This window comes from Cladophialophora bantiana (genome assembly GCF_000835475.1).
Source record: "Cladophialophora bantiana CBS 173.52 unplaced genomic scaffold supercont1.12, whole genome shotgun sequence".
Taxonomy (NCBI): domain Eukaryota; kingdom Fungi; phylum Ascomycota; class Eurotiomycetes; order Chaetothyriales; family Herpotrichiellaceae; genus Cladophialophora; species Cladophialophora bantiana.
This window is the reverse complement of record NW_015971586.1, coordinates 377,747-1,235,014: the sequence shown is the minus strand read 5'-3', so window position 1 is coordinate 1,235,014 and position 857,268 is coordinate 377,747. Positions and strand designations below refer to the sequence as shown.

General features: G+C 52.3%; 327 protein-coding genes and 2 non-coding genes across 329 annotated transcripts; 161 read left to right on the top strand and 168 right to left on the bottom strand.

Moving 5' to 3' along the window:
- Positions 1-2,577: 2,577 nt before the first annotated feature.
- Positions 2,578-3,324, bottom strand: Z519_08360 (uncharacterized protein; the record flags this gene model as incomplete). The annotated part of the gene is made up of 1 exon (XM_016766088.1): positions 2,578-3,324. One exon carries the CDS (start codon positions 3,322-3,324, stop codon positions 2,578-2,580), a length of 747 nt encoding a protein of 248 aa, XP_016618133.1.
- A 1,472-nt stretch (positions 3,325-4,796) lies between these two features.
- On the bottom strand, positions 4,797-5,282 carry Z519_08359 (uncharacterized protein; the record flags this gene model as incomplete). Its single annotated transcript, XM_016766087.1, has 1 exon — positions 4,797-5,282. The coding sequence occupies one exon, from the start codon at positions 5,280-5,282 to the stop codon at positions 4,797-4,799; it is 486 nt and encodes a 161-aa protein (XP_016618132.1).
- Positions 5,283-6,600: 1,318 nt separating this feature from the next.
- On the bottom strand, positions 6,601-7,066 carry Z519_08358 (uncharacterized protein; the record flags this gene model as incomplete). Its single annotated transcript, XM_016766086.1, has 3 exons — positions 6,601-6,868; positions 6,933-6,965; positions 7,017-7,066. 3 exons carry the CDS (start codon positions 7,064-7,066, stop codon positions 6,601-6,603), a joined length of 351 nt encoding a protein of 116 aa, XP_016618131.1.
- Positions 7,067-7,871: 805 nt separating this feature from the next.
- On the bottom strand, positions 7,872-8,096 carry Z519_08357 (uncharacterized protein; the record flags this gene model as incomplete). The annotated part of the gene is made up of 1 exon (XM_016766085.1): positions 7,872-8,096. One exon carries the CDS (start codon positions 8,094-8,096, stop codon positions 7,872-7,874), a length of 225 nt encoding a protein of 74 aa, XP_016618130.1.
- Positions 8,097-10,382: 2,286 nt separating this feature from the next.
- Positions 10,383-11,770, bottom strand: Z519_08356 (uncharacterized protein; the record flags this gene model as incomplete). Its single annotated transcript, XM_016766084.1, has 5 exons — positions 10,383-10,512; positions 10,590-10,992; positions 11,042-11,233; positions 11,288-11,549; positions 11,603-11,770. The coding sequence occupies 5 exons, from the start codon at positions 11,768-11,770 to the stop codon at positions 10,383-10,385; spliced, it is 1,155 nt and encodes a 384-aa protein (XP_016618129.1).
- An 878-nt stretch (positions 11,771-12,648) lies between these two features.
- On the top strand, positions 12,649-12,925 carry Z519_08355 (uncharacterized protein; the record flags this gene model as incomplete). Its single annotated transcript, XM_016766083.1, has 2 exons — positions 12,649-12,666; positions 12,716-12,925. The coding sequence occupies 2 exons, from the start codon at positions 12,649-12,651 to the stop codon at positions 12,923-12,925; spliced, it is 228 nt and encodes a 75-aa protein (XP_016618128.1).
- Positions 12,926-14,341: 1,416 nt separating this feature from the next.
- On the top strand, positions 14,342-15,007 carry Z519_08354 (uncharacterized protein; the record flags this gene model as incomplete). The annotated part of the gene is made up of 2 exons (XM_016766082.1): positions 14,342-14,514; positions 14,683-15,007. The coding sequence occupies 2 exons, from the start codon at positions 14,342-14,344 to the stop codon at positions 15,005-15,007; spliced, it is 498 nt and encodes a 165-aa protein (XP_016618127.1).
- Positions 15,008-15,292: 285 nt separating this feature from the next.
- Z519_08353 (uncharacterized protein) lies at positions 15,293-15,785 on the top strand (the record flags this gene model as incomplete). The annotated part of the gene is made up of 3 exons (XM_016766081.1): positions 15,293-15,419; positions 15,469-15,558; positions 15,613-15,785. The coding sequence occupies 3 exons, from the start codon at positions 15,293-15,295 to the stop codon at positions 15,783-15,785; spliced, it is 390 nt and encodes a 129-aa protein (XP_016618126.1).
- A 367-nt stretch (positions 15,786-16,152) lies between these two features.
- Positions 16,153-19,359, bottom strand: Z519_08352 (uncharacterized protein; the record flags this gene model as incomplete). The annotated part of the gene is made up of 2 exons (XM_016766080.1): positions 16,153-16,709; positions 16,779-19,359. The coding sequence occupies 2 exons, from the start codon at positions 19,357-19,359 to the stop codon at positions 16,153-16,155; spliced, it is 3,138 nt and encodes a 1,045-aa protein (XP_016618125.1).
- An 831-nt stretch (positions 19,360-20,190) lies between these two features.
- On the top strand, positions 20,191-21,518 carry Z519_08351 (agmatinase; the record flags this gene model as incomplete). The annotated part of the gene is made up of 4 exons (XM_016766079.1): positions 20,191-20,516; positions 20,569-20,752; positions 20,815-21,429; positions 21,480-21,518. The coding sequence occupies 4 exons, from the start codon at positions 20,191-20,193 to the stop codon at positions 21,516-21,518; spliced, it is 1,164 nt and encodes a 387-aa protein (XP_016618124.1).
- A 500-nt stretch (positions 21,519-22,018) lies between these two features.
- On the bottom strand, positions 22,019-23,575 carry Z519_08350 (uncharacterized protein; the record flags this gene model as incomplete). Its single annotated transcript, XM_016766078.1, has 3 exons — positions 22,019-22,564; positions 22,620-22,680; positions 22,737-23,575. 3 exons carry the CDS (start codon positions 23,573-23,575, stop codon positions 22,019-22,021), a joined length of 1,446 nt encoding a protein of 481 aa, XP_016618123.1.
- Positions 23,576-24,831: 1,256 nt separating this feature from the next.
- Z519_08349 (uncharacterized protein) lies at positions 24,832-28,144 on the top strand (the record flags this gene model as incomplete). The annotated part of the gene is made up of 2 exons (XM_016766077.1): positions 24,832-25,882; positions 26,772-28,144. The coding sequence occupies 2 exons, from the start codon at positions 24,832-24,834 to the stop codon at positions 28,142-28,144; spliced, it is 2,424 nt and encodes an 807-aa protein (XP_016618122.1).
- A 1,080-nt stretch (positions 28,145-29,224) lies between these two features.
- Positions 29,225-31,366, bottom strand: Z519_08348 (uncharacterized protein; the record flags this gene model as incomplete). The annotated part of the gene is made up of 7 exons (XM_016766076.1): positions 29,225-29,288; positions 29,366-29,438; positions 29,538-29,625; positions 29,692-29,737; positions 29,820-30,431; positions 30,512-30,934; positions 30,999-31,366. The coding sequence occupies 7 exons, from the start codon at positions 31,364-31,366 to the stop codon at positions 29,225-29,227; spliced, it is 1,674 nt and encodes a 557-aa protein (XP_016618121.1).
- Positions 31,367-32,816: 1,450 nt separating this feature from the next.
- On the bottom strand, positions 32,817-34,028 carry Z519_08347 (uncharacterized protein; the record flags this gene model as incomplete). The annotated part of the gene is made up of 1 exon (XM_016766075.1): positions 32,817-34,028. One exon carries the CDS (start codon positions 34,026-34,028, stop codon positions 32,817-32,819), a length of 1,212 nt encoding a protein of 403 aa, XP_016618120.1.
- Positions 34,029-34,774: 746 nt separating this feature from the next.
- On the bottom strand, positions 34,775-37,541 carry Z519_08346 (uncharacterized protein; the record flags this gene model as incomplete). Its single annotated transcript, XM_016766074.1, has 7 exons — positions 34,775-35,987; positions 36,041-36,162; positions 36,218-36,270; positions 36,327-36,553; positions 36,613-36,963; positions 37,026-37,066; positions 37,119-37,541. 7 exons carry the CDS (start codon positions 37,539-37,541, stop codon positions 34,775-34,777), a joined length of 2,430 nt encoding a protein of 809 aa, XP_016618119.1.
- Positions 37,542-39,410: 1,869 nt separating this feature from the next.
- Positions 39,411-40,523, bottom strand: Z519_08345 (uncharacterized protein; the record flags this gene model as incomplete). Its single annotated transcript, XM_016766073.1, has 1 exon — positions 39,411-40,523. The coding sequence occupies one exon, from the start codon at positions 40,521-40,523 to the stop codon at positions 39,411-39,413; it is 1,113 nt and encodes a 370-aa protein (XP_016618118.1).
- Positions 40,524-42,810: 2,287 nt separating this feature from the next.
- Z519_08344 (uncharacterized protein) lies at positions 42,811-44,959 on the bottom strand (the record flags this gene model as incomplete). Its single annotated transcript, XM_016766072.1, has 3 exons — positions 42,811-43,972; positions 44,034-44,886; positions 44,941-44,959. 3 exons carry the CDS (start codon positions 44,957-44,959, stop codon positions 42,811-42,813), a joined length of 2,034 nt encoding a protein of 677 aa, XP_016618117.1.
- An 8,188-nt stretch (positions 44,960-53,147) lies between these two features.
- On the top strand, positions 53,148-53,750 carry Z519_08343 (uncharacterized protein; the record flags this gene model as incomplete). The annotated part of the gene is made up of 2 exons (XM_016766071.1): positions 53,148-53,257; positions 53,324-53,750. The coding sequence occupies 2 exons, from the start codon at positions 53,148-53,150 to the stop codon at positions 53,748-53,750; spliced, it is 537 nt and encodes a 178-aa protein (XP_016618116.1).
- Positions 53,751-53,986: 236 nt separating this feature from the next.
- Z519_08342 (uncharacterized protein) lies at positions 53,987-55,573 on the bottom strand (the record flags this gene model as incomplete). Its single annotated transcript, XM_016766070.1, has 2 exons — positions 53,987-54,683; positions 55,200-55,573. 2 exons carry the CDS (start codon positions 55,571-55,573, stop codon positions 53,987-53,989), a joined length of 1,071 nt encoding a protein of 356 aa, XP_016618115.1.
- Positions 55,574-56,256: 683 nt separating this feature from the next.
- On the bottom strand, positions 56,257-57,887 carry Z519_08341 (uncharacterized protein; the record flags this gene model as incomplete). The annotated part of the gene is made up of 4 exons (XM_016766069.1): positions 56,257-57,345; positions 57,401-57,637; positions 57,694-57,750; positions 57,801-57,887. 4 exons carry the CDS (start codon positions 57,885-57,887, stop codon positions 56,257-56,259), a joined length of 1,470 nt encoding a protein of 489 aa, XP_016618114.1.
- A 407-nt stretch (positions 57,888-58,294) lies between these two features.
- Positions 58,295-60,016, bottom strand: Z519_08340 (sulfate adenylyltransferase; the record flags this gene model as incomplete). Its single annotated transcript, XM_016766068.1, has 1 exon — positions 58,295-60,016. The coding sequence occupies one exon, from the start codon at positions 60,014-60,016 to the stop codon at positions 58,295-58,297; it is 1,722 nt and encodes a 573-aa protein (XP_016618113.1).
- A 1,219-nt stretch (positions 60,017-61,235) lies between these two features.
- On the bottom strand, positions 61,236-62,159 carry Z519_08339 (phosphoadenosine phosphosulfate reductase; the record flags this gene model as incomplete). The annotated part of the gene is made up of 1 exon (XM_016766067.1): positions 61,236-62,159. The coding sequence occupies one exon, from the start codon at positions 62,157-62,159 to the stop codon at positions 61,236-61,238; it is 924 nt and encodes a 307-aa protein (XP_016618112.1).
- A 1,333-nt stretch (positions 62,160-63,492) lies between these two features.
- Z519_08338 (phosphoserine phosphatase SerB) lies at positions 63,493-64,944 on the top strand (the record flags this gene model as incomplete). The annotated part of the gene is made up of 1 exon (XM_016766066.1): positions 63,493-64,944. One exon carries the CDS (start codon positions 63,493-63,495, stop codon positions 64,942-64,944), a length of 1,452 nt encoding a protein of 483 aa, XP_016618111.1.
- A 906-nt stretch (positions 64,945-65,850) lies between these two features.
- Z519_08337 (uncharacterized protein) lies at positions 65,851-68,277 on the bottom strand (the record flags this gene model as incomplete). Its single annotated transcript, XM_016766065.1, has 1 exon — positions 65,851-68,277. The coding sequence occupies one exon, from the start codon at positions 68,275-68,277 to the stop codon at positions 65,851-65,853; it is 2,427 nt and encodes an 808-aa protein (XP_016618110.1).
- Positions 68,278-71,594: 3,317 nt separating this feature from the next.
- On the top strand, positions 71,595-73,682 carry Z519_08336 (uncharacterized protein; the record flags this gene model as incomplete). Its single annotated transcript, XM_016766064.1, has 1 exon — positions 71,595-73,682. The coding sequence occupies one exon, from the start codon at positions 71,595-71,597 to the stop codon at positions 73,680-73,682; it is 2,088 nt and encodes a 695-aa protein (XP_016618109.1).
- A 278-nt stretch (positions 73,683-73,960) lies between these two features.
- On the bottom strand, positions 73,961-74,962 carry Z519_08335 (uncharacterized protein; the record flags this gene model as incomplete). Its single annotated transcript, XM_016766063.1, has 1 exon — positions 73,961-74,962. The coding sequence occupies one exon, from the start codon at positions 74,960-74,962 to the stop codon at positions 73,961-73,963; it is 1,002 nt and encodes a 333-aa protein (XP_016618108.1).
- A 538-nt stretch (positions 74,963-75,500) lies between these two features.
- Z519_08334 (uncharacterized protein) lies at positions 75,501-76,118 on the top strand (the record flags this gene model as incomplete). Its single annotated transcript, XM_016766062.1, has 4 exons — positions 75,501-75,725; positions 75,892-75,954; positions 76,006-76,055; positions 76,109-76,118. 4 exons carry the CDS (start codon positions 75,501-75,503, stop codon positions 76,116-76,118), a joined length of 348 nt encoding a protein of 115 aa, XP_016618107.1.
- Positions 76,119-76,485: 367 nt separating this feature from the next.
- Positions 76,486-78,794, top strand: Z519_08333 (uncharacterized protein; the record flags this gene model as incomplete). Its single annotated transcript, XM_016766061.1, has 4 exons — positions 76,486-76,564; positions 76,628-76,698; positions 77,160-77,414; positions 77,475-78,794. The coding sequence occupies 4 exons, from the start codon at positions 76,486-76,488 to the stop codon at positions 78,792-78,794; spliced, it is 1,725 nt and encodes a 574-aa protein (XP_016618106.1).
- Positions 78,795-79,278: 484 nt separating this feature from the next.
- On the bottom strand, positions 79,279-79,927 carry Z519_08332 (uncharacterized protein; the record flags this gene model as incomplete). The annotated part of the gene is made up of 3 exons (XM_016766060.1): positions 79,279-79,413; positions 79,468-79,772; positions 79,912-79,927. 3 exons carry the CDS (start codon positions 79,925-79,927, stop codon positions 79,279-79,281), a joined length of 456 nt encoding a protein of 151 aa, XP_016618105.1.
- A 920-nt stretch (positions 79,928-80,847) lies between these two features.
- Positions 80,848-81,588, top strand: Z519_08331 (uncharacterized protein; the record flags this gene model as incomplete). Its single annotated transcript, XM_016766059.1, has 1 exon — positions 80,848-81,588. One exon carries the CDS (start codon positions 80,848-80,850, stop codon positions 81,586-81,588), a length of 741 nt encoding a protein of 246 aa, XP_016618104.1.
- Positions 81,589-81,893: 305 nt separating this feature from the next.
- Positions 81,894-82,498, bottom strand: Z519_08330 (uncharacterized protein; the record flags this gene model as incomplete). The annotated part of the gene is made up of 2 exons (XM_016766058.1): positions 81,894-82,324; positions 82,408-82,498. 2 exons carry the CDS (start codon positions 82,496-82,498, stop codon positions 81,894-81,896), a joined length of 522 nt encoding a protein of 173 aa, XP_016618103.1.
- Positions 82,499-83,222: 724 nt separating this feature from the next.
- On the top strand, positions 83,223-84,201 carry Z519_08329 (uncharacterized protein; the record flags this gene model as incomplete). Its single annotated transcript, XM_016766057.1, has 3 exons — positions 83,223-83,463; positions 83,508-84,073; positions 84,130-84,201. The coding sequence occupies 3 exons, from the start codon at positions 83,223-83,225 to the stop codon at positions 84,199-84,201; spliced, it is 879 nt and encodes a 292-aa protein (XP_016618102.1).
- Positions 84,202-85,099: 898 nt separating this feature from the next.
- Positions 85,100-86,476, top strand: Z519_08328 (uncharacterized protein; the record flags this gene model as incomplete). The annotated part of the gene is made up of 1 exon (XM_016766056.1): positions 85,100-86,476. The coding sequence occupies one exon, from the start codon at positions 85,100-85,102 to the stop codon at positions 86,474-86,476; it is 1,377 nt and encodes a 458-aa protein (XP_016618101.1).
- Positions 86,477-86,871: 395 nt separating this feature from the next.
- Positions 86,872-87,689, bottom strand: Z519_08327 (Grx4 family monothiol glutaredoxin; the record flags this gene model as incomplete). Its single annotated transcript, XM_016766055.1, has 3 exons — positions 86,872-87,122; positions 87,314-87,599; positions 87,663-87,689. The coding sequence occupies 3 exons, from the start codon at positions 87,687-87,689 to the stop codon at positions 86,872-86,874; spliced, it is 564 nt and encodes a 187-aa protein (XP_016618100.1).
- A 339-nt stretch (positions 87,690-88,028) lies between these two features.
- Z519_08326 (uncharacterized protein) lies at positions 88,029-88,751 on the top strand (the record flags this gene model as incomplete). The annotated part of the gene is made up of 1 exon (XM_016766054.1): positions 88,029-88,751. The coding sequence occupies one exon, from the start codon at positions 88,029-88,031 to the stop codon at positions 88,749-88,751; it is 723 nt and encodes a 240-aa protein (XP_016618099.1).
- A 15-nt stretch (positions 88,752-88,766) lies between these two features.
- Positions 88,767-89,869, bottom strand: Z519_08325 (4-hydroxybenzoate polyprenyl transferase; the record flags this gene model as incomplete). Its single annotated transcript, XM_016766053.1, has 2 exons — positions 88,767-89,766; positions 89,826-89,869. The coding sequence occupies 2 exons, from the start codon at positions 89,867-89,869 to the stop codon at positions 88,767-88,769; spliced, it is 1,044 nt and encodes a 347-aa protein (XP_016618098.1).
- A 570-nt stretch (positions 89,870-90,439) lies between these two features.
- Z519_08324 (uncharacterized protein) lies at positions 90,440-94,359 on the top strand (the record flags this gene model as incomplete). The annotated part of the gene is made up of 2 exons (XM_016766052.1): positions 90,440-90,707; positions 90,764-94,359. 2 exons carry the CDS (start codon positions 90,440-90,442, stop codon positions 94,357-94,359), a joined length of 3,864 nt encoding a protein of 1,287 aa, XP_016618097.1.
- Positions 94,360-94,910: 551 nt separating this feature from the next.
- Positions 94,911-95,915, top strand: Z519_08323 (uncharacterized protein; the record flags this gene model as incomplete). Its single annotated transcript, XM_016766051.1, has 2 exons — positions 94,911-95,595; positions 95,710-95,915. 2 exons carry the CDS (start codon positions 94,911-94,913, stop codon positions 95,913-95,915), a joined length of 891 nt encoding a protein of 296 aa, XP_016618096.1.
- A 174-nt stretch (positions 95,916-96,089) lies between these two features.
- Z519_08322 (uncharacterized protein) lies at positions 96,090-96,818 on the bottom strand (the record flags this gene model as incomplete). The annotated part of the gene is made up of 1 exon (XM_016766050.1): positions 96,090-96,818. One exon carries the CDS (start codon positions 96,816-96,818, stop codon positions 96,090-96,092), a length of 729 nt encoding a protein of 242 aa, XP_016618095.1.
- Positions 96,819-97,448: 630 nt separating this feature from the next.
- Z519_08321 (uncharacterized protein) lies at positions 97,449-97,897 on the bottom strand (the record flags this gene model as incomplete). The annotated part of the gene is made up of 2 exons (XM_016766049.1): positions 97,449-97,651; positions 97,711-97,897. 2 exons carry the CDS (start codon positions 97,895-97,897, stop codon positions 97,449-97,451), a joined length of 390 nt encoding a protein of 129 aa, XP_016618094.1.
- Positions 97,898-99,270: 1,373 nt separating this feature from the next.
- Z519_08320 (uncharacterized protein) lies at positions 99,271-100,543 on the top strand (the record flags this gene model as incomplete). The annotated part of the gene is made up of 2 exons (XM_016766048.1): positions 99,271-100,389; positions 100,442-100,543. 2 exons carry the CDS (start codon positions 99,271-99,273, stop codon positions 100,541-100,543), a joined length of 1,221 nt encoding a protein of 406 aa, XP_016618093.1.
- Positions 100,544-101,947: 1,404 nt separating this feature from the next.
- Z519_08319 (uncharacterized protein) lies at positions 101,948-103,729 on the top strand (the record flags this gene model as incomplete). Its single annotated transcript, XM_016766047.1, has 2 exons — positions 101,948-102,480; positions 102,529-103,729. 2 exons carry the CDS (start codon positions 101,948-101,950, stop codon positions 103,727-103,729), a joined length of 1,734 nt encoding a protein of 577 aa, XP_016618092.1.
- A 773-nt stretch (positions 103,730-104,502) lies between these two features.
- Z519_08318 (uncharacterized protein) lies at positions 104,503-105,927 on the top strand (the record flags this gene model as incomplete). The annotated part of the gene is made up of 1 exon (XM_016766046.1): positions 104,503-105,927. One exon carries the CDS (start codon positions 104,503-104,505, stop codon positions 105,925-105,927), a length of 1,425 nt encoding a protein of 474 aa, XP_016618091.1.
- A 174-nt stretch (positions 105,928-106,101) lies between these two features.
- On the bottom strand, positions 106,102-107,053 carry Z519_08317 (uncharacterized protein; the record flags this gene model as incomplete). The annotated part of the gene is made up of 2 exons (XM_016766045.1): positions 106,102-106,802; positions 106,861-107,053. 2 exons carry the CDS (start codon positions 107,051-107,053, stop codon positions 106,102-106,104), a joined length of 894 nt encoding a protein of 297 aa, XP_016618090.1.
- A 725-nt stretch (positions 107,054-107,778) lies between these two features.
- Positions 107,779-108,897, bottom strand: Z519_08316 (uncharacterized protein; the record flags this gene model as incomplete). The annotated part of the gene is made up of 2 exons (XM_016766044.1): positions 107,779-108,813; positions 108,865-108,897. 2 exons carry the CDS (start codon positions 108,895-108,897, stop codon positions 107,779-107,781), a joined length of 1,068 nt encoding a protein of 355 aa, XP_016618089.1.
- Positions 108,898-109,546: 649 nt separating this feature from the next.
- On the top strand, positions 109,547-110,681 carry Z519_08315 (eukaryotic translation initiation factor 3 subunit H; the record flags this gene model as incomplete). The annotated part of the gene is made up of 2 exons (XM_016766043.1): positions 109,547-110,019; positions 110,081-110,681. 2 exons carry the CDS (start codon positions 109,547-109,549, stop codon positions 110,679-110,681), a joined length of 1,074 nt encoding a protein of 357 aa, XP_016618088.1.
- Positions 110,682-112,714: 2,033 nt separating this feature from the next.
- Positions 112,715-113,199, bottom strand: Z519_08314 (uncharacterized protein; the record flags this gene model as incomplete). Its single annotated transcript, XM_016766042.1, has 2 exons — positions 112,715-112,873; positions 112,993-113,199. 2 exons carry the CDS (start codon positions 113,197-113,199, stop codon positions 112,715-112,717), a joined length of 366 nt encoding a protein of 121 aa, XP_016618087.1.
- A 2,042-nt stretch (positions 113,200-115,241) lies between these two features.
- Z519_08313 (uncharacterized protein) lies at positions 115,242-115,712 on the top strand (the record flags this gene model as incomplete). The annotated part of the gene is made up of 2 exons (XM_016766041.1): positions 115,242-115,634; positions 115,686-115,712. The coding sequence occupies 2 exons, from the start codon at positions 115,242-115,244 to the stop codon at positions 115,710-115,712; spliced, it is 420 nt and encodes a 139-aa protein (XP_016618086.1).
- A 3,539-nt stretch (positions 115,713-119,251) lies between these two features.
- On the bottom strand, positions 119,252-120,278 carry Z519_08312 (uncharacterized protein; the record flags this gene model as incomplete). Its single annotated transcript, XM_016766040.1, has 2 exons — positions 119,252-119,504; positions 119,599-120,278. The coding sequence occupies 2 exons, from the start codon at positions 120,276-120,278 to the stop codon at positions 119,252-119,254; spliced, it is 933 nt and encodes a 310-aa protein (XP_016618085.1).
- Positions 120,279-121,758: 1,480 nt separating this feature from the next.
- Positions 121,759-123,174, bottom strand: Z519_08311 (uncharacterized protein; the record flags this gene model as incomplete). Its single annotated transcript, XM_016766039.1, has 3 exons — positions 121,759-122,062; positions 122,121-122,997; positions 123,120-123,174. 3 exons carry the CDS (start codon positions 123,172-123,174, stop codon positions 121,759-121,761), a joined length of 1,236 nt encoding a protein of 411 aa, XP_016618084.1.
- Positions 123,175-126,067: 2,893 nt separating this feature from the next.
- Positions 126,068-127,270, top strand: Z519_08310 (uncharacterized protein; the record flags this gene model as incomplete). The annotated part of the gene is made up of 1 exon (XM_016766038.1): positions 126,068-127,270. The coding sequence occupies one exon, from the start codon at positions 126,068-126,070 to the stop codon at positions 127,268-127,270; it is 1,203 nt and encodes a 400-aa protein (XP_016618083.1).
- Positions 127,271-127,406: 136 nt separating this feature from the next.
- On the bottom strand, positions 127,407-127,982 carry Z519_08309 (uncharacterized protein; the record flags this gene model as incomplete). Its single annotated transcript, XM_016766037.1, has 4 exons — positions 127,407-127,508; positions 127,574-127,627; positions 127,686-127,801; positions 127,874-127,982. The coding sequence occupies 4 exons, from the start codon at positions 127,980-127,982 to the stop codon at positions 127,407-127,409; spliced, it is 381 nt and encodes a 126-aa protein (XP_016618082.1).
- Positions 127,983-129,050: 1,068 nt separating this feature from the next.
- Positions 129,051-129,667, top strand: Z519_08308 (uncharacterized protein; the record flags this gene model as incomplete). Its single annotated transcript, XM_016766036.1, has 2 exons — positions 129,051-129,132; positions 129,249-129,667. The coding sequence occupies 2 exons, from the start codon at positions 129,051-129,053 to the stop codon at positions 129,665-129,667; spliced, it is 501 nt and encodes a 166-aa protein (XP_016618081.1).
- Positions 129,668-130,393: 726 nt separating this feature from the next.
- On the bottom strand, positions 130,394-131,056 carry Z519_08307 (uncharacterized protein; the record flags this gene model as incomplete). The annotated part of the gene is made up of 1 exon (XM_016766035.1): positions 130,394-131,056. One exon carries the CDS (start codon positions 131,054-131,056, stop codon positions 130,394-130,396), a length of 663 nt encoding a protein of 220 aa, XP_016618080.1.
- Positions 131,057-138,255: 7,199 nt separating this feature from the next.
- On the top strand, positions 138,256-139,443 carry Z519_08306 (uncharacterized protein; the record flags this gene model as incomplete). The annotated part of the gene is made up of 1 exon (XM_016766034.1): positions 138,256-139,443. One exon carries the CDS (start codon positions 138,256-138,258, stop codon positions 139,441-139,443), a length of 1,188 nt encoding a protein of 395 aa, XP_016618079.1.
- A 1,364-nt stretch (positions 139,444-140,807) lies between these two features.
- Z519_08305 (ribonucleoside-diphosphate reductase large chain) lies at positions 140,808-143,825 on the bottom strand (the record flags this gene model as incomplete). The annotated part of the gene is made up of 3 exons (XM_016766033.1): positions 140,808-140,851; positions 140,951-143,489; positions 143,544-143,825. 3 exons carry the CDS (start codon positions 143,823-143,825, stop codon positions 140,808-140,810), a joined length of 2,865 nt encoding a protein of 954 aa, XP_016618078.1.
- A 916-nt stretch (positions 143,826-144,741) lies between these two features.
- Positions 144,742-147,873, bottom strand: Z519_08304 (uncharacterized protein; the record flags this gene model as incomplete). The annotated part of the gene is made up of 1 exon (XM_016766032.1): positions 144,742-147,873. One exon carries the CDS (start codon positions 147,871-147,873, stop codon positions 144,742-144,744), a length of 3,132 nt encoding a protein of 1,043 aa, XP_016618077.1.
- A 752-nt stretch (positions 147,874-148,625) lies between these two features.
- On the bottom strand, positions 148,626-149,975 carry Z519_08303 (chorismate synthase; the record flags this gene model as incomplete). The annotated part of the gene is made up of 2 exons (XM_016766031.1): positions 148,626-149,503; positions 149,579-149,975. 2 exons carry the CDS (start codon positions 149,973-149,975, stop codon positions 148,626-148,628), a joined length of 1,275 nt encoding a protein of 424 aa, XP_016618076.1.
- A 738-nt stretch (positions 149,976-150,713) lies between these two features.
- Positions 150,714-152,066, bottom strand: Z519_08302 (methionine aminopeptidase 2-1; the record flags this gene model as incomplete). The annotated part of the gene is made up of 1 exon (XM_016766030.1): positions 150,714-152,066. One exon carries the CDS (start codon positions 152,064-152,066, stop codon positions 150,714-150,716), a length of 1,353 nt encoding a protein of 450 aa, XP_016618075.1.
- Positions 152,067-152,372: 306 nt separating this feature from the next.
- Z519_08301 (uncharacterized protein) lies at positions 152,373-153,248 on the top strand (the record flags this gene model as incomplete). The annotated part of the gene is made up of 1 exon (XM_016766029.1): positions 152,373-153,248. The coding sequence occupies one exon, from the start codon at positions 152,373-152,375 to the stop codon at positions 153,246-153,248; it is 876 nt and encodes a 291-aa protein (XP_016618074.1).
- Positions 153,249-154,171: 923 nt separating this feature from the next.
- Positions 154,172-155,451, bottom strand: Z519_08300 (uncharacterized protein; the record flags this gene model as incomplete). Its single annotated transcript, XM_016766028.1, has 6 exons — positions 154,172-154,321; positions 154,451-154,953; positions 155,042-155,072; positions 155,133-155,181; positions 155,269-155,342; positions 155,401-155,451. 6 exons carry the CDS (start codon positions 155,449-155,451, stop codon positions 154,172-154,174), a joined length of 858 nt encoding a protein of 285 aa, XP_016618073.1.
- A 656-nt stretch (positions 155,452-156,107) lies between these two features.
- On the bottom strand, positions 156,108-158,029 carry Z519_08299 (asparagine synthase (glutamine-hydrolyzing); the record flags this gene model as incomplete). The annotated part of the gene is made up of 2 exons (XM_016766027.1): positions 156,108-157,854; positions 158,004-158,029. The coding sequence occupies 2 exons, from the start codon at positions 158,027-158,029 to the stop codon at positions 156,108-156,110; spliced, it is 1,773 nt and encodes a 590-aa protein (XP_016618072.1).
- Positions 158,030-159,458: 1,429 nt separating this feature from the next.
- Z519_08298 (SUMO-conjugating enzyme ubc9) lies at positions 159,459-160,039 on the bottom strand (the record flags this gene model as incomplete). Its single annotated transcript, XM_016766026.1, has 3 exons — positions 159,459-159,712; positions 159,766-159,950; positions 160,005-160,039. 3 exons carry the CDS (start codon positions 160,037-160,039, stop codon positions 159,459-159,461), a joined length of 474 nt encoding a protein of 157 aa, XP_016618071.1.
- A 426-nt stretch (positions 160,040-160,465) lies between these two features.
- Z519_08297 (uncharacterized protein) lies at positions 160,466-162,124 on the bottom strand (the record flags this gene model as incomplete). The annotated part of the gene is made up of 2 exons (XM_016766025.1): positions 160,466-161,771; positions 161,799-162,124. The coding sequence occupies 2 exons, from the start codon at positions 162,122-162,124 to the stop codon at positions 160,466-160,468; spliced, it is 1,632 nt and encodes a 543-aa protein (XP_016618070.1).
- A 305-nt stretch (positions 162,125-162,429) lies between these two features.
- Positions 162,430-163,504, top strand: Z519_08296 (uncharacterized protein; the record flags this gene model as incomplete). Its single annotated transcript, XM_016766024.1, has 2 exons — positions 162,430-162,675; positions 162,734-163,504. 2 exons carry the CDS (start codon positions 162,430-162,432, stop codon positions 163,502-163,504), a joined length of 1,017 nt encoding a protein of 338 aa, XP_016618069.1.
- A 1,048-nt stretch (positions 163,505-164,552) lies between these two features.
- Positions 164,553-166,520, bottom strand: Z519_08295 (uncharacterized protein; the record flags this gene model as incomplete). Its single annotated transcript, XM_016766023.1, has 1 exon — positions 164,553-166,520. The coding sequence occupies one exon, from the start codon at positions 166,518-166,520 to the stop codon at positions 164,553-164,555; it is 1,968 nt and encodes a 655-aa protein (XP_016618068.1).
- Positions 166,521-166,888: 368 nt separating this feature from the next.
- On the top strand, positions 166,889-169,579 carry Z519_08294 (uncharacterized protein; the record flags this gene model as incomplete). Its single annotated transcript, XM_016766022.1, has 1 exon — positions 166,889-169,579. The coding sequence occupies one exon, from the start codon at positions 166,889-166,891 to the stop codon at positions 169,577-169,579; it is 2,691 nt and encodes an 896-aa protein (XP_016618067.1).
- Positions 169,580-170,278: 699 nt separating this feature from the next.
- Z519_08293 (uncharacterized protein) lies at positions 170,279-172,401 on the bottom strand (the record flags this gene model as incomplete). Its single annotated transcript, XM_016766021.1, has 4 exons — positions 170,279-171,758; positions 171,807-172,020; positions 172,069-172,231; positions 172,285-172,401. The coding sequence occupies 4 exons, from the start codon at positions 172,399-172,401 to the stop codon at positions 170,279-170,281; spliced, it is 1,974 nt and encodes a 657-aa protein (XP_016618066.1).
- A 2,415-nt stretch (positions 172,402-174,816) lies between these two features.
- Z519_08292 (uncharacterized protein) lies at positions 174,817-175,697 on the top strand (the record flags this gene model as incomplete). Its single annotated transcript, XM_016766020.1, has 2 exons — positions 174,817-175,136; positions 175,193-175,697. The coding sequence occupies 2 exons, from the start codon at positions 174,817-174,819 to the stop codon at positions 175,695-175,697; spliced, it is 825 nt and encodes a 274-aa protein (XP_016618065.1).
- Positions 175,698-176,932: 1,235 nt separating this feature from the next.
- On the top strand, positions 176,933-178,517 carry Z519_08291 (uncharacterized protein; the record flags this gene model as incomplete). Its single annotated transcript, XM_016766019.1, has 3 exons — positions 176,933-177,106; positions 177,160-177,832; positions 177,895-178,517. 3 exons carry the CDS (start codon positions 176,933-176,935, stop codon positions 178,515-178,517), a joined length of 1,470 nt encoding a protein of 489 aa, XP_016618064.1.
- A 530-nt stretch (positions 178,518-179,047) lies between these two features.
- Z519_08290 (uncharacterized protein) lies at positions 179,048-179,975 on the bottom strand (the record flags this gene model as incomplete). Its single annotated transcript, XM_016766018.1, has 3 exons — positions 179,048-179,523; positions 179,592-179,838; positions 179,955-179,975. 3 exons carry the CDS (start codon positions 179,973-179,975, stop codon positions 179,048-179,050), a joined length of 744 nt encoding a protein of 247 aa, XP_016618063.1.
- Positions 179,976-180,927: 952 nt separating this feature from the next.
- Z519_08289 (uncharacterized protein) lies at positions 180,928-182,647 on the top strand (the record flags this gene model as incomplete). The annotated part of the gene is made up of 3 exons (XM_016766017.1): positions 180,928-181,776; positions 181,824-181,983; positions 182,028-182,647. 3 exons carry the CDS (start codon positions 180,928-180,930, stop codon positions 182,645-182,647), a joined length of 1,629 nt encoding a protein of 542 aa, XP_016618062.1.
- Positions 182,648-184,551: 1,904 nt separating this feature from the next.
- On the top strand, positions 184,552-185,907 carry Z519_08288 (uncharacterized protein; the record flags this gene model as incomplete). The annotated part of the gene is made up of 1 exon (XM_016766016.1): positions 184,552-185,907. The coding sequence occupies one exon, from the start codon at positions 184,552-184,554 to the stop codon at positions 185,905-185,907; it is 1,356 nt and encodes a 451-aa protein (XP_016618061.1).
- Positions 185,908-186,819: 912 nt separating this feature from the next.
- On the top strand, positions 186,820-187,561 carry Z519_08287 (uncharacterized protein; the record flags this gene model as incomplete). The annotated part of the gene is made up of 3 exons (XM_016766015.1): positions 186,820-186,873; positions 186,925-186,938; positions 187,000-187,561. The coding sequence occupies 3 exons, from the start codon at positions 186,820-186,822 to the stop codon at positions 187,559-187,561; spliced, it is 630 nt and encodes a 209-aa protein (XP_016618060.1).
- A 244-nt stretch (positions 187,562-187,805) lies between these two features.
- Positions 187,806-188,903, bottom strand: Z519_08286 (uncharacterized protein; the record flags this gene model as incomplete). Its single annotated transcript, XM_016766014.1, has 1 exon — positions 187,806-188,903. The coding sequence occupies one exon, from the start codon at positions 188,901-188,903 to the stop codon at positions 187,806-187,808; it is 1,098 nt and encodes a 365-aa protein (XP_016618059.1).
- Positions 188,904-190,324: 1,421 nt separating this feature from the next.
- Positions 190,325-192,509, top strand: Z519_08285 (uncharacterized protein; the record flags this gene model as incomplete). Its single annotated transcript, XM_016766013.1, has 3 exons — positions 190,325-190,584; positions 190,645-190,705; positions 190,785-192,509. The coding sequence occupies 3 exons, from the start codon at positions 190,325-190,327 to the stop codon at positions 192,507-192,509; spliced, it is 2,046 nt and encodes a 681-aa protein (XP_016618058.1).
- A 716-nt stretch (positions 192,510-193,225) lies between these two features.
- Positions 193,226-193,523, top strand: Z519_08284 (uncharacterized protein; the record flags this gene model as incomplete). The annotated part of the gene is made up of 2 exons (XM_016766012.1): positions 193,226-193,321; positions 193,407-193,523. 2 exons carry the CDS (start codon positions 193,226-193,228, stop codon positions 193,521-193,523), a joined length of 213 nt encoding a protein of 70 aa, XP_016618057.1.
- A 444-nt stretch (positions 193,524-193,967) lies between these two features.
- Z519_08283 (uncharacterized protein) lies at positions 193,968-195,984 on the top strand (the record flags this gene model as incomplete). Its single annotated transcript, XM_016766011.1, has 8 exons — positions 193,968-194,139; positions 194,264-194,316; positions 194,390-194,469; positions 194,553-194,755; positions 194,834-195,132; positions 195,191-195,493; positions 195,549-195,722; positions 195,778-195,984. 8 exons carry the CDS (start codon positions 193,968-193,970, stop codon positions 195,982-195,984), a joined length of 1,491 nt encoding a protein of 496 aa, XP_016618056.1.
- Positions 195,985-196,156: 172 nt separating this feature from the next.
- On the bottom strand, positions 196,157-198,544 carry Z519_08282 (uncharacterized protein; the record flags this gene model as incomplete). Its single annotated transcript, XM_016766010.1, has 2 exons — positions 196,157-198,091; positions 198,155-198,544. 2 exons carry the CDS (start codon positions 198,542-198,544, stop codon positions 196,157-196,159), a joined length of 2,325 nt encoding a protein of 774 aa, XP_016618055.1.
- Positions 198,545-199,398: 854 nt separating this feature from the next.
- Z519_08281 (60S acidic ribosomal protein P1) lies at positions 199,399-199,906 on the top strand (the record flags this gene model as incomplete). Its single annotated transcript, XM_016766009.1, has 3 exons — positions 199,399-199,467; positions 199,556-199,781; positions 199,860-199,906. 3 exons carry the CDS (start codon positions 199,399-199,401, stop codon positions 199,904-199,906), a joined length of 342 nt encoding a protein of 113 aa, XP_016618054.1.
- A 780-nt stretch (positions 199,907-200,686) lies between these two features.
- On the top strand, positions 200,687-201,928 carry Z519_08280 (uncharacterized protein; the record flags this gene model as incomplete). The annotated part of the gene is made up of 1 exon (XM_016766008.1): positions 200,687-201,928. The coding sequence occupies one exon, from the start codon at positions 200,687-200,689 to the stop codon at positions 201,926-201,928; it is 1,242 nt and encodes a 413-aa protein (XP_016618053.1).
- Positions 201,929-202,862: 934 nt separating this feature from the next.
- Positions 202,863-204,374, bottom strand: Z519_08279 (uncharacterized protein; the record flags this gene model as incomplete). The annotated part of the gene is made up of 1 exon (XM_016766007.1): positions 202,863-204,374. One exon carries the CDS (start codon positions 204,372-204,374, stop codon positions 202,863-202,865), a length of 1,512 nt encoding a protein of 503 aa, XP_016618052.1.
- Positions 204,375-206,861: 2,487 nt separating this feature from the next.
- Positions 206,862-207,997, top strand: Z519_08278 (uncharacterized protein; the record flags this gene model as incomplete). Its single annotated transcript, XM_016766006.1, has 2 exons — positions 206,862-207,664; positions 207,793-207,997. The coding sequence occupies 2 exons, from the start codon at positions 206,862-206,864 to the stop codon at positions 207,995-207,997; spliced, it is 1,008 nt and encodes a 335-aa protein (XP_016618051.1).
- Positions 207,998-209,393: 1,396 nt separating this feature from the next.
- Z519_08277 (uncharacterized protein) lies at positions 209,394-211,419 on the bottom strand (the record flags this gene model as incomplete). The annotated part of the gene is made up of 2 exons (XM_016766005.1): positions 209,394-211,088; positions 211,168-211,419. 2 exons carry the CDS (start codon positions 211,417-211,419, stop codon positions 209,394-209,396), a joined length of 1,947 nt encoding a protein of 648 aa, XP_016618050.1.
- Positions 211,420-212,352: 933 nt separating this feature from the next.
- Positions 212,353-214,495, bottom strand: Z519_08276 (uncharacterized protein; the record flags this gene model as incomplete). Its single annotated transcript, XM_016766004.1, has 2 exons — positions 212,353-213,353; positions 213,409-214,495. 2 exons carry the CDS (start codon positions 214,493-214,495, stop codon positions 212,353-212,355), a joined length of 2,088 nt encoding a protein of 695 aa, XP_016618049.1.
- Positions 214,496-216,813: 2,318 nt separating this feature from the next.
- Positions 216,814-218,490, bottom strand: Z519_08275 (uncharacterized protein; the record flags this gene model as incomplete). The annotated part of the gene is made up of 5 exons (XM_016766003.1): positions 216,814-217,496; positions 217,556-217,961; positions 218,014-218,162; positions 218,227-218,296; positions 218,362-218,490. The coding sequence occupies 5 exons, from the start codon at positions 218,488-218,490 to the stop codon at positions 216,814-216,816; spliced, it is 1,437 nt and encodes a 478-aa protein (XP_016618048.1).
- A 1,741-nt stretch (positions 218,491-220,231) lies between these two features.
- Positions 220,232-222,462, bottom strand: Z519_08274 (uncharacterized protein; the record flags this gene model as incomplete). Its single annotated transcript, XM_016766002.1, has 2 exons — positions 220,232-222,318; positions 222,369-222,462. 2 exons carry the CDS (start codon positions 222,460-222,462, stop codon positions 220,232-220,234), a joined length of 2,181 nt encoding a protein of 726 aa, XP_016618047.1.
- An 896-nt stretch (positions 222,463-223,358) lies between these two features.
- Z519_08273 (uncharacterized protein) lies at positions 223,359-224,504 on the top strand (the record flags this gene model as incomplete). Its single annotated transcript, XM_016766001.1, has 8 exons — positions 223,359-223,423; positions 223,469-223,610; positions 223,677-223,826; positions 223,876-223,983; positions 224,033-224,173; positions 224,235-224,297; positions 224,348-224,426; positions 224,482-224,504. The coding sequence occupies 8 exons, from the start codon at positions 223,359-223,361 to the stop codon at positions 224,502-224,504; spliced, it is 771 nt and encodes a 256-aa protein (XP_016618046.1).
- Positions 224,505-224,537: 33 nt separating this feature from the next.
- Positions 224,538-225,809, bottom strand: Z519_08272 (uncharacterized protein; the record flags this gene model as incomplete). The annotated part of the gene is made up of 1 exon (XM_016766000.1): positions 224,538-225,809. One exon carries the CDS (start codon positions 225,807-225,809, stop codon positions 224,538-224,540), a length of 1,272 nt encoding a protein of 423 aa, XP_016618045.1.
- A 673-nt stretch (positions 225,810-226,482) lies between these two features.
- Z519_08271 (uncharacterized protein) lies at positions 226,483-228,054 on the bottom strand (the record flags this gene model as incomplete). The annotated part of the gene is made up of 4 exons (XM_016765999.1): positions 226,483-227,172; positions 227,230-227,367; positions 227,428-227,926; positions 228,029-228,054. 4 exons carry the CDS (start codon positions 228,052-228,054, stop codon positions 226,483-226,485), a joined length of 1,353 nt encoding a protein of 450 aa, XP_016618044.1.
- Positions 228,055-228,766: 712 nt separating this feature from the next.
- Z519_08270 (uncharacterized protein) lies at positions 228,767-230,548 on the bottom strand (the record flags this gene model as incomplete). The annotated part of the gene is made up of 1 exon (XM_016765998.1): positions 228,767-230,548. One exon carries the CDS (start codon positions 230,546-230,548, stop codon positions 228,767-228,769), a length of 1,782 nt encoding a protein of 593 aa, XP_016618043.1.
- Positions 230,549-231,764: 1,216 nt separating this feature from the next.
- Z519_08269 (uncharacterized protein) lies at positions 231,765-233,030 on the top strand (the record flags this gene model as incomplete). The annotated part of the gene is made up of 2 exons (XM_016765997.1): positions 231,765-231,894; positions 231,976-233,030. The coding sequence occupies 2 exons, from the start codon at positions 231,765-231,767 to the stop codon at positions 233,028-233,030; spliced, it is 1,185 nt and encodes a 394-aa protein (XP_016618042.1).
- Positions 233,031-233,766: 736 nt separating this feature from the next.
- Positions 233,767-234,777, bottom strand: Z519_08268 (uncharacterized protein; the record flags this gene model as incomplete). Its single annotated transcript, XM_016765996.1, has 1 exon — positions 233,767-234,777. The coding sequence occupies one exon, from the start codon at positions 234,775-234,777 to the stop codon at positions 233,767-233,769; it is 1,011 nt and encodes a 336-aa protein (XP_016618041.1).
- A 921-nt stretch (positions 234,778-235,698) lies between these two features.
- Positions 235,699-236,508, bottom strand: Z519_08267 (uncharacterized protein; the record flags this gene model as incomplete). Its single annotated transcript, XM_016765995.1, has 1 exon — positions 235,699-236,508. The coding sequence occupies one exon, from the start codon at positions 236,506-236,508 to the stop codon at positions 235,699-235,701; it is 810 nt and encodes a 269-aa protein (XP_016618040.1).
- Positions 236,509-238,260: 1,752 nt separating this feature from the next.
- Positions 238,261-239,499, bottom strand: Z519_08266 (uncharacterized protein; the record flags this gene model as incomplete). Its single annotated transcript, XM_016765994.1, has 2 exons — positions 238,261-238,484; positions 238,596-239,499. The coding sequence occupies 2 exons, from the start codon at positions 239,497-239,499 to the stop codon at positions 238,261-238,263; spliced, it is 1,128 nt and encodes a 375-aa protein (XP_016618039.1).
- Positions 239,500-241,446: 1,947 nt separating this feature from the next.
- Z519_08265 (uncharacterized protein) lies at positions 241,447-243,384 on the bottom strand (the record flags this gene model as incomplete). Its single annotated transcript, XM_016765993.1, has 2 exons — positions 241,447-243,127; positions 243,203-243,384. 2 exons carry the CDS (start codon positions 243,382-243,384, stop codon positions 241,447-241,449), a joined length of 1,863 nt encoding a protein of 620 aa, XP_016618038.1.
- Positions 243,385-244,348: 964 nt separating this feature from the next.
- Z519_08264 (uncharacterized protein) lies at positions 244,349-246,436 on the top strand (the record flags this gene model as incomplete). Its single annotated transcript, XM_016765992.1, has 1 exon — positions 244,349-246,436. One exon carries the CDS (start codon positions 244,349-244,351, stop codon positions 246,434-246,436), a length of 2,088 nt encoding a protein of 695 aa, XP_016618037.1.
- A 1,119-nt stretch (positions 246,437-247,555) lies between these two features.
- On the bottom strand, positions 247,556-249,151 carry Z519_08263 (uncharacterized protein; the record flags this gene model as incomplete). Its single annotated transcript, XM_016765991.1, has 1 exon — positions 247,556-249,151. One exon carries the CDS (start codon positions 249,149-249,151, stop codon positions 247,556-247,558), a length of 1,596 nt encoding a protein of 531 aa, XP_016618036.1.
- An 825-nt stretch (positions 249,152-249,976) lies between these two features.
- On the bottom strand, positions 249,977-251,950 carry Z519_08262 (uncharacterized protein; the record flags this gene model as incomplete). The annotated part of the gene is made up of 1 exon (XM_016765990.1): positions 249,977-251,950. The coding sequence occupies one exon, from the start codon at positions 251,948-251,950 to the stop codon at positions 249,977-249,979; it is 1,974 nt and encodes a 657-aa protein (XP_016618035.1).
- Positions 251,951-258,725: 6,775 nt separating this feature from the next.
- On the top strand, positions 258,726-262,538 carry Z519_08261 (uncharacterized protein; the record flags this gene model as incomplete). The annotated part of the gene is made up of 1 exon (XM_016765989.1): positions 258,726-262,538. The coding sequence occupies one exon, from the start codon at positions 258,726-258,728 to the stop codon at positions 262,536-262,538; it is 3,813 nt and encodes a 1,270-aa protein (XP_016618034.1).
- Positions 262,539-263,785: 1,247 nt separating this feature from the next.
- On the top strand, positions 263,786-264,988 carry Z519_08260 (uncharacterized protein; the record flags this gene model as incomplete). The annotated part of the gene is made up of 2 exons (XM_016765988.1): positions 263,786-264,286; positions 264,347-264,988. The coding sequence occupies 2 exons, from the start codon at positions 263,786-263,788 to the stop codon at positions 264,986-264,988; spliced, it is 1,143 nt and encodes a 380-aa protein (XP_016618033.1).
- A 519-nt stretch (positions 264,989-265,507) lies between these two features.
- Z519_08259 (uncharacterized protein) lies at positions 265,508-266,419 on the bottom strand (the record flags this gene model as incomplete). Its single annotated transcript, XM_016765987.1, has 1 exon — positions 265,508-266,419. The coding sequence occupies one exon, from the start codon at positions 266,417-266,419 to the stop codon at positions 265,508-265,510; it is 912 nt and encodes a 303-aa protein (XP_016618032.1).
- Positions 266,420-266,842: 423 nt separating this feature from the next.
- Z519_08258 (uncharacterized protein) lies at positions 266,843-269,310 on the top strand (the record flags this gene model as incomplete). Its single annotated transcript, XM_016765986.1, has 2 exons — positions 266,843-266,971; positions 267,022-269,310. The coding sequence occupies 2 exons, from the start codon at positions 266,843-266,845 to the stop codon at positions 269,308-269,310; spliced, it is 2,418 nt and encodes an 805-aa protein (XP_016618031.1).
- A 393-nt stretch (positions 269,311-269,703) lies between these two features.
- On the bottom strand, positions 269,704-270,655 carry Z519_08257 (uncharacterized protein; the record flags this gene model as incomplete). Its single annotated transcript, XM_016765985.1, has 3 exons — positions 269,704-269,853; positions 269,947-270,353; positions 270,520-270,655. 3 exons carry the CDS (start codon positions 270,653-270,655, stop codon positions 269,704-269,706), a joined length of 693 nt encoding a protein of 230 aa, XP_016618030.1.
- Positions 270,656-271,164: 509 nt separating this feature from the next.
- Z519_08256 (uncharacterized protein) lies at positions 271,165-273,693 on the top strand (the record flags this gene model as incomplete). Its single annotated transcript, XM_016765984.1, has 1 exon — positions 271,165-273,693. One exon carries the CDS (start codon positions 271,165-271,167, stop codon positions 273,691-273,693), a length of 2,529 nt encoding a protein of 842 aa, XP_016618029.1.
- A 356-nt stretch (positions 273,694-274,049) lies between these two features.
- On the bottom strand, positions 274,050-276,485 carry Z519_08255 (uncharacterized protein; the record flags this gene model as incomplete). Its single annotated transcript, XM_016765983.1, has 1 exon — positions 274,050-276,485. The coding sequence occupies one exon, from the start codon at positions 276,483-276,485 to the stop codon at positions 274,050-274,052; it is 2,436 nt and encodes an 811-aa protein (XP_016618028.1).
- Positions 276,486-278,127: 1,642 nt separating this feature from the next.
- On the top strand, positions 278,128-279,225 carry Z519_08254 (uncharacterized protein; the record flags this gene model as incomplete). The annotated part of the gene is made up of 2 exons (XM_016765982.1): positions 278,128-278,508; positions 278,566-279,225. The coding sequence occupies 2 exons, from the start codon at positions 278,128-278,130 to the stop codon at positions 279,223-279,225; spliced, it is 1,041 nt and encodes a 346-aa protein (XP_016618027.1).
- An 806-nt stretch (positions 279,226-280,031) lies between these two features.
- Positions 280,032-280,471, bottom strand: Z519_08253 (vacuolar transporter chaperone 1; the record flags this gene model as incomplete). Its single annotated transcript, XM_016765981.1, has 2 exons — positions 280,032-280,369; positions 280,438-280,471. 2 exons carry the CDS (start codon positions 280,469-280,471, stop codon positions 280,032-280,034), a joined length of 372 nt encoding a protein of 123 aa, XP_016618026.1.
- Positions 280,472-281,543: 1,072 nt separating this feature from the next.
- Z519_08252 (uncharacterized protein) lies at positions 281,544-282,757 on the top strand (the record flags this gene model as incomplete). The annotated part of the gene is made up of 2 exons (XM_016765980.1): positions 281,544-282,299; positions 282,386-282,757. The coding sequence occupies 2 exons, from the start codon at positions 281,544-281,546 to the stop codon at positions 282,755-282,757; spliced, it is 1,128 nt and encodes a 375-aa protein (XP_016618025.1).
- Positions 282,758-288,723: 5,966 nt separating this feature from the next.
- Z519_08251 (uncharacterized protein) lies at positions 288,724-289,817 on the top strand (the record flags this gene model as incomplete). The annotated part of the gene is made up of 3 exons (XM_016765979.1): positions 288,724-288,827; positions 288,890-288,921; positions 288,997-289,817. 3 exons carry the CDS (start codon positions 288,724-288,726, stop codon positions 289,815-289,817), a joined length of 957 nt encoding a protein of 318 aa, XP_016618024.1.
- A 3,025-nt stretch (positions 289,818-292,842) lies between these two features.
- On the top strand, positions 292,843-293,941 carry Z519_08250 (uncharacterized protein; the record flags this gene model as incomplete). The annotated part of the gene is made up of 3 exons (XM_016765978.1): positions 292,843-292,917; positions 292,970-293,231; positions 293,538-293,941. The coding sequence occupies 3 exons, from the start codon at positions 292,843-292,845 to the stop codon at positions 293,939-293,941; spliced, it is 741 nt and encodes a 246-aa protein (XP_016618023.1).
- Positions 293,942-294,369: 428 nt separating this feature from the next.
- Z519_08249 (uncharacterized protein) lies at positions 294,370-296,714 on the bottom strand (the record flags this gene model as incomplete). The annotated part of the gene is made up of 5 exons (XM_016765977.1): positions 294,370-294,886; positions 295,051-295,593; positions 295,697-295,842; positions 295,947-296,516; positions 296,586-296,714. 5 exons carry the CDS (start codon positions 296,712-296,714, stop codon positions 294,370-294,372), a joined length of 1,905 nt encoding a protein of 634 aa, XP_016618022.1.
- A 486-nt stretch (positions 296,715-297,200) lies between these two features.
- Positions 297,201-298,005, top strand: Z519_08248 (uncharacterized protein; the record flags this gene model as incomplete). The annotated part of the gene is made up of 2 exons (XM_016765976.1): positions 297,201-297,768; positions 297,845-298,005. 2 exons carry the CDS (start codon positions 297,201-297,203, stop codon positions 298,003-298,005), a joined length of 729 nt encoding a protein of 242 aa, XP_016618021.1.
- An 852-nt stretch (positions 298,006-298,857) lies between these two features.
- On the bottom strand, positions 298,858-299,097 carry Z519_08247 (uncharacterized protein; the record flags this gene model as incomplete). Its single annotated transcript, XM_016765975.1, has 1 exon — positions 298,858-299,097. The coding sequence occupies one exon, from the start codon at positions 299,095-299,097 to the stop codon at positions 298,858-298,860; it is 240 nt and encodes a 79-aa protein (XP_016618020.1).
- Positions 299,098-300,731: 1,634 nt separating this feature from the next.
- Z519_08246 (uncharacterized protein) lies at positions 300,732-302,460 on the top strand (the record flags this gene model as incomplete). Its single annotated transcript, XM_016765974.1, has 2 exons — positions 300,732-300,957; positions 301,019-302,460. 2 exons carry the CDS (start codon positions 300,732-300,734, stop codon positions 302,458-302,460), a joined length of 1,668 nt encoding a protein of 555 aa, XP_016618019.1.
- Positions 302,461-302,912: 452 nt separating this feature from the next.
- On the top strand, positions 302,913-303,698 carry Z519_08245 (uncharacterized protein; the record flags this gene model as incomplete). The annotated part of the gene is made up of 3 exons (XM_016765973.1): positions 302,913-303,013; positions 303,167-303,448; positions 303,587-303,698. The coding sequence occupies 3 exons, from the start codon at positions 302,913-302,915 to the stop codon at positions 303,696-303,698; spliced, it is 495 nt and encodes a 164-aa protein (XP_016618018.1).
- Positions 303,699-304,669: 971 nt separating this feature from the next.
- Positions 304,670-305,809, top strand: Z519_08244 (uncharacterized protein; the record flags this gene model as incomplete). The annotated part of the gene is made up of 1 exon (XM_016765972.1): positions 304,670-305,809. One exon carries the CDS (start codon positions 304,670-304,672, stop codon positions 305,807-305,809), a length of 1,140 nt encoding a protein of 379 aa, XP_016618017.1.
- A 338-nt stretch (positions 305,810-306,147) lies between these two features.
- Positions 306,148-308,332, bottom strand: Z519_08243 (uncharacterized protein; the record flags this gene model as incomplete). Its single annotated transcript, XM_016765971.1, has 5 exons — positions 306,148-306,606; positions 306,687-307,797; positions 307,851-308,161; positions 308,218-308,245; positions 308,295-308,332. The coding sequence occupies 5 exons, from the start codon at positions 308,330-308,332 to the stop codon at positions 306,148-306,150; spliced, it is 1,947 nt and encodes a 648-aa protein (XP_016618016.1).
- Positions 308,333-309,354: 1,022 nt separating this feature from the next.
- Z519_08242 (formate dehydrogenase) lies at positions 309,355-310,847 on the top strand (the record flags this gene model as incomplete). The annotated part of the gene is made up of 4 exons (XM_016765970.1): positions 309,355-309,522; positions 309,619-309,794; positions 309,869-310,413; positions 310,501-310,847. The coding sequence occupies 4 exons, from the start codon at positions 309,355-309,357 to the stop codon at positions 310,845-310,847; spliced, it is 1,236 nt and encodes a 411-aa protein (XP_016618015.1).
- A 320-nt stretch (positions 310,848-311,167) lies between these two features.
- On the top strand, positions 311,168-311,526 carry Z519_08241 (uncharacterized protein; the record flags this gene model as incomplete). Its single annotated transcript, XM_016765969.1, has 2 exons — positions 311,168-311,216; positions 311,276-311,526. 2 exons carry the CDS (start codon positions 311,168-311,170, stop codon positions 311,524-311,526), a joined length of 300 nt encoding a protein of 99 aa, XP_016618014.1.
- Positions 311,527-314,650: 3,124 nt separating this feature from the next.
- Z519_08240 (uncharacterized protein) lies at positions 314,651-315,955 on the bottom strand (the record flags this gene model as incomplete). The annotated part of the gene is made up of 1 exon (XM_016765968.1): positions 314,651-315,955. The coding sequence occupies one exon, from the start codon at positions 315,953-315,955 to the stop codon at positions 314,651-314,653; it is 1,305 nt and encodes a 434-aa protein (XP_016618013.1).
- Positions 315,956-316,784: 829 nt separating this feature from the next.
- Z519_08239 (uncharacterized protein) lies at positions 316,785-318,915 on the top strand (the record flags this gene model as incomplete). Its single annotated transcript, XM_016765967.1, has 5 exons — positions 316,785-317,000; positions 317,077-317,414; positions 317,467-317,926; positions 317,991-318,735; positions 318,788-318,915. The coding sequence occupies 5 exons, from the start codon at positions 316,785-316,787 to the stop codon at positions 318,913-318,915; spliced, it is 1,887 nt and encodes a 628-aa protein (XP_016618012.1).
- A 462-nt stretch (positions 318,916-319,377) lies between these two features.
- Positions 319,378-321,108, bottom strand: Z519_08238 (uncharacterized protein; the record flags this gene model as incomplete). Its single annotated transcript, XM_016765966.1, has 1 exon — positions 319,378-321,108. The coding sequence occupies one exon, from the start codon at positions 321,106-321,108 to the stop codon at positions 319,378-319,380; it is 1,731 nt and encodes a 576-aa protein (XP_016618011.1).
- A 2,537-nt stretch (positions 321,109-323,645) lies between these two features.
- On the bottom strand, positions 323,646-324,014 carry Z519_08237 (uncharacterized protein; the record flags this gene model as incomplete). The annotated part of the gene is made up of 1 exon (XM_016765965.1): positions 323,646-324,014. One exon carries the CDS (start codon positions 324,012-324,014, stop codon positions 323,646-323,648), a length of 369 nt encoding a protein of 122 aa, XP_016618010.1.
- Positions 324,015-324,044: 30 nt separating this feature from the next.
- Z519_08236 (uncharacterized protein) lies at positions 324,045-324,863 on the bottom strand (the record flags this gene model as incomplete). Its single annotated transcript, XM_016765964.1, has 1 exon — positions 324,045-324,863. One exon carries the CDS (start codon positions 324,861-324,863, stop codon positions 324,045-324,047), a length of 819 nt encoding a protein of 272 aa, XP_016618009.1.
- Positions 324,864-325,586: 723 nt separating this feature from the next.
- Positions 325,587-327,217, top strand: Z519_08235 (uncharacterized protein; the record flags this gene model as incomplete). The annotated part of the gene is made up of 4 exons (XM_016765963.1): positions 325,587-325,707; positions 325,770-325,913; positions 325,970-326,619; positions 326,642-327,217. The coding sequence occupies 4 exons, from the start codon at positions 325,587-325,589 to the stop codon at positions 327,215-327,217; spliced, it is 1,491 nt and encodes a 496-aa protein (XP_016618008.1).
- Positions 327,218-327,956: 739 nt separating this feature from the next.
- Z519_08234 (uncharacterized protein) lies at positions 327,957-328,625 on the top strand (the record flags this gene model as incomplete). Its single annotated transcript, XM_016765962.1, has 1 exon — positions 327,957-328,625. The coding sequence occupies one exon, from the start codon at positions 327,957-327,959 to the stop codon at positions 328,623-328,625; it is 669 nt and encodes a 222-aa protein (XP_016618007.1).
- A 14-nt stretch (positions 328,626-328,639) lies between these two features.
- On the top strand, positions 328,640-329,494 carry Z519_08233 (uncharacterized protein; the record flags this gene model as incomplete). Its single annotated transcript, XM_016765961.1, has 1 exon — positions 328,640-329,494. One exon carries the CDS (start codon positions 328,640-328,642, stop codon positions 329,492-329,494), a length of 855 nt encoding a protein of 284 aa, XP_016618006.1.
- Positions 329,495-330,057: 563 nt separating this feature from the next.
- Z519_08232 (uncharacterized protein) lies at positions 330,058-331,907 on the top strand (the record flags this gene model as incomplete). The annotated part of the gene is made up of 3 exons (XM_016765960.1): positions 330,058-330,909; positions 330,967-331,390; positions 331,486-331,907. 3 exons carry the CDS (start codon positions 330,058-330,060, stop codon positions 331,905-331,907), a joined length of 1,698 nt encoding a protein of 565 aa, XP_016618005.1.
- A 700-nt stretch (positions 331,908-332,607) lies between these two features.
- On the bottom strand, positions 332,608-334,968 carry Z519_08231 (uncharacterized protein; the record flags this gene model as incomplete). Its single annotated transcript, XM_016765959.1, has 1 exon — positions 332,608-334,968. One exon carries the CDS (start codon positions 334,966-334,968, stop codon positions 332,608-332,610), a length of 2,361 nt encoding a protein of 786 aa, XP_016618004.1.
- Positions 334,969-335,147: 179 nt separating this feature from the next.
- Positions 335,148-336,347, top strand: Z519_08230 (uncharacterized protein; the record flags this gene model as incomplete). The annotated part of the gene is made up of 1 exon (XM_016765958.1): positions 335,148-336,347. One exon carries the CDS (start codon positions 335,148-335,150, stop codon positions 336,345-336,347), a length of 1,200 nt encoding a protein of 399 aa, XP_016618003.1.
- A 980-nt stretch (positions 336,348-337,327) lies between these two features.
- Positions 337,328-337,684, top strand: Z519_08229 (uncharacterized protein; the record flags this gene model as incomplete). Its single annotated transcript, XM_016765957.1, has 1 exon — positions 337,328-337,684. One exon carries the CDS (start codon positions 337,328-337,330, stop codon positions 337,682-337,684), a length of 357 nt encoding a protein of 118 aa, XP_016618002.1.
- An 888-nt stretch (positions 337,685-338,572) lies between these two features.
- Z519_08228 (uncharacterized protein) lies at positions 338,573-339,867 on the top strand (the record flags this gene model as incomplete). The annotated part of the gene is made up of 4 exons (XM_016765956.1): positions 338,573-338,604; positions 338,682-339,129; positions 339,168-339,398; positions 339,421-339,867. 4 exons carry the CDS (start codon positions 338,573-338,575, stop codon positions 339,865-339,867), a joined length of 1,158 nt encoding a protein of 385 aa, XP_016618001.1.
- Positions 339,868-340,189: 322 nt separating this feature from the next.
- On the top strand, positions 340,190-341,143 carry Z519_08227 (uncharacterized protein; the record flags this gene model as incomplete). The annotated part of the gene is made up of 3 exons (XM_016765955.1): positions 340,190-340,229; positions 340,285-340,324; positions 340,531-341,143. 3 exons carry the CDS (start codon positions 340,190-340,192, stop codon positions 341,141-341,143), a joined length of 693 nt encoding a protein of 230 aa, XP_016618000.1.
- A 919-nt stretch (positions 341,144-342,062) lies between these two features.
- Positions 342,063-343,118, top strand: Z519_08226 (uncharacterized protein; the record flags this gene model as incomplete). The annotated part of the gene is made up of 1 exon (XM_016765954.1): positions 342,063-343,118. One exon carries the CDS (start codon positions 342,063-342,065, stop codon positions 343,116-343,118), a length of 1,056 nt encoding a protein of 351 aa, XP_016617999.1.
- A 936-nt stretch (positions 343,119-344,054) lies between these two features.
- Z519_08225 (uncharacterized protein) lies at positions 344,055-348,119 on the bottom strand (the record flags this gene model as incomplete). The annotated part of the gene is made up of 1 exon (XM_016765953.1): positions 344,055-348,119. The coding sequence occupies one exon, from the start codon at positions 348,117-348,119 to the stop codon at positions 344,055-344,057; it is 4,065 nt and encodes a 1,354-aa protein (XP_016617998.1).
- Positions 348,120-350,379: 2,260 nt separating this feature from the next.
- Positions 350,380-352,182, top strand: Z519_08224 (uncharacterized protein; the record flags this gene model as incomplete). The annotated part of the gene is made up of 2 exons (XM_016765952.1): positions 350,380-351,276; positions 351,331-352,182. The coding sequence occupies 2 exons, from the start codon at positions 350,380-350,382 to the stop codon at positions 352,180-352,182; spliced, it is 1,749 nt and encodes a 582-aa protein (XP_016617997.1).
- A 961-nt stretch (positions 352,183-353,143) lies between these two features.
- Positions 353,144-354,256, top strand: Z519_08223 (uncharacterized protein; the record flags this gene model as incomplete). Its single annotated transcript, XM_016765951.1, has 1 exon — positions 353,144-354,256. One exon carries the CDS (start codon positions 353,144-353,146, stop codon positions 354,254-354,256), a length of 1,113 nt encoding a protein of 370 aa, XP_016617996.1.
- A 231-nt stretch (positions 354,257-354,487) lies between these two features.
- Z519_08222 (uncharacterized protein) lies at positions 354,488-356,116 on the bottom strand (the record flags this gene model as incomplete). The annotated part of the gene is made up of 1 exon (XM_016765950.1): positions 354,488-356,116. One exon carries the CDS (start codon positions 356,114-356,116, stop codon positions 354,488-354,490), a length of 1,629 nt encoding a protein of 542 aa, XP_016617995.1.
- Positions 356,117-357,560: 1,444 nt separating this feature from the next.
- Z519_08221 (uncharacterized protein) lies at positions 357,561-358,922 on the top strand (the record flags this gene model as incomplete). The annotated part of the gene is made up of 1 exon (XM_016765949.1): positions 357,561-358,922. The coding sequence occupies one exon, from the start codon at positions 357,561-357,563 to the stop codon at positions 358,920-358,922; it is 1,362 nt and encodes a 453-aa protein (XP_016617994.1).
- Positions 358,923-359,464: 542 nt separating this feature from the next.
- On the bottom strand, positions 359,465-362,539 carry Z519_08220 (uncharacterized protein; the record flags this gene model as incomplete). Its single annotated transcript, XM_016765948.1, has 1 exon — positions 359,465-362,539. One exon carries the CDS (start codon positions 362,537-362,539, stop codon positions 359,465-359,467), a length of 3,075 nt encoding a protein of 1,024 aa, XP_016617993.1.
- Positions 362,540-363,021: 482 nt separating this feature from the next.
- Z519_08219 (uncharacterized protein) lies at positions 363,022-364,183 on the bottom strand (the record flags this gene model as incomplete). Its single annotated transcript, XM_016765947.1, has 2 exons — positions 363,022-363,506; positions 363,556-364,183. The coding sequence occupies 2 exons, from the start codon at positions 364,181-364,183 to the stop codon at positions 363,022-363,024; spliced, it is 1,113 nt and encodes a 370-aa protein (XP_016617992.1).
- Positions 364,184-365,002: 819 nt separating this feature from the next.
- Positions 365,003-365,803, top strand: Z519_08218 (uncharacterized protein; the record flags this gene model as incomplete). The annotated part of the gene is made up of 1 exon (XM_016765946.1): positions 365,003-365,803. One exon carries the CDS (start codon positions 365,003-365,005, stop codon positions 365,801-365,803), a length of 801 nt encoding a protein of 266 aa, XP_016617991.1.
- A 476-nt stretch (positions 365,804-366,279) lies between these two features.
- Positions 366,280-367,109, bottom strand: Z519_08217 (uncharacterized protein; the record flags this gene model as incomplete). Its single annotated transcript, XM_016765945.1, has 4 exons — positions 366,280-366,395; positions 366,450-366,672; positions 366,747-366,908; positions 366,999-367,109. The coding sequence occupies 4 exons, from the start codon at positions 367,107-367,109 to the stop codon at positions 366,280-366,282; spliced, it is 612 nt and encodes a 203-aa protein (XP_016617990.1).
- Positions 367,110-370,238: 3,129 nt separating this feature from the next.
- Positions 370,239-371,095, bottom strand: Z519_08216 (uncharacterized protein; the record flags this gene model as incomplete). Its single annotated transcript, XM_016765944.1, has 3 exons — positions 370,239-370,467; positions 370,625-370,889; positions 371,002-371,095. 3 exons carry the CDS (start codon positions 371,093-371,095, stop codon positions 370,239-370,241), a joined length of 588 nt encoding a protein of 195 aa, XP_016617989.1.
- Positions 371,096-371,467: 372 nt separating this feature from the next.
- On the bottom strand, positions 371,468-372,677 carry Z519_08215 (uncharacterized protein; the record flags this gene model as incomplete). Its single annotated transcript, XM_016765943.1, has 2 exons — positions 371,468-372,585; positions 372,635-372,677. The coding sequence occupies 2 exons, from the start codon at positions 372,675-372,677 to the stop codon at positions 371,468-371,470; spliced, it is 1,161 nt and encodes a 386-aa protein (XP_016617988.1).
- Positions 372,678-376,240: 3,563 nt separating this feature from the next.
- Positions 376,241-378,103, top strand: Z519_08214 (uncharacterized protein; the record flags this gene model as incomplete). The annotated part of the gene is made up of 1 exon (XM_016765942.1): positions 376,241-378,103. One exon carries the CDS (start codon positions 376,241-376,243, stop codon positions 378,101-378,103), a length of 1,863 nt encoding a protein of 620 aa, XP_016617987.1.
- A 627-nt stretch (positions 378,104-378,730) lies between these two features.
- Z519_08213 (uncharacterized protein) lies at positions 378,731-380,776 on the top strand (the record flags this gene model as incomplete). The annotated part of the gene is made up of 1 exon (XM_016765941.1): positions 378,731-380,776. The coding sequence occupies one exon, from the start codon at positions 378,731-378,733 to the stop codon at positions 380,774-380,776; it is 2,046 nt and encodes a 681-aa protein (XP_016617986.1).
- Positions 380,777-381,110: 334 nt separating this feature from the next.
- Positions 381,111-382,574, top strand: Z519_08212 (uncharacterized protein; the record flags this gene model as incomplete). The annotated part of the gene is made up of 1 exon (XM_016765940.1): positions 381,111-382,574. The coding sequence occupies one exon, from the start codon at positions 381,111-381,113 to the stop codon at positions 382,572-382,574; it is 1,464 nt and encodes a 487-aa protein (XP_016617985.1).
- A 247-nt stretch (positions 382,575-382,821) lies between these two features.
- Positions 382,822-384,300, bottom strand: Z519_08211 (uncharacterized protein; the record flags this gene model as incomplete). Its single annotated transcript, XM_016765939.1, has 1 exon — positions 382,822-384,300. One exon carries the CDS (start codon positions 384,298-384,300, stop codon positions 382,822-382,824), a length of 1,479 nt encoding a protein of 492 aa, XP_016617984.1.
- Positions 384,301-384,883: 583 nt separating this feature from the next.
- On the bottom strand, positions 384,884-385,934 carry Z519_08210 (uncharacterized protein; the record flags this gene model as incomplete). The annotated part of the gene is made up of 2 exons (XM_016765938.1): positions 384,884-384,945; positions 385,013-385,934. 2 exons carry the CDS (start codon positions 385,932-385,934, stop codon positions 384,884-384,886), a joined length of 984 nt encoding a protein of 327 aa, XP_016617983.1.
- Positions 385,935-386,585: 651 nt separating this feature from the next.
- Positions 386,586-387,789, bottom strand: Z519_08209 (uncharacterized protein; the record flags this gene model as incomplete). Its single annotated transcript, XM_016765937.1, has 2 exons — positions 386,586-387,319; positions 387,369-387,789. The coding sequence occupies 2 exons, from the start codon at positions 387,787-387,789 to the stop codon at positions 386,586-386,588; spliced, it is 1,155 nt and encodes a 384-aa protein (XP_016617982.1).
- A 1,459-nt stretch (positions 387,790-389,248) lies between these two features.
- Positions 389,249-392,286, top strand: Z519_08208 (uncharacterized protein; the record flags this gene model as incomplete). The annotated part of the gene is made up of 2 exons (XM_016765936.1): positions 389,249-390,590; positions 390,641-392,286. 2 exons carry the CDS (start codon positions 389,249-389,251, stop codon positions 392,284-392,286), a joined length of 2,988 nt encoding a protein of 995 aa, XP_016617981.1.
- A 656-nt stretch (positions 392,287-392,942) lies between these two features.
- Z519_08207 (uncharacterized protein) lies at positions 392,943-393,631 on the top strand (the record flags this gene model as incomplete). Its single annotated transcript, XM_016765935.1, has 4 exons — positions 392,943-393,081; positions 393,131-393,182; positions 393,235-393,418; positions 393,491-393,631. The coding sequence occupies 4 exons, from the start codon at positions 392,943-392,945 to the stop codon at positions 393,629-393,631; spliced, it is 516 nt and encodes a 171-aa protein (XP_016617980.1).
- Positions 393,632-394,283: 652 nt separating this feature from the next.
- Positions 394,284-395,584, top strand: Z519_08206 (uncharacterized protein; the record flags this gene model as incomplete). Its single annotated transcript, XM_016765934.1, has 2 exons — positions 394,284-394,688; positions 394,895-395,584. 2 exons carry the CDS (start codon positions 394,284-394,286, stop codon positions 395,582-395,584), a joined length of 1,095 nt encoding a protein of 364 aa, XP_016617979.1.
- Positions 395,585-395,744: 160 nt separating this feature from the next.
- On the bottom strand, positions 395,745-397,641 carry Z519_08205 (uncharacterized protein; the record flags this gene model as incomplete). Its single annotated transcript, XM_016765933.1, has 3 exons — positions 395,745-396,580; positions 396,635-397,274; positions 397,345-397,641. The coding sequence occupies 3 exons, from the start codon at positions 397,639-397,641 to the stop codon at positions 395,745-395,747; spliced, it is 1,773 nt and encodes a 590-aa protein (XP_016617978.1).
- Positions 397,642-398,384: 743 nt separating this feature from the next.
- On the top strand, positions 398,385-400,421 carry Z519_08204 (uncharacterized protein; the record flags this gene model as incomplete). The annotated part of the gene is made up of 4 exons (XM_016765932.1): positions 398,385-398,601; positions 398,666-399,045; positions 399,106-399,400; positions 399,460-400,421. 4 exons carry the CDS (start codon positions 398,385-398,387, stop codon positions 400,419-400,421), a joined length of 1,854 nt encoding a protein of 617 aa, XP_016617977.1.
- Positions 400,422-401,162: 741 nt separating this feature from the next.
- Z519_08203 (uncharacterized protein) lies at positions 401,163-402,522 on the bottom strand (the record flags this gene model as incomplete). Its single annotated transcript, XM_016765931.1, has 3 exons — positions 401,163-401,668; positions 401,743-402,195; positions 402,399-402,522. 3 exons carry the CDS (start codon positions 402,520-402,522, stop codon positions 401,163-401,165), a joined length of 1,083 nt encoding a protein of 360 aa, XP_016617976.1.
- Positions 402,523-403,556: 1,034 nt separating this feature from the next.
- On the bottom strand, positions 403,557-405,722 carry Z519_08202 (uncharacterized protein; the record flags this gene model as incomplete). The annotated part of the gene is made up of 1 exon (XM_016765930.1): positions 403,557-405,722. One exon carries the CDS (start codon positions 405,720-405,722, stop codon positions 403,557-403,559), a length of 2,166 nt encoding a protein of 721 aa, XP_016617975.1.
- A 1,363-nt stretch (positions 405,723-407,085) lies between these two features.
- On the bottom strand, positions 407,086-408,249 carry Z519_08201 (uncharacterized protein; the record flags this gene model as incomplete). Its single annotated transcript, XM_016765929.1, has 1 exon — positions 407,086-408,249. The coding sequence occupies one exon, from the start codon at positions 408,247-408,249 to the stop codon at positions 407,086-407,088; it is 1,164 nt and encodes a 387-aa protein (XP_016617974.1).
- Positions 408,250-408,902: 653 nt separating this feature from the next.
- On the bottom strand, positions 408,903-410,250 carry Z519_08200 (uncharacterized protein; the record flags this gene model as incomplete). The annotated part of the gene is made up of 3 exons (XM_016765928.1): positions 408,903-409,339; positions 409,391-409,679; positions 409,729-410,250. 3 exons carry the CDS (start codon positions 410,248-410,250, stop codon positions 408,903-408,905), a joined length of 1,248 nt encoding a protein of 415 aa, XP_016617973.1.
- A 4,927-nt stretch (positions 410,251-415,177) lies between these two features.
- Z519_08199 (uncharacterized protein) lies at positions 415,178-417,219 on the top strand (the record flags this gene model as incomplete). The annotated part of the gene is made up of 5 exons (XM_016765927.1): positions 415,178-415,283; positions 415,345-415,425; positions 415,482-415,627; positions 415,683-416,302; positions 416,367-417,219. 5 exons carry the CDS (start codon positions 415,178-415,180, stop codon positions 417,217-417,219), a joined length of 1,806 nt encoding a protein of 601 aa, XP_016617972.1.
- Positions 417,220-418,490: 1,271 nt separating this feature from the next.
- On the top strand, positions 418,491-419,098 carry Z519_08198 (uncharacterized protein; the record flags this gene model as incomplete). The annotated part of the gene is made up of 2 exons (XM_016765926.1): positions 418,491-418,736; positions 418,799-419,098. 2 exons carry the CDS (start codon positions 418,491-418,493, stop codon positions 419,096-419,098), a joined length of 546 nt encoding a protein of 181 aa, XP_016617971.1.
- A 732-nt stretch (positions 419,099-419,830) lies between these two features.
- Z519_08197 (uncharacterized protein) lies at positions 419,831-421,978 on the top strand (the record flags this gene model as incomplete). Its single annotated transcript, XM_016765925.1, has 1 exon — positions 419,831-421,978. One exon carries the CDS (start codon positions 419,831-419,833, stop codon positions 421,976-421,978), a length of 2,148 nt encoding a protein of 715 aa, XP_016617970.1.
- A 1,909-nt stretch (positions 421,979-423,887) lies between these two features.
- Z519_08196 (uncharacterized protein) lies at positions 423,888-424,832 on the bottom strand (the record flags this gene model as incomplete). Its single annotated transcript, XM_016765924.1, has 2 exons — positions 423,888-424,509; positions 424,570-424,832. The coding sequence occupies 2 exons, from the start codon at positions 424,830-424,832 to the stop codon at positions 423,888-423,890; spliced, it is 885 nt and encodes a 294-aa protein (XP_016617969.1).
- Positions 424,833-425,907: 1,075 nt separating this feature from the next.
- Positions 425,908-426,465, top strand: Z519_08195 (uncharacterized protein; the record flags this gene model as incomplete). Its single annotated transcript, XM_016765923.1, has 1 exon — positions 425,908-426,465. The coding sequence occupies one exon, from the start codon at positions 425,908-425,910 to the stop codon at positions 426,463-426,465; it is 558 nt and encodes a 185-aa protein (XP_016617968.1).
- A 27-nt stretch (positions 426,466-426,492) lies between these two features.
- On the top strand, positions 426,493-426,847 carry Z519_08194 (uncharacterized protein; the record flags this gene model as incomplete). Its single annotated transcript, XM_016765922.1, has 2 exons — positions 426,493-426,675; positions 426,728-426,847. The coding sequence occupies 2 exons, from the start codon at positions 426,493-426,495 to the stop codon at positions 426,845-426,847; spliced, it is 303 nt and encodes a 100-aa protein (XP_016617967.1).
- A 244-nt stretch (positions 426,848-427,091) lies between these two features.
- Z519_08193 (uncharacterized protein) lies at positions 427,092-427,538 on the top strand (the record flags this gene model as incomplete). The annotated part of the gene is made up of 1 exon (XM_016765921.1): positions 427,092-427,538. The coding sequence occupies one exon, from the start codon at positions 427,092-427,094 to the stop codon at positions 427,536-427,538; it is 447 nt and encodes a 148-aa protein (XP_016617966.1).
- A 1,467-nt stretch (positions 427,539-429,005) lies between these two features.
- On the bottom strand, positions 429,006-429,683 carry Z519_08192 (adenylylsulfate kinase; the record flags this gene model as incomplete). The annotated part of the gene is made up of 1 exon (XM_016765920.1): positions 429,006-429,683. The coding sequence occupies one exon, from the start codon at positions 429,681-429,683 to the stop codon at positions 429,006-429,008; it is 678 nt and encodes a 225-aa protein (XP_016617965.1).
- Positions 429,684-432,507: 2,824 nt separating this feature from the next.
- Z519_08191 (uncharacterized protein) lies at positions 432,508-433,827 on the top strand (the record flags this gene model as incomplete). The annotated part of the gene is made up of 3 exons (XM_016765919.1): positions 432,508-432,550; positions 432,617-432,730; positions 432,794-433,827. 3 exons carry the CDS (start codon positions 432,508-432,510, stop codon positions 433,825-433,827), a joined length of 1,191 nt encoding a protein of 396 aa, XP_016617964.1.
- Positions 433,828-434,636: 809 nt separating this feature from the next.
- Z519_08190 (uncharacterized protein) lies at positions 434,637-435,812 on the top strand (the record flags this gene model as incomplete). The annotated part of the gene is made up of 1 exon (XM_016765918.1): positions 434,637-435,812. One exon carries the CDS (start codon positions 434,637-434,639, stop codon positions 435,810-435,812), a length of 1,176 nt encoding a protein of 391 aa, XP_016617963.1.
- Positions 435,813-435,977: 165 nt separating this feature from the next.
- Positions 435,978-437,134, bottom strand: Z519_08189 (uncharacterized protein; the record flags this gene model as incomplete). The annotated part of the gene is made up of 3 exons (XM_016765917.1): positions 435,978-436,120; positions 436,248-436,857; positions 436,922-437,134. 3 exons carry the CDS (start codon positions 437,132-437,134, stop codon positions 435,978-435,980), a joined length of 966 nt encoding a protein of 321 aa, XP_016617962.1.
- Positions 437,135-437,843: 709 nt separating this feature from the next.
- Positions 437,844-439,245, top strand: Z519_08188 (uncharacterized protein; the record flags this gene model as incomplete). The annotated part of the gene is made up of 3 exons (XM_016765916.1): positions 437,844-438,603; positions 438,650-438,979; positions 439,031-439,245. The coding sequence occupies 3 exons, from the start codon at positions 437,844-437,846 to the stop codon at positions 439,243-439,245; spliced, it is 1,305 nt and encodes a 434-aa protein (XP_016617961.1).
- A 1,328-nt stretch (positions 439,246-440,573) lies between these two features.
- Z519_08187 (uncharacterized protein) lies at positions 440,574-441,372 on the top strand (the record flags this gene model as incomplete). Its single annotated transcript, XM_016765915.1, has 3 exons — positions 440,574-440,587; positions 440,646-440,786; positions 440,982-441,372. The coding sequence occupies 3 exons, from the start codon at positions 440,574-440,576 to the stop codon at positions 441,370-441,372; spliced, it is 546 nt and encodes a 181-aa protein (XP_016617960.1).
- Positions 441,373-443,061: 1,689 nt separating this feature from the next.
- On the bottom strand, positions 443,062-446,727 carry Z519_08186 (uncharacterized protein; the record flags this gene model as incomplete). The annotated part of the gene is made up of 3 exons (XM_016765914.1): positions 443,062-443,605; positions 443,655-444,515; positions 444,575-446,727. The coding sequence occupies 3 exons, from the start codon at positions 446,725-446,727 to the stop codon at positions 443,062-443,064; spliced, it is 3,558 nt and encodes a 1,185-aa protein (XP_016617959.1).
- Positions 446,728-448,434: 1,707 nt separating this feature from the next.
- Z519_08185 (uncharacterized protein) lies at positions 448,435-450,684 on the top strand (the record flags this gene model as incomplete). Its single annotated transcript, XM_016765913.1, has 1 exon — positions 448,435-450,684. One exon carries the CDS (start codon positions 448,435-448,437, stop codon positions 450,682-450,684), a length of 2,250 nt encoding a protein of 749 aa, XP_016617958.1.
- Positions 450,685-451,278: 594 nt separating this feature from the next.
- Z519_08184 (uncharacterized protein) lies at positions 451,279-452,379 on the bottom strand (the record flags this gene model as incomplete). Its single annotated transcript, XM_016765912.1, has 1 exon — positions 451,279-452,379. The coding sequence occupies one exon, from the start codon at positions 452,377-452,379 to the stop codon at positions 451,279-451,281; it is 1,101 nt and encodes a 366-aa protein (XP_016617957.1).
- A 978-nt stretch (positions 452,380-453,357) lies between these two features.
- On the bottom strand, positions 453,358-454,938 carry Z519_08183 (uncharacterized protein; the record flags this gene model as incomplete). Its single annotated transcript, XM_016765911.1, has 1 exon — positions 453,358-454,938. One exon carries the CDS (start codon positions 454,936-454,938, stop codon positions 453,358-453,360), a length of 1,581 nt encoding a protein of 526 aa, XP_016617956.1.
- A 789-nt stretch (positions 454,939-455,727) lies between these two features.
- Z519_08182 (uncharacterized protein) lies at positions 455,728-457,371 on the bottom strand (the record flags this gene model as incomplete). Its single annotated transcript, XM_016765910.1, has 1 exon — positions 455,728-457,371. One exon carries the CDS (start codon positions 457,369-457,371, stop codon positions 455,728-455,730), a length of 1,644 nt encoding a protein of 547 aa, XP_016617955.1.
- Positions 457,372-461,122: 3,751 nt separating this feature from the next.
- Positions 461,123-461,633, bottom strand: Z519_08181 (uncharacterized protein; the record flags this gene model as incomplete). The annotated part of the gene is made up of 2 exons (XM_016765909.1): positions 461,123-461,385; positions 461,438-461,633. The coding sequence occupies 2 exons, from the start codon at positions 461,631-461,633 to the stop codon at positions 461,123-461,125; spliced, it is 459 nt and encodes a 152-aa protein (XP_016617954.1).
- A 1,595-nt stretch (positions 461,634-463,228) lies between these two features.
- On the top strand, positions 463,229-463,870 carry Z519_08180 (uncharacterized protein; the record flags this gene model as incomplete). Its single annotated transcript, XM_016765908.1, has 1 exon — positions 463,229-463,870. One exon carries the CDS (start codon positions 463,229-463,231, stop codon positions 463,868-463,870), a length of 642 nt encoding a protein of 213 aa, XP_016617953.1.
- Positions 463,871-464,443: 573 nt separating this feature from the next.
- On the top strand, positions 464,444-465,125 carry Z519_08179 (uncharacterized protein; the record flags this gene model as incomplete). Its single annotated transcript, XM_016765907.1, has 2 exons — positions 464,444-464,534; positions 464,590-465,125. 2 exons carry the CDS (start codon positions 464,444-464,446, stop codon positions 465,123-465,125), a joined length of 627 nt encoding a protein of 208 aa, XP_016617952.1.
- Positions 465,126-465,695: 570 nt separating this feature from the next.
- Z519_08178 (uncharacterized protein) lies at positions 465,696-466,489 on the bottom strand (the record flags this gene model as incomplete). Its single annotated transcript, XM_016765906.1, has 3 exons — positions 465,696-465,882; positions 465,945-466,267; positions 466,325-466,489. The coding sequence occupies 3 exons, from the start codon at positions 466,487-466,489 to the stop codon at positions 465,696-465,698; spliced, it is 675 nt and encodes a 224-aa protein (XP_016617951.1).
- A 987-nt stretch (positions 466,490-467,476) lies between these two features.
- Positions 467,477-468,654, top strand: Z519_08177 (uncharacterized protein; the record flags this gene model as incomplete). Its single annotated transcript, XM_016765905.1, has 3 exons — positions 467,477-467,635; positions 467,730-467,803; positions 467,862-468,654. 3 exons carry the CDS (start codon positions 467,477-467,479, stop codon positions 468,652-468,654), a joined length of 1,026 nt encoding a protein of 341 aa, XP_016617950.1.
- A 590-nt stretch (positions 468,655-469,244) lies between these two features.
- Positions 469,245-470,507, top strand: Z519_08176 (uncharacterized protein; the record flags this gene model as incomplete). The annotated part of the gene is made up of 2 exons (XM_016765904.1): positions 469,245-469,348; positions 469,409-470,507. The coding sequence occupies 2 exons, from the start codon at positions 469,245-469,247 to the stop codon at positions 470,505-470,507; spliced, it is 1,203 nt and encodes a 400-aa protein (XP_016617949.1).
- A 2,269-nt stretch (positions 470,508-472,776) lies between these two features.
- On the bottom strand, positions 472,777-473,796 carry Z519_08175 (uncharacterized protein; the record flags this gene model as incomplete). Its single annotated transcript, XM_016765903.1, has 1 exon — positions 472,777-473,796. The coding sequence occupies one exon, from the start codon at positions 473,794-473,796 to the stop codon at positions 472,777-472,779; it is 1,020 nt and encodes a 339-aa protein (XP_016617948.1).
- Positions 473,797-476,187: 2,391 nt separating this feature from the next.
- Positions 476,188-478,156, top strand: Z519_08174 (uncharacterized protein; the record flags this gene model as incomplete). The annotated part of the gene is made up of 5 exons (XM_016765902.1): positions 476,188-476,491; positions 476,543-476,704; positions 476,753-477,583; positions 477,643-477,749; positions 477,809-478,156. 5 exons carry the CDS (start codon positions 476,188-476,190, stop codon positions 478,154-478,156), a joined length of 1,752 nt encoding a protein of 583 aa, XP_016617947.1.
- Positions 478,157-480,451: 2,295 nt separating this feature from the next.
- Z519_08173 (uncharacterized protein) lies at positions 480,452-481,664 on the bottom strand (the record flags this gene model as incomplete). The annotated part of the gene is made up of 3 exons (XM_016765901.1): positions 480,452-481,066; positions 481,127-481,439; positions 481,549-481,664. 3 exons carry the CDS (start codon positions 481,662-481,664, stop codon positions 480,452-480,454), a joined length of 1,044 nt encoding a protein of 347 aa, XP_016617946.1.
- Positions 481,665-482,254: 590 nt separating this feature from the next.
- On the bottom strand, positions 482,255-484,955 carry Z519_08172 (uncharacterized protein; the record flags this gene model as incomplete). Its single annotated transcript, XM_016765900.1, has 5 exons — positions 482,255-482,938; positions 482,998-483,243; positions 483,292-483,783; positions 483,834-484,353; positions 484,408-484,955. 5 exons carry the CDS (start codon positions 484,953-484,955, stop codon positions 482,255-482,257), a joined length of 2,490 nt encoding a protein of 829 aa, XP_016617945.1.
- Positions 484,956-486,035: 1,080 nt separating this feature from the next.
- Z519_08171 (uncharacterized protein) lies at positions 486,036-487,243 on the bottom strand (the record flags this gene model as incomplete). The annotated part of the gene is made up of 5 exons (XM_016765899.1): positions 486,036-486,239; positions 486,335-486,650; positions 486,707-486,955; positions 487,012-487,140; positions 487,212-487,243. 5 exons carry the CDS (start codon positions 487,241-487,243, stop codon positions 486,036-486,038), a joined length of 930 nt encoding a protein of 309 aa, XP_016617944.1.
- Positions 487,244-488,301: 1,058 nt separating this feature from the next.
- Positions 488,302-489,059, top strand: Z519_08170 (uncharacterized protein; the record flags this gene model as incomplete). Its single annotated transcript, XM_016765898.1, has 2 exons — positions 488,302-488,473; positions 488,554-489,059. The coding sequence occupies 2 exons, from the start codon at positions 488,302-488,304 to the stop codon at positions 489,057-489,059; spliced, it is 678 nt and encodes a 225-aa protein (XP_016617943.1).
- Positions 489,060-490,751: 1,692 nt separating this feature from the next.
- On the top strand, positions 490,752-497,955 carry Z519_08169 (uncharacterized protein; the record flags this gene model as incomplete). The annotated part of the gene is made up of 4 exons (XM_016765897.1): positions 490,752-490,967; positions 491,133-491,852; positions 491,899-496,381; positions 496,439-497,955. 4 exons carry the CDS (start codon positions 490,752-490,754, stop codon positions 497,953-497,955), a joined length of 6,936 nt encoding a protein of 2,311 aa, XP_016617942.1.
- A 2,227-nt stretch (positions 497,956-500,182) lies between these two features.
- Positions 500,183-501,292, top strand: Z519_08168 (uncharacterized protein; the record flags this gene model as incomplete). The annotated part of the gene is made up of 4 exons (XM_016765896.1): positions 500,183-500,302; positions 500,471-500,801; positions 500,865-500,990; positions 501,141-501,292. 4 exons carry the CDS (start codon positions 500,183-500,185, stop codon positions 501,290-501,292), a joined length of 729 nt encoding a protein of 242 aa, XP_016617941.1.
- Positions 501,293-502,404: 1,112 nt separating this feature from the next.
- Z519_08167 (uncharacterized protein) lies at positions 502,405-503,823 on the bottom strand (the record flags this gene model as incomplete). The annotated part of the gene is made up of 4 exons (XM_016765895.1): positions 502,405-502,599; positions 502,684-503,277; positions 503,347-503,441; positions 503,529-503,823. The coding sequence occupies 4 exons, from the start codon at positions 503,821-503,823 to the stop codon at positions 502,405-502,407; spliced, it is 1,179 nt and encodes a 392-aa protein (XP_016617940.1).
- Positions 503,824-504,326: 503 nt separating this feature from the next.
- Positions 504,327-506,594, bottom strand: Z519_08166 (catalase-peroxidase; the record flags this gene model as incomplete). Its single annotated transcript, XM_016765894.1, has 1 exon — positions 504,327-506,594. The coding sequence occupies one exon, from the start codon at positions 506,592-506,594 to the stop codon at positions 504,327-504,329; it is 2,268 nt and encodes a 755-aa protein (XP_016617939.1).
- A 1,520-nt stretch (positions 506,595-508,114) lies between these two features.
- Z519_08165 (uncharacterized protein) lies at positions 508,115-509,179 on the bottom strand (the record flags this gene model as incomplete). The annotated part of the gene is made up of 2 exons (XM_016765893.1): positions 508,115-508,851; positions 508,909-509,179. The coding sequence occupies 2 exons, from the start codon at positions 509,177-509,179 to the stop codon at positions 508,115-508,117; spliced, it is 1,008 nt and encodes a 335-aa protein (XP_016617938.1).
- A 917-nt stretch (positions 509,180-510,096) lies between these two features.
- Positions 510,097-514,499, bottom strand: Z519_08164 (calcium-translocating P-type ATPase, PMCA-type; the record flags this gene model as incomplete). Its single annotated transcript, XM_016765892.1, has 3 exons — positions 510,097-510,994; positions 511,052-511,434; positions 511,488-514,499. 3 exons carry the CDS (start codon positions 514,497-514,499, stop codon positions 510,097-510,099), a joined length of 4,293 nt encoding a protein of 1,430 aa, XP_016617937.1.
- Positions 514,500-516,720: 2,221 nt separating this feature from the next.
- On the bottom strand, positions 516,721-517,464 carry Z519_08163 (uncharacterized protein; the record flags this gene model as incomplete). Its single annotated transcript, XM_016765891.1, has 1 exon — positions 516,721-517,464. One exon carries the CDS (start codon positions 517,462-517,464, stop codon positions 516,721-516,723), a length of 744 nt encoding a protein of 247 aa, XP_016617936.1.
- Positions 517,465-518,759: 1,295 nt separating this feature from the next.
- Z519_08162 (uncharacterized protein) lies at positions 518,760-519,509 on the bottom strand (the record flags this gene model as incomplete). The annotated part of the gene is made up of 3 exons (XM_016765890.1): positions 518,760-518,956; positions 519,042-519,075; positions 519,132-519,509. The coding sequence occupies 3 exons, from the start codon at positions 519,507-519,509 to the stop codon at positions 518,760-518,762; spliced, it is 609 nt and encodes a 202-aa protein (XP_016617935.1).
- Positions 519,510-520,158: 649 nt separating this feature from the next.
- Positions 520,159-523,302, bottom strand: Z519_08161 (uncharacterized protein; the record flags this gene model as incomplete). The annotated part of the gene is made up of 3 exons (XM_016765889.1): positions 520,159-520,663; positions 520,718-523,206; positions 523,258-523,302. 3 exons carry the CDS (start codon positions 523,300-523,302, stop codon positions 520,159-520,161), a joined length of 3,039 nt encoding a protein of 1,012 aa, XP_016617934.1.
- Positions 523,303-524,884: 1,582 nt separating this feature from the next.
- Z519_08160 (uncharacterized protein) lies at positions 524,885-525,451 on the bottom strand (the record flags this gene model as incomplete). Its single annotated transcript, XM_016765888.1, has 1 exon — positions 524,885-525,451. One exon carries the CDS (start codon positions 525,449-525,451, stop codon positions 524,885-524,887), a length of 567 nt encoding a protein of 188 aa, XP_016617933.1.
- A 962-nt stretch (positions 525,452-526,413) lies between these two features.
- Positions 526,414-528,480, top strand: Z519_08159 (uncharacterized protein; the record flags this gene model as incomplete). Its single annotated transcript, XM_016765887.1, has 1 exon — positions 526,414-528,480. The coding sequence occupies one exon, from the start codon at positions 526,414-526,416 to the stop codon at positions 528,478-528,480; it is 2,067 nt and encodes a 688-aa protein (XP_016617932.1).
- Positions 528,481-529,650: 1,170 nt separating this feature from the next.
- Z519_08158 (uncharacterized protein) lies at positions 529,651-530,946 on the top strand (the record flags this gene model as incomplete). The annotated part of the gene is made up of 1 exon (XM_016765886.1): positions 529,651-530,946. One exon carries the CDS (start codon positions 529,651-529,653, stop codon positions 530,944-530,946), a length of 1,296 nt encoding a protein of 431 aa, XP_016617931.1.
- Positions 530,947-531,455: 509 nt separating this feature from the next.
- Z519_08157 (1-pyrroline-5-carboxylate dehydrogenase) lies at positions 531,456-533,164 on the top strand (the record flags this gene model as incomplete). Its single annotated transcript, XM_016765885.1, has 2 exons — positions 531,456-532,947; positions 533,004-533,164. The coding sequence occupies 2 exons, from the start codon at positions 531,456-531,458 to the stop codon at positions 533,162-533,164; spliced, it is 1,653 nt and encodes a 550-aa protein (XP_016617930.1).
- Positions 533,165-533,679: 515 nt separating this feature from the next.
- Positions 533,680-535,446, top strand: Z519_08156 (tubulin beta chain; the record flags this gene model as incomplete). Its single annotated transcript, XM_016765884.1, has 8 exons — positions 533,680-533,691; positions 533,794-533,817; positions 533,877-533,902; positions 533,951-533,992; positions 534,046-534,100; positions 534,153-534,285; positions 534,345-534,667; positions 534,715-535,446. The coding sequence occupies 8 exons, from the start codon at positions 533,680-533,682 to the stop codon at positions 535,444-535,446; spliced, it is 1,347 nt and encodes a 448-aa protein (XP_016617929.1).
- Positions 535,447-538,309: 2,863 nt separating this feature from the next.
- Positions 538,310-538,606, bottom strand: Z519_08155 (uncharacterized protein; the record flags this gene model as incomplete). Its single annotated transcript, XM_016765883.1, has 1 exon — positions 538,310-538,606. The coding sequence occupies one exon, from the start codon at positions 538,604-538,606 to the stop codon at positions 538,310-538,312; it is 297 nt and encodes a 98-aa protein (XP_016617928.1).
- Positions 538,607-539,778: 1,172 nt separating this feature from the next.
- Z519_08154 (uncharacterized protein) lies at positions 539,779-540,149 on the bottom strand (the record flags this gene model as incomplete). The annotated part of the gene is made up of 2 exons (XM_016765882.1): positions 539,779-539,841; positions 539,901-540,149. The coding sequence occupies 2 exons, from the start codon at positions 540,147-540,149 to the stop codon at positions 539,779-539,781; spliced, it is 312 nt and encodes a 103-aa protein (XP_016617927.1).
- Positions 540,150-541,172: 1,023 nt separating this feature from the next.
- Z519_08153 (uncharacterized protein) lies at positions 541,173-542,492 on the bottom strand (the record flags this gene model as incomplete). The annotated part of the gene is made up of 2 exons (XM_016765881.1): positions 541,173-542,163; positions 542,251-542,492. 2 exons carry the CDS (start codon positions 542,490-542,492, stop codon positions 541,173-541,175), a joined length of 1,233 nt encoding a protein of 410 aa, XP_016617926.1.
- Positions 542,493-545,627: 3,135 nt separating this feature from the next.
- Positions 545,628-549,110, bottom strand: Z519_08152 (uncharacterized protein; the record flags this gene model as incomplete). Its single annotated transcript, XM_016765880.1, has 4 exons — positions 545,628-548,284; positions 548,339-548,597; positions 548,654-548,858; positions 549,025-549,110. The coding sequence occupies 4 exons, from the start codon at positions 549,108-549,110 to the stop codon at positions 545,628-545,630; spliced, it is 3,207 nt and encodes a 1,068-aa protein (XP_016617925.1).
- A 1,675-nt stretch (positions 549,111-550,785) lies between these two features.
- Z519_08151 (uncharacterized protein) lies at positions 550,786-554,040 on the bottom strand (the record flags this gene model as incomplete). The annotated part of the gene is made up of 2 exons (XM_016765879.1): positions 550,786-552,785; positions 552,837-554,040. The coding sequence occupies 2 exons, from the start codon at positions 554,038-554,040 to the stop codon at positions 550,786-550,788; spliced, it is 3,204 nt and encodes a 1,067-aa protein (XP_016617924.1).
- Positions 554,041-555,120: 1,080 nt separating this feature from the next.
- On the top strand, positions 555,121-557,350 carry Z519_08150 (uncharacterized protein; the record flags this gene model as incomplete). Its single annotated transcript, XM_016765878.1, has 2 exons — positions 555,121-555,326; positions 555,382-557,350. The coding sequence occupies 2 exons, from the start codon at positions 555,121-555,123 to the stop codon at positions 557,348-557,350; spliced, it is 2,175 nt and encodes a 724-aa protein (XP_016617923.1).
- A 1,179-nt stretch (positions 557,351-558,529) lies between these two features.
- Z519_08149 (uncharacterized protein) lies at positions 558,530-559,078 on the bottom strand (the record flags this gene model as incomplete). Its single annotated transcript, XM_016765877.1, has 1 exon — positions 558,530-559,078. The coding sequence occupies one exon, from the start codon at positions 559,076-559,078 to the stop codon at positions 558,530-558,532; it is 549 nt and encodes a 182-aa protein (XP_016617922.1).
- Positions 559,079-559,413: 335 nt separating this feature from the next.
- Positions 559,414-560,658, top strand: Z519_08148 (uncharacterized protein; the record flags this gene model as incomplete). Its single annotated transcript, XM_016765876.1, has 1 exon — positions 559,414-560,658. One exon carries the CDS (start codon positions 559,414-559,416, stop codon positions 560,656-560,658), a length of 1,245 nt encoding a protein of 414 aa, XP_016617921.1.
- Positions 560,659-561,096: 438 nt separating this feature from the next.
- Positions 561,097-562,926, bottom strand: Z519_08147 (uncharacterized protein; the record flags this gene model as incomplete). The annotated part of the gene is made up of 1 exon (XM_016765875.1): positions 561,097-562,926. One exon carries the CDS (start codon positions 562,924-562,926, stop codon positions 561,097-561,099), a length of 1,830 nt encoding a protein of 609 aa, XP_016617920.1.
- Positions 562,927-565,430: 2,504 nt separating this feature from the next.
- Positions 565,431-569,261, top strand: Z519_08146 (uncharacterized protein; the record flags this gene model as incomplete). Its single annotated transcript, XM_016765874.1, has 2 exons — positions 565,431-565,715; positions 565,782-569,261. The coding sequence occupies 2 exons, from the start codon at positions 565,431-565,433 to the stop codon at positions 569,259-569,261; spliced, it is 3,765 nt and encodes a 1,254-aa protein (XP_016617919.1).
- A 536-nt stretch (positions 569,262-569,797) lies between these two features.
- Positions 569,798-570,659, top strand: Z519_08145 (uncharacterized protein; the record flags this gene model as incomplete). The annotated part of the gene is made up of 5 exons (XM_016765873.1): positions 569,798-569,882; positions 569,941-569,980; positions 570,033-570,049; positions 570,097-570,523; positions 570,572-570,659. 5 exons carry the CDS (start codon positions 569,798-569,800, stop codon positions 570,657-570,659), a joined length of 657 nt encoding a protein of 218 aa, XP_016617918.1.
- Positions 570,660-571,249: 590 nt separating this feature from the next.
- Positions 571,250-572,988, top strand: Z519_08144 (uncharacterized protein; the record flags this gene model as incomplete). The annotated part of the gene is made up of 4 exons (XM_016765872.1): positions 571,250-571,322; positions 571,394-571,512; positions 571,575-571,728; positions 571,784-572,988. The coding sequence occupies 4 exons, from the start codon at positions 571,250-571,252 to the stop codon at positions 572,986-572,988; spliced, it is 1,551 nt and encodes a 516-aa protein (XP_016617917.1).
- A 536-nt stretch (positions 572,989-573,524) lies between these two features.
- Positions 573,525-574,595, bottom strand: Z519_08143 (uncharacterized protein; the record flags this gene model as incomplete). Its single annotated transcript, XM_016765871.1, has 2 exons — positions 573,525-574,325; positions 574,428-574,595. The coding sequence occupies 2 exons, from the start codon at positions 574,593-574,595 to the stop codon at positions 573,525-573,527; spliced, it is 969 nt and encodes a 322-aa protein (XP_016617916.1).
- Positions 574,596-576,997: 2,402 nt separating this feature from the next.
- Positions 576,998-578,802, bottom strand: Z519_08142 (uncharacterized protein; the record flags this gene model as incomplete). The annotated part of the gene is made up of 2 exons (XM_016765870.1): positions 576,998-578,493; positions 578,568-578,802. The coding sequence occupies 2 exons, from the start codon at positions 578,800-578,802 to the stop codon at positions 576,998-577,000; spliced, it is 1,731 nt and encodes a 576-aa protein (XP_016617915.1).
- An 889-nt stretch (positions 578,803-579,691) lies between these two features.
- Z519_08141 (uncharacterized protein) lies at positions 579,692-581,220 on the top strand (the record flags this gene model as incomplete). Its single annotated transcript, XM_016765869.1, has 2 exons — positions 579,692-579,876; positions 579,927-581,220. 2 exons carry the CDS (start codon positions 579,692-579,694, stop codon positions 581,218-581,220), a joined length of 1,479 nt encoding a protein of 492 aa, XP_016617914.1.
- A 200-nt stretch (positions 581,221-581,420) lies between these two features.
- Z519_08140 (uncharacterized protein) lies at positions 581,421-583,190 on the bottom strand (the record flags this gene model as incomplete). The annotated part of the gene is made up of 6 exons (XM_016765868.1): positions 581,421-581,790; positions 581,895-582,273; positions 582,332-582,466; positions 582,556-582,657; positions 582,743-582,805; positions 582,899-583,190. The coding sequence occupies 6 exons, from the start codon at positions 583,188-583,190 to the stop codon at positions 581,421-581,423; spliced, it is 1,341 nt and encodes a 446-aa protein (XP_016617913.1).
- Positions 583,191-585,052: 1,862 nt separating this feature from the next.
- On the top strand, positions 585,053-585,373 carry Z519_08139 (uncharacterized protein; the record flags this gene model as incomplete). Its single annotated transcript, XM_016765867.1, has 1 exon — positions 585,053-585,373. One exon carries the CDS (start codon positions 585,053-585,055, stop codon positions 585,371-585,373), a length of 321 nt encoding a protein of 106 aa, XP_016617912.1.
- Positions 585,374-587,159: 1,786 nt separating this feature from the next.
- Z519_08138 (uncharacterized protein) lies at positions 587,160-589,439 on the top strand (the record flags this gene model as incomplete). Its single annotated transcript, XM_016765866.1, has 3 exons — positions 587,160-587,403; positions 587,461-588,596; positions 588,699-589,439. The coding sequence occupies 3 exons, from the start codon at positions 587,160-587,162 to the stop codon at positions 589,437-589,439; spliced, it is 2,121 nt and encodes a 706-aa protein (XP_016617911.1).
- A 279-nt stretch (positions 589,440-589,718) lies between these two features.
- Positions 589,719-590,008, bottom strand: Z519_08137 (uncharacterized protein; the record flags this gene model as incomplete). The annotated part of the gene is made up of 2 exons (XM_016765865.1): positions 589,719-589,811; positions 589,883-590,008. 2 exons carry the CDS (start codon positions 590,006-590,008, stop codon positions 589,719-589,721), a joined length of 219 nt encoding a protein of 72 aa, XP_016617910.1.
- A 1,833-nt stretch (positions 590,009-591,841) lies between these two features.
- Positions 591,842-593,314, top strand: Z519_08136 (uncharacterized protein; the record flags this gene model as incomplete). The annotated part of the gene is made up of 2 exons (XM_016765864.1): positions 591,842-592,816; positions 592,922-593,314. The coding sequence occupies 2 exons, from the start codon at positions 591,842-591,844 to the stop codon at positions 593,312-593,314; spliced, it is 1,368 nt and encodes a 455-aa protein (XP_016617909.1).
- Positions 593,315-594,063: 749 nt separating this feature from the next.
- On the bottom strand, positions 594,064-595,918 carry Z519_08135 (uncharacterized protein; the record flags this gene model as incomplete). The annotated part of the gene is made up of 7 exons (XM_016765863.1): positions 594,064-594,151; positions 594,272-594,892; positions 594,947-595,218; positions 595,267-595,532; positions 595,599-595,662; positions 595,711-595,797; positions 595,847-595,918. 7 exons carry the CDS (start codon positions 595,916-595,918, stop codon positions 594,064-594,066), a joined length of 1,470 nt encoding a protein of 489 aa, XP_016617908.1.
- A 3,965-nt stretch (positions 595,919-599,883) lies between these two features.
- Z519_08134 (uncharacterized protein) lies at positions 599,884-601,496 on the bottom strand (the record flags this gene model as incomplete). Its single annotated transcript, XM_016765862.1, has 2 exons — positions 599,884-601,393; positions 601,453-601,496. 2 exons carry the CDS (start codon positions 601,494-601,496, stop codon positions 599,884-599,886), a joined length of 1,554 nt encoding a protein of 517 aa, XP_016617907.1.
- A 485-nt stretch (positions 601,497-601,981) lies between these two features.
- Positions 601,982-603,169, top strand: Z519_08133 (uncharacterized protein; the record flags this gene model as incomplete). Its single annotated transcript, XM_016765861.1, has 1 exon — positions 601,982-603,169. One exon carries the CDS (start codon positions 601,982-601,984, stop codon positions 603,167-603,169), a length of 1,188 nt encoding a protein of 395 aa, XP_016617906.1.
- A 902-nt stretch (positions 603,170-604,071) lies between these two features.
- Z519_08132 (uncharacterized protein) lies at positions 604,072-605,217 on the bottom strand (the record flags this gene model as incomplete). Its single annotated transcript, XM_016765860.1, has 3 exons — positions 604,072-604,553; positions 604,742-604,994; positions 605,158-605,217. The coding sequence occupies 3 exons, from the start codon at positions 605,215-605,217 to the stop codon at positions 604,072-604,074; spliced, it is 795 nt and encodes a 264-aa protein (XP_016617905.1).
- A 1,617-nt stretch (positions 605,218-606,834) lies between these two features.
- On the top strand, positions 606,835-607,651 carry Z519_08131 (uncharacterized protein; the record flags this gene model as incomplete). Its single annotated transcript, XM_016765859.1, has 2 exons — positions 606,835-607,259; positions 607,342-607,651. 2 exons carry the CDS (start codon positions 606,835-606,837, stop codon positions 607,649-607,651), a joined length of 735 nt encoding a protein of 244 aa, XP_016617904.1.
- A 507-nt stretch (positions 607,652-608,158) lies between these two features.
- Positions 608,159-609,619, bottom strand: Z519_08130 (uncharacterized protein; the record flags this gene model as incomplete). The annotated part of the gene is made up of 1 exon (XM_016765858.1): positions 608,159-609,619. The coding sequence occupies one exon, from the start codon at positions 609,617-609,619 to the stop codon at positions 608,159-608,161; it is 1,461 nt and encodes a 486-aa protein (XP_016617903.1).
- Positions 609,620-610,313: 694 nt separating this feature from the next.
- On the top strand, positions 610,314-611,412 carry Z519_08129 (uncharacterized protein; the record flags this gene model as incomplete). Its single annotated transcript, XM_016765857.1, has 2 exons — positions 610,314-610,437; positions 610,493-611,412. The coding sequence occupies 2 exons, from the start codon at positions 610,314-610,316 to the stop codon at positions 611,410-611,412; spliced, it is 1,044 nt and encodes a 347-aa protein (XP_016617902.1).
- A 207-nt stretch (positions 611,413-611,619) lies between these two features.
- On the bottom strand, positions 611,620-612,527 carry Z519_08128 (uncharacterized protein; the record flags this gene model as incomplete). The annotated part of the gene is made up of 2 exons (XM_016765856.1): positions 611,620-612,362; positions 612,461-612,527. 2 exons carry the CDS (start codon positions 612,525-612,527, stop codon positions 611,620-611,622), a joined length of 810 nt encoding a protein of 269 aa, XP_016617901.1.
- A 1,707-nt stretch (positions 612,528-614,234) lies between these two features.
- Z519_08127 (uncharacterized protein) lies at positions 614,235-615,640 on the top strand (the record flags this gene model as incomplete). The annotated part of the gene is made up of 2 exons (XM_016765855.1): positions 614,235-615,189; positions 615,255-615,640. The coding sequence occupies 2 exons, from the start codon at positions 614,235-614,237 to the stop codon at positions 615,638-615,640; spliced, it is 1,341 nt and encodes a 446-aa protein (XP_016617900.1).
- Positions 615,641-616,437: 797 nt separating this feature from the next.
- Positions 616,438-617,303, top strand: Z519_08126 (uncharacterized protein; the record flags this gene model as incomplete). The annotated part of the gene is made up of 2 exons (XM_016765854.1): positions 616,438-616,945; positions 617,026-617,303. The coding sequence occupies 2 exons, from the start codon at positions 616,438-616,440 to the stop codon at positions 617,301-617,303; spliced, it is 786 nt and encodes a 261-aa protein (XP_016617899.1).
- A 1,764-nt stretch (positions 617,304-619,067) lies between these two features.
- Z519_08125 (uncharacterized protein) lies at positions 619,068-619,721 on the top strand (the record flags this gene model as incomplete). The annotated part of the gene is made up of 1 exon (XM_016765853.1): positions 619,068-619,721. One exon carries the CDS (start codon positions 619,068-619,070, stop codon positions 619,719-619,721), a length of 654 nt encoding a protein of 217 aa, XP_016617898.1.
- Positions 619,722-620,219: 498 nt separating this feature from the next.
- Z519_08124 (uncharacterized protein) lies at positions 620,220-620,628 on the bottom strand (the record flags this gene model as incomplete). The annotated part of the gene is made up of 2 exons (XM_016765852.1): positions 620,220-620,339; positions 620,431-620,628. 2 exons carry the CDS (start codon positions 620,626-620,628, stop codon positions 620,220-620,222), a joined length of 318 nt encoding a protein of 105 aa, XP_016617897.1.
- Positions 620,629-621,824: 1,196 nt separating this feature from the next.
- On the top strand, positions 621,825-623,234 carry Z519_08123 (uncharacterized protein; the record flags this gene model as incomplete). Its single annotated transcript, XM_016765851.1, has 1 exon — positions 621,825-623,234. One exon carries the CDS (start codon positions 621,825-621,827, stop codon positions 623,232-623,234), a length of 1,410 nt encoding a protein of 469 aa, XP_016617896.1.
- A 1,279-nt stretch (positions 623,235-624,513) lies between these two features.
- On the bottom strand, positions 624,514-625,448 carry Z519_08122 (uncharacterized protein; the record flags this gene model as incomplete). The annotated part of the gene is made up of 2 exons (XM_016765850.1): positions 624,514-624,786; positions 624,981-625,448. 2 exons carry the CDS (start codon positions 625,446-625,448, stop codon positions 624,514-624,516), a joined length of 741 nt encoding a protein of 246 aa, XP_016617895.1.
- Positions 625,449-627,135: 1,687 nt separating this feature from the next.
- Z519_08121 (uncharacterized protein) lies at positions 627,136-627,804 on the bottom strand (the record flags this gene model as incomplete). The annotated part of the gene is made up of 2 exons (XM_016765849.1): positions 627,136-627,653; positions 627,711-627,804. The coding sequence occupies 2 exons, from the start codon at positions 627,802-627,804 to the stop codon at positions 627,136-627,138; spliced, it is 612 nt and encodes a 203-aa protein (XP_016617894.1).
- Positions 627,805-630,423: 2,619 nt separating this feature from the next.
- On the bottom strand, positions 630,424-630,987 carry Z519_08120 (uncharacterized protein; the record flags this gene model as incomplete). The annotated part of the gene is made up of 1 exon (XM_016765848.1): positions 630,424-630,987. The coding sequence occupies one exon, from the start codon at positions 630,985-630,987 to the stop codon at positions 630,424-630,426; it is 564 nt and encodes a 187-aa protein (XP_016617893.1).
- Positions 630,988-633,198: 2,211 nt separating this feature from the next.
- On the bottom strand, positions 633,199-633,738 carry Z519_08119 (uncharacterized protein; the record flags this gene model as incomplete). The annotated part of the gene is made up of 1 exon (XM_016765847.1): positions 633,199-633,738. One exon carries the CDS (start codon positions 633,736-633,738, stop codon positions 633,199-633,201), a length of 540 nt encoding a protein of 179 aa, XP_016617892.1.
- Positions 633,739-636,481: 2,743 nt separating this feature from the next.
- Z519_08118 (uncharacterized protein) lies at positions 636,482-638,299 on the bottom strand (the record flags this gene model as incomplete). The annotated part of the gene is made up of 2 exons (XM_016765846.1): positions 636,482-636,731; positions 636,810-638,299. 2 exons carry the CDS (start codon positions 638,297-638,299, stop codon positions 636,482-636,484), a joined length of 1,740 nt encoding a protein of 579 aa, XP_016617891.1.
- Positions 638,300-639,199: 900 nt separating this feature from the next.
- On the top strand, positions 639,200-641,110 carry Z519_08117 (uncharacterized protein; the record flags this gene model as incomplete). The annotated part of the gene is made up of 1 exon (XM_016765845.1): positions 639,200-641,110. One exon carries the CDS (start codon positions 639,200-639,202, stop codon positions 641,108-641,110), a length of 1,911 nt encoding a protein of 636 aa, XP_016617890.1.
- Positions 641,111-642,083: 973 nt separating this feature from the next.
- Positions 642,084-644,055, top strand: Z519_08116 (uncharacterized protein; the record flags this gene model as incomplete). The annotated part of the gene is made up of 3 exons (XM_016765844.1): positions 642,084-642,348; positions 642,417-643,088; positions 643,139-644,055. The coding sequence occupies 3 exons, from the start codon at positions 642,084-642,086 to the stop codon at positions 644,053-644,055; spliced, it is 1,854 nt and encodes a 617-aa protein (XP_016617889.1).
- A 1,817-nt stretch (positions 644,056-645,872) lies between these two features.
- Positions 645,873-646,336, bottom strand: Z519_08115 (uncharacterized protein; the record flags this gene model as incomplete). Its single annotated transcript, XM_016765843.1, has 2 exons — positions 645,873-645,987; positions 646,053-646,336. 2 exons carry the CDS (start codon positions 646,334-646,336, stop codon positions 645,873-645,875), a joined length of 399 nt encoding a protein of 132 aa, XP_016617888.1.
- A 1,062-nt stretch (positions 646,337-647,398) lies between these two features.
- Positions 647,399-648,298, bottom strand: Z519_08114 (uncharacterized protein; the record flags this gene model as incomplete). Its single annotated transcript, XM_016765842.1, has 3 exons — positions 647,399-647,885; positions 647,942-648,041; positions 648,106-648,298. 3 exons carry the CDS (start codon positions 648,296-648,298, stop codon positions 647,399-647,401), a joined length of 780 nt encoding a protein of 259 aa, XP_016617887.1.
- Positions 648,299-649,169: 871 nt separating this feature from the next.
- On the top strand, positions 649,170-651,107 carry Z519_08113 (uncharacterized protein; the record flags this gene model as incomplete). Its single annotated transcript, XM_016765841.1, has 5 exons — positions 649,170-649,302; positions 649,356-649,497; positions 649,545-649,579; positions 649,631-649,790; positions 649,892-651,107. The coding sequence occupies 5 exons, from the start codon at positions 649,170-649,172 to the stop codon at positions 651,105-651,107; spliced, it is 1,686 nt and encodes a 561-aa protein (XP_016617886.1).
- A 581-nt stretch (positions 651,108-651,688) lies between these two features.
- Z519_08112 (uncharacterized protein) lies at positions 651,689-653,720 on the bottom strand (the record flags this gene model as incomplete). Its single annotated transcript, XM_016765840.1, has 6 exons — positions 651,689-651,952; positions 652,021-652,459; positions 652,538-652,740; positions 652,793-652,890; positions 652,958-653,065; positions 653,126-653,720. The coding sequence occupies 6 exons, from the start codon at positions 653,718-653,720 to the stop codon at positions 651,689-651,691; spliced, it is 1,707 nt and encodes a 568-aa protein (XP_016617885.1).
- Positions 653,721-654,578: 858 nt separating this feature from the next.
- Positions 654,579-655,684, top strand: Z519_08111 (uncharacterized protein; the record flags this gene model as incomplete). Its single annotated transcript, XM_016765839.1, has 2 exons — positions 654,579-654,630; positions 654,687-655,684. 2 exons carry the CDS (start codon positions 654,579-654,581, stop codon positions 655,682-655,684), a joined length of 1,050 nt encoding a protein of 349 aa, XP_016617884.1.
- Positions 655,685-656,292: 608 nt separating this feature from the next.
- Z519_08110 (uncharacterized protein) lies at positions 656,293-657,679 on the bottom strand (the record flags this gene model as incomplete). The annotated part of the gene is made up of 4 exons (XM_016765838.1): positions 656,293-656,643; positions 656,726-657,189; positions 657,251-657,499; positions 657,559-657,679. The coding sequence occupies 4 exons, from the start codon at positions 657,677-657,679 to the stop codon at positions 656,293-656,295; spliced, it is 1,185 nt and encodes a 394-aa protein (XP_016617883.1).
- A 602-nt stretch (positions 657,680-658,281) lies between these two features.
- Z519_08109 (uncharacterized protein) lies at positions 658,282-660,463 on the top strand (the record flags this gene model as incomplete). Its single annotated transcript, XM_016765837.1, has 2 exons — positions 658,282-659,732; positions 659,788-660,463. The coding sequence occupies 2 exons, from the start codon at positions 658,282-658,284 to the stop codon at positions 660,461-660,463; spliced, it is 2,127 nt and encodes a 708-aa protein (XP_016617882.1).
- Positions 660,464-660,731: 268 nt separating this feature from the next.
- On the bottom strand, positions 660,732-662,104 carry Z519_08108 (uncharacterized protein; the record flags this gene model as incomplete). The annotated part of the gene is made up of 3 exons (XM_016765836.1): positions 660,732-660,809; positions 660,865-660,964; positions 661,029-662,104. The coding sequence occupies 3 exons, from the start codon at positions 662,102-662,104 to the stop codon at positions 660,732-660,734; spliced, it is 1,254 nt and encodes a 417-aa protein (XP_016617881.1).
- Positions 662,105-662,517: 413 nt separating this feature from the next.
- Positions 662,518-663,393, top strand: Z519_08107 (uncharacterized protein; the record flags this gene model as incomplete). Its single annotated transcript, XM_016765835.1, has 1 exon — positions 662,518-663,393. One exon carries the CDS (start codon positions 662,518-662,520, stop codon positions 663,391-663,393), a length of 876 nt encoding a protein of 291 aa, XP_016617880.1.
- A 701-nt stretch (positions 663,394-664,094) lies between these two features.
- Positions 664,095-666,567, top strand: Z519_08106 (uncharacterized protein; the record flags this gene model as incomplete). Its single annotated transcript, XM_016765834.1, has 4 exons — positions 664,095-664,229; positions 664,286-664,405; positions 664,459-665,445; positions 665,527-666,567. 4 exons carry the CDS (start codon positions 664,095-664,097, stop codon positions 666,565-666,567), a joined length of 2,283 nt encoding a protein of 760 aa, XP_016617879.1.
- A 1,407-nt stretch (positions 666,568-667,974) lies between these two features.
- On the bottom strand, positions 667,975-670,998 carry Z519_08105 (uncharacterized protein; the record flags this gene model as incomplete). Its single annotated transcript, XM_016765833.1, has 1 exon — positions 667,975-670,998. The coding sequence occupies one exon, from the start codon at positions 670,996-670,998 to the stop codon at positions 667,975-667,977; it is 3,024 nt and encodes a 1,007-aa protein (XP_016617878.1).
- Positions 670,999-673,858: 2,860 nt separating this feature from the next.
- On the bottom strand, positions 673,859-674,595 carry Z519_08104 (NADH-ubiquinone oxidoreductase 19.3 kDa subunit, mitochondrial; the record flags this gene model as incomplete). The annotated part of the gene is made up of 2 exons (XM_016765832.1): positions 673,859-673,899; positions 673,962-674,595. 2 exons carry the CDS (start codon positions 674,593-674,595, stop codon positions 673,859-673,861), a joined length of 675 nt encoding a protein of 224 aa, XP_016617877.1.
- A 436-nt stretch (positions 674,596-675,031) lies between these two features.
- Positions 675,032-675,616, top strand: Z519_08103 (uncharacterized protein; the record flags this gene model as incomplete). Its single annotated transcript, XM_016765831.1, has 1 exon — positions 675,032-675,616. The coding sequence occupies one exon, from the start codon at positions 675,032-675,034 to the stop codon at positions 675,614-675,616; it is 585 nt and encodes a 194-aa protein (XP_016617876.1).
- A 141-nt stretch (positions 675,617-675,757) lies between these two features.
- On the bottom strand, positions 675,758-676,941 carry Z519_08102 (uncharacterized protein; the record flags this gene model as incomplete). Its single annotated transcript, XM_016765830.1, has 3 exons — positions 675,758-676,168; positions 676,241-676,380; positions 676,500-676,941. 3 exons carry the CDS (start codon positions 676,939-676,941, stop codon positions 675,758-675,760), a joined length of 993 nt encoding a protein of 330 aa, XP_016617875.1.
- Positions 676,942-679,510: 2,569 nt separating this feature from the next.
- Z519_08101 (casein kinase I isoform delta) lies at positions 679,511-680,768 on the bottom strand (the record flags this gene model as incomplete). The annotated part of the gene is made up of 2 exons (XM_016765829.1): positions 679,511-680,620; positions 680,757-680,768. 2 exons carry the CDS (start codon positions 680,766-680,768, stop codon positions 679,511-679,513), a joined length of 1,122 nt encoding a protein of 373 aa, XP_016617874.1.
- Positions 680,769-683,859: 3,091 nt separating this feature from the next.
- Positions 683,860-685,590, top strand: Z519_08100 (uncharacterized protein; the record flags this gene model as incomplete). The annotated part of the gene is made up of 1 exon (XM_016765828.1): positions 683,860-685,590. One exon carries the CDS (start codon positions 683,860-683,862, stop codon positions 685,588-685,590), a length of 1,731 nt encoding a protein of 576 aa, XP_016617873.1.
- A 390-nt stretch (positions 685,591-685,980) lies between these two features.
- On the bottom strand, positions 685,981-686,780 carry Z519_08099 (uncharacterized protein; the record flags this gene model as incomplete). The annotated part of the gene is made up of 3 exons (XM_016765827.1): positions 685,981-686,118; positions 686,229-686,666; positions 686,766-686,780. 3 exons carry the CDS (start codon positions 686,778-686,780, stop codon positions 685,981-685,983), a joined length of 591 nt encoding a protein of 196 aa, XP_016617872.1.
- A 730-nt stretch (positions 686,781-687,510) lies between these two features.
- Positions 687,511-689,142, bottom strand: Z519_08098 (uncharacterized protein; the record flags this gene model as incomplete). The annotated part of the gene is made up of 3 exons (XM_016765826.1): positions 687,511-687,835; positions 687,882-688,913; positions 688,985-689,142. The coding sequence occupies 3 exons, from the start codon at positions 689,140-689,142 to the stop codon at positions 687,511-687,513; spliced, it is 1,515 nt and encodes a 504-aa protein (XP_016617871.1).
- A 499-nt stretch (positions 689,143-689,641) lies between these two features.
- On the bottom strand, positions 689,642-690,565 carry Z519_08097 (uncharacterized protein; the record flags this gene model as incomplete). Its single annotated transcript, XM_016765825.1, has 1 exon — positions 689,642-690,565. The coding sequence occupies one exon, from the start codon at positions 690,563-690,565 to the stop codon at positions 689,642-689,644; it is 924 nt and encodes a 307-aa protein (XP_016617870.1).
- Positions 690,566-690,858: 293 nt separating this feature from the next.
- Z519_08096 lies at positions 690,859-690,974 on the top strand. Its single transcript, XR_001677175.1, has one exon. It is a non-coding gene; the product is annotated as a 5S ribosomal RNA (ribosomal RNA).
- Positions 690,975-691,512: 538 nt separating this feature from the next.
- Positions 691,513-693,568, bottom strand: Z519_08095 (uncharacterized protein; the record flags this gene model as incomplete). The annotated part of the gene is made up of 8 exons (XM_016765824.1): positions 691,513-691,743; positions 691,897-691,961; positions 692,013-692,048; positions 692,101-692,333; positions 692,385-692,761; positions 692,845-693,074; positions 693,123-693,284; positions 693,337-693,568. 8 exons carry the CDS (start codon positions 693,566-693,568, stop codon positions 691,513-691,515), a joined length of 1,566 nt encoding a protein of 521 aa, XP_016617869.1.
- A 3,944-nt stretch (positions 693,569-697,512) lies between these two features.
- Positions 697,513-698,372, top strand: Z519_08094 (uncharacterized protein; the record flags this gene model as incomplete). Its single annotated transcript, XM_016765823.1, has 2 exons — positions 697,513-697,558; positions 697,621-698,372. 2 exons carry the CDS (start codon positions 697,513-697,515, stop codon positions 698,370-698,372), a joined length of 798 nt encoding a protein of 265 aa, XP_016617868.1.
- A 3,464-nt stretch (positions 698,373-701,836) lies between these two features.
- Z519_08093 (uncharacterized protein) lies at positions 701,837-702,770 on the top strand (the record flags this gene model as incomplete). Its single annotated transcript, XM_016765822.1, has 2 exons — positions 701,837-702,039; positions 702,086-702,770. The coding sequence occupies 2 exons, from the start codon at positions 701,837-701,839 to the stop codon at positions 702,768-702,770; spliced, it is 888 nt and encodes a 295-aa protein (XP_016617867.1).
- A 62-nt stretch (positions 702,771-702,832) lies between these two features.
- On the top strand, positions 702,833-703,721 carry Z519_08092 (uncharacterized protein; the record flags this gene model as incomplete). Its single annotated transcript, XM_016765821.1, has 2 exons — positions 702,833-703,056; positions 703,148-703,721. The coding sequence occupies 2 exons, from the start codon at positions 702,833-702,835 to the stop codon at positions 703,719-703,721; spliced, it is 798 nt and encodes a 265-aa protein (XP_016617866.1).
- A 1,006-nt stretch (positions 703,722-704,727) lies between these two features.
- On the top strand, positions 704,728-706,514 carry Z519_08091 (uncharacterized protein; the record flags this gene model as incomplete). Its single annotated transcript, XM_016765820.1, has 3 exons — positions 704,728-705,138; positions 705,213-706,278; positions 706,408-706,514. The coding sequence occupies 3 exons, from the start codon at positions 704,728-704,730 to the stop codon at positions 706,512-706,514; spliced, it is 1,584 nt and encodes a 527-aa protein (XP_016617865.1).
- Positions 706,515-707,200: 686 nt separating this feature from the next.
- Positions 707,201-709,693, bottom strand: Z519_08090 (uncharacterized protein; the record flags this gene model as incomplete). The annotated part of the gene is made up of 5 exons (XM_016765819.1): positions 707,201-707,810; positions 707,872-708,295; positions 708,349-709,213; positions 709,295-709,413; positions 709,477-709,693. 5 exons carry the CDS (start codon positions 709,691-709,693, stop codon positions 707,201-707,203), a joined length of 2,235 nt encoding a protein of 744 aa, XP_016617864.1.
- Positions 709,694-710,764: 1,071 nt separating this feature from the next.
- Z519_08089 (uncharacterized protein) lies at positions 710,765-712,039 on the top strand (the record flags this gene model as incomplete). Its single annotated transcript, XM_016765818.1, has 3 exons — positions 710,765-711,001; positions 711,056-711,189; positions 711,244-712,039. 3 exons carry the CDS (start codon positions 710,765-710,767, stop codon positions 712,037-712,039), a joined length of 1,167 nt encoding a protein of 388 aa, XP_016617863.1.
- A 536-nt stretch (positions 712,040-712,575) lies between these two features.
- Positions 712,576-716,003, top strand: Z519_08088 (protein hir1; the record flags this gene model as incomplete). Its single annotated transcript, XM_016765817.1, has 5 exons — positions 712,576-712,612; positions 712,720-712,794; positions 712,852-713,067; positions 713,123-715,843; positions 715,906-716,003. The coding sequence occupies 5 exons, from the start codon at positions 712,576-712,578 to the stop codon at positions 716,001-716,003; spliced, it is 3,147 nt and encodes a 1,048-aa protein (XP_016617862.1).
- A 264-nt stretch (positions 716,004-716,267) lies between these two features.
- Z519_08087 (uncharacterized protein) lies at positions 716,268-718,094 on the top strand (the record flags this gene model as incomplete). The annotated part of the gene is made up of 2 exons (XM_016765816.1): positions 716,268-716,891; positions 717,030-718,094. The coding sequence occupies 2 exons, from the start codon at positions 716,268-716,270 to the stop codon at positions 718,092-718,094; spliced, it is 1,689 nt and encodes a 562-aa protein (XP_016617861.1).
- Positions 718,095-718,872: 778 nt separating this feature from the next.
- Positions 718,873-720,431, bottom strand: Z519_08086 (GTP-binding protein YchF; the record flags this gene model as incomplete). Its single annotated transcript, XM_016765815.1, has 4 exons — positions 718,873-718,925; positions 719,007-719,502; positions 719,724-720,281; positions 720,357-720,431. 4 exons carry the CDS (start codon positions 720,429-720,431, stop codon positions 718,873-718,875), a joined length of 1,182 nt encoding a protein of 393 aa, XP_016617860.1.
- A 1,366-nt stretch (positions 720,432-721,797) lies between these two features.
- Positions 721,798-723,663, bottom strand: Z519_08085 (uncharacterized protein; the record flags this gene model as incomplete). Its single annotated transcript, XM_016765814.1, has 1 exon — positions 721,798-723,663. The coding sequence occupies one exon, from the start codon at positions 723,661-723,663 to the stop codon at positions 721,798-721,800; it is 1,866 nt and encodes a 621-aa protein (XP_016617859.1).
- A 1,014-nt stretch (positions 723,664-724,677) lies between these two features.
- Positions 724,678-726,879, top strand: Z519_08084 (uncharacterized protein; the record flags this gene model as incomplete). Its single annotated transcript, XM_016765813.1, has 11 exons — positions 724,678-724,967; positions 725,023-725,132; positions 725,182-725,260; positions 725,316-725,501; positions 725,563-725,650; positions 725,714-725,827; positions 725,887-726,115; positions 726,162-726,265; positions 726,372-726,466; positions 726,536-726,627; positions 726,704-726,879. The coding sequence occupies 11 exons, from the start codon at positions 724,678-724,680 to the stop codon at positions 726,877-726,879; spliced, it is 1,563 nt and encodes a 520-aa protein (XP_016617858.1).
- Positions 726,880-728,739: 1,860 nt separating this feature from the next.
- Positions 728,740-730,473, bottom strand: Z519_08083 (uncharacterized protein; the record flags this gene model as incomplete). Its single annotated transcript, XM_016765812.1, has 1 exon — positions 728,740-730,473. One exon carries the CDS (start codon positions 730,471-730,473, stop codon positions 728,740-728,742), a length of 1,734 nt encoding a protein of 577 aa, XP_016617857.1.
- Positions 730,474-732,538: 2,065 nt separating this feature from the next.
- On the top strand, positions 732,539-733,147 carry Z519_08082 (uncharacterized protein; the record flags this gene model as incomplete). Its single annotated transcript, XM_016765811.1, has 1 exon — positions 732,539-733,147. One exon carries the CDS (start codon positions 732,539-732,541, stop codon positions 733,145-733,147), a length of 609 nt encoding a protein of 202 aa, XP_016617856.1.
- Positions 733,148-734,001: 854 nt separating this feature from the next.
- Positions 734,002-734,958, top strand: Z519_08081 (uncharacterized protein; the record flags this gene model as incomplete). Its single annotated transcript, XM_016765810.1, has 1 exon — positions 734,002-734,958. The coding sequence occupies one exon, from the start codon at positions 734,002-734,004 to the stop codon at positions 734,956-734,958; it is 957 nt and encodes a 318-aa protein (XP_016617855.1).
- Positions 734,959-737,428: 2,470 nt separating this feature from the next.
- On the bottom strand, positions 737,429-739,042 carry Z519_08080 (uncharacterized protein; the record flags this gene model as incomplete). Its single annotated transcript, XM_016765809.1, has 1 exon — positions 737,429-739,042. One exon carries the CDS (start codon positions 739,040-739,042, stop codon positions 737,429-737,431), a length of 1,614 nt encoding a protein of 537 aa, XP_016617854.1.
- A 319-nt stretch (positions 739,043-739,361) lies between these two features.
- Z519_08079 (60S ribosomal protein L16) lies at positions 739,362-740,246 on the top strand (the record flags this gene model as incomplete). The annotated part of the gene is made up of 4 exons (XM_016765808.1): positions 739,362-739,382; positions 739,468-739,603; positions 739,701-740,013; positions 740,111-740,246. 4 exons carry the CDS (start codon positions 739,362-739,364, stop codon positions 740,244-740,246), a joined length of 606 nt encoding a protein of 201 aa, XP_016617853.1.
- An 858-nt stretch (positions 740,247-741,104) lies between these two features.
- Z519_08078 (uncharacterized protein) lies at positions 741,105-741,577 on the bottom strand (the record flags this gene model as incomplete). The annotated part of the gene is made up of 2 exons (XM_016765807.1): positions 741,105-741,127; positions 741,181-741,577. 2 exons carry the CDS (start codon positions 741,575-741,577, stop codon positions 741,105-741,107), a joined length of 420 nt encoding a protein of 139 aa, XP_016617852.1.
- Positions 741,578-742,082: 505 nt separating this feature from the next.
- Z519_08077 (uncharacterized protein) lies at positions 742,083-743,459 on the bottom strand (the record flags this gene model as incomplete). The annotated part of the gene is made up of 4 exons (XM_016765806.1): positions 742,083-742,951; positions 743,000-743,204; positions 743,257-743,266; positions 743,320-743,459. 4 exons carry the CDS (start codon positions 743,457-743,459, stop codon positions 742,083-742,085), a joined length of 1,224 nt encoding a protein of 407 aa, XP_016617851.1.
- Positions 743,460-744,617: 1,158 nt separating this feature from the next.
- On the top strand, positions 744,618-747,010 carry Z519_08076 (uncharacterized protein; the record flags this gene model as incomplete). The annotated part of the gene is made up of 2 exons (XM_016765805.1): positions 744,618-746,081; positions 746,717-747,010. 2 exons carry the CDS (start codon positions 744,618-744,620, stop codon positions 747,008-747,010), a joined length of 1,758 nt encoding a protein of 585 aa, XP_016617850.1.
- A 1,283-nt stretch (positions 747,011-748,293) lies between these two features.
- Positions 748,294-749,283, bottom strand: Z519_08075 (uncharacterized protein; the record flags this gene model as incomplete). Its single annotated transcript, XM_016765804.1, has 1 exon — positions 748,294-749,283. The coding sequence occupies one exon, from the start codon at positions 749,281-749,283 to the stop codon at positions 748,294-748,296; it is 990 nt and encodes a 329-aa protein (XP_016617849.1).
- Positions 749,284-750,609: 1,326 nt separating this feature from the next.
- Positions 750,610-750,997, top strand: Z519_08074 (uncharacterized protein; the record flags this gene model as incomplete). Its single annotated transcript, XM_016765803.1, has 2 exons — positions 750,610-750,924; positions 750,953-750,997. The coding sequence occupies 2 exons, from the start codon at positions 750,610-750,612 to the stop codon at positions 750,995-750,997; spliced, it is 360 nt and encodes a 119-aa protein (XP_016617848.1).
- Positions 750,998-751,005: 8 nt separating this feature from the next.
- On the bottom strand, positions 751,006-752,707 carry Z519_08073 (uncharacterized protein; the record flags this gene model as incomplete). Its single annotated transcript, XM_016765802.1, has 2 exons — positions 751,006-752,159; positions 752,212-752,707. 2 exons carry the CDS (start codon positions 752,705-752,707, stop codon positions 751,006-751,008), a joined length of 1,650 nt encoding a protein of 549 aa, XP_016617847.1.
- Positions 752,708-753,135: 428 nt separating this feature from the next.
- Positions 753,136-754,067, top strand: Z519_08072 (uncharacterized protein; the record flags this gene model as incomplete). Its single annotated transcript, XM_016765801.1, has 2 exons — positions 753,136-753,262; positions 753,646-754,067. 2 exons carry the CDS (start codon positions 753,136-753,138, stop codon positions 754,065-754,067), a joined length of 549 nt encoding a protein of 182 aa, XP_016617846.1.
- Positions 754,068-754,460: 393 nt separating this feature from the next.
- Positions 754,461-756,685, bottom strand: Z519_08071 (uncharacterized protein; the record flags this gene model as incomplete). The annotated part of the gene is made up of 4 exons (XM_016765800.1): positions 754,461-755,996; positions 756,051-756,212; positions 756,275-756,576; positions 756,634-756,685. 4 exons carry the CDS (start codon positions 756,683-756,685, stop codon positions 754,461-754,463), a joined length of 2,052 nt encoding a protein of 683 aa, XP_016617845.1.
- Positions 756,686-757,461: 776 nt separating this feature from the next.
- On the top strand, positions 757,462-759,232 carry Z519_08070 (uncharacterized protein; the record flags this gene model as incomplete). Its single annotated transcript, XM_016765799.1, has 5 exons — positions 757,462-757,673; positions 757,729-758,265; positions 758,319-758,466; positions 758,563-758,680; positions 758,739-759,232. 5 exons carry the CDS (start codon positions 757,462-757,464, stop codon positions 759,230-759,232), a joined length of 1,509 nt encoding a protein of 502 aa, XP_016617844.1.
- Positions 759,233-759,973: 741 nt separating this feature from the next.
- Positions 759,974-760,635, bottom strand: Z519_08069 (uncharacterized protein; the record flags this gene model as incomplete). Its single annotated transcript, XM_016765798.1, has 2 exons — positions 759,974-760,559; positions 760,631-760,635. 2 exons carry the CDS (start codon positions 760,633-760,635, stop codon positions 759,974-759,976), a joined length of 591 nt encoding a protein of 196 aa, XP_016617843.1.
- A 587-nt stretch (positions 760,636-761,222) lies between these two features.
- Positions 761,223-762,996, top strand: Z519_08068 (uncharacterized protein; the record flags this gene model as incomplete). Its single annotated transcript, XM_016765797.1, has 4 exons — positions 761,223-761,425; positions 761,542-762,430; positions 762,496-762,605; positions 762,678-762,996. 4 exons carry the CDS (start codon positions 761,223-761,225, stop codon positions 762,994-762,996), a joined length of 1,521 nt encoding a protein of 506 aa, XP_016617842.1.
- Positions 762,997-764,183: 1,187 nt separating this feature from the next.
- Positions 764,184-765,506, bottom strand: Z519_08067 (uncharacterized protein; the record flags this gene model as incomplete). Its single annotated transcript, XM_016765796.1, has 1 exon — positions 764,184-765,506. One exon carries the CDS (start codon positions 765,504-765,506, stop codon positions 764,184-764,186), a length of 1,323 nt encoding a protein of 440 aa, XP_016617841.1.
- A 1,835-nt stretch (positions 765,507-767,341) lies between these two features.
- On the top strand, positions 767,342-767,536 carry Z519_08066 (uncharacterized protein; the record flags this gene model as incomplete). The annotated part of the gene is made up of 1 exon (XM_016765795.1): positions 767,342-767,536. The coding sequence occupies one exon, from the start codon at positions 767,342-767,344 to the stop codon at positions 767,534-767,536; it is 195 nt and encodes a 64-aa protein (XP_016617840.1).
- An 88-nt stretch (positions 767,537-767,624) lies between these two features.
- Z519_08065 (uncharacterized protein) lies at positions 767,625-769,290 on the top strand (the record flags this gene model as incomplete). Its single annotated transcript, XM_016765794.1, has 5 exons — positions 767,625-768,138; positions 768,243-768,317; positions 768,383-768,594; positions 768,671-769,096; positions 769,168-769,290. The coding sequence occupies 5 exons, from the start codon at positions 767,625-767,627 to the stop codon at positions 769,288-769,290; spliced, it is 1,350 nt and encodes a 449-aa protein (XP_016617839.1).
- Positions 769,291-769,935: 645 nt separating this feature from the next.
- Positions 769,936-771,018, top strand: Z519_08064 (uncharacterized protein; the record flags this gene model as incomplete). The annotated part of the gene is made up of 2 exons (XM_016765793.1): positions 769,936-770,398; positions 770,483-771,018. The coding sequence occupies 2 exons, from the start codon at positions 769,936-769,938 to the stop codon at positions 771,016-771,018; spliced, it is 999 nt and encodes a 332-aa protein (XP_016617838.1).
- Positions 771,019-771,503: 485 nt separating this feature from the next.
- Z519_08063 (mitochondrial import inner membrane translocase subunit tim14) lies at positions 771,504-771,897 on the top strand (the record flags this gene model as incomplete). Its single annotated transcript, XM_016765792.1, has 2 exons — positions 771,504-771,554; positions 771,625-771,897. 2 exons carry the CDS (start codon positions 771,504-771,506, stop codon positions 771,895-771,897), a joined length of 324 nt encoding a protein of 107 aa, XP_016617837.1.
- A 932-nt stretch (positions 771,898-772,829) lies between these two features.
- Z519_08062 (uncharacterized protein) lies at positions 772,830-773,762 on the bottom strand (the record flags this gene model as incomplete). The annotated part of the gene is made up of 1 exon (XM_016765791.1): positions 772,830-773,762. One exon carries the CDS (start codon positions 773,760-773,762, stop codon positions 772,830-772,832), a length of 933 nt encoding a protein of 310 aa, XP_016617836.1.
- Positions 773,763-776,086: 2,324 nt separating this feature from the next.
- Positions 776,087-777,454, bottom strand: Z519_08061 (uncharacterized protein; the record flags this gene model as incomplete). The annotated part of the gene is made up of 3 exons (XM_016765790.1): positions 776,087-776,801; positions 776,852-777,375; positions 777,440-777,454. 3 exons carry the CDS (start codon positions 777,452-777,454, stop codon positions 776,087-776,089), a joined length of 1,254 nt encoding a protein of 417 aa, XP_016617835.1.
- Positions 777,455-781,833: 4,379 nt separating this feature from the next.
- Z519_08060 (uncharacterized protein) lies at positions 781,834-782,601 on the top strand (the record flags this gene model as incomplete). Its single annotated transcript, XM_016765789.1, has 1 exon — positions 781,834-782,601. One exon carries the CDS (start codon positions 781,834-781,836, stop codon positions 782,599-782,601), a length of 768 nt encoding a protein of 255 aa, XP_016617834.1.
- Positions 782,602-783,996: 1,395 nt separating this feature from the next.
- Z519_08059 (uncharacterized protein) lies at positions 783,997-785,387 on the bottom strand (the record flags this gene model as incomplete). The annotated part of the gene is made up of 2 exons (XM_016765788.1): positions 783,997-784,506; positions 784,551-785,387. 2 exons carry the CDS (start codon positions 785,385-785,387, stop codon positions 783,997-783,999), a joined length of 1,347 nt encoding a protein of 448 aa, XP_016617833.1.
- A 927-nt stretch (positions 785,388-786,314) lies between these two features.
- Positions 786,315-787,325, bottom strand: Z519_08058 (uncharacterized protein; the record flags this gene model as incomplete). The annotated part of the gene is made up of 3 exons (XM_016765787.1): positions 786,315-786,461; positions 786,511-786,765; positions 786,885-787,325. The coding sequence occupies 3 exons, from the start codon at positions 787,323-787,325 to the stop codon at positions 786,315-786,317; spliced, it is 843 nt and encodes a 280-aa protein (XP_016617832.1).
- A 5,275-nt stretch (positions 787,326-792,600) lies between these two features.
- Positions 792,601-792,846, top strand: Z519_08057 (uncharacterized protein; the record flags this gene model as incomplete). The annotated part of the gene is made up of 1 exon (XM_016765786.1): positions 792,601-792,846. The coding sequence occupies one exon, from the start codon at positions 792,601-792,603 to the stop codon at positions 792,844-792,846; it is 246 nt and encodes an 81-aa protein (XP_016617831.1).
- An 882-nt stretch (positions 792,847-793,728) lies between these two features.
- On the bottom strand, positions 793,729-795,911 carry Z519_08056 (uncharacterized protein; the record flags this gene model as incomplete). Its single annotated transcript, XM_016765785.1, has 3 exons — positions 793,729-794,112; positions 794,281-795,268; positions 795,529-795,911. 3 exons carry the CDS (start codon positions 795,909-795,911, stop codon positions 793,729-793,731), a joined length of 1,755 nt encoding a protein of 584 aa, XP_016617830.1.
- Positions 795,912-796,881: 970 nt separating this feature from the next.
- Positions 796,882-798,239, top strand: Z519_08055 (agmatinase; the record flags this gene model as incomplete). The annotated part of the gene is made up of 3 exons (XM_016765784.1): positions 796,882-797,207; positions 797,286-797,602; positions 797,704-798,239. 3 exons carry the CDS (start codon positions 796,882-796,884, stop codon positions 798,237-798,239), a joined length of 1,179 nt encoding a protein of 392 aa, XP_016617829.1.
- Positions 798,240-798,999: 760 nt separating this feature from the next.
- On the top strand, positions 799,000-799,606 carry Z519_08054 (uncharacterized protein; the record flags this gene model as incomplete). The annotated part of the gene is made up of 2 exons (XM_016765783.1): positions 799,000-799,123; positions 799,245-799,606. 2 exons carry the CDS (start codon positions 799,000-799,002, stop codon positions 799,604-799,606), a joined length of 486 nt encoding a protein of 161 aa, XP_016617828.1.
- Positions 799,607-799,949: 343 nt separating this feature from the next.
- Z519_08053 (uncharacterized protein) lies at positions 799,950-802,163 on the bottom strand (the record flags this gene model as incomplete). The annotated part of the gene is made up of 1 exon (XM_016765782.1): positions 799,950-802,163. The coding sequence occupies one exon, from the start codon at positions 802,161-802,163 to the stop codon at positions 799,950-799,952; it is 2,214 nt and encodes a 737-aa protein (XP_016617827.1).
- Positions 802,164-802,524: 361 nt separating this feature from the next.
- Z519_08052 (uncharacterized protein) lies at positions 802,525-803,667 on the top strand (the record flags this gene model as incomplete). Its single annotated transcript, XM_016765781.1, has 1 exon — positions 802,525-803,667. One exon carries the CDS (start codon positions 802,525-802,527, stop codon positions 803,665-803,667), a length of 1,143 nt encoding a protein of 380 aa, XP_016617826.1.
- A 4,996-nt stretch (positions 803,668-808,663) lies between these two features.
- On the bottom strand, positions 808,664-811,561 carry Z519_08051 (uncharacterized protein; the record flags this gene model as incomplete). The annotated part of the gene is made up of 1 exon (XM_016765780.1): positions 808,664-811,561. The coding sequence occupies one exon, from the start codon at positions 811,559-811,561 to the stop codon at positions 808,664-808,666; it is 2,898 nt and encodes a 965-aa protein (XP_016617825.1).
- Positions 811,562-812,782: 1,221 nt separating this feature from the next.
- Z519_08050 (uncharacterized protein) lies at positions 812,783-814,349 on the top strand (the record flags this gene model as incomplete). The annotated part of the gene is made up of 4 exons (XM_016765779.1): positions 812,783-813,116; positions 813,297-813,548; positions 813,703-814,216; positions 814,265-814,349. The coding sequence occupies 4 exons, from the start codon at positions 812,783-812,785 to the stop codon at positions 814,347-814,349; spliced, it is 1,185 nt and encodes a 394-aa protein (XP_016617824.1).
- Positions 814,350-815,255: 906 nt separating this feature from the next.
- On the bottom strand, positions 815,256-816,982 carry Z519_08049 (uncharacterized protein; the record flags this gene model as incomplete). The annotated part of the gene is made up of 2 exons (XM_016765778.1): positions 815,256-815,951; positions 816,017-816,982. The coding sequence occupies 2 exons, from the start codon at positions 816,980-816,982 to the stop codon at positions 815,256-815,258; spliced, it is 1,662 nt and encodes a 553-aa protein (XP_016617823.1).
- Positions 816,983-822,113: 5,131 nt separating this feature from the next.
- On the top strand, positions 822,114-822,908 carry Z519_08048 (uncharacterized protein; the record flags this gene model as incomplete). Its single annotated transcript, XM_016765777.1, has 1 exon — positions 822,114-822,908. The coding sequence occupies one exon, from the start codon at positions 822,114-822,116 to the stop codon at positions 822,906-822,908; it is 795 nt and encodes a 264-aa protein (XP_016617822.1).
- A 1,307-nt stretch (positions 822,909-824,215) lies between these two features.
- Positions 824,216-825,355, bottom strand: Z519_08047 (uncharacterized protein; the record flags this gene model as incomplete). The annotated part of the gene is made up of 2 exons (XM_016765776.1): positions 824,216-824,924; positions 824,982-825,355. The coding sequence occupies 2 exons, from the start codon at positions 825,353-825,355 to the stop codon at positions 824,216-824,218; spliced, it is 1,083 nt and encodes a 360-aa protein (XP_016617821.1).
- A 902-nt stretch (positions 825,356-826,257) lies between these two features.
- Z519_08046 (uncharacterized protein) lies at positions 826,258-827,189 on the bottom strand (the record flags this gene model as incomplete). The annotated part of the gene is made up of 3 exons (XM_016765775.1): positions 826,258-826,446; positions 826,502-826,987; positions 827,070-827,189. 3 exons carry the CDS (start codon positions 827,187-827,189, stop codon positions 826,258-826,260), a joined length of 795 nt encoding a protein of 264 aa, XP_016617820.1.
- A 578-nt stretch (positions 827,190-827,767) lies between these two features.
- On the top strand, positions 827,768-828,529 carry Z519_08045 (uncharacterized protein; the record flags this gene model as incomplete). The annotated part of the gene is made up of 3 exons (XM_016765774.1): positions 827,768-827,965; positions 828,049-828,256; positions 828,318-828,529. 3 exons carry the CDS (start codon positions 827,768-827,770, stop codon positions 828,527-828,529), a joined length of 618 nt encoding a protein of 205 aa, XP_016617819.1.
- Positions 828,530-830,445: 1,916 nt separating this feature from the next.
- Z519_08044 (uncharacterized protein) lies at positions 830,446-832,391 on the top strand (the record flags this gene model as incomplete). The annotated part of the gene is made up of 2 exons (XM_016765773.1): positions 830,446-831,250; positions 831,334-832,391. 2 exons carry the CDS (start codon positions 830,446-830,448, stop codon positions 832,389-832,391), a joined length of 1,863 nt encoding a protein of 620 aa, XP_016617818.1.
- A 332-nt stretch (positions 832,392-832,723) lies between these two features.
- On the bottom strand, positions 832,724-834,338 carry Z519_08043 (uncharacterized protein; the record flags this gene model as incomplete). The annotated part of the gene is made up of 2 exons (XM_016765772.1): positions 832,724-834,200; positions 834,256-834,338. The coding sequence occupies 2 exons, from the start codon at positions 834,336-834,338 to the stop codon at positions 832,724-832,726; spliced, it is 1,560 nt and encodes a 519-aa protein (XP_016617817.1).
- Positions 834,339-834,900: 562 nt separating this feature from the next.
- On the top strand, positions 834,901-835,659 carry Z519_08042 (uncharacterized protein; the record flags this gene model as incomplete). The annotated part of the gene is made up of 1 exon (XM_016765771.1): positions 834,901-835,659. One exon carries the CDS (start codon positions 834,901-834,903, stop codon positions 835,657-835,659), a length of 759 nt encoding a protein of 252 aa, XP_016617816.1.
- A 444-nt stretch (positions 835,660-836,103) lies between these two features.
- Z519_08041 lies at positions 836,104-836,196 on the top strand. Its single transcript has one exon. It is a non-coding gene; the product is annotated as a tRNA-Ser (tRNA).
- Positions 836,197-837,234: 1,038 nt separating this feature from the next.
- Positions 837,235-837,687, top strand: Z519_08040 (uncharacterized protein; the record flags this gene model as incomplete). The annotated part of the gene is made up of 1 exon (XM_016765770.1): positions 837,235-837,687. The coding sequence occupies one exon, from the start codon at positions 837,235-837,237 to the stop codon at positions 837,685-837,687; it is 453 nt and encodes a 150-aa protein (XP_016617815.1).
- A 123-nt stretch (positions 837,688-837,810) lies between these two features.
- On the bottom strand, positions 837,811-838,346 carry Z519_08039 (uncharacterized protein; the record flags this gene model as incomplete). Its single annotated transcript, XM_016765769.1, has 2 exons — positions 837,811-838,017; positions 838,146-838,346. 2 exons carry the CDS (start codon positions 838,344-838,346, stop codon positions 837,811-837,813), a joined length of 408 nt encoding a protein of 135 aa, XP_016617814.1.
- Positions 838,347-838,567: 221 nt separating this feature from the next.
- Positions 838,568-838,975, bottom strand: Z519_08038 (uncharacterized protein; the record flags this gene model as incomplete). Its single annotated transcript, XM_016765768.1, has 1 exon — positions 838,568-838,975. The coding sequence occupies one exon, from the start codon at positions 838,973-838,975 to the stop codon at positions 838,568-838,570; it is 408 nt and encodes a 135-aa protein (XP_016617813.1).
- A 480-nt stretch (positions 838,976-839,455) lies between these two features.
- On the top strand, positions 839,456-840,205 carry Z519_08037 (uncharacterized protein; the record flags this gene model as incomplete). The annotated part of the gene is made up of 2 exons (XM_016765767.1): positions 839,456-839,499; positions 839,605-840,205. The coding sequence occupies 2 exons, from the start codon at positions 839,456-839,458 to the stop codon at positions 840,203-840,205; spliced, it is 645 nt and encodes a 214-aa protein (XP_016617812.1).
- A 120-nt stretch (positions 840,206-840,325) lies between these two features.
- On the bottom strand, positions 840,326-841,003 carry Z519_08036 (uncharacterized protein; the record flags this gene model as incomplete). The annotated part of the gene is made up of 1 exon (XM_016765766.1): positions 840,326-841,003. One exon carries the CDS (start codon positions 841,001-841,003, stop codon positions 840,326-840,328), a length of 678 nt encoding a protein of 225 aa, XP_016617811.1.
- Positions 841,004-842,516: 1,513 nt separating this feature from the next.
- Z519_08035 (uncharacterized protein) lies at positions 842,517-844,907 on the top strand (the record flags this gene model as incomplete). Its single annotated transcript, XM_016765765.1, has 4 exons — positions 842,517-842,823; positions 842,881-842,946; positions 843,007-843,072; positions 843,139-844,907. 4 exons carry the CDS (start codon positions 842,517-842,519, stop codon positions 844,905-844,907), a joined length of 2,208 nt encoding a protein of 735 aa, XP_016617810.1.
- Positions 844,908-845,521: 614 nt separating this feature from the next.
- Positions 845,522-849,076, bottom strand: Z519_08034 (uncharacterized protein; the record flags this gene model as incomplete). Its single annotated transcript, XM_016765764.1, has 1 exon — positions 845,522-849,076. The coding sequence occupies one exon, from the start codon at positions 849,074-849,076 to the stop codon at positions 845,522-845,524; it is 3,555 nt and encodes a 1,184-aa protein (XP_016617809.1).
- Positions 849,077-849,956: 880 nt separating this feature from the next.
- Z519_08033 (uncharacterized protein) lies at positions 849,957-851,456 on the top strand (the record flags this gene model as incomplete). Its single annotated transcript, XM_016765763.1, has 1 exon — positions 849,957-851,456. One exon carries the CDS (start codon positions 849,957-849,959, stop codon positions 851,454-851,456), a length of 1,500 nt encoding a protein of 499 aa, XP_016617808.1.
- A 3,593-nt stretch (positions 851,457-855,049) lies between these two features.
- On the top strand, positions 855,050-856,177 carry Z519_08032 (uncharacterized protein; the record flags this gene model as incomplete). Its single annotated transcript, XM_016765762.1, has 1 exon — positions 855,050-856,177. One exon carries the CDS (start codon positions 855,050-855,052, stop codon positions 856,175-856,177), a length of 1,128 nt encoding a protein of 375 aa, XP_016617807.1.
- Between the last annotated feature and the right edge of the window lie 1,091 nt (positions 856,178-857,268).

Below are 857,268 nucleotides of genomic sequence, written 5' to 3'. Positions count from 1 at the left end.
CGTGATCCCTTCAGCCTCATTCCCCGAAGCTGTCCCTTCGGTTGAGTTTCCTTCCCTGTGCGTCCTTCGCAGGTTCTTAAGGCTGTGTCCAACATATTTACGGATAATACTATAGCGAGAGGCCCCGGAAGCCCTCGAGGTAGATAATACGGCGCGCCTTTTCTTAGTAGCTAGATTACTCGTCGACCGTACTAATTTACGATATATACGAGCCGAAGAAGATATCGAAGTTTTCGTGGCCCGTAAACTTTATTCTCTCGGCGATCGAATAGCCGTTGTCTACGTCGAGAATTAGCCCTTTTAGAACCGGCGGCCTCGTTAAGTAGAAACCTATCGTCGGCCTTAACTAGGACCTTTCTTCTAAAATCGTAAACCCGGATATTTTCTTTATACCCAGCTTAATGGCCTAAGTTAACTAGCCTAGTGCTAAAGAAAACTATAGATTAAATCTTTCCCGTCGAGCCCTTAGGGAACATAGTTCGGAAAAAGGGTACCTAGTGTAGTTCTTTCCGAATTCGAAGATAATATAAGGACTCATCGACCGGGGGCGGAATCGCCTCGATTTTCTCGAAGATACGGTAATCTTAGAAGACGCTATCGACGAGGGCGAGGACTAGTAGAGATAGAACTAAGTTCGCGTATAGCGGCTATATATCCTCGTATATACTATACTATGATCTAGTAAAAGCTTAGTGTTAGTAGAATACCCGTTGAAAACGGAGAAGAGAAGATTTTCGGTCGATTAATCTTTTATGTGGCTTATTAGTGAAGCCTTTCGCGTCGCGCGTAGTCCGCACGGTGAGTTCCGCCTCTCCTCTCTCATTCTTAAAGACGACGAAGACGATATCCTCCGTTCGAATTATTAGTATAGACTCTATTTTCGTTTTAATTACATAGTATTCTTATCTTATATAGTAACTCTCGTCCGGAGCCGCGGCGCATACTAGATTCGAAGATCTCTTCTACTCTCGACGGCGTATAAACGAAGAGAGTATAGATGGCGTAATTCTAAACTAGGCTTCTCGGATGAATATACTAGTACTAATTCTTTTACTACTTATATTTAATTAGAACGATAAAATAGAGCATCGTCATAAAATGCGGCTACCGTCGTTCGATAAAGAGATTATATCTCTTCTTTAACACCGTTTTAATGTACTAAGACGAACTCTTAGCTTCGCCGTCGACGGAAGTAAAGTGAGATAGAAGAGAGAGGGTACGAATATAGTACACTAACTTCGATACCTCGTGAAGAATCTTTCGATTACTAGGTCGTCGCTTCTAAGCGGCGCTAAAATCGGTTCACTTTTACTTTATATAGTATAGACTTAGATTAGCCTTACTTCCCTTAACGATACCCTTTATAAAATACTTCGTAGATCGTAAATTATAGAGACTTACGCTAGAATTTCGTCTTATATATCTAAACGCTAAAGTTTATCGTTATTAGTAAAGCTTAGAACGATCCTTAAGCGGGCTAAGAACTTACTCGTTCTAGAGAACGGTTCTTCGGTTATAGTTTAGCTTAGTTCTAGATTCAATAGATTTACTAACCGAATCGCCATTTACATCGGCGTTCGTAATCGGCTCCCAGCCATTCTTCTCCGCTTCGTTAAAGATATCCGCCGCGGTTTTCTTTCTCTTCGATATTAGAAAATAGCGAGTAGGGTAGTGAGAGCCGAGGTATAGCGGGAACTTAAGAAAAGACGAGCGCTTAGACTAAAGAAAAAGAAGATAACTAGAGAGAGAGAGTTAAAGTACAACGAAACGCGAGGAAGGTACGTTTAGATAGTTAGAAGACTAGATAAAAGGAGTGATTTATACGAGACGTTTAGTAAAGGGAGAGTAGGGAAGAGTATAAGAATCGAGAAAGAGAAAAAGAGAAAAGAGAAAGGAAGAGAAAGATAGTGAAAGGAAAAGAGGAAGAGAAGTATTAATACTATAGAACCGGGGGATTTAGTTAATCTCGTCTAGTAACGTCGTAGGGTAGGTTCTTAGAGGGATCTTATCTTTCATTATAGCCGAAACGGACCACCATCGATATAATTAGATAAAGTTATTACAACGCTCAATATACGCGACGTGGGCGTCTATGGAGACTGAAGCCCGAACGAAAGCCTCACCGGCACGCGAGGGAGTACGGTAGGAGCGGGCCAGAGCCGTGAGGGAGTAGGAGGGAGCGGAAGGGGAGCGTAACAGAGAGGAAGGGAGGAGAAGGGAGCAGACGAGGGAGCGAATCGACTAAATAGTCGTTAGCGGGAGAGCAAAGCGGCGGGGGATGAGTCAGCGAAAAGGTCGTGGGCGTCGACTGTTCGGGGACATTATATATATATTATGTACGTGCTCCGTGCCTTTGTGTTCCGCACTCCACTGGTTTTGGTACCGAAAATCGGGAATATTGTAGTATGCTCGCTGATGTGAAAAAGTAAATAAATCGTTTGTGCCGTTCGATTTAATCTGGTTCAAGCTGATTCGATTCAGTTTGGGCGCGTTTGGTTGGGTTTGGCCTGGATCGGCTCATTTTCTTTTTGATTCAATTTCTGATTTAGGTGGCATGGACATGGACATGGACTCGACTCAGTTCTTCAGTTGTGCAACATCGATCCCCATCTGGTCCAACAGATTGCGGTACGCAGGGAACACCTCCGGGCCCCGGGCCGTCAGCGCCTGCCGCCAATCCAGGCCTGGCTCAGCCTTGTCCATCGCCCTCCGGTACCCCTCCCGCGCAGTAATGCGCTGCAAGTACGCCAGGATGGCCGGATACGCCGAGAGATCAGTGGGATGCCACTGGCGGCCCGTGGTGAGGGACCAGACGGTCATGACGTCCGCAAGCGTGAACAGCTCACCCGCCAGATATGTACCGGTGTGCGCGAGCCGCGCGTCCACGGCGGCGAGGTGCTTGTGAAGTCCCGCGCCTATGGCCTTTGCGAAGGCGTTGTCGGCCGCCGGTTGGAGTAGCGCGGCGTTCATCTTGCGGAAGAACGCCGACCCCAGGCTCGCGTTGGCGAAGTGGAACCAGAACACGTAGTCCGGGTAGTTCTCGTGCGTGGGCGCGAGCGAGAGTCGATTGTGTCCGAATATGCTGTTGATGTACTCGGCGATGGCGCCGGACTCGGACATATTGAACTCGACGCCTGTCACGGCGTTGGCGGTCGTGATCACCGGCGCGGACCGCTGCGGCGTCAAAGCAGCTAGGTCCGCCGGCGCGAAGATCGGGCTGCGCGTGTACGTCTTCAAAGCGTAGTGAATCCCTAGTTCCTCGCAGAGCCAGACGATTCGCTCAGACTGCGAGATGTGAAGGTGGTGAACTGTTAATGAAGACATGGTCTTGTTGTAGACTAGAGACTGGAGACTATGGGAGGTAGGATATGGAGGTGGAGTCCTAGGTAGGTTTAATACTGGTAGATCAAGAGGTAAGTTTGTAGGTAAGTAGGCAGAAGGAGAGACCTTATATACTCCGTACAGAGGAGGAGCAAGACCGTGCGGAGTGTTCCGTAGCTAGAAACTCCTTTGTTTTACCCCGTGTTCGTGGTCGGACAGTCAATACCTCGAGTACGAGCGGAGTAGATTTAGAGTTTTGATTTTCGAGATCCGTCCTTGAGGCCACCAGGCTGAGGTACTTACTTGTGGCTTCTGGCTTGTTGAGTCACAAACTTGCCTCACTGGGGGCCTTGACTTTCCCAGGCAGACGTGACGTCTCGTGTGCATCCTTTCTATTCGGCAGATCGACTTACCACCATCGGGGATAAGAAAACTCTCCTGCATCTCCCTCAAACCTCGATATCATCCCACAAGCTTCGGGCTAAATTGGAAACCCGTTCATGCTAGAGCAAATCGTTGGCGCATTCGCCAGGTGGTTTTGATCATTGAAGGCATCTATTGTCGGAGGAAGGAGATGTCTCCGGATTCGGTGAAACTGTTTAAACCAAGATAATAACTGAGACAAATAGGTAGAGCATGCTTCTTGGCCTTCACCATAGTAGTAGGAATTGTAGATGAAATACTAGAAGGACGGCCTCTTGCGGATCGAGGATCGCTAGACATATTAATGTAAAATCTCTTGAATGTCACTAGCATCACGCTTCACAAGTGCTACCAAAATCATTACTCTTCCCTGTTTATACATACACACCGCATCACAATTAAGAATCAAATCTTTCGAGTCGTCTTTGGGTAGGTTTTCGTCAGCCCTTCAGCATCGGATGCACTTTCCGACCCGGAGGTACTGAACATTTTCACGCCAAATTGACAATACCCTGTTTCGCGTCGCCGGCACTTGTCCGACCATTGTACCCACACTGTCGTGCCGCTCTAGGGATTCCTTTCCCAGCCCAGTATTCCTACCGTCACTGTGATAATTGTCGAAGTCAAAGAAGTTATCCATCTCAATCCCCTCCTCCAGATCTAGATCCACTCTCGCAGAAGGTTCGCCATCGGCTTCACTCGATCTCCCAAAGTATAGCTCGGGTCAAATGAAATGGAAATGATCCGCCCTTCTTTGCCGTCATCGAACGTGGTGCCCGTCGCGAATCTGCAGACAAATCTGCAGACAATGCCCTGGTCGTCCAAAAACCATCTCAATCTGCAAATTAGCATCGTACTTTGATCCTATCGGCGCAAGGAGACGTTCGGAGACACGTTCAGAAGGCCAACACAGTGCATGAGGGCGGGGACGTTTCATGGGCGTGGGGCTGCTGGCTTCCGGCGGTTGCAACCGGTACTCTCCTCAGAAAGCGAAGTTGCAGGAGCTGCTTGAATCCGGTAGGGCCCGCGACCTTAAAATGCGTCGATCGAGGTCATGGCCGAGGTGTTGAAAGTCTGATGGAATGGCTGGACCAGGTATTATCTTCTTCCCGCTGGCGTTCTGGCCCTGACCTTGGCTTAGCGGAAGACGGATAGTGTTCCTCATAGTAGCACGTCATTGATTCAAGCGCAATTTCCCTTTCGAGAGAAATCTCCGGCATGGCGAACGAGGGGAAGACCGTTCGTGCTCTCTGTTCCACGACGGGGCCTAATTCGTGTTCAAGTGCCAACGCCATCATTCCGGGTGGCCAGTTCACGCTGTGCGGGACACGAGTTTGCAAGTCGCCCATCGCGGCTTTGGCGAGGTATTCGATCTCGTTATCCAATTTTTCTGCAAATCCATAGAAGGCGATCTGGATTCTGACGATAGGGTCCCCGGGTGGGGCGCCATCAAATGGGTAATCTTGCCTGATTGCGAGGTGGACTCCCGTGTCGCCACGTCTCGCAGCTGGGGAGGTATTAGAAACCAGGATCTGCATGGAGATAGCCTTTACAGTGCGTCCAGGATATTGCTCTTCCCATATCTCCACGATATTCGGTCTGAGGCCGCAGTCGTTGCACGAGGAGGAGTCAGACAATAGAGAAAGGGTGCGACATGTGTATGATATACCAGTCTAGGAGTATTCACACACGGGTCTCAGGGCCCGACGGTAAATCTATGAGACATTATATCACCGGTGGATATACTGTCGAGGGGGAATCTCAAATACCTACACGCTGAGGAGAAGCCCGGCTCATTACCCCTACCGGAGGAGTGGTGACCGATGACAACGTAGAAAATCCCATTGAAGATCTCGAAACAGACAGAGCGGCCGATATCACTCTTGGAAACCAAGGAGCCGTACATGTGCGGCGGAATTTCAAACAGCGTCTCCACTTCAAGGTGTAAGTTGTAAGGATGAAAACCCATCCTCTGTCCAACGACCAGGCGCCATAGCAGAGGTACGGCTGGCTAACCCTGACGACAAGTGGACCATCGGAAGGTGAGACGGTGCGGAACGACACCGACGGGATCCTTGTTTCGTATCTGTGGTTGTGGCGGGCGACGGCGACGGCAACAAGCCACTCCTCTGTCTTGAGGACATGCAAGTATACGAGAATGTCGTCTCTGTACTCGAGCAGAGCAGCCTGTGCCATATTGCAGTTAGTGTACGAGCACCCAGACGGAAAAAAGTCTCTGCTGCTTCGCGCGGGTTGATGACTAGTTCCTGAGCAGCCATCTTATGTAGTCCGAGAAGGCGAATGTCCCGACACTCAAGTCAGGACACCCTGTCGGTACAACAGCTGCGAACCAGTACCTAGCAGCGAGACCGAATAAGGCCGACCAGGCTGAAAAGCGCCTCGTATTGCAAAGGTATCGTGCAACGCATGGGCATAACTCGCTCCGCTGGCCAGAGTCCTTCTTGCTTCCAGCACTAGAGTGTGGTTGTTCTGGCTAACCCTTTAGTCTCGTCTCTAGAGAGGAGCATAATCATAAGGAAGGACATGCGTTGTATCTTACCGTCAGCAATTTTCGACAGAATGCATTATCAAGCGGATGGGAGAGGAAATATCGGCAAACGAAGCGAATTGTGGACATCTCGTCAATTGTAAGGAGGCCCAGGATACCGCAGATTATTTCGTAAAGAAGATGAATGAGCATGAGTCCCTCGCTGTGGCTGCGGGTGCGCAAAAGTTCAATAGTGAGCTCGAGTATCTCGGTCTCAATGTTTCCGACCCTCAAAGGTGACAACGGAGGTGTGAGTATGACTACTCCAGCTGGAAGCCCGAGGCCTGAAGGATGAATACTTAGTCGTGCTAAAAAGATAAAGGGTGAGCCGAGGATGATGGCGCATGTACGCTACCTGTGTACCCTTGTGGCAGAAGCTTCGGTAAGTCAAAATACCGGTGGAACGCTTCCTGTCGCTTTGCCCTTGGTATCAAGACGCCGTTTAGGTAGACCTCGCTTTCTTTGATTTCTTCATACTGTCTCTTACGTATCGTGTGGCCGATAGACTGCCACTCCCCGGGTTTCAAGATCTTACGGAAGCCCCATTCTTGGAACTTGACCTTGTACTGTTGTTCCCTACGAGACAGTTAGCTGCTACTATGTGCTGGGTTGTGGCAAACCTAAGCTTGTTGTGGCGTACGAAGCATTGAAGGCATGGCTTGCGCCCACGTATCTGACAATACACTTTAGTGTCATTCCTTGCTGTAAGAAGAGCTCAAATTACCTCGACTTGCGGCGTTCCCAGTCATCGCGAGAAGGATGATCGGATGTCATGGCGGACCAACAGCAGTGGTAGGCCAGGCTTGAACAGATTAAGAGACTAGCAGGTAGCAAAAGGTAGCTTGTGTACGTATTCTCGTATTTTAGCTGACGAGTCGGGAAAGAAGCCGGAGATCAGTCGGATTGGATGAACCTGTCGCCGCTTGCGAGGCTCGCCCTGATTCGGCGATATTCGAGGACGTCGAGGTGAGTGGCCCTCTGTAGTGAAGAGGACAGCTCGGGGGATGCGAAGAATGATCAATGTTTGGACTGAGATACAAGGATGAATCCGCCCTATTATAATGGTACAGCTTGTCAAATTAATGATGCGCGAACGGAGGGACCGTATTCGGGCCTCGGCGACGGGTATACGAAAGCATCCGATTGAGGAACAGAGTTTACAGGCTAGTTGAACATCGCTTGCGGAAATCTAGAGAAATATCAAGCTTCAGCCGTCCCAGAGGTTCTTTCTCATATTTACGTAAAATCGTAGGCTTTCCAGATCACCTCGTCAGACTGAACTGTCCACGGGATGATGTCCCTGCCCGAAAAGAAGATCCTAGATCCTAGTGTCTTGACGCTCTACTAGCTTGTATCCTTAACATCGAGACATTTACAACGCTGTCTGAACTGTCTGAGCTGTCTGAAGATGTAGTGGTTACTACATGGAATTTGACTAAGTATTATTTAGTGGCCATTCAAAGATCGTATGAGACAAAGACAATTGTTTGCTTGGACGCGCTGCACATTTGAACAATTTCACCATCCAGCGCGACGCGAATTTGACTACTAAATTTCTAACAGTAGAACTGCATGCTCATTAACTCATAGCATACAATCCCATCAAATTTCCCTCTGGGTCGACGAAGCGAGCAACGAAGCCCATTTTCGGACCCATACCGGTTTTGTCAAGGTGTGTATGGCCGCCGTTCTCTTTCACAAGATCCAGAGACTCTGTGATATCCCTAACAGCAAACACAGTGTGGACGCCAACACGATCCTTGTCCATCGGGTCCCTCGTGTCCAAGATGTTGGTCTTGTCCATCAGGCAGAAACAACCATTGATGTTATTTCCTTTAGTGAAGAAATAGGTCTCTTTGATGACTTCAATGAGGGAAGGCGCACCATTTTCCATGCACTTCCAGCCAAGCACCGCAGAGTAGAACTTACGAGCGCGGGCTGGATCGGTAACCGGAATCCAGATACCAACGCGGGAATAAGTATCATCGGAGCACTTGTACAGGTCAAGAAAGTGGACGTCAGAGACCGGCTAAGGACGTGGCAATGTGAAATATGGAAGTGAGGAAGGTGATTGACGGAAAACTTGCCTCATCAGACATGATGTAGGCTAGAACAAGTCCTCAACTTGATAGCGGTCACGATCCGGATTGCTGCAGGGAGAAATGGCAGCCTCTTTGGATTATCAAGATGTAGATATACTGCGTTTGGATTGCTGGTGCTTGGAGCGATAGAAGATTGAAAAGTTGAACTTGAGGTTGACCAAACTGTTAAATAAATTACCAACAATAGACTTGCTCGATAAATACCGAGTCTTCATCGCTGTATACCGGGTTGGTGGGGTACACGTCTTTACTGGTTGATCACGTCCCTGCTGCCTGGGTTCTGCCTAGCAGAGACCTCCTAAGCACATGACAGCGCACAAGTTTCGTGCCGAATTACGAAAACGAAAGGACACGCTAAGGCTGCTTTGGCTGTCGCGATGGGTAAGGGCTCATGCAAAGGAGACCAATGCCTTCGGTGTAGCCCCATTTTGAGGAAAGGCAATCTTCAAAGCCCTAGAATCTCGTGAAATTGAAGCTAGTTTTGGTGATGGTTGAATACGAATACGAATCTTTGCTCTCGAATAAATTCTCTGGTGTGCCAATCAATCGCCGAGGCTCCTCGTCGTTATCGAAGCTTGTGGCGTCTTTCCTATTGTTCGGGGATGGTACCCTGGGCTATCCTTTCATTGGAGTGTCGGCGACAACATCGCTCCAGCCAGTTTTTTGGACAAATCTCAGGGCGATGGAAAAGATTGGTTGAATGAGAAATCCATCCGAAGTGACCAGAGGTTTAAATGCGGAGTACTCGATACTCGGTGATGAGGGTGCCGCAACGCCAAGACTGATGTACTCTAGGCCTGATTTAGCTAGTGCAACAGATATGTTGACATCGGCATTTCCAAGCGTAAAGCATGCGTGCAAGTCTCTCGCCGAATACACCAGACCACGAATTCGTCGATGTTTGCCGCCACAGACACAAGTTAACCCAGTTGTTGCAGTTTCCATCTAACATACGCATGAAGACATATCAGCTCCTGCTACGATGTCCAGAGGCGATCCAATTCTCAATCTCTCCGGTTCATTTCGCCTCGCGTATTGCAACGACTGGAATAGGGTAGAGGCCGAGCAGGAAGCAGATACAGCATGCTCCCCTAGATTCCAAAATGCTGTACGACGGCCGACAACGACGGTAGTCCGGTGCTTGACAGGTTGGGAACGTTGGCGCCGATGAATACCACCAGAATGGCCGCAATCCTGGTTCTGTCGGTCATGTCATTGAGAACCGGCACTATTGTTCACCAATACCGCCGCCCGTGATAGAGATTCAGCCTGCGGCCGAGCTTGAAGAACTGCAACACTGAGAGCGCTTGCTCAAGCCCTTGTTTTGCGATCGAATGAAAATGCTTAACACTTCGAGACCAGGCATACAAACAACCGAGCAGGTTCAGACCGGGAACAACTCCGCCGCTGGTCGGCACTGCCTGTGAAAGTATCAATATCTTGAAGAGCATTGAGATTATGAAAATCGTATGCCCTGCCCCTCAACGGGGCCATTTAGGCGGAATAAAACTAAGATACATTGCAAGCTGAGACGCTCATCATCCTTCATCAACATGACCGCCACCAAGAACGTGGTGTTTGATACCGGGCTAACATCAAAATCACATTTGAAAATACCACTAACCCTCGGAGAGAATGAGCGACTTTAATATACAAAGAACAATACAAAAGTTGGCGACCAGCACAAGCGAATCGAGAATTCTGCGTCCAGAAAACCAGATCGATTAGCCAATGAATGTGCCTTCAACGTATCCTTCACTGAATTGCTCCACTATTGGATAATCTCACACCGAGTTCGAATTGTCGGCACAGGACCAGGCCACAGAGCCACCAGAGGCTTTATACGAATCAATGATGCTAACAACCGACCCATAGGTACCACTAATCATCAAGAAAGTTCCTGAAATGATCACAAAACAACTCCAGCATACTGTCAGTGAGAGTTTGGTACTCCGTTCCGCCCTAAATTTACTCCCGTTGTCGTACAGCTACATACAGCCCATTGGCAGGAACGACATGAGAGTGCCGAGCAAAGCCCCCATGAGGGACACAAGGCCACCGAAGACAGGAATGGCGCTTGCAATCACATAAGTGACAGTCGCATCCCAGTCGTGCAGCCTAGCCAATTCACCCAATGTCTAACAGTACCCTCGGTGAGGTGGGAAGTACCACGCAAAAGTCGACCCAAAACATACTTAGCGGGCAGGTGGATGACAAGAGTCGTCGTAACAATAAGACCCGGAAGAGCGAAACCATAAGCGACCTTTTTCAGGAGGGCTCCGGCTGATCCAAGAGCAGGCGAAGCCACATATGAGCCGGCATAATAATAGACCACAACGCCGATCGTGATGTATGTCGCCGTAACGACACTCTGGCAGATAATGAGGGATCGTGTATAGAGTCGAGGATATCGCATGTCAGAAACGGTTGAAAACAAAGTAAGCATGCCGGAGTATGCGAAAACCAGCGAAGAACAAGCGGAGATGGCGTCAGTGAAAGACGGATTGTTGGTGACTTTGTAATGCGACACAAAGAAACCTGATGCAGGTGCGTCTGCAGACCGATCTTGTACGCCAACAGCAATAGTGACTGTGAAAACTATGAGAGGGTCAGCGTCTACTAGGCGTAGCTCCTAGGAATAACATACTTGCAGTCAAGATACATATCACTCCAACCCAAGCGGGCCACGATATCTTGCTAAATGTCTGAATGCGGAAGAGGCCGAACCCTATAATTGCAGCAACAGCAACAAAAACAGCAGTACATACTCCATGTGTTGAGACGGCATTCAGGCCAATCGAAATACCGAGCATGCCAGCACCAGCGAGGAAAATCCAGTCTGTTTGTTCAATGTTAGCAGAAGAGCTATCATCTGTGGTTAGGAAAAATTCACAAAGGACGGATGTCACACCGAATAATTCGCGCCCAATACAGCCGAACAGCAATTGACTAACATCGTCGAGGCTATAGACGGAGCGGTGCCGAAGCTTGAATACACCGACAATACAGTCCGACCACGTTGTGATCATAGCGATCACTATTAGACATATACCACCGGGAACCATGCCAAAAACATCAAACAATGCTCGAATCGAGAGGACCCCCAGGCCAATCTGTGTTTTCATCATAAGGATGGCTGTTCGTAGCCAGCCGACCTATCATAAACTGTCAGTTTCTGCTGCTAGATGACATTCTGCGAAGCACGAACATTACAGTAATTTGGACCACCTTCAACAGTCTCCCCAAAGACGTCATCAACGATAGACACCCGTCGCCCGGTCACAGAGAGGCGGCGTCCAGTTTCATCCACGCTGTAGGATCGATACTCATTCTCCTGAGCACCTACAGACTTGTCGTCAATCTTTTCGTTGTTCATGTTGGAAGAACACTAAGAGTCGCGGGCAAACAGACGTTTGTCGATGGTGGACTAGAGAGATCCATGGGAGGGCAGGATACGATACGATAGTTATAGGCCCTCGAGTGAAAGCTTCCCTCGCGGGAACTTGCCCAAGGAGATGGCTGTTGCTTGGACGGCGCCATCATGGGATGGGGTGGTGGTGACGGCGGAACGATTTTCCGAAATCTGGGGTCTAGTTCTTGTCGGGACCCCATCCGATATTCTTGGGCGCCGTTCATCGGATGTCAGAAGCGGGGTTGAACCAAACCCCTATACCACAATACGGTTGCGAATCCGATGCTTCTCCCCCCATGCAGGTATGTGAACAGCAGATACGAAGGCATTTAGCTGAGGGCTTGAACACTCAGGGCAGATAAGCGTTGCCACCTCCGGCAAGACGTTATTCCGTAAAGTACCATTTCTATGTGCGATTTACCTGATAATCTTTACGGCCAAGTAGCTTCTCGACTTTTCCTTGGCTGGTTCTGAAGGACAATTGAAGGAACTTCCAACAGCGAGAAGGCTGGGATCGAAATAAAGCATTTCCCTAAGGACGTCCAGAGACTATTAACTCTCGAGAGGAAGCCCACCTGTGCTGGAGATTGGCGAATGAGACCCGGGTCGGGACCCCGACGGATGCCCTTGATCTGGTACCGTTGGAACATTTTTGAAATGGGTCAACTTAACCCAACCGCCCTAGTCGAGGTGGCGAGACGTGGGGGAGGGGCTTTGATACGGTGGTGGACCTCGTTTCCCGGACCTGCTGGCACTGTACGTCTCTTGCGTTACCATCTGTCGTCACACTCTCCAAGGAAAATACTCGGAGTATGATTTGGCAACTTCTGACAATCAACATCATGATTATCTGCATGGACGTAAGCTATCAAAAGGATTCGACTATGTTTATGACTGACAATTTTTTAGACTGCACTTGTGGCCCCACAATTCAAGCGCCTCCAGCTTTACCAAGAAAGTATCAAAGCCTTTGTTTACAGTGTCAAGTTGAAGCTTGAGCTAAATATCCTTTCCAAGCTAGTGGACCTCGTCCAGCGAAGTTCAATTGATAGATCATTGACTTTGGAGTTCATCGACGCAAATTCGATCGTTGGACAGACACAAGCGGCAGTGTGCTGAGAGCCGTGGATGCCAGAGCATGTCAGCACTTGGTCTTCAGCCGCTGGCAAAGGTATCGAGGAGCATATCGAGGACGTCCACGGCACCAAACCGGGGGATACAGCTCTACACTCTAGACCACCCGATGAAGTCGATGGCATTACGCGAGTCCTTCTCAGCGCTCCAGATACACGGCAAGGACAGCTAGCGCAGAGAGTCTGACATCTTGTATGCAGAAGTCCTTCGCTCTCTGAAGTAAGGTTGATCGTGTTTGCGAGATTCAGATTCCTCTGCCTTTTTCTACTGATTCGTTGCAAAGTGGCTGATTTATGGGGAACAACGCGCACGCTGCAGGCTCGCTGTATTGCGAGAGTGTATGTAAATAACTGCATTTTGTAGCTTTCGAAGCCTACATGTAAGTAATGGCCGATGCTGGTAGGAAAAGGTGGAGGACCTGTCAACCTGGTTGGTTACTTCTTCCGGTACCCTGGCCGGTATTACTATATTTTTGTATTGGTCGCTATGCGCTTGAGATTATCAATACTACAATGCGGAACAACTGGCACGGACAAAACAAAAAACTATAAGAACGACTGGGCAGCGACGCGGCAGTCTGGGAAGAGAGGGGAATCGCCCGCGTTCATCTATGGGCTCGGTCCGACTTTGACAAGAACCGTATTGTTTTCCTCCCGGACAATTGCCAGATAAGTCCGTTCCTTGCAATAGTACGCCACAACACCGAGGTACTTATCATGTCTCAGGCTTGAAAATTTCACGAGCTTTCTTGAGTAGATTATTCAAGGTGCCAGATTCTCGAGCAAGGTAATGCTCAGTAAATAGGCACTATCAGCTAGCGTCGCGATGGCACAGGTTAAAATTGCAGCAATGCATCTGCCATCCAGTACACCGCAAATTAAAGACGCGAGGAAAAGAGCGACAGAAACAGGAGAGTTAGAGAAAGTCTGGGTTCAACAGTGGGCATCCTCATTCAGCCATCATGGCAACTTGTCGACCGAACTTTACAGGTTGGTCTTTCCAATTCCGGGATACTTGTCCTCATCTGTTTGCCGTTACTGCTGGCCCTTGCCAAAATCGAAACCGTCTTGACGACGGACACCGGCGACCGCATCCGATATCATCTCTCTAGAATGACCGCAAACGAGGCCGGGTTCATTGATCGGAACAATTGCCGCGATATTCTGAAATAGATCTACCATCAATGCGCTCGTAAGGAAATATGTTTCGGCGTGTACTGTGGCGCTCCTATATATTTGCTGTTTTAGATTTGCATCATGGCATCCTTCTTGTGGGATAGCGCTCGCTTCTTTGATTTGATTCTGAAAGCCCTGCAAAATTTAACAAACTTTGAATTCCGGAAGCTCGAAGGCTCTCATGCCTTGAAGGCTTCCTCTCCATATCGGCAAGCTTTCACAAAGTATGTCTTTCTTTGAGACGGCACCACGACTTCCCGAAGACGCCGTCTTTGCTCTCACCACTGAGTATCGTGATGATCTGTCCCCTATGAAAGTAAATCTTGGACAAGGGAGCTATCGTAATGAGGACGGCTTTCTTGGGTTCTACCTGCTGTCCGCCGAGCTCGGAGAAGGCTGGTAAGTCCAAATTTGGACCATGAGTATTTGCCAATTCTTGGATTGCCCGAGTTCAAAGCCGCGGCTGTAGAACTCGTCTTTGGGACAGAAGGTTTATGCTGCAATCCGACCTAGGGTATGTTTGTGAGCCGTTTCCCATTATCTTGTACTAACTTCGTCTACAGATAGCCACCTGTCAGAGCCTCTCCGGAACTGGAAGCCTACACTTGGCGGGATCACTAATCAGGAATTGCAGTTCTTTGAATTGTCAAGCGTGGGTTTTGGTCGAATCATCATTTGGTGTCTTCTCCCATTGGCTTTCAAGTTCGCGCTTTTCGATATTATAACCCTGAAGCAAAAGCACTACGCTCGGCCGAACCAAACTCGATTGTCATCTTACATGCTTGCGCCCATAACCCGACGGGATGTGATCCTGCACAAGACCAATGGAGAGAAATTGGTGAGATCGTCAAAGAACGACAACTCTTTCCCCTTTTCGATGCAGACTATTTAGGATTCAGGTCTGGAAATTTTGACGAAGACACATTTTCCATCCGTTATTTTGTGAACAACCTTAGCATGGAAGCTGCGGTAGCTGTCTCATTGGCGAATAATAGGGGACTGTATGGTAAGCCGGTCTGGGAGCAGACCAGAAGGAGTTTGCACAGCTTACTAGCCATGACAGGCGAACGGGTTGGGGCTACCATTTTTGCGACCAAGTCCGAAGACATTGCACAGAATTGCGAATCAGAATTGGAGACTGGTGCGTTCCGAAAGATCGAATCCTCCAGCATAGAGCATGAAGATCGCCGCGCAAATTCTACGTGATCCGTTGCTGCGTAAAATTTGGTTCGAAGATCTCAAGACCATGAGCAATCGAATCTCGTTGATGAGAACGACGCTTTACAACCTACTCTTTCAGAACTGTACGTCTTTTAATCTGGCCTCATCTGCAACAGCCTGACAAATGATCAGGGGCAACAGAAAGGTGGGATCAAATTGTACAACAGTCAGGAATGTTCGGATTCCTTGGCTTGACGCTCGGCGTCGTCCTCCAATTAAGAGGTTAATACCGGACCTATCCATGCATGTAAATGATTCATCTGACCTGTTGAGCAGAGCGATATCACATCTACATGGCGGATAATTCCCGTATTTCTATTGCTGGACTCAACGAATCGAACGTTTATATGTCGCCCGAGCAATTACTGAATGTTTACAAGCTGCGAGCCAAACCGAAATGTAGCCACTGGCCTTACATCTATAAGCATAATGCGACAAAAATGGCCTAATCGTATGATTGTGCCACGTGGCATAGTTGATAAATCCTTAAAACAAATCTGCATCCTTTCATTCAAAAAGTCTGAGGCTTGATGCAACCTTTCCAAATTCACGATTTGCTAAAATAAAATCCCCGATTCATTTCTGCACCCTTCTGAACATCACAAGAATCTTAATCCCCCAACCGCCAGCAATGGGTCATATTCTGTGAATTGCTCAGCTAGTCCTGCACGTTCGACCTCCAAAGCAGTTTTTGGTTATTTGAGTGATTTTATACTCAGGGCTACTTTTGCAGTTTCCGTGACAGGTACACTCTCTCTCTTTCTCGAAGCAGTCTCTCGCGGTTATTATATGATATAATTCATTCTCTCCTTGCTCTTAATCACCAAAGATCATGCCGAGGATTTTGTCATAGATGTCGAAGATGACCTCGAATAATGGTTGTATCTTCTGTGCCCTTCGCAACCACCTAAGCTCATTCTCGGTTGCTTCTCCTTGATTAAACCTCGCCAGCCACTCCTTGCGTATCCGGGGTCCAAGCCAGAACTTGGAAGCCAAGAACGTAAGTAAGGTACATCCATTTGTCAAAAATGCAGAATAGATATAAATGCTGTCTAGGTTGGAAGTGCCGCCGGTCCTGCTCTTCGCGTAGGCGTAGATGGTCGGGGGGATAGAGAGAATAATTGCTCGGGAAAGCCCGTCGAGGGTCTCGAAAAGGACAAGGGTTGGACTCACGGAGAGATTGACTATCATTGCCGCTGCCTCAACCCAAAGCCGCTTGAAGAAAGACCTGATAATGATCGCGACGAGTGCTTGGAACGCAATTACAGCAACAATGATACCAGGCGCTGCCGTTGTTCCCATCAAAATATATGAACACATCGTGTAATCGACAACCATCTTGCGAAACGGTAGGGCTGCCGATTCGGGGCAATCTAAGACAGTAATACGGTCTGGGTTAGTCGAGATTGAGAGCCTTCTCATCTTGCAGCACGGAGACTTACTATGAAGTATTTTCAAAGACCAACGCTGAACTCTTCGGTATGTAATGATAAGATCACCGTCACAACATGTTCTAGTCTCTTCAGGGAGCCTCGTCAGAAGAATTGGGCAGTCAAACACGGCAGAGACGTGAAGTTCGGCTATATCATCGAGTAAACATAAACTTCCCCTCCTCAAGAGGGTCTTGTGATTTTCCGAGTCATCCTCTTCAACCATCCTTTCACCTTGACGTACTGAGTCACTCTTTTCAACCGCATTCAAGACCTGCAGGCAAGCTCCTCGGAGAGCGGTCGTTTGCAAATTCCCATGAAGACCCTGTCGATAATCGTCTCTATCGATGAGAAGACAAATTGCCCCGTTGTAGCGTTTGGTGAAGTCGTCATTGGCTGATCGAATGAACTCGACATGGTACCGGGTTTCCGAAATCCACAGCGTATTCACGTCGAGTATGCTAGGATTAGCCATGAACAAGTCCGTACAATCTGGCATTTCCTCCAACTCCAGGTATTCCTCTCCCCATGTCATAAATGCCTCGGAGACCAGCTGAAACCTGCTTGGATAAAGAGGAAGCCATCTATTGTGCTCATCTTCTCTAGCCTCGTGCCCTTTGTCGCTCGCGCTTGCGACTCCCGTATCCTCCACGGTCGTATCTGATTTTGGAATGTAAAATATTGACAGGGGTACACCGGGTAAGCTTCTTAGTAGAGTCATCATTGGCTGCGGAGAGCTGATGATATGAAACATGTTAAGATCCAATAAATTGGCCAAAATTTTTAGCCTGTCTTCGGATCGAGATGTTTCGCGCCTGGCAAGAGCGTTCCAGCAAGCCCGGAAATGCTGCAGCCGTTCTCGTGTTTCAATGGAATCACTACCTTTCGACTTCCATTCCTGGAGGAACGACTGATCTAATCCCTTCTCTAGAGGAATGCACAGCATCTTCTCTATTCGACTTCCAAATTTCTTCGCATATTGAGCACGCTCGGCAACATCGCGGCTGACTCCCCGCAAAATGAAACTCGCGATCTTGACCCAACCCGGAATATTCGGCGCCAATAAATATCGGTATACATCGTCGCGGAAGAAAGTTGCTGCATCAGGACTGGACCAGAAACCCAATTCTAAAAGGTCGCGTGTGTATGAGGTCGGGTCAACTGAGCTCTCAATGCAACGCAACTGGCGTAATGGACTGAGAGCAGCTTCATTGAGCGTCCAACATCTTCCCATCCAAGTGGAGAATAACAATCGTGCTGAGAATTCACATGAATCCGAACTCTTCGCGCGAACGTGGTCCATAATCTCGGAATCAAGAATAATGGCTTTATTCGCGCCTGCAAACACGGGATTGATCTTAGCGATCGCTTGCCATCTCAATTCATCGGAGTCTTCTGCGTCACCATCATCCCCTTTCACTGGAATACAGAGGGTATCTATCCAGAACAACTTCGTTTTTTCCCGAGAAAAAGTTCCTCTTAATGCGTCCATATTTAGGAACCGGCCGACGTTGATATTTCCCGCTAATTTTATAGGTTCGTTCAGATAATTTTCGAGTCTCTCGAGCTCACATCTCGGGAGTGAGTTGGAAGAAGAGTTCCCAAGTCCATCTGACCATACGTGAGAAAATGCAACGTATGAATCAGTGGCACATGCGGCTTTCACACCCAAAGAGATCTCCCCTGTGACGCCGCTTCGCTCCAAGAATGCGAGAGGGATTCCTCCTTGCTTGATTATTCTTCTCATTTCGTCGGTGGGAATTGGGATGAATGCACATGAACAACTGGGCTGCGCATGACGTGTCTGATACGTATTTGGGTTAATATTGAATGCAGTACATGCATCTCTCGTGCACTTGTCATGGGTAATTTCTGGTCGATAGTGTCGCTGGATCTGCGCAATGTACCAAACCAGTGGGGAGTAGAAGGTGCGTAAAACATGATTGATCTGGAAAATACACCATCCGTTTGATGTCATCAAACGAGTAATGAACTGAACTGTTAAAGCCGATTCAGGCAAACTCCATCCGTGGGGTCGTATACGGTCAGCTTTGGCTCCCAGACACGCGAATTGTAGGGTGTCGATCAGGACTCTAATAGACAGAAGAACGGCCGGTAAGGGTCCCGGTGATGAACGATATTCGTCTTTCTTCTCAATGCCAATGCAAATCCATCTGGCAGATTTCAGAAGCTCTTGAAGACGGGATAGCTCTGAAACATCATTCTCTTCTGGTAAGTCGTAAATGTCTTGGTCATCGTCACTATGATCCGTGTATTGTAGCGGCCGGAGCTGAAGACCTAGGTCTTTCAAAGGGACAAGGGACACGAAGTCGGCGACTATCCCATCTTCCGACACCTCACGGCGCAAGAATGTTTTCGGGTCAATCGACCTCCCAGCGAATTCTGCTAAGAGACCAAAATATAACCATGCCTGAATGAATGATGCAACCTCTTCAGCGCTGTACAGTAGACCTTCTCTGTCATAGCGGGTATACAACAACCAGAAATCTCCAACATTGTACTCGATGCGGGCGAGGAAAGGGACCTGAAGAGGGGTCGGAGTGGTAGTGTTCGGTTGGGGTAAATGATCCATTGCAAAGAGGCAGCTGTAGCTGGGTGAGGGGAAAGCGGAATATGAAAACACTATGGGATGGGTCAGCCTTAAAATGCACTAGATCAAATGTGCTAGCGGTGTCTTCTGGGCTTCCTTTTCTCGCCGTCTGCGGTTCTTGTCTCAATAAAAATATGCATTCAAGCCCAAGGAAGTTTCGTCTGCCCGAGATAGGCTTCGTACTAGAGGACCAGGGCGAAACACGTGTTCCCTCCTAAATGTAGAGCTGCGCAGAACTACACGAGGCTGGCGTTTTGATTGGAGTTTTATCAACTGCAGCCCAAGCCTCAAGTTGGGCTCGTGCTTGCGTTCACATGCGCCAAAGTCCAACCAAGCCTGCGTCTCAAGTCTGGTTGAAACCTGACTGCCAACCTTGAGCGCCGGTCGCCAAACTCACAGATTCCAGGTCGCCCCATCTTCATTCACTCAGACTGCCAACTCGTAGACGCTACGAGAGAAATAAGACTAGTCCTAAAGAGGAATGAATACGCTAGGTTAGTTTGTACAGTACGAGGCACTTTGCAGTGGATACTCCAGCGGATCCAGCTCCACCTCCAAAGTCGGTGCTCCGTTTACGATCATCTATCACTCAACATGCCTGTTTCCTGGAAAGGGTAGGCATAGCCTAGACTGACTACTCCGCAGATAGCCAGATACCTCCGGGTTCCGCTGAGACGTCAATCACTGAAGATGTATACCTTGTTCATTCAGGACTCCGACTACAAATGCCACGGATCCCGCACATTTATGAATCGGCGCTGCAAAAAGGGAAACCTTATGTTTTCACATTGAGATTTTCGTCCTCAACTCAAGATGCGTTTTGTTCTTCTATATAGCCTGGCGGCATTGGCTACTTGTTCTTCTGCTCTCGCTGTCCCTGCTCCAGGCGCTCAACAAGCCAGTATAGGAAACTCAGCGAAGGACGACGATGATTATGACCTTGAGCCTTCCGCCAATTTCGCATTCTCTGGTATTACAACCTTTTCGAAACTCCCGTCTGTGCAATGCTTGACAGAGGCTGGACCCGTGGACGACATTTTGATCTTGGGGTTCCCTTTTGACACAGCAACATCATACAGAACTGGAACGCGCCTAGGTCCAAATGCTGTGCGTCAGGGTTCTCGAGCAGCTTCTCTAGCGTAAGTCTGTCTCCAGAGGCCGTATATTCACGCCAGAGCTGATATTAGGCAGTGGGCACTATAACTACCGCCAGTCAATCAATCCTTATAAACAGAATATATCGGTAGTTGACTGTGGAGACCTGCCCATTTCTCCTTTCGATAATGGTCTCGCTTTTGCCCAGATGGAAGACTGGTACAAGCGACTTCTGTGGAAGGAGTTGAGATCCGGAGAAAAGGGAATCAAGTCTTCAAAGGTATTCCAGACACCGGTGGACTTCAGCAAAAATAAAAATAAATGCTGATGACGCGCTCAAAGACTGGCAGGAGTCATCCCCAAATCATCGCACTTGGTGGTGACCACAGCATTTCTTTGCCGATTCTGCGAGCCTTGAACACTGTCTATGGGAAAGTGTCCGCCATCCACATCGACGCGCACATTGACACATGGTCGCCAAAAGTATTCGCCGGGGCCAAAGCCGGCAGCAAACAAGCGCAGTTCGCCGACGGCACACCATACTACTGGGCAGGCATGGAAGGCCTGCTGAGCACCAAGAACGTGCATGCCGGAATTCGAAGCTCGCTAGACTCGGCGAAAGACATGGAACTCGACCAAGAAGTAGGCTTTACGACGATTCCGGCGTCAGATATGCTCAAGAGGGATGGCGTCTGGGGTGTCATCAACAAGATCCGTTCGGTCATCAGCCACGACGAGCCTGTCTACGTCTCCCTTGATGTAGACTGTCTCGACCCTGCTTTTGTGCCGGGCACTGCCGGCCCAGCTTCTGGAGGATGGACCCCGAGAGAAATTATCCAAATCATTATAGATGCACTTGATGGTTTGAACATTGTCGGCGTCGATGTCGTGGAGGTCCTCCCAGCCCTGGATCAGGCCGAAATTACAGGTATAGTTGCTGCAGAGTTTACAATCGAGGTATGTTGTCGAACCAACCGGGCCCTGAATCTGTGCTAACCTAGGTGAAGCTGATTACCAGGTTGGTCAAAAACAGACTCGGTCTATGAGTCTGCTGATCGCCTAATTGGTCGCGTCGGGTATGGGAAATGGTTATCTCACTCAAACGACATATTCTTATACTTCTTATTTTGGTGGCGGTCTTAAGTCATATTCATCCTGAAATGCAGGTAGTGGAGCTTGAAGACTCTGGAAACGAGAAGCTGTAGTGTTTTACTAAGGTCGATATACTCATTGAAACCCACTTCAATTCAACCTGTCCCTCACCAGAGAGTCTGCTCTCTGCGGGACGTTCATAATTCCCCTCGACTCATTATCACCGAGTGCTATGACAGATATATTGCTATACGCGCAGGAAGAGAGCGACGTAATAGATCATTCGCAAGTAATAGGCTGTCGTAGTAACAATGATATAAAAACCTCAGAGTACTTCCCATTCAAGGCATGTGCCAGCCAGAAATGTTTAACATGTTGTAGACCTCTTCTCGGACCGTGGTAACTGTTCTGTACCTAAGGATATGTCCATAGAAAATTTTGATGCAGCTTTTCGTTAGTCCGATGTGGCATGTAATCTAGATACATCTTTAGCCAACTTCCTCCATCGTATGCTGAGAATACAGCAAGACTGCAGAACCAGAAGTGCACCGCTCCCGGTAATGATGCCCGCCCATAAACCAAAGACACCATAATGCTTCTGAAAGCATAGAAACCATGCAGTTGTCAAGCCCACCCCATAATAAGCCAGGAAATTGCAAACACCTGACAAATGGTTCTTTCCTGCACCTCGCAGTATTCCGCTCGCGCCGCCGTTGGAAAGATCCAGAACTTGGAACCCAGCCATTAGTGGGAGGACCTGTGCCGTCTTCTCGATCACCGCTTCGTCGCTGGTGAAAAGGCGACCGTAGCCATTTCTTGAAAGCATGATGACAAGGAACTCGATGCCTCCAATGACGAAAGATAGGAGGTATGGTGTCGCTATAGCCTTCCTCGCTTCCAGGCCCTTGCCGGCACCAAGTAAGCCACCTATACGGTGACTAGAAGCCACGCTTATCCCAAGTGACACCGTTGTGAAGAGTAAGTCGGAAGACATCAATATCTACAATCAATGTCAACAGGAGAAAGTGACGGACTAGAAAGGCCTCCAGACTTACACTCTGAGCTCCAATAGAGCTGGGATCCAGTCTTGCGGCCATCATTGCAAGAATTTCGAAGCTGTAGTGCATCGAAAGTTAGATCTGATGTGAAAGCAGAACATGCGGCAAGCTCACCTCCACCACTCAGTAGCAATTGTCAAAATCCCAGTGACAGCGTAGAAGGCCAAACGTGATATCCCTTTCTGAATGCCAAAAATAGACCCGTACCAGGTCCTCCTAATTGCAGGCTTCCGAGCAATGACGCAAAGCAATGCAACAACGGTAAGGAGTTGGTAGATGCAGAAGGCACAAGGAACACCCCAGAGCCGCAGCTTCGTCCAACGAACCAGGACGAAGGTCACCAGAACGCCAACCGCGCTGGCTGCCGCCGTGGACAGTCCCACGATGTTGCTCTCGCCCTGAACTTGCACAAACTTCTTCAAGCATTCGCCCACAACTTGTAACATGCCGGCGGGGAGCATGAATAACATGAATTTGCCCGTTGCAAATGCGAAGTCTTGCTGCTGACCTAGAGCGATGAAAATGTGTCCCGAAAATACCCAGATTGGCGCAATCAAGAGGCCAAAGATCCCGAGCAAGATAAGCAAGCATTGATGTAACAGGAGTCCTAGAATTTTGGGATTATCTGCTGCCAAATGGGAGGTTGAGACCTGAGCACATAACGTATCAAGTGCTGTTGCGCCGCCGATACCAATCATGGTTCCAGTGCAGGAGAAGAACATGAACCCAAAGGACGTGACTTCCAGCTCAAACGAACCAACACTCCCGGCTATTAGGGCGCTGATTGCTTGTACCGCATTTTGCAACGCGAATGATAGACAAATGGGAATTGTCTGCCTGGTTAGACCACCGAGATCGTGAAGGATATCAAAAGCGACATCCTCCTCTTTGGTAGAAGCGGAGGGAGTCCGGGAAAGTAGCTGCGAGCGTTCATCGACGATGCTTTCGTCCATATTGATGGTACTTTGTGAGTGTTATTGGGAAAAGGCGAGCAAAGGCCGAGAGAGCTGCCCAACAGAAGATACTTAACCAAGTACATATTCATAGGCATGTCCGCTTTAACTACGGCGCATAAGCCCTTGTCGCGAAAGATAGCCAGGGTAGTCACCTTCCCCATAGCCTGTTGCTTGACATATCTGGCAAATCCTCTGCCCGCCCTTGATGGAAATGCTGTTCTTCTCGGACTGCGATATCTGGACGTTGCCTGTGGTCGGACACATCTGCGCCCCACTACTTGGTACCTCGTACGTAGGACGCGGCACGCTAAACCTAGAGGGGAAACCATATCCTATCTTTTTATCGGCTGATAACTTCATCGTTTCCGACGGCTGCTTACCATCCTCTTCACATGCTGCTACAACTCATTAGGGAGAGAGATGCAACATTGAAGGTGAAACTTGGGTGTGCTGGACTGCCCGATCAATCTCCTCTCCATCGAGTCGGCTGACGTAGCAGTCCTTTGGTGTCATAACCGCCCAACAACTGCCATCGAGAAACTTCAATGTACGCAAACATGAACCGTCTCCACCTTATCGCCGCGACATAGGCTACATTGACCAGACTGCCTAAGATCTCTGCGCATCCCGCCTCACAGCCGCGCCTTTGGCGGCTAGCTATGGCAGACCCCAGATCTAATGCAGTTCAGCGTCAAAAACGGTCCCGCACGGGCTGCGACGAGTGTCGCCGGCGGCATTGGAAATGCAACGAGGCGAAACCAACCTGTGGTTACTGCCAGAGTGTAGGCCGTCTCTGTGTATACTCACGGAAAATCTCCTGGGGCGGGCGTCAGTTCAAGAAGTCACGTTTCGGCAGTTGTCTAGAATCGGGAGCAAGAGCTGTAAGCATTGCAGTCCCGGGCCGTAAGTTTTGCACTCGAGTGCATTGGGCTATGTCTGATTCACTTTGCAAAGAACAGCAGTCGACTCATAAAAGCTTTATTTACACATGTTCGCCTAAAAGAAGAAGTAACAGTCCAAGCCGTGATCGAGGTACATCTGCGCTCTGTCGCGTAACGCCTAAGCCACTGCCAGATGAGATCGAGGACTCGACCGTTTATCCCGAGGCCTCTTTGGGACCCCAGCCGCTAAGGGCCGCGCCAGCATTAAAAGAAGAGTTCAAGCCGCTCTTCGACTACTTTGTCCACAGAATGACCGTATCGATTTCCTGCCACAAAGGAATTCAAGACGAAATTTGCTCGGTCATTGTCCCCATGGCCATGCAGGTCCCGCATTTGCTGTCTGCAACTCTTGCTCTAGCAGCTGCTCATCGCCGAACATCCGGCCTTTCTGAAGGAGATTGTCAATTTGAACTGATGAAGGGGAACAGCCTTACACAGTTGAGATCTGCCCTAGGCCAATTCAGTCCAACCGAAAACGACAAAGTCCTTGCCACCACCCTGCTCTTATGTATGGCCGAAGTCATATCCCCTCCTACAAGCAACTCATCATGGAGGTCACATCTCTATGGCGCTGCCACCCTCTCTGCTCAACACAGCCGCTCAAGCGGTGCCAGTGTATCGGCCATTTCCAGCTTTCTCAGGAGAAAATACCGTGCGCTGCAAGCAGTAGCTTTGGCTTGCTGTTCGAAAAGATTCGAGGGGTGCATACTAACCACGCATTGTGATGATGGCCATGCTTACATTGACGACCTAGCTGGATATTCGACGAACCTGCTGCCGATTTTTGAAGAGATTAACAACCTGGAGCGAATACGAGATGATTGTAACTCGGAGTTTTGCTGCGACTGTCCGCCTGGGCCACCGCATTTTGACTGCAATTCGCCTCTGGAGCACAAGTCCCACCTATTATTCGACCAGATCAGAGCATTAATGGCACAGAGAAAGATGTCACGGACACAGAGTGATGGAGACCTTCCTTGGGCCGTCTATCATGACCTCTACCTCGTCGATGAAGCCCATCATCATATGGCTCTTCTTCAGGTCTTTCGTCGTGGGTCCTTGTCCGTTCCTTTGCAACTGATCGACGATAGCAGACGATCAATCCTAGATTGTCTCTCAGCTGTCACGTACCAAGCCGGCCCCTGCCCCGGGGTGGCCGCGCTACCTCCTTTATTCGTGGCGGGTATCCTATGTACAGATAAATCAGACAGGGACAAGGTCCGCAGCTTGCTGAAAACCATGTGGATGAATTACGGAATGGGGAATGTGAAGTCTTGTCAGACTGTGCTGCAAAAGTGGTGGAAGCAACAGGATGAGAGGTCTGCTCAATCGGCGTTTTTAGGGAAGCTACGGGATTTTCAAGGTGAGATGGAGAATTCATTTTCTATGCTATGCATCCGCACTAACTGGGCAGCAGCTGATGATGATGTTCTTCCATATTGACGGATAAGGCTGGAAATGACAACTGGTTAGCCTCCCCCACACTAAGTGATCCACTTCAACATCAAAATGGACCAGTCTAGGTAGACAAAATGTCTGATCCATCCTCTTCGAGAAAGAATCATGAATGATAGGAGTGGTGGTAGGTGAGATGAACGATGGCAGGTGGTTTTGGCGGTTGAGTAGTCCGTTGGCTATTTTAGCCGGTCACGTGCCAATCGGGCTCGCTTGTCCACGTGGTCTCTACCGCCGAATTTAGCGGCCCAATCACTTTGGGTGCTGCGAGGGCCAAGAGATGGCCGGCGTAGCAGTTCCTGCCGCCGCGAAGATGTCCGGCCTGGTCTTACCACTCCCCCCTAATAGCCCAGGGTCTCCCGTACAATCCCTATCAAGTATTTCTGGTGCTGCCCCCAGCGCTCTCACTTAGGCACCAAAGTAATCCCTAAAGCCTCATTCCCCAGCCCACCAGCCCCAGCCCCAGCCCCAGCACCAGAGTTTGCTTCGGACATTTTTATTACCCACAACACCCTTTTTGCCTTCACACGCGTGTCGATTTGTTACTGGGACAATGGCGGCCTGGACTCCATCTCTCTGTCGTCCACAATCATTTTCGTCTTCGCTCTTGTCTCCGTTATCGCATCACAGTCCTTTCTCACGCTCATTGTCTGCTGTTGGCTGTCCCCCCGCACGTCTCCTGCATCGGCATTCGCACGTCCAATCGCCCTCGCAGTCCCCCACCATCACCATCGTTTACAAGTCGACAAGGAAATTTTTCAAGCTGGCTCCCTCCGGCTCACGTCCATATTCTCCAGCTACAAGTCGTCTGAGTTTGATCTCACGACACCTGGAACAACACCAACAGTCTTCCTATCCTCCCATTAACACTCCCTATACAATTGAGCTGGACTCGTTACCAGCGTCCGCAGACGACATTCCCTACGTCGCTCCAGCACCACCTGTACATCTCCTTAGAACACCCTCTCAGATTCAAAAACGACAATTGTCTACCTCATCCGCCGCCAAAATGTCCTCCCAACCTCCTCACCCTTCCCTCCTCATCCCGGGGCCAATTGAGATTACCGATGAAGTCTCCCAGGCCATGAGTCACTATGCGCAATCCCACGTTGGACAACCATTCGTCAACACCTTTGGCGAGACGCTCACGCTGTTAAGAAATCTTTTCCAGACCACTAACCCGGCGTCTCAGCCTTTCATCCTTGCTGGGAGTGGCACACTGGGCTGGGATCTCGTGGCAGCGAATCTGGTGGAGCCTGGTGAAGATGTTTTGGTACTGCACACTGGTTATTTCGGAGACTCATTTGCGGATTGCCTGACAACCTACGGCGCAAAGCCAACGCAACTAAAAGCCCCCATCGGGGACAGGCCGCAACTTGCTGAAATTGAGGCAGCATTAAAGGAGAAGAAATACAAGGCCCTGACTGTCACGCATGTCGACACCTCCACAGGAGTCCTTTCTCAGATTCAACCGCTATCCGACCTCATCCGACGTGTGTCTCCTGAGACGCTTCTAGTTGTTGACGGTGTCTGCTCCGTGGGAGGAGAAGAGATCCACTTTGATAACATGGCCATTGATGTGTGCTTGACAGCATCCCAAAAAGCCATCGGTTGCCCTCCTGGCATGTCGATAGTGATGGTCTCGGAGAAGGCCATGAACGTTTTCAAGTCCCGCAAATCCCCTCCAGGAAGCTACTATGCCAGCTTCAAGAACTGGACGCCCATCATGCAGAACTATGAGGCCAAGAAAGCCTCGTATTTTGCAACTCCACCTACCCAGTTAGTCCAAGCCCTCAACACATCCCTCAAACAGATTCTCTCACAACCCCTCGATGCCCGCTTCGCCCAACACCGCAAGGTGAGCGAGTATGTCAAATCGAAAATCACAAGCATGGGTCTCAAGCAGTTGGCCACCGACCCAGCCAATGCAGCCAACACCATGACGGCAATATATTTACCCGAAGGGCTGACTCCTCCGGAGATCCTCCCCAAACTGATGTCCCGGGGTGTTGTGTTTGCCGGTGGTCTTCATCGGGAGATTGCGGCGAGATACATTCGTTTTGGACACATGGGTGTCTCAGCCATGGATGAGTCGAGAGGAGAGATCGACAAGGCGCTCGAAGCGTTGAAGGACGGTTTGGCGGAAGTGGAGAACGCTAAGAGCAAATGAAAAGCGCTTAGCCCTCGACGACACCGAAGGGGGGGAATTTCGCATAAGCTTCGGAAAGCAGAAGCACAAAATCCGGGGAGATGTCGAGGAGGATGAGCTCAGCGGATCCTGAACTTGTTTGAACTTCGGGAGGGCTCGGATGCATGAAACAGTATTTTGACGGACATTTAACGGCAGTTATCTTGCTTACGGCTACTAGAGGAACACTCAGTGAGGTCCACTCCACAGAGATGTTCTGGGATTGTGTACCAAAAAGGGCGGCCGGTGAAGGTGTGATCGCAACCGACTCTATGTACATAGGCATTCCACATCACATCAGTGGAGCTGCGATGGCATAAATTCAAGACAAGACTTTGGAGGACTGCCCGCGGTGGCCAAGTTGGGAAGCAAGGATATCTCGAAGCATGCCCAATATACTGCGTCGCATTCCAGGAGCCGAGCCAGAGTAATCGTCTCTCCAATCGATAAAGAGTGTGAACTCGATCAGCGTCGCCTCTTTGCTACGCCGTCCCCGATGCCGTCCGCGTCACCATGAGTCGGCCTTGTCTTCAGCCCCGTCCTTGAACAACCGATCTCTCCTACCCTCGCTGGTTCTTGGTAACCTCGCGTCGTCTTCAAACGGCATTCTCTTTGGTTTCCTTTCGCGAGACGTAAAGGTCATATATTCGTCCCGTTCATGCATTGATCGACGCGTTCTGTATGATCCATGTGTCTCTCTATGTATCCTATGTATCCCCGTTTTTTATGTCTCCATGCATCATCCATGATGTCGGGCATGCCGTGTCAACCACCACCATCAACGTCAACAATACCAAGATCAGCATCCGTCATTATCGGTGACCAAAACCCGGCCGGCCGAATAAGGGTAAATAAGGCAAACACTTTTAATCAATGCCGTACAGGGAAGCAAGCCACTCCCGTCGCTAAATCGACGTATGCTCGTAAGTTCAAACGACATCCCTAGAAAGGGGAGAAAAACGCCAGGCTATGCAGAAACAAAGGCATACGTCGAATGACAGTGACCATGATATCACGGTCGTGATGACGACGGATGATTGATCAGTGGACGCTACCCAAAATCTATGCGGAATTGTTGAACCTGCTCCTCGATCGGATTTTCTTGCCGTATCTGTAGAAGAAGAACCTGTTGCGGCGGCGGTGTCAGTTCTCATATTTCTTCCAAAGAGAAATTCCACGGGAGGGAATGGGTATGGAACTTACGGCATGGGTACACAGGCCAGGGCAAGGAAGCCCAAGAGCGAAGAAGCCCATTGGTAGTCGAGGTTTTTGTACACTGCGAGTTTCACATGTTAGCGTCACGGAACGAGGAAGAGGTAGAGGACCGGGTAGTGAGGGAGGAAAGAGAAAAGGAGATGGAGGGGGGGCAACTTACTTTGTGTCCCGAACAAGGGGAAGGCTCCGGCAAAACATAGCCGGACGAGACAGTTGGCTGCAACTGCGCTGGCGGCATAGCTGGGGTACTGTTTTGGCGAGTCAGATGGTGAAAAGGATCGAAAGATGGACGAGGCCGAGGGAACATGACTTACGGCGTCGACAAGGAATGTCAAGATGCCAGTGAAGGCAAGGAATAAGCTGTTTTCTCCTTGTCAGCATTTTCGGTTTCTAATTTGCAGGCATCAAAAAGACAAGTTAAAAAGAAAAGGCCACCACGTACCCAATGCCGAAGACAGCACTGCCAATGATCGGCACAATCCAGTGAACACTCGAATACGTCGTCCACCCAAACCAGAACAGCCCAATGGGCACAAGGATCCCGCCAAACATGGCGGGCGGCAAGCGGAACTCTGGCTCGGGTTTGATGCCGACCTGTCCAGTCTGCTCCTCCAGCCTCTGCACCAACTTGACGTAGTTCTCGTGCCAGAATGGGTCCGTCAGGACGCCGATGAGGATGCCGAGTCCGAGCCCGATGAAGGTCAGTCCGACCTGGTACAGCGAGAAGCCGTGGTTGGTTCCGAAGACGAGCGGGAACGCGCCGAAGAACAGGTACACGATCCCCAAGAGGATGGCTGCATAGATGCAGAGCAGGAGGCACATGGGTTCGCAAAACAGAAGCTCAAAGGGTACGGAGCACGAGTGGATGAGCGTCCCCAGGACGGTGCGGTCGATTTTCTCAATTGGCGCGTACCATTGGTTGTCTCCTGTTTCCTTGCGCTTTTGCTCGGCGCGGCGTTTGAGGAGGACTTTATGGTAAGTCTCAGGGACGAAGAAAATGACCAGGACCAGTAAGACGCCGGTCCAGATCAGGAGCGTGTAGAAGGTCCATCGCCTACGGACAAATGTCAGCGTCAGCACCTCCACCAACACGGTCACAATTAGAGTGGGGGTTTGAAAAACTTCATAACATACCACAAAGTAAACTGGTTGATCAGTCCGCCAACTATTGGGCCAGCCGCGGGACCCAGAAACGGCGAGGCAGTAAAGATCATCATGGGGAACTCGATGTCCTTGCGTTCGAACAAATCTGCCACTGTGCCCGCCGCCACGGCCAGGAACGCACTCCCCGCGAAGCCGTCGAAGAATCTGCACACGATCATGGTTTGGATGTTTTGGGCGACCGCGCAGGGGATCAGCCAGATCAGGAAGAAGAACATGGACGTGATGTAGATGGGTCTTCGACCATAGAACTCGGACAGCGGACCCAGAAGCATTGGCCCAAAGGCTAATCCCAATACAAACAGTGAAAGACCCAGTGTGGCGACTTCTCTGGAGCAGTGGAAGTCTTCCATGAGCTGTTCATACGTGGTGGTATACACGGACGAAGTAAATGTTCTAACCAACTGGTCAGCGCCCCGAAGAAAAGATCTTTTGAATATATACGTCAGGCGCCACTTACACGCAGAATGAAGCAACAGAAGTGATGAGAACAATGATCCACTTCCGTGCGACATTGAAGTTGCGAGGACACTCCTTGTCGGTTGGTCCATCCCAGCGGACTTCAAATGGACTAGTCTTTGTGCGCGCCACAGCAGCCTCTTCACTTTCATCCTCGTCGACTATATATGCGGAGTAGCCATCGGTAGCCACAGAGCGTGTTCTGCCAATGGTTTGCGACCGTGTGGCTGCGGTAGTCGTGCCTGAGGTAGGGATCTGGCGAATGGTGTCTGCTTTTTCAAGGTCCATATCCGACTCGACTGGCGAGCCAAGGGTGTCGACACTGGTGGTAGACGATGCGGGACCTTGCAGTCGCTCGATATCGGCCATATTTGGGGTATTTTCTTCCTGTAACGCTGTAGGATAGAAGTGAGAGACTTCTATGATATATCCCCAATATCCAGAGGACGTTCTGGTCGAGGCCGATGGTGCCCATTTCAAAAACCTACCGTGCCATCCGTTGCTGTCATATATACATCATTGTAGCTAAAGAGCCGACGAGAATGATTCGTACGCATTATTGCCCGACTGCACATCTTTGGGTGCCAAACTGGGAAGTCGCGCGTGCGCGATTTGAAGGATTGTGGGGCATTTACACCCGATATTGACATCTAGTACGACATGATAGTTAGTAAGCACGCAATATGCCACAATGATAGGCGGATGAGAGTGTGCAGAGACTAGGAGCTGAGGGACTAACTGGCGGCGGTCCCAGTCCATGTCCTCGGCGATTGACTATTTTGCGGATGAGGAAGTTGGCGCGCAAGATCCGTGCCAACCTTCGTCTTCTTCAGCCCCTGGTTGTTCGCAGCCTTGAGCTCTTGTCGCAGGTAGATACACCGAAGTGGCAGACTAGCGACGACTACATGTAGCAGAGTCCGAATTGTTGACAGGGACTTCGCAGCAAGCCATGGGACGTCCATCCAAGCGCCTGCCCGTACGTGCAAACTCATCAGGTTCCTCAAGACCGACTTCGCTGAATGCAATCTGTACAAGGCGATTATTATAGCCAGCATCTTCAAAAGCCATCCGGTCACCACATCCAGTCACGGCCTGTTGTCCTCACAATCGGCGAAGGATCCATAGCGGAGATAATCTGGGCGAGATGCTTGCTACTGACTGTATTGCTGAGCAGAGCACTGTATCGTTTTGCCATGATGCTCTTGAGCGGAACTTGATTGAAACAGACGTCATCCATTGCGAATCCGCTTGTTAGCCTTGTACGATGTACGACCGGTGTTGGTGGGCGTTATTGTGAAGCCTGTGACAGGGAAGTAGTCGGTGCGGACGCGGATTCCTAAACACCTCAGCATTTGTTTCCTGGGCCAGTCGTGGTGGGATTCTACTAGAAACTCTCTCGCAAAGATTCCAGATCTGGCCTTGCACATAACTGTACGGAGTATTCGTACTGGGCACTCTGTACAGCGCCATCAGTACCTGGAGGGTGCGTGCTTATCCAGTAGCCCCTAGCCTCGTCGCAATGGGCGATGTCTGCCCTATTGCCCTATTGCCCTAGTGTCTCCCTGAAAACCCCAGGGACAATGACACCCCCGATGGCGGGCCGGAAGTCCGACATCTCCCCAATAACAAATATCAGCATCGCTAAGACCGACGCCTCGCCAGCCTGCAAGACGCTGTCTGATATCTCCCGGTTGCTCTCAAATATTAAAAACAACGGCAGCAGATGAACGAAAACGTTCGAGCACCAAGCCCAACAGGCCATCAAGGCCGGTTGAGAGTGCGGAAAGCTGACCGGAGACTTCGGTCATGCGAGAGCCCTTTATTTCAGCAATGCCTGTCGGACTATCTCCCCCAGGCCGGCCAATCGATCTCGTGGCTCATTCGAGAAAACAATCCGTATATATTGAGCCTCGCCGTCAGCACCCCAACCGACCATCGGAGTCACGCAGGCTCCTTGTTCCAGAAGCGCTTCAGCAGCGGCATCGGCGCGCCAACCCAGCTCGTCGACCCGCAACAACAGCGACCATCCCCCGTCTGGTTTGCCAACGGGCAGTCCACGGAGTTCTCTCATGCACAAATCCCTTCGCAGCTGCAGTTCATGGACGTAGTCGACAATAGCTGTCTTAGATATCTGAAGAGCCTCCTTTGCAGCCTTCTGCGCAATACCCACAGGAACGACAACGTTGGCCATCGACACCAAGCCGATATCTTGCATGACGAGCTCAGGACCAACAATCCAGCCTACACGCCAGCCGATCATGCGCAATTCTTTCGACGCCGAGCCCACGGTGATGGTTCGACTCGTCATGCCCGGGAAGGATGCCGGATGGATGGCCGGTAGGCCGTCAAACAGAAGACGTTCCATGGCTGCGTCGTATATCAACAGGATATCGTGCTTGACACAGAGCTCTGCTACAAGCGCCCAATCTTGATAATCGAGGTAAGCACCGGTCGGCATACTAGGGGACATTAGAAGCATCGTCGTGATCTTATTATCTGGCGATTCCACTACCTGTCGCAGCTTCTGCCGGTCCAGTGACCATGATTCCCCCGGATTAAATTGCAACGGCACCAATTGTGGAAGGCCACCGGCGAGGCGGACACGATTGAGCAGGCCGGCGTACACCGGCTCTGTCAAGAGGACGCCATCCCCTTCCTCCACAGTGGCCAGCAGGGTGTTTAGTATGCCGCTCAGGCCACCGGCCGTGATGACGCAGTTTGCCTCACCGCTGTATTGGGTCGCACCTTTGGTCATGGAGTTCAGGTGCTCAGCAACTGCATTTCTCAGGTCGATCTGGCCGAGAAACGGCAGGTAGCTGTTGTCGTCGTCATTTGTAGCAGCAGTCGAGGTCAGGTTTTGCACAAGGCCATCCGGAGGCATGTCGACATCCAGGTTCTCCAACCGCAGCAACTTTGGAGCCGACAGGCCAGCTTGTGACTGTTGCCCCTTCGTCTGGTCCGCAATACGGCCCATCTTGTCAACTCCGATGCCGTGAAGGCCTTCGAGCCTCTTTGGTCTTTGGCGATTCATTGTCCGGCCAGATTTTCCGAGACACGGGATAAATCCAAGCTGGAGCTGTCAGATCTCTCGCGTTCCAAATCTCCAGGCTAAGAAGATGTTTGTGGGTTTTTGTGTGCAATGGTTGTGGGTTGGAAGACTCGGAAGTGTCACGCCCTGCGACATGGCCGAGCCAGTTCCCTGGCGATCGCCCGCCTATTTGACAAAACGATAGGCAGCGAGGTGCCTAGCACACTAGGGTGCCACCGCCGAAGGTTTAAGTGTTCGGCTCCAAATAGCGCCGAGATTCTCGATGCGCGAGAGCCTCAAGCCTTTCCAGAGACTCTCCGTCTCTACAGGTCTCTACAAATCAGGTGAATCTATTCAATAATAACACCCCCCAGGGCGAAGTAGAGGAGAATAGGGGATACGTAGGCTAGAGCTGAGCTGGGCTGAGAAGAGCTGGTTCCATTCATGAATTTGTCCATTCCAGTCGAAACTCTTACGTCGTTCAAGTACGTTTAAGCATATGTCTATATAAATATCTATACGCATGCACACGAATATCCACGTCGTCTTCACGTATAGAGCCTCTCTCTCCTTCCTTCTCTCGCGGGCGTGAGTACCGAATGACGAATGACGAAGATCAACGTGTCACCATCTAAGATCACGAGTGGTGAGTACGGTAGAAAGTGAAATGCAATGGGATCAGATCAGATCAGATCAGGGTGGGAGGCAAAGGCAGACGTGGACGTGGACGTGGACGTGACAGACAGAACTCACCCGAAACTCTCTTCAATGTACTCGACTCCGCGCTTCCCCTGCTTCAGCGCCGTATGCACCGCCACCCTCGCCTCGTCGGCCATGCCGCCCGGGCCGCAGGTGAGGATGGCAATCCTCCCTCCAGCGTTACTGTGCACGTCGTCGACGACGTCCAGGACCGTCGCGAGGATGTTGGGCCGGCCGGACGTGATGGCGACGCCGTCGCTGATGATGGTGGTGGCCGGGGTGCTGCTCTTGAGATCATCCTTGTCGGCGTCGGCGGCCAGTTCGCCCTCGCCCCGGGCCCCGAGGCCGCGGCTGCGCTGTGGTACTCCCTCGCGGGCGGTAGCATGTAGGTGGACATGGATATCCTCGCGACCAATCATGGGTTTCAGTTCGTGCGCTGCGACGTTGCGGATCATGCTGGCCTGCTTGGCCGCCCAGACCAGCGTTACGGTTCTCGTGCGCGTCGTCTGTTTCCCGTCCGTGCGCGACGCCTCTGCATCGTTGCTTGTCCGTCTAATGTGGTCTTGCAGATACGGTATCGCGCCACTGATTCCTGTGCCACCGACGATGAAGACGACGTTCTCATATGCGTGCAAGGGACTGCGTTCGCCGTAGGGCCCTTCGATAAACATGCGCGGCGTGACGACTCCGGCGGGAGATTTGAGGCATTGATCACGCAGACGTCTGGTCCAGCTGCTAAACGGGCGGATGAGGAAGGTGAATCTCTGCCGGCCGACCGCGTCTTGGAAGATCGCGAGTTTATGCTGCGATGGGGCCGGGGTCATATCAGAGGACGAAGGAGAGGATGAACCGGAGGCGACAACCTCGATATCCTTGGCCGTGAATGTCTGCGGGTCGTTACGGCTCCCTGCACCGGCTTCTTTCGCCACGCTTGTCGTCTGGTCACCACTCCCAACGGTCTCATAGGCTCCCAACGTGAACGGGTGGTTCTCCCAGCCTTTCCACTTCAGCGGCTGGTACAAGAAATAGTACTGGCCAGGTCCCGGTTTCAGCATGTTCGACCCAGGCACGATCTCGAGTCTGATGAAGTCGCCGTCTTTGTCGTAAGTGGCGGAGGCTTTGGACCCAACAACCGAATGGGACCACCTGATGTGAAGGTTGCAGTATGCCCACCGAGCCAGACGAGCTGAGCGATCGAAGCCCCAAATGGCTACTAGTGGCCATAGGTAGCCGTTGTACTCTCCGTCGAATATCGCAGTGTGGCTGGTAGGCGGAGGTTAGATCGGCGTCAACGGGTGAGAGAGGTGTCCGCCTACTAAAACAAGCCAACAATGACCACCACAGAAAGTGCAATGTGAATAAGCAGGAAGACTTCATACGACATGACGCGGAACCACATGAACGAGAAGAGGACGATCAAGCTCATTGCAATTGTCGCCTGCATTTCATGTCAGCAATGCTATGAATGTTTCGTCATGGCATGAGGGGCTGACCATCCCTCCCATGTACCAGTACTGCTCTTTCCATGATTCGGCGAAATAGCCAACTGAAAAGACCGTCAGCATCACTCTTTCCGACGGAAGTCAGATACGTAGAGCATACAGCCAGCCTCCAAGACCGACCATCCAATTGAATGAACAATCGCCAGCACGGTGGCGCAGCGAGCAATGTGCCTGTGGAAGATATTGAAAGTTGCAAACCTCCAACCAGTGAGCCACAAGAATATGTTGTTCCTCCCAGAAAACATCCACAGCCAGGGCAACATGGCGTAGCAGAGGATGCCAGTGCGATCGGAAATATAACGCCAGGCTTGTTGGGGTTCTGTATAACTGAAAATAGATCAGCAGTGGTTCACGCCAAGAGGAATAGGATGGCATCGAGCACATACTAAAGGTTAGGCCAGAAGATATGATACTCCACGCAGCACAAGATGAAAGTCAAGAGCCAGAAGGCGACCACAATGATCGTCTCCATGCGCGTGGGGATGGTATTCCAGAATAAGGGACGATTGTGATGGGAGCCAAATGCTGCCGGAATGATCACATTCGACCTAAGCCGGTGATGGGCCGATTCGACAAATGCGACGAGTCTTGAGTGGCTTCTCTTCGAACTCGCGGACGCCTTGCTCCCTTCAACGTCGACCAGGGCCTTCGTGCGCCGACCCTGAGAGAGGTGGGTGACGAGGCGGTTGGCCATGCCAATCAACAGCAGTCCACCCCAGAACCCGTACATAGCCCACCTAGAACAATTTAACATGAGTCCTGAACACTTTGTGACATTTTTCAGGAAAGCACGACGCACCCGTATCTTTGATGGAGGACGTATTCAAGATCAAAAATCACCTGCTCATCGTCAGCTCACGACGCAGGCGGGGCAAGAAGCCCGAGCACGTACATAAGTGTCTTTCGCCGCGTTGTATAAAGACCTGGAAATCAGGACGGACGTGTTCAAGACGGTGAGGTCTTCAATGTCGCTATACTGGGCCATCGGGAGAGACTTTATGTAGTCGTCGGTCAGAAGGGGGAGCACCTCGGAATAAGGGATGAGCTTGACGCCGCCATATTCCACACAGTATCCGGCAAACTGGTTCTCGCCAGCCTCGATCTGCTTGGGAGTGCAATAGACCTTGGCGGCCGCCCACATGGATGTCACGACGAGCCTGTTGGTGCATAGCTTGTCATAGTAGCCAGCCGTAGCAGTCCCGTTGAAGATGAGGCGTGAAACAGCTGTTTCGATCCCGCCCAAGCAGCCGGTATACTCGTCAACGGCCCCCAACGAGAGGCCGGGAAGGAGAAGCAACAGACTCCGCGTCCTCATGTTAAAGGTAGACCAGATGAAAGAACTTGGAGAGCACTGAGTGCGCCTTCAAAGCGACAGAGAAACATCCTGGCAGACATGCAGGATTTATAGTCCCATGCCGGACTCCTACCTTTGCAGCGAGTTGAGGGGGTGGAAAGGCGCATTGAGAACACCTGACCAGACCGCCATCAAGTGGACGCAGCAGAGCTCCTGGGGTCGCTCTAGGTCTCGGGACGAAGAAACTCAGAGAGGTTCGATATCCCAATGCATACGGTCGAGGTCAGGCTGTGAGCGGTGGCAGTGGTGGCAGTGGAGATGGTCCAGCATGGTTCGCACTTGTCGGATCAACCCAGTTCGCCAGATGGACCAGAATGTTCTGACCATCTTATCAGATGGAAACTCGCTTCAGCTTTAGCGGGACTTGTCCAAACATCATGTCCACCGGGCGAGAATCTCAATGGCTCCTCTTTCTTCGCGGTCATATGCCTGTCAAGCGTTTCTCTCAAGACCGACGGCCAAGGAAATGGTCTGAGGAGCCGAGAGCCCCAAGCTTTGCCGATCCGGCATCAAGCGCGATGTAGACCAGCTTCACTTCCGCAGCCTGGGTTGGGACCATGCACGCGGGCCCAGTGTGACAGAACAGGAGTCGCAGCATGACCGATACCGGCCACCACGGGCCCTGTAAGTTTCGCCCAAGGTATTGTTGCATGTGGATTTACCGGGAGCAGGAGGACGTCGCATTGTGCATGTGTGGGACCTGGCCGCAGAGTGTTTCCCTTTGTGTTGATTAGACAGATCACGGTCGAGGCTGGAGAGCCATTGCCGTCCTGACAAAGCGAGCTGTCCAAGACAAAGAGAGGATCAACCCCAGCCGGCCGATCGGGCCGCCATCATCATGGTCAGTCAATGACCATCAGGCCCTAAGCTCGGGTCCAACAGTCGCCATTGACACCATGACAGAGTTCAGCTGTGTATCAGAGATGCAGCGGGTCTTCCTCTCATGACCCCTCTGTCGCCACAAGGGCGGGAGGGCAGGGCGGCTCGAGACTCGCCCGTTACCAGGGAGACGTTCTCTCTTCCTAGAACGGAGTCAATGTCCCTGCACGGTGGATACATTTCTTTGCATGGACACGACGGTGCAGACCAAAGATGTCCTTCCCTCCCACAGCACAGTGTGGGGGTTCCACGATCGTGAAGCTGGAGCCGAAGTGGGAAGGATGAATGGCTTCCGGTTGTGTCCGATCAGGCCAGCGTGCATTGGGCGTGAATGGATGAACTCATTCGTGCGGAGCCATCAGGCCATGTCAACGAGACGAAGCTTTGGCTGTCCGCTTCTTGACTGCAACGGCCGTCAGTTGCCTCGCAAGGGAAGCTGCGCGATCGAGCATTCATGAACGTGAATCGGTGGGGGTGCCCAAGGTCGTTCTCGCTCCCCAGACCAGGTACAAGGGCCTCGTCGCTCCTCCTCTCCACGGTTTTGTGTCAAACCGATTTTGCTCCCAAGCCAAAAGACGAGAGTGCCAGAATTGGGCGACTCTCCGATACGGGTTCAGTGGGGGACGTGGAAGGCTGAGATGAGATGCATGTCCCAGGGTGACAAGGGGACAAACAGAGCAGACGGGAAATAGGAAATTGTTGCGGACCCTGCCCTCCAGCTCGGCAGGCTCGCGAGCCCATTTCTCCCAATCTATCTAAATCTACGCCAGGGTAAGAAGACATAGCCACATCAACTACCTAGTACTATATCGCGTCTGTCTATACAAGGAGGGGCCTTAGCACCTTCTATCGTTCCCTCTGCTCATCACGCTTCCCGTCTTGTCCTCTGACATTCTCGCAACAACAATATCTCACTCTCTCGAGCTACGAGGCCGTGTCGACTCCATCCTTCTACAAAGCGAGGGCCAGTGCAGCGCCGCCGAACAGGGCCGCGGCGCCCACCGCCCCAGTCTTCAATGGGGCCGCAGCCAGACCGGTGTAGGTGGCAGTGGCAAGCGTGCTGCTGGCCGATGCCGTGCTTGAGGCGGTGTTCGAGACCGGCCACGCAGGTACCCCGTCTTCGGGACCATGGACGGGCGGGGTCCACGAGGCATTAGGATTCAGGACATTGTCCACGAAAATGACGACGCCTTCAGAAACGGCGAGGTCGACATAGTTGATGCCAGCATTGTTGATGAAGTAATCTCCTGCTGGGGTGACGGAGACGGTCAAAGACTGGCCTTGCAACGTGGTCAACTGCGTCCCGTTTTCGAAGTCGTCAAAGTGCCAAACTCTGCCGGCCACGACATGGTATTGGAGCACTTCGGCCAGTTGCGCGGTGCTCAACTCTGAGAGAGCTTCGTCGACAGCCGCGAAACCATCGTTGTCAGGAACGATATATGTCGCATCGCGGAGCAGATCCATTTGTTCAGTCAGACCGGTTTTGTTCAGGGCTGCCGCGAAGGAACTGCCGTTGAAGTCGCCCGCTGTCACCGTCTCCGAGAGGCTTGGGGGAATCTGCAAGACGCCGTCGATCACATAGATCCATCCTTGAGCGAACGGGATTGGCGTCGCTGGTCCTTCGGGATTGTAGTCCAATCCACCATAGAAGCCAACCACATTCTCGTCGTCATCGTAGTAAATACCAACATCTTGTCCCCCGGTCACATTGGTGTAATTGCTGGAGGTCAACAGGGTGGGCGCGATATCGTAATGGGTGATGTTGCTGTATCCTCCATTAATGACATGGTAGAGGAGTAGATTTAGGAGGTAGTCATCGCCGGCGTCCTCCATCGCCTGTCCGGCCGGAGTGCTCAACAGCTCGGCAATAGCGGTATCGTTTGGGGCGAGGAAGGTCAGGTTTGTCTTCCCAGATATAGCTTCCAGAAAGCCTGGGACTTCTGCCACCACCTGACTGATGGTGGAAGTTCCATTAGTGGCGTTGAGAACTGTCACTAGATCTGCCGAAGTCTGGGCCAAAGCAGCGCCAGCCAAAGCGGCGAGAGACAATCCTCTGGTCACCATTGAGACAGATGGAGGGTAATGGGGCAATCAATGGGCGTGAGCTATTAGATCAGAACGGGAGACGAGGAGAAGCTAGAGAGAAAGGACGAGCATCCATGAGGGCCGTAGGCAACGTATATGGGCACCGGACAGGTCACTCAATCGCCCTCGGACATTCAAACTTGCTTGGTGCTCAAGCCGTATCCCTGACCGCTTCGTCAAGCATTTGGATTGACTAATATCAACGTGAAAGAGTCGTAAAAGCAAGGACACAGACTGTTGAGGTTACGGGCGAGGGAACGAAGTCTTACCGTAGGGGACTAGACACAAGCATTCGCTCAGGCCATGACTTACAGGAAAGAGAACGAACAGAAAGCTTCGACCGCCATGCCGCTCCAAACCACAAGCTTCATGCCCAAGAGCTTCATTCAACGGCTCCCACTTCTGCCCATTCCAACCCAAGTCGGATGACGGATGAAGAGGGTCTGGAGAACACTTGAAATTCCTCGAGCCTATTCTGGCTTTGTCGATGGCGACATGAGCTTAGAGCCCATCAAGCTTTCGAGCGCCGACACCGGCGAGGTGAGACGAGCAGGCTGCTCTCGGGAGAAGAATGATGTGGTGGTGGTGGTGATGAGGAGGAGGAAGAAGAGAGAGAGAGAGAGACCGACAGAGAGAGGAAGGGAAAACGGTATCACGGGACCCCTCTAGCGCCTTGGCAGAGCATCTTATCAGATAATCATTATCAGATAAGATGAAAAATTTAGCGCGGTGGGAAGACGCCAGCCGCCAGCCGCCAGCCGCCAGCTCCGGTCTCGTCTCTGGACGAACAGGACGACCAGGGCGAGGTACCAAGTACTTCGTGCACTAGCGGCCAGTTCCCCCGAACCGACTCGGTTGCCGAGGGTCGAGACGGCCGGAGAAAGAGGAAGCAGGCACATCATCAGCTGAAGCTGCAGAGGAAAAGGACCCGAGCCGGCTTTGCCCGACCGACCGATCTGTGTATCTACATGGGTGGCCGATACTGTACCTTCTGGGAGATGGTCGAGAAACGCCCCCGTTCTCAGACAATGCAACGCTCCAAACCTCGCAAGTGCCATCCCGACCATGGCGCTCTGGAGGCTACACACGCCGCGTTACCTTGGATCCGGGCGCGTACCCGGTACATGTTTGTAGGTAAGTACCGATTGCATCAGGTGGCCCCCCTTCCAGCCGTTTTCAGGGGCAACTCAGCCTTGTTGCCACCACCGCCGCCACCACCACCCAAATCTTCCGGGAGGACGGAGCCGTGCAGGGGAGGTCTTCAGCCTCGGTGCCTACGGCCTACTTGTAGATCTCCATCGAAGCGCCACTGACACCGGAGATGGGGCGGGGTGCTTGAGTCTGAATGAGCAGTACGTAAGCGGTAGGGAAACCGGGACTTCTCTATGGAACGTCTTCCTGACTTGAGCAGGGTCCTTTTTCGAGTCTATTCCTTTCTTTTCGGTTGTCGCAAACCGGCATCGTGGGCTAAGGACTCCTTCAGGGATCGCCCAGGTTTTCTATGCTGCTGTTGTTAACGGTCTCGTCCTATTCAAGATCCTTGTCCATGTCATTGCGTTATCGTCATTGCGTATCATCCTTGCAGGCCGGTATGGCGTGATACGCCATCCACCGTGATGGAGAATCTAGACCCGCGCAATTGCAAATGCCATCCCGACTCCGCGTCACCTCAGACTTCCATCGGCCTCAGGTCATCCATGCCACCTGGCAAGGCTCTCTGTATGTGGATTGCGGAACATGGGAACATATCTATCGATAAGAAGAACCCTCCCTCTCGTCATGGGCACCAGTGCCTCCAATAGAGGTGGGCTTACCAGTCCCCGGTCGGGTATCGTGGGGCATGAACTCAACGTCGGATGTAAAATCGCCGAAGGATCAGAATGGCAGGTTTGAGGCGAACAATGGTGGTGGCCGGAAATGAAACCTACAATGCAGAGCGCAAAGATGGGGAGCTCGGGGCGTATGTTGCGAATCGTCCTCGAAACCCAAGCGGCGGCTGTCCTGGCTCTCATCAGCTTCTCTTTCGGAAGCCCAGCCTCGAGTAGATCGTGTCTCAAAACGGGGGAACAGAGAATGGCAACCGACAGTAAACGACCGCCCTACGTGGCATGGTAGGGAGTGGGTGGGTGCGGGTGGAACGGCTCTCGGCAAGCCGTCGTCTCGACATGCGGTCGCCTCCGCTCATCGCCTCCGTCCATACGTCGTCTCCGGCCCCCTGTCGCCGGCAGCAGGGCTTCTTCTAGATCATGGCGCCGTAGCTACTCGGTTAGGTTGAGCCTCTATTGACGAAACTCCAGAAAGAGCCCTCACCAAAGTCGCCGCGAAACGGCTGTGGTGCCTCATTGCCAACCCTGCCGTGGTCCGGTCTCTCGTTGAAATTGCCTTCAGACATTGCAAACGGCTGAGCGATGGCCAGGTCATGGTAGGTCAGGTCTGCGACGGGTCGAAAGGGAGTTCCATCAAATGCATACCCGGAGCGGGCTGGAGGGGCTGTGGAAGATGTTTGCTGAAAGGGCGTGCTCCAGTCCGGCATGTGGCCAAATGAAGTGTTACCGCAGAATAATGCTGGCTGTTGTTGCTGGGGCTGTGTCACCGGGTAAAAGGGAGTCGCCCCGTGAGAGCCGGGCGTCGCAAACAGTTCCGACGAGTGTGCATCAGACCGAGGGCTGTTGGACCTGGATGTCGGTACCGGTGATGGTTGATTCTTCTCTGCGCGAAGTAGTAAATTCCGAATCACGTCCGCACCCTGGCCAGCCACTTTATTGGTGTCGCGGATGGTGTTCAGTCTGAAAAGCGACTCTCGTATGCATCGAAAGGCCTCTGGGACCAACTCGGCATTTTCGTGCGGGAAGGCGATCAACACCGCCAGCATGGAGACGCAAGGTTCCACAGTCAAATACACAAGCGTGAACATCTTGTAGTGATGCTGAGAGAGGCTGTCGAAAAATCTCTGCTGAGCGTCCAACATGTGGATGGCCGCTTTCACAATCTCGGTTCGACTCTGGGAAATGGAAAAGATATAAGGCCGGTGAAGCAGGAGGATGAACAGCCATATGGTTGCGCAGAAGAACTCCCGTTGGGAGGCCAGCATGGGACAATCCTCGTCGAACGATGTGTCAGGGTTCTCAAACCGGTAGATGGCTGGGATGGCCGCAATGTAATCCAGAGCTCCCTGGTGGAGACGCTCTACCTTGCCATAGTCACGCAGATACGGGCCTTCGAGCTCTAGCTCTCTGACCTGTGGGAGATGCTTGTGCATGTGGTACTCCAGCAATCGCACCGTGAACGTATTCGGTTTCTCGTAGTCGCTCCTTTCAAAGGGGGCGGTAGACCTCCGATTTCTTGGGATCTCGCAGTCTGTCGGCGGCACGATTGTATAGTCATTGGCCTTGAAGTTCAGCGGCTTGCCTAGAACCATGCCCATTTGACTGGGTTTGCGCGTTAGGAGGGTGGACATGGGCCATGGGGCTTCGTTAGTGGCTAACTCACCTGTCCCAGAGGTAAAGGTTCACCATCAGACGCCGTCGTAGCACAATATCCCATAGCTCTACGCAGGCACTCTCGGCATCACTGGCGTATAGTTTCCCGTCGTCGCGATGGAGACCAATCTCTTGCGCGTTGATGGCTGCTTGGGCAATGACATGCCACGCTTCGGCAATCATGCCACGGTTCTTGAGCCAGGCAGTGCGCAGAATCTGCGCGGCGATATAATCTAAGTTGATGACATTCTTCGGGAGCAAGCCCAAGAGTCGCATCGTGGGGTCGTCGGACGGTCCATCCGCCTCCACAACAATACCTTTGATACAGAACGTGTGCAGGCTTTCAGCGTGACCAGCTGGGAGGAACTGTAAGGCGCAGGCCAGCACCTGGAAGAGCAGGGCCGAGAATATCAGCCTGTCCGAAGGAAATGTCCGTTCGGCTCGGTAAAGAGATGAGGTGGGTTGGTGGTAGTACTCCTCGAGTTTGACGGTGAAATAGTTCCGGTCGAGGATGGTATACTGCCAGTTGACCTCGTCGAAGAAAACGTCGACCAGATCTCTGACGCAGGCCGAACACGGCAACAGTTTGAGCACGGCCTTGTAGCTGTCGTAGGCGGCCTGGCACAACGAGACGTCCCTTTGCTTCTGCGACGGTCGAGGCGTACTTCCCAACTCCAGATTCTCTAATTTCTTGACGATGCCCAGTGAATTATGGACGTTGACGTTGGAATAGCCGAAACACGCCAGGTCGGGGCTCCATGTCTCTGCCTTTGCTGACTGGTGATCTTGCACACTGAAGTCGGCCGCCTTAGAGAAGTCGTCCACATACGAACCCTCACTGGGTTTGTGGGTGCGACTGTTTGCTGATCAACACGAGGACAGAAACGGCATTCTAGCATCCACCACGAAACACTTACCCCGGAATTGCGTCTCCATAGGAGCAACTGTCTTGCTTTCCTCGGAGCACACAAGTCATGCACGGCGTCTCTCTGTTACACTTTCACAACTGTCAGTCCCCGCGGACGAATTGCACCAAGACGGCCTGGAAAAACCTTCTGTTTACTATGGCGGCAGTTGGTGCAACTAAACGTGATGCGCATGCGTTTCTTGCGCATTTGTTCGCCCGAAAGACCTGCGGGAGGGCGTCGGCTCTCCATGGCCAGCTCCAAGCTCCTCGTCGACAGAGGTGGTTTCTGTATGGAAAAAGAATCTCGAAATCCGAGTCCTGCGGAGTATCGTCTTTACATAAAGCCGCAAGCGATAGAACTTACCCCTCGAGACCTAATCCACTACTGCACGGACCCGACGGTAGGGCAATTAGGGGCGAGACTGGCCCCGTGTCGCCATTACTCAGCACCTGCCAGACACAAAAGAGAAACAACCTGATAGGTAAATATGGCAAGCTTCGGCCCTTGGTCTCGCATGCCACTCGGGTTGCGCGTTGGCCGATCCCTACCAGGATTTGCCGCCAACTTCGCCCGATCGGGGGCGGATAGTGCGAAGAACAGGGAAGAATTATTCTCCTAGGCTCACCTTAGCGGGTGAATCCACCGCTTGAGAAATGATCCTTTCGATCCCAATGTGTCTGGAGGTGCTCCGCACATCCGTGCTGACTTCGGCGGATATACAAACTCGACAGGCGAACTAAGAGGCTGCGCTACCCAACCTGCGGCGGCCACAGGAACTGTCGTCCCTGCGAAAATCGAGAAAGGCCCGATGAAAATTCTCAGCAACAAGAGGCAAATGTAGCATTGAGCGATCGGCACGATGTAGGCGTGGTAGGGTCCTGAGGGTCCTGTCGTCGTGAATCGACACAGCCCAAGGAAATTCTCTTCCACGGCTACTTGGAGTCCAGCCTCGCCACGTAGTCAACGAAGCCACCGCCGCAGGATGAAGCAAATGTACCTATCCAGCTGCAATCCAGCACCAAGGGTCGACTCTTGCGGGAAGCCCACGCAGATGGAGCTATCCAATCCTCCTTGCCACTCGGGCTCCGGTCGTCCCAAACATCAGACCTGTTCAACCACACCAGCATTCAGAACACAGAATCTTCGGCGCATCTTTCGTCAGGATATCTCCGCAGCCTTGGGACTGCGCCCTGCCGTTCATGACCCTCGACGGTGCAACTGTCGCACACCCAATAGTGTGCCGAAAAGGTAACTGTGCTCCAAAGGTGGAGGGGGGTCCGAATGATAGATCCTAGACCGACGTATGCCCTCCCGCTTTCTTACATGATCCCAGCACATCACCGAGTGTGGAGGGTCCTTGATTAGCAGGTACCTAAATTTGCATCGGCTCCGGTCAGTTCATCATCGCCGAGGCATACTATCAAGGAGCCGCGCAACGTCGACGTCGGGGCATGTGAAACAAATGCCAAATGCAGGGACGAATGACTAACATCATCACAGGATTAAGTGATGCAGCCCAGTGGGTATTGTGGTTGTGTTCAGGTGGATGTCTCAGCATTAGTAGTTCCATCGATGTCGGCATGTATGGGCTGATCTCTGTTGCGTCCACCGCAATTTGTGAAAGCATACCCCAGCTTGGCCAGCTCATTTGGAATATTGCCACCCAGAATCCCCAGGGCCCCATCCATCGCTCCTGACAGCCGTTCCAGTCCCAGTGGGTTTGTTCGGTAGTTGGGCAAGGGCACGGAATTGCCGCGATCGAGGGATCGTCTTGACCGTCACAAATGTATCGTGAGTACGATGGCCAAGTCAACGGGCAGGAAAGCTGACGTTTTAGAGGACGAGGACAAGCATTGATATCCAATCATAGGAGTAATATAACCCGTCCGCAGACTCTCCGGGGTGGTGGCTGGAGGAAGACTCTTCTTCTATCGCTTGCGGCATCGGGTTCTCCGCCGAAAATGCTTTCAGTGTCGCAAAGGTTATGCCTATTACTTGACAGGTTAGGTAAACATGTCTCCCAATAAGGTGACTGGTACAGGGTTTGAGTGTCAGGATCCAACGGTCTTATACACGAAACAAACCTGCCAAATGGATGAAAGGATCCACTGACGGTGGCCTGGTGAGAGACGCCGCAGAATGTCATCTCGACGAAGAAGAATCTCTCAAATTGCGAAGTCTTTCAGAGCATTTTATCAACAAGGTGGCAAGCAGAGAGTCAATAAACGATCAAATGCGCCTCTTATCCTGGAGTGACCGCCTGACACCGACCGTTCACAAGTCCCACAAGCCTCCGGTCCTTCACGCTAGGACCTAGGCTAGGACTTAAGTAATACAGCCATCAGCCCCAGAAGAGGGAGAGGTGTGGGAGTACGAGATTTGGTCAACAACATGGACCACAGCCTGCTGTTAGACGAGACCCACCATTGCCCATGCCATCCCAGTCAACCCTGGTGGTCCCAGAGGTGGTCGGGGCTGGCAGCATTTACCGGCTGTGGTGAGAAGAGGAGCAGTCTCCTGGCGAACTGGTTGGTGCTGGAAGAACACAAAGGTTACATTACTATCGGCCGTGTTCACTCGCTTATATTGCATGGGCCAGAACTGGTTGCAACCGGTGCAGGTTTGATTGACTCTTGCGGACATATTGTTCTCGGAGATGCGGTGTGGGACGATTTGCTTCGTATGTTCGCTTTTGGACATGTGGCATTTGAGAAGTTGCAGGGACCTTCCTGTTTGACAAGCAAAACAACATGATCAGCGCCCCTGAATATCCATACGGGTAGCATTGACGCCATGAATATCAGAAGAAAGTTATAGGTATTCAAAGAGAGACTAGTCAGGCAGCTGGTGTTAGTTTCCTTGAGGAAGTGGGTTGTGGCGTGCATGCAATCAGAGGGTGCTGCTTGCCCACTCCCGAAGCCCCTAGTTAGATGAAAGTCGTCACGGCCATCTACTTTGTCCTTGCCGTGGTTTAAAAGCCATGAACCGTTCTCACGCCATCTTAGAATTGTCTAGGCTCAGGGTTCCATGCTCGTATCCAAGGCAGTCTGTGTCTGAATGCTTACTCTTGTTCAAGATGACCACATCTTTTGTCTTCTGTCAGGATCTTTACCGCTTGCATCGCGCTTTACGCTTCGAAATGGGATCAATGTACCCTTGGGCAACTTGTTGGGCCAACCTACGGATCCTTTTTCGATCAAATAGACAGCGAATTCTGCTTCGATAGAGCATTATTGAGGCTCGTACAATACCCTTCGAAATATCGACCTACTCTCACATGGAGCATCGACGTCCGAAGATCTGGGCTTGGCCCTACAGGTTCTACCCCGAGTCCCATAACCCCAGGAGAAGAGAGGCAAGCTCAGGTCAAGGTGGGTGATCCAATCCAAGCGCGAGCGAGTAACGTTACAATTTTGACCTCTCCACGGCTATATATACAAATCTATCTACGTAATCACTCCTACAAGGACCTGCAAGGCATCTTTTGGGAGCATCTCGTCGATTGAAAAGGCTCTAGTGGGGAAATCCCCCTCTCTTGGAGAAACGAAGCTCGAGGTATTGCACAGTCGAGTTCCAGGATGACGCTATTGTAGATAGTTTTAGATTCTTCGTGCTTACCTAAAGCGACATCTGATTTGCAGGCTGTTGGTTACAATTCCTGAAGGATGAGTCGTTCCGCCACTCCACATCCCAACAAGGCTGTGCCTTAGAACCTCTAATACTCTGGCCAACACTTACCTCTCCTAGTTCATTTCCCGTTTTCAGGCCTGACTGTCCCGCCATTTGACCTGAGCCACGACTGAGCGGTCTTAGGCACGCCTCGAGAATTGTGAGCAGAACCCTGAGTCTGTACTAGCATAGAAGGTGTGTGTCCATTGGGTCCTATTAATTTTTGGCCTCCTGCATGCCCGTTTTGATATGGCAGTCGAGCCTAGCGAGCCCAGTTTCTGGCACCAGCGCTCCGCCTAGACTCAATCAATCTTTTCCATTGTTGTTCGCCCATCAAGATGACCGACAGAGTATTAATCTCCATGAGGAATTCAAAGAGGCCTTAGGACTGTATCGGGCCATTCGCTCGCAACCTCAACAGCGTAAAAGAAACGTCTAATGGGCATAAACATTTTGTGGTGTTTATTTCTGTCGAGAGACTCTTCTTTTCACAACGACCTCCAGTTTTTTCCTGACGGGCGGAAAGCCGAACCGACTTGGTTTCCATAAAGCAGCAAGCGTGCGTCCCAAATTGGACGTCTACAGTATGGTCTGCCCAAAAAGAACCAGGTTTGTGGCCATAGCAAGGCCGCGATCCGATTGGTGACCGAAGCTGGATCATCCGACAAACATTATACCGCTTTGAGAAGGAGACAGAAACTACCACGGTTTGTCCGTGGTTTATCCGGCTAGTATTGCGAGCGAGACTACCAGTACAGGATGTACGGGTATTCAGCAGTCGGAATTGCGGCGGTCCCGGAAGCTGAAGTTTCTTTCTTTCTCTCTTTCTTTCTTTCTTGTCTTATGAAAAATTCTTTTCTCGCCATGCACCAAGAAAAGCTGTAAAGCTCCGGACGCAGTCACAATGAAGAAACGAGAAAGGAAAGCAGCATCGAGAGTTGAGTCGTGGCGTTGAATTTATTGGACATGGAGATTGGAAAGCTCATCTGCTGGGTACGTTGGACATTGTTGGCCCTCGTCGCCGTCAGAAATTCGGCTGCGCCATCCGGAGTCCTGACCTTGGTAAGCATTCCACTCAATCAGTGTCTCGCGTCAATGCGCGTTACTGGGGTGATACGGAATATTTGGTGTTGGGTGTTTCAAGAAATGTTAAACAGAGTATCGTGATATGGAAATGCCGGATTGAAGGATGCACCACACAGAATGTCCACGAGACTGTTCTTCGTTCCAGCGCCAAAAGCACACTGCACAATCGTCATCCCACATTTGGCATGCGCTCCTGGGTACACTGTTTCTACCTGGGCCCTCTACAGTACATACACCCCTTGGATTGAGACTCTATGCAAGGACAACGACATCATCACATACAACATGGCCCTCAGCCAAGACCGATGTAAGATCGTCATCTCCAATAGTACCTCTCTGGGAGCAACGACAGATGAAGAGCGCGTCGGTCTTTCTATACCGACACGGTAATCGTTCTCGCCATAGTGTAACAAGGCGAAGTGGCTGTGTTGTGGGTGGCAGGGGGGTGGCAGGGTGGTGGCAGGGAGGCGATCTAGCTGGTCACATGTCAGGACAAAAAGGACCAACATCAATTTTGGTTGTGGACGAGAGGCATTAAGGCGGAATGGGGCTGTTGAGCATTCAAGCATCAACAAGAGGGGCACGACAACAGTTACAACAGTCACAGAATGGCTGTGCGGGTATGCCATTGCTGTCAGAGTGCTTAACAGCTCACAGTGCTAGCCATGTGTCATTCTTTGCAGTTTGAACAGAGTATTCTATGGTTTTTGGATACCGTCTGCCCATTCCCGAGCATTCCTTTTGTCCTTTGCCACTCCTCAACGCCGCCGGCCGTGCTAGGCGCTCGTTGCCCTAACCGCTGCCTCTCTGTGGGCGGTCTTGATGGTGGTGTTGTCTTGCCAGCGTCGACCAGAAAGGCATTCTCGATTTCCGACCTGCCAGACAGGCCCCTGTCCGTTGGTGCACGTGCATGCCAAACCCAGAAGTGTTCCGTTACAATAGTAGTGTCCAATTCAAGGTCGAACTGTCATGAGCCAGTCTCGTCTCCCAAAGCTCTCCCACGAATAATCACGCTGACTTTGGATTCACCAATCAACGAGAGCGCCATCGGCAGCAAGACCTTGCTTCGGCGTTTCGCGCCAACGCTGCCAGCATCAACGACTCGGAGGCTCTCGCTCCACCTCTCTCGCGTCGATGCCACGAGCAGGCGAGGAGAATTCAGACCGGAAGAAGATGGGAATGAGTGTATTCCTGTCGATTTTGTGAGTAACCAGAGTAGTTGAAACCTTCACTATAACCTGCCAATGCCCATAGAGGCAGTCCCCGCTGCCATGTACAGAGGCAGTGATAATGAAGGCCATTACCTTTGTACAGGCATCCGAGCCCATACAGGACAGGCGGATGCATCTCTTCTTTCTTTCTAGATAGCAATCTATCTATCTATCATTTTCAGAGGTTTCAGCTAGGTCCACGGTAAGTTTCACCCCACCGGACCGACAAAAGCCCGGCTAGTATTGAACAGAAAATTCCTCGCACTGTCGAAAGGCGATTACTTCGTATCGCTTGTCTCTCATCTTCTATCTTTTGATGCTCTCAATGTCCCCGCTAAGAAATGGATAAGACGCCGGCAAATACCTTTTTGGGGTCATGAAGGGAGTGCTTGGTGATGTAGATACCAGCCATCCTCAACGCCCGGTCTGCGGCATACGGACAGATCGCCCATTTCGTGATGCTTCGAGAGCTAAATGGCTGGAGAAAATTCACGATCGACCGGAAGGTGCGAGAGTCGGTCCACTGACGTCCTTCTCTCTAAATCTGTGGATGGGGAGCCTTTGGCCCCCTCTTCCCCTTTACCCAAGGTTCTGTCTGGTTCAATACGGCTTAATCTAGGTTGAGGTGCAAAGCCAGACATAGCCAAGCGACACAGTACCCTCTCGACAACAAGCATTCGCTAGAATACTCCCGTATCAGCGGGGAGTGAGAAGAGAGAACTCAGGTGAGAGAAGATGCCGCTGGCGTGGGTCACTTCCTCAGCGTGTATCCAACATTGTCCACGACCAAAAGAACGCAGAGACAGTGTCCGACTCCCTCACATGGCAGGCGAGATCTTTCATGACGTGTGTGCAACATGAGCGAGCATCCACCTGTGGTCCTGCTCTCGGTCAGCGTGGGTCTTACCCCGTTAATTGCCATTCTCAACACCCTCGTGAACGATGGCAGATGCTTGCGGAGTTGGGGGCGAAATCGAGAGCGGGTTATCACAACAGGGCTCGTACCTAATATGTAATAGGACCGAGCACAAACCCCTGGTGGCTATGTACCGTAGTATGGAGTGATTACCTTTCAGGCCCGACGGCTTCTCCAGGCCATCGGAAGCTCATGATCAAATTCTGTCTACCGAGCACCTTTCCTTGCAGGGGAATAGACGAAGGCCGATGATTGCTTTCTCCTAACATTCAACGTTCCGAAGTGGCACTCATTCCGCCGTGCTCTGTGCCTCGTACGGAGTAGCCTTGTGAACCGGGAGATTTATCGAGGTCTGGGGAATGCAAATGATCCATCCCGTCCTCCAGAAAGGCTAGCAAAGTGACAAAGGACGGGGGAGGCATGTCAATGAAGCAATCTTGGATGATGAAGGGGAAAAGGGGGTTTTAAGGGTTACGTGATGACTGGCAAAGTGGCTCGCAGCTAAACTCTTGCGAGAGCAAATCAATTTTCCGTCTCTGACGCTAGCGGGTCTTGGCCAAGCTTTAGCGCCGATGCTAATTTCGACCATGTCTCTTGACGCTTCTCCGCTTTTTATGTACGTGTCTTTTCTTCCCTCTTTGTTGCATGTGGTTGATATTTTGACATGCATGAGCTTTTCTTGCCTCTCTTCTCTGAAATGGTTGGTTGGACTGGCTGTCCGATAGCGGAAAGCCACTCCATGGTCAAGCACCAAAACGTCCACACTTTCATCACGTTGTTGACTGGTCCGTCCCACTAGAAGGGGAGGAGGTCACCAGAAATGCAGGCATGTCTCAGTCCGGTGGCGTCCAATGCCGCGCTGACCACAGGCGAGACTTTGCTCCAAAAGGGAGACCCAAGGCTCCAGTTAACGAGATGATCGAGGGTCAGTGCTTGTCTCCCCCACAACCTCCGGACTCCTGAAATCCATCCGACTGGACCAATCCTCCGGCTCGCGCTCTTCGAAAGTGGTGCTCGATTCAGCCATACCTACTTAGGTACACTAGGTACACGGCACTACCGACTATGCATATCCACCCTGTCAACCAAACTGTTCCAAGTCTCTCCACGGTGGTCAAGGGTGGCTGCTTGTCGGCGTTGGTGTGGTTCTCTATTTATTTTTTCTCCTTCCCCGTCCTACTTAATTCTTTCCTCCAGGTTGCTTCTTACGGTCTATATACAGTGGTAATAATCTGTCATTGCGTGTTGTTCTGTTGATCCATACATTCGATACACTCATTGGCCCCATTCCAGTTCGAGTCTCTCGTTAAATACCTTCGCTTCTCGACAACAACATGCAATTGACTACTCTTCTGTTGGCATCCATTGCCTCCCTGGCAGCTGCTCAGACTGCCACTTCCACAGCGGCCACGACTACCTCGACCTCAAGCTGTGCGGCCCAGAAGTGAGTACCATCAAATGGGGCTGTCGACCTATGAACGAATGATCCATGCTAACAGGGGAACGATAGTATCCTCGATGCCTGCCTTGCAACCATCCAAGGGCAGGTCAACTCGTGCCAGAGCACCGACTACGGCTGCCTGTGCACGCAGTACCAGAACCTGCTGACTTGCTACAACAACTGCCCGAGCGACCCCGGCGTCACGGCCGTCCAACAGCAGCGCGAGCAATACTGTGCCGCCGCGTCCGCCTACCCATCCACTACCAGCACTCCTCTTTCGACCGCCTCTGCAACCTCCAGCGACTCCTTGAGCGCGCCCGCCTCAACCACCTCAGACTCCGCAAGCCAGACCGGCTTCTCAGTGGGCTCCGGCAGCGAAACATCCGCCAGTGCCAGCGCGACTGACAGTTCCTCGTCTGACAACGGTGCACCGAGCTTGGATATGGCTCGTGGCCTCGTCGCCATTGCCATTGCCGGATTGGGTCTCATCTTGTAAAACACTCCCAAGGGGAAAATGCTGGCCAATACTTGATAATGCTTGCTGTGTATTCTCTGTTTGATCGATCCGTTCTTGCAGCATTGCGTTTTGGACAAGGGACAAAAGGGATATGGGCCGTCTTCCAGCCCACATGGATTCGTCCTCTGGAGCGGCATGGCAAAAACAATAGTTAATCACCCAATATAATCTCCAGCACGATCTGAAAAGGGGAAAACTCTTTGTTTTAATTCTCCTCACTTCTTGCGCTGTGATTGTCGTTTTGGAGCGCGGGTTTCCCCTCCCTTGTCGTCTTCCCTCGATACCCGTTTCCTTCCTTTATCAGCTAGTGCTGGCTCTCGCCGTGGAGTACTGGTCGTGGTGTCCTTCGCATCAGCACCATCCTCCGCTGCTCGGTCCGGACCGCGATTGCTGTCCTGACTCGTACCAGTATCGCCCTCGCGCTCCTTGAACACGTCCGTTAGTGCTTGGCGCTCCGCCGCGTCCAACACGTCCACGTGTCCCAGGACATAAGCAACCTGTTCCAGCTCGACGGCCCGGACGTTCAACTTCTCCAGGACCGGTGCCGCCGCCTCGAGCAGCCGCAGGTATTCCTTGAGCGTGTACTTGAGCTTATTGCCGACGTGGGGGAAGAACCACAGGAACATTTCGTCCTGAAAAAAGGGAACGTGGACCGGGTCGAAGACGTTGAGGATCAGTGTCCCTGTGGCCGGTCCGATGCCAGTCAATTTGCAGACCGCGTCCAGGGCTTCGGCTACGGTGGTGGCGGATGGACGAGGACGAGGCGTGGAAGCCGACGTTGGCGTTGACTTTGACGTTGACGGTGAAGGAGGACAGAGTTTGGCGAAAGCGAGAGACGTCTGGGTTTGGATTGCCGAGGCGTCGTTCTTCCGCACCATGGCTGGGAGAAAGGGCCGAGAGTGGCCGTGGGTTCTGAGAGAGAGAGCAAGTCAGGGCGCTGGCTTACCAGGCTAAACGAAGAGATACTGAATAACTGCCTCCGAGGGCCACGAAAAATGACGAGATACCTGTTGCGGGAAAGGGGATGGATGCGTGCCAGGAATGGACGTATGCAAGTGAACCAGACACGGGAAGAACGTGGAATATAGTTTCGTGCTTTTTCGAGGCCATGTAAATCATCATGGTCACCACCACTGTCTTGAGCCTTCTCCAGCAGAAACAAATGTAGCGTGCCCATGACAAATGCAGACTCCAGGTGTGGCGTGGAAGCGCAACCGCTTCCGAGTCCCCTCTCGGCTGTGACAAGGCAAACGGGCCAGGAAGCAGGAAGGATACAAGCAGATACGGCCAAAAAGCAGTCGATATTAATATAACGGATCGTCCCCGTATTGATCAGGCCCGCTCAATAACAGCTCCATCATTACCGTCGCATATACAGAACAGCAGCGTCGAATTCAGATGGAAGAAAGGGGGAGAGAGAGAACTTACATCTTCCATTGTACCAGCCTCTCAACAGCATCCTTGGTCAATCCACCCCCACCACTACTGCCGTCTGGCGCCTCCGGAAGACTCCTCTTTGTCTTGCTCTTCTCCTTCTTTGAGGCCTGCACAGCGACCTGAGCTCGTTCGACTCCAGGAGAGCCCGAGGCAGCATCGGCGGCAGTAGCCGCAGCAACAGCAGCGGGCAACTCCTCAAACCTCCAGAGATCGCGCTCCAACGCGTCGGCGACTTTTTTGGGATCGTTTTTGAGCTTGGATCTGTATACCTTCTCGACCAGCGAGGGGTACAGATTGAGCGCTTGGTGAAATGCTGAAGGGGAGATTGCGGAAGGGGGGAGAAGGGAGAGAGGAGGAGATGACATTGGACTTTTCGTGCTACGGATGCTGAGGGGTTGTAAGATGCGGGTGTATAGGACCCTCTTTATCAAGGTGCCAACCAAGATTTCGTGCCGACACTTGATTTTCAAGGAATCTCACTGCCTCAACGTGATATATTTGGTGTCATGGTGGAATGCCAGGCACGGGGGAAGGTTGGCATGGTTTTACGCCAGCCCCAAATATTGACACCTGACAAAAAGTTCGCCATGGGCCTTGTCTGCCAATACTACCATGAGGGGGTGAGCTTCGACGTTAGTGAAGAAATACTTGGACCTTTGACGGCCAGTAGTTAGTGAAGACACTTGGACGTCCATTTTATTGATACTCTATCAGGACCGTTGCGAATTCAGACCCAGGGCGAGTCATACGTCGGCAAGCTCAATCTTTTTGGCTCACCTCCTCGAGTGCTCCGACTCGATCTAGAGCGATAGACAAGTCACTCGAGGTTGTCCAGGGCCATGTATTACACGAACCAGGCGGACGCTGAGCTATGCACCGATCTCCGAACCTCGTCCAAAATAACTTGAAGAGGCAGCATTGTATGTGTATGTAACACAGCTTAAGCCACTCCAGTCTATTTTTGCCATTCTGCCCCGGAACACCAAGGTACTGATACAATCCACTCCATCCCCAACCAGCCGGTATCTCATTAGAATTCCTCGGTGAACTAGGCCTTGGCTCTTTTGACTTCCTCCTTTGGTTGGATCCTCGCCATCATCTCCTCCCTCTGCATCAAATGCCCTACTCTCTCCAAAAGCTGCAAGAGGCCTTTCATACTGTTGCCCCATTCATCCAATACCTCGTCCGGTCCCCGTTTGACTTCGAAGCTCACCACCCTTGCGGGCCTGTCAATGCGAGCGTAGACCGTCTTCTTTGTGACGAGGTCCGATATGTACTTCTCGGTCTCTTCGTCCGAGAGATCCAGCATTTCGGTTAGGCGCGGGAAAGTAATACGGGTGTAGTACTTTGCAATTACTCGGACGTTGTGCTCGATCACTCGATGCCTCAGCGCTTCGTAGCGGGTATGGGCCTGCGGATCGCTCGCGTCCGCAGTCTTGGAGAAGATGTCTGTCGCGCAGAGGTGGTCACCGTATTGTTGCTCAACCATGGGCCAGCGCATCAGTTCCGGGATTGTGAATTGTTTCAGCAGTGCTGCGTCTTTCGGAACTTCCGAATTACGACTGTCCTGGTAGATGCGGTGGAGGAGATCGGATTGTTCGTTATCATAAGGCGCCAGCAAGACAAAGTAGATGACTCTCTGAAGAACGGCACGAAGCTGCTCAGGGTTGTTCTCCACTGACTCGGTATCCAAGACTTGTCGGTAGTGTTTACAGACTTCCAAGTATTTGTCTTCGTGTTTTGCCAGGGTGATTTGCTGTTCGTAATATCGCAGCTTGAGATCCGTTACATCGTCTTCTTGCTCCGTCTCAACTTCCTCTTCAGGCTTCTTCTTTTCCTTTTCCGCTTTCTCCTTCTTCTCCTTTTCTATCTGTTCGGGTGTTTTCTTCGGCTTTCGGGCAAAATACCGCGTGCTGATTTTTCTGCTTAGGATAGCTGCCTGCGTCCAGTCACCGTTCTGTATACACAGCGCCACCTGTTCTAGGATGAACTCTGTCTTTTCTCTTCTCGTCATCGACCCGAACGTCTCGACTTGGAGTTCACAAAGAATGTCGCATGCTGACTTGATGTCGCCTTGCTCTTTCTTGATGTTGGAGAGTATTCGGGTGATCCTGGCGCGTTCGACCTCCACAAAGATCTAGTCCCCTTGTCAGTCGAATTGCAGACCCGTACAATTGATTGAGCTCGCGCACCTTGCCCTCGGTCACAGTCCGAAGTGCCTCGATGACACTGAGTTTGGTGTCAAGGTTCGGTGTGTCATCAAGAAATCCCATGACAACTTGCACCATGTTTGTGATGGCCTGTTTCAGTTGGCCATGTTTCTTTGACAGAAGCAGGACTTGCTCGTTCAACAGGCTCCAATCTCCGGCCTCTTTGCATAGCGTTACAATGGTAACTAGACATCGTGAGGTTGTGGCAAGGTCTGAGGACTGGAGCCCATGGTTAGCGAGGACAGAATCCAGGATCTCCGGATACAATCATGTACTTGTCTTGCTTGTTTCTCCAGCAAGAGAATTTTGTCAATAGCTTTGTGGATATCTTTCTGTGAACAAGTCAGCCCGGATTCTCCTTCAGAGCGGTCAGTGGCCCTACTTTGGCTAATGCTTCTGCTTCGGGGAGGACCTTGTCCGCCTCCTTTGTATAGTCCTTCTCCGGCTTGAAAAGTGTGCCTTCCGACATTGTGGCGGGATAAGAACGCGAATCGACGATTCCAGCGAATGGTGATTCAGATGGGAGGAAGACAGGGATGAAAGTTGAAGAAGTCGAGGAGGTTGAGGTCAGAGGTTGGTGGTTAGTTTTTCTGAGCAGTTCGGTCCGCAGGTTGGACATGAGCTCAACTGCGCTCTGAGCCTTGACGCGTCCTTGGCGCCTACTGGGGAACTCGCCTCGCAGCCTTGCGCTTACGAGCCGCGGAGCTCTTCGCAGAAATTTGTAACTATGTAGCTGCAGAGGGGATGCATTTAACCAAAATGGTTCTAGTGTATCAAACGTCTATGTAAGGGGGCTACGATTTCTTCCCTATATGATCCTCGGAAAGCCCCTCCTCACCTCATTGTACCAACCCTTACCGATGCTCGTAACTGCGTTTACACATTGCCCAAGAAGCCCTGGCTCTCCAACATCAAGACAATTTCGTGGACGATACTCCTCACCGACTGCTTCTCACAGTCCACGGTCAAGTCCGCATCCTCAGGCTTCTCATACGGATCGTTAATACCTGTAAAGTTCCGGATTGAATTCCTCCTAGCTCGCGCATAGACTCCACGCTTATCAGTCTTCTCGCAGTACTCCAGGCTGGTTGCAACATGAACCAAGAAGAAGCTACCATATCGCTGAATGGTCTCTCGAGCCTCCTGGCGGGCCTCTTCGAATGGTGCTATTGGTGCAGCAATCACAGCAGCACCAGCTTTGGTTAACTCTGCGGCAACAAAGGCGATACGCGCAATATTAGTGTCGCGATCCTCTTTGGTGAACCCAAGTTCGGAGGACAACTCGTGACGGACAGTTTCACCTAGAAGTAGGGTGACAGGGCGACCGCCTTGTTCGTTGAAGGTGACTTGCAGGGCTCGTGCGATGGCGTCTTTGCCGGAGTTTTGATAGCCAGTTAGGAAAACGGTGAAGCCTTGCTTCGCGCGAGGAGGATTCGACTCTCTCAGCACCTTGACGACTTCAGGATAGGAGAACCATTCTGGGATGGGTGCACCAACTCTCAGACGTCTGCGCAACTCGGTGCCAGAGATGTCCAAGGTCTTGACACCTTCGGGGACCTGATCCTTTGGCCGGTATTCGTCTGTATCTGGAAGATAGGTCATCATCTGAAATTCTACGACCTCGATGCCCAACTCGGCTCGGTATTTCTCAACGGCGTGCTGGGCGTCATAGGGACCATAGAAATCCTTCCCGGAGCTGTTTTTGCCAGGACCTGCGTGATCCCTGCCAATGATGAAGTGGGTAGCGCCGTGGTTCTTTCGGATGATGGCGTGCCAGATGGCCTCGCGAGGCCCTCCCATTCTCATTGCAAGTCCCAACAAACCAAGAACGGCCATGCCGTTAGGGTATCTGGGCATAAGCGCTTCATAGACACGGACACGAGTGAAGTGGTCGATGTCACCAGGTTTCGTCAGACCCACGACAGGGTGGATGAGCACATTGGCCTGACGAGCACGGGCGGCGCGCACGGTCAACTCACGATGCGCTCTGTGCATGGGGTTTCGAGTCTGGAAAGCCACCACGCGAGTCCAGCCGAGCTTCTCGAAGTGCACTCTGAGTTCCGAGGGCGTGTATCGGAGAGCAACGTAGTCGTAGTGATTGAGCTTGTTCACAGCCTCAATTTTGCCGCCAATGTAGAATTCTTTGGTCGCCTGCATCAAGTACTTGATGGCTGGGTGCTCCGGGTCTCCCCCAAAGACTTCCTGGGCCTCCTTTTTCTTGTCTGGCTTGTACACGTCGTCCACAGTGAGGATAGCCAGGTTGCGATCGTCTCGGAAGTCTCGAAGAGTGATCCGTGAGCCTGGCTTGATCTTCAGACGCTCAATGATCTGGGCCCCGACATCCAAGCAGATGGGCATGCTGAAGAGCGCTCCACTTGCGAGTCTCAGGTTCTCAACGACACCGTTGTAATCCTTCTCGTTCATGAACCCTTCGAGCGGTGAGAAGCCGCCATTCATAATGAGCTCCAAATCACACAACTGCCGCTCGGTGAGGACGACCGCAGGCAGTTTCTCCGCCTCAACTTCAAGCTCGGCATGACGAGGGGCGTCTCGAGCAAGGAGGTCCTTGAGGACTCCGCCGTGGGGTGGGTTGGCCATGGTGTCTATGTAGGAGGGGCCTTGCCTAGAAAGATGTCGAAAATTGGGTCAGTCGGCAGGCGGCGTTGGGTTGGACAATGCTGACAGGAGGGCAACAGCAACAAAAAGGACAGAACAAAAACAACGGGGTCGTCGAAAAGGGAGATGTCCTAGTATAAGTATTATTATAACCTCGTTCAGCTCAAGCGGCCAAGGCCAAATAGTAAGAACCTACTCTATTCTCGTTTGTTGCAATCCCCGCCACGGGCGCGCCCGCACACAAATTTTTACGACTCCGGCACTGGCTGCATGATGTATGGCTTACCTACCCCCCTGCCTTGGCCCGCCCACTGCAACCCCTAAAGGGATCCCCCAGGATCGTCACCAATAGTCTTACAGAATCCAGCCTGGTCTATGTTTGCACCGAGTTCCGGTGCCTGGCAGTGGTGTCCGTCTGGTGTTCGAAAGCATGAGCCATTCTGGAAAAGGAGGGGGCCAAAGGGATTGCCTTGTGGAAACGGTGAGGCCAACCACTCCTTTTGGGTCTCGCTAAGCCTGCCGATCTCCGTTGCCATGCTCAACAAGGAGATGGAGGACAGATAACGCGACAGAGGCTGGCCTAAAAAAACACGGTCGAGAGTCAATGTGATACTCAGTGGGCGACAGAGTTTTCGCAGAGAGTTGGGCTTCAGCAACGAGGAGAAGACAGTACCCTGTAGACAAGGAGCGGTTCCCCGATGCACGGTGCACACCACTGTCGAATTCGGGCAACAGAAGAGCAGCAGGTCACGCAAGAAACCATTATTGAAATGCGAGGCAGCGAAGGAAGAATGGGCGGTCAGATAATCTGCAACTGTGATTGATAAATCTATGGCAAGGGGCACGCAGACCGGCCGCCCCAATGGCCCAAAGGGGGCCTAGCGACTCGTCTCCCTCACCTTCGGTCCAGATAACAAAGACTCGGTAAGCCCGCTGGCGCCAAGAAGCTCCCTTGCCCGCTTTTAAACGTCCGTGAGGCGTGAGGCGGCCACCATTGTTTTTTCGTCCATCGTCCATCGATTACCCATCACCAATCTATCGTCTTCCTCCTCCGATACTGCATGCAAATGCTCGTGTCGCGTCGCTCATGCCTCTACTGTGGGAAACCCTCGAGGGAAAATGCATCAAGCCATGCCCAAACGCCGAAATCCCGAACGCCGACGCTATGCTGCTCAAATACGAGCCCGCTTCTCATCTTGCCTCATGACCGCTCTTCGAGACTGACCTTCTGGAGAGCTTGTTCTAGAGCTTCACGTTCTCTCTTCTTCTCTTGTTCCATCAGGTACTGTGCATACTTTGACCGAGGATTGTGAATGCCACACTCAGTTTTCTGTTGTCCCTTCCATCGACCAGCACGTTCGTCCTCACCTGCCGCGACAGGTTGGGTTGAGTGCCAGTCACCGACACTCTTATAGCCTCGGTCCAACAAGGCGTTGTATGGCACGTCATTATCCTTGACGTACTGTTGAATCTGGTCGAAGCTCCAATTGGCCATGGGGTTGATCTTGAGCAAACCGGCCTCGTCGACCTCGATGATATCGAGCGATCCTCTCTCTCCACCTTGGCTCCTTCTACGGCCGGTGAGAACAGCATATGCTTGCAGCTCACGGTAAGCTCGTTGTGCAGGCTCCACCTTGACAAGATAGTCATATCTGTTGTCATCGGTCTCCCATAGTTTGTCGCCATATTTGTCCTTGAACTCTTCTGCGGTCTCGACGCCAGCTGGCTTGAAGACGTGGAGGTTGACAAGAGGATATCTTTCTCGCACCCTGTCCACCAACTCCAACGTTTCGGGAAAGTGATGGAGGGTGTCAAGGAAGATGAGATCGACCATCTGAGGCCGAGGGATCTTGAGCTTGGATAGCATATCCAGCTGAACGAGACCTGTCAGACCGAAGGCAGTGGTCTGGTACAAGTTGGGAAGGGTGGTGATGGCCCATCTGAGGATCTCCTGAGGCTCGAGGGACTGAAGCTGGCGGTTGAGAAATCGAAGGTGTCGCTTGGTGAAGTACACCTCAGACAGTTCACTTTCACTATTATTGCCAGAGGAATAGCCAGAGTCGGCACCCCCCAATGAGGGGCTACTGCGGCCACTCCCACACGGGGTCTCTGCTCCTGATGCCATGTCGAGCTCGCTTGGGGCAAAGGGGTTTAACAGATATGAAGAGACTTGGGCAAGCGAGGACGAGAAACGTGAGAGGAAACCCATTGAAAAGAGATACCGCTGACGGCAACATAGGGGATGATGAAAGTGCTGGAAACTCACCGTTTTTACAAATCAACTGCCTGCGATATCATCGTTGAGCACGCAATTCAGCAGTGGAGCGAACTAGGAGTCGAGAGCCTCGCCATCCGCAGCCAAAATTGCAAAATCTGTGAAGGGGTCCCCCATCTCGCTCAACTGCCTCATCCCTTGGTCGATGGCGTGATCGAGGAGGCAAAGAGCCTTCCTCGTCTTCATTGGATGCCGACTATTTTCAACGATGAGTGTCTTGTGTCATTTGCTGGCCTTCTCACTCCGAGAGCCGTAGGATATCGGGTATCGGAGAAAATCTGGATTACCTGCGTAGATGGTACAGGATAGGGTCTCCGGCCACAGCTGGGCCCCAGTTTCTTAACCGGCGGACACGGCTGCGCAATCGGAGTGCAGCGTTCAATCAGTCCTGCCTGAGGTTGCAACTTACGTGACAGCTCCCCTGCAGCACCTCATTGAGCCAAGGAAACAAGAACACGAGAAGAAGAGCGTACAGCAAATTGCGGAGAGGAAGATCTAGATGTCGCAAGGTGGTGGCAGGTTGACGACAGCCGGAGTATAAGTAAGGTTGAGATCATTTTGGGACTGCATGTTCAGCGAGAGCCGGAGCGGGGTTTTGCCGAGCCCCGATGAGATTTTTTCTGTGCGAGTAGACAAACTCGCCAAGACTCACGTGTTGTGCATGCCACGTGAGCGCAGTTGGACCATGATGTCATCTGGGCGAGATGCTCGGCCGTGACTCCGTCTTGCTGCCCCTTGGCTGCGATTTCTCCCTTTTCTGCCAACTTCGCTGTAATGCCTCCCGAGTTCTGCCCTCCGCTCGAACCAGTGGGGTCATTTTTGTACGTACCATCCTTGAGGGTGCGCTGCAGGTAAGCTTTCCAGATGAGGGCATGCGTGAGTTTTAATTTACCAGTCAAACTTGATCGCAGGGGACTCGGCCACCTGCCCACTGAAAATATTCACCAATCTCTCTCCCTTTTCCTCTCAACGCTGATCTCACTCTCACTGAGTCGTTCCTGCATTGATCTCGACATGGTATGACGTCGTCTTGCATCCCGCCGATCATTTCCTCCTGACCAGCCCGGTTGCTCTCCAACATTGACCCTGTGCGGCTTGTCGACAGTGAGTGCCATCTAAGCTTCAAGTTCTTCGCACAACCACCTTTAGATGTTTACAAGCTGGGTCTCGAATCACACTGGACATGTCATCGCCTTCTCGATCCCGCAAGCTCAGCTTGGCCAAAGACTCTCTAACCGGCAGCACCTTTCTCGACGATCATCTCGAGTACAAGTCACGTCAAACGGGACCTTCAGCAAGCATTGATGGAGTTCTGGAGCAGCCACCTCGAGTCCCTCGGAGTGCCGTGTCGAATCTTTCTCTGTCGAGCGCCTCGAGAAGATCCGTCAGTGCGATCCCCCCTTCACCAATAATTGCTCAAGAGAGTGGAACTGTGCACACAATCTCCCACATCAATTGCGTTCCTGAGCCTGGTGATCCAGTAAGACTTGTCGCGACCGTCTTCTACAACTCGAGCGCCCCACGGCATCCCCATATCCACCCAGATCAATCGCCTCCTGCGAGGCCTACAGATCCAATCCCGGTCCCAGAAATCGCTGAAGGCTCCGCTCCGACTACGAGCATTTCAGAGTATCCTCTTGAGCCTCCGCCTCCCGAACCTGAGCCTCTTGATCATCTGTATGGTGCCTATATTTCCCAATTATGCTTGACGCACTTCCTCTCCACACTTGACAGCCTCCTGGTGCACAATGCGCCTGATGAGAGGCAATTGACATCTTCTCACCGATGTCTAGCTCCGGATCCATTTAAACCAAGGGTCATGGAGGTTACTTTTTCCCCACCTCCCAACCCTGAGTACTTGCCATTTTCCCTCATCTCCAAACACGAATCGATTTACAAGTTCGAAAGAGAGTGGAATTGCGAGATCATTTTGCAGCCCTCTAATGTCTTCCGGCGACATAAACGCCTCTGCGTCTTCGACATGGACTCCACCCTCATCCACCAGGAAGTAATTGACGAAATCGCCGCCTTTGTTGGGGTCAAGAAGGAAGTTGCTGCCATAACCGAGCGCGCTATGAACGGAGAACTCGACTTTGCGGCTTCCCTCAAAGCAAGGGTGGCTCTTCTAAAGGGCGTGCCAAGTGACGTGTTTGAACGGCTGAAACCCAAAATCGTCATCACTCCGGGTGCGAAAGAGTTATGCAAATGCTTGAAACGACTCGGATTCACTCTTGCCGTTTTCAGTGGTGGATTCCAGCCTCTTGCGAACTGGCTTGCTGGCGAACTTGGGCTTGATCACGCCTTCGCGAATCACCTTGCCTTGGACCCCGACTCCAATACACTAACAGGGGAACTCGAATCGTCCCACCCAATAGTGGATTCTCAACACAAGCGAAATCTGTTAATAAGCTTAGCGGGCAGTAAGGGGATCCCACTTGTCCAGACAATGGCGGTCGGAGACGGCGCCAACGATATTCCCATGCTCAAGACGGCAGGTCTGGGTGTCGCATGGAAAGCGAAATCCAAGGTCCAAATGGAAGCGCCTGCGCGATTAAACATTGGTGAAAGTATGCTGGATTTGGCCCACTTGCTAGGTTTGACAAAGGAAGAAATCAATCAGCTCCTAAAGGACTAGATGGCGAAACCATGAAGTCCTGTTGACAGTCATCACGATGGACGAGGTCGAAGACTACATTGCATTGGCGAGCGCTTCAGCGAGCATCTGTAAGGTGAATGCTATCATTTGTCCAAGACGGTGTATGGCGAGAGCAGAATGCAGTGCCTTTCGCGGAAGGAGTCTTGATTTGGAGGGATCTGCCGCTTGTCGCCTGCGACGATGTGGCTACGAGGATACGAGATATGAGCATGTCCTAACCGATGAAATACAGCAAGCAGAGTTTGTCTTGCGTTTCCTTTTCAGTCTTCAACCCTCTAGCAGCCATATAACTCAATGTTTTGAGATTGGCAGACATACCAGCTCTACCACTTTAGGTATTCTCGATGCCCAATGCCCATTGATACGGACTTAAATACCAACTCGAAATTGGACTCGAACTCGAACTTGAACTCATCCTTGTCCCTGTCCTCAAGCACGAGCGCTGGTCACCCTCCCAGTAGCTTCTCAGTGGGCTCAAGGAAAAAGATGACGAAGACGCGAGTGGATCAAGGTCGAACTTGGCCATATACGTGTCTACACGCCACGTCGAAACAAGGGATAGCTCAAACACTGTGCGAAAGTATTTTGTCCTCCGGCACTCAGAACATCATACAAAGAAGAGGGTCAAGGGGAATAGTACGACATAGACACCTCGGTGAGTGTACATAGCCAAGATGACCCGCCTCACTTCGATGCCCCTCTGTTGTTTCCAATAACTGTTTGCTCATCCCGACGCAGCGATATTTCCCAACGCATCAATATCAAGCCCGAGATGCCGGTATGTAGAAATCCAGGTCCATCAAACGCCATTGCGATGCCATGTAGCGCCTTGCAACTTTGCAAGTCATGTTATGTGAACTGCTTTCCCCCCTTGCGTTCTCTCTTTCATGTCGACCCTGAACCTTGCTGTCCACCCACCACCTCTCCATTGCCTTCGATGATAGTGAATTGGTCAAAATCCGCTGTGAGTGGCAAGCTTCCCAACCCAACGTCCACTTTTTCAGACGTGGTATTACCATTTGCCTGTTGAGCAAAGAACGATTCTATGCGCTGTTGGGAATTGACGGCCACACTCATGGATCGGGATTCTTGTAGAACAAAGAGAACCACAACTCTGGCAAAGTCGACCACTTCGCTGCTGATGGCTGATGACGAAGGTCCAGACGCCCCACTGGTCGTGGTAGATGGGGACTCTGAAGCCGACGTGGTGACCGAAGTAGCCGCGTCCGTCGTCGCAGTCACACTTGTAACAGTAGAGGCACCAGTCACCACAGGTGCAGTGGGACTGATAGGTCCTATGGTTGGTGAGCTCGCCTGGAAGACAATCCCGTTCGAGGTGGAAGTTCCTGCGACCCCACCGTCTTGCCTCCTCTCAAGCGATGGTTCCGAGCAATCAGCATCTGCACGCGCCGTGACCCGAGGCAGATGAGGCCCGCCGCTAATCGCAGCTGGATCTGGCTCAAAGCCAGGTAACATGATGAATCGTCTCGTTCTCCTCGTTCCCAAGTTCGAAACACTCGAGTTGAAATCGACAAGAGAATTTTCACTTGTACATGACAGATTGTTGGATGAGAAAAGCGATAATATCGTTGAGACATTTAGAGCGATGTCGAACCGCGTTTGTGCATCCGAAAGGGTTGGGAGTATTGATAGACCCAGCGTTGCATTTTTGTACTCGTTATTGCCATCATTCAACGTAATGGTCATACAATCGGCTGCGTTTCCAGACGTTTCGCACTGGCTTCCGGTAAAGCCGTTCGAGCAGACACAGACGCAAGCGTCGTTGCTCACTATGCTGGTGCCTCCATTCCGGCAAGGATGGCTGGCAGCACAGTCGCTGAGGTCGGTAGATCGATGTTGTTTTGGTACAAGAATTAGGAATATGGGTATTAATACAGCGGCTGCAATGAGAACAATGAGGACGATGAGGACGATGATAAAGACAGGTACTGATAAGCCGCAGCATTTCCGCCGTTGCTTTCGGTGGTGGCTTTTTGACAGATCTGTGGTTGAAGCGTAGCCATCAACCTTTTCACTTAGGGGCCAGGCAGCATCTCGTTTTGTTGGAGTACCACCTATAGCCGGAGCAGGAAAAGCTGATAGCATGTCAGACATGGTGGAATGGCGATTTGTTGCCCCCAGTTTTTCACCGCTGCCCCACATGTCCAACATGCCTAGCCGGCTTGCTGTCTTTCCTCTGTCCAGATTGGCGGCAAGCTTTGTTGCTCGTCTGATCAAGTCTGCCAGACTGGTTGTGCTGCCACGGCTTTCAGCTTCCCTGACTGCGTCCATATCCAACCTGGGCGGCCGTCGACTGACAGGGATCTTGTCACTCATTGCAGGCTGCTCGATACCCAAGCCGAGCAGATTATTCGTGGATTTCTCAGAATGTCCCGAGGTCGGTGTCCGAGCAAGCATCATTCCTGATGCGATTGTATTCGGAGACTTTGGAGTCTGCAGATATTCTCTATCGGCGGAGGGAGAGAGGGGGGGAGATGTGTCAAAGGGCATCCTGATAGGAGTGTAACTTCGAGATACAGGAGTACCTGAACGAGATCCAATAGGTTGGGTACCCATGCCAGCGGCCACTGCTGCGCTGAGGGCTTCCATTGTTGCTTTCTTGTTCACGTGAGTGGGAGGAGCTGGAAAATCCTCTGGAATATCTTGCTGGATTTGGCTCTCCCGATTCTTGATTGTCGTGATTGCAGGCCTGGCCCGTTTCCCGATACTCGCTTGCCGCACTATTTGTGGCATTGGATCGGCCGAAGAGGGTCGGTCTGTATCGGAATCAAAACCATCTTGATCAAGCCGCTCTTCAGGCCCTAGAACATCGCTCTCAGCATACACAGAACCCGAATATCGCTTAGAGGTTGGAGTTGGGAAGCCCCTTGATCTTGATCCGGGGGTTGTTCCGGGCGTAGAGAATTCGTCCACCACCGATGACATGTAGGATTGATGCATGTTGTACTTGCGACCGGGCGATTGGGATGGGTCTTGCCTCATTCTTCCTGACGATGGTGGTATGGGCGGGGCGACCGGGAATCGAAAATTTTGAACCAACATCCCATTCCCCGTAGATCTCTGCCGCCGTTGCTGTTGCTGACGAGGGGGACTCTCATATCTGACGGGAGGAGGAGCAGTTCCCACGCCGGCAGGAACTTGGCGGGCGCTCAGCTTCACGTTTGGGGGTACTCTCACTGAGGGATGTGGAGGGAACTGTTGGTATTGCAAAGGTTGAGCGTAGCCCGGTTTGGAGTAGTGAAAACGGGATTCATGAGTTGGTTGTGGCTGTTGAGGTTGATAGGGATCCATGGTAAATATGGCTGATTGTCTGAGACTTAGATAGCGACGAGGGTATATTCAGGCAGGTCTCAAACCCCTTCGCTTCCATTCAACAGAACTCGGGCATGTACCAGGGTGTTTTAGAAGCGGGCAAGCATGTTCCCGACATGCGTGTGAAGGGATCAGATAGATCAGGGTAACGCACAAGTGACCAGTCTATGAATGCCACTAGCGTTCTGGAAGAGATGGACCAAGACTGTTGCCTGTGTCAGCGTGTCTGGCCGTGGTTCACATCTGGCTGGTCGTCTTCTTGAGGGCTAAATTCATGGGGCAAGACTCTTTTTGAATCCTTGGAAGGCCTTCATCGCGGTATAGTTGCGTACCTCGCGTTGTCCTCTGCCAATATTCTCTCAATTCGACCGCGCTCCTGCGCTTCTGCGCTACTTTCCTCAGAGCCTATACTAATTGCGGGTTTCAATGGGTGATATCAGCACCAGATCTTGCTGGCTTGGGCCGAGGGTTGATTGTGAAGAGACTGGAATGGGGTGCACAAGTCGCAAAACTAGTTGCGCACTGTCTGTCGGGCTGGGGGGGAAAAAGGGCAAAGAAGTTGCAGGCGCCAGTCCGCGAGCTGTCAAACGAAGAGAAGTCGAGCTCGGTAGAACGAGCGTGTAAAGACCGTGTGAAGGAGTGTCCTAGGTGGAATTGCACTGCAATGGAAAAAAAAAAAAGCAGTCTGGGTATCTAACGAGGCGAAGAATTGACCAACATTCAGCGAATCAGGCCGAACAAGCACAAGGCGAGTTGAGAGAGGACGAAGACGAGATTGAGAAGGAGCGGAAAGCACGACCACAGGACGGCGAGCGAATGAATGGAAACGAACGTGGGAGAGGGTTTGGAGGGTGTAACAACAGAACGAGTAGTGAGATAGCAGCCGTGTCAGGAGGTTTGAGGCTGCGCAGGTGATGCAGGCAGGTACCTGGCTAACGGGCAGCGAATAGGACCTGGCTTCGGTATCTTGCAGCCGGCGAGGGGCTTGAGTGGGCCCTACAGATGCTGGGGCTATTCTGGTTGGGGCCATAGCCTGCCTAGGGGTCCAGGTACAGGCACCCCATTGGCCTTGGAGGGATGCCTAAAGCTGCCTAAACACGCTCGCCTGCAGACTCATTAGCCTTGGTCGCCGTGGCTCCACCATGAAAACTCGGCTAGACATGGACCAGCTGCAGTCCTGAAACAACCAGCCTGCCGTCCATGCGAGCTGCCCCCTGTGCTGATTGCGGATTTCTGAGTAGATGCGGTGCCTGGGAACAATTTCAGAATCCTTGCTGTGATTTCAACCGTTACAGCAACGAATCAGGGAATCCATTCCAGAATCTGTTTCCATTGTCTGACAGGGTGCTGTCCTTTCTGTAACAACTTGTGATGCTGGTAAGGCTCCGCGAGAGCACTGACCCCGTTTTCCCCCTTCCATCCTTCTGTGCACCCCAGAGTGGTCAGACCTTCAGACCTGACGGCCAGGCCTAGGAGGCCTCGACGACAGATGCGAGGAGTCATGGCTGAAAGAAGCAAGGGCCGTGATGGTGCTTAACCCGATGGCACGACCATGGCCATTGAGTTTTTGTGAAGGTTCCATTGTTGCTCGATGCAAGGACAATGCGGAGCGAGTCCAAGTCTCAAGTCCGAACAAGCCTCGAGTCGGCGAGTCAGACGCGTGGTCCGTCGACTCGGCTCATATTTAGTGCCCTGGTGTCTACTGTATTGCGTGTGGGTTGCGTGGTTCAAGGGATCGTAAGGCTACGTACGAGGTACGACAAGGCTGCAATCACTACCCGAATGGAGTATCACCCTCCAATTAATATCCGCAAAGCCCATTCCCTGCCCATCCTCACACACTATTTTCGAGACACTCGCACACTCCATATGGACCATTCATTTGTTTCCTTCGTATCTCTGCCTCCGTCGAAATGGGTTCGGCCCCGTTCTGGCGCCATTTGGTCTCCACCAAACACCACTTGATCAAGATCAACTCAATCTCCATTGCGCTCGTCTCAAATCCACACCCTGCCGCTGTTCACGGATCTATTCTGAGCAGTTCATCTTACTCGTATTCTATGCCGGTCGATTCCCGGTTCTTGATTGCACCAGATTCGCTATTACATCACGTCACGTCACGTCAAGCGCTATCATGTTGCGGAAAGGGAGTTGTTCAGATATCTCGTCCGGAGACCTGACCAGGCCGCTGTCGTTACTGCGAGTACTGGTATGCACCGCGAGCCTAAACTTGGAGACCATATCGAGTTGGCTGCATGTCTACCCAATACCTCGAGCGGATAATCGCTTGTTCTTGTGCAATCAGAAAATGCCAAAGATGGCTTCCCACTCGGCTAATGAGGCTGACCACAGGTTCCAGCGACCATCACTCAGGATATGGCTACAGCCGCTATGTGTTACAAAAGACGCCCTGCAACTATGCCCGCTTGTGCTGCCTCGTGTCAATCTGTGCTGCAATCACCTTTGTGTGTGCCACTTGGCTTGATGCTTGACTCGACAGTCTCGTTGCCATTGATTGATTGCTGTCAACGATGGCGCACATCAGCCCGTCGACGCCAGTCCTAGGATTAACTTCAATTCAACTTCGGTCGAGCCTTGCTTTATACCATCCAGAACTCGGTCTTCGCAATATCAGCCTCACATCTTTCAACTTAACCATCATGTTGACTGCAACTGCTCTTCGCGTCAATAAAGCATGCCGGTTGCCAAAGACATCCAGCTACCAGCTTTTCAGCGTTGGACCTTCCCTTCCAGCCTGTGTCATGGACCGAGCTGTCGACATCTGCCTGCGCTGTTTCTGTGACCTTCATCCGTACCTCTTCTCTCCTCGTTTGTCTGCCTTTGGCTGCAGATGTCCGCTCTTTGACTTTGGCTACTCCTTTTGAGTTCGAATCAAGTTTGAGTGATACTGCATCTCTTTCCCGTGAACAGCTTCCCCGGTATGGATCATTCACCTGGCTCCTTGCCATCCAGCAACTCTTCCGGCAAATCTGCACATTCGGGTTATCCTCCAGGGACGCCAAAGCGTGAGTAACATCTGTGGCTATTTCACCGCGTTTGGATGTAAACGTGGTCCTGTGCAGTACTGATCAGTATGCATCTCTGCAGCACCGATTGAACCTCCTCGGCGGCGGTCCTCCTTATTCTTTTCCAAAGTCTTACACCCGTCTCTTTCTTCGAAGACCCCCGAGGGAAATAGCATAGACCGCGGCGGTCATCAAAAGCCCCAGACTGACACAACATTGCCTAACACGGGTCGTAAAAGGATACACCCGGCCTTAACGAGATCGACCGTCATGCCTGGTCACGTTGCACAAATGCAAAAATTGTTCCAAAACGCAAAAGCTTCGTTGCGCCTGGATGTCCGGTTCGCTGCATCCCCGGTTGGTTCGATCGATTCTAGATTGCCTGCAAGTCACGAAGACGGCCATAACCGCGGTACCAATCCTGATCTGACGGGAGACTCCAAGAAACCAGCTTCGGAAACACCCTCCAAGGATTGGAGGTACTCCAGGGCCCCGAGATCCATTGCCGAGATTGAGATGGACGTAAGAGAACCTTTTCCTGAGGGGTCTCCACGGCTTCCGGATTTACTCCCAGCGGAAATGGACCATTGCAAAGTCTCGGTTGTTGAGCCACCCAGCAGCGGGTTTACTTCGCCTGTTGATGAAGGAGACTTCGCTCCACATTCGGCTGATACACCGATCCTGTCTTCACCTCCTGCGCCAAAGTTCTCAAGAAATTCAACCCAACAATATGACAAGCCTTCTCCCGTTAGCCCTATGTCCACCACTGATTTGGAGCGGCCATTAACCAAGCTGCGCATGAGTGCTGATTATGACATGGATATCGATTCTGCAGAAGAGTCACCCATTGTGAGCCACCTCCTACGAAAGTCGGCAGAGGTGGGAGGACAGTACAGAGATTCGTCATCGAGTTCAGAGGAGAGAATTGTTCTGTCTGCCACTGTGAAAGCAGCGGCTGATTCAGCAAAGCTGAAGCGGGGAATGTTCAGCGACCTTTTCCCCAAAGCTCCGACGCACAAAGGCAGTGATGGCTCCGCATCTTCTTCCAAAAACTCACAGCATGCCGACATCAAACCTTGTCCGGATCCACATTTGCATTCACGTGGGCCGACAGTATTATGCCCTGATCCAGCAGCTCATTTCAGATCAGGGCCTCCCAATGTACCAGGACATCGTGGTGCCATGTCAAGTTCCAATGTGCAAGGGAGCCACACACACAAGCATGGATTCCCCGCCAGGCTTGGTTTCCCGCCAATGACTTTCAACCGCGCTCCAGCGACAGGTAGTCCGATGCCGTTGTTGAAAGCCAGACCGCCACCAATCTCTCCAGGAGAAATGGACCACTGTTCGTGGGACCCTTTGACTGAACCTTCCCAGTCTCGATCTCGACTCCGTCACCATGAACATCTGGGTCGCACACATCTTACCCCGGCATCGGAGCATTTCCAACCTGGTTGGTATTATGCGAGAGAGAGCCCCCAACCATCACCAAGGCCCGGTCCACCAATGTACTCTTTCTCTACAGCAGCTGCCAAAGTCGTTGGACAGGACCCTGCTCCTGATTCTAGGATTCGAGACTCGTATAGAACAGACACTCTCACACCGTTGGCAAAGCCACCCAGTAGGTTCAGAAAGAATGGCATCGTTGCTCTTGCCAGTGCTCGTGGAGTCGGTAAACACTATGGTGGTCCTTCATATCTGTCGAGGCCTCCTCAGCGTTGCATGCAGCCTGCGAGGTCGCGGTTGCCGGTCAATCTTCAATTCAGAAGTAGTCCTCCAAGATCCTCTGTGGAATCCGCACAAAGCTCTCAAGTTAAAAAGAGGTCAAGGGAGGCAGAAACGCCTACCAACGACATCCTCGAGGACGATGAAATGGCAAAGGAATCGATTGATCCAAAACTGAAGCTAGAAGAGGGAGAAGAAGTCATTGAAGTTGACGAGGAGACCAGGGCAGCGGTCCGTATGAGCCTGTTCGGTACTTCAGCTCCAAGAGCCAGCTGTGACACCGGAAGAGGAGTGAAGGAACTGAGTCCTAATGTCATGGTCTGGAGAAAGGGCACTGGACCTTCGGTAAGCAGAAAGAAACGACGACCCAGTTACTGGGACGGGGATCTAGAGGAGGTGATGCGCAGTCCCGCAGCAAGGCATGTGGTCTCCTCGCCGATCAAAAAGGACGACGTGAGATCACAGCGAGCCGAGGTAGAATTCCACACGGATGACACCGACAAAGAGAACCAGGCACTGTTAACCAAGGAAGAGCTCGAAGGCGTCTCGAGAGTGGCAGAGGGGCCGACTGTCTTGGAGGAGGACGCCTCGATGGAAAACCAGGAGTTGAGTAATATTACCCCTTACTACTGATCTGGTGAACTTGTTGCGAATCGTGCTGATTGGGGGTTTCTTGGGCCAGCTATTGGGATCAAGTGGGTATATTAGCCCGTAGTGGTATTATCGGAATATGCCGATGTCCAGCCCTGCAATCTTTTGCTCTTCGCCCATAATTCGCTGGCTACTGGCAGCACAAACGGCTCCGTAGAAACCTAGGGTTGGCCTTTGACGTCTTAGCCTTGCTCGACCTGACCCAAACGCCTTTCCCGGGTCACTTTTTGGCGTCAAAAGATCGGCGTAGCAAGACGTGATCAGTCAAGCTTTAAAATCCTGGATCGCGGCTCATATGGCGCCATTGTCGGAGGAGAAGTGGACGATAACGAGGAGGATTTCTTTGCCTGCGACATTTGAGGCCTAGAAGACGATAGAGTGTTTGTTGGCAGAGAAATCTCCGGACCTTGGTCTCCCTCTGTCTTGGACGAGCTCGTGTCTGTTTCAACGGCGCCATCATTCTTGCTTTTATCAAACTCATCGGCACTGACAGTGTTGTCGTCGTCGCGAATGATCCCTAACTGGCGTCGAACGGCCCATATCTCCTCTTCCAGATCCCGCATTGCAGATGAAGTGTTCATCACGTCGGGGACGGTGGAGGATATGGCTCTGGCAAAGTGGATTTGACATGTGCGGAGGGATGGTGGGATAAGGATGCCGTACCATTTCAGCGGGTCTTTGGATGTGTGCGGCGACGACGGGGGGGAGACTGAGACGCGGTAAGGAGAGGTGGTGGTTTCCGTATCTTTCTCATTCCTTTGCGATGTCATGGTTTCCTCCAGAGTCTTGCTTCCATTCTTTATTTCGCTGCCGGCATAGTCATCCTTCTCATCCTCATTCGCGCAGCTCTCACCCAGCCCTCCTTTTTCCGCCTCCGCTTTGATCCTTACCACCCTACCAGCCTTCATCCTCTCATCGAACCCTTCCTCACCATACCTCCTCCCCACTCCCAAGGTAGAATTCGCATTCCGATTCGCTTGCGCCAGCGAGAAGAATCCCGCCGAGAGGTCCTTGGAAAGTTGGGCGCGAAGACTGGTGTAGGTGTCTAGAATGGTCAGATAGGACATCAGAAGCGCGTCGAGGCGGTCTGAGAGGACTTCCTTGGACGGTCCTTCTTCTTCCTTGGGTTGATGCTGGGGTTCATCATCCTGCGTCTTGCGATCCTGACTTTCTGCTTCGACAGGTTCGGGTTGACTGGTGCTGGAGCTGCTGTTGGGGGAGTTGGAACGCGAGGACGGCGGAGAGGGGAGATGGGACGGCATATTTGTCTTATATATGTGTCTTCCGAAAGGGATCTGTCTATTGGCATGCAAAATGGATTTAGGACCCGTGGAATGTAGTCCTCGAAGGGTGGCAGCAGCCTCGCAGAACGAGCTCTCGGTCGTTTCGGAGATCCTAAGCCGAGCATTGACGCAATCCGCCGCGGGACGCGCAGGTCGGGAGTAGTTTGCAGGAATATTACCCTATAAATGCGCCTACCCTTCCAAGCAGTCCCCGTCTTCGGCGCAGTCATATCCATCCTCTAAGATACTCCGGCAACCCTCGCGGTACTCCTGTACGCAGCGAAGCTTTTCTACCGCCGCTGTGAAAGGAATCTGCGCCTTGAGCAACTCCGCAAAAATCTAACCCACTCTGGGAGGCGTCGAAATTCTTCTGCTTCCGCGTGCCCACGACTCTCAGATTGCCAGGAGCTATTTGAAAGCCCAGTCCTCGATCGAGCACCCTCTCTCTGTCGCGCACCAGGCCGCGCATTTTTTTTTCATCAGGCACCCCTTCGAGCTCGCCCAAATTTGATCCCCCATGGCGTCTTCCGCCCTGGCCACCGCAGCCGACACCTCAGCGTTCAGCGTACGGTCTCTGTACCGGTCCCTGTTGCGCGAAGGGAACAAGTTTGCAAACTACAATTTCAGAATGTACGCGAGGAGGAGGACGAGAGATGCATTCCACGAACATCAGCACGAGACGGATCCCAGACGGATACAGGAGTTGGTACAGAAAGGGTTGAAGGAGTTGCAGATGATGAAAGTGAGTCCAGTCTCTGCTTTCTTGTAGGAGTTTTTTTTTTTCCTCCTTGCTTGTTTTGAAGCATCAAAGGGCATTCTTGTGAATATGTTACGGAACTCCTCTGGAATCAGGGACCGATTTGGGTAATCTGTTATTGATGGAAAAGAAAACTGACCTTATTTGACAGAGGCAAACTGTAATATCACAATTCTACCAGCTGGACAGACTTGTGGTAGAAGGCGGAAAGACGGTATGTGCTCTCTGTTTCTCTTGTCCAAGCCCCTTCTAACTCGTAATTCAGGGAAAGGAAACTCGCGACCATGGTGGAATCGTACGACAGAAAGACACTGGGTATGTTCTTGTTTGCTCGACCTCGTGTCTTTCATAACGCTGACCTTCGCCAGATGGGACTGACATTCGATGAATCCCACCTTTCTCTGCTGGTTCCATGTACTCTGCTTTAGATGGACTGATCTCCCTCTTGTCAGGGATTGATCGTCCCGTGTGATACCAATAAACGTACCAATCTCTACCCTCATGAACAGGTTTCCTTCTGGCTTGCCCTTAAGTATCGTGCCTCTCTTCCTCTTCTAGTCATAAGACCGTGCTTCCGTGTATTCACCGTTGCTCTCTCTCCTCTTAACTAGGTTCCCCTATGCTCGCTATACCCTCACTTCATCGTCTTCCATCCGGCGATATTGTTTTTCCGTTGTATTAGCCTCGGGTACTCCCGCCGCTAGTCGTCCTCACCATGTTCTAGCGTGTCTCTACTCGCTTGGCAATGTCGCTTTTAGATAAACCTCTGATGCACCTCAGCCTTCTTCCTAAACTCTCCCAACAACTATATCTCTCTGTCGAAGGTCAGTCTGGTGTTGCGCAATGTGCGCATGTCCGTATCACAGCACATACTGACCTGTCAGCAGCGACGAGGTCGCCTTCCATTGAAGTGTCCTCTTTTGAAGATAAAGGGAGTGTCCGCGCCATCATGGCACCGGTAAGTTGTTTTTTCTTGGTTTCGCGACGAGATGGGAACGAGACGCACGTCAACAGAGTCAAGCACATGACTTTACTGCCCGGACCCCACTATTCACAATATTCCTGTTCCTTCTATCTTTCTCCCTCAACCACCGTCCTCTCCAACCACCGTGCCATCGACCACCATGGCTGCCGCTCCTTCTGGTGCCTGGGTGTATACCCGTTGCGATGCCCGCCTTGTCAGAGCCTCCCAAGTCTACAAACACTGGGGGCTCAGCCATCTCAGCCTGACTGGCGGTCGCTCGTGCCTCGCAGGAGGACGATGTTGATGTAGTTGGTATCACCGCCGCCACCCACCCTGTCCCTCCTGTCTTCCGTGCCCCTTCTCTGGTGTCTTTGGCACCCTCTTTATATCCTCCTCTCTTGCCCTTGCCCCCTGTCTCCTCCCCTCAACCGGTGATTAATTTGCCACCTCAACAGCTCCGATCTTCTCGTTCAACGAGAAACCAAGAACACAACCCAACGCCACGCAATCGTGCTGGCTTACCCGATTTCGACGTGACCGAAGGCTTGCCAGTGCGGCGATGGGAGCGAGTATCTGTCAAAATCAGCCAAGACGCCCCCGCTGACCAAGCGGATGGAAACGATCAATCAACCGAGAACAATGACGGCAACTTTCCTTGGACTGAGCACCCTCTCCCATCCTACTGGCCGCTACTTCCACCACATAATCAGGTATACCTCAGCCCTTTGTTTTTACGAAGTTAGTGCTTTGCTGATTGAATCTTGTTTCAGGAAATGGTTCGTCGCGCGCGCATGGGCAATACCAACGCAAAGCTGTCGGTCTGGGATCCGAAGACCGAAAGCTACATTCCCGGTATCGAACTCGAGCGGCGCGAGGCAGCAAGAAAGGCTCAACTGAGCAAGTCCAAACACACTCACACCAGCAATGTCGACGCGATCAACGTTGACGACGAAGAAGACAAGAACGAAGAAGACAACGACGATCTCATGGACGTCGACGGTCTAGGACCTGATCCAAAACGCCGCAAGGCAACCCATGGCTCAAACGAACGAGTCTTTGAAATTAAGAAGTGGGTCCAGATTCCTGCTGCCGTGGCGGAAAAGATGCCAGAACCGAAATACCTTGCCGACCGCCGTCCTGGAATGGAGAGTCTCTACAAAGGCGCATACAAAGCCACGAACGGATTTGGGACGTTGGGAGACATGACTGCCGGAGACATGGTTGTCGCCGTAATGACAGGTCGGACTACGGGATACGACCTTGGAGATGGTAGCGGACTCGGAAATGCTGCTGGCATTCTCGCTCCAGGGTCTGGACCCGGCGCACACACTGCACAACCAGACGGCACAGCTACGCCCGTCCGAAAGAATATGCCTCCGAGGCGTAAGAAGAAGAAGATCGGTGGCCCTGGGAGGAAGCCTAAGAACCCGAATCCCGAGCCCTCTGCCGCCGCTACTGCATCTGCCGCTACTACCACCGTGTTTGAGAATGCTGCCGCCGATGACGCCGCCGCCGCAAGCACCGTCGATGGAGACGTGACCATGAGAAACACACCCGAGACAGCCGGTGAAGGCGCAGAAAATGCAGACGGAACGACGCCTGCTCTTATCGAAGGCGAGGCTAGTACCCAGGCGTACGCGGAAGGCTCTGGGTCGGAGAGCGATGGAGAAGGAAGTGAGGAAGGGGAGATCGCCTCCGTCGTCGTCGCCGCCGCCGCGGCGCCTGCTACAGCTCCTGCTGATGCTGCCGCGCAAGAATTCATCCTCTCTAAAGCAGTGCAGGACGCTGCCACGGCTGAGGCAGGCGGCGCTCCTGAAGAAGAAAAGGACAAGAAAGAAGAAGAGGAAGCCGTTGTTCCCGCCGTTGCTGCTGCTGGTGTTTCGCTTGGTGCCGTGGACCCCGATCTTGAAACTGGAGTTGACGCGGATACGGATGCCAATGCTGTCCCGCCCTCTGTCCCGCCCTCTGCCCCGCCCTCTGCCCCAGTCATTGAGCAGGAGGCCAACAAGAAACAACACGAAGGCGAGGAAATAGATGTCTTGGGAGCGCTCGAAGCTGCAGTGGACAAAGAGGCTGGCGAGGATGCCTAGGTGATTACGGTCACACGTTGGCATTTTGGGGGGTTGGCACGCGGAAGAACGAAAAACTGTGTACATATCGAAACTTGTGATATCCCGAGCAAAAAGGAAAGAAAGAAAAATACAAACTGTACGGCTTGGACATGACGCTGGAAAAAGCGAGAACTGGACTGCTTGGAACACGAACATTACCACAAGCGAAAACCGGAGAGGTGGAACATGAAGGATACTACAGGCGAGAATTGGGCAGCTTGATCATGATGATTACCTTTCAGAGTCGCCAGAGTGTAACACTCCGTGTAATGAAGATTGATTTTTATGGATACACTGATGGGTTCAGCTGCCCTCCCTTTTCCGAACTCCCATTTCTGATTGGCATGCTTGACCTTGACTATGTGCCTGTGATCTGCTCCATCGCATTCATCCTTCGTCTACCTTACACAGCCATCGTCCCTCCCCGCCCTCCATTTCCCCCACCCAAGTTGCGGTAATTGACTTATTCAAATGGGTTAGTTCGGGTTCCCCAGTATGTGAGGAACATGCTCAGGCCGACAGTCTCGAACAGGCGAGTCAAAACGCCTACGGCGACGGTGTCCAGAGGCCGGTTCTCGGTGACGACTTGGGAGACGAGCTACGGGGAGATTTGGTTAGCTTTCGGTCACTAATTGTGCGGGTCTGGACCTACCGAGGGGCTGTAGGAGGCCATGAAGATCAGACCACCGAGATATGCAGCTCCTTTGTACGACAATGTGCCCGTCGCATTGATAAGGGCAGCGACACCATACGTTTGAACGGCGGATCCAACGATGGACGAACCCCAGCTGGCTGCGGCGGTCGCAGTCTCCTTAGACTTGAAGAATTCTTCCTTGCTGTCGGCAGCCCGGGCGCGATGGTAGGTGTCACCAAATAGAGGTGCCAACACGGCGGCGGAGGCAGCTTGGTTGAAGACAATGCCGAGGGCAATCGCAGAGGGTTTGACCGGTGGGAGATCTGGAGGACAGCGGGAAAGTTAGCAACGTGCAGCTGGACTAATTGAGGGGTGATTTGGGTGATGGTGTGAGGTCTGCTTTTGAGCCCTAACAAGTGACGTAGAGAAAACTCATCGAGGGACGCGGCATTGAGGACGTACAATGCAGAGTTGCCATTGTGATGTGTTTTGTCTGTTGACAGAGATTGAGAAGGTCTGGTCTGTGTGTCGTGGTGGTGCGAAGATGGGAGTTGATGGATGTGCTCTGAGAGACTGGATGGAGGAAGAAGACAGATGGAGTGAAGTCGAGCTTGAGTCAAGCTTATATTGAAGAGCCGGTGACGTGCAGGGAGGAGCGAGAGGACCAAGTGACATTACGGACTTGACACCACCAACTCTGGCGCCAAAGCCACCGGGAATAGAGCTTTCCTTATGGCGCAAAACAATGACGACACATGGAGTAAAACTGCAAGGTAATGACGAGTCAAAATGCAATATTACCATCCACTGTGGACCTCTACAGCCACCGAACTGTGGTCTATACGTTGTAATGACAGCAGTGTTCCCATATTTGCACGATGATGTCAGTGCCGAGGATCAAAAGGCGAACGTGGAACACCTGACGTTGGTCCTGTAGCCCTGGCATTGCCTCGCCTTCCAATCGTCGGCCTGGCCATCGGCCCCTTTGTTACAAGAAGCTACTCGCCCTGGGAATAACTCAGTTCCGCTGCTGAGTCCTGCAAACGGGTGAAAACCCTTCTTATAGCTTCCAGATTCAGAAGAAAGAGGCTTCTAAGGTAGGAACAGCAGCGCTAAGCGTGTTTTACCCCGGATTATCTGTCCGCTAAGATGCCATCCAATCATCTCGGTGTGCCTGATATCGGGGCTATCAGTAGCCTTACGGAAGAGCCTCGACAGATTCGTGCTTCAGAGTCGTCCATTCGATTCACAGCAACCACGAAGGCATGCACCGAGTGTGAGGCTAGTACTGAAATACTTGGTATTCTTGTCCCCGATCACATCCCATAGCGAACGACTAATGAAAATCTCGGGAACCCGATCAAACCTTGCAGGTTTACAACCGTAGCGCAAGCGAAAATGCCAGCTTCTCGCCCTCCCTCTCCAGAGAACGACGTCTTTGCCATCTCTACCACCCTCGTCCCCGAGCGCGACAACAAAAAGCCCGGAACAACCAGTCTCACCTTCGACAATCTCCTCCCCCCGAACACCCCTCTCGTCCTCCACGAAGATCTTCAAGAAGGATGTGGAGGCCAACTCTGGCCCGCCGGCATGGTCCTGGCAAAGTACATGCTCAGATACCACCGGACCAGCTCACTACGAGGGAAGTCCGTCGTGGAGATTGGCGCAGGCGGTGGACTGGTGGGCCTGGCCGTTGCGCTTGGTTGCGAAATCGACAAGGAGCAAAAGATTTTCATTACGGATCAGATGCCCATGCTTGCGCTGATGGGGAAGAATATTGCGCTGAACAGACTGGAAGACAAGGTAGTTGCAGAGATATACGACTGGGGCACTTCACCTCCGTCATCCATTCTGTCTCCTGGTGGGGCACAACATCCGGACATCGTCCTCGCCGCGGACTGCGTTTACTTTGAACCTGCTTTCCCCCTCTTACTACAGACATTAAGCGATCTCATCGGTCCTGAAACGACGTGTTACTTCTGCTTCAAGAAGAGACGGAAAGCAGACATGCGCTTCATTCGTGACATGATGAGAAAGTTTCACGTTGAATGTGTCGAGTATGACGGGAAGGAAGCAGATCAGAGAGAAGGCATTTTTTTATATGGCGTGAGGCGAAAGAGTAGTGATGAAAAGCAATGATAGCAATTTTTCTCCTTTTCGTCTTGATCGAGGAATTTACAATTTTCGCTAAAATGTGGTATCTCAGTCTCGTAATATTCACACATCTGAAGCCGGTGACGCTGAATCATCATGCAGCCCTGTGTGGTAATGTGCTTCCTTCCATTTCATTTCGCGTAATGCCCGCTCCAAACAATGGGGCTAAATTCGTCAACCTCTCTCTGTTCCTCCAAGCGGATAGGAGAGACTCTGACCAAACTCTGCCCAGCAGTCGAGGCTTGGATCGAAGACTCTGCTGCTCTTGTTGCCCTGCTCCATCAGGGTCATTAGTAGTATCGACGGGTGCCCCTCCCATCTGTCCCGTGCATTCGTCTGGTCCCTGCAGCCTTTTGCCCAGGCCTCCGCGTAAGAGTCCCTTTCAACTTCAGCATCGCGCCAGAGATTTTGTCGCCGAGGCTGGCTTTACGGCGCGGAGTGAGAGTGGTTGTTGCTGGTGTGCGACGACGCATGCCGACCCGACGTCTTCGTGTGGGTGTGGCGGCAGTGGCCCTGGTGCGTCTTCCACCCAACAGGCGCTGCTTGAGAGTGGGTTTGGTGCGCACCGCACGAGCGCCGCTGGCATTTAGTTCATCAGGCGGGTGGTGAGTGGTTGTAGTGGTGGTGGTGACTGTTGTGCCACCGGGGTGGTGCTTGGTCCTTCTTCCCAGAACCATTTTGATATTTGTTTTGTATTGTGATGTCAACCGTATTTTGGTATCTTAGTAGAGTGTCTCTGAGCGTGGTACGGAGTGAGAGTGGAAACAGGGTTCAAACAGAGCCGACATGTCTGTTTATCAATACCTTGTGGAATGTGTGATGCGCCTGCTTCTTCCCTCAACATGTCAGCGACGTCATCATTTGGGGCATCCCCTCCCCGCGGGGGGGAAATCATGGCTCTTGGGTTTCCACAAAGAGATCAAGGGAGCGAGGAGGAAACAGGTTTGGCTATCGAAATGGAAGCCTCTTGAGAGATCACTTTCTCCCGCCAATCACAAACCTTGCAAGCAGCCACAGGATCTGTTCGGTCAGGGACCCTGATGACGCAGGGCAACATCCCATCTGCACTGTCCCATCTCGATCGCTGCCAACTTCAAGGATGTTGCCGGCAGCTTTGACGGTGGCAATTGGGCGCCACAATGTGCTGCCCCTTCCCATGCAAGCAAGCACACCAGGAGGACGTAGTCCCTGAGGCGGTGCTGCCAGTTTCCCAGGATGTGTCATTTCCGGTGAGCCTGAGGCCCCAGGAAATGTAAGCCTGAAAGACGAACACGAAACTCCCTGTTCGAGAAGTCGGTCATATTTGAGGCAATGGAGGGTGCAGATGATTGCTGTTAGGCATCTGACAACATGAGGATAATAATTTAAACCAAAAAAAAGGCCCAAGCCCTGAGGACTAAACTAGTCAATAATCGCCAAAAGAGAGAACGGGCAGGAAACACGAACGCATCGAATACTCTTCCCTTCCCATCAATAGGACAAGAGTCGTCAAGACGCTCAAAAAGGACGAGAAAGTGAGGAAAGCTACAGTGTCCGTCGCTCGTACATCTCCAACCCAACTCACTTTCGACTCACATCGAGTTCGTGAGGCGCCTCTCATCACACACTGATGCGGCAACATGGAGCCTGCCAACAGCAAATCTCATCCTGCTCATCCCGCCTCCGTCCGTTCGATCTTCCTTCGCCCTCGTGATGCAGCTGCTAGAACTCGACTCGATCGCCAGCCAGTTCCCCCACCAAAGGTGACAAAGCCTCGAAGAGCTCGCTGTTTAGACCAGCCCGACTACCTTCGAATCTCAAAGACCAGAGAAAGTAACGACCATCTCGATCCAAGCTCAATCCTAGCGGACAAGTTTGCAGGTAGCAGACCTTTCCATAAACTGAACAGTGCTGATGAACGGCAGGAAGTCTCGATCAGTACCGAGAGAATGTGGAAAGCGAAAGCAAACACAAGCTGGACGAGGTTGAGAGAAATTTGGTTGGTGGCCTTGAGGAACTCACCGTCGACGTTGAAACACGGTTTCGCACTCTGGCCGAGATCGAGGAGCATTTGCAAAGACCGTTTGTGGCAGAGGCATTGACCAAGATCCCACTCGCCACGGATACCGACCAGGCCCCTAACGACGAAGTCCTGCTCAAAGACCGCATTTCCAAGTTTCGTGCGTTGCGGGAAGAGAAAGAGGACGTCTTGTGCATACTATGGAACGAATGGGAAGATATCCAATTCGATCTGCTAGGACTGGCCGTGGAGGCCCTCGGTAAGCAGTCGATCCAAGTTGCTCAGCTTCAAAATGGAGCCCTGAAGCCAGGCCAGCGTGAAAGGCTTGAGAAAACCATCGACTCCGCTCAAAAGATCCATGACGGGGTCTATCATCGCCATACAGCACTGGGGCAGGATCTGACAGGCTTTGAAGAGACCATGGGCCAAATCTCGAACAGAACTAAAAAGGCGGCCACCGACATGCAGCAAGTATGTGGCCTCCCTCCTCTTCTCACGGTCTATTTCGGGTTAACAGTCAATTGCAGCAATACAATGTGCAAAAGAACAAGCTATTCAAGGGCCTCATGCAGTCCATCGAGGAGCTTGCAGCATTGTGAAAGACAGTGGAGACGTCTCACTGTCTTGACCAGACCAGCGGGGGTTGCAGCACGTGGACGGTCCCCGGTCCCCGGGTTGACACTCAGGTGCGCGTCGTTATGATATTATATCGGTCTGGAGTGAGGTCATAGTTGCAGCAGCTGACCTAGTCCTGAGGATGAGGTACCAATGCACGGCCCGCGTTTCGCCCTCGTTTCGCCCTCGTTTTCTGAGGTCTTCGATATCCGCGAATACCCGCGCCATATTCGGTCGAATGAGCTCAATCCGGATCTCGGAACTGAAGCGGGAATTTTTCGGCGGAGCCTTGTTTTCTCTCAGTTGGGGAACGTTCCCACCAATCTCGTGGTGAAGGAAGAGATTCATGGTGTTGCTACCTGTGGCAACCCCCATAACCATCATGCTGGCGGAGAATTCTCGTCTGAAAATCTGCTTCAACCGCCATGTGATCGCCAATATCTGCCCCATGCGGTCGTCCTTCGCAACGATATCGGACGCCCTGATATGACCTTGTACTTTCAAAGGCGTACAGCTTTAGCGTTGAAAGTGGTAAGTCGCGATCGTCAAGGATTGGGGATTGGCAGTCCAACAACCAAACGGCTCTCTGGAATGTTGCATCCTCGGGGTACAAGCCTCGTTCCCCTACCCAAACCCTGCGAGAACCCACCCGAATACTGCGTACCTATCTATTGTCTGTTGAACTGCATTTTTCAAGTCGTCGTGTCCGCCCCTGCCGAGCAATATATGAGTCACGGAATTGCTCCTCACAGTTTCTTTGGCTCTTTCCCTCTTTCCATCCTTGACTTCTTTGCAGGCTGCTCGTCTTTCTAATCTGGGGGGGCGTAATAGTTTACTTGCTCTTGACTCACCAAGGCTTTTTCAATTACCGAACCGGTCGCCATGGCTCCTCCAGCTGCTGTTTCGCATCTCTCCCCACCTTCGCCGACCCTGGACAATACGTCGAAACTGGCCAAGGCTGGCACGGCCGCAATACTCGAGAAGCCTGCTTCGAATGGTCTTCCAGTTGCAGAGCTCGATGCCTCAAAGTTGACCATTACCCGCAACTTGAACCCCAAGAATGTGCCTGCCGCCAACTCACCAGAAGTCTGGTCGCAAAGCTGCACGACAGACCACATGCTCACTGCTCGCTGGACGGAGAAAGCTGGCTGGGAAGCCCCTGAGATTCGACCCTATGGGCCCCTCTCCATCATGCCCACTGCCTCAGTCCTGCATTATGCCACCGAGTGCTTTGAAGGGATGAAAGCATACAGAGGTGTTGATGGCAAGGTCCGGCTCTTCAGGGCCGACCGCAATGCAAAGCGATTCTTGCAATCAGCGGCGCGAATTTCGTTGCCTAGCTTCCCACCAGAGGAGTTTGTCAAGCTGTTGAAGAAATTCGTCGGCGTTGAAGCAGCGAAATGGATTGCTGAACCAGGATCATTCATTTACATTCGACCTACAATGATAGCGACGGCACCTGCTCTTGGTGTGCAGAGACCAAAGGAGGCGATGATGTACATTATCATGGTCATGTTTCCGTCTTTGGACGACCCAAGTTGCAAACCTCCATCTATCCCTGCTCGACACAGCGCCGGCAATAACGAATCAAAACATGTCGCAGCAAAGGGCATGCGCCTCCTTGCCTCCCGACATGACATGATCCGAGCCTGGCCGGGCGGATTCGGCAACGCGAAAGTTGGGGCAAACTACGGACCCTCGCTCGTCGCGCAGGGAGAAGCGCGAGCCCGGGGGTACGATCAAATCCTGTGGTTGTTTGGAAACGAATGCTTCGTCACCGAAGCCGGTGGGTCTAACTTCTTCGTCTTGTGGCACAATCGGGATACTGGACGGAAGGAGCTAGTAACGGCACCATTGGGAGACGGAGTTATCCTGGAGGGCGTCACGCGCGCTTCGGTGCTGGAGCTCGTCAGGTCTGGAGTCGTCGGGGACGGCGATGTGGACGTCATAGAAAGGAACTTCACCATGCACGAACTCCTCGACGCACAGAAGGAAGGCAGACTCCTCGAGGCGTTTGGAGCAGGAACGGCTTTCTTCATCGCTCCGGTGCAGGATATCCATTTCCGTGGCATGGATCTCGTCTTGCCGCTGGGACTGGGACAGGATGAAGAGAACGAGAACGGCGCAAAGACTAATGGAGCCGGAGCCGCGGGCTTTGCCCTGGCTGTCAAGAAGGCGCTGAAGGATATCATGTATGGGCGGCTCGAGCATGAGTGGGGCGTCGTGGTTGAAGAAGAGAAGGAGAGCGCCTGCGAATGAATGAGCGCTGAACACTTGTCTTTTAGCCTCTGCTTTCGTTGGTGATAATGAACTGGGACTGGCGCGCACGCTGAAAGTGAAAAGGAGCTTGGAAACGATAAAAAGAACTCCCGAGATGATGACGGTTGTCTTGATGGAATGACATTTGGGCCTATATATATCTTTTCTACATATTCTTGCTCATGCATCCTGGAAACGGACATGTATCGTTTCAACATGATTTTGACTTGAACTTTCTGAACTGTCAAATCTCCGGCCAGAGCGGGAGGGCGACGTGCTCTTGAGACTCTTTGCTTCGAGCTTTGTTTGGAGGATGAGCAAATGGAACCCGGACCTCGTAGCTCCTCGCAACATGTCCCATTAAACATGCACGTGTCCCCTCCTGGAGCCTCGCCTCACGAACTTTCTCCCTTTGCATCCTTCGACCTGCCTCCAGTGCTCTGCTCCGTCTCCTCCCGCACCTCCTGTGCTTTCTGACCCTCGACATCCTCGTCGCCGTCTTCCGTGAGAATGACTTTCTTCTGTGACAGTAAATCGGCCAAACTGCCGTCCTTGTGCATGTTGATCAGGATGTCGCAGCCGCCGATGAATTCCTTGTCGACGTATAGCTGGGGGATTGTGGGCCAGTCCGAGTATTCTTTGATTCCTGTGGAAATATAGACACCGGGTTAGCTTCCTGCCTTCCTTCCTTCATTGCGTCAAGTTTCAGTCCATAAACAAAGCTCGTTGGTCATCGCTTGCACAGACACCGTCATGAGTTTTGGAAATGTAAGGGGCGCATCTGTTATTTGAAGTGCTCTCGAACCCCCCCAAAAGAAACTGGGAGAGAACACGTACCACTCCTCAACTCCTCATCTTCCAAGACATTGAAGGCTGTGAATTTCCTGGGATCCACGCCCTGTAGACCCAATATCTGGATCGACGTTCGCGAGAATCCGCACTGAGGTGTCTCTGGTGTGCCCTTCATGAACAGCACCACGGGTGCCGACGCCACGGCTCTGTCGATCGCGGCGCGGACTTCCTGGGAGAGGAGCCGCGTCTGTACGAGAGAGGATGATACGCGAGGGAGGAGGGAGGCTGGAGTGGCGCATGGGGAGAGCGAGGCAAGGGCGCCGCGCAGGGCCTGTTTGCTGTGTTAGCTTCTCCTGTACCTCTGGCTGGAATGGAAGGGTGGAATGGTGATTACAGGTGCTCTTAACGTTCTCTGCAGCATTTTGGGAAGTTTGAGCGGGTGTGGTGAAGGAAGGTGGAAGTCTACGAGTACCCGAATTGGAATTACTTGTTGGAGAAAATTGGTCGATGGCGGCGAGGCGGCGTGGCGGCTCGGATGATGTCAAATGTTGACAAATGGGTCGATGGACACTTGACATCTCGCTTCTTGCGCTTCTTTCCCCAGATTTACACTGTATTTCCTCTCCCCGACCTCAAGTGGTGCGCCTTACAAATCCACGAATGGATCTAAATCCCGCCCAACAAGAAAAGGGAATGTAGACTTCAAGACTTTGGCTTCCTCCTCTTACAGATATCGCGAAATAAAAAAGCCCATAACGCCATGACCACGAACCCCACAAGCAGCGGCGAGCGCTTCTCCGCCGCAACCTATGAAAATGACGGTAAACACCACATCCTGCTGTCCGCGAGCGGTTCTGTCGCCGCGATAAAGATCCCCCTGATCGCCAGATCCCTCGGTTCCCACCCAAACGTGTCCATCCGTGTCGTCCTGACAGAAGCCGCCGAGCAGTTTCTGCAAGGCCAGTCGGCCGAACAACCCCCGCTGCGCTCCCTCCTGGACTATCCTGGCGTGGATGGCGTGTACCATGAAGAGGACGAGTGGGCGAAGCCCTGGGTGCGGGGCGACAAGATCTTGCACATTGAACTGAGGCGGTGGGCGCACGTGCTGATCGTGGCGCCGTTGTCGGCCAACTCCATGGCGAAGATTGTCAACGGCATCAGCGACGGTCTGCTCCTGAATGTCATCCGCGCGTGGGACACCACGGGTATGATCGACATGCGCAAGAAGAGGATATTTGTCGCGCCGGCCATGAACACCGCCATGTGGCGTCACCCGATCACGAGAAAGCACATCCAAGTGCTTGAGGAGGACTGGGGCGCCGATAAGGACGGCTGGATTACCATCTTGAGACCCACGGAGAAGGAGTTGGCCTGTGGCGACACGGGCGATGGCGCCATGATGGACTGGAGACAGATTGTGAGTTACGTTGACGAGCACTTGGCTCTGGGTATTCAAGATTTTTATGAGGTCAACGGCCAGTGACGACCGGAAGTGCTATCATGCGCCAATGGTCTGAGTCGTGGATGTGCATTCCTCCTCGGCCCTCCGATGAAGATAGTCTCCGAGCAAGCCGAGAGATATAACTCCGCCGGTGATCCAGGCTCCGTTCTTAAACCACCACCAACAATCCTTGACATCCTTCAGATTCACCCGTCGGACCATGGTTGCCAGAGCCAGAGCTCCACCGCCACAACTTCCGATGAAAAAGACCGGACCAGCTCCAGCAAAGTACCCGGCAGTGGCGAGAAGTCCAATCTGAGCAGCAGAGAAGACAGACAGAGCAGTCTTTGAATTGTGCTCGTGTGCTTGGGCGATCGACTTGATGCCTGCTTTAGCATCGTCCTTGATGTCCATGTAGGCATAGATCATGTCATAATTGAGGGTCCATGCGACACAGCTCGAATATAATGCCGCCGCAGCCGCAAGTGCGGCGGGATTGGAGACAAGGTCGATGCCTAGAGCCGGAAATCCCATTATGGCACCCCAGGAAAAGGTCAAGCCGAGAACAAATTGAGGGTAATGGGTAACTCGCTTTGCCAGAGGATACACAGTGACCAAAAGAAGGCTAGGAACTCCATAGTAGAGACACGGTAGAGGAAACTGTAATAGCAGAGTCAACCCAGTGAGAAGTTGTGCGCCTAGATATACAATGGCGTTTTCAACAGAAATAGCCTTCCGCGCAATGGGCCGTAGTCGTGTTCGTTCGACATGTGGATCCAAGTTGCGGTCCCAGAGATCATTAATTGTACAGCCGGCACCCCGCATGATCAACGCGCCGGTGAAGAAAAGTGCTGTCGTAGAGATCACCTCGAGCGGTGACGCCATTGGCAAGGCCATGGGCGCTGCAAGAAGTGTCGAAAACATGCAGGGGAAGAAGAGATAGTACGTCCCCGCGGGTTTGTCGAGCCGGATCAGTTCGGCATAAGGAATCCATGATGAAGGCAGTTTGGATACGATGCCTGTGCTGGGAGGTCTGTAGGTTGTGGGAAGATCCTGACTGAATGTGGAGGGCGAGGCTGGGGTGGATAGGTGTCGCTCATGGTTTGGGAAGCAAACCGTTGCTGTTGGTATGTGTCTTCGTCTTCGGTAAGCCGTTTCATGATGGAAGATCCTCTCCTGGTGCCGTCGGAAGCCACGGCCGGAAATGAAAGCCTGGCAGGAGAACCGAGAGGCCTGGCAAAAAACCTTTGCATGCGCTGGCCTCAATGTCCAAAACATGTTCTAGTCGGCTTCAGCTGTAATTTCGGGAAAGACTTTTGAGAGTTCTATAGCAAGGCTGAGAAGGGTTCAGGTCGCGCCGTCCGTTTTGGGTATAGCCTAGCCTCGCCAGCCGTTCTCCGCATTGTGACCATTTCCTGCTGCGCGTCGCTATTGCAATGTCGCACTTTTTGCCTGGACGAGGCCACTTGTGCCTGCGGCCTCCCTTCACATTCCGCTCAATGCTCTCTCACTCTTTCCACAAAACTCATTTCTCTGAAACCCACGGCGGCCGCAATTCACATCGATCGGGTACGCCGGAGACTGATCAACCATACCAAGTGCATTTCCCGTTTCACGCTGCGCTGCCGCCTCGGGCAAGAAGATGCTCTTTACCTCCGCATCATTTTTGTGGAAGAGAAGGTTTTACAACTGAGCAAGGGTAATTGCGCTCTCCTTGAAGCTTGCTTACCATGCCGTCCACACGACCCTGCGCGGCCTTCGAGCCCATTTCGCCGGACTTCGATTTGAACGCCCTTGTCGAGTCCCAGCCCAATTTCGAGTGGGTCGTGCGCATCCACTGCGACATGATAGATCACCAGGGCCTGGAAATTTTTGAAAAGTTGGTTCTCGTTCATGTCATTCTGGGCGGCAAGCCTCTCGTCATCGAGGGCTATGAAGGGCGATTGGACAAATGGACATTCGCATTACAGTGGCTTCGCGACAACTGCGGTTCAAAAGGTATGGTCCTGTAACTGCATTAGCCTGGCATATCGTGTGCTAACAGCCGTGTTTAGTCGAGAGTGCGCGAGATCTCACCAAGAAGGCCAACGTCCCCTTGTCCATCGGCCATTATTTGAACAACATGGCGTTATTGACAAATCAGTGGACTCCGCGGAACTACAAGGACCCCGAACGTCAGCGAATGTATCTCAAAGATATTGATTGTCCGCAGCTCTGGCAAGACAAACTGTCCGAAATCATTCCTCCCGGCGTGTTCTATCTCAACGAAACAACAGGTGATGTTGGTGGATTTGGAGCCGTGGACGAAAACGACCCTATGAGACCGGGTACGAGGAAAGGTAGGGGGATTGCCAGAGCTGGAGATCTGATGAGCAGCCTTCCAAAGGAAATGCGCGCAGAAAATCTCATGTGCTATATCGGCCACGAGGGCACCTATACGCCCGCCCACCGAGAGATGTGCGCAAGTCTTGGTCAGAACATTATGGTCGAAGCTTCTACCGGCCTAGCTGAAGATGGCAAACTTACGAAGCCGGGTTCTTCGATCTGGTTCATGACCGAAAGCAAAGAACGCGAAGTGGTTGCTGAGTACTGGCTTTCCCGCCTTGGCCATGACATTGAGATCGAAAGCCATTTCGCACAGGTCAATGCGTGGAAGAACGCACCATTCAAGACGTATGTTGTCGAACAGAAGCCCGGCGACTTTGTCCTTATTCCTCCATTGGCTCCTCACCAGGTGTGGAACCGTGGTACTAGAACTATGAAAGTCGCCTGGAACAGAACAACCGTTGAAACTCTTGAAATGGCAATGCATGAAGCTCTGCCACGAGCAAGGATGGTGTGCCGCGATGAACAGTACAAAAACAAGGCAATCATTTACTACACCATGCAGAAGTACTCAAAACTCCTTCGACAGGCAGAGAAATTCAGGCAGAAATCCATAGGGCTCAAACACAAGTCGCCTTATGACGCGAAAGTCCGGCAACTAGAAAAGGATTTTCGCAGACTGCAGGTTCTGTTCACTGAAATATTGGTGTCAGAAAGCTTCCTCCCTGATCGCGCCGAGAAGAAGATCGAGTATATCCCTTATGACAGCAACATTACTTGTTCATATTGCCGCTGCAATATCTTCAACAGGTTTCTCACATGTCCCACCTGCGTAGAGAAACTGGCGAACGGCGAAGAAGACACGTACGACATCTGCATGGAGTGTTACGCAATGGGCAGAAGCTGCGCGTGCATATCGAAATTGAGGTGGGTTGAACAGTGGCCTTGGGGAGAACTGGTGCAAAAGCACGAACAATGGCGACATCAGATCCTGCAATATGAAGCCAACGTGACTGAGAAATCGCCCATGTCGCTCAAGGTTGAACTGAATAGGCTCGGGAACAAAAGGACCCTGGCGCAGATCTGTCAGCTTGAGTTGGAAAGGAGGCCGTTTCGTGACATCCGACGTCCGCCGTCTCCTGTAACAGGTGACGATCGCGAAGAAGTGGAGGAGGTGGACGCAAATGGCAATCTCAAGAAAAGGAAGAAGATCAAGCGAACCGACAATTTTCTAAGGAAGCATGCTCGATGCCATGTTGACTTCCACTGGGAACCCAAGTGGAAACAAGCCGCGTGTACACAATGCACTAAAAGCTATTGCTACGGCACCCTTTTTCGAAGATTCGACATGATGCCACAGGATATCCTCGCAGATCCAAACTGGTTGTGTCCGAGCTGTCAAAACATGTGTGGTTGTCGTCAGTGTAGGATTAAGCCCGGTTACAAGCCTTACATGCCATCTAGCACTATCCTTGGCCATAACACAAAGGCAATAGCAGACCCCCGATCGGTAGAGAGTCTCGTGGACTTCAGTTTTTCGAACATTGGCTGGATTCAGAAGGCAGATGATGATTATGGCGATCAATCGCGTCGCCTTCAGAAGCGACGGAAAGAGGCAGAGGCAGCCAAAGCTACGGGGCCTGAGCTGGGTGAGCACTATGTTGACGGTGATCAAGAGATGAATGACGGGGTGGAAGATGGTATTCTTCGGCTGGCGGAACAAGAAGGCATACCGATTGATCCGGCACTGGCAATGACTGCTACATCTGGGTCTCCCGCAGAAGACGACGATGAATACGACGAAAACCCAGAAGGATTGAAGATGGGAGAAGAATCGACTCCTCGTGACGCTCCTGCGCCTCAATATGCTCTTCCTGAAGGTGGTGTTATCCGAGACGTTGAGCATGCCTACGAGCAAACCGAAGCTATTACATACGACTACCCTGATCCAGAGATCGGTCATCATATTCCTGTCCCAGTTGAAGAAGAGCAAACAGTCGTGCCTCTTGGTTATGCCCCTGCCGGCGCCGATGATAGGGCAAACATTGAAATGGTGGAGCGTAAACGCAAGCGTGCGAAGCTTGATGATGGTGACCGCGCCTACACTTACAAGAAGCCCAACAGTGAGAGGAAAGGGGCACGGAAGTCGCTCATTATGAAGCAGCCTCTCCCGAGCGAGAGAGTCGAAGAAATGGAAAGGTTGGCACGTGCAGCGCGACAGGCCTTGAATGGACTGGAAGTTCCTGCACCAGTCATCAGTTCTGATCTGCAAGCTCTCAATGCCGCTGAAGGAAACCCTCAAAGTGTGCCCAAAAAGGTTCGACGAGGCGTTGAGCATGTTGCGGTAGAACAGGATGATGAGTTCATGCCTGGTCGATACCGTGACCGCAGGAAACGGGCCGCAGATGGAACCCCTCGACCGCCACCTGACGCAGAAGTTACCAGAAGGCAGACCCGGATGCACAACACTCATTACGAAGAGCCTTCGGAAGACGAGTTCAGTGACCTTGTTTCTGAGCCTTCTTCTGAGCGTGCCAATTCCATGAACAAGCCAACAATGAAAGCAGTCAGGTTGGACAAAGCCGACCTAAATTTTGATTCTTCAGTATCCTCGGATGACGAATCAGCAGCAAATGACAGCTCTGCTTCAAGCCCCCCTGTTGAGGGTGGACCAAGTGGTCTCGAGTCAGCGCCACGAATAGCCATGAAAGCTTCCAAATTGACTGTGGCGCATAGTGTTCATCCTGTATCGGTCACAAGCCCTCCAGCCGAGCGAGGTGAAAGATCGGTTTCGGCTGTTTCATCAGCATCGCCTAAGAAATCGGAACTTGCCAAGTCGACCTCAACTGCGTTCAAACCAGGTCAATCAAAGGTTGCAGCACAAGCACAGGCGAACCGACGGGCAAAAATGGCAGCGATTGAGTGGGTGGAGAATGAAAGCGAAGACCTGGACGATGCTTGGTCTCAGGACTCATTCAAGAACGAGCCTGAGTCGGACAATAAGGCCGCTAACCCAGCGCAGACGGAAGTCGCGCTACCTGAACAGCAAGCTGTTTCGCCTCCCAAGCAGGTCATGAGGCACGACAAACAGACAAGTCACACGCCGCCCGCAGCGAAGTCCGCTATTGTATCGACCGTGAAAGCCTCAGCTTCGGAGTGGCTGGACAGTGATGATTCGGACGATGAGATGGAGGTCCGTAGGCCAGGCCAGGCCTGGGCTGCCGTTAATAGCGGGGCGGCGAGCGCGAGTCGAGCTGGGGCTTCAAAGCCTGGCCATGCTGACACAGGCCAAAAAAGGCGGGGAAGGCCACGGAAATCCTCTTGATTATGGTTGTATACCAAGCTGGGATGGAAGCATGTCCAGAAGAAGGCTTCTGTGCGAAGGTGGAAGAATCTGATATTGGGGCTACAGAGTGCTGGTTGTATGTTCGAGGACTGTCGTGGCTTTGCGAGTGGTTTTTGGAGGTCGGAGAGAATTGACTTCGAGTATCTCGTACTGAAATGACTTTGACGAGGGACGCATCGGATGTACAATGAGCTGAGGCGAGAGTATCATGTAGTGTTGCTGGGCTCTATTGTACACTAAGACGAGACGAAAACGAACTCAGACCGTGTCTCTGCCTAACAATGTGACGGCAGAGTTCATATTCCTGCCGAGACTCTCCGCCCCCTTTTCTCCTGTGGTGAGCAAGGCTGGCAAGGCTGGCAAGGCTGTAAAGTTCGGAGTTTTCGGGTCACCAATCCCGAGCGAGGCGAAAGTGACATCGACGGGACAAGGCTCCGAAATTCATCGTTTTTGTTTCGAAATCTGACATATTTCACATTCTCAATACTTTTTCTTCTCCGCAACTCTCGTGGATCCTGAGCGTTCAGGCCATGGAGAGCATGCGCGTATTCCAGTGCAGTGCTGCCCTGCGACAGCTCTTCTTCGAGGTGCGTTCGCCTGCCCTGCGCCGTGCCATGCACCAGAGTCGAGCTCCTCTGCAGCAATCGTTCCGCACAAGACCATTCCTAGAAGCTCAACGAGCTTTTTTGAGACGGTCTACACATACCCAGCGAGCTATGGGCACCTCCTCTTCCCCATCTGTTCAAGCGTTCCGAGCAGCGAGAAAGCAACCTCTACGGCGAAATAATGTCGTCGGCCGACGTAACAACTCGACTTCCAACTCGACTTCCGGTTCCACCGCGAACCAGAAACCATCCCTCAAGGAGCGCCTGAAGACCATGTCCCGGGAATACGGCTGGACGGCGGTGGGCGTCTACCTCGCGCTGTCGGCGCTGGATTTCCCCTTCTGCTTCCTCGCGGTGCGCATGATGGGGACCGAGACCATCGGGCACTACGAGCACGTCGTGGTCGAGACCTTCAAAGCGATCGTCAAGTGGCCGCTTCAGGGGTCCCAGAAGGCAGAGATTCCCGCTGATGGAGCCATCAATGAGGCCACCGAAGTGAAGGAGCTCGAGCAGCACGGCGCTCAGGGAGGGAGGATCCTAGAACAAGAAGAGGAGACGAATGATCATGGGTATAAAGCTGCACAGAAAGCGAATCAGGGCGAGGATGCTAGTACGTGGCCTCTCTCTGCTTCTTCCCCCCCCTCTCCCATTTCCTTGTGCCTTCCACCAACGAAACACTCGAGCGAGAGAAGCTAACACGATGGGTTTTTTTCCCACTCGCCAGGTATATGGACCCAACTTGCGCTCGCGTATGCGGTCCACAAATCTTTCATCTTTATTCGAGTTCCTCTCACAGCTGCAGTCCTACCCAAGGTTGTCAAGACATTGAGATCATGGGGTTGGAATATCGGAAAGATGCCACATCGAAAAGCTGTCGGTGCAGGGGCGGGTATCAATACCAAGGGATCAAATGTCAAACCGGGCGATTGAGATGGAGGGACATATCGTTCGTTGTTTTGGGAGGAGATTTCACCCCCTTCACTCATCTCATTTTCTGGGGTCGACAAAAAGGCTTCCTTTCCCTTCTTCATGTGGCAGGTATAAGTTAATGTACAAAAACACCATTTCCGATTCTACCTCTTCCCATCCTGTTCCGGTCCGCGATCAATCAAACCTCTGCCCCTCCAAGGGATCTCTTGTTCCCTCCTTCTCCAATAACTGGACTACGGTTCCATCCTCCATTTGTAAACTCCACTCCAACGTCTCGAAATACCCGCCCCGGGACCGCCGCAGACTGACAAACTTTGTCTTTGCCTTTCCCTTTGTCCCCTTGACCCAAAAGCTGATGTCAATCGTGCCCTGCATGGGCGACAATTCGCCGCTGATCCAGGGCATTTTGCTCGCGAAGTAGATCTCGTCGCCCAGCAGCTCGCGAGCGTGGTCGTTGGTGCGCAGGGCGTAGAGGATCGAGTTAACGGTCGACGAGGAGGACTTTTCGTAGTTGAAGATGGCGAGCGAGGTGATGGTCACGAGCACGATGAACACAGGCAGTGTCTTGAGCCAAACTGATATCGGCCGCGGCAGGTCAGGCAGGGCTCGGTCGGGACGGCGGGCGAGAAGCGGGCCTGAGCCTTCGCGCGGTGGAGGCACGAGGGGGCGCACGATTCGGTCGGCGTCGATGCGTTGCGGAGAAGGAGGGGAGGCTGACGTCGAGGATGAGTATGACAGCGCGCGGTATACACCACTACTGAGTCTGGGGGCGTAGGAGATCGAGGAGAGGGAATCGCGAGCTTGGTGCGTGTGTCGTATCGAGTGCCGGAGCGAGAGCGGGAGGCTGTGAAGCTGCGAGAAGCTGTAGTGGGAGGGGGCAGTGAGGAGCTTTCTGGCGCCCATGGCGGCCCTTTGAGAATGCTGTACGGGCCCGGCCGGTGTACTTGCAGCTTGTGCAGTGAAGACGCAATTGGAAGTGGACTGCGATGTCAGTGCATGCCTGCGAGGTAATGCTCGCACCAGAACTAGAAATGGTGATACTGCGGAGAGTCGAGATCGGGGGTCAAGCGTGACTAGCCTGTTTAGGTCTGGTGCATCCTCGAAGAGAACAGCCTCTGTCGATGTGTTTAATATGAATCACTCCTCAGTCCGTACTCCGTACCAGTCGCATTGGTTCGACTTCAAGGCGCTGCTGCCGACGATTCTGGACTAACATCAGGGTCTCTATTCAAAGAGTTGCAAATCAGGTTGTTGTTGATTTAGTTTCTTCTGCATTGATTCGCTGAAATAGGCGCAGCATGTGGTAACTAGCACCATCAACCCTATGATTGAGTAACAGTTCGAGCCGTCACGTCAAAATCCACCCTATTGCTCCTGTCTGCTCCTGATGCACTTGGTTGTCCTTGTTGTCCTGTCAACACCATTTTCTGACTGTCATTACTTTCCTCCTGGTAGCGCCCTTACATCTAACAATTTTCGATCTCTTCCATGCTGCAGTTGAACAGTCGCTGACTGCCCCAAAAAAGAACCCCCCTACAATGGGATAAAGCCGTCTTGTTTGCTGAAAGTTTGCTCTTTCTCCATGGGTCCCACGTCATTATCATTGTCATAATCAGGGATCATGGGAGTGATGGAATCGGGTCCACTGGATTTTGCCTTTGCTTGAGGTCCCGCAAGATTGGAAGGTGTCTGAATACCAGAATTGCTCGACGGCAATGCAATCTCACTAACGTCTGCTGGATCAATATGAGTGTGCAGACATTGGGTATTGTAACAGATAGCAAATCTAGCATACTCACGGCACTGGCGGAGATGACGATATCGACAACTTGCGCCTCTCTCGCACCAGCCAAAAAGTGCAAAGTCCGAACATGCGGCTGCCCAAGGCTCCACCTGAGCGTGGGAAAAGGGACAATTGGATCGATCGCATCTTCTAGCAAGGAAAAAAGTGCACGTTGGTGTGGTCTTTGAGGTAGGGACATGGCTGAGGTTCCAGTTCATGCCTCGGAGACAATGCCGGTTTTGCAGGACAGAGGGGCATAAAGAGACCTTGATTGGGTCGTGGACGTGGAGACACTTGATGCCACGCGAGCAATATCCTAGATAGAAGGGTGAGTATCTCAAGCGTCAAATCCTGCTCCTCCCGTGGGCCTTAATACCGCTGAGACTGTATTGCTGACATTGGCTCGGCTGGAAAGTCGGCATGCTTCTTTTGGTCAGTACTGGGGGCGCGTCTCAAAGGTCCCTAAGGTGGCCATGTGGAAGAGCTGTACAGACCTAGGGGTATTTGTGAGTCCCTGTTGCTGACTGTGAAGGGACGCATGCTGGCTGTGGGTTATTGTCTGGTGTGGCTTAACTGTCTAAATCGGCGTTTGAGCGGATTGAAGAGTTGGATCGAGGGGTTCAGTTCGTTAGAAGCTACCAGTTATCAGTCTGCCTCCCGATGGTGAGTCTCTGACTTGATCACCAACAACTGAAGGATCTGCAAAACTTGAGAGTGCTCATCTAAACAGGGTGCATTGACATACGTTCACCTTTTTCAGAGACCTGCGTTTGCTGATCACTCTCCGAAACTGCCAGCTGTCCAAAGAGGTTGGCCATCGACGTCAGCGAGCCATTTTTGACGATAGTGGTGTCGAAGCCCACAACATTTGTCCACTCTTTCGAGTCTCTGGCTGCTAGCCAGTTCAGAAACCGAGACTGTGGCCATTCCAGAGCTTGCTTCAAAACACCAGAGGTTTTCTGTCTGACGACAGCGATGAACGATGACTTGGGATATGGACTGACACCTTCGGAATATCGCACTCTGGTGTGTCGTTTGACAGTTGAAGACTTGTGCCGTTGAGAACCACTTTTGTCCTCCGAATAGCCAGCATGTACATGAGGCGCGTCCTTGCCAATTTCTATCCAATCTATGATATTGTCAACGTCGCGTCGCGCAACCTTCGACGTCAGTGACGTACTCTAGGGTTGATCTATGTCGGGGTCCATGTCAGCTTCACACAAATTTTAGTTGACCACGGCAGTCAAAGGATGGCAAATAAGTAGAGTGAATCATGGAGGCGAAGAGTTTCAAGGAAGAAGAAGAGAATTAGACTAGAGAAAGCCTCTCTGTGAAGGTGTGATCACAGTGAGAGGAAGATAGTGGACAAGGCTGCGCTAGTCCCCTTTGAATGTCAGCCTCGAGCAGGAATGTTTGCCGACTGGTCAGCCTTGTTCTTGACTTGCTCCACCTATGCTGTTGAAAATTGGCTCGGAGCTCTGAGACACTCAATGCACAAGTCCCCTCGAACATCGCTATAAGACAATGTATTCGTCAACGCGAATTTAACGCCCGACCTTGTCTTCTATCAAAATGCTTCAGCCGCGGATACCTTTCCGGTCACTATGCCAAAAATGTCAACTTTCATCCCCTAGTTTGCGCAGGACCTACGCGCAGGTGCAAGCCATCGACCCTGTGCGCACGAGCGGCTCAGTCCCAGAAGCTTCCCTGACCGACCTCCCCCTCGCTCAAGCTGACGATCGAACATCACTCTCCAAATTTGAAGTACGGCTGCGGCGATACACTCCTCGAACGCCGGGCATACGCCATCTGGTCCGTCCGTTGAACGAACATTTATGGAAAGGCCGACCGCATTTTCCCCTCACGTTTCCCAAAAAGGGCCATGGGAAAGGAGGCCGAAATCATACCGGCCATGTAGTGGTCCGACACCGTGGAGGTGGACATAAGAGGAGGATACGAATTGTTGATTTTGCGAGGCGTACTGGCGGAAAGCATCTCGTCGAGCGAATCGAGCATGACCCGGGCCGTACTGCGCATATTGCCCTTATCAAGAACCTCCAGACCGAGGAGCGGAGTTACATTCTAGCGGCAGAGGGACTGCGAGCCGGGGACACAGTTGAGAGCTACCGGTCAGGATTGCCACAGTCGCTGATCGACGAAATGGGCGGACATATCGACCAGGGTGTCCTAGCGTCCAAAACAGCTCACAGGGGCAATTGTCTGCAGTTAGGCATGATCCCTGTTGGTACTCCGATATTCAACATCACTCCGACGAAAGGCGACATTGGGAAGATCTGCCGAAGCGCAGGAACACATGGGATTATCATCGGCAAGGGAGAGGATACGGTGCAGAAAGAGATGATGAAGTTGATTGGTGACAACGGCGGCATGGACTTGTCCACGCTGAGCGTGGATCAGTTGAGGAAGTTCGAGAAAGCGGCCAACTATGTTACAGTACGCCTTTCCAGCGGCGAGGTTCGACTCATTGACAAAGATGCTGTGGCAACTATCGGGGTTGCAAGCAATGTCAACTTCAAATATACGTCGCTGGGGAAGGCGGGTCGATCGCGATGGCTCAACATTCGACCAACTGTGCGAGGTGTGGCCATGAACGCAGCAGATCATCCGCACGGTGGCGGTCGAGGTAAATCCAAGGGTAATCGCATCCCTGTGAGCCCGTGGGGAGTCCCTGTAAGTCTTCTTCTTTCACAGTCTTTGTTCGACAATGCTGACCCATCATCAGGCGAAATCTGGCTACAAGACGCGAGACAAGCACAAAGTCAATCCTCTTGTGGTTACTCAACGTCCCAGAAACCAGGGACGACGGAGAAGAGGGTATGCATAAATTAGGACGTGTATCAATATCCCTTGGCATAGGCACACTGTAAATGCACGATTCTCTGGTACAGGCTCACCTTGGTTGGGCACTCTGGCAATGTTGTTCTCAGGAAGCAGACCTTTTAGCAGATTCATTTTCACTCAGCTCGCTCTCCATGTCGGAGCCTTGAGGGCATCAAGCTCTGGTCTACATACCTGTATATGCAAATGTAGATTCTCAGCCCATGTTCGTATCAGCCCACATGCTCTTGGTGGTTGCCACTAAGCATGTTCAGCTGCTCAGGTCAACTGGCCAAGAACTGGCCCGACTCTTTAGGCGTAGTAACGCTAGCCTCCGGGGGCTCCAAGTTACTACTGGATTGCTGGACTCACCCACCGAGCATCCCCCGTTCCCCCGGGCTGTGTGCGTGGCGCCCCCTTAACCCCGATCCTTAGTAATCTCCAGCCCTTCCTGTGCCTCGCGGCCTCTATCACGGGGGGCAGAGTGCTAGGAGGCTTGGTGAGTGGCAATTCCCATATCGCAGAGTCTCTAACCCCCGACAATGAGGTCCAGCTCAACACACATCTTGCTCTAGCGGCCCCAATTCATGGCCTTACCCAAAGTCAACTCCGATACTTACGTATCTTGTGAATGTCCTTTACGGAAATGGACAGCTAGCCATGGACACAGAAACGGAATGGCCACAACAACTCTTTTCGGTCCCAAGAGCAAAGCGCCGGTCTCGTGTGCAATCAGCTTGCCAGAGATGCAGGAGACAGAAACTGAAGGTGGGTTGAGCGCGCGCTGCTGCTCGCGATACATCGCTGACCGAAATCGATGGCCAGTGTGATCAAGAGCGACCTTGTTCGTTGTGCTTGAGGTCCGAGGTTCCTTGTATTTCCGAGTCTAGGCAAAGGTTGGTAGCGCATATCTCTCCTTGTGGACTTTCCAGAAAACAATATCCTCGTGAGCTAAGAAAGAGCTATTCGAATTCAGGCGCAAGAAAGCGTCAGGACTCCATTCCCCGGATGCCGATAATGGCGAAAGCGAGAAACAAAACGGAGTTGTCCCTCCAGCATCTCTTCATGCCACCAGCGCCTCACCACAGTCACGATTCAGCCATGGCGAAGAGCAAGAGAATGGCTCTACTCCTGGCCAACAAACAAATAGTCCGGCGAAAGTCAAGGCGCCAGTTAGCCTTGACCGACTTTCGGCAACAGATCCTGAAGCCTACAATCAGAGGATTTCTTCAGCAGGACTGACACAGGAGGTCGGTTCGTCGAAATTTGGTGTGGATCACGCGGCTGATAGCGACCCCAGATCATTGACAACTTCAGCCCTGAGATCGTCCTTGAGAGCTCTACCTCTGCGCTCCCCGGCGGTGTGGGTAGTTCTCAAGGGGTGTTCGGAACATCACAGGATGATATTACAATGGAACAGCTGCTGGGCCTCGAATTGCCTTCGAAACGAGTGACAGACTATTTCCTGAACGCCTATCTCGACGCCGTCCATTGGTTTATGATGCTTTTTCATGAGCCAACGTTTCGATCGTCCTATGAGCGGCTGATGGCTTCGAGGAGATTTTCGCGGGCCCGGTCGAACCAGGTGATCTTCATCCTCCTGGTACTCTCCATAGGCGCACATTACGCTTCGGATGACGATGTGCAACAAAAATTTCCTACCTTCCAGCTGGAGACATTCCGAAAGCTCTCTCTCAAAAAGGTTGAAGATAGCTTGCACTCTTTGTACGATGCTGCGGAACTCGAATCTGTCCAAGTGTGTGTCCTTCTTGGGTCATACTATGTCTATCATGGTCGCCCCAACCTTGCATTTGTTATTCTAGGTGCCGGACTCAGATGTGCCCAACTCATGCTGCTGCATAGAGAATCCGCCTGGCGGGGTTTGTCAGAAATTGCAAAAGAGGAGCGCAGACGGGTCTTTTGGGCTCTTTTTATTTTTGATCGGTAAGAAGGTGATTTGGACAGCCTGGGCTTCAACTGAAATCATTTTAGATTTGCTGCTACAATATTTGGTCGGCCCTGTGGCATTCCAGTTGGCGAAATTGATATCAAGACACCAGAGAATATTGGCGACACCACCGTCCAGCATCCGTCCTTCCGCTCGACTGCAACCATGCCGGATGGAACCGTGGAACCAGTCACCACGTTTGCCTACTTGAAGTACAAAATCAAGTTGTACCAGATATCTTCGCCTATCATCAGTGACTTGTATTTTCATCGAAGTTCTAGTGTGTCGGAGCTGGCACTCAAAGTCTATCGAATCGACAAAGAGCTGTCCAACTTCTTCAGCGCTTTACCGCCAGAGCTGAAATTGGAAGATCTGTGTCGAAATACCACCGAACCTGTGACTACTAATAGCCGGCCTTTTATGCTTCAGGCGCTGGCTCTCCAAATTGCGTACGATAATGTACAGATCCTTTTACACCGCCCGTTACTCTCTCAAGATCTGCGAAACTTCAAGACAGAAGCAGCCACGTCCGGACCTCAGGGGTCGACTTACTCCATCGGACAGATCGACTTTGCTAATGACACCAAACTGTCGCATAGACATGTCCATGAAATTCTACTTGCCAGTAGAGACAATTGCTGGGAGTCTGCAATCAGGTCATCCAAGCTTGGCCAGTATCGCCAGTGCTTGATATCTGCACGAGATAGTCACGCCGCCGCATTTCTCGGGATCAACCTTTTCACGGCTGGCATGGTCCTGTGTGTCGTGGCTCTTTCACGACCCCTGTCCTCGGAGGCGCAAATGGCTAAACAGGCTGTTGCTCGGATCATGTCACTTTCGCGATTCTTATCAGGCAGGGCTCTTCTCTCTGCGCAAACGTCAAAGATTTTGAAGGACCTTGTTCGACTGATTGGAGAGAAGGAGATTAAGGCGATGCTTTCAGAATCCGAATCCTCACAAAACGTGGCCATGTCGGCCGGTTTAAGATCTAGAGAAATGGCAGGCTCCTCCTACGCTACAACTGGTCCTGCCTCCGGAGATCCGGAATACCCTGACGAGGTTGCTCCGAACCAAACTACGACGCGAATAGATGACGAATCCGCTCCCTTCACAATTGGCCGAGTTGGGACTTCGATGGACGATTTCGACTTCTCCGGCTTCGAGAACATAGATTTCAATAATGGATTACTGATCATGCAACAAGGTAGGGACTACTACTACCTTCGTCTCATTTTGTTCGTTTGAAACTGACAACTGGCACAAGCAATGTTTCCGGAAGTGTCTGGCCCGGATACGGAGAGATTAGCTAACGACGGAATGGAGCAGAACATGCCACAGTACGACGCTGACAATTCTTACGTCCAAACGGGTGGCAATGACATTGGTCTCTTGGACGCTGACATTAGCATGATGAATACGGTCGGGCAGACCTGGCTTTGGGACTCTGCCACATGGTGATCGATGTGATGATCCCAGACACTGCTGTGGCGATTTGGTCAGCATCAGAAGAGATTTAAGAACTCCTTGTGACCAGTCAGGCAGCCGAGGAGCACTCCATGAAAGAGATACAAAATCTCTTCAGCCTTGCCAGGACTACTCTTAACCAGTCCTGGGCTATACCAATTATAGAATAGTTTTAATCACGTGGCCTCGATACTCGCTGAATTCGGAAAATCTTCATTTATTAAGTAATACTAACGAGCTATGTAGCTCCGCAATCAACAACATCGCTAGTATTCTAGTGATCTAGAGAGCCTATCAGGTAGAATAGTCTTATAGCTCTTAATTCGTTGTAGGACTACTAACGAAAACGTCTAGGAAAGTTGATTGAGGGCTTAGTTGGATCGCACCATTTAAAGATGACAAGGCTGTGATTCGGGTAACCTTCCCAGCGGAACCGTGTTTCAAAAAGTTTTGTGAATTGCACATTGAAAAAGTTACAACTGGAAGGATCTCCCTCACCAAAATTTCTTGCTGGCTTTGTTTTCTCCATCGTTGCGAGAGCAAGCTCTGTCAAAATGGCCAAAACCAAGACAAAAACACACTCGAAACAAAAAGACATCCTCCGCTCGACAACCTCCCCGCTCGTGAAAAGCACGCCCAAAAGGTCGCAGAAATCGATCGAAGATCTCCTCACCGAGGCCGCAGAACTCCTTGAACAGTCGCAGCCAGAACTTGCGCTCCCGCTTGCGGAAGAAGCACTGAAAAGGCTTGAAGTGGAACGGCAAGAACAGCGTTCTTCCAAAGGCGATGAGTTCGATATCGACGACCTCCTCGCTTTGGCTGCACAGGGCGTGCCGACCCTGCCCTCTGTCCTTACGCTGAATGCCGAAATCCAGGTTGCACTGGGAGATGTCGTGTCGGCGCGAAGGAATTTCACACGCGCAACACGGATTGATGAAGACGGGGCACTCATATCCGCGGAACCGTGGCTTTGGCTCGCGCAGCTATGTGAAGAAGGCGGGACAGAGAGTATCAGATACTTCGAACACGCGTGTGAGGTGCTCAGGAACGAAATCGACGTCCTTGAAGAAGCGGCTAATGAGATGGATATTACTGGGTCAGACGGGGACACAGGCACAAAGAGGGTGCTTGACGAAAAGAAATCGAAGCTAGCGGATGCGCTCTGCGCTATGGCCGAGGTCTACATGACTGATCTGTCGTGGGAGAATGACGCCGAATCACGCTGCGAGTCCCTCGTCACCGAAGCCGTGGCCGTGTGCCCGGAACATCTGAGTGCCGGAGTGCTACAGACCTTGGCGAGCGTGCGGATCAGTCAAGAACGGATAGAAGATGCCCGAACGGCATTGAAGAGGAGTCTCGACATCTGGAAGGACGCGGCCCCGTCCGCCTCTGAAGAAGAAGAAGCAGCAGGTCTCAAAGAGAAAAACAAAGATGGAGAAAGCAGCAGTGTTGTTGTCGGGGCTGATAATGACGGACGAAAGCCTGACTTCGCAACCCGCGTCTCCCTCAGCCGTTTGTTAATGGAGGTCCAGCTCGAGCACCTCGCCATGGCCGTCCTGGAAGGCCTCGTCCGCGAAGATGACCAGAGCATTGAATGCTGGTACCTTGGCGGCTGGTGCCAAGTGCTCGTCTCGCAGAAACCAGACACCACCATTTCTCCAGAAGCTAAGCGCAAGTGCCTCGAGACCGCGAGGCAATGGCTGGAGAACTGCCTCAGGCTGTACCGCGTGCTCGGATACGAGGATGAGAGACTCCGCGAGCATGCGGTCGAGTTGGTCCATGGGTTGAAGAAGGAGTTGCGGGTCGAAGGGGAGATGGACGAGGAAGAGGACGATGCATGGGAAGATGTCGGTGAGCAGGATGACGAGGATGATGACGAGGATGATGATGGAGATGTCGAGATCGAAGCCGATGGCGACAATGAGGTGGAAAGCCATACTGCTGCAAAGGCTGCAGATGGCGATGTGGAGATGACCTGAATGCTTTCGACACCATGAGCGGACCAAGACATAGACGATAAAACAACCCAGACGACTTTCGTGACGAACTCGATCGATCGTCCGATGAGATTCAGGACGGCAACTTTGCGTTGTGATCTTTATTAATATCTCCAATGTCATCTGAATCTCTCCCGAGAACAAGTTCACTGCCAGCTAGTTCGTTGCCTTGAAGATACGGGCAAACGTTTCTCTCGGCGTCTCCTGCTTGAAGTCAAAGAGGCCATTATCCAACTTCCCAACCCCGTCCGCAACACCATATCCACTGGCCAACAACGGTTTGATGCTAAACATCATCTCGGAAAAATCGTCCTCGTTCACCCTGGCTTGTTCTTCCAGTTCCTTCGCCTCAGAGACATCCACCCAGGTGATTTGGTACTTAACCCCTCTGGTCTGCTCCAATTCGGCGATCAGATCTTCAATTTTGCCTGTCCAGCCTTGCACCCGCAGTGTGCGCCCTGGACCGTCGAAGGGAATTCGTAGCGAATCAATGGTGTGCTGCGCGATGTCGGGGATACTCGTTACACCAATCCTCTTACCAGGTTGACCATGCAATCTTGCTGTGAGCTTCTGATGGTCAAACCCGTAGAACTCGTCCAGCGCCCACTCTGTAAAAATACCCGTGACCATGAGGGTATATTGGAAACCAGGTGCGTGGGCGGCCTTGCCACGTAAATAGGCCCTTACAGCTTGCTTGTCGCGAAAGTAACGCAAGTCTTGAATCTGGCGCTGGGAGATATCGCTGTTCCATTCTGAGGCGTACCAATGCTTTACGCCAGCGGAGACGGCAACCTCAACCATAGCAGGTTGCAAGACCATCAGGGGATTGCCAACTGCAGATATGACGTGCGTGAAGCCTGCGCAAATGGTCAAAATACAGTCATGGTTTGGAAGGTTGAACTGCCTTATCCGGACCTTGATATGATGTTGCCTCATAGAATGATCCAATGACAACTTCGACATCGGAATTGCTGAATTTAGTGGCTCTTTCGGGGGTTGCGAGAATGGCAATGCGCTGGAATTGGTCTCTTTGGCGGACAAGTTCATCCATGAGAGGCTTTCCTAGAGCGCCGCTTGCACCGATCAGGAGGACTGAAATGTCTGCCATGTTTGGTATAGGTGTTATGGTGTGCTAGATATTGATACTTTCAGTATCCTCAAATTGAATTGAAGTGGCCATATCGAAAGCCCAGGAAGAAAAGCGCCGTATTTGAACCTTTCGCTGCGCCCAAAACGCAGTTGACGCAATAGCTGTCATCTTCTGCGAGGTAGAACCACCTCGAGATGAATTGATAACGCGAGAGAAGCCACATACCCTGGGTTCGCTGACTTATCCAGGTGTGAGGTTGAAAGCTAAGTTGTGACCGACGTACCGGCCAATTACGGCCTCACTCCTGGAGTCGAGTCACGTTTCTTTCCCCATTCGGTTTTTGGTATAACCAAGACTGGCATTCATTCAGGCGTGCCCAGACAGAAGGAGGGATGACTAATTCCCGGCTAGACATCACGGCCGTTTGAGAAAAGGTTGCCGAATCCAGACACCTGTCCGATCTTGGAAATGCTCCCAAAAAGGCGCACAAACATTCGGCTTATTCATCGTCCGGTCGTGTCTTGCCGTAGTCGTTCGCCTCGCTGAGTGTCTCGGTCTTTGAGAGGATTCCAGAGTAGTTGAGCTCAGACTGATGTTTAACTTGGCGATCTCATAGTCAATTCTACTCACGCAGGATATCCGTTGGTGTGTCTGATCACACGTGGTAGCACGAGATGACCAGGCTTAGCCGAATGAGCAACAATCTCGAATAGTGCGAAGGTCGTTCCGCTGAGTCTGATGGGTCAGTCTTCCTGCCACGCACTCTTTTTCACCACCTCCTGAGATCTGGAGTTTCCGATGCCCACTTTGACCTTCGACCAGTCACGCTGCATAATGTGGTCGCCTTCTTTTGCGTCTTTCCTGTGCTTCTCCAGATAGAAACGGCCACCCTCATAACAACCCAAGTATAGACCGCTGCCAAGAGAGGTCCAGCAAGCTCTGAGGAGAGCGCCCCGGAAGAGGCCTCGAACGCCTTCGCTCTTGAGTATGTCTCTGGCCACGATGAGTCCGCTTTTGCGCGACCCTTGAACGCCTTCCATGAGAAACTTGGAAGCTTTGCCCTTGGACTCTGTCCTTGGGCCATCATCACCAGATCCTGCAGCGAGCATGATTCTGGTCTTGACAACGTCGATTGGAGTTGTGATCCACGCAGCTCCGCTTCCGGCAATAGCGGCACTCATCGCTGTGATACGTGCGCGCTCAGCTATTCCGTCGACTGGTTTCCCACCATTTCGAGCTTTCCGTCTTTGCATGTAATATCCTTTCAGAAATTCAAACGTGGGAAATTGAAGAGCAGTAAAGGGCAGGTTCCTCGCGGCCAGCGCAGTGTATCCTCTCCATAATCTTGAAGGATTCTTTCTAAAATGTTTGAAAACTTCCCAGGAAGTAGATGTTCTCTTTCCTCGAGCACTAAGCATCTGAGCATTTTGCTTAAGGACCTCTGCCGGAGTCAGGATGGCGCAGCTGACAAGTTCAGCACCGCCGCTTGCCGCAGCATGGATGGCAGGTTGAGGAAGAAATATCGTCGAGTTCGGAGGAACCGCTTCCGAGATACCGTATTTCAAGGCTTCATAGGTTGTAAAGAATGCGCCAGACGAAGGAATGGTAATAAGGATGATGGAACCGACGCCCTGGTAGAGGCCGCGGAATAAAGAAGGCTTCGTTTTGCCACTAGCATCTTTGTATAGCTGTTCGTAGTGTTGCGATTGGAGACGTGTCTTGAGAGTGTCCAGAGGATAGACGAGCAGATCGACAGTAAACGCAGCAAATGCACCAGCCTGTGTAGCATGTTAGATGACAGAATTTGAGCTCGATCTGGAGCAACTCACAAACCAAATATCAAGACTGGTATTATTAGACATGGAATAGGCGTGCACAGCAACAGGCTGCGATCTATGGACAAGATTATGACAGTGAAAGTGAATTGGGTGGTCGACCAAGGATCCTCAATTGGTGGACAAAATAATTTTGGAGAGAACGGCCAACGTCATTGAGCTGCTTGGGCTCCGTGGAGATTTCTCCGACACAAGGCTGTGGCCCAGCCTGGTGATGGAGATTGGATATTTGGTTGCGCCATGGCCATCAAGCTCGGGTTGAAATCAATAGCAAACTCTCTGACACCTATTCGCCCCCATCTGCCAGTATATCACATACCTAGGTACATAGAAATTCCCATCGCCCACATAGAAGACGCCAGCCGACAGACGTGAAGTGGGATTCACAAACCCACGTGACTCGCTTCACTTTCCCCCTCTGTCATCTCCGCCGCCAAAATGTCCCTCCACACAAAGATCTCTGGCAGAACTCATCCCATTCCAACCTACATCAAACGGCCTGCAGTCATGGCGTCCATAGCGGAGTACGTATACTTATACACCCCTCTAAAGCCGCTCAGATTATTGACAACAATCCAGGAAAGAGACGCCGGTGAAGGCGGTCCAGCTCGAGGCGCTGGCAAGTGCAATTTTCCACTCTTGCCTCGAAACTTACTGATTGGATGAAAAGGTCGTCATGAAGGTGATCAAACACTGCGCAAGCCGCTTTCCCACCGTCGCAACAGGCTCTCTCGTTGGTATGGACAACAACGAAGGCACCCTCGAGGTGACCAACACATTTCCCTTCCCTGTCGTTGACCTGCCACCCGAGGCGCAATTCGACAACCAACCGCAACACTTCAACGCCGCCGCCTCGGCCCCTCGCGCAAAGGCCAACACCGCCTACCAAGCAGAGATGATTCGTATGCTTCGTGAGGTTAATGTCGACGCAAATAATGTGGGGTGGTACACGAGCGCAAACCTGGGCAATTTTGTCAACGCGAATTTCATTGAGAATCAGTACCACTATCAAAAGGAATTGAATGAGAAGACTGTGGCGCTGGTGCATGATGTCAGTCGCAGCTCTCAAGGAATCCTGAGCATTCGTGCATTCAGACTATCCCCGCAATTCATGACGGCGTACAAGGAGAACAAATTCACGACTGACAAGTAATGTCCCATATCTTGCTAATCCTTGAATGAGCCCCAATGCTAACGGGTTGGCAAACAGTCTCCTCAAATCCGGTCTTAAGTACTCCGAAATCCTCGTCGAGGTCCCCGTGGCTGTCCACAACTCCCACCTCGTCACAACATTCCTCCACCAAGTTCCCCGCATGCTGACCTCCGGCGTCATGAAACCTCCCAGCTCAGTCGACGAGATTGAGAACAACCCTATCGTCAAGAACGACACCCTCGCACCATCCTTTGAATCATTATCAATCTCTATTGACCCGTACCTCTCTCAAACCTGCGACAACCTTCTCGATAGCATCGAGACCCACCACGTCGAAGCCAACAACTTCTCGTACTATTCCCGCGCTCTAGCCCGCGAGCAGGCTAAGATCCAGCAGTGGCAGCAGAAACGTAAGGCCGAGAATGCGGCGAGAGCATTGTCGAAGCAGCCACCGTTGCCAGAGGACGAGTGGCAGAAGTTGTTCAAGTTGCCTACAGAGCCGAGTCGTTTGGAGAGCATGTTGAATAGTCGCCAGGTTGAGCAATATGCCAGACAGGTCGATGGGTTTGTCGCCGGCACCACGGGAAAGATGTTTGCTGTCAGAGGGAATCTCTTGCCTGGCGAAGGAACGGAGAACAGCTCACCGCGAAATGAGTGAGACGGAAAACGGCGTAATTCTAACGGCGTGAGTGTTATTCAATGCAACTCCTCGGATGGCAATGAACGAATACTCCGCATGTGTGGCTGGAGAGAAAGAGATCGAAGTGGACCCGAACCCAGAGCCTATGACTCGAAATTGATTTAAAAGAGGTAAAGACGACTGACTGCCCGACTGGGCTTGGATTTTGTGATGAGCGGGGCTAAACGAGACGAAATTTGAGCTATGAATTCGGCGCAAAGCAAAGCTCCATGACACTGAGGCCGAGCGCAACCGGCACGGACTGAAAAATGAGCAATGAAATGAAAAACATGACAAAACGGCCCTGGGTTTGCCTTGGACTTTCTTCTGCCCCTACTGGTTCCTTATACCCATATTGTGGCAAGCATTGTATTTGCACGGCATGCCATACCTCGGAAGAGATACAGCGAAGACACCCGTGGGCATTTCTGGCGTCAGAGACAGTCGGGAGGCTCTTAGTTTCAGGCCAAAAGGAGTCTGCTCGGAAATATAACAGCTGGATTCATGATGGACATCAAATGGAGAGAGGGAGAGAACAAAAGTGCTATTTGGTGTTTGACCCAGCCATGCGTCTGGCCTGCCTTAGGAACGCGGAGCTACTCAAATGAATGAGCCACCAAGATATGTCGGATGTGGAAGCCCGCAAGCTAGACTCATTGCATTTGCGAGTTTCTTTGACATACGGTAAGGGGGACGTGGAGATAGAGAGACATGACAAGATAAAAAAGGGATGAGACTCAAGAGGAGACGGTAGTTTTTGCTGCGACCGTGGCGTATACATTTGCTTTCTTGTTTTCAACTCCCTATCCCCTTTCCACATAAATCAGTACCTACTTGTAGCCTAGTACCGAAAGAAAAGGACTGTAGCGATTCTTCGTCCGAGTCGTCTCCAAGGTCATCGTTTTGCCTCTGACCTCCCCGTTTGAAGAGCCCGTCCCCGTCGTTCCTCTCATTTGCACCGTTTCCCGCACCGTTGATCTGTCGTGAAATTGCCAGACAGATCAGAGGATAGTCTAGTCTTCATTGGTTCTCACTAATGCTACCCTCAACGGGACTTGTCGCTATACTCCATAGACGGCCGTAGGGACCAAAGACAAGGTCGAGCATAGATGTGGCAATAAGGCCGTAGTGGCATTCAGAAGCACACAAGTTCGAGACATCAGAGAAGACGGCGATAGGAGGATGTCAGGAACTCGACCGACGAGGAGGGAAAGGAGAAGTTAGTGCTAAAGGCCCAGGTGTGTCACACTGCCACAATTGGCCTTTGTCTCTGGTATGGCGGTCTCGAAAACGTCATATACATGGCAATGAGGGTGTTGGGAGAAGTGCTTTCAAGGCCGGGTCCAAAATTTCTGCGTCGCCCTCTACGAGTCCGTCGGAAGAAGTGAGAGGCGAGCAGGCATCCCTGTAGTGGCTCTGGAGCAAATTGGTCTCTAATAAAAGTTGTCTCGCGAAAACTTGTATCCACGAAAATAGTGGTTTCCGGATTTCCTACCACGCGACCGAGTTCGAGCGTAATCAAGCCATCCACAATGTGGTGAGTACTGATTTCGTCCGAGCAAACTGTTCCAAAGAGAAAGAGGTAAATATGTTCAAGGAGCGCAGTATGGACTTCCAATAACTCCGCAGGACCAGCAACATCATGCAAGAGAGAACCCAACTTCAAAAGCATTCACTTCAAAAGGGAGAGAACCTCGCCGCTTTGCACGATCCTGAATCACCACCATAGAACCAGTAGGTGGATGTCTGTTGGGGGAGCCGGAGAAACCCTCTATGAACCAAGATCATCAACAAGAATCAAAACATTCCCGCCTGTGCACTTCGGCGAATTCTGCGTGAGTCATGGACAGGCTCTTAAACCACTGAAAGATCGGGGTGTCAGTTGATCGTCAAAACTCCTGTGTGTGGATGGCAAAATGCTGAGATTGGGACAGGCAGAAGCATTCCGGCTGTTGTCCAAGCACGCAAACCAGGGAAACCGCGATGACTTGCATGGGGCCAACCTCTCTGGCTCAATTCCAGTTTCGAGCTTCTGCACTCCGGTCCGCGTCTCGCGCTCGCCGCTCAGACTCGGAACCCGAACTCAGCAGTTGGCTCTGGGTCTGCTTTTTCTGTGCTGACAACTGGCTGCTAAGTTTGCCGCCAGGCTTGTTGGCTTTTGCGGCACGCTCCTATGGATTCAGTCAGATCACTCGCAGTCAGGGACATTCGCGCAGCGTCAGGGCGAGGCTGAAAAACCAGGCTTCTGACCCTGGCACTCATCTACCAGTTGCAGCACAGCAGCACTTACCTCCGCTGCTCTTGCAGCAGCGCTTCTCGCATCGTCCGCGCTCGAGGTTGCATCACCCCCACCAAGAGCTCGACCAGGAGTGCTACTCGTAATCTTTTGCGGAACGGGCGCCGAAGTCTGTCTAGGTTGCGTGCTCGATCCAACTGTGCGGCCAGGGGTGGCAAAGTTGTCCGGTTTATTCGATGATTTGGAACACAAGTTCCCCATCACGGAACGCCAGGGGGTTGACGGATAAGGGCGAAATTGCCGGAGATCAACGTGCGGAGCTCCGGGGAGGCGAGGTAAATTGGTCAGGTTGACCAGAAAGATCGGAAGGAGACTCTGAACACAAGACAACAGTGGTGACAGAGGGTGCGGGATGAGTCGAGGGTTTAAGAAGCGACGAAAAAGAGGCTGTGCGCGGTTACATGGCGGGGATCTAACTTTGACCTCGTTTGGCAGACAGTTCGGCTCCTTGGGCAAGGTGGGCTTGGGTGGGTCCTGCTGCCGCTGCTGGCACGTGCATGGATCGCCAAGATGTCACTTCCACCAAGGCTGGCACAAGGCTGTCAGTATTGAGTACGGTGCAGCACACAGCCCATGCGAAGCACCAACACACCTAATTCCAACTTCACCAGACAGCCAGCTTGACCACGGTCGTCAATAGACTGCTTCCCAACATTTGTAGAAGGCAGGACTGGGACATATTCTCTCTCCTCTCTCCCCTTCGGACACTGTGAAAGATTTTACAAGGCGCTGCAGAATTTTCAAAGTTTAAAGAGGTAAAAAATACGAGAAAGAAAATTACGACTCCACTCAATACCATGATGGCACGTATGGGCGTGGAATGAAGAAGGAAAGAAAATTGCCACGTACAGGCATCATGGAGAGTCCAAGCTGCGTTGATACCATTAGGGAAAAAAAAGGATACAGTTTCATTTTGCGCGGTCTGCAGGGCCCCATCTGAACCACTATCACCTGGGTCGGCAGGACGAGGGCAAGACTCAAAAGCAGCCGAAAGGATGCCGCTAGGAAGGGAGTCTGGGGATCGGAGAGTCAACGGCCTGCAAAGAGCTCCACGGCATTTCGACCGCATTTTGAAGCGCGGCGTCACGTACGGGGTGCTCGGTACGTGTCATCAAGTGGCAATTGAAAATTCTTGGGTTCCTATACGAATTGCTTGGATTGAGCTCGTTTAGACATCCCGAGATGGATTTCGATCTAAACACCTACCCCCTTGCAAATCCTCAACCAGCTTCAGATCCGAGACAATTGGCTTATCTTGGTTGCCTGCAAGAGCTGACCGCTGGCTGAGCATTGACTCTGAAAATGATCTCCACAACTACCCACCCATCGCGCAATACAGTCTTGATGCCGGACATACTGTATCCCTATGGTTGAGCCAATCAATGCGGCAAAATTCCCTTGTTAGCATGCCGCGCGCCTACCAGAAGATATCACGACTCGCGTCTTTAAACGCTGAAAGTTTACTGCCCATAATGGTTTTCAAATCCAATGTCGTTTTCCGTCAAGCTCCAATCCATTCCCCTTCCGTCTCATGTGTTTCTGGCAGCCTGCTCAACCGCGTCTGGTCAAATCATTGACTTTTTGTTATGCTCTGGTCAATGGTTCTATCCCCACCGGGAGAGGCTCTGCTCTGCGTCGACATCATGGTAAGTTTACAACACAGAGACGTTTCGTGGTTCAACCAGATGGTGGGCTCTTGCGCAGGTTTTCCATCCTGCTACAAATACCGCCCTGTTTCCTCTGCTCTGTCTCTCCTCTCCTATCTTTCCCAGACCCATACAGCACTTACGACACAATCTGATCAATCAACTCGACACGCACTCCATTTTCAACTCGACATTCAACTCCAAACTCAGCAGTCACTTGCACACATCGTTGTCTTGAAGACAACGACCTCCCAAACGCCAAAGGAGTCTGTCACATTCCGGGCCTCCTAGCCACCTGCCATCAACACCTTGAACTTGCCAACAGAGTGCTCTACACGCTCAACCACTAGAGCAGTCAAGATGGCTTTTCCCTGCACAGAGTGTGCCAAGTCCTTCTCGGCCAAGAACAGTCTCAACAGCCATGTGCTCGGCGCTCACCGCGGAGCGCGCGTGGTCTGTGATGTCTGCCAAACGAGCCTCCGTCCAGACCCGTCCAATCTCCGCAGGCACAAAAAACAGTGCAAAGGCGAGGCCAGCGTCTATAGGTGTTCATGGCACCAACGCGGTTGCAACCATAGCAGCAGCCGCGCCGACAACATGAAGCGGCACATCAAATCGTGCCCTCACAAGCCCAGCGGCCGGGCAGACGGACGCCAGCTCCCAGAACCCGTCAGGGTCAATGCACAGGGAGCTGTGCAAAACAACGTGGTCCTGGACAATAGGACACCACAGCTCAATTGGCAGCAGCAGATGCCCCGACAAGTGACTGCCGTCGCGGCTGCCGTCGCGCCTCAAATGGGCCTCAACTTAGCCCGAACAGAACCCATCAGAGACTCGGTGTGGTCCGCAGGCGCTCTTCCGCAGCCTCGCGGTCCTTGGCAGCAGAATCTGCCCAAAGCGCAACCGGCTGCAATGCCTCGTCTTGTCCCCACGGCCACGACGGCCGTCAACAACCCCCAAGTGCCCGCATTTACGGCTTACGGGCAAGGGGTACGTGTCTTCCTAACCACAACTCAGCAACCAGACCTGTCTTGGTTTTAGTGGTCTTTAGCGATTGGTGGCTCCTAAGGCGCCTAGGATGTCACACATTGCCATCAGACCCAGGTCGACATCAGAGGCATGCATGAGGCTGCGGAACTTGGTCAGGGCGGGCTGCAAAACACAAAAGCGCCAGTAGAGACGGAACCAGCTTGAAGGGCTGAAGACAACAAATTCTTTTCCGACAGACACCATCTCCATCGGCAACATCATCATCATCATCATCGACACCCTCTTCAATATCATCTTCATCAACATCAGTCTCCAACATCATCTTCACGGCAGTCAACACATGATACTGGAACTGTGAAGACAAGATCTGGCCTAGCAGTTGTTGTTTGAGCTGCAGATCAAACAATGGCTTGCTCAGTCAGTTCTTGTTCCGAACAGTTTATAGAAAACATTCCTCAGTCCACAACATTTGGACCTACACAACACATTGACGAACAACCAATGAGGCTATCAAGCCTGGAAAGAGGGTGGCAGGGTGGTTTTCCAGGGTTTCTTTCGTCATCCATCATCCGTCCCATTCCACAAACTGTCCATCAGGTCTCAGTCAGAGGCCAACGTGGAAGCCTTTGCAGCTGGAGTTTGAGTGGATCACCTCACTTCACCAAAGCTACATCTCGCCAAAATCTCATCAGTACCTTATCAAAGCTGCAGCAATACGGTATCAACACTTCATCAGCATTTGATCATCACGCCTTGGAGTTCATTTTGGAAAGTGGGCAGTTTGGTGGCTTCCAGGACTCTTTCCTATCATCTCGCAGCCTTCCAAAGATCAGCACCGCTTCTCAAGGCTCTGTGGTTCTCTGGCTCTATGGGTATCGACACTTATCTCACGTTTTCAACAATAACACTCCAACACCTCTCAAGGCTCTGCAACTATCAATGGTTTCCTCACACTTTCAAAAACAACCACATTAGTCTCACACTCTCAACAACAACCACTATCTACACACTGTCAATCACAACACCACTCTCCTCGCGCTCTCAAAGACAATATTCCTACCTCTCAACCACAGCACTATTGATGCACTCTCAACTACATTTACCTCGCACTTTCAACAACACTACATCAATGCTTCTCCAGACTGTCAACAATATTCGGCAGATCTTCAACATCTCTCAAACCGTCAACAACACAACATCAGCATTTGAACAATCCTGGAAAGAGGGTGGTAGGGTGGATTCCGGGACTTCTTTTCGACATGTCTCAACCCGTCAGCATAACAACCTCACACAGCAACCCACAGACTCAGCACTGGAAAAGCGTCTTTCAGAACTTCAGTTCCTTCGTTGACGCACAATGTCAGACCCACACTTTATTGAATCAACGGAATCTGGAAAGAGGGTGGTAGGGTGGTCTCCTGCACTCCTTTTAACCAGCAAAAACATTCTGTTCTCGCCTCCAGAGCCAGCGCCTTGGCTTTCAGGACGGATATTACAGTCCTCAAACACGACACAGGGGGCACGCACGATAAACGAAGCGCAGCATCCATCAACAACGTGTCGAAATGACAACGACTTACACCAAACGACAGCTTGGAAAGTGGCAGGGTGGTTCTTAGAAATCATCCCATTTTCATCCATCAAACAACAATCTCGGTGTCTTCCTGCTTCTTCACAGAACATCAACTTCAAGAGTTTGCCAGCAATATAAGCTGCATATTGCGTCCTCAAAGCCGAACAAGGCACAGGACTCTCCACGCCTTCACTTGGTTCAGCACCAACCAACAATCCAAACTCTCACCGACACGATTTTCTGGAAAGAGGGTGGCAGGGTGGCTTCCAGAATCTTTTGGCACAATTCATGCAGCAATTCACGTCACTTACATTGGATGGGGTTCTCAGCTATTTACTGCTTTGTGGACGACAACATCTTGACTGGACGTATTCAATCTTGCTCAATATTACGAGGCGTTTGACGGGCGGCACACTTCACCAAAACATACATCATCATTTTCACATACCTTGTACAACCATATGCCATTGACATTATATTGTAGTCTTGGTCGTCAAGATCTAAGATACCTTGGACAGCTGTTGACGACACATTGATGCCTTACACCAATACTCCGTACAAATATTGACGACCACATCAACTTGCACGACTATTTTCTTGGAAAGAGGATGGTAGGGAGGCTTGAAGGAGTTCTTTGGACCATTTATGTAGTTATGGTGAGTCAATTTCCACAACTGTTCCCATCTTCTCTCAATGGCACCTAACTCCAACTAGTTACCCCATGTCGTTGATATCTGGCATTCAAATTGGGCCATATCATCTTTGGAAATATGGCAGGGAGACTTTGTAGATTACCTCGATCGAACTTTTATTTTCGGTAGTCCATCCAGGGTGTGGCTTAGTATCTAGACGCATATGACAAAATTGAGATATCTCCACAGCATTATTTCTTCAGAATACCTTTTTTCAGGCTTCAGCGTCAGTTCTGCAACATCAGTTCTCCAGTACCATCTTTACGGCATAGACATCCAACCTTGATAGCGGCAATTTTACAATCATGACGCCAACGAACCAGTACATCACTAATCGACGATTCTGTATCAACATCTGATGACCTACATATATTACCTGGAAAGAGGGCGGTTGGGTGGTATCCGGGTCTTCTTTTTCAAAGTTCCTGCCACTCTTACCTCGGGCGAAAATGCAGGTGAAAATTCCTGGTTGTTGCAAGGCCAACAGGTTATTCTCGCCTCCCCTTGACATCTATACCGCTGTCAGCAACCAATCTCATGAAGTCGGATACTCCCCTGAGCTCGGCACGGAAAAACCTAGGTGTTTGTCTATATATTCTCATGCTGTGAGATCCTACTCACTGGACTCAGAAATCTCTTCGCCGCCCTATTCCCTTCCCGAAGAGAGCATCACGACTAGCGTTTTTAAGCACGTTACTGAACCCCGCCATCCTTTTTTTCTCTCCGGCACATCCGGTACACGATGCGATCACTACACAGGCCATTTCCTCAATATCATACCAAGACTTCTGGAATCTGCGCTCCCCGGAGCGGAGTCGCAAGGTGTTAACCAAAGAGAGAGGTAGATCGTATTCGTTTACTCTACTCGAACAATCCAACTCAGTTCAATTCAGATCAGTTCGGCTCTACTCAGCCTCATATAGTCCAACGCTACAAGACACAAGATGAACAGAGCACTATGATGACGACGGCTGCGGACAGCCATTTTTCCTTTCCCTTTCTCCTTCTTCGTTGGTTCAGCTATATTCCCCATCACTCCCCCCCTTTCGGAGGCATTACAACAATGCAGGAATCGGTGGTGTCTGGGAGACAACTGCGGAATAAAAGGCTCTGCCAGTTGTTCGACCGTCACCGGGCTTTCAAGGTACGCACAACATAGGGTTGTGAAGGATGGAAAGCTAGAAAAGGAAATTGTGCAAATGAGGAATAGAACTTGGGTTTTGAAAAGGGGAATCTTGCAGTCTCGCAGCCTCGCAGTCTGCCAAGCCAAGGCTTCCATCCCTGAAGGCCGAATACTAACCGACTATCAGAGGCCCGCAGAAGCCTCTTCCCAGTTGTTCCTTTACCATCGCTCAGGAGCAAATGGTCCTCTTGAGAAATGCCACTTCCTTGGGATGTAAGACGTTCCTCGCCGAACCCATCAATTCATAATGATCTGCGTCCACCAGCGCCAGTTCCTTCGGCTCACTCAGCTTCGCGTACCATCTCATGGTCATGTCAGGGGGGCTGTTGGTATCCCTCGTGGCCGCTTCGAGGAGGACGGGGGTCGGGGTGAGATCGTCGAGATGTGATATGGGCAACGCCATTGTTGAGATGTCGTCAAGGCTGTGTGATTATCTCGTCAGCGGACAAAGATCCTGACAAAAGGCCCCTCCTTCGCCCAGGTAAGATTATGGTGGAAAGGGAGAGTGGAACTCACGATCGCAGCGTCAACTCGTTCTTCCAACTCGATCCGTTCGTCATCCATTTAGAGAAGAAATCCCACGACTCCTGACTCGGCAACGTGGCCTGCACACCGGGCTCATCGCTCACAACAGGCACCGTGATCGGATCTTTGCCGTCGGCCCTCGCAAGACGATCCAATTCAAACAGACCCTGCATGGCTAATATGGAGTGAGGAGGTGCCATCCTTCTCACGATCTCGCTCCCATTCATGCTCGGTCCCAACGAGACCACAGCTTTCACCCGTCGATCAATAGCCGCGACATACACGGCCTCCGCCGCAGCAAGGGAATAGCCCCACAACGCTATTTTCGACTTGTCGACTTCCTCCCTACCTTGCACGTATGTTATCGCATCCCGCATATCGTTGCTCTGCAACCAGGAGATGACCTCCTGTCTGGGTTGGCCTGCAGCGGTGTCCGAGGCGCCAAATCCTCGATGATCATACACAAGGCAGGTGATGGGTAGTTCCTCGGTGAACTTGGTGGCGATATCTGACAGGCCCATTTCTTTGATGCATGACAAGCCGTGGGTAAGAATTAGGCATGGGAGTTTCATTCCCGTGGAAGAGCTGGTGTTGGAGGATGGAGGAGTGAAGAACCACCCGCGCAGGGTCACCCCGTCCGAGGTCTTGAAAGAGACATCTCTTCGGGGCATCTTGACAGGCTGATGACCACTTGGTGTCGTGTTTTGATATCAGGGCGGAAAAAGAAGGACGGAGATGATGTCTATATCTGTGCAAAAGTCTTTATATCGAAGTCTTTGCCCAGTGAGCGATGATCTCCTACTTATACTTGTATACATCTACCCGCATTTTTTCTCACCCTTCGTGGCCACCCGCATAAGACGCGCATACGTATTAATGTGGTCCACTAAAACCAGGGCTTCAAAGTCAGATTCCGACACAGGCCATACTTCCCACCCGTCTTTCCGCATTCGTAACATCTCAACAGAGCAAAGCTGACCGTTCGAGTCGTATCCTCTCGATCGACCTCCACAAGCCCTTGTGCCCGAATCGCGAAGGCACCGAACGTGAGACAAACGGACGAACCTGGCCTGTAATTAGCTCGTCCAGCTACATGCGGTAGACACTCGACCGAACGGTCGAATCTGGCGTTCTTTCATCACCCTACAGGTAAATACTTCTTTCTTACTCAGCGAATTCAGGTACCGCCCCCCGTCAGCGGCCCAAATCTAAGTAAAGTCCTTACTTACCTATTCGAAACTTGTGATGGCCCTCTCTAGATCAAAAAAAAAAGGCAGGGGACGTAATAGCCTTTGTCGCTCCACGCTGCCGCTTCCAAGGAACTGTGACGATGATCTTCAGAGCACGCTGGCCTGACTTTAGGGGGGCCAATCATAGCCCTGCTTAGCCGCCACTCTTCGATGCGTCCCGATAACCCGTTTGGACAATGCTGACTGAGTGTCATTCAACGGTATCATTCCATCAAATCTAGCATGAGCCTGTAAGCTGAGATACCCCTGAATGCCGGCTACTCGCGGCCGCATCCTGTCATCAGCTTAGAAACAAGAAGTGAACCGGGATGACGCTGACGGTTGCAGGGGAATCGCAAAGCTGCGCTCGAGGTCGCAGAATCAAGATAAGCAAGTCTGCTGGTGCTGATGGTATAAACATATCACCGTCCTTTGCCTACGAACGAGCCTAGTGTCCGTCCCTCACTTGTCCGACCGTGGTTTGTGCAGCTGCGTCGACGTGCCATGATCCTGACCCTCTCGTGGCTGGCCAGTTGGACCAACCGATGAAAGAAAGGCATATCACCATGGAAAGCGCAGATGGATGGCATCAAGCCACAGTCAAGGAAACATGTTTCATTTGTATGCCTATCCACGCGCAAGCGAGCTCCTCGGAGCCCTGTTCGCTCTCAATCACAATCTGCCAGTACTAGATCTTTCCCAACACAAGAAACCCTTGTCCCCACACTCCAGATGCGCACGCGCTTCTTTTGTTTTGTGAGAACCGAGTCGCAAGCCTCCACCTATCTTGTTGTTTGTTTCGTTAAAAAGAGAGTTGATCGCTCAAAAAAGGGCCTGACAAGCACAAGGATCGAGACATCACCCGTCGCATATTAAGCTATTCTAAGTGGAGCGGAAAAGCAACGCCCAATGACCCAATACTTTAGAGGAAGAAAATGGCAGCAATCAGAGCGCTAAGACCGGTCATGGATGTGGTGGGACCAAATGTGATAGCGGCATTGCTACTACCGCTGCTGCCGGAGCTGCTTGTCGAAGTGGAAGAGGTACCGCCGCTGGTCGCAGTAGGGTTGGTCTCAGGGTTGGCCTTGTTGGTAAGACAGGTGTTGACACCCTTGATGACGCCGTTCGCATGAGCCTGGTCGAAGAGCTGGCAGATTGTTTGGTTGGTCGAGGTAGTTTGCACATTAGATCCGCCCCGAACGTCGCTGAGTTTGTTCATCGTGACACTGCAATCCAGATCAGCACCGAACAGTGAATGACATGAAACGATTCCCAAGTCCTTACCTGGAGAAAGTTCCTGCAAAGTCGAGAGCGCCGACGATCGTCTGCAGCTTGGGCAGACCATCAATCGCCTTGAGGTTGGTGTTATTTGCGACCAAGAAACCACCACCAATGGTTGTGAGGGAGGGGAAAGAGAAGCTCGCCAAGTTGGGGCTGTCAACGAAGGCCAAAGTGCCGCCCGTTTGAGTCAGGTTGGGCGCGGCAAAGGTCTGGAAGTTGTCAGAGTAGAAGCCCATGGACCCAGCAACGTTTGAGAGAGATGGCATGTCGATCTTGCTGACGTTTCGAAAAGTCAGGTTGGCAGCATCTTGGAGGTTGGGGAAGGAGATGGCTAGGTCACGACCGTTGGCGGAGAAGGAAAGCGAGTTGGTGACATTGGCCAGATCATTGACGTTGACATCGGTGAGGTAAGGGTTATTGTTGATGTTCATGCTTCCGACAGCTGTCAGTTCAATGCCATTTATGTTGTTCAATTGCGTGTTGGAAATGTAGACATTGTTCGCCCTCTGAATGCCCTGAGCCATATTAAGGCTCTGCAGTGCAGGGAGCCCAACCCAATTGATGTTGTTTACACCAGTCAGAGAGTCAAATTGCAAGGTGGAGAGTATGGTGAGGCCACTCAAACTCCATGTACCCTGAATCGTGTTGATCTGATCCGATGTGATAGCCGTGAGTTGAGTCGCATTGTTGCAAGTGAGGTCACCCGTTATTTGTTGGACCCCATTGATCGCAATTTGGCCCGATGCAGTGGAATCAATGATAATGTCGCCATCGTATGTTTCACAGTTGGCGATTTGTTCGGCATCGGCACTAGTGACAATGGTGATCGAGGGTCCATTGCAGATGTCGTTGCTGCTGCTGCCGCCGCCCCCACCCTGTGCTAAATCAGAGTTAGCTTCCAAAATTTGCCCAAAAACACGCAGCTCCGCTTGTGAGAACCAGCTCTTGCCCAAGTCTGGCACAATGCCTTGAATCCAACTTTTGTAGACAGTGAGGACGTACCCAAGACAGAGCTCGCTAGGGCGAGGGTAGGGAGGATGATTTTGGAGAAAGTCATGGTGTCCTAAGAACAGCGAAGAGCTGCAACCTGGATCAGTACTCGTACTTATACACTGTGCGATGTGACAAACGAAGGTTGGTTTGAGGTTGGCTGAGTTGACAAGGTGACGGTGACGCGGTCGACAGACAGCAAAGCAGACACGGAGCGGGGAGGCGCGGTGGCAGCACTCACCTGCAATGCAATATTAAAAGAGGATAGAAGGCGTGAAACTGGCCCTGAGCGAGTTGTAAGAAACTTTTGGGGAGTACAAGAATTAATCTGGTGAGTCTGCAGTGTGAACACAGCGAGGATGGGATAAAATCAGCTTCAGCGAAGGAGAAGCTGGTTCGTTGATTGTTGTTGCTTTGGGGGGGGGGACTGTTAACACAACACAGCCGGCGGTAGGGACGACTCTCTGGGGCCCAAGAGTCAACGCGTGGCTGGCTTCCTGAAGAGAAGATAGAATGGAAGTGTAGAAAGGAAAAAATGCAGCAACGATAGACTGTTGTGCGTGCAAGCGGGTGCGTGAAGAGAGAAGGGGGATGGCAGGAAAAATGGACGCAGCGAGGAATTGGCAATTGAAGGGATGGGATTGAGCTGGGCAGGGCGGGCCACTGATTGGCTGCTAGACAGCAGAGCACCTCCGAATAGGCCCTGCTTTGACATCCGGTCTGGTTGAGCTAGTGGCCGCGGTGGCCCTGGGTGGCCCTTATAGCCCTTGTTGTTTGACCATCTGGCGGGCTCTTACCCGCAGTTCAGGGCAAGTCCAGGGGCCCCCCTGGTAACAGACCAGACCAGGGGAGCCGCAGCTGCGGTGTGGCTGTCAATGGCCGGAAGTTGGGGGGCAGCTACAGCACTTGCCGTCTCAGGTGGAGCCTACGGAGTCGGGGTTGCATCATTAGCGTAGCCAAGCAAGTCAGAGTGCAAAAAGGAGAGGGCTGCCCGAAGTACAGGGGTACCTATGCGTACTGTCACAACAAACACCCACAGACTCCCTTAGTATTTTACAGTAGGTACCTACCTACCAACTTTGGTACTCGGTACACACAATTGAGTTGGTGCCGGCGCTCTCATCCACCCTTCAACCGACCCCCATTTCCAGCTTCAGCCACTTCTTCCTCCACCAGCCCGCACATGCTGCATGCTGCATGCCGCAAAACCCCCCCATTCCCATTCCTGCCGAGCTGGCTAGAGCCGATCGCCTTCTGGCCAGTGGCCACAGACTTCTCCAGAGTCCATATGTCCCCTCTCATCTGAGACATTCGACGCTCGAAGATGGAGCAGATGCCATGGACTCCGTACTAGCCACGTTCGAGCACAGAAAGCCAAAGATTTTAATGGATAACCTGATGCTCTACGACTGATAACGCTACTTTTGCAGTATCCTTGTCAGAGTGGATAAGCCGCCATTTCGCTTGATCGCTGCCCTTCTTCTTTTCTTAGGTAAGTACTTAAGTACTTACTCGTACTTATGGGCACAGCTGCGAACTATCGATCCACATGTGAAAATAATGGAGCAATTCTACCCATTAAAGGTGGCGTGCGAGGCTTGGTGGCATCCAGATAATGGTCATAACGACTCCAGGCGTGCTGATTGTGCGCACAGGGTACCTTCTACGTTGTACCCGTACCTCATGATGCAGAAAATTCCAAGGTCAAGCTGTCAAAGGCCGGGCAGGCGGAACCATTTGCAATCCCTGCTCAAGCTTGAACCTCAAGTCTCGTCTCGCAAAACAGCTTGCCTGATCATCATGGGCCAATGTGGACTCATGACCAGCATCAATTTTATCCCTCCAGCGACCTCCGACCAGGCAACTTGCTGATCTGTCTGCGCAGTCATCAAGGTTTATGATAACCTCCGCAGCCATGGCCGCATCCATCACCACCGGATCTTCATAGCACACAACCGACAGACTCTACCGCATCAGGTAAAGGCCCTCCACACTTGTTCCACCATCGGTTTTAGTTTGTTATTTGGTGACAGGACGATACGACGCCTCCTTGCCACGATCCTGGAACAGGTTCCCGCCGCAGAGATAGAGCTTTTCCATCTTCGGGCATCCACTTTCGATATGCAGGCTTCAAATTTCCATCAGATCCGATCAATAACCTCATCTGGTGGATCACTTGGAATTGATCAGGTATTGTCTGGTATTAGGTAGAGAGATAGCGAGACGAGGAAGATCTCCAGCTGAGAGATTACTTACCTATTATTGAGATCATGGCCTGGAACAAGCTGTCGCAGGAACCAGTTTGGTGGTGGACAAGAAACTTGAAGCTCCGTGTGTAGCCGCGTCATCCGCTAGCCTTCTACAAAACCGAATCCTCGGATCGAGAACGGCGGCACAACGGGAACTTGCGTTTTCTGATACATATCGCACGACATGACATGTTCTCTGTTGTATATTCCTGGACACTTTCTGTCTGAGCAGAATGTATCTTCCAGTCGATAACACAGGAAAGCCATATGGGTTAGGAATGCCTAAACAACACACCGCGGGTGATGAGAACAGCCTTGGTATGTACTTGTAGTCCTGGATGATTGGTATCATGCTGGCGGCTATTGTTCCGGAACGAAGGACTGGCTTATGTCAGCCACATGCCCTCAAGCCACAGATGCTTGGCACTGACATTAGGCACCGAAAACGCGTGAGCCAATGATATTCGAGGTTCTACATGGGCTGAAGGAGAGAATATAACATCACTTCATCCCACGTCAACGGCATATCAACTCCCCGTTCTTCTTCAGTCTCAGACTGCTGTTCTTTGGAGAACGGACAGGCCAACTTCCGGTCTCTCCACCTCCCGGCATTTACGGAGTATATGCTCGGCTTTGACCAGTTCGTAATCCAGGAGAAAGATTATAAATGTACAAACCACCAATCATTGAATGCTAGCGCGTTTATCTGTCATGTCTGTTCGTCGATCTAGCAGGATCGCATCAATTGCCACTCTTTCAGCACCGGATAGACCAGAGAATGTGGCCAAAGGGCCAAAGAGACGGACATCTGGCTCGCAAGGGCAAGGGACGAAAGCCAAAAGGCAAAAGGCCCATGGCGCCGGTGAGCAAACAGCAGTTGACAAGGAAGAGATCCCTATTGTCAATGGGGTGCCCCAGGCGGAGTCGGAATTCAAAGTGCCTGTGACGCCAATAAAAAAGGCGAATGCACGAAGGGCTACTGTTGCACAGCCCAAGCACCCACCATTGACTCCGACGCCGAGTCTCATCAACGTTATTCGAGCTCCTTACAGCTCTGGGGACATTGACGATGCAACTCCTCCTCCTAACCGCCCCGTTGAACCGCATATCACCAATGCTCCATTAGTCACACCTGGAGGGACACCGCATGTCGCGTACGAAGACACTCTTCCCGAGTCGACCCCATCAAAAACAGGCCTCCCTCGGCCGATCGCGACCACAAACACTCTCCTAGACCAAGCTTGTGCCCATCTCATCAGGGTCGAGCCACGCTTGAAGCCACTGATCGAAAAACATCCATGCCATATATTCTCGGCCAAGGGTCTCGCCGAGACGATTGACCCCTTTCGCTCATTGTCAAGCGGGATTATGGGCCAGCAGGTCTCGGGTGCCGCTGCCAAATCCATCAAGAATAAGTTTATTGCTTTGTTCAACGAAGAAGGGCCTGAAGAAGTACAGTTCCCGACACCAGCCCAAGTGGCGGTTGCGGAAATTGCTAGACTACGGCTTGCCGGCTTGTCTCAACGGAAAGCGGAGTATATCCAAGGCCTAGCTCAAAAATTCGCCTCTGGAGAACTCACAAATGAGATGCTTATGAGAGCATCAGACGAAGAGGTTATGGAGAAACTCATTGCGGTCCGCGGACTGGGGAGGTGGAGTGTGGAGATGTTTGCCTGTTTCGCGCTCAAGCGGCTTGATATCATTTCCACCGGTGACCTAGGCGTTCAGAGGGGGATGGCTGCTTTTTTTGGCAAAGACGTGAAGAAATTAAAAGCAAAGGGCGGTGGCAAGTGGAAATACATGTCTGAGCAGGATATGCTTGAGAAGAGTGCGCCGTTTGCGCCGTATCGGAGTCTGTTTATGTGGTATATGTGGCGAGTGGAAGATGTGGATGTTGAGGTCATGCAGGCGTAGAGTGCAAAGTTAGCTTAGGTTGCTTATGGATTCCATTCAAGCTCCCTCTCTTTGTATGCTATGTACAATAATTCAGCATTCACATTCCTTTTGGGACTCCGGCCAGCCGCCCTTGTTGGTCCATCGACCTGCCAGTTCACGATTGCTTCCTTGGTTCAACAATCATAGACTCCAGGTCAGCACGCTCCTTCTCCTCTCTTTCAATTTCCTCGATAATGGGACTCAGATATGGAATGTCCTATGAACGATGCATGAGTAAGTAGAATCCTCAATGAATTTTCAGCGTGCTGGAGAAATCCTTACGTCTTCGGGCTTGGTGTGTTCCGCAGGAGGCAGTAAATGATGTGACAGGGAGCACTGTGATATCAACCCGTTAGCTGTCCCATGTCCCCCTCTTCCTCATCACATGGCATACCTGAAAAGCTCTTCTGAGACGGAAAACTCGGTCATAGGCTTCTTTCGGGGGAAGTCGCTTGAGTGCGAGCTGGACGATGTCGTTTTCTTCGGGAATCAGGTCGTCATGGCGCAGACCTGCCAACAGCGTTAACATGGGGACTGGAAAATATGGAAGAAGAAGCTATTCTCCAAGGGTGATGTACTGACCTAGGGATCTGTAGCCGGCAGTGTTGGCGTACCAGTTGGCGAAGGGCATCATCCACCGCTTGAGCCATGGCCGCTTCAAGATGTACGGTGCTAATGAGGGACCAGACATGTTTCCCTATTGAGACTTTTCCTGGTGATGTTGGAAGCAAGCTGCAATGAGATTCCTGCGCAGAAGTTGAGGTGGTTCGCGCGGCGACGCCCTGGAGCTCTCTCGACCCACCAATTAGGTCTTGGCGACACTCGCTGCTTTTAAACGCCGTCCACATCTCGAGACTCTCTTTCTCACCTTCAACTTACACACGACACCCTCCTCTTTTCTGCTCGATAATGACTTCGCCTGCCGCGTAAACCTAGAACACGTCCCTGGTAGACGAATATATCCTCTACTTTTTGTTCTTGAAGTGGTGTTCCTGTTCCTATGCTTTCAGCTTTCTCTCCAACCCTTTCGAATATCCTATCTCCTCTGCCTACTAATAGGCCCGTCTGTCAATACGAAATCCCAACCATGCGAAAGAACCCTGGTTGCCGGTCAGCCATATCTCTCTCAGTGTCCAATATTCGCCCGAGAGAGCACATATCTAAGGTTGAGGGCCCTGCTCGGAATTGGACGGTCCGTGCTCATATAAAAGAGCGCCGATGCAGACCAGTGAGCTTGTTCAGCACTCGGCCACGCCGACACGTTGCGACAGCAGTAAATAGGAACCTTCCCTACCACATCTGTCAGATTTCGGTGCTCGTGCATCAGCGGATGGACATACCGCGATCTGGATGTACTTGTGATCCGCCTTGAGGGCTGTCCAGGCTCGGAGCAGCTGCGAGAGAGTCTCATTGTCGTCCGCCGCTAGAATCTTCTTGACAAGCTCGATTGTATTGCTCTGCAAAGACTCATGGTAGTACAATGTGATCAACCGCTCTACGATATGCGGCCACAAGTCACATTGAGCTGAGGTAGGTTCCAAGCGTTCCCCTCCATCTACTGCTCGAATCATCCAGAGTGCCAACCATCAAGCATCTCTTAGTTTACAAAGACTAGAAAGACCTAGCTTATTGCTTAGGACCCGAGAGGACCTTTCTCACACCCACACAGAACACTGCACAGACATGTTTTACTAAAGGCAACAAATTGTGTTCGAAACAGATTCAAAGATTTAGAAAGCTCTTGCGTACTCCACGCCTCATGGCGGGTGGAGCGTCAAAGCAAGACGTTGGAGGCTCACAAGGAGCAACCCATTTCAAAATTGTCAATATTGACGACGAAGGTAAGCCAGAGACCAGAGTTTATGCGGCCAACAGTATCGGTGAACAGGCCAGTTTCAGAACCAATACCGCAGGAACTAGTTCGGTCCAACATCCTACAAGCACTGATGCGACTGAGGTCGAGGCACATCCACCCCATCAGGACAACATCGTGATCACGTCAACACACAGATGCAGCTGTTGGCTTTGAGGAAGACGGAACCTGCAACTGTGGTCAGCGCCGACCATCTAAAGACGAGTGTTGCTTCCGCTGGTCCTGCAACGGGGCTATCTTCTGCGGGAAATGCTGGGACATATGTTCGCCACAGAGAGAGCGCCAAACGCTCTATGGGTTTCCCCCAAGTTGGCCTGCCGCATGAGAAGAGTGACCCACGTGTTGCCCGAAGGATTCTCGAGACACTGCGGTCAGAGGGCAATAAGGAGCAGCAAGTATTGTTGGAAGACCAAGACGAGGATTCTTCTCGTTTGGGACTGACAAAGATTGTGACACTGGGGAAACTGTATTCCGTGATTTTGAGCGATCCTCGCGGCTTCTAGAAGAGCTCTCCAGTAGGCGGTGTCTTCCACGCTTTCCTGGGTTTGTCTCCTTTACTGGTCAAACAGGGGCCGGCAAATCAAGTCTGATTCGCCTGCTTATCGAAGCACTCGCATCTTCTGGATCTGCACTTGAGCTCTCCGTACTAGGCTTCCCTTTACATACCCACATACCAACCAGTGGCGAAGTCCATCTCTGTCCAGATCTACATACTTTAGGGGTTAACCGGCCTATTTTCTATGCCGGTGGCGAGGGCATTGATGGCGGAGACGGCAGCCGATGGGTCCGCCAAAGTCTAGGTCGAACACATCGAATCCCCGTAGGCACTCTTTCACAAGGTATATTCGAAAGCAACACCATACATCAGAAAGAGAAATCATGTGGGCCACTACCTAGAATGAGCTGACGGTAAAGCCGAAGCAAAATCAGCAAGAAAGTGAACTTGGAACTTCTTCCTGGTAGAGATTTCAATCACTTTAGCCCGTCACAACCCAGGTTTCATTTCCCGTTCCCCAAAAAGAGTCATGACCTGTTTCCCAGCACGTTTGGCATATTACATCCACCGCGAGAGCCCCCAGTGCTTCCAGAGAACCATATTGTTCAGAGAGAGAGAGAGAGAGAGAGAGAGACTGTGTCGTAAATCTGTGTTCCGCCCCAGGCGAATCGTTGGCCCAATCACCAATATTTCCAGACAGATGCTGTCCTCAGGCAGAATGTGGGTCTGTGTATTAACATACGCACTGGTCTCCCAGTGGATCACAAACGCAACCCCGGCCTTGCTGGGCACAAGCGTCAGGATCGCAGGCCTCGACTGGGATTTCACCCGGGCAAACCGCAGTCTCGCTGAGTTCGATAATCTGATAGGCTGTGGAGTCGCGTCCTTTTTGGCAGGAGAGTTTTGAGAAATCGTAACGGCCCTTATAGGTGTCACAGTTAACACCGGTGTACAGACAGATGGCCCAGTGTTTCCCCATATCAATAGTGAGGCGATCTACTTCAGCGGCGTCTGAGGTGAAATTTGTGCAGGGCAGTGGTCCAGTATCATTTCGATCTGCGATTTCGTTGTTGCAACCGTCGTCGCTGTAGGCGGTCCATTCCCAAGCTGGTACGAGCGCCAGCAAGTCCAACGAAGGATAGTAATGATCCAAGTCAGTGCTGCCGGAGCTTAGGATCAGTGGTCGACACAAGAATGCAAAGAGGAGCAACGCAAGAGTTATCAAAGCGGCCCAGCAGGCTAGTCCATATTTTGCAACCACCTGGCCGGAACCCCTGATGAGTCCCACTCTATGACCGACGCTCAGGCCTCGCGACTCCAGGTCCTTTTCTGATGGTACATGTTGAAAAGGTGGCTCGTGTAAAAGATACCCCTTGTCGCCGACGAATGTCTCCATGATAGACAGAACTAGGTTGAGGACGAAGCTAATAGATAGAAGGAGAAGTATAGGTATCCTTGAAAGAGATGAGTCTTGGGAGAAGAGGGCTGACCCAACATGCGGGAACAGGAGTTGCTTATATATCTGAAATGCCTCTCACCAGAATCGTCGACCGAAGCAGCTGCCCGCACAGCAGATGAAGAGGCTGCCACGCAACTGGAAACAGATAACCGTCACTTCGAGAATCAGTTCCGCTGCAGCACCGGTCGATCGGTGCAACTCAAAGGCCGTGTGGAAGAGCGCCGAGCTGAAAAAGTTGTGCAACTTCTTTTCTCTCAATCTGTCGACATACGGGCAAAGGCAGACAAAGCAGGTTGTTGGCCACCGCGATGAACTCATAGGTGTGCTTGCTTGCATTGGTAGCTGCAGGTTGCAACTGCGAGCAGCGAGTTTCGTGTTCTTGTTGACAAACCCGATTTGTGGGTTCTGATGTGACATTTTTGGTGGAGAGCTGAGAGCTGAACCGCACGGCAAATGGACGGTACATCATTCCACAAAGACGCATTGGGTACTTCTCTGAAAGGGAAAGGCTGCGGGAAGTGGAAATGTCGAGGGCCATGTTGTTCACCATTGTATTGTATCTCAAGATGGCATTTGAAGAAGAACTTGGCGGCATCGGCTGACTGTGGCATCAACTCTAAATGAGCAGGCAAAATGGTGATGTTGTAAAAGGATATTGCCTTTGCAGGGCCGATCATCTCCAGCCGGCACATGCTTTACGTTAACGCTGAGTATGCTTGAAGCAATGAAGCATACCCTTGCGACTGTGTTTCAGCATCAGAATGACTGTTCTAGCTGAATTTAGCCAGCCAGCCAGCCAGCTAGCCAGCCACAGTTTATTGTGCCAACACCCTTCAAATGCAAGTGACTGTACATCAAAATGGTTTCAGCCGCTTTCAGCCAGCCAGCCACAATTTTGTTGTCGACACCCCTTTAGGACACGACAACTATACATCAGGATAGATCGAGCAGAGTTCAGCCAGCCCCAGTTTCCCTTCAAGACAATAGCGACTACCACAGTGACTACTTTTAGTCAGGATAGGCCGGTACTACAGTCTCTCCTCGGGATCTATGAGCAACTTCCTGGCGCTTGCTGCCTGTGATATCATAAGTGACGTCGAAATTTTGATGCGAGAATTCCCGCCGCCTGAGATGACATTTGTGGTGAGTTCCTCCGATGAGAAATACCCGGTGAGGCTGAAGCAGCTCGTTTCCTGTTGCCCAGCACGGAAGAAATGCGAATAGATGTCGAACGGTGCTCTGTTTGACAGAGTACTAAACCCTGACAAGATCGACCGGCTGGAGGGAGCTGTGATGATATCCCGGTCATCCCTGTGCCTCGATCCCCACCATTGTCGACGTGAATCTAGACTTAATTCAGCCAGTCCGCGGAGTACGCCAACCCGCTGGAAAGATGACTTTAGCCCAGCTTGCTTCCGTTTCAGATATGAGGATGATGGTGTTATGCTGCGTTTGTTGCTTCAGAATCCCAGGTGGAATGGACCAGAATCCCATATTGAACTTGGAGATATGCCTATATGAGAGGTATGACACCACGTTGCAAGTAATTACGTGAGGTCTGGCCCCTGTTCAGTCTCGGGACCAAGGATTGCCACTCTATGCAGTCTGCATAGAAGGAGCCGCTATCGCTGGAATAGAAGGAGTTGCTGCTGTTGCAATAACATGGATCGCTTCAAGAGTCGGTTCGCGACTCGGGTTCGTCAATGAAGGAGTTTGGATGGGATCCGCCGAACTAGAACGCCTGGTCGGAGTGCCGTTGCCTCCCGCATAACTTCGATGGCCTTCATCGTTCCTGCGTTCGATTGAATGACATCTTGGGCGTTTAGACTTGCACACCAAGCGCCCATATGATAAACACCTAGAAAATGATAATCATAAAGGCTTGTAAGATGATATCGGGGATGAAAGTCGCTCGGCTGAGGATAATTTTGTCTGCAGCTCTGCAAAGAGACGTGGTGGTATGGAACTCGGGTGGAAGAGGTGCATGGAATGGGTGACCCGCGTTGTTGGCGCTGAACTGGAAGAGTGAGAAGGAAAGGATGCTCTTTGGTGCTTTACATGTATCTACGGATTAGTCGTAATGCCCTGCTCCCGATCTATGCTAAACATGAACACGAAGGAAGAGATTGGGGGAATAGCCTGAGCAGTATAGCTTAGGAGCCGGTTCACCGCCAAATTAAGTCCGTCCCTGTCAATATCGTTTGACTTTGGAGTCCCAATATCTGTAAGGGGCAAAATGCTGTCGTTACTCCTTGAACACGCTGTGGGGTCGTTGAGACTGTATAGCGTTACGGTGGTAGTGATCCCGAGCGTGACACCCCAGCGAATGAGTGTTCGCGGACAATGTCAGAGCCTATGTACACACCTTGACACAGGCTTAGGGTATATTCGGTGAATCGCCCGAAGGCTACACGCACTAGCGATGGCCGGCCCATTGTATATTTGGCTTTTTGCTAAATATAACATGATAACTATCGGATTCTCGTTCTCACCGTAAACGGAGCAGTCCCTGCCCGAAAGTTTTTCGCTCTTTCCGGGGCCTCAGGTAAAGTCTATTTGGATGCTAGGAGAACAATATATATTGACAATCGAATTGCTCGGAGTGTCAGTGGGCGGGAGAGGGTTCAGAAACCACGTAGATCCGGGGAGGATAGACGGGTCGCAGTCACCATGGCAAGATATCGGCGACAACCTAGTGGAGTATTGAGCGTTCGTCACAAAGTTGTAAGAGAATGCAAGGACTTGGTAGGTCATTTTCGACCCTATGCTGTGCACTGCTGGAGCAACAAATGATCCGTTAAACGTACTAACACCCGCTGTCGCACGGAACATGTAGAAGTAGTAGGTTGTCGTCACCTTGGTTTCAAATGATGCGTTGCGTAGAAGCAGCAAAATCAAGTTCCAAGGCGATCGGAACTCTATGCACTGAATAAGATGATTCTGGCAACCTAAGCGATAGAAACCATGTGGAGTCTGCCCCGTGTGAGATGGAGGCCGTAGTTAGAAGTCTTTCTCGCACATGCCTCCAGAACTCACCTGCCTACCGCCCAAGCTCGGTCAGCAAGATTTGGGCCTCTGAAAGGGCCATCGCCAGTATGCCAAGATTACTCGTAGTTGGGGAAAGACTCAGAACAGTCAATGCCCGCAATCTGCAATCTCGATGGACCAGGCTCCATTGGACCAGTTCGAGAGTTTGCCCAATGACTAAAGTAGTCAATCCAGATGTCAACCTCTGCAATATTCTCAAGACTGTCAAGGTAGGGCCGAATTGCTTCGCAAGGGAGACCGAGGAGACCGAGGTCAAATTGCGTGTACATAAGACAGTGATGGTGAAGACGGCTGTCGCGAGTACCGTCAACACCCAGTGCTAAACTCTTTAGATTACTTCATGTCCTCTCTCGGTAGGTAACTGCCGGAGGCCCGGAGCCGAGTAAATGAACGATTGGATTTGTATTATGCACCAGAATGTCATGGCCAGAGGTCTACAGCCGACCCCTCCACGTCTGCTGTTAACGCTTTGAACATCTTGGAAAGCATGTGGACCGAAGCATCGACGATAGAGGTCAATCAAATCTGCCTGTTAGCTGTAATTCACCCAGCGGGGCATACTCGCGTAATGGCTCACTTTAATATAATGTTGCAGAATCTTGCCTTTTCCCCATGAGGCTGTTGGCTTCTGGAGGCCCTATCGCCAACTGTTGTACACAGAACAGGAGTGGTTCTATCTGATTGATTGTGTCTCGTCTCTCTGCCTATTCAGAGAGACTCTGCCTGTTTATATACACTTTGGCCTGTGATCCGAAGTCCTTTCCTGAAAACTCGTATTCCGTCGTCATGCTATCGCAGATCGACGAGATCAATGGTGTTGAGGTAAGTGGCGCAGATGGTGAGACAGTTAACGTCTCAGGTGGTTTGCCACCGTGGCGATCTTGCGACCCTGTCAACACCAACATCAAGTTGATATTGACCTTGATAGTGCTCCTAGCGAGCTCAATGGCGCATGGCGTTAGTAGGGTGTCTTAAAGCGAGAATTATGAAGTAAAGTCAACCGAAGTCGCCTCTTCATGTCGTAAATTGCTAACCGACAAGTCCGAATGCCACGTTGTGGCCCTAGGTCGAGACTCCGAACAGACGTGGAGTCAGTCCAGCACGAGCTCGGATGCAAGTACGGTCTCAGTAAGCGGTGAGAGCTGAGGCGAAGTTTGTTGATGAATGATAACAAGGCGATCCAAGCTTCTTCCAAATACGAGACGCCACGAGCCTGATCCTCAGGAGGACAAGAGACTCGACACAGGGAATGGAGGTCTAAATCATTGAACTGCCACTCCACAAAGGACGTACTCATCCAAGCAAATGGAATCCCCATGCATAGCAGCCAGTTTCATATGTCCCACGTAAGACTGTTCACTGTTCTTATGCTTGCATCGCTCATAGATGGCCCAGCTGGGTCGACTCCGATAGTTTCACTCCCGACAATCATTTCTCGAATTCTGGCTTGTCCGTCTTAATCACGACAAACTATAGACCTGAAAGTGCTCCAAAGGGCTGAAGCCATTATGAACCCATATTGTCTTTGCAGCGGAACTTCACTCATCGGCTGATGTGACGGCCTCACTGCTGTTTGAGATGCGCCACTCCTCCCTGAGTTAGCAAGTTCCACACCCTTAAATGTTCCTATCAAGCTGACTTATGAGATCCCGTTGTTTCGTGGCAGGAACACAGATTTCCCTTACCGAGTCACATACTTAGTTCCAGAGGGCGAAGACACCACCACATTTCGTCGGGGTACAGCTGACAGGACTGTGAAGGCCCACGTCCCTTTGACCGCTTACGCAACAATTCCATTGTCGCAGAGTGCGACTAAATCGGTTAGCTTTATCAACTTAACGACGTTTTGAGAGGTCATTGGGTGCTGTTTTGGTTGATCCGAAGCCCTCCCTTTCCATTTTCATCATGATCTTTGCGAGAGTTATGAGGAGCAAGCTTGAGTTGGACTTTCAACTAATCTCTCCTCTTGCGGACAGATTCGCATGACCATTACCCTGATAAAGCAAGTATGCGCTCATCCGGTTTGCTGGCCTGTACCGGTCTGCAAGACCTTGGCTAGAGCCAAATTGGGGTGGCTTCCTGCTTCGCTTCGGGGACTCAGGGCTGTTTACACCGGCAGCGGCAAAAGAAGTATGGAAGTTGGCCGAGATCGGGTGGGAAATATGTTGGGCTTGGCGTCTGGGAACAAATTGTTAGGAAAAATTCATCAATATGCATGTCAACATGTACAATACGTTGACGAGGTTTGCTGGCTTGTCGGAGTCTAGCTAAGCATTTTTGCCATATTTTTCTTCCTCAGTTTAACTTAGAGTTTAATGTCATTCAGAAGATGTTGAAGATGCTAGAAAATAGGTGTCGATGAACAACAGCACTAAGCCTAATTTGTCTAGGCCGACCCTAATACGTACCAAGTACTTGTTACTGTCGAATCTGCAGGCGGTCAGTGCCGTCCTTTCCCTTCATTGGTTCGCGATAGTCCAGTTGTGGCAAACAAACTTCACTCCTGTCCTCCCTCCGATCACTCGACAGAGATCCCTCCGGCGAAGGTTTCTTCAATCCCGGCATGGATGGAGTGTGGAGGAACGTCATCAGGAACGGCGAGGTGCTGAGCTATCGACCACTCAGTCCCGAGGACATTAGGGAGGTGACCAACCTGTTCGAATGGTAGAGGGAACAACTACTATGGACATTGGACATCAACTCCATCCCAGCGAGGAGGTCATGCCGATTCTTCATAAGCCAATTGGTCAACCGAGGTCTACCTCGAAAGCATCTGTATCACAGCTACTTTGAATAGGGTGGCCTTCCCAAACTTTGCCCATCGAGTGAGCCTAGAGGCACCAACACGTCTATTCCAGCAGGATATGGGTGTCAGCTGCAGGATATCCGATAACATTCTTTGTGTTTACGCCACATGGAGCCATACATTATGGCATCCACAAAAGTCTGTAACCCATGGGCACTGGATCAGTGTCCAAGAGTATGCCTACGTTCGAAGGCCACCAATCCAAGAACCGTCGAGCCGACCCGGGAACCCTGAACTAGAAGCCAAGCCTAATATTGCTATTCTTGCCTATGGAGAGGGAGGCTGTTAATATGCTGCTTCCTTTGGACCAAGGGCTTCCTTCGGAGTGGATAAAACTACCATACAAGGAGAACTTGAGCTCGGCAGGAATCGGTCCAGTCTGCCGAAGGCTTTCGACCAGTGGACTGGCTTTATAGGGTGCTTTATATCATCAAAGTTTGTCCCTGTGTGGAATGCCAGGAGGAAAGCTTTGCATGTATGGTGTGTAGTTGCGCCTCTTTGAGCTCGGTGACGGTCCCTTTGGTGGCATATGCTGTAGCTCTATGACCTCGTGACCTCGCAGCCTTGTCTCTGATACCTGATAGCTCGCAAGGTATGGAGCTAGCCTACTGTATAATGGAAGCTTGCTGACTAAGTGGAGGAACCAATCAGACTGCCTACTAGGAGTCTCCATCCCCGTGAGCCACTCGGCGTCCCAATCTCCGGTGCCAAGGTGGTCACGTTAAGGCAACATCATCCTCGTTCCAAAGAGGGGCGAACCCAGCGTCGATTTACGTTGTCTTGGCGAAGACGACGAGAGCTTGGCATTGGCTCGGACTTGCAGAGCAAGCTCGACCGACTCGCTTCAATGATTGCCCATTGCCCGTTCCCCCAATTGCCTGCGCCCTTGCTTGCTTCTCCCTCCGTCCACATCATTTTTTCCCCCCAAAAGCATCATACCTGCACATCACATCATACTGCCCTAGGACAAGTCATCTTCACCTCTCCCACCTTCTCCCGACCTCCTTTATTCCGTCTCTCGCGTACTTGGATTACTTCATGGCCGCATTTGTCAATCGCTGACAAGGGCCTCGTTGCTCTGTCGGCTGCACACCGGTCCAAGAAAGACCCCGCAGTTTCCAACTCTATCTAGCGGTCCAGCGGTCAACGGTGCAACGGAGACTGTCCAACAGCCCTGTGGGTTGTACATCCGCTGTCTGAAGCTCGCCCACTTCGCCATGAGCTCGTCATATGGGCATTTAGTGTCTTCTCCTTCCTGAGACTGGCGAAAACAATCCTTCCAATGTCCTTCGACAGAGATCCCGAACAGACTCCTGCTATCTTGTCCTCCCAATCACTCCGGCCGTCCCAATATGCTACTCCGATCGACCAGAGCAACTTCCCATCGAATATGTCTACGCCTCCTTCGAGAGACTCCGTCGTCGCCCGAATCCAGATACAGTCGACACAAATTCCGAAGGCGTGGGTATCGCCCATCTGCGGCGCCGGCGCCGGCTTCGCCTCCGGTATCGTCACTTGCCCTCTCGATGTGATAAAGACGAAGCTTCAGGCCCAGGGCGGGTTCACGCAGAGGGTGCAGTCTAAAAATCCATATGGCGCCATCCAACAACCGTACAAAGGTATCATTGGCACTGGCAGCATCATATGGCGAGAAGAAGGTGTCCGTGGCATGTACAGGGGCTTAGGTCCCATGCTGTTGGGATATCTTCCAACGTGGGCCGTCTATCTGACGGTGTATGAGAACACTCGAGAGTTCTGGTACGATCGGTGCGGCAGCTGGTGGGTGGCACGCTGTTATTCGTCCCTTACCGCGGGCGCCTGTTCCACGATCTTGACAAACCCCATCTGGGTCATCAAAACTCGGTTGATGTCCCAATCCAACAAATCCGCTACCGCCAGTGATGGAATGCGAGCTCCCTGGCATTACACTTCAACACTTGACGCCGCCCGCAAAATGTATCGCACGGAAGGGCTTCGGTCTTTCTACTCTGGTCTGACGCCCGCCCTGCTAGGTCTAACCCATGTGGCAGTCCAATTTCCACTGTACGAATTCTTCAAGATGAAATTCACCGGCTATGGCATGGGTGAACATCCACCCGAAGACAGCACCTCAAATTGGCTCGGTATCTCTGCCGCTACATTTCTAAGCAAAATCTGTGCATCAACAGCCACCTATCCTCATGAAGTCTTGCGCACTCGTCTTCAAACGCAACAACGCAGATCGGCGCTTACAACATCAGATGGCATGAAAGTGCAGGCGCGCTACACGGGCGTTTGGCATATGTGTAAGGTCATTCTCAAGGAGGAAGGCTGGCGTGCATTTTATGCGGGCATCGGCACAAATCTTATCCGAGCGGTCCCGGCCGCCATGACCACCATGCTAACCTACGAATGGTTGCGTAATATCATCACCCGGGCTCAGGAAAAGGGTGAGGAACTGAAGAAGCCGACTGATGGATATCCCGTATGAGGAGAATCCATTTCTCTACTGATCAACTCGAGTTCCGTCTTAGGGTGTTGGAGGCGCTGAAGTCCCCGCTCAGATCTTGTGCATGGTTATTTCACTGTTACTCCCAATTTCCGGGTGTCGATAATGTCTTGGGTTCTGGGCCGCCGGGTTCTGTCCCGACTCATGAGTGGATATAAGTAGACGAAAAAAGGCGTCTGGCTGCATTCTAAAGTGGTGGGACGAATTGTTTAGACGCCGTCAACCATGCTGCATGCTGAGCAGAACAGGTGGAAAAAGAGCCAGCCACCGAGTGCACAATGTTTCGTTCACCGAGTTCAACACCTAATTTGGACATGCCTGCCATCCTGAAAGACGCACTCATGCCAACACATTTTGACCATCACACTATGATACCTAGCACTTTGTACTGGCAAGGAGCCCAGAAGAAGGAATCCCAAGAAAAACTGAAGATGAAGCCATCAAGCTTATTCAGATGGTATCCAAATAGGGGACTACCTCCACGAGCTATTTGGGATGTAAGGGCGAGGAAGACGACACAGGTGTTGAATCTAGCATGGGCTGAACTGAGCAAGATCCGACTAGACAAGAAGACTTGAGCCACTGAGGAGGGGAAGAAGGCGATATCAGCTGGTCTGCGGAGTCGGGAGCGATTTTGTAAACAGCTCCACGCTATCTACTGCGATTCTGGCACGACCCTGTCCTTTATACATTATGGTCAAAGTAGAGGAGGATGTGAGTCTTGTGCTTAAGGCACGAGAACAAGCAAGGCTAGAGAAACAAGCGTCTGTATAAGATCATGACATGAAATGAAACCAGACCTTGCTTATTCGATCCATGTTCTACGCGACAACATAATGGTGACGAGTGTCACTCGTAGATTCAGAATAAATAGCCAACATAATGAATAGACAGGCAGATGGGTAGATGGGCAGGTAGGCAGACAGGCAGATAGACACACAGGTAGATAGATAGACGGCTGAGAAACACGACCATAACTGTTCGATGCAAGCAGTGCACTACAGGTACTAGCTAAACGCTCGTTTCTAGAGCGAATTTCTGTCTTCTTACGGTATGCAGATTCTCTGCCGCGAGAGAGGAAAGGAAATCCATACATATACAATCGTGAATACGCCGTTTCATACTCCAACGAGACCTGATCAAAACTAACCATGACGCGTAAAAGCAATGGAAGAGAGGATTATTCCCCATGGTTCATCTTGCAGTCAAAAGCTGCCTCTAGCATCCATCCTGCCTGACTGCGTCGGGGGAGAAAAGGAAAAGAGGCTCGTGTGCTAACGCTGGAAGGCAGGGCTCAGCCAGGCAGGCAGGCTGATAGTATACGTGCCCAATGACCTGCACCGGACTTAACCACTGCACATCAAGCAGGCCTCCTTATTTTCGATCGAACCTATTGGATCATCCGGTCAGCAAGGTGTCACACAACTGGAACATCTCACCAGAGAGCATTGGGGATGTCATGAAGTCCAGGGAGGCGGGTTGCACTCACAGGCAAGCACCTTCTGTGCGTAAATATCTTCTTCCCTTTCCCCACTCTCGCTCTCCTTATCCTCTTCTTGCTTGGACCTCATCCGTGTCTCGAGACTCTCATCAGCCATGGTATCAGGTGGTAGACCGACCGGGTCCGTCGGAAGGACTTTGGGGGAAGGCTCTTCACTGGACTCGCCACTTCCACCGAGGCGGGTTTTGGCAAGTTTATGAGTCATCAAACCAACCTGCTTGTTTTCCTCACTGGTAGGGGGAGGCGTAGACGTTGGTGTTGGAATTCCATTCATAGAAGTGGTTGGGTTCCCGGCGTTGAAACTGCTTGTCTTGGACTGATACATGGGCCTCGGAATCGAGTTATAATTGCTTACACTGGCTGCGAAACCGAGGGAGGTGCGTTTCTTCGGTGCAGAGCGTTCCCGAGCTGTATTTGTGTCCGCAACCTTCAGCTGTTCTTGATCGACAGTGAACTGGATAGGCTGGGTGGCCGCCATTGTGCGCAGATAGTACATGCCGGTCTTGAGCCCCATTTTCCATCCCGCGAAATGCATGCTAGTGATCTTGCCCATGGTCGGTTCCTTCAAGTGAATGTTGAGAGACTGGGACTGATCGATGAAGGCACCGCGGTCCGCTGCCATTTGCAGGACTGTCCGTTGGCTGATTTCCCACACGGTCTTATAGAGAGCTTTGATGTCTGCGGGGATGTTGGGGATGTTCTGGATCGAGCCGCCTTCGGCTATGATTCGATTCTTCATATTATCGGACCACAGGCCCAAGTCAACTAGATCCTTCAGCAACCATGGGTTAACGACTTGGAATTCTCCGGCAAGGACACGGCGAGAGTAGATATTTGACGTGTATGGTTCGAAACATTCGTTGTTGCCTAGAATCTGAGAGGTCGAGGCAGTAGGCATAGGGGCGACAAGCAGAGAGTTGCGAACGCCATGTTTGGCAATCTCGGCTTTCAAGGAGTCCCAATCCCACAGGTCCGAGGGAGTGACGTTCCACATGTCGTATTGAAGAATGCCCTGTGAGACGGGGCTGCCCTCGTATGTTTCATAGGTTCCCTGCTCCTTGGCGAGTTCGCAAGAGGCAGTGAGAGCAGCATGGTAAATGGTTTCAAAGATTTGAATATTCAGTTGCCTGGCCTCGGGAGAGTCAAAGGGAAGACGCAGAGCAAGGAAGGCATCGGCGAGACCTTGAACGCCCAGACCGACAGGCCGATGTCGGAAGTTGCTCTTCTTTGCTTCGGGAACGGGATAGTAGTTGATATCGATGATCTTGTTTAGGTTGCGAGTGACCACTTGAGTTACCTCATGAAGACGACCAAAGTCATATTCACCTCGAGCCTGATCCACGAAGGTAGGGAGAGCGAGGGAGGCCAGATTGCACACAGCGACCTCGTCAGGAGCTGTAAATTCGACAATCTCGGTGCAGAGGTTTGAGCTTCGGATGGTACCCAAGTTCTTCTGGTTGCTCTTTCTATTGCAGGCGTCCTTGTAAAGCATGTAGGGGGTCCCAGTCTCGGTCTGTGCCTCGAGGATAGCATACCATAGCTTCTGGGCCTTAACCGTCTGGCGACCACGTCCCTCCTTCTCGTATCTCTCGTACAGTTCCTTGAAGTCGTCGCCATAGACGTCAGCTAGACCAGGGGCCTCATGAGGGCAGAAGAGTGTCCACTCTTGGTTCTTCTCGACACGTTCCATGAACAAGTCAGGAGTCCACAGGGCATAGAACAAGTCGCGTGCTCTGACCTCTTCCTTGCCGTGGTTCTTTCGCAGGTTCAAGAAGTCGAAAACGTCTGCGTGCCATGGTTCGAGGTAGATGGCAAAGGCACCTGGACGCTTGTTACCGCCCTGGTCGACGTAGCGAGCAGTATTGTTGAAGACGCGAAGCATGGGGATGAGACCATTGGAGGTGCCATTGGTCCCTGCAATATAGGATCCTGTGGCACGAATGCAATGGGCATTGAGGCCAATACCTCCGGCAGTCTTGGAAATCATGGCACAAGTCTTGAGAGTGTCATAGATGCCCTCGATGCTGTCTTCTTTCATGTCTATCAAGAAGCAGGAGGACAGCTGAGGTTGAGGTGTTCCGGCATTGAACAGCGTGGGTGAAGCGTGGGTGAAGCACTTCTGGGACATGAGGTTGTAGGTCTCAATAGCCTTTTCAACGTCGTCGCCATGAATACCAACTGCCACACGCATGAGCATGTGTTGGGGACGTTCTGCGACTTGCTTCCCAATCTTGAGGAGGTATGATCTCTCCAACGTCTTGAAGCCAAAATATTGATAGTTGAAGTCTCGGTCGTAGACAATTGCAGAATTGAATTCATCTGCGTGTCTCATGACACAGTCGTACGTCTCCTTGGAGATCATGGGGGAGGCCCTGTTGTTTTTAGGATTAACATAGAAGTAGAGGTCGGCGACGACGGAGGAAAACTGCTTCTTGGTTTGCTTGTGAAGGTTCGAAACAGCAATACGCGCTGCGAGGACTGCATAGTCAGGATGGGTAACTGTCATATATGCTGCGGTCTCTGCTGCCTGCAAACACTGTTAGCGAACAACGAGAGATCTGGCACGAGTGGCGATACTGACGAGGTTGTCGAGTTCAACAGTGGTCACACCCTGGTAGACGCCGGAGATGACTTTCTGTGTGATGGCTGCTGCATCAACGTGGTCTGGATCAAGGCCATAGCAGAGCCTGGAGACTCGAGCCGTGATCTTGTCAAACTGCACGCGTTCCTTGCGTCCGTCTGTCATGTTCGTCAGTAAGGTGTCCCATGCTCCAGCAGAGTTCCACAGGTGGGTGGGTTGAAAGGCTCCTCTTCCGTCCTCGCGGGGTGAGAGGGAGATCATACCTCGCTTGATAACGAACATGTTGACGAATCCGACCTGTTCTCTTGCTTTTATTCCAATGGCTCAAGGATATGTGGCGGCGGGAGCGATGGATCGAAGAGACGAAAAACGAAGGACTGCACAGCAGTGCTCTTTAAAAGCCTGGAGAGTTTACAATACAATCTCCAGTTACTGTAGAGATGCAGGCAGCAGGCAGGCAGCAGAGGGCGTGAAGGCTGGATAGTGAGGAGACAACGCTGCAAGAAGAGGGTCAAAACAGCAGTTATAATAATAATAAAACGGGCATGACACGCGCCTGGGAGGGACTAGGACGCGCAGGTTCGCGTTTTGCAGCAAAATGGCATTTGGGGGTGGGGCGAGTGGGCGCAGGCACTAAGACCACCATTTATCCTATTTGAGAGGCACAGGGAAGGGAGACAGGGAGACAGCCTTGTGGGAGTGTTCGTCTCGCCACACCAACCACCACCCACCAACCCATGCATTGACCATGGCGACAATCAATCAACAATCAATCAATCAATCAATCACCAACATCTTCAACGCCTTTGAGACTTCTCGTGCAGTGTTCTAGAGCTCGAGATTGACCTGTCCGGCCCCCAAGCGCCCTGCTGTTTCGACGCCCTCTAAACACGCTGACAAATGCATTCACCATGGCGACGCCAGGGCACCATCAGAGTGGCAGGGTCAAAGCATTCATAACACAGAATAAATTTAAAGCTCATCGAGAATTTGTACTGTGGCCTCCCAAAAAAAAAAGACGAGCAATAATAAAACACATTCGCTGGCTTCCATATTCCCATCAACGATTGACATGACACCAGATCCCAGTCCGAATAAACCGCGTCAAATCCCATTCAACGCGGAGGTACGCGCACAGTATTTGCCATCCCATGAATCGTCCATATCCACCAGTTTCCCTTGTCGATGAGCAAGCCGGTTAAGGTGCCCTCTTTTTCCCTTGACCCTTCATTGCATCATCAAGGTGTTGGTCATGACTATTGTCTTCGTCACCTTCCCTCACGCTGCTCATCCTCTTCACTTGGTCCCTCTCTTTCTCTTCGTCCTGGTCAATTTCGCTCCGGTTACTGCTCAGGAGACTCAAAGCGTCGGCATTGACCACCCGCAGTTTCTCCTTGGGAACAGTGAACATGACCTGGACGACACGTTTCTGTACGGCCGTCTCCACGTCCCAGTCCTCATCGTCCTCTAGAGCGCCCTGGTTATCATTCAAAATCACTCCAGGCACGGGTTTTCTGCGTATTGTTGAAGAAGAGGCGGTATTACTCGGTCCTGCCACCACGTCGTCCCAATCTTTAGCGCCCTGTTTACTGCGCCAGAAGGACGATGCTCCGCCGCTGAGAGTTCTCTTTGGTGTCGTTTCTGCCATTTCGGGTTGGCCTGAATATTTCGTTGGACTTGATTGACTGCTCTGGCTTTCGAAAGTGGCGACTCGATCTTGCACATCAACACTTCCAGTTCCGGTGAATACCCGTCTGACGCTTCCTAAAAGGTTCAACGCTCGTCGGCTGGATCCAGTAAGGCTGCCTGCTCGAGAGTATTTCTCCTTGCTTGGACTATCAGGGAGCGTCCGATAGTCACGCTCTTCATCCTGTTGTCTTTGGTGATTCCGGTTGAGGAGAGCTTGGTCTTCTCCTGCCGCAGCTGCCCCCCATCTATTCCGGGCGGACGAGAACATTTCGGCGCCATCCCTCGAACTGTTCGGCCGACCAGGATCAATATTGAGCGATACACTGCGATTTGACGGAGCACGTGAAAGACCAGCGCCAACGCCCTGCTCAGAATTACCCTGCCGCCCGTAGCCAAATCGGCTCATGGCTGTTGCTGCCCCTGAAAAGAGAGCATATCCTGCACTGGTACTTCTCTGAGAAACGTTTCGCGACAAAGTCCCAGCCAAGGATCTTTGATATGAAGAGGTGCTCGCAATACTCTTTTCGGAGAGGTTGCTGCCAGTCCTGTCAGACTTCTCAGGTGAACCACGCCCCGTTGCTTCTCCGATGGCTGGCTGAGTGCGGAACTGCGAAAGGTTTGAATATGTCCTGCTATGCGCCTGACTTGTACTCCTCGACAAGCTCATGTTTTCGGCTGCTGATTGCCAATCCTCAACCCATCCTTCCACTTCCCTCTTGCGCTGTGCTGCGGCATCGTGTTGTCGAGCACCGTCCGTGGTGGCGGGTGGGTCTTTGAATGGATCACTTGCGACAGATCTTTTGTCGTCTGTGGCCTTTGGAGTCTCCGCCCGTCTGAAGGAGCCATGTTGACTCCCCTCATCCTCTTCGTCGATGCGGAAGACCGCTCCTGGTCCTGTCGGCGGGTGCTGATTGAAGGGGTGATATGTCATCGCGCCTCTAGCATTCAAACTCTTTCTTAACCCCCTGGTAGGGCTTGGTATCTCCATCTGGACACCGGTGCGTTCGGCATACCGAGAGCTATTGCTCTCGCTATTTTCTGATGCCTGGTTCAGTTGACCCTGCTGATCTGGCGCGGACAACGGTGCCCAAGGGAACGGATTTCCAGAGCTCTCAATTTTTCGTTCCAGAGCCGCAGCCCAGCTGGCACTCCGCACGGCCGGATATCTCTGATCGCCCTCGCCTGGTGGAAGAGGTGTGTGATAACGTTCGGCTCCCAAAGCCAGTTCCCGCAGTTCTTTCTCGCGAAGGGCGCGTCTTGCTCTGAGTCTTCTGGAATATACGAGCCACACGACCGCCACCACCACAACTGCTGCCAGCCCTAGCCCTAGACCTGCACCCAAGCCTGCCTTTTCCGAAGTTTTCAGCCCTGAAGCCGACGATTGGGCACTTGTCGAGCTGGGGGAGGAGACTGCAGGGAATGGATTGCTGTAAGTCGTCGTCCATTCAAAGGTTGTTGTATTCAAAAACAGAATGTTGTCCAGGACATCGCGTCTGCTCTTTGACGCAGATGAGCTGATCGGATAGCCTCCGGAGACCATCATGACACCACCGGGTAACATTGCCACTCCGTGGCCAAATATGCCCTGGCCGGGCGGGAACGGGGTAGAGGGCGACTTAGGAACACTCCACGTCCATTCCCCTTGACCTCCATAACCTTGACCAAGTTCCAGGACCACCAATTGAGGTTGCGCCGGCGTATTGATATCTCCTACCCAACCTCCAAGCACCACGATCTTTGAGCCATCCTCAGTCAGGATCGCGGTATGGCCAGACCGTGGCTCAACTGCGTTTGCCGCTTGCGCCGCTTCGACGAACGCCCAGGATTCTTGAGGCAGTGAGAATATAGCGAGCTGAGACATGTTGATGAAGGCATTTTGAGTATGGCCACCGAGAAGGACAAAATCCTGCTGCTGGGAAAGGACAGCGCCTGAGCCATTGGAAAACGTTGGTGTCAGAGGCGTTATGGTCAGGCCCGCTTCCGCAATCGGCGGAGCTCTGGATCCAGTCAACGACAGTTGATAAGGAGCGATTTGGCCAGCTGCTGGATCCGGGGCGACAGTAAGCATCGTATTTGAGTAGGTCGCAGCCGATACCCAGTCCATAGCATTCGAGGACGCGTCATTGGGACACATTCCGCCAAAGACATACAACAAGGCATCATGGCTGGACGCCGTCGGAGAGAATATGAAGCCAGCCGAAAGATACTGAGGATTCAGTGTCCCGTCGGTCGTGGTGAGTGTCAAAGAAGTCCATGTCCCGTTCTCGAAGTCGCCGGCGAAGGTATACCTGTACAGACCCAGATCTCTTGCAGAATCCTCGCAATCGCCGGCTAGCACCGTTATGCCCGCATCGTCTGGAAAGGTTATAAATGCCTTTGAGGCATTACTAGACAGAAATGGCAAGGCATCGAAGAGCTGTGTCTCTGAAGAGGCCGAATTGAGACTGTCCGAAGTATTTAGAGAGGAGAGAGAGAATTGCGAAGAGGAGGGCCGCGGAGACAAGATATAGGCGACGGAGCTGTCTTGCCCCAGCACGACCCGAGCAGGATTGTAGGGCAGCTGTTGTTGTGCACATACGGGTGCAACCCAGCACACAATCCCGACGAAAGAAGGCAGGAGTAGCGGTAGTAGAGGTAGCATGTTTCGCACGGTCGGAGATCAGGTCATCGTCGGCGTCAAGTCTGAATTGTCATCTGGACTGGCAGACAAACCCATCTGCAGCCTTCCGAGATTTCAGATTGTCGAGGTCGAGATTGAGGTTAACCAGTTTGCTCTCGGATACACGAAAGGAGGAGAGGGGATCGAGGGTGGGAGTATATCAGAAATACTCAGCACGATTCGGATGGAGACTGGGCCATTCGAAGGCTGGCCGTGGAAATCGCTTGTGGTCTGGTGATCGTGGGGCGCAGGCTGGGGTGGTGAGGAGTTCATGCGTGTAAACAGACGTCTCGACGCCAGCCACACGAAACTCAGGGCTTGAGTCCAGGGTCTCTTAAGCGAATAGTGGCTGCACCAACTGCTGGATGTACCGGGGCAGGGTTGACGGCGTCCAGTCGGATTATGGGGAGGGAGCATGGAAGGTTGCGCCATCTTCAGCAACGAGGTTTGGTGCAATCGGAGATGGACTGGCCATGTTTGGATCAGTCCGTCGCCATGGCAACTGCGCAGGAGAAAGATTGGCGAGATGCACAATGCGCACTAACGAACGAACCCTTGTAAACTCTGACTCTGCTTGTATTCCATCAGTACTTTGAAGAGTGCTTTTTCATTTTCCGTAGACCAGAAGAACTATCTAGACCCGAGTGAGGCAAGACCCGATTGGCATCAGCTTGTTTCTGTCTCATCTGCATCATACTGTTGTACACCGTCTCCTCCAGATCGTCGACCGTGATTTACTTTGCATCCACTGCCCCATTCAAATGCTCCGCCACCCTCTCAGTAGTCGCTGTTGTTCCGCTACCTTTCACCGGCAACATGGCCTTCAAGGGCGGCAATAGACTCCTGGCCGTTTCTCGAGATTGCTGTGCAAGTAGAGCATCCATAAGCACCAATGCGGACATAGCCTCCACAATTGGCACCGCTCTGGGCACAACGCACGGGTCATGGCGCCCTTTAGCCTCAAGTACGCCCTCCTCACCATCGAAGGTCGCCGTCTGCTGCGCCTGTCCAATTGTGGCAGGAGGCTTGAAGGCAACTCGGAAATAGATGTCTTGTCCGTTTGAGATCCCGCCCTGAATGCCTCCAGAATTGTTGGTCTTCGTCGCCAGTTTCCGTTTCGGTGTCCTCTGCCCGGGTGGCACTTTGGGTGCTGCGGTAAACGGATCATTGTGAATTGATCCGGATATTTCACATCCTCCAAAGCCCGACCCAATTTCGAACCCTTTCGTGGCGGGAATGCTCAGCATGGCATGTGCGAGCTCTGCTTCAAGTTTGTCAAAGCAAGGCTCACCCAGCCCAATAGGGCAGTTCCGAATCACACAGGTAACAGTGCCTCCAATGCTGTCCTTTGCGTCGCGGTGCTTCTCAATCACCTTGGTCATTCGCGCAGTGGCATCGGCGTCCGGACAGCGTACGGGCACGAAGGAATCAACTTGCTCCCTTGTGACTTCCGATATCAGTGAGAGAAATGCAGGGTTCGTGGCAGGACTAGGGTGAGTAGGTGTCGGTGGGAGCAGATACTCGGACCCAACGGAAGAGACAAAGGCGACTATTTCAACACCATGAGCCAGTAACAGATACTTCTCTGCAATGGCTCCCGCTGCAACTCGGCCTGCGCGAAAAGTGTCAGCATCGAACCATGCGCCTTCTGGACGGCAAAATGGAATGAAAGAGGTCACAAACACACCAATCGTCTCCCGTGCACTACTCCTCCCGCCTCCACTACTTGCCTTAACCCCATATTTCTCCAAATAGGTGAAATCTGCATGACTCGGCCTGGGATACATATCCATCGTCCCGCTCCCATAGTCTTTGGGTCTTTGATCCTCATTTCTCACCATCATCATGATCGGTGTACCAAGGGTAATACCGAATTCTGTACCCGAATGGATCTCCACACGATCTTTCTCGTTTCGCGGCGTAGTAAGAGCTGACTGCCCCGGACGGCGCCGGGTCATCTGAGGTTGGATGTCGGACTCTGTGAGTTGCAGACCGGGAGGACAACCGTCAACGATGCATCCTACAGACCGACAGTGGGATTCTCCATAGGTGGTCACCCGGAAGTAGCGGCCCCAGGTTGACATGGTTGGCTGTTATTGGGACCTAAACCTCTACAGCCTTGGGAGATTTATAGTGCGCCCTCCTTTGTCGTAGAGATTTTTCCCTGAACGGATACTGAAGGCGGAAAAAATGGTTAATAGAAGTAGTGACTCAGAGTTGAAGACAGGAGGAATTGTGAATGTGGCAATGTTGGCAGATGCGGCTTGGGAAACAGCTTGCTGGAGCCTTTTCGTAAATCTTGAAACTCGCCCGGTAAAAGTCTAGAGTGGTTACAAAAGGCTGAGGCTCATCCAGCACTTTATTACTCCCATCATTCCGCAGATCGGAGCAGTCAGGAGAAAATTCAAAGGACCTGAAATTCTGAATAGGAAGCTAAGCCGAAAACCTCGTAGCCTCGTGGGATTGCAGCCTCGCGACTCGAAACCAAAGGAAAATACAAAGTCAGTTTATGGACCAGACAAGAGCCACAAAGGGCCTATCCTGTCTTGGTTCGTGCTGTCGCCTGCCTGAGTGCAACTAAGCTAGAAACCCATCCTTTCATCAGCCCTCGTCTTCGTGCTTGATTCCAACATTTTTCTCCTCCAGATGCACACTTTTCAATCAATACCTCATTGCATATTGTCTGATCTCCATTTTCGGTTGGCAATGGAGCTGAGTCTCTCGGGCTTCACCCTGATGTAATATAGACCGTAAATCAGCCTTTTTTTTTTTGGTTTTTCCCAGGGTCCCTTCTCTCCAAAGGTCATAATAGCTTGCAGAAGCTAATAGTCGTCGCCCCGACTCACAACCTCTTTCACCGTGGGCCTAAGCAATATAGTGTGCTCGAATTGGGCTGTGTAACTGCCCTTGGTATCCACTAGCGGTGGATATGCTTCCACAATGCCTGAACTAACTAGATTATTTAGTCCGAGCAAGTACTTCTCCTGACCTAGCCTGTCCAAATACCGTCGGCAGAACGGAAGAGTTCCAAAATTCTTCTTGATGACATTCAGCAAACTCCTTGCGGATTGAACACGCAGGGGGACATTTGGCGCATCAGAGCGCAGCGCGTAGTGAGAGACTTCCAGATCATCGGTTACGTATCCACGGCCAGTCGATCCGAACGTCTCGATCGCGAAGATCTCGCCCTCCTCCATTTTTGTTTGATCATGGCTCTTGACAATCGGCACAGACTTGCCGCCATGGATGCTGTGTTGGACAATATCATGCCCGTTCAGATTTCGAATGGATTTGACAGGGTAAGTCTTTCCATCGAGCTCGACTTCATACGACTCCATGACTTCCTGGATCGCACCACCGATGTCGCCAACCCGCACATCGATGCCGGCCTCACGCACACCGGTGTTGGTGGCGTCCTTGACCGCGGCCAGGAGATTGTCGTATTTGGGATCAAACGACAAGGTGAATGCAGAATCGACGATCCTGCCATTGATGTGAACACCAAAATCGACTTTCATGACGTCCTGCTCTCCCAGAATCCACTTGTTGCCAGCGTTGGGGGTGTAATGTGCGGCGATATGATTGATACTTAACCCTGTCGGAAAGCCTACACCGCCCTTGATATTGTCACCCTCTTCAAGTCCCCAGTGCCCCGTGAGAGCGCGAGTGCCGTTTTCAATCCCCTCCGCAATCTCCGTGAGGGACATTCCTGGCTTGATATTCGCCTGCGCCCATTTACGCACTTGGCGATGCACTTCGGCACCTTGGCGGTATTCTTGAAGGAAATCGTTGTTCATACGGTCAAGGTGGCGCTTTTCCTCGTTTGTTGTGCGATATGCGTTGTGATCCTTGTATTCCACCTCCTGGCCAACAGGGTACGTGTTGTTAGGGAAGAGATCTTTGAGGGGCACGCGGGGCGGGTCAGATTGGACCTTTGCGGTGGCCTTCTTCTTCTTTGGCTTCTTCTTTTTCTTCTTCTTTGCAGCACCACTGGCAGTGTTACCGTCCGCGCCTCCGGCGTTGGCGGTGGCCTCGTCGTCCTTGTCATCGTCGGAGTCATCCTGATCTGATAAATGGCCGTTGACGCCGTTAGTACCGTTTATCTGAGGGTTTGGCTTCGTGGCGCTGCCGTTCAGAGCGAGCTTTGAGAGCTCGTCGGCCGTCTTTGCCGCCATTTTGATTGCAGGAAGCAGGGCAGCAATGAGGTAGAAAATGTTCAAGAAAACACAAGGCTGAAATAATGGACTGACCAAAAAAGGGCGGCGAAGGCGGCAGGCAGTGAGCGGCGCCGGAAGAACTGCGGCAATTGCGCCCAAATCTCAAAAGTCGCCCGCTGTAGTGCGTGTCGCCCAAAATTGAAAGACGTCACGCACCCCATTACGACTATTTGGTTCTTCTATCATTTTGCCCTCGATACCATTGAATCACTTCACTTCACCGCTCTTTCACCAATTCAGCGCTAAATGCATCAAGTATGAGGCATGATCGTTCGCTCAGTCCCGTTGTCCACATATATTCACCTAGGTCTTCCCATCCATCATGCGCGTCCCACCCTAAAATGTTCGTTTCGTCGAGAAGCTCAAGGAGCGCGAGGCCGGCGGCCCTTCTCGCACTCCCTGTACCTCCAACAATCTGCCGGTAATCTTCCTGTAAACCACTATGATGTCCTCAAACTCCCCATGCAGGCCACTCCGGCCGAACTCAAACGGCAATTCTACGTTCTCTCCAAAGAGACACATCCAGATCTCAACCAGAGCGATCCCAAGGCCTCAGAGCGCTTCGCGCAGATAAGCGAGAGTTATTCCGTTTTGGCAGATCCAGAGAAGCGAAAGAGGTATGACCGTGATGTCATGCGGGCTCACCATCCTCACCATCGTGGCCACGGCAGTCATGGCCAAAAATCTCAGGGAGGGACATATGCGGGACACAGACCGGCCAGCGGTTTAAGCAAACGACGAAGCGCCTTCAAGGGACCTCCGCCATCATTCTACGCACACGGCGGTCCGTCCGCGCGGACACAGCAAACTGCAGGAGAGGGACACACGGCTGGAACCTTCAATGCTGGCGCATACTCGGAAGGGGGGCCGGCCTTTGATGCCCGCCCGACGTTCAGGACACAGACACACGAAGACTACCGCCGCGCCAGTCGCCGAGCGGCAGAGCTCGCGGCGGCACAGGCTGCAGTGGAAGAAGACAACTTCTGGGCCCGCTTCATCGTCGTGTCTGGAATCATAGTGTTGGGCGTCTCTGTCGGTACAATAGTTATCCATATGGCTAATACACCTCGAGGAGGCGGACTTATCCGAGGAGATGGCAGTCGAAGGGATGGAGCCAGGAACGAATGGACGAAAGGCTAAGAAATCATCGACACCCGATCTTCCTACATAGGAACTATAGATGCAAACACTCAGGGGCTCGAAAGGCACCATTCGCACAGCCAGCAGTCGGAGCAGCTTACCCCTAAACGAGGCTTCGCGCAAGGCATTAGGGTTTTTGATTTTGTGTTCCATGGTACGGAGGGAACTTCCACATTTGCAATCCAGTCAAGTCAAACTGGCGCTGGGAAGATGAGCTCACGACAGACCGGAGCCTAGCAATGGTCATGGGAACGGAAAAAGGAATGAATGGGGGGCAGACAAAGGAGTTGGACGTACATATAGCGTACATGTGCGCATGGGAACGAGGTCTCATGCGGACTTCGCGGGCACCGTCTGGAGTGAACATGGATGAGCATAAAGTGGAACTGGAGAATATATATGGGGATATATATACGTCACCTTGCAAGCATGTAGCCGTCTCGGCGTTCCTCGACCTTCATAGAACAACCTCTGTAGAGCGTGCCCTGGGATTCAGGATGGATCAGTGCAACAGAGGCAGGCGGTCCATGTCGAAAGAGGCGTGGATGGTGCATCCTGGCACAAACACTAGGAGGCGAAAATCACGATAGGCATTGCTCTTCTTCGCTCTATGCTAAAAGGCTGCTGCCTGCCATCCACTGCACCATCTTCCGCTGTCTGTACAAGAGGGGCACCCATATCCGCGCTCAAAAGCTGAGCAGGATGGAAGCAACCTCCCCTCCACCGTCACAACCACAACCACCACTACAAACCGTTTTCCGGTTCTCCCGCATAATGAGAAAGAGTAGGTACACATTTCTTTCACTCGTGCTCCATCCTAGGGCGTGTCACCTATCCCTCCGCGCGCCCGCAGCACCCCAACATTGTCCACCCTTTCCCCGAGTCGCGGTTGCTCCTTTGTCTCGAAATTGACGACCGGGCCCCTATCCCTCAAACGTGAAGCTTGCGCCGACCTTGTGCGCTGCCTGATTGAGGTTCTGCGTGTCCAGAGAAGCGCCCAGTCCCAGAGTGACGCCTGTGCCGAGCTTGACGTTGTACGCCAGAGCAGCGATGCCGCGGTCGTTGATCTTGGCCTAATAACAACACGTGGCATTAGCAGTGAAAATGACAGCGTCGACAGTTGGAAGGGGTGCGCCAAAGGGCCAAGTATAGCCGTAATTGAAGTATGTGTGTGGGAAGAAAGGAGAAGGGGAAAGACGGACCTTTGCAAAAGAGCTGGGGTCAAGCTTGTACTTGGTGGCGACCTCCAAGCCGACATTGCTTCCTTGCGTGCTGTCCCAGGTGGCCTTCGCGCCTGCCTCGACCTCGGTGTTCACCTTGTGATAGTAGCTTGCGCTGAACACAGTTAAGTTGTTTGTCGCCGTCACTGCGGCAGCATAAGATCCCTGAGAATATCCTGCCGCCAGAGCATATTTCGTGATAGCAGCCTTTCCCACGTCATACCCTCCCTCAGCACCGATCAGGAATCCTTCGTGGCCCAAGGTGACGTCGAATGTGGCGGTGGGGCCCTTGAACACATCTGTGAAAAGACGGGTGTGGATGTTGGGTTGTTTGTAGAAAAGGTTGAGCTTGCCGCCATAGGTGGATTTCGCCGGGAGGTAGTTAGTGAGGACCTCGGCCTTGAGGCCCTTGGTGATGTTGTCTTCGAGTTCGAGTTTGGTATCAAGGCTGTTGGAGGTAGTCCAGGTTTGAGTCAGAGTAAGGCCTATCCATCAACATCCCCGGGTCAGCGGAGAAAGAGAGTCATTGAGGCGCAGATGCGCAGACTGCTGTCCAAGGGACAGGGGACGAACCAGTGGCCTTGTCGGTGTATTTCCCTTCAATCTTTCCGCTGCCGTTAATATGTGATATTCTCAAGCTGTCTCTTGTTATCGAGGTGCTCACCGAGCCAGAGATGGGTCCATCGTGCGCGGATTTGCCCTTGACGTTAAAACTGGAGGAGACCGAGACGAATTAGAACACCGACGGTCGTGTCTCTCGTTTACTCGAGAGGATGGGTGTTCGGAGGTTTAGTTCTTACACAACGCCATTCGGTGCCTTGGACTTAACCTCGAGGTTGGCAGCGGTGGTGTGGTAAAAGTCCTTGTTGAGGAGCTGTTCGAGTGTTTAGCGAGAACCACTGCTTGTTCGAAGCGTGGAGGTGAATGCTCACATCGTTGGCAGGCTTAGCGATATCGCTAAAGGGGACGGGAATTCCAGGCATGATGGGTAAGTGAAGAGCAAAGAGGGAATAGGTTGAGATAGAGAGCAGTGGAGGAGTGAAGAAATAGGGAGAGATAGACAGAGACAGAGACGTATATAACAAGTAGATGGCAAAACAATCAATGGAGCTCAAGAAAAAGGCTCGGAGATGCAATGTCGCAAAAAGCGATTGCGGCCAATCACAGACCAGAGCGAAAGAAGGTGACCGGGCACTCGGCCAAGGTACCGTCCATAGAAGTCGATATTTGCACCGTTTGCACCGTTTGCACCGTTTGTTCCTTTGTTCCGTTCCGGCCTTGTTAGCTCGCCAGCTCGCCAGCTTTATCTGTTCAGGGACTTAATCCTTTGTTAGGAGTATTTAAGGATTGTTGGCATTTGCTGTATCTACCGGGTATTATTGCCAGCGGACCATGGCATGCCGGACAGGCTATAGTTCAAGCGCCAAAATGTTTGCTTTTCTTCGCAGCTGGGTCCAGCTCGAAGGATATTGCTGTTCACAACAGCTGGGCCAGACATGAAACAGCACATAACAGTCCACCTGCTGCGTACCCCCGTGAGTCAAAATCAACGTCACAGACAGCTTTCACAATGCCCTCTCCTTGCTAACGCCAGCCAATGCTGATATCTTTCGGTCCCTGTACATTCGCGTGCTCCTTCTCACGAGCCAGCTTCGTCCTCATATCGCGCCAGATGAGTTGCGATTGCTCGTCCGCTGGGATCAGTCTGTTTCGACCAGGTGGGTGTCCATCGCATGACAGTCGAAGCGCAATACTGCGGGAAATGCTCATCGAACATCAGACGATACCAGTAGGCCTCCTTGCTGGTCGGCACGTCGTCGCCCCATTCGGGCTTGGGGTTGGCCATCATCTCGTCCGTCACGTTGATCTCGGCGTTGTCCTTCAACGCGTCAATCCAGCCATAACCCACGCCGTCGCTGAACTGCTCCTTTTGGCGCCACAAGATATGCTCCGGTAAATAAGGTTCGACATCAGGCTCGTCCGTGGTGTCGAATGCTTTGCGCAAAATGTACTTCTCTATCCGGTCCTTGGTGATCATCTTCTCCGCCGGGTCTATGTTCATGGCAACCTCTAGGAACTGTTTATCCAGAAATGGTACGCGAGCTTCAACGCCCCACGCCGACGTGGATTTATTCGCACGAAGACAGTCGGCCAGATGCAGATTCTTGATTCTGCGGACAGTCTCTTTGTGAAACTCTTCCTTGCTTGGCGCAGCGTGGAAGTACAGATATCCTCCAAAGATTTCGTCGCTTCCCTCCCCACTCAGGACCATCTTGACGCCCAGGGCCTTGATCTTCCGAGACAGCAGGTACATGGGCGTGGAGGCGCGGACTGTGGTGACATCATAGGTCTCGAGGTGGTAGATGACATCTGACAGAGCGTCCAGTCCTTCCTGGATTGTGAAGGTAAAATCATGATGTTTGGTACCCAGGAACTTGGCCACCTCGATGGCCGCTTTCGTATCAGGGGCATCGGGAAGACCGATGGAGAAGGAGTGCAGTTGAGGTAGGAATGTGACTGTTGATAACTCGTCGTCGTCGTCAATGCCCACCAACCTCTCGCCGGTTTTGGGGGTTCGGTACCCGTTAACTTCACCATTAACATCGCCGTTGACGACGCCATTAGTCTGACGCTTGGCCAGTGCTTGTTGTTGGAGGGACTCTCTCTGTGCAATCGAAGCCACCAAGCTCGAGTCGAGACCACCGGAGAGCAGAACGCCATAAGGCACCTCGGCCATGAGCCGCTTGAGCACGGATTTTTCCAAAGTCTTCCTGATCAACTTGTAATCGACGGGCGTGGATGGCACCCTAGTTGGATCCCACCATGTTGGTTCAAAATATCGGGTCATCTTATCGGTCTTGGAATCATAAATGTGACCCGGCGGGAACGAAATGATGTCGTCGCAGACGGAGGCGAGGGCTTTGAGTTCGGAGGCGAAAAAGACAGCACCGGGTGTTTCACTGGACCGTCCAAGGTAGAAGGACGTGATGCCAATTGGATCCCGCGCCGCGACTGTCCGGTCTTGGTCCTTGTCATAGAGGACGAAGGAAAACATGCCGTCCAGATGTTTCGGGGCGTCCGTGTCATATTGCTGGTAGAGTGGGATGATGACCTCGCAGTCGCTATGGGTCTTGAAGCTATAAGGGACGGTCAAGTGCTTGCGCAGGATTCGGTGGTTGTAGATTTCGCCGTTGACGGCCAGCGCAATTGTCCCTTCATCGTTGACCAGGGGCTGCGCCCCGCTGTCCACTCCCACTATACTAAGACGTTCATGGCAGAGGATGGTGTTGTTGCCCGTCCAGTTTCCCGACCAGTCAGGACCACGGTGCCGCAGGCATTTGACACACTGAAGGGCAGTGGTCTTGAAGGTTGCTATCGACGGATGACTGCGAGAGCATTGACGAAATTAGCCACATGGACATGAGGAAAAAGCAGAGGCCGATCGCGGAGCAGGGTTTCTCAGGACCAGGACCATAGACCCAGGAATCAGGAACCAGACATCAGGGATCAGGAACGAGGGAAGCGCAAAACTCACCCGTGGCAGGCAAAGATACCACACATGACTGCCCACGATGATGCCCACGCTGCCCACGAGCGTCTTGCTTGAGCGTGGCCTTGCAATGAGAGGGTGTGAAATGTATGCAGGATGGGAGAAGAGTGTGGCGGCGTGGGCGTGGGACGAAATAAAAAGGACCGTGTCCACGCTTCGGGTCCCCAAAATTTCTGAAGGCAAAAAGTTGAGCGTGGGATGACTCAAGTCTGAGAAATGATGGCCTGCTCACTTGACTGAACGCCGCTCACTTTTTTAGACTGTCACAGTTGCGCCCTCGACAACCAGCTGACTCGGAGAATTGCTTTACAGAGGACCATTCAAACCGCCTTCTCAAGTCACACCGCGTGCCAGGTTTGGGGTATGTTTGGTTGTGGTTGAGCAGCCGGTTTGGATCAGCCCACACTTCCAGAAACCCACCCAAGACCTTACCACACGGGATTTTTTCTTCTTCTGCTTCGTTGGTCGTCTCTCAGGCTCTTACTTCGGATCCAGATAGGAGGGTTTGACGGATCTCAAGCAGTACTTAAGCAACACGGCAATGGCCCCTCTCGTCCCTCTCCTTCCTCTCTCGCCCTCCTCGAACCACCACCGACGGTATTTGACTTGGACCTGACCCATCGGTACTAGAGGCGTTTGAGTTTGCGCACCCGGACCATGGACATTTTCGTGCCTGGGGCGTGTTCTCCGAGGAAGAGAATGCCCGATGTTCGGCACGCGACCTCATCTTATTACGAGTATCACATAACAAGCTGACGATTACTGGTGGAAGAGGATCCTGTTGGCTCTCGAGCACATGTTGGCCCTGAGCCCATGCCTATCATGAATGCAGATTTCCGGAATCCCCGCACTTTTCGCTCTGACGCAGAGAGCCCCTCGATGCCTAACTGCCTGACAAGCCCCTCGCCGCCCCCCGTTCGCTGTGCACCCCCACGCTTGCGCCTTTTTGGCCAGGCTGGGATGGCACGAGAAGTAGACGGATCCAAGACCGCCCTCCATAGGCGAGATCGACTCTCCCGTAGCCAATGCCCCAAACCAGATTCCACAGAAGCAAATCTTTTGGGATGGGAGTGCAAGGGAAAGGGGGAAATGGCTCATGTTTCCGATGATGAGAAAGAAACAAGCAGAAGGAAACATCCACCACGTGGAATGCGAATCCTACACAGCTCGTGTTGCCCCGGGAAACTCCTCGACTCCTTTGAAAGACGCCAGCTGCCCAATATTCATGTCTCTTCCCCGAATCTTGCTACCATATCCCCGCCCTACCCCCCGTAAACAAGTTATCTGGAGTCGAAATGCCCACTGCAGAACGCCGCGCTCAGAATCCACACGCTAGTCAATTGGTTGCATTTCCCCCGCTGTTGAGTCTGTGACAGCTCATCATTCCGTCACTAATGCCTGTCGCAAAGCCAGCCCGAGCTGGCTGACATGCCATGAGTCTCAAGGTGCGGGGTTGTCCTTGACAATGCTCTTGACTTTCTTCTCGTATGCGGGCCGATCCTTTTTGTAGAGATTGTATGCATCAGCCTGCGCTGGCGAGTCGGGATTGGGATCGTTTAACAGGTCTTGGATGCCCAAAAGAATTTGCTTGATGGTGATTGCTGGCTTCCAACCCTCCTCTTCGTTCAGGATCGAGAGACACACCGTGCCCGAGGGATATACGTTCGGGTGGAAGAGAGGGGGGACAAATTTGCCTAAAACGTTTTCAGTGGTGTGTTCGCGCTGGCGCACCAGATATCTCACTCACACTTTGGTGGCTTCGTAGGGTATTCGTCGGGAAAGGCGAGAGTCAACTTGAACAGCCCTCCTTCCCAGATGGTCTTTTCCTTCCCTGGTATTCCAACTTCCCAGTTCTTGAGGTCAACCACACCATTTGCATGCCGAACAGGCCTTGCAAAGAAGCCAAAAGGATGATCGCGGCGCCATTGTTTCCTGAAAGCAGGGGTTAGTGACTTGGTGTTGAGGCAACATGGGTGCGCATCCCACCTTTCCTCTTGAAGACGGTTAAGACACAGCGTCATGGTGACGGGCCGGTAGAGAGTGATCGAAGGGTTGGCAAGGGGAGAGAGAGGACCCTGTGTCGAATTACCGGTCGAGCGGAGGGCTTTATGTGTCTGCGTCGGGGTTTGCTAGAGAAGACGTTCTCAAAGAACACAAAGTCACGAAAGAACTTTTGTCGGACAAGAGGCAACCAAGGATCAGACGGGTGGTAAGGCTGAGGCTGCGGGCAGGAGCAGCGGGAACCGCTGTTCTCTTTGCGGAAGGTTCGGCGAGCGTTTTCCACCCACGCGCCGCTCAATTCAAGAGCTCTTCACCAGGTGGTGGCAATACGAGGATTACCATCGTCACGTAATGTTGAGGCAGACGGAATATGAAGGACAAGAAGGTGGGTATCATTGGTCTAAGGTCATCAAACCCGTCAGTCTTTCTTCGGTGCATCTGCCGTTCTATATGCCATGTCCATTCCGCAACTTCTGCAGCCGCACCAGCCTCTCCATCTGCTCGACCCATTTCCCCTCAAACACAGCTTCTGAGAACCTCTTGGTGCTTTTGCGGCCTCTTACTCTCATTGCGTATCGTTCTTGTGGGCTCATGGCCGTCACGCGGGCAAAGGCGGCGGCAAATTCATCCTCCGTCTCGGCATGGAAACCAATGGGCTGACCCTCGAACGGAACCACAATGTCGAGCTTGGGTCCGCCACTGTTATGTACAACTGGGATCAGTCCTGCCGCCAGTCCTTCCACGTTGCCGATTCCGAAATGCTCGGCGTACATGCCATTTGTACCAATACTCGACCTTCTAAGATGTTCAAGAATTACTGAGAACGGGGCATCGCAGATGAAGGTGGTCGCATCCGTGATCTTTAACTCTCGTGCCTCAAGTCGGAGTTTGTAGATGTGCTTCTCGTCCGGTGTATTGCTTCGGACTGACCCGATGAGAATCAGCCTAGGTTTCTCCTTTGCTGTATGGTAGAACTTGGCAAAGGATCGAAGAATCAAAAAATGGTTCTTCTCGGGTCGAAATTGGGCAATGTAAAGGACGATATTTTCTCGTTGTTTCTCGCTCTCCTCTGTCAATGGAATTCGTGATTCCAACTCTTCCACTGGACAAGGCGGATAAATTATAGCGGCAAATGAGGAGGACTCTCTTTTCGGTTTCCAAAGCTGTCGGATGTGGCCTTGGGTCCAGGTCGAATTGCACATCACCACGTCGATTTGTCGTCCGACAAAGCCGTAGAGCCATGCAAAAGCACGCCAATAATGTTTCTTTCCCTTTCCCTTTAGCCCTTTCCCGGCACCAGCATGAATCCCTTTCTGGCCTGTCGTGTCCTCAAGACTATCCAGCATGTCGGTAGAAATTGTCGGATAGTGCACATATGCCGCGTTAGGCACGCTGGGGAAGAGGAATTTGCAAAAAGCGACTGCAAATGCGTAACCCATTGTGTCGATGAAGATGTCGGGCACGAGCAGCTGAAAGGCATCGTAAGCAAGGACAATCGAGCCCAATGACTGTCCCAGCAGTGTGAAGTGAGGATAAGTACTCGCGAGAACGAACCGACGCCTCGAAAGGTATAGAAAGACAAGGGAATGCTCTTGGAGGGTAATTCCAAACCGACTTCTGACCGTCGCTACCACCACCGCCCGGTCAATGTCGTGATCGCCGGTGTACACTGCACAAACGGCATTGGGCCATCGTTGCTGAGTTGCGGCTATGGCTGCCCATAACACTCTCTCACCGCCGCCACCAGCGTTGCTGCTTAAGATTAGGAAGGTTTCCTACAAGAAAACAGGGACTTGCCAGAATGGATGAAAGAACCCAACGACTCCGCCCCATTCGTCCTCAGCAAGAGGTCTTCCATTCTCAGCTGTGCCTGCTTTTTCGACCTTCTCCCAGCCATCTTCGGCTTCCTGGGACAGCGGCTGGTCTTCCGATAGAGCTGCTTTCTCCCGCCTGACCCTTTCGATAATCGCGTCCTTTCGATCCCTGGTCTGTATTTGTAGGTACCAACCGAGCACGTGGAGCGATAATCGTATAAGAAAGACGAATACGAAGGGCAAGAGCGGCACTACCGCCAAAGCTGCCACAACGCTTGATGAGGTGGGCATTGCCAATGCTGGAGGAGACACCAATAGTCAACGAGACTCATGCTTCCAAAACTGTTGGCCGGGAGAGGAGGAGGACGATTTAGTAGTGCGTAAGGAGTAAGACACGACGGACGAGCTGAAATGAGCAACAATACTGATTCAGATCAATCAGGTGCGGCTGTAGGCGCAGCATAGTGGCTGGTGAACAGTGGCCTCTTTCTCCCCCCAACCAACAATGACGCAGGCTCTGGCCACGCGCCTTCCCCACGCTTCTCTGCTCTCTGCGCGTTGTTGGCGAGTCGGATTCACTTTTCTTTCATCCGTCAATGCACCACAAGCAGCAAGACAACTTCCCATCAGCTCTCTATCAGCAAACCTTTAGCAATGCGCTGTCGCCCTTCTCTTCGACGCTGCACAAAGACCGAACCACAGTGCCGCAGTCGGGCACGCCTATTCCCCCGATCGCTGTCACGCTCCTTTCATTCCTCGAGCCCCAAATACTTTGCAGCAGAATGCCTACAGCTGTCTGGAACCGTCTTTCAAGAGATACATACATTGACCGGCTTGCCGTGGTATTTGTCGATCCCACTGACCGCCTCACTCCTGCGCATGACATGGATTCCGGTCCAGCTATTAACGCATCGAAGTCGGAAACGAAGAGAAACCGCAATGCAGCTTGCATCTGCTTGGCGTATAGCCTACCAAGATACGGCGAGGATAAAGTTCCCCTCAGGGAGGGAAGCAGATGCCAAAAGAGCTGAGAACTGGGTCGCGAGCCAGCTCAAAGCTCGGAGGAAGGCCATTCAAAAGCATAACTCATATCTACCAATTTGGGTGGAGCCAGTGCTTGCGCTATCCTTCATCCCGGTTTGGGTATTCAGTATGGATTGTATACGGCGCATGGCGGGCGACAAGCGGACGGTGACTTCACTCTTCTTCAAAGCTGACGGCAGCACCATCGATCCCAATATTGTGCCCATGGAACCAGGCTTCCAAACCGAAACCCTGTGGTGGATACCCAATCTGGCCTCGCCCGACCACCTCTGGATCCTCCCCGTCACATATGGGGCCTTGGCAACCTTCAGTGTATGGACAAGGGTGAGGGAAGCTGCCAAACGAGAGACGGACACGAGCTCCTTGAACGGCGATGCCGAAAGATTGAAGGTTTTTTCTGCAAATTTATCCAAGACTTTATCGTATATCATGACGGCGATGCCCACCGTCTTTACTTATCTGATCATCCGGAGCGACTTGTCCACAGCTGTGGTTCTGTACCTTATCGGGACCACAACAACACAGCTTGTTCAACGCCCTTTGCTTGCCCGTGTTCTTGGAACCACCAAGCGCTTTCCACTTTTGAAAGCAAAACAAGCCAAACCAAAAGGACAAGTGGAGAAGTGAAGCACGCTTGAGAAGATTAGCACTTTCAACATACAAGAATCGCGGTTCCAACGAGGATATGCAAGTTGCGTCTAATATGGCGAACCCGACCACACCTCAGTGAGTCCGCCCTCAGACTAGCACGGCGCTGGTCAAGACTTATGTCCGGTTGAGATCACTCCGAAGAGAGTTAATGGATGAGATTGCCCAGCCAAGTCACGAAAGGTCAACATGGTTCAACTTTTGAGTTCCAAAGGGATGGCGATATCGACCTTTCCCCGAGGGAGCACCGACGTGTCAACATTTCATGTGAAAGCCTACATTGCACTACATGGCATCAGAGCTGCACCTGGCCAGCTTCAGGACCTCGATTTTGTTTCCAAAAGACCAAAATCTGTTCTCAACCTGATCAGAAGAGTTTGATATCGATCTATCGAGCTTATATAGCAAGTACTCCGGTCCATAGCTGGGCAAGACTTATGCATTGGCCTGAGCGATTAGCCACCAAAGAGTCACGGGAAAACAGCGCTCCCAGGAGAGACTTGAGCATGGCAATTGAGAGGCACCAGGAAAGATTGCAGCAGCTCCACCAGTCAGAATAGTAGAATTTGTCGAAGTTCTCTCCGGCCGGCCTGCGTCTCTCGCAGCACCAATAAATCAACGCTTTAGCCCCTCCAGTTCTGTAACTGCGACCACGCTACGGCCTCTGCGGTGAACAAGAACTATCCCGTAAAACAAACATCTGGGTCAAATCTCATACTAAAACAGATGACTTAAGGAAAACCTTCAATTCCGCTCATCATACAGTTGCATGCATGCACAGCTGCAGGCGAACCCTCCAACATAGATCTATCAACCGTGCAAATGGGGACAATGTAGACATATATCAGCACCGAAAAGCCCTCATTTTCGCTTGACCACCGCACAATGGTGGTGGAAATGAAGGAGGACAGGATATCAAACACGGCCCTAAAGATTCTCGCAAGCGCAAGCATTCGAAAAGTGATAGGGAGCCCGAGGTCCAGCTTTCTCCAAGCTTCTCTCTCTGTCCACAGAAGCATGTTTTCCTTCATAACTTCGCTTTCAACTGTCCATCGTCAGTTTTCTGGACCTGCCGTGCCGTGGCTTCCTCGTTGATCACCACCTTTCCGTCAGCTTCACCAGCCTCTCCAAAAAAGATAACCTGTACCGTCAGATCATCTCGGTACCGCCGACTGTAGGGACTTGGCAATGTGAGCAATGCGCACACCATGTCTCTATCCTTCCCTCCCAAGGCATTTCGGATGAGATGAGTTGCACAGTTCTTGTCCTCAACGATGAAGCGATTGGAAGTGGATGGGGGCGAAGCGGGAATGTCCCATTGCTGCTGGCGGATGGGCTTTTCAACATTGTTGGCGTTGGCGTCTTTCCCACCTTTCGTGTCCTTCTGGTTGTAGGAAGTGTCGATACGACCAGTCTTGTCCATGTTGCCACCCTTCTCTACGGGCAGCCCGTTGGGTGTTGATTTGAACCAACTCGTCAACCACGCGGCAGTATTCGAGCCAGCAGAAGTCTTGTTACTAGCAAGGTTGTTTTGATGTTCAATCCACTGACCCACGAGTCCCACAACTTCTTCGTTGGTCAGCATCTCCCACAAACCGTCGGTGGCCATCACAAGAAAGTCGCCATCGGACGGGTTTATCTTTGTACTCGTCACCACAGGCTCCGCAGTAACATACGGCGGCGTTTTCAGAAGTGGATGTGGTGATCGCCCGAAGAAGTTCTTTTTAATTCGGTCCTGCGTATCGCGCGACCATTTGTAAAATGCATCTCCGAACGCGCGTGTTGGCTCCAGATTTCCCAAAACCCGGCCAGCTCGAATGACGAATTCCTCACCGGGATGTTCAGCACGCATGCGTGCTTCTTCATTCGGATTGGAGCCTGTTTGATCTTCTGAGAGGGGCGTGGCGAACCATTTACCCGATTGAGGGTTGCGGCGGCCCAGTACGGCGCGAGAATCGCCTGTACATGCCACGCGGAGGGTTTTGGACTGGGAATCGTAGAAAGATAGAAGGGCACAGGAGCCTGACAAAGCGGGAGCAAGGATTTCGGCGGCGAGCCGTTTGCTGGGATTTTTGCTGAGTTTGCTGACGCTGTCCAGACAGATTTCATTGTCTAGCTTGACGAATGCGGATTTTAGGGCTTGATCAATAGCTGCGGGCGAAGGGAAAGGCGATTTTGCGTCTGACAGGGCGGCTTTGTAGGTGCGATTAAGTTCGCGAGCGGCGAAAGAGATCAAGGCCTGGCGCAATTTCGCAGAGGTTGTCCATCCCGAATGACCGTCAAAGACGCCCCAGAACATCCAATCCGAAGACATGGCGCCCTCTGTTGCAGCGACTGTGGTTGGAACTTCGACAATCTTCTCTGCATGGTCATCCTCAATGGGATCATTGCTGGGAAGTTGAACCATATCATATCTCACCACACCACGTCCTCTGCCAACGAGGAATGACTGTTCATTCTTCCGTAATCTTTCTGTGGCTTGCTCAGGGGTCATCATCTCCAGCACTTTCCTGCCGAAGTCATCTGTATCCTTGGCCAGCGGACCGTCCCCTACAATGGACCCGGTGAAGAATTGGTCGTTGTCCACAACCAATGCTTTTCGATACGGTTCAGGGCCCGCAGGTAGCGGCGTAGCACCAGTGGCTTCTGTAGTAGGCTGTGCAGTATCTGCGGTGGTGCTCAGACTCCTCTTCGGCTGCACTGATATTGACGAGGGGTGACTTTTCAGGAGATGGTCTGGCCCATCGCCTCTGTAAGCATACCAGGCTCCAATCGCGCCTAGGGATCCAACGAAGATGATTGGTATCTTAGGTATACGCATAGAGGACTGGAGCGGTGTTCGAGACGTACTGTATCTGCGGACGAGGGAGGAGGAATGCGCGTTGGCCGAGACTACGACATGGTTTGGAGGGGCAAAGGGGGAAGACTTGGAGACGAGCTTTCGAAAGGAAGAGCGTCGGGTCGAGCGGAGGGCAAAAAGGGCAGCGCGACGCATTGGAGACGTTGGAGGTCAAGGAGGAGGAGAGAAAGGACTTGAGGATGATAGCATCTAGAGAGAAGATATGGAAGATTGGGTGACGGCGACAGCGACCCTGACACAGACAACTGAGTAGAAAGTGTGGTGTGTGCTGTAAGTGATACTCAGTCTGCTCTTCCACCAGGCGATGAGGCTGCGGCAACCAGATCTGAGATTGAGCCAATCGGAGATTAATATTCTCGCCCCACTCATCGCCTGCGCAAACGTCACTTGTCACTCGGTGCGGCAGCGGACTAATTAATTTGTATGCAGTCATAACTCCTCATCCCCCCACCCATCCTCGTTGTTCATTCTTTGTTGTTGGTATTTTGAGTGGACAATACGTCATGTCTTCGCGAGCCCTTCGCAAACTCCAGCGGCAGCAGGAGTTGCAGAGACAAGTCGAGGCCGCCAAAAAAGCATACGAGGAGCAGGAGGAAGAATCAGAAGAGGAGGATGAGATCCCAGAGCAGCCTTCGCGACCCACGAATGCTTTCGACATGCTGGAGGGGGCTGGAGATAACGGTGAGTCCGATGAACACGAATACGACTTCATACCACGCGCAGAGCCTACAGAAAAGGCCGACGCCAACCTGCCGCAAGTTTCAACCTCGACCCCTTCAGCCAAGTCAAAGAAGAAAAAGAAGAAGTCCAAGAAGAAGGGCAAGGATAAAGCAGGAGAGCAGGAGAAGCCGAAAGATGATTCGGGGGATGAGGTTGATCGGGCTCTGAGAGAATTGGCTGCAAAAGAAGGGCGAGCGCGGGCGGCCTCTACCGAGAAACAAGAAACCCCGACCTGGGAGTCAAGAGCAACCAGATTCCTGGCCATAGATTCGCACAATCTCAACCCTGTCAACGAAATGAAGAGTCTCTTTGGAAGCATTGCACTTGAGGGACAAGAGTCTCGTGCCTCGCCCCGTAATCAACGCCGCCGCGAACAGAACCAGCAGGGTGGCGTTGACTTGGCGACTGCACTCACGGGAAGATATTGCGTCGCTAGCAGAGGCAAAGAGCTGGGCACTCTTGCACATAGGCGGAATGTCTTCGTTCAAGGCAAGGAACAGTGGCCTCTGGCCACAAGTGGAGGATTGAGCATGGAGCTTGTCAAACCGAACCCCGACTCCAAGGATTCCTTTGAGAAGCGGTATAACATTATGCACAATGATACCTATCGCGAGACGCAAGTACACTTCCGCTTGGCCGTCGAATCCATGGATCCTCAGCGAATGGTTGGCCTGTTATCGATGTATCCGTACCACATTGCCACTCTACTACAGGTCTCCGAAATTGCCAAACATCAAGGCGATCATGCGGTTTCGGGAGATCTTGTTGAACGTGCATTGTTCTCCTTCGGCAAGTCTGTCCACAGCAGCTTTCCAGCTGCCTTAAGGAGTGGTGTGGCTCGTGTGCCGTTTAATAAACCGGCCAACCGAGAGCTGTACCTCGCAATATGGCGATACATCAAAAATCTTGAGATGCGAGGAACGTGGCGCACCGCGTTCGAATGGGCCAAAATCCTCCTTCAACTCAGCCCACTGACAGACCCATATGGAGTCACTTTGATGATCGATCAACTTGCCTTAAGAGGCCGTCAACATGCTCAGCTCATTGCCCTCTGCTCGGACGACGCATATGGCCAAGCATGGGATTTCTTACCCAACATCCAGATCTCCCTGGCACTTGCCTATCAAAGGTCCGGTAAACCACAAGATGCTCGCAGTCGCCTCGCGGTCGCAATGCACAAGTACCCGTACATCTTGTCCGCTCTCGTCTCCGCCCTCGATATTTCGCCTCCTCCTATGTCCCTCTGGGCAAAATTACCCTCCACTGACGCTGAAAAACTCTACACTGAACTCTACGTCACGCGCGCAAAAGACTTGTGGAACGGTCCCGAAACTATCAGCCTACTTGTCGAAGTTGCAGAGACCCTTTCTCACTACAGCTATGCCATCGATGCCGCGCCAGAAGCACCGAAGCTAGAGATCTCCCTCGAAGAAGCCAGACACATCATGTTGCTCGAAATCCCCTCGTTAATTGCGCTGCTCCCACGTCGGTTCACCACAATGTCCACTTCATCATCCGACGTCCTCCCTCCCCCTGACTCATTGTCCGACTTTGTTGCACGAGCGCCCGGCACCGGTCCTACACAGGGAGCTGACGGAACTATGCAAACCATCTTCAACGCTGCAGGAGCCACTGCAGGCACAGCCGGCAGTCTTCTCACACGGATCATGAGCTGGTTTCAACAGCCCGCAGCCGCAGACGAGGCGGACGCTGCGGGTGAATCGGAAGGCCAAGCTGCACTACGTGAACTGCAAGAGCAACTTGGTGGGAATATCCCCCCTGAAATGATTGAGGAGCTCTTGAGACTTCATCTAGACGACGCAGAGGAAGTGGGCGAAGGTGTTACCCCTGAGGGACTGGAGATGGCTGGTGGGTGGGATAATTATTCCGATGCGGATGCGACGGTCGATGAGAGTGACAGTATGCCGGAGCTGGAGAGTATTCCCGTCTCAGGATCCACGGTGGCCCAAAATCCGCCGCCGCATCCTCCACACTCAGTCATGGTCGAAGATGCTGACGAAGAAGACGAGGGTGAGGCAGTAACATCACTTCGCCGCATCTTGGCCGGTGGTCATGCAGTTCTACGACGCGTTGATTCAGACACTGAAGACGAAGAAGCTGACGAAGGCCATGGATCTTCCCAAACTCGGCAGGCTCGCCCTGCCGAGCCTTTCCGACCTCGGGAACCACAGGCATTGCCACAGACTGTGGGTGGCTCTGCGGCAACCATTCCTCCCCCCCCGGACTCAGAACAAGATCAAGAATTTGTCGACCCCCAACGTCTGCAACGTTGGCTTCTTACCAACGGCCTTAATGATCTCCAGTCTAACCCGGCCGACCCAAAGACGCTGCAAGCGTATCTGAATAGATTAAGATTGCTGGGCACAAAGCAACAGGATTGGATTGTGAGGATGGTTAGGCAGAGAGCGGGTGAGGACATTGAGAGGCGGATCCGGGAGTCATTGGGAGCGTGAGGCATGAGTCGAAGTTAAAGATACCCTGGTCAAGATAAAAGCCACAAGGAGATGTAATACAAAGAGATTTATGAAAAATTCCCTTCTCTAGATTGAGACTATCGTATTACGTGCCGGCAGCTTCTTTTTCGATAGGACAGGCAAGGACAAGAACCTCCAAGGGGATGATACTGAACAGGCAGCGTAGACAGGACAGGGCAGGTTGTTTCTGCCTCATATCCGCAATCGTACACGTAACAACAACGACAGCAGCTGCCTTCAAGCATGCATCCACAACGGGGCCGGGGAGGAGAACGGTGTGTGGGTGGGTGGGTGCCGAAGAATGCGGCCGCGTCGTGGGAGTAGGAGATATTACTAGACATGATACGGAGTAGATCCATGGATATGTGCGAAAAGAGAAAGTAGAAAGTGAAAGTGAGAAAGTGAGGCGCGTTGAATTGCATACATACCTAGAAGGCAACTTTTGGCATTTTGGTCGAAGTTACAACTACCTATCTAAGGGCTGCTTCGACCCAAATCTAGGCAATCAATCTGTCTCATTTCCATCGCCGTTTTTCAGGAGCACCTTTTTTCTTCTTCGTGACTTATCGTTGGCTAGGTGCCATGTATGGACTTCGCATCCAAGATTTGATGTTGCTCTCACTGTTCACTATCGCCGTCGCCATGAAACCGCCCTCCCTTCCATACACATCAGCACAATCACAACTCCTCGTCATCCTCAGCTGCGGCGGAATTCAGATGTCCGGCAGCAGCCATATCCCTCAGCAACATGGCCAAACCCGGGGTGGGAGCCTGGTTGAAACGCTTGGGTGCCACAGGCTTGACTCGAGGGGGAAGGGGATCATATTTCTGGCCCTCGGCGGCTTCTTTCGAGAGGTGGCCGAAAACCTTGCGATCACCAATTATTGACGACGGAGAACGCAAGACTGGTGCAGCAGGACGGTTAGTCAGACCGGAGGACGGTTCGTCAGCCCACTTCGAATGGATGGTCTTATTGCTTGTAACAACCGAGGAAGGGAGAGCTGCTGGTTTCGCAGCGGTAGGCGGTGGACCTGGGTCTTTCTTCACGATGGGAGATGAGACTAGTGCTGCCGCAATGTTGGTATCGTTTCTCGCCAGTGGCTCCCGAGGGGCGAACGGGTTGACAGGCCGTGATGGGCGGATTGCAATAGATGCGGCAGCGGCGAGCGTCGAAGAGGTCAAGGACGGCTGAAGGACAGGAGCAGCTTCAGGAGCTGGCTTTGAAGGGAAATCGGGGACAGCGTTGGTAGCAGCACTGCTGGTTTGGGTTCCAATCGCTTCCTTGAGACACAACAATTCCTCTTCGAGGACATATCGATGACCATTGATAATGACAACTTTAGGGTTATCGGCAGCAAGGACTTCACTGCTGACGTTGTCTAGGATTGGTGAGTCTAAAATGCTGCCACTAGGTGAGAGTTGACTGGTCTGCGCAGCATCGGCGCCGCCATGAGCTGTTGGCATGAGACGATCGTCGGACGCCATAGCACCTGGAAGACCAAGACCCATGAGATCATTGGTGACAGCCTGAATTCCGGTCAAGAGCTCAACCTGGTTTGTGGTTGAGGTCGAGAAACCCGAGAGTGCAGCAGGGCCCGGCGCACCATCTGTATGTGTCGAGATGTCGCCTGGGGCTAGAACATTAGCAATGGAGAAGGAGAATTCGCCTACTGGAACTCGGCGAATCGAAGGATCGTCAAGACGCCCAGTGGACATATGTTTGAGCTGAGCAGTAGGCTCAGTCGAAGAAGGCGGTGCAGCGTCTTGAGAAGCATTCGCATCGGAAGTCGACGTCTCGTGGGCATTTGTCTGCTCCTCCTGCGTCCAAGCTCCTAATTTGCCCTTGACAGATGACATAAACAATGCTGGGTCTTCCACCAAATTAAGCCCATAAGACTGAGCCGGAAGTGTAAGAGAACACGGCTTGAGATTGAGTTCGTTCGCAGCAACTTTAGGAGTTGCATACATGGCAGATGGCTTGTCCGTACTGCGTTTGCCAAGTGACTGGTTTATCTTCGCAATAAGTGCCATGGAAGGTGTACTTTCGAAAGCTTGAGGAGGCCAGGGCCGGGCCTGAACTGCCTTACGTTTCGGAAATAATGATTCCTTTGGCACAGCAGAAGGTGGACGTGTGGTGGGGACTGATTGAGCAGAATACCTTGGGCATAGTCAGTCATGAGGAGAGGAACGCCTGGAAAATACTCACGCTGGTGGAGGACGACTATGGACGGAGGCACTTCTTTTGCCGGTTCGTCGACCGCCACCATAGTCATTGTACGTATCTTCGAGATCAAGCTTATGCCCGAGACGTTCCTCCTCCTGTCTCTTTTGCTGTTCCAAGCTATTGCGATGAGTATTTCCATCACCAACTTGTTTCTGGGTGAAAAGAGTGTCAACGGCCTCATCGCTCAGTCCGAAAGCTTGAAAACGTCAGACCATGAAGACACAATGCTAGTCCAAATTCTAACCTTGCCACTTGGACGTCTTCGCTCTATTCTCACTCGCCACTCTGGCAGCTTCGGTGCCTTTGATATTACACTCACGCGTGAGAGAGATGGCTGGATATGGACGGAGACGGCTGGAGTAGTCGCTTGTCTTGATCGCGTCTGCATTATCTTCACATAGGTCCGCCTGAAAAGCAAATTCAGCCAGAAGCTTTAGAGAGTGTTTCGTGATAAACATACCCGCTGAATCATCTTCAATTGGTGTTCCTTCAAAGTGTTCGGAGACATTGAGGGCAAAGCCTCGTCCTCAGACTCATCCTCCTCGCTCTTTACGTGGCGACGAGGTCCACGCCCCATGATAGGTTCCAAAGCCTGTCAAAGGGATCTTAGGGTAGCTAAATGAGAGGTAATCAGGTAGATAAACGTGCTGCCGGAGGTCTGCTGGAAGGATCACGTAGCGAAAAGGAAAATATCCCGACTAATCAGCAAAACAAATTCCACACGGCTTGACCAGGGATTCTCTCAAATGAGGTCCCGGACGCTGGGGTGTAAGAGAGCTGCGGGTTGCTAAAAAGGACCCAGCACAGGATGAAGGTCTGGATGGACAATCGAGAGGAGGATGGAAAAGAGGAAGACAAGGGGTCGGCAAGAGAGGAGAAGAAGGCGAGAGCGGTCACAATTTCAAGGTGAATTTGAAAGAAGAACGGGTGAGGCGTTTGGCGAGAATTGATCGATTCCAAGAGATTCCGGAACACTGGATGAGGGGGGAAACGAGGGGAAAAGCACAGAGCTGCGTGGTGTTGTCAGGGAGGAATGATGTCGACTGGAGAGGGCGCAGGAGTTGTCACGGAGGAGGCCCACGCGGCGGCAGCGATGTATAGGGAACAACCGACGACCGCCACAACCACAGTCGATGTCAGACACTGAAAGACGCCTTGAGACAACTACCAAGAGAGTATAAGACAACGTCGGCTGTTGTAGTAGCCAGAGAGGCAAAGGAGAGCTGGAGATAAGGATGTGCATGTGCATGTGCATGGCGAGCAGACGAGTGTGGAGTTGAGACGAGACAAGCATCTTTCCTTCGCCTGCTTGCGTCCCTCATGAAAGAAGGCTCTTTGCACCTGTCGGGACAATCCATCGACAAGATTCTGTAGACGGAGTTAGATGGAGCATGGAGTGGTGATCTGCTCCCGATTGCAACGTGAACTTCAACAGCTCCCTTCCTGGCGAAGCAAGTCAAGATGCACGAGAGCATCATCGTCAATCACCAACTGTTGATCCATCTCAGAGCACCTCATACCGAGCATACCAAGGTCTTCTGATCAGTGCTGTGGTATCCAAGGACACCTCCATCACGACGTATTGTCCAATTCCATCAGGCAGGATCTTTCCAAGGCACACGATCTGCTTTTTGTCTAAGTTTCTTACTCTTCAAAGAAGCTGCGACGCATCACTTCAGCCCCAGATCAAATTCTTGAATCGGCAACCAGTTCTGCCAAACAGACAATGGAAGAGAGACGCTGGATTTGACAATATCGAGAATAAATGGTGTTGAGAAAAGTTTGTAGAGGACAGGAAGTTGGCAAGCCTTACGCCAGACATCGACCAGGGGTTCAAGCCACCAAGGCCTTTTGGTCCATTGGAGAGCAGTGTGGAGTGGCTGGCTCTGATAGATCCGAGCTCCCCCGACCATTTTTAGTAACTGGTCAGCCTCATTAATGACGAAGGAGCCGGGATCCGGTCAGCATTTGGACTGGTCGCCCGCCAAACGAGATACGACTCCCGTCCGGAGACCATACGGAGTACGGAGCGCATATCAAGTGACATACCTCCAGGTCATCCATGGTACGGAATATTGAGTCTAGGCCATTATTCTCTGTCTACCCAGTACCTGGGCATTTTCAGCCTGCAGAGCGGCTGTATGTTCTACCGGCTCTCAGGGAACACCCGTTCGAGATGGACCCGGCGACTTTTGCCGGTGACAGAGTTCTGACGAGGTTATCGTATGTATGGCTTGAGCAGGAGTAGCGAGAACGAGTCGGCATGTCCTCTACACCTGTCGTGTGGCCATCGTCGGCACCATATGCCGTTGTTTGCGAGTGACAAGTGATACACCGCTCTCACACCAGCCCGCCAAAAAGGCAGGTTTACCGAAACACGCATGGTACTTTGCCGCGGGTGGGAATCGTTAGTACTAATAGCCAGTGTTGAGAACTCCACTTGGCTCTAAATCGGTCAAGAGGCATCAATGCGGAGACCGAAGCTGCAAGCTGCCTGCTCTCAACGCTCTAGGAGACCCGAGCCAACGCCCCCAAACCCCCGCTCCAGGACCCAACCTAGCGGCCATTGACAGCCACCGGAAGCCATTGGCCGCCCTAGCGAAGCCTCTCCATTGCATGCAAATGATGGATGAGATAGAGCCAGTCCGGGAGCACCAGAGCTGTGCTTCATAAGGGCAACATCATCTCCCCCGGAGGCAGCTCCATCTCATTCCTGCTTCTGTTCCCTTTGGCCTCCCTTCGCACACCGACAAATCCCGCTGTCGCTTGCATATCACCAAAACCCCAAACCGTGACCGCCATTTCAACTCCCGTTTCACCAATACTTTGTACAGGTGCCCCCTCCCCAAACATCATTCCACCATTCCAACCCTGCATATGAACCCCCCGCAAGACTACATCGATCACAACATCTTCCACACGATTCATTAACCTCGCGACCCTCCGGCATCTCTACCTTTCTACTCTATAGTCCTCAATTGTATCAGCCATCATGGCCGCTCCTCGAGCATCCTCCTTCAAAGCCCTGCGCAACCTCCAGCGCACCTCTGGGTCGACACCGGCTAAACGAAGCCTGCATATTACTGGTGTCCATGCCTCTCCGAGACCCATCGACCCCAATCATAAGAGCACCTACATGCCATGGACTCTGCAGGACCTCCGTCAAGAGTGCCAGAAGCGCACACTTTCAGCTTCCGGCACCAAGCACGAGCTGATTGACCGACTGGCGGGCCATGACAGTTTGCAAGCAAGAGCCTTTTCCATTGCGATGAAACGGATTGCCGTCGAGCAAACAAAGAAGCCTGTCTCAGGGTATGTTGTCATCCCTTTTTTTTTTTTGCGAGGTCTGAAACTGACCGCATCATCAGTCCCTCTGAAAGCGCACCCCAGCGACACTTCAACACCTCTCGCTCCCTCAAGGCGGTGGGCGACACGTCCACCATTGACTTTGCTTACCTCCCCAAGCTACATGAAGAGTCGTGGGGAATCAGTCCTCCCTCCATCCGCGTTCCTATTCTGCCTTACATCCAATCCGACCAAGCCGAAGCAGTCTTGGAGAGACACCCGGAGCTGGATGCAGCGGCTGGAGGCTATCAAGATACCCGTGGCCAGGAGACGATTATGAAGCCACAGATTTTCACTGTGGGAGACGTCGCGGGCGGCCCTGCAAGTGCCATGAGCGATGTACACGATGGCCACCATCCGACCGAATTGTCAGTCGAGATGCTCACAGCTCTGACGGAGACGGTGGGCAAGAGTGCGCGCCAATTCGTGGATATGGTCAAAGACAAGGATGAGGCGACGATCCGCAAGATCTGGACAGGATTCCTCGATGATCTCTTTGGGCAGCCGGGCAAGGGGGCCAAGCCATAACTGAGACTGCGTGCCGAAGCTGTGGCATTGGCGTTGCAACTGTCATGACAGCGTTGTAGCACGAGCGGCCTGTTTTTTCTTGTGACCTATACCGAGAACCACGTAAATCCTACGTTGGTCTAGGTTGACGACGTATATTTGCCTTTTAATCAAGCGCCCAGCGCACCTTTCCGTGTGTCGTGTGTCTTGTGTTTGTCGTTTTGATGAGGGACTCGATGGCCGATGTTAGTTGCCAGTCCGGTGGTGACAGTACTGGGTACCTGTGGACGAGTGTTTCTTGTTTCTGATGCGACTCCACATAATTGCTAGAGTAGATGATGATACCCGCTGTTCGACTCCACAAAACCTCCACTCTGCCACCTCTCAGCTTCCGGCCATTCCATTCTGTTGCCCCCCCTCAAGCTCAAGCCCCCTTTCGCAGACGCTCGAACTCCTCTTTCTCCCTGCTTAGCCCGTGCCAAATAGACCTCGCGAACTCGTCCAGTCACTGATGTATCTAAGGATGTCTTCACCATTCCCTTGTGGCAAGAGATCTGATCTAGAGACTGGATCTCAATACACCCCGCTCCCTGTCAACTGTTCTTCAGCGCCTACACACAACATTTGACCATAAGGGCAACCTGGGGTGAGTCACCCTCCAGCCACAAAGGGGTTGGGTCCGAGCCGCAGCCATGACCGACGCCAGAAGGCCCTGCGTCCGTTTCGGGGCGCATTCTTAGGGACCAATCGAGTGAGCACGTAAAAGATCGTCAGGTACGCGAACTGCTTTCGCTGCTCCATTTGGCCCTCTACCCCCTGGATCACGACCCGCTTCCAGATGCACTGATGCACTTGATGCACTTGGCATGGCGACGCTGTGGCTTCAGACTCCAGAGGTATGTGGTGCGAGCCAACCTCTTGGAAGAACTTCAAAAAGTGATATGCTGTTCACGACTCTGCTTACACCAGTTCTTGCATTGCAATTCACTACCTACCTAGGGTATTGCCGCTGTACTTTTATCCAGAGCCGTATTTTGGGATCTCTTGATTGAGAATCCCTTGAGCTCTGTCTTTGGCTCTTACTGCATTGTCTATTGCACTCTTCCATATCCTTTGAACTTGGGCAGGATACCAAATCGAGTACACGCCTTGCTGCAATACACTTAATCTGGACAGGCTCCCGTGGATTTAAGCCAAAAGAAAACTCGATAAACGCAAATGGAGTGATTTTGTATTTTGCAAGAACGCAGACAACCATGCATCGTCGTTGGTTATCATTGCCTTTGCTCTCTAGCTGTGTTTCTGCATTCTATCCCTACCATGCTGGCGATGAAGGAAATGAGAACAGCAAGAGATTCATCCCGTTGGATCTTGAGCCCCCGCGTGCGGATGACTCGGGTGTGGTGGCCATCGACATCAAGAAGGCAATAGTGAGTCCGAGGCTTCGTTGAGACTGACTTCGAGACTCTAATCCACCTCGCAGATGAAAAGGAATAATATGTTCCCGGTTGTGAACTCCTCCGCCCCCAATGTCCCTAACGCCATGGCGATTAACGAAGACGGCGACGACTATACCTACTTCTCCACGGTGAAATTTGGTTCCAAGGGTCAAGAGATGTACATGTTGATCGACAGCGGGTCAGCCAATACCTGGGTCATGGGCTCAAATTGCAAATCCAATGCCTGTCAAATACACAATACGTACGGCAGTGAAGACTCGAGCACAATCCAGACGACCACTCAAGCTTGGAGTATGACTTATGGCACAGGGGAAGTTGAGGGAGTGGTAGTCAAAGACACGGTGCATTTGGCGAACTACACCATTGAGATGGGTTTCGGCCTCGCCTCCTCAGCGTCAGATGATTTCAACAATTATCCTATGGACGGCATCTTGGGGCTCGGACGACCCGCCTCGGACGCGCTGGGCACGCCGACTGTCATGCAGGTGTTAAAGGACAAAGCCCATTTGTCCGCAAATATTTTGGGAATCCACCTACAGCGAAGCTCTGACGGGACCAAAGATGGCCAGATTACGTTTGGCGGGATTGACTCCTCCAAATTCAACGGCAAACTGTCATACACCAAAACAATCAACGACAACAGCTGGCAATTGCTGCGAGCGACGCAGGCGTGGACAGCAAATCAGTCGGCTTCCAGTCAAAAACCGCCATCATCGACACGGGGACATCATACATCTTGATGCCTCCCTCTGACGCAGACGCTCTGCACCAGCTGATCCCTGGCAGTTCTCAAAACGGAGAAATCTACACGGTACCTTGTTCCTCTTCGGCCAATGTTTATTTCACGATCTCCGGTGTGAAGTACTCGGTTTCTCCTCAGGACTACATTGGCAAGCAAAGCGGCAGTAGTGGGAGCTGCCAGAGTAACATTATCGGGCACCAGGCATTTGGGCCGGACGACTGGATTTTGGGTGACGTATTTCTCAAAAACGTTTACACGGTCTTGGACTTTGACAATGCGAAAATTGGATTTGGCACGAAATCTGGAGTGGCTCCGGGCGGTGACAACACTGTGACCACCTCCGCCTTGATGTCGTCCGCAACAAGCAGTCCTATATCGAGCATGTCACCCGCACCGACCACCAGCTCTAGCACAGCTTCCAGACCGCAAACGACAATGTCGACATCCACGACATCAAAACCAAACGCCTCATCCACTGGCGCCGCTGCCACGTCGACGTCCACGGGAGCAGGCGACAGCAGCCCCTTTGGAGAGTCGAGCGACTCGAATTCATCCTCCTCCTCGGCAGAGGTCGTCGCGAGGCCCAGCCTTCTCCTGCCGCTAATGGCAATCGCATTCTTGGTGGGACTTATTTTGTAATCAGATTATTTTGTTAGTCAATGCCGTCGTCCTTCGAGTGACGGACACGGACGGTCACAGGCCACGAAAAGAAAGGAAGCAAAGGCGAAAAAGCAGGAACCCCTTTGCACATCCAGGAAAAACTCGGCATCCAGAGCATTATTCATTGTATATACAGCGCTTTAGTTATTGTTTAGTGTTTAGAACTTGACCCGGAGCTTGCGGCACCAGTCCTCCTACTACGTATTATCACTAAAGAGAAATCCCAATGTTGATTTTTTGCACCGACTTCGAATGCGTGGTCCACATGAAAGGTCTCACTCATGAGTTGTGCCTGCGATCGTGCACAAGTGGAGAATAAGCACGTTCGAGTAGAATATTGCCTTAACGTCTATGCTCCACGGGGATGTTACACAATAGGTAGGAGCGACAGCAAGGCTACATCTGGCTCCAAGACCATTGTGTCTTTCATATAGCTTACGCGAGCCGTTTTGAATGGGCAAAAGGGGCACAATCAAAGAAGCCCCGTCTCTCAGTGTGTTGTTCCCAGCTCAAGCAGTCGACCAGCCTTTATCGACCTTCAACTCGGCGCCATTCAGCCCGGGCGCGCTGGCTAAAAACAGAATGGCCCTCGCCATGTCCCCCGGCTCGCAGTTTCCCACCGACGTCGCCATGGTCGGCATCACCGTATCAAATCCTACCTTGTTGGGGATGGATTTGCTGTTCTTCATGATATCCGTGCTCACGCCGCCGGGGAACAGGATGTTGCACTGAATGCCCTCCTTGGCGTACATCCAGGCCGTGTTGCGCGAGAGGCCGAGCAAGGCGTGCTTGGAGGTCGTGTAGGCGACGCCGGCGGTGCCGCCCTTGATTGAAGCCAGAGAACCGACGTTGACTATGCGGCCCTTCTGTTCGGTCGTCTTGGTCATGAAGTGGTTGATGCAGGCGCGCATCGTGTTCAAAGGGCCGTTGAGGTTGATGTTCATGACACGGTTCCACATTTCCTTTGACACGTCACCGACCCGCTCTGAGCATGGAGGATAAGGATGTTAGTTTTGTCGGGAACCTCCTGCTAGTGGAGGCCACCTTTCTTACCAAACTGATCCATGACCCCGGCGACGTTGACAAGGGCGTCGATGGTGGACCACTTATCCAGAACTTGCTTGATTGCTGCATTCACGGACTCCTCTGACGAGACGTCGCATTTGATATTGAGCCGTTGGGCGTCAGTTGATGGTGGAGCGTCGACAATGTCCAGTGCTGCAAGTTTGGCGCCTTGTTCGAGAAACAGTTGAGCCGTCGCTGCGCCGATTCCATTGCAGGCTCCTGTCAGCACGATAACCTGGTTGGATCAAGAGAGGATCAGAATACATGAGGCATTGATATATCTCTTGGAAAGGGAGGGGTGAGATCTTTCTTTTCTTTTCTTTTCTTGGGGAAGTTGAATGGTTGGCTTACCTTATCCTTGAAGTTCGCCATCGCAAAAGATTAGTCCTGGATATTACGACAAAAGGAGCGGGCCCGGGACCACTGTTTATAAAGAATCAAAGTTTCCTCCTGATGCAGATACGAACCTACACTTAGGTTGAGACAACCTCGTCTTTTGCATCTTGGCAGATCCTCATATCGTGTCCTTTACCTCTTCCCACCAAGAGTACGCAGGGTAAGCAGACCACTAAGTCGCTGCGGATCCGAATGCAGAGAGAATCTCCAGTTCCGAATGGCGTGAGATCATCTCAGGCCCTTCATTTGGAGTCGGAAATGACCCCCAACCCTTGGTCAATGTGGGGTCATTTGCATAAAAGTTATGAAGAGCGAAGGAGCGCCGCGTATGCCTTGACTCTTCCAATTTTCGGTAAGACTTGGATGATTGGCGGTGTAGCGAGAGCCTGATGGCTGTCGGTGCCTGACGAGTGATAACAAGGTACTCCATATTTCAGAAACTGGTCCTAGTCCGCGACCAAGGCATTGAGTTTCTCAAGGCCCAGCTGGCAATGGGCAAGGCTGACGCTAACTTGTCAGCGTTAGTCATTGTTGTAGCCTCGTGGGGTCACGGCAGACGTGTTGCAAGGTCTGCTCCCAAGAATGCCGCTCAAACTGTTTTGAACTTAGAACGGAGGATGTTGTGAACGCGAGTAGAGCCGTCTACTTCCCGCTTCTCTTCGGGGAGCACGAGCAGAAAGGGCTGAAGCGATCACAAAAGCTTTAGGGGAAACGGCGTGATCTCGTTCAAGTGCTCGCCCGTAATTCAATAGATCGGTGCACGGAGGTTTTGCGTGGACAGCACGTGCTGAGGCTGCGAGACGCCTCGACCTGCAAGGTGCATATGCCTCGTAACATTGAAGATGACAACTCGTCCTCTTCCTCTTCCACCCACTACTCGGTAACATTCTTTTCCTGTGGCCGTGAGGCGAGATGAAATTCGTGCGAGATGCCAGCAGATGACGAAGATTCGAATGGATCTGTCAAAGATATCGCCAACGGCAAGATCGAGGGCTACACACACCTCGCATCTCCAGAGCCTACGCCAACCCTGACTGCAGACTCCCCGACTGGCTCTGTCAGTAATGACAATCGACCCCCTTCGCTGAGACAGTCTTCTCTCTCACATCCTCGCCCTGATGGCACCCCCCGAACGACGAACCGAGTACGGTTCGACATCGACGAGCCGTCGACCACCCGAGATCCAGAGGAATGGGTCGACGACGAGGATTACCTCACTTCTCCGAGCCAGCATGCTCCCCTGTTGACCGATATCACTCCTCCTGCGCAGTCCCCCTTTCTCTCCGAATCCTTCCAGCCAGAGGACCATTTGCCCGACGCAAGGCCCAAGAGTGGGATGCGCAGTGCGTTTATGAACATGGCCAACTCGATTATTGGGGCTGGCATTATTGGTCAACCGTATGCTTTCCGGCAAGCTGGTATGACCATGGGTATCATACTGCTTGTTATTCTGACAGTCACCGTGGACTGGACGATTCGCTTGATCGTCATCAACAGCAAACTGTCTGGAGCAGACTCCTTTCAGGCGACTATGCAACATTGCTTTGGGTCCAGTGGGTTAGTTGCCATTTCGGTCGCACAGTGGGCGTTCGCATTTGGCGGGATGATTGCGTTTTGTATAATTGTCGGAGATACTATCCCACACGTCATCGAAGCATTGATCCCCGGATTGAGGGACGTCCCTTTTCTATGGCTTCTGACCGATCGAAGAGCTGTCATTGTCCTTTTCATACTGGGTATCAGCTGGCCATTGAGTCTCTACAGGGATATCGCAAAGGTGTGCACCTCTCAATGCAAGGATGAGGCCCGCGCTAACTGCAGCAGCTCGCAAAAGCCTCTACATTGGCGTTGATCAGCATGCTGATCATCATTGTGACAGTCGTCACTCAGGGAGCAGTTGTCGATTCAGACCTGCGAGGTAATCTGAGAGGACTGCTCTTTGTCAATGATGGATTCTTTCAGGCCGTTGGGGTGATATCTTTCGGTACGGCTCGTCTACTTGTGATTAGCACAAACTAACTTGTTTAGCTTTCGTCTGCCATCACAACTCCTTGTTGATCTACGGCTCTCTCAAAACACCCACTTTAGACCGATTTTCGACTGTCACCCATTACAGTACCTTTATCTCCCTGGTTGCCTGCCTTGTCTTGGCTTTGGCAGGTTTCCTCACATTCGGCGACAAGACCAAGGGCAATGTATTGAACAATTTCCCGTCGCAGGGACATGTGCTGGTCCAGATCGCTCGATTATGCTTTGGGCTCAACATGCTCACCACCCTTCCTCTTGAGTGTTTTGTCTGCAGAGAAGTGATGAACAATTACTGGTTCCCCGAGGAACCTTACCAGCCCAACCGACATTTGATCTTCAGCAGTGCCCTGGTGGTTAGCGCGATGTCGATCAGCTTGATCACATGCGACCTCGGAGCTGTTTTCGAACTGATTGGGGCAACCAGCGCTTGTGCACTGGCATATATTTTACCGCCGTTGTGTTATATCAAGCTCAGTACTAGAAGCTGGAAGACAATTCCAGCAGTGGCATGTATTGTATTTGGATTTGCTGTCATGACTGTGAGTCTGGTGCTGGCCATGAAGAAGATTATCAAAAGTAAGTATTTGCTTACCACGGGTCTTGTTTATGCCGCTGACTAGGGCCTCCTCAGACGAAGGCGAGACTCATCAATGTTAGATCAATAGATATGAAGACAGACAGAATTAATACGCCAGATCGCGCCAATTCTTTGTCACGTATAGAGACCGGATTGACTGGCCGGTCGGACCTCCACTCTTGCTTCACCGCTACCGACCTTGGCGCCATTTTGATTCCTTGGAGCACTTATACCTGATGTTTTCTAGCCCTCGAAATGTGATGGAATCTGAACTAGGAAGTGAGAATGTAAGAGCAGTGGTTGGCCCCAAGGTTGATAAATATGCGATGCACGCTAATAATGTCCAAAAGCGAGAGGATGCCATTATTGAAGTGCTGGACTGGACTATGTGCCTTTGCAGCTAACACGAGCTGCATCTTAGCTGAACACACCAAAGGCGTGTATAGGCTCTTCCCAATGTCCCTGAAGTAAAAGACAACCAGGTGTTTGCGCCTGGGTTTCTTTTCCCATTGCCTTTTGAGAGTAGTTTGCAACGAGGGCTGGCATCGTGAAGGACATCAAAATAGATTCTGAGCGCCGTTTTACAACGACAAGAGGGCATCTGTCAATCCACCCAGTGAAGGAAAAAGAAAAAGGTAACCTCAGGCACACAGCGCCGAAGAACGCGAAAGGCATTTCTCACTGATTCATAAGGAGGAGAACTTCGGGGAATGTCGCCCCTGGGGTCACTGACAAGGCCGCCACTGAAACTGGCCTCCAAGTCATATCGTACATGGGCCCATGTTCTCTGTGTTCCTGAATCTCGGAGATGGAGAGAGAATTTAAAAAAATCAAAATGAGAGATGGGAGGTCGTCATCGCTTAGTTGATATGATATTGGGTCACACCACGTCGAGCAGACTTAGCTGTTATTTGGTAAGACATGCAAACGGGTGCCACGGGTGAGAAACCTTGAGAACCTGGCTTATCGGCGACCAAAGTTCGTGTATCTTGACGCACGCCAACCGCACCCTTCCGAGATGATATGCATGGTATTCCCGTTGCACAGGCAGATTGCCGATTGGATGTGGAGCACCGTTTCCGATAATTGGAGCTCCGTCAATGGCACTTCCAGGTTAATATGCACCAGCATCGTCAACCAGCCCAGCGGATTGGACAGGCAATGCAGATCGGTAAGGTCGCGGCGGGGTGGGACGTGGAGTGAAGAGAGTGGGCATGTTGAGGCGAAGGAGCTTGGATGGGGAACGGGAGTGTTTGAAGTCCTGGTCGATATGATGACAAGATGGTGACAGCCTTGTTCAGGAGGCAGAGACCCGATGGCGCTAGTCCCTAAAGGAGTCAAGCGATATCTAGCCTTGTGGCCCTAGGCCAATCATATGTCTTTCACCTCCCTCCGCCGGCCTCCTGCATTTCTTCGCAAATCGTGCGACACTCTGTTCAAGCTGCGGCTCAACCAACCACACATCATCCAGCGGTTTTAGTCCTTTGTTTCATACCCAGTACAAGGTACTGGATCTGCCCTTCATTTTTTGCTCACTGGGGCACTGTCTGGGTTGGCCTGTTGGATTCCCAACCTTCCAACGCCCCTACAATTTCCTCGTAATGCAACACCCCAAGATGGCAACTCCGCTGGTAGTCAACCTTTGCAGTCCTTTTGCTTCCCTTTTGCTTCTATGCTTTTTTGTTTTCTTTGCTTCTGAGTTCTCATTAACTCGCCGTCGTTCCTTTGAACATTTGCTTCAAACGTCCTAGAGACGTCAGTCACTCTTTTTTCCATTCGACACCCGTCACTCCTTTTCCTGCACATTCATTTTTCCGAGCGGGTTGATCCCGACATATCAGACAGCTCAATCCGAGGCAAAAGAAGTTTTGACAACTTTCCACGAGACTAGAAAGCCACAAAAGGAAGAAGACTCTGACGAGAGATACGAACTAAGATCAAGTCAAAATGCATTTCCAGACCGTGGCACTTGTGGTGGCTTCCTTGACGTTGGCGCAGGCTCGCCCTGACGGGTTCACTTATAGACTTCCTAAACGTCAATTCAACAATGACACCACCGCGTCAAACTCACCCGAAATGACCACATCCAGTGCGATTGCCGATGGCGCAACCACAGGCGCGTTGACGTCTACAATCAGCCCGGTTGTTGAAGATGTTTCCGTAACCACCAGCCCCAGCACCACCACATTGACATCTACAATAAGCCCGGTTGTTGAAGACGTCTCCGTCAGCAGCAGCTCCGGTACCGGCACCACCACCTCAATGATCAGCTGGGCCGATTGGACATCATCGAGCAGCAATGGCGAGTCCACCGTCGAGGGCGTGAAGACGTCGTCCTTGACAACCACTCCGATGACGACTTCTTCGACAACCTCATCCATCAGCGCTGTCGCTGAGGCCACCACCACCTCGACTTCGACCTCGGCTTCTCCTAGCACCACTATGAGCACGGAAACTTGGCTAGACTGGACGTCCTCGACGTCCGAGCGCACCAGCGCCATCGTAGGGGCCGAGACAACTTCCACATCCACTACAAGTGCAGAAGAAACCTGGGTCGACTGGACCTCCTCTACTACTTCTGGTGGGAGCTCGCCTGTCGATGTCGCTGTTACCTCAGCTACCAGCGGGCCAATGACCTGGTCAGACTGGCCCATGACAACTACCACGGTCTCATCTGGCGAAGAAGTTGCTGTCAGTACGACTGTGGAGGATACTACTGTGACCTTGACTATGGGTGCTGGGAAATCAGCGTCTGTCATTACTACCACTTTTCGCATGACCAAGACTTTGACTTTGACGAGTACTATTTATGCCACCATAACTCGACCATCGGGTAGGCCACAGGGAGCCGGAGACGTCAAGAACGTAGCTGCGGCAAGCACGGAAGGTACCACAACCATCACATTACAATCCACGACCACCGAGACAATCACTGTCTACCCCGTAGAGACGGGCGCTGGTGCTGCCGGCGGAGCTGGCAAGGAAGGAGGTGCTTGCAGTGTTGCATATGTCACCATTACCGAGGTTTTGCAAAGCACCATCACTGTCACAGCGACGCCAAGTGCGAACAAGCCTGAGAACAAGCCTTCGTTTGAACCCACTATCAAGCCTTCGCCACCGGTAGCGGCGATTGACGTATCCACTTCAGCTACGAGCTCGACCACGAGCACACCCAGCACAACCAGCACGATGATATCGGCCAGCTATGGGTTTAGGAACGGCACCGAGACAAGAAGGCACCGCCCAAGCTCTGGGTTTGTGACCATGTCCAAGTATACCACTCCGGCGGGATGGAAGCCATGAGATGCTCAACCACGGGATGCTTTGGAAGTGTCACACAGGAAAGAGGGGACGTTAGAAGCGAAGGGGAGACCAATCTTTTCGATTCTTGTACAAATACAATTTTTGGGCTTTTGTTTTGCAGAGGGACTCGAGATGCAGATGTAGAGATGGCCACAAATCGAAATGAACCAGATGTTTAAGCCTCGTCATGACAATTGAAACAGATTTGCTTGCCTTGCAGCAGCATTAGACCGAAGATTGAAAGTTCCCGAGACTGCACGATGACGACTTTGGGCGCAGAGGTAGATGCCTCGCTTTCCTTTCCACGCATTATTAGCCGATGAGGCTTTGATGGGCTTCCCAGTTTTCGGCGTGGCGTCAAAGGCATGTCCCAGTCAGATGGATGAACTCGGCCTCGCTGCCACTGGCTCGACGAGATGTGAAGCCCGTTGGATCCGTTGTTGCCGTGCAGTAACTCCTGGCTCGCAAAGGTGCAGCTGGCAGGGCAAGGGGGAAAGCCCCTGCCACCCATTGCCCACTGCACCATTGCCCCGCATTTATGATGCTCGGCTCCTTTAAAAACAGCGTGAGATACGCGGTACGCATCGAGGTGTCAGTGAATCTTGAAGTCATGACGCACAGTGATGTCGTCAGATCCTCCAACACGATGGATCGTCCAGAGGGGACGCATCGACTGTCACCTGGCTATCTGGCTATCTTCCTGCACAGAGACCCCTAATGGAAGGGGGGTTCGGGTTCCAGTGTAAGTTCATATATTGTCGTGATCTTCCCGGCTCCCTCCCCCGGACACTTGACCACGTCACATAAAGTCTTCCTATTGTCCAACAAAACAAAAGAGAGAAAGAGAGAAATCTTGTAAAGCCTGCACAGTGGATATCGCCTTGAGCTCAAGGTAATACGGATTGGCCCAAGATGGAAGCCGCAAAGAACGCCTTCAACCACGTTATGGGCTACAACAAGGAGAGCGTGAGTTACACACCTTTTTCCCAACGACAGCCCTGATTGACCTCGATGCAGGTACCAGAGCATCAGTATGAGAAGACTCCTGCAATCCATCTCTACAAACCCAGACAACTGACACTTTCTCTCCAGCCATCATGTCCCCGGTCATCACAAGAATGACGAGCCGCCCACTACTTGTGATGACACGAGTGTATCCTCAACCGAGACCCCCTCCAAGCCCGTCTCAGCAGGCAACAGTGACAACAATGACCAACAAGGCTCCTCCCAGGACCTCGGCCGGGTCCAGTCCCCCAAACAAGGCCCTGACCCGGCCCTCGTCGGCGACCCGAACCCCACGGACAAGATGACTGGCACTGCCGTCCCTGGCAGCCACAGTGCTGTTTTCGGCTTGACTCCGGACGGAAAGAAGGTCGGCAATACTTCTCCCGGTAGTTCGGCCCCTAAACCGGCGCATAGCAGCAAGACCGCGGTTGGTGGCGGTAGGGAAGAAGCTGGAGACCTCGATACTAGTTCTCGTACCCCGGCTAGTGGAGAGGTCAGCGAGCAGATGCACAAGGCTGAAGCGGATCCCGGCGCAAAGGGTTTGCAGAGGACGGACCCGGCGCCCGAGCCGGCTGGGAGCGACGGGAAACCTGGGGCAGGTGTTACGGGGATGCAGCAGGGTAGTGGAAAGGTCGAGCCTGGGAAGTAAGGGGGAAAGAGAATGCTATGATCTTCTTGTCTTTTTGTGTCTGGGTCGCCAGGGTGTGAGAAGACGTACGAGAACAACACGCCCGGACAAGTCCCGGACTATTCGGGGAGAATACTAAAAAGAGGCGACTTTATATATCTCTTGTCTAAACACTGCATCTTGGGCAGGGAACGGTGAAGTTCCAATGCTTGCCTATCGTTTTATACCATGATGGCGCAAGTCTGGCGAAGTCGAACTTGTTTAATTAACGGTTTGTATCGCCTTTGTCGTTCTCCTCTAAATACAGACCCCTATACCTGATCCACTCTCCTACGCTGTGGCCTACCAACCCTTTGACCTCGTCCCAGTCCCCTTTCTTCATGGCGTCTCGTATCTTCGTACTGCTCACGCCTTCCGTCTCCCCGGATTCGTCCACCACCAATTCCACCCTCTCCGCCCACTCTCGCTTCAGCCCGTCCTTCTCCAGCGCCCCGTTCTTAATGCCCTCCAAGTAAGCCTTTTGCCCGGCGATCGTCGTCAGGTCGGATGCTTCGGGGCCAGTTGTTCCCAGACTCGATTCCGGTCGAGCCTTTTGTGCGTCCTTGAGGTTTTGCGGCGGACTGTTCGCGTCGACTCGTATCGTCGCCCGTAAGCGGTGGTTCCGGAGAAAGGACTCTAATACCGACAGCGGCGGGTGGTAATTTGGGTAGTATTTCGGCGTGAAGATCCGAAGCAGGGTGTCGAAGCCTGTGAGGTGGATTTGTTCGACGACCTCGCCATTTTCTCCCGGGCTGGAGGACGCAGATGAAGGGTTGTAGCCCGGGGGACGGTAGATGCCGCATGAATCGATCGCGGTGGCCTTATCGACGAAATAAGGCTCCTTCGTGATGCCAATGTCGATTATCGGGGCCGGTATATCTGGGTCACCAGTAGTCGATTGTGCGGACCCTGCCAAAGCAGATCTAGAGGTGAAGTTGGAACGTAGATCTTCGGCCGCCAATGTCATCATAACAAGACGATCCTCGAAGTCGGCGGGCTTGGGCTTTTTATCTGCGTTCACGGTGGCCAGCAAAAACAGGACTCTCGGAATCTGGTCTCTGGTCACCGGGCTCGAATCTCGTCGCGATTTCAACGCCGTTTTCACCAAGCTTGTATGCGCCTTTGAAGGTGGATTGAAACTCGAGTCTAGAAGGTAGAGAGTGCGTGTGACAATCGGATTTGACGGGGTTGGCGTCGCGGTAGGTCGCGGGATTGAGTGTAGAATTCGGAATGAAGACGACGAAGAAGCAAAGTCCTTCAGTGCTTGAGAGAATTGAGCTCTGAGGCGTTGCAGGGCTTGCATGTCCAGATCTGGTGGGGACATGATATGTATTCTTATTTTCCCGTTGTAACTTGTGCACCTGTTACCTTCAAGTTCCAGTTCTGGGAAGATGTCGATGTATGCGGAGGTTCCAGAATGCTGGCTCGACAGGTAGGGGAAAACAAAGTCCGGGGAATAGTTCCGGACTTTCCCCACGGCGAATAATAGTATCACAGGTTGGCTGGGGGTCTAAACCTCTCGATCTAGAACTGAACCTCGTGCTTGAACATGGAAAAACGCAGGAGTGATAGAGGTTGCGTTTCGATTCGGAAGAGCCCAATGACGCCATTGGTCTGGTTTTCAGCCTCGCCGGGCCCTGCACAAGGCTCGCCGCCCCGGCCAATCCCGAGTATCACGTGAAGACAATGTTTGCTTGGCAGGCTTGGCATCTTCACCCAATGCAGTACTAGCCGCTGTTAACCCGCCCAGCCCGTCCTGACCCTGACCCTCGCCTCTTTCGGCCCTTCCCTCGCGAATCTCTCTTCCCACGCACGACCGACCTCCACTTGACTGCCATCCAGTTCGCCCGCCGCATGCTCGCGCTCAAGCTCATCCTCAGAATGCTCTGTCAATATGGGTGTCGGACCCACTGGCCTTCGAAGAGGTACAATGTGCTCCGTCCAGACTCTGGTGTATCCAAGTACCCACAAGCTTCAACCTTCCAAATTGCCTAATCTTTGGCGTGACTGTTTTAGATTTATCACCACAGCCACAGCCACATGTTCTGTACTACCCAGTCCCCCAACTCCCCCCAGGCCTGGAAGGCAGCTAAGTCACACGTGGATCCAAAGCCTTGGAAGCCTAGTTGAATTGGACCAAATATCAGTCCAATGACCAGGGCCAGGCCAGGCTTTGACTTGCCAAACCGGTGTGACGGATCCACTTCCGATCGGGCGCGTTGCTAGCCGTGGCCCAGGCCGGCAGACCACGAGCCAGCCCTTCTGGAAAATGACACCATCTCCCGAGTACACAGGTGCTGCTCCTTTACTCCAGATATGGAAACTGGTCGCAAGGCACACACGGTGGCGTTCTGCGGGCGTCTAACGCGCATCAACTTGACCAAATCAGCATCCGGTAGGGAGAAACACGCTTCACACCAAAGCATGGCCACGGTCACGGAGGTTCTCGCTCAGCCTGAGGAAAGACACTGCGGCGAACGCCTCACTTTGACCTTCTAGTCCATTGACTCCCCCCGTGCCAACTTTCTTCAGAGCTGGTTCTCCTATAATACAGGTGTCTGCCCCTCATTCGTGGCCATCGTTTCTGCCTGACGGCGCCCTTTTGCCTGTTCCATTTGACTTGCATGCTGTGTCCTCGTCTCCAGTTGCGCAAAGCCATATTCGACACTCCGCAGAGAGGGCAACCTTGCCAGCATTTTGCCTGAGATTGCGTATCTGCATATTCGAGCCACCGAGTCCTCTATTATGGCGCCACACGGTGCGAGTGACATAGAGATGACGGACCTACGATCTCGAAGCCCGTCGCACGACGGCGACGAACTGCCGCAGACGAGACCTGCTGCACACGCCCCTCTGCTCGGTACCTATGATGTGTTCAGTCTCATTGTTAACAAAATGATTGGCACCGGCATATACACCAACGTGTCCACCGTGTTAGTCCTCACCGGCGACAAGGGCCTTACTATGACGCTGTGGGCGATAGGCTCGATTTACACATTAATTAGGTGAGCAAACCCTTAAAGACGAGGATAAGAAGTATGATTCACACGTTGATTCGTGACCAGCATGTTGATCTACCTGGAATGTTCCACCGTCATGCCGTACAACGGCGGAGAACTTGTATATGTATGTAAGACTCGTGATTATACCCCAGAGGATCTATTTGTTTTGTATTTTGTGCTGTGGCTGACAAACAAGTCTGCAGCTCGATGAACTTACATCCGGCCGAGAACGATCATGGCTCAAATGGGCCCTAGGAGACGGCCTTTATGCATACGTGCAGTATGCATTCTTATTTGTCGCATTCTTCAATTCGGCCACCAACTGCCTGCAAATCGGTCGGCTCCTACTGTTCGCGAGAAACCCACAAGAGGATCCAGATCGAGATTTCTTACGCGTGATTGCATTCCTCGTCCTCCTGCTGCTGTGTCTTTTGCAATACTTCTCGCCTCAGTCGGGCCGTATGCTCAACCAAATTTTGGCAGGCGTCAAAATCTTGTTGCTGTTAGTTGTGCTCTTTGCAGGCTGGCACGCGATACAGGTTGGGACGTACCAGGGGGCAGGTTTCCAAGAATGTGGCCCGCCGTCAGGAACCATGTCGAAGATTCAAGTCGCAAAAGCATTTCTCCTGGTGATATTTTCCTACGAAGGATGGGAGAATGCAACATTTGTTGCTGGCGAGATTGACCCACAGAGACCAGTGACCCTTCGCAAAGGGTTCATTCTCGCCGTCTCCGTCGTCAGCATCTTGTACATCGCTCTGGTCGCCACCTTTCTCAAGGCCATCCCGTTTGTCCCTGTTGCAATCAACTACACACCAATGCTTTTCGGCAATAACGAGGCGGCATACAAGGCATGGTCGGTTTTCATTGCCATCTCTTCTCTGGGCAGCCTCAACTCGATCATATACACATTCTCGCGCATCAAGCAAAGCATTGGGTCGGGTAATATTCTTCCATGGTCGGATTTCTGGAAGAGCGACTCGCCATCTGCGGGGCACGAGGAAGCTCTGGACCAGTATCTCGCGCCGAGAGGAGGCCTCATACTCCATGGCATCATGACTACTGCCCTCATTGGCGCATCGGCATCAATCAAAACACTCCTAGAGTCAGTCAGCATGCCGGGCATGCTCCAGACGTACGCACACTGCTTCATCCTGACGGTCATGGGCTTTGTCGTTCTCAGACTTCCGTCGAGGACAAGGCACCTCGAGCAAGTCAACAGCAGGGACCATAACAGCGAAACAGGAATGGATGTGCTTGGAGGGAGTAACGGGTGGGAATGGGATCTGAAATTGAGAAACTGCCGGGGGTGGTGGCGATTCGTGCCAGCATTCTTCTGCATTGTGTATGGGTTGGCGAATCTGTGGGTTGTCATCCTCAGCGTCATACCTCCTTACCGTGATCAAGACGGATTTCCGACGGAAGGGGTTTGGAGCAACTCGACTGACGGCAAGACCTTGACCTGCACGGACTCTGGCTCCCGCGTGAATCTGACATTCCCTTACCCTGTTGCTCTCGATGAGGAGGATGCGCTACAAGGCTGGATCCTTCCCGCCACGACTTTCGGGGTCATGCTCCTCGCAACTTGCTATTATCTTGCGGTCTTTGGCTCGAGCCAAGAGCCGCCTTTCTGGCGGTGGTGTCTGACTCAATATGCTGGCGTCCGCCCGATGATCCACAAATGGGAAGGGTACGACTGGCGCTTGGAACAAGTCCGACGGTTTGGAAGAAGGCGCGACATCGCATTCAACAGGAGAGACGAGAATTCCGAGGTGGGAATCCTGTACTGGCTAGGAGGCGGATCAAGTTTGTTCGTGAACAATAGTGGGAGCCACCCGGTGGAACGCTGGCACGACTACAGCCACAGATTGGGGGATGCATGGCAGGCATTTCACAAACGGTATCTGAGGCGGAGGCGCAGTCTATGAACGGGCGTTTGGAAGATGAAATTAATGATTGTACAGAATACAGATAAGCAAGCAAGTCGACAGATAATAATGAGCACCGCCCATTCCGCCTCATCAGCCATTCGGATGCTATATCACTGGCAATGATTCCATCATCCAGATTAATACAAGTCACCCGCCAATTTTGTAGGAGGCGTCGACCGATGCGGAACACGGCCAAGCACGGCTCAGCTGAGCCTCACTACTTGTGTAGCTAGTGCCTTCGCGGCGCCTTCTGCCCGGGACTAAGGGGCCCTGCACGCAAACCAGACAGTTGGCGTCGATAGTGACGGGAGTTGGGAAGCTAGTGTAACCGATGGCCGCGAACCTGTCGTCCAGTCGATACCCTGTCACCAGTCACGCTGCCTCAAAAGGCGATTGTGGCGGGGGATGCGCTGGCAGGTGTAGATAGGGAGGGAAACCCTGAGAGTCATACACGTTTGTTCTTAAAGGGTGCGTGCGTGGGTGGTTCATGGCTGGGTGGGCAGATGGATGATCGGGCTATGTATGTATATTCGACCCATGTATCCCTCATTCTGCATCTGCCTCTGCATCTCGATGTCGAATCGCTTCCCATCCTATCCTAGATCTCCTTATATGTCCTGATGCGTGTTGCCAGCAGCAGTGGCCGGTCCATAGCGTCCAACCACAGATCATCCCTCGCTTTCGGCCCTTGAGGCCCCCCAACGGAGTCGGAGATGGACCAAGTCAGCCTGGTCAAGTACAACATCAGTGCGTCTGCACTGGTGGCATATCTGGACGGCATCTTTGGGCGAAACAAATACCTCTGGAGAGTAAGTTAGCTCTGTCGTCGATTGTACTACAGCCTTCCCCCGTCCACCGTCTCATTGATACCGAGACTGATGTGGGTTTCATCAGCCCATCAAGGTCGGGGCAAGCACCATGTACGAGGTCACGGCGACGAGGAAGTTGTCGGTTACTGAGCACGGCGAGATCAAACAGCGCTCGGGAGTAACGCTGGTCGATGCGTGGTGAAACTCCCCTCGTTCACCGAGCCGTGGAAAGGAGGAGCGTTTTAGGCGGCGGTGTATTTCCTGGAAGGGGAGGAGGCGCTTATAGCTGTTAATTAAACGAAATAAGTGGTTGAATGGCTTACTTCGTACCAGGTACTCAAAGGGATTTGGATTTTGTTTCCCTGTAGTACCTAAGTCGTATGCCCAGTAGCCCGGTCCAGACGAGATTCAGCCTTGCCATCTGCCCCGGCCGCAGCCCACCAGCCCGAGCCTGTTCCCCGTTCAATCCCCCGCCAACTGCCAGCCGCTGCTTTCAATTATATGTCTTCTTACTATTTTGATATTTATCTCTATCCTTTGCAGTGTCTTCGCCTCCACGTATTATAGATTCGTTCTAGAGCCCCTTTTTCAATCTCCTCTCCCACCCCCACAGTGGTCTCGAGACCAGTAGTGGTGGAAAACAACGATGGGCGAGAAACTTCTACCTTGGCCTGAAGCACATGTCTCCCCTTCAACGCTGGCGTTGCAGCAACCGATCGAGGAAGCCCAGAGTGCCTTTGACAAGGCGGCCCCGCGAATCTTCAGCCCAGCCACCTCGGGGTATTTTCGCGTCCAGGTGGGAGAGGTCGACGACACAGGTACGTGCGCTCAAGCACATATGTAACAGATACGGAAATGGCTATGGCTTTGGGTACTGGTCTTGGTCACTTGCTTGCACGCAGATAGGCAGAACTGACGGCCATGTGTCTTGTCACAACACAGGGCTCAGAAGCTGCGTGCTCGAGAATGACTGCGCGGTGGCTGAATACCTCAATGTGAGTTTGCAGCCACCCCCTCCTCCGTGGCGGGAATGCAATGGAGACAGGGACTTACAACGGGTGTCAAAAGACTTCACACGACATCGACAAGACCGAGAGCCCTGTTTCCTTCCCCGGGGCCGTGCCATCATCGCCGAAATCTACATTCTTGTACGTCCATCCGGCCAGTATCATGGAATGGAAGAAACAGGCCCCCCCCCCCCTCCACCAACGCTGACACCCCGTTTTAATAGTCTCCTGAATCCCACGTTCGGCTGGGGACGGCTGATGCTGTCGGAGACGAGCATGCGCTCCATACTGCGACATGTCCACGCGTTTCCCGCCTTCCTGAAACATTTGACCGCGTTCGGCGAGAAAGGGTTTGCTCGAGACGAAGGCTTCGCCGCATATGACATCCAGGAGCACTTCAACGGCCTTCACGAACGTCAGGGCCTAGGTAGGTAAACCAGCCAACGAGAGACTGGGAGGAGAGAAGGAGGATATCAAAATACTGATTCTTGGGTGTTCGTGCTAGAAACTTGCTTTCTGTGGAAGTATATACAGCATGATGACGGGACTGCCCAACACCCATGGACCATTCGTCAGGCCCTCGTCTATCAGAACTTCTCGTGCACAACGCAGACGAGCACAAATATACTCATCAGGGCGCCTCTCCAGGTGACGAATCTCCTGAAGCACAATTTCAACACCTCTGCAGAGTCTCGAGCATCGACAGTGGCAGAGTGGCTGGGAGTGCAAAAGGTCTGCATATCGTGCGGGACAGAGGAGTGGCGGCAGGCTTTAAACTATTATGACGAGCAGATAACCAAGCTGGTGAGTGTTTCCCGGCCCCCAGACCAGAGTTGTGTGGCGTTGATGATTGGGTTGTAAGTTCGATGAGCTGGTTATGTTTTCAATCGAGACCGAGACGGCCGGCGATTCCAAAAAGGTTCAACAATGCGTAAGTTCCATGAAGGAACTTACGCACCTCGTAGACCAGCTGTTGAGAATATCGCACATGCTGGGCCTGAACTCTAGGATCATACACTCCATGATGGACGCCGCGCGCAGGTACGAGAGTGCAGAGCGTCGCGATGCGTTTCTTATCTTCGCCGAAACCGTGCAGCTTCAGTATGACTTTCTCCGACAATTGACAGAGTCATTGTTGGCGCGTGGAAACAACTTGTCACGCCAGGTTGGTGGACGTCCCCAGTCGCATCTGCTCTGGACCTACCGCTGAAGATTAGAAGTTGCGGGATATCATTGCTTTCCGAAACTCGGAGCTCAACAACAGAATCGCAAATGCGACAAGCACTAGCACAGGGGCAGTGGTAGAACTTACGCTGAAAAGCTCTCACGAAGCCCGTATAGTCAAGGTGCTCACAGTGGTGGCCTTGATATACGTGCCCGCCTCATTCGCTGCTGTAGGATTCTCTCAATCCTCCGGGTGTGTTGTTTGTCTCGCTAACCCAGAACCAGGACTTTTTGCAGATGGGTTACGTCTCGGTGGACGAAGACAGAAATTTCCACATCGTGGCAAGCATGGACGTGTGGCTCTGGGTCATTATAGCCTTCCCACTGATCCTACTCGCTCTCTCGGTCCTGTTTATCTGCGAAATTCTGGGAAGGAGGAAAGTCGGCAGGGCAGCGAATCCAAACACAACCGTCTTCACTAACATCGTCTGACCATGCCTCTTGCGGACGGTCAGAGAGAGAGCAGCTAACTCCTGCTTGTGGAACTGCGGCTTCGGTCAGAGATACGTCTCGGGCCTGCGGCAGGATCGATCCAGGATATCTTCTCCCCGCCATCCCGTGCTGCTTGAATGAGGGCCTCAATGTCTGAGACAACTGTAGGACTCTAGTTAGCTCTGGAACGCTCCCCCTGAACTGAAGGGATCTCGCCTTCTTCATATTTCGTCTCAAGTCTCACTTCCCAAGTGTTATTGTCCCCCAGCCTGTAAGCATTGCCCACAGGATAGTGTGCCGATCCAATCGGCAACAGAAGATGACGATCCATCCCGCTCTCGAGCTTTTCCACGTATGTGAAGAACTTCTCCCTGGAGAGACCGCGGAATGTCATCACGGTAGTAGCGCCTCGACGTTCCACTTCTACTTTGCCCAGGCGTGATTTGAGCGGTATTTGCAAGACCGCCGCAGGGTCATGGAAGAATATCATGAGCCTGAGCCCGATATCACGCTGAGGTCCATGTCTCCCATCCACGTAAGTCAGTCGTCGTGCTTTCCACTTTTGAACTGAAATCCAGTTTTGAACCGAAGTCGCCTCAATACCGTCCCGAATTTTTGACAGGTCTCTGGGGAACTCTCGCCTCGCCGAGACGGTGACAGGGTGCCTCAAGCTGTAGCATTGCCGCATCTCATCTTGAGGCCCGCCGCCGACGATGCCAAACGATTGAGGAATATACTGGACGATGGCCGCGTGGAAGTCGACCAATCCACTTTCAAAGTACAAGTCTATCCCAAACCCGTCAGCGCCCAGCCTCAAAATTCGACAGTGACCACGGTCTCCGCCATCAAGAAGCGCTGAATGAATCAATCGAACTTCTTCCTCGGGTAACCTTTTGGACACGATCTCCAGTTTGAAGGCTCTCTTGAACCAGATCTTTATCCAAAACCCACCCTTCTGGTGAAACAGTCTCAGTCTGCATGGGAGTCCCGCATTCTGAGGAGAATCAAGACCTGCAATGCGAACACCTTCCAATGCTACGAAAGAGGTGCCGTTTGTATCCATTGCAACCTCGACATAGCTTTTAGGGATGTCTCGAAGATCGTCGTTGTTGGCCGCCAGAAGTACACCGCTTGGGTCGTTCCTCGCTGCTAGATAATCATTCACAAGCACCGTAAGGCGCTCCGCGACTTCACTAGACGTAGGTCGGCCGGATGGATTGATTTCGAACATTTGGGACATTGTCGTAACAAGCCCTTCCATGTACGTGTGTAAAGCTGGCGATTCGATACTCAAGCTGTAAGCCAAGATCTTGTCAAGTTGCGTGGCCACCGCCGGATTGAGCTCCGGTCCGTCCATTCCGTCGATGTGATATGGGGTCACTTCGCTTCCAGGAACACGGATTCTGCGATCCTCGTCGAACCTTACCACGGATTCAACTTTACCAAGGCATAGATAGGTGTATAATTGGACCATGATGCAAGCTAGAGACCAGATGTCATATTTGAAGAGATCGCGAGAGCCAGGGCGCCCATTTGTCGTAGGGCTGGTATGGCTCGCATAACGAGATTCGACGAGGTGACGAGTCGGCATCGACTCAGGAGGAGCGTATTCCGGATCCCCTCCACGATAGCCATCCTCTCCGTGTTGGTCTATTCCAATGCGGACAACCTTAATAAGCGCTTGGCCAAAGTCAGTAATTTTGAATATCCCGTCCCAGGTGATGAGGACGTTCCTCGGTTTGAGATCAAAGTGAAACCCAACGATTTCCCTGTCATTACCCACGGCAATTTGCGGATGGTGAATTGTGCACAAGCCTTGAGCCATGCCTCTAACACCTGAACTGATCCAATCGTCAGGAAATTGTTTGTGGGTGTCATAATTTCGTGGAAGCTGACCATGATACAGTAAATCATGGAGGTTCAGCTCCACATAAGGAAAGAGCATGTTGATTTCGTCTCCAAAAGTGTAGAAAGCAATCAAATCTATCAAGTTTGCTTTGCCTTCTTTCTGCTGACGGATCACATCGAGAAAGTCTCGCTCCATTTGAACGGAGTTTTCAAGGGTTTGTCCCCTTATCCCTTGGATCATTTTTCGTGCAATGAAGAACTGCGCCACATTAGTCAAGGGGTCTTGTGATCAAAAAGCTCACGAACGATCAAATGCACTCACTTTCTGATCTGCTGAAGGTTGGGCCAATGGTTCTCCGGCGTATTCCTTAATCAACTCCTTGACATCGTCGTCAATGTACTCCGGATGCACTTCTACCTTAGAGACCGTTCCAAATGATCCGCTCTTGGCCGCGTCTTCCCTCAAAAATGGCAGACGAGTACCTGAAGGGAAGTTTCGGGCTGGGTGATCGAGTGAAATTCGCTCCGGCTTGAACATGGCCTTCGCGTGTCGGATTCTCTCCTTAACATCTTCAGCAATGTCCTCCTTACCGTCAAGGGCGTCAATACCCTCATCGGAAAGCAATGTCTTATATAGTCGGTAAAGTTGAGAGACCTGATCCGTATAGAGTAGTACCGCAACGATAATCTTGGGCTCGTCCCTTGGAGCCATAACTGCATCGATGATCCTGGTCCTTTGTCCACCACTGTAGCCTTCTGCTGGAGTCGCCCTTTCTAATACACAGCTCCGACATGCGCACTCCGTCAATTCACGCAACATGTCTCTGGTAACAAGCTCAATAATCGCTGAGCGAGGGAAAAATAGTTTTGGCTCAAGTTCGCTGAGCTTTCCCAGGGGCAAAGGACGAGGATGGGTGCTGCGAGGATCATGGACGACAGGAGGCTCCGCCTTTAGATACAACTTGTAGAGCCACTTTTGACAGGCATTGTCGAACTCGTGGTCTTCCCTGCCTTGACCTTGACGCAAAGAACGGAGTATATCCATTCTGAATACCGTGGAGTTGCGTCTCTGGTCAAGACAGGCAAGGCTGAAAGAGGAAATCTCATGCGGCAACGCAGACCCACCCGACCGGGGTGGTCCTCGTGCTCAATTGCCGAATCCGTATTGTGTTGGAAATGCGCACCAACTTTTATGTTTGGCTAGATTGGTTCGGAAGGGGAGACTCTTGTATATCCAGGATAGACACACGAACGCGCACGAAACTCGCGATAAGGCCTGGGGGTCTTGCAACTAACCGCCGAGGCCGGTGCCAAGACGTCTTCAGCTGTCCCATCTTGCCCCATGTAGCACGGCTGCCGGTACCGGGTAGGGGACATAGGGCGGCAGCATTGTTAGCCCAAAACGGGTTAGGTGCAACACAGCAAACTTGGGTCTTGGCATTTCGATCCCACAACGAAATTCCGGGTGTTTGGCCCTGCGATTTCGAGAAATTGCACGCAACTACAACTTATCGACATCAACCTTCCGATTTCAATTAGACAGTGTCTCTCTGCAAAATCGACAAGATGTCCACCGCCGAGCTCGCCAGCGCTTACGCCGCTCTCATCCTTGCCGACGACGGCATTGAAATTACAGTACGAAACCCCCCGCTCTGAACATTCCGAAATTCGATTGAAGGGACGTGGAACATGAGAGACTGACGCCTTGTGCTCTGCTTTGTAGGCCGATAAACTCAACACCCTCATCAAAGCCGCTGGTGTCGCCGACGTCGAACCCATCTGGGCTACTCTGTTCGCAAAGGCACTCGAAGGAAAGGATGTGAAGGATATGCTTCTCAACGTTGGCTCGGGCGGTGGAGCCGCGGCCGCTGCTCCTGCCGCTGGAGGTGCTGCCGGCGGCGCAGCTGCAGCTGACGAGGCGCCTAAGGAAGAAGAGAAAAAGGAAGAGGGTACGTCTCGACATCGCAAGATTTTACTTATCCCCGCAGCTCGCGAGATGTGAACATTCGCTAACACTGCGTCAACAGAGAAGGAAGAGTCCGACGAGGATATGGGTTTCGGTCTCTTCGATTAAGCGTCTGGTTCGCCTCGAGTTTGTTCTCACAAGCGGCGTTTTCCCTGTCACGACTTCTCCGAGGTCGATCGAAAAGTTATTTCCAAGGCATGCACCAATGCAGATTTGCTTCGCTTTGCTATGCTGGTGAACTGCCTGTGAGGCAGGGAAACAACAACAAGACCAACGAACATTGACATTTTAGGGGGTATCAAAATCAAAAGAAACAAAGTCGAGAACACCGGTCCGGGACGAGCGATGGCCAGCTAAGACTCATGCGGACTTATCCGAGCCAGACAGCCATATTGAAGAGAATTGATACACGAATGTCAATAACTCCAAAAGATTGTTTGACTCTGCTGGATGAACGACGTCCTTGACTGCCTATGAGACGCAAAGAATGTGGCCGTACATGTTGTGGATGATTCTCGTGCCAAACAATCTCCTTGTCAACACTCATCGTGCCGTTCTTGGATTATTGACCAACACCAGTCTCAGCGTCCCACATCGGCCTTCCTTTCCTTCTATGCTCCTTCAACTCTTTTTACTCCATTGGTGAAGAGGATCTCATGCGGATGCTCCCTGCCTCCGTCAGCCTTGTCGATACCCCGCTTGCTCGAATCTCCACACTTCTCCAACCCATGACTGACCTCTCTCAACCCTCCATAATTTTTAAATCATTCCTCCTCTGCTCGTGAGAACTATTTGACCTGCTTCTGACGTGACCGGTCCCGAGACGCTCTAGAAACCCCAAGGGCCTGCCTGGCTCCTGATGAAGACAGAGTCATTTCCACTGCGAAGATGACGTTCTCATTCGGCATTGACCACCTCGAGCCCGCTTTTGACGACCGTGACGTCCCATACATCACCTGGGGCCTCCGCTTCGACGAAGCCTGTGCTTACCATCTCGAGAACACACTCAGAGCCAGCCGCCCCTACATAATCGCCTCTAACTCGCTGTCGAAAAATACTAATGCGCTCAAACGGCTTCAAGATGCCCTGGACGACAAAGTCGTGGGGGTGAGGATCGGCATGACCCCACACACGCATTGGAATGAAGTGCTTGAGATCGCGGCTGACGCGGGGAAAAAGAGCCCTGACTCAATCATTACTCTAGGCGCAGGATCGCTTACTGATGCAGCGAAGGTGATCGCCTGGATGCTCGCCAATGATATCACCACGTCCGAAGAGATGGAGAAATTACTGGCCGAAGGGAAGAAGACATTCAAGGACCCGGCGATCCGTCACATCGCCATTCCAACCAGTTTATCCGGTGGAGAGTATCAGTCGATTGCGGGCGTGACGAGGGATGACGGTAGTAACCAGAAATGTCTCTTCGAGCCCCCAACCAGGAACCCAAGCCTGGTGGTGCTTGATCCAGAGCTCACGACTACCACCCCGGAACGGATTTGGTTGAGTACAGGGGTTAGGGCAGTGGACCACTGCGTTGAAACGCTATGCAGCCTGCTGTCGAACGAAAAAGGTGACAGCGAGGCCGAAAAGGGCTTGCTGAAATTGGTACCGGCCTTGATCCAAACACACAAAGACCCAGACGATCTGGATGCCAGGTTCGAGGCAATGCGAGGTGTGATCCAAGCCATGAGTGCCGTGGGGAGCGGTGTGCCTCTGGGAGCAAGCCATGCCATTGGCCATCAGTTGGGACCCTTGGGCGTGGGCCACGGAGAAACCAGCTGTATCATGTTGCCTGCGGTCTGCAAATGGAACGAGAAAGTTGGCGCAAATGTTGAAAGACAGGCTTATTGCAAACAGGTATTGCTCCGCTCGCCGGTTGTGAAGGCCTTATTGGAAGCGAAGTATGGTTCCGGGGAGGAGAGCCTCGAGAAGCTCGACCTGGGGGATGTTCTGGACGTGATATTCAGAGACCTGGGGATGCCGCGAACGTTGAAGGAGGTGGGCGTTGGGAGGGATAAGCTGGATGGGTTGGCGCAGAATAGTCTCAAGGATCACTGGATCCAGACGAACGCACAGCCTATCACGGAGAAAGAGCAGGTCATGGAGATCCTGGAGATGGTTGTCGCGTGAACGGGTGGTCTCGTTGTCCGGCTCCTAAGCAGGATGTGGAAACAAGCCTTCTTCCATTACGGACGTAAAATAGGGCTCAATTCTCCCTGGAAAACCCAGTTATCTTGATGCCATTCCCCGGTGAGCACACCGAACATCGTTCCTTCTGATTCTTCAGCTGCTTACCCTTCTCCGCCTCCCTGCAACTCCTATGTCACTTGGACGAGATTCGGATCTTCCTTCCTCAACGGCTTCGTTTGGTTTTTCATTTTGTCGGCCTGCCGACGTCGTCACCGAGGCTACCCTAAACCTCAGTTCCTCCATAAGCATCTCCAAAGAAGATGTTGGGATGTCTGAATTGCAAGGCTGAGGCTTGGCAGGGGTGGCCGGCCTTTCCCACCGTGAGGGAGGCGCATTGTTGACTTATTCCACCGAGTTTATATTACTTATCTGGTACGCCGAGAGGGAGAGGGAAAGGTACAGTTGAGTGCTACGTTAGCAGCATAAATGGCCATCTCGTGTCATGGTAGAGATACTCGTCGAGTGGTGGAGATAAAGAATCAAGATAGGCGATGCGCGAGTAGAACCACAAACTCGCGTTAACGGACAGGTCTTAACACTTGTTGCTCCCAGGAGGGAAGATCCGGTCGTAGATCTGACTATGTCTGATTATGAAACTTTGCTCAAAATGCGTGATTCGGTCACAGGGTATGAGAGGCAGAAGAAGCATTCTTCCTAAATCTGAAATTACGGAGTATCTGGACACCATACAAAAGGCTTCGTGGTCACACTGGATCTGAAGAAACCTAATAAATTGCTGGCAGATTTATGCCAGCGCAAAGGAATATCCCAATGAAGAAGCGGCCAGTCACCAAACGATTTGTATCACACCGCATTGCTGCACTTTAGGACAATGGAAGCCTCATTATTTGAACTTGTGTCAATCAACATCCCCTTAGTTTTCCCACTTGACAAAGGTCTTCGACTCTAACCATCTGCCAAATCGTACAACCCAGGTATCAATCCTAGAGAAATAGTCCGCAGTCCAGAGCACCACAGTTGTTGTAATCAAAATCCCAGGGAGGCCTGACCAGTAACCATCACCAAGGTGTGCGGCACGCCAAGGTTCAACAATAGGTTCGTAAAAGCACCAGTTGACGATATCATGCATGACGTAGATACCAAAAGAGAGGTCTCCCAGATACTGAGAGAAGCCCAGTTCGAAAGGAATCTGAAGCATGCGGCAATTATCCAAAGCGAAAACCAGAAGAGCGGCTCCAATACTAAGCCAGAAGTATTCGGTCGTCTCGATAGGATACCACCACGGTATGACTTTGCTGAGATAGTCCCATGGAAAGGGCCCTTGGTAACTCCATCCGTCTTGTGGAATTCCGAAGCAGAACAGTGCCACAACGACAAGAAGACTGCATCCGACTTTGTTGAGGATTTGCTGACAGGCTCTGCGGCTCGATGATGCTTCGTCGTCCTGTTGCTGTGGAAGAGGCACGGGGCACAGGCGTTCTGGGTGGCGATCGAATGAAAGATCCGCGATCATCAGACCGATCAGGAACAGGGCAGCATAGATCGTCCACCAGAAGTAACAGAGAAGTATCAGAATACTACAACAGATCCTCCGACCTCTTGTAGATAAGAAAGCGGCGACTGCACAGAATGAAAAGAGCACCATGCTTCCTCTGAACTCGACGGGGATAGTCCACATCGGATCGAGGTATTTCGTGCGGAAGACGCTTGGATACCACCAGCCCTTGATATCAGCGAAAGGATTGGTAGTACAGGCAAAATCCCAGAACCAATCCCACATTTGAGCAGGGAAAGAGTCCTGATGGAGATCCCCTCGACACCAGCCGAGATATGAGGCAGTGGCAACGATCAAAGAGCCGAGGCCCGTCGGAATGAACAGTCGAAACCATCGTCGAAATGTCGACGAGGCCAAAGCCCGCAGGAGGTCGTGCTGCTGATTGCGCATCATTTTGAGCAGTCGGTAACTGAGAACGTATCCGGAGATGACGAAAAATACTTCAACCATGGCTCGACCGTTGAGAAAACCGCGGATGACTGGCTGCTCTAAAAGCCACGTTCTGTTCCAGAACATGTGAAATCGGAGGACGAGAAGAGCCGCCCAGCCTCTCAACGCATCCAAATAAGCAGTTGGGTGTAGTTTCTTCTTTCTTTTCAAACCTCCTGGGCGCAGAAACCGCGGGAGTGCAACCACAATGCCAGCGAGAATGAGAGAGGCGGCTCTCTTTGCGTTAGGTAGGTCGGCTGTTGTCGAGGGACTCCATTTCGATGGGACCTCCCATCTTAAGGACGTCCGCCAGCCGAGCAATCGACACCACTTGGGCAAGTGCTGTGCAGGGATCTTTTCCAGGTCGATGTTTGGGAGCTCGAAATCATCCATATGGTCACTTATTCCAATGTCGGTAGCAAGGGGCATATATTGGTCCATTTTGGTCAGGCGAAGCAGGAAGCCTTGCCGCAGGTCTATCCGAGAAACCAAAGAGAGCAAAGGCTGTGGGAACTTAGGGACAAACGGAGTAGCATGCAGGAAAGGTTTCGTCCTACAATATCAGTTCGGAAGGAGTTCAGGGAGAATCTCAGCTGTCTACGCATGGACCACATTCCCGAGCGACAGCAAAGTGAAGCAGGGACCGCTCGTGCAACATGGCGAGCCATCGCCAAACACTTAGGCAGCATCCAGCACATTCTTGTGGTGTACCCCCTTGCTGAGACTTTGATGACTCCATACTATCGACGTGGAACCGGTCCTGCAAACCCGTAATGCTTCAAACAAAGTTAGACTAATAGCGGACTGCGCATTCCATTACCCTTGTTGAACGTGCCAAATCATTCTTTATCCCTTGCACCATAGCCGAAGATAAAAAACATATCAAAAGTCTGTCAATCATTTCGGGGGAGGAGGGAGATATCGGTGAAGGGGCTGTGGGATTGAGGTGGCCTGCCGAGTGTCGAAAGGCTGAGGAATGAGGAGCTCATTCCTGCCAGGTCGAGGGAGCGCGTTTTGATGAGCACCTTGCCATGCCGCAAGTTTGAAATCTCTGCTTCTGCTGTCAGTAGTAAAGAGAAAGTGCTGACAGCTGTCAACCTCGGCCATTGCGACAGATGGCAAACAAAACAACTGTAGACCCTGTAATAGCATCAGCATGCACCTCAAACGCTCCCGTCCCCACGCCGCATCTGCTCATACTGACATCAAGTCGGAAATGAGGTCGTAGTCGCCATGCCACTCCGCCTTAACTGTAGGCCGTCCTCCTCCTGATGAATCTTTCGCGCAGAAGCCTCGATGTGTTTACTGGACGATCGTCGTTTGCCAAGCCGGGGTCGGATTGACAAGTTGGCAAGGGGAATTCGAGAGCAGCCTGTTTCAAGTCCCAGGGCATGTTGCTGGACGTTGTTTTTGGCCGTCTATGTCTAGATCAACTAGTCCTTGAGTGTTTGAAAGACTCGTTTTTGATGAGCTCCAACGTCCTCCTTTCCATTGTTGATATACTCAACACCTAGTTCAGTTTATTCGTGCCGGTGTGGTCCACATTGGCCTCCGGAGGGTCTCCGGGGGGAGGGAGAGGCAATGGGTCAGGAAGCCATCAAACACAGCAACATCGAAAACCTGCCGAGAAATGGCACCCCTGGAGGAGGGAAATGAGCCGCCGCAGCTGTGGTATAGTCATTGTTCCCTTTGGGTTGTTCCCCTGCTGCATCTCTTTCGCTCCTATTTTGGGGCTTGCCCTCGCTGATTCTGGTCAGGGGATATGTCATGTTTTTAGGTTTGCGGGAGTTCATCGACCCTTGCAGGGAGGGTCTCGTTGGGCTCGTATCTCGGGTTCCGACACGAAATACGCATCTGCAAAAGTCACAAGTCTTTCGACTTCGACGGACATGGATTTTGGCTGGGTATAGAACCAGAGAGGCAGAAAGACACAGAAAGCCGTGTAATCGAAGAGGTCTCATTCCATCTCAGCGACAAGAGAAGGACTCCGCTTCGGTGCCGGTAGAGTAAAAGAGGTTTCGAGGTACTCGGCACATGGCGAGATGGCATTCTGGCGAACTACTCCGTACAGTAGCTATCATGGCCAGCTATGGGCCTGCGCAAACTGGGCTACGGCGGATAATTGTGTCGCGTCTCGTCAGAGCCTCGGCAACGGAGGAAATATTCTTCCGACTTCCGACGTCATTCCAACTTCCTCGTGTCGTCCTTGACTGCGACCCGAATTATTCATGCTCGCTAAAGAGGCGCTTCTTACTCCGTAGCGATTATCCTCGTACAACCCGCAGAATGGGCCCGACGCCCTTGGTGAGTTGCTTTGAGCGTACCAAGTAGACACGGAGAACGCTTGCCGCGCCGTTGCCTGGTTTCTACGTCGCTCGGCTGGTGGGTACAGCCTTGTCCCGCTTCGCATCTCGTCTTAACCACTTTCGGGTTCAGCTTGCGAGGTCACACCACGGCGCCCAATACTCTTCACGAGCGAAGTCTCAGCTAGAGTGCCTTGCTCGAGCCTTTGCATGGCCATTCAGTCATAGTTGTCATCGCCCAGCCGCATGGCAGACGTCGATAAAACACGAGTTGGGCGACCAAGACCACATGTCTGGATCTCGAAACAGCCCTCATGTATCCACACGGGCGGTCCTCTCATCCTGCCTCTGGCTTTGACGGTCATGCTTGCGACGTGGGCGGATTCCCATGTTCGAATCTTTCGTATTCGCATCTCTGGCAATTCCAGAGCCTTGTTTCGCAGACTTCGCGTGTCGTCAGTCTTGGTTTCGTTGGTGCCTGAGGATTAATCCGTCAAATGGTTCCTTGGGTACATCGAGGTGTATGAATTTATATACCTTTATCTCCTCTAACCCTGCATATTCCCACTCCATTTCCATCATTCCTTGTCTTCTTGTACTCCTGTCTTCGACCATTTCCTGAAGAATGGCCAACAACGGCAACTCAACTTACTACTTGCCCCTCGCTAACTGCACCGAAGTCACACCCCGGTGTCCAGTTGAGCACTCAATCTACGGCTATTATCCCTCGATCGGTGCAAATGCCTTCTTCGTGGCTTTCTTCGCCATGTGTGGTGCCCTCCAACTCCTTTTTGGCATCCGCTACAAGACATGGACGTATCTGATTGCCATGTTGTTGGCCTGCGTTGATCAATCGCTCGGCTACGTTGGCCGTGTGATCCTGCACAGCAACCCGTTCAACGAGATCGGTTTCCAGATCCAGATTTGCTGCCTGATCCTGGGTCCTGCGTTCAACTCTGCCGCCATCTACCTGGTCCTCAAGCACATAACTCTGACATTCGGACCAGAGTATTCCAAGATCAAACCAAACTGGTACACATGGATCTTCATCACCGGAGACCTCGTATCACTAGTGATTCAGGCAATTGGTGGTGGCATGGCCGCTACCGCCAACGACAACCAATCCCAACAAGACATCGGTGACAACCTGATGATGGCGGGTATCGCCTGGCAAGTGGTCACCTTGATCTTCTTCGGTGTAGCTGGGGCATGGTACGTCTTCCGTCGCTGGCGAGCCCACGAAGTGCCACTTTCAGCCGAGGCCACGGGTTTCCTGAGAGACAGGAAATTCCGGCTGTTTGTGCACGGATTCATCCTCGCGTATGCAGCGATTGTGATTCGATGTATCTATCGGATTGTTGAGATGGCCGGTGGATGGGCGAATCCGGTGATGCAGTTTGAGCCTGCTTTCATTGCGCTTGATGGATGGTATGTGTCGCGTCTCCCTTGCATTGCTCTCCTCGTCATTTCCATGATATCCCCATACTTCCCATCCCATTACCCCAGGAACCTATTTCATGGAACCCAGTGACTAATTGCTAAACTATCACATTTAGCATGGTTGTGTTCGCCACCCTCGTCCAAACAGTCTTTCACCCAGGATTTTGCTTCCCACGTCTCTCAACTGGATACGTCCCTCCTCCGCCGTCGTCGACCGTCTCGGCGCCTCCTAGAGAGTACAAATCGTCGAGTGTGCTCTCCACACCACCTGGCGAGTCGGTGGAGATTGACAAAGAGAAACACGTCCGAGAAGATGCTTAAATATTTGCTTTGCAATCGGCTGTTCCCAGGCCCATCTTCGACGAGTCATGTGGATGAAGCCCTAAACGGCGCAGGACGATTCGTGACCGCAACATCTCCCACCGCAGCTCTCCATCGCTTTCTCCTTGGGCCCCGTTACCGTGACAATTGCCACCACAACCACTTTCTGCATGGTCGGCGACCTCAAACCCTATTTGCTTGAAAGCACCGCAACTACAGAAGCCATGCACGTGGGACCTGAACGCAAGAAAGAACAGCAAACTCCTCAACCCAGGCTACGATGAGGGCTATACGTATATCCAGCACCCCAGGGATCAACTGTTCGAATTATGCTCAAAAGTCTCGCTTCCTCGGCTTCTTTGTCTTCAGTACTTCTTAACCTTTGCATTCTTATGTGTTCACACAACGACCCACAGCGCCCGGATTAGTTTGAAATGTCTGACATTTTTTGGCATGTGTACATTGAGAGCACCCGGATAGATCGCAGAGACTGTACAACAAGCAAGTTCTCCTCCTTCCATCCGTATACGGACAGATCGACCAATGGCTAGACAGGTTAGATAGATGAAGAGGGAGCGAGAGAGAGAGTCTCACGAACTCGGCATGAATACAGCACGGACTCACTCCACTGATCAAAGCGCGGGCGTTTCCTCCCCTTTCTTCCGTTGTTTCTGCAGGCGCATACTATATATACCGGGTGTGTCCCACGTAGGTGTGTAGATAAACTATTTGCATGCGTGTTGTATAGATACGCACAGAGTAAGCTAGGGACTTGAGAGAGAATCAGAGGATGTCCTCCACGAGGGCCAATGGGAGTTTAGAGAGTGTGAGAAAAAGAGATATAGAGACACAGATAGGGACAGAGATAGAGACGGGAACAGGCTGGCGAAGGTGGTGGCCGGGTTCGATATGTCGAGAGCGCGCTATGCGCATTCTCTCTGTCGTCGCCGTCGCCGTCGTCATTATCATCATCGTCAGCCTCTTCGCCATAATTGTCGCCGGCCTCATCGTCGTAATCATCGTTAGCACTAGCGACCGCGGGATCCACACAACACCAATGACGAAAGGGGCCAAAGGAAGCAGGACAATGTGAATTTTGCTTCATGGCACTGTCTCTGCAGTGCATTTGCTCAACCCCCGACGGGTGAGCAGATCTGGTAAGCAGATCTCTGGTGGGTATCATGGTTATGTACTCAAAACAGGCTGGCTGTTGTGATGAATGCCTGCCATTCAACCGAACGACGCCTGTGCGGATCCCGCCTTCCCAAGCCACAATGTCGATGCCGGGCAATCAAGCACACAATATGTAAGCGAACCTCCCTTGCCTTGCCATCATGTCACCTCCGGGCTCTCAGCCACACGACGTGTAAGGAAATTGCCTTGACAAGCCAACCTCTCACTTCTCTTTGTTATCATCACCATCTTTCTCCGCATCCTTTCCAGCCTGCTTCTTGGCCACCTGGTCCTTCTTGCGTTGAAGGGCTTGGATTTGCATGGCCTCCAACTCCCCCGTCCAGCCAGACATTCCACCAATGTCGAACCCGAATCCTTGCTCTCTGGCACGCGCATTCGCCTCGGTTCCCTCTCCGGTGGCCCTCATCCTAGCTGCCTCTGCGGCACGTCGCTGGCGAACAGCGTTGAGGGCATCGTCAATTCCGAGGGTCAATGCCTCCTGAGTCGCGCGTGTGGCAGTGGCACGCAGTGGTTGCTCACCTCGCGCAACCGCCACAGTCTCGGATCGGAGAAGGCGCTGTCTAGCCTGCGCGAATGCGGCACGGCGGGCTTGAGCAGAGGGGAAATTAGTGTTGACGAGATCCTCTAGCTCCTTGTACAGTTGGTCCTTGGCGCGGTGCTGGGGAGGAGTATCGCGTGGGAGGGCGGAAGCGTTGTTAGGCCCGGCAGTAGAAGCGGAAGCACAGCGGCGACCAGCGCGAGGACCAGCAGGAGTGGCAGTACCAGACGCATCGGCGGCGGTCATGGGAGAAGTAGTAGCACCGGCGTTGGCAATGCGTGCACGCGCACGGAGTCTTTCGCAGCGACGAGTGCGTGGATCCTGGTTGGGGAATGGATCGCCAGCAGAGGTAATACCATCGGTATCGGTGTAGATATCGTTGTGGACGACAGATGCAGCAGGGCGTCGCGAACGACGAGTGCGAAGACCCCACGGATCGTCATGCCCTGCGCCCGGGTCCTTGATGGAAAGGCCTCGAGTACCAGCGGTCACAGCAGAAACGGGGTCATCAGAGGTGATAGCAATGTTGGAACAGGTAGCGGAAGCGCTAGCAGCAGTAGTGATGGTGTCTTTGTTGACATGATTGTCTTTGGCGGCTTCGTCAGAGGATTCCATCGTGGTTGGAGTGGATTCAGCAGCAGTGCCCGTGGTGGCAGCGTTATCCTTGTTGATATCTTCCTCTTTGGCACCTTCGGCAGCGTGCTCTATCTTGGTGATGTGCTTGTTGACATCTTGTTTGTCCTCGACGAGTTCAGCCTCCACTTTGTCTTCACCCTTGTTCTTGGCAGCAGGCTTCTGTTGCTTCTCCTGGATGAAGAGGTTCTGTTCACCAGCCATCTTGTCAAATCTAGCGGCCATGAAGTATTCGATTGGGCGAGGGTCAAGGTCAATAGACTTTTCAGTTCTGATAGCAGCAGCGATCTCTATGATGCCGATGCAGACAAAAGAAGCGTGTCGCTCAGCGTATTGTACCAGAGAAATGTCGAGGTTTTTGAGATCTGGGTGAAGGCGAAGGAAATTTGCACACTCAACCGACCATTCAAGAAAGTAGTCGACAATGATGCCAATCACGTCGAATTCCTTCAGAGGGTGCTTTGCTTTGATGACAAACTCAATCTCATCGGGAGGGAGATCGATGTATTTGGGTTGTATGGGACTGGTGAAGAGGCCGATGAATTTGGAGGCGCGGATGGCTTTGATGATCTCTCTTTTGATGTCCAAGTCAATGCGCCACACTCTCTTGCCAGTCGACTCGTCGACAGTCAAGTAAGCAGTGGTAAAGAGGTGACGTAGGAGATCTCTGGCAGCTTCCTGATTCCTCTCGAAAGTGCGGTAGATACGCTCTCCAAGTAAGCAGGCCTGAAAGTGAGAGTTATGTCAGTATGGGCAGATCTGAAACGGGCGTTGTCCCCTCTGGGGAAGGAGGGGAGAACCGTACAACTTGTCTGTAATCGTCTTTCAGATCAAGGGCTTGGAAGGTTTCACACAAGAGACCAGGCTTTATGACCCTCGCAGTGTTGACGGAATCGTCAACCGCTTTTTCACCCTCGCCTTGAGAAGAAGTTGTAGAGGGCGACGTGGATGCCAAAGGCTTGGCTGAATCTCCAGTAGATGTTTCCGGAACCTGATCAAAGAAGTCTTGGGTGATGCGGGCATGACGAGCAGCCTTTCTCGAATTTGTGCGTCCCATCGCGGCTGAGGACTGAACGATCCACAGCGATGGTCGCGGTTGGGAAGATGTGCGAGTTGCAGTAGAGGTGTGATATCAACCATCTCGGTGGTATCACTACTGCAGAGCGTTGAAAATGTTGTGGAAGCCATCGCTTGGCACTAACGACAGTGTGCTCACCAATCTTTCTGCAGCACCCGCAGTGAAGACGGGTGAGCACACTGTTGCGATGTTAATGGTGCGGAATGGGTGAGATACCTTGTAGAGGAGATGGGGTTGACAGTTCGTTCCATGGGAGGGCTTAGCGCCTTGGCAGCCTTGTCCAGCCTTGCCGCGCTCTACCGGACTTGGACGTCCACCCAAGCACCCTCAGCACCACCAGGATGTCTTCGGTTTGCTCATGAGGCTTTGAAACCAGTTTAACCCAAAAATACCTGCTCTGGTATTTGGCGGACGCACTCTGTATTCACCAAATGTCTATTTATCGATTTAACAGCGCCATTGTTGGCAAGCTGCTCCTCTCCCTAACTGTCAAAGAGGTAGCCTTCAGATGAGAAACCCAGAGCAAACTACTCAGTCAACATGTCGTCTCTGTCCGGGTTCTTACTGTCTTCATCATGCGCCATTGTCAAGGTTTTGGCACAGACACGCTTCCAGCACAGCGTAGTCTGAGGGCGGTCGTCTATCTTTGAGAGCACGTTGACTTGCATCATTTCATTGACATCATTACAGGGGTGGTATCTCTGGGCTTACCCAAAGCCCTCCGCTCTCTCCCTGTTACCGTCCGCCGTTATCATCAAGATCATGAAAACAAATGAGTCTATCAAACGTCCAAAACCAGTTCCTGGCTATCAGGTCAGCCAAAAAGAGAAGGGAAAACAGAAACAAAAGCAGGGATATCATCGAAAGCGCCAAGTCGCAGGCAGTAGCATCAAAGAAACCTCAATCGTGTACTCAGCTCCCCATGTACATCTGCTGTGCCCCTGGGTTCGCAAAGTCCATCCCGTTGCCACTGACATACCCATCAGATATGTCCTCATCATAATACTCTCCACCGCTCGATGCATCGAAGCTCGCTCTCCCCATACCACCAACGTCGCTGAGATCTCCTTGATCGTCGACGGTTGAAATTTGCGACCAATCGATATTCTGCAATGCAGGATATTGTTGCAGGAGCGCGGCGGGTAAAGCGAACCCACCAGCACCTGTGGTAGGGTCCATGCCAATTATCATTGGCTGAGGGACGGGTTGTAGCCCGCCCTGCTGGGCAAAGTGTGCCTGTTGCTGTTGCTGCTGCTCCATCATCGCTCTGTTCTGTCGCTCTGCTTTCTCCTCTTCAAGAAGGGGTTTGATACATATCCGTCCAGCTTCACTGCGGAAATGCCTGCCTAGAGCGTCTGCTCTGGCAAACCGTCTTCCGCATCCCCAATGCTGGCCTGGTGTAGAGTGAAGTTCGCCTTTGCAGACGAACTTCTTCTCTCCACTATGTAACCCTTCATGGCGCTTCCGATCATGTTGTCTCGCAAACGCCTTCCCACAGACTGTACACACGAAAGGTCGTTCATCGGTATGCGTTCGCAGATGGGATCGCAGATTGTAAGCTCGAGTAAAGCGTTTCGGACAGAGATTGCATTGGAACGTCGCTGGATGTTTTTGGACTCTTGTGTTTGATCCGGACGGAGAAGCATTCGGTCTGGTAGGATCGGCGAGATCTAGAATGTAATCCCTGCTTTGACCCATCGAGGAGGTACTAGCTCGGCGGTTCTTGTCAATGCGTCCGGATTGCACGCCCGGTCCAGGAGATGATTCCCGAGACAGAGATTGGCCTCTTTCAGGAGTGCTAGATCGGACAGAGAGACTGTTGCGATTGGCGTTAGTCGCAGTGAGCCCAGGCGAACTCGACCTCGACAAAGGCCGTGTGAATGTGACATCGGATTTGCTTCGATTACGACCTCCTAAATCTCGAGTCAGCGTTTCTTAGCCACGTCAGTTGAGAGGTGAATAACATACTGTTGTTCGAAGGGGGACTCAAAGCACCCTCTGTCGCCTCGCCCTGCGGTCCAAAGCTTTGTTGCCTCGAAACCGGGGCAGGTTCGATATTAATTGTTGGAGGTTGGAATTGGTCGGCCTGGCCAATGTCCGAGACGACCGAAGTATTCCGCATATGGTTGCTCGGAACGACAGGCGGCTGATACTGGGGGGCTTGTGTGGTATACACGTCAGGCACGGGGATTCCCAAAGATTGGCTTAGACGTAAGCCACCTCCATCCATTCCGAGGCCCTGTTGGTTGGCTTCCATGTTTGGCATCAGCCTGGGAGACCGGTACGGGGCTTGGTCACCTAAGCTAAAGCTTTCCATACCGAACGCATTGCTGGTGTCCGGCTGTGCGGGAAGATACGGCGAGTGATTGATATCCACTCCCGGGTTGTGTAATTCTGTATGAGCAAGGTAGGGGGAATGGTTCGCGGACGAGACGTCGCTATGCTCTGATGGCGCTCTCCGGTGCTGTTGGAAACTCAAGCCAGAATAGGCACTGGAAGGGTCAAGCGATGCGTTTCTTGAATGCTGGGGGGTGTAGAACTGGCCGTTTGTCGAAGCAGGCGAACCTGGTTGGGACGAATAATTCTCTGGCGGTTGCAGATTTGGTGACTGATGATCCTGGGGTGAAGAAACTTTGCTCAACTCTGCCGGATTTATGTTGTTCTGAGGGTTCATGTCGAAAGGCTGATTCAAGGAATAGGTCTGGTTGAAATCACCGGGCATGTTTTCGCCCTGATACAAGTAACTATCGTCGTTGAAAGACTGATCCAAACCCTGCCCTCCGAATTGATTGTCTGAATAGATGTTCTGGTGATATTGGCTATTGTCATAGAAACCGGGCTCGTTCGAATTGGGTCGGAGGCCGCCTGGTTGCTGGGAAGCAAGGAACGGGTTGTTGAAGACGCTGTTGGAGGTATTGAACTTGCCAGTGGTCAAAGCTTGCTGAACCGAAGGGTCTACTCCTGGTACAATGCCGGAGAAATGGTTTGGGGAAGGCTGAGGGCTTATGTGCTGCGCATTGCCTCTTGAAGGAGATCTCCCCCGGGAATTGTCCATCTTTTTCAACACAACCGCTCAGGCACGATCCACCAAATTAGAAGAAGTGTGGAGAGAGGACCCGATGGGAAGGGTGACAGGATCGCTTGGGGCCGTCAAGAACAACGCTCCCGCGAGGACTCAGCCGTCTGAGGCCGGTATAAGTCTCGAGGATGGGATCAATGGGCCGTGAGAATGTGGTATCCAAGTGCACCTTGCGGACTAGCCTGTGGCGCAGTAAGTTAGAGAGGATGCTCTCGTGGGAAGCGTCGTCGGATCAGGCTGGGGGGCCATACTCAGCCGCGCGCAGTGAGGCTATGCCGCAGCGCAATGATATAAAGTAGTCGCAGAGATGTTGCCGATGCTTGGAACTGTCCAGGTGAAGCACTACCAGATCGTCGCGACGCCAATACAGAGCGGAAGAATGGACAGATACGGGTTCGCGGTGGGCTAGAGATGAGGTGTTCAGTGAGTGTGATGCGTACTGGGAGCGGCGAGCTGGAAAATATGAGTCGCAGAGATCAATAGCGGCTCGATAAGAGGAGGCTTGGCAGGTAGGGAAAGGGAAAGACGGTATAAGAAGGTGAGGTAATATATTCGACGGAGAGGTCGAGGAGATGTAGAACTCAAGCTGCGACCAATATGCGGTATACAGAATGGAAAGACGACAACGGGGACGAAGGAGTGCGAAGTACTCGAGGTGTGAGATGCGCGATGCCGGATGGGCCCCAAATGGCACCAGATGGGGATCCTAAAGAAAGGTGCCATGGTTAACGAATACCTGGACTTGAAACGAGCGAAACGCCACGCCGGGGGGGAGTCTCGGCATTCCCATTGGCCTTGGGAGCTGGCCCTAGGTGCTATTTGACTACCTACAGTAGGTAGCCGACCCCTCTATTCTTTCGGGAGTGCGTGCCAAAAGGCTGCCAAAGATCCCTGAAGATCCCTGAGAAGCGGCCACCATCTGGACGGAGTACATGTACCCGGTACCTGTGGGCACCTCGCTGCGAGCACACAGGCCCCGTAAGTATTTCCCTAAGCACAGGGACAAAGACAAGCGCTGGTAGGTACTCCGTACCCCGTCACCCCACCACCCACCACCCACCAGCACCATTGCACCACCGGGAAGCCAGGGTCGCTACGGTGTGATTCTGGAATATGACGCCCAAATCCACACCTAGCCTTGAGTTCTTGTTGCCCTTTGGTCACGCCAGAGTCAAATGGCCACAATCACCTGGCATCCGCTCCCCTGGTGACATCTACCTCTGACCAACAGCGCCGACAGTGGATAGTATCGGCGTGTCTGCCTTATTACATAACTCTCTGCCTTGCTCTGCTAGCTCCCTTGGTGCCCTTCTTGCCCTCATCGACGTAATGTGCCATGTGGTATAGACAACGAAACTCCCGTCACTACTCGTGTCTACAAAGTGCCGCCAGCCCAGGTCCTGGTGCCTGGCACAACCTTGCCCATGACGTTAGAATGGTATAACGAGTAATCATATCCGACAAGCCGACTCCTGGAATCGCTTCTACCAAGTAGGGAATTTACTATTGCATGTGTTGTGGCTGTGCACTGGGTGCCTGCCAAGTTAAGATCGGTCCCTCCTGCACTCCGACCACACGAGGTACTGTGCTACAACAGACGCCATGATGCCGTCCCGTCAAGTGCTACAAGAGTCTCCAGCCAAAAGAAAATGCTTCATATTCGATATTGTAAATCTTTTTGTCTTTTCATTACCGCTTTCCTCGCGTGCTTCTCCCCCTGAATTTTTTTGGTCTTTTTGTCGGCGTTCTTCTCTATTTTACAAAACACCAGGTCGTTCAGCCTTCCAACAAGGATAAAACGTTAGACCCTTGATTTGTGCCTCATCCGACTTCTGCTCTTCTGATTGTAACTCCCTTTTGCTGATTCTTCGTTGTACTAGGGAGGCCGGTGTTATTCGTGCGTTCCGACGCCCGAAACACCCTGCTCCCCAACCCCAAAAATGCTGCCATAGATAACACCCTGCTGACCCTTGTACACACGGTGAGAAATACGGAAACAAGGAAAGATGCTATGCACAAAAGCGATCATGATCCGTCGTTAAGGATTTTATGCCCTCACCTGTACCACCTGTTTTTGTAACCACGAGGTTGTCTTGGCCAACTTTTCGAGCCAACATCTGCCAAACAGAGTAAATTCGAGACTTTGCGTCAGAGGAAGAATTCCTCTCTTTCTGTGCTGGCCGAGCAACATCCACGTGGCTGTGGTTATCTGCGTGGAGGTTAGCCGCCGAGATCGATGAGACGTGAGCACCTGGCCGATGATCTTGTCCGGCATTTCAACCTGGAGAACAACGTCAGTTTTCAATCCGAGACAGATACAAGTGCCTAAGAAGCATACCACAACACAGCACCTTCATCATCTTCTGGAAGAACCCAGGCTGCTGTTCCTGCTGCTGCGGGGGCCGGCCCTGGTTGCTCTGCAACGCCCCAGTGGCGGGACTGATTCTCGCCTGCTGGTTCACCAGATTGGCGTTACTGTTTTGGAACTGAGCCTGTGTGCTCGCTGGAGGCGTATTCATGTCCAGTTGTCCGGCCAGCCCGCTACTTCTCTTCGGGAGATTGCCCCCGGCGGCGCCGCTTGTGCGGTCTCGGGCGCTCTTCCCCATGGCCGCTACTCCCGGCTTCGCTGGTGACCCTGGAGGCGGGGGTTGCGCTGCGTTTAAACGGTCGGCGGATATTGCTGCTCGGTCCCGCGAAGGTCGTTGTGCTTCTGAACCTCGGACACCAGAGGCTCCATGCAAGGCGCGAGCAGAGGCATCAGCTGGCGGATTGGCGTTATGTAGGTGAAGTTGTGACGGATGTTGTTTGACGGCTTCCCAGCCACGACCGCCATTCAACTTCATCCAGTCATACTCACCATCCTCCACCTCGCCTGTGTTTTTCAACGCCTGAGTGAACAAGTCCCGTAGGAAATCGTAGTCCGGAGTGTCCTCAAAGCCCAAATTACGGACGTAGCTGAGATATTTGTTAAACTCCTCTGCAGCGCGGATTAGCAAGGAAATCTCGATTCAAGGGGAGAGGTCCGTGGAAACATACCCGGAAAGCCTTCGCACAGGTCCTTGATGGCCGTTGTTTGTTTCTTCTCACCAATCTTCTCGTATTTTTGTTTGTTGGTGGCAGCCTTCAAACCCTGCCATGGCAAACCACCTCTCAAAAAGTACATGAAAACATGCCCAAGAGCTTCCAAGTCGTCTCTTCGTGACTGTTCTCGTCCCAAATGTGTATTGATACTCATATAACGCGCTGTGCCTGACAGTGATTTCCGCTCACGATAAGGGATGTGTTGTTTGGTCTTTGGATCTCGGTATTGTTTGGCCATCCCAAAGTCCACGACGTGAATGACGTTGGCAGCCTTTGTGCCGGGACGGCCGATGAGGAAGTTGTCAGGTTTGATGTCGCGGTAGATTAGATTCTTCTCGTGGATCGTCTGCACTCTGGACAGCTACCACCAGGTCAGCATTGGGAGTAGTTCCAGGCCGGAGAGTTCTCGATACCATCTGTTTAGCAACCATTACCACCGTTTTGATTGAGAAGCGTCTGTTGCAGTGATCGAAAAGGTCTTCCAAACTCGGGCCCAGTAGATCGATCACAAGAATATTGTGTAGACCCTCTTGGCCAAAGTAGTAGACATTGGGGATGCCAGCTGAAGGGACAGAGTCAGTCAGTTTCAGGTCAAAAACCTTCGAGATAGAATGGGTATAGCATACGACAGCCGACCAGGATCTTGTATGTCCTGTATTCATCGCGCAGCTGAGGGGCATCACTCTTTCTCGGTTCCTATGTCCCATCTCATTAGCCCTTGCAGCAGCATCAATGGTTGTCCTGACAGCTGGGATACTCACGAATTTGATGGCGACTTGCTGGTTGTTGAGCAGGTTGGTACCTTCAAAAATGACGCCAAAAGAACCCTCGCCTATTTTCTTCCCGACGCGATAGTGAACCCCGACGACATTTGACGACGACGAAGCCATGGCTGTGGCGGTTGATCTGACCCGCTAAAGCATAGGATGGAACGGTGAGGAGAGGGTTTTCGACGAAAGGCTGCTTTGCAGACAAGGAGGACGTCGGAGTCTAGGTACGAAGTGCGAAGCCTCAGGGCGGTTCACACCTCCGCCACGGCGGTGACTGCAGAGATCAGTGACCATGCACGAACATTGGGGGTAGCGAGGTGCAGCAGAGAGGAGCATACGCTACTAAAGAGATCGAGCAAAGCTAGAGGAACATGCGACGGGATAATGTGGTGGTCAATGAGGATGGGGACCATATGCAGGAAGTGTTGTCTCAAGGAGTCGAAGTTCTGCAGTCAGAGTTGAGTAGCTCCTGCCAAGACTGCGAGGGCAACTCAGTGCCAGTTCGGTGCCAGTGCCAGCGATGGCTCGATGCAGTGGCTCGCCTTTCGATTGATGGCTGCAATCGCAGCCTGCCACCCACTGGAGCTGCAAAATGTGGAACCTGGGACAGGAACCCGAACTGACTCCGGATATCAGAGCCTCCGCTCCCTTTTCTCGCGTCGAGACTGGGCGAGCTGGGGTAGGCCAACGGTGATTGACAATCTCGACGACTGAGCACTGGATAGGAGGAGAGGAAAAAAGAGAGAGGTGACAAAAAGGTCACAAATGAGAGATAATTCGTTTGTGTGTCGTGTGGCGCTGGACACGGCAAACACGGGTACCTGGTGCTCCAGTACCAAGACTCAGGAGCCCAGAAGGCTAGGCCACTACCGTTAGACTGGTGGGCGGTGAATACTATCTACCATGTACTTACTGCCGCCTACGCGTAGCTAGTGAGGCTCCAACCGGGGAGAGGGCGAGAACTCCCTGCAGTACCGGGTAATAATTAGTGAGCACAGGCGTAAAAGCGATGCTTAGTGGCCCAAATAGAAGCCAACGACAGGCCACAGATCTGCCCACCTAACCGCCAAAGCTAGGGCATACCAAGCGCTCCAGGCACTTATCGAACGATCAAGCTCATCAAGCAAACCAGGCAAACAGATGGGCCAATCTAGCCACTGGGCCAAGTTGCACAGCGCAAAGAATAAAACAAAAAGATAATGTAATCACTGATCATTGGGTTGTTGATGCCTATTCCGCCTCGAGCTGGTGCAGATGCAGGGTTGGACCGACCACTGACACTCTGGGGCAAAGAGTCCATCCCTTGCCTGTGAGTTTGACTGGCCAGAGGACCCGCCAGATTGATTATCTCGTACTTTGCCCTCTTCCTCTTCCTGTTTGGCTGGTAGGCGGCCGATATCGTTGTTGCGATGAGAGCGAAGTACGGACTGAAACCCGCGGAGCAGAGATACGCAGATCCATGCATGGAACCAACGCTGCTCCTGTGTCGATCTTCTCCATAGTTCATGTTCTCCGTTTCCCGGCAAAAACCTCATCTCTCTGGAGTAGTACAAGTACCTAAGCCGTCTTCTCGAACATAGGTAGGTGCCACGCCACTCATTCTTCGGTGACTCTGCAGTTTGACGCATCCCCTTCACTCTACACCGCCAATCCTGGGCCGCCGTCTCTGCCGCCTGCAGTGACATTTGCTCAATCCTCGTCCAAAGTACTAGATGCAAGGTATCAAATACCCATGCTAAACGGTCCTCGCCAATTTCATTGTGGACCCGCTCTGCGCCTTCTGTCTCGCATCTGTTGGGCTGGGCTATTTTTCCCGGGCCCTGTTCCTTCATTCAATCGTTATCCACTTGGGTTGACCACTTTATTTCTTCGCCGACTGTGTTGTAGGAGAATTGTCACCACCTTTGGTCGATTGACTGCCATAGCGCATCACCTTTCGAAGCGGTGACGGAGTCGCTGGCTGGAACGGCGACGATCCCATCGCGGGCACTAGATCAGATGGATCCTTCCTCTTAAAAAGTCCTCCAAAATGCAGACTCTTACTTTTCTTCACCATCTTTCCTGTGCTGCTGGGAGTATTGCCCTGCTGATTGGCATCACGTTGGTACAATGGTGGTTCGCCCTGAGCTCCATTACCGTTTGCCATTGGTGAGGTATTTTCGTGCTTAGATCTCGAGAACAATCCAAAGCCACTCCCGCTCTTCTTCAATGGACCAGATTGTCCTTTGGCCGGAAGATCGTCCTTGACCGGGTTTGGCATGGGGGCTGCGTTCTCAATCTGTTCTCTGCTAGCTTCGTTGGGGACGGCTTTTGTTGATCGGGGCGTGTCTCGGGCATACTGGCTAAGGTCTCCTAGGGAAGGAGAATAGATCGGAGCGTCTTCGAGTGAACCCGTGTCCGAATCTTCACGACCGCTGTTGGGAGTCGTTGTGTACCGTCGTGGGGAATTACAAAGAGCACCACGATCAACTGGCAGCGCCTGTGCTGCTTGATACGGGCCTGAGGGCGCAACAGCCATAGCTCCAGGCGGATGCATATGCAATGGATTGACGCCTCTTGGATATCCAGCTACCGGCGCTGCGGGCACATAGGAATTCTTTTCGGCCAAGAACACCAATGGAGCAACAGGAGGTTGTCGAGAAGCAAGGTCCTCCTGGTTGGGTTTGAAGTCTTGTGCCTCCGAAATAGGTGGTCCGACAGGGCGCGGTGCTGGGTGTAGCTTTTGGGGATTGCTTGCAGGGGCGAAATTCCTTGAGAGATCTGTTCGAGACGACGCAACTATCGACTGAGCGACAGGAGGCGCGGGCTTGGAAGGCGAAATGGGAGGGAATTGCCGTCTCACCTCATCTCGATCGCCGCCACTCTTCTCCCTCTTCTTGGGATTGAAGAAGGACGACCTTGACCTGAGGAAGGGTATGTTGTGTGGCAGATTCGAGTAAAGGTCAAGTCTGTCAACCGCGCTGGCAAATGATCGGGTGAGTGATCCAAAGGCCGACTCATTGTCGCTGCTTTCGGTAGCCAGATCTGTCGTGGGAACGTCAATGATGTCGTCGCCGAGAAGAGGCGAGTCTCCTGTTAGCTCTGTTGCACCTTTGGTGGTGTTCACACACTTGCGCCGTATGTGGTCACTGCCTGTCAGTCCTTTGATCTTGCCTCTGCAGAGGTTCAAAGTCTCTGCGCGACGATGTGATAAATCTCTGCTCGAGGCCGGGCCTTCATTTCCTTCTACGTCTCCAGATGTCTCTCGCTCTCGCTTTGATTGTGCAGTTGTGTCTTGTGGACGTAAAGTTCCATTCCGGATCTTACCCCTGAAGGCGTTCCTCAACCGCAGAATTCGACCTCTTTTCAACGCTGTCAGATTGGTGGGCTGACCACGTCCTTCACCAAGAGGTCCGTGAGAGGCCAATGCCTCACTGCTTCTGTCACGGGGCGATTCTCCAGCGGCCTGGTCGTTGCTTGCAACCCAGCCAATTTGCGAGTTCCATGTGGATTGAGCGAAAGTCGCGTCAGACATTTCTCCACAATGGACTCTTTCAGCACGAGCCACGGAGACGTTGGTGGTACTAGTGAGCACGGGAGCAGAGATGACACTTCGAGCAACCGTGGAAGTACTAGCGGTCTTTGGCAGTTGAGTGGACACACTGCGAGGATATGGACTTTGGGAGGATAAACGGGAAAAGGGCAGCCATGACTTGGGACGCAGCCGATGTGCTCGGCGACGTGTGCTATGGAATTCAGCTGGCTCTATTTCTCCCTGAGATGGTTCACTTTCATCACGATTGCCCGGTCCTTGTGTTGATTTTGACGCCGACTCGACGCATTTCTGCACAATGTGGCTTGGGGGAGTCGGTTCGGGTGAGGCTAGTGGTTGATTATTGGGGTCACATCGATGAGAGAGACTAGATTCTGTTCGATCGCGCAGTTCGTCCTTTGACGGGATCCGGGACGCTGAAACGACAGGTCAGACAGACACCATACAAAACTGGGGGATATCCCACCTTGTCGAGAACCAGCACGACTGAAAGATCGGATAGTGTCAAAGGAGAATATAGAGAACGAGCCTTTGCTCCGGGATCGCGTGTGGGAAACCATGCTGGCTCAACAATGTAACCAGTTTCTCACGAGATGATCATCATCTCTGTGGCCACGCTTGCCCTTTGGGTCTTGAACGGGAGCGAGACAAGGGAGAGGGAGAACAAAGTCAGTAGAAGAGGTGGGCTGAGGGCCCAATGGAAGTTTGGGAACAGTGCAGGACAAGGACGTCTTTCATGACGCTGCAGTGGGCTGAGGGATGAATAGATGGCAGCAGAAACGACGGCCATGACCATGACCACGGCAGGTCCGTCCTTGTGCACCGCAGGCAGGCAGGAAAGCAGGCAACATGATTCATTGGAAGGAGCAGTGCTACTCACAGAAACTGCACACAATAATACTTGCCTGCACCTCGTTCATCTGGCACAGTCTTTTGTGTTTTAATGAATCTCTCTCTCTCTGTGCACGTGCACATCCTGTCTACACACAGTTCTCAAGGCTGTTACAATCATCCTGTGAACAGCCCCGACATCTCCCCATGCCTACAAAGCCTCAATAAATGGCGTGTAAGGTGTATCGTTCGACGTTGGTGGCGTCGGCGGCTTTATCACATTATCTCAAGCGGCGGCGAGAAACCTGCAAGGCTCTTCGGATTAAAGTGGATATACTCCGTCCCGCTACAGGATTCATTCGACAGCCGCGGCAATGGACGGCCAAATCGCGGTCTTTTGAATCCGTCCTTGACGGGATTCGTTCTCTCTAGTGTGGGGAGAGGTACCACAGCGCGGTATTCTTTGCCTCGATTTTGACGGCCCCGCATAATCAATCAACAGCCGGATTAATAACATGTCTTCTATAAGATGCTTATTTCCTCCCCCAAAGTTGGAAGGTTGACTTTGCTATCAGAGCCCAAGATCGAACCTGTCCCAAGAAGCCAGCCATTGTCTCCCATCAACATGCCGTACTCTCTCAAAGGCCGCAATATCCTGGTAACAGGAGGATCCAGGCAAGTGCTCAACCAGTACCCGAGAATGCTAGATGCAGTTTACTAACTGAAAGACGTTAGAGGCCTCGGGGCGCTGATTTGTGAGAAGTTTGCAGCAGAAGGTTCCAATATTGTGGTAAACTATGTCAGCAGCAAAGATAGAGCCGATCAGGTCGCCGAGAAGTGTGAAGGACTGGGAGTCAAGGCAGTTGTAATCCAGGCAGTGAGGATGCTCGGCTACCTGCAAAAAGCCGCAAAAGGGCGCCCTCTCTGACAAGTGAAGGACTAGGACATCGGAGTCGTCGAGGACACTGTTCGATTGGTTAAAGAAAGTGTCCAGCAGCTGGGAGGACTCGACATCATCATCAATAATGCTGGCTGGACCAGGTTCACCAACTTCGGAGACATCAATGACATGAGCCATGATGAATGGAACAAGGTATGGGGACAGATAGTCCGTGGTTTGAATCTCTTGCTGACTGCGCTAGTGTTGGGCCACCAACGTCATGTCCCATCTGGTGTTGCTACAGGAAGCAGCTCCCATATTCAACAAGAATCCCGATGGCGGAGTTTTCATCATCTCATCATCTGTCGCAGTAAGTTGATCATCACTCACTCGAGACCTGTGTGTTGAACTTTCGGTAGGGCATAAGCTGCGCCGGAAGTAGTATGGGATATTCGGTTACCAAGGCTGCGGGCCTCCATTTGATGAAATGCCTTGCCACCACTCAAGGTCCAAAGATCCGCATAAATGCCGTTCTTCCAGGTCTTCTTCTTACGGAATGGGTTGGTCTTCCTCGACTTGTCTTGCGGAGTGGACAAGAAATAGTATTGACGCCTTTGATAGGGTCTGAGGTATAGCGATGAGCGCATTAAGACTGTGAAGAACGCCGCTGCTCTGAAGCAAGAGGTGTGTTTCTGTGTCAGAAAATGCATCTGCCTGACTAACAACCTGTTGAGACTCTGCTAGACGATTGTGCAGATGCCTATATCTCACTTGCGAAGAACACGTCGATCACAGGCCAGCAGATTGTCGTTGGTAAGTTCCGGATCGTGAGTTCTTCTCGCAAAAGGAAGTCGCTGACGACGATAAGATTCTGGACTTGTCATCCGATAGACCAACTGGATCAAGCCCGCGTGGTGTTGTCATTCATTTCCACGAATGGCCCGGTATTCCAGAGACAGGGTGGGAGAAGCGATACAACTTATACTGGCCAAAGACCGCGGGCATTGAAAAGAATTTTGCGCGAGCGGCCGCTCCTGCACCTGGGCCTTTTGCCCTCGACGAGACAGTGATTGTCGGAATGACAACATGACAATTTTCTCCATTCTCGTCCGACAGCGCGTTGACGATCAAAGGTTCCGAACTCTCGTTAACATTCTCGTGCGCCGCAACAATTGCGTAGGGGACACCAGCGGGAATGGATCCCGCTACGGCTCTAACTTCTTCTGGAATGTCCCCATCCCTCATATCCCTCATGTCCGCTCCGAAATTGATACGAAACACCTGATTCTGCTCAGAACCGAGTCTCGCAAAGCTATGGAGGGATTGAAGCGCACGGTTTCGCCGTAGAACCTCAGATTTCGTGAGCGCCTCAAAGTCAATGGCGCAAATGTCGTTCGTGACTTTTGGGGCGTGTGTTAACTCTGCACCCGGGACACTGCTCAACTGGATGGCATTGTACGGCGGAATATACAAGCGATTCCGGATCGCATCGACCAACATTTTAGCACCTATAGGTGCCAGATAGCTCGTGAGTTCTTCGGCTGTGATTTGGTCTGGTTCGGGTATATCTAGTCCTGGACGTGCCGTCTGGTCCAGGACGATCCCTTCATCAAACCGCGTAGGGTGAAGAGTCTGCAGCGACACGCCGGTTCTTCGCCGTCCGGTGATGATAGCCCATTGAATAGGCGCCGGGCCCCGTAGGTCTGGAAGCATGGAGGGATGGACGTTCAGACCGCCATATTTTGCGGTCTGCAGAATGCGAGGCGGGATCAACAGCCCGAAAGAGACGGCAACAATCAGGTTGCAAGACCGATCATCGGCGTCGCTGAACACAGGCGGGCTCCAACCCGTGAAAGTATCGATCTGGTGGATGGGGAGGCCCAGGTCCTGTGCTGCGGTTTTGATGGCTGGCGGCTTGACGAGCTTGCGGCCGCGGCCGACTCTCTTGTCGGTCTTCGTCACGACATCAATGGACAGGATGTTACTCTCGGGTGTCTTGGAGTATCTGTCGAGAGCTTCCAACGAGGCCACGCTGAAGCGATCGGTGCCACAGAAGAGGATTCTCAGGGGGTCATCGCTCTCAGATTTGAGGCTGGAAAAGTGTCGTCGTTGCCAATCACTCTTCCCGGGGCTCCTTTTTGACGCGCAAGCCCTTGCAGGGGAGCAGGTGCCCAGGCGGAATGGGAGACGCCTCATATGTCGTTGGGTAAATGGTGAATTGGAGTGGATTTTCATCTGATGAGAAGCCCCAAGAGAACAAGTATCAATATGGAAAACGGCTCAAAGCTCACCCCCCGGATGGGGACGGTGGTCATGCCGCCCTGTGGCCACCCGCAGCAACAGACAATACATCACAGCAATTGGCTTTCCGGATATATGGCCCTTGTAGCGGCCAGCTATAATCTTGAATAGGTAGGTCCAATAATGGGTAATAAGATTTGTGAGTCTCCTTGTACTTAAAAAGTTAGTGTTGTTGATCATGCCGCTTCTGCGCTAGTCCCGGCAACCAAGACGCGGCGAGGGCGGCTTTCCCATGGCTGGTAAGAGACCTTCAATGACCTCGGCCCAGTATCCGGTGCCAGCGATACACTGCTTGGAAGCTGTCAATGCCCCAACCTCAACGTCAAGTATTTCATAAGATGCGGTTTCAATGGCCGTGAAACAGACGTCCCAAACCGGCTCCGGAAGGGCCAGTGTGTACGATCCTACATGACTACTCATTGGATGTCTGAGAATGACTTCTCGTAGGGTACTCTTTTGCAGGCTGTATGAATGGTACTACTGCCTATGAGAAAGTATGGTCTGGCGGCTAGTATCTATTTGCAAGGCTGCTCGATGGATTCGTGGGCCGTGGTCTCCGCAAATTTTGTTACACTATGTCCCGAGCGAGCAATCGAGACCACTCACGGCCACAGATCAATTGCAAGCCCTGGCAGTCCTCCACTTCTTTGACTCCATGAAAATCGCGGGCATACTCGACGCGCAATCTCTTTACGGCTGTTTTGGTCTCGTCGTCTTCTGCCCCAAGCTCTGCGGCTAGAAGACATATGCTTACAGCAGATGCACCCAGTGGGCGGTATTGGGCTGCCATCCGGGCCAAATTCAGGATTTCTAGTGCAAATTCGTGTGACTCCTGCACAATATCAGGCGCGTCCAAGCACAAGGCAAGCCGTGCCTCGTTAATGAAAATGGCAATAGCGAGACCGAGGCAGTATGTTCGCAGGAAGTGGCAATGCCACAGGCCGGCCAATTGAGGCTTCCCTGGGACAAGAGTATCTGAGTTTGTCGAGTTTTGAAGCCATCGCCGACGAACCTTGGACAGAGCGGGCTCGAGATCTGCGCGAAGCCTATGTGCCTGTTCTTGCAAGTCGGGAAGTTCATCCCGATGATATAGATCTCCCATCAGCGCAGCCCTGCTCCGTCGCATCAGGTTCGGTACGCGAGTCAAGCACTGTACTGCTTGTCCTTCAGGACTGAGTTCATGAAGTTGGTTGTCAAACATGGCAACCCACTCTTGGTCACTGAAATAGATCCGGCCATTGAATAGGGAGTCAAAGAGCTGGACGAGTTAAAGTAAGCGAATGATTGGCTTTTTCCTTGCCTATCGATCACTTACCACAACGGCACGAAGCGAGAGCAGTAAGTTCGATTCAAATGGGTCCTGGTACTTCTCGGCACAGCCTCTCAATCTGAGGATCTGGGCAACCCCGTCCGCATGTGTGGTGATGGGTCCATTCGACTGCCATATGAACTGCTTCGGTGACAGCCATCAGCAACAAATAGGACCCTGGGTGCCAGGGCACGGCAAACTCACTTGGCAATTCCACAGGAACAGGATGGCGCACAGTGTTTCCGAGGTTTTCGCCTTGATGGGGTCATCTAAACACTTTCTTAGACTGGCCAAAGTCCGTCCGTACTTTTCGAGCAGGACATGGTTGCTGCGAGCACCGAGGGGATCTGATAATGTCGCAACGGCGGCCAAAAAAGTGTCCGTGGCACTATCTAGAACCTCGTTCGCGCCAAGGCGAGCTGGAACATAGCTGAGGTAGTCCCCGTAAGTCCAGGCCAGGTTGTACTGGACGCCGACCGTGGGTTTTATCTTGTTCGTGAAAGCATTCACAAGCTGAGTGGTATCGTTAGGCGGGATGCGAGTTAATATGACCGCATTAAAAGGTGGGGCATAGTGCGCATGGGACCCAGTTCCAGGTTCCTTCGGGCGGAGAACAGCACTGTCGGCCAGCGTCGGGGCTCTATCATCAGACACAAACTTGTACCGACGTTGGCCCAGGCCGACGCAGCGAATACTTAAGCGTCTGCATCGAGGACACGGGGAGATGGTGGAATCACACTGCGTGGTAAACTGTTGTTAGAACGGGGGTAAGACACCAGGAGCGAACACGCATTGGCGATTGTACCTTTTTCTTTTGCTGGCGACAGGCATCACAGCCTCGTCCTGAGGGAACACCCGGCATCCTGTAGTGCAACCATTAGGGCAACACGAGAGAATACGGTTTGTTAAAAGGAGTAAGTGAAGGGCGGTTGGACGGTCTTCGTATAAGGGTCTGACAGTGGATTTCCGACGGGAAAGAGGGCCATGGATTGGTCAAATGCTCATTTGAAGCACACAAAGCAGAGCATTGCACAGCCTAGTCAAGCGCCAGGGACTTCAACCAAGCAGGCAGAGATCCTCTCTGCACATCATCCAGATTAACAGGCCAGCCGTTAGGCATCGGGGTTTCCTTTTTAGCTTGGTTCTGATCCCGAACAGCCGATATTTACATTGGTGACTAGGAAAATCGACTAGGGGTTTCCCTGCTGGTCTAATTCATCGCACTGCCCTAAGGCTCTCAGTTGGTGACCCGCATCCTTGTGAAGACAAAGGCGGAAATAATGCCAGATTTAGTACGCCTGCTCCCCGGAAGCATTGGATGAAAGGGACCAGTATCGCGAAACACTGGTCATGGAAACGTGGATATCTTCTCATAGAGTTTGCGAAGCAGTGTATTAAGTAGAGTCCATCAGATACGAGTTTGGGGGAAGGAAGGCTAGTTTTTGGAAGAACTGCGTTTTTGCTTGCTGAAGTTCGTCCAGCCCACAGCCGCACAGGTAGGAGTCGGCGGGTGCAAGATGGCAATACCATCTCCGAGGAGAACTCAAGAAGTCTTGACAAGCCTCACTCTCCAAGCAGCAGGGCTGACCGCTGTAGCGTTGCCACTAGCATCGAGATCAAATACGAAAAGCCCTATACCAATGCCGCCATATGTTGGCGAATCACCAGTCAGCCAGTCCAGATTGGCATTATATTGCCGAGAAAACAGTCCGCCTGCAGGAACCTGATATGACGAGGTCCTGAATGCCATTCGTCCATGAGGTCGATCAGATATCGATGGTAAGAGTCTTACAGGACTCTCACCGATCACTCCACTGCGCAGGACATCCGTGCCGTTGCTGACAAAATGGGTGATCACCAAACCGGGCTTCCCCTGTGGATCGGTGGTCAAGGTCACTGTGCTGTTGAGGCCATCATCCTCTGCGGTATACGTGCCCACAAAACTTTTCCTCGCTTCAACTTCAGCCTGAACTGTCAATGCAGGCAGCATGCTCTCAGTGACAAGGTCCGCTAGCAAAGCAGTCAAAGGAGATCGCTCTTTCAATGAGCTCGCCCCAATGATACTGAAGCCCGCATCAAAGTCTGGGATGAGGACTATGTATCCGCCGTAGTAGCCAGAGTCGCCCAGCTTGGTGTAGAGGTCGGTGACAAGTCCGGACTGAGGATGTGTGTACCGGTATATTTCCCATGGTCTCCCCACTGAGTATTCGAACATGGCAGTGTGCGAGACGGGCTTCATCCATTTGCGTGTCTGATCAGGGTCAAGGAGAGTTCCGTTGAGAATGGCGGTGCCGAACTTTGCAAGGTCGTTCGTCGTAGAAAATATCCCACCGGAAGGAATGGTGAGCTCGGGAGCGCCAGGCGCTGTCAATGCTGCTGTGGTGACATTTCCAGGGATGACGTATTGGCTATAATTGGATGCATCGGGGACGCTTGAGAATGAGGAAGTCATTCCCAGTGGACTGAAGATGCTTTGACGATAAACGCCGTGAATGGAGGTGCCGGTAATATTCGCTATTGCAAGTCCAAGCAGCATAAATCCGTAGTCTGTATATGCAGGACTTGTCCAAGGAAGGAATAACGGTGGTCGCGCCTCGGCGCCAATTGCATATTCATTGCCAGAACAAGACAGGTTCCCTGATAGCGCAGAGACCAAACATGGAGGGACCGCTACTGGATCACTCTGATTGAGGGGTGGCAATCCGAACGAGTTTACCAGCTCATTGGCGCCATCTAGCAACAGGAAGTCGCCAGGGTCGTAGGGTGAGACATCTCTCGGATTGCCTGCTACTTGGTTGGCGAGAGCAGCAAGTGTGACCTTGTTCCATGCGACGGTATCCACAAAGTCATTCTCTGCTGGATTGGCTGCCGCATATGCTGCAAGCGTTGGAACAAAGTCGGTGATAGGACGGTCCCAGTCACTAGCTTCCAGATCAAGCATGGCCGCAAAAGTTGTGAAAAGCTTGGTGACGCTGGCGACACGGTATATGCTGTTTCCGTCAACCTTCTTCACGCCAGCAGACGAATTGGCGATCTCATTGGATGTGTGGTGAAACTGCAACGACCTGGCCGCGAAAGGGTCGTGGATTGAGAACATTCCCACCGAGAATGTGAGGTTCTTCAATCCAGCAGGGCTCGTCAAATTGGTGCTTGCATCACTGATGAATCCATCGAGAGTCGAACTGAGATTCTTCCAGGCAGCGGAGACATGGCTGCCGTTACCCGCGAGATTCGTGGGAGTTGGATAGGTTGGTCCCAGGAAGTCGCAGAGGACGCCTGTTGCAGAGGCTGTGATGAGAAGGAGAGTGTGTGGAGCAAAATGCATTGTCATAGGACCTGATTGAAATACTTGTGGACACATTCATCTTCGAGGCCATGGCTGGGAAGAGTATATATATCTCGAGCTGCAACTATAGTCTTTGGCTGACGTAGTTGGCTATATGATCACAGCCTCGTTCGCTAACGTCGGAGAGACTACCAAGCATTTATAAGTCGCAAGATCCACTGTACTAGGCAGGCTGAAGAGTGGCATCAAACATGAAGCTTGGAAAGGAATTGTGATTTTCAAGCTGCCGAGCTGCCATTGCTTTTGAAGCTAGTCCGGATTAGGTTCTATGTAGCGCTCTGGTGGCGACACCATCAAACGACTGCATCGACGTTCATTCAAAGATGGACGCCTGACCATGGCCATGGCCATGTTACCTTCGCAACCTTAAGCTAAGCATAGTACGGAATACATGCGGATCGTATCGATTTCGTTGTGGCCTTGTGGTCCCGAGACCAAATCTTATGACTAGGTTGGTATGGTGGGCTTTTCGTGATGGTCGTGCCCGAGAGGGGAGGTCGCTAGGGGGAAAAACTGGCGAGTTTCTTTTTAGCCATCGTTGTTGAGGGCTCGAGATGGCAATGGTAGCAGGATGGATAGCTGAATAGCTATCATTTAATCAGTGTTGGCTGGAGCACTAGGATCGCTTGGTTGAGGGTGGAAGAAAACGCATGTCGATGGCCAAATATGTGGGAGAGAAGTCAGAGGCTATGGGGCGCTGGTATCTAGTACAGGCTAGTATTAGAGATATAATAATACATTACCAAATATGGCAGCTAGCCGACACGAGTCTTTCGACCACAGTGGCTAAATACCCAAGTACTAGATACTGTGTCAAACATCCCTAATAGCCGGAGGCGCTGTCAGCTGCCTTCATCCGTCATGCAACTCGGCGACTACAAAACCACATACCTCGGTTTGCGGGGCTCGAAGACAAATCCACTTGCTCTGTTCCAATCTCACCACCGGCATAACACTCGTCCTTCAGAAAATTAATATCGATTGTGTTCTGCTTCTCACCGTGGATACTCGGTACATTTCCCAACAATTCCAACTTCAACGGCCATCTGAAGCGCCTCCAAGCGCCTCTCAACCAATATCTGCCACAGCAGCTCTGAGTCAAGAGAACGGACACAGAAACGCCAACCTCGACCTTTCCATTGACAGACGAAGTGCAGTCGACTGTATAGACTTGGCTGGGATAGCCGTTATAGAAATGGCTGAACCTCCTCAGCCCACAGATTCCAAGTCGCAAGCAACCTCTTCCATACCGGGATCGTCGACTGAAAAGCCTCCCGAAGCAGCAATCGAAGAGGATTCAGATCCAGACTTTGACGACCTCGATGGTAGGTGCACACAACACGCAGCTCTTTTCTTTTTTCTCTCCGCAACCAAAAACTCCCAATACTGATGTGCCGAGTCATTAGATGTCCTCGACCAGTTCTCCGCAGCTACCACCCTACAACAGTCAAAATCTCAACCTTCAGAACCCGCACCTTTATCCTCCGGCCCGGGCAGACCGCCCACCGAGAAATCAGCCCTCCCACCAGACCTGCCCATCCCCTCTGGTCCTCATGACTGGGAAACCGAGGATGAATTCGTGGCGCGGCTCACGGCTGAAATGTCCGACGTCATGTCCAAGATGTCTCTCGATCCAGCGGCCAGCGCCGCAACCCCGGAGGACATCTCAAAGATGGGGCGAGAACTGGAGGAGTTCACGCAGAAAATGGAGGCCGAGGGGGTGAAGCCGGAGGACTTCCTGAAGGCCATCTTGGGCGAGGACATCGGCAGGCAAGTCGGTGATATGGCGCACGCCGAAGCATCGAGGAGGGAGAGCGAGTCCAGGTCGAAGTCCAAATCCAAGTCGCAGAGCCCCGAGGCCTCACGAGCACCAGCAGCATCACCCCCATCGTCGGCGACGGCTTCAACGAAACAACCATCCACATCATTCGAAGACACGATCCGCAAGACGATGGCGCGGATGGAATCGTCCTCGGCGGCGGCAACTTCGGCGACGGCGAAATCATCGCGGCAGAAATCGGAAGAAGACATGCTGGCCGAGATGCTGCGGGCGCTAGAGTCCGAGTCCGGCTCGCAGTCGGACAGCGAACTGTCCAAGATGTTTTTGGGGATGATGGAGCAGCTGACCAACAAGGACATGCTGTACGAGCCTATGAAGGAGCTCTCGCAGAAGTTCCCCGACTACCTGCAGTCGAACCAGCCACCTCGACTCGCGCAGGCCGAACACGCACGCTTCTTGCGCCAGAGCGTCATCGTGCGCGACATCGTCGCCAAATTTGAGGAGGCGACGTACAGCGACGACGATCCCCAGTGTCGTGAGTTCATCTGGGAGAAGATGCAGGAGATGCAGAACGAAGGAGCTCCCCCTGATGACCTGGTCGCTAATCCCCTCCCGGGCTTGGGTGGCCTAATGGGAGGTGAGGGTGCCGAGGGCCTCGACGACGGGTGTCCGACGCAGTGAGTAGGGGACTGGGCCGAAATGGGCTGAGAGACCCCTGGTGGATGACCTGTGGCCTAGCTGGCTATGTAGAAGGCAATGGCGCAGCGCACGCGCAGGGAGAAGGCCACTTGGGTTGAGTTGCTTCGCGACCGAGCGCTGCAGCAATCCTCCGTAATGACCGTGATACCACACATACAAACCTACATATATACGAAAATCTGGTGCCAGGATTTGAACGAGCACCGCATTCGACGGATAGATTTCACCTCGCTACACCAGATCACATCACAAGGGATTCCACGCGTTGCGAGGGATCGAGACATCAAGAGAGAAAGTGCGTGATGACTTCACGCGCGAGAGCAGACAGCCAGACCAACTTGTTTAGTTCGTCTTTGCGTTCCAGTGTTGATATCGAGGGGTCCGCCATTGACGGGCCTGCCTTCGTACCCAGCTGAGTAGGTACATATTCGACGGCAATTTCCTGGCGTCCAATCTCTGAATAGCTTGACTCGCGAGAGAGCTCGAGTCCTCCACCCTGTGTGTATGTCCCGGACGTATAAGAATACCAAATTGTTGTTCTCTCCGAATGCTTTGTACAGATCACTGACCGCCCTGCACATGTCTGTCTGCTATACCGTCCCATTGTATTGCATTGTATAGCATCCCTCCTTGGACCAGCGACGACTCATGGGACGACAGTGGCCTCTTTTACCCATGTCAGTGTACCACACAACTCCCACAAAAATCTTAACGATAATCAAGACAAGTCCATAGTTTCATCATTACCTGCTTTCCCATGTTGTTGTGGTTGCTGAGAGGGAGGACGGCCCAAAAAAGAAGTCCGCTTCGTGTGCTGGGCCTGTTGAGCCTGCCCTTGTTCGTGCTCTTGTTGCAGCAGTTGAGACGCAGGCTGATTTTCCGACTGAGAGTGTGACTGCTGTGAGAGGATCTCCATCTCTCTGAACAGCCGCTCATATTCTTCATCCTCGGCGTCTTCAAACATAAATTCATCATCCCTCACGCCGTGCATATTCTCTCGCTCATACTGCCTCACTAACTTATCCACCTCAGTGTCTAACTCGTATTCTTGAGTTGGGCTAAGCTCCTGTTCTTCTTCATTGTCGTCATCGTTCTCTATTTCCTCCTGTTGCATAGCCTCCACTGCGGCCCTCCGTGCCATTTCCGCCTCCCATCCCCTCCTTTCTTTGACAAAATCCATTCTCAACACCTGCTCCTCGACTTCTACAGATCTCTCATCATCCCGCCTTCGTCGAATGCGATCGAGAAATTTCGACTTCCTTTGTTCTCGACTCCTGGTGGTTTGGCTCGTTAGAAGGGATGATGGACTCGAGGATCGAGAGCGCAGTTCCCATTGTGAAGGCTGGTGAAGAGTTGAGACAGTGGAGGTGGTTAGAGGGGAAGGATTGGAGAATGAGAGCATTGACGGGGAAGTCGCGGAAATCAATTGTTCGTCCGGGAATGCGTTTGAGTCGAAGTGCTGATTCGAGCCTGAATCAGGCGGCGTGATCAATGACGGCTGCCCATCCCATCCATGTGCTCCGAAGTTGTGGTTCGTCTTCCCAGCGGGCGTCTCTTGTACATTGGTGTGAAATCCAAAGCCCGTCGAGACGTCAATTTCTTTTTCATTCTCGCTCTCCATTCGGTTCTCATCATGATGCTCCGACAGACCACTCCTAAGTGGCGACGAACTCAACAGACTATTGACATGATTGCCCTTGAGCCCATTACCCTGCGGAGGCGAAGGCATCAGGTTCGCATTCCTCGTCGTCCGCAGGGGCGAGGGAGAGTGCGGAGCGTAGTAAACCCTAGCGTAAGCCCGCCTGTAGGTGTTGCCGTGAGTGTGGGAGTTTGAGAAACTTGGGCGGCGGGACTGTTGAGTGGTTGAGGCACAGAACGGACTTGGTTGCGGCGGTGGGGAAGAAAGAAAGAACATCCTCCCCTCTTTCGTGGTTTCTTGCTTCCTTCTCTCTGCGCGTGGGGTGTCGTAGTCCAGGTGGTGGATGGACGTCCAGAGAATCAGAGTGACAAGAATAACGGACTTCCACAAGAGTCCGAGTTGTGTCTGTTACGAGGTATGAGAGGTTGTTCCCTGTAACGGACCTAGCGGCGACTCGAGACAAATGACGCGTGAGCGCGACCGTGTTTGAGAGCTACGTTATTATTGGAAGACTAGCCGTATGTGGAATAATGGGATGGTTAGGATCGTCGAATGCGAGAGTCCGGTTTTAACCGTCCAAGTTTTCGTATTTTCTCTTCATGCAGGTACGACGCTCAGACTTCTGCATATCTTCAAGTCACGCGAGTCAACGATGAAGCCATTGAGCGGTCAAAGATGGTACATGACAAAATGGAAATTTGGGATTCTAGCTAGCCAATGCCTCGCACCACGCCTAGCCCCGTTTTTCCATATCCTATGTACAACTTCGAAGATAGGATATTCCTGAAAATAAGTGCTAGCCAGCACGAATTAGGCCCCCTAATGGATTGGAAGCAGCATCTCTCACTGTAAACTGCCTTTGCCTTTCCGGCTAGATCCGGATGTGGCATTGATTTCATGTATTTTGATGATTGGAGAAAGATCCACCGATGGTGCTTCTATCTCGCTTAAAGTTGAAGACAAAGTACTGTCGTAACGATCGTCAATGGGTTGGTCCGTGGACTAGCTTGTTTAAAAGTTTGACGCGGTGTTGACAGGCCCAGGGGAATGGTATTGATCCAACGTGGAACGGAAGGGCGTGGAGTCAGATCCCGTGGTGCCGCTGAGCTTGTCTTGGTTGAGGTTGGGGTCGTACAGATCGTCGTCGTGAAGGTTCTTCTTCTTGCCCCAAATCCTCCAGGCAGTGTATGCCAATCCGGCAAGCAACAACGCACCACCAACACCGCCCACAACTCCTCCTATGGTGGCCTTGGCGGTATCGCTGAGGCCGGAACTGCCGCCTTTGCCGCCTCCATTTGTCAGGGAAGCAGGATCAACACTGGTGGTAACCGGGACAAGGCTGCTGCTTGTACTGGTAAGATGCACGGTGCTTCCTGCACTAACACTTGTGATTGTAGTAATGACCTCTTGAAGCGAACTTGTGGTGATCAAAGTCCTCGAAGGGGTGAAGGTGCTCGTCTCCGTAGAGGTGGATTGGTCTGAGGAGCTGGTGTCGGAGGAACTCGAGGAAGGCGTACGGGTAGATGTCGTCGTCACGACAGTCACTGAGGAAGATGTGGTTGGGGGAAGAGTGATTGTGGACGACGTGGTCTCGGTGCTCGAAGAGGTGGTATCGCTTGTAACAGTAACAGAAGTAGTTGAGTCGCCATCGCTGGTGGTGGGAGAGGTAGTCGGGGATGTACTGGAACTGCTAGAGTCGGAACCGCCAGTAGACAGCGGTACATTTTGACGCTTGAAGAGAGCGATAGCATCGTCTAGAGGATCGGCTGAGACGCCAGATGCACAGAGCAAGCTGAAAAGGAGTACGGTGAGAGACCGCATCTTGAGAGGGGTCGACGAAGAGGGAGAGACTCGGATTCGAGGTGGGTAATGGAAGGAAGATGTTGAAGCAATCGAGACTACACCCTGGGAAGTCTTAAACGGCGCAAAGAGCGTATCAGAGTGTCTAAGGTGTGCGGATATTTTACTCGAGGGCGCGTCAAGGTCGCGGACAAAGGACCCGACTGCGGCAATGATCGAGAAACGGTGGGCACGTGTATGTAAGGCCCTCTTGACCTTCGATTCGAGAAGGCAAATGGAGACAAGCCTTTGTTTTGACGCTTGGTACGGAGTACGGTAAGGTGTGTTCAAAAAAAAGAGATGGCTAATAAGACAAAGGGGAACAAAGCGAGGGAAAATTTGAGGGGAGTGGTCTTGAAGTGAGTGATGAGCCTGATGAGTGAGAAAGCGGAAAAATGGGAAAGAGAAAAGTGGAAAGTGTCAGGTGTGAGCAAGAGACAAAGTATTAAGTGAGTAACCGCGAGAATGAAGGAATGAATCTGGAGAGAGAGCGCATGTACTGGTAGAAGCAACTGAGAGGGTTGCAGTTGTACTGTGCCGGGCGAAAAGAGCAGAAACACACAGGGGTGCCCCCCGGGAGCTTAGGGGAGTCTAGAGGAGCCGAGTGGGAGCCCAGAGCCAGGCCAGTAGCAGCCCCGAAGGAGGCATGGTGCGGACATTAATTGGCGCACTGCCCCGGCGCAGGAGCCAGGTTGGGCGGGTCTACGCCAATCACAGGGCCCTTTAGCCCCTGCAGTGCCTCAGTTTCTTGCTCCCGAACAAACTTGGAACCTAACAAACAATTTTCTCTCATTGTCTCCATGTCCATCCATCTCTCCACCTACCCGTCTATCATCACCTGTTCCCGCCCCGAACATTAGCCATTATGCACGATGCACGCCCATCCCATCCCATCCCATCCCATCCCGCACCAAGACAAATGATCCATGGGATGACGTACCTATTTCTCGCTTCCAACACTCGCGTCGACTGCCTGCCAATGCAACAATGCTTCCTCTTAAGCTCGCACATGAACAAGCAAGATGAGAAGAGGAGGGAAAACATGCAGCTCGCGAAAGGCTTCTCAAAATGTCATGCGTTACCGAGACGAGAAGAGAGAAGAGAAAAAAAAAAAAAAATGAAAATGGCTCGTATCTTCATCTGCCACGCACACAGGCTCCATCCATGCACTGTGGTAGCGTAGGTCGCAGCGAATAGTACGAGGTAAATGTCTGCCGCCCAAGTAGATTTCCATCCCGCCTCCGTGCGAGAGAATCTCGGAGAACATCGCTTACGAGACAGATCGCGATTTACCATCCCAAGGTCACCTCGAAGAGTCAGCTGGGATTGTCCACATCTGGGAATTCCTTTCGAGGACACGGGGAATTCGAGTCTCCAGCCGTACGTACTCGCATGCAACTGGTATAGACAAATCTTACTCAGATCCAAGGGCGAGATTCTCTCTAGATCTCTTCTGACACGCCCCGGACCCCAACATCTTCCGCCTCCCGTCTCTCTGCCTCACGATCTGGATATTGTATTACCTGTCCGAATTTGCGCCACATGATACCCGGCCGTGTCGCTCTGTTCTCTGAAGACAAGAAGTCCTCCAACGAGATGCCATGGCCGAACCGCCCTTGCCCATTCCCCACGTGCCCAGAGAACCGTAGTACCCGTAGATTGCGCCATGCTGCTCAGGAAACGAATTCGCCAATGTCTCGTATCGAAAAACAACACACGACTCCTTTTCTCCTTTCAAACTACTGCATGTTCTGGGGGCCCTAAGTTATCCTCCTCTTGTACCTTATACATATGGAATTGTATAAAGATGGTGATATCTTCGATCATTGTTCCCAAACTACCGATCAACCACGGCAAGTTCTTCACGACGTACTTGTGTTCGGTTGAGTGGCAGAGGATACCGGCGCCGTAAGTAGCGTTGCCCATCAGCGACAGGATGAAGAAGAGGAGCGAGAGACCTGCGGGTAGTTGGCGCGAGTTGAATATCAGCATAAGATCCATCAACAATAGCAACAGTGGACATCCCGTCTTGGCTCAGACTTGTGTAGGAAGAAGGGGGACCACTTTACCCTCACAACTCCTATCCCTTGCGTTCTTGATGATCTGCGGTATCCTGGCACCCAAGTAAGCCACCGCGCTGAGATAGCCGAGTATCTGCGCGCCGGGCGCCATCTCTTCTGAGCCAGAACCGTCTGACGTAGGGGAGGGCTTCCAGGCACCAGACTCGTATGCCAACGCCCACCCGGCGGCGCCCACGACCCCAATAGCCAACACGCTCATCGCATTCCTGAACCAGAGCCTTGTGCCGGGCTCGTCGCTCTCTTCGAGAATCTTGGCAAGCTGGTCCTGGTGGTGGGCGGCAAAGCTGCTCCGCCGGCGCCGCAGACTGACACTGCTTCGCCGTCTCTCCATAGACCCCGGGATTGTCATGCTATTCGTGCGGGTGCGCTTGAGGAGTGGTTCTTCCTCCGAACTGCCCTGCCTCGGCCGCTCGCCGCTGGGCGCAGGGGGGCCACTTGCCTCGCCGTCGGCCGTAGTAGACCTCACACCACCACCACCACCACCGGTACTACTCGAGGCCGACGCGCGCAGAGATGATCTGCGGAGCAATACCCGGCCTTCCCTCCTCTTGTTCATGATCCCGTAGTATAGGCACTGCCCGATCAGGACGCCGTCCGCGATGCAAAAGTACACACCGATCGCAACCACCACGGGTACGAGCCCCGCCCACAGCGCGCCCGCGAGGTTCGCAATGTCGCCCAGGAACCACACGAAGATGAATAGCAGCGAGATGGCTTCGGCGGACCCGTTGCGGTAGTTCTCAATCAGTTGCGGGACGAGCAGGAAGATCCAGCACGCCAGAGAAATGGACCCAAATATCCCAGAGAAGGCCTCGCGGATGGTCAGCGGGAGATCACTGTTGTTGGGGTGGTAGGGAGAGGAGCTCGAGAAAGTGCCGAAAAACGACGCCATGGTCGGCGAGAATTGGGAAATGTGGCGAGCTCAGTGTCTGCCCATGTACGGAGTAAATCGAGAAAAACGTTGCCAAGGACGTGAAGCTGCAAAAATGGTTCTTGAGACACGAGCTCCATCTGTTAATTAGGGCCTTTCGGAGGGTGGAGTCGGCAAAGACAGCTGCCCCCGCTTGCCCCCGTTGGTGGCTACAGAGGCTAGTGAGGCCCCTACACCATGGTGGGCTTGATTTCTCCTGATCCTACGGCCTGGTCGCCTAGTCTTTCCCCAGAATACCGACTAAATACATCATCCTAGAGCCACAAAGTACCTACTGGTAGGTATTGACCGAGTTGCCTTGATTTCTGACTGGTCCGGTCTCCTCAACATCCATGTGCATCCACGCACATATATTCATCTACAAGTACATCATACCTCAGGTTCTTCGATCCTTCATTTCCCCTAACAACATCTCCCAGTTGCTAATCCTGAATGTATACCAACACAGCACCCAAAATTGTTCAGCAACATCTCTCAAGCCGATTATGAACATTCTCGCCAACAACCGATAGTTCTCTGCGGCGGACGGGAGTCGTTTCATCCAATCACCTCCGCCTTCACAGCTTTGCCATCCTTCATCGTGAAACGCAATAACGTCCCTGTTCCTGTCTTCCTCGTTGCCGATTTGCTGCCCATCACACCAAGTCCTCTATCTCGATGTTTGCGTGGTCGAAGATGTGGTCTGTTATGTATCGTTGATATCTGTTGACGACGTGGCTTGCGAGGAGACACTGTGGTTCGTTGTGAGGAACTTGATGGAGACGTGATTTTGACAGTGATCGTCGATCTGGATTTGTTGATGATGATGCTTCCTAATCATAATTTTAGCTGATCATGTTGCCGAAACCACCGAACCTGATAGGCACGAACCTTTCAGTCTTCTATTGGCCTCCATATTTGACGTTTGGGCGGTTGTTTTTCTTGTAGTTATATGTCTTCCTTGACGAGCCTCACAAACTGTAGAGTCGGCCTGGACTGTTGCGAACTTCATTCTGAATGTAGTTTCAGTCCGGAGGAAAAGAGACGTGGAAATGCGAAAAGCTGGCTTTTTTAAGAGATTTCTGGTCGCAAATCTTGGGGTCCTTTCAGCGTCACCGATTGATCCTTTGCTTGGAAGGCGAGGTGAACCTTGGATTCAGAACTTTAAAGCCGAGGACCTCTGTAGGGAGGACCAAAGTGGTGAGGACCTATATGTTGGGTACCTAGGTGGTGAGGACATAAGAGGCTCTTCGGACGTCAACGTCGGATTGTTTGTCGTTCGACAGATGATTGTTTGATCTGATACATGTCGGGGCCTCCCCAGAATAGTTTGTGAAGACATCCTGTTTGTCTCACTCATGTTTTCCGGCATGCTTTGTTTGACAACTCCTCCTAGTGATCAAGCAGGAAATCAAGACGATGTCAGGGGCGCGCAACAAAGTCCTGTTGAAGATGTATCGATGTTTGTGCTTCGGGTATATTCATGAGGCTGAGAAGGAAGGCTCATTAGCGCATGCCGGGGCGATTTTCAGGCGACAGGGACGGGCTGATCCTAAATCAGAAAGGCCCTCTGTACAGACCCTAATTCCGCCTTCTGCTGTCAGCCGGACTCATTGCAGCAAAGTAATTCTGCCAGCGGGTCGACGTCGATGTTGGGCGAATAGACGATAAGGCTTCCGCCGTCCAACAGGCATTTTCACTTTTGTAAACTCTCTTGCCTAATTGAGACATATGCGGTTACTTTCGTAGCCCGCCAACTGGAATTCGTTAGACTTAGAGTTGGAGTTGCCGCTGGAATTGAAAAGCTTGTGTTGGGTGATAGGCACAACGATTACCCCGGCAGCCCAGGGCTCCAGCCCTCTCAAAATCTCGGTTGCCACACAGTGCGTTGGTGGCCTGGAGATCCCATGCCGAAGAATAGCCCGACCTTCAACCCAGCCCGCTGCGCATCATGATGGGTAACACCTTTGCTTGGAGGCTTTTGTAGATGTCCAATATGCCCACCATGCCGGCCCATTTCTTGGATAGAGTGTTCAACAAGATCAAGCAGGTCCCGGATATCTCATGGATTCCACTAAAGTCCACTGGGCCTTCTGCATCGCCACTGAGCTCCCTTGAGAAACTCACGACAGGTAATCGTCCATCAATGGCCAACAGGCAGTGGGCCATGATGATGATGGTGGCTTGATGAATGTAGTGGGCCGAAATCATGGTGATAGGATACATTCCCCAAGGAGTGCCTTCAGCACCTCGGAAGAGCTTGTTGTAGAATTCGACGACCTTCACGGCAGAATGATAGCTCTCGCGCGGGATGACCTCGGTGATTTCGGGGCCCAACATCGAGTCTTTGGTTGCTGCCAATGCTCGCAACAGGAGAGGCTGGAACAGGAAACAGATGGAAGTGTCAAAGCCCGTCTCACACGTCATGCTGCCCATACCGGGTGTGGTCTCGATGAACTGGAGTTCGCGCCGCCACGCCAACATGGATTCGACACTGTGCTCATACCACATCCGGGGTAGAGTTGGTGCAACCGCGGGAAGGTATAATTCGCGGAAGATCTCTGAGCGCAGATATGTCAGTCGGTAGTAATGTGAAGTCAGAATGACCTGCAGCGTGTCTGGATCGGCCATCGCGGCCTCATTCAACGACGCAGGATATTCAGCAGTGATGATTTCTTCTGTCAGATCCGAAGGCCGACCAAGGTGCTGCCCCATTGTCCGCTCGATACAATATAGCCCCCAAAAGATGCCCCGACGTTTCTTCCGACTTTTCTCATCTTCGTATTCGTCATTGGTCTCGGTGTGATAATTGAGCTCCACGCTCAAACGGCAGGCAAAATCCAACAATTTCCAGATGTCGCCTTTCCTGGGCTGAAATAGGGTAAACAGGATGAGGAGGAGGAGCGCTTGGAGAGCATCCGGAGAGACATCTGAAGTTACCTCTTCAACACATTGTAGACCTTCGGCGTAGTACGCCATTGATTCAGTGTCGTACACAGAGTGATGCCTCGCCTTATTCGCCGAAGCAATGGCACAGATCATGGCGACCCGGAAAAATTGATGCGCGTCCTTGCCAGTAAGGTACTTGACATTTGAACCATGGTGACGCAAATAAGTGTCAATTTCGTAGGTCATGTCTTCGGGATCGAAAAAGGTCATTAGAGTATTGGTGGTGGACATGTACAAGTTGACAAGCATCTGAATCTCAGTCCGCGATGGAGTAGCCCTGGGCTGCAGCGGCTCGGCGACTTCTGTACTCTGCGCATTGAGCCAGAACTCAGGCCCGGCATAGTCTGGATGGTGGACCATGGAACCGAGCTTCGCCTGAGCATGAACGAGGACTTCGACCACCAGCGCGTAAGGCGAGCTGCTACCCAGGAACTGCCAACATGTTGGATTGGCATGTTCGATGATGAAATGTTTGTCGAAAGATAGATCGCTGGTATACGTGCCCCAGTCGTTGGGGGGAGGGTCAAGGTTGGTGGATGTTGTGGAAGTGTTTCGGTCATGGTGAGGCAGCTTAAAGGCACTCAGTGGCTCACTCGTGCCATTGACAGAAGCTTGAACAGCGCGCAGGCGACCCAGCCGGGTCAGCAGTGAATGGACGTAGCTTTGAAGTCACGTCAGACCTTGTTCTTTTGTATTTCCTTTTTTTTTTCCTTCTTTCTTTTGGTGGCACACTGACCTTCGGGGCAGAGTCTGTTGCAAGGCATGATCGAAAAAAGTACACTCAGCTTTGCCCTTCTGACACAGACGACAGGCAGGCAGATTGGTGTCGCACTTCCTCCTCAGACGACGGCACCTTTGACAGGTGGGCAGCAGACGTGTCAGATCTGCTTCGGAGATGGTCGCGTGGTCGATGTCCATGTTGTGCTATTGCGACCGACCAAGTCCGTAGTAGCGGGTATTCAAGCAGTATACAACCAAGGACATGTGCGCTTTTGGTAACACAGCCTTGCATCAAAGGCCGAACCAGTATAGAAACCCCCAAACCTGTTTCACCCTTCAGTCAACAGCCATTCTCGGGAGGCATTTTTCAAGGTGAGGAGAGGGAACTCGAGGAGATGGGAGGAGGGGGAGTGAAGGCGCATTTAGCCGAGGTGGGAGGAGGAAGAGGGAATTTCAAGCTTGCAGACTTGCAGAGGCCTTCGTACTGGGCTGCACCCTTGGTTCGTACAGTTGCCGGGATCAAGGACGGGCAGGACGGGCAAGACGGGCAAGACAAGGAGGACGATAGGTAGGATAGGCGACCGACGAGAAGAGGAAAGTGGGCAGTCTGGCGGGGGAGCTCAATGGCTGCTGGCTGCTGGCTGCGCTGGCTGTTGGCCATTGCTGGCTCTTGCCTCGCTGTGGGTTGCGATAAGGGAAAATCACCGCCGCCATCCTGCGCCCTTCCACCTGCTCACTCCTCCTCCACCACCACTACCACCAACCCATTACCAAACCCTACCAACCCACCAAGGCTACGTCGACATGCCTAAGTAATACCACTTCGCCTTCTCCCCCGATTCGGCCAGCCAGACACTACCGAGTCCCCAGCGAGCCAGCCAAGCATCTCCGAAAGAGGATGTCTCATCCCCTCCTCTCTCCTCCTCCTCACCACCGTCATCACCACCATCAACACCTCTCCTATTAATGCTACCGGCGCCATCATTCTCCTCGTCATCACCATCATCATTTATCACATTCCTCGGCTCATTCAGTCACCTCCATAACCCGATGGGTTTGATGCGAAGGCCGCTTGGTCGCCATCATTCTCGCCACCCTTCCCAATCCACCACAGCACCTCCAGTCTCCATGCCCTGAACATCTCCGCCATCCACTCTTCATCATGAGCGAGTGTCGTCGCTCCGTCCTCTCGTGCGCCCGTTGTCGTCGGAGGAAAATCAAGTGCGATCGCGCCATCCCCTGCGGCCAATGCATCGCCGCCAAGTCTGAATGTACCGGCTTCAGTTCCAAGGACCAAGACCCCACCATCCCCCGAAGCATCGTCCAGCACCTGGAATCCGAAATCGCAAAGGTCGAGGGTGAACTCGCCCGCAATGGCCATCTGGAAGAACTCAACGCCTCGGACATTCTCGCCGGAATGCCCACCAACGACGGCATTCCCATCGAGGATCCCACATTACCCATCATCGATCTGCCCCCCACCAAGCCAGAAGACACGCCCAAATTGACCCTCAACATGGACATGATCTCGCCGCCGGCCGCCCCGAGAGACACCATTCGAGACGAAGTCATGAGTTGCGGCGAGTTGCAGGCCATGATCTTTGCAATCCTCCCGACCGGCCCTGGAATCACCGATCTCATATCCAGAGTCCGCATGAGCCTGACTCCGTCAACCGCCATAGCATCAGGATCCCCCCGAGAAGCGCGCCGAAAATCCATCTCACGCTCTAGCCACGAAGTCAGTTGTACCATGCTCAAATCCATCCCGACTCCCATCCTGCGAAGTCTCATCAAGAAATACATGACCAGGGTCTATCCAATTTACCCGGTCTTACATGCTCCTTCACTATGGCAGCAGCTCGAACGGGTCATCAAGACTCTACATGAATTACCCGAGAAGCATCGCGCCGTTCCCCCATCCTTTGATTTCCTCATCATATACCTCATGCTCTCCATCTCGGCGACACTGGGCAGTGCCAAAACAGGCCACGAGGCTAAGCACATGGTCTTTTCTGGCTCTCTCTTCGAGGAAGGCATCCAACATCTGTCGGACAAGGCCAAGATCCCCTCCGACCTGGCCGGGATCCAAGTCACCCTGATGGTTCTCCAATACGCATCCATCAACCCCCGTCTGGCAAATGTCTGGATGTTAACTGGGGCTGCCATGCGCGCATGCCTGGAACTAGGCCTCCATCGTGAAGCGCCAGAAGCTCTGAATTTTGACCCACTGACTCTCGATCTTCGCCGGCGTCTCTTCTGGTCGGCGTACAACTTCGATCGCGCCATCTGTTCGGCATTACAACGGCCCCTCTCCATCCCTGACCAAACCATTGACGCCCATTTCCCCTCCATTCTCGATGACAGGCATATCCATCCCACCGGCATCGACCCCACAGGGGCAGAGACCAAAATCCACATGTTACGATGGGTTCACTTCCGTCGGTTGCAGAGCGCCATGACAGAAGTGCATTTCCAGGGCAAGCCGCTCGAACCCGGACAGTCGTGGGAAGACTGGCTTGTGTCGATGGAAAGACGTCTACAGGCATGGTACGAAGACTATAACGACGGCCATGAGCTGACAGAATTCACCCTTGCCCATGGCTTGACCAATCTGCACCGTCCGTCACCTCGAGTGCCCTTGCCAGGCCCCAGAAGTCTCATGGTGGCATTCGAAGCTGCCTGCGCCAGCGCCAAATCCCTACGCGACCACATTCTAAGTGGTTTCTATCGGCGCTCGTGGCTGATTGCACACCACGTGCTTGAAAACAGTATGGTCGTTCTTTTCTGCCTCCGCCACGGGTTTGACGCCATCTCCTCACGCTTCAGCGCCCAACAAATCTTTGAAATGACGAAAGTCTTCACCGCAAATTTCCTCGCTCTCGCCGCGCAGGGGTGGAACGAGGTCTCCAACTATGCCGGCGTATATGAGCGCCTCTTAGGACCACTATTGGAATCTGTCTTTTCGAACCGTCCGCCTTCGCTATCATCGTTCGGCCCTGCCCAAGACGCAGAACTCACGCGCCTCCTCTACCCTGGACCTGCCCAGCTTGACAAACTGCGCTTCGGCAGTCGTTCAGGCCTCGAAGGCGAGGGCTTACCGGCTTTTGATGTCGGCACCTTGAATTGGGAGGAGTTCAGCGTGAGCGATACAAGGTCGGCGAGTGCGGAGGGGTTCGTGGCAGGATGGGATTTATTCGATCCGAATGCGGTGGGCAGTGGAGGGCACGATTTAGTCTTTGGGATGGCTTAAGAAAAGCGCGAGAACCTCGTCTGACCACAAAAGGGTTGAGAGCCTCACGGCAGAGGCCAAGATGACACCCCTGACGCAGAAAGCGACCGGAAGTCATGTGTGTCCACTGTCGTCTTCGAACAACACCAACCGGAAACGCATTGCATTTGCCTTTGGTGGGCTTGTGCTTCCTCTTCCGTGCCCATGTCAGATCCGACCCACTCTCATTGCGACGTGGTCTTATCCTCACCGGCATCCGCCAGCACGGCGAATCACCATGAAGTGGCTGACAAGACGTGATGAGGTTTACGCCGAATCCTCATCTCACTGAGAGTTTCAAACGAACAGATTCTGTAGTTATGCTTCGGTCTTCTCGATCGATCTCTCGCGAACTGTGTTGATCAAGAGTCCAATGCTTCGACTGTTGCGGCGCGGTTCCTCTCTCAAGGGCAAGTGGTTGGATGATGTTCAACACTACATTTGGGCGCCGCCAACTACCAGGACAGGAAAGAGATATCAGGACTGAGAAAGTAGAGGAGGTATTTGAGGCGGTTTGAATGTTTTGTCCTGGAGACGTTGGCAACGCAAAGTTGAAACCCACTCGAGGGGGGCCCATCGAGAAATCTGACGTCCAACGAGAGAGTTGGCTGTCCGAACTTATGCTGAGGAAGAGTTTGCAACTAGATATGTGGACGGAGGTGTTTACGACGGACTGATAGCGCCGAGAGAGTCGGGACAGCGGCGTGGATGGCATACTTGGACAAAAACGTGACCCAACGGCCACATGCGTCGTGTATATCTGTGTACACTAATCATCTATTTTATGAAGAATGCAAAAGCAATATAGTATTTACATATATCTGTTTATCTGTTTATCTATTTACAGTGACCATTTCAGGAAACAGATGCCATGAGAGAAGTGGTATGTACAGGGTAATGGCCTCCAGGAACGGCTCAGGGGGAAAGCTTGGACAACATTGCTCCGAGGAAGAAGATCAACAAGGGGAAATTTTCAAAGCAAGTGAGTTGAATTTGAAGAAGGATTTCCAAATGATTGTGCTCCAAGAATTCGATTGGTTTTCTTTATTCATCGATTGATCGATGGAGTGAGCGAGTGAATGAGGAACTGATGGATGAGCTTCAACGGCCAGATTTAGATTTAGATTGGAATCTGGGAAATATTGCTTCGAGTCTCTGGACGAGCGCATTCGGCACACTATTCGCGCTCGTCGTTGTTGTCGCCGGGGGCTCTTCGTCTTTCGTGAGCAAGTCTCTCCAACCCTTCACGTCGTGCATCTTGACTTCGTCCACCGCTTCCCCCTCCTGCACTTCGTGCATCCTCTTTTCTATCCCCGTCACCTTGCTCTCCTGATCCTGCCCCTCGCAGCGGAACGTCCGCGTTGTCCAGACCGTCCCACCATCTCCACTCTGGTCCGGGCCAGGGGCGCCAGGGCTGCGCAACGTGAGGGATTTCAGGACGCCCCGATTCGCAGAGAGTCCGACCTCGTGGTTCTCGACCATGCCGCTGGCGAATTCGAATCGCGGGGTCTGTTCAAAGACCCAGGATGCCGAGGTGAGTTCTTGCATGCCGCTTGCTATTGCGGGATTATTCTCATTGCACCAACCTTCGGGGGAGAGGGAGGATGATGATGATGATGATGATGCAGGACAACTGGCTGCAATGGTGATCTCGTCCACCCCGGGTTTGCGAGCCTTGTTGTCACCTCCGCCATACATCTTCCAGAATTCCCGTGTAATGGCTTCCGTAATCTCCGCTCTGATCACCGCTCGCTCACGCGGATCCGGCGTCCACGCCAGATTCCCGACTTTGCTCCGCACGCTCTCTACCCCCTTGGCACTAATGAGGCCTCGGCCGGGACTTCTCAGCAACTCGGAGATTTTGTCCATGTATGGGCTGGAGTAGAGCAAGGTGCCGTGGTGCAGGGCGCGGCCCCTAGTTAATTTGTACGCGCTGCCGCTGACCTTTAACCACTCGGCTCCACCAGCTTGTTGCATGACGATGTCGTTGCGCTCGTTGACCCGGACCGAGCTGAAGCCGTATCTCCCGCCTGGGATAGCTGACGATGATGAGGGTCTAGGTCCAGCACGCGCAAGGCTTTCGAGACCCCGCACTACCATCTCAGCATGGGTGCTCCTCTTGAACGCCTTGGTATTCGGGACGATGACGGAGTAGTTCAGGTTTCCCGAGTCGTGGAAGACAGTGCCGCCTCCGCTGCGGCGGCGGACGAGGTCGATCGGCACGATTTCTGGCGACGCATTGCTGTGGTTGAGCCGAGACTCCGTCGCGGAAGAATATTGCTGACCTGCTCTTTTGGGTGCGTCCACCGACTGCTGTTCAATAGGTAGCCCCTCTTGTAGTCTCTTGAGGTCCACCTCGAGCCATGGGTTTTGGTTGCGGCCAACGACCACACAGGGTCTGTTGGTGTAGAACAGAAGGATGCGTGAGTCTGGATGAGATTTGGTGAGCAGGAAGTGCTCTATCGAGAGGTTGAGGAACGGATTGTCCGAGGTCAGATGGAAGATTAAGGCGCCCGTCTCTTGCGAGATCCGGGATAGCTCCTTGAGATCCCACGTTGGATCTGGATCGGCCTTCGCGCCACTATGGACGCGGCGACGCTGGACTGCGCGAAGCAGCCAAGCCTGTGACAGTTTCGTTGGCCGGCTGGAGGTTAGCCGGTTTGACGAGGTCAGCAGCAGCCATGGAGCTGGCCGCATTGAACAAGCAAGCCAAATCGGGAACGACAGCTCCCATGAGAGGGAGAATGAATGAAGTCTGGCGGCTGTTGGTCGGGAGTCTGGGGATTAGGACAACGGAGAACCGCAGTCCCTGCAGTTAATGGCCTTAGTTCCCTCGCTTCCTCGTTCTCAATGCCTGCAGAGGGCCCGAGGGAAGGTTAAGCGGAGTAACAAGCAGCCAAACCGTGAGCGACATGACGCTAATAATAAATAAGCAGAATAAGAATAAGTGGCACGGTCTGGCAAAAAGTCGGATGATGCTCTACTAATTAGGTCGAAGGCACCCACCCCTTCATTCACAACAAGTATATTGTTTACTTTTAGTAATGGTGTACTCTGTCATTCATCTTATATTGTCAGTCATATTCCGTATAGCGCCCGCTTCGACGTTATCAAGCTTCGTATCGGACCGGGTCAGTTATTTTTGGATCCGGCTTGCGAGGACTGCGTAGGGTATCAATTCGTGCTTGGAGATAAAACATCCCTCCCTCCTCTTCGTGCTCCTCTCTTCTTCCCCTTCCTCCCCTTCCTCTCCCTCTTTCCATTCCCATTCCAATCCATATCGTTTCCAGGCCCCTCCCACCTGCACATGTACGGCGGGCATAGAGGAGGGCATCTGCGCTCCTTCATGGCCCTAGAACCAATTTGGCAAATAGTGCCGGCCAACCATGTTCCCCATTCCCAGATATGCCGCCAAGTGCATATGTAGCACGAGGCTAATGCAGATGCACAATGGCGTCCAGGTTGGCATCTCGGCGTGAATCGAAGACTTAGGACCGTTCAGGAAAGCCAGAGGTCCCCAGATTAATCATCGTCTGCTCGCCGTTTGCCTGCAGAGACCGACCCGCCAACATGCTCTTCGGCTTCCCGGACGACCAGATTCGTGTCGGACCATGGCTCTCGCCAGCTGCAGCCGGACGCAGTGTAAAGCCCTTGCCTGGCATCGACCATCCGATGGGCTCTCCCAGATTCGATCTCTTGATGAAGTTTGTCCGAGAACAGGAATTGCCTAACCACTTTCTTGGTGTCGTCCCACCCGGCCACGCCCATGCCGCTGGATAGACTCTGATACTCTTCGTGGAACCATCCCTCGTCCGCGGCGCTGCTGACAGGATGCACCTTTTCCGCCAAAGATCCCACGTACAGTGCCCACAGTCGAAGTCGGCGGAACTGCGTAGCGTTGTCCTCTGACGCGCTGTCCGTGAGCTTCTTGCGCAGGTCAGTGATGAGCTTGAGCCCAAATCGCACCGGTTCCGGAGAACCCAAGACCATGGCTGTCATCAACGCCGTCGCAATGCAAGTATAAGCCTGTGTCAGCGGTCGCTGGAACAGGTGGGGGTATATCGCTACATTCACATAGTGATCTGCTAGACGGGAGACGCAGTCGAACTTGCGCAGTTGCTTCCATCTCAGCAGTTGGTCGTCGCTCGGGACATCATGGATTTGGGTGTACTCCTGCGCTTTGAAAAGTTCTCGCAAGTCAGTAATAACTGCTTTCATGATAGGATGCTCGACCAGCGGATCGATTGTGGCGGCATGATCTCCAAAAACCCCTGCCGATAGCAACCGCGCCTTCCATGGCTGACTTAGGGGCCCAGGTGTCCATTCCGAGGCGGGAAAAAGGGGGCGAGTCTCATACTTGAGGGCAAAGTAGCAATCACAGGAGAGAAGGTCCTCGCGGAACCATCCATCCATCAAAATCACTCCGCCAGCAGCGTTGACGAGATTCCGTAGCATTTTGAGATGCATGCGTGCGACCGAGGTGTTGTCAACTAGAGTTTCGGCCGAAAAGAGCTTCAGAATGGCTTTGAGGGTTGCCAGATCCTGCGAGCCAGGGCGAGCCACCCGCTGCCTCAACTCTGCCATAGCCTGCCCCTGAAAATATCGGGATTGATATGCCAGACTTTCATCTTCAGTCAGTACGCCCATTGCAGCTGCAAGAAGGCTCAGATACGCATTGGCATAGCACACATCCTGGTGGATGAGGGCTGCATCATCCCAGCTCCTGGCGACCTCGTATGAACCCTCGTTCTTGTCTGATTCCCTGGGCCAGGTTTGAGGGATGAAGACTTCGTACGCGAAGCCTATGAGGTTGTTCATGAGTGGAGTCATGGCTAGGGAAGCTGCCTCGAATGGGCTTGCACTCGGGTCCAGTGGCTTGTTGATAGAGCTCAGCATTGGCCCCGGATCATCTTCAATCATGCTCGAGTGCGTAGACGGCGTCGACGTAGTTGACGTTTGCATTCCGCTACTTGACGCCTGACCAGAGCTGATTCCTGGATAGCCAAGCTGAAGGGGTTGCTCGATCATCCATGGGTCAAACCCGAACGGAGCGGCCGGGGTAATAGCTCTGGACTGCGCGGTGCGTGTCAACCGGGCCCTCTTGTTAGGATTCTCAAATGAAACTTGACGTACAGACTGTGGTTGCGGGTGCGATTGCTGCAGCAGCTGCTGCGCCGGCAGCAGCGGGGTTTGCGTCTGTTGTGGCTGTTGTGAAGGAGGGGAGAGTGGCCCCACGGGAACATTGGCAGAAGCTCGTAGCTTTTTCGCTTGCTCTTGCTTCTTCCATCGCTCGTAGCGGTTCATCACATGCCAGGATACGGCGGCATTGTGATCTTTGGAGTCAATGTTGCCAGCATCCTTGTTGACGAAGGAGAATTCGCCCTTGAAGGGTGCCGGCTGATCTGGCGAACGCTTATCCTTGGACATAGACCTTTGATAGAGCTGATGGGCGATGTTGTCCACCGGGGAATGCTGATACACGAGAGTGGTAGCCATCTTTCGGGCGAGGTGTCGCAACGGCGGTTTTGAAGGAGGCAATTCATGATGGAGACGGGCGAGAAGGCGGTAGGTCGTTCTATAACGATTTCCGAATACTTAGCTGAGCATTTGGATAGCGATGGAAGCTCTTGCAAATCCTCCAAAGCCCTCAAGGTCCAGACACAACGAGGCGCCAATTCCTGGAGGGGTGGTGTTAGGACTAAACCTATAATTGCAGGGCAGCTTTGCAATGCTATTGGAGGCTGGGAGGGGTTTCAGGAGAGTCTTCCAATGCGCTCTTGAGCCTGATGGACCATAGACGACCGTTTTTCTCTCGGAAGAGGCACCAGCTGACGGCTGGCGGAACCTGAACGCGGACCCCAAGACCCAGAAAGACAAGCGCCTGTAGCTTGATGCAGTAAGTCGGACGCATCTATCGAGGTTATTCCGGGCAATGACATAAGCGTATTGGCCCACGGAAAACGCACCGAGGCGCCCAGAGCGCTCGAGTCCCATGGGAATCCAAATCCACGCTCGGCTCGAACCGTGGTGTATTCCTTTCCTACAGTAGTTGGCGGGAAAGAGGTTCGGGCGGATACGAGGGCGAGTGGAAGGTTTGTGATTGCTGCGCCCCAACGGCTTAGGTCAGACGCTCGTCATTATCTTCAATCAAACTTGTCGTGTACTTTCCTGGGCCGGCATAGTGTCACTGGCAGACCCGTGTCACTGGCGTAGGTAATCATTCAGAATTAGCTAAGCCGGAGAGAAAGAAGCGCAGAGAAGCGAGGGCCCTTGTTGACAAACCTGATTTGAAGAACTTGGCCTGAGCAGCTTAGAAATGCCGAACCTGCGCCGCCAGGCATGAATGGCTCTTAGTCATTGCATACGGTGACCGCAACTAATGTCGACCATTTTCCCCGGATCAAACTGCCCGGAAATAGGACATGCTGAAGACTGCGGTTGCTTCTCCAACCCGACTAGTTGATCAGCTGCCATTTGAGGGTAGTCTGCTCTTTTGGGCACTGTGATGAGGTAACCTCGAATGAGCACCCTGTGGGCGCTTGTGGTAGTTTTTTTCCCCCTGGTCACCTTTCTCGCAAAGGAACTGCGTTGAAGGAGCTGCACATCTTGACTGCAGTGGTCAATTGTCCAGTCGGCGAGTCATAGGTCTCCAGCTTGGTCGAATATGTCCGCCAGTGTTATCCTCCACAATATTTTGAAGGCTTGGGAGGATTTGTTGCTCCCCAAAGAGTCAACGCATGCGGCGGATTCCCCTGCGCCGTGGTAACTAGGCGTCTCATGAAGCGACGGCGACGGACATCGCATATTTCAGGGGTGATGCCACTAGTTCCTGGGTGTCAGGTCGCATGATTCTCCGTGGCCTAGATGCTGGAAAGAAGAAGTAATGTGAATAGAAGCTGACGAAACCTCAACGTTGGGGGTTGAAGCCTGCACTTACGATACCCATCGAGGGGTTCAGAGAGCGCATCCTCTCTGTTGGGATTTCTTTCGACGAGGATTGTAGAAGGGTGACGAAAGAGTCTGTTTCTATCTCGGCCAGATGAGTGGGTCTATATAGCCTTGTTCAATACCCGCATTGGGAGTGTTAGCTGAATATCTTTGTAATGCGACTGCACCGAGTTAAGCTCGTACAAGCTGCACATCTCCGGGAACCAAAAAACGACCCTCTTAACCGAACTTGGTCAATAGGTATGTAGGTTGAATTTGTCAGAAGCCCTGAGAACAGCAAGCCCGAGGCTCAGTCACGCAATACGGACCGGCACCCGGAAGGCCACGTCGCAACCAAAGAAAGGCAAAAAGCAAACCTCCTGGGGTAGCATGGGGGGAATTCCCGGGCATCACTTGCGTAGCTTCTTGAAGCACTGTGCCCATCTGATCCTGGGAGAAAAGGTGTACAGTCGTCGTTCGGCCGCTCTCGTGAGGGAGTACTTCTCGAATGTGATGATGGCTCATTGTGAAATCTATATGGATCACACTGCCGGCTGCTCCGTTGATTTTTTCGCCTAGGATACAGGCTGATCTGGTCCCGTACTCCTCAAATGAGCGGGATTCCCTTTGTCGACTGGGAACCACCAATGGCCGCTGTACACAACGCCACTTTCTGCCACCGACAGCGCCACAGACAGCGAATCCAGCCTGGCCAGCCTAGTGCAGCAAATAGACAAGACTGAGCATCAATATGTCTGCACTTTTCTAAGACAGGACATTCCCCCGGATTCACTTGTAAGCCCATATCACTGGCAGGTCGCCTCCATCTGGAATGGTACCACCGCGATATACCCACGCAATAGATGTGACGACAGAGGCGATGCGCCCTTGGATCTAAGGCCAACCATACCCAGGAGAAGGAGGGCCAGTGAGCTTGAGATGGATTTTGAGCGACATGCAGGTTCGGCAGTCCTCGTGTAGATCGACCACAACATCGTAATATAGTTGTCCAGATAGCGGTGGGCTGATGCTAGCATATCCAGACATTATCATAGCCGTACTCTACATACCGAGGGATGAAATCACCACGTCGCACTGTCGCCTCTTCTTCAATGGAGGCAAATTTGCGGACATCAGGCCAAGTCGCATAGCATTCGCGCCATATCAAGGGCGTCACTGAAGCTCACCTTGAGGAATACCGTTCAAGGCTTGGTCCTTGTTTGAGCCGAAACAGACGGTGAATTGAGGTCGTTGTATTCCTGTGGTTCCCGCACAATCATCAGCCGCAGAGAGCTTGGTCGCTTACCCTGGTTGGACGTCCTTTGGCAGACTGCGGTCTGGCAGCTGCTGGTCCGTTTCGGGAATGTTAATGGCCATCAATTACTTTAATCGACAGACGAGGAAGAGAAAGAGAAGGAAGTTTGTTACTGCCTAAGATGGGGATGGGAGATGGTGACACGTGCTCCGAACCACATGGACCCCTTTTCACCGTCCTGAAACCGTGGACACACCCGCTAAACCTAAAGTAAACGGGTTCGGGATGGCTAGAGAGGCACAATGATGCGCATAAGACGGCTGTCATATCCGCAGTGGCGAATTGTGGAGCGTTCCGGCCTGGGATCTTTGTGGCTGATCCAGGATGGTGTACTCGTACAACTCCTCCTGTCGTACCTAGTGCGCAGGAGGAGGCACGCCGTAATATGTACACTATCAGCCAGCCGTGAATTGGTATGACAGACAAGGGTGCAAGACTCGTCAACGCCCAAATCATAGGTCATTAAAGAGGGGAAATGCTGAAATTGTCCCCAGCTTCTCGATCGCCACTCTATTCATCGTGTCCATTTGGCCAAGGGCGCTACCACAAAGGTTTGCAAAAGTGGCATGACTCGTTGATAGTGGATGGCGAGATAGCTCGACGGGGCTTCTCCAAATGAGGTGCCGAACTCTGCGGACTGGGCTGTTCGCTCAGTGGATGGAACCGAAGCTCCGTCCGAGGTTTGGATCACACAAAGGTGGTCTCTAACAGAGGACATGGAGATCGCCAGAAATGCGGGGGATCCTTGATAATATGCCGGCGACTTGCTAGACGCTACCACAGAGGCTATCATGCTAGTACTTGTAGTACATAGCAGGTAGGTGTGTTGGGAAGGTGGAGGGTCGAAGAGGATTCGAGGGTCGGATACAGATGAATCTAAGATTCTGGACAGGGACTCCCAATGTGCACGCGCTGACTTGTGTCAACATTTTTCTCTGTAATGGTAATATCGCTGCAGGATTTGGTTTGCGCTGATGTATGCGTCGTGCGACGGTAGCCTTGCTAACAAGCACAGGATGAGATGTCAACCGCCGTGGTTCTTTTTGTAGGTGCTGAGGTATTCGGTAGAGAGGGTAAACCCTCCTGAAAATGGGCTGATTGGGGCGGCGTTTTCCAGCGTGTGAAGCACATGGGGGCCATGGTGGTCCACTTGTTTGTGGATCTCGTTGACACATAAGTACCAGTAAGTAGTACACCAACAGTGGAGGCACTGGACAGCCCTTCCCGCGAAAAAGAACCATCTCTGAAGGCAAATCTCCACCACGGTGCATGGTGGCAATGGTCGGAGCCTGACACATGTCTAAGATTTTGAACAGCCTTTGATTCGACGTTGCTCCAACTTAGTCTGCGTTCCTGTAAGCACTTTTAACGCACAGAGAGCCGTGGATGTGGAAAGTGGACATGAGTACCGAGTAATGCGACTCTTGATATTTGACCCTGCAGTTCGCGGGAACCCTGTTGGTACTGGGTGCAAACCTGCAGAGGGGCTAACAAGTACTTACCTAGGTCCGGCAGTGTGCACTAATCCATGGGTAGCCCCCGCTGATCTCAAACGATCGCGGCGATCGCATGGTTCAAGGTTTTTAAGGTCGAACGTGAAGCATGTGAAGATTCAGAAACAGACCACTGGGGGGGTTCTTTGTAGTTCACCCTTCCATCGCAACACGGTTGACCACACCACCGTGAGGTTTTGACTGCCCTCTCCCGCCTTGGACTGTGAGCGTTAATCAAGCACCATCAGGCTTATAACGAATTGCTGTGGCGTCGACCGAGCGGCAGGTCCAAAGTCTGTTGTTAATGCTGCACCGAGTAGCCTGAGCGGGCAGCAGCAGTAGGATTTGTTGGCTCTTTGTGGCTTTCTCCTAGTGTCCGTGCTTGCTTCTAGGCGTTGCGTTCCATTCGCTCTTCAGCCCTTGATTCCCAACCGGTTTGAGAAATTGTGTGTTGAGCCCTGGCATGACTTTCTGCACTTTCTCCACACTTTTCGCTGGCCCTCATCCCTCTGGCAGCCAGGAACGGCACGCGCCCAACACACTTCCAGACGCACAGGTTGCGACATCCGGAGAGAGACTATGGGAGTCCTCGATTTCGATGACTGCTTTGCGGTCTTGGAGCGCAGTAGCAAGGCACAAGAGCATTACCTACTAAACGCAGGCCTTTCTGCATCCTACTCAGGAAGATGAAAAGGAGGCGGGCAGATGCGCCCGGGCCAACCCAAACAGGCCACAACGTCGACGACCTAGCTCTGTCTTTGCTCTGTCCAAGAAACTTGGACGACGCAAAGTACAATCTGCGCTCACTCAAGGCATTTTAGGTTCATGTCGGGTCAAGCAATACCTCGTATTCATAGGTGGTCTGGAAGTGTTGTGGCGACTGTGCGTGTCCCAAAGCAGGCGCCTGAAGATAAGCCAAAGGAGCCCAACTTGTTGTGTCTGTCTGCAGCGTCTTGCTGCACTCTGCATGAGCTGTGCGTGCACCCGTGTCAGTGTGTCGTTTCCCTTCTCTTTGAAACAGAGACCGTTGCCTCACTTGCCAACCTGCAGAATCAAGAACTTGTTATTCCTTCACGGGCAGAAAATGAACCCGACGTGCCGTGAGTGAGAGATTTTTACCTTTCCATCAGCTTCATCCGTCATGGATGAGGGTTTCCCGTCTCGCCGTGTTGTAGAGTCTGTTGTTCGCTTGCAGCAGGGACCGTCATTTGCATTGCTCTAAACTTGCCATCTCTGATACCCTTACCTACCTAGACCTGATCGAGGGCGAGGACGAGTGGGCTAGCTGGGGTTATGCGAGTGATAGCCTGTCTCGGTGGGTGAGGGTAGCAAGGATTCAAAGGAAACCAAGGGCCGTAGCGATGCAGGCGTTCAACTGGCTCGCTCTTGGATGGATGGTGGCTGTCTGAGGAATGCCACTTTGCGCACAAAGGGTCCCAAATAGTCCCGCCGTCTCCGTTCTTTTTTCGCCTTTGCCTCCTTCTCTTTTTCTTGTGCCTTTTCTTTGCTCCCATCAGTTCTCCGTGTGGTGGTTGCTGGTGCACCGACGGGGCTGTCGAGCTGTGAAGAGAGAGCGGGCCGCAGGCTGTTTTGCTTGTGGCTGTCGGCAAAAGTCTAGCTCCAGCCTCCAGGCCATTTGCTGCATAGACCAGCATTGGTGGCATCCTTGGTAGGTAGACGTAACTAGGCCTGGGGCCGCCTGCCTTGAATAGGCACTGAGCTGCCGGCTAGGCGGTATTCCCGGCATGCGTAGTCCACCAGTTGATGGGCGATGGGCACTGATGATCCCACCAAAAGTAGCCCACCTGTAGCCCACCCTCCTCCGTCATCTTTTTTGCTGCACACCCACAGCACCAACTGCACTTGGGCTGCTGCTTCTCGCTACTTATCACCGCTGGTCCTTGCAATCGACCCCATCCGCAATCCAACAGACTGATCAGACTGATTGCCAGACTGACTGACGATCAACTGCCACTCGTAACGCCCGCTCTCTCTTTGTCTTCCACGTCTTTTTCTTTTGTACCTCGCACAGATCTTCTTGCTCAACTCTGTTTGATCTCATTGAGAAGCCTCGTTCGACCGTCTGTGGGTTTCCAAGACACTGTCTGCCCCCTCTCTAGCCATTAGAGGCCTGCCGATAATGAAAACACCATCCATCCGCGCCCGCACCCCTCCCCGACACTAACTTGGGCCCTCGCATGACTCGAGAAATACCTTCTTTCCTTTGGCATCCAGAGCCTGGAAGTCCAGTCGATTTGATATTTCACCCAGTGTCTTGATTCAGCCTGTATCTGAGGCCGGCCTAAAGCAACGCTCCCCTCTTCAAGACGGTCTGCCTGCCCCGAGCCAGATCGGGGGGAGATCTTGGTATTCTGGGAGCGTACAAGAGTTCAGATGGCAGTCATAAATGGTTGCCAAAGGGCTGGTGTTTGAGTAGAAACATTGACGGCTGAGTCTGGGACTGTTCGCATCGCAGTCTCTCCATGTTCAGCGTCTTGTTGAAGGGACAAAAGTTCTCACTGTCGACCTTGGAGCAATGCCAGACAACGTCGGCATCACATGGGCTCCTGATCTTCAGCGAGCGTCTCACACCGTAAACGCCGTTGGAGACATCAGGGACGCTGAGGGCAGTCTTGAGACCGGATTCGACGACGTTTTGTTGGCTGAGGACCTATCTCAAAGTCTCGGCACAGAGTCGAACACCCAACGGAATACTCCCATCGCTCTTTCTGCTCAACGCCTCTCCGAACCGGTCGAGGATGATGATACGTTTCATGAATTGAACTGGAACTCAAAGTATGGGATCGCCGCATCGCCTGGGTTCGCCCCGCTCAAGTCCCAGCAGTCTCTGTCATCGTCGACCCAAAATTCTTCAAATTCATTGAAGGCTCTGTCTGAGCGCGACGTTGATCGATCGCCTGGGTCGGCGACTTCGCTCGTGCAGCGCGCCCTGTCGACCAAATCGTCCCACGGCCAAATTCGCGGCCGTCGTCCATCTCACTCTAAGTCATTCTCCACTTCCTTTTCAAATTCAAATCGTCTTTCCAACAACGAACATCCTACATATCCTATTCAATCATTTGAAGCATTGCAAGCTCAGTTTCATGCTCCCCGGCCAACGCGGCCTCTCCGCACGAGAAGCTCACATCCGACCCAAAATCTCCTTTACAACGAAATGTCCACGTGGAACAGGCAAGGTCGAGAACGACAATCTCCTCACCCACAGACCGCAATGACTGCAGACAATACGCCAATGTCAAGTCCAGGTCTTCTTCACTTGGGCGAGCGGGTGCCTTCAGCGTCGTCTCTCAGCGACGCTGGTCGCCAGCCTCACCATCTCCAACCTCCCAAAGAGACTCACACCGTCGAGATCGATCATGATCACCTCTCAGGGAACAAGTTCGTCAACAACTACGAGATCTTCGAGGAAATAGGACGTGGGGAACATGGTAAAGTCAAGCTCGCCCGAGACGTCCAGAGGGACACCATCGTTGCAGTGAAGATCGTCCCAAGATATTCTGGCAAGCGGCGACTCGGCCGACTAGGAACTCCAGAAGATCGGACAAAACGAGAGGTCGCCATCCTGAAGAAGGCGAGACATCCAAACGTCGTCAGTCTCTTGGAAGTCATTGACGATCCCAACAAAAACAAGGTTTACCTTATTCTCGAATACGTCGAGAAGGGCGAAATCAAGTGGAGGAAGCCAGGGGTGCGCGAGGTCCTAGCAGTAAACAACACCAGATTCGAGCAAGAGAGAGCAGGGATCGACCTTCCTCTCGAACCAACCGAAAGGGACCTTTTCAGTGTCAGTCAAGCCAAACGACGCCATGAGCTGCAAGAAAGAGCTCGAGCCCTAAACACGAACCCAACACCCAACTGGAGCCTCGAGCATGGAGGCGAAGATTTTGAAGAGGATGAAGAGTTATCTGAGGCTTCCCGTTCTGCGTCGCGGCATTTCTACGAGTCCAGCAATCCCAGTAGGACCAGTTCTCATGATGAATACTCTGAAGGAGCTCTGGCCGGCAGCATGTATGGTGCCTATGCTCCAGACGCTTACCGTGGTCGGACATTCAGCATCGCAGCCAGCGTTGGTGCCCTCTCTCACATGTCTTCGGAATGGAATTTTGACGAGACCGACGATGAGCACGCCTATGTTCCGGCTTTGACGCTTGAGGAAGCTCGCCGCACCTTTCGAGATACGCTCTCCGGGCTTCAGTTTCTGCACTTCATTGGCATCATCCACCGTGATATAAAACCAGCCAATCTCTTGGTCGCGAGCAATGGCACTGTCAAAATATCTGACTTCGGCGTATCATACCTCGGGCATCCTAAGGACCCTGAGGATCCGGACTTTAAACTGACTGAGAAAGACGTCTCTGCATTAGATGACGAAAAAGAACTAGCAAGATCAGTCGGGACGCCTGCTTTCTGGGCTCCCGAACTCTGCTATGAAGACCCATCCATGTTCGAAGAAAAGGATGGCCCGAAAATCACTGGCGCTCTGGACCTTTGGGCTTTGGGAATCACTCTCTATTGCATGGTTTATGCCCGTTTGCCATTTTATGCAAGTGAAACCATGGGCCTTCACGAAGCAGTATGCAAGACTGAGGTGTTTCTTCCACGGACTCGGCTTGTGCCGGTTGATACATCTCAAGACAAGCCAACCGCGGAGGTACCAGATTCGATCAACAGTAACAAGAGACTCGACTATGAACTCAAATTCGAGGTGGTCCCTGATGCTGTACGTGACCTCATTCGCCGACTCCTGATCAAGGATCCCGCAAAGAGAATGACGATCGAGCAAGCTAAGAAGCATGAATGGGTTGTCGAAGGCTTGCAAGACCCGTCACAGTGGATCAAAGGTCCCGAGTTGGAGAAGGAAAGCAAGAAGAAAATTTTGGACGTGGACGAGAGAGAAATGTCACACGCAGTCGTCAGGAGGAACATCATTGAGCGGGCGCTCAGCACAGCCGGGCGAATCGCAGGCAATCTGCTTGGAAGGAGCAATACGCGGAAGCGTGCTCCCAGTGCGGCCACATCGGCCAGCCAGTCGAGCGATTCCATCGCATCGCCTGCAGGCTCCAATGCAAGTACTGTGGGAAAGATTGAACGAGACAAGATTCGGGACGCTCGTCGAGCTAGTCTGCGCGGCGACGAACTTCTGACGGCCTTGAAAACTTCGAGAGAAAGCACTGAGCATCCGCTAGCACAGAGTCAAACTGCCAGCCCAGAGGCAGCTGGACAGGAACATTACTTCAGCGACTCGGTCTCAACCAAAAAAGCCGCGTCGTCGGCTTGCACTCCGATAGCTGTGCGTGAAGCACGACCCACTGGTCCAGACCGAGCGACCTCAACCGTCTCCACTGCCGAGTCTGTCAAGACAATCAGAGCTTCGCAGGTGCAGCGACTGCCCTTGCCATCGTCAGGCCTCTCACGTGACGAACGACCTGTCTCCCTCGACAGAGGATTCAAAGCTAGAGTCGACGGCCTTTGGGAGGGAACTAAGACCTTGGCGCGTATCGGGAGTCGAGAACGACGTGCACCGCGAGATGACCGGTCACCCGCCTCGAGCCGTCATTCGTCCGAAAGTGACGCCCGTGCAGAACCCAGCATCGCTATGAGCACGGCTTCGGCAGCAGGTGCTATTGAGCCGCCCGATGTCCTCCGTGATACCGATCTAACCGTTGACCAGAACATCTCTCCGCCGACTCCGCATTTGATGACTCGCGGTGATCATAGAACGTCATTTCGAGCACCAACATCAAGCCAACAAGCCTTTGAACAAGCCCAAGAAGTCAATCAACGTCGCCTTATACACGAGGTTCATTCTCAAGCTGAAGCGGCCATGGATGCAATATCGAGGCCGCAGAGCGTCGTGACCGATTTTTGCCCTCCCTCACCAGATGATATTGCCTTTTTTGAGAAACAGCGTGCACAAGTCTCGAGTGAGCTACCAACGTTCTCGCTCGGGCCAAATGCTATTCAATCGGGACCATCAGCAAGCACCATTGCCTCGTCCCTTGATGACTACGGTGCCAGCAGCGTATCACAGAGCATGTCGAACCCGAGCATTGGTGTCATATCTGGCGCTTCTTCACCCCCAGGAGAAGGCTTCCTGGGTTCAGCATATACGGAAGCTCCTAGAGATTTGCCTGCTCTGGGCAAAGAGCCCGAACCTGAGTTCATGCGCACCGCGGACACAATAACCAAACATGGCAGACCTACGCAGATCGCGACTGGTCCAGCGCTCGAAGATTGGCAGAATAGAAGCCACAATGATGACCACGATGGTGATGACGATTCAGACGATGGAATGATGATGCCGGCTTCTACAAAGAAGAAGATTTAAGATTCTCATCGCTGAAGGGACTCCAGGAACATACACGAACACCAATGACGAGACTTTCCACGTTCTTTTGCATTCGATGAGGAACTTGGCTCCAATTTTCACTAGATACCCCGGGTTTAACAGACATAGCAACGGCGCGCTGGAAATGGCAGGGATATATTGTGCATGGGCATTGCGCGGGACTGGGAATAGGAAACGCCTTCAAAAGCGGGAGGAATATCTGCGCTTGGTTGATTTATGGGACGATCCTGATGGTCAATGTACATCAAACATGCAGAAAAGTTGCATGCTGTTTTTCATCTCGACTCAGGGAGGGTTTCCATGTACATTTTAGCTGTGTGGCTGGAGCAGACGACCAGGGGCTCAGTGATGGAGAGGGCTTTTCAGTGACATTCACCAGGACTTCCTGGGTCAAAAGGTGAAATGACAATGACGATTACCATGAAGCACGCTCTAGCTAGGACTTGGGTAAGCGCTTTTGTCTATTATGTTGGAGGCGAGGCTGATACTCCTGTTCTTACCTTATAACCACCAAGTCTCCGGCAGTACCGCTCAAGTGTCTGAACAAAGAACTTACCAAGACCAAACCAGTCTAGGCATTGTGATGTGTCTTTTGCCGCTCATCACCGATCTCTCTGTGTCCTGTTAACAACCTGCAGCCTCTAGTTAGGCGAATAGACCAGCACAGGCTCGACTTCGCTGTTTTCCAGTCCCTCGGGATGCTCCGTGTTCAAACAAGACACAATGTTCTCCTTAACTACCTGTGACTATATTACAGGAGAAAACGTCTGTCAGATAATTCAGAGCAAGGAGAATGGAACGTCTGCAAAAGTAATGTGGAACAGCCGTTGAGATCGGTATCTTTGTTGGGCGCTCTGTAGGTGAGGGATGAGCGGTTCCAAAAGCGGCATGGTCTGTTGGAATTGCACGTGATCTCGGCCGCAGGTCTCACTCTTCTCCAATGGAATTGCTTCAGGATGCTGGATGCTTTTGATTTTCTACAAATCTGCAGAACTTACCTCGACCTCTACTAAGTCTAATTTGTTTCTGGTGCTGCCATTTCTCCCTTCCTTCTCCTCTTCTGCTATGGGTTACATGCAAATCGCCGACCAGGGGCCAGTTATGCTATGACAATTTCGCAACCAACTTTTTCCTCGAGTATCCTCTTCCGACTTCCTGCTGTGGCCGGCCCAAAGTCCCTTCCTGCATCATAAGGAATCGTTCCGATCGTATCCGGTAACTGCAAAATGCAGCGAATCCTACGCATAAACCTCCAAGCCCGCAATCAAGCCCTCAAAGCTTCTCGTCGGAAAAACTATGAAAAGCTGCGAGATGACTGGAAAGACTATGAGACCCGTCTGATCCAAACGGAGAAAGTGAAAAATGCCTACATTAAAGCAGAGCGCAGAGCGCGGCGAGAGGATTGGGTCATGGGACCTCTTGCCCCGAAACGGGACGTCGGCACAAAGCAAGATTTCTATGGTACTGTCAGTAACCTCCTCTACCAAGGGCCAGTTTTCCCCCCGAAGGTTAGACATGGCCCTCGGAGTAACGGGTGGGACCCTGTCGGAGGTGAGGGATTAGAAGAGGAGCAGAAAGAGTGGCAAGGTTTCGGAAACGAAGGGAATATCGTGGAGGGAGATCGAGTTTGCATTGTGAAGGGGAAAGAAAGTTTAATCGGACAGATTGGCAAAGTGAAGGATGTCAGTAGCGATTCCAAGGAATTGAGAATTGAAGGTCTCAATATGGTATGGACATTGTCTCGGTCATGGGCTGAAGATTGTCAACATGAATCTAACTTCAACTAGGCCGATGTTGAGATCCCTGAGAGTTTTGGCGAGCAGCGCGACAAAATTCACTTCTCATCCCTCGAATTACCCATCCCCATCAGCGACGTACGGCTTGTTTACCGCCTTACAGACCCTACTACCGGCCGCGACAGAGATGTCATCGTAAAGTACATCCGTGGCGGCGCCCCTTATTTCCAGCGCGCCCCCAATTCACCTCTGCCACGACATACACGCTACGTTGCGGGCGAAGACATTCAGATCCCGTGGCCGGAAGTTGAAGCCCCCAGGTATCAAGCCTTCGAGGGAGATACTACACGCTACGATGTCGAGTCACAAACCTGGACACCCACCATCTATCAACCGCCCCTCCCCTCACAGGAAATATTTGACAACTTGACGGAAGATGACAAATATAGGCGAGACAGGGCATGGCACGAAGACGAGTACGTGAGGATGAAGGTCTTGGAAGACGCTCGTGCAGAATGGTTCAAGGAGAGAAAGATCCAAGGTCCCTTGGCAAAGATGGCAGAGGAGAAACTTCGGATTGTGGCAGAGAGAGCGGAATCAATTAAGCAAGCCGGAATGAGTGAGGAGACGAGGAAGATTCTGATGGAGGAGATGAATGCAGCAAAGGGGAGGAGACTGAAAGCGTCGGCATAATGTGTGAGGTCCGACTGCTGAGCGGCATCTCGATTCCCCTGTCCTGGGCAAGACCCTCTTGGGCTGTGGATATATGGCCCTAGTGTTCCACCAAGGCTTGTGTCTGGATATAAAACAAGGGGGAAGGTCCATCACTGTTTGGTGACAGCGTTGTACATCTAGATTATTAGACCCCTCCACCGCGACAACACCATGAAAAGACTCTCTGCCAACGACTTTTGGCGCAAGACATGTCCACTGTTGATAGACTCCGTCTTTGTGAATTCACTCGTTCCCTCGGTTCACCCCTCGTATGCTCCGCGCGGTTCGAGGGAAAGTGTGGCCACAGTGAGAATGAGCCTTGTCTTTGCTGTGACCCGGACCTCATATTTCATATTTAACATCTCATGTCTCGTGTCGTGTCTTTAGATGGCGTTATGAGTTTTTGTTTTCCCCGGAGAACAGGATCCATACCCTATAGCAGCGGTTATATCCCAACAATGTGAGCTCTTGAGCCCAGCCACCCATCCGATCATGTGGTCAAGTAACCAGATTCCCTACAAACTCCACGCCCCTGCCTTTCCCTTCCCTCACGGAGAGCTGGGGCCACTGCACAAGAAACCGATCCACAAATGGCTTCAACAGCCTCCCGCTTAGACTGAGCGTCCTCACGCGTGCCCAAGACTCGATGAAGATAGTACGCATTTGCCCGGATTGCGCAAACTTTTCTCCAGACACGGCGGCGGAAGGACCTGAAAAGCCGAAGAATAAGAGGATGATCGATGAAAGGAAGATGATTACCCCGGTCCCAGGTCCGTTGGTCACTATCAGATCTGGATAGGATGGTGGAGTTTTCCCGTCAGACTGTGGTTGAAAATCTCGATGCGTGCCGCGAAGCACAGCGAGGCAGTCCCACAGACATTGGAGGCTCGTGATGGGAGCTGTGAGCAGGGACTGATGCACACGTCGCGCACGACGGACTGTTACCACGCTGTAGCTCGAGGCGCTGTCCGAGGCGATGGACGCGGAAGAGGCCTTTTTCAGATTCGACAACATCTCAGCCTCAAAATCTTTCGCTTTTAACGCAGAGAAATCGTCCCCTGAGCTGACCACATAGGTCCGGGTAGTGAAGTCGAGCTGTAATCGTTGATATTGGCCCAGGATGTTGAGCATTTCTGCGGTGTGTCCTCCCGAGCCAAGCACAACTAGTAAATGGGTTGGATTCTTGGGCGAGGGCGGAGGCCGGCGAGATATTGGTTCACGCCTGAGCACTGTGACGAGGCGGAAGAATGATAGGCTGAGCAGGATGAGAGCGACAGCAAGAATGAACAGCAGAGGTTGGCGGGTTGGCGAAAGCGTAATTAGCGGCGTCAGCATGGTCATCCAGATAGTTGTGCCGCCCGGGAAAGGGCTTCGCTGATGTTGGCGTTGTTGTGCTTGATGGGTGTTCATTTCTGGAGACAGGCTCGCTTCCTGCAATATGAGATAGAGTCAATGTCTCTGTGTCAGTAGCTGACGAAGAGCTAAGCGAGACGTCCGACACCTGGAGGTTTCACACATGGTCATTTCCTTCTGAGATATACCCAGTCAAAACAAAGACATGTTGGCAAGATATTGTCGCGATGTGAACAAGGCTGACGAGGCTGAGGGGCTGAGGAGCTTGTTCATTTGTCCGGCAATAGAAGGTTTATCGCCGAAGAGCGCTAAACCCAAAATAGTAGACAGTTGACTCTCCAAACTTTGGAGCAAGGATGAAACTTTGCTGCGTTGTCAGTTCATGCCTTTGCCTCTCCAATAGCATGTCGGACAACCAGTTCATATAACAACCATCCCAGGAATCTCGCAGCTTGTTTTCCCAATCATGTTATCGCAGTCATGCCTGTTACACTTCGCCGGCGCTTGGACTGTCATTACTGTGGACGCAGATCGAAATTGCCAGTGGGGAAGAAGCCTGGTTGCAAGTTTCGGTGCGATCACTGCCTTGCCGTCAACTTCTTCGACGAGGTAGGTACATCCTCTCTTCAGAGACCCGCTGCCACTAACTCATGTTCTAGAATGGCGAGATAGCAGATGTCCCTTTAGAAGAAGCCGCATCCGCTCAGCGCTTCGCGCAGCCGGTCGCTGCAAATCCCGTTGCCAACGACTTCTCCTCCCAGGACTCAGTGTTCTGTTCGACATGCCTCAAGAACCAGCAGCTGTACACCTACAATCTCTCCCAGTTCCTCCCAGATCCAGATCACCCCGACTACGAGGAACTAGAGGCTCAACTTCCAGAGTACAAGAAGGGACTCGAACAACGATACCCCCAATGCTGCGCCAAGTGCGAACCCAAAGTCAGAGCTCAGTTGCACAAGGCTACCTACAATGCCAGAAGCGATCACCTCCGGCGGGTCTTGGACAGGTCGCGACAAAGGAGGGTTGCCAGTCCATGGGGTTGGAGAAGTCTTCTCCTCAACGCGGCTGGATTTGGTTATATTCTCAGTCTGTCTTTGCAATTAATCTGGCATCTGTACGGCTCTCAAGTGGTCGGCGGGTCGTTGAAGCGAGGACTCACACCCGCTGAGTGTCTCTCTCAGCGGCGCTGCCTGCCTGAATGCCTAGAAATGATGGAGCCGCTTGTGGGACTCGCTTTAGTTCTTGGAATGCTCTGCATCTGGTGGAATCCAAAGTGGCACCACAAGTTGTCGAACAGTGAACGGCGCTTGTCGGGCTTAAATCAGTATTATCTGGCACAATTTGTCTTGCTGGGGTTGAGATTCAGTGCCTGGATTGTCTTGTTTCATGTCCCTCTGTCCTCGCGGATGAAAGCAATGCTGCATGCTTGTTTTGTGGTCGCCATTACAGTGCTTGCGGGATGGTCGATTTTTGGAATCACGACAGTCAGCTCTGGACCCCAGATCAATTGGCATGATGACCCAGCCCCATTGCTGTCGAGCAACCAGTTCGTCCCTCCGCCCCCTCTTGAAGAGCAAGGGATACAGCCATCACCGGATCAGCCATTCAGCATTGCCAATTTGGCAGCGCCTGGAAGACCAACCTATCAAGCATGGAATCCTCCCACGCCCCCGCCAGAGAGTGCCGAAGCGATGGACTGGACACCATCCCAGCCGACTTTTCAACCAGAGCTCAAGCAGATTCGCTATACAGCAGCCGATCCAACGCCCTTTCGCGGCACTCTACCAGCATTGAATGCAAAGGGTGTCCTCAAAAATCAGATTCAGGGGCGAACTGGTAAAGAGGCTATTGGTCTTCCGCCGGGATTTTTCGACAAGTCTCATAAGTCGTTCCTCCCTCCGCGCCAAACCGCAACAGCCAGCGAGGCCATAGCACAACCAAAGTTCTTCGGACACGAGAGACAAGTCGATACGGGGCTGGAAAGCATATTTGACACCGTCTTCTCTTTGCAGGATTCGTCCTTGCATCAGACTGAATCTGTCTCCACCTCTGGTCCAAAGTCTCTCAATCCTCCACCCGCTGGAGAGGCTCGCCTTGGGCCACAAACTGTGCCTGAAACTCTGCCGGTTCTGAAACTCTTCAGTAGCATATCCATTCTCTCACTCATGGTAGGCCTGGCCGTATGGATCTTCGAAGCTGCCATCCGACCCAAGACTACGCAACTAGGCTACTACACCATCCTGTTTAGTGTGAGCGTGCCGTTTGGTCACATCATCATCAGTCTTTATTTGCACGGAACTCGCAGTCAAACATCAAAACTACTCCTGTACACTCTTGAAGCGGGCCTGTTGGTCGGCGTTGCCATGGTCCAAAACCGATTCGGTGAACTCTTTCGAAATCTTTGGGATAAGCTTGCCATTGCGGTCGTTGCTCTATTGCTCCCTCAAGAGTTTCTGGCACTGAGTCGTGACCACTCGGCATTCCAACGTCGCCATCAAACCACTTCACACAACCCTGTTTCACTCCAGCCATTGCCTCAATCGCAGATGCAAAGGTCTATGAGCCCTCATCCCAGCGCTCCGGCGGCAACAATGCCTCGCCTTATACGAACCGACTCAAGTGAGTCGAATCAGACTCAGGGTTCAATACCCACGACTACCGAGACCGAACCATGGGAAACACCACGAGCACAGAACTATCGGTTGGATTGTTTCGAATCATCCGAGCCTCCGTCAGTGACAGCGAGTACAAGGTCTTCAGCGAGTCGAAAGCATCAACACCAAATTTTGAATCGACACATGATTGGTATGGATGGTCTGTCATTGGATGAAGATGACGGGATTTCACGGGATGAGAGTACAGGTGTCTCGAATACACTCAAACGCGTGAGACTTGGGTCTTCTTCTGGATCAAGCATTGCGGGGCCTAGAGCGAGACGGAAATTTTGATCTGCTGGTGTACTCCAAGGCAAGACGGACTGTGGAGTTACAACGGTTTCTGTTTGGAGGCATTCTCATTGTATGCGGCATTTTAGAGCGTTGGAAATCGGAAAGAAGACGGCAATGGGTGCAACGTCTTATGGGCATAGCATAGCATAGTATGAAAGTTTTCTCATTTCAGCATCTATAAAGTGGGACATTCCTTGACGTGGTGAGACTGTCGAGGCATAAAGACGCAAGGACAGGAACGATAACGATCAACAGACTAGGGTCATGTCCACCCCTAGGACCTTTGTCTACTCGGTACATCAAGTTCTGAAGCCCCATTCGGACTCTGAAATACGGGATGCAGTCCATTGTCCTGTTCCAACGCCGTGAAATGCTCGTTGACCTACTAGGAGTCTATGTCAATTTCTGCTTGATAAAGAACGATCTCAGATGTGAAAGCTGCCATGCGCAGGTGACGCCCAACACGCCCAGTTGGATCAACGTCCAACGGACGATTCTCGCGTTGACGGCTTCGCTTTGGTCGCGGAATTCTGCTTCTCGTTCCTAGCCACGCATCCTGGATTAGTGACCTCTCCTCCGTGGCAGGCAACAACACAGAGAAACGCGAAGATGGCAGTGTGATGAGCTTCGACTTACTCTTTGAAACTTCTGCTCCCTCCTAATATCTTGTAGTCTCCCGTTCAGTTCCCTCACCTTGCCGACAATGGTGTCAATTTTACCCTTGTCCTCACTCTCAATTTTGCTCGTTTCGCCGATCGCCATGTCGACGGTTAGCTTGACTCCTCCCAATTCATTTCCACCGTTTCCGAACCATCCATTCACGCTGATCGCGGCAGGTCCAGAAGGCGTAAAGCAGAGTCTGTGCAGGCCCGAGTCCGCGGCGCTAAAGGTGAATTTCGACATCTTGTCCGACGATTGGGTTGTTTGGGTTACGACGCGGTGGTCGTTGTCGAAGGTCTCTTCGACTGTGAAATGGATGTTGAGGTCTGAGGTGGTTGAGAAAGTCTGAGTCTGAGGGGAGTAGGCTTCAGATTTGTATGTCCCTGCATTTCCAACGTCGAATTAGCGTCTGGTCGGTTTGTTTCGCTTTTATGTTATGTGTCCTTTCGCCGAAGCAGCAGACTTGCACTGGTACTGCATCCGACCAACGGTGATTTAAGATTGGAAGACCGCTAAGCAGACGCGAGCGTCAATCAACTCTTAACGTACCGACAACGAGCGTGCCCTTTGGCAAATCCTCATAAAAGCACTTGGGCGTCGTGCCGTCGAGATAGAAATATAGGCCTTGTGATGAAGGAATGAGGGAGAATGTGAGCGCAACAAAAGTCGCCAGAAAGGATTTCATCTTTGCTTCTGCTCCCCCGTTCGCTTTGGATAGTTGAAGGTGGGGATGGTTTTGGCGGAACGATGGCGAGGGCGCAGACGAGTCGATTGAACAAAATGTCCAAAATTCAATGCCAGACGGCACGCACACAAGATGCGGAGCGCAGGCCCCTTTTGGCCCCTTTTACTCGGGGACAAGATTCGCGCTGCTCTATGGTGGTCCCTGGCCAATAAAATTTCAACATGTGTCAGGGCTTCTCAGCCTTGCAGCCATTTTTAGCCTCGTCATGAGATTCAAATGACGAGCCAGTCACCTGACCAGTCGTTTCAAATGTCTCCAAGTTGCTCGCCGCGTGAATCTTTCACCCTCTGTCGGCTGCGTTTCCGATCTTGCCCTACTCGTGCTTCCTTCTGATTTTCACTTTAAATGGTGCGTCGCACTCCGGAAGCATTCATTGATGAGGCGGAGCCAAACCCGTCTGGAACTACGACACCCTCGTCCGTAGAACGACTCTGTAGCCTCCCGACAAAATGGCTTCTACGAGCGACATCCGCGATATCATGAACCTGGGCCAAGCAGGGCCCCGCCACCTTGCGCCCAAGAAGAAAAAACATGTTGAACCTCAACCGCGTGTCACCGGTGTCAAGCGAGAGGTGCAAGCGCTGATGGGCGACTCTGTCCCTCCCATTGCCATCGTCGAACAGCGCTCCTACAAATCAAGACCTTCCATCTCTCAGAAATTGTTCAAGCCGCGCCATTGGGAGGAGAGACCATTTGTGCACGGTGGAAGAACAGATGGATTAGTGCTTAAACACTGGAAGCGATCCATTCCTGGCTCGGGTGCCCGTGCTCCGATCGTTGCGAATGACTCGGCGGACGTTGAAATGAAAGACGAGCCAAAGACATCCCCAGCGATGCAAGAACTACAATTCGAGGAAGAGTACCCATCCCAGAAATGGAATGTCAAAGTTCAAGTACCGTCCTACACAGACGAGCAGTATCAAAATCTGTTAAAGTCGAAGGATTGGACGCGGCAGGAGACTGATTATCTCATGGACCTTTGCCGCGACTACGATTTGAGATGGATCATCATCGCCGACAGGTACAGCCCGCAAGACATTCCAGCTCCTAAGCCGGCTGCTCAAAATGGGGAGATAACTGGCAACGAACTTGTTGTGAGACCTCACTACCCGAATCGTTCCATGGAAGCTCTCAAACAACGATACTATGCCATTGCCGCAAAGATGATGGAATTGAAAACACCAGCGAGCACAATGACGCAGGCTGAATTTCAACTCTGGGAGAAGATGCGTAATTTTGATGCTAAGACCGAGACAATGAGGAAAGCGATGGCAGAGAAACTATTCGAGCGCACCAAAGACGAAGCTGACGAGGAGAGGATTCTTCTCGAAGAACTTCACCGCATCACCAAGAACGAAGACGACTTCATAAAAATGAGACGTGATCTGTATGCGAGACTCGAACCTGTGTCCACCATCAGAAGAACTGAGAGAGGGGAGGAGCAATCTACTGCCATATATCAGACTTCTGGAGGACTGGCAATGTTATTTCAGACTCTCCTTGCCAAAGAAAAGAGGCTTAAGCGGCCTCTTATGCCCGGTAGCGTCGAAGCCGGCCCTGGTTCCACGCCTACTGAAGCGCAGAGATACGACAAGGGCAGACACCCTCCCCAATATAGCCGACGAGATACCACGGACACCCAGGCCACCGAAGATACAGTCCGCGTACAAAAGAAAGGCTCAACGTCCCAACCTAGTGTTCGGGTCTTGTCGCCACAGGAGGAAGCACGATTTGGTGTTTCGCATCCACAGGAAAGAATCACCAGTGGTGTCCAGTTCCGCCATGAGAAGATTAACCGCCTCACTATGGCCAAGAGTCAGACGCAAACGACCAAGATACAAGCTGCATTGACCGAACTGGGGATCCCGCCTCGTTTGCTTATGCCGACGGAACGAGTATGTCGAGAATTCGAGCGATTGGTTACCGAGATCAATGTGCTGCTTGACTGTAGAAAAGTTAATGAGAAGATTGCGACTGAGATTAAGATTTTGGAGGAGGCCAGGCGGATTAGGCTGGGATTGCCAAAAGACGGAGAGGATCCTCCTGCTTCTTCCGATGCCGCTCAATCTTCCCTTCCTATAACGGCAGACAAGATGGAGGTTGAAGATTCTCAAGTAGCAGAAAATTCTAAACTTGAAAGCACCAAGGATGACTCAATGGCGGTGGCTGAAGAAGACCAAGACGCTGAGGCCGAGGATGATGTCCCTCCGCAGAAGACTGATGAGAAGAGGCATGGTGGAGAAGTTGGGAAGGAAAAGAGCACCATGCAAGTGGACCAGCAAGCAGAGGAAGGAGACGAGGATGCGATCGCGGACGTGGATCAAGATACGGCGCAAGATAGTGCTGCAAAAGCTGCCGAGGATCAAGAAGAAAACGAAGGAACTAAAACGGGAGAAGACAATGAGGAGGAGGAGGAAGAGGAGGAAGAGGAGGATGAGGATGAGGATGAGGAAGAGGAAGAGGAAGAAGAAGATGACGAAGAGCAAAACGACGAAGTGGTCACTGGGGTTGATGAAGAGGATGAGGATGCTGATGAAGATGAGGATGAAGCTCATATTAACGTCAATGAGGATGAAGAGGACGAGGATGCTCAGCTCGCTGCAACACCGCAGAATGAGAGCGACGCAGAAGTGGACAACGAGGACGAAGATGAAGATGAGGACGAAGAGCCAGAAGTGGATGCAGAATCCGACGAGGAAGCAAATGCCAACGAGGATGATACAGGCTCGGAGGACGATGCTGATATTGATAATCAAGATGAAGACAAAGACGACGAAGGAAATGAAGACGACGCCCGTGCCGCAGCAGAGGCCGAAGACTCAGATGATGCAGAGGGAGAGCCAGAAGAAGACGAAGAAGAAGAAGAAGCGGCGGCCAGCTCTCTACCACGCGCACATAAACGCTCTGCGAGCGTCATATCCGAGGCAAGCCGCGCGGGAAGTAATCGAAGTGGGATCGAGAGGAAAAAGAGACGTTGAACACCTGACTTTGAGAATTATCTAAGTAGACGCATTCGTGTTCAGTGTCTTTTAATCCTGCCTGCTTATGAAGGCGCGTGGGTTCTCTAACGAGCGTAACACCTCTCTCTCCATTAATGCCCAAGCCCACGGAGCTCAGTCGGGGCGGATTCAATCTCCTATCTCCTGTTGTTGTAAACGAAAGACCATGGCCACATTTTTTTCTTTCCCGGAAATGTATCGACCCGTGGACCCCGTAGGTTTCAACTTCCCGGGTGTAGGCAGGCAGTCCACGCGCGCCACGCTAAGAATATTCACAAGGAACCTCTGATCACCCATCGATCATGAGCATCCTTCTTGTTCTGTCTTGGTTCCATCTACTCCTCCTCACTCACCTCGCTTTCCTCATCCTGAAGCATGACTTGGAATTCTTTTTCCCCGAAGAGTCTGTCGGCATTATCCCAGTTCTCGCCTTGATTGGCCTCGGGAGCCCCCTTCTGCTGGTTGTCGGACTCTTCGGACGCCTCGAACAACGCAACAAGATCTGCCACGTCATCATCGTTGGGCTCAAAAGGAGAGATTCTACCGCCCTCGCTGTTATCCGGGAGTGCGGATTGTTCGTTGTGGTCAATGACCATCAGGTCATAGTTTCTGATGCGTGCGGCTCTCTCCTCAGTCTCCGATTCAGAATCCATGTCTGTGGGGGGAGCGGTAGGAGGAAGTTGAAGGGTCGGCCTGCGAGCAGGGACGTAAGTAGGCTCTTCAGGTAGGATGTCGACGCTGAGAGCATCGGAAGAGAGGGTAGTGTCAGAAGTGTTGGGAACTGCGGGACGGGCAGTATTGGGACCCGAGAGAGCCTTGGTGAGATCCGCTAGAGATGCTGCAGAAGATTGGGCCTTCTCCTTGCCCTTTGCGCGAGGGTTCGACTTCGCTGCGGCAGGTTTGGGTTGGGTGACCTTGGAGGCCATATAAGAAGACGTGGATTGTGGTGCTGGTGCTGGCTTGGGGGGCAGACTTGAGGACGGGTGATTCGCAGCTGGAGCAGTCGAAACGGCGGTATTGACGGCAACGGCTCCAAGATGTCCAGCTGCTGCAGCGGCGACCCGCTTAGGGTCCCACCCTTCTAAGGGATGAGGAAGATCGCCCGTTGCCTTCCTCAGGGCAAGGTTCTGGGTTTGTTGCATCCAAGCATAGTCGGACTGCTTGCGTTTTTGGCGCTTGGAAGGGCTGACGTCTTCGGCTGGGGCGGGCAGCGTTACGGGCGGTGCTGGACGCTTTGCGGATGTAGTTGCGGAAGGTCGAGAGCTTGCTGCATGGGCAGCTGCTGTTTCACGTGTTGGTGGAATTGACGGAGCAGATGATGCAGCTGATGCAGTCCCCGCTGTGGTCGTCAGTCGGGCAGGGGTTGCGGCTCCCAATGCAACCGTCGTCTGCGTGGCAGCGTGGCATCCCTCCCATATGTCATACCGAGCAGCACCAGCCAAAAACTCTTGAATTGTACCCTGTCGCCCGGAGGGACCAGGCTCTTCGTTGGTGAGGTCAATAACCTGGGCAGGAGCTTGCACCATTTGTGGAGGTTGCAGCTGCTGGCGGCTGCTATGGTGCAATGGACACAAAAGGCAGATGTCTGCTTTAACGAGTACTCGTTGGTATTGGCGTTGCATTCGCTCCATCTTGGCTTCGTATACCTCTTGGAATACTGGCTTTGGTCTATCGCTCTGCACAACTGCGGATTGATTCGATGTAGGGATCACTGGAAATAGTTTACCATTTGGTCCAATCGTGAAATCATAATAGCCACGAATCATATTGTAGAAGCTTTTGACCATGACATTCTCTCTCTTTAGTGTCGCATTTTCCTTTTCAAGAGCGGTAACCCGGTCTCGGAGCGTCGCGACATTTCTGCCATGTTCTTCTTCAAGCAAGGAGATCTTGTCTTGTGATGTTTGCAAGGCGGCCCGCAGCTGGCTCACGAGTTCCTGGGTCCACATCCGTTCACCTGCAGTATCCTGATGGCCTTGGGGGATGACAGGGACTCCTTGTGAAATGTTTTCGTTAAAACTTTCAAAGCCTGTAAAAGCAGGGTCGAGATAGACCTGCTCCTGAGGGAAGAAATTGCCGTGGACGCCATGAGAATCATTATCGCTCATCACATCCTGGGCCAGGAGGCCTTGCATTCCCACATGATCGTTCTCGGTGAAGTACCCATCGTTGAAGGATGTCATGGCGTTAGTCATTCGCTCGCCATGGATTGGGATAGTACTGCTGCCGTCGACTGGAAATTGAAGCACACTGCCCAGAATTTGAGAGTACTCGTTTGCAAAAAGGTTGTCGGCAATCATTAAGTTTGGTGGCATGTTGCTCGGCATACCCGCCTGCTGAGTACCAAGATGACTACCATTAGCGTTCACATGTTGAGGGGTGAGGTTGGCCATTCCCATAGGATAGTGTCGAACAGGGCTCCAATTAGCGGTTGAATTCTGAGGCATGTGGTACGGTAACCCCACAGGATGATGTTGATGAGAACTGCCCATATCAGGTGTGTTGTGACGTCTGTGGTTAGGCTTTCTCATGGATGGATGTTGAAGAGGGTAGCCGCCGTTCAAGGGATTCGACATTTGGGTGTTTAGTATCCTGGCCCCGAAATTCCCTGGGGGATTGTTGTTCATGATGCCGCCATTCTGGCTAAAATCCATGTGGTGGCCAAAAAAGTTTCGCACCACGATCTGCCCGTGCACGTTGAAACCAGGACAGGCGTAGACGTTCACTGAGCTTCCGATAAGGTCGTTCAAGCGACAGGCCTTATTTTTCATCACACCGCAATTGCGACCCAAATCTGTGTATTGAGTGTATTTGTCTCCGAGGTGTAAGGTCAGGTTGAGGTTGATAGCGGCGGTTGGGTCTGATGCTGTAGATCTGTCGAGGGAAAACTCGTTGTGAATGTCTTGTAACTGTCAACCACCAAGCTTTCCCATGCAATAGTTTGAATGGGGTCTGTGATTATTGCATCCAGGAAATGGACGGGTGCACGGCGAAATGAGTGACACTTCAGAGCACAATGGTCGTTGACAAAGGAGTCTTCACTACCTGGGGCGCGGTGTTATCGGGAACTCGATCAGGTGTTTCGCCAGTCGCTAAGTTACTGAGCTGTGAAGTCTCAGAGGACTCGATTTCTGGAAAGAGCAAACGGGATTGAGGACAGCGCAGTTTTCATGCCGTTTGGTACTCCTGAGGATTCCAGGCGTAAATGTTGTGCTTGGTAAAGAGAATTTGGGCACCGAAAAAGACGATTTACAGAGAGGTTGGACAAAACGAGAGGAGGGACGCATCTAGAAAAGATTTGTCCAGCGGCTCGACAAAAGGGCGCCTGTCTCGAGGACCTTCTGCTCTCAACCAGATCGAAACGTTCTGTGGCAAGCCTGCAAAGTTTGGTACCGAATGCAGGACCGGCTTTGGAGCAAGGCTGTCTCAGTCAGTTGAGGGGTTCCATACCTATACTTTGGCAAAGTAATGGTTCACCTGCTGGTATTGTCATATTTGCACCGTACTGTGGTGACGGTAGCCATCGGACAACCAACAGGCCAGGGGAGAAACGCATCTACTCCTCGATCCGCCATAACGTGGATGCAAATTGTTCGCCTCTTGAACCAAATCCTTTGTATATCAACAGCTGCGTTCCCGCCTGGCTCATCCAAGGGTGGAACCGTCGTTTGGACGATACGGGCGCTTGACAACCGCATGACGGTCGACATTGCGGCGCCCTGTTCTGGGGTCTGGGCAGCCGCCGACCCCGGAATTGGGGCACGGGAGGTGTGGCGCCCTTGTGAGCAGCATTCGCGGACTTATGTTTGACATATACATGCATGAAGAGGAATGTTTACAGATGATGTTGAAAAACATACGAACAGGACGCTTTTAGGCGATAATCAACCTTGTCAAATGAGGAACGATTATTGGTTCGCTTAAAGCCGGCCAGCTAGCCTGATCAAGGCTCTCATTAAAGCAGCGGGACTTTTGTGAAAGCCGCTCGAGACAAAATCCAGCCTTGTCCATCCCCGCATCGCATCTCCATGTGCATCCACAAACCCAGCATCCTCAAGCCTAGAGGTTACAGGAACCTCGACACTGAAGGGGGTGCTTGAGGGGTATGAGTCGCCAACATGAGCGTGATATTGTGTACAGGTACTGTCTTTCTCACCATCGCAAGGCCTAGGCAAAGAGCTAATTCTCCTTTTCAGCCGGTTATGACCACACTATTAGGTTCGCCCTCTCTCTCTCTCTCTCTCTCTCTCCTCTCCGTGGCCTCTTCCTTCAAATTGACCTGCTCTCACCCACTGTAGATTCTGGGAAGCTCTCTCGGGAATATGCTCGAGAACAATCCAACACCCGGAATCCCAGGTGAACAGACTATGTATCACTCCAGACAAAAAGTACTTGGCCGCCGCGGGCCGTCACATGGTGCGGCTCTACGATATCAAGTCCAGCAACCCCAACCCCATCATGCAATTCGAGGGCCACACGAATAATGTGACTGGCGTCGCATTTCATTGTGAAGGGAAATGGATGGTCACGAGCTCTGAGGATTGCACGGTAAGAGTATGGGATACTAGGTCGGGCATGGTTCAGAGAAACTATCAACACTCCCATCCAGTCAATGACGTGGTGATTCATCCAAACCAGGGTGAATTGGTCAGTTGCGACCGTGGCGGAAATATTCGGATTTGGGATCTGGGCGCAAGCAGATGTACCCATCAACTTGTGCCCGTGGAAGACATCTCCATGGCCAGTGTGAGCGTTGCGAGTGATGGCTCGCTCCTCGCTGCTGGAAACAATCTGGTACGTCGAAGCGGATGCAAATTCCACTAGAAAAGACAGCTCACAATACCACTCCAGGGAGACGTCTATATCTGGCGTGTGTATCAAAATCACGACTCGACCACCCTTCTCCCATGTCGCGCATTCAAAGCCCATAAGGATTACCTCACCCGCCTGCTCCTCTCGCCAGATATAAAATACCTCGCAACCTGTAGCGCCGACCATACTGTGCGCGTCTGGAAGATCGACATGAATGAAGAGCATCTTGAGGATATCAACGAACCACAAACCCCCCCCATATCACAACAGCAGCAGGAAGGATCAACAGGCCATACCGAACCTACTCCGAACAATCACAACCAAAACACGATCACGCTCTCACGCTCCCAGCCTTCCCTCCCCAGCGCCGAGATAGACAGAAATTCCGACTCCTCTCCCGATCCTAAACTATCCCACTCCACCCCATCTCTCACATCAGCTTCCTCGCAACAATTCCGCCCCACGACCGACCTGATATCCATCCGGCGACCCCTCCCTTGCCATGCCATATTGGACATCCACCAACGCTGGGTATGGGACTGCGCCTTCAGCGCCGATTCCGCGTATCTTGTCACCGTCTGCTCTGACCATTACGCGCGCCTGTGGGAAATCCTCACCGGGAAAATCATCAGACAGTATAGCGGACATCACAGGGGGGCGGTGTGCGTCGCGTTAAATGACTATAGCAATCCGCCTTAGGGAACGGATTGGGAGGAGGAAGGCATGAGCGTGGACGAGTTCAAGTGCAAGCGATATGGAATTAGAAATGACGGCGATGGACCCGACACTGAAGACGATCAGGATGGCGGGGTAGAATTGAATTCCTCCCTCCTATTCCGATGATAATGGACGGGGCAGAAGAAAGAAGGAACGCCTTGTCACTCGCTCACCGCAACTCTAAGGGAATGATTCAACGTGCTGCTTGAGCAGTCGTGGGTAATGCAAGGAATGGGAATCGAGGTTCGGAGTTGATGGGGGCCTTGACGGGACTCTCTTGCTTGAACAGTAGTGCACGGGGATAACGGGAAAGCGGATAGCATTATTGTCGGCGCTTGTCGGAGCATAACATCAAGGACCCTGGCAGGGCGTACCCGTTGAGGTTGGCTGGTTGTCTCCAGTACAACCAAAATACAATAGCAAATGTGCCCCAGGGATGTGGACAGAATGTTGCCCACTCTTGCGTCGCTCTTGAATCCAGTGTGCTCTCATTGTGCACTATAATATGTTTTCTGCGAATAGTGCCCTCGAGGTGTAGCTGCAGAGGCATCCTTGGATAGGGCAAAAGTACAGGACGCTATGAGGATCACAGCTTCAGGCCAAAGCTCAACCCAGACACTGGCGAATCTGAGGTAGACCAGTCTGCAGTCTTTGCTCTTGCTTCTTTCCCTTTCCTTCCTGATTGTCTCGAGGCATTAGTCTCCATCTTCTTCAAATTCGTCATCCGCTCCGTCTATTTACCCCTTCCGTTGATCTCCATTCCTTTTTCAACATCCGAGCCTCTCTGCCTACGACTTGACCACCCTAAGCACGAAGTTGACAATCACCGCTGCGAGAAGGGCGAGAGCCAACACCGTAGGTCCAATCCGGTCATCGAACCCGCCCTGGCCCCTGATTCGGATAGCTTTCGCTCGCCAGTGGAACGTGATGAGTGCATATATCATGGCTGCCATAGCCACCAAGGTAAAGAGTCCAGCGGATATGCGGCCGACCGAGTCGCCGAAATTGAGAAGGCCGACGGCAAGTCCACCAAGAATGACAGTGAAATTGAGCCACGAGAGGAAGGTACGTTCATTAGCGAAGAAAACTTTGGGCTCAACGCGAGTGGGGAGGGCAATACGTTTGCCTGGACAGATGAAAGTGTTAGGAGGAGGCGGAATCAAACAAGACGCATACAGGAGTGGGAGATCTTACCCGGGGCGCTTTGAAGAAGTGGTTGTTCAGACATGTTGTCGGCAGAAGGCGGCGAGCTATATCTTGTACTGGTACTGGTAATGCGAGACTGGCTTGAAGATGGCGAAACTATGAAAGCACCAGCAGATGTGGTATCCCCGTTGTTCTCTGCAGAATTGGACTCGGCGGGAAGCCAAGGTGCTGTCTCGGGTATGTGGATGACAACCTTTCCGGTGAGGAGGTGTCTTTGATCAGGTGAAGTAACTCGGTTGGACCTGAGGGTATTGAGGGTGTGGACTGATTTCTGGGTGTGAAATCGATTTTCTGTATTGGGGACCGACTCCAAGCCACGACGCTTACTTGGCTGCTGGCTACGCTCAAGTTTTTGTCCGGTCTCCTTCGGCGTCGGTTGTGTTGGTTTCCCTGCCGAAGCAAACCTTTGGCTTCGACTTCTCGACTGGTAGAAAGGTAGCAGAGGTCTTGACTGCTGCCGCGACGGTTCTCCTCGTTCTTGACCACCTCGTGAAAGGTGCGCAGCGACTCTTCCTCGGGACTCCAATCCAGAGGGTCAAATCCAGCTCTTGAGAAGCTTAAAAGACGGGCTTGTGGGGAGCTCGGGAATAGGCGTCGGCTCTGTGATACCACGAGGAATTGTTGCTTGATCGATCAAAGCGAGTGAAACAGTGTGCGGTGCGGATAGGTGCAGTTCAGCAACTAGGTGAGGTCTAGCAGCGGTCCTTTTTCTTCTTTCAACTTTCCAACTACCACACCATAACAAAAGCCAGTCACAACAGCAGTAAAAGTATGTCCAGGTAAGAGGTAGAGGCAGATAGAGTTGCTAGTTCTCTGACTCGAAAGATATACAGCGAGCCGCAACCAAGATAGAATGTGCAAGGAAGAGTGAATTGGTTACCGAAGAGCAACCAAAGAGCAATTGACGAAAGGTTTTGGTGCAAGTCAAGCTCTTTCTCGATCCAGGTAAACCGCCGCTGCGGGGAAGGCACCTGCCTGCATCGAAGCTTCCCATTCGCGCAGCCCCTCCTGAAGCTTTGGGGTGCTTGGGGCTTTCTGGGCTTCCTTGTTCACGTCGGCGGCGGCAGCGGGGTCTCTGCTTCGCCGTTGGGAAAATGTCAACTCTACTGCGGAGGGTTAAGTCAACTGTGGCCGTCTTCGACCCCCCGAGCCCGCATCAAAATAATCAACAACATCGGTGTGCATTGGATCCGGCCGCTCGTCCAAGCAATCAAGCAAAGCGACTGCGACTGCGCAAAGCTTCTCAGCACCACCGCTCCAATCCAGACCTGCTTGACGTGGGTCTCAATAAGAGCACCCTTACTTTACGCCAGCCCCAGCAACATCCTGAGCTCGGCCCTCTCACCGAGTTTCGACGCCGGCTTGCGAGAAAAGCCTCGACGCTCAGTTTGAGAGGCAGACGTCGACAGGGCGAGCGCGATCAGGCCGGAGTGATCAAGGAAGAGGAGAAGATCAGAGAATTGGCATTGGCGGGAAGCGAAACGGGAAGCACTAAGTGCCAGGAACACCGAGACAGGGCACCCCAAGAGACCAGACTCGAAGGTGAAGAGCAAGCGTCAAGACCTGCAGGGAACCGTCCAGACGAGCAGCCATACACAAGAGAGTCCTCGGTGACCACAGTCGTCCCTTGCGACCCCATTACATCCCTCTTCGTCAAGGAACATCCGTCACTTTCCATAGCAGACAACCCACCTGAGACCTCCCCTGGATTGCAGGATCTCATTCGCAAGACCCAAGGAACCTACATCACTAAATACGTGGCAGGAGGAAAGACCTCAGTCAAGAAAATGGCGTCGCAACAAGCTCCCCCTCCCGTGGCCTACAGCCGGCTGAAGGAGATTACAGAGAAGGTGAGTACCACGTCGGGCATGCACCGAGAGGGTGTCCAAAAGCTGCAGAGTGCAGGGCGCTAACTTCCCAACCTTCGGCCGGATAGGCATGCGAAGCTGCCCTTTCAGGGGTAACGTCTTACTCCCATCCGGACACTGAACGCTGGAATACGACGATAATCAACAGCATCCTAGGCGCCCTCGTGGAAGAGACCACGGTAACATCCGCTTCTGGTTCCATGCCGAACCAACCACAGTTCAAATACGTGGTCAACAGCACCATCATCCAGCACGCGGCTTCATCCCCGGCTTCGGCAGGCGACGACACCAAGAAAACGAGTGGTCGTCGAGGCATGCACGCGGCAAGTGGAGCTTACTGGAACAACGAAAAGGATGGCATGTGGAGCTTCAAGTACGCTGGCGCCGATAGCAAGGGGTTGGATGTTGTCGTTGGTGTCATCTGGGTCTGGGTCGGGTAGAGGTGCACTCACCGGTTTTGCCTGATGGACAGCAAAGCGGGTGACGGCGCCGTCCAGAACAGCTTGATCCGGAATACCCTCGGACCGTTGATAGAGGCTTTCATTGGTGGGGTAGTGAACAGCAAAGCTCATGGTCTCTGGAAATTACCAAGTGAACTGAGATCAAGAATTAGGGATGGGTAAGGCGTGCTGAGTCTTTTATGTCAAGAAAACAGTGTGTTGCTCCCCACGCGGTCATTTCACGAGTTGTTGGTTTTCGGTGGCTTTCTGTGGGATCGGGCGTTGGCATGGGAGAGCGGCGCGGGCAATTCTCCCTTCCGTGTCGAAAAAAACGTGCTTGCCATGCTCTCAAGTCGAATGAGAAGTCGATCTGGGCCCTGAATGATGGATGGATCAACATGTGCTTGGATGGACTGTTGAAATGAACGGTCTCTGTGCAATTGGTTTTTTGGTCTACTCAAAATTGAATGGCTGATGGAGAAATTTCGCTCAATGCATGTTGAGCCCCGGCTCGGGTCATCCTGCAGGTTACTGGGTACGTACCCAGTAGTCCAACACGTCGTCTCTGTCGCCACTGATCCGGATTCTCCCAATCTTCTCGCCAGGCTTTGGGGATAAACTTTGCAAGGGAATGGTTGTTGAAGTCGCTTAGAGTAGACTCGGACCCTAGAGCCAGACTCCGCCGCGTCACAGCCGGTGACCGGCGTCGAGGTATTCGGTCGACTCGAGTCCTGATGCGTGGCATGATATCAGCTGGACGAGAGTCAAAGACTCCTTCAGAGCCCATCCACATGATGATCGATCCGTCTCCAGCGCGGCTTCGGGTTGCCTTGCCTTACGTACAATTGTCCTCCCAATCTTGTGCAGAGCCGTTTCTTTTGCCGCTCCGCCTGGATGACTTGCAAGCGCCATTAAGGTTGGAGAGAGGGGTGCTTGCAATAAGGCAATGAAGTGAATTGGGTACCCAACCGTGTCCAGCTCGCCGGGTCCAGTGATGGATATTTTCAGTCACACAGGACAGGTATTGGACTTCGGTCTCACCGGTTGCGTCACAATACATGCTGTCGACCAGATATGGTCAGCTCAGATTGTCGAAAACTGGGGGAGGCTGTGGTTTACATACAACAATTCCAAGATCGCATATCAAATCCGCAGAGTGTTTTAGGAGTCACGACGGGGAGTCCGAACAGGGCTGATGGGAAGCTCTTGGGCTGGAGTCTTTGATTGGTTCTGAAAGTTGAGGCTTAGTGTGGCTTTGATGGCTTGAACATGTCGGTCATCAGCCGAGACAGCACGCAATTCGCAGCTCAGGTAACAAGGGAAACGCAAATGGCGGGGACGGCCGGAGAATTTTCTCCAATCCTGGGTCGATGACTCGAAAGGGGTACGTTCAGGAGTCTTGGAGTCAATGATGCATCGCTTAACGGATGGTTGGTGTCAAGATCGACATCTGTCCAGTGCAGACGAGACTATGGTGCTTTCCACTGGCACTAAACTGAATCTGACATCTCACGTACATAGTCTAAAATTGTGTCTGGTGAAGAAGGATACACCGTGGTCTTTCCAGAAGGACATTTGCTCTCTTTGTTGTCTCCAGATGCGGCAAAGGGAAATAGGTCGCTGCTGCGGCCACTGCTGGGCGTCTTGAGGTGCAGGAATGGCAGAATTAGGGAAGACGATCACTTAAGCGAGGGTCAGCTCCTGGAACTTCTAGGAAAAGATCGACACTGACGAGCTCGATCTGAATTAGCCCCAGAAATTGAATGGCGCAGGCATGATATCGAGGAGAAACCCCCCTTGGTGCTGTTGCTGGGAGCTACCCCCATCATTATGGAAGGAAGATCGGCCTTGTTGTGTTCGACGCGACCGACATGTTCCCACGACGGGCTAATTCAGATCAGTGATGTTGACGACACCTGTAGAGATTGAAGAGTCACCCAATCGAGTCCCACATTTAGCAATTTCGCCAGGCACCCAGTCCAAGATGTGGCTTGGAAACGCAGGAGCTTGAAGCTCTTTCCTGCTCATGGGTTGGGAGCCCTTTGGTCTCCAGGCACAGCGCACCTCTAGGAAATGATGTGGCAAACTTGAGCCCCAGGCCCTGTACCGAGTAGGACACAGCAGAAGTCCCCGGCCCCATGACATACACCATATACTTGTTATAACAATAAGGCTTGCTTTGCAGTTTCTACCAACCCCTTCTTGGACCGTTTACAGGCCGAAAAGGCTGAAGGCTCGACCCAATAACCCAGCAGAGAGGCACCAGCCGGGCATGCTAAAAAAGACATCAGAGCTGAGCGACGGGCAGCCGGGCCAGCTCGCTTGAACGATGAAATGGAGGCGTAGGCGAGGCGGTATGATGATACCATGGGTCCAAAGAGGTATGGTCAAAGCCGCTAATCAGTCTGTCTCTTCCAACTCATCACTACACAGGATAGGCTGCTCCAATTCTGCATCCCGATCTCCGATGTCCAGGCTTTCGGCATCTTCCGTGGTACATAGCACAAGCGGCATCGTAGGCAAGGTCGCTGTAGCTTGGACAATATCTAGTTAGGAGTAAGAAGCGGCGGTGAACAGGGAAAAAAAACACCGGCAACAGACTGCAACTTAGAAACGCCAAAGCTGCTGGCGGGGGATGTTGTTTGCAAAACCCAGTTGCACTGCCCGACAACAACCTGGCTGGCTGTATTGAGCTTTGGATGGGGCTCTGTTCTGGTCTTTTTGGTAGGCGGAAAAGGCCCGGGGGGGCACCTTGTCAAGGAATCGAGAGGGGTTGAAGTAAAGGGCACATAAGGCGTGAGGATGGAGCACTGGGTACCTCGTAGGTACCTAGCTACACAGTGTACCTCGTAAATGAAGCGTTGTTGATGATTCACACCCGGTGCACTCCTTGTGACTTACCTGCGGGTGGATAGTGTGCATCTGATGCCTCCTTGTGTGCATGTTCGGTTTGTACTGGAGCAATTGTGTGCGTGAGCGACCGGGTGCGGCTGAGGATCCTCCAGGAATCGCTTGGAATTCAAAGGCCACATAGTTGATCCGACCTGTTGTCTCATGTGTTTCCATGTGCTCATGTGTCTGTTGCAAATTTTTTTTTTCGTTTGGAAGGTGAAAAAAAAAAATTGTACAGTAGCTCGACATGCGCTGCGCCAACTTGGTCGGCATGCATTTGGGGCGTGCAGGTGGCTTGCAGGAAGATGAACTCTATGACAAGGTTTTACTGGGTCTGCCCGGGGGTTCAAGGAGTTTCTCGCCCGGTCGAGACCTCTTTTGGTGGCTGGTGCTGCCAGGGCCTTTTTGCTGTGATTCGCTTCACTTTTCTTTCTGCGCTTTTAGGGCCTCAGGCTCCTCCACATTAGGCCGGAGGGCGTGCATCGCAGCCAGGCACCACCGCCAGCCTGAATCCGCCCATTGTCACCTCTAGGTATTGCAGCAGATGCCCAAAGTCGCCGGGTGGGGGTTAGCATTAGCACCCAAGAGTGCTTCTGAGTAAGGCCAGTGGGATTATCGTGAACACCCAAGTCCAGAAAATTTTTTGATATTCGGCTGCCACAGCCTACTTGGGGCTGCATCCCGTCGTGGCACGACAGGCAGCCGGTCCTTTCTGCTCGTATGGGGCTCACCAAGCCCACGCCTCTTCCTTTCCTGCATTTTCGGTTTTGTACCACCAGAAACCACCAGCCATGATGGAATGCATATTGCAACCAACCATTTGGATGCCTCTCCTGCAATTCCTAGTCCCTTAGTGGTCCCCTCGCACCTCTTTGCACCCCCTGTCTACTGCGCAACAGCTTTGCATCATGCTGCCGGTGCCTCAAATAGAAGCATGCCCAGTTGGGAGAGCAATAGAGAATGGCAGCGCAGGCCTGCACAGGCTACCAGGCTGGTGAGGCACCCAGTCAACTATGTACCTGCCTGTATCCAACTTCTATTGTACGGCTAGGGCGGAGAAGCTAACCTGCGACGTAGCTACAGGTTCTGTGTTGGATCGACTCTCCTCTCCCGCTGTCATGGATAATGGAAACATCAGCTTCGGCTCCAAGTCTCTGTCAGAGGCAATTGATTTCGATCGCCCTATTCCAGTGAAGTCGATATCAATCTATTGATGTAAGCGAAATCCTGCCGTTTCCAGCGAGTCTAGTCTTGGTCGGCAACATCACCAAATACAGTCTTGCAAGGGGGTTCACCCAGTCATCCTCCTCCTCTTCCTCCTCCTCCTCCTCCTCCTCCTTCCTCCAGGGGTTTGGGCACACTGGCAGCCCCAGCAACCTGACGAGCCGAGAAAGATGTTCGCTTACGGCTTTAACTATGCGGAGAACACGTCCCCCAAAGCCCTAGGTGGGGCATGGGATGCTGTGTCAACCCGAGTTTAATGCTCAGACGACAGTGCGGCGTGCGGTACGATAGCCGCAGGGGGCATTGCCAAAAAAAAATATGGTGCTCTACTGCTCCTGCAGCTGTCGTCATACCATTGATCCTTGTGGGTGCTTGGGGCTTTGGGGTACATTGACGGGACACCATACCATACCATTGCAGCTGAATAGGTCAGCCCATACTCCGTACAACTAGCTAACGGTGCCCAGCGCTGCAATGCAAGCTGGACCGCGTGGCAATTTTCCCCCAAACTCTCGTCGGATATGCTTCTCCTGGCATGGCTTCTGTCTGGCTGCTCGTGTCTGCAGTGGAAGTTCTGGGAGCCTCCCGCGGCTGAAAAACAACAAAAGGCCCACCTACAACTCGTCATGGGGTCTATGGCTTGATTGGCTTGGTTGGGAGCCAATCTCAGGACTAAACTGCGCGACTAGTGGGTGAGGAAACGAAGCTCGCACTTAAAATCCTTCAATATGGGAGCATGGCCCTGCAACAGCCTCTGAGACTATGCCCGTCTCAGCCTCCCCTGCCTGTCAAATCTGAGATCCCTTCTTTCCCGGGGTTGCCAGTTGCGTGGCGCCTTCGCTGACCCTTCTCGACAGCCAACTGAGGTGTGACTGGATACCGAATCCACCATTTTCTAGTCTTACCTCTTGTAGCAGCCCGCACTCTGCCGAACGGCGGCCCCGGCCTGCGGACTGCGGCGATCTCGCGTCTGACGTCCCCCTATGGGAAGCCTGCACAGGCTTCGGACCAAGGATGAGTTCCTAGGCGAGAAACCCTTGCACACCTGGTCCACAGACTTCGGTCATTGTACCCTCCCGTTCCAATGGCTTCACCATATCCCCCTGCGTGCCTCATTCCCAAGCTGGACCAGGTACGTCTTGCCGAGACTCGAATGAGCATTCGACTGCCATCCTGGGATCCCTGGTCGCTGTTTGTTGTCCCTTTGTGCGAATGCCGACTGCGTTGGGTCCCGTCCACTTCGGCCAACGGTAGGCGAACCAAACCCTACCAAAAAGGCTGTGGCTGACTACAGTTTCCATTTGGCTCGCGGGACACAGTCCTCACTGGTCTCCAGGAACGGGCAAGGCGGGTCCCCATTGTGAACACTCACCATACCCAAGGTTTGGTAGACTATTTGTGTCAATCTGCTAGGCCCTCAGGGCAGTGTATCTCCACAGATATAGGGAAGTGTCCGCCAGACTCATGATTCGAACAAGATCCTCAGATCCCGACTCGTCTATGACCGCCGTTTAGCAATATTCAAATCAACTTGACTATTCGTAGGTTGGCCGTTGCGCTATTCTGCTCCCGATCCTTGCGGCTGCCCAATCAGACTGGCAACACTCGTCTGATTCGGATCATTTCATCTCCTTTTAATTCTGGACATATCGCTTCCTCCATACCTGGCGTTACAATCTCCAAGGGCTCTGAGCGTCTCAGCTTTTTGTCCTCAACTTCTGACTGGAGGACATCTCCCAGGCGGCCACGCTTTGCTTCTGCGGATCCTCCCCTTTGCGCCTGGCCTTACGTACTGGTCGGGCTGGCATAAATCCACGTCAGTGCGAGAGCCGGTCAAAGGTACTTGAATGATGTCGGTCGCCACAGAGATCATCCATCAGACCAACAGTGAAATCATCCAAATTGTCGCCATGTCGGAGTCGGGCAGTGAAGCAAGCAAGGCAGCAAAGAAGAGGTGCGTCGACACGCATTGATCTGATTCCTTCCTCTCGGGGGTTTCCACTGATTCCGCATCAGAGAATACAATCGCAACGCCCAGCGAGTTTTCCGTAAGTAGCTCTGCGCCTCCCGCGGAACGGCCCTCGCAAATTTGCCTCGGAACCAGGCACTAACTTTCCCACCAGGCCAAAGGCGCAAGGAACACTTGAGCAAACTCGAAGCTGCCCAGCGCGAACTGAACAGTATTCAGGTCGAAGAAGTTGAACGACTTCGCCGCGAGAACCAAGCACTCGTTCAAGAGAATGAATCCTTGAAGGCCGCTTACGGGTCGCAAGCCAGTTCACCAGGACCGACGATGAGCCCTGGTGAAGTCAGAGGCTCTCCTTCTGGGTATATGGCGTATGGAGCTGCGCCTGGTGGCTACCTGGGTGCAGTTTCAGGGGCTCCTTCCTACGTCCCGGGCGCTGTGCCAGTTTCCGTGCCTCAACCGGCCACGACGCCTTTATCGAGCGCCAGCAGCGACCCCAGCACCCTCGTTGTTGTCGTACCCAACAACATCCGCGAAATCCGTCGATCACTTCATCAAATGTTCTCACCACTTCTCGAAATTCCCGTCATCTCTAACCCGCAGACGCATCTGGCCACCCTAGCAGCGCTGGAACCATCCCTGCCAAGTTCTTTGAAACCTTCCCAGCTTCAACTATCCACACCACATCATGCTTATATAGACATGATCCCTTCTCCCAGTCTCAGAGACCGGCTGATCGCAATCGGTCCGGCGAATGCCAATACATTTTTAACAGAGGCATGCACCATAGCATGCGACATTGAAGATACGGGGCAGATGATTGTATGGGGAGAAGATTGGCTCAATGAATTCTCGTGGGAATTTTCTGCGAGCGTTCTGGAACGCTGGGGTGGTTGGCTTCTCACCTCGGAATGGGGTCAAAGAGCCAACTTTTGGCGGCGCCAAAGAGGAGTCCCGATTCTTCCGGGCTACGACTGATGAGCTGAGACGAGTGGTTTGAAATTTCTCGCTTGTTTCTCGACAGGCACCAGACCTGAAAAGTCGGTTTTGCCTCACGGCAGCAATTCAAGGTCAACGGCAGGTTGGGACACGGTACATTCAGAGTTGGGATATATTAAGGGGACACCATCGCCTACAAGTTAGTTCGATGTCTTGACGGGCAGAAGCGAGTCGTTTCCGAGTTGCAAGTTCACTGCGCAATACTTTGCCAGGACCAGCCCACCCTCCATTTCCGTGTTGAAAACTGGCGCAGGCCGCCATTTCAATTCCCTTGAACTTGTCCAAGTCCATACTGTACAACTCTTGTCTACCCATTATGTATAACAATTGGAAAGAAAAGGATGACCTTCGTGATCCTAATGGCGCAACATCGGATCTGGCTCTCGGCTGGTGGAACACATCTCGAAGGCTTCGTGTTGCGGGTGCAATCGCGTCGCATTCACTGCGAGGAGGATTGAAGGGAGTCTTTGAGACACCGCCTGTAGGCTTGTGGAGATTTTAAATCCAGTTGCGCAGTTCTGGACGGCGGTGGCATGTACCTGCAGAGCCGGGCGGTCAGTGATACTTGACGAGAATAAGGGAGGAGACGGATATTTCGAGGTAAGTTCGCTGCCCTCGAGAGCAATCTTCCTCAACCCACTCTGACTGATTTCGAGGGCCTTGTTGGTGAGCAAACGCAATCGAAAGGCGCAGTTGCACGCGTTTTGAGACAAATTCGTTTGGGTTATCTTGGTCTGACGGGTTTTACGTACAGAACCAGATGCGACCTCCGGCATTACAAATCGGGTACGGAGAACACTCACCAGGCTGAAATTTGCGCAACATCTACCATGACTAGGCCGCCCTTTTTTCCATGTCAATGGCCCTATGGCGGAATCAGTGAAGTGTCCTCCCTATTTTTCACAAGGTTGGGGACAGTCTAAGAGATGACTGGATCCCGTGAGCGAAAGCGCGGCTACCAGCAGGAAAAGAATGGCCTCAAATACTTGTGAAGCAGATGGTGAATCTCTCTGTCGTTGACGGAGCACAACGCATGAAGTCCGAAGATCCGTCCATCAAATCAATCCTGCGTATGCTTACCTGGCCGAACATTGACAGTCTCCCTTTGGGCGAACCAGGCCATCGACCGGGCCCAGCGACGGCAGGGAGAACAGACCCAAGGCTTGACCCTTCCATCGATAAACCAATAACAACTTTTCCCGACGCAAAGGAACCGTACCTGGTGAAGAGCGCTAAGGACAACAGCGGTTTGGTTTGAAGATCAGCTAGCATCCATCAAACCTCCAGGAGAGACATGAGTCAATCGCTCTGTTGGGAGTCAACGTCAACTACGCAGGGATGAGAGCGATGGGCTCGGATAAACGCCCAGTCAAATATCGGAATGGGGACAGACACAGTCATGTGTAACTACAAGTAAGTTGATTTGATCAATAGCATTCAGACTATCAAGCATAACGCAGGACAAGCTGGTCCAATCAGAGCCGTTTCTCTCCAGCCGCCGCTTTAGGGCTGTCGCTTGATGTTTCTCTTTCGGCTAATTCTTCGGCTGGCATTTTCCTTTCCAATTTTGTCGAAGCGTCCCGGCCTTTATCCTCGATTTCACCTCTACGGTACTTCTGCTGCACGCAAGACGCTACCGCGGACACGACCTTCAGCTATGGACAGCCATTTCCCCTGGCTCTAGAGTGCAAACTGTTCCGATCACGAGGGACATTGTTGCAGCCCTAAGACGTGCCTCCCTTAGCCTTACTGGCTATTTGCGAACCCTGCGGCTGTGACCTCCGTTACCCGGCACTGCCCTCTGACCCCAAGGCGCGAACAGATGGATTGGGGCCGAGTCCGTATTGGCCGCTGGAAAACGCTACATCGCACAATATGCCAGACTCTCGAAGAAAGGGGTCTTCACGGTCGCTAAGACAGGAGACTATCGCAAGGAATCGAGCAGCAGCCCACGATTCGGACCTCACTTTGTTGCATGTGCAGTTCTTCTCTTAGAGCTACCAATGGACTCTCCCCTCCTCGAACCTTGGGCTGTCACGGGATTTGGCTTCTTGACTTGCAGCACTGTCCAGCACCATGTTGCCTGTCTGATTTCGTATTATGACCTGTCTTCATACATATCAGGCTTATATATATATATATATGCCTGTAACACGGGGCTCTAGGTGCTCAGCGCACGCCAGGAACACTCGTCAGACAGCCACCTGCTGAAATCCCTATCTGGGATCTATCCCCCGGACCTATCAGCTTTCCCCGCTTCGACTAAGATGCGATGGTAGCCAAAAGGATCTCGTAACGATCCGGAATCCGCCGAACTCCCTCTCGCCAACACTCACCTCTTATGGACTAGCCTCCTTGGCTTTGAGTAGACAGCGGAAGAGGTATCCGGAAGCGGCCCTGGGGGCGGGAGGAGCGGGTTGTGGATGGCCCCCTCAGGCCCCTTCTCCTACGGGATTCAACACAGCCTGGCCCGTTCTTAGGTATATTAGTTCCTAACGATCAACCAATGACTTTGACCCCCGGATCCTCGTACTTTGCGCTCCTGCGGAGAACCCAGATCGATATTAGATATTACTGGGTCCCTGTGGGCCGAAAGATCTGAAAACGAAGAGTAATGGTTCATTGCTATTCTAAGCGACAGCAATTTATTGGATTCTTCTTCAGGGCCGACGCCGAGGGCTTGCGCTGATAGATTGGACACCGTTTTGCGACGCACGGCAGGGATTTAGCCCATCTTGCAAATCTCCGCTTGCAAGGACGACTGCTTTCAAATCTATTTGAAAACCTGCTGCGTTGCAAGGGGTTTGGGATGATCCTTTGATGCCTCAACATGCTGTTAAAAAGGCCGCAATGTCCAAGGAATCCCAACACCAAGCCCCTTCACGGTCCTACTGCCTCCGTCCTACCTTCAATTTCTCTTCATCTCTGACGACTGTTCTCGCAGACCACTTGCACACGAGGCGATATATTGCAGAAAGTATGGGCTGTTCTCTCCGGAAGGAGGATGTTGAAGAAGAGAACAGACCAAACTCAGGTCGAGAAGCGGCTCAAATCCGACCAAGAATCGCGGAGGAAGGAGGTCAAGATCCTTCTCATACGTTGGTCCATCCACGGGCTCTGACAACGCTTAGATCTTGACTTGGAGAGGTGCTGGCGACTCTGGAAAATCGACCGTGCTGAAGCAACTGAAACTTATCCACGGTGGAGGTTATTGCGTGGACGAACGCTTGAACTTCAAGGGCGGTATTTTCACAACCATTCTGCGGTCGATGCAAGGCATCTTAGAGGCGGTGGACGTCTTTGGCATCCCATTCGCAAATTCCACTACAGACCGCCACGCTTCGGCTATGTTCTCAGAGACAAAAGGTGACCGCCCCAGAGCTTTCTCCAGAAGTCTACCTTTCTATCAGGGTTGTTTGGGTCGGTGCGGGCGTGAAGGCCTGTTTTTCGCGGTGTAGCGAGTTCCAAGTGTGTGATTCCGCACAATAGTACACTGCCTATTCCTAACTCGGTGGACACAGATTACCTTCGAAGTGGCTTTGCAAGTACTTTACCTACCCTGATTACCCTGATGGCAGCAATTTCACCCGATTGACGGAATCGCCGCCCCCTCCCCCCCAAGCTTCGTGCTCAACAACGACCAGGATATCCTCCGGTCCCGCCTAGAGACTACGGGCGTTGCTGAGTACGCCTTCACAGCCAACGAGCACACCATCATCCGTGTCATCGAGGTCAGTGGAGAGTATTCAGAAAGGAAGAAATGGACCCACTACTGTGACAACGTGGACCTGGTCCTCTTCTTCCTCGCTCGGTCCGAGTGTGATCAAGCTCTCTATGAGGACGGCTCGGCCAATCGGCTACAGGACGCCGTCGATCTTTTCCGCAGCATCTGCAAGTCGCCGTGGCTTCCGTATAGCTCGGTCCAACTCGTCTTGAACAAGACCGATCTCTTTAGGGAGAAGCTACTCCGCTCACTTTTGGATTCCTATTTCCCAGACCACCCAGGTAAGGAATATATCGCTCTAGTCTCAGCCCGCCCCCGGCTTGTGTGCGAGGGTTACCCGGTTCCAAGAGTTGTCCTGATTTATGTGGGCAATCACTGATTGCAGGCGGAAAGGACTACACGGCTGCCTGCCAGTATATCTCGGACAAATTCACATCGCTGTGCCAGACGAGACACCTGGAATCGTACCTTTGCGCGATGGGCACTATACAAGTCAAGACCTTGATGGGGAGAATTACTAGTATATTGTGAAGAGGTCAGTTTTGAGCAGCCTGGAAATCCCACGACTTTGACACCGAGGTTATTTTTTCTTTCACTCTCGGGAAAAATAGGTTGTTGCTTTTGACAGGCATTGCGAGATATCGAAGCTAATAGACAAGCACCGCCATCTGACTGAAACCTTGGACGCAATTCCTTTCAAGACGAGCCTGTCCGCCATTTAGCAAACACATTTACTACGAGTCCCCACTAGAAGAAGCACTTACTACTCGCTGGCGTGGTTCTGGCTCGACATTCCGACGCGAAAAATTATACCCCGTCAAGATCCAGATCATCCCACTTCTCGAGCAAATAATCCAGCCCGATGTTATCGATGCTGACGGCCACGTTCGGGTCCACGTCCATCCGGGCATTGAAATCGGCTAGTAACTGATGGCATTCATCGGCCAGCACGATGCCATTCTCTTCGACGGTGTGGTGCAAAAGACGCCAAACTCCCCGGGCCACGCGGAACCTCCGGCTCGCGGCGCGCAGGATGATGCAGAGTTTGAAGAATGCCTCTTGAGACTCGGGTCGGTCGGTCAGTTCCTCAAGCAAAGCGAAGGCCGCGATGGTGGCGGGCTGCATGATGATGACGGGGAAATGGTCGGTGCCCCAATTCAGGCGAATCTGCTCGAGGAGGTTGCTGATCTGTTTGGATGCTGATATGCAGACTTCCACCCAGTGGCTTTGCTTATACGACTGAGGTGTTTTCGCCAAGGACGGTTGGCTGGATTTTCCAGCGTCGAGGGCGGCGGTTTGTTTGGAGATGGTAATATTGACCCAGCTGTGCAGTGCACTGTCGAAGCGCGCAAGGAGAGAAACGATTAGCACTCGAGCAACTTTCTCCTCTTTGATGTACTTGTGCATGTGACGGAAAGAATCAATCCTCGGGTTGGAAAGAGGGTGGTGTCAAAATATCACGCTGGTGAAGAGAAGGATCCCACTTACTGCAAGGCAATAACATGAGGCATGGCTTTGCCGTGCAATTTCATGCACTCGGGGAGATGCTCCGGCCAGTCCTCGACCTCATGGTAGACACTGACAAACTTGTCCATGGTCTCATCGCTGTCGTTTTTCCGCTTCTGTTCAAACAAGTTCTCGTCCAGGGTCGCCTTTTCCGCGAGGGAGATGAATGCGAGGTAGTGGCAGGTTGGATGCCATTCGATGCTTGTGTACGGGATGGGATATGGCGTCCAGTACCCGATAGTCTTCTGTTCTTCTGTGCAATTTCTGCAATCGGACACAGGCTTCGGCCGGGAGGTCGGCCTGTCGAACACGCGGACCTGCTTCAGCGCGAGGCCGATGAGCGGGTTGAGCGCGTACAGCGTCCACTCGAGCTGGTTAAGGCAGAGGTCGATTTTGGCAAGATACTCCTGGGTCATGCTGGGACTTCTTCCGATCCGTTGCCGCCACTTGCCCAGTCGCTTGGAGAGGAAGATTTGCTGGTATAGGACGCTGTTGCCCAGCTTGTCCTGGCCGTTTATGTTGAGGCTGCAAAGGAAAATGGAACTTGCGTGAGCGAACTGACTGATTTTGCGGGATGTGGAAATGATGCCATGCCACGCCATGCCACCACCCCCGACTGAAAACTTACTATGTCCATTGCACCCCCAATGTTGCCACCATTGCCAGCGAGACCTCGCCTTCCTGGGCATCGAGGCCGTTTCTGGCTTCGCTGTAGAAGCACTCCCGGATCTCGTGGTTAGGATCTGAGCCATCCTCCGCTAGCGTATCGAGTAACTATTAACATAGTTGGTAGAAAGTCAGCTAGTCGGTTCCTTTTCGTCGGAGGTCTTTTAAGGGTTACCTTGGGGGGTGGGGGAGGGGGGCATTTAGGGACTGACACAGGCGTCTGCGAGGATCATATTGACCAAGTAGGGAGTGCATATCAGACTCGAAGTGTCTCGCGATCTTATTGCTTCGAGAAAGAGGGTTTCGTCCACCCAGTGCCACCAGGGGTGAGCCCAGGTAAACCAAAGAGACATGAGATGCGAGACGAAGTCGTCATCATTGGTCACTGTCGTCCACGGCCTCGCGGGGACTAATATAGGAGGATTCACAATATCCTGAATACGGCCATAGCGAATGCGGCTCCGTCTGTGTACCGCGGATGAGTCGATACGACGGTTGAGTGCGTCGACTACTCCTCCTCTGATGCCACCGGACCCGTTTTCGAGAAAGTCGGCCAGGTCCTGCCGGGCGGCGTTGTTTCGTATTAGGCCGATCAGGGCGTGTAGCTGGTTGGATTCTCCCGTGCGGATCGCATTGAGCAGGGCGTTCAGAAGATGGCGGTCCTTCTCTAGAGACTCGAGCCGCCGTTTGACTGCGAGCTTGCGCCGGCCATCGTCGAATTCGTCCTTGACACATTCGGTATTCCGCGAAAGGCAGGAAGCGCACGGCACGCCTCCGTCACACTCGATCACATACAGTCAGACCCTGACCATGAAGACACCCAATATGAGAGGGGTGGTATTCCAGCCTACCTTTGTGCGCCGCCGTCTGCAAGACAGGCACGCGAGACTCACTTTCTTCCGCGACGAGGCCTGTTGGAGCGTGTCTTCATGGTTGGTTTCTGGGAGCCGTACAATTTCTCGCGGTATGATGGCGGCCATTCGAACTGAAACTGGTCAAAGACTGACTAATTTCATTTGGGGGTTTTATCTTGGGCGAGACGCGATGATGACCAAGTTGAAGTTCTCAGCTGTGACGGAGCCTGCTTTGCTTTGGGGAGGGATATCTAAGAGAGTCCTAGAGTCATTCGTCGAGCGGCCACCCTCGCCACATTGCCCGCATGGCTTGGAATGACCTCAAGCGCGTTCAGAGATGGGATGGATGACGAAAACATCGGTCAATTGGCCGAAAGCATCGAGGGGATGAGGTTTCCGTATCTCTACCATTCGATCATTCGTCGCCCAGAAATATATCAGCACGAGATCTGCAAGCTACTATAAAGTAACGAGAGGCGCATGTTGGTCCTGGGATCGTGCTCTTCTCGAATCTCTTAGTTCAGGAATCTTTCTCCTCGGTCTGCATACTGGCACCTCTCTTGGGCCGACCGCGGGCTGACTTTACTTGGGAATCACCTTCAAGCGAAGAAGATGGGAACCAAAGTCCCCGTTGGCGAGCAACATCCGCTCGTGAGCTCGATCTCGTCGGTGCCCGTTACGGTAGAAAGAAAGCCGTTTGTCCAACAGGGGCCCAATCTGAGGCTTGAGCACGCCGGTACGTCTGATGGAACTACTCTATGGAAATACATATGGAGAGGTTCTGAGCTGACTGACTGCCCGACGACACGGACACCGCCCGTGCGGACATTGCAGCGTCTGAACAGCGGCCTCGTGGGATTCCACAGGCTCAGGTTTGGAATCCTCCTCTCTCTACTCGCTGTCTCTATCATCCACACCAACTTCTCGTATCCCACCGTGCCATGCCGGCTTCCAGACCCGCTGTTCCACATCTACGTCATTAACACTCACAAGGACAAGCACGGCAGTGACACTGGCACCTATGACACCGAGGGCCGATTTGTGCCGCAGAAATTTGAGGACATGTTCGCCAAATATGCGGATGGAAAGGACAGTCTCAGTATCTGGGAAGTCTGGAAGTTACTCGAGGGCCAGCGATTGATAGCAGACCCCATCGGTTGGTTTGGCGCTTTCTTTGAGTGTAAGTCCCTCCCTTGTCCCGAATTCCAGCTTGACAGACTTTGATAGAATCACCCACTGATGGACGGTTATCAAAGGGCAGGCCACCTATATCATGCTCTGGCCTGAAGATGGCCGCATGATGAAAGAAGACATCCGCAGGGTATACGACGGCGGCATATTTTACACCATTGCAGCTCGACGGGCGAGAAACGAGCCAACTTCAACGGGAGATTTGGCACGAGACGAGCGCCATTAAGGGTTAGGCTTTGGGTCATTGGGGCATCTTTCTTCTGCACATTTCTGGTGCTCTATTTGTATACAATCACGAAGAGGAGCGCCAGGGAAGCGCATCAAATGACGGCGAATCTGGGCATGTGCATTGCAACCATCCACTCGATGGATAGTAACACGTCCGACACACCATGAACACCCTCATTGATTCATTATTCCTCCAACAGGTCGAGCAACGGTCGTGGGATATGACATCATATGGATTGACAGTGAACACCACAACAGCTGCCCGGTTTCCCTTGTTTCTTTACCTCGTACATTGCAGGAAAGCATCCTAGCGACTCCAGGATCAACACATTTTGCTCAAATAGGGAATGAGAAGCACACAAAAGGGGTAAAGTTGCGTCTAGCGAGCACACTTTACGGATAAGTATGGGACGATGCAACCTGGATCAAAGACCCGGATCAGCACATGTGGTCCGTGCAGCCTAGAATCTTTCGTTGTGTCTGGATCGATTACAATATTCCGATTGGACCACTCCGCAACTTCTTATTGAGTTTCTTATATTGACTGGACGCTTTCACACGGGTGAACCTTTACGGGGCACGATTGGTGACGGCTGTCAATAAGAGACAAAGCTTTATTTCACAGGGGAAGTTCCGGCAAACTGTTTTCCATTGTACATACACGGTCCCTAGACCGAGGCATCGGTAAGACAGCCTTATATAATAATACAGGTCCTTGAGCTTTTCTCCAGCCTGCTTCTTGCCTTCCTCCGACACATTAGGGTTGTTAATTGCACTATAGTAAAAAGAAGGGAATCAGTCTACGCCCCATTGCCAAGTCGAGCACCGATCAAAAAGCAAAAAGAGGTCCTTACGCTTTCAGGTCCCGGGCGACGGTCGCGGGGTCCTTTCCACCCTCATCGCTGACATGTGGTGCGTCTTGGAATTCATTCTCGAGGGCTTCTCGCGCGTGCTGCTTGGCTTCTTCAGAGGTATTGGGGTTCGAGAGAGTCCTTGCAAAGGAGTCAGCTCTTTTCACATTCTCGAGGTCCGGGCCTTCGGCAATGCGGTGCGACTCGCGCCTTGTACCCTCTGGCTCTGTTCGATGCATCTTCGGCCATGATGGTGTGCAAAAGTGTTGAGGTTTCTGACAACTGGGGTATTGCTGGAGTTTGAATGTGGGATACTGTAGTGCATTGAGAATACGTTTCTTTTCGTCTTTCCTGCTTCTTGCCCTTCTTATATACGTCTCTCACGCCCTCCAGGTTTCTTATCCTCGCAGCTTTGTCGCTGGGTCCAATACCAACGCTAGACTGTCTTGAGCTGATACGATATCACACAGGCTAATCCTGATATCAACCTGACTGGGGAGCATTCCGCCTCTCACGATGAATCTTTCCAGATTCGTTGAGGCTGTTTCACCATTCCAATCCAGCAGGTACAGAAACTAGGACAGCCAATGCCTCGACTGCGTCTTAGCCTCGGAAGATCGACAGAGGGATTCAAAATATTGGACGTTTTGGAATATGGATGCTCCATATGTAGGATAGCCAGGTCGGATGTTGTCACGCCGCCCTCTTCCCTTGGCCTAGGCTCCCCAGGTCCAGCCTCGGAACTCTCTGTCAATTCGAGAAAAACTGTACCACAACTTATCGATTGGCGTCATTTCCTCCACCCGGTGATGCCAGCGACAATGATCGACAAGTTCGACTGAGGCGCGGGCGATGGCTGTCATGAAATGCAGAACGAGGCTGTGACGCCCATCAGCAGCATATCTAAGGCTAGAGCAATGTGTTCTGGACAGGAGGGTTTAGTCGTGAATCTCTACCGCGCCATCAACGCTAGAGTAAGTTCGTCGCTGCTCAGCTCTTGAGCGTTTCGCGACTATTTCTGATGCAATCTGGTATCTTCGGCTGCGAGGTGAGAGACACTGCATAGAGAAGTTGGTCAAGCCTCGCGGCGAAAGTAATGCGCCTCTACTCAATATCGATAAGAAACATGACTGAACAGGGTTCAAATTCGAAGGATAGTCGTTCTTAGTAATACTCCGTAGCAACGCTCGGTTCATAATTGCAATTCTTGCGCTTCCCCTTGAAAATCCGGAACTCGGGGGCATACAGGTTTAGTCGCATCATCCACATTCACTGGTCGGGGATTGGTATCCGGACACGCTGCGCTGGGGAGTGCAGATTACGTCGTTATGAAGTCAGGCAGTCATTCACAGTCCCAACGGGAGAATTCGCATTAGTACTGGTGGTGCTGATGATACCATGAGCAACATGAGCAACTGATGAGCCTGAAGGAGCATAAGCAAGTACAAGGCACCTCAAGCGGCGGCTTCAGCTCCGGCTTCGTGACCTCATGGATTTGGCAGAGACACTAGAGACAATTGCCTTCGTTGAGGGGAAAATGATTGTTGGAAAAGGAAGCCGAAGTGGACAGTGACCCGTGCAGTGCATGACACGGACGAGACGTCTATCAAAGCATCATCAATCGACGAATGGATGCAGTGAAACTCTCCCCTCGCTCATGGCATGCGTGACGCTCTGCTTGTAGCTGTCTTCAGCAATCAGAATGGGCTTTACTACAGGCCTCCTCCTTCTCCGTCCGGCCTCACTTTCAGTCTTGAAGAGGCCTCTCATACAACATCTCTCACAGCCGCCATTTCTTCACTCTCAGAAATTCGCTGCCTCGTCTCACCTCCTTATACGGCGTCCTGTCACGGTCCCCCACCGGCTCATCAGCATGTCTTCAGATCCTAACCAGTTCATGCGGACTTCTGGCCACCACGACCCTGTTTGGGTCCACCTCGAACCATATTCAGATCGCCCTCAGTTCCCTCAACTGGACCGGGATTTGGAGACTGATATCTGCATCGTCGGATCTGGTATCTCAGGCATCTCGACCGCGGAGCAACTGGTGAGAAGAGGATTGAACGTTGTGATGCTCGAGGCAAGAGATATACTCTCAGGTACCCCTTCTCCAATGCGCCTTTAGGGAAGCGACAAAACATATATTGACGCCCGTGGCAGGTGAGACCGGTCGAACATCAGGTCACTTGTCATCAGATCTCGATGACGGCTACGTGGCTATCAAGAAGCTGTTCGGTGCGGACGGAGCAAAACATGCCGCCGAATCACACGACTGGGCTCTCAAGCATGTTGGTGAGGTCTCAAAAGAGCTCGGGATAGACTGCGAATACCGCATGCTCCCGGCATATAATCTCTCCCAGTATCCCGTGGGCACCAAGGAACATAACCATGACATGTCGGACCTGAAGGAAGAGTCTGCCCTGCAAAAGGAGCTCGGTCTCGATGCGAGATACGACGAGAGTCTCACCGTCAAAGGCTGGAGTGGAAAACTAGATCAACGAGGCGGAGCCATTGTTGGCCGGCAAGCAACCTTCCACCCTACCAAATACTTGGTGGGAGTTTTGAAGTGGCTCAAGGACCAGCCCAACTTTGAATGTTACACGCATACACGCGTGGTCGACTGTGCCGAAAGCGGCATCCATGTACCCTTAGTGAACGTCGACCTGGGTCCGAAGAATGTGACCGTCTCGACTCTGAATGGCCATACTGTCAAATGCAGCCACACCGTGCAAGCCACTTGCGTACCTCTGCAGAAGCTCAGCATCATCGCCGAAATGGAGTACCACCGTACCTACTGTATCGCAATCCGCATTCCGAAAGGAACTGTCGAAGATTGTCTGATCTACGACTCGGCTGATCCATACAAGTACATCCGCATGACTGCCTGCGATGAGCAGGATGACTACATGGTGGTCGGCGGCTGTGATCACAAAGTTGGCCAGGAGGATGAGTGGGACGAGCGATACAGAGAACTCGAAACTTGGGCCCGAGAACGGTTCCCCAGCGCAGGCAGCGTGGACTACAAGTGGTCCGGCCAGATCTTCGAGCCAGTCGACCACATGGCATTCATTGGCAAAAACGAGGGTAATGACCGGATCTACGTGATTACTGGCGACTCCGGCAACGGTCTTACTCACGGCGTGCTGGCGGGAAGACTCCTCGCGGATGAGATCCAGGGCATCGACAACCCCTGGGCCAAGGTGTATAATCCCAAACGAGTCGCGTCCGTGGCGTCCAAGCTTCCCAGTATGATCGAGCACGACGTCCAGATCAATACGCAATACAAACGCCTCTTACAATCAGACATTCAAGACGTGGAAGATCTCGGCATCGACCAAGGAGGCGTCCTGAACTCGACGACAACCGCGCACCCGCAGGCTGTCTACAAGGACAAAGACGGCAAGGTACACCGTATGAGCGCGGTCTGCCCGCATCTAAAGGGCACCGTGTGCTGGAACAACGACGAGAAGACCTGGGACTGTCCCGTGCACGGCAGCCGATTCAGTCCGGAGGGACTCCAGATCATGGGCCCCGCGAAAGGGGGCTTGCAGCCGTTTGACCACAGTGCAAAGGTGAGGCAGGAGATCGCTGCCGAATCTTGAAGACGGCCGCAAGTGGTAGTGGCATGTATGTAGCATTCACACCGGACTATCGATGGAAAGAGATATCAGCGAGGGTGGGTCGTCTCTCTTGTCTTCATAAGCGAAGTACCTACCTGGGAGTCAACCGCGACCGCTAGGAGCCAAACATTATTTCCTAATGGCAAAAGAGAACGCTGGACTTGTGTAGACACTCTCAGTGGCAACGTAGCTGGTTAGGTCTGAAAGCCAGATGCCAAGGAGCAAGGTGAGTACCTAGTAGCTACGGGATCCTTCTCCGGTCCTCGCGGTGTAAGAAACGTCATGAGCAGAGCTCGATTCCAATGGGCCGAGATCAAGACCTGGCGGAGGGTCTTTTCCCTTTCTTCTTGTCTTTTTAAAGTCGACGAAATTCTCCATTCTCTGGAAAGTTCCGCGGGCAAGCATTGAGAAAAGGGAGACATATCACATCAGCCATGCCAGAGCACTATATCAACCCAGCGAGACCGAAGATCCGGTTGTCCCTCCTCGAATGCATCGCCATAGGAATCGGGGCAGGCGCTCTGGGTGTTACAGCGTATGTCCACATCCCGAAAAAGGGGAAAGGGGTAGAAAGGAGAACACGATGCAAATGGATGAAGCATGATGCTGTGCCACCACCATCATCTTGTTCTCCCAGAATCGAGTTCCCTTCCTGATCGATTCTTTCTAACTTTGACCCACCCTCCAGGATGACGTTGAGCGCCAAGGCCGAACAATCCCTCACCCACCGACCCAACTCGTACGTGCCTGGCAAAACTCTCGCTCGGCTGTTCAATCTCGACTTCCATGCGCACCCGGACAGAGTGAACCGCGCGATGCATTGGGGCCAGGGAATGCTCGCGGCCGGCAACCGCGGTGCGATGGCTTACTACGGCGTCGTCGGCCCCTTTGCGAGTTATCTCTTCATGGGCGTCAGGCTGCTTATTGATCAGACGTTGGAGAATTGGACGGGAGTCGGAGCTTTGCCATGGTACGTCATGGTTCTTGTCTCTTCTCTTCTTTTGCTTTTGACTTGCCCTCTTTTTCCCCAGGAAAGTCAAAATCTGAGAGTTCGTTGTATCAAATCTGGTCATAGACTGATTCTGTGCGTACGTGCAAAATAAAATAGGACATGGCCCGTCAACGAGCAGATCATTGATTTGCTTCACAAGGCTGTCTTCGCGGCGGTTACGGGATACGTCGCAGACCGGATCATTTTGGGGGAAGCGTTGAATGCTTGAGATGCCTGACGGTGAAGACGATTGGTTGACATCGAATGCATTGCTTGTGTCTGGCTCGGCCAGGGTATTCGGGCAGTGAAGAAGAATTAGGGAGAGGCTCCTTGAAGGTTAATGCCAAGCTTGAATGAGCCACCCCATAGACGATTGAACGTGGAGGAAAGGGAGGCAGACAGGATCACTCATTCTGAGCTTGGCGCGTTGAATCGATAAACAGGATACTTGATCTGACTTCAGTGATGACTGGGCCCTCTGGTCCAAGGAGTGATGGCTGCTATGGTCAAGTGTGGTGCAGTCGGGTTAGAGGAGTTGGGTCTCAGTACGCCCAAAGTCTGCCAAGCCTTTTACAAGACGCGCAACGCGTAGCCCCGTGACCTCGCGACTGGAAGGCTCCACGTGATGCGTGACAAAATCTCGATAGCTCTTCAATTTCTTTTCTTTCAACAATGTAAAAAGAATCCAGCACGGATCTGGCCACCGGTCAACTAACAATTCGGGAATCGAAAATTGCTCCCGTCATGATTCCAGAACTCTTGGGCCCAGATCCGCTAATTCAAGGCGTCAAATCCGTGAAGATGGCACAGGCTCCATTGTCAAAGTGCTTCGGAGACTTGATGGCCTGTGCTAATCGTGTGAAATCTACCAAGTAATACACCAAGATACAATGGACGAAACTCGGGTGATTGGTGTAAAAGCTAAGGCCCAGGACGTTGTTCAAGCTCCCCCGTGCTCAGCCAGCCTTGCCGGTCACATGGACACAACTGTGACAAATAACTTTAGGCATTCATGTTACATACCGGAATACCTCCGTACAACCCTGAATCCCAGAAGCGAGCGATGGACAAGAACAAATGACTCCACACCTATTTCCGAGCGCTAAAATATAACGCCGTTGGTCAATAAATCCCACTTCTCCCGCTCTGTCCCTGGAATGACGGTCTCCTGTGGTGCTTGCTTTATTGTACTTAACCACCATGTCCAGTCTGTCGGAGATATTTGGACAGGGCCATAATGCCTACTTCTCTAATGGCCCCGTCACCCGGCTCTCGTTCATGCGCTTGAACAACCAGCTTTTGGACAAAGCCTCTACCCATTCAAGTGCAAAGTATCTCACCTTTGAGGAGTTGAACCCTCTGCGGACGCCAGACGGGAAACTTGCATTCAACAAATATGAAGACGTTGCGGACACAATTGGCCGTCCCTACGCCAAAGACGAGAAGGCCCAGATAGCTGAATTCGATCCGGATGAGCATCGCCCGACTCTCATCTTTCTCGGCTTGGACTTGGAAGGCAAATATGCGGCTTCTGGGGAGAATGCTCATCTGGCGCAGTATGTTGGAGTCCCTTACTTTGCTCTCGACGTGAGCTCGAACCGTTACGCAGCATTTAAGGAGTCGCAAACAGCCGCTGGCCTCAAGTACGTACCCACCAGGGTCGATCTCACATTGGATCACCCGCAGTCAGCAATATACAGCCATGCGCGGTCGCTGATCGACTGGAATAACCGCAACCGCTACTGTTCCAGCTGCGGTGGCCGCATGCTATCCACGCACGGAGGAGCGAAAGTGGTCTGTCCACCTGCCGACAACGGCGTCCTCCGCCAGCGAGCATGTCCGACCCGAATCGGCCTTCATAACCAAGCATTCCCACGGACTGATCCCACAGCCGTCATCGCTCCCATATCGGCGGACGCAAAACGCGTTCTTTTAGGCCGTGGAAAACGCTGGCCTGCTAACTATTTCTCATGCCTCTCAGGCTTCATTGAACCTGGTGAAAGCATCGAGACGGCAGCAAGGCGGGAAGCCTATGAAGAAACCGGCGTCCATATTGATAGGGTACAGATCCACTCTAGCCAACCGTGGCCTTATCCGTCGACAATGCTGATCGGCGTCATCGGCCAATGCGTCGAGGGAGGGGAAGACATCACCTATCCGGAGACGGAACTGGAAGAGGCCAAGTGGTTTGAGCTTGCTGAGGTTGAGCACGCCTTGAACAACGGCGCCAATCCCATGTGGGAACCACCCATCAAGGGATACTCTGGTCCGAGAGTACCCCCTAGCCAATTAATGGCCCATCAAGTTTTGAGAGGGGTACTGAAGCTGTTTCACAAGTAACCCATATCGACTATCAAACCCTGAATAGAGAGCCTTGGACGGTATACCACATATCTATTTCGTTTGGGAACTTCATGTTACATGTGCCAGGTTGAGATGAAGACAAAATCATGCTGGCTGTAAACGCCCGCCAACCCAATACATTTCTGTAAGTTGGTTCGGGAAGGGTGACAGTTAACATCTTACTCCCGACCTTTCCAAAAGAAACCATGAGAACAGTCAATCAGGAGGAATACAAATTCGGAACAAAGCTGCGGGCTCATGGTCAGCCCGTAAGGGGTACGAGGATGATTTAATATTCTGGAACTGATAAATGGTTCTGGTAGATACAGTAGCAATCACGCGCCAGCGAGTCGTGCGAACGGTCCCTGGAAAGCCATCATATCCGCGCCAACCTCGCCAGGAAACAAGGTCCAGAACTCTTGGAAAATCCCCGCCATCTCTTCCTCGGACACGAGGTAGTCGACGCCATCAAAATCGCCCAGGATGTTCAGCACGTCGCCCAGTGACGAGTCACTGGCTGGCTCGGTCCTCGCCGAGTCAGGTGTATCTTGTAGCTGTGAGTAATGTTGTTTTTGTCTGGGCTCCAGGTCCCGGCAAGCGCCTGGTTCTGAATTTGTGTCTGGCGTGGTTCCTGTGGAACGAACGGACATGATCGTCGGGTCAGAGACGGGGGTGTCGTGCAGGGCGCCATAATCGACCATCAGTTTTCGGAAGCTTCGGAGCTCTTCTGCTGACAGGTTATTCTTTTGCAGCCGGGAGGCGTGATACTTTTGCAGGGAATAGATGTTTTCGAGCTGGTTTATCGGGTTGGTTAGCGTTTTCGTCTAACGAAGCGGGCGGGGGGACTCGAGTATGATATGTAGCTAAAGCTTACCCATCGGCTTGCCATGGGCCATTCGTTTTTCATTTCCTTTAGAAGCAAGTATGCACTATGAAGCCTGTGCCTGGTCTTGGTGGCAAACTCCATGGTCGGCTCGAGCGGAAAGGATTGAAAATAGAGCATAACGCCAATGGTTGTGTACACGGTGAAACCAATCCAAGGAACCAGCCCTCTCCGGAAATCTGCACCGAAGCGGTTTATCTCCTCGCACATATCACACACGGTGGATGCGGTGTCGTAGAGGGTCTGGGATGAGCGGCTCGCCCAGTCCAGAAACGCTTCCTCGTCCGAGCGATTCGGAGGTCTCTGGCCCTTTGAAAGTCCCAAATGTGGCAGGTAGTGGCGGTGGAGGAATATGATGGCCATGAAATATATGCAGTGCATGTAACAGAAGCCCTGGCCTTGTTCAAGCACGCTGTGAGCTTGAAGTGAGAACAAACTGTACTTTAGCCGGTCCGGCAATGTCGATTTCCAATGATGGAGTGACGAGACAAGGCTGTGCGCCCTTGACTCCCAACATCCTAGGCTTTCTTTGACGGATTCGTCGCCGCACGATGCCCATTTCGCCACGTCACCCCATATATCTGCGACTCTGACTGTATAAGCAAGAATAGACAGATTTGATAGTGTGTTGGGTGGCCTTTGCGGTTCAAATCTGTTGCTTAACCGTTCGCATCGCACAGGGTTCCCAAATACGAATGGCTCGTCTTCACATGGAAGCTGGATCGTCATGTCTTCAGATGTGAGAATACGAGCCCGACTGCCACCGCCGCTGAGAAGGCTTTCCATGAGGAAGCATGTCCAAGCAGTGCGCCGGCGTTCTTCGGCCAGAATGAAACTTTCTGAGGCAGATCCATCATTGGAGTCGTTCGATGATTCTGAACAAAGGCCCATCATCTGAACCATGCGTACTGCTATTCCGAGGTAGATCCATGCGCTCTTTCCGTCACCCGCTCCCCACTTGTGTCCCGTCAATAGCAAAAGAGCTTGCACCTGGGGAAGACTTGGTGAAGTAATGCGGAGTTGTATAGCACGTGATGCTCGCTGTGCGAAGAAATTGCTAGCTTCGAGAGGAGAGCCAAAGCACGGCGGCGTGGGGGAATACCTAAGAAGAAATCAACAAGAAGCTACGAGGTTTCAATACCGGATAATTGGCACCTGGAAGCAAGTGTAAGGATGGCCCAGGCCACTGCAGAATCAATTGTCCCATCCCTGATTTGCTGCAAGAGCCTTGGCTTGTGGTGGAAACTCCACTTGTAGGTACATCGCAGATAGCATTGTTCGACATCTTTCGTGAACCACTCCAGAGGGTCTTCTGATGAAATTTCCCCTGAAGGAAAAGCGGCCAGCCCTTCTGTTTGCTTCAGTTGAACTGGGTGTTCATCGATTGAGATAAAGCTTGCGGAAGCGTCCGGTGTAGCATCCTTTCGGGGCTGGTGGACCTGAATACCACGGCGCGGCTTCTTCGGCTGCCGATGTAAGGCGGATGTCCATTTTTGAGGGAAATAGCAAGAAGGCGCCCGACCGGCAGAACGGCAACGGTCACATGGGGCCTGATTACGATGGGAGCATCTCAACTTGGCCTTTCGGCACGGAACACACGCGATGGGATTTCGAGGCCCCGTGGAACGAGCTGACATGACCGGGAGATGTGAAGTCCAGCTTGACGCTTGTAACTAGTAGTTGTATCCGGTGTGTGGAGAGCCTTTTCTGGGGTCTGGAGAGTCCTTTTGGATGGAAACCAAATGGAAAATCGATTGGTTCTTCGTCCCCGGATGTGTGCTGACTGGCTCAAAGGAAACAAATTGCCGGAAGAAGAGGCACGTCCAATGTCCTCAGTGGTCTGATTGCGCTAACGCTAGATATTTGAGGAATTAATGACCTGTGTTAGCTAATACCTGCTCTTTCACCCCAGGTACCGAGTATTGCTGAGGTCAATTGTTCAGAGGATGTTCGGATGTGGAGGGGGTGGTCGCGGGGCAAAAAACCCGTGGAGAAAGAATACTGCCGGGATCCACCTGTCGAGCTACCAGACCAATCGGCGCAACCGGCAGAATCGGCAGAATCGGCAGTTTCAGTATTCCTATTGGTCAACTTCTCCTATCGTTCTCCTCCCTGGCTCACGTTTAACCAGCCCGCCAGTACTTCGCCCGCCGGCTGATCATTTATCATTAGATTCCGGGGTGTTAGCATAGAGTGCAGAGAGTGTCGAAGTCCAAATGAGTATATTCTTCCTTTTTGGGCGGTAAGTAAATCATGTGACAACAATTTAGAGAGTTTAGCCTTATGTACAGACCATTCCAGACCAGGATATTCTCCACGAGCGATGTTTGCCGAACATCCTCCAGTCTCCTTGATGCTCAATGCCGTTTCAATCTCAGGGATGACAGTTTATCCCAAAGCCATGAGAGGCTTCAATATCCTAGAACCCGGCTGAACTTCAAGACCAACTCTCCTTACTCCACTTACTTCTATTGCAGCCTTGACCGCGTTTTCGCCGAACCGTGAGATTAAAAACGGTAGTTGTTGCTGATATTTGTAGGTCGGCATTCCGTTCCTGGTCCTTTGGAACCCTCCGCTTTGTATAACAAGTCTCACATTCCTTTCACTGACGACATCTTCACTCGAACATTGAGGGTCCGTTTGCGCCACTGAGACTGTCATGGAAATGCTTCGAACAGCGGCAGTCAGAGCTAGATTCTCCGGCTCTCCAACCTTGTGCGTGCAAGCCGGCTCAAGGCTTTTGTGTCAAAAGCCCGGAATATCCTCTGTCAGGTCTTTCTCTGCATCAGCAAACCGGAATGTGAAGATTCTATCTGTCTTATACGATGTGAGTCCAGTCCGCTTCTCTCTGTTTATAATTCGACCTGGCAGAGCAAACTCAGAGAGGAGCCACGTCTAGATGTGTATTTACTGATAGCATCAGGGTGGAGAACACGCTAAACAGCAACCACGACTATTAGGGACGACCGAGAATGAGCTTGGGCTTAGGAAATGGCTCGAAGATCAAGGCCATACTCTCATCACGACCTCTGATAAAGAGGGTTCAAATTCGGTGTTCGAAAAAGAGCTCCCTGATGCAGAAATTCTGATCACCACTCCGTACGTGTCTCTGTTGGCTCAATGTCCACCCGCTCATTTAGGTGTATCTCGTACTCATCTAACCACCATTCTAGATTCCACCCGGCATACCTTACCGCCGACCGATTGAAGAAAGCGAAAAAGCTCAAGCTGGCTGTGACTGCAGGTGTTGGGTCAGACCACATCGATCTCAATGCCGCCAACAAGACCAACGGTGGTATCACGGTTGCAGAGGTCACGGGGTCTAACGTCGTCTCAGTAGCGGAGCATGTGGTCATGACCATGCTAGGTCTAGTCCGTAACTGGATCCCAGCTCATGAACAGATCGAACGCGGTGAATGGAATGTTGCTCAAGTCGCGCGGAACGAATACGACCTAGAAGGCAAGGTAGTGGGAACCGTTGGTATCGGGCGGATCGGCCAGCGTGTCCTACGGCGGTTAAAACCATTTGACTGCAAGGAGCTACTCTATTACGATTACCAGCCCCTCAATCCCGACGTGGAAGCCGAAATAGGGTGTCGGAGAGTGGAGAACTTGGAGGATATGGTCGCACAGTGCGATGTGGTAACTATCAATTGTCCGCTGCACGAAAAGACGTACGGTCTCTTCAACAAGGAGTTGATCTCAAAGATGAAGAAAGGTAAGGTTCAACTGGTGTTCTAATCTCTCCGACTAATCTCTCCGACTATGGTGTCTTCTATACGGCCCCTGCGCTAACATACTTTAGGATCGTGGATTGTCAACACTGCTCGCGGTGCAATAGTCGTTGCCGACGACATTGCAGCTGCTCTGAAGTCTGGCCACTTGAATGGCTACGGAGGAGACGTCTGGTTTCCCCAGCCCGCGCCACGAGACCACCCACTTCGCTATGCAAAGAATCCTCTCGGAGGTGGTAACGGCATGGTTCCGCACATGTCGGGCAGTTCTCTGGATGCCCAGAAGCGATATGCCGATGGCGTGAAGAAGATCCTTCAGAGCTATCTGAGCGGCACGCATGACTACGAACCCGCGGATCTAATTGTGTACAAGGGAGATTACGCTACGCGATCTTATGGCCAGAGGAAAAAGAATTGATTTTGTACATAAACGAAGCTTGAGCTTCTACCAGATTGAGACTGCGACGTACGGGGGTCTGGTTACTGGTCGAGACCGGAGAGTAAAAATGGATGGTACAATAAAAGGTTTTGTGTTGTTCGCCTCCAGCCCAATTGGACCACATGTTCAGGTCACTGGCCAGGGCTAACAAGGCTGCCCAGAAGGGGAAGGTGACACAGATGGGCTGTACATGTGCGCATCGACGATCAGCGTGACCGGAGCCTGCCTTTCAGCTTCACACTTTTCTCTTGACAACCTGAATGTTTGTTTCCTTTCCTTTCTTCATCGGCATTCACACCATGGCTCTCGACCGCTCTCCGCAATCTGTCTGGCGGCAAACATCACGCAGTTTGTCGACTTTACTTGTGAACTTATTTCAGGTGCAAAAGAGATATAACATTCAGCAGAGGGAGCTACAGCTAGTAATGTTGGGCTCGAAGAGCTGGCCGAAAGCATCTCGAACCTCAGCTCAAAGCTGATGAAACCTCTGGATCCCACTCAAAGCGCAGTCTCCGCGGCCAAAGAAGAGATCGTCAAAATCCCAGCTTCTTCCAGAGCTGTTGGAGAAGAGCTAGGAGCAACCATCCATAGTTTCAAAGTCGGTGAAGGTTCACATAAGAAGCGGCGAAGCTTTCGACAGGTTCTGAACACTATCTAGAAAAAGGATAAAATTGGCAAGCTACAGAGGAGGCTTGAGGATACGCGCAGCAACTTGTCAATTCACGTCCTCTCGTACGTAAGGTAAAACTCGATCTTGGATGGACTACCACTCTTTGCGGGAGATCTGATTGGCATCAGTGTACGACAGGGTCAGGTCCTACAATTCTTGGAGAATGCTCAAACAGAATGTTTAGAGATCGATTCAGCCCGGCTACAGAGAATTGAACCTATGCTTGAATCAGTCCGTGGTCTAGTACGGAGTAGCCAGGACCTCACACAACAGCATTTAACCCATATAGATCAAATTTTGCGCGACTCTGATCATGAATCAACGAAATTTCAAAAGGAAGCGAGCATCCTTAAAAACCTGTCATTCGAGAGAGTGGCAGCCAGGTATTCTGCTATTGCCGAAGCGCGCCAAAAAACTTTCGAATGGATATTTGAGCCCTCTCGCTGGCAATCATCTGATCCACGGTCCCGTATACGATTTCACAATAGGTTAACCTCTGGCAACGGAATCTACTGGATCTCAGGCAAACCCGGTTCAGGCAAGATCACATTGATGAGATATCTCCGTAGTTGCCAGCAAACCAAGCGATGTCTCCAAGTCTGGGTCAATAATGACCGTCTTACTATCGCGGGATTCTTCTTCTGGATCGCTGGATCCAACATGCAGAAAGTCTCAACGTGGTCTGCTTCAACAACTCTTGCTCGAAATATTCAAGAGTTTTCCAGATTGGATCCCAATAGCCTGTCAGGAAAGGTGGGCGATATCCCGCCATGGTCTTCAAAGCGAATGGTGCTTTTCAGAACTCATCGAAACTTTCCGCAAATTGAGTGTCATGACCGTAGACCCTAGGAATCCTGCGAAGCTTTGCATTTTCATTCACAGTCTCGACGAGTACAACGGTGACCACTAGGATCTCATCAAAACTGTACAAAATATTGCTCAGATCAACAATGTCAAAGTTTGGGTTGCCAGCAGACCCTGGAACTGCTTTGAGGATGCTTTTGGCCGGGATTGCCTCAGCAAACTATACCTGCAAGACCTTACTAACGACGGCCTCGCTCTGTACCCGAGAGAGAAGCCGGCAGAAGTTCCGAATTTTTCTCTGACGAGACAAGATGTCCTCCAGACTGAGCAACTGATATCAGAAATCGTGCCCGCGCCCAAGGGGTATTTCTCTCGGTACATTTGGTTGCATGGTCTCTGAGGGAGAGTCTCCTCAATGGCGATTCTTTTGTCTCTTTTGTATGACAGACGAATAGAGATGCCATCTGACCTCGAGGAGTTTTTTAACCAACTGATCAGATCTGTCGACAAGGTCTATCGAAAGAGGATGGCACACACTTTCGGGGTTGCCCTGAAAACACACAAACCTCTCCGGCTGCTTCTTTATCCATCCATTGATGAAGGGGACCACGCTCTCATGAGACATCCCACATAAAGTCACTCAGGATCAATCCAAAGGGATGACGAGATTCTAGTCGCAGAAGACGCCATGAACCGACAAGTCAATGGCCGTTATAAAGGGCTGTTGGAATCCGACGGCGAACCAGGAGCCAGAGACGTCGACTTCCTTCATCGGACCGTCCACGACTTCTTGCCACAAAGCAAATGCAACGACTGTTTGCTTCTTACTCCGCCGACAGCGTCAACGCTGCTGTGTGCGTATGCAACGCGTTTATCGGCAAGGGGGAAACCTTCCCTGGTAGCCTTAATCTAGTCCACTTAGACGATTTTATCAAATTTTCCCGAAGAGCAGAGGAGAAGTTACGCACTCCTAGCACTCCTTTATTCGACAAGATGAACAATGTCCTCTACTCGTCCGCTCCACTGCTGAGGGATAACCTTGACATCTGTGATGGAAAAGCAACCTCACTGCCTTGGAATGCCATTGAGTCTGGTTACATCTCGAGGGTTCGGGACCGAATCAAATAAGAACCGACTATATTTTTGGGCCGCTGCAGGCAAGCTTGGATGGTTACTTTCCTCAGATGGCTTAGTGGGCGTAGGGGTCCTCATATCCAGAAAGCTTCGTACGAGATGGCTGCAGTACTGCTTCAGAACGTCACTAACCCAAACGGAATGGTCGACGGCAAGTCTATTCTCCATACCTGCTTGATACCGTCGGTCACAAAAACAAAAGTCCTCTACGCGATTCTTCTTTTCCCAAATGGTACCTTGAGCTCCTGTCATTACTGCTCAAAAAAGGAGCAAAAATTTTCGAGGACATCGCAATGTGTAAGTTGTGTATTATGGCCCTTCAACACCACGGTGGATAGAGAGCTTCTGGCGTTGATCCAGGATGCATATTGTCTGTTGTTTGACAGACGACTGGAACCGAATGTCATGATAAAATTTGACTATGGAAGGCATGCCCTGTGGGGTCGGCTGGTCTATGATTTGAGGTCCAACCCCACCCCCCACTGTGATGCGGAATTCTGTTTAGGGATGGTGAAGGTATTTCTTCAAAAAGGGGATAATCCATATCTTGTTCAAGACTATCCACCGGTTGGTAGTTTATCTATCTCAGAGGTTGTGTCGAAATTGAAAAGGTCTAAATTGAGCGATGAGGGAGATCTAGAGATCGAGGCACCGTTGGACCGTGCGAAGAGGGAGTGGACTAGGTCATCATCACAACACTAGGGTCTAGGGAGCAAGACGGAGCATGCACGTGTGAATGGCCACGACATCTGGTCAGCGGAGAAGGACTTCGGAAAGCAAAGACGACTTGAGGCTCAACAGGGACTGCGAAGGAGGTACGACGTCGAAGACAAGTCGCTCTACTAGTTTGAAAGGCACCGACAACTAGCAGTCAGAGGACGAAGATATGGGTCCGTTAGCGAGAATGAGTGGAGGTGACTTACACATCATCGCAAGGACCCTATCACCAGCTAATAGATCCTAGAATCGTGTGAGACGATGACTTAGTGAGCTAAGTATCTTGTCGACTGTTGCGTTGTCCAGGAGACCAAGATCTTAACTACTTACCTAGTCATCATAATGTTTCGATTGCGGATCAGTCTCCTACCTGACTTGCAGGAGCCGGTGACAGATCTTGGTTGATTCGTCTCTACGGACAATAGTGCGGTCTTTTGCTAGGCCGCATTCCTCCTTTTTAGATTTTATATCGGACCTCAAGGACGCTCAGTACACTTCCGGGCGGCTTGTTTACATTGACAATATCCAATCCGGGATCTGCATCCTCGATCACTGCCTTCCATTGTGCCAAATCCCTTTCGCCACCACCCATGGCTTGCATCATGAAGAGATCTCTCATACGGCTTATACCCTTTTCTCTCTGGCCGACCTCTGTGTCATTGGGATTGGCCAGCACGACGCTCATGATCACGATTCTCGATTTTCTCTTGTCCAGGGCCGGTAGAAGGGTTCGCAGGATCTTCGCGGCGTCGGTATCAGACCAGTTCTGTAGGCATTGCCGTATAAAGAAAACATCCGCGCCATGAGAGCTGGGAGGCTGAGGCTGGAAGAAGTCGTGAGCTTCGAATACAACTCTGTCCCCCAATTCTGCCGGAACGGAGGCCGTCTGCGATAAAACCTGTGGAAGGTCCTGCACTATAAATTTCAGGTGAGGAAATTCCCGCGCGATAGTGATGCTGACATGGCCCGTCGAGCCGCCCATGTCGACGACCTTTGCACCCTGGGGGAGGGCAGCCCAATCATATCCAGTGACTGTGTGTCGAATGTGGGACTCCTCCGCGGCAACGATGGTCTTCATATGTGCAGCTTGCTGCTTCGCGAGAACAGGATTCGACATTATGTACTTGAAAAATGGTGTGTCCGTGTTCATGGCGATATTGAATGCTGTTTTGGGTTTCTGCCCGGGACTAAGTTTGAGATTTGCCTCTGTCATCTCGGGCATTTTGCCCACAATCGCATGGCCCGTGTCACTCATGAAGAGGAAAGTGTCATGCACCGGGGACGAGGATCTGAGCTCGAGAGAAGTTGGAGTATGCGCAATCTGATTTTGAACTGGCTCCTGGAAGAAGCCTGCTGTCATCGCCATGCGGCAGATGCGCATAAGCTCTTTCTGTGGCACCTCGGCGGCGGCAGCCAAATCTTCATAAGAGATTGTCCCAGAGTCAGGAACATGAGTCGCGACGTCAAAACGACAGATCCAACGTATGGCAGCCATCTGCTGAGTATATAATGTCATTTGTTGTTGAATGTCGGTTGCAGACATGACTAGCTGTTGCATCAGCATCGTGGACTCAAGCAGTGATGCTTTTGCTGCACTGACATCCGGGGGTGAGTTGAGCGGGATGTCGAAGGAGCCAGGTTGTCCATCGACCGGACCCTTCGTTTGAGCCTCTTTCAGAAAACATGTGATTTGAGCGGCGGCATTCTGCGTTTTGTGAGCAAGGGCTTCGAGAAGGGCCAAACTATCGCCGGTAGACGACATCTCGCCTGAAGGAAGCACGGACAGCTGTGGACAGCTTTTGAGAATGTCAAATGCAACGGATGATCAGGGTCGTGGGGAAGGGGTTATTTATTGGCCACAATAAGATGAACCCTTAACCTCAGAAACTGACATCTGCGAGTTTTGACCACCTGCAAGCTGCTGACTCTGTAATGGATCCACTTTACAAGGAAAGGGGGCCAATATTGTGTGGTAAAACACGATAACCGGTACTTTTCTCTCTGGTTGTTGCTCTTAGCAGTCGGAAGGAGTGCAGGATAAGCACTAATAACCCCAGGGCTCCAGCCTCCTCATTTCTCGTTGTTAGTTGTCTTTGTGAAGACGCCTTGATATTCACATTGATTATCGCCCTGTTACCAGCAGACGCCAGAATTCCGTGATCAAACCTTTTCGGGACTGCGCCCTCGTTGGTGGTTCAAAAAGGAGGAATTTCTCTCAAAGGCTAACAGAAGAGATGGTCTAGACATGAACTGCCCTGCGTCGTGTTTCGGCTTCGGTAATCAACTTCTTCCAAGATTGAAGCTCGGGAAAGGAGATAAGAAATAGAAGTGGGAGAGGTCGAATGTTTGCGAGTATATATTTGTAAAGAGAACGGAGAGTACGGGGTACGGAGTATTGAGCACCTTGGGATCCATTCGCACAGGGCGCCCATATGTTCGTGTTGTGCCAAGGCGGAAGGGCGTAGTCGCAAAAGTACCGATTACGCTCAGCAGAAAACATATATAGATAAGGCTGCCAGCCCCCTATTTCGCTGGTGGTATCTTGACAAGACTTATTCCCTTCCAACAACAACTTGTCCGCTTAGATTATCATGGTCCTCAAGGCCATGGTGTCGAGTCAACCACTTCATGCCGAGGACACAATCGAGTCGATTGAACTACCAGCGGCACGGCCGCCTCCTCCGGCTGTTGGTACGTTGGCAAGCAATAGCGAGGGCAAGGCATTTGAGACCACGACTCAGGTTCCATCTGAGCCTGTCCAGAGACGGAGCACGTTCAGGACATTTACAGTCATGGTCGCTCTTTTTGTGAGAAGACCCTCTACTTATTGATTCGCTCAAACACTCCCGATTTCTAGCCCAATCTAATTCTCTGAATCTCCAGTCCGCTCTCTTCATTACCGCTGTGAACACGACCATTGTAGCCACGGCAATACCGACGATTTGCTCCGATCTCCATTCCGCTGCCGGCTACTCCTGGATAGGCGCCTCATATGTTATTGCCACAACCGCCGTCGTCCCCGTATGGGCGAAACTCTCAGATATATGGGGCCGAAAACCGATTCTGCTGGCAGCTGTCGCCCTGTACTTCGCCAGCTCGATCATATGCGCATCCTCGAGCAGTATGACAATGCTCATCGCAAGCCGTAGTGTCCAGGGTGTGTCCGGTGGCGGCCTAGCCTCTCTGATCAACATCGTCATTTCAGATCTGTTTAGCATGAGGTTTGTGTTGCGTACTTGCGCGTTGCTCGCACGTCATTGATCCTTCTCGCAGGAGCCGACCTCTCTTTCTTGGCCTCCTTCACGTAACCTGGGCGGTTGCTGGCGGTCTCGGACCAGTGCTCGGTGGTGCTTTCACTCAGCTGCTTTCGTGGAGGTGGAATTTCTGGATCAATCTTCCAATCTCCGGCGCAGCATTCTGCTTGCTACTCCTGTTTCTGGACGTGCATAATCCGAAAACTAAGCTGGCCGACGGAGTTAAAGCCGTCGACTGGGCAGGGAGCCTTTCTATCGTGTGCGTCATGGTTATGGTGCTTCTCGGTCTTAACTTTGGAGGCACCGCGTATCCATGGGACTCGCCCAAGGTCATCTGCCTGGTTGTGGTTGGTGCTTTGATGGTTGCCGTGTTCCTCTTTAACGAAGGCCGACTCGCACGCTATCCCATAATGCCCTTGGGTCTGTTCCGCCACAAGTCTAATGCCGCTTGTCTTGCTATTGGCTTTGCACAGCATTTCGTATGTGTGCTCGGAATCCCTCGCAAAACGTTAGCCTCACTCTGACTGACAATTGGCGACGTAGGTCATCAACTGTGCCGAGTATTATCTTCCACTTTATTTTCAATCCGCAAAAGAGGCTTCGCCGCTCCGGTCGGGACTTCTCCTCCTTCCGCTCATAACTCCGGAAGCACTTACTGGTATTTTCACGGGTCTCTTCATTTACCGCGTTGGCCGATATATCGAGCTCATCTGGATTGGTGTGATTCTGCTAACCGTCGGCAACGGATTATACATCTATCTCGACGCGACATCGTCGATAGTATCAATTGCTGCTTTCGAAGTCGTGGCTGGACTGGGGGCAGGTCTTCTATTTGAGCCCCCTCTCATCGCCCTCCAAGCTCTCGTTTCCCAAGACGACACCGCAACGGCCACAGCTACGCTTGGGTTTATACGCAACGTCGGCACCTCGCTTTCGATTGTCAGCGGCGGTATCATCTTCCAGAACGGGATGCAACTGCAGAGGTCGACCTTGCGAGACCACGGACTGTCGACAGACCTGGTCGAGAACTTCTCGGGGCCCGACGCCGCGACCAACACAAACCTCATTGCGACTATCTCTAATAAGACCCAGAAACTGGCTGTCAAGCAGGCCTTCGCGTGGAGCTTGCGGAATATTTGGATTGCGGCCACGTGTATGGCTGCATGTGGCCTCCTTGCCGGTGGACTCGTCACGAAAAAAGAGCTGGCCAAAGAGCACACCGAGACTCGGACGGGGATTAAAGAGAAACCAGGGATCGTTGTAGCCACACTTAATGGCCCGGAGTCTAGTACGTCTACTGGTACGAATAGGGAAAGACTTTTCGCCTGAAGACTCGATAGGAGGCTATAGGCCTGTGGTCAGGGCCATGGCCGACTTCGAGGGTCCTAAGAGGAAACAACCTGTGCGGCCCATATCAAACAAACTTCCTTCTTTGTACCGACCAAACTTGCTCGCTTCTCTGCCCTGAAAGAAGCGATAGCCATTCTCTCCGCAACGGCTTTACTTTCTCCTGGATTGTCGGCCATTCAACTAAGCCACCGCACCAACGTCACTACTACATCCAACCCAGTTTCGAAAAGCCTTTCCTGGCCGCATCTGCCGCCGCGTATCCTCATTCGGACTGTCCACTTTGACGGTGCAAGAAAGTCAAACTCACGGTAGGCCCGTTAATTACAGCGTTGCCAGACCTATATAGATAGTAGGAAGTTGTGCAAATAAAGGCATCTGCGCCAATTTCCCCTCGTGACTTCTGCTTCTCTAGTGCTCTGTACTAGCGAGGCGGCCTCGATTGGAGATGCTCACACTGACGTCGAGTAGTCATTGATACTTTTATCTTCATATATGTGTACTTGGAGACCCACTGAGATCGTCTCTGGCTGTGAAAACATAATCATGGGCAGTCAAAACCTTTCTTTCTCGCCAGGTCAGCTCACCAAACATGACCTTTAGTTTGCTGGATGCCAATCACGTTGATATTACGCCACATAAGAACCCCGATCACGCCGGCAACCCACACAGCGGTCCCTGCGGTCAACAACATTTTTTGAGCGTCTGCATAGGCACGCTGTATTGCGAGACGAGTATCTGAGCCCATCGGGTATGACAATTGAGTACTGAGATCCGTATAGATCAAGAGTAGATTCGGGAGATCCTTCGCCGGAAGGTAGTCCGCAAGCTTCTTGGGGAAGGTATCTTGCCAGATGGCCGAGGCAATCGTCAAGCCGATTGCCCCCCCAACACTAGCAAACATTGATAGCACGGCGATACAAACGGCAGTATGTTGATGTGAAGTGGCCGCCAGTATAGCAATCTCATCGCAGATGACGACAATACCGGAGCCGACCGAAATGAAAATCTGACACATAACGATATACCCAATGTTACCACTAGGTCCGAGGAAGTTGATCATGAGGCCGATACCCAGGATACTCAATGGCATTCCAACAAAAAGGCAGACGGGCTTGAAACGTCCGGTATAGTGGATAAAGGCGCCCACGCCCACGGAGCAGAGAACGGAACAAACTGTATAAGTTTGCTGAACGTAGCTCGCATCTGAGACACTTAGGCCGTTTACAACTTGCAAGAAAGAACTGAGGAAGCTCGCCCAGCAGTAGTAGCTGATAAATAGTGTCGCAGATAGAATGCAAGCACCGAAAACAGTCCGGTCCAGGAGAAGAGAGTAAGGCATGAAGGTGGTTGAGACAAAGAACTTTTCCCATATGACAAAAGTAATGATCAGAACAACTCCGAGGACTAGCATACTGATAACAAGAGCCGAGTCCCAGCCCTTTGCCTGTAAAGTGTAAAGGTCGAAGGGTAAGAGAAAGAGAGCGAATCCAGCAGACATCAGAAGGAGGCCAATGGCATCGAATTCGCGGCAGTAGTGGAGAGTCGACTGTAAGGGATTTCGTTGATTATTGATCTTCGAGATGAGACCTAGCTTCTTGGCCTTGAAGTAGTTCTTCAGGAGGAGGCCCCAGAGTGGGAGCGTCACGGCCGGCACAAGAATCGTGAACATGCCAAAAGCCCAGCGCCAGCCCGGCCCGTTTAGGAAACCCGTTGAGATGGGGCCAGCTAACCAGCAGGTGATCAAATTCGGCGTACTGACAATAGCCTGCATCAGGCCTCGGTTGCGGAGCTTGGATGTGTCGGCGACGAAGACAGACAGGCTATATTGGAGACCGTTGTTGCCAACCGTGTAGAATACCTGTGCAGCTGCGTAGGATTCGACATTGTTGCACGCCGCCATCATAATGAGCCCTATCGTGGCAAGGGAGACGCAGAACAGATATCCCTGGGGTCGACCAAAAACGTCGAGGATCTTGGCGAGGGTGAGATTGGTGACGCCGCCGATAACGCTGCTCAAGACACCGACGGTCGGCGTGAGCGAGTGGAGGGCGAAAGCAGAAGTGACATATGGGTTTAGGGCAGCTGTGACGCCCCCGAGCATTCCCTCCACGAAGTAAGTGATCCAGAGCATGACATAGGCGAAAATCAGGGCCTTGGTTGTCCACACCACCGTCGTGGCCTCGATATCTCGGACGCCGGACTGGGCAGTTCTGTCTGGAGATTCATTGTTGTGGTCGGCTGTATTCGAGTTTTCGGAATCGTCCAGGCTAATCTCGCTGTCCTCGATGCGGGCTTCTTCTGGTATTGCCATGGTTAGCCGCGGGAGGAGAGAAAAGAGCCGTTGAGGTCGGAGACAGAAGAAGCGTCGTCGAGGATAAAATCCGGGCGGAAAAGGAAAATAACAGTGATCTGGTCCAAGAGCTGAGAAGGCGCGTATGGTGTGAGTGAGGAAGTTCGCTATCTTACAGCGGCAGGTCAAGAAGGTCTAAATGACGGCCAACCCGAACCACCCACCCCTTTGAAGGCGCACAAGCGAGGGCTCCCATCTTGGCAGATCGTTGTGGTCTATTCACTGGTGTTTGCGATAATGGTCAGGGAGAAATTCCTGCGCAGCGTGGTAGTGAGAATGATTTGATAGTGAGCAGGATTTGTGACCAATCCGCAAGTTTATACAGAAGTCCCCCAGCGAGACCCGCTTTCATGCGAGTGCGTGATGACCGTGGCTCTTTTGTAGTGCGTAATGTTACCAATACAGAGTCATAACATGAGAACAATTTCAATTCATTCTCTAGCTCTTCCTATATCCCCCACAACCCCCTCTCTCCGCAGCCAGAACAAATTCGGTGGAAAGGATGAAGTCGAAGTGGACAGCAGTAATTAACTTGAGCAAGTTTAAAAATGTGGGTCGCGGGTCACCAGAACTAGTATGTAATGAGTCTAGATTCGGGCCGGCTCGAATACAACCAACCAAAACTTACTCGCTCTAGCGTAGTATAGGTCTGTTCATAGTACTACCTAGGAAACAGGGATCTGAGTCGATGGTTCTGGGCGGTGCAGGGGAGAACCCGTACGACAACTATAAAAGGCAAGTTTAACTTGCTCACTTGATAACCTTTTACTATGTTCTCAATCTGCAAGTCGCGTCTCGTGCTTCATACGAGCAGGATTTCGGGGTGGACCCTTCTCATGGTAGTCGTAATCGTGGCGGGGCGTGTCACGCCCCTGGCGAGTTATGCGAATTGCGCAAGCATCTTTGAGCGGTTCGATCCGTACAAGTATAGTCGAGTACGAAAACACAAAATCGACCATCATATTATACTAGTAGTACTAGTAACAAGGCAAAGTGGCTGTGCTGTGCTGTGCAGGGCTGGTAGAGTGGTAGCAAAGGGGGGAGAAGTTGTCTAGTCACATGTCAAACCAAAATGGGCTGGCAGAGGGGAGTGCGAAACAGTTTACAATGCTGGCAGAGTGCCATTCTTTACAGTTTGAGAGAGTACGATGAATTCTATGGCTTTTTGGTGCCGTCTACCTAATTCCTGAGTGTTTTATCAATTCTGTCCTGTTCCTCGATGCTGCCGCTGTGCTAGGTGTTTGTAGCCCTAGCCATTGCCCCTCTGGGTGGTGTTGGTGGTGTTGTCTTGTCAGTGCCAACCAGAAACGCGTTCTCGATTCCCGACCTGCTGGACAGGCCCCTGTGCGTTGTTGCACGTGCACGCCGAACCCTGAAGTGCTCTGTTACAATATGGGTGTAGATTTTATTTCTCAACACAGTGCAAATAGTGGGATAGGTAAGAGGTCGTAGGAACTCCGCAACAGCTAATGCTTTCTAGAGTCTATTGCACGGTGTCGGAAGGACGTCCTTTCCTAATTAGGTATAGCATAGCCTTGGCCAAGATAGTCATAAGTATTTATGTTAAACGAATGTTGAGTTGTGGAACTGTCTGGTGGATGGTGTTGCGTCCCCCTGGCTATTCAGAGAGACTCTGCCTGTTTATATATATACATTGGCTTGTAACCATAAGAGCATTCCTGAAACCTCTTATTCCGTCGCCATCCTATCACAGGTCTGCAGGAACAACGAGGTTGAGGCAGTTTGCGCAGTTGGGGAAGCACCTAGCGTCTCAGATGGTTTGCCCCAGTGGCGCTCTCGCGACCCTGTCAACAATTTAACCCATTGGGACCGGCGCATGGGTGGGGCCATTCTTTATCTAGACCTGTAGTACGGAAATAGATAATTACTCCGTACATGGACAAGCAACACCAGACAGACTTCGGACAACACATGGGCTGTTATTCGACTGTACAGGTCGCGGATACATTGCAGGATAGCGCTGCTTCCAATCCGAGTTCACGAGGACATGAGTATTATACGAGAGACGTTTAACAGCGAGCTCTCAAAGACTGGACACATCGAGAAAGGTTTACTATCTCACCAACACGATGCAAATAGTGTAGAACAACTCTCTCTTAAGGCGCTACCACTCCAATGTAAAGGGACTACGGTACTTCTGATTGTGTTAGGGTTTGGTTAATTGCAGGATCACAAGACCATTTTCGATATCTAGCTCTCCCTACTACGTGACAGGCTTCTGCGCTTTTCCGATAATCTAGTGCTCTAAAATTTTTCACATCGATAGCGGAGAGGAGACTGCAATTGAAGATTTTCACATATACCGAACCTCAGCAACTAGTGTCCAAAAGCTTTGTGTACTTGGTGAACTCTTCATCCGTTTGAAGCATCCCCAACTCTTCGGGGAATGTTCCAAATGCCAGCTCCACGCCTCCATCCTTCTTCATGGGAAAGATGCACAAAAATCGAAAACGGCCGTTGCCCCGTTCGAGCTGTGGTCACATGGTTTCAGGAGAGCCTCCGTTGGCAAAGAACTTATCTCCAAAGGAGATCTCGCTCTTCTGGAATAAGATCATGTTCGATATCATGGCGTGCATATGGGTGAGACCCATGTTAGCGGTGGAGAATCTGCTATGGTCTGGTAGAGACTGCAGAAGTGTGAATGCATCGTGAACTAGGGACGGCGTGATACGCGCAGAAGACTCGCGGAGGAGATACGCGATGCGTCCGATGCTCGTCTCGGGTGCGCAGAGTGTCTCTATGGGCATACTGGATCGGTTCAGGATGAGAACGCTGCCCATGTACGTTGAGGGCAACAAAGAAGAGAAATACGGACGGCCATCGGTAGGTAGTTCAAAAATAGACATTTCATCTGGTCCAAAGGCCTCTCCTCGTAGCTACTTGGCCACGCGATATCGTGCTTTGATCGCAGAGCGCCAGAAGAAAGCTTGGACGATGTCACTGAGGGAGGTTATCACCCCCTTGGCCTCTGGGTCGGCCATCACTTCTTGTTTAAGCCTCTGCACGTTATCGGGAGAGATCAAGAACATGGTCGTGTTCATCTCTCTCTTCGCGCGAAGTAATGGCCAGACCGGGTGCAGAGGGAAATCAGGGGCCGGGGGGAGGCAAGATTTCTCAGTTTTGAGTATATCGTCTCTCCGACTCTCAGATGGTACCTCGAGAGGGAAAAACGGTAGAAATCCCCATGTCCTAGGATGTATTTCGTCAGCTGGTCGGGAGTACCCTTCTTGCTCATGGAGGATTTCTGGTAGACTATGGTTGAAGCTCTCCGGGTCGTACCAATCGCATGTTGCGGAGTTGTCGCCTTGTAGATATCTACAGTTCTCGGTCCAAGCTTTGAGCGCGATGACAAACCCGATGCCATCAAGGCAGTAATGATTCATGTCGATGGCGAGAATGCAGCCGCCTTGGACGAAGTTGGCATGTGCAACCACGATGTCGGTGGGTAGTTTCGGGAATGTGTTCTGGGGCAGGACCACTTCGTCCTTGAAGGCGGATGGCACGAACCCTCCAGATCGCAACTGGTCGGATGGCGGAAGGACCTGAGACAGGTCCTTGTACACCAGACGATTCTGTGCCAAAGCAGAATGTGAAAGGGGCGGAATTGTGACACAGAGGTCGCCCTTCTTGTACCCAATTTCGTCTTCGGAGCTCTTCATCATCTTGCCGCTGAGAGCTGGAATGAGTTCAGTCATGAGCTCATATCAGCCTAGGAGATCCGGATCATGAAGCCATAGCGGGGCGTCTACGAGCTTTTTCCCGCAAGAGGCACCAAGACGCGCTTTTAGGAAACCCTCCCTGTTCATAGGTATATCGCGAGATCTGCATTTCCATCGAATTCTGACTGATCTACCTATTCGAACATGAGGCATTCCGGACTACATATGTGCCAATACCTCAATTCAGGCTGACAAAGGACATAATAGCCTGCGGGCACAAGTATCTAAGATATCACTCTGGCCATGGAACCAAAAAGTGAGCTATAGAGATCTGGTTATTGTCGGCGCTGGTCCAGCCGGCTTGATTGCGGCATCTCGGGCGAGTCGACTTGCCTTGAACACTCGATTGTTGGACGATAAGCTGGACAGAGTGCACAATGAGCGAGCAGACGGGCTCCACGTGCGGACAATGGAGATGCTTGACAGCTTCGGCATGGCAACTCAGATAACAAATCAGCTTACCATCTCCATGAAATTTGCTCTTGGGTAACATTAACTGCTCCTTGCTGTTGACCGTGTACTGATAACAATCGAAGAACCCTGACCCTGATGATGAAAGCCGAATCCAACACACGCAGAGGATTTTGGCAAAGGAGGAACAGCATGGTCGTTTTGTCAGCTGGGCATCCATCAAGGGTTTATTGAGCAAAACTTCCTCGACTTCTTGGAAAGCGAAGGTCGTGTTCGTGTGGGAGAGACATGGAGACGAAATGTCTTCAATTGGATGACGATAACATGAACGACCACAACGTTTATCCAATCAATTTACGCATTTCAAGACAGGTTCCTGCGAGCAGGGGAGACATGTCGGACGCGAACTGTGAGAGTCTGCTTGCCTGATGAGCTCCACATCCATACTAACTACTACTGCTGATCCTTCAGCTGAGGAAATCGTGAAAACCAAGTATCTTCTAGGTGCTGATGGTGGACACAGCTGGACCAGACAACAGGTTGGTCTGGAAATAGCGGGTAACAAGACAAAAGTCCACTTCGGCGTCATGGACATCATTCCCGTTACAGATTTTCGTAAGTGGTGGAAGACACCAACAACCACGCCAAGTGAATGCTAATAATTCTACCAGCTGACATACGAATCTCATGCTCTATCCATTCGGCAAAGATGGGCAACATGATGACGTTTCCCCGCGAGAATCGCTTGGTCAGATTCTATGTTCAACTAGCCGAGACTGGCAGCGAACGAGACGATTTCGACACCGACAAGGTCACCATCGAGATGATCGCGGAAAAGGCGGCGACCATTCTCAGTCCATGGAGCCTTAAATATGAACACTGTGATTGGTGGTCCGTCTATACTGTGGGTCAACAATGTGCGCCCAAGTTCGACAAAGACAATCGAGTCTTTCTAGCCGGCGATGCCGTCCATACCCATTCGCCCACCATGGGTGCAGGGATGAACGTGTCTATACAAGATACGTACAATTTGATGTGGAAACTGGGCCAAGTCATCAAAGGCACCGCCCAACCACATATCCTTAGCACATACAACAACGAACGCCAGTCAGTCGCTACACGTCTGATAGAGCTGGATCAGGAAATGTGCAAGTTCTACGAAAAAGGGACAGGTTCGGATGCACGTCACTACAACGAGTTTTATGGAAGATTTCGCACCTTTCTCAGCGGGGTTGGTGTCGAATACGGCCCCAATGTCTTGATCCCTTGCACTCACAAGGAGTCCTCGACTTCTGAACCCCGCAATAGCTTTGACAGAACCGTCTGCTCTCGCTTCGAAGCAGTCATTGGCGGGCAGAATTATTGTCGGTCAGCGGCTGCCCTCTTATCTGGTTCTGAATCATGCTGAAGCCAACATTGTACACGTGTACTCGATTCTGCAATCCGATGGCCGGTGGCGCCTACTGGTGCTCCCAGGCGATATTGGGGAACCCACGCAGTTGACACGGTTGCAGGATTTTTGCAAACATCTAGAAAATGCTTCAACATTTTTGCGTGCCTACACACCCGAGGACAAACATTTGGACTCTGTCATCGAGATTTTGACGATACATGCCGCCTCCCGTTCCAAACTTGAATTGTCCGATCTACCCAAGATCCTCTGTCCGTTTGACCCGAAACTCGGATATGACTATTGGAAGTGCTTTGTGAACAATAACGATGGCGAAGAAGGCGCCTTTGATGATGCTTATGAGAGATGGGGACTGGACAAGAAGAGGGGTTGCCTTGTTGTCGTTCGACCAGATCAGCATGTTTCATTGGTCTGCGATGTTGAGGATGTTGATCAGCTTGAAAAGTATTTCGGTCAGATCTTCGTGCCCCAGAGCCGGATGAGAGAAAGCGAGCGCGCCAGTCCTTGACTTTGTGCAAGGACCAGGGCGCATGGCTAGGATTCTCACGGCGGTGGGCACTTTGCAAGGCTGTGGATGGGAAAGGGTAAGACAACCGCCGACGAAAGGCGAGGTAATTACTAGGACTTTGGCCTTTTAAGCCAAGTAGCTGCTCCTATCGGCACTGGATCGGCACGTAAATGCTCTATCCAATGTCGCAGTTTTCATGCTACTGCAACGTCTACTCTGAATAGAAATCAGGAGAGTAGATCACTTTAAGACTTGTGATGTCATCCTAGGATAAGGACATCAGGGGACCACAGCGGCATTAACAGACTGGCTCGCCGTCACAAATATACATCTGGACGGTCGAATGGGGAAATGCAACACTCCTTCTAAACCGATTGAATGCGTGGATCCAGGGGACCGGAAGCCTTTCCCGACACCCTGGTTCTAGTCAGGGATTTTACCGTAGTGTAATGAGGTATATCATTCGCCCCCCGATGCATTGAACCCGACGCTACTCCCTCCATCTTGAGTGCATGAGGACGGTGCACTCAACGTCGACTTCACACACACCATGTAATGAGGCGGGACTTAAGGATCCGTCTCACTAGGGCAGCTAGAGCGCTGAAGTTACGGCCTCATGACGAAATATATCCCAAGTTGCTTCAACTGCTTCTCTTACACACCGAGACCAACATAGTCTTTTTGCTTTTACGAGTCGAGTTCATCCGCTTAGCCGACAGGAAAGTAAACGGTCGCAAGCATGTCATCCACCCAAAAGAATGACCCCCTTTTTAAACGCATTTGCATTGTTGGTGCTGGATCCATGGGCAGCATGATGACCCTGGGGATCTCAGAACTCGGCATTGACGTATCCATATGGGACATCTCGCCCGATAACGTGAAGCAGGCCCTCTCCAACACACCCGAAGGTGCGAAGCAGAGCGGCAAAATCGACGAATTCAATGACATTGCCGAATTCTGCAACAGTTTGTCGAATCAAGAAACTAAAGTGTTACTTTTCTCCATCACGCATGGAAACCCAGCAGATCAGGTGTTGGAGAAGCTGCAAGATCATTTGAAGGAGGGCTACATTATTCTTGATGGCGGAAACGAGCATTATCGCAATACGGAGCGTCGACAGGAGGCACTCGCCAAATGGGGTGTGGCCTGGATCGGGATGGGTGTCTCTGGCGGATATCAGTCCGCCAGGAGAGGTCCGAGCTTGTCACCCGGTGGCGACAAGCAAGCCGTTCAAAAGGTTCTGCCTCTGCTGGAGAGGTTTGCCGCAAAGGCACAATCGCCAGAAGACACGAAAGAGTCTCCTTGCACGGCCTACATTGGTCCGAAAGGCTCAGGCCATTATGTCAAGATGGTGCAAGGATCGAGAATGGAATGCTATCCACTCTTTGCGAAGCCTGGGGCATCATGAAGCACTGCTTGGAGATGCAAAACGACGAGATTAGTAAAGTGTTCCAGCGTTGGAATATAGAAGGGCCACTCCGGTCCACTTACTTGATCCAAATCGGGGCAGAGATATGTCAGAGGAAGCAGACATCAGAAGGCGAGGGAGGACATGTACTAGACGATGTGCTGGATAAGGTGGTACAAGACGATGACAACACTGAAGGTACAGGATTCTGGAGCGTCATGGAGGCTGCTGTACGACATGTGTCAGCTCCCACCATTGCAGCTGGGCAATTCCTCCGTGTGGCTAGCGGAAACAGAGCCGAACGTCTTCAAGTAGCCAACGAGCTTCAGATGCCGTCGCCTCACCAGGCAAATGTGCAAAACCGAAAAGCCGTTATCGAAGACATCCAGAAAGCGGTATACGCATCATTTGTCTGCGCCTTCTGCCAAGGTCTCGAGCTTATCAGCAAAGCCTCGGACGCAGAAGCATGGGAGATCGATCTTGCGACTTGCATCCGCATCTGGCGAGAAGGCTGCATCATTAAATCGAGCCAGATCGGTCACATGATGGAAGCTGTCCTATCTGTTAAGGGAGAATCCAAGGTGGCCAACGTCAAGCTCCTCAAGCCCGTCTCGCAGGCCTTACGGGAGAACCACGAGGCACTGAAAAAGACCGTCCTAATGGCAACGGAGTGGGAGGCGGTAATACCCAGCCTGTCTGCATCGTTGGAGTACCTCAAGTACTGTGGGAGCACGGCTCTACCTACCCAATTCATGGAAGCCCAGATGGATTTCTTTGGCGCACATGCGTTTGATCGGCCAGGTGTTGAAGGCGAAGATCCTGGCAAGCCGCACAGGGGAGCTCATCACTATGAGTGGAGGCCTGCATGAGCTTGTATGTGACCTGGATGGAATAGAAGGTAGCAGAGAGCATTCGATGGGCTTGTTACTTCAGGGGCCATGAATACACTCTTCGCTTATTGAGTGACCTGGTTGATAGCCGAGAACCTGGGGGGGAGCCCATGATCTATCAGCAATGCCTTTACAGCCACGACAAGAGACGTCGATGCCGAGTACATAGCCTTCTGTGTCAACGCTGTCGGACTTTTCTCCGTCGATCGCAACCACCTCGCGCCCTCCACCACGAGGAGAAGATGATTTTCACCGCCTGCTGGGATAAGTTAGTCGATCATCTCCGTGACCGTCTCCGTCACGGCTATCGGCACGTTGCCGACGTGTCATGGTCATTGCTCCATGTCAATCCTGTCCCATATGAAGCAGGTGGCATTCATCCAGCATCCTTGCAATGCTTCCAATGCTTGGAGTGCTTGACCAAAAGCTTGAGTGGGATCTTGACCATAAAGAGGCGTCGGAGCCTCTCGGCATCATCATGACCGGCCTGTCTATTGTTGTCGCTTCCTCGCTCATCTCTGCCTCAAGACCTGACCTCCAAAATGACAGCGATGCAAGGCACGAAGCGATTCGTCGGTGGGCGGCTGATTGCCGCAATCACCTCGGTATGCTCGTCAGGCTTTCTGTTATTTGGCTACGACCAGGGAGTTATGTCGGGCGTGGTGATATCCAAATACTGGTTGGCGCAAATGGACCATCCAAGCTCACTCATGGTTGGTACAATGACTGCATTGTATGATGTTGGGGCTGTATTCGGTGCAATTGGTGCTGCTTTGACTGGGGAACAACTTGGCCGGAAGAGAACGCTTCTGCTAGGGACCACGGTCTTGATCATCGGCACGATCCTCATGGCGAGCAGCTATGAACGGATCCAGTTCATGGTTTCCCGAGTTTGCACCGGGATAGGGATCGGATACATCACCTCCGTCACCCCAGTCTATCAAGCTGAAATCAGTGCTGCCGCGCAACGGGGCTGGCAAGTATGCTGCCAGCTCACGACCATGCTTGGAGGGCTAATGATTGCGTATTGGATCAACTACGGCTTCTACTTCGTTCACAGCAGCGCCCAGTGGAGATTTCCCCTGGCCTTTCAACTGGTCTTTGCTATCTATATCATCCTGGTCGCTCCATGGCTTCCCGACACACCGCGTTGGCTCATGCGACATCGAACTCCGGCGGAAGGGCTTGCAGTGATCGCCCGACTGAGGGGACGAGATGAGAAAGACCAGCTCGTGCAGATAGAGAAAGACGAGATCACGGAGGCCATCGCCATCGAAGAGAAGGAGGAAGGATCTTGGGCAGATCTTTTCCGCAACAACGGCATCTCGGCCAACAAGAGATTCTACCTGGCTCTGGGGATCCAATTCATGCAGCAGATGTCGGGCATCAACATTGTCAGAGCCAATGCGCCCTCCACTGGTGGGAATAGACATTAGCTGACGAATCTTCAGGTTACATACTACGCCCCGACGCTCTTCAGTACATCGTTAAACATGTCCCAAGAGATGTCCATTCTCATGGGCTGCTTTCTGCAATTGTGGTACATCATTGCCTCCTTTCTCACCTGGTACACCATCGATCGTGTCGGGAGACGGCTTCTCTTCATCTCAATGGCTCTCGGCATGTGTTTGGTTCTCGTGGCCGAATCAATCGCCGTCAACCGCATCGAGGCGGACAACTACCACAACACTTCCGCGGGTGTGGCGGCTGTGTTTTTCGTCTTCGCCTTCGAAGCATGCTTCACTTGGGGTTGGATGGCCACTGTCTGGGTCTATCCCCCGGAGATCCTGCCTCTGAAGATCCGAGCTAAGGGCGCCGCGTTGGCCGCTGGTGCTGACTTCTTGGGCAACTTCCTCGTCGTAGAAGTCACGCCTGGTGAGTTGAAGTTTCGACAAATGAAAACAAATCTGCTTCATCTTCGTTTCGTCTGTCTTGTTCGCTGACTGACTGCCTTGCTTCCTCCCATCTAGACGGGGTCAAAAATCTGGGATGGAGGTTCTACATTGTGTGGGCCGTGCTGAACCTGGCAAATGCCATCATCGTGTGGCTCTTCTACCCCGAAACCGGCGGCCAACCTCTCGAAGCCATTGACACGCTCTTCGTGGCTAGGGGGCAGCGCAGGAGAGACTCCCCTTTGAACGTCGTGCTCCCCGACGAGGACGACGCTGGACTTGAGGTAGGACTAGACAAGAAAGGCCTCCTGAGCAGACTCCAATGGAGCATCGTCCAAAAAGCGGACAGGCAAGTCAAGGCGTACAAGCGCGCCGCCGGACGGCGAATCTTCCCAGTGATAGTCGCTGACACCACCACTGCGCGGGAAGGGGACGAGGAGGAAGAAGGAGATGGACATGGCAAAGCACACGACGACCAGCGAGAAGTGCTCCAGATGTGAAAAGGACCTGTCGTTACGGATACATCGAAAGCCAGCGAAGCTCTTGTAGATAGCCGGGAAGCTAGATTGGTAGGAGGGAGTACAAGCAAAGTGAACGCAAAGCAAGTCAAAGGAAAGTAGATCACGTCAAAGTAAAGTAGAGACCATTCGATTGTTCCACTAATTACACAATACTGTACATTTTGTTCGATATATATACAATTTTGAACCGTCGTCTCACAGAACTGTTGAATAGAGTGGGGTATCATCGACAGGTACAATGCGCCCTTCGCCTCAAAGCTCCTCATGTTCGTCGTATAGTTCGTACTGAAACAATTTCCAAACTTTTGAACTCATCGTAGCTCTTAAACTCGGTGGCTGGCCGTTCTCATCTTGTGGTGGGAGAGTGACAATAGTGGAGAACGGAGGTGTTCAAGGTATACAAGAGTGAAGACTGAAGTAGTGCATATGGATCCGCCTTTTGCCCTCGGTTTCTGTCTTCGAGAGATACATGATCGAAGAGAGGGGTCTTAATGTCGGCAGGCATAATAAGCGTCGCCAGGGCTTGACGAGGAGGGAGAAGTTGGCGTCTTCAGACCCTGGTCATTTGGGTGCCGTGTTGTCCCCCCATGTTGTTCGACGGTTCTGTATAAAAACTGCAGGGTCTGGCCTCCGCTTGCAGTTTTGTACAGCCACGCAAGGTATTTTGCCGCCTCAAACTTCACGCTTTTGCTTGAACTTCTAAGTCCAAGTTGGCCCTGTCCTTGGCCACCATAACCTTCGCAGTGTCTCCTGTCTTCAGTTCGCCTCTGATAATCCTGTCTGCCAACCTTCGCCCAATCTCGTGCTGTATTAAGCGGTTGAGTGGCCTGGCGCCATATCGGGGGTCATAGCCCTTCTCGCACAACCAGTCCTTGACTTCAGGCGAAACGTCAACGGTTATTCTGCGGTCATCAAGGCGCCCTTGAAGCTCGCGGATCCGAATATCCACAATGTCTCGCAAGGCAGACCTGGACAGCTTGTTGAAGATGATGAACTCATCGATTCGATTGAGGAATTCGGGCGGGTAGGAGGCTTGCACAACTTCCATCACTCCCTTCTTCTGTTCGGGAGTCACTGATTCCACATCAGCGCCACTACCCATCAGAATTTCAGCACCAAGATTGCTAGTCAAGACAATCAGAGTGTTTCGGAAGTCGACTTTGTGGCCTTGACTATCTGTGAGAAAACCTTCGTCGAGCACTTGCAGCAGCAAGCTTGAGATGTCACGGTGGGCCTTCTCAAACTCGTCGAACAGGAGGACGGCGTACGGCTTGCGCCGAACAGCCTCTGTCAGCTGCCCTGCATCCTCATACCCGATGTAGCCCGCGGTAGCGCCAATGAGTCGTGAGACAGTGTGCTTTTCCTGAAACTCTGACATGTCGAATCGAACCACAGCGGATTCTGTGCTGAAGAGGAAGTTGGCAATCTGTTTGCAAAGTTCTGTCTTTCCTACACCGGTAGGTCCTAGGAACATGAAACTCCCGAGTGGGCGGTTTTCACCATTCAAACCTGCTCGTTGCATGCGGACTGCGTTGGCCACTGCAGTAAGGGCTTCATCTTGGCCACGGACATGCTCTCGCAATTTGTCTTCCATCTTCACAAGCTTTTCGACTTCTCCAGCCATAAGCTTGGTGACTGGGATCCCTGTTGTTCGACTCACAACGTTGGCAATGTCATCAGCAGTCACCGAGTCATGAATCAGAGTCTCTCCATTCTTCGTTGTCGTGGTAACTTCGTCACCTTCCCTGGGCAATTGAGCTTCGAGTTTGGGAATTGTCGCGTATTGAAGTTCGCCTGCGCGGGCGAAGTTCCCCTCGCGTCTAGCTTGCTCCAACTCATGTCGTGCCTTCTCCAGGTTTTCTTTGGTTCGCTTGATGGCTTCGATTTCTGCTTTCTCACGGTCCCAAATCTCGGTTAGACGGTCCACCTCCTTCTTCTTTTCTGAAAGTGTCTCCTCCAACTTTTGCCGACGTTCCTTGGAAGCAATATCTGTTTCTTTCCGCAGAGACTCGAGCTCGATTTGAATGGTCATTATCTCGCGGTCTAGTTTTTGAATTGCGTCAGGTTTGGACTCTTGTTGCAAGCGAAGAGCAGAAGCTGCCTCATCCACAAGGTCTATGGCCTTGTCGGGTAGGAAACGATCTGTAATGTACCGATTGCTGTATGTAGCGGCAGCGACAAGAGCATTATCCGTAATGCGGACGCCGTGATGGACTTCATAGCGATCTTTGATGCCGCGCAAGATAGAGATCGTGTCTTGAACTGAAGGCTCTCCAACCAGGATCGGTTGGAATCGCCGTGCGAGTGCCACGTCTTTCTCGATTTGGCGGTACTCGTTCAGGGTGGTGGCGCCACAGCATTGTAGCTCGCCGCGCGAGAGAGCTGGCTTCAGGAGGTTGCTGGCATCAATCGAACCTTCGGCCTTTCCCAGTCCGAGGAGCGTGTGCAGTTCATCGACAAAAAGAATGACTCCGCCATGTGCGTCCTGCACCTCTTTAAGGACCCTCTTCAGCCTTTCTTCGAAGTCGCCTCTGAATTTGGCACCAGCTATCAACTGACCCAGGTCTAAAGCGATGACTCTCTTATTCTTGATGCTCTCAGGTACATCCCCTCTTACTATCCTCTGGGCCAGTCCTTCAAGAATGGCAGTCTTGCCCGTTCCGGCAGCACCGATCAAGACAGGATTGTTCTTCGTTCGACGCGAGAGAATCTGTATCGTCCGGTGAATCTCCCCATCTCTTCCAATCACAGGGTCTAATTTTCCGTCTTTAGCTCGGGCTGTCAGGTCAACGCCGTATTCTTCCAGCGCAGGCTTTTCAGGCTCGCCTCCCATGTTCATGCGATGGGTTCCGCCAGGCGGATGAGGTCGTCCATTGGCGTACGTGCGAACGAACGTGGCCGCTGGGAGGACGAAGCGAGGACTCGCAGAATAGCTTACACCGGATACTAGGAAAGGAGCGGCTCTTCGACGGAGCAATGAAGACGGTGACGTTTGCGAAAAAACTACTCGCCGGACGAGCGTCGACCTCGCGGTGTTCATAGCGGATTTTTCTAAGAGGTAGAGTGCCAGGCGGCTTCACAAGTGTTATCGACAGTCATAGATAAAAGCATGCATGTCAACCACACTGTTAAAGAATCGAACGGTAAATATTTTCTGGTCCGACTCTGGTCTGGTTCTTCTGGAAGCCTCGAGCCGCATCGAATGATTTCATAGGTGCCATGCCCAAACACGGAATAAATCGCCAAGCCTTAGGCTATTCCTTCTATGGTCAAGCCAAGACGTCCAGAAGTGGGTCCGTCATCTCCGCTCCGATTGGCTCATGGGGTACTGCCTTGTCCAAACCTCGCTCCCAGTCTCTGAGAATTCAACCCTGTGCATCCCCTCTTTCGAATTCCGATCTCTTCATCGTGCTGCTCGGAACCATGGCGACTATCGATATTGACCCCGATGGTGACCTCATCATCGAGATCGAAGAACAACGACTTCGAATCTCCTCTAAAGTCATCTCTCTGGCATCCCCAGTGTTTTGTGCAATGCTCAGATCAGGTTTCAAAGAAGGAACTTCGCAGGCCATGACGAGTGATCCTCGCATCATCCCTTTGCCAGAGGATGACCTTGAGGCTTTCAAACTTGTCTGTAGAGTCATCCATTTCCAACTTGACCAGATTCCACAAGAGCTTAAAATCGACGCCCTGGAAAAACTGGCCTTGGTCTGTGACAAATATCAATGCACCGTTGCAATGAGGCATTGTGCAGCACTATGGCTACAGAGACTATCAGACAGTTACCTCGCCGCTGAGCTGAATAAGCAATTGCTGGTGGCATACCTCTTGGATCTCCCTACCGCATTTTCGGACATTTCATGGAGATTGATGCAGGCACAAGCCGGGCCATTCGAAGCATTGCCAGGTCTGACGGACCACCCTACTGTGCCGTGCTCTTTGCTGGGTTGGTCGAACTGTAACCCATCTAATGGTCCAGGTATGCTTACGTGCGTAGATGTGCTCAATAGCAGGAGAGTCGAGATCAATCGCAAGATGGAGAGAATTCTAATGTACCCAGTCTCGCGTCTCTTGGGTTGTTCCTGTCGGGCATCATCCGACGGAGTGACAAAGTATCTCTCCAACCTCCGGACTCAGCAAATTGCTCCCTACGAGGATGGCTTCGAGAGCCTGAGCTTGCTTAAAGTGGTCGACAAAGTCTCGAATTTACCAAACAGCCTGGCGGGAGAGTTGTCTTGCTCGAATAGCTCATATTCCCGCTGCGAACTCGCTACATCCCGAGATGGCACAATGAAGAAAAAGCTAACAAAGGATCTTTCCAGCTTAATGGATTCTGAACCTGGTCTTTGCCTGGATTGTGTGAAGACTGGGCGGAAATCGAAGGTTGAACGGACTTGCAGAGTGCAACACCTATAAATCTCGTCGCAAGTTATGGATATCGCAAAGAGCTCCTTTGATGACGTGGCTGGTAGGGGGTGGGCGAGCACTATACCGAACGTGTGGCCGCGCCTGGTTGGAAATTAACGGGCGAGGACATGACCCGGTCTTGTGACGCAGCTAGTGTCGTACGGTGGATTGGATGCTTTCGGATTCACTTCTTGAGGCGGGCTCTGCTCACATGAATTTCACCTAGATCACACCCTTCAGCAAGTCCGGCAGCCGAGCCAACCCTTAGATCGCACAACTTCATCCTTCTCACCTCTTCAGTTCTTGTTTTCCTCCACGCAAAACGCCCAGAATGATTGGACCGACGGCGACCCCGGCCTTGTCTGGCTTTTACGCCGTCGGAAACACCTCTGGTCGATGTATTAGAAAACATTCCACCTGGTCAAGACGTGGCCGGTGTTACTGGAAGACGGGAGTGGCTTACAACGATGCGAAACTAGTGGCCAGATCCAAGTACCGTAACCCAATATTTTCGACCATGCATGGAAAAGTGTCCTTCTATGTTATAATGGAGCCATTGCAATCTTCCACTTAGCGACTGCCTATGTGCTACTCACTAAGAATTCTGCCATCAATCCCAATTCAATCCCGTTGGCCGGTGTGAATTGCTCAGCTCAAGCCGCGGCAAGACAGTTCCAAGTGTGAGCCGAAACCTCTCGGCGAGTCAAGAATCGTTTGACCGCACGTTTAAGAGCCTCTGATGCTCTGGCTTTCTGCCACGTCTTGCACCATCATATTGTCTACCAAAACAGCAAGGGTACCTTTCGGTATCAATATAGGTTATGCCTCGAGCAGCTTGTCCTAGATCCCACGGAATACCGTTCAGGATTATCCGGTACAGACATGCTCGGTGTCATTGACACTTCATATCTCGTCGATCATTGGGGTCATTGAATATCCTGGCAGCTTGCAAGCCTTTGCTCAAGCCTGGTCAAAGCTCCACCATCTACATGGAACTTTTGCAATTGCGCGATGTCAGTCCCGAGGCGTATCCCAGACGGCTGTTGGGCGGAGAGTGCCTTACTGTATCACTCCTCTTTGGCTTCAGTCTCATCCAATACTGGACCAACGCAACAGTTTTCTCGCCTTTCCCAGAAGCTTTGGGTCAGTCTATGAGCGAAGCGGGTGGAGGCCAAGCTCGCCTCGTCATAGTGTGGAAGAGGGCCGACATGGGCGAAGTCAGGTTTGACGCGGAACACCTTGCACATTTCGTATACAGCATGTATCTGCGGATGTTTGAACATGACAATCTGACGGCTCTGTCATTCCAGACCGCCGACAGGCTATCGCTACTATGGTTTCCATAGTACATACGCGCTGGTCTGACCGTGGTTCTGAGTCTAACCAAAGACGCTAAATTGTTATTTTTCCAGACTTCAGGGAACGTCTTGGTTCCTGGTTACGCAATGTATCAACCCTTGATCGGATGGACTCACACTATCTACAGTCATTTGACCTGCATCTACGTGAATTCCAATTATCGACTTCGGCTATGTACTACAACAGCATGGAGAGTGCCAGACCTCTAGGCCTAGTCCTCACTCCGCTTCGAAGCTGGCCTGCCGCTCCACCAAAGGCTCCACCACCAGTTGGTCTTACAGTTGTCGTTCTGCGCTCGGGGTGGTCACCTTTTTGTCTAGTCTTCTAAGACCAGCGAATGGTTCTCTTCCAGCTTTCCTTGCGACTTCCATACACCGATCACGAGTCTCATTTTCCCGACGTGCAGATTGGTTTCGGAATTGTGCGAACGACAGGAACGAGATACCCGCTGGCCAGTGCGGCCGAGATAGAGACCGACGAAAACAAATTGGAAGGACACAAACCTTTTGTTATTTCAGCTCTTGTGCCCACGCGTATGTTGTGGGAAGGACCCCATTCCTCCACTGTGGTTATACAGTAGTTCGATTGGTGGGTACAGTTCTTGGAGGCGCGCGCCCTGGCAAGAGCAATTAAGGCGGAGGAAACAGGGGATCCTCTCTTGCGTAGCAGAGCTCATGTGACAGCTCCGAATGACGAGAGCTTCTTCATCACACAGAATCCCTCCAAACATGAAAGGACTTGTTGAACACAATACAGGAATGGTTAGAGCTGGTTGATTGTGTCTGTCTCTCTGCCTACTCAGAGAGACTCTGCCTGTTTATATACACTTTGGCCTGTGGTCTGGAGGACTTTCCTGAGGCCTCGACGCCGACGTCATGCCATTGCAGATCGGCGAGATCAAGGTGAGGTAAGTGGTGCAATTGGTGAGACAGTTAACGTCTCAGGTGGTTTATCACAGTGACGTTCTTATAACCCTGTCAACAGGACTAATGGCTCGGCCCATCTTTTACCCAGTGCTTCTACCCTCCTAGCCGCTGTATACGCCGCTGATTCGGGCAAAGTGACCTTCCAGATGATATTCGACGAGGAAGCAACAAGAGTGGAGAAGCTCAACCTGCATATAGATCTGTCATCCACAAGTCTTGGGTTTTTGCTACAGCCTGGAAATCACGTTGCATTTGAGCCACTGTCTGCTTTCGTCGTCGGACTCAGCATCGGCTCAGGGTTGGTGGTCTATCGTCAGGGGATTCGACCACCGGTTACCGAACGAGAATTGCTCCAAAATCTGCGTATGTCGAGTTCATTGCCAGAGCCGCAGCAGCGGACCTTCTATCAAGCTGTTCTGATACTCTCTACGGAATGTCTCCTGACTGTGGCAAGCCGATCCTCGAACATCTTGGATGCAGCAGAATGGAACCTCTTCCAATCCTTGGTATCTCGGAGGCTTCTAAACTCAAATGGACGGAGCAGTATTTGTTGTCACTGCATTCGGTGAGAGAAAAAGAGATGTGCATCCGATACGTCGACCCCTGCATCCAAGTCAACGATTTACGTTTCGATCTCAAACACATGCTCAGTCAACTCTTCCATCGCTGTGGCGGCCTCGCTGGCGAGAAGCAACAGACGGTGTTTGGTCTGGTGCCCCGAGGAGAAGCAGTCCCAGTTATGATGATTTTTATTTCGTCCCTACGTCTAGATCTAGTAAGTCCGAGCATTGTTATAGACGCGCGCAATACTTCCTTCTCCAGCCAATCTTAGATCTGAACGCACGCAAGAACTACTCAGGGAAATACGGCAAAAACGTTCTACGTACGAAGTTGGTGACGCGACGCTGGCATTCTGGAAGCATGCTAGGACATCTTTTGCAGAGCGCTGCCGTGACCGGGAGCACACCACGAGATGCGAATACACATCACAAGATCCCTCTACCGTGCTGGCTACGAAGACCGGTGGAAACATAACTTGCTTGTGCGGGCTGGGTAAGTTTCCGAAGGATTACAGGTCGGATCTGTCTGTATGGACGAGCGCGGCCGAACACTGTGTTCGCCAGGCTATTTCGCCCTGTTACTCTGTCCCCGTGGTCGAGAAGGCTATTGAAGAAGACTGCAAAATATGGAACAGAATGGCAAAGGAAGTGGGCAATCTCAACCTAAAGAAGGAGGGTTGTTGAGGGTGCAAATGGGAGGTCTCCGAATGACAGAGCTGCTGAAGTGCGATCGCCTTCTCTTGTGTGTCTGGTACTTTCATTCTGCTCGGGAGATACGAGGTGCCATATTAAAGGGGGATTGCCGGGAGTAGCATGTTCGTAGCTATCTCTTAAAGCGGCGAGCTCGCAGTATCCGTTCTTGGCATGGGCGACTCATGTTTTTTTCGAATTTGGGCATCGATCAGATCCAATTTTTGACTGCGCCGTCTCATCCCACTCACCTCCGCCGTAGCTGAGCTTTTCGATCCCTCGCAAATCATCCAAAGCACCTGAAATATCCGTCAAGATGGGTTTCACCGACTTCGTCTCCGACAGTGGCCTCACAAGTACGTCGTATTGTCCTTTGCGCCCCTCCAAATCATGCCACTGACTCGATGACAGTCCTGAACAACTGGCTCAAGACCCGTTCATACATCTCTGGGTACGTGACTTTTCCCGAGCTACTCCCCTGTCTTCGAATTTTTTCCAAGATGAGAATCAATTGGTCCGTGTTGATGAGGCGGCTTAAGACACCGCAAAATGACTACTGCCAATCGCATGCATTTGCACCTCTGAGTTTTTGAAGAAGCAAAGATGAATCTGCACAAACCACCAAGCCCGATCTGACTGCTGACTGATTACCTGCAGCTTCCAGCCATCTCAAGCCGACGTCGTGAGCTTCAAGGCCCTGAAAGAATGTCCCCCCGTCGAACGCTACCCTCATGCCTACCGCTGGTACAACCATGTCAAGTCATATGAAGCCGACTTCTCGACATTGCCCGGCGACCCATCCAAGCCCTTTACGACCTACGGCCCTGAGGCTGTCGCCGTGGCTCTGAATCCCAAGGACGCGCCCGAAAAGGCCGAGGAGGACGAAGACGAGGTCGATCTCTTCGGCTCGGACGAGGAAGAGGAAGACCCTGAAGTCGTGGCTGAGCGAGAGAAGAGATTGGCAGATTACAGGAAGAAGAAGGAAGGCAAAGCCAAGCCTGCCGCCAAGTCAATCGTCACGCTAGATGTGAAACCATGGGATGACGAGACGAACATGGACGAGTTGGTGAAAAATGTGTTGGCGATCGAGATGGACGGGCTCGTGTGGGGTGCGCACAAGCTGGTCCCTGTTGGCTTTGGCATCAAGAAGATGCAGGTCAACCTGGTTGTCGAGGACGAGAAGGTGTCTTTGGACGAGCTGCAGCAGCAGATTGAAGGAGACGAGGATCACGTCCAGTCCACTGATGTCGTGGCCATGCAGAAGCTGTGAGAGGGAGGCATGCAAGGACACGGCTCTTTGTTGTGTGTGACACGGGAAACCAAGTCCAAAGATTTCGAAACTGCCCCAGGGGTTTCTAGCCTTGCCCTGCCTGGTCGTGCGGAGGCGTGGAGGCCTGATTCCTGTCTGACACGGATTTGTTGAACTTTGTTGGAGCGGCCATTCTCCCTCTCCGAGGTACCTAGTACGTAGCTGATGATAGACGAGAACCAAAACACACGAAGATGAATGATGAGCATTCTCGATGCCCAGACGGTACAGGGTTCTGCTCGGTGAGTGCACAGTAGACAGCCTTGTTGGAGCAGGCGTGTGCGTCTCTGCCTGTTATCAAGATCTGAGACATTTTGCTGCCTCATGATTTGTTGATGGTGCTAGATCCGGAGTCGCCCAGTCAGCCACGTACCTCATTTTTCTTTCCAACACCAGGAAGACGGCACAAGGAACGGAGAAGTTGCAGCAGGTATAATTATAGCACCATTGGCTTCTTCCTCTTGTTTTTTCCCCTCCATTGCTTGTCCGTGTCTCCCCGCGAGCCATTTCGTCAAACCAGGGTAGGGGTGGACTTTCCGTGCCATGTTGGTCGCGCCGGCTGTTTGACGGAGGCGACTCAGTTGATCTTCACCTGCGTATCAACCGTTCTCCAAATCAGCTCTGGAAAGGTAACCAGCCCGGTCTAACAGCGAGTATCGTCAAAGCCGGGGCCTCGAGCCGTTTCTGAGCAGCTCATCCTCACATCAGAGAGCGGTGAGTCCCACGACAGACTACTCTGGAGAGAAGGAGAGATAGAGAGAGTGCGTGAGAGAGAGAGAGAGAGAGGAAACAGGGGAAAAAAAACCCCAAAATAGAGGGATATACTGCGATACAGTCCTTTTCATTCCCGTCTCGGAGCAACGTCCTGGAAGCCTCAAACATGGCGACCAACAAGCTGAAGATCAGCCCACCACTCCTCAATTCCGCCTGTCCCTGGGCCACCACCCTCGAAGACATCAAAGCCCTGTACGACAGTCCCTACACAGGCGCCGTGACAATTCGAACCTCTTTGCTGGAAGGCTTCACCCACGACGACTCGATCCACCAGTATATCTTCTTTACTCCCGGCAAGACCATCTCCGGCGACGCCCCGAAAGGTGAGGCTTCGAAACCCTCCTCGTCAAGCTCCTCATCAGAACCTGTATCAACGCTCAACACGCTGGGCTACTCCCCGCTCACTCTCTCCGAATACCTGGGCATCATCAATGAGATCGTCGGCCAACGCCACCTGGGGACCGACACTCCGACCAAGAAACCATTCATCCTCTCCGTCACAGGAACGCCAGATGAAATCGCCATGGCCTATGCCCTCGTCGCCAACGCGGCCGAAATGGACGAAGATCTCCGCCTAGCCATGGAAGTCAACCTTTCGTGCCCCAATATCGCATCTGCGCCGCCGCCGGCTTACGACAAGAAACAACTGGATGAGTACCTGGAAGCAATCAGCGATTCCAAGTCCACCTATCGCGGGCGCATGGCGACGCCTGAATCGGTGCCCAAAGTCGGCGTGAAACTTCCACCATACACATACACCGGACAGTTCGAAATGGCCGTCGACTCTCTACGCAAGGCAAAATCCTCTGAACCGGGCGAAGGCTCTGTGATCGACTTCATCACATGCACCAACACATTGGGCAACAGCCTCCTCCTCGACTCAAGCTTCGACCCGGTCCTCAGCAACGAGTCTGGCACCGGCCTGGGCGGTCTGGCGGGTGCAGCACTCCACCCGTTGGCACTGGGCAACGTCGCCACGTTTCGAAAACTACTCGACCGAGATCCTGTGACCAAGGACATCATGATCATCGGGGTCGGGGGCGTGGAGGACAAGGACGGCGCAGAGAGGATGAGAAAAGTCGGCGCAGACGCTGTCGCGTGCGCGTCGGCGCTCGGCCGCTATGGAGTCAGTGTTTTCGAGCGCATCACCAAAGGCGCCTGAGGGTCGACCAAGTCGACACCGTGGGCGGTGGAACCGCGAGAAGCTGAAACGGGGAACTTTGTACGTGACATCACGATAGATTGCATGCCGCACACTACCGCACACTGGACTGGCTGATACCCACATTCCGATACCTTATTTTCAAAGAGACGCGTCAGTGGCAAGCACAAGATGAGCTGGGATCCGAGCTGTTCAACATTGTGTATACTCAAAGGGCTGTCTGTGAGCTGTCGGTCGGCGTCGTTAGCTGACCAGTATGCACCTAGACAACAGATTCACAAACCCGCCATCCGGACGAGTCCTCGTTTTGCAGCAGCTCAGACAGGATGAAATCAAGAGAAACTCCCCCCATAACTACAACATACAGAACTCCAGAGGCACGATTAAATAAGAGAAACAACATAGAAAACTTTTTGTGTTCATACTACGCTCAATAGGCACTCTGACTAGGAGACACAGGATCCGCGGCGCTCTCACCTTTCCTGCGTGCTTCTTTCCGACAACTGCCCGCTCAGACCTTTCGACCGATGATTCTTGTTTTGCCACTCCGACATGGTTGAGCGTCAGTTCAGCTTCAGTCTCTCTTCTCACTCCCATCCCAAAAGAGGTTTGCATTCTTCCGCCATCGACTTCAGCCTTCACCAAACGCCACAAGTCACCGACTGTGTCTTCAGCTGCCAATGCAGCTCCAACTCGATCAATCAATACAAGATTTCCTGCCCGGATTGTCTGCTGCCTTGTTGATGTTTCGCAATCGGTAGACCTTGCCGCTCCGAAAAGGTCTGCCCCGTCTGTTTGGTGTTGATCTGTTTTTCCTGCGACTAATTACTTGATAATTATGCATTAACTACAATGCATATGGGTTAATGGACCGGATAGTCAAGCATCTAGACAACTGGTCAGTGGCCAGAAAGATAAACTTCAGTCGCGCATAACTTACGGGGGACTCTTTGTCAGGTCAGTCTTCAAAATGACCGGCACACGAGTCATTTCAGTCACATCTTGAATGTATTCGCCGCCCTCTTCTCGGAGCTTGAAGTAGCTCAGATACTTTTCCTTGTCGGTCAAATTATTCTCTGGAATATCGCCAGCTCGCTTGGCGATCTTTGACTCGGACTGCGCTCTAGCTTGTGCTTGGTTCGACCCGCCGTTACGGGCGGGCGATGGGGGCATACTGTGAGATGATCGATCAACCGGAGAATTCAGAGAAACGCCAGCAGCCATCTCAGTGATTTCGGATGCACTATCCTCATCATCGAAGAGTGCGTCGACATCGTCAGTCGACATGGTGTTGCTGTCCGTCTGCTTCCGTTGCGATTCGTATCGTTCCTTGGCGCGTTCTCGAGCGGACTCGGTTGCACCATTGGTGCCTTTAGTGCTCACCGAGGCACGCGGTCTTTCGTCCTCCGGGACGTAAGCGGACGACGGAACCCCCTTCTCCCAGTAAAGCTCAAGAACTCGTTCTTCCTTGCGGAACTCGGCCTTTTTCAACGGAAGCTGATCGCAGTGCACACGCTTTTCGAATCCATATTCGGGGATAAGAACATCGAACGCAGACTCGTAAACGCAAATGACAACACCCTCGCTAATAAGATCGCCACCCATTTCCTTACTCTTCTTATCCATAAGCCGGCACGATTCAATGTGAACGCTCTGTTCCTGAGCGCAATGAGCAGAGTCTTTTTTGTTGTTGCACTGTTCGGCTGTCTTGGCCAAGCTCTCCAGATCTTCATTGAATTCAACAGCACCATTGGAGAGAGCAGCCTCCAGCTGCCGGTGAACGACAATGTCGGCATATCGGCGGGAAGGGTTAGTGAAATGAGTGTAGAGAGGCAAGTTGAGGGCATAATGCTGACGTTGCTCTTCTGCAACCTGGTCACCAATGTAATATTTGGCGCGCTGCAATGTCTTGACCAACAGAGTTTCCATTCCCTTGCGCAGATCTGCGTCTCCTACCTTGAAGAGACTGTTCTGCAGGCTGCCACTGCTAGTGCTATCGATGTCATAGCCAGCTCGGGTCAGGCGATCGACAAAGGTCAAAAGTCGACGTGGATTGGGAGGCGCCTGTCTTCTCAAAAAGGCCTTGTCAGGCATGGCAGCAAAAATCTTCTGCGCAACAAAGTAGTTTGCTTTGCAGCTGATCTCCTCCATGATCTCGTGGGCGGCAGATGTGTTGAAGATATTTTGCTCAACGGGAATATTCTCGTCATCGAGTTGATAAAGCAGTCGTAGAGGGGCAATATTTTCGGAGCGGTTGCCAAAGCGGGCTTCTCGGAATTTGCTGGCGATCTTATGCAGAGTCTTGATGTCCTCGACTGTGGGCCCCTGCAATTCAGGTTGCTCGCCTCCCTTGATGACCGCATCGATCGCACGGTATCCGAGCTTGCCAGAACTCTGGATGATCGATTTTCCAATAAAAGGCTCTCCTTCGATCTGCCCTGTCTCGGTACTGACTTTGAAGATCACACTCACAGTTAGACGACCCTCGCCCGGAACGAGGGAGCAAATGTCAGCGGACAGTTTCGACGGCAACATGTTCACAGCCCTGGTCATCAAGTAAACGCCAGTTCCTCGCTTCTTGGCCTCTCGGTCAACCAACGAGTTCGCCTTGACAAAATGTGCAATATCCGTGACGTGAATACCAAGCTCGACCAAGCCATCGTCGAGTTGCTTGATGTGGAGAGCATCATCGAGCTCGCTGGTGCCATTAGGGTCGATGGTGAAAGTTCGCTCGTGGCGGAGGTCGAGGCGTGCAGCTAGACTCTCTTCGCCCTCAGTCTTCAACGACCAGTCATCCCATCCAACACTCTTCAAGACGGCGTCGGAGAACTCATCAGATCCGAAGTTGTTGTCTCGAAGCAAGGCATCTGTCTCGACGCGGAGATCACCCATCTCGCCCAATTGTTCGACAAGGGTACCGAATGGATGTAGGGAAGTGATCGGCCAACGCTTGATACACGCCACGAAGATTCTGTTGGCATAGTCCATATGCTTATCGACAAAATCTCGAGGGGCTTGTTCCGTTGGGATGGCGATCAGAGGCACACGTTTGTCGGTGGGTTTGAACCATACGATCTTTGGCTTGTCTTGGGCGCGAGACTCAGATCGTGAATGTCCTCCATCTCGTGCCTGTCGCTCCGCTTCCTGCTTTTCCTTCGTGGCCTGACTGCTTGGTCGGAGTAGACCAAGGGTGCCTGAAAACATCTGCCCAGCAACGCGCTCAATAACGGCAACCACATGGCCAGCGTACAGAGGTTTCTGTTCGTCGCTGATCTCTTCCTCCTCCATGAGGAGCAGGCTCTGACCTTCGACCTCAACGTCATCGTTCTTCTTCTGCGTTGGCCGCTGACGTAGACTGCCGCGACGTCGGATGCTACCATCTGGCGCAATGGAGGTTGTGTCAGTGGTCGACGATGTATCGCTCTTGCCGTTTTGGGTATTACCCGATGAGCGAGTGTCGGTAATGTCTTTGCGTTTTTTCTTCTCTTCCTTCTCACGCTTCTGACCCCAGACTTCATCAACGTCAAGTAGCTCGACTGCAACCAAATCACCTTCGAGCGCGCGGTTCCGGTCCTTGCTACCACAAATGAAGATATCTGCATCAAGGTCGTTGGTAGTGACATAGGCATCGGAACGATTCTTCTTGTTCACTCGGAGGATGCCAGCGACCAGCTGCCCATCGTTGAGCAACGCAGGAAGCGTAGCTTGCGGGAGGTAGGGGGTAAAAAGTGTCTTTCGCTGCTGCTGTTGCTGTTGCAAACCCATTGGCGGAGCATGCTGACTGGCTTGAAGACCGCCAAGTTGTGCACCTTGCATGGCCTGAAGCTGCGCGATTTGCAAAGCGTTCAGTTGCTGGCCAGCGAACATCTGAGGTGCCATCATCATCTGGCCTTGAGGGAGTTGCACCAGCTGTGGCTGGCCGGGGTATTGGAATCCACTCATAGAACCGATGGACTGATTCATTGATCCTCGCCCACGATGGCCAGGCTGGAAATTTCCACCGCCCATCGCCTGCGGTTGACTGAATTGACCCATCTGTTGAGGCGACTGCTCCGTCGTCTGCTGATTATTCTGTTGACGCCAATTGCCCTCAAAGTTACGGGATCCTTGTCTGGTGTGATTGCTTTGGCTACCACGACGCTGCAGTTCTGACTGGTTACCTGCACCAGCATCGCCTTGAGATGGAAACTGGAACGCACCACCCCCGCGACCAGCCGCACCACCACCGCGGGCACCTCCAGCGGCCATGCTCTGGCTCCGGCTGTGACCAACCATACGGGCGTTGCCAGCACGCTGGAGACCCAATCCCCCGCCGGGAGTAACAGGTGTATTCAATCTGTCATCGGCAGGCGTGGCAGCCACAGGACTTTCCGCGATGCCCCCGGCTCCAGGGATCGGGAACTGGAACCCAGCAGCGGTCCGCTTCTTTTCTGCGAGTTCAGCGGCCTTCTTTGCCTCGGGAAGAGCTAGCGAATGACGTCGAGTATGTCCACTCTGTGCAGAACCTCCTCTTCCGCCACGACCACTGACGTTCTCACGATTCTGAACCATTGCCTGCTGGTTGAAATCACCATAGACTGAACCAGCAGTGCCAGCAGATGGTGCTGGCGGAGGGCCCATGGCCATCCCCGGAAGCGCGGACTGATTTCTACGGTGAGCAGCGGGCTGTGTAGGGGGATTCGCCTGCATTGCCATTTGCTGCTGGATTTGGGGGAACTGAAAGTTGGTGTTGTTGGGTGAGATCCCCGAAAGATTGGGTTGCCCTTGAATGGGGGAGTAGGTGGGCATGCCTTGCAAGGGCTGCTGAATCATGCCCATGTTGACGTACTGCTGATGAGTAGCAGCGATCTGTTGTTGTTGCTGTTGTAGTAACTCGATTTGTTGCTGAAGAGCCAGTTGTTCCATCATGAGCGGAGTGAGCTCGGACGGACTGCGTCGATGGGCGATATGAAGTCTGCGCCCTGCAGGGCCAGGCACACCAGATGAGCCGGGTTGTGCCATGGTGGAGATGTGTTCAGCAAGTAACTATGTTTCCTAGCTCCTGCTTGAGTTGAGGCTGGCCAGCCCCGGGAAGGCCCTCGAGAGGGGGAAATGAGGCAACGATATTGTCCCAGTGAATCCGTGCACAAGGAGGCAAAGAAGACGGCAGCTGGACAGGGATAAATATTAGCACAATATAGAACTGGTATTGAAGGGCGAATTAGGGGAGCAATCAAGGCAATCAATCCATTAGCCAAACAGGACGACGGGGATTCGGGGGCACAAGCAGAACATTTTGATCAAGGCTCGCAAACAGCGATAGAGACTCACCTCGGACTGTGCCGAGCAATGTATCGAAGCCGGGTATTGATGCCCTTGAGAGTTTTGTAGATCCTGCGAAACCCAAAGGTTGGACGAAAGATGGTCACGAATCCGAATCAGTTGCGTATAGTGGTCGACACTCGAGTCGAGAGCCTGCGGGCCGAAGTGAGGTGGAGTGACCAGGCGGTGTCAACGACAACGGAGAATCGCTCTAGGAAGGGGATATTGTAGCGTTGAGCTGATGGCCGTCGCAATGGCAATGAGGACTCGAGGGGCTGGGTAGTGATTGCAACCGGAGACTGCGCAATATGGCACAGGCAGATGAGATGGTCGAGGTTGCGGAAGGCAGGCTCGATTCGACGTAAGACTTATTTCTTGGGGTGAGGGAAGGACAGGAACGGAACTGGACGGGGACGGGCGCCCGCAACGGAGAGGACAAGAGCACACAAGAGAGTGACTCTGATGGATTGAAGGACTGTGTGGCGAACGCTGAAGCGATGTGGAAAAGGACAGGACAGGACAGAGGGAGAGCAAGTCAGAGGATGAGGATGTGGATGAGGATGCGGATGAGGGGAGAAGAGGGAAAGTGCTGGATGGGTTTTTTGGTAGAGAGAGAAAAGACAGGTATTGGTATTAGTGGAGGTTCTGGGCGCAGGCTGGTGAAGGCACAAGCACACCAGCACAGGGCACGACGGTGTCTAGTTAACCTGCTCACTGCTCACTCGCTTATGCGGTGACGGTGAAGCATAGGGTTGCGTAGGGCTACTCTCTGAGCACAGCGACTGCCCTATAGGCAACCTCTGCTGGATGTTTGATCCTCTTCGGCCCCTTCCCTCGGTCTCTATCAAAACGCACGAGGGCTTCGACATCTTTTCCTTTCCGGGAACTATCCTGATCCTTTGGTTGTCGGGGACGGACAGAGTAAGCATCGTGGCCGTCTTCACACATGGTTCTTGAATTCAGGGAGGCAAGGGGCGGAGGTCGCGAGCAATAGGTTCGCTGCTAGCTCTCCTGATGGTTTTATAAAGCCTCACCAGCCTACACCAACCGGACGGACAGCTGTTTGTGATTCATGTTGCAGTCGCCGCCTACGGAACAACAAATGATGCGCCAAGAGATGTTGCGGGCGGTAATGGGCCTCTTCTGGCCAGCGTCACAGGCTCCCCTTGGCTCCCTTGGCTCCCTAAGCTTCCTGGGCGGGCCTAGTTCCGCCTCACCAGCCCGGGCGAGGGGGAGAGAGCAGGAGAGGCCAGGGAGACGGCCAGCTGGGTGGCACCGTGGCACCGTGGCACCTAACTTGCTCCACTACGCTTGCCTAAGCTGAAACCCATGTCTGAGTCTGGTACTTTGGTGCTCTGCCGCACTTGTCGCCTCTCTGCCCGCAAGTTCCTCCATGAAACTTCACCAGCAACTCCGTATTCCGTACATTCCACCAGCTCTGCACTTTGGCCATCAGCACTGCTCACCCCTCTCGTAATCGACAATCAGTCGACCTTGTCACTCTGTTCTTCAACCTTCACTGCCTTCATTAACGCTGCTCCAGTCTTTGCAGCGGCCCACCTTTACGCTGACAAGGCCTGGAGCTCTCTCAGCCGTCCTGACAAGTGCTCTATCATATAACTTTTTTAAGGGTGAGAGAGATGGGATAAACATTGACGCGTCTCAGAATGCATGGCAGCCTTGCATCGGCAGAGAACTCGTGTCTTGGTTTACCTACTTCTGGCCACCGTGTGTCGCGGTTTGTGCGTCGATATACCGAGTAGACGGCAATCCTTCCAGTCTTTGACTTGTACGAGTAAACTCGGTCCCAGAGCAGCTTGCCTTCCCACCAATATTAGTGTCACCCCTCAATCCTGAGAGACATTCTGGACACACCATCCCCATCTCGCTCCTTTCCCAACATTCTTTGCTGGTGGCGTTCGAGGGTGGTCAGCCGAAATTCGGGTCACGTGCTGTTGCAATGGCTCAGGGACGACTTCACTCATCACCCTTCTCGGCCAGGGGCAGTCCTAGAGGTCGTCGCACCGACGACAGTCCATCCAGGCAGTTGCAATGGGAATTGGAGCGTGCCCTCAGTCAGATCCATCTACACGAAATCGAGCGTTCAAAGCTCCACGCCTACCAGAAACGCCAACAGCAGGAAGAGCTTGATGCTCTAGAGTCGGCACAGGCGGAGGTTCACCGGATAGAGCTCAATGCCGCAAAAGCCCAGCATGAGGTTGTGCGCAAACAGGCCGAGGCTGTTCTTCAGGCCTACATTCAGCAGGAGGAAGAGGACCGTCGCAGACGTGAAGAAGAGGAGCGAAGGAGATTAGAGGAGGAAGAAAGTCAAAGGAGGGCCGAGGCGGAGGCAAAGGCACAAGCCCATGCCCGGGCCCAGGCACGGAGACGGGCCGAAGAAGAGCGAAGAGCCCTCGAAGAGAAAGAGCGCCGTGAACGGGAAGAGCGTGCCCTCCAGGAAGCGGAACGTCAGGCAAAGCAAAAGGCTGAAGCAGAGGAAAGAGAGCGAAAGGAGAAGGAAGCGACAGAGCAAAAACAGCGAGAGGCCAAAGCCAAAGCTGAGCAAGAAGCTGCGTTAAAGAGACAAGAGGCTGAGAGGGCCGTCACTGCAACCAAAGTTACAGTACCACCATCCACCACGCCCGCCCAAGGCAAAGACACCAGTCCAGCTCCAGAGGTAGAAGCACAACATGCCAACTACCTAGTTCTCCACAAGAAGCTCAAGAAATTCCGTTCAGACTTCTGGATCGCGGCCAAGAAGGATCCCAGCTTGAAGCCCCATGTAGGGGACATGCGGCGGGCGATTCGCACTAGCGTAGGCCAGTTGACCGATGACAAGGTTGGTAACAAAAAGGCAGTAAGTTATGAGGACACCCTTTGATTCAGAAGCTTCCCAGACTAACCATTGCAGCATGAGCGACTAAGGGCTACGTTGCATCAGGCTCTCAGGGAGCGACCTTCTCCTCCAGTATCTGTCAGCGAATACCTACCGGCACACCTCAATCTGGGCGACAATGGGACGACAACGATTCCGTCACTGGCGTTGTACCTGCTTTCCATCTTCAGTAAAGCCGTTATCAGTGGTTTTGTGGGTGAGTGTGCTGTCAACCCCAAGGCGGCCGAACCCATTGGTACACTGGTTGCTCAGATCTTCTCCATGCCTGAACTACAATTTCCGCGCAACGTCCCATCCGCCGCCAGTCCATCCCAGCCTACAAAGCCAACCAGTGTCTCCTTGATCCCCATCCTCATGTGCAAATTCCATGCCACTGCGCCGATTCTTTTCGGCATCTCCGGGCGCGAATCCACTGCAGCGGGCAAACACCGACTCGGCTGGCGCCTTGATAGAATCACGGATGACCCCGATTCGAAAAAGGCCTTTGTGAATGAAAACAAGCACTATGATCGTCTAACAGGACTCGGTGTGGGATACGCGTCGATCGCTCTCCGGAACTTCTCAAAAGCAAAAGTCTCCAACCCCTGGCCACCAGTGCATTATTGGTCTAGTCTGGCGCATATTGCCAATACGCCTCCACAAGAGGTGCAGACCAGCCATCTGGTATTGCTGAAGAGCATGCTCGAAAACAATGCAATTGACCGATTCGTGTTGTTTTTCGGAGCCGCGGGCATTGCGGCCTTAAGGCAAGCGGCGGTTGAGTTCCCGAGGACGTTGCCAAGAGAATTACAAGAAAAGCCGGCGACAAAGACGTTGGTGTTAATGGTTGAGGGGTGGAAGAGGGAGAAGAACTTTTCGCTTGTGTAAAGCGCACGAGATAGAGCACGCACTGGCATTGTGACCTCAATAGCAAGGGCAACGGGCTGCCTAGGCCCGAGGGAAATGAGCACCCAGCGTGGATCTCACAGCATGACCAGGCTATCGCGCGGACTCTCATGAAGATGTGCCATGCCACAGATGACTCGAAGATGGCAAAACCCCCATAGGGTGTGCAGCTGAGAACCATCTTTCGATTCACCAGCCTGAGAAAACGCACGGACACAAGAGGGAGTCGATCTTCTTGATCTATGGTATTGCTCTGGCCTGTCCTCTCGACTCGGCACAGCCTTCGTGGTTGATGCGCTTGAAATGAGAAACCCTTAGATTGCCAGCGCCCCAACCCGGCGAGTCTCGAACCCCTTCTGCTTCAAGGGCGTCTCTAGGGCGCATGGAAGGGGGGATGATGGCATTTGCCTCTCTGATCTGTCATGACAAGGCTGAAAGGGCCCTTTTTCGCCACAAAGAAAAGAAGCGGAAGGCACACGTAAATATTATTCGATGTTGGATCTAAAAGAAGGCCTTTAGCCATCATTACTCTCTACATAGCATTGGGCCTCCCCTCTCTTCTCCCCTCTTCGGCATTTGATTTTTGCGCGACAACTCACCCAGCGGGGTCCCCGTCATGTACTAGGATTCCCATGCATGCGCGTTACGTTCTATAGTGAGTTCTCCGCACATCCAAGACAAATAGTCCATGACCCATGCAAGAAACAGCACAGCAAGGTAAGTAAGCAGGCGGCCGGGCGGGTGGATAGGGTGTTACCTCGCATACGCCGCTTGGATATATATGTAAGAAGCCAAATCCGGGGTGATGCTTTGCTGTGGACTGATCAGGTACAGAGTGCATACTGTAAAGGCCCCCCCCATCTTGCACCTCTTTCCAGGCTGTGAGAGACTTGGACAATTCGTCCAAACTGTGGCCGATCAGCAGGTTGATTGCTCGATAACGATGACGGCGGCGGCGGCAGGGATCTCGCGGCACGAGTTCTCAAAGCACGACAAGACCCTCTCGTACCTCGACGCCGGCCCCAGAGATGGTCCCCTGCTTGTCTTCATCCACGGCTGGCCCGCCGTCGCAGAGACGTGGAAACTCCAGCTAACCACCTTCTCGGCCCTGGGCTTCCGCGTCGTCGCCCCAGACATGCCAGGGTACGGGCAGTCTCGGCCCAAAAGCCGGGAGAAGCGCGACTACGCTTTGCAGGGCGTCGTGGAGCAACTAGTCCGGTTCCTTCGGCATCTGGGACGCGGCGAGGCCGTCTGGGTCGGCGGGCATGACCACTGGGGCGCGGCCGTCGTGTGGGCACTGGTCGCGCACAACCCGGAAGTCTGCCTGGGCGTGGTGACCATGGGCATGCCGTACCGCACACTGGAGATGGGTGTTCGGGAACTCGTCAAGTACGCCAACCGCGACCTGTACCCGGAAGAGGAGTACCCACACGCGCAGTGGGCGCACCAGGTGTTCTACGAGGAACCCGACAACTACGAAAAAGCCGTTAAATTGTTCGATAGCGACATCGAGCGGTTCATTAAACTTGTCTATGCTCGTCCCGTGAACGCCGAGCTGGCCAAGGACAAGCCGGCGGCCACGGCCAAAGTGCTCAAGGACGGAGGGTGGTTCGGGGGCGCCGAGTCGCTGCCTGAGGCCGACGGGGAGGACGAGGAGCCGGGCGAGAGCTTGCTGGACGAGGACACGCAGAAGAACCTGGTCAAGGCGCTTTCCCAGGATGGATTCTGGGCTCCGAGCGCGTACTTCCTCAACCACGACGTCAACCTGCAATGGTGCGAAGACTGGTCCATCAACGAGGGCGTCATCTCCGTTCCCGTGCTGTTCGTCGAGACCCTCAACGACCCCGTGGCTGGCACGTACAACTCAACCATCTGCGAGCCCATGAAGAACTACTGCAGGAAGTTGACCACTGTGAGCATCAGCGCCGGCCAGTGGGTGGCACTGGAGGCGCCCCGAGAGACAAACGCCGCGATTTTGAGGTGGATTGCGCGTGAGTTGCCCGAGGACAGGGCGTGGCCTGGGGGCAAGAAGAATCCGTTGAAGAAGAACGAGTAGATAGATTGAGCACTGAGCGTACGGCGTCGGTTCGTGCAAGAAGGGGGGAGATTCTTATTTGGTCAAACGGCCATGACCAGGATTTGCCGGGCAAAGGAAAGGAAAAGCAGGAGCTATCTTCTATCTCTTTCAATCCATCTGTGACAGCACACATCGCCGCGTGGTTCTTTTCCCATAGAGAGATACCGTGCCGTTGATTTCTGCTTGGTTCGTAACGGTGACGACACCCATTTAAGCTCGATCTCGATCCATAGAACTATGGCGGATGCCCAGCAATTTGTTTCCAGACCTCCACGTCCCCTTCGCCCTGGCCAGGTTGCCCGACATGGTAATCCGCCTCCATCGGTCCATTTCACTAAGCTTCACGATGCCGCTCTTGTTACCGTTGAACACCATGATCGAGTGATTAGAGCTGTAGGTCTCCCACGGTTGCGATCCGTATGCAAAATTAATAGTCGCCTCAGAAAGTCTGTCTGCAGTTTCCTTCATGTCTGGGTCGGCACCCGGACCTGCAACGGCTGGTAGTCTGCAGAAGAACGAGTTGTCCAGTGCATGGTAGGCATACCCGTTGAGGGGGCTTTGGCTGAATGTGTCCGCCTGGTCGAATCTGTAGAGGCTGATTGGCGGGGATGCGGAGGGTTCTTCTGCGATGGTGAAGGGCAAACCAGTGAAGATGCTGTCGGTAGCCATATCAACGAAACCCTGGAGGCACGTCTCAGCAGGAGATGTTGCGGAGATGGCATATGCATTCATCAGTTCTTGGGCCAGCTCGGCGTTTGGGAATGCAGATTTCACCCGGTCTGCAAATTGTTGAGAGGACCAAGTTCGCCATTGGGTGACACCAAACAGTGCTGCTTCATGCGTGGTAGATCCCGCAATAATCCCCTTAACCCACGGCGCGAAGGGAGCAGGGCCTGCAATAGGCCTGTTACCATCTTGGTAAACAAACCATTTGTCGTCCCAGAGTGGTGTTGCCAGCCGAGGTACCATCAACCGCACAATCTCCATCGAGTCCAAATTACGCAAAGCGGTGAGTTTTTCCTCGGCGGATGCAGAAGGCGAGACACCCGTGCTGGCAACAAGCTCATCGAAAGTCTCTTGAGCCTCTTCAGGCTCTGGAAAGTCTAGATTGGGACTTGACAGTATGATACCTCTCTGACAAACCGGTACGTCTGATCGTAGATGAGCGAGGACCGACCACCCGCCCGCAGATTCGCCCGCGATGCAGGTATTGGATGGGTCACCGCCGAAATGGTGGATGTGCTTTTGTATCCACAGAAGGGCGACTCGTTGGTCATGCATTGCCATGTTGGAAAATGGCGTCTCGCCGTCGGCGGAGGCTTCAGCTCTAAGCTCCTTTGACGTCAGGAACCCAAAGAATCCCAGTCGATAATTCATGGCCACGAAGATAATGGGTTTCCCTTTTTCCAAGGCGTGCTTCACAAGATAATTTCCATCATATTCAGAATTGCCATCTCCAAAGATAAAGCCTCCGCCGTGAATCCACACCAGTACGGGTAAAGTACCATGGTTGCCTTCGGGAACATAGATGTTGAGCCTCAAACACCCAAACTCGTCCAATGGATACTCAGAGCTGCGTCGCACACCCTCGTACAGGTGCGCCGTCTCCGATCGGTTCACCGTGTTCTGAGGACATCTGGGTCCGTAGCGGGTTGCGTCGAGGACACCACTCTTCTCTGAGAGGTTGATGAGCTTGGACTGGCGGAATCTTGCCGGAATTGTCGCATACTGAATTCCCAAGTAATTTGCAACTTTGTGTGCTTTGTTGACGAACCCCTGGACCTGTAAGTTACCTATTTGGACCGAGACATCGTGCGTTTGCTGGACTTGGCTGGCCATTTTACGAAGTATCCCGGCGATACGAGTGGCAAGCAGATGCTTCGGTGACAGTCTGCTATGCCTAGCAGAAACACGCAAGTCGATCGACGTCTTATGCTGACACACAAGCCTCGTCTTCGCCGGGGGCCAGAGGTGCATTTTCACCACCATCCAGTGATCCACATTCCCAGACCCCACCTCCGCATCGAGTGTTCGGCAAGTGAAAAGACATGGAGCTCAAGCCTACTATGTATTTCGGCGACGTTGTCCGTCAAATGCGATTTCCAGGGGACCCTGCTAGCGTACATGAACGAGATTCCCTCCACCATATCTCACAGAGAGTAGAGGAAGAAGAACATCAGGATTTTTGACGAGCAGAGCCGTGGAAGTGAGTATGAATCCGGATCGTACCTGGTGAAAACTCGGTAGGAAGTCGGAAGTAGACTGCGGCTGGCATATTAATGATTCGCCATATCTGTTACGGTGGATTAAACGGCGGTCGGTGCGCACAACCTTCACTGCTGTCGAAACACAACTTCTGACCACCTTGAACGTCCCAGTCGCCGACTCACCCCCTTTGAAAGTTCAATGCCTCGTTACTCATCAATGCGAACAGGGCGGAATGAACCATGTCCGTGACTGTTCATGGCCGCAAAGGTAGGTTTGGCTCTGAAGGTACTTGTGCACAGATCAGCAGTTAACAACCATCCCTCCCCTAATATCCGAGTTTGCAAACATATACGGCTTCCACTTCGATGGACACACGGCCGAATTGATGACAGTCGGGGAGATGTTGGAGCCGACCGCGTCTGTCTCGAGGGAGATACCAAGAAATGCCCCAGGCAAATCGCCGCACTTTGCCAAAGCTTTCAGGACTTCAGCTTCACGACGGCAGTGGCTGCATATACGGGGTCAGGCTGGACTTTGGTCTCGTCTCTCATTGGCCATTGCCGAGTCGCTTGCACAAACTGGCAATGACTGGGAAGGACCTCGTATTGAGCCGTGAAGAAGCATGTGGCCTGCAGAACGCGGGACTCACACTCTGCGCGCTGGGAAGTTCGTTCCTTTTCTGTTGTCGGTACGGCCGCGAAGTGGCCATCTTACAGCAACAACGGCGGGATGACTCCTCCGGAACCGAATTGCTCAGGATGATTCATGCAGGCCATTCCTTCAAGATCGACGACTGCTCAATCCGGCCCCGACCTCTCTGGCGCTTCGACAAGGCACACTCGGATTTTAGGTTTCTTCCGGCCCCTCCGCCTTCTTACTGTGTGCAATTGACAGCAGCCGCCGACAGCCTGATGGACACGGGAGATGGTCTAGGATATATCTGGAGAGATGGTCTGCTCTTCCTGATGCTCAATAATGCTTGCCTGCCGATCAGACATTTCAGAACTGTGGACCATCCCAACACAAAGACTTGAGAAGCATAGCTCCAAGACAGCAAGCTCCAAGAACGACCAAGATGTCCACCGCATCAAGCAATCCCCATGCAGCCTTACAAGGTTACCTCGACCCAACTCACACTTCAGACCTGCACGCAGAATGGATTAACCATCCAACCCCATGGCCTTGGGTCCTAGCGAGCGTCACACTTTCTATCATCCTAGGTTTTCTAGGAGTCCAAGCATCATACAAGTCTTGGGAGCCAAAGGCCCGACGTTTCAGCGACAGCGATACCGCAATCCCCATCTACCCGCCCACAGACCCGAAATCCTACCTACCACTCCACCAGCGAGGCTTAAGCTCCGCCAGTAGCACCACTATGTCGTCGCTGGACGAGAGGAGCAAGTACGGCGGCCTTGGCCGCTGTGCCCTGATCACCAGCATCATAGGAATAGGATGGTCGACTATCCGCGCGGGCGCTTTGCTCGCGGTTCTGACACAAATCACAATGGGGGAAAGGGGACACACGTACCCGGGTATCATCAACATTGTCATCATGTTTACATCGGTGCAGACATACCTGGGTAGCCGCGCCATGCCCCGGATCCTGTACCTGCTCATCTTCGTGGACCTTTGCGCCATCTATGCGAGTCTTATCCTTGGGCTCCTTTCCTTCATACACAACAAGGACACGTCCTACCAGGAATTTGCGGTCCGCGGTGGACACTGTCCGTGCATGCTGGGCTACAAGACCGGTCACAATATGAAGTCGTGCGCCACGTTTGCACAACCTCTACCTAACCTCGTCGGCTGCGACTCGAAGTACCTGTGGGCAAACAACACCGTCCCAAGCTCAATGGACGCAGAGCTGATGCCGTATCCGAAATCATGCCTGCTGTCCAGCGACGCGACAGGAGACAAAGACATCGACCCCAACATGATGACCTATATGGTCCTCGCGGAAATCATTGTCGGTGGCGTCGGCCTGCTCTACGGGCTCATTGTCCTGTTGTTCTCCTCGCGCTGGATCTGGGAAGTCCTCAAGCATCCGTCCGAGCTCTTGCAGGCTTTGACCCTAAGCAAGAGGAAAGGTCGCGCGCAGAACTTTGGCTACGATAACATTGGCGTAAAGGCCAGAAGCCACAAAATGCCTGGTCGCGCCATCGGCATGACCGTCCTGGCATTCATCGCGCTCCTCATGTTCGCGGCGGTGACGATCGTCGTGCACGTCCTCGACGAGACCCAGCCAATCAGAATGTTCTACATGGATTCCTTTGGATTGCCGGCCAACACCCTCGGCGATGGGACAGCCACTGCCGATGGAGGGGCGAGTTGGAGCGATTGCTTCGTCGTGGACACACCCGTTTCGACGGATGGGGGCTTCCACCTCTGGTGGGCCGTGAGGCAGAGTCGAATATTGCGCGCTCTTGCTCTGGCTTGACATTTTGCACGTATTCTGTATTTCTCTCTATCTTGAGGTAATGCATGTGTGGCTCGAATTCCCTCTCTCCTGGCGCAGCGGACTAGGCCTGCCCGTTGTCTAGCAGTCCGGCGGTGGCTATTTGATTTTAGGGGAGAAGGCGAAACATAGAAACAAAAGTGACCCAGGCGCCGGTGGTACGATACATGTAGATATATATGTACCATAGAAGGTAATAGTTATTCTAATCCAAACAACCCTAAGACAACAAGTAGGCTTTAAAGGAATCCGGAATCCCAGCAGCAGCCTCCTCCTCGCGCGAGATGGTCCTTCTTCTTCTTCTTCTTCTTCTTCTTCTTCTTCTTCTTCTTCTTCTTCTTCTTCTTCTTCTTCTTCAAGCGCGTAGAGAGTCTGAAAGGCAAATAAGTCAACGGCCATAGCGACGTAAGCAGGCAGTGTATATTGAATCTCGGGATGAGACGATGAAGGGGAGACTTGTTGTCTTCATTCATAATACATACACGTAGTTTACAGATGGTATGCTAACTTCTTTGCTCGGATCTTTATCTGACCTTGCCACTCTTCCTCACCACCGTCTTCATGCCCTTTGGAGCGAACTTGGAATATCGTCTGACCGATCTCTTGCCTTTTGTCGTGATACCCCCCTCTCCTGCCATAAGTTCTTCATTCCATTCTCGCAGGGTCTGGAGTTCTTCGTCTGTAAGGTCTCCTTGGTCATCTCCATCTGCTGGCGCAAGAGATTTTGATTGCTTTGGCAAAGGGCGGTGAGGCACATGAGTCGAGGTAGGAGTCGGAGTGCGTGTCTTTTGTGGGATAAGAGGCGGGTTCATCTCGTCCTTGTCGAAATCCTCAAACGTGAAAGTCTCAACACCGCCGGATGACTTCTCACGCCTGATTCGGCCAGGTCGAGACGTCCTTCTTGCCGCCTCGTGACTTCCCAACTCATAGTCGTCCCTCCCTGGAAGCCTCCCCTCTTTAAAGGCCCTCTCCATCTCTTTCTGTTCTTCCATCTCCTCTAGTTGCTCTTCATGCATCTTTTCCATCAACTCCTCCGCCTGCTGCTTCAACCGCTCCTTACGCCCTCTCGCCTTCCTCGCCTCTTTTGTATCTTCACCACCAAGTCTCAATGACCTTGGTATGCGTGTTTTAGCACCCAAAGCCCACAGATCGCCCCATTGGCTCTTTCGCGCGTCACGGTAAGCTTGCTTTGAGAATGATTTCGGGACGGTCCAGCGTTCAATCTTCCCCGATGGTGTACAAACGTCGAGTATTACATGGCCACGACGTTTCATTGGCGCAAAAACCATGCGCGGGAGGTTGTGTGTGGAGGGCAGCGTCGAAGGAGATTTGTCTGTGTTAGTGAATAGGGAGGGAGCATCGGAGAGATTAGTCGCAGGAAGGATCTCCTCAAACCCATTTGAAGAGAGACGAGTCCAGGTCTGATAATCTTCCGCCGCAAGCTGTGGGTCCGGATGGAGAGGGGTAGAGAAGGCGTCTTCCAGCCCTCGCCAGGATTGGACTTGTCGCTGACGCAGATCTTCTCCTTTCATCACCGAGATGTAGGAGAAATCTACGTCGTCGTGGTTGCGATCCTTTGCCCCGAGAACACGTTGGAGGTAGCTGGGCCGTATGTAGCGTTGCTGGAAACTGCAAAAGTCCTTCCGACCCTTTGAGACACCAGGGATTTTGTACATCGGGCATTTTTCATGATTCGTACATGGCGCGACAATCATACCAGTTTCTCGCGTGTGGACGTCTTCGGCGTCAGCATGCATCTTGCTGTACCCTGTCATTCGCCCCTCCGGGACAGCAATGTATCTCTCCAGAAGCATTTCCCTCGCGCCAGCTATTGCTTCAAAGCCGCGCGGAATACCCTTTTCAATCAAAATCAAAACGCCGCCTTCGGGGCTGAGCATTGACCAAAGATTCTGCACGAGTTGCTTTCGCATCCAATCTTCTTGCAATCCAAATAGCGTGTGTGGTGCGATAATCACGTCGAATTGTTTTCGCTGTTGTGCAGGTCGATCGTCTTCTAGGGTCGGCGAGTCGCGGGTATGTACGTAATCGGGTAGGCGCGGGATGAAAGTTGTATTCTCGAGAAGCACGGCCGCCCGATGTCTCAGTGTGTCTGAACCTGTCAGGACAACGGATTTCGTTGGCGGGGGAGGAGGCACGGGATCACGATCAGACGAGTGCAATGAGTTCCAGTGCGCGTCGACGATCTCTCGCCAGGCGAGGATACCTGCACCGCCTGCGCCTGCATCAAGGACGCGCGGTCCGCCGTCCTTCGCCAACAGATTGTTCAGCCATGTAGTGCCTAGTCGTTTGCGTGTCTCAACGATGACGGACATGATGGCAGCGTACGTGGGCGGCATGATGGTCGTGATGAATGCGTTCGCCTCCATCTCACCCATCAGGTGTTGAGAAGCATCAAGCGGGATGGGAAGTTGAGGCCTCGATCGTCCCGATCTGGGGGTCAACGGCGAGTCAGGAAGGCCGGGTCCTCCAAAAGTCTTTTCGCACATCTCTTTGAGATGCTTGTTGGAGAAACTGCTCATGATTTTCTGAACCGGTTGCACAAAGTGTTCTTGGGAGAGAAGGACGCTGCTAGGCGCAGTAGCGAACTTTCCAAGCTGGGTGAATGGGTGGTATCGCATGCTCGGATCTCGGTCATCATTCTCATCTTCCTGCTCCTCCTCCGCCAGCTCCCGCCCACCGTCTTCGACAATCTTGCCGTTGAGCAAGCGAGCTATTTCCGCGGCTCTTTCCTCAGGGGACAACAAAAGAGTTGGATCCTTCTGGGCGGCCATTCCGAGGCCAATCCCTCCTTGCGCAGGCTTTGGGGGGGCGATCCCGGCAGATTCCCCTCCTTTGACGGATTCTGATCGTGCAAAGACGGTCGGCTCTGGGTCGTAATCGATTGGCTCGCCTTCTCGGTCCAACAGCTGGTGTTGAATCTCCACGACAGTACTTGCCTCTTCCTCGTCGAGGAACTCTTCATAAGACGCTGAAATAGGATCCCCATAGAGTCGCTTGTACATCTTCAGTTCCTCTTTCCCGAGAGCAATTGAAGGAAGTCTGTCTCCGTATATCTGCCTCGCTTCGCGTACGATCTCTTCGGGAGACGCTCCAGACGCTCGCAAGCGTGCAAGCGGATCACTTGTACCATCGACCCTATTGTGCAGGTCTATTTGCTCGTCTGGAACAATATCTTTTATGACCATATGTCCAGCTCGATCTTCATCAATTGCTTCATTCATAGGCCGGCCCAAGGCCTTTTCCAACTCTTGCAATACCTCCAGTTGTTCCGGGTCGACGTCAACTGCAGATGTCTGTTCGCTTTCCAATAGAGTGGGTCTCTGCTCGAACTCCTGGGGAGAATGCCGTTGGAAAAGTGTAGATTTCCTGGAGAAGGATCTGAGATGTTGGCGCGGTGCGAGGGTCCTCTGCCATCGCAGGGGTAGCGGTGTTGATCGATTCTTCAGCGTGACAGGCGGGCCACAGAACCCATTTTCGAACAGGATTTGAAGGTCCTGCCGACAGCCATGACACAACCCTGAAGCCCTTGCCCGAGTAAGCATTGCTCCTTTGATGTACAGTCTGGTGGGCTGTGGCATGGGTCGAGAACGGATCGCAGAGAAAAAGTTGCAATATACGAGGTTCCCCCGTATAAATTTCCTTGGCGACAGACTCAAATGCCAACCTTTTCTTCCAATCATGCCTCTCTTAAAGCGGACTTTGATTAATTAACAGCTGCAATATCCCATTCAGGTAAAGCACCGTGGAGCTACTATTAAGGGCCATCGACATTATTGAGTAGTCCATACTCGGCTCGTCGGGACACCGCCTTGCCTCAACCGTTTCCATGGTGGGTTGCTATCATAAGAGGCCTTGGATTTGATCCATCAGTTAGCCTCGACTTGAACTAGCTGTCTATCTGGCAGACCTAGGGATCTGCCGGTCGCTGAGACCAGCGGTAGTTTGATGCTTTTGCTTGACTGTGACTGAAATTACACCCCTCCAACACAATGTCAATGCTTGACCCTTCTCGATCGCGTCTTCCTCAGATTCAATTCCATACACTCTCCTCCCGAATGGTTCAACCCACAGGACTCCACGGCATGGGAATAAGGATCTTGCTTTTCATGGTCTGGATCAATGGCACTGTTTTGTGCACAGTATCCCCCCATCCTTCGATACCCCACGACATTTCTCGTCTCAATTTACGCTCCTCCAGATCCGCAAATTGCCATAGATGGTGCACGGTGTTCAGATCTCCAATCTGTACGAACCAAGCACCCACGCCCTCCATGACTTCTCGGCGTGCTTTGAGTCCTTTCCGCCAGTGTGTCTCCCATTCCAACAGGTTTCCGGGGTGCAAGGTATAGGATCGTAGTTCGAACAAGCCGCCAAGTTTTCGAGGGGGAGTAGTTGGCCAAAAGGAGAATTCCTGCATCAGTGAAATCTTCTTGGATGTGATAAGCGTCTGCAATTTTTTCTCGAAGGCGGGGAATTCAGGGTGGTGTGCGATGCTGTGCAATGAGGCGTGGTATCCCGTGTAGCGCTGGTATTCCCAGATATGAACTGCAGGAATTTGGTCAGTTTGATCACTTTGGCGACGGAGGCAGTATACCAAAAGTTTCACAATCCCCCACTTCTGTTCTCCAACTTCCTACCAAATGCACCTTATTCTCCGGGTCATTTGCCATCCTCGGATACCAATTGCCCACCAGTTCTACATAGTCGTCGACCTTATCCGGTTTCACATCGTGAAAGACGATCGAATGGACGTATTTGCCCCTAGCCAACACCTGGGAGAATGATCTTTCCATCTCTTTATCTAGGTTTTGGCCTTCGGGGGTGCCATAGATGAGGCTAGAGAGAGTGCCGGTTCGCTTGGTGGTGGTGTCGGTTTCGGCTTGTCTTGCTTCTTCTGTAGGGGGTGCGGTAGAGAGTGAGCCCAAGCCCAGGGTTTCAGACACGCGGGATGCAGCAGCAGTAAGACTTGGGGATCTATCAGAAGAAGACACAGAAGCATCAAGGAACTGACTGTCAGCTTGTTCTTTTCTCTTCCGAGCAGCCTCGAGTCCATCTCGGAATTCCTTCTGCTTGGTGTTGAAAGCATCTGCTCCGTCGGGGGTAAGGTCGCTCAAGGCAGGGCTGCGAGGAGGGTCTCGTAATAGAGAAGTGGTGGTGAAGGCGCGAAAGAACGAAGGAGTTTGGGCAGAGGAGGAGAGGGGTAGAAGTCGGCGGGCGAGCATTTTTGCCAAAAGTCGGGGTCCTCGAGCTCGAAATATAAGGGATGAGGTCGTAGCAGAGGCAGGGCCAGAATGATGCCTGTGGCAAGAGCGTCGTCAAAATCGATGCCAGTGGTTTGTTGAATTTTGGAGAGGTCCAACAAAGAGGAGGACTCGAGGTAACACGCGAGCAGAGGAGCTACGAGGTTATTGTGCCGGAGAAAGCCCCAATGGTCAAGACAGCGAGGAGGAGGATGCAGACCGTTTAGGCGTGAAAGACTGGGGGTTCGGGTGGCTCTGAGCAGAACGCGGGGAAATGGTCTGCAGCTGCGGGTGGGTGGTGGTGGTGATGATGACTTGGGGTTGGCAGTGGTGATAGTGGTAACTGTTGGCGGATGCGTGGTGATTGGAAAGCAGGAAGCTGGTTACGATGCCACCAGATGCAGAAGCAGGCAATAAGCAGGGTAGGCAAGGACAACCAACGACGTCACCACTGGGGAGCTTCACAGCAACAGCCTGGGGGACCATGTTTGGGCTGGTAGGCTGCCAGGTAGGCATTGGCGGCGCCCAGGCATCGTCCAAGCGGGAAGCTTCCGCTCGGCGCTCGTAGTTGGGCACTGCGGGGAACCCGAACCGCCTAATCCAGCAAAAGGCATGTATGACAATTTGACTTTTGGCGACCTGCTATCAGCCCACCTCGTCGCCGCGACCCATCCCTCCACCTGCGAAGTCGATCAGCTACATACGTCTTTACGACCAATCTACGGAGTACATCTGCTTTCAAATCTCAAATACTCGATACCGACGCTGTTCAATCCTGCCTCTGAAGGAGGAGAGGGAGGCATGGCCGACGCCCACAATCCACCCCTCAACTACGAAGCCTCCAACACCACCACCCACCCAGTGACCTCCACGACCCTACCCCCGGAAGTATCGCAATGCCTCAAGAACGCCCGTTTCCTTCATCTTGCCACAATCAGTGCAAGCCAGAGCAGCTCACCAACACCCCACGTGTCCTTGATGAACTACACTTTCCTGCCTTCATACGACCACCACGGGCCCGTCATCATCATGACCACAAACGCCAAGTCCATGAAGACCCAGAATCTGATGCACAATCCCAAAGTATCACTCCTTGTACATGACTGGGTGTCTCATCGACCGCCCACGGCCACGTCAGTGAGTGGTGAGCAACGAGCCGGGTCTCCGCCCGCCGCCGCAGCTCGTTCATCTCTTGCCGCCCTCCTTTTGAATCTGAACACTTCGGCCCTAAGCTCGATATCAACCACAATAGCTGGAGAAGCGAGATTTCTCGAACAAGGAAGCGAAGAGGAGAAGTGGTGCAAGGAGGCTCACCTGGCGAATAATACTTTTGGAGGTCAGGTAACGCAAGAGGCGGGATTTTTCAGTGGGCAGCAAGCAAATGCCGATTCGGAGAACAGTAGCTGTTATATTGAAGGAGATGATGTGAGGGTGGTCATTGTTCCTGTGCGTGAAGGGAGGATAGCGGACTGGAAGGGAGGAGTCAAGGACTGGGTCTTGGTCGATGAAGATGCTCCACCAACCAGTGCTGCTGGGAACACCGCCATAGGGGAAAGAGGCAGAAGTAATGGTCATCCCCTGGTGAATGGGATCAGGGATTGAAGGATCTATGAAGACTTTTTTGTGCCGAGGATTAGATTTCGAGCTGTGGCAGGATGCCTCATCGCTTGACTCAAAAATCCTGTGTGGACCAAGGAAAGAGTCGGGACAGATACTCTTCCTCGACCAGTTCCGCTACCGACCAAAGCATCTCGCCATCATCTCGTCACAACGTCCAAAACTCTAGGACTCAACCAACATATAAAACGCCAGATCATAATGCCTCCAGGCTTTCCAAGAGGTCCAACCAAAAATAACTGCAACGCTAAGAACCCACAAATGTTTCTCTTGCTCTAAAACAATGCGACGAAAGGCGTGAACGAGGGGAAGAGAGGGGTATGTACATAAGATAGTATGTCCTAGGGAAGTCAGGATGAGGAAGGGCCCAGCCGACATGGGCAAACTCGAGGTTGCAGGAGGAAAGCCTGAGCGAGACTTCAAGATGGAAAAGTTGGCAGTGCTGTTGATCCTATACCTCCTCACATCAATGTACATTTTGAGTCGTCTTTCGATCGGGCCGGCTTCACTTGCAGCGCCACTCGTGCGGCTTCCGTGAAGGCTTCGTTTACGCCTCGGTTTCGCATCGCTGAGCATTCTGCAGAAGTCTATTAGAATTCTACCACGGGGAAGGGGCGGTTTCCAGCGTTACCGAGATATCGCAGCGCCCCGATGCGTCGCGCAACTTCTAATCCCTCGTTATATTGGATCATGGGCCTTGGGGGGACACCATTTTCGTCGTCGTCATCTTTTTCGTGTTCTTCCCGCAAGTCGCATTTAAGAGCGCACAGGACAATCTTGACCCCGGGACAATGTTCATTTATCTCGGCAATCCATTTTGTGGAAACGTTTTCGAGAGAACCGCGGTTATCGACCTGGAGAGCAAAGTTTCACATGTCAGCCTCTTTCAGTCGTGAAGAGGCAGCGGCTTTGGCAAAGGGTGACATACGCTAAAGCACAACATGATGGCCTGCGTGTCATCGTATGAAAGTGATCGCAATCGATCGAACTCCTCTTGTCCAGCAGTGTCCCATAATGACAATTCCATATGAATGCCGTCGACGAAGATATCATGGACATAGTTCTCGAAGACAGTGGGTTCGTAGACAGTCTGGGAACCAAGAATGTCAGCATCTACCCCCACACAGACAAGGCTTTCTCTAAGGGCCATAAGATGTAAATTTGAGAGTAGGGGACGAACCGGGAAGAATCCACGAGTGAATACGTTCAGAAGACTAGTCTTTCCACAGGCGCCATCGCCCAGCAGGACGAGTTTGCGCTGCACCACTTTCTTCCCGCCGCACAAAGGCATTTGCGCTCGTTGAACGGTGATGTATCGCGGGGTTCAAGAGGTACAAGTGTTTGAGAGCCCTGCGCACGATCCGGGATTCGCTATGGCCCTAGCAAACAGAAGGAGTGCGGAGATTGTGTATAGGATATTTTGGAGGCGATGAGAGGAGTAGTGGTGGGAGATAGATCCGACGAACGCGAGGAGGGCGGCGAGGACGGATAGGATACTATGGATACTAGCAATAGGTTATAACTGGGAGGAAGGAGATGTTGAGGAGATCGGCAGAGACGATGGAGCAGAGATGGTCGAGATGTCAATCAGATCCAACAAAGAGGAAGGGTCCAGAGCCGTTTGACGCACTTGCACACTGCGGTTTGCAGCCGCGGACTATGCGGGTGAGAATGGGCGGTGCCAGTTGAAAGTTGTGGCCGGACGCCACCGGAGCACATGCCCGTGGCGATGCATTTCAAGCCTGGGGGGTGCGGCCTGCGCAGATGCCAGGTGCCAAAGGTGCCAGGCGGAACCAATCCATTTAGGTACTGTACCTACCTGTTACTGGTAGGCTCCATAGGCTCCTCTGGGCTCCTGGGTGCTTGGGATAGTGGGCTACAGTAAGTACTGTAACAGCTAGTCAGTGGGTCGCCTAGCAAAAGTGGAGTGATTGTTTTCCCTCTCAAGGGCAAACTGGGCAAACTTGAATTGGACCACACCACACCTCATTTCATCCAAGAGGCATGCTATTCTGAATGCACGCCAGCCGCTTCCCCGCGACATCGATGCTTTTGTCTGTTCATGGCCATCCAATCCTTCACATGCTCTGGTGGTTTGAATGGCTCTCGACTCTGCCTTGACGCCCCTCTCAGTGTACGTCTCAAGCTGCACTGCACTCTCATCGACAAGCACAGAAGATCATGGTTATAGCAAGTGGCCATTCTCCTTCTCATGCCCATCTGCCAACCGAGACCCGCCCCGCAGCGCCAAAAATAAAAACCGATCAACCGAGGGCGGCGCTGACTGTTGGCACAATCCCGGCTCACCAGACTGCTCGCAAGTAACACGGAGTATGGAGTAAGGTGCCTGAAAATCACTGAATCCTGCGACGAAGAGCGAGGCTGAGGCCAGTGGGCTCTTCCCAATCCTCTAGCCCGAATGCCTAATGCCTGGTACGTCAAGGATTGTTTATGCATATTGTCAGGCAGCCCTGCCACAGACCACGAATGCGGGCGGCGCAGTCAAGATCTCTAGGGCTCCTAGGCTCGCAGGCTTCCTACACCCAATTTGTCTTTCACTATATGACATAAAATAATTGACAAGAGAGACTGCTGCTCCGGTTACTGTCAAAGAAACAGAGGCTGATACGGAAGCACATTCGCAGGAGGCTAGAAGATGTTGATTTAAGATATCTTCTCTCCATCGACCAAGGCTTTGTTAGTTTTGTGGGGCAAATTGGAATTCAATGACAAAAGAATCAAACCAACCAACTCTCACTTAGATCACACAGTCTGCTTCGTCGGTAACGGCTGAGGCAATCTTTTGTGCAGACCCTAATCACTGACTAGTCCTACATCCCTTTGTCAGCCTGACCGGAGCAACTCACCGTCTTCTCTTCAACGTATCATAATGCAAGCTGTCGCAAATCGCCCTAATGCGGACAAGAGCAGAAGAAATGAGCTTTCACCAATATCCTCTACCCGGTTTAAACGGGTGACCTGCAAAGTCGAGGTGTGGAAGGCAAGAGGAGCGACAATACCTGATCAGATCCCTCGTCCTTCCGAGATAGTTGGTGAGGATGTCTTGAGTGGAAACCACAAAGCTTGAAACGTGGCGGCTTTCATTTAATCCAAGTCAAAATGTGATAGGCCTTCACACCACGACTGCTTCCGTCTCGCAGGACATTTGGCAAGAATTAGTCCCAGGACAGTCGGTATTGGAGTTTTCAGCTTGAAGGTTACGGAAAATCTTTTCAAGATGTTTTAGGCTGGCTGCTCTGTCCTCTCTTGTCCCAGCAAGTCTTTCCTCACTTCTCTTTTCTGCCTCTTCAAATTGACGGAAGCAACGGAGAAACCTGTCCCTTAACATTATCGGCCGAGGCGATCAGGATCAGACTGTCGCTGGATGGTACCGTTAGTTCGGAGATCGCAAGGCACAAGCCGAGCTCTCAGAATCGTTGTCTGCCAGACGTCCCGGAGCTGGAGCGTCAAAAACTCGAAGACTGCAGTGTTGTGTTGAAGGATCAGTGCTTCCTAAAGTCTATGGGCCACCTCCAGATACTTCGCGCGAAAATACTGAAAAGACATGTCTTTCAGGCGGCCGAAAGTGGTCAGGTCCATCCAATTCGCCCTCTTTAAATATTGTCAGGGCGCTCAATTCTTATCGACCCGACCCTTCTGTCCCTTCTGTCCCTATGTAGCACTATCGTCACTTATTTTGGACTGTGACGACGATCCTGAAACTATCTAAGGCTGCTGTTGAAGGACGATCCCGTCGTCTATATTTGGTGTTGAAGGGATACCAGTATGACCAGATAGCTTCTACTTTCGGTTCACGCTGACAGGGAGAGACAAGGTCGCCATCTTCGATTTGGAATCATCAGCCATGCCACCGTGTGAAACCTGAGAACAAATGGTATGCGAGGAAATTGAAGAAATCCAGAATGCAGGGTGACAAACGCTGGAGACCATTGACTTTGTAGCATGGTATCAGTCGATATCAGTCAAGCTTCGTACAAACGCCGCAATGTATTTAGGCACAGGTGTGGAAGAAGCAACAGTAAAATGGAACCTTTGTTTGATTGCTCAATCACAGAACTCTGGAACTTTGTTTTGATTTCTTCTTCTAGACCATTTCGCCGGGGTCCTCACGGTCTCGAGGAGGGCGAAGAGAGGACCGAGAGCTTCTTCTTTCCTACTGGCTGTTCGAGGATTTCTTCTTCTCCGAGAACATGTGAGCAGGAGGGCATTTGTGTAAGATCATGGAGCCTCCGCTTCCACCTCCGCCTTTTGTCCATGCATTTTTGCGTTGTTGGAAGGAATCTTCTTTGCGCGCATCATGGCCCTGTTTTCCCGCACCCCCACGACCACCGCATCAACGCCACCACCCACGGTCACAAGCATGCCATTATGCAGTGCAGTGCGTGACACAATCCACCTTCTACTCCTCGACAATGTTGCCCCGTTCGCTGACGTACAGGCCGTCCAAGAACTTCCGGATATCCTTGTTCCTCACTCTGCAGGCTTGTTGAATATCGGCGGCGGATTGTGACACGTTCTCGAGGCTGTTGCCGGTGATTTCGATCTGGTCCTTGACGCCCTTTGAGGCTTCCACTGAGACTCCGTCGTGCATTGTGACGTGTCGAACGATCTTCTCGCCCAAGAAGTTTCTACCGCATAGCAAATGAGTATTAGTATTGTTGTTTTCTCCTTTGCCTGAGGGACCATTGAGCTGCTTTTTTTGTCCTCTATCTTCCGTCCACGGCGATAATTGGGAGGGCGTCCGCGTGCCTAGAGAAGATTTGACGGGGAATTGCCTGCTCTTACCTGATTTCCAAGTGATACAATCCCTCCGGGTTCTTCTCGATGTTGACGTTGATGGGAAAGTGAGCATAGACGTATCGCATCTTGTACTTGTATCCCTTGGTCACACCAGTCACCAAGTTCTCAATAATTGACTTGACGGTTCGGAGAGCTGCGACGTTCTTTCTCTGGCCATGGTGGATTTCAATCTGAACGAGCTGTTGCCCTGCCTTGTTTTTCCCAATCGTGAAGGTGACGGCGATGTGGGAGAGATCTTTCGTGAGTTTGCCTGTGCGAGAAATCCCGTTAGTCTCTCTTTCTCTTTTAGCACTCTCCGTGCATGCAATTCCCCCATAGTTCTCTCCTGCAGCTGCAAACTTCGAAGTTGAAATCTCTCGTACCTCGGGGACCCTCAACGGTGACGATCCGCGAGCGGATGTGGATTTTGACACCCTCTGGGATGACCAGCTGCTCTTGCGAGAAGATATACTTCATCTTGGACAGCGGTGTGGGCGATTGATTGTGGGAGGGATTTGCGCAAGTCGGTTCGCGATGGGAAAACCGCACTTTCAGAAATTCCCCCAATTCTAAAGTGCCAAGCCCGAAGGTTTTGTGCGCGGCTTGGCATTTTGAGGGGACCTCAGCCTTGCAGACCAGCGACGAGGCTCGCTCACATTAGGTGTTTTCTTGCATCATCGATTTACGAGATAATTTACGTAGGGCCTCTGCTGGTTCTTCAAAATGGGAAGTGCAGACATGATTTCAAAGAACTTGAACGAAAATGAATCCTTTCCTAACTCCAGGCCTGGGTATCTTATGCTAATGGAAAAAATCTCGACGGCATTCCTTCCACTTTTTCTCCAGCACTCATCCCGCTCGCCGTGTTTCTGCCAGCATTCGCGCGACTGTTGGATCATCGTCGTCAATTTGGATGCCTTGTTCGCGCAGGGCATTCCTGTATCTCTGTTTCAAGCCTTCCTCATCGTCTCCTCGTTCCGCGTCAGGGAAATCGTCTGGATCAGCAAGCTCGTCGTCTTCATCGTCATTGTCATCAGACTCTCCTTTTGCGGCCGCCTCGTCGGATGCCTTTGAGTTGGAGTTCATTTTCATGTCTTTCATCACTTTCGTCAAGTCATGTTCTCGTTTGGCCGCAGTCTCTTGTTCGCGCTCCTTCCTTCGCTTCTCCAGCTCCGGCCGATAATCCCTTTCAAACTCCTTCCGCTTCTCTTCCACAGCTTCGAAGAAGTCGTCGACGCCCTCACCGGTCATGCTCGAAACTGCCACCATGTTTAGATGAGAATAGAACTCTTCCAACATGAGACTCATGCTATTGAGAAGGCTGGCCATGTAGCCGCTCCCGCCACCGAAGCCTTCGCCTCCAAAAACACCTTTGTTCTGCTCCTCATTGAGCGCTTCTTGAAATTTATCGAAATCCGTCATCCATTCTCTTGCGAATTCTGCATCCTGAACATCCGTCTTGTTGAAAACAAGAATCATAGGAAGCTTTGTCTTGTACAAAATTGAGCATGCGTAAAGCATATTAGACATAAACGTCGATGTAGAAGATGTACGCGGCGTATCGATGATGTAGGCAATAACGGTAGGGAAGGAGGACGCTAGCGACTCGAGAAGAATGCTGCCTGAAGCCGACCAGACGAAGACCTCGATCTGTCCTGGCGTATCGACCAGGAAATGTTTCGGCGGCGGCACTTTACTATCTGGAGGCGGATTTGCGCGCTTTTCAAGTAATGTGATGATTTGATCGATCTTAGTCGCGAATAAATTAAGAGACGTAAGGATGCCACCGTTCGGACCGAGATTGTACTGCTTCATTACTTCTTTGTAGTTGATGCTATCGCGGATGTCGATGTTAGGTTGAAATGGGACATTGATAACAGCAGGATCCAGGTTGAGGACATATGGCTTCTTCTTGTTTACGTGCAGATAGTTGTTGATGCGCTGCATGAACGTAGTTTTGCCAGATCCTGTGGACCCGTTAGTGCTTGCCTTCTAGAATTCCTTTGGTAGTCATACCAGCCATGCCGATACAGACAACGGCAACAGGAGATGTCGCCATTTTCGCCTGCTAAGATTGTCGTGCGTGGGCTTCGGTGAATCTAATCGGGTTGGATGAATCCGGTGAACTCTCAGAAAATTCACGAAGTTCGTCTCTCGCCTTGCTGGGGAAGGCGGGGAGCAATCACGTGGTTCGCGTCATACTCGGTCATATTTAAGGGGCGGTCTCGGCAGGTACCAGAGCTGTCTTGTCATTACAATTCTTAGCGTCGGTTCTTCATGGGCTCGATGGCCTCTTCGCCTAGCAACTCCTTTGCTATGCAAGCTATATTACTCAGCATCCGGAGTACGGAGTATACGTTTTGAATCTACCTACCAGACAAGCGCGCCTCCAGAAATTCTGCTGGTGCTTCGAACGAAATACGGGGCCCCGACCCAGCGATTGATCTCTGCCGATCAGTATGGAAATGAATCCATTCTATGTGAAATCAATCCGGTCTTGACTTTTTACTGTTGAAGACTGCTAAGGAGACAGAAGTTGATCAGCGGTACTATAAATATAGGTACAGACCAGTGGCATACCCCAAAAGAGGCCAGTCCCAAATTTACGTCCTTGTAGACAAGCGAAAAGAATTCCACGACGAATGGCCCCAGAAAACAAAGACCTCGAACTTCTCAACTTCCCATATCTCGCCGGCAGCGATAATACAAAGGTCCTAATATTGATATCATCAAGGGACACGGTAAGACGAGGATGTCTGGCCCAGGAAAACCCTGCCAAGAAGAGACGAGAGAGCGCGTTAAGGCCGGAGAAAGTAGGAAGAACGGGAAATTCTAGCGCGGAAAGCGATCCTGAAATGCCAGGCGGCCTTGAGAGAGCGGGTTCCCACCTGAAAACCCTTGCGGACGATAAGGTGTTGAGTATTTTTTTAACTAGTTTTTAACCGCGTGCTGCGTCGAATGAAGGGGAACTTGAATGTTGAAACTTGAGAGTCGGATGCGAGAGGGAGTGATGAGGAGCAGGACGGGGCGAAAAGAGGAACAGCATGAAGAAGACAACTGAGACCACCCAGAGTCTACCTCTCACAGTGTCAGCCATTTTTCATTCGCCCTTGTATCCCCAGGGTAGCCTTATTGCGCTGTTGCCGCTGCTGGTCTGATCTCGGTTCTTGCGCATAGGTGAGGGTGTCGCCTGGCAGGCTTACGGTCGTCTCGCCGGGAACTTTGGGGGAAAATCTCTCAACTGCCAAAACCTCTCCAAACAGTCCTTCGGGCATGGGATCGCTCGGCAGCTCACTCTGGGGTCGCAGCTGAAGTTGGGCCAGTGAATTCTCTAAATGCTCATGCGGGAAGAAGGGCCATGATAACACTGGGCAGCTACGAAAATTATATGACATACTCAGCTGCGAAGAAGGCCAGTGTGGCTTGGAGATGCATCAATGAAGGCCTCCGTAAGCATATCTGAATCTCACAGGCACAAAACAGGATGCCATAACCGATGGCAAGGGTTCGTTCCGATCCGCCAAGCTATTTGCCCTCTCCGTTCTCCCTCTCATCTCCACGCTCAGCTCTGCGACCAGCTTACTCGCCTAAATGACTCCACTGGTGCTCCTGCCTATGGTCTTTCTCAATAATTACTACAAATGTAAGGAGTCTCTGTAGAGAATAGTGACAGTGAGGTCTCCAACAGAGATAATATGTATTTTCCGATGAAGTGCATTAGTCCTACCGAGGTAAGCCTTCTGGAGTGGCGCAGTGGGGGCTAGTTAGGCTATACAAGTACAGATAAGCTTCGCGCCAATTCCATGGCCGAGATTGGTATGCGTTATGTGAGTACAGTACTTGTAGATGCCAAGGTTGGTATCCCTTCCGTACGTTCCGCATTTCCGGACGGCAGAGCTGCAACGTTGCTGGTTGAAATCCTCAGACCACACTCTATTTTTCCTTCCGCGACACTGACGAACAGCACTGCGGGCAGTAATGTTTGCCCATCGTGGTGGATATGCTGTGCTGACGGATCAAGAAGGCCTGAACCCAAGGCCAAGGTGAAGAAGAGAAAGGGCAATCCGAGTACACCAAGGACACACCTCCACCGAATAAGCAAGACTTTGACAGAGCGAGCATTGGTGGCATGACATGGATTCCACATGTCGCTGGACGCTTGCTCGGATGAAATTGCCGATCACTATTCAAAGTTTTGGCGGCCTGGAGTGGGAAAACGTTAATCGAGCAAGCGATGCGCAGAGTTTTGAATCCTGAAGGTGTACGAGAACCCGATCGCCTATCACAGCGTCCTTGCATCAATATACCGAAGAGATCCGAAATCAGAAGGGGATGCCCATGAGGTTGGTGATCGTTTAACTGTCGAACAGTCCGCCGCCACTTTCGAGACTCCCTGCGACCAATGCCTGAGCAGTGACCTTGGGCCTGGGGCGCCTTCGCAAGCATCTGGAAGAATTCCCAAATGCGACTTCCCACTCTACGAATGCACTGATAAGGTGTGTGATAGGGCAGGTCGGTAACTCCTCCAAAATTAGGACCGTGCTAGCTACGCTCAATAAGGAAGGCGTCTTGAAGATGTCCTTGTTCGCCTGACCTGTTGGAGCGTTCGCTATCAGATCTACTCGTTGCTGGTAAAGGTTTCTCGCGAGCTTCAGCGCCGAACAGCAGGTGTGTAGCACTCAGAGGTGGCATCGGTTGCTTCGTGTATTTGATCTAGTGCTGCCCAAAACCCGGGCGTCACGCGACGTCTGCCAATGGCACCTTCCTGACCAAGTTGTGGCGCCGCCCTTATCAGCAAGCGGCTCGGGGGCGGATATGGGTGGATGCTTGGTGGATGGTTGGCGGATACAAGTGGGCCTGTGGTGGATATCCAAGTGGATACCGGGTGCATGGTTAGTGGATGGTCGGTCGAGGCTTGGTGATTGCTTGTTCTATGCTTAACTCCCTCCGAAACTTAACCCGACCTCCAGGTTTCCAAGCGTGGCCCTCGTTTATTTGAAGCTCTCACACGCCGTTGAGCATCGCCTGCCTGATCCGGTAAGAAATACACATCTGCATCCCAGTCGGTAGGTATTGTATCCTTGCAAGCTCCCTCTACCTACGGGTAACGCTGGTTGGCGCGCCGTTATCTCTGAAGGAATACGCAAATCCCTTCCATGTTCAATTGGTAGCAGGTTTAGTTGCCACTGATCGGCCGTTCTCCTACCCAAGTGCGATTTACCTCCTCAGCCGGCGAATAGTTTGCTCCATTTGATTACATCCCATCATTTCGTTCGTCCGGTCAAATCTTTCTGGATCTGGAACCACGATCAGAATCGCTCCTGTGTGGCAATCCTCCCCCCAGCGTCCCCGAGACATGGCCATTCTTGTACTTGCATGTGGCAGACGCTTACAAGTATCTTGATTCCACAAAAGAGCTTGTCTTCTGTCGCCGGGGGAGAGGGGGTCCCTAGTTACATCGGCAGGACTACCGCCATCCTCACTCGATCAGCAGGTCGATAGTCGTGCCGTACATAACCAAGCCCTCAACCCTTCCGTTTCTCTTTCTCTCATCTCCTGGCATTGCTGTCTAAAACCACCCTTCTTATTCACGACCGGGTTGTCGCCTGGTCATTGTCAAACATGTCAATCTTCCCGACAGGCCCAATGGGCATCAGCATTCCCACAAAGGAGCTGACGGAGCTTCATGAACCCGACAAACTTCGCCAGCTATCGCAAAGCGGTGCTCACCCCGGCATCCGTCAGCGTCTATGGGGTCTACAGGCGCGTTTGGACCCTACCGTCACTTTCGAAGAATATAGCTTTTGGGCCAAGATCGAGCGTGAGATGGAGGACATAGAATACCGTCGATATATGGCCAAGCTCAAGGGCGGCGGCATGCTGGGTTACCTCAAGGCCTATTTCAGCAACAGTGCCGAGCTTGAAGTTCCCGGTTCTGAAGATGTGGCGGCACAAAGCGAGACCACTCACCCCGAGAAGGAGAAGGAAAAGGATGTCGTTGCCAACAACAGCGATTCCTCGCTGAACCCAATTGCACCGTCAAGCACTCACGACTTGGATGCCGAGTGGCGACGAGCCGCTCGAGCTCTCCGCACGACTGGCTGGATCACCATCTTCTACCTGATCACCACCGATATCCTCGGTTGGAGCCAGACTCCTTACGTCTTTGCTAGTTGTGGCTATGGCCTCGGTGTTGGCATTTTCGTGCTTTTCGGGATTGCTGCCGCCGCCTCAGGTCTGATGATCTGGAAGGTCTTCCTGGCTCTCGACTCTTCACGCTACCCTATGTTAAGCTTCGGCGACCCTTTCTTCCGTCTCTTCGGCCCCAAGACCCGTCACTTCATCAATGTCACCCAAGCCTTTCAGATGTGGTGTTCTGTCTGCGTTGTGCTCATGGGCAACTCCCAAATTTTGTCGCAGCTGGCCAAGGCCAAGGTCTGTTACATCGCCATCGTCATCATCAACATGGTCATTGGCATGATCTCGGGCGCGCTCCGATCTCTCAAGCACCTTGGCTGGTTATGCAATTTCGCAGTGTGGTTTAACATCGTCAGTTTCATCATCATCTGTGCGGCCGCCGCTCTCAATGGCCCGGATCCAACTGTCGCTCTCCAGACAACCCTTCTGAAAAGCTTCGAGCCGGTCAAGACTTTTGTCGGCACTCCACCTGCCCAGTATCAACAGCAGACTACTGATATTTTCGCGGCTCAGTTCAATGGTATTGATACCATCGTCTACGCCTACTCGGGTGCTCTACTCTTCGTTGCCTTTCTGTCCGAAATGCGCCACCCCATGGACTTCTGGAAGGGCTGTCTGCTCGCTCAAACATTCATCTTGGTCGTATATGTCTTCTTCGGCGCGTTCGTCTACACCTACATCGGTCAATACTCTATCACCAGCATCACCCAGGTTGTCAGCCCCTACGGTCTGCAACTGGTCAGCAATATTCTGGCTTTGGTCACGGGTTTCCTCGCCATCTTTTTGTATTTCAACATCGGCATGAAGACGGTCTATTTGGAAGTTGGCCAGGAGCTGTTCGGACTGCCGCCGATCTCTACGAAGAAGGGATATTATCTCTGGCTGGGTCTCGGGCCTGTGTATTGGATTGTCGCCTTGGTGCTTGCCGTTTCGGTGCCCAATTTTACAGCCATCACCAACCTCATCGGTGGCCTGCTTAGTCTCAACTTCACTTACAGCATTCCCGCCATCATGTACGTGGCCTGGGCCATCCAAAATGCGGCAACCCTGCCTGGTGAGGGTTTCGATCCGTATACGGGAGTCACCACTCGTCATGATGATGGCTGGAAGCGATACATGCGCGGGCTTCGCAAGAGCTGGTGGTACAGCGTTCCCGCGATCTTGTTCGCCTTGGGCGGTTTGGCCTCATCCGGGATGGGTTCTTGGTCCGCTATTCAATCCCTCAAGGAGATCTTCGGCCCTGGTGGCACTATCCAGACATCTTGGAGCTGTACTGCTGTCGGTTAAGCTGAATAAGTGCCGATCCTAGTCAGGTTGCCCGCGGACTGCCCCAATTTGCTACAGAAGGCGACTTTCGTCCAACTTGACCCAAGCCTGCTCGGATGTGCACTTGAAGACGACAATGCCATGCCACATATTTGCTTTGAAATACCAGGTGGAATGAAGCGGGATCCTATGAAGTGCTTGAAGATAGTGCTCCAAAACAGCAACAATACCTAGATAGAGATCACAGAGCTCATTACTGTGAAATTCCCTCTTAATGTTTGATTATTCGAGGGAGCGCCACCATCGCGATCCCGTCAGCAAATTATCATATGAATGATACTGTAAATCCTGTCAGTCACCGTCACCAGGAGTCCACAAAGCTCTCGTAGAAGAACAAATCGGGTATCATTGCCATGTGCCTGCGTGGTCTAGACTTTGAGGCGCTGAGCACTCAGGGGGCCCGAAGCCCACGAGCAGCACGCGGTACGGAGTGGTGATTTCAAAACCCCTTCGTTTTGTCATTTACGTTTGGAGGGGTTCTCAACTTTCGCGTCAGACCACGCAACCATTTTCCGCAGCTTTGGTAAAATTCCCCCGACATCTCATTCACTCCACCAAACCCGAACATTCAAGTACATTTTGTCGAAAATGACACTGGAAGACTTTGAGAAGGAGTTGGCAGAGCAGAAAGAGGCGGAGAAGAGACGGGAGAGGCGCAAGGAACACGAGAAGTCCGAACACAGGCACCGACACCATCACCATCACCGAAATTCTCGACACCGCGACTCGCATTACGATGACGAAGACGGTCACCGGTCAAAGAGAACGAGACACTCAAGAGACGAGGAAGGGTCGGAAAGTAGACATAGGCACAGACATCACCGCCGCAGTAGAGGAGAGGAGGACACAGAGGAGGACAAGCCACCTGCAACAAGCTCAGGTTCGGGCGAATTGAAGCGTGATGCCTGGATGGAGACTCCTTCGGCGCTCGATATCGACTATGTCCAGAGGAAAAGACCCAAACCCTCGCCGCAGCCGAAGTCTGGTTCTCTAGAAGCTGACTTTGAGCTGAAACTGCATGAAAGAGAAATCAACCATCACCTGCGGGATCTCAAGAACGGCACTCCCACCAACGAGCTCGAAGCCGAACCAGCCAGCCACGAAGTTGATTACACATTTGGAGATGCTGGCTCTCAGTGGCGTATGACCAGGCTAAAAGGCGTATATCGGCAAGCCGAAGAAACAGGCCGCAAGGTGGAGGACGTTGCCTTGGAACGCTACGACAGTCTACGAGAATTTGATGACGCGAGGGAGGAAAGGATCGAGTTGGACCGCCGCAAGACCTACGGTGATGGCTATGTGGGCAAGGACAAGCCCAGCGGAGAGCTGTTCCAGGAGCGGAAGATGGATGCCGGTTTCAAACGACCTCATCCACGAGAAACTGAGACCAGTCCAGACCGAGTTCTTGAGCAGATTCCTGTCGCGACAACCAATGCCACTACCCGGAAGGTTGACCAGACTACGCTGAACAAACTCAAGGCACAACTCATGAGGGCTCAAATGCGGAAAGACCCTAAAACCGCGGACTTGGAAAAGGAGTACGCCGAAGCGCTTGCTGCGTTCGAGTCACAGGATCCCACGATAATCACCCTATCCGCCATGGATAACCGCATGCTCTCATCCGCGCCTCGGAATGAAGTCAAAGCTGTGCAGAACCGCCGAGGAGTTGAACGCGGCCAAGTCGAGGAGAACGAAGACATGAGCATTGAAGACATGGTCCGTGAAGAACGCCGCACACGCGGACAGCAAGGAGGCGAGGGTCTGCGGATGGCGGAGCGGATAGCCAAGGACGCCAAATTTGGCAATGACCTTGATTACCTCGACGAGAATGCCGAAAAACTGGCCAAACGGGTACACAAGTCCGATGTCAGCCTCCGCAATGTCGCCATCAATGAGTATCAAAAACTCAATAGGATCTTGGAGAACTGTCCGCTCTGCTATCACGAAGATACGAAGACACCGCCTGTCGCTCCTGTCGTGTCTCTCGCGACAAGAACATACCTCACTCTCCCGACCGAACCAGAACTCTCGCCCCAGTCCACCATGATCGTGCCAACCGAACATCGCACAAATCTCCTCGAATGCGACGACGACGAATGGGAAGAGATCCGCAACTTCATGAAATCGCTCACGCGCATGTACCACGACCAGGGTCGCGACGTCATCTTCTATGAGAATGCTGCGTTTCCGCACAGGAAGCCGCACGCAGCGCTTTCTGTCATACCGCTTCCTTACAGCCTGGGAGAAACCGCACCGGCCTTCTTCAAAGAGGCCTTTCTGAGCACAGAAGACGAGTGGTCCCAGCACAAGAAGATTATTGACACCTTGGCAAAAGCCAAGTCTGGCGGATTGGGCAAACTGGCGTTCCGGAGGAGTCTGGTGAAAGAAATGCCATATTTCCACGTCTGGTTCGAACTGGATGGCGGCATCGGACATGTGGTGGAGGACCAGGAACGGTGGCCCAGAGGCGATCTATTCGCGAGAGAGATCATTGGCGGCATGCTTGGGTTAGAACCGGATGTGATCAAGAGGCAAGGACGGTGGCATAGAGGGACAGACAAGAGGGTCGAGGATTTTAGAAAGACGTGGAGGAAGTTTGACTGGACTAGGGTGCTGACTGAGGGCGGTGCATAGTTGAAGCAGGGTACTGTACAAGTTCGACCTTGGGAACGATAATCGATTAATTTGAAGAGTGCCATTTAAACCATATGGTATGTTCTTGATCAAACAAAATTGAAGGGCGACGAGGCTTTGGCTGAAGTCACGGGGAGGCGGCGGGGTCTAGTGAGTCTCCGGTCTCCGCACCACCGTCACAACCGCCCATCAATGCGGCTCCTCGGTTATCCGCGGTTGGCTTCCAGCATCTCACTGCGCTCAAATACTTGCTTGTGTCCGGGGAGGAGAAAGACAAAAAGAAAAAAGGGAGCCGCTCCATGTCTCCTTGACGGATTGCCCTCCAACTTGCACCATGAAGTACGTTCCTTCACCACAAGCCTTGCGATGGCTGCAATGTCTGGCGCGGAGCCAAAGCCTTGGTACGCGTCCTCGAACATACGCCTCTTTCCTCCGCATGAGCAGACACTTCCACGCGACGACTCGGTTAGACAGGATAGAAACACACACACTGTCAGACATCGGTGAAGGGGTGAAAGAGGTACAGATCATCCAATGGTTTGTGGAAGAAGGGGCTCCCATCGAAGAGTGGAGTCCTCTGTGCGAGGTCCAGAGCGACAAGGCCTCGGTCGAGATCACGTCCAAGTTCAGCGGCGTCATCAAGAAGATCCATTTCCCACAGGACGCCGTCGTGCAAGTGGGTGACGCCATGGTCGACATCGAAGTGGAGGGAGATGCAGAACCTGAAGAGACTGAAAAGCCGCCGGCGGACCAGGACGATCCTGGCAAGATTGCAGACGAGGAACAAGCCGCAGAGGATAACAGGGCCGGACATCCCGAGGAACAAGACACATCGACTCCTGCAGCGGTGCCTAAGCTGCCCAGCAAATACGCCTCTCTGGCGACTCCTGCCGTCAGGGGTCTGTTGAAGGAGCACGGCATTGCAATCGAAGATATCCCGGGCACTGGCAAGGACGGCCGTGTCTTGAAAGAGGACGTTTACAGATATCTCGAACAAGGCAGCCCTGCGCAAACTCCTCCGACCATTGTATCGTCGGGGCCGTCGTCGAAGCCTGAAATCGACGCGAAGCAGACGGAAAGCGCGCAAAGGCTGACGCCTATCCAGTCAGCCATGTTCAAGAGCATGACAGGGGCCTTGTCCATCCCGCATTTCCTGTACTCGGACACGATCGACATCACGAACCTCGCCTCGATGCGGACTCGACTGAACACGGCCAGAAAACCCGAAGAGGCGACGACGCCGAAGTTCTCGTACCTCCCCTTCATCGTCAAGGCCGTATCTTTGGCAATGAACCAGTACCCTCTCCTCAACGCGCGGCTGGACTTGACCACTGACCCTAAGAAGCCACAGCTCATGATGCGCTCGGTGCACAATATAGGGATAGCCATGGACACGCCCAAAGGACTTGTCGTGCCCGTTGTGAAGGCCGTCAATGGGCGATCGATTACGTCCATCACACGCGAGATCCAGCGCCTCTCGCAGCTCGGCCAAGCAGGCAAGCTCGGCAACGACGATCTCACGGGCGGCACCGTCACCGTCAGCAATATCGGCAACATCGGCGGTGAGGTCGTGGCCCCGGTGATCGTCGAGGGCCAGCTCGCCATCATGGGCGTCGGCAAGGTCAAGACCGTCCCGGTCTTTGCAGCAGATGGCGTCACCGTCAAGCCCGCGCAGATGGTCAGTCTGAGCTGGAGTGCGGATCACAGGGTCGTCGACGGGGCCACGATGGCGAGGATGGCACAGGTGGTGCAGAAATACCTCGAAGAGCCGGGGACTATGGTCGTCGACATGAGTTAAATGAAGACAAGATTTTGCGTAGTAATATGTTGGTTGCCATGAGCTGAAATACAATAAACGCAGAGTTAGGGCCTTTGAAAGCTACATGCGATGAAATCTTTTTTTTTTGGCATATATAGAGGACGAAGTACACACCGAGCCAATCGCATGGAGGATGTGTGTATGCCAGATTTCGGCAAGAGCACAAGGCAAGAAGCAAAAGCAAAGGCAACATGCAAGTTGGGATATGTACCGCCTGTCTGTCTATCTAGCTGATCAACTTGGCATTCATGCCCACAATGCATCGGACAATGTCCCAATCTCCTCCTAGGCCGACCCAGTCGGTGACCACGATGCCGGTGCTCCAGTCTCCGTCCTTCACACGACCGTTGTCGCCTAGCATGTGCCTCTGACAGAGGTGCGACACGATAGCAGGGTTGACCTCTGCGGCGACCTTCTCGGGCCAGCAGTTGACGTTCCAGAAGTTGCTCGCGCTCAGGAAGTTGACGTACAGCGGGTACTTTTTGCTGCCCACGTTCTGACCCTGCAGGAGGCAGCACGACCCGCTGCGCTCCAGGTGGTCGCACGCGTACGTGATCTTCTTCTCGATCGACGGCTTCTCCATCACCTGGTAGAAGTCCTGCACGCAGATGTCACCCGACGGACACATCGAGTTGGGCGTGTTGTCGGCCCAGACGTGGCCGTCGATGCCCCATCCCCGGCCGTTCCACTCGTGCCGTAGGGGTTCTTCGAGGACGAATCGTCGCACCAGGACGATCCGGCCGCGCACCTCGCCCAGAGACGGCACGCGCGGCTCGGTGAACCACTCGCGTGGGTTGGTGTAGTTGTTTTTCAGAATGCGGGAGAGTTGCTCATCTGTGCCCTTGCCCGTGCCTTCACGCTTGAGTGATAAGATGAGGGTTTCACTGGGATTTTGCTTGAGGAACTCGAGGATCTGATTGTAGAGATCACGGAAGTATTTGTTGCCTGTGAGAGAGATGGGGAAGGAAGAGTGAACAAGCATGAGCTTGTCCGAGTTCGGGTCGTAGGGTTCTGGGACCTGGACGCGGATGTCAAAGAAGCGGACGCCGTTCTTGAGCTGCTCCTTCGGCGACACCGCCTGACAACGCACGGATGGCGCGGCTTGGTGATGCGTAGGCGAATTATGTGTGCCCGGAACCGACAGGACTCCGAGTGGAGTGTGGTCTGGGAGATCTTTCATCCAGGTTTCCAGGTGCGAGGTATTGTACAGAGCCACATAAGAAGTCTCAGGGAGAAAGATACCTGTAAAACGCAACTTGGGGTTCGCCGCGAGAGCGACCAGCGACGCCGTCTCCGCCGTCGGCACAGGGCAGTACATCTGATGCTTCCCTCCCAGGTCTGTCTGGAATGTCAGTCGAAGGCGCTCATTGGACTTGTTGATGACAGCTTTGATGTCCGTGGGCACCACAGTGAACGGCGGCAGCTTGATCGAAACCTCTCTGGTCGCAAAGGGCCTCGCGTCCGCAGGTATTTGAGGCACGGCTTTGCGGGTGGTGTTGTTCGTAAGGCCCAGCCCATTCGTGATCGTGGCCAAGGAAGCCGTCACATTTTGCATCTGGAATCCTTCATCCGGCGCAGGATCGAAATGCTCGACCAGCACCAGGGTCAGCGGATTGTTGCTGATGTTGCGGATAGTGACAGGGGGCACCATTTCGGGCGGCTTCTGTTGTCGTCGAGGTTTTGGAAAGGATGGAAAGAAGTTCATGGTCGCGGCTAATGACGAAAAGAGATAATAAGGGGACAGAGATGGGACGACAGCGAATGAGAAACTCCGGCCTAGAGCTGCACCTTTCAGCTGAGTTTGATCCCCTAGGCCCTTGTTGTTGGGCTCAATCCCAGGCCAACTCGAAGAGATCCGTACAAAAAGCGAATGAGAGCCAGCGAGAGGATGCGTGGGGCCCGTGGTCGTTGTGTGCCGCCAATCGCATTCCCTGCCGAGCGGCGAGGGCGCTTGCACATGCTCAGCTCGAAGTTGCTAAGTACCGAGTAGCCTCTCAATGGGTTCGAGGCTGAGATGGAGGACCGGAATCTGCCGGTGACGGCGCCGTGCGCATGAATTGAAGGGGCCACTGTTGTTGATTGGTCCTCAGCAAGGCATTCTCCATGATAGCCGATATGTTTGGTCGAAAAGATGATGACAAGTGGTAGTCGATTGCAGAGATAGTTAAAGCATCCAGTCAGATCACTTACCAGCATCTTTCTCTGTGCGTCCCCTGTCCACTGGAAAGAACTTCCCGATATTGTCTTTATAATTATAAATAAATAAATGGCGTGTGTAACCCATTGCCTCAAGCATCTTCGTCCTTCCCCTCCCACAAAATATGGCCCTTCCAAACCGCGGGGCCATGGGCTACGCCCACAATTAGCCACAGCATGAACAATACCGCAGATCATCGCGCAGCTGACCCATTTGATACCAGGACTATCAAGCACGGTCCCAATGGCGGTCGTGGCAAGCGCAAGGCCTGCTTTAGGGAAGACAAACCCCCACCATGTGAGCGTGAAAGACATGGTCTTGATCCCATTGAAGACGGAGATTGTTGTAATGCCACAGTACCAGAACGCAAGCAGCCAGAGGAAGATCGCTGCAATGCTGCCCATTGCACGGAGAATCTCAGGTGCTGAGACTGTCTGTACACCCAGAAAATCAACGGGGAGGACTGACGTTGCTCGTTCAGAAAGAATGACTAAGCCCGCGGCGGTATATGCTGTCGGGCCTACTGCGACATACATGCCAGACCGCAGAGACGGTACTTGGAGTTCGGCAGAGAATAGACGAATAACCCAAATCGCGTAAAGGAAGACAATGACCATCCACCCCAGGCCTTGGAAAGTGACTCCGGCAACAAAAACAGGGACTCCGGCGGGAGGCTGTTGATGTTGAAGAATCACCCCTGCCAGTGGTCCTATGACTATGAGCGGATACATGGGTAAGATCCAGGCAGGCGTCATCCCTTGGATGTTGATCCTTTGAGTAACGAACGGGAGGTCGTACTGAGAAATCGCAAAGAGCAGGGTCAAGCTGCAGTACACCCAAAAGCATACCTTCATCGCCTTGTCAAGCCAGACCCCGCAACCAGCAGAGTGACCATATGAATCCAAACCTTGGATAATAAGGCTGACCGAGACCCAGAGTGTTCCAATAAAGAAGGCTTCTCCGGGATGGATGAATGAATGTCTAAAGGAACCATGTGCCACAATGAATTGTCTCATTATCAAGACTGTGAAGGATACGAACATGATCAGATCGATAATAAAGATGACTTTACCGATTGTGGTCAAGCCACGGAATTCGTAGGGTGTCTGGTAGATGACAGTTGCCAGCAAACCTGTGGCCATCGTCGTCGAGAACCAGGCCCATGTGAAATGGTTCAATCTCTGTCTGATCGGAGGGAGGAGCTCTGGTTTGGCAGAGAAGGCAATTTCTCTTCATCATGCTTACCACCCCACGCACAGCTCATTTCGACAGGGCTGAAGGGGGAGTAGTTGATCGACCCTTAGCTGGCAAAGGCTGTAGGCACAAGGATATGCGTAGATGCTGAAAGAGTACTTCCTTGTTCATCGCCGAGATAGTCCGCCTCAACGAGTGTTATTTCTGATTTCACCTCATTGTATCCATCCGCGCCATTCGCAACACATAGTGATATATCAGACGGAGACGAGCGAGGGACGAAGAACAGGAGAGAGTGGGCTGTGAATATTTATGTGCGCCACCGTAATTCCCGACGTCACGCGCTGCGTCTCATCAGCTCGCACAACTGAAATGACGGTCTTTTGAAACATCGAGCTGACAGCAGTGAAACTCGACATTATCGCTTGCCACGAGGGATTTATGTGTAGAGGTATATCTCGCTAAGAGAGATGCCCATGCTGGATCGAAATTAAGGAACCTGTCAACACTATCCACTTGAAAGGGGTGAAAATTAAGCGAGCCACGCATGCAGTTCTGTGCCTTCACCCGACATCATCTGTATGATATGGCCCTTCCGCCTACGGAATGATCTTTGCGGCTCTCATCCTGTCAAAAGCGATTGCGTAGGCTTTGACAGTGTCGATAGTTTCCTCAAAACCCACTGCCCGAGTGGCGCTCAAGTCATACTGGCGGTCAAAGAACGCCTTGTCCATCATAACGTCCATGAAAGGCCAGTAATACGAGTCCAATTGGCTAGCTTTGAGCCCTTCTCTTGCCACCAATTTGTTCCAGGTTTCAGCATGTCTCTTGACAAACTCTGCTGGGGGTTCAAAAGTGCCCTGCGGACCAATCCCTTCAAGACCAAAATAAGCGCAGATTCCGGGCCACTTGTCTGCCCAAGTCACCACGTCGCCGTTTGTCACGTTAAAGGTCTTTCCAGAGCCACATTTCTCGGGGTTCAAAGCCGCATATATTTCCATCTTCGCCGCAATGTCTTGGAAGGTGTCAGTATGTTTGTGACGGTAGCCATGCTCAGCGCCCGGATACGGGACCTTGGCCCCGGCTCCATGAACTTCGCGGTACAGGCTTAGGTAGAATGCCAGTCCTTGAGCAAGATTCATGACGTTTGTCCCTGGGACAAATCCAATCATAGCGTCTGGTCTGATTTCGGTGAATGTCCACGAGGCCCCTTTCGACAAAGAATCGAGCACGTCGTATTGAGAGTAGTAGAAGATATCGTCGGCGATCGGTTTTGGGACTCGAGGGTATGATTCCTTGAGCGGAGCCACAATTTTGACGACATCAGGGCGTTCTGCAGTTCCGGTTAATCAGGTCCAAGAAGTAGAGGTAGCCATTAATACCCAGTCCATACGCCTTTCCACCAGTTTGTAGGATGAAGCTTTTGATGTTGGGCGAGACCTCTTGGATAGCCTCTACAGCGGTCTTGATGAGGTTAGTGTTGACCTCTTTGAGCGTCTTTTGGTCTTTCCCTGTGTTAATGTAGACAAATAAGAAGACATGAGTAACAGTCTCGATCTTCGGGACCTTTTCCTTCAGCGCCTCAGCAACAACGTCGACGGGGGCCGTAAGGTCAATGCCGCTGGCCAGTTGCAGTCGTGGATCGTTAGGCCAATGGGCGTCCGAAATCGATAAGGGACGATTTGACAGCGCGGTGACCTGACTGAAAGTGGTGGGAGTGGGATAGCTCAGGGACTCTTTCACAAGCGCCCATCCCGATATGCCAGATGCTCCGAAGACGAGGGCGTGGAAGTTGGTCGACATGGTTGTTGGGAAATGTTGGTGCTTTTCGGGGCAACTGAATATCTGGTGATAGCGAGCAGACCACCCTTCGTTTTCAACTCCATATTTATATCTTTTGCTGCGAGTGGAATGTTCAGGAAAGCGTCACCCCATCGCATCACACAATCACCTCGTATAGAAAGACTAGTCACGTTCATCAAGCCGACAGCAGCAATACCCTAAACAAGAGCAAATGCTTAAAGGGTCAAACTGCCAGCCAGTCCAGTTCCTGGACATACCCGGATGGGGAGGTGGGGAACATTGGATACATGCTTAGTCGTACGAGAAAACATTTACGTGGGGTTTCAAGGAGTGCCTGGCGAGAGCGAATTGAACGAAGTCGAATTAGGATTTTGTAGAGCTTCATGTTCCATCGTACTTGCGTAAATCGGCCGAAACGGACGAGCCGGGTCTTTTGCGAGACGGAGAATTGCCGGCTTGGGGGGCGACACATTTCACAGTAAGAGAAGTCCTCACGCTGTACCTCGTACAGTAGTACTAACCAAAGCCTGACATGGAGGAGGGGAGCTTGCCTGTGCGGAAGCGGTTGCCAAGCCCGTCGGAAGAACTAGGATGCCGACAGAAGTGTCTGACATAAGACTCTTGGCACTGCCCCCATCCACATCCGCTCAAAAATACATGATTATAGATTATAAATGCAAAATACCCCTCGTAAATCAGCACACAGAGCAACGTGGCGCAGCGGAAGCGCGCCGGGCTCATAACCCGGAGGACCTTGTGAGTACAAGACGTATATGTAACTTCACATTATGATGATGCTAATTCTTCGCCCAGGGATCGAAGTACGTTCATTTCATGGAAAAAGCTCAATAATATCACCAACTAACTGAAACTCAAGACCAAGCGTTGCTAAGAGTATTTCTGATTTTTGCCGGCCAGAAACTACGGTCGCTTGTGGCCATCTGCGCCTTTCTTCTTTCCCTAAACTTTTTTTTCTCTGTCATCCTGGTGTATCAGTGTGTACGAGTACGACGAGCGAGGAGACTGCCAAGCCGTACACACACCGTATGAGGTCTGTATCACAGGGTCAAAGTACAAAAACAAGCTTCATCATTAAACCAACAACCCTCTCTTTTATTCTTACACTCCCCAGAGGAAATGTGCTGTTGTAGCCAACTAGCAGTGTTATATCATCCTCTGCCTAGTATCTAATATACCTCTGGAATTCGGCTGACGCAGGCCGACACTAACTTGTCGTAGATTGATGCAATCCACTCTAATGCGAATTTTTTTTATGAAATTGAGGCGGTTGCAAACGTTCGAACTCCACCTCACTTTTATCTTTAAATCAGGTTAAACATACAGCTAGGCGAACTCAGAACCTGATCGGCCTCAATTCCAAATCTCACGCACGCGTCAATTCTGACCATGTCTTTCCTGCACTCACGACTTTGTTCGCAACCGGCAAAAGTTCGTTCGAATGGCTGACGCTCGGCGCGTCGGCCATCATGTCCACGAAACAAATGCGCTGAGTTTTGGACACCATGGTACTGCCACTTACGATGTCCGCAGGCATGAATGGACGTTTTTGCGCCGGCATCAGACTCAAGACGCCGAGGATCGACAGAGAACGCAGGCCAGCTGGAACCATTCATCTCACTTTCTGTTGGTGGACGAACGGACGTGGAACTCTGCCCCAGACTCTGTACAAGCAAGAGAGAAAGCGCAAGACTCTAGACTAGGTCGTGGACTGCAGAATTTATTCCTGAAGCGAGTCCCCGACGCAGCCTTGCTTGCTGTCGATTTACCCAGTCAGTCAAATACGACAGCCTCTCAGTCCGAAAAGCTCAATCGACCATCAGAAAGCGTCCTGGCTCTTGGACATGCTCGACCTTCGCTTGACTCTAGATTGCACAACGACGCCCCATATACTCCGATCGTTGCATTTCGAGCTTGCTCGAATAACGGCATTCTTCTGCTCCTTGCCATAGAGGAGCGTCAGGTTGCCATCCGCAACGAGGCTGGTCTGCTGAATTTGTGCACAGTTCCTTTCATTGGCAACGTGCTGGGGCACTGGGCGGAGTCGACAGACGAAATACTTCACATATCATCCGCCAGTCATGTGAAGGGCACGCAATTTCTTGTTGTCAAGCCAAGTGGCACGACTATTTTGCGGCCCACGTTGTCAAAGCACAAAGTGCCTGAGGTGCTTCTGGATCCATGTCCAGTCGTCACCATTCCATGTTCGAGAACGGGAGCCGAACCTCACGCGCACGCCATATTCAATCCCCAGGATCGGAGTCGGGTGGTAATTGTGGACACCGGTGGGCAATGGAGCGTCTGGAAGGTCACGGGAAGAATATCAAGGTCGGCGCGCATTCTACACCAAGTATCTCTGCAAGGGTCAAACCATATAAGCAGTTCCGGCCAGCAATCTCTGTTCTCAGGGATCTCAACATACAGGGATAAATGGCACCGAGCTTGTTGGTTAACGAACCCGAAAGGAGTTATGGACAGACTCTTGGTGTGCAATCGACGCGTTGCTGCGGCTTTTGATCAGACAGGATCATTTTTGGGTCAGGTCGACATGCGCCTGGGATCCCTGTCAGATCGGAACCTGATTCTTGATGTCAAAATCAGCGACCGTCGGAGTGATCTCATATTCGTCCTGACGACGTCACGCTTCCTCATATTCAGTTCGTCTCAGAGCACTTGGAGGATGAGAAATCCAAAGGAAGCGCTTGAATTGGTATGTTCTTGGAATCATTACCGCGATCGCACCGATCTGGGTCTCCGTATGGGTGTCTTTGAAACTCTGCAAGGTACGGGGATCTACTGTTCAACTTAGCGTATCGCTAACATATAGTTTTAGATTCGTGGGTACTCCTTTATTCAGCGACTAGCCATTTCGCCGTCCTGTACCAATTTGAACAAGAGGATTCCTCTTCGACGACTGTCGCCATCCGTGATCCTTCAACTTTTCAGTTACCGCAGCATCTAACAGAACGCATGAGGGATGTCACTGATATCATCATGTGCCCAGTAGCCTTCTCAACTCAAGATCGGGCTTTGGCGGCTGGCGGATTCGGTCTCATCAAGCTCATTGCCTGCTTGGCTACAGGGGAAGTTATCGAAGCATTGTACAAGCATGAACTCGAGCAATTTGGCCTTTCGGGTCATCTACCAAACAAGTTTAGGGAGAAGGTGCCACATTTATCATTGCCCCGGACTCTGGATAAGCTTCTGAATACCCATCCATTGAGCTCTGAATATGTCGTTGACGATGGTTCAGACGAGGATCTAGACGAGGATCTCGACGATTTTGTTATAGCGGATGACGGAGAAACAAAATATTTGACTAGCGAAGCCAGCGCTGCGCATGTCACTTCACAAGATGTACAACCTGTTCCTTTCAGTTCTCGGAATTGGCGGGGTCTTCTGCGCTACGAAACTTTGATGGAAAAGGACAACGATGGTATGTCTTTCAGGTCGACCTTGCAACAAGCGATTGAACATCTAGAACGTCTCAAAGACGAGGATACGGTAACGCCCATCCATCTGATATCAGACCTTGTCGACAGGTGTCGCATCACGGATGTGGAAGAAGATTCTCAAATCGCGACTCTCTGGCTTGATACCCTCGCGCCCCAAGCCAGTATTACCGTCGAACCGGCCGCTTCTGCTGTAGGGGGCTTCCCTAGTGCTTCGCACAGGCATTTACTTCTTGACCTTTACGAGAGCTTGGTTAGAGTATATGTCGAATCGCTATCAGGTCAAGTCACAGACCGCGGTCGGGTCAATCGCGAAAGGCTAGTCCGCCAGATAGTGGGAGATAGCTTTTTGGGGGCATTCGTGTTGATTTCCGAGAATCTTTCTCACCCATCTGATTCTCCACTACCATATTCGACCCGGACACGGGATGGTGAGGTCCCATCTCCGTCACTAGGTCTACAATCGGATGATCAAGAGTTTTCGCAGGCACCAACACCAGAGACTCTTCCCGATGCAGAAGAACCTGCAGTCACCCGTCTACGGAAATACGCAACATTTCATCGTGAAGTGCCGCCTTTACTGCTCGACCATCACGCGAACATCTCCAACATTCTAGCCCATCTCCCGGATACTATACAACAGAATCCCGCAGATTATTCCTACCAGCAAACAAATCAAAAGATCAAGTTCACGCAGAAGGAGATAGCGGCAGAGTCGTTGAACACCAAAGAGAGGAAGAAGGCCCTCAAATCTGCCGCTCGACTAGAGCGGAAATTGGAAAAAACTCAACTCATCAGTCAAGAGGTTATGATGCGACGAAACTTATTGCCCGGCATCAGCAGCAGACCCAAGGTCTCCGATCTGCCAGAGCGAGAGGTGCAAAGCAGTCAGCCAGCTGCACCGAGCTCGAGTCAAACGACTGGACTACCAGGATTGAGCATGACACAGCCGGAGAGAGGTGCTTATGGGACGAGACAAGCAGAGAAGAAGGGCAAGAAGGGGACGAAGAGACAGGCAGGCTTTTAGATTTTGGACAGCCGGTATATCTCGAGCGTGCTGTATTGGATGGTGCCAAGGCCTGCAAAAAGGGGCGAAGGGATTACCCCGGATTTTTGGATTCTCCGAGCAGGCCGGTGACCTCTGGCTTGTGGCATGGCTCGGTGGGGCTCACTAGGCCTCTTAGGCGTTCTTTTACCTGGAAGTGCGGGGATGGCGCAGGCCAGGGGCTGGGTAGGGGCCACTTCGGTCGCCTGAGTGGAGGAAGCTGAGGTGCTTTGTCGCGTGAGGTTAGGGATACTCTCACCACCCACCATCCGCCTCCCACCACCCTGGCTGTGCACAGCTCTTGCTCTCGGGTCACTTGACTGAGAGACTTGACCCCTCAATTGCTTCTGCCTCAGCTGTCCATCTCTCCTCCCCCTCTCCCTCACCTCCCCTTCTCTCATCCAAACCATCCTCCATCCTGCCATCCCACCTGTAGGCAAATCTCTCGTCCATCACATACAATCGTACCCTCCATCGGGTATCTGTGCTCCCACTTCACCTATTGGTTCTTGGTATGTATCACTTGAACCTTACATTGGCAACATTCTCTTCCGCCTCACATTGCTCTCAACTCTGACCACTTGCTCCTTCTCAGACTCGCTCACTCATCACCTAACCTCCAACTCGTCACAGTCAACATGTCTGCCGACACTTCAGATCTCACAAAGGTCGACTCTGCCATCGGTGTCGATGATGCCGCACACAAGGATGCAGCCAAGGAGACCAAGCGAAGAACAACATCCAGCGCTCCCGGCGTCATGAATATCAATGACCTTGGTAAGCTCACTAGCTGAAGCCTCAGGGATTCTTGCTCATTAGAGATCAGAAAAGGAGGGAACAAAAATCGCCGTCGCTCCTGAGACGCAAAAGACCGGATGGTAAGAGTGGATTCCTCACGTCCCCTTGATCGCTCGGAGTTGACTCAGCCAGGAAAATCAACACCTCGCCTTCCACGGTCGAAGATCCCTCAATCCTGAAGAAGCTGCTCACCACTCCCCCCGTCAAGAAGATCGATTTGCACTTCCCCCTAGGTCTCGAGGTCACTGCAAGGAACCTGAAAGGTGTCACGATAAAGGATGCGCTGGATGCCATTCACAAGCAATTCAAGAAGAAGGTAAAGTCCTTCCGTTGTATCCAATATATCTAGACAATTGACCAAGATCACACACTGACGTCTTATTTGCAGGCTGATGACGAGATGGAAGAGCCATACCTCAAAGGCTTCGAATGGGACCCCGAAGAGTCGTGGACAAGACTCAAGGTCCACACCCAGAAAGAAGGGCTACCCGTTGGCAAGAAATCCAAGAAGAAGGGCGGCGACGAGTAAACGTGATTACCATGACTTGAATGTACACGACCAGGCCGCTCCTGGCTGAGCGGCAAGACCGACTCTCTCAACTGCTACCAATCACTGATCCCCTACGATGATATATGGCTATTCCAAAAGAAAAATCAGCTTGGTGTGCATGGCAAGGTGCTTTGCGGGCTCTCTTTCTCACTCATTCTGGCAATGTTTGCTCAATGCCGTGGTGGTGGATACCCAGATGGCTTGAATTTGCTAGCTTAGACCAGCAATGGCATAACCTCGAACTGATTCAATGCATCTCACAGTCACGTATGGGTCAGCCCTGACCACCTGTGACAGAAGTCGCATACAACCACGATTCAAACCGGAGTTAGTTGCTCCTTCTGCTATGCGGCGGTGGCGCGAGAAGGGCAAGCAGTTTTACCGGAATAGGGCACTGTAACTGATCTTTTGCCGCGCGTGGAATGCCCCGTATGCAAAAAGCGAGTTGCAGCCCCATTTGCTCTTGACAATGTCGATTGTGCTACCTCGTACAAGCCCGTGAGATCTTCGATGCTGCTTACTCTCCAAAAAATCATCATTCATCGACCACACTCTGTAATTCTCCCTTGAAACCCGCATCGACACTCACCTCGACTTGGGGGTCCAAAGCACGCAAATTCTAGTAGCAAACATGGGATCAATCCTCCAATCAGAGGACACCGGCCCCAGCCAGAGCGACGCCAACAACATCCCCATCGTCGACCTCTCACCATTCACATCGCCACCACTCTCAGCCGACACCTCACACGAGGCTCGGCTGAAGGCGGCGCGAAAGCTCGTCCGCGCATGTCGCGAGGTCGGCTTCGTGTACGTCAAGAACCACGGGGTGCCGGGGGATGAGCTGGACAAGGCGTTCGCGCTCTCCAAGCGGTTCTTCGCCCTGCCGATGGAGGACAAGATGAAGGCGCCGCATCCGCCTGGCTGGGCGGTGCACCGCGGATATTCGTGGCCAGGGCTGGAGAAGGTGTCGAGCGCCATGTCCAAGAAAGACGACGAGGACGCTGTCAGGAAGTTGAGGGAGGTGCAGGATTACAAGGTACGCGCTCTCTCCTTCCTGTGTCTCTCTGTCCGTTGTATCCCATTTACCCACGAGGAGAAAGAGAGGGGGGCAGGCATCCTTGTGCACAATTTTCTCTTCTCGTTACCAGGGTTCTTCCTCACCCCACACTATCGATTCTGTTCACACGGTATACCGATCTTATTTTTTTTTTATTGTTTTTAATATATCTCTTTTCCAAACAGGAAAGCTACGAAGTCGGCTCTGAGACCAACCCAGACCAGCCCAACGTGTGGCCGCCCGCGGAGGTGCTCCCGGAGTGGCGGCCGTTCATGAGCTCGTTCTACTGGACGTGCTTCGAGGCGGCGAAGCACATCCTGCGCGCGCTGGCCCTGGGTATGGGGCTCGCGGACGAGGACCACCTGCTGAACTTCCACGACGGCCACCACAACCAGCTGCGCCTGCTGCACTACCCGGCCATCCCGGCCGCGGCGGTGGAAGGGGGCAGGGTCGCGCGCATGCCCGCGCACACGGACTGGAGCAGCGTGACAATGCTGTTCCAGGACGATTGCGGCGGACTGCAGGTCGAGCGACGGCGTGCTGCTGCAGGCGGGAAGACAGAGGAAGACCAGGGGGAGTTCGTCGACGTCGACCCCATCCCCGGCACCTGCGTGGTCAACGTGGGCGATCTGCTCATGCGCTGGAGCAACGACTACCTCACGTCGACGGCGCATCGCGTCCAGCTCCCGCCCCTTCAGGACCGCTTTACCGGCGACGAGAGGCTGACCCGCGCCCGCTACTCGATCCCTTACTTCCTGACCACCGATCCCGACACCGTCATCGCGTGTCTGCGCTTCGACGACGCTCGTCCCCCCAAGTACGACCCCATTACGCAGCGCGAATATGCAGCCATGAGAGCGCGGATGCAATATTGAGTTTTGGAAGAACCTCTATTGCTAGGGTGGGCATAGCGTCCCTGGATGGGGAGCAATGTGTTAGAAAGGAAGGGCGTGCGAGCCGCTCCATCTCGACTCTCTGTTTCAAGAACTAATAGGAGCCCGGTTTCGGGCCTGATCCGGGCAGGAGAGTCGGTCATTAGTGCACTCTTGACATCATGCTCCCCATTTGGTCACCATGCACTCGATACACCTCGTCAATCTCGGCCCGGTAGACTCTGGCTGCTTCCCTGCGGCGTAAACTGCCCTTTGACGTACGAGGAAGGGGTTTCTCCCTCGCGGCGAAGACAACATGCGTCTTGGTGAGCTTCGCAATTACAGGCGCTTCAACGTTGACCTGGTCGATCAAGAGTTCTATTTCACTCCGCAGCTGCGCCGCGTCTGCACCTCCCCGCTCCATATCCCTTAGACCCTCTTCCGTCAGCTCAATCAATGCAATTGCTTGCTGATGCCCGTCTCCCCATAGCAGCACGTCCTGGACCCGATCGTGGCCGTGTTGGATCTTGGCCTCAATGCCGGCCGGGTGAAATTTGATGCCGTGGCCGAAGAGGATCAGGTCGTCAACGCGGCCCGCGAATTTCCACGTGCAGGGCCGACTCGGGTGAGGGGCGAAGAGATCGCCCGTCGCGTACTCGCTTAGGTGTGGGAAGGTTTGGAAGACGGTTTGACGGGACACGGCCGTTGGATCTTTGAAACGAACTATAACCGGTTCATGGAGTGTTGTGGTGGCAGCGGGCTGTGATTTCGAGTCACCAACTGCTATCGCGGAAGATGATGGTTGAGTTTCGCTGTCGGCTGCCACAGGACGCCATTCTATGCCCATATGGCACGCGTCGATCGATAGATATTCCATCTCCTCCGTACCGACCTGGTAGAGTGCCCACCACCCGGTCTCTGTGGCGCCGAAGAATTGGGTAAATGTAGTGTCCTTTAGGCGATTTGTGAGGATGGTTGCGGCTCGAGGCGAAAGCACACCTATGAGAAGATTTAGCCGAGTAGTGGACGTGGACTCAGAGTGGACGGCCATACCACCGCCATACGTGATACTAGATAATGAACTTAGCCTTGCGAGATCTTGATCCGAAGAGGCATATTTCTCCAGAACCGCGGGAGCGCAGAAGATGCAATTCCCCTTGCCATACACAATGGCGTCGAGCAAGTCCGTTGCATTCATACTCCGGTCCGAAGGTCCGAAAACATATGTGGTCTTGCCAAAGACAGTGAAACACATCAGGATTATGGTGCTGATGACATGAAAGGGGGCAAATGGCACAATCAGTCTTCCGGCTGTAGCGTTCAGAGGGTTGATCCTGCGAAAGCCGGGGCCTCCACACTGACACTCCTCGGGCAACTGAGTAATCTGGTCATTGGCGGCCATCTGCGCATGGGTGATGCGAATAGGCTTTGGGAGGCCAGTCGTGCCTGAACTGTGCAAGATCAAGAAAGTATCTTGAGCGGCTTGGTCGAACGTTTTGGGCATTGGGTACTTTTCTGCGGGAGTAGGGTCTAGCAGTTCATCTAACTCTGGGCAGACAGCATGGTTCATTGACCGAGCAGCTAGTATGTCTGACACATCCACGCCTTCTGCAGAGAGGAAAAGATGGCAGTCGCACAGCTGGAGCAGATTCAAATGGGCTGCGAGGCTGTTGATGTGAGACGAAAACAGAATCTGTCCTCGGAAGCATCCGTGAGCCAAGGTATGACCTGACGTGTCTGAGCCGAAGTCGGACTCGCCTTACCTGGTAGCCAGTTTTGGCAGCTGCCATGGACAATATGTGATATCTCATGTCGGATTTGCCGACATAGGCCAGAGTTGGGAAATGGGCGGCGGAGCCAAAGGTAGTCCTGATGAAGCGTGCAGCGCGGTTGATTGCATTTGCGAAAGCGCGAAAAGAGATGTCCCGATACCCGTGGGACAGAGTAGATGACAGGGGAATCGAAGCCCAAGTTCTGGCCGGGTCATTCTCAGCGATTTCGTCTATGGCCACAGGGAAGAGACGACGACCGGGGTGAGCAGTGGTTGAGTCAGCAGGCATTCTGGAGGGCAGGAAGAGAAGATACAAGAAGACAGGTTGTAGAGAAGAGTGGGACTGGGGACATCCCAATGGCTATTTATACAGCCCACGGTTCGCCTGGGGGCCTGGAGAAGAGACGGACGAGGATCAAACCGAGCCATCCGGAATTCTGGCATAGTATTCCGTACTTCGGGACCTACTTGGCCAGCTGGCTGCTAAGCAGCATGATTTGTGGGCGGAGGGGGGGATATGCACATGGCTGTACCCGTATCAGGATCACCCTGGCTGAAGAGTAGGAACAAGAGTATGCATTCTGGCCGTCGGTCTGCTTCGCGGGAAGTTGCAGTCGAACTGAATGCAAAGAGAGAGGAAAGTGAAAAGAGAATTAAAAGTGTCAAATGCCAAATGCTTGGCGGTGACATCAAATGCTACTCACTATCTAATACCCCGCCGTAGTGTCTCGTATACAATATGCACCACTACGTGTTCCCTCCACCAATGCTTTTCTTCAGACCTCCGTGCTTCCCCAGATCGAATGAAGCTCCATGCCCTCACTCATCGTCTACGCTTGTCGCACAGGTGACAGCTGCATAAGCTCCGCCCTATACAGGTAAAACACCCTTAAGCCTTGGAACTGGACATGAAGCCGTCATCATCATAAACCCCCCACCACCGCCGTTCCCATTCTACTCCCCCTTTCCCTCTCCCAGCCTTGTACAGGACGACCTGTTGTTTACTTGATTTTTTGCTCTCATCTCTTCACAATGTTGCGTTCCTCGCAGTTCCTAGCGAGTCTCTTGACTCTGGTTGCGTCGTCTCCGGCCCTAGAGAAACGACAAGCTCCCTTGTCGACATTCATTCCTCAGGAGCAAGCTATATCCATCCAGGGCGTCCTGGCCAACATCGGTGGCCTCAACTCCACTTGGGTTCCAGGTGCCAGCCCTGGCGTCGTCGTCGCGTCTCCCTCAACAGTCAATCCTAGTGGGTTTTGTCGCTTCTCCGTTACTAAACGCAGAGAGCTGCAAAAATTGATAGATGCTTGCAGATTATTTCTACACTTGGACTCGTGATTCGGCATTGACTTACAGAATGCTCATTGAGGAGCTGGTATTCGGAAACTTGACTCTGAGAAAAACCATCGAGGATTACACCACTGCTCAAGCCATTCTGCAGACCGTCACCAACCCCTCTGGCTCGCTATGGCCAGCAGGCGACGGCCTCGGGGAAGCCAAGTTTTATACCAACCTTACCAGGTTCGACGGCACCTGGGGTAGGCCGCAGCGTGATGGTCCCGCCTTGAGGGCCATTGCCTTTATGGATCTGGCTCCTGTCCTTTTCAAGTTGAACGAAACGGCTCTGTACAAGCAGATCTATTGGCCGCTGGTCCTCAACGACTTGAGATACGTGGGCCAGTATTGGAATCAGGTAAGCCATTGGGTGGTCTGTCAGCCAATGTGCCCATTCAGCTAAGCTCCCAATTGCTAGACGGGCTATGATCTCTGGGAGGAAGTCCACGGATCGTCTTTCTTCACTATCGCCAACCAGCATCGCGCTCTTGTCCAAGGAGCTCTTCTGGCGAGACAGCTAAACACAACCTGCTCACCCTGTGCTCAGGCACCTCAAGTCCTGTGCTTTTTACAGAACAATTTCTGGAACGCCACTGGGGGTTACCTCACGGCTGACGTGAACGTCAACAACGTCATTCGTAGCGGTATCAACTCGGACCCGATTTTGGCAAGCATCTCGGTTTTCGATGCGAACGCTACGTGCAATGCTAGCGGTAAGAATTCCATACTATTCACGGCCTGCCTTTGACACTTCTAACGAAGTCCTCCCTAGACTTCCAGCCTTGCGACTCAAAGATGCTCGCCACACACAAAGTCCTGGTTGACAGCTTCCGCAATCTCTATCCGATCAACAAAAACGCACCACCTCCAAACGCTGTGCTAATTGGCAGATACCCGGAGGACACCTATTACGGCGGCAACCCTTGGCCACTTTGCACCCTTGGCGCCGCAGAAATGCTCTATGATGCCGTCCATCAAATCAGAACTGCTGGTCAGCTCACCGTAGACAACTACAGCCTTCCATTCTTCACCGATCTTTTTCCCACCATCAGCATCGGACTCTACACGGGAAATGTGATGAACCAGATCTTAGCCAACATGACAACATATGCGGACGGCTTTGTCTCTGCTGTCCAGCAACACCTCCCCTCCAACGGCAGCATCTCAGAACAATTCGACCGCACCACCGGCTTTTCCACCTCCGCGTCCAAGTTAACCTGGTCATTCGCTTCCTTTGTGACCATGTCCCGTCGTCGGGCAGGTCAATTCCCAATGAGCTGGGGTGCCTCGCGTCCATTAGCGAACACGAACCTCACAAGAGGCCAGTGTCGTGGAACGAGTTTTAACGCCACGGGGAATTATACGCCGGCCCTCGCAGCCGGGGCGCCCAATGTGACCAAGGACTGCGAATCGGAAGTGATCTTCAGCGTCAACGCCACAACATCGTTCGGGCAGAACGTCTTCCTTTTGGGGAATGTCACGAAGCTAGGTGGTGCGCTGAACAACGCGGACGATATCATCCTCCCTCTGAATCCGGGGAACTACACGTCTACGAATCCCGAGTGGTACGTGGACCTCTGGTTGAAGGCCGGCCAGTTCGTGGCGTACCAGTACGTCCTACAAAGCGGAGCGCAGTGGGTATTTGAAGAGCACCCTGTGAGGACTCTGCAGGTTGGAGCGTGCGGCAGTGGACGGGTCGCCCGGGCGAACGACGTGGCCGCATTTCCTTCTTAGGGAGAAGAAAGAGACAACACAATGAACCAGCAGGGAGGAATAGCCAACGATCGGAAGGTGGACTTGTGATTAGAGAAAAGAGGAGAGTTGAGGAATCAGGAATCAAAAGGACGACAACGGCCATGGTATTGGTAATGGAAGGGCGAATGAGTGAACGAATTTCCTCGAACCAAAATGACACCATCGTGATCGTCACGCATTCAACATTCAGCATTCGCGATTGCGCAAATACGGAGTACTTACACACCAGGTAGCATCATAGTACCGAGTATAGCTTGCCGGACATCTTACTCTCAGCCTTGATTCGAGTGACCATGAAACTTCCATTCCCGTTGCCATTCCCATTTGCCGTTCCAATGTAAACGGGATGTGCAATGTCGATGCAGATGTGAATGTAGAACTCTCTATAGAAGGACGAAGTCTTCAGTCAGATTGGACAACTCGTCAGCCTGGTTGATACTAGTAGTGATATCGGTGTGGTGATTGCTCTCAATAGCGCTTTCCCTGCGTGCCTTGGCGTGCTTGCTATTTTTTTGGAGGCTGCTATTCCGTCTCCCGCCCGGGGTCGCGCTGGTTCTGTTCTAACACACTGGCACGTCTCTCCATCTCCTTTGCCTCTCTCCCCCCTCGCAGACGACGCACCGAGTTCTCTGCCCTCCCCATCCCACCCACGCGACTAGCTCCAATCTCAACCTCGAATTCCATCCATATGAGAATCCATTTGGCTATTCAAAGGCGTGTTCACGAGTGTCCAACGATGGCCTTGGGCTTGTACGGCTCCTCGAGGTACTTCATCTCGTCCTCGGTCAAGGACTTGCCCTTGACGGCGACGGCCTCCTCGAGGCGGGCCAGGTTGCTGAAGCCGACGATAGGGATGGTTCCCTTCTGGATGATCCAGGCCAGGGCGACGTGCGACATCTTCCAGCCCTTCTTATCCGCGAGCTCCATGACGCGCTTGATGATTTCGCGGTCCGCCGGGTCTAGGCCGCCGAACATCGGGTTGCCCTTCATGCTCTCCTCGCGCACTGTGGCTTCCGACCCCAAGGGGCGCGCCAGCAGCCCGCGGTACAGAGGCGCCCAGGGGATCAGGCCGACGCCCGTCTCGTGGCAGTATGGGTTCATCTCACGCTCTTCCTCGCGGTAGCACAGCGAGTAATGGTTCTGCATGGACACGAACTTGGTCCAGCCGTGGACTTCGGCGCAGTTTTGCATCTTGGCGAATTGGTAGGCCCACATGCTGCTGGCGCCTGCAATGGGAGAGGATCGGGTTAGTCCAGCGGGTGAGGAGAGGCATGGAAAGAAAGAGGCCGGGATAGCGTACCGATATACCGAACCTTGCCCGACTGCACGAGGTCGTGCAAAGCCTTCATGGTCTCCTCCACCGGCACAGTCCGATCAAAGCGGTGAATCTGCAGCACATCCAGATAACTCGTGCCCAATCTCTCCAAGCTGGCCTCGACGGCATTAAAGATGGCAGCACGGCTCAGGCCACCCTGGTTGACATAGTCTTTGCTCTTCTTGATCTGCTCGGGGTACTTGATGTGCAAGACACCAGGTTCCTCGCCGACGGTGCCGAAGCACTTGCTGAGGAGGACCAGTTTATGGCGAGGGATATTGTGCTTCTTGATGACACGACCGATCATGCGTTCGGACTCGCCGTTCGAATACACGTTGGCGGTATCCCAGCTGTTGAGCCCGCGGTCGTAGGCGCCCTTGAGGAGTTTGTCCACTTCGTTCTCGTCGTCGATAACCCATGGTTGCCAGTCTTTGTGGCCTGTATTTTTGGGAGAAAAGGACAAGGATCGGTTAGCTTCATGGTTCGTTTCATCATCACCAGGGGAGTTTCCTATGAATCAATGCCCTCCCTCTTCTACATGTGTCTGATGTCCCCTGGAACCCGTCGCAAGATGACGATCGAACTGATCCTGAATGGGCCCGCCCGCCACAGGATAATTAAGCAGAGGCTCTTGAACTCACCGAAAGACATGGCTCCCAAGATGGGGATGGAGACTCTCAGGCCAGAAGCGCCGAGTTGGACATAGGTAACCTTTGTGTTATCCAAGCTCTCTTGGAGCGATCGAGGCATGCCAGAGTCACCCATCTTTCACGTTAGTCGATGGTGTTTCTGTTTCTTCTTTGAGGGTGATGAAGGGGAGAGGTGACTTGTAATGAAGATGGCGGGGGCTATCAGTACGTATGCAATGTCCGAGGAGCGGCGCTTCAAGGGCGGGGTGATGGCGCTTGGTGGGGAGGAGGAGAGTTTGACGCTTCTTTCCAAAGGGTGTTTGAGAGCACAGCGCACGAATATATACGTCGTGCTCGTCAGCGTCGGCGGTAGGAGGCCGGTGGAATTCAGGACAATATCGAGCGGAAAATTGGAGGCGGATCCCTTACAGTTGCCAGCGGGCTCGGGCGTCGTCGTCGCAAATGCCGTGCGAGGACCGTTGATGGTCGAGTCTAGTGTGTAGGCTTGTGCCGTCCGCTGAGCTCGTTCCCCGCAGGGCTCTCGGCTATATCAACGCGCGATGCTGGTTTGGTCGGGGATGTTTGGGCGATTGGAGAAAGAGGCAAGGGAGCACGGAGAGGTGGTCTAGGTGGTCCAGTAAGAGTCTTGGATCAGTTGGCCGGGGTGGACGAGAGTCAGAGGCATGGCCCTCGATTCGGTATTAGCGGACTTAGCTTGGGATAAAATCCATCTGCTCACCTTCTGAGTTGTCGGGTCATCAGCACGTCAAATTCAAAAAGCCATGGGTTGCATGGATGGGTGCAATGGGTGCATGGGTGGACGGAATCTGCCGCCCAGTGGAATAGTTGAGCTCAAGAAGCAGATGTCGTGACGGGAAGAGCAGAAGAAAGTGGTATACTATATTCCGTGCAGCTCTCCTGTGCCCATGCAAACTCCATATCATCAGATAGCGACTCCGTATAATGGTCAAGTAATAGTACAGGTACGTCGGTATAGGCGGAGATGAGGAAACTCCTTCTCTGTCTTTTGCCCAAAACGAAACCAGACAAACACCGTGTCAGCGCTTATACTCGTAGCCTCTTCAATCTTGAAGATATGCAAAACTCATACCATGCCCATGGTCGACGTCATCCCTTCTTCGGTCATGTCTCATACTTCTTCCCGGCCCATCATCTGTGTCCGATCAAGTCCATGGCATCTTCCTCTTCCTCACCATCGTCATCCTCCATTGGCTCGTCACGCTCACTCTCGGACTCGGAGTCGGCCTCTGATTCAGCGTCGGCGGCGTTGCGTTGCCGGGGCGAGTGGGGCCGGCCCCAGAAATCGAGATCATCGTCGTCCTCGTCGTCGTCCAAGGATGCAGCTCCGCATTGAGGTGCTTCGGGTGTGCCTGCTGCTCGTTGCCCAGTTCCAAAATAACTTCCGACGACCGGGGAGACAGAACGGGCCGAGCGAGCTGTGGGTGAATGAGGCAGAAGCCAAGACGACCGGCTCCTGGGAGTATTTGACGCTGTTCCTATTTCGCTAGGTTGAGGCACGGCTTGATCTGACGCTCTTACTATATCCACGGGTTGCGTCGCTCGGTCCGTCGGCGTGTGGCTCTGGCTCGCTGTCAAGGCTGCTTCAGACGTTCCTGCCTGCTGCGCTCGTTCCTGTTGCTCCTGTAATTGTAGAGTCTCTTCGGCCCCCAGAAGCTCCAGCTGAGTCGTATTGTAAGATTCGCAGATCGAGCATTTTAGCCCTAGCCAGTGATATTTGGTCACGCTCCGGCTGTTGCAGTCGTTGCAAAAGATGTAGGCACGATTGTCCCGATACTCTTCTGGCATCGGTTGTTCTTCAATGTGCCGGTCCAAGCGTCGAAATTGGCTCTCCATATTGGCGATGCTCTTGGAACAAATCGGGCATTTGTAGCTGGTGTTACACCACTCTGAAAAACAAGACTCGTGGATGCTATGGCCGCAACGCATGAACGCAACCGGTTTATTCGACGTAAACATATACTCACCACAGATGGGGCAGTCGCATTTGGTGCTCTTTTCAATACACTTGTGGGTGCTTTCGGCCTGGATGGACATGCAAGCTGCACATGTTTTGCAGTGGAAGAAGTCTTTGCCCAAACCCTCGCCGAGCCGACATATACCACAGTCGTCACAATGGTATATGGACTTTTCCGGATCATTGTTCCACAGTATGCAGATGGGGCAGTAATAGCACGCCGTTTGGACCTGGCACGTTTTGCAAAATTGACCGACCGCCTGTGGAGTGTTACAAAGCATGCACAGCATATGCTTGGTCTCTCGACGCGGTAAAGTGTGGTTTTCGGCTTCATCGTGGCACAAGCGGCAGGTGTACCATCTTTCGCACATGTTGCATTGCATCTTGACATTTCGCTTGTAATGGACACAGCCAAGCACTGGCTGAGATATTTCACCAGATGAATCCATGTCGTCCGGATCAAGAGGTGCATAGGTCGGCTGGAGTGCTTCTGGAGTAAGGTTGTAGTTGATCTCCTGGCCAACGCCTGACTTGGTCGAGCTCGGTGATCCCGGTCTGGGAGAAGGGTCTAGCGATCTGGACAGCAAGCTTTTACTAGCGACACCCTTCTGGTACCGCTCCATCATCAATGCATGCACGAGCCTTGATTTCTCGGCAGGCGTACCCGGGCCTGACCACACCGCATTGATCTTTTGTCTGAGAGGGCCCATACCATCGTCTTCAGGCAGAGTCCCCGACCCGTCCCTCCTCCGGCCACCCCCGTTCTCTTGTACATCTTGCGAGCCCGCCACTTCTGCAGCTCTCGACAAATCTGTTAGCGGATCAGATGTCGCATGGGGCCTTGTACTGTCTTCATGTACGCGAGACCGATATGGCAGCTCATTGGCGGGATTCAGGGAGGTCTCGCTGCTCGTGCGAAGGTTTGGGAGAATAGCGGGACGCGATGGTTGTGAAGCGTCGGGCTCAAGATGAGGGAACTCGGTGGTAGGAGGCTCTTGCCGCAGAGGTGGTTCGGATGGTAGTCGTCTCGAATCGTCGTCGGACTCTAAAGGAGGGGAGGGAATGGAGTCGAAGCTGTTCAGCTGATTGGCCCATAGCTGGATGGTCCTGGTGATGGATTGCACAGTGGTCTCTCTGTGCTCTGACTCCGGCTCGACCGCAGGATCTTCGAACGAAGGCGGAGGGGAAGTGTTCCAAAGACGAGAGGGGCTCCAGCGTTGCAAGTCGGGCACGGCAGGGAAGAAACCGGGCGAGTCCTCAGTTGTGCCGCTGAGGCGGGAGAATCGCCTCGCTTGGCGCAGGACAGGTTCGACAATGAACGAGGGGAGATATTCACTCATTGAAGCCGAGAGATAAGCATACTACTACAGATGGGATTTTGAATTTGGCAAACTGGAGTTGTCTGTGACTCAACCTAGGCAAATAGGAAGGGCAGACGACCTGGTTCGAGGCCCAGAATTACTCGAGGAGGCAAAGAGCAATGGAAATACGGGGAAAGGGGATCATTGGTGCCTTCAAGGGCCAGTCTGACGTCGTGGAGGCGTGGAGGCGCGCGAGTGGTAGGATGAGAATGACTGGCGTTGACTACGGAGTACTACAAAGTAGGCGCAGGCTCTTCGGAGTTTGACATGTGAGATTCTCCGCTGTATGCACGTGCTTCGGGGCATGACAGCCTTACACAGCCTTGTTAGACAACTACACACTTTAGGGGACGTAAGGCTACGTATAAGGAATGATTTCAACTAGTGCTGTCACTTAGGTATGGTGATTCTGCTCTACGTACATACCTACATACGCATATATATAAATTATCTTTCTTATGAATAAATAAAAATATATATATATACACAATGTAAAAAAAAGGTTCACCACCATTCCCCTAATCGACAAAACTTTTTCTACCAGCCCCTTCGATATAGGGGTAGGAGGAAGTAAAACCCGCGGGTTCGCAGCAGGTTTTTCCGTGGGATCGAGATATGACGCCTTCCAGCCCGGTGCTAGTTTGTCGTACACTGAATGTACCCAGACATATCTGGGATCCCTTTTCGCTCGGTCGGCCGGTCGGTCATGCGTCGCTCGGAAGGGGAGAGTCGAGACATGACGCCTGCTAGTCCGGTTGCTAGTTTGTCACACACTAACTAAGTGTACCCTGACATGTCTGGGACCCTTTTCGCTCGCTCGGTCGTTCAGTTGGAGAATTAAACCGTAGATGATGCCTGCTAGGCCGGTGCTAGTTTGTCATACACTGTGTGTACCCTGACATGTCTAAGATTCGTTCTGGTTTGTTCAATCGAATGAGGAGGAATCGAGAGGATCGCCTACCAGAGAGTTGCGTGTCACTTTGTCGAACAGTCGCCGAAGTGATTTGACCTGAACTCCTCGGTAGGGGTCTTGGTGTTGTGTACAAATTCTCTGGGTTAAAATTATATCCTTAGAATTGTGGGTCTTCATATGACCTCGGTTTCTTTCTGCTAGCGATACTAACAGCCATTGTACATTGCTTCTGAGCTGATATGCTTCTGCCTCGCCAAGGCCAAATTCGTCCTGCCTGCCCTTCACTGGTCCTCGATCGTTTGTGGTCGGCATCACAGCTCAACAGTTTATTTTCGGATGATCGGTGGCGTTGACAGACCATGGCAGCTTCGACTTCCAGTTGGCAAGGGCTCGTCCCAACGGCGTCCGTTTTGTTCCTTGCCGCCTTTCTCATTTGTCTTCCTCTTTCGCAGTGGCTTCCAATTCTCGCAGGGTTTCTTCAATCTCATGCGGTTCTGTGATGGACCACACTCCTCCCCCTTTCGCTGAAGAACGGCCAACTTCTTTCGAGACAAGATTGCGGCCGACCTTTCCAGGCCCAACACCGAGCCATCGGCGGCATCCAGCTCGCTGATCCAGATACTTGATCGAGTCCCACCAGAGGATCGTGTCGACGGCTTGCCTTGCGAGATTTTGCATGAGGTCGTCTTTCGACCTAAACGGCCTAGCAGTGACGTTGCTGATGCAAGGGACGCGGCCGGGAAACGTCACCTTGTCCGGGGTCAGGGTCTTTTTCATGAATTCATATGCTGGCATCATGATCGGACTGTGGAAGGCTGAGCGGGACTTCAACTCCACGGCTCGAGGATCATGCCCGCCAAATTCTCGTATGTGGACCAGCAGATTTCGTATCCGCTGGAAGCTACCACTGAGCACTATTTGGTTCTTGGAGTTGACGTTGGCGATGGAGATTTGTTGGAAAGCTGGGAGAGCGCTGGAATCGTCCTTTGCACCTTCAGAGCCCTGGCTGAGGAATTCTCTGACGGCTGCAATCAGCGAGTCCAACTGGCCTGGCTCGCAAACTAGGGCAATCATGCCGAAATCCTCGCCCGATTCTTCTTTGGCTTTCCTTGTACATTCTCCCATGACGTCGCCGCGCCTTCGGACCAGGTCGAGAGCATATGCATACTCCAGATTCCCAGCAGCGACCAGTGCTGCATATTCCCCCAGGCTGTGTCCCAATGTGACGTCGATCACTTGTTCCGTCTTGAAGCCAAACTCTTGCTCGAGGACCTTCAGGATCATGATGGATACAGCCATTATTGCAGGCTGGGCATTTTCCGTCTTGTCGAGCTGCAGGATGGGGCCTTCATCGATGAGGGTGGACAGCTTGCAATGCACTATATCATCCATCTCTTCTAAAAACGGTTTACAGATTCGGGGGAAAGCTTCGATCCAAGGTCTTGTCATGCCTTTCCGTTGGACGCCATGGCCAGGAAAGAAGAGGGCCGTGCGAAGGACAGGTTCCGAAGTCGAAGCATACAATCTAGAGGTCCGGAAAGCGTGCAGGCTTCGCTTAACCCCTAGAAGGGCTATTCGTGGAGGTCGATACATGACTGCGGGGTTTTCGATATGGAGGAAGAAGCTCGCTAGAGAGAAGGTTGTTTCGACAACATTATGGTGGACCTGAGGTTGGCAGAGATGAAACGCCCTTTGTCTCTGCCTGACAAGCAGGTCGTGGACGAGTCTGGACGATGGGAACGAAAAAGCGTCAAGTTCGAGTGTTGTCGACGCAGTTCCGTGAGTCCGAGCAAGCGAAACACCATCCGCCACTGAAGGTTGACTGCTAGCTCAGAAGTTGTTGGGGGATCGCTCCTCAATCCTGACCTACCTAGGCGAGAAGGGTAGGCATTAGGGCTAATAGTGGGCAAGTAGTGGGCTCCCCCAAGCCCAGGCAACCCCATACAGTACCTCGGCGAGCGGGAACGGTTAGGGCTACGCTGTCCACGCTGCTTTTACGTCAATCAGCTCGCAAAGTGCGGAGTAGGAGGTAGCAATATGAGTACCAGGTAATCCTCATCAAACCTCGCTCCTTCATTTATACACCAGCAATCATACATATTCACAGGGATGTTATACAATACCCGATTCCCACTTGCTCTCTTTCCCTTTGTAACAACAGGCCGTAAGATTCCGCCCCAAAAATCCACCCTTTTCATCGCTTGATCGTGGTCACATATCCAATCCCACTTATATTATCTTTTTCGTCACTCGTTATGAGAATGTGAGTGAGTCCGCTCGGATTTGTCCTCCATCTCAATTGCACTTATATCCGAATCGGCATAGTTGATGATGGGGCCTGACCGAACCTCGATCGTGGTCTTAGCTGTGATGATCCCCTCTGGTTGCCTTGCAAAGTGGTATTCGTCTGATTGTCGCGAGCGATGCGGACGTGGGGTGCTTCGCCCCAGGAAATCGCGCTTATCACGCCTTCGAGCATTCGGATCTCCCAGAGGACCACTAATGGTAGTCCTCATTCCCCAGAAATTGTCACCGACATCCTTCCAGCCAAATGTATCGAGGCCTAGGTCTTTAGGAGGTGGAGGAGCCCGCCCAAATATCAAGACATGCCGGGTCACCGCGTAGAGCATAACGTCTAGCCATCCACAGGAGGTGATGGCCGCCCCGGCCAAGCAAAACCACCCTATTGTAACCAGTCAGGCGGTCCCCTGCTACACGCGAGAGAAGGACTTACAGTATGGCACCGATACCCCGGTCATTGCGGCCATCCGACCACCTGCAAGTGGTAAGGTGCAGACAACGTACACCACAGGATAGATGATCATATACTTCGCAGCACGTTTCATAGCGGCAGGGTCGGTACCATCGTCATTGGGGAAGTTTGGATGCGAGCGACTCCGAGACTTGGCTTTGATGAAGGCAAAAATGAGAATATATGTGACAACGGTCCCGAACATGCAGATGAAGATCCAGAAGTAGTGAAGCCAGAGTCGCTCTTTATCGTATCTTTTGTCGATCCAGCACTTCGTAGTTGTCAGCTTGGCGGAACGGGAACAGCGCCTAGACACATACCCATGCTCCCGCTCGGACGTATACTTTGGGATCTATACCAACGCCAATTATAGCCATTAGGTAGACAAATATCCACAAGCAGATGATCCCGCCGTAAAAGACTTTGGTTCCCACTCGTCGGGCCTTTACCACGGCGTAGTATGTGTGCAAGGCGATGGCGAGGATGAAGGCCCCGGATGCCAGGTCGCCCGTTGAAACGAACCAGCCATTCGCCCAACATGTCGTGGTTCCGACTTGGATCTTATTCTGGGAGAGGTATACCGAAGTCAGTGCGAAAGCCATCGCTTGCTGGATGTCTGCCAACACCAGATTGTAGATGAGGAGTAAGAACTGATTGGCGCCATCCTTGAGCTGGCCTCTGTGATACCATACACAGAGTCTATACGTCAGGAATGTGAAGAGAGCGACACTGGAGATCAGTGAGAGTATTCCAAAGAATGCTACCGCCACCAGCCCATGTCGCAGAACTGAAGGTAAAGGATCCAAGGTGGTGGTTAGGGACACTGACGACGTTGCGACCATTGTGGCCTTTTGGTCGACAGATTGGCAGCGCGACAGCTCCCAGAGGAGAACGAGGAAGACAGCTATAAAATGTAAGTCTATCAGCCGAGCATGAACATGGTACCCTAGCACTTAAAGCCGGTGCATTTCAACCATCGCAACCAACCCCGGCATTCCGCAATGGAATGGGAAGGTGCAAACCCCAATTGGATCGTGGCCTGGTGCAGGTTTGGGAAGGAATCATGTCTGGCCTGGGCTCCAGGCCCATGAACATTCACCGTCAGCAAGGGCACGTTTCACGTCGTGCAGGGATTACTAGATTGGATATCAGTGGAGTCCTCTACTCCTGTGCGAGTACGAGGTACAGGCTACTTAGATAGAGTACTCCCAGTACCGTCTTGGAGGATGGAGTACTCTAGGGTATTTCTTCGTCATTTTTAGCTTCGGAATCATGGCCAAAAGAGGAGCGAGCGTGAGTGGGGTGAATTTCCTGTACCAATTGCAGTTACATCTGGAGGATTCACCGCTCGCGTGGAAGTAGCTTGGTACCTTGTTAATCTTCGACGGGTAAAGCGCCGATGCCAGGAACGTAGGTAATCTTGCTCGATGCTACCCCAGGTCACGACTCAGAGGATCGCCCCTTTCCTCGCGTCCCCGTACTCCTACTCGGCGAGAACTCAAAGGACTTGAAGAAATTCCAAGCCTTTCGCAGAAGAGAGGAGGCGGGGTTGGGTAAAGCGGTCGCGTATCACGAGTGAATAGAAGGCCAACAACCGGCCCGGCAACGATATGTGTAGCGCTGGTGCCACGGCCCACAGACAGTGTACAAGCCCCAGGTCCGAAACAAGATGTTGCTTGCGGCTGAGAGCCTTGGTAGGCGTGGATTTCAACGTCCTGTCCAATCTGCAATCCGGTTCGGTCTGTAAAAGGCACGGTTTGAGACATTGACGAGAGACGATGGCCTGTAGGACCCGGCATCGTCGGGGACTGCGAAATATGTGATTCCCCCGCGAAAGAAAGCCCACCAAATATACGTAAAACTTCGGCAGACTTGCTGGGGCCCCTGCTGTTCCTAACCAACCGTCGGCGGCATGTGCCGCTGGGGTGGTTCACATGGCTGGCTGACAATCCATGCTCGAATATCCAAATCAGGTGAAGAGCAAGAGAAGGCCGTTGTCAAGCACGACGAGCGGAGGAATTTGCTACTCGAAAGGTCTGCCCGATACACATGTCCCCTGTAGTGGAACTCAAATAAGCAAATAGCTGGACTTGCTGCTAATGAATTGGGAAATCAATTGAGCAGAACCAAAAGAGCATCCAGAGCAGCAACCGTTTCCCCTTTATGTGATAGTTGTGCGCACGCTAACATTCTATGTATACTTCATATTTGAAAGGGGCTCCCGAAAAAAGGAAAGGTTCAAAGGTCCATCCCGCTACGGGGAGGAGAACTTCGGCAAGTCTCCGATTGACAGAAGCAGGCTGAGGATAAGGACCCAGTAGGTCCATCAAGTATGTACTCTTGTTCCGGCTAACGTATATGCCAGACAGCCACCACGTGTTGTGGAAATATATCTTGGACACATTCATCTCGTATAGTACTCAGGGTACTCTGCGAATATGTTTGTTCTGGCAGCTGGGCGTTCTGTGGTAACAGAGAGTTTCAAGCTATGCGAGTCGGGGTACGTCCCGCCCCGCGGTGAACCGTCTTCCACGAGCCTCCGTAGTCTGTGCTTCGATAAGTCGAGCAGCATTTCACTCACCGACCTTTTGTCGTGGTGTGATCAGACACATTGCACCCGTTTTCCCGCATGCCATGGTCCTGTACTCGGTACGTAGTGACAGAGGAGCTTGACGGGGACGAGAGACCACTTGGCCGACCGCCTCGTCCGGCTGTCGCGCACGCGGTGTTCGACGCAACTTCTGGAAGCTGAGGCGCAAGTCGAATGGAAAAATAAGTGGCACAGTCAAAGTCCTTCGTTGGTAATGAGCATTCTGTACCTTGGCAATAGTGGCCCTTTGTCATTCATCGTATACTGTCCATTATTTGATATGGCGGTCGCTTTGACGTACAGACTCGGCTCAGAATTCTTGTTTTTGGCTGAACAAAACTTGATGCGATCTACATCGCACTTTGGTGGGCATTCCAATGAGTCATACGAGCACTCGATATTATGCCCAATATTCTTCGACTTTGGCACTCAATTTGGTGGCAGGATGGAGATTGGGCTCGCGTCGCCGATTGCCAGCACCCTGAAGTGCCTTTTCACGCCCAACCACGCCTATCAGTGTGACAATCAGCACAAAGGCATCTCAACCCCGCAAGAATCGTGTTTGGGTGCCGTGACTGGATCAGATCAAGTGTAGATTTGAAGTTCCGCATCGAGATTTTGAGCATCTCTCAGAATTGCAGAATTCACGGTGGAATCATCAGCTGAGGGGATTGAATGTGAAGAAATGCTAGTCTGGGACTTACTCCGCGCTTGCTGATATTGTCTAGCGATATGAGGCTTAAGAAGCGGTTCGTGAAGAGAACTGATCGTGCCCAATGCCACTGGTGTTTGTCATCAGTGGCAGCGAGTACGAAGAAAGGGAGGAATTTTCAATTGAGTTGCGTGTGCCGAGCGGATTCGGCCAAGTGGCGCGGTTGCTGTGGCCACCCAGAACCGTCCACAAAGCAGGGTTGGCAGTCACTCGAGCGTAGAGCTTCTCACTATTCTTCCAATCCGTATTTGATCTTTCCAAGCAAGCAAGCAGATGATCTTCCTCTTCGAATGTCGGTATCCATATGTTCATTGAGACAAATACTGCCTTTTGATTGCACACACACATACACACCCCTTTCTGCAGAGCTCAATTGCAGCCTCGAGCATTCCCGATCGCAGCGTGCGCAGCTCACCGATAATCGCAAATGCCTCGTCGGTGAATCAGTCCCCCTCAAACTCTACGAGCATCAAAGCTACCGGAAATGCTTCGCCGAGTGCCTTGGATATTGGCCACGATCCTACACATCGCTGTTGTGTCGGCCGGTGAATACTCGCCCTATTCAAATCCTCTGTTCGGCCTCCCGAACGATGTACTCCTCATGAAAAGGCAGGGATGCGAAGCAGGCCTCAACTCTTGCTCGAGTCTCGGGTCAAACAACGTCTGTTGTCCTTCTGATACAACCTGTGCTTTGGATCAAGCTGGACATATTGCCTGTTGTCCGTCTAATGCAGTGTGTACGGGGACAATTGCGGGATCTGTAACGGGGTCGGTTACATCGTCGACCACAGGGTCAGGCATAACAACAACAAGCTCCGGAGTCTTTTCGATCACAGGCGTGATTGGAGGCGGCTCAACGGTGACCAACCCGTACTATCCTTTCGTCTATGCACCGACCTCTTTCCCCAACGCCGATTTATGTTCCAACGCATTCACAAGCTGTCAATCCGCCTCTACCGCTTGCTTCACTTCTCTAGCGGGTGCCAATGGGGTCACAATAGGAGGTCTCGGTGGAGGCATAACGGTGCAAGGAGTCTCGGGCACAATACTCAGCTCAGCAAGCGCCATTTGCAGCTCATTAAGCTCGGTGGGATGTTCTGGTCTTCAAGATGTGAGCCAGTGCACTATATTCGGAAGTGGCTCTGGAGTTATCCCGACAACAACGGCAGGGACAAATGGTATCATTCAAGTTGGAAACAAAGGTCCCCGGCAGACAGCCTGTCCCGGAATACTTTATGCAGCAGGTGCTGGGGCGGCGATTGGGGCCATGCGCGGGATAATATAATGCATGGACAGTCTCTTACAATGGCGTTTGCCGCATCTCCAGGAGTTGGTTGAATGTATTGACACTATTTAATGGACATATGACGACGAGACGACTTGTACATCGGAATTGCAAAAAGTGTTTGAGAGAGGACAGAAGTTGGACTTCAGCACCGTCAGGCGGAGAGCTCTCGGCGCCCCATCACATGGTGGTGTACAGACGAGATTGAGACACCGAGCGTGCCGTTCGCACAAAATGCTTTTACGCACATCCGCTGGATCCAGTCGGCGCCTGCATACTAGCACCTGTTGGAGGCGTCCGGGAGATGACCATAGTACCTGTTGGATATTCGAACAGATCCAGAGGGCTTACTGCCGTGGAGTATGGCCGACAGAATCTAATGGCGCGCATTCCAAAGATGACGGATCACTCCGTCTATGTCCAGCCGAGTCCCATTCGTGCCTTATCCCCTCAGGGGTATTGTACGGAGCCCTGCTATTCATCTCCTTTTCCTCTCTGTTTCTCTCTTGCCACTATATTCAAAAGTCCCTACTTATGCTCTCGGTAAGAAGATTCTCATCTCAGAAAATAGCTGCGCTGCAATTCCGTTTCTAGAGCGTATGATGGTGCCATGGTACGGCAGAAAATGCGCCGGAAATCCTGCCGCTTCAATGTCTACTATTGTGACATCTGGACTGATTTCGGGGCTTATTGTCAGCTTCGTTGATGTGCGGAGCAGCGAATTACATCCCGTGCTGCCCATGTTGGCCCTACCGTTTTTGCAGCTTCCCACGTTCACACACTAGCGCAGATCTGAAATCTGCTAAAAAAAAAAGAGGGAAAAAAAGGCAGACACTCTATTCCAGGGCCATTGCCGCTGTGCAATTACGCTTTCGAGATGAGGCCGCCAGCCAAAAGACCATCAGGCATGTCATGTATCCTTGACGGTCAGATGTGCGGGCTGGGGAGTCTGTTGGTTGATGTGACAAGGACGATCCCTCGTGCGGTATCACTACTTAATGCAGGTGTTGCAAAAGCTTAGTCGCCCTGGCGTGCTTCAAGGCGATGATATAAGTTCCATGTCGTTCCCGCTCGCTCTCCTTCTATCTCGGGGGAATTGTCCCTCATCACTCTCTTCAGAGTATTATGCGTTTAGCGGATTCAAGAATAGGCGGAACCGGCTTTGCTACTCCTGAGTGAACAATGTCACGGAACATTCCGACGGTCGATGCCCGCGTCGAAACAGACTGCTTGGTCATTGGAGCAGGCCCTGCTGGCGCATCGTTGGCATGTTTTCTGATCAATTATGGTATAGCGAATCCTATACCTCGTACCTGTGGCAAACAAGCACTCACCCCTTCGGGAGCCAGGACTGAGAGTGATGCTCATCTCGGACGCGCCCGGAACAACAGCTACTCCTAGGGCACATCTGGTCAACATGGCAGGCCTCGGTAGAATCATCGGTCCTGTTTGGGTTGGTCTGTAAACATAGCTGACGGGTCACAAGAGTGCATGCGCGACCTTGGCCTCGAAGACGAATGTCTGCGTCTTGGAAATCGTGGTGACGCTCTCAACTCGATTCGTTGGTGCTATTCTATAACGGGGGTGGAGTATGGACGAATCCATGCTTGGGGTGCTGGGCCGGCAAAGATGGTGCGCCTTGGAATGCATAGCTGATACCACCTGGCTGCTGACCAGCACACAACAGGGCGAAGTGGCCGACGTCAGTCCCTGTGCGTCTCTGGATCTCCCACAGACTTACCTCGAGCCGATACTGGTTCGATATGCGACTACGCACGGCGTGAAATGCCTGTTCAACACGTGTTTCGAAGATCTTGAACAAGACCTTCAAGGCTGTGTGACCAGTGCCTTGAACAAAGTGCTCGGCCAGAAATTCAAGATCCGATCCCGCTATGTGTTTGGCTGCGATGGAGCAAGAAGCCCAGTGGCAGCGCAGATCGGGCTTTCGTATAATGTCCAGCCTTCAGGGGGCGTCGCGTACAATATCCTGTTCAATGCTGACTTGGGCGACATCATGAAACATCAAACTGGACACCTGCATTGGATAATGCAGCCAGACACGGACCTCGAACATGGAATCGCACCCGTGTTGCGGATGGTCAAACCATGGCATCAATGGATCTTGGTGATATTTCCCAAGCCTGGAATGGACATCAAAGCTTTCGGGTCCTCTCAAGAAGCCACTAATCAGGTCAGCGATCTGCTCAAGGCGGTGATAGGTGATGACAGAATTGCGTTTGAGGTGGTGGACATTTCAAGTTGGCGGATCAACGAGACGGCGGCAGAATCGTATTCCAAGCAGAATGTGTAAGTACTATCGGACTGCTGACACCGCACATCTTTGGGTGAAAAGCCGCTGAAAGGCAACCAGGTTTTGCCTTGGCGATGCAGTCCATCGACATCCCCCTATCTTTGGCCTGGGCAGCAACACCTGTATACAGGACGCCTACAACTTGGCCTGGAAAGCTGCGCTGGTCGTGAAAGGGAAGGCATCTCCAGCCTTGCTGGACACCTACAACACGGAGCGGCAACCCGTCGGCCAAGATCTGGTGAAGTGGTCAAACGAGCTTCTACGCAACCACGCGACTGTCTGGGGAGCAATTGGTATGTTTGGGGAGACGAAGGAGGAGCGGATCAGGGCCAACAGGGAACTCTCGGAGGCTTCAGAGGCCGGCAAGGTGCGCCGCAAGCAGCTTTTTGACGCGCTGGAGCGACACCGCGACGAAGGTGACAGTGTGGGTATCATGATGAACCAGTGGTATACCTCCGGTGCCATATATCTGGGAGACGAGGAGGTGCCTCCCCCTCCCTTCACCGGCAACTACCTCACCCAAGCCCGCGTCAGTACGTACCCTGGCAACCGGCTACCGCACGCATGGCTCAGCAAGGATGTGCCCAGCAAGGAGATTTCCACGCTCGACTTGGCCGGGAAGAGTGCGTTTTCGCTATTCACCGGCCACGGTGGAGACGCCTGGAAAGCTGCAGCCAGCACGGTGGGTGACAAGCTTGGAATCCCCATCAACGCGTTCGCAATCGGCTTTGGACTCGACTACGCTGACAAATACCGCGACTGGACCAAGAGGAGAGAGGTCGACGAGGATGGATGTGTCCTGGTGCGACCTGACCGGTATGTTGCGTGGCGGGCAAAGCAGATGATGGCGCCGATGGCGACCTCATGCGAGGAAAGGCTCGAGCAAATCTTGAGATCGATCCTGTCGATCTAGGGAATTAGTATACTTTGAGTTTGCGAAATGGAGCGGGCTTTAGCAGCAGAAATGATGGGCATTTTATGTTAAAAATTGGAATAACAAAGCATTGGAAATACCCACTGCATACGTGAAATGCTTGTTTCTCCATCGCAAGGCAATGTGCACGGTTGCATTCCCCATGCCTGAGCTGGCACAAGCTACTCAGCACACACACAACGAAATGGGCACTAGGCGGCGGTCCGGTTCCAAGACTTGCTAGCGTAGTCGTACCCGTAGTCGAAGCCGATGCTAGGAAAAATGGTGTTGTAAATGGCAACGGTATAGACTCAATACCCCATTTTTTGTAAATAGCCTTCGTGCCGATGACATGTTCCCGGACGAATGAAGGGCTTCCTGGAGCGAGATAGGCTGAGCTGATGGTGGTGTATGGGAGCCAGATGCCCGTCCTCTCCCTCTCCGCCTTTTGTAAGGCTGACCTCAACAGTGGTGACTAGTGAAGGACTCGGTTCGGGGCGTGTGTCCTTGAGACCACTGCATCTTGTCCTACGGGACTCTGCATCCCCCATGGCCATGTCTGCCCCAGCCTAGCGCGTTGCGCGTTGCGCCTTCAAAATCAATGACATCAAGCCTCCTACATCAACACCACCACAACAACGGGACGTGACGAATATGGCAGCTCGGTTTGTAAACTCCTTCACTATGTCCGGCTCAGCCGTGGAAGAAAACCCAAACCCGTGGCTCTCCCTTGTTGCACTCTGACCATCAAATTCCTGTATGTATACGAGCCGTATCTCAGTCAGGCAGGATTGTTTCTTACTTCAGACTGACACCGTCCAGACGTCGGTCGGCTCGATGCAGCCCTTTCTCGTGGCTATCCATCAGAAGCCATGTTGACATCTTCAAGCTCGGCAAAGACATTGTCTGGGTAACAAACTCGCTCCTTCGGTACACTTTCGATGCCGTGAGATCACCATTCAGTCTGCCTGATTCCGTCCGCGGTGGAAACATGGACAAGTTCATTTTCATTCGACAAATCTCGTTGTCGCCTGCCACGTAGTCAACTGGCCACTAACAGGACGGTTAGCATCTAGACCTGCATGTTACCTTGCATACATTTCCACCTGCCAGAAGGGGAACTCATCCGTCTTTGGAACCCAGACTCCAAGTTGTCTCTCCCTCCCGGTGCCTACCTATAAATGCTCAGAGAAGGCCAGCTGTAACAGGTACTCACCTTTTGCCGGCGATTAGCATTTCCTGCAGAACTGTGTCCTCCAGCCTTCTCGGCCATGAATCTCTTCTCCATTTTAACCCCCCTGTCGCTCTTGGCCGGTGCCACGGCTCTCCCAACCCCCAAGCGAAGTGGTGACTGGCAAGGCTGTCTTTCGCAAGCTGACGCCGAGTCGATTGTCGGCCAGTATATCACGATACTAGAACATACCGACGTAGCTGCTGCCAATGCCACGGCCCAAAGCGTGCTCGATCCAAACTACACCGAGACTAGCGATTCGATCTTGTCGCTTGAAGGGCTGCCAGTAAGTCCTCCAGCTATTTGCCAACCGGGGGACTTCACCTAATAACCATCGTGTTAAAACAGCTCGGAACCGCAACCTTTGTTGGAAAGGATGTGTATATCAACGGAGTCCTCAGTGCGCCAGGTCTGAATGGGATCACCACCATTGAGATCCTCGTCGCCGGCTGCACCAAGATTCTCTGGTATTGGAACTTTCTGGGTGTTGGAAGCGCTAAGTATGAGGTCAAGGGCTTCAATCTGTTCACCACCACGCCGCCATTGCAGATCTCGCAGGTCGATCCAGAGTTCAATTCAATTGCTTGGGGTCTCGACACAGGGTATCCGCTGATCAGACCTTTCAGTACAGCTCCCACCCGCAAGTGAGAAGAGTTGGGAAGGTCCAGTCTGGGAGGAAACAGGCAGATCTTGAAGTAGCATAATCGACCGCTTTATCCTTCCACTGTGCTATTGTGTTGATCAAGCACCTGAAAGTTGAGAATGTGCTTTGCGGAAAACAAAGCTAGTCAACGCGATTGCGGGGAAGTCGTAAATCAAGGAGCCCCCTTTAATATGTACATACCTACCGAGTCCATAATAAGTGGACTCGAGAGTCGAGAAATCCTTACAACCTTCCTTACTCAAACAAGCAAAGGCTACATACCATTGTATTAATTAGCTGCCCTCGCGCCCGACGCCCGCAGAAGGATCTCGGAAAGAGTTGACCGAGACGCGCCTACGCATCACCATCCCCAAACCCTGCGTCGCTCGCTTGCCCACCCGCTGTTGCGGGCATTCACCACGGATCTATTATTACCGAGTCCTGTCGACATTGCGCTGCACTGCGTCCTGGCCTTGATCGCCCGCCAGCTGTGAAAGAAAAAACAGATCATGACAAGAAAGAAGCCGAAGCCCTCCTCTTCTGCGCAGTCCACAAATCAATCGGCGGAAGGCAACTCCGCAACTACTCGTGGGAAACAAGAGCCACCGAGTCCAGGTCCAATACCGGCTCCAGCAACAGATGGTAGAGGCTCTACATCACACTCGAGCTCGACGGGGCCGCCTGCTCTGATCATCTGTCGCAACAAGTAATTGGACTTTCCTGTCCAATTTGAGGCAATGGCCCTCCTCGGTTGGACATCTCGTTCTGCAAAGGCTAACCCTCGAGATAGACACTGGAAGCATATATCTTGCTATCACGGCCCATGGCTCGGCCTCCCGATCGAGGTCCTCGAGAGTCTCGCTTACAGCAATTACTATTCTCCTCGTCCTCACCCAGTCCACCCTGCCGTCCTCTTCGACCTCGTCAAGATCAGAAAACTGATCGACGAGGCAACCAGTCTCGCTGTCCGCGCTGCGAACGGCACCACTTCCACGTCCTTGCACACCTCACTGAGCCCGAATAAGGGCATCTACTATGGACCAGATGCAGAGATCCTGGGGCTAAACGGAAGAGCCGGTGGAAACGCGAAATTGAGTCGTGAACGAAGGCACCGAATGCGGGACCATGCAACACAAAAGTTATACCACGCATATTCCCTCGATGAAATCGCCGCAAGCGTTGTCACGATGCAGTCGGCATCAGCACTTGAAGACGTCGCGAAGCTCGTCTTGGGGCGCGAGGATCAAAATCCGGATGCACTATATGTCCACTTCTTTCACGAAAAGATTCCTTCTATGGCAATGGCAGACTATACTCCGTTGGATCCTCTGAACCATGTGATCAACCGAAAGCCCACGGACTCGTCACCATACAGGACGAGAGCCGTCACCCGTATGTTCAAGTACGATTATGAAGGGGTGGTGCGAGACTGCACAGATGGTCTCGCTGTGCACAGGTTATACCATTCACAACATCAGAACGACCAACAGGGTCTGATTTTAGCTAAGGATGCGACCACGCTCGGTCGAGAATTCCAGCCAAGGGGCCGCGTAGAGGACAAGGATCAACCTAGCAGTATGGAACCCCAGCTGTTATGTCTTCGAGGCGGAGCATACCTCAATCTTGCGTGTGAAAATATCAGACGGGCTCTACACGGTCTTCACGGAGATGGTGCTGAACAAGCAGCTGACGACATGAATCCCCCCGTGGTGGACATTAGGAACAAGGAGGCCAAATATCGTGCAGAAGCACGGAAGCTAGCCCGGACATATGCGAAGAGGGCTCTTCGTGATTATCTCTCCTTCCTGTCCCATTTCGAATACACGCCAGGTCTTCCGCTGGAGTATACGGTCCAATTTGTTGACAACGTGAGTGCTCCATCACTTGGACGTCGCTCCCGCGGCGAGAGGTTACTCGATATTGACTCCCACGCGCGCACCGGGATGTCGCAAGCATTGGTAAAGTATGAGAGCATGAAGGATCGCCTTAAAAACAAGGGACGCCCCTTGCTACCCTCACCCTCTGTCTACAAACTGAATGAGTTGTTTGCGGCTGTTCCGCCTGCAGACGTACCGCCTTACGCTCCTGAACGAGATACGCAAATCGACCCAAATCATCCCATCTTCTCACTGCCAGACTTTGCCGAAGCAGTCACCTACCATCCACTCTTGATAGACGTCCTCCACTCTCTGTTATTGTGTCATTGCATTGTTCAAACTTCGACCAAGGAGCTTCAGCGACATGCTTACATGGTTGCACGTGTCGCCCGCGTCTGCGACGGTTATCCAATCTTTCTATCCCCTCGATCTTCGGCCCGGGCAGACTGGATGGAAATTCTAACCCGCACAGAAAATTGGATTGGACTCGCGCAATCTTGGAAGACTTTGTGTACGCCGGCGCATCTTGCTGGGTATCAATACAAATCCAAGCCAACGGACAGGAAAGAAACGGCTGAAGAGAAGAGGCTACGAATAAAGCACGCGGCCTACATGCAAGCGTTAGCCGATGAGGGAATTATGGAGGAAGAATCGAGAGCGGCCGCCTACGGGGAGGAAGATACAACGAGGAAAATCTACAACCGCACGAACCTGATGGGTTCCGAGTCGGATCCCAGCGGCGATGGTAGGAATGAAATCTCTTCCACAGCAGCAGAACGATGGGCCATGGAGGATGAGTGTCCTCCGGGCAGCACAGAACGGGCCGACGCTATTGTGCAATGGATCATGGAGGCACCGCCTCCCAACATATCTGATGGCAGTCGGCCAAAGAAGAAGTCTGGAGGAAAGGGGAAATTGAGAAAGATGGGCAGCACTGCCTCGAATCTGAGAGAGACTGAGATGACGGCCGTGGAGCAGAGTGTCGAGAATTTGGAACTGGTGGATTGAAAAGGTTCTCAGTGCCTCGATGTGGTTACCGTAAACCGTTGGCGGCAGCATCTCGATGGAGGAGCTTCTTGGACTCTTGCAACACTCTACCAAAATGCTATGAGCGATGAAAAGCACATGTACTATTTATTTACCAGAATGCAGGTCAAATGGGTTGCGAACCCATCTCCAGCTCTGAGGTCTGGGGGATGCAGACCGACCAATGGCGTCGACGAGAAGCTCGATAGCTATTCTCCTCCTCTCTTTCTTCCACACCCCGTTCCCATTGAAAAGAGCACAGAGTTGTTTTGTTGGACTTTTTCCAACTGAATCCTCGCTCAAATACCCCTGGCCAATCGACGAGGCCGCCTTGATGTTGGCGGCGCAAGCAGATTGAAACCCGCTCGGTGCTCACTTTGGGACCAGTCTGAGCGTGCTGTTTATTTTTATTCCGTATATAAAACTAGCTACCTTTTCCTCACCCTATCCTCACCTCTCACCTTCTGCTCACCCTTCGAGTTGCGCTGGTTAGTCTGTACTTAGCACCTAGTTTCTAGACGGTTGTCGCATCTCACATTGTGCCAAGGTCGCGCTCAGCTGCATGCGCATAGCACTCTTAGTGCAGGATCCTCGTATGCACCGAGTATACTCTATACGAGGTACCTCGTACATCTTTAGACATACCAAGCTTAGGAAGTCGATGCCTTACCGTGCCTATGTCCCCAGATAAGCGATACGTTTCATATCGAGTTGCTGACGGGCCTTCGGTGGAACATGTCGATCTCCCCGCTTGCCTTGGCGCCGACCCTCCAGCTCGTCGACTCTGCCGAGCCCCGAGGTCTCCAAACCCACAGCTGCCGAGACTTCCAACTCTTAATAGCTAAGTACTACTCTTCGGTTAAGGCGCCGCGTGAAGAAGACTCGTCAATGCCAATCCAAATCTACGGTTAATACGATTAGGTCTTGCTCGTTTCGTCGAGCCAAGGCAAGCTGGCGGCTGCTTCCAGGATACCACTCACCAGCGTCACGGAAGGGGCTGACCTGTGTCGGTTCTGTGTTTGTCACTTCTACCGGCGCGTAGCCAAGACCATCGAGAGGGTCAATCGGCGCAGAAGCTTGGAAGTCGGTGCCCTACGCCGCTACAGAATCAATTTTGACTTTCGGCAGTCTCATGAAAGTTTCTGGATATGATAGATATTTTGCAAAAGAGACTTCTGCGGAACAAAGACTTCGAGTCGGATTCGAGGGTGTTTTCAAGTCAGATGCCTCCTCGGTGACTGTGTCTCATATGCATTGAAACTGTTCGAGACTCTGGTTACACCATCCCAGCGCCCCCGGCGAGAAGCTGATATCGCCAGCAAGAAGCTACAACACTGGCCGCCACGGATCCGCTCTGGATGCTTCAGGAATTGCAGCTAAGCATGGGAGAACGCGCCTCTAGATTGGGCCCTGTCTCGATCTCGCCTTTTTACTACAGCCACCGGCGACTAAATTCGGGCGCCAATTCAGTGCAACCCTGCTTCAACCAGTCTGGAACCCTTGTCCCGAAACAGTTTGGCACTGTAATTCGCACAAAATGCTTCAGAAGCGGGTGACTGCAGCGGTCTTGAATTTGAGCCTAGGCGCTGTCCGTTCGGCATAGCCCACAGCCAAAAGATGCTCAGGTCGCCTGGGGCGGTGGACATGAGCAAAACTGTCGCAGCTGAGGGGATGGTGCCTGGCATCGAAGCACTGTATCCCTTCCAAAGGCTCTCGCAATATCAAAGGGGAATTGAACGTCATCACCTCTGCACTGAGTAGGTCTTATGAAGCCTACGCACTCGCTTTGTGCTCAGTTCTGCTTGCAATCTCCAACCGTATGTAGATACAGCTTGCGATCTCAATCAAGACGGTGAATCGTTTGCAGCATTCCGGTGAGTTCTTAGCAACCCTAGCATCGACCGAATTGCTCGCACCGGCATTGTTCTAAAGGGGGACAGTGCACAGCTTCCTGTCCAAAGATGACATGCCAGAGATACTCGAAGACCCTTCCACTCGTATCATCATCGAGAGGAGTATCAAGTAGCCACTGGCGGTAATGCTCGTAATCCGCCTTGCTGCGCTTCAGGGCCTGCGTTTTCGAGATGGCAAATTGTGAACAACACGGTTGAGCGATGACTTGGGGTATATCCGTATAGTTGACCCCAAACATGTAAGGCCATGCCTCCCTCATAGCGTGCTCAGCAGTGCGGTGATCGTCTTGTCGATCGACTTGTATTTCTGCGGGACAGCCCGGGTCATGAATGCAACGCATATTAGCATAACCATGTTGTTCGAGGTATTCAAGCCTTAGAGACCTGATGGAATTGATTTGGTCGTGATCGTCACTATCCGTATGCCATGCTTCAGGCCAACCCCGAAGGTGAGGATGGACGAAGACCATGTACGATGGAAGAATGTCGTAGTGATCGATGATGAAGGTAAGATACGCCATGGACTCCCGGCCTTTGTTGAGTGGTGGATGGAGCACTCCTTCATTTGGTTCATCCATATAGTATACAGCTTGTTTCCAACTGGGACGGGCATCCTCGTCAGCGCACACGCAGCTCTACAGAAGGTGCTGGGTAACATACTCTTGAAGGTAGTCAAAGACCCAATTCACATCTTCGCTGTGGACCTTGGCCAGAATCACCGCTTTATCCTCCGCCTCGGGACCTGAGTAGATCCATGCTCTGGAATCATCGGGCTTATTGAGGTCATTAGGCTCGTTGGGCTCGTTGCCGAGCTGAAGTCTGAGGGAAACGGCAGCTTTCGTGTTGTAGAGTAGACCTAGGGCGAAGAAAACCAAAATCGTGGCCACCAACGCAACGCGACACTGCAGCCTCGAAATCAACATTGGAAGACGAAAGTTGCGCTCATCCGTGCCTTCGTGATTGCAGTGGGACACGGGAGCTACCGAGATGCTGAGGATGCTCGGAAAGAAAGAAAGCGTGGTGAGGGCAGAAAAAGTTGCGTCCCGAATGCGACAACCAAGGCCAACGAGGCCCTCGTGTCGTTTCTCGGGCTGGAGTTGGGCTGGCCTCCCTGGATCATTGACTCGCGGGTCCGCCGATCGATCGCCCTTGGCGTCTGGGGCCAACTGCTGTAAGCGCCCAAAATCTTAATTTAAGCCTCACAAGGCCTCACTAGCCTCTATGGCGCTTTTAGTGGGTACGAGGTACTTTAGACATCCTTGTGCGTGTAGAGAGCACGCACCCATAGTAACGAGACAACTCAGCCCCTACGAGGTCAAACCTAATAATGAAAGGAGGTGTCTGGCCTTGGGCGCAGAGCTGAACACAAAGTGAGCCACGGAGGAAGGGACCGCCGTAGAGGAGGTATTGCTGGCCTGATGCTGTATTGACGAGATTCATGGAGGACGAGCGAGGGAGCATTCTTCGCTGGCGAGTAGTGCAAACCCAAAATCGCGTCAGTCTTGCGGGCCTCCTGGGGCCTCCCATGAATTTCCTACCTTGACCTACCCTTGACGAGCCCTTGACCTACTTAATGGTACAACACCAGTACATACCTATCTCGTACTCGGTACAGACCAAGTACACAAATCCGCCAAGTGGATCCGCCGGCGGCAGCGATCAGGAATAGAGAACTACCAAGCACGTTACCCTGCAATGCTTCGAAAGTGCAGTTACCCATTGTTGTTGGCCAGGAGACTTTTCGAACGCCGCTATCAGAGAGTATTTTAAGAACATTCAGGATGAGAAAGAGAAGGAAGCCGAATTGCGTCGAGGCGGCTGTTGAGACAAAGATGACACCTTCGTGTCCCTTCACCCTACCCAACCAAACTTGGGCCACAGAGCCAACTAATCAATACCAGCGCGTCCTGCAACCGCCTGCCCTCACCCTGTTGTTGACGTAGACGAATCCTTGTTCCAGCACACTGCCTCTGCGACTCCAGCGTTTTTCCCTTCGCCATGGACGGCATGCTTTCTTGGCTTCCAGCTCAGTTCTCCCCTTCGCGAGGATTCTATTCAAGCCTCTCCAGGGAAGACATGTTCAAGCTGTATTGGAGACCCTTCTTCCGTACAGTGATCGTGTCTGCTATCATCATTGCAGTCTTCTTAGTATCTCGACCACTTGCCTCTTCATCAACTCCCATTCCCTTTGTCAAAAGCAGTTTCGACTGGTCCACCTACACCTACCGACACCCTCTACAGTCCGTTACTCCTCTCCCGACAGGAAAGCCGCGCCGATTTCCTCCAGTCCAGTACAAGTTCCGGCGAGAGTCGAGAGCTGCGGCAACACAGCGAATATCGCGCCAGCAATCGATGCTGAAAACATTCAAGAAATGTTGGCAAAGCTACAAAACTCATGCTTGGCTGAAAGATGAACTGCAGTCCATCTCTGCAAAGAGCAAGAATACGTTTGGTGGATGGGCAGCCACGCTGGTCGACTCTCTGGACACCCTCTGGATGATGGGACCCAGGGAAGAATTTTATGAAGCCGCAGAGCCGGCAGCAAGCATTGACTAGGCAATAACGCCAGATACCTCATGCAACATGTTTGAAGTTAATATCAGACATTTAGGTGGCCTGCTAGCAGCCTACGACCTAAGTCACGAGCCAGCCCTGTTGGCAAAAATGTTCGAGTCCATCCAGGCTGCCACGGAGACCGAATATGCCAATGCTGCCATTGATGATGTGACTATCACTGGCAAGCCATCGCAAAGGGATTCAATGGAGGTAAGAGCTTCCGATAACTTCCAGACTGCAGGCTTGACTAAGAAATTATTAGAGCTTCTGGTTCGCAGAAACACTAAAATATCTCTATCTCATCTTCTCACCACCTAATCTTATTAGTCTGAATGACTACGTCCTTAACACCGAGGCACATCCATTAAAACGTCCAAAGTAACAGTTTGCTGATCATCAGAGGACTAGATGTTGGAATAATGTTACGCTCTCCAAGACTGGAGTAGCTGCGCTGGGAGCCGTTGCGCTCAAGCCCGGACTCAGCAGGATCTCTGCCGCGGCAGTCATTCACTCGTCCACCCAAGTGGATGGTTCTCATCCTGCCGGAGCGTGTTCCTTTTAACAACAGAAATGCGATTTCCCCTCAAGGCACTCAGACAACAACATTCAGGGATACCTATTTATTCATGGCCAGCCTATCGCGCGAGCAGTGTCTGTTTATCTTTGTTGACGTTGATGAGGTTCTGGTTGGGGCTGACAAGCTAGGTGACATTGAAAATACCAGTGCAAAAACCTCCGTCACCACGAGGAGTACCTCTGTTATCCCCAGCATAGCCGCACTGCCAGAATCCTCTCGCCTGTCATCCGACACACCAGCACACTATCACACCAATCTGCCGCCCTCGCCGTCTCACTCATCCTTCGAAAAAGACCTACGCCTCCTCAACCCTGCCTCAACGTGGATCCCCGTCAAGATCACCATCCATGGTCGTCGCCTCGACCTGCCCCACGCCCACGACGGGGTCTTCAAATCCACCTTCCCCGTCTTCTGTGTCACCTGCCTGGGTCCCGTCAACTATGTCTCGCTCTGCTCGACATTCGACACGATATCTTCACTGACGTCCCTGCATTGACGCTGGCGCAGAATCATAAGGCGCGCACGTTCATCACGTTGCTCGACGCGCTGTACCAAGCGAGATGTCGGTTGTTGATAGAGACGCCCCCAACACCCCAGGAGGGGGCAAACTGTCCTTTTCAGAGACCAGGATCAGGAGAGCAGCAACAGCGTCCGCTTCTGGTGCGAAAGGTCACGACGGCGGCGGTGGTAGTCGTGATGATGATGATAGCAGCCAGTCAATCACTTCCAAATCCTTCTCCGAGATGTACCAGGACTCCAAGGTGCCTTTCCGATCAAACATCTTCTCTTACAGATGCAAACAGGCGCTCTACAATACCATCCTCTCCCTCCCCCTCGTCTACTCCGCCCTTACAGGATCCAAGCGTTCGAACCGTTCTTGCCCGCGAGGACGCTGATTATGGGCCCGCCCAGACGAAATTCACCAGCACATCTGCAGTGACTGGGGAGGATGAATGGTTCCCGTATAAGCATTCATGAAGTCGGCTGTGGGAGATGTGTGGGAGGAAATGGTGGGATGAGCGCCTGTCCGTTGCTCAGCGAGTGGATGGTGATGAGGGTGATGACGAGGATGTTGATGATGGAGGTGGCGAAGGGTGCATAGCTGCAAGAGAGGAGCACACAGCGACTGCATGGTGGCACTCCGTCCACAGATCCAGCCGCGCCTGGGGATCGGCCGCTGCCGCGTGATCAAACGACCTCGCCGCCACTACACACCGATCAACAACAGCAACAACACAACAACAACAACAATCCAACAGACACCACTTCGCCGCGGCCCCAGCCCCAGCCCTGGGCCCCGGACCCTGTCTAGTGGCCTCGACTGCAACGACCCCCATCAATCCGCCTACGAAAAGCAAAGGCACAGCCCCAAAGCTCGACGCGTTATTTCAACACGAGGCCTCGCTGTATCGGAGCCGTGCTGATCCATCCCAATGATTCAGGTTGCAGCACGCACAGAGGATGATGCGGTGGGGGAAGAGAGCCGGGGAATGGGGCAAAGGCGTTGACGGCGAGAGAATGTGGAAGCACCACGATGATGAAGCGCCTGGTGCCCATGAGAAGTGACTAAGACGGAGTGGATTCCTCCAAGGGCCGCATGACCAGCCAAACAGACGTTCACACTGACAGATTAGCGCGGAACAGCGGTACACCAACATGATACAGCACAGTAGCCCACGATCCCGGATATAGGAACAAAAGTTCTGTTTCTATAAACGTCTGTGGCCTGAATAGATATGTAGATACGGAAAGAAAAAGATGTCCCGTCCTCAACCTCTGGTCGTCAATTTCCAGTTTCCCAATCCTCTGGTTCTATCCAGTTGTCGTCCAGCCCACTCCCGGCCATAGCCCCCTAGGTTGCTTCCATTGCAACTTCCCATTTCATCTCTAGCTGCAGATCTGATCTCTAGATTCTAGTCCGTCACCTCTGTCGAAGAAGGTATTATTCAATCAATCGGTCAGTCTAGTCCTCGTCATCAACGGCAGGCGGGGTGCTCAGATAGCCCTGGTCCTCAAGGTATTTGATAATGATCTTGACGCTGTCCTCGACTGTAGTCTTGTCGCTTCGGATATGCACTTCAGGCTTCAAGGGCTCCTCATAAGGGGCTGTGACGCCGGTGAACTCGGGGATCTTGCCCTCGCGAGCCTTCTTGTACAGGCCCTTCGGGTCGCGCTGCTCGGCCACTTCAACGGGGACATCGATCCAGACTTCCACGAATGGCACGCCCGGTTCGCCGCCGGGGCGCTCAGCCTCATGGAGCTTGCGGGCGAGGTCGCGGTCGGCGCGATAGGGGGAAATAAAGCTGGTGATGGCGATGGTGCACGAGTCAGCAAAGAGCTTGGCAACCTCGGCGATGCGACGGATGTTCTCCTCGCGGTCTTTCGGGGAGAAACCCAAGTCCTTGTTGAGGCCGAAGCGGATGTTGTCACCGTCTAGGCGGTAGGCATTCTTGTTGTATGGTTTGCGGATGAGGGCTTGTTCGAGGGCGACAGCGATGGTGGATTTTCCCGAAGCCGAAAGGCCGGTAAGCCAAATCGTCAGACCGGTTTGCTTGAGTAGCCCTGCCCGGATGGAAGGTGTCAGGGGCGTGGGGTGGTAATGGATATTGCTATTTGAGGGTGTAAGTACGGTGTCAGACATTTTTCTTCTCTCTTTATCTCTTTCTCAGTGAAGGGTTGTGCGGATTTTTGTTGGGTCAACCAAAGTTTTTCTCATAAGCAAATGACGCGAAACACAAAGCAAAATGGGCCCCAGGTCATGAAGCTGAGGGGGATGAGCATGGCTAGGATAACAATGACAGACATATCAAGGAAAAGTATCCCCGAGAGACTCGAGTCGAAATACAAACAAGGACACAGGAAAATGTCGTGCTATCATGTTGTGCGAACTGAGCAGAACCCAAGGAGGAGGACCTACGTTGCCATAGTTCGTAATGTGTTCCTGCACAGAGGACAAAATCTGTGGATCTCGTTCTTGGTCGACCAGGGGGACACCCTGATGCTGTAACCTCGTTGTAAACTTGAGTTGGGTCTGTTTACTCAGGAGGTAATATGCTGTTATATCAAAATCTCCTTCACCGCCGTCAGCTCGTGAGGCGTTTTCTGGGCGTTGCTTTACCTTCCGTTTTCGTTCAATTTTTCTGTTGATATCGGGAGTCGGAGCGCCAAGGTCTGCTAGTCTGAGCCCCCGAAGGCTAAGTCGCCGGTAAAAGGAGATGGTGGCCGCATGGGGGCCAAAAGAGATGTCTCCGAGTTCCTTTCCTCTCGATCCTTTCACGCTCCTCTGGAAGCGAGGTGTAAGGGTATCAGGGGGCCCTGGACCATACACACGGTAGTTTGCTCCATTCGATACTCTAGGTATGTACATATGTACACTGAAGGTGTGCTGATCGATGTGTTTGCTTCGTGTTGCCAACGCGTTCCGTGCCAGCGCCTCCGGACTAGCTGGGCGTTTTCTGTGTGGGTGGGAGCTCCACGATTTGCGGTCAACCTGGCATTCTTCAACACCCGTCATACTTGTCAACATTTCGTTTGCCGGCCTATTCATGTCGACAACCACTAGCCAGCTATCTAGGCTCGAAGGTCGTGCAGGGGGCAACGGAAGCAACGCCCGACGGATATGTGCAGTCAGTTCAACCACAAATGTCTGCATCCTTCACGGCCAGGTAAGCTCTGGATCTAGGATTTCCTTCGCGAATACCGATTTAATGTTCTCTCCTCGAGCATATTTTGAACTTGCTTGATCCTCTTTTGGTGATGTATCACCCTCGCTCGCAGGTGACCTCAGCGTAGTCGGCTTGAAAACGATGCCTCTTCCAACAAACACGACGACTTCTGTCTCAGAATACCTGATCTGCATCTTGGGGGAGATCGGATCTTGTGGAGGTGCGGTGGGTTTTGAGGCCCGCCAACGATGGCCCAGATCCAAGACCGATCTGAAGAGCTGTTTGCTTCCGTTCTATTTTGCGGGTATCAGGTAGTACCCTGGCCATTCGAGGGGATAATCTTCTGTTTGAGTTGGTTTGGTGATACAAACAACCTAAAAGGCTAAGCGAGGTCAGTCAGCCACCCTCTGAACTCTCCCAGTGTACTATTCGTGTTCCCAATGTCGGTTCTAGAGGAATCGAGGGTGGCATCGAATACGATGCAACCTAGCAATTCTTCAGGAGAACCTGGTAGGTATTCGTTGAGGAGTTGGGGCAATGCACGATGGCGATCGTCGAGAGTCAGCCGGATTTCACTACCACTGCCTGTGAGGTAGAGCCGCATTGACAATGCGACTGTGTTAGCGAGAAGGGGTGTGGCTGGTACGTACACGAGCCTCTACACGTTCTTTCAGACAAAGAAAAGCTGATTGACCAACAAGACAGGAAGTATGAGCCGCCAGATCCCCTTTGCATGCAACCTGTGCGACACGTCGCACCGTTTGTGAAGGACAGGCATGCCCTAGCCATAGCATGGGCCGTCCAGTACTTAGAGAGCAGGTCTCCTTCCTCAAGTTGTTTTCTTTGTTCCTGGAGTTTTCATCTGCCCGTCGCCTTTGCACCAATCAGACTGGCCGTGTTTGGATTCTGAACTTGATTGTTTTTTTCTTCCCCGTTGTTTGAAGGACTCTGATAAATGCTTGAGACTGTTGACAGTCAGCGGACAGCCACTGAACATTGTAATGCTCTGCAACAGTGTGATGATGATGGTTGTTGCGAGTGGGCAGGCAAGACTTGTCTGAGTTCACCGGTTGCTAGACTGGTCTGGCCGCGTCGGTATCAGAGGGAGACAGTGCCAGTGGATAGAGAGGGAGGAAGACAGATACTGGAACCGCGAGAGGGAGAGGACCATCGACAGTGGGAACCAAGTGAAGAGAAGACGTGGCGAGAGAGAAAAAAGCCTGCTCTCCAGTATCTGAAAGTGCAACTACAGCTGCGACTGCGGCTCCGACTGGCACAGGCTCACGGACAGCAACAGCAACAATCAATGGGCGCAGGCGGATTCTGTCTGCGATTCTGTCTGCCAGTCCCCTCGACTCTCACTTCACTCGTCGCATCAACACCAGCACTTCCTAGCTTTGGCATGAATAGACGCGACACTTTTGACTTTTGCATCACTCTGGATTTCACCTACCGGGTAATGTCCCTGCACCGTACCATTGACACCGCCATTCGAGCCGTCGACGACAATCAGGTGGCAAGTCACTTTCAATATCACATTCACCATCAAACTTTTCCACCCAATCCACCGCCCCTTCACCTGCTATAAGGTCGCCCGGCCTCTCTCCCTCCCCCTCTGCCGAAGTTGTCAGGTCAGATCCCTCCGTACACATCTCTCATTCCCATTATCAACCCCTTCAACAAACGCCTCTTCCCAGTTCAGATCTCGCGAAATAGACAAACAGGCGCAATCCCACCACTTGATCCCCAGCTCACACCTCTCAAATTCACTCCTCCTGGCCCATTCACAAAGTCGCGACAATGATTGCCTGGGAGAAAATCACCCAGTTGATTGTCGGGCGTGGTGAGTTTCTTCTTCCGCGCCAGATTCCAGCATTGCTTGACTTAGGCTGACTTCTGCGTCAATCAGCCGCCGCTGAGAAGAGCGAGCACAAGAAACTCGAGAAGAAATACAAGGAAGCCGAAACAGCTCTCAAACTCGTCACTGAGGTTGCTCCCGAGCCACTCCCCCAGTGTCTCAGCCGTAAGACCAATTTCACTCTTCTTCCCCATTAATCATGTTGCTGCTGGCTGACCGTGATTCTAGGACCTCCATCGGTCTACAGTGCTGCCATCTCTGCCATCTCTGAAGAAGCACGCAAGCCTCGTGAAGGGGTCCTGCGTACAACCCAACGACCCAACTACGAGCGAGCTTCTTCAACTCCTGCAGTGACCCATGTCACGCCTCGCAGGTCGCCATCAGGCCCACCAGACATTACCGCTCGCTCTCTCAGTCAAGAGGAATTGAAGCGGAACTACAGCTGTGACAGCTTCTGGGACACCAAAATTCACCCTCTCCCTCCCATGCCTGAAATGACCGGCTTCGGAAAATATCGCCGAGCTGTCAATGCCTCTCCAGAGTGGCAATTGGAACACCTTCACAAACACCTTTACGACATGAGCGACATAATTTGCGGCCATTTGGGCTCGCAGCCACCTGTTGGCTTGGATCCCGAGACCTGGAACCAATACAGAACTCAACACTCACGAACCACCAGCTTTGTCAGCTCCCGAAGCTCCACCACAGGCCTAGGAGTCAATGCAAGCACAGAATATCTGGACCCGGTCACTGGTACCAGAATCACCCGCGGATTTTCCGCTTCAACCACCTCGAGCGCAGCAAGCTCATTCAAAGAAGGCTCAATTTCCTTCCGCCGTGACTCCAGTTACTCCAAATCAAGCATGGCTAGCCCCATCTCCGATGGCGATGCAAGGGGCAGCCGAAGACCAAGCCGGAATTCCTCATACCATACCAGCATCACCTCAATGAGCCATTTGGCCGCCATCAGCGAAACACAAGAACCATTCCCCATCTTCGGTCGCAAGATCGAAAAACCCTGCGAGTTCGACGCTAACGGAAGCACTGAAAATGCAGTTGCTTCCGACGAAGACGACGAACTTGAGTGGGAAGACATGCTTGAAGTTGGCGGAGCCATCATCAGCAACCTCACTCAACGACTTGACCGAACATCATCATCTCGCACTATGCCGCACACCAAGTCCGCATTGACTCGCCCACGCACAAAGAGACAGAGATCTAACACTGTGCGCCGAGTTCACCTGGTGGACAACCGCCACTGATTACTACTTTCTACCAGCCAACGCACAAACGGACAGAGGTCCAAGATCCTGCGTTGACTTTATTTAGTGGACAAATTGCCACTAACTACTACTGTCAACCAACCAACGACTTTCCTTTTCTTGGGCTTACGACGAATGAGTCAACTGCATCACGACCTATACGCCCGTCTATAACGAATTTCGCATTTTCACTTTCAAGAAGGATATTGCTGAGAACAGTTCAGGAGTTCAGGCGTTCGGGAGTTCGGGAGTTCGGGATTCTCTGCTTGGGTTATTTCTTGGGAAGGACTCGGCAACATTGGGATTCGCTCGACACACGTGCAATTCCTTTCAGGTTTCACTATAAGACTATAACAAGTATAATTCCTTTTCTCGGGTGCTGGATTCTCGTTAATAGGAAGGACTATGTTGATAGTTTTTCTGATAGCCATTGCAATCAACAACAAATACAGTGGAATCATTGGAATCAATGTCCTCCGGTTTCTCTTGTAGTGTTGTCCTCACACAGCTGTCAAGACAGCCAGTTATCTTGTTGATGAGTACCGGCCCCTTTTTCAAAGCATCAAACTGAAGCTGAAGGTCCCGCTAGCTCTGGAGTTCGTTCGCAGAAAGTTGAAACGGACCCGACGATCTGACTCGGCACGGCCGCACGGGCCGGTTCCCCTACTGTGCACCTCTTTTGGAGAACGCAAAGTCGCCTGAATCAACACATCAACAGACCAACACACCAACACACCAACACGTAACTCATGACCACTTCATAAGTGGCTATGTAGTTTACAATCCAGTCCATGTCTATGTCAAAGCCAATGTTAGCGCCATCAGAGCAGACGAAGAAGAAACGACCGCTCTCCCCCCGGGCCGACAAAGAAGACACCACAACGGCCATTCCAGAGAGGGAGGAGCTAGCAGCCAGCAGCGCCGCGGCCACCGAGAGCAATGATGGGCCGATCTTCGTCTCCGCGCCGGTCCATGATCGCCAGTCCACGTTCGTGGCGCACTTCCACCCCTCGCCGTCTGTGTTCGCGAAGCGGCAATCCGCGACTGGACCTGGGTCGAAGCCGCTCTCGTTGACAGCGATCGTCAAACGGCTTCAATCACACGCGTCGTTCGCGTCTGCGAACCACCGCATTGTCGCGTGGCGGCGCCGATCCAGCCAGCAAACGCTCTTCACTGCCACACCATCATCACCGTCACTGTCATCTACTCATTCTTCTAGCGCTCTTCTTGCCTCGGCGGGTGCCGGGGCAGGAGGACAAGGAAAAGCCGTCATCTATGCGACAGGCTCGGAGGACGACGGCGAGAAATACGCCGGCAAGCGCCTCGAGCGGCTCCTGGCCGATCTGGACGTCGAGGGCGTCGTCGTCGTCGCGCGCTGGTATGGCGGCGTGTTACTCGGGCCTGTGAGGTTCACGCACATCGAGGACGTAGCCCATGAGGCGATTCGGGCGTGGAAAGTGAGCATTACTGACAGCTTGTTTTCGGACGGAGGACTGTCCAAGAGGCAGAGACTTCTAGGTTCCGACAGTGGAGGAGGAGCGGGCGATGTTGCGACGAGAAGAAATAATGATGAAGATGCCATCAGATCACGTCTCGCGGAGCAGCTTGCCGAGCGGGATCAAAGCATCGTCGTACTGAGAGGGCTGTTGGCCGACAAGACCAAGGCCGCGTCCACGACAGTGGACGAGCCGCAGCCACAATCACAGCCGGCTCAACAGCAATCTTTGACGACGTCGACTTCGCCGGCCAAGAAGATCGATTACAGCGAGATGCCGCTGGCGAGGCTGAAACAGCTGGAAAGGGCACGAGACGCCACGATTGCCTTTATCTTGAGGCAGTTGGACAAAGTCGAGGAAGAGGAGAAGGCAAAGGAGAAGGACAGCCAGAAGCAAGGAAGAGACGTCCCCAGTGCCGATATAGAGACTGTGACACGAAGGCAGGGTGAGCAGGGCGTTGAGGGTGTCGACGAGGACCGAAGCGCATGAGATACGGCATTGGAAGTCTTTGGACAATCAAACAACATCGGAGAAGGGCACATCACAATGACAAGAATTGTTCTATGGGATATGGAGGCGCGCTGTTTGGACATTGAGCGAGTTCCGCTTGTTCGGGCGCACTGGGTAAGCACGTCGCTCGATCCAATGCACATATCACGCCGATACGGACACATCCTCCTGGCCACCAACGTAGCCGACTCCGCTGGCCCGGCTGCTGGCAGGGGTAAGCGCGTTTTTCTCTGCTTCCTCCTCCTTGAACTTCTCAACCACCATCTTCCTGGCCAGTTGTTGGTAATCTGCGAAGCCACATGATGTCAGTCACCATATCCGACATGGCATGTCCATAAGGAAGGTAAACGACGGGTAGGTTGTGGTGGTTCGAGAGTGGGTGAAGGGAAGTTCAGGAACACAGAGCCAACTCACGCAAGACACCACTCTCCTTGGCCTGATTCAACACCCCTTGCGAATACACTCCTCTCTCCAAATTACTCTGGGCGACCTCACACAACTCAAAGTCCTCCAGCGCCACCTTCCTCACAAACTTGAAGTAGTCTTCGAACCCTTCCATTCCGCCCTTCCCGTCGTCGAAGTAATAATCAAACTCCATGCGAGTTTCGCCAACCTTTTCACTCGGGCAAACACGGAAACTGCTCATACCGCCACCGTATAGATTCAGAGTACATACGGGAAAGAAGAATAGGAAAAGACCGTCGTTGGGCTTTTGCGGGTCGGCAATGTGCCGGCTATATGTGTCGTGGTTGTGTACTTCGTAGAAGGTAGGCGGGTATTTGACACTGAAGCTGCGGTGCGTGTATTGACAATGCAAGCATTCTTGATATCCGTCAACCATGGTCTTCCAGTTGAAGCGACCGGGGTATTTGATGGAGCGGCGGTGAGGTAGCCGGCGGAAGTTGTATCGAGATAGAAGTTCGAGCAGAGATGGTGGGAACCATTGCTCGAATGGCGGCGCAGATCGGTCGATGGTGGTAAACAAGCAACCCGTCGGGGTCAAGCGATGGCTGAGTGAGACCCCCTGGAAGATGTGAGACAATATTACAAAAAGAAATCAAACAGGAATGAAATGGTGGCGAGCATACATCGGATTTCCTCTTCACCTCAAAGTTCTCGTTCCCATCATGTCGGACAATGATGGAGACGCCCGCGAATTCGTACTCGACTTCCCGTTCCACTGCAAACCGAGGGACAGCTCCAACGAAGTACCAAGCTTTATAAAAGATGGCTCGTTGTTCAAGCGAGTAAAGATTTTGTGAAATATACCACGAGGCCGGCAGTGTTTTGGTTGCATCCATTGCTGAAATAGGGCTTTTTGCTTGACTTCGATGTTCCTAATAAGCAAGGGCGTCTGTCGACGGCGTTATGTCTTCCTCGCAAGAAGCATCATTGACAATTCCAGCCGTTGGAAGGATATAACATCCGCAGCAGACCGGCCTTTGACATTGAATTCCAAAAGAGGCATTCGAATACCGACCGAATGATGGACCTTGCTATATGGTCCACCCGTGTTCCTATTCGCGCAAAAGGGAAAAATGGGTGCCCATAAGAGTCTCGTCATTATTCATCGCTGGGTGAACAATTTCCATGTGCTAACATCTCACTGGGCTGATGTTGGCCGTGTGGTTCGAGGGGTACTTCCGCAGAAGTCAAAGTCGAGACGCGAAGGAGGGTGGGTTGATTCTTGCGGGATCGTATTGCCCAGTTGAGCCATGGCGTTTTCCCCTGTGACCAAAGAGTGCGTCAGCTTTGATATCATGGCGAGTAATTGACGACTCAGAGTATAATTGGTATCGGATCCGAGGGTGGATGGGGTACAATCACCTGCATCGATCAAGATAATTGGCCGCCTCTCTAGTAGCTTTCGGGCAACGCATCCTCCCTGCTGAAATGCCTCTTGGGTCCAAACGGGCAATCCGGGTCCACGGTCTCGTTCGTATTCATAAATGACGATGCCCGTCTTGTTGGACCCAATATCAATATCACCGTGGCCCAGACCCTTCTAGCATGGCCGTGAAAGTAATCCAGAGCCATTTGGGCTCACTGAGCTCTCCATTCTCCATCTATGTTTTCATCGCTGCTTGCATTGTTTACCTTGTCGGACGTCTCCTGTTGAGCTTCGTCCATGATGATCGGAAATCCTTTGCTCCTGGTTCAAGTCTTGACCAGGCCGAGAAGGGCAGTTTGAAGAAGCAGGAGAATATGTCAGATGACGAAATCTTCCAGTTGGAGAAAAGAGCATTCTTCAGCAAGGTAGTCAATTTCATTTCTTTGCAACGCCGTCAGCTTAGACCAGGACTGACTGATTTCAAGACGTGGCTTTTTGTTTGTCACCGTAGCAGGTTCGACAAGCCTGGGGACTATCATGCGTATGACGTTGCCGGCATCTCGTTCTTCGTCGTCCTCAGCAAAGACTTGAAGCTGCGAGCTTTCCACAACGTCTGTCGACATCGTGCATATACCGTGGTCCGCAAGTCATGTGGTAGTTCGACGCGGTTTTCATGCAAGTACCATGGTTGGCAGTATGATGACAAGGGCGCCTTGGTCAAGGCTCCAAAGTTCGACGAATCGCCAGGATTCGTACTGGAAGACAATGGCCTGTTCGAGATCAAGTTGATAACGACCAGGGAGGGTTTGGTGTTCGTTAACTTTGACGCAAGCACCATGAATCTTCCTTTCAATAATGTCAAGTCTCACGTGGATCTTGGGAGCTGTTCTTGGGTGGATGCAAAGGAAGTAACCTGCGCAACGAATTGGAAAGATATCGGTAAGTAGATCTGAAGCTTGCGCCGCCCAGTCTCTGACATGGTTAGCAAATGAGTTCTCCAATCAAGCTCAATGGGCGCAGAATCCGTTTGAGTGGCTTTCTGTACTTCGCAAGTCCAAGGTTGTCAGACTCCTTGGCCCACTGAGCATTATCAAGGAACTAGACAATGACCTATGGTGCACGATGGTGCTTCTGCCACGGTCAACTTCGGAAGTCATTGTTAGATGCGACTTTTACGTCAAGGAAGGGCACGCAGCTCCTGCAAAAGTTGTAGAGAAGTCGAAGTGGATGTTGGAGCAAGAGCTACTCAACCTGTCCAAACCAGATGAAGAAAAAAGCTCAACGAGATCCTCATATTTTGCATATCAATGCGGAGGTAAGTGAGGGCTCCCAAGCACAACAGAACCGCTTGCTGACAGTGGGGCAGGCCGCACGATTGACTTGTTTGCGATTCTTGCTCAGCATCAACGGAACGAGAAGATGGCCAAGAGAAAGCTGCAACCAGCGATCAGGGTGACCGGCACAGACGATATTGACACCGAAGCCGAGGCCTTATGCGATGCCCTCGAAGGGGTAGCCGACTCGCCTTCCTTGGAGAAATGTTCCCGGATTTCCAGCTTTCCTCAAACACTAGAGTGGTGATTTCCGTCAGGAAATCGCGAGATGCATGCTGTGGGTAGAAAAAAGCACTGAGGGATGCGTTGATTGTTTCGACGACTTAATCTGTACGCTGTAAATGGACGAGATATCGCCGGTTAAGCAGTAGCTGGTGAACTAGAGCTCGGGGCGCTAGGCGCGAGACTCATAGAGCTTGCTATCATTATGTTGACGCGACATTGAGTCTGTTTGGCGTATGGAGGAGCTGTTGGGTTGAGGAATTTATACCTAGGTATGGTGTAGCGTCTGGTGCACTTGTGTGTGTCGTGAAATGAGAGGGAGCCAGGATAGATATTCTTGCCTCTAAAAAACCAGTCTCTCGTTCTGGCCATATTATCTGTAGAGGATGTGACTTGGTCGCTATCAGAACGAGGGTGCCCTTGTATAATAAAGGATATTCCGTTTACCTTTAGAAATAGGGGTGCTCTATCCTTCACCTACTGTTAGTGTCTTTGACACAGGGGCCACTTCGCTGTTTTTGAACTCTCTCAGTCATGTTGGGTACATCATCCATTGTATACCAGCGTCCTACAGATTCATCTTCTTTTGTCGCCGGTATTGCTTCAGGGGCAGGTCGTCCACCTGCGAGAGCCTGAACGGATCTTTGTGACCTCCTTGTAAGCTTCTGTAGAATTAGCCTTGAATACTGCCGTAAACTGCCGATCCCTTCCGTCAGGGAGTCGTTCATTGTTTCCTCAACTGTCTTAAGGCAGTTAGCAGTGTAGGGTGATGGCGTCGCCCTTCAGACACCTGGGTGACTCCTTGAGTACGTCCTGTTCGTGTTCTATTACCGTCATAGCATGGCATCGGTCAGTGAAGAGTATGATCGTCCGCTACGTCCCAAGCCATGACGTCCTTTGGTGTGAGTTGGCTTCGTCCCAAGCACCGAGCCTGGTATCTCGAAAACAGGGTATGCTGCGGAGGGATAGCCCAGAAGTGTGGCATGCCCGGAAGTCTTCTGTCTCTTTGACTAAGGAGATTTAAATCCGCCTGCGAAGTGGAGAGGCTTGTGTCGTCCGTCGTCGCAATGGTGATGGTGATGGCGACGTGTTTGTTTACAGAAGCATCAGCGACGAGAAGAGCATTCCTGAAAAGCGGCGGTACCTAGCGCCAAATTCGGCAAGGATTTTCCCTGCCCTGTAAGAGGGGGCCAAGGGCGGCGTCACATTGTCCCCAAAAGCGGGACGAAAGTCTTGGCCGACGTCTTCTTCTGCCACGTACTGACCTGACCGCAATCAACGCAAATCGTTTCGTTCTTGTTCTCCCTCCCACCACGATCCCTTTAACCCACGCGCCCGACACAGTCCTGCACCATGTTCAAGAAGGAGTATGCACATATCCTCTCGCAGGAAGTGAAGACCAAAAACTAACCCGGCATCACGCAGCTTGTCGGCGGGCGCAAAGTCCAAAGTCAAGTCCTCGGTTCAGCGGGGCATCAGAGCCAAAGTGCTCGAGACGTACCCGAACCTCGAGCCATACATTGACGAGATCATGCCCAAGAAGAGCCAACTGGATTTGGTAAAATTGTGAGGCCCCGTCGCTAGCCATACTCCCCTCCCCACATTTCATTGCAATGGGAGTTCAATAGAGTCATCACTTTTTCGACTTATTCCCGCCACAGGAGGTCTCTTCCGCACACGTCTGTATAACGGCGACAAGCAGAAGAATTTTGACCCTTGTTCCCTTTCATCCCCCTTATCGCTCACAACTCCTCCTTCTAGACCCGACCGTGTCTCCCTCTATGTCCTCGACGACCACCCCCTCTTCTATCAACACATGGATGACCCTATCATCCCCCACCTGAAACTGGTCCACCAATACCCGCAATGCTTCAAACACCTACGCATCGATCGGGGCGCAATCCGTTTCGTCCTCTCCGGGGCCACGTTGATGGTTCCCGGCCTCACCTCCGCAGGAGGTTGGTTACCCGAAAAGGACCAGGAGGTGAAAGCGGGGGAAATTGTTACTATCACAGCAGAAGGGAAAGAAGAAGTATGTATGATTGGAATCTTAGAGGTAGGGACCGAGGAAATGAAGGCGAAGAAAAAGGGCGTGGCCATGAGCGCGGGCCACTATCTGGGGGACGGACTGTGGAAGCTGGACCTGAGTTGAGTAAATGAAATAGGACAAAAGATTGATTGAGACGGAGAATCGAGAGTCTTTCCAATACAAGACTTGTTGACAAACAGGAGAAAAGGGGGTTTCTGGGGTTCACTGCCGCTCGAAAACAGATATGAGTCTACATTCCAGGGGCACTTTGAGGAGCGATGGCGGGCCCTGCAGCACGAATGCTAGCCGGCTGTATTCGGGGAGGCATGCTCCGTCGCGCTGATATAGTCGAAGAAGGCGGCTGGCCAGCGAGGGAAGACATCACACGTCGGCACAGTTGTCGACTTGAAGCCTGATGATTGAGAACAACACAAAGTTGGCAACCTGATGGACCCGGCCCCCGCAATTCATCAGACGCCAATTGATCACGAACCGAACGAAAACACCTACCTGAGTGCTGTAAATCTGGAGTATGTAGCACTCACATTTGGCTGCTGCGCACCAAGGGCCTTACATTGTGTGTACAGTCTACATTTCAAGTGCTGTCGATTACAATGCATGTAATCCGTAGTAGTCTACAATGACACTAATTCTGCGGGGTTTCACAATTAAAACCATTTTTCAATCAATCACCTATGATTTCCTGGTCTCGTGATACTGTGTACAAACTTTTGTCTTGCCCTCGCTCATTGAAGTGGATGGACTCGGTGTGTTTGTGGAAAAGCTCGGAAAGGACTCGTAACACAGCGCATCATCTTTGACCGCCACTGAACTAGCTGCCCCTTTCTGACATGCAAATGTTTGTTGCCTTAATCCCCTAACTTTCGGTTCGGTAATGGGTGGCCTCAATCCAATACTGACTCGTCGAGGTGTCCCTTTGATCGAATGAGTGTCTGCCTGCATTTCTGTTCCGAATGTCAGACCCATTGGAGCATGATCTTGTCGCCATGTAGGGGCAGGGCACCCTTTCCGGGTCGTTACCTCCTCTCCTCTCCTTTACCACTCAACTAGTGCTTCCATGACCATTTTCTAGCCTCTCCGCCTCCATAGCTCCGCCCTCTCCGCCCTCTCCGCCCTCCCTGCCCTTCCTGTGAACACTATAAGAAGGTCTATGCAAGAGACATAACAATGCCTTCAAGTGAGAAAGTGAGCCATTACTCTGAAACAATGGAAGAAAATGTGCTGAGCAACCGCGATATGGTATCTCAATCATAATTGGTCGTGGGGTGATCCCAAAGGGGATCCTGAAGCCGAATTCAATGCGCCGCTTGTGGTACTTGCATATGCCATTGAATCCTGCTGAAAGGTGCTTTTTTTTTCTCTGTCCCATTCATTCGGATTGACTCCTGGTGTGTGTTTGGAAAATTGTGGTGAAAATTGCTAGTCGATGACAAAACTCGTTCCCTTTCGGTTTTCCCACATGTCACACATCAAGCAATGTGACGGGATGGATGAATGATCATGTGCATTGTACAAGAATCTCGAGTCAATGTCGGTGAATTTGTTGGGTACCGGTAGCTCGAGCAGGTGAAATGAATCATTTTCGAACGATAAAAGATCATGGCAACGATGATCTCAGGTAGTGTGTAATCTGACAAATGCCATTATGAGGTTGGCAGTATTCATTCAGCGACTGAAGTGGTTTTCTCAGTACATTTTGCAGGATGGCAAAGATGAGCAGAGATACGTTGCTGATTACAATGGCATCATAGCGCATCGGAAAGCGCGACGCAAAGCAGGCATTTGATTCTCTTAGCCACTCTTATCGAGTTCGGCTTTTTCCTCAACAGTGAGGATGTCACCGAGTCTTTTGATAGTTTTCATGTTTGTCGCTCCGTTGCGCCAAGCAGCTCGCAAGGTTTGGAAAATGAGACGTTTATCGGGGTTTTCTTCCCGATAAAGAGTGACCATGTCGGAGGCAATACGTTCACTGATCGGAACAGGTGCTGATAAGAGCTTGCCAAAATAGCGCACAAGGTGCAACATGCCGCTATCATTGCCTTCTTGCAAATCGCCGGCGGCAGTTGTTTTAAATTCCTGGTACATGCCGACATTGAACTTGTCAACAAGGAAATCAGTCCAGAAATTGTAAAGAGGCTCTAGAGCCCCTTCCACTCCCATATGGCGCTGCTGGAATGCCATGTCATGGAGTGATAAATAGGTCTGGTCAAACTGCCCTGGCTGGGGAGGCGGCAGTTGGGTTTCTTGGCCGTCTTTGGTGAAGTAGATAATGTTCTCATCGCCTGTTGGAATAGTGTACGGAGCGCCGAAAGATAAGCTGCGGTACTGCTCGAGCCTTGTCCGGCATTAGTGCTATAGTCGTGATGGCGATCGAAAAGACTTACTGCTGTGGACTACTCGCTCCGCCGCGCAAACTCGGGATACGAGCTTGGTTCAGGTCCAGTGGCACATTGTTGCCTTCATTCTGTCCACTAGAAGATCCAGCAGAAGGGATGCGAGCAATACCGGGGAAAGACGGGGCTGCGCCATTGAGAACGCTTGGTTGCATGCGGATATTGACATTCGGGATCTGCTCATCTGGGAAAATGTTGTCCTCAATGTCGGCGCGGGAACTTTGTCGACGATGACCATTGACATTGTTGCTCAGGGGCTCCGAAGTATGATGCTGAGGGGATTGCACAGCAGCTGGAGCAACATGCTGGTAAGATACGAGCGACGGCCTCTCTGTTCCATCGCTAGAACCATCTTCGAATGGACGGACGAGCGGCTCCCCGGAAACCTGGCTCTCCGTTGGCAGCACAGGAATATACGACATCGGCGAACTTGCGTGGAATGTTCCATTGCTGGAACCCACGGTCAGCTGCGGACTACGCAATTGACCGAAGGCAAAGGATGGATCATGTAGACCGACCTGGTCTGGGGGTGCTGTGCGATTGTAAGAATCAGGGTTATGCAAAGGGCCTTCATTGCGGGCTGATTCAAATCTCTCCTCCACGGGAAGAACGAAATCACGCCAGCCTTCGCGACGACGGAGTCGATCATCCCCATCAGTCCCCGGCAGGAACTCCACACTCTTCACTTGCTGGCAGACATAACGAAGGTTGTCCATGGTCATGTTATCCTCAGTAAGGGTCTTGATACGCTTGAAATTAGCGATAACGCTGAGTGGGACGTAACCTTGACCGTCCATATGCTTCCTCAGAAACAGATCCTTACAAAGGTTGTCAATCGAGAAGTAGTACTCGCTATAGGCTGTGTTAGTGGACGGGCGCATTTGGGAGGTCGATGGTTTGTGGACACTTACATCTGGGTCATAACCATTGACAACAAAGCGTACGAGTTAAGCGGATCATTGTACGGCATTGCACTCATGATACTCGGTTGCATCTGCATTTGTGAGGGGTAACCATAGATTGACATGTCGGTCTGAATGGTCGGAAGACCTTGTGGCATGGCCGGCATGCCATTGAAATAGCCTGTGAACATCATCCCGACAGGGATGGACTGCGAACGTGGGTTTGTGCGCGATGTGTTTGATGCTTGAGTGGGCACAAAAGGCTGCGACGCTTGCCTTGAGCGAGTCTCAGTATGCGAATTAGATCTTGACGGCGGTTCGAATCCATTTTGCGGAAGAGGCGATGTGTAAGCATGAGCTGAAGTGAACGGTGGGTTGTAGTTGTTGTTGCCCCGGCCCCGAAAACCACGTCCGCGCTCGGATCGAGGCTCACGTCGATTGCTCTGATCACCAGAGGCCTCCCGGTCCCGCCAGGATTCAACTTTCTCGCGAGCCGATTCAGGTTTGTCCCTAGGCCAGTCTCGGTTTCTGCCAGAGCCGCGGTCTCTGCCAAATTCACCCGTGCTTCGTGCTCCGCTTGTTCCGGAAGCTTTGTAACGGTCATAAGTGAATGAATAGCGAGCGATGGGTTCGCTAGTCTGGTTGTAAACGCCAGTCGACTGTTCGACTGAGGTGTTTCCTTCTCCGTTGATCGTCCGACCGCCAGGGTTCCCAGTGTGTCTTGAAGAAGACCTGGAGCTGTGATCAGCCATTGGGGTTTGGTCCTCAAGAATTTGCTGAGGTGCAGTTGGGTTCGTTGAGCCATTTTCTGTTGCTGGTTGGTCCTTGGTGTAAGCCGCGGAAGACTTCCAAAACGCAGAGTTTCTATCTTCACCACTTGTAGGTCGAGTGCTGATAGTGGGAACGGATGCACCGCGTGCACCACGTTCCCCTTCCGGTCTACGGCCGCGGTCTTGTTCGCCAGACTGTCTTGGTACTGGAGGTGGCCCCATTGAGGTGGTCCCGTCTTGCTTTTCTGCAGTAGAACCCACATAGCCACCCCCACGACTGCCGGCATCTCTTCCCCTTCCACCCACTCTTCCGCCTCGTCGCGCCGCCGATGGTGGAAGCTGCGTTTCGAACTTTGCTGTTGGAACGAACGGAACGGCGACCCATTTGTTACTGTGGGATTTCTGAGAACCGGGTTTGACGTCCAGCTTGTCCGTCTTCTCAAAGGAAGCTGATTTGCGTCGTTCTTCAACATTCGAATTTTCGGGGGTTGGCCATGACTGCGTGTCATCTACCGGCGGCGGCGCGTCAGAGTCGCCCTTTTCGCCATGCTGAGAAGCAGGTCTAGAGGAACGAGCTGACGGCATATCTTTCCTGTTGACGGCTCTGGCGCCATCGACGTTCTTGCCTTCTTTCTCAGAACCGCCAACATCTTTGCTGAGAGACTTCCGTTTAGGATCTTCACTGCCAGCTTTGGGCTTTGGTTGTTGATTAGGGGTGATGGAAACTGAAGCTCGTTGCTGTTCCAACCCTTTCATCTTTGCGGCTTGAGCTTCTATGCGTACTTGCCAAACGTTGACCGTTGGGATAGGGGCAGCTTTGTATTGTGTCTCCGCACTCATCGAAGGTACCGAGACCTTCTCCCAGTCATCTTCGCCATCCTTGGATTTCTTTTCAGTGGCGGAAAGAGCAGATTTGTCGTTTGAGGTAGAGACAGGCGGCTCTTCTGAAGACAATGATCTTCCATTGGGAAGTTGTGGTACAGCATCACGTTTCTGTTGATCTTGGGTTGGCACAATATTGGGAGTTTCGACATGTGCCACCGGTGACGTCTGAGCGTTACTGTATGTCGCGACATGCTGAGTCTGCGTTGTGCCTTCTTTGTCTGCTTCTTCTTGGGTTGACTTGGATGCCGAACGCTCTGCTTCTGGCGAAGACTTGAATGCAGCGCCTTCCCCGCTCGATTTGTCCTCAGGTTCAGATCTCGGTCGAGGAGATTTGAGTGTGGAAGTTGTATTAGTCGTTTCAGTCGCGGACCGATCTTTGACACTCTTGTCAGAGGCCGCGGGGCTTTCGTTCCTCGACGCCGACTGGGTTGAAGCTGTCGATGTGAGGCCCTTTGCGGCCTGTGCATATGAAAAAACTGGCGCTGCTGCGCCTGAGGAGGATGCCATTCTCACGGACAATACTGATAAAAACCACACTACACCTCCTGTTCCACTTCCACAATACTAAACCCCTCACCAGCAACAAGCTGGCCGCAAGATAGAGAGCCCAGTATTAGCTAGGTGACAATTGCGGCAGTAAGATTTCTTTCGATTCGCGTCTTGTGGCTTTCCCTCTTGTTCGTTGCTGGACCTTGACTGCACGATGACCAGTGACAGATGGGTGAGGTCAAGGGCAAAGACTCGGCACGAAACTTTCCTAACCAGGTCCGTGACAGCCAATTGCAGAGGCGTTGGAAAAATACCCTTGCTTCTGCGAAGGATGATCCCACAGTATGAGCCTAGCAGCCCACCTGTCTCGCCGTCAACCTGCCTGTTTTTAGACTCCGCAGCTGACCTGGCGCAGTATTCCACCGGTGTGTCCTCTGCCGGCTTTTGGCTATTCGATTCTGCTGCGATACCACAAGGCCACGGACTGAGCCCTTCAGGAGAATGTCGCGGTTGTTTGTCGGCCAGGTTATGGTGACTTGGCAGAGCGACCGAGGCAAGCCTGGAAATGCAGACCCGGGACCGTGACGGCAGGATGTCACTGTTCGATCTCGAACGAGATTTCTTGTCGACAGGAAGAAGCGCGGATGATCCGGTTGACGTGAGAGGGAGAGACCACGCACGGCCTAAGACGTACAACTGTCGACCGCGGCTGTTACAGGTGGTCGGGGGGATGAGCTGATGCGGCCCAAAAACTTTTGAGTGGGAGTCAAAGCGGAGTCCTTGGTCCCGGAATTTTCAGCGCCAGAAGCGCACGGGCAGACGAGAACGCTGGACAAGAACAAAGGGGCGAGGTTGGGGGGTTGAAGGGACGACGAGATGGAGAGGAGATGGAGGGAGAAATGTGTGTGTGGGTATTGAAGAGAAGTCTTTTTCGTGGAGAGTCAAGCTAAGGTCTGAGTGCTCAGTGAACTGAATTTCGATTTTCCTAGCGCGGCATTTTGCGAGTCGGGCCAGTGACGGGGCTTGAGGAGTTGGTTCCGACCGACTCATGAGACTCTCTGTTAGACTCTCAATCTTCACTGAGGACAGCAGGCAGGGCAGGGCTAGGTGTTGGAATCACCGCAAACAACCGAGAACAAGTGAGGGGCTCTCTGCTGCTATTGTTGTTGCTGGCTCCTACGCCTTTCGTCCCCCGATTATTCTCACTGCCACTGCTGCTAGTTAACCACGTCCCGCCTCTGCCAACGACTGCCAATGACTGTCAAGACTGAAGCCTGACGGCTTGCTGCGTTTGCCTGCGGTTCCTCTGCTCCTCACGCACTTCTTGTTCGAACCCCATCCCCATTCGCAATCCCGACTGCAGCCCATTGGAACTGTAGGATCAATGCGGCTTGGCTTCATATCCTCCCCTGCCACGACTGCTAGCACCCTCACCAATACGAAGTCCCACCCACCCAGAGTGCCGTTCGAGCGTGGTGGTTGAGGTCAATAGAGTCATGAGCTGGTCTGGGGCACGGCGGCACATAATCCTACACCGTACACACGCAAAACAAAGGAAAGGACGTGTGCCGCTCTTGGAGTTCGAGGCTCATTGGACCTGTTACGTTGTGGCTCTTGACCTTGACCTCCCTATGCCCGTGAAGACGGGTCAGCGGATAGTAAACGCCTGATTTCGACGTGCCTAACGGTGATAGGTATCTGATAGAAACAAAAAAGAGAATCTCTATGTCTACCGCTGGAACATCCCTCAACCCTTCTCTGCTCGCAGTTCTCCTCGTCATCCAAGGCCGAACCGGTTCGGGTGCGGAAATTGTCTTCCATTACCCTCCAGACCCTCTGTCGGCGGAGCGACCTTCTTATGCTTCAGAGTCGACGGATGAAGATGACAGAGAAAGTTCCAGCAGTGGTTCGGAAGAATCATCCTCGGAGGAGGATTTTGACTTGTTCACGAGACGGCTTGGGAATGTGATGACAGCAACGCAGAACCAAGACAACCAGTCACAACATTCTGACGACGAGGACAGCAACTATCTGAGCAAGAGAGGGACACAGGACAATGGACAATGGAAGCCTTCATGGGAGCCGCTCCTTGGCCTCGGAGAAGATGGGCTGGTCAGCTTGCTAGCTCCCGGTCGCGCCTGGCATAAACGCAGGTTTGAGCTAGGCATTAACGATCTCACCTTCTTAGGTCGACCTGTCTATGCTCGTGAGGATGGTTTCTGGCGAAAACCGAAGCTGAAGAGGTCAAAAACAGTTGAAGATGAGGGCCTTCCCTCGGAGGCTATGGCCAGTGATAGTGCCCTGGATGAGGAGGGCGACGGCGACGAAGCTGCGCCGACTGACCGCGACAACAAACAGGATTGCCATGCAAAGGAACATTCAAAAAGCCAGTTGACCATGTTTCACGTTGTGTTTGTCATGGACCCTCCGCCGGTGGAGCATACAGCTCGGGTCAAAGAGATGTACGACCATGTTGTGAAAAAGTTCTCCAAGGTGCTCAAGTGGGCACAATCACATCATGATTATGTCTGGGAACAGTCTGAACTGCTGCAGTCTATCAGGTCGAGGCATTTTCACCAACAATCGTCTGCAAAGGTGCTATATACCGAAATGAAACAGCGTTCTCCTTTGGCTGCTGCCATTGCCAAAGTGTTCGATAACATCTCCGCCTCCAAAATAGCTGCAATCACACTCAGTCACAAATTGTCCGTGTCTCTCCAGATTCCTCCTGTCACGTCGACTTCTTATCTTCCGTCTCTGTCTGAACCTCCACTACAGCCAGGATTATGGCTCACCACGGCCACGGATCCCTCGTCTACGGCCTCAGATCTGGACGCCACTTCTGCAGGCCCATTACAGCTATCCAAGAACTTCACTCTTCTACTCAAATCGAGCCCGCAGAAGATCCTCAAGGACATCCAAGCGGCGGGTGGTTCATTAGCAATGCCGTTGACCAACTTCATTGGACACTTGAAACCGACCAAATCCTTCTACAAGATATCGATTGCGTCCCAAATTGCTTTAGGTGACATTCAACATCTGGCTCGTCACCTTGTTTACTGGCGGAGGGCCATAGCGATTCCACCGCTGCATCAGCGCGATACATACATCGTATCTCCAAACGCCAACATGAACAAGCTGATGTCAGCTTGCAAAACATATGAGGCGAATTTTCCTATGATGCCGTCTCTGCCGAAGATGCTGAACGCTTTGAGCGGTACTCCTGCCCCATATGGTACTCTCATTCCCAGCAGAGACCATAAGGAAGAATACTACCGAGTTCTTGCCTGGCTCATGCGCGACGGCTGGGTAACACAGCTCCGGACATTTGCGTTTATCCGCGTGGACCCAGAAGTGAAGAAAGCAGTACGTGAAAAGGAGCGTGAAGAATCCAAGGGCCCGAAAACTCCCGTTATTGAGAGGGAAGCAAGCGAGCGTGACCGAGATGCGGCGAGGAGCTTTGGTAGTGGCACACCAAACACCATTGCAAGCGGAGCACTTTCATCTTTCAAGCAGCGTCCAAGCATGGTAAGCCGCCCATCCAGTGACGGGCGACAATCCATTTCCACCGACCGCAACAGCGTGCGCGGCAGCGGGCAACAGTTCAAACACAATCCCAAAGCCGCAAGCCTCATTATCTCCCCTCAACGTGCCTCACCCGAAGAGTCTCGGTGGCTCGACTATATTGCATCCACAATCAGCTCTTCTCGAAGCACCTCTCGGGCAGCCTTGTCCCCATCGCCGGCTTCATCATCATATCCGGAGGCCGAAACTGCAGAATTACGGCACTATTGGCCCGTGTTTGTGAAATATTTCAGCGGGTCTGAGCCTCTCGAGAGGATTCCTGTCAGGGAAGGCCTGAAGAGGAAGTTTGTCTGGGATATATTGGAAAAGGTGGGATTGGATTTCGACGGCGGAGTGGAGGACGAGAAGGGAGAGAATAAGAGATTGTTGGTTACAATTCGACACTGGTAGGAGTGGTTTTTTTTCTCTCTAGTCATGCGTTTGGCGTATATGGATGAAGTCCAAAAGAAACAGAGGGGAAGGGATTACAATGTCAGATCAACGAAAGGGGACCACCCGTTCCGGGAGAGCAATTCGACGGCGCAATCGTGTAATACCAGACACCAGGGTAAGTTGACCTCACCAGCCATCCGAGATATATGCTGAGTCTATCGATGTAGGTATATTCCACGTTCCATCTCTAACATGTGGTCTAAATCTAAATCTAAATTTAAGTCTAGGTCTAGGTCTAAGTCGGGTATGTTGTCTGTGTGTAGCATCCATGCGACAGCCTTCGAAACACCGCATCCCCCTTGGTGGTCTCGAGACCAGCCGTCATTCAAAGACATGTAATACCCGCTGCCAAAACCAAAATTTAAAATAAAAAGGGCAAAATAAGTCGAGACAGGCAACAAAGGCCAGCAGAGGATAGGAAATAATGTTATGGTAGCAGAGTCCCTGATTAGAGACACAAGAGGCCTAATCCAGGCAGGTCTTGGACTCCCAGCCGCACTCGGATCTCCTCTTGACGGACAGCCAGAAAGACAGTATGTACGGAGGACATACCTACAACTTGGACGTCCTGGCCGTTGCATTCGTCTTGCTCAATGCCACCTTCACCTGCGCGACCGCGTGGTCGTTGTTGCTGCCCCGACCCACAGGGTCTCGTCTCGCTGCGGACGCGGTTGGGGCGTCGCTCTTCTTCGGAGCGCTGCGATATCCGCCATGGATGTTCTCGTCGTTGAGCACCGCGCCGGACTGGGGGTCGCGCCGGATGCCCAGCTCCAGTAGCTTGGCGAAGACACGCGCAAAGTCGGTGAAGAAGAGCTCCTTGTCGGCCGCGTACCGGTCGACCCAGACACGGAACTGCGCGTCCTCGAGCAGGGCCATGTCCGTGGGCAGCATCATCAGCTCCTCGGCCCCCTCCACCTCCTCGTCGCCGTCTTGCGCATCGTCGTCCACATACACGTACTGCACCATCCCGTTCCGCAGGGTCTTCTTCTTCCAATCGTGCGTGCGGAGCAGCTTGAAGTATGTGTTGCTGAAGCGCGTGGGGTTGTTGACCCATTTGCCCTCGAAGCCGGAGCGGTCGGCGTGGCAGCGGCCCAGGTTGTGTGCGCCGCTCAGACAGACAATCTCACGGTCGTCGAAGCCCATGCGGTAGAAGATGCAGCGCAGGTGGTCGCTGCCCTTGGCGCCATCCGGGAGGCGACCTGGCGGCGGCAACCTGGAGTCGTCGTCGGCAAAGTCTGTGCGGCCGCCCATCCAGGGGATCTCGGGCCCGCCCATCTCGCGGATGGCGACCACGGCCGCCAGCGTCCACAGGTCGGCGTACGTGATCCACGGGAACTGCCGCTTGATGGGCTCCAAGAAAGCCCGCGCGTGCTGCAGCCCCGCGTTGGCCGGGTCCCCCCCTTCCTTCTCATAGCGCATGCCCGCGCCGTTGGAGCCGCCCGTGTTGGTCTGCGCGCAGTATGTGCCGGCGCTGTGCCAGGCGAGACGGACCAGGACGGGCCCCGCGCTGCCGTCGTCATAGCCGGGTTGGTTAAGGAGGGAGATAATGGCTTGTTTGACTTGAGAGAGTTGGTTGGCGGTTGGGAATGATGGCCGGTGAGGGTTCTGGTGGCCGTCGGGCGTCGAAGACGGGGGCGCAGGGAAGGTCGACATGTTGAATTGGCGATGGACAGGACCAGACGAAATCGGTGCCAGTGGTTGCTAGTTGTCAGCTTTTTCAAAGAGATAGTGGCGAAAATTTGAGCGATTCTCTCTTTCTGAGGGGATATCGACGCTTCAGCTCCACGGGGAAGAGTAGGACGGGGTTAGGAAACGAATCAACATGAACACAGCGAGGAAAGACAACGAAAGGAACAGAACAGCAGGTGGCGAGGGATAAAACGGGATATGAAGAAAAAGAACATGACGGAAAGGAAAAGGACCAACAAAGGGGGAAAACCACAAGGGCACGGGAAAATGCGTAGAAGATACGGACGGAGGCAATGCTTGCAGCAGCACCATCCATCTTGCCTCGGTATCACATAGATATTCTGCTGTGCCTGCGCGACCGAATGATGGTATCTGACACGCAGCCAGTGGGTCTGAACAGTGGGCTGCTTCGAGACAAGCACATGGCAGAGAAAAAAAGAAAATTGAGATAGTAGTACTCCGGAGGATGGTCAACTGGATACTTCGTACCGGGTAGGGAAGGCTGAGTTAGCCCGATAAGAAAAAGTGGGCAAGGCTGCCACTTGCGTGATATGGTGCTGTACAGGGTAATAACCGTCGAGCGTCTCCGGCCTTCGGAGGTCGGCAAAATCTCGCATCGTCGTCCCATGGTCCACACACTGTTTATCCCATCGTCTGCGAAGAATCAAGGCTAGCTCGAAGAAAAAGTCGGCATGGCGTTGGGGCTTCCAGGAAATTCGGTAGCCGAGGTTCCGTCGATCCAAGACCCTCTTGTTCGCTGCTTACTGCCTGCTGGCGCCTTGTCCACAGCCCCTTAGCCACACATTTTACCCTGACGTACCCAGTATTGCCCAGAACTGACGTGATACCAGTGATTCTCGTGCAAAGTCCAACGCCGCCTCGCTTGCCGTGTTGCCCCGCTGACAAGAAAGGCTTCCTGCAAACACTGTCCAGTAGAATTCTTCAATATCCGCGAGCCATATTCGCGATTTGGTCCTCCGGGATATCTTCCCGGTCCAGAATATCTGGATTGCGTGTGAACTCATCGCTATCCAGCACAAGACTGATCTTCCTCACGTCCCTCTCCACCACCGTCACGCCCTGCGGCAGTTTCTTCAAGCTCGAGGCCTCCACAACCATACAGCGCGAGAGATATCGCAGCATTGCCGTGACGGCTTTGATCCTCTCTTCTTGGGAGCCGTTCAAAGTGTTTCCCACGGCCTTGGTCAACATCGCTGGCATATATGTTGGTTGGACGGCTGGTGCTCCAATTGATCCGTCCACATTCAGGCCCTCTACCAGCCGCTCGCGGACTCCATCTGAGATGCGTTCCGTAAAGGCAATATAGAAAACATCGGCATCGTCCGGATTCGACGTGTTGCCTAAACAGAACAATCGCATCAGAGCTCGATCTGCTAGTTCTTTGACATTAAATTGTCGCAAATAGCCGGCTTTGTGGAGCAACTCCAGCTTCCTTGTCAGGATGATGTCGTAGCCTTCTCTGACGCCCATCTTTGTCTGAATGATGCCGTGCGCAACGTCATATACGTTGTTATATGACTGGAAGATTGGCTCAATCATTTTCTTGGCGCAAGTCCAGTCTTCATGTCCGGAGGCTCCCGCAAGGTCGAGGATCTGTTCCATGAATCGCATCTCGAAGGCTCGGTCGTGATCTCGCATTTCCAGAAGCCCTGAAAGCGAGGCGGGTGCGTTTTCTGCTTGAGCAAGCTGCCCGAAATTGAAGTCTGAACCAAGTTTGATGCCCCAGAGGAGATAGTCCTTGTCTTGCTCCGTCAGGCGATCTAGCGCGGGGACCATTCCTGCCTTAACCGCACGATAGAGGATCATGTCATGGTTAACTTTGGAGATATCATTCCCGAATCGCGCGGCATAATCCGTCGCAAGAGTGGGATCTTTACCCAGATCGTTGATAATCATCGAAATTATGAGTGTATAGGTGTCATCTGCGGATCTGAGGCCCTTTTGGAAGAGTTCACGCAGCCAGTTGAAAGAATCGCGTTTCAACACAATGGGCGGCGGGCCCTGTGTTCTGGTAAAAGTCTCGTAGTCGTCGTTATGTATCCAGCGGAGAGCTAAAACACCAACCAGCGTGCGGTTGATCTCGGCGTATTCTTGTCCGTATAATAGTTCTGAAATCGAAGGTCCAGCTGGACGGGCTGCATTCGGGTTGCGGAGAAACGTGGCATTCTTCAGTCGTTCCAGCTCCTGCGGGAACTCGAATTTTATCAACTGGAGGAGTTCCATGTGTGGCATTTCCCAGAATGAGCCATCATCGATGGATTGTTGCAGAGATTGGTGTCCCCCTGCGATGTTAGTTTGCATCTCGTCCCTTTGATGAGGACGATCGCTAGGTTTTCCTTGGTGATGTGTTAGAGGCGCGCTGCGAGAAGAAGAATCAGTCTTCAACGGCGAGGCTGAAGGTAATCTATGGTCAATTGATCGGAAAAGATGAGTGCATGCTGCTAGGATCCGAGTGAGTATAGTGTGGCGTTCCTGGCTACCGTCCTCGGTGCTGTCATCCATTGTCACTCCGGTGACTTTGTCCGTTTCCGATGGAAGCCACAAAGACACGGCCTCTCATGACGGCCTCAGAGTAACACCACTGGACTTAATCTGCTGACAAGGAACTCTAGGTGGGCGGTGAAGGTCCTCGAAAAGAAAGAGAGCGCCTTAATCGAGTTTGCACCTAGAATCCTGCCAGGATACACCTGTCACTTTCGGTGGACGGATTTCCCGAAGCAACACATTGCAAAACGGGAAGTGAGTGAGGGGACCGTTGGTGCACTTCGCTGCCTGTGATTCTCACTCCCTTGTTTTTGCGCGCTATGCGAGGGGCTCGGCTGACTTCAAGGTTCGCGCACTGGGGCGCGGATTGTGGCTGATGCGGCACTTAGTGGCTTCTCATAGGCCTGCTCCCGGCGCATTTAACAGGCAGAAAAAGTTTGTGAACGGATTGAATTCGAGGGAAAATGAAAGTTGTCGCAGCCTGGAGATTAGCCTGAGCTGAAACAAGGACGGCAAGACGGCTTGGTACAGCCCCTGGCAGTGATGCAAGTTGATGTCTAGTTGGATACAATTGCTGGGTATTTTCGCGGCTAATCCTAATCTAGCAGGGGCCTCCCCCGTACATATATACAAAGTAAATATATGTATATATCTCGATGAAGGCTGATACGAGGTGGACAGCAATGGCATCGGGAGACAAGATGTAACAGCTCGCGCGCGTGGTCGGAGCAGTTACAAATTTGCAATGGCATGCATGGTTTTCCCAAAGCCATCAACAACATCCAGGACACAATGATATGATGGGTGCTAGCCACCACCAGTCCTGCTGCGTGACGCCTCCGAAAGCCTCGTGGCCTCCCGCTGCAGCTCCGTCTTCTCATCCACAGTAAGGTCGCTCTTCGCCTTTGGAACCTTTCCCCAGATCATGACCAACCCCAGTGCAGCAGCACCAGAAGCCACACCAAACCAGAATGTGTTCTTGTAACTCTGTCTTAGCCCAGACTCGTCCACCGTGTATGACTGAATAACGTCGGTGAAGCCCAGAAGCAAAGCGAAGCCTAGCTGCAAGACCGAGTTGATCAGTCCACCTGCCAGCCCCTGTCGTGCCTTGGGCATCTGCGTGGTAATAAATACGGCCATGAGATTATACGAAAGATCGATGCCGACAGTACCCAAAATGCATGCTGGAAAGACCCAAGCCCAATAGTTTCCGCCCTCTGGAATCCGAGCAAGAAGCAGCTGAGATCCAATGGCTCCGAGGCAGGAGACAATTAAGAGCAGACGGCCCGACACCAGATGCAGGATGAATCCTTCCATGGTACTCAAGATGACTCCCCCAATCACCATTGGCGTCCACCATGCGACGACCTGCATAGGCGTGGCGCCCATGATGTTCTGGAAATACAGTGTACCGTAAAGCAAAAGGATGCCGATATTGCCGTAGAGAAATAGCATGGCAACCACGAGCTGTACCATGCACGGGACGGTGAAGATGTCACCAGGTAACAGGGGAAACTTGGCTTTCCAGCCTTCCACATATGATGCGGCCAAAAGTAGCGCGCATCCAATGCAAAACAATGTCGGGATATAAGGCGCCTGCCACCGCCGTTCGGCATGAGCTGATTCAGTAATCGCAAAAACGACAAGAACCAGTCCCGGGACGATCGTCACGGTCCCGAGCCAATCCATGGGAATGTTATACTTGCGTCGTTCTTTCCAGTCGTTGGGTATAGACAGAATCGATGTCATGGTGGTTATGGCAGCAAGGATGGCCCCAATCCAGAAGAACCAACCCCAGTCCAAAAACTGGCCGACGATTCCTGCACAGAATATCCCCACGAAGAATCCGACGACAGCGAAGGTCCCATATAAAGCGAAGACGAGGTTCTTGCGCGGCCCGGGTCGATAGGCACTCCCCATCAGCATAACTCCGGTTGGCAGGTAGGCAGCGGCCCCAAGACCTTGTAGCGCTCGGCAGAAGTCCATCATCAGAGGAGAAGTACTGAAGCCACAGACAATACTCCAAATAAACAGCCAGAACAAACCGGCGATGTAGACCGGAAAGCCCCCAACCATGTCACCAAGCCTGCCAAAAACCAAGAGCATGCTCGCAATGACTAGGGAGAATGCTGTAGCTGGCCAGACACTGGATGATTGGGGTATCCGGAGTTGTTCAATAAGCGTAGGTAATATGACATTGAAGCCAGACACAAAATACTCCGTTATGATCTGGGACATGATTACGCTGAACACGAACGCGATCTCAGACCACATTGAGTTGAATGCCGGGGGCCGTTCGCGTCCGAGTCTTTCGATTCTTGCATCCATCGATTCTTCAACATCAGGCTCAGTGTGAACTATTTCTGGTGGCGGAAGGTCCACAGTTTCACAGTCGAGAGGATATGTGTCTGGAGTCTTTGTTTCGACATTCTGAGAACCGTTTATATCCATCCTGGGAGGCAAAGGAATGTACAAGCCTGAGCAAAAGACGGGGAGTTGTGAAGAAGAGAAGGCACTCGGGAACTGACTGAGCAAGAATATAAAGGGCGGTGTTGCCAGCCCATTTCAAACCACAGATTCATCTTTACGCGCATATCAGTAGAACTGAGTGAAACGGCAGAGGAGCAAAAAACGACTTGAGAGGGCTGAAGTGGGTAAGCAAAAGTCGAGAACAGAGAAAGAGAAAAGATTAGACCTCCGCACCGCATGGAGATCTGGACCAGAGGGAGATCCACATATTGTCGTAAAGGCATTAACTGCTGTCGAATCACGGTCAACGCATGACAATTTACAATGCCCACAGGGCTGCGTGCAGTGTCTACTTGGTAGGGAATAAGAAAGGGATGGAGAAAGCTGCCAGTTGAAACCCACCGAGGATGTAGCTTGGATGTAGTCAGCCATTGCCAAGAGGCTGCCGTCCGATGATCTCCGGACATCTCCCTCAGATTATATCCGATCATCTCCGCCTTGTCCAGGGACGAGACTTGGCGAGGTCGGTAAGAGGTACCGAGCATGGCACTCTTGATTCCCTGGTACCAAACAATGCATCGAATTAATTGCTTCGGAGAGCTGCACTGCTTCTCTTATCGGTGCAAAATAGTTTCAGCACTACCAAACTCTCTAATGCTTGTTGGGTGGCGGATAGTGCCCTCTTTTGTGACCACGGCCTTACCACTCTGCCGGCGCCTGATGTGAATAAGGCTCGAATTGGGCCCGACGTAGTAGCCCTAGGCACCACGTGATTTCACGTGACCTCTTTGGCCCGGCTGTACCGAGTATCTATAGATAGCTGGCACCTGCGCTCCTATACCTCACAACAGGATACCCCTGGTCATCGCTCTGGCACCTACACTGTGCCTCACCTTGAACTCCTCAGGCCGAATGCCGCTCTACCCAAATTGGTGCTTTTATTCTCGTCACCCACGCTCAGGCCCATTTTGGTACCCTGCAATGCATGGGATATCTTGGAGAGTGCTGTGGCAATCGGTTAGAATATGCAGCCTGCAAATTAAGAGTACATTTTGACGATAGGAAAAACTGCTTGAAGGAGGACGAGACCGGCGACACCACCTGCTCTGAGTTCTTTTAGCAGAATCGCTGGCTGATAAGGGGATTGTGCGGATTCAGTGTTACTGCTCGTCACCCCGACTGGAAAAGCCTGCAAAGCGATCGCAATTTTGTCGAACATAGCTGCTTCGAGTTTTATAATGTTCATCAAATTCTGCAACGGTGAATTTCGATATCGAACTCGAGCTGTAGGAGGGAAAGAACTATCGTGGAAAAAGTTGCATTGATTGTCTGTGTGTGTCTGTCTGCACGCCAGAGTCCAGAGAGCTCGCTGAATCTATATGCAAATTTGCAGAGGGCGAAGCTCGGTCCGCGAGCCATGGAATGCGTCCGAGATGCCCTCCCAGTCCTGAATCCACCGAGAATCGACCTTCCAACCGAGGCTGCGCAAGGCCGACTTTCTGTATGGGCCGGGGTGGGAATAGCGACGGTCACTGATCCATTTGGTCCATGTCCCGTCAACACAATGTTTCACTCAGGCAGGGTAACTCTGTCCCTCAAAAGCGTGAAAATTGTCTCTCTAATGTCAATGATCTGCGAATATTATCATCACCATGTGGACGGAAGATGACTCCATCTTTTTGCCTGAATGCATGCGGACCCAGATGACCTTTCTGATTCTGGCATGCTGTTTCATGAGAGCCCGTGTGGGCACGTACCTGGAGAATGGAGTGGCGGAGGTGAAGAGACCTGATGGCCAGGTGAATAAGTTGGTTTTCAAAGGGTCGACGTGGGAAGATAAGGGAGAATCTTCCACTGTGTCAATCCCAATGACTGATCTGAGGCTGATACCTTGGCATAGGATGTCCATATTTACCTTTCCCTCTCCCTGATAGACGTAGGGAACACGTTATAAAGCTCGTACAAAGTTGGTGTAAGAACAACACGCATGCCGAGCATAAAGCGTACACTATACTCCTCCCCGATGCGAAAGCCGCTAGAACAAGCTGATGCCACTGTACGAACGAAGTCCCAACTTACGAGCACGGGAAACTCATTTTCGACATCACAGCATTTCTTCTCTCCCTTGGCTTCTAGGACGAGGGACTCATCGGGACTCAGCCCCCTCACGAGCTCAAAAACTTCCAAGTGCCGGAGGGCGATGATTTTCTTTAATTACAAAAGGACGTCCCTCAGAGGCTGAAAATACCCGTCCTGAGACGACATGGCAGTGTCTCTGGCAGGATGCATGACGCTTTCACTCCCGACACTGTTTTCAGCGGATCGTTCTTGATGAAGGTTACTTAGGAGAATCTCACAATTCATTCTTTGCGGCGACCAGTCGCGAACGTGGTTAATAGTGTGAGAAGCCATACCCCTACCGACTCCACGTAACTAACCCGAGCTTTCTTCCGCTGAGTAGAGACGGCCACACCCGGTGAGCAGGATAACGTCTTTGGTTAGACCGCGTCTAACGTGGCCTACCGGGAATATGATCCAAATCTGCGTCGTGCGCCTCTACGGAGCAGTTTTTTTTCGTGATGAAGCTGAAAAACCTCATGACGACTATGTCAGGCAAACTGCGGAGCGTGCGTACCAAGCGAACCAAAGGCCTGCGACAGAAACTGCCTGCAAATGGGATAGACGACGCACTAGATGAACCAACGACCAACAAGTTGTACCAAAAACTCTTGAGTCGTCGGAAGCGAGGCACGACCTTTCGCGATGTCAGGGAAGCAAGGCTGAAATTTAGGGCATATCAACGTTGGGTTGACACGCAAGCAAAGGCACGCTGGAAGGAACAGTGTCTTGGCGAATGCTATGACCATATTATCCGCACCGGAGGAAGGATCTCATATAACAAAAAATCAGCGACTCACGGCCCTAAAGCGCTATTCTAAGTCATGCCAAAGCGAGCACGGCTTGCATGGTCAATCAAGTCCAGCACACCTTACATCCGTGAACAGATGCTGTCGATATGGCCGATCTCACCTTTCTCTGCTAGAGGTACTTTGAGGTTACGTATCGGCCGCGAGAGGAGCCTGTCAACGGGGCCTGTCCAGTATACCAACTAATGCTGTCCGGGCGAAGAGGAGTGTGTCTGCCGTATCCACACCATCGCCGCAAATACTTCACGGCTAAGGTGGGAAAGCTGGGCCGAGTTCGATGCTGTTTGCTCTGTTTCAATTGGTTTGCGGGTGATCCGGAGTGGGATGGACATGCCGGTGATCATCTTGTCTCGATGACACCACAGTCATACGCATCCCGTGAATACTGCCACGCGTCGATCGGCGCAGGATTCCTTGGTTGGTGTTTCACCGATGACGGTCTTCCGGCTGCTAAGAGGTTGAAGCAGTTTGAACGAGGCTCTGAAGTGGTCGACCACATGTACGAGAAACACATTCCCAAAGGGCAGTCTTGGTCAGCCTTTTGGCGATGTAAAGCAGTGGTTGAGTGTTCCCAGTCTCCCTGTCACCACATAAGCGACGAAGACGATGTCTGGAGAACTGAATGGAAGAATTTTAGGAAGCGACGGGCGTTGAAACAGAAACGACTGGTTGTGCTAGTTCCTATATGTCTTGTACATAGTACATGCAAACGGCATCCATAGTTCCACAGCTTCAGTCACTATCTAACCGCTATAAGCCTTCCTTCTCGCCCATCAGATGGTGATACTTCCTCCACCACCCACTGCCTAGCTGGCATGCTTCTTGGGAACTTCCTTCTTGACTGCTGCGATAGCATGCCATGGCGTGTCATCCTTGGCCGACCTTATCTCGCCATCGTTCATTCTTGCTCGCTCGATATGCTTCCACTTTTCTGCTTCCTCGGGGCTGGAGCCGTTCAGAGGATGGTTGACGAGTTGTGCGTTTCCCTCAGCAATCTGAGCGGGATATTGGGCAACGTCGATGATTTGGAGGTGCTTGCCCATGCGTAGAAGGTCTTCTTTGGTCATTCCTGGTTGTAGTGTTCCGTCAGGAAAGGACTGACCTGCAAATATTCCCCATACCGGAGCACCTGCCGACTGCCAGTGAAGGCGACTGGCTTTGAATCAATAGAGTACACTCTTTGAGACAATTTTTTGATTCGAGAGTGCAACTGGCTTGCCCGACGAAGGAGCGTAATAGGGCGATATAAAGGCACCTGACGAGCCAAGCTGGAATGGACTGTCGAGGAGTTTGTGAGCTTGCCCACTGCTCTGCCATCTTGAAATGCTGTCCTTTATAGCTGCGGCAACGATAGCATGAGGGAGCCCATTGTCAATTACTTCTTTCGGCAGTGCCGCTGCAACTTGTTCGTGTCTGTAGCATAAGGATGACGGTTCATGTTCCCAGACAACGTACAACTGGTGATTGCTGGTAAACTTGTGCATCCCAACATCGGGATAAGTGTATAGTCCAACAGTCCACCAACTCGATTTGCGATTGTACACGAGGGAGGGGAACCCAGCCCGAGGTTGGTTCCATGGCTTGGACGGAGCTTTGTTATACTCAAACCAATAATGACATCTGGAGATGGAGAAACTAAGGCGTGTTGACCTTGGTCGCAGAAGCTCGTTTCCTGTTCTTCCGCCCTGGAGAGGCCCAGGTACCTCCGTGCTACCCCTTGACTCAATACTGTACAGAAGGTCCAGATCATTGGTGGAGTTCGGGCCACCAGGCCTTAGCCGAGTTCACCAGACCTCGAAGGTCGCATTGCTCGCCTTCGCTTGAGATTGTGGTAAGACGCTAGGTTTGTGGTTTCAGGCACCGCAGGAACGATGAGATGGAATGACCTCAGCCACTCGTTACTTGGTACGTGAATCCGAAATCTCCTCTAAACTTCTTTGAGGAAAAGACAATTCGGGGCCACGTGTAGATCCAATTAACACACCTACCAGCCCCATCAGCCTTGCCCCCAACTGTCGTTGTCTCAGCGTCTGCATCTTCCGTCAAGGTCTGATCACGCCTCGCACGGTAGTCGGGCACTGGTCAGCTGTAGCTCGTCATATCATAGCTAACGGTTACCATTTCTTCCTCTTTCCTCTTCTCTCCTCCTTTTTGAAAAGCTGGCTGTTCTCGCCTTGGTCTCTCACGCAAGTAGAGGACTGCTCCGCGGCGAGTCCTCGGCGAACAACATATCTTCAACCTGACTTCGATTTTGCCTGAAGTGCTTGCCGTAATCCTGATACGACCTCACAGTCGCTCTTACGATCGATATGTCTTTACCAAAGCCTCCACGCCTATATGACCCCCACAAGCGAGGCAATGCCCCCCGCATCCCAAATGCCACCTGGGAAAAGTTTCGGAAGGAGATCACTACACTTCATCATGAAAGGTTCTGGAAGCCGAAAATACGGGAAGTATTGAAGGGCATGGACTTTGAGCCTTCGTACGTCAAATCGCTGACTTCCAGATGCAAACTAACCCAGTCAAATATTCCCAGCTGAGGCGCCGAATGGAAAGATGGGTCTGAATGCGCACACAGACGAGGCGACATTTGCAGATCTGCCAATGGCTTCAACTGGCGCTATTATAGGGACCAATCTTGAGAACGGCAGCTCCGTCGAACACTACGTTATATCAGATCATTCATCGGTCGTCAAGCCTGACAACGCTACGGCTCCGAGCTCACAGGCAACCCCCAATCACTACCTCAGCGGGGCTCCTTCAGGATGCGACATGACTACACATTCAGAGAGACAGCAGACAAGATGATACCAGCGGAACAGAGCCCCTCACCTCATGGAGGCTTAGAAGTCGAGCAACCGGCCGCGCGAATTGGACCAAAAGCCAATTCTCTTACCAGAAACTCATTGGAAATGTCTCCTATGCGGCCGACAGGCGCTCCTTATATCAATCCGCCCGACATTATTTCCTCTCCATCCAAACGTTCAAATGTCAACAGCGGTCGTTATGAGAGGCGATCATCGCAGATCTCTTCGACTCCACTTCTGACACCCGCGGAGACTGCTTCAACAGACGATGCGTCGATAACCAACAGGAAGCTCGGTGATGAGGTCCCCGCTCGCTTAGTGGACCAAGCTTCGTCCTCACAATCAAGTCCCCACAACAGTTCCCGGAACTCTGAGTCTGAGCCAGGATCTATGGTGGTACCATTTGTCACGAACATATCGAATGCAGAGGTGTTCTCTTGCTCGCTGCTTCCTCTCTGGCCGGTTTTTCAGGACCCGCGGACTCTCTCAGCATCAGATGTGTGCGAGATCCAAGGAGTCGCTGCCACCCTCGCTGCTGCTGGTCTTTTCGATGATGCCTTCGATTTGTGTTATGCCGAGCACAAATATTGGCAGGTTTGCACAAGCAATATCTGGACTGACGAGATATTATACCCCCTATTGGCTACGCCAATCGACAGCTCCGCGCAGTGCATGGTCACAGTAGCCATCAATTGCGCCCGAAACTCTAGACCCCGCCGCCGGGGAGAAATGGCATACCAAGCGTAGGTAAATGTCCAAGCCCTACTGCAGGTGTATGGCTTCGCATACAAACTTGACATGACTTTACTCAATCTCTATCTCTCATATTTGTCGGAGAATCCAAAGTTCTCTGCGCTTGACATGGCTGTCAGCTGCTTTGGAGAACGCTTCGCGGTCATTCTGCCTGAAGTCCAAGATCGCGAACACATCTTTATAACAAGTTCTCTGGCAGGTTCTCTGAAGGAAATGCTAAGAGACGGGCTACCAAGCGGTACTTCGCATATGTCATCACGGTGTCTCGAACTGCAAGCGGAATATCATGAACATCTGTCTGATTGTGAAGAAGTCAGGATCGCAATGAGGACGATACTCGAATGGTGCAAATCTTTCGTCGAGAGGAATAGGCGCACTCTTAATAAAGCCGGCATTTGCTCGCCTATTGCTGCTTGGTCCCCAGTATCTGCAGCCTGGGTTTTATATGCTCCTGCGTCCTTGCCGTCTCCTCCTTCGACTCGCTTGTCCAGAATACAGAATCAAATATGTCATGTGCCGCTATGCCCACATGGGGTCAAGCCGTTAAAGCTTGACACATTACTGGCAATGGCAGCGATCAGCGAAGGTTTCTTGCGCTCCGGAGCCGAGAAGACTAGGCGTCGACTTTTAGGGTCTCGGGTCGGTGATTATCTCCAGGGTGAGATCAATGCCTCGATCAACAACTGGCCTGCACGGGGTCCTGACATCGTTAGAGTCTACCTTTTCACGGATGGACGATATTCCCACTGCGCCGAAAGGTCCAGAAGCAATCAACGGAGCAAGCTCGGTCTTAGTGAAGGAATACATTGTAGCGGCTTTTCGAACGCGCAAGTCTTCACTAAGAATCGCCCGCACGTCGTTCTCAGAGTCTGATTTGTTGGCCTATTCATCAGTTCATATACTTGGAGACAGCATTTCACGGAACAGTATAGCAGGCTCTTTTCATTCGTCAATTAACAGCATTCGGTCTTCCCTGAGCCGGGATACCAAGCGAACGCTCGCACAAATGCTCGAAATCAGGGATCGCCTGCGCCGGCCCAAGTCGATGCTTTCAACTTGGACCAAAACCAGTAACAGTTCGACTGCAATGTCAATTGGTTCTCACGGAAGTAACAGCTGGGAGAAAGTCAGCGGGATGCCGCCCTACTGCCCGGATGTTGATATGACTGAAGATCCCTCCTCAAGGGCCCTCGAAAACGAGGATCTGATGGTGATTGACCGAATTGACGAGGAGATGGATGATGTTTGAGATGTATAATCATCCCATGACCTTGTGAGAGAAAGCTAAACTGTGGGCGATTTTCACACAGCATACTGACAGATATGCTTATCTACACCAAGTTACCAACATAATCGACTAGACCTCAACCATAAGAGGGTGCCTGTGCTCGCTGGCAGTTGCGAGTGCTATCCGAACCATACAAGATCACAGCCGGGAGCCTAATCTGGCTCCTTTCGCTTGACTGCCTGGGTTATAGTAATAATCTGAAAGAGAAGGAGAAAGTTGCCAACCGAACACGGCGAAGATGTAATCAACCATTCTCAAGAGGCTGTCGTCCGATCATTTCCAGCCGTCTCCGTTCGACTCCGCATGTTCCCCATCATGTCCGAGACGAGATCCGGATGAACAAGCGAGCGGGCTTCCATCTTGGAGATTGAGATGCGCGTTTTTGCTATCAAGGCATATATATTACTGTCCTCCAAATAAAGCTCATGCTTTAGCTACGGAACTACCAACCACACTCTTCCCCAACCTATCTCTATTGCCAAGCGACGACTGACTCGATTTCCACTCTCTTTAAGCATGGACGAAATCTGCTCAAACCACCACTGGCCCGGGTTTGTTCAGCGTCGTCTCTTCCACCTTTTCGCCATCCGTCGCAGGTGCGGCTGCAGGTGTTGGGGGTGTAGTCGGCGCAGCGGTGGTTCCAGCCCGGCTGGCTCCAGCCACTCTCTGGCGATGAAGAGCTATTCCGAAGAGGGTCAGGGTCACGCAAAAGAGCACACTGGTTACAAGACGTCAGCCCGTCTCACGGTCGACGGGTAGTTCAGGAGGGATGAAACTTACAATTCGAGACCGCCGAGCCCAGCAGCCGTTCCCGCGAGGGCTACGCCTGCTCTTCTGGTGCTCGAATATCTCTTGACGATGCTCCTTGGACTAAGACCCATGTCTGAGGGCCTGAACGGAGCATGCCAGAAGCCATAGCTCTGTCCGCTGCCATACCAGAAACGGTGGTAGAAGCTCGTCCATCTTGATAGCAGTGCAAAGCTGACCAGCCACAAGAGTGTACCACAGGCTTCGATGGCGAGAATAGCCCAGCGGTTGTAGAGCGCTCTCTCGCGAGACAATGCGACGAAATAGTAGGCAAAGACAATCAACGTTGCTGACGCCTTTAACCAAGTCAGCTTTCAAACCCATCAGCAGCCTGTAGTGATGGTACAACTTACAGTGAATAATGTAATACCGAAGGCGGGATATCCGCCCCAAATACCAGTACAGGCGGCAGTAAAGGCCAGGACCAGGATTGCGATGACAGCCCTAGCACAGCCAATTGCGCAGGACCAACGCGGCATCGGCACGACGGGCGGATGGCTTTGGAGGGCGTTGGACATCCTGTGAGAAGTCGAAGTTGAAAACCGTGAGATTGGCTGAATTGCTACCTCTTCAGCGCCTTGGTCAACCATCTGCTTGAGCAGTAACTGCAAGAACGATATCAATGGTTAAAGATGCGAAGAAGTCGGCGGTTTCAGCCGGCGGCACTTCAGCTCCAAGGCCTTTATTACCTCATGAGCACTTGTGACTTGGGCAGAGTGATGGCCGCAAGCGTTCGCCCGACAACGTACAAAGAATGAAGACTTGATTCGACCTGTGAAGAGCTTCGCCCAGCATGGACCATTTTCAGTGCTCCTTGATTGGGTCGAGCGACGAAGTATGCGCTCTAGCGTTGGGCCATAGATTCGTGGATGGTCGGACGGAGAGACAATGGCATTGTTCTCTCAGCCGCAAGCAGTCGAGTTCCAGCGGGAGAACCTGACAGACGCAGAAGCTAGTGCCTTGTTTGATGAGCATTGCCCACCGCCGCTAGAGTCGAGACTACTATGGGGAATGTAGTAGAGAAATGATTGTGCATCTCTGACGAGACCTTTGCACTTGACAGGCTTTTCTCTGTATCGAGTTGTGGTGATGTGCGTTGGGGTGACCGATCCATCACGAAAGCATTGAAGAAGAAGAACTGATGATTTACGTTGAAAGTCGGATGAAATGGTGTTTGTTGTTGACATCGGATTTGATATCCGTCGAGCCGTGGCTCACGAAGCGAGGAAGCGAGGAAGCTCCCTGGTGACATCAGCATCGGCATCACCATCAGGGACCAGGAACCAGGAACCAGCTTCTCCAGCTTCGAGTCCGTCACACCACAAGTGAGCTTCCAGTTTGTTTATATCCCAAGTACACTCCACAGCTTCTCCCACGGTCTGTCTTTGAAATAAGTATTCGAAGTGGAGGTTGTCTCCATAGAAGAATATCTAGGCGGAACCGCAACCCTCGGTGTTTGAGGTCCCCCTCGTTCTCACATCCACACACCACACGCGCTTCCAACCATGATGCTTTCTCGATGTAGCAGACACTCCTTATCGAGGCTTCGGGGAATATCACGGCAAATCAGCGGCCAGACCAGAACAATAGTAGGGTACACAAAAACACAGTTCCTGTTGAACACAGGCGCCGACATCCCAGCCGTAGGGTTTGGAACGTGGCAGGTAAGCTCGTCTCGTGCCTCAACGGCACCACAGTGGCCCGGTCTAAGACTCCTCCAATTATTGCAAATTGCTGTATGCCCTCTGACTTGCATAGGACAAAGAGGCGCAGGAAGATGCCGTGGCCGAGGCATTGAAGGTAGGCTACCGGCATATCGATACAGCGCGGATGTAAGAGACCTATCAGTCCAATTGATCTACCTATGGTATTGGCGCTGAGTCCTCCCAGATATGGTACAGAGCCGGGTGTCGCCAAAGGCATTCAAAAATCGGGCGTCCCTCGTAGCGACATCTTTCTCACCACGAAGCTATGGAACAACTCGCACCATCCCGATGACGTGGAGAAGGCCTGCGATGCCTCATTGAAGGACCTTCAGACCGACTATGTCGACCTCTACCTGATGCACTGGCCTTGCCCGTGGGCACGAGGCGACAAAATGAGGCCCAAGAAGGACGACAAGATCATCCCGGGTGACACTGACTACATTGAAACTTATCGCGCAATGGAGAAACTGGTCACCAAGGGCAAGTGTCGCGCCATCGGCGTGAGTAATTTCTCCCATGCAGAAATGGAGAGACTGCTGAGAGAAACATCGATCATCCCCGCGGCACATCAAATTGAAATGCATCCGTACCTGGTCCAGGCGCAATTCTCGACGTGGCATAAATCAAAGGGCATCCACATCACGCAATACTCTCCCTTTGGCAACCAGAACGAGATCTACGACAAAGGCAAGACCATGGGCAAACTGATCGACGACCCGGTGTTGAAGGAGATCGGGAGGAAGTACGGCAAGAACGGGGCGCAGGTGGCTCTGGCGTGGGGGATCTCAAAGGGCCACTCGGTGATCCCCAAGTCCAAGACGCCGGCGCGCATCAAGGCGAATTTTGAGGGCGATTTCAAGCTGGAGGACGAGGATATCAAGAAGATCGACGGCCTGGACAAGAAATTGAGGTTCAATGACCCGTCCGAGTCGTTTGGGTGGAATTTCTTTGCTGATCTCGATGGAAAGAGCACATGAGAAGTCGTCTATGACCATCCAAGACGCGGGACGATGCGGGCAGGAATTTTGTGCAAGAAGGGCCCTTATTCCTCGTGTTCACAGGAAGTGTGGGCAACCTGGGATGGAGGGAGATGGCTGCGTGTTCTAGTTGCCACTCGAAGAGTTTCACCTGTAGGAAGGCAAAGGATTGCACAGCCTCGCAATGATGCGTTCTTGTACTCACCTTCACCAGTCGGCGGGTGAACTGGAGTAAGACGATGCGACGTAACCACGCTCCGCCTTCTTTGTCATTATTATTGTCATTATAATTTGATGACGTCGGCCAGCTGAGCTCTGACCCATTCCAAGCCCATTCCTGCCCATTTCCACCGTCTTTTTATGGCATCTCTTCCAGACACTGTGCACGCGTGCTCTCTCGCTCTATGCGGCGACGAGCTGACCTGAGCGGCTCTTTGTTTCAGGACACGTTGGGTACGTGAACGGATTCTACAATAAATGTCCCTGTAACCTGCCCAGCCCAACCTTCTCCAACAACTTGAACAACCTGTTTCTTCCCTGTTTGATTGCCTGCGCACACGTACCGCCGGTCGCGTGCTCAATTTCCGCAAATGGCTGCCGCTCCCGCAAAGACGCTGAACAGCTTCACCTCGGGCATTGGGCGCGTCTCTAAGCGGCTTGTTGCCTCCTACGTCCTCGACTGGATTCTCATATGGTACGCATTGATCACTGACATACACGATTGAGCATGGAGGGAAAACTGACCACCAACTAGGGCTACAATTGCAGTTGGCGCCGCCTTCTCGCAAATCCACGGCAACAGACATACCTTCTCGCTTCAAGATCCAAATATCTCCTTTCCTTACCATGATGATACTGTCACCGTCCCAGTCCTGATCGTCGTGGCTGTTATTGCACCCGGAGTCATCACTGCTGTCATCTCCCTTCTTTTCGTCCCCGGCCCGACGGCCCATCGATCAACGGCCAAGGCTTTGATCTGGCGCAGAAAGCTCTGGGAATGGAATGCAGCATGGATGGGTCTTGGAGTGGCCCTTGCAGGGGCATTCGTCATCACCGAAGGGCTCAAGGATCTCACTGGGAAACCCCGACCTTTTCTGCTCGCTGTGTGCGATCCGGACTTGAGCCCTGAAGCCATCCGCAAATACCAAGTGGGCGGACTGGGGACATCTATAGACTCTGCTACCCCGATCGTTGTCGATTGGCATATCTGTCGCACCGCGGACCAGAGCAGACTGCGTAATGCATTCGCCAGTTGGCCATCGGGCCATTCGAGCTTCAGCTGGGCAGGCATGCTCTATCTCACCCTGTTCATCTGCTCCAAATTCGCCGTCCAGATTCCTTTCCTCTCACCAAACTCCGAGAGTGGGCGACGCATTCCCGCGTTCGATGAAGAGGAAGATCAATCAGGAAAAGAATCAATAACCTCCTCTTTTCACCAACGGCCTCATCCTCCTCGAAATCAAGCAGCGGCTCCCCCGATATATCTGCTGATCATTGCATTTATTCCCATCGCCGTCGCCATGTTCATCTCAGTGTCACGGTACTTTGACAATCGTCACGCCGGATTCGACATCATTTCGGGCTCAGTCCTCGGGATTTTCACCGCCTGGCTGGGATTCCGATGGTATCATTTGCCGATTCAGGGAGGAAGTGGATGGGCTTGGGGAGCGAGAAGTCGCGATCGAGCGTTCTGGCTGGGCGTAGGCCGTGCAGGATATGTGGGAGATGAAGGATGGGAGGCTGCGCACTTGACAGCGCACAGTGGAGATCTGGCAACGCGTCAACGGGTGACTGCAGCAGGCCTGCCTGATCAGCAAGATGCAACAGAGACGGCTGTGGCAAACAGAGTTTAGGGAATTAGAGATGAAGGCTTAATCGCAATTACCTTCACACAGGAGAGGAGCGCGCTTCATGAAATCGCAGCCGAGGCATGACCAGACACACTTGATAAATCCGAGAATAATGGAAGAATTCACCGATATGGGAGACCATCAATTCCTCCAGAAGATCTGCTCCCAAAGTACGAGGTCTAGGGGCGAGGCGAGAACTTGAACAAGCCGGTAGGGCAGACACGGAACAGATTGTCGGAGTGAGATGTTAGGATTTCATGGACAATACCTCGTCAAGTCACGAAAACTAGACATGCGGTGACTTTAATGATTTGCTCATAAAGACGTCAGTGCAATGTATGTTTTTCACACTGGGACATCTTTCATCCTCGAATACTGCTCGCCTTGCAGACTCCAAGAACCATTTTTCAAATGACAGATCAAATGTCCGCATCTCCAGACCGCTCCCACAAACCATCCTTGCCCAAGTTCGAGCCACTGGCACCGATCAATTTCCTCAACCGACTAATTAACCGCATCCTAGCTCCGCTCTTCTACCCGGTCTTCACCCTTATTACCAGCATCGTCGTCGTCCCGGTCTAGGTCATGATTGACAGCTTCAGGCATGTCCGCAACAGGTCTGGAGGCCGCCAGCGTGGGGCAAGGGACGAATCCGGGCAGCATCCAGGGCAACCAGACAGGACCAACAAAGTGTCCAGCTTTCTGCGCGAATATGCACGGAGCTATGGCGGGGCGAGGAAGAGTGAGAAGACGGGATGAAAATTGTCTTGAACCAGGAACTTTGCAGAAAGTGAGCAGGAAAACTCAAGTCCTGGGATGCGAGAAGGCCAAATCCGGGTCTTCGCCAAAACACGCGCTTGAGACACATACAAAACCATGATGGCACCGACTACCTCTTATGCATCACTGGCAAGCAACGCATTTTGCTGATCTAAGATCCAGGTAGCCACTCTACTTGGAGCCCGGTGGGTTGGAGATACCATCCCCGATTCTTTTCACCCCACACAGGAAGAGTGAAAGCCTCGGAAAAGATGTCTTTCGTGGTACAAATGGGTTCGAACAATCGTTCTAGGAATTCTGTGGCATCGGCATGCGTGATGCCAGTTATCGAGCAGACTCCTTCACCTCTGCGCCCTGGGAGGAAATCATGGATGACACAAGGATAATAGGAGCAACTGTCTATCACTGGGCTGGCGTGCTCAAATCCAATAGTCACAGCGAATCGTGACCATTCGGATAGGCGGTTTCTAGAGGCGAAGGCAGTGGAACAGTCAGTTTCTTCCGCATCCCAATGTTGCCGCACGAACAGGGGATTTCTGGAACCCTGGCTTTCGAATCCTGTGCACGATGTCATCGCGAGACAAAACCACATTGGCCAAGCTAAGTTGTGTCCCTCTGACTCGCGGTAAAATCGCGAACAGATTGGAAGCCTTATCGTCGCTCGTGCCGAGTACCTCACATTGCTACCACAACACTTCAGACCCTTTGCGCCTACGCCTTCTCGAGAGTTGAAACATCCATGGCTCAGGCACTTGCAGGACTCTCTCCGGGTGCTGTCATGATAGGCGGCGAGATGCAGGGCCTACAGCTCGGTGAGATGAACGCTTCTAGCCGGTCCCCGACCCAGGGCCTTAGGTTGGAAGGTGAAGCAACAATGGTGACACATTGCGCCAAGAAACTCCTTCGAGATCTTCTACCACCTACAATACCCCAAGGGCGGATAATGTAGCCTCGAACGTCCTGCAAACAACCATTTTACAGAGCATTGAAATAGCTTCCTCACAGAGCCAGGTGGCGAATGCCTCCTTTAAAGTACGCCAACACTCCTAGTAAAATGAATCCCACATCTGGCACACAGTGTACAGGACGAACAGGGACCGTTCTCGGCGCTGCAGTTGCTCTTATGCTGCTGGGCCGTCCTGGCCGATCCTACCGCTCTACGACGGTTACTGGCGACTATGCAGGCAAGTGAAATATGGCGAGGTCGCACCTCATGTCCTCGGAGGGGGGTTTGGCCGAGTCTACTGGCGATGACGGGAAGACTTCATGATTGAAGGCGATGAGGACCTTTCTGCAATGATTATCAGTTGTGTCCCTAAGCAACCTACCCTGTGGCTATGGCGTCAAATGGTAATACGTAGATAGATGATTTCTGACATGTACGAATTGTATGTAGTAGCATGCTCGGACCTCATATCTACGGGTATCGAAGCAGAATTATTCACTTTTTTTTGGCATTCCCATAGCTGCTGCGGCGGCGTGCAGACTCTGGCTAATGAGCTGTTCCGTTCACGCCGTTCTTTTTCACCTCGCCGTTAGAGTCATAGGCATAATCGATCGGAAAGCTGTAGGCCGGATCGTAGTGCATATCCCAGTACAGATCCCAGATCTTGGTGGTGAGCGGGCCGATCTTGCCGTCCTTGACGGGCACGCCGTCGAGAGACGTGATGGGCATGATGCCGCCGGCGGTCGTGCACATAAACATCTCGTCGCAATGGTACGCCAGCTCGACGGGCACGAAGTCCAGACGCACCTCAATGCCGAGCTTCTTGGCCACGTCGAAGACACTCTTCCTCGTCACGCCCTCGAGGACGCCCCGCGCGGGCGTATACAGAACGCCATCTTTGATCAGGACGATGTTGAAGCCCGAGCCCTCTGTGATGTTCCCGTCTCCGTCGGTCAGGAAGGGATAGTTCGCGCCGCGGTCGCTGGCCTCAAACATCCCCCGTGTCAGATCGCCCCACTGCAGATTCTTGACCGTGGGATCCATGCAGCCCGGGGGCGTCCTGCGCACGGTCCGCGCGATGATGGCCTTGCCCGTGCCGTGGCGCTGCATCTCGGGCTCCATGACCCAGATGTACGGCAAGATGAAGAGGTACAGGTTGTTGGACAAGTCCTCAGGTTGTGCGGCACCACGCACCCCTTTGAGGCCGCGCGTGACGATCAGCTCGACGAAGGCGTCGCGCATGCCGCTCTTTGCGACCATTTCGCACAGGACGCGCTTGATCTCCTCGCGCGGCAAGGGCAGCCGCAGCCGCATCTTCGCGCAGCTGTTCTCCAGCCGGCTCAGGTGGTCATCGAGCCGGAAGAAGCGCCCATCCCACACAGACGGCACGTCGTATGTCAAGTCGCTGTGCAGGAATCCCTGGTCCAGCAGCGGGATGCGCGCCTCGTGGATCGGAACCATTAGGCCCTCGACCCATGCCACCCCCTGGGCGAGCGGGTTGGCGGACTTCTCGAGCACGGCCTTGCGCGCCTCGTAGGCGGCGAAGACTTTGTCCATCGACGTCATTTTTTTTGCCGACAGATAGGGGGGGGGGGGTTTGTATTTCGTGCTATGAAAAAGGAATGTCTAATTGACTTGGTGTTGTCTGTGAGAGACAAGAGGAGGGGAATACGTCCTTTATCATTAGCGGCCCAACAGCCTGGTCTTTCTTTATATAAAGACGGGGAAGTTGTCGTGCGGATCTCCGCCTCGGTTCTCGCCCTCAGAGCCAACCAGGATGCCGGATCTTGCCTGCCTGTTGAGGTAATTCCTGATGCGGCAATCGATTTTGTCAAGTATCGCGCTTCACTCTCCGAGGGGAAGTCGTGGTAGGCGCGGTAAGGGTAACGACAGAGACCGCAAGGATTTGTGTCCCCATGGCACCCCCAAGGGACTTCTATATCTGTTTACCGTGGCATCATTCACTGAAGACCAGGTGCAGCGAAACATGGACAGCCAAAGGCATCATATTACTAACTCAATCGTGGATATGATACCCGAAATTGGGCAGGGCCTCTGCTGAAAACAGCTCACTTAGGATACTCCAGCCTTATTTTGTTTGCGAGGAGAGAATAACCATAGACCCGCGCGTGATAGCACAAATCTGCCAGACTTCTGTATGTCCATCCATCACTTGCACACTCACATATTCTTTCGGCATGGCTCCAGCTGCTGTCAACAGCAACAAGAAGATTTTTTTTGGTCTTGGTGAGAGGGCCAACTTTGGCTCCCTAGAAGCTGTTGGTCGAGTCTATCCATCGCAGCAGCAATCATGAGAACAAAGGCAGCAGATTAATATCGTCCATTCGCGGCATCCTGTTCCCTCCCAACCATATCCACCTCGAAGACGCATGTTCATTCCCGTCTGCGACGCGCCATGGGAGTCGGTCTGCCGGGGATTAGAATCCGCGGACGATGATGGTGTGGTCTGAGTGCTTTCCGGGTCAGATTTCAGAACAAGAAATTCAGGGCTCAAGGGGTCTGGCGACTGATACGTTGTTTTCGTGTAGCTTCCTGGACTTCCAAGTTCATCTCCTCCACTTGGCTTTGAGACAGGTCCTAGCTCAGCAGAGAAATTTGGTTGTAGCTGACCGGCATCTTCTTCTGCCATAGGGCTAGGGTCCTTCAGTGAAGTCATTTATATATGGGCAGGGGATCGACAAGGGCATAACGATCAGGTTGTGTCTCTCGCGTGGGAAAAAAATATATAAACTGTACTTGGTGACATGCTGAGGATGTAGTGAATCCTGCCTTTCATTCTTTGCAATCACGCTCTTGAATATGCCGGTTATAGCCCTACCGTGAAGTTTTAGAGTGCAGCTCTATCCTTTTGATGGATAGGACTGTTCTGACAAGAAGCGTCAACGGCAGCAGAGGGAATGAAGCCCCTCTCCAAAGGGTATCCTCCCTCCTTTTCAGCTTCTCAATTTGACTGATAATGACTAATATGTCTCGCGTCATACAGAAAACGCCTCAACCGCGGCTGCGGATGTTGACTGCATAAGTTAGGCCGAACCGCGATATTGGGATTGAGCAGAAGGAAAGGGGCAGATGGGAAAATCACAATAAACTTGGCAGCGATCCGGCTAACTCGTTAGGGGAGCTTGGTGAGAGTTTCCCCGCACTTGAGGGAGCTCGGAGCTGACATGGCCCTTAACTGTAGGCCAGCTCGGGCTTACCCGGTGACCGCTTAACCCCCTGTCGCTCGCTAAACTACTTGTACCTACCGTACTTGTTACTGTACTTCGTAGTGAGGTACAGTAGCCAGGTCTTGGCCAAGGTCTAACTTGGGCCTGGTGGGCTTACCAAGGGCTCTCCAGGCCAAGGCAGGCACCTAATAAGGTTAAATGTCCAACCAACCAGTTGAGTCCCTCTGTTCGAGCTTCGAACTCGACGTCACTTTGGTTCAGTTCCCGCCCGCAGCCAACGACAACACCTCGCCACTTCATTCACGTCACTCGCTCACAATATGAATTCGACCGGACAGCGTCTTGCTTTTACCTAGGTACTCTTGCGATGATTCACGACTGGGCACGATGAAGTCTAGCTCTGATTCAGGAGAGACAACTCCCGAATCGGCCGCGCCTGGCCATCCCCATTGCCATCCCCATCCGACACATGATGACTGCTAAATGGTGGCTGGCTGGAGCGACGGAGCGACGGCCACGGCCTGTGCATGGATCAACGGATCGTGGTGCCAGCTGCGTCACTGCCTCGTGTCGTGATATATTGTGGCTCTTGCCTTCAGGTAACGACAGCCGATCCTCGTGTCCAGCTACTGACAGACTTGGCTGTGTAGCAGCCTCATCCTTTCCACCTTGTCCACCTCCGCATTCATTTGGGATATTCGGTTTCCGCTTGATTCGTTTGTATCAATAGTGCAAAGCATCCTTTCAGCCCTGCAACATCACAGCGCCAATGTGCCGCAGTCTTTTCCTCTTCCTTCTCACCTTGACATTTGTCCCCTGGAGCTATGCCGCGCTCAAGGACAGGCAGGCACCTTCGCAGAAGCCCAACTTTGTCTTCATCATGACCGACGACCAAGATCTGCACCTCGATTCCATGCAATACATGCCAAACGTGCTGGATCTTATTGCTAAAGAGGGAACCACTTACCAACAGCACTTCTGCACTGTCGCCCAATGCTGCCCGTCGAGAGTCTCGTTGTTGACTGGCAAGCTTGCCCACAATACCAATGTCACGGATATTGTCCCTCCTTATGGTTTGTGCGCCCTTGGACGGGTCAGGCTATGGCACGCACTAATTGTCTCAGGTGGCTATCCCAAGTTCGTCCAGCAAGGTCTCAACAACAACTACCTCCCTGTGTGGCTGCAGCAAGCAGGATACAACACTTATTATACGGGCAAACTCATGAATGCCCACTCGACGGCCAATTGGAATAACCCGTTCCCTGCGGGTTGGAACGGAACGGCTTGTGAGGCTACCTTTTGTTGCTTGGAGATCTGTTGTTGACTGCCTATAGTCTTGATCGATCCAGGAACTTACAACTACTACAACGCCACATTCCAGAGCAACAGAGACCCTCCCGTGAGCACGCCTGGCCAGTATAATACAGACCAAGTCGCTCAGAACGCCCTGAATATGCTTGACCAAGCGCACGCTGCAGGAGCTCCTTTCTTCCTCGGTGTCACACCAATCGCGCCACACTGCCAGACCGTCTTCAATCCCACCACGCCGATCCCGGGCTTTCTTCCACCGATTCCTGCATCTCGTCATCAGAACCTATTCCCCGGTGTCAAGATCCCACGAAGTCCCAACTTTAACCCCATTGTACCTAGCGGAGCAAGCTGGATCACACACTTGCCTCAACTGAACAGCACGGAGATTGACTATTTTGACAACTTCTATCGCTCGCGCCTGCAAGCGTTGCAAGCCGTTGATGAGATGATTTCGACCATCGTCGATCGTCTGAACCAGTACAGTCTCCTCGAGAATACCTACGTCATCTACACCACTGATAATGGCTATCACATGGGCAATCACCGCATGCAGCCAGGAAAGTACTGCGCCTACGAGGAGGATATCAACATTCCATTTTACATCCGGGGGCCAGGTGTGCCCAGAGGGAAGACTGTTGATTTTGTGACAACCCATACGGACATTGCTCCCACTCTGTTTCAGTTGGCCGGAATTCCACTCCGGAGTGATTTCGATGGGTCACCCATGCCTGTGACCGACGATGCCCAGGAACAGCGTCGTAACGCTCCTGCCCTTGATCATACTATGGTTGAATACTGGGGAACAGGTGGCTTTGAAGGAGCTTATGGACTGCAGGGTATCAACGGAAGTTTCAGTAAGGACATTCCGAGGCAGGAAATTCTCACGAGCGCATCTACTAATGTTGAATTTCAGCTCAATTCCTCAACAACACCTACAAATCAATGCGCATAGTCACCAGCAAATACAATCTGCAATATACAGCCTGGTGCACAAATGAACACGAGCTGTATGACATGACGGTACATCTTTCGCCGCTTTCCCTTTCGTCTAGGGCTTATGTCCACTGACAGTCATCCAGCGCGATCCCTCGCAAATGAATAACCTGCTTGGCCCCAGTGCCTCAGTCAATGCTACTCCCTTTGCCAGTCCCTTAAATCGACCCCTTTCTCAAGTCCAACCCCGTCTCGATGCCCTTCTCATGGTATTGAAATCCTGCAAGGCCAACCAATGCACTCAGCCGTGGAGGGTCCTTCATCCTGACGACGACGTGCATAACCTGGTGGATGCGCTGAATGGCCAGTATGATGCCTTTTATACGGAACAACCGAAAGTGGAGTTTGAGAAGTGTGAGTTGGGATATCTGATCCAAAGCGAGGGGCCGCAGACTCCGAATTACTATGGGACCAATATAGCGGGATGGACTTGAGCTATGCAATGGCTAATATTTTGATGACGTTATGCATGGAGAAGCTAAGACAAAGGCAAATCTCAGGCTGGTGCGGCCATGACTGTGGATATGGTAGGGTTTGCAGTGAGGAATTAGGCCTGGCGAGGCTGAAAGATCATATCTACCAGGGTTGGCGACTGTCAGGCAGAACGAAAGTCGAGGACCACTATTTTTCCTGTCCTTAGGTGCAGCTCCTATTTAAAAACAGACTGCTCTATCATTAGGTTGGAAAAGCACTGGGTACGAAGCCATCGCCCCTCTGTTCCTCGGGATGTGCCGTCCAGACCATGTTTGTAGTGAACCCCCTTTACATGTCAGAAATCAACTGATCATTTCAAATTTCCGCATATTGTCTCACTGTCCACCGAAGAAATTCCCAGGTCGTGGTCATGCAAGACATTATTATCCCTCAACCCAAACCCAACCTCCACCGGCACTCGCATTATGACCACAAGCGCCGTACGCATCCCTCCCATTTCGTAACAACCGGTTCATATACATACTTTGGCTGGGCATGACGTTGGTTGGCGAGTTCCCCCGTCCTAGACATCTCGAAGGGGAGGAGGAGGGGGGAGGGGGGTGCGCCCAATTCAGCCTTCTCTACTCCCTGACTGCGGCTGGGGCGGTCGAGAAGTCCTTTTGGAGCCTGGACCTGGCCCGCGACAACGGGACTCGAGCCCGATGAATCTTGTTGGGGACGGAAGCATCACTAGCCTGCTACGATGAGGTCCGGCGGGCGCGAGCGTGCCTTTTCGTCTTTGCCCGTCGTGCAGTCCACGAGGACCCGGGTGGTCGTGGTCGCAGATATGAGGTCGAATGCGGACGGGTCGAAAGATATTATCGTATGAAGATGGGCAGGATCTCGAGATAGCGTTTGCTAAACACCGCGCCGCTGCCCTTGGTCGGATCTTGCGTGACACAGCTTCGTGAGATCCGCCCTCTGGGTGGTGAGTCGGGAGAATAACGGCATAACTCGGACCATGGAGGTCATCGCCACCACCATCATCGTTGTCAGCGAAGGGTAGCATTGTGAATAGCTTTCTTCTCCACCCTGTCGAGTGGAGATCAGATACTGGTTTGACATTTAGCTGGTGCTACAACGCTCTTACTGTTTCCTGGCGTGAGGCTCGACGGAAATCTGGACCGGTAGGTCAGGCCAGGACGAATGGCGGGAGGGGTGACCAACAGCATCTCGTGTTGAAACGTGCCCGGAAAGGTAATACAGGGGAAAAAAGATGGTGATAAACTCAGACCCTGGGATATGCTACCAGCATTTCCCTGAGAAGGACCAATATTCAGACAAGCTTATATTGTGTTCCAGGAGAGACGCTGTAACGACAGAATTTTGCCAAAGCAGACACGGCCTCCTCGTAAGCAGTCGTGATTTAATCATCTTGAGCAAGACCTAGCTCCTTTTACAGTGACTTCGGGATAGTCAAAGCCTTTGATCGCTAAGTCCGGATTGGAACCATTGTCGTAATTCGCCTCATACAAGGTCAACATCTCAAGAAGGTGCTATTGAGATGCAAGTCGTGACTGAATAATTGTCTGACTACCTGAACTTGACGGAAGGTTGTTTGAGAGGAAATCGAGTGTAAACAGTTTTGTATTCGATGGTTACCCTTGTAAAGGTGCATCCACGTTGTCAGAAGTCGAGAACAGTTCCAGCAGAGCAGCTTCTCCTGAACGGGGCCTTGTTGCCTCCCTTTCTGCGAGATTCGTTCTGTGCCCAAGTTTGAGCGAAAAAAAAAGCTTTTGGTAGCCAAATTGATCAGATCAGGACGAAGAGCAAGCAAAATCGCTGAAACGAGAGCGGCATTGACTGCAATTCCCGAGATCTCCCACAAAAGCCAAACACTCTTTCGACCCAGACACTTGAAAGAATAGCCTACTCAAATGTCCTGGACATTTGTAATTATAACTTTCAGGGACAGCACTGTCGGCAACACCGAAAGGATTCTGCGAAGCTCGGCGGCAGAGCTGGTCAGTTTGCCGTAGGAGTTGCAGTTCGCCATGTGCCTCACAACTGATAGCAGAAGGCTGCTGAATCTTTTTGCGTGTCCAAGTCGAACATATAGAAATCACTCGAGATCGGAATGGGAGTTCCCTCAGGCTGCATGCCTGGGTGTTGATCGCCCAAGCACAGAAATCTTCTTGATTTCGGTCAGGCACGCATCTGCAGAGCGAAAAAGGCGTAAACCCCAATTGCATGAGGCTTCGTCTGATAGTTTGGATCCCAGCGACAACGCTTCTAGCGCTGTCGAAGGTGTTGTGTCAAATCGACGGCCCTCCAGCTGCTCCAACTATTTTCAGACTCGACTTCCCTTGCCTCGTCTCCTCGATCTGGGTGTATGCCAACCAATAGCGATTTGGGTGCCACTCGACCGCAGGAATTCCACTCGTGCCCGTAGAGATCGTGTGCACAACATCGCCCGTTTCGGCATGATATATGTCAAAACCTGAACTCAAGCCCTCGCCACCGCCAGACCCCATCTCTTCACTCGCACCAACAAGGTATCGACCATCCCATGACCAACTCAGGCCCTTGATGGCGCCGGAACTGGCGTTAGACACGGTCCGTCGACAGACCCAGTCGGTCGTGTCCCACAGGGATATCATGGCATCCGAGCCACCGACGGCAACGTATTTCCCATTCGGGCAGTAAGAAATGGCAGTGCAGGAGGATGTGTGCGCGGAGATGGTGTGTAGTACCGTAAAGGAAGGGTAATCGAGTATCTTGACGGAGCCATCACCCTGGGTTATTAGCAGATCAGAGGGTGGGTATGCATTTGAGAAGGTTGTTTGGTTCGTTTGTTGGTTTTGCTTGTGGCGCGATAGGATTTGCGGTGAGGAGGGGATCGCTGTTGAAATGGGAATGAGGACATCGCCCTGTGAAGCAGGATCTTTTCAGCTTTGGAACGGTACACAATCCTCCTGGGTCCCACGCACCTTCGTCCCCGCCAGTAACACACTTCCATCAGCACTCCAGCTCAAGGTAAAAGGTTCACCGCCAACCTCAAGTTTGTTCACGCAGGTTTTCGTCCGTGTGTCCCAGAACCGTACCGTGCCGTCTGAGGAACAGCTGGCCAGCTCGAATTCTCGGACAGGGTTGAACAGGACCTTTTCAACGGCATGCCCATGGCCTCTCAGCTCGATCTGGCTCCGAGGGCTTGTGCGTTCGGGGTTCCATACTCGAACGGTCTTGTCGTTGGCCCCGGTTGCAATCAGTCCGCCAGAGGCGTTCCATGAGATGGTGCGATGGCTTGAACAAAAGGGAATGGTTCATCAGCCGATATGTTGTAGAACGACCTTCGCTTTATCATGGCAGGGCTGGGTCGAATGCACTTTTCATGCAGACGGCGGGTACATACATGGTCGGAATGGATGTGCGAGTGGCAGGGTCGATGTACTGCTGCGTCTTGAGCAAGCTGAACTGGGCTCCAAACTTGTCGCGCCCGAGATGCTTGCGTTGGTTCAGGGGCGCCATACCACCAGGGGGCAGTGTATCTATAAGTTTAGGTTGATTGCACAATGAAGCGTCGAACAGGCACTCACAGATGGTACAGTAAGAGCCTTGTGGGCGCAGTTGTCAAGACTTGGGTGGAGACGCTTTATTTCCCACGTGCCTTGGGAAAACTGGCTGGAAGTCACGAGGAGACCCGACTGTGCTGGGTGTCCCTCACCCACGCTGTCACGACTTCGAAGCCAGCATCTACGGCATCGCACCCTGATGCCAGAGAAGCCGCTTCGGCATCCACGAGTCCGATAATGTCCATTTAATGCCCGACAAGCAGCCCAGACAGGCGGCGAGGGCCCCCAACAAGGTCAGCCGTACAGTCGACGAGTAAAGGGGCCACCTAGTTCTTATCCTTTCACAGATCCAACCCCGACAGGCTTTATGCACCTAGAAGCTTCAAGATTTATATACCTAGTCAACTATACCGACTAGATCAGAGTTGGGATGTCGCTGCCGACTCCTGGGTATCACATTTTATCGCTCCAAACTTTTCGCTGCCATGAATCGTAGATCTCAGAGTATGGACAGGCATCCGTCCGGCGCTCGCGCAGTCAAGGTCATTAAGGTTGGGGGGTCGAACCAGCCCAGGCAAACATCCATTCATTTCCATCAGGCATTCCTTCTGTCGGCCACAGAGAGTCAGGGATAGGGGTCAGCCCTGTCGGACCAGGTGTCATCCCGGTAGCACCAAAGTTCATATTTGATTGTGCAGGTGACATATCCTGTCCCATTTGAGTTGATATATTCATGTTCCAGGAAGACTGAGCGCCACCCGGGAACGCATACCCCGGTGACGGCTGCCCCTGCCCACTACTCGCAGTGTTGCCGCTGCTGGATTGATTCGGAGGGGAAGTGTAAGACGTATGCGATGAGTTTTGATTTGATTGGGTCGAAGGCGTTGGGTGGTTGGAATGTGGCCGTGAGCCGGCTCCATCTTGGTTCGAAGTGTCTGGTGAAGTGTCTGTTCCAACTGACTGGATGGGAAAGCCATAACCATTCTCGAATCCATCGCTTGCTAATCGGGCCGTCTGGCCCATTTGTGCGCTGGTATTCGATCCCTCCGAAGCATATAAGCTTGGATAGCCCCTATCCACAGTCTGGGCGGTGGCATCCATGGGCCAAGGGGGATGTACCTCCTTGCTATTGGTCCCTTGGACTGACCCAACTGGTTCCCGACCTTGAGTCTCTCGTATTTCAAAGAGAGGAGAGCATTTCAGGGCGTCTGTGTTAGCGGGACTTTCACCCTATATTCAAGTCAGCTCTTTTCCCGCTCGTGTTACTAAGAAACAATGGGCAGACTGACTGGCGGGCGGTGACCGAATCTCCATCGTGAATAGCTTGTCGGAATATCCAAGCCGCTGCCTTCGAGGTCAACATCGAGCTGGACCAAGAACGACTCGGTGAGCGGATTCTTGGTTTTCAGGACTTGCATCGCGGCAAGTAGGAAGTGCAGGGAGGATTTGACCGCTGTATCCTCACGTCTAGATTTGAGATATTGTACGAACACACGCGAAGCCACATAAAGACAGAAGGCAAGGAAAGGATTCATCTGGAAAGATTTAGCGGCTAACCACACGCGTTGAGATCTTAGACGTACCATCGACATGTCCATATGGCTGATCATTTTCATGATGTTGGTGATTTGGTCCGCTGCGACGATACATCGACGTTTGGACTCTGCACTAATCTGGGCTGGCAGTCGATTTTTGTCGGCTTTGAATATGGCTGCTTGGTGCAGACATATCGTAGCTGTATGAATGTTCATGTTGAGAAAGACGGTGTTCGGATCATTGAGACCTGCCGGGAGGCGGAGAGGCGGGGGTAGGGACAAAGACGTGTTAAGAAGGATATTATCTAAAGATCGATGACGTTTCCAGAATGCGCCATTGAGGTCATGATCATTGTCTTGTTCCGATGGTCGGTGGAGATGGGTGAGGTTTCGCCCAAATATTGTCGATAAGAGAATCACACCGCCAAATGAAGAGAGAGACGACGCGCCATCACCGTTCAAGATGTCGGATAACTGCAGTGTAGGTTCTGGTTGGCATTTATTGAACGCTTCCTCGCTAGCCGGTAGATTTGTGAGAATCTGTGGACGATTTATCAGTTTGCTGTCATCGCCTTGCTCGGTATACGTACGTCTCTCTCATCAATGACCATCGGCCACCCAGTCCCGATGCTGGCATATCTGTCCTGACAGTATGCCATCCAGAAGGTCCGCCGCCGTTCTTCACGATCTGTCCAGTCTCGAGGAGGCGGAAGTGTCTGTTTCACGTCGAGACCAACACGATCCTGCCGATGTAAACCCATCATTTGCGCCAGCCTTGCAGCTCTTCCGATGCTCATCCACGCTCTCGGGAAATACATTACTCTAAATTCGTAACACGCAAGCAAAGTCCAGCATTGTGAGTGGGCGATCGTGATCATTCCCTCGCCGTGCCCTCTCATTTCGTCCATCTCTGCATATTTCCGAGCCCTCGCATAGAAGTGTTCGGTGTAGGCTGAAAACTTTGAGGTAATGGCACAAGCGTGGGTCCACATGGCATATCTCAGGCACACGGCTGGGCGCATATGAGGCGCGAGGTCCATTGAAGCGAGAAAACGCCCCTTGTGGATCATGGGCAAGGAAGGATGGATTTTTTCGAAATAGATCTCATTCCTGAGGTAGTCAGCAGCGGAGAAACATGAGAACCGAAATCGTGATTAGCCATACATCTCATCTATTACCTCTCTTGCTGGTAATGCTTCCTCGAGACCGAGACCTATCACCTCCCAGGAGAAATCGTCATTGGCGTTCATGCTGAAATCTGGCATCCCGACCAGAGTTGGATCGGTGAAGCTGTTGTCTGGCATCATCCCGCTCATCGAAGTATCGAGAGCATTATTCATGTCCAGGGGCGGCATAGAGCTCAATGAATCCGCTGTTGTTGTGGGCTGAGGTGCACGGGTAGCAAGCTCAGTTGTGGCATCTCTTGTCTCTAGCAAGTTTTCGACTTGCTTCAGTCTGGCCTCTAAGAGTTTGACATACCCTCTCTTGGGGCCGCTCTTCTTCCGTTCCTCGGAGTATTCACAATGGTGATTGAGTCGCGAACATGTCCCGCAGCTCGGTTTGTTTGAATCACATTTCAATTTCCTTTTGCGACATAATATGCATGCAATTCTCTTTGGTCGGGGAATAGTATCATTCGCCGCTCCTGTCGATTGTTCACTCTCTCCATTTCCACCGCCCATGTCCGGGTCATCGATGTTGCCAGTCGCCATTCTTTACTATTGAAACTAGCTTGCGCTCTGAGTCCAGACGAAGAGATGCGCGGAGGGCTCGTTTCGTGGGCTTCCAAGGTGTATTTACCCCGCGAGTGAGGGTCTATCCGTCCATAAACGTGCGAGGAAGGAACATACGAAGGGTGGATTGTAGCCCGCCACAGTTCGTTCGGGCGTAGAGAGTGGGAACAGGAGGCCGAAAGAGGTAGAACTGTCTGAAAGAGAGCAACAGACGACAGTGGCAAGAACGGCGGAATGAAACTCAGGCGTCTGACTGCCGACAGCATGCGAAACAATCAGCGGACTGAAAGCTGCCAAAATCCAATTTGTCAGGAAGCGATATGTCAGAGCGACTTGGATGGCTTCTTTCCCAATGGCTAGGGCTTGGTAGGGCGAAACGCTCCAGGCAGAACCATTCCTCAAGGCACCCACAAGGCCCACGAGGCCCGGGATTCAAGGTTTAACGAAATACGACAAGAAATACGGGCCATGGAAGCAAAGGGGAAGACTTCCGGGCTGATTATCTAAGCATGTATCATTTCCCAAGCGGCCAATCCGGCTTAGTCGCTTGTTCCCCGCGTCGCATACAGAGTCTGACTACCTACAAGTAGGGGGCCAGTAGAAGGCCCAAGAGGCCAGGGCGACGAGTTACTTACGTCCGTACTATGTAGGAAGCGAGTCGCATTCAACAACATACGCACAATACAGCCAATCCCTAGAATTCCCGCCTCGCTGGCCTACTCGGAAGCCGCGGTCACGTCAATCATCATTAGGTTTTGGTAAATATTATGGTCCCGAAAAGCAGGCTTGTTTGGGGCATCCCCCCCAAAAATCATCTCGACAGTGTATTGTGAGCCTAGCTGTGTAGGTTGCCACCCGCCGATCGAAGGACGAGATTCTCTCCTTCTCTATATCTGATTCTATGCTCCTTGATATATTGATCGACATTTATCCGACCCTAGCTCGCTGCGCGAATCCCCACTGCTTGTGCTTTCCCAACACTGCGCAGGAGGTAGCTTCCGCAGGAATTTGTGACTAGGTCCATCATTTCGTGTCCGAGAGTATCCAGCAATGACACACCTAATGAGAAGGTACATCACCGCCGTCACCCTCCTCATTGAAGAAGACCTTGATTGGCAACCAGGAATCACCGCATACCTTGAAGCGGGTCTTGATGTTGCTCAGCGCGTCCGTCTCCTCTTGGGTCAATTCCCAGCCGTCGAGTTGGAAGTTGGCCTCAATACGCGACGGCGTCACAGATTTGGGGATCACGCTGGTACCTCTCTGTTTAGGGAGTATGATGTCAGTTCAGAAAACAGCAGATTTCGGAACAATTGCGAGAGACCGTCTGGGACAGGTGGTCCCTAGAAATCACGTACCTGAAGTCCCCACATCAACAGCACCTGCTGGGGAGTCTTGCCGTGTGCGTCTGCGATTTTTTGGAGGGTCTCGTCATGGGCCAGGGGTGAGTCCGTCGATCCCAAGCAGGAGTATGCTGTGCAATGGATTCCCTTCTCTTTGCAGTAGGCCAAAGTCTTCGGCGAAGGCATGTTGGGGTGAAGTTCAATCTGATTCACGGCAGGCACAATTTTTGTCGAGGGCGCATTCAGCAACTTCTCGAGGTTGGAGATGACAAAATTGGACACGCCGATATTTCGAACTTTGCCGGTTCCGACGAGCTTCTGCATCTCGCGCCTGTTCGTCAAAATTAAAAACAGAAGACAGCAGGCAGAAAACGACCCAATACTTACCAGGTATCGATAAAGTTCCAGTCATCATAATGCTTCTTCAAGTCCTCAGGGACTGTGGAGCTGGGCCAATGCATGAGGTAGAGGTCGACATAGTCCGTCTTCAGGTCTTTCAAGGAGGATTCGATACCCTCATTGACGCGCTTGTGCCAGGGATTGTCGAGCTTGGTGGTGATCCAGATCTCTTCGCGAGGAACGCCAGAGTCAATGATTCCCTGGCCAACCTCGGCTTCATTTCCGTACGCGAGAGCGCTGAAAAGCGTCAGGATATTAGACAATCCGCAATCAAAGCGGACAGGGATCCTTACGTATCGATATGGCGGTAACCAACTTGCAGCGCGTGCTTGACTGCTTCGCGGACTTCATTAGGTTTGGATTGCCAGGTACCCAGGCCAACACCGGGCATCTTAGCACCAGTGTTCAAAGTGAACACGGTCCTTAGAGGTGAGTGTTAGCAGCCACCATTCTCCCACGGTAAGCAAAGGAGTTTGACGGGGAAGGTTCTCACTTTGTGCCCTTCCCTGATTGTGTAGTCGTCATGGTGCGGAGTAATCGAGGATTCAACAATGGAGGTTTTGCAAAGTGGTTTGACGCAGATTCGAACCTTGCGACAAGAGAAGAAACCCGGGATCCTTTAAAGGGAGAACCAGAGAGGCGAAGAAAGGACATGCGACGCGGAGGTAGAAAGACAAAAATTTCGTCTGCGGATCAGTTGGATGATATATAGTTGCAGTTATATTCCGGTGGGCATGATTGCATCGGGTCTTGTTCTCACGCACTTCACCTCAGTAAAAGATTTGGAGGTGGGGTACTGGCTTTCGCAATGCAACAAGACCTACGCAATTCCCAGGTCCACGAGGGGCGAGGGGCACGCATCAATCAAGCGCGCTCATTCCCATCGTCCCAGCTATTCACCCGAGCGTCATTGGCGGGTAATGGGGAGGGATTGGGAATATTCTAGATCACCTTGGTTGCCGTGATTTAGGCTGAAATGATCGACTGGGTCAAGGGAAGGGATAAATATCGAGAGGATGATTCATGTCCACATGCGTCTACGTCTCGTGGCGTATCTTCCAGGCGCGGAAGAGCGTTCCCCACAGTTATGGTTGAGGCTCGGAAAGAAGAAGCAAGGGCACTGTTGGAGCATGCATTTTGATAGCCACGGCAGGTACCGCAGCGGGAGAGCAAATGAGAAGCAGAAGAACCAGGGATCAGATCGAGGGCCATGTCCGGGCCGCACGCAGGCGAGTCCAGCGATAGCCATGGCGATGTTAGTGAGTGTGAACGAACGCTGTGCTCAACGAAACTCGTGGGAAACTCGTGGGGTGGCTCAGGTGGCTTCGAAGCTTCCTCCACAACTTGGGATTTTTGCGGAATGAAACCAAGTTCCTCGTAAATAACCGCTGCCGAAAACCCTTGGGCCGCTGCATTGTCCCTTTGACCTTGGTACACGACGTAGTTGTGCCCGCATAATCTCACTTGGCCGCAACCCTCGCCACCAACGCGCCCTTGGCCTCGACAAATTAACCCGATGAAAGGAATTTATCCTGATCAGCACCGGCGGCTTACCACGCTCCTCGTGATATATATCCGTGATCATGTCCCGATTCGTATCAGCTGGCACCGATGCCGACGCCGCTGCCCCTGCCCCTGACGATGCCTGGGTCAAGGCGCAGCAACTGGTCGAGTCTACGAGAAAGGCCAAGAAGCTGGACGAAGGGACACAAGACGGGGGCAAGAGTCTGTATGAGGTGCTACAGGCAAACAAGGGTAAGCGATCATATGCCATGGCACTCTTGACAGCAGTCGAATAACGCGTTGCTGACACGGTTCTACTTCACCGAACCCAGCTGCCAAACAGGAGGCCTTTGAAGAGTCCATCCGGCTCAAGAACCAATTTCGGGCCCTTGACGATGATGAAGTGGAGTTTCTCGACTCTGTGCTTGAAGCAAGTCGAGCAAAGGAGAACGCCATCAAACAAGAGACGGCCGAACAACTCGAAGTCTTCCGCAGACAACGCGCCGCTGCCGAACAAGCCCTAGTCGAGGGCACCGAGATTGGGAAATCTGGCGATTCTGTGGACAACGGCTTGTGGGCTATCAAAAAGAAAAAAAGACGGCGAGAAAAGGACGGCGAGTCTGACGCTGATCCCAAGTCGAGAAAGCTGTCAACCGCTGCCAATACGGCCGCTTCTGCAGCGACGGCAGCTGATGATGACCACAACGCACCTACGAAGCGTGCTTCGCCAGTTAACCCGGACATCAATGACCAGATTACACCTCCGATCACAGCTGCACGGCCCCAAGCAGCTGTTGGACTTGGTCTGGGCGCCTACAGTTCTGATGAAGATGAATAAGTCCAGAGGAGGGGTCACCAGTTGATTATTAGGACGAGGACAGGACTGCCATCCCCAACAACTAATAGGTGATAAGAAGAAACCCCCAACGTGCAAATGCGACAGGCCGCAAAGATACCCGTCCTTTCTCATAGAAATAATTTGAGTGTCAATCTTGGCTCGGTCGATCCGAGAGAGATCAAAATAGTTGGTCGACGAGTCCGCCAATTGCGCAATCTGTTTGGCCTTCTCGTCGGTCTTTGGTTCTGCAGCGCCAACGCGTTTTGAGGTGCGCCGCGACAACAGTTTCCCTCACAACGCAGTGGGTGATCGTACCCACCTAGAGTGGGATGGTGTCTGCTGTCTTTCCGCCTGTGAAATATCGCCGAGTGGCTGCAGCGGCGAGAACGGGCAAAACGGGGCGTTCCAGTGCTGCCGAAGAACTGCGTTGGCTTTGCAGCTTTCCCTGCATCGCGTCTGCCGAGTCCCATTCAATCATCGACCAGCAAGTGGCCTGCTCAGATTTCGGGCTCCCTTGCTACACCAGTTGCGGCTCTGCAGCCATCAATCAAGCCACCATAGGATGAATGAGACGGTTCCCAGACGTATAAAGGGGATCCCGTGTCCAGCAACTGTACGAGCTCAACTCGGCCCCCCTTTTCGGGGCGTGGGCGTTTGCAGCTCGGATCACATCGGGGGGACAGTTCAACGGCACGAAGTGTGTGGGTCGATTGCTTTCTCACCTGGACGAGGGCCAATTGCAGCAGTCGAGCACGCATCCCAGTTATCAGGGAATCTCCCACACCATCGTCGCTGCTTGGTGGTGACGGGCGTTTGGTCCACAGGCCATCCACCGGCCATCCACGTCCGGTCTTGCTGGAATGCTGCTAATTTTGCTGGTCTCGTCCATTCCAACCCATCACCAGCAAGCTTGCCATCTGCTCCCCTCTTATTTGTCTGGTGGTCGCTTTGCAATTGTAGCGGTGAGCGATTCGTTGCCACATCGATTGCTTGCCTGCATAGCCAGCCAGACTTGCCAGGCGCGTCATTCGTCGTTCGCCCTGCATGTCAACACCGCCAGATTCTTGCCAGATGCAGTTGATGCATTGAATGGAGTCGTTTGGGCATTGATGAAAATTTCGAACGGGAGTGGGCTTTAGGGTCGCTTTGCTGCGGGATATATGAGTGACCTCATTTCTCTTTCTCCTTTTTCTCCTGCTTTGCCCGTTTGTGTATCGATAGGGAGGGTGATAACTAGCAGATAGGCCTGGGGCGTGGTTTTTGGCTTGCCCACTAGCCCTCCTTGACTGTTTCTGGACCCTGGCCAGGCGAGTCGCTGAGTTTTGGTGTTGGTGTGTTGCTGGGATCGGCGCAGCCGCAGCGTGACTGCAAGGGGGGGGGGGGTCATTTTGCACCCACTCGTCTTGCTCGTCTTCGTTGTTGGTCCATTGGCACCTGGGTTTGGCCTTGCACACCAATGAGCAACTCCAACACCTTGTGACCTCCTGACGCTGCACTTCCCACCACAAACCAGCACCCTCAGTCTCAGTTCTCTCAGTTCTTCTGTCGTTCAATACCAGAGGCTCTGTAGACGTAGCCTCACTCTCTTGCTGCTCCCTTCATCTATTTGTTTCGCGTCGTCGCCGCCGCATCAAATGCTCTCCCACTTTAATCTGTCCGAACGTCTTGCCCAGCTACAGCAACAGCTACAGTATGGCGGCTCTGGTCGCCGCGTCGCCCGCCGGCAGAGAAAGCGCGTTTTCTCGACCAAGGACCCCGAGATGGTGGAAGATGGCAAAGGCTGATCCCGAGTCCTTATGCTTTTACGAGATGGGGGAGGTTGGGTGTATTTCTCCAACACCTCGGATTGCCGATTGGCGCCATTACATGCACACCGCCATGCTCAAGAACTACAAGCCAGTGCAACGGGTATGCAAGACACTATTCCATCCTAACGCGCATCCGTCGAGTGCCCTGCCCCTGCTCCTGCTACTACTACTTCTTCTTTCAAGCTTGCGATTCCGCTTCTCCTCCTACTCCTCCTACTCCTCCTTCCCCCCTTCTCACTGGGATCTCGTCTGACACGGACAACAGCATTCCGTCCTGAACTACGATGTATACCTAAGAGCAGCTGCGCTGGTCGCAGCCTTATTGCAGGAACTCGCAGATCGTCCTCAGCCTTATGGAAGCTGCTCCTCGTTGCCTACCGGCCAAGACTTGGTACAATCGCGAGACTTTTCAGAATCAGCAGCATACGCTCGACCATTTGCCACGTCGGAACATCCTCGACCCGTACCTCTTGAGAGGGAGTCCAAGCCCCGGTTTGCGACGATGGATACCAGCATAGACTTTGGTGGCTCATACGGCTTCCAGACGAGGGCCAAGAAGAAGAAAGCCGGGAAAGCTCCCCCACAGGCTAAATGGCTTGAATCAGATAATGAAGGAAATGGGAACGCTGCTGGCGATGGTGGAGATGGTGCTGGTGGAGGTGATGGAGGCGGTGATCAAGGCGGAAGTGCTGGCGGCGACGGCGGCGGCGGCGGCGGCGGTGGTGATGACAACAACAATGGGGGAGGAGGCGACGAGGACGAGTGGGACTTTGGTGGCAGCAAGAAGAACAAGAAGAAGAACAAGAAGAAGCAAGAGGAGGAAGAGAAGAAAAAGCAGGAAGAGGAGGAGCAAAGGAAGAAAGAGGAAGAAGAGGCTGCCAATCCGCTTAGTTGGGCTGACGATGCGAATAACGCTGCGGCCGAGGATGACTGGACAGCAGGTTTTACGACGAAGAAGGATAAGAAGAACAAAAAGAACAAAAAGGTACTTCCATCCGACGACTTCCTCGTACCAATACTAACTCGAGTAGGGGGTTGACGATCCCCCACCCTCTGCCCCAGACCCTCCAGCGACGGGCTTCCAAGACATCAGTCTTGATGACACCGCCCCGAAGCTGGAGTTTAGTTTTGGTGGCACTGATAGCAAGAAGGATACTGGAAGCTTCGGTGCATGGGGTAAGACATGGGACTTCGGATCCCTCGACACCGGAACGACCAAGGCCGACGACAAGGCATCTAAGAAGGAAAACGACAAAAAGGAAGAATCCAATGGTTTTGGAGACAATAACCCCTGGTCTTTTGGCAGCAAATCGAAAAAGAAGACAACCACCTCGTTCGGCTTTGATTTTGGCGATTTGGATTCCGGCGACAAAGGTTTTGGTTTCGATGGAGACGTTGGCGAAACCAAACCCACCGATGATGCCTGGGGATTCTCCACTGTCAACAAGAAGGATAAAAAGAAGAAAGACAATGGACTGGGTGAGACCGCTGTGATTGATTCCGGATCGAAAGACGACGATCTACTCGGTGCTTGGGGAACCTCAACGTCAAAGAAAAATAAGAAAAAGACAGGATTCTTTGAGGATGATCCTGTCCCTCCCCCTCCGCCACCTGCTCCGGTAGAACCAGACCCTGTCCCCGTGGAAGATGAATGGTCTGCTTTCGGAACGACGAAAAAGGACAAGAAGAAGGGGAAAAAGGGGGCAACCGAAGATCCCCCTGCTGATACGAAGGAGGCTGCTGTTGACGTCGGAGCGACGGACAACTCTTTCGAATGGGGCTTTGGAACAGGGAAAAAGGACAAGAAAGCGAAAAAGAGTGTGTTCACCGACTTCAATGACAACGACGATCTCCTAGCCGTTCCTGCTGCTGCTCCTGAGCCGAACCTTACAGTCGATGACGGTGACGACTGGATGGCTGGAGCATGGGGAAAGAAGAAGGACAAAAAAGGCAAGAAGACCGGCATTGAAGATCTATCTGCTTCCGTCGACTTGAGCAATACTGCCGACGCTAAGACGACAACGAGCGATGCTCTAGCAGCTGATGAGTTCGTTACAGCGAAGGGTAAAAAGGACAAAAAGAGCAAAAAGGGTGCGATTGCCGAAGAGGAGCCGCCAGCGCCGCCACCAGTCGAGCCGCCGGCTGAATCGGATGACATTTGGACCTCATTTGGTAAAAAGGATAAAAAGGGCAAGAAGGGCAAAGTCACGAGCCCTGAGCCATCGATCCCGGATCCTGTTGTTGAGATCGAGACTCAGGAGGAACCAGCTAAAGAAGAGTATGCTGATACTACTGGTTGGGCGAATCTTTCCGCCAAGGAGCGGAAAAAGAGAGAAAAGGAGGCCAAGAGGAAGGGATTGATCATCCCTACCGAAGAGCCTCAACCGCCAGAACCCCCGCCGCCGCCGCCAGAACCGGAGCCGGAGCCGGAGCCAGAGCTGGAGCCGGAAGTCATCAAAGGAGATGACTCTTGGGGTTTTGGTGGCTGGGGAACATCTACCAAAGACAAGAAGAACAAAAAGAAAGGCTTCCTCGATTTTGAGGAGGAAGCCCTTCCACCACCTCCCGAACCAAAGCCGATTCCGAAAGAGGAGCCGGATGCGGCATGGACCTTTTCTAGCAAGGATAAAAAAAAAGGGAAGAAAAAGGGAGTTGTGGACGTCGTTGAAGAGCCACCACCGCCCCCTCCAGCTCCTGTGCTAGAAGACAAAGAAGATGATATATGGGGAGGGTTTACGTTGTCAGCGAAGGACAAGAAAAAGAAGGAAAAGGAAGCGAAGAAGAGCGGATATCTCGATGTCCTCGATGAGCCAGCGGTGCCTGAATCTCAAGCTGAGCCCGAGGTCAAGGATAGTGACACCTGGGGCCAATGGGGTACCGCCAGTTCCAGTGACAAAAAGAAGAAGTCTAAGGACACCAAGAAGAAAGGATTCCTGGAATTCGATGAAGAACCGCCCGCACCCCTCCCCGAGCCCGAGCCTGCGGCAGACGTTGTAGAAGAAGATAGTCTCTTCGGACTCACATCAAAGGAAAAGAAGAAAAAGGAGAAGGATGCGAAAAAGAAAGGAGGCGCAGCCGCAGTCCCGGAGCCTGAGCCCGAGGTCATTGCTGAGCCAGAGCCAGTGGAAGAAAAGACCGACAGCGCCTGGGGCTCCTGGGCAACGACAAAAGACAAGAAGAAGACCACTAAAAAGAAAGGAGCCGTCACCGAGATTCCAGAGCCCGAACCTGAGCCTATTCTCGAGCCAGAACCGGAGGAAGATAAGGTCGATGACACCTGGGGGTCCTGGGCCACTTCAACAAAAGACAAGAAGAAGGGTTCAAAGAAGAAGGGAACCGCCGCCGAAATTCCAGGACCGGAGCCTGAGGTCATTATCGAGCCAGAACCAGTGGAAGAAAAGGCAGATGACACCTTGGGATCCTGGGCCACCTCAACGAAAGACAAGAAGAAGGGTGCCAAAGACTCTAAAAAGAAAGCTATCGCCGAGATCGAGGAGCATCAACAGTCTGATAAGCCTGAGGCTCCTGCTGAAGATGACACCTGGGGCGGTTGGGGATCAAAAGACAAGAAGGGCGGCAAGAAGTCGAAGACTAAAGACGATCTCCCGCCGCCAGCGCCGAGTCCACCCGCTCAGGGTCTAACTCCGGAACCTGATCCAGTGGAGATGTTAGATGATGACCTTGCTGGAGACACCTGGGCGGGTTTGACCAGAGTAAAAAGCAAAGCATCGTCAACGAAAAAGAGCACGACTTCCAAGACCTCAACCGGGAAGGACAAGACGAAGAAAACCAAGGAGGTCGAGGAGTCCTTTGACATTGCACCACCCGAAGAATCCTTGCCAGAAGTGACTCCAGCCAGCGTGACGAAGAGCATGTGGGGTTTTGGGACATCAACTACAACCACCAAACTGACCAAAAAGGAGAAGGAGGCCAAGGCTAAAAAGGAAGCAGAAGAAAAGGCCAGGCAGGAACAGGCCAGAGAGGAAGAAGAGAGGTTAGCTCGCGAGGCCGAAGAGGCCGAAGCAGCACGACTGGCTGAAGAAGAGGCAGAAGCAGCACGATTGGCTCAAGAGGCAGCGAAGAGCTCCAAGAAGAAGGGCACCAAGTCGGCAAAGGCCGACGCGAAGGCCAGCAAAGCAAAGGATGCAGACGAGCTCATTGACATGTTTGGTGAGCCCACGCAGGCGTCCAAGTCTGACAAGGGGTCAAAATTGAAAAAGACCCCGTCCAACAAAGAGGAAAAGGCTGAAGACAAGAAGGAGGAGGACTATTTTGGATTCTGGGGTAACGCGTCAACATCCAAGAAGACAGCTGGCAAGAAGGACCTGGACTCGCAAAAGGAAATTACCCAGCAGGGGTGGACCGATCAGGATGACGCGCTAGCCGACCTCTCGAGGGATCTCGACTCCAGATTTGACTTCGAGAAGGTTACCTCTGCTTCAAAGGCCGCAAAGGCCATGCCCACCGCCACGAAGACCAAAGTAAGCTCTTCTGTCGCCGACCGGATCAAAGCTCTGGAGGGCAAAAAGGAAGAGAGCAGAAAAAAGTCAAAGGGCGAGTCTGTGCTGACTAAGGAGTTGCCTCCACCAGACGACGCGCCTTTGCCCAAAGAGGAAAAGCAGTATGGTGACAAGGCGCCAGCCCTGAAGACGAAGACAGCCGTTGCAAGCAAGACGACCAAGACAACCAAGAAGGACGTGTCTCCCGTGGCAGAGGAGAAAAGATCAAAAGACTCCATCCCTGGCAGCTTTCCTGGCGCGTTTGGTGAGGACGACTACGGGGACGATATTCTCGATCTCGACGATCCACCGACATCCTCTGAAAAGCCCAAAGCAAAGGCCATTGCTGTTGAGAAAAAGGGTGCCAAGTCGAAGGCCACCACGCCTAAGGAGTCAAAGACAGACGACGTTGGCCTGCCGGACGAAGAACCCGTGCCCCCCAAGTTACTGACGCCTCCCTCAGAGGAGAAGAAGGCAACCAAGAAAGAACGCCCGAGGGTTGAACGATCTGCAACTGCTTCTTGGGGATTCTGGGGTGCGGCACCTCCACCCAAGAAATCGACCAAAGAAAAAACAAAGGACGACGAAGACATGCCCCCGCCACCAAAGAAAGAGAAATCGCCACCCGGTCTGACTCGGTCTAAATCCACTCGGACTCCAAGGGAGAAGGAACAGGAGGATAGGAAGGAAGCTGAAAAGCTTTCCAGGTCGTCTGGGTCTGACAAAGATGCCAAACCCAAGAAAGCCGAGAGACCAAAAGCTACCCGCGGTACTTCTTTTTCGAACTTCATGTTTGGTGGGCCACCTCCATCGGCCATGGCACGCTCGAAGACCACTAGCCGAAGACCAAGCAGTGCGACCAGTTCAAGGCCTTCGTCTCGGCGTCAGTCGGTTGACGGATTTACGTCCCCTCCGCCTGAAGAGGAGCCCCAAGTTACCGACAAGGCAGCTAAGCTCATGGGAATGAAGTCCAGCAAGATCGAACGCCGTCCATCAGTGAAGAGGAGGCCTTTAGGTAAGCTGACAATTGCGACACCGACCGGGGAGATGGTCGCTAATCCGGCTTCATCAGGTGTTCCAGATCCGTATCCCATCGACGACGATGATATGGTAATGATCCATACCAATGACAATACTCCGCTTGTAAACAGTGTATCTGTGCCGGAAAATTCAAAGTCTAGGTCTTCCAAATCAAAGAAAGAGGTAGGTGCACAAACCTCCTCAAACCGTCTGGGCCACGTTTTCCGCCCGTCTTGGTCGCCGGATTTCGATAAAGAAGTTCATGCTGACGGACGGGTTTCCTATACGCAGATCAAGTCCCACAGCAAGAACATTTCTCAGGACGATGACGTTGTGATGGTCGAGAGCCCTACACATGCAGACCCGTTGGTCACAAGCGGGCCTGACGACATGGCGTTTGTGGACCATCCACCCGCGCTGAAGAGAAGCAACACTGCCCCCAGAAAATCAACCGGACTTTTTGGCAGCTTCTTTGGCAGTTCTCGGTCCTTCGACGGAGAGAGACAGCGACATCGAAGCCACACCCTGACTGATGCAGAAGACCTACCTATCAGAACCAAAGACAAGTCAAAGAGGCATTCCCGGGCTTTGGAGGGGGATGAGTTCACCACCGATGCGCCTGTTGAAACGGATGCCGATATGGAAGCTCGACGTGCTGAAAGAAGAGCCAAGCGCGAAGCGCGTAATCAGGCGGAAGAAGCCGATCGCGTCGAACGTGAGCTGAAACGGAGGGAAAGAAGAGAACGCGAAAAGGCGGATCTCGAAGCCCGCCAACGCAGAGCACGCGAGCGTGAAAGGCGAGAACAAGAGGAGGAAGAGAGGCGCCGTGAAGAAAAGCGGGCTAGGCGTGCTGCCAGAGAAGCACGCGCTGCACAAGAGGAGGCCGAGGCAAACGCAGAAGCAGAACGCCGGCGCGAAGAGCGTAGGCGACTTCGTGCTCAGCTCGAGGCCGAGCAGGGGGTAAATCGCGAGATTTCCAAAGATGATCGCCGCAGATCATATTATGCGGAAGAGGACGAAAGAAGAAGGCGGAAGGAAGACCGGAAGTCCAAAGACAAGGACAGAGAGAGATCAAGCCGCAAGAGATCCAGCGTCCTTGTTGAAGAATATCACGAATCTCGGAGCGGCAGCGGTAAGGGAACCGCACCACCAGCCAACAAGACCAGCTCATGGATCAACTCTCAAGCCGACGAACCACCAGAATTCCCACCTGTCGAGGGTACAATTCTCGATCCGAGCGGCGAAAAGCCACGAGCGGCAGACGAAGGCGCCGGAACTAAGCGCAGCAGTCGCCATCGTGACAAATACGCCGGCATGACGGACGCAGAAATCGAGGAGTACCGTGCTCGCAGGAAAAGCTCGCGTCGTGTGGAGGGCAAGTCAGCCAGTGGCGGTAGTGACGAGCGAGACAAGGAGCGAGAACGAAGAGAACGACGTCGACGCCGAGATCAATCTGATGGTCGAGGCTATGGCTACGACGAGGTGCCCGTCAAAACTTGGGACGGACGTCCAGCACTGGGTGGAAGGAATGACAGCAAGAGAAGGAGCTTCCTCGGAGGCCTCTTCTGAAGCGGATGATCACCCTATGGGCTTAATATGGTATGCATTGGTCGACAAAGAGCAGGAGACTGCAGATGTTGAAGCCGGGAGGAGGTCTGCTGGAATGGACATCCTCATCATCCGGCCGCAACTGAGTTCCCTAACTTTTCGTCATCCAACTCGGGTTGTGGCAGGAAGCGACACTAGAAGCAAACGGCATCACCGCTCGCTTCGATACCTATGTCTTCCTACCGCGCTGGCTTGTATTTTCAACTTGCCTTTGTGCCTGTCTTTTGATTGGCAATTTTCGAGCGAAGAGGCCGAACTTTTTCAGATTTGAGCCTCTTTTGATTGCATTGTTTATTCTTCTTCGCGCAAGGCTGAGCTGAGCTGAAGATGGTGTCCTTGACCCCCCTTGTACGAGTATTGGGCATATGTACACAAAGCTAGGAAGCTTGGACTTGTCGATTCGAGTGTTTTGCTCATTTTTCACTTCTTTGGATATAGATACCCCATTTAGTTAATATCTTTTTAAGCCTTCTCACGACATTGCTCGTCAACGAACCGTTCGGGGAACGGCATTTACAGGGCAGCTTGCGGCTAACCTTCTGTCCATCCGGTTGTATAGAACATTTTGCCTCTCAATGCGCTTATCGGCACCATCGTTCCATGCCTTCCTCTCCAGCTGATTAAATTTCCAGTCGGCCTCGATATGACATAAGACCGTAGTAAGGTTGCCAGCTTGCTGTCCGAGTCCAGCGTCAAGGGCCTTATTGAGCCAACTTTTCTTGATCCGCGAATTCCCTGATACCCTGAGTGGCATCAACTTTTGCGTATGGCCCGAAGCTTGACAAAGCAATGCATAAAAGCGCCTCGACCCCGCCAGGCAGGGTGTTCGCAGGATGGAAGCCATCCTGGTAAGCGCATTTCGTTCTCCGAGTTTCTTTGCGGACAGACCGTGACGAATCCACCGAGAGGACTAGCTTTCTTAGGCTGCTTGAAGAACCAGATGCTTGGAGTTGTTGTATCCGACAACTGGCAAGTGAGCTCGCGCACCGGCTTCCATCTAACCAGACTAGACCCTTTGTCGATGCATCCGGATTGGGCGGCTGTTGAAGGTGATCCGTCATGGAGATTCTTTGACCATCCGTCCCTTTTGCCCCCAACGACGAGGTATATGCATGTCGATGAAAATGCACGGAACAAGGAGAATCAGAAGGGCCCAAAGATAGACCGAGTCGAAGATTGTCCACACACGGCTAGGAAAGCGCTCGGAATCCGACGTCGAAAAGGCTCCCATTGCAATGGAGCGTGTGTAGTTTCCTTGTTAAGAAGCCGGAATCGCGCAATGGTGAGCGAGGATGGAGGAACGTCAATCGCAGCCCTGTCAAGCGATTCTCGGACACAAATTGATGCAAAGGGTTCGTACTGTATGCACAAGCCCACAATCTTGTGATTTCACAGGTCAGATGAGAATGCCGCACCCGTCAGCGTCTTTGGGAGAGATCCGTCTCTTCTTATCACAGCAGCCACTTACCTCCTTCCGGGGCCGGGACAGCCTAAAGGTATCATGGTTAGAAGGATCCCCCACCAGCAAGCCACTTACTTCAGTAGCCACTTTGGTCACGCGATCTGGCCCCAATTTCTCGAGACTGCCATCCTGATCGGCAGACTCAGGGAGACTGCTCTATATATATTTCTGTTAACCGTAAAAAAGGCATTCCGAGCCAGATAGAGTGCGGAGAGTCGTTGCATGATATATCCTGACTTGCGAGGGCCAGCAGCTGGGGCTCAAACGCGACATTGCTCCTAGCACAAAAGTCTTCGGATTAGTAAAGCAGGACACTCTTGAGCCTCGGTGGCTTCTTTTATTTTTCTGGTTGACCTACCTTGAAGTGGCAGAAGATGCATCTTGATCCTTTCAGGATAAGGATGTAACCATATTTCTCGCAAAGCTCCACAGGGACATACCTCTAAAGCACGCTCCTCATACACGCGTTTGACCGGCACTCTCACGATCATTGAACGGAAGATCGCCTCGACAAATGCGTAATAGCCTCGTGATGACAAGGCTGGCCAATCACATCATCGTCTTGGCGTCGGGCACTTCTTAAAGAGGCTCGAGACAACCAACTCGCACGTTATTTGACAACAAACGTGTGGATGCCCCCTTGTAACCCAGCACCCCCGTGCTCCTTGCCTTAATTAAATCACTGCTGTTGTAATACCTTTGTCTTTTTCGCAGCTCGCCGTGACGATGCCGAAGAAGAAAAAGCAAAAGACAAAACACTCGACCGCGGGAGAGCTCAGCCAAGCCGAGATATGGGACGATTCAGCGCTGATTCGGTCTTGGAACGACGCTGTCGCAGAGTACGAGGTATGTTGTTTTCATCATTCAGCACTGCACCGGTTCCTTTTGCGCTCAGTTACCACTCAAGGATCCGATGAAAAACTCGAAAAGTGTCTTTTGCGAGACAGCCTGTCCCTTGTCATACCCTAAATCCTGTGTCCTTCCACCTATTCTCCCACTAATGCGGCACTGTAGTATTACCACAGCATTCACGCACGCGGCGAAGACGTGGAAGAGATCCTGCGCAAGGCCGAGATGGGCGAATTTGACGACCAGGACGAACATGGCGACACCGCCGTCGACTCTGGAAGACAGGTATCTGGGGAGTGGCGACCTGTTCATCCAGAAGCACCGGCCAAGGCTGTGGCCGCCGCCGAGAATGAAAATACCGATGCTGTTCCTGATGTCAGGGCTGAGAGTGATGGGGCGAATGGCGTGGTTGGCGTGAGCTCGTATCACAGTGACGGTGCCCAAGCAGGAGATCAGCACAGTCTCGAGGAGAAACGAAAGGAGGCCATGGACCAATGTGTGTTTCTCCTTTGTGTCAGTTGTGAGATGGTGGCATGTGACTGATGCTCGGTGTCCCCAGTCAAATCCATTGTAGGCGAGCCAGAAGGACAGCAAGAGAATCCGAGACAACCGTCAACAACTACCACCACTACTCCGGCTTTAGGACCCAACTTGCCGCCGGCCACCGAAATTGCAAATGGACAAGGTACGAACTCTTTCTTTCCCTTGTCCGTTCTGCAGACTGAGCCCGACATTGCCCCCATCTCCTTCTTTCTGTCACTTTGCACTTCCCTATATCTCTTATTCCGGGCCCAATAAACCTATCGTCTTGAAGGCGTTTCTAACCTCTAGCCAGTTCCAGCAACCACAACCAATCCCTCACAAGAGCAAACGCTCGAAAACATCAAGATGGCATATTATTGGGCCGGGTACTACTCTGGGCTGTATGATGGCCAACGGCAAGCCCAGGCTCTTGCTGAGACTCAGCGCGGAGGCCAGACGCAATAAGCAGGAGGAACAGGAGCTGTATCTGGCCATCAATGAACTCAACACTCAGATGCGGTCCTGCAAAGATCCTTAGTATACTTCTCGTCATGATCCATCCATCGCCGGTGCGGCAGCGGAAGTTTTGATGGACTATCCATCTTCGTCCCGTCTATCTGACCCGGATTCAGCCTCGATAGCAGCCAGCCTATGCCCATGCCTCAACGCTCCTTGGCTTTGCAGCGTCCCGCGATTATCCAACTTCCAAAGAGACAATACAAGCAAACTGGGAAGGGATACACAGCCTGATGTCTCGATTTCCTCCCCGACACTATACAAGATCATGAAAGATGCGCTGTACTTCACAAAGACTAACCGGCCTATCGACGAGCGAGGACCCTAACCCACCTAATTAGGCACGGGCACAGAAATCCTGCTCTGCGACGAACCCCTTCATGTACGAGGTATCTAACTCTTGAAGCGGCAGCCCCGAGCAAGGGAACCCGCGCCTGTCCTCCTCAAGCAACAAAGCCCGAACAGCCTCGGGAAGACCCTCCATGTTTCATTCCTGTAGACATGGCCTGGTATTACTTGAGCCACGGGCCTGTATAGTAGCTAGGACGTCCGTCGGAAATGGGTGGCTCGGTCAGCCAGGCAGCCAGCCAGTCAACAGCGCGGTTCCGAAAATAAGAGAAGCCAAAAGCAAGGAAAGCAAGCAACGGAGGAATGGAAGAAAAGAACGAAGGAAAGGACTCTATCCAAGTCGTCCACATGAGTCAAAGAGCCAGAGTCGAAGCCTCGAAGAGCCAAAGAGATGTATCGGGCTGTCGCGGAGGCTTGGGCTTAGTCTTCCGTTCTTGCAATGTAATCCAATGCCGGAGATGTGAATACCTCTTTGTAAAAAAGAGGGAGAGAGATTCGCATTTGCGCAGTACTCCTGTGCCTCAATCAATCGTGGAATCCTTCCCTTGGAAGGCTTGCGCTCGCTTCCTACGTAACCATGTCGGAGTGAATTGAGGGTTCTATACCTCTTGCTTCTCCAGGGGCTTTCCCGGGGAACGAGTTACTGGATTTCTTCCCTGATTCAGAGGCATGCCCCTCGTTCACACTTCGTCCCATCCAACACTAACATCCTATCACTCAACGTCGATATCATAACACACGTAAGCCGAATACTCTCCCTGTTCGCCGCCCGCCACCATGTCCTGCTGGCTCGTCCCTTCGTCCTTCAGCAGCCTGCCCTTCTTGTCCCTCCCAAAGGCATTACCCGCGAGGTACGAGAATTCGCTGTCCAACCCTTGCCGGACCCTCTTTTCGCGTTTCGAATCGGTCTGTGAGATTGAACATGGTTAGTATGGACTTCCGCCTCAAACCAAAGGGGAGCAAAGTGTAGCACGCAGAATAGCAGGACATACCTTGATCAAAACGGCCACATAATCCAGCGGCAACCCGTACCTTAGGACTGTTTCGACAAACACCCTCAACACAACCACATGCACAAGACACATGACCGCCTCACTCCAGCCCGTCCTGCCCAACCTCAATGTCTCTCCCCAGACTCTTTTCTCCTCGGCTTCCACCCTCTTCAGCTCCCTTTCCTCCTCTTCCTTCCCACCCTCCTTGTACTTGTAGTCCCGAGGTACCCACTTTCTCTCTCTTGCCTTGTGCACAAACTCTTGGGCATGCTTCCTGAACATCGTCACCGCGTACAAACTGTATTCCGGATCCTGCGCGACAAAGGTTGCCGAGCGTGGAACAACCATCGGTGCAAGCGTTTCATACGTCCTCATGAATTCCTTGACGTTGGAATTGGGCACGGCGATCAGGTGAGTTTCCAGGTGTTCGGAGTGTTGATTTTGGACCAGGATTTTGGGGTCGGTAATGAGAGGGGCGAGGGATTTTGTCGAGAGATTACCTGTCCGCTTCCGGACCAGGGATTGGAGGGAGGTGCGGAGGGAGTTGTATTGATTGTATTTGGATCGGACGTCGTTGTCTATCGAATTGGCTTCCTGTCGGCCGCAGTCAGCATGGGCAGTGGGCCCTCCTCTCGGAGCTGCTCTCAGCCTGCCGTAACATACCTTTTGTAGAAGATCAATCAGCTCCGAGAGCGGTCGGTCGGCGCGGTATTTGACTTTGTTCCAGGAGAAGCTGCGTAGGTATTGTTCGAGTGGTTCTGGGCAGTAGCACGGCGTCGAGTCAGCTCTTTACCCAAATTCCCGACCACCCGTCTGGGCGCATTCCCCAAGAGCATGAAACATACTATCATTGACGTTCTTATGCATCGCAATCTTGTCCTCATCCCCGTCCAATATATTCTTCAAGGTATCCCCGACTTTTCCCACCACTCCATGACACAGAGCCGCCAGCTTGGCCAACTCGTCGGACTGTTGTAACAGCGCATCAAGGGTGCCGATCTTGAACTCCGGGATGGAGAAGGGGAGGACATCGCCGTTCGCAGGGTTTGCCGCTTTCTCGACAGAGGCGATGGCGTCGTCCTTGTGGCCCGAGGGGCTTATACTGGCGGGAACAGAGACGAAGAGGTATTTGGCGGACATGTTGACCCTGCGGGAAAGCCTGCGTCTGGGAGGTCACACAACGGGGTGGCGGAAGGAATAGTGTGCAGAGATAAGAGGAAATAGCTTCAATTCCCAAGGACCATATGCATGAAGGAGGAAACACCGTACCGAGCACTGGTATTGAGTGCGCGCAGCGATCCGGGTGAACTATTTAGATGGTAGGCAGAGATGGAGCTCCGTTGCTCCCTCACCACCGGAGCGTGATTGGTGTTTGGGAAGCTCCCAATGCGAGGGGCGTCATGCCCATTTCGGTGGCATTTTTGGCAGTCCCTTCTGTATTATTAACTCCTCTACACTGTTCTTCCCCAGATATATTTTTGAACCAGTACATTTTGATTGCTACGTCATGCGGTTGCAGTCCATTGAGCTTGCTAAGCCATCGAACTGGTCGACTGCCCAAATTCGAGCCACATGATAGAGGGACAACTTCTCCTCGCTATTTGCAACAGCCCCCATCTCCTTTGACCTAAAACCATTCTCGCTTATAGACGCGCTTTTGCAGGATCCTGGAGGGATGCGACATCAAAGCGGTCCAGGTTCATCACCTTATTCCAAGCTGCGACAAAGTCCCTGACAAATTTCTCCTCGTTGCCAGCGCTGGCATACACCTCGCTAATCGCACGCAACTCAGCATGTGAACCGAAGACAAGATCACTGCGGGTACCAGTCCACTTCTTCTCGCCGGTCTTGCGGTCGAAGCCCTCATAGAGTTCCTCGTCGTTACTGGCCACCTTCCAGGCGGTGCCCATGTCGAGGAGGTTGACGAAGAAGTCGGGGGTCAATTGACCGGGGCGCTTGGTAAAGACACCGTACGAAGACCCATCCCAGTTGGCATTGAGAGCACGAAGGCCGCCAACCAGCACTGTCATTTCGGGAGCAGAAAGGTTCAGCAGTTGTGCCTTGTCGATGAGGAAGTGCTCAGTTCGGGCACGGGATGTTCCCTTGCCATAGTTGCGGAATCCATCAACCAAAGGCTCAAGGTGTTCGAAAGATTGGACATCGGTTTGCTCTTGGGTAGCATCTGTGCGGCCAGGAGTGAAGGGAACAGGGACACCAGCGGCTTTCTCAACGGCCGCGCAACCTGCCAGGACGATGAGATCGGCTAGCGACACCTTCTTGCCACCACTTGCAGAGCTGTTGAATTCCTGTTGCACCTTCTCCAAAGCGCCCAGAACTTGGCTCAGCGTCTGGGGGTTGTTTGCTTTCCACTTGTTCTGGGGAGCGAGACGAATGCGAGCACCATTGGCGCCGCCACGCTTATCGCTACCGCGGAAGGTTGAAGCCGATGCCCAGGCAGTAGTGATCAGCTCGGCAGGCTTAATACCGGTGGCCAGAATCTTTTGTTTCAGGCTGGTAATGTCCGATTCATCGATGATGGGATGGTTGGCGGGTGGGAGAGGGTCTTCCCAAATGAGGACCTCGGACGGGATCTCGGGACCGAGCCAGCGGGACCGTGGACCCATATCACGGTGCAAGAGCTTGAACCAGGCACGGGAGAAGGCGTCTTGAAGTTGATCCGGGTTCTCGAGGAAACGACGCGAGATCTTCTCATATGCTGGGTCAAAACGGAGGGAAAGGTCGGTTGTCAACATGGTTGGCCTGTGCTTCTTGTTGGCGTCATACGCGTCTGGAATGATCAAGTCATCTGTCTTTGCAACCCACTGGTTGGCGCCAGCGGGACTCTTGGTGAGCTCCCATTCATATTTGAAGAGATAAGTAAGGAAGTTGTTGCTCCACTTGGTCGGGGTCCCGGTCCAGGTGACTTCGATACCGCTGGTAATGGTGTCAGGACCCTTGCCGGAACCATATTTGTTGGCCCATCCCAGTCCCATTTGCTCCAGGGGAGCGTCCTCTGGCTCCTTGCCGACGTTCTCGGAAGGAGCGGCGCCGTGGGTCTTGCCGAAGGAGTGGCCACCAGCAATCAGGGCAACGGTTTCCTCATCGTTCATCGCCATGCGGCCAAAGGTGGTGCGGATGTCTCTGGCGGCAGCGACAGGGTCGGGAATGCCATCCGGGCCTTCTGGGTTGACATAGATCAAGCCCATATGTGAGGCTGCGAGCGGATTCTCCAAATCACGGGTATGGATGTCCTTGTGTTCTTTTTTATGTTCATCAGAATCGACGACGCCCTCGCCCTCAATCCCGGTATGGCCTTGGCCGTAGCGAATGTCATTGCCTAGCCAGGTGGTCTCACCACCCCAGTAGGCGGACTCATCAGCCTCCCACGTGTCCGGGCGGCCACCAGCAAAGCCAAAGGTCTTGCAACCCATGGATTCGAGGGCGACATTGCCAGTGAGGAGCATCAGGTCGGCCCAGGAGATCTTGTTACCGTACTTCTGTTTGATGGGCCAAAGCAAGCGGCGTGCCTTGTCCAAGCTGACATTGTCGGGCCAGCTATTGAGGGGGGCAAAGCGCTGTTGACCTTGACCACCACCTCCGCGGCCATCGGCAACACGGTAGGTACCGGCACTGTGCCAGGCCATTCGAATGAAGAGACCGCCGTAGTGACCAAAGTCTGCCGGCCACCAGTCCTGAGAGTCGGTCATCAGGGCGTGGAGATCCTTCTTGACTGCTTCATAGTCCAAGCTCTTGAAGGCTTGTGCATAGTTGAAGTCCTTGTCCATGGGGTTGGAGACAGCAGTGTGCTGGCGGAGGATGTTGAGTCTCAGGTCATTGGGCCACCAGTCGCGGTTGCGAGTGCCGCCGCCGCCGACATTGGACTCTCTCATGGGGCATTTAGCTGAAGCCATGGTTGCGGTGGATCCTGTCAGTCTGGTGAGGAAGAAGGACAGTCGAAACAAAGTGCGTGAAGGTGAGAGAAGAGCAAAAGACATGGCGGGAAGGGACAGAACTACCCCGCGTCTTATAAAGAGAGCAAAGTGAAAGGAGCCACTTCGCAATTGCCCCTCAAAACAACCAAATACCAGGTACCTTCCCCCCTCGCTATCCGTATCCCAAAAATAGCCTAGCTCATAAGCTCCCCCGCCGGAAATCGGCGTCTAGACACCCAGGGATTTATTATCTCGTCCCGGGTTGGTCGGTGATGATTGGCATGTGGTGGTGAGCTTCCTCCATTTTTCCATATGAGGCTAGTGCGAGCGAAGGGATTTGTGCAGTTCGGGAAAGGTGTAGCGAAGGCCCCACCTTGCCGCGTACCAGCATCACCACACCTTCCTCGGCACTACGAGGTACAAGGGGAACACACCTGCCCTGGTCATCGATTCTGCAACGAAGCCTTTTGCCTGGAACATCATTTGTTCCGGACGAGCCCCAGAGCCCCCATGGCGATCGAACCTTCCGGACCAACAGGGAGGAAACCAGGGCAGGGAACCAGGGCAGGAAAAATAGCCACCAGAAACACCACGGAAAGCTTCTCAGCAGCAGAGGTCATATGGCATCATGAAACATGGCAGTCAGCCGCGAGGAGGGAAGGAATGTCCACATAAAGGCGGGCATTGGGGTAATCACTATGTATCCCATCCATCATACGACTTCGGCGGATCGTCATGCCACCGATATGTATGCCATCTGCCATTTCCCCCATCGGTGGAGTCTAGATGCGTTTCGTCCTGGGGATATATCGGACGTGGACGAGTAGGAGAATCTCACTGGAACCTAGGTTGTTTGCCTTGGCCTTAAAACGGCAACTGAGAAGCAGAATCCGTCCCAACTCGCGTTTCCCTGAGCGTGTTCCAATTCCGCCGGCGGAAGGATTCCCCAGTAAGCATGTGGGATCTCGATGGCCCTTTGCGACATTTGACAGCACAAGCACGACAGTGCTCATACAGTATTGGATGGACGGCGGAAATGTTTGCGGCTAGTAAATGCGATAGCCAATCTGTCTGATTTTTCGTTGTTCCAACCCAGTACATAACCTTTACACAGTATATATTACCCCTCTATCCGTATCAAGGGGCCAAAACAAACATCTATAAATGTGCCAATTCGCCCGCAGCCTTGTTGGCAAGCCGCCAGCCATCTTGCACACCTGTTCGAAATCGCTCTCATTGACTGAATATATTCCCAAGATCTACCATCCCCCCTCCAGCCAGACCAAATTTCCCCGCGATGTACTCCACGCTGCAAATTCTATCCGCGCTTTGTGACCCTCTTGGAAGCGTCTTGAAGACCCCGAGGTCTTGAAACATCAAAGAAACGATTTCGGGCAGGGTCGGCCTCTCAGTTTGGTGTCACCCTGTAAAGAGATTTCAATACCTGTAGGATGGGATCGTCAGTCTCAGCCCTCCACCGGTCAAGGATCACGTGTATATCAAGACGAACGTACCTTTGCATGCTTGGGTTCAACAAACAACGCCGTAGCCTCGACCAACTTGACCGGTTCCTCTCCCTCGGCCACTTCTAGACTCTCAATCCATCCTTCCGCCCACGCTTTCCGGCCTTCGACTCTTGTGGTCGTGGCTCTCAACACCAGGAATTGTCCCGCCATAGTCGGCTTGAGATAGTTGATGTTCAAATTGGCCGTCACCCCGACCTTATTCGGCATGGCGGGGAATGCACACCGCGCAAGTCCCTCGTCCAACATGGTGGCCAAAAACCCTCCGTGCACGATCCCCGGATGCCCTGAAACATCAGTTCCGACGTAGAAGATCTGAACCATGGACTTCCCGCCCTTCTCGTTGAAGTAGTATGGCGGCACCGCAATCATTCCTGGCCCCGACAACGTCCCCGCGGTCAGGTTGTGTTGTCTCATCTCTTCGGGAATCTTGAGATGGGGTCTCGACTCGACAAAATCTGGATTAGCCCGCAAGGATTGCGCTAGGGCACAGTTCTTGATGTGATCGTCGACTTCGCGCGCAAAGTCATTGTCGGGGGTGTAGAGGGAGAGGGTTTCGACGTCCGAGGGCATGGAACCCATGATTAGGGCCGTGGGGAGGGGGGAGGCGTAGGTGACAGCAAAATAAGTCCCGACCGCGAAGGAGACGGTGCTGATGAGGAGGAAGCTGATGGTCCGCCGGACGCGCGCTTGTCCTTTGTTGTGCACGACAACTGCAGCGTCCGTGTCAGAGGTCCGTCACAGTCGACACAGGGCCTGGCGTGACTCACCTGTAGAATACGGACTCCAGGCAGTTCCCTTTATCAGACTTGGATGTCGAAAAGCCTTTCCTCGAGTGGTCGCTGACGCCGCCGATGAGGAAGAACCAGTGGCAATATGGATCGGCCTATGAGCGAGTGACGGCAGGAAGCGCGTGTGTGCAAAAGACGAACAAGATGGGCAGGTGGACAAGCCTTTCCTGGTCGGTCGCGGGTTGAGGAAAGACGTTGAGCGAGGGACGCAAAGCCCGATTTTATTTAATGCAGACCGCCCTGGAGCCATTGATCCCCAACTGCCCGACATCCAGGAGAAAGAAAAAGGCGATTAACGGCCCGCCAGTGACCGGCCGAATACGACGAAGCGAGGGCGATGAGATAATGATGGAAGCGCAGGTGGAGTTTTGGGGACAAAAATGCCTGGTTCGATTGGCAACGGCGACAGAAGCGACTTGGGAAACAAATGCTGCCTGGGATGTTGCTGATTTTGCCTCGGCTCACAGCCTCACGGACCAGCCTCGGGGGCAAAGACGGACGATTAGTCTTCCTCAGAACCCCCTTTTTTTATTCTTTTCCAAGTCCCAGTACCTTGCACATGCGAGTGCCAAGGAGGGCTTGGTGAAGGAGGGTCTGCGTGCTCATGCTGCACTGTTGATTCGCGTCATATCCCATGATTGTATTGATAAGACGACATGCGGTGAGAAGTGCCATGTCCTACGTGTGTGTTGTACAGGGGCCGGATCAGTCCTCTGTCTCTGCAGGTTATCCTTGATCTCAGCTCGCCTTCATCGAGGCTCTCGTATCCCGTATTTCCTTTTGTTCCCACTATCCCAGTCCTGAATTATCTATTCCTCAACCCAAATTTACGGCCGTCCGGTCAGATCCGGAACATGCGACAGTGCAGAGATTTTGCGGCCTCCTTTTCCCGCTCAGCCTTGTAATCGCTGCAACTTCGTCGGAGTCGCCGAGTTCGCTGTAATGCAGACCCAACTTTCCGCTCTGGCGATCCGTGGTCTTGTTTACATTTGCAATCTCCGGTTCGATGTTCTGAACATGGGGGGTGGATTCATCCAAGCAGATAGATAGCTGTCAGGTGCCCTCTTCCCTGTCACTTGGTGGTGGCTCGATCCTCGATACGTGGCGTCTTTAGCCGAAGTAGAATCCTCCCTGGGGGGTAAACAACTACAGGCATTGGTCCACATTTCACGCAGAAGACCCATGTCGCGAGTGTGAGCCTTTCGACCGCGAGGAAGGGCTATGCGGCGGTGCATATTCGAAGTGCGGAGCCAAATCAGGGTCTTGGCTGGGAGGTATGCCAGCCCTGGGCCCCGAGCGGGCAAAAACAGGGTCGTCTGCTGGCGTTGCCGGATGGATTTCCATCCCGCTTGTCCCTTCAACGCCGGAATGAGATCGAGCTCGGGTGAAGCGCACCGTCTCGAGTTCTTCAGGTCGCCTCTCAATCGGCGACCATCCCCCAGCGACGCTTCCTGCGATGATACCAGCCATTGCCGTGGCAGGTCCGAAGACTGAGTTCGAACTCGATCTTGCCCGTCGTCTTGCTCTTTCCGGGGTAAGTGTGATTGGGGACCCCGTCATTGTCTCTACTACGACATCTCCTTCTGGTGTCTGCGGTAGTTCACTGTTAGATCGTGAACGAGACGGGCTGCGTGACCGCGGCATAAACGTGTCTCGTGGATGCTGCAATTTGTAAGCCAGCTCTGATATCCGGCCCCCACGGATTCTCTTCAAAAATTGCAGCTCTTCTCGAATCTCTTCCAACGCTGGGTTCCATTGCACCTTTTCGTCATCTTCGAGCACAAATTCTGGACCCCGTTTCTTTCTCCGTGGCAGATTGGGCATCAGTCTCGCAAACAGTTCGTCAGGTATTAATCGGATAATGACTGCCACCGGCATGGAAAGTGCACCCAGAACAATGGAGTATCCCCATTGTGGCCCGTTGATTCGATTGATTGAGAATGCCTGTCCACCGACAAACATGATCAAGCACTGGCCTCCAATGATGATGAACTGAATCCCAATGAACCAGTAATTGCGAAGGATTCCTTCGAAAATATTGAACTTGTTATCCAGTCGCCGCGAGCTGAAGATCGTTAGCGTCTGCCACTCATCTAATAGGGCCGGAAATAAATCTACTCACTTGTACTGGTTGAAAATCTGCATCCATACAAACGTATTGAAGATAGTGCTCTGAAGTCGGTCCTTTTCATGTTGTGTTTGATAGGACAGGATACTGTTTCCAGCAAAGTACAAGACCAATGTCACGACCAGCTGATAGATTGACTGCCCGATGATCATCTTCCACATAGTGACAGTAATCAATGGTGCCGATTTCGGTTCCGGCCGTCGTTTTAACACGGAAGGCGAAGGGGGATCCGTGGCAAGGGCAAGAGCTGCGAAAGTGTCCATAATCAAGTTAACCCACAGAAGTTGGACGGCCGTCAGCACAGAGCTCTCGTCATCATTGGCAACCGCAGAAATGAACGTGAGAAAGACTGCGGTGATGTTCACCGTAATTTGGAACTGTGCCCTTGTCAGCCTGAGGTTAGTGACCGAGTGCGACAGCGGAGGCTCACCTGAAGAAATTTCTTGACAGCATCGTTGACAGTTCTGCCCCAGGAAATGGCTTTGACGATTGACGCAAAGTTATCGTCCATGAGGATGATAGCCGACGCTTCCTTGGCGACCTCGGTTCCTGCGATACCCATCGAGAAGCCAACATCTGCAGCCTTGAGCGCGGGTGCATCATTGGTACCATCACCAGTGACAGCCACGGTTTCTCCGAGCTTCTTAAGATGGCTCACAAGCAGCTTCTTATCGTCGGGACTCGACCTGGCGAGTACTTGCAGGCGTGGAATCACCTGTGTCAGCTGCTTTGAGCTCAGTTTTCGAAAAACAGGTCCTTCCATAGCAATACCGCCAGGTGTAAAGATACCACATTCAGTCGCAATCGCCTTGGCGGTCATAATGTTATCACCCGTCACCATGCGTACAAACACACCGGCAACTTGACAGTCGCGAACAGCCCTTTCAACACCCGGGCGAAGAGGGTCCTGGATACCAACAACCCCCAGGAAGACCATGTCTTTGAAGACTTTATCAAAATCTGCCTGTTTCTTATCGTCCGCAAGAGCGGCTCCCCGCGGTGGCCACTCATTGAAATCCCGATACAGAAGAGCAATGGTACGCAGAGATCGTGACGCATAATTGCTGACTATGCCGTTCAATGTTTCGATTTGATCCGAGGTTATCGGCGTATCCACCAGCTCCTTTGTCGGATCGCTGACGATTCTAGTGCATTTAGATATGAGGATTTCAGAAGCTCCTTTCACCATCATACGATATTTGCCATTTGGTAGTTTGATGACGACAGCCATACATTTGCGGCCAGAGTCGAAGGGAACCATTTGAATAACATCAGCGTTTGCTCGTTCCTCACCGATTGATTCGACTGGAAGATGATCGACAATGAATGTAAGCAGAGCTGTTTCGGTCTTGGATCCGATAAACACCTTCTTGCCTTCTTCTTCACCCTCAAACGCGGTAGTGTTGAGGATAATCGAATCCTTGAGGAGTGACTTAGTGTCCGGAGAGAGTGTCGCGAAGAACTCGGTCGAGGAGACATCATTAGCAGCCACAATGGGACCTGAGACCTTTGTATCACTCTCAGTCGTAAAGTTGACAGGCTGTTGTTTATCGCCGAATCTAGAAGCGGTAGACAATGTACCGGCGACAACCGTCATTTTATTTTGTGTCAATGTTCCAGTCTTGTCGGAGCACACAGTAGTAGCATTGCCCATAGTCTCGCAAGCTCGCAGGAGTCTCACCAAGTTGTTGTCCTTTAGCATCCTCGTCGTCGCAAATGCAAGGGCGAGTGTGACAGCCAAAGGCAAACCTTCTGGCACCGCAACCACAATGATGGTGACTGCAACGATGAAGATTTGAAGGAACCGTTGGCCTTTGCTCTGCGCACCTCCTTGGATATTTTTGAGTTCTGCCAGAAACTTGATAAAAAGCACCACAAAGAGCAAGAGACCGGCAGCCAAACCAAGCTTTGCAATGTACTCGGCGAGAACATTGAGTTTCATTTGGAGAGGCGTTGTCTGAGTCTCGTCCTGTAGCGACATCAACGTCTTGCCATAGCTGGAATTGACACCGGTTGCAGTGACGAGGAACGTGCCGACGCCCTCGGCGACCTTACCACCGGATAGAATGAACGGGTCCATCTTCTTCAAATTCTGATGGGTCTCGATCGCGTGATAGACCTCGTCCGCTGGCGTTTTGCGGATAATGTCGGATTCGCCGGTCGCCGAGGACTCATCGCATCGCACGTTGTGACCCTCGATAAAGACACCGTCCACCGGGATCAGGTCGCCTGGCTCGAGATGCATCACATCTCCAACCAACACATCATAAACTGAAATTTCCTGAGACTTCCCGGATCGAATGACTTTCACGAACCGTTCTTCCTTTTTGCGGTTCAGTTTGATGAATTGACGCTCCTTTTGATAGTCGTTCAGTGCGCCCACGAAAGTTACGACGAAAATGGCGACCATGATTGCCACGCCTTCGACCCATTCGACCCTAGCTTCGTGCTTCTCAGAAGGCGCAGGATTGACAGTCTGGTAAATACCAAGCGCCAGTGAGATGACAGCAGCGACAGAAAGTAGAATCAGCACTTTATCGTTGTAGGCAATCCAGGCGAGCTGCCAGAAAGTTTTGGCCTTCTTTTCCGGAAGCCGGTTGTCCTTGAAAATGCGCTTACGATCCGCAAAAGAATTTTCAGAAATCTTGGCTGGTGCTGTTATCGAGTTGGAGGTAGTTGTCCTCTTCACAGTGCCGTAGCGTTGCTCGGCCTCGGCGCCTGCCTGAACCGCCTCCCGAAAGTCGACGGTGCCACTCAAACCAACTTCGTCTACACTGAGCCCGCTGTTGCGGTCAGTCCGCAGACCCTTCTCCAGACCTCTCAGGCCTCCGAGAGCGTGAAACGCTGCTAGGTTTTTAGGGTTGATCATTTTATTCAGCTGTCCGGGGCTAAACGCGAACTTGTTGTCTTCCACCACAAAATCCGCCTCCGTCCCGGGATCAGGCCGCAGCGCATCTTCATCGTTCATCACATCATCGTTATTGGCCAACGAATTCTTGCGTAAATCGTCTGTTCCGGAAGTCGTCGAAGCGATCTGTGTATCTCCCCCGAATTCGGAAGTCGACGCTGAATTTTGAGACTCCATTGATGTCGCCCTCGCCCTTGAGCCGGGGACAGCAAGAAAGTTGTGGGCAGAACCATCGAGAAACTGGGCTCTGGGAGAGGAAACATTATGAGGAGAGGTTGGGCGCGACTCGCGCGTGTCAGAGGATGGTCGAACATCGGTTGGGGATACCGACAACGGGGAGGATAGCGTCGGTCCAGAATCAAGTCCAGACGTTTGTATTCGGGGTAAAGGACTAGGTCTATCGGAAACTGCACTGGGAGGTTCCTCGGAGGGGGATGGATTGACGGCAGAATCATCTATACTAATTGTTGGAGCACGGGGTCGCTGCTGGACCGCTTGTGGCGATTCTGGGTCTTGCCCATCAGGTGAAGACATGGTAGAACTTGAGGTATATGAGCCACTTTGGAGGAGTATGCATGCAATCTGCCCAGCTCGTCCGTGTCTTTTAGGAGCCGCGAGTTTCGAACGCGGCCAATTCCAGAAGCGGCGCCAAGTTGTGAACCGGCAAAGTAGTCCGACCTGCAGAAGAAATAGATGACGATATTATGTAGGCTGCTGGAATTATCTGAAGATGAACTGGGTATCACGAAACAGTGAGAATGGGTCCATGGAAAAAGAGACAGACGTGAGGTGGCAAGGCAATGCACGTACAGATTGGTGAATTAACAAAAGTCACGCTCAAACCACGGACTTCTCAAGTCCCAATGCCGCAAATAATGCTCCAGTCCGACCCGTCCGAGAAAGAGAGGTTCGTAGCTTCCGCGCTGGCTAGGGAAGAGAGGCTACCATGGGTAGGCTGAGGCGGATGCGGGATAATGTACAGGTTGGCAGTCGAAGGGGGCAACAAGGGGAGGGTGGGCGGATCAGGCTCACAGGCTCACGATCAAACAGGAAGGTCCATAGAAGAAAACGGGAGGATGAAAGAGAAGAAAGCGGGCAACGTTAAGAAGGCGAGTATGTACAAAGGAAAGGGTGTGAAGACAGCAGCAGGACCATGAATGAACTGGGAAAAATACGTGAAGGTTGTGGACAAACACTCCGGGATCACCATGTCTGGATGGAGATTCAGTGATGGAATCTTGACAACGGCCCAGGCCCCAGGTCGGAGCCAGGCCACTAGGCCACTAGGCCACTAGGCCACTTAAACAAGGCCCCGAGGCCCCTAAACCACCAAGCCCACCACTAACCCGGGCCCTAAAATGCGGGCATCCTGCCACCTGCCCAGCCTGGACGCTACCGCGAGGGCGCCAAGCTTCTTGCAGGCGAAAATCCTTGGGCTTCAAGTGGCTCCGTCTTGCTCAATCCCTCTGCTCTCACCGGAGATTCAGAGACCGACCACTGTCACCGCTGTCACCGCTGTCATCGCTGTCAGGTACCTGATTACATACGGTACATCCAGATTCAGTGGAGTCAAGCACCGCTTCCTTCAACATTGCTCCCTCACACCCGTCACTGAGTGTGATATCACTTCTTCTCCCTGCCTCAACAGCGCCTGTCGGCGGCAAATGCATCTGACGTGCTGCAACCATGGATCGAAAAAACCCTCATCTCTGTCCCCGCTTCCTCTCGCGCCCTCTGCAGGTAGGAGGGTATTCTCCAATCGCATCTGGGAATGGGTGGTCGAGGCTTTGCACTGCCACTGTGCTAAGACTTCTCCATCAGGCAGCCCCCCTGGTCGCCTCAGCTCGGCCTAAGGAAGTTGGTATTGCTTTCGGGGAACGAGACTACAGGCTACGCCTGGCGGACGATGAAAATCCTCCTTATTTGATCTCCCTATCACCTTCCCGTCAAATTTGGTTCGCCTCACTAGCCTCCACTGCTCACGCAACCCCCATATAAAGGATGATTTGGGTATACGCGCTGCGCGAGGGTGCGCATACTATGGAGTATTAGGTACAGACGGAGCAACAAAGAGTGGCTGAGGTGAAGTGGCAGGGTTCTGATATTTCCCTTTTTAACGCAAGAGCAATGCGAGATGCATGCCAAATAACGCCGACTCGTTGCATATCCTCTTCTTCTTTTCTTCTTCTCGGTGGCCATTCTTCCTCGCAAGGCCTCACACGTGGCTCTTCCTAAGAAACCACTCGCCGTCCCGAAATTTGCGCCAGAATTGGCAAAGGATTGTTGATGAAACTACTGGGCTTGGCCTTCAACATCCAAGAAAGCGCTATCAAGCTGGGCGATGATGGGACCTGGAAATGCCCAATCTAGTTCTCACGCCTTGATCTTCCTCTATCCCCTTTGATGGAGTATCGCCTCATGTCTGGAGCAGACAAACTCGGTCCGTACAGGTGAATTCAAAAGTAAGGCACCCGGCGGGAAATGGATGTTGTCGGGGAAGCAAAGTCAACTCTGATCCTGTCGCCTTCTTGACTCGCCGACACACTGATATAGCGATTGGCTGGGTGCACTTGACGGACTCTGGTGGTCAGGCATCACTTTGTCCCTTCTTTTACCCATCACGACCTTCCACGTTTCGTCGAACTTGACTCACGGCCGGAAGAGATCGAAGAATGCGACATTTTCCAAATATCTCCATCATTTGATATGGTCTCGTCAAAGCCACCTCGCATAGTCATGTTCAGATACCATAGGTTTAGTCATATTTGGCCACTAGCCCGCCAGGAGCTCCATTTCTGGCAATTAGCTCTTCAAATCCTTCAATGCGGCTAACCATGGCATACGGCTTGTACTTCTTTTCCTTCTCTACCGTTCTCTTGAAGCACCCACTCCACCCTGGGCGAGGGTACTCCCGTACCACGTTCTCGATGGTGTCTGGGTGTACCAACTCCTTCACGGCCCCAATGTTGTCCAGCAGTGTTCCCCAGTGGATCAATCTGGTAACCAGGGTCACATTCCCTTTTTCCTGAACGTCCTGGTGTCTGATGATAGCCTCCGCAACACTTTCCGCCTGTTCTCGAGGGGCAACACCGTCTCCTCCCGATACCTTTGGATTCTGCAGGAGATCCAAAGCATGGATGCCGGCGAAGAACTCGTAACTGAGGCGAGTACTCGTCATGAACTCGTCGCAGGTGCCGATATCATGCAGCATGGCGGTCAAGAACCAAGTTTCGTCCAGCTTGGAGCCTGGCGTGAGCTCAAACTCCGGAAAACACTGCCTTGCTATGGCGCAGCCGTAGCTGTACACGCGCAGACTGTGGCGGTAGGTGTCAGCATCGAGCTTAGACTTGACGTACCCGTCAACGCGTGTAGCAAGCGCCGTGTTTGGAGGCTGAAGTGATGAGATAGCCATAGCCTCCGGGTTAGCTGTTATAGGCTTGTCTTGCGATTGATCGGCCGGAAGGGCCGTGAAACCATAGGTCTTGTCGCTGTCAGACATTGTTGCTGGCAAGATCTTGACGGTTGAAGCAGGCCAGTGTGGATTATCGGGTAAATTGCGCAGATGACAAGGCTGTGCTGTATAGTTTCAGGGGGGTGGATTTGGGGGGGAACAGGCTGAATCGGGCCGCGTGTAGTAAGACAGTCTAGAACAGTGGGCTGCCTTGGAATCAGGGTCGCTTCGAGGACAGCGTGACATGCCCTCAGGTAGATTTTATACTCGTTCGCCAGCGGTGTGTCTTGTTCACAGCCATCCGGACATGATGGCGTTACAACGACGCACGAGTCTTCAACACCATGATAAAATCTTAGTAACAAACTCTCGTTCGTTTCTCCGCGATATCCCGCCTCCCGCCCTGTATTTGACTCTCTGCCACCTCGTTCGGCTGCTTTGAGTCATGAACAATTCCCACTTTCAGGCTTTGGAAGCCGGCCACGCTTGGAAGGAAAAGGCAATACTCCGAAAAGAACTCGACGTTTTGATTAGACCGGAGGACTACATACCACATCCGCTCTAACTAGGCAAGCAATCAGCCATGTGCACAACCAGCATGACGCCTACCTACAATGTCGTGTCAAACGATCTATTGGTCCGCTTATTGGGACCTTGGTGGCCAAACATACGACCGTCGAGGGCAGGGCTGGCTCATGTAGTCCGGTTGATCTTCTCTTCTGTCCTTGCTACTAACAGAGGCCACGCCCTGCCGCCTACGAATCCCCAGAATCCACGACGTTGCATTTTTCTCTTCGATCTCCGCGGAAAAGAAAACGGTGGCCCTTGTGCTTGCTTCGAAGAAATACCGAACTCGCCGGGTCTGGACCCGATTCCCACCCAGTAAGTATCGACCAGTTTTCCCGGTCAAGAAGATGCTTGACGCCGGCCCCCCCCCCTCCCCAAAAACAGCAACGTGGTAGACAGCCAGGGCCCTCCAAGGCATCGAAGATTTCTGCTCGCGTGTTACATATACTAGACGTCTCTCTGAGGTACTGTGGGCGACCACCCATGAGGGTTTCGCACCTGCTTGCGAGTTATACCAGGGGAACTCGAATTACTTTGGTCGAGCGCTCTGGAACGCCTGGAGCCTGCTGGCGCAATCTCTACCACCCGGAACTAACATTCGCTCGACTTTGACAATGGAGACTCAAGCTACATAGGTCGCATCCGCCACTCGAGCGTCTTTCTTTTCAGAGGTTCAGGATCGACGGACCAACCTCTGCCAAAACAGGGTGGGTCAAGGCAAGTCAAGGCAAGGGTAGGGGCCATCCTAAACACTCATATGCAGAGGATCATCGCACTCAATCCTTCGCCCGGACACTCCTCGTCGGCCGGTGCCGTGACGTCTCACATCCCTCAGCATTGCCGTCTTCGTCGCAACAGTCCCAGATGAACCCCTCCTGGTAATCAGGGTCGTCGACAAAGGAGCCTGGATCACCATGACAGTCCGGGTCGTGGTCATCCCAGAAGTGCAAGTTGCAATCCACCTCCTTGTACCCTGCGCCAGTTTGTTAATTTTTCTCCCAGGTTAATATAGCCCATGAGAATCGTAATAATAACACTAACAACACTTGGACGCCAACTTTGCACCGGGTGTTTGTCTTGAACTTCAAGTTTCTGGTGGGCAAAGGAAGAACTGAGGGACAGAAGGAAGGGAAGGGCTGGTTACTTACCAGAATGATACGCGCAGAGTCCCTGACCTTCTCGTTCCTCTCGACCTGGTACTCCTTGCTGTACTGGCAGCACATCTCGTACACCTTGCGGAGGCGTTTCATGCCCGTTTTCGGGTCTGGTTCGGCGTTTTGCGCCGGCACCATGAGCGCCTTGCCGGCTAGGTATCTGCACACGGCGTTCTCATGGCACATCTGGAGGAGGACCGTCCTGAGACGCATCGTGTTGGCTGAATTGATGGCCTCCTCCAGCGTGTGCGTCGAAGTCGATGCATTGCTAGTCATGGATGCAGAGTCCTCCGGGCCATCGGATTCGGATTCGGAGGAGACGATTTCCTCTATCTTCTTGAGAGCACCAGGCTCTTCAATCTTGACGGACATGGCTAGCGACCGGGATGAGCTTTCGACTTTTCCTCTCTACCGCTAAAGGCTAGCGGGGGATCCGTACACAAAGCCCAGATTGGTTTAGAGTGGAGGCACGACGCTGGACGGGACCATAGAACCAGTCGATGAAGCTGGTGTGTCGTGTGTTGTGATGGTCCTGCTTGGGAATAGACGGCGCGATCAGCAGTCGCGTGCAAGGAGAAGATCCCGTTTCGCTTCAGCCTTGTCCAGCGGCGTCATCTTTGTCACCATCACTCCTTCCGAAGGAACACCGAAACATGTCGTTGCTGGCGCTAGCATTGACGACGATATTGGTTCTGATATTGCAGAATGCAGATCAAGTGAACTCTTGAAGTTCTTCTGACATTGTCAGACAACAAATGGAGTATTAAATTGATCGGCCTCTGACCATGGCCAGATCGAAAGGAGGCGGAATGAAAATATTCTAACACGGCCAAATCCCGACGAAGGCGTGAGCTTCGCAGGTCACACATGCAAGTAAGCAGATGGTCAGAAGGGAGATATCCCACTGTGCTTTGCTACAAAGCTTTTGGTGTCTTCACCATGGAGCATATTCTCCCTGCCAGTTCTCTCTTCTTTATGGCACTCACAGCAGAGTGGTAGTGCACTCATGTCGTATTGTGTTTTAGTCCATCGCGTCCAGATCCAATGGTCCAGTCTCTTCCTTCCACGACACCTTCCAGATATCTGCATTCCCTTTATCCGTCTTGATCTTTTTCGCTCGGCCGGCACTTGCCCCGGCACCACCAGAAGCACCTTGTTCTGTTGCTTGCAGGAGCGCTTGGCTGTCAACCGCAAATGCACGAACTAGTTCCTTCATTCTTCCACTTTCCACAAAGGCGTTGGTTAGCATGGGAGTCTCCGCAATCACTTGGGCTAGGGTCATGCATTCAACAAGCCAGGCACGAGAAGAGAAGTGGCCTGCAAACCACAAAGCGCTGTTGTAGGCGAGGATACATTCGGGGATGTAGTGGTTGCGTATATCGTTCAGGACCACGGCTTCCATATCATCTTGAGGCTGGCAAAGAAAGTCGTTGTCAAATAGTGGGAGCATATCCTGTCGAACTTGCTCCAGAGCCCGCTTCAAGTCGCGCTTGTAGTTTCGTGCAACAGAGGGGTTTGTTCGGTGTCTGTATTATTCTGTCAGCTTCAGTCGGCAAGAATTCGGAGACAGGGCTACCCACTGTTCGAGACCGTCTGCCACTTCTTGGAAGATGTCCAAAGCATCAATGGCGGCTACAAGTTGTTCCAGTTGTTTCCAAATCAGTGATTTTAACGCCAGCGTTTGCCGATCAGTCCCAGCTCTCAGCAAAGGATGGTCTGAGTTAGCTGCCTTTCTCCTCCTAGTCGGGCTGCTCATGGGAGTCACACGATCTTCATCCATCTCTGCCTCGTTTTCAACGGTGTTTATCGGTGGATCTGCGTCGGCGAAATGCAGGTTCATCCCCACGGCAGCAAGTGACATCTCCGAGAGACGAACGCGATCAAGCAGCTGGCGCATGGCGATAAATTTCCCTTCGATCAAAAAAACTTTGTAGAGTACCGCAACAGACCAGGCAGCTGCACCCCAGTTTTCGGCATCAACGTATCGGATCCACTCAACGCTCCTCACTGCCTTCTCGTCTGCCTCAGCCACCTCGCCTGTCATCAAGCTAGGTTGAATTTTGTACTGTGCCAACTTGCCCGAACCACCCAAGACGGTGATTCTGGCAGGTATCGGACCATGTTTATACCTTCGAAGTTTCTGGAGATCCGAGTAATTGGCAAGAGAGAAAATTCCGTAGGTGACTTCTGACACGTTGATCTTGTATTGCTTCATCAGCTTTACTTGTAAATCTCTTTCACGCCGATCTGTGACATTGATCAAAATGGCTCCCAGGACGTGGTAGCTTCTCTTCTTGGACAGTTTAGATGCATAAAGAGGAATGAGAAGCCACTTGCCCCAATGTTCTAACAGTCCGATGTAAGCTGCAATGTTGTTTTCAAGTTCGTATTCGTGTTCGTCGTATGACGATCGCAACAAGCCCAGAGAACGTAACAATAACTGTAGATGGGCAATCATCCGGACACAGTCTTGGTCCTGAGCATTCAGTTTGGCGACTTCACTACTCTCGTTTTCGCTTCTAGTCATGAGGTGGGATCCCTGACCTGTGGCATGTGCGATACGAGCAGCAGCCCTGCCCATGTTCACAAAGAAGTTGTCGAAATCTTTTGAGACGATTGCCAGTTCCATTAACTTGTGCGGTTGTTGAGATTCGTCCTTTGTGGTTGGATTAGTTTGAGCAAGGGCGACATACTGCTGGACTTCGGTGGTGGAAGGTGGCTGAGGTCGGTATTCAGTGGTGGTCGTGTCTGTCAACCTCTTTCTGTAGGCTTGAAGATAGTGCTGGTATCTCCGGATAAGAAGGGAATTGAAAATGGAGAACAGATTGTCATCAATGTTTCTAGTTGCAGACTTGGAAGCCACATCGTCACCGCAAAGTATACCATAAACGGCTTTCTGAAAATGGTCTTGGATAGCTGGATTGTGAGCCAGTATCTCGCAACGCTTCAACCATTCGGAATTTGAGGCAAAATTCAGAATGCGCAACCAGGGTGAATTCCCCATTTGTTCAGCATGTGGACCACAGCTACCAAGGGTTGTATAGCGCCAGACTTCTTTCCGTTCCGCGAACCATGACTGAATCTGGCCATTGTTGTATCCCCTGCGCAGCATTTCCCAGTATGTTTGCCAGGCAGCCTGCTCGTGGAATTCATCTTGTTCTTGAAGTACAGCCGACTCTCTAGTTGGAGCATCAGGATCCAGCTGAGCGACGAGAGGTTTCTGGTCGCCTTTGCGAACGTGGGTTCGGTTCAATCCAGGATTTGAAGGCTCCAACGGTAGTGACCACACTCGGGTCCGCTTCTGCTGCTTAATGGCGGCCTGTGTGAAAATAGGTCCGGCGCTCCAAATGCCATCTCCACGTTCCGACTTCTCTGCTAGACTGCGCGTGCAGTCTTCAATAGGAGGGGATGTCTCGGCAGCCCTCTCTTGCAGCCACGCCAGGATGGTTTCATACTCCTGTGCGGCAGCATCGGAGTCGAGGAATGCAGTCCAGATTTCAACATTGCTTGAGTAGCGATGCAGACCACCCAACCTCGATTCTCGGGCAATCTGGGCATCATTGAGGGAGGGCGGAGAATTGCAGTATAGCAGGTTCCTAACCAAAATCCACAAATCAGATTCGAGCTGCGTCTTTTCCCGTTCCCCTGCAGACTCCTCCGTAGTTGTCCTTGATTTTTGAATGTCCGCAATCTTGCTGTAACGCTCTAACAGGACCAGGGCATCCTCCCAGAGAGACTCATCGGTGGGCTCTCGGGTAGACACAAATCTGTCTAGAGCCTTTGCAAACTCCTCGACTTGCCTGCTCACACGATCGGCAGTGTCCTGAAGAGGGCGAAGCATCTCCTGCGCAGAGGATCTGAAGGGTGACTGCGCATCTAGAGTGTCGATCAGCATGTTGGATCCTGGCTGCATCTCGGGCGTGGTAGAGTCCGGGACATCTTGCTGAGTGAGAAGAAAATTATTGTGGTTCGTCGCACCTTCGTGAACAGACGTTTCTTCGTCTTGGTCGGCCATCTCTTGGTCTTGGTCACGCATATGGGACTCTTCGACGGTCCTGCGGTTGTCCAACTGGTCATTGAGTTCAGTACCTGCACTGTGGCAGCTGCGTGGTTGACTTACCTGGGACTGCCTTCCATGGACAGAAGATCTCGTAATAGGGGCCATCTCTGCGCCTCGATAGGAGCTGTTTCTGAGGGCTGTTAAATGACGGGAATTGCAATAGGACGATGTTGGGCCGGGAGTTGCAACAGCTTTGGAATTTACATGCCGGTCTTTGCGCTCTACACGCGACGCGGCAGATTCCTCGAGAAGCTAAACCCAAATAGGCTATTGGTGAAGTTTTGAAAATGGCGATTCGAAATTCTTTTTCCCTCTTTCCTCTCCTTCTCTTCTACCAATGTCAACCAGGTAGTCATTAGAGTCTCGGAACAGACCCTTTCTCATTCAATGTTTGTTCAGATCCTCCGGGATCTCTTGCGTGCTCACGATTGCCTCAGAGTATGTTTCGGCATTCGCTATTCAGCTGACCAGACCTCCAAATGGGACTGATGGCTCAGGTAGAAAAAATCGAGTTGCTACATATACTTTACCATGGCCTCTAGCGACATCCTGACAGTTGGCCGGGACTATGTACATATGGACTCTATACTAAGGGACTCGCGTGCCGAATGAATGTTCAAGCTTCACTTTTGGCCTCGCTGCTCCATCTTCAGCCTCAACAGCTTGGGTTTGGGACACGAGGTTGTACTAGCATCGTCTCCTTTGTCCTTGTAGAAAGCATTGCAACATTCGTACAAGGCATCTATTGCTGATTGGCATTTTTCCTCTTTGTAGTTATTTTTCTGCAGACAATCTGGTTGACGGGGGGTTACTCTTCGCACATATTACCAGTGACTCGTCGATGTGACACACACCTTGGATAGCACACTGAGTAAAAAAAGCATCAGCGATAACTGAGGCCCTGGATGTCAAGAAGACATACGGAGTACTCACCGCTCTGGGATGACAGGGAGGGTCTGTCTTTAAATCGTCTTCGAGGCGGCCCTGGTTGATGGTAAGCGTTGGCACCGCAAAAGAACTTGACTTTGCATGGCTGGATTCACCATTGTGTGGTCCTCGCCAATGATTCGGCGGTGGATCTGAAAGATGCAAATTGAGAGATCGCAATCGAGTTGACAATACAAAAACTGAGTGAGTGATGCCAGGGAAATATAGGCCAGTTGTCCTGCCTACATACCATGTATGGTAAGAGAGATTTCGATATGCGAACATTTCCTTGTGACCAACGTGCGTCATAGGGTGGCCACAATTCACACCATCATCCCCTTCGATCTCAAGTACCGAGTGCTATCCTTTCCTGTAGAACACATTACCCTCTAACCCAAAACAATTGCTTTTGTTTCCCTTCAAAATGGTTGCTGAACTTAAACTATGCTACAGACACTAGTGGACATTCTGTGCAGGTAACCAAAGGCCAGAGACGACCTTGGTCTTGCGGCAGCTTTGGATTGAACTAACTGGCAAGATATCTCTCACTTTTGATGCAACTGCTTGAGACTTCCTACTTTGATATGGAAATCTGGATCTTTGGCCTCCTTTGCACAGAGCATGCACCTCCTATCTTAGCAACAGTGCGAGATAGCGACACATCAGAAGAAGTCGTCAAAATTGTGGAACATTTGCGCAAACACAGAATCTTTGGATTCTCCCTTTCGGCCTCCCCGAACCATTCGACAGTCTGGAGGATTCAATCGTCCCAAACTGCGGCTTTTGCCTTTTCATCGGCCTCTCTTTCGCGTTCCCTCTCCTCCTTCTCCTTACTCCTTCGTTTCATCTCCTGTTCCCTAACCGCTCGGTCATATTGTTTTTGTTCCTCGGTCTTCTTAGGAGCTTTCATCCCTAACCCTGAGGCAATCATTCGACTAGCGGCAGCTGTGGTCTTCTCTGGCCTCCGTCGGTCTCGATCAGAGTCAGACTGTGGAGTGGATGCTCCGGGAGGAGTATAAGGCCTGGTGCTTGGACGGCCTCCCCCAAGAACTTGAGCAGGCGACCAGTCAATGTACTGTGCACCGTTTCCAAGGGCAATGGGAGTCGGAGGCGGCGGACGCAATGCAGGGTCTGCGGACTCGGACGGTTTCAACGAGAAGCTCATTCCTTCGACAGGTGTTCGAGTGTCGCAGTCATCTTCGGCGGGCGAAGAAGCATCGTCGTCTTCCCAAGACTCAACCACTTCTTCTTTCTTCATGGAGGGGTTAGGAGGGAGGTCTAAGTGTAAACCTGGCAGCTTGGATTGTACGGATGTTTGGGCCGACATACTCATGCAAGGGGAAGACTGCCAGAGGAGGAGCGCACCTGAGCAAACAAATAGTCAGGAGCAAGGATATGGCTCAATGTTCCAGGAACAAGAGGATCGGATCATCTCTCGATCGATGTCATAAGATGCTCGATGCCTCTGACGAACAGTGTGCTCCGCAACGAGCTCCATCCCTCAGACATCTCGTGTCAACGGATGTGCAAAGACGAATAGCAAGCGGAGCACAAAGTTAAGCGGCAGTTGGCGTTGGGGGCGCCCTGCATGGAAACGTTCTGGTTAAGCTGGGCGGGCTGTGGCGCCTCCAAGGGGCATGCGACGCTGTAAGACCAACCCCGCATTTCCGTTGAATCCCCTGATGCAGGCCAGAAGGCAAGAGAAAAAGTGCAACAGGGGCCGAGGAGCCCAGACTCGACAATACGGTAAGCCGGGCCACAGTACGAGGTACATATACCCCTCGCCTGATAGGTGAGATTCCGGCTGATATTACTTCCCCAGGTACGAGATAGCATTCTCTGTACTGTACCTCGTACGCCCCCTTGCTGCCCCCAATTCCTCTCAAGCCACCAATCTCGCCTCGCCCATCAACGCTCCTTCCCTCTCGAAAACTTGCTAGCGTCTCGGAAACCAGGCCGCAAACACCCGCGCCACCATTATATGCGTCTCGATTCATGTCGTCCTCCTCAATGGCGCCTTCTCCGACCTCGGAACATCTTCACCCGCCTCACTCTTCGTACCCGAAGACTCAACCGAGCGTGTGGAAACGAGCCCTTCTCCAATCTTTTGTATATATTTCTCCTCACCCAATACCGAGTATTGGCTCTTGTTTAGCTACTGAGGTTCGCTGTTGATCCAGGTTCTTCAATTGAGCTTTTTCGGAGTTCCGAAATCGTTATATCCAGCTTTGTGTTTGGCTCGAAGCCCTGGCACTTTTCTTCTGCAAGCATTCAGCGTGCTTTCGTGGGATGACCCGAATCATTTTGCCGAGGGGGTTAAGATCCCAGAAAGCCTCTTGGTCTGTCCTATACAAACATGGTACCTGTGGAAATGTCGCCCCATTCTCGACGACTGCTCGGCGGTGGAGCTATGCCGACACGATCAACAACCTCAAGATCGGCAAGCATACTCGCGTGCTCTATCAGGGCTTTACCGGGCGCCAAGCCACGATGAATGCAAAAGAATCCCTTGAGTTCGGCACGAACATTGTTGGCGGCGTCAAGCCCGGAGTGGAGGGTGAGCATCTGGGTCTACCTGTTCTGCCCACTGTCAGGGCGGCAGTGGAGAAGCTCAAGCCCGATGCCAGCGCCATCTACGTCCCTGGAAATGGAACCGTTACGGCTATGGAGGAAGCCATTGAGAACGAGATCCCTCTCATTGTAGCAGTTGCCGAACATATACCCGTACACGACATCTTGAGAATACACCAAATGCTACGGACACAGTCAAAGACGAGGTTGGTTGGCGCAAATTGTCCGGGTATCATCAACGTTCACGGTCGGTGCCGCTTAGGCTTCCAACCTCTGCCGTTCTTTCGTGAAGGCAACGTTGGTATTGTCGCCAAATCGGGCACATTGAGCTATGAAGCTGTCGCCTCAACGACACGGGCGGGACTGGGCCAGACCTACGCAATCAGCATGGGCGGCGACGTGCTTGCAGGAACAACATTCACGGAAGCTTTCCAGGTCCTAGTTGAGGATGAGAACACCGAGGGCATCATCATGATCGGGGAGATCGGAGGAAGCGCTGAGTTAAGGGCCGCAGAGTGGATCAAAGAATATCAGCGGCGGACTGCAAACCCCAAGCCATTCATGTCGGTAATTGGAGGCATCGAGGCTCCGCCTGGCCGGATCATGGGTCATGCAGGAGCATGGGCTGCTCCCGGAGAAGCCACCGCGGCACAAAAAATCAAGATTCTGGAAGAGGTCGGAGTGAAAGTCGTCGACCATCCGGAGAAATTGGGAGAAGGCATGAAGGCATTACTTGCTGAGCGGTCGAAATCGGGTGTAAACGGCAGATTAGGGTCCTCAACGGCATCGCAGAAAAGAGGCTACCATACCATGCGAAGGCGGCTTCGACCGATGGACACGAAAGCCACCTTCCAGCAATGGCGTAGCTTATACATCAAACCTTTGCAGGCTTTTGATATGTTGAAGCAAAGGGGCATACCCACCGTCGACAATCCAACAGGACTCCAGGAAAAGTTCATTGCCATCTCCATTGATCGCGAGGCCCGGCAGCCTTGCATCATCGCATCACCCACCACAGATCCTTCGGAAGCATTCGCCAAGTCCAAAAAGTTCCCTTTCGCATACGGCACGGATGAAGCGACTTCAGATGCAATGCTTCAGACCGTGTCAGCACATTTGGGCGTGTCTGGAAATGGTCGGCATTCGCTGGGTAGACTTATTGCCGAGCTGGTCGACATCTTCATGTCCAAAGAAGCCTTTGTACTTCAGACGAAAATCATCATTGACAATGATGGAGGTCTCCAAGTGCAAGGCGCCAAATTCGGGTTTGACGATGCGGCCTTCAGAAGCTCGGGGCGACAGGCAGACATCCATGCCCTGAGGGACATCAAGAGCGAGGTGCGTGAAGAAGTCGAGGCTGAGAAAGAGGGCATGATATACGTGAAATTGGCGGGAGAGGGCACGCTCGCCACAATTGTAAACGGCGCTGGCCTAGCAATGAACACGGTTGATGCGTTGGTGGCTCGAGGTGGCCATCCAGCAAACTTTATGGACACCGGCGGGAAAGCCACTTCCGACACGATCAAGGCCGGCTTCCGAATCGTGACGTCGGATCCTCGAGTCAAGTGCATATTCGTGAACATCTTTGGGGGCTTGACGCTGGGCGACATGATTGCCCGGGGAATCCTGATGGCGTTCAAGGATTTGGATCTTCAGGTCCCTGTGGTCGTTCGTATTCGGGGAACCCGGGAGGCCGAAGGACAGAAGCTCATACGAGAAAGTGGTCTCAAGCTGGATGCCTACGGTAAGTGGACGCTGGGTTGCGTGGAACCAGATACCCGATAATAACCCCTGTCACAGATTCATTCGAAGAAGCAGCCGCCCGCGCAATTGCATTAGCCAATGGGACAGCGAAGATGGAATAAGGGGGCAGGCAGTACATCTATGCACGGATACGGGAATGAGTGGTGGCATTGCACATGTTTCGGATAGCATCTGTATAGAGCCTGATGCGGGATGTTTGATTTCTGGGTGAAATGCGGGAGTTGCATTACATGACTGATTGTGGGCTAGATGCATCACGGATCAAAGAGAGGGAAGTGCAAGCGAAGGATATTCTAGACAAGATCGAGACGCAGATCAACTAGTAATTGAACAAAGTCGGCTATGTACAGACTCCAAAGAAGTCGTCCAAGCTATAATATGCTCCCTGGATAGTGACTCGGCCGAGCTGGTTTGTACCTGGGAGGCCTCACTCACCTTCGACCGGGATGATTTCAAGCCGTCCTGATGGTCCTGGTAGTCCTGATATCGACATTTGACGTCGACTTGGCTGACTCGGCAGTGCACGCGCTCGTCACATCGCTAGACTAATGAGGAAAATATGACTTCTGGCTCTCGTGGCCTCTTGTGTTCTTTTGCATAACTCCATATCTCTTGTGCAGACAGCTAGCACAAAAGGTACTTACTCCTCCGTACCTGATGGGCGCTGGTGGTTTGGACCCATACCAGACTCGACCGACGGAGGTGATGAGTGAGAGACCCCATATTGCTCTATTGGATAAGTGAAGAAGACGCGACGGATGAAAATAGAAGCAATGTACGAGCAGCAAGCGTGGATTGGGTTGGATTGGATTGGCCCGAGTCACAAAGGACGCCGATCTCTACAGGTCTTGTACATCAGTAAGTAGGCGCCTGGTTGTGGTGGTGCTAACCGAGAAGGCTAGAGGGCTCACCAGGCTCACTAATTAGGCCCAAGCTGAGAATCAAAATCAACATAAAGCTGCTTACTCAAGTCTCACTGTGTGTTCAGCCTCCCATTATTTCTGTTGTCAGTAACTGCTGTTCCTCGTAGTCTTGCCGCGCATCTCCTGCCGTCCTTCGTTCCACAGATTATTTCAAAGGGGAAATCCGTTGTTGAGTCTTCTGGGAACAGTCATCCCCAGCTTCACGCTGCCCGTGTCGTTGGTCAGCTTTGGCAAACAGCGCATCGAGGGACAAGGGGTGCCATCCACCATGTCGACCTTCTCAAATGAGTCGCTCTCTAAGCTGGCGTCCGTCTCCACCCAAAGACTGTCAAGCTTCTCGTGGTTTTGGTCCTACTATCTTCTTCCCGCGATTGTGGCCTATCCTCTTCTCTGCTCAGCACTCCGCTTCCGCCGACTAAAGGCCCTCCAGGCCAAGTATAAATACGGCACGCCTGAACATCCGTCTTTTGAGGGAATGACTGTCAATGAAGCTCATGATATCCTGAAGGCCGTGAGCGATGTCGAATTCCCGACCTTGTTCGAGAAGGGGTTGCAGTTTGCTCTTTTCCGCACCTACGGCATTCCCACCATCAGCGAGCTGCTCGTCAAGACCACCCAGCTCTCAACGGAGAAAAATGTCCCCAAGCGATACGCCGACACTGGGGTCCTACTTGGTGATATGTATGGCGGCGAACCTGACAGCGACAGGTGCATTGAGGCTTACGCCAGACTGAATTATTTGCACGGTCACTACATTAGGCAGGGCAAAATCAGCAATGACGATATGCTGTATACACTCTCGTTGTTCCTCAACCAGCCTGTGGAATGGATCAATAAGTACGAGTGGAGACAACTCAGTGACCTGGAGATTTGCGCCATGGGGGTCTTCCACAAAGCAATGGGCGATGGGATGGAGATCTCTTTTGAGAAGCTCCCTTCGTACTCGACAGGATGGAAAGATGGGCTGCACTTCTACCGGGAGTTGGATACCTGGGCAAAGGAGTATGAGAAGAATTCCATGGTGCCTCACCAAAAAAACTACGACACAGCCGTGCAAACTCGACAGTTACTGCTGAGCATGTACCCTCCCTTTATGAAAGGTGTTCTTAGCAAGGTCGTGAGCGCTCCCTTAGACGACAGACTAAGGGAGGCCATCATGTTCGACGAGGCCCCAGCATCTTACCGATCATTCTTCAACGGTTTCATGGAATTGAGACGTTTCTATCTGAGATATCTTGCTTTACCAAAACCCTCATTCATGGCCAAGAAGATGATGACCAAGGAGCCTGACGCGTCCGGTAGAAGATACTATGTTACGTGGGACACTGCACCCGTTTATGTCAAGCCTACTTTGTGGAATCGGTGGGGACCCGGAGCCATGGTTCACTTGCTGCTTGGAGTCCCTCGTCCAGGAGACCCAGGCACATATCCGGAAGGCTTCGAAATCAAGACTACAGGCCCATCTGTGTTCATCGATAAGGGACAGAAGGAGATGGAGATGACCAGGCAAAGACTGAAAAAAGAGAGGACTGGTGGTTGTCCATTTGCTGTCCGTCGAGCTTGAAACTAGCGAGGCCATGCCTGTCAGAGAGAAAAACTTCATCTTCGATAAGAGACTCCAAGGAGAATCTGTGCCACTGCGGCCCTGTGACCTTTGATGAATTGCTGGACAAGGCTTCGCAGGAGACTTTTGCTTCAGCCTCTTACCCTATTTTCCAGTCCCACGGCGCAGCTCCCGCCAATAGAGAAGGACCCAACCAATGCCTATCAGTGGCCCCGACGGGCATCTCCATCCCTAACCGCCAACCGTCATCCCCGACACCAGCCGATGATAGCCAGAGGGGAAGCTTGGGAGCAAGCATTTGATCTCAAAAACTCGACGTGGGGCGCGTGTTTGTGGCCTGTGAGGAGGGGACGAGTAAATTCAGTTTTGTCAGGTGGCTCTTGCTTTGCCTTCTCATAGCAATGTCTGGTTCAATTAGAACACTCCTCTCATTTTCTCGACCTTCTCTACTTTCTGGTACTACAGCCACCACTCAATCCTTCCACTGTCTACGCTCGACTCATGTCAAGATGTCCACTCTCGCAGCTTTCCGGGTGCCAAACATCTCCAACGAGCCCAACCAGCATTATGAGAAGAGTGGGCTGTCGCGTGAAGGTCTAGCCGCTGCAGTGGCAGCTCTACAAGAAAAGGCACCTCTTGAAATCCCTCTGGTTGTGTCTGGCAAAGCCGTGAAGACATCCTCCCTCCTCACACAGAACAGCCCATCCTCCCACACGACGGCCGTTGCCAAATACTCCAATGCCTCTACCGAAGATGTCAACAACGCCATTGAAGGGGCCCTCGCTGCAAAGCCCGCCTGGGAGTCTTTACCCTTTGCCGACCGAGCTGCTGTCTTCCTCAAGGCCGCTGATCTGATCAGCAAGAAATACAGATACGAGCTGATGGCTGCAACAATGCTAGGGCAGGGAAAGAATGCATGGCAGGCTGAGATTGATGCGGCTGCAGAGCTGATTGACTTTCTGAGGTTCAATGTACGATACGCAGAAGAGCTGTATGCCCAGCAGCCACCTTATAACTCTCCGGGGGTGTGGAACAGGGTCGAATACAGACCACTTGAGGGGTTTGTCTATGCCATCTCTCCATTCAACTTCACGGCCATTGGAGGGAATCTACCTGGTGCCCCAGCGTTGATGGGCAACGTGGTGATCTGGAAGCCCAGCCCATCGGCCATTGCCTCAAATTACTTGGTGCATCAGATCCTCATGGAGGCGGGACTCCCGGCTGGGGTCATCCAATTTGTACCTGGCGATGCTGAAGAAGTCACCAAAGCTGTCCTCAGTCACAAGCAGTTCGCAGCGCTACACTACACGGGATCGACGGCTGTCTTCCGAAAGCTGTATGGCCAGATTGGACAGGGGATTGCCGAGGGCAGGTACAGAGGTTATCCCAGAATAGTGGGAGAAACTGGCGGGAAGAACTTTCATCTGGTCCACAACAGTGCTGATATCACCAATGCAGTGGTGCAAACGATCAGGGGCGCATTTGAGTATCAAGGTCAGAAATGCAGTGCTTGCTCCAGATTGTATGTCCCATCGTCAATATGGCCCGAGTTCAAAACCAAGCTTGTTCAGGAGACTGAGAAGCTCAAAGTTGGACCTCCAGAAGACTTTGGTAACTTCATTGGGCCGGTCATTCATGAGGCGAGCTTCAAGAAGCTGTCTGGTGTGATTGACGCTGCGAAGGACGATAACTCTTTGGAGCTCCTCACTGGGGGTAAATACGACAGCTCCAAGGGATGGTACGTGCATCCCACCATCTACCTCGCCAAAGATCCCGGCCATCAAAATTTCAGCACCGAGTTCTTTGGACCGATCTTGACAGTCTATGTCTATGATGACACGACGCCAGATGCATTCGAAAAGGCATGCACGCTCGTAGACGGCACTTCGGAATATGGCCTGACAGGGGCGGTGTTCGCTCAAGATCGTGCGGCGATCAGGTATGCCGAGGAGGCGTTGAGGAATGCAGCGGGCAACTATTACATCAACTGCAAGAGTACAGGTAAGGACCGATTTCATGAGCTGTTGGCAGCCCCCTCCTGCTGACGTCGAGAACAGGTGCTGTTGTTGGCCAACAACCATTTGGAGGTGCACGAGCTTCAGGGACGAACGACAAGGCCGGATCAGCAGCAATATTGTCGCGATTTGTCAGTATGAGGTCAATGAAGGAGGAGACACTGCCCACTACAAAGGTGGAATATCCTTCGAATGAAGTGTAGACAGACACAGAAACCAATGCTTTTATCTTTGATACCCAGCATCAAATATGTCACGGATGCATGGACAATGGGAGGACACTGCACCAGGTAGAACAAAATGTATAGCTTTGAGAGGAAACATGCGACACCGCTACAATAATGAGATGTCGTGGGGAAGCTCCTGGCCTCGCCCGGTGTTGACGGCGAGAGAGCTGTGCGTCCTGTGTTCTGTGTGCTCCGTACTGCCGGATGGCCGAAAGAGGAAAGGCGCCTGGCGTGGCTAGCGCCTTCTTCACCGCCTGACCTTCTGGACTGGCAGCCTATCGCGCCGCCGGTTGCTTGGCGTCCCACTGGAACCACTGCCCAAACTTCGAGTTTGTTGACCTGCGGTCTTCACTTCTGTCTCGTTGTCCACCACTGCACCTTACCACCTCGCCATCTTCTGGAGAGACCTTTCCTTGGAGTAGCTCGTCCATCATCCTCTTCATCTCGCAACCTGTCCATATCTTCTCCATCATCCTCATTAATCCGACACCATGCGTGAAATTGTGAGTTTGCTACGCGTCTCAAGCCCTGTTTACCCCTGGTCTTGCACCCCCACCATCAACGTCCCTTGACAGCTTCCAGACTGACATGTCCATCACGAATAGGTTCATTTGCAAACCGGCCAATGCGTAAGTGCTCTCAAGCAAAAAATCTCTACGTGTTCTGCGAGACTGACAAAAGTTCCTAGGGCAATCAAATTGGTGCTGCCTTCTGGTACGCAGTCTCTGACACGCGACAACCGCCAATCTAACCAGCTTCCAGGCAGATCATCTCGGGCGAGCATGGCCTTGACGGCTCTGGAGTGTATGTCCCATCTAAATCGAACAGCTTGACCATTGAGTTGACCACAAACGCAGTTACAATGGCACATCGGATCTCCAACTTGAACGCATGAACGTCTACTTCAATGAGGTATCTCACCCCCTGAATGCTCTGATTTGATCCGCCCTCTAACATCTATCAGGCTTCTGGAAACAAATATGTCCCTCGTGCCGTCCTTGTCGATCTCGAACCCGGTACCATGGACGCGGTTCGAGCCGGCCCTTTTGGTCAACTCTTTCGTCCCGATAACTTTGTCTTTGGCCAGAGCGGTGCTGGTAAGATGATAACGGCTGGCTAGCATGAGAATAATTACAGCAATAACACATCTTTACAGGAAACAACTGGGCCAAGGGTCACTATACTGAGGGTGCTGAACTTGTGGACCAAGTTCTCGATGTCGTCCGACGTGAAGCCGAGAGCTGCGATTGCCTTCAAGGATTCCAGATTACCCACTCCCTTGGTGGTGGCACCGGTGCCGGTATGGGTACATTGTTGATTTCCAAGATCCGAGAAGAATTCCCAGACCGAATGATGGCGACTTTCTCTGTCGTCCCCTCCCCCAAGGTTTCCGACACCGTAGTCGAGCCGTACAATGCGACTCTGTCCGTTCATCAATTGGTCGAGAACTCGGATGAGACCTTCTGCATCGACAACGAGGTACGATATGCATTTGGTCGTTGTCTGTTCTGTGCTAACTTGTCCAGGCTCTCTACGACATTTGCATGCGCACACTTAAGCTGTCTAACCCCTCGTATGGCGATTTGAACCATCTTGTTTCGGCAGTCATGTCCGGCGTCACCACTTGCCTGCGATTCCCCGGTCAACTCAACTCTGACCTGAGAAAATTGGCCGTCAACATGGTCCCCTTCCCTCGACTTCACTTCTTCATGGTCGGCTTTGCTCCCCTGACTAGCCGAAACGCCTACTCCTTCCGCGCTGTTAGTGTTCCCGAACTTACACAACAGATGTTCGACCCCAAGAACATGATGGCTGCTTCAGACTTCCGAAACGGCCGATATCTAACTTGCTCTGCCATCTTCCGCGGCAAAGTCAGCATGAAGGAGGTCGAGGACCAGATGCGTAACGTTCAAAACAAGAACAACAGCTACTTCGTCGAGTGGATCCCTAATAACGTGCAAACCGCTCTCTGCTCGATCCCTCCTCGTGGCCTGAAGATGTCATCCACCTTCGTTGGCAACTCTACTTCTATCCAAGAACTCTTCAAGCGTGTTGGTGATCAATTCACTGCCATGTTCCGACGCAAGGCTTTCTTGCACTGGTACACTGGCGAGGGTATGGATGAGATGGAATTCACCGAGGCCGAGTCCAATATGAATGATCTCGTCTCGGAGTACCAGCAGTACCAAGATGCGAGCATCTCTGAGGGCGAAGAGGAGTACGGTGAGGAGGAAGCGCCTTTGGAGGAAGAAGCTTAGGTGGAGGCGGAAGTTTTTGTGCATGACAAGCTGGGTCTGTCACTTGTCAGTGTACGTCTTGAACACAACAAAGCATGTTGATGGCACGGTTGTAGTAGCGTGAACAACTTAGAAGGCAGGACCATTGATTGGTTTTGTTTGGAATCCATCGAACAGCAGCAAGTTTTCGTTACTTTTCCAAAGCGATGCGATGCGGGGCGTATGAAGGATACTCAGGCATCGGTTAATCCCACTCCAGCCTTTCATCCCTAGCAAGCAGGCGAGCGTGGCGAAATGGGTAGTTAATTGAAATCAAACAGATCCAACTCTCGACCAAACCCTCAATGGCCAAGACACGTAGCTGAACTCTGAGCAGATGTAGAGGTAGACGGATCGCCAGAGACTGTCGTATGTCCAATGTCTCGCAGATGTCTCTGTCTTGCAGGGTTTCAGTTCTGGTCTGAACACCATGGTGTTGCAAGATGCCGGTTCAGAACCCAGCGCCCAGCACCCAGCACCCAGCACCCAGATGGCCCATGTCTTGATGCCGGTGGCGGCATACAGATTGATTGATGGAACGAGAACGAGAACGAGAAAGCAAGAGTCCCAGTGGCTTGGTCCTCCAGTGCATTTAGCGGTCGTGTGCAGCCTTGTACTACCCACGCATCAACATATCGACACATGGTTAAATTGGAATATATATATGCTCCCGGTCAGATGGCTTTCACCTTCACCTTCACCTTCACCTTGTCTTTGTCTTCATCTTCAGCTCGGCCTCGGGTCTCCATTATATTCGGCACGTAGCTGTGTTCGAATAGAGGGACTGGTCGGTGCCGCTCTTCAGCCCGCCAGCCCGCCAGCTCGGGGTCCACGGCATAAAATAAACGTTCCGAGATTACACCATTTACATAGGCATCGCCTCTTGTTAGCGTACCAATGCATGTCCGGCCCAGTCCGTAGTTGAGTCACTCATGGTTCTATTCAGCGCCTCCTAAGATGCTTGCAAGAGTCGAATCCTCGTATCGAAACTACATAAGGTCACGGGCTAAGAGGTCAGCTCAAATGCGTACCCAGCCTAAGTATTATCTTTAATCCATTTCTAAGATTCTGCAGGGGTGAGGTGGTGGACAGAGTCTGGTTCGGTTGTCCCCTAGTATCTTGCGAAGATGGCGAACTCGTCGTCGGTCTTTACCAAGGCAATTCGGGGGCACTCTGCGCGGGCAATGGCAACACAGCGGCCAAGGAGATTCGCTCGCAAAGGACGTAAGAGAAAGTTCGTTTGGAGTTCATGAGGGACGTCACCCTCTCTGTCGATCATTTTGTATGTTCCGTCTTCGAGGATCGAACTTCAATGCTGGGTAGACCAGGAGCATTTTCGCGGAATGAGGGGGTCGCGGGCTCTGGCTAATCCAACCAGCAGTCTCGTGGGCGAGAAGGTAACATTCCCATGTCCGCAGGGGGCTCTATATCAGAATGCAAGGCCCCTGATTCTTTCCTCGACCACTGCTTCTAGAGAAAGTTCTGGAGAGGTCGTATCCTGGTCCAAAAGACATATGAGACTATTGAGCGTGAGATGATGTGCTGGATACTGGCGACCAGCTTCCATTGGAACCCGGCCTGATACCCTGTCGTATAGTCTTGAGCCATAGTGGATTGAACCCGCCCCGACATGTATGAAAATAGCTTGTTCGATGCAATCTGTCGGCTCCCTTAGAGTGTCTGTGTAACAGAATATGGTGCCGTCACCGAAAGCGCAGTACCCCGCGTCTGAGAGTGAAAAGGGCGAACTGCTAGTTCCAAAGAGTCTAGAGCAAGCAAGATATTCCTTATCCAGCCCTGAATCAACAACCTCCAGGTAAATCTACCACAATTCACCGACTTTGCGACTGTTGAGACGAGTAATGGTACGATCGTTGAGATTGATTCTAGTCAAATCATGGTACAGGCCCATAATACCTGTGTGAGTTGGACGCAATCGTGTTTGGATCAACCTTGGGAGAAGATTTGATAATTTGACTATAGTCCGTGCAAGGCCAACCGGGCATGGGGACCGTTCACTCCTGTGCCAGGAACATTGCCTGCATCGACAGGCTGCGATCAGATCCTGGAGCGCCGAATGATACTGCTCAACATGGAAATCGACTTCACGCAATGGGTTGAGGGACCAGGCTGCATCGACCAGATGGGACATTAGAGGTTTCAAATCCGTCATCCTAACCGTCAACCATGATAATAAACCCAATGTGATCACCAAAGCAATGGTAGATCGTTGTATTTCTTAAGACCAGGGCTGTTCCGGAGGCAATGACTCTGACAAAAGCTCTTCGCGCAAAATCTTTTTCGATATCGCAGCACGTGTTAATCCACCTTGACAAGGGCGACGTCGACGACTGATTCTCTGTAGAAGGCGAAGGCCCGGGGCCAGTCAATAGATCCAGGGTCTCATCCCTAAACGTGGCTCGAAGCACGGATCTCTATTCTGTTCGGTCACTTGAGAAGTACCAGTACTCATCAAGGCGGTCAGCTTCAGAATGAATTGAGAAGCAGTCGGCAATAAATGCAGCTCCAGACCGAACGGCAAAAGTGTTACCAGTACATTGGATGGAGGCCTCGGAGGATTCGATTTGTCGGAACGTAATAGAGACTTGAGAACCAGCTGCGTCATCGCCATGATTGTTAAAGATGAGTTCTCCCTTGCTCGAAAGCGCTCGGACGCGCAGACCCTGTATAAACTCCGCCCAAGCGGCCGGCATATCTCGTATAGGACGAGGGCGGAGACGCCTGTCGAATATCCTTCGCAGAGAGCAGCACAGAGATCAACCAAAAGCTGACCCCGCGCGGTCTGGATGAGATCTCGAAGAATATGTCGCACGCCGACACCAAATCAGATGAGGTCGCCGAAAGAGGAGCGCGATGCTAGTCGCTTCATGGCGTCTTGGAGCACCTTTTCTCCATGAAGATCGATGGGAATGGCAGAGCACATTGCTGGTCCGAAGGCAACTGTAAGGGTGTCGATGCCTGCTCCAGCCAGACGACCGAGGACGGCAACTGAAGCAGAATTCTGCACTCGGCCAAGCGCAACCCAGTCCTCGTTGCCTTGCTGGGAAAAAGAGGAAAGTTGTGGGGGCGTGCTGCTGGACATCTGGGTGAATGCCAGCTCCCGGTCCGATGGGGAAGACATGCTGAATGGCGAGCCCATGAATGAGCCAGCGGCAGGGGCGCATCAATCGGAGCGTTGACTAGTTAGCAAAGTTCCGATGGCACGAGCTGCACGATTCCCGGATTCAGGTCTGAAGTTGGGTTTTCAAACAGTCCTCTGAATCGAAGGTGAAGAACAATGCAGTGCTGTTCCAGCAGAAGGAAAGTCGCGAGAAGGTGGGATACTGCGAGGTCCAGAGAGGTTCAGTCTGCCTTGGGAAAGCCGGAGAAAAGGCATTTGAGATCTTCTCAGCTCGGGTTGAATGTAGCTCTGCCTCGTCGCACAGCCTCAAGGGTCAAGGCGGTTTTTTTTTTCTTTCAAAATCGGCCCACGACACCAGGGAGCTGGATGGCGGCCGATGGAGCGGACGCAGCCTCTTCGCGTTATGGAATGACATACTGCTCGCATTCAGTGGTGAGAAGTCAGGAGGGAGTGAGGGGCTGACAGACTGGGGCGGTCTTTGTGGAAACGGTCGTCGTCGATGATGAGTTACGACTTCTTGGACAAGGACACTGCTGCCAGTCGCCCCTGTAACTGGGGTCAGGAGATGGACAGATTGATCACCCAAATCATGCAGGCAGGGTGTATAGAATCCAGGATGAGAAGCAGTAGTGATGGTGCGGTGGTGGAGAGAAGCAGCGCCGCGGCCACGCGCCTTGTGCGTCATACACCAAAATCTACGGGCCACTACACAAAGTCTCGACCTCATGTCTTGATAGTAAATGAAGCAGCATGATCGAGGCTGGTTGTTCTTGAGGCATGTGCAAAGGCCAGTGCCATGGTGCTGGGGGGAACAAGCAATTGAATATTTGAACCGTGAACCTCGAGCTACAAGCCACCCCGTATTGCTCCAGCCATATTGGCCGCCCGTGTCTTTTGGACCGGATGAGATGCAATTCTCAAGTGTCGGTTGAGAAAGAGACGTTCACATGTCACCGTGACAACCGGGGATCATCAACTCCATGAAAAAGACTCGCCGCCCTCATGGCTGTCGTCGTCGTCGCCTCGTTGACCAAGCTGCTGTCCGCAACCCCTCGACCAAACAGCACCATGTCTTCCGTGTACCATGCCCAGAAGATATCCATGCAAGAAATTGTAGCCTTCAGCTCGATGTCATTCTTTCGTCTGCAAACCATTCTGGCCTCGGGGCGCCCTTAAGCGGAACCACCAATCTGCTCCTGGTGCACTTCGATTGAATCCCCGTCCTGCATCTCAAGCTGGGCGCATTTGTCAGCCGTCTCTGAGTCATGGCCTGTTGCGCAGACCGATCCCTCACCTGTTCGGGTGTATCGCCGGCTTGCACTTTCTGCCCATCGAACAGGAATCGCGCAGCCTTCGGGTCCTTGCCTTGTCTTTCGCAAAACGCCCGCATGAGTTTCTCCAGCTTGGTGCTCCGCTTGATCTTGAAGAAGACCTCGTTGTTCCCATCGGTGACTTTGATGTTCAAGTGTTCGTTGTTGGCCGCCGCAGCTGGAGGCACGTCGCCCGCAGCGCCGTTTGGCGAGCCCTGACCGGTTTCTGACATAGTGTAGGAGGCGGAAGGGATAGATTGAGAGATAGCAAAGTGAGAACGGTGGCAATAGGCTGGTAAAGCGCGTACCGGAGTTAGGGAACGTCGCGTTTCAAGTGGAGGGAGGTGGAACGAACCTTGTCCCTGATGTCCAGCGAGTCTCTTTTACCGACGGGGTGTGGGGTGGCTGTGGGTGTGATGTAGAGGAGAAGAGAAGACTACAGAGGGAGCAGTGATGGAAATTTGAAGTTGGCGGAGGGTGCACAAAGGAAAAGAAGGAGTCTTGCGCCGGAATTAATAAATATCTAGAAGTCGCGCAGAGCCAAAAGGCGCAGATGGCAGATGGTGCAGATGGCAAATAGCAAATGGACGCTGGGACGCAGTTGGAGAGGGCGAGTGCGGCCTTGGTGCCTTTGTTCGTCCCCTCGTCCAATCCTGTGAAATGACGATCAATCCAAGCTCGCCACCAAATGCTCAGGAAGTGGACCTCTGGCTTGATCCAGCCATCCCTTGTCGTAAGAGAAGCGAGCGTCAAGGCCCAGAGAGATATTCAGGCCGCATGCAGTCTGGTGAGAGTAGACTATAAAAAAACACATATCCCACAAGGAGGAGGCGACAGAGACGTATATAGGATATTTATGACAAAGCTACTCGTAGGTACATACCAGGTTCCACGACAACCGCTCCCTTCGATCTCATCTGCAACCCACTCTACTCTCATCAGGCCTTCATCTGATCCTAACCTCACTCGACCTATACGGGGGACCTTTCTAACGACCCTCCCTGGCGGCTCTTCTGCCTCTCCTGATATCGCCTGCCCGTAGTTACGTGTACTCTTGATCATATTCATGCCCCAACACCTACTGAGGTCGGACTTGGGCAGCGCAATGTCACTGAGATGTCCCCGGAACAAAAGACCGAAAGCATCGGAGGAAAAAGTTCATTTGGATTGTCCGGTTTCAACACAGGTACTGGATTCGAAGCAGACCCAAGAGGCAGACAATGCCATGGCAGATCTCAATCAGGGCAGACCCGGATCTATACCCACGTCGACGGCTGCTGGATATCTCTCCTACCACCTCCACCACTGCCGCCTTGTCCCTGCATCTGACTCCCGCTGCTCCCCCCTCCCCCCAGCCCTCTCTTCATCATCCGCCCCAGTATTCCCACCATCTCCGCCGCATCTTGGAAGGAATCGTCATCCATGCCCTCCTGCGCTTCATACACGTGCCTGATAGCCATCCTCGCCATCCGCCTCGAGGCTTCGGCTTCGTGTAGACAATCATAGACGTAGGCGACGTATTCGACTTTGACCGACAGGCGGACCGGATGAGATCCAGGAAGCAGGCGCTCGGCGAGTTCGTCGGCTTCGCGGAACGCTTGGGTTGCGTATGGGGTGTAGTCTTGTAAAGGGAGGAGGAACGTTGCCGTGCCGTTACCATTGCCATTGCCGTTGTTGTTGTGGTGGTTGTTGTTGTTGTTGTTGTTGTTGCCGTTGGTGTAATAAGGATACGTCGCCGGAAGGGGAAGCCCAGGTGGAGTTCGCGTTGTCGCTGCCACTCCCCCGCTGCCGCCCACAGGACCTCCAAGGCTGATTGCTGGCGACCTCCTCCGTCCACTCTCTGTGGGAGATCTGACCGTAGCCTGTCTGCCTAGCCTTTCTCTGCCATCTCTCGATTCTCTCGGACTCAAAGGCTCCGGAAACAAAGTGTAACTCGCATCCCCGCCACTGGTGCTCTTACTCCGATTAATGCGATCATTCACCGGTGGCTCATTATGAAACAGTACAAAAATATGGTAGAAGCTGGCCTTGAGTTTGTAACTCAACACCTTTAATTCGACATAGTGGCCCACCATCGGAAGTATATATTGCTCCACCATAACGAGCCCTTCACGGGCGAGCCATAGGATGTGGTGAATTAAGTGGCGGGCTTTTGGGTCCCGGACAGGGTCGAGGCGTTTTGCGTGGCGCGCACGCAGGAGCTTCTCAGCCAGAATCACCGAAAGGCCGAGGACACGGAATAGGAAACTATCCATCATACCCATGTTAGTTTGATTGGCCCGGAAACGTACTTGGAAGTATCCTCTCTCATCCCGGAACGGACAGGGGGCTCACCTAGAAAGATAATTATTCTCCGTAGTAGTAACTTTTGCGAAATAACCCAGAAACTTTTGATCCACTTCCGAGGAGGCCATCCAAGTCGAATACAATGGAGGGTCTGGTTGGTCCTTACTGGACGGCTGCCACTGTCGAGACAGGTATGTCAGTTCCACAATGCCCTCTTTCCATCGTTTGCGCGTTCGTGTGGGTTGTAGCGATTCTGACTTGTCGTCGCTCTTAATCCCATCTGTATCCATTCTTTCTTTGACCCAGGAGTCGTGGTGCCAGCTGGCAGGTTAAGTTTAAAAACAACCGCCAAGATCCGTCAACTGGAGCAAGGAAATCTGGACGCTTGTATTTGCGGCAGCTCAATGAGCGGGAATGGCGGAGAGATTTCTGCCCCGTCCCAACAAGTAGGCTCTGGGTGGTTGTCCGTGGATGCAGAATTGAGGTGGCCGTGAACTCAAGGGACACAAAAACGGTGAAGAAGGCAGTGTTTCGACGAAGAACTTGGGTTTGTGAAACAAGCGAAAAGTGCAATTTACCTGTAGCCGCCCGGTGCCAAAGCGAAGGCGCTTGTAAAAAAAAAAATAGCCCGCCTCAGCAACTTAGGGGTTTCGTGTGAGATGATGAACAAGGCTGTCAGAGCCTTGATTCACCTATTTGCGAGTATGAACTTTTCGGAGAATTTCCTTAATAGGTCGGAGAAATATCAATTGAGACAGCCGGCCGTTTCCCAAGACAGTGATTTTTGACGTCCTCTGTGACCATTCAGGCGTAGGTTGGAGTGCGACTGGAAGAGCGAGCGTGTGTACAAACGAGTGACTTTCGCTTCTCTCTTTTTCTATTGAGCGACCGTTTCTTTGCGTGGGAATCGACTGTTGGTACAAATGGAAGAAAGGAAAGAGGCGCAAACTTCTGCGGTGAAAGCCAGTGTGATTAGGGTAAAAAATCGATAGGAATTGCGCTGTTGTTACAAAAAATGTACAGTTGAAGGAAAAGAGATCGTAATAACGGGTGGACAGCTGTACAAAAGGCTGTGCAGGTGTGGTGCTGCCGAGATTGGGTTTCTGAGGCCGGATGTCAGCTCGCTGAGACCGAAAGTAACTCGCCCATGACGTCCCTGCAACGTTCCTGAAGGAAGATGCAAAGCCACAGCACCGGGGGTTTGGAGCGCATACGTACAGCACACTGGCGCAAAACCGCCTATTCGCCCAGCACCCTTAATATTGTAGCCAATGAATATGGGACAGGTAGTGTTGGAGGTTGCAATTGCGGCCGCCGGGCTCTTGTCTGGAAATGAGGCTGTAGGGTACCGCTTGTTCTGGTCTGACGCATGGTGTTTGCTGGTCTGGCAAGCTGGGAAGGAAAAGAGCCGTTGGTCTTTCTGGGAGCGAATGTCCAATGGGTGTATTCGAGTACTGCCCGATTCTATGCTCAAGCTTCTCCAAAGGCTTTATCGGACTCGAATCGGCAAGGTACTTGTTCTTCCTTCTTCTTTCTTCCGGGGGGCAATCCAAGGTTTGGAACAAATCGAATGGATGCTGATTGTGGATGCAGGTGTTGGCTCTCAGAGGCAGATTGCCGGGTTGGGAGCAGGGGAAATGCACAGCACACGAGGGGAGATTCCGATAGTAGACAGTTGCAAACAGGACGAATGATGGTAGTGCGGATGCAGATAGGTGCAGATGCAAGATGCAGGTAGTATGGGGTCGGACGGACCCGGTTAGTCAAGCACAAGACAGAGCGGTAGGGACGGTGAGAAGCTGCAAGATGAAGTGCACGACGGGGGTGAGAGAGGGTTCCCAGTGATCACCATGCTGTGACGATGAGAGCAAATGAAACGAACGAAGCCATTGCTGTTGAGCCCGTTGGAGCTGGCAAGGCAAAGTGAAAAGTGATTGATGAGAGGTCAGCGGTAGACGAGTTGTGGACGAGAGGCTGAAAGCCGGCGATCTGGGAGAAGCTGCAACGTGCCAGCGCATCAAGCGCGTGCTGCCCTGGTCGCCGTCTTTACCGGATTGGCAATAGCGTGTTAGCCATGGATTAACCCCTGTGGAGGAAGATTGGAGGCTAGCCGGAGCAGGACGAGCCACTCACGGACAAGGTTTGGCGCTTTGACAGGGCTTGAAGTTGAGATGGGGACTCGAGAGGATATGCACCTACAAGTACAAGGACGAGGTATCGAGTACCGAGTCGATGCAGCTATTGGCGTCGTGTACCCAAGGCCGGACCGAGTGGGATGGGCAGCCATGGCTGGAGACTGACGTAGCGGTAAAGAAAAGGAAGAGAAATGGCAGCAGGCAGAGGAAAAAGAAGGAACAAGCGGTGGAGGGAGCAAAGGGAGGTTTGCTACGTGGCACGCCCAGCGGCAAGACAAGGCCCCAAAAAGAACTTTCTAACACGGCAGCCGAAGCGACCAAGACCAAGCGAACAAGCTAAGAAGCTAAAATGATGGACTGCATGCAGCAGTCAAATCCGTGGTCCGATCGCCATTTGTGTCCCCTCAGCTTGCACAGAGTACTGCCTATGTAACTGCTGCGTACCCAGTCCCGAGTATACCGTCTGGAGTCCCAGGTACAGGGAGTTGCAGTAGGATTACTACTTGAGCGACTTTGATTAATCCTCGGGCCATCCGAGCAGTGAGCGGCTCGAGACAAGAAGCAGCTATGCATTTAAAAAAGGGGCTCCCCCTCTCATTTTCGTGACGCTTCTTCTCTCCCTATTTCACCATTTCACTCTGTCTCTCAAACGCCAACAACTGCTTCCTCTGCTGCCTTGCTCTGCTGAAACCCCCTTCCTTGCCTGAGCTATATCAACCGTTCCTTCCTCCGGCCAGCAGCGAGCTGGATTCGACATCCTGCCGCCTCCCACTAGCGATGCAGCTTCTGCAAAAGCCTTCTGTGCCCATCCTGACTTCTTCCTCCTGTCGATATCTGTTCCCTTCAACTGTTTCTTGTCGCCGGTGCTCCCTGCGTCAATCTCCAGCAGTGTGACTTGCTGCATGGCTGATTCTGGTTCCATTCCCAACCCGCAATGGAAATAGTCCGCAGCCTCGAAGATCCACAGAACTTCTGTGATGGAAAAATAAAAATGTCTGCAAGGCCCGTTGGGAGAGCGATTTCCAGTCTGATGTCGGCGATGTCATTATTCCCTTGTTGGTGAATCTCCATCTCGTCTGTTATTGTACTAGCCAAGTAAGCAGATGTAGGAAACTCGGAACTTTGCGACATACCGTTTGTAAAGGCGCATCTGATTGAATGGAGGTCCAATATTTGGCTTCAATTACCGAATCGTCACGAGGCAAGACTGCCAGTGTCGCCGTGGTGGTACACCAGAAAGGTGTTAGAAATAATGGTTGAACGTAATTTCGAGCAATGCACCATGACCTTTCACTTGCCATCGTCTTGAACTCCCTCTAGCTGGCCATATGCCGGTTGTTGTGGAGGCCCATTCATCGCAGGTCCATGAACAGGCGGCATTTGGTGATGCATCTTTTGCTGCAACTGCCCATACCCACTGCTCATGGTTCGGTGCTGCATGGCATACCCCTGGTGAGGTGTAGAACCGTATTGGTGCCCTCCACCATAGCTGCCACGATGCATTCCCATTTGCTGCTGTGGATATGCCATCGGCGCCGCTCCTTGGTTGGATACGCTAAACATCATGCTGGGTGCAGGCGGGTGGCCTTGCTGTGATCCTTGCTGCATCATCATCGGCGCCATGCGTCCCGGACTGGAGTATCCCCCATTCTGCTGGGGGTATACATGGCTGGGGTTTGGCGAATACATTTGCATTTGGTGATTGAAATGCTGCGGAACTGCCATGTACGGACCATTTGAAGGCTGTTGGACCATCATCGGCGCACTCATCTGCCCTACTTGAGCATGCATCATGCCAGGAGTGCCCGGATATGGTCGCATTTGCATTGGCATCTGCCCAGTGGGTGTCCCGAAATATGGTTGCGATTGGTAAGAGAGTTGGGCAGAGTGTGTCATGGGAGAAGCATACGCCGATGCTTGACGAGAAGCCATATTGGGCGAGGAGAACACACCCGGAGTTGCTGCTCCGTACTGCATCCGATGACCGCCATCCTCATATTGATGAGGATACTGGTGTGGGCCGGCATGTGACAAGTGCTGTGGCGTTGCAATGTGTGGAATATTGGCAGGTCCATTAGGTATTGCCATACCTTGCCCGAGGTATGGAATATGGTGGCTCGACGATGAGCGGCTCTGAGCTGGTGAGACCACCGGGGGTGCCAAGGGTTGTTCGAACGCTTCCTCATAGGTCTTTGTATCGTTCTCGGGCTTGACGGTCCATCTTGGTCCTGTTTGGAAAGCATTCGGAATGTCCCCATTGCTGCTATAATCTTTCTGCACCTCCTCGGGTTTTGCTCCGTCTGCAGCCTTCTTGTGGGTCTGCTCGGCTTTCATCCGAACGATAGGGTTGAAATCTTTGACAATGGAGGGCCTCTGGGAAGCTGGCTTCGGCTTTCGGTTACCAAAGAACACAGAGGGAGACGCTGTTCTGGAGATGGATCCCGCACGTTGGGTAGAGCCAGGGCTCGAAGGAGTTTGCGAAGGGCCAGCTGGATTGAACGAGGCTGCAGTGGGACGAAACTCGGACGCTTTCACATTGAGATTGAATTTTCCAGAGATGGCGGAATTCGGAGTGTGCATGTTGGATCTCTGCGGACTAGTCATTCCGGTTTGGTCGGCCATGGGTCCAGTTGGAGGAACACGGCCTTCAATAATGGGAATCGGTGCAGGAATGGGAGGCGGCTGAACACCCTTGCGGTCTTGCTGATGTGCACCAAATCTGGATTGATATGGAGCGCTGTTATTTCGACCTGGAAAAAGCGGTGGCTGTTGCTGGCCTGCCGGTCGGTCAGACCGTCCACCTTGTTGAAATCCCCCACGACCACGATGGAACACTTGTCGCTCCGGCACAGGCGGTTGAGCTTGTGGAACGTCGGCTTTGCGGGTGGTGGTGTTGCTGGCCACTGGGGCCTGCGAAGGGCTCGCCTTCGCCGTTGAAGTTGATTCGCTGGACTCTTTTTGTGCTTTTTCAACGATAGCCTCCTGCTTAGCAGGGTCTTTAGCCAGGATCCCGATCAGGTCGCTCGGAATGGGGGTCTTGAGTTTGAATGTCTTCGAGAAGCGGAGAAGTTCGTTTAGCTTAGCAGCCCGATCTTGGTTTGCTTGTGCCTTTCTTCTCTCGATGACCCTTTGCTTCTCTAGATCGGCGAATTGGCGGAATTGGTGGAGGACCTTGGCTTCGACATTTTCAGTCGGACCTTGAGGGATGCCTTTATTGCTAGGTTGTAGCTCGACGTTTGTCGGCTCAACCTTGCTGGGCGTCGTTTGAGCAGTGGGTTTGGCAACCTTGTCGAGCGGAGCACTCTGTGTTGAGGCCATGCCATTTGGCTCAGATAGCTGCTTGTCTGCCGTGGGGGCCGTGCTCTTCTCGGCAACAACAGGACCGTCTCTTTCATGTCTGGCTTTTTGGGTGTTCCCCACGGTCGGATCGGGTCGAGACAGCTGTGCGGATATGATTGCGGGATCTACAGGTGCTCCTGGAACAGTTGCTTGGCCAGTAGGGGCACGCTTCGCTGGGGGCGTGTATTTATTCGCACCGCCGACAGCCAGTGGAGGGTAGGATTGCTCATCCCGACGAACTCCACTGTATTTCTCTTCCTCGTCCTCGCCGTCATTCTCTAGGACCTGACCACGTTCCTCGCGAATGTGTGCATTTGTCGACGTTGAACCTTCAATCTCCCGCGCGATCCTTTCGGCTTCGGCTTCCCGGCGCTTGTAAGAAGGCGCGTTGCGGTCGATGGTGGTTGTGTAGAGGTTCTCGTCATAGGTGCTCTTAGCACCGAACAACTGAGAGTTGGTAGCAAACTGATCCCAAGGGGCAGTATTGCCCGACCCCAGTGAATAGTCGGTGTTGTCTGGTCCCTCAGGCACCCATCGTTGAAGTTCGCGTTCGCCCCGAGCCTGATTGCCAGAAATATCGGAATCAGTCTGAAAGGTCGAGGAAGAACCTGCGGGCATGGTGTTAGTGCGTACCCTGACAGGGTAGGATCGAGCGTCCTTACCGTTGGTAAGTTTTGAGGTCTCAGGAAGAGAGAAGTCTGCGATTGTCATGTCGGCCATGTCCTTCAAGTCGAAGTTCATTGCATGCTCTGGACTCGAACCAACTAAGGCCGCTTCCCGAGATGCAACGCCGTTCGCCTGAGGTTGTAATTTTCTGACCATCTTAAGAGTGATCTTGGTGCTCGCTGGTGTGACGAATGAACCAGACAACAAACCCTCGAACTTTTCTCCTGATTTGGATGTGACGATGATGTTCAAGCCCTGCCACCAAATGTCAGTTACCATCTCGGCCATTGGGGGTGGTGACCTGAGTATACTATAGCCGCCCCAAAAAGGAACATCAATCTCTCGTGCGCTTGTTTGTCTGTAATACCTGCATCCTTCTGCGCTGTGGTAGACCTCGTAACATTTGTGTTCCTGGGTTGAGGGGTGTTCCCATTCTGGTGGATAGGCATGGAGCCTCGTTGCTGGAATGAGTTCGAGGACGAGCCCCAGACCTTCTGAGCAGGCGGCCGTCTGGCACTTTGTTTCGATTAGTGAGAACCTTTGCAGGAATTGACGTCGAACTAGACTATCATATCTGCATCGCACCTCTTCCAAGGCGAGACGAGGATGTTGCCAAAGGGGGGGGGGAAGTGGTCCAGCCTGCAGAGACGGGCAGGGAAAGTCTCGGGTTGCGTTTGCATACCTTGAAATTCCGTCACCACTACCACCACCACCGGGACTCTGCTTGCGCCCTGGATCCACAGCCTTCTGGTTGCTACTTGATCTCATTGTAGCCCTTGTTAAACCATTATTTTGTGAAGGATTGACTCCAGTATTCAAATTCGGGGAAGGAATGCTGGCTGCAGAGGCCATGAGCTGCCCGTGTCGGTAGCCACGTCGCACAGGAGGTGCTCTGGGGAGGAGCTGAATCGACAGGAACCGGCCAGTCCGACTGCGCTTGTGGTGTGGAGGATTTGTGGTTTTCTGAAATCCCGGGGTTCAACAATAGACAGCGAGACAGCAACGGAGCGGCTTTGAATGTCTCGGTGGAGGGATGGTCGTTGGCAGTGGCAGATGCAGTGGGCAGAGGGCACGAGCCTCAGGGAAAAAAGTCGAAGGGGTGGTGGAAATGGGAATGGGGACCGGGCAACTGTGAGAAGCTGGGCTGGAAAAGGCGCAGGCGCAGGCACTGGGCCGCAGTCACCACAATTGCGGGACCGAGACACAGGGCCCCAGGAAGCTTGGGACCTCGCAAACCAAACACAAGAATAATTTAAAAAAGGAGGGTGTTGAACTGGTGAGCGGCCCGCTTACAGTCTAGCCTGGATGGCGTCAAGAATGAAGAACGAAGAGTGCAGCCGCAATCGAGTAACAGAAACTGCAACGAAGGGGACGGATGAGATGGGATGGGAGAAGGAGGGAAAGAGAGAGAGAAGTGAGGTTGTGTTGGTGGTGTCTGCGGTTGCGGTTGCGGTTGCGGATGTTTCTTGTCTGTCGGGCTTGTTTGAGGAGTTCGCTTTTGGGAAAAATCACCCAAGCCAAAAGCTGGAGACGGACGGTTTGACAGTCTGGTTCCCCGATGGTGATGGGTGATGGGTGGGTTCTGGAGCCCAAGAGCCCTGGGGGCCACACGCTGAGTGGCCCGTGGGGCACCTACAACCCAAGGAACCCTAGAACCCTCGAGCCGTCAACCGTCACTCGGGCGGGAGGTGCCTTTTCCATGCCCTCTGGCGCCTCTAGGCCTCTATGCCTGCTTGCCTGGTCTTGACTCTTTAGGCCCGCGAACCGCCAGCTGATGGTAAATCCAGATCCCTCACACTACGGAGGGAGTACAATTGTCCAGCAATGTCTCAGTTGCTCTGTTATTATTATCCTGCATCATTCCTTCTCTTTACTCTGCACCAACTTGGGAGCCGACTGCTGCGTGAGAGACGCCTGCGCCCCCGAATCCTCTGGCTGAAATTGCTTCTCACTACCTAGTACTCTGGGTATCCATCGTTCCTTTCACGGGGTTGAAAAGGTGCAAAAGATGCATGCCACGGATCTTTTCCGAGTCCCTTCGTCTCCGACGGCCGTCGATCGCTTCCCCTTCCCCGCCCGCGCCAACGAATGGTGGTGGAATCTCGCTCCAGGAATAATCCAAAAAGAGCTGGTCACTGCACGCCATTGAATTGATATTCATCTCGACACTCTTCATTACGACGAGAATCCATCTTTGAGGTAGGCGTGGGAAAAACACTACATTTTCCTGCCTCCACGGCTACTACTGTTCGGTACCTGCGTTTTCTGGCATTCCGTTCATCAAGTTGACAAATCGCTGCTCAGCAGTCTCTACCTCACTCCCACTATAGTTCCCAGTACGCCCACAGTCAAACCGCGCTGCCCAATGACCATTGCGCTGTGCTTGCTTCATTTGCGTTTCGCTAAGCCGTAACAAAGGAAATCCATCTGCCTGCCCATTGCATCACAATCTCAATGCGTTGAGAATCGCTGAGGTCATCGACCGGTATTGATTCATTCCCCCTTGCACCTTCTTGAACTGAATGCCATGAAGTGAAAGAAGAGGGATCTTGACAATCGCAATCTCAAATTTGAGCACCAATCGCTCGCCACTGTCCTCTTGTACCCGAGTCCTTGTCGCGGCCCCGTCGTGAGTATCGGGACCTCGATTCTGTTGCAAATATTCATCCGACCCTTCGGAGTTGGTGACAAAACTCTGGTCTGGTTGTCGCCTTCTCGTATGATGTCGGCTTAACCTGTCATCCCTAATCTCTTCTCTCTCTTTGCCCCGGAACGCTCCGCCAAACGAAATCCGTCGTTGATGTCCGGTTGTCACGCGTCCACTCCGGTCTTCATCGAGCCCAGCCACGTGCTCCTTGACTCCTTCGAGGTTAATGCTGGGGGCATGTCTACAAGAGAAGCCGCCCTTGATCACGGTATATTGCACTCCAAGCTGATTCAAAACGCGAATAATGTCGTGCCTGATAAACTCGGGTGGCTTGCTGCTGGTCGTCGACGTCGAGAACAACCCTTTGAGACTGGCTGGCTTGGAAATTTCTGTCCCAGGGGTATCGGGAATCGCAGGTGTATCGAGTGCGTCGACCTCATCTCGCATTTCAGCATCCGTCTCCTCAGGGACATTGGCCTCTGCTCGTCGCTCTTCATGACGGCGTCGCCGAGCTTGAATGCTCTCCTGACGTGCATGCCCCAAAGATTTGGTCCGTGTCGTAGTAGGAGTACGCGGCGTCGTCATGGGGCTGGCGTTGGGAGCGGGCTTGTCTGTAAGCTCCACGCCTTTGCCAGCCCGGCCGGCGTTCACACTTGATTGATCAGAGCCGCTGGTAGGCGGTGGCTCGGGCGCAAGCATTGGAGAATCGTTACCTGACGGTCCCCTATGCAGAACACGTCGTGGTCGATACTCGGCTGAATTGACGCTGGTCGATCTTCCCAGGAATTTCCCGGCTCTGGACAATCCGCCACTGGCACTGAGTAGACCTTCATGCTGAGGTTGACTGCCTCCCTGATGATGGGTTGTTGGACTGGGGTCTCGTCTCCGTGAGCGTCGAACAGAGAAGGACTTCCGCGGAGGTGTTACTGAATCAGCTGGAGGTTGAATATTCAGCGCGGGAGGGGGTTGGGGCCGTTCCATGTCTCGGTCTCTGTAGCGTCTAGTACTAAACCTTCGCAAAAGACCCAAAGCAGTTCCCTCGCGCTTTGCAGGCTGATCAGGTTGAGGAATGGCAGTCGGGGAGACTGCACTGGGAGCAGGCTTTCGCTCAGGGGCTTCAAGTGTCTTCGCACTATGGGCCACATCATCTTCTCCGTTCGTTCGAGCCCGGGGTCTCGCTCGGCCACCTGTGGCTTTCTCTCCCGGCATTTCTGGGGCAAACGTGTTTGTGTGCGCAGCCTCCGGTGTAGGCAGCCCAGGAAGTTTGAGAGGCGCCTCTTTTTCCGTCATGGGCATTGCTAGCGCACCGGGATTCGGCTGTTGTCGCTCTCGGTCACGCTTCTCCCGTGCGAGGTAATATATTGAAATCAGTGGGCTGTAAGCGTTGATAGGGTCATGCCCCCGAATAGCCTCAGAAGATGGTGCCGAGAGACCTTCTCGACTGATGGAATTTCGTCGTTTGTAGAAGTCGAAAACTCCACGCTTCTTCTCTCCACTGCTCGAGGCGTGGCTGTAGTCTTCCTTGGCGCTTCTGCGTACAGCACTCTGGTAGTCCTCTGATTCGAGGATCCGAGTGAGCTGCTCGGTAATATATGCCGCAGAACCAAAATCAAAGCCTTGCATTTTGTCAATGACTTCTGGATCGAGCGGTAACTGAAGAGGCTCCCTATGTGGAAGATAATTGTCCGGGGGGCCGTTAAAGCCTTTGGTCATCCACGGATGGTTCATAATTTCCTGGAGACTTGCTCGATCTCGTGGATCAACCACGAGCATGCGTGAAATGATATTCTTGCATTCTAGAAGACGTTAGAAAGCGGGAGGCTTCTCGAATCAGGACCGAAACGTACCGGCTGTCAGCCACTGAGGGTAGTCAACAACACCTCTTTTGATTTTCGCATGCAACTGGGGCATGCTTTGGTCGTCAAATGGAACTTTACCACATACGAGAACATAAAGAACAATCCCGAAACTCCATACATCAACCTCAGGGCCAGTGTACTGACGAGCTTGCAATAATTCCGGCGCCGCAAAATACAAACTCCCGCAAAATGTTTTCAGAAGCGAACGAGGTGAATAAAGGTTGCTAAGGCCAAAGTCGATGATCTTGATATCCCCGGTCTTGCTGATAAGAATATTCTCGATCTTGAGATCCCGATGGACGATGCTGTTTCGATGGCAATAGTCCAGGGCGCTTGCAATCTGACGAGCAAATTTCCGCGCTTGCTTCTCTTTCAGCCTGCCGTGGGCGATAATGTAGTCTAGCATCTGCCCCCCATTCACGTACTCAAAAAGCATGTACCAGTGATAGTTGGTCCTCTGAACATCGATCATTCCACAAATGTAAGGGTGACATAGCAATGACACCATGGCGGCCTCTCTGGCTGTTCGGATTTCTTTCGAACGATCTGCGCGCTCATCCTTCGGATTCCCCTGCTCGTCGGCTGATTGCCGCGGGACGATTTTGATAGCTGCTTGCTCTCCACTCTCGATGTTCTTTGCCAGCTTTACCTTCCCCATGCTGCCTTGACCAATGGTTTTCCCTAGTGACCAAGTCCCTGTCTGGCATGTTATAGATGTCCGTCTTCGACCAATTGTGGGATAGGTTTGCGAGGAGTGCGTCTCAGTCCTTGAGGTTGTACTGGGCGGAGGATGCGAGGTTGTCCCGTTGGCAACTACTGTTGTAGGTGCTGTTAGATCTTGACTGTTTCGTCGAGATCCAGGTCGGGAGGAGGATCGCCCGTGAGCAGAAGCCTCCGAATGATATTCACCTCGTCCGTCTCGGGACGTGCTGCGACGAGAGGAAGTCGTACGAGCGACATTTGATTGTTCGAAATCTCTGCGAGCGACATTCGCAAGGGCGGTGGGATTGGACTGAGGAGGGTTTTCGTGGGTTCTGGATCCAGAGCGGGTATGATTTGAGGGTCTCGTGTTTGTAGAACGCGTCCTTGATGGCTGTGAGGGCGAAGTGGCAGCATATGAAGAGGGAGGGTTGCGAGAGGTCGAGTGACTGCGCACCAGCGACGGAGACTGTTGTGATGCCGTCGTGGCCATGTTTGTCAACCGTGCTAGACGAGTCGGTTCGGTCGCCGTTCAGATTCTGCGGTTGTTTGATCGGAGACCAGATCGAGTGTTACGTTTGCGGTAGGAATTCAAGTACCCACGCCTGCCAGTATGAGGCGCACGGACGGCAGGCAACGTCTAACCCCCTTGAGCCGTTGGGCTTTGCAGCCACAAGGCTTTGTTTGGGAGGTGCTCGATTCAGTATCGGGTTTGTATCCTCGCCTATGGGTCGAAGAGCGTGTGAATCTCAAGACGACGCTCGGAGAGATCACTGTGAGGAGGAGATAGCCCGGCTAGCAGTATCATCGGGTTCTCGCATGCAGTTGAAGGCGAGCTCAACAGATAGTAAGATGAACACAGCTCTGTCAGGTCCAAGCAGATTGGGGCGGGTAGGACGGTAGAGGAAGTCGTGACGGCAGAGCAAACGAGATTGATGACCTGAGGCGAAATGATGGTGCCAATGCTGTGTTTCAAGTTGTTCAGATTCTGGAGAACGAAGTTGGGATCAGGTGGTGAAGGTTTGATTGATGGGCGCAGGCAAAGGCACGGTTCACCAGAACCTGACAAACACGCATGAGGGGATTTAATGCTTCCGCGACACCTCCAGGCTCTGCATAATAGCAGTCAACAAGGCCAACAATGGGCTCGTACCGCAGCTGCTGGTGAGTGGTCAGTTTAGACTACCTGCTTAGAGCTTCCCTTGGTGCCCCCAGTGATGTGATTAGTGGACGCGGCATTTAACCAGATGCTCGGGATCGGTGCCCGTATCAGACCTACAAGTAAACCATGGTGCCGGCTGCTAGGATCTCGACGCGTAGGCGCCCCCGTAATCGGCGGCCGTCTGACACCCAACTTTCAGCGGGCCGTCCACTCTTTTTGTCCGCCAGACAAGATAACCGTCAACGCCATCCACTTGCATCATCAGGTCCTCGGCCAAAAAGAGAGAGAAAGTGCGAACAATCGACTCCACGAGCTCGCCAGTCATAGACTGTACTTTGTTCAACGGGTTTCCGGCCTGCGGCCCCTTGGTCTGTCCCTCTTGTATATCCTCTCCTGGCCATGTAGATCAACATGGCCTACAAGCGATCTCGGCAAGCCTTCGAAGCCGATCTTCAAAAACAGTCTTCGCCCTTCGTCCTGTACGGAACACCCCTACCTCCTCTAGATGAAAATATCCGAGACGATGGGTCTTTTGTGCCAGTGTGGAAGCAGGAGGTCACAGATGAAAGAGGACGGAAACGCTTGCACGGCGCCTTCACAGGAGGCTTCAGCGCCGGGTGAGCACTCGGAGCAATGACCTCAAGGGCACAATGGCTAAAGTGGTGGATACAGATATTTTAACACCGTAGGCTCCAAGGAAGGATGGACGCCTTCTTCCTTTGTCTCGTCCCGGCAGAACCGCGCGAACCGCGCGCAGAATGTACCCCAACAGAAGCCGGAGGATTTCATGGACGAAGAAGACTTTCGTGAAGCAGAAGAGTCGCGCACACTGAATACCTCGTCAGACTTTTCAGGATTTGGCACGGAGCACGATGCGATGCGGAAGACCGCCGCTATTGACATTTTTCGGCCAGTAGATGAAACGATTGGTTCCAAATTGCTCAAGAGAATGGGTTGGCGTGAAGGCCAAGGCATCGGTCCTCGAGTACGAAGAGCAGCAAAACTCGGCGAAGAAGGAGAAGATGACGATGAACCTGCGCAGACACATCTTTTTGCCCCAGATGATGTCAAGCTAGTATCGTTCGTGCGCAAGACAGACCATAAAGGCCTGGGATATCAAGGCGAGTTGCAGGACCAAAAAGAGACAGCAAGTCAATACATCACAACGAAGCATCCCAGGCCTGGGCCCTCTGTCGAAATCTCAGATGAGGACGGAACTGCACCGCTATTCGGCCCAACGAAAAAGCCTGCACCTGCAAGAAAAAGGACTGGATTTGGTGTTGGGGTACTCAATGATGATGATTCTGATGAGGAGGACCCGTACTCTATGGGTCCTAAGATATCTTATCACAAGGTTATTGCAGGTGAAAAGACATCGAAGTCAAAATCAAAGAGTTCAGGAAGCGCTGCAAATCCTTTTGTGAAGACCAAACCAACATTTGTCTCTAAGAAACTAGCAACCTTGAAGGGAGTCCTCAGAAAGTGTCATGATGGTCGATTGCCGCCTGATGGTTTTGTTCTGGCAGATGAACTGGACTCCATGAGCTCAATGACCATAAATGATGAGAAGTATAGACCTCCTGAGGTTCCTGAAGGCTGGAAGTCCTCTATTTCGCCATCCACGGAGGCAGACACTACATCCACGTTTGTCGCAACAGCTGTGGCATCTAAGTCGTCAAATCTCACGGCCAAATCCCGAGCATCGCTGTTAGGGGAGTCACAACTTCCAGGAAAGTCGGTGTTCGACTTCTTAACACCGGCAACTCGTGATCGACTGGTCGCTGCGTCAGGTCGTCAAAACCTTCCTGCAGCAGGGAGCGAACCGCCGCCAAGTGGTTATGAGCCATCCAAATCGGTAACAGAAGACCTCCAGACAATGGTTCCTCAACTTGAACGAGATACAGCGCTTCAGGCCTTGAATCGTGCAGTTGGTGGTTGGATGCCATATGCTGAAGACGAAAACAAGAGGCTGAGGTACCGAACTTACCTCGAGATTCAAGCGGGCCTAAGGTCGAGCGATGAGCTACCTCCTCGCGCGGAAAACATGAGGCGGGATGACTGGGTTCTGGAGATGAAAGAGTTCGCGCGAGCGGCGGAGGTGTTCAAACCCATCAGCGGCTTGATGGCTAATCGTTTTACTTCTTCATCGACATTATCACAAGGTCAAGATGGTAAATCTGGCGACACGGCCGGGTCCTCGTTATTGACCAAGCCAAAGACCAAGCCAGAGGACCCTGCAGAATCAGCTGCCAAACTAGGAATGTTTGGTCCGATGACACGGTCCACTATCAACTTCTGCCCTACCAGGCTACTCTGTAAAAGGTTCAATGTCCCAATGCCCACCCATGCAGCTTCGAAGGAAGGTAGGGATAGAAGTAGCACTACCTCTCCTGCAGGAGAGCCGGGCCCTGCAGCGACGCAATTTCGGCCTTTCACATCTGCAGGGTTCCAACATGACGAAGGGTCGGAAGTCAATAAAAGACAGGCACCAGCTCTATTCAACCAACCGTCGACGCCAGCAATGGTAGGGAATGAGCCTGCCGCGCTAGACCCGGACAAAAATGAGGCGCTCGAGAAGCAAAGGCCGGGGCAGGCCGTGTTCAAAGCAATCTTTGGGAGTGATGATGAAGATGATGAGTAATGGGAAGCCAGGAATAAATCTCGGGCACCTATGCTTCCACTCGACGTCGGGAGCGACACATTCGACTGATCGCTTATGACAAGGCTGGATTTTGCAAGGGGTTCAAATTATGGCTGGCGACGAGGCTGAATTCGATCCACGAATGCTATTCCGCCCTGGCTAGCACCCACGTGATCACGAAGTCCCATGGAGTTGGCTCCCGCCAATGTGTCCGGGATACTTTGACTTGGACTCCCAAGGCACAATAGACATGCGCTAAACGACGTGTGCCATGGGATGTCGTTGCCGATGTAGGTGAGAGGGAAAATCTTCCGCATCAATCTATCGTGGCCCGTCAACATGCCCTGAACCGGCGGGATCCTCAGCTTTCTATCGTCAAACTTGAGGGCGGACGATCACTTCGACCGTCGGAAGCATGAAGGCACGGCCGAAGCCGATCGCGCCCGCCCTGCTGTGAGTTGTTCAAATATCAAAATCAAACCCGTTGTGACAAATGCCCACACCAGCTGCAATCTTTATCGTAAAATGTCCAATCCAAATCCATCCAGACAATTTTCATGGGTCTGCTGAGGGTTCGCGTCACTGCTACTATTTCGTTGTCGTGATTTATTCCTCTTCTTTCGGCCTCCTTTTGAGCGTGTCCTTCTTTCATAAATGCGATTGGCTGATGGCGAAGCAGCGTCATGGTAGTCGTTTTGTAACTTGTGAGCTGGCCAACTAATCGAGCAGATGTCGATTGGACTTACCTCTTGTGCCTGGGCAGAGGTTCCCGATGGGCCACCCATCAACAATAAGCCATGCAAAGGAGCCATTATGCTGTTCATATCGTTAATGCCCACGTTCCTATCCAGTTTCTGCGCTCCAGTCGTCTTGCTGGAAGATTCCTTGGACTTGAAGTGATTCGTTGCCTTCTGCTTGTTAGCGTTGTGTTGCGGGTTGCTGGCTTTATCTTTCAAATGCTTGTAGCCTCGTGGACCTAGAATTCGGTATGGCCCCTTGCCTTTTTGCTTGCTCTCAGTATCACAACTAGGCTGCATCGAGCGTCGAAGCCTTTCTTCCAGGTTCTATGTGAACGGCCTGCCAACCTTCCTCTGTCAGTCTTGGACAATATGGCCGATGCAGCAAGGGCAGGCGCTCGACATCTCCTGCAGCATATAGAATGAGGTTCGCGTCCAGAGGTCATCTCTGGGAGGGAAAGTTTTTTGAATCTGCGTCGTCCCTTCTTGGATGAAGAACTGACGCGTTTACTTCACTCCACCGCCGGATCTCCTCAGATGAGAGTGTGGCGTCGTGCTCGGTGCAGTGTCTCAAGCCAGCCAAGTTTCTACCCCATCGATTTTCTTGAAAGTACTTCATCATGTGCTGGTCCACCACACCGCTCAGGGCTATATTGTAGAGATTGAACATGGCATCCGAGTCATTGCGAATATCGAAAATGACTTTTGGAATGGACAGCGACTCCAATAGCATTCTAAGTGAGTTGCCTTGAAACATGGTATCGAATGCCGGGTGCGCCAAGGTAAAGACGTCGACGATAAAGGTCTCGTGCAATGGCAGGACGTGGACTTGGAGAAGATCCATAATCCCAAATCGTCCCAGGTTGAAACCCTCTGCGTCGATGTAGAAGGATGGAGGGTCATTGGAGATGCCCTGGATCTCACTGACGAAAACCTCGAGGGCATCCTTGTTGTCAATTAAGTAACAAGCCCCGTTAAGAGGGTGAGGCATCTCGAGGCAATCCAGACTGAACCCAAATGGTCGATCCTCGGGCTGGTTGGGTCACCAGACGGAAGTTCTGGAAACCTGGGGTAAATACAGTGGGCCGAGAAGGTTATTATTAGCATCGAATTGGTTTGACAGGCTAGTGAGCCTGGTGAGGCCGTGAGGCAGTGAGGCTCGACTTCTATGATCCACTGGCAGGCCACATTACCACTTCACTTCACCTGATCGCAATTGAATACTCTGTACTCTGTTCTCTATACATTCTCCAGCCGTTTTTCCTTTGACTCGCTCACTCACTCACTCTAGTCATTCTTTTCTGTTTTCCCTTTTTGTTCTCGACCATGGCGCGTCGCAAGCAAATCACCCCAATGCGGCGCATCAACTCTGGAGAAGTCATGCAGGCTCCTTCAGATACTCCCGAAAAACGCGCCGTCTACGGCAACGGCCATGTCACCTCCTCTTCTAGAAAGCCGACCTCGCCCTTCCAACAACGGCCACAAACACAGCGGTCGCATCCAGGGCTCCTAACCCTCCTCGTCTGCGTCGGCGGTATCTACGCCTCGTTTCTGACATGGGGGGTTCTTCAAGAACGCATCACCACTACGCCATACCCACTCCCTTCCCCTTCCGCAGCGCAGGTGCAACAAGAGTACTTCCGCTTTCCTATTGTCCTCAACACAATCCAAGCGTTCTTCGCCTTCACAAGCGGAAGCGTCTACCTCTTCTACACGACCGGACGTTTCAACATTCTGCCCTCGACCTCCTCTCTGCTGCCGTTGATGCTGGTCACCGTGACCACTACCCTCGCTTCTCCCTTCGGCTACGCATCCCTCGCCCACGTCGACTACCTCACGTTTGTACTGGCAAAATCGTGCAAATTACTGCCCGTCATGGCGTTGCACGTTGCGTTGTTCCGCAAACGATACTCGCTGTCGAAATACATGATTGTGCTGGCTGTGACCAGCGGGGTCGCAATATTCACGCTATACCACCCGCCGAAGGCGGGAAAAACACAAAAGACACAGAACTCGAGTCTCTACGGCCTGACGCTGTTGGGGATTAACTTGTTGTTTGACGGGTTGACCAACACGGTTCAAGACCACATCTTCCAGTCCCCGCGCCGCTACGGGAAGACATCCGGTCCGCAGATGATGGTCATCCTCAACCTTCTCGGCACGATCCTGATGAGCGCATACCTCGTTGCAACACCGTACATCCCCTCAGCGCTCCTCCCCCAGTTTGTGCGGACCGACACCCACGAGCTGGGCCAAGCCATCTCCTTCTTCCAGCGCCACCCGCCCGTGCTCAAGGACGTGCTGCTCTTCTGCCTCTGCGGCGCCGTTGGCCAGCTCTTCATCTACGCCACTCTGGAGCGGTTCTCGTCTCTACTCCTCGTCACGGTGACAGTGACGAGGAAAATGTTCACCATGCTGTTGAGCGTCATGTGGTTCGGCCACTCGCTGAGCAAGGGCCAGTGGATGGGCATCGGCATGGTCTTTGGCGGCATTGCCGCAGAGGCATATATCCAGAATCTAGAGAAGAAGGAGAGAGATAGGAGGAAGAAATCAGCGGACAAGGGACGATAGAGTGGGGGGATAAATTGAAAATTAACAAGATAAAAATGGATTCCATTCAACAGTGGAAGCGGACGAATTTACCACTGGGAAATAAAAACGGAACAGACAAAAGAGAGAACCAATCTATCGATGTAAATGCACATAGATCCCATTCTGAAAATCTGAAACATTCTGAACCGCCCGCGCCCTCTCCATGGTTCACATCATGCGCGCAAAGAACTATGAATTCAACTCCCCCCAAAAAAGATCCGCCAGCGTTGATAGGTATTCTCGGAACCCCAAAGACGGGTGTATGGAAAAGCCGGCCGTCCAAACAATCACGCTTGAATCCTTGTCTCAAACCGCAGCGCTAGCCCTCCATGCAAAGCACTTTCTTATGTAGTCGATTCCTTGTCACCCTGTCTTAACGCCCCTCATCCTCGTCCTCGCGACACGACAGCCCGCGCGTTAATGACCGTTCGCATTCAAGGCACTCAAATTCAACCGCGCCGTTGCCCTTACATCCGGTCCCAGCCTCACTGTTGGTGGCATCGCCTCATCTGCATCGTCGGGCATTTCGTCGTCTGGAGGAGGCACGGCCATCCGCGTCACGGTGTCCAAATCCGCCAAAGCAAGTTGCACAGCGGGCACACCGGCTCCCAGCTCGGCCACTCCCACACTCACCGCCGCGGTGTACTGCATCATAGCCGTCTCCACGTTTCCCCGCATGACATGTAACCGTCCCAATGTCCTCAAACAGCCCATCCTCGAATGCACCGCTTCTACCAGCCCAGCGGCTTGGTGCTCTGAGGACTTTCCAATAGTCAATGTGCGGCGTAGAGCATCAGAAATGAGCGATTCCGTGTCGTTGGAGGTGTCATCTGACGCGAGATGGACTTTGGTGAGTTCGAGAAGGCCAGTCACCGGCATGAGGCTGTTCGTGCCATAGGTATTCTCCCAGATGGGAATAATCTGCGAAAGGATGCGAGCTGCTTCATCTAGGTGTCCCAACTGAGTGAGCACACGCGCGAAATAGTAGTACTGCCCCGTTGTTTCAGAGGAAGTGGCGCTGAAAAGGTGCTCGTGCAGCTCGTGGATTTTCCGCTGGATCAGTTCGCGGAGGCGGAGACGCTGGTCGGCGTTCTTGAGGCTTAGGTGGAGAAGGGTTGTGATCGGGTGAGAAGAGCCGAGGATTGTGAGAGATGCGGCGGCGGCGAACCTTGATACTTGGCTGCGTAGTCGACCTAGTTCAGTGCTGGAGGCGTCAAGGCTGAATTCAGCGAGGACGTAGTAGAGTTTGGGGTGCTGCAAGATCAAGAGGTCCGAGAGGGTGGGAAGGACGCGGCTCAGGATTGCAGAGGCCGAGTCGATTCGTCCCACTGCCATAAGTCCTGCTGCCGTAGTGATGGAGCCGCTGAAGTTCTCAACGCTCACCGTGGCGGAAGAATTGTAGCTGTCACGGAGTTGTCCGCACCATGAAGACTCGAATTTGCTCGTGTAGAAAGTGCTGGCTTGTAAGAGGATCTGCTCGATTTGTGAGTCTTCCTTGGACAGAGTCATGACGGCGGATGGCGCCATACCGATGCGCCATGATGCGTTTGAGGAACCTGCCAGGGCAGCGGGTTTGCGGCGTTTTGAAATGTTGGCTTGTAGGGCTGTTCTAGCTGGTGGAGGCGATGTTTTTCGAGGATTTCGCGGTGAATGTGCTCGAGCTTCGCTCAATGCGTGCTTGAGTTCCGCGTGATCTATGTTGCTGCCGAAATAGTCACAACGACCTTCGTCGGTGTCTCGCCCTGGGGTCGAGGCCAGCAGTTCCAGCCTATGCCTCTCTTCTTCCTCGGCCGAGTGATTGACCAGATCCCAGATGGTGACCTTCCGTGTGGGAATGGCATCTTCGTTCGTTGAACTTGCCTCCTTCAGGGACGACGTAACGGGGGAGACTGGTTGATAGGTACTGACCCGTTCATTCTTGGGGGCAGACGAGGAAGCGACGGCAAATCCTGCAGCGGCAGAAGGATAATTCACGTGAAAGCGATTGCTCGCATCGCCCTGATTGTTAGGAAGCTTCTCGGCTGTTTCGTCAACCTTGGAAGAAGGGTGGACGGCTCTAAAGGCCTTTGCAGACCCTCGATGACCTGGTCTAGGCAGAGAGCTCGAGCGAGCTCTAGCGCTGTTCTCAGCTTTCACCCCGGAATTCTGCCCCGCATGCCGACGAATCTGTGTGATGTTCTTCTTGCTGCGTGGGTCGCCAGTAATCCAGGTAAAAGACTTGGGTGCCCCGTCCTCCCTGGGAGGCATTTGTCGGTAACACCTCGAAACCACGAGACGCACACATCCGACCCAGCTTTTGAGCTCGTCGAAAGGCGGGATTTGGCTAAGTAAAGGCGACAAAAGCTAGTCTGGGCCAGAGTGTGAGTCTCGGGGAGGAGTAGGGCCTTTTTGTTTAGTCGGATAGCTCGGTCTCAAATAGCAGCTGCATTTGCCGGAGAGCTCGAGCGTCAACGAAGGCTTTCTTCTTCGAAAACCTTACTCAGAACAGATGACTCGGAGACATTTTGAACACGGAGACTTCCAGCTCACCTTCATTTCGCCCTTGGAGCCTAGCTTGTCAGGCTCATCAGCCAGCAGGTTTTGGTGATAGCCCAGATCCAGTTTGGACTCGGATCATCCTGCTGAATAATTTGTGACTAACCGGCCCACCCGCCTTGGCTCTCCTGATACCTCATTTACAACGTCGGCACCGCCAATTTCGCTTCCGGGAATGAAAATCTTTACGTACAGCGCATTTCTTGCTCAAAAAGGGCGGGCCTCGACCCTGAGATCGAGAAGAGAGACTCTCGTGTGATGCTGGCGGAGATCACACCACTTCCCGACTGGAGGGATGCGGTTACCATAAGCTGAAACTCTCGGCCGGATCAGGGCAAGTTGGACGAGGCTCTGGATCTCGATGGATCTGACTCGCCGCCGGGAAAGCGGGAGAGTGGGGTGCCAGGCTGGCCAGGTCTATCATTGGTCTTCTCGAACAACCCATTTGCTACAAGTACAGTAGGAGGTGGAATCAAGGCCGCGTCCAAGGCTTAGCCCCCTAGAGCACCTACTCTTTTAGGAATGTTGGTGATTCTGCACCTGCATCGTCCGGCTGAATATTTCCACCCTGCAATGGCCATTCATTGGACTTGGGCGCCTGCTTTGACGGGATATTCTTGAGATGAAAGCCCTTGCCACCTGGCTGGCGGCGGCCCGTGACCACCGTATACCGTGTACAAGTACCGTATAACAAGTAGGTATGCCCACACGACCTCGTGCAGTCTTGTGCATCCCGGTGCACTGAAGTCTTGGGTCCACATGGATCGGTCAAAGTTTTGTCCTCGTCAGTTTAGGCTGCAGATGGTTGCATGCAACTGGCACTGGTCCACTGGAAGGGGGCCCGACTGTGCTATGCAAGCCGAGATAGCGTCTTGCCGTCTTGCCGCCCTGTGCGCCTTCCAGATTCAGAACTGTTGTTACGCATCGTCGTAATAAGTACCCAGCAGAGTTTGCCTCTATGGCTTCGCCTTGCCGGTCGTGTAGACCAATAAAGGGTCCAACTGCATCAGCCGTTCCTCGCATGGCTTGGTAAGCTAACAGCGGCAAAAAGGCGACAATAACGGGGGTTCATAGGTTGGTAGATGGGTAGAAAGAGATAGGCCACGATCTGTGCTTCGCATGGAGCCATGACAAACAGGTGGGTCTAGTCAGCTGGCTGCATTATTGGAACTGGACAAAGAAACTGGGGCTATCCGTGGAGCTGTGGTGGATTGAGCTCTGCGGACCGAGACAGAAGAGACAAATACCCTTTCAAGTAACTGCTCTAGACCTCTCGAAGAAGGGACCTGCAGTGGAAAGCCGGCTCCCAAAAATGTATCTTAAACATCGAGCTTCTATCAGTCATGCAAATGCTGGGTTTACGCAGCCACCAGCACAAAAAGAGCCATAGGTACAGGCATGAGCCAACCTTGGAGGTAAAGACGAAGCTCGCCGCGACGAGTATTTCATGTCGATAGCAATCTGCAATACCGGATTGCAGAATTTGGTGCAATCCGTCCTCGGGTCTGGCTTGTAGAGACGAGCCCACGCTGACTCGGCGTTACAACGCAGCCGTGAATGCAATCGGAACAACGTGCCATGTCCGCAGGAGATACCCAACAGCTGCAGCCACGTATATGAAGCAGTACGGGTTTGTTTGGATCAGTTGTGGGTTGGCCAAGTGCTTAGTTGAAGTGGCCGCATGGTTCAAGAGCATGTACCCCATAGCCCGTACTCGGTAAAGCCAGCGAAACAAACCCTGCTAAGGTGAAGAGTCGTCACCAAATTGCAGAAGGTTATATGATTCAAAGCAACGATGCTGAGCCACATCCCCAGAAGCGGAGATCAGGTATCATTGCATGTCTCGACGGGGCGAGAAAGCCTTGGGGAAATTCAGAAAGATCTTGAGCTGCATGGCGAGCCTGTCCGCGGGAGGAGAAAGTGTTTCGCACCACACGGGCGAGGAGTTACTGGGTACTGGCTTGGTACCTGGATAATATCTGCCGTTTGATCCCGATTCGGAAACTGCGGCGAGCGCAGACAGACTCGTTCACTCGTCCATCTCACTTCGACCTCCCAACATATGCAGATTGATGCAATTGATGCAGTTTGACGACATTGCTCCTTGGCCCCTTGCTGCCAGCATAACCTGGACCTTCAGTGCGAGATAGAGAATCGCTCCTCTGTCATGGGCATCGGCATCTGACTTCTTCTAGAACGCAAGATGTCTGATAATCATGGACCGTTACCCGCAAGATTATGTCCTTCATAACCTCCCTTTACTGCTTCTCTCAGGCCTGAATACGAGAAGCCCGAGCGAGCCGGACCGCTTGGTGAAGACGCACGACTTCTTGCATGAGGGTGGATTTAGGATCAAGGTCGACGCACCAATTGTCAGCGGCCCTCTCGCCGAACAGTTGCTCCGATCGTTCTGCGAACAAGATGCCTCTGGTATTCCATGGCACTCTCAATATTCCACCGTGAGGAATGGCAAGGTTTTCAAGATAGTCGAGGTTGGACGGGTAGGTCAGCGCTCCCCTTACCATAAGCCCCTTGCTCAATGATTGTGACGCTGACACATGGTGCAGGTCTACACTCTTCCGCCTCGCAAGGCACCGCCTCCTCCCCATTCTCCCCGTCTGTCGGCTGTCGGTGCAAATGGAAGCCCACCGCCGGCACTTGTTCTGCATTCTCCGCTGTCGCCCTTGACTCCCAGCTCTCCCTTGTATCCTGACGGCATCATTTCTCCCCTGTGGATCACAAAACACCAGTCACGGCTGCCATGTGCCTTTCTGACGTTCTTTACTCTCGGCTCCGACCCCAACACAAGCTCCCTTCAGGACAATAAGTTGAAATCGGAGATCAACAATGTGCGCAGTGTCCTTACGTCGGCGAATTACAAGACCAGACTTGTGGTAATCTTGCTTGGGGATGGCATAGTCAACCCTTCCGATCTCGAAGAGCGTCTCAGCACCATTCGACGTGCAACCGGCCTAGATGGCAAAAGCATTTATTTCCTCGCCCATAACTCTTCGCTCGCAGAGACTGATGCCTTTGTCAACTCTGTTCTTTCGTCTCTTCATCCTCTTTGCGTAGAATATTACCGGGACCTTTCGAAGCATGCACGGCGCAAGCGCAATCGAAACGCAGCCCCTCAGCCCACTGTACAGCCGGGTAGTTCGCACATACTGTCTTTGCAGGGTTGGAACGTCCGATATGAATTCAAACTTGGCGTCTTCGCCGAATTTCGGCAGGAGATGGATGCCGCTTGTCGAAACTACGAGACTGCTTACGATAGTCTGTTTGCCGCCGAAATTATAGATGCTATTGCCGTTTGGAGTCCACGTTTCAACGAAGCGAGGCTGCTGGCGGATGCCATTGCTTTTCGCACGATCAGGTGCCTGTTGTGGACCGATCAAGTTACGACCGCCGTGAGATCATGGGTCGCCCACCGAGACCGGATCAGAGATTTGGTCAATCGAAGAGGTAAGGGAACAGAAAATTACGGCTGGGAAGCGTGGCAGACTGCCTGGGCAAAAATCATGGCGGACCTAGTATCTCGGTCCGAATATCCTCCACTTCATGTTAAACTCCTCAACACCCCTGGCCTGCTTCCCATCTCTGTTGATGTGGAAAAATCACTTTCCGTGGGCGAGCGCTTCGTCCCTTGGGAACAGCTTCATCATGAGGGATACTGGTTGGATATGGCCAAGAAGTGTGTCGTTGCTCGTCGACAATGGGCCCTGCAAATTCCAGAAGACGACAGGCAATCACCAGGTCGTTCGCCAGCTTCCATGGTTGCCAGCAAGGCTCATCTTTACGACACATATCTTGCCCTTGAGCCATACCGTGAAGTCCCCGTAGACGGAAGCCCAGGATACAATTATGTGGAGGAGATCATCTCCACGTTGGATGCCGCTATCAGTCATTTTGCAAAGCGAGGCCAGCTGCGCAAAATGGAGATTCTCGAACTTCAGAAGGCGTTTGAGCAAATCCACGCAGAATCGTGGGGAGAAGCAGCCACCACATTACGACAGTTGTGGTATAGCCACCACTGGAGACATGCTGGATGGTGGAAGTTGCTTCAGGGCCTTGGCTGGGCACTTCTTGATTGCCTTGCCCATGTTGAAGATGGCGAATTGCTGATTCAGCTGATCTGGGAACTATCAAACGATGTATTTGACCGGAAGCCCAACACTAACTATGACCTACGCCGGGCAATCGCACCGTCCAGCCCGGCGGACCGGCTCCTGTCTGTTGCCGTGGGAATTGATGAGGCTCTTTCTCCGTTGGTGGCAACATTTGCTTTCTCAACCCACGATGTGTTTGTTGGAGAGCCACTGGAATGTCAACTATGCATACAATCTCGAGCACAGGTCGGTCTGCCGGCAATCCAACTATCGGAGATCAAGGTCGTCTTCGAAGGCAGCCTGAAACCCGTCTATCTGCTTGCTAGAGAAGGAGAAGACGGCGACACCCACACTTCGAGTGCCCACTTTGTAGACGTCCGGTTGAATGAATCCTCGACGACGCCATTATCAGGTACAAGAAGATCTTCTGCTGGCGCTGTTGCGTCTCAGACTGGCAGTGCCGATCTAACAATTCCACCAAACTACATCAAGATATTCCGGCTACGTGTCGTGCCTAGGGAAGCGGGGGAAGTCTCCGTTGCATCCGTCACGCTTATCATTAACGATGAGAGTCTCACCTTTGCCGCAACCTCAACTAATTTCTCACACACTGTAGGTCAGTGGTGGGAATCAAAAGCCGGCGTGCCAACGCCTCGATCGCTTGGACAAGAGTCTAATGCCTTCAATAAAATTAATGTGCAGCCCAAACCACCAAAGCTGAAGATTGAGGCTCCCGGACTTAGACGATCATACTACACGAACGAATCAATGACAATAAGCTTTGAGATTTTGAACGAAGAAGAGGAAGACGCAATTGTTTCGCTCGGTGCACGCATGATCAGCCCAGTTGAGGGGGCGGCGCAGATGATGTGGACCGGGGAGGGAGTCGAAATGGCTCGAGCGACTGCGTCGGGAGCTGGTGTTCTGGCACTACCAGACCGTGAACTCGGGACAATCCCATCATCAGGAAAAGCTGTGGTGTCGCTCCGCATAACCGATACTGCCGCCGCGGTCGATCACGAAATAGAACTCCTCGCGACATACCGGCTCGAGTCGGAACAAGAGACGATCCTGACCAAGACCCTGACTGTCGATGTCGCAGTCATTCGCCCATTTGAAGCCAATTACGACTTCATCCCCCGGTTGGACGAAGAGCCTTGGCCGAATTTCTTCGAAGTGCCCCCACAACACTCCGATGCTTCGACTTCACTCGGCTTAAGGCATCTGTACTCCGTCGCGGCGAGCATTTACTCCTTCGCCACGGAGCCTCTAGTTATTGAAGCTATTTTGCTCACAGCCACGCAAATCGTAGGCGGTGCGGTATGTTCAGCGACTACTGGGATCGTGAGGAAAATGGTGGAGACGAGCGATGCGGTGAAGGACACCAATGCGACGATTTCGACCGTGATAACGCCAGATCACACAGAAACATTTGACTTTGATCTCACGCTCCAGAAACAAATACTGGGCGACCGACATACGGTGGCGGTTGAACTCGCCCTACAAATTGGCTGGCGTCGACAAGATTCAGACGAAGTCAGCACAACGCTTCTTGAGGTGCCTAGACTCGTGGCGCCGATGGCCGAGCCAAGAGTCATGCTCACCGTTTCCTCGACTAGTCTGGGACCGTCGTCGAACATTGGGGCATACAAGTTATCTTTCACGATCGAGAATCCGAGCATGCATTTTCTTACATTTAACGCGTCCATGGAGGCGAGCGAGGACTTTGCGTTCAGTGGGCCGAAAGCGTGCGCGATCAGCTTGGTCCCTATCAGTCGGCAGACTTTGACCTACAGAATACTGCCGAATAAGAAGGATGAATGGATCGGAGTGCATATGAATGTGGTTGATGCATATTTCGGACAGACTCTACGGGTCCTTCCGGGAGGGAATGGAGTCAAGGTTGACAAGAAAGGGAATGTGCTCGTCAAGGTCTGAGCAACACAATTTGGCAGCTATGTTGACAACATCAGAGGTGCCAGAAATGGTGAGCTAGAAAGCTCTCCTTGCCCGATAGACTTGAAAGTATATCCCATCGCATTGCCCTGCAGCTTCACAGATCAACTTTCTTTTGTAGAGAGGCGAGGAAGTCAGTCGAGGAGGGAATGGGTGGCACAAATCCATTGCCGTTCTTCGGCAGCCTGGGGAAAGGCACGAGGCAGAAAACCCTATTTGGAGAACTAGCATGCCGTCTGCTATCCTGTATGTTTTGTGTGCGGTGGTCGAAAAGGCGGCAGTTGTTAATTACACAACCATTCAGTTTTGAAGAAGTTATGAATGGGGGAGCTTGTAGTAAATGCTAAAAGGATTTGTAGATAGCATCACGTCATATCTACGCCAAGCAAATACTGTTCACCTCGATTGAGGTTCGCGTGTTTCTTCCTTTTTGCTTAGTTTTCTTTTTCACTTGCTTGCCTTTCCTGCATAGGACCGTCGACAGAGACAAAGACAAGCTCGGTCAAACTGCCTCAAAGATGGACAAGATTCAGAACATCTTTGCTGGCCTGAATGGGAAAGAGAAGATTGGGTTTATCGACACGTCCCAACCGTCACTCTACGGTAAGGCCCGAATTCCATGGCTGATGCCTATTTGAGACGGACTGACATAATCCTGCAGTTGCGGCGGCGGCAATTGCATTCAATCCAATCTTTTGGAAGTAAGTACCGAACACCCTGGCGTTGATGTTTTCTAGTACTGACTGGAGAAAGCATCGTCGCCCGACAGGGTAAGACAGATATTTCCGTGACGGAAGCTTATGACTGATTAGAACAGAGCACAAAACCCACTTTTTGACCAAGGCCTTTGGTTCACCTTACTATGGCTGCTATGCTCTGGCAGTGACTATCTTCGCCATCGGCGTCGTTCGAGACTCCCTCTACAAGACCGCACTGGAAGAGCAGCCAATCTACCTCCCATTACATCAACCGGAACTCGGCGTGGTCCTGTTTCTCACTGGCAATGTCCTCGTGCTGTCCAGCATGTACGCACTGGGCGTCACCGGGACGTACTTGGGAGACTACTTTGGCATCCTGATGGATCATAAAGTTGAGGGATTTCCGTTCAACGTCACCGACGCACCCATGTACTGGGGGAGTACGCTGTCGTTCTTGGGCACGGCCTTGTATTATGGGCGGACGGCCGGAGTGCTGTTGACTCTGGAAGTGTTTGTGACGTATCTCGGTGCACTGCGATTCGAAGAGTGAGGCAATTTGGATGTTTTGCAGGTACAAATACTGACGTTTCCCAGTCCCTTCACTGCGGAAATCTATGCGAAAAAAGAAACCAGGCCTGTGACCCGGTCTATGACGAAGCCGAAGGAACGAAAGAAGGCGTAACGGGACGAGGTATGCTCTTCGCGGAGGGACAATAGATGCCCAAAAGACTGGGACGGGCTACAACAGATCTAGAAGGGAACCTAGCGAGCTCGGCGAGCTCAGTGCTACCAGGACTCAAGAGACAGGCAGAGGATACGGTACTCCATACAACACGAACTCAATTGCTTTGCTGGCATTATTGCGTCATAGGCCGGAAAAACCCTGATGGCTTTTTTTCGGGGCAAGTTTGCCGGAGGCTCAGTCCAGGGCGCATATTGTGATTGGCGAGTTGCCTGCTGGGTTGCTTGTGGGCAAGCGGACGAGGAGTGGCTCCAGGTGAGGCTTCTCGTGTACTTGTAGTCAACTTTGGCAGTTGACCTGCGAGCCTCCTCTCCTCCTCACTTCGTCCGCTCCACTCATTCTTCCAATGTCAGGCCCAGAATAGTACGCTCATTATGCTGAGTGATAATTGACCATTGTTTTGCTTCTGGCTACTCGCCTACATCCTCTTGTTCGCGCCCTCCCCACCGAGTTGCACCCCGACTTGCTGGGGTTGGTATTGTGAACATTGTCCGGCACGGCTGCGCCCCTACACCCTCTCGACCGCCAACATGCCTCCTCAACATGTGGAAATTGCAGAGACAATCGCAGCGCTTAAAAGAACTCTACGGCGCGAAAGAGATGGTAAATACCCGCTTCCATCTTTGAGACGTGCTCGCCGCGCCATGTTGTGCTAATCCTACCCACTCGACCAGGTCCCACGGATCAAGTCACCTCTGCGGCTACGAACAGAGGCCATAAATTAGCACGTGGTGCAAATTATATTCACGCCGGCGCTCTGCCTTATCCTCACGGGCCAGAAGGCCATAAACAAGTAGGTCCCGATCTGAGCATCGGGTGGGGTGTTCGAAGTCTGAGAGCTGACTGCGACCGCAGAAAATAGAACATGCTGGCTACACGCGATACATCCTGCAGCGCAACCCGAGACGATACAACGAGTATGGTGACGAATTGGAAGATAGCGAAAGTGACGCCGAGGCAGATGCGGACGCTGAAGACGAGAACGCTTATGCCGGCATCCGACTCGAAGGTATTGCCTCTAACTGCATTCTCTCTGTTGAACAACCGCTGATATGATGGGTCAGAACTGCTATGTCCCTTGAAACATCCCTCTGAGCTTTCGGGTCACCCTACACTGTCTCTACCCTTTATTGACCGTGCCCTCCCTGATATGATCAAATCTACCGAAGAGAAACTGCGTCAAGAGAGAGCCAACCTCTGGCGGGCCAAAAATCTGAACCGACAGTTCATGGGGGATGAGCCGTGGATACCCTGTGAGAGTACTGAAGGTACAGACGATTGGGATCTATTTGAGCCCAAACCCAAACTGCCCACACCGCAAGCGGGAAAGAAGAGGAAGCGCGGCTTCAAGAACGAGACCTCCCAGAACGGCATAAATAGGCACAACCACGCGAACGGGGGGAGGGACCAGAGTGCAGCCAATCCTGAGGCTGGTGTGCCAGAGAATAGCTCGACCGCAAATGACGGGCATCACCCTATAATGACTAGCAAGTCCCGCATGCATGCTGAGATCGCGGCCGAGCACCCTGCCAAAGAAGAAGCCGGTGAATCCGATCGTCCAACAATGAATGGAATTCATAAAAAAGACGGCGAACCAGCTTCCAAAAACAAGATGGCTGGGGATGATCCAGAGGAAGCACGAGGGGCGTCGATCACCTTACCCGTAGACGGCCAAGAAGAAGAAGGAGAAGGAGAAGAAGAACAACGACAACAACAGGAGCCACAACAGGAGCAGGAGGGTGAAGCAGCATCCGAAGACGATAGTCGTCCAAAACCCACGCGACGAATTACTCGAGCCCTGGCCGCCGAGCACAACAGCTCCAGCGCCCCGACTCCTCCTCTCTCCCCCGACTCGACAGTTTCATCCATTGACTCCTACCTCCTTCAGCCTGACCCGTTATTCCTCCTTCCTCCAGTTCTAGCAGCCAACCACAGGCCCCCACGAAGTCTAGCCCGCCTCGGCCTTCCCGTCGACGAACTAATTGAGACCCGCCGCCTTCTAATGATGTATATCCAGAAACAAGAAGAAAGCGTGCGTGGTTACGAGGCCGTGTTGGGAAAACTCATCAAGGCGAAAAGGATGCGGGACAAAGTGTGGAACTGGTGCAGAACCGAGGGGCATGTGGGCGAGTGGTCCGACGGAGAGGACTGGATTGATGCCGAGGCCTGGGGATTGCAGCCAGACGAATTGAGAAAAGGGAAGGATGAAGAAGTAGACGAAGCGCAGGAGGATACAGGGCGAAAGGGCAAGAGGAGACGGCGAGATTAGAGGTCTCGGGCCACGAGCCCGTCGACTGTCCCCACCCCACCAACTAGAACGTCATGGTTGATGCTGGGGACCTCGACGCGGCCTAAATTGGCGAAGGGAAGGGGGCCTCCTATTGAGCAGCAATGTTAGCACATCACAATACAGCAACAGCATGTCGCCTGTTAATCGGTCACAACAAGAAGAAATTTTACAACGCGGATCCGCTTAGTGAAGCTGGAGAAATTCAGTTTTTGAGTAGCCTCGTACATACGTGTGCTGTGACATCGATCAGCCGCGCCCTTTGCGCATCACACCCTTGCTGTTGGTGATTGATCGAGCCTCTCGCGCCCTTTCATAACTCAGCCATGAATTCCCGTGTGTTCAGTGCTCTCCATGTGAGGATGGACGCCAGGACGCCAGGACGCCGATGCCGATGCGCTCAAGCAATCTTTTTGCAAGCAATGATACGCCTTCACGCTTTGTGCAACCGATTCGCTCCATCCATCTTCCATGACTTCATAACGCCGTTTGCTCCATGCGCATCGTGATTCCACTCTTCAGTTCGCAGCCTGGCCAGTAACAGGCGCACCGCCATACAATCCCACACCCTCGGTCTCGCCACTGAGGGCAGCCATTCTCCTATCGCCATTATCGCAAACTTCGTCGCCGTCCAGTTCCTCGATGCGATCATCCCCTGCCCCATCGCTGCTGTCGGCATCCTCGATGAACAATTGCTGCCCTTCCGCAACCACGCCGGCCTCCTCCAATCGCTTTCGCTGCTCTCTCCTCACAACATCCTGCCATCTAGCTAAGACCGCTGCATGATGAACTCTGAAGCCGAAGATCTTAGGCTCGTAGCGTCTCCTGGACTTGACTGGGACAAGGGCGGGATAGACCTGGAACAAGATGTTGTGGAAGGAAGAACCGAAGTAAGCACCGTCAATGGCGGCATGGCGAGATGATTTCGGGTTGTAGATGTCCTCGCACTTGGCGCAGTAGAGCTTAACGGTCTTAAGGCCAGGGTTGTCGCTTGGTCCAAAGGGCAAAAGCGGGTGACTCTCGCACATGACGCGTGGGCAACGGCCGAAGTCAGACTTCTTGAATTTCTCGACCATCTTGGCCAGGCCGCGGGTGGTGACAATGTAGCGCGCATGGACGAGTCCGTAGAGGTGACGTGCGGACTTCTCGATTGTCTCGCGCATGTCATCTTCACAGTCGAGGTCGAATACATCAGTGATGAGGTCAAGAGCGTGTTGGTAGTAGTGGACTTCCGTGTTAAGGCCAGTCAAGTTGAAGCGGTCGGTAATGTATTCTTCGTCGATCTCACAGAAGTATTCGTTGCCACGTGAGGAGATGAACTGGGATTGAAGTCAGTCAATGGTACACACCCTATCAACCCCAGGTAAAAGTGAGTTCTATCTGAGATGAGAGTGGTGAGGCTTGTTGAGGATGAAACTCACCCAGTCACGCCAGTAACTGGTATAGTCGCTGTCTGTCTCGGACTGGAACTCCTCCATCATGCCGATGCCCTTCTGGAGAATGTAGTAGGCGATGATATTTGAGAGAAGAAAGTCGGCTGTGAAGAGGCAGCATTTTGCCAGGACGGCAAGAGCGACAAGGAACGCCATTTTAAACGCTAGCGTGGTCACGTGGAAAAGAACGGTGGATCATTCGGAAGCGAGAAGGAATGTCTATGCGGTGGAGTAGAGTGAGGTTTCGCGTAGTTGACGTGGTCTTGGCATCACACCCTCGCATCACGCCTTGGCGTCTCACGACAACATTCATCTTCACAACCTAACCCTTTCGCCCCTTATCTGACACAGCGGCCTCCCTGTCCATGGTCCAGCAGTATGCTACGGTGACCAACTGGAGGACATCCGTTTCAAAGGAAAAGGTCGTCTACAATGAATGCCATGCGAGAATCACTAACCTGGACTCTTCCTCTCGCACCAAGGATGTCCTTTCGACCGTTCAAAGATGTCCTGGTATGTGACCCAGATAGCCAACCTGTTTACGACTGGCGGGCGCTATGCTTCCAAGCCTATGGGAACGTGTGACAATATCTATGCCCACAGGAGTTTTGCTGTCTCGAGCACCATCCATTCTGGATACTGTCCTGGATTCATTCGGGGTATGCTAGGCATGAAGTTATCTTGGTTCCCGTCTGGCCCGCTCTGGGTAACTGCGGTGCGTTTCCACCAGGACGGAACTGGAGTTTTCATGGATGATGCTTGAAACGCCTGCCAGGAAGGAGAAGACCTTAGCTGATCAACTCACAAGAAGTACGCTTAAGGCAATGGAATCTGTCGTTTCTGCCCCAGCAACCCGGTGTCAGAAACTCTCGACTGCTGACAACGGGGCTCCACTAATGAAGCCAGGATGGATTCAAACTTTGCCATGTGCCGGCGGGATGTTGGGTGGCATCATCTATCAATTTCTGACTAGAGTGATTCTCAGCCTCCTTGTAGGGCCGTCGATCAAACACAGTATCTTGTCGCTGGCGACGGAGAAGCTCGATATCTTGCGTACTTGGTTTGCGGTAAGGGAGTCAGACCATTCGTGGTCGCATGTACAGCGAGGAACTCGACTCGTTTTTGCACTTGTTGACCGAACGACAGCTTCCTGGATTGACGACAGAGAATGTGAGCACACCAGGTAGAGGATTCTGTCGGTTGCTTTTGAAGGAGGCGTGGCCGCGTGGGTGTATGCTCGAGATTGGAAATTGAGCTCACAGAACTGCAGCAGTCATGCGTTTCCTCGGGGCATCTTGGCGGCTGACCAAAGTGCTAGGGAGTAGGGACTCCGGGGACCAGCTCAGAATTCACTATACCAATCGTCACATGTTCTGCCATACCTTCACTACAACACCCACCCAGGACCCACCCAGTTTTCAAAGAATATATTTTTTGACCACCACACTACTTCCAACAATCGATCGGATCCTACCTGCATCAAATCAATCTGACGATAAAACAAGAGTTGGGTTGCCATAATGCGGGCTCAAAGTACCACCTTGGTCACTACAGGAACTTGATCAGGTAACCCAGTCATTGTTACCCACAACACTACACTCCACTACACAACACACGAGGCTCAGATTAGCGAGAGACGGGGGAGGGCAAATATGGGGTGGGGCGCTCAGGAGGAAGAAAGAGGAGGGGTTTGAGCAGGAGGGGTCCGCGACGAGAGGGGAGAAGGGCTCAGTTCGAGTCCGGGAGTCGACAAAACAAAAAAAAAACATCCTTCGCGGGGTTTTCTCACAAGATGAGTTTTTTGTTCTTTTGCTGGATTGCGCGACATGCCAAGAGACATTTTTTGCTGCCTACAAAGTCGTATTCACTGTTTTTTTGTAAGGCAGTGACTGGTGACAGCGGATGGGCACACTACCTCCTAATGAGTGAATTTAACTACGTAAAGTCTATTGGTTTGGTGGGTGAGGGCTTCTGGATTAGATTCGTGTTGAGGCGGGCAGAGGAATCTACTTCGAATCTAGTCGCACGGAGTTGGCTCTTCATAACAATGCGGGATAGGGGTGAGCCTTGCTACTGTTTGGAGCTAAAGGGACACATGTGGGGACTGAAGGCTTCAATATACATATATACACATCTCCACCACAAGGGGCTGGTAGCTTAGGGATCATTTGTGCCTACGAAGAGTCAAATGTGTAAAGAAGCTACTGCTCGGACCACATCCTTTTTGGTATTCGGAGCATGTTTGACTGCAATATTTTGGTTTTCTTTGTTAATGGTCGTTGTACCACAAAGCAAGATGTAGCCGCCAAGCATTCCCCAGATATCCGACAAGGCTGAAACTTGAAAGGGGAACATCCAACGCTGCATGCTTTAACAATCATGATTTTCACAGGGACTAACACATAGCTAGACTTTTCACAGCTGTGGATTGAATCAACTTTCGAGTCCTCAGTATACATCATCGTTTACCTTTCTAGCCTCAAGATGCAGTAAGACATCGTGCAGTTAGGATTGAGCTGCCCCAAGCAAGGCGCTATCCCTGGGCCGAGATTGTACCTTTAAGTTTCTCGGAGCGCCTGGATTAATTCACCATCACTGTGCACTGCCAGAGCCATCTCGGTTCGGTTGCCAAAGTCTCGGACGACGGTCTCGTACCAGATGCTAGGGGCCGGGTCCCAGAACTGGTTGAAAACAAATTGCTGCACCAATTCGCGAGCGCCGGACCATTTCCACAGGCCCAGAAAGCGCGCTTGCTGTGCAAGCATGTTGCTGAACCATAGTGGGTGCGGAAGCGTCTGGTTTGCCTGATATGGGCTGGGATGATTTGCCCTGACCTTCTGCTGCTCCATCTGGGCTCCGACGAAGAAGACCCAAAAATACGCTTCTCGGTAGTAATGGAGCTCCTCCAGGGTCGCAGTCTCGAGTATCGACGTCATGATTCGCTCCAATCGTGGCAGAATGACGCGGGAAGAATCGCAGATATCAGTGCCGTTGAGAGTCGCCTCCCAGATGCTCTTTTGGAGGGACATGATCAACGTCAGAGTCACGGCAATGTTGGTGAGATGGAGCTCCAGAGTGGGACCGTCATCCTCTGTCAATTCCGCGTAGAGGTGCAAGAGAGTTGCCACGTTCTTTTGCGCCGAGACCATTATCCAGCGACGGATCATTTCTGCTTCCCGTAACGTACGCGGTGCGAGCCCTGCCTTCCCTCCTCCCATGGACAGATACCATCGGAGCCGTTTCATGACTGTGCGTAGTTTGTACAATGAGACAGAGTGATGAATATCTTCGTCGTCCGTGGGTTCCGGCGGCAGATATTGAGCAATGGTCTGCCGGCATTCATCCAAAAATGTCTGGATCCAATTTTTATAGTTCATCAACGGCCGCCGTAACTGGTTCGTCGCAGAGACGATATCATTGTACGCCGTCATACCGATGAAATGAGCCTTTTGATCCAGTTCCGGGACCGATTCGGCGAAACTGTGAATCATGTTCGCATGTAGTCTTGCTGCATTGACGTCTCCGGCGAACGAATCCATGCGGAACAGCCGTATGACATTCATAATAAGTGCCATGTCGGGTCCGCGAGTCTCGTCCAAGTAGCTAATCCTCTTTCGCAACACCTCCAGACTTCGTGTTCGGAGGCCCAGAGCCATCACCGAGTACTCTTTGTGTATTTGCTTGGGCAGAAACCGAGTCATGGATGTTGCGTACATTGACACATAGGATGAGAGTGACCCCTCCTCGGCTGATGACCATTCCCAGGTCCAGAGCAGCGATTTAACATCCTGAATGGCTCCGACGCCCTTGGGATTGAAAGATTGTTTCAAGGGGCCAGAAAATAGCCGTCTTGTATAGCTAGTCGCAAAGAGGCTGGCCAGCGACTGGCTTGCATATTGCAAGACCTGGTTCACTCGCGGAGTGATGGGAATGGCTTGAGAGCTGAACGGATCAGAAGAGCCGTGTTGTGAAAGTTGCAGAGGACTTTGTTGAGTTACGCTTAGGAGGTCCAACCCTCCGTCGTCCTGTGTTGTTTCATCTCCACTGTATTCACCTACCGTAACATGAAGCAGGAGGGTTAGTTTGCGGTCCTTAGTAAAGTCTTTGTTAAATTCAACACCCACGAACCTCCAGTGATATCTGAAGACTGGCTAGACCTCCTTGAGCCAACTGAGACATCAGCCGCCCGGCTAATGGTTCGCCCCTGCCTGACCTGTCCGATTCCTCGCACTTGGCGGCGTCTGGCATGTGCAACCCTAGCAGCGTGAGCTTTGCGTTCGGAAACTTGAAGCTCTTTCTCTCTCTGTGATTGGGAGGATGATGGCTGCAGGAGAAAGACCACAGGATGATATTGCTTCGGCATGGTGTGCCCAGAAATCAGGTATTAGTGAACAAACACAACGAGGATGGTATGGCCGGTAATGCGACATCCTCGTCCAGGGAGAGGTGGAAGAACTGGCCCTGACACACGTAATCCACTTTCTAAGCCTTGCAGCGCGAGGCGATCTCGTCTCATATAAGCCCGCTGGTCTCGATTGATATGTTCGTGAAAGTGTAGGCCTGGTCCTAACCCCCACAGGTTGAGAGTCAGGCGCCGCACAGTGGCCTTGGATACAAGAGCCGTCTGGGTAAAACTTCCCTCTCTCCCTCGGTAGGCGGCACTCCGTGCTTTCAGGTTCCGGTAGGAGATGCTACCACCTGACCCAGAGACTTGCTTGCCAGATCCTCGAGGTGTGGCTGGCTGTTCGGCGCATGTGTGCTCAAAGAAAGAGTAGCTAGTAGTTGGTAGAGAATTATGGTTCAAACGCTTCGCATCGGAAGTACATGCTCTGGTGACAGGTTAGCCGTTCTGGGTGTAGACAAATGCCCACTCTGGTCGAGACTGGTGTCTGCTGCATTCTTACACAATCATTTATCTTATTACTCAGCGGCCATGGCTCTCGCTTCGACGTTAGCGGAAGCCTTTACAGCGCATGTTGTAATCCGCTTTACTTCATGCTAGATTTGGTAACTCTGCATTAACGCCACGGTTGAACTCCGTGAGTGACGACAATTCGATACTAGGCATCGGGAGCCGTGGTACAATTGACCAAGATGCCGTCACTGTAAATGCACAGATGAAGGGAGATCGCCCTTGTGATAGTTTCTCTGCCCCTTCCCAGAGCCATGTGCCTCGTCACTGTCGTCGCTTGCCCTTAGAGGTGAAAGGTTTGCTATGCTTTATGCCGTGCCCTTTCCATTCGAAAGCAGAAATGGAGACATTGGACGCTCAACAGAGAACTAAGCCGATGGTGAAGGATGAGTTTGAGAATGTCGCGACAGAGATCCGGCAGGAGTCAAATGATGTGCGGGTCTCTGAAAGACACATACTCTTAAAGTGCGACCTCAACTTGTTGCCCATGCTGTGTCTGTTGTTCATGTGCACTATTCTTGACAGGTCGGTCTTGCTATACTTCCCGAGTGAGATTCATGCTGAAGGATCTGAAGAGTCAACATCGCAAATGCACGGATCCAGGGCTTGGAGAAAGATCTCCATATGCATGGCCAAGACTTCAGTGTTGTCCTGTTTGTCTTCTTCATCTTGTACATCTTGTTGGAGATTCCTGCGAATATCCTGATCAAGAAGATTCGACCTTCGGTGTTCCTGAGCCTCTCGGTCTTCACGTTCGGCGTCGTGACCATGTGTCAGGGCTTGACAAGATCATATGCCGGTCTCGTTGTGTGCAGAGTAATCCTGGGTGGTCTTGAAGCAGGTGTTTACCCCGGGTCCATCTACTTGATGACAATGTTTTACAAAAGGCACGAGTTTCAGTGGAGACTGAACATATTCTATGGCTCTTCCCTCGTCACAGGAGCATTCAGCGGTCTTTTGGCTTATGCTATCGCTCATATGGACGGAATCGCCGGCTACGGCGGTTGGAGATGGATCTTGATCACAGAAGGGTTGATCACCATTGCGGTAGCAATCCCAGCGTACTGGCTCCTACCCGACTGGCCAGAGACTGCAAAGTTTCTCAACGAAGATGAACGACAGTTCTGGGCGCAGAGACTGGCATCGGACGTCAAAAGCATCGAGATGAACATCCTGGACAGACAGGCGATAAAGCGTTGCTTCGGCGATGTCAAGATCTGGATTGCAAGTTTCGCGTATTTTTGCATCCTGACGACCAGTTATGGTTTCGCTTATTTCCTGCCAACCATACTCTTGGAGTTGGGCTGGACCTCGACCAAAGCCCAGGTGATGACAATACCCCTTTACGCAGTGGGGACAGTGGTTTGCTTGAGCTGTGCCTTCGTCTCCGACTACCTCAAACACCGATTCTTGTTCATTGTTGGTGGGTGTGTCCTCGCCATCATCGCATACGCCATCTTATTGTCATACTTCTCGGTTTCAGTTGGAGTCCGTTATTTCGCCCTCTATATCCTCGAATGCGGCATCGTTGTAGCACAGCCAGGAATCGTCGGATGGTTGAGCAACAACCTAGGCGGCCATTACAAGCGCGGCGTGGGAATCGCGATGCAGTTAGCCATTGGAAATATTGGTGGCATCGTGGGAAGCAACATATACCTCCAATCGGAAGCTCCGACATACCCAACAGGTTTCGGGACAGGTGTGCGACTTCTTTCAGCTGGAGCACTAGCTTCGTGCGTGCTCTTATGGTATCTCAGAAGAGAGAACAAGCTCCGAGACAAGGGCGCTCGGGATTATCGATACAACTTGTCAGAGACCGAGCTCAACAATCTTGGTGATGACCACCCTGCCTTCAGGTTCTCTTATTGAGCCGGACTGTGATTCAAGAATGCGGAACGACTCGCAACAGGGAAAGAGGTCAAATTCATCGCTCCACTTTGGCAAATCCAGCGAAGGATGCACTCATTCGCGATCGTGCTTCGACCGGATTGTTGATGTCCGAATCCAAGAGCTAAAATTGGTCACGTCTCTGAGAAGGTTTAGGGATCGACAACCTCATGACGGCCTGCCTACGTCAGACTGTCAATGTACTCCGCACAGAGATAGCATTGAAATCCGGTTCGGGATGGCGCAGATTCCGGAGTCTGCTGGATTTTGTCGGGCACCGGTGCTGGCGTCATATTCACATCCTCGCTTCGCTCTTGGTGTGGGGTACCTTGTAATCCCTCCTGCGTGACAACGTCCATGTTTGCAGAAGTGGTAGGTGTTAGGCGATTTGGGTGAAAATTCCGAGGTTGTTCTGTATTGCGGGCCGGCTGAAGTAAGATGGTATATCCATCAACCTGATTGACTGCTTGTGTTTTGTGGGAGGAAACACTGATTGCGAGCCACTGTTGCTGCTTCGGAAGTACTCCGAAGTTCTCGGTTCGGGAGTATCTTCTGTTTAGATCGAGTTTAGCAGTAAACACACAAAGTAAGAGCGTCAAAATGGGAGAGGGTTTGAACCACGCGACTTATTTCCGGTGGTGATTGGGGGAACTAACATCACAGCGCACAATAACTCCAATATCCAGCGAGACGGTATCAGGCCGGTCCATGTAAGAAGTTTGACAGATTGTCCCAGTCTATTGGAGACATTGGGGTCAAGATCGCCGGAGAGGTCAGGCACCTCATATCGGCTGAGGAACGGGTGAGTCTGGTCGGTGGCTTGGAGGCGAGGCGAAGCCAGCGAGAGCATATCGATGTATTCTAATATATCGCACAAAGGCTCATGTGCCTCTACAGAGAGAAGGGAAACTCCGTCGGGTATGGTAAGTAGCGTAGAAGGAGTCAAAGTGTTTGGTAGACTTCTTGTTGATGGCCTTAACGTGTGAATCGTGGGATGGTGGGTGCTCAAAGGCGTTGTGTTTTGAGTCGAGATATCTGTAGGGAGCATGAGCACCACCGGATAGAGCTTGAGTCACAGTTTAGAAGGTGTTACCTATGGTGTTTGGATTGAGATCCAAGAAAAGCCAGTTGAGACTTTGGTTAAGAACGTGCTTTGCAGCCCAAACGAGTCGGTCGAAGCCTTTCTTGCCGTGCAACATTGAAGGGAGACGAAGGTTGATCTCTATGACTGCTAGCCAGTCAGTTCGATCTAAGCCTAGGCTTATGGTCCCGGCATCGCAGGGCGCCAATGCAGAAACAACAGGAAGGGAGACCCACGGTATCTCAACTTGACATGCTTGCTGCCGCCAGAAGGTATGGGCTTACCCTGCAGGCCAGCTCGCTCGTATGAATCTTTCGAGAGCTCCAGTCTCAGGACTCCTGGTATGCCAATCAGCCCATGCCGCTGGCCCGCTCCGTTTGGATGTCAAGTGATTGCTTCGGCAAGCCAGTTGGCTTCGCATACCTTGCTTCAACGAGTAGACATTATCAACCCCTGCTTCACCCTCTGAGAGCATGAGAATGTTTCCTAAGCGTCCGGAAAGAGGGTCAGGATTCCTGCACACAGTTTGGACGCATCTTCGAGGTTTGGCCACGGGAGACAGCGTTTAGTTGATCTCACCTCTCTTAATATATTCTGTAAAAAAATCCCCTTTGAGTACATCCTCCAACTTCATAATTACCTTCGCATACTCGATATGTGTAATGTTGGCCTCAACCTTTTCCCAAATGAGATGATACAACTCATCAGGTAGAATGGCTGTCACGTATTGATTGTATTCCACTCCACGGATGGTCCGCCATGGAGATTTCTTGGTGGGAGCCTGCGAGGCAGTAACATAAAGCGGAAGTTCGCCTGAAGCCACATTGATCTTTGAGGCTGACGAGGGAGCTTTGGGAAACAGGCCCGACATAATGTTAATCCCGGTTGATGCAGAAACCGCATGGAATAAAAGAGAGACGGTAAACTTGTCGTCGAAGACGCGAGGCTGAGATTTTGAACGAGGCTCTGATGTGCCAAGCTCGCTAGGCTGGAAATGTAGGCTTGGCGAATTTAGTATTTTGTCCGCAGTTCGCTTTCTCCAAAAGTTCGCATTTCATCTGTTGTTCATTCCTTGCATTTAACGTTGTAGTCGCCAGGCGAGCACTGGATTAGCTCCCGATATTTGCTGTCAAGGTTAGCACTCCCCTGTTCCTGTTTCCCTTCTGAATGATGAACATGTACAATCCAACTCCAAGAACTAATGTTCTGTGAGGATCAAAATTTATCTCTAGAATTACGCTGACCGCTGCTCTGCCATCCTTTCACTACCTTCTGCCTTTGGAGAAAGCCGGCTGACTTGCTTGAAAGCCGTGGCAGGTGTTTGAATGACTTCCATATGCCATTGGCGACTGCACAGCATTTCTCTTTAAAGGTACGACCTTACATGAACTTCTCCTCTATCCCCTTTGGTGATGACCCTGTGACACGAATGGCATTCCTCAGACTTAATTTACCATGTGGAATCTGTCTATTACAAGTTTCAGCCTTGTCTGACCTATGTGCTACCTTTGTTTTATTCTCGCATTCTCTTTGCATAGTGGCTCGGGACGCTAACGAGAATTTGTGACAGGTATATTCTTCGCCGCTCGTCTCTCCCCTTTACTCCATCCCTTCTACCATGACGAAGACTTGAACGAACGGGCGGACAGACTGCGTGCGTGGTCCCATCCATCTGTAAAAGCAAGACGTACAATCTTGTGGATGGGATGGGGGCTGTGACACTTGTTGAGAACTCGTCAGCTGATTGACTGCTTGAATAAAATATTGTTGAAATGCACATGATCTGTGAGGCGGTGCTGACAGCGCTATTTCTAGGTATTTGCGCGCCCCCTGTGTCTCTCGTCCCGACTTGCATCCTATGATGAACACTATTCACACTGTTTGAACCGAGCTTCTGCTTGGAAATGAACGTTAACACTGAAAATTCTGATTTAATGAGGTATAGTTCCCCTGGACTGCTCTGTTTACGACCGCTCGCTGACCGAGTTGCTAATAGCCTGAAACAGATGCTTATGCTTTCCTTGTTTCACCAGTATCCTATCATTTCAGCTGAACTGACCAACGGATGGATGGCGCAGGTAAATCTAATGTATTCGAGTTCAATTCGAAGGGCCAAGGACCAGAGCAGGTAAGAATATACCTTCTGTCAATGCGTCCATCCTGATGATCTCATGTATTTCGCTGTGTTCTTACTGAATTCCCATGTCGAACATACATCACCTTGGAGAACTGAATTTGTTGTTTTCCTTTCCTCGTTTTGACACTCCATCTCTCTGGATGCCTTAGCTAATTTTATTTTAGTTCCGCCTTTTCGTCGATGGATGTGACCACACGGGTGAACGAGCCTGAGATACTGATAAGCGGTGGTCTATTTGCTGCTTGTGTGCCTATTTCCATACCTGGCTCCTTCGGGCACATTTCTCTTGTAGCGAGTAGAACAACTATGTGTCTGTTGAACAACAATGTCCCTATGTCACGAGAACTTTTCGTCTGTTTGGTCGAGTTTCGTATTTTTCGCGTAAAGCACGTGATACGCTGATACGCTGATACCGTGCCTCGCGTGATACCGGATTTTTAGGAGTTTCAGCTCTTCTGATCTCTCGCAAAACAGTTTCTTCAAACAAAACTTCCAAATACAATCAACTCTTTGCAACACTCAAGCCACGCCAGAGGTCACGACGCCTACCTCCCCCAAACAAGGTCCTCTTGTCAATCTGTTTGAACACACTCAAAATGTCTGGCTTCGGTGCGCCAGGTGGCGGCGCAGTCAACTACAAACCAACACCTCCAGAGCGCGGTTCCTTCCCGCTTGATCACGATGCGGAATGTAAGCACGTCATCTCCGCATATCTACGATGTTTGAGAAGGCAAAACCCTCCCGGCAAGAACAATGAAGAGTGCAGGCTACTGGCAAAGGAGTATCTTGGGTGCCGAATGGAGAAGGGTCTCATGGCCAAAGACGAGTGGTCAAATTTGGGATTGGATTTTGGAAAGACTGCGGTCGGAGGTACCGACACTGCAGGTCCTTCTATTGCCGATAGCAAGAAGAGTTGAAAGATCGAAATATTTCATGGTCGTGTCCGCAGGCACGGTCGTCAACGAGCTTGTACCTCGTACCCGTCCGCAATTGCACCAGCGTCGGCTCGCCTTTGTGTAACCGTTGGGCACACCTCGGATCTCAGTGGCCGACCACCAGACAGTCGCGTTTGGCGCGAATGATCACTGTGAACGAGGCCACATGGTATGCTTTGCCTGTTCGCAGCTCGATAAACGGCGCCACGCTCCAGGACCTTATTCGGACCAATTTCAAATCCAAACCATGGTCCACATCTAGAGGGCTAACTCCCATGGGTCAGTCATTTATCAAGATTTCGGGGAATCTTTCTGGCACCCCTCCACAGGGGGGCGTCCCTGCGCCTCGCCCGGCAACTCGGAGTGAGGGCGCTGGTGATGCCTTGTATCCGCCCAGAGGTTATCAATGACTGGCTACCTACCGCTGCTTGAAATGCAACCCATCAACGCTTCTCTTCTGGCTTGCAGTTTCGCAAAGCGACTTGTTTGAAGGGACATTGGTCTGGAGAACCATAAATCTATGCTAGCAGGAATATCCGGACTTGGATACTGCAAATTTGGACGACACACGGAGTGCTCGTCACCTCATTTGAATATTGTTGGACGCGGCAAGATGAAGTCTTGGAATGGAAGGCAAATCAATCGGTCCGTCAGTGCGCCCCAGCGTAAGCAGGCGGCGCATGTTGATTCCTCTCGCAGATGTTTCGTACCACAGTACACCGAGAACATGGAAGCATTCGAGTTCTATGCGCATTATGTAACTCCGCTGACAAAGCCTTGACTGGGACGAACCAGCGGGTTATTCATTCAACGATGGCTATTCGAGATCCCAGCCTCCACCGAGATTGACTCCGTTCCTGCTGCGAGGAGTCCGATTTCACGATTTAGTGCGCGTTTCAAAGCTCGCAGAGGCAGCTCGGTACGGGCCAAATTCCGCGGAGCCCCTCCGCAAACGCTCTCGTGGCCTCAGTAGGTAGTGGCTCTACAACTTGGTACTCAAGGAGGCGTGCTCTGTGAAACTGACCTACTTACCAATTTGTACTGAACCTCCGCGAAACACGTTCCCCTTCTCCACCACATAGCGCTTAATAATGATGCGCGAAGATTGCATGCCGCACATCATTCTGGGTACGGAATACGGAGTACTGAGAACCCGCTCATCTCTTGCGCCTGCATACGTTACGTGGCGTGGCGTGTCGTGAGTGTGCCATCCTGACACCAATTTACCACATTAGGTACGCCATATCTTGCATATCCGCTAGGCGGACAGTCGTTCCAGCCATTTCCTTCCTTGGATGAAGCACGAAACGTCTCCCGGATAATACCAGCCATGCCATCTTGACAGTTTGACCTTGATGTTTGGGTCTACATCACAAGGCTAGCGCGGTTGACATGGGAGTTTGCAGGGATGTTAGCAAATTACTACGCTAGCGTGGCCCGCCGGTTGCTGGAAATATGTCCTGAAACGGCCCCCTGGGCAAAAACCAGACACACAACCTAAGGCCACCTGCTTTTTCCAATATCGACCTTCGATCAGATCGCGCCCCATTGCTGGGTGCGAGACCCGGGTTCGAGATGTGCGGGAAGAGGGGTCTTATCAAGCAACATTTAACCGACGTTTTTGGCTAGCGGCATCCAGACTTGAGGCTGAAGATTCTCCTGGTTATATCCTCTCTCTATCTCGTACGCTCCTGCACGAACTCGTGCCAGCAAATGTCAGTCAGTGACGAAGTATAGGCGGAGCACGGATACCAGATTTGCCGTGAAGATGGTCGCCGAGGCGCCAGCGAGCTACAGCCCAATCCCAAGAAGAGATGAGGAGAACGGAGCAAACGATGGACGAGGAGAAGCCCATGAAGAAGTTCAGAATGATGTTCAGAATTCAGCTCACGATGCAGAAACAACAAATGTGCCTATCATCGAGATATCTCCGCCTCCTTCGCCGCCCTCGCCTCCCACAAGGGTCAATACTGACAACTCTGACAATGTCTCGGTTGCACAAACTCTTTCCCGTGAGTCTATTAATTCTCACGGTGCGGATTCCCCCTCTGATTGAACAAAAGAGTCAGGCACAAGACCCGTGGAGCAACCACCCAACAACAAAAGATACTCAAACTTGAGCGTGTGGAAGGAACGCATATACAATTCCGTTACCCCTTCGCTTCATGAAATCTTGGAATTGAAGTATCCCGACCATAGTACGTCGAGAGAGTATAGACATCACAAACAACGAAATCGGCTTTTGCGACTGACTATTGGCGAATGGATCAACACCTTGGCCCTTTGTGTGGTGTACTTCTCGATCCTCTATGCATATTCCAAGAAGGACACCATCAACGTGCCTCAACGCAGGGTTTTCAATGCGCTCACAACGGGGGTCTCTCTGCTTCTCGGGGTGAACTTGGCGGCGTCACTGCGAAGCTACGCGAAACTTCTCCGTTGGCGAATGTTGGCGGCGTGTTATCGGCCGCTTGAGACCTTCGATCTCGTCATGGGTTGCGATAGCCTCTTGAACGTCATCAAGCTTCTCTGGAAGGCGCGGAATCAGAAACGCAAGTTTTTGCCGTCCAGGACGCAGATTCTTTGTGTTTTGTGGCTTCTCGTCCACTTGGCTGTCACCGTACTGGTCGGCATCATCGGTCTGAATTACAATATGGACACGTCCGCCGATTACGTCCTCACACAGACAGGGAGCACCAGCATAGTGGATTTGAATTCACTGTCGACTGGCGATTATTCGGCTGACCTGGCGGCAGTTCAACAATGGGGGATTCGAGGAGAAGTCACCACTCCACTGGACCAGGGCTATGATGTGGAGGAGCAACAGGGCTATTACTCGTCTTTTCAAGGGTATACGCGCTACTACTTCCAGGATCAGAACGCAGATGACCCAAATAGAGTGATTATTTCTTCTCGATATATTGAGTCCCTGGCTTCCTGCCAAGACTATACCGTCAGTAGAGGGCAGTATGGCAATCTCTCATACATCATCTACAACAACGGCAAGAAAGACGTCAACCAGTCACTCCCCGCAACTCCAGGGCCGGGAGGGCTTTTATTCATCTCAAAGCTGAACTCGACCTGCGGTGATCGGTGCGTTGAGATCCACACTTTTCAAGCTGCTCCAAATCCCGATAGCAATGACAACGGCGACGACGACGACGACGGCGGAGTCGGGACATACTTTATCTGCAACAATACGGTGGTGAGTTCTCCCCTCTGGCTAGGGCGTTTCCTGATCTTCATTCTTCCCGCTACCATTACCATCAGATTTTGTCCCTTTCGATACAGGCTGACGTGTTCCCAGCCTCAAGTCCAGGACGACCACAATGAGCTCACTAGCGAATATCTCACGGAAGATGTGGTTGGAAGGATGCTCGCCGGGGCAATTGGATGGAGTGACAACCCTCCGACGGCCGATGGCAAGGAAGAATACGCGGTCTACACGAACTCGTCCGAGATGAGCTTTCCGGAGGCACTTGGTCCGTGGGACGTTGCCGACCTGATCTCGTCGTTTACGATGGGCGCCATTTCTTTCATGGACAACTCTCCGGCCATGTACAGGAAGACGGTCATCAGCAAGGAGCAGCCGATTGCGGCTCAAGTCCTCAACGTGACGTGGAGGTACGCGGGCGCTATCCTGGCAGTCATCCCATTCATCCACTTTTGCACGCTGGTGGCCGTCATCCTCTGGGCGAACAAGGCGATCATCAAGGACGACAGCCATCTCGCCATCGCCAAGGCTTATCACACGCTTCTGAGAGAGTTGGGCGACCGCGGGTGTCTGCTGCGCGGTGATGAGATCGTTTCGGTCCTGGGGAACCCACCCGTTGCATATGGATGGCAGGCGAGCGGTGAATATGATAGGGCAATGCATGTTGATGTCTTTCACAACTTGACAACAAGGACGGAGAAGCCGTTCGCAGAAGGGTGGTATGACGGGAACGGCTATACAAATGGTATCACCACAGGTACTGTGAACAACACCGGGCTGACGGGCAGAGTCCGGAGGCGCTACCGAGACGTTGACGCAGCAGATTATTTCTGATAAAATACACTCGTTCCAAGACCAAGTCGATCACCGACAACTTTTAACTACACGCGTGCAGCTTCGCACAACATGAATACAAAAGAGGGAAATACCCTCTCTGGAAGCGAGATTCCAGCAAACGCCTGCCTTGCCAGGTTCCTCCCAACCACACTTGGGCGGTCTTGCCACTAGCGATAGCCGCTCCTGCCCGCTGCACAGTGAGAAAGCTTCCCGCTTAGCCAAACTCTTTAGCAGATATCGAACGACTTCCTTCCATTCCAGGCTGGAGGGATCGTCTCAAGCAGGAGTCCGCTTCCGCTTCTTCCCCGTCTGCGACGTGGCGGGCTCGAGGTCAGCCATGGCAATGCATCGGCCGAGGTATTCGCCGTACTGGGAGTCAGTCACAATCAGCGGCTGCCGGGGAAAAAGCTTTCGCCGGAGATCCGGGTTGTTGTTCTCACCTCGACCAGGGCTTGCGGAGTATCCGTCTGAGCCTGAGCGCCGTCTCTGAGTGCGCCCTGAGTATCGACGTTTTTGGGCCTGGCGGGGGTCTCGTTGGTAGAAGCAGAGCTGTGGGAAGTGCTCATGATGATGACGGCGCAGAAGGATGATTGAGGACTATTCCTTGATGGGGAGATGTTGGACGGGAGGAGCAGGCTGTGGCTTCGGCTTCGCTGTCCCGTTTTCCAATGTGCAGATTTGTGCAAGGATGTGCAGCGATCTGGAATCGAATGTCGGCGTGGAAGGAAGGGAACGGTCCGTCAAGGGAGTGGCAATGAGGTATTTATCTATGGGGAGTATGTCGATGGAATGCCTAGGCGGTCACACGGAAGGGGAAGAGGGATGGATGATATTGATATAGGCGGTCCAGGGATACGACGATCGTGACGTTGATCCATTCAGCGGTCAACGGGGCGTGAGTGATGACCAGACTATATTCAGCCTTTCACTGTAAACGCTCTGGTTTTCGTCCTAGGGGTGCAAGCGGGCGCGGCTATGCCATATCGACACTGATGCAGCGGAGCCAGAGTAGTGCGAGTTCCCAATTGTTGGACAGTTGAGCAGCTCTCGAGTCAAGAGAAGGAGCGAGAAAGAGAGAGAATGAGGGGAAGGGAGATTTGACAACAGTACTGTGTACGAGTTCGGTGCGTCCGGGGAGGGGGGGGGGAGGCAGGTCACTCAGTTGCTCTTCTGGACAGCGATGGAATAAGCAGTTCCACTACTGTAATAGTTGGTAGAAATTATCCCAATCCGTCTGGCCAGGTTTCGCTTGAAGGGTCGATCCGTTACCTAACATCGCGGTATGGCAAGGGTACGGGTAAGAACTTCTCATGTTGGTGTGGTGTTGGTGTGGTGTTGGTGCTGGTGTTTGGGAGTATAACCCAATAATGGTTGAGTACCCAGTCGGTAAGACAGGGTGTGTAGATGTGTGTGTTTACCTAGATCCTAGGCAATATGTGTGTATGTGCGTGTGGTGTGTGTGAGTGCAAATACCTAAACAGGCTTGGGCTGGAGAGAGAAGAGATGAAGAGAGCAGCAGTCTGTCTGGTCCGCCGTCCCCGATTCGGAGAGGCGACTTCCTGAACGAACTGAACTGAAGATGCCTCGGATACTCGCCGTCAGACATAGTTGTAGTACTCGGTAGCATGTGGTGCATGTGCCTTTCCTCCAAAAAAGAGGAAGAGCAAAGCCCTCGATATGGTTCATGTAGTCTATCATGCAGTGTTGCAGGATGAAATAAATCGTCTCAACCGAATAACACGCCGTTGTCGCTGCCTCCCATCCATGGTTCAGCCTCGCCGAGGAGACACAGAAAAAGAACCATTACAAGTAGATGGGGTGTAGGTTGTGTATACTTGGTAGGTGCCAACAGAGGTGAAGAGGTGGGTGGTGGTTAACTTGGTAACTTATCCGAAAAGCTTGACGGGCGACTACTAGCCAGCGAGGCCAGCCTCACTAGGTACTTGGCCCTGTCTTGCGCCGCCTTGCGCAGCCTACCAAGCTACCTACCTAACCTACTATATAACCTGCGAGCCTGCGCTCTTCTCGTCTCGCTGATTTGCATTTCTGACACGTCTTTTCCATTTCGAGCTCCTGTTTCCAATGCTGAAGAAACCCTTCCCGCCCGTTTAACCGACTTCTTCGTCCCAGAGTCTGCCTTTTCCCGAGACGTCAGACACCAACAAGCCTTTATTTGCGGCGCGGCACGAGCTTTGCCCGGCACTTTGACACACTAGAGAACAAACCGAAACAAGCCCAAAACTCAGCATGTCATAACCTAGAAACACCAACAGACCTCGGGTGAAATTCCTAACCCCTTCAAAGCCATCACCTCGAACCTCGAACCATATGCCCCGATAGGGTAGGTTCGCTTTCAGAGGCAACCCAGGCCAAAACAATATCAGCAACAATGCACTGTCATGCGCTTAGCTCACTTGCACATCCCCGGCCTGATCTCTTACAGCCACTCACTGCGACTGCAAACGGCCATTCTAGAGAGATATTTCCAACACAAGGATTGGCTGCGCTCGGTCGGGAGAGAGGCGGCGGGGCCGAGAGGAAGAAGAGAAGGCGAGGCAGCGAGTAATGCGCGTGTCCCTGTGCTCGACGGCAAGGACCGGGGACCTACAGGGCAGCCGGCGAAAAGTATCTTCGATCGATCAGCTTCGCATCATGCTGCTGGTGAGGATGATGACGCAGCTGAGGCGCGCACCTGGCTGGCAAGCAGCATATCGAAGCCACGACATGATCGTGATCACGATCGACCAGGCTCGTCGTCGCTTGGCGCCGGAAATGGAAGTTGCACTACAAATAGTGCGACGATTGCCCTCCGCAATACCAGCTCGCCCTCGTGTCTTGACTCCAGCTCCAGCTCCCATACGCTCGCGCACATCCACACTCCCCCGGATCCTGTCCTCCTGACATTCAGCACTCCTCCCACCTACACGGTTGGTCGTCGGCACCTCCTGACCAACCCCATCTCCACGGATCAACAGTCCCTCCTTTCTGCCAATGGCCTGGCAACGTTTCACGCCTCCCCGCGCGGTGGACTTCTCACGTACCACGCACCCGGTCAGCTGACCGGCTATGTGATTGTCGACCTGCGGAGGTTTGCCATCAGTGCGAGGTGCTGGGTGAGGTTGTTGGAAGAGAGTGTCATGCGCACCTGCGGTCGTTGGGGGGTCCGGGCTGGGAGAACGGACGATCCGGGGGTTTGGGTGCTGGACCAGGAAGAGGATAAGCGAGGCTCATCATCCACGCCAGCAGCCAAACCATCGGCTCCAAGCGATCGCAAAATCTGTGCCATCGGTGTCCAGGTCTCGCGTGGTGTTACCTCTCACGGCATCGGGTTGAACGTGTACGACGCACCGCTTCCCTCGGCGTCTCCGTCGTCGGTATTCCCATCCACAGACCTCTCATCGTCATCATCCTGCTCGTCCTCTCCTTCTTTCTGGTCGTCAACGTCGCCTTCTCTTTCTGCCGTGTCCTCTTCACGACAGGGCCTCTATGACTTCATACCCACACAACTATCCTCTCCCTCGTACGACCCCTCTACGCGAGGCTACTTGTCGTGGGGATTCAGTCGCATCGTCGCCTGCGGACTAGAAGGGAAGAGCGTAACTTGGCTGACGAGGGAAATGTCGCGCTCTTACCCGCCTTCGGGCTCAACAGGACACGGAACCTCATCTCGGCCTTTCACAGGTGAACCCCCAGGGCGAGGTGCACGGTGCAGCGACGATGATCAAGCCAGGCTAGCCGCCGAGCCGATCCCAATGGAATCTGTCGCCGACGTCTTTGCCCGCGAGATCGTCCACGGCCTAAATGCCATGAAGGCCGAGGGCAGGGAGACCGTGCATGGCGTATACAGCATTCGAGAGACGGACCTTCTGTGACCGATCCAGGTCCGAGTGTGCGCGAGAGAAACATTGTTTTATTGTTGAAGAAAAGAAAATGAATTCGAGGACTAAAAGGACTAGAATACTCTTGTCACACTGGGGCCTGGTTGGATTTCAAGCGCAAGATCAAAATTCGACCTCTGCTCGCCTCACTTCCTCTGCACCTCGATTGAGCCCATGCTAATAGGCGCAGCTGCAACATCACCATTGGGAGGCGCCATTGGAGCTTCCTTCTTGAGTCTGTTATTCTCTTTTTTCCCTTCCCGTTCTCTGTTTTCTTTTTTTTTTCTTTCTCATAAGGTCTTTCAACTAACCCACGGGGCTCAAAGGGGACATCCTTCTCTCGCCTCCCCCCGGTTCTATCAGGATTGGAATTCGTGATTATTTATACAGCGGTAATGACAGTCGTGACCCTTTCGTGTCATACAGGAATGAAAATGATAAAACGAAAATTGCCGTGATTTAGTAAAGACCGGTGGATAACCCTCTCCATTGCGTCGCATCTGGTATGCTGCTCATATAAGAGAAAAAGGCTGCTCCACTTCGCCAAGGAAATGCTGGGTTATTCAAAGCACTAATTGAATTGTCGAATCGTTGCCCCCGGTATGCATTAAGGAAGTATTCGCACACGTTGCGTTTGACGCATTGGAGATGGATCACACGGGTGCCCGGGCGAAAGCGCCCAGAGCACCGCGTGACCCTCATATGAGGGAAAGCTGTCTTGACGGTTCAGATTGGGGCTGATTTCAGTCCCGCTTGCCATATTCTTCCTCCGCGTTCCATATCAGAGGCTGAAAGGCTGAATTGGCAAAGTGTGCCGGGCTCAAAGCCGAACTGAGAACATCAGATGAAGAGTTAGCAGAAGAGTCAACCAGACCAGAACCATGCAGGGAAATAACGGCGGCATCAACGGCGGAGAGAGAGCCGAGGATGAACTGAAAGGGGTATGCTTACCTGCCAAACGATGCTGGATCCAGCGGAATGCTTTTGTTGCCCTGAAGGCTGTAATTGAAACAGTTCTCATTGTATCTGATCTGGGGTTCGTTCGATTTCGCGTTGGGCACGATGATGACCGGTTTGGTAACGGCAGAATTCGGTGTCGCCGGAGATGGGGGCTGAGGGGATTGTGGTGAAGGCGAGATTTGCGGCGTTAGCTGTAGCATCGATGAAGAATAGCTTCGTTGTGGGAGAGAGTGGGTTCTGACGGGAGGACGTGTTGGCTGCTGTGACTGGTGTTGCGGAGGTGGTATCGCATGAAAACCCGTAGGTGGCATCGGTGGAAAGTAGGAAGCCTGTGCGGAGTTTGACTGTGTATACATCACAGCCACCGGACTCTGGAATGAGGGGGAGAAGACGCTACTGCTTGAATATGACAGCGAAGAATCTGTCAGAGCCCGTGTGGTATGCGGGAACATGTAGACTAATTCATCGAGAGCTTGAGGATCTTCGGACTTGAAGGCTTCATGGTGGTGAGGGCCTACATATTGAGGAGCATCCGTCTGTAGATACACCTGCAGTCGCTGTGGCTCTGGGGCAAGCATCTGATCTTCTTTGTAAATGATGTCGTAATGCCCACTAATACTTGAGTTAGTTCGGCTCATCTAGGATTGGATGGGAGGAGGAACGTACGGACGATATATCAGTCGAATAGTGGGCCATCCCTTCGCATTGTCCACGAAATGGTATGAAGTCACTTCGTCGCCGGTGCTTCTGTCCAGATACGCCACTTCGAGTGCGAAGAATGCGGGGGCAATGACAGCATCCGTCAAGGCTTGAAGCCCGACATGATCAATCTCTTGATTTGCAGGATCAATCCTGGTCAAACAATACTGTTGAACCGGCATTTCCAGGAATGCTTCGTATCGGTCCGGTTGCAGTTGCATGAAGGAGCTTGTCATCATCTGATACTTCGTCAAAAAGCATTCTCCCAAACGTAAGGGTAAACCCACCTTGAAGTGATAGACAATCGAATTCGAAATATTCTCGTCATTCAGTGAATCAAGCAACACAGCTTCATTCGTATCTCTGCGCTCGATAGCAGCCTTGAGAGCGTCAAAGAGCTCCCAAGTATAGTCAAACATGTCGATTATGATATCGTAGTCTATGCCAACGTTGCGCATGGTCTGCTCAAAGCTTCGTAGCCGAACCAATTCTTGCGTGATTAGACCGGGATCTCCAGATCGAAGCAGGATCTCGAAGTAGCCGAAGACAGCGCCTGCAAGCATCACGGGCGAGTGGGTTAGCGAAATTCTCGATACCAGGGATGAATCTGCGTCCTTACCGCGCCAGCCGCACTGCCCGTCGCCCTTGATTTGCCGATATGCAGAGTGGGTTGCTTCGAGGGCCTTGCAATCATAAGCATGAAGGTAACCACAATCACAAAGCTCACATACCTTTGTCTTGACCACATATGTTGGGTCGGCTTGTGCGTATTCGGTCACAAGGTCGGACAAGGGCTTTTTCCTCCCTATCAAGGGTCCCTGAGATATGCTCAGCAAGGCGCGCGTATGCTTTGGCTCAGACACCTACGGGAAGGTTTGGCTGATATTGGTCAGAGAGTTGCTGGAATTGCTCCATCTCCTCCATGTCTGGAGTGGCCATTGCCGAGGTCGTGCGATTCGAGGCGGCCGGTGTCGGGTAGCCGTAGTGTTGATGGTACGGAGCTTCAGGAAAATACTCGTACCCGAGGGAGCGTTGACTGTCAGGCTGGAACTCCCAGCCAGGACGTGAATTTTGCGGAGGAGGAAAAGAACCGGAGAAACTCTGGAAAGGGAGTGGTGCCGGACAAATTGTCATCTCCTCTTGTTGGACAATGAAATGCCAGGGCGGTGGACACTGGTGCTAATCTGATGGGGATTTTCTAGGATGAAAGCCTTTTCCTTATAATTGAGTTTGTTCGATGAGCTGGATTCGGATCCTTGGGTTGTCCCGTGTGGACCGCAGGTGGTAGATTCTGGATACTTTAAATCATGTCTGGACCGAAGAAGAAGGCCCGCGAGCGGCCAAGGCCCTATCGCACGCAGGGCGTTTGCTGACGCCGAAGCGACGAGGTTATCGAGAAGCCAAATCCGCGAAATCGGCACCCAGAAACAACGGCAACCTTGGAGCGTGGATGTGCTGAGAAGGCAGGAGGCAAGAGAAAGAGGTGGGAAGTGAGGTTAAACGATGGTTTGGTTCTTGCTTAGGCTGGGAGCGCCAATGCAGGCCTTCTTTAACCCAGCAGCGCGGAGCGCCCCCTGATGCTTGCGGAGTGGTTGCTGTGAAAGCTAACTTGTTGATCAATTGGCCATGGTCGGTCGGGGCCAATCGGGGATGTCTTTAGCAGCTGAGTGCTGTCCTGAGTACAAGCCCGGATAAGAAATGCCGTTGTCAACTGTCAGTGACAGCAACTGGGAGAGGGCGACGGCGGCTGGCTCCTTCGACCCGGAGGATGAGCCGAGGGTAGGGGGGATTCAGTCGGAGATGGCCCTGATTGGGGGCTATGAGGACCGATTCGAGGGTTGACAGAGAGATGGGACAGAAAGAAGAGAGGAGGAGGAGAGGGAGTAGGGGGGTAATGGTGGTGGGAGAGGTGAAGATTGAGGTGAAACACGAGTTAAGATCTGGGTGAATGTGATGGTCGAGGTTGTGGGTTGTGGACAGTTGACAGCTTTGGCAGCTTTGGGCAGCTTAACTAAGGCTTCGAAGAGGAGTTGCAACAACGTACTGGACAAGTTTACTGGCTGAACGTTTGATCAGCGGGCATGCGCATCGTGTCCGGGCATGTCCATCGGCCCATGTGGAGGCTGTTCTATACCTAGGGACCTAAGGACGCCCCTCCAAACAGTGGGGTAGCCAGAGTGTTAAATGTTAGGGGGGCACCCAGTAGGTAGCGAGGGGCGAGGGGCAGGGAAGGTTGGTGGTGGTGGTGAGGGAGGGTGCACCTGGTGTGCTTGGTACTGTAGGTATGGCCACCAGGCCATGTTGCTGCCCGCACCTCGTGCTGTCCCTACCTACTCGGTATGACTTGGGAAACAATCGGCAAATTCCTCAACGCCAACGCCAGACCTCTAACACACTACCGAGTAACCACTTCGACTTCCACAACCTTCAGCTACCACACCAGACTGCGTTTCCAGGGAAAGCAAAACCTTATTGTGTGCGAGAACTTGGCTTCAAGGTTGTTTCTCTGCCACCTGTCAAACCATCAATCTAGTGACTGACTGTGCCGAGCAGGACTATGTATGCTCGCTCCTGCTGCAAGCAAGCCCCCCAGTCAGTCACCGCTTCGAATCTCCTCGGTGCCGGCGAACTAGCGAAGCCACCTCTCTCACTCCAGCATTGTCCTTCACCAGTCTGGACGGACGGCAATCTGTCACTTTAGCAAGGCTCATTTTCGGTCACTCGTTGATTGGCTTGGGGCGGGTCGGGCCAACGGTCTCCCCAGCCTGCGGATACATCCTCCGGAAAAGTCAACCTTTGCTGCCCTCGGTGACTGGCCTTTCTCCGCAAAAACGGGCAACAAGAGATGCAAGGGGATCAAGCAGTCGAGAACCTGTATCATCAGACTGTCATTGACCTTTTGGAAGGGATCCACTGCACGCAATCAGCACTTGTGTCTTCGGTTGCAGGCAAGAACCGTGACCCAGCCGATCCGGTGCAAGGTTCCCGGCCTGAAAACTGCGTCCCAACGCCCCCCCCACATCTCTGAATGGAAGTCAGACCACAAGCTACTGCACCTCTAGATCCTGCCCATCATTCTCGCAGTCTGTTCTCTCTGGTGGGTGTGTGGGAAGCACCTTCTGACTCGATGACCCCCCGGGCACGCATCGCCCGCTACACGAGCCTGCGATTGGTAAAGCCCCAGATACCCGACCCTCGTTGGCAGAAGCCAGCCCGACCCGTCTGCGGCGATATATTTCCACTTGCGCAACTGACTGCAACCGACTGCATCCGCCGGAAAGCAGAGAACAGAGATGCAGTGGGAACTGCAGCTTTGCGCTCAATCTACGGAGTACGTACTTCAACACTACCTCGAGGCTCTACCGACCTGTCCGCGCAAACAGGACAAAACAAATGGATTTGCTCGTTTTGGGAATGTGCCCCAGAGCCAGTGCGCCCCCCAACCGCTTTCTAACAAGTACGGGGTACCGGCTACCTAGTAGTTCTCGGATAACACAGTGTTCCGGCTCAGCTCGAGTGGTATGGTTTTCATTCCGAAACTTGCGGAATCAAATTGAGCCCAGTGGACACTTGGGATAACTGCAAGGCATGGGACCTTTCTTGTCGGATCAATGCATCCTACATGGACTATCTAATCTGCTGTACGATACCCCTGTCGGGCCCCGCTTTGCTGGCCAAAACAACTGTCTATTCATATGCCACTCAGGATTCAACTCCCGTCCAATCATCAGAGTTGATCTTTCGCTCCAGACTCCCGTCATGGCTCGAAACAGAAGTTGCTGGCGCCACCAGACACTCCAAGACCGCCTATTTGTGGACCGAAAGAGACATCCAAAGGCAGCGATTTCTTGGGCAGCCCTTGGTGTGACTGTGCGGCTGCCCCATATCGGCGGTAAGCTGAAAGCCAGGGCGCTCAGCATGTCCCCACGACCGACATGCAACCACTTCTTAGGGCCGCGCTCACAGGTCCTGGCTACTGGCCTGGTTGGTGTCGAGCATGGAAAAGCCGACGTGGCTCCGCTGTCCAGACGGAAAGTGATATCAAATCGAGATCTCTACCAATCAACCGTTTGCCTTTTCCGTTTCCGGCATCAGCGGGTTCTTCTCGCAAGAACCACCAGACCAATAGCAATGTCTATCTGCAAGCATCATGCCAGGGGCGACACCCTCTTGCCGCATCTTGCGCACACAGCGCGCACTCGGTCAACCCCCTCGACACAAGACGAGAGGGGGAGGGGATTTGGAAAAGAGAACAAGAAGAAAATCAAAGCCAAAGAGCAATTCGATGGCTCTCTGCAACATTTCCATTCTCGCGAAGGGCGACAACAGCACTGTCTATCAAACGGGTATGTCCGATGTCGACGCTGTGTTATGGGCCACTAAACCCACTATCGATGATTTCCTTTGCGAGGATGCAGCTCTTGTCAGGCTGGCAAACAGCAGAGGGCTACCCGTATTTTCCACAGGCCTAGCCCACTCCGCCACTCCATATCAAAATGGCCCAAGCAGGAAGCTTAATCGGACCCAGTTTCTGTTGTTCCCGCAGGTCCGATTTCTACTTTCAGATCCCCTTATGCCCCCCTCGCCCCCTCCCCGTACTTCTTGACCTCTCTCTGCTTGGTGCGGCCACTGGACCTGCAACCCCCGACTGAATTGATAGCATCAGCCCACTCCGGATCTTCGCCTGGGGCAATGATATGATATTCGACCAGGTGTTGTTGCCTTCCATTTCCTCGCCGCTTGCCAGGTTTTGTCGAAAGCAGCTTGGAAAAACGAAGCAGATGTCAAAATTGCCCCCAATACAAGCTAGCTTTGTCTAGTCGAAGGGGGATGCAGCCGCACCTGTGAAATTCTCCCATCCGCAGATTTTCCCGGTTACTTGGAGAGATGCCAAAATGCGCTTCTCATATTGGAGCAGCTAGCTTCCCGCCTCCCCGACCGCGTCCGCCACCCCGACGCCCAGGTCCCCGGCTTGGGATCGGCCCGCCCGCTTCGAAGCCCATTAAATTCACGCCTGAGAATGAGGCACCACCCTGGGCGTCCTCGAGCTTGAACCCTTCGCCTTCGCTGAACAATGCCGACCACAAGTTTTCAACAGCCGAGGTCCAATCATGGAGCTGGTTCAAGTGCTGCGCGTCACCCGCATGAGCGTCTTCCACCAACACGGTTCCATTCTCCTGATTGATCTTCGCTTGCAGTTTCTTGTCCACAATCAAGACGGCTAGAATATCTTGGACCTCACTGACGGGGATCTTGATATGCTTGGAGATAAATTGGAGCGTGAAACGGCTGTACGGTGCAATCAGCTTCAGGACGGCCTTTGTACGCATGTTCCGGCTGACTTCGTCGATATTCTCGGCAATGAACGGATCGGCCAGGAGATCCTGGTTCTCCTTGAGGATGGATTCGTAGCGGTGAATGTCGTCGCGCTGATAGGCGTCCACCAGGTCTGTCATTGCCGAAATGCGAGGGTCGTTCTTGTAAGGTTTCGTCTCCTGTGAGTCAAAGGGGTTGATGGTCGACTTCATCAACATTGTTGTAAGAACAAGGTATTTCAAGACCTGGATCCTCTGCATGGACCCCGCTTCATCGTAATTCTTGAATGACTCGAAGAAGTCGCTTTGCGCCTCCTTCCAATTTTCTTCGCTCATGTGCATTTTCCCACCACATTCGCGGATGATACCCTGGACCTTGGGATGTGGCACCGCAGACCGAACGGTGAGAGCCTTCTGGTACAGAGACTTGAGACGCTTGTTGTTCTTCATCTCTGCGTACATCTGGATCTCGAGCGCATACGCCTCGAGCGAATACGTCCCTTTACCCGGATCATCTGTGCCATCTTCCCTCTGGCACGCCTGGTGGATCTCTCTGACCTTATTGCTCAGCTGACTGTAGTCTCTTTTGTCGAGATACAGCTTGGCCAATTTCAGATTCGTCTTGAGGGCCAGTCTCTCGTTGTTTGTGCTTTGGAAAGTATCAAGCGTCAAGCGGTAAAACTCTTCCATGGACTTGTACGCCGTTGTCTCCTTGTCGCCCTTGCTCGCACGTGCACCTGAGCCTCCGCCTGCGGCAGGCTGACCGGCCACCTTTTCGATGTAGTCGAGCATATTGTTGATGGATTTTTCAGAGTAGTTCCTCGTCACCGCGGACCTTACATACGTCAACAGCTCTTTATAATGTTGCACTGCGTCGTCGTATCTCCCCAGCGCAAATTCCAACTTGATCGCTTGTTTGAGGCCCTTGAATCCCCATTCACCTTTTTCCTCTTCCAGGGCGGGCACTCCAAGAAACTCTTCGATCGCTTCGGCCGGGTTGTCGGCTTTGAGTTGTTTGGCGTTGTAGTACTTGTTTTCGATGTCGATGGAGGCGTCGTTACCGCCCAGGTCATCATCGTCCTCGTATTCAAAGTCATATCTGGAGAGACGCTGTTAGACACGCGAGTACGACCTTTTGAGGATGAGGGGCTGGCGTACTGCTCTGGGTCAGATTCTTGCATAAAGTCATCATCGTCAGACATCTTGCTTGTTGGTTATGAATGACTGCGGAATGTGTGGCCGATCTAGACGAACTGATCCGGGAGGGTTAGTGACGATGCTGCTTTTGTGGCACCGGGATATTTATGTAGGTGTATAGGCCCCAAGCCAGATTATGAAGACGAGAATAAGAATCTCCTACGTGGTCGCGAGGGATAAGAAATTCGATCGATCTTACACCTTGCTGCAATTGAGACGTGGAGAGGGAACGATGGTGAACGAATTGCGGAGAAGTGAAGCCTGCCGCAGCCTTGTCCCGCCCCTGCATGTGTGGAGTGTTTCGCCTACAGCCTGCGCCTCATCTACAATCTCACTAACCTTAACCCTTCTACCATATTCGACTTCTCTCTCTAATCTACCCTAACCAGGCTCTACTCTGTGGTCCAGCGAGGCATTTCAGATAGCGCCTCTGTCCTCTCGTCGCCGGTCATATCATCTCTCGGTCTTCAAGGAGCCGCACGCCGTCAAAATGGGTGGCGACCTCAACCTCAAAAAATCATGGCACCCCGTGCTCATGAGCAACCAAAAGAAAGTATGGGAAGAGGAAAAAAAAGCGCTAGAGGAGCGCAAGAAAATCGACCAGATCATGAAAGAGCGCGCCGAAGAGAGAGCAATCCAAGAACTCGAAGAACTGCAGGAGGCCGCTGGCGGCAAGAAGAGACAGACTCGCGTCGACTGGATGTATAATGGACCTTCGAGCGGTCAGGCCGGCACTACCGAAGAGATGGAGGGATACTTGTTGGGGAAGAGGCGGATAGATGGGTTGCTGAAGGGCACTGAGACTCAAAAGTTGGAAAAATCCGCAAAGGAGGAGTCATTCATGGCGGTGCAGAACGCAAACACGGCGAGAGATACGGCGGCGAAGATCAGAGAAGACCCAATGTTGACGATCAAGAAGCAAGAACAAGCGGCATATGAGGCTATGATGAGTGATCCGGTCAAGCGAAGGCTTCTGCTAAAGGCGGCCGGGAGGGAAGATGACGACCGTGAACGGGATCGCAAGAGGAGAAAACATCACCATCATCACCGCCACCACAGTCACCGCGAAGATCGTGACAGACGCGAAAAGCCCCGATCACATCGAGACGACGATGAAGACAGGCATGGACGAAGTAGACACGGGCGCCGGAGATCATACACCCCTTCAGAGTCTCGGTCCCGATCGAGATCTCCTCCGCTGAGGCCTGCAAGGTCACGGTCGCGCTCTCCATATCGGAGGAGACGCTCATATTCACCCGAAGAAAGGCGTCAACCCAGATCTCGGTCCCGGTCAAATTCCCCTCCTCGAAGAAACGGCCATGGCAATGGAGTGCGGAAAATGCAAAGCTGGCATTCTTCGAGGCCTGAGCCGCCGAGGTACCGAAGCCCTCGTCGTGATCAGAGAAAAGAAGATGCAGATAAAGACGACAGAGCAGCACGGCTAGCTGCGATGCAACAGGATGCATCAGACCTTGACCAACGACGAGAACAGCGACTATCTGAAATTGCGGAGCGAGAAAATGCCGCGAGGGAGCGAGACGACGCCGCTCGAGCAAGGACTGCCAAGCACGGCGGGCGGGCGGATTTTGTCAATAGCTACCATAAAAGGGCTGGCGACATGACCTTGGGGCAGCGCCTGGGGCGCAATGGGACGTCACAGCGAGATGATGATGACTGAACAGAGCTGGCTTCTACCAGTCGTATTGTCCACTGCACACATTATATTGGAGGGTAAGCGGGAGATTTGGGCAACGACCCTCACATGGACTCTTCGGCCTCGAGAGAGTACTCGGAGCCACGTACTTGTTCGACGCGATTGGCAATTTTTTCCAGATAGGTTCATGTGTCCACTCGCGCCAGCTCTTATCTCATTCCCAGGCAAGACTTCCATCAGCCATTCCAGAAGGTCTCAGGTACAACTTACTCCGCCCAACAAGAGCTGGACGGGCCGACCTTGCAGGCCCTCGTCACCATGGCCAGCATAGATGGTTTCGACATCCTTTGGTGGATGCAAATACTGAGAAGCAAATTGAACCATTCTCACGAAACTCGAAACTCAAGAGAATCTGTTAGTACTTCGGAGAATTGGCCACGACATTAGGATCTCCATCAACGTACGGGATGATATTGCAGACCGACCGTCGCCCTCGGCTTGTAACCCTTCATGCCGCTCCTTCCGCTATTATTGAAACCACTCGACAAGGAATGTCACAGGAATATACAATGGCATCCCTTCCAGATGATGATGTCTGCCGCGAATATGGCCCTTTGGCTTGGAAGCTCATTGCTTTTGCGGTGGAAGCCTATGCACGGGGCTTATTTGTCGTGTGGCATTGGCTGAAAACATGAATGCTTCCCTCACGCGAAATTTGTTGCTGCATGTGTCGTGCGTGCCCGGTACTCTTCATCGCGAAGCTCATAGGGACTAACTAAGATGCCAGGATTCAACTAGGAGCAAAGCTACAGCTAGGTATGCTGTCGCACGGACGTTGTTGTATATTTCAATGGCCATTTTTCTGGCATGACACCAGAGGTCGCATCTTACGTTTGAATACAGCTCGGATATGATTCTTCTTTACTCTAGAGTCTACCCAACGCGTCAACACAACCCTTTGCCCCCTTCGCAATAAAACTCGCATCCTGTCCACCAAGGATAAACCCTACGGCCAGCTCGTGCACCGCCCACCCCTGAATCGTGGGATTATCATATACGCCCGCCAAGCCCATGATCTTTCCATGCTTCTTGCACGCCTGGCTTACCTTCTCCAGCGCCTCCTGGTACACCGGACTGTCAAACTGCGCGGGGATCCCGAGTTCGATGGACAAGTCGTTCGACCCGACGAGGAGGACGTCGACGCCCGGGACGGAGGCGATGGCGTCGAGATTCTGGAGCGCCTGCTGCGTTTCGATCATGACGAAGACGGTCGAGCCAATGTTGTTGGATTCAGGGATCACAACGGCGTGAGGTTGGGCCGCGTACGAGAACTGAGGGAGTTGGCCCGTCATCGAGCGTTTACCGGCCGGCGGGTACTTTGAGATGGAGACGGCGGATTCGGCCTCCTCTAGACGCTCGGTCCCAAAAAGACATCAGACTAAACATTCACTTCTTCTCTTCGCTTATGGTGTCCTGTTTGAAAAAGAAAATGAAGGAATACATCCTCATGGCCTTGATGAATACAGGGGGCGTGTATGTGCATGAGTTCAATGTAAGCCTCACCAACAAGGAGGTCTCTTTGCACACAATACATACCTCTCGTGCTCACATGCGGAAAAACGACCCCCATGGCCCCTCCGTCCAGAACTCTCTGGACGAATCCGTCGCCACACTGATACGGCACCCTCACGAACGGCGTGATCCCCGCCAACAGGCCCGTCGTGCAGAGTTGGCTTGCGTCGTTGGTCGACAGGGTCGAGTGCTCGAGGTCGATGAATAGCGCGTCAAAGCCCGCCGAGGCGGCTATCTGCACAACCGACCCCGACGGTGTGAGTTTGATCCCGAAGGCCTGGTATACAGTACGGTAAGTATGATGAGTTTCCGTCTCGTGGGATTTCAGGAGAGGCCTTGGATAGGTGCCGGAGATGCAAGGGAAGGGTGTGAGAGAGGAAAGACAGGTATATTCAGTCAGGCAGTCAGTCGAGTAAGTAGGCATGCGTGTATGTATGTACCTTGCATAACGAACCCGCCTGGCGAAGGCGATAGAGATTATTGGGGAAGATTGTCGCCATGGTCAACCAGTTATTTATGAAGCTGCTTTGCCTTTATTTCAGCTTATCCCTGCTCCTTCTCAAAGACTTGTAGGTATTGCACCCACGCGGCTCAGACGTTTAGTCGCCAAAAAAAAAAAAACTTGTCCGTCACTGGTAGGTGCCCTCTGCCGAGACATACGGCCCTTGTATACTATAATATACAGCCGATACTCCTCCATGCAAACCTTTTTTTGTGCGCGACGACCCCCGCCTGCTCCGAGGGTAAACGGGTGACGAAGGAGTTGGAGACGAGAGACGTTTTGTGGAGAAGTGCGGGTTGTACCTCTTCCGTCGGTTCCTCTGAAAAATAGAACATGAGTTTCGTTCGGGGTGAGATGTTCCGAAGCGGAAAGCCTGCAGGTTGGTGTTCAATGATTGCCTCTCAAGTACGGAGTATCAAGATCAAACTCGTTCTGAATGGTGGGAGTTCTCACTCTTAATCCTGTCTTTTGAGACAGACCGACCCAGCACTGAAGGATATATCTGCATTGAAATCCTGTGCTATGTAGAATGATGCACTTCTGACGACCATATACTCGCAAATACTATGTGTACATCAGGAACAATTAGGATCCCTACCTGATCGACGAAGCCTCATCCATATTTTCGATCAACCCGCCCACGCCCGACGCTCGGGAGCCAAACTTTGACACAGCAGAGAGCACCGGACGCCAAAGATCAGAATCTTGGATGAGCAGCGGCTCGACGGGGTCAACCATTCGCAGAGGTCTTGAATGAACCCCTGCCAGCATACCACGTGCCTCTGAGTAATTTTGGATGTCGGGCTTACTATATGAAACTGTGGACGATGAGACAACGGATCGATCGAAGCATGGGTGGCTATGAGGAATACGGCGTCTGATCCAATGCCAGTGATCAACCGCTGCTGCCATAAAAAACTCGCCAAACTGATTCATTCAGCAATGTGAAGCTGACCTTAAAGGTATCATTCTCTCCTTGTCGAGGACGAGTTGACAACCACTTTCTGGCCATGTCGTGGCAGGAAACACCGAACGCGTGGGCACCGTGCCGAGTCAAGAGTTCTGTTACTGTTTCCTGCTTTGGAGGGTCCGTCAGGGTAGACAACAGAATAAGCGATATAAATCTGAACGTGTTTCTACATACTCGTGATGCTTAACGCAAAAGTGTGCCAACGGGATAGGAATATTGTTTTTCCGGCGCACGGGTGCCTTGTCAGGCATACCTTCCCCATATAGTTAGAACCTAGACGCGTTAATAACAAGTCGAAGAACTAGGAAGGGACTACGTCATCACGTCATTTCGCTTCGCATTGATGTCCTGAAGGCTGATATTGAGGGGTCTCAGCCTCAGCCTCAGATCTATTGCAGCTACTGACTCGAGAGTCAGAAGGCTGCTGTTTCTCCCATGCTCTTGAGCCTGCGATAAGCGGCTTCACCCAGGGATCCGGATAGCCCGTCTGATGTGTCTGTCGGGGACCTTCATACGGCTCACGGCACCCCCTGTGCACATTGAAGTCTTGGGCACGGTGACCTGGATATTCGCACGAATCCCGACCCGACACCGCCGACAGTAGTCCTGATCTGACTCCTGATCTGAATCTCCATTGATACCAACATGGCCGATCCCGAACCTGGGAACTCGCCCGTCCATGCCGCCCGCAACACAAATGAATACACGCCTCTGCTGCCCTCGGACCGCCAATTCATCTCTGCCCTCCGTCAATCACAGGACTTCATAGCCTGCCACATCGTCAAGATCCATGGCGAAGACAGCGCGGTATGGAAACTCCGACGTTCGCTGCAGCACTGGTTCTCGTCCAAATGGGGTCACTACTTTGTGATCCTGCTGGTCACGGCGGACATATGCTGTATCTTCGCCGATTTCCTCATCAGTCTGCATATCTGTGAGCATGCTGGCGAAAAAGGGTTCAATCTGAGAGCTTGGGAGCAGGCAAATGAAGTGCTGGGGTACGCGAGTCTCGTCTTCTCGTGTCTGTTCATGGCCGAATTGCTGGGCAGTGTTTTTGCATTTGGATTCCGGTAACCTTCCCCCCTCTAGCAACTCCTCATCCTATCCCTTTGTCCCTTCACCTGGTTAACCTCAGTGGTGCTGCGTATATAGGTACTTCAACACCCCGTTCCACATATTCGATGCCCTCGTCATCATCGCCGCCTTCATAATTGACGTCCTCCTGCGCGGTCCGCTGGAAGAGGCCGGCTCGCTGGTCGTCGTCCTCCGGCTCTGGCGCGTCTTCAAAATCATCGAGGAATTCTCCTCTAGCGCCGAAGACCAACTCGCAGAACTGCAGGAGAAGATTGATGAGCTGGAGAGAGCGAGGGAGAACGTCATCAAGGAGAATGAACGACTCAAGCACAGGTTGAGAAGCGGGTATGGGAACGCGGACCGGGACGTGGATATCGGCCATGGCTGATGGAGGAGGCAACATTGGCCCCAAAACCCAAGGTCCCTAGGCCATGGCCCACAGCATAGGAGAACCCAAAGTCTACCCTTTCCGGCGAGACAGAGAGCCTCAGCGGATAGCTGAACACACCCAAAGATCCGGTACAACAGTGGGATACCCTAGTATAATAATACCACGGCGAGGAGTCTGCCAGCGAAATGTACGGTCTGCTTGGCCGGTCACTCGCCTTTTGGTCCCACTGGTACGAACGCACCAGCATTACACAATTGCCAGGCACGAAATAAACGCAAAGGACACGCTTATTGATACATGAAGGGGATGCAATTTCATTCCGGGGCTCTGTAGATGTACTGTATGTAGCTTGTCCGGCATTCACGCAACTCAACTATTGATCAAGGAGTGCTGATCCGGGAGCTGCCACTGTCACTGGAGTCCAGCCGACCAACCGAGTTGAACAAAAGGAAATGCAAAAGATTGAACAGAAGTGTGCCATTTCTGAGCTCTCCCCGAGCCGAATCAGGACCGTGCCCGATCACACTCTTCGATGAACCTGTAGATCCCTTCCAAGCCCTCGTATCCATTGCCGTTCCCACCGACCGAGGGCTCGGGGTATCTTTCTCTCCCAGCGGCGTTGTTTCTTGGCTGGAAAAAGTACATGGCAGCATCGTCCTCGGCTTCCAACAGTTCACTCTCGTGCAGGCTGGAATAGCCCGACGGGCTTGACATCCAAGGATTCTGGCCCATTGCCTCGTCGATCATCTCGAACGCGTCGGGCGACTTGCTCGTAACCGAAACATGTGAGAAGCCTGCAGAGAGACATTCAGGCGGAGTCAGCATTTCCTGCCACTCGACGCGGTCTTGCTTGATGCGCTTGATTGGCCTATCACCGTAGCCACGGTTGGAGCCGACGAAGCCGGCTTCACTTGCCGTCTTGCTCGGCGCAAATGGGAACAGAAGAGCCATTTCAGTTCCGTTCTTCGCATCAAAATCCTCATCTTGGCCGACTATGCCGCGCTTGATGTTCAGTTCACGACAGAGAGCCTCGACTGTATCTGCGTCGCAGCCAGGGAAGCGGACACGAAGAGTCACGCTGTTGTGCAGCGAGATAGGGAGATCCCCCAATGTCGCCAAGTGCTTGAGGTCGTTCATGACAGCAGCAAGGTCTTTCAACGCCCGTGCAAAGTCAATCGAGAGGTTGGACATGATCGTGGTGTTGTTCAAGGTGTCGTTTTGGGCTGCATAATCGCAAGAGGCAGCCGAGGGAGAGCGGGGCACGCCGGCCAAGGGTCCAATAGCGGTAATGGTTGGAGAGACCTTGAAGTCAATGAATGACCCAGGCGCAGTCTTTGATGACATGTCCATGGTATGTCTCGCATCCTCTTGAAGGCTCGACACGGCTCGGAATCGCTTCTCGCCTGTGCGAGGATTGAATCCATCAAAACGGGCTTTTTGACCGGAGAGCCAGAACGCTCGTACGGCCTGGGAGACGTTGGTGACCACCTGTGCTGGTGCCGCAGGGGAATGAGAGAAGTATCTGGCTCCACCAACTCGACCACCCCCTAATCCATAACCGCCCGCATGACGGCTCAACGTGCCTCCCGTGAGGTTCGGTCGAAGGGTAGATGCGAACGGGGCACGACCAGTCAATCGTCCCACGGCTGTGGCAGTACGTGAGGAAGGATAGGACGCACGACCCGGACGGACGTTGGGGCCGGATTGGGAAGAATAGTGTCTGGCGTTGTTGAGAGCGTGCACTCTGGTGCTGTACCAACGACTTTGAGTCTGACGGATCTGGGCGAGGCGATTGACAGGCTGCTGGCGTTGAGAGACGCGGGCGTAGGCAGGCTGGACGTCGACCTCGAGTGGCTTGGTTGCCTGCGGGATCTTGTCACGTATGAATCTCCCTGTCTTCGCGGCTGCGAACTTGACCAGCCTCATGGCCTTGGAGACCAAGAGGTGTCCTCCCGATGATGCCATGATGTTTACACACCAGGCAGAGGGACCCTTGTCGACAGTGATGAAGACGAAGTTGAAACGAAGTTCAAGTCTGGATGGTTGAAGTTGGAGGCCCAAGCATTTGCCACCAGGAAGTCGGCGATGATTGGCCAGTATCTTCCCCGCATCGAAACGCTTCCGTTCCGACTCCGACTCCGATTTACTCAGCCTTGCTCAGCCTTTGCATCTCTCACAGTCAACATATTTTGAGGCTGGTCATCTCAACCAATTTTACGACTCACCGAGACCAGGAACTCAGAACGGGTCTACTTGCGGATAAGCAATGCATTCGTTGAAGAAGACGAGAAGAACAAGTAAAGTGCCTGGATCATTGCTTGGGTGAAAAGTCTTGCTGTAGCGGATGCCCAAAATCATTGGCCAAATATCCTACGCCCAGGAATCGTATTCGAATTCATCGCTTGGCCTTTAACGTTGTTCTCTAGGGTAAAGACTGGCCTGGACAACTGTAAGACATCCGAGCCTCGAGACTGCTGACGCACCTCCAACGCTAGACCAAGTTCCAAGCGTCTTGCCAAGTCTAGGCAGCCGTATTCAATAATCGAATACAAAGAATGCGGTGGTATATGGACGCGCCGAGCCCTCCTCGCAAGATCATATTGTACAGAATCGTCCAACAAGCTCCCCTTTCCTACCATCTCACCTCAGCTCAACAAAGATGGCGACCTCAAGTCGCGTCTCAAACAACATCCACACGCCCTCCAACGATACGGGAGAAAGAGGCGGATGGAGAAATCTGTTCTCCTGGCTTGGGTTCCGAGAAGGATATAACGTCCCACTGTGTAGGTGGGAGATGTTGTTGCTCAAGCGTTAGCCCATGCTGAATCTGTTAACTAGTCATCGTATTCGCCGCCACGCTTTTCGGCTTCAGTCTTTCTCAGCTCAGCTACCTTGACTTGAAAACATTCTCAAAGAGTGCCGCACCTGGAGAGTGGTATTGGTATCAAGCCGGCCATTGCCGGGTTGGCTTGCTGCTCCACTTGGCCACTATCCTACCGGCCGGTATTCTGGTGGTCTTTCAATTCGTTCCAGCCATTCGCCGTCGAACAATGCTGTTCCATCGCGTCAACGGCTATATCGTCATCCTTCTCATCCTCATCAGCAACGGAGGTGCGCTCATGATCGCTCGACGTGCTTTCGGCGGAGAACTGGCAGCACAAGCTGCGGTTGGAGTACTGGTCATTTCCACTACCATCGGATTGGGGATGGCGTACTATAACATCAAAAAACTTCAAGTCGATCAGCATCGAGCTTGGATGTTGCGAACCATGTTCTATTTAGGCGCCATAATTACCACTCGAATCATCATGGTTGTCGCCGCCTTGATTGCCTCCAAAACTGAATCGTACAATGTGATCATGACTTGTGGCGAACTAAGGTCAATGCATGACTTAAGTTACTTGGCAGAGATGTATCCTGGTTGCGTCGTAGGTTCAAGCATCTTGGAGGACGAGTTGAAGATTATACATGCAGATTTCTTCAGGGGGATCAAAGAACAGATTGCAGCGAGCCTTCGCATTACTTTCGGAATGGCTCTCTGGCTGGCATTCTTTCTGCACGCGGTAGGCATCGAAGCATACCTTGCACTGACGCCCCGCGAAGCTCAACGGCTGAGGATGGTGTCATATGAGAAGCAATTGAAGGCAGGCATGAGCGTCCCAGGTTCTGCAGGGCTGGTGGTGGAGAACTTTGGAGATGCAGATGCATGGGAACCGACAGCAAGGGCCGATATTGCAAGCGAAAGCGGTGTGGTGTGAAGCTTTCTGGTCACCATGTGATGACTGAGACTAGGTATCTGATAATATGTAGGAAGGCAGTGGTGGCGCGTTGTCGTTGATGAACTTGAGTGTGACGACCGGCGTCAGCTAGCATCTGTCTTCATTTGAAGTTGACTCGAGTGACTCCTTCTGATAATGTGAATCAGCAGATGTTGGTTCATGTGCAGCCTTGGACAGCGGCCACCATCACTTTTCGGCATCAGTCCGAGGCGCACTGCTGGAATCTCTAGCATCGGCCTTACTTTTGGAGTCCGCCTTTGCACCAAACTGCCACCATTTCCTGCTCTCTGTCGAAACTCTCGTAGATTGGAGGCCTTTGGCAGTAGACCTCTTCGCTTGCTCCTCCATGTTGAGAATGTAACGTTCGACCATGGCGATGACCTTCTTGTCTTCCGTGTCTTGCGCACGGCGTAACAACGACTGCTCATATTTTCCATCGGGGGAAGGTTTACTCCTTTTCTCTTCTTCATTCAAGAGTAGCTCGAGGGCGTCCACGCGTTTTCTTCTGATTGCTACGTCGATAGGAAGCCACAAACGAGAGGCCTTAGGAATCATCTTCTCAATGATTTCTATTGGCTGATCGTGTCGAACGGCAGGCAGCAGTTCTACTCCAAATTGGTACGCGTAGCTGCCAAAGTCATCGTCGGGCATGGCTCCGTGGTCCAAGAGGAAGCCAACAACTGGTGCATTTTGGGGGCCACCTTCACAAGCCATGCTCAAGAACGTTGTTATGTGATCACCGCACTCATAGCGAACAATCCGAGGCGAGTATGAGTAAATCAATTTGAGCATTTCCAGGTCTGGGGTTGCAGTGAACGAATTGATGATTGAGGCATCATAGAAGTCGAATTTGGGATACACGGAGTGCAGATATCGGACGGTTGATTGCTGTCCATGAGAAATGGCCGCGGCAAACAGCGTGCTTGTCGCTGGAGCCTTGCAAGCCAGTCATGCACAGGGTCGTCTCCATGCTTCACATCGTGCTCCTTGAAAAGTTTTTGCAATTTGGCGAGCTGGCCCGTCTTACATGCCTGAATCATTGCTTCCTGGTGAGGAGACAGTATCTTGGGTTCGGGCGGAAGAGATTGAGCCATTCTGGGAAGTGCTCGGTTGAGAAGAGAGGAAGCGTGCAGGATGCTGGGCAGAATCAATGTCCTCAAAGCCTATTATTTAAAGTCAGACTCTCACTATATCTGTATTTTAAGCCACGGAACTGTTGTTGTCACGCTCGGCACGACTGGTGGCTGCTGATGCTGCAGCGCTTGATACCGCCGGCGTAGTCCGGCGGCTAGAGCTGTGTCTCAGTACAAGTATGCGCCGACCTCGGATTTGCTTCTGTTGATTGCAAGTGCTTGATCTCAAAGCTTTTAGCGCTTGAACTAAATGGAGTGTTCGGCGCGCCTGAGTATGGAATCTGGGACTTGCGAAAGGCGGAGGCCAAAATGGACCAGGCTGGAGCAAATACTACAGCGCTTTGCAACTAGAGCCTACGAGGCCAAATGAAGTGCGTGTGGAGTACGGCGGAGTAAGGTGAAGTGGGCAGCAGTACGGTGGAGTGGACATATACAGAATGAAATACGACCTTCCAGCCTCGCCAGGTCAAACCTCAACCTTGGCCCCTTGCCTGTTAACATCCTCGTCTCTGAACTTCTTCTGGCATTGTATTCAAATGCTTTGACAATCCCTTTTTCTTGCACTCCCAGAAATGCCTTCCTTCGGTCATGAATGGAATGCCCACTACCGTTCCTGGGCGGCTAAGCTGTACCCGGCACCAATCTCGACGACCTTGAGGCTACAACCTCAGAGCGCCGAAACCTGAGGCTGACCTTGCTCGATGCTCGAACACCGGATCACGTACCCCCCCACACCTGGGCCGAGCCATTTCCCCCAATGAGCGCTACAGTCGCGCTTAAGTTAGAGGGCACCAGCGTCCGCTTTTGGCCTTCTATATTGGCGAGACAAGCTGGCTTTCAACTTTCGTAGCAATATAGGACTACCGAGTTTGAAGATGCAACAAGACCAAGTCCGTCTCCGCCAATGTACCCTTAACCAGCCGCCTGTATCAGAACTAGATCAGAGGCGATGAAGAATATCTAACATGCGAAATTACTTCACGGACAGACGACATTGTCAAGCGCCGTTGACAGCTTGCTGGTACAATTCTACCCCCCAAAGATGCTCCCGCAACGTTTCGTCTTGTTTCATAGCCATATCTCGCCAGATGAGAGACCACGTCCGCGACCGAAAGCTCAATAGTCTACTAAAATAGCTGAAATATGGCGTGTTCCGCAAATATTATGCGATGCGATATAACGACAGATGGTGAGTCTGAATTGAGCTCTCCCTTCTCCATCGCCACAGATCAGAATACGTAACACTACAGATCATCAAAAAGCCAATATCTGACAAAGGTAGCCAATCCCCACGTACACCTTCTGGACTCTCAGCTCTCTATCTGCGACATCGAAGATGGTGCAACTCTCGTCCGTCCTATCGATAATGCTGGGAACGCATGTGTTATCAGCCACAGCCGGCAATTGCATTTCAGATCAGTCAGAAGATGCGGAACCTGCTCCCACTGGTCCCATACAACTTAAAGGCCATGTCTGAATACGCCGCCGGTTGGAGGGCTTTGGGCTTGCGAAGACCCAAATATCTTCCCCACGGTCGAATGTATACTGGCTGACATCAAAACCTGTGGAATCATTGGCGCGGGAAACGTTCAGAGCCTTTTCTACTCGTTCGGCGTTGAAAAGGAAGATATGGGTCCGCTCCGCAATCGACTCAACCCACCGGGTAACATGTACAATGACATGCTGGACGGTGATTACTGGAGGAGAGTTATGGATGGCCGGTGGGAAAATTTCAGGCTCGATATCAATGCGAGGATGCAAGTGCTTGTTGCGCGCTCTTCCGAAGCGTATGCCTCATCTTGTAGTGGTGAAGTCCTTGTGTATGTCGGACAGCGGCTCGGGCCGTCGGGCGGAGTCAGTGCTTTCCAGACTCCTATGCCCAATCCTAAAGTTAAGAATCCAGATCCCAACATTCTGCGCACTTATGAACTTCCAATTTTGCAACGCAACAGCGCTGTCACGCGTATTGTTAGCATTGACGTCTCCAACAATTTCCAGGAAGACGTCGACTGGGAGAATGGACAGTCGGCGCCTGGGCTGGATAATACTCTCTTACCCTTAGGTCAAGCCAGTGCTCTACCTGTTCCAGCTGTTCCTGCCGGACTCCGAAAATCCAGAAGGGACAGTAACGATACTAAAGCTGATGTTCCATCACTTTGTCCCATCGCAGCCGCGGCGACAGATGCTACTCCTGTATCTACGTCCTCGTCCCCTGCATCTTCGATCACTTCTCCGCCAGCCATGCCTAAACCATCATGTATCTTACACGAGCAGGATCCGGACCAAGGCATAACACAAGCATTTTGTCTCTGCGACGGCACGGCCACCTTGTCGCCCCTGTATGTGCCGGCGACAGGTCACCAGAGCGATAGCTGTGCATACACCACCATCCCAGTCACAGCGAAGGAAAGTGTCACAACATTTGCATCGGCGTACACCAAGAACTGCCAGGGCTGCACTCTAGTTGGATTCAATGCTCCTAGCTGCACGACTGTTCTGCAGTGCACTCCCACAAGTGCAGAGGTTACCGTTCAAGCAGGGAGCTCTCTCGTACACATAGGCACACTGACCGGCACAGCTCTCTACACCTCTATTTCCAGCGCCCTAGAAAAAAACTCTGTCCGTCAGTGACTCAAACTAAGGGTTCCACTGCCTGCGAGACAGGAAGTGTGACTGTTTCAAACATAGAGTACGTCAGCGCCGGCAGCCTCGACAGCAACGGGGAGCTAGTGATAAAGGTGGCCGCTAGTTCGTACAACTCGACCACCCTCCGCGACGCGATGATCAAATCGGCGGCTCTGACGGCGCAGAAGGGCTCCGAGCAGCAAAGTTCCTGCTCCAACCAGACGTACACGACCCTTGTGAAGCGCGACGTGCCCCCGCCGTCGCGAATCTATGGCAAAAGGAGTAGCTTATTCGCGGGCTATGCCCGAGGCCGTCCAGAACCAGTTGAGCAAAAAGGCGTCTTTTGCAACACCGCGGCCTTTGCGGGCGTCGGATACTTTTCAGCCGAATGGCGAAAGGCTCAGAATCCGGGTGCAGAAGCATACATCGACGCTACGTGGGAGTTCTAGGCAGTGCCTGGCGGAGACTTCTTGTGCGACTTCATCGAGGATTTGGAGGTGGCGTTGGCAGTGGTGGCACCCGAGTTCGCTGCAGGCGACCTTCCGTTGGTTCCGGATGTCCAGGCGTTTTGCGGCGGCACGTTTGATAGATGATCTAAGAGAAGACATTCTATGGGCGGGAAAAAAATGTGTTGACCGCGTGGAAGATTTTGAATTGGACGTTGAATTCAATGTTTGTTATGGGTAGGCGTCTGTGGCTATTGGGGTGTGCCGCCTTCTGTATAACAATAATTGCGCTTCTTCCCTTTACTTCACCTGAGTTGAACAGTCAAGCGTCTAATGTGGTGGAATGTAGTAGTGACAGTCCAACCTTGCCATCTGCTTCCTGGGAACGACATTCGCAACCGGCGAGGAAGGTCAGAGTACTTAGCGAGAAAGGAGGTTGTTACTCATCCTTATAACAAGGTCGCTGTTCTCGGAGAAACAATGATCCGTAGCAAAGGCGATACCTGAAGCCTTCGAACCACGCGGCCGCCACGCGTTACATAACTCAAATCTGTCAGGGACGAGTCGGTGCATATTGCTTGGTGTCTATGTAACCATAGCTGAGGGCTGCTGCTCATGGAGTCACCAACTGTGGTAGCACGCATGAGAACATGCGAGAGTGTTGGACGGAGGTGACTCACTCCATCTTGATCTCATTTGACTCATTTTGCATGATATATTTGGAGCTTCCACGATCTGTGACGCCGATTCTCAAGATCCCATTCAAAATCCCCTGAGAGACTCTCGCTGTTACCTAAACCATGGAGTCGGGCGTGGAGAGCTCAGACTTTAACATCCCAGTACCTCACCCGACCCTGAGAATAGTGCTCACTCCGCCTCGTGAGTCTGATGGAGCTGCCGTCATCCATGGTCTCAACGATCCCAAGGTGTATATGAACCTTAACGGCCCGCCCTATCCTTACACGGAGAAGGACAGGGACGAATGGTATACCAAGGTATCCCGCGAGTGGAAGGAAAACTGGGCAGAGTTGAACGCCATCCGGGAACGCGAGCAAGCAAGTTCCAGTGCTGGGGAAATCGGAACTCTGTCCGACTGGTCACAGAGGCCGTGGCTCGGCAGACACTGGACGTCGCCCATCCGACATATCGAGGAGTCAGAGACAGGTACCATTGAGAAGTTTATTGGTGATATTGGCGTGGAGAGGGAGAGCTTTTTGTATATTGCGGATGCAGAGGAAAGAAAGCGGCGGAAAGAAGAAAACGACAGGCTTGAAGCTGGCGATCCGAACATTACTTGGGAAATCGGATGTGAGTCCGTCGTTTCTTTTCGAAACCGGCGCTCCGTAGACATCCTCTCACCGCGGAACATCCACTAATAGAAGGCACAGTCTGGCTCCTACCCGAATATCAAGGCCGTGGGATCATGCCGGCCGTCCTGCAAAAACTGATGGCTGAAATTATCATTCCACACATGAATGCTCACACAGTGGTCGGAACACACTTTGAACACAACCTTGCCAGCAGAAAGGTGTTTGAGAAATGTGGATTCTCTTTTGAGACTTTGGTGCCAAATGCCGTCACAATCAATCCTGCTAAGATAGGAGGCGTCGAGGGGCAGAAGGTGGGGGTAGGAGTGTTGAAGTGGCAGCGCAAGTTCGCAGACTGAGAACCTTCTTTGTTTGTAGGGACTCTAGTCAGAATGATTGGAATGAGTGCTTACTTAGTACAAAATACCTACCAAGTAGTCGACGCTTTGAGCAATGTGGAAAGCTCGGGTGGCCTTGTGGCTTTGTTGCTGTCACCTACCGCAGCCTGCTTACAAGGAACCTCTGTCGCGATTTCTGTTGTCAATGTTCGGCTCCTGTCCCGAAGCTAGTAGGAAATCAATGTCATTCCTCACTATCAACATGAATGTCAGGGATTGTTGGCGGTGAAGAAGTGGACTAACAGCAAGGAGTTAGAGACAGGGCGGCAGAGGGCAGCCGGCAGCCTGTGAACGCTAGACTTCCACCAGCATCACGTCAACCTTCACCAATGCATGCCCAAACTTCGCAGCAAAGGGCAAGAGATCGACTTGGATTCAATCCAAGGGGGCTTAGTTGAGAAGAGGTACCCGCTTCAAGCCAATCTCAGGTAGCGGCATGACAAGGTCGGCGAGCCTTGCTGAAAAGAGAGTGTGCTTTGCAGCAACATGCACGCATGCACTTGCCCATCTGGCAGCCACCATGTGTTTTGTGGTTCGAGCAGGAAGGAAACCCCCTTTTTCCATGCTGTTTAAACTCTCGATAGACCAGATCTGTGGCGTGCTCTCGCCTGCAGCTGGGAGCCTGGAAGCCAAAGTCGCGACAAAGTCAAGCGTTATCCCGGCAGCCATGTGGTGAGGCATCTTTTTCGGTAATCTGCGACATGTCCTTTTGAGGTTTGGGGGAACGGAACGGTGGCTTGCTTGAGACCGACTGATATGAGCAAAGTGGTGCAAAGCGGTGCCAGAATCATGTGTCAAATCTCGTGCTCACCGTGCCCACTGCGTTCGCCGAGTCCCAATTAGGCGAGAGTTGATCCTAAATAGGCGTAGCCTACGGTTAGCGACAAACACCAAGACGCCCAGTGACGCCTATTGGGGGCCTGGATCAAGCTGGATCAAACTGGCTCGTGGATGGCTCGTGGATGGCTCCTTTTCCCCCGCTCCCAAGTCGGGGATCATCTGGTCCTCTTCCTTGTCTTTTTCCACGGTAGATTCCATGGTGGACTCACTCGACAAAGAGTTCTTCCCCCCTTGGGAGGTACAGTCCCTAAAAACCCCCTCCCTTGAGCCCCGCCCTCCCCTTATTAAGGCTAGGTATACTTCAAAAGGTCGATAGTGTTACCCGACGAGGACTGGCCCTCGCTTAGCCCCCCATCGGGCCAAAAGAGGAGCAGTGAAGGCGACCTGGCCTGACCGTGTCGCTTGCTCAGTGGTCCCCGAACAGGGCTGCCACCCGGAAGGCCACTCGCTTCTGGTCCAAGCTCGTCTTCACCTCCTCTTCAGTCCTGCGAAAGGCCATCCCCAGAATCTTCTTTCAGCCGCATGGGCTCCCAAAACTTGGGTCATCGAATGATTTCACGCAACCCCTTTGTCTCCTCTTCCCCTTTGCGGCATGGTCGTTGTGGACCCCATTGCAGGTGAACGTGGCTGACCAGGATTGAGTACAAGAAACCATGGACTGGCTGGTCCTCTCGACCACACCGACGTGGATTCATGGCCTAGATGCACCGGTCCGTGTCCTTTTTCTCAGCCTAATGCGAAGTTCAAGAAGGCATCTTTCCCCAGCTTCCTCCAGATCAGGCTTTCACTGTTCTCTTGTTCTTGACAGTTCCTGCTGAAATACCTCCACGCTGTCTCTCTCCCGTAGCCAGACCTCCCAAACAACGAACATTCGTCCATCACGTCATGGAACAGCTGGGTGCCCTCTACTCGCATGACCCGCGTTGTTTTGCCTCCAAGCCTCAATTGCAACCCCTACCAGACACGACCTCTCAGTCTGCGGCAAGGCTACTGTTCAAATCACATTGGAAACTGAACACAGAATCAGCCCGCGAGGAACCTAGGCTACGGAGGGTACTAGGCCACATCTCGGTGTACGATCGAACGCGGACATTTGCACAAGCCCAGGTGGCGCAGCCATCGTCAGAGACAAGGCCGGAACCGAATGAGTTATCCGCCTACATCCAACACCAAGTGCCTTCCTTCACGGAATTCCAAGCCGCGCTCGAAGCTCAGCTGGCAACCATTGCACAAATTCGGGCAGCTTCAGCTCAATACAAAAACGCCGAGGAATACAACAGTGATGAAGAGGAGGAGGATGACAGCGACTACGACAGCTGCGACAGCTGCGACGGAGATTGGTCTGATGAGGAGGAGGACACCTCAGCCGAGAGCGATGACAGCTGCACGGACTACGAAAGCGAGAGCCAGAGGTCTGAATGCTCCAGCCCGACATTCGACTCCGCGGACGCCAAGCACGACAAGGAAGAGGAGGAGGATGTCTGGGCCATTCGGCCTCTTATACCCCTTGTGACCCATCGCTCGGAGGATTCAGGATAGGACTGAGATCCGGGGAACAGTTGCACTATCTTTTGTCAGCTCTCGTGTTTTTCTTCTTGGCGTGGAGTCTTGTCGATCGGAGGTCTCATGTGTCTTATGGGCCAGGCTGACACATGGAAAGTTACTTTGGAAGGGCAGGGTATTGGATGACGGAAGGGACTTTTTTCGCATGGAGTTTTTCTTGTGATACCCACAAAAGTGTACTTTGGAATATGTACAAGGCGAAACGAAACTTTATGGTCGTCAGATCGCTGACGACACACAAACTTTGCAGACCCCCAGTCGTGCTTTTTCATCTCTGTATTTTTCATCTTCTTTCTCCATGGGATCCCTTTGGTTGATGAACGCCGCAGCCCATGCATAACCCAACCTCCCCGAGGGGGCCGCTGTAACTCCCAAGCCATCTTGTCCCAACCAACCCACCCCCTCACAAAAGAGGTCGAACGCCTTCCATTCATGAAAATGTATAAGCTGATGACATTCCATGGGACCGCAAATCTAATGTTTGCTACCCAGCATGGTATTATAATCCTGGCTCTCTGAGAACCATTTGTTGCTGTCCAGGGTTGAGTTTCGCTTGACGAAGCGGCTGTTCATCCGTCCACCTGATTTGGAAGCCTGGACAAGACAACTTGTCAGCCTTTGGATCTTGGCAAAGGGCACGAGGTACATTTGCAAAAAAGGTAAATCATGGGTCGGCAAGACTTACCCCATAGGCCACAGCTCCTGCAGTCGCAATAGTTGCCACAGTAAAGATGCCTCGCATGAACTGCCTATCCTTTGGCGACATGCTCGAGTGCGACGAATGGTGTGGTACGGCCGTCGAGGCATATCGGGCAGGGGAGGTGAGTCGGGGTCCCATGGCCATGACAGAGCGGCGTGAGATGATTTGACGGGCGGCGTTCATTTTGGCGGCTGAGAAGAGAGTTGATCGTGACTTTGGCGAGACTGAACGGGGAGATGTTTCTGGCTTTTTGTTTGACGGAGCGCAGATGCAGATTGAGCTGAGATGTTGTGTTGGTGTTGGTGTGACTTACCGTTTGTTCGGCGCTGGCTCATGACGGTTTTTAACTCTTGGATCTGGTCGCCATGGCCAGGTACCATCTACGTGCCGAATTCACCCATTGGTGGTGGGATTGTTGTTTCTGTGCTCATCAGCAATACTTGATAGAGAGCTCAAAGCGCTCAGGTGTTGTGTGATCACATCACCAGCTCGCAAAGAAAGAGTAACAGTTCTCTGGTGACGGAGAGATCGACCACGGCCGCCTCCGCGGGGCACTTGGGAGACGCAGGGCATGCAGAAGATGCCCCGGACGGAGGAGGCCAGGTTGGGCCAAGACTCAGAGCTGAGGAGAGGCCTGAAAGCAGGAGGAATGACTGGTCGATCCGATCGCAGGGGAGGATTCGGGCCATGGAAGACTGTCAGGCCACGAGGATTTATTCCGGTACCATACGGCCACTTTCCAAGCATTTTGCCGGGTCATTGTTGTCATTACAACGGCCATTGACCTGTCTCATGCCCACGAGTCTGGAACAATCTCCGTGTGGGTCCAAGCCCGGCGGGTTTTTTTCACCCGTAATGCTGGTACCGCTAGCAAGGTTAAGCGAGAAATAGAGCGCTGGCAGTGGCCATGATGCTGTCACTGGAGACTTGGCAATACGGCAGGTGGGGGTCGTGGTGTGACCGAGGGGCTTTCTCACTCATCCACTGGCTGCTGGCGTTGACGCTGGAACCCTCCGGACTTGCTGTGCCGAGTCCCAACGTCGTCACTCGACTTACTACTTCATCAAACACGCAACTCCACCGCCAAAATTCCCTCTTAACACCGTCATCGTGGCCTGACATCCTCCCTTCCTCGAACACTATCGCCCCAAATCGACGGCAACTTGCCCACTGTACTGGCCTGTTAGTGCTGAACGACTGTCACGACCTCGGTCTCAAGCGAGGACACCAGCGACGAAGACTGGTAGACGGCCTCCGATTAAGCGCCTTGTGGGTTGACTCGGACATCGAAAACGGTAATCTTTCGGACCGTGAGGTCCCCATTGTGTGAACCAAAGGTCTGAAACCAAGGAAACGACTGCTTCAGTGGGAAAGGCATCATGTCAGTGGAAGCAATGCCCTTCCGGCAGCTGTTCCGCCAGCAGGACGGCTCTCCTGACTTCCACGGGCAACATGCATTTCAGAGTCAGCATCCCCAGCTTGCCATCGTCGACCCCGACTCCATCGATTTCACCGGGTGGCATGAGATGGACTTCACCACGACTCCGCTCACTTCGTCACGGGGGAATCTGAACTCACAGCCAACCCTGAGCCAAAACCAAAAATACTCGACCGCCATGGACAGAGATCAGGATCCGCTGGCGTATCTTCGATCTTCCAATCACCGCCAGGGCTCGACGGGTAGCCTGATCACCTCTTCTTCTCATCAACAGTCTTCCGAACCACGCAGATCCTCAGGAGACATCTACTCGAACACCCAATATTCCTACTCTCAGCTTCTGAACATGGAGGCGAATCTTCCACCCATGGATCAGTCGAGCCTTAGCAACTCACGCGCTGATGACGATGCAACTATGCTAAACAACGACAACAATCTCACGACAACGTTATCAGCTTCTGACTCTCTCAACACCAGCCGGTCCATCACCAATCTGGATCCTATCGCTGCTTCCATAGCATCCAAAACAGACTCGACTGAGAAGCTCTGCCCTCTCATTGCAGGCCAAGTAGACAGCTGCCAACCCCAACGCTGTGGCCCAGACGCACCTTGCATGAACTTCACCACGCTCCCGCCCATTGAGGAGTGCACATCAGTCCCCTGCATAACAGGGTCGACGACCTCGCCCAGTGAGACCATGATCAGCAACGACAGCATGTCTGTCGAGCTCCATCAGCGGCCCAGCATGAGCACGAGGACAAGTACGACAGCCACCTCCCGATCTTCAGCCACCCGGCGCTCATCAAGTTCCACGACCGCAACCAGCGAACAGCCTGACACCGTCCCCCTTCCCCCTCGAAGATCTTCTGCTGCCGCCCGCCGGCAAAACCGAACAAGTCCAACCATGACCACCGCGGCATCGCTGGCGTCGGACGACGAGGATGACGACCAGCCGACCACCAAATCGACTGCTCCATCCAAAGCCGATGCCAAACAACGCGCCAAACAAGCCCATTCACTCGTAGAACGCAAGTACCGCGAGAATCTCAACGCCAAGATTTCCCAGCTGCACAACACGCTGCAAGCGTCTCATTACGGACCCAAAGTCGGCGATGACGGTGAAGCCGAAGCCACGAACTCGGCCAGCGGACTCCCTCCTCCAAAAGTGCGCAAGAGCGACGTGTTGACCGAGGCAATGAACTACGTCAACCAGACCGAAGTTGAAATGCGCCACATGGAAAACGAAATCCACAGACTGACCGAAAGAGTCCGGGTGTTGGAGAAGTTGGTGCGTTGCGAGGATTGCAGTCTGCTCAAGCAGATGGTGAATCTTCAGGTTCAAGCAGTCTAAATTTTTCAGCGGAAAAAAAAATGCAAGAAGAAAAAAAATTGTCAAAGTATCCATCCGTACATATATCAGCCCCCCTTTCGGCTATGTGTCTCTTCTTGCTTGCGACGCTTGAACTGTCGAGCAGCGGCGCCGGGGATCTTTGCGCTGCTGTGCTACCGGCCGCATAGAACCCTGTTTCGTCCGCTTGCCGAAAGTCGCGCTTTTGGAGAGTTTCCGTGTCGGTGTGTATATATACAGACAGCGACGAAGTATCATTACAGCTCTTGTTAGGAGTCCCGGCGCACGTTGAGTGGGTGCCTGTTGGATGGGTTGGACGCTTGAGAGGTTCCAAGGTGGTTGGGCGGCCGGGTGGCCGGCCTCCAGGACCTCAAGAGGCCCTGGAGGGTATGTCATGTATGTATTGACGATGATGTTTGTTCCCCCACTCAAAAGAAAGTGATGGGTCGAGCTAAGAATCACATTTCATGTATCTGTCTGTATATCCTTTCCCTTTAGTTTTCTTCATTGTAAGTGTGAAGTTGGCATGAGAAGCTATTTTTGTCCACAGAAAAGCCCCGCCCAAAAACAAGAGAAAAGTCGAGGAAGCGCGTGGCTTGAGAAGGAAGGGACATGTATGCATATAGTAATATGTATGTCCATATGCATGTATGGATATGTGTGTGTATATGGTTGTGTAAATGTGTGTGGATATGCGTATATGTGTATGGATATGTATGTGCGTGTTTCCATGTATGTACATATGCAACGACCAAAAAACCGAGCTGGGTCCACAGACTAAGCAATTGACCAGGCAATTAGGCAATTATATGAGTACGGAAGTTGAGCGAGTGACTGAGTGAGTGACGGAATCCATTATTATAATATTAATATTGCATTTTCACCCCGGTCTGGCTGAGCGTCGCAGCAGACCAGATATGTCAAAGACGAGAGAACTTTTTTTCAGCTATGCATGGCGCCCGTTGCTTGTTTGCAAGTGTGCTCACCCTTCCCCTGTGGTTCCCCCATTCCTCCTTCGCCATGAATACCATATCCTCAATAGACGACAGATGAATTTCTATGAAAAAGCAATTGCTCGCGTTTCCGACATGTTGGCGTTATCTTTTTTTTTCTCCCCTACCTTGCTTGCTTACTTGCTTGCTTACTCGCTCCAGCCGGCAGGCCCTTTTGTCTGTCTGGCTGGCTGGCTGGGTTGATGGCCTGCCTCGCCGACTCCGTCACACCCGTCCACATCCCTATACCGAGTAGGCAACGTGCAACCTTACCGGGTGCAAGTAGGTCCTTATTCGATCTCGATCCTCACGCCGGCGCCCTTGAGCGCCTCCATATCCTCGAGGCTGCGCTTGGGCAGGTCGATGCGCAGCAACCCGCCTTCCAGCCGGGCTTTGAGCTCTTTCATCTCGACGTCCTCGGGCAGGGTGAAAGTGCGGCGCCACGCGCCCACGCGGCGCTCCGAGAGCAGGATTGTCGGCGTGGTGTCCGACAGCGCCTCCTCCTCCATCGTCTCGCGGGACTTTTCGCGCTGGATTGGGCCCCCGTCAGTGGATTCTTGGGGCTGTTGAAAGGTTGAAAGAGTGGTATATTAGTGTGATGAATTTTTGGGGGGTGTGAATGGGGGTGAACAATTGGGAAATGGCAAATTGGAGGGAAGGGGAAGGATGATATGTGGTGCTTGCTCGTGAGTGAAAACGAAGGCCCCAGCGAATAGAAGAAATGAGTGGAGCGGGTCATGCTCGTATGAAGACGTACCTTGCCATGTCCCGCCTCGGCGGCCCATCCCTCGCCCTCGCCCTCCCACACTCTCTGTCCTTCCTCCTGATCCATCAATCCGATGTTCTTCGGCCGGCTGGCGATGCCCTGCACGAGCAGGGTGTGCGGGCTCATCCACGTGATGACAAGGTCGCTCTTGTTCTCCTCGGTGACGCCCGGCGTCTCGATCTCAATGTGGTAGGCGCGCAGCGACTCGCGGATGTCGGTGGCCGGGGCGAACGCGGTGCCAGATCTTGGCGCCAGCACGCTGCCAGGCGCGTGGGGTCCCTTGAAATGTGACTGCAGCGTCGCTTGGTGCAGCGAGGTGCGCGGGAACTGGAAATGCGACGGCTGCGACGGGTGAGGCTGCACCGGGTGCTCTGGGTGGCCGAGGCTGGCGGAGAGAGGGTCGGTCTCGATGAGACGGATCACATAGTTCGAGGGAACCGAGTACGGAAGGCCAGGCATGGCTGTTGGTGGTTTTCGTTTGTTGGCTTTGCGGTGTTCCGGTAGATTATGCTGATATGAAATCCCTTTGATGGAAGAAGTGGAAAGCGTTGTCGGATCTTTTCTCCAAGTACGAAAGAAACTCGCAACCTATGAAAGTTGTTTTTGGGGCTTTCTGATGTGTCGAGATGCTCTTATGTCAAGGACAACAATGTACGATCGAAGAGCGAACGTGGATGTTTATATATCTAGGTCAGCAAGGTTTTCAATGGGGGCATTACCCTCGCATTTGCGTGCGTTTGCTTTTCCCAACAGCCGGAAAGCATGGATGATGTTTACGCGCAGCTTTCATGGACGAGGACGGCTGAATCCAGTAACCCGTCGATCATCGCACACGCACCTTCTGATGTGGAAAAGGTTCTCACACGTGAGGGGGCCTGTATTCGTCCAGTTGGAAGCAAAGATGCGCAAATAAGGCAATGCATGCCATGCTTAGGCGACGATGACTGGACCATTACCTGCCCATGCCTGCATGTGCCTTTGTGCAACAATCATACGATGGTCCACTGAGGGATTGGAACACTCGCATATTGCGGCAGCCAGCGGACGAGGACATGCAGGTAAAATCTCATGATGAAGAAATCATAAATGCGGGGGATAGCATTGAAGAAACATCGTCTTTCGCTGGAGCATTACGAGGTACAATCTCATGATTGGATTGTGTCAATCTGGCACAACGACTTGTTGACATGTTTGACGTTGCGATGAGGGATCGGCCTCGCCCGGTTGATCAAGATCCTCTCGTGTTTGGAGACCGGGATAACAGCCACAGCATCATGGAGAGGAAACGGGCTGTAAGACGCTGAGAGAGTACCTCGAAAGGAGGCGCCACGAAGGGGCTTGCGAAATTGTGCGTACCGTTGTGAAACTTACTAGCTAAATCATGCAAAACATGTGCCATCTCTCCAGGGGAGACTGAGGACCCTAGGACAAGCATTACTAAGATGCTACTGCAGATGAAAAGGGGGGTTGAGACGGAAAGTTGCTCAGGCGGTGGTGTGACAATTTTCTTTTCGGGTTGGAAAAGACCGCGAGCTAATACCAATTCGGGCCATCCAGACCATCGCAGATCCGTCCTTTTGGGGTCCCGCCCAGCGAGTGAGTGCCAAGCGTCAACCCCTTAAACTGTAGAGCCTTGCCCCGACGCCTTGCACCTGGCGAGCTGGTGATGGATGGGAAAGCGATGAGTTGCCAGGAATAGCACGGTACACTGACGGAGTAGATGTCGCTCTCTTGGAGATACGTACCCGGGCACGGCGCCAGAAAGAGTAACACGTCTACTCGATACCAAGCTATGTCCAGGGACAAGATCCAATTCATCTTTTCGAAACAATACTCGGGTATATAAGTACAAAGTCCAAGTGCCATTTGTGGAGGTCACCGCATATCGCCCGAGGAGTCATAGTTGATAACCTTATTATTGACCTAAGTGTCTGAATGAGGATCCATTGCGGGGAAGAAAAGCCGCCTCCCTAAGCCGTCATTACGTTTTCCAACCTTTCGTAATCCGTAGCTCCTTGTGCCCCTGGTGTCCCGAACGCCTTGTGGTCGTAGCATTATATACATATTTTTGCACCAATCAAAATTCCTCATTGCTTTCGTATGTCACCGTAAAGAGGCAAGACAAGGCTGGTGTCACATGGACTCTTCAGAGTCTGCTGTTCCGGGCCTGCATATCGGAAATAAGTTCTGCATGCATGATGCCGGCCAATTGATCCGCGGCGTCCTTCTCCAGGCTCAACTTCCGCCGAGTCTGGCTGGGCGCTTCCACGAGGCCATATCTTTCTTCCAAGTTCTCTTCCGGAAGCACATTCTGACAGTTGCACTTGCTGTGCTGGCCGTAATGAGGACACCGAGCGGCAGCCTCCTTCACGGTCATCTGCACCGGTGACACGGAGCCGCTTTTGTGCTCCTGAGTGATCAGACTGGCTGGGCAGAGGCACGAGTGTCGCCTTTTGTGGTGAGGTGTTGGCGGAGGAGTAAGGTCCTTGGGCATTGAGATGTCGGGGCAAAAGCCTTCCCATTCCTCCTCGCTGGAGGAGTAGTCATGCTCAACCGGAAAATGTCGTTCTTGAGACGTTCGTCGCAAGTGACACCTGGCACAGTAATGAGGCCGAGGGCCGCTGGTCGAGGACAGTCTCCTCACTCTTGGGTGGATTGGTTCGCCTGCAGCATTCGTTCAGTCAATGTACATGATTTGTATTCCCAGGTGGGTGGACGTACTCGGTGTTTGAGTATTCTCAGCGTTGTTCGTCCTTCCGCGGGATGGGAGGCAAGTGAGAGGGAACATCCCGTTGAATTGATCGTACTGGACCATTTTGGGTAACTGCAAGAGACGTGGGTTGATCTTGGGTTGATCTGATGAGACTGTGATAAAATTCTGCCTGTTTGTTTGGATCGGTAGAGTGATGAAGCAAGACTCAGAGACTCCTGTTCTCAGCGTTTTATGGAATCCATAATCATAGCATGGCAAAGCACACGGATTCCGCTCCGCTCTCAGGGCTCGTTTTTCCATCCAAACAAGCTAAGTGGTCGGGAGGTTTCGACTATGCGTCTGGTGATGGCCGGGGAGTCAGAGGAAGATTCGGTAAGGGTGGGGCACCTGATCGATCAACCCACGAAAACGCCATAGCGGACACGACAGGACGCTGCCGCCTAACTCAAAGCGGTCTCGGGGGCTTCTGGGCGAGCCTAATATCCAAGGGGTGCCCCCGGAAGCCGCCGAGGATCAGCCTGCAGGCGCCTCTGGCTGCGTCTGGGTGCTTCTCGGCACGACATCAGTCCAAAGGCCGATCCACCGTCACACCACATTTGACTTTGCCTCGACGTAAATGGCTCTGATGGTCATGCCAGCACCAGATCTTATGTCAACATGAACAAGTCATGATTATCGTGGCTTGAACAGTTTCGGTTTGCGACATCCAAAATGACGGTATTCATCTGGCTGGGATTCAACAGAACGACATCTCAACGTCGGTATCGTGTGAAAACATCTCAGCAGAGGGACCATATGCTATATGCACGTGTGCTCTCTCTAAAGTTTTGGTCTGCATTATCAACATGATTCAGGACCATTGCCAAAGAAGACACATCTTAGCAACTGTACATCTCTGAGGTCATAACAAGTACATGCCGTCACTAGGTATCACGCGAGATGTTGCTGGGTGTTTCAGGCGTTGCTTTGAATTTCCGAAACACTGTGAGCGCCGGTGTGTCACGACGGCAAGGGCACCAACGGATTCCTGGTGACGAAGCAGGACCATAAAGTAGGGGTGCGTTCTTTTTTCGCGCCTACTCGGCCTCAGGACGCGGTCAATGCAAGCCACCGCAAGGCCGCCCGTGGTCTGCTGAATGAGGGACTGAGTGCTTCAATGAGGAGGACTCCCCAAGGACTCCCTGACGTCGGCAAGCCTGAGGAGCCCGGACACAACCCCACAAATCTGGATAGCAGCTCCTCGGTGGCGATTTTGTCCACTCCTAGGAGACCGGGATCAGAAGCACCATTGAAGGGAGACCGCACGTGGTAACCGTGACTTGCGGCCCGGGAGAAGAGGGGACTGCCTCTGGAAGTTTTGATATGATTAGAGCGCAAGTTGAATTCGTCTCCTGATATTTGTGACGAGTATTGCGTTATACAATGTGTCGACTTCAAATTCCTTCGTCGTCCCCATGTCGGGCTTGGATGGCACATGCTTGAAAGGACGGCGTGACACTTCAGTGGTTGGTAGTTCTTCATCTGACCTACAAGTACCTCCATGGCGTGTTCACAGTACATTGCTCACAACGCAGTATCGCTTTTCGTTGATGCTACTTCCGAGCCGACATTGATGATTACGAACATTTGGTCCTTCTCCATGCGTGCGTTCAGCTAGTTGTTGGGTATGACATAGGAGAGAGCAGGAATGGGATGATGGATCTACACAAACGGTGAGCACATACGTGACTTTTCCACGGCCTTGCCCCGGTGTTCTCCGGTTCTGTAGTCTTGTTCTTGCAATCTGGGGAGGTGGCACTTCCGGTCCGTCCACATTGTCAATGGAGGACACTTTGGGGATGTTTGTGGAGCCATCTGTGTGGCGGGCTCTGAGAAAAGCACAAGTGTGAATTGACAGCCTTGTTGGTGCTTACCCTAGTGGTGTTCAATTTGATTCTTCATTCTTTTGCACGAGCATACAACTCTTTCCCTCCTTTTCTTCCTTGGGCCTCTCGACTTCTGAAAATGCTCGTGTTCGGAGCTCGCAGTTTGCAAACAATCGGACACTGGAATCAGACACCACAACCTTCCAAGGAATCCCAAGGCTGCAAGTGCAACTTGGCAAAGTCTTTTCTTGCACGTCGTCTTCGTATTTTCATTCCTGATCCAGTCCACAGATATGATGCTGGTTCATGATCCTGTAAGCTATACGCCCTTTTTTGGTTTAGGTCGGTGGTCCTGGAATAAACCTCGAAATACGTCCGTCTCCATGCCATGTGTAGTTAGACTTATGCACTAATGGGCAGTAATATGTCTCCGTGCTAGCTCGGATGCGGCAGCATAAGGACCAAAGACAGTTAACATGGAATTTTCTTGTTTTGAAATGAATGCCATTACAGAATCACGGAAACTATCTGAAGCTATGGTAGAAATCCGTCGATGAGGTATTATACAGCGCCCTTGGCAATGCTTGATTTTTTTTGAGACCCCTAATTGGAAAACTTCACGCCCAACACCACTCATTAGAGAACGTCGTTTGCGGAGTCGTCATTTGAGCTTTTGTGAGGTAAGGAACGTGTCAAGAGCAGGGAGGAATTGCACTGTAGGTGACTGTGAAAAGGACAGTGCTAGAGCGAATGGTCGTAACTCGTGGTTGAACAGTTTTTGTCGTGTCAGATCTGGGTTGGTAGTTTTGACTTTCGAAATCCTGCCATTTGCTCTGGTTGATCCGTTACTCGAGCTTTACTCCTGGCTGATTTCGATTCTCTTCGAGGCCTTCGCCTTTTGCATCTTCGGAACGACGATGCTCAAGATTCCGTTCTTCATGCTGGCCTTGACGTTCTCGTGGTCGACTGGGTTGGGGAAGGAGAAGGAGCGGGCGAATTCACCAACGCTGCGCTCTGAGACCCAATAGGTGTGTTGCGGCTCGGCCTTAGCAACTTCCTTGGAGCCAGTGGTGGCGACCTCTTTGCTGCCAGCCGCCGCTTCTTCTTTCTTGCCCTCGCCACTAGCTACGCCGGGTTTGGCGCCCTCTTCTCGGAAGCTCTCGGTCCTGCCCTTGACGGTAAGAGTCTGGTCGTCGGCAAACTCGATGACGACATCCTTTTGGTCGATTCCAGGCAGTTCGCCCTCGAGGATGTAGCTGTCTTTGGCTTCTTTGACGTCGAACTTGGGCGCAAAGGTGCGGGATGCGGTGTCAGACAGCTTCTGGAGCTCAGAGAAGGTGTCGTTGAAGAGATTGAAGAATGGCCCCAAGTCGGAGCGGTAGGGACCAAATGTGGAAGGGAGACGTGGGAAGAGAGCCATGCTTCTTGTCTGAGTTCGCTTTGGCTTCGAGATACTAACGATGGCTGGAGTTACGCGGTGTGGGATCCTTCGAACAGTATTAGACATGAAGTGTTTTGATGATCTGGTCTGGTCTGCTAAGAACAGATCGAAGGGGGTGAGATGAAGCTTGATTTATAGACCTGAGGACGGTGCGAAAGCCAACACTGCAGAGATGAACTCACTTTGACGACACCGAGAACACCGCGATATGCAGAAATGGCGTGAGGTTTCTAGAGACTTCAGTCGATGCCTTTTTTGGACTCTCGAAGCTGTCAGTTCTCGAATGAAGTTTCCCACAGCGAGGCCACGAGCCCCGCAATGGTCGTGGTGATCTGGCTCTCTGCTGAGGATCACGGTTTGCAAGTGATACTCCATCATGTGAAGCGAAACGAAAGCTGAACAATGGCGTCATTACAAGTATTGACCCACCGATGTGTCTGGAATTTTCCGGCAGCGCCTGTTAGGGGTCACTACGGGGGTCTTGGTGGAGCTTGGTGGAGGCTAGGCGGTAGGCTCCCTCCGCACCAAGTCTTTGCGGCATGCCTGTACCTGACAGCGGCCCATTGGACAGGCTATCGTCGGCACTGAACCGCGGACGCCACAGGGTCTCGTGTACGGATCAGACTTCCGGTCATTACAATTTGGTGATCACGATACGATCAAGATGAGCTTCACCCATCTACTTACGATACGGCCTTCGAGCATGGACGAGGAACCTTGGAACTCAGCGGAAGTTGGGAGAAACAGCTTGCATGTTCCTTGTCGCCAGGGTTTGGCACAACTTTGTTCCCCCAGCCATGGACAGGGACTTCATCGCAGCCAATCTGATACACTTGCTTCTCCGTGCGTACCGGCCTCATCCACCTCTCCATTCTTCCCGACACACTTCCTCTACTTGTAGTCCTATCCGCCCCCAGTCTCACCGGATTGGGTACTTTGTTGTGTCTTCTGACGGCTAAGCTTACAATGCAGAATGCAACCGGAGAGTCTCGAACATTGGCTACACTACCAGGTAGGAAGCGTTGTACCTTTCTACTTGTAACAAGTAAGTCCCATCCTCTCCCAACTCTTTTACGGGGCTCCGTAACTTGGTTCGAGGCCAGGGTCCGAGCCCCCGTCGTCAACATCCTAACTGTGTTGGGAACTGTCATGCCTTCAGACATAGTCTTGGCCGAAGACAGCGCCGAGGCCGTCGTCAGGATGAGGACCTATCGTGGCCAATCGTGGTTGCGGCAGCGGGTTAGATGATTATGTCTGTACCTCGTACATAACCAAGCATAGTAAGTTGCTTGGCATGTGGAAGTGTCTTGGTATGGCGAGCCGAATATAGTAATGGCGTTGACGAAATATGGGCTAACTGTGCAGCATACCACAGTACAAGTTATGTAGGTACAGAGGCTAGAGCAGCAGAGGTAGCGTAGCCATTGCTGAAAGCGGAAGTTGACCCTCCATCCTTATGATTTGTTGGTTGACCCGTCCAAGCAAAAACACCCGGAACGGCTAGAGCCCAGCTGCTCGAGAACCGCCTTGCAGGCGAGATGACGGAGGGCTCGATGAGCTAGGTGTGACACTTACTCCGGACAAATCAGAGCCCAGAACGAGGCCAGAGTTGTTAAAAAAGTGTGATGTGATGTTGATGTGTGCATCGAGAGGATTGAAAGCAGTGGCGTTGGCTTGGACGAGGAGCTCGTCACAGAATAAGCTGGGTGGAGGTGTGCTGCGTAATCGTTTCTTCGACACCAAGTTGACGATGGCTGGGCGGCTGGAGGTGGATGATTTCTATCTGTAAGACGGGCAAAGAAAGAATGAGTGCTCGATAGATAGTAGCTGAGCCGCGCCAAATCTGAACCATGTTTCTAACTCATCTGTAGCCAGTAGGAAGGTTAGCTAATCTCACAACGGCAACTGAGTTGGATAAGGTAGTACTGTGGTTTCAAAGTTGGTAAAGCTGTTTTCCTATAAATTCAATGTATTAGTACTATGACTGAGTAAAGTCACAAACAGCCTCCCCGAGATGGCTTTTATCCCTCGATTTGATATCGTAGCTCTAAGCCCACCATCAAGGTCTCGTACCAATAGTGTAGCCCTGGAGATCCTCGCTCAACGCACCACGAAAGACAGGAAATTTGCTCTGAAATATAAGGCAGTTGCAGCATTCGGTTCGACCTATGGTCTCTCTGCCCGAATCCGTCACTCGTCCACGTCTTCGGGGAAGGGACCCAGGCCTGGCCAGCCGGTTTGGGTGTCGTGGCTCTTCTTGCTGGCCTGAGATGTCGTTGATTCCCTTCTTGACGGCTCAGACTCCTTTCTTGTCGGCACTGATTCTCGTCTTGGAGGGGTTGATTCTTGTCTTGACGTCGACGTCCTTGGAGATTCATTCGATGCATAAGTACCAAGACCTGGCCAACCCCAGGTGTCCCCCAGTTCATGGGAGTGTTCACCCATATTGTTCTCATTGAGTTTGGATGAGGCGACTGCTTGTAAAGAAGGACTGATCGAGCCGTTGTTGCCCGATTCGCTGTTTACGGCCACGGATCCTTGGTGTTGAGCTTCGCCCTCGCCGGGTAGCTTTTCATGTTCATGGGCGAGCGAGTGCCGGATTGAGTCCATGATATGGCTAAGCTTTGAGTCACGTCTGTGATGGGGTGTTTGGTCTGCCACCGGGTTTTCTGTGCCGGCCGGATTTTCTGAATGGTGGCCGGTGAGAGTGTTCCAACTGAGTTTGGTCATTGCGTCGCAATGTTTTGTGACAGGGATGTTTGCTTTGGTAGTCGTCAATTCGATCGTTGCAGAGGCTTTCTGGTTTTTGCTTGGTAGATGGCAAACAAAGACAGGGGGTTGAAGATGACGAGGGCCAATTTCTTTTATAAGGCAAACTCTGTTAACTGATTCAGTCACAAAGAAGCAATAACACTTGGTAATACAGGATGGATATCACGAGGATTGGCGCGTTGACAGATTCGGCTAGAAGGGACCAGCTATGTACCATAGAATTCCGGGCAATGAAAAGAGATCATGTTACCAATAGCATAGGCCGAGTGTCACACCACTGACAGGCCAGGATTCGGCGGCTATGGCCGAAATCGCGCAACACGGGGGAATTTCCGTCCAATTGTTGCCCCATCATGAGATTAATCGATGCCAAACAGTTCGGGTAGCATCCAGACCAAATAGATCACCAGATACGGAGGGAATGGCAAGCAAGGAGAGGGACGGAAGAAGAGCAGAGCCATGGAAGGGCGATGAGAGGATGCAATTAACCTTCAATCACGGAAGGTCTGCCGAGACACAACTAACGTCATCTGTTTCAAATGACGGTTGACAGACACATTTTGCCGTCTCGTGATGCTCACAGCGACCAAACGGGGAAAAAATCAACAACCAACATCACCTCAGTTAACGAATATTCTGTGTTACCCAGTACATTGTGCACTGGTTGCTCATCACTCCGTTTTTGAGATGTGCAATTCCGATGGACGTCCCATATGGTGACAACAGACACTCATGGTGTTGCACAGCTTGGAGTGTCCTGAAAGAAGTCGCAATGTTGGGAGCACAATATCCGAGTTACTTCAAGGGTGTCACTTAAAGAGACAAGAATGTATCTATCGCGAGGACGTCCCAAGCAAGTTGCCCAAGCTCTTATACCCAGGCAGCTGTGGTGCCTCCGGCTCCTCCAGCTGGTAAACGGCTAGTATCTTCTTCCCTTATTCTGAACGACCAACGTTACAGTGCGCGATTACATATCCTGGTGACGATTTGACATTACCAGAGTCCGGGAAATGAACATGCCCTCATGTCATGAAGGTATCACGAGGGCTGGGAAACGTTTTGCCGGCGACCTATGCCTGTCCCTGTCGCCGTGTCAACAAGTACTCTTGCCTCCGAAGGGCAGCCGAGACCTATCGCACAGATTTGTCCATCGCTTGGCTCCGGGAAAAAAAAGGCACTAGCGGACAGATTTAATGGCACACAATTTGATCCGGCAAAATATCCTATCGGGAAAGGCCATATTGTCGCTTGCAATTGCGCAGCACGCCTTAGACGGATCCGCTGACTTCCTAAGGAGATCTTAAGCGGATACATGGCGTTTGCGAAATCAGTCTGCTTTCAGAAGGCTCCTTGCAGCCGCACGGTTCCCTCAACAGAAGGCTCCCACTCATTCTTGTTTTTGCAATATATCTCAGCATTGGGTTTGTGAATCTTATCGAACAAGCCCATTTTGATGACTATACATGGAAGAAATTGTCAATAAAATTTCTCCGTCTATATCCGGGGTTGTTTCACTGGATGATTATTGAAGAACTCACTCTTCATTCCTGGAAGTCTCTCCGAGGTGGACATAATCGGACTGCGAAGCCTTGTCAGTCACCCCGGCCATACTTCAAACTCAGGAAATGAAGAGAATATGTCGTTGGCAACGTTGCCATAGAGGATCGATCTCGAGGCTTGGAATTTGAACTCACCATCCGCATGCCCCGCAAAACCACCTGTGAAGCAGTGTCCCGCTATCTGTGCTGCGGTCTTCATAATCTTTAGGGCTTCCAGTTATAGTCACGTCGGCGTCAGGATACATGGAAACGTATGTTCCAACTGGAAACCATTAGCGGTATGAGAACGCATATTGGATGAACAGAACGTACGAGCTCCGCTCTGTCTTCGACAATTTGAACAATGACAGAAGATAGGCTGGTTTTTCTCGACGGCGTCGTCGTTGACGGAGACCTGGATGGCCCCACAATTGCATTGTCCCTTCAAAGGCATTTTGAGTAGGCTATTCTCAACTTACAGAAAGCCTCGAACTTGTGCTGGCTCTCAAGGCATCTCCCGGAACCCCTCATTTATATAGAGCCCTCGGCCTCCAATGATGCAGGCCGGTCGAGTCGTGCGACGAAGCCACTGCGCAGTTTGCATCACATCCTCGGCTTGGAGTCCCCCGCAGCCAAAGAGCGTCGCCATCACAGACATAAGGTGTCACATTCAGCACACCGCCGTCTCTCACTAAACCCCGTATTTCTGGCTCTTTGATTTGCGCATACCCTTGAGCCCCTGAGAGGATGTCTGACGAGAGTTCTTGACGCAGAAATCCTTGCGATCTTGATATGTCAGAATCTGCTGACGCTGCACGCTATTGGTTACGGGTATTTCGGACCCATAACTGGGGCACCCCGGCCATGGTCGCATACGGAACCCGAATGCCGTTGTTGGTTGATTTTGATTTTCAACTTTAGGTCGCACTGATCGAGTTATAGATCAGTATATCTTCTGGACTTAGTTGACTACCACCGACGCACAACCACTCTTCCGGCACCGTGGCCAAGTTAGAATGCAACAAGTTCCAATTCACTGCCACAAGTCCGCAATCGCTCACCACCAAAGCTGATTTAGAAGGTCAAAGAGACCACAACAACAAATCAAAAATCGCAAGGGAAACATATTCCTTGTCCCTCGCGATTGTGGGCCAATTGACTCGTCACCGCACAATTTCGGTCATTAGATCATCCGGCCAGCGTGCTGCGTCTTTACCGTTGCCTCTGGTGCCTACATTGTAACCAGGGCGGACCTGGTCATTGTCAAACTTGATGATTGGTTTTATTGTGCGTACGACGGCACCAATGGCTTTGCTCTGACGATCTTCGAAGAACGATGGCTGAAAGATCTTGCCGTTCGTCGCGATCATCTCCATATACCGAGGTATTAGGTAGTTCATGTTATGGTAACACCTGATGACCGAGGGAGTTCAGCGACTTTTCTGGCGACGGGAAAGAGCGAGGTGTTTGAAAGGTGTTCGAGAAACTCACCGGAAGACTTGTTTTCCATTCCTCTTCCAGACGTCCTGCCAGACTTCTTCAGGGTACTCCTGCACCGAATTTGCTAACCACTGATTATAATAATTCAGGGCAATATCCACCTTGAAACTTCCGCCTTCCTCTGCACGCCTCATTAAGGCACAGAGAATTCCGGTGACCCCAGCGATACCAGTCATATAGTCGCTATTTGGGAAGACAGGGGTAACAGGCTCGTCATTTTTCAAGCCCATGGCTTTCCCAAAACCTGCGGAAATGCCGACGCAGGCATCGCTGATTTGCTGCCATCCTGAACGATAATCCCAAGGACCATTCCAGCCGTAGCAGTTCTCCCGAACCGAGATGATGCCACGCTCACGGTCTTTCACCAAGTCAATGATGCCTTGTTGGCCGAAGCCATACTTGTCAAGCACACCTGGTCGATAGCCCTGAACCACGACATCCGCATCTTTGATAAGGTTTCTCAGTTTTTCTTTTCCCTCTTCAGTCTTGAGGTCGAGACTGCACTGCCACTTGCCCCAGCTAAGGTCAAGGTGCAGCGAACTAAAGTCCACCAGATTTGGGGAGGTGACGCGCATGACGCTTGCACCTAGCTCGGCCAGACCCCTAGTGACAGCTGGAGCGGCAATAACACGCGTCAGATCGATTACCTTGAGTCCCGCAAGCGGCCTTACGGCCGAAGTCTGAGGGGTCGATGGCCACCAGGAAGGTTTCTGTGACGGATTTGGAGCAGGATGAATTTCGAAAAGCCCAACGTGAGCGTTTGCCCTGCCGTGCTCAGTGGCCCGAAAGGAGTCGACAGTTTCCGCTATCACGCCGGCTTGCTTGTACACGTCAGATGCGAGATGCTGCATCTCCGCCGAGTCAATGGTCGCTAGCTTTTCGATGAACGGCTGCATCGCTTCTTCCCAGGTCTTGAGGTCAGGGCGATCTTCAGGAAAACCGATGCTGTCAAGAGATGGTTTTGGATTCATGCTGCCATGAAGGTGGAAATAGCGATTATCTTTCGTCTGATAGATATTGGTCACGCACAGCTTGTACAGACTAGATGACATCTTGTGGAAGTCATAGTTGGGGAACATTTCGTACATCTTCTCCGTGTTCTTAGTCAGAGTGATGGTATGGTCCGTGTCCGGGTCGATCTGCCAGATGAGCGTCGACATGAAGAATAACTGCGCATGGTCGGTATTGATCTCGGCCCCGGTGAGTTCTACCTTGTATTTGCGCTTTACGAGCGCGTAAAGGATGCATGCCTCAAAGGCTTTCAGACTTGCGGCAGACTCGGCGAAGCGCCAATTGATAGGGATCGAAGGGAGGTCGGTACCCTTGAAGGTGATTCGCGACGCAAATTCATGAGCTTCTTTGGGTATGTCTTTGGCGATCTTTGGATTCTCGAGCAAAGCTTCGGTCAACAGCCTCTTCGATTCTGCAGGGACTGAATAAGAAGAAACGACATCCGAAACCGAGGCGTCGACGCTACCCATTTTGGTTGTTTAGTGATTCTATGCTTCTTTCAATAGATTCGAGAAGTCAGCATTGGCTTTTGTCTGCCCTCCACGATGAGTTATAACGACGGCTGTAGATGTGAGAATACGCGCATTAGGCGGCAAAGCCAAACTCCTCTTCTCGGAGATAATAGGTTTTTGCTTCACCAATGCAATCGTGTTACGCAGCGGGAACCATTGCATAGGATCTCACGTCAACGTCCCGTCAATGAAGGGGCCCTCGGCTCAACATAGGCAGATACCGAGAGGGGCATGACGATGCTTATTTTTTTTTTCGGACCCGTCAATCAAACTAGAGTCTTGCAATACCGGGCCCCTTGTTTTTAGCTTTCGGATATGAGGGCGTTGAATGCTTCGCACTGTGTGGGGGATTCAACACATACAGAGAGGGGTAGAGATGGACCGAGGCAGACGACGAACTGATTGGTAGGCCTCGAGTCAATGACTACGAGTCGAGAACCGGAGGGCTGATCTGCCCAGATATTGCCTCGGAATACCTCAAGAGGCGCATTTCAGAATCCAGGTTCGAGAAAGGCTCCCGGGATGTCGGCATCGAGGTCATTTGCCAGGGCAGAGCATGTTCAGATCATGAAGACGACAACGCTCCTTGAATCCTTGCGCCAGGAAACGAGTATTTCTCCCAGCTGGAGCCGAAAGTCCCGAGAACATAATAGTCGGTCGTGTCGAAGGAACTCGCACTGTCCCAACCTCGCCGGCTTCACTTGACAGCAAAAGCCCCAGCAGAGTGCTGCGCATTGAGTCAGTGAGTCTCAGACCTTGGGAATAGGAGATCGGCAGCATTTCGCTCTCGACATTCTTACGCCTGGCAACTTTCTCAACTCAAGGTCTGTCATTTTGTAACCGCCCCTTCCTACCAAGATGGGCGACCCAGGACCAGCCTCGACCCCCGCCACGCGGGCTTGTCGAATCGCCAACTGCTCTGGTGCACGCGGTGATCCAGGATACCAGATGCGGCGTCAAGCAACACTTGGGCCTGTCGATTTCATAACTGGCGATTACCTCGCAGAGATGAATCTTGCCGAAAATGCCCAGAAGATGGCAGTTGGCAAGCATGATGGCTGGGAACCTACTGCTTGGGATGGCCTTGAGCAAACGCTTGATGTCATCAAGGATAAAGGTATCAGGATCATCATCAATGGCGGAGCTCTGAACCCGAGGGGACTGGCGAAGAAGGCTCAGAAATTTGTCAATGACCGGGGCTTGGGATTGAAGGTCGCCTATGTCTACGGCGATGATCTGATGGAGGAAGTCAAAGCCAGCCTAGAGAAGACAGGTCAACTACCCCAGCACCTGGATGGAGAGAATGAAAAAGTCTCGCTGCAAGAACATGCCACAGACTTGCTGGACACAAAAGGGAAGCCTATCGTGAGTGCAAACGCATACCTTGGTGCAAGAGCTATTGTCAAAGGTCTCGAGCTGGGAGCCGATGTCATAATCTGCGGAAGAGTGGCAGATGCGTCCCCGGTCATCGGAGCAGCCTGGTACTGGCACAAATGGTCAGACTCTGATTACGACCGGCTGGCTGGAGCACTAGTGGCAGGGCATTTGATTGAATGCTCTGCTTACGCAACAGGATCGAATTTCTCAGGATTTGACGAATACCCCCTGGAGACTTTCGTGGATCTGTCATTTGGAATCGCAGAGATTGCGGATGACGGGACCTCCATCATCACCAAGCACGATGGGACTAATGGCCTAGTCAACGAGGACAACGTCAAGTGTCAGTTCTTGTATGAACTTCAGGGAGGTACATACCTCAACTCAGACGTCTCTGCCGATACGACAGTTATCAGGATCAACCAAGTCGGCAAAAACAGGGTCAGGTTGTCAAACATCAGAGGATATCCACCGCCTCCAACGACCAAGCTAGCTATCTTTTACCACGGAGGTTATGAGGCGCAGCTGCTCACCAATGCAACTGGATACGCAACAGCCGAGAAGTGGAGATTATTCGAGACACAAATCCGGCACGCTCTCAAGCAGAAGGGCCTCATCGACCAGTATCAACTACTGGACTTCCAGATCCTGGGAACCCCAGAGGCAAACCCAAGATCTCAGTTCTCCAGCACGACGTATTGCCGATTGTTCGTCCAAGCCGATGCGGAAGCCGCGATATACGGGTTGGTGAAAGCGTGGAGCGAGATCGCGATGCAGCATTTCTCAGGCTTCCATCTCTCCCTGGACTATAGAACAGCGCTTCCGAGATCCTACCTCGCCTTTTACCCAGCTTTATACCCGCAGAACGACCTCAAAGAAGGAGTGGCAATCCTATCAACAGAAGGAGAAGATGCACAGATTGCAGACGCCGGCCATCCTCCCCACTATCAAAAGCTAGCACCACGAGAGAACTACGAGACCGCGCATCCCGTCGATTTGGCCTCCTTTGGGCCCACACGCAAAGCTCGTCTCGGAGACATCACACTAGCCCGCTCAGGAGACAAGGGGGCGAACATCAACTTCGGCATCTTCGTCCGTCGCGCCGAACATTACCCCTGGCTCCAGACGTTCATGACCCGGTCAAAACTCCAGGAACTCATGGGCGATGACTGGAGGGATGATTTCTTCATCGAGAGAATGGAGTTCCCGAATATTTGGGCGGTGCATTTTGTCATTTATGGACCCTTGGGCCGCGGAGTGAGTAGCTGCCGTCTGCTGGATGCCTTGGGAAAGGGCTTCGCGGACTACATCCGAGACAAGGTCGTGGATGTGCCGGAAAGGTTTTTGGAAGACGTAGATGCTGTCAAGAGGGAGAGAAGGGCGATGTTATGAGTTATGGTTGCGGCATAACTCTATGCAATGGCACAAGGCCGTCTGCAATTTCTCAGCCGGGCTCTTCCACTTGCGGTGTTTTGTATTTTTCTCATTGATGCCTAGGCAAGGCCCACCCTCACAGGGCCACGAGGGCCAAGTAGCATGTGCTTTTGAATCCGCCGAAGATCACGGACCATCTTGGGTTGCCCTGCAAGGCTGTCTTTGTGTCGCCTACCTAAACTTGTCTGTGGGGCTCACGGAGCAAGAATTTTCCGAGCGCAAAATTTTAAGCCGAGGTCCACGAGGCTGTCGCCACCGTGTCAAATGCCAGTGTCGCCATTGACGGGAGCAAATCCCCTTCTTCGAGAAGACTTCAATCGTCATATGTCGTATTTTCCAATATCCATTTTTGCGATGCTCTGATCAACTGTGACAGGCCAATGCTCCTTGCGGCCGAGAGGTTACAAGGACCAAGGAGCCCGAGATGAAACTCAATCAGCCTTGGAGCCCCTTTCTCTCGTCTTTCTCTCGCTGTGAATCTTGGAAGGTTATCTTGGAGATAGGGTCTCGGCACAAAGAACCCGGGTTGCACGATCTACTTGTTATATGTTATGTGATTTGACTCGAGTGCAACAGCTTTCGGGGAGGCTGTTTCTTAAAGGGGTCCGAGGTCCGACCTTTGTCACCCCAACCGAACGGCGACACCGACATTATCAAAGGTAAATGTTTCGAGACGGCCTTCACTGGCCCACGTTGCGCTGCTTGTCAAGCGCATTCAAGATTTGATTGTGGAGCCAGATCGAAGGCTGAAGATGCTTCTACCAGTGGGATGCTCTTCTGATGTGGCCTTCTGCCCTCGGTGATGCAATCATGTCTCATTGACTCCCTATGCGTGTGGTCTCTTGAAATGCACAAAACTGTGCCCTGCCGCCCAAGAAACGGACCATGTTCTTCTCTTCCAAGGACGTCAGGTTCCCCTGCGGCTCGCACGATGGCTGAGAAGCGTGACTATGCGGACTCTGCATCTATGTCACTGTCATTGTTCCGGCTTGTAGCTGATCAAGCTCGAGTGACAAACGAAGTTCAGAATTATCCGTATCCCGGATCAGGCACAGAGGAGGATCCTTATCTCGTCACTTACATCCCCAATGATCCAGGCAACCCCTTCAACTGGTCGCAATCGAGGCGATGGACCACCAGCTTGATCGTGGCAACCGAAGTGCTAGCGACGGCCTTTGCGTCGAGTGCTTTCAGTGGTATGCCTACGACACCCGGATCGTATCTCTCTGGTAGCGGGACCAACCATTGCTAATTGCCGTCTCAGGAACCATACGCGAACTCATCGTCGACCTAGGCGCCAGTACCGAGTTGATAACCGCCGGCATATCCTTCTTCGTTCTCGGCTTCGCAATCGGGCCGCTGTTATGGGCACCGCTGTCGGAACTCTACGGCAGGCAGATAATCTACTTCATCAGTTTCGGCGGCTTTACAGCCTTCTGTGCTGGGTGTGCTGGTGCCAATGATATCGGAACTCTCCTCGTCCTACGTTTCTTTGCCGGGGCTTTCGGTTCGTCTCCATTCACCAACGCCGGCGGTGTCATTGCAGACGTCTTTCAGGCGTCGGAAAGAGGGTTGGCCATGGGAATCTTTGCACTGGCGCCCTCAATGGGGCCTACACTTGGACCGTTCTGCTCAGGATTCCTTGCCGAGAACCAAGGATGGCGATGGGTAATGGGTCTCTTGGCAATTTTCGCCGGTGTCATGTGGATTCTAGGGGCTGCCTTCGTGCCCGAAACCTATGCGCCTGTCATTCTGCGAAAGAGGGTCGCTAAGCTGTCAAAGATGACCGGCAAAGTCTACATGTTAGAAGCGGACAAGGGAAAAGGAGCTCCGTCTCTCAGGTCCCTTCTGCCGACCGCGCTCATTCGACCATGGATTTTGCTGTTCAAGGAGCCGATTGTTTTGTTACTGTCGCTCTATATCGCGATCGTCTACGGTAAGTCACGCTCCATCTTCTGGGAAACTCGGTCTTGCTGACGGCATCAGGTACGCTCTATCTCCTGTTCGGTGCGTACCCGATTGTGTTTCAACAAGTTCGCGGGTGGTCAGAAGGTATCGGCGGACTTCCATTCCTTGGTGTCGCCGTTGGCATGATAGGAGGAATTGCCTTCGCGAGCTGGACGAATAAATGGTACACAGACGAGGCTGTGAAACATGGCGGCGTCGCCCCGGCCGAGGCTCGATTACCAACGGCAATGTACGGGGCCGTTGCGATACCTATTGGACTATTCTGGTTTGCCTGGACAAACTATGCCTCTATTCATTGGATCTCGCCCGTCTTGGCCGGGGTGCCGTTTGGCTGTGGTTTCACTGTGATCTTCCTGGCCGTCACCAACTATCTGATCGACTCGTACACCATTTTCGCGGCGTCCGTATTGGCAGCAAACACGGTTCTACGATCGCTCTTCGGCGCCGCTTTCCCTCTCTTCACACCAGACATGTTTGACGCTTTGGGAATCCACTGGGCGAGCTCGATCCCGGGATTCCTAGCATTGGCATGCGTTCCATTCCCATTTATCTTCTGGAAGTATGGGGCCAAGATCCGGAGTCGTTGTGTGTATGCCGCCCAAGCCGAGGCCATCATGGCCGAGCTCCGTGCGAAGGCTGCTCGCGCCAACGAAACACGAGAATTTGACGAGGAATTCATCAGGAGATCTACTAGCATCCCCGATTCGGAGTCTGGCAAAGGCGAAGCCAGGTTCGAACCGATCAAGACCAGCAAGTCATTTGCATCCGAGGTGGGCGCTCGCACGTCGTTGACGAGGGTCAGGTCCAAGACTGGCAGTGTCAGCGAGGCTGCCAACTATAACGCCAGCCCGTACGACATCGACAGGGTGAACACGTCGACGTCGTTGGCCGGCCTTGATCTGACGAGGACAAGAACGAATCGCACCGACTGTTGACGAGACCACGAAGGGCTAGTTGGCGTCGCTGCATAACCGCTATAGAGTTGTTTTAGCCATTAATTGATAATATCTTTAATGCCACGCCACATTTTGTACGTTGTTCTCTCGAGATATACCGCGTGAATATGGGGATATTCCCCGGAAAGGGCAACGCACACACCCGCGGAAAGGGGTGACAAGAACAAGCAATCCTATATTTCACATAACATCAGGAAAGTGTTCTGGATTATCTGTGACACAATGATTCCCAAGGTATCGTTGCGGTCACAAAGGCACGCAGGTTTCGTCACATGCAAGATTCTTCAACTTGGCTCAACTGGTGCATTATGTACACGGCGGTGTGATATCGTGATAATGAAATTGAAATATAATATAACACTCCTCGACACGGTGTTGACTCTTTTAATAGGGCATTGCGAGGGCGCTGAAAGTTCGAAAGCGTCTTGTGGTCGGAAAACCCGAAGCCAAATGCGTGTATATCGACTCTATGACATACTGTGAAACTGAGAATGGAATCGCATTTGGTCTATGTTGAGGAGATCTGTCTATCTACATGTCCATTCAATGAGAGTTTGTGCAACGGTACTGGTAGCCTGGCTCCCCATAGGTGGAGGGGGTAGTGCGAGCTGCTGTTTGAATGGTCTGTGCAGGAGAGTCTGCCTGCGGCTCCAGCGGAGACCTGAAGGACCAGCTTCACCAGGTGTTGGTGTACAGATAAAAGGTCAACGCTTGATCACTGTATAGACACATCCCAACCAGTACGTCAGAGTTGCTTGTGATCTGACTGAAAGGGGACGGTGCGTTGCATGAGCAGCGTGCTCGACGGCAAGAGGACTGATAGACCGACGACAGAAGGCTGTAGATGAAGTCTAGTTACTTCCGAGCTTGAGAATTGGGTAGGTATCTTTTAATTCTACCAGGAAGACGCATTGTCAGACAGTTCCTTTAATTTCCTGGATCGCTTCGCCGCCTAGATACGTCCATTTCGTATCATACCGACGTGGAAGATGAGTTCTAGCGCAGCCATGAAGAACATGCTTCTAATGGGGCATAGCCAAAGCCAGCTACTGAGAAAGGTGTAATTGGGAAGAACGGTCGAATTATGCTCAAGGACTCAGCCCTAAGGAATGGGGATACCCTTGTCCATGAATGACAGTTCGGTGACATGCCGTTGGATTCGTGGCTGAAGAGATTGGATTCGTGGCCGCTTTGGACAAGCGAGTAAATGAAAAGGGGGTTCACAGGGGAGAAGACTCGGATCGCCGGCCTCTCCAGACATGTTCTCCGTCGCAAACACGAGTATCCGATGAGAAGAGCTCCTGTTTTCTCAGATTCGGTGAGGCATACGTATCGGAATACTTTCTGTTACCCAGTCCCCGTCATCATTTGAGCCGCGTAGGGTCTCCTAATTTAACCTTCTGAAGAGAATAGGGACCGAGAATAGATGAATGCGGAGGGTCGTCCCGTATGGCGTCGCTCTGTCCACAGCTGACGCTGCGCCATGGAGATCGATGCGGTCGAGATTCTGAAGTGAGCATCATCATCAATTTCCCGTGCGTTCTGTTCTTCGGGTGATCGTCATACACCCCGGAACATCTCCCATCATGCGGTGCTTGGAGCCCTCTTCGATCGTAATTGACAGTGCAGCCGGTGCATATTAGCCTTCGCCATCCATCGACTTTGGGTGAGCTGCAACGATCCGGCGATTTCGTGTGCCTCTGCTGGATCCGGAATCCCTTTTCAAGGAAGTCGTTTCAAGCAGCGCTGTCCGTGTCCTCTTCAACATCAACGAGACGAGACGTTGCCATTCTGGCTTATATCGTCAGGCAGATGTCCAGACTCTCGTTCAGCATGGTCAATGTCGCCCGATACTGATGCCATATCTGTCGTCTAGACTCGATGGCCTCGGAAGTGTTCGAATTCTTGATCCTACAACCCCGAATGTCAGCGCGTCGCCTCAAGAGGCTCAGCAAAGGAATTCTTCCTGCACGTACAGTTTCTTGTCCAGACCCTTAATCTTCCAAAATTGCAGATGCAGCAAATTTTTCACGATCCTGTGTTCGAATCCATTGTACTTTCTCGCATTCTCGAGAAACTTCAGCGTGTTCTGTATGCGCCGGAGATTGAAATTTGCGGGAGGCGAGTTGCGGAATGAGTCGCGCAGAATGTCGCGGATCTCATAGCGCGCGGGACGCGCGTGCTTGACTGCGCGAAGCGAAGTCCGGTAGAGATGTCGGTAAGCGTGGAGGATGGACTGTTTTGGGATGGGCGTACTCATTTAGATGGAGTGATATGAGGGTTACTGCTTGAGCGAAGCAGTTCGAGGAGCACAGTGTTGAGTCCAATTATACGAGACCAGTTTCGACGGATTGAAGCGCCAAGATGTCGCGAGCTTCGTAATATGTTTGACGGGCGAAGTGGAGCTCAGTCTGTTAAGCCTCTAACACGCCTGTAACTGACAGTTGTGGGCGCCTCGGGGTCGCAATGGGTGCCTAGCGAGCCTCCCTAGGTACCTAAATGGATCGCCTTGTAGGTGGCAGCTGTGCCCAAAACGGCCTGGAATCCGGCGAAGGGCCGCCTAGATCATGGAGCACCGATCAATTCAAGAGGCTCCGGCGTTACCACCAATACTCCTGTGATATTAATGATACCCAGGTAGGCGACGAGAATCACGCCAATGCCGCGTTTCTATCTCATTGATTCGTCTAGGTCATATCGCAGCCTCTAATAGAATTGGAGTTGTTAGAGAGGCAGAAGTGACAAAGGTGCTCCTCTGCCACACGATGTCGACCAACAAGTTTTACGGAAAGGATGACTACATCCCTACGGCGTTTGTAAACAACGCAATAACCTTCAAGTCAGTAAGGGACTCGCCGGAGATACCTTGTGATACAATGCTAGCTTCATGACAGGCTTGATGGCAAGGGATACAAGGCAGGACTGCTTGATACACGACGTCAGAATCGACCGTGGCAACTGAGCTCTCCGAAAACAGATGTTTCGCTTCTGTGCATCCCAGTATCAAGGGTTAATGGCGTCTGGATCGATCAACAGCGGTTACCCTTCCAATAAACGGAATGTTTGTGTCTTTCAACCTGTCCCAACTGGCATTGGTGAAGCCACGCTCGAAGCAAACCTGAGCTCCCTTTAGACGGCTCTGAGAGCGGCCGCCGACACAACATGAGGTCGGCAAAAATGACCGGGAATGCCATAGAGAACAGTTTCTCCTTCACTTGTTGTTACAGGTGATACAGGTACAAATCCGAGTGGTTCTTTTCAATATCCCAAGTAAACTATGACGGCCTCTCTCGCCCCTACACGAACGTTTGCTGTGCCGGTGTTAATGGTGGTGACGGTCTTTGACGAGGGCGCCATTCTTGAAGATGGTCGGAATCTGCCATGAATTGTCCGGTTGATAGCCTGAAAGCAGCGGATTGACAGAGGTGGCGGCTGCTTGCCAGACTCTGGTATCATTCCCAACGCCGAGGCTCGCCGCGATGTCACTTGTCCATACGGTCCACTGAGACACATAGTCGGCGATGCTCCAGTCCAATGGCTGTCTGTAGAGGTTGACTTCGTTTCCCAATTCCAGTGCGTAGATGTGGCCTGCTCCTATCTTGCGATATGCCACGTCGATGAAATGGAGCGAGTTTGTGTGATTCTTGTATGAGAAAGGGATGTCGAGGATGTACCCCGCGTCTGGAAAGTTGGTGAACGATTCGAAGTACGACGGGCCGAAGGTCATGTTACTGGGAATACCGGCAGGTTGACCCTCGGGGACGTGGATTGCCGTGGGCTGGTCTGGGTCATAGCCCAGTGAATGATCCCTTTGGGTACCATCTCAACCATAGCTCGGCCTGACGAACTGGAATAAGGAACTCACAGTGAGGTTCCCCCAACACGAATGACGGGCTTGGTCTTGGTCTTGTCGGCGATAGTTCGTAACAGGTTCAGGGAGAACTTGTTGGGTTGTCCAGCTGTGCCTGGTAATATGGAGTCAGTCCTTCGCTTTCTGGGAGCGCCTTTGACAAACTATTCTATTCGTACCTGCATAACACCAAAATGATCTCGCCTCAAATGCAAGCCCAGGGAAAGCCGGGTCGACTGTTTGCGCCACTCCGCTCGGAAGAGATGGTGAAGGTGAAAGAGTGACTGTTCCTAAGGATCCAGACACCTGGGATTGCTGCGCCAGTGTGACAAGGCTGTACAAGAGAACAGCGACAGCAATTGGTACGTGCATGTTGCAGTTGCTCGGGATCTTTCAATGTGCTCAAAGTTCCAATGAACTTCGAACGTGAACGATGCCTGCTCCTCGTCTGGCATTTGGTTTTAAAGGTTGGAGAGATGGACTGATGTTTGTATCGGGCCGTAGCATGACAGTCCCTTGTGCTGGAACTTTGCGTTCAATCAATTGCTTCGCTTAGAACTCCTGCCATCATTGTAAGCTCACTGTGGGCGAGTAAAGAACGGATTAGGCAACCAGAGAGCCTGATTAATAAAACATGGGCCACCCAGGGAGAAACCTGAACGCTGTCTACCGATCATCAGATCTCGGTCTTACAAGGCTGCAAGTCGATCAGGGTTCTCGAAGAGTCAGGCGACCAACCAGCTGAATGGCGGTCATATTTCGCTAACACACAGCTGGAAGAGATCCTGGAAGATTTGACATAACCCAGACTCCGTCAATAGCGCCATACCCGATGTTACTGTTGTACGTGGCGGAAGTTGATCTGCATATAGGGTTATATGTGACATTGACTGGCTACAAGGCCGACAATGAGATGGCCCTGTTTGTGAGTTGAATAGTGCAAGGAGACTGTGAATCGTCTTGTCCTCGAGATCTTTTCATGACTTACCTCCAATCCTGCCTCTCTAAGGCCTTGCTTTCCTTTGCAACTTTGAGTAGGGCTGGCCCTGCCCGCTCTATCAAACGAGCACTTGAATCGTTACATACCGCTGGCTTTATGACAAGGGAGCTGTTTTTCCATTCCGGGCGATAAAAGGAATCAGGTGATATTGCTTGCACACAGGTCCTTCCGCAAAACGGGTGGTATAATTAAATCCCCAATCCGAGACGACAGGCTGCTATCTTGAAGGTCATAAAGGCCAACATGAAGATTGACCGGATGCTCGTCACAAAGATATTTGTTGATATTCTTGCTTTCGCCGGTGGTGGCTTCGGTCTTCTCATGAGAAATGGATCAGCCACGCCCAACATCCTTCTCATCATGTCGGATGATCAAGGTGTGCGAATCCATTTCCAGGCATCGGCCATTCAAATTGACGCGACGTTGCAGATCTCCACATGAATTCAATGGACTACATGCCTAATGTCCAGAATCTTCTTGCAAGCAACGGGACGACCTTCTCGAATCACTACTGCACCACAGCATTATGCTGCCCCTCGAGAGTCAGTCTCTTCACAGGGAAATGCGTTCAGTACGTGCAAGCTCCACGAAGTAGAGAATGTTGGCTAATGAAAGGAGCAACACCAACGTGACTGATGTCCGGCTGCCATACGGTATGTCGTACTTGGTCAACTCGGACTGCGGAAGGTAACGAACTGCTTTAGGGGCCTATCCAAAGTTTGTGAGCGAGGGTCTCAATGATGATTACTTGCCGATCTGGTTGAGGGAAGGTGGCATAAACACTTACTATGTTGGCAAACTGTTCAACGGCCAAAGCATTCACAATTACAGAGACCCAGAGGCGAAAGGCTGGACTGACAGCAAGTAAGTGGCCAAAACCGCAGACATCACGGAGACTCACCTTGTGCAGCTTTCTGTTGGAGCCGGGAGTATACGATTACTGCAACACAACTTGGGCCAAACAGGGACAAAACTGGACGTCCTTGCCTGGACGCCGTGACTCTGGCTCATCAGCACGCCGTGGAGATGCTGAATCAGGCTGCTAAGGCTCAAAAGCCATTCTTCTTGACGGTGGCTCCGGCGGTGCCTCATGTCGGGGTCCGAGCAAAAGGAGGCGGTACTTTTCTGCCGATTCCACAGAAGAAGTGGGAAAACGCGTTTAGCAATGAGACAGTGCCGAGAGTCAAGAATTTCAACCCGAAGAAAGTAGGAAGCGTATCTTGGCTGCAAAACCTCCCGCATCAAGACAGGTCTGTTGTGGACAAGCTCGATGCCCTGTATCGCGCAAGGCTTCGCGTCATTGCTGGCCTTGATGACATGGTTGCCAACCTTGTGGCAATCCTGGACGAATATCGTATTTTGAACAACACACACGTCATCTATACCACAGACAACGGCTACCATATTGGGCAGCATCGGATGGGTCCAGGGAAGAAGACAGGTTATGAAACCGATATCAACATACCCATGATCTGGCGAGGCCCTGGCGTCCCCGCTGGTCAGATTTCACAAGCTGTTACCACCCACACGGACCTTGCCCCGACATTTCTCGACCTGTTTGGCCTCCCACAAAGGACCCATTTGGATGGACGCCCTATGCCGCTGGCAGGAGCTGCAACCAAGGAGAGGGGCGTGAGCAACGTTGAGCATGTCAATGTTGAGCACTGGGGTGTTGCAGATCCATATGAATTGGCAGCTCCCCATCCGAACTTCACTGTCAAGGGTGAGCACAATAGCACCTACAAGTCACTAAGGATCATAGGAGCTGATTACAGCTTCTACTACTCGGTATGGTGCACCAACGAGCATGAGCTGTACGACATGAAGAGCGATAAATACCAGATGCAGAATCTGCTACCGAACGTAAACGACATCGCCAAAGCCCCAAAGCAGCAGATCCTTGGACGACCACTCAATAAGTTCGTTGCACGAGTCGATGCTCTCCTGCTTGTCCTTAAGTCATGCCGAGGCATTGAATGCACTGATCCGCGGCTTCAGCTCCACCCGCAGGGTAACGTCAGAAATCTTCGAGACGCTCTCAGTGCCCAGTATGACCAATTTTATGCCGCACAGCCCAAGATTATGTTTTCGGCCTGCAAGGAAGGATACTTGATTGAGTTCGAAGGCCCGCAAACGGCCCTGCGATACGATAGCGTCGCATTTAGGCTGAGCAGCCAGTAGAGGAATCGGTTCGAGCAGAACTTTGCAAATGTACTCATCAAGTCATGACCAGGAATCTGCCATCGGTTCGGGGGCTTTGAAGTGGAACTGTATGTACCTCCCTCTTCGAGCATGGTAATGTGGACAAGCCCGGACACGCGAGGCTTGACAGCTGAACGTCTGTTCGTGTTGAACCAGTCGGGGTCATAAATAAGCTCGTTGAAATGTCTATCTTGAGTGAAAATGAGGACAACGAGGGTTTAAACAGGTGACAGGTACGGAGAAAGGGGAGTCTGGGAAGCCCAAGCCCAAGCACTCAGTGCCAAGACCGATTACCAACCCTAGTCCTAAATAGGCTAGTAAAATCCTTTGTATATCAAACTTTCCCTTCTCATCCTCCTAACTTCCATTCTTTCCAAACAACCCTAGTTTTGATGCAGCCTCCGATCGATTCTGGAACAGTTGCTTTCCAGGCTGGGCTAGCAACTGCATCGCCGGGACACGACTTCATCTCAATCTTCGTTTAGTGGTGGAAACGACTCGATAGTCTCTGATTTTCTCGAGGCTATCACGCTCTAGCTATCTCCGCACCGACAGGACAATCAAACCTTTTGTTCGATGCTAAGATTAACTTCAGATACGTCGCTCTGTCCTTCGACGGCCTGTCCCTCCTCAACAACACCAGTCCTTGCTAGGCTCTCAAAAGCCATGGCCTTTTCCTCACCAGTGTAATTCCCGACAAACGACAATGCAAAATACACGACGCTGCTGATGGTGCACGTGTAGAACCAACTGAAGGCGTACAGGTGAGTCCAACCTTGGCCGTTTGCAATTTGGGTGCCGAAAGTTTCTGCAAACCCAGGAATCTGTAGTGTTTTTCTCTAGTTAGTACACACGCCACGCCAGAGGCATCGGGCTGCGTTTCTGGACGTACCATAAAAGCAACAGAGAAAAGCCATGTGGCAACCGGCCTCCAGGACACGCCATGGAAGTACCAATACCTGCCACCCTTTTGGTACAGATCCCTGACGAAGACATTGCCTTTGCGAACGACGAGGTAGTCCGTCAAAGCCATCCCGAGGAAAGGCCCTAGAAAGATGCTATACCCATTCAAGAATTTGAGAAAGGCTGTCGCTGTTGCCAAGATCTGCCATGGGCAAATGCACACTCCGAGGATATAGCATAACCACATGCCTCGTTTGATGTTCAGCCATCTCGGAAACAGTGACATGAAATCCGCTCCGAACGGGATGACATTCGCCCCTAGCTCGGTAAGGGCGTTTCCGAAGATGAAGGCAAGGTTGATAATGGCGATGCCGGCTCGGCGACCGTGGCTAAAACTGTGGTCGAGCATGTCGTGATTCAGGTCCCACCTGAGAGGGTATTTTGTCAGTTTTGTGCATCCACAGCAACGATAAGCTGGATAGAGGAGGACAGCCGTCAAAACTCACGGATTCCAGTCAATGTTGCCCCATGCATTGTAGATGCTCTGTGTGGCGTATATCCCCATGGCTGCGCAAACAGTACTTGCCACAGGGAACATGACCAGCTGTGACCAGACCGGAGCCATCTTACTGCGGGCATAGCGTGCAATGTCCGGTTGGTTCACCATGAGTGTGGTTGTTTTGGCCAAACCGGAATTGACGGCCGAAAGCTGTCCTCGTCAGAATGCTAATCTGACTTGTGCAACCAGGCTTTCTTCTTACCAATGCCCACGACAGTTCTGCGCCATGTTTATGTTCAACACTGTACAGATCCTTATGCGGATGTCCTCGCCCGGTCACCATACAAAAAGCGAAAAGACCTATTGGACGGACCGATCAGCAAGTCATTTCGTCAACTCATCATTAGAGATATCATGACGGGCGTACCAATAATCACCGCTGGAAGAACTAGCATTTGAATTTCGTATGCTCGCCGGAGTTTAGGGATGGGAACATTCAGTGTCCAGCATGTCATCACCCAATACACAATCATTCCTGTTGCATAAAACGAGTCGTCAGCTTCGGTCAACTCCTAAAGGATCCCGGAACACGGACCTATGAGCTGCTGAACTGTGATATTGGAGCTCTTTGGTATATGGTTAGGCAGGTCCCAATAACTGTCGCCAAAGATGCATCGCAGCACGACCGCTGTGAAGTACCCTCCCTGCGCGATGGTGACGCCGGCCCAGATGAGGGCACAAAGAGCGCGAATCAAGATCGGAAAGTATGCGCCACGAAGGCCCCAAACAATTCGGGTCTCGACGGGGAAACCGAAGTGGTAGACGGCCGCGGCTCGCGAATGCATGACGATCCCTAGAGAACCAAAGCAAAATCCGAGGAAGAGACACCCCAATGCTTGGCCTGGAGTCAGCCCGATGGCAAGCAACGCAGCTCCTAGGTACCAGCAGCCCGGTGAGAAGCCATAAGACCACCAGAAGGCTGCATAGTCGTACCACCCCCATGTGTGATGGCTCTGGGGGCTGACGTCGAGGTCTTCATTCGTCCAATGGTTGCGGGAAGTGTTCGCGCTGCTAGATGCGTCGGGCTTCGTTTCTATATACTTCACAAAAGCTTGCCTGCTGGTAAAGGCATATCGAAAGTCCTGGAGGTTACTCCGAATCTTCTCTTGAAATTTGATATGGGGACCCATTGCGAGAGTGAAGGAAGCCTCAGTGCATGAATGCCACACGATAGTCCTTGTGGATACGGTATATTATATATGTACTCCACGGGGTATACTCGACACACAAGGAGTGCTCTTATCACATTGGCCAAATCTGGACATGCCTAGATCACCGCTAGTGCACAATGCCAGGAACAGATGTGTACCCAGGGTCTTATCATCCTAGCGTAAGACAGATCTGCCACTGAAAAAACAGGGAAACGTATGACCTCGGGCAGAACGACTTCTGACCGCGTTATCTGGCAGCGGGAAACTCCAGATAAATCTTCGGCCGAGTCCTCTCTGTATACAGTTGTTTGGATCCCAGCCTTGCCCGGCCACAATCTTAGCGACCAATTGCATGGTTTTCTTTGGACCGGCTGCAGCGGCTAAAGTCGTTTCCAGGGCGATTACCTCTCGTCAAGAAGTATCTTCTGGACTCTCCTCCGGCAGGGTGCCAATAAGTATCAAGCACACCTCTTTTGATACCGCGCATCGAAAGGACATGCACAATGGCTGCATGGTTCGGGAAACTCCATGACCATCGGCCGAGCTGCGCTGTGCCATCAAAATAAGTGCTGAGCCTCGCGCAGATATCGACTCGGGATCCAGGCCTTGGATCATCGATACCTGCCTACCGAGACAAGACGACTGAAGGGATAACGAGGCCGTGATCTTCGTTGCCGTCGTCCCGATGTAAATCATCTGCTACAATACTATCAAAACATTAAAAGCGAACCTTGTAAGCACGGGCCACTCAAAATCGGTGCAAGCTGACAAGCATCTGGACTCAGACTTGCTTCCGTTCTTTCCTGCACAGGCGGATCCCCTGAATCAATCTTCAAGATGGGGTCATTGGAAAGAGAGTCCAAACTCCCGCCTATCCTTGACTTCTCAGGTAAGTGAAAGGTGTCCCTAAAGAGTGAAGGGTCGTCGACCTGACCGTAACGGTAGCATTCCGGGGTGAAAATGAGGTAGCGAAGGCCGAATTTCTGCAGGCACTTGGGCAAGCTTGTAGAGACAAGGGATTTTTCCAGCTTACCAACCATGGCGTCGACCATGAGCTCCAACGGAGGATATTCGTGGCATCCAAAGAGCTGTTCGACCTCCCTCTCGAAGAAAAGCTGAAAGCCAAACTGATGCCCGGGACGAGCGGACGAGGCTACGAGACGATAGGGGGCCAAATGCTCGAGCCTGGCTCAGCCCCGGACACAAAGGAAGCGATTTATCTGGGCGAAGACCTACCGGCTGACCACCGGCGCGTGCTGAATGGTGAATACGGATGCGGTTCAAACATCTACCCTGCTTGCCTGGGGCCTCAGTGGCACGAGACGTGCATGGAATACTTCCAGGCCATGAACACCCTAGCCCGAGACGTAATGCGAGCTCTGGCAGCAGCGCTCAATATCCCCGAGGACTATTTCGACCGGTTCACTGACGCAGAACCCACCGCAACACTTCGTTTGGTGCATTACCCACCTACTCCGACGACATCGGACAAGGAGCGTGGCTGCGGCGCCCATCGCGACTTCGGCTGCATCACTCTCCTGCTGCAAGACGAGGTCGGTGGCCTGCAGGTCCAGGACGAAGAGACGGGCGAATTTCTTGATGTCGAGCCCGTCCCGGGTGCGTACGTGGTCAATCTTGGGAACTTGATGGCGCGCTGGACGAACCACCACTACACGTCCAACACGCACCGTGTCATGAACCACTCGCCAACAGACCGCTACTCGGTGCCCTTCTTCTACAGCGGCAACGCAAAGTACACACTGGAAACCATCCCGGGCCTGGAGCAAAGGCCTCAGCAGGCAGTCGCGAGGAAGTACGGCCCAGCCATACCGTCTGAGCCGTACGGTCCTGTCTCCGTGGCCGAATTCCTGCGCGACCAGTTCGTCCAGTCATACAAGCGTGCCGACGACTACAGACCACAGACGATTGGGGCCAGGGCATAATAGCCTTCACAGCAATGTGCCCATTTGCCTTCTTGACATCGTCTCGTGTACAAACTGGGGCTCGGGAGCGGGGTTCCTGATTATTACTCGAAGGTGCAATCGAACTCTGGGAATCAGGGTTTGCGTAAAGCCTGGTGAAGGCTGGCTAGTCGGTGGCTGGCTCAACAATGTGCTCACTGGCACTTGTCTCTGCCCAAAGAAAAGGGGCGTTGACAGCATCGGAATTGTTGATGACTAGACAGTTGCCCGTCCTTGGGCTCATGAAGAATAGGACTGTGTAACATATTTACCAAAAGCCCTTGCAAGACCTCCCAAACTGCACGAAGCCATAGACTAGCCTGAAGCCTCTTTCTCCGCACTCGTCGGTAGCAAGTCGGCATCAAAAGCCGAGGGTCAAAATGACTAACCCAGCCGGAGACAAGATGACATTTCATCACTGCCGCCGTCTTCATTTAGTCACAGATCATAGATTGAGAGATTCTGCTTCATACGGTGCCGCAAACTGGGTTTGCAGCCTCTGCCGTAAAACTCAAAAACTATTTATTTCTTTCATCGGATCACTAGCCCACATCCTCGATGCTTCCCCTTTTCGAGGCGGCTTTTGACCCTCAGCAAACAAGAGGGATGGGCACAGGCCCAACGGGCCCCTTGCTCGCGCCGATGTTGGCCTGGTGCATGGACCGAGGGCCGTACTTGATCGGGTAGTCCACCGCGGTGTGGAACATGCCGTAGTTGTCCCACATGACGATGTCGCCTTCCTGGATCTCCGGCAGCCAGATGTACTCGGGACGGAGGACGCGGGATTGGATGTTGTGCAGAAACGCGCGGATGTGCTCGACCTTGTCAATGACTCGGGCTTCCTCGTCCACGGAAGACCGGAGGAAGAGCTTTCGCGCGGCGAGGCCGTGCACTTGGAAGGCCTTCTCGCCTGTCACGGGGTTGATCCAGACAAAGGGATACTAATTAATTTCTCGTGGGTCAGTCGTCGCTGAAAAAAAGCAAAAGCGAGCAAGTGCCAAAGCTGGTGGAAAACAAACATACCCTCTTGATATCTTTCTCGTCGTATTCGCCTAGCTCCTCGATGGTATGCTCTTTGCCCTCCGACTTGAGGCCGAGTCCTGTGGACGGCGCTTTGCAGTTCTCAATCCACATGTACGGATACGGGGCGTACTCGACCCAGCTGTGGTCAGCAAGCTGCTTTTCCTCTTCGCTGAGCAGGTCATACAACTGTGACGTGCTGAAGAATGCGGTAAGACCAGGAGGTGCTTGCATGCTGAGCCCGGACCCGTCGTCCCACCGGATCGTCACGTCGGGCCCAGAGGGGAGTTTGACCGCTCGGAGTGTAGTAAACCATGCTGGATCGCGGGCGTACAGCGGCGCGTCGATGTGCCATCTCTGAAAGCGCGTGAACCCTTCTTGGAAGTCTTTATCGTCTGGCGGGTCCGCGTGGAAGTCGTTCGATAACCCTTTGACGTTGAGATTCTTTAGCCCATAGTGGTCCTCACCTAGATGGTTTCGCCCACCGTTAGCCAAAAATAGATGGACAAGTCGAATTTGTCTGTCTACCTTGAAAGCCTTTACCAACGAGGCGCACATTCTCGGCTCCAGGGATACCATAGACGTCGCGAGCTTTAGAGAGCATGCCGCCTTTCTTCTGGAAAGTTTCCAGGTTCCCGTGACTATGCACCTGAGAAGCGTCCGGATCGAAGCGGGTGACAAGCTCCCAATGTTTCTCGGGAGTAAGGTCTTTCTGGCCCTTGACAACAATGACCTTGTGCGTCCATATTGTCTCTTTTAACCGCTTGACATCGTCATCTTGACGCTATTATCAGCTGGTGATTGCTATTCTTGTCGGCCCAATGGCACCTGCGTACCGGAAATATGGTTTAGATCTAGGCCCTCCACAACAGCGCCGAAGTTGAACTTCTGATCCTTGCGCTTGATGATCGGTAGAACCTGAAAAGATGGCTCGGGAGTGAGGGCCGCCGGCGACATGGTGCTCTCTGGGTTCTCTCTGTTGTGCTCTCGCAGAGTCGCTAAGGTCGAGTATGGTACATATGATCACTGATCAACTCCACAGCATGGACTCCAGCGGCGACAGTTTATGAACATTGAACCCCATCGTCGACATTTGATGGACAAGTATCAATGGATATGTCCGAGCTGCCCTCAGAAACTGGCCAATCAATACTCTGCTATTCGTACTGAGTGCTATCCTCGGCCGAGCTGATGGGCTATGATCGCACTATGCTATGACCGCTGTTATCGCAGCCATCTGGCTTCCCTGGCCGAAAAAACACATCCGTGGCATCGGCAGATCTCGGGTTTCACCAGACACCAGTCCAGACTCGAGACGAGCTGGAGCTAGGGCCGATTCGCACTAGGGAGGATCCAGATCGTGCTTCCAGTTGGTATACGCGGTACTTGGTGGATAACTCTCCGGCGAATCACCTGTCAATAGGGTTGTCTATCAAAATCGCCCTTATCAGTCGTACAAACTCGACAAGAACCAGACCAGGGGCCTTCGCGCAGACATTTGGGCCTCTTGGTAGCATAGTCACCGAGAATTCCAGCACTATGGTGCCGGCTCACGTACAATGTCCGTTGTACCTCGGAGGAGACTTGCCTGCCGCCTATGCACCCGCCGTAAGGTCAAGTGTGACAAGCAGATCCCATGCCACAACTGCGTCAAGAGAGGAACTCCAGACGAGTGCAATCGCGAGGATGCCGACCACCTAAATGCTCAGAGCAGTATATCAGGTGTGCGGCAGCAGCCTGACGATACATCCGCTCTTGCTGCTCTTCGTTCTCGTGTGGCCGAACTTGAGGCCGCCTTACAAGAGAGAATTGCAGAGGCTAATGTCTCACGGTCTCCAACAACAGCGACGGCAACAACAGAACAGGCCGGCGGGAGGACCGTGGCGCACCTGAGGTCGTCGTCGCCCAGTCAGGGGTCAGACATTGAGGATGCCGTCACTGTGCTGGAGTTCTTGGCATGGGGCCGCATGAAGGATCCCGACAATGCAATGCTCTCGCCCGAAGCCCTCAGAGTTTCGGAGCACGATGATGGTATTGGCATCAGCCCAGCCGAAGAGCTTGACTGTGCCTTGGATTCCGGCCTGAATCTGTTGTCATGGTTGCAGATCTTGCTACCTTCGCGACGCCAGGTGTATCAACTGGTCGACTATCACAGCAACTGTATGCTCTGGTTTCATGGATCATACTTCGCGCCGACACTCTCCAAAGAACTGGGCTCGTTTTACGCCGACCATGGTGGAAAGTTCGATTCGAAGGGAGTCGCCCTGCAATGGGTGGCACTGCTGTTTTCGGTTATGGCTGGGACAATCACCTCCGCCCCGGCACACGAGGCCAGGAAATGGGGGTTCGACGAAAGCGAGTCGCGGCTGTTATCGCAAAAGTGGTACAAGGCCGTCGTTGTCTCCTTGAATGCCGCAAATTTCACCGCACACCATTGCTTACATGCCGTGCAAGCGATCGCGACTTTGACAAACACCGCCCACATGTTGGGCCATTCAAATGCTCAATCCGTCATGCTGGCATCTGCGGTCCGTATAGCGCAAAGTTTGGGCTTGCATAGACTGGATGAGGACGCTCCAGGTGCCGACGTCGAGCTGGAAACCGGTCGTCGTGTGTGGCAGGAGCTGTGCACTCAGGACTGGTTCAGTACGGCCTTCTCTGAATCGTACTCCATCAATCCTCTACATTCGACGTCGTCCCCACCCCAAAACTGCGACGATGACATGAACGTCCTGGACGAGTCGGAGCCGACTGTTACCAGCTTTTGCAGGTTCCTGTCCAAGATCGCTGCGATCATGCCTGCGCTACAGGATGCCATGGCCCTGTCCAATACGCTTTATACCAAGCACGAGGCAGTTCTAGTTTATGACAAAAAGATGCGGTCGTTGGCCACCGGCAGGCCTTCATTCCTTGCCAACACGGCCTTCGATACCAATTGGCCATGCTACATCCCATGGGCGCGTCGAGCCATTGCAATGAGTTCCGCACACAAGATCATTATGATTCACCGGTACGTCCAACAACCTAGAGACTACGTCTCGTCATAGCTAAACGCCGTCGTAAAGGAAGCTTCTCGGTCTCAGTTTCACCAACCCGGTCTTTGCGTTCACGCGTCGAACCTGCCTGGCCGCATCAAAAACGATCCTGAAGGAGTACCTTGCGAGCAGCAGGGACGGGTCCAGCCCCATGCTCTGGACGCATCAGGCGTTTGCGGTGGCAGCTTGCATAGTCATATGCTTTGACGTTCTTCATTCGCCATATTCTGGCCAGGACGAACCACAGCTGGTAGACCAGACCCTCGAGCATCTGCAGCTTTGCCAGCAAAAGAGCATGATAGCCGCTCGAGGAGTCAAAGTCCTGAACGCGCTGCAGAAGCAGATAGCTAACCGGATGGAGAGTCGAAAGAGGCCCAACGACGCCGCTAGCGACACCGCCAGAGACGCCGCCCCAAGAAAACGACGACGAGGTTTCGACGCCGCGGAATTTGCTCGATCATTCTGCGACGCTCAGGACCATCCTCCGGTCCTGAACCAGGGCATTTCAGAACGCCTGACTTCCGCTGGAGAGCTGGACTTCATGCAACAGGGAACCGAGGACAACGCGCAAGGAATTACCACGGACGAACCGCTTACTCTTCCTGCAGACTTGAACTGGTCATGGAGTATGCCGCTGGGTGATGAAGATGGTACCCAGACATTCGACAGTCTGCTATCATTTGCAAATCAAGGTCGCGGATTTTAACTTCAAGCAAGGCGTACTAAGTTCAAAATTGATTTTCGGGCAGCCTTATTAGGGTCTTTTTATTTGGTACCATTGTGCTATCTTGATAACCTAGGCCTTTCCAAAGATGCGTTCTCTTTCAGGGAATCCTGACCAGGACATCGCCAATCATCCATAAAAGTGTACTCATGACTGACAATATCAGGTGGGATGGTGGGGCGGTGGTATGTCGCCCTCAGTTAAACACTCCAGGCGTCGCCCATCACTACAGCCAATAAATTCAAATCCACTAGCCTATGGGGTGGTCGGACGCGGCAATGTTACACTGATGCATGATCCTTGGTCCATATGACTCGGGGAACTCGGTCTTTGAAGCCGTGTTAGCAAATCATCATATCGAGACAAGACTGGAGTCAACTCACAATGCTGTGCCACAAGGCGCGATTGTACCAAAGTACGACGTCTTGCTCCTGGTGCGGGTGGGCATAAATGTTCTCGGGCGAAATTGCTGGACGCATGATTCTGCGATATTGTTAGCCAACAAGTCCGCAATGACTGCGACATGATCACGGGGGCAAAAGCATACTTGTTCATGAACTCCCTGACTTCTTTCAGGTCGTCAATGATCTTTTCTTCCCCATCCGGGCTGCTCTTGAGGTACAACTTGACCGCTCCCTGTCCGTGCACTTGCAAGGATTTTTCGCCGGTCTTGGGGTTCGTCCACACCATTGGGTAGATGCAGATCTTGCTCTCGTCGATGGGTGGGAGTTTCTCACGTGGAAGCTCTAGGCCTTCAGTTTCCAGGATATGTCCAAGTCTGGCGCTATGAGCGGTCGACATCCACTTGAAGGCGTGCGGCGCGTACTCGATCCGAGAGTGAAATGCAATCTGTCTGGTCTCTTCGTCGAGAAGATCCAGAGCTCTGGATCCGGCAACATAGGCGGTTGCTCCAGGGGGGATTTTCATCTCCGTCCCGGTCCCATCGTCCCAGCGAACAGTGACATCTGGCCCCTTCGGAGTCCTGACGGCCAGTAAACAGCCCACCCTTGGAGGTGGGATATTGTACAAGGCTCCGTCCCAGTGCCATTGGTAGAACCGACTGGCTCCTTTCTCGCGCTCTTCTTGGGGAATGTGAGGCGGAAGATGAAATTCGCGATGGTCGATACCCTTGACCTTGAAACCGGGCGGGAATTGGTAATGACCTTCGGGAACTTCGCCTCGTCCCAGGATATGCACTTGTGGTTGTGCAGGAATGGCAGGTCTGCTCTGAATGCCATAGATGTTGACGCCATTGTGCGAGATTAAGAATGGATCGGCCCCATGTGCGAAGCCTCCTGTTGTCTCTTCAGGATCGAAGTTTGCGGTCAGAAGGTACTGTTGTTGTGGTTTGAGCATTTCCGGTTGCTCCTTGAAAATCAAGACCTTGTGCTTATACAGTGCATCGGAGATCAATTCGAAATCCGCATCCGTGAGCTTGTTCAGATCTATTCCGTAAACCTCAGCACCAAAGTCAACCTTGCTTTCAGCCGGGTGCACGATAGGGGCTATTCGTCCATTGGTCTTTTCGGCGTGTGGAAGAGTGATGTCCGATGTTCTAGCTGCGATGAGCCTTGCTTTAACACCTTCCGGGGCGACAACTTCCGTGAGGGATTCGATAACCATTGCCGCGAATAGTTGATTCTGTCAATGGTTGAAGCAAGTTGGTAACTGTACACTTGCAGTTTTGAAACCATGAGGCCCTTTTTCAATCTGCAGCTTTCGCCTCTAGAACTTCCAGCGCTAGTCCCCAGCGAGCGATGAGCGACTCCACGCCTTGGCCACGACCAACCGGCCGAGTATGCTGCTGGAGATGGACGGAGGAAGTGCTAGTGTGAGGTTCCATGGCATTTACAGGGAGTATTGCCTTCGGCCGACATCAGAGCTTGTGGCCGGCCGAAGTTCGGGTCCACGAGCACGACTTCGGGTTTCGCAGTATGGGAGCCCTAGTCACAATGAGATGAGCAAGCATACATGTGGCCTTTGGTTGCTGTCTGCTGCTGAAACGAAATACTTCACCACCAACAGCAACCACAAAGATGCTGCCACACTCGTCAAAAAGACATCTCACGCTTGACGGTACCGACTTCCACTATATCTCGTCAGGCAACCAGCAGGGCCGTCTCGCTGTCTTATTACATGGACTAGGCGGCTCAACAGAAACATTTCGAGACCTGGTACCCTCCATACCGCCCAGCTATCATATCATCAACATCGACGTCGAAGGATTCGGGAAGACACCTCTCAACGAGGGAAAGCCTCTTTCCTTTGCACGCTATGTCTCCGACTTACACGATCTCATCACACATGTTCAGGAACATCCTTCAACCTCGGCGGCAGAAACGAGGAGCGGTACCAGCAGCGACAGCAGCACAGAGCCCGTCCTCCTTGTCGGTCACTCACTTGGCGGCATCATCGCCTTACACTATGCTGCCCTGTACCCCGCCGAAGTGGCAGGACTTTTACTTCTGGGCCCAGGTCGTTCTGTGAGAGGCATTCCGCCGGCACAACAGCGCATGCGAGATCTTGCGAAAACAGCGCGCGAAGAAGGTATGGATCAAGTTGGGCAGATCGCTGTCAAGACCAATTTCCCCGCGGATCGCGCCAACGACTGCGCCCACGAACAGCAGGTGGTTGACGCAGTGGCCTCTTGCTCTGCTGAAGCGTATGCAGCCACAGCAGAGTTAATCGCCAGCGACGATCACCATGACCCCGATTACAGCCTCATCAGGTGTCCGGCTGTCTTTGTGGCTGGTGACAAGGACATGATTAGCCCGCCGCAGAGGTCAAAGGATATCAGCAGTTTGGTTGGAGGGCCTTCTGAAGTTGTAGTGGTCAAAAGCGGTCATCAGATGATTCTGCAGGATGTTGAGGGCGTGGCAAAGGCAATCGATAGGTTGCTTGCGATATTGTGAGCGGGCAATGGTTTCTGCTTGGGCGAGGATGAAGCCCAAAAGGGGAAACAGCCAGGTACGGCTTGGCGGAAAAATACGGCGAACTAGTAATATTTGCGGCATCAATATCGAGCACTTCTCCGTAGAATATCGTATCCCGTGACAGAGATCACGTGTACACCCGAGTCGCCGGACCCCTCAAAAGCGGCGGCAGCGACCAGCGCTGTTGTGGTGTGACGTGTTGGCGTTGGACAGTTGAGGCGGCAAGCAAGCGCCCGCCAAGCCTGTCAAACCGAGACCTCGAGCCTCAGCTTAAATCCCATCCGCAGTCGCCTCCTTCGTGCTTCCTTCACAATCACCCATACAAGTACAACCACCCGCCAACTTCGGCATCTGTCGAGACTCTCCCGCTCGTTGATTCTCCATGCCAGTATCTCCGGACTTTTCACTACCGCTTTGGACAAGTTCGATCTCACGCTGAGATCTTGCGCCTGAAAGCCCAGTGGCGCCTCCCGTCAAGCCGCGTTGTGCAGCTGACCGCTTGCCCAATTCTGTGAAGGCTGTAGCGACCATCACCTGGGAGCACTCCGTACAGGCTGGCATATTACTTGTTCCATTTCGTCTGTTGTTCAACTGATTGCTATCTGTTAGAGACCACGTTCCCCCCTTCTCCTATGTTTCGAGCCCATTGTTCGGTTTCCCCCCTGTAGGTTGAGAGTGAGATGGCAAGAGTCAAGCAGAAAGTGGCCAAGAAGGGAGCTGCGGGCGCCTCAACCCGAGGTAGCCAGGTGGCCAAGCAGAAAAGACACAAAATCGCAATTGGAGGAAACCCCCAGGAGAAAAAACTTCCCACTGTGGTAAGAGCAAAATCAGCTTGTGAAGCTGTAGAACCAGTGCTTATGACCTGGACAAGATCTCATTCCAAGAGCGTCCCCCCGCTGGATACACTTTCATTCCCGCCGGCAACCCCGAACTCACCAACGCGTTGAAGGAGTTTGCACGCCGAGGGGACCACAAGATCTACGCCGTAACGGTAAGCCCGCCACCGTTTTTATGGCGTCCACGCGTGCCTCACTGACTTTCAAGATCACTCCACATGCTGCACGCCATGAGCTGTCGAGGGAAGTACATCGTGTCGGCTTCCATTTCCCCACAAGGATTGTCGACCAAGTTTGCGCCCACTACGGCATCCGCCTCAACAGCGAAGGAAAGGTCATCGACGAATCGAATGACGAGACATTCTTTAGCAAAGTTTACCGCAACACAGATGGTCAACGTCCAGTAGAAGAGAAGGATCAGGTCACCATCAATACTGATGCCAAACAGACCATCAAAGATCTATTTCCCAACATTCCCAACAATGATTTGTATCAGATCATCAAAACCGCGTTTCAACTGGGTGATCGCAGGGTTGGTACTGCGAACGAACTGCCTCTCGTTCGAAGAGCCCAGCTCTCTGTTGTTGCTCACATTCGCCACAACTACACTCAGTATGACAAGTTGTTGAGACAAATGCCGTACAACGAGGCTCGTCATATGGTGGAAAAGGAGACTCTCATAAAGCTTATTGAGTGGCGCGGTGGTGAAGACACCACCCTCGAAAGCGCCACAGGTGCCGAAAATGATCTGCTTAAAGAGGTCATTGTCATCTCTGACGAGGAAGCCTCTGAGAGTGATTCAGACAATGTCGAACCCTTGGGCCAAGACCGTGTTCAGGTTGAAGAACTGGCAAGCACTTCCTACGGTCCCGGCTCTGGTCGTCCCATTTCCCCTTGGCCCGAACTGGAGCGCGAACGAATTTTGGAATATCCACCGGCAGTTCGCGGCTACAGACCATCCGATGCTGAGATTGCCCGACGAAATCAAAGCAGATATGATGTCTGGGAACAAGCGAAGCGAGATTATCGCTCCAGCATCGCGCAGAGGCCCGTCGCGGTTTTGGAGAGAATCTACGAGCCTGCATCAGCTCCACCTCCACGCGTTCTCGTCCCTCTTGACCCTCCAACCCACTCATCTGCCCAGATATTTCACACTCAAGCTCCTCCTACAAGCATTGCAAGAGCGGATTATGACGTAAGAGCGATTCCCATGAATCTCTGACCGTTGTCTGTCAACAGGCGGACATTATGCTGTGTTCACTGACCTTCTCGGCAGCCACCAAGTCGCAGTCGCCAACCGAGCCCGCCCACGTACATCAGAGATGCGAATGGCATTTTGTATGAACGGATCGATACTCGGCCCCATCCAGACACACCACAGCGCTATCAAAGGAAACTGGCACCGCCTGCCGCCGGAACGCAAGTCAGAACACGACCTCCTTCGCCTCAAGACTTCGCCCGTCAAGACTCTCGCAATGGAACCCTTGAGAGAGGCAATAGTACGATATTACCATCGATTGAAGGACCTGACGGATCGTATATGTCTCCCCGGCTTCGTCGGAATCCGTTTGAAGCACATTCTGAGCCTCGTGACACTAACCCAGGACGAGAAGACGGCCGCAATGTCAGGGATGTTGCCTATATTGACTTGACCCACAGCTCCAGCCAAACACCTAAGAGACGGCGATTGGAAGAGGTGCCACCAATCCAAGAACGCCGCCCGAACAGAAGAGAGTCTCCTGGCAGGCCTGTTGAACATCGCTACATCCCGCAGCCTCAGCTGGTGGCTGCTCGTACTGAGAATCGCGCAGCTGATTATGGTGAGCCACGACCCAGCCCACGTCCACAACCGGCGATTCATGTCCGGGACCACGCCTATGTTGACCGTCAAGCCCGCTACGATGCTTTTGATTCTACGCACTCTGTTGTACGTCTCTATGAGCCCGTGCCTGCTGTTCATGAACTACGTGAGACGACCACGATGCAGCGTCGTTACCACTCACAGAATTACACCGCGACTAGTGGCAATGAGGTTGAATCGATTCGACCAACTCGGGATCTGGGAAAGCAACCATTGCTTCCACTAGGTCAGGTCTACGAGTCCATTGACGGGTCTCGCGCATATGACAGCAGGGTTGCTCGGGAGCAGGACATGCTCGTGCCTGAACAATATGTGCAACCTATAATGCAAGAATCTCGTGTGCGGTACATTTATCCTGACGGATCCCATGGCCGTGAACCTTTACAATCTTTACCTCCACAGCGTATGCCTGAGTATGATCGGCCAACAGCGCCTCTCCATTCGTATGCACGCTGAACCGGAACATTTCAATCGCCATCTCTTTGCGCGGACCACCAAGCACATTTGTCACAGGAGCTTCGGGACGACGGTAAGATTTGAAGGCAGAAATTTGCTTGAACATGCATTCCCTGCCTTGTTCTCCACTAGCAATGCTGATACTTGGTCCAGGTACGGTCACGATACGACGGTGGTCCTGACGAATGCTCAACATGTCCATCCACACACCCTTTTGTAGAAGTACCTCTACTCCGTCACGACTACGTTGCTCCACTATCAATGTCAAAAGTATTGTTTCCGTTCATTCAATTCCAACTACAGATGAGTGGGTAGCATCTGCATAATTCTAACATGGCGACGGAGTGTTTTGTCGGCTTTCAATTGACGACTGCCAATGGACCACGGCCAGCACTATCAGTTTCTTGTAATGTTATACTTGATCGAGATACCCACATTTCGGAACCACTGGATCACGATGGGAGGTATTCAGAACGGAGCACAGGCGGAGCATTGCTCGGGATCCTCGTTCACATTTCCGTGAAGTGATAGAATACTCTGCCGCCGGGCTCTTTTTCCAGGCTCCAATTGATATTGAAGCGCGGGTGTGGAAGCTGCCACAATGCAGAAGACTTTCCTATAGGACTCGATGATCGCGAGACTCAATATGAGGATGTTGAAGGTTTCATTTTCTTGCTAGTTGTTTTATTCATGCCCACTTTCAGGTCGAATTTCATCCTACACCGGCCCCATGACGACCAGGATATACAGTTGGAAGATTTAAGCGGCGTAGCAACCCATCGTTGTACTGCCACTTTGGTCACGAACATTTCTGTACTTCTCCTGTTATTTAAGGTGCATCCACAGCTTCCCCACCGAACAACACAATAGACGTATAGTGCTTTCTTTTCCTTCTGAGACTAGAGGGGTAATAGCTAAGATAGATCGGAAAGGGGATATGGTCCGTCGCTAATTAGATTGTACTTGTAGGCCGAGCGAGGAGGGAACGACTACGCTTCAACGCAGGTTGCAAGGAAACTTCCAGCCGAAATTGGTGGTCGGTGCCGCCGCTTTTGGAGGGGTTTTTCCCCTTCGATGCCAAGGTCGCTCCTCTGGTCCCCTCCAGACATTAGCCTTCATGCTCCTCGAGCATCCACCACGCAACCATTCAACCATCACTTGGGACTAGAAACAGTCCCCTTCCAGAATCAGTAAGGGATCGGTCCGACTCCTCGAGAGCATCGGGTGTCTTTGACCGCACCACTCTGACCATGGCGCCTCGAAGACCTGGAAGAATTGTCAGCGTAGACAACCTCACCGCCACAGGGAGGACATTATCCGCACTCCTAGCTTTGATAAGTGGACCGGACGCCGACCAGTCTTTATCATTTTCCTTGTACATATGTAGCTACTGTCGATTGACCTTACCTACCTAGCAATAATATATCTCTCCAACAAGAAGTCAGTACTCTCTAAATCTCGGATGAGCACGGTCTTTCGTTGGGCCCGGGAACTTTGTTCCCCTCCCTCTGTATTATTTTCATTCTCCTCTTGCATTTCACTCGACGTGGTATCATTTGCGGCCACTGCCCCAGCCGGGTTGGGGTTGGGGGGTCCCGTGTCCTGTGGCAAATATCCTAGGATCTCCACAGTCGTTGCTTCACCTTTTTGGACTATCTGCAGCTCTCCATCTCCCACAAGTGCCTGGAGGAAGAACTTGGGCGCAAATGCTTCGGGGTTATCCCATTCCGCTACCGCCAGTGTCCGCTCCAGATGTTGTCGGTAATAACCTCTGGCTACTCCCAGCCTGCCCTGGAGCAAGACCGTTGCCGCTAGGTCGCCAAGCACTGCCCTCGATTCCGAGTGCCACGGGCTCAGCGTGAAGTCGCATACCGCAAGCGCTATCCCATATAATATATGGGCTTTTTGTGTGTTGCCTGCTAACCGGAATGCTCTCGCGAGATGTGTTAAGCTGCGCCGAGTATCGACGTGGCAAGGACCCAGTGATTCCCTCCTGCGTCCTAATAGACTCCAGTGAATTTGCTGAGCTGCTGAGAAACGTCCCTGTTCTTCGAATTCGAGACCTCGCTCTTCCATGCTCTTCATGACCACGGGATCTTCGCATCGCCAAACGCTCTGATCCAGTCTTTGAAGCCATGATCTTTTTAGCCCGTTCCGGACGGGTGGCTGGCGGACAGTGTGCGCAGGTGTCGTGGTCCGTGGCTGGTTTGCCATCTGCAGAGTGGCCTCTAGTGGCTGGAATTTCCATTTACAATAGATGTTGAAATGTCCCCGTTTCTGTTCCAACGTTGCCAGCTTGTGCCGGAGTGCGACTGGTGTATCAGGTCGAGCCATGTCTCGTCGGCATTGTGCCAGTGCTTTTTCATACTGCTCTTGGTACTCTAAGTTGACAGATAGATCATGAGAGTTGACCATATCGTCGAGGGTTGCCAGAGCCTGCCGGTGCAAACCTTCTGCTATCTTATACTCTCCTGCGCGGTCGTATGCTCTCGCAATTTCTCCTACACCTGCATTATCAAAACACTCGTCCGCTCGCCGCAGTGCTTTTTCAAGCCGCATTTCGTAGTCTCCTGCTATGCAAACTTCTGAAACAGAGCAGGGGTTACCATCTTCCACGGGGAGCGGATTAAACTGATAAGTTGTTCCGTTTGCCTCTAGAAACCCTCTTTCCTTGTCGATTTTCACTCCCGCTTCCTGGTGGACGCATGATCGCACTGCCGAGTTGTCGATTGAGTTGAGGATCTGTCGACGTGTATGGATGCTTGGAACAGTCTTGCGCAAGGCGAGGAGGATCTCAAGCCAGGGAATTACCCACTCACGGTCACCTTTGTTAGTACAGTTATAGCGGTACCTATCGAGAACAAGCCTAACACCGTCTCGCCTCATCTGCCGCAGGTGCTTTTCGAAAGGATCGGTACATGGCAGCCCAACAGCCTCTGCTCGGTTGAAGGTAAACGCAGCAACTTCAAAGAGGACCCAAAGACGGGGCCGGAATTCGGGGAATTGCGCCACGAATGCACAATCCCGAACAAGTCTAGGGATGCTTGGTAGAACCCGTGAGAAGTATTGCTGCTGTGGTGCAGTTCGTTCCCACTGCGGAAGACAGGTCCAGTCTACCCAGAGGAAGGTCGATTTACTCCAAAATCCATCGTTGAGCAGTTGTTGCAGTTGCCGCAAGTCCTCCCCATCAGGGTCGGGATGAGACTTTGTTCGCCAGTAATGGCTAATGAATATGCAGTCCTCTGAGTTTGCGAATCCACCGTCTATGGGAAGAAGGACATATCTTTCTAGTGAGTTTGGGTCCCATCTCTGGAGCGTAGTTTGCTGCATGAATGACTCTCGATGTTGGAAGAACCAGACTGGGTTTTCTTTAGCAGTGAGGAGCTCGTCAAGAGATTTCAGGCTCTTGAGGAACGCGGTTTGTTTGACGACCGCTTGCCGAGCAGCGCGGGCTCCACCTCGAGGCAGTATCTCAATGCTACGATTGATTAAAGATTGGAATGAATGGTCCAGAGGGGCATGAGTTGATATACGTCCTAGGTTAACCTTGCTCGTATCGGCATGATGAGGGGGTATGTGCACAGGTGGCTGAGGCGTCAGTTCCGCATTAAGGGGTCCCATCCGTAGCGACATTGCGTTAGAAGCTTCGTAGCAAACGCTCGTCATAATGTGTAGTTCTTTCTCGGCAACTGTCTCTTGCCAGGTGGCTGATATACTATTAGGAAAAGGCTCAGTGGATACCGGGAGACCGTTTTGACGCAGCAGGGCCTTCATTTCCTCTAGATTTGGTGGCAATGGCTCCCTCAACCCGCGGAGGTCATTCAGAATTGCCAAAGTAAGGGCGTGTCTTTCACCCAGACCTCTCTGGCTGCGGTCTAGGGCCAAAGAGAACGTCGAAGACGCTTCGTCAGTCTTGTCCAGTAGCTTAGATATGTTCGCAATGTCGACTAGGACTCGTATCGTCCGCTCGTGCTGTGGCCCCAAGGCCTGTTCGCAGCGCCGCCTCTCCTCGACAAGATGCGCGAGCGACAGCTCGTACTTACCCATGTTACAGAGTTCCTCACATATGGCATCTAGAGTCTCAAGCGTGTAGGCACGGAGGGGTCCAAACACCCTTTCGTTCAAGGGCAGCAACTCTTGGAAAACGCCAAGCGCCTTTTCTACTCTTCCATCCCCGTGGAGCACCCTTCCGAGCTTGAACATGCCTGATAAGGTGAGTGGATGTTCCAAACCGAACCGGCTTTTGTTCTGTTGCACCACTTGCTGGGCCAAACTCACGGCTGCTGCAAATCTACCGCCTCTGATAAATACCGCGACGGCTTCATGCGGCGTCCGCAAGACACTGTTGCTTGCCTCGTGCGACCCGTTCAGGGGAGCGGCGAGGGATGGGTAGCGCATACGTGCACGCGGTTTTGACGCTTTCTGGCCCATGGTTACAGTCAAACTTATCTCGGCGCAGTTGACGAACTGGTGGACTGAGAATGGAAAGTGGAGAACCCGCGTGAGTATTGTAGCTATAGAAGGGGTGAGAACCCTCTTATATCGGCAGAATAGAGATCTGTAGCCTGGCTGCCTAGCACGTGATACTTCCGACACTAACCATACCTACGGTCCACTGTGTGGAGGGATGATACGAGAGCAAAACACGTAGACAAATGGACAACAAACAACACAGTAAGGGAAGGGACCTCCTCTGTAGTTTTGCATTTGTGCATAAGAGACTTCTTGAGGTATCGATTGTGGTATGAACCGTACCTTTTCCTTGTTGTTCATAAAGTTCTCTGTGTTGTGTTGTGCCCGTCTTCTGTCCTTTGAGCAGTTGCTTCTGATCTATATGCATTTTCGCCTGCATTGTGAAGCACTCTCCTGAACTCCTGAAATCGCCTCTTGAGCCCCTGAAAATGGCCATAGAAGGTTTTGTGGTAGTACCACGTGACCTCTTGGCCTAGCCGTATGTACTCGGTATATAGACGTCAAAAGCGGGTGCACCCAACCTGTGACCACGCCTGAAACAATAGGATCCCCTAACCCAAAGGCGGAATTCCCAGCTAAAGGTACAAGTCGAAATTCATCTGTCCCTCTCGATGATTTCATCTACAAGCACTTGTATCCGAGTCGTCCGGTAACGCAACAAGTCTTTGTGACCCCCCGCGTACGCGACGACCTCCAGACAGATGAAGATTCCTCGTGGCGCGGAGAAAAAAGACCTAAGCCTCGGCATTCTAAATCCATCATATTTCCACATACTCTCTGCCTACTTGCTACAAGCATCCGCATAGAGAACCGGTAAGTGAGGGAGTCGGCAAATGATGTGATGGAAGCCAGGGTAAAGTATGCCTGAGCATGCGTAATTCACCCTGAAGTCACTCACTCTCATTCTCGCTCTTCACGGAATTTGCGTCTTTTATTATCACAAGAGGCGAAGCCCAAGCTGGAAGTCAAACTTCGGTCTTGCCTGAAATCACTCTAGCACCAACGGACCTGCTCTTCTCACATGAAGAGACGGGCTACAACAATGACCTGGTTGCGCCATGGCTTGTTCTCGTGTTTCTCTCACTCGACCATTGTCGGGAGAATGTCTTCCTCTGATGTCCGCAATGATGTGGATGGAGACTCACTCTCCAGAACTGACCAAAGTGAACTTTGTCGGCAACCACAAATTACTTTCGACGAGGAGGTAAATGGACGACAAGCTCGCTGAGATAGTCCCTCCCAAAAGTCGGTCGTCCCAAAGTCGCGATTCCATCTCGTGTGTATGCAGCAGCTCTCGGTCGGCATCTGGAATACCAACTGGCTTTCGGACGCTCTTATCCCATGTCACAAACTCTCATGAGCCAAAACAGAGTGGTTCATGAGAAGGAACAGGGCCGGCCAGTGCCCATCTCGAGCATATAAATTTTCCTCTGCTCTGTGCTGAGGATGTATGTCGACAGCTCAACGTCTCTCCAGCGGAGGGCCTCAGCTATGGTGGTGCATTGGCTCGGCTCTAGAGCACGGGCAAAAACATCTTGCGCAGCCTCGGCAACATGACCGGAAAATTTTACTTTCCTATGTCTCGGTGGCTGCTGTTCAGTGCCAACGGTTGCTGTTATTCTCTTTTTCCTCTGTTGGAGGCCGTTAAGGGAAGCCGCCACAGGCATATTACCTCGGGCTGGCCATTCTTATCCTCATTGTCATCTTCCTCCGAGTGTGCTTTTCAGCATTTCAAGCGACGTCGACAAGGAAAACGATGCGGTCGATCTTGGACTTACTGCCATCTGAAGTGCTCGTGCTGCGCGATGGTACTCAGATAAAAATCCCAGCTATGTAGCGAGATGGTTGGCGGCGACATCGTCACCGTCAGCATCGGCAACAAAAGTTCCCGCTGGTGACGAGTTATCGCACTTTAATACCGTCGGCCAAAGCCTCTACTTTGTCACCTTGGTAATATCCCAGTGGCGGAACATCCTCTCTGTCCGCAACAAGCGACTGTACACTCTACAGGCTGATTCGGTCCGAAACACGTTTGATTTTATATAGATCGAGCTGGGAGATTGGTAGTGTGCGCGCCGACGGATGCAAAATAGAGAATTGTTGAACCTCGCCTTCCCCCGCCACGCAAAAGAGTTCTGACTACAAGTAGAGTATGAAAGCATAGGAAATGAAGATAGATATTGGGAAGGAGAGTTGACGAAAATGAGCCGCGGGCCACTGTGGCGATGGCTGGATGAACTGCAACGAACGACGACGACGACGACGACGACGACGACGACTGCCTTCAGTGCGACTGCCCGCCATTTCGTATTAGCTGGGGAACTCTGTCCACCAGCAGTAACTTCCCACCTTAAGAGGCAAAGAAAGGCCGCCTGGGAGAGCTGGGCTGGGCACTACTACCCTTCGGAACTAGATCTGACACGATGTCACGTAAACTCTCACTCCCAGAGCTTGCCCTCCTCGACCTCGATCGCACGGGCTCCAAAAAAGGATTCTCTGCTGAGTGTAGAGGAATTTCTTTCTGGCGCGATTGTTTGCCATCTCAGCGCCATCTGCCTGTCTGGTCATTCGCGTATCTGTCAACGTGAGTTGAAATTTCCATAAGCTGAGCAGCTAAGAAAGATAAAGGGTTGGAATGGAAATCGTCAATTGAGCCAAAATGTTCATTCTGTACTCCGTACACGATCTGCGATTGCCAGAGCATAGGGCACAGGCAAGATAGGTGCTCTCTAACCCACTTCGAAAACGCCCGTCGCCCAGATACAGCCAACCACTGCGAATGCTTATAACTCTGGTGTTTTTCTCCTTCCTTATCCCCTTACTTCCTGTACCACAGCCTTGTAATCTGGGTATGTCTCACTGTTGTCATTGAATTAGTTTGACCACTCTCGATCGAGAAGGGAGATGAAAACCAAACGTACTCTTTTTCTGCAATTGAAAGATGCCGTACATCAACGCCTCACTCGTGGGCGGGCAGCCAGGCACATAAATATCTACAGGGACGATCCGATCACAACCCCTCGTCACGCTGTAGCTGTAGTGATAATAACCTCCACCGTTCGCACAGGATCCCATCGAGATCACCCATCTTGGCTCGGGCATCTGGTCGTACACCTGTCTCAGCGCGGGTGCCATCTTATTGGTGAGGGTGCCTGCCACAATCATCACATCGCTCTGTCTGGGCGACGCGCGAAAGATGATTCCCAGACGATCCTGGTCGTATCGAGGCGTGGAGAGGTGCATCATCTCCACGGCGCAACACGCCAAACCAAAGGTCAGAGGCCACAGTGAACCTTGACGAGCCCAGTTGGCGATCTGATCTAGTGTGGTCAGGGCGAATTGCATAGCGCCCTTTTTCTGCTCCTGCGACGGGAGGGGCACTTCGCGACGAACACCGCCTGTGACGGGAAGTCGTGAGGCATCTCCGCCGGCGGAGGAGGGGGCATGCGAAACGACCGAGGTGGCGGGTTTCGAAGAGGTCGAAGAGATGGAGGCGGCAGGGGCGCCACGGATGAGAGAGTATGGGAGGATGGTTGACGCTGTGTGTCGATTCATCTTGTCAGTCGGGGGGTTTCCGGGAGTTTGTGGCAAAGGGAGTTAGCTTGTCCTCCATACCTCGTAGAGCTCGCGGAGCGACTGTCCTTGACAAAGACATCATCTTGGCCTGCGATGTCGCTCGAAATAAAGAGAGGGGAGACGTGGACGTTGAAAGGGAAAGAATTGAAGGTCGTCGAAGGAAAGGAAGAGGAGACGAAACTGCGTGGTGTCGTGCGGTTGTAGAGAATCTATGATGTCGAATTGCCCGGGCGAATTGCGAGCTTGTCCATTGGCTGGCCTTGGTGCCGGCTAGACAGCGAGATCTGCTTACCCGATCAGGCAATATCTGGGGAAATCTCCTCGTGCAACACTCTATTACTCTATTACTCTCTTGCTCAGGTATAGATTGTTGCTCTCCTCTCCCTATAAGATCGCTCTACAACTGTCGTGCTCCATGGCCCTCAACTCCTCACCGTCGATAGCATGCATCGGCGTCATCGGCAAACACGACCAACCGCTGCACATCTCCCTCTTCCCTCCCCATGACACCGCCCCCAACGCCGACCTCGAATTCCTCTTCCTGCTAAACTCGTGCCTCGACATCTTCGACCTGCGTGCTCGCACCACGAAACTGCTCGACTCAGACCTGGGCCTGCTCCAGGCCATCGACGACCGCCTGTCGTGCTACGGCTGGCTGACGAACACGGGAATCAAGTTTATTATCGTGGTGGACATGATGGGTCGGCCTCCGCCGTCTGCGTCGGACGAAGACACCCCAAAAGATCTGTTGTCCAAGGACAAGAGACGGTTTTTACCTGCAGCCGTCGGCCTGAGAGACGCGGATCTGAAACCCGCCTTCCGAGCCATACAGACCGCATACATCCATCTGATGTTGAATCCTTTCTACACGCCAGATGAGAGGACACCCTTGCAGATTGCAAACTATGGCGGGAAGAGTCCCACAATCACGAGTAAGAAGTTCATTGCGGAGATTCAGAGGATCGGGAGGGCGTGGTATCCAGGTATTGCGAGTATCTGAGAAGAATTCAAGAGACATGAAAGACAAGCAACATTGTTCACCGGCCCCCAATGACCCCAGGAGGACGGAGAGGGATTACCATGACCACCGCCGGAAAGAAACATTAAACCAACAGCCATTCCTCTCTGCTATTTCCAGAACTCAACGAACACTCCTCCTTTGCTTTGGGTTGCCCTCCTTGACGGCAAGCATCACCGCCGTCTCGGCCACCTCGGCTGCTGTCTCGGCGGCCTCCTGCTCCGCTTTGCTCGGCGTCCTAATCAGCGGCACCTCATCCATCTTGGTGTCCGGATCTGCCAGCTTTGCTGCCTCCTCGGACGCCACCGGGTTGTCTGCGGGCGGTGCAGCAACCGCAGCGGGGGCGCCTGTCTCGGTCATACCCTGCGATTTGATGTATTCCAAAACTGCTTCGAGGGTTTTGGCCGGTCCAGCTTGCTCCCAGAGGCGAAGCGTCCCTTGTTTGTCGATGACAATTACGCCGCGAGTGGTGGATTTGCCGGCGCCAGGCTTTTTCATCCCAATAGCGGAGGTCAGAGTTGCATTGGGATCACACTGGGTTGCCGTCAGCTTTCCCCCTCACTAGGAGATGGCACTGGGAGAAGAATCAAGGCATTGGGATCTCACCAATAGCTGATACGGCAACTTCTGCTTGGTCGCAAACGTTGTGTTCGCCTTGGGACTGTCCGTACTCAATCCATAGACTGCGAGCGATGCACCCGTGATGGGCGTGTAGTTGTCCCGGAAGAGACATGCTTGATTGGTGCCTGTACAGCAATCAGTCTGCTGCTCTGCACCTGATCTCTGGAGTAAAATCACTCTCTCGATTGAGAGTAAGGGTAACGATTACGTTCAGATATGCAAGATGAAGATGGGGACGACTTACAGCCTGGCGTACTGGCCTTGGGATACGTGAAGATGACGACGCCTGCGCCGCTCTTCTCGATCAGCTCTTTCAACGTCACGTCGGTTCCATCGTGCGTCTGCACCGTGCCACCAAAGCCATCGAGATCGATTTTGTCCCCTATGGTCAATTTCCCGGTCCCCTTCACCGCGCTCCCGTTCGCCGCCGGCTCTTTGGTTTCTTCGCTGGCCCCTGCACCCGGTGCGGTTTCGCTGGTGCTAGGGGCAGCTTCCGACTCTGGCAGGTCAGCCACAGCAGAGCCTTCGGTCTTTTTGGTTGTCCTGGACGACCCGATTCGGGGAACGGCGGGGACGGCCTTGCGGACGAGTTTCTTCACCGTACTGCTACCACTCCCTCGTTTTGCGGCCGGAGGCGGGGCAGCTGGTTCCTTTGGGGGAGGGCGTTTGCGTAGTTCGACAGGCATCCTTGGCTATGGGGTTAGATTGCAAAGAAATTGATTGTTTGACAGAGGCTTGGGTGATTGCTGGTCAAGTTAGTGAGTGCAGTCGGATTATGATCGGGAGGTTCGAGTCTGTAGGAGCGGATATATCAGTCAATCGACGTGAGAATGTGACAAAACACCAAATGTGAGCAAGTTGCGACTGGGGATTGATCAGGTAGTTTCATCGTGAATGATGCCATAGCTGTTGTGTGGAATACTAGGCAAGGACTTGGTGGGTGTTTGAGCTCGACTCTTTGCGGTTGCGCTGGCCGCACTCTTCGAGTCCCAATTCCTGATGGCTCCTGCGTTAGCAATCGAGGACAAGTCCTGTAACCATCCGCGGCAGCGCGCCCGGTGCCACAATGCGCACCATCTTTGCTCGCCAAAGCGGGTAGAAGAGAGTGACTTACTCGATCATGTTCCCTTGGGCTTGAAGAGCTCATTCGAACCGGCGATTCCACAGGTCCCCTCGAAGGCGCAAGGCTGAGTTGGACGCAGCGCATCCACCTTCCCGGTCAATCCGCGGCAGCAAAAAAGACAGGGCGCGCTGCAACACAATCGTATGGGAACCGACGCATCATTACTTACACCTGTATGACGGATGATGGGGGTAGTGCCCTCTGGCGGAAGTAGATTCTCAAAGGGCAGTATTGGACTGCTTCCCAGCTGTATAACCCCTGCACAACCGGCAATCAGCCTCTTCTCCTGCTGCTGGCGGTTCTCCCCTGTTTTTTGGCGGCGAGAGAGACACAGGCTCGAGATAAAGTGGCTGGAAAGACTCACCAATAGTTGTTTTTGGACGTGTTGGCGGTTGGCTCTGGGAGTTTCTGAAGGGGAGTCGGTGAGCTGTGGTAGTTTCAGAATGCCATCCGTCACTATGCAGCAAAGCTCACCCTCACGTGGCGGTTGCGAGGTTGACTGGGGTTTACTCGGTGCTGTAGCGTGTCCTAATTAGGGTCACCGTCTGTGAGAGCGAGGTCGGCGCAGTCGGCCAACTGCAACTTTGTGACTACTGCCACTCCAGCTCCCGAGGGGTCGAGGGGTGCAGCCGTCGACTAACCGAATTGCGACTGTTTTGTAAGCGAGAATGGACGAAATAAAGGCTCGAACAAAAGGGAGAGTGGAGCGGATTCGGAGTGCTGAAACAAAGGACAGACCATCCAGTCGAGAAGGAACAACAGCTGCAAGCTGGGGGGGCTGTGAAGAAGCATTAGTTCTCTGCTCCTCCAGCAGCTTGTGTTACCTCGTCAAATGGGTGGCTGGAAAGGGACTCTCGCAGCCCTACTGGGTACTCGGTACCTCATATTCCTCCCAGCTACCATGTTCTCAGATCTTGGAACTTGGCACTGACAAGCTGGGAAACCACTGGAAACCTTCCAGGACGCAGCTGCACGCATGCCTCTGGTGCCTGCCCCGCAAATGCAGTCGAGCCTTCGTACTCCGTACCTTGCGAGTATCTTGTCCAAGCACTCTGTACATGGCGTCAAGCTGCCAGATACCTCCCTACATAGGGACGTCTCGTTTCTGTCACCCAAGCCCGAAGAAAAACCTACTAGAGCCTCGTTTTGGTAGCACATTGATATTGATTGAACCAGCAAATCGAGTCCATGAGGAGACTCCCTTGCTTCGCCACTAATTATGGTGTTGCTTCCGCCAAAGCAATGAGTTACTGTTCATATGCCTCCCCAGGAGCGGCCCCTCACAAGTCCTTCGCCATCTTTGCCTTTAATTCCCTTCTTCCTTCTGCTCGGGAAGCCCGGCCGCAGGTCATAAAGCTTCGCCATCCCTGAGAGCTTGTGGGCCTTCCTCCGCAGTTCATGTTCTCCAATCTCCTTCTCCCCTTCTTCCTTTGAAGCAGTACTCAGACGGTGAGCATAAGCGTGAAGCCAAGACAAAAAGGAAAACGTGCCGAAAGGTGCCGAGGGTTGGTCGGTGGTGATTCTGATATACTAGGTCTACGTGTCGAGGTGGTGATCCATCGTGGTAGACGCAGGACGCTCGTGGAGTTGAGTCCCCGATCAGTCCCGCATAAATGGGGCAGCAATCGATCTTGATGGATGCTGTCATGTCGTATGTTGCCAAACTTTCGTTCATGTCCGATGTCTCATGCAAAGCTACTCGTGAAAGAGTTGACCGACGCCCATCCAGTCGTTGGTAATCGTTCCAGTATCGCATGTTAGGATTGAGCTGAGGAAGCCCTTCAGATAAAAGTTTGTTTGCCCATGTTGGTCCTCACAAATTTCCGTTCCGGATTTGCCATGTGCTAGAGCAAACCCCGCGCCGGATCCGACATACCCATTTGTGTGTTGTGCCTTCTGGAAGACCGACAGCGGTCCTCGAGAGAGGTTGGTGGAACAAGTTCAGTGCCAAGAAACACCAAGCCGTCATTCCGTTTCAACGATAATCGCCGTTGCCAGTGGTTATCCTTGTACCGGAACGAAGCCTAACGTCGAAGACTAGCGCATTAGTCAGATGCCATGGTAAACCTCCACGCAAACCGAAGCAGAACGCAGAGGAGATCCCTTACATGGGAGCCTTGAGGTTTCAGTACTCACATCCTGTCACTTCCTCCCTGGTCGTTGCCGCTAGCACCGCGTTCGATGACCTTGCGTCGGGAGCTGGAAATAGCGGCCGGCTTGCCAGCTTGGGAGGCATGCTGAGGAGTCGGGGCCCCCGTGGCGGCCGCAGTCGCAGGATGAGCACCGCGTCGTGGCTTCTCTTCGTCCTCCTGGGTGGTCTGGTTGCCAGCGGCCTGGGCAATGGCTTGGGCATTCTTCTGGTATTTGTAGACAGTCCAGTCAAAAACGTAATCGTATTGGAAGGATTCTCGAACGAAGAGATCACGGAAGATCTTCCTCAGGTATGAGTAGTCCGGCTTGTCGTCGAAGCGGAGAGATCGAGTGTAGTTGAGGTAAATGGCGAATTCGTTGGGGAAACCACGGCACAGGACTTCGGTGGGCGTGGTCATCTTCTTCTCCATGATTCGATCGTACTTCTGCTTCTTCGTGGCAGCCTTAAGGCCTTGCCATGGAAGCGAACCACGGCAGAAGTAGAGCATGACATAGCCCAAAGACTCCATGTCATCGCGGCGAGATTGTTCCACACCCAAGTGCGTGTTGATCGAGGCATAACGAGCTGTGCCAGTCAAGTTCTTGTTCTCGCGGTATGGGATGTGGAAATGAGTCTTGGGGTCGCGGTACTTTTTGGCCAGGCCAAAATCGATCACGTTGACCTGGTTGCCCCTCTTGCCAATCCCCATAAGGAAATTATCGGGTTTAATGTCGCGGTGGATGAAAGACTTGGCGTGGATGTATTCGATTCGAGAGATGAGCTGGTCGGCTAGCAAGAGGACGGTCTTGAGGGAGAATTTGCGGTTGCAGAAATTGAAGAGATCTTCCAAGCTGGGACCCAGCAAGTCGAGGACCATGGCGTTGTAGTCACATTCTGTTCCAAACCAGCGGACGAACGGAATTCCAACACCACCCGCGAGAGACTTGTAGACACGGGCTTCATACTCCAACTGAGGATGTTTGGCCTTGACGGACTCGAGCTTGATGGCGATTTCTTCACCTGAGATGATGTTGGTGCCCAAGTAGATGTCTCCGAAACTTCCACTGCCGATCTTTCGACCAATGCGGTATTTGTTGCCAACACGCAAATCCTGTCCCGATAGAAGTCAGCAGATGAAGGCAGCAGCAACAACCAAGGATGGTATGAGGGTGTGACAATCAACTTCCAACTCTTTTTGCACCCATATTTTTTTCTCCTGAGACCAAACATTTCAAGCTCTTACATACCATTGTCGTCATGTTGATGGAATGATGAGCAGACACGCTGCAATCCGATTGTCGATAGAAATGTGGATAATGGGGGAGAGGGATCTGGTTGAAGGTTGAGTCGGTTTCTGGAAAAAGCGGTGGCTACTGAGGAGAGATTGAAGCGGTCTCAGCCTGTTTCCACCTTGATTAGCAAGCCCACCACTTGTCAGTCTTCAGGGCCAGGACAACGTGACTGAAGCAGCTTGGCTGTTCTGCAAACTTTCAGAAGGGAGAGGCTGGGTAAGGGACAGGTGAAGATGGAGTTGGAGGTTGAGGTTCCGGGGGGTGGAAGATGAGGATGAGGATGAAGGTGAAGGTGAAGGGTAAGGATGAGCCGGTGTAGGGTGAATAAAGGATGGTGAGGTTGCAGGGAAAGCCAAGCGGGCGAAGCGGGAAAGAAGGCGGTAGACCAGAAGGAGATGACTAACCTAGTGCAGCAGTTGTCGAGGGTGAAGGAGAAATGAGAGAAGCTTGATGACAAGTGAGTTTCGACGCTCACAAGTCGATCAAGCTTGTTGCTTCTCTCTGCTTGTTGAGATGTGTAGAGAGATGGTGGGTGGGTGGAGGAATGAAGGGAGGAGTGTAAACGGGGGATGGAATGGGATGAGGGAAACAAAAGGGAAAGGTTGCAAATTGGTCACAGGCAAGCGGGTGCTGGAAGCTGAGACCGGCCTTGACCTTCTCGCCTCCTGCTCACCTTGGGGGAGCAGTTGCGCCAGGAGCGCAGTCCCCATCAGTGCCCATCCAATTGCAGGGGAGGCCGCGGGCAGACGGGCGGCCAAATGGGGGCACCGAGAGGGACCAGCGAGGGCCGAGGGGAGGCGGTGCGGGTGCCACTTTGGCTGTCACCAACCCCCATACCTAGGGAGTCGTTGCCGTACCCTTTCACTCCCTGACAGACAGCTGCTGCCGAGGGGCGACACATCTGCGCCCTTTTACACCTCACCGGCAATGCTAATTAAACCGGTAGTTACAAGTACATGCATACCATCCAGGTTTCTAGGTCACTAGCTCTCTCTCTCTCTTTTACTCTCTAAGAATGCACACCCATACACACGAGAACCAGTCAGTCAAGTCGTGCTCGATGTGGCGAACCTCAATCACGAAGAGATGGAGTTTTGGTCAAACTCGGTTGGTTGCCTTCCTTTGGTGCCCAGGCGAACCACGTACTTGGACAGGCCTCTAACACGTACAGCTAAGACAAGTGCCTAGCCAGGTTAAGCCGGGGGCCCTAGGCCTCGCTAGTTGGTGCAGGTATGCCTACCTACAAGTACCCAGTAGGTACCTAGCCTATAACTACCGCGGCAGCTCACCCTCCCATGGGTGTCATGCTGGCCTTCTGTCCATAAATGTCGCCTGGAATGGTGTCGAAATCGTACCACCCTCACCTTTCTCTTCAGCCTGTTTCGCCATTCGCAAGCCATTTGCCTCATCAGTTGGGCATGCATGATTTTGTTCCAATCTGCTGTCCCTGTTCCAGCTATTCATTGTACTGACTCGAGTGATTAATCTGCCTCATTTCCAACGAATTACAGATGGCTGCTTGAAATAGCACTGGCTGCTCTGAAGCTTCCATTCGGCGGCTATGCAACAACACCCCCACGTCGATGCTTGTCACCTGCTCCCGAAAATGACTGTCAGCCTCATCAGAAAGATGGACGAACAATTAGGCTCGTATTGCGCAGCGGACGAAGATGTCTCTCAGATGGTCAGTCAGTCGATTGCCTGCTCACGCTTCCGTCTGCAAGTCACGTCAACCCTTGGTCAACCACGACGGCACCGGGAATAGGGGATTTGTTTGCTTCCATGTGAAATTCCCCACACAGCCAATAGTTGAGTGAGTTTCTGTCTGTTTCAACCTGTTTGGATCGTCGCAGTCCAGCCGGGGTGTCTTCGGTCCAGAATCTGATAGCCTGATGATCTCCCCTGACAGCTCACTGCTGATCTTAATTTTGTCGACAAATTTCAGACTTCTTGGGGCCTGGGAAAAAGGAAGAGAAATTGCAAGTTACAAGAAATGTCAGCTGTTTCTATGGCAAGCTCCAGAAAACAACCCGAGACACAACAAAGATGTTGCTTCTTGGAGGTGCATATGTCATCGAGCACTAATAACAGATCAGCCTGGTCAACCTGGTGCGAGCCACATTTCTCGCTTGTGGCTTTTATTTAGCCATCGTGACCTCATGCCGATCAAGCCTCCCGCTGGTGCCGCCCACCAAGACCGATGTAGCCGAAACCGCTGACCCGTGGACATCACACCCAAGGCAACTAATGACCTACAAGTAGGTTTGAAGTCCAACGGTGGACAAACAACCTTGTCGTGCTTGGACATGCTGAAGCAATAGACAGAGCTGCCAGGCTCGGCAAACACTTGAAAAAAAACGGGCACCATGACCAGAGCACAAATAGAGCCACTGCATTATATCTAATATACCTCCTCGCCTTCTCTCTCACTGTCCTGAACTGGTCTCGAAATCGAGTTCATGTCTTGCCTCATTCTGCGTAACACACCCCGTACATATCACAGAGAAAATCTAGAAATGGTAGTTTATATTGTGTGCTAGGGTCCCTTCCCTCCAGCTACAGTGTATAGATTTCCGCCCCTGTTATGAAAGGAGAGGTCGCCACTCGTCATTGAAGGCAACGTCCGAGATGCACAACCATTGAGAAAGGATTGCGCGATTCTGTTCTCCTTCCTCCCCATTTTCTCCTTGCTCTCCGGAGCCTCGGCGCTGAATGCCGGCGGAAAACGTCCGCTATCGGGAAGCGGGGCGGAGTTAAATCAAATGCCGATGGAGATCAACGCCGCATGGTCTTTCCTCGGTTCCATTATTGGTTCGGAGTCGGTTGAGACATTGTCAGTCTCGACCTTGCTTGCTTTTTTATGTTGTCGAACATTTGAGTCTTGCAAAGGGGGTTTGCTTCTGCCTTCTGTGTCCTCGGTACAGCAAAGTTGGACATCTGCGTTGGCAGCCCTGTTCCGCGACAATATATGATAGATAAATAAATAACCGCCCCGAGCGTGCGAAATCTGAATATCTGGATTGAGACCTTCTCAACAAACCAGCTGTACAAGGTCACAATGCGCTCAACAGAATCAACCTCCCATCCATACATACTAAAGACATCCCGGGGGTCACTCAAGGGTCTCGAACAACGCGACCTGGTGGGAAACCCTATTCTATATCGCTTCACGAGAGTTCCCTATGCACTTCCCCCGACGGGGTCCCGTCGCTGGCGTCGACCCCAAGCCCTACCGGAGGACTTTACGTTTAACGACCCGCAAGGAACCCCGGGAGACTACACACGCTTCGGGCCCATCTGCCCACAGCCTCACTACGACCATGGCTCCATCGCCGTGGCGAACCCGAATGCAGCTCCGCCCGTGGATAATGTCCAGGATGAAGACTGCCTCTACCTGAACATCTGGGTCCCAGCCTCACCTGCCCCCAATGAGAAAGGATGGCCTGTTCAATTCCACATCCACGGGGGCTGGCTCCAAGTCGGTGACGCCCTACAACAGAACGACACGGATCCCTTTGACCTCATGGCACACACCACGCCCCGTATAATCGTCTCGCCAACCTATCGCCTCAACCTGTTCGGTTTCCTAGCTGGTTCCGAACTTGCCAGTCTGAAGGAAGACGCTTCCCCGTCAAACTACGGCCTGTGGGACCAACGGTGCGCGTTGGAGTGGGTGGCAAAGAACATCCACCTGTTCGGCGGCGACGCATCCAACATCACAGTAGGAGGACTGTCTGCGGGTGCGAACAGCACCTTTTTCCAGCTCAACTACGACACTCTCCTCCCTCGAGAAAAGAGACTGGTCAGGAGAGTGTACCTGTGGTCCAACGCCGTGGCGATCCAGCCGAACCCGACCACTTCCCCGGTGCTGACGCAACAGTTCAACGATCTCTGCGCCATATTTGGCATTCCTCTCTCAAGCAGTCCGCGCGAGAAACTGGAGCGACTCCGCCAGATCCCGGCCAAGGACTTGATCGCGTCGTTGGCGAAGATGAAAATGCACACTTTCCGCGCCTCCACCGATAACTGTTTTATCCCCAGCACATTCCTCTCCTCGCTGCATTCGGGCTCGTTCGCTACGCGCCTCGCCGAAAACGACATCTCCATCTTCCTCGGCGAAGTCTGCGACGAAAAGGAACTGTACAAAATCGTCAATCCGCCCTCTTCATACCAGGGCCTCGTGACGCAGTTGGCCAACTACTACCCTGCGCACGTGGTCAAGGCCCTCTTGCCGCTGTACTCGATGCCGGCGAGCACCTCGACCAACGCGGCCGAGTGGGCCGAGGTGTTCAGCCAGATTGTGGCGGACGCGCAGGTGCACGCCTCTCTTCGGGGCCTCACGCACATCGTGCTCAACCCGCCTTCTCAGAAAGCAGGCGCCGCAGTCAAACCCCTACCGCGGGCCAACCTGCACCGGTACCGGATTTCGTGGAGGGCGAAGAACCTCGACAACTGGATCTCGCCCGCTGTCGGCGTCTGTCACGGCCTCGACACGCCCATATGGTGGGCCAGCGGCTGGCGCGCCGACTACACGGCGCAGGACAAGCGTGTGATCCAGCGCTTCCTGGAGCCGTTCGGCAGGTTCCTGGCGGGGGAGAAACTGCACGACGCCGGCGCTGCTGCTGCGCGCGGGGAGAGGTCTCTGAGGTGGCTGGACCACGAGGGCAACGTGGTCGAGGACAAGGAGGACGATCTGTGGGACCGCGGCATGCGCATCTGGGACACGGTGTGGGAGTCGCAGCGGGGCCTAGTCGTCAAGGAGAAGGAAGGCGGCGAGAGCCGACTGTGAGTGGAAGCAAACGCAAGACGGGGCATGTGGGGACGGATTTACCAAGACATTACCACGCTCTGAATGTAGCGGGAATGTGAGGGGGGACCCGAATATGATCAAAGTTCGACATCCGCGGCCGACAGACAGAGCGTGTGTCGTATCAAAAAGGCGCTGAATTTACCACCGATTGATTTTATTCAAAACATCATTACTATCTAACTTGACCCGTGATGAGGCTGTCAGCTGGCCGGATAGCTAGCAGGCAGGGTTCAAGCCTCTTGCTCTTGCGCTCCCTCTCGTCCTTGCTCCCTCCCCTTTTCACAGTCGTCGTCAACCATCTGTGTCGAGGCCAAGCTATTATGCTCAGCGCCCAGACATGGTGAAAGCCCCGTGCCCTTTTCCGTCCCTTCATTCGACCAGCTTTCTCAAGTCAGGCCTCTCCTTCAACTCTTGGAGCAGATTCTGGAACGGCTCGTCGTCGTAGAGCTCGGCCTGCTCCTTGAAGAAGGCCATGTTGTCCTTTAGCCATGTCGCTTCGTTATCAGCCTAGATCGGAGAAGGAAAGAAGTTGTTAGCGTTGTTCTGAGGAAGCCAAGGTCGAGTTTGAGGAGGAGGAAATAAATTTCACGGTAACGGCAACGGGAAGAAAAGCTCACACTTGGGAGAAGCACTCCGTTCTCGAGCCCGCCGATCACCGGCGTAAAGCCCACAATGTGCAGCTTTCTCGCCAATCTTTCTTCCTTGCTGACCTCTCCTCCGTGGCCATTGACACTACCACGACCATTGGCCTGGCCTTCCTCCTTCGGCCCATTGACGACCTCATACCAGGCCGCCTCGAGCTGCTTAGCAAAAGCGTCGAATCGCTCCTTTGTGCGTTTCGGGCCCGTCCGCACAGTGCCCATGATGCGGTTCGGCGATGTGAGGCCGCGGTTATAGGGCTTCCCGGCCAGGAAGAAATCACTTACGGGCTCGCCGGGCACGTAGTGGACGTTGACGAAGAGTGACGGGGTCAGGAATTCGGTGCTGTGTAACACGGTGATCTTGTGGGCCAAAAGGGATTTCTGGTACTGCGTGAGGGGGTAGGAATGTTGGATCTATGAGGGAGATTGTGAGCGGGCAATATTGAGGGACGAGAGCTCAAACACGGCTCGAGCCATCAAGTGAGGAGCTTGATCAAAGCCGACACGGCTTACCCTGTAAATAGGCATTTTGGCTTGGAGTCCTCGGTTGATGCTGCTGTTGCAGGATAATGTCTTCCCGTGTAAAGATGTTCGACTGAACCAGAGAGCGTTGATGAATACGCCTACGGTGGGCGCTGAGTACTCCAATATATATTTGCACAATGGACCCGAGATATGAGGTCAACGGCCTGCCTTGGATCCAATCACTGCTTCAGATCAACACGTCAGATAGTCCCAGCTGATGAGTATTCAAAAAATAGATCTCCTCGCAGATCTCCTTCGACCCTCGGTCCCGCTTACGTCTGACAGGACGATACGGCGACGGTATGGTCGACAATTCTATGCTATCACACCTGTATAGCGATTGAACAAAGTCGGCTAAAATTCATAAGCGTGACAAAATCTGGGGCCCCGGGTCGACTGATGGTCAAAGGCTGCAGCCATGATTTGCAAGTTGCATTGATTAGCGCTGACTAGCCTCGCAAAGATTTATTGAAAGCAGTATGCATGTGACAGAACCTTGTGTCGATCAACTCAAGGATGTGGAGGTAGATGGCGGTAGGTGGACAAGGAGGAAACTGGTGGAGGGCGACGGAGTCGGTGGAATTTGACGGACATTTGGCGGAGAGACAAGGGGAGAAGTGGATGCCGTATTAGTTGCGTCTAGGTGCAGAGCATGACTTCCCTGGCTTCAAGCATTCGTAGATAGGTTCCTGCGAATGATTACTCACTCAATCAGCCATCTCGAGAGTGGACTTCAAATACCTGCAATCTTCCACCTAGCATCAAGTTTCTTCAGTCCCATCTTGAGAATCTCTAAGTTCCTTGCATGATCGCTGTTGGAGCTCTCTCTGCCCATACGGACATAAAAGGATGCTGCTCGATACTTCCAATGCAGAACAAACGGAGCTACCATCTCGACAGGGAGTGCATTACCCTGTAGGAAGTGACCCGAGGAGGTCGAGCAGGTCTTCGAGACTCGCTCTAGCAAATCGCGCGCATGATCGCGCCGTATGAGCTCAGCCGGAGTTGATGGCTCGATGTTGAAGGCGTCGTCATAAAGGACGAACAGGGAACTTCCTCTGATGAGCCCAGACAATGCTTATCATCCTGAGATAGTACACTTACCTATAACAGATTTGGGCATGAGCGCCTGCGGGACCTTTAAGGACGCCACTGACCATGCGGATTGACATTTGAATTGCCTTCTCTAGTTGACGCTCCTGGCTCTCACGGAATTCTGGGTCCATTGCCCGATCGCCAACATGCCGGAGGACTCGACAGAGGAGATGTGTCGCCTGTGCCAATTTTGCAAATCTACCCATTCGCTCCGTCGACGGACACGAGATGGTCATTCCATCGTATGCGGTAACCATGCCCGCGTCCCAGGCCGCATCATCGGCGGGTAGAAGATCTCTTGGACTTGGATCATCAATCTCGAAGTCGCGTCTTCCCGGACCGCTTATATTTGCGAAACGATCGAGAATGAGAATTGCCCACCACAGCCGTCTCTTTTCTTCTGATCCAAAACAGTCCATGGTCACCCCAGAAGTGTCTGTCAGAGTCAGGTTGATATCAAGAGCTCTCCCATATCTGGCGCAGGAGGCGACAGAGAGGAATGCAGACGGGTAGATCCCATGGGCGTATTCGTAGACTGCAATCAGCACAGCTGCCTGTAACCCACGGATGCTGAAGACTCCCGCCACCTCCAGCTCTGTCGAATAGTGTTTCGCAGCAAGATACAACGCAGTGCGTGGGTCTTGCCTTTCCTCGGACGGCCTCCAGATAATCAATTTCATGCAAAGTAAGAGCAGACTGACATCTCCTTGCCTTGGCACGAGAGGATTTAGTAGTTGGTTGTAAAAAGAATGCTTGGAAATGATAGACCACCAACAGTGGACGGTCCTAAAATATTCTGCGGCGTCCTTCTGGACGGACGCAAAATCCCCCAAGAGGCTCAAGACGCTTTCGGGAACGGCGGGGTGGACGTCTGTGACCACCATCTGTCCGCATCTGAAGATATTGTGGTCCAGAAAGTAGACAACCACTGCCTCTGATGGATGAGGTTCGACATGTGTTTTTGCGGACGGAGACAGAGACACTTCCTCCACTGTCAGGAGCGGCGCTCTGCGCTGGGGATACACACATCTCCTCCTGTGTCTAGAGACAGTTGATCAATGTATGGCGCGTCCTCCCTCAGTCGGCTGGTGCAGATAGAGGCACGAACTTACCTTCGGCAGAAGGAACAGTCGGGGAGAGTCTTGTCGCATTTTCTCTTCCTCTTGCGGCAGAAACTGCATGAGATCAGGGCGCGAGAATGGAGGGGTGAAACGCCCGTCAGCGGACGTGGATCAGGGGAGAGGGAAGCACCATCTTCACCGGCTTCCATGATGGCATCTGGGCAACTAGAATGAAGGAGAAATCCAAGGGAGAGTTTGTCCACCTCCGCCGTCGATGCCGCCGATGTGGGCCTCGTCATCCGCCAAGTCCACCACCCTCCACCTCCCACCGCGGTTGTGAGCAGCGTCTTAGGATCTTTAGCGGGGCCTCTCACCAACCGACCATATCATCCTAGCTTCATACCGGTAGCTCACTTCCAAAGGACTTCGGTCGCAATATGGGTCGGTCTGGATTGATCATCGCTGGCCCTGTCGTTGAGAAGCTGTTGGAGACAACACCATGCTGTCTCCGGGGGCTATGGCAGGCCAGTGCTTGCTTTTGCTGCTTCACTGCTCTGGCGCGACCAAAACAGCCATGAGAGTGGAAAAGAAACTCTACAGCAAAGCCAAAGCTAGAGCGGATCGTTTGGAGGAAGGACGAATGCATTTCACGACCGCATATTTTTGCTGAACTTCTAACTCAACCTATATCAGGTGGCACATGTTGCCTCAAGCCTGCAAATGAGGGCGCATGAACTGAAGGACGGATTCTCGAACCCCTTTATCATCATGAGCCACGCCCGGCACAATGTCGAGGTGTGAATCAATGCCATGCCGCTTCCACATGGCCTGCAAGCCACGAATCGACTCAAGCCTTCCCCGATCCATCTGTGGCAGGTCGCCGTTCTCACAGTCTCCCGCCTCGACTCTTCCACTCCCGTCTCGAGCCTTCATCTCTCGGTGCCAGACCCAGAACTCTTCCCCGCCGTGGACGACAGTATCAGCACTGCCAATGACCAGTTGGATCGGGACCTTCCTGAGCAGATCTGCCTGGACAGTCCGACCAAAGAGAGCCTCCGCGTCCGCGACGCCCATCGGCCACTTCTTCTGACTGTCCAAACTTGTGACCCGCCCCGGCGCTCCCACACTAACAGCAGCCAGCCGTTCTGGGTACAGATACAAGAACCGATGCGCAAACTGGCCTCCGCCGGAGAAGCCCATCATGAATATCTTCTCCGTTCGGACGCCCGGCCACCGCTGTGCGATTTCATCAAGCATGGACAGGAGCACCAGGTCTGACCGGAGCGTCTTCGATCGTAGCAACTTGTACGAGTCGATGTCGTTGGCCCCGTCGAGGCCCGCAGGGAACAAGGGCGCGAGCACGGCGCACGGCGTCGTCTCGGCGAAGGCAACGAGGCCGTGAGCGTCGTGGATCGCCGAGATGTCTCGTCTGGTGCCGTGCATGTACACGAGGAGCGGAACCTTGTCCTCGCCCTGGGCCGGGCTGGGGTTATAGTGGTGTGGCGGGACGTAGAGCGCATAAGAGACGCGCGGGTCGCATGCCACGGCCCTCAAGGGGATGTGACCGACGAGCAACGCGGCCTGGAGGAATCGGGCAGGCACATCAGCCGTAGTCAAAGCCTTCTTCTCCATGTATATATGCAATATCTCCCTCAATTATTTCTCTTTCCCCCTCCTTTTTTTAATCTTCCCGTCTGTTTTTCTCCCTCTTTCATCTCTCATGCGCAACTTCGACGCGATGGCTGCAGATACTTGCATCGATTAATGTACTCCACAGCAGCAAAACAAGCCCGGCGCGGATCGCAAGCCCAGAGCGAATTTCGCTCCAAAGCCATCCTGCCCCGCCCCGGCTCACTGCGAATAAAGGCGTTACACCAAACAAAATTTGATATTGAAGTAATATTAATGCACGAAGCTTGTCGCAATCGACCATAGGATGTGGAAAACAGGGCTTCCCGTTCGCTCAGCCATACTTAAGCCACATGCCGGTCAGTTAGTACTAAGGTGGGTGACCACTTGGGAATCCTGACTGTTGATTGTTTTTGCTTTTACCTGTAAATTTTCGGTCATCTCTTCCCCATGGAATGTCGGAGAAGTTGGTATATTGTGAGGTTTTTTTTTTATTTCTGTCCTAGCGTAGCCCTTGTTGTGGCCTGGGACAGTGGGCCAATACGGTTGTAGAGATATGGGCTTGGTCCCAGCTAAGTACGCAGTAGACATAATACAACGAGCCTAACAATTTCGCTAATGTAGAGATGATGGAGCTGTGCAACCCCCGATAATGATTACAATGATGATGGTGATGGCGGCGGCGGTGAACTTTCATACATTCATACGGCCTTACCTTTCGCAAATTCGCCTAAGAGGTCTGTTCGCTTGCTGGCGGAGATGAAACTCGATCTTGTCCATAGTCGTTCGTGATCCTATCTATATAAGTCTGCGATTGAGGATATCGCCATGTATGTAAGCTCGTGACTATATATGTACCTGCAGTCCTGCCTTCATTTAACCTCTGGAACTTTACATCCGCGACCAATCCACGCTCCCTTCCTTGCTTGCTGCCAGGGGACAAAAACCAATCATAGCAGATATCTGAAGTTCCTGTTCTCTTTATCGGTCAAATCAAGGAACTCGTAATCCTGAGGCAGATCTTGATGGCCTTCGCGGTCCCTCTTCTTGTTCTCCCGCGCGTAGAGCAAATCCAGTGTAATGGCCAGAACAATGGCAACCGAGAGAATCACCACAATGGTAAGCTTTGCCGGGATGTATTGAGGCGCATCTTTGGCGCGGAAAGTCTCGGGCCCAATGATCTGGTTTTGAGTGAAGAGAGTGTTAGCAATATCTCCTCTCAAACAGGTAACGACGCAAGCTTGTCGGAGGCGCTCCCGGCGTGAAACTCGGGTCCTGGGACCTGAAATACCTACCGCGCCTCCTCGTCGGAGTGTGTCTTTGGGGGGACTTACATTGCCCACACAGAAGCTCATCAGTACAATTGCGTTCATCGTGATCTTCTTTGTGTGTCCAGCATCTACGAGTCATTAGCTGTATGTCCTAAAATTGGTACTTGAGAGACACTTACAGTTCGATGTGATCCAACTGTACATCAACGGAAGAGCTTACAACTGTCAGCAGCTGTTATGGGGGGTTGCCGCAAAGTCCACACTTACTAGCACCGACGGTATTAGTCAAGTAATTGCCCGTGAGCAAGCCACCCTTGTTTGAAGGAGGCAGCCAGGCCATCAAAGCCCCTCCGAGCAAGGTCGGGATCGTGAGAACAATGATTGCGATGCCCCTGCCATTATATCTGCCGGCCCACCATGTTCCGAAGCCGACTGACACAAAAGCGACCGCGCATCCAGGGAGGTTGAGGAGCAGCGTTGTGTATTCATCAAAACCAAAGCTTTCAAAAAGGTCAGCAAGAACATGTATAAATGGGTCTGATTTGATGTACTTCTCAATAATAATGCTTGAGAAAGAGCTCACGGCGCCGTTGGGCACGTTGGTGGTGATGACAACCAAACTCAGCAGCCAAGTTCTGAAATCAAGGAGCACCTCCTTGACCTGCTTGGTCTTCAATTTCTTGTTCTCAATTCCAGTCTGATTCTCGCGGACTCGCTCGATAATGTAGATTTTCTCTTCGGCAGACAACCGGCTTTTCATAGGGTTATCCGGAAGGAAGAGGACGACTAAGATGCCAATAGCGATTGTGATGATCCCAAAGACGAGAAACAGGATTTGCCACGACTTGAAATGGAGGTGCGGGTGGGAGTCTGTGTAGTGGAGGAAGCCGTATGAGGCCAAAGAAGACACGGCCGGGGCCACCGATGTCTATAACATATCTATCTGTTAGCCTCGGTCGAAGACGACCTGCTAGTAACATTGACTCTTTGAATGGGAAAGGGGGGACGAACGCCTTGGTACCAGATCCCCATCCGTGAAACTTGTTCATGCCGCTTGTACCACATGGCCGTGAGGATTACAAGACTGTAAGCGGTCAGACACATTTTCGGCTCGAACCATGACCGCACTTGCCTAGGAGCGACGCATGATTCGAACATGCCGAGCAAGACCCGAAGCGCGACAATGGATGCGAAATTGTGGCAGACACAGTTCAGGGAGACAACGATGCCCCATAGAATCACTGCATTATCAGCATACTGCTTCCGAGGCACATGATGCCTGCACTTACCATTGCAGCCCAAATACTTTGCGGTCGGGAACTTCTGGATGAAGAACGACTGAAGTGGCTCGCAGAACAGGAAAGAGACATAGAAGGCGATTGCCAAATTCGAGAAGCCATTCGACGGCATGTGGGTGTCCTCAATGACGCCCATAATCGCGGCATAGGAGACTATACCATGGTCAGCAGCGTTTGAACGAGGGTTCACCGCGTGTGAACTCACGCAAAGTCTTGTCAGTATACTGCAAATAATAGCAGGCAAACATCAATGGCATTATCATCCAATCGACCTTCCGCATGAGCTTCTTCTCGTCAATGTCAACTGCCTGCCCAGCACTGGCATTGGCCCGCAAAAAACCAAGGGCTGCGTCCACATCCCGATAGTCAACAAGCTTTTCGTCGATACTCTCGACGGAGGTCACCCTCGTCTGGTGTGTTTCAATGTCGTCCTTCATCTTGGCGAGTCGACCAGAGACTGGGCAGGTTTCGCTGAGAGAACATAGGCATACGAGAACACATCTCGTTAATATATGTCTGGCTCAGGGTATACGACGGGACATGACCAGTTCGGCCATATGCCGACGATCTCGCAGCTCTCTATCATGGTTTTATCTCAAACATCCAGGGGTGCAACCAATGGATTTGGTATGCCTATGCGGCCTGTCGACATGGAGTTCTCGACCTGCCATTGTGAGAAAGGTCCATAACACAGTCCGCCGGCCTGGGGATGCGATAGAGGTGGGCATCACCGTCGCTCTTCTGTGGCTCCCCTCAGGATCTGCAAGTGCGGAGAACAAGATAACAAGGGATCAAGATATGAAGTGCTTCCCTCGCATGACGGCAAGTCGACGACCTGTGTCACCTGCCTCTTACCGCAACGAGTGTCGGCGGAGATGAGCGACCGTGGGCTTCTTTTTGGGATATGGATAGACGGCCACGGCAGATATAGTCAAACATGATGCCGGTCTTTGGAGGCCATTTCTGGCTAGAAGAGGCGGGCGCATTCCACAGCCTTGTTCAAGTTTATGAGCGAGTCTGGCACCTTGATATCTCTTTGCAGGGCACTATTTCGTGTATAGATATCGACCGCCCTGGACAAAAGACGTGCAGGGCAGCTGAGTTTCTTGCGACGAACAGCCAAATGCAACCGTCTTCGTCTGCGTGTAATAGATGCGCCTGACATTTGCCTCGATTTGAAATGTTGACAAACACGAGAGCAAGCGCGTCGCTGAGGGGCACTGCCCACTGGTCTTCGTAGCTGGCACACCGCGGATGTCCCAGGAGAGATCCCCTGTCTTTTCATTCATGATTAATGACAGGAGCTCATTTCATTCGGAAGAAATAATGCACTTTGGAGGTATTAGGGAGTTAGAAGTGACGAGTGGCCAGGAGTGGCCTGGGCAAGCGTGGGCAAGTATGCGCGATGGGCCGGCGGCGGAAGTGGCTGGACTATTATACCGAGCACCGAGACTTCGCATCTCCACACGCCGAGGCTGCGGACTTTTCTTGCTCTACTTGTACCTGTCTCGCTGTACACCAGATTCTCTCACCGGCAAATTGAGATGATGTGCTCCTAGTTATGGATCCCGTGTGGTCACCGCTTGACGGCTGTGCCAGAAGCATTACCTCCTTCATCTTCGATTCTTACTCGAATAGGACCTTTTCCTTCTCCCAAATTCACGGTGTCGGCGATGGCAGGCGTCTCTTCCACCACACGGAACAACCGTCCACTACTTCCAGGCTAAAAGAAAAGGACGATCGCGAGGAAATGGTTTTCGAGGACGCGCCGGGTAAAACGAGGATGCAGACAGTTTCCTCCAGCACTGGAGCTGAGAAAGCTACGGGCTTTGCTGAAAGGATCTCGTCTCAAATACTGGAAAATCCTCAGAAACTACCAAAAACTACAGAGGACGACGGAGAAGGGTCCAAGTCCAAGACGATGCTGCAAAGCCTGAATCACATTGCCTACTGTCACAGTTCCTTCCCCCATGTGCCGGACGGATGACAACAATAAGTTGTTAACATAGCGATGTCAGTTTTACTGCGCTGTTAATCTCTCGAAGCCCCGTGGGCTTTGGTTTGGACGTTGTTGGGGTTCTGCGCATACTTGCCAACGACAAAGAGGAGGATCTCTGAAACTGCAGCAGTTGTTGAATGAACAAGGCTGAATGAATGATCACTACGGGGGAAATGAGGCGTGATTTTTATCGGTCCTCAATGAATAGAGCTCTTAGTGCGTACAAGACCATCGGATCCTAGCATCAGCGAGCGCATCATGAAACCCTTTTCCTGTAGCGGTACTGCTTCGACCTGTTTCCGCTGCCTGAAAGACTATCGTTTGAGAAACGCCGAATGCCTGTAGACTCCAGCAGATAGGCATACATGTTGGCCCGGATGGACTTCGTCCTATGCCAGATGCAAGCCCGTCAAAACCTCCGCGCATCGTTGAGAATGGCCTGCCGAGCTCGTTGTCGAAGCAAATATGATATGTACGATCGTCGCACAATGTGTGTATACAACCCACCAAAGGCAGGCTGGCAAGAACACTCCAGCCGACAGCCTCTTCTTTCTCCGTGGCAGCTTCAATGACCTGTCCTCTTCCCCATTTATATCTGGATCCGAATGTTGTTGCTTTTGAACAGAGTAATCTCTAGTAGTTCTACTAATTGCGAGAGCAGAGCAGAACTCTACCGCCGTCTGTCGAATAAGAACAGGAAGTGGGCGGGCTGATCACACGGACCTTGCGCTCTTTCTGTCCTTTGGTGCTTTCAGATGGGCGCTCTCTATCGCTGGATGCTCGATAGATCGATCCGGTGACAAGAGCGGTGGCGGCTAGCCAACCCAGCAGACGGCTACTAGCATTGAGGAGCAAAGACGTCTCTCTAAAGCTGGCCAAGTGGCATTTGATGCAAGCAGTCGGGACCGCAAGGCAGTCGAATATTATCAACGTCTGCTGGAAAGCCGCCGGCAAGATGGTGCAGTCGTCTTCGAGGATGACGAGGAATCGGTTAAAGATTATGACACCCTCACGATCCGCAGATGCGGATGGCTGAATTCCTTCAATTTTCCAGCAATTTGTGACGAAAGCTCCCTGCTTTTGGTGTCTAGAGAGCTTCTATATGTGGTTGTTCCATCGATCTGTGGGGGAGAACAGAATCCTTGAGCCCTCCCTTCTAATCGTGGTCTAAAACAGCAGATGATGTTCTCATGCAGCTCCTGTAAATAGGATAGTTGCTCCGCGGTTCTTCGAGCTCCCTGCACGAGCACAACTGGACAGGACCCACTATCATGTCAGGACAGTCTCCGATGCTTTGGCCTGACATGTACTGAGCCTCCTGGAGGTCAACAAGAGCGTTGGTGCTGTCCTCGTTCCGCTTTGGACAGCATAGACGACTACTTTCATGCAGAGGAAATCTTTCTCCATTCGAGATCCAATAGCAGGCACTCCAAAGTCACGGCATGTTACAGGACCCATGGTACGAGGAATACACACCCCAAGCTCCAGCAGCCTGTCTAGCGCGCCGCAATCAGAAGCAACTCAGAGTATCGTTCCTGGAGTGTGCATTACGCTACTCTCGGGGTTTGCCCAGCAAGTGCATGGTAGTCTGCACGCCATGCCAACAACCGGATTCGTGGAGCGGCGGGTGTTTTCGCTCGATGATAAATCCACGGAAGCCGGCACCTTCGTAGGATGCAGCCACACTTACAAGTGCCTGAACCGCTTGAAGAGCGGTCCATCGATGTCTTGACGTGGCCACAGTAGCAACACGAAGATTTCATCAATGGCCTGCTGGACGACTTCAGAGCCGCTGAGTCAGAGTTTGCCCACCTTCATCCGAGATCTGCGCCATTTCCTCATCAAACAGTCTTTCCCAAATATATATATGTTGGAAAAATGTCATCCACGGCGAGAAGGATACGGGATGGGTTGTCGTTCGCTTTACCTATTTGGGATTCCTAGAATGACAGGTGAGGCTAGGCCGTGTTCTATATTTAACCCCGGTTGGCAAGGGACCTCGCCAACCACATGAAACCGATCAGCACCCCCATGGTCTCTTCGTCGGTCAATAAGCCGTCAGATTGGTCCTGCGGCGAGGACGAAACAAGTCGGAAAGTCGCCGCTGACCCTCCCGGATTCGGCTTGGGCTTCTGGACTTCGTCCATCCATCACAGGAGGCTCAAGCCGCTGATGCCACGCAATGCGCGATTACAACGAAGTAGGCCGGAAGAGCAGTTCTAGCATCATCGACAGACAGAACCCGGCTATAAAGAATACTCCGCCCTGCATGCGGAAACTAAGGTTGATATTGATCGCCCTGGGGCCAACAGCAAGAAACATCGGTTCGCCTCATATTCTCAACAGCTCTGTATCTCCAGATATTGTCTCCCACTCCTCAAGATGAAGTCAAAGCTTCTTTTCGCCATGCTTTTTGCTGCTTCAGCGGGTAAGTCGTCGTTCTCACGTTCGAACAGAGCGCGCCTGATGTCTAACGATGAATTGTTTTAGTGGCAGCAACGATGTTGGAAGAATCTGACCAAGAAAACTCCCTCCAAAGGCGAGCGTTTTATCAAGACGGCTACAAGATCTTCAAACGCAAGCGGAATGCTCACGCCTGCATGATGTCCATCGTCTTCATCGTCCTCTTCCCGTTGGGTGCCATTTCCCTCCATCTCCCGCTTCGGGGCGTTCGCGTGGTCCAGTTCATCCACGCACCGATCCAGGTACTGGGGATGGCGATGATGATCGGCGCACTGGGGCTAGGCATCGACATTGCAGATGTTGACCTGAACTATTTCGCGAGCGGCACGTCGACCAAGGCACACGTTGTGATTGGCCTCCTCGCGACGTCGGCGCTGATCCTCTTTCAGCCGGCACTGGGGCTGTTGCAGCACCGTCATTTCAAGCGGACAGGCCAAAAGAGTATGTTCGCCTACCTCCATCGTTGGCTCGGTCGCATTGCAATCTGCCTGGGCTGGATCAATTCCGGCTTGGGGTTTCAGTTGGTTCCCATCTCCCTGGTGGCCGCGCACTCTCTGGTTCGAAACTTTGTCCTCATGGGTGTCTTGGGAGGGATCTGGTTCTTCTTGATCGGATGGGACGGATATCGACACCTCTGGGCGAAGAAGGACAAGATATCTGCGTATCGTGTTGGATGGGAAAAGGGCGTGGTGCTTCGAGGCCAGCGGGTCGAGGAAGAAGGCATCAAGGAGAGCAACGCGGAGTCTGGCAGCTCTGAGAATCAGGTCAACCCTAAATGAGGAAGAGGAGGAGCATTATCGGAAGCAAGGAATAGACCAGGAGAGGCTTATAGATATACACACCTATGTACTGTAGTGAGTACTTGGATACATCTCCATCGTTGTAAAATAGACTTCAACACAACTTGCAGGGAAATTTCGCACCAAATTTGGCGGCTTATGCCGCCCGCTACTGAACAAAATCGCTCCTCAGTGCTCGCTGGCGCTGGCAACGGAAGCGCCAGTCTGGACTCCCATGTTGGCATACGCTGGACCCTATTTTGCAGAGCCCAACATTCATCGCGCGGGTTGGATCGTTCAACAAGATGACTTGCCCAACGTCGGGTGCACGACAAGGTCCGGTGGAGATATCCATGGAATGCTGTCGAGCCCCACTGTTGAACTTTTGTCAGTCTATACAGTCGTGGGAGCTGAAGAGATTTGCGTGCGGAATCGGATCGGTCGCACTCCAGGTCATCGTGATCAGCTGGGTGTCTCCATGGCGCATGATGCTTTGTTCAAGCATGTCCAGGCAGTGGTCTCGGGTGACGTTGTCAGCAGAGAAATTCCACGGCTTATAGTTGGTAGCAATGTTTCGATACCCACCGCTGTGACACTGTATAAGCGACAATTCCTCGCTCCTGGCGTCCTTGTAATAGGGTGGTGAATGCAACGCCTGGTGCAATTTTCTCTAGAGTTATGCATCAGAAAAAGGAATATAGAAAATATGGACGAGCCGGCCCACTCTCGATGCAGTGAAGACTGGAACACACCGAGGGACGCGAAGTATTCGGAGACGTCTGTGAACGCGACGCCTTCATCCAGTCGGCCAAGGCGTAACATCTGAACGCATACCGGCTGGTGCATGCTCGCAGGAAAAACGTACGGTCCTCATGGATGCGCAGAATCATGGAGGTACTTTGTCTATTGGTTAGACATTCACCGCCTAGCAAGACTGTAAACACTGCAAACCTGGGTCGATCGGGCATTATGATATCAGATGAAGCATGGGAGCCTGAAGACGAAAGCTGCGAGATGCTACTTACCCTGAGTTTTATGCTTGCAGCTCACGGGTGAGCCTTGACATTTGTGAAGCCAGTCGCTCTCATGCTCTCAACTTAACCTCGACGCACGGAAAGCCAGTCACTTGGACTTGAACTGGTAGCATAATATCCTAGAGACCAGTGCAGGAAGCCACAAAACAGATGAAGCCAGGCGTCACTGAAGCCTTGTCTCGAGTCGGGAAAGCCTTATATGCTTGGGATCACGCGGTGACAAGCCGAGAGACAACATGGTAGCGCATATGTAGCTAATTGAGTCGTTTCTCGACTCGGAAAGGCCTCTCATAATGAGCACCACGTGGAGGCGAGCTGAAAAACAACATCGAAGTGTGCAGGGGACGGGCGGAGCAGCTGTTTCTCAAAATCGAGGTTCTGCATATGCAGCCAGAGCGGAAATTCTCCTGTGACAAGATAAGGTGTACATGTTGCACACCTGTTCTAAGCTTTGCGGCGGCATATATTCATGGCATAAGAACGATCTCTGTCTTTGGCGTCTGTGCACCAAAGCTCACCATCCCCTAGGCACGAAACAGGTTTCAACAGTCTATAACCAAGGTCAGTTTGTCCAAGTTCTTTGCTAACCATGAGTGGCTTCCTTGTTTGCGCTGGGATCATCACCGCTGTTTGTTCGGTGTACAGTTGGGCAGCTCCAATCGGGCAAATTAATAAGTCGGTCACATTAGACCTGCGGGTCGGAGTAGTCGTTATTACCAGTTGACTCTGACAACCATAGCCCTGGCCTTGATAGAGTTGCAAATAGAACTGACTGCGCACTATCAATTGGAAATGCCACAGAAGGTGGTGTGTTCAACCTCACTTGTGTTGATCTTGGAGAAGAGACTCCGACGGCATCGGCGCCAGCGGCGAGCTTGTCTGGAGGAGCTACAGACAACGATTTTTGGCATTTCCTTATAGTGGGCGATTGGCCGTGATCTCGAAGTGCTCCAAAGGGTTTCGGGGCACATTGATGAAATGACTTGGACTTCTCTTTGCCGGGAAGCGGTTTACCACGTGGTAATCGTCAGCTACTGCACCACTTTCAACAAGCTTGCAGTGACGTAGATGTTTGTCCGACTTCAGAATGCGAGTTCCGTCTAGCGGGTTGAGCAGATGATATCGTGCACTCGGCAGATTATGATGGATTTTCCTGATGAATGTATTTAATTCGTTGGTTTGGTCTGGTCCAGAACAGGTCTACTGGTGGCCAAATCATGATACATTGAAGATGTCTCGATGCGCGCCAGGTACTTGGTACATCCTACAAATAACTTGGGCAGCTTGGGGCAGCGGGAGATAGATATTTGTACGGAGGAGCTACATCGTATACAGCACAAGAGAAGGAATTACCAGGATAGGACTAGTGTCCTACATTACGTCACAAGTCCCCAAACGGTCCGATCAGGCCGAGGTGATGCTTGGCGGCTTGGCGGCAGCGGAGAAATACTATTTAGGGAGGCTCGCTCCCCCTTTCCAAAGACGCACTCTTTTCAACGAGTTTCCCCTTCTATCCTCTGTATCCGCCCTGTTCCAGTCTGTGCTGTATCTGGCTTGGCGGATTCCTCCCTCTCCTCCTCGTGTTTTTGACCAGTCATTCTCGGCTTCTCGGCATGTGCTCACTCCGGGGTCATCACTTTTGCTTTTTCCTTCACACTGTTTCCCTTTTAAGTCATCGCCCTCTCACGCTGGCTCGTGCTGACAGAAGATGAACCTCGTGTTCCATCTCGGTGTGTATTACAGTGTCCAATGCGAGAGTCGAGGTTGCTTGTGCCCTCTGACAATCCAGACCAAGGTGAGAAGAGGGGTCGCCAGCCGCAATCGCACCAAAGCTCGTGCGAACGACTTTTTCATACTTTGTTTCTCAAATACGCTCCAGCCCCTCTGTCTGTTATCCAATCAGCCCTTGAACTCAAAGTAGCTCTGGCCACAGGCCTCGTCAATGGCTGATCTTCAGACACCGATGGTCTTTTCAGAAAGTCTATCCCTATCCGGTGGATCCGCCAATCACTTCATATCCAACTATGCTTCGGACAAGGACGAATGCTCTAATTTTCCTGACAAAGCCGCGTGATTCAAGCCATCTACACTACCTCGCCCGAGTCGGCCGCCCTGGTTAACATGACGGAAGGATGTTCGCCCACTACGAGCAAGCGTATCTCTCGGCATTGGAGGGGTTAAAGCTTCAGCCAGGTCACGGAAGTTTCTTCTGAGATGCTTGTTGGTATCACACCACTTAGACGTAATCTGGGCTTCTGCAGAGCTGTTCCAAAGGGCTTGGGCGTGTCGTTTAGCCTGTTGGGTGTAGGGTTCAGACAACTTGAGGTGGGAGGGGATGTTCTGCATTTCGTCTTGAGCCAGCATATAAGGCCAACAACACCCCACGTCCACAATCAACTCTCTTCGGACTCCCTCCTGTCCACGGTCAAAATGGAGATTCACAACCGACCCGATGAATGGAAAATCGAACAAGGCTTGGCCGGTGCTAAGCTGCCGTTTCTGGATCAGACGGGGCCTGAACCCGTCTTTCTCCAGCCCAGGGAATGGCCCGAATTGACCAAGGATCAAGCAGCCATCGATGCCGTAGGAAACCGCGATGAGCTGTTTACACGGGAGCTCGAAGGCTGGAAAGGGTGCGTTATTTCTCCTGGTTGAGGACGACGGTTGACATGGTCTTAGCTATGTGGAATGGGAAAAATATCCAGAAAAGAAGGAAAAGGCGCGTAAGATTCTGGCTTCTCAGGTCTTTCCACCCAACCCAGAGTTCCAGATGGGACCCATTCCCGATACAAATCCCGTGCTCCCTGGCACGCACTGGAAGATGTGGCACCACGCAGTTGGTGGTGAGCTCACAGATGTCCCCGAAGACTCCTGGAGCACGGTCCTTCGTGAGAAACATCCAGAGATGTTGCATCTACTGCAATTCCCATACAATGGAGAGCCTCCCAAGAGACTGGTGACTGACAAAGCCGTGACGCCGAATTCGCTTCACTTTGTGCGAAACCATGGCGGCATTCCATTGATCGACAAAGATAAATGGAAGTTAGATCTAGATGGGCTAGTCAAGAACCCACGAACATTCACGTTCGATGAGCTTACTGATGAGTCTAAATTTCCTCGCATGGAAAAGGTGGCTACGATGCAATGCTCTGGAACGAGACGAATTGAGCAAATCTCTCTCTATGCAGGCCAGGGAGACGAGGTCCCCCAAGCTCCATGGGCGGAGGGCGCCATAGGAACGGCGAAGTATCTCGGCATTAACCTGAAGGATGTTGTTGAAGCCTGCGGTGGCCTCGTCAAACCAGCCAAACATCTCGAGTTCTACGGGGCCGAGACCTACTTCAAGGATAACGAAGGCAAGTAACGTGCACCGCGATTTCTAACGAGAAAGCGGATGCTAATGAACCATTTCTGCTAACAATAGTGATGAACTACGTTGTGAGCGTCCCGTGGTCCAAGGTCAAATACGACGAAGTTCTCCTCTGCTGGGAAATGAATGGCGAACCACTCCCAGCTATTCACGGCTACCCGATGAGAATTATGGTGTTGGGGTATATCGGTGCTCGAAGCGTGAAATGGATCTATAGGATCAAGGCAATCGAGAACCCTTCCCTGGCACCTGTCCAAAGCAAGGAGTATCTATACTTTAAGTAAGTGCCCACCAGTCTCTGCATTTCAGAATATTTCTATTCCGAACCATTGCTTTATCTTTTTTTCAGTTCCAATACTGACTAGAAGCAGTCAGCAGATAGGCAAGCACAACCAACAACCGACGGATGGCATTCAGATCCAAGAGATGCCCGTGAGTTCAGCCATTATGTCGCCCTGGACAAAACAGGTCGTGATCCATAATGGCAAGATTCATTGTAAAGGTTGGGCCTATTCAGGCGGTGGTAGGTGGCCAGAGCGAGTCGAGTTGTCGGCAGACGGAGGTTTCAGTTGGTATGCAGTGCCTAACGCCAATCTCTCCAAGAAGGGCAAATGGACCTGGAGGACATGGTCGATAGATCTTCCGTGCGATGTGGAAGGTTGGATCGAGATCGTCTGCCGGTGCTGGGACAATGCCTTGAACACGCAACCCTTGACGGTCCGCGCGGCTTGGAATTGGGGTCTCCACGTTACGCATTCGGCACATAGGATCAGTGTGTACAGCATCAACAAGACTCGACCACGCACAGCGGCCAAGTTGAAGCAATTCGAGGCTACAGGGTCGCCTTTGGTGCCTCTCACCTGGCCTGAGGAGTTCCCTACACAGACCTGGGAAGACTACAAGAAATTTTGGGAGGAGAACGAGCCCCGGGACGTGGATGAGTGAATGACTGAGTCTGTATGGTGGTCAGGGGCTGGCCCAAGAGCTTAGCCCCCTAGTGATGTGACGGCTCTCAATTGGCGGGCTGGATATGTCCTGGGAGAAGACGTCCGCCGCTGTTGTCTCCTAGGAAGGACGAAACATGCACGACCGACTCAGGGGCTGTATGTATTGAGTTCCTCTTGTTACGTTCTTACTGCTGTTGTATAGCTCGTCATGTCATGCCACGTATTTGTTGCTATGTCCCACTACGCTGCAGCTTGTCGAGACCGTGGGCCGCAGCTGTGGACAATAGTGATCAAAAGCGGACAAACTTGAATGAGGCCTCGTTCGACAGAACCTGCGAGTGGAAACTTTTGCGCGCATTTAGCTCTTTTGGCCTGGAGATCGTTCCCATAAGCATTCAAGTAGTCGGTGGTCTGCCCCCCGCTGCCCACGTTCATTTGCACAGTGACTGGTTTCCCAAGGTTATAAATCATGCAGTCTCCATTCTTTGAGGGACCATCAAGCTGATCATTGGATGAGGGCGAGAGGGGTAGCTTCTGCTTAGCTGACATCCAGCTCGCTAGGAACTAAGTATTCGCGCGAAGCTTCGCGCGAAAGGTTTCTACGCAAGCAGCACGCCCTCATGATACAGTGTACAACCATGCCAACGGAAAACACCTTGAGGCCCATCTTCCAGCCTTCGATTCTTGCATCGAGCGGCAGGCCCCGAAGTTAACTTTGTTCGCCCCAGATTGAAAGTCTATGAGGCGGCCTGACCGAGGGGGTTGACACACGGCAAACAAGGGCCGAGCAATTACCAGCTGCTCTCGAACCGGGACCCCAAGGTCCAGGCACATTCACAGAGCTGGGTTACCAATCTCCCGGCCCCTACGCAAGGTATCGAGATGGTTTCCCGCCAGGGTGTTTTCAATTACACCGGTCGCTCGGGTACCAGAGCATATATATACACACCAGAAGGCCATGCCTCCCTTCGGAAAAATCGACGTGATACCGTTGCATCAACAAGATGTCCGCAGAAAACATGTCTCAGTCTCATTACACTCTAGCTGAGGGGATTCCTCTGCCTCGAAACGACATAATTGAACAATTGTCGACGGGATCCGGAGGTGGCTACGTCCTCTTAACAAGCACCCAATTGCTGGAGAATTTGGCGCATTTCTCTCGCGAGAGGATTCCTGAACGGACCGTCCATGCAAAAGCCGCTGGTGCCAGGGGCTATTACGAAGTCACTGACGATGTCTCCGACGTGACGGACGCAGATTTCCTTAACGGGATCGGTAAGAAGACTGAAGTGCTGATGCGAATCTCGACGGTCGGGCCCGCTCGAGGCTCTGCGGATACAGTCCGCGATTTCCGGGGGTTTGCAGTCAAGTTCAAGACGAATGAAGGAAATCAGGATTGGGTCTTCAACAACCAAGTAGGCGGGTCTATCTACTCCCTCCCTTATAGGAAGTATAGTATGGTACGCAGCTCACAGATAACATTGGCCAGCCCGTCTTCTTCGTCCGCGACCCGATGAAATTTCCCTCGTTGAATCGGAGCCATAAACCTCATCCAGGTACCAACGCATCTGACGCCAGCATGTTCTGGGACTTCCATGTCAACAACCAAGAGAGCATCCATGCGCTCATGTTCCTCTTCGGAGACAGAGGCCTGCCTGCTTCAGTACGCCATGTAAACGGCTACAGTGGCAACACATACAAATTCACAAAGGACAATGGTGCCTCGTACGTCTATACTCGAATCACTCTCAAGACGGTGCAGGGGATCCATTACTATACCAACTCGGAAGGCGCGGAAATCGCTGGCAAGGACCCGGACGTGCATCTGGTTGATCTCCAGGGAGCCATCAACAAAGGAAACTACCCTCAATGGGACGTGTATATTCAAGTGATCAGGCCTGAAGATATTTCCAAGGCGCCCATCAACATCTTCGACATGACCAAAGTATGGCCCAAGTCCCTCTACCCGCTGCGCAAAATGGGCCGTATCACCCTTGACACAAATCCGAAGAACTGGTTCGCAGAGATTGAACAAGCTGCCTTCAGCCCCAGCAACATGGTGCCGGGTCTCGCTGCCTCTCCGGACCCGATGCTTCAGGCTCGCATGTTTGCGTATCCGGATGCAGCGCGGTATCGGTTGGGCGTGAATTATCAGTTCTTGCCGACCAACGCACCAAAGCCCGAGGTCTACTGCCCGATCGAGCGCGATGGGGTTATGAACTTCACGCCGAACTATGGCACCGATCCGAACTACGTGGGTACCAAACTGAAGCCCGTCAAGTTTTCCGACAGGACCAGTTCGGCCAAAGTCACCAGCACGGATTTCGCGGCCGTCCAGCAGATGAAGCAGCTGAGCCTAGGCCACCCCGACGAGGTGCAGATCCCCAGCCCGATCTCGGCCTTCACCCAAGTCAACGACCAGAAGGACTTTGAGCAGGCAACTGCGCTGTGGAAGATCATGGAGAAGCAGGAGGGTGCGCAGGCCCGGTTTGTGGATAACGTCGCGGCGCATGTCAGTGACGTGAAGGAGAAGTGGTTGAGGGAGGAAGTCTACGGTGAGCTGGCTCCTTATCAGGCCCCATGCATCTCTTTGTTTTCCTTCTTTTCCTTTTTGGAGAACAGACGCCTTTCCCTACCTCTTCCTTCAGTCCTCGTTGGTATATGTATTGACTGTTTTGCTCCAGCCATGTTCGCCAAAGTCGACAAGCAACTCGGCGAGAGGATCAATAAGGTCGCAGAGACAAAGATCGAGAACGACCACGCGCACCCGCACAAGACGGCCTGGCATTGAGTCTACTAGCTTGGGACTGACTCCGCAATGGAGATTGAGCCTGAAAACGGCCCAGAGATTGAGAATTGAGGTTAGGACTATAATTTCTGAGATTCCAGGGATGATATAATATGCAACCGCCTAGTTGCTACAATCTGTCTCTATCTCTGTCTTCTCTCTACATTGGGTAGAATCGTATACAACGAATCAGGATCAAAGCTAAAATGGAATAGCATAGAATGAATTAAGAATCGAGACATCATGCGGTACTGGACTATGCTATACTATGTCATGCCATGCCCGCCTTATCCTATATACTTTCATACCATATACGTATCTTATTCTATCCGCTGACAAACTGTCCTCCCTCCTCCTCCTCCTCCTCCTCCTTTCTTCATTCCCTTGTCTGTCCGCCCTCTCTACTATAATCGCTATCTGTTCAAGGGTATGGCACAAATGTGTGAATTAGAAAAGACGCTAGTACATCATCAGTCATCCAAAGGAGCCTTTCGGCTATTGATAGGTCGTTTGCGTCTAACTAGTTTCAATACTGCACTCTGTCACACCTATAAGGATATATCGATGATAGTCCATTGAGAGTTTGCCGTCTGTCGAGTCCTGTACTGTTTGTCGTTCAGAAGCATAGGGGTTGGCACTGGTCATTTTTGTGCAAGTCATTTCATCCAGTAAAGGCTACATTGCGTCTCTCATGGCATCAACCCTATCGAGGGCCCCAGTGCATTGTCCCAAGCATGCCAGTCAAAGTCGACTTGATCGTAGAGCATCTGCCCTCCCGGCGTTTGATCAGCCTGTTCGCCCTGGATATCTTGCGGGTCCTGTGGTTGTGCTCCTCCTCCCGCTCTCGTCGCCTGCTGCTGTTGGGGGTGGGGGTGTCCAAGGGTCTCGTTATTATCGACGACGGAGATTTTCTCGCCGCAGATACATCTGCTCGACAGGACCGCGTTGGACGGGAAAAGAACGTGATAGTCCATTCCGACTTGCTCGAGAGCCTTTCTCCGTGTCCTCACGAGCATGGTCCATGCGTCTCTGCCGGAGGGCGAGAGCTGGCGACGAGGAGGGTCGCTTTGACTGACTATACCTTCATCCACTTGGTAGAGTTCGAAGATGGCATCGATCAAGCCCCGGGACAGAGCCGCATCATCGCTGTAGGGGTGTTGCAAGAGGTCTGCGAGGAGGAGGGAGACGGCCTGAAGAGGTTGGTACGTGCCTGGGTACATCCAGTGGAAAGGTTCCGAGATGGGGTCGTTGCAGACACGAATGAAAACTTGGATGAATGCTTGAGCGTGTTTGACAGCACTGTAGCCTAGTCAGCATTTGTGTGGTATCGAAACAGGATGTCGTGGTTGCATTATCTTACTTTGTTCTGACATTTTCGTCGGCAACCATCGCGGGATCTCTGAACAGGGGATGGTATAAGACACAATATGCCTTGTGGACCATTAGGTGCAACAGAAGCGCAGACCAAGCGGTAAAGTCTACAACCTCTCTATCACTCGGGTCCGGTCGAAGTGTCCACACCCTGTCAAAACCCAGCATAAGCGGAGTTTGCTCGGCGGGACGGGGTGTGGTAGATCTCGCGGCTCTTGCTTCAGCAGAGGCCCTGGCCTTAAGCAAGGTGTCAACGGTAGCACTGGTGCGGTCAGCTATCATTCGAAGGCGACCAGCACAATCTGCAACCACTTCTATTGACTGAAAGGCGTCTTCGAAATGGAGCACAAGGACTCTTCTGATCTCTCTTGTAATTTCGTAGCGGCGGGATGCCACGAGGTAACGGATGTCAACTGCAGTAGATCAGAAAACCCATCATCCACTTTGTGACAGGGGATCACCTTACCATCTTGACGGTCACCCGTGTCCTCACCCTGTATGTCGTATTGACATATAGCATCGGTGTTCGCCATTTTCTGATTGATGAAGAGAGGTGAGAGACCGGACGAGGATGAGGACATGACATCCAGGTGGAGAATATACCACCAGAGCCTGCGTCTGGTCTCCAACTCGGCCAGAGAGAGTCCCGATTCAGGTAGCTGGCGGTGCAGGCCCATGCCTAGCGCAACACGAAACGAGGTGGCAATAAAGTCAGGTGCGTCGGAGAACTCTTCTTCCCTCACGAATTGACTCTGTGCGATGATGTAGGCTGCCAGTGAGTAGATGCTCGGTCGTCGAGGAAACCCGGTCAGGCTAGCAGAGGCCATTGCAATAAAGTACATGTCTCCAGGGCTCACATTGTTGGGCTCTGCAAAGATACGCTCCAGACGAGATGGAGAGGCTGAGAAGACTGCCGCAAACAAAATGGCGGACAAGAGGGAGAGGAAGCCTGGCTTCCTGCGCATAAAGAGGCTGGGCTCAGCATTATGCACATTCGCCGGTGGAATGCCATCCCAGAACGTCCTAAAATCCTCTGCAAAACTAGTCATGTGGAAGATCGGGGTCAGAGGGAAGACGGTTGAGAAGAAAAACCCGCACAGCTTCTCACAGATCTCGCGACTGGGCAGCAGAGCCATGACACACGAGATGTTGTAGTTCCTTCCACAGAACTTGCATTTGTTTGATGATGCCTTGGTCCATTCGAAGCCGCAATTGCGCGGTGGGCGAAACTTCTGTCCGGCCCATTCAAGTCCTCCCTCCTGCATCTTGCCCGGGAACTTGGGAAACGGGCTGGTCTCGCCGAGTGTTGTAGATACTGTGTCTCGGTTGATCTGGGCAATAGTCAGCAAAAGCGTAATTGGGAGCGAAGGAGGCAGGGTAGCAATGGAAAGGGTGAGGAAGATCAAGTGTACCTCAAAAGGGATCGCATTTGCCCAGTAGGTCGAGCCTACGTAAGCCGAGCGTCCACCGTCATAAACAGAGAGATGTCCTCTCTCATGGTTATTTTGCCTGGGCACAGGCTCTGCAGCAGCTGATCCGGGTTATCAATTTGGCTGATTGAAGGATTTGATCAGCGGTACCAAGGTGTACTTACGCTCAGTTTGAGGCCCTGTCCCCCTGCCCTCTTCGGGTCTTGCATAACTTGTCGATGAGGAAGATGGGAACTGTGATGTCGAGCTTTGCCAGGTAGATGACCGAGGTGCTGCGCTGACACTGGCACTGGCACTGGCACTGGCACTTTCGTCGTAAACGCATTCGGTGCCACCAGCCAGACAGCGACCACAGGTGGGATGCACCTGAAATGCATACATTAGTACCTCCTCTATCGGCTCGTCACACGAGTCCAGGATGCCATTGTTCTGTACCCTATCGCATTTCAGACGCCTCTTTCGACATGGCAGACACGAAGTAACTGGGCGTTGCCTTTTCTTTCCTTCCATCGTGATTTAAATGCGGTTCACCTAGCTGTGTGGGTGAAGCTAAACGCATCATATTAATGTACGTCAAATGCTTTGCCGACATCCGTTTAATAGTATTGGTGATGTTTTCAAGCCCGCCGTCATCCAAGATACTCGCCTAGCGACCAAGATCTCAGCCGATGAGGTTGGTGCGTATTTTTCCACAAAGGCGGCGACCGCTCGGAGATCGGCCATGTGTCGGCGAAGCGTGTTTTTAGTCAGAAAACCATCATCCAGTCCCCATGGCAAGGGATGCAGCCCTGTTCTGACGAGGCTCCAGAAAGCATATCCTACCTCAACGATCAGAATTTTGAAGTGGACATTTCCATCTTCACGCCTTCGAAAGATACTTCAAAACCAGTAGACACATGTTGACTGGCCATTGACATCCATGGAGAAGTTACACTCTCCAACCAGTCTCTCGGGCAATGCATGCACGTATCGGGAATAATTGGCTCGGACTCGTCATTGTGGACACAGCGAGCGAAAGCTGGCTTCGGACAAGTGGAATCTTTGCGAACATGGAATGGAACGTTGACTTGTTCTTCGTCGTGGTGTTCTGGGTGTTTTGCTTGCGAGACATTTTCTGGATTCGCGTGTTCCTGGATTTATATTTCGCCGAACTGGATAAACGTTGCAGCGCTCCGTTCCGGTCAGAAGCCGTGCCTCATTGTGATTGGATCAAGACGGAACGACCATGTTGCATGATTTGCGTCTCCATCACCACTGTCGCCTGTCGCAGTTGCACCTTTCTGCGAACCTCGTTCAATCGTCGCCCTCTGCCGACCACACAGTCTTACTGCGAGGGCCACCATCATGGAGGCACCGCATATGGCTCTGCGAAATCTACCTCGGCGTGCCCCCCGGCTCGCGTCCTCACTTCGATATGCGGATCTTTCAACTGCGACTCTTTGTTACTCGCCGATGGCGGTATGGAGCAGGAGACAGTTCACCACGGCTTCGAGAAGTTCATTTCCAGGTGGCCCCATGGGAATGGGCGGCTCCGGCTCCTCTCCGACATACTTCCAACGACAGACGAGCCTTCCGGCGAACACCATTATCCGATTCGTACCGCAGCAGACTGCATGGATTGTGGAGCGCATGGGCAAGTTTAATCGGATATTGCAACCTGGTTTAGCTATCCTCGTACCTATTATCGATGTATGAGACATTATCCTGGACTTACTAAGAGCTGGGGCTAACACATGAGGAAAGCGCATTGCCTACGTCCAATCATTGAAAGAGGCGGCCATCGAGATTCCTAGCCAGAGTGCAATAACGGCTGACAACGTCACGCTCGAATTGGACGGCGTCCTTTACACAAGAGTATTCGACGCATACAAAGCTAGGTAAGAGTGGGCAAAGATCAAGCACACTGTTGACTCGCGCTGAGCATGATCTAGCTACGGGGTTGAGGACGCGGAATATGCCATCTCACAGCTTGCGCAGACGACCATGAGGTCTGAAATCGGCCAACTCACCCTCGATCATGTCCTCAAGGAAAGAGCCAATCTCAATGCGAACATTACGCAGGCGATCAACGAAGCCGCACAAGAATGGGGCGTGGTGTGCCTGAGATACGAAATCAGAGATATCCATGCCCCAGAGGGCGTAGTCGCTGCCATGCATAGACAAGTTACGGCGGAACGATCAAAGAGAGCTGAAATCTTGGATTCCGAAGGTCAGCGGCAGAGTGCAATCAATATCGCCGAGGGTCGTAAACAATCCGTTATCTTGGCCTCCGAGGCTTTGAAGGCCGAGCAAATAAATATGGCATCTGGTGAAGCCGAGGCCATCCTGCTGAAGGCACAGGCAACAGCCCGGGGTATCGATGCCGTTGCGGAAGCCATCAAACGAGGAGAAGCCAATGCGCAAGGAGCTGTCAGCTTGAGTGTTGCAGAGAAATATGTTGAAGCCTTTGGCAACCTGGCCAAGGAAGGAACTGCCGTTGTCGTGCCGGGCAATGTTGGAGACATCAGCCAGATGATTGCTACCGCGATGGCTGTGTATGGGAAAGTGAACGAGAATCAAACCAAAAATCTCGCGGCCAAGGTTGTTGGCACAACGACTGCGAAAGACGACGCCAGATCGAAAGATGTTGGGGCGAGAGTGATCGATGTGGCCCAGCACGGGGATGCCAAAGATGTTGCGCAGACAGTCCTCGAAGGATTTGAGCAGACACGGGAGGCAAGGAGGTAGGCGGACACCTCAATGGTATAACAATCGGACGTGTCGTCCCAGGCAAAAGCGAATATTCGACTCCTTCATGACGCAGCGACGGCGCACCTGCGTGTATTACTTGATATGGATTGAGGACCCAAAAAGTCGATAGCCATGTACTAATAAACCAAAGTGCTCTATGACCGTCAGAAAGTACAGACGGACAAAATAGTAGGATATCGGGGTCTCTCTCAACGAGTACTCTTAACATTCAGCCTTATTGGTCCAGCCTTGCCCAGCCTTGTTTCCCCCCCACCTCCCAGGGAGAGGCCGAAGCCCACTATGCTGCGAGGCTGCGATGCTGCGAGGCTGTCAGGCTGTCATATGCCAAACTACAAACTGCGGACTGCGGAGTGCGAACAACACTATAACACGGCCACAATTTCTGCTTCTCATCAGCCACCTACCAGTCTTTTCTCAACCTTCAACCCGATCCTGATCTCGCTCTTCTGAGATGATCTAGTCGACCCCCCTTTTCAGAATGTGCTCCAGGCGGCTGCAGAGATAGATCCGCAATGCACATCATCAAACCCATCTGGCTCACCCACGGAGGTTCGACGTTTCCCGCACCAAAACACCCCTGAACGCGTCACAAACCGCGTAGACTGCGTCGCATCGACATTTCCACACAGTCGAGAGGCTAACAGGTGGTCTAACAGGCGAAAAGAAAGATTTCGAAGTCTATAGCTGCCATGTCTCCCCTGACGGCAAGCGTCTGGTCACCGCAGCTGGCGGTACGTCAACATTTGTGCACCATGACAAAGGACTTGCTCGCTGACTGACACTGAAAGATGGCTACGTGCGGATCTGGTCGACCGAGGCCATCTACAATGCCGCAAACGTGAAATACGACAAGCCTAAGCAGTTGGCATCGATGAGTTACCATTCCGGTACCATCCACGCAGTGCGCTTCTCCCCCGGCGGGAAGTTTCTGGCTTCGGGAGCGGATGACAAGATTGTCTGCGTATATACTCTCGACCCGAGTCCGCCGAGCCATGCCACATTTGGTGTGTTAAGTTGCGGTGGGTTGGCGCAAAGATGCATGTGCTGAGATTGGGACAGGTACAAACGAGGCCCCTCCAGTTGAGAACTGGCGCATTTTTCGTAGACTGATTGGACATGACAACGATGTACAAGACCTGGGCTGGTCATACGACGGGACGATCCTGGTATCGGTGGGCTTGGACTCAAAGGTAGTGGTATGGTCGGGCTTTACTTTCGAGAAGTTGAAGACTCTCTCGAATCACGTTAGCCATGTCAAAGGCATCACTTTTGATCCTGCGAACAAGTACTTTGCAACGGCAAGCGACGATCGAACAATTCGAATCTTCCGATTCACCTCTCCCACGCAAAATTACACCACACACGACGCGGTGAATAATTTCACACTGGAGACGACCATTAGCCAGCCATTCGTGAATTCGCCCCTGACAACGTACTTCCGAAGATGCTCCTGGGCTCCGGATGGAATGCATATTGCGGCGGCTAATGCAGTCAATGGCCCTGTCAGCGCAATCGCCATCATCAATCGCGGCACCTGGGACGGAGACACCACCTTGATCGGACATGAAGGGCCAGTGGAGGTGTGCGCATTTTCTCCGAGACTCTACGGGCGAGAACCTCCTACCAAGCCTTCACTCGAAGAGCATCCGTTACCTCACACAACGGTAATCGCATGTGGAGGGGCGGATAAATGCCTGAGTATCTGGACAACGAGCAATCCACGACCCATTGTAGTGCAACAAGACATAGCTGGAAAACCGATCTCGGATATCGCGTGGAGTCCTGATGGTCAGATACTTTTTGCAACTGCGCTAGACGGCACCATTTTGACGGTCATGTTCGAACCGGGAGAATTGGGCTACGCGAGACCCATTGAAGAGAACGACCGGTCACTCTCCAAGTTTGGCACATCAAGAAAGGGGATCGGATTTCCTGAAAGCACCGATGCGCTCTTGCTGGAAGAAATGAGCAAGGCGGGTGAACTCAAGGGCGTGGAAGGACGCATGGGCGCGTTAATGGGCGATCTGCACTCATCACAACCGGCGACAGCAGAAAAAGCAATCGCCACTGCGAATGGTACAGCCACCAATACCGAAAACCTCACCAATGGCACTGCGCAAGCGACGATCAACGGACAAGCCGCAGCGAAGGCGCAAGATGACCAAAACCAGGTCAAACTCGAGAGACTCAAGAATCGAGTCGAGATCACTAAGGATGGTAAAAAGAGAATACGGCCGCTTCTGGTATCTGGCGCCGGCGGGACAGAGTCTTCATTGCCGCAGACGAAGCTGGTCAGTGCCAGTGCGAATGTGCAGACGGTCGATGCCCCCCAGTCGGTGCTGGACCTCTCCAAACCATTTGATGGGCTTCCAAAGGGAGGCCTGACGGCATTATTGCTTGGAAACAAACGGAAATACGCACAGATTGAGGGGGAAGAAGAAGGTACCACGGAAAAACGAGTGGTGGCAGCGAGCCAGAAGGGGGCGATACCCATTCTCGTTAACGGCGCGGATGGTCTTCTGCCCGCACAACATCAGCCAGCCGTGAGTGGCCAACAAGTGACTCCAGAGTTCATCCGCCCAGCTGTTATCAACCAGGCTTTGAGCATCAGTCAACTTCGGCTTGCCGTTCCCAAAGTGCGAGCGCATATCGTCCAGGGCATTGATTCTACAGGCAAACCAGGCGAAGTATCCGGCGACCCGGCGACCAAGGCGAGAGCCGAATTTGTCTTCGAGGCCAAGAATCCGTCAGGACAATCATTAACTCCCCGGGCGCAGGATCGCGAACCCTGTCGAATCACACTGACGAGGAAGGATCAGCCCCTGTGGCAGGATTTTCTTCCTCGGCCGGTCCTTTTGGTCACTGGGACTAGAACCTTTTGGGCAGCAGCAGATGAGACAGGTTCTGTTTACCTGTGGACACCACATGGTCGACGGCTAAACAGTGCGCTGGTCATGGAAGCTCAACCTGTGATTCTTGCGTCGTACGATTCTTGGCTGATGTGTATCACTGCTGTTGGCATGTGCTATGTGTGGAATGTAAAGACCATGTCATCCCCACATCCGCCTGTGTCGCTGGCGCCCGTCCTTGACGCGGCTAGCCATTCACTGGCCGCTCACCCTACAGGTGCGCCTGCCATTACACAAGCTCGCTTGAATTCCGAGGGTCGGATTATTGTCAGCTTGTCCAATGGCGACGGGTATGCCTATTCGCCTCAGATGTTCTGTTGGCAACGGGTGTCCGAGGTTTGGTGGGCAGTGGGCAGTCAGTATTGGAACACGACCGATTCTTCGGTGGGAAACATCCAGTCTTCAAAGGCAAAGACCGACTTTGAAAAATCTGTGGATGTCTCTTCCGGCATTGTGCCGTGGCTCGAGAGAAATACCACGTCGGAAACATTGCTACGGGGCCGGGCCTACTTTTTACAGCGACTTATCAAGGTCTTATTGTCGCGAGAAGGGTTCGAAAGTTTCGAGTCTGGTGTTTCGATTGCTCATCTCGAAAACCGGATCGCTGCGGCGCTAATGCTGGGGGCCAAGGACGAGTTCAGGATATACCTGCTGGTCTACGCAAAACGATTAGGAGCCGAAGGTTTGAGGTTGAAGGTTGAGGAACTCCTGAGAACGCTGATTGGCGGTATCGTGGAACCGTCAGGTGAAGATGGGGAGAGTGTTGCGGCGACTATGAATGCGGTGAACGGCCGCAATTGGCAGGAAGATTCCAAGACGATTTGCGGATGGCCTCGAGAAGAGCTCCTCAAGGACGTTGTCTTGCTTCTGGGTAAGTCTCTCCTCCCCCGTGTTTGGGTTTGTCGGTATGCGTTTACTCATTTGCTCGAACAGGGAAACATCGGGATCTACAGCGGATCACTGTGCCTTATGCCAAAATGTTACATATCGTGGACGACACGCCTGAGGATCAAGATCAAATGGCTCTCTAAGCTGGTTCGATGGACGGGAGGCGCATGGACTGGTCGGGAAATCTCAGGAATTGGACGCAAAGTGCAGGTCGAGCCCGGGACGAGGAATGGAATAGCGTCATTTTCACGGCAGGAGAATTCACTTAATGAGTTGGGCATGACTTCTGGGATATGAAAAGCCGGTGATGGAAGACTAAAGTTCACATTGACTATGTTCCAATCTCCTCCAAATCCAACGAGCGGTTCTACTTCAAATCTTGCTCTACCAGTTCCTCACACATTGCCATGGATCCATCGTCCCTTATGACACCGACTGGTCAGCGAGCCCAATCCCTCAGTTTGCCCTCAACTGTCACAGCTGTCAACTCAGCCTCGAGCGCCGCGAGTTCCAGCGCATATCCACCTGTTGCCGCCTTCACACGCCCTACCACTCGACAGTCCTCCTCTCCGATCAGTGCCTCTTTACCCTCGTCTCACAGGCAGCCCTACAAGAGTCCACAGCCTTCTTTCACTCGATACTCAGTCTACGCTCACCTACGTCGGTCGAACAGGGCCATCTGGCGCTGGCTCCTCGTCCTCCTCGCTGTCTTGATTTCCGCCCAACTCTACCTCAGCATCCGCTCCCACCACAACGACCTCCTCTCTCACCTCCCCAAGGGATGGCGTTCAGAATCTCACCGTCTCGGCACCAACAAGAACAAATACAGACCTGTGAAATGGCTGAAAGAAAATTCCTATCCAAACGATCTCCAAGCGAAGAGCCCAAAGGCTGCGTTGATCAGTCTTGTGAGGAACGAAGAGCTCGACGGGATATTGCAGAGCATGCGTCAATTGGAGTTCCATTGGAACCGGCGCTATCGGTATCCCTGGATCTTCTTTAATGAGAAGCCATTCTCGGAAGAATTCAAGGTACGTGCAGCTCCATGGTGACTCGGCTCTTCGGCGCTCGCTTGGTGCCTGGGGGGAAAAGAAACTGGTGCCGAATGAAATGGATCCAAAACCTAAGAGAGCTGACTGACAACTCTCATGTGCATCTGCTGGGAAAAGGCCGCGACCTCGAACGCCACATCGGCGCAGACAGAGTATCATCTCGTCCCCCATGCCCACTGGGCTACGCCCTCCCATATCAACCAGACCCTCTACCACAACTCTCTGGACTACCTCTCCCTGACGTCCGTCGGCAAGGGCCACTTGCTCAGTTACCACGCCATGATCCGCTGGCAATCCGGGCTCTTCTACCTGCACCCGGCTCTAGCCGCGTATGAGTACTACTGGCGCGTGGAACCGGACGTGCATTTCTTCTGTGACATCCCGTACGACCCGTTCCGGTTTATGCAGGCGACGGGGATGGTGTATGGATTCAACATGGTCATCCTGGACGACGCGCGGAGCTTTGCCTCGCTGTGGTCCACGACACGCGATTTCATCACCGCATACCCGGACCTGGTCCACCCCGAAGCGAGCCTCGACTGGCTCCTTGACCCGCAGACGGGGCTGACCTACAACAACTGCCAGTTCTTCTCCAACTTCGAGATCGGCTCGCTCGCCTTCTTCCGCGAGGACGAGGGGAACAGGAAATACTTCGACTGGCTCGAGGAAAGGGGTGGGTTTTACTACAGTCGCTGGGGCGACGCGCCCGTGCACACGTTGAGTGTATCCATGTTCCTCCCGCCGGACAGGGTGTGGTGGTTCAGGGACATTGGTTATCAACATGACATCGCGCGGCATTGTCCACCGCCAGGACCGAGCGAAGGCCTCCCCCCCACGGCCACCACCATCGTCACCCGTCACCATACCAGCACAACAAGCACCAGTTCCAGCATCGTCACCAGCACCAGTTCCAGTTCCAGCAGTGAAGGCGAAGAATACCGCCACGACCGGTTCTGGCTCCCCGCCGCGGAGGCGCGGCAGTGCACGTGCGAGCCGACGTCTCTGGACGAGAACTTCTACAAGCTCGTCCCCATGGAGTCGCCGCAGCGCAAGCCCGCCGACACGTGCATCCGGCTGTGGCTGGGCGGGGACTTCCTCAAGAAGAAAGACGGCTGGAGCCAGGAGACGGAGAGGATGCTGGGCGGTGACGGGTATAGTGGGTACGTGATGGACGGGATGTGATGTGATGGCTCCCCAGAGCCCGATCTCACCTGAAAGGGGGTGGAAAAATAAGGAAGGGGTTGTTGCGTAGTGAGGCTCAGAAGAGCGGAAAGACTTATTCTCTAGTTACTTGTGCCTGTTACTTACTCGCCACTCGTGCTTGTTTGTCCTTGTCCGGGCATCCAAAATTAAAGAAAGAAACGAGCTGGGAAGTGTGTCGGCGCTGCTCTGGATTTAATCTCGCCCGGATGTTCTCACTAGGTAGCGAGCTTGAAAAGGATATTTTCACTATCTTTGGTGGAAGGCGAGAACGGTTTTGAGGCAACGATCCTAGTGCACGAGCCACACCAGATAGACAGTGCGGAGTACACACCCATGATGGATATCACAGACAGCGAGGGCGTTTTAAGGAACAAGAATTTGACGTTGGAAGGGATTTTCGATCTTGAAAGAACTGGTCTATTCGGTCCCTCCCATCAGCTGCCAAGGGGGTCATTCATCCGGCCTCTGTCTGCGTTGACGAGGTCATCGCCCACGATCTTCTCGTTGGATCGGGTAACACGTAGCACTGGCGGACTTCTAGGAACGGTTGGGATTGGGTCAAAGTCGACTCAGGAATGGCCCGATTCTTTCCCTTTGATGGGAAGCCCAGAAATCAGAAATCACAAACAAACACATTGCCACCTGTGAGACAGCACTGTATGAGTTCTTAGATCTGAGGCTAGCAGCCAATGCGCAATGACGCGGATCTGATAGAGCAAAATTGCGAAAGGTTTTGGGGCTGTCCTTTGCAATCGTCTCACGCCTTTGCCGCACCGGCCTTGATGAGAATGATATCGCCATCTTCCACAACTGCGTACCAATACTGTTAGCCACAGCGATTTCACGGAACTGAAAACTTCATCAGGTATCGAGAAGGATCAGACAACTTACCATAATCCTTCCCCTTGGTCATAACTTTCCCGGCGGCTCTCACGGCATTTTCATCACCATATTCCCTCAATGTCTCATAATTATACACAATACACTGGATAAACGTCTTCTCGAAATCGGTATGGATCACTCCAGCCGCTTGCGGAGCCTTCGTGCCCTTCCTGATTGTCCATTGTCTCACCTCATCTGCGCCAGTGGTGAAAAAGCTTGCTAGGTTGAGTGCCTGTCTCATCGTCACAATAACTTTCGGCAGAGCGGATTTGGTGTTGAGATTTTTGCATTCTTCGGCCGCTTCGGCGTCGGACATGGCAGCTAGACGTTCTTCAAACGAGACCGACATGGGGATGACTGGATCACCTGGAGAGTTGGTTTTGATCCATTCCATCACCTTAGGGAGGTATTTATTCTTTTGGCGGAGATAGTCTTTTTCGGAGAGGTTGATGAGATAGACTACGGGTTTGGCGGTGAGGAGGAACAGAGGGTTGATAACTTCGATCTATGCCATCTCGTCAGTTTGCGAGGAACATAGCCAGAAATGGTGTAGATGAAATGAGATGGGGAAAAATATTGCTTCAGGGTTGGACTTCCTCTCATAACAGCCTCTTAACGTGAGATTTGGGTGAGACTGCTGTCGACGAGCTGGGATTATATCGAGCGTATAGCTCTTGTTCATCATGAAAAATCCGGAGCGCGGGCAATGAATTAGGGATGACATACCTCTTTAGGACCCCAATCACCCTTTCTCACATCCTTGCCGTCTTTCAGCCACTGCAGGATTTTGTCAACTGTCGCCTCCTCTTCTCTCAACTTCTTCATTTCCAGACTTTGACCACCTCTCCTGGTCTGTTTGGACAGGTTTTCCTTGGCCTTCTCCACGAACTCAATGTCCTTTAACCGCAGCTCCTCGGAGATAATGTCCAAATCTCTCGTCGGGTTGACATCTCCTTCCACGTGAATAATCTCGGCGTCGTCAAAACATCGCACGACTTCAAAGATCGCATCAACGGCCCTGATGTGCGACAGGAAGGAGTTACCCAGACCAGCGCCGGTGGAAGAACCTCGAGTGAGACCAGCGATATCATACACCGTCAGATTAGCGGGGACTTGAGATTTGGGTTTGTAGTGTTCGCAGAGCCAATCGTATCGTGCATCCGGGACGATGACTCGCGCCTCCTCAGGGTCGATAGTTGCATAAGGAAAGTTCGCTGGGTTGCCTAGCGAGCATTTTGTGATGGCTTGGAAGAGTGTCGATTTGCCGACATTAGCAAGGCCAACCTAGAGCAGCTGGTAGTTAGTTACTAATTTGACCAAGGACAAGTGAACGATTTTGTGCGGGACCTGCCTACATACGATGCCGCTCTTCAGATTGTTCCCAGGCCTGCCTAGCAGGATCTTCTTTTCTTCCACGGCCTTTTTGGGAGGCATCCTCTTCTTAGCGTAATTGCGTGTTTGAAAGATTTGGCTAACGCGGACAGAGGCAGTCTTCCAGAGAATGGGTTGCGAGCGAGGCTCAAATGCAGAACCGGCTGCGAGGATTGAAATGCGGAGCGAAGAAGCGAAAGGTGATATGAAGCAGGTAAGGGAGACCGTGGTGAAGAAAGCAGGAGACCGGAGACTCGAGAGCTGAATTGCGCTCGAGATCCGTACAACAGACTTGTTAATGAGTGTATTGAAAAGGCAGATTTGAGTCGACCTGACTTTTTTCGAGGATTAGGCTGCGGTTGCTCTGCTCACGTGATGACCAGTGGAAGAATATAGACACGTGACGCCCAGACTTGTAATGACGAAGTGGCTTCCTTTTTTTATGGGAACAAAACCCATATTGAATTCAGAAGTGTGGCTGAAGGCCACCTTCAACCTCGTGAGAATAACTAATACTATGGCACAAATGACACCTTTTCCTGGGGCTTCAGTTCGGCCTCACGCAGCCCCTTGAGCGGAAAAGCTGAATCGGTGGCTATTTCTAGGCCTTAAAAGATTGGCTTCGCCTAACTCTCAGCTGGGAATTGCCTCCCTTTCAGGGTACTGTTGTTGATGATTGCATGGAAGAGCATATTCGCCCTAGATGGCGTGTAGGTGATACAGAGCATGCACGGGAGTATCTGGGACCTTTCGGTCAAATACCATAGACATCCTTCATTCTTTTCATCTTCTGAGGCCACAAGAGCTACGACAGCAGAGATCTGCATGGAGCTGTGCGAATTGATACGACCACTTCCAACTGCCGCTGAGCTGCACTAACGCTGCCAGCAGATGATTCCGGTTGACGATCCTAATGTTGAACTAGTCTCGGGAGCGCTCATCCTGGAGACCTGTCGCCGATCCTGAGCGGCAGGATTTAGGAAAACTTTTCTGTTCACAATCATCTCTTTGTATCAGCGGCAAGGAACGCTCTTAGGGAAAACATCGACAGACAGGCCAATCCGTGAGATTATTGAGACCTTGCTGGTTAAACATGACTGCTAAACACCGCTTTAGATAGCTGTCCTGCGCACTCCTGCGCGTAACCAGGAACACTTTCGTCCCGCCTAGCCGCCAGACTGTCTTGGAAACATCAATTCATCACGCTTCTTGAATGTGTGCAAAACCGTACGAGAGAACAGCAAGTTATATTGCCCTTCAATACCTCTTACATTGTATCGACAGCAGCTTCGACAGACATCTCGATATTGTTGCGGGGGCACAGCGAGCCTCAAGATTCGACGCCATTCACACCACATCCTGCATTCATTCCACTTGAATCCTAGTCAAAGGCTACTGACCGAAGCATGCACTTTTACTACGCAGCGGATCAACGTCGCAGGATCTCAAGCCGCGATTGCGCCCTTACAAACTCAAAAGTCAGCAATCTTCCTTCGCCAAACTGTGGCCGAACGCCTAACATTCGGGCACCAACGGGAATTTGCTTTGTAGATCCAGCTTTCTTCAGAACTTGGGCTTTTCCTCTCTGATCGTGCAAATCGGTCGTGTCCAGCTCCTCTGAGTACAATAGAGCTCCAGCACACATGGCAGCTAGGGTTGAATCCCAAAAACCATCACGCCGGTTGAGTTGGGAGAGAATTTGCAGTGCTTGACGTCGTACCTTTGGCTCACGGCACCGAGTGACGACGATGAACAGCGGCGGAACTGGGGACAAAGCCGTGCATGTAAAGACGGCTTTGTTCAACATTGGAAAGCGGGAGAAGTATACGGGCCGTAATGTGGCAAAGTCTCCCCCCAAACCTTGCAGCTCACATGGTTCACATTTGGACTTGGGAACCCTAAATGCCTCAATTATCGGTGCCGACGCCTTCTTGCGTTTCTGAGGGGTCGGTATAATCGATTTAGGTTCGCACTTGTTCTGAACCTCCAGCAGTCCTTGAGCAACATCGACCATTGACTGGAATATCGGCATGCATTCATCATAATCCATGACCTCATTCGGGGAATCAAGCAGAAGAAAGAGGCGGCATGAAAGATACCAGAGACGCAGAGTCAGGACTGCTTCATTGTAGTGGTTCCCTTGGTCTTGATTGCCTGTCGAGTCTAGGGATGAGAGCCCATCGAAGGCCCTCTTCCACTGATCGAGTTGTTGCGAAAGCCGTACATACCAGGTTCCACGCAATGCAGCCATTTCACTAGAGCACTTATCAAGTTGTCTAACGGTAGCTTCCTGTGTAACTCCGATGAGCTGATCGACAATGTTTTCAAGTGATGCGGTGGCAGCTGCTACGGACTGAAACCGACCCGGAAGATATGGAGGCTGAAATCTGAGAGAGTGATGAGCTGCACGCACAGGCTGTTGCCCAAATTCTGCCAGCTGGCGATCCAGGCGTCTGAACAATATGATCAGTATCGTGAGCGGAAAGTACGGTCGGTAGTGATCTGAATGTGCTGGCCCAGCTGAGTTCACTTCTCTAGACAGTGTTACATAAGCATCCAGGAGCTTCAAACCACTGTGCACATGAGCCTTTGCAGAACCAAGATGTCCTTGTAAATGCTCGCAGAACGTGAACACGATGCAAGCGATCAAGGTCACCTCCATGCACCTGCAGCTTCCTTTTGCTGCGACAAGAGCTTTGAGTGCGTACGAGTACTGTTCCAGGCCAGTCCTTAGGAAACTAGAAGCATAGAGATTCTCATCTTCATATTCTTGGTGAAAGCTCGCTAAAGCGCAGACCGCATGGCGGATGGCTGTTTCATGATATGCTGCCTGTAGCACTAGCCTGTTCCAAACATCTGTCTCTTCGCGGAAAGGGCCAGAGAGTTCCAGAGATGATCGCAGTTGGTAGAATTCGAAAGCCTGTCGTTGTCGCGTGTCTTGTAGGAAAAGGCATGCACCGAACGACGGTCCGTGGCTTATGTAATTGACGAACTTGAATGATTTCGTATTTTGATGTTGTGTGACAATGTCCACGTATCCATCACAGTTTCGACCACTTCGTTGGCATCGGTGGCATTGCGGCTTCGTTTCGTCGCATTTGACCTTGCGGATCCTACGGCTATGGTTAGTGATGTATACAACCATGGGTTTCGCGTGCGAAGGATAAGCAAGGGCAGCACGTTCAGGAATCGCATTCGAAATGTGGATTCGATAGGAACTCAAGGGTACACACTTGCAGGTTTTGCAACCAGTTCTGGCATATTCACGATGCTTGGCTCGTTTCGTCGACGGCATCACAAACACGGGTCATGGCATGAGATACGCTCGCACAATAGGCAAACAGTCTGGGACTGTCACACCGGGTGAACCTTTCGTGCAGACTGCCACCTTTCACTCTGTTGTGGCGTTAGTCGCATTGTACGTGGGAGCTGAGAGGACGCTTCGAACCTCGTGGCGTTGAGGTACTTAGTCCGTACAAATCCAAAGCTCTCATTTACCAGTAGATACCTAGCCTAAGGCCACTGGGCCCACCATCTGATATGTTGACTTCAACGAAGTACACGCTAAGCCTTTCGCAGCCGTCACTCCCGACGCAATCCATACAAGCACAATTACTGTTGTGGAGCCTCGTCGCTCCTTCCCAAGTTGGACGCCAAGACTCTAGCGTGACCTAAAAACCAGACGCTAAGCATCTATCAGCTCGCTAGCGAGTTTCAATACCTCGTACCCTTGAACACGCTCCTCCACTTCTACCTGACAAGGTACCTCCATGGCCTCACACAATACCATAAGCCCATGTTCCTACTCCCTTCTCGTCCTGTGTTTTGCTCCGCGGGTGTACTATGTCTCGGAAAGGGCCACGCGCTTCTAGGTCGGATAGCGGGCATTGTTGACTCCGCAGAATCCCCTTTAGTTGTTTGAGTCTCCGTGCACGTACTCGGCACGCACATGAACCTCGCCCATGGAGTTTACTATTGAGCCGCGTCAGCCACCCCTGTCCATAATTGCAGTAAATTGTCCTTAGCACATGCCCTCGCTATTGGCCGGCTCGAAATTGCTACGCCTTTAGGAGATATCCTTCTAAAACAATGGTATGCCCATTTATCAGCCCGAAAACAGTGCTTGTGCTGTCCTCCAAGGCACTTATGTTAGCAGTTTGGACTCACAAGGTATAAAGACCTCTGGATTGTTACATCCTGCTCGACTTCCAATTCCCGACTACTCTGCCGGGAACCGGGACGCCTCTTCTTTACTCGTTGAAATTTTCTTATTGGGATCAGTTCTCGAAACTTGACTCGCTTTCTCAAAATGCGTCAAATGCCTTTCCCCGTTCTCGGATGGGTGTATCCGCTTTCCTGTTTCCTTTTTCCCCTGGCAGCAGCTAGTCCACAAATCCTCTGGACTGATTGTCGCCAGCATGTTCCACCTAGGACTGTTTTCGACTCGACTGGCGTGGACCTTCAAGACCTTCCTTCAACACTTAAGTGTGGCCAGATTGTCGTGCCAATGGACTACTCGAGGCCACTAAGTGAGAGTAACAATATAACTCTCGGCCTCGCCATGTATCGACCCATTCAGCCAAAAGGCATCATCTTCTTGTTAGTCACATCCTTGCAAAATGTCTGGTCGCGAAGAATATTGACTCCGTGCAAGTTGTCCCGGTGGCTCAGATAACGGTGTGGTATACGCATGGAATGCTGCTCTCAATATTACCTCTCCGTTTACTCCTGATTTCTCAGGGTTGACAGATTACGACTTGATGAGTACCGAACACCGGGCCGCTTCTTTGTTGTTGAAACTGATCATCGTCAGTGATGGACATTCGTGGGACGTATAGCTCCAATCCTCTGAATGTTTCGTTGGACAAAGTGCTGCCTTTGTTTGCCCCCTAGTGGGTCTCTCCACCTATCCTTGCCCAGAGTGTACGAAACATAACAGTCAAAAAGCCCAACATCTCAGGCCGAATTCGAGAATGTGAGAGAGATCGCCGCTGCCGCCATACAGTCGTGGGTTGATTCGAACTTACCCCATGGAATCATCGGACACGTCGGAACCCGAGAGGTTGTGCAGGACTACAATCAGATACGTCAGGCTCTAGGTTACGATCAAGTCCATTTCCTAGGTGCTTCTTAGTGAGTCAAGCCTCTCTTGAGCTGCTGATAGACATATCCCTAAATACAAGCAACGCCACAGTGGCAGCTATCGAGCTTTACAGTTTGCCCACATGTATCCTGACTCTGTGGGCCGCTTTGTGTTGGACGCGGTAGTGCCGCATGGAGTTGTACGTGCACCAATTTTGTAGTTTATATTGAGAACTGATGACTATTTGCAGACTTCTGGGCAGCAAGCGGAAGATCAGATAGTAGCCGCAAATCGTGTGTTATTGAGGGCAGATGCATATTGCCAGAATAACTCTTCATGTCCCCTTAGAGATGCAGGCAAAGGCAGTGTTGCAAGAGTGGGGGCCACAACCTCAATAACTTCGGTCTGGCCAGATGATATGCTAAAATATGCCAGGCATACCGTGGGATCATCAAGGCGGCCTCGAACTCATCCATCGATTCTGTTTGGACGATTCAATCAGTCATCTCTGGACTATTTCAGGGTCAGCCAGACTTTCCCCAGGTTATTGATTTGATTTCCACCTTGTCGTCGAATATCAGCGCCCTAGAAGCTTTGCCGGAACAAGCATTGACAGTCGAGAATATCGTGGCTTACATTCTGGAGTGCGGCGACTCTCGTACGTGTGTATCCATTTGCAAACAATCACAGTTGATCTGACGAATGTATAGCACAAACCAAAACCTTCTCCGAATTTCACAAATCTCTGAACGACGGCTTGGTGGTAAAATCTCATTTGAAACTCGACTTCAACAGAGGCATAAGGCTGACCGAGGTCGGTTAGCATGATACCAACAACTTGGGTCAAACGACAGCCTGGTTAACGCAGGTATGTTTTCTCACTACTTCCTGTCGTTCCACCTCATGCTAACAGGGTCTAGCTTGCTTGCTCAGCTTGGCCTTTTGATACAGCATCTTTGGAACGGCTCCGTACAGAACTACCCATGCTTCTCGTCACAGCAGATTTCGATGGCAGGTAGGTGTTGGATGAAAGGACAGAAATGTTACTGCTCCAAGCAATCTTCTGACAACTCCCTTGACATAGCGCGCCCACGGAATGGACGACGATGGCAATGAGCGATATTCCGAATAGTCATTTAGTTGTCCGGCATGGCGACGACCATGTTTCATTTAACTGTGAGTACCATCTGCTCTCTGCAGCCGCGGAGTTTACCAGAACAAAGAGAACTTACTTGCACCTCAATTTCAACAGTACCCTATCAATACTCAGCCGAGATCGAGAACGGCTTCTTGCGGACAGGAGTTTTACCGCGGAAATCGAACGATAGTTCTGTGACTGTCTACGCACCGCCTATGAAGAGAGGTCCCATTGCCGACCCTTACAGCGTTCCGACTGGGTTTTGGGCGGGCGACGTGGATAGTGAATGAATATGATCTGGAAAGAGGTCCCTTGCGTTTCTATGTCACCATATGCAAGCCTCACGTGTCTTTGAAATACCCCCGACTACTTACCGTCGGGATTGCGGAAGAGGAGGAGACAAGCGCAATTATATCCGAAACGACAGTCCTAATAACAAGTTGAGCGCGACACCTCAACTCGTCACCTCACAGCTTCATCCGCAAATTTCATGCAGGAAGCCATCTACTCTATATCTTTGCTCTTACGATTTTCTCTTTTAACGTGCAAGGCAGGATGGCCATGCCGATCACTGAGTAAGGATATCTGACCCAAAGCGCGCTCTTCCTCGTCTCTATCACTTTGTTAGACCTGCACAGCATCTCTGAGATGATGGGCACCCCGAAGGTTCCATGTCAAGTGTAGGTTGTTCCCCGCCTTACTCAAACTGCGCAGCCTGCTTTGGGGTCATCCAGTACTTGCACCTTGTACAATGGTGGCGGAAAATTGGGAATTCCCTGAGCGACATAAAGTGCTCGTCCTGGTCGCATGCTCTACGGTGAATGTATGAGAAATAAGGTAGCAGAAAGCTAACCGGGAAGACCGTCGGCAGCGGTAGCCACACAAAATGCTTCGCGGCTTCTCGAGCGGTGCTTATGGCCATGAAACCCATGATTCTCATGCTTCACGGGATAGCTTCTTGGGTCGAAGGACTGTCTGATCCAGGTTTACCACCAGTTTAACCTCCTCTCAGCGGAAAATCACTTATCCGGGTCCAACAATCAGCTTCGAAGCGCGATACCAATTCCGAGGCAAGAATCAAGATGATCCAGCGTCTATACTAGCCGAGAAAGGCCGTATTGCAAACACCGTGTCAGTCCCAGGGACATCCATCGTTGAAATTTGAGTTTTGCCTTCAGAGATCAGATCTTCTCTCTCGGCGCAAACGGCTTCCAGTCCATCCATATGGCCTGACCGTTCATACAGAGCTGCTATATTCAAGGAGCTCACCCGGGGCGTAGGAGTATTAAATGGGCAGATATCATGATCGACGTTTACCGTCTTCCCAAGGGCTCTTGACCGAGAATGCCTTTTGCAAAAAAGGACCTGATTCACTGCTCTTAGAGCCCTACAGATTCAGAGAGAGCTTTCTGAAGGATGACCTATCTACCGGTAGGAGCCATTGTTATTCTGACCGCCCCCGGGTTCCCCCAAAGGAAGACAGGGGGGACCGCGACCCTATCGGCTAATGCGCTATGAAAGAGATGCATGCGAGTGGCAATCCTTGAATCTGTTTTCGATCCCTCCTCTATATACACTACATGGACCGAGAAGACACATTACGAAGACTTCGTCGAGTCTTTATAACAGGGCATGGACTCTGGGGTCTTCATTATGCATCGCTCCCACAGCATCACCTCAGACATCAAAGGAGGGGGGCATGGGGAATGGAAGGCTATGTTCGTCGGACATTGGTGCGAAAAGGGAAAACTCATCCCGGTAAGCCCGAACGACGTCCCCGGGATCGATGATGCTTAGATCGAGGGCTTCCCTTTGGTGTATTAACACCTAGCGTATTATCATGAGCGGATCATGGGTGTGAACGTCTTCAAGGGTGTGCCGGCCTACAATCGGGGGAAGAGGATGGAGTGCGGGAACAAAATCGCTGCAAGGAAGCACAATCGACTCTATTGGAAGGCGAAACAATGGCTACAGGGCGAAGGAATGGATTTCTAAAGCTTCGCCCATTTTTGTTTTACCTTCTTGATTCTAATTATCTCTATCTGTTTTTTTTTTTTTTTTTTTTTTTTTTTTGGAGACCGTACTTTGCCATCCTTGATTGGCAATTCAACCCGTGAATCTGCATAATAGCGCCTGGAGTATGGTGCCTGCTATGATGATGCTGAATTTTGCACTATATGCTCTAGTTGTCTCAAAAGGCCATTCGGCTCCGCGATACCCTGAGCAACAATCTCGTCAGCACGCGTCTGGGTGTCGGCGACAGAGTAGATGCGGAATTCGTCGGCATTGCCAGACGGGCGGATATGGGCTACGTCGCCGTTGGTAAAAATAACACGCACACCATCGGTGTAGTTCACTCTTGCGATTGCAGCGAAGCCAGCTTTGGCCGAAAATACAGTCTGCAGTTCTTTGCGAATCTGCTCCAGTTTCTCCGCATCCGTCTTGCTGGGTCGAGTCAAAGCTTGAGATTGGTCTTGGACGGTAACGAGGTCCGGATAGTACGAGACCTCTTGCACGGCGGCATTAGGTGGTGAAAAGCGTCTGACGATTTCCATACTGGTTGAACGGGGGAAATTTCGTAACAGCGAAGCACGGCTAAACCGTAGGGGTAACGTTGAAAAAAGTTCTGGTATCGGCATCCGGCGTTGATTTGCGGCTGTGAGAGCACAGATGAGAGGTAGCACTGCGTCCCTCGTTGGAAGCGCGGTCAGTATTCTACCATTACGGTGGATGTCGGAGCCGGTGAGAAACCCGCCGTTGGCTTCCCATCCACAGACACGTCGATGGCCTTTAGCAGCTGCGGCTTGCATACCAGCAATAACGTATGGACTCCCGATTTTTGTTTTAGCTTGGAGGGCAGGGGCGAGAGGCCCGCGGTCGATCGCATCATTGGTGCTGATGGGTACTACTACAGCGTCGGCCCCCAGGAACTCGGCGACTATCATGCCCAGGAGGTCACCCCCGAAGAACCGAAGCTTGCCACCTTCTGGGGCAACGAGGAGCGGGCGATCGCTGTCGCCATCAGTGGAGACGACGGCGTCGAAGGTCGCACCGGCCTCGTCGAAGAGGTTTTGGATGGTACTGAGTTGGGCCACGTCGATTGCTTCGGTGTCGATGGGGACAAAGGTGGAGCTGCGGCCCGCGGTGGTCACTTGGGCGCCAAGTTTTTGCAAGATGTCGACGAGGACATCTCGCCCCACGGCGGAATGCTGGTAGACGAGGAGTTTCATGCCTTGAAGGACCTCGCCTTCAAAGAAATCCAGGTACCGCCTGATGTAGGCGCCCTGACCGTCGCCTAGAACGGGCAGAAGATCCGACTTTCCATTGCGCAGATTGCCTTTGTCATCAAACGGTGATTCGGCATAGAGCTCGTCGAGGAGTTTCTCGCGTACGCGTTCGACATTGGCGTTGATCGGTTGCTCGTCCTTTTTCAACAGCTCGCCTGTGGAGGTATTGAGTTTGTACCCATTACGGTCGAAAGGGATATGGCTACCAGTGACCATAATGGAACCTTTCTCGTTTTGAATGGCATAGGATGTCAGTGCGGGGGTGGGGATCGCTCCTAGATTCACTGGGTACATGCCCTTATCCCTCAGAGCTTGCTCGACTGCCTGACAGATGCCACCGCGATGGTTCTCGACGAACTTGGTAGAGCTGGGACGCAGGTCGTACGCAAAATAAAAGTCATCACCGACCCGAATCCCGCCTTGGGAAGGCTCGAGGGAGAGGAGGTAATCAATCTCAGCGACGACATTCGTGTAGATCTCGAGCTGACTCAAATCAACGACTTTGCCACGGCGGCCACTGGTGCCGAATTTCAAAGGCTGTGGTTCGTAGCTGAGCCGGACCCGTAGAGTGTCTTGCTGAGAAGAGGAGTCCGACATCGGATTTTTCTACTCCTGGATAGGTACCTAGCAGGATGAATGGTAAATGTTGACCGGACTAGCTCTCTCTTGTCCAGTAAGGCTTGCAAGTTGAAGAGGGCAGTTTGGAGGTTTCAGCGTCCCTAATTGTGTCCAAACCTTTAGCATTCTCTAAAGATTGGTTGACGACTCTCTAAGGGATCGGTACACCAGATTCACTGGAAAAAAGACCACTTGGCCAAATCAAGACGGGAGGAGACAATCCCCGACTCAATACAGGTGGGGTCATTTCTTGGAAAAAGGCTGTCGGACCGACTCCCTGTACGAGGGATCAATATCGGTCAATACGGAATATGAGGCTAAAGCACTTCGTACTAGGTGGGGTGATCCCCTTATAGCCAGCCTTGTTAGGTGTTCCCTACGCAGGGCTAGTCACCGTGTTATGTATGTTCTTCGGTAGTTAGGTAATAGTGAAGTGACCGAATTGGTGGTAGTGGGACGGCGGTTAGGGGGTAAGGAGTAGAGACTATCCGGTAGATAGTAAGAACTAACCCCTGTCCTCTGATTCTCCACGATCTCGCTCACCGCTCAACTGCCATATACTGCAAAGCATGTTGTCCAGATGCGGACAACGAGGCAATTCGACCTGCACAGGTTCGGGTCGGGTCAGGCAGGGTGAGGCGTGACATACCCAGACATGACGGCTAAATCAGGACAAGACTGCGTATGCCAAAAATGCAGAGAGTGGCCCTTTCGCTTATCCTCTGGTGCATCTGGGGAGCGAGTAGGAGTCAGGACGAGGTAGGTCGCTGGTTGCACCCACTGTGTTGCGTTCTATTTTCTCTCTCTTCCCTGTCCTCCACCATCACCACTTCCTTTGAAGTTCGCAAGAGAACCAGCTTACCTATATCCATATGATATCCGCATACAGGTTCGAGATCTCTTCAGGCACCGTATTTTAAAGACATATCCACAGGCTTATGGGTGCCTACGATGCCAATGAGTAACTCCGGCTTCCTAGCGCTTTCTAGGAGAACGAAAGAAGGCATGAGATATTGATATGGCAACCTGAGAATCCGCGCTTATCTTTCTCGTGTCAGGATGACCCCCATCCAGGTATTCAAGGGCAGTCAATGATAAGCATAATCAACATAAGCATCAACAGGTCAGGCCTGAAATTCGACCGCAGACCCACCGGCACCCGACTCAAACAGACCCAAGTGGCACCCGTGCTTCTCGAGCGACCCGCAACAGCAGTTACTCAGCCACCGGTCGTATCGCATTTCTCGATAATGGCCCCAAAGTGAGGGTTGGCAATAGCCCGAAGAAGCGTCGTTGAGAAAGTGGTCTAGACTCTTCCAGGCCAGTGGAAGCTAGATGGAGGCCGATTTATGCAAGTGGAAAAGGCCTACAATAGAGGTCAGTAGAGGACATAATCATGGCATCGGCACTTCTCTTCAGCCACATATGTACTTACTCAATCCGGTACCTTTGACCGGAAATGGGCTAGTTTGTCTGGAATGTTTGGTGCATAGCTTTGATATTACTGGATGATAGGAGAAGGATCGAACACCCGCCAACCACAATGTAGAAGGCACTTGTAGTCAGACTATATGACTGACCAGAGGGCTTATACGAAGTATTCTGGCTTGGCCCATTGATTTTCTGGATGGGAACTTCAATCTAGTTCCGGGATAATCACGTACGTACCTAGGGAGAACATCCTTCATGATGTACATAAAAAGGCACTCAATATTTCGTACGAAAGCCAGTTTCAACCACTCACTGTCAATTATCAGCTATATAGTCCTCCCTCAATAGCCTGTCCTACTTCTTCTAACTCTAAACAACTAGTACATGGTGGGACTCCCCAGCCATAAGCGAAGACTTACGAATCAAAATGGCTTCACACCCCAGATCACAATGCTGGCCAATACAGCCTTCTCAACTCATACCGCCTTCTCATCCCATACAGCCCTCACACCCAATGCAGCCTCCTCAATCAATGCAGCATTCTCATCCCATGCAGGCTTCCCATCCTTCTGCTGGATATGGGCAACTACGACATGATAGCAGCTTCGGAGACATGGATGACCCTGACTCTAGTTTTCTCGACATGACCGGCAGCTCGGGCCATGAGCATCCTGCTCCAGCAACCCAGCAACACCAGCATCAGAGCACACAACACGGCGACAACTTCCTCGACATGCAACAGGGCGAAGAGGACGACAGTTTCCTCAACATGGGCCACGAACGCGCTGGAGAGGACGAACATGCAGCACCTCACACCACTGACCCAATACACCCTGACCAAATGCACCCTGACCAAATGCACCCTGACCAAATGCACCCTGACCAAATGCACCCTGACCAAATGCACCCATCCACTTATGATCAGCATGGTTTCCAAAGCCCTGGAGCAGGAGGCCGCCACTTCTCTGGAGCTTACAGCTCACACAACACAGACAACATACACGGTGCTGAATACGAGCCCGGCGAGCACCAGGAAGGACCTCCGGAGTCGGCTACCACAATGGTAGACCCAGCCATGATGGGCTTTGATGATGAGGAAATTCTAGTCCCTCACCAGAATGCCATGGAGAACCTTGGCTATTCAGGTGCGTTCGCCCACTTACCTCCTCAGCAGGAAGAGGATTATGATAAGGATGGGTATCAAGCCTACCATGGTCAATGATTGATTTTCTTTGGGGGGTTTTGGATTTCCATGTTTGAAGAGGCAGGTTTTGTTACCCTTTGGTGGATCTGTTTGTGGGGTTGTTCGGGTTCCAATCTTTTGAACGTAAGGCCTTTGCTAAGGTATCATAAAGCCTTGAGCTTGCAAGCGAGTTGGTCGAGAGAATGATTAGCTCTGAATTCAATATTAAAGCCGGAAATCGCTGTCCAAAGCCCTGACAGGCCTTACCGTTTCAGCCTCGCCCTTCAGCCTCGAAGGCCTGCCACCGTCAAAGGTCGTCGTTAGAGGTGAATGCTTCGCGGACTGCATGAGCCTGCCGACCACCTTGCAGCTATATCTCTACATCAGTATATTGTTATCTCCTCGACTTAGCGGACAAACGCTTGGCTCGGGACGATTTTGTGCCGGCAGACGATGCCAAAGGCAGCTAAAAGGGGCTTTGGGCGGATTTTGCTGCGTTTAAATCCGACCCACTCTCTGCAGCCCACCACCACCACCACCTCGTCCTCCTTGGGGATGCAGATGGTGACGACCAATTTCGCACGGTTTCGCCCTGCGAGGCTTAGCGTCGAGCATGTCGTCCAGGTTGCTAGAAGCTTGAATGCCTTTTTCAGGCATTTCCTTTGGACCCGGGCGTCTTCATGATGTCTATGAAGTAGCACCGGGATTAATTGGTTTCCCTTTGCAGGTGAAAACGGCGTTGGGGATTGATATAAAATGCTTGAAGGTGGGCGAGCGTCTCGTCCTTGGAATCCGCTGTCAATCACAACGTAAGTGGGATTGCAAATTCCCAGCCTGACATTCGTGGCCATCGCTTGTAGCAGGATTCTGCGCAGTTCGTTTACATCGTCATTATGGGCTTTTTATACTCTCAACTATTCATCAAACCGGCTTATCCCAAGAGGTCTTTCGCCGGAGAGACTGTCATTGTGACTGGAAGCAACACCGGCCTAGGAAAGGAAGCTGCCCGGCATTTTGCTCGTCTGGGCGCCTCGAAACTAATCCTCGCTGTGCGGAACACCAAGGCCGGGGAAGACGCAAAGAAGGACATCGAAAAGACCACGAACTGCAACCGCGGCGTGATTGAGGTCTGGGAACTCGATCTCGCCTCGTACGACTCCGTCAATGCGTTTGCCAACCGCGCATCCCAGCTTCCCCGTATCGACGTCCTGCTCGAGAACGCAGGAATCGCAGTCCAAAAGTATAGCCAGGCCGAAGGACACGAGCGCACCATCACAGTTAATGTCATCAGCACCTTCCTCCTCGCCCTGTTGTTGCTGCCGAAATTGAAGTCGACGGCCAAGGAATTCAAGACCAGCCCGCGCCTCACCATCGTATCCAGCGAAGTGCACGGCTGGACCAAGTTTGCGGAATGGAAAGAGCCTCGGATTTTTGAGACGCTAGATGGCGAGAAAACAGCCAAGATGAATGAGCGGTACCAGACAAGCAAACTGCTGGAAGTTCTCGTCGTTCGCCAGATCGCGCCCAAGCTCACCGGGTCCGGCGTCATCTTGAACTATCTCAACCCTGGCCTATGTCATTCAGAGCTCTCGCGCGACGGGTCCTGGGTGTTGGAGGTGCTGAAGTTCTTCCTCGCCCGCTCGACCGAGGTGGGCAGTCGAACCCTGGTGGCTTCTGCCGCGGCAGAGATGGAGTCGCATGGCAAGTATATGTCGGATGGAAAGGTCAATGAAGGCGAGCTCTCACCCTTCGTGAGAAGCAAGGATAGTGAGGTTGCTGGCGAGAAGGTGTGGAAGGAACTAAGCGATATCCTGGAGAAGATTCAGCCTGGGGTTACGAAAAATATCTGACGACTCGCAGACGATGTTTCCACGGACAGCTGGAAAGCCATTGACAACTCTGACTTCTTCCACAGACATTGATACCAATGACAATTCATTCTCCCCTAAATGAGGGTTTTATTCCCCTATTGAAGGGGAAGCGCTCTGTCGTGCTCTTTCTAAACCATCTTCTCTACCGCCGGGCCTTATTCCTTCTTCCTCCCACCCTCTCTCTCGCGTGTTTTTCTGCCGATTTTTATATATCTCGCTTATTTTGTCCTCAGGCGCGATTACCTCTGCAACTACAGCCACCATGGAACCCAGTGCCTGGACTGAAAGCACCCGTACCAGGCCCAAAAAAGAGCCCGTCAAGCTGCGTCGGAGTAAAGATTGGACGAAAAAACCCTGTCTTCCCCCTGCTTCCAAACTTACGCTGGTCTCGAACAACGCGGTGAAGATGATGCGGTTCGGGGTGCCAAAGAAATTAGAGGTGAGCAACGACGACAAATGACAACAAGCCTTCCAATGGGTGAGTACATCTCTCTTGGCTGATTTTCGTGATACAACTGGCGCTACTTGAGATTTGGGCGAACTGGAGTGGGCGACTTGACTGTGCTGGCGTACGACCATGGAAAGATGGACGAAGATCGATGAAGAGAGTGCCCAACAATACGGGACATCCCGGTAGCCGACGTTATCCTGCATTTTGAGGATCTGCTACTCATTTGGTCTATTTCCAGAACCCCGTCTTAAAGACGCCTCATACAACTAGGTCCCTGTACGCGTTGGCGCAGTCTAACCCTCTGGTTATCAATCATTTCGAGAACCATTGGACTCAGTCAGGCTACTTATGGACCCTGGTGTGAACGGTGCCTCAAACACCTCGGTCTCTTGATATGGAGATGCATTCTTGTGCTTGATTGTCAATCTATGTTCGGCTTGACTCTCGATCTCGTTTACACTAGAGACTAGTGGTATTACTGACGCTAAAGCTAATACTATCAAGTTTAGCCATCGCGTAGACAATCCATATAATTTTGACCGAGGCGCCAGGATATATCATTACCTCGTGCCGCTCGGTTTTCTGTACAGTTTGTCCGTTCCCGGGCATCCGTGTTATGCATTTGCGAGATATTCAGACCCCTGCATCTGGTCTTCTCAGGCACCTGTTGCACGTTTGCCGAACACGTCCAAGCCCCATCCATTCCCCCGACACGCCATCCGGTGCTTTTTGAGGCGTCATGGGTTCAACGACGCCACAGGGCCACGTCAAGCACTGCAAACAGACGCCCTCGGACCTTTTCATGGGCTGTTTTTATCCGCAGTTGTTGTCGTAGGGATACGCTCGCAACTGACGCCAGACGTTGGCCATTCCTCGCGCCGCGGGCCTGTGACCCGTGATATTTCCATTTCCACCACTTCGACTTCCTTCTAAATAACATTTAGCATTCTCTTCTGTTGCTTAACTTCTTGATTGGAAGTATTTCTAACTCCTGAACCTTCTACTGCAGGTGGTGAAGAATACTCTCGGAAAGCTTAGCAGAGAATCAGCTATTAGGAGGCCATCTCAGGTTCCTCATATGAGTTTTGCCATTTCCTTCGTGGACGCTGACCTCCGTCGTCCCTGGTCGTTTCGACTAACGGAACTCGAATGCTAGGAATGAGCCAGCCTCGTTACTCCCAAACAGAAGCGGGCTTGAGGGACATTGCCTCGGTGTCGTTCGGGTGTTGGAAGTAAGGAGCCGCAGCCTAGCCACAACAGTGGGGCAGTCTGCAATGCTGTGTTCCACCAGCAGGCAACGAAAAAAGTTGAGCAGATGTACGCATCTCTTCTCTCCTTCGAACAAGACATCTGCGATTGGGGATACCGGGCTCTGGAGCCGTCTCCTACCGCCGGCGCCAGCACCAGTATCAACACCCACTCTCTGGGCCTCAACCGCGCTCTTTATATCCGTCTTTCAACTCCTGCCTTGTGCTTTGGCTTGCTTCTGAGGCCGCTACGGGCTACCTCTAAGGGGTAGCAAAGACTTACACCATGCCTGCCTGAACAGGAGTGAGATCAGAATTCGCTTCGTCTAAGATCAGCTCGACAGCACTTGTTGTTGGCGTTCAGTCCTCTTAGGAACCAGCCAGCGTCCTCCTTCCTCCTCCGGCGCTTCGCCTCAAGAAGGGATTAATTGGGAGTTCGAGCACTAGGTCTGCTTGAGCAATAGCCAAAATGGACTGCACAAGGATCGAGATCCTTGACGAAGGATTGACGGCCGCAAATTCCGATGATAGCCCTTCGGGACTGCCCCGACCATCGACGAGGCATGGCAACGCGCCGTGCAAGGAGAGAGCATGGTCTCCAGTATTACCGCAATCCAAAATGCATCGCGGATGTCGAGACTTTTGAATGAAGGCCATGAGACTGAGCTTGCGCCACCGTTTTTGACAAGTTTAATGAGGTTGTCGGTATTCTTCAAGGGACTTTTCCAACCTGAACCAAGGGAACGGATTTTCAACGTCTCCAACCAACATCCATTTCGTCCCCTTCGAGATCTTCCTCCTCACTCTCCCGATCAAGCTCCGCCTCCTTCTCCTCCCACTTTTTCATCGCCGCATCCCCATCCTTTCCCTTGCTTTTTGCCTCGAAATAGGCTTCTCTCTTCTTCAACGCTAATTCATCTCGCTTACCCATTCTCGCAAGCTTCCTGTCTCGCCGCTTTGCTTCTAGGTTGTGCAGGATAGTGAGTTGCTGCTTCAATTTGGAGACCTCCTCTTCCAGTCTTTCTGCTTTGGATATCTCAAAGACATCTGCTGTGACCGGGAATTGGGTGGCGGTATTACCCATTTCCAGAGAACGGATGGCTGAGTCGAGCAGGTATTGTGGGAAGCCGGAGCCGGTAAGAGCTTTTTCAAACTCGTCTTGTTCGGATAGGCTTTTTGGCGCATTGATCATAACATGGAGATTGTACTTCGTGGGGACGCCGCAAGTACCGTTATCCTTCATCGTGGCCAATTCGAGATTGGGTTTAACAACCATTGGGATACTGTATCCTGGTCTTTTCATGCGTGGAAAGCCTTCAGGCCTGATCATCTCGATATTGGTAACTGGTTGGCCAAAATTCGTGATCTCTTGTAGAATTCGATGCTTGGCAACATCCCAGCGGATGATGGCTCCATTCCCGTGGCCCGAGAGGAGAGAGGTCCCATCATAAGATAGTGTGACACAATTCGCTGTTCCGACCTCGGACGGGGCTTTCCAACCGTCCTTATCTAAAAGCTGGATGGCTGGGAAAACAGACGAGCCGGATAGTGCAATGCTGGACGTTGGTGATTGTTGAAAGACGTCCCAGGACTGAATTCTCCCATCATTGCATCCAAAATAGATGGCTCTATCTGCGGGGTCAAGTGCGATTGAAACAGCATGAGAGGGTAACAATAGAGTCCGCAAGATTTGACATGTTTCGATATGCCAGATATAGCAAGTGCCGTCGCTGGAGGCTGATACTGCAAAATTCGTGGTGATGCTAGAGTGGCCACATGTCAACGCGCTGATGGCCGTTCGATGTCCGGAGAAGGTCTTGACAGGAGCATTTGAAGCACCGTGATTTGCATAGCTATCTGAGGATGGCGCAAAAGCGACTAGTTTTGCTAGTGACCAAACATGAATACTCGAGTCAGCAGAGCCAGAAATGATGTATTCATTCCTGGCGGTGATGCAAAGACACGACACAGCTTGAAGATGAGAAGCCGCTGAGTTTGTTACTCTGCCCGTTGCAACTTCCCAGAGAATCAGTTTCCCTCCTTCGGTCCCTAGAACCAAGATCTCTGCCCCGTGAGCATATGCGAGACCGGATATCCGCTCGGGAAATGGAATCGTCGCTTCTTGATTGCCCCTTTCTCGACTATAAACATTTACCACAGCTTTATTCGCTTGGGCCGCAAAGATGTGCGAGTCACTGATTGCCACACAGCCCGGTTGACTGGAACTTTTCTTGAAACCGTGGCGAAAGGTGCTTTGAGGTTGAAACTCGTGAAGAAAAATGCCTACATCTTTCAAGGCAGCGCTGGCATGTGCAGCGGGTTTATTTGCAGTCAGTGTCGCTGCAATGAAGTTTTCTGTGAGCATGTCCGTCGGCCAATGTCGGATCGAAGCATTGTCGTTGTATCCTTTGACAAGGCGGACAGAAGAGAAGAACTTTTCAAGAACGGGGGTGGTGCTGGTTGGTGCTAAATCCGGACCCACTGACTGACTAAGCAATTTCACGTGCTTTTGGATTTCGGCGCCAAGAAATTATGTCTTGGCGTGCGCACGACGGAAACGAAAGCGCATCAACACAATTCATTGAATCAATCTCCGGCCTTTGACGAACTCAACCAACAACCACGTCCTCGCCCAACTTGCGAATCCTCTCCTGTACGACTTCTTGCAGGTGATTGAGTGCGAGATGTCGACCTTCGAGCCCGTCGTAAGTTCTTCGCCGACGACATTGCGCAAAGAACATCAAGAGATGATTGAATCAACAGTACTGACAAAGCCTTTTTTTGCTTCAGGTTGTCATCGACGGCAAGGGACACTTGCTCGGTCGTCTCGCCAGTACAGTCGCAAAGCAACTCTTGAATGGCCAGAAAATCGTCGTCGTGAGATGCGAGGCCCTCAACATCTCTGGCGAATTCTTCCGTGCTAAGCGTACGCTTTTCTCTCCCATCCGCTCTGCTCGGCTACGCCCAGCACCGATATTTAAAGATGCATTTGGACTAACACGAATCTCTTCTGTCTTGGACAGTCAAGTACCATGCCTACCTCCGCAAAATCACTCGCTACAACCCAACCCGCGGTGGCCCCTTCCACTTCCGCGCCCCCGCCCGCATCTTCTACAAGACCGTCCGAGGCATGATCCCGCACAAGACCGCCCGCGGTGCTGCTGCCCTAGAGAGATTGAAGGTCTTTGAGGGTATCCCTCCGCCATACGACAAAAAGCAGCGCATGGTTGTTCCTCAGGCACTGAGGGTCCTCAGATTAAAGCCAGGAAGGAAATACTGCACAGTGGGAAGACTGGCACATGAGGTGGGATGGAAATACCAGGATGTGGTTGCGAGGTACGTTCGATATCTCCTCTGCCTACACGATAAACATTTGGAGGCGGTTGGACGTTTCTGGGGGAGACAAGGGTTTCGGCTAACAGAGTTGCGACAGACTCGAGGAGAGAAGAAAAGTCAAGGGCGCCGCGTACTACGAGCGAAAGAAGGCCCAACGAAGACACCTTGCCGAGGCGAACAAGTCGACTGCGGATGTGGAGGCGAAGAAAAAGTTGGCCGAGCTGGGCTACTAAATATCCACCATACCACTCTCTTATCGAAAATCCTGCCGCGCGTCGTTGCCCATTTCAACGCCTACGGTCCTTTACCTACCATCTTCTATCGATGGTCGACGCATGGTGGCGAAGTCATGTTGAGCATTAGACGCAGCAGAGGGAAAAATCGTTCGGACGAGGAAGGAGAAATGGAGGCGATGCGTACCCTGGAGGGGCGGTGACATGATGGACAAATTTCTTTAATCGACAGTTCAGGAATCACCCACAATGTTCACGCTAGATGTAGGAATTCAGCTGCGGGCATCGTGCAATTCAGTCCCGTTGGGGCGGTGGCAGAGAAGAGACATGTGGTGCTTGAATGTCACCCCGGGGAGTTATGAGCTTTTCGTGGCTTTTGAAAGAGCTTCAGCTACGGATTTTCATGAGCACCAAAGAAAAAAGAAAGTGATGAAACAAACTCTGTCCAAGAAACCCATTCCCCCTGCAAGCCAGGAGATTCAAACCACTATTTCATTTGTGAGTCTCTAGCTTCTAATGATGTACATGTCCCCCGTGGATCGAGCATTCCTGACCTGTCCTTCCCCACGAGCCTCGTTCAGTTCATGCCAAGGAGACATTCAAGAATTGTACGTGTTGTGGAAATCCCAGCTTTCAGTACCGCTATACTCTGCCTCTAAAACAATCCAAAAAGAAACCACTCAAATTATGAGCAAGACAGCCAGTCGTGAGCTTAAAAGCGTAGAATATTGTGCGGCCATGTTGCATCGTTCAGATGAGCAGGAACGTGTATTAAGCATGAGCAGGAGATTGAGGCGTCTCCATCATCGCGTCGCACCTGCCATCGAGATAAACCGAACGAGGTCTCCAACCTTTCACTTAGCCGGCCTGGACTAATAACACTTTTCGTAATTGTTAGCCAGTACAAACTTATGACCCTGGAGACAGCCCGAACAGATCCAAACACCGTCTGTCAGAGCCGGAGTACTTGCATGGTGGCATTGAGGACACTTCTTCTCGGCGTCAGGGCCTGCCTTGGCAGACTCCGACTTTGGTTTCCCAGTCGTGATGTCGATCGGAGGCGGCGGGGGAGGAGCATCAGGCGGTGGTTTGATAGGATTGGGGTAGTACCCGGAATCCAGGCGAAGGTGAGGGTTGAGAATTGCCACGCGCGTATCCTGAGGGTGGGCTAGATACTCATGGGTGGGCATGATTGTTTCAACTCCGTGGACCGTGGTCGTGATGTGCCCCTTGAAGGCTCTCGTGATACCGGTGTTCGAAGTGTACTGGCCCGGGTGCAGATAGGAGACTTGTCCTTGTAAAGAGTTGGTTTGACAATTCCAAAAGGACATGAGGGAGAAATATTAGCACTGACCATGTTGGTGGAGCGGGCCAAAGAGTACTACGTTCGGAGAAGAGCTGGTTTCCGATTCTGATGGAGATGGTCCCGTCAGTAGCTTTGCTTGGATTGCCTGGCGCATTTTGGTTTCCAGGCGCAGAATCGATGTAGGAACGTCCTTGCAGTTCCTTTGCTTAGGATGTCAGTCTTGCACTCACCCTTTGTAGAGGACTCTTGCTTCTCTGAGGACATGATGGAAAAGGGTTGGTGTGAAGAGTGGACTGGTAAGAACTTCGTGGGTGGTCGAGGACAAAGGCTTCTTGAGCAACCAGGATGTACGAACAACATTTATAGCCAGTTCCGTTTGTTGCAAGTGACTTGCACAATCAGCAATGAATCGAGAAGGCCGTCAGATCGAAGCGAATGTGTCAAACTTGGTGTTGTGAAGATCCATTAGCCTGAGTCGTGCGCAGTGCTTGACTCGAGGCTGTGCTATTCACCAAAGTCGCCAGGCTGACTCATTTGGACTTCTTGCCCTCAGCATTCTGGGCGTCTTCCACGTAAGGGTGCTTGATCGTGAGACACCAGATATCCAAATAGTCACAGATCGTGGTAATGACATCGTGAACAAAGCTTCCGTACACGCCGAGCGCGAGGCCCAGTGACAGGAAAACAAACGCCACCTGGTAGACATCGTCACCAAGGGCACTTGGCCATAGTCCCAGTGTGGGGCCCAAACTATCGACTATGGCACAAGCCAAAGGGACCACGAGTACGTTTTGGTAGGGAAATTTGTCCTTGACCAGATGAGCCACGATCATTTGCCCAACGGAATAGGCATTCACAATTCCAGCAAAGATGATGAACGGAACAAGATGGCGGTGGAGAATGACCGGGTTCAGCCAGAGATAGGTCGGTATCAAGGTCCAAGTGATAGCAAAAGGAGCCAGTCCGACTAGTGCTTTGTAAGGATCCTGGCCTCTTTGTCGTCGGGCATTCATGACATTCAATGCGCTGCTGATGGTGTTGAAGACCAACACCAGCCCACCATAAACCATGTACCACTCGTTCCAAGCCATTTGATACAGAGAGGCCGGAACAAGATCGCTTTTGGGAAAACCGAGACTGGGCAGCATTGGTTGTTGCCAATAACTCGCACCACCTTTGAGGAAGGTGATAAAGTAGACCACAACCAGAGTCAAGATTCCTTCCACGGGGCCAGAAACTACACCCAACATCAAAGTATGGGTATGATATTCTTCCCAGGTCTGGATATAAAAGGTAAGGATCGTGCCGAAGAGAGTGAGGACAGTGTTCCAAGACTGGCCAAGATTCATGGAGGCCGCGAAAAGGAGAACTTCAAGACTAGTATTGCACGCATCAACACCTGACATTCGGTTAGTGGTGCTCACTATGTCGTAAGATACCAGCTAACCATGGTCAAACAACTCGCCCAATGGGCCGCTCTGGCGTGTCCGGCGAGCCTGGGTGCCATCCACGGCGTCGAAAGTCTGGTAAAGGAACAGACCAATGGCCCAGGTCAGGTAGACCCATGGAGGGCAATCGGTGTCGAGCGTGGGATTGTACCACAGCATTGTAAGAACATTGATGATCACAAAACTGAAACCTGTCAAGGTAATCTGCTCATGCGTTAGAAGGGGGTATTACAGGCGAGACTGAGTTTCTTCGCACAAGATTGGGCCTGAAGCAGTTTCAGTATCACGTTGTTTCACCGAGGAGAGTCGCTGTACTCACGCCATTGACATGGGAAAGAATTTGATGACAACATTGGTGTAGAATGGCTTCAGAACATATCTTGACACAAGAGACTTATCCACCCCGGAATATTTGTACTCATGGAGCTTCTTCAGGTTTCGCTGCCTGATGTACACCATTTCGAATTCTTCTAACAAAACTAACACGCGTTGAAAAGAAACTCCCTAAGAGCGGGAATGGTGACAGAATTGACCAGACAAGAAATCGAAACCGGAACGCGAGGAATTGTCGACCGAATCCTGGAAATACACGTATAGAATGAAAAAGAAACATTCGAACGGGATCCGGGAAATTGAATTGTTGGCAGTTGCCCAAAACGTCATTGTGGGGTGGGCAGCGCGCGGGGTCACGTGAGGTCACATGTTATCACACGAGCAGGCCACGCTTTTATTTTCACTTTCGGACGCCGACGTCCTGAACGACCTCATCCTTTCGTCAACATCGGTTTTGATTGTTTCATACATCGAGTCGAAGCGATGCCAGTCTCTGGAGTAGCGAAGCCTCTCGGGCCGAAAGTCGATGTTACATTCCAGCGGTGGCTGTTGTCGGGATCGCTTGGTTCGCGCCCCTTTCTGAAACGCTAACCAAGGCAATATCTGGCTCAGCTTGTACCGAGTACAGCGAACTTACCTGAGGAGATTTGGTTGGCCGGGAGCACCCTTCGACTCACAGCCTGATCCCAAAGAGACTCAGTTTTCCTTTCCAAGACATTTTCTGGGTGGAAACTTGAGCCAATTTTCAGCCAGATCCGTGGTGATTGAAGGTTTCACTCAGCCTCTTCAAAATAAGCGGTACTTCTTGATAGCAGCTGTCACCGGTAACACGCCACTATTATCATGTCGGTGAAGATCTCCTATTGTTCTCCTATTTTACGCATGTGTTGAGGTGTTCTCTGAAGGCGCGGCAACCGATGTCTATTCAGCATCTGTGCCTGTCTATACCCTCCTATTGTTTCTGATTGTCAAAAGTTTGCTTATTGATGCTTCATTGGGCTCTGGTATATATTCTCCACATGCGAACCATGGTTCTCTGAAACTTTAACAACCAGTCTTTCCTCGCCTTTAAGTATATAAATCATAAGCTAGCTTGACTTCCCCGTTCATCTGGATCTCGACATCACAAGCTCCGCGCTCCGGCACAGATTCATATCGATACCTCACAGGGACTTACGCACACACATAACAAGCTCCATTCCATCATATACGGCTTTCATCGATACTCTTGCTGGGACAGACCAACCCCCAACCCGAGTTTCTCCAAAGCAAGGCCTCAACAAAATGGCCTCCCTTGCCCCCAAGCCTCTCGACCCTGCCCTGATGACCCGCGCAGAGCTCCGTTTCCTTACAAAGTACCCCGATTACAACAAACTCATTATCGACTCGGGAGAGCTCAGACGACGAATCTGGCTCAGTGATCCTCAAAGATGGATGACCACAAGAAGCCAACGGCATGTTGGTCTGGGAGATCTCGACAAACTTCCTCTCGAATTACAATTATATATCTTTGCCACAACACCCATCAACAGTCTCATCGACCTCCGAGCCACCAACTCCCATGCCAAACAACTCATTGAGCAATGGGAGCCATTCAGGACCGTCATGACCTATGGTCCCGATGCAGTCCGTGCACTCCTGGCTACTGAGGCCGGTTCCTTATGGACAGTACCCCAGCTAGTTGACGTCCTCCTCACTGCTGAATGCGAGTTCTGTAGAGAGCATGGAGAGATATTGCACCTGTTGCAGCTCAAGCGCTGCTGCTTCCGGTGCCTTTCTCAAGAGCGTGAACTTCTAGCAGTCAATCTCGGCTACGCTCAGTACACCATGAAGCTTTCCCAGGCCGAGCTGAGAACGCTTCCGCAGCTGGTGACCGTCCCTCAGAACTCCTTCTGGGGCTTCCCAGCCCAGAAAGGTCATGTTTTCGACTACAAGGCCGCCTTGAACTTTCTCCGACGGCAAGGGCCAAGGGAAATTCCTACTCGAGGTCAGACAAAATCAGCAGTTGACAAAATTCCGCTGGTCCGGACTGGATTCGAACTACCTGCAGACCGACGCAGTGTCCAACCACAGCTGTATTCATCAATACAAACCCGCCGTTGCCAAAAACCTTTGTGTCTACTGGCCGAGGAAGTCTCTCCGCCCGAAACAACTTACGCACAACACGCCTGTGCAGTCCGAGTTCCCGCCTTAAGGCGCCATTCTAGGCGCTTTCTAGGCGGCACCCTCCAGACGACTGTCTCAAGATTCGAGGCGGTCCACTGTGCCGGGTGTGCCTACTACTGGAACTACCACTCGTCGTTGCCGTGGCAGTTTCACCGGCTCTACCGACATCAACTGGGACGGGTGGACACAGAGTTCACGAGACATCTGAGACACTGCGTGTATGCTGAGCTGCAGTGGAGATGGATCCATAATCCGTGGAATCCACTACCAAAGGAGGACATCGAGCACGTCCTGAGGCACTTCAGGCTATCGTTTCTTCCAAGACATAGCAGACTCACTTTCACCGAGGCGAATGCCCTGTTTGAGAGTATCCCAGACGAAGCTGTGACGGTGATGGGCTCCAGTGACACCGACTCGACTGCCTTTCTGCCGCAGTATAGCTGGCCAGAGCTCAAGAATGGGGACGACGAGCTCGCAAACAGCAGACAACAATCACGGGCCATTATCTTGCAACTCGAAAGGCTGAGGAAGCTCGCACGCCTTCACCCCATCGACAAGCGAGACTACTACTGGGACAGCTTAGTGAGCCAAGAAGCAGTCAGCCAAGCAAACTGGGCGTGTGCAAATGTCCAAAGCGGTAGATTCTCTCTCTTCCGTGGACCGACTTCAGTTCTGTTAGAGAAGAAGCGACTATACGAGAAGAAATTTCGAGCGGAGGGAAGACCAAAGGGCCGACAGCCGGAATGGGGATTTGGTCACTTCTACCTTTGAAGCCCTTGGTAGAGAGGAGAACACCGCTTTCCCTCAGGCTAGGTGACTTACTCGAGTACGAACCACACAAACACTTTTTCCGCTGATTTGGATCGATACTCCATCCACCACCACACGACAAGCGGCGGATTGGCAGACCAACAGCCTCAAGACACAAAGACCGATGTCCTTGCCAGCGCAAGAAGAAACTCAATGGAGCCCGTCCGACCGGTCAGCCCCAACCGTCACGCTTATCACAGTGGAGAGGAGAAATTGCATCACAATCTGGGAGGGTGACAAGGCTGATCGACCTCGTCAACCAGTATGCCAGTGCAGATGCAGTTATAGGGTGAAGGGAAACACCTTCGTTTGAGGACGAGAAAAGGACGTAAGCAGAGCCGGGTACATCAGGTTGTCATCAGTTGGTAGGCTGCGGCACACGAGCTCTGACAGTTCTTGGCTTCTAGCTGACTTACAGGACGGAGGCAAAGCAGAAGTGGACGACGCTGAAGCATATTGGCTGGCAGCTGAACTGCCCGGACAGGAGCTTTACGACTGGTTCACCAAAAACAAACTACGCTGACTTCAAAGATGTCTTGAACAAGCGCGAAACTGAAGTCCTTGCCCTTGTGATTGCACCGCCTGGCCCCCGCAGCATCTTCAAGTTGGAACTCATCATCATCAAAGACATGATTGCGTACAGCAAAGAGACTTTCCTAAACCCAATCAGGAAGCTGCATTTCACAATTCACAAACTATGAAAACTCATGTCAGCCAGCATATCTCAATAACCTTATCAGAGGCAAAAAGAGAAACCCTGGACCCGACACTCAACAATGGAAGGAAGGACGAAGTAACTGGGAACCGAAAAGCCACCTCACTGGACAGGAAAGAAATCCTCCTCAGCGATCCACTGCACGGCGCCATCACAATACAGCTATACCAACAGCGGAAGTCATGTCTCTGAAACATCTGGCGGCAGGGAATACCACCATATGGATGTGCCGACGATCAGAGAAGAGACGAAAGGCTGCACTTTTATGAAAACGGCACGAAAGCATCTCGGCATGGTGCAACCAGGGATTCGAAGTGCCAGGTCCAGAGACAGAAGTGCATCAAAACACATCTCTCATCCGACGGAGAGGAAATGAGTAAAAACCTGCGGACATGAACGGACAGAAGTGGAAATGGAGGAATATTCCGCAATACGATGGACACGCGAATTTTAAACCAACGACAACGGTTGACACCGACGGGGAGATGTGTCTCCATACCGTCATCCAATCCACATGATGTCGCGCGAATGGGACACTCGAACCCACTTCCCAATATAAATGGATTCGATGCGGAAACGCTATACTTGGATGGAATGGAATGAAACGGAACGGAAATGACAGACTGCAATAGGCGGAACGGGAACGAGAACTGGAACAGGGACTAGGAACCAAAAATGCAAGCTGGAACTAGGGGCTGGAACTGGAACGGGAATGGAGACCATCTCGACCGCAAAGAAGTCAACAAGTAGGGCGGCCAAATGTTTGAATTGGACTTGGGAATTTGGCCTGGGGACGACGCGGAGGATATTGACCGGAAATGCGGAAAGGGGAAAATTGACCCGCGGATGGAAACAATTGTCCACGGCTACCTTCCTTATCTGGCAGGATGGTATCATCTACACATGGCCTTGGTGATCGGGAGGGATTCATAAAAACCGATATGATATGCCATGGTATGTATGACAGTGTAATACGGTGCCAGATGGAAACACACACCGAATCAATGAAGAAATCTCGACGAAAAAAGGGGTTGTCATTGCACCGCGTTGAACATTTCACTCAGACCCTTCTGAATGGCACAAGATAAAGGTGAATATGAATGGGAAGCTCTTTGTACATCAGACAGCATGATTGACCCCTCGCGATCCTGTCCTTCAAGGTCTCTGCCCTATGTCTCATTGTCTCAGTGTCTCTGCTCCTTTGCATAACATGCCTTCTCCTCGTCCTCGCCCGAATTTCCCCCTGTCTCACGGAAAAGAAAAGCGCGATTAATACCACCTAGGCCGATACTCAGGCCAGACACTAAGTTCCTTCCTAAACCGCTCCAGGGAGCGACTGTTCCCGTCGAAATCGACGCCGGCGCTCCTGAGCTTCTTGTGATCAACCTCGCCGTCGACCCAGTCGGCGTCATATCCCATCTCGTCGCTCCAGCTCTCGACCAACTCCTTGACCTCGAGGGGGAGCTTGATCTTGCTCCGGCCCTGCCACCAGGCCGGACTCGCCACGAAGGCCAGCATGATCCTCGGCTCGTCAGTCAGGTTCGGCATGCCGGCGTGCCAGAGCCGCAGGTCGCGGATGATCAGGCTGCCCTTCTTGGTGCTGACCTGCACGGGCGGGGAGTGCTTGCGCCGCTGCTCCAATAGTTCGGGCTTGATGGTGAGGAGCTCCTCGCACTCCTCGTCCTCCGACCGGTTGTGCGCTTCGTACACGGAGACATGGTGGCTGCTGACCCAGACCTCGGTGCCGCCGTTCTCGGGGGTCACGTCGACGAGGTTGATGTTGATGACGTAGGCGAACGGGAAGTAAGCCGGATGGGCGAACTCGCAGTCCGAATGCACGGGCTGGCGGCCGTGAGGAGGGGCCCTCAGCGCCGTGTTGCCGTTCGCGTAGTGGATGACCGGTCTTGGGCCCAGGACGGCCGCCAGGATGGCTGCTGCAAAGGGGTTGCACCATATGTCTTTGAACATGAGAGCTTTCGTGGGAGGAGGCGCTTGGTCCATATTGCGCGTGTGCTTGCCGAAGTTGAAGTGGTGATCAGGGTCAGAGGCAATCTCGAGTGCCTCTGGCGACAACTTGGCGTTCAAGGTGTCGAGGTGGTGGGTGTCGATGGCATTGTCCAGGACGATGATGCCATCTTTGTGCAAGAAGGCGGCGCCTTCGGCAATGAGTTCGAGGGTTGGTTTGCCTGACCTGCGAACTTCTTCAGGGATATGAATGGTATGGACCTCTTGGTCGTGGACGGGAGCATACGACCCCATTTTGATTTGTGTCCCACACAATCCTCACCTACAAAATGGGGTTTCTGTCCTGAGAGTGTCTTGCCCGTGTCTGCCGAGAACAAAAGATAAATAATACCTTCGCGGCACGTCAACCCATGTCCACAAGCATTGCCAATCACGAGAAGAGATGCCAGTTACACCTTCCGTCGCATGGGACCAGGAGGTTCTAGCCGAGGCCACACGATGCAGGCTGCAAATCGAAACGCCTGTAGGGTGTGCTTATCATCGATCTCCCACCACGTTGCATTGTCGGTGATGAGGGGTATGCGCCTCACGGCCATTGCCAAAGGGGAAAAAGGAACAGAGAAAGATAGAGGCGGAGGCGGAAATGACCGACTGGCTCTATACGGCGAGTCAGAAAACCGCATGCGATATTGTAATGGGAGAAGTTGGAAGTGGTGGATAGCGTTATGATTGGCTGGGGCGCCGACCCTAGACTATGGTTCTTCTTATATAGTTCTGGGGGACTATCTTTCATACAATACACAAGCAACCAAGTTACCAACAGAGAGGACTTCCCCTAGTTGAGTGTGCGCGTTGAGAAGAGACTATACCCACCGCCGTACGAGTTGATGCCCATGGCTAGTAGCCTCGCCCCAGTTCAATATATACAAAGGACGGGAGGGGCTTTTGGTGACATGGTGCAAGACTGTGGCGCCACAAATGATGTCCGAAAGGGGTCCCAGATTACCTCTTTTAGATCCCTACCATGCGCCCTACTGCCGTGGCTCTTCTCCCGATCCTGTCGTCCCAACAAGGATGGAACTTTGCGGACGACAGAATCGGTTTTCCCTGAATGGTGTTGATATTCCTGGTTTGGTGCTCGCGGTACAGGAGCAGCATCGGTCCTCCTGGATTATGTTGATATTGCCCTTCTCGTCGGCCCAATTGCGCAGAAATCTAATAACCTCTTATGTCTCCCCGCAGGTGATCAAGAAAGCCACCAAGCGAGAATGGCGGACACAGACCTGTAAGACAAGGGATGTATAAATATGACCAAACCTTCTCCACCGACCTGGGGTCTCCTGGCATGACCACTTGTATCTTGTCCTGCAGCATTTAAAATTCGATACATTTGGGTCTGCCAAAGTCGAGACTGATCATTTGGCAAGATGTCAACAGCTCAAACAGCTGTCACTCGATACCTGGACGCCAAGGATGGCGTCCGGTTCGCATATTGACGCATTGGTGAGAAAGATGGCGTCCCCTGGGTCATCCATATCCACTTTCGCGCGAACATGGACCTTTGGGGTCCCCTGTTGGTCAACACGCACGCCAAAGCCAGAATCGTTATCAAATTCGACAATGCGGGAGTTGGTCGCAGCAGAAACAAGCAAACAGAGTCCCAGAGTATTGGCGTTTCCAATGTTTTACGACGATGATCAAGGACGTGCCGCCTTCAATCAATACTGGGCAAGGGTGCAAGAGAGAAAGGCAGAGCCTCTCATTCTGGACCTACTGTATCGGTATGGTGCAGCGCAGAGGCAACTCGAGGCTGCGATGGATTCGTTCAAGAAAAGTGCTCGAGCAGCTTTCGACCGATTGGGTGAGCTAAAAGTGCTCCTTCTAGTCGCCAATGGTGATAATGACATGGTGATCCCGACAAGCCAAAGCTGGGAGGTATGTCACCAAAATTCCCATCGCTCAGCTCATCATCAATTCTCGTGATGGTCATGAGTTTATCTGGCAATAAGCGCGGCTTTACGCAATGCACATCAACTTGTTTCTTGACGGAGATGAGTTTGACCCATTATCTGTCCAAGCTGCAATCGGGCCGCTTGATGGACATAGAGGTACATCGAGGACTTGCCAAAGTCTCAGTCCGTAGTCCTCTTGAAGTCTGTCCATCCAGAATACTTTCTGAAGATGACCTTTAACATTTTCCCAAGTGAGGAGATCATGGTGGAGACTTCGGAAATGCATCAACCGTGACCGAAACCAGAAATACTCGTCCGTGTCGGTCGATACTAGTCCTCCCATGAAAAGAACCCAGAGAGTCAAACTATCGGGTAACATATCGGGGTCAACAGCTAGTACGGCTGCTTTCAGTTCCCGAGAGATGTGGCCGGAGCAAAGCCTGGTGAATGGGACTTCTCGGGTGAGTGTTTGTATGAAGATCAGTGTTGCTATTACGCAGACTCTTTCGACATCCGCCTGCTTTGAGTTCTGTGACCGTAGCAAGTCGTGCTGAATGCAAGTCACATCCTCGTCGAAGGCAAGAGGGTCGACGGGTGTTAGGGTATCAGCCGCATGGTTGAGGGCGTGGCACAGGTAGGAGAGTTCGCTAAGCGCATTCGTCACGACTGGCGTTAAACTGACATCGAGGATCGGAGGGTTTATAGGCGCCATGGCCGAGTGAAGGAGCATGGCACGATAGAGAGACTTGGTCGTTCTGGCCGGACGAGGGAAGTGAGGATGTGAAAGAGTATCGACAGCACCAATCGTATCGGCTCGATAGATCTTCATGTGCAACACATCCCTTACGGCTTTGAACCCTCCTCTTGCACGTATCATTTCAGACATACCAGCAGCGTGCATTTCCCACTTTTGATGATTGCCAAGGTGGTTCTCACATAGAGCCAGGCATGAAACAGCACCAATGGTAAGATCCGAATATTTCCCATCATGCAATCTGCGATTGAGTCGGTTGAGAATTACTTTCATGAGCAGGTGCGAATCCTTGAATGTTTGATGCCCGGACCCCATGAAGAAATGCATAGCGCAAGAGAACAGAATGGTGTGAAGAGAGACCTCGTCTGTCACAATTGCAGGCAGCCATATAGTTTCAATGGGATTATAGGTGAGTGGCACCCTTCTGCTGATCGGGTACATCGCCGTAGCAAGGCGCGTAGGATCTTCATCGGCGTCAGCGCTAATATAGAGATGTTTGGTTGAGGAGAGACATACAATAGCTCACGAACTTTTGGAAAGAGCTCACTTCAGGGTCGATAACCGTGTAAAGGGCGGTGGCGGTTCCAGGAGGTGTCCGTTTGGGAAAGATTGCATCCTTGCACACCTCCTCTGAGTTCGAAGAACAGACTGGAAATTTGACCTCTGTGTTTGCTCCTTCTTTCCCTGCCCCTTTGTCATGGTCGCACGTCTTCGATTTGACATTCTGCTTTCGTTTCGTCGCCGAGGGCTTGTATGCCATAAACTGTATTTGCCCGGGAACTTTTGGATTGCCCTTTGCGTGTGTCTCATTGTCCTTGACTTTAGGCGGCGACGCTGATCTGGCTTCGATCGGCCCTTTGGCGACCTTGATGGTAACTTCAGGAACCCGCGAGGGTTGAAGATCGAGTTCCCGAAAGAGTGCGTCATTCTTCACCTTCTTTTTGCGCCGTTGCCATCCTCTGTCCACCATAAAAAGAGGCTGAGACGGAAAAATCACCGCTTCCTCAGCCATGGCAGTGAGTGTCACGAGATTCTTTGACAAATGGACGCTGACATCTTAAATCGCGAAAATTGGTGTTGATTAAAGTCGAATTTAAAAGCCCAGAAAGGCTGGAAGGCCTGAACTCGTGTAAGACGGATGACTAATCGATATCCGCTCATAAGGCTGAATATCTCAGCCTCGTCACCCCTATGTTAGAGCCTTTCTTATCAAAACTACCAACACGCGATGCCCCCCCGCGCGACCTATCAAAGATCTGAGGTGTCTCTAGGCACTAGTCAATCGCAAGAGCGGGCATGAAGCCCTCGACTGGCGATGTGACCAATTCTTGACGCGATTCAGCCCCCTCGGCCGAGAGTTTCGCTCGCCTACAAGCGGCAACAACATCGAAATTAGTGAATTATGAGTCTGCCTTGGCCACTCAACAAGGCAATTGAAAAATGAAGACAATCTTGACGGGATCAACAGGGTTTATCGGCGGAGAGATCCTGGAGCAATGTGCTGCTCATGCACAAATCACATCGACTGTGGTCCGCTCGCAGCGTGCGCTACCTGACCCGACTGCGCGTAAGACAACTTACTTTCTGAGCGCAAATCAGAGCCTAAATGACTGACCCATCTCGGAAGGGCGCTAGGCGCATAGAGCGGCAATGAAGAGGTCGAAGTCTGCTATCCACTCGCATTTTGTGAAGCAATTTCCAAATTCCGCAATGAAGCTACTACCAGGTTGTTCCGAGTGGTCTTTTTGAGCGGCATTCTTGCGGTAAATGATCGGAATGCTTCTCTGTGGTTTTATGGCGGACGTCGCAAGGCGATGGTAATGCTTGCCGCCATGTCCGTCGTAGGAAACTTCATCCTTTAACGGCCTTTTCAGGGACTCGCAGAGACAGGGCTCCTGATCTTTTCTGACGAGCAGAAACAAAACGGGCAAGATGGTGAGACATATATAGTCAGGCCTAGTGGTGTGCTGCAGAAGCAGAAATATGGCATTATCACGGCGAGATGCCCTAACAAGTTCGTGATCGGTGCAGATGAGCTGGCGGCGGCAATGATCGAAATCCGTTTGAAGGAAGATTCTAAGGAGAGGATAGTTCATACAGCTTTGTTGGAGAAGGAAAAGCTGTGCTCTGGAAAGCCAAGTGATCATTTCGAGACCGACCTGATCACTGTTGTACGCTTCGTGATCGGAGGCTGCGTGGACTCGCACAGTAGTAAGACAACGAATGCCGTGATGAACTCCCGTATTAAAAGGCTTTTAAGACTGCGCCATTCTGTTAAAAACTGCACTATCGCTAGTCTCTGTGATCGCTGGGGGGAGGACAGACCGCGGAATCGGCCTGTGCACGTAGCACTGTTAGACGAATCGCAATAGTGTTTATTGATGTCAATCGAACAGCCGGCAGTGACAGAACAGATAATTTTGTTGCTGCCCTTATGTTCTATTGGATCATGATCATGGAAGCCAGAACCACAGTAGCGATCCAAACCTGCACTAGGCTTCTAGGCCGTCAAAAACTCCCCTCATCAGGGAAGGAGTTATTCTGCGGGGTACTGTCGCAGAGTTGTTGCTCGGAGCTCTCGGCCGAGCAGATCTGGTGGCACATCGTCGATCATGAGAAGACAAGAGACCTTCTCATCTCCTGTCTGTCCTCTTTGTCAGTCAAAGGAAATTGGCAGGGTCTTCATCTCTGAGGCGTATTTTGTCTGGTTTCGAGGGAGAAGTTTTCTTGCCATTCCTAGCATTACTTGCGCCCCTTTGCTACCATTAGACAGGATTTTGACTGTTGGTGTTCCAGCCCGGGACATCCCACAAGCTGAACGAGTCGCCCCAGTCAGGAATCGTGTCGAAGTCCCACGCTTCCAAAGGAGGGACCCAACCAGAGTCAGGCACTTTCGCTTGCTCAAATGACAAGTGATGACCATGGACAGGTCCGTTCAGTATGCCGCTGAAGTTTGGGCCGCTTTGAGCGCCATTTAACAGAAGCAGACTTTCGATTGGATCGTCTGCGTTGAGCGTGTTTTGAGCAATGGCAGCTGGCGTCGCGCCAGCCGGGGTGTTGCTTCTGGAAATAACGATCGGCCCAAAGAATGGGATGGTGAATCGCAGTGTGTCGCTTGTGTCACGATCCCTGTTGCCGTTCTTTAATTCTAGGAGCGCCTCCATAACCTCAACCCCCTGGCGCGCCATGAACTCCCGTGGTCCACGAGAGACTGTTCGCATTGATTCAACGACTTTAGAAACAAGTTTCATGTCACTATCTCCGTCAGATGTGGCAGTATCTCGTGTTGCGGATTCAACCCGGTTCAGTATCAGTGTCACCGCCGCAATGACTGTGCCAAAATCAACAATGCGAGCCGTATTTTGAGTGTTGTTTGTATCTCGGAGAGCAAGGTATCTGCGAAGATGCTCCCGCGACGCATTTAAACAAGCAAATCTGCTATACTCAAACTTGCTGTCGGTGAACGCTCGCAGCATCCAAGGTATGTGCAAGATGATGGTGATCTGATAAAACCATATCTGACTCATGACCAACTTGAAAGAATCCTCATCAGCCGGAGAAGGATGTGGGGTGTGTAAAGTTGGAATTTTCGTCAGCATATCGCCCATGTCCTTTGCAAGCTTCTCAAGCTTTTCGTCAATGTCTAGCGTGGTAGTGTACCCAGGTGCTGGATCTTTTTGGTTACGCGCGGCAATCAATCCGGCAATCACGCAAAGCCTGCGTTCGAAAACATCAATGAAATCGATGATGGGCACCATCGTACCATCTTCGCCAAAGCAATCGCTTCCGGCGCCACATGGAAGCCCAAGGATAGGAGCCAGGAAGCGATCAAGCATGACGGTTCGGGTCCACATCATGGCATTAGCTCTGTGGCTGGCACCATCGCCATCTGAATTCCGGATACAGCTGAGGTAGCTCTTTTGCAGTCCCAGAAACTGGGCGGTATACAAAGCTCGACGAGCAGCCAGCCAGGCTCTGCGCAGGTTGCCATCATTGATGTAGAATAGGCTCTGCAGGAGCAGGCACTCCAAGCCCTCCATCGTACAAGCAAAATCGTCTTTCGACGTAACGAGATCCGCCACATAATACAGATACTTCTGTAGCACAGTTTCGATGGGTGAGTTGAACTGGAGTCTCGAAGTGTCAAATTCTGGAGGCAATTGTTGGATGAGGATTGCAAAATGCATCAATGTGCGCGCTATAGTTAGTGGTGAGCCTTTCGACAAAGTAGCTATCTCCAAATCTGCCTTCGTCGATCTTTCCGTGGCAGCATAGAGCAACTGTCCAAGGCCCCAGGCGTTCTTTTCAGATATTCCATCAGCATTTTGATTCAGCGCGATGTTTCTAGCACTCACCGTTGAAGCAGCGATCAGATCTGCATCGTCCTGGGTGGGAAGGAGCGCGCTAAGTACAAGACGCAGCTTCTCCAGCTTAGCATTGTGCGGAATACCAGAAACTTGAGATGGACTGCGATATTCGGGTCCACTTGACGGGGTAGACTGCTCTTGGTGACCAAACTATACCCCGTAATAGTTAGCCAATTTGAGAAGAGGCTGCTTGAGCGGCTTATCAAACGCACAACTGCATTGTCGAACAGAGATATAAGGGGCGGATGATTGTGCCCTTCAATCGGTGCGGTTATTGATCCATCCCCAGAGCCCACATTCAGGGCAGCCTCGACGGCATCCAAGGATTCAACGTCTGTCAGTTTTTCGAGGAGAGATTCCACGCGTCGCAGTCTTGCGCTGAGCTCGAGATTGTAAGAGTCGGGAGCGTCACTTGAATGCTCCCATTTCTCGCAAGCAATGCCGCGCGCGGCACAGGCGGTGCATATGTCTGATGCATTGGAACTCAAGTCACACCGAATCTTTCGCCTTCTGCCTGCGACTTGTTAGAGGAGCGGGTAGAAGCGAACATTGGCAAGGGCATGGAACTGACATTCGAGACAGCTATTCACCACTCGTCGAATCTTCTTCCGGGGAGGCTCCATATTGATGCTTTCTTATGGGTTTAGGCCAGCTTGTCCAATGCAGGCTGCCCCGTAAGCAGGAGTTTTGTGATTTTGCACAGTTCCGCATTACATAATCTGTTATTTGCGCTATATTGAAATATGGCCGACCGTGCTGCGTATGAAGTCTTACTGCTCGACCGTACCAAATTCCTGAGCTATCACCTTAGCACCACCTTGCACCTCCACCTCCAACTTCTCCTCCTTTTCAATGTAACGATAACATTCTGATATGCCATCCATCGCAGATCCCCGCCTCGATTAAGGGCTGGGACTGGCTCTTAGGGCCTGAACCTGCGATTCTTCTCCATGTAACAGTGCAATCACATGGGTTTGCCTCGATGATCCTGAGACCGACCTGGCCATCCTCGCTTCGATTTGGAACGAGTCAGACAATGAGATGGACGCTATCACCGAGCCAGACGAGCAGCAGCCGCTTCTGGCGTGTCGGTCGAATCAGGTGCCGTCGGCAATTCAAGTTGATAGCAAAGGTGAGGCTTTGCTCTCGTGGCCATGATTTCAAACCACGCGATGGGACACCATTCCAGTCCAGACCCTGGCCACCTCCGGCGGACTGCTGTATCTCGCTACCGCCAGGAGGGGTCAAGTCGAGCGGCAAAGACTGATGAACATCGTTCTCATGCTCTTATCGTTCTTGATAACGCAGACCTGTTTGGAGGTGTTTATCAGTTGACCACCTCCCGTCATCTGGCCCTTGCTGTGCGCTCTACCTCTTCCAACTCCGAAGGACCTGAACAATGTCACTCACTACCGGAACGGCAGATATGGACAAGGATATTGAGATCAGAAAAGAGCCTGTTGGCCTGATTGCCACGGCGTCTATTGACGACATCAACGCCGAGGCACGTGCTGCCACCGACAAAGAGCATGGACATTCTTTCTGGGAAGCTGCAAGGCTGTACCCAGCGGCTGTCGGGTGGTCTCTTTTCTTCTCAATTGGCGTTATAATGTAAGTGACAGCCAGTATCAAGCAGTCCACACAACGGTAATGGCTGAATGTGTAGGTGTGCCTTTGATCCACAACTTTTGGGCCAGCTCTATGCGACGCCAGCGTTTCAGCGCGATTTTGGGTATCTCTATGAAGGAAGCTATATCGTCTCGGCTCCATGGCAAACTGGCCTGAGCATGGGTTCTCCTATCGGCCAAGTCGTGGGAGCCTTCTTCGCGGCTATACCAATGGAGCTCTTTGGACGCAAGAAGACCTTTGGAGCTTGTGTCATTCTCACCACTGGTTTCGTCTTTATCCAGTTCTTTGCGAGATCACTTCCTGTCCTTCTTGCCGGTGAACTCCTTGGAGGGTTGGTCTTGGGAAGCTATGCTGTTATCGCCCCAGCGTACGCTTCGGAGGTTTGCCCTCTAGCCCTCAGAGGTGTTCTTACGTCCTGCACGAACATCTGCTTCGTGACAGGCCAGTTGATTGCAAATGGTGTCATCGCTGGAACCCATGTGCTCGACAGTCATTGGGCCTATAGTGCGCCATTTGCCATCCAATGGCTTTGGCCACTAGTTATTCTGATTGGTTTGCCGTTTGCTCCTGAAAGGTCAGATCTCTCGGGTTTATTGGCCTGTAACCATTAGCTAACGTGAAACCTAGTCCTTGGTGGCTGCAACGACAAGGTCGATTCGAGGATGCTGAGAAGGCTCTCAAGCGACTGGCCTCGCCAAAGGTCGATGTTCGACCGACACTGGCCATGATCATCGAGACCGATCGATTGGAGAGGGAAATTGAGGCGGGATCCACTGTGAGTTTCTTCATTCTTGAGTTATTACCTGTTCTCAGAGCCCCTCGATCACTATAACTCCGCAAATCTGGTTTCACAGACTGACAGCTGGTGTAGTACTGGGATTGTTTCAAAAAGGTCAACATTCGCCGAACAGAGATTGCCGTTGGTGTCTACACCATCCAAGTCCTTTCCGGCATCTATCTTGTGGGATATGCCACTTACTTCTTCACCCGTACGTGAAATGAGCCATCCTCCTTCATTTTCTGTCAATTGCTCACACCCAGGATTAGTTGCTGGCCTGCCCTCCGACCAAGCGTTCAACATGGGCGTCGGCTTCCTCGCAATCGGCTTCGTTGGCACCTGTCTCTCCTGGATATTGCTGATTTACTTTGGTCGGCGAACAATCTACAACACGGGCCTCGCTCTACTGGCAGTGCTGCAAATCATCATCGGAATCCTCGACTGCGCGCCCAATTACGATAACAGGCCGTCCATTTCTTGGGCGCAAAGTGTCCTGATGCTGATCTGGAACTTCATCTACGACCTGTCCATCGGACCTGTGTGCTTCGTCCTGCTCTGCGAAGTCTCGGCCACTCGGGTCCGCGGAAAAACCATCGCAATCGCCACGGCCGTTCAGGCAACCGCGGGCATCGTCATGACCGTGGCCATTCCCTACATGATCAACCCCGACCAAGCGGACATGCGAGGAAAGCTTGGCTTCTTCTTTGGCGGACTTGCAGCGCTGTGTTTGACTTGGTCGTACTTCCGAGTCCCTGAATTGTGAGTAAACCAACCCACCCTTGTCGCCCTGTCCATGTGTATATGTATTCATATCCGCATCCCCCTTTCCCGACCGCGAATACACTGTTCCTGACTCGATGCGCGTCCATCACAGGAAAGGGAGAACTTACCAAGAAGTCGACATTATGTTCGAGCGCAATGTCCAGACAAGGGACTTCAAGCACTACGTGGTCTCGGCTTGAGGTAGCCGAGACGAACATGATCGTCAACAAAATCCTTTGGTATCTGTGTGGACATCTAACATTGAGTGTGTGTGCTCTGCGCAACCGGGATATTTGATCTGGCCCAATGAACATACATGAAGGACCAAGGTGCTTTAATCGACTTGTGTCCTCCATAGTAATGAGACCAGGAAGCACACAGTTTGGATATTGATGGGCCTCTAATCACAACCCGACGATACACAAGTCGAGAGGACGGCAGTGTTCGGTCGTGGAATGTCCAGCTATCATCTGTCTTCCATCTTCATCCTTCTTTCCTCTTTCTCCAGGAACCAGGACCCAGGGTGTCCTTAGTCTTGGGTGTCTAGGAGGTCGAATCCGTCTAATGAACTTTTGCCACGCCGATCAACGCCCCCGTGCGCCGCGAAAAAGAAAAAGCCAGTCCCCTCTAACTTGCAAAGTAAAATTGCCGACTTACTGCACTGTCGAACGCCGGGTATCATGATCGCATCAGGTTCGTCCAGTCTTCATATTCATCACGGGAGCGGACAGTGCAGTTCCATTCAATCCAAATCCATCTCTTCGTCCGTGCCTCCACCCACGAGCATCTTCCTCTTCCTCTTTTGCCTGAGCCTCTCCTCTCCGACCACTCTGCTGGCCTCCATCTCCCTCTTGACCTGTTCGACCATCGGCTCCATCTCCGCTCTCGCCGCCTCCAGGTCAGCCAACTCCTTCTTGATCAAATGCTCGCCCTGGGCCACGACCTTGAGATCCTGTCGGCGTCGTGCATCTCTCTGTGCCTTGCCGCTCAATCTCCTCCTGGCGTATACTCTTTCCCTCCGTGCCCTGATCTCCTCGATTCTCTCCATGGCCTTCATGGTCGCCTGGATCAGATTTCGGTCATACTTTACGGGCACATTGCGCCTCTTCGCAAACTGTGAGAGCAGCAGATTTTGATCGACAATCATTTCTTTCCCACGGAGGGCGCGGTGCGTCTTTGTCCACTTCAGTTTGCGAGGTTGACGCTTCATCTTAAAGTTCTTGTGACATTTCGACCGGCAGAAGCGGAAGACTTTGGCGTCGTTGCGGACAAAGGTTATTCCCTTGGAAGGGTAGACGGGACGGGAGCACAGATGGCAGGTTTCGATCCTGTTAGATACCGTCGGTGTTAGCACGAACAAATGAGAGAAATGCGGGAAGAGAATTGGGGTATGGCGAACCTCATGGCGCTGGAGGTGATTTGCAAGCGGTAGGCAGTGGTAGACTGAGGGTTTTCGATTGAAGAGGCAGCTATCTAAGGTCGCAGCTCTGGCGTAGTGACAATGGCTGTGGTAGTTCTTCGTTGACTCGGCCTGCCCGGAACCTGACGACCTGAAGAACGTATTTGAGACCACGGGCGAGGGTTACCGTCTTCAACGATGTGGAAACGAACAAGGCGGAAAATCTTTGCCAAGGCGAGGAAAAACTGTTCGGAACTTCCAAGTTTCCCCTCTCATGCGGCTTTACCGCTTTTGGAATAGTAGTGCCTCCCGCGGCGAGTCAAGCCAACGCCATAACAAAAGGAGTTATCGACGCGTATCAGCACCATCAGCCCATTATCACGTGTACAGTGCCACTGCATTTGAACCGTTCCAACTCCAAGTATTGTTATATGCTTCCACCAAACTCTCCTAACAAGTACAAGTACTGCACCAGAAGAGGGATGCTTATTTCCGCTTATTGGGGCCGAGTGACCATCATATGGCAACGTCCTACCCCCACGAACCCCGTCACTCCACATCAACGATCACCGAAGTTGTGGATACGCCAGAGATGATTCTCAGCATCAAAACCACTCTGAACTCGACTGACATACAAGTACACAATCCTACCCCAGTATCTCGATCGAATGAGCCATATCCGTCCCAGAGTGGAGGCGCTCGCCCTGGCCCCGAGTTCGGGCCCGTCCAGGCGCAAAGCGTCAACGGCTTGTTTCAGCTGCAAGATCCGGAAATCCAAGGTGACAGGCCTCCTCGGTATGCTCGATCGTGTTCTTCTGACATTTGCGTTCTCATCAGTGCTCTGGGGGCAACCCTTGTAGCGCTTGCAGTCGATCGGGACTCACATGTGTATATGATGCAACTCTTGACAGGCGACGCAAAATCCATTGGGAGCGAGCCGAGACGAGATCCGCGTTGCAGAAGGAGATGGTGCAGCGGCTTCTCCAACTGATTTATTCCGGGGATGATGAAATTCGAAAAAGGCTTGGAGCTGATTCTCAAATTCGAGTGCTTGCGCAGAGGCTAGGCTTGGACGAGCCCGAACTGGCAGCAACCTCGTCAACCTCGTCACACCTGGCGCAACACGAGCCTTGGTCTTTTTCCCATACTCGAGCGACAGATCGAGAGCAGTTTGAGGAGGACATGGGTCAGAAAGAAGAGTCGACACGGCGAAAAGCGATTCTCTCGGAAGGAACCGCTGAAGCTGCGCCTAAAGCAGGTCCCTCTAACAGATTAACCAGCCCAGCCGGTTCGCACGATGATCAATGGTATCTGCCAATCCTGACCGATGCAACTGTGCAGAAACCCAGACCAACGGACCCCAGAGACCAATATCGAATCTTTTGTTTAAGGGAGCGCGAGACTCCAAGCGTAGAGTTGATCAGCATATTCGGTGACTTCCCTTTCTTATCAACTGAGATGGACACAGGTCAGAGTTTGCCCGTACAACGGCAGCAGATGGTCAATCTTGACATTCCCGAGTACCTCGTCCAGCCGATGTTGTTCGAGGGAGAACAATGTCCAATGGCTGCAGTATATACTGATTTTCGCGATTATGGTCGGAGACAGCTGGCTGCAGGATTTCCCGTCGAAGTTGTCCTGGGATCTTCGCAAGTCGACTTGGCCCTCTATTTTCGCGAGCGCAGGCCCGACGATCCACATACGCCGGCGACGTGGGCTTGCGAGTACATGCGTCTCCTCAAGAACTTTGACATATATGTAGCTTTGGCGTGGATTTCCACCATTACCCATTTCATGCGTGTCAGTCTCAAGCTATTGAAATCGGGGAGGGGGAAAAAACCCAACTCAGCTGACGGACTAAATAGTGGACAATTGCACCTTCGGCTGAGACATATGCACTGCTCCCAAACGCGATGAGACCAACGCCTCTTCAAAGACTAGTCCGTCACCACCCCGGCGTGGATCTGCCAATATTGTAAGTCTCCCCCACCTCTCCTGCATAATTTTGCTCTGAATTCTAAGCGCCTGGGTGTTTGCCCTCCCCCAGCCCCGAGATGCGCGATGGCTTGATTCAAGACATGCGGGACTACATCGTGGCCATCCAGACTCTCGGATGCAGCGTCAACTGGGCATACGGGCTGGAAGCGGCGATCGCGACGGACCCGGAGACCGGCATCATGACTCTGTCAGACACCTTTGCCAGCCACATATCTATCCTGTCGCACTGGTCCATCAGCCAGAAGTTTGCCGACGTCTTTCCTGAAATGCGAGGCTATTACCACATCGTTGAGCAGGACACGATACCCGTTTCTGAGGTCGATGTCGAGGCGTTCCTTGCGCGAAGGAGGGTCCCCAATGAGTCCTAGATTTGAAGGGGACGCGATGATTTAGGATGGACATGCGGTATCTGATACGGGGGGAGAAGAGATCGATTGCAGATCGACGAGAGAACGGGAAGACATGTAACGGAGCAACTGTACGTTGTATCAGGAATGATGAGGTAGTGAGATGCACGAGCAAGCAGACTAAGCCAATGCTAGGGAGATTGATTCCGGCCAGGGCGGTCCTTTTTTCTCTACGCCGATCCCGGATACCTTATCCATCAAGCATCGGGTTGGATGGTCCCTGATATACTCCATACAGTGGTCCAAACTGTATTTAGTTTGGACGGAGAACATATTCGCATCTGCCCATGCCCCGATGACCCTTGTGAGGCTGTACCATTTTTTTTCCCCCTGAAGTACGGACTCGCATAGGTAGTTGTCTTGCATTCTGTACCCCTTACTGTATGAGCCTCGACTTCTCAGCCCACTAGCCGCATGGCCCTTGGACAATTTGACACTACCGGGGCTCATGACGGCGCACCACCCTTGAAATCTGGGCAATCTCCTATGATACCTTCGTGTGAGCGAGAGCACAGCCGCAACACCAGGCTAGTCCCCACGGGACAACGTCGCATTCGTTTTACGTTGCAGGCGATTTTCCCCTTTCCTGCCTCATATTTTTGGTACTCAGCTGGCGCTTTCTCCCTGGGCCCGCGTCGCAGTGAGAGTCTTCAGGCCAGCAGTACGAGCCTCTGAAGGCACGAGTACGAGGTTGAGTGAAGGTCGTCCAAGCGACCCCGAACAGGACTCCAACAAGGAAGTGCCAAAGTTCGTGACTTGGTAGAACGTCGGGAGCAAGGAACGTCCGAGGGGAGGCGTTAGAAGGTAGCTGCCTGATGCTGTATAGGAGCTTGAGAAACTGCACTTCTGTGTTCCTGCTTCCCGAACGTCGTACATTTATCCTTGGATCCGGATGGAGAAAGTGGTGGAGCGGAAAGCCAAAGGGGAGGCTTTGGGGGGGGTTAGTGGTGGATGGCGCTGCTTTAGGACCGAAATCTTCGTGATGGCAAGGCTGAGAGAGCAAGGGTGAATCCCTACCCAGCTCACAAGGACCCTTGTGTCTCTCGCATCCTTCCTGCTGGGGGAAGTGAACAGGTGTGCCGGGTAAAGATATGTTTCATTTGATCCAGAGCTTTCTTCGTGTCGGAATGTTCCGCCGCTCAGTTCTGTCAGGATACAAGACCGTTCCTCAATGCTAAGTCCTGTTCTGCCTTGAGGACTTTTCCCGCTTCAGAGTTCACATCGTACGCGAACAGCCACTCTCTTATATTATTCCTGTCGTTGATTCTGGGCAGGTCTTGTGGTTTCGCCACCTTGACCAGCTCTGCCCACATGATTCCAACCGCATCCTCGAAATATGGACAATGGCTAATCAATTGCACAGACGAAGCTCTCGGATATCTCAACTTGAAGAACAGTTCCAATCTCCTGGTGATACTCTCTGTGCTGGTTTCTTGCATCTCGCTAAACAAGGCCCCCAACGCGCCTGCGTCCTCGATACACATACCCGCGCCTTGACCTTGATTCGGCAGCATTGGATGAGCTGCGTCTCCCACCACAACGAGCCTTCCCTTAAACCACGTCGGGAGGGGTGGTCTCTCGGCAAGCTTCCACACAGGCAAAATCTCACTCGTTTTCTCCGCAAGCTTTCCGATATCGGGATGGAAACCTTCGAGTTCACGGCGGAGACTTTCGCGATTGCATTTAAACCGGGACACTTGTTCTGTGACCTGTTCGTTGGTGGTTACGCGGGAGTACATACCATAGTTGATCTCGCTGTTGTCGCGAACTGGATATTGCAGCAGCCAGCGATTGCGGTCAGGGTGGACGAACCAGGTGAATTGCCCAGAGGAAGCGATGAGGTGTGCGGTTTGCGGGTCGGAGAGAACGGCAGAAGAGGGAAGCATGAAACGGATGATGGTGGTGCCCGTGTGAGAGATGTCGTAGGCGGCAGCGTTTGAACCGAGTAAACAGTGCGGTGCAAGCGAGTGCACGCCGTCCGCTGCGACGACCAAATCTGCCTTGTACTTCGAACCATCTCTGAGCGTTATGCTCCCTTCCTCGGATTCGTATGCGGCAACATCAGCAGAATAGCTGATGGCCACGGGCCGTCCTGGTGCATCTTGCTGAGTTGCGAGGTTGAGCAGGGCTCGTTGGAGGTCGATTCGATGAGCGTAGTACTGTCGGCTTCCGCCCGCAAGCTTCTCGTAGAGGCCGGGCGGGAAACTCATTATTTCCTCGAAAGTGTCGCCCTTGACCATTTTGAATGTCTCGGCAACGTTGATGTGGTACTTTGCATAGTCCAGCCCCCATGATGTGAGTACCTTTGAAGCATTAAAGCCGATCACAACCCCGGCGCCAAAGGCTGTGGCGGTTGGCGCTCTCTCGAATAGGCGGACATCATGGCCAGCACGGCGTAATCCAATGGCAGTACACAGGCCGGCGATGCCGCCACCAACTACAATGACCTTGAGAGTCGCCGCTGAAGACATGAAGCCAGTAAAGACACGGCGGAAGAGATCCTTGGCTGGTCATTTCTACAATCCTAGATGGTCTCAAGTAATTCAGCGTAGTCTGTAGATATATCGCCGAGGGATCCAAGAGGGGCGCCCGAAGGCGGCACTGTGTTTACAAAACATGAAAGCATGGTATCCTCGAAGTAAATGCCTCGGTTTGGCCGTCAGGGTCTGGTCCAAGCTTCGAAGGGTCGTCGGAAAAGCTTGCACAGGTGAAGCAGCTGCTCGTCAATACCCCATACTGAGTACAAAGTGGAGATGAAGCTTCCCCGCGTGAGCTGGAAAGGAGAAGCTAAAGCTCTCGTCCGGGGTACAAGGCGGCTGGTGTTGTAAGTTGAAAAGGATGCGAGCTTGGTGATTCTAAAGGAACCGGAGGGAGTCAGTATCAAGGTGAGGACATGAGTTCGAGCCTTTATCACATGACGAAGACCAATTGCCCTGTCAACTGCTTTGCTTTCTCTATTTCTCTATGGACAGCACAGCGCCCAGCGTGCATGTTACCATCCCCTATATATATCCGGCATATCGCGAGAGCTCAATAATGGGCGAGCAACGGTCTAGAAAGGACCTCGCCGACCGATCGACAGGCCTTGCGACACAGTCAACCACAGTTCATGAGGAGCCTCAAATCGAGACTGAACCAGCGGCAGGGCTCCCAATGCCACACTCACCCAGTGCTTCCCATACAAAGAGAGCGATGGTACTTCCCAAACCGCGGGTGCAAAGTGCATTCAGGGCCACGGATGTCTTATCAAGCATGGCTCAGTGATGGGATGTGTCAAAGGACAGCCGTCCCATGATTTTGGATCTGACTATCGGGGCAGCTAACTTCATTATGGCATTGGATCAGACCGATCGAGAGGGACCAAATCATCCTTTCTTTCAGATCATTGGTTTGATCGCCTTTGTTGCAACTTGATCTCTGCGCCCTACCACTCGCTAAAAGGAGGTACCAACCTTGACTCGCTGTGTTGGCAGGACGCCTGGGTCAATGCCGATGATGGACATCTCCTAGCTTCGACGCTGAGACACGATACGGGGCTGCGAGAGTGTGTACTCGGGACTAAACCAAGCGCCATTTCAGATGAGGACGCACTACTGACCTCGTTCACGGATAAACGGAGCCAATGTGATGCCAAAGCCACGTGGTGGCTGAAGTGACAGCAGGGCGCTGAACTGCGAGAAAGTCCGACTGGGTATGGACGGCGCTCTCTGGAGTGAGGCTAATTAGCTGCCAGAGTGAGAACTCGCGCTGCAGGCGAAACTCCTGAAGGTCTTGTTGACGATAACAGTGGAGGATTCTGACCGCCGACACCGTCTGTTCGAAGGGGTCCAACAATTCCCTGGGTAAGCTTCGTGGTGCCGTCGAAGTCTATTTTGGCAACGAATCCTCGATATTGCAATCTGCGCCGTTTCTGCAACACCGAGATGATTTGTTTCGTATCCCTCGTCGATGTTTATCTAAAGGCTGTCTGGCGAGGCTCGAATCAATTGGCTGACACGGAGGCTGACGAGGCACCTGCGGACAAGTCCCGAATTTCCTTATCTTTCGAAGCTTACCGCTACGAGCAGGTACGAAAAAGCTTATGTCCCTGGTGGGTGGGTGTTGGTAAGTACTTGGTAGATGCGATGCATTTGCACTCGCCTCCGAGAATGGACGTTGAGGTCTAGACTGTGGTGGTAATTTCACCATTCACCTTGTTACCGAGTACATGATACTATTTGGTCCAGCCGGGTTGCCCCTCGACTGTTTGTCGTCCTGACATCCTTCTCCCTCTCCCGTGCTTGTCAAAACCTGGCAGCCCTGAAAAATGGCGACTTTGGACGACAGCCTTCCCAAGAAAGAAGGGCTATACTCGGCCGAGGCAGTTGGCAGCGACAACAGCAGCGATGCCATCGATCAAGATGAAAAGGACATGGCGAGGATGGGCAAGAAGCAGGAGTTCAAGCGCAACTTCAACTGGATCAGCAGTGTCGGCTTCACCTCATGCACAATGGGCACTTGATAAGTCTCTTCCTGTTCCCCTTTGCCAACCGGTTCGTAGGAGGACTAACAGCTGCTACACGGAGTTTGTCGCCTTGAACAATTTCCAAATGCTCGTCGACGGTGGCACAGCCGGCATGTTCTGGAGCTACACTTGGGTCATCACGGGCCAATTCTTCATCGTCCTCAGCCTTGCCGAGATGGCTTCCATGGCGCCCACGGCGGGAGGACAGTACCACTGGGTCAGCGAATTTGCGTCCAGACGCTACCAAAAGGGCCTCAGCTACACCTCAGGCTGGCTTAGCTCTCTCTGCTGGCAATCCTTTGTCGCTTCCGATTGCATGTTCGCGGCCCAGCTTGTCATGGCGCTGGTCCAGCTCGGGAACCCAGACTTTGACATTAAGAACTGGTATACCGCGCTCCTGAGCATTCTCATCGGCAGCTTTGTGACTGCCATCAATGTCTGGGGCGCAAAGAAGCTGGCGCTGCTGGAAAATGTCTTCGTCGCTCTGCATGTTGCCGGGTTTTTTGTCGTTCTCATCACCATTGCCGTCGCAGCGCCCAAGAACGATGGGAGAGAGGTTTTTCTCACTTTTACCGACAATGGCGGTAACTTCCCACTGAGTACGTTGGGCCTCTCACAGAGAACCACTGTTGTCTTTTCCGATCCCTTACAAAGATTTTTTGCTCGAGTTGATGCATCATACACTGACCTTGGGTGTCTGTAGTGGGACTCGCTGTCATGGTCGGCCAAGTACCTGCCATGTGGAACGTCCTGGCCTCTGATGCCGTCGCTCATCTCTGTAAGCACACAACTCCCGCTCCTCCCAGCGCCGATTTGAAGCAGTCCACTGACCCGCAAATGCAGCGGAAGAAGTCAAGAACGCCAGCGTAGTCACGCCGAAAACTATGTTCTGGGCATACATGTTCAACATTCCTCTCGCGTTCGCCATGCTGATTGTCTTCCTGTTTGGCATGACCGACGTCGCCACTGCCACCACCGAAGCATTCCCGTTTGTGTGGATCTTGCAAAACTCTCTCAGCACGGCGGGTGCTCAAGCCATCACGGCCATCATGTTTGTAAGTTTTCACTTGCGAAATGCGTTTCGTTCAGTAAGCGTTCCACGGTCACTAACCAAGTCGTCACGCCCCCAAGATCTTGGTGTTCATGATCGCCACCAGTTGCTTCGCCTCGACTTCTCGTCAACTTTTCGCCTTTGCCCGCGACGACGGAATGCCCTTTCCAACCTGGATGAAGAAAGTCAACCCGCAACTCAACGTCGCTGCCAATGCATGCTACGTCACCTGGGGGTACACGGTGGTCATGAGTCTCATCTACCTGGGGAGCCCCGTGGCATTCAACGCGATCATCAGCCTGGCCATCGTGGCGCTGATGGCCACGTACGCAATTAGCATCGCCTGTGTGCTCTGGCGCCGCATCTGGCTGCCAGAGACTCTCCCGCCGGTCTTTTGGAGCCTGGGCAAGTGGGGGATCCCGGTCAACGGGCTCGGCCTCACTTATGCCACCTTCGCTTTCTTCTGGGCATTTTGGCCCATATATTGGGAACCCAACGCCGAAGAGGTGAGAAGAACGCCCATTGACGCTTTGGTCGGACATAAAAAGAAAGTGCTGACATGAGTTTTTCCAAACAGATGAACTGGGCGATCGTCCTCTTCGCCGGAGTCATGTTGATTTCGGCGATCAACTACGTCTTCAGCGCCCGTCGAAAATATACAGGTCCCGTGGCGACGTGCGAGGGTCGTCGGGAGGATTGATCAATCGCTCGTCTCAAGACTGATCGATGTGGAATCAATCTTCCTCCCTGCTCTTTTGGTTGTGGTCGAATAGAACAGGCAACTCGGCATATCCAAGAATAGCTCAGCCAAGACCTTTTGTTTCAATGCAGGTGATAGACTGGCGCGTTGCGACTATAGAACAGAAAGAATATCAGTGTTCGCTCACTCCACTCACAATTCATCATCCATCGTAGACCAGCAGTGGAACTCACTTCTAACTACATACCTGCCTGTGTATCTAAGCCATGAAGTCAACTCATGAAGGAGAAAGGCCTGGGGAGGATCCTCGGGGACTGGTAGGTAGGTAGGTACACAGGCCTCAGGTAGGCATGTATCGGTAACTAACTTGGATTGGTATTATATTGTCTTGTCCCGTCTTGTCTGGTTCTTCGTGGTGGGCTTTGGGCCGTGGCAAATATTATGTCCCTGTCAGCTTAGGCTTACCACGCGTGGGATGATATAAAACTGGAGTCGCCCCTCCCGGCGGAGGAAAAGAATGAATAGAAAGGAACAACCAAGCGGGCAAGTAGCTAGCCCTGTCACTGCCGAATACCGATACAATAGTTTGGTTGAGATCACCTTTGTATTTGTATCCTTCGGGAAGTCACATATCATAGTATCAATATGTCGGTCACAACGACAGCGACAACAACAACATCTGCCCCAGCTGTCGAGGCCATTTTCCGGTACGAGGAGCCCGACCGGTCTGTCCCCGCCGAGGAGCGGAGTCTTTTCTCCAGGCCAGCACCGAGAAACGTCAGGGAGGAGAAATTGACCCTCAACGACTACCGGACCGACACAAAGTTGGCTAAGGGTGCTGAGGGCCTCCACAAGCATGGTTTCACGGTCGTCGAGCACCACATTGACCCCAGCGCGTGGGCGACCGAGGAAGACATCCTGCAAACATACATCCCGGCGGTGCAAGAACTTGTCGAGACCGTGACGGGGTGCAAAACCGCAATCGTCAACAATGTCGCTTTTCGCCGTAAGAAAGCGCGGGAATATGATGCGGACAGGACCTTCTACCATCCGCGTGGCGGAGAGATGGACAAGATGATTAGTGCACTCCCGTCTGACCGTCCAATGAGTAGGTTGACCTCGTCATTCTTCCCCGGAATCATCTTGATAGAACCGGACGCATGCGCTGACTACGCACTCCTCGACACTGTAGTTTCTCCGCAGGAGCCGGAAAGATCTCTCGAACCGGCCCGCGCTTTGCACGTGGACTACACGCTCAAAGGTCTCCGCGACACGATCAAATACTGCCGCGCCGACTTCGCCGAAGCTGGCGCCGAGGCGATCAAAGCCTACGAGGCAGGAAATCGAGGACCGCGCGTGGCGGCGTACAGCGTGTGGAGGCCACTCAAGACAGTGAAGCGGGATCCCATTGCCGTGTTGAATTGGAAGTCTCCGGGCAATATCCACAACGACCTCCATACCTTCGACTACCGAGCCAAGGGCTTCCAGGGAGAGTATCTGCTCGAAGCGTACACCATCTCGCGACCGCAAAAGCCCGCGGACCACGAATGGTACTACGTCTCTGAACAGAAGCCACACGAGGTGATGATGATCAAGTTTGCAGATACGGACAGTGAGCACGATAAGGACGTTGCGGCGGCTGGGGGACACGGGAGTCCTTTCGTCGTAGGTACCGAGGATGAGGAACCCAGAGAGAGCATTGAGGCCAGGGTGCTGGCATTTTGGTAGGATGTTGCCGATGTGACAGTGAGAAGTTGATATCTACGTAGGTAGTGTTGCGTTTTCCATGGGTCGTTGGCCTTTGGGCGGACAGAACGATCAAAACGGGGAGTGTCAGGCTGTCACCAGGCCTTCATTGGCCTTCCAAGAGCAGATAGGAATGCGGCGGAGCATAAATCTCTTAAAGTGTTCTTCGCTTGATGCATTAAATGCTCCGCGGTAATCTCTCGGGAGAATTCGCGGCATCGGGATTTCCACATGAGGAAAGCCAGCCGACTTTCTAGAAGGCGAATCTTTTTCTTTCCGCAGCGATGGTCCATGTCGTCGACCTCTTTAGCTGAGGGTTGGGCTGCTTGATTCCCTTCCTCGCCACGACACAACGTTGGTTCCGACTCATCCTCTCCACTGACAGCATCTCCATATTATCGAAGATCCTCGTCGCCTTTTAAAGGAAGGAAAAGCGTCCTGCGCCGATTTCTCGACCGCAAAACAGAATGGCCTCGACACTCGCCATCGGCGTGGGCATCGCCGCCGCTGCATTCTTTGTACGTCCCTCTCGTCCTCATGAACTCCATTCCCCTCTCTGTCCGCTAGCATACTAACAACACATCACAGGGCCGTGCTGGCCTGGTCGCATTCCGTCGCTGGCGCAACCCTAACGGGCTCAACGCGCTTGGTCGGCCATTCTACAAGGGCGGCTTCGAACCTAAGATGACGCGGCGAGAGGCGTCGCTCATCCTTGACCTCAGCGAGAGAACACTCACAAAGGAGAAGATCCGAAAAAATCATCGAGCATTGATGCTGTCGAATCACCCGGACAGAGGCGGCAGTCCGTATTTGGCCAGCAAGGTTAACGAGGCAAAGGAGTTTCTGGAGAGAAACGGGTAACGAGGATAATCGAGACGGAGGGTGTAATCAGGAAAACATTCTACAAACGCCCTGGGCTACGGAGCAGATCCATTTATGGCTTTCACGGAGCATAGCGCGGGCGTTGTGACATGGAGGTGTATATACGGGCAAGAAGAGCACGGCGTTATTTATGGCTTTGCACATGGATGTTACATCTTCAGCAACGAATACGAGGTTTATCTCGTCACTGACGGGTGTTTATCCAAGAAGCGGAAGACGTGTACAACAAAAGAGAGGATGTATATATCTCCGCTCGACAGGGACGGGAATCTCCAGTGGCATGAGGAGAAGGCGGAAGTTTTGTATATCAACGGAGCGAAGGATGGAAGGGTAGTCGGCGGACGCATTCGAAACGAAGAGATCTCAGTTCACCACATCGTACCCCATTACTTCTCTGTTCTGTCCCCGTGCTCAATCCTTCTTCCCCCTGAAGCCCTACCTCGTGGTTTGAACCTGAGTGTTTCTTCGAAGCTCTTAGAAGGAGAGGAAGCCAAGGCGTGAAGAAGAGCAAGAACCCGAGAACAAGGAAATGTCTCCTACCCTGCCGCGAATACGGATTCCTTGGACTGTGCTCCAGATGTTCCTATGCGTTGTGCTTGTTTGTATATCTCCGGGGTGGTCGTTACTTGGGATTCCTCCTCCTGATGTTGATAGGTAGTATACATCCTGTTCTGTTCTATACGAGGTCCGTCTTTCGCGTCTACTTCTAGTACCTACTGTAGGGGGTGTTTATTCCGGGCTGCTCTGGTTGTGGGTATACTCCTTCTCTTGGACCTGCTCCTGCTCTTGCTCCTGCTCTCGTTCCGGGTGATAATGTTAGTGTCACTCCCGATCTTAATCTTCATGGCACCGCGTACTCAACACGCTCCGAACACGACGTAGAAGGATAGAGCATGGAGTCAGGCTTGGGATCAGCCTCCCAAGCTCGCACACGTCTTGAACCGCTCCTCCAAAAATCCGTTAAACTCGTCTTCAGCCTCCCACACAAGCACGTGGCCCTTGCCCTCCCAGACTCGAAACACGCAGGATCCCCGCGCTGTATCTTCGGATTTATCGCCGGCGGGGTCCTCGGACAGCTCGTCGCGCAACATCTCAAAGTGACGGAAATCAATCATGCGATCAATCGTGCCGTGCGCCACGGCGATCCTCTCTCTGCCCACCAGATCGCCCATTTTCTGGATCTGGTGGGCCGACTTGTGGTGCCACCCGGCCGCAATGGCCTGCAGCATGAAGCCCTTCTTTGTGAATCCTTTCTTGTCCATGCGCTTCTGCAGCTCGCCGGCAGCGAAGCGGTCACGGTTAGTGGGAAAGTTGCGCTCCGGGTGCTCCCTGTCCGGCGTCGCGAGGAACTCTTCGGAGAAGAGGCGGTGCGCGATCTCTTCCAGCTGCACGTCGATGTCGCGCGGGATGAACATGTTGATGCGCTGGCGGAGGTTTTGGACAAAAGGTACAGTGCGCACGATGCGCGGGGCCGTCGAGATCAGCGACAACGAGGCAATGTGTTGCGGGAGGATAAGGGACAGTTCTTGGGCGATCATACCGCCCATGCTGACGCCTATGATGTGCAGGTCTCGCTGTGGAGGAGTAGGACTCGTCTTGATTGTGTCGGATCCTTCATGATTAGGAGATGCAGAGGAAGCTGACGACGGTGGAAGCCAGCCGACATGTTCGAGCATGTCAATCACGTCTCGAGCCATCTCAGACGTGGAATAGAGGCACGCAGGCTTGTCGCTGAGACCCATTCCACGGTTGTCGAACACGAAGCACGAGTACTTGTCACGCCGGTCGTGGCCGAAGTACTTGGTCTGCCGTTTCCAGGCTGTGCGGTACGCGGCGAGGCCCATTATCCACTGTGAATGAAGCCGTCAGCGTAGGTCTGAATATGGAGGTAACTGTGTAGATGGGAGTTGTCCTGAGTCGACGGTCAAGACCGGGGCGAAAAGAGCTGATGAGCAGTTCACGCCGGTCGGCGTCTCTAAGACAGACAAACCACTTCCTGCCTCTAATGGCGCCTGACTTCTCTTTGCCCCAACATGACGCGGTCCTGTACATAGCCAATTGACCCAGTTTTCCGACAAGTCTCATGGGTTTTCCAACCTCTCGATCACTTCTTCATGTCGGAACACACAATTCAATACAATATCCAACCGGCATCTCCGGCCTGCCGACCGAATAACACACAAGAGGCGAAGAAGAAGTACAGAAAGAAAGAAAAGAAGGGGGAGGAGGGGGGGGGGGACCTACAACTAACTTAACCTCCCCCTTCCCATGGATCTCCCAGTATAGTTGAAAGGGACCTCCGTGTCTCCCCCTGGCAGTCTCGCAATATCCGGACCGTGTGGGCGCCAAGTGCCAGTTGATGGTGTCAAAGGCCGGATGGGCGAGGATTTCCGCGGCTGTGAGTGGCATAGTTATGCGCAGGTACCGGTCTCCGGACCGGTGGGAGATGGAGGAAGACTTCAGTCCAAAAGGAGAGAGCAGAGGATGGCGGTCACTTTCCTCTACCTAGGAGGGTGTCTTCGTACTTCTAGGGGCTGTCTCGACGGAGTAAAAGGTCGTGTGATGTAAAAGATGAGGGCAAGCAATGGTGAGAAGAGAGACAGCTGGGCAAGGGATCCGACGAGGCTGCAAGGCTACATAGGCGGTTGGCGTATAACCGCAATACGTGGCAGACCGAAGCGAGATAATACGAGAGCGACAACCTGGAGGATGAAATATTTGGCTAGAGCGACGCTATCGGACTTTATGTAGCCGATTCGGGATATCCATGCTTTGACTAACCGCCTCGTCATAGATGCGTCGCATAATTCCTGATCGCATTTTGGCCTCAACAGAACTCACGAGCAGCTAGATCACTTGAACTTGAATAGAGTCGCCTTCTGAGAGACATGGGCGTCGGTTCATCAAAAGTCAATCATATTCTTTGGGCGCAGATCTGCCAGTTCCCGACCGGAAATCACCCTCGAGGAAAGGATTTTCCTCTCCCAGCCCGGGCAAACGACCACCAAAGCCAACCACCTCAATATGACCGATGGTGCCAATAGAGCATCCTCTACCACCAGTACTAGCTGGCATGGCTAAATAGACCGAAACCGGTGTTGGCATCTTCGGGCTGGGTTGGTAGATTGAGCAGAAGTGGCGAATATAGCAGCTGCCTTTGCGTAGAGCGCTCGAGAAGCAACACACAGGCCCACTGGAGAGCGGCTGATCAATAAACCCTGAACAAATCCTCATGCATGACATAGTATCCTCAGGGCTCAGGCAGACGCGAAGACTCAAGATACGAGCATCTTGGGATCTTCATTGTCTCCATGTTTTCTCCATCCTTCGGCCTTCTAAGTTAGTTGCCCCTGATCGGCGCTGCCCACACAGTGACGCGAATCCGCACATCCAGGTCCATCGTCAATCATAGCACTATGAATTAGTAAAGGGTCAACCCTGCCGGTCGAAATCGCGGGGTTGTTTTGAAAAACTTCAATAAATCTCAATGCTGTGGCCTCTGCTATACACCAGTAAATCCACTATCGGCCCCAATCAAAAATGGTTGCCCACGTCACAAAAGATTCCCAAACTTGAGACAAGCAAACACGATCATTCCTGTCCTAGGTCGATCTTCTAGACCCAATCAAGGCAGGATCCGAGGCTAGCCATGCCAAACCTTTGTGGTGAAAACAATGAAATCCATTTCGTTATGGCAATATTGTATCCTGCTCGACGCATAGTCCTGGACAGTCCCACTCACTTTAACCTCGTCGACTTCGTAGCGGATGCAAGAGTCGACTCATCGGTGCTTTGAGGATCCGTCTGCGGAGCACGGAAAGTTATATAGTTTTCTTCTCCACCAAAGGGAAAAAGAAATATAATAGTTCCAGTAGCGTTCGCCCCCAATAATTTCGTCATGTCGAACATCTCCTCCAACGGCGCGCCCAAGGACCATCGTCTTCCTGTCGTCGTCTGTCCTAGTGGTTGATTCGGCGCACTGAACTCGACGATTGCCCCCGATGAGTCCAGAAGGAGATGCTTTCTGTTTTATGTTGGAATCAAGAAATACGTACATTTGAGTAAGATGGCGCCCGAATGATCTGGCCAAAAGAGAGTAGGAAACAAGGGTCGTCAAAAGGACTGGACGGATATGATCAACTCGCGGCCTTCGCTCTGTTGCACCACATTATTGATCCATCCTGAACATCTCTTCATCGTCCATGTGGACATCTCTGTCGTCGCTCCCGTCCCGATAGTTGCGCTCATCAGATAGCTTCTGCGTCAAGGTGGGAGGCTGCATCTGCAACAAAGGATTATATATAGCTGTCAATGTGCTGTCGGATGACTTGCTGTTGAAGGATTGGTACTGTTGTGGCAATGGTGGTACAGGTGGCACATCAGGGCCTAGATAAGACGGCTTCGTACGCGGAGTTCCGCTGCTGAACGAGAGGCCCGCTGTCGCGGCCGCCAGCGTGCCGTCGTCAGTCCCCGAGGTGCCCGGCCGGAAATCCGCCCCGGAGAGTCGATGAGGTGGTAGTCCTGGGGAATGAAAGCTCTCAGCATACGAGCTGGACGGAATAGATCGGTACGAGCGGGAGAAGCCTGTGCTGCCAGTGCTGAATCTTTTCGAGTCTGGGACGGGGTAGGCCGCCTCACTCATGGGAGGCGGGGTTGTCTCAACAGAACTGAGCTCGTCCTGCATCTCGGACGAGGAGAACCCGGGAGATGCAGATGAGTCCTCGCTTGGATCGATCGCAGAGGCTTCAATCTCGGATTGACCCGCGGGCAAATTCTCCGCCGTCATGTTACACAACACGGAGGCGGCCTCCAGCAATTGAACCTGCTGGTGTTTGGAGATGAGCAACTTGGACGTGATTGCCCATGCCGGATCATGTTCCCAGCTAATGCCATTGTGTCAGTCAACGTAGTAAGCGCCACGGGATTTACGTACAGGTGCTTGGTGAGACAGCTGCTGTGTTTGTAGCCTTTGCCACAGGTATCGCACCGCAATTCAATCCCCGACTTTTTGCCCTCGCCTTTGATGAGATGTGATCCTTCGCTGGCCCTCCTGTTTCGATTCTTGAGGTTTCTGGACGAGGCTGGGACATCCTCGTCATGAGAATGGTCCTCAAGAACCTCGTTGTCGTGGCTGCCTGCCGTGCCAGGGGGCCCATTGAAATAAGAGTGCATGCTGGGTCGAGCACTCATCGAGTGTGACTCCGTCATCTTTCTTGAGCTGGCGCTCCTCCGGTGGCTCTGTACGGGTATTCCAGGCAAATCACCCTGGTCCCGCAAAGCAGCCGCAATAGCAGCCTGCGCCGTTGTAGAAGCACCTGCGTTGACGCTTTTCCTCCTGTTCACTCGATGAGAAGGGTTCGTAGCCGACAGCGAGATGGAGTGAGAGTGTTGTCTGGCAGAGGCAGGAGGATGCCGGGAGGAAAAGCTGCCAGAGACAGGACGGGAACTCGGTTGTTCCTTTGTTTTGGAAGCCAGGTCAGCACGAGCACCGGGTCGAGAATGGGCCGTGCCCTTTGCTCACCTTGGAGGAGGCCATGTTGAAAGAGTCGAGTTCTTGAGATCAGACGACTCTCGAGCTCAAAACTGTAGGCAGTCTTGAGACTTGAGAGTCGTCAAGGACGAGCAGCAGCCAAGGTAGGAGAGGGCGTCGTGTTGTGCGCTGTGGGGTTCGGAATGCCCGAGAAATCAGAGGATCGAGGAGCGCGAGGGGGAATACAGCGGGCAACCGCAGCTGGACTCAGAATACCGACGCCGAGTCGGTAGCGATGTAGCCGTCACAGGGGACTCTATTGAAGAAACAAAAAGTCTATCGCAACAATCCGTCAATGGAACAGATGGTGGAAGTTTGGTACAGAAAGTGAAGTTGTGGGAAAATGTGTGGACTGGACCGTGTGAACTGTGGGAATGGCAGCGTGGAACGGTGGGCGGAAATAGTTCTTGTCTGTTCTGAGCTGGGGCACTTTTATTAGGAATCCAGGCTCGGGATTTGCTTGCGGGTGGATTCGTGGTTCGTCGATCGAGAGGATCGCAGCAGCAGCGTGTGGAGTTCAGGTCAGGTTGAGAGGAAGCCGAGAGTTCTGGCACCGGTCTTGCTGGGTGGGCAAAAAAAAAATCCGAAGGCATACACAGTGCAGTGGGATAAGCTGGAAGAGAAGTATCACAGTGCTTGAAAGGATGATGGTCAGGCAAGGCCATCTCTTCTCTTTTTTTTTTTTTCTGCCTCTGACAGACCTGCTGATCGCGCCGATTTGAGTATTCTGGCGCTGATACTATTCTTTGGTCTTCTCCTCTCCTGGCCTTTTGTTTGACTGGCCTGACTGGCTGACCGTGTTCCTTGCTTCTGCCACACTGCTGCGGGGTCGCCCGTGCCTGGGCCTAAGCGTCTCAAGCTCGCAGCAGGAAATTAATCGTACCGAGCCCTAGACCAGTTCACTGGCATTTGTTTCAGCAGCACGGGCGGTTGAAGAAATTGTCTCCTTCTCAGCCGCGCCCTCCTACGGATCCCAGGTTACGCGTTCCTGAAGCAAAAACAGCCCAGAGGTCAAAAAGAAAGGGAGAGAGGCAAAATTCCGAACCAGAACAACAAGGGACACGGGGGGGGCAACGCAACCATAATCTTTGGGAATTGATCAGCTCTTGCGATTTGATGCCGACAGATCACACACTGCGAGACTGCCACTACTGCGGGCATGGGGCATGGGCATGAGCCATGGCCCATGGCAAAAGATGGGGCAGAAAGCTGGAAAGGGCATGGCCTGATCAAGTCATGCACTACTCAAGGTCATGGGTCAGGCAAGCCAGCAGCCAGGGCTGATGGGCTAACATGCGCCGCTCCGTACCTGACTAAAAATTGACTGGCTTCGACCCCCAAGCGCCAGACACCACAGCCCTCCTCCCCCTCGAACTCTCCAAGTCTCTGGACCGACCAGCCAGGGTTCGGACGCGGCCCACTGCGACCACGAATCAAGAAGACCCAATGCCGTCTACTGCGCGCAGGCAAAACAGAAAAAGAGGGGGAATACTGCGGACCTCCCATGGGTCTGTGAGGAGGATGCACGCCTAGGACCTGGTGAATTGGAGAGTCTCTGTCAGGAATCATCTGGATACTTGCGCTGCATGGTGTTCAGAAAAAAAAAAAAAAAACCAACGATGGATGCCACCAGGCAGTTGTGAGTGCTTCTCGGTATCCGCTCCAGACACGACTGTCTTTGTAGCTGCGACTCCGCGAATCAACATGCCCGCTTCACGGCCTGAAGAGAATTGCTGATTGGAGCCGCCGGTAGAGCCATGGTGTAGGTTGGCGACAAGGCGTCTCATTGGGCCTGATAACTGAAGAACGAGGACAGCAACTAGCAAACAATAGGCACTACACCGGCAAGGCACCATGGCTTCTTAGGGGACTTGTGGGGAGCCGAGATATTGAATTGTCGAACCAGCGATAAGATCGAGGCCCAAGCAGCCATACCCAAAACTCCCAAACGGCCATGCGAACTGGTGCAGAACAAGCAGGTGCCAGACACTCGCTCTAACAGGCTTGTTGCTTGGTCGACTTGCGAGCCGTCAGGCGAAGTCGTCTGATGCCAGTGGTGCAAGGGCAACCAAAAATCACGCACCATTCGAACCCTGGATGCCGTCATCGGCTGGGGAGTTGTGGTTTGAAAATGCATGCCTTGCGCAAGATACGGCTTCGTCCCGTAGCCCTTTTTGTCAAGTATAACATTTCTTGATCCAGGAGGTCAGCAGCGTCACTGGTCAGGTCAGTTGCGTCATCATGGAGATGATCTTTAAACGGCACGGACACGGGAACTATGAGCGGCCAAACGAGTTAGTCTTCTATCGGTCGAACGTCTCTACGCAGAACCCATCTTGTTTGGAGTCCTGTATACTTGATACAAAATCTTTGGGAGGGTTTTGTTGCCCGGAATACTTGTACTCGGACAAATGAGAACGCAGCTTAGTGGTCAATGCCCATCCGCGTGGCACCGAAGCCTGTCGAGCAATCAAAGTGCTGATCCCTCAGCATGTCCCCAATCGGACAATTCAGCAGGTTGCAAGCTATGAGACAGACCAAAAGATCATCCTGACTGACACCGATTCTCCGAATTATGTGTGTGGGCGCTTTGGCACGCAGACTAAGGATTGATTGTGGTACCCGAGTAATACGAGTTCCGTCAAAACCGACGTTCCCGGCCCCCGGGAATGACAATCAGAATGGCCTCCCCTCCCGGCTGTTGGTATTCGCCCCCCCAAGTCAAGCAGAGCGACAGAGGCAACTACCTATTTGTACAGTACACACAGTACCGAGATGACGCTATTTGGCGGGGTTTCGACGGAGCCTCGGCTGAGCCTGGTTATGAGGCTAGCTTCCCCCAGCTTTCAATCTAGTTGCCGTCGAGGTCAACCGAGACCCGAGTTTGGAGGGTTGGCTGGATGACCTTTTTGAGGATACAGCATTTGCGGAAAAACGACGTGATGAGGAGCTGCTCAGGCTCATCAATGAAAATGTTACACATTACACATGGCGGCGGTCATTCCACTATGCATCCATAGGTCCGAAATCGGCGAATATCCCGAGTACAAATTAAGTAGAGTCTCGAGGCTCTAAGTTATCCGTCTTATCCATGGCTGATAACGACGCTTACCCGCATCAACCCCTAATCTCAGCAAAGGTCTCCTTATGGCAACCATGTATCCTGTTGGGTCTTGGAGTTCGCGCACAAACCCAGACGCAAACCGAGCCAGGAGCAGAAGACACGCGAGGAGCATTCCAAATGTCCCCCATGTTATGATAGCCAGTTGACAGGTGGCCGCTCACTGGGCAGCAAATGAAAGCAGTCCGTGCATCTGCCTAGCCTCCCAGACTAGTTCACCTCGCAGCTGGGTTGACCGAATACTACCTACGAGAGGGGAAGACGGTACGTCGAGAGGAGTTCGTTTGACTGCCGGCCCTGCCCCACGCTGCAGTTGGCAAGAAGGAGTCGTCAGCCGAAAGAATGTCCTCCCTGACATGTTGTGTCTCTGGCTTTGACTTTGGATTGGGACCATCTGAGGGTATGCACAGTGTTCTTTGAAATGTGCTTGAGACGCCGGCCCTGGAAACAGTCAATGCATCGGCCACGTGGAACACGGCGTGGGCGAGGCTTGTCAAATGAAGAGAACAAGACTAAACCAGCACATCGGGGCTCGGGTGAAGTCATGCATTCGTCCACAAACTCGGCCAAAGCCCGCCTGTGTATCTCCTTTTCATTTGCTTCCCGCTGGCGCGAGGCTGAAGGGGCTTGTTTGTCTGTGCCCGACGTTCTCTTTCCGCTTATTGGAAGACGAGTCCGACGCCTACTCTACCGTTGCCTCAATGCGTCCTGCCATGGTTTCTCTCTAGTTGCCCTGACGGTTGATTTGTGGTCGGACTTTGACCTGAGGCTGTGAATGGCATAGCCAAGTAATCTTTTCCTCCCTCGCCCCTTGCTTGTGGCTGCTCGATACTATCATCTCGCCACGGCCGTTTTCGGATCTTCCAATCAAGCCGTCACTAGCTTCATGGATGCCTCTTCTCCCCTTTTTTTCCGCTCCGGCGCCACGGACCTTGGACTTGTAATAGCCTTCTAATACGAAAACTCGGGTGCTGGTCACAATCTATTTCCCGGGTTGACCTCCCCCTTGTTGTCTACACCATTGTGCTTGTTCTTTGTGTGAACAAATAGTCAGTATGTATATTTTGAGAAGTTGGGCTCTCAGACCGCAGAGTGCTTGAAGCAACCGAGTGCGATTAGGACCGAGGAGGGAAGCCAAAAAAAGAAAAACCCCCCACATTTTTCGCCCGGGATCCAAATCCTTCACAGTCGCAGTTGCGGCCGTCGCTGCGTCATTGCTCATACAAGAAAGAGACATTAGGGTGGCACCTCTTCTCGAGCAACAATGACCTCGACGACGCAGTCCTGGGCTGCTGCCACGCAGTCATGGGCGTCATGGTTGCTCGATTCCTACGCCTCCTCTGTGTCGCCAATGGCTAGTGATACCTCCTTTCGCCATCACGAAGAATCCAATTCCATCTCGGAATACCCTTCCCACGAGGATGGCGAATCATCCGTGTCCTCCATCTCCATGTCCTCTGCCTACGGTCCCTACGTCAAGACTGGTCGCGGGGGCGCTGGGAACTTCAACTGGCACACAGAGGTCCAGCTTGCCCCGCGATCAACTTCGCCTGTCGACCTCGAAGCAAATCGACCGCCACATTCCTCGTTATCGGAGCGTCGTAAAGCAGCAGCCAGGCTGGAAAGCATCAATACCCAAGATCCGAGGCCCCTGCGCCAGAACTCTGCTCAGTACCTGTCCGCCGGCCGCGGTGGAGCTGGAAACTATGTTCTCAACGATATGAAACCCCTCCAACGGAGCCCGAGTTTACCAGCAAGCTTTACGTCTTCTATGCCGGGGAAGCCTCCTAGCCCAAAGAGTCAAAATCCATATCCTGTTGGAAATGCTGGAAGGGGGGGCGCAGGCAACTATGCGGCTGCCGTGGAGGCTAAAGGGAGAGTAGAGTCAGAGAAAGAGCAAGAAGAGAGACTCGCTGCTGAACAGAGGAGAGACCAGATTGTCGAAGAGGTGGACGGGCTGCTGCAACCTCCACCGGGAGCTTGGCTTGGTGGCGGGCGAAGGAAGAGTAGGGCGGTGTATGAGGATGTTTGAGCCGCCTGCAAGATTCTTCTGGAAACGGAATTTTTGAGGGCTCCGCGGGCCAGGGGATCATACTGTCCACGCTTTCTGGACGTCTGGACGTCTTACATCGCGTCTCACAGTTGATAAGACGGACAATCGGGGTCAGCAAGGAACGAATCCTCCGATATGCCTGCCAGGGCACCGCACGAAGCCGAACAATGGACCCGACTTCCTAAACAGGTATCCCACCACCCTGCGCCGAGCTAGACATATCTTGGATAGTCGGGACTTAGGATTGGCGGTCCAAATTTCGTCTCCCAGGCCGAGTTCATCAACGAAACCCCTCGAAATGAACCTTATTTGCCCACCAGACAACATCATCTTCAACGAGGCATCTTTACCATGGCGGGATAATTAGCGTTCTCGCTCAAACGAAGTCTCTAACAGGACATCCAGATAAGCGACCAGAATGCTTGTCCAGCCCTGGCCAAAGGTCCCCCGCCCTATTGCACTGAACTGCACACGATGAAAGATAACTTCGTCCTCGACCTTCTGGGGAGATAAAATCCAATCGATGGAAAATATCTGCAGAAACAGACGGGCACTTCCCGAAAGGATCGACCAAGAAACGGACCTTGCTGCGCACTCGGCCAACGCACCATTCCCGCCAGAATCAGCTTGACGATAGCTACATCAAGATCGTTTTGATTTGAGACCAGATTATCTTCTAGGAGGTCTGAAAATCCTCAGTCTTTCAGAGTTTGGACTTGGTCAGAGCTGGCTTTGATGGGTCTCATTAGAGACAGGCAGGTAAATTTCATATATCTCGAGCCAGACCAGACGGACCGCATGAGTATACTTTACTCGGCCTGTCCCGTGTCGGTTTGAACGACATGATGATGATTGATAACTTTGTACAAATCGCTACCAATATCGAGGATTCTCAGCCAAGGCGTTCTGTGGAGGCCCGAGGGAGTTACCGTTGCTGCACATGTTTTGGCGGGCTACCACTCCGTTGTCTTCCTCGAAGCCTCTCCGCAGATTCGAACCGCTATCGAGAAGCCTATCATAGTCCTTCCTGTGTACGAGGTACGGAGCACCCAATTGCTGTTCATAAGGTCTTCTTCGAACAACCCGCATCTGTTACTGGTCAATCTGCGCCAGGACGCAACTTGCTCGCTTCGAAAGCCAGGCGGCAGCCGCCACATCCACTTCGGTCTACGGACGACCGCTACTACATGGCCCCTGTGTGATTCGCGTGACAACCAAGACGAACTTACGAACGAGCTGCGTCTCGGGGTTGTTTGGCAGTCTTGAAGTGCGACTCGTCACTCTGTCGGCGGTCCTCCTAGTTCTCTCTACAGGGTTCTCTTTACTTCGATCGAGTTGAGACAACTAATCGTAGGCTCGACTTTCTAGAAGTCGTCATGGATCATTGTCGGTGTCACGATGACCTTGTGTGCTGGCGTTGTCGCGAGCCTCGTTCCGGCGGCGAGATCTTCTATGTTGTGATACTCTGCGCTGCTGACCTTGGCATATTAGCGAGTCCGGGGCACGCTCGACTCCGGCAGCTTGCAACTCGAGCCCTGGAAAGATGGCCGACGTTGAAGGCGTCCTGTGCTGATATTCGTACGGTTGCGCTGTTGACGGTGCGAGGTAAGACACGTATGGGCCTTTTCTCGATTGTGGAGAGGGGCCGGTCGCAGGCATCATGAGCAGATGGGAGCTGGCAGATGCTTTAGAGGGAGTAAACGACTTAGTACGATGGTTGTACTGATCCGTAATGTGGTGTGTTGCGGCCGGAGTATGAGGTGGTATCCTTCGGCGCAGGGATGAACTGAATGCAGTATCCATTGGTGGATACGGGCTGGAAGAGACTGTAGATGCTGGAGAAGCAGCGGACTTGACAGGGTAGTACCGTGTCGGACTCCCGGTCTGTCCACAGGCTCGAACAGTATGTCAGGATGCCAGGGACATACATCTTTTGGCGGAACTTCCGTGATGGGAGGACACAGAGTTGGTTCACAATAAGCCCGCCACAGTCTTTCCGTGAAGGGGGCGCCTGGTGGAGGTTCAGTCATGCCATACTCATACAGAAGATCGGCAGATTCATATTGTCGACATTGAATTGCCATGTCGACCGGGAATCCGTGCCGACTCCTTTTCTGAAATGCGCCGTAGGCCAAAAACAAGCCTACAGCTTCGGGAGGACCTTGAGTTGCCGGAAAGTGCAAAGCCGTGAGACCATTCAAAGGACTTTCTATGCCATGGTCGGCTCCATGATTGAGGAGCTCGTGCAAAGTCACCATCTGACTCCAATTGGCAGCAGCCATCAAGGGCGTCCAAATGCCAGATTCGGGGGGAGCATCGATGTCGGCTCCTCTATCAAGAAGAAATCCCAGCATGGCGACATCACCTACCTCTGCAGCTACATACACAGGTTTCAGGCCATCTTGGTTCAAGGCGTTGACCTGCGCTCCGTGGTCGACAAGCACCTGTGCGATTTGAGTGTCTCCCAATTGCAGTGCTTGCAGGAAAGGATTCGACAAGTTTCCTGCCTTGAGGTTGGCGTCAGCTCCAGACTTGGGCAACAAGGCCACCATCTTCTGGTCACGAATCGGTACTGCCAGTAGCAATGGCGTTTTGCCGAAGCGATCTTGCGTGTGGATCGGCTTTATTCTGGAGGAGAATCTTGACGACGTCAACTCTGCGGTTGCCGACGGCTTGGTGCAGGAGGCTGTTTCGCCGTTCGTTGGGGCGGTCCAGTTCACATTAATAAGACTTCTTGATATCAGCAGCTCGGCCGCCACCGGCATGTCGTGTACGACGTCCCGGCACAGGCCAACTTGGTATGCCGTGTCTTTGTGTTGACAGTCGACTTCACGCAGATGATCCAGCAAGAGGGTCACCATAGGAGGAAGCTTACGTTGTATCGCCCAGTTCAAAGTCTTCCATCCAGTGTTTTAATCTATGACGACCTCTGCTCCATGTTCAATAAGGAGTTGGATCACGGCGGGCCAATTCCACCACATTGCTGCCTCAAAAGAGGCGGCCCCAACATCGACTGAAGCTGTATTGATCGGAGCACCATTGTTGAGCAGTGTCCGTGAGAGTAGAACCATACCCCTGCGGCGGCACACTCAAGATTCTTTGCGAGGTCCATACCGTCTTTCCGATACCTGCGTCTACAATTCACGAGAAGCTGAGCAACGATCTCCGTGCCCGTGGTGGATCGCCACATCCAGAGCTGATTGACATGCCAGGAAGGAAACGTCCAATTCGAATACAATCCCGACCGACACAATTCCCTCGTTACATCTACATGCCCAGCAAACGCCGCTCCGTGGAAAGCGTGTGTCTGGAATGTCCGCAAGGGTCGCTGATCTCTTTCAGCAGCACGCACAATCTTGCGGAGCCATCGCTTCTCGACTGTCATATCACCGTTCTTGGCTCCTTCCGCTCAGCCGTCTGTCGAGAGTCTTTGCGTCAAGCGTCTTTTCGTGTCCAGCCTTGCCTGAACAATCTGTCTTCTACGTTAGCTGAGAGGATACGACAATCCAGCGTTGTTACTTTCCTGTGTCACTCGACCCCTCCGCGCTTGAAGTCTGGGCTGTCGCATGCGCCCCTTCAGGATCACAGCAGTCTCCATAGTATTTCTCTTCATCATCGCATTCCAATATATACTCCCTGAGGGCGTGGGCGCCGATCCTCGACTTAGGGTGTGTCCGGAGAAGGCCATTTGTCTATTCTAGTGGTTTCTCATCGCTGCTTGCTTTTAGCTGTTTCACCCACTGTTTGTATGCTTCCTGGTTTGTAGGACTGGGGGCGCCAGTGCCAGTGACTTCAAAGAATTGATTTCGAGTTTCAAGGCCTTCTCCATTCAACACAGCCTATATCACAGTCAGAGTGATTCTATCGGAACATTGGAAGAGAGTCTACCACCATATCAAGATAAACGCAACCTAGAGACCACATGTCGGACGCAGTATTTCTTGGTTTGAAGTCGAGCACCTGTGGTGCGGCGTACGGAAGCGAGAACGAAAGAATCTGACCCGTAGCAGTACTTCTTGTTTTGTCACTCCAGTCATTCGCAATTCCAAAGTCAGTAATGAATACTTTGCCAGCCTTTACAAGAATGTTGCCCGGCTTGATATCCTTGTGGTGACAGCGTTGTTCCTGAAGAATAGAGGACAGCTGCACACAGACAACCAAAAGCTTCTCGGATACACTTCAAGTCGTTGACTGTGGACACGGGAAGGCTGAGAATGGCCCCGGGGGTCGCAGTCAACTACCGGTGTCATGAGAAATCTCACCCGTTTCGGATCAGTGTAAGAACCGACGTAACGGACGCGGTGATGATAACTCGGTCTCTTCAATAATTGGATTTCGTCGTTGAAATTCTTCAACGCTGACGGTTCCAGGCCAATATCGGACAGCTGAAGCGTTTTGCGAGCATAGACTTTTTTGGACACTTTCACTTTTATCTTGCCGACGATGCCATGTCCACCACTATCGAGATGTGCGAGGACCTCGAGGTATGCGTCTGCTGACGTAGCAAGATTGGCATGTGGCATCTTTGGCCCGCCTTCAATGCCGTTGGCTTCTTTGGATAAGACGGCGTGCTGCTTCGCAAGGAAAGCCTCCTTTTGCTCAGGCGAGAGAGTTGGGGGTAGGAAATTGCGCTGATAAGGTAACGCTATGTCCCAGAGATCCGCTTTAACAAAGTCTTCCATCAGATGCGTCGCATTCATCATTGAGAGCACTTTATAAGACCGTGGCCGAAGGAACCATTCCTCTTGACCGGCTTTGCGCAATTGATCGGAAATTTCGTCAAATGTCTTCTTATCGATTTCCGGGATAGTGGGTTTAATGGCATTGCATGATGGTGCATTTGGCTACTGCGACGAGAGGTGTACTGGCTTCGGAGGCCTTGGAGGCTTCCGTAGCAATACTTCCCCCCCGGTTCCCTCTCAAGTCCTCGGATTCGGATTTGTTCATGAATGTCTTTATTACTTGGATGAATAACGCCCGAGCTCGTAGTGGAACGGTCGGTGCTAAGACATGGAATTTGGGATTTCTGTTCTGGTACTACGATCGCCTTGAAAGCGGATGCTGTAATACTTGAGACTGAAGGATATTCTCATCTTGGTGCGAAACACCCTTAGACACTGCTTCCTCTAGTGAGCCTGTTAATCTTGGACTTCTAGGCGTGCTTTCCTTAAGATTGGCTCTCTTTAACTGATCTAAATCTTTTCTGGTTTTGGTAGTGGTTGGAGCGCTTCTCCTTGCATGGCTTTTATTGTCGTTTGCAAAACTGTATCATCATTCTTCTCGTGCGTCTTAGTTGGAACGCCGACTGTCTTGACGTTTATCTCATGCCCTGGAACTGGATAGTAAATTAAAATTATGGCTGAAGGTAATTGTCGTGAGTAGTCTGTAGCATAGAGTTATCTAGGGGCGCGTGGCGGTGTACGTTGGTCTTGTAATTTCAACCTGTAAGCTAGAAAATGATGCGCCCTCTTGGGCTCTGAAATGGACTTGTGATCTGTGCTCGTTTGCACGTACAGTAGACCTGTGGTAGAGACTAGCAGCTATATCGAGTGTTAGGGGGTTAGCGAATCGAAGGGTAGATATCATATCGCCCTCTGGATTGCCTGAAGAGACCCGTCACTCGTCCTAACGTCGTATAGTTCGCCCGTAAACTTATTTTGAGACATTCATCCTGAGCTGTTACGCACGAGATACGCGCAACGGGTACTATGAAGGACGAGTTGGGAGAGACCTAGCATGGCTTGATTGCGCAATGCATGTTGCGTGTGTGTAGAGCTAGGACTATGGTAGACGGGGCAAACAGGGCCGTTCGTTAGTACTAATCCGATGATAAAGACCGGCTTCTGAACTTCCACCAGAGAGCCTCACCAGCCTCACTTTGCTCACAGTAAATATGAATATGTCTTTGGGGCACGTTCGCTAAATGGAGAACATGACAAAGTGGAACGAAATCAATTCTTTTCGATGTATTCAGGTTATACTGTTTCTAGCGTACTCTATTGCCATTTATTGCCAACCTATATGTTGCGCAGAAAAGTCTAGAAGGCCAATTGCCAATTACATAATTCTCGAGTGTGATATGAACAGATATAAACCGTGCTGCACGGGAATAGTCGACTCGCGTGGCAGATCGTTGCACACAAGGTGCCAATCGACGGGGGGTCGTCCTTGGTGGGTTGTCATGCGTGATTCAAGCCCTAAACCAACGTTACAAAGGTCCGCAAACATATCATCAGCATGTTCCGACGATAGTGCTTACCTCGTCTTCTTAGGCTACATACTGGCGAAGACGGCGAAGGCGACGCCGGATGATCTCCTTTTTTGGTCCGTGCAACTCCAGATGGAGCATAACAGATGGAGGAGTTTCACCGCTGCAGCAGGCCTGACGAACGACGAGAACGGTCTACCTCGGACAATCTGTGCAAGAGCACCATTAATTTTGGCGATTCTCTTCGAAGTCAATGCCATGCTCAACAGATTTGCTGGCGAGGAGGTTGAGCCTGGGATTCCGCCTGAGAACACGGCTACTCCTGCCGCTTTGCATGAAGCCTTGCGTACCGTGATACTGTAGCTTCTACATTCCACTCTCGACCAGGCTCCTGCGGATTGTTTGAAGCTCAGATTGAAATGGACGCTGTCAGAGAAGGACTAACTTATTCAATGGCTCAGCAGACTTCGACATCTCAATGACAGTCTGCAGGGCCTGTGGGACGAGGACCCAAATCCACGTGCTGAGAGATGAGCAAAGACAAACTTACATGGAGTTAATCCAAATAAGGGATTCCATCAACGATCTAAAAACGCTTGCAGAAGCTGCATACTCATCACGATAACAGTCTGCCACACGAAAACAATGGCAACATATACAAGACGCAGAATTGGGAGACCTAGCGTCTTTCAAACCTCTGCATACATCATTGCTTGACGAAGCATTGCACAACAGGGCCTCTCTTTTAATCCCGGCTTCGCAGATTCGACTACCACACCCGCCGTCTTTAGAGCACGGGCTCGAACTCGCCGAACTTGTTGATTCTAGTCGACCGTCAAAGGAGGTCTGGCTGACTTGGCACTCTCAACAGCCGCGAGACATCTATACGAGTGCTTCACGACTCTCGCCCATCGAGGAACTGACGGTCTTGCGAAAAGCAACAAAGCCGGACGAGTTTCGCATACCACCTTGTCTCGGGTATTGTATTCTACCTGAAAACCAGGGCCGGCAAGCTAAGATCGCTGTTGTCTTCCCAAGGCCTCAACAGATCAGTTCTACTACACGGCCAATCAACTTGCTTTAGGCTTTGAAGTAACTACCTCGCCCGTCGCTGTCACAACGAGGAGCATTCTCGCAGAGCATCGCCAAGTGCTTGTTATACTTGCATTCCGTCAATTGGCTGCACAAAGCCTTCCGACGCGAGGCGATCCTTCTTTTCCAGGCGGACGACAACATTCTGCAGATAGGTGAACCCTACCTTGCCGGCTTCGACTTCTCTGGGAGGGAGCGTTGGGATGAGTGATCTTTGTCTAAGCCAAGGTACGGAAGTATTGGAAGTATAAAGGCGTATCTACATGCAGATGCCCAGTCTAATCGACCTCTATTGTTTTATCGCAAGACATTTGACATCTACGGCCTGGGCATTGTGCTTATAGAAATAGCCTGTTGGAAACTCATTGTTTCAATCATGGGAATCGAAAACGATGTCGAATGCTTTCCGCTGTCCACGAGCGCACTCAGAACAAGGCTCCTCGACAATGAGCCTGCTTTGCTTGCGGGTGTCAGAGCAGAGGCAGGTGCCAGATTCGCAGGCGGCTGTCAAAACCTGCGTCGAGGACAAAGACTCATATGGGGTTCACTGGGCTCATCGTGAAACGAGTGCCGGTATGAGCATGGAGATACGGCAGGGATTCAACTCGCTTGTCGTGAGGGTTCTGGACGAGATCGTTGTCTAAAGCCGAGGGGAACCATGGCAGATACATGTTAGACACCTATATCCCAGTCAAAGACACTGTTCTGTCGCCATGTCTTAGGGGGAAAGGGGCAGTTTAACGCCTTGCCGAGGGCGTCATACCGATGATTTGGCGGTCTACGACCTCGTCGTCTTCTTCGTTCAAGCCGTCCGGGAGATTTGCATGGCCATCTAAAAGCCGATCATAGTCCGTCCTAAGTACCTGGCGGCTGTGCCTTTTCGACAACGTCCCGCGGACTGTGTTTGGATGCCTCTGTCACTGGTCAGTTTGCAGCCACAGCACAACCTCTGCCTGCCCACACACCAACACACCACCAGACGCCCTCGCCACGTCAAGTTTCGGACTGGTGCCTTTGACTCTTTGTCGGTTTCGAAGTTGGGTCCGCATAAGCACAACAAGCAGTCCAGATACGTTGACAAGGCGGTTGAGGTCGGCACAGCAGCGAATTACGCCGCGGCCCTTGCAAGTGTGTCTCGAGGCAGGACAGGGAGTTAGCTGTCTCAGACCCACGCGCCGCATCAAGGTCGAAGAAGGCAACACCAGTGGGGAATTGCTGCTGGAGCAAACTGCTCGCTACTTTGGCTAGGCAACTAGGGAGTGACCGTGCCGCAGCCGACTTTCCCCCCGACGACCGGTTTAAATGCATCTCTTCTGCTGATACCAGCACAGCCTTTCGCTTGCCTTGGTGTACAACTGCTCGACCTTCCTTCCTCTGCAATCCATTTTGGGAAAATCGATTAATCTTCGCCGCACGGCTAAAGTCACTGTTGGGCAAATTCAAAACCCCCTCTGCGGTTCGACAACCATGAAGGCAACGACCCAGTTGGCCCACGGCTGGGTCAACTCACCCGATGGGTGAGGCGCAATCGATATTCTAAAGAGCTGTGTTGTCACTATCTTTTTGTGCAGCTGGTCGGTCTTGTTCCTGAATATTCCTCGCGAACCAGGGCCGAGGCACTTCCTTCTGACCAAGCTCTCATGGGTCGCCTTTACCATTTTCCTGCCCGAGGTTTTAGCAGCATTCGCGCAACTTCGATGGATTTCAGCCTCTCAATCCGTCTCGGATCTCTCGCAGATCGGTCACCCGCAATGGTCACTCAGACATGCATTTTTTGCCGACATGGGTACGGCTTGTTGCCTGTTTGGCGTTTCTGAGGCGAATACTGTTCTAGAGCTTTTGTTCCGTTTACCGATGTGGCTTCAATAGAAGCCACCTGGATCGGGTCATATGGGCTAGCACGACTATATATTTTTGTGGAAGCATTCATCAGCCTCTGCACTTTGCCACTAGCCGCTTACGCGACTGTGAAATGGTCAAATTTCCTCCCTCATGTATCAGATTGTGTTGTGGTGGGCATAATATCCTAAAGAATTCCTGTCAAGTTGGAATAACGGTAATGACATCTCCCCCTGAGCAGAGGCAGATACTAGCATTAACATCAATGGGATCAGTTAGCGGCAGGCGTGATGATTCAGCCCATCGTGCCGCTTTCACAAGATATCAGCCGCAAGGTTCCACACGCAAGGCAGCGCCTATCTCACCACGACCTTGTCGGTTCTCTCTCTCTCTCACACAGAATTTCAGACGTTTGAACTGGTCCCTCGTAGACCGCGGCGCGAAGTGGCTATATTCATCGAGGAAGAGATGTACACGCGTCAAGGCATGAGTATCTAACAAGTGCAGCGGGACCGAAAATGGACCTGAGCATGGCTGAGCAGACGGGCGGTCAGCATGGGCACCTCAGGCTGGGACGAAGCTGAGGTGAAACCCGGTCATATGGCACTCGAAGCTCATCTTATTCGTCCCGAGGCCCTTTGAAGAACTCTGCGAGGATGGTGACAGCGTTCACAATGACAAAGGGAGCAGCGCAAGAGCTGTCTGAAGCCGTCAATTCCATATACCGCTGGTATTGAGAGGCGGAACTATGCCATGTCTATCTTTCCGACCACAAATTGACTACTGCGGTCAAATCTTGTCGATAGTGCTTTACATCTAAATTTATCCTCGTCGGAAATATGTCTGGCCTTTTCGACAGCAGATGGCTCAAGCGGACTTGGACTCTCCAAGAACTGCTAGCCCCTACGACTGTCATCTTCCAGGACCGGAAGTGGCAACGAAATCGGGACCGAGTGGAGTATCAGCAAGATTTTGGCCACTATAAAACGCATACCGAAAGATTGTCTCGAGGGTGGACATCTCAGATGCACTGGTGTGGCGCAGAGAATGCCATGGGCTTCTTGAGGGCAGACTACAAAGTTTGAAGATCGTGCGTATTCATCAGTAGGTATCTTTGATGTGAATATGCCTCTGCTCTATGGTGAGGGTGGAAAGTGGCATTCATGAAACTTCAAGATATCATCAGCACAATTCAATTGGGAACCAGTTTCGCCTGTGATCTCTTCCCCCCTCCCCGAAATCACAATATTGTGAAGAAAGCTGGTAAAGAAGCTATTTTGCAACTGCTGGAATCTTTACGCAACAGCAGGATCGAAGCAGACAAGGCGACGGGCACTCAGTCCAGATGGGCCTCCGGGAAAGAAAAAGGAGAACTTGAGTTCCTTTACGATGTCCATTTACCATTGTCGACAAGTTGGACTGTTTCACTCCTTCTTCCGGCTCTTATAAGGCCCCGCCCTGTCTTTATCGGGGCAGAGCTGGTAGATATTAAGGATGTTTGCCTGGATGGATACCAGCATTCGAGAGCTGATGGGTTGTAGGCTGTCCGACAGTGATCAGTCGAGGATTCGAGCAGTGCCCGTCAGCCTCCACATACAGAGGGAGCAAGACAGACAGAGAGCTCGGGAGGGAGGGATGGTGTGAAAGCATCACACCATGGCTTATGCCGGATCTTGGATTGTTGCTACATATGCCACATCTCGTTCCCCCCCCTCTTTTTTTGGGTAGCTTCACCAAAATCCAACCTGAAGAGCATTTTGTTTTCTGACTTTTGCCTCCCCTTTTGTCGTCATGTCATCAAGCCTCATCATATGTTCGAGAACGAGACGCCTGGGAACCCTAGCTGAAGAGCTTGTCAAAGTATTTCATGAACGTATTCCTAAATATCCGGAGGTTAGCACTGCTCTGATACACACAGCCACTTGCTCTCGTTCGAGCCCATGCATACAAAAGGCCATCTTTAGAACTCACCTCGGCGGGCGCGGTGTATAACTCCGCTCATACTCTGCAATCTCATCCATTTCCTTGGGTTGCAAGTCGACCTCATGTGGTGCAAGCCATTTCGTCTTGCGGAACCACTTCCAGAAGACGAAAAGGGCGGGAAACACGCCGATCATGGTATAGCTAAACAGAAAACTGGGCACATCCCAGAACCCGGGGAGGAACACGGTGTAGCCGCCCACAAAGGTCATGATGAAGCATCCCGTCAGCGCGTAGTAGGCCGAGAAGGGCTGCCACCACGACTTGTAGGGAAGTGTGGACCGGTCGATGCCCTGGGCCTCGAGAGCGCGCTTGAATTTGAGGAATGTGAAGGCCATGACAGAGAAGTTTATCAGTTGTGATGCCGTTACCTGTTCGTATACATTGGGTAAAATTAGTTCAGTGACTCATAAGTCTTGTTGCTTCGACGGAAGGGCCAATGAGAAGAATGTCAGGTAGATAGACGGACGGATGAAGATGCTGACGATGATGATGGTGATGATGGCGCCGGAAAGAACAGATTAGGATTCAAAACTCACCAGATTGACGAACCAACTCAGCACCACGGCGGCATCGTTGCTGACTTGCAGGAAGCTCAGCAGACTGATTGCCAGCACGAGCGCCACGCAGTACACAGGCACGCCGTTCTTCGTGCAGCGCGTGAAGATCCGGGGCGCTTTCCCTTCGAGCGCTAGCCCAAACAGGCTGCGACTGGCGCAGTAGACGTAGCTGTTGCCGGCAGAGAACGCGCTGCCGAGAACCATGGCGTTGACGATGTGCGGGAGGACCTGGATGCGCAGTCTGTTCATGGACACGACGTACGGAGACGCCGCGGCGCCGGGCTTCCCCGTCGAAAAGGCCTCGGTGAGCTCTGTGTCATTGTACGGCACGAGGATGCCGACGCAGAGCGAGCCGAGCATGAAGAAGGCCGTGAGCCGGTAGAAGACGGCCTTGAAGGCCTTGGGGAGCACCTTGCGCGGATTCTCAGCCTCGCCAGCCGCCATCGAGACGTAGTCCGGTCCGGCGATGGTGAAGGAAGCCTGGATCAGACACTGCAGGAATCCCAAAAATCTCCCTAGAGCGCCGCCGTAGTAGAGCTCCGTGAAGGAGCCCGGGTTGTTCCAATACCGAAAGCCAAATCGATCACCCAGGGGATTTCCTCCCAGCATGGCAATGAACGTGTAAATGATCAACCCGACAATCAGGAGGACTTTGCCCAGCGCGAGCCAAAATTCCGTCTCGCCGTACCATTGCACGGCAAACAGATTCACCAGCGCATAGCAGACGATCACGATTGCGATGATCCCCCCGGCGGGCACGATGTCGCTCCAAAAGTGGATGATGACGTTGCACGCCACGATCTCAAAAGGGACCAACATGGCTTCAAAGACGAAGAAGTTGTAGCCCGCGGCAACGCCAAAGGCTTCATCGACATAGCGGCCTGCGAAGCGGATGAAGGGCGAGGAAATGGGGAGATAGGTGACCATCTCGGCCATACAGTTCGTGACGCAGAGGATGAATGTACACCTATGAACATGCATCTTGCGTTAGTCCATGATTACTGATTCGTTGTACTGGAATGTGGGTGTCATTCATCTTGTGACATCTTGTGCTCCTGGAAACGAAATTTCATTGCGAATCGCCGTCAATAAGCTGTGTCTGGCATTTTGCAGACGCTAACCCTTTACCTTTATCAAAGTGCTCATTTGCTTCTGCATCCAATGACAGATCGAACCAATTTGGAATCCGGGAGAACACGAACAGAAATGCACAGATCTCGGACTCACCAGATCGTAAAAGCCAGAAACAAGCTCCCAGGCCCACCATTGAGCAACCCTCTCCCGATCTGCACGTACAGCGCCGTGCCAATCGTCCCACCAATTCCTATGAGTTGGATATGTCTCGGCTTCAATTTTCGATGAGTGCTATCATATCCCACTTTGATGCTGCTAGGGTAATCTGGTGCTTCGGCAAGACCATAGTTAGCCTTGATGGATGCCACGACGGAATGCTTGCGTGATGTAGAACCACGTCTCACAGCGTTCTCCTCGTCAGGGTTACGATCACTGTCGGAGTGGGTACGGACGCCCCGGGCGATGGGGGTTTCGTCCAGCATGTGAGGAGGCATGCCATCTTTCTCACTGAAGCTGTAGTCGTGCGCAGAAGACATTGCGGGAGGTTTGGGTCAGGAAAAGACAGCTTGACAGTCGAAAAAAAAAGAGACGGAGAACAGTCAATGTGGTCTGGGACAGCTCAGGAAGGAAATCGCACAATATATGAGATCGGCGTAGCCGACCTCATCGCCAGAAAGCATAATCCATCATTTTGAAGCCCTGGTCTGATCCCAGTTCGCTTCCACAGGTAGCATCTCGCGCGGCACAGTATATGTTCTCGCATTGGACATTTGGTACCAAGATCTTGGTCCTGTGGAGTTCGAGGCTCGGCAAGGGCTTAGTCCGTGGATCATTTTACTGTAAGCTGAAAGGAAATGACTTGTCGCGAGAGCTGGGGGAGAGATGCCATGAGGTAGCAATGGCGATTGCAGGGACAAGAAACGATAAAAGATGGAGTTGAGTGGATGAAGTTGAAGGAAGCGTCTGGGCTGACGATTCTTGGGTCTCTTGGGTCTCCTTGGGGGAGCTTCGGGCCTCTTGGCAAGGCGTTAGGGGCGTAGTTTGGCTTGGGGGCGGGCCTAGTAGCCCGGAGTCAGTTAAAGGAGCCGACTGCCAGTAGGGGCAGCAGAGGCGGGAGGGACCTAGACAAGCTCTCCAGTTAAGCCAAAGGGCGCTTCCAAGCTCCCACCGAGGCTCCCGCCCGCCACCACCGCTAGTAATTTCTTGGCCCGGCTTTTCGTCGCTCTGCTCCGTCCTTCTGTGCTCGTGCTTATCTTGCTCTCACAGGATCTTCCTGCTTCGTAATAGCCATATTGCTGATGGACGCCAGCTACTTGGAAATCCCCTGAATGGGTATTATGATCCGGGGACTCGGTACCTCGATCCTCGACTCGGAATTGATCCGGCGATAGTGATGCATTCCTAGGTAGATTTGAATCAGCTCTCACTTTTTGTACCTTTGTCGCCGAACTCCCCTTGCAGATACTTACAAGCTATCCAGGAGCTCTCTCAAGGACAGTCGCAGTCATGTTGAGCTCTTGGACCTTCCTACTCTTCCTCCTTCCAGCTTCCCCGCTAGCCCGGGATATTGTTTTCCCACCGGTGTCACCGCTACAAGCAAATCTTGGAGGCCATGCAGGCCAATATCGATCGCCAGTCGCCTCGGACAAGGATCCTTTGGTAGAGTTCGAGAAATACGCTGGACTAACCACCTTTGCAAATCTTCCTTGGGTTCATTGCTTATCGCCAGACAACAATATAGACAAGTATGATATTGCCTTTTTGGGGGCACCTTTTGACACAGGCACTACCGCTCGACCAGGTGCGCGGTTTGGTCCCACTGGAATCAGATGGTAAGTCCATGCAAGAGGGATCCCTATCCTAGATTTTCCCGTTTTTGTTTTGTGGATGTTCTGACTTTAGGCGGACAGGGGTTCTCGACGAATTCAAACTGCGGCAGCATGGGATCCGTATACTCATGAAAACACATTCCTGGGTTGGGCACGCATAGTAGATTGTGGCGACGCGCCTCTCACTTTCCTGGACAATACCGTAGCCTTGCAGCAACTCGAAAAGGCGCACAAAGTGGTTTCCGGGCGAACCGCCAACACCACAGAAGTGGCCGATGTCCCTCGGATCATAACTCTGGGAGGTGACCACACAACCACCCTAGCGGCGTTGCGCTCGACCATTGACCACTGGGGTCCGGTCAGTGTCATACATTTTGACAGCCACATAGATACTTGGGGTAGGTTCGGATCCGAAACTCCCAAAATTTCCAGAGCGTTCATTTCCCCCTCGCTTAGATTGATGGGGGAATCCGATGCTGACTTTTTGATTCCTGCGCAGATCCAAAAGTCCTTGGAGGAGGGATATCCCACTATGCCGGGCTCAATCATGGCACTTTTCTCCATATTGCCCATGAGGAAGGCCTCATTCTCAATTCTTCGGCACACGCGGGAATCCGAGCCCCGGTCATGAACAAAAGCCATGACTGGAAGAACGACAAACGGTGTGGTTTCGAGATTATAACTGCCAGGGCCATCGACAAAATTGGCGTTTCGGGGATCATCGAAAAGCTCAAGGCTCGAGTGGGCGACACGAATGTCTACGTCTCCGTCGACATTGACGTGTTGGACCCAGCGTATGCTCCAGCCACAGGCACGGCCGAAGTGGGTGGATGGACAACCCGAGAGCTCCTGAGCATCCTGGATGGTCTTGAGGGTCTGAAAATTGTCGGTGCTGATGTGGTGGAAGTGGCTCCCATATATGATAATCCTGGAGAAACCACTGTCCTTGCAGCTGGAGAGGTGGCCCATCGACTCATGAGCCTGATGGTCGAGACGCCGGTGAAGCCATTGAAGAGGGACGGGTTCAGCGCCTAGAGAGGGAGAGTCCCGAAAGTGTACATACGTATGAACATTCTCCTCCCTGTTGCACAATCCTGCCTGTTCTCGCTGTGAAACGCAACCGCAACCGATCTAGGTGGAGTCGGATACTGGGCACCGAGTCCTTGCCAACAACCCCCTTTTTCTGCATACCCATGGTAAGAGGAACGGACGGTGGCTGGGGCGGTTTGCGATCAGCAGCATCAAAAGCCTCGGTATGGATGGAGTGCGTCGTCAGCCAGTGCTGGGCCACGGGAGACGATGATTCCACCATTCTCGCAAGTCAAATCCGGAACTGACTTGCGAGAATTGACGGCGGGGGACGGAGGAACAAATTCCCATGGAGGGGCAACTGGGCTTGAGGGGCAACAGACGAGGGGCAGTTGGTCGCCCTGCCTGCGTCCCGCTTCAGTGAGCGATCGAAGCAACAGTCACCCCATTGCTCTCGTATTGCCGTCATCGTTAGCCTACTTGCTGCCACCACTCCCTGGACCCTGCGATCCAACACCCCAAGTCCCAATCAAGTCAAACATTCAGTCTGAAGAGTTCCGCTTTCCTAAGCTGTGGGAAGAGTATGTAATCACCCTTGCACACACTCTCGGAAGGTCACAGGGGCAGTGCACCTCTTTGGTGGGTGGCACGATTCACCTTAATACCTTTTGACTCCAAAGTCCGCACACTGACTCTTGTTTGATTCTTCCCCGTCTTTCACAGTGACCGACACGAGTCGAGGTTTGTTTGCCAAAACCCATCAATCATGACTGACCCAACCTCACCGAGCCCTTATTCAGAGAACAAGAAATTCGAACCCAAGGTTCCGGTCGAGCTTTCGCCGCCAAAGAACGACGAAATCTCGTTGGAAGAGCTGAGTAAATGCGATGGTACGCCCCGCACCCAATTGAAGGAACCGCCCGAAGACACCCCTTCTGTATGAAGGGAGAGAGGGAGGGAGGGAGGGAGGGAGGGAGAGGCAGCCCTGCTGAGACTGCGCCTTTGCGATAGGGACAAATCCGGATAAGCCTACGTGGGTTGCGATAAAGGGAACTATCTTCGATGTCTCCAAGAACAAGGCCTATGGCGAGAAGGGCCAATATCACGGTATGGGCTACCACTTTGTTCCTCACTCTCTTGCGTCCCGCTTCCACCGTTTCGAGGCTTACCAGTGCCCGTTCGAGCCAGTCTTTGCCGGAAAGGACCCTTCTCGTGCCCTGGCCCTCTCGAGCCTGAAACCCGAAGACTGCGTACCGGAATGGGATGATCTGGATGACAAGTACAAGACTGTTCTTGACGAATGGTACACCTTCTTCAGCAAGCGGTATAACATTGTGGGCAAGGTCAGTACACCCAAGCTACAGAGACTGTGAGGAGGAGGAGGAGCTCGGAATTGTTGAACACCCTCTACGTATCCCGGCCATTCAAAGAAGAATGCAAATGGACCACATAGGGCAGGAACAAGGCATATGACGAATTACAAGACAGGTGCTGACTGCGTTTGTCCATCCCTCTAGGTCGAGGGAGCTCAGAACACGGGGTAGGAATGGCGGCAGGCAGCAGGAGAGATGGATCTATTGTGACATTCAGGAAGATACCCCGGAAAGAAGGAGACAGAGTCCCTCCCTCGCCTTCAGCAGCAGATTGGTGTCTGCTGCTCATCGCTCAACGCTCAAACTGCAGACTGCTGGCAACTATTCCGTTCATCAAATGCCGTCACCCTTTTCGGGCTTTCCTGGCCTGACGCTTTTTTGCGATGATTCGATTCCTTTTTGCAATGCGATTCTTCTCCTCCGGGTCCAGCGGCTCCAGGCCTTTCGAGGCCTTTGAAGCCGACGCACCCTCATTCCTGTCACCGCGCTTCCGCTTCTTGCTGACTTTGCCGCTAATCTCTGACATATCTTGCTTGCTGTCCTTTGCCTTGGTCCTGCCACCTTCTCTGGCCTTTCGTTCTCTTTCACTCCTCCGCTGGATAACCTGGGCATTTTCAATGGCAAACTCGACAATCAGGCGTTTCCCCCTCTCGGCACCAGCGTTCTCGGGCTTGACCATGTGCCCGTTGAGCCAGCGCAGCCCGGCGAGAGCATTCCGATGACTGACATATTCAATGAAGCCGTAGCCTCGACTTCGACCGGCCCCCTCCTTGACTTTACTTCCTTCTTTGTCTTCAAACACGACTTTTGCCTGCTTGACGATCCCTTTGCCAGACAACTTGCGTCTGCGCTCAGCTTCTTGCATCTCGCTACCTCCTCTGCGTAGCTCTTCCTTGCTCAGAGGCTGTCGAAGGCCAGCCTTGACGTCCTTGGCGAACCCAACCACGGCCTCACGGGCCAATGCCTTCAGCTCCTTGCTGCCAATACCCCGAGGAAGATTTCTGACACTTAGTCGGGTCAGACTGAGACAGAGGTTCGGATTGCTTTTGATGAGTCGCTGCCGTTGGCGAGCACTGCTCTCTCTCAGATCGATCTCTGCCTTGCCTAGCTGCTCGTGAAGCTTTGATCCTCTCGGGATGGAACCTTCCGAAAGCAGATACAGGCGTCGTTTGTCTCGATCTCTGATGTCTCTTTTTGCACTCGCTTCGCTTGCTCGGCGTTCTGCGTCTTCCCTGCTTAGAGCTCGAGAGACTTGGAGAACACGACCCTCGAGGGTATAGCGGCCTGACGTGTCCACCGCTTCGTTTTCGAGGATTGAATGCTTCAAACTTTCTCCTCGTCTCTTCTTATTATTGGTTGCAGGTTCGGATGGCATTTCGTGCCTCGGGGCACCCTTGACGCAGGCTTTTGCGTCATCGATGTTGAAAAAGCAGACAAACCCTGTGCCTTTAGACCGCTCAGTCTCTGGGTCATAAACAACTCTTGCATATCGAATCGGACCAAAAGCGGAAAAGTGTTGTCGAAGTAGGTCGTCATCAGTGGTGAAGGGTAAATTTCTCACGAACACAGAAGCATCATTTTTGTTGCCGTGAGCCTCGGGACCGGATGTCGTGCTTTCTGTTTCCGACTCCATGTCCTCTTCGTCGTTTTCAGTATCGAGCTCGTCAAGTGACTCTTGTTCTGAATCTCCGACCGGGTCACTAGTTTGGTTGAAATCTTCATCGACTTCTGCCTCCTTGTCGGAATTTGTACCCTCGTCCACGCAGCCGCCGGCTCTGGCGTCGCTCTCGTCCTGCTCGTCTGCGGTTCGGTCGTCCTGGGCTGGTTGTTCATTCTCTGGATTGCTATGTTGCAGCTCTTCCCATGTCTTCTTGTCGACGGCCCAGTCAACGGCTAGCGTGCGCCCATCAACCTCTTTACCATTGACTCCTGCAAGCGCCCTTTCAGCGTTCTTTTTGCCCCTAAGCACCACAATTCCGAATCCGTACTGCTCTTTAGGTCCCTTCTTTGGCACAACCGCATGCTTAACCTTCCCATAACTTCGGAATAACATGGAGAGATCCTCCGACGTCTTGATGCTCCATGGTAAATTTCTCACAATCAACTTCGGGGGTTGGGTCTCTGTTTGGTTCTTTTGTCGCTGTGCTCGAAGTTGTACAGCCGTGGTATTGACTCTGCTCTTTCCACCAGGGTCTGCATCTCGATGTCTCGCCTCGGCCAGCTCAACCTTAATCTTCCTCCCGTCCAGGACTGAATTGTTGAACTGTGCAACAGCAGCCTGCGCGTCCTCCGCATCCGCAAAAGTGACGAAGCCAAAGCCTCGGGAAATCTTTGTCTGAGAGTCTACCACAACCGTGGCATGCTTGAGAGGAAAAGATTGCGAGAAGTATTCTATGAGTCGCTCTGTTGTCACGGAGGCTGGTAGAGAGCGGACGAAGAGCGACCGCCTTTGATCCTTGGAGCTGGCATTTGTTTCCTGGTTCGGGTGGTCAGCCTCAATAGCGACAGATTCGTAGCTGCCATTAGAGAGCTTGCGTCTCTTGCTGCTCTGGTCCATGGTCGACTTGCGGCTTGCACTCGCCACCTTTTTCGAGTTGTGGGAATATTGAACTTTTCGCAGCCCAAAAAATTTCTCCAACTCGAAGCGGAGTTGCGCTTTTCGTTCCCCGCGTTCGTGATCTGCCGTATTATCTACGTTTAAGTACAGAATCGAAGAGGAAGTTAAATCATTCGTTCAAGTTGGCTCTAGCTCTACAGACAGTGGATTCTGAGGCGGCACTCAGAGGCACCAGAGACAGAGAATGCTTCGCGAGTTAACAGGCACCGACTTAGAGAAAGCAGGTCGATGGTCTGGGTGTTTGAGAGGGCGATAGGTGCATCTCCCATTCTCCTCTGAGGACTAGGCAAAGGGCAACATCATGGCTCAAGAATTCGACAACGTCGACTTCCTATCAGAAGAGGCAGCGGTTGAACGGCCATCCGCTCCACACCGAACAGCGAGTCCTGCTACAACAAACACACCTGCAAGAGTGGTCCAGCCAAAGCCACAAGTGCTGCCGGGAAGACAGGGTCCGTCGGCCATCCTAGTATCAACTCGACAAAAGGGCAACCCTATTCTCAAACATGTTACACAGCTTCCATGGGAATACTCAGACATACCATGCGACTACGTCCTTGGAGCAACAACATGCGCATTGTTTCTGTCTCTCAAATACCATCGTTTGCACCCGGAGTATATTTATAGCCGCATTCGCCAGTTGGGAAAGCTCTACAACCTCCGGATCCTGTTGACCATGGTCGACATCACCAATCACGAGGAAGCTCTGAAAGAGTTGTCCAAGACTTCGATGATCAACAATCTGACCTTGATCCTCTGCTGGTCGTCCCAAGAGGCGGGCCGCTATTTGGAACTCTTCAAGTCGTATGAGCACGCCTCGTCTGCATCAATCCGAGCCCACCAAGCAGAAACCTACCAGGAGAGTTTGACTGAGTTTGTTACGACGCCACGGAATATCAACAAGACCGACGCCGCCAGCCTGATCATGAATTTCGGCTCTCTTCGAGCAGCTGTAAATGCGGAACCAGAAGAACTGGCTTTAGTGCCAGGATGGGGCGAAAAGAAAGTCAAGGCCTGGCACTCTACTCTCCGTGAACCGTTCCGGGTGAAGAGAGCGGCCAAATCCAATGCTGCACTCCTGAGACAAGAGACTTCCTTGCTCTCTGATGGAGCGAGCACTCCAGAATCCAGACCGGGCAGCGCACATACACCTATTCCCATTGGGACTGTCCCAAGTTTTAGCAGACAAGGGACGGCTTCTGCTGCTTCCGCAGCCCAGAAGACTACCGAGACGGGTCCCAACCATAAGCGTCCTCGATTGGAAGAAGTGACCATGGACAACTTGGATGAAGAAGAAGAAGCGGCATTACTTGCCCTTGCTGATGTGGAAGCTGCAAAGGCAGAGGCTGACAATGCCAGACACACCCGGCCACCGATTAGCGAAGAACCAGAATTGAGCGCGGGCGTTGCGGCCGCTCTAGCAAAACTACGACAAAATGGGTGAAATTGGAAAGGTTAATTTCAAATCCTCCACCTTCCTCAGTCGAGGCACACTTATAGCGAACTAGCCAGAGCGGCTTGATGCCTACTTTCGACAACGTGGTGTGCAGTGCATGCATTGCCACAGCTTTCGGCATCCGCGATGCAACGAGAGTAGGAGGATTTTCGCGATCTGAGGAAACCATTTCGATGATCAATCTATCTTCCTATGTGAATGCTCTGTCGTGGGGACTCCCGTCACCCGGTTTGAAAAGGTTTTTCAGTTGCAAATCTGGGAGACATTATTAATGTTCCGAGTTCACCACCATTTGTCACCTCAAGACGGATTCCAAGGCTCTTCGAGAGGCACGAGAGGAGGAAAACATTGCCCTAACATGGGGCAAGTTCATCCAGACGATCGTCCCTCTCCTCCATTAATTGTGGGAAGTGTTTGAGGCTTCGATCATTTATGTTTTGCCCGAGCACTGTCATTCTGATTTACACTTTTAGAACCCAGAGCAGCCTTCTCCCATAATCCGCCTGCTTTATTGATCTCAGAATTTTACAAACCGCATAAAAGGTTCATATTCAGGATAGGAGGATGGGATGCAGTGGCCGCTTCCATAAACGGCGTCAATCCCAGCGCCTACGGCTTTCACGGAGGTCCCATCTACCGTCCCGTCCTCAAGCCTAGTAAGCACACCGACGACGTATTGATCACGGTGCCAGTGGTGAATGGCGAGACCTTGCAGCGAAGACATGGATTGGACGACCAGAGAGCCTTGGACAAAGATTCTGAAATCGAAATCAAAGTCGAGAGCCATTCGAGGATCTTCAGCCTCAAACTGTCAAATTCTAATTCCCTTTCGGCGGGAAAAGTCAACGTCCACATTCGCGAGGTCACGAGGAAAGAATACTTCAAGCACTACCTAAAACACGGACAAGGGCGGTACATCGGCACAGAAGATCCTGTAGCAGACTATTTCCGTGTTTTGGACGGGCAAGATTCAAATCGGTGGAGAGCAACAGGGGCACAGATGACTGCAGAGAGGGGTCGACAGCTGACGAAGGAAGCCGAAAGCCTCAGACGCAGATAGTTGGTACGGTGAAAGATGATGCCGGAAGGAAAGAATAGAAAAATAGAGTGAAAGTGGCAGGAGACCTGTCGAGGTAAATGGGGCTTTCATCTTTGCGCACCATGACTGCATCTGCAAAGAGTGTCACTAGCGGTGACAACAGGAACAGGATCAGTCTCTTCAGGGGCATGAGAAGGAGTGATGGAGGCGATGGAGTCCTACATTGACCAAAAACTTGGTGTTTGACTAGGGTTCTGCACATGGCGTGCTCAACTATGCTGCTTGTCCTATCGTGGGCGCTATTATCTGGTATGTTCTGTTCTTCATCACTGTTCAAGTATCGTATCTTTCCATCCACAATCCAACCGTGCCAGGGAATGATGAGACGCACTGCCACAAGGATCTTCAGCCGCCTCTATCCCATGTCTTCTTGCCATGGTCCCCATTCGCAGACTATAAATGCTGCATCGTCATCTTCCCCCGAGGATTCTTTCTTCCTCCACATTATTCTCTCTTCCTTGCTACCCAAATACCAATGCCTCATTCTTTACCACGCATTCGTTCATTGGCAGTTCCAGCCATCGGCTCCCTTGAGTTGGGTGTGAATCCGACCGTCGGGCGTTTACCAGGGACCAGGTGTTCTCGACTATCCGTCATCACTGTATATTTGTCGGCTTATTTATACAAAGCGTCCAAAATGTCTCGAGCGGGATACCTCCAGACCAGCTGTCATGCTGCCTGTGCCACATCACTAACTGACATATTTCCCCCCAGCGGGCATCACCTCAAGCGGCATTGACGAGGAGAATACTCGTGGCCCGAACTCGATGCTTTCATGTATCCATCCTCGGGGCCTCGAAGTGGCTCCTGCCTGAGTCGTTGAAGCAGACCATTAAAAAAAACAAGGACACAAGAGGCAAGAACTCCCTATCCAATTCCTTGTGGAAACCTATCTCGGTCTGGACAACCTTTTCATTTGGAATGCTGATTTGATGTCCACATTTCGCGCCTCGAATGTCCAAAACGGCCTCCGCTAAAGGCAAGGCTGTCCTAACTGGATACTTATATAGCTAGCCATCTTCAGTCATCTTCAGGCTTCACACTCGCCAAACTCTCCAACCCGGAGAAGACAACAAGCAACAGAATTCAGCACGTGCTTATCATCATCGATGCTATCACGCTTGGGGCGGAAGACAGCAACGGCCATCAGACGAGGAAGAGCCGAAGTTGGAATGGCGACAAGCCACGAACAAAGAAGGGTTACAACATGGTATTGAGTTCGAGACAGAAGACCAAGTCATCACTTCACCGATGAGGTACAACGTGGAAGCATTTCGAAGTAGTTAAGGCGAACAAGGAGAAAGTTACACAGCTTCTGCCACCCCCAACGTGGCCTGGCGTTCGAGGTAGAAATGGCAACGACAAATCACAACATCGAAGACTTTCGCCTTATCACCATGGTGATTGCGCCCGTCTCTAGATGGGCCAGCGCAAATGAGGTCAACAAATGGAGAAGCCTGTGAAGGACCCATTTTCGACGAAGCGCAGCAGCGTCTGTTCTGAACGCGAGGCGAACAGTATTGATGTCCATACCCAGAGACGGCAGAAAAGTGACAGCAATAACTAGGAGCGTTCAACAACATTAGCATCCCACTTTGCGCTCTAACTTTTGATGGTTGTTCAGCCTGCCTTACAATAGCCGCATCCATCCCAGCCATTCGACCTCTGAGGCTAGTGAGTCTAGCCGGGAACATGTCACATCTTACCTTCTTGGATAACGCCTGCTCTCCAAGTTGCCAACGAAGCAGAAGGTCCCCCATTGACCTTTCTTGCGCACTTCGGTCATCATGCCGTCAATCCCTGCACGGGCCGCACAAACAAAAGTGCGCAAGCATTCATCCATGCATCCCGTCTCTTCACGATAAGGATATTGAGGTTGGTTGAAATACAAGGGTGACGGGATGCAGCATAGAAGGATGAAAATTTACCGTCGAAATTCGCCCCTTCCAACGGGTCTACACCGTTGATACCCGTGGGACGGAACGAGTATCAGGCCAATTTGATAGGCAGTTTGATCACCAGCGAAATCTACGGAAGGAGGACCTCGACGTGGATACCGGCGACAGGAACGTTTAGGAATGGCTTTCCGAACACAGGCCAAATGTCGATATAAAAGGAAGGAACTTGCCGAAAGGGCAGACATCTTGCAAGATAGACAAATGCTATCAACCGCCCGGACACTTCTCAGTTTGACAGCTTCCCACAGCAAAGAGGTTCAACACATGCTGCAAAGGACTCTCAGCGTAAAATAGAGCGGAAACCGGTTTGCGTCACGGTCAGCAGCTCAGAACGTCTAAGAGAAGATCGTCTTCGTCTTTCTTTAAGCGGAAAACACCACCAGACACTGCTAGAGCCTAGAACAACAACGCATCATATTGGCCGTGAGCGGAGCGACTGAGAAGCGATAACTTTGGATGGCAGGACACTGAGATGGTCGCAATACGAGCTGAGAGCAAAACCGACACTAGTCTAGCCTTATGCCTGAACAAGCCTGAGACATCAAAAGAATCAAGATCAAGAAGTTCTCTGCGGGTAGAAGAATTTGTGCCCGACTGGGTGACCAATGTGCGTCAATCAGAGGGTTTCAGAGCTTTTACCAGTAGTGACAGTGCCCGATACCGACGCCTTTCAGAATGTGTAAGAGGAAGCGGTCGAGGGGAGCCAGCTTTCATCAGTCTCGCGAAAACTGGTCAGACTCAACGAAGCGACAGTTCGATGGTATTTTCAACGGTACATCCAGCCCAAGGCCGACGACGTTTCGGTCTTTGTCCCAGAACAATCTCACCTTGGCGACCAGGCGGTACGATGCACATACGTCCTTGAACTTTCAAGCCGTCAAGCTCGCAATCATATCGGCAGCATGGTCTTCCACCCGACAAACAGAGTCCAACTTTGGGCAATCTACAAGCTGAATCGACATCTGGCCGCTTCCATGGCAGTACCTCCCAACTGCTCGTACGGCCTTCCCTTGCTTTCCTGACGGACACTTTCTCATTGTATTCAAGACCATACAGAAGAAGAGCGAAAGCCTTGGTCACTTGATGTTCCTCCAGGCCTCGAACGCCACGTCTGTGAGAGGGAAAACCCTCGCCGCCAGCCTTGGAGGTCTCCTCCTCCTTGGAGAGACCTCGCCGGGAAAGAAGGCTCGAGAATTGCACAAGTACTAGTATGATGGGCCACTACCAAAGTCGAAGCCACCGCTTACGTCCGAATTCGGCGGACGGAAATGCTGCGAGCTGCAAGCGGACTCGCCAGGGATCAGAAGCGGACATTGGGATGGATGGTTTGCGCTTTCTTTGCATTCCCCTTCAGCAATAGATTTGAGACGAGTTTCCCCAATCGAAAAGGGCTGTTGTAAAAGGCTCCATGGTACGGTGTACATGTATTAGTTTTGATTTGCATCAAAAGGCCGTACGGACGCCCTCTGGAACTTCCCCGCCAAGACATATGTATCAGCCATATTAGCCGGAGAGCCACTTCAGAGAGCCAGACAGAATAACAGTGCTTCCCGCATTTTGCTGAATAACGTTACTTCGTTTACCAAATCGAAGCACCCACGGCTCATGGGGTATTGGTGAGGACGAAGTGACATGCTTCTGCTTTGGCTTTGACATGCCGCAATTCCGAGAAATGTCTTCCTGCCACCTTTGTGCCTCCCGCCCTTTAACACCCAACACAACTAATAGAAGATCCATTCGAACTCCCCATGAGGTGAAGTGTTCAAGGTGCAGTGTGTCGCTCCAGCCAACGGTCATGAAAGAACAGCAAAATGCATTCAGGAGACAGATGCAGACAGATCAAATCTCACACACTTGCTGCACCTGGTAGTCCTTCCCACCCGAATACAAGCGTCGGGCAGATCACTCCCTTTTAGACTTTGTTCGATCAAATCTTGAAATTTTTGTATCCTTCCACCAATCCATCCGCTCTCTTGGTAATCGCCACCCACTCTGGGACATAATGCATTGCCTCGTCAAAGGCTGGTATTACACCGTTCTTATTCGCGTCGCTCCACAGACATATCACTCGGCCATAGATGGTGTTTTCGGCAGTTGAGGTTTTGTAATTCTTGGAACCCTCGGAATCCCTCGATTGTTCCGGACTGGGAGCGGGATTGTCCCAATTCACGTCCACGGTCCAAGCTCTTCCCCATGTGCGACTCCACAACCTGATTTCTTGACTGCCACCTTCAGGAACGGGAGGAAACCGTGTATCCCTCGGCGCCTGCCCAGCGACATGGAATTTCTTGATCGGGGCTGTGTCAAAGACCAGTTTGCATGCGCGGGTGTTCTTCCCAAAGAGCACAAAGCGGGCTTTGTTGTCGCTGTCACTGGCATTTAAACGGGTAACGTTGAAAGTGAGCCAGCTATCGTACTGTTCCTTGGGAGAAAGAGCGGTGGAGGCAGGGTTGGCAACATTGGGCGGGATGCCGGACCACGAGCAGGTTTGCATGTTGCCGGAAATTGAAGGACTAGCGGGTGTACAGGCGATATCTTGTCCTGCAGAGCTGGGGATGTAGTTGACCGCATGGCGTGTGTACGGTGATACCCCAGTCAGAAAGACGGTGTTGTTCCCTCCTTCAAGGTCGATCTGTTGCTGAAAGAAAAGCTTCAATCTGTTGTTCATGGAGAAGGGGAACGCGGTCAGGTTGTACACCATGGTGCCGATAAAGACGAGTAAGAGGAATAGAGGTATCTGCCAGGTGAAGCGGTGTAGGATGGGCACAAGTGGAGAGAAGAGAAGTATTGTGCAGCCGGCGACCAAAATGTATAATAGAAACATGGAACTTCCGTCTTGTCCCGTCTGGTGGAGGCCTTCGGTCAGTAAAAGGGCGATCTGACCGACGACGATAAGATTGATGGGGACCAGGGCGAGCATCTGCAATAGCCACAACCAGGACCATTGGGATTTGCTCCAATCTGGCTCTTCGACGGTGTCAGTTTTGTTCTCGCTGGCTTTTACGTCACGATTCTGTTCATCTCTCCCATGGCGGTACCCTCTCCTCAAAAGGCTCGACCTTTCTGTTGGTTCATCGTCATCATCGGGGTCTGGATGGTCCACATCGCCTCCGTCCCCAGAAGCTGAGCTGGCCTCTGGGGGAGATGGTTCTTCTTCGCCAACCACACGCTGGCAATACACCGACTTCCTTGGCAAGGAAAACAGCTCGAGGTAGGACAACCACGTAGCCAGCCACACGAGAGCCGCGTAGATCAGGACAAAGTATAGACCGACGAGGTGGAAGTGTTCTTCGAACACTGTTGCAACGACAAGGAGCACCCACCATGCTCCCCACATCCACGAGAACCCGTATACACGAGTGAGAGAAGAGGGTCGTGTATAGTCCGCGGCTCGGCAGAAGAACCAAGCCACAATGACGAAGGAGGAAATCATCATGGCCCACACTGCCCACTCGCTGCTGTGGGCGATGTATTGATTTTCCTTGAAAACGAGATATGCCAGCGCAATTGGGACGGCGCAAGCTATAACCAAGATGAGCGGGAAACGAAAAAAGCCTCGCCAGCCGTACAGCTTGATCTTTTCGTCTCCGTTCGAGCGGTGAAGGGGCTGTGATCCGGCCCAAAGATAGAACTTGTCAGCCCGATACAGTAGGGCAACAGTGAGGAGGAGTATGATAGGACCAGCAACGAGCAGGGTGACCGACAGAGCGAAGAAGGTGTGCGCTTTTAATATGGCAAATGTTTGGCCGAATACGTCGAACCAGAGTGACGGACTCCCCGGCTTGTGCCCTGGATCCGTGTTTGTCTTCAACGAGGCTGAAGTCAGGGCTTCAGACGTAGCGACAGCTGCTGAGAGCATGTGCCAGAGGGAACTTTTCCCGGTGTGTCGTGAATCGTCTTGGTCAGTATGGTATCTCGACCGCGGACCAATGAAGGCAACATCCAATCCACGATAACCTAGCTTGCCATTGAATACCACGTAATCCGTCTGACTCCTAACAAGTCCTCGATTGAAGCCATCTGCCGAGGTGGACGAGCCAAATGGGTACTTGGAGCGAGCGTAGGCTTTCGTGACTGCATCGTCGGTGCTTCGAAACAGAGCGGCTCGTCCTCCTGCACCAGCTCCTTCCAGATTCAGGAATGCACTCACAATCATGGACATGGGGTGCTGGCTGAAAACATTTGCTCCGTTCAAAAAATCTTCTTCGCCATTGTTCAAGAGCAGCACCACTCCGTTTTTTGGTTTGTTCTTGGGGGTCGTGAAGTATCTGAGCAACTGCAATACGCAGACAACTCCAACGCCGTCATCTGTTGAACCGAAACCCGTGGAGACACTGTCATAATGTGCATTCACCAAGACCGCATTGCGACTCGATGGTTTCCCGCTGGGGTCCAGCCACCATCTTGTTTTATCATCTTCCGTTCCGGGGATATAGACGACGAGGTTAGTGCCCTCAAAATAGACAGACACGCCGGGGCTCGATAGTATCCCTCCCGACGAAAAGGTCAGATTGGAGGTATTGTCCTCGAAGATATACGGGGAAGCATCATTTTCTCTCGCTATCGACTCGATTCGTTCGAGGAGCCAGTCGTGGACTTGGTCGTTGCGACGGCTGTTGTAAGGGCGGTAGGCCGCAGTGAGAAGCTGTAGATCCAGCCACGCTTCTGTCAGATTAATACCGCGAATGGGGGTGGGCGATGATGGAGGAGAAGGGACAGTCGTATGAACGATGAGCAGAGCAATAATAATGACGAGATAAACAGTAGAGGTGATGACGGTGACGGGCCAACGAGTGAAAGCGAATGGGTTGGAGAGCCTCGCCATGTTAGCCGTCAAGGCATCAGGGGAGAGGTAATTGATCCAGCGAATTCATGAGGGTGGAAGGGGTTGGTAGCTAGGTACGAGGTAGAAGGAATAGGTCAATGCGGAAGAGTGAAGCCTTTGAGATGATTGAGAGAAGCAGGTTGAAGTTGGTGTTGGTCCTGGCCCCCGGCGTCGTTTACGCAGGAAAGCTCACAAGCTCTACACATGCAAATCATTCTCGCATAATAGCAGCTGCAGCATCCAATACCTCCTCGTAAGGGGCCGCTGGGGGCCCGCCAAACTGCCGAGCCGCTCGCTGCCTTACTAGCGAGCTAGATCCGGAGTTTCTCGGCACTTCCACGTCTCGTATGATCCGCCGTATCACAAGGGCGGAGCATTAATAAAGATTTCCACTGCCCCGCACTGCCCCGCACCAACTCGCTGCCATCTGAGAGGGTCCAAGGAGGGTCCAAGATGGTCCAGTCTCAATTGAATAACCTTTCAACTAACCCCGTACTTTGGACCACGAGAGCCCAAGACACGACACTATCAGCAAGATGAAAATACCTAATACATATCGAGTGCTGCTAATGGCCGGATCGTGCGGGGTTGCTGTGGGAGGCATTTCCCTGTCTGACGCTGATCTGGGAACTTCAGAAGCACTCTCCTCCGCCAGCCTCAATTCTAATGGGGAAAGCCCTATCTTGACCCCCCCAAAACAATCACAATGGCTGGGTTAATCCTGAAGACTTGCCTCCTATGCCACAGTGTATCGCTCAGCAGGATCGATCCACCTGGCTGAGTACCATGACCAAATGTACCAGCAAACGATGCACCTCACATTTTGGATTCATCTGCACCCACCATCAATGACTGACTGAACTCAGCTGTCTCAGCCTTGGATTTTCCCCTGATGTTATTAAGGCTTATCTCCCGCACTGCAGTCGATCAGTGCTCGCCAAAGCACAGTTGTCTCTGTGGATTCGTAATGTTACCGGCCGGACGTGGCTCGTCCATGTTGGCGATGCGAACGGGCTGCAAAACCTCTCCCCGGCTTCCCTGGCTGAAGGATATGCGGCCGTTGACGTGATATACAAGGCGCCACCATGCCTTACGGGTTCGGATTCTGCTTCATCGATGGAAACATTTCAACACGTAATAGCCTCCTGCAGTTTTACAAGCACCACCCAACATACCGGAAATGCGGCTCGTCCTTGGGAATACAGCCAGCCTCTACAATCCATGATTGCGCTGGATTCTGAAACCGTCGGTTACGACCTCACCGGGCGTAGCATCAAATATGGTGACTATTTTGACAAACAATGCTTCTGCGGCGCGTTTGCCATAGACGTCAAAACGGAACCCTATTCAGGGACTGGGACAATGGGCTTGACAAAGGAGCGGCTATGGATGAATGCCACTTGTGGACCGACGTCCTTACCACACAACTGGACAGATGCACTTAAAACCACGGAATTCGCGTATATCCCCATCGAAGATTGGCATTGGCCGGAGTGCGTCACGGATATGCCGGAGCAGGTGACTGAGCTTACCGGACAATGTGCTACTGGCGCTTGTGAGTTCGACTCCAGTGGCTACTGCAGAGCCATACGCGCAGTAGACAGGGCATGCTTCTGCCGTAACATTAGGTACGAGTCCTGCCGAGGTTCATGCCATCTTTTCGAGACCCGGATAGATTATGTCCAGTGGCTCCACGATCTTTGTGGCAATGTGCAGGACTGGCACGGTTTGCCAGATAATTGGCGTCAATTAGCCGCCACTACCACTCTCGACATGATTTCATGGCAATGGACCCTCAAACCATCCAACGATTCAAGCCTTGCCCCCATAGGATCTATTGAAACAATGAAAACATGTGCCAAGACCGAGTGGAAGCTCGGCAGCCTTGCCATGGTCAATATAGCTACTTTCCTTTCCGCATGTCTCGCCCGGAGAACAGGCATGCATCGAATCGCCCGGGGCTTTCTGTGGCAGCCGGACCCCGAATGTTGGTTTTACACAGGAATTCTAATTGCTGCCCTTCATCTCATTGCAAACTGGCTTTAATGCGGTTCTTGTCCAGAACACCCTTGGATATGAGGACATTCCCGTCATTCAATTGATGCTCCTCTGGTGCACAATGCCTCGGCTGACTTGGCTAGCGACTTTGCTACTTGGTGAACAGCCCTCCAAAGCGATGAATCTCTCCCCGGCTGCGTCTTCCCTGTTTGCGGAAGCGATTCTCCAAGTGTCATCATCGTATTATATGATGATGACGGTCAATTATGGTCGAGAACACAACTTCTACCTTGAAGATATGAAACGACTAGAACGGGCACCACCGGCAAAATCCATGTATATTGGAGCATTCTTGTGGCATATTACCGCCATCTTGGCGTTTGTTTCGTTGATGGCCCTGTTCAATCAATATTGGACATGGCTGGAAGATAAGAGGGCACATCAGTGGGTGGACAAGAGTAAGAGCTTAGAAGAAGCATTGAGAAGCGAGGGAGGCTACTACACGGCGTATGGAACTCTCCCTATTGAAGGCCAAAACAACCGGCTCCCTCAGAAATCATTTTTGAGGCTGTATACAGTCTCGATCATAGGCATGCTCCTTCTTTGGATTGCACAGTGGCTTTTTTGGTATGGATTGATTGGTCTTCGTCTGGAAGAGTACGTATTCACGCACATGCTTGGTTCATATCAGCTGACTTGACTTAGGTTCTGTCCCCCTAAGCTCGGGGCGCTCATAGCTGTTTGGATTGCCTCCTCATTGGCAGGCGCTACTCTTGGGGCTATTCAATAGCGGTCGCCTTCAGGAAAATCCCGACCATGACTTGGAGCCAAATGGAAGACGCTACTCTCCAAATCAAAGCAGCAGCCTGTGCGAGGCATGTAATAGCTGCATCCCTACTGTCGTGGCGAGTCCTCTCTCCTCTTACATGATGCTAGATGTCGCTGAAAGTTGGCCATCTAGCGCAAAGGTTGATGATTGCTTGCGTTCATTAGCATTGGGGATCTCTCTTGGACTGGAAATTGTCTGCCATACTTGCATTCGCTGCCGTCGAAGCTGCATAGGACGCAGGGCGCAGTGCTCATGCTAGCGGGAAAGGCAGGCGAGACTATAGAACCTGCGCGATATGAGAGCCGTCTGTTGTCATCTCGCTGCCAGGGGCGCTGAGGAGAATACTTGGCAAGGACACGCTGAAGTCGTCCAGGCTTTGGATGTCGGACGATCAGGACGAATATCTTCAGCACCGCTCGCTTCAAAGGTTGGTCTGAGAAATATAGTCCTTCCTGCCCATGAGAACCTGGGAATGTCGTCGGATTCCTGGCGAGGCTGGGTGAGGCAGGCCAATCCAGCGGTGTGTATTGTTAATTTCTCGACACTAGGTAGTGTACTGGTTAAAAGAATCATGACTCTACCTACCTAGCTCGCTAGGTAGGCAACTTTCAAAACCGATTCCGTGTTTGGTTACATTTCAAAAACTCAAGGCTCAGGGGATAGTGAGAAATGTCATGGTCATCGACGACGTAATGGCCTCAGAAAAAGGTGACAAGATTGATATCAATGTTCTGAAGGAGACGGTTCTGCTGTCTCCTTGGACTAACTTGACTTGAAAACATGAACTTTTCTTTAAATGTCTCTCAGCTTCTCAGCGATCTTAGAGATCTGAGAATCCCCGAGCCCTCAACCCGCTATCGCCCAGGTCTATTTGCCCGCAGCCACGACCCGTGACTTTCGCACTACGGTGTTACCAGTATTTTCGATCGCGCCCACTTGCACAAACATGGCGTCGTTAGGAACGGCAAACTCGGTCTCGAAGCCAAATTTCATCGCTCGACCGACCGCGTTCAACGAGTTGTTGGTCGCGCCCGCATACACCATCCACGCCGTCACGTCGGTTGCGCCGTTCCAGCTGACATATCCCCTGTAAGTGGAATTCCCGGCGCAGTGGAGTTGGTCATTGGCCTCGGCCTCGAGGACGATGAGGTCCGGATTCGTCGCAGGGGTGGCGTGCCACACCTGCTTGTAGGATCGATAACTCGAGACCAGGTCGCCGTAGCCAAAGGTCGCGCTCCAGCGAGCATTGGCCACCGTCGCACCTTTCTCGGGCGGGCCGTACTCCACCATGACCGGGTCCGAGCCATATCCCATGAACATGTTGCCGTTGGGCAGATGCAGGAAGGAGCCTTGGGACCACGCATCGACACGTAGTGCAGGGTCGGTCAAATTGGTGATGAGGACTGGAGGTGACGATGGATCCGGTGGCAGAGTAAGCTGTAATGTCACGCCCGTGGTGGGCTTCATGTCGCCGAGATCAGGGAGGTAGTTGTTGTTTCCGAACCACGAGATCACGGCTTGGGTCGAGTTGATCGACTGGACACGGGCAAAGTGTTGCCACGACTGCGCACGGTATTAGACATGAATTACACAATGACAGAGAGGTCGTTTCCTAGCTTAGTACTTACAAACGCTGCCCCTTCTGGCAACTTTCCGAAATCCCCTCCGTCCAAACCGTTAATCTCCCACAGGATCTTCCCTTGCGGGTTGACAAGGAAAGTGCTCCAATAATGGCGACTGTTGATCAAGTAGTTTTCCCCGACAAGTTCAATCGCGTTGATATGGAAGAAATCCCAAGGTACACTTTGATTATGACCTTGCCCGGCACCGATCCCGGCCAGGGAAAAATGACTCTTATTAAGCGGCAAATGGGCAAGTGGACTCCACAGGAAAAGTACTTCCCCAGTGGTAATGTTCAGCTCGACCGCCATAGAGTCCAGGATCCAGCCGTCCTTGGGTCCTCCTACGCTGGTCAAGTCGGCACGGGTAGTGTTGTATGCCGTGACTAGCATAGTGTTTCGCGGCGTGATGAAAGACTCGTGCAAGTCGGCATGGCATTCTGCAGTGACACCCGTTTCCATCGTGAAATGGTTGAGCTTCGGGCAAACCCTAGCGATGACATTGTAGCTCGTGTCCCGTACAATGACGCCGCCATAGCCATGCCCAACGACAGCTGAGGCGCCAGCCGTGCCTTCGCCAGAGAAGTGAGTCAAGACGGGAGCTCCGTTGTACTCTTGCACGCGGACGTTGTAGGATGGTCCTGTGGGTCCACTCCAAACTAGATCTCCAGTATCGGTCATTACATACGGTGATATTTGCTTGGCGGCTGTGATGGCGGCGCCGGGGGCCACATCGAAGAACAACAGACCGTTAAACAATGCTTCCCCAGTCCTGTCCGTCTGGAGTACGGGCGGTTGCGCACTGGAAGATCGATAGGCTTGCCATGGCCAGATATTGCTGTCGCTGTCATTGCTTATGAAATGACGTGAATCGGCCGCGCAAACAATTGCTTTTGGCGTCGCGGGAATCGAGGCCCCCGAGCTAGGTTGAAGCAAGCACAGCAAGATCAGGGAGAACAGGGAGAACAGAGCCATGCTGGGCGTTCTTGTTACACGATCATCCCGGGTCTTCGTGGTCGGGTCCTACCAACTTTATAGGCTTTGGAGTCCAGCTCCCTCCCCGGTGGGATACAAGATCTGCAAAAGAGATTTGAGACAGTGCAGCAGAATAGGACCGGGACCCCAACATCTCCATCCCGTCTGGGGAGATCCCACCGAGGACAGATAGGTACTTACCGTTTCGTAGAGTAGTTGGGGTAGAACGCAAAAGAGATCTTCGAGCTTCCTTGAAGCCACCGAAAACTAGTTGAACTAGCGCAGTAACCGGACGACGGCAGGATCTTGAGCCTTTTGACGTGTCTGCGTCCTGTGGGATAGGGTCGCTGGGTGCCAACCGACCTTGGCCTTGCTCGCCACGAATCTCGATGTCCAGGACCGGCAATATGATGGACTCAATCTGTCGAGCGACCACATCCTACCGACCGCTTTCTCACTTGGCCACGAAGCCCGCAGCACAGTTTGGACAGAATTTGCAGAGCATAGCCGTTTTGGTAGTCCACAGTTGGCGTGGGACAGATTGATCGACCTGTCAAGCGTCATTGTGGGGCATTGCCAAATATTCATCTTGGAAAGTTCGACAAAAGCTTAGATTGCTTGCTTTGACCGACACTTTGGTCGTTCTCCAAAGAAGACGGAATTTTTATTGCATTGGTCTTCTGTAGGAGGGAGTTTGGGGTATGTACCTGCAACACCCTTTTCGGCAAGCATGCCCATCTGTTTGGAGACAGCGGGATGGTACTGGTTCTTCTTGCCCGCGGTTGTTGTTCCTCGACAGCCCGTTGTGGTCTCTTCCTGACCATGGTCACGAATAGGGGAGGGTAGGGCTCTGGCAGGGTGCAGGCCTGTGGAGTGCCCAAGCCGGAGTCCGTTAATGTCTCCTCGCAACTGACAAGATGCTAGACTAGAGTGCGCGAGCAAAGGCATACAGAGAATTGTATTGGATATCGCATCCCCAAGTCGTTCGATTAGGCTAGTCATTGTTCATTGCGAGATGTGGGGGTGTTATGTGGGGTGTTATGTGGGGCGCTAAGCTTGCGGGAAAGGTACGCCCGCGCAGAACTACCTGGACCGTTGTTTGTCAATGGCGTAGCTCCAATTAGTTATCCGAGTCTTCTTCTAGATCGCTGTTGTTTAGTGTCTGTGTCGGACACCGCGACATTGCAATTGACGATACTGGTCTGTATTTCCAAACTCTCTCGGCCCAGCCCCGGGATCGCTCCCCCGACCGCTCCGTGAAACGGCACTCCCAATTCCTGCTCTCTGGCGTAGCCCTGTGGCTTAATATGGTATAGTCTGGAAGAGCCCCCCTTCATAATTGAACATACAGGCAGATACGTCAACACAGTACCAGAGCAAGTGAGCGTCCTCAGCAGTCATGAGTCTTCCGAATCTTCACGAGAGCTGTTTAAGCTTTTTATTCTTCTTGAAAAAGGGAAGGATCGACAAAATCAAAGGAAGCATATTCAACCACTTACATGGTACGGAAGCTAAGGACCAGAGTTGTCCCGCCGGCAAATCGGCACACATTGAGCTACCTAGGCTAGGAGTATTGGGGAAAACATAACTTATTCACGTCAAGTTCAAGGCCCGTACAGCAGTGTGCTTCTGTTGATATGCGAGTCTGGGGTTAAGATGAGGGGGCTCGGGGGGTGAATGCCACAGGTGGAGGACCAGCAAGGGAACGCAAAGCGCCCACAGCCTTGCCCGAGCAGTACGACAGGTCTGGACAAGGCAAACTCGGCCGACCCGGCATCTGGTTCTCTTCATGTTTGGAGATAAAACAATGACCGAGTTTTGCGAACTCCGAAAGTTTTGGGGTCGATGCTGAACGCTGACCGAACCGCTGTGGACATCAGTTCCGGGGAAGTTCAAGTGAAAAATAACAGTGACGGAAATCTGTGAACAGTGTTAGAATTTTTACACAATGAGCATGGTGAGCCAAGGCGCAGTCACCTGTCTACTTCCAATCTCTTAGTATAACACCTCTACAGTAAGTTTGTGCATTATAGATCCAAGGGACATGAAGAAAACCGTGGTCTTGACTTAGTAACTGGCCGGTCAACCCCAAGTGCCCAAGAGCACGTCTGACGTTGTATTTCATATTACTCTCCACCACTCCGACGTGGATGCCCATCTGCCTGGCTGAGCGATGCTTCCGAAAGTCGTTTCGTGGATTGTTGAATGGATTGATTGCAATTACGGGCCTGCATGTTCGGCCCGTTCGTTAAGTTTGCCTGAGAAGCCTATTCCTCGGGGCTTCACATCCTTCGCGCTCGGCATCAGGAGTCTTTATTCGCGACTGATTCCTGTTGAACCGACCACTCTGATGATTCATTCTTGACTTCCCATTCCGTGCTTGATAAATCTAACCGATGAGGATGGGACGCGAAAATGTCTGAAAGGTTCACCGTAGTGCCAAGACATAACCTGCACCAACTCCGATTTGGTTTGGTGACGAGTTAGCGGGGGTGTTACCGTGGCTTTACGGAGCATTTCCCGGGTTTTGCGGGGGTTGTCCTTTTTGCCGATGTGGCGCGGGTAGCCAGTGAGAAGATCAATGCGGCTTGTCTTGTTTATGGAGTGGCGAGGGCCATATATGCTGTCGCCTATCTAGTTGTGCATAGGGATGTTGTCGTATGCGGAGAGCTCGGCTTGGTGGATCAGCAGTTTCCTCTGTATGTATCTGCTGTGGGAGAGCGGGAAGAGGTTGAACCCTGGATTGTGAGTCGAGCAGGTTATTTTCTGGACAGTGTGCCATTTTTGGGCCATCGAATGTGCTCTCAGAAGAGGACTTGGTTCAACTACTCGGTAAAGGTCCTGATTTGGGTTATTCTCCCCTTTCGCATTCCGAAAGAACCTTGATCAAAGATAGTAACAGACACATTCCGCAAGCAGGATCGCCAAACAATGGAACATGACGGAAGCAGGTGTAGTCCTTTCCATCCCCAGGCGAACCTGGCCTCGATGACAACAACATGGCTTTTGCGTGAAGCTTCACCATCCCTTGCAGAATCCCTCGCGCAATTCCTTGGTCGAGGATAGAAACCAGTCTCTGATCTGCAACTAGCGCGGGTCAAATATAGAACCAGCTTCTTTCGCTTCCCGCCTGAAGGTATAGGGAAGGATTGCGCGGCAGCCACAGGCATTGTGTCTTTCGGCTTCATCGCTGTTAACTGGTACTCGACTGACGGAGGTCCGAGGAATGGGATCCATTGATGCAATGCGCTTCTTGCGCGTTGTCAGAAAGGAATCTGGGTGTTTGTGAAGCAAGGAGCCTCCCGTCTCACGGGAGCCTTGCCGTCTCGCCGCGCAACATGATACCTCGGTTGAGCGTCCCGAATGGAGCGAGGACATGGGCAAGACTGGTTTATCAAAGTTTGGATGTGCACTCGGCAACGAGACGCTACGTTCGATCGGAGGTGTTTCCGAACATGCAGCTCACGTTCCTGAGCGTAGGTGGCACGGATCAATTCGATGGCTTCGATGAATCGTCCCTGACGAACCCGCTCAGCCCGATTCAGCGATGGTCCCCAAACAGCCTTCCTATCAATACACGCTGCTTAACAACCAGACGAGGTTAGGACGACCCCAGGCTACAAGCACGCTTGTGCTCTCAAAATAGTCCAGTCTAGAGGCTGGAGCGAATTGTCCATAAACCTCGAGCGCCACCTGGAGTACATCCTTGAGATGGATCCCGGCATTCAGCCGAAGGAAAGCAGCGGCACACGGCCTGCGTAGCCTTGCTCCCTCATTTGAGCAGAGCAGAGGTGGACATGGAGATCGCTCCCGAAACGTGGAAATGTCTGGGGCAAAAGATGGAATTGGGAATAATTCCCGCGCTTTGCTGTTCGATTTGCGGTCAGCGTTGTCACCGCTCGATCCACAACCATGTATCCAAGATCCGGAATTTGAGCACTGGAGCAAACCCATGAGTGCCGTGTATGCCGCACGCAGCAGGTTGCGGATGGTGTTCGACATATTGTCCGGATGTTAGAAACCCAGCAAGGCACAGCTGAACTCTTGCAACATGTGCTGAGAGCAAGATCGCCGCCATCATGAAAACACGACCAGATGGGTATCGAAGCAGAACACTGGCAGTCCCCAGCTACGAAGCAGTTTGGACTCGAGCCTGTGGGTGGGGAGCGTATTGGCCAATCTGACAGGATGCTATATATACATAGAATGGGGAGCTCCAAATGCAGCGACAGATTACAGTGCGCCGTGTGAGTTGACTGTTCCGGGTGATGCAATCAGTGATCGTCGAATGACAGTCGACAGCAGGAGGGAGAAGAGAGGAGTGGCCACTCGCAGAATGGCCGTGGCCAAGTTGCAGAGAGCAGAGAGCGTGAATACATGTGTATGGTGAAGGGGGAGAATGAATGAAGCAGTAGGAGAATTTGTGTGTCGGGCGGAAAATCCCCGAAGCTCCGACATGCCGATGTCGCTGCCTGAAGCCTCTTGGCATCCTTCTCCCTCTCGCCTTGTCTCTACCAATCCATCAGGCCTCACATTCACCACTATTCCCCTGATCAGATCACGACCCGCATCGTCTACATACAACCATTGCTACACGGTGTCGTCCGTGCCGCGGCCAGGAATCGGCCCACTCACGCCCTTCACTCTTGACACAGGCAGAACCACACGTGTTCATGCATCCTAGCCGACGGCTTCCATCTGGTTCACCCAACCAGCCGGCTCCATCATGCCTTATTCCCTCTTCGGTAGCTGAGGAGCCGTGTCTCTGGTGATGTAAAGCTCTTCACCTTCACAGTCTCTATTCAGGTTTTCGCAAACTGGAAACCTAGTGCGATACGCGTCATTCCGTGGCCACTCTGTTTCGTCCTTGCCCTTTGTCATGCCTCCTCCAACGAGCCTTTCTCGGAGTCTTGGGTGATGGAAACGCCGATAGAAAGGGGTGAAAAAGTATAAAGAAACCGGTGAAAGGTTGTCGCTTGTCCATGTCTTCTTCAAGCATCGGGTTTGACTGTGACTTCAAGTGAAACTCGTGGCACGTTCTGTTTTCTCCCTGCTCACTTTCTGGTTGAGAGACTTACTCGAGCGTCCATCTCATCAAGAGGAACACTAAAAAACCATACAGCAACTCAACATGGCCTTCCACATGCCAACCCTGTGGGCCCCCAATCTCTTCTATGTGGCCTCGTCCATCCTGATCGGCTCCACCATTGTCACATATCTCCTCAAGTTCATCAAACTCGACATCAAGCCTTTGCTCTCTACAAAGCCTGGTAAAGCTCTCGAGGCTAGCTGCCAGAGAGCCTTCGAACGCTTCCTCAACATCCTCTCCGTCTCAGATCCACTCAGTCCTCCGTCAAACCCCACCACCATATCTTCGCGAGGCTACTTGGAGAGTCTTCCACACCGCCGTGGCTCTCGCCCTGAGGTCGAAGGCATCGGCAGTCCCATACAGAAGACGCAACTTCCCCCGTGGGAACAAAAGGATGTACAGGACCGCCTCCGCAACCTGATTGTCGACATCCCCTCCCGCTACCCCCAATCCACCTACCTGGGCCGCTCCACGTTTGAGCCCGAGTCTCCCACCTCTCTGTACGCCCGCCACCGCGCCTTCAACGAGACAAAGTACTACGGGGAGATCCTCAGTGCCAATACCGAAGATGGTTTTATTCATTCAACACTCCATCCCAGTGATGTCAAGACGGTGATTGAGAAGGGGTGGGGTCAAAGACATCCCCTGTCCGGCCGCGTTGGGTCTCGACTCATGCGCTTCTTTAACTCAAACCAACCGAGCCCTGTCGAGGGCTCTCAGGTTCTGCTATATGCACCGAGGAACAATGAGGACCTGGAGGTTATAGAGAACATCATCAATGCAGCAGTTTGGTGGGTCGGAGGGATCGACAATAGAGTCGATGACGAGAACTTTTAAGCCACGAACGGTGCTACAAGCGCCCTTGCTCGTGGATGGATACGACATCCCTTACGAACGGGCGGAATTTTTCAGTCGAGCAGTGTGTTTTGAGGAACGGGCAATGATACTCTATGGCGACAAAGGCGCAAGGCAAGGCGCAAGGACATCGACATTGAACTGGGGCGGAATTGTACTAAAGCTCAGAGTTGCGTTTGAGAAACTCGGGCACGATGGATGGACCTATCCGGCGAATGCAGGAACAACACGAAAACAGATGGCTAGATAAACAGTACTCATAGCTGCCCAACAATGAAAACACTTGACCGATACTTCAGCACATACCTACCTACAGTACAGGTACGTCCAGTATGTGGATCGCGGTGCGTGCTTCGTGGTACATGCTTCGTCCTTTCTCTTCCCGGCGGTGATTCTGTATTGTTGGTTCTTTGGCTGGCGGGACGGAGAACGCAGCACGGCGGGCTTGTTTCGTCGGTGCATGTCCGCCTGGGCATACGTGCATACGTACATAGGTACACACGTGGCGGTATGGAGGATATAATATGATATGCCCCTTTCCCCCTGATCCCTTCTTCGCTCCTCGAGGACGATGCGCGAGGCGGGGTGATCCAACCCACTTCCACGTACGATATACGTGGGTATGGTTCCACTAGATGGGCCGGGCGGGGATGCAGGGTGGAGAGGGTCAGGGCCGTTTCGTTGTCGTTGTCGATGGCGTTGTTCGTTCGTTCGTTCGTTCGTTCGTTCATTCATTCATTCATTCATTGGCTCGTCCATCCATTCAGTCTGCCAGTCAGTCAGGCTTGATGATCCATCCCATTCCATGCCTTCATGCCATGTGGTGTCGTATCGTATCCTCCAATACCATACCATACCTTACGTACCAACCGCACCCTATCCAAACATACCTACGATGCCTATCGTCATCCCACGCCGTATTCTCGCATAGCATTCCACACCACAAGAAACCTGTTCCATCCCATCCCCTCCAACACCGGGTTACTATGCATGCCAAGTATCCATCTGAGACTGGGCCTCGCTCGCTCGCTCAGTAATACGTGGCATATTTGGACGTGCCGTTCAGGACCTGGACGAAATTCCGCGCGATGATCCGGTCAGTTTGTTGGCTGCGCGGCAGGAAATGCAACAGATTAGCATTTCCTCTCTGTCTCGTAATCTCGAGCTATCATGCTCGTAGCCGACTCTCTCACATTCACACTCACTCTTCCTCTCACCTGAATGGAGAAGAGCAAAGGAAGCAGGTGAGGGGAAGGGAAACGGACAAAGTAGATCGATGAACGCAAGACTCACCTAGGGTGCAACTCGTCAAACCACAAATATCCATCGGAATTCGTGCCGTTCTGTCTCTTCACACACGTCTTCTGGTCCACGCTGCAGTGGTTCTCGTAGCCCCAGACACATTCCCCGCCCTTGATCACACCCGTGCCGTTCAGGTATTTACTGGGGTTGTTGTAGATGTCCGTTATGAGTGCGTGGGTGTCGAAGAGGGCGAAGTGAGCACCCGCATAGCGCTTCGCCACCAGGAGCTCGTAAGGCGTCTGGTACTTGAAGATGTTGTTGACCGTGGTGGTGAACTGTTGCACCGTGTACGCGATCTCGGTGTGGTTTGCCGTCTTGTTTGCCCAGTACTGGTTCGGGCCGACGCCGTGGGAGGAATCATTGGCGTACAAGGGGGCTAGGTTCAGAGGGACGGTGTTCATCAGTACGAAGTGCCTGGCACCGCTGGCGTAGAGTTTGTCAAAGACGCTGTAGACGCACGACGTGTAGTCGGAGAGGACTTTGCCTGGGATCTGCGAGTCGGTTAGGAACGCGTAGACGCCGAGGTCGTTGGTGCCGATCCACAGTGCGTAGACGGCGTCCTGGGCTGTCAACTTGGGTGTGAAGAGTTGGACGGCCGGAGTGGAATTGACTCGTGCCGCTGGGATATCGGCGACGAAGGCCGGAACCTCATACTCCAGCACGGAGGGGAATGGAGCGTCGATCGCTGGGAACCATCTAGGAGAAGTGTCTTGTCAGGATGGCTCTCCGGAAATAAGTCAATGATAGACCAACCTCGGGGTAATGTTGTTGGAACAGACAGCCCCTGAGACGGCGTAGTCGTACAGCGTCATCTGAGGAGACCACTTTCCCTGCACGGTCGCTCCAGTATACTGTACCACGTATCTGGGCCAGGTGCGCCCTCCACCAGGTGCACTGAAAGTTTCGGACAACAAAGTCCCGGCAGGTGGAGCAGACCCATTGTGATTGATGAACCACCCCAAGCGAGATTCATCCGTATAGCTGTCACCGAACGTGATGAGGGAGTTGAAGTTTTTAATCGACCATGGCTTGCTGTTGCTCTGGCGTGGGAGAATCGAGCATGTAGTGGACGAGGAGAGCAAAGCAACACCGAGGACAAGAAATCCTGCAGGGGAGAAGAACTTCATTTTGAATGAACAGCTCAGTTTGTATCAATAGTACCCGTCAATAAGATGGACAGGGTTGAAATAGCTGCCGTGAGAGCTCTTTATACCCTTTCGCAGCTGGAGTATGAACGTCCTCAATTTACCTCTTTTTCCTCCCATCCGCTCCCAGAACCGACCCTAGCCCACTGCGGGCTCGACTTGATCCATCGCCCCGGCGAAATTCACAGAGCCCTCCAAATTCGATGCGGAGGACGGTCGATAGGACTGTTGGTCCAGGCAAAGAGAAGCCCGCAACCCGGCCCAATGACGATAGAAAGTGATCGGGAGCACCATCGTTTGCGCGGCCCTTGGATGGTGCTAGGTAGAGCTGGGACAAATAAATGGCTTGATTCCACGCGTCATTGACATCGGGTCCTCGACTGATTTGGAAGCTCATACTATTGACGGGGATATTTGTGAGATGCCGGAATTCAGCCTGAAAAGGATGTCGGGTCGACAAGGCAAGATCATCGCCTTTTGCCCCGCAATTTTTGTGGAGGTGCGGAGGGTGCCAGAACAGGCTTGTGCTCGGTATTCTCTTCCCTTCTCTCGTAGAGCCAGGTTGTCTGCAGAATTTGCCCAGTGTAAGCAGTACCTGGAGGGCGAATGACCACTCGGAAGAAAAGGAGGCTGTCAGCCTTGCGAGGTCTTGGCTTCCTCCAGCCACCAACAACAGACGATCGATCAATCAACCAATCAACCCGAGAGTCAGGAAGTGGTATGTATGCTCTATTACCAATTGTGTGCTTGGAGACCCGAGGTGGTCGACGCAGGCATCTAATCCTGATCCCTAACCAATCCATCTATCGCAGTAAGAGTGCCTTGACCAGTCTTGTGGCCTAGTGGGAAACCCTTGACACCGGCATTCCCTTGTTCTCGTCAGATCACTTTGCCCCAGCCAGCTTCCGAGCTTGGCTGGCAGTGATGCGCTCGCCTGTCTTGTCATAGTGTTTCGAAGCCATGATCTGCCATTTCTTCTTGTCGTAGTTGTCGGCCCACGCTTTCAGACTGTTTGGTGACGGGCTGGATTTCTTTGCGTTGCCGTCCCATGTCGCAGATTTATTGTCATCATCCTGTCTACAGTTAGTCCACGGACAGCCGGTCAGGGGACTCTTCGCTCGAACATACCTTCTTATCAGATCTGGTACCGTCTTCTCTCTGCTCCTCTGCCTTCTTTTCCTCTTCTCCCTTCCTGGCTCTGGCAGCTTCCCGTTCGGCTTTCCTCTTCAAGCCTTCCTCACGATCCCTCCTAGTCCTCTCTTCCCTCTCCGCGTCCCTGTCCTTCTTCTTGCTTCCGTTGAAATTGTCCTTATTTCCCGCTTCGAGTCGGTGGTTTATCTGCCTCCAACGTGCCTTGAGCTCGCCCACATTCTTGAAGCTGGTGGTAACTGCGAGGATATCCTTCCATTGGGCCTGGTGGTTCTCACTTTTCATACGGAGCATGGTCCGATCGTCCTCGGTAAGATCAGAGTCTTCGTTCTTGCTCTTCCCCTTGGTGTCATCATTGCCTTTGTTGCGGTTGTCCTTGTCATTGTCATTGGCCTCCTTCTTTTCATCGCATTTGCTGTCTTCGTTAGGCTTATCCTTGACGTGACTCTTTCCACAGCACAAACACTAAAAGTCATCAGCACTTCCTGGCCCTCGCAGCCTCCATCCAAGGACTATGGCGGTTGACTTTGGTGGCTAGTTTCCTTACCGGCTTGGGCTTTGGCTTTCTCGGATTCGGATCCGGGACACCCTTCATAGCATCCCAGATGGACATCTTGATTGGTTTTTTGGTGCCGTCAGGCTTGGTGTACCACAATGTAAAAGACATCGTGACGGCTGGAGAAGCACCTATGAAAGAAGCAAGAGTATTGCAGCGTTGGATTCACGGAGATGACAGGGCTAATAGAGTGACGGAGAGGGTTTTTCTACGAAAACAAAATGCAGGGAAGGGGAAGATATTACTCTAGTTTTAGTCGCTTTGTCACATGTGACTGGCAATGAAGAGTTGGCCATGTCGGCAACACATCCCGTTAGGATGATCCGTAGGCTAGAACACGCCAGGCGGCAACAGGAATTTGATATGTTTGTAACTCACCCTGCTATGCTCAAGAGTTTGAGTGACTCTCAGGTATTGGACATTGGCGACACGATGAAAAGGGGGGCGCCATGCCAAGCGCGGGTCCGATTGGCCAAAGTCGAGACCCTTGGAACCAAGGGAGAAAAACTGCGGAGTTACGGTCCAAGTCAATGAGGACACTTCTTGGGCACTTTTTTTTGGGTTGTGGTGATTCTCAATCTTTCTCTACTCGACACTCCCGGCAAACACCCTCCCAAGAAGCGGGCCCGATTCCCTGTATCCCTCCCGTAATACCACCAGAGAGATTCAACCCGGCAGACGCAAGAAGAATGCGCTTTGGCAGAGCAGCGGCTTATGTCGCGTTTGCGGGTTGGATAGGGGCAGGCCTGGCGCACAACATCGCTCTCAAAGCACACACCAGAGAATGTTTCCACGAGGAATTGCACAAGGACGACAAGATGACGGTGACCTTCCAAGTGGGCGACCGCGAGTTTGGAGGTGCTGGGAACTTGGAAATTGATTTCTACGTATGCTGCGCCCACGTGTCCCCATTCCTGCCCATCCCAACATCGAGACGTCCCCGCTAACCCTTGAGGATGCGTGCATCTAGATCACCGATCCTTCCGGCTCTTACGAAACACAACTCAACTCGGTCTCGTCGGGCGACTACTCGTTCGATGCCCGCATGGATGGGAAATACACCTACTGCTTTAGCAACGAGCATTGGTCCGCCAACAGCAAGGAGGTCTCCTTCAACGTCCACGGCATTGTCTATGTCCCTGAGTCCGAGGCGCCTCAAGATCCGCTAGAAACTGAAGGTTCGTACCAACATCCTCTGGGCCCATCGAAACAAGCACAGAGACTAACTGGTTCGATTAGTCCGCCAACTCTCCGATCTCCTCGCTCAAGTCAAAGACGAGCAAGCTTACATCGTCGTCCGCGAGCGAACACACCGAAATACTGCAGAAAGCACAAATTCAAGAGTCAAATGGTGGTCGATATTCCAATTGGGCGTGTTGATAGGAGAAGGAGTATTCCAAGTGTGGTGGTTGAAGCGATTCTTCGAGGTGAACAGCCGACCCCTCCCATGATTCTGTGGTTTTGCGCCCTCTTTGAACCTTGTTGTGCCTGTTGGGTTGGGATATTGTCGGATCGAAAATCTGGCTGGACCAAAAAGGAAAGTGGGAACTTTGGCTGACCGTTGTCTGCGTCACAGGTCAAGCGCGTTGTATAATAGTTACGAGGCTTTACGAGATGAGAGCGAGTTCTCGACAAATGTGATTTTCACCGTCTGTCGTCGTCCTGGGGCACCGTCACTGGGCACATGTGTTCGCTCGTGGAGTTCCAGAGGCAGGTAACACACCCGAGAATTTGAGAACACGGCTGTCACTCAAATTCTTGCGAGGGTTTTCCGCAGTGGTGGCAATCATCGACCGGGCATGTCATGGATAGAGAATGGATATCAGTTCCAAACCGCAGGCACAAGAGGGTGCAGGCTTGGGAAGCAAATCAAGTCCCAGTGGTAGGAGGAATCGAGGACACAGCAAAAGAGAAAGGAAAGAGGTTGCGATAGCGTGCGACGGAAGACCACTATGAGAAGAAGCGGAAGCAGTAGACCACATTGCCCCAGCAAGGTGTGGCAGTACTGGACCGACGGACACACAATCTCCCTTTCCACACCCGCTCACAAAATAAAAAAACAAAGAGAAAAAAAAAAAAAAAAAAGGAAACCTCCTTCCTCTCACCGTATTCGTGGGCAGCAAAAACTCTCAGTTCGAACTGAGAGGAACCACTCCAGGGTACGCTTCGTGAAGCCGCCCTGGAATGTCTTTTGTATGGAGTGTCAGATGATACTTGTAGTCGCTTGTAGTCGCTTGTAGTCTCTCGAACAAGTCACACCTTTTGTCTCTCCCATCATCCTCACCACTGGGAAAGGAGAGATCGGATAGATGCTGGAAGATTGGATGATATTAAGACAAGCGGGTGCACCACCACTGTCTTAATATCATCCAGTTTCTCAGTCAGAAAGCTGGCCGGGGTTGCGGATTCGAAAAAGAAAACACGGAGTTTTTCGTGTCTTTGTTCATGTCCCACTTGTAGAGTGAATGAGAGATCGTATGCGATGTGAGTCCCTCGTCAATCTGAGCACGAAGGGGCTGGCAGAGTCGAGGCTGGTCATCTCCATCCTCCTTACGCCTTTCCTTCCGTACCCACATATACATATCCCAGATCTCACCACACTGTGTCACCTGGTTTCTCATGAAGCACAATCCCATGTCGGCATCACTGTTAGAGTCAAATCGAAGTTCAATTAACCTCAGTCCTCCTCCAGAAAAAGGTCTCCGCGCCGTCATCCTGATGGCGCAATGCTTACCGCAGCTGCAAACACCGACCCACTAGACCCTGCGGCAATCTATGGCCCGAAATACGAGGCTCCCATCGTGTGCTTTACCTGATCTAACGATGGCTCGTGCTTCAACCTCGGCTTCGCTTGCAGCTCTTCTTCCTCGCCCGCCGCTCTCCATCAGACGACTTCATAGCCGGGACTGGAATAGTTTACGACTCTTGGAATGGGGGCGCTGATGGGGAGCCATCCTCTCATCGCATCGCAAGCGAGCTCTACTAGTTGGCCTTTCTGGACGGGTCATTTCCTTCGCCTGGCGGATCACGCCGTACCATTGGTTTGTCGCCCTGTTTTTTTCCACCGGACGGCGTCGAAGCCTGACCTGTCCATTCTTTTGCTCTTGCCGAAGTACGGAGTACCTGGGTTATGGTCGGATGCTCATCGTTCCGAGAGAAGCTCGTGGACGATCTGAAATGTCGTGATGAACCCTCCCAGTGTTTGTCAATGTTTTTCTGGAGGTTTAATGTCTTCCCATTCTTCGTATTTCGATATGCAGCTATTTGACCTTGTTCGGTCCCAGCGTGTTATTGAGCCGATTGTGCCACGCTCCTCGGTATATCTCTGTCTGCTAATCACATCCTCAATCTCGCTTAACATCACGAGATGAAGTTCCCTTGGTCGAAGTCCACAGAAGTGGACAAGTCATCGGACTCGGGTGTTCAGGATAGCCACCTCAGCACTCCTTCAGAACAACCGCTCTCGACAGAAACTCTTGATCCCGAGAAGAAACCCATTCTGATTGATTCGAATGCCGCAGAGCCTGGAGCACTCGAGTCGCCGTCAAGCCCAGCAGTCGCGCTTCGAGAAGATATCTCCGATGCAGCGCCCGCAGATGATGAGCAGTCCGCGCTAGGCACTAACGAAGAAGAAGTAACCCGCAGAGCTTCGACGGCAACCTCGGACACAGGCGAACCCGGAGAAGATGACGAGTCAAAATACGCCAAAGGGCTGCCCTTGCATCTCTTGACGTTCGGCCTGACTCTGTCAACTTTCGTCATCGCTCTGGACAACACCATCATTGCAACCGCCATTCCGAGGATAACCACAGTCTTCAACTCCCTGGACGATGTCGGCTGGTATGGCTCCTCGTACCTGCTCACGACGACCTCGCTGCAGCCGTCCTTTGGGAAGATATACACCTATTTCAACGTCAAGTGGACCTACATGTGCGCGCTGTTTATCTTCGAAGTCGGCTCCGTGCTGTGCGGCGCAGCGACGAACTCGACCATGCTGATCGTGGGCCGGGCCGTGGCTGGAGTTGGGGCTGCTGCGATATTCTCCGGCGGCATGACCATTGTGGCCTATTCTGTACCCCTGCGGAAGAGGCCGATCTATATCGGTCTGTTAAGCTCCATGTTCGGTATTGCATCTGTTGTCGGTCCGATTCTAGGAGGAGCGTTCACCGACCGTGAGTGGGCAATTCGCTACTGATTTGGAACCCAGTCTCTAACGAACAGCGATTGTGTTGCTGACCTACCTCACACTTCGTAGGCGTATCGTGGCGCTGGTGTTTCTACATCAACCTCCCCATTGGCGCGATCGCCATCACAGCCGTCTTCTTCTTCTTCAAGAACCCCGAGCGCCGACACAGCAACTTGACCTTGCGGCAGAAGATCGGCCAGCTCGACCTTCTCGGCGCGTTCTTTCTGATCTGCGCCATCGTCTGCCTTTTGTTGGCGTTGCAATGGGGCGGCGTGACGTACGCGTGGTCCAACTCACAGGTCTGGGGCTGCATCCTGGGCTTTGGGCTGTTGATAATTGTCTTCACGGGTATACAGCTGTGGAAGGGCGACCTGGCCACGCTGCCACCGCGGATCATGCTCCGACAACGCACCGTGTTTGTCTGTGCGTTCTTCTCCGCCTTCCTCGCCATGGGCCTGTACACCCACATCTACTACCTGCCGTTCTACTTCCAGGCCGTCAAGGGCACGACGGCAGAGGAGTCCGGGATCCGCACGATCCCGTATCTGGTCAGCATCACCATCTCGTCCATCGTGGTGGGCGCCAGCATCACCACATTGGGGCCCTATGTGCCGTTCACGTGGGTCGGCTCGGCCATCTTCGCCGTCGGGTCGGGCATGCTGTACAGCCTGAAGGTGCACTCGTCGACGGGGACGTGGATCGGGTACCAGATCCTGGCGGGGTTCGGAGCGGGCGCGTGCGTGCAGATCCCCTTCATTGCGGTGCAGGTGGTGCTGAACAAGCGCGACATGCCCGTCGGCAACGCCGTCGCCATCTTCTTCAATTCACTGGGCGGCGCCATCTCCATCTCTATCGCCCAGAATATCTTCTCAAACACCCTGGTCAAGGAAATCCCCCGCTACACTACCGGCGTCAACCCGCAAACCATCATCATGGCTGGCGCCACCCACATCCGCGAGGTCACCCCGCCCTCCCAGCTCGCTGGCGTGCTGTACGCCTACAACATCGCCGTCACGCACTCGTACATCCTGTCTATCGCGTGTGCAAGCATCGCTTTTTTGTTCTCGCTGGGCTTTGAATGGAAGAGCGTCAAGGGGAAGAAGATTGAGATGGGTGGGGCGGCGTAGAAGGAAGACAGCGAAATAGAGACAAGGAAGACGTGCGCGGAGCAAACCCAAGAAAAAATTGATGGTTTACAGGTAAATATTTTACCGGGTAGCTCGGGCCAAATATAATCTCCGTTGGAATCACAATAGACCAAACCCTGCCGGGAGGGTAAATGCCGGATCCTCCTGGTTCCAAAATGCCATAAAGTCAAATCTCAGAACAGCATTGAGCAGTCCGGTCTGCAAGCAAGTTTCATCAGTCAGCCAGAGCATACACTCACGAACGCGCACATCCAAGTGCCCGCCCCCACATTAATAGAGGCAGAGTATATTCAGGAAGAAGGGGGAAAGAATCAAAGAAAGGCCTGACCCACCGCATGCGAAGGGGTCTGAGGTTGAACGGCCCAAGAGCACGCCTGGCTCGACAGGACGGTTTCCTCCAGGGGGACTCTGTCGCCGTCACCAGCCCGGCTGTAGGGATGACGAGTGAACCGCAAAAGATACTTTCGCGTGTCGGTGCCATCAAAGACGACATCAACCAATCTCACGCGATTGTCTTCGGGGACATCAGAGCTGACGATGGGCGCGCTGAGGCCTCTCTCCTCAATCCGGACGACCCTCAGGGCGATCTTGGCCAGGATTTGGCCGTCCAGCCCGCACTGGCGGAGCAGGTCGATGGCTCTGCGGCGGAAACTTGCGTTGCGGTATCGCGTGGCCACGAAAAACAGGACGGGCACGAGGCGGATCTTGCGGCGCCGGATCAGCAGGCCACAGCTCACGACGATGTGCTCGAGATTGCCCGCGTACGTGTCGAATGCCACCTCCTGCCTGAACGGGTCGCAGCGCGACAGGGTGTGGAGGCAGAGGTGGTACGTCCTGAGCAAGTGTAGGTCCGTAAGCATTGCGGATGTGAGGTGGGCGTACATGCTAGACTCGAACGTCGTAAGCTGACCCAGCCAGGCGTTGAGCTTGGCGGTGAGGCCCGGAACGATCTGGAATCTCGTCTGGGGAGGCGCTCCCTCTAGTTGCAGCGCCGTACATTCAAAGGCAATGTCTTGCAAAGCGCGGGCTTCTTCTTCGATACGAGGCCAGATCCGCCTTGGGTCGAGGTGCGGGTGACCTTGGAAGTTCGCCCGGACGGCTTCAGCTCTGGAACTGGGTGACCACCAGGACATGGATTGTGGTCTAGTGATATGATAGAGCTCGCTAGTGTGCAGCTCCAGCGCGGAGAAGATCTGGTCAAGTTCTGCAATGGTCGCGTTGCGCTGGGGCGACGGCGCTGTCGGCCGGTACGCAGTGAGGATCTTTCGGCCGGCGATAAGATGCTGGATAGCTGCGAATGAATTATCCTGGAACTCATCGCAGAGGACGAGCAGCAGGCATGCGATGAGTAAGAAGCCTGGATCAGGGCTCTTGCTTCGACTGAGCAATTTCAATGCTCTGCCGTAGTGTGCAAGGAAGACGGTATCCTTGTTAGAGGGTGGCTTGCATGGCTGAAGTAGTCGATGCGACCCTATTCGGGAGGCCGCAATGGTGAGGTGCTTGATACTCTCGTCGACATGGCAAGCTTGCAGCACAAGCTCGTTCCAAAAGTGGTAACTTCCGTAGTTCAGCATCGCCGGGGCACAGACTTGGATGAAGAACCGAATTGCCATCGAGGCTTCAGGGTCACATTGCGAAGGAACAGGAGAGTTCATTACCACCAGCACGGCCACGGGGGCCTGATCTTGTCCCTTTTCGTGACGAGTTGGATAGCCATCGCATTTCCGCCCCGTATTCAAACACCGGTTACATGATGGTTGGCCATAGTCACATTTGACGCGCCTGATTCTTTTCGTCGAATAAGTGAATCAGACAGTCTTCGAAGGGGTTTCTAACCACATACTTGCAAGTAATACAAGCCTTGCCCCGTCGCCTCGGTGGGCCGATCTTCGTTTCGTGAGTAGGCAGATCCAACACCTGGACCATCATTCGCTTCTAAATGCGTGAACAGAACGACTGGCACTGCTCCCAGACAAGCCCTTCTTGATAGTGGTGCTGAATTCGAACGGCGTTGGTAGTAGATTTCGACATCAGAGAGATATCCTTGGAACCCTGTCCGACTTTTGGACCGAAGACAGTCTTAGGATTGCGTTCCCACATGGAGAAACATCAAACCTAGTTGTAGGTAAGCAATGCCGTTTAATACATAAATCCGCAACTTAAGCCCGAAAGAGGCGATTGGTCCGCTCGCGAACTAGACACTAGCTGCATATCGCGGTCAAAAGTCTCTCCATCGCGTGTCAACTAATGTACCGCCTGTGAGACACAAGGCTCGGTCAAGACCAAACGACGCAGAGATTTTGCAGTAGAAGTCATGATGAAAAGAGACAAACTCAAGGCCCGCAAGGTACGGTAAGTCCGATGGGATTCGAGGAAGGGCAAAGTACAAAAGGGGCGGATATTCTGCAAAGGAGAATCAACCTATCTATAAGCAAAGCAGAAAAAGAACTGAAAGTCACCATCAGAGATCCAAATTCCACCTCCAAACATGGCGTCAATCTCACCAGACCATACCGTCGTTCTCATAACTGGTGCAAATCAAGGGATCGGCTTTGAGTGCGTCAAGAAGCTGGCCGCTGAACAGGTCGATTATCATATCCTGCTCGGCTCTCGAAGCCTGGACAGAGGAAAAGAATCAACCCGCAGCATCGTAGATCTGGCTCGAGGAACATCTGTTGAACCCCTCGAGCTCGATGTCGATGACGACGGCTCCATAGCCAGAGCTGCCAAGCTTGTTGAAGAGAAGTTTGGTCGACTTGACGTCCTCCTCAACAACGCCGGAATCAGTCGTGTCGACGGCGTGAGTTTCCGCGAGAATATGACTCGAGTGATTCAAACCAACTCGATCAGCGCCGCATGCGTCACGGAAGCTTTTATTCCACTGTTGCGAAAAGCTCAAATTCCTCGACTCATCTTCATGTCGTCTGGTCTGGGGTCCATCACCCTCACTTTGGACCCTACCTTCCCATTTTACGGGTTGGGTAATCCGGCCCAAATCAAGGGATATATAGTATCGAAGTGCGCAGAGAATATGATCGGGGCCCTGTATGCGGTTCAACTGGGAAAGGAAGGTTTCAAAGTCAACATGGTTTGCCCGGGCCATAGAGCCACCAACTTGAACGGGTATAATAAGAATGCCGGCAAGGCTGCTGATGGTGCGATCGAGGCATGTCGATTGGTCGTGGACACAGACAAGAATGGTCAACATGCGACTTTCACCTCGGCAGAGACCCGATATCCATGGTGAAAGTGTTGGATCCGTCCCAGCGAAGGACGGCCAAACAAGGCGATATCATTCAAGAAATAGCTCTCAAATATATCACGCCTGTTGTTTCAGACATGTACTTTGGGCACGCCGGGTAGATAAATTGGAACCTTGTTCGACGTCTGCGCTGGGCGCTGTCAAAGGCACCTCTAAAGGTATCACCACTATGCACCCATAAGTCCTGCCTCGAGCGAAGGGAGAGTATACATCTAGGAGTGACAGTATAGGAGATGTCTGATTGCGTAGAGACGTAGGGTGAGGGCACCAAGAATTCATGTGAGTCTTGGGGGGAAGTGGTGGTGAGCCAATCCGCCAACCAAGAACCTCTAGGCCTCCGTAAAGGGGCCAATTATCGGCAGGAGTTTTACGTAACATATGAATTATGATGCCGGAATTTGTTGTCAGTTAGCTTGTCTAATTTTCATAGACACTATGGCCGAGCGGTTAAGGCGTGTGACTAGAATTTATTCCAGTTATCACATCTCTTCGGAGGCGTCGGTTCAAATCCGACTGGTGTCGATCTTGAAGAAGTCTTCTATTTTATTCTTCTTTTTTCTTCTTCAACATGTACTTGGTACTAGGTTGACTTTTTGTTTTTCTGACTTGGTTGTTAGTTTTTTTCCTTCTCGGCCACAACGAGCGGCAGTGTGCAGTGAAATAAAAACAGCCAAGGTAGTGACGTCATGCTCTAGTTGAGGGTAATGGTGGTAATTGTACCTCGTGTTTGATCTTTTCCTTTTTCCCTTCACGGAGATTCCAAGGACCAGTACAAAGAGATCGAGTTGTCCCATGTGGTACCAAAATACACTGCCTGCCTTACCTGAAAGACCACATTATCATGGTGACTTTTGATGCCCCTCGCTTGACTGCGATTAGAGGCCACGCGTTGTTGCTCAATGCTCTGTCTTCCCGCCACTGTCTGCCTAGAGCTGAAGCTAAGCATTGCCTCTTTTCGTCTCCGCGATATCGAGATACGCACCAATTACCGCCAAAGGCAAGAGAATATTCCACTCTTTTTGAACCCAGCCCCTCTTCGTACAACCTGAAAGTGGCCCATGTGTTGCACCAAAGGCGCCAGCAAACAACATGCGCCATAATGGGCATTCAAATCCCCTGCATGCATGGGCCAAACGCCCCTTCGTCAGGGCGTATGAAAAAGGAAAATGCGCGAATGAAGCACATTGATCTTTGTGCTGCTGCTCCTGCGTTTATTTCAACATCCTGGGCCACCAAGAAAAGATGGTTGGCAAACTGCCCCATTGTTTTGATTGACTTTGACGTTTGATTGTCCTTTGGTTTTCCCCATCATTTTCTAGATACAAAGGCCCCTGCATCCCCCTGGGGTACGAGCAATAAGTGTACTATTGCAGCAATTTCAAGGCATACAAGTACGCCGTAGATATTCTCTCGACTCTGTCAAGGGGGGGAGAAAACACCACCGAGCCCAGCAGAACCGCCTTCGACAGTCTCAGAACAGTGAAATCATGGAGATCTGGCGGTACCATCCCGACGGCTGGCACGAGCCGCTCCTCTTCACGCGCGCTCGTGGACGCGGGCATGGGCGCAGACGTGACGGCGAAGCCATCTATCTCGGGCATGGCATCAGCGCGACATTCCATGTCCCTCCATACCAACGCCGCCCCCAACGTCCACATCCACGGCCTGCGCCATGGGACTATGACTCCGATCCCGATTATTGGTAAGAATATACCCATGTTGAAGGCAAAATCAGTGGTCGTTGTTGGCGCAGCAGAGCTAATTGGCGTCCTTTGTCTGGATGAATCTTCAGGTCCGACGACAGCGGCGACTACAGATACCGGAGAGGTATCAATCAATTCAACCGAAACAACGCCACTGCCTTCGCCCGTGCTCTCGCCAACAATCGAGTCGTCGTCAATAATATCTACAGGCCACCAAGGTATTATTACTGAGTGGGCCGATTTCTGCGCGCACGAAAGGAGGGGCGAGTTGGACGTCAGGTTGCTGGATGGGATTGATTCAGGGCGTTAAGATGATACAGAATGGAAAAATTTTGATGAAGCTGGCGGTGGACGGGCACAGGGAGGGGGGAAGACGGCGTGTGTTGGCAAATGGTTTGGAAATGCAAAATGAGTCCCGTCAAATGTCTTCTGCTCATTTTTGGCATAAAGTGACTTTATTCTCGGTCGGGACGCCTCCCTCGTCTCCCATGATTGCCCTCTTGTGAGCCAGCATCCATCGATACAAATCGGGATTGCTGTACATTGGAGTCCAGCTATCGTGCATGAGATCTGGGTATCTTCTGAAGTTGACTTCCTTGACATTTACGTTATCCAACGCGTTGACCATTTGAATCGATATCTGCACTGGGATAATGTCGTCTCAATCGCCATGGAAGACCCTATATGATTACCATTAGCAGTTTAGGGGGGAGAACACGGATAACGTCCTAGAACTCACCAGTGCGGCACATGCTTGATATGACTCACCCGCAAGTGATCCCCTCCACCGCAAATTGGAACTAGCGTCGCGAACTGACGCGGCGAATGCATAGCCAGATCCCACGTGCCATATCCACCCATGCTGAAGCCTGTGACATGAATCCTATCCGGGTCGACGCGGTAGCGATCGACGATCTCGTCTAACGGGGCCGACAAGATGGCCGCGTTCCACCCGTAGCCATTGCCCATGTTCAACGACGGCGTGACCGTGATGAAGTTCCCTGCCAACAGTTCAGAGGTCTCCTTTGGCACGGGCTCGGTGGTGCTGTGTTGTCTGCTTGCTTCTTCGTCGCAGCCGAGGGGCCAGGGGGACGTTAATGGAGGGAATTTCATTCGCCGGATCGGTTCTCAGCTTGTCGTAGCAAAGGATGACCTTGGGCACGCCGTGGCGTATGGAAGTGAAGGATCCCTTACCTACCGCGCTGAGACTCTCCGGCGCCGTGCAGGAAGAGAACCAATGGCCACGCCTTGGCCGAGTCTTCGGCGTATGACGGAGGGAGCGAGACGAAGTGCTCGTATCCGAAGGGGGCATTCGAAGCCCGCTGATTGAAGTAGTCGAACCTTACATGTTCCGTGTGCGCGTAGGAGTGCCCTGGATTCTTGGGGCGTTTTCTTTCCTCAGTGCTTGACGTGGGGGTGGGCATCACGACTGCTGGGACGTTCTTGGGCCCTCGTTTTACTGTGTGGAAGTCGTGGAGCGAGTTTGGATTCTTCTCGGGATCGTCTCGAACTAGGCGAGCAGCAACAGAAGCAGCATCACCACCACCACCAGTAGCCGCTACTCTATCGCTTGTGGGTGGCGGTGTTTGTGGCGTCATATTGAAACCTCACTCGACGTTCGTACACACGTGAATACATTCGACCGAGATGTTGTGCGCTCGTTGATTCAAGCTCAAGATGATACAAAATGTCCACCATCAAACCCTAGAATGGCCCAGCTTTTGTTCTTTTCCTCTTTTCTTGTTTTGCTGATGGATAGTCCATAGGAGTTTGTTCTTCGCGTGGGTGGGATTTGCATCTTGCGTAGTTCGGACAGTGCTTCTCCTATCATTTTTCGTGGTTTGCTGAGGGAAGGAATCGCAGATGTCAAGCAGTGACATGTGTAGTTGTTGCCCGCAGTACGCTAACCGAAACAGGCAGTCTGTGGGAATTACGTAGTTCCGCTGCCGAGAGATCACAGCGAGCTGGTGCCCGTTCTCACATCTCAACAGCTACCATGTCTTAGCGATTGTCTCAAAAGTGACTCGACCTTGCCAGCCAGATTAACTTGCGTGGCGCAGGGCGGCCATGCAGCAGCCATGGGAAACTCTCAAAGCGCCCATAAAATCTCGGCGCAGGACAGGTAAAGTTGATCAGTCGATCCGTTGGGGATTGAGCGGGCGCCCATTACACATCTTCTTCTTCCCTTGTCCCACAATTCTAATTGGTCGTGTTTCCTCTCCTCCAGGGCTATTCTGGACATGAAAAACCAGCGGGACAAACTGCGCCAATACCAGAAACGAATCACCATCGTCACCACGCGCGAGACCGAGATCGCAAAGGAATGCCTCATCAAGGGGGACAAGGCCAAAGCCCTCCTCGCCCTGCGCCGGAAGAAGTACCAAGAGTCGCTCCTCTCCAAGACGGACGCGCAGCTGGAGCAGTTGGAGAAACTGACTAGCAGCGTCGAGTTTGCACTGGTGCAAAAGGACGTGCTGTTTGGCTTGCAACAGGGGACACAGGTCTTGAACATGATCCACAAGGAGATGGGCGGGTTGGAAGGCGTGGAGAAGATGATGGGTGAGACAGAGGAGGCAAGGCGCTATCAGCAGGAGATCAGCGAGGCGTTGGCGGGCCAGATGTCGAATGAGGATGAAGACGAGGTGGAAGACGAGTTGGAAGCTATGGAAAGGGAGGTTGTCGGCCTCCCTGACGCTCCAAACAAGACGATATTGAGCGAGGGAACTCTACCAGAAGTGCCCAAGACAGAGCTGGAGTTGGAACAGGAGAGGATACAAAAGCAGAAAGAAAGGGCCCGGCAGAGAAGAGTGGCCTTGGAAGCTTCATGATTCAGGTACATTTTATGATTTTGGTCATGGTAATACACTTTGTGATGCATTTGAGCGTCTGGTATAACATGTGCTTTTGAGCCTCCTGAGGACTTTCAGTTTCAGACCTAGTTGGCGCTCTCACTGGCCTGGCATGGACTGGTTGGTGTTGGTCAACCCCTGGATCAGCTTATGATCTCGGGGATTTGCCGCTGCCTCGTACAGCACATGAACTGGTTCGCGGTTGAGTGCCATGAAATCTCCCTTGAACCCTAGGTAGCTGACCCGAGTCACATCCTCCTCCCCGCCCGAATGGTTGTCCTCAAAGAAGAGGTTGATCGAAGTGGTGCCGTTCCAAAGAGCCCGGTTCAAGGGCATCTCGGTCACGTCGTTGCTTTTAGGGATGGTCAGCTTCTGAGTGGGCTTCAGGTCGGATGCGAGGTTGAAATCCATATCATCTCTATTACGGAAGAGTTTGAGCGTCTGCGGCGCCGAGTCGGAATCTGATGTGCGGACAACGATGGAGTAGAGCTTGCACGACCCAGCAAAGGGCACATGCATCAGCAGCTGCTCGTCTGCATCGCTTTCGAGAGTCGGCTGCTCATTCAGACGCTCATCCCAAGTCTTTTGCACGATTCCGGCTCCTGAACGCGGTTCAGCCTCGTTGAGGGTAATGATGCCTTCGAAGTTGATTCGCTGGTAGAGATTTGATTGCAGAGCTGGTTCGAGGTCATGAGAATGATCGTGTTCGTGACCGCCACCATGGCCATGGCCGTGATCGTAGTCATCGTGATGATGATGATGATCGTGAGACGACATTTTGCACCTGATTCTTCTGACTTGGTTCTGGCACGCGCGATATCGACTGGAGGAGTTCGGAGGGCTGCTCTCAGATCAATCAATCAATCATCTTTCGCAACTCCTACCATGAGTCGAGCCACCACGCCGCCAGTGATGCCTTTGACCAATCGTCCGTACAGACTGGGACAATGACTTGAATGTCACTCGTTCTGGATGACATTGGCGGTTCAAGGACGACGTAGAACATGGGATGAAATTCTTGCCGCTGCCCAACGAGGAAAAGTGGCGCCGGTGTAATAATGTCTTGGCTGCCTTGGCGGGGCAAGGCAGGGCCTTGGAATTTCCAGCCGCGCTGTTCGCGCCCTTGACCTCCTTACCATCCGCTGGCTCATTCTTTTCTTCCCGCCTTCCTCAGTGACAATCACCTCTCAGACTTGGTCATCAGCTCATTAGCTTGTGAGCTTGTTGTCTGCCGCCAGTGGATGTTCCGGCGTCCTAGACGCCTGGCGATAGAAACAATTTAGACAATGGTATGAAGGGGCCCAACTATCAAACACCTCACAATAGAGAGCTCATTGGTCTCAAGCAAGCCAGGCAAGACGAATTCTCCCCGAGAGTGAGCCCTTGTTGGACTGAAAAGAGACAGTATAAAGACTCCGGACTCGTAATCGAGCTCTCTGGTGAACACACAGACCCAGACCTAGACCCAGAGATTTAGCTGCACAGACGCCCAGGCGATTGATTGTCTTTATGCAATCGAGAAAAGCCATTCAAGACAGAGACAAATGGACGGTCAAGAGACGCTCCCTTGCTCTTTTCATGAAGGTGGCTCAATGCTGCGACTTGCCGACATATCAACTCTGAACCTGGATATTCATACATAACGTCCCCAGGCGTAAGGGCAAACCCAGGATCAACGGTGAGTCTATCCCGAGTTAGTCGCTTGCAAGCCTACCAAAACCAAGTCAGTGTATGAATACATGGCATATGCAAACCTAAGTTCAAAGATATGATGGGTTTGTTCGTTGGGCTTTGCTCTGATAGGGATCGATGAACCTCTCCAGTTCAAACAGTCCCCATCCTGTTCTTCGCAAGTCTGATCTGCAGAATGTTGGGGAGATGCCTCTTGCGAATGTGTCCCATCACGTTCAGGACAAGGCTGTCAAGTTCAGGGGGTTGCACAACTTACATATCCAGGAGCCTCAATACACGCCCTTGCACAGAGAGCTTGAAGGCTTTTTGATTCTGCTGTCTGATGAAAGGAGACGGATGGGAAGGGCGTCTATTTTCCCCGAAGACGTGAATGCATGTCAACCATCCAGGAAAAGCAGGTGGTCCGAATGCTAAATCATATTCGCGCCAAGGTGAGGCCGTGAAGTCGCTGCCGCCGGCTATACAAACCCACATTCCGCGAGTTTGCGGTGTTTCAATTTCATCCAAAATCCTCTCTCCAACCCATCACCTTTTCGTCCGGTCACCGTCCTACACTCGTTCTCTACACACTCACACTCGTTCAAAGGTCCCCTCCGTCATGGCGACCACTACTACCTGGGACGCGATCGTGTTCGTCCTCTCTTACGCCCTCGCCGTCTTTCTTACCATCGTTGATGCTCAGGCTTGTAATGGAAACATGACTGCCACTGTCTCACTCGTCAAGACTATCACGGAAACCGTCTCCTTGATCTCTGGACCACCCACCGTCACCGTGACTGAGGGCTGGGATGGCTTCAATTTCACCCACGTCACTGGCACCATCTTCCCTGGAGTTGCTGCGACCACAACAACTGTCACAGACACCATCCCTGTCGGAAATGAGACCAGCTCTCAATCTACTTCAGGTATGTCGCTTCTAACCGTCCCAAATTCCCCAAGGCCCTCTGCTGATTTTTGCGCAGTTATTGGTTCTGCTGGGTCCGGTTCTGCCACGACAGTCACAAGCACTACCAAGATCACGTCTGATGGTAAGTTAACAAAGGACACACCAAGTCGCGTCAGGGGCAGGAAACTCACAAAAGCAACAGTCAACAGCGCCATCTCCGCTACTGGCCCTGCCATCCCTAGGCCTCCTTTCGCGAACATCACTCGTGGTAAGTAAGCCAAAGTTACGCAACTGCAATGTCGACTTTCTGTCACATACTCATACCGATGAGCAGCATCTGTCCCCGGCTCTCTGACTCTGACATTCCCCATCCTTACTCCCAGTCCATCTGGCACCCTCATCTCAGTCACTGAACTTTCGACACACAATCTGACTTCCCTCCTCACTGTCACAGTGACCAGCACTGCACACTTCGACACCATTACCTCCGTTGCTTTGCCCACGACTGTTGTGAACACTTCGAGGCCATTCTTCGTCAGTGGGACTTTCGAGACAAGCTTCCTCTTCTCCACCCCACCGCTATCGTCTGCCCTGAGTGTCGCAACATCTATCATCGACAGCATCACCGGAGGCCATACTGGCGGCAGCACGAGCACTAGCACCACCACAATCTTAACTACAGTTACACTCTCTAAAAGTTCCACTACTGTTAGTGGCATCAATTCCACCGCAGACAATGCCACGCCAGTGCTCGCTACAACAACTACCACTTCCACCGTCCAACCAGTCAACTCGGTGTTGAGCGCTGCGTCCCCCCTTCTCGGCGATGCGACCTCAGTGATTGAAACCAAGACTGTCACTACCTCATTTACTACCACACCTCTTGAGTCCGTTCTTAGCGCTGCTTCCTCTATCCTCAGCGTGGCCACATCAGAAATCGCTAGCAAGACTACAAGCGCAGGTACAACAACCACGACAGTCTACACAACCGTTCAAGCAACAGAGAGTGCGACCAGTGGGGTAATGACATTCACAGTGACTGTCCCGTTGCACTTCACTGCAACTACAACTTCCACAGTTGAGCCATCTGTGACTGCTATCAACCATTTCAATACCAGCGACACCATTGCAAGCAAGGAATCAGCCACCACATTCTTTCCTTCTACAAAGCCCTTTGGTGTGCCCGTCCTCTCTGTTGTCTCGCCTACCGACAGCCAGAACGCCAGCACTTTTACCATAGCGAGCAATGTGTCGTTGTCGCTTCCTGTTGTGTCCACATCGGCATCCACGTCTCCAGCCATGTCGTCAGTCTCGGTGTACACTCCAACCATGACCGGTGCAGCATCCTCCCTGCAGGTCCCCGGTGCTTTTCATCTGTTCACTCGCTTCCTCTTGGTCGCCGACTTGGTCAAGATAAAGATCTTTGCCAGAGCAATGTATAAACTCCCGCAGCCTGGACCAGAAACTGCCCCGCCTGCACCTATCATGGCTACCACCATCCCTGGAGTCTCACTATCCATCTCAGTTTCCGTCTCGACCGTGCCATGCAACTGCACCGCACACGCCAATGAGACCAGCACGTTGACAGCCGCAGCAAACTCTACCATCTGGTTGACCACGACGGTGCAGAGAACGTCGACCGTGACAGCGACCACAACAACACACATTCCTACTGCGCATCCTGCCAACTTTACGATCACTACCACTGGTGCAACTGGTCCTGCCGCGGGTCCTGGAACTCCAACTGGAACTGGTATCGGTGTTGAGATGACTTCAGCCTCTCTTGTCGGATACGTTACCGTGTCTTTGGCAAACGCCACAGTTTTCCCTACTGTCCAAACCACTGGTGCCACCGTTGTGCCATTCCCCAACATCACATCTCCCATTACCGTTGCGAACACAGCAGCAATCAGCAACACAACCTTGCACCCCACGGTGACAAGCTTCTTAAGCAGCATGAGCAGCCACCACGCCACACAGACATCCGCCACTAGTGGTATCACCACGTCCTCCGTCACGACATCATCCTCGGTAACTCGTCTCACCGTGCACACCTTGACTGCCTTGTTGCTTCTGACCGTCGGAGCCTGGTTCGTCTTGTGACGTGACGTGACGTGCTCTGACGTGGCGTGGGGTGTTATGGACGGTTCTGATGGTGACTTGATTCGAGATCGAGACTTGTTGAATGCCACTTCGGGTGATGGATGGTTGGAAGGAAGGAAACATGCATAGAGGACAAGACGCCTCTATAATCTTACTTGTTTGCGGCTTCTCATGGTCGTGATTGTTATTGTGACGGTCGTCACCGTTCCTCTCCATTCAGAATACACGTGGTGGATTCCAGGGTCAGTCAGTCGGAATCAGAGTCTCACCTTCACAGTTTCAACGTCACAGTCGATTCAGGATATCTCATGCATGCATGGATTGCTATGGGATGGATATGAAGTGCTTTCGTACGAAAATGCAAAATACTAGTCATCGACGATAACGATGACATGATGCGATGCAATAGGTGCCGTTCCATAGCCAAAAATGAAAAAGAAATGACAAGAATTTCAACTCTGCTTGCTGATACTTTTGTATCTCTGCTTTCTCTACTGCCGACAGTCACCATACCGTACTCTCCCATAACTCCCTATGTACCATACAGTGGACTGACACATACTCATTACCTATGCTGAAGGGCATGACCCATTCGTGCTTAATCATCCCTCAACTCAGGCTCTTGCGTTGACATCCAATTGCTCCTCGCTCTGGCCTATACCCTCGATCTGGTGGATGAGGCCCTTTTGGACTGCCTCGTGCTCCTTTCCAAGTCGGTATTCGAAATCGACCGTGCTGTCCCTCAACTCTTCATTTTGCAGGCTGTCGTTGGTGAAATGTCGGTCGTTCAATCGATCGGGCCCTGTGGTGAGATCCCCCCCTCCCAGTTCGGGGTCGCTTTTCAGGTTCGAGAGGCTCCCAACACAATCTCGATACATGCGAGTCCAAGGCTGAGTATCCAGCGGTTCTACGGGGCGATCCTGCAAATGATTCACCGCTTGGTGCTCATGGAGGTGGCCGATTTCTGCGGATCCATTCACATCTGCTTGCCATTCACTACCAGGGATCACTTCAAGCTCTGGATACTCGACGCTCGCACCCACGCTTATGCTACTCCGATGTCCATGAGTGTGCGCGTACGCTCTGAACTCAGTGCTGCTGCTGCGATAGAGCCTTCTCCATCGCCCGGAGAGTCCTTTCCGGCTCTTTTTGTACCGCGCACCCAGGGACAGTGTAGCTCGTATGTTTTTGCTTTGTGCATTCCCACCATTGTCTTTCTTACCGAATTGCAGCATCCTCCAAGATCCAGGAGTGTGAAGACCTCGTGCCGTTGTGGGTCTGGCCCACAGCATCCGGAGGGTTGAGGATGGAGTATTCTCGTCCTGATAGTTGAGAGCAAAGTCTCGTACGGCCACCCCGTCTTTTGGCCCAGCCGAGCCACATCTCTCCTCTCTCGTGTGGCTAGGGAATCGTCCCCAGAGACTGAAGAGATCCTTCGGTGGAGTGCTGGCCCCGGAGGCCGGCTCACTTTCGCTAGAGGCTCCAATGACTGTGAATCGTCGTCCAATGTCCAATATACTCTTTTTCCTGGAAGTCTTCTTCGCCGCCAAGGCGTTAGGTGTCTCCTTCCCTGTATCAATAGTGGTAATGCTGCGTCTAGGGTTAACAGTCGGCAGCGGATCAGGTTTCTTCATGCAGACCTGAATATGAGGCTTATCCTCGAGCCCAGATGATTCATTCAGGGCTTGGGTCTCTTGCAGTGGATCTAAATCAAAGTCTACGTCTGAGTTGCGGTGACCTTGATGAGACATCTGTACCGCACTGACGCTTGACCTGGTGCTTCTCCGCCTGCCGTCGCGGTCAAACCGTGGCGACGTGAGAAAACCTCCCAGTGAGTCATTTTCAGGTTCTTCCAGAGCTTGTTTGAAAGATCTGTGCCAAATATCCGTGGCAGACTCTTGGAACTTGCTGGAACCATTGTAGATCGATCTTGCCGCATCGTCATCTCCTGATTTCGAACACCGTCCAACAGCAGAAATTCTTGAAAAGGGGAGTGATTGTCTCGTGTCAGGCGTGACAACCGATCGGTGGCTACACGAACCTGGCCGAGCTGCAATGGCATAGCCATGGTCTGGGGATTCAATTTCGCTCATTCTTTCATTATGTTTGTCACAAATTGCTTGGGCACTGGTCTCGGTCAGTTTTTCTTTTCTAGCAGCTTGTAGCTGATCAGCACTGATTTCACTCAATGTCTCATCGGCCTCGGTCGAGTGTTGAAGGTGCCGGGAGGGAAGGACTAGATATGCGCAAGAACCAACATTGTTCCGATCTGGCATACTAATACTCCTATTCCTCTTCGCAGACCGGTGGAGTCGACTGTCTTGTTCAATCACTTGCTTCTGTTGTGAAGGCTTTCTGCTGAACCAGGCACTCTCTTCTGCAACCGATAGGTTGCCGATGCTGGCACTGGAAGAGCCGATAGGTAGGCTGATGGACTCTGATCTCCCGCCAATTGCAATGCTATTTGGATTTCTCTTACGCGTGCTTTGCCTAGAGGGTTCAACGTCGTCTAATTCACCGTCACTCCAGTAGAATGATGAGGCATCTTCAGTGCTTGTGAACGGCTTGGGCTTTCCGAAGGCAGGGACGTGGTCCGGTGAAGTCCCAGGTCTCCGACGGGAGCTCGCTTGTTGTATAGCTATGTCACCTTCAAAGAGTCGTCTAGTTTCAGGATCCGATGGTCTTCTATTGTGCTCAGTTGTAGTAAGGCGCCCGTTCTTCCCTGCCACGGATGTCTGACTGATTGAGAGACGCCGGTCTGGCGAATTTTCTCTTAGTACCCGGATCGTTGTGTGGCTAGTGTTCGGTCTGGAAGAAGCAGCAACGAAGGACGGGCTGGCGAGGCGTTGAGAGATTCGCATATTGTACAGATGGAGCGAGCTTCTGTCAGATCCGGCGAGCGAAGAAAGATCCTTCTTGGATATGGCCTCTCGTCCCGGCATCACAGCGTTGGCAGACTCCGGACCAGCCATGGCAATCGAATTCGATTCGGCCACAGATGCAGCGGCGTTATCATCAGAGGCTCTTGCCGCAATGTCAACCGAGGGCCGCTCGCCGTATTTGGAGATGAAATCGAGCAAATTCGGATCCAGGTCGGACACCAAACTGGCTCGTGGACCAGTCACATTGGACATGAGACTCTGCCTTTTGGCAACGGCAACAGAATCCCCCAGCTTCTTGAGCAAGTCAGTAAATTCTGTATTATCGCGTCCAGATAATGCATAATCTTTTGAGGGAGAACTAGTAAAGGGATCATGCTCTTTCGAATCACAGGCGGCCAAAGCAGGGTTTGCCTTGGATTCGGATGCACCTGCGAGCTCGATATTACCATCTGCAACTCGACCGCTGAGACAGTTCAGGACTTCTATAGGTGACTCGTCTTTTTCGGCCAACGCAACTTTTGTGAAGAGTTTCAAGGGATCGGAAAGAGGCTTCGCGTGATCGGCTTCGGGTTGAGGGACTTCATGAGCTTGAATGCTTACAGGGGACGGCGGAGCGCCGTCGGTGGCAATATGTCGAACGTCGGCAGGCGAAGATAGACTCAGCAGCCTTCGTGGACTCCGATTCTTTGTCCCATCACTCGCCTTCAACATGGCTGTCTGGATACTTTTTGCGTCGCTGTCATAACCGCCCTCGCTTGCAGTCCGCGACATGAGAAGTTCGAGGAGACCAGTAGATCGCTGGCTCAGGGTTGCCTCTAGGGCACTCATTCCCAATTGTGCATTGTCATGTCTTGCCGAATCACCAGGAGCGTCTTCGTATGCTATACGGGGCCTCGAGCTGCTTTTGCTCAATCTTGATTCCGAAAGCTTCTGCTTAATGTGACTGCCCAATTGTTCTAATCGACTGGGCTGTTTCCGCTGTTGCCCTTGCGACCCAAATTTGAAATCAGTGTCCAACGACGGTTCTCTTCGAAGATTCGAGCCTGACGGCAGAGAGGCAGTTCTGTAGCCGCGGACTGAAGATGAAGATCGGAACAATTCGCGGAGGGCTTCTGTGTCTGCCGTGTTTGAACCTGGTTGACTGACGGCGTGCGGAATCTGCGAAGCGGATAATGGCACTGACAGGGCCGAAGGCAGGGTCTGAAGGTCAGAAGTTGTGTGGTCTTCAGAAGCACGCATGCCAAAGCAGCAAAGGACAGGTGAGAGGAGGCGCTTCAAGGCACGCATGCTCGAGAGCAGTAAAAAGCTGGTCACACCGACGAAATGAAATTGTGAAGAAATGTAGACTTCGTAACTTCTGTGCCATGAAACAGCTTGGAAAGTAGCCGGAGCGTCAAGTGGGAAGACAGAGATTGATATGGTCAAGTGCCAATGACTTTGGCATGATGGAAGACAGAGTCAGACATGTCCAACTACGGAGGAAGGGGATGATGATAGAAAGAGCAATGAACAACATCAAGCAGGAGCAACACCGGCCTCTGCCCGTCGATCTATCCATGAAGTAGCTTGCCCCTAATATCTATCAGCCCAATATCAAGCCGAAATACAGTTACCTGGGCTTCTGGAATAGCATCCGCCACAATAAAGATACGATCACCACGAGACACATGCGAGATGGTTTGTGTCAACATGGCTCTGCAGAAGCTTTCAATGCATCTACTGAGCATGGTCAGGTTATTCGAAGTCACCACAGCAGCAATGGAAGGCGCGCAAATTTGAGGCATCAATATGTACTCTGTAGAGCCCGCAGTGGCCGGTTGGAGAAGCACAGATAGAAAAATGGAAGATGCTTCTGAATCGTAGCCTCGGAAGCCTGCCAAGGCCTGCTTGCTTAAGTCGAGTCACTTGTGCTTCGCAGTAGTCACCGTACGGTGGATCAGAATGTTTGACTCGCCTCCTTTTGCTCCTTTCGTCTCGAACCTGCTCCAACCAACTCAGTCCGACTACATCTCACCTTGGAAGTTGACTTGGCTACACCGTGCATGTTGCGGTGGAAGTAAAGAGAGGTCTGTCAGATGTTCCTTTTGCTTCTCCGAAGGATTTCGTTGACAACTGGACCAGTCAACTTTGCGGGACGCCATAGCACAATCCGTCTCACCTTGAAGAAATGGCGATACGGTCGGTGCCAGATCTAGAAGTCCACGAATTAGACCCCGAAGGTCACGCAACAGTTACATTCAGATATGATCGTGGAACTCAGAAGCTACAGGCCCATCATCCCCGGACATCCATGTCGCCCCGGACCTCTTTGCTGATGGGATGCATGGGTCCTTTCCTGCCAGCGGGATATCCTTCAAGCGTCCGACCGGATTATACTCCGTACCAGATCTACGATTCCGTGCAGGCCTTCGCCTCTACCATTGCGGGATTGCTAGCTTCACGTGCCGTCTTTGTCGGAATGGGCGTGGGATCCGAGGATGTCTCGCTTGTGACCACCATGTTATTGTACATTGCGCAAGAAACCATCGGGCGGGTCGCCACCATATTGTTCGCCCACAAGTTTTCCCAGAGGATCGAAGCAGAAGTCAAATTCTATCGCTTTTTCGCCGACATAGTCAACGATATAGCGTTCGTTCTTGACTGCTTGAGCCCAGGTTTGCCGCTGCTGGAGCGAATCTGCGCTCTATGTGTCAGCAATGCCTGCAGAGCAGTATGCGGAGTTTCAGGCGGGAGCAGCAAAGCTATTTTAAGCTCCCACTTTGCAAAGGAGGGCAATATCGGAGAGCTCAATGCCAAAGATGGCAGCCAGGAGACTGTCGTCACCTTGGTCGGCATGTGGGCTGGCGGTCTGCTGGTCAGCAAAGTGCAGGGCACTTTCGAGACTTGGAGCTGCTTGATTCCCTTGCTAGTAATGCACTTGTGGGCGAATTGGAAAGCTGTACGGTGTATACGTCTGACTTCGCTCAACAAGGACAGAGCCACTATACTATTCAGTGCTCTTCTTCGAGGTAGGGCCAAAGGGCTGAATGAGGTAGGCGAAGAGGAATCGATCTTGGGGCTGAGAAAGATGCTCCTTCCCTTCAATGATCAGAACGCTTTCCGAGTCGGCGTTAGCGTGAACAGGTTCCTGCAACACTTACCGGGCGATATCGGCGATGACTCTCATAAGTACAACCTTTTTGCTAAGCTGCTGGAGGTGTTTCGAGAGGAAGATTATCTGCTCTGGCGTGACGTGCAGTCAAGTCAAGCATTCGTGCTGTTGAAAGAGTCGGCCAAGGGCGAAACGCAAGCAAAGGCCATCTGCCATCTGCTTCGAGCCTCAATGAGGGTTCAAGCCAACACGAAACTTGCAAACGTAACGCAGCAGCATGTCCTTGACCAGAGACACCACGAGGGTCTCAACAGCAAGCTCGGTCCTGATCTAAACGTACTATCTGCCGGTCCCGAGGAGAAGGTCGACTTTCACTCCTTGCGCTCGTACGATGGGCTTGACCCAACCCTTCAGTTGATCATTGACACACTCCAAGAAAATCGACGAGAATGGCCGAAGATGCAGGACCAAGTCAAGCACATTGGCTGGGATCTCAGTCTCACAAATCTCATTAGAGGACCTTGTCACCGCGTTCGAGTGAATGAGGCTCCGTTTGAGGACAAAAAGGACAAATGAGGAAGCCGGTCCTTCTGAAAATCCTGCCACGGTCCCACTGACAGGGCCTAGTCTGTCCTCATATGTCACTGTGAACTAAGCAATCCTCTGTGGCTACAAATGGACGGATCAACACCCAGTCTGTGCTGCAACGCTCGCAGCGGAGCAGGGTGACGAGGGAAGACAAGCCGGAAGCCACGCCATAATGGCAGTTTCCACGGATATGCCCTCAACGATGTTGCTGGCAGAAGATCATCCTGGCTGTGGACGTAGGGCAATGGCGCCAGTGGTCCGAAGCCGGCGCCGGTGGTTGATTGCTGTAGCATCCAGATGCCCACGTGCTTGCATGCGCCCGGATGTCGCCCCAAATGCGGAAGAGGAGGCGAAATGGATAGATTCCTCCTCTAGGCAATTTTCCAGAACAATGAAAGAAGATAGCAAGCGAGGTCCGCCCTTCGCCACGGTCTAATCTGTTCTGGAATGGCTGTCAATCTTGAGCCAGAACAAAGGTTTACTTGGTACACGAAAGAGATGAGTTATTGAGTGTATTGTGGAGCTAAAGGGGAAATCTCAGACGACAGGTCAAACCAGCCACTTTACCTGATCCGTCCACCGCCGGGCATCCCTTTCCAGAAGTGGAGCCCATGACTCCAAGATTCGTCGCCAGCAGTGCTTGGCGTTTGATCGAAACCGATCGAGAGCTGGTCTTGTAGTAGGGATCTGCAGTGCAATCATGACAGAATTCAGCATACGCACCGACAAGTGGGAAGGCAGGGAGCCTTTTGTCCGTGCTGGCATCATTTGCTGCTCATTCCGATCGCCAGCGACTTGTGTCAGGGGGAATTCGGTGAACCTCCACAAGCGAGTGCCGTCGCCACCTGCCAAAAGTAAACACGTTGCAGCTGACCCATCTTTTCCAATAGCCACCCGGTCCAGTGTTGGAATGGTATTCCAGCGATGGCGAAATGACGGAAGAATGGGAACCATCGAGGGTAATATATCTCTCTCGCACGTTGCAAGTGTTTTTCTATCATTTGCTGCCCTGTGGCTGTGTTAGATGGAAGACACGGGTGGAAGGAGCGGTGAGGGAGGAATGGGAGAGAGGCCTTGGGGTAAGCACAAGCGAGAAGAGGCGTCTGGCGACAGGATCATTATGAGTAGAAGGATCAGATGAGCTGTTTGAGTCGTCGTCGAAGTCCGGGTAGCGGGAGAGATGGATGTGAGAGGAAGCCGGGTAGCAGGTCCCCAAATCCTTGGGGCAGCCACCGACTGTGCGTGGAAGGGCGTAGCGAGAAGCTTTTCCCAGGTGAACTGAAATGTTGCCATCGCCCTAGTTGGCAGGGTTGGAATGTGCGGTCTAGCGGGAATATTTTTTTTTCTTTGCTTCCATGTCAATGGGTTCCTGAAAGACGCTGTGGGATGATGAAACCGGTCAATGACCCAGCGGCCCATATAAAAAGTGGGCAGGTGACTTTCGGGGTCGGAGTGCGGAGTTCTGGAAAACGCGTAGAAGACCGAGGAAAGGCAATAGAAAGATGATAGAAGCCGGAGAGAAAGCGTGTGGAATGTGCGTAGAAGCCTGAGCGAATTGCTAGAAGCCCGCAAAGGCCGCCTAGAAGCCAATCAGGCGGGGGCGATCGGGAGCGGGCTCACTCGGAGTAAACAGGTACGTAAGAGCAAAGGACATAAGCGCATAGACAATGAACAGTGTACCTGCTGTAGGTGCCTAGGGACACATGTAGACGCTGTAATATCAGTTGCTTGCCCATGCCCATGTCTCCAGCCCTATGCTAAACAACCCCCCGGCATCAGCATCTTAGGGTAGACAGGAGGCATCTGGCAGCCGCAACATGTTAAAGTTGTACCCGGGATCCTGCGCCTGTGCATCTTGGTTTGTTTGCCTTAAGCGTGGGAGGGGGGTAGGGGGCCCTCCCGTGGCACTCATTTGATCATCATCCCATCATAACGCGCCGCCCGACAGCCAATCCGCAAGCTTGAACGGGGCCCGTTAAGCTGCAGGCCTGATTTAGCCCAGGCAACTAGTGGTGCTTAAGGCAAGGCTCCTTGGGGCTAACATACAGCGTTGCAGCAGCTGGTCCGAACCTCTTCGAACACATTACTGCTCTGCGATGACTTCCTGCGTCTTCTGGTTTGTTGTGCCTGAGCCTGAGCTTGCGCCTACGCCTGCGCCCTGTGCCCTTGTGCCTGCTACTTACGCCCTGGGTTGCTTTCGCTGCTGGCTGCTGGCTGCCTGCGTCTTTGCGCGTTTTCCTATTCTCATCTACTTTCAAATGCACCCTCGTTCCCATCCCCTCCCCTCCCCCCCCTGACTGGATATCCTGGTTCCATCATCCATCCCAATTTGAACCAGTTCTCTGACCTCCCCAAGAGAAAAAAAAACAGCCAGCCTGTCAAGCCTGACCTGAAAGGACCGCTAGCAAAGACTAAACCCTCCTGTACCACGTCGATTGAGACCTGCCGACCCAGACCCTTCCGGGCTTCTCTCATTTCTCATCTAACCCACCCATCGTCTCGCCTCCGCCTGCGCCTACCTTCGCCTGCGCTGAAAAGAAAACATCGCACTCTTCGCGAAGGAAAAAAAGAGTATGACTCTTAGCTAAACCTTCCACAGAGCACCTTTTGACCCTCTCCACTTTCCAGATTCCTTCTGGTCACCCAGCGTCCTGGGCATCCACCTCTACATCCACCTCACTGTCACCTCTTACCGTTGTCCTCATCCCACCGCCCCGTCACCCCGTCACTATGACTGTGCGCGGGCCTTGATCTCACTAAGCCCAAAGGCAAAAGATTCAGACCTTGTTTCCAATCAATCAGTCAATCCTACAGGCGCCATTTTCTTCTTCAACCCCCTTTGGAACATTGCATCACATCTTGGAAATCAGATGTTTGTGCTGAACTGGCATTGCGGCTGCGCTGTTCGTCCTTCTCCCGTCGCTCTTTAAGATCTTCTGATCATCAAAACTGTCTTACCGCACGACTAATTACACCCTCCCCTTCTCCGTCTGCCACCTGTGTGCATCTCGACGGCCTTCCCTTCAATTGGACGCATTGATCACCCTGTTGACGTCTTCTCGAACGAACGCCAGCCGAGCACACGACGCACACCCTTCTGCCACGTTTACACCGACATAAGCCCGTTCAACCAACCTAATTCCACTCTTCTCATCGCATCGGAGGCCACGTTCCAGCCCGGCAACTGGCGCTTCACAACTCAAGACATCCCTACAGATCCCCTGTCGTGGTTACACGGCGTCCTTCTGTGACACGGAGTGAAGCTTGCTAGCGGGAAGAGTCTCGGATATATACAGCGGAATAGCCTTCTATCTTGCAGTGTGCTTGGACAACCCAAAGCCGAACCTTACGCACCCATTGCCCTGGACGAAATACTGGCGCACCGAGGGCTTCACCTGGACGAATACCAAAGTTTTGGCTCTGGGAGCTCTATTCTCAGATTCCGGGTCCAAGTCACCGCAAGCACTTTTTGGAACAAGATACGCTCTTCTGGCAGGATTGGGCACCAGGCGTGCAACATAACCTCTCAATCTAGTTATCCTGACTCAAGCAGCGGTCGACTCAGGGCGAAGTCCAGCGCAATGGTTAAGAAGAAATTGACCTCAATAGCGTGGCCATATACACCTGAACCTTCGCCTCGTCTTGAACCTTTGGTCTATCAGTTGGTAGATATTCCTGAAGACTTCACCATGTCTGAAGAAGAGTTACCTCGGGCAAGGCCCATCACTATGGCAGCTCGAAAAGAAGGTGTCATGTCACCTGGGGCAAGACCAACTTTGGACGATGTGCTCAATAATAAGGCACCCTCACCTTACACCCTAGCCGCCTACACAGCCTTTCTATCTCAACAGCACTGTTTAGAAACGCTTGAATTTACTACAGAGGCCAAGAGATATTCGGACAAATACGACGAAGCGTCAGCCAGTATGGGAGGCATGCCCCTCACAATAGAGACGCAGGAGGGATGGGAATTGATACAGGACTGGACCCGGATCCTCGAGATCTATGTTAAGCCAGGGGCCCCACGGGAAATTAATTTACCGGCAGAGGAACGAGATGATCTGATCGAGCGTTCATACGATATCAGGCCTCCTCGACCTGATTTCCTGGACGCTGCCGTCAAGCGCATGTACGACTTGATGTCGGATTCGATCTTCATTCCATTTTGCAACAGCCTCAAACAGGTTTCACATGCGCAAACATATACGCCCATGTCGGATTTTGCGGACATGGCTGAACTTGAACCTTCGCGGCTGACATATGATGAGCGAGGCCTGCATCGTCGAATGCCCTCGCGCCGGCGGCGATCTCCCCCGCACACCTCAGCAGTTTCCTTTGAAGCTACTCGATCTCCTCCGCAGCAGCATCGGCCCACACAGTCCTCGTCGTTATCGTCGGCTCTAGGTCGGCAGAGTGGGGCGCGCTTGTCGACTCACGTGTCACATTCGTCTGCCGTCTCAGAAAGTGCATTGACTGACAGCAGTGGAGGTCCGGACAGTCCCCCCGTGGGTGAGCTGCTGGAAGCTGATTCAGTCATGACCCCACCGACAACGCCGCCAACGAGTGAGCTGGGTGGAACCATCAGTCATGGGAGTGGGAGCGGAATGGCAAGTGTCAAACCACATCGAAGCGAAAGTGGCGGCTGGAAGAAGGCCATGAAGATCTTCAGCGGCGGAAAGAAGAAGAATGGCGGCAGTGAGCACGACTGACATGCAAAAAGGGGTTCGTTTGGGACTTCTCGAAGCAAGATGGTTTACCCGTTGAAACGGGTTTGTGCCTGATTAGGTGATATTGTGGTTTTTCTGCAATGGGATTACGAATGGAACAAGGAATGGGCGCGTGCCAACCGGGAACAAAAGCCGGCAGCATTTCGGATCATGGGACGGTAATGGAGTTCGCAATGCGACTATGAGATATGATATGGCATGATGGCGTTGGGTGATTTCGGACTGGAAATACGCGAAAGAGTTCAGCACCTTCCTCTTCTTTTTACGATGTTCTTTGCTGGGTTCGGTCAAGAGGCTGGACCATCTCTTCTTTTCCAAGAATCGTTTATTTTGAGGTAAGGAGAGCACGATATGAGAGGACATGCCTGGGTCAGGGACACAAGCCGGGTGGAGTCTCCCACTCCCAGTTCGGGAGCGGAGCTGGACAGAATTGGGCATTCCTCAATGTACACAACGAGTAGTGGGGGAGGATATGAGTGACATGGCTTAGTGGATGCTGATGAGATGGGATAATCAGTAGGAGGGAGTACTCAAGTCGAAGTACTGCCCGCGAAATGAAGCATATGTCGTGAGCTACTGAAAGCCACTTGCTCATGATCATTACCCTTCTACATTGACTCCGCCATGGACAAGTGGTTGATTGATTGCTCTGCCCTTTCTCGAGGCAACAATGTGTGTGTCGATCGACCTTGGCGTGAGAAGCGCACCAGGCAACCGGCCATTCATTGACCGACATGCAATATTTGACGAGCATGATCTGCCGGGGGGAGGCGTCGGGTGCCAAAATATCGATCCTCTCTCTGAAGCGAATGACACCCAGACCAGGGACAGAAATGGATGGCTGCCATCCTAGGGGGTTTTGCAGGGCGGCGTGCGCGGATGTTCTTGGGAATATGGTGAAATGCGGTGCTTAAGAGAATGCTGTGAATCTGCCGGCAATGGTCGGCTGCAGCCCTTCTTTCCTCCTTCCAAGCCTGATCCTCGTACGGGTCGACCGCTCTCTACTTGCGTCTGCGTCGACCAACACCTTCCATCTACGTCGACTTGATCATCAGCACGGCGATCATTTGACC